Genomic DNA, 975,175 nt, shown 5'->3' with positions numbered 1-975,175 from the left:
TCTAGTGAGGTGTCAAGGCCACTTTAGTATGGTAAATCTAAATAAAACAAAATATTTAATAAAGGAATTCAAAGGGGCTCCTTGGCAGAACCACATTGAAATTTGCAGAATGGCCTCTTTGAAGACAGCCTGGTTAACCCAGGCACATCTTTTCCAGGCACCACTATTATACAAGGCTGATGTAATGCACCTTAATATCTCACAAAACAGTAGCAAACTGATATGCATCAAAACATGTTGTCCCACTGCCAGCCATATAGTTAAGGCCATTCCATACAAGTGTCACATTTTAGGTGCAGGAAATGTAATGGTTGAATCGCTCATTTTAATGCAAAAGGAGTCACTGTTTCAAAGATCATTCGGTCCACCCTGTAACACAAATAGTAATCTAACCACTTCATCAGAAGTCAGTGGGGTCTCTCCACCCACTCCAAATCATGGGCCGGTGGTACTTGCAATGCTTGCGACCCAACACTAAAGGGTTCAGACATAATGCAACATAGCTCAACCTATTACCAAATACTGCAAATGCAATTCAAGCTCAGTCCCCCTGTAATCATATCTTCATCGATTAGAAAATACAATTGTGGATACAGCCGCATTCATAGGTGGAATTGTAAATACACACACGAGGAAAAAAGGCAAGCATTAGTACATACTGTTATAACATGAAATGTATTTTGTTCCCTTCAACTTTCATCCTTTAAAAATATGTTTTTGACCTTTGTCTGCGGTTTGAATGGATGTGTAATATAGAATGATACGCAAAAGATTGCCTGAACTTGTATATACAGACTGTGAAGCATCCTGATGGCAATTATTCAATAAATGAATCAACTCTCCGGTTAGGTTTCATTTTTCCAAAGTGGGTTTGATTTATAGAACACAGGACTATATGAGAGGCCAGCTTATGGACAATGTTCTCAGTTATTTGCAGCACTGATTGAAGTACTATAGAGGTTTCTCACTGCCAGCGGGTATGGTAATGATTCATTATCTTGAAAATTAACGTTTTCCATCACAGCTGTTGATTGGATTGTGGTCTTATCCATGGGGCCCTGGTTGCTCAATAGTAAAGATGATTGCTGGGAGAAGGGGCAGCTAACCGTGGGGTGCAAGGAGAAAGCGTTGCTGGGGAGATGGTTTGTCGTGTAATGTGTGTAGTGTACGGATGAGACGAAGGCAGTGAGTTTTAAATGTGAGGTGAATGGTGGCCCGCCATGAGAAGGGATATGTCTTGGTCATTTCAGTGACTAAAATTGAAAAATCAAGGCCTGCATGGCTTATTGCCCTTAGCTGGTGTGGCCCTTTGTTAGGATGCCAGGAGAGGAAAGTCTTGTGAGGGGCATAGAAAGCAGGGGGGGGGGCAACCAATCAATCACTTCAGAACCACTAATACCAACAGAGATCCGCACAGAGGGAGGTACAAGTGACAGCATGGAAGGGGGATGGGATGAGGAAGGTGGGGATGATTTTTAAATATTTTCACAAATCTGCTTCCAATGACCTCCCTAACGATTAAACTGGTTGCAGTTTGTTTTGCTAACCAATGAAGGGTGTTTTTGCTTTTCAAGACCAAATACGGGGGTATTGTGCTCACACACAATACTCTTACCAAAATAGGCTGGATATGCACCAAATCTATCTTTCCACACTCAAAAAGCACAGCACTCACCAGCAGAAATGTTTCCTTCAATCTTAAAAAACAGAGCGAGAGAAAGTAATCCCACACAGGATTCAATGAATAGCTGCCGCGCCAGTTGCAGTAATTTGCGCACACAACATCAACAGCCTTGCTGGAAGACTGATGCCCTGAAGTTGGGACCACTTTCTTCCAGACACCCGAGTGGTCCTGATGATAACCAATCAGGAAAGCGAACCAGAGAACATAATACCACCCGTTGCTCGAAAAATGTATCAATTCCCTTTAGAAAACATCAGCACCCCTCTCCTACTTCCATGCACTTCAGTGATTTTGATATAACAAATAAATTAATGTAATTTGACTCGACTTTACCTCCATGTGGCTTATATTTACTGAGAATTAAGTGGATTACATATGTTTATTTGCACTCGGTCAATTAACGAGTTCGCTCAGGGATCGGTTTTATTACAGCCCTTCTTCGCATGCTGGGCATTTAGTAAATTTAGCATCACCTTGATATTGCAGGCTGAGACCTGTAACACCTAACTGGGGCTTCCAGTTTTTACTGATTCTTACAGATAAATACAGACAGAAAAACTAGACATTTTCTTGACTGTATTTATTTTTAAATACAAAAAAAAACAGAAAATAGGTCTTCTTCGGGTGATTCTCACTACTGTCAATCACAAGTGTTAGATCAGCAGGTGTGCAAACTGGCAGGTAAGGGACTTTAAAAAAGAAACAAATCTTTCCTAATGAAGCTTACACAAATGCAGGTATACAGCTGATTACACTATTCCACAATGCAAATGTTTTTAGGTGCCTGAACTCTACTGTATGTAGCTAAAACCTGCATTCAAATGTGACACGTTTATCAGTTAAATACATGTGGAAATATACCCATTACAACTTCATTTATACACTAAATACAAAATAAAAATGGATAAATACAGAACAAAAAATAAAAATGGAATAATACAGATGAAAACGTCAAAAAATAAATGCCATAAAAGCTGCATAACATACAAATAAACACAGAACATTTGGAAATTATTCAAGAGTTGATTACTGCATTTGTGGACGATCCCAGATGGGATATTAAATTAAACAATGCTCTGTATTTACATGGTCACATCAAGATAACATTGAGTGAATCGGTTTTCTCAGTTACAGGAGGCCCTGTGTCTTTAGATGACCATGTATAGATAAACCCTCGAGTAGAGATAAGACTCTGATTTGGGGAAATTCGTTTTTATGTGCAATAAACACAGAAAGGTTGATTTAAGATACAGGCCTACATCACAAAGGCAGAAGACTGTTACTGAGTGTGAACATTCTCCAAGTAGCAATCTGTGGCCAAATTTAGAATGAAGTGGGGTCAGGTTATTCCAGGTTCTGGCCAGCACCAGAGGGGTGGGGGACATAACCCAATGTGACTCTGGCTCACAAACAGACCTGCGCGGAGTACCGTACTTTGTGTTCACTCGAGTAATTTGGGGTAAGTAACTGACCTGCCTAACTAATCTTGTGCTCTGTTTGGTCTCATTATGATTCCTCTCTCCAGCCAGATCTACAAACGAGGCTTAAGATGCTCTGCGCCGGGGTCATCGAGCAGGAAGGAGCTGCATCAGTCTGGTAAAGACATGTTTTATAAAAAGAAATACTGAGGCTGAAGTCAAAGGATTGCATTAGAACCAGCCAAATATGACTTGAGACGTAAAGGGATCTGACATGTGCAAAAACGGGGATGGTGGTGATGGAAAGGGTCATTTTATAATACTTATCCTCTGGTCTCAACTCTAGGACATTTTACTTTGTTATCTTAAATGAGTATTAAAGAAGATTGTGTTATGTTTTTAAGTAGAACGCTGATAGCACAGCTAATCTACACTACAAAGCCAATCAAATCTTCACTTGAACAAACAGGTCTTTAAATACCCATATGTTTCCTTGATCTACCAACTAGATCTCTAGAAAAAATTATAAAAAGCCCGAATGAGGAACACATTACACGTGTATCTGTTAATAGCTGTAACAATGCCTGGTACAGTTATAAAAAAAGTTATTTATTAATATTGAATAAGCTGAAAAAACGGTATACAAAGAAGCTGTCCCCCCCCCAACCCAACACCAACCACATTTAAAAGTAACGGAACAGGTTAATGTGTTAAGAACAAGTTCTCTCACACGCTGTAGGCATACAGACACAAAGACAAGGCATTTACATTTAAATATGTACCATATTTACATACATGATCAGGTTTGTACCTTTGGTGGCCAAGGTACTGGTAGTGATCTAAAAACCAAATATGGTTACAATTTGATGGGTGTCCATACAGCTTGAATAGGCAAAATTTAATGGGAATGTATTTGAATTATTTGCAGAAATATTGTCTTAATTTACAGCATACAAGTGACTTTAATAAAAGATCTGTAGGGTAGAACGATAGAGAATTTCTTGAGGACAGCGACTGTTGAAGCCTCGACTTAGTTCTTATATCTGCCAGGAAAACATTATGCTGGCTAGAGATAGAACGAGAAATGAATTCCTCTCTGCAAGACAGACTGGCACAACAATGATGTATTTACAGTTCTGCTTAACATTAGGAGCTGGTCGGATAACCCAAAGAAAGGGAAGAAAGATTGTTAATAGCTCTATAAGGCAGATTGCTGTCTTTCTACGATGCAGCGGTGACCTCTTGCAAATTCTGCTGACATTCCTGAAATGTCTTCTTAAAGGAATCAGCCATCTCTTGAGTTTTAAACCTAACGGCAAATTGTTCAGCTCTTCCTTCACCATCTAAAAATTAAACAGGAAAAGACAGCTATTAATGCAAGATATTGAAATAGAACAAATCGCTTGTAGTTTTATTATTTCGTACGGGTGCCACCTCGCACCTGTTCACAGCCTGGAATATCCCGAGAGGCAAAGGAGATCGGAATTCGAATCCTATGGCTCAGGTGAAATGCATATCAGTGTACATTTCCCCTCACAGACATTGCAAGGTAATGGGAATGGTGGAAAAGCCAGCCCTAACTAGTTATTAATCTTTATGTTACTTGGAAATAAACTATATAGCATAACAAGGGACCACACTGAATGGGCTAGGAGCATTAAGTAGTTGACAGAATCAGCATCTTTGAGAAATTGCAAGTTATAAGGATTACAGACCTTAAATTTCAATCTTTTAATGGCTGCCAGAGCCAAATCCAGAGAGTTACATTAAAAGGTATCAACAATGGACCACGCTGAAGGACAGGCCGAAAAGGATACATACCAAGACGATGAAAACACAAGGAGCCCACAAGGAGTATAACTTGCCCCAGTAAGGTCATCCACTGCCATACTACCTACACTGCGCAAGACACTAACTGTAAAGATGAGAAAATTAATGAAAAAAAAAACACATTGGACATGTCTTAATGTTTCTGTTATTTGGACACTGAAGAGACGGTTGGGTCTGCCGGCTATTCTTGCCCAGAAAGGTATGAACACTTTTGAAGGCTGCTCTTTAGCAACCGCTCCAACACTAACTAGATCAGGATCAATAGTGATTCAACAACAGTAGCATTCAATAGGAACAAGTTACTGACCTTGGGTAACGCCGTATCTGGTAGAGAAAATATCTAGCCACATATTCCTTACCTTTGAATTTCCACTGGCGTCAGACTGGATCCAATGTAAATTCTCTTAGTAACAATTACTTAAAAGATGCTCCTTCATTATCAAATTATAAAACCCTTCATAGTTATGCACATTTTTACCAGCTAACCAACCTCTTAGTGATTGCATGGAGTAGGCTACAAAATCTACCCAGGTCGGACTCTGGGTTTTTGAACCTCCCTGAAACAGGTTCTATACTCTTCAGTAGTGAATTCAGAGGTCTCAATCAGGGTACCATTCATGAGATCACAGGATTCAGCACCTTTCTCACTGTGTGTCAGAAGTCTATTTCTGCACTTTCCTAAGCACATTCCCCACAGGATAGCACTCCACAGCTTCCTGTGAACCTGTCGTCTGCTAAGGCAGGCCCTCTCAAAAGCAATAAATCACCCTCACAGAATTTTGGGACAATCCCTTTCGGGGTTTTAGGGTAAAAATAATCACTTTTCTCCCAATGTATTATTGTGCTGCCACCAGAGATGGGTCCTAGGCCCACCTCTTTTCTCTCTTTCTCTATAGCTTATAGTTGAGCTTCTATAGCTGCCCTCCTGGCTAGTCTTTCCAGAACAAGCTCTTCACTTGGAAGTGTTTCTCTGTCAGGGGTGTCAGGGGGGTTTTCATCACTCCCATTTTCTGTATTCTGATATTCTGCAAGATAAGCGTCTTCCTCTGGATAGGCTTTGTCATACTCTGCCAAAAGCTTCTGGCCAGTTATTTGGCAATATCTGATCCAGGCCTGGGGTCATAAATTTTACGCAAGCCTCTAAGCTGTCTCACTGGCAGAGACAGGTAATGTGTGAGGTTGAGTTCCTCCACCTATATCAGCTCTTCTAGAGTACTGTTTCTAGTACTTGGTATTTTTACTAAGTTGGAAACCTTTTTGGAGAGGAATGTACTACAAAAACCTATACATACGTATGTGGAGATGTCCGCAGAAGACAGGAAAGGTGGAGGTTTCGAGCTGTAGGTCCGTGAACATCATTTTGTAAGATGTAAATAGTCCTTCTGTAGTACTGTCTTATGTATTACAAAATACAGTTTGTGAATTGAACACAATATCCATACTAACAGCCTCTCCATGTCCAAGCAAATATGAAATAGTCCACACTGCATCATAGATACAGCAATAAGCCAGATTGTTGAATATGCCTTCCTAATCATGGATAGTGGCGAGTTCTGCTTATTGATCCTCCTAGATCTGGCAGCAGTCTTGCTCACAACCAACCACGAAGCCCTACTGAACAACTTTCTTCCAAAAACAGGCTTCAACACCAATATGTTGAAAGGGGTCACTTCTTATATGTCACATAAAGATCAAACAATCCAAAGAAACTCCCCGAGATTACGATGGATTCCAGTAACATGAAATTACACCTGCATGCCAAACACACTGTACTCTACAAGAAAATCACAACAAACAGCAATTTTTCAGAGACATAATTGCACTCATCCAAGACTGGGGCATTATATTTTTTAGTGGTGCGGTGACTAATTCTGAAAATCTATGAACTTCTACGTGAACTACAGACAGCTCAGAAACGAATGGACAATCATGATTCTGTGGTTCCAAGCTTCTGTTGTCTGAAATTGGTGCTCTAAATCAAAGGTTTTTGGAGTTAATGCATGTGCTATATGCAGCACAATTTTAGAATAATCTAAAGCATAGACCTGTTCGGAGTCTGCATAGTGCTAAAATGGGATCATGATACAGCCTACCGGAGGTTAAGTTGACATCTAAAATTGAGTCAAACTAAAACAGAGCTATCCTCATCGCCAACACCTATACAAAAAGTTCATGCAGTCAGGAAAAGTATAGCAGAAAAGGCAAACCCTGGATCTTCTGCACCGGGGCAATGGTTTGCTCGTCAGCATCCCACACCCCTCTAGTCCACCCCAAAGCCTTTTGCATTCAGTAGTTAGACTGAAAGGACTAAGGCAGAAATATCACAACACCCTGTATGAACTGCACAACCCTCCCCCGCCCCCTATCACAATCCCAGCACACACCACAGTAAGCCAAGAGCAACATCTAACAAAGCAACTTATGTGGCAGAAGCAAATCCACATTTTAAATGGTCAGTGTAACATACAGTTCTGATTTTCCAGAGTAGAAACTCAGATGCCATAAAACAATTCCAGAGAACAAGCCTTCCCATGCTACGCTCTCAGGGTTAACAGCATCCCTCCACAAATCCACTTTGGCACTTCACTCCACCATTTCAGAAAGAAGCTATAAACCCTGAACACCATGTCCAAGACAGGTAGATCGATCTGAACACTCATCATCAAAAAGTAAATATCCCTTTCCTTCATTCTTCTTCTCAACATCATATGCTGTTTTCTTAAAACTCACTATGCTGCTCTCGAGGTCTGAGTTACACAAGCACCAATGCTAAGCCCCAGTTGCAGAACAAAAACACAGGAAACACTAACTTTCAGCTGCCTAGGTATGCTATTGTGCAAGAACCCAATCAGTTGCACTGTATTGCACTTAACTGTGCTGCTATGTTAACAGCACTTCCGATGGCCGCAACACATATGTATTTCTTAAATATATCTGCTAGCCAGGGCACTAGCTTATCAAGCTGTGACCTATTACCTACCTTGGGTGTCCTATGAACAAGTTACCTTAGTCCGACTAGCCTCAAATCTTATGTGAAAATTCCCAAATGTATGAACAGATGAAAATGCATCAAAACTAACTGTTGGCAGACTTTGGAAAAACAAGTCATTGAAGCATGTGTCTTGAGTACCCAGCAATAATACCCATAACAAAACAGAGAAATATTGGATCTGGAGAAGTTTATTTTTAAAATGTTTTTAAATCTCTTATTTATTAATGTTAACATGTTATAAATACTATTGCAGTACCACATTTCCTTCAGTGATTAGTGTTCCATTTACAACTGTATGAGAGTTTCGTCCGTTATCTGGGTTGCTTCTCGTACAAGTAGTCCATTGACCAGAAGAGGAACGACGTCTAGTTATGTGCAGCATTTCCCCAATCTTTGCATTTCTCCTACCAAGAAACTGTTTACAATATTCCTATGAATTATTTCCAACTGACACTATATTTTTTAACCTTTTTTGGGCATCCCCTACCTTCTTACATTCCCTTTCTTGCCTTCATGCACCAGTCCATATCTCTTTTCCATTCTTCTGTTTCTGGGAGGGGCTTTCTCCCCATAACTTGGTAATGTTTAGTTTTGCAGCAAACAAAAACAGATAATAGAATATTTTGCTGTATTTACCTGTGGCATCTTCATTCTGTATTCCCAAAAGGTACAGTTTCGTATTGCAGTCTATGTGAACATCCAACATCAGGGTCAAACATCCCCTTGTTTCCTCCCAGTAACATGTTAGACAAGGACATAGCCATAAGAAGTGGCTACAGCAGCCTGCTTGACTTGGCCACAATCCTCGCAAGGCATTACTATGTTTTGATCCCACCTATTTTGGCCACGTGAATCCTACCATCTTCAATCCTATGGAGTATTTTGAAACCGTATTAGTCAGAGTCCAGCCTTAACTGATACCTCTCTCTGGATTTTGGGGTGCTTCTTTCCATTCACTATCACTCCATTCATTCAAGTCAGTTGTCAACTTGCCTGAATAAATTTTTAATTTTAGTATGTCAGGGTTATTACGTTTTTTGTGAGGTGTTTGGTGAGGAGCCTGTCTTCTAGTGGGGAACAATTCTCTACTCCGTGTCTTTACAATACCATATATGGACCACAAAAGTGTGTACGAGTCTGAAATATTTATGTTTCAGTGCCAGCTCAACTGTATTTTATTTTAAATCTAAGGATATCAGTCCATTTTATTCCCACACATCTTCCAGCTTCCCAATTCCAATGACAACTCACTTTTGGAATCCTGAAATATTACAGACCTCTCTCAATAGGTTGCTGTTCCAAAGTGGGGGTTAGAAGTTTCTTCCATCCCATCCATTTTGTTGCTTTTCCTCAGTCTCTAGCAACTGATCGTGTACAAGGCGGTAACCCTCCTGGCCTTACTCTCCTATATAAGGTAGAGGAGTAGCGCTGGGGACCTATGGCGTGGCTATCTATCCTGATTGAGAACTCATCTAGTGGTGGAAGCCCAGTCATTCACCACCAATAACTAGGCAGCCCACAAATACTAATGAATATCTGGGACGGCAATGCTTCCGTCATACATAATCCACCCTAAGGTTAGTTTTCAGAGTTCTGTTCTTAGAGGTTCCTTAGCTCACAGTAGCTTCGCTTATGCCTCTAATTTATTAAATACGTAATTTAGGATTGGTGCAATAATAATAATGTGTACTAATATCTTGGTTTATAATAAATATGTGTCTATACAAGGAGTACTGGTTCCTGGTTTTCATTTAAGTTGTGTCATAGCCAAATCGCAAGTTGTATGGTAGGATACCCTCTTTTCTTGTACCTATAAACATTTTATGGAGATAGGTGGAATTTCTTTTAGCCATTTGCTTATAAAATCTATATTTGTAGCCCAGGCTTTTCCCGTCTGACGTTCTTGAAGGGATGTTGCAATTTCCTCTATAGGTATTTCGGCTTCAGGGTTTTCAATTTTCCAGTTCATTGTCTGGGCATATTTATGTCTGTCGAGAATACCTGCTGCTTCATGGTGGGGTGGTGATGCATAAAGGGATTGTTAGAATTCAGCAAAGGTCTTATGTTACCTTGAGTGGTGTACCATCCCAATGAACAAGTTACTTTCCTTTGGAAACGCCTTTTCTGGTAAAGACACAATCTAACTGTAGATTCCTTACCTTAGAATATTGCCCAGGCGTCAGACTGGATCTGGAAAATCTTGAGCAGTACCTATGCGCACCGGTAGGTAGCACCGAAGGCTTTGCGTCAAATTCGTCCGCGCTGGAGTCGACGTGCACAGTACCTATATAGGCACCACCCCAGTGAGCTGAAATCAGTTTCTGTTGTGGCACACTCCAAGCCCATAGACGAGGAGCCATGTCAGAATGGCTGTGATCAGAAAAGGCATCATTGAAGGTTAAGTATCTTGTTCTTTTGGAAGAGACTTCAAACCGCAGATTCCTTAGCTTAGAAGAGATACAATAGCAATAACCCTTCTCAGAGGAGGGGCTGCTTACTGACAATCCAGAAAGTCCTACCAGACCGAGCGGGAAAAATGCCTCTGTTGACGGATCTGACTGTCTAGACAATAGTGCTTTGTTTAATGTATTTAGCGTTGGCACGCAGCTGTCTAGGACAGGTACCCCGCAGGCTAATACAGTAGTCACAGCCTTGGCTCTGGTGGAGTGAGTCCTTGAGTCTTCAGGGGGCTGCTTCTTCGCCAATGCATAGCAAACTGTAATGCAGAGTACAATCCAATCAATTGACACTTGGTTCTCTTCTGCACAGCCTTTTCCTTCTTTGCTCCAGTGAATCCAATTAAAAGCTGACCGTCCAGTCGGTGTTCCTTGGTAGGATCATGCTAAAAACTAAGGACCCACTTTGGATCCAAACAGTGGAGCCTCTCCTCCTCTTCAGACAGGTGAGGCGGAGCAAAGAACATTAGAAGGGTGATCGTCTGACCGGTATAAGGTTCACCACCTTAAGTGCAAAGGAGGAACGGGTTCGGGGAACTGGTTTGTCCTGGTAGGAGGTAGTAGATGGTGATTGAACAGAGGGCATGAAGCTCACTCACCCTCTGGGTGAGATGTAATGGCCACCAAAAAGACAGTTTTAAAAGTCAAAAGCTTGAGAGAACTATTATGTATGGGTTCAAAGGGAGAACATATCGGGCCCAAACCAGATTTATATCCCACTGGGCATTTCAAAGGGAAAAGACAGAAACGTGCTGGAAACCTTTCAAGAAACTGGTCACCATAGGTGACTTAGATAGGACGGGCTGATCCAGCAACTGCAGAAACGTCTAAATAGCCCAAAAGCAACCTTTAAAAGTTGCCAGAGAAAATCCTTGCTGGGCTAACGATAACACAAACCGTAACACCTCAGACAGTTTGGCATGAAGTGGGTCAACATGGTTGTCTGAACACCAAGCCACAAACCTGTCCCAATGGCAGGGATATGCTGATTTCGTCAAGGGACACATGGCTGCCAGAATAACACCAACAACCTTGGAAAGAAAGTCAAAAACGCTTAACTGTTACTGCTCATTCTACAAGTATGAAGATGGAGCGTGCACAAGATGGGATGCGGGACCTATCCCTGCTGCTGCAAGGTGATCCATCCGAAGGGCCAGCCGGATCGAAGGACAAATGCTCATGTCCAGGAGTTCGAGATACCACACTTCTGTGCCCAATCCAGAAACACTAGGATGATTTGGGCCCTCTTTTTGAGGACTCAGGGTGGGACTGATGTCAACGGACAGGTGTACAGCAGTCCCGAAGTCCACAGTGGAACGAGTCTCTGAGTGCGAGCCGCTTTGTCAACTCCAACGTGCAAAAGTGCTGACATTGCGTGTTCTTGATGGTGGCAAATGTATCAAGCCATAGTTCTCCCCTTTCGCGGAATAGAGAGAAAGCACCACCCCAGGTGTAGACGCCATTCGTGGTCCGCAAGGCATCAACGGCTAAGTTTATTTGCCCTGGTTGTCCGAAATCCCGCCAGGTGTTGTATGACCATGAAGATGTTCTGACATCCCAGCCACTTCCAAAGGTGCAGGGCCTCCCATCACAGAGTTCACGACTCGACCACCCCCTGCCTGTTGCAGTACCACATGGCAGTGGTGTTGTCCATGAACACCTGAACCAACTCCCCTTGAAAGATGGAGTTAAGGCTTTAAATGCCAAGCGGATGGCCCACAACTCCAACAAATTGTCATGGAGCCGGGTCTCCACCAGAAAACCAGAGTCCTCTGATCTCCACTTCTCCCAGGTGGATGTCCCAACCAAGATGTGAGGTAGCGGTTTCCATGGTCAGTTCCAGGAGGGGAAGTGAGATGGGTGTGTCACTGAACAGATTGCAGTTTAATATCCATTGCAGTTCTTGGTGTTGTGCCCACTGGAACTTTAGATCCCACTGCAGAGCTCACATTTGCCACCATTTGTGCTTCAACAGCTGGATGGAAGAGGCCATCACACCCAGCAGTCTCAAAGTATCAGCAAGATCCAGGACTAAGGCTGACATCAGGATCATAGCCGGAAAGTCCTAGACTCTCTGAACTGCAGAGTAGGCACAAAACTTCACAGCGCCCAGAACAGTTCAGATGAAAGGGAACATTTAAAAGGAGCTAGGTTTGACTTCATCATGTTCATAGTGAATCCCAATGAATGAATAAGGTTTGCCTTAGTCTGGAGATGGGTGATGACTGCCTTGGGCTAGGCTGCCTTTAGCAGACAGTTGTCGAGGTAGGGGAAAACTGGGCCTGACCTCAGAAGATGAGCCTCAACCACCACTATCACTTTCGTGCACTATGAGGCCAAAAGGGAGCAATCCAAATTGGAAATGCTTTGAGCCCGCCGTGACCCGTAGGTAATGTCTGTGGGACAGGGATATGAAATTAAGTGTTGTGCAGGACCAGTGCTACAATCTAGCCTCCAGGGGGTCTAGGGCAGATATGGCATTTTGAATCTATCTTTACGCAGGAATCGGTTGTGAGGGATAAAGGCCTCCATTCTTTTTTAGCACCAGAAAGCGGAAGTAGCAAGCATGACCTACTTATGGTTTCGGCACCAGCTTGATGGTTTCTTCGGCCAAAAGAGCCTGCATTTCCTGGCATACCAAGGACAGATGGTCCTCAGACAGCCATTGGACGGCCGATGAGCGGAGTTGCGATAAATAGAAGGGTGTAACTCCGTAACCGATCTGCAACACCCACTTGTCTGTGGTGACATTCTGTCAATCTGAAGTGTCAGATCCTGGCCCTTACCAGATGTCAGTTCTCCAATGCAATGAGCTTTAACTCTTTCTCCCGAATCACCTTAGAGTGCATCGACAAACAGTCGGAGATAGACTGAGTTGTGGCCCGACCCCAACCACCAAAGACAGACCAAATAGGGATCAGTCACAGGCATCAGTCTATGACATTCCTCGCAATGCTTAAAAACCCATAGGTTTTAGAGGGGACATGTTCCTAGCACACTGGAAACAATAAAAAAAAAACACCTTGACAAAAGTCATGAAAAAGTTGGTCAAAAAGTGACTGAGGTAGCTCTCCGGATCCACAACTGTTGGCACAGAAAGAAAGGAACAGATGTCAGATTGCTGGAGTGGCATTAATATAGGCTTCGCAAACATCACTTCGTGCCACCTACCGGTATGCAGAGGTACTGCTCAAGATTCTGTGGATCCAGCCTCACAGCTGATGAATATTCTACGGTAAGGAATCTGCGGTTAGAAGTCTACTCCAGAATTCTGTTTTACAACAAATTGTCTGAACATACTTTCTAAATTGTTTTTTCCATTACTGCCTTTCTGTGGTTAGTTCCAGGGCAAGTCTGTACCTGCACCATATGATTTGATTTTCAGTGGCAAAACTTGACACTAATATTTCAGCACTTGTGTTGCTCAAAGGCCCACTTGCCTTTGCTTTTACATGCATGTGTAACGAATATGTCAATGATAATCTGTTTTTATCATCTTTTCCTTTTTGGGTCCTCACATGACCTCTCAACATGATGCGGATCTGGATGAAAAAGACAAAATCAAGGCATTACCTGGAGGAAGGATGACAGAGGGGCTGCTGTCAGATCAGTGTTCGATTGCCTAGCAAGGCGTGGTCTTTAAGGGTGGGGTTTATATAGTTTTGGGACAAAAATGGCCCTTGAGAATTGCATATCTCACAGGATCTTGTAGTCTCTCCTTTCAGTGTCTACACATGGCTCCTATACTATATGTAGTCATTAATGCTTTTTAAGTGGTCACTTTTAGGAGGAAACAAGTGGTGACCAGCCAAATTCCCCAGTTTCTCCCCGGTTACTTCTACTGACAAGTGACATGCTTCCAAGGAATTGTGTCCCTTGAATGTACTCTCCGAATATGTAGGATTTCCATACTATTATTTAAGATTCAACTGAGTTTTTCTTTTCTGTAAAGCAGTATTCAGTAACCTCGAACAATTCTTATTTTTTCCAAGAGGGTCAGGTTCATTCCTCTTCCCATTATCAGCATCCCATATAGAATTTGGATCAATAGTGGTCCTATCCTATCAAGAGTCATGGTCTGAAACATAAGCAGGAGACATATAGCTCATATATTAATGTATTTATTTTTTACTTTTTTATTTTATTTTAGAGGTTTTATATAGCGCTGGCTGGACCCGGGGGCATCAGAGCGCTTTACATATTGTGAGCCAGAAGGTAAAAAACACCGGGACCCAAAAACATTGAAGTATTATATATACACAACATATACATCAACATATGGGGGACTTCAGGAGTATAAATATGGGAAGACAAAAAACACCATACTGTGGAGTAAGTGGTAATAATAATTACATAGGCACAAAAAATTAAGAAGAGCGCTGGGAAGATAGGGGAGTAAGGAAAGGGAGGATAGTGGTCAGTTAGGTTGATAAGGAAAGGGAGGGTAGGTCAATACATTGGATGGGGTTGGAGAGGGATGATGAGGGCTGAGGGTTGACGACGGAAGGGGGGTGTGAGGGAATGCGAGGGTGGTAGACAGGGGGAGGGGGGAGGTGATGAGAGGAAGGGCGGGTAAGGCAGGTCGCAGGGGGGCGGACGCATCTACGGTCGGACAGAGGTGGCCAGTATAGGGGAGCAGATAGGGATTACGGTCCCCAGCATTTATTGAGGAGATGTAGTTTGAGTTCTTTTTTGAAGATGAAATAGGAAGGATTGCATCAAAGTTTAGTAGGCAGGGCATTCCAAATGCAGGGAGCATTGCCGGAAAAGGATCGAGACTGAGTGGATTTCTTTTTCATAAGGGGGGGATAAGAAGGAAGGAGTTAGTGCTTCTCAAGGATCGGGAGCAGCCAGCTTTACTAAGTTTGTTAGTGAGGTAGGATGGTGTGTTCTGATGGAGAGTTTTGTGTGTAATGCAGGCCGTTTTGTAAGTGGACCTACCTTCAATGGGGAGCCATTTAAGGGTTTTGAGGGCAGGGGAAATGTGGTCGAATCGTTTGCAGTCTGTGATAAGCCTCGCAGCAAGGTAGAGAACAGATTTTAGAGGTGCTAGATGGATCTTGGGAATTCCAGTAAGAATGGCATTGCCGTAGTCAATTCGTGAGAGTACAAGGGATTGGACTGCTAGTTTGAAATCATCGATAGGGATGAAGGGCTTGATTTTCTTCAGGTGGCGGAGAGTGAAGAGGGCCCCTTTGGTAGAATTGTTGATGTGGACCTTGAGGGTGAGGAGGTTGTCAAGGGAGAACCCTAGTGATTTGACTGAGTCGGACAGGGATAAGGAGCAGTTGAAGGCATTAAGGTCTTTGATCCAGTTGTGAATGGGGAGCTGATTGTTTTTTTGGGAAAAATAATTATTTCAGTTTTTTGGGGGTTGGGTTTGAGGTGATTCATGTGGAACCAGGCTTGAATCTTGATGAGAGCGTTGTTGAGGTGAAGGATGTCAGCATGAGTTTTAATCTTATAGTGGAGTTGGGTGTCATCGGCATACAGATGGTAGTTGATCCTGGCTTGTTTGAGAATGAGTGTTAGGGGTTCCATGAAGAGGTTAAAGAGAGAGGGAGAGAGGATAGAACCTTGCGGAACTCCTAAGGAGATGGGGGTAGGCTTAGATAGGCAGTTCTGGACTTTGATTTGTTGAGTGCGGTGTTGAAGGTAAGAGACAAACCATTTGTGTGTCATACCATTTAGGCCAAATCTATCTCTAAGAATATTAAGTAGAGCAGAGTGATTAACAGTATCAAACGCTGCGGAGAGATCTAGGAGGATCAGAAGGCTAGATTTGTTATTGTCGAGTGAGTGGTGGATGTCGTCTACAATGTTGAGCATGGCGGTTTCCGTACTGCATCCTCTCCTAAAGCCAGATTGGAAGGGGTCAAGTAAGTTAAAGTGTTCAATGTGTCTGTCTAGTTGGAGAAGGACGCATTTTTCAATGGCTTTAGAGAGGAGGGGAAGGGTGGAGATGGGACGGAGATTGTTGAGATCATTTGGGTCCGCCAGTGGATTTTTGATAATGGGAGAAATTTGTCCTAGTTGCAGGGAAGAGGGGACACAACCGGTGGCAAGGGAGGTGTTGATAATAGCAGTCCAGGGAGGGGTGAAGATATGTTTGAGGTTTTGGACAAGATTGGAGGGGAGTGGGTCTTTGGTGTGGGAGGAAGGCTTAAGTTCAGTAATGATTTTGAAGACTTCTCTTTCTGTGACAGGCTGGAAATTAAGCCATTCGGCATTATTTTTAAGGAGCGTGTTAGGTAGCTTAGGGTCAAGGAGAGTGTGGGGCAGGGAAGGGAGAGCGAGATCAGAGTTACGATGGGTCGTAGCGGGAGTAAGGGGAGTTATGATGGAGGGGGGTAATAAAGGATGTCAGGAGTGGTAGTAGGGATCACAGTGGGGAGGAAGGAATGCTCAATCTTTTTAATTTTGTCAGAGAAAAAGAGAGCTATTTCCTCACATCTAGTCGTCGAGGCTGGTGGAGCATGGGGAACAGAAGCAGTTTGATTGCATACGATGTTGAAAAGTTCTCTAGGCCTGTTCTTAGCTCGGTCTAGTTGAGTCCTGAAGAAGGAAGCTTTTTGTCTCAAGAAGTGTTTTTTGTATGACGACCTAGCAAGTCTGAGGCGGGCAAGGTTGGAAGGGGAGGGGTGCTGTCGCCAAGATCTCTCCGTCTGTCTGAGTGTGCGTCTTTCCTTATTTAGCTCTGTGTTAAACCAAGATTTTGAGGGGATATTTCTTTGGTTTTTGAGTTTGAGCGGGGCTAGTATGTCAAGGGTGTCACTGACAGCTTTGTTATAGTGTTCAGTTAGCTCGTTCGCATTGAGGGAGGGGGGATGGCGAGAAGTTGGGCATGGACGCTAGATTCAAGAACGCCGGGAGGAATGTGGCTAAGATTTCTGGTCAGTTTCATAGGTTTAATAGTTTTGGTGGGCGGGGGAAAGGTATGGGTAGTTATGGAGCACAGGATGAGGTGATGGTCGGACCAGTCTATGGGAATGATGTTAGATAGGAGGGCTAGATCCTTGCTGGTAATGATAGCGTCAAGGATGGCTCCTTTAGCATGGGTTGGTGCTTGACAGATTTGATTGAGTTCATTTATTTCGAGAAGGTTAGAGAGGAGGGAGATTGAGGGATCTTTGGTTTCATTCCAGTGGAGGTTAAGATCTCCCAGGAAGATGTTTTTAGAAGTGGAGATTGAGGATTGGGTAAGCAGGTTAGATAGCTCGTCAATGAATGGGTGGGAATTTCCGGGGGGATTATATATATTGTGAAGGCGGATGGGGTTGGAGCCCTGTATTTTGAGTTCAGCTACAAGGTATTCAAAGGAGGAGACTTCGGCGTTATTGATAAGGGAGTGCTGTAGTTCGTCTTTTAAGATGATAGCTACCCTCCCCGCCTATCCTGATGGGTCTATCTTTCCTAAGGATGGAGTTACCCGGGGGTACGAGGAGATCAAGAATGCTTGCAGAGTGGGTATTAAGCCAGGTTTCAGTAAGAAACGCGATGTCAATGGATTCACTAAGGATTGTTTCAGAGATTTCTGTGGCATGTTGGGTCGCGGAGCGACAGTTAACTAGCATGCAGGCGAGGGGTTTAGTTGTCGGTTTGGGAGAGGGGAGGGTGTTGATGGTGGTAAGATGAGGAGGGGGTCTGGGTGAGACCGGTGAGCACGACTCGTCCCCAGTATAATGGGGATGTTCGCAAAGGGGGGAGGCGTATACACGGTGTATGCGCAGGGAGGATAGGAGTTAAGAAGGTCAGAGACCTCCCCAGGGGAGAGGGTGCAAGAGGAGCGGAGTGGTCTCCGCGCTCGGCACAGCAGGGGGGTTGTTTTCAACGGTTTGGCGGTGGGAGGGTTTAAAAGATCCGTGCTAGTAGCGTTTCTTAGGGCAGTGAGGTCGTTGGATTTGAGGTTGTAGAAATCGTTCCTGAGTTGAGAGAGATCTCTCGTAAGAGTGGCAAGGTAATGTTCAATGTTGCGAAGGGAGTGTGAGAGAGTAGTGTGGGGGGAAGTAGGGTGTGGGGGGGAGGAGGACAAAGGGGGTTCAGAGTTTGCAGTAGATGGTGGTCTTTTCTGGGGGGGCAGTGAGCAGGTACACGCATGAGGCCTATTTTGAGGAGGAGATGAGCGGAGACCGGCAGGAGAGCAGGGAGGGCTGTAATTGTAGGGGAGGAGGAGTGGCATGGCGGGGTAGGGTGGAGAAGTGAACTCGGGGGATAAGGAGTTAAGAGATAAAGGGGTGGAGCAGTTCCGGTGTGGTGTAGGGGTGATGGGGGGGAAAATGGGAGCGGAGATGTTCTGAGGAGGAGTGGATGAGTCGGGAGAAGGGGGGTGCGGATAAGTGTGATTGTGAAGGTGTAAGGATGAGTTGGGAGAGGAGGATTGGGGAGGGGGAGGAGGATGTAGGGAGGGGGGATCTGGGTGGGGAGAGGTATGATTCGGGGTGTGTGTGTAAGTTGGGAGGGGGTAGCAGCGGAAGGTGAGGGAAATCGAGGTGGGGAGTAGTGCGGTTAGGTAGTTGTGAGGATGAGTTGGGAGAGGATGGGTGATGAGGGGTTGTGGGAGGTATGGAGGGGTAGACTGTGTGGAGAGGATGTGAGTCTGGGGGGGTTGGGGGAAAGAGGGCTTGGTGGGGGGACTGAGCGAAATGGGAGGGGGAACTGGTGGGCGGATCGCTTGCGAAGGGGATTGTGAGTGGGGGAGTGTGGTGCAGATCAATGGGAGCGGGGAAGTGGGGAAAGAGGGGGCTGGAGACAACCTATGCAGTGTGTCAGAGGACGTAGAAAGATCAGGCAAGGGGGAGGTGGGTTGGGGGTGTGGGGCCTGTGGGGAGAGAGGAAGTTGAGTGTCTGGGAGGATATTTACAGTGTTGGAAATATGGAAGGCCAAGGACCGGAAATGGAGTTCGAAGGTATTGAGATGTGGAACGGCCGCTTGAATGAGGATGTTCCCCGTTTTAAAAATGGAGATGTTGATTTCCCCGTAAAAGGTTGGTGAGGGAGTGGTGGAATAGAAAATGTAATTAGTTTTAATAGGGGCGGTAAGACTGTAATAGTTGTCAACTATAAGTGTTTCAGTATTACTAATAAGGAGATTGTGTTTGAGTTTTTTCCTTGCATTTTTGGAAAGTTCCGGAGGGTAAGGGATGAACCAAGAGTTTGGACTGTGTTTAGATAGAGAAAGGTCCTGGGCGGGGGAGGGGATAATGAGAGGAGGCATATTGGCAAAGGTGGGGGGAAAAAATCGGAGGGAGAAGTGAGTCGTGCCGGTAGGGCAGAGGGTCGAAGCTGGGGGGGCGTGATGTGGAAAGGGAGGGGTCGTAGGACGCAGTGGAAAGAATGGGAAGGGGAGGGATAGGCCGTGAAGAAGAAATGGAATGTGGTCACAGGATAATGAGTGAGAGAGGGGCCAGAGTCAGGAGAAAATAAGTCTAGTAAGTGGGTACGACGGAAGAGGTAGTCAGACGGCGATCAAAGTTAGTGGGATAGGCATAAGGGATTATTTGTTTGTTAAAATCTTCATACAGTTTTATATGGCCTGCCTTGGACAGTCCAAGTGAGAGGATAGGGGATAAAAAGGTATAAAGATAAAGAGGGGGGGTGGGTAAATAGGTGAGGAGCTATTAAAATAGCAATATGAGGCCACGGACAATAGTACAGTGTAAAACACCAGTCATAAAACATAGACAATCAAAGCTGTCACAATAAGATCACTATAAAGTTGTCAATAGGTGGTCATGGGCAGTTAAAACAAAATAGAAGTGGCAGTGATAAAATATATAAAAACATATGTCATAGTGTAAAACACCATTCATAAAACAAACAATCAAAGCTGTCAAAATAAGATCACTATAAAGTTGTCAATAGGAGGTCATGGGCAGTTAACACAAAAAAGAAGTGGCAGTGATAAAAATATATAACAAGCATTTACAATGCAACGGTCTCGCCTTTGCAAAAGTTAGAGCTATTGGCATTGTAAATGACAATATTTTTATTTATGTTGGTTTTGAAAACAGATAACTAAATGGCATTGTCATTTACAATGCCAATAGCTTAATCTCTCGCAAATGCGAGACCTATTGCATTTGCACCCACACACACACACACACACAGAGCAACACACAGACCCACATGCACACACAGAGCCACACACACACAGACAGAGCCACACACACAGACAGAACCACACGCACACAGACAGAACCCCACACACACACAGACAGAACCCCATACACAGACAGAACCCCACACACAGACAGAACCACACACACGCAGACAGAACCACACACACGCAGAAAGAACCACACACACACACAGACAGAACCACACACACACACACACAGACAGAACCACACACACACACACAGCCACACACACACACACACAGAGCCAGGCTGTGTCACATCAGATTAGGGGCCAGCGTCCTCGAGTGAATCAACTCTGAGAGACAGCTGGGGACCCCAGCCTACACTCCACTGGGCTCCCCAAAAGGACAGTGCCCACCTTGTGATAACAGAGCACAGCACCCCAAACCAGGCCCGACTCGACCCTATCAGAACCCACATCACCAAACTGGGCTTAATTTGTATATAAAAAAAAAATACAGTTGCCCAAAATGTTTGTTAGGAGGCTGCAACTAATTCCCTCCCAGTTCGCAATGCCCGCTTCCTTCTAAAGGTAATTTCCCACTTCTCCCCACTGGCACCACTCACTTCTGTATAGAGAATGTCAAAGCCAGATTGCAGCCAGCAGGCAAAACCAGCAGGCCAGCTTCCCACACAGTGTGAGTGTGTGTGTGTGTGTGTGTGTGTGTGTGTGGGGGGGGGGCGGGTGGCGCAGGGGGCTGCTAGGGAGAGTTAGACAAATGTTTCCATGGCACTTCCCATATTTTAAAAGTTGTGCAACTCCTTCACAAAGTTTCCCATAGAAAAGTAATTACAATAGGCACACCTGACAATAACTCTGTATGCTCTGCAAAGAGGCCAAGGATTGAAATTGCACTATTGAGAATCTTTATGGCACGGTGACTTTCGCTAAAAGAGACTCGCACTGCCTTCCTTCATCCTAAACTACAGAGCTCTCAGGCATGCTATCATTACCACTCAGCCACCTCTGGAACTCACTCCGAAACCTAAAGGCTGCTTAGTTTGCAGTATGTGCTATACAAGATTCATATGTTAAACGAAAAACAAAACTGCAGAAACACATCATCTGGGAAAAGAAATCACTCTCAGGAAATAGGAGTCCACATACCATGCATCTTGCAGTAAAGCGTGAAAGCATCACCGACTTGAATGAACATAAGGGTTGTTTCACATATTGTTGAGAAAGAAATCATTTTCTTTCCTTTGAAACACAAGGGCTTTAAAGAAAGGCCCACTCTCAAAGTTTGTTTTTAATTTAAAAACTGTTGGTGCTAACCACCACCATCCCCCATAAAGCTGTCTCACACACTTTCATACTCACATATTCTCTCTCTCTCTCTTTGTCACTCACTCCTCTGTCTCTTTATCCCTGATTGCAATGACAGGCAGCCCAATACGTTTGAATTAATAAGGCAGCACAAGTTTCTCACTATTTACAAAATACTAGTGTGCAGTCAAAAAGCATTGTTTAGCATCAAAAGAGTCGTCCTCCCCTACAATAGGAGCCAATGAGCAGGGTGAGGTGGGTACTGATAGGGTGAGGTGAGCTCTGCTGTTACGATCTCTGGTGGTGTGAGATAGCTGTAGTGAGTACAAACTAACCACAGGCAATAAGGCGCACCACATCACCTTCTGCAGAACTGACCACTCTCGCCACACAAAGCCACAAAACCACTTTACTAGAGCGCACCGCATAATTACAAAGCTCCCTTTTCCACCCCAAACCCCACTGCACAAAAACCTACTGCATGCAACTCACCAGAGATCACAAGTGTTAATCACCATATGAAAGCTCACTTCACTCAGCAAGAGATCACAACAGCAGAGCCCACATACGAAAGCCTGTCTCAGACCGCCAGAGATCACAATAGCACAGCCGATCTCTGCAGAGCCCCTACCTCACCCCACTACTGATCACCAATACGGAGCCCGCCTCACCAGAGGCCCCATCCCAATGTCAGATCCCACCTCAGATCACATGAGCCTACCAGGCTAGAGGCGACCTCATCACCACAGCGCCCACTTCACCAGAGCCCCATCAGTACATAGCCAATCTTGGGTCCCAAAAAATCATAGAACAGACCCTGTATTGTGCTCTTTGTTTTCCTTGAAGAAAAATCGCAAAAACATATTTTGTATAGAGGTGGTATTTTCTTCCTCACCCCTACAGTAGCAACCACAGTTGAAAAAACTGCAGCAATTTCAAAATCGATTACCTTTAACAACATCGTGAGAACACTTCATTAAGTGGTGTCTGTTCTTCGGCGGCCATCTTCTATTGGGAAGCTACCGTGTTCATTGCATCCCGAGCCTAAAGAAACTGCTATTTCTCATAGGGCAGACTTTTACTCTATGAAAGACTGAGTAATAATGTTATTGTTCAGTCTTTCTAAGCAGCAAACTTTCTATACAGTTGCATTTAAATATATGCCTGCTTCAACAAAACTGACAGAAAGACCTGCAATTTTACTGAATACAGAGTAACCCATTTTTTTATGGCCGCCACGCCGCGTATTGGGCCTCTGTCAGAGTGGTCCTCTGTTTATGCCCATGGTCAATGCCCCGTAGGAGTTACCGGGCGATGACGCTCTATTCGCTACTCCCTTCTCTATCCCCGGACCTGGCTCCGGTGACGCTGGACAACAAAGATGGCGGCAGGAAACAGCAACTATTGGGAAGGTGAGGTGGCAGCATCGGGAAAGGGGTCAGACGTTAGACAGACGAGGGTTATTGAAGGGCGTGTGCAATGCAAGTCCACGAAGAAACTGGAAATTAACATGCAGGGGTGAGGTCGGAAAACGTGAGAAAATGACGGAAGATATCAGGGACCCAGTGCAACTACTAACTGAACGAAATAACACCAGTGGCTCTAAATACAAACAAGTCAGGTCCCGGGCCGGCAGCCAATCATAGCGCGGCCCGGGAATGACGTCACGGAGGTGTCCCGGGCCGGCAGCCAATCAGAGCGCGGCCCGGGGAATGACGTCACGGGAGTGTCCCGGGACACACGGCAACAAGGGGCGGGACTTAAAAAAAGACAGAGAAACGCCCCCGAATCGCATTCCGACGGGGAAAGAGTGATTGACAGCCACACTCTTCCAATGGCTAGCCTCCATTTATGGAGCTAGCCAATGGAAGACAGAGGCGGAACAAAGCCCCATACTGTAGCATCATAAGATTTCGCCTGGGCGGAGCACTGCTTCGCAGTGCTACGGCCCAGGCGAAACCTAAAAACAAATAGGGGCAAGGAAGGAGAGCCAGCTAGATGTTCTTGACATCTCCTTCAAGACCTGCACTGTACCCAAAAAATGGAAGCAAGCAATTGTTCTCCCGCTCCAAATAAAAGCTAACCTTAGCTGGCACAGGTTGGATAACCTGAGACCCATTTCCCTTCTTCCCTATATGGCCAAGGTGGCAGAAAAGGTGGTCAACTCTCAAATTATGACCTTTGTGGATGAATCCAATCTTCTCCACCCTACGCAGTTTGGATTCCGCCCTCGCCATTCCACAGAGTCTGCGCTGCTTTTGGCCACCGAGACTATCAGGCAAGGAGCTGATGAGGGTCAAATTATGGCACTCATCTTGCTTGACCTTAGTGCCGCCTTTGACACTGTAGCACATTCCATCTTGCTACAGTGTCTCAATAAGGGAGGAATCAAAGGGAGAGCACTTAGATGGCTACAATCTTTTTTGATGGAAAGAGGCTTCCGGGTCAGACAGGGTGAATGCTACTCCAAGCAATTCCATCTCGATCAAGGAGTTCCCTAGGCTCTGCTCTTAGCCCCACCCTGTTTAACCTGTATGCATCTCCCGTAGCCACTATTGTGGAGAAATACGATATCCAACTCGTATCCTATGCTGACGACACGCAGCTGGCTATCTCCCTATCACGGGCGCCCGGCACAGCAGTCGCCAACTTCAGTGCCTGCATGCAGGAGCTAGCCTCCTGGATGTCCAACAACTGCCTGAAGTTGAACGGCTCCAAGACTGAGGTGCTCGTGGTAGGGAGCGGCCCGTCTGTGTGGTCCTCAGCATGGTGGCCAAACTGCTTGGGCCCTACACCTGTACCAGATCAACAGGCCAAAAATCTGGGGGTTCTATTTGACTCCGAGCTATCGTTTACGCCACAGATCAACCGGGTTGTGGGAACGTGTTTCGGAGTACTCAAGACCCTACGTAGGGTCCTTGATATGCTCCCGGTTGGAGATAGACAGACCCTCGTGCATGCCAGGGTAACTTCGAGACTGGATTATGCTAATCTCCTGTACCTGGGTAGTACGGTCAGCAGTATGAACCGTCTCCAGGTGCTGCAGAATGCGGCGGCCAGGTTGGTGCTCAGGCTCCCGAGACGTACCTCTTCCAAAGCAGCCTTAAAATCTCTCCACTGGCTACCGGTCTGTGAAAGGATCAAATATAAAGCCCTCTGCGTTTGCCATCGGTCTCATTACACCCTACAGACCAGAGCGGTTGCTTAGATCCTCCGACACTGGCCTGGTCACTGTCCCCAAAATCCGCAGAGCCCGCATGGATGGAAGATCGTTCCGTTTTCTCGCAGCCAAGAATTGGAACTTGCTGCCGACTGAACTACGCCTGGAACCCTCTGAGTCCAAATTTTGCAGAGCCCTCAAAACTCACTTGTTCCGCCTAGCACTGCCCTAGTTCCTTTTCCCTCACTCTTCCTCCCTTACTAAGCAATTCAGCGCAGGGACACGCCGGTGAGCGTAACTAAGCACTTTACAAAATTCCAAAATAAATAAATAAAACTGGTCAGATAAGAGAAAAAAAACAGTGAGGGACGAAGTTCAGGATAAGACCACATGGTGGCGCACCCGGTTTAAGGAAGGAATGAATCAAGAGTGGTGCAGTGAAAGTTCGGAGGAGATAGTCATCGGATAGGGGTGTTGTTGACGTGCAAGTCTTCAGACCCTAATTCAACGCCATTTTGCAGGGCCTTCTGATGGTGTTGTTGACGCTAGAGTCTTCAGACCCTAATTCAACGCCATTTTGCAGGGCTTTCTGGTGGTGGGCAAGTTTAGACCAAAAGCATCCCTTAGGTCGGTAACAGTAACAGTGCTGCAAGACGTCATCACTTACTGTCAGTGCAGAAATGGTCTTCCGGTTCTGGATCGGCCAGTGATTCACAGCCCCTGCATAGTTAGCACATGGGCCTAGACTTTAAGAGGAAGAGAGACAAGCTGCGCCTCCATCCTGGGGGTCGAGGGGAGCAGGGAACACGGCACTGCAGCTCCACGCCGCTGAGCGGAGAAGCCGTTTCCTCGCTAACTAGCTGGCCATCCTCACGAGCCTGCAACGGGGCCAGAGAGCTCAGCCGAGGCATCTCTACACATATTTCAGGCCCTCATCCTCAGCGGGGACGATGCGACTAACGGGGCGCTCCCGCCACAACAGCTGGCAGAGTTAATCTATGCACCAAGTGACCGTAGCAGGCACGATGGACGGAAACCTCAGGGGCGGCACCAGGACCTGAGCACCTCAGCCGCGATGCCAGGGGGCAGCCGGGTGAAATCAGCCCAATGCACCACGAGGCCCAGAGGCACGGCCCTGCGTTGCGGGCCCCAGTGCTCACACAGATGTGCTCAAGGATCCCTTGACGCCAGACCCCATCAGCCCTCCAGGGCCGCGACCCCAGAGTCGAAAGCAGCCGAATCACCAGAGCAGCGCCTCGGATCACCCACAGACACGGCGCTCGAGCGGGAGCAGATCAATGATACCTCATTTGCACCTCGCCCAGGTCCGCTGTATGCAGCGACGGACTCGCTCCTCGTTCTTCGTTCCGATCGTCCGGTCCGCCGCAGTCCCTGGCCACCTATGCAGCGACGGTCTCGCTCCTCACTCCGGTCGTCAGTCGTCCAGTGCAACGATCCGGTCAGCAGCAGTCCAGGGCAGTGTCGCAACGGCAGGAGCTTCAGGTAAGCCAGATGCCACCTTTAACTTTATCCTCGCAGGGATTCAGATGTTGGGATTATGTTCCAGGCAGGTTCTTGGTCAGTTACCGGTGGGCGGGCAGGCTGGATGGGGTGGTATACAATGGGATATTCACCCGATAGTGATCCCTTGCCACGGAGCTTCGTTACAGAGCTCCAACACCAGCGGCCATCTTGGCCATCTGCCCATTTTAGATGCATGTGCTGCTGTACAGCAGCCGTATGGATCGAGTCAGGTATTTTGATTAGAAGAGGTTCTAATTTCTTGGCTACTCCTCTAGAGTCTTGGTTGCGATGGTCAAGAGATTAACCGAACCGAAGAATCAATTGCCTACACCAATGAATTTTCAGCAATTTGGTAATATTCTATTGTTTTATGAACCTTTATTTTACTGCCTAAATCAACACTGCAGGGAAGCCTACCGTGACAAGTGTCAAGATGGTCACTCTCAATAGGAGTACTGTGTTGAGAGCCAGCTTCCTGGTCTTCTCCTTTGCCCGTAGCCCTCTGGAGTCATCACAGTTTAACAGCTTTGGGAATGTCTGGTGCCTACATCAACCAAATGAATGAAGGCCTGAGGTGGTTGACAAACCAGTTCTGAGGCCAACCACACTACTCATTGAGGCCAACTGACATGCATCAGAACCTATACGGTGCGTTGGAAAACTTCTCAGACTTCAGCTGGCCTCTGAGTAAGAGAAGGAGAGTCAGCGTAAGGACGCTAGAGGATTGCTGGGTCAGCACTGGCTGGCAGAACAGTCAAGAGGTTGGGGTATAACAGGGGCCATGACATGTCACTGGCTCACAGAGAGCTTTGGACAGGCCACTGAACCAACAGGGTGATAGCTACCCAGCAGTCGGACGCCTGCTCTAAGGGAGAATGTTACACGGCTTGCCGCTGGGCAGTGGGCCTGCTCCTCGCAGACATCCTCCCTGAAGCAGTAAGTCTGAGATCCTCTGTTGCACCTGAGGTCTACTGAGATGTTAGAATGAGAGGCTCCTCTGTGCTGAGGAATTCGAAAACTCTTGACCTGAACCCCAGAGTTCATACAACTTGCCAGACTTGGCAACAGTCAGAAGATGGGATAGAAGGACTGCTTTGAGCCACAAAAATCATAGCTGAAAAGAAGCAGAGAGGTGGTTTCCTCCCTGCTTGTTGATAATGCGGCCCTATCATGGAGCTAGAAATTGCTGTTAAAAAACTACAACTGCCCTACATAGCAGAAGAAACAATGAGCATTAAGTCAACTTTGAAGGAGTTGAAAAGGAAATTGAAGGAACTACAGAGCACAGTCTTAACTGGAGCAAAGAGCAATGGGTGATGAAACCAAGGTGTAGGTCCTGAAGGATGATGTAAAGGAACTGTATACAGGGTTTGACTGAGGCAAAATCCTTTCCGGCTAATGCTGTGGGTGCCATGGTCTCCTTAAAGGAAAAGATTGGGGTTCTTAGATAGCCTGAGAAGAGACTCAAAGATTAGGGTCTTGAAGGTTTCAGCTGAGGCTCCTACAGAGACCCTTGGGAATGAGCACCAGAGAGTATTTGGTGAACTGTTGGGTTAGCAGCAAATAGAAAACAGGGATATTGTCGGGAAACATTTTGGCCCACCCATTGCCATAGTGAACTGATCCAAAAGTGGTTCTGGTGCCAACTTGATGGCTGTTAAATCAATGTAGCTAATGCATGTGAATTTGAGAGTGGCAGTATGACAAAGTGGTGCAATGGGTGGCTGAGTGTGAGTGGAGGGAGAAGCTAATAGGTGACCTATTTCTGTGAAAACCTCCTTTGGTTTCTCTGCTCCCCTGTTCCCTACATTCTACGTCAGGACACTTGAGTTGATAGTCAAGTTTTTTTCATCTTGTACTTGCCCATCTCTAATAGATGATTAAGTTTGTGACTTAAGATAAATTCAAATAGGATCAGGAGGTAAGATCCGAGGCAGCTATATTGGTACTTTGGATTCATGGAATTTCCAGTAAAGAGATTTAAACCTAAATCAACACTGCAATTATGAACCTGAATTGTATTTGTCTTATAAAAGGATTTTGTTTTAGAAGTAAATTGGTGAATAATTCAATCAAAATATTGAAATATAGCATAAGGATTTATGAAATAAAACATGTCAGAATACCAGTACGGTAAAAGAAAGTTTATATATCAATATTTAGAAACTTTTGTAAAAAACTTTAGTGCCTCTTATAATAGAACCATGCTGTCTTCAAGCTTTGCTAAAAAACAGCATTCTCAAGTTTTAAAACAGATTATTGATTCTGAATGCTCAGCACTTCAGAAGCTGCTACACTTGCACAAATGAGATCGGTCCCGAAAGTGATGAAAAAGAAGAACAGTGGTACAACAACAGAACTATTGAAAATAAAGTTGTGATGGCGAGTTCTACTCACCAGAATAATCCACAGCTGTCCAAACCAAGGCGTTATTCGATGAAGCCAAGGGCTGGATATCCATTGACGTGGAGAGAACATGGTTTGCACACACTTTGAAAATCTGATCTCTTCTCATCAAAACACGGTAGAATTTCTTTTCTGGATGAAAGAGGATCTTGATTTCTCCTTCACCACGCTCCTTCCACTGAGTGACATCTCTGTCCCATCTGTACAGCTTTGCTCGCTCTTTAAATAAAACCTCTTCATCTTCTTCTCCAGATTTAACTTCCACCTACAAAATCATAGGACAATAAACAATGGCATTACATGCAGACATTACAGTACCTTGTTGCCCCCTTAAAAACTAGATGGAATCATACAATAAGTCTGCGATGAGACAGACATCACAAAGGCAGTGCAATAACTAGGATAAATAAAGTCATCCCAAAAGTATATTTTTCGGTATGAACTTACAATGAAGAACTCAATAACAATAGGTAGGCTTACAATAGGTTAAGACATGAGTTATGCTACGTACTTGTACTTTTTCACTACATGGCAAATCTGTGATTTATCAAAATCACTCACCAGTGATCTTTACTACACAAACAAAAACCTGGAAACATGCTACCACCTCCTATGTAGCAATATGATAGGCAGGGAACTGGCTCGCACCTCAGTATAATGTTGGGGCACACAGGGAACACTATGTATATTAAAGGAGAGATATACACACACTGTCACAGAGTGCTTCAGGGAAGTGGCTCATTCTCTTCATTCATGCATTCAACATTTGTAGATGCACCGTTGCATCATATTACTGTTAGATCGTGCTCCTAGCTGCAAAGGGTAAGGTATGCAGGACTTTTATGAGATCAAGAAAATGGTCAAATACAATTTGGGCTAAAACAGAACAATCAACACCTAATGAGGCTAATAACCTTTATGGTTTCAAACTGGAAACAAAATTCCATTCCATGTCATTATGAGAGTCTATGTATGAGGAGTTATGACCTGCCAGTATCATCAAAAACCACATGTGCTTTAGCGGTCTGGCAGACAGAACCTAACACCAAAGTAAATGTTACATTAATCGCAGCTAGGAAAAGAGGATTCTCAAAGACACATGATTAAGAAATATCCAAAATCTTTTAACTCTTGGTGCCCTCTGGAACTCTAGGTTGCACGCCAAGAATAATGGGAGCAAGTGGAATGGGAAGCCTGCGGAAAGGGTGAACTGTCTAGCCCACATTATACACTGAGGCTGTCTAGTTTGCTACATTTTCTCTGTTACAGATGCCTTTCACCCTTTGTGGTCAAGCAGCTAAGCCAAGCCCAGAACTGGAGATCGGGGAATGCAAGCATTTGGGAAACAACGCAACTGAGCCCACAGTGCAATTTCAGAATTAAAGGCTTAGCTGTTTTCTGTGTCTTTGAAGTGTGCAGGCTTTCTTCATCCCAGGAAAACAAAACACCGGAGGATTAGCAAGCTTCCCACCAAGTATCTCCTTAGTGATTTTATGCACGTCCTGAAAAGTGCAGTGAATTAAGCTCTTGTATTGTGGATAAGGAATTAAACTGAACTCTGTCTCATACAAACACATACAACAACAAACTCAAATCCCAGTCGTCTTTACGTTAAACACCTCCAGCTCACTCCGTAGCCACAAAAGTCAAAGGCGGCAGCCCTGGTTTGAAAAGGGCCAATTAGAAATCTGGAGGCAATTCAGAGGATGCCTGTGTATGGTATGGGGTCCTGGAGGTGGACAGGGAAATTCCTTGCAGACATTAGGTAAACACAAAAAAATCATCTGCCACTCACACATCTTACTGGCACACTGTAGACAAAGAGAAAATAGAATTTCTCACATTGGCATTCAGCACATATGGCACATATAACCTGTTGTCCCAGTAGAGTAACCGACATAGTATGCAAACATCTGGGCACTATTACATGAAGAGTTATTAGTATACTGAGAAACTATACAGGCTCAGGCTGAAGGCCATGAGAGCAGCACCTCCTCTGTAAAAAGAGCAACTCGCGCAAAAAAAAAGAAGGAAAAAAAACGTAGTCATGGTGGAATGATTGATGTTTTCTCATCGGATAAGTAGAGCAGGAACAATAAGAAATATCAAGCATGAACACAGTTCTAATTGTGCAAAAAATTGTCCATATGTTTGAAAGCAGAACTCACTGGTGGTAAAATACGTTACACAAATATTTACTTTGCTTGACTAGTCAAGAAAGCAGTGTCCAGCCATTAGAACGTGCATGCTTGGTTTTATGCTGAAAAAGCCAGCATAAACAAGTGTTACCTTTATAGATTAGAGATTTCATGGGTACCTTGCCTTCTTCCGAATAATTTTCAGATACTAAGATTTTAAACTACTAATTAGCAAGCAGTATAGAGGAGTGGACTGCAGTCATAGTGCTGACTGTGTATGCCATGAAACACCATAACTGTGTTGCAACAAAAGAGCAATTCCAGTTTCTGAAATATTTCAAGACACTTCACATCCTTGTCAGAGTCACAAACCACAGGGAAGGGGCAGCAGTTTTCATTTAAAATTACAATCTGAAGCTTTAATAATGTTTCCTTTTTCAGCCACACCCAACAGTGTTAACACAGAAAATAGAAAAATGTCTCTTTATGCACAATGGTGAGGAGATAGTAGATTTGATGTTATATTCATGCATAAGACAGATCAAAGATTGCAAAAGGAATCATTTAACATGTTAAACTGTTTGTTAAAGATTTTGTTCAACCAAAGATGTAGGGATAGAAATACTGAACAGTAGATGTCTTATGCTCTTAGTTACCATCTTTTCCCGGTATTGATAATCTTGGCATGGTTGACTAGATTTGAGATCTGAATATTTTGTAAGTTTCTTCTTGTGGATGGTTCAACATGTTCTTGCGTTTGCCACTTCTAGCCCCATAACATTTTAGGACAGCATACATGCCCACCACATCGAATGACCAAATATCCCTTTGCAGACTCCAGATACATGAAACAGCATTAGACCCTGTAGTCCTATCTGTTATGGAAAGATGTCGTCCATCCAATAGCGCTCAGGTTAAATACAGAAAACAAATGCTCACAAGACAAATTTTCTCATCTGCCCTTCACAATCTCTGCCAACATAGCACATATTACAATCAATAATGAACTTGAGTGTCTGTGCTATGTTTTGGCATTTTTAGATTTCTAACATGCACAGTAGTACAGTAGCCACTTTCTTGGGACAGAATGCTTTAAAATCGATAGACAATCCAGTTATGGAACATGAGCATTTCACGGCTGTGTCCAAATAACGGAAAATAACAGGGCTGGCTGGAAATACAGCACAGCCTGGCTAGTTTGTAGTAGAGAACCCACAGTGGGAAACATAGGTCTTTTGCAAAACACTTGGTCTTTTACGCATCAAACTCTTAATATGCAAACATGACAACGACAACACTTGCATAGCATTATCTTGGACAAACACTTTCTTAGGCACTGGGGCGCCTACAAACTGCAGCCGTCAAGGAAGAGCTATGACGAAAAAAGGCGCAGAATCAGAATGGATGTGAGGACAAGGTTTCCTGTTGAAGATGCTTACATAGAGAGTTCCATCTAAGAATATCCAAGGCGGCCAGGTGTGTGTCTCATTAAGCCTTTGCTGGGTGGTTTTAATTATTTTTTCAGAAGTGGGCTAACAAAGTCAGTCATGTAAGGGAATGTCAAAAAGTGAACACATATGAATACCAGACACAATCATTTGAAAATGTTACAATCTTCTACTATAAACCAGTGAAGATTTCACAGATACAGTCAGCTGTCTGAAATCCAACTAAATCTCACTCCTGCATTCTGTGCAAGATGAGAGTGCTGAAACATGACAAAGCCAGACACTTCAAAAAACTGAAAAAGACTTGAAAGGCGAGGGGGAGAGAGATAGAAGATGGTGGTTGCAGCAGAACTATTAGCGAATTTAACAGCATGAGAGTAATGATGAAAGGATACCAAAAAATAGGTTAGGCAAGGTGATGGTATATGGAAAGCAGGAGGATACTTTTCATGAGACTGCTGTGAAGTTTGTGGTTTAGGAAGAACTGGAGCCAATCAGAGCACTGAAACACCATGCCTTCTGCAAAACAGACGTCACGGAGAAATAGTATTGAGCAATAAATGGCAGACTACGGGTCTGAAATGCCACTGCATTAATCTGATTAATCAGGGAAGGCAGTAAAGATTATATCTATTGCAGAGACCACACATTCCAAGTTGAGTTCACCTGGCAATCCAAGTTATAGGGTGAATTTTCGAATAGTGTTCCAAGCACTTATAATTTTCAGAATTGATTCAGACAGTGCACTATGGGTTGACTTTTACAGATCCTTAATGACACCTAATAAAATAAAGCTACATCTTGGGCAATCCGGTCACAAAACAAGGTTTGCATTTAAGAGAATGCCTGTAGAAAAGATGAATTTTAAGATGTGCATGGAAACCAAGCAGTACATTTTGTGACAAAGCGAAGACACTAATTAGGGTGGGGAAAAAGCCCTCTACTTTATATCAATACAACATCAGTTTTGTCAGCTGAAAATGTCCGTAGCAAGCCATCAGCAACATATCCTATTTGAAATGCAGTTATTCACTGCTCTGACAGTAAAGCAGTGAAAACTAGTTTTGTTTTCAAATGCTCTAGCAGACTGCAATCCTCTGCGGCAACGGGTTTACAGAGATCTGATCGAGGCGGTGAAAAGGCAGAGGACTGTCCCCCATCCTGCAGGTCTTCAAAGGATGCTGGAAAGTAGGTGACACACTGCCTTTGCCCAAGAGTCTTTCTTTGAGTCAGTGCAGACCTGCGACTGACAGGGGATGTCTCTCCATGTTGTCAGTGTTATGTCCAGTTATAGATGACTCACCTGGAGTAACTGCTATTACACTGCAGATCGCCTTTGCTTACTTATTCCCATGCAGGAGACCACCTTTAATTTAGTGTAGGTCGTAATAGAGTTGCCTGCCTTGATATATCTATCTTGTTCCCTGCCATGATTGTTGTACTGTGTACAGAACTGGAGGGTTCACTTGGTGAGCGATGTCAATGTGTCCATGTTATGTTATGTTATTGACATTTATAACGCACACAGATACTCGAAGAGTGTCCATGCTGTTCCTATCCTCAAAAGTACAGACAAATATGCACAGGCACAAATCCAGACGGCTATCCTCTTTCTGCTTAATGCTCTAGATATTTTAGGATTGCACAAAAGCATATCAGACAGAAGATCCCATACTCAAACTATACACCAAAATGCACACCTTTCCAACAGCTCTGACAGTTTAAAAACACCAATATCACCTTCAGACTATCACTAATTACTGGCAAAGGGCAAGTTAGAGACCTAAAACATTGTTAAACAGTCTGTTAACACCTTCCATGCTGGTGACGGAACCACTCCGTCACCAGCCTCGGACGCGCTGTGCTGGTGACTCAGTGGTTCCGTCACGGCCCAGCCATCGCGCCACTGATTGCGGCCGCGTTCTATTGAGCGGGCGGGGCCGTGACAAAACCACTCCGTCACAAGCACAGAGCGCCCGAGGCTCGTGACAGAACGGTTCCGTCACGAGCATGGGAGCGCCACGCAGCCCCCCCTACCCCCTAGCGCTGCGGTGGAATTACCGCCGCAGCCAAGGGGTTAAAGCCTCTCGTCTTACTTCTGCAACACCAAAATCATGCATCCGATGCTCTATGAAAGCAGCATTGCAAAACTGCCATCCACCAGGACCAACTAAGATCCCTTGTCCGGGATAAAATGCAAAACTGCACAGCTTTATGAAAGGATCAGAATGGAACATCAAAAACAATCAAAGGATTGTCTCCAGTGTGAGGAAACATTGAGATGGCATTGAGGGCTGCCCTAGAAATCAGACAGCACAAAAAAGGTATATGAACGGCACATTCTGTTCTATAGAAATACCAATATCATGATACCAATTTGCCATGTTAAATATCTAGAGTTCTAATTAAATCTTTCTCACTGAAAGGCTCAATCTTCTTTTTCTGCAATTTGCCCGATAAAAACAAGCAGTAGGTTTACAGTCAATGCCACCACTGATCACGTGCCCTTTCATATCTTTTCTGAAAACAAACCTTTGTTGTGAACTGTATAAAATGCTATTCTCTATGGCTGTGGTAGCCAGGGATATTTAGGTCTTTTTAATGCCGATATATTAGTTATGCTAGGAAAATAGGTGTTCTTTATTCTGCTTTCCTTAAACATGTCATGCTAGTATGAAAAGACACCCACAAATAACTAACACAACACAAAAGCTCTACATAATGGAATATAAATTCAATCTAGTAACAAAGAGGTCTTAATACTGTATGGTGGACTGCCAGACTCATCATTGTATAGCTTGATCCATTCACAAACTAAACTGATTGACAGTCTCAACGCCACAAATCATACCTACCTGCCTGCAATCCTATCCCTAAACCATATCTCCTCCAATGAGATGGCTATTGCTAAGTCAATAAATGTCTCGTCTCACTGACCTAAGGTGGCCAAATAAAGGAACCAGTCTAGTACGCCTACCTTGTGGTACCAAAACATTGGTACAAAGTAATTCGGAAAAAGTTGCAAAAAACTACCACCATCTTACAAAACGTAAAGATCCTACACAGAAACCATATAGTCAATCTTTGTTGAGATGTCTGACATACCCTTGGTATCCACTTTCAAAAACCTGCCTAAATACTACTAACTGTGTCATGTTGAGGGAAGGGGACGGGGTGGTCTCATAACTTCCCACACTCCGCATTCACTAGCTGATGTCAGTTTGGTAGAATAATCAATATTTACCAGGCAATTTGGTTTTGAATAAATATCTTAAGGGACACCTACTCACTTTGTATTTGCCTGGTTATTGTTTTGAGTGTGTGTATATATATATATATATATATATATATATATATATATATATATATATATATATATATATATATATAATTCTTTTGTTTTATACTCCATTTAAGATTGTTCTTCGTTGCTTTATATTGTAAGTTTTGTCTTAAAGTGCAGCTCTCCAATTCAGGTAGAATAAAAGGTAACAAGGCAAATACAATATGCTGTATTCGTTAAATGGAGGTAACTACTAAGTAACAGAAATGTAATATACCATGGAGAAAATTAAATGTCTATGCCACCTAGCACCAGCATTCCATTATAGCTATTTGCAGTGTAAGTGATACATTTTGATGCCATATTTTCAAAGGCCCTGCTCAGAAAATTAATTGGCGTGACTGGATTGCTTAAAAATGACCACCATCATCTGTCCAAATGGTCTGTAAAACATATTGTGGAGTGTTCTTGGCTTCGTGAGACATGTAAAAGGGAGATCATACCACTGTTAAGGGTATATATTTTCCTTGAATGCACTCTAGAGAAAAGACCATATACTTAGTGATGAATTTAGTTACAACGGGGTATTCAGTTTCAAACACAATGTCTAATAGGGATGGGCAGGTGAACAAGTAGGGTCACCAACTAAATTAATAAGCCAGGTAATCTCATCTGTGGTTCCTTCGTATCATTTAAACTCCAAAACTCTTGAGCCAAATGCTATCCAAGTCACCTTGGTGCCTCAATGTCCTAATTTGCCTAACAGATTTAAACAGAAAGAAATTATTTGTAGTATAAAGCTTTAAGTGAAGGTTATGGTTCTGAAAGGTTGCACTACTGATAACCATGGGCTTTAGTCTTGCCCCCCGTATTGTCAAAGTTCACTGAGTGCTGTTTGAGCAAAAAACTGCTAATGCTTTAGCTATTAATTTATCAAAGTACAGGATGATGCAGTTAGTTTTTCCATTGAGGAAATTTATTCAGCTATTAGCTCTCTGCAGACTAGGAAAGCTCCAGGGCTAGACAGACTCCCAGGAGATTTGTTTAAAGCAGAGCCCACCATATGGGGACCACTGATACAGTTTTTAATGCTATTGTACGAGGGGGGGTATCCCCATGACCTGGAAAGGCACTGAAATAATCCCCATTTTTAGGTCTCGTGACCTATCAATGCGCATGCACATTGAGAGAAGCGAGACTATAGGGCTTTAAACAAAGCTTACCTAACTGTGGCGATTTGCTGCTGTGCCCGTGGCTTTTAGGTCAATGCGCAAGCGCATTGACCTAAAATGCACGTGCACATCACCAAATCGCCGTCTGTTCCCTCAGCCGCATTCCTCCCACACCTTTTGAAGTGAAGCTTAGCTTCACTTCAAAGGCCCCGGCTGCTTCACACCCTCATGCCGCTCTCCCCGCTCCGCCCCTCCCCTGCCCGCCGTGTGCATTTCTCCTCCCCCCCCTTCCCACAGCAATGCTCTCCGTCTTGTTTCCTTTCTTGTTTCTCTGGGAACTTTGCACTCCGATGACGCTGAATGGAGTGTGTTTACATGCTCAAGGCAGGCTGGGCTCACCGGTGGTCCTACACACAGCAGCAGCTGGCTTTTGTGTGTGCCTCTAGCAGTCTCTTTTCTTTGCCTATTGCTAACCTTACTTTCTTATCCAGAAAGCCAATCTTTTTGGTTGCAAACTGTTCTGTGCCACAAATAAGGTTACCAGCCGTTCATTTGTGCCGATCACCATCTCTCTTACTCCTGATATTTTCTACTACAGATAGTTATCGGGCATGGAGATTAGCCTATTTTTTTTACATATTGGCACACGAAAACTACAACTCCCAGAAGACACTCGTTTGTTAAATCAAAGCTCAGTTCTACAAACCTGGTGTTCAGTGCACATACATGCAAAACCTGGCAACTTTGTAGTATGCCACCAAAATCTCAGAGCCACGGCAATTCAAGCTCCGTGCATGCATGCAGACTGAGGAGGGTGCAGGGCCTGTACTTTGCTCCCACCTGCAGCCCGATCTTCTCACGTGCTGCTTAAACTCTGTCTTTTTCTGCAGTACAAGCAATGTGCCCACCACAGGCTGCGTCCAGTAGCAGAGGTCGTTACCAGTTAGCAAAGGACTTCCTGATCAGTGATTGTCAGCAAAGCCCAAAGCTATAATGCAGGGCCCTGGATGCTTTTTGAAATGGGATTTCTCCGTCGTCAAGATGCGCATTGTCTGCTTCAGCCACCTTACACCTGCTGCCAGGGTGGTGTACTGGAGCTCGAAGCCATCTCCTCTGCGTTCGGCCCCGTTCTGATTACCTCTGAGTCCTCCACATCACCTGTTCTTTCACTTTCGCTTTCTCGTTATATGCCCATATACATCTCCCATCACACTCACTCACCCTCACCCTCGCTCACCCTCACCCTCACCTTCACTCACCCTCACCCACCCTCACTCACCCTCAACCCCTCACTCACCCTCAACCTCACTCACCCTCATTCACCCTCTCCCTCACTCACCCTCATTCACCCTCACTCACCCTCAACCCCTCACTCACCCTCAACCCCTCACTCACCCTCACTCACCCTCACCCTCACCCTCACTCACCCTCACTCACCCTCACTCACCCTCCCTCACCCTCAACCCCTCACCCTCACTCAACCTCACCCTCACTCACCCTCAAACCCTCACTCACCCTCACCCTCCCTCACTCACCCTCAACCCCTCACTCACCCTCAACCCCTCACCCTCACTCACCCTCAACCCCTCACCCTCAACCTCACCCTCACCCTCACTCACCCTCACTCACCCTCAACCCCTCACTCACCCTCCCTCACCCTCACTCAACCCCTCACTCACCCTCACCCTCACTCACCCTCAACCCCTCACTCACCCTCAACCCCTCACTCACCCTCAACCCCTCACCCTCACTCACTCACCCTCACTCACCCTCAACCCCTCACCCTCACTCACCCTCACTCATCCTCACTCACCCTCACCCTCACCCACCCTCACCCACCCTCACCCAACCCCTCGCCCTCACTCACCCTCACCCTCCCTCACTCACCCTCAACCCCTCACCCTCACTCACCCTCACCCTCACTCACCCTCACTCACCCTCAACCCCTCACTCACCCTCAACCCCTCACCCTCACTCTCACCCTCAACCCCTCACTCACCCTCAACCCCTCACCCTCAACCCCTCACCCTCACTCACCCTCAACCCCTCACCCTCACTCACCCTCAACCCCTCACTCTCACTCACCCTCAACCCCTCACCCTCACCCTCAACCCCTCACTCACCCTCAACCCCTCACCCTCACTCACCCTCAACCCTCACTCACCCTCACAACACATATTGTGTTACAATAGGTGTCACATTTGCGAAAGATAAAACTATTGGCATTGTAAATAACAAAGCTATTAATTTCGCTATTTTCAAAACAAGCACATAAATAAAAAATGTGTCCTTTACAATACCAATAGCTCAAACTTTCCTAATGCGAGACCTATTGCATTGCTGTGCTTCTCTCCCCTGCTGCACTCTCCTGCTCTCTAGAGATCTGGCCTAACGACCAGAGCTGCCATCTAAGTCACGTAAATACAAAACATGTTGCATTCCAAATGCTATAGGTGTCACATTCGCGAAAGTTATAACTATTGGCATTGTAAATGACAAAGCCATCAATTTAGCAATTTTAAAAACCAACAAATAAATAAAATATGTCATTTACAAGACCAATAACTCCAACTTTTCTAATGCGAGACCTATTGCATTTCCAATGCTTGTTAAAAAGGGAGACACGGGGGATCCGGTGAATTACAGGCAAATCAGCCTCAGATGTTTCCCAGAAGGTTTGCAGCAAAATTATCTTGACACGTCTCCAAAGCTGGATAGAGAACGATATACTCTCCCATCTGCAGGCAGGATTTAGGGCGTCTACGAGTACCCTAGATCAGGTATTTAGATTTCTCCCGCTCATTTGGAAAGAAATGCTGATCAGGAGGGGCCATTTGTATGTCGTTTTTGTCGACCTTAAAATGGCATTCGACTCTATAGATCGCACTAAACTCTGGGCTGCCCTCAGGGACTTAGGACTCCCCAGTGGTTTACTTAAACTATTGGTTTGCCTACTTTAAGACAACTATGCCAAAGTTAGGTGGAACTCTGATGGCAGTCTTACCAATAACATTTCAGACTCTGAGGGGGTACTCCAGGGTTGTGTCCTCGCCCCCACCCTGTTCACTTTGTATATGAATGGGCTCATAAGCGATCTTTATGATTGCAGAGGCGACCCGCCTAAATTAGCAGATAATCCCGTACCCTCCTTGCTATTTGCAGATGACACGCTGCTCATATTGAAAACGCCAATGGACATCCAGAACGTCCTCACCAAGTTTGCAAGAGCATGTAAAAATAGGGGCCTAGAAATAAACTGCTCTAAAACGAAATTCATGGCTTTTAATCTCTATAAATCTACCAAGGGTAAAGTGAGGCTGGGCACAGAATTTTTAGAGCAGGTCAAGACTCCCAAATCAAGAAGAGTGTACTGACACTATAACATGTGGACTGTGCAATAGCGAAGAGGGTAAAATGTTCCGCTTTCCGTCCCATTTCTCCGACCCTAGAATTACATCGAGCAAAAGGGCTAGGTGCGACCGGGCGGAACTGGCGGGTCTGGAGTGCCTAAAACAACAAGAGGTCAGTGAGAATAAATTCTTAAGGGCGATCCTCAATCTTCCAATGAACACGCCCTTATTACCTCTATGCCTTGACCTTGGTCTCAAATCTATTAGCCATTTCGCTATTCTTAAGGTGCTTCTGTTTTGAGTAGGACTATGGACCAGTAGCACCCAGATTCCGGTTAAGGACGCCTTAATTATTAATTCTACAAAAACAATCAGGGAGTTTGGTTTGGTTTAATAAGGTTAAGGATTGTTTTTTCAGACTGGGCTTGGGATTCATGTGAGAGGACGCAAAGTCTATCACAAAGAAAATGGTACCCCAGCTAAAATAAGGTATTGGGAGTAAATTAATTCTTCTTGTACTGATGTCAGGGAACTCAGCACTTTAACCGCCAGCTTTTCGAATGTCGAGGGCTGTTTTAAGTTGGATCTGTAAATGGATGATGTTGAACAACCGCAGGCACATGCACTTTACATACAAGTTAGGTATGGGGTCCTCCAACTGAACATAATGAAAAGTAACAGGGCTAATGTCTCTGTAAGCTCTTAGTGGCCATCTTGTCATTCTACCCCAGAGACTCTAGAACATTTTATCTTTTTCTATCCTGCCTAACCAAATCTTAGGAAAACCGGGATTATTCCCGCCTGTCAACTGCTTTCTTTTTCTCGCCTCTTGGATACCTTACGTATATTTAGGTCTGACACTACAAGGTGGCTTGTATTCACAATTTCAAGATATTTGCTCCATGCCTGGTGGCTGAGATCTAAAGTGGTAAAATATTATCTTGTAATAGATTTTTGAATATGTAAGTAAGCCGGTTCTAGACTAGTTACTGGGACAGTGGGGTAATGACAGAGCTGAGCTACTTCAACTCTGATTTTAGGTAAAATAGAAATCTTTTAATCATCACATGTAACTACAAATGTTATAAACTTTTTACAATTGATGTATAGGCACTTGAAGTTGATGCTATTTTAAGATTTGTGTTTTTAACGACATTATAAATTATTGTCTGCCTTGTGATTTTATGTATGTATATGATAATGTTAATGATCGAATAAACATACATATACATGTATACATATATATATATATATATATAGCTATCTCAAGGTTTTTACGCAACAAGTTTCCGCAAAACAACGATGTAACACAAACAATTAGAATTACCAACAACTAAACCCCCCATTTAATCCCCTATGCTGTAAACCTGGACAATTATAAAACCATAGACTTACCACTGCCTCAGTCATTCTGGGTGAGAAAATTGCAATCCCAACCTTGCTATTAGATGTTTGTCAAGGGCTTTCTTTCAGTTGAAAAAGACATTGAAGCATTATGTTAATACAAAGGCATTTTTGCTGGTTAGTCACACTTTCTTTATCTTCAAGCTGAGCTTCAGAGGGATGGGGAGTGCTAGAACAAATGGACATCACACAGAAGTGAAGTGTCAGTGGTTCTAGATCACACGCCCATCACATAGGCAAGGATTCCCCGGTCTGATGACCTCATAGGAGCTGATACAAACATGCCTCCATGGCAACCAGTAAGTGAAAGAAACACTAAAGGCTGCCTTTTATAGCTTGAGAGACAGCAGCACATCCTAAAAAAATCACAATGGTAATTGTACTGGGGTCTGGGGTGTGAGCATGGCTCATCCAGACCTGAACAAAAATCTTAACCCCTTCGACGCTCATGACGAGCTGGGCTCGTCATGAGGTAGCCTCCTCGCACGCTCATGACGAGCCCAGCTCGTCATGAATAAAGGCATTTACAAATTCTCAGCGTGCGGGCGGAAATCATGCCGCACGCATGCGGTTAAAGATACCTGGGCAAGTCTTACTTTGAATATCAGATGATAATGCTCTTTATCATCAACTTAAATTGACAATTCACCCCAACTTAAAGTAACAACAAAATTCACGGATAATATGCTGTGGTATCTGAAGTGTGAAGGGACGTAGTTCATATGGACATTGAGTGTGGCTGCTAGTAACCTGCTGTCAGTATGGTATTGCTTGAATTTCCAAAGGTTCTTTTGATGATATGAGGGTAGGTCAAGCAGGGATGGTTACAGATGAGCTGGTTAAGAGGGAACAGTTTGTAGGATCCTTATAGGTCATATGCAATTAACTCCTCTTTACAGCTACTCAACAGGAAAAGTTCTGATATTCATGCAACATTACTTCATTGGGAACAAGGACCATTACGGGAAACAATTTCTTAAGGAAAGTAACAAACCACTTGCTAGAGTACCATTATGCCTTCAGGATTCCAGACAACTTTGAATCTATCCTCATTCTCTGCCAATGGGGAGGAAGACGACCTGGGTGTGCAAACCAGAGGGTCCAAGGAGTCTCCACTTCAGGTAAGTGCGCTGGAAGATAAAGTTGAACCAAGAGCAGTTGAGGAACAATAATGGGAATAATTTGCTTACTGAGGCCCTTAAAAAATATAGATGGATGGGGAATCTGCAGAGATCCTAGGATCTCATGGTCCTTAATGATTAATAGGAAATGCCAGAATGAAGCCCACTGACTAATACTTGAATCCACTAATTACTTGTAACTACGGAGGGTGAAATCTTCACAGAGAGTCCCTTTCAAAATGTAACTACGGAGGGTGAAATCTTCACAGAGAGTCCCTTTCAAAATGTAACTACGGAGGGTGAAATCTTCACAGAGAGTCCCTTTCAAAATGTATGTAGTGAGCTTAATTCTGGAAATTTCTGAAGAGACCCTTGATCAGAGTCTCTATCGCTCCGATATACCTCATGAAGCCCTAAATGAATTGAGCCGCATAGTATTTCTCTTTCATCCCAGGTGACTTTTGGAGTCCGCATTGATGAGAATTTTCACTTCCGATGCTTCTTAGTCAAGCATTTGTTCCAGAAAAACTGCATAAGCATCACTTGGATGAAACAGAGATGTGACAAAGGAGAATCATAGAGCTAATGGCAAATGTATATATTTTTAATCTTATGGTCTTTCTTATAGTGCCTAAGTACACAATGATGTTTCCGGGGACACAGGTGGGACACAGTTTGAACCAGCAAGATCAGAAGTCGTCCTATTACCTCCGAAAACCACACTGGTACAGTTGTGGGGAAGGCGGCTCGACTTAGCCTTTGAGGATGCCTCAGACAAGCACATTTTGTTAGAATTGGGCAGAGCTGCCAACCCGATATCAGGACCAGAAGCTTTGGGCTATGACAGCCACCTCAGAATGGAGACCAGCTTACTCCACATCACAGGGGTACCTCAAGTGAGCTTGTATATGAAGCACGTGAATTACTTAAGAGTTTAGTTTGCAAGTCTCCAACTCTAGGGCAACCCAGTGAAACCATAAGCGCACCCGTCTTAAGCCTGTACTCATTGTAAGTTGCAAAATTCTGATGTTTTGCAAAGTGATGAATTCATATAGAGAGGAGTATTCACAATGCCCTTTAGGAGAGTGATGAACATATTTAACAAAAGGGGCTCGGCACCCAGTCAATGAAAGCACCGCATCAGCCAACCAACTTCAAAGGAGAGACCATCACCCAAACAGCAAAGACATAAGAAGATGGCTAATGTAAATTGAAATCCACTTGTGAAGCAAGCACAGTTCAATCTGATCTAGAGGAAAGAGCGGTTTAAGAGGGCAGGTGCTTAAGGGGCAGAAGATGTTTTGAAAAGCCAGCATCCAAAATATGAAATAAAAATGGATTGATCATGCTGAAAACTTTAATGGTAGACAATGGCAGAGTATATTGGCGAAACAGTGGCACAAAAAGGGGAAGAGGTGAATGACTTGAATTTATATGCAACTACAAGTCTGGAGGGGAGTGCATACTGAAATATCCCACTTTTGACATAGGCTGCATGCCACATGGTGCCACAGACACACAGTAAATATTTCTAGGATGAAGTCCACAGGGTGAGAGAAACCGTGCATGAGGTATTTTCTTGTAGTCATGGATTGTCAGATGTTGGTGAGCTTTACTTGGAGTAGGTAAGGTAAAATACCACCGTGTTCTATGACATAAACCTAAGCACTTCAAACTGGATAGCAAAAAGATTTGTATTAGACACTTTACTATCTATGTAACTAAGGCAAGCTGTCAAGGCTTATTAACACTTAATAACTTCAATATCTGTAGGAGATGGACTGCTACTTGTAATGTTATAAGGATCTGTAAAGCCCAACTAATCACCTGAGGGGTATCCAGGCGCTGGAGCAGGCGTGAAGGTCGTTTGCAAGGTCTCAGTTGAAGAGTCAGGTCTTCAGCTTCCTGCGGAATTCTAGAAGCGAGGAGGAGGCTCTTAGATGTAGCAGGAGGTCCTTCCATGTTTTGGGTGTAAGGTATGAGAAGGCTAGCCCTTCTGTTCTGTGAATGCGGGTGTGTGTGTGGGGGAGAGCAAGAGAGAGGCAGAGCGTAGGTGCCTGGTGAAAGTGGTGGCGGGAGTTGAGGTATGCTGGTCCAATGTTTTGCAGTGCCTGTATGCTTGTGTGAGGAGTGTGAATATGCAGGCAATATAGATTTCGGAAGTGAGCCGTGATGTGGATACACAGGAGGAGGTCCAGGACGAGTCTGGGGGCGGTGTTCTGGGTGGTCTGAAGATAGTGGAGGCAGTGATTGAAGATTCCGGCATGAGAGTGCGTTGACTTAGTCAAGTCTGCTGGTGATTAGGGCTTAGGTGGCGGTACGTCTGGTGCTCTTAGGAATCCATCTGAAGATTTTTTACAATTTTTAAGGATGTGTAGTGTGTTGAAGCAGGAGGGGCTGAATGCATTCACGTGAGCTTTGCTTGGTGCCAGACTACACTTCTCCTAATCAGGCAGATTGGGGCATCCTCACAGTTCCAAAGCAGTCTTTGTTCTTTGAAATATACCCGACAACGATGGGGGGCTTGTGCAGCCTTATTGAAATCCATTCATTTCTTCTCTGTAGGTACAGGGCAACTACTAGTGCAGGTATCTAGAGCTTCCATTTCTTTCAAGTGAAACAGCACAAAGGGGTAGCAGACTTCCCATACGTAGTCCAAATATGAAGAAGAAAGGACAACCATAAAATGGTTTACTCCTGGTATGTATTTTTATCAGTTGTTAGAAAGTATCTTCGGTGCCTGGTTGACAGGAGTCAGTGTGTTCTCTCTGGTACTGGATACTTGCACTAAAATAAAGTGACTGAGTGGTCACATCTCCCACCTACCAGGTACACCATTTTTGGAGGGGGGAAGAAGAGTTTAATAGCGAATAAGCATTCTCCCATTGGTGAACAGATAAAAGGACTGCATTTTGATTATATTCATACTACTACCACATGCAGTTTACCTCATAGCCTTGGCTGAATGAGCAGCAGCCACCTTCACAAAAAGGGTTACACTTTGGGTAGCCCCAGCATCAGAGCCCAGCACAGCTGTTAGCAAAAATACACAGCAAAAGATAGAACCTTCAATGGGCTTACAAGATTGTGGAGCTCACCACGGGGAAAACACACAGTGTTGTCCCGAAACATACATCACAGCAGACCCACCCAATAAAACAATCCAGCTGAAGTACATGATAACAGACTATATAGCTTACGTCAATTTTCAGGTTTTGCAAGCGGTGCTCTTAACAGTTTTAAAATCAATTTTTTTAAGAACGATTTAGAAAAGCTAGAAATATGCAGTTTTCCCATGCACAACAGCTGTGACTCAAATGAGTTACCGATGTAGGAAGTGAGAAATTGGAAATGTGTATTTCAAATGTTTAGAATACTTTAACACAGTTCGCTTTTGGCTAAAATGGACTAATGGAGAAAAGTATGAGAAGGTCATGTCTGGAAAGCTTTAAACCCCAAGCCGCCTGCGTCTTCAGTGCATAATCTTGGTCATTAGGCTTGAAATAAAACCGTATACAAAATGACTATTAGGTCAAGTGTGCAAGTTGAACTAAGCTTGGTGTTACCTCAACTAAGGACACGATTGGCTCAAAATGTACATCCTCGTTTTGTGCAGCATCCTCTCCATCATCGTCTTCATTATCACCATCTTTACTGGCTGCTTGTGAAGAAAAAAGAACTGCTCCAGAGTTCTGCCATGAGAAGTTCTTATCTGTAAATGTGAAGAAACACTTATTTAAAAAGCAGATAGTAACCTGGCTATAGAGCACAAACCATGCTTTTATTTCTCTACCTTAAGTCTTCTTGTCTAGATTCAAGTATATGAAACTTGTGCGATATGCTAATAGAATATGGACCTTGACTGAATTCAATATCTTATGAGAGCAAGGATATAGTGATGATCCTTCCTGACCACTCATCACTTCCATCTGATGAAGTCCCAGACTTTGGAAGCATTCTCATATATCACAGTACGCAAACAACATGTAAGCCACCCCAGTCATCTTCACGCGCACACTGGGAAGTAGAACTAGACATGACATTGTCAGACCAGCAATGGGAATACTGTTGCAAGCAACTTGGTGGTATTACAGCTAACAGCAGGCTAAGTATGATCTATTATAAGTTCTTACACCACCTATATTATACCCCAGTTAAATTACACAAATTCAATTTAAGGGACACAGATAGGTGCGAACGGTGCAAAAACAGAAGGTGCTAGGTTTCTGCACCTAGCATGGGAATGCCCTGAAATTAATGAATACTGGCACCAGGTATTTGTAGCACTGTCAAAAATAATAGAATTTGAAATCCAGACATCCCCGATCATCGCCATTTTAGGATACACCAAAGAAATAAAAACAGTACATAAGAAATATTTGGCGCTACGGCTTTTGATAGCTAAGAGAAAGATTGCCTGTAAATCGGGGGGAGGAAGGACAACCAAATTTAAAGAATGGTTACAAGACCTAATATTATGGCAAGATCGAATGCAGAATTACTCCCACCTACTTCAAAACCAAGGCATATATGGCAACCCCTGAAGACTCCTGCAGGTGTTGGGATGAGTAGGGACACCACAGAGATAAAATGCAAAATTAAGTGCGCGGCTCCTATGTGACTATATGTGACTATATGTTTAGGTGCATCAGATGTTTTAGACTCACCAGTCAATAAGAACCCCCGGACAGGGTAAATGCAATAAAGACACTCCATTACAGAGTGTTGTCATTTGCCTGAATTGTAATTAATATTTACTGGAAAATTAGGGCACATATTACCCTTAATGCTGGTCGATATTTGAAACTGTACCGGAAAGATGTACACATGTTTTGACTGTATTGCAAAAACTGTGTATGGTATGTTTTTGAAAAGTTGAATAAATATTTACAACACAAAAAAAAGACTTTCCACATTTTCAGGTTGCCCATTAAAACTGTGTCAAAGCTTGGAATGACAGCAGGGTTTGATAAGAACAGGTAGATTATCTGTAACAATCTAATCAAACAAATGCATCTAATTTTAAATAAGTAAATAAATAAATATAAATATATATATATATATATATATATATATATATATATATATATATATAAAAATATATATAGATAGATATATAATTTTGTAAGCATTTCAGAAAAATGCTACATATACACATTTTCTATATATTCGCAGGAAGGCTGAAACAAATGCAACTTGATTGTCCTAAATGGTAAAACAAAACAAGTTAATGCATTAGCACAACCAAATGGATTTCATCTTTTGCAGAGGTGAAGATAAAAAATAAAAAAAAGATAATGACAATAATTGTGAATTCACAAGGTCGCTGGCATTTGGCATCCAGCATACAACTGTACATTTTTAAATAACTAGAGTTTACCAATAAACAAAACCAAAACATTTACAAAACTTTCACAGGATTATGTCATAAACTGTGAAAGTTGCATCTTCCTAAGTCTAACCGGTGAGGTCTTTGTGAATTCCAGAAAAGTTTTAAACTAGGGCCCTGTGGAAGCATAACTCGACAGATATGGCATCATGCTTTTGCTTGTGAATTGGAACCATTGTCTCCAACCATGTACAAAGAATTGATAGAAGGCATCTTGCAAATAGGTTAATGCACAATGAAGTCAATTTCTGCAACCAAAGACCACATGTAGTTAAGGGAATGTTTGCGTACTTGTTTGAATACAACCTAGAGGGCACATTTCACTGGACTTACTGGACTAAAACATTGGTCAAAGTGTGTAAGCAGCAATCCCTAAACTAGTGGCACTCTCCTGTCTCGCTCCCCAATCCAAAGTTCAGCTGACATTAGGCATTCATGATCCCAAGGGTGGAAAGAGCAAGTAAATCAATAACCTGCTCTCAGTCAGGTTTACACACATACTGAGGTGGATAAATATGCAAGTAGAAATCCTCAATTATTCCCCACTCGCAACTACAGCTTCAGCCAGTACCCTGCGGAGCCTGCTTCGTAAAAGTGTGAGTTTGTCTTCAAGATGTACTTTTTTTTCCCTTTCCTATCCACAGTTTTCACCTCAGTCTATATTTCTTAGGACATCCACGTCTTTGTCAGTCCACAACATTTACTCAGTATGGTTGAAAAAATAAACCACAAGTATTAGTCTTCTCCTTTATGGCTTTCCAATCAAAAGATAGTTAAGTCACTCTCAAGAATGCTGCTTAAGGGGGGTGTGGCCAAGCATCGAAGCAAGATGCCCGCGTAAGACCTCAGCTCCGTCGAGACAGTCTCTCCGGCGCATATCTTGTTAGTGATCCTGCTTCTCGGACTCTCCAAAAGGTAGCCAAAGGTGAGCGGTGCCCAGCCATGCACTCCTGAGCTCTGTGGCACGTCTAGAACTGGAGATACAGGTCCCGTCTTTTTGGGCCTGGCTGAACGTCTGACGCCTGGGGCTGACGTACCTCTGCCAGCCGTAAAAGTGTGGAGCGAAGACGGCTGCTCGGACTGGATGTCGCCGGTCAGCGGGAAACGCAAGAGCTTGCTACCTCCGCAGAGCTTAGGTGCAGATGCCCTTGAGTGCGCGATGGCAGGGGGAAATGAATCAAAGAAGGGCCCGGCCCGGGGTCCCAGAGGCACTAAGCAGGTTCAATCAAATAAGCTTGATCATTACACCCTTCCTGGAGGCTCACCTGCGGACATGCATCATACACCTAAGGCAACTGTAGACCTTGAGGGTGCCAACCCAGACTTAACCCTTCAGGATGTATGGCGGCCATCAATGTAGTCAAATCTTCCCTAGAGCATAAAATGGATACTATCCCCATCGACGTGAATCTAATCCGGACTGATCTCACAAAAATGAACGAGAAAGTCAAAACTCTGGATATTAAGACAGCCAGTCTAACAGACGATGTATACCTACTCCAAAGAGAGGTGCAAGATCTTAAATCCTTCCGCGAGATGGCTGAGCGCAAGCTGGATGATTGCGAAGGCCGTATGCGACGCAACAAATCCGCATCCTGAGTGTGCCGGAAAAAGCGGAGGGGCCAGCACCAGATCTGTTTGTGGAAGACCTTATCCTCAACTACTTAAACCTAATGGGCTGGGGAAATTCTTCACTATTGAGCGGGCACCTAGAATCCAGGGCGGGCGGCCCAAACCAGGGGCACCCCTGCGCCCGTTAATAGCACGTGTCTTCAACTTCCGGGACAGAGATGTAATTCTGCAGCATGCTCGGGCCGTAGCACCCCTGCGCTAAGAAAATGCTGATATTACATTTTTTCCGGACTTCACGCAACTGGTACAAAGACGACGTCGAACCTTCACGGCCATCAAGAAGAAGCTCTGGGAGAGGGGACTTAAATACGCAATGATGTTTCTGGCTCATCTCCGTGTGGAGGCGGAGGGACAAGCATAGTTCTTTGACAATCCTGAGGTGTCTCCAGACTGGCTCGATAGCCGAGTGGACAACAGGTCCGGAGAGAGAGATGGTGACAGTGATTTAGACTTACAGGCTCGGATATGAGATTCATTGGGTGCCATTATCCTTCATACAGACTTACCCAGGTAACAGGGGGTCCTAGTGGACCCATAGGTTGAACTCAATCTCACTATTATTGGCCTGGGGTACTTAAAAGACACTCCAGTTAGAGACACAAGATTCAGAAATGTTGTTGGGGGGACAGGAAGATGGAGCAGTGGCAACCCTCCTTTTTTCTACTTTTAGTTATTTCACTGGGCCGACAGGCACTCTGCAAGTTCGGACTGGGCAGTTCTACGCCTAGAGTGCAAGGTAGCAGGGTGGTGGGTGTTGGGAAATGGGTTGGGCAGGGAAGCAGGGAAAGGGGTTGTTGGGAAGGGGTTTTATGTTTTTTTTTTAGTTGCTACATCTGCAAGCACTGTAATTAGCATGACTGAGGCTATTGATATCTCCATTAGATTCAATGCATACGCAGTGGGATAAGAGTGCCAGAATTCTGAGCTGGAACGTTAACAGACTTGGTGACAAGGTTAAACGCAGTATAGTCCTTCAATATCTCAGGAAACAAGGCCCGGGCATCGTTCTGCTTCAGGAGACACATTTGATAAGAAGCTCATGTAAAGCTATGTGCAGGTTGGGATATAAGCTGGTGGCACATGCTGGGTTCACAACAAGTTCAGGAGGAGTGGGTATAATGCTGAAAAACACTTTCCCCCTTAACGTGGATTCTACTTGGAAGGATGACAGGGGCTGTTATGTAGGTATCACTGGGTCCTGGGAGGGACGAACTATCACACTAGTGTAGGTCTATGTCCCACCTGGCCTCCAAACTACTACATTCCAGGACCTGCGAACCACGCTCCTTTCACTACCTGAAGGAATGTTGTTACTGGGAGGTGATTTTGATTCTGTGGGATCGGGTAAACTAGATCGCCACCCACGCGAGAGTTGGGGCCTTCTCATAGATGGCTGCCAGACTTTCTTGAGGCCATGGGATTGGTGGATGGCTGGCACACCTACAACCCTGAGAGTATACAACACACTTTCCACTCTGGAGCCCACGGCAGCCTATCCAGATTGGATTATATTTTGATTCCTAGCCCACAAATCTCACATATTCATGAAATCAGGCACCTAGCTAGGGGCATTACAGACGACTCTTCGATATGGGTACATATACTCCTTGATCAGGTTACGGTGGGTAGGGTGGTCCCGATTAACCCTTGGCATCTTTGCAACCCCTAAATTCGTAGGGAACTCACTAAGACGGTGGACACTTATTTCAATGAAAACTCGGGTACGGTAGATTCCTCCCAGATACTCTGGGAAGCTTTCAAAACAGTGATTAGGAGGGAAGCTCTGTCCCTAACATCTGGACAGAAGAAGGAACAACAAAAGGAAGTGTCTAATATAGAGGACGATATCTACCAATTAGAGAGAGAGATGGAAACAACGACCACACCGGACTCGCTCCACCTGTTGCCTCTTAAACAGGAAGAATACAGGGAACTAGTGACAGAGAAAGCTAAAATGCTGGGTAGAGAGAAACTTGGTAGGATTTCTGTCCTAGGGAATAAAGCTGGAAAATTGATAGCTTGGCTTGATAGACACGAGTGGGTGAACAGATTGGTTCCAGTTCTGCATGACATTCATAATGTTTGCATAACTGACCCCCAAGAAATTTTGACCTGGTGTACACCGCAGTGGCACCCTACACTGAGGAAGAAACTGCTGAGTTGTTGGAGGACATCACACTCCCCACTCTTTCCCCAGCGGACCAGCACTATTAGATTGCCCTCTGAAGGCAGATGAGATAGCGCAGGCGATCAGATCACTAAACTCGGGGAAAGCCCTTGGCCCGAATGCCATCCCAATTGAATTATATAAACTCAACCCTGATAAATTGTCTCCTTATCTTAAGGACATGTTCGAGGAAAGCAGAAAAGTAGGTGAGCTGCCAATGGACCAACGTATAGCCAAAATAGTAACCATACATAAGGAAGGCAAACCCAAAACGGATTGCACTACATACAGGCCGATCTCCCTCCTTAATGCTGAGCCTAAGATCCTTTCCAAAGTCCTAGCTACCCGTCTAATTAAAATAATTTCAGAACTGGTACACCCAGACCAATCCGGTTTAATACCACACCGGAACACGGCGTTAAATCTGCGCCGAGTCCACGGGGTCCTAGGTAGGGCGGGCATGATCCTAGAACTGGCTGCCTTGTCTCCCTGGATGCCACCATGGCGTTTGATACTATTGAATAGCCCTATCTTATAGCGGTCCTCCGAATGCTGGGGTTCGGCCAGGAATTTATTCGATGGGCTCGACTCCTATATTCGAAGCCAATGGCACAAGTCGTGGTAAATAATAAAAAGTTGGACACTTATCTTGAGCCGGGGCACCTGCCAAGGTTGCCCTCTCGCCCCCTCCTATTTGCTTTAGCATGGGAACCCTTGGCAGCATGGATCAGCAGTGATCCAGTTATTCGAGGTATGCTGTGGTCACCTGAATGGGAAGACCACATTTCGCTCTATGCGGATGACATTTTACTCTATTTAACAGATCCCAAAATGTCCTTAATCGGAGTCTTGGACATACTGGCAGTGTTTGGTCGATATTCTGGGTTTAGGATTAATTGGACTAAATCCCACTTATATGTCCTTCAGGGAGGTCTACCCGCCTTGCTCCACAATTCTCCAATTCAGGTTAGTACCACAGGATTCAAATACTTGGGAATATTTCTGTCCTTAGACCCTACACGTCGATTTGATAATCTCCTTCATCCGATGCTTCGCTTAAAGCGAGACGTAGCCAGCTGGAAGTCTCTTCCCCTCTCTTTTCTGGGCAAAGCAGTTCTTTTTAAAATTATATCCCTTCCCAGTTTTCTCTATGCCCTGAAAATTCGTTCAATCCTGTCCCCCTGAAATATTTTAAAGAAATTGAACACCTCCAGAGAGACCTGTTGTGGAACGGATCGCCACGAATAGCCTTGGGTAAACTTACATTAAAATCGTATGATGGTGGCATCAGTCTACCAGACAAAGAAATATTATTGGGCTGCACACCTAGCAACTATCAATCACGGTACATAGTGTGACCTTGACAACCCAGGCTACCGGATGGATAAGTGGCTTCTCCCAGGAGGAAATTATAATGGATCTCTTTATTCGAAACCTAACCGGTCCAGACTAACAGGCCCCACTGGACACTCAGTCAGTGTATGGCACGCTGCAAACAGATCCCTCGGATGGGAACGTAAACTTACGCTAGCTAGCCCCCTGTGGGACTCTGCACAACTGGGTAATCTGTGGACATCGAAGGGGTTTGATAAGTGGGACTTGATTGGCATCTCACAAATTAAAGATATATGGGAGAAGGGAGGGGTGAAACCCTTTACCACCCTCCAGAGCCAACTTGAGATAGCTGACACTGAGTTCTTTCACTACAGACAGGTTAGCCATGCACTACATTCCCTCATCCCAAGGGGCACGTCCCTTCCCGAATCATCCCTGTTAGAGGACAGAATACTAGATGGCCATATCCCGGATAAGACCATCTCATTAATTTATAATAAATTAATACACAACATGGAAGATCCTCTTGCAGTATTGTGACAGTAATGGGGGTCGGATGGCATAGAAATGGATAATGAGAAGTGGCAAGAGGCGACCTCTTCTCCTCGGGTGGTGGCCATTCCAGCTCGATTACAGCTAGTTCAGCTTAAAATCCAGCATAGGATATATATGACCGCCCCCCCGGCTAGTACAGATGGGGAGAGCGGAAACAGGGGACTGTCGCAGAAGATGCACATTATATGGGAATGCACACTCATTCAAATGTATTGGAGGGAGATACACGCAGTGATGAGGGCTGTCCTTACTGTTACCCTTCACCCTGAAGCACGTAGATGCTTACTAAACATATGGGAGCCGACCGACCTTAACATCCATCAAACACAATGGGCCACTTTGGGTTTCATGCTTGCCAAAAGAAATATTGCTCAGGCCTGGGTAGCAGCAATTCCCCCCCATCCTGGAGGCATGGGAGACTAGTATGAACGAGTGTATGTTTAGAGAAAAGACCGTGTATACTGCCCGAGGCTGTCCTAAAAAGTGGCCCCGCATATGGTCACCGTGGAACTCATACCGTGGAGACATTTGCGTTCCCCCACAGAGTACTGGACATGATGATTTGATTCCTCCTTGAAAGGCCCTTACTGTGTGTAATGTGTAGTAGTATTGCCTCAAATTGCCATGCATATATTAATACTAAGCTAATTGATAAATGCTTATATGTCGATGTTTGTTAATAAAAAAGGTATATATAAAAAAAAAAGAATGCTGCTTAAGTTCATTAATGGGCGCTTAAGTTTGCGACATTTTCAGATCTGTAGGATTTCCATTCTACCTTGAGCTCAAAACGCGTTGTTTCGAACATTCTTTCACCACGGTCTGCAACAATGGTTCTTTGTAAATACCAAATAACATTTTCCTCAAATCTGACACACCTGGTTGGTTAAGGAATCTCTAAGCACAAAAGGGAAATCATGGAGGGCAATACGGACTACAACCGCATTTCTAAAACTGTGGATCGTGAACTGTTTTTTGGTGGGTTGGGAAAGTCAGAGTAATAGATAAAGATGACTTTAAATTATGTGTTGATCGTGTACCATTTGCCACTGCTTCAAAACGAAAGTCAAATATCAGGCTACGTCTTCTGATAAATTGTTCTTTAATCTTTTAACATGGGATTAGTGTTTACTTTTCTTTCTCTAACACCAAAGTGGTAAGGTTTTTTTTAAGTGAATTATGTGATAATATTGCTAGAGTACAGGAGTGTGAAACGAAAGGCTATAGGATTATTATTTTTCAACACACAACACAATGTAAATACCTGTAAATTAACTGTATGCATTCATTATTTAGGAAAGAAATTGTAATAGGATCAAAACAAGACACCTGGTGATGCACAAATGATAAATATTCAAATAATCCAGATTTCCACAAATTATTGTTTGTGTGCTATATAGTTTTGTCAGTAAAACTGTATGTATGTGCAAAGTTAGGGGCCATTTCAATGGAAAATGGGTTGTCCATAAGTGACAATATACTACCACACAATGCTTTAGTTACCTTCAAAATCCACCACTTGTGCATTAAAGGTAGTTGGGGCATGAAAGTTTGTCGTTCTAAAAAGTGGGTTGTGGTTCTAAAAAGCCTGGGAACGACTCCACTACAAATTGAGGAGGATCAGTGTCTTGTTCACCCCCACCACCGTACTCCTCTTCAGGATCTAACTCTTAAGACTTGTAACAGTATTTTAAGATTGTGATGGCGAATACTACAGAGGTACTTGTAGAAAATACTGGAGTCAGAAGGGTGTACTGCCCAAGCAACACCTAGAGTGATTGTCAGAGGTTAGATTTAACGCAAACCTTTTTCCCACCACCTTTTGCTTGTGCTTCCCAATATGGAATTAGCCATTAAAACAACCACAGAATAATTTGTAACTTTTAAATGTATGCACAGTAGTCCATGAAGCAGTGCTGCATCGTTTAACTAAGAGGGTTGTTTCTGATGACGGCCAAGACAATGAATATTGCTGAATATGCTCTAATCTATAATTTCCGAAACATGCTCTCGAATTTCATAAAAGCATGCTTGGCAATATAAAACCAATTTAAAAGTGAATTCATTTGTAAAATGCCCAATGCAATATTTTCTTTATAGTACAGTATAAATAACAGCAATGGTTCTAGGTCTTTCATTTCTTTTCAAATTGAGCCATACTGTTCTTGAACAAACCCCATCAAAGCAACCGAATCTTAAATGAAGTTTGAGGCAAAGAGAAACACACCAAGAGAGCCCATAGAGTCACTCAAAACAAAAAAACCTCATGCATGAATTGATATTAGTGCTAAGGAAAACTGTATTTGGATGCTATGCATGGTGGGTTAGAAAATAAAAACACACTGATCTCTCTGGAGAAGTGGTAACAAAAAACAATATTGGGTAAGAAGGTTTCAAAGATGTGTCGAGAAGTACAAAGGAAGGTTTAATTTACCACCGTATTTAAATCCCCTGCTGGAAGCATAAGAGCTTGAAAACACTGTAAATACTCGGTCACCTTTTCAGTAAGTGACAAAAAATAAAAAGCTCTCATTCTGTGTTCTCATGTGGTGGAGTTATGCATTTTACGGAGCTAAATCAAATGACAGAATGGTCAAGAACAGTCACTTCTTTTTTAATGAACTTAGCATGACAGGTAGAGGCAACAAGTACTCGGGGTATAAAACAGCTAACTTTCAATAATGGCCTAAACTAGGTGCTTGAATGAAATTAATTGGCCCTCAAATTACACCTTTTATAAAAACAGACTCAAATATTGAAACTGTTTGGCTGAGAGGGCAGGATACTTCCCTTCTTATGGAACCAGAAGTCCTAAAAAACGGGGAATCTTTTTTTGGTTGAGGAAAATCCTTTAATACAATTTGGTCAACAAAATCTGCATGTACTCCACAAAGGGACTTTTGGAATTTATGCGATACTGCTGTCTGAATCTACTGTACACTGTGTGCATAGCATGGAACAAGAAGGGTGGTATATGAGTGTCCGTCAGTCCGAGAGTAGAATGTTCAAGAAAGTCCTGACTGATGTCCATTATGGTGATGTAAGAAAATGCCTTGTAGTTCTTCCTGGAGACAAATACATTAACTTCAAGAAACCCACAAAGCTGGTAAATCTCTTGCAGCACAATCAGACTCATACGCTACCTGCTTATAAATTCTATATCGCTACTAGGTGGAGAGCACAGTCCAAGTTGGTACCGGAAGAGACCAAAGCTCCTTGCATAGCAATAAAGACCTGACTTTTGGGTGTTCTCTTAATTCAAGTACTTAGGTGTTGAACTTGAGAAATTGTACAGTGGAAGATCCCCAGTCATGAACTCAAAAACATTCACTTAGCACTACACCTCCTCTTCCTTCAACTGATGTAGAAATTCCCAATGAATTAGCTCTCTCAATCATATCTTCACGAGTTTTGCGGTCAACATCACTTGAGTGTATGGCTTGGAACTCAGAGTTGAACCCAGGAAATGTGGAAAAGTAAATTTTGCCATGTTCTGTGTCCCTACGTATTCCCCATCTTATGTTATATGTGCACGATTAATATGCATATGTATTCCCCATGATCGATTAAAGACGCAATTACAGTTGTGTCCATCTCTAGTATGCCAGTTCCTAGTTTTCGTGAATGCAACGAGCATCAGGCCTATGTAAAGCTACGTTGCCACGTTTCACAGTGTGCACGTTATTTCATTGTAAAGTCCCCGTTTTTAGGCCTCAAAAGGGCCCGGACTCAGATTCAGCTCCTGTCTCCTGAACCCTCGCTGAGGAGCGATACAGCCCCCACCTGTATCCCTGACCCTTCACTTACTTCCTGCCTCACAGTGCCCGGCTCGTCCTGGCTCTGCCTGCCAGTCTGCCAAGAGTATGTTATGATTCTAGTTATCAGTCCAGCCCTCCTTCTCTGCATTCCTAAGCTACTGAATCGCATCAATAGTTTCCGTCACAGCCTAGCCTTTACGTCTCCATGTAAGAGAAATACTGTATTTATGGTCATTTAATATTCCTCAACACACGCTACATGTAGAATAATTCATGCACCAGTCTTAGAATCTGTTAGCCTTTACCCTGATAACTTTTGGATTCTATCAACATGTTCTCTAAACATCAGATACTAGATAGTGTTTAGGTACATGTCGCTCTGACTCTCCAGACTTTCGTCTCTGCTTCTAGCTCAGAAGTCATAGCCCCCGGCTTCTCCCTAGTTACACGTCATTGCCAGCTTGCGCGCACCACTAGGTTAGAGGTCCCGGCTCCTCAGGTAGCCCCCTCCATGTTTCCGCCCCATTTATGACATATTCTGTTACGTCTACATCACATGTCTATGTATACGCCTCCTGTTACACCCACTTTCATCCTTATCTTTCGCGACTGTTGCTAACTCCACCCACTGTCACACCTACTGTATGTACTGTAATGCAATTGTTTTAGTATATATACTTGTGTATTGTTATTAAAAGACAGCGCGCTCATTCCAGATCCTGCCCGACAGCTGTCGGGGCCCCCTGTTGGCTAGCCATCCCAGATCTTGTCCGTGCAGGTTGTCCTGTTCCTGTCCTTATGCTGTATTAAACCTGCAAACTCCTACTACCTAGAATCTTGACTCTTATTTATTGAGCTATCTGTTATTGTTATGTCCAGTCAAAAATAGAGGTATTAATTATTTATTTACCACATAATGGCGCCCGAACAGGGACTTGCCCTTTCCCCACGCGCCGGAGAAGCCACGCAAGCCCCCTGATCCTCTGCAGCCGTGACGGAACCATACCGTGCACGTGCAGATATTTCTGCTTCAAGTATCCCTCAGGCCCACGGAGGAGACGGAGGTTGCGGTCCAGCATCCAGACGAGGCGGTGGAGGAACGCGGCGAGTCCCGACCAGAGCCCAAGCCGAGAGTCCAAGGTCCGAGGTATCCGGAGGCCCACCTGTAACAGAAGTCCGAAGTTCGTCCGTCCGGCGTCATAGCAGTCCAGTCCAGTCCGAGGCCTTCCGTTCTTGCTGCCCGGTGAGTACCGTTGCTGGGGTAGTATCTAGACAGGGTCAATTGTATTGTCTCTGGTCCGTGGGTTTGGGGTACACAGATCCAACACGAAGTGTCCACTTAGGTGGATGCGGGTCCTGACGTGTCTCTTTATGAGACCGGTAAGTTTCGTACTGTTTTAGCAGTACATCTAGTTTCTGTTCTAGTCTGTTATGTTCTCGAGAAATTCATGTAATCTGTTTTCAGTATTCCAGGTGGAATTTTGTCCGAACTGTTATTTTAAAATGTCATTCATGTATTTCAATGTCGTGGTATGAAAGTGGTGTAATTATTGTGTTTATTGTGTATTGTATTGTGTCTAGGCTCCAGCCCAGTCATGCCTTTGTTTTCCAAATTACGTCAGTTAAAAACTAGAAAAGGTCTGTTAGAAGAAGCAGTTCCTGTCCCGCCTAGGGACAGTCCAGGTCATTTTATGTATCAAAAGCATGGCATAAGTGCCATATTATATCTAGATTTATGGGTGGAGTACACCAAACAGTTAGAAGAAAAATACAGATGGCCCGTATCGGGTACATGGGATGCCGAGTGCATCATGCGAGTAGAAGAAGTATTATGGAAAAAGAAAGCCAGACAGTCACAGAAAGATGCCATCGAGTTATGGCGCAAAGAATCTCATAAAAGAACCGAAAAGGAAATCAGAAAGTCAGAATTAAGTAGAGAATCCTTAGAAAGAGCCCAAGAAAGGGAATTAATCGAAATAGGTGAACGAGTTAAAACCGAACAGTCAGACAGACAGAGGAATGCCCTTATTAAGGGTATGTACCCTCTTCTTGCCGAGGGCTTGCCAAAAGCAACCCCGGAAGCATCCAGTAATTTTCCGCCACCCTTAGTTCCGACCAAGCTACGTCACAAACCGACCGCAGCTGATATTTTTCTCTCGTCCTATTTGGACGACACAGTCCCAGAATATGCAAATCCTGTTCCACCAGCTCCTGTAAATAATGTAAATCCTGCTCCTCCAGTCACCGGGGCACCTCTTGCAGTACCTGCTACGGTACCCCCGGTCCAGCCCGTAGTACAAATTCCCGCCACATCAGTCACTCTGCCAGCACGAAGAGTATCAGTCGATGATTCCAGTATAGGGGCCGCAGGAGGAGGTCCTCCTGGTACCCCGCCGCCAAGTAGACGTCTAGGAACAATCGAGTTACATGAACGTGCGTTACAGCGTACGCCCAAATATAAGTCCGTTGCAGAAATCAGGCGAGCTCTTACTGAATGCGGTTATGATCCAGTTCCAGGCGAGGATAAGTATGGTTCTATATTTGTAACGTACCTAATAGTGAGCTGATTAAATATGCCAAAAACGACCTAGGAAAATAGTCTGATATGTCACTGATTCTAATCATACATAAACAGAGATCATAACTATAGTGATTATGGAAAAATATATTTTTGTTTTATTTTGATCATTTTCTTATGTTCTGATACATATTTCATATTAATCTATTCATATTCATTTAAAATGACAAACATATGTGAATATAACAATAATGCAAAAAAAACAACTAATCAATAGTGAAACATGAATGGAAAAAGCTAATAACAGACAAAAAAAGAAAACCAAATATTCAAATGACATTGATGGTACGCAGGGCTATTGGAGTAAGCAAAGCGGTGGATGGAATCTCTACGCGCGTTTCGGCATTTGCCTTCTTCAGGAGTCCGTCATTTGCAATAGGACATATAAAAAAACTGTGTCATACACTATGCATATTTATAAGATTAGTTAAGCAGTCTACTTCCTAGGGCCTAGGTTTCATTTATATACAAAAAATCACATAGCACATATATTACAATACTACTATATACATATATACATATGGAGCAGTTGTATTTACATAGGCATATTGTTATTTGCATATGCACATCGGGAGTATTTCTCGCTACAGAGACTAAATACTTTGTATGGTTCTATATTCCATACGTATAAGATAGGTGTCCGAGTATTTGGTCACCCTACCGAATATGAAAGAAGATCTAGACAGAATGTATCGTTTCATTCGTACAGGACAAGATCCAGAAAGTATTGGTGAAGTCATGTCTCTCAGGAAATCTGAGATCCAGTTCATGTTATTAAAGTTTCTGATCAATTGTTTAATACGGGAACAAGATTCCCCGACTAAAGATCCGACCGAAATGAAAATTCTGACAAAGTGGAGTGATAATATAGCCGAGGGTAAGCACAAGACACTCAATAGTATAGAGAGTATGTACAAGAAAATACGTAAAGAAATAATAAGGTTACACGAACAACGCAAAGAAGCTCTAGGAAGCGAGAAAGAAAATGACTCTTCTACTGAAGAGGTAGACGACGAGAATACCGCCAGAATAGCGTATGTAGGTAAATCTAGAATTCTAGACCGACATTTACGCCTAGAACACAAGAAAACTGTTCATCTTCCAGCACCAGAACAAGGTTCTCTAGAACAAGTATTTCAAGCTACCGATCAAATTCTGAAATCACGAATCGGTTATAGTGAGTTAAGTACTATGCATGAACAAGAACTAGCCCGATCAGCAGTCCGATGGATTACTGATTCTACCACTTTTCCAGACGAAATAGTGGCACAAATGTTTCTGAAACTGCCCCCAGCCGAGCAACGACTGGTGGGTATGTATATGATCCAGCACCTCATTACACTGTATGAGGGCCAGCATTCCGATCCAGGTCCGTTACATGATGTCCTGAACGAGTTACTCCAGTATAGATGGAAAGGTTTAGGTACTGATTTAATTAGTGTCATTCTAGAACAGCGCCACAAATATAGAACGTTTCTGAACCCGCATTTTGTTCATGTCTCACCCCCAGAAAGTAAACCGTTTTACATAGATAGACAGAATCCGTTACGAGAAGTACACCCAGTTAGGACAGCAGGTGGTGAAATGCAACGAGTATTTGTTTACACCCCAGTTACCAAGATGGAACTCTTAGAAATGAAGAAATTAATTCCCTGTCACGACAAAGATCCAGCAGGGTTCCACCGAGAATTAAAGGACATGCTCCGTATGGGAGAATACACGTATCCAGATATTATTAAAATGCTAAAAGTCCTGTTGCCTGCGGGCATATACGAAAAACTCAAGGAAAAAGATTGGGAGGTGGGAGAGAAAAAGATAGATTGGACAGCTCTAGAAGCTGAAGAAAATACACGTGTACCAGGTACCGGTCTAGGAGGTAAATGTAAAGAATTACCTGAACTATTAATACAAGTTTTGCCAAGATTATTAGCCACTAAAAAGGAAGACTGGGATGCAATCTCAGCCTGTAAACAGAAACAAGACGAAGATACTAGTGATTTTTATTCTAGATTCGAGAAATGCTTTAGCATTAACAGTGGTCTCAAGACAAGTAGTGAGTCATACCCTCATCTTTTTGTTACTAAACTAGTCGAGAATTCGAGTCCACAAGTTAAGAATCGAGTTTTGAAAGTCGAAAGTACCTGGCAAGCTAATACTCCGTCCCAAATGTTACAGATGCTCCAGTATCACCAGAATAGAATCAGAGAAAAGCAAGATCATGAAAGGAAACGTATGAAAGACACGAAAATGAAAGTACTAGTTGCACAATCTGTTCCTCAAGACAGTCAGAAGAGGGGTCCGAATCAAGCCAGTCATCCTGCAGCTCCCGTTAAAGGGACATGCAATTATTGTAAACAGCCAGGTCATTTTATAAACGAGTGTGCAGTTCTGAAACACAATATAGCTACCGGTAAGACTAAAGAAAGACCACGTCCGCCTAGACAAGAACAAGTTTCACAGACTTCTCAGCCACAGAATGCACAACAGACAGTTCCAGCACCGCAGCCTATAGCTGCAACACAGCATGTTACACAGCAGATGTACCAGTACGCACAGTCCGAGTATCCAGAGTACCAGCAGTACTCATGAAACAGCCTAGAGAGGGAGGTAGGCTTGCCTCTCATCGAGATACCTGTAGATCAAGAGGGTCCCTATGTACACAGTCAAGTATTAGGGAAAGACAGAAAGTTTCTGATTGATACAGGGGCAAGTAGGACTACCATTAGTCACGACGAGGTTCCAGGGGCTCCGCTCTCAGGCTCAAGAAATGTTTCCCTTGGATTTTCAGGAAAGCCTATTGTAAACGAGATATCAAAGCCAGTTACTCTAGAAGTAGGTCCATTGTCCCGAACTACTGATCTACTGCTTACGAAGTCATGTCCAGAAAATTTGTTAGGCATTAAGACACTGAAAGAATTAGGTGCGGTTATTTGCTGTTCCCCAGAAGGGATACGTTTGTTTTTACGTGACTTCAAGGGTCACTATGTTTTACGAGATTTTGATCCGAGATGGTCTAATGTTCCGCAGCATCTATGGGCGCAAGGTCCAACTGATGTTGGCTTCATGCAAATCACACCCCATCGTGTGACTCTCAAGCAAGGTATAGTCTTGCCACGAATCAGACAGTACAGATTGCCACCTGAGGCTGTAGCAGCCTTATCCAAAATAATTGACGAGCTCATGGCTCAAGGAGTAGTTGTAGAAACTGACTCCAATGTATGTAATTCTCCGATCATTCCAGTCATGAAACGTACTGATCCAAATGCACCCCCAGTATATCGATTAGTGATTGACCTTCGAGAACTCAATAAATGTATCATTCCCCAGTACCCAGTAGTCCCAGATATTTCTTCTTTATTGACAGCCATTGATTCTGAAGCCACATTTTTTACAGTCATAGACCTCAAGAACGCATTTTTCAGTGTCCCCATTCATCTAGACAGCCAGTACCTTTTCGGTTTTTGTTTAAATGGAAGGAGCTATAAATTCACACGAGCTCCTCAAGGTTTCACAGAAAGTCCTAGTATTTACAGTCAAGCACTTAAGAGACAACTAGACAACATTCACATGCCCACTGACACTGCCCTGCTCCAGTATGTCGATGATCTACTGATCACAGCCCGTTCTGAACGTGCTTGCGAGCGAGCGTCACTTACAGTTCTGTATTTCCTAGCCGAGATGGGGCACAAGGTGTCCCCTTCGAAGCTTCAATTCTGTGTCCAGCAAGTGATCTACTTAGGCCACTTGCTGTCCAAGTGGGGTAGGCAGTTGACACCTGACCGTATCCAGTTAATAGCGAGTCTTCCACAGCCTAAGACACAGAAGGAGGTACGTGCTTTTATCGGCCTTACTTCTTATTGCAGACAATGGATTCCTCAGTATGCATTTCTAGCCAAGCCACTGATACAGTTAACGACACAGGAGGCAGCCGTATCGACTGTCCTCCCTTGGACATCTGAACATACACTTAGTTTTAATGAGCTAAAGAAAGCTTTATGCCAAGCACCTGTTCTAGCTACACCGAACTACAGTAAGTCTTTTACACTTTTTGTCACAGAACGTGATGGTACAGCATTATCTGTTCTTACACAAGATCAAGCAGGACAATACAAGCCCTGTGCTTATTTTTCGAGCACATTAGATCCTGTAGCCCAGGCTCTGCCTGCGTGCCTCAAGTCAGTTGCAGCCACGGCACAAGCTATCAGACAAAGTGACTCCATAGTATTAGGACACTCCTTGACAGTACAAGTTCCACACTCCGTGGAAGTTCTTTTAAATCGAACACAGACTCAGCACTTGACAATAGCACGTTTAACAGGTTATGAATTGACACTGTTCCAGCCTCACATAGAAATCAGACGCTGCAATGTTCTGAATCCTGCTACACTGTTACCGTCAGTTACTTCCAGTCCTGCCACACATGACTGTGTGGAAGTAGTTAACACCATGACCAAGCCAAGACAAGACCTGACAGATATTCCATTACCAGATCCTGACCTGACACTTTATGTGGATGGTTCATGTATGAGAACAAGTACAGGAGATCTAGTAGCCGCGTATGCAGTGACCACTGACACTGAAGTTATTGAAACACACCGTATTGACACCCTGTCTGCCCAAGCAGCAGAGCTAGTTGCTCTGACTCAAGCCTGCATACACACCAAGAACCTGAAAGTTAATATTTACACAGATTCACGTTACGCATTCGGAGTCGTACACGACTTTGGAGTGCTCTGGCAGGAGAGAGGTTTTATGACTTCGCATGGAACCAAGATTCAGCATGGTCTCCTCATCCAAGCTCTGTTAGATGCAATACATTTACCGACAGCTATCGCTATCATGAAATGCAAAGCACATACTAAAGTTACAGACATTATTTCTCAAGGTAATGATCTAGCAGATCGAACAGCCAAGCTTACAGCACAGACACCAGACATACCAGTTAACAAGACATCGACATCCACTCGAGATCCGACTACTTGTATGACAGTTAAGGACCCCACTCAAGATGTCATAGATATCCAGTTACATGCCACTCCCGATGAAATCAAGAAATGGTCCGAACAAGGAGGGGTCCAGACAGACCAAGGATGGTTGACGAAGGGAAAAGCCACATGGTTTCTCCCCGACTCAATGGTTCAAGTCATTATCAATACCGCACATAGTCCAGCACATTTAGGGGAAAAAGCCATGTTAGACAGTATCCAGAACATTTGGTTTAACAAGCATTTACGAGCTGCAGCCAAGCAGAAAGTCCGTACCTGTATGATATGTTGTCAGTTTAATCCAGGTAAAAGTGTCCCGGTGGAACAAGGTGGATTCCAGCCCCCTGACCACCCTTTTGAAGTCCTCCAGATGGATTATATTCAGATGGAGCGATGTCGAGGTTTCAAGTATGTCCTTGTAGTTGTATGTGCCTTGTCCAGGTGGACAGAAGCATATCCAGTTCCAGATTATACAGCCGCGACCACTGCCAAGCAGTTGGTTCGTGAATTCTTCCCCCGTTATGGACTCCCTAGGGTCGTGTATTCTGATAACGGCCAGCCATTCTCATCCGAACTTATGAAGCACGTTTCCCTTTTGTTAGGGTACCAGTGGAAGTTTCATTGTGTACGCCATCCTGAAGCAGCCGGTCTCGTAGAGAGACATAATCAAACCTTGAAAATACGTATTGCTAAAATCTGTCAAGAGAAAGGTGTGGACTGGCTAGTAGCTCTACCAGTCGCCTTATTTTATATGCGCATGGTCGCACATTCCAGATCAGGTCTGTCCGCGTACGAGGTCGTATTCGGCCGCCCCCCAAATATGTGGGGTACACCCAGACCCCGAAGTATTACAGATGTTTCCAGTAATATGCTGACAGATTACCTAGCTTCCTTGATGTCTGCCCTCCACTCTTGTCGTTCACAGGTTGCCGCCGCATTTCCAGACAATACCGAGGTGAAACCGCATGAAATCGTTCCAGGAAGCTTGGTCCTCGTCCGCAATTTTGATCGTTCAAGTCCGCTGGAGCCTCGCTGGAAGGAACCGAAGCAAGTCCTTCTGACCACCCGTACGGCCGTGAAGTTGGAGGGCCGTAAGGGGTGGGTCCATCTGTCTCACGTCAAGAAATTTCATGGACTAAAACCTAAAACTTTTGCCAAGGATTGCATTTTACCTAAAGACTGCCAAAATACTATTCTCAAGGACTGTCCCGCAAAAGACATTGATACCAAGCCTCCCCTGTTAGAGGAATCTCCGCAGCAGGAGTATAAAAAGAAGTTACGGTCTAGTAAAATAAGTCAGCCAGTTTAATTGTCTAAGTCCTCCCCTAGGTGAAACGGTTAGACAGGTTTCTGACATGTATGAAATAGACCCCCATAGCGAGAGAGTTAGTCAAAACTCAATCCGATGTATCGTTTTTCTAAGTTTTATATTGTTTTTAAGCTTAATGATTCCCTGCACGAGTTATGCATTTCATTTATGTTTTCCAATTTCTCATGTAAATAAGTCTTCTAATGCTACAGTAGAGCACACGTTTAGTGATCTGCCTCCTCATGAACTATCTTATCTTGCTATGCGCAACAATTCATTTATCCGTATGTTGCATTATTCACACCAGACCAGCAATGCCACTAATTGTTGGGTGTGTGGTCGACTCCCCCCTTTCCAGACACCGAAGGGAGTTCTGCCACTCTTTCCTTATCCATTTTCACATAATGGTTCATGTGGAGCCTGGTCCATGTTAACGTCATCCTCAACTGATATGTCCCTTCTGAACAGTACATGTTTTCCAGACAAGCAAGGTCTTCCCCACAGAACAGGGTTAGATCTAGAAAATGAAGTTTATAATTTGGGTAATTATTCTTCGAATTTCATGGTCCTGAATGTTCAGTCTGATCCTACTCCAGACTTACCTGCTATTTCAGTACTACCAGTCAAAGGCGAATTATGTGTCCGAAATAACGGTTCCGTACATGTAGGACATAGTGATTGTACTACTATTGTCGAGTATAGTGACAGTGGGAAATCTATTTTCAAAGCTTCACGTCATTCTTATTTTGTTTGTGGTCAGACCGCATATGTTCGCCTGCCCCTCGATTGGGAGGGAACCTGTTACATTGCCTTCCTACTGCCACCAGTTTTTCTAGCCCCATCTGATTATCACAGAAACACACATCTAGTACACATTAGACATAGAAGGGAGATCGAGTCCCCGATTGTCGACCAAACTGAAACTGCTCTAGAACAGTATACAGATTTCAATAGAGGATTCTTTTTCTTTATAGGACCTATCCAGAATAGTAAGTTAATCCGTAGGTTAACCAGAACTCTTGAAGCAGTAGTGAATGAGACTGCCTCTGCCCTAGGTAACTTAACCGAAGAGCAATCTGCTATGAGATTTGTCGTGCTCCAAAATCGTCTCGTTCTTGACGTCATACTGGCCGATAGAGGAGGAGCATGTAGAGTCATCGGATCTAGTTGCTGCATTTTCATTCCAAATAACGCGCCGTCTGTTTATTCAGCTATAACCAGACTTCATAAAATTGCCCATCAGTTACACCAGGATCCAGGCACCTGGACATGGTCCGGTTGGTTTTGGAGTATTATTTCTGCCTGGGGATGGAAAGTATTGTCCTTTCTAGGTATTACAGTAGCGATCATATTCAGTTGCTGCCTCTGTATACAATGTGGCCCTGCGATTTGCGGCATTTGTGCTACCTCTTGTATTCCTAGTCCCAAGTCCCGTCCTAAATCCCGTTCCAAGACAATTCGAGACGAGCAAATGATACTGTATGAAATGATAGATGGTATCATGAATATTGATGTTTCCTGATGGAAACGTAGTGACAAGGAGGGAATGTGGAAAAGTAAATTTTGCCATGTTCTGTGTCCCTACGTATTCCCCATCTTATGTTATATGTGCACGATTAATATGCATATGTATTCCCCATGATCGATTAAAGACGCAATTACAGTTGTGTCCATCTCTAGTATGCCAGTTCCTAGTTTTCGTGAATGCAACGAGCATCAGGCCTATGTAAAGCTACGTTGCCACGTTTCACAGTGTGCACGTTATTTCATTGTAAAGTCCCCGTTTTTAGGCCTCAAAAGGGCCCGGACTCAGATTCAGCTCCTGTCTCCTGAACCCTCGCTGAGGAGCGATACAGCCCCCACCTGTATCCCTGACCCTTCACTTACTTCCTGCCTCACAGTGCCCGGCTCGTCCTGGCTCTGCCTGCCAGTCTGCCAAGAGTATGTTATGATTCTAGTTATCAGTCCAGCCCTCCTTCTCTGCATTCCTAAGCTACTGAATCGCATCAATAGTTTCCGTCACAGCCTAGCCTTTACGTCTCCATGTAAGAGAAATACTGTATTTATGGTCATTTAATATTCCTCAACACACGCTACATGTAGAATAATTCATGCACCAGTCTTAGAATCTGTTAGCCTTTACCCTGATAACTTTTGGATTCTATCAACATGTTCTCTAAACATCAGATACTAGATAGTGTTTAGGTACATGTCGCTCTGACTCTCCAGACTTTCGTCTCTGCTTCTAGCTCAGAAGTCATAGCCCCCGGCTTCTCCCTAGTTACACGTCATTGCCAGCTTGCGCGCACCACTAGGTTAGAGGTCCCGGCTCCTCAGGTAGCCCCCTCCATGTTTCCGCCCCATTTATGACATATTCTGTTACGTCTACATCACATATCTATGTATACGCCTCCTGTTACACCCACTTTCATCCTTATCTTTCGCGACTGTTGCTAACTCCACCCACTGTCACACCTACTGTATGTACTGTAATGCAATTGTTTTAGTATATATACTTGTGTATTGTTATTAAAAGACAGCGCGCTCATTCCAGATCCTGCCCGACAGCTGTCGGGGCCCCCTGTTGGCTAGCCATCCCAGATCTTGTCCGTGCAGGTTGTCCTGTTCCTGTCCTTATGCTGTATTAAACCTGCAAACTCCTACTACCTCGAATCTTGACTCTTATTTATTGAGCTATCTGTTATTGTTATGTCCAGTCAAAAATAGAGGTATTAATTATTTATTTACCACAGAACTACTAATTAATGCCCTGAAGAAACAAATAGGTCAACAAATAGTAAGGTATTTTTAACATCTCTGAAGAAGAAATTTGATCGCTAGAAACACATACCACTTTCATTCTTTAGCTACAGTAATCCTTTTAGACTCGTACAATATGTTTATGGATCCAAAATGATATCTTCTTGCGTATTATGAAGCTGCTCTTTGGTTCAGTCATACCAAACACGATGCCTGAAGTGATTCGCCTAGTGTTTAAGTGAAGGAGGGCAGCCCAGAAGCATACAGGATGGTGGGCAAAACTTACTCATTACACCCCACTGTGGCACACTACATGATATGGGGAGGTGGTGGTGTTGGAGGGATTTGCGCACCGGGACGCCATCGGCATCACACTACTAGGGGATGTTTGCGCAGGTACACACATGCACTCTTTTCAAACCAATGCTTTGACCAAAACGCAGTTCCACAGGCTCCTGCAGCTGTGCCATGCCATGCCATGCGGGCACACATCCTTCCAGATACCACTTCCCAGAATTCAGCCCCATGGAAGCAAAAATTATGATGGGGCCCTGGGCAAGGGTGGGGTAGCCCAGATTTATTGTAGCCTGATACTCAATGCCCCTGGGACGTAAGATGACCTCTGATCCCGGTGGGAGGAATAGATAGGGCTGTTGGAGGATGACGATTGGCGCGATGCACTACTGGCTTCCAGGGTTCTCACAATCTCACCCCCGGACGTGCGCCTCCCGATTCACGGATCCAACGAATAGTGATTTTTGGCGCCCGTACCATAAGGCTATTATGCCAGGACAGGCGCACTGAATTTTATGACCTAAATTGTGACTTGCATTGAACATACTGAACAGTCGATTCACTGGTTCAGTCTTACACCATTATATATTATATTTTGTGCACGTGTTTTTTATATTTTCTTCACGTTGTACACCCAATTAATGCAGTAGCTTAACAATTGACCCGGGCCCCGAAGAAGGCCATGACACTAGTTTAGGTCTCCTTGGCCGAAACATATTGGTCTGACATTAACACAGATGCCTCTAATGACGGCACCTGCGTTAACAGCTATTTCCTGTTTTTATTCCTGACACCGGGTAGCAGAATAAAGTTGCAGCATAGCTAACCCTGTAGCCAGTTTTAACCACTAACATTATAGCACTGCACCTTTTCCAACACACCAGGCTCACATAGGGCTTTAGTATACCTGCCTTATTCCAACAAAAAACCACCCCTGAGCTCCTACCTTGCAGCAAGGGGGTTGTAGCTCGTGTGGAAACCAGGTTTCTCATGCGAGGAGGCCCCCATATGATGAAGCATGACACCTCTGGTGTGTGAGGGAACCGTTCTTTAAAGGGAATTCCCCTGTGTATGTAAGAGTACATCCAGTCACCAGTCTGACCTTCCGTTTTGGACCGTGGCCTTTTTTGCGATATGGCCTATCTCACCCTTGCAAGGATGGCCCACGCGGATCTCATAGCTACTCCTGCATGCTACAATGCACCCATGAGCCAGCAGACTTTTGTCACATGGTATGGACTTTCCCAGTTATAGTACGCTACTGAGAGGTGGTGGTGGCAGAGCTTTCAGAGGTATTGGGACTGACTTTGGAACTTTCCCTATTATTGATCCACCTAGGGGTGGATGTAGGCGTGGGAAATGCCGTGCTGATATGACTTTACTGGGTACCGCCTTTTTAGTAGCTAAAATAGACATCAGTGTGCACTGGATGGCCCCTAGGTCCCAAAACTGGCATTGTGGGGCAGGGGTAGACTGCTGTGCACATCAGGGAAAAGCAGTGCATGACGCCTTTGTGTGTCCCGTCAAACATGAAAAGATTTGGAGTAAATGGCTTGAGGCATCGGGTGAGTACGCTGGGCTGCTGTGAACTGTATTATTACTACGGTTATAATTTTATTCAGTGTGCAAGTCTGGATGATGAAACCATTTTGCTATATGTATTTGTCATGGGGTGGGGCACTTCGCGACTTGACAGTGCTTTGTTGTGATACTTCAAAAACAATAAAAATATGTTAATAAAAAAAAAGAGCCTTAGAGTCTCTGCCTTTAACCGAGTGTTACTAAAATATGTTCAACCAGGGTGTTTTAAATGGGGTGCTCCAGGTTGTACTTCAGCATGGCCACTCAGTTTCGGATGTTCTGAACATCCAGTTTATTTTTGGCTGGTTTGAGGGACTGATCTAAAATGCTCTGCCTCACTCCAACCAAAGATGTGTATAAACACATTTGATTCATTTCATTATTCTAATGATGAAATGATGGTCACTTCAGAGTACCTCAAGGATTTTCTACAACAGAATTGGCAAGGTAGATTATGTTAAAATATGATGGGAGACAGCAACTGTGGAGAAATTCAGAAAACAGGGGAACTTCTATCTTGGTTTATGAACACAGAAATTGTTATGCTTTGTTAACATCAATACACAGACAACCTAACGTAAACAGCAAAGAGTAGACACTAGCCACTATGAACTATTTGTGTCTTCCTTTAGGATTTATGTGCAAATAAGAATCCCCAGGTTTCACCTCCCTGAGCTAGCTGCCTATTCAAGAAAGCTACCCCTTAAAGATAGCATCAAAGTCTGCATCCACCGATGTCAATATGTTGAACTGCAATTTTAATGTAAACTAAGATTATTGCAACCATATAGAAAATTATATGAGACTATTTAAGGCAAATCCTCTGTGACTAACGTGGATACATGTTTTTGTACTGAAGACTGAAGTTTCCTTCATGTTAAGTTAGCTATACATTTGTTATAGTTTTTTTTAAATCCTGCAACAAGAATTACTTACTTGACAATGAGGGAAAAGGCTTGACTTGCATGCAAATCTCTGCATGTAAAAATCCTGAAACTTGGCCCAGAAACAGATAATCATAAGAAGTTCCAACTTGCACAGAAGTACAAGTTACTTACCTTCAGTAACGATGTGTCTGATAGAGATGATTCTAGCCGCAGATTACTTAACGTAGAATTATCCCCAGATGTGAGACTGGATCCGGAAAATGTTTCTTTTGCCACTGCAGCTCTGCGCACTGGGAGACGGCACCACGTGACTCCACCCTGACGTTGTCCGCGTACGTGACGTCAGCGAGGTCACCTAAGTCCCACCCTAGCGAGCTGACATCAGTTTTCTTCTGAGAACTTATCCGCGCCACTATACGGAGCCATCAGAAACAAAACTGTGAGAGCAGGGGAACAGTCTGCGAAAAAGCAGTGGAAAAACGTCATGACAGACAACACACAGTCTGCAACCACTATCGATAACAGTGAAGGAGCCACAAGCCCAGACAGAGGAGTAATAACAAGGCACCTCACTACAACATCATCAAGGAGTGTTGTACCCCTGGCAAACGGATAAAAGGGGCTGAGGCACAGCCAAGAGACCCCAACCCAGAGTCCTGTAGAAGACTCCAAAGCCTAAAGCAATGAAAAAAGCGAGATAAGATTATGAGTAGGCTCCACACTGAAATAACCAGGGTGTAGGGATGCAGAAGTACACATGAACCCACTGTCCAAGTACTAGGAAGTAGACACGGAAACAGAACGAAGCACCCTGTCAGCGAGGAAGTGAAAGAGGGCACTTGCAGAAGACAAGCCACCCAGAGGAAGGCGAGTGCAGAAGACCAAGCTGAAGGTCCTCGCAGAACGGGGAGGAAGGGCGGGTAATGAAGGACTCTGTGGCTAGAGTAGTCTCTACCAGATACGTCCTTACCGAATTAAGTAACCTGTACATCTGATAGAGACTACTAGCCGCAGATTCCTTAACGTAGAATAGATACCCTAGCCATACCCAGAGGGGAGGAGGGTCTGCGAGAGAACCTCACCAGCTTGGAAGAACACAGGGCCCCAACAGGGGATGCGTCATAGGGACAGGGAGGATGGCCCAGCCCCCATCAAGCTGAGATAAGCAAGAACAAGGAGAAGGGAAGGTCAGGATACCACAAGCCTACCAGGGGCAAGGGCATCCGCCAGAAACCCCGGACGGACCGACGGCAAAAATAGAGTACAAAGGAAGAAGGAACCACCTGCAAAGTCCATGAAGCAGAGGTGGAAAAGGAGGCAGAGCCCGCCGCAGGAGAACACACACACAGCGAAGGGGATAGCGGAACTGGCACCAACCCTGAGGCAGACAAGGCAGGAACGGCCCAACAGCCGAGAAGCGCAGACGTGAGAAGGAAGACCCAGTCATGCAAAGCCCCAGCAGAGCACAGGATAGGAGCACACAAGTACTCACTGAGGCCCATGGAGGTGGACCAGAACGAGTATACATGCACAGCAGGCAACAGGTACATACTAAGAAGTAGTGTGCCCAGAACAAGCCGAGCGCAAAACAAGACAGAGGGAAGAGAACTTCAGAACAAGCCGCAGAAGGGGCTGTCCCGGTGGCACAATCTGACCCACGAAAAGAAGTGGGACCGGCCAGAAGATAGGAAGAGAAATATAGAGTACAAGCCTAACACCATCAACCAGAACACAGGATAACACCAGGAATATCCCAGTATCCCCTGGTACACAAGGCAGAGGACCAGTCTGAAGCACCAGATAACCAGGTGGAAACACCACGACACCATGCCGTAGGTGGCACAACAAACCAGTCCAGCGCTCCAGAGACTGAAGAGGGCCTCGAAGCAGACATCCCGCAGGGCAAGGACAAAATGCACTACAGGGAAGCGCTGTATATGAAGGATAGAAACACCATCGGATACTGAGCAGGACAAGACCTGAAGCAGCGCAAGCTGCATGGAGGCGGAAGAAAAAAGGGGACCGCTCCAAGCGGTATACAGTGAAGCCAGGAGAAGCGAGGAACTGAAGGCTATCCACACCCTCCCAGCTTAGTACAGAGCCATACAATAGCCAACAAGTACCGCACCTAGGGTATGACACGTCCCAACAAAACATGGGAACTCCTCTTAGGGGAAAACCCCCCGCAGCAGAGGACAAGAACATAGAGGACCTGTGGGTAGAACCACAGACGGCTTACCAATCAGCCAAAAAATACACGCATGGTCCAACCTGAGGACCTATATGGCTCCACTAACCGTCAAAGAACACAACCACCACAAACAATGAAAGGGCTGTACCAGCAGCCAACAAGACAGAGGAGCCAACTTAAGGACACTGAAGGGACTCCCAGCCACACGGAACACACAGACGGGCCAACCGAAACACTAGGCCCAAAAGAAGGTGGATAAACGCCTCCCATAAGTCACCTGAAGACCGACAAGCCAAAGCTTATGGAGGGGGAGGGGGACGGAGCCCCGCAAGGAGTCGTTAAATGGCAAAGTCCACATGGGTGTTAAATAGAAGAATCCCATCAAAAGGAAGATCAACAAGACACCCCCGAACATTCTCTGGAAAGATACCATCTCGCAACCAAGCATGGCGGCGGAGAGCCACAGAACTCGCCAATCAGAATCAGAAACATCCAACGCCGAATGGAGAATAAATGGATCTAACTCCAGCCCATCTAGCACATGGTGCCGCAGATCAGCGCAGACACCTCCATGGGAGGGGCGAGACAGGAGGGATTTTGCGGAATCCCACAGGGCGGAGGTAGCCTTGGCCAACACACAAAGAGTGTTGAGCAAGCACAAAGCAGCACTAGGTGAGGCGAAGACGTTACGCCCCAATGAGTCCAACCATTGGCCCTCACGTGACAGAGGGAGCAACACCGAAGGCAAGGAAGGGAAAGCAGACTGCAAGACAGGGCCCTTGGCCGAAGGATGGGAAGAAAGGCAGACTGGATCGTTCAGAGCAGGACGATGGCGATGGAGGAGCGGTTGAAGCACGGGATCTCACGTAGCAGGACGCCCCCAGAAGAGAGTTGAGAGAAGCAGCTCCCCTCCACCAGAGCCCTGGTGGAGAACCTCCAACAAATGGTCCGTAGGTATTGGAGTGACCGGGGCGCCCATGCGCAAAATACCAGCGGCCGTAGAAATGGCCCGGACAAAAGCCACACCCGCCTCCAGAGGGGGTCGCTGGGGAGAGAGCAACTCTTCTGCTGCCGAAGGCTGCAAAGTTTGCCGTCTGTCCCAGAGTCCAGCTGGAGGAGGGAACGGCAAGCCCCTGTAGGATGGAAGACCCATGGGTGAGTGAGGGGCCTGAGGGGTCTCCGGAAAAGGCGGAGAAGCCTGTGGGGCATACAGCGAGGTGCGGGAGATAGGGTCCGGGGACTGCGGACGCGGAGACAGCGTAGAGCCCGCCCTGGAAGACGCCGGGGGAAAAGCAACAACGCAGCGTCCAGTCTCCGGTGAAGCGGAGACAAGGAGATGACAAACATCCGGAGAGGAAGCGACCTCCGGAGAAGAGTCAACGACTAGACGCCGGGACAGCGACGTGGAGTCCCCCAGGGATACCGGTGTTTCCTCGATCGATGCCTGAGCGGCCCCCAGAGGCGCTGTGTCGACCTCTGCCACCACGTGCTGCACAGGAAAGGGGCGGGGCCGGAGCTGAATCGGCTAATGAACCGGCGCTGGCTCGACCTCCGAGGAGGCAGCCACCTGCGTAGAGGGCCGAGAGGGATTCGGGGAGGCGTCCCGAGTCCCGGCTTCTGCCCGCGGCGCCGCTAGGGCCGGGGAGGGAAGCCACCGGCGCCGGAAAGGCGTTGGCTCGGTCTCCGGTAAGACAGCCACCTGCCCAGAGGACCGAGAGGTACTCGAGGACGAACCGTGAGTCCCGGCGACCTCCTGCGACACCACAAGGAACCCCGCGGTGCTTTGCAGCGAGGCAGGGGCACCGTGGGTTGACGACCTTGAAGACCTGAAGCCAAACTCATCGGCGCCGCCGGCAAGTCGGCGGAAGGGCCTACGCACGGCGAGGGGTCCGCAGAAGTCTCAGGAAGAGGAGGGGGCCAAAGAAACATGCAGACCCGTAGCGTAGGCTTCCATTTGGGCCCTAGTCGCCCCAACGCCAGGAAACGGTGGATAGGGTGGCGACTGGCGAGGGCTCATGTCCCTGGAGTAATCCGTGCCCTCCGCAGAGCGAGGACAAGGCATCGGTGACAGACTGAGGGACGTACCGGTGGGTATCAAACACCTAGTCTTAATAAACCTGTACTGTTGCCAGTACAGGCTTTATTATGACAAGCACCCAGAGGGCATCTTAGAGGTGCCCCCTGAAAAACCTTCTACTATCTAGTGTGCTGACTGACATTGACCAGCCTGCCACCACAGATGAGTTTCTGACCCCCTGCAGGTGAGAGCCCACACTCTCTGAGGCCAGAAACAATGCCTTCTCCAGAGGAAGTTGTTCACACCTCTTCTAGTAGGATGGCTAGTGATTTAGCATATCAACTCCAGGGGCTTCAAAGCCACTATCGCCTTGGATATGCAACCCCGGCTTCCCCCAGACCTGTGAGATGCCACCCCGTCCTGAGGCCCATTTGGCATCAGGACAGATGTGAAATAAGCTATGCAAGTAGGCATGGTGCACCACCAGGCTTGTGACACCCCTGAGGTGCGTAACCGGATGTGCTCCATGAAAGAAGGATTCCACCACCTTGTTTTTGGTGGAATTACGAACTCACTCTGGGACACCCGAAACCTCCGCTCAGCCAACCTCGCCCTCGCCACAGTTCCTCGTATCCGGAAAACCACCGCCGGTGGCAGATCCTTCTCCTACCTCGCCGCCAAGACCTGGAACGCTCTCCCCACCAGCCTACAACAGACTCAGGACCCGCTGGCCTTCAGAAAACTCCTCAAGACCTGGCTCTTCAATCAGTAGCCCCCCCCCCCCTCCCCCCAGCGCCTTGAGACCCTCACGGGTATGTAGCGCACTTTATAAATGCAGTTATTGATTGATTGATTGTTATGCCCACTCCCCACAGGAAGTGGTCATATAAAAGGTGTAGTGACCCCAGGGGTAAGTAGCCCATTCCTACTACCCTTCACTCTCTTTAACGTCTCTAAATTTAGTGTTTAGGTGGCCTCCTGGCACCAAGGAACTCAGCTTTGTCTGCCTAAAGAAGATGAAGGACAAAGAAGAGCTGAGGAAGTGAGAACTGTGGACCAGCATCTACCTTCGAGCAAAAGCCTGCCTGGCTGCTGCTCTCCTGACAATCACCGACCCTGACTCGTCCAGAAGCGGAACACCCTCCCCAAACCCTTGGAGGGCTTCCCAGCACTTCCTCGACCCCACAGCATCTTCCCTGGTGTGGAAGGAGCCACTCCCTTGCACCAGCAGGCGTCAAATGCAGCTGCTCAGTACACAGGTCTATTGACCGTGGGCCCACCGAGGGAGCAGCACCCCAGCAAAAGGTATTCATACTCTAGGAGGTCGGATCAGTCTCCCAGCCAAGTTTGGAGACGTCAGGAACCCCAGGAGCTGCCCTGCACCAATACCCAAAGTACCAGGGCCAGTTGCAAGCACCAAGGCTTGTTTGTGTTCAGTTGGAACACCACTACCACCAATACGTACCTGCACATTCAAGGACTCTAAGCGCCCGATGTAGGTGGCCCAAATACCAATCGGTAACAGTGAAATTCTGTAAATTTCACCGTTACCAACCGGTATTTAGGCATTCGTGATGTAGGGAAGGATTCGGTATTAAAGAATCGGTAAATACCGATTCCTCAATACCGATTTCTAATTAGACTTGCATTTAAGGAATCGGTAATTCCTTAAAGGCAATGTAGAAAGCACACGAAAGAGTGCTTTTGGGCCTCCGGGAATCAGTAATTACCACCAACTTCATTTTGGTGGTAGTTACCGAATTCCTTAAAAAAAGCACTTTCTTGCTTTTTTTTATGTGCCATGTGGCACACAGCCATGCCCTTAGAGCATGCATGTGTGCCACATGTGCACACATGCACATTTCAGGGGTGCAACAGGGTGTCCTTTGGACACCCTGGCACCCTTGAAATACCTCCCGGTATTACCAATTCGGCTTCACATTCATTCCTATGGGCCTCCAAGCCCATAGGAATGAATGGGTAGGTATTCGTTATTACCGAATTTCAACTACAGATTCGGTAATAACGAATATTAATAATTCAGTATTTTTTACCGAATTCTTACCTACATCTGAAATACCGAATCGGTTAAATTCGGTATTTAGAATTCGGTATTTCACTATTACCTACATCAGGCCCTAAAAGAGGGCAGCTCCACACCAAGAGTGGCCCTGCTGTGTTTCTTTTCCCTACTCTTTAAGAAAACTGAGAACTGTGAGATCCTCTAACTCACCTACTCGCCGGACAAAACTCCTTTGCACCCGAGCTCACCAGCCTGGGCTCATGTAAACCAATGGTGTCACTGTGGTCCAGAGACCCTCAAGAGCTGCAACATTTGATAACGTCTAAAGTACTTACCCAATTCCGATGATATTGGTGTTTAGAATTATATAAAAAAAATATTTTGTTTTTCTAAATTGCACTTGAGTTTCTTCTTAAGTGCATCTCTCCTTTATTGACTGTATGTACAACACATGCTGATAAGCCTAAACTGCTCACACACAGTACCACAAAAGAGAGTAGTTGGGACTATTAATTTAAGCCCCGTAAGCTAATAAGGGTAATCTGGAAATCTACATAGTGTAACTCATTTTGGCGCACTACATAAAAAGCCAGCTTCTTACATGCAGTAATTTCTTACAACATGGAGGCTTCGAGGGGGCGAGCCCTGTTGTCGCATATTCGTTAAGTGTGTATGGGTACCTACTTTCTGGCCTCTGGAGCTCCGTATGGAGCGTGCTCGCTTTTTTTTGTTGAGTGATATAACCTACTTGCCATTTGATCCTAGACACAATATTTAATTTCTACAGACGTTATTTTCTATTGATTTTATTAGATCCATACTTTCATATAAAAGTCATTTTTGTTCTATATAAACACTGAAATCAAATAATTCTTATCCCACTACAATATAACCATTTGTTAACCTTCTTATGCCACAATATAAACCATCTTTATTCCAGTCGGGAGTACATTTTTCTTACACTATACGTCATTTCAGCCAAGATTCTCTACACCTTATTTCCAGAAATTCTAATCTATGTCACATACAGCACTTAAAATCCTGCTGAGTTGATGTTTGCGCAATATAAAAACGTATCAATAAGGGGGCGTGGCTACGGCAGCCAACATGGCGGACGCGGCTTAACTGAGCTCCGTCCCGCCGCTTCAGTTATCCGCCCAAATATCCTTCCTCCCCCACACCTGAGAGCAGTCCAACATTGCGTGGTGCAGTGGAGGGGAAACGACGAGCTCGGAGCGAGTTTGAGTCCAATTGCTGGCTCGGAGAGTGCCGTATCGTCTCCGCGAAGACAGCGGCCTGCCGCAGAGAGAAACGCCGGGACCTCGAGCTCGGAGGTGCCCGGTGGGGAGCGAGAGAGGCGGCGACTTCACAGATGCGTACAAAAAAGAAGTGGTCCGAGTTGCAAATCAATTAGTTTACAGGTTATTCTGTATTACTCCATACAGACAAACACGACATATTCATTTCACTGAATATAACTGAACAATTCAAAAGATGGAATATACAACGTTCAATTTCAAATTGCATTTATTTCTGCAATCGATTATTTCTGTGGTTTGTTCAACATATTGGGTCTCATATATTCAACAGCGTTCAAAGTAATTGTAAAGTCATTACATTTAAAGTGCTCTCAGTGAAGAGGGGAAGGGAAGTGCAAGAAGTTGTGAGGGACTGGGTAAAGGTGGTGTAACATTAAGAACATCGCGTTAAAATCAGAAACGCCTTTACAATCAAGGTATTATAAACGTTCCCAAATTGCATCACACATAGGCTAAGTACATTCTTTTCTTTAAATCCTATGGTGTGTTTCGGTTGGCGTAGTCTACGTTTCGACCCCCATGTGCTATTAAGGGTTATTCATGCCTCATGTTGGGGTCTTCGTCAGGACAGCGGATAGAGAGCATCAATTAACGGTCAACGTCTGTACCGTCGTGTCTTGGGCCTGGGCGTGCTCCTTGAAATTTTGGACAATATTCCTCATGGAAGAATTGAAAACAGCATGTCACATGTAGTTTCCGTGGCCATTCTTTGGGTTCAGTGCACAACACGCACCGTTCTGTTCTGCGTTAATCAGCAGCCGTCAGTACACGTCGCTGCCTCGATGCATCTGCTCCTGCGGCGCCGCTGGGTGGCTTGAGGTCGCGGCAGTGGATTGGGCGACAGCAGCGCTGCCGAGACTGAGGATCGACCGCCGGATTGATTAGAGGCGGAGGCGGCGATCTGGGGGGAAAGCTGTGGCTCAGAAGCGCCCTGGACACGGTGGCTGCCTCCTCCCAGACATTGGAGACTGCTGGCAACCGGGACCGGAGAGCAGGTACAGATACCCCGGCGGTCGCGTTGGACCTGGGCCGGCAAGTGGGCCTCTCTTTGCGGTGGGGCGCGGCGGGAGAGCCCGGGGCCGAGCCTCCTAGACGGACTGCGTGCGTGCAGCTAGAGCGCCGCTGGGGCCCTATTAGCGCTTAATACTCTGTGTGCCATTTTGTGCCCGGGAGATGGGCTCCATGACGTCGCCTCTTCGGCCTTAGGGGTTCAACGCTGGGCCTAGTCATACAGGAGCTGAGGCCCCCTGGCAGACAGCGTAACCACGTGAATACTTGTGGTCCACCTGGGAAGTTACTTGAGACAAGCATTGGGAGTCGGGGATGCGGTCGAGGCCTGGATTGCGGGCGGCCTGCTATTTTGCGCCCAGCTGTCGGGCGCGGTGCAGCTGGCAGACTCCGGAGGACAATATCTGAAAGGGAGGGGGCCTCAGGCGGTGAGAGACCACAACTGCGAAAGACACAGGGAGAATCCCGCCGACAACCAACCATGATCAGAGGCGGGAGCAGTGGCGGTGCCTCGAAACAGGGGACTATAGACAAATTTACTGGCCCGAGTGGGAATTCCGGGGCCTTGGGAGGCCAGCTGGCCCAGGGTCCGGACAACGCGGCGCTCCTGGCGGCGATCACCCAATCCAGGGACACATTGGACGCCAAGATAGGGGCCGCCGGGGCAGATGTCACTCTACTGCGGCAGGACCTGCGGAATGCGGTGGCCCGAATCACGGACGCAGAAGCCCGGATCACTGGAGTGGAGGAAGATATGGTAACCCTGAAGAAAAAAGTGGCCAATATGGAGGGCATTCAGAGGGGCCTGGCACTTCGAGCCGAAGGACGGGCTCGGCGCAAAAACCTGTGGTTTGTTGGCTTTCCGGAAGACTGCGAAAAGGGCAACATGGAGGCGTTTCTTACGGAATGGTTGGAGGGCTGGCTCCCATCGGAGTCGCTCTCCCGCTGCTTTATCATCGAACGGGCCCATAGAGCGCTGACTCAGAAACCGACGGTTGGCGAACGTCCACGGCCGGTAATAGCCAGACTTCTTAACTATCATGATCGAGACACGATTCTGAAACAACCAGCTGTTTCGCGCTACCGGTCGGAGCGCCGTGCGTGGGGGGTAGGTCTTTCCACCTCTGCTGTTCGACGCCAAGGTATTAACCTCCTCGAACAGCCCCACGGGAACAGACTGCGGGGCCCTCCAGGGTTATATTGTAGGGTTCCCCCATAGAGTAGGACCTGTTGGCTTGCTCCCAGATTGACCCAGTGAGGTTGTATCTTTTTAATTTTTCCTTATTATTTTTCACTGTGTAGTACATTTGTTTTGAGGTCCTGAAGAATTGCCATACAGGCATGAAACATGTCGACCTTCTAGAGGGTTGAGTCAGTCCGCTGTCAATCAAACAGTTTCTTTCTCCCCTCTCACCCTTTTAATAAGGGAGTCAGCCACCCGAATAAAATCCGTTGTGGACTGTCTCACCTTCTTTTAAACCTCACTTTCCCTTCACGACTACACCACCACCAGACCCCTCACACGCATACAAACTATTGGCTGGAACAAAAGATCTCCAACAAAGCGCGCCTACGGCGCCCGTCAGACATTGCAGCGCCAGTCTGACGAGGAGCAGGGGACCAATGATGAAGCATGACACCTAGATTTCTGGGTGTGTGAGGTCCCTTAGTTCCAACAAGGGAACTCCCAGTTCCCTGACTATAGTTTAGTTCTGTCTCCATTCTCCCATACCTCCTTTTGATCCCCGGGGAACTCAGTATCCTTCTTTGGTTACACGATTCTGAAACAAGCCCGATTGAAGGAGCCCCTGCTGTACGACAACCAGCGGATCATGATCATCCCGGATTATACAAAACTGGTGCAGCAGCAACGGCAGTCCTTTGTAGCAGCCAAAGCCCGTCTGAGAAATCTTAAAATTCAATATGCTCTACTCTACCCGGCTCACCTGCGGGTGGTCTTTCAGTCACGTACTCACTTCTTTAACTCTCCCGAAGAAGTGTTTGCCTGGACAGACTAAACAGTGCGAGTTAGACCACATACCCCGCCAGCCAGAGACTCAGACTCATCATCCTCGACTATGCCGCCGCGGACTCCCAGACGTTCACGAAGCAGAAGCAACTGGAGGTCTCGCTCTTCGAAACGCTCTCAAACTAAAGGAGGGAATGCAGGAGAGGCTGCAGCATCGGACACTCCGAAGTTTGACCCGTGAGTGGTGAAGGGCTCCGGATCAACCCCTCAATGCTGCGTCCTACGCCACAGTTTTGGCAATGACAGACAATGATGGCCTGGCTGGAGATGAGGTATGCCTCCAGGGGCACCACTACGGTGTGACAAACTATAGACTCAGACATGGGTTGCTGGTAGGGTGGGGAGGGATGGACTAGAAGGCGGACACGTGCCTCAAGTTAGGGGAGGCTTGATCTCTTAGGGGATCGATTGGGGGGTGGTTTTTTTTTGGGGGGGACTGTTGGTGGGGCTCCATTGGGATAGATGATCTCGAGTCTCCCGTTGGGGGCTGGAGATGCTCTATTCCGCGACAGGTACTTCGATGTTGCTGAGGTATAGGGTGGGGGGAGGCCGGGGGATCGAGGACAAGTTGGGGAAATGTTTGTTGAGTGGGAAGAAATGGGGGCGGGGGGGGGAAAGGGACGGAAGACTGGAGGTTGGGGGGGTGAGTTGATGTGCACATGGTTGTCTCGATTGATACTGTTGGTGCGTCCTGGCCCAGAATGCCCGTTGCTGCATGTGCTGCTGCGTTTACGCCTCGATGGCGGTTGAAAACTTTGAGCGGAGGCCCACTGGGGCTTTAATGAAAGTGATGAGCTGGAATGTGAGGGGCATGCTCGATAAGATCAAGAGGGGTGCAGTGTTAAGGCTGGGGAAGAGAGAGAAGGTGGATGTACTTCTAGAAACACACTTGCTAGGTAACAAAGCGCTGGGCCTACAGAGATATGGCTATGATCAGGTCTATCATGCGGGATTTGTATGGGGCTCCCGGGGAGTAGCGATCTTGATGCACCGTAGATTGTCCTACACACATGTGAGGCAGTAGATTGACCCGCAGGGTAGATATGTGTTTATACAAGGAACGATAGGCACTGAGACGCTGATTATTGGAAGTGTTTATGCCCCGCCCCCGTTCCAGTGGCCACTGATAGAGAAACTGTTTGCTGTGTGGGCTGAAATTCCGGAGGGTCTGGCGGTAATCGGAGGGGACTGGAATGTCGTTATGCACTGCCGACTGGATAGGTGCCGGCCAGGGGGGGACCCCATTGCAGATACTCCCACTAAACTGAGCGATATGGTGCGGGGCATGGGCTGGGTAGACACATGGCGACACCGCCACACACACGAACGAGAATACTCCTATGTTTCGGCGGTTCATCACTCGTTTTCGAGACTGGACTACGTCTTTGTCCCTATTGCTGCGGCGGGGAGGGTTGCCTCGGCGTCCATCCTGTCGTGGGGTCTCTCGGACCCCACTCTCCGGTCGTGATAGACGTTATCCTAGACAGGAAGAGACAGCCATTTCGGTGGCGCCTCTCGGCCTGGAACTTGCAGCGAGAGGCCTATCAGCAGCAAATGGGGGCAGCCATTGCTCACTACTGGGAGGAGAACTTGGGCACAGTAGCGGACGCGAGAACAGCTTGGGAGGCCCTGAAAACCACATTGCGTGGAGTTGACATAGCCTGGTGTGCGGCAGCGCGCCGGAAGCGGAAAGAGGAGATAGTGAAAGCAGCTGCGACCGTAGAACAAATGGAGACTCAATGCGGGGCTTCGAGTCGTCGGGAGGAAGTGGGAAAGCTGCTTTTGGCACAGCAATCATACGCATCCCTGCTACTAGATGAAGCTCGGCAAATCTGGCTGCTACCAGAAGTAGAATATACCAATGGGGCGACAAATCCTGTACAATGCTACACCGGCCCTGTCAGAACACGCTTCAAGCGTACGAACTGCCAGGCCTTAAAGACGACACCGGGGCCTCAATCTCTGATCCGAAAGAGCTAGCGGATAGCTTTGCTCGCTATCTCGCAGACCAATACACTCCGCAGGACTCCCTCCCGGCTCTGGACATATACAAATTTGTAGCTGATCTTCCGCCCCGTGCACTCCCAGACGACGTGCGGGAACAGCTTGAGACCCCATTATCGGCGGAGGAAGTAGGTACAGCCCTGGGAGAGCTTAACACCGGCAAAGCCCCCGGGCCGAATGGGTTCCCGAGTGAGTTTTTCAAACGATACCATCTCCAGCTGGGGCCACACTATAGGGCTGCCTTGGAAGCGGTGAGGGAAGATGGCCTCCTGCCAGCAGACTGGAGAAATGCCGAGATTGTAGTGTTCTGCAAACCTGGGCGGCCCCCGGACCGCCACGAGTCCTATCGTCCGATTTCCCTTTTAAATGTTGAGGCCAAAATCTTGGCCAAGGCCCTTGCAAATCGACTGCTTCCGTATATCACGGACCTGGTCCATCCTGACCAGGCCGGCTTCATGCCCCAAAGAGCGACAAGGCACAACATTAGACGCGCACACGTGGCAGTAGAGGCGATAGTTAAAACAGGAGATCAAGCGGCGCTGCTACTGGCAGATATCGATAAGGCCTTTGACTCCCTTAGCTGGACCTATCTGTTCGCGCTTCTTCCGCGGTTAAACCTAGGGCCGCATTTTCTGTCGTATATTCGGCTGCTGTACACCGACCTGACAGCCACAGTGAGAGTGGCGGGGGAGACGTCAAGGACCTTCCCAATAGGGCGGGGCACCAGACAGGGGTGCCCCCTCTCGCCTACCTGTTCGCTCTGGATATAGAGCTGTTAGCTGCGTGGGTCCGGATAGATGCGCAGCTGCGGGGCTTCGAATGGAAAACGGGACCACCAGATAGGATCGCACTATGGGGCCGATTATGATGGCGGACGGACCGGAGTCCGTCCGCCACCATAGAGTAGGAGGGACCGTCCGCAGGGGCTGCGGCGGTCCCTCCGTGCAAATTAGGATGTGACCGCCACCCTGGCGGTCACATCCTGTATTTTTATCATTGCGGCGGGTGCTGCTTGAAGCAGCACCCTCCGCAATGATAAAAATGTAAGTTGTGCATTTGCATGCACAAAGCGGCAGGCACCGCGCGGTGCCTGCGGCTTTGTGCAGGCAAATGTAGGGGGGTACCATAGGTACCCCCCTTGTGCACCCCCCACCCTCCCTTCACCCCTGGGGGCCCGCAACGGGCCCCCAAACAAAAATCCGTATGCCGTTGCACGGCGGAAATGCCGCTGTGTAAAGGAATGTTCCTCAAGACATCCTAATATGGCTGGCGGTGTCTGATAGACACCGCCATCCAGTGCTTATCCGCCTCGGACGGGAGGCGACCGCGGCGGAATAGCTGCGGACTGAAAAACAATCCCCCAGCCATCCTAATCTGGCGGGGGGTCTTTTTCAGTCCACGGCGGTTTTCCCGCATCCTCCGGGCCAGCAGTGGCTTCCGCCGGCCCGGAGGATGCGGGAAAACCGCCATCATAATCGGGCCCTATATGCGGACGATGTTCTGTTCTTTCTTACGGATGTGAACCGCTCCGGGCCACGAGTCCTTGAGATTATGAGAATCTTTGGGGAAGTATCGGGGGTGTACCTGAATTTACGGAAGTCCACACTCTGGATGCTGGGTGATCGCACCGGGATTGGTGCATGGGCATCGGTGCTGCAGCAGGCATCTGGGGGTCTCAAATACCTAGGGGTGTTTTTGACAGTCTCACCGGCTATTGCTTGGGAACGTAATATCGTTCCGGTGTCGGATAAGGTACGACAGGAGATGAAATGCTGGTCCCGAATGCCCCTCAATATCTACGGCAGGTCAGCTATATTTAAAATGGTTGCCCTCCCTCGCATGCTTTACCAGCTGCAGAACCACCAGTACCCGATTCAATCGCTATGGTTTATACAGGTTAACTCCGCTTTAAGTCAATTTTTGTGGGCCGGGGGAGTGTCGAGAGTGGCCTTGCGTACATGTTTTTTGTCTACTTATTGTGGGGGATTAGCGACATCGGATATGTTGTCCTATTATCAGGCGGCACACCTCGTGGTTTTAAATGATTGGTGGTATGGGGACAGGGGGGACCCGGCCTACGCCCTTGAGCGGTATCTGATGGACCCAATTACACTGCACACCATCTTGTACTCAGCACAGTTGAAAAAGGGGCTGCCAAGCGCCACGCAGGTGGTTTTTCAACGTTGGCGACAAGCATCGTATGGGATGGTGGGGGAAGCTGACGAGGGAAACCCCACTTTGGCACAATGGGCAGCTGCCGGCACTGGCGTCGTTGCAGGGCTTCGGAGGCTGGGACTCGATAGGAATTTCTACACTGGGACACGTCATGAAGGGCACCACGCTGAAGTCTTTTCAGGAACTTAGCGATGAATTCAGTATGCCCCGCACACAGTTCTTTAGATATCTGCAGTTCAGGCATGCCCTTACGCCCAAGCTGGAAGGATTAGATACCTTGCCAGATTTCAGCCCGATAGAAGCAAAAGTGTTCATGGGAGACCTGGGGGAAAAGAAAATATCCCGTATATACCAGACACTAGTTACACATTGCTCTTCTGATCTGCAGTCCCTGTGGGATCGATGGGTGAATGATGTGGGGGACCTGGAGGAGGAAGACTGGCGTGAAGCCCTTGAATCCCCCAGGGGGGCGGCCATCGCTGTGCGCCTACGCCTGATACAGTTCAAGTACTTACACCGCACCTACTATACCAGAGAGAGATTGTGGAAGGCTGTCATGATTGAGTCCCCAGCATGCTTGAGGTGCAGTGGTGAGACGGGTGACCTCATGCATATGGTGTGGGGCTGTAGTGGCCTGGTGAGGTTTTGGGCTGGAGTATGGAATTGTCTGTCGGAGGTGTTGGGATGGGACCACCCCCGTACTCCAAAGTTGGGGTTGCTGCACGTCCTGGAAGGGGTGGGAGGTAATATCTACAAAAGACACTTGCTCCTGCTGGGCCTCACGGTGGCGAAAAGGGACATTGCTCAGGCCTGAAAGGACCCCAGGGTTCCCACGGTGGTTGGATGGAAAAAAGGTCTTGACTTTTGTATGGGTATGGAACGACCAGTGTTCGAGGCTGTCCCTGGAAACACTACTAAATATGGAAAAGGTGGGTGGACTACAGAGGCTTATGGCTTGCGCCCCCAGCGCCGGCGGGGATCGTGGAGGAGCAGTTGTGATGGGCACATAGAGGCCATGATGTATACACTGTTTTGTATATAACTATTCCATATGGTATCGGAGAGACGTTGTGCACCGGGGGGGGGGAAGGGGGAGGGGGACACTGGGGTAGTTGGGGGACAAGGGGGGAAATGGAGGGTAGTTTATTTTCTTGACAAATACATCGCTGATTTTGATGTAATGTACTTGCTACAGCCTCTACGGGGTTCGGAGTGCTGTGTCTTACATGCAATTCCTTAATAAAAAAAAAAGTTTTGAAAAAAAAACAAAAAAAAAAACTTATCAATAAAATAGAATTCTCTTGTTTGTTACCATAAACCTTAAAATCTTTTAAGCAACAATAAGGAAAGATTGTATAATGTATTAGCTTGGCAGTGAATAAATTGGCCCAATCATATAAAATAGAATATGAACTGGCATCAAAAACAACTAAGTAAATTTGTTATTAGTCCTGTGTACATATTAATTAAAATATTATTTTTTGTGGTTTTTTTGTGCAGAAATAAACATTTTAATTGTACCTGTATTCCCAAAAGCAAAATTCCCAGAATTAGTCGAAGCCAAATCTGCAAATGACTGACCAGTTGATGAACTAAATCCATACTGGTCAAAGTTTTCCAGACCTAAAAATAACAATAAAAAATATTACGTGAAAACATATCACAAAAACGTTGTGAATAGAAAACATAATTTCACATTCTCATATTCAACCCTAGATCAACTAAATTGAAAATAAAAAAGTTTTTCATTTGTAGTAATATGCAGATATTTCCAGGGTTCAATATATATAAAACTAGTGTAGTTATCATTTTATTCTTGGGAGATAGTAATGTACTTCCTTAACTATCTTCTCCACGAGCATACGATATGAGTAGGCTGCTGTAAAGTGAGCCCTGTCGATGGGTGAAGTCACTTTGAACGAAATCCTTGGCTTAAGTTTAGATGCAGAGGTCAGCTGTAAATCTGCAGGAACAAGCATTAGCAAAGACCACAGGGTTGATGTTTGTATGGTATGAAAAGGATTGGTGTCACTACAACGCGTTTTTTTACAACGCATTCCGTTACATCGGAATTTTTACAACGCAGGATCCATTACATCGGATGCCATTACAACGCATGGCATTAAATAGCAGATGCTATTACAACGCATGGCATTACATCGTAAGTATAGGTAAGTATACCTTTTAAAAAAAAATGTAATTAAGTTAATTTAATTAATTTAATTTAATTAATTAAAATACATTTTAAAATAGTAATTAATTTAATTTAATAAATTTAAATCTATTTATTTAATTTAATTTTAATAAAAATTGTAATTAATTTTAATTAATTAATATAATGAAATAATTTAATTTAAATATTTTTAAAACTGTAATTAAATTAAATTAATTAAAATAATTAATTTAATTAAATTAATTTAATTAAAAAATGTAATTAATATAATATAATTAATTTAATTTAATAAATATATTTTAATTAATTTATAAATGGTAAATATAATTTAATTAGCCCTAAGCACAAACCCAACCCTGAACCCTAAAACACCCCTGTACCCCAAAACCCAAACCCAACCCTAAAACCTAAAAACACCCCTGTACCCCAAAACCCAAACCCTGCCCTGAAACCTAAAAACACCCCTGTACCCCAAAACCCAAACCCTACCCTGAAACCAAAAAACACCCCTGTACCCCAAAACCCAAACCTGAAACCAAAAAACACCCCTGTACCCCAAAACCCAAACCTGAAACCTAAAAACACCCCTGTACCCCAAAACCCAAACCCTACCCTGAAACCTAAAAACACCCCTGTACCCCAAAACCCAAACCCTACCCTGAAACCTAAAAACACCCCTGTACCCCAAAACCCAAACCCTACCCTGAAACCTAAAAACACCCCTGTACCCCAAAACCCAAACCCTACCCTGAACCCTAAAACACCCCTGTACCCCAAAACCCAAACCCAGCCCTGAAACCTAAAAACACCCCTGTACCCCAAAACCCAAACCCTGCCCTGAAACCTAAAAACACCCCTGTACCCCAAAACCCAAACCCTACCCTGAAACCTAAAAACACCCCTGTACCCCAAAACCCAAACCCTGCCCTGAAACCTAAAAACACCCCTGTACCCCAAAACCCAAACCCTGCCCTGAAACCTAAAAACACCCCTGTACCCCAAAACCCAAACCCTACCCTGAAACCTAAAAACACCCCTGTACCCCAAAACCCCAAAACACCCCTGTACCCCAAACCCCAAACCCTACCCTGAAACCTAAAAACACCCCTGTACCCCAAAACCCAAACCCTACCCTGAAACCTAAAAACACCCCTGTACCCCAAAACCCAAACCCTACCCTGAAACCTAAAAACACCCCTGTACACCTGTACTTATTTTAAAAATTACTTTAATTAATATAATAAATAATAAATTAATATTAAAAAACATAAATAAATATATTTAATTATAATTAATATTAATAAAATTAAAAAAAATTAAATACTTACCTATACTTACGCTGTAATGCCATGCGTTGTAATAGCATCTGCTATGTAATGCCATGCGTTGTAATGGCATCCGATGTAATGGATCCTGCGTTGTAAAAGTTCCGTTGTAAAAGACTCCCGTTGTAAAAGTTGCGATGTAACGGTGTATCACCTATGAAACATATTTGTTCTACCAATGCTATTTGGGGGCGGTCACAGACATAAACATATGAAATATGGATGCAATCGAAAATCAAGCAATCTTTTTTCTGCAGCATCCATTAATCAGATGCTTTTGTCAGAGCCATCTACCACGTGTTACAGATTGAGTTCAGATGTAATATTGTAATGCGTTCCAACAGAGTAGGATGCAAACACAGAAAAAAAAACAGCCAATAGACTGTGAGAATAAAAGACCTTTTCAGGATATGACTGTCAAGGTCTCAAGGCAATGGTTGACGGTTCTGGAGTAAAAGAAGGCAATGCCGGGAAGACTTCAAAATAAGTTTAGGACAATGGTGCCCCACAAATTGCACAAGAATGTCAAACCTAAAAATAGAAGTGACACTGGGAGACAATGAAGCAAATATTAATCATTTGACTGGATTAAGTGCATTGTGCAATGGGTTATGTGCAACAAAAGTGAAAATGAAGAAGCAATGCTGTTGAAACCCATTATCACTAAGTAACTAAGAAAACTGAAAGACATACTTGTTTGACTTGGGTAATAATGAGGAAAAATTAACCTTTTTAACATTCTTTTACTTTTGTTAGTTATGTACAGTGTATACTTTGAAAAACTATTGGGGTAAGGTTTAGAACTAAAATTGGGTTAGGGTATAGAGGTACGCAAATAATTTGGGTTAAGATTACAGTTTGGGTGTGGAGATGTTTTATTTTCAGGGCTGGGTCATGTTCATGGTTCGATATATGGTTAAGGCTTCAATTAAATTTAGGCTGAGCACTGTAGTTAGGTTTGTAGTTTGAGTAATTGTTATGCATGCGTGGGGAAGGTTTTACATGAGAATTACAACTGTGATTAGGGATTGCAAACTGCAAAGGAATATGCTCTGTTTCTTGAGGCCTACCTCATATTCTCAAGGTGTAGTGTGCACATAATATAATGTTAATACAAATCTTTGAAAAAATATCAACTTTGGAGAACAGACACATGAGGCAATGACCTTTTATTTCCAGAGTTGAAAGCTTCCAATTACAAGAAGCAATAAATAAGAACGGTAACTTTGGAATGAACTTACCCTAGTCCGTTGGCTGGATGCGGAAGAAAACTGGGAAAAGAGGTTGATGACTAGGAGGGGGGAATCCGGTCGACTGCTGGATTTTTCTAATGGAGAGTGCGACGATCTCAAAAGATGTCCCATACATAGTCCAACAGACAATGATAATATGGCAACTTTTCATCAAGACAGTACTGAAACAGGCCCCATTCCACTGAGAACTCCCGGTTTGGATACAGATGCGGATTAGATAAATGATAGACAATTTCTCATTCAAAGAATGGCAAGAGGGCTGGTATACCCTATTCGGGGATTTAGAACCCTGGATGCAGCCTACTGCCAAACAATGATAGAAATACATTTTTTGGTACGTTGGAAATATTGGCAGCAGTTTATTTAAAGTTTGATTTACAGCACCTGCCCCATATCGATATTTTATTAGGGGCCATAAATCATCCTCGAAAGGCGTACCATAAATCATTGTTACATTTTTATGACCCAGCCGAGGCCATAAATCATTTGCGACAGACCTTCATAAATCAGTTTGAAATTTTTATGATGCACCAAATTGGAAAGTTTATAAATCACTTCTGCCTCATTGCCTTGTCACCACCTGCCAATCATAAATCAATCCAACATTTTGTGATCAACTAGTTTTTGCGTTGGCATTTCTCCTTGCGTGTGTGTCTATGGGGGACGGTACGCCTACCTTTGATGGTTAGTTGTGTCCTGCCCTCCGCCTAACCTGGGCTGAGAGTGGCGTGTTTCACATAGCCCCTCCATTGACTGTCTTACCCTGCCATAGGGCATCCTAAGGTAGTCCCGCCACCCTGCTGTGTCGAGTATGGCCTCCTCCATCATCCTTGTGTTCCTTTCCGCACCTCTTCAGCTCAGCCCTGCCTGTGACATTTCCAGGGCGCACGCCTTTTTAGGCGTGGGTGGGTCTCATCGCCGCACGGCTGCCCTGCTGAAAGTGGGGGGTCCTGGCCACAGCATCCCTTTTTAAACCATTCAAGCCCCCTCAGGGGTAGATTCAAATGTACACCAGGTCTCCCATTAGCTGTTGGTGTTTTGTGCCATTTCTCCACAGTTTGGCACTTCTTGCACCCCTTGCCTCTCCTCTTGGCCTAAGGTGCCATTTCCTGGGACGATTGCATTTTTTGCAAGCATGCTACGGCGGCTGTGCTATTTTCCCCGAGTCTTGGTAGGGTTTCTGCTCTGGCTCTCTAGCCCCCTGTGGGTAAGGGCCTTGTCTCTTCCACAGTGTGTCATTCTGTGTGAGAATGGGCTTTATGTATCTGTCGATCTTGCATTGCTGTGTTGTACCCTGGGCCCTTTTGTTGATTATTGTGCCGGCCCTCGGTTGCCCCCACCTGATGAAATCCCGGTTCCATTCATCCACGCTTTCAAACCTTCAAGGCATTGGCGGCGGGAGAGGAAACAGCCCGACCCGAGCCATTTGAAAAGTTTCAGAGCCCCCAACACTTCCCCTCGACCCACTGCAAGTTTCCAGGAACTGGTGCTGAAGAGTCCACGTGGCAGTTAAGGGTTGCTCTTCAGATAAGTATTAAAGCACATGTTCTCTGCTTAAAGATCTAGCCCACAGGACTATCCCTTCATTCTCTTTAACATATCTTTGCTGCTCTTACATCACAAGGCCTCCGCGCAACCCTACAGCAGGGCCCTACCACTACAACAGAAAGGGACATGCCTTGGGGCGATACCTTGCATGCAATGTTAAAGGCAGTGAGGTCTTCAGCACTGATTCGGTGATTCATTACAGCACTGTCAGAGGCCGGGAAACAAGGCACGCCTCCTTGCCTTGGTCTATCAACAGTCAAAGGAGGGCCACAAAGGCAGATGGGATGAAACCAGGTATTCCCAATGTTATGTGGGGTCCATGTGAAGACCTGTGCTTTCCTCCACATGGACAGAGTGAAATCACACCTTCCCTGGTGTTGAGCGCAGGCCCAATGCACTTGGTCAGGGTCCTCATGGCCCAAAGGAGTAGCTCCGCTCACTGCTGGTGGTCACCCGCCTCCTCAATCACCTTTCGCAGGCACTCCGCCAGATCCTCTCCCAGTTCCGCCCGTGGCCTAGACCAGGTTACAACACCAGCAGTTCTATGGTGTCATTGTGCTATCTCTTTGGTAGAGGAACACCTCGGAAGCCTGGGAGGAAGTCCACCATCAATTTAAAATGCTTGAAGGTAGAATTCTGAAGCTTTTAGTTTGGCAGGATCAGCACAGAGCTAAAGTGCATGCGCCATCATTGCCGTCCGGCCATGTCCCCACAAAACTAAGACTAACCTGATCTTCCGATGCCCAGACCCTTGCTGTCATTTCAAGTCAAAATGCCATTAAACAGGTCTGATATTTTCAGGCTGCAATGAGCTATCAGATGCACAAAGCACTTTGCCCAGGCCAGACATAGCACACTATATTGTATTACTGAACTCTGAACCCTTTCATTAGCAACTACATTTTGAAAGGTATTAAGAGAATATTTGTTCTTCTTTACCATGAAGGTCTGAGGGAGATATGTCCAATCTATGTGAAGAAGGGCTGGACCTGCACTAGATTTTTAAGTTACTCTGACTCTGTAAACAATGCCCATTCACATTCATTGTATTGAATATAAGTTATGGGCATAGCCTGAAAATCAGCCATGGATAGAGCCATCCTAGACCTATGTTTGGGACCACCGTCTCAAGATATGCAGAAGCTGCAGGTGGCTTTAATCTTCAACGGTAAAGTGATCTTATTAAACGGTTGTAGTAGTAGTAGGGATGTGCATCTTTTCCAGGTCTGCACAAGTGGACCACTACTGAGGAAAAGCATTTTGTAAATATTCTCCACACACACCTAAAGTTGAGCAGTTGTACTCCTTGATTTATGGCTTTCAACATTTCTCGCCGTTCTATAATTTGCTGCAGGGTTACTATGAAAACCTGGTTCCGGTGTCCCACTGCAGTCAGAGATTACTTTGTTCCAAATGTAACAACTGGAGTCCTGTGCTTAAAGAGGTTTGCCAGGCTAGTCTACCTAAAACTGGATACACAAGTACTCCTTTTTAAAACTTTTCTCGGTCAGGGCAATAAGGCAGAGCAGTCCAAGACTTTCTCATGGGGATAAGGTAGTATGATAGAAGTTGTAATTTAAAGTCAAATGTTTGTGTTGCCACATTTAAAAACACATTAATTTTGGGTACAGCAGATTAATAGGTTACAATACACCTGAAACACTTTGGACTAAAAAAGCATTACCCTAACCCCACCCCGAGAACAAGGTACCCGCTCAAATCGGGCAGGTAAAACTGCCCTTTTTGACGTGCAAGTATGTTGTCCAGTGGTCAGGCACTGTTAAATGGAGTCTAATTAGTCTCTGGCTAGTTATAGTAGGCCAATAGCCATTTCTGGTGTTAGCACACCAGAATGCTCACTGACTATGGCACGGAGGGGCTGTAAGAAGAGATTCACAAGTTAAAAGAAATCCTGATGGCAGGAGTGCCAACAGACTCATTGTTATCGGTGCTGGCCATCAACAACAGCATGGAAAACTGGAGACAAGATACCTTTTGTGATGTGAATGAGGGTTGCAAATGCATACAACTCAGGAACACAATTTCCTACAAGGGTATTATCAACTGTTGTGGACTCAAGGTGACCCACTCTCTGTTATTATTAGAATCCCCACATCAAGGAGTGAAGTTTAGGGAATGATCGAACCCTTTGAAAACAACGGAAAGCCTCTGGCAGCACTGATGTGGTCAGGGATGAAGAAACCTAACTCTAATGTCTGCAACAAGCAACAACTCTTCCCCTAGGCCCTGATGGCTAAATGCAGGAGCAAATGGAGGATGCTAAGACTATTTCCTCAACAGCAGCTATGGCGATATGGAGGAGCATAGTATAACAAAGGCTTCCACTGGCCCTCACATTCTGCTAGTCTCTAAGATTGGTTGGCAAATGGTCTTTCCCCATGAAAGATGCAGTACAGCACCATCTTCAACAAGAAGGGAGGGTATGCTTCTCGAAGGTCTGTCAGAGGTGCATTCTGACCTGGATCTTGGTCAAGGCACATTCTTAGCGCAGAAGAAAGGTAGCAATCAGAAAGACTTAACTCGTGGACCACAACCCTTTGACTACACTGGTCTTCAGATTTGCTCTTGGATGAGAGATTGTGGAACCAAGCACTAGTCTCAAGACCAAATACTTAAGTCTTTACCAAATAAATCATCTGCAACCCTTTGGGGGTGGCTCCTCCAATCCCACAGGGCCCTGGCCAGTGCATGATTGAGACATGCAAGGGTTGTGTTCATATGGAGACTCTTCGGTTGGCTCAGGTACAATGTGATCTGCACCAGCTTGTTAACCCTCTTTTCTACATGTGTTTGCTTAAAAGCCTTAACTAATCTTGACTTACTTGAAAAAAGAAATACTTTTACTCCGGTTGACTAAACAAATCCTTCCAAAGCCAGTAGGCTATACAGAAATCTAGTGCCTATATGACAGCCTCAGTGGGGGGCATACCGGTTACCTTACTGAAGAACTCCACAGGAATCAATATGCAAATTAAGAAATAGTTATATTAACAAGCACTGTACACAAGTTAGTGCATTGCTTTGGTCTTGAATGCTTAATGACCTCAAAGGCAGAGAATATGTCTCCAGGCTCATTCAATGCACTGAAACAAAGCAGCGGAGCAACTGGGCCCACAAATGGAACTGACTTCTGTTGTCACCAATAGAAGTGGAAAACGAATTGGTCCTAGTGCAACTGCAAACAATATTCATATTAAGGGACAGAGTAAGGAAGATTAACGCAGTGCTTTGATAGTAGACTGGACATTAGTACTGGTACGAGAGGAAAAAAAGCACAACAGAGTAGGTTGAGTTCACAGTGGATTCATAAAAAACTTAACAGGCAGAGTCAATGTTTCATAAATAATTTCAGAAGACAATAGCTAAGGAAGAACATTCACACCATAGCATGTCACAAGTATGTCTTCAGTCTTGCAACATTTGAGATTTCACACACATACATATATCAAGCCTACAGCATACCTCTAAACGTGGAATCTGGATTCTGGAATTTGGTCGACAAAGCCTCAGGCGCATTATTTGCACGGAGAAATGTTTGTAAATTTTCAGTGTTGGAATCTTCTTCCTCCTTAAATGAGATGGTTGGTTTTGGAGCTTCTAATTTAAATGGGTATGTTGTATCAGTTGAACTTGAAACCTCTTCCTGGCGACTCTCCTGAAACATTTTACATTAAACATACATCAAAATTTCTGAGTAAAAATAATAACTAACAATAACTCTCATTCTGTAAACACAGCACAGAGCATGAACTATCCCATGTCATAATTAAGGAATCCATCATTATACGTCTTCACACAGAAAGTTCATTTCTAGAACTTCTTGGAAGTAAGATTTCTTACAGTTACTCACTGTACACTTAACATCATGAATGACTATACGGTCTCTCTGCTATGAATACAGTATTAAGATAACCCATTTCCATAGTGAAATAATTTTACTGTGTTTTTGTTATGGCAAGTAACTAACTGTATACTTTTCCACTAGTGTGCTTCTGAAGAATTGAAGAAAAGCCACTGGATTCAAACCTTACCTTTTTGATTGCATTTATATAGTATTGTAAGTTGTCCTAAAACCCTATAATTTGTGATGTGGGATACCAGGTTGGTAGCTTTTCATTTTTGCTTTCGATCAAGTTGTAGAATACAATATGTAGGAAGCTGAATCTGTATATACTATACCAAAGTGAGGTTTAGTGTGTACAGAGTCCAGTGGAACCCCAAAGGTAGGCAGAGGTAAGGTTAGATAACCCCTCACTCTCTGTTTGTGGTAGTGTGGTCGAGCAGTAAGGCAGTATCAGAGGACAGTGTTAGGCATTTGTTGAACACACTCAGTTACCAAATGAATTCACACAATCAAAGACTGAACTTCATACCCATTGTTTTATGTATAAAAATATTCTTTTAGTTATTTTATTTTCTAGAACCAAGCAAGCCTGGCACAGGTAAGTGATTAGTACATTGCAGTAAATATACAGTTGTTATACAGTTTGAATTTATAATAGTATATGCACTTTCTTTTGACTTACAGTATGGGTTCAGAGACAGGCAATACTTTTTAAATGCAGTACATAGATTTGAATGGGCTTTTCAGTAAGATTACAGGTAAGTTACCTTTGAGATTACTTTTCTTACACAGAGTAGTATACCTGGATACTACTCTGAAACATTTCCCATAAACAGGTACATCAAATCGTTTTGGTTAAACAGTACAACTTTAAAGAATTTCTTAAGGTTTTCAAACTCCACACAGAAACTTTTCACAGAAAAAACAGTCAATGTTATCCTATGGAGAAAAATAGTGTTATTGGCTTTGAGGTAAGTATTTGATAGTGGGAGTTATGGTTCTGGGGGTAGACTCAGGGGTCCTCCGGGATCAAGGATGCACTCTAGATACACCCTCAGCGGCACTAGGGCGGCTGGGTGCAGAGTGCTAAGGCCCTATGTTATCCAATGGGGGATAGGGGGCCGCCGGTTGGTGGCTGCTGACGAGCAGGCCACTGGGTTGTGGGAGCAAAGCTCCTGGACTTAAGCTCAAGGCAAATGGGGGTTTAGGCCAGCACAAAAGTTGCACCCTCAGCCGCACTGGGGCGGCTGGGTGCAGAGTGCTGTTTTGGGGTCGAAAGCCCTGTAGCTTTCAATCTGGAATCTCCGGTTTTCAAAAGCACTGCAGGCTTGGGGACAAAGGTCTTCTGGGTGCGACCACCACTTTGAAAGGTAAGTTGGGGTTGGCAAGGCACCGTCTGTTTGGCCACCCAAGGTTTAGGGGCGTCGGGTGCAGGGGTGACTTTTGGCGTCAGATCTTCTTACCAGCTCCTGGTCGCGGTTGGGGGAACCTTCTGGATTTAGGCTGCAGACGTTGGCTGGAGGCAGGTCAGGGTTCACCAGATCTCGGGTCAGGCTCGTGGTGGTTGCCAACACGAACTCGGGCCGTGGGCAGCGGATGCAGAGTGGTGCGGTTTCGTGGTTTCCGGCTGGGTCCAGAGATTGCAGATGAACAAATCCAGTGTTCACGGAGACAAAGTCTTTGGGGTTGAAGGCAGGCAGGTCCTCCGGGGTTTTTGAGGTTGCTGGCTGCAGGACACACCGGAATTTCGCAGGAGCAGGTTTGAGGTGGAGACAGGGCAGTAGGGGTAGGGCCAAGTCAGTGGGTGTCTTCCTCTTGTTAGTTTCTGCACGGCTATTCGGTCCTCCTTCTTCTTGTAGTTTCTTCTTGTCTGAGGAAGCAAGGCTCAGGGGTCCCCTAAATACTAGATTTAGGGGCATTACAGGTAGGTAAAAGGTAGGGACAAATGGGGGGGGAGGGGGGGAGAGGGGCAGAGCCTGTCCCTGGTTGGCTGAGTCCCCCCTATCGGCAAGATGGCGGGGCTGAGAGTTGTGCTTCACCTCGCTGGCAGAGGTGGACACCTCTCTTCCTCACTTGTTTTTCCCCCTGGTTCTCCCCCCAAAGTTGGGGTCAGAACCAGTGGGGACCTGTTGCTGAAAGCAGCAAGTCGCATGGGGAAGCTTACAAAGGTAGCAAGCCTTTGAAGCTTACCTTTCGTGAACCCTGCCCATCCTGGACGAAGGAGGCTTGGCACCTCGTCCCAGGATGTGCATTGTTTCAGGCCCCAGAGAGCAGTAGGCTCTTGAGCGAGGGGTCCAGAAACATGTCTGGTGGTGGCAGCTGAAAGCAGCCACTCAGCCTGGACCCTAGTGGTTAGTTAGTTTTCAGGGGGCATCTCTAAGATGCCCTCTGTGTGCATGTTTCATTACATTCCACACTGGCATCAGTGTGGGTTTAATGTGCTGAGAGCTGAGAAGTTTGATACCAAATTTCTCAGTTTTCAGTGTAGCCATTATGGTGCCGTGGAGTTCTTAATGACAAGCTCCCAGCACCATATACTCTTACTGGCAGAACTGGTATAGGGCACCCAGCTGGAGGGGTGACTGATCTATGCCAGGGGAGTGGGTTGTAGGCACGGGACACAGGGATGTGTGCCATGTCGACTTCACTTTGTTCTGCACCATAACAAGCAGCCTGCAAAGGCAGTGTGTGAGTGTGAAGGAACAGGACCTCTAAGGGTGGCACAATAAGTGCTGCAGCCCTTAGAAGTCTTTCCTGGTCACAGTGCCCTGGGTAACTGTGGTACCATTTACTAGGGGCTGACCTCTGGCTAGAGATGCCAATTGGGTTAGTTTTGGGGAAAGGACACAGGCCCTGGGAACCTGATTGGCAGTGACCTAGGGCACATCAAGTCAAAGTGCATTAGCAGTGTTGCAAACATTGTGTTGGGGAATGGGTACTGCTACTGCAACAGAAACCCACTTTCCTACACAATAATCCTCAGAACCTGTGCACAACCAATGTACAACAGATACCTTTCCACTTTGCAACCTTGTGACTTTCACTTTTAAACCAGTTTGTCTGAGGTGTTTGATGTGAAATCCTGTCATGAAAAATCACATCTTTACAGATTGTTTGAGGTAACAGGACTATTAGAAAGCATTTTACTCAGCAACAAAAAATTCAATGGGTGACACACACACTCCAAACAAATATAACAAGCCAATGTTTGTCTTCTCAAGCTGGTGGCGGCTGGTGGAGAAACTGAAAAGTTAAGGCAGTGGAGCCTTGCAAAACAAATATTTTCTCTTAGCTGTCAAGCTCAACACAGAATTCACCCATCAGATCTTGCAACCTGTGCAGATGCACAAGTTACTACTTGCGTAACGATATATCTGTAAGAGACATTAGTTAGTGATAGATTCCTTACCTTAGAATATCCCCAGGCGTCAGACTGGATCCGGAAATTATTTGCATAGCAGTACCCATGCGCGTCGGTATGCATCGTCCGCGGCTCCGCGTCCGTCGTTGTGGGCGCCGTGATGACGTCTGAGTACTTAGACGCCGCCTCCGCGTGCTGACGTCAGTTCTTCTTTTTTCCGCGCCAGCTAGCGCCGATCTGGTAAAAGTTGTACCCTAGTCACTTTTTGACTAACCTTTTGAGATCCTTTTTGATCTATTTTCGAAGTCTATTCGACTCCGACGGTGCCGGTAGGGATGCCCGGGTTCAAGCCCTGCGCCGACTGCAACCGAATGATGTCGGTCACTGACCCCCATCACCGGTGTCTTCACTGTCTGGGCCCAGACCACGACGACAAGTCTTGCTCCGACTGCCGGGCCCTGACGTCTAAGGCTAGACGGGAGCGATCCCGTAAGCAACTCGAGCTTCGGCAGTCCGCCCCGTGCCGCTTGAGGTCCCGGTCCGAAAGGAGGTCGAGGGACCGGTCGCGGGTTCCATTTTCCATTTTCATTTTCCAATTCCATTTTCCATTACTATACTACAAACAGCTTTCACTAAATAGCAAAACACTTCCTGATGAGGAGCATTCTTAATGCCCAGAGTGCAGCCATATCCCTGAGAGGGCAATATTCAAATGGCTGAATTATCTCGTCTTTGAGACAATCTGCTAAGTTCAGTAGGGTGGGGCTAAAGTGAAAAGTACTGTAGCCATCTCTGATGGTCACCCCCCTCCATCCTCTATCTTCTGATTTGACGAGTAAGAGCGGCAACAACCATGGTGGTCCCACCCATTCTGGTGCATTGAAGATTGACGTTATTTTTTAGGGCTTCGATTTTCAGATCACCAGTGAAATAAATGGAATTGCACAACAGCACACATTACAAGGTATTTCATTGTAATCCATTTTGCAGGTACATATACCCGAAGTACTCAAAACTTACTAGTTCATCTTAAAACAGTGCTTTGCCAACATTTCTGTCATTATTGTAGAAAGAAACATAGTCTTTCACCTGAGCAGGGTGGGGGTGCTGAAACAATTCATTCAAGTGCCTTTGGCTGTTGCGGTATATGCAACAGCCTCAATTTGTGTTTTTTGTATGAGTACATTTGGGAACTGTACTGAAAGTATGTTTATTTTGGCATTCTTATGGAAACTCACTAAGGCTTATGAAAGAGCATTTTCTCAAGAAGCATCCCAATTCCACTTGTTAACCCTGCTTCTTATTTTATGTCATGTACTGGTTACTCAAAGAAAAAAGTAGTTTACCTTTGATAAAGATCTTTCTGGTGGATACTCTATCTACCTACTGATTCCTCACCTTTTGACTATCGCCAGGAGTCAGACTAGTGCTGGACACTTTGCAACAGCTCTCCTGTGCCAGTTGGCAATGCTTGTTCCATCTCGGCTAAGGATGCAGCACAAGTGAGACATCATTGCAGCCACATAGCACCACTTCAGGGTCCTTATGTCAGATCCTCATCCAGTTTATCCAAACCCGAAAGGGCATAAACAAGGATACCAATAATGCCCAGTGCCTCAGAATTAAATTAGGACGTTATTACTTTTCAAAGATGTATGACCATCTTTCGGACTGGGCAGGAATGGTGTGAAATCTGCAGGCAGAGTATTCACCAGTAATATTGATACTGAAAGTAACTTTCTTCTGATTTATATTTTTATCTGCAGATTCCACAACTTTTGAGTAGATAACTATAGCAGTACACTGTCCCAGGTGGTGGGCGTGAAGAAGCAGTCAGACTAGAAAATATTGCTTTGTGCTAGAAGTGAATGACCTTCTCACTTCCAACTCTAAGCAATGGTGCTTTGAAAAATGGTGAAGGGATGCCCATTCCACTGTGTGATAAATCTCGGTTATGGGAACTCCTCCAGGGAGTATAGAGGTTGAAGCCTTCACTCTGGTGGAATGAGCACAGATTACCTCTTGTGGTTCCTTTGTAGAGCTGTTCCTTCTGGGCCCACATTGGTTTCCCCTTAGTTTAGCGCATTAGATATTTTAGGCTGCCTTTGCTTTGCACAGCCACACAGAACACATTTGTTTTTGTGACATTATTTTAGGAATACGCTGTACATGTTGTTTATTATTCAGTGATTCTTCTCAGGAGTCAGTCTGCACATTTTGTACAAGGCTGCTAGGAAGGCATAACATAGGGTACTGTTTTCTTTTGCCCAGTCAGCAACAGCTTCAAACGTTTTAGACATAACACGGTAGCACAGCTGCAGCTTTCCAACACAGTAGTTTTATCATATAAATTGTGTCTTGTACCCTGGGGACAGAGAGGAGTATTCCTGCAGAGAGACCTGTCCTGGAATGAATGCACGCAGAGCCTGTCATGCAGCCTTGCGTAATCTGAGCTTTCACTCATGATCCAGACCACCTAACAACTACACCAGGTATGGGGTCTGTTGACAATCCAAGAGATCACTTATACATCCCTGTGCTTACACAGTAAAAGTAGGCATAGACAGATAGATATTTTGCCATGATGGGGATGTTTATTTTATACAGCTTGCTAGCAATGCTAATTACTTTGTTTAGTTTCATCTGCCTAGTGATCGCAGCCTATCTGCTCTACAGTAGACGATGATAGTTTCAATAAATGTATTGTAAACTTTCTATGTGTCTTTCTTTTGTTTACTAAAGGCATGCACGAGTGACCTAAAGGTGATAATCTCTTACCACGTTTCCCTTGGGGACTAGAGGGTCATTTTCTAGTTTCCCCGGAATCACCTGCTACTATGGGAAGGTAAGAAGCTCGGGTAAGGCACTGTAAGCTAGCCAGGATTAGGGCTGACAGATATTGTTGTTGTAGAGCGACTCAGTCCCTACATTCTGCTGTCCTGTCATCCCAAGCCACATTCTGTGTTCCCAGCAGAATCCCTGCGACACCTTGAAGGGCATAACATATTTTAAGCAGACGACGATCCATCATTTGGGAAGGGGTCACTATCTTGGGCAGGAAAGCCACTTTAGTCTTCCGGACCAGTTTGTCCAAGTAAAAGCAGGTGATGGGTGGACACACTGTAAGAAAGTGGCTCTATATATACTGGACCAAAGGAAGGTACAGTGTGTATAGAGTCACCAATCCCCAGAGGTATAACAGAGGTCAAAGTCAGATCTGACCTTACTCTCTATAGTGGTAGCTTGGTCGAGCAGTAAGGCAGTATCAGAGGACAGTGTAAAGCATGTGTTGTACACACTCAAGAACTGAACTCTAGGCCAATTGTTTTTATATTAAAAGATATAGTTTTATTTTAGAACCAACAGGTATCAAAATATACTTTTCTCAATATGAGTAACTTTAGGTAATTATTTTGCAGAAAGGCAATAGACTTTGTAAGTACAATAGCTACAGTGGTTGCAATTGGCAACACCATTCTAAACACAATTTAACATTGAGCTCAATGGGTTTTTCTACATAAATGCAGTGGATTACTTTATAGATTACTTTTGGAATTCCAAGACTGGATCCTAGATTCAGTCCCAGGACCTAAGCTGAAAACAGATAAGTAAAAGCGTTTTGGTTACAGTTGTACTTTTTAAAGGATATAAATGTATTTTCAAAGTTGACACTTGGAAACTTTTCAAAGAAAAACTAGCAATGTTATCCTATGGAAGGAAATTCAAGTCACAGGTAGAGTAGGTTCTCGTTACTTTTGTAATCCAGCACTGGACTCCTAGATCCAGCACTGGGACCTCTACCTAAGACAGGTAAGTATTTACGTTTCAGCAGTTGGTACGATTTTTAAGGAATATTTGTAATTTGCAAAAATCGGCACTTAGAAGAAATCTCAGAGAAAAACAGTCAATGGTTTCCTATGGAAGAAAATGCAGGTAACTGGTAAGTACAGTTAAGATTACTTTTGCGGTTCAGCACTGAACTAGAAAGTACAGCACTGGCTTCTCTCCTGATCCCAGGTGAGTATTTCGGAAATCGTTATTCGGCTGATTTTAGAGGAATATTTGAAAGTTGTAAAAATCGACACTTAGAAGAAATTTCAGTGAAAACCAGACAATGTTAGCCTATGGAAGGAAAGTGAGTAATCGGCTTTCAGGTGAGTTCTCGACTGGTGAGGTTAAGGTTCTGGGCATAGACTCAAGGGTCTCCCAGGGTCGGAAAGGTACAGTTGTTACACCCTCATTGGCACAGGGGCAGCGGGGTGCAGAGAGAGCAGGCCCACTAGCCTCGGCGCACTATTAGACAGCGCTGTACCTTTGCGCAGCTCTTGTGAATTTTAAATCTCCCCGTTTTGTCTTCTTGGTTACTTTTACTTTGTATCACTTATACCTTGGTATTAAATTGCCGGCCACGCTTAACCTGCACCTCTGACCCGCTCACCTGCATTATAATTGGAAGAACACCGCACTTTGCGGGTCCCTCGCCCCGTCTCGTTGGCGGCCATCTTGAGGGAGGGTTGAAGCTTCCAGCGGTCTAGTTCTCACTAGGAGGCTGGACCAGCATAAATACAAGGCAAATCCCAGGTGAGCGCCCCTACTAGCCTCGGCGCACTATTAGACAGCGCTGTACCTTTGCGCAGCTCTTGTGAATTTTAAATCTCCCCGTTTTGTCTTCTTGGTTACTTTTACTTTGTATCACTTATCCCTTGGTATTAAATTGCCGGCCACGCTTAACCTGCACCTCTGACCCGCTCACCTGCATTATAATTAACTGGAAGAACACCGCACTTTGCGGGTCCCTCGCCCCGTCTCGTTGGCGGCCATCTTGAGGGAGGGTTGAAGCTTCCAGTGGTCTAGTTCTCACTAGGAGGCTGGACCAGCATAAATACAAGGCAGATCCCAGGTGAGCGCCCCTACTAGCCTCGGCGCACTATTAGACAGCGCTGTACCTTTGCACAGCTCTTGTGAATTTTAAATCTCCCCGTTTTGTCTTCTTGGTTACTTTTACTTTGTATCACTTATCCCTTGGTATTAAATTGCCGGCCACGCTTAACCTGCACCTCTGACCCGCTCACCTGCATTATAATTGGAAGAACACCGCACTTTGCGGGTCCCTCTCCCCGTCTTGTTGGCGGCCATCTTGAGGGAGGGTTGAAGCTTCCAGCGGTCTAGTTCTCACTAGGAGGCCGGACCAGCATAAATACAAGGCAAATCCCAGGTGAGCGCCCCTACTAGCCTCGGCGCACTATTAGACAGCGCTGTACCTTTGCGCAGCTCTTGTGAATTTTAAATCTCCCCGTTTTGTCTTCTTGGTTACTTTGACTTTGTATCACTTATCCCTTGGTATTAAATTGCCGGCCACGCTTAACCTGCACCTCTGACCCGCTCACCTGCATTATAATTGGAAGAACACCGCACTTTGCGGGTCCCTCGTCCCATCTCGTTGGCGGCCATCTTGAGGGAGGGTTGAAGCTTCCAGCGGTCTAGTTCTCACTAGGAGGCTGGACCAGCATAAATACAAGCCATGCTGACGCGCAGCGGTATCGCGTAGCGGGATCGCCGGATATCTGCCGGAGTTACGCCCGAGTTCAGCCCGTCTGCGCCCGTCCGCGCTGAGGACGCGCTACAGGATGGGCTGGACTCGGCTTACACTCCTCCTCCATTTTTTGAGGTACTTAGGCAATATTCTATTTCTGAGCTGTTGGCTCTTAAACCGTCAGCACATTCATGCCATTATTGCTTCACTCCAGAGGGGATATTACATTCCCGTTTTTGTCTCACTTGCAGAGCTCCTCTTCGCTTCCCCGCTCCCGTTCCTATAAGACCTTATTTGCGCCTCGGAAAAAGTCTTACCATCCCTCCCAGAACGGGTATCCTAATAAATGCGCGCTCGCTCATTAAAAATAATGTTGCCTTCCACGAGTTTGTTGAAGAGAGACAGACAGACTGGGTCTTTGTGACGGAAACCTGGGCCTCGGACTCCTCCGGTCATGACTTACTTCTGGCCATTCCTGATGGCTATTCTCTCCACAGGCAGGAAAGATTGCTCCGTAGAGGTGGAGGACTTTCCATCCTCTATAAATCCTCCCTCTCTTGCACCATCAAACCCCTATCGATGCCCCAAGGCCGTTTTGAAGCATTATACTTCTGCATTCTGTGTGCCCCATCCGTCTCATTCACCGGGATACTTATATACAGACCCCCTGGTCCTAGAGCTAGCTTTTGTGTAGATTTACTTAGAATCCTTGAACCCTATTTTGGAAAATCTCGTCTCTCTATTTTGGGCGATTTCAATTTCCACCTTGATGAAGTTGGTTCAAAGGACACCTCTACACTAACTGAGTCACTTGAAGCTTGTGACCTCGTTCAGATGGTGAACAGCCCAACATACAAGGCTGGCCATATTCTGGACGGGGTATTTTCCAGTGACTCAAGTTTATCTACTGGCCCCCTTTGCCGCTGGTCTGGTCAGACCATCTTGCAGTGCCGCTAGAACTTGCTCTCCCTGCCTCGGCCACGGCTAACCAGGTCGCCACCACATATGCTCTCAGGAGAAATTATAGAAACATCACAGACGAAGCTCTTGCCCCTTACGTTCGGGCCATAGAGCCCTCCACCTCAAGAGAGGCGGGTGAGGCAGCTCAAGAACTCGCGGACTCCATCATTACTGCAGTTGAGAAGCTTGCCCCCGCCTCTCTCCGCTATGTGGCGAGACAGAAGCCCACTGCTCCCTGGTTCTCTGAACATCTGAGACTTCTGAGGCAGAGCTGTAGGAGTAAGGAGAGAAGCTGGAGGAAATCCTGGGATATGAAGGACCGGGAGGAACACAAGTCCGCTTTGCGGGAATACAAACAGAGAGTGATCTTGGAAAAGCAGGAGTATTTCTCCAATCTTACAAGTTCTCTAACCTCATCTAGAGAACTCTTCAAAATTGCTGATTCGCTGTGCTCTCTCCAACTTCCAGATCCAGTGGTGAGCTCACCAGATCTCTGCAATAACATCTGGGATTTCTTTTATAATAAAATCGCAGATATCCACACTTTTTTAGAAGCTCAACGCCACTCCCTGGACGATGATGTTCCTCTCACTATAGCCAACCTTGATACTTTGGTTGAAGGCCCTTCCGAATCCTTCACCCAATTTCCAGCACTCTCACTGGAAGGACTTAATCTCCTGCTAGACAGGACCAAATCCTCTTCCCCAATGGATCCTGTACCGCTATAAAAATTAAAGGATTGCAGAAACAGCATCCTTCCGCCTCTGCTTGAAATCATGAACGGGGCTATGGTCCAGGGTGTATTTCCGCCGGTGTGGAAGAAGGCTATAGTGAAGCCTCTCCTTAAACAAGTATTTACAATGCAATGGTCTCGGCATCATTAAAGGTAGAGCTATTGGCATTGCTCATGACATTTCTTTTTTTTTCTTTAAATCATAAATAAATGGCATTGTCATTTACATTGTCAATACACACCACTCTGCACTCAACTGCACTCACCTGCACTGCACTGCACTCACCTGCACTGCACTCACCTGCACTGCACTCACCTGCACTGCACTGCACTCACCTGCACTGCACTCACCTACACTCACCTGCACTGCACTCACCTGCACTGCACTGCACTCACCTACACTCACCTGCACTGCACTCACCTGCCCTGCACTGCACTAACCTGCACTGCACTGCACTCACCTGCACTGCACTCACCTGCACTGCACTCAACTGCACTCACCTGCACTGCACTCACCTGCACTGCACTCACCTGCACTGCACTGCACTCACCTGCACTGCACTCACCTGCCCTGCACTCACCTGCCCTGCACTGCACTCACCTGCACTGCACTCACCTGCACTGCACTGCACTCAACTGCACTCACCTGCACTGCACTCACCTGTACTGCACTCACCTGCACTGCACTCACCTGCACTGCGCTCACCTGCACTGCACTGCACTCACCTGCACTGCACTGCACTCACCTGCACTGCACTGCACTCACCTGCACTGCACTCACCTGCACTGCACTCACCTGCACTGCACTGCACTCACCTGCACTGCACTCACCTGCACTGCACTGCACTCACCTGCACTGCACTACACTCACCTGCACTGCACTCACCTGCACTGCACTCACCTGCACTGCACTGCACTCACCTGCAAGGCACTCACCTGCACTGCACTCACCTGCACTGCACTCACCTGCACGCCACTGCACTGCACTCACCTGCACTGCACTCACCTGCATGCCACTGCACTCACCTGCACTGCACTCACCTGCACTCACCTGCACTCCACTCACCTGCACTGCACTCACCTGCACTGCACTGCACTCACCTGCACTGCACTCATCTGCACTGCACACACTGCACTCACCTGCACTGCACTCACCTGCACTGCACTCACCTGCACTGCACTGCACTCACCTGCACTGCACTCACCTGCACTGCACTGCACTCACCTGCACTGCACTCACCTACACTGCACTGCACTCACCTGCACTGCACTCACCTGCACTGCACTCACCTGCACTGCACTGCACTCACCTGCACTGCACTCACCTGCACTGCACTCACCTGCACTGCACTCACCTGCACTGCACTCACCTGCACTGCACTCCACTCCACTCCACTCCACTGCACTCCACTCCACTCCACTGCACTCCACTCCACTGCACTGCACTCCACTCCACTGCACTCCACTCCACTCCACTGCACTGCACTGCACTCACCTGCACTGCACTCACCTGCACTGCACTGCACTCACCTGCACTGCACTCACCTGCACTGCACTCACCTGCACTGCACTCACCTGCACTCCACTGCACTCCACTGCACTGCACTGCACTCACCTGCACTGCACTCACCTGCACTGCACTGCACTCACCTGCACTGCACTCACCTGCACTGCACTCACCTGCACTGCACTGCACTCACCTGCACTGCACTCACCTGCACTGCACTCACCTGCACTGCACTGCACTCACCTGCACTGCACTGCACTCCACTCCAGTGCAGTGTGCACTGCACTCACCTGCACTCCACTGCACTCCACTCACCTGCACTGCACTCACCTGCACTGCACTCACCTGCACTGCACTCACCTGCACTGCACTGCACTCACCTGCACTGCACTCACCTGCACTGCACTCACCTGCACTGCACTGCACTCACCTGCATTGCACTGCACTGCACTCACCTGCACTGCACTCACCTGCATTGCACTGCACTGCACTCACCTGCACTGCACTCACCTGCACTGCACTGCACTCACCTGCACTGCACTCACCTGCACTGCACTCACCTGCACTGCACTGCACTCACCTGCATTGCACTGCACTGCACTCACCTGCACTGCACTCACCTGCACTGCACTGCACTCACCTGCACTGCACTCACCTGCACTGCACTGCACTCACCTGCACTGCACTCACCTGCACTGCACTCACCTGCACTGCACTGCAGTGCACTCACCTGCACTGCACATACCTGCACTGCACTGCACATACCTGCACTGCACTGCACATACCTGCACTGCACTGCACATACCTGCACTGCACTCTGCACTCACTACTCTGCACTCTGCACTCACTACTCTGCACTCTGCACTCACTACTCTGCACTCACTACTCACTACGCTGCACTCACTACTCTGCACTCACTACTCACTACTCTGCACTCACTACTCTGCACTCACTACTCTGCACTCACTACTCTGCACTCACTACTCTGCACTCACTACTCTGCACTCACTACTCTGCACTCACTACTCTGCACTCACTACTCTGCACTCACTACTCTGCACTCACTACTCTGCACTCACTACTCACTACTCTGCACTCACTACTCACTACTCACTACTCACTACTCACTACTCTGCACTCACTACTCACTACTCACTACTCTGCACTCACTACTCTGCACTCACTACTCTGCACGCTCACTCTGCGCACTCACTACTCTGCACTCACTACTCTGCACTCACTACTCTGCACTCACTACTCTGCACTCACTACTCTGCACTCACTACTCTGCACTCACTACTCTGCACTCACTACTCACTACTCTGCACTCACTACTCTGCACTCACTACTCTGCGCACTCACTACTCTGCGCACTCACTACTCTGCGCACTCACTACTCTGCGCACTCACTCATCTGCACTCACTCATCTGCACTCACTCATCTGCACACTCACTCATCTGCACACTCACTCATCTGCACACTCACTCATCTGCACACTCACTCATCTGCACACTCACTCATCTGCACACACTACTCTGCACTCTCTCTGCACACTCTCTCTGCACACTCTCTCTGCACACTCTCTCTGCACACTCTCTCTGCACACTCTCTCTGCACACTCTCTCTGCACACTCTCTCTGCACACTCTCTCTGCACACTCTCTCTGCACACTCACTACTCTGCACTCACTACTCTGCACTCACTACTCTGCACTCACTACTCTGCACTCACTACTCTGCACTCACTACTCTGCACTCACTACTCTGCACTCACTACTCTGCACTCACTACTCTGCACTCTGCACACTCACTCTGCACTGTGCACACCGCTGATATCACGGAATCTTCCACCACACTTTCTAAAACTCTATAGTCCGAAGCATAATAGGCACAGAACCAAAAGAAGGGTAGACATTGCTTAAAATAATCTTATTGTATTTATGAGAAGCAAAAGCGAGACTGTGAAATGTGCTGAATATCAGTTTGTTACGAATCAACAGAGTGGAGTTAGAGAACCAAGAAATAGTAATTTAGAATCCGGGTTAGAAGGAGTAGTAATCACAAGCTGAGGATCAACGGGCGCGAAACAGCGTGGTGGGCGCGCAGGAGACGCAGATCAACGGGCGCGAAACAGCGTGGTGGGCGCGCAGGAGACGCAGCGTGAGCGTGCACATCAGCTGAAGATCGCCGGAGAAGACACCGAGCCTGCCTGCTGCCGTGACTGACCCCCTGCAGAGGGAAAGAGCCCGGTGAGTGGGGGTAGAAGGGGGGGGGGCGGCAGAGAGGGAGTGGGCAGAGAGGGAGGCTGTGTGTGTGTGTGTGTGTGTGCGCGTGTGTGTGTGCGTGCGTGTGTCTGTCTGTGTCTGTCTGGTGTGTGCCTGCCTGCCTTTGTGTGTGCGCGTCCACAGACCCTGGTCGGCTCGTGCACCGCTCTGTACTCCCTTGCGAGCTTACATGGCGACAATAGTTCTCGTTGCCGAGACCTAAAAAGCATTGTAAGATGTTGAAATAGAGTGCGGCGTGCCGTGTGAGAACAATGTAGTAAGGAAAACAAGGGGACTCTAATAAGTGAACCTGGGGTTGACTAATGTTTTAGAAAAACAATGGTTCTTATGTGGCCATAAAAGGTCCTTGGTAGGAAGCAGTGTCAGAATTTGTGACTGCCCTAGAGTCGAGATAGGTAATAAATATCTCAGGGACGATAAGTAATATGAACAGCCTGTGCGCCTGTAAACACTGGTGCTCACACGAGCTGCTCCTAGAACTAGTGAAACGACAAGTCCTCGAAGAGCGCACTCGGACTGGACACTGCTTTGGTGGGGAAGAGATGCAGAACATAAATCAGTTTGAAGGCCGCCCGAAACACACCAGTGCTGGTGCAAAACCGCGGTATGTTAGGAATCTGAATAAACTGCGACATACGTGCAAACCTGCACTCCAGACCACTGAATGGAAAGGCACATAGTTGTGTAGATCTCACAAAGGAACCAACTGGATAAACACGAAAAAGATGTAGAAGGTGCAGCCACCATTGTTGCTGATTAGGAGCGGCAGATGTTGAAATAGAGCTAGGCGGGCTGCGTGGCTGCCCTTGTTGAAGATTACGTGTAGCGTGCTGTACTACTGTAAAAAAATGCTAATGAATACCAAAAAAAAAAACATAAAAGCGGGCTCCTGTCAAAATATTAAGCATGGCGCCAGTGTTGTTAATATGAAAGCTGGCGCAGTGCGAAAACCTAAAGCACGACGCCCGGGGCGGGCCAGAGATGAGGAGCAGGGAGTGGAAAAGCAGGTGTCCTTGTAGGAAAGCATGTCGTATGTGCAATAGGAGAATAGGGAACACTTTCTGGGGTGACTGGTGAAGTAGCAACCCTGAATGGGGGTAGGAGGGAAAGAAGCAACACCGACCGTGGGGGGTTGGGGGTTAGGAAGAAGCAATACACACTGGGTGGGAAGGGAAGAAGCAACGCATGCAGGGGGTGGGAGGGGAAAGCAGAGGAAAGAAGACAATAAATAACAAGCAACCAGTAAACGTGTCCGTCCTAGATAAACAAACGCATTTTAAAACAAGAGGTGCTAATGCTACCTGCTGTGCGTCTGAGATGCCACGGAGTGCTAGCGGAAGAAACGATCGCTATTGTAAACAAGCTGAGGATCAACGGGCGCGCACGACGCAGCGTGGGCGTGCACATCAGCTGAAGATCGCCGGAGAAGACACAAGTCTGCCTTCTGCCGTGACTGACCCGATGCGGAGGGAAAGAGCCCGGTGAGTGGGGGGGGGGGGCGGCAGAGAGAGAGAGAGAGTGTGAGAGTGTGTGTGTGTGTGTGTGTGTGCATGCATGCATGCGTGCGTGCGTGTGTCTGTCTGTCTGTGTGTGTGTCTGGCGCATGCCTGCCTGCCTGCCTGCCTTTGTGCGCGTTCACAGACCCTGGTCGGCTCGTCCACCTCTCTGTAGTCCCTTGCTAGCTTACTAGGCGACAATAGTTCTCGTTGCCGAGACCTAAAAACCGTCCCTGGACCCGGGCCTCCTTAAAAATTTTAGGCCGATTTCTTTACTCCCAGCCCCGGCAAAGATGTTAGAAGCGCACCTCAATACACATCTTTCCACCTTCCTTGAGTCTAGTGAGTATCTTGATAGCTCGCAGCACGGATTCAGAAAACATCACAGCACCGAATCCGCTCTCACTGTTGTGGTGGATAACATTCGCCGCAAAGTTGACCTTGGCCAAACCACAGTGCTGGTCCTATTGGACCTCACGGCTGCGTTCGATACCCTGTCTCCCGCCATTTTAACATCTCGGCTTAGGGAGGCAGGGGTCACTGGACCGGCCCTGAGTCTTCTTAACTCCTTTCTCCATGACAGAGAACAGAGAGTCATGCTTGGAGATTTCCTCTCCCCTGCCAAGTCATTGCAATGTGGGGTGCCACAGGGGTCGGCCCTGAGCCCGACCCTATTTAACATCTACGTGGCCCCCCTTGCTAGACTAGTAAGATCGCAGGGGATGGAGGTGGTGTCTTACGCCGACGACACCCAGATCATGGTGTCGCTGGCCCACTCTGTTAGTACATCCGCATTCAGCTTTAGGTCATGCATGCAGCGTGTGGCGGAGTGGATGATCCTTAACTCCCTAAAGCTGAATGGCGACAAGACAGAGGTCTTGGTCTTCGGTAAAGACCAACACGTGTGGTCGAGCGAGTGGTGGCCTTCATCTCTTGGCACCTGCCCCACTCCCTCCCAATCGGCCAGAAATCTCGGCGTCATCTTTGACACTTCACTCTCCATGACGCTCCAAGTGAATAGGACAGTGGCCACTTGCTGGGGTGTCATCAAGATCTTAAAAAGAATTCTCCACTATCTCTCCTTCCAGGCGCGCAAACAGTCTGCGATTGCCCTTGTTGGCTCCAGGCTTGATTATTGTAACTCTCTCTATGTGGAGTCCAACAAGGGCCTTATCCATCGACTGCAAACTGTACAGAACGCCGCAGCGCGCTTCGTCCTGGCCCTTCCCATAGCATCATCTGCCACCACTGCTAGGAGAAATCTTCACTGGCTCCCCGTCCAGTTTAGAATCTCCTTTAAGCTCCTATGTCTTACATATAGAGCACTTGTGGCTGGCCCTGCGGACGCACTTGGTACCCTGCTTACCCGCTATGTACCCACGAGATGCCTACGATCGGCCGGGCTACACCAATTGGTAGTGCCCCGCGCTAGGCTGACCAGATGGGGAGCGAGAGCTTTTTCTGTTGCCGCTCCCCAGCTTTGGAACTCCCTTCCGGTGGAGATCAAAACCCTTCCCTCCATTGACCTGTTTAAAAAGGCCCTTAAAACTTGGTACTTCATCAGAGCCTACCAATGAGATACTGCTGTCTGACCTGGTTTTTTTTCCTTTATTTGATGTAGGCGCCTTGACGCCCATTGGGCTAAGTTAGCGCGGTATAAGACACAATTCATTCATTCATTCAATGCAATCCAATGGAGGGTAGAGGGTCTTTGGTTGGTGGCTGCAAGCAGGCAGGCCACCCGGCTGTGGGAGCTGAGCTCCTGGTCACTTACTCAGGGCAAGTGGGGAAGTAGAGTAGGGTAGGGTAGTAGTTGCACTTCCAGCGGAACTCGGGCAGCTGGGTGCAGGGTGCTTTTGAGACGTTGGGTGCTCAATGTTATCCAGAGGAAAAGTTACAAAGTGAACAAAGGCTGCAGCCTCGGGCACGGAGATTCTTCAGGTGCGACCACCACTTTGAGAGGTAAGTTGGGCTCTTGGAGAAGAGGTAGGTACCCCAAAGGAAGGCACAAGGGACCGCGGGGCGCCGGGGTGTCTTTTGGCATCTCAAAATCTTACCCTCAGCTGGTCGCGGTTGGAGGGGTCCCTGGTTATGAGGCTGCAGGTGTCGTCTGGGTCGTCGATGAGGGTCTTTGGGCACTGAACTTTGGGTCCCAGTCGCGGGGGAGAGGTCCTTTTGGTCTTGAATCACTCTGACACAGGCCGGGCTCGGCGGGTGCAGAGTGGGCTGGATTTGCGGTTCCTGGCAGGCACCAGGGGTATTGCTGTTTGAGCAGAGCCTCTGCTCAGGGGAGTCCCAGCCTGTTATAGGGTCAAGGCAGGCAGGTCCTCTGGGTTGTCCAAGGTTGCTGTCCGCAGGAGTTGCCGGGATTTAGCAGGAGCAGGTTCCAGGATCGACAGGCCGGTAGGGCTGGGACTAAGTCAGTTGGCGTCTTGCTCTTGTTAACAGCTGCACAGCGGATCTTCTTCTTGATCTCTTTCTGGTTTTCTGATTGGGATCTGAGGAAGGAAGGTTCAGGGTGCCCCTAAATACTGAATTTAGGGGCGTTACAGGTAGGGCAAGGGCAGGGACCAATAGGTCTCTGTCCTGGGGTGGGTACAGCCCCTAGCCTGCTCCTCTCCTGTGGGAGGGGGGCAGGAGCCTAGCTGTGATTGGGCAGGGCTCCCCATCTTCAAGATGGCCGGAGCCCGGGGTTATGCTTCACCTCGCCTCTCCCACCTGAGGTGGGGGGGGGGGGGGGTTGGCCCTGGCTGGCACCCCCCCTTCCTGACGTAGGGTTTCCCACCAGTCTTTCCGCCAGAGTGGGGGTCAGAACTGGTGGGGCCAGTTGTTGAGTACAGCAAGTGGCCTGGAGTAGCTCACAAGGCGGCAGGTCTTTGAAGCTTCCCCCGCCCATCCTGGCGGAGGAGACCTAGCACCACGCCCAGGATGTGCATTGTTGCAGGCCCAAGAGAGCGGAGGGCTCTCCACCCAGGGGTCCAGCAACATGTCTGCTGTGTGGCAGCCTAGGCAGCCTCTCAGTCCAGACGTGGATTGTAGATTAGGTTTTCAGGGGGCATCTCCAAGATGCCCTCTGGTGCATTTTACATTAAATCCCACACTGGCATCAGTGCGGGTTTAATGTGCTGAGAAGTTTGATACCAAGCTTGTCAGTCTTCAGTGTAGCCATTATGGTGCTGTGGAGTTCGTAATGACGACCTCCCAGTACCATATACTCTTAATGGCATCACTGCCATTTACAGTGACCAGGAATGGCCCTGTGTACTGTAGGGGCACAGGGCTCATGCACCTGTGCCCACACCGCTGGCCTAGGGCACCCAGCTAGAGGGGTGACTGAGGTATGCCAGGGCAGTGGCTTCTGTGGTCATGGAATGTGTGCCATGTCGACTCTCTGTTTATTTCTGCACTTAGACACTCAGCCTGCAAAGGCAGTGTGTGGGTGTCAGGGTACAGGGCTCCTAAGGGTGGCACAATAAGTGCTGTAGCCCTTAGGGGTCTTCTCTGGTCACCATGCCCTGAGTACTTAGGGTACCATTTACTAGGGACCCCCATTGCGGACCTGCTGTTGCATATTGTCAGATTTTTCATCGAGGGCATTTTCCAGCTGATTACCTTAACATTTGCCTTGGACCCATTCATTGATTATTGCTCAAACATTACGTTTGCACTGAACTTTTCAGCTACACCCCACTGCGGGCACAACTGTGATTGTTAATTCTTTAGGCAACTATTCTCTGTCCTGAGGATGAACCGATATTTTGTATGGTTTGAAACGTCGTCGACCTTAAATGCACTAAATGCATAGCTGACACGAATTGTTCTTGCATATGTGTATATTGTGGATTATCTGTTTTATGATTTATGATATTCAGATGACCCGATATTGCCTACCACTTTTCCTTTTTGTTTGTGTCTCCCCAGTGTGTTAGTCGGACATCGGCTGGTGTCCCACTTCTATCACACTCTGTGTATTATTGCTTCGTGATTACTTTCATCAAGATAATAAATTGTCCGGCTGGACATTACCTATGGCAACAGGTCAGAGGACCGGAGGTGTCCCCACTCAGTCTCTAGGCATGGAGGTGGATGTTCTAAAAGTTGGGGAGCCGAACCAGACAGAGAGAAGTCCACAATGAGACATAGGTAGAGCAAACTATACAGGGAGGGTGGAAGAAAGCCTGCATACAAAAAACATCCTCCTTCACCAATCCAGGGCAATCAGAACGACTTGGGTCTTGTCTTGGCACAATTTCCTTGACACCCACAGCGTTAAGACTATTGGGGCGTGCAAAGCCTAATGAAGCAGAAGAACAAGCTACTTACCTAACAAACTCTAACTGCAGATTCCTCACCTTAAAATACTCCACAGGCACCAGACTGGATCCGGAAAACCTTTCTCTAGCAATGCCCAGGTTTGCCCCAGGTGGTGCCATGCGGCTCTGCGCTGTCCTCGTAAGACCAAGAAATGACAGAGTGGAGCCGGGTAAAAGCATCAGCCTGGCACGCTGGCATCAGTTTATTGCTTATATCTTTCTGCGCTCTCAGATGCTGAGCATGAACAATTATTGGTTCTAGTGGCAAGATTCCTAACTTGGGACCGTTTTAGAGGTTAAAAGGAGCCCATTTCACATAATGGGGAGGTGAGAGGGCATTGAGGAATCTACGATTAGATACAATATCTACAAGAAAGAGTATTATCAAAGATAAGTAACTTATTGTTTTGATGGACACTTCAAACTGGAGATTAATAACCTTACAATAGATACCGAGAAAGTAGCTCCAGAGATTGGAGAGTTTGTGGAGTGGACTCAGACCAGAAAGTCTTGCAAGACTGAGTGGGCGAAATGTTGTTCCGGCCAAACTCGACTGTCAAGGAGGCAGTAGAGTTTTGTGAACGTATGCACTTTGCAGCCTGGCAGATGTAAAAGACAAGGTACTCCATGTACCAATACATTAGTAGCAGCCTTAGCCATGGTGGAATAGGCTAACAGACCTTCCCCCGGTGGCTGCTTGTTGGCTAGTGAATAGCAGATCCTAATGTTGAGGATTATTCACCTCTACAGGGACCTGTTTTGCATAGCCTTCCCTTTCATTACCCCAGAGAACCCCACAAAAAGTTACGCAAAGTTCCTTGGTAATGCATAATACAGATCTTTTGGGAACCAGCTGATGAAGCCTCTCCTCATCTTTAAGGGGCAGAGAATGTAGGAAGAATAATATACTGCTGAACGTGAAAAACAAGTTACTTATCTTCGGTAATTATGAATCTGTAAGAGCCATAGATTCCTTTCCTTACCGGAGAACTTTTTCTTAGCAGTACTCCTGCACATCAGTAGGTGGCGTCGATCCACTCCGAGTCAGTCATTGTGGTCACCTGGAGGACGTTGCGGTGCCTACTTAGACGCCGCCCCGGACGTCCGTTCTGTCACTACTTTCCTTGCCAGAAGCGCAGAGCCATGAAAAACACGGACCTCTGGTGCGCCACAACTAGGACCCTGTAAGGGAGTCCCTATCCTTATAAATCAGTTCACAGAGCAGGGAGGATGGGTGGAGCGATAACAAATCTATAACTAACAAATGTCTCTTACAAATACATAGTTACCGAAGGTAAGTAACTTTTTCATCTGAAAGAGACAGTTATAGATTCTTTACCTTAGAATTGATACCTCAGCAATACCAACCCCGGAGGAGGGTCTGCGAACCAAGTTCACACCAGAAAGTCCTGGAAGACAGAACAGGCAAAATAGCCATCACTCCGGACTTGGCTGTCCGGACAGTAATGTCTGGTGAACGTGGGCATAGAAGGCCACGTTGCCGACTAGCAGATGTCAAGTAGTGGGACTACACGTGCTAATGCAGTAATTGTTGCCATAACCCTAGTGGAAAGAGCACGCAGCCCCACTGGAGGTTCCTTTTTGGCTAAAGCGTAACAGTTTCAATACAAAGGACAACCCATCAGGAGATGGTACACTTTTGGACAGCCCGACCTTTCTTGGGACCCACATAGCCAACGAAGGGTTGATCATCCACCCGGAAATCTTTTGTGCAGCCAAGGTAGGACGACAGTGCACGTTTTGGGTCCAGGCGGTGGAGTCTCTCTTCCTCCTTGAAAGGGTGTGCGGAGGTGGGAAAAAGTTGGGCAAAGTGATAGTTTGTCCTATGTGAAATGGTGTAACAACTTTAGGAAGGAACAGAGGTCTTGTCCTAAGCAACACTTTGTCTGGATGCACAGAAAAGAAAGGGGTCTTCGAGGCTAGAGCTTGAGCTCACTCACCCTGCGACCAGAGGTGATGGCAACAAGTAAAGCAGTTTTCAAGGTGAGAAGCCCGAGAGGACAGTTGTGAAGAGGCTCGAAAGGAGCACACATATGATTCAAATCCCTTGGGGCATTATGAAAGGAGATGGAGGAAATAGATGAATAATGCCCTTAAAAATCCATTTACAATGGGGGTCTTGAACAAAGAGGGCTGATCTGGTAGCCGAAGAAAAGCAGAAATAGCTCCAAGATTGTCTTTTAGAGTGACCAGAGCAGAACCCTGCTTGGCTAAAGAAAGGATAAACAAGAGAACCTCAGAAAGAGGGGCAGAGAGGGGATCCACAGCCTTTGCTGTGCAAAATGCCACAAACTTATTGCATCAATAGGCGTATACAGTTTTAGTGGAGGGATGCCTGGCTGCCAAGATGACGTTACAGACTTCGGGTGGAAGGTCAAAAGCTGTCAACTGTCGCCGCTCAATCTCATGCAAGGAGGTGGAGGCTGGACAGGTTTGGGTGGAGGACCGTCCCCTGTTGCTGCAACAGAAGATCCTCCTGAAGGGGCAATCTGATCAGAGGATCAATGGCAATGCTCAGGGTACCAGACTCTTCGTGCCCAGTCCGGAGCCACAAAAATGACTTGGGCCCCGTCCGTCGTGCTTGATTTACTTCAGCACTCGGGGCAGAAGTGGTACAGGCGGAAAGGCATACAGGAGGCTGCAGTTCCACTTGAGACGAAAAGTGTCACCGAGAGAGTGCTGCTTTGGAAACTCCAACGTGCAAAACTGCTAAAATTGCACGATCTCTTCGGTGGTAAACCACCTCCAAGTGAAAACACCATTCGTGATCTACAAGACACCGACGGCTGAGTTTGTTCGCCCTGGCGTTCAGAGAACCTGCCTGGTGTTGAACTACCAGGACCATGCCCTGATGTTCTAGCCATGTCCAAAGGTTAAGAGCCTCTTGACATAAAGTCCACAACTCCACCCCGCCCTGTTTGGTACAGTACGACATGGCGGGAATGTTGTCTGTGAACACCTGCACTACTTACCCCTTGAGGGAGGGAAGGAATGCCTTCAGTGCCAGGCGGATCACCCGGAGCTCCAACAGGTTGATATGGAATCCGGACTCGCCGGAGACCAGACTCCTCTGATCTCTGCCTCTCCCAGATGGCCGTCCCATCCCAAGAGCGATACATCAGTCACCACAGTTAGTTATGGTTGAGGAAGGCAGAGGGATCTGCTTCTAACCCAATCCTGGTCCGTTAGCCACCACGGCAATTGCTGTGCAGTTCCCTCCGAGATATAGAAGTATTCGGAAAAATTCCCCTGATGCGGAGCCCACCGGAACTTCAGGTCCCACTGCAGAGCCTGCATATGCCACCTGGTATGATCCACCAGCAGGACGCAGTAGGCCATGAGGCCCAGCAGCTTCAGGGTCATTCTCACTGAAATCTGTGATAGAGGCTGAAACATCGGTATCATAGCCCAAATATCCCGGACACGCTACTAAGGAGGTTAGGCCCGAAACTGCACTGTGTCCAGAACAGCTCTGATGAAAGGGAGCCTCTGAGAGGGTGTTAGGTGTGATTACGGCACGTTTATAGTGAACCCCAGCGAGTGCAGGAGGTCCACCGTAGTCTGCAAGGGGGAGACGACAGCTTGGGATAGCCCGCCTTCAACAGCGAGTCATCGAGACCGGTGAAGACTGGAACCCCTGATCTGCACGGATGAGCTGCGACCACCGTCCTCACTTTCGTGAACACCTGAGGGCCACTGGTAAGGCCGAAGGGGAGCACGGTACCTGAAAATGCTTGTGTCCTACCATGAATCGTAGGTAGCGTTTGTGGGCTGGCAGGACAGGAATATGAAAATAGGCGTACTGCAAGTCCAATGCCATCATTCAGTCTCCAGGGTCGAGGGCAGCCAGGACTTGAGACAACGTGAGCATTTTGAACTTCTCCTTCCGGAGGAAGCGGTTGAGGGCCGTTAGGTCTAGAATAGGATGCAGGCCTTTGTCCTTCTTGGGCACCAGACCATAGCAGGAATAGCAGCCACGACCTACTTCTGGCGCTGGGACCATTTCGATAGCTCCCTTGGCCAAGAGAACTGAGACTTCCTGGCAGAAAAGCACCAAATGATCCTCGAAAATGCGATCGAAAGGCGGTGGCATGGAGGGAGGGGCAGTCTCAAAGGTGAGGGAGTATCCTCTTCAGACTATTTGCAAAACCCATCTGTCCGACTTGATGGATTGCCAGTGGGGGAGGTGAAGGCAAATCCTGCCATGACTGGGAGTTAATGACCCTGAAGGGTCCCGACTAGGAGGGCTTGGGGTTTGGAGGCTGCTGCGGGGGGAGGGTGGACTGGCCCACCCGCTGGCTTCCAGACCCGAGAATTTGCTGGGTCCCGGACGTGGTGGGGTGCCCATTCTGAAGCCATGAAATGGGCAAAAAGAAGACTGAGGTGGACGGGAAGATGCAGCCCCATCGATGGGCTCTAGGTCCATCTTGCGTGTGAGGATTTGAACGGCATTGGCCGGAGGAGTCATCACTGAAATCGGTGCCAGGGAATATCGGGTAAGATAGACCAACATCGATCCAGATCCAGGCCGGAATCCACAGGGGCCCAACAGTGCCATGGCCAGAGCCGCCAGCATCAAAGGACCCGGAACCCTGACCAGGCTCGGAGGATCCCAAGAAGCGCCTGTGGAGTCGGGAGGTACAAAGATATGTTGGAGGCCTTCGTAAAATGTACAAAGTTGGGCAGGAAATGTGGGTGGCGCAGAGGTGTCCCTGAAGGAGACACCGGAGATAGAGCCTTCGAGCGACGAGGCTGCAGGTCCCGCGTCAGCTGACCAATGGGGAGAAGGCGAAGAGCGGCAGTGTTTCTTCGTCTTCGTGTGCTTTGACTTACCCGAGGGCTTTGAAGACTTTGAATAGGACAAAGTGTGAGGGCTTTGCAAGCGGCCTCAAGACCTTCCTCTCAAACTAGACCGGGACCTACGCGGAGCCGACAGCCGGGTCTCAAAGCGCTTTCAGGACCGCTCCCGCAAAGACTTTGGATTCATAGACCGGGAGTCAAAGCACGACTTCGGGTTGCGCTCCAGACACCAAAGGTTATATTGACAACAACAAGGGACCCCAATTCAGTCAGCAGGGGACCTCGGGGAACATACTTTTTAGAACAACAGTGGTCCCATGCATTCAAGAATATATAAAGCAATAAATATAGACAGAATCAAATCTATATTTCGAGCGACATGTCCAGCCGGACAGAGGTCTTTTAAGTTTACTCAATAAACAATTGATCCATACAGAGAGAATACCTTCCACAATTCACCAGTGTGGTACACTAGCCTGTGCCCAACACTAACGGATCAAATACAGAAGGTAGATTTAGGAACATAGAAGGGCTTTTTAAGGCAAACAAACGTTTTCTGTTTAAAATCCAATTGTACAGAAGTGTCAATAAAGCACCATTACATTACATAGAAATCAAGTTTTGTATAGGGTGCTAGACAGGTCGACGGCGTTTCAGTCCCCCTATTTAATCATGGGGACCATCATCAGGACATTCAATTAATGCCTTAACGTTATTTAGCATCTAATTGCCAGGACATTGCACTGGTACTAGATCGGCAGGGAGGAGTAGCCTGTATTCGGTACAGCAGCCCGCCTTAAAAAGCCCTTCCATGTTCCTAAATCTACCTTCTGTATTTGATCCGTTAGTGTTGGGCACAGGCTTGTGTACCACACTGGTGAATTGTGGAAGGTATTCTCTCTGTATAGATCAATTGTTTATTGAGTAAACTTAAAAGACCTCTGCCAGACACCAAAGGCACACTAGGTGCGGGTCTGTCACAGACATCAGCCTGTGACAGGTATCGGAAAAAGAAAGAACTGATGTCAGCGTGCAGGGGGGGAGGTCTAAGTAGGCACCGTGACTTCATCCTGGTGACCGTGATGCCGACGACAGACGCATAGTGGACCGACGGTCAGGGATACTGCGGAGGAGAAAAAATAATCTCTGGATCCAGTCTGACGCTTGGGGGTATGTCACGGGGTCAAGACATGCCCCGTAACGGACTCTCGATCTCGATTTCAGGACTGGTCCGGGCCCTTTAAGGATGGCTTGGACTTTCCGGACAGGAACTCCGCCCCTATGACGGAGGAGCCCGCAAGCCAATCAGAGTCGGGCACAGGCGGACCCGGAAGACGTGAGGTGGTGGATGGTGCGGCGTAAGTTGGAGCCGGGAAACCGAAGAGAAACCACCCACCTTGGAGTACTGGACGCGGAGGACGCTGGAGGAGTGAGACTCGCCCCTGGAGCGACGGCCCAAGCTGAGGACGGGGAAACCGGTATCCGCCAGCTGGACCAGGAGAACGAACCGGAGGCGGCAACACAGGAGAAGCCAGGAGACCAACGTCCCCATGAATCGCCCAGCCACGCGCAGGAAGACGCGTGGCTATACCAGGTACGGGAACGCTTGCGTACCTTGTTAACCTTTAGTTGAGCAGGGACCGGGTAACCGAGGGAGGAGGGAGGGACTCGACCGGGCACTGAGGACTTTGAGCACAGCACCCTTCACTTTCCGGGTTTACTCGCTCTTGGATATCGGTTGACGGAAGTTTTGCCTTCCTCACGTGTGTTACCCTCATTCCCTTTCCCCAAGTCTTGAGAGATAACGTGCTGTGATCTAACGGCCACGTTTCTTTTCCCTTTGTTTTGGGTTCGAGCGAGACGGGCCGAAGAGGAGGACTACACCAGCCCAAGAACGGAAGCTACCCCCCTTCCCCGCAAGAACCTTGCCTTATGGACACAAGTTAACTTTAGGTCGTTCATTGACTTTGTAGAACCACCCAATAAAACAGTGAAAACGCACTTCAGTGTTTGCTCCTTCCCTCCTTGTGAACCCTTAAGGTTACAAGGCAATTCTAAGGCAAGGAATATTTAACTGTTTCTTTCAAATATGTTAGTTTACGTCAATACAACTGTAGGAATTCACTGCAAAAAAAAATAGTTTAAAATAACATTATATATGGGTGCGATATAAAAAAAAAAATTTTTTTTTTTATTAAAACCTTAGAAATTCACTCACAAACCAAAGGTTAAACTGACTGTACGAAGGTGGCTCTCTATATAGTGTACCAAAATGAAGTGCACTGTGTAGAGTCCAGGTATCCCTTACTAGTGTACAGGGGCTTGCTTTAACAATCCCAAGGTGCTCTATTTTTGGTAGTGTGGTCGAGCAGGCTTAGGCTTATCAATGGGGAGTGTTAGGCACTTGTTGCACACACAAAGTCAATAAATGAGACACACACTCAATAAGGGAATTCGACACCAATTTGTAAAAATAACAGAGATTTTTATATATTTTTAGACACCAAGATCTTTGGGATCAGTTAAGTACTCTCCGTGTTAGCAATTTTCAGAAACTTAGACAATACAGATGTCAGATTTGCGGCATGAGCCTCAAATGTCATAATGTTACCGTATGGGAGAAACATACAATGCATAGGATCACTTGTAAATGACTTACAGGAATGTTTTTCTGAACTCAAGGTAAGTAGGGGGCAAGGCCCAAGAAAGCAGCAACAGGTCAAGTTTACCTGCCCTGAGATGTCTGGGTGCTCAGCTGCTTTCAGTGGTGGTAGCCTTGAATGCTACATGCTGAAGTCAGTAAGGAAAAGTACCTGTTAGAAAGGGCTTCAACGGGAAACTGGGGGAACAGTACCTGCAAAGAAAGGCTGCAACTGGGGACCACTCCAGTAGAAATCAAAGCGGGGCTCGGTTCTTGAGGGTCTCAGGACCACAGAGACCCCATCGCTTTCAATGGACTCTGATTTGAATAAGGGGTAGTGGGGAGTATGGGAACACAACTTCAAACAACAGTAATTAGGACAACAATAAATGGATTGATTTGAAATATTTGTATTCACTTATTTAAGCACATAAAGATGATCATACCAGGTTACAACAATCATGTCACAAATAGCCATTATGATCATACAAAGGTACAACAAATCAAATCACAAATAACCAATGCGTTTCGCTTCTTCAATAGACAACACTAGAATAGATTTTGACACACCCAGGAAGAAAAGTATCAGTGATGATATAAATCTTTTAAGGGATGTATGCAAGGTGGGTCCATAACTGATTCACAAATATTAATTTTAAATCTCATACATGCATCTATGTGTACCAGAATCAAGTCATGAGACTGTGGTTCAATATGGCTGTAAGAGCAAAAGGCCCTTGTAAACCTCACAGGGTGTAAATACAAGCACATTACATCCTCTTTATCCGATATCAAAGCAGTGACATGATTGTTGTAACCTTGTATGATCATTATGTTTACGTGCTTAAATAAGTGATTAAAATATTTCAAATCAATCCATGTGTTTCTGTCCTAATCACTGCTGTTTGAAGTTTTGTTCTTATCATCCCCAGTATCCCTTATTTAAATTCATGTAACATTGGTCAGCCGGATAAACTGTCTTTTGTGGGTAAGTCTATTGCAGGGCCAACTTCTCAGTTTATCCATCCTCTTGTTCAGATTCAATGGACTCAGGATGGGGGGGCTCAGGTGCACAGGTGTTTTGTCTGGCAGGTCGGCAAGTTTGAGGTTCTCACAATTCTCTGTGCACATGCAGACAAGGCTGAAAAAAAACACAGGAAGACTATTACTTCTGGCATGGAGCTGGCATCTGTAGAAGTCCCTTGTCGTGCAGGTAGGTTTTGGCAGCGGTGGTGTTCGGACTGAACACAAACAAGCCTTGGTGGTTGCACCAGACTCTGGTACCCTGACGATTGGTGCAGGGAGCCTCTGGGGTGGATCAGTGTCTCAAAGACTGGATGGATCGATGGGACTGACCTCTGGGACACTCTGTGACCTCCTCCTATGCGGCTGCTGCATCAGTGAACCTGGTGGTCAGCAGATTGTGATCTGAATGGGGAAATTAAGTGAATCAAAGGATGTCGAGCGCCAATGTCGAGCCTTGGACACGGTTCCCTAGATTTGAGATTGACCGCCCTAACTGTTAGGCTACATTCTCTCTCCAAATTTCATAAATATAACTACCTACCTGCGACCGGCATTAGTGAGGTGGGGGGATACGTTCACACACATATACGCATAGGCACCAAATGCAAACAAAACACATTCATGTAATTAGGGTCTCCTCTCGATGTCAGATATCTCTGGAGAGACAAAGCAGAGCCCGATATTGATAGCAGAGCCCACGAGGGTGGGAAATTCACACACCACGGGCTTTGCAGTTGTGGCTCGTCCTTGAGGCCCCATTTGAAGGGTTCTGGAACCGTCATCCTGAGGGGTAAGCATCCAGATTGTACCATGACAAATGACAAAATGGTGGGAGGTTCTGCTAAACAGAGCAAGCTGGACCGCTAAACCGGAACAGGGGCCTCGAAAGCTGACTAAGGAGGTGCACAAGGAGGCATTCCGGGCAATGTTGCACTCATGGCGGCCATTACACAGTCCAGGGATGCCTTGGAGGCGAAGATTGGCGAGGTGGGCTCCGATGTCATGCTCCTAAGGCAGGATCTGCGGAATGGGGTGGAGCGCATTACAGAGATTGAGACCAGGATCTCCGGGGTGGAGGATTCGGTCATCACCACCTTGCAGAAAAAATTGCGTTTTTGGAGATGGTCACCAGGGGTCTGGCCTCGCGGGTGTAAGATGAGGAGGGCAGGGCCAGGAGAAATAACCAACGCTTTGTGGGATTTCCTGATGGATGTGAAGGGGGAGACGTGGAACAGTTCTCGACTAAGTGGCTCGCGAGCTGGATTCCCCCAGAGTCTTTGTCCTGTAGTTTTATAAATGAAAGGGCACACAGGGCCCTGATGTAGAAGCCGGCCCCAGGAGCCAGACCCAGGCTGGTCATTGCAAAGATTTTAAACTACCATGACAGGGACGCCGTCTTAAAGCAAGCTAGAATTAAAGAACCCTTGCTGTTTGAAAACACCTTCATCCTCATATTTCCTGACTATACGAGACTAGTCCATTCCTGGCGGCCAAGGCCCGCCTTCGGGAGCTGAAACTTTACTATGCATTACTGTATCCAGCCAGGCTGAGGGTGGTATACCAGTCGCGCAAGCTATGCTTTGAATCGCCAGAAGATGTTTTCCACTGGACGGATGAAACAGTGATGATTGGCCCGCACGCCGCCCAGGAGGTAATCGGATTCCTCGTCCAGGATGTCGTTCGCAAGCCACCCAAGCCCAAGATCAAAGGGACAAGGAGGTCGAGGTTTAAAAGACAATCTAAATCCTGCAGTGATCCCAACAGATCCACCTCGGTGCTCCGGTGCCTCATAGCCGTGTCAGGACTCTCCAGGATGGGGGACTGTTGCTGATCCTTGTTTAGACTGACTAAGCAAGAAGGGGGGCTAGTACCATTGTCAGACTCAATAGTTGAGGGGAACGCCCGTTGACTATGGGCAAGTTATTGGGGAACCATTGCAGGGGCGGTAGCGCTTCCCGTTGGGATCCACAAGCCACTTCCGCCACAACAGATACTTCAGCAGTTTTGAGGTATGAGGGGGTAGGGGTAGGTTGGGGTATTCATGTTATGTGTTTGCAGTGTGTCACTGTTACACACAGCCACTACTCGCACACTGGATGATAGTTGTCCCACATATCGAAGTCCTGAGTCTCTTAGATGGCAGTCCCTATAGATAGGGCATGACTCCAGACGAGGGACCTCCGTGTAGTGACTTGGCACATCAGAGGAGCACTGGATAAAATTAAAGGAGGAGCTATACTCCAACAGGCCAAAAGGTACAGAGCAGATGTCCGGATGCTTCAGGAGACGCACCTAAAGGGTACCAAAGCATTATGTCGCATTAGATATGGTTATATTCAAGTGTACCATTCTGGCATTACCAGGGGGTCACGTGGGCTCGCGATTTTTAATTAATCATAGAGTTCCATACCAGCACATCAAGACATTGACAGACATCCAGGGGAGATACATATTTATCAGGGGCACCATTTACGAAGAACAGGTGGTACTGGGATGTTTCCATGCCCCCTCCCCCGCTGCTGTCATGGGCACTGGTTGAGCTCCTTGCGACCATTTGGGCAGATATATCGGAAGGGTACCGATAGTAGGGGGAGACTAGAACGACGTGGTGGACTTGGCCATAGACAGATGGAGAGCTGGGGGGTATTCCAATGTGCATCAAAGAACCCAGCTGAACTCCCTGGTGATGGGATTGGGATGGGTGGACCCATGGCGGCGGTTCCATGGCACGCAGCAGGGCCACATGTACTTTTCGACAACACATGAGTATTACTCCCACCTTAATTATCTATTCGTACCGAGGGGTGCCGTTGGAAGGGTGAGGGCAATTGAGATTCTCCCAAGAGGCTTATACGATCACTTCCCAGTCGCCTTGACAGTGCAATTGGGCCCTGATTAACAGCCCTTTCGGTGGCGTCTCTACACATGGCATTTGCAGGGTGAGAAATATCGGGAGCACATGGGGCAGGCAATCGAGCAATACCTGGATATAAATGTGGGAACAGTAGCAGAGGCTGAAACCCTGTGGGAGGCCATGAAGCCCACTCTACAGGGGGTAGACATATCCTTCTGTGTGGCAGCACGTCGAACCCTGCAGGAGTCGCTTCTGCGATCGGAGGCCCATACCATGGAACTAGAGCGAGCAGTGGGGGGGAAAGGGGGAGGGGGGTAAGTAAGGTGCGCCGACATTTGGTGCTGGCCCGACAGTCCCATGCCGAAACTTTGATAGAGGAGTCCCATCTTGCGTGGCTAGCATCCCGCAGCAGAATTTACCAACGGGGCGACAAGTCCAGTAAACTACAACATAGACTATGTCACGGGGCCTTACATCCACAGGTTCTCCCTGGTATACCGGGTTTGGATGGGAGGACTCTTAGTGACCCCTCCCTCATAGCAGAGAGCTTCGCCAGCTACTTTGCAGAGCTGTACACCCCTAAGGAACAGCTATGGGAAGGCCTGATACACTGTTTTATAGCAGACTTGCCGCCGTGCTCTACCAGATGAGGCATGTGAGGACCTTGACAGTCCGCTCACCGAGGAGTTCGGCACAGTCCTGGGGGATTTGAACTCTGGAAAGGCGCCAGGTCCGAATGGCTTCCCATGCAAATTTTTTAAGAGGTACTTTTCTAAATTGGGGACTCATTTTCTCCGTGTAGTAGACGAAGCGAGAGTCCGAGGACGTCTGCTACTAGACTGGAGACACACGGAAGTAGTTGTATTCCATAATCCAGGATGGCCCCAGAACCAGCACGATTCATACCGTCCCATTTCACCGTTGAATGTTGAGGCCAAGATCTTGGCCATGTATTGGCCACCCGACTCCAACCCTATATAACCAATTTGGTCCATCCAGATCAGGTGGGATTTATTCCCCAGAGGGCTACGAGTCATAACATCCAATAAGCCCACACAGCCATAGCCACCATCCAGGGAAGGGGAGTGCAGGCCGCCCTCATGCTAGGAGACATGGCAGGGCGTTCGACTCCCTTAGTTGGGCTTCATCGTTCGCTCTCTTAGACCATCGTAATATGGGCCCGCGCTTCCTTTCATATTTAAGGTTGTTATATACGGATCTCACGGCGTCTGTGCGGGCTGCGGGATCCACCTCCTTCACATTTTCCATAGGTTGGGGCACCCGCCAGGGGCGTCCCCTATCGCCATATCTCTTTGCTCTCGCAATGGATCCCTTGGCGGCATGGGTGCGAATAGATGTGCAGGTGGCGGGCTTTGAGTGGCTCCTGGGCTCTGGGATCGCATCCCACTATATGCAGATGATGTATTTTTCTTCTTAACAGACATAAACAAACGGGACCAATGCTGCTTCGTATTATGCAAATCTTTGGGGAATACTCAGGCCTCTTCATGAATCTGCATTAATCCACTCTCTGGGTGTTGGGGGGCACTGATGGCCTGGGGCATCGGCAGTACAAGTGATGACGGAGGGCATGAAATATCTGGGTTTCTTTATGTCGGATCAACCGAGTGTGGCATGGGAGAGGAATATCGTCCCGCCATGGGCACGGGTCCGTGAGGAGATGAAAACCTGGTCACATATGCCCCTCTCTATTTATGGTAGATCGGCTATTTTTAAAATGGTGTCATTATCGCGCCTGGTCTACCAATTGCAGAACCATCCATACCAGATACTCCCTACGTGGTTTTGCCAGGTTAACGCGGCATTGGGCCAGTTTCTGTGGGCAGGGGGTGTCCAGAGTGGCGCTGCGGACATACTTTCAGTCGACGTATTGCGGGGGGTTGGCCACGTCGGATGCCCAATCATAATATATGGCATCGCACCTCTTGCTGCTGAATGAATGGTGGTATGGGGATAGGACAGACCCCGCCTATGAAGTGGAGCAAAGGTGTACGAATAAGTTCACCCTGCATACCATATTGTATTCGGCGCCGCTGCGCAACTCCCTGCCGCTGGCCACTCGGGTGGTCTTCCAGGTTTAGAAACCGTCCGTACGCAAGATGGGGTGGTGGAACAAGCTGACTGGGAAAACTCCCTTGTGGCACAATGGCCGCTTGCCGCAGCTAGCTGCGTTATCCGGATTTCGAGGGTGGGATAACATAGTAATCTCAACGCTAGGAGACGTGATGCGAAGCTCCATTCTGAAATCCTTACAAGATCTTCAACTGGAGTACCAGATACCTAAAACGCAATTCTATAAATAGCACCAATTCCGGCATGCCATCCGTCCTAGTATTTCAGGGTTAGAGGTTCTCCCCTAATTCAGTTCGATAGAATCCAAGGTATTTATGGGTGATCTGTAAGACCATAAAATATCGAAAATGTATCAGTCACTAGTGACCAATAGTTCTACGATATTAGATAGGCTTAGAGAAGCATGGGCGGGTGATCTTGGCCCAATAGATGGAGAAGATTGGATGGATGCACTGGCCTCCCCTCGGGGAGCAGCGATAGCAAAGCGACTGCGTCTCATCTAATTCAAATACCTTCACTGGGTTTACAATACAAGGCTCAGGTTGTGGAGGGCGGGCCTGGTGTCATCCCCGTTATGCCTGCGGTGTGGTCGGGAGGAGGGGTCCTTGATACATACGATCTGGCATTGCACAGCACTCGCAAGATTTTGGCGAGGGGTTCTGGCCTGTCTTGCAGAAGTATTAGGGTGGGTGTTCCCCTCCTCACCAAGATTGGCTATTTTACATATTATGGAGGGTATAGGAAGTAACATATACAAGAGGCACCTGTCACTGTTGGGGCTGACACTGGCTAAAAGGGACATAGCAAGGCTGTGAAAGGCATCAGCCCCACCTTCTCTCTGGGCATGAACAAATGGGCTAGACTTCTGGATCGGGTTGGAGATTCCAATATTCAAGGCCAAGGTTACCCACAAAAACACCCCAAGATCTGGAAAAGATGGGCAGAGTAGAGAGGCATCGACATAGAACCGGTGCCCCCTGTGGATGCATCTATATATATAAATATGTTGTTATGTGGGCCTCTTGGGTAGACACTACCCAAGAGGACACTATTTGTTGGGGTGGGCGATGTGGTGGCTTACGAGACGCAGTAATGAAATAGTGCAATGGGGTTAGGGGCGGAAGGCGTCAATGCGTTTATGTTCCGACCATGTTTGAAGCCTATCTAAAACGATCCTTCCTGCTACCTTCATAAGGGAGTCTAATAAAGATATCGGTTGGTAGCATGCTTGGAGGACCCGTGTTATTATTGGTGTCCATGAAGAAGGACTAGATTTAAACAGATCGATAGGCAACCCATCTGGTCAGGGTGCTTCACCACTCTTGCTAGCCTTTATTGCCCCGGTACATCATTGAGGGTTATCTGGAGATCAATGGGGAAGGAGGCAAGGGATCCAACCTCCTACTGTTCTGCGCTTTCTATTTCATTTTCTATACTCCCTTACACTTTATACACACTTGAAAAGAAATCCACCCATACTTTCTCATCAATTGCCACTTCTATCATCGGTGTGTTATTCTTAGTCAAAAAAAGTGTGCATTTACCGCCTGCCAGAAAGAAGAGCTGTCTTTACTTATAGAGGCTTCTTGTAGAGTGACCCAAGCCTTTTCCTTACGTTACTTCTGCCTCGATCTTCTAGCTTGATTATATAGTTTCCTACATTCTCTAATATCCCCTACATCTCTTTCTGTTTTCTGTAGGGACTCTAAGGTTTTTATATGATTTAGTACAGTTTGAGTCAAATCACCCCTTTGTGGTGTTGCGTTTTTCCCTGATTTCTGCTCTAAGCAGGTTTTGGACAATTAAGGTTATTTCAGAGAATGCTAGGAGTATATTTTCATGGGTGGTGGATTCCTCCAACACATTAAAATCGAATCATAGGCATTGGTTACTATTTGTTAATTAAACTCAGATGGGTCGTGACTGGGCCAACGCAACGAATGTCTGTTGAGCCTGCCTATTTGTGCATTTTGGGTCCAAACCACTTGATTGTTATATTGCCTTTCTAAAGGAGTTGGAATTATAATGTCTATACCTAAGAGCAGATGCTCACTCATGAAGGTTTTATGGATTTTATAGCTCTTAATGTGACTTGCATATCGATTTGGGGCAATTATAAAATCTATAGTGGATTCTAATCCCCTTCCTATAAATGTGTGCCCAATCCACTGTCGGAGTACATAGACAATTCGCAAAACCAAGGTCACACATAAATAAGAGCTCATTAAAGATCTCCCCCCTGTCTGAGTGGACGAAATGCATTAGAGGATCATCCTCCTGCGATGTTAGTCCACATTTTCCAAGCCCCGCTAATGGGCATAGCCCAACATTAAAATCGCCTCCCCATATACTAATCATTTCAGTATTGGTGGTTACCTTTAGTTTATTGAGATATTCACTAAGCATCTTCATTGTGGCCCCCCAACCGTTCTTTTTCGACATTATTATAAAAATGTATTATAGACACATACACATTTATAAGCATCTCTCAGAGTTAGGCTAAACACTATCTTTATGACAACAGATAAAGCGTGTCCCAGGTGCCAAGACTTTATACACATGACAGACATGCATGACCGTGGTCAGGTTCTGGCGGGAGGCCAATACAGACCTGGAGAGTGCAACTGAAAGGCCACACAAGTTAACTATAGAAGCCGCATTTACTGGTCTTTTATCTCCGGCCTCCGCTCTGAAGGGTAAAGGCTAGGTTCATGTATCTCGGTTTGCTTATGACCTGACAAGCCATAGTGATGCACTGTAAATCTCTTGATGGACCCTTCACTGTCAATGCAGGGAGGTCTGCAGATGGACGAAAGCCTAGGGTACAGCCCTCCAAACTGAAGAATGCAGAGGACTCCGCAAACATCCCAAAGTGGACCTTTGGTCGAAATGACAGACTTCTTTGAAGAACAGCCCACATAATCACTCTGTAACCCTAGAGGACCAAATCTGACCCATAGTAACTATCCTATATAGCTACGAACTAAAGAACAAAAACCACCAATCCTATAGATTTGCATTTGAACTCATCCTGTTGTAATTTATAGGCTGTGACTTCAGACTATCTTCCACACATATGTTAGAAAAAGTATATTCAACAGACAAAATGACTAATCAAAAGTATTGTGATTATATATATAGGACTGTGGTGTAATAAATTAAGACCTGCTTTAACCACAAAACCCATGGGTGTCCGTTTACCGTTGAGTCAGGCTGGAGCACAGGAGAGTGACTGGGAGAGAACGATATATTTGTGGCGCTGACGACGGCCACACATCGGCTAGAAATGCATCCGCCATTATTTTCCATTAAAGAGCCTCCAACAGTTCCCCTGGGTCTCTGCTCGTCTTTTTTGGGAGGAGCTTTGTGGCAAGTAAACTGTGCATCGGCCAGAGATGCATTTCAGAGACTCCTGCCTCGTTTGGGCTAGAACGACACTGGCATCCATTGTGGCAGTCCCCTGCCACAATCAACTTTTCTTCAAGAGCGTCTTGAACAGTTCAAAGCCCGCCTTGGAACCCGGGGAATCAAGCTGGTGGTGACGAGGTTATTCAGACCTCGCTTTGGGCTGCCTGCACTGTCAGCGTAGTCCCTGCCGCAAGTATACCCTGGAAACCGAGGCTTAGGTGGTATTGGGGAGCCGAGGAGGACACTTGACGGATTACAAACCTACAGAATTCAAACCGTCACATTTTGTTTTTTTTTCTTTTGGGCACACTTTGCTGTAACATTGCCGAGCACAGTGGATCCTTTTCCATCGATCCTTCCCCCCCGAATAACACCCCCAGGGACACACCACACAGGACTCTGGGACATGTAGTTCCTTTTAACATTCAAGGACTCTGCACAGGTGTGCCTCATTGCCGAGGGGGCGGTGCAAACTCGCTACCACGAGTTCAGATAAGGCGGCGCTCAACAGCAGAGTGCATCTCATCCTTGGAGGTTTGTGGCGCTGACGACGGCCACACATCGGCTAGAAATGCATCCGCCATTATTTTCCATTAAAGAGCCTCCAACAGTTCCCCTGGGTCTCTGCTCGTCTTTTTTGGGAGGAGCTTTGTGGTATGTACATATATATATATATATATATAAAACCTACTGGCGATAGCCAGTAGGTATATATAGTTAGGATTGTTTTCCATAGGGAAATCGCAACATTCTATTGGGAATAACTTTGGCGCCGGTTGAGGAATCTTCCTGAAATTTTCCTTAACTTTGCCTCGCGGCGCTCCGGTCCTTCCCTGAAAGTTTGGGGGGGATTCGTCAAGCGGGGGCCGAGATAAAAGGGGGGTCCCAAAACGTGTTTTCCCCATGTTAATTTCCATAGGGCGGTTGGACTCACTTTTAGCCCGAACGGCTGAATGGTTTTCCACCAAACTTGGCAAAATTGTAGTGACTGGTAGCCCGATGTGCCTTTGCTATGTCTCAAGATATGTGCTCCAGTGGGGGGCGTGGCTTAGCAAGCCACGATGGCGGCTGTGTTCTGCTGAGGCTCCGCGATCGGGCTGGCATCCTGCCCTGTCCCAGTGATCGCCGGGAGCCCCAACTTCTGAAAATCGGCGCGCAGAGTGCCCCCACATCCAGCGGCATCCTCCTGAAGTAATGCGGACTGCGCTGTCACGCGGAATCCCCAAAGACGCCTCCCGCCGGAGCCGCGCGCCAAGCTTTAAAATGGCGGTCGCGGCTCGGCTCCGATGAGGCCAGCGCCACTGCGAGCCTGATCCCCCTGATAAGGGGACCTGAAAGACACGCCCGACCGGCCGTTGAGGAGACCCGGGTCGGGAGACGTGGCCGACCTGGTACGGCGTGGACCCGACCTAGCTTCATACCGGAGCTCCCCGAGCGCACCCAAGATGGCGACTGCCGCTCCGAGACCCTGCATTGCCTGCGCCTGGTCCTGAAAGGGGGTCTGACCCGGCCTCCACGTCGACCCCGTCTGTCTCCACGACTCGACTGTGCCGGTACCACGGCGTCGGACCCGGCGAACCACCGCGACGTCTACAGGGCGGTGAGTGCCCGCCCCTGACCCCCAACCGGAGGCATTGATTCCGGCGCCCCTGCGGCCCCCTGCCTCTGCCGAGACCCGTCGGGGGGTGCCTGCCCTTTCATCCCCCGGGCGGTGGGACCGAAGCATCCCTAGGCCTGGAGGCAACCCTCGAACCACGATGCCTGACCTCAAGATGGCGTCCGTGGGGACCTCAGCACCGGGCTAGGGGTGTGATGCCAAGCCCCCACTGTAGGAGCGGCGGCTCCCCCAGCTCAGCAGCGACCGCCCGCCGCGCCGAGGACATCCCTCCAATACGCTGGGACCCCTGGAACCTTGCCGCTTCACCCCAGGCCTGACACCGGCTCTGTACACCGGACGGAGGGGCGAGGCTCCGCCGCCCCCCCTGCACTACATTGCCGTGATTGACGAGGGGGGGGGGGGGGGGGGGGCCTAACTCGGAAGAGGCCTGCTGGAAGGATACGCCCCTCGATCCTTCTGGGCCCACGGACGGACAAACGGTAACCCCTTACCACCCCCTCCTCCATCACCAGTCGCTGCGGACCGACAGCCCACTCCGAATCTGGGCCCTCCTGGTCCTCATTTCCCTCCTGGGCATCTGGTCCACTGGCTATGCGGAGCTGCTAGACCTCATTTAGACACCAGTTGTCTTCTCTGTTGACACTTATCTGCTGCTCGACGCCCCACTGTGGAGGAATCACTACACGAGTGGATCCCCTAACCACCCCCGCACCAACGCCGGCCACAGAGCCAACCCCTACTGGGTTATCGTCTGCCCCAGCAAACTGATATCCAACGGCCCGCTATTCCCCTAATTCGCGGAGCTACAAAACCCATACCAACGGCCCCATGGGGAAACCAAGAGGCCAGCAGGCGACCTCCGTCCCCGAAACAGCCCCTGAAAACATGCCGCAAACGCGGGCCTGGACGCAAGTCAACCCCCCACACACGGACCCCACACTGTCGGCGAAGCTGGACCAGGTGCTGGCAGCTATTGAACTGTCCCGACTTTCGATGGAGGAGCGACTGGGTGTTCTGACGACAGACATCAGTCTGATTCGCGATGACCACCGTAAACTGGCGGATAGAGTGAAGGAGGGGGAGCAGACCGTGGCCGCGCTACAACCCAAGGTGAAAACTCAGGCTGCGGACATGCAGGACGTCTTACGCCGCGTGGCGGCCCTTGAGGAGCGGGCGGTTGATTTGGAGGGGCGCTCGAGAAGATGCAACATCCGCGTCCTGGGACTGCCGGAAGGTATTGATAACTCGGACCCCCTGACCTACATGGAGTCATGGACCAGCTCTTTCACCCCTGAATCGGAACGCTCGGCCTTCTTCTCTATCGAGAGGGCCCACAGGGTCCCCGCCCGGACACCAAAGCCGGGTCTCCCTCCTCGTCCCATGTTGGCCAAGTTCCTGCACTTCCGAGACCGCGATGCGGTGCTTCGGGCGGCCCGGGCTGCGGGCCCCCTGCAAGTAGAGGACCAACAAGTCATGGTGTTCCCAGACTATGCCCGTGAAGTCCAACAGCAGAGGTCCACGTTTCTGGATGTCAAAAGACGCCTTCACGCGAACGATATCCAATACTCCCTACTGTTCCCGGCTCGCCTCAAGGTCCTACACAAAGGAAAGGCCATATTCTTCACCAACGCGGATGAGGCACAGGATTGGGCTGAGTTCAATTGCCCGCTGATCCCAAAAGCCAGACCCCAACGGGAACACACCAGCAACTCGCACCGATCCCGGAGACGAGGCACGAAACGTACCCAGACCGGCTCGTCCAAAAGCCCAGCTTCCTCCCCCGCTTGCTCACCTGACCTCACGCAAATCATGCGGGAGAGACGAGACGCGTTGGACGCGTTGGACGCCTTGAAAGCGGTGACAGATTTACACCTCTCCCCCCTAGCACCGGACCTTGAACGCCAACCGCATCTGTTTACTCCAGAGAAAGACCGAGACAGCGATGGCACGATGTTGGGGTTTGGCCCGATTTCTTCCCCTCTCATTGTCACACACACGGAGGACGCTACCCTGGCTGGACAACCTGGCGCCCCCTCTTGAAGGGCGGATTGACTACTATTGTATCCTCTTTTCTTGATCGCTCTATGTGCTACTTGTGGACCAATACTGTATAATTGATTAACTATGTGCGCTCGCGTGCGATACACACATCTCCTACAAAAGCCCGATCCGCGCACAAGCCCAGCGGTAACACATGCTGCCACCCCCGCAGAATCCTGTTATATTTCTCCCCTAGTGGGACATTGGTTTGGATATGCCACCCCCCGGTGATATATCCCTTGTATTGGGACTGTTTCCCACCCTTAGTTCTACCTGTTTTTGCTCCCGAAAGTTCCCCCACCAAATCTCTGGAAGCATGGCGCGCAGGAGCACGCACGAGACACACGACCACACCCACGGGGTTTGCTCCAGGGGGGCTCCGCTTGCAAGCACAATCTCTTAGTAATGACGGCCCGCGTTCGGACGTTAATGTCCTCACACTTAATGTACGGGGCCTCCACACGCCCAGTAAACGTTACTCTGTCTACTCCTACATAAAGCGAATGTCAGCTAATGTTGCTCTTTTACAAGAGACGCATATCAATGCTACTGAACTAGGCAGGCTACAGGCCAAATGGCGAGGGACCTTCTGTGCCACAACATACTCAGCATATGCGAGCGGCGCCTTAATATGGGTTAGGCCGGGAACCCCTTTCCGAACACTTAGACGAGTGGTGGACAGGGAAGGCAGATATGCACTACTGGAGGGGCTCTTGGACGGACAGGGGATCCTCCTGGGAAGCATTTACGCCCCTAACACTGAACAAGATAAATTTTGGGATCACCTCACAGGAGTATTGGCCCAGTTCACTACAGTCCCGTGGGTCCTGGGGGGGCGATTACAACTGCACGCTGGACCCTTCTTTGGACCGTTCCCACCCCCCTCCTGCGCGTTCCCCAATCCCCAGGCAAGCGGAGCTATTCAGAGCATGGACCACACACTGGGCGCTTACCGACGCTTGGCGGCACTTATATCCCCACGCCCGCATTTACTCATTCCACTCGATACCCCACAACCTCCGGGTCCGCCTGGACAGATTCTTATGCTCTGCACCGATCCTCTCCAAATTACTCTCCTCAGACTACCTGGGTCGGATCATCGCGGACCATGATGCCCACATACTGCGCCTGACCTGGCGGCCCCCACACCCGCCCGTCCCCACTTGGCGACTCCCTACAGACTGTTTGACAGATCCGGTGTGCAGGGACTCACACAAAAATAGCATACAGGAATACTTCTCACACAATACGAACACGGCAACATCGGCATTAGTAGAATGGGATGCGTTGAAGGTTGTGGCCCGAGGGGAATGCATCAAACAGATCGCAGGGGCTCGCCGCACATTGGAACAGACACTTTCAACCACAGAACAGCGTCTAGCTGCATTCACTAAACAAACCGATGACTCGGAGGAGCACGCCGTGCTCACAGCTGAGGCGAAATCAGCATATCAGGCAGCCTGTGCTGATCTCAGGAAATATAACTTCAGGGCCTACGCCGCCAGAGTCCACAAAGACAGGGACAAAACTGAGGCGTTGCTAGCCTGGATTGCGAGGCAAGATACCGAGATCAAACCGATTACGGACATCATCAACTTAGAGGGTGTGCTTGTGCGTTCTCAAGCAGAGATCCTTCTGGCGTTCCAACGCTATTATGCACAGGTGTACGGGGCCCCGACACAGCTCTCCCCGTCGTCTGTGGACCACTTCCTCGATCCACTGTCGCTGCCCACGATATCGGACGCGGACAAGCGTATGCTCGACGCTAAAATAGCACCCTCAGATATCACCCGTGCCTTGCGGGCCCTGTCCCGCAATAAGGCCCCAGGCCTAGATGGCTTCCCGCTAGAATACTACTTGACATTCTCCCCCCTGGTGGTCCCCCGCCTAACCCAGGTGTTTGCAACAGCCCTTGACCTAGGAGTACTTCCCTGTTCCCTGCGAGAGTCAGTGATCGTTACCTTCCCAAAACCTCACAGGGACCCACGCCACATGGGTTCGTATCGCCCCTATCAGCGGACTGTAAGGTCCTCGGGAAGATATTAGCCGACAGATACGCACAAGTCTTATGTCCACTGATCCACCCTGACCAATGCGGCTTCGTTCCTGGGAGAAACACCTCGTAGAACATCCGCCGGGTCTTCCATGTCCAGGATCAGGTGCGGGATAGATTCCCTCGCGCCGCCTGCCTCATTTTAGACCTAGAGAAGGCATTCGACACCCTCACCTGGCGTACCTTTTTTCGGTCCTACACCGTCTCAACGTTGGCCCGATACTCACAGCATACACGCGCCTCCCTCTATACCGATCTGAAGACACGTGTCAGGATTGGGAAACACATTTCCCCTGCATTTGAAGTTCGACGGGGCACCAGACAGGGGTGCCCCTGTCACCTCTTCTTTTCGCCCTAGCGGTCGAACCGCTAGCGATTAGACTGCGTCAGGAGGGAATACATTGGGGAATCCCGCTTGCGGACGTCACACACTGCGTCTCGATGTACGCAGATGACCTCCTCATCTATGTCCAGGACATCGAAATGGATCTTACCCCCATAGGAGTGGCGCTCGCTGAATTCGCAGATGCATCGGGGCTCCGAGTAAATTGGGACAAATCTACGATCTACCCCTTCCACCCGGAATTGCCACTCCGGGACGTTGCCCTGGGGACCCATAGCCTCGCATGGTCCGCGGAGGCCCCCCCGTTACCTCGGTGTCCGTCTGTATCACTCCCCAGCCGACATCTTCGATGGTAATCATCGTAGAACACTAGCTAGCCTCCGACCGACTGTTGCCTTCTGGACCAAGCTCCCGCTCGCCCCGATAGGGCAGATAGCCCTGGCTAAAATGATAATGCTACCCCGGCTCCTCTATCATTTTACCAACCTACCAGTTGTGCCACCTGGGTCCTTCTTCCGGGACCTCAACTCATTCTTGGGCACCCTTGTTTGGGGCTCGGGTCGACACAGAGTGGCCTTGAAAACCCTCCAACTCCCCACGACACAAGGTGGGCTGGGAGCTCCCTCCTTTGTGTCCTATTTCCTGGCGGCACAGCTCCAATGGCTGTCGTACTGGACGGCAGACCGATATACCCAGGAGACTGGCACCCCGACCGGTAGAATTACGACCCCGGAGCTGCTCCGTCTCCTCCTCCCGGGCACCCAGCCTCGCCGTACGTATCCCCTCCAAGTCACGATGGCGCGTCGATGCATGATACGGATCCACCGGATTTCCCCCGGGGGGATTCCGTACTCCCTGGCACTACCGCTGGTCGGCTGCCCCAGACGGGAACTCTATTTCTCGGCTCCTATGCTAGCGGAATGGACGCACTGCGACGTCACGGACATGGAGTCACTCTTTGAGGAGGGTCAATTGAAGTCGTTCGACCGCCTGGTCGCTGAGTTCGAACTCCCCCCAGGTCAATTCCTCAGATACCGACAGCTGCTCGAGGGGTTCCGCCCTTACCATAATCTTCAGGCCGGCGAACCAGACACGCATCCAGTTATTCACGCTATCTTGCGCATGGGTGCGGGACGCCACTTAGTCACCTGGCTCTACAAATCGATCAGAGAACTCTCGTATGCCCCCCTGATGGCCCTACGCGCCACATGGGAGGAGGACATCGGACGCGCATTACACGACTCGGAATGGACCAAGGCGCTCGAGGCCCCGAAACGAGTCTCCAGAAACGCCCGCTTCAAAAACATCCAATATTACATACTACACAGGGCTTACCTCACACCGGCGCGACTGCAACGACTTTACCCCTCATCACAATTCCTGTGCCCCAGATGTCATTCCCCCGATGCAGACTTCCGCCACATGTTTTGGGACTGCCCTGGCCTCCAACCCCTGTGGCGGACGGTACACGACACGCTGACAGATCTCACAGGCCTCACGACTCTAACCTCTTGGGAATCCAGCGCACTAGGTATTTTTCACATATCTAAACGGGCCCCTACGCACAAACGCTTTGTGTCCTTGGCGCTGCTACTGGCGAAAAGATGTATAGCTATGCACTGGCGATCTCCGGAGGGTCCCCCCATAGCGGCATGGACGGGGGCAGTCTGTAAATGGGCGGCGGCCGAAGAAGACGCCATCCGGGAAGAGGAGGCCAACTATTTTTGATAGTGTTCTATTGTTCATTGACAGCATGTATGAGTGAATCCATAGGTAAGTGATTAGATATGTGTATACATCTATGAATCGCTGAGTGGACTTGTATTGCTGTGACAATGGATTTAAATATGATACTCTGTATTTTACAAAGAGTGATGACAAATTGTAATAGTGTATGAAAAGGTGTATGTGATTGTCACGTGGATGATGTCATCAGTGATGTCATTTGAGATATCAGTGATGTCACTCACCATGTCATGAATGATCTAATATGTGACATCATCAGCAGTGGATTGCGGGTGCGCGAAATATAGTTAGTACAACTAACTATACAGGAGCAATTGCAATGGTTTTGTATGAGTAAAATGTCCAGCTAACTATAACACCACTAAAACTTATAGTTTTTTGAGTGAATTTCAAAGGTTTTTTAAAAGCTAATTCCTAACTATATAACTCCTGAAACCTATGGTTTTTTCAGTGAATTTCAAAGGTTTTTTAAATGTTAATTCCTAACTATATAAGGCCTGAAACCTATGTTTTTTTCAGTGAATTTGCAAGGTTTTTTAAATGCTAATTCCTAACTATATAAGGCCTGAAACCTATGTTTTTTTTCAGTGAATTTCATATATATATATATATATATATATATATACATACACACACACACACATATATATCACCATCCAGACTGAGGCCCAGTACGGATATTGATTTTTTATTTTTTTTCACTGTCTGAATATGAAAAACGTATTGCTATCATTGATGACTAACTCCCACTGCACAATCAGTAAGCCAATGCCTGACTGATAGACACATGTCACTCATTGATATATGAAGCATTACACTGCATATATGATGATTATGTAACATAAGGCATGTGAAATACCACTGTATGATGCAATAATGTAAATAAGTAACAAATAAAATTAAAAATAATGTATCTTGGAGTTTTGAGAGTAAATGGTTTTGCTGTTTAAATGTATTTTGTGTTTGATTGTGCAATTGTGTCAAAACAGTTTTAAGCACCAATATGTATTTTGGAACATGTTTCTCGCAGTGCATTCCTTTTGTACAGGATTACAAGGCTCTTTCGTGGGGACATAGAAGTTGAAGACCTCACTACAAAGCATCCAGCATTCTCTGGGGATACAGGTAATTGTGCACTATGTCTAGAATTTTGGAACAGTCTTTGGTACTGCCTGATTTTTGGGGTTGCAAATATATTGCAACTGAGCCATACTAATGGCAATAAAGCACAATATAAATCTGCGTTAACATAATTGCAGAAGCTGAATTCAAAGAAATGAAAAGCAAATAAGTATCTTGGATAGTGCAGACACATACAACATGAAGCCACTGGAATACTTTTTACTTACTTCAAAGGCACGAGCTGTAACAATGAGCTCTTGACTGCATGTATCTTTATGAGTTACACCAAAGGAAGATAAATGAAGAGATTTCAGACTTTCAGATACCAGTTCTTTCGTAACATCTGCCTGTCCGTCTGCTCCTGGAATATCACCAATGATAAAGACAACTCTTTATGCAATTCAGGTAAAAGGCTGCAGATTACTTGTGTCTGCACGCAGTAACTATATTCTTAAAACAATTGTGTAATCAAAACACCTAGATGTACAAAACATATTTTAATTTATTAATTTTATACAATTTCTTACAGCCTGTATAGAATAGATAACAAAATTGCTTGAGTGGTAACTTCTGTACCAGTCCTAACTGCCCATGCTTTTTTAATAATAAAACTGTTACCAAAACACATGGGCTCACAGAGACAGTCACGTGGAAGTTTTTGGCCAGGTTAAGAAATATCATCTCTACATGATCACATACTTAAGTTGCCTCCTCTCCCCTTAAACATGATGACACTTGACACACATTCATTTCCGTGCACACACAGGATAACATTCTTCGAACTCAGTTTGCTTACAATACCACTTCAAAGGGCACTATCAGAACACACTGAACACTCTGTGCAAGGACTAAGTTCAGCACACAAGATGTTATTTGTTTTTGGACGCTCTAGAACAGAGCTATCATAACAAGATAAACAATAGCGGCCTGACTGGGCGTTCAGCATGATATTTTGCTGGCACTGAGAGGTCAGTCCATGCCGGAATTCCAGCTCAGTTGATTCCGGTCACCTCATGCGAGGGATTCTGTCTAACTCTACACCAAGACGGGCAGCTTACTAATAAATACCCACAGGTAATGGGAAGTTAGACCACTGACAGGGATTTGGCAGATCCACTCACCTTAGACATGACAGAGTAGAATGCGCTAGGTAGGAGTGCACTATATTACAGTACTTGTATTCAAGCATATAGTTTTCTGTAAACAGCAAATGCTAATCCATTAAAACGTTCTGGTCATGGTAATTATTACTATAATCATCACTGTCGTCTTCGAATTTATGTTGGTGTTGAGGAAATGATTCAGGGTCAGAATGAGAATAGAGGTGAAGTCAGTGCATGGTCAGTGGTGGTCGCTCTGGCTTAGTCTCTGAGTCAGAAAGGCAATCAGCTCTCCTCCCAGCTTCAGTGCCGCCATTTACGCTTAGTGCCACAATGGTGTAAAAAGCACTGGTGTCTAACGGGGGTGACGACGGGGCAAAAGGCACAGTTGGCCTCAGAGGCAGAATCACCAGCAGTAGAGGTCACCTCAGAAACAGGACCAAAAGACGTGCCAAATTGATGCAATTGGGCCAGAACATTTGGTTTATAGCAACTTTAAATTCTCGCAGCTGTTCTGGCATCACTGCAGTGCTTGGAAAATGTGGTCGGAAAGGAATGAAGGTTGAAATCAGTTTCAGGGTCAGAGATAGACTATGTGGCCTTGCAGTATCTGTGGCGTCTCACTACTTCAAGTGATGAGTGGTGGGACGTGAGAGAGCAGTTTTTGAAATTTGTGGGGTTTTTCTCCTCTCTTTGGACTTACCAGAAGATCTCGATTTTGAGGACAACTAGTAGCAAAATCGGCCCTGGGAACAGAGGTGCATTCGTCCCCTTGACTGCAAATGGGCCTTCTTCGACCTCAGTCGGTCTTCTGCGATGTACAGCTTGGCTTCACGGTCACAGATGGCTTCGAGGTTCATCTTGGCGCAACTATCACACGTTGCTGAATAGTGCTTGGAGCCCAGACACCAGAAATAGAACTCATATAAGTCTGTCATTGACATCTGTTTGTGGCAGTTTAATAGACTTGAGGGAACAATCTGGACCCACACTGGAAGGTGCAGAAATAAAAGAACTGATATCCCTGCGTGCCGGGGTGACGGCACCACGGGACTCCACCCTGACGTCCTCCGCGTCCGTGACGTCAGCGAGGATACACGAGTCCCACCCCGGCGCGCCTACGTCAGTTTTCTTCGGAGAACTTTTCCATGTCACAATGCGGAGCCATCACTAACAAAAAAAACTGTGAGAACACTGGAACAGTGTGCGAAAAAAGCCCCGCTAAACAGAAGGGAAAGAAACAATGGTGAGGAACAGAACCATCCAGAATAGAGCCAGGTACTGAGGCACTAAGATCTGGAATGAAAGAACAGGGCACCGCTACTAGAAAGCAATCCTGCAAACAAATCCAACATCCTCCACGGGGCAGAAGCATGTGAAAAAACACAGCAGACCAAGAAGTCTGCAGCCACCACCTGGAAAGAAAGGGACACCAAGGTCAGAACGGTGAGGAATGACCATTCAACCTCAGACAACACCAGCAGGGAGAAAATCTCCCGAACGTCAAACTCAAGACCAGCCAAGGCACCTCAACCCCAAGGACTGCCAAAGCCAGAAGTGCAAGCAACAAAGGAAAGAAGAAGCACAAGCGAACCCCACACTGGAGATCAGGGTGCAATAGTGCCTATAAAATCAAGAATGGAACAACAACAGGGCGAGCATCCCCCAAAGGAGAGAGTAAGAAAGCCACTCGCAAAAGTCAACGACCCGGAGGCAGGCGAGTGCAGAAGACCCAGAAGGCCCTCGCAGAACAGGGAGGAAAGGCGGGTCGTGAAGGAATCTGCGGCTAGAATCATCTCTACCAGATACATCGTTACCGAAGGTAAGTAACTCGTGCATCTGATAGAGACTACTAGCCGCAGATTCCTCAACGTAGAATAGATACCCTAGCCATACCCAAGGAGAAGGAGGGTCTGCGAGAGTACCTCCCCAGCTCAGGCGAACACAAGACCCCGACAGGGAACAACCGCTGGGACAGGGAAATAACCCAGTCCTTCGCAACAGCCACAGGGACAGGGGAAAGTGCCCAGTCCCACCACCCCACCCCTAAGCGGACTAGAACCGCAATGTAGCGGAGAACACCGCTACATAGGGGATGTGTCACCACGGCAAGCAGCAGCCCCGAGGTCAGCAGCCAATGTACCAGGGACCTCCTCCGGAAGCCCCAGGTACAGGCAATGCAAAAGGAGGCCAGCAGCTAATGTACCAGGGGCCTCCACTGAAAGCCCCAGGTACACGCAAAGCAGGGGAGTACCAAGGAAGAAGAGCAACCCAGAGCCTCCAAGGAGAAGAGCAGAAATGAGGGCAAGAGCTCTCCACCGGGAACACTGCCAGTGAAGAGTGTGGCAGAACTCATCACAGCTGGACGTCAACAGGCCAGACAGAACAGCATCTCAGTAATAAGGCAGGTGGAAGAGAAAAACATAGTCCCATAAAGCTCCCAAAAAACCAGAAGCAGGGGCCCCAGGCCTCACTCCAAGGCCCTTGGCCACGGACAAGAAGAACCGGTGGGCGCCGCTAGGTGCCAACCAGCAACCACCCAGAAAACAAGAGGAGAAACAAGTAGGACGAACCAAGTCGTCAACACAGGAAAATAACCCTTCTGGACATCAGACAGAGGACCAGGCCAAACAGCAGACAAAAGGCAAAAACACTGCAGCCCAACGCCGCAGCTGCCCAAGAAAACGCACCAGCGGCATACAGCAACACCAGGAACGGCAAGGAATCCGCAAATGGAAGTCCACACCTTCCCAGTGTAAGACAGGGCTATCCAATTGATACAAATACCCCACGTAGGGTAGGACACGGCCCAAGAAGTATGGGAACTACTCTTAGGGAAGAAATCCCGCATCAGACAACAAATTAGAAACCTTGCGACAAAAACCACAGAAGACTTAGTAAGCAGCCAAAAACAACACTTTGCCAAAAGGGGCTGAACCAGCAGCCAACTGAAGAGATATGCCAACTCAGGACCCGGAGGGCACAGTATCCCTCACAGAAAATGTAACGTTCACCCCAACACCAGATTCCAGCAGCAGCGGGATAACAACTCCCACGAAGACCCGGAGGATCAACAAAACAACCTACTGAGGAGGAGGAGGACGGAGCCCCGCAAGCACACGCTGAATGGAGGAGTCCGCATGAGTGTTAAAAAGAAGGACCGCGTCAAAAGGTAGATAAACCAGACGTTCTCTGATATTTTCAGGAAAGACCGCATCATGCAGCCAGGCATGGCGGTAGAGCCACAGAAGTGGCAATAATACGGCCTAGAGCATCTGCAACATCCAAGGCTGCACGAAGAATAAATGCGGCCAACTCCCTACCATCCAACACATGGCTCCTTAGGTCAGCATGGGCACCCTCAAGAGAGACATGAGAACGAAGGGACGCCACAGAGTCCCACAGGCTGGAAGTAGCCCTGGTCAATACACACAAAGTGTTAAGCGCCCGCAAGGCAGCGCTAGAAGAGGCAAAGACATTACACCCCCATGAATCCAACCACCGGGCCTCCCGAGACGGAGGAAACAACACTACAGGCAAACATGGAAAAGCATTCCGCAGAAGAGAGCCTGGAGTAGTAGGGTGGAAAGAAAGACAAACAGGGTCCTGCTGAGCAGGGCGGTGACGATGCAGAAGTGCCTGAGGCACCGGATCACTCGTGGCAGGGCGCCCTCATAAGAGAACTGTGGAGTGACGCTTCAAAGGGAAGGAACAACTCCCATCCACCAGAGCCCTGGTGGAGAACTTCCAAAAGGTTGTCCGTAGGAAATTGAGTGAAAGGCTCACCCATCCGCAGAATATCAGCGGCTGTGGACATGGCCTGAACAAAGGCAACACTAGCCTCCGTAAGGTACTGCGGAGGATAAAGTAATTACTCCGTGGGCGACGGCCGCAGGCTGAGTCGCCCGTCCCAATGTCCAGGGGGAAGCGGCCAGTGGGGAATCCACAGATAAATGAGGAACCTGAGGAGCCGCTGAAGGGGGAGAGGCAGGGGAGAAAGCAGACCGCGAGCCACGGAAAGAAGGGTTCGAGGATTTAGGCCGTGGGGACGGCGAGGAGCCCTCCCTATAAGATGCCGGTGAAAAGGCAGCAATACGGCGCCCTGTCTCTGGGGAAGAACACACCAGCAGATGGTCGACCTCTGGAGAAGAAGGGACCTCAGGGGACGAATCCAGAAGCAGACGCCAGCGAGGCTCCGTGGAGTCCGTCACCGGCGCCTGATCGGCGTCAATTGGCGCTGGAGTGGGCGCCAGCCCGACTCCTGCCACCACGTGCTCACCATGAAGGTGGGCCGGGATCGACGCCAGAACGGCGAGAGAACGGCGAGGAAGTGGCGCCGAAAGGCACCGGCTCGGCCTCAGACGGGGCAGCAGCCCGCACCGAGGAGGACTCGGGAAAGCACCCCAGGTCCCAGGCTCCGCCGGAGAGGAAGGCCCCTGGCACCGAATCAGCGCCGGCTCGATCTCTGGTGAGGCAGCTGCCTGCTCAGAGGATCGAGGGGGAATCGGGGAAAAGCCCGGAGTCACAGCGGTTTCCTGCAATGCCACAGGGAGCCCCGTAGGGCTTTGCGGCGAGGCAGGGTCGTCAGGCGCCGAAGAGGGGAGCCCCTTAGGACAGCACCTCGAGGACACCACCCTCCTACGACCTGGAGCTGGGAGTTCTGGTGCCGGAGCCGCCGGCGACTCCACGGAAGACCCCGGGCGAGGTAAGGGATCCGCGGATGTCTCAGGAGGTGGGGGAAGGGCCAAAGAAGCCTGCAGGGCAGCCGCGTAGGCTGTCATTTGGGCCCTAATTGCCTCTAGGCCGGGAAAAGGCGGGTAGGTAGGTGACAGGCGGGGCGCATGTCCTGGGGGAGCAGGCGCCCACCGCGAATGGAGGACAAGGCCTTGGAGATAAGCTGAAGGACCTACCAGCCGGCGAGCCACGCCCTTGGGGCCGAGGCGAAAGACTATGTCCGGCAGTTCCTTGCTTCCGAGGTAGGGAACGGACGCTGAGATGACATCGACCTGGACAAGCACGCCAACAGCAACTTCATCCAGCGTTCCCGCCGTGACTTAGGCTTAAGGTGCTGGCAGGCGTCGCATCTCTCCGAGTCGTGGTGCTCACCCAGGCACCACATGCAAATTGGGTGAGGGCCCGTTGCTGACATGGGACGCGCACAGGAGATACACGTCTTAAAGCCGGAAGGCATTCGCACACTGCTCCACTTAACGCCAAAGCGTGTAAAAGAATAGAAGACCTGAAAACAGGCCAGGACACAATCCGGATGAGCGCTGCATGCAGAAGAGAAAAAAATGATGTAGGTGCGCCAGGGTGTGATTTATGTATCCTCGCTGACGTCACGGAGGACATCAGGGCGAAGTCACGTGGTGCCGTCGCCCCAGCGTGTTGGGATGCTGTGGCAAAAAGTTTTCCGGGTCCAGTCTCACGTCTGGGGATAATTCTACATTAAGGAATCTGTGGCTAGTAGTTTCTAACAGATAGACCAGACACGGAGTTACACAATGCCACTTACTGGTGTGCGGGACAGTTGATATGAAAACCTTTCAGATCTAGTCTGGCCCTGGAGAAATTCAAAAGGTGAGGCTCTGCGTTGGAAACTCTTTCAAGTATTTGCATATCTTCACAAAGTAGGCACAAAATATTCTGTTCCTCATTCCAAGAGATAAGGCAATTTCTGTCTGATGCCGTAAAGCAGGATGGTATTGACCCTTACCAACTGCACAAGGCAACTGAAGCCACACCACACTTGGCCTTGCTTGTTTGCAAAACATTCTAAAAATGTAGTTCTGAATTAAAATGGATGGCTTGTGTTGCTACCCATTCAGGATGTCTTTATTCAAGGGTGACTACTCTTTCAGGATCAGCCCCAATACGGACCTGTAACTCAGCCAGATGACCATTTTCACCAGACAGTAAATGTTGTCAGGCTCCTTCCTTGCCACAGGGAAACATCTATCTATATATATACGAGTTAGCTTGACATGTTGCAACTCCTGCTAGAGGTCACTCCCATGCTACCAGTGAGGGATTTAAAACCTGGCACTAGAGAGGTCGATGACTACGCCAGGAAAGAAGATGGCACCACTTGTTTTTTTGAGAGAAGTTTCTTCAAGATCCAAGCAAGAAAAGGAGTATTCAAGCATCCACGAAGGAAGTTGTAGGGTTGGCTAGCAGTCACATTGGGTTACAGTAAGCAGTTTTGAGCTGAGAGTCACAAAAAAGACTTCTAATGCACTAAAATAAAATTGTGAAGGGCCTGGTCTAGGCACACTAAAACATTGCTTGGTATCTTGATATTATGTAACACAGTAATGTCTATTTGAAAATCTGTTGGATGCACTCACATGACAAGTCTACATTTCAAAAGTGTTGGACCTTTCACGTGCCACAAGTGCATTCCTTTCATCAGTCACTGTGGACAATATCAAGGAGTATCTCCGGATACATTCCACAGTCCAGACGCAGTTGCCATTCGTGGTCCCCGGCTGAGTTCGTCCACCAAGGCATTTAAAGGTCCCGCCTGGTGGTTTATAACCAGGACATGACCTGGCGACTCAGCCATTTACAGACGCACAGGGCATCCTGGCATATGATCCAGAACCCCACCGTCTTGTTGCAGTATCGTACGGTGATGGTGTTATCTGTGAGCACCTAGATTAGCCTCCCTTTGATGGATAGCAGAAATGGCCCACAACTCCAACGGATTGATGTGGAGGCAGGTCTTTGGCGGAGACCAGAGTGCTCTGATTGCCACTTCTCCCAGATGACCTCCCAACCCAACAGCAAAGTGTCAGTGTCCACTGTCAGCTCTGGGTGGAGTAGAGAATGGGATCTACTGCTGGTCTATTTGCTGTTAAGCAACCACCATTACAGGTCCTTTATAGTCTCCTCCAAAACCTGGATGGAAACTATTAAGGTCTTTAGGTGCTGAGCCCATTGAGACTTAAGATTCCACTGCAGTGAGTGAGCCATCTGACACAGTCCACTAGCAAGATGCCAAGAGGGCAAGAAGTCTCAGAGCCACTCTCACTAACTCCGGTCCAAGCCTAAAACATTGGGTTCGCAACTTAATGTTCTTGACTTGTTGATCTGTAGGGAAGACTCAAATTTGCTCCGTAACGAGAACTGCTCAGATGAACAAAAGCCTCTGACTTCGGCACATTGATCGAGAACCCCAAAGATGTCAAGAGGTTCGCAGTCATCTGAAGATGGTCTATAACTGACTGTGGCGAACCTGCCTTCTTCAGCTGGTTATCAAGGTAGGGCAAGACTGGCATCCCCAACCTTCAAAGATGTGCTGCAACCGCAGCCATCACCTTCGTGAACACCTGAGGGGCACTGTTAAAGCCGAAGGGGAGCTCAGAAATATGGAAAATCTCTTTCCTTACCTGTGGGACTGTAGGATGAGAATACAAAAATAGGCATCCTGCAGGTCCACCATAACCATCCAGTCTTCGGAAGCCCGTGGAAAAGAACTTGGGCAAATGCGTGCATCCTGAAATGGTCCTTTTTCAGGAAGAAATTGAGAGGCCAAAGGTTTAAAATCGGACAGAGGCCTCTGTCCTTAGGTGGCATAAACAAAACAAAAACAAAACACACAAAATGGACAAATGGTCCTCTGACTGCTGGAAGGTGCAACAGGTCTAAAAGGAACGTTAGGGTAAGCGTAGCAGGGCTATTTTGAGCATACACCAGTTGGATGTAATGCTCTGCCACCTGTGGAGGTAATACTTTATCCTGCCTCAAAAAGTATGCTCATGCGCCTACGAGCGCAAGATAAAATGGTTTTTCTTGCATAGCATTGGGAAGGAACAGAGCACTGCCCAGGAGCGGCTGTATATTGGTCAGCCAGATCCCCGTCCCTGGACCCGAAAGAACTGAGGGGCTCTGTTGCTGTGGAGAAGGAACTTGCATTGCAAATCATCGGCCTCTGCGGCCCTTAGGAAACTACATAGGCTCCGCCTACACAAAATGATTCTTTTTAAAATTTTGTTGACCTCCTTCCGAGCCTTAAATAACATCGGTCCCAAGTATCTTATAAAAAGATTCTCCCACTACTGTCCCACTAGAGTTCTGAGATCAGCAGGCTGTAATTTAGCCAATATCCCCGCCTTTCATCTTAAGACTAAAGGGGGGAAAACCCTCAGTGTCCTGGCTTCTAAGGCATGAAATGGGATGCCAAAGGAGCTAAGGCTACTTGACCGGGAAGCCTCTTTCCGTAACCAACTTAAAACTTGGCTTTTTAATTTGTCAGACGCCTATGTACTAGCGGCCATATAGGTCTCACTTCTATTGTCTCCCCCGTATCTTAGCGCCAGGATGCTCCTTTCGGAGCGACAGTTTGCGCTCTATAAGTTCCAAGATAACATTAACTTTGCCCCAAGCCCCTTTCTATGCCTAAAGAGGGGCTAAGCTGTTGCCCATACTGCTGCATGTCCGCAGAAGAGTAGAGAGTGCGCGCTGTAGCCCCGATTTCCTTGAAGTGCTTCAAGGCAGTCTGCCTTATCTCAGAAAAGACGGGTGCCACTAAATAGCGTGTCCATCAGTGATGCCTGAATGTCACTCAAGAAGCCGTTCATCTCTTCAATGAGTGGCACAGAAAGCCCACGCTGGTACTGACTGCCATGCCCAAGCAGTCAGTGGTGTGCAGCCCAGAGCAGATGATGTACTTTTCTGCGTCCTGACCATCTTGGATAATCCGTGCAAGGTTGGGAGAAAATGTGGCATTACAGTCAGAACTGCTGCCTTTAGAACTCGGGAACCCGGTGTCAACACAACATCCTGTGATTCTGGGCAAATCATTTAATTCCCCCTGCCTTAAAATAAATAAATTAACTTGTGTAACGTAAATGGTGCTATGTAAGTGCTCCAATGCCCTTGGGCAGAGCTTGAAGTGTATAAAAATGTAAACAAAGTAATAATATAGAGTTCTTCAGGGTCTGTCGGCAAGATCTCACTGACCATATCCCAAAACGCATGGGAGCATCATCCAAGGAGGCTTCTGGCCTTTACGGAGCACAGAGCGAGACTAGCTGAGGAGTATAACCTCTTCCCAAATGCCTCCATATGTTTTATCTCTCATAAGGAGGCATTGTAGGGAATGAGTTAGAGAAGAGCCTACTCTTAGGCACTTGGACCGCCAAGCTTTCAGGTTGGTGGACAAGAGCCAGATTTGGCCCAGGTACCATCAGTGTGTCTGTCAGGGCTTCATTAAAAGGGAGACGTGGTTCTGTGGCAACCTGCCCTTGCAGTAGGAATTTTGTCAGGACATTAGTCTTTACTTTTACGGACGGAAGTTGCAGGTAAAAAACTTCAGCAGGCTGTCTGATCACCACAGCAAAAGAAGGCGGTTCCTCTGTGGAGAGGCTAGGGGGAGAATTCAACCCAGGATCAGGAGCAGAGTTAACCCATTAGTGTCCTGAAGGTCCATGAAAAGATTGTCATCCTCATAAATGGGGAATGTTAAATTCCTTTCATCTTCATCACTATATAGAGTGTGTTCAGAATCTGAAGCAAAAGGAAAAAGGTGCATTCAATGCAAAGTCAGAGTTCTATCAGAATCAGGTAGGACTGGCTGAGTCAAAGGTTGTGGAGTGCAAGACTTTCAGCTGTGTCATGCTGGGTTCACTTGATGTGCCCCTCCAGGTCACATGACAGGTCCATGACCTCACATATTCAGGTACAGGCCTATGCCTCTCTGCACACACGCAGATTATTGTGACAATATGGATAAATTTAGAAGTCAGTATACCAGATTAGCATACAGCTGGGCAGTCAGGGCAGACAAACCTGCCCATATAACACGCAGAGGACATTTCCGTCCCAACACTTGAACAATGGCATCATGGAGCCAAGGACTGTATATGCCTGCTTATGTTCATCATTAGCTCCACCAAAACAGAGCAATATTACAAGAAAAAACAATAGCAAGGAGCCTTATGGGTTCAACCCAATAAAGAGCTTCCAGCACTTTTACCACACCACTAGCATCTCCCTACTCTTTAACTGGGCATTTGGAAGGTTCCTTCTAAAATCATGCTTTAAGAAAAACATTTAAGACTGCAGCATGGCCATTGATGAGGGCTGAGAGCAGTATCACAGCATATCAGAGACGATTCCGAGAGATACACAGTAATGGTAAGATTCAGAACTGGTACATGGTTCAAATTAAGTCATACTTCATTAAACAAGAGATAGAGTTCAGTGTCAGAAATTAACAGGCAGAGAATCAATACGTGGGTAAAGCACAACCAGAAAAAATGACACAGAATTATTTTATCTACGCATTAAGCATTTAACTATACCCTAACTATGCTTTAACTTACCTTCACTATTAGCTAGTCATTTCTTGGAGCTGTATATGCTATTCTCTACATGTTGTTTCCTACAAGTACTGTACAAGACCCGGTTTATCCAAAATTACTGAATTCGAAACTTGATTAATAAGGAGAGCTTCCATTCAGTTCTCAAAATTGTGGTAGCAAGTTTCAAGGTAGCTTTGGCATTACTAAGTCTTTCTTGACACCCCAGTTTCAGAGCCCCCAGAAGTCCTAAGACATGAATGTGAAAGTCCTGCAGGGATATTGGCAAGGAATGACCCTTCGATGACCCCGCCCCCAACCACCCAGAATGCCACCCCCACCCCTCGGGTGGCAACTCCGACAATAACTCATTGTTCAGACAGTACTTTTCTTATAAAAAGGAAAAGTACTTTACCCCTCCACACACTCACCTAAATACTGCACAATTAAAAATACCAACATATAGGCAGTTGGAAATATGTTTGGTGACACAATCAGAACTGTTTACACCCCCAGCAAGCCCTTAACCAGTAATCACAATCTCCCCCACATATACATGAAACAATATAAGGGGGCATCATTATCAATAAGGCCTGCCTACTGGCTTTTTCAGTGTCTCATCACATTAGTAAAAGCAGAAATGTGTCATAATCAACCATTGTAACGTCACTGAAATCTAGGGGGGATACTACCAACATTCAGTGTTATTCACTGTAAAATTAACAACCTGAATTGTCAATCATCACCATTGTTAATAAAAAGTAATTTAGTAATGTGTACCAGAATCCAATTTCTACATTTACACTGCTGCCATTGCACCTTGAGGTCCCACCAAGAGGCTCCCCACACTCCACAGCCTATGTGCAAAAGCTCTATCTCCAGGAATGCTTAAACCATGGAAAGCCTCGCACGGGGTCAGGGATTTAATCCCCTGGGAGACTTAGGGCGGCATGGTCGACACCATCAAGGGGGGGGGGGGGGGGGGGTGGGAGGTGCCTCCTGGGGGGAGTGCATGCTCCTAGAAGCCCCACAAACAGTTGCACTTTTCTGTTTGTTGGTGGTGCCCCTGCCTTTCTTGGGGCATTACAAAAAGAGCTTTGTCGCAAAGAGCTTTGTCGCAAATAATGAGCCGCAAAGGGCTGTGTGAGGATTGTGGTATTTTACATGGTATGGTGATGCCACCTTACAGTGTAATACACTCGCGAAACAATCAGGGGTCCAGTCAGGCTTGTTTGTAAAACCTTTAGCTAAACCCTGGGTAGCTGTGGCTTTGAGTAGCAAGGTTTAAACAAAGGAACTAGTGTAAAGCATTTAGAAACATTAAACAACAAAATAAGTAAGTCAAACAACACGGAAGAAATCTAACACTAATGTTTAAAAATAGATTCTATTTTAATGAATTTTTTGACACCAAGTTGAGCATAATCCACCTGAGGGGTCCAAATATCTAGGATTTCAAGTAAAACAAAGTTCAATTTTTTTGTCCAAGGAAGTGATTTGAAGAATGTGACTGCTAACTTGCCAAAGTGGGCTTCTTCAGCTTCGATGGATGTGTTGCTGGTACTTAGGGGGAAATGGGGGTGGGGCAGGACTGACCCTTTGAGTCACTCCTGTGGTCTGGGGCTCGGGGTGACATTTCCACGAGCCACAGTTACAATCCTCTCTTTGCTAGCTCAAGGTGCAGCAGGTGCAGTCCAGCAGATGGTGCAGCCTCTCTTGCCAGGCCCAGTGGTCAGCCCTTCGTTCATTTCTCCATTTCCGTTGTGATCTAAGGTTAAGACTACTAGGGGTGCCATATTCATGCCTAGAAAAAGCCCTGGGAGGATGATGTGGTCACTAGCTAATTAGCTACCACGATCCCTCCTGCTCTGAGACGACGTCAGTCTATGAATGGCATCTAGCAACCCAGAGTGCACTATTCTTCCCTTGCTCAAGATGTCTGCATCCTTCCTTGGATGTTAGGATCTTGGAGCCAACCCTAAAAGTGTGGCTACCTGTGGGCTACATGCCCATAAGAAAATCAGTTTGGGCACTGGTCTCCCCTCTGTGTATCCACTGCCAGCCTGTATACCTGAACAAAGGGGTAGCCCTTCAGGCGTGATCTTCCTTTGCTCACCAAAGGCAGCTTCACCTTTGAAGCCCGTCTTTTGAGCCAACACACTGAGTGGCTTCCTGCAAGGGGGAGGTGACACCTCTCTGTAGCAGGTTACTATTGGTTACAGAGGCATAGATATCAAACTGAATGTGGGTCAATGTGAGGGTATGGCACTATGGACAAAAACAAAACTGAGTGTGTTCCATCAGCAGCTCATTCTATGAAAATTCTGTTGAAGTACAACCATAAGCCATGGAAGCGAGTCGAAGAATCTGACATGCAAATATGTTGTTTGCTCGAAACCCAAGAGTAATACGCGATCAAGACAATACCGACGATTTGAAAGATCCACTCGCGAACTGAAGGGAGCTAGAAAAGATCTCAAAACCGGAGCACAAGAGATTACATTAGAACCCGTTGGCAGAAAAACACAATCTAACAATGGAGTCGATGCCCATGCAAAGTATCCCCAACAGGAGGAGTCACACAACCTTGTGACTCGAACCTCTTCGAAAAAAAACAACTTGTAATCACCCGAGCCCAACACTAGATGGAGGATTTAAGAACAAAATGCTTATCTACACTACACGTCTCGAACAGAGGCATTCCCTTAAATGATGGTGCAGCCAGCTGAGTCGTCTGAGCGCATGTTTAACTAACAGCTTTGGTGCACGTGTTTTTCATTGTGCTACGAGGCCTTGTGCTGCGTTAACATTATAGTTACGGGCATCCAAAGTCCCACTCTGGCCACACATGCCTTTTTTGTTAGGGCAGCGCAGCCAGCCCACTCTGTGCTACCCAGCTCGCGCCTTCTCACCGCCTGCGATTTGGTTCCCACTGGTGGAAAGAACAAGCAATCTCTGCTCTCCCTCCCACGATCAGTGTAAACTCAGGGGACAATGTGCTGGTTGCCTCCTGCTTCTCTCCTGACATGGGCAGCAGACACCCAGTGATGCTTCGGGGTCTTGGACCTCCCCAGGAGCTACCTATTGATGGAGCACGGAGCTGCTCATCTGTCTTACATATTATTACTGGACGATTTGCATCCCCCCCCCCAGACATTTGTCATAGCGCCAGGTCCTAGGGAATAGAGGCCCAGGGCATGTAGTCCCTGCAGTGTAGGTCCCCTCCCCATTAAAAATAAATAAATAAATCACTGAAAAAGGCTGTTCCCCACCCCCTAGGACCTGGCCCACACGGGGGTATTTATAACATGCATTAGGGCTCCCATCACCAGACCAGTCCTCCTCTGAGGCTCCTGATGCTTTCTCCTGTTTGGAGGGGGGACTGGAGGGCATCTTCTACAGTCCCTCCACAGCCAATAAGCAGAAAAGCCTCCAGGCTGCACGCCCCAGTTCTCACAGCCTCCTTGCTACGTGCAGGGCATCTGTCTCTCACTGGTGTTAGAGGTATGTCTATAGAAGTCCCTGGGAAACCCTCCAGGGTTTCACCGCAGGTCCATTCTCCCTACTGTCCCTCAGGCAGCATAAGGGGGCCAGGGTCACTGGCCCCAGAGAGACCCATCCCAGTCCTGGGTGCCAGCTGAAGTTTCAGAGTCCCAAAGTCCATCCTCGCAGAGGTTCAGGGTCTTCTTCTAACTGAGCATTATTCTGACATCACAGTTCCAGGTCCAGTGTCTTCTCAAATGTTGTTTCCTTGTGCAGAGGTGTTGAGATGACATGGAAGTTGTGTAAGGTAGGCACCTCTTCCCTCTTCGAGGGTGCAATATCATCACTCCCTCCCTTCCCCAACCCTTGTGCCCAGCATTCTGGGAAATTTAGACATGGAGACTTCAAGTGGCCAATGAAAAGTCCTTCCTTGGGCACCTCAGCCCACCAACTGATATAGCTGCACAATTCCTCATTTCTGTGGGCTTGGGCTTGTCTAGGCCAGGTGCAATGTGAAGAGTTAATTGCCAAGAACTGCTAATGCCCCTATTGTGTAGGAGGCATTTGATCCTCCTGGTGGCCAACAGAGTAGCTTGGCTCAGAAGGGGCGACAAAGGCCTGGAATCGGATTATGGCTGAGAAAGGGAAATATGACAATTCTCAAAGTGCCCTAAAGAGTAGTTATTACAAAAGTGGCCCTGGATCTGCACTCGGCGGGCATGCTTTCAGGACCAGTATCTTTAGGCTCTCTAGGCTTAAATATGGTGAAACTATGCAGTGGCACAGATTTCACCCGTAAGTCATAAAGGAGCGAGCACACAGCCTCTCAGTAAGCACTACAGACCTACACTGTGAATTTCCACTCACATTATTAGGCCTACAACAGGTCAGCACCAATCCCTGAAGGGTTCTTTCTGGGAGAGGCTACCTGTGTGCAGATATCGGGGCTGAGCTAGACAGTCCCACATGCTCAGCCTACAAGCATGTGCACACTCGTGTGGTCACATATTCACATGTAACCAGCCTAGAGTCTAATCTTAAAATGCAGACACTGGCGGTTAGCACACTCAGTCCATCTTCACAGATTTCACTGAGTGAGACCCAAGTAGTGAGACTCAGTCACAGTAAAACTAAAATAAACAGGTACTCAAAAAGCAACAAAAAAAACCAGGAGATTAAATGGGCAGAACACATTTTCTATAATCTGTTTTCATGACATCTGTAACCTCTTCGATGCTCATGATGGCTCCCGGCCGTCATGAGTCACGGTGGGCATGTGCTGATGACGGCCGGGAGCCATCATGACCACGCCCGCGATTGGAATGTTCAGCACTGCGGCGGAATTCGCGCCGCAGTGATGAGGTTAAACATCTTTAGCATTTTCCTGCTTCTTTATCATATTAAACGGACACAATGGCCTTGGCTTGTCAGCACAATGAATAACCAAAATATTTGATTACATCAATAAATACCAAACATAGCCAAATGCTTCCATTTTGCCCACTCAAAAAAAATACTTTCAATAGGTGAATGATAGGAACAGAGAAATGAGTCAGTGCAAACAAGCAAATTATACAGCCCAGAGGTTAAAGCTGATATTGTACCAATTTGGTCTTGAAAATCCGTCCACATGAACCTAGCATACCTCCAATATTCTTTAACATCAGGTATGCAACAGCACTTTTCACCAACAGGATAGCACTAAACGTTGTTGATCTATTTACATCTTTTTCAAATAGGGAATGCTAGGCTGATTCCTTAAACCCTCAAATGGACCATACAGATGAAGTCAAAACCCTTAACAGCACCATAGGCATCTCTCTGCATAGTGATGCTTGTCTAGAAAACACATCAGCCGAACATGACTGACAACTGACCATTCAGCTAAACTCAGTATACCCATGCATCCTATACGATACTCCAAAGAACTGTACTTAGCTTAAATTGAAGTTTCTTTCACATTAATCAAAACAAACATTAATAAACATTTAATAACTTCCAAACCAAGTGCAAATAGGCACCAAACAACATACACAGATGATCAAGGAAATTCCCAGAAATACATCAAAGGGATTCCATAGTGTGCTTCTGTGCCATACTAATGGTAGAAGTGGTAGTACGAACATTTTGAAATAATAAAATATATTAACTCATTAGAACTTCCTTTTGCCACGTTAGGAGGGTTGCTGTTCATTTGGACTTTGCCGTTTGTTTGGCCTGTCTGGCCACTCGGCCACCTCTCGCGGCCCCCACTTTGCGAGAGCCGCTCGCGGGTCAATGAACTCTGTTGGACCGTGGACCACCTTGGAACCACCTGCTCGACTGACGGACAGAGGCGGGACTGCGAGGACCAGCCTGCCCAGCGGCGCTGATCGGCCGCAGCTGGTCCTCTTCCCGCTCCCTCCTGCATTAAAGATCTTCCAGCGAGTGCACCAAGTGGGAACTTCCTTTTGCCATGTTAGGAGGGTTGCTGTTCATTTGGACTTCGCCGTTTGTTTGGCCTGTCCGGCCACTCTGCCACCTCTCGCGGCCCCCGCTTTGCGGGAGCCGCTCGCGGGTCACTGAACTCTGTTGCTGTGACCTAGCTGGGACCCAGAGGACCGTGGACCACCTTGGAACCATCTGCTCGACTGACGGACAGAGGCGGGACTGCGAGGACCAGCCTGCCCAGCGGCACTGATCGGCCGCAGCTGGTCCTCTTCCCGCCCCTTCCTGTACCTTCCGCTTAATAGGAGAATCTACAACGCGCGCGCGGGACCAAGCACGTGACCAAGCACGGGGCTAAGCCCGGGCAAAAGGTGGGCCCTCTTAGGCCCTCAGAGGCCTGAGGAGACTGGACTGGGCCACAGACTTTGGTTTTGCAGAGAAGGACCGTATGCATCGATTGTGAGTTTATATCTTAATACTTGGTGTGGGTAAAGAGCACTGGCTTTTTAAAAAAATGTTTAGGGCCGTACCGCTACAACAACGCTTAGACCGTGTGTAACATTAAGGTAATCTGATGTCTAAAGGCAAAAGTGATAAAATTGCTTCTGGGCTGGGTACCATGGATAATTACCTGATCAAGAAGATTAATCAGATTAATAACGATAGAAGGGCTTCCCTAGGCCAGGGGAGCCCTAGAATGATACAGGAAGAGGCGTCCCTCTTAGTGGCGGATACACTCATGCCCAATAATCCTCCTATTGGTCTAAGGAAAGTTGTGACGGCTATTGCCCAGGTGCATGCTGAGAGGCATGAAGATCGGCCAGATATCTCTATTGAGGGAATAGAGCATGCCCCGTCACCCCTAAGATCGGTTAGAAAATATAAAAAAGCACATCTGAGACGAAGGGGGAAGTATTACCAAAAAAGAGCAGACACAGCTAATCTCAAAAGGGGCCTTTCTCTGGATCGAACGACTGGAAAATGATCCTCCCTGGGACAAATAGGGACTGCGCCATCGCCAAACACCACAACAGAACATACTGGGTTAGTAATTACTGGAGATACAGAGGATAAAGGAGAAGTGTTGGAAAATCTTAGCACTGATGTCTCTCTGCTGAGTACGCCTATCAGTACCCGTGTGTCTTTGCTGAGTTTGTATAATAGCAATGATGATGAAGGGCTATCAAATACCCTAGATTCTCTATTGCATCTCCTTCCAATACAAATTATATGTCACCACCCAAGGTCAAAATTAAAAAAGGGGGGGGGGGGGTGGGGGGTTGTCCTTTAAAGAATCGGCATGCCAAGTTACAAAAGAGGAGCTCAACTCCAACATTGTTGGATGTGGTCGATTCTTTGACTCCTCCCACGGTCCCCTTAATGACAACCCACTGCTCTATCAGTGAGGGCGGCCTGTTGGAAAAAATTTAACTTTTGGTAAAATCATTAATGCAGCCTCTTTTAGAAAAAACTAGTATGATTAATACGCACCTAGATTTGATTGATAAAAAGGTACAAAAAAAATACACTTTTATTATCGGATCTGGCGAAGGGGTTGGTTAACATAAACCCCAGAGTAATACCTGTAAAAACGATGTCAGCAACAAAACAAGCCCCACTATGTCCCACTCCCTCTATAATACCTAATCAGGTTGGAAAAAAGCCAACTTGTCCTTCTCTGAAAAAAGTACAGACACCCCCTTTGCTAAAGAAGAAGCCTGCTTCTAAAATTCAACTCCCAAGTAAAGTAGGCGATCAAAGGGGGGATAACTTGATTTTAGAAGAAAGGGCAGAACCCCAGGAAAATAAGGCTATTAAGGATAATGGGACAGGGAATTTGCATAATACAAACTGGCAAACACATAGAATAGTAGATTTACCGCCAGAAGCTGCTCCTTATGCGATTGTCATGGCGGGTGTCCCTGAGTTTTCTTTAGGCATTAGGGAAGATCACCGAGCCTTAAAAAACAAAGTCACCTACTGGCTACGTAACAATAGACCTTTGCCTGCCCACATAAATGGGGAAATTTTAAATGTTAGGCGTTCAATTTGGGTGGGCTCACGACCTAAGGACAAGAAAGGGGATGTAATCATCGTAAACTTTAAAGATCATAGAGCTGTTAGGCATATTGGGGATTGGTATGATCCAAGTAGTAGTGATTCCATTTCTACTCACTACCTTAGCTACTTCTATCCATACTTTCCAGTCCAACACTCTAAAAATTGGGATGCAGAAAGGCAGTCTGCAAACAGGTTTGGCTTTAACCATCATGGATATAGTCAGACTCCTTTTTCCCAACCACAGAGATCATCCAATTTCCATCCTAGGCAGTTTTATCCACCAACCCCAGGTCCCAATTTTGGAAATAATTACTTCTGGGACAATAGAGGTATAGTTTTACCTGCTTATAATATACCAACCCACAAACGGTTTGACGCTTTCTCAGGCCTTGAACATGTTGACTGACACAAGAAGGATACTCGCCATATTAAAACATTAGGACTAGGGGAGTACACTGAGGAACTCTAGGGGAGTACACTGAGGAACTCAAGGGGAATGCAAAAGATCAGAAGCTATGGGAGGGTAATGAGGATATCATTCAAGCAGAAAGTGTCCCAATAGTGACTCATGGTGATATTGAAGGGGATTGTTGCAAGACCTTGAGTAACCTTGATATAAAAGAGGGGGGTAACTGTGGAGGAGTTAGTTCCCCGTTACATGTAAAGATTCTGGGTAATGCCTCCTTGGGTGATTTTGTAGTAAAGGAGAATAGGAAATCCTGTTCACTTCTATTTTGGAATGTGGCAGGATTAAGGCAGAAAATCAAAAATCCATCCTGGGAAACTGTCGTAAATGGTTGCGATATCTTGGCCCTCCAAGAAACCTGGTCTATTGATCCAGTGTATATAAACGGCTATAGAAGCTTCTTCACTCCGGCCGTGGGGGGTCAATATGGGAGAGCAAAGGGAGGCCTAATTACGTTCCTCTCAAACGCTCAAGTACGAGCAGGTTTGTTTTACGCCAAAATCTAGATATTATCAAGTAATAACCTTAAGCACCAAGAAGAGAATTAATGTTGTTGTAATAAACTTTTATAAAAATATCCTGAAAAATGAAATTCCTAGCACTTTAAAAATGCTGAGGGAGGATATACAACATGAAATAGATAAAAATGACAGGGAATTAATAATTTTATGGGGGGGGGGGGGATTTTAATTGTCCACTCTGTACAAAGGGCAAACAGGGTATCTGTGACCTAATGTTAGAGCAGGAGATTAATCGAACACATTTTGACCACTTCTTGACCGGGGATTTACTAAATGAAATATTGTTTATGTACGACCTGGGATATGCAAATGAAACAGCCCAAAAACCTACTCCATTTGGGCCCACATTTATTGGTAGAGGAGCATCAACCACTATTGACTTCATAATTTCCTCAAATAGTTACAGCCATAAGATTAATAGCATAAAGATTATGGAGTTACCATTAAATGACCATCTGCCCCAAATAATGGAGGTTGAAACCCCATTTTTTGAACAGCATGAAGATGTGTTCTCCCTATGTACAGTCTCCGATATGGTCCTTGGGAGACAGAATGGGTATACTCTAAAATGGGGTAAGGTCGTCCCAGAAATGTTCCTAGGCAAACTGTTGAATGTCTGCTCGGATAGCTTCGCGATTTGCCTGGGAGAGAAGTCTAATAGTGAGCAGATAATAGAGCACTTTAATATAATCGCCTTCACAATTAAAAATAGTTTGCGGGTGGAGGTAAAGAATTGGGCAAAGGGTAATAAAAGTTGGTTTGATAACGCATGTACAAGGGCATTGACTGATTTGAAACAAGCTATTCATAGGACACCCCGAGACCCGTTAGAAATAAGAGGTTTTAGGAAAATATATAATGAGGCTTTAAAAAATAGAAAAAATGCCATAAAAATGGAGGCCCTAGAAGCCTTATGCAAAGCATCACAGTCCAAGGATGCATCCGCATTTTGGAGGGCCGTAAATACCCCTTTCCTCTATGACAATCCCAAGGCGCGTTTGGAGATAGCAATTACTGAGGACTGGGTGGAGCATTTTTCAAACCTTTATAGGTCCCAAGATGAAAGCCATATTATAGATCCTATTACAATGGGTAATAGAGGAGTAGGGGCTGAAAAACAGGTGATAACTCTGGAGGAAGTTACGATGGTTTTGAAAGCAACGAAGGGCGGCAAGGCCGCAGGTCCTGATGGGATCCCAGCAGACCTGTATAAAGCAAATACTGAGATCTGGGGCCCCATGCTGGTACAACTTTTTAATGCAGCACTAGCAAGGGGTTTAAATCCGTCTTGGTTTACCTCGGTCATTGTGCCTATATATAAGAAGGGAGATAGACAAAATTGCGCATGTTACAGACCAATCTCCCTTCTAGACTCATCTATAAAAATCCTTGGGAGAATCATCTTGGCAAGACTTCAAAGCTGGGCTCAGGAGAATGAGATCATGAGTGACCTACAGTATGGATTTCAGAAGGGCATTGGAACTGTTGAACAAGGTTTAAACTTAATGATCGTTCAACAAAAGTATACTAAGGTAAAAGGTGAACGTCTGTACCTTACGTTTGTCGACCTTACGTCGGCGTTCGATTGTGTGCCACATGTTAAATTATGGGCAATTTTGAAAGGGCTGGGCGTGGAAGATTCCATCATATGCTTTCTGAGAGAACTATACTCAGGAGCCACAGCATCAGTCCGTTATGGTAGGGGGGTGAATGTACCAGAAAATTCGGTGTGGTACGCGGAGTACGCCAGGGTGCGTCCTGGCCCCATTCTTATTTCTGGTTTACATAAATGGACTTGAGCATCATCTGCTGCAGGAGTGCAGGGATATGCCCAGGGTTGGTAAGAGATCTATCCCTGCACTCTTGTATGCGGATGATGCAGTCCTAATGGCACGTACTCCCTTGGCCCTACAAAATTTGATCATTTCATTAGAGAAGTTCATGTCGAGTCTAGATTTAAAAATCAACTGTAGTAAAACCTTCTCCATGAACTGTGGCACAAGACCCGGAAAGCAGATGAAAAGAATGTTCATAAATAATGTTCCTTTGGAAAACACCTCTACTTTCCCGTACCTTGGTATTTTGTTCCATAAATCTGGGGTTTGGATAAGTGCTGTAAAGGCCAGAACTCTTTTGTTCTCAAAAACAATAATGGCCTTAAAGAATTTTATAAAGAAGTTGGGCAAAAAAACAATAAGAGAAATCTTAACTATATATAATGCCACGTGTACATCGGTAGCATTGTATGGCTCGGGTCTTTGGGGGTATTCGAACGTAGAATCAATTCTAATAGCCGAAAATAAGTTTATGAGGGATGTCCTAATAGTACCACAAAGTGTGGTGACCTACATCTGCCATACTGAACTTGGACTACCTCATATTTCAGACATAATTAGAACACAACCCATCCTCTTGTGGCATAGGGTATGGACAACAAATGAGTGTGTCATGAACCGGGCTATTTTACAGGATGTATTAAAACTGGAAAATGTGGGTAGATTTGATTGGCTAGATTACGTAAAACGTTTTCTTATTGAAATTGGTTGCCAACAATATTATGATGACCCACTTTCAATGTGTAATATATCAAGAAAATTGTTGAAAAAACTGTGTATGGAATACCTCGAGGTAAAGAGAAGGCGAGATGAAATGAATAAAAAGACAGTTACCTCCCATCTCTTGTTATTAACTGGCGATAAAGTACAGCCATATTTAACCCTGCCGATGTCGAATTATGATCGATTTCTCTTGACCCGTTTTAGATTAAATATTGTTTTTAGACTCTTGTCCTTCCCAGAAATGAACTCATGGTTGCAAAATTTGCCTAGTTGCCCGTGTGATGATTCCTCGTCCCAATCCGACATCCATATTTTATTCTTTTGTAAATTTTATATTTTACCACGCAGGAAATTCATTATCCCATTCCTCAAAGAAATGAATTTAAATAGATGTCGCCCAGCTTTTTTAGAATTTCAGAGAATGGACACTGTTCTAACTGTTGCTGTAGTTTTAAGCTTTTTTAAACATGCTTTTAAATTACGGAAAACAATTGGTGTTGATGAAATATAATAGATTTGTCACTTTTTAAATTTCCCTGTTTAAATTGTAAATTCATGCTGCTGCTTTCATGGTTATTGTCTTTTAACCGAATAAAGTATTTTTTTGAACTTTGAACTCATATGATTGTTAAAAAAATCCTACATTCTGCCAGATTTTCCCTTTTCTATGCATGAAGAAATCTAACAGAGAATAATAAATTATTTACAGGATCAATAAAATTTTGTTTTGCGCACCCCTCAGTACTCAGTCACACATTTTCAAGAGATGTTGAAACAACAAGGTATTTACCTTTCACTTGATCATTTGAGGAAACACTGGCAGAGTACTCTGGATAAAGCTGGCCATTTAGCTTCTTCACTGCAGTTTCGAAGTCTTCATCTTTAGGAAAAAAGTAAAACTCATTGAAATCAGTAATTCATATAAACAAATGACTTCATCTTCAGATCCATTCCTAATTCCCTACTGAAGGAATACAAACAGCCAGCAACATCCTATGGATTGCATAGCTGTAGGGCTGCTCTGTGTCATTATAAGGCAATGCCAATTTTGTTTTACCTAAATTATGCATACTGGGTACAGGACTGGAAATGGCAGCTTTCCAAAGCTAATAACCATTGCTGCTGCATGACACCCTTGTTGGAGTTCCCCTGAAAGGTGTAGCTGCATCTCAGTGGCATAAAAATGATGGGATATCTTAAAATTCTGATGGATTCATTTACCAGCAGAGTCCTCATCTGGTGAAACCTGAAACCTTCATAGCTCTCCTGCGCTGGTAGGCAGCTCCTGAGTTCACCTTGATGCCTGAAAAATCATCCTTGTGACATTCGTGGAGCCAAAAAGAAGCTACTCTGGCACATCAACTTCAGTTCCCTTTTTCTCATACCCTTAAACGCAGATCTGGAGCTTAGTCTCATCGTTCTGAGAGAGTTTGTTCACAATCAATCAATCAATCAATCAGAGTACTTGTAGAGTGTGCTACTTACCAGTCAGGGTCCCAAGGCGCTGAGGGGGAGGGGGGGGGGGGGGGTGCTCCTGCTCGAAGAGCCAGGTCTTGAGGAGCCTTCTGAAGGCGAGAAGGTCTTGGGTCTACCGTTTGTGGGTAGGGAGGGTGTTCCAGGTCTAGCCGGCGAGGTAGGAGAAGGATCTGCCGCCGGAGGTCGTTCGTTGAATGTGGGGGACAGATGCGAGGGCGAGGCTGGAGGTGTGGAAGAGGAGTCTGCTGTTCAGGTAGGCTGGTCTGGCGTTGTGGAATGCTTTGTGTGCGTGGGTGAGGAGCTTGAAGGTGATCCTCTTGTCGATGGGGAGCCAGCGTAGGTCTCTCAGGTGGGGGGTGGATGTGGCTGCGGCAGGGGATGTTGACAATCAGTCGGGCGGAGGCGTTTTGGATGTGTTGTAGTCGTCGTAGGTGCTTGGCTGGGATTCCTGCGTAGAGTGCGTTGCCGTAGTCCAGTCTGCTGCTGACGAGGGCCTGTGTCACCGTTCTTCTTGTTTCGGTGGGGATCCACTTGTAGATCCTGCGGAGCATGCGGAGTGTGTTGTAGCAGGAGGAGGAGACCGCGTTGACCTGCTTCGAGAGGGAGAGGTCGAGGATGAATCCTAGATTGCGTGCATGGTCGGTGGGTGTTGGTGCTGCTCCCAGTGTGGTCGGCCACCAGGAGTTGTCCCAGGCTGAGGGGGTGGGTCCGAGGATGAGGACCTCCGTCTTGTCCGAGTTAAGCTTCAGACGGTTGCTTATTGCACCTTTGGGTTCCCTTGTTTCATCTATATAGTATGTAGCACAATCTCCTGATTGCAAGGGTTAGCACCCCTACCCTCTTCTACAAGTGGGTTCCTTCCTGTCCTTCTACATCTCCTTCCTTATTTCTTCCTGATTTTTGTCCCATAGCATGTCTGACCATACTCCCCTATACAATGAGGATTATATCAAGAAATTAACTGAAGGCCCTTCCTTACTTACTAATACTCCTGAGATTGTAACTACACCAAACATCTCGCTAGGGGATCAACTTGATAAAATTAAGAAGAAGGCGGTGAGACTACAATTAATGATTCTCCTGCTTACTGAATATCTAAGGTCTAACATCATTCCATTAGGGTTACAGGTCCGTAACATACCTGGTGTGTTTACGGATAAGGAGTAGTTTCTGTCCTGTAACTCCAGTTCTGTAGTAGGGGTATCTCTGTTATAGTCATAATCTAGTGAATAGTCCCGCCCATGTGCGTGGACCCCGCCAATCAAAAATAATCTCTTAAATTGTCAGAAAATTGCGGAACTGCAAAGACACTTAAGAGAAAATTTAAAGACAAATAATGCAGCCTATATCCACAGGCTACACTGTCCAGTACTTCAACTAGAAAGTTCCACCAAAAATCCACAAACAGCAAAGCCTGTCCAGATTTCCCTTGCTTTTACTGCAAAACCCCTCAGAAATGATAGAGAGGAGGCATGGACAGACAAGCCCCATAGGCTGCCATTATGTGGCTTGAATAGGATACTGTGCCTTTTAGAGAACCTTCCAGAACTTTCTCTCAGTATCCCAGAATGCATAGCAGGTCCAACTTACTTTCAGTTTTTTTTGAAGGCGTAATACGCCAGACCTGTCGCATTTCCTTAAATGAACATTTCTCTCTCGCTCTCTCCACCGGGGAGGCGGGAGGGCGCTTATGACTATAACAGAGATACCCCTACTACAGAACTGGAGTTACAGGACAGAAACTACTCCTTCTGTAGTAGGGGATCTCTGTGTATAGTCATAATCTAGTGAATAGAATGGCAAGCCCATCCCCACACCAAAGCGGCGGTGGAGAAAAGAAATTAACACCACTATTGTGCGAACAGATTTTGCAGCGAAGCTTGTCCAACCTGAGCGTCTGCCCTGGCAGCAGAGTCCAGGCAGTAATGCTTAGCAAAGGTATGAACCGACTTCCAAGTGGCCGCCTTGCAGATTTCTGCAATCGGAACATTACGGAGCAAGGCTGTCGTGGCAGCCTTGCCCCTGGTGGAATGAGCCTTAGGCTTACCTCCTAAGGTCTTATTAGCTTTTTAGTAACATAGCTGTATGCAGGACACAATCCACCTAGAGATAGACTGCTTAGAGGTCGCAAGACCCGTCCTGACTGATCCATAATTGATAAACAATTGGTCAGACCTACGAATATCTTTGGTCTTATCCAGATAAAATTTCAATACCCTCCTAACATCCAGGGAATGTAAAGACCTTTCCGCTGGAGACGAAGGATTCTGAAAAAACGTAGGCAAAGTTATAGTCTGGTTAACATGAAAATCAGAAATAACCTTGGGAAGAAATTTAGGGTGAGTACGCATAACAACCTTAGCAGCATGAAATACAGTATAAGGTTCTTGGCAACACAACGCCTGAATTTCACTCACCCTGCGGGCCGATGTAATGGCCACGAGGAACGCCGCCTTCCAGGACAGGTGCTGCAACGAAGCCTTATGAATAGGTTCAAAAGGCTCCTTCATCAACCTGGACAGCACCACATTCAATTCCCATGAAGGCGAAGGAAGCCTGACAGGAGGGAACACTTTCTTCAAGCCTTCCAAAAAATCATTGATCACAGGGATCTGGAAGAAGGAAGTCTGTGAAGGGCATTTCCTGTAGGCAGTCAAAGCAGCAAGATGAACCTTAATAGAGTGGACATTAAGGCCAGACTGCGCCAACTGTAGAAGATAAGGAATGATGACATCTTCCTTGCATGTCGTATGGTCATAGTTCTTGGACTTGCACCAGATACAAAACCTCTTCCACTTGTACGCATAAGAAGTCCTAGTGGAAGGTCTCTTAGACTCCTTCAGTATGTCCATACAATCTGCAGGAAGATTTAGATGGCCATATTGTACTATCTCAGGAGCCATGCTGCCAAACTCAAAGACGAGAGGTTGGGGTGCAACATCAGCCCCCCGAACTTCGTGAGGTCTGGCCTGCACGGCAGCCGCATGTGAGGAAGGAGAGACCGGTGAAGCAGGTCCGTGAACCACCACTGCTGGGCCATTCCGGGGCAATCAGTATCATCCGCGCCCTGGACTGGGACAGCTTGATGAGAACCGTTGGAATTAGGGGAATGGGTGGAAAAGCGTACAGAAAGCTGTTCGACCAGTTGATCCATAACACGTTCCCCAGCGTCCCCGGCTGGTAGTACCTGGAGGCGAAGTCTCGGCATTTGCTGTTTTCTGCGGTGGCGAACAGATCTACGTCTGGAGTTCCCCACCTTGCGAAGACTTCTCCTAGCACTTCGTCGTTTATGACCCATTTGTGGTTTTCCTGAATCAGTCTGCTCACCTGGCAGATGTGTAGCCGTTATCGTCAGTCCTCGAGCCAGAAGCCAGTGCCAGATCGCCTGCGCCTCCTGCGACAGAGTGCGTGATCTCGAGCCCCCCTGCTTGTTGAGGTAATACATCGTGGTCGTATTGTCCGTCTGTACAAGCAGAGAGTCGGTCTGGAAGGACGGATGAAAGGCCTTCAGTGCCAAGTGAACAGCTCTGAGTTCCAGGAAATTGATGTGGTACGTGGACTCCGTCGGGGACCACGTCCCTTGAATCTGTAGGTCTCCGGAATGCGCTCCCCAGCCCTGGAGAGAAGCATCCGTCACGATAGTCTGAGTGGGAATGTCCTTGTGGAAGGGAACCCCTCTGAGGAGATTCTCCGCTGAACACCACCACTTCAGAGACTAAATAGCATGCTGAGACAGTCATTTCCTGTCGTCCCAAGATCCTCTCTTCTGATCCCACTGATCCTCCAAGCACTCCTGCAGCGGTCTCATGTGCAGCCGCGCATGTGGCGTCAGGAAGATACAAGAGGCCATCGATCCCAGTAGAGAAGACACCGTCCTCACTGTCGTAGATGGAACGGACATGAGAGCCTGAGCCTTCCGAAGGAGTGATAATCGTCGCTCCTCCGAAGGAGACACGCTTGCTGACAGCGTATTGATGGAGGCTCCCAAGTACTGAATGCACTGGACCGGAGTCGGGATAGACTTGGACATGTTGATGTGCAACCCCAGCTTGTTCAATAGAACGCACGTCTTCTGGAAGTGAGCTTGCGCTTCCGTGAAGGAGGAGGCCTTGATCAACCAGTCGTCCAGGTACGGGTAGACAAACACCTTGCTCTTCCTCAGGTGTGCGGCTACCACTGCCATGCACTTCGAGAACGTCCTCGGCGCAGACTTCAGTCCGAATGGCAGTACTGTGTATTGATAGTGATTGGCGCCGACTTGGAACCGCAGGAACTTCCTGTGTTTGTGTGCAATGGGCACATGGAAGTACGCATCCTGGAGGTCTATGGCACACAGCCAGTCTCCCCGCTGTAGCTGAGGATAAATCTGATGCAACGACAGCATGCAAAATTTTTCTCTGCGAATCCATTTGTTTGCCTGTCGCAAATCCCGAATGGGCCTGAACTCGTTCCTGTCCTTTTTTCGAACCAGGAAGAACCTGGAGTACAGACCTCTTCCCCTTTGAGATAGAGGTATGTCTTCTATCGCCCTTTTCCTTAACAGGATATCGGCCTCCGCCTGGAGTTCTCGCAGTTGATACTGTGAGCCTACCGGAGGAATCGATGGAGGCGGGCTGGTGAACCGAAGACTGTATCCATTGCAAACAATATTCAGCACCCACTTGTCCCGAGTAATTTTTCTCCACTCTGCCAGAAAAGATTGAATGCTTCCCCCCACCGGAGCGGGTAACAATCGCAGGGGAAGTAAGTGCTCAGGGCCTAGACCCGGCCTGGCCTTTGGTCGCTGGTGTCAACTGATGGCCGCCTCTGCCCCTCTGGCGCTTTTGGAACGGTCTTCTGAACTGCTGCTGCTGTTGTTGCTGCTGTTGCCCAGAAGACTGGCCACGTCCTCTGCCCTGGCCACCGAACCGCCCTTGGAACGGACGGTACGCTTTCTTCGCCTCCTTGGGTTTCTCCAAACCCACCGCTGTGAGAGTTTCGGCCTCCGCCTTCATGCGGGCCATTTCATCGTCAGCGTGCTTTCCAAATAGGGTCTCACCAGAGAATGGAAGGTTGGCGACCCTTTGTTGAGCGTCCGGTTTCAGAGACGTGAGACGCAGCCATGCATGTCTCCGTTGGTTGATGCCATGGCAGAAACCATGTGCCGCCAGCAGTGAAGAGTCAGCTGCAGCGCTGATGACTTGATTTGCCACCAACATCCCTTCATTCAGCACCTCCTGAAAGTCTTCCCGCTTGTCCCGCGGTAGAAGTTCCACAAATTGTTGAAGGGATTCCCAAAGGGCTCTGTCATACCGACCCAACAAGGCGGGGGCACTAGCAGCCTTCATCGAGGTCGCTGAAGTCCCACAAACTTTCCTCCCAGATGAATCTAACCACCTAGATTCCTTATCTGGTGGAACCGTGGAGGAAGGTGTGGTGGCGTGCTGTTTGCGCGCCGCCGTCACAATCACTGAATCTGGAGGGGGTTCCATCCTCAGAAAGGCCAGGTCCGAGTCCGGAGCGCGATACTTCTTCTGTAGTCTAGAGGGTGCCACCCTAGTCACCGCTGGGGTGAGAAAAAGATCCGTGGCCGGTTCCTCCAGACCCGGCACCAGCGGCAACAGCGGTCGAGACAAATGCTTCTGGTGTAGCGTCTCGAAGATGACTGAAGTCTTAGGAGTGGGCACTGTCAAGGTAATGCCCAATTTCGCTGCACCACGTAACAGCACGTCCTGGAAGGACACCAGATCGTCAATCGGCGAAACCCTCGTATCTGGGGAATCCGACAAGGTCGGGGAGTAATCCCTGGTCCCTGACGACCTGGTCCGTGAACGAGACCTATGCCTCCTGTGGCACCGTCTGGATCTTGTTTAGGACCTATGGCGCGAACGTTCCCTCCTTCCGGAACGGGAGCGCGACCTCCCCGCACGTGGGCGCTCCACCGGCTTCCGTGGAGGCGTCTTCCGTGGCCTATCCCGGGGTTTCGGAGTCGGAGTCCCCTTAGGAGGTGTCGGAAGCAGAGGCAATGACACCGACCTCGGTGGCCTGACCGGAGGCCCCTCTGGCAAAGGCGCGGGACCATGAGGGGGAACCGGCGGCGGAGGTTGGCCTGTAGGCGGAAGTGGAGGAAGTGGAGGTAGAGGTGGAGTAACAGGTGGAGCCTCCTTCGGCAGAGGTGGAGGAGTCGTAGGTCGTGGTGGTGTATATACCACCGAGTACACCGAGCCCGGTGACTTCTTCGGGGGAGGGACCTGTGACCCAGACCCTCCAGACCGTGAGCGACGCCTCAGACGTCCTTCACCAGATCCAGCGTGACTTTTCGCGCCAGAATCCCTCCTGCGCCGCTTAGGGGAGGTTGAGCCCATCGAGGACGCTGACCTTTTCCTGCTCGACGTCGAGCGTCGTTTTTCAGGTGTGGAACGTCGATCCCTCGACTCTGGCGTCGAACGCCGTCTCCTCGACGTCGAGTGCTTCTTCCTCGACGCCGATCGTCGTCCCCTCGACGACGAACGGTCAGACCTCGACGTCGACTCTTCTTCCTCGTCGACCGTTTCCTCCTCGACGTCGAGGATCCCCTCGACGGCGATCTGGTCGACGCCGATGCTTCCTTAGTCGACGGCGATGCTTCGACTCCGATGTCGACGGAGATCTCGACGGCGGCCTACCCAGGCCTCTCGACATCGATCTTCCACGCTGTCTCGACCCGGAGCCCCGGGGAGAAGGGGAACACACTGTCGTCATCCCTCTCGACGACGTCGAAGTCGATGCAATCGACGCCGACGGAGACCGGGACCTTTTGCTGGTCTTCCTGCCTCTGGGGAGCCCCCCAGAGGCCTCAGCAGGGGCAGAGGGAGCCTTCCCAGCCTGCCCAGACCCACCTGCAGCCTGCAGTCGCCTCTCCTCTAGGCCTTGGAGCCTAATCTTCAGCCTTTCTCTCTGGGTCCTTGTAGAGAAGGTCTGGCAGATGTCACAATCCTCAGGGACATGCTCTTCAGGGAGGCAAAGAATGCAGACGTCGTGTGGATCAGACTTGGCCTTCTTCCTTACACATGCTGGGCACTTGTCGAACAAAGCAGGCATTTTAGATCCCTAAAAGCCTGAACAAACACACAGAAGTGAAAAGGAAGCACCAAGATCAAATGAGAACACTTTTAATTCAAAAAGTGAACAAAAACTCCAATAAACCCTTGAACAAGGGAGAGCTCAATGCACAGGGTCCTGTAAGCAGGAGCCGTAAGCAGGAGCCGGAAAAAAGAACTGAAAGTAAGTTGGACCTGCTATGCATTCTGGGATACTGAGAGAAAGTTCTGGAAGGTTCTCTTAAAGGCACAGTATCCTATTTAAGCCACATAATGGCAGCCTATGGGGCTTGTCTGTCCATGCCTCCTCTCTATCATTTCTGAGGGGTTTTGCAGTAAAAGCAAGGGAAATCTGGACAGGCTTTGCTGTTTGTGGATTTTTGGTGGAATTTTCTAGTTGAAGTACTGGACAGTGTAGCCTGTGGATATAGGCTGCATTATTTGTCTTTATATTTTCTCTTAAGTGTCTTTGCAGTTCCGCAATTTTCTGACAACTTAAGAGATTATTTTTGATTGCCGGGGTCCACGCACATGGGCGGGACTATTCACTAGATTATGACTATACACAGAGATCCCCGACTACAGAACCCTAAGTACACGACTGGATTCAGCTACATCAGTACTACTTGCTCGAGACATTGGATGGCTCTTGGTATTGATATAGCGTCTGAGGAACTTAAAAAACTAGAAGTTGAGATCCAAGACATAGAGAAGCAGATTTCGGATAATTCAACTGTACCTGAGTGCAAAAAACTCCTAGAAGAAATTGAAAAAAGTGTAGGAGATCTTTACAGAATTGAGCAAAATAAAAAAAACAATAAAGTAAAGAAAGATATAAAAAACTTCTCCCAGGAAAGGGCCTATCCCTATCTGGCAAAAGATTATTATACAAACAGAAGGTATAGTGGCCCCCAAAATCATAATTCAAAACCTTGGGGTCGGTACAATAAAAGACAAACATTGGTCGGCTTTTCCGATACTTCGGCTGAGTCATCTGATAGCTCAGACCGAAGTGAAACCCCCGGACCTTCCAACAGGGCTCCTTTTTTAGCCAGAGGCCAGCCAGACCCCCCAAAGAGGGGGAGAGCCAAGCAACCACAGCGGTGGCCTTATCCGCCAGGCGAACGCAATACCAGACGACAACACTACCAATGGTAGATCTAAACATCCCGCGGAGTGCTCTGTCTATTGAAAGGCCTGATAGTGTACCTTGCAATGGTATGCCCCCTCCATTGATTGCTCTATCTACTGAAACGCTTGATACTGTACCATACAACAATACACTCCCTATTTTTAATCTTACACAACATCTACTTTCTAATAGTGAGTTGTCTTTGTTAAGTAAAGGACTATCTTTTGTTCCGACCATCCGTCCGAATTACCTGGAAGTTCAAACTGAACGCCTTAGGTTTTTCGTAAATTGAGATTGCATGCCTTCTTCTTGCTAAATCCTCAACCTTTGCCAATCTCTAGTACTCCTTTTAAACCACCATCGACCTTCTCACCAACGGGCAATATGGTTCCAGCGGAACTTCTCACATTTGAGAAACTTGTCCTGAAAGACATAACCAATCTTGAAAAACGCCATTCTTTTATTCCATATAACATCTCTTTGGAAGAAAAGAAGGCACTAATGAGTTTGAAATCCAATCCAAATTTCATTATTAAACCTGCTGATAAGGGCGGTGGTATTGTTATGCATGAGTTGGATACTTATAAGAACGAAATTAAGCGCCAACTTGATAACCCTGAACACTATGTCAAACTTTCAAAAAATCCAACTAAAGACATACAGAAATTGATACCTGTGGTTTTCTCAGTAAAAAGGAGCATCTGTTTCTCAATGCCAAATCACCAAGGATCACCAAGTTATACACACTGCCGAAGGTCCATAAAAACGCCGAGCACCCACCGGGACGACCTATAGTGTCGGGTTGTGGTTCGGTGTTGGAGCCCTTAGGTTTATTTGTTAATCATTTCATTAAAGACTGTGTACCAACAACAGAATGTTACATACGTGACAGTATGCATATGATTAATATAATAGAGGAGCATTCCTTTAACCCCACATCCAGTGTACTTTGTACTCTGGATGTGGAATCATTGTATACTAATATCCCTCAAAATGACTCTATTCTTGTCATTCAGGATGTCCTTAACAAACGCCCTAGGCCCCACCAAATGCCTACTCTTTTTATCTTACAGTTACTCGAGATATGTTTGACTAAAAATTACTTTCTGTTCGATGGGCAATATTTTGGCCAGATCAAAGGAACATCTATGGGGGCAATTATTGCCCCAAACTTGGCCATTTTGTACATGGACAGTCTGGAGTGTGGACGTATTATGACGTCTATGAATCCCTTCCATAGTGGTATTACACTATGGAAGCGATACATCAACGATATTTTTATGATCTGGTCCGACTCCGAGGAGTTACTTCCATCATTCCTGCATTGGTTGAACAGCAATTGTAGTGGGTTAACTTACACGCTATCCACTAGAAATTCTAACATTCCATTCTTGGATCTTAATATACAGGAGAAAGATGGTCATCTTATTACGAGTCTATACAGGAAGACCACCGAACGGAATACCCTTTTAAGCAGCTACCAAAGTCACCATCCCGTGCCCTCAGAGATTCATTACCATATTCTCAGTTCCTTAGATTACGTAGAAATTGTTATCTGAAGGAGGACTATTTTAAGGAGTCAAAAATTCTGAGCGCCAAACTAATGGCAAGAGGTTATCCACGTAAGCTAATCTGTTCCTCCCTCAAACGGGCATGGTATTGCCCTAGGGACGTATTACTTGAGCCAAAAACTAAGAGGACACAGAACCGGCTGGTCTGTGTTACAACCTTTTCTCCTGCATCCAACTCTATCACTAAGAGTATCAATAAACATTGGTCGGTGGTTAATGCAGGGCGCCTCCAACTTGAAAAACCACGGTTTGCTTTTAAGAAGTCCAAAAACATTAAGGACCATTTGGTTCGTGCGGCATTGCCTGCCCCACAGCAGAGTGGCACTCTGGACAATATATGGGGTCTTCCCCCTTTGACCGGGCATGTTAAGTGTGGGAATTGTTCAATGTGTGATACTACTGTTGAGGGCAAGGATTTTGTTTTCAATGATGTTAAACATGTACGGAAACAGTTTTCCAATTGCAACAGTGTAAATGCTATATATGCCATCATCTGTCCCTGTTCAAAGATTTACATAGGGCAGACAACCCAAAAGGTGAGGTTGAGAATGTGTCAACATAGAAGCAGGATACGTTGTAAAACTCCAAATGCTCCCTTGGTTGACCATTTCACTGAATTTATGCACACCGAATTGGATTTTAAGTGGACAATCATCTCCCTGATCAGGTTGCCCCCCCGTGGTGCGGACCTACAACGTCTCCTCAACAAGGAAGAACTTCTCTGGATTCTGAAGACCAAAAGCCTTCACAGTGGACTTAACAGGATGGAGGATTGGACCTCATTGATTTGATTTCGAAAAATTAATCTATGTTGTTATGACGTTCTATAATAAGATGTACCCTCTTGTATTATGATGTTCTACAATGATGATGTTTCCACTTGTATTAGGGGTCTGCTTGATAATTATGCCATATTGCCATTAGTAATTGTTTTGGCTATTCCTTGTCACATTTCTACCTATCACTTGCACCACTCTGTCATGGCAGATTATTTCGTTTTTTCACCATGCTAACATGGCCGCCGAATTTTTAACTGTAACTACATTGGCCTAAACGGTTATAATGGATCCGTGATGTCCCCACCTTTGCTTGCCTTTTAACAATTGTTATAACTCACTCAGCTACCTCCTTTTCTTTTCGCGCTAACCAGCACTGGCCGTTCGACTCTTCACTTCCTTACTAGCACTCTCTAACCGCTTCAACATGCCGCCATTCTCCACCGTAACTAGATTGGTTTTACCAATACCACGTGACGCGGAATAACCTTATTTCCGGTGTCACCATGATTATCGTGGATCGTGAGGGTTTCCCACGACTGACAAGGACCCCCATTGTGGACCTGGTTTTACCTGATTGGGTAAGCTCCTTTTGGTTGGCGTTTTTTCATTATACTCCTTCAGTGCCCACTATAATTACCCTTTCTAAATTGCTCGTCCGTTCCTTTTTGTTGAACAGCCCGATATTGTGATACCGCAACAGCGGATCCCGGGTAAGACAATAATTCTCAAACTTGCATGGCTTTCCTTTTTAATTACCCCTGCCTAGCCTTATTCCCGTGTTATGGCTCTTCATAGGTTGGCAAAGCGCCCATTATCACGACTACCAAGCCTAACACGGCGTCCCCTCGGTAAGCTGTGTTTATTGAAAACAATTGCACGTCCCCCGTGTTGATTATACTTCTTCTATTGGGCTAATTTTACGCGGATATTGCAATCGTTCTACACCTGGAAGCAATATGTTTTTTGGTTATCGCTACGCCTTGGCTGCCTTTTATGTCAATTTTTAAACAATTGTTTTGCATGTTCAATCACCAAAAAATGGCGTATATCACTTGAGGGCTACAACTATCACTTCAGTACACTATGTCTATTTTTAATGTTATGTGCACACCTTTGACTGACTATTGCATGCCATTATTTCCAACATGGCTTTAACTGGTTATGAGCAGTGGAAGGTCGACATGTTTATAATTGTTTCTAATCTGTTTCTTTTTCTCTTCCCCTTACCCCTTGTTTATATTGGCAAAATATCCCCACAGAGTGGGCATTATGTATAAATGTGTACATTAGGCAATTCATTGTTGTCCTGAGGATGAACCTTTCATTTTAATTGGGTTCGAAACGTCGACCTTAAATACACTAAATGCATATTAATCAAGTGATTTATGAGTTGCATATGTGTATAGTTTGTATTGTCGGTTTATGATTTATGATACTCAGACTAGTCAAAATTTGCCTGTAAATTCCCCTGTCCCCTTTCCCTTGAGTGTGTTAGTTTGGCACTGTCTGGTGTCCCACTTGTATCACACTGATTTTTATAAATTATTCTTCCTCGAAAATTAAAATTGTCCGGCTGGACATTTGATATAGAACTATTTAGTCTATATTCATTTGTGGTTACTATCATTCTTTGCTTAGGGACCATTGTCTCTGTTGATACCAAAAAGATTTCTCATCAAAGACTTGTGCAGTGCTAGCGGATTTGAGAAACTTGGTGTTCTCATGCCTAAACAGCTTTCTTTCCCAAGGCGGTGACCACTCTACCTCTGGAGCGATATATTATCCTTCCCACTGTTTACTTACCACCCATCCCACTGAAGGAGAGGCTACACCAACCAGACTCCCAGAAGAGCAATGAGATACTATATGAATCGCACTAAAGAGATACTGTCTTATGACTAGCTCTATACACAAGCTGCATGGAAAAGTCAGTCCAAAAGAAGACTTTGCCAGAATGATAATTTTGTGTCTCACAATATGCTACACGTTTGCAAAAAAGGAAGCCATTAGAGGAAATACGAGCCCATTCCACTAGGACAAAATGTTCCACTTTGGCATTAGTCAGGGGTGTGCCTGCTTCTGAGATCTTTCAGGCCATGACATGGCTTCTCTTCACACCTTCACCAAGCACTACTGTCTTCATTCATTGGTGATCAGGGATAGTCATTTCGCATGCTTGGTGCTATAGAATTTACTCATTTATGTTTTTAAACCCACCGCCTTTGAATCTATTCAAAAGGTGAGGAATCTGCATATAGAAGTATTCATCAAAAGAAAAACGTATTAACTCACATTAACAATCTTTCTCGTGAATACTCAATCTGTCGGCGTATTTCTCACTAATAACACCCCTCTCCCTGCTTTGAAAGAAGGTATAGACCTGGTAAAGAGGTTCCAATTAGATTGATGCATTGATCTGTGTTGATGTTGTTCCTAACCTTGGACTGTCAAGGGCAACGGAAAATGGAAAGTTAATTGATTTTGAATCACCAGGGTGGGAACTTTATGGCTCCAGTAATGTCATCACAACACTGTTTCCAGTGCAGATAAGAAGTCAAGTGTTCCTTTACGGTACAAGAGAGCTATTAAAGTTTCCAGAGCCAGTGTGGCGCCTGAGGTTATTAAACAGAAGAGAAATCTATCGGCAGGTAGCAACGGTATCCACCAGATGGAAAATGTTACCCTGTAAGCCTCTGTTCATGGCATGTAGTGCTGTATATTCACATGATCTGCATATCTCTGTCATCTAGTGTTGGTCTCGGATGTGTACAACTTGCTTTTCTTCTAAGAAGTCTTTCGAGTCACAAGTTATAGTGACTCCTCCTATGACTGGTGATGCGTATGGGCATCGGCTCCATTGTTAGATTGTTTTCCTTCCCAGTGGGTGAGGAAGGAGATGGAACACAGAAGTGACAGAAAATGGCCATGCAAGTGAACGTTGAAAAGAAAAGTAAATAAAAGCATCTGGAACAACCGAAGACTTCTGGAGAAGTGGATGGGTACACGTGGATTTACAGCACTACGCGCCACAATCAGATGCTTACAGGGTACATAACATTTTCCATTTGTGGCATGTGTTGCTGTAGATACACATGCTCTGCATAGACTGTAAAGCAGTTCTCCTCTAAGCGGTGGTTAGACAGAGGATGTTGCAGAAGACTGAAAAAGAAAAGATAGTACAGCCTGGCCCACTTAAGCTTGTTGAGATGTTAGTACATCTACACAGTAGTGTTTTGTGAACATATAGTGGACCTGGTAGCTGCTTTACTAATGTCAGCTTTTGGGATGTTACCCAAAACGGCCATGGCGGCACTTTATTGCATGTGGAAAATAGCCTATGGGTAACAGGAGGCTTTCTTTCAATCTTGGCGTAACAGGTCTGAATGCACTTGAATAGCCAGCAAATCATCCCTGCTATTGAAATGGCACTGCCTTTGTATGGTTTAGTGTGGGCGAAAAAAAACTTGCGTTTTACAAAATGGTTTTCTCTTGTCAATGTAGTACATGAGGGCCCTTTTGACATCTAATGTGTGAAGGGCTCTCTCTGCAACTGAGTCCGGGTGTGTCAATAACAATGAGAGTTCAATTATCTGGTTACGGTTGAAAGGAGAAACCACCTTGAGCACAAACTTTGGATTAGTTCTAATTACTACTTTGGAAGAGTAGATCTTACAAATAAAAAAGGATCTTCCAGCATGAGAACTTGGATCTCACTCAAACGCCTGAGGGAAGGGATTGTGACTAGAAACACTACGTTCCAAGAGAGGAACTGGAGATGACAGGTACGAAGGGGCTCAAAAGGGGGTCCCATGAGCAAGGACTGGACTGAAGTTCCGAGACAGGGCTGGGGACAACCTGGGGGGAATAGCCCTCTTACCGCTCTCCATAAAGGCCTTAATAACGGAGAATATGAATAATCAAGTGTTCCCTGTTCTGCAGGTATACTGCCACTGCAGGCAAATGCAAACAAATGAAAGTGTAAGCCACTTCAGAGCGTTGCAAGCATAACAGGTAGCAGACAATATCTTACATTTCTTGCTTGAGTGGATCAATGTGTTTGGTTAGCCAGTAGTGCACAAACCTTTTCCACTTGCTGCATAGCAGGCTCGAGTAGTGAGACGGTGAGCCTCTTTGAGGATGGACATACCCTAGGCGGACAGAATGAGGTAGCCAAACTCTAGAATCTCAAGAGCCAAATCACTAGGTTGAGCTGCTTGGGATTGGGTCAACTGTGCCCTGAGATGATCCAGCCAGTTGGGAAGCATTTCATGAGGGACTACAGAAAACTCTAGAAAGATTGCGAACAAAAGTTGTCTTCCCAACATGGGAATCTCCAGGATGAAGGGTTGTGCACCATGGTTGTCTGGCCCATGAGGGAGCCACCAGCATGAAGATGGTGGACGTCTGCTGTAGCCTCCGGACCATGTATGGCAGAGGTAGGTGAGGCAGAAAATTGTAGGCAAATATCTCTGACCAGTTAATTCATAATGCATTGCCCTTGGATTGTGGGTGGGGAAATCTAGAGGTGAAGCTTTGGCATTTGGTGTTTTCAGCGGTTGCAAACAAATCTACTTTGGGAAACCCCCAATGAAGAAGGTATGCTGAGCAGGTCTGCAAAGTCGTTGTCCGCTCCCGGAAGGTATTTCGTTAGCAGATGTACCTTATGGTGGATCACCCAATGCCAAATATTCAGCGGTACCAATGAGAGCTGGGGAGAATGCGCGCCCTCTTGTTACTAAAGGTATTACATGGCAGTCATGTTGTCTGTTTTGACCACAACTGTTTTGTGATGGATGTGGCAGAATGAAGCTTTGAGAGCCAGCTGGACTACCAGTAGTTCCATATAACTGATGTGGAAGGTCTGTTGGACGGGTGTCCACATGCCCTGAACGGGCATATCTTTGAAATGCACCCCCTACTCCATGAGAGGCTTCCATAGTGATGGTCATTTGGGGAATCGAATCTAGAAAGGGACTATCCGGCAATAGGTTGTTGCTGTTCCACCATTACAGAGAGCGACGACTGCTGGCCCAAATCAACTATGTCTTCCCAGAGACCATCTGTTTGGGACTATTGTGCCATCATGAACTCTGAAAGTGGACGCATGTGCAAGCGAGCATGGGGGGAACTATGCCAATGCATGAGGCCATCATGCCTCGGACATACATTACTGTCCTGGCTGCAAGCTGGTGATCTGGCTAGAAAAGAGGCAGCAGAAGCTGGAAAACTTGAACACGTGCAGGGCTGGGATAAGCCTTTCCAGTGACTGAATTTAGAATTGCCCCATGTAAGGGCTGTACCTGAAGGTGTTGGAGGTGGGATTTGTCCATGTTGATGGCGAGACCATGATCATGGCGAAGATCTAGGATGATCTGGGGGTGGGCCAAGCACTGCTGTGTGCTTGCACTCTTGATCTGCCAGTCATGGAAGTATGAGGAAATGCAGATGCCGCTTCTTTTGAGATGGGCGTCTATCACTGCAAGGCATTTGGTAAAGACTATGGGAGCTGTAGTTACCCCAAAGGCCATAACCTTGAATTGAAAGTGCTGTCCAATTACCATGAACCTGAGGTATCAGTTATGAGCCAGGTGGTTCAGGATGGGGAAATGGACGTTATTCAGGTCAAAATCAGTGATGAAGTTGCCGTGCTGCAGCAGAGGAATGATATTCTGAAGCATGGCCATGTAAAATTGCTCCGACAGGATGACCTTGTTGAGCAGCCTGGGGTCTAGTATGAGCTTGAAGGACCAGTCTTTGTTAGGGATGAGAAAGTACAGGGAGTACACCCCTTTTACGCAGTGCTGTGATGGCATAGGCTCTATGGCACCACTGAGTAAAAGCACGTACACTTCCTCTTGAAGAAGGCGCTAGTGTACTGTGGAGATGGAGTGTTTGAGGTGAGAGAGAGGGGGAAGGGTTTTGGGGGGCGACGGGTGAAGGGAGCGGGGATGTTTGGGCTTGAGTACCATGCAGTAGCACTGTTCTACAATGGGCAGTACCCATTGGACTAAGGTGATGTTTTGCCACTGTAGGAAGAACTGCTGCAAGTGTTCCGAACAGGTGTACTGTGGTCGTGGCGTGGGGGTGGTGGTGTTTGAGGCTAATTAATAGGGTTGTTAAAGATGTCCCACGTGGATTTTAAGAAACCCCGAGCATGGGTATGTATTGTGCTGAGCACAAATTTGGATCGTGGTAGCACTAAAGGCACACCAGGTGTGGATCCATTTCCAACATGGCACAGTGACAGGCGCCACATGGCTTGAATCCGGAAACCTTCTAGAACATTCTACACACCTGAAAATTGGTGACAAAAGCCTGTCAAAAAGTGAGAGAGAGCATCCCTCTTCACGGATCTGTGCTAAGTGGGAAGGAACGAAAGAAAAGAACTGACATCAGCACGCCATGGTGGCGCCTATCTAGGTGACGCGGACATTACTGCAGTGGAGAGGAACCTGACGTCGCCAGGTGGAGCCAACCGACGCCACCTACCAGCGCAAGGGTAATGTTCGAAGAAAAATCTACCAGATCCAGTCTGACGCCTGGGAAATTCAATGGTATAGAATCTGCGGCTAGAACAGGTCTCTTCACATAAGGCATTACCAAATGTAAGTAACTTGTCCATCAGGTAGCAATGCACTCCTAATATAGTTCAGCACTGCGGCACAATTTTCAGCAGAAGCAAGTTGCTGTAAAAAAGCTAGAGCAAGCAAATGTTGTCTGTTTGCAGCCTTTAAAATGGAGAGTTGAAATATTTTATGTAAAGATTCATAAATTGTGCAAAAAAAAATATAATGCACTGTACTTTGCGAGGATAAGTTATTACAGGGACATTTGGGAAGATGCCGTAACCAAGACCTCTGTTTGGGAAAGGCACATAAAAAGTGAATAGTGCTCATTCTAAACCGAATTTAATAAAACCTGTGTTGAGGGTTACGGATTAAAGCAAGATATTGCTCCATCCCTGTGGCCCAGGGAGAAACACAGGTTAAATAACAGAATCTTCCTCCACAGGAATATACTATTGTGGGTGATTCATCCACACTATATATTAAGTTGTCCCGCAGAATATGGAGCATCACAACATTTTATAAATTCACATTTTATTAATATCAAAAATAGATAGCGTAATCACAAAAATATACATTTAAAACCGGTCCCGGAGGAATACAGAGGACACCGCAGCTTATCTCCAGTTTCTACCAGAACTACGCACTGAGGAACCTTCGAACCCCGGCCTGGGGTACTTGTCCCCTAACCCTGTAGACGCCACAGGGTCGCGCATTTGGCTTGGAGGACTACGTATTCCCCCCCACCCCCCTCCCCATTATGCTTTATCTTCCTAGATCGAGGCTGTGACCTGTCCCCCTCCGCCCTTATCTTGTGATCTTGGCTCACCTGCCTCGCAGGGCAGTTCACGTTTTTTCACCGACCCCGATATGTTTACTACTCCTTTATGTGCCTCCTTTTTGATATACGGATAGGGGGTCGGCATTTTCCAGCCTATTATCGCCAGTGGGCCACTAGGACCGTGTGTCCACCTTGCGACTGCTATGCATCTTGATTCCAGTGGAGCCATCATTGACTATTTAGCACCCATGGACCACAGGAAAACTCTGGCGCATTTTCCTCACTCGCATATATGGAGAAAACGGTGTCTGGAGTTTTTCAGTTACTAATCGTCTCAATTTTGCATCTTTATTATTTTTCTTCTATAGGAATATTTCTGGGTCACTTTGGGACTGATCAATTAAATCTCCAACCTGATGAGAAGCAGAAATGGTCCATGGCCAAGAGTGGCTCAATATAATAGACAGTGAATCCAAAATAACTTAAGCCCTTTCATGGGGTGAGAGAGGAAAACACAGAAAGGAGACTGGGGTTTTTATTAGTGCAAAAACTGGCAATGTACTAAACAGGTGTGTGGAAAAATTATTTATGAAGATCTCCTTACCCCTTTACCCTCATTCCCGAGACCTATATATATTTTATTACTCAAACAAGGAGGGCATCCATTGACTATATGAACCAGAAGGGAGGCCCTTGCTGGGCTTCTCTGGACAGTTTCTGCAGTCTAAGTTCGGCAAAGCTCAAAATTGTCTCATTTAAGAATCCAATATGGGACAACTGCTATGCCTGCAAAAGAACTACAGTTTATAAATTTGACTGGTAATTAAAGCCCTCATTATGAGTGGCCACGCATATCCGATGCGGCAGGTAACATAAGTTGTCAGCTTGATCCCAATCAGAAGATCAGTGCGACACTGCAGATCAGTTTACTTTCACCAAGTAATTTCTCAAGGTGAAAGTGTGGGGCAATATGAGAAATTATTGTGGTAATAAAAACCCAGAATTACTGATTCTCCAAGTAGTTGCTCAGCATTCCAGGCGTAATCACCATTAACTCTGTCCCCAATAGTTACTGTACCACCTGTATGACAAACTCTAGGTGTAGAGGAATAAATGGAAAGGGCACGACTTTTCTTGCTGTGCAGACTGATAGAGACTGGAAAAGCCTATACTTCCATGTGACATTAGTATCACATGAAACTACAAACAATGAGGACGTAGTAAAAACAATGGCACTAAAGTACAGAGAAACAAAAGCGATGAAAGAATAAACACAACATAAAGAGGAAAGAAATAGCGGATGGAAGAGATATGGATACTATTGCTTAGGAGTCAACTCTACCTAGCAGGAGGTGCTGCATCCTTTCTGACATTTTTTCCAATTAAAGTGAGAACACAGTCTACAATGCTAAAAATATTATGGTGACAATCTGACAGAAGATTAAAAAGGATATGTATAATCTTAACATGTTCCTCACTGGTGAAGTAGAATTTGCCAAAAGGAGTTTGTTCCTTTCAAGACATCTATTAAAATTAAATGATTTACAACTGATAATTTTAACTTACCATCGTGATCGTCGTCACTTTCATAATGCGGTCTGCTCTTGTAGCAGAAGAAAGTGGGAGGCAGCTGAAGACTTTCAGCTAAAGCTCTTTGCTCAGGCGTAGGTGATAATTCATACACAAAGACCACATCATCAGAAAACAATTGTGCATCTTCTCCTTTCCTGTTTTTGTCTGTAATGCACCAAAAACAAAACAATACCAAGAATGCGGGTATAATTATGATGGAATGAAGTGTAAACAGCATATAAAGGAAGAACTGCGTTACTTACCTGTAACAGCAGTTATCCAGTATTGGTGTCTTTCATAGATTCACATGCCTGAATCATTCCCCGTCGTCGAGACGGGAGCCTCCGGTACATAAAAAAGTAATGTCCTATAGACATACATAGAGAAAATAGGCCTAAGGGTCTCACCTTAGTAGCCTTTCTTTGTCCTTATGCAAAAAGGACCAAACTCTCACAGTCAGCCAATCAGCTCCGACCTCCCTCTAGAACCTTCCTGGGAGGAGCCTCAGTCCCTCAGATTTTCGTACGCACTCAGTTAGTTAGGCGTAACATTGTGAGAAAGGGATGAGACTTCCCAGGGGAGGCGGGAGGGTTGCATGTGAATCTATGAAAGACACCAATACTGGATAACTGCTGTTACAGGTAAGTAACGCAGTTCTTATCCAGTATTAGGGGTGTCTTTCATAGATTCACATGCCTGAATCAGAGTAGCTAGCAATTAGACATGCACATTCGTGATGGAAAGGTGCCCTGTAGGCATGTTAGACAATGTATACATTGTACTATAGCATGTAAAAAGACAGCATAAGCAGAGCATCACAATAGCAGAGAATGTGCATACCTGGATGGCGGGATGAGGGAAGGCTCACCTCACTGAAAGAGATGGCGTAGCACCGCCTGGCCCACTGCTGCATCCTTCTGAAGTTCGAGATCCAGGCAGTAGTGTCTGGAGAAGGTGTGCGGTGACTTCCAGGTCGCCGCTCTGCATATGTCCAGGATCGGCACTCCAGCGAAAAGTGCTGCTGATGTGGACATCGCCCTGGTGGAATGTGCAGTGACACGATCAGTCAAAGGCCGTCCGGCCTTGGTATGACAGAACGCAATCGCCGAGGAAATCCATCTCGAGATGCTTTGCTTCGTGAGAGGCAGGCCCATTCTTGGATTGCTGTATGCCACGAATAGTTGTGAAGATTTTCTGAAGTCTTTGGTTTTATCCAGATAGAACTTTAGACATCTCTTGAGGTCTAAAGAATGGAGTGCCCTTTCGGCTGCGGTGGAAGGGTTTGCAAAGAAAGACCTAAGGACTATTGGCTCATTGAGATGAAAGTCCGAAGGCACTTTCGGTATGAACTTTGGGTTTGGTCTTAACAGCACTCTGTCCTGTCTGAATTGCAGGTATGGATCCTGAATGGACAGGGCTTGAAGTTCGCTCACTCTCCTGGCCGATGTCAGAGCGAGCAAGAGCGCAGTTTTCCATGAGACGTGTTTGATGGATGCCCGATGAATGGGTTCAAAGGGATGCCTCATAAGTTGGTTGAGAACTAGGTTCAGATGCCACATTGGGGGGACTTTCCGAGGCCTCGGAAAGGATCTATAAAGTCCCTTCAGGAATTGTTTGACAAGTCGATTGGACCACAGGGAAGGTCCCGTGAAAGTTCTGGTGAACCTTGATATCGCTGCTAGGTGGACTTTTATGGACGCATGTGCCAGTCCTGATCGTGCCAAGTGCAGCAGGTATGGCAATAGCTGTTCAGGAGTGACTAACAGCGGTTGCAGGCCTTGGGCCGAACACCAAATGCAGAATCTTTTCCATTTGAGAGAGTAGGTTTTGTTGGTACTGTCTGCTCTCGCTTTTGCCAGTATATCTTTGCAGTCCTGCGGGATATTTAGGCCACCGAACTCTCTGTGCTCAGGAGCCAGGCTGATAAGCTGAGCGATGGCAGGTTCGGGTGTTGCACCTGCCCCTTGGACATCGTCAGGAGGTTCGGGTGCTGTCGCAGACGAATCGGTGTCTTGATAGAGAGCCGAAGTAGATCCGAGAACCAGTGTTGTCTCGGCCAGTACGGGGCAATCAGGATCAGGGTACAGGGCTCCGCCTTCATCTTCCTGAGGAGCCTCGGGATCATGGGAAACGGAGGAAAAGCGTAAGCAAACACGCTGAACCAAACGATGGAAAAGGCATTCCCCAGCGATCCTTGTTGGGGATGCCAGCTTGCGTAGCTTGGGCATTTGGCGTTCCCCTTGGTGGCAAACAGGTCGATTCTTGGGACTCCCCATTGAGAGAAGATGTGAGTCAGCGCGCTGTCGCTCAGTTCCCACTCGTGGGAGAGTGATCGTTGCCTGCTTAGGGCGTCGGCGATGGTATTTTCCTTGCCCGGCACATAGGCGGCCTTGAGTGCGATTCCCTGCAGCACTAGCCAGTTCCAGATCTTCTGCGATTCGCGTGATAGAGAGAGCGAACGCGTTCCTCCCTGTTTGTTGAGATAGTGCATCGTCGTGGTGTTGTCCGTTTTGACGAGCACTGGGGAGTGCCGGATGCGTGGTAGAAAGGCCTGTAGCGCTAGGTACACGGCTCTTAGCTCCAAAAGATTTATATGAAGCTGTTTTTCCTGAGTTTCCCATTTGCCGCTGATCCGAAGGTCCTGAAGGACAGCTCCCCATCCCTCCAGGGAAGCGTCCGTGGTGATCACCAGAGGTGTTGCCGGAAGGAGAAATGACAGTCCGACGGTCAGATTGTTGCGACTTCTCCACCAGGTTAGACTCTTGGTCATTTTGGGTGTTATCCAGACAGTGTCCTCGAAAGAGCCAGTACTTTGAGTCCATTGGCTCGCGAGCGCCTCCTGCAACGGGCGCATTCTGAGTCTGCAGTGAGGGACGAGGAGTATACAGGAGGACATCATGCCCAGGAGGGATGTATAGGTCCTGACCTTCAGGTTTGTCCTGTTCGCCACAGCCGTGGCCAGGGACAATATCTTGTCTGTCCTTTCTTTCGAGGGAAAGGCTCTCGCAGACTCTGTGTCCAAGGTTGCTCCGAGGAACGTAATTTTTGTCGTAGGGACGACACAGGATTTCTTGAGATTGAGGGTTAATCCCAGCCTCTGAAAAAGATTTGTGCAGGCGTTGGAGGATGTGGCTGCGTCTTCCTCCGAGGGTGCTTTCACCAGCCAGTCGTCTAGGTAGGGGAAGACCTGGTGACCCATTTGACGCAGGAAAGCTGCCACTGGTGCAAGGCACTTCGTGAAAATCCGCGGCGCGGATTTGAGGCCGAATGGTAGTACCTTGAATTGATAATGTTGCCCTGCTACCTCGAACCTCAGGAATTTTCTGTGACACTTGAGGATGGGAATGTGGTAGTAGGCATCCTGGAGATCCAAGGAGGTCATGAAATCCCCTTTTTCTAGAATGCCTAGTATTTCTTGAATCGTCACCATCCTGAACGATTGGCTTCGTAGGAAGACGTTGAGCGCTCGGAGGTCCAGAATGGGCCGCCACTTGTCCTCTTTCTGGTGTACGAGAAAGAAGTGGGAGTAAAAGCCCTTCCCCTTCAGGGGCGCCGGAACGCGCTCGATAGCTCCTTTCTTCAGCATTACAGAAATTTCCTGGAGAAGCAGGCGTAAGTTTTTGTGCGCCCGCCTGCGAGGAGGAGTCCTGGGAGGGATGGTGGTGAATTCGAGGGAATGGCCAAAACGTATAATTTGGAGAACCCACTTGTCCGTGGTTATGAGTTGCCAATTGTTGAGGAAATGGGTCAATTTTCCTCCAATTTGTAAGGATGGATAGGGTGGCTGGACTGGCTGGAGTAGCTCGTCACTGGCGGCCGCCAGTGCCCCTCTTTGTAGCCTTGCCTCTGAAGTTAGATCGTCCATAGGATGATGGACGGCCTTGAGGTTGCTTGTGTTGGTATTGACCTTTGTTAGAATAGGAGTACGAGGACCTATTCTGATAGGAACCTCGATACGAGGACTGTCCTCTAGATCTGTTGCCTCGAAAGGACTGGTTTCGGGACTGTAAGGTACCCAGAGCCCTTGCCGTATCCGTGTCCTTCTTCATGGTTTGCAATGCCTCATCGATTTTGGACCCAAAGAGGTGCTGGCCATCGAAGGGCATGTCCAAGACCTTGGACTGCACCTCCTGGCGGAAGGACGTCGCTTTAAGCCATCCTTGACGGCGTAGGACCGCAGCTCCAGCAAGTTGACGAAAGCCAGTCATGGCTGCATCGATAGCACAGTCAATTATTTCGGCAGCCGAAGATTGACCCTCCAGTAGTAGGGCCTGGACTTCCCCACGGACCGAGTCCGGCAGGTCTGACAAATATGGGGCTATGTCTTCCCAGAGTTGGCGATTATAACGCCCCAATAAGGCAATGGAGTTGGCTACCTTGACGGTCATGGCCGAAGTCGTGGTGAACCTTTTGCCGATCGTGTCCAGTTTTCTTCCTTCTTTGTCCGGAGGAGCGGACAGCGGGGAGGAAGGGTTGCGTGAGTGTTTCTGGGCCGCTTGTGTGACCACTGAATCCGGTTTAGGGTGCCCATTTAGGCAAACCGCTGCAGACAGTGGGGCTTTGTATTTTTTGTCTAAGCGCGGAACAACCGCAGACACAGAAGCGGGCGTCAGCATTATCTTCTTGCCTTGTTCCCATAGAAATTCTATTATTGGAATAGATTTCGTCGTCTTTTGAGTCTGCTCCTTAAAATAGTGTAGGAAGCATTCAGTCTCTGTTGATTCGACAGTCATATGGAATCTCTTCGCCGCTCTTTCCACAATTTTATGGAAGCCGCCTATGTCTACCGGCGGCGAGTCCGCATGGCGCGGTTGGGGCGATGCTGGTGAGGACGCCACATATTCATCCTCCTCATCCTGGGAAGAGTGGGCCTCCTGGACCTCTCCTTCCTCCAATTCATCCTCCTCCTCATCCTCGTCAGACGACACTACCTCCTGAGGTTGAATCTTTTCATGGTGGGCCTGAGGGGGAGGTCGAGACGGTTTTGGGGCTGCCGCTGGGTTAGGAACGATAGGTGGCTGATCCCTACTGTCAGCGTCCGGGAAACGTTGTTTGTAATCCTGTACAAGGAATTTCAGGTCGTTCACCAGAGAAGCCGGGAGGCAGACCATGGGGGTAACCTCCGTGGTGACTTTAGTGTGGACGGAGTGTTCCTGGTAGGAGTATTCCTCTACCTCCTCGTCAGTGCTTTGGCACTTGACATGTAGGTCCGAGATGGAAGTAGCGGGGCCCAGGTGGTCATCCTCCTCGGATTCTTCACTCTGGAAGATTTCGTTAGGTGGGTGCTGCTCCACTTTGCTTGGAGACGTGGTCTCCGGCGTAATATGCGGCTTAGTAGACTTGCCCAACGCAGGACTGGAGTTGGAAGCCGTCGAAGGCGTCGTCGACGGTGGTAGCGTGAGGGATGCCACCTCCACGAGCTTGGTTTTCTTCCATGTGTCCGGAAGTGTCTTCGTCGACGACGAGTCCTCCGTCGACGGCAGCTTTAACTTCGTCGACGACGACGACGAGTCCTCCGTCGACGTCTTTAACATCGTCGACGACGAGGAGTCCTTCGTCGACGGTAGGGTCCTCGTCGACGGAATCTCCGTAGACGGCAATTTGGTCGTCGACGACCGGGGCGTCGTCGGTGCGCTCGTCGACGGCGAGCCCGTCGTCGATGTCGGTCTCGTCGACGTCTTCGTCGTCGACGTCTTCGTCGTCGATGCCCTCGTCGACGCTGTCGTCGTCGGGGCTGTCGGTGGTGGGTTCGTCGTCGACGGCGTCGTCGTTATCTTCGTCGACGGCGTAGTTTTCGTCGACGGAGTAGTTTTCGACGTCGACAGGGTCTTTGTCGTCGACGATTTCAGCAGTAAAATGGAGGAAATAGGCCTACCTGTCGACGACGATGATGGAGATGTTATCGTCGACGGTGAAAGAGACAACGCTGACGTCGTCGAGACCGTGGTAGTCACTGAGGTAGTCCTCTGAGGTCTGCTAGAGGCCTGAGCAGGCTTTTTAAAAGTCTGAGTATCCTGAACAGACACAGAAGATGTCGTAGATCTTGCCTCTGAAGACTTCTTGGCTGTCTTCCTAGGAGGGGTGTCTGAGGGGCCAGGGGAAGTTACCCTTGGCCTCTTTTGAGAGACTGCTGAGGTTTTAGAGACACTACCTTCGGAAGATTCCAGAGTGTCTCTGTCCTTGAGTCTGTCGAGCCAGATGAGAAGGCGGCCTTCCCTGTCTCTCACGGTCTTCCTGGGGAAAGACCTACATATTTTGCAGTCTGCAGGGACGTGGTCCGGATAAAGGCAATATAAGCATAAGGTATGCTTATCATCCACATGGAGCCTTTTCTTCCCACATGAAGAGCAGGCCCTGAAAAGGGCTTTCTTCTGGGATTCAGACATCGAAGAAAGCAGTGGAAGCAAACACTTACTGCTTCAAAGTGTTACTGAAGTAGTCCTTGAAGATTGTAGAATGAAGATTCACTTTTCAAAGGAAGTAGATGAGTTTATAAGGAATCCTGAGAAGAGCTCAGGCTGGAGACTCCCTAGCACAACGTGCGGTAGAAAATCTGAGGGACTGAGGCTCCACCCAGGAAGGTTCTAGAGGGAGGTCGGAGCTGATTGGCTGACTGTGAGAGTTTGGTCCTTTTTGCATAAGGACAAAGAAAGGCTACTAAGGTGAGACCCTTAGGCCTATTTTCTCTATGTATGTCTATAGGACATTACTTTTTTATGTACCGGAGGCTCCCGTCTCGACGACGGGGAATGATTCAGGCATGTGAATCTATGAAAGACACCCCTAATACTGGATAATAGGTCAGAAACCTAAATAATAAACGCACTGAAAGCCACCCATCTTCACAGGAACAATATTTATAAAAAATTACATTTTTCATTGGCCGATAGTCACAAACTATAATGCCTTACAATTCGCCCATGGGTAGCCTCCATTTAAAAAAATGCCTCCCCACCATTGTTATAATATATTATTATAAGTAATATGATATTGTTAAATCTAAACTTAATCTAAAATAACATCTTTGAACTCTACCACATCCCTTATCCAAGTAATGACCAGGAACAATAGGAAAGGGCAAAGAGGAGAGAAAATGGGTAACCTAAGATAAAGACTTCACTTTAAGGCAATTTTTGGTAACAGCTAGAACAACTTGTAACATGTCAAGTTCTTTAGCCTCCCTTCACAAACTTTCCGTGATCACTCTACAGAAGTTGGGAGCACCATGTGCTATTGTTGCTTCAACAACACTAAGTCTGATAATTGGGAACTTGTCTTGAGAACAATTAGTACATTTTTCGAATCACTTTACACTCTTTCAAACTGCAAAACGTGGCTATAGGTCCCCAAACCTCAAATACACTACACAAATAAATCTTGCTACATAGAACAACATTGTTCTCAGACTAAGGGCTTGATTTCGAGTTTGGCGGAGGGTGCTCCATCACGAACGTGACCAATATCCCGTAGCCATATTATAAGAGCATTATGATATAAAGCACTTATAATAGGGCGGACGGAATATCACTCACGTTTCTGATGGAGTACCCGTTCACCAAAATCTAAACTAGGCCTAAATCTCTTAATACTTCATCTAAAAATCGTACTAGCTTATTTTGATAACAGACTATTATTGAGTAAGTAAGGGACTAATTATAAAGAGACCTGGTGAAGCAAACGTTGGCAACATGGCTTATGCCATAGCCTCCAGCAACATCCTCAGCGTGACCTTTTCTGCAGCAGGTTGCATAAAGAAATATTTCAGTCTATTCCATGAGCATAAAGACTTCAACGTATTCTTGAACAGAAGCTTACCCAATCACAATTTCAAATTACACTCTGAAATCGAAGGAGCTCATGGCTGTAGCCAATGAATAGGATAGGTCATTATATAAAAAAACAGCATCACTTATTTATTGAAGTATTTTTGTGCGACCTGGTCAAACAAGTTTTTCATGGAGGAGCGATGGTCAATTATGGTGTATAACCTTACACTTTACCTTCATATGATAGTCGGAATTACAGTTAAAATCCAGGCATGCCAATTTCAATATGAAAGATATGGTTGCATTCTTTCTTTCGGATTCTCTGAAAAGCCACATAGTGCAGAATTTCAGCCACACAAGTATTCACACCTTAAATTGCAAGAGGGCCAAAGGATGCACAACTTGGTGGAAGGTGATGTTTAGCAACCTCCCTCCCCCCACACAGTTGGTACTGATTACAAGCAGTTTAGGTTATTTTTGGCACCTGGACTTGCAGGGTTGTTCAAACAAGATACACTGATGAAAAATAAGAATCTGGCAAACAGTACAAGGCCTGGTCTAACATCCAAATAAATGTTTGTTTTTTAAGCCGCATTTTCACACTGCATGGTGTGGGAGGCTGCTTGTATGTGAAGCATTAACATTCGGTTTGGCTTTAGTCAGATTAATTTTCTAGTTTTCTCAGAAAGACTTTAGCACGTTCATGTGGTCCAACGATACTAACTTATGGTATAGCTGGATTTCATCCTCATTGATGGTCATCCTCATGTGGTTGAGTATCGCCGCCCGGCCTCAGGGATGTGGGCAGTATGGCTGTGTATACCACCCAGAAGCTCGACTAAGGGGGACGAGGCTTCCGCTGTAACGGAACTTATCCTACTTGATGTAATGAATATTTGGAGCTGCAATAAAAACGGTTTAACAAAAATGTTTTAAAAAAAATTGATGGTCATCCTCAATCTCCTGATATCAGTGTTACAAAGGAGATTTTTTTTATTAAATGTGGGAGACACATATAATCCTTGAGATACTTGGTGAGACCACTGTGCTTTATCTGAATGAATGGGACTTTATGCTTAGGAAGATCAGAATTGATTTGCCTATCTCTGAGGTCCAGGATCATGTGATGAACAATATCAAAGACCACTGAAAGGTCCAGCAGAACCATTAGACAGGTGTCACCTCTATCAAGGCTCTGCAGGGCACCATACAGAGCCTGCAAGGTTGCAGTTTCCCCACATCAACAAGTACTGGGATTAGTAATTGTAGAGAAGGCTATTACTTTGCTATGTGATTGCGAATTTAGATATTAAATCCTTTAAAGCTAATGTTCCCAAGAACTAAAGTTTGATGATGGGTTCTAAATATGAAGGATCTCTGCCACCGCTGGATGAAAATATTGTTGTATTCGGAGATAGCTTTAGTTGAACCTGCTGAATTGTAGGTTGGTTGGAGCTCAGTCTTTTATTGGTATGGGCAATGTGCAATCATCTGTACATAGAGCAATAATGGCTGATAAAATGTTGAGGGTTCATTCTTTTATTTATTTGTGTTTTATAGAGCGCGGAATTGAACCGTTAGCGCTTTACAGTGTTAAAAGGTTGTATATAAATAAGACTTAGGTAGGGGGGGTGGAACATTTAGGATAAAAACAAGTACAAACATTTTACAAGAATGAAGGTCCACGAATATAAGGGTGGATTGCCATGAGGTGCCGGATGGAAAGCATCCGGTCAGTCCAAGGTGTAGCAGTAATCGAATAAAAACAAGGTTGCCGAAGGTGAGTGCAATGCAAGAATTAGGAGAGGAATTTGCCCATTAGGAAAGTTTTGGCTTCCTTTTTAAAACGTGCCAGAGACGGAATTCTTCTAATGGCGGGCGGGAATGAGTTCCAGATTCTTGGTGCGGCCCCAGCGCACGATTATAGGTTTTTTTCCTTTCTAAAGCGCGGAGGCTGAAGCAAGAGGTCTCTGGAGGACCGGGAGTTTCTGGCTCCTCCAGACACCACGAGTTTCTGGGCGAGAAATGCAGGGAATTTCGTGTATAGAGCCTTGTGGGTGATACATGCCAGTTTAAGTTGGATTCTGGCTTCAAGAGGAATCCAGTTCAGAGCTTTCAGATGGGGTTGAATTTTTTAGAACCTTTTAGGAGTCTGGCGGTGGCGTTGAGGCAGGTTTTTAGGGGGGCCAGGGAGATCTTGGGTAGGCTAGAAAGGGTAGAGCATCCATATTAGAGTCTGGAGATAACTAGTGCCTGGACTGCCATTTTTAGGTAGGGTGGGTCAATGAAAGGTTTTAGTTTTCTTAGAAAGCTCAGGTGAAACCTGGCAGTTTTGGCCATCGAGTTGATGTGGTCACGCATTTTCAAGCTGCTATCCAGGATTATTCCAAGGAATTTGACAGAGTCCCCAATGGTCGGTGGGCAGTTTAGGGCTGTGATTGACTTAGTCCATTTCCGAATGTCAGGGTTGGGTTTGGGTGGGGAGGTTAGAAGGAATTCTGTATTGTGTGCATTTAGTTTGAGCTGGTTGGAGGTGAGCCATTGGACAGTCTACTTCACAGCCTAATTCAGGGAAAAGTTCTCCTCCGGAGAAGAGATTTTGATACAGATCTGGGTGTCATCGGCATACATGTGGGCGATGCCTAGTACTTCTGCTAGCGGTTCGAGGTAAAGAGTGAAGAGGGTAGGGGAAAGGGTAGATCCTGAGGGACTGCGACCGTAATCTGAGAGGGAGCAGCTAGGTTACAATTGATTAAGAATCTCTGGGAGCGGTTCTGGAGGAAGGATCTAAACCATTCGAGCAAAGAGCCATCCAGTCCCATCCTGAGTTCGAGACGTTCGAGAAGTTTCTCGTGGCTGATCTATCAAAAGCTGAGAATAGATCTAAAAGGATTAGGAGACAGGTTTTGCCTTGGTCAAGCACTTGGAGAGCATCATCCACAATATGAAGAATGGTGGTTTCAGTGCTGTGCCCAGGCCTGAACCCAGATTGGAAATCGTCTAGTAGGCAGAAGTTGGTGATGTGTTGGCTCAGTTGAAGTTGTACACATTTCTCCAGAACTTTCGCAAGGTGTGGGATATTGGATATAGGTCTAAAGTTGCCTGGAGACTGGTGACTTGACCAGCTTTTAGAGAGTCAGGTATCGATCCCCAGTAGATGGGAGGCGTTGGTTATTGCAGTTCAAATAGGAATAATAGATTGGGAGGCAGCGGCCAAACAGTTGGAGGGGAGTGGGTCATTAAAGTGGTTGTTGGGTTTAAGGAGGATAGAATTTCAGAGGCAGAATGGTTGTCATATACTTTAAAGTTGGAACAGTGCGCTTGGTTTTTTGGTGATGTCTGGGGAGGCAGCACAGAAAGATGAGGCAGGTCCGGAGGTGGTTGGGAGTAGGTAGCGGATCTAAGTTTGTTTCCTAGGCAGTCATTTTGTCAGTTCCTCGCATGTTATTAGAGATTTTGGGGCTTCTTTGGAGGTTTTAGCCAGTTTATTAGATTGGTGTTTGACCATTTCAAAGAGCTTGCGGGGTTTGTTCTTGCTATTGTCCAGTTCTGGTCTGAAGAATTATATTTTTGAATTGAGGATGTTCCTATTATAGGCCTTTCTGGTCTGACGTTGAAGTTTTAAGTGGGAGGCTGAGGGGTGCTGTCTCCAGTTTCTGTCTGCCGGAGGGTTCTCCTTTCATTGTTGAGGGATCCGTTGAACCAGGGGTCTCCGTCTTTGATCTGGGTTCTTTTTAGCTTTAGAGGGGCAAGATCATCAAGTATGTTGGACATCAAGTCTTCAAAGAAATATCGTCATTTGTCTGCATATTATATGCTGTTTAATGTGTGCCTCTCTTTGCTAGTCATTCCAAATTTTGTTTAGGTCTTGTGGCAGTAGACCTACAGAGGCGGGAACGGTTTACTTCCAATTTCAATGCTGATACTTAAAGTGATTAAGGAGTAAGTGCGGCTGTAATTATTTCCCTTGCTGCCATTTATTTTGTTCTAAAATATGTTGGACATAGTTAAGGTATAGTGTTCTGTGAGGTTGTTGACTATTGAGATATTTGGGGGGGGGGGGTCAATCTCGCAGCATGCAGCCAGTTTCACGAAATCTAGGCTCTTTGTGTCTTTAATCCAACGTTTTGGATTGACAGATTGTGGTAGACTGGTCTTATGGGTGCCAGGTAATAGCGTGGTGATCAGACCAGTCGCATGGTTCTATAGAGATAAGCTTGACAGCTGATTCCTTAGCAATGATCCAATCTAGAGTGGCGCCTTTCGTGTGTGTTGGGAGTGTGCAGATTTGGGTAAGGGCTTGGACGGCCAGGAAGTCTTTGATGTCGTTGACCTGAGGGTCTTTGAGGTCATTCCAGTGCAGATCGAAGTCACAGAGAAAAATGACATTAGAATTGGGGGAAACCTTGGCTGTACTAATTTCCATGAGGTGCACGTGTTTTTTGAAAAGGTCAGCGAATTTGTTGAGGTCTTTGTGGGGCCAGACCGTCCTGTGTCAGACCATCCTGTGTCAGATCCTGAGAGGAGGGGTTAGGCACGTTTGGCATACTGGTCGACGGATCATTGGGGCGGGCGTTCGCTGCCCAGCTGGTGTCTAGCATATTAGTCACTATGGGTATGGGGGAGGAGCGCAGGTTGGAGAAAGGGGGCGGCGGCATGGCCTCCTTGCGAGGTGGCAGAGGTTGTGTGGGAGTGGAGGGTAATTCCCTAGCAGATATATGGGTGACACTGCCTATAGAGCTGTTTAGAGTGTGGAATGGCATGGGTTGAGTTGGTCTAGTCTGCACAATAGGAAAGGGTGAAGGGGGGGGGGGGCAAGGGGGAGTGTTTGGATCTTTGGTGGGGCTTAACGGGGGCTTTTACCCATGCCCTTTTGGCTGTGTTCATCGGAGCGAAGGAGGGTGTTGGGTGACGAAAGCATGTGCTGGGGGAGCGTGGAGGGATAAAGGTTATGCACGGTTTTCTTGAGGGTGGTGAAAAGGTGCGCAAATTTGTTGAGGTCTTCGTGTGGCACTTGGATCAGGACGATCTTGTTTTGTATAAGGTGATGGTACGGTCAGCTCGCAAATTTAAGGAGGGCGCAATCGTGAGTTTGGTGCCGTACGGAATGTTCCTGGATTTGTGTATGTTAAGGAGGTTCAAAATGGTTGCGGGCCATAAGGATTTTTTTCTGGAGTAGAAGATGAGGTAATCAATGACTGTGTCCTTGTCAGCGCTATAGCGCAGGTCAGAGATCAGGGTGTCTTTTCAGAATGGAGTGTTTGAAGGTTTTAGCAGCGGTCTTGGAGAGGTTAGGAGGATAAACGACGGTGTAGAAGTTGCCCTCTGTTTTTATTCTGGGAAGGCCCTGCCATATTGGAGAGAGAGGGGGATTGTTAGGGTGAGGGGAGAACTTAGGGAGGCTGCTGGAGTGGCTCTAGCAGTGAGGATAACTGCTCCGGGGCACAAACCAGGAGGTCCGCAGATATGCAGGGCACTAGCAGAGAAGATTACTACTCCAGGGCACAAACAAGAAGGCCGCAGAGTAGCAGGGCGTCAGGAGTAGAGGGAACGAGCATTAGATCCTGAGACCATGTGGTCAGTCAATACCGGTTTATGCCGGTGGAGCCTCAGAAGGGGCGAGGACTGAGGCAGCCCTTTACAGGGTTCCGAGTGTTGCAGGGGAGATCCGACCGATTTCAATGGGGGTCCTCCATGTCGTCGGCCCGTTCATCACCCATTTATATAAAGAGTAACTACCATAGAAGATATCAATGTGCTGCACAGAGAACAACTATAGACATGAATATCTATTTACAGAAAACCATGTAGGAACAGTCAAAAACCAGTAAGGCAGATAAGGATAAGTCTGAGGCTGAATAGATTGTCGACAATAAGAGAAGTCAATGATTAAGGGATGTGGCATGGGCAGTTATAAGCAGGGGTTAATAAAAGAAAAGTAGTTATTAACAGAAGGGGGTGGACTGAAGGAGGACAAAAAGACAGGGTTAAAGTAGTGGATATCCATTCACTTTGATAAAAGAAGGAGAGGAGTAGAAGGAGGTGGGTGGAGTGAGAAGAAAGGTAAAGAATGAGGCTTGGTGATTTGCTTCAAGAGGAGTAAATATATATGAACCAAGGAAACAAATGTGCCAAGGCTTAGCTTCCTAACTTGTTAGTAATTGAATGCTAATACTGCCTTTTCCCTTAAAGAAAAATGTGCCAATGTTGGTGACAATTACTGGGAAGCAGAATAGGAGTGAGACAACAGGTAGTGTTTCGACTGTAAAATTACTTGCCTTTAAATTTAGAAAGACATTTTTTAGATTTCCTTTTGAATTGGGTTTCTTATTTCACTAAAAGATAATGACAAATGATTTTCATAAGAACTGACAGAAAATGTGAACACATCCCTCATCACTGATTGACACCACTCTAAAAGGAGCATGGTACTTGAATGGTATCCAAGAGAAAACCTTGACAGTACACCTACAGTGCCAGTCTTCGGGTTTCACAGCTAACACTTGCATTCCTTAGCCGCAAATTGCAGAGACAAAGCTAAACCACACACTTGATCTCCAGTTCAAATATGTTAGAAACTGGGAGTGGTGTTTACCCAGTAATTATAGGGTTCATATCTTTACAAAAGATCTTCAGACAGATTTTTCCAAAAACATACTAAAATTCCTATTGATCCAGCCGTTATTTTACAAGCGCAGAAAATCATGGAAATCTAGAACAGATAAAATGCTGCAAAAATGCACATTTGTTTCCACAAATGCAGGGTACCTGTGCAATGTGTGTTTATTTTCTTGCTCCTCACATCACAGCAGTATTCTGGTGACTGCCAGAATACAAATTGAAACGTACTTTTCCTTTTTTTTCTCATTCTCATAGTTACATGCTCACTGTGCTTTAAAATGACTTTTTTGTTAAGGCGAACACTGAAAATTGATTATTAGCACTATTATAAATGCAATGTAGGTGGGGAATTGTGAAGGTACAGTTAAATCATGGTCTGTAGCAGCTCATACGGTCTAATTTAGAACATCTACTGTAGAGAGTCTGAGGCCTGGCAAGACGTTTCCACATGATTGGTATGCGGCTACACTGCAAAGAAAGCGTGGCCTTTACAATGAACAATACATTTCGCTTACCTTTTTTGAGCATCTGCAATGTTTCTTTTTCTGAGGAAGCTTCCAGTGTTGAGGACTTCAAAGGATTTATATGTGTATTCGTGTGACTGATGGTTGAAAACTTGCTGGATTCAACTCCTTTAGAGAAGTCCAACCTTTTTGCGGTTATATTGTGAGTAACTGAAGAATTTTTCTCACCTCCACTCGGCAAAGGATTAAAACTGAAGCCAAATAGAGACCCTGCAGGTGTGGTACTTCCAAAAGCAAATGACTTTGTTTTCTCAGAACTAAAAATGTTTTTTACAGAATCCGAACCAAATACAAGCTTAGGTGGAGAAATAAAGTTTTTTATTTGCTTTTCAGAACTGTCAAGGGCTTCAGATTTCACTGGAGATACTGCAGTTGTGCTATCTTCTTGATTCACATCAGTTCGCTCTCTGGTTGTTTCTTCCAGCACCGCCACTGCCTGTTTGCCACACAGAGTTGCTTTTAGGGGACTGTCATTTAAAGGCAATGGGGAGAGCAAGGTCCCATCCTCTTGGGCTTGTTTTGCCGCACTAAAAGCCTGATAAAACGAGTCTGCTACATCCTGAAGTTTAAAACGGACCGCAAATAGTTCAGTCTTTCCCTCACCTTCTGCAAAGTCATGCGCAGTCCATATCCAAGCTCTGTCCATCCCAGTCATGGGTTTTAAATTCATGTCTGATGTAATCCTATGATTGGCGCAGAGTTTAAGCACTTGGTCCCTTCTCATGAGTACACGAACAGCTTTGGTATCAGAATTTTGCAATATTTTCATATCTCCAATGCCTCGTTCTTTCCACTGATTGGCTTCTTTATCAAATCTGTAGAGTTTTGCTCTATTTCTAAACAGCACTTGCTCGTTTTCCTCTCCACTCGAGACCTCAACTAAATCAGGTAATGGTACAACTGGCTCAAAGTATGGCCCATCTCGATCCTCTTCCTGAGTAGTATCGGACTCCTCATCTGTGCCCACAGACACCCTACTGTGATTCAGTTTGTTTGGAGACTTAGATGGGCTCAGGACGGGTTGAAAGCTAAAATTAAAACCTGCCGCTGCATCACCAAAAGAAAAGAGGCTTTTCTTAACACTATCAGAAGCAGGCGAAAGAGAAACCTCATTACCCAAGCTAATGTGCGATGTTTTTCCCCCAAAATTGTCATTTCTAGATTTAGAACACTCAGACACTGGCTTAACCTCTATTGAAGGACTAACAATCACTGTGGTAGATTTTTTGGTGTCTTTTTCATGATGCTTTCCTCGTTGTTCTGTAATAAAGTCACATATAGCAGGTTTTCCTTGTTTGTTAACTTGTTTAGAGCTGTCCTGTTTAGAAGGGCTGCCAGGGGTCTGCACAGGCTGATCTAACAGCAGCTTCTGACTCTCTTCAAACTTAAATTTGAAATCTTGAGCCTGGTCTGAATTTTTAAATTTGGCTGCCAGCTGCTCCAGCTTGACATCGCCATCAGAGAAATCACTGGCCAACCACATCCAGGCTCGGTCAGAGCCAGATAGTGGTTTTAGCTTTATGGAGGTTGTAATCCAATGATTTGCACACACCTTCAGCACCTGATCACGCCGCATGAGCAGTCTAAGAGCACCTGTCCTTTCATTTCTGAGGATCTTCAAGCTCCCCACCCCACGTTCTTTCCACTGGCTTGTGTCTGCATCAAACCTGAACAGTTTCACCCTTTCTGAATAAAGTTCTTTCTCACCCTCTTCTCCAGTTACAAGCTCAACCTTTTCAGGCAACTGCACCACAGGTTCAAAATGGATATCGTCACGGTCCTCAGTTTGATATAGCTCATCACTTTTCTCTTGCTCAGAAGTGGTGTTGATCTCACTACCTACCGGAGTGTTCATCTGTGAAATACCTTTGAAATTTAAGACGTTTTTCTGAATTTGGCTATCTGATGAAGTTGCAAGATCAGTAAAGGTGGTGATTTTCTGCCCAAAGTCAATGTCCTTAGGTTTGATACTTCCAGCAAGGGACGTAAGAGTTGCACTTTCTGAGGGTTTCTGATTTACTTCAATTCCAGGAACCTTTTGGACAGTTGCAGTAAGTTCCTTCGACTGATCGTTATGTTGGTCATTTTTGGGAGGATCATGGATTCCGAACTTAAATCCACCAGATGGCACTGAAAAAGCAAAGCCTTTTTTTACAGGGTCAGATTTACTATTAAATGAAGGCGTCTGCAATATAGAAGATGGTATTTTCTCCTGTTCAGAGAGTCCAAACTGAAAATTGCTTCCTGGAAAAGCACTATTTGATAAAGTTTCTGACTGCACAGCTTTAGTTTCAAAGATTACATTCTTTAAACCAAAGGTCAAGGCTGATGACGGGTTAGGGGCTTGGCACGCAGCACAATTTGTTACAGAAGGTTTATTTCTGACCAAACAAACATTGCAATCCCACTGCCCTTCAGTTTTAGAAAACTGTGACCCAAAGCCAGTTAATTTTAAGGTACTAGACTCTGTGCTAGAACCAAACGTAAAGCTGGGAGCAGATGGAAATGTCACGGTAGTGGAAGAGGGCGTAGCCTTGGGATCAATGGCGAGACATGAAACACATCTCAATGAAGATGCTTCATTTCTCACTAGGCACACATTACAGTCCCACTGACCTTCCTTTTTAGAGAACTGTGACCCAAAGCTACTGGGCTTTATAGTACCCGACTCTGTGCTAGAACCAAATTTGAAGCTAGAAGCAGGTGGAAATGTCACTGCATTGTTGGGTGTGGCCTGAGGATTAGGGGTGAGACAAGAAGCACAACTCACTGAAGAGGCTTCATTTCTCACCAGGCACACATTGCAGTCCCACTGACCATCTCTTTTGGAGAATTGTGACCCAAAGCTACTTGGCTTTATAGTACTTGACTCTGTGCTAGAACCAAACTTGTAGCTAGAATCAGGTGGAAAGGTCACTGCGTTACTGAGCGTGGCCTGTGAATTAGGAGTTTGACAAAAGCTACTTGGCTTTGTAGTGCTCGACTCTGTGCTAGAACCAAACTTGAAGCTAGGTGCAGGTGGTTTTGTCACTGTAGTAGTGGGTGTGGCCTGTGGATTAGGGGTGAAACATGCAACACAGCTCACTGAAAAGGCTTCATTTCTCACCAGGCACACACTGCAATCCCACTGACCTTCCCTTTTGGAGAACTGTGATCCAAAAGAACTTGGCTTTAGACTACTTAACCCTGTGCTAGAACCAAACTTAAAGCTGGGTGCAGGTGGTATTGTCACTGTAGTAGTGGGTGTGGCCTGTGGATTAGGGGTGAGACAAGAAACACAGCTCACTGAAGAAGCTTCATTCCTCACCAAACACATATTGCAGTCCCACTGACCGTCCTTTATGGAAAAACGAGCTCCAAAGCCTACTTTGCCAGAACTACAAGTGTCCCCCGATTCAGATTTTTTTGAAGGTGCCATCTGAGAAGATCTCGGTGCAGTGCTTGTTGTAAATGGAGTCTGGCATGCAGCACACATTTTAGTTGCTTCTTTATTGACCACTAAACACACAGAACAATGCCACTCGCCTTTCTTTTTACCTAAATGTTCACTAACTGCAAAGCTACTTTCTGAAGAGGCACACTTCGATTCTGTTCCAGCTGTCACACCAGTAAGTTCAGAGAACTTGCTCTTTAATCCAAATAAGGCAGACGAAGGTGGAATGGAGGAAGGGCCACTTTTAGCACATGGGTTGGGTGTTTGGCAGGCAGCACAGTTTCCCAAGGAAGCATCATTTTTGACCAAACATGTTTTGCACTTCCACTGCCCTTCTTTTTTAGAAGACTCAGACCCAAAGCCACTAGGTTTTAGAGCACCTGTTTCTGAGCTAGTACCAAACTTGAAACTGAAAACAGGCGGAGGTGCTACTGTAGTGGCAGATGCCACCTGCGGATTGCAGGTGAGACAAGAAGCACAGCTGGCTGAAGAGGCTTCATTCCTCACCATGCACACACTGCAATCCCACTGTCCTTGCTTTCTGGAAAAGCGAGCTCCAAAGTCACTTTTCAGAGAACTTGAATTGTCACCCAATCCAACAGTATTTACAGACACTTGCAGATCAGATCCGGGTACAACAGTTGTAACGGTTGTCCCACAGGATCCACATATTTTAGCCCCTGCTTCATTGGATGCAGAGCAGGCCCGGCAAACCCATGGGCCTTTCTTTTTTCTTGAACGGTTACTGGTCCCAATTACAGGAGCAGAAGGTTCTTTACTAAAGCTGAATGATTGTGGTAGCTGCATATTAGCTAAAGTAGCAGAACTAGAAGCAGTCAATGTAGTCACAGCCTCACCACCCGCATGTCGGTGAGAACTCTGGCAGGCAACACATATGGAGGTGGTGGCAGCATTCCTCAATAAACAAACATCACAGTCCCACTCTCCCTGTTTCTTGGTAAACTGCCCGCCAAATGCGGTTCCACTAGAAGGGTCTACAGCTATCATACCAAAGCTGAATGTTGGAAGTGCAGCCACACCAGATGCAACAGCAGGGCCTGTTTTAGTATCTTTAACGGGCGCCATTATTACTTTATTGGTCTTGCTTGGAGGAGGTGCCTGACAACTGACACAAACTGGGGCTTTGGCAGGGTTTCTCACCATACAGCCATTGCAGATCCACTCATATAATTTCCCACTAGACTGTTTTTCAAAAGTGGCACCAGCAGATGAGGACTTGTCATTACCCTTGACCTTGTTTACTGGTTGATGGGAAGCTTCAGCACTTTGCTGTGGTGGTGAACGCACAGTACTGGATTCCTTCAAATGCTTTTGGACCTCTTCAAATTTCTGCTTGAACAGTTGAGCTTCTCCTGGGGTTTTGAATCGGATGGCGAACTGCTCAGGCTTTGGCATTTCGTCTGCATAATCCAATGCATGCCAGACATAGGATTTATTAGAGCCCGCATTCAGTTTCAGTGTCATATTTGGACTGATATAGTGATTGGCACAAATTTTCAATACTTGCTCACGCCTCATTAAAAGTCGTACTTTGTCTGATTTTTTATGTCTTAAAAATTTCACAATCCCAACACCCCTTTCCTTCCATTCCTTCAAATCTGTATCAAAGCGGAAAAGCTTTGCTCTGTTGGAGAACAGTTCTTCTTCCTCCTCCTCACCAGTCTTAACGTCAACCTTATCGGGAAGAGGAATAACAGGTTCAAAATGTGGACCGTCGTCGTCAGAAGCTTCCAAAACACCACCATCAGATTCCTGGCTTACATTAGATGCATCTACAGTTTGAGTTTCAAACACCAGCTTTTTGGTGTCCTTCAGATTAAATGTGGGGTACCCCTTATCAAAAACGGCAGATGTCTTATCTAGGTTTTGGGATCCGTTTTCATTAAGAGAAGGGCCTGAAAAATGTTTCTGCCCAAAATTAAACAGATTTTTTTGCATGGATTCCTGACTGTCAACAGAAGCTTTTTGGACTGTGTGGCTACCTAGAGACAGTGTATCTGAAGTCAAAAGACTGAAAAGACTTTCACTGCCAGAAAAGGCTGTGTTGGGTGGCACGAACTGTGGTGTTGAAAAGGCGAAGTCTCCTTCGTTCGACTGAAAATTAGATGTGAACTTGAAGGCTGACGGTGTATCTTGTGATGTATTTATAAAGGGTGGTATTTTCAATGAATCAGTCTGTGGGGTAAGGTGCACCTTTCCCAACTCTTCAATCTTTGAATCTAACCCTGTAGATAATAATGTAGGCTTTGTAAAATATCCTGGTTCGGGCAGTGGTGGATTGGCTGTGGTCTTTGGAGCACTGTAGCTATAATAATCTTCACTACGAGGAGACAAAAGTCCAGGGCCTGGTGAACCGTAGTGTACAGACGCACCAAAGGCTTCACGAGGAAATTTAGAGGATGCACTCTGGACAGGCGGAGTAGGAATCGGTTGTTGATATGCATACATGTGGGGTTGAGATGCAAGCTGATTGCCTCCATAGAGAGGGGCCTAAAAAAAAGAAAAAAAGAAAAATAAAGTCAGTTCGAGCTTGGACTAGCCTTACACACAGTTTGTTAGCATGCCTATGGTTTACTTTCTTTAGCTTTTCATAATCAGTTATTTTTACAAGATATTTATTTTCACAAGTGAATATTGCTGTCAGTATAGATGTGCAAAATAACCCCTAATCGCCTTGTTAAAGCAAGTTTGGAAAAGCAAATCCAGCTCAGTAAAAGGAATGGCACTTTTTAAATGCAAAAATTGATTGCATTTAATAAAGATGTTACTCTCGTTCCACTGGAAGGAAATTAAACAAAGGTGTCCCCAGGTGGAAGCAGGTGAAGGAATGGGTGGTTGAGGAGGAAAAGGTGTCTGAAAACGATTCTGTTATAATTTATTTAACTGTTTACCTTTACTTTAAGATATGGTTTTTGTGATATGATTACCAAGTGTCCTACATGGAGAAAAGTGTCATTCCTTTCCACAGAATCCTTAAATGTGCAACTTCAGTAAGTTTCATAAGCAATCTTCTTACTAAAATGAAATGAAATATATGCTTACCTAGTGAGTGCAGGTATAAACAAGCAGTGGCAAAGCCAAGAGGTCTGGCTTGTTTTAGGGGTATCATTTTGTTGCAATGATGTGTATGCACAGAAAGAAAATGCAATTTAGCTATTAAGTGGCACAAGTGTTCCTCCTAATGCAAATCCTCACATTTTAGACTGTAGTAAGTTGAATTCTGGGATGTATAGTTTTGATTTTTAGATCGAAGCCTATCAGACAGTGCAGCCGTCTGCATTGCTAACAACTTCTTGTGGGCATTCTGAAAAATTCCCTGCGAATGCATTTCGCCCATTGCTTAGCATTGACTACATGGTTTTTAACTCACGGGCGCTTGCTTTCTTTTGCTGGCTTTCTTTTGCTTTAGGCTGTCCACTTTTTTTTTTTTTTGCAGAGTTTTATATAGCGCGAACTAGAACCGAACCGAATCAGTTATCAGAGCGCTTTACATAGCACCAATTACGTTACATGAGGACACACTTTCATTTTAGGCACGGGGAGATTAAGTGATTTGCCCAGAATCACAGGGGGTTTTTGGCATCGTTACCGAGACTCGAACCCAGATCCACAGGTCCGAGGTCGAGCGCCTTAGGCGTTAGGCCAACCCCTCTCCCCACTTGAGTTTGATCCTCCCGGGGCACATCCCTGTTCACTGTACCCATCAAAGTACTCGCTTTCTGTAAACAAGCCTTTAAATCTTGTTCTCATCTTCTTATAGTTGCTGCTCATTCAAAGACAGGTCAAATGTTAGGCGCTATTGTCCGATGGAGATTGTTGTTTACTTTTCTTTCTCTGACTGCAAAGTAAGAGAATTGATGTGACAATCCTGCTGGGTACCCATGTGTGAAGAGGGGCTGTAGGGTGTGTTTTTTTTCTAGCTCACAACAAACATGAACTGTGTTGATATTTCACAATTAGTATTATTCTGACATGTCACTTTATTATATGCCCCTCCACTCTAACTACTATCCCCACTCCACTCCAATATATCCCACTTTTCAAAAATCTATCCTAATCTAATCCACTCCCCTCTAACTACTTAACCCACTCCAATACCATCTACCCCATCCAATCTACTCAATTTCACTACACTCCAATCAACACCACTCCACCCCAATCAACCCCACTCAACTCCAATCTACCGAGATCCAACCCAGTCCACCCCAATCTACACCACTCCATCTACCACAATCTACCCCACTCCACTCAATACCAATCCACTCCACTCCACTCTACACCACTCCACTCTACCCAACCCCACCCACTAAAATCTACCCCATTACAATCTACCCCATGACAATCTACCCCATGACCATCTACCCCATGACCATCTACCCCATGACCATCTACCCCATGACCATCTACCCCATGACCATCTACCCCATGACCATCTACCCCATGACCATCTACCCCATGACCATCTACCCCATGACCATCTACCCCATGACCATCTACCCCATGACCATCTACCCCATGACCATCTACCCCATGACCATCTACCCCATGACCATCTACCCCATGACCATCTACCCCATGACCATCTACCCCATGACCATCTACCCCATGACCATCTACCCCATGACCATCTACCCCATGACCATCTACCCCATGACCATCTACCCCATGACCATCTACCCCATGACCATCTACCCCATGACCATCTACCCCATGACCATCTACCCCATGACCATCTACCCCATGACCATCTACCCCATGACCATCTACCCCATGACCATCTACCCCATGACCATCTACCCCATGACCATCTACCCCATGACCATCTACCCCATGACCATCTACCCCATGACCATCTACTCCATGACCATCTACTCCATGACCATCTACCCCATGACCATCTACCCCATGACCATCTACCCCATGACCATCTACCCCATGACCATCTACCCCCTCCACTTTACCCCACCAATCTATTCCAATCTACCCCACTTCAATCTAGCCAAATCTACCCCACTCCAGCCCAATCTACCCCACTCCACTCCAGCCCACTTCAGTCCTCTCAACCTCAATTTAACACACCCTAATCTACCACACCCCAATCTACCAGACTCTACCCCAATCAAACCCACTCCAATCTACCTCCTCCACTCCAATCTATTTCAATCTACCCTAATCTACACCACTCCCATCTACAACAATCTACTGATTTACTCCACTCTAACCCAATGTATCCCACTCCACTCCAATTTACCCCAAACCATTCCAATCAACCCTACTCCAATCTATTGCAATCTACTCCACTCCATCCACCCAATCTACTCCACCTACCCCAATCTTCCCTACTCCACCCTAAACTACCCCAATCTGCACCACTCCAGTCTAAACCAATTCATTCTATCCCACTCCCTCAATCCACTCTATCCCACTCCAATCTACCCCACTCCACCCTAATCTATCCCACTCAACTCCACTATACTCTGCTACCATCTACACAGTCTACTTGATTTTCCCTCAATCTTCCCCACTGCAATCTACCCCACTCTCCCCAATTCACTCTACCCCAATCTACCCCCAACACAACAAATTTTCAGCCATGCTGAACAGCAGTCACAGTGGTGTGCAACATGGCTAACACATATTGCTAAAGCCAACAGTTGTCACATAGGCGAGACCTACTGGCTTTGCCAATGCTTGCTGACATTATAAGTATGTGCTGACAACTCCAGAATGAAAAGTGTTCTTGGCTATAATGCTAAAGGAATCATACTTGACGGGGTCACTTGCCAAACATGATGAAAGCTCCACGTTTAGGAGGAATACGCAGAGCATGACAAGTGTGTGACTTCCAGTCTGTCTCCAATGTCGTGGCTGACCAACAGAGAAACGCTCTGAATTCCTGATCTAGGGTGCAAACATTATGGAATGCTCAGCCCTGCCAAGTACCACACATCAGTGGTTTAATTATCAGAGTTTAGTGATGGTATCGGCATCACAGCTCTAAAATGGATTAGTCCTGCATTACACCTTTTCCGATCTTGTGTAAATTGTGCAAATGTGATGCAAAAATATAGTCAAACCGCAGCCAGTGCAATTAAAAGGCTGCCCTGCATTGCTCGCACTCCCAGGTAATTTATTCACTGCCGGTCGGGCTTGGACTTATTACAATGGTGACGGATTCAGGAGGAGTAGTTACTGATCATATAATGCAAAAAAAGAGGACCCCCTCTAAAGGAAAATAATTTAAGGTCAGGGAAAAGAGGGGAAGAACCAAACCTACAATAAAGGGCTCCCTCAAGACCTATATTTCTTTTGTCACAACAAGACTAAATTCAGCAAGGGCTCAACAACAATGTAATCATATCAACAAGACTAACAAAATTGATTTTATCCGCGTTGTTTATTTAACTTCTTTTTATATTGGAGATATATTTATGAAATGTAATTCATTTCTTTCTTTAAAAAAAAAAATATATATATATATATATATATACCTCCAAATCGGCGCTTGTAACTGCCTCTCCCGGGCAAAAAGACAAAAAGTCATGTGATCAGGACCTGATTGGGGGTCGAAACGAGTCATGGCGGACTGGCTGGTCGTAAAATAAAGCACACTTGTTTGGCACTTAAGTTTGGGTCCACTTTTCGTCTTTTTGCCCGGGAGAGGCAGCTATAAGCGGAGATTTGGAGGCATTCAAAATACCAAGGGACTTCAGCGGTATAAGTGGAACCCCTCCCCGTGTTGGGCACAGCAGCAGGAAGTCATTGGTAACCCGGAACTTATATATATATATATATATATATATATATATATATATATATATATATATATATATATATATATATATATATAGTCATATATTCATTCATATTCTTTCTCTCTCTCACTCTCGAAAAATCATCTGGGGAAAAAGGAAGACTAAAGGTTACCAGACCTCCACAACCAAGTATGATGCATATGTTCAACAGAATCTGAACATAAGGTCAACGCGCGTTTCGGTGGCATGAAAGGAGTGGTCTGGCCACCTTCCTAAGGACCTTTCCAGATACCCAAAAAGAATCACAAAACACCCAGGGGACAGACTACAGGAATGACTATGCTGTCAACTGGACTGCTGGCAATATGTGCAGCAGCGTCTTTTAAAAAGGATGTATAATCTGTAAACTTTCGTGTAGTGTCCCGTAGGTGGAAAAGTCGTGTTTAGACAGAGTGCGCTCACAGTGCCCACACAGAAGAGTTTCTTCTTCGTTTGACTCTTTGTTTAACTCAAGAGGGGCATTACAGGCAGCAACTGCATCTGATTCACACTTCTGCCATAACTAAAAAAAAAAAAGGGGGGTCAGTCATCTAGGAATCACCTATGGAGGGTCTGGCAAGAGGGTGCTCAGCGAACATAGCACCACAATGGAGCACTGCCAACAGGGTCACTGGCTTTGTATTTCAAGTTGTATTGTAGTATTTAATGTAGTTGTGTGATTAAAAAGTACTTTATTGTCCTAAAACCCAAGCACTGGGACTGGGGCTGGGCTTTGAAGTCTTTATGTCTGTTGGTTGATTGTTGGGTTCTGAGCTCATGCACACCCAGACTGTCTCCCTGAGAAATGTGTCACTACTTGCCCTTGTAAACCTAAAAGAGGAAAGGGCAGCACTTGGCCCATTCTACAGAGAAAGGGTAAGACATACCCAAAGACACCACTGGCAAATGATCTTAACCACCTCAGCTGGGACCCAGTAGACTCCCGACTAGACAAACTAGTTCTCTCTGCATTGAAAATCTACATAATCAATCTAATCTAAGAAGGTAGGACAATGCTTTTCATTCTTACTACAACAGAATTTCCTACAAGACCATCCCACATGGTCTTTCTAAAAATTAAAGATCAACCTTAAAGGAGGTATAAAATGATTTTAAATCCTTAAATTAAAAAAAATAAAAATGTCACTGAGTATATCTTTATGCGAAAGTAATTCACATTGGTCATTATTATATATTGTTATTTTTAGTTACTTACCTTCGGTAACGATATAGCTGTAAGAGACATTAGTTAGTGATCGATTCCTTACCTTAGAATTACCTCCAGAGGTCAGGCTGGATCCGGAAAGTTTTATCCCTGCGCCTCAGAAGGCGGTGTCATGCGGCTCCGCATCCGTCGTAGGTGTCGTGATCGCCGGGATGACATCGCGGCAGCTACTTAGACGCCGCACTCGCGCACTGACGTCAGTTCTGTACACGACTTTCCCTGCCAGGAACCCAGAGCCATGCAACATACTGACCACTGGTGCATTGAAACTAGGGCCCTGAAAGGGATGACCTTAACCCTAGAAATCAGATCGCAGAACGGGGAGGATGGGTGGGACGGTAAGGAATCTATCACTAACTAATGTCTCTTACAGATATATCTTTACCGAAGGCAAGTAACTTGTGCATCTGAAAGAGACACGTTAGTGATAGATTCATTACCTTAGAATAGATATCCCAGCAATACCAACCCCGGTGGTCGGTCTGCGAAGCAAGATCACACCAGAAAGTCACGGAGAACAGAGTGGCTAAAGAAGCAGTCTCTCCGGACTTGGCTGTCAAGGCAATAATGCTTAGCAAAACTGTGCAACGAGGCCCACGTGGCTGCCTGACACATGTCTTGCAGGGGAACACCACGTTCCTGTGAAGTAGTAGCAGCTGTCGCCCTGCTAGAATGGGTGTGCAACCCAACCTTTTTAGCCAGAGAATAATAGGTTTTTATACACTAGACGACCCAGCGGGAGATAGTCCGCTTGTGCATAGCCCGGCCTTTCTTGGCACTTACGTAGCCAACAAAGAGCTGGGTATCCACCCGGAACTGTTGTGTGCGATTGAGGTAAAATGAGAGCGCACGTTTTAGGTCCAGATGGTGGAGCCTCTCTTCCTCTATGGAAGGCTGAGGAGGCGGAAAGAAAAAGGGCGAGGTGATGGTTTGTCCGATGTGGAATGCAGTAACAACCTTTGGCAAGAAGGCAGGACGAGTACGGAGCACAACCTTGCCGGATGAACACACAGAAAAGGAGGTTTACAGGAAAGAGCTTGGAGCTCACTCACCCGCCTAGCGGAGGTGATGGCAACCAGGAAAGCAGTCTTTAAGGTGAGTAATCGAAGAGGACAGTTGTGAAGCGGCATCAAATAAGTAAGAACCACGTTTAAGTCCTACTGCGGCATTACAAACGGAATAGGAGGGAAAAGATGAGTAATGCCTTTGAGAAATCTATTTACAACAGGGGACTTAAAAAGTGATGGCTGATCCGGAAGCCTGAGAAAGGTTGACATTGCAGAAAGGTAGCCCTTAATAGTGCCCAGAGCCGAGCCCTGTGGGCTAAAGAAAGAAGGAACAAAAGGACGTCTGAAAGAGGGGCAGAAAGGTGATTCACCGCCCTCGCTGAGTACCATGCCACAAATTTGTTCCACCTACAGGCGTATACGATTTAGTGGATGGACGCCTGCCTGCCAGAATGACATCACAGACTTCAGGAGGCAAGTCAAATGGAATCAATTGTCGCCGCTATATCTCCACGCAAGGAGGTGGAGGCTGGACAGATTTTGGGTGGAGGACCGTCTCCTGCTGTCTCGACAGAATATCCTCCCGAAGAGGCAGTCGGATTGGGGAAAACCACGCTCATACTGAGTAGCTCGGGATAGCAAACCCCTGGGAGTCCAGTCTGGAGCCACAAGAATGACTTGGGCCCGGTCGCGCTTGATCTTCTTCAGGACTCTGGGTAGAAGGGGTATAGGTGGAAAGGCGTACAATAGACCGCAACTCCACTCGCGACAAAAAGCGTCGCCGAGCGAGTGCCGCTATGGAAATTCCAACGTGCAGAACTGCTGACATTGCGCGCTCTCTTCGGTGACGAACAGATCTAACCATGGCTCTCCCCACTGTTGAAAGAGACCTTGCACCACCTCCGAGTGAAGACGCTATTCGTGATCCATTATGCACCTGCGGCTGAGATCGTCCGCCCTGGCGTTCAAAGAACCCGCCAAGTGTTGAACCACCAAGGAAGTGCCTTGACATTCCAGCCATGACCAGAGACACAGAGCCTCCTGACATAGGGTCCACGAACCCACCCCGCCTTGCTTGTTGCAGTACCGCATGGCAGTGGTGTTGTCTGTGAACACCTGAACTATCCTCCCTTTGAGTCAGGGAAGGAATGCCTTCAGTGCAAGTAGGATCGCCCGGAGCTCCAGAAGGTTGATATGGAGCCTGGACTCCGCCGCAGACCAGAGGCCTCTGTTCTCCGCCTCTACCATGTGGTCTCCCCATCCCAGGAGGGACACATCCGTCACCACTATGTGCTCCAGTTGGAAAAGGGAGAGGGATCTGTTGCAGACCCAATTCTGGTTTGTGAGCCACCAATGCAACTGTCATGTAGTGCCCTATGAGATCTGAACGTAGTCGGGCAGGTTCCCCTGATGCTGCGCCCACTGGAACTTCAGGTCCCACTACAGAGCCCGCATATGCTATCTGCCATGATTGGTCAGCAGGATGCAGGAGGCCATGAGGCCCAGCAGCCTCAAAGTCATCCTGACCGAAACCCAGGACAAGGGCCGAAAGATCGGAATCAAGCCCGAATGTCTCAGACTCACTGCTCGGGAGGATAGACCCAAAACTGCGCCGGGTCCAGAACCGCTCTGATGAAGAGGAGCGTCTGAGAGGTGATCAAGTGTGACTTCGGCACGTTGATGGAGACCGCCAACAAATGCAGGAGGTTGGCCGTAGTCTGGAGGTGGGAGTCGACTGCCTGGGGCGAGCCCGCCTTCAACAACCAGTCATCGAGATAGGGGAAGACTGAAACCCCTGATGTGCACAGATGAGCTGCGACCACAGGCATCACTTTTGTGAACACCCGAGGGGCACTGGTCAGGCCAAAAGGGGGCACAGTGAACTGAAAGTGCTTGTGGCCTACCGTGAACCACAGATAACGCCAGAGGGCCGGCAGGACGGGCATATGGAAGTAAGCGTCCTGCAAGTCCAACGCTACAATCCAGTCTTGCAGGTCTAGAGCAGACAAGACCTGAGCAAGTGTGAGCATCTTGAACTTCTCCTTCCGGAGGATGAGATTGACGTTCTGAAGGTCTACGATAGGACGCAGGCCCTTGTCCTTCTTTGGAACCAGGAAGTAGTGGGAATAACAACCACGACCTACTTCTGCTGTGGGAACGCGCTCGATGGTCCTCTTGGCCAAGAGGGCCGCAACTTCCTCCTGGAGAAGAGCCAAGTGATCCCCCGACATGCTGTGGTACTGAGGTGGCATGGCTGGAGGGGTAGTCTCGAAGGGGAGGGAGTAGCCCCTTCGGACTATCTGCAAAACCCACCTGCCGAAGTGATGGTGCGCCAGTGGGGAAGGTGATGGTGAAGCCTGCCACCCACTGGCGTATGATGGGCCTGAAACACCGGACTAGGAAGGTTTGGAGGCAGTGGTGGCAGGGGAGGTGGTGGACTAACCCGCCCGCTGGTCCCGTGACCCATCTCAACGGGTCCCATGTCCGCGGCTGCACTGAGACTGTTATTGCGCAGGCCTGTGGCTTTGAAACTAACATGTTTGGGCGCCCCTTCCTTGGCCACGAATGAGCGAAAAGCAGATGCTAAAGGAGTGCGCGTGGCCGAAAGGCCAAAGGACTTGCCGTAGCCTGAGAATCCTTAAAGCGCTTCAATGCACGATCTGCCTTGTCGCCAAAAAGGCGAGTGCCAACAAAAGGCATGTCCATCAGAGTGTTCTGGACACCCCCTGAAAAACCAGTGGTCCTCAGCCAGGTGTGACAGTGTAGCGCCACCGTGAAAATCGCTCTGCCCATCGAGTCGGTGGGTCAATGCCATAACGAATCGTGAACTTGCCTGCATCTCTCCCCACAGCAATAGCTTGGGAGAGCACCGTCCAGGCCTCCTCCAGACACTGAGGCAGCACCTGCGCCACCGTATCGCACACAGAGTGGGAATAACGGCTCAAGATGCATGTGGTGTTCACAGACCATAGCCCTGAACTGGCGGAAGAGAAAATCTTCTTCCCAAACTGCTCCAGTTTCTTGGATTCCCTGTCCAGAGGTGCAGAAGGGAATGTGCTCAGGGACGCAGAGGTTTGGACAACCAAGCTCTCAGGAGTAGGGTGTTGGGTGAGGAAAATGGGGTCGCCCGGGGCCGGGCGAAGACATTGGGCCACGTTCCTATCAACAGGAGCCCCTGTGGTGGGCCTGGACCAGGTGCCCAAAAGGACATCTGAAAGTGCATCATTAAAGGGCAGCAGCGGCTTCGCAGAGAAAGCCGGAACCACCTCTGACAGGCCACTGTAGGGAGCTCGAGGTGGGGAGCCTCTGTTGCCCTATGCAACACCACTAAATAAGTACCACCCTCCTGCGTAGCCACGGTAGAAGGTGCCAGTGCACCAGGTTCTGGCGAGAAATCCAGATCTTCTGCGTCTCCCAAATACTCTGCCCAGTCCGGGTCTAAATCGCATTGGGCTGCAAGAGTCTTCAGACCCCTCCCAGTCCTCCCCGTCCTCCATAACCTGCTGGGCAGGTGGGAAAGAGGCAGGAGGCAGGAGAAAGGGATAAACATTTCCCATCGGCGTCGATCGACACCGTCTCCATGTTGAGGTGGAAGCCGGGGACGACATCGTCCGGGGAGCAGGTCAACGCCCGCGGCGGTGCCGTAGAAGTCAATGTAGGTCGTACGTGGTCATCCGACATCGGCCTGAGTCGCAAACGAAGAAGGGCGAGGACCCCCAGTCGGACCTGCGGGGCCCGAAGGGCCAAAGAGGCGGCCATGGTTGACAGAAATTCCTGGAGCTGGCCGGAGTCGCCGATGGACCCGGGAAGGGCGGGTATGCCGATGGTGACTGCGTAGGCTCCGCCGGAGGCGCCGGGGAGGCACCTACGGCACCCTGAGCCGTGTCGCGAGACTGGCTAGGGTAAGAGGGACGTAACTTCTTTGACTTCTTGTGCTTTATCTTACCTGACCCAGAGTTAGAAGACTTCGTCAAACGATGGTGGCGGCTCCGCGACCGGATCCCTCAACCTCCCACGGGACCGGGAAATTGAACGGCACGGAGCTAACTTCCAGGCCTCAAGCAATTTTCGGGACTGCTCCCGCAAAGTTTGAGGAGCCATTGCCTGGCAGTCGGGGCACGGCGTGGGGTCGTGGTGGTGCCCCAGGTAGTAGAGACACTTGCTGTGCGGGTCCGTCACCGATATTATGCTGGGACAAACCTCGCAAGACTTGAAACCGGGCATCCCTATACACCAGGCATCAAAGACTCAAAAGATAGAGACAAAAGTCCCCAAAAACTCAGCCAAAAATTGGCTGGGGGTACCGCTCTCTCCGGATCTGCATTTGCTGGCACGGAAAAAGAAAGAACTGACGTCAGCGCGCGAGGGTGGCATCTAAGTAGCTGCCGCAACGTCATCCTGGCGATCACAACACCTACGACGGACACAGAGCCGTACAACGCCACCTTCAGACATGCATAGGTACTGCTGACTAAATCTTTCCGGATCCAGTCTTATGCATGGGGGTAATTCTATGGTAAGGAATCTATCACTAACGTGTCTCTTTCAGATAATGTTAAATTAACCTATACAGTATTCTAAAAGATTCATTTGAATAAAACCTTTTTTGCATTGTACAGCACATTCTCTATAAGGGTTTGCATTTGTATGCTTCAGCCAACATTAATTGAAACTGTTGCGTGAAATGGCAGAGTGCTTTAAGTGGGAAATTCCTTTGTAAATCTAAGCGAGATCATGTTTAATCCTACCTTTTTAATAGGGTTAATGCATGCGTTAAAGAAATTTACGTGCAACCTGCATCACAGATTCAAATCAAAACATGCTGATGCAGAATTTCATGCATATGAGGTAGAGTTAACAGAAATACTATTGAATTCAGCAGCAGTAACACATTTTATTTACAGTGCATTAAAGCTGGAAGACTCCAGCAAGCCCTATGAACAAAAAGTATTATTTTTAATATTACAACAGAAGCTCGGTTAGGAGTGTAGCAGTCACTAACCATGATAGCAAATATGGGAGTGACTGAGCAACAAACACTGAAGCAAAAACTGACAAGTGGTTTCCCTGTAAGCTACTAATTAGGTTTTGATGGGTACGAGGTAACTTTTAGGCGCTAGATGCTGATTGCAGCGCTCCATAACGAAAGGCAGAATGAGGATGGCAAAAGGAAGACAAGGGTGCTTGGTGGAGGGAGAAAAGAGCAAGTGATAGAAAAAGTGGTTATCTGCTTATAAACCGGTTTCGACAAACTAAAATGGTCTCCATTCGCATTCTTCCCAAAATGAATTTCAGAAATCTTTGAGCAGAGCGAGAAACAGATTACAGCCACGCCAGATTGAACCAGGCATGAAGTAAAAGCAAAACACTTCTCAAGACGAAGTTCAGAGAACACTTTGATCACTCCATTCCCTACTACCACTGTACATGATGCTATGCACCAAAGACAATCCCTCACAGAAGAAATCTGTACCACCACACACATAGAATCAGGCAAAGAACCAACCTCCTCCAGAGGTTCAAATTTAGTGAAAACAAAGAGAAAGAGGAAATCTAGAGCTGCAGACATGAACTTAAGTGTATTCACCCGAGAGGAAATGGTCTCCCTTCCAAACACACAGAAAGACTAAATTGCTGATCTATAACAAGCATTGGCAAAGCAAATACGTCTCGCCCATGTGAGATCTGTTAGCTTTGCCAATGTTTCTTAGTCATGTTGCAACATGTGTCAAAATAAAGACAAGCATAAGCATTGGCATTGCCAATAGGTCTCGCTTGTGGGACCTTATAAGTATTTAGTTTTGCAGCACAATATCCTATTCATGTCACATCAACTTTGATTTTGATAAAAGTTTAATTTCCCGTGGATCGCGTTTCAGTTGCCATTGTGGCCTCCCGCAGTGTGAGATGCATTTTGCAAGTTAAAAAGCAATGAAAGTTATGTGTGCACTTTGAATAACTACAGTGAGAGTTGATAGCAAACAGAAAGTGAATATGTCTGCAGAAAAGCAGTGGACAGGCCTTCCGAATCACCTACCAATATATCATCTGCGTCCCTGATTCGAGGCTTCGGCCTACCCTGTTAGCAACAGTACCCCAAGTCGAAGTAATCAACCTTTATTCAAGAACGTAAAAAAATACACATGCCCAGTTAATCAAACTTTTTTCCTTGAAGAAAATTATTTTCCTAATGTTCCCGAATCAGACGGATTTCCCTACTTTACAGGACTGTACATTATGAAAACATATACTTAGAGGAATAAAATAAACAAGCACAGGCCAAACCAACAGGCCTCACATTTCAGACCTGTCTTTAGAAGATGGTCTACACCATAATGGTAAAACAAAAACACAATAATAAAGTGCATGTGATGATAGAGCCACGTGCCAGCGTTATGATGCAGGCGCATTTGCTTTAATTTTGTATTTACGGATCCTAAATAGCGGACACAAGTAAGATCAATAAATAAAAAATTAAGATTTTTAGCGCAAACACAAATTTAAACAAACATGGGACAACGAGTCCAGTCGGCAGCAGCCAAACTGGCTTTGGGATGGACTAGGAGATCCTCGGCCACTGCTGCATTGGCCGAGTTGCATTGGCTGCCCTTGAGGCAACGCATTGCCTTCAAGGCCCTTTGCCTGGTCTTCAAGGCACTACATGGAATAGGACCCGGACCTCTTCAACGTCTGTTCTCTTGGTATACCCCCACCAGAACACTCAGGTCTACAACTGCCTGCCTCTCGAGAGTGCCCAGATGTAAGAAGGCCAGGATGGGAGGAAGATCGTTCAGAGTAGCTGCAGCCAAACTATGGAACAGTCTACCTGTCGACATTCGCCATATCCCTCATCTCCTCCCATTCAGGAAACGTATCAAAACATGGCTCTTTCCCTTGTCCCTGTAAAACCGGCCAGTCCCAGTCCACCCCCGTCAATAAACCACAAGAGTAGCTACCAGCGCCAGGATACCTGCCAGGTGACAGTCGCGCTTTATAAATGTTTTAAATAAATAAAATAAATAAAATAAAGTGGTCCTTTGTTACTCTGCTAGCAAAGGACTAAATTCGGGGGTGGGGGAAGAGATGGGGCAAGGAGTGGTAAAGCATAGCAGAAGGGAAAATGTAACATAGGGGCGGGAAGAAACACATCTGATAGAATGTGAAGAGCGCACGGAGCGAAGGAGAGAAGAACACAGAGCGCAGGAGCCAGAGAGGAGGACACGAGACATCGAGAACACACGGAAGTGACAGCAACATAGGAAGTAGGGGAGAAGTACACAAGGGCGAGAGCCCCACAGAGCGGGGGTGGGGGAGAAGTACACGAGAGAAACAAGTAGGATAAGGGGTGGCAATATGGAAGGGCACTTGAGCAGAGAAGGTGAAAGCTGGTAAACATATAGACTCATGAAATGCTTAACCAACAAGACGGAGGGAAGGCAGAGAAGGGGAGGAGAAATGCGACACGGCGGGCAGGGGAGGGGGCCGAGCGGGGAGAGCGGCGATGAGGGTGTGAAGCAGCAGGGGCCTTTGAAGTGAAGCTAAGCTTCACTTCAAAGGTGTGGGAGGAGTGCTGCTACGGCCTGAAAGTTTATGGCCCAAAAGAAGTGAAGCTTTCCGTACGTTTTCTTCTCTCATCCACGATTTTGCTTCCTGGTGCAAACCTGAGGAAAAGGGAGCTTTTGGCCACACCAAAGCTTTGGAGACCTCTGTCCTAGGTTTGAACACATTAATGCTGTGTGTGCAGTGTGCTGCCATCACGTCTCGTACCAGGGAAAGCTAGAGAAAGAAGCAGACTTAAAAGAATATCCAGGTTTTCAAACGTTATCTAAAGCGATGACTGCTAGGGTGAGCATGAATGTCCAACGGAAGGGCGTTCTAGTGGGTGGCTGGGAGGAAGGAGAAAGAGCATCTGCCTGGACGAGAGCAATTAAACTGAGGGACCTTAGATTGGTATTATAAAACACAAATTTCCATGCTGTGCAGAAATAAAGACCCGGCTGCAAACGTAAGAAGGAACGCTGTGTCTAAGGATCCAGAGATGCATACAAAGCTCTTTTTTTAAAAAAAGGAGCATTTTGAATGAGGTGAATGTGGTGTAGAAAGTTCTTGAGAAGAGCAACATAATAGAAAGCTACCATAATAGGCGTGTTCTACATGCATACAAAAACATGCAAAACAAGAGCGGCCGGGAAACTGAAAGTACATGCATGAATAATTTGGGGAGGAGAAGCCGAGAAGCCGCAGAGCGCACGCTGGGCGAAGCCCTTTGATGTGCTGTGCGGCGGCCGTTAAAAAAATGCAATTAGGAGGGAGGGAGGCTGATGCGCGTGCTTGTTTGATCACGTGAACTTAAACAAAACTGCAGCGCAAGAAGCCCTTGGTTTCACGAGGATTTTCAGGACATGAATTCTCGCTCCGCTCGATGCGCTTGCGTGCATCGATAGGTCGCGACACCTAAAAAAAAGCTGTATGCCACAGCCAGTGTTGACTGCGTCATAGCGCGTTTTTGTTTTACTTTCATCCATGCTGCACTGAAGCCAGCGCTGCTGAACGATATGGCTAAAAACCATTGACAAAGCCAACATATCTCGCACAGGCGAATGATATTGGCTTTGCCAGGGCTTGTCTTTAGTGATGTGACTAGAAAGCACTAATAAACCTTATTAGCCTCTCCGGACACATTTCTAACGGTCTTCTGTCCCAGCTTACCTGACCTATTGGCAGGTAATTAAATATATTAAAAAACACACAACTTGAAAGATCCCCAGGTAAAGCCCATAGCAACAACAGAACTGGAATCTATGATGATGACAGGCCTGCTGATAAAGCATGACATCTGGACGGTGAGGGATTGTCATAGTTTTTTATTATTTTTTATAAATACACAATGGAAACATAGAACTGTAGACAGTCCCTAACTTTCTAATAATACACCTTCCTCTAGACATGCTTTCTCAGAGCTAGAGGATTTCAGCAGTCTGCCCATTCTCCAGATGTGCCTTCTCAGTGCTAGAAGGCTCTGGCAGTATGCCCTTTCTCTAGACGTGCCTCCTCTGGGTTTCTGCAATCCCTGCCTGGTATTGTCAGCTCACTAACATAAGATGTCAGCAGTGAGCGATTTATCAGGATGTGTCTTGTCAATGCTTAAAAGACACTCTCATAGTATTCAACCGCCAGGAGTGTCTGCCTACCGTTTTAGGTTGAATACGCTTTCTCCATATTGTCTTCTGAGCCAGATAGTCTAGTTTTCTTAGCTTTGCTTTTTTCTCATTTTACTTTGAACCTGTGTGATTTTGGATCTCTAAATGTTTATGCAAACTTTCAGATTCAGGCAATGAGACAGCGGCTCTCTACATTGGTTGGTACTAGCGTCTTGAGGATGCCCTTGTCCCCTCCCCCAGATATATATTGTTCTCTACTCCCATTTTGTGGACCTCTGCACAAAGAGCTGTTCAAAGTCACAGGTTTACAGTACTACATGAAACAGAGGGCACCTGAGCTGACCGGGGAGAGGCAAGGTCTACCCAGGCCCCAGCACAGCTTCCAGGTGTCGAGGGGGGCTTTTAGCAGTTCCAAGCAGAACAGGGAACACACATACAGGGCTACTGATGCATGTGTTCCATATTCACAGAAAGGTCCAGTGTCATACTTCTGCAACAGCTGGGGCTTAGTTATTGTTTGCAACTTAAGAACTCACACTCCGCAATCTCTTCCTGACTTCTTTAGGAGATTTTAGTGTTTTTTTTAAACAATAGACCACGCTGCTGTGTTTCTTAGGTCTCGCCTGCTGACATCACATGGGTTTTCCACAGGGAGGGATATTGTTTACTTTAAATGGCTTGGAGCCCACCCGTTACTTACCATTCGTTGTCATCATTGTCACTTTTCTTTGCTGCCTCGTAATTAGCCCGCGAGGGCTGGGCATCACTTCCTTTTCTGTTTTTTGTCTTCTGTGAAGCATTGGCCAAGCAGATTCATTCATCCTAAATGGTGTCCGCCCACTGCTTGCCTGGTGATTGAGGTACTATTTCTTCTTCCCCTCCACCCCTCCCGCCCCTTGTTTGCAGTGCGTCTTTCATTTCCCACCCACCCCTATTCCGTGTTGCCTCCCACTCCGCCCTCCACCCCCAACGTCTGAGAGTCTCCTGATACAGTTCCTTGATTTCCAACTCTGGAATATCTTTGGTTTAAACCTCCAACAGTCTGTTCATGTCTTCTCAGAACAAGGTGATTGTTACTATCATTTTCTATCATGATTGACTACTGCACACATCTGCTACTCCCATCTGCAAAAGGCTCTTAATATTTGTAGCTCCATCTCCTTTATTCACAAACGGTAAAATATATATTGCACCCTCGCCCACTAGAACCTCCCAGTCTAAAACGCATTTATTTTAAAAAAAATCTGTTCTCCCAGAAACGTTGTACACAGTAACAACCTCCTGCATCAGAGGAAAGCCACCAGATGTTTATGTAGATTGTAGGTCAAGGTCAGTAGTAACATGTTAGATTATAATTGAATTTAAATAGCTCATGACTTGAAAGCTATATAGGACAATTCAGTGGCAACTGTGGTAACTTTTTATACCACACAATGCTAGTCCATCCAACGGCAAAGAACAAGTTACTTACCTTCGGTAACGATATATCTGTAAGAAACAGTAGTTAGTATTAGATTCCTTACCTTAGAATATCCCCAGGCGTCAGTCTGGATCCGGAAACTTTTGCGTAGCAGTACCCCTGCGCGTCGGTAGGCGTCGTCTGCAGGCGTCCCCTGCGGCTCCGCGTCGTCGGCGTCGTGCGCCGTGATGACGTCGCTGGAGTATATAGACGCCGCCTCCGCGCGCTGACGTCAGTTCTTTGCACACAGCTTTTCCGCGCCAGAACACGCAGAGCCATGTGAGAACTAACACTGGTGCCAAATGAAACTAGGGCCCTGAAAGGGACGTCCGTAACCCTAGGTATCAGTTCGCAGAACGGGGAGGATGGGTGGGGCGGTAAGGAATCTAATACTAACTACTGTTTCTTACAGATATATCGTTACCGAAGGTAAGTAACTTGTTCATCTGAAAGAAACAGGTTAGTATTAGATTCCTTACCTTAGAATAGATACCCCAGCAATACCAACCCCGGTGGTGGGTCTGCGAACCAATACAATCCTACACCAGAAAATCCTGGAGGACCGAACGGCCAAACAAGCCGTCCCTCCGGACTGGACTGTCCAGGCAGTAATGCCTCGCAAAGGTGTGCAGCGAGGCCCACGTAGCCGCCTGGCAAATGTCCTGCAAAGGGACTCCCCGGCCCAGGGCAGTAGTAGCCGCCGTGGCCCGAGTGGAATGGGCCCTCAGCCCAACAGGAGGCTCCTTCTGAGCCAAAGAGTAGCATGCTTTGATGCACAGGACGACCCACCGAGAGATGGTTCGTTTCTGTACCGCCCTTCCCTTCTTCTCACCCACGTAGCCAACAAACAGTTGGTCATCCACCCGGAACTGGCGTGTGCGATCCATATAAAATGAAAGCGCACGTTTTGGGTCCAGACGATGGAGCCGCTCTTCATCTTTTGAAGGATGCGGAGGCGGGAAGAAGGAGGGTAAGGTGATGGACTGCCCGATGTGAAAAGCAGAAACTACTTTGGGCAGGAAAGAAGGTCTAGTTCTAAGAACCACCTTGTCAGGATGAACGGACAAGAAAGGAGGTTTAACAGAAAGAGCCTGGAGCTCACTCACTCTCCTGGCAGAGGTGATGGCAACCAGGAAGGCCGTCTTTAAAGTGAGAAGACGGAGAGGACAGGAATGAAGCGGCTCAAAGGGAGCACACATCAAGAATGTCAGAACCAGGTTCAAGTCCCACTGAGGCATCACGAACGGAACAGGTGGATACATGTGCGTGATGCCTTTCAAGAATCTCAGTACAATAGGGGACTTGAATAAGGATGGCTGATCAGGAAGCCTTAAGAAGGCGGAAAGGGCAGAAAGGTAGCCCTTGATAGTGCCCAGAGCAGAGCCCTGCTGGGCAAGAGAAAGAAGGAAGAGGAGAACCTCGGAAAGAGGGGCAGAAAGGGGATCCACAGCCTTTGCTGTGCACCATGCCACAAATCTGTTCCACCGGCAGGCGTATACCGACTTTGTGGAGGGACGCCTGGCTGCCAGAATCACATCACAGACTTCAGGAGGCAAGTCGAATGGCCTCAACTGTCGCCGCTCAATCTCCACGCATGGAGGTGGAGGCTGGACAGGTTCGGGTGGAGGACCGTCCCCTGCTGCTGCGACAGAAGGTCCTCCTGAAGGGGCAGGCGGATCGAGGGACCGACTGACATGCTGAGTAGCTCGGGATACCAGTATCTTCGAGCCCAGTCCGGAGCCACAAGGATAACTTGGGCCTGGTCGCGCCTGATCTTCTTCAGCACTCTGGGCAGAAGTGGTATAGGCGGAAAGGCGTACAACAGACCGCAACTCCACTCGCGCCGAAAGGCGTCGCCGAGCGAGTGCCGTCTTGGAAACTTCAACGCGCAGAACTGATGACATTGCGCGTTCTCTTCTGTGGCGAATAGATCTAACCAAGGCTCTCCCCATTGCTGAAAGAGGCCGTTCGCCACGTCCGAGTTCAGACGCCATTTGTGATCCACCGAGCACCGACGGCTGAGTTCGTCCGCCCTGGCGTTCAGAGAACCTGCCAGGTGTTGAACCGTCAGAGTCACGCCCTGACGTTCCAGCCATTGCCAGAGGCGCAGAGCCTCCTGGCAAAGGGTCCACGACCCCACACCGCCCTGTTTGTTGCAGTACCACATGGCGGTGGTGTTGTCCGTGAACACCTGCACTACACTGCCGTTGACAAAGGGGAGGAATGCCTTCAGTGCTAGACGAATCGCCCGCAGCTCCAACATGTTGATATGGAGCCGGGACTCCGCCGGAGACCAGATGCCTCTGATCTCCGCCTCTCCCAAGTGGCCTCCCCAGCCCTGGAGGGACGCGTCCGTCACAACTACGTGCTCCGGTTGGGGAAGGGAGAGGGATCTGCCCCTGACCCAAGCGCGGTCCGTAAGCCACCACTGCAACTGTCTCGCAGTGCCCTCCGAGATCAGGACATGGTCGGACAGGTTGCCCTGATGCTGGGCCCACTGAAACTTCAGGTCCCACTGCAGAGCCCGCATCCGCCATCTGGCGTGATGCACCAGAAGGATGCAGGAGGCCATCAGCCCCAGAAGCCGCAGCGTCAACCTGACCGAAACCCGGGACAACGGCTGAAAGATGGGAATCAGAGCCTGAATATCCCAGACCCGCCGTTCCGGAGGATAAACCCGAAACTGCGCCGAGTCGAGAACCGCTCCGATGAAAAGGAGCTTTTGAGAGGGACACAGGTGTGATTTCGGCACATTGATGGAAAACCCCAGCTCGTGCAGGAGGTCTGCCGTCATCTGAAGGTGGTGGACGACTGTTTGGGGCGAGCCCGCCTTCAACAACCAGTCGTCGAGGTAGGGGAAGACTGAAACCCCTAACCGGCGCAGATGAGCTGCGACCACCGCCATCACTTTCGTGAACACCCGTGGGGCGCTGGTAAGGCCGAATGGGAGCACGATAAACTGAAAGTGCTCTTGGCCTACCGTGAACCGCAGGTAACGCCGGTGGGCCGGCAGGACGGGGATGTGAAAATACGCATCCTGCAAGTCCAACGCTACCATCCAGTCTTGTGGGTCTAGAGCAGCCAAGACCTGAGCCAAAGTCAACATCTTGAACTTCTCCTTTCGGAGGAAGCCGTTGACGTTCCGTAGGTCCAAGATAAGACGTAGGCCCCCTTTGTCCTTCTTGGGTACCAGAAAGTAGTGGGAGTAGCAACCACACCCTACTTCTGGCCCAGGAACGCGCTCGATGGCCCCCTTGGCCAAGAGGGCCGTAACTTCCTCCTGCAGAAGTGTCAAGTGGTCCCCCGACACACGGTGGTTCTGCGGTGGCATGGCTGGAGGAGCGGTCTCGAAGGGGAGGGAGTAGCCCCTTCGGACGAGCTGCAGCACCCACCTGTCCGACGTGATCGTGCGCCAGCGGGAGTGGTGATGGCGAACCCTGCCACCCACTGGCGTCACATGGGCCCGAAAGCTCGGACTAGGAAGATTTGGAGGCTGCTGCGGGGGGAGGTGTGGACTGGCCTCGCCGCTGTCCCCTACCGCCACCCCGGCGGAATCCACGGCCGCCACCGCGCTGAGGAGCGTTCTGCGGTGCGTGGCTGGCAGCACGCGTGGGACCGCCCCTTCCGTGGCCACGAAAGGAGCGAAACGAACCCGTCTGCTGGCGCTGGGTCGAAAGACCCAAAAGGACTTGGCCGTGACCCTGGAGTCCTTGAAGCGCTCAAGCGCGTTGTCCGCTTTGTCACCGAACAGGCGACTGCCATCGAAAGGCATGTCCATGAGGGCATTCTGGACATCCGGCGAGAAGTTGGCGGATCTCAGCCAAGCATGGCGACGAATCGCCACCGTCGTGGACATAGCCCGTCCCAGCGAGTCGGTCGTGTCAAGACCACACCGTATGGAATACCTCGCTGCGTCCCGGCCTTCAATCAAGGCCTGGTTGAGCTTGTCCCGCACCTCCTGCGGGCATTGCGGCAGACACTCCGCGACCGTATCCCACAGAGAGTGGGTGTAGCGGCCTAAGAGGCATGCGGTATTGCAAGACCGCAGTCCTGCACTCAAAGACGAAAAGACCTTCTTGCCAAATTGGTCATATCGCTTAGATTCCCGATCGGGCGGGGCCGTCGGGAATGCGGACTGGGAAGTGGAGGCTTGGATCACCAGACTCTCCAGGGAGGGATGGGTGGAGAGGAAGGCAGGGTCGTCCGAACACGGACGGTGACGCCTGGCAACGTTTCGGTCAACAGGTGAACCGGAAGCGGGCTTGGACCAGGTGCCCAAAAGGACATCCGTCAGGGCGTCATTAAACGGCAGCAGAGGCTCCTGTAGGCATGACTGCGGTTTGAATACCTCGGTGAGGATGTTAGGCTTCACCTTAGCAACGGGGAGCTCAAGGCTCAAGGCCTTGGCAGCCCTCATCAGTACCACTGAATAGGCAGCCCCAGCCTCCGACGCCACAGTGGGAGGCGAGACAAACCCAGGGTTAGGCGACTCGTCCAGACCACTGGCATCACCTAAGTCACCTACCCAGTCCACGTCGTACTGGCATGCTCGTGACAAAGGGTCCTCAGACCCCTCCCAACCCTCACCATAATCGTCCTCATCGCCATAGTTCGAGTCGACGATATAGACCGGCTCCTCGGAGCCAAGGGGCCCCAACGGCGCCGGACTCGGCGTCGGACGATGCCGGTCCGACTCCACGTCAGGAGTCAGAGAGGGAATGGGGGTGGCGCCGCGCGGCGTCGGCGCCGGAGCCCCGACGCCGGCCGGAACCGACGGCGGAGTCACGGCGCCGCGCGGAGGCGGCACCACGGGTTGCCCCGATGGAATCGGCGCCGGAGAGGCCGGTTGACCAGCCGGCGACGACCCTGAAGGGCCCAGCGGCGCCGGGTCCGGAGCCGCCGGCGGCGTCGGGGCCGGAGCCGCCGGCGGCGTCGGGGCAGGTGCACCCGAACCGCTCGGGCCCCCAGACGGGACCGACGGGCCCGCAGGCGCCGTAGGCCCCGCCGGAGGAGACATCGCCCTCATAGCCATGAGGAACTCCTCAATCTCCTCGCGCGACGCGCCTTCCCCAGGGACCGACGGGTATGGGGCAGACTGCGTCGGCGACCCACGCGGGGCCGCGGGGGTGGGGCCACCCGAACCCCCGGCCGCATCACGCGGGCGTCGGGGGGAGTCGGGGGTACGATGACGACGCCCCGACTTCTTGTGTCGCTTACCTGAGGAACCGGAGGAATGGTGGCGACAACCGGAGCGCTCATGGCGGCTCCGCGATCGTTCTCTCGACCGCTCCCTCGACCTCCGACCGGACCGGGACCGCTCTCGACGCGGGGCCGACACCCGGAGCTCGAGCAGCTTGCGGGACCGCTCCCGCCTAGCCTTACTCGTCAAGGCCCGGCAGTCGACGCAGGACTCCACGTCGTGGTCCGGGCCCAGACACCGGAGGCAGAGTCGATGGTGGTCGGTGACCGACATCAGGCGGTCGCACCCGTCGCAACTTTTAAAACCGGGCATCCTACCGGCACCTGAAGAAGAGTTAGATATAACAAAAACTTGGTCAAAGACCGGAGTACTGCTCTTCGGATCTGCGCTAACTGGCGCGGAAAAAAGAAGAACTGACGTCAGCGCGCGGAGGCGGCGTCTATATACTCCAGCGACGTCATCACGACGCCGACGACGCGGAGCCGCAGGGGACGCCTGCAGACGACGCCTACCGACGCGCAGGGGTACTGCTACGCAAAAGTTTCCGGATCCAGACTGACGCCTGGGGATATTCTAAGGTAAGGAATCTAATACTAACCTGTTTCTTTCAGATCAATGGGACTTCACACCACACAAATTCACTTTACACAACACCACTGCACACAATTCCACGCCATACAAATTCACTTCACGCCACACAATTTCATTCCATGTCACTCCAAGCCACACAATTCTACTCCATGTCACACAAAGCCGCTCCAAGCCACACAATGCCACTGCAAGCCACACAATGCCACTGCAAGCCACGCAATGCCACTGCAAGCCACGCCATGCCACTGCAAGCCACGCCATGCCACTGCAAGCCACGCCATGCCACTGCAAGCCACGCAATGCCACTGCAAGCCACGCAATGCAATGCCACTCCATGCCACACATTTATAATTATATTTATATAGCGTACACTACCCCTGACAATGCCACTACACTAAATGCCACTCTACACAATGCCAAATTTTTTCACTCCACACCACACAATTCCAATCCACACAATGTCACTCCACTCCATTCAACACCAATTGATGCTACACAAGAACACTCTACTCCACACAATGCTACTCCACTCTGCTCCATGTCACTACACGCAGAGGCACTCCACACAGTGCCACTTCATGCTACACACTGCCACTCCAATCAATACCACTTGCTCCACTCAACTGTAATTTTGTTTATATGTGCTTACTAAACCGGACTAGGTGTTGAAGTGTTTTGTGGCATGCCACTTTATGTCAATCTACTCCACCATACACATTGCCACTACACTCCACCAAATACAACTCCATACCATGCCGCCCCACACTAAGCAGTGTCACTCTACACCACTCAGCACAATGTCACTCCATACAATGCCACTCCACTCCACCAAAGCCAATAGATCTCACATTGGCGAGACCTACTGGCTTTGTCAACGATTGGTATTTAAACTTTTATCCCTACAATATGTCTACTTTAAGGCAATGCAATAAGAAAATATAATTACTCTTTCTACCACAGAAAAATGTTGTGTGTTGGTTATGGATACACGCCGACAAGCAATTTATTGTGGGCCATTAATATGCCAGTGCCCAATTTACCATAACCAAACACTTTATGAAGGGCACAAGTCCTAAGAAAAATAGTGAGGAGACTAATTAGCATATGTAACTCGCAATGACATAACAGGCAGTTACATCACAGGTAGTAATGCTATGCTCTTGATTTGGAACATGCCTATTTTACTAAAACTATCTATCCTGAAGAAACATGAAAAACAATTTTTGCTGCGTTTGACTTTATTATACATCACATACGTTTTCTACATATGAATGTGCATTTGAGATTAACAATGGCTCAAAGGAACACTATTCTTAAAATGAGATTCGACATGGAACCTGGTGTTGCATCTTGAAGTGCACGCAGACACCAAACAAAGGATGGTGGGTGTTTTTTGTTCAACAGAAAGCTTGCTGTTAATGTAGGTTTGCTTTCGGCTGGTGTTCTTCATATCCGGCTTCAAAGCACAAAAGCATGGCAAATGTGCAGGTCATTAGGCAACATAAGGCTTAATGGAGTGAAGTTCTCTTTTCTTCCTCAGAGAAATGACACAAAGATAACACCCTACTCCCACTGAGTCTTTCTCACAAATGAAGTGGATACTGCCAACAAGTAATGCGTGTTTTCAACACCTTGAGGCCAGGTTACACACACATGCAGTGTTTATACAAGTAAGCAGCTGCAGTGCTTGGGCGCAAGGTGACATCTCTCACCTCCTTCAGCCTCAAGGCACGGAGTCCCTTCTCTTAAAAGAAGGGTGTGGGGGGTGCATAGAGAGTTGTAGAGTGGAGTAGTGTTGTAGAGTGTCAGAGTGCAGTAGTGTCATAGAGTGGAGTAGAATTTAATGGAGTAGAGCGTCAGAGTGGAGTATCATAAAGTGTGGCGTCGTAGAGAGGCGTATCACCGAGTGGCCTAGGGGGAAGTGGTGTAAAGTACAGTGGTGCAGAGTAGATTGGCATAGAGTGCACTGGTTTTGAGTAAAGTGGTGTGGAGTGCGGTGATGTAGGGTAGATTAACGTAAAGTGGTGCAGAGTAGAGTAAAGTGGCACAGTGCAGAATGCAGTGGCATAGAGTGCAATGGGGTAGAGTGGTGTGGCTCAGGATGGAGTGCAGTGGCGAAGAGTAGAGTTCAGTGGCAGAGTGGAATGATGCAGAGTAAAGTGGTGTAGAGTGTATTGATGTAGAGTGCATTGGCATAGAGTCGAGTGGTGCAGAGTAGAGAGCAGTGGCTCAGAGTGCAGTGAAGTAGAGCAGTATAGAGTTCAGTGGCGGAGACTGCAGTCATGTAGAGTATTGTGGAGTGGGGGTGGCGCAGAGTGCATTGGCTCAGAGTGCAGTGGGGTAGAGTGTTGCAGAATAAAGTGCTATAGAGAACAGTGGCGTATAGTACAGTGGAGCAAAGTAGAATAGAGTGGCGTAAAGTGCAGTGACGTAAAGGGCAATGGTGTAGAGGGGCCTAGTGTGCAGTGGATTAGAGTTTCAGATTAGAGTTGTGTGGCTTAAAATACAGTGGTGCAGAGTAGCGTGGCGTAGAGTTGCGTGGCGTTGAGTGGAGTAGGATAGAAACTAAGCATGTTTATTTTTGGTAACCCACGAGGGTCATATTTAGACTTCCAATCCAGGGATGCAACTCACTGGGAGACCCACATGTACGACTGCGTGGCTATGCCTACTGTCTTTGAGAAAGGACGAAAGGTCAGAAACGTGACAGGCACTGTACTGCCTTCAAGTGTTATTTACCAGAATTGTTCTTCTGCCTAATAAATTTGAACTTGTTGCGAGTGCACTTCACTGGAGATATATATATATATATATTTTTTTTTATATAGAGAGTTGTATACAGCGTTGACAAGACCCAAGGGTATCAGAGCTCTTTACAACACTGACACAGGCAATATTGTCAGACAACAATAAGTGAAAGTATAATCTCTTTATATGTGCACAAACATATGAAGTGTTTATACATGCATGTTAAAAAAAACGTACATTTTCGTGGTAAAGGCATATGTGTGATAAAAAAGTTTGTGGTAAAGGCATGCATGTTCAAAATGTGTTGTTAAGGCATGGTTGATTCCGTCATACATCCATTTACAAGGATAGAAAGCAATAGGCCAACCAGACAGATACACTGTCAACCAAGATCTAATGATAAAAAAGTAACTCAGAAGACTACTATTATTTGTATTAGTCAGGTTTGGTCCACCCTGGAAATCCACCTCAAATACATATACTCTTTTGGTTTCAGCAGGTTTACTGTATGAGAAGGTTATGTGGAATAATAGATTTGCTGAGAGAAGAGCAGCCAAAGAATAACATTTCTGGCTTCTAGCTCTCTTATGTGTGACATTAACAGGGGAAAAGAGGTGAACCCTATTAAGTGAACCCTTTTGGTATACGCTTGTAGCTCAACAATGAGCACCACCACATACTCAGTCCAGCCTCCAAATCTCCAGGGTGATATCACACCTGGTCAGTATCCAGTTGAGATGGTACAGTTTGTCATTGCTTTAATATAATTTTGAACCTAGGCCATAACTGCTTTTTCTCGTGGTTTCAAAGGAAATGGTAATTAGAGCATGGTGAAATAATTAGCTGGAATGCATTTGTCCAAAGAGTATTGCTGCTTTTTTACTTGAGATCAAGAAAACTTGACCTGAGTATTTAGATTGTTGGTTTCTATGATATATAGTACATGATTGGGCTTGCTGCATCCATGGCAGAAAGCATGTCAATTGGGCAGTCAAGGGGGTAAACCTTCCAAGCATCGTATGCAGAATTACCACATGTATACAATAACAACTAAAAATAACAAAACTGTTGGAATACGTATAAAAATGTAGCCCATACGGATGGGCACAATCCATTCATATGCCAAACTGCATACAATCAAAGCCCAAGTTGAAACTGGAATGAAATTGTAATATTCAGTATCTGAAATGCTTCTTAAATATGTCAAGCACTACGGAAATAAGAACAGAAGAATATCAGCTTCACCCAAGGGATTGTTTATGTCTCATTCACTTCTTCTTTGTCCTGATGGCTGGAAGTCCCATGTCCTTTAGTTGCTTTCTGCCTTTACTTATATAGTGATTCCAACAGGCAATCCAGAGGTTCTGGGTGACAAATCTATGTCTAACCCAGAGTTCCCTCCACGAAAGGTAGGCTTCCCTCACAGATCTGACTTCAACATCTTTCATTTCTGGGACCTACGGAGCACAATTCAGGCTCATATAAAAGGGAAACACGAAGAAAATGAAGGGAGACTCAAACAAAAATAGGTGCATACATTTCTCAGTCTAGCAGGAGTCATTAGCATGTGCTAGAAGCTAATCAATTCAATATGGAGTTATTTTTTACTTTACCTTTGCTGGTGTGTCACTGGTTGCTGTTCTAAGCAGGTATTTGGAGTTGTAAGCTGGTGCCTGATTGTAATACCCAGCTGCTGCCTGGGTAGAAACTGAAAACATAGGAAAAGGGTTAATAATACACTGCAGACATAAGTAATTGAAAATGATTATTATTGTATTTCAAGTTCCCACAAAAACAAACCGTGTAACTACAACTTTGTAGAAACCAGGCTTGGTTTCATTAGAATAAGTAGTATTGTATCACAAATAAACAATCTACAGCTTAGTGCAGCTTAAAAAGTGTGACAAGTGAATAAGCCATTTAATTTATGTAATTTATTTTCTTAAACACTAACATACATTTACCTGTTAGGGGGGTACCATGAAAGCTTGGGGTCCCTTGATAACTATCTGGCATAAGCTCTGTTCCAAAACCCTCAGAAGGCCATCGGCTAGAGTGTACATTGCCACTGTAACTGAGTTTCAATTCACGAACCTCATTCTATTGGATAAAATAAATAAAACATTAAACAGTAGGTGTAATAATCAAAGGCAATATGCAAGTACAGTACTGGAAATATTGTGATATTTAAACTAAAACAAATTATGAATGATAGATTTAGTCCTTACAATGAATCCTAACAGGTTACTGTTTTTTATAGCTCCAGGACTTTGGGACGAATTTATATTTTGAAGGCCGGCCCGACGTTTCACCATGGGGACGGAGTAAATAACTCCGTCTCCATGGCGGTGGGACCGCACGGCAAATTTATAAATAACCGCCAAGCAGGCGGTCATTTATAAACATTGACAGGAACCACCGGCACAGTGCTTACTGTCAATGTATATCGCTGTTTAGTACAAGGCTGTGACAGCATGACGCAGCACTGCCCAAACAGTTTTATTTTCAAAAAGAAAATCTTCAAACAGGATTTTCTTGTTGAAAATAAAGAAAGTAATGCTCCCCTCACCATGAGTCATTGCCTAAGGCAAGGAGACCATTATTTACATTTTACTGTCCCTCTGAGCCAGGGTTTTCCCGACAGTGACGGACAGTAAACAATAGCTATATGTTGGCCCATCCAGACTGGGTGGGTGGAAATAAAGCCATTTCTAAGACAGCTCTTACTCCGTCTGAGAGGTTTGGCGAAGGTGGTAACAGAGTAGCCACCGATATAGTCAAAGCTAAGGTTCACCCACAAATGTGTTGGTGGAGGTAAATGCATCTGGTGGAGGTAAAATGATTCTTAGGAAAATTATTCAACAATCATCATTCTATATTCCGGTTTGCGATTTATTTGCTTTACTTACAAGATTACATCATGTTTACTTCTAATAAATTAAAGATTTTCCTGTAGTTGAACCGTCAGGGAGGCCTACTGAGATTTAAGATCATGAGGATCTGATAGAAGACAAAGCCCTATAGCCTGGATCAGACGAACTAATGAGATGTTAACACCATATGCAGGAGTGCTGTTTCCCACTAGGGCATGTGGGCCTAGGGTGTTATATAAAGGATGTGCTGTGTCTTCAGCTTGTATCCAGCTCTGAGGAATGTGATGGAACAGCTAAATGTTGCCCAGATAATTACTTTTGTGGGAAAGCTCTGTGTTAGACACTCTCCAATGCACTCTAAATCTGGCATTTGTCATCATTCATTAAGATGTTGTTTACTTTGGGAAACCCAGAGTGACACTACATTGTGTCACTGTAACATTTCCCAGTAAACCTGAATGCACCTTTTTCATTTTTCTGTTCCTGAAGAGCTTAAACAAAGTTCTCCAATCTTAAAATCAGAGGGGTTACACACGGAGATCCCCTTTTCATGTATCTTGAGTTACTCCGGTCTTCAAGTGTCTTTTGTTGTTCGCAATTTTTTGGTAGCATCCTTCAATAAGTAAAGGGCATTTATGGATCAATGTGTTACCTTGGTATCTTAGGTGTTGAATCGGACAGGCAGCTTACGATCCCTACTTGAAGTACAACGGGGATAAGCGAGGGTTATAGACTGCCTTAAGGAGTACCAACTTGCTTGGTGAGCTCTTTTGAATTTACAGCTCAGTTTGGTTCTCTGTGTAAATGAACAATCAATGGTTGGACATACAAAATTATATTAAAATGTATGAAGTTTGTCAATTCTCTCATTTACTTGAATTAACTGTAGAGCGTGTGGATAATTTGATAGACCTCATGACTGTGAGGTTTTTCTTAGGGCTTGTAGTTTTTCATCCACTGTTATCAACTTAATTGCCTCGTATGTTTGAACAATGTTGAGGTAATGATAATTTTTTAAATTGCATAACTTTTTCAGTAGTACTACTTTTTGTTAGTGTTTATTGGGATGTGAAGGACACATTACTTATTTTCAGTAATGCTTTCTTGTGGCTACTCTGGAATACTGCAGGTTCCTCACCTTTAGAATATTTCCCAGGCAAAAGACTACATCCGGAAATTAATTTTAAAAGCAGTGCTCCCAGGCGCCACTGAGTGACGCAATGCATCTCTGTGTTGGGTTTCTTCCGTCCCATATGTAATGGAGCAAGTCACATATAAATGCGATCCCTGCTCGTCAATGACAGTTACTTTCTTTCCGTACCTTTCAAATACATTTTTCAGTGTGCCAGAGAATGATGTACCGAAGATTGCAGGGTTCAAACGAATTAGTGAATGTAGGAAACCTATCCCTCCATTGTCGCAACCTCCGCATGCTGACGTCCGTTTCTTTCTGAATCTCTGTTGGTGCAGTCGTACTTGGAAGCCTTAGAACTCAGATTGGCCAGTATGCAATCTTATTAATATGAAGTGAAAGAGTCCATTCCACAGACTGGGGAGGAGGGTGGGTCAGTGAAGAATCTAAAGTTAGAGTATCCACAAGAAAGAGGGTTACTGAAGGTAAGTAACGTTTTCTCCTTGTGAATGTTTCTAACCAAAGAGTCCTTACCATCTGAAAAGTTACCAAATCTGTACCTCTGCAGGTCTTGGGTCTGTGGAATGACCCGGAGAAGGAAATCCTGCAGGACAGACTGGGCAAAATGCACCTCCAGCAAGACCAGACTATCCAGGCAGTAGTGTTTTGTGAATAGGTGGACTGACACTCACTTAACAGCCTGGCAGATGTCCAAAACTGGCAACCCCCGTTGCAGAGTAGTGGTCGCAGCTTTCACTATGGTGGAATGAGTGTGTAAGTCTTCCGGAAGATGTTAATTTGCCAGCACATAACATATCTTGATGCAAAAGACTATCCACCTGGAGAAGGTCTTCTTATGCACGTCCTACCCCACAAAGAGTTGATTGGTCATCCAATATTCACTGGTGCAGTCAATATAGAATCTCAGGGCCCTCTTGGGGTTGAGTCAATGGAGTTGTTCAATCTCCATCGAGGTGTGAGAAGGGGAGAAGAAAGATGGTAAGGTGATGGACTGCCCTATATCGAAGGGCGTGGTAACGTTCAGGATAGCTTTTGTCTGAAGAAATAGTTTGTCCATAAAATAGTTGGTATACGGCTGCTGGACCAAGAGGGCCTACAATTCATTCATGCGACGAGCTGTGGTAATCAGGAGAAAGATTAAAAGCCATCAGCTATCGGCTCTCAGTCTCCAGGCATGGTGTGTAAGTTGTATAGGTATGGGTGCAGGACCCTGCACTGCAATGGGAGATCATTCTGAAAAGGCAGCTGGATTGAAAAACAGATGCTCATGGCCAGAAGTTTCGAGAACTACAATCCTCAAACAGTCTGAAGCCACTAGGATGACTTTTCAGATCTTTTCCATAACTCTGGGCATGAGAGGCAGCACAGGGAAGGGGTTCAGGAGGTTTTAAGCTCTAGTTTAAGTTAAAGGCGTCTCTGAGCAAGAACTGCCTTGGGAACTCCAATGCGTAGAAGCTTTGACACAGCAATTTCTCTACGTTGGCAAAAAATTGGAACGAGGGATATACCCATTGCTGGAACGTGCCCTGTGTCACATCAGAGTGTAGCAACCATTTGTGGTCTTGTAGGCAATGTCGGCTGAGTTTGTCCTCCCTGCTGTTTAGAGATCCTGCTAGGTTTTGTATGATTAAGAAGCTGCCCTGATGATTCACCCACTTCCAAAGGCACAAAAGCCTCCCGGCACATGATCTACAACCAACCGTATGCCTCACATTTTGTTGCAGTATCAAATATCGGTTGTGTTCTGTGAGAAACTGCACCCATTCCTCCTTGAAAGCAAGAAACACACACTTTCAGTACTATGAAAATAGGCTGCAAGTCCAACAAATTGACATGGAGACAGGCTTTCACAAGAGACAGAGAATAGTTGTGGTATAGTTGGTAGTGCCTAGGGACTCTACATAGTAGTGTGTACTCTTTTCGTGCACATTGTGTGAAGGATTTGCTCCACCTTTGGCATATATTTCTTGAAAAATACCCTTAAGAACACCATGTGGTTGATTTCACCTTCAACGTGAACCTCAGGTGTATTCTGGCAGTAAACTTGCCATAATGACATGTGATGTACAGCTCTTCCAATCTAAACACCGGAATTTCACCTAACCTCCGGGCAGAGGGAACAGCTATCAGGAAGGGAGTCTTGCATGCAAGAATTTGAAGTTCACTGTTAGTATAGGTTGAAAGAGTTTGGTCGTTCGAGGTCAGAACCAAATGTGCTGTCATGTTGTTACCATCCCCTGCACTGGAATATAAATATGAAGTCCCTTTATCGTAATTGACAATAGATCATGGTAACACTGTCTTCGCGTCAAGCATATCCTCTTAAGAGGATATTGCTACTAAGTGTACATTTATGGAAACATGTTGGATCCGGCCTAGTTGCCTAACAAATATTATGGCAACAGCTAATATGGTTCACGCCATGTCTGCTGTATGTCATTTTGCGAACACCATGTTTAAATCCTCTTCCTATTCTAAATGTGATTAATTTAAAATAAGTGAGTCATCAATAACCTCATCAAGAACACAGAAAGAGAAAGCCCAAAAAAAAAGAAATCGGAGGTCAGGTACTTCGACAATACAGCAATTAAGCCTTAGAAAGCAGAAAGCCTCCCAGCTTCTCTGAGAGAGAAGTTTCAATCCTAATGAACGGTGACCCCAAAAGGATCGCAAATCTGCTATCGCCAACAATTATCATAAGTAACAAGCATGCCCCTAATCTGGAACAATAAAAATACCACACAGAAACTCCTGTGCAGTCAATTACAGCCACTTGTGCCAGCATTCCTCCTACTTTGAATCCAACATCATACCAAAACCATTATGGCTGGCCATTCATCACTGAATAAACACACACAGAGGTAGACCTTTCCAGCAACTTTAATGTTTTGAATAATAGCATTTCTTTGTCTGAGGTATAGGGCCTGCAGCAAGAAAAAATAAGTTACCTGTACACTGTGGTTCTCCAGAATAAACATCTTTTAGAGATTTACATGCTTGAACCTTTCCTATCATTAAGGCGGTAGTCCCACATATAATTATGGCTAGTAGTACAAAGAAAACAATGTACAGTAAAGATTAAATAAATTACATTAAAAACAAATTCACACCGTTTTCATAAGAATCAAACATCAACCTATCAGTAAGCAACGCCTGAAGAACTCTTCATCTCAAGGTTCGCCACAACTCAGATTTCTGATGAGTGTAAAGGCAATATGGAGGGTGTATTCTATACGGTGCACCCATATAGGGGAGGACGGAGGGTTGCATGTGAATCTATGAAAGATATCAATCCTGGAGGCGAACCACTTTGTACAGATAAGTAATTAGTTTTGTCTCTAGTATTGAATCAGCCATAGATTCACATGCTTGAATCCAAATAGTAAGCAGTAATAAATTATAATGTGGAGGTGGGAAGTGTAAATCACAGGTAAGAACCATGAACGGATACTGGCATATAGCCTTTCGAAAGTTCAGTATTTCTGATGTTTTATGTGGATAGGAAAATGGAAGTAAGTGTCCAGGTGATCTAGAGCGGTCATGAAATCCCCTGGATTTACCAACTGGAGTATCTCCAGGAGCGTCCCCATCCTGAAAGATTGTTTCTCTAGGAAGTTTTTGACTTGTCTCAAATCCAATCTTTTCCTACAATTGCCAGCTTTTTTCTTGATAATGGAAAAACTTGAATGGAAACTTGTGTGCCAATGAGCGTAAGGGACCTTCTCTATAGTTTCCTTGTGAAATTAACTTTTTTAACAAAGAAATAGAGGTTACCTCCTGAGGGTTGGAGTTCAAAGAGGTTTTTGAACATATTCTAGGGTTTGAACATGTTGAATTATCTCCAATGCCAAACAATATGAAGAAATAGAATTCCAGCTGTTTAAATAACTGGAAAGGCGTTTACTCCCAATGTGAGAAGTTTCTAGCAGGAAGTGGCGGGGAGGACCAGGGCCTGAGAGTTGTCATTGGTGCCTCATCGATTCTTGCCTCTTTCCAGGAGCTTCAGGTCTTTAACAGGGGGCTTGCCTGGAGTAAGCTCCAGCAAGCGGCAGCCTTCACTGCTGTTGAGAGTAAGGTTAGCAGTAATCCTGGTGTGACTGAGGATAGGAGTGGTATCAATAAGATTGAACATTTCCTCTGTATTAGAACTGTCCCCTTCCTCGAGTACCACGAAAGGGTTGGTAACAACACGGATGTAGCACTCCCAAAGATATTGCAGTCTTTGTGTCTGTCTTAATAAACTGCAAGGCCTCTAGCTGGAATTAAGTGGAGCCATCCTTGTTGCTTTAAGACTGTTGCACCAGCAATCTGACTAAAGCCAGAAGAGGCAATGTCTATAGCCATGTCTATAATTTCGGTTGATGTTCTTTCACCTTCCTGCAACATGGTCTTTGTCTTTTTATCTACAGGCAAAATATCTAGTTAGGTTCCAAAGTCTGATCACATTTGCTTGGCATACCGTCCTAGAATAGCCAAAGTGCTGGATGCCCAGAGGGTTGTAGCTGCCATCACAGAGAATCATGTATAACCAATTAGACATGCTGGAAAATCCTCTGGTGCTATATATTTTTTATATAGGCAAAGTTATGTTATGTTATGTTAATATATATTTTTAAAGCGCTCGTACGCCCGTGGGCTTCATGGCGCTATCGAAGAGGGTAGTATAAACACAACATAATACTCTAATGGTAGGCCTGTTTGAAAAGCCAGGTCTTTAAAGTCTGTCTGAATATCAGGAGATCCTGGCTCTGTCTGATCGACAGAGGGAGGCCGCTAGGTGGTGAAAGCAGCTGCCACCCTGTCGTTTCCTTTTAAACCGAGGTATAATTACTAGTGCCTTGTGAGCGGAACGGAGGTTCCGTGAAGGGACATATTTTGACACTAGCTCCCTGATAAAATTGGGGCCTTTGTTCTGTAGAGCTTTGAAAGTGATGCATCCGGTTTTAAAGGCCACTCTTTGAGCTACCGGAAGCCAGTGTAGCTTTTCCAAGTCAGGTCGAATAGATTGCCATGTTGGGTGCTTCCAGATAGTCTGGCCGCCTGGTTCTCGACCAGTTGTAGTCTTCTCAAAAGACCTGCTGGGAGTCCTAAGAAGAGGCTGTTTGAAAAGTCTAAGCGGGAGAGAACAAGTGCGATAGTCACCTGAATCAGTGCAGAATGTGACAACAAGTGTGCTATTTTTTAAATCTTTCTAAGCTGGAAGAAGCTGGCAGATACAACAGCTCCCACCTGTGCTTTGAGATAAAGATCTGCACTGAGCGTGACCCCCAGGCTCTTGACAGACATAGATTTAGCAGGAGGGGCCCCAGGTCAAGTGGCCAAAAGCGTGGACCCCAGCTTAGTTCGCTTTTCCCGGGCAAGATCAGTTCCGTCTTACCCGGGTTCAGCTTAAGATGGTTGACATTCATCCATCTCTGTATGTGTGTCATAGTCTTTTGGAACTCGGCCACAGAGTCTGGAGTATTTAAGGGAAAGACAAGCTGAAGGTCGTCTGCATAATTAAAAATGGTGACTTTATAATTCTTTAGGGAGTGTAATAATGGGCGGAGGTATAGATTAAACAATAATGAGGTAAGTGAGGATCCCTGAATACTGCTACCATTGCAGGGGTTTTCATAAGTTTCAGGCCTTGCACCTATGTATAGTCTACTATGGGAATAGCCTTTACTGATTTTCTAGCTGAGTCAAGTCCTACAGGAAATATTCCATCTGTTTCATAGGCATTGGGAGATCATACCTATTGCAGGATCTTACCAGAAGAGTGTGGAAACCCCCAATGTCATCTGGCAGGGAACTAGGTGGTGGCAGATTAGCAGGGGCTCAAAGCGGTGCAATATCACCCCATCCTTTCCCTGTGCCAGGAGGCCGATAATGGCTAATTTCACCTTTGTCAGGTTTTGGCATCATCACGTCCATCCATAATGGGTGCCAAAGTTCTTGGAGGCAGAGACTGTTTCTGTTGCACAACTTGGCTTCTCACTTGATGTTGTAAACAAGGAGTGTGAGGAGACTTAGTATGCGGAGAAGCAGGAGTGAGCTGTGGCGGTGAGCTACCCGATTCTAGAAACCTTTTGAGATAATCCCCCAGCATTTGACGAAAGTCAGTTGCTAAAGCTGTTGACATTTGCATCATACCTTCTGGGTAATGACTTTGTTCGTCATAGCATCATTAGTACTTCGCTTCTAAAGCCTCCTTAGTTCTCATCTTTGTCTGAGGTGCATGTTGGTAAAAGAAGTCACCTTCCAGGTACTTACTGTCATCATCCTCTTTGCACTTCAAGTGAAGATGCGTGAAGTTCTATCCAAGGCCGAAAAGGCCCTCAGCCTCCAATTCCTCCACTTCTAGCAGATGTACCAATGACAAAGAGAGACCTTGCTTGCAGACGTCTGGTGTGAACAAATGGAAACTGGAATACCTTCTTCTGTGATGTGAGTAATTTCAGCTTGAGCTGTCAACAGGCCCTTCGATGGAGAGGTTGTTGATGTAGTCGATGATGTGCCCTTTTGTTTGAGGAAGGTGGCTGATTCTGAAAGAGTTTCCACTGATGATTTTGCTGTTTATGTAGGATATGGACTCATCTACGTTATTGTCATCATTACTGAAGATCAACAATGAGGAAGTTATAATAATTGTCATATTTGTTGACTTGGTCACTGTCATTGTCACTGTTGGTCTTGCCAACATTTTGTTTCATCGATGAAGAGTCAGACGACGCCTTCTTCATGAAGAATAGGGCTACCTCACAGATGGGGTTAGGGGCTCAGATCAAGTTTTGGTTAATCTCTTATCACAAGGTGAGGCAGTGGAAGAATCATTTTCATAAAATTTCACAATCTCAGAGGTGGGAGACTTTTGCGAGTGTTTTTTCCTTGATCTTAAGCATTTTCTTTCAGGGTTGTTGAGTGAGTCTGTTGTCCTCATGCCTTTCTCATTTGAGTTTTCTTGAGAAAAATGGTCTTCCATAGCCTTGAATTTCTGAAGCTATAGGTGAAATCTGGCTTCTCTATCTTTCAATGTTTTAGCTGACCAATTGCAACAATGTTTGTAGTTTTTCAGCTTATGGTGAAAGCGAAGACAATATAGTCCTTGTGAGGAACCGCAGTGGTTAACCTGAGCTTTCCACAAGAATTACAAGGCCTAAAAAAACATTTTTACATCCCAATTACATATTATTTTCCTGACAGCAAGCTTGAGGTAACATCTTGGCTGCTTAAACCGGACGAAAGATGACATTCAATCAGAGGTCAAAAGTTGAAGGATATCAACAGGAACACTGAAGAAATAAGCAAAGCTCAGAGAGACTCCCTCACGAGTGACGTGCAGTATGTAACACATGATTTGTAAAAAGTTAGATCCATATCTGCCAAGAATGACATTAAACAAGGAAAGCAGCTGACAAGCCCTTGAAGTTTGAAACTATAGTACACCTAGCAGTGAAAGATAAAACAGACCCTCCCTGTCAAAACTCCTTTCAGAGCGCAACAGGACATGCACAAGCCACTGTCGTGGTTGAGGCCTTTTACTGCTGATGTCCTGGGGCCCTACCTACTATGAATCCAGAGCAAACTTGCCAAGTACTCCTTCTGCACTTGACTCTCAATGCTAGCTGTGGACGAGCAGTCAAAGGCTTCCTCGTTGGAGGGGAAAGGGGGCTGTAGATACAGGTTAGTGAAAAAGACATCACTCAAAGCGCACTCAGTAATGTCTGTAAATCAATGTCCAGTCAAACACTTGTTTTTATATTAAAAAGTAGGATCCTATTTCTAGCTCTGCGCATTCTAGCTCTGCGCATTCAAAGAAGCATTACAACATTCACAAGGAATAGCACTCTCTTGATGTCGGGCTTTAGTGTTTATTTGGTAAGTCCCTGTCCCACTCTTTCTTGCAATGTGTTCAGGGTTAATCCCCATTCACTGGCGGGCGCATTCAGGGAATGCTCACTAGTAGGCCCTACTCAAGAGTCCAGTCTAACTCTTTAGGAAATAGGCAAAAGTGTCTTTGGTGCTGCAGGACCTTTAGAAAGGAGTTCCCTGGGGCCCGACATGCCAGAATCAAGTCTTACCCAATCCATCAACACACAAGGGTTCAGAGTTTCAGCAGGTGCCCTAACCACACGCATTTGCAGAATTACAATCCTAGTCTGTCAAGTCGATCTGAATAGGGGACGCACTGCAGTACCCGGCAGGCGCAGGTTCTTTCCTGAGTGGCACAGCCTGACTCAACAGCGATCGGAGGTGCTCCAGTATTCATTTGATGTGGTAAATGTACCTTTTCCTCACACAGGAGGGGGTTGATCTTAATGCTCCCAACCAGGTCTCAGCATCTGAGCAAGGTCTTCTCAACATCCTTCAGAGTCCATGGAGCAGTTCAGGGTGCAGGTCACAATGCTCAGTTTTGACCCACAGGTCGCAGCTTCAATTTTTCCCACGCAATGGCCGACTTTTGGCAATATTCTGTACCAGCACCCCCTACTGGCATACAGAGTTGCAGCATCAATTCTTGGAAAGGCACAGACCTCTCCGGTGCAGCCAGCTATACCACAGCGGCCCTTTCAGAATTTAGGGGGCTGCCACTAAGGTGCACACAAACCATGGCGCTTTGTTTGCTCAGTCACTTCTACAGTGACCCCTATGGCATACAGGGTCACCACAACAAGGAGGTACAGGCTTTGTGCTCCCTGAACAGCAATTAATGCACAGCTCAGTCCACAGCGGCCCTCTCCTGACATACAGGGGTCGCCGATTTAATCCTGCACATCGTCAATGATCTGTTAGGTGCACAGCCGTCTTTTGACACCTCGCCCTGGAAGTCCTCTCGCCAGGGCTCCCTCACTGGACCTCGCCCTCTCTAACGCTCCTCTGTTCCACAAGGGGCATCCTGATCTAGGCAGGCAGGCGCTGGTGCTACAGGCCAGGTTGTCTTGGTTTAGTTGGGTGATATCCCCTCACCCAGCAAGGAGACTAGCACGCCATGGTCCCCAATTTGGGTCTTCCAATTGAAAGCCTGTCTGTCACAGCAGAAGAAACTCCGAAGCGGACTGTCCCACAACACATGCCATGGAAGGGACAGAGTGCACACCTGGTTCTCAGCCACAGTGATATGTGCATCAAAAGGTTAGAAATGTTCGCTAAAGCCCTTCTCTTTCTGATTTCTTTATCATCCCCATTTCCTTCCTGAGATGTGTCCAGGCCCTTTCCTTGTGAGCTATCACTGAATCAAAGAGCAGTCTTTTGAAGTGTACAGGGGCAGTCTCTCTCTATCTGCCTCGGTGTGTCCTACCTAGTGCACTTGAATGCAGCAATACACAAATCTGTTGAGGTGCGTGTGGGGGCAGGATGTCGACTCCTCATGTCTTCGCCAGGCAAGCCTGGGCTGCTCAAAATGGAACCCAGGGTCATCCATGTAATGTACCATTAGAGGCACACTTGAACTCTGTGCACGGCTATAGCACATACACTATCCAGGACAGTTACCTCCATGCATTGTACTATCACAGACACATATATACAGCCCACACATTCATCCTGTGCACACTGCTCAGTACTGTAGCCTTTCACTACTGTGCCATGGTGCTCAACTCGCAAGCACACACAGTCATCTTGTGTGCACTGCACAGCACAGCACTTCACTCTTCCTGTATTGTACTTCTCGCAAGCACACATACATACATCACATGCTTCTACTGCGCACACACTGCACAGCACTACTTCGCTTATGTCATGTATCCCTTGCAGGTTTACATCCACCCAGTGCGATTGCTCTCCACGCATGTAGTCCTCAGCACTGCCCTATTCATGTACTGTCCCCTTTCCATGCACACATGCATCCAGTGCAGAATCACCATTCATGCGTTGCGCAGCACTTTACATCTAATTAATGTAGGCCTAGGGTTAGCGAAGCAAACAGCAGCAGAACTTTAAAAGGGGGGCAAGCCTGTAGGACTCACTCCAGTGCCATTGGATGAAATGGACCTGTTCTCTCCTATTGATCACTACACGATATGCTGCAACCACCACGTTCATACTGGTTAGCTTTTGGTGAAAGCAGAAGCGTTCTACCACTCTGAGGGTAGCGCTTTGGAGGCCATTCCAACTAGACCACAATCTGTGAGGAAGGCCTATGTCATGGTATACACACATAATCCGTGTTTGCCGATGACACCACAAATAGGAAAATAGGACTTTTCTATCCCACAAACTCACCCCACCCACCCCCTCGGTAACCTTTAGGCACCCGCTTAAAAAAAGGAAAAAGAAACAATTTAAAAAGAGGATTAAGAAATAAAATAAGAATATGAAGCCATCAATAATATGGCTAGCGGAGTGAACTCAATCTTCTGCTATAAAAACATTCCTAATTTTTGACGCATGGAAAACAAACAAACAACATTCTGCAATGAGCTTAAAAGGGTTCTTGATCAGTTTCACCAAAATTGCATCACCTGGAATCTCTCCCTGCAAACATTTCAAACAAGACATTGATTACTAACTCATTATCTACTAAATATGTAGAACAAACCAAAAAGGGACCTGGAGCAGGAACAATCAATAAGTACTTGCAAACAGAACAGACTGATCAGTTCAATAAGCACATTCAGGGACAAAATAGAGAAAGAGCGGATGCTGAAATGCAACACTTGGCCATATTCAACACTTCCATTAAAACACATACAACAGTTTTGATGACATATCATATTGCACCAGAATCCTTCTCAATTCTGCCCAGCTGTGGCTTCTTGACATATTAAGCTTGAAATTCCTCCCTTTGCCACTATAGAGAAGAAATAATGAGTGAAACTTGAAGCAGCTCTCTCAACCAGAATACAAATCTCGGTAGCGAACTTCTGAATCATGGCAATATTATAGGGCGCCTAGCGGTTTTGCTAGCACTTGAAGGTATGGAATTTAAAGACACCATGGCAATAACTTTTAAACCATTAAAGTTTGGAGAATAAAGCAAACCCACCAACGTAACGTTTGCAAGGAACAAAACTTTAAATCACACGTGGGATTACAAACAACATCCCCTTAATTTGGGAAGGAGTATCCTGTTCCGGGAACCGGTCAGATATACTCATTTATCTGAATGTAATCTGGCCCCACAATTGCTGCAGTTGCGAACCAATAATAATAAGGTCTCCCTTTTAAATTGCGCTCTAGAATGTGATGGCAATTTTGAAAGAAAATGAATAATAAAATATAAAAGGAGAAAAACCCGAAAGAAAAGTGTAAACCCAGATAAAGAATGGAGCTAGGAATTAGTGTAATCAAATCACTACTCCTAGCAAAAGAGCATTTCAAGACCACTCACTGATAATCTGTTCATGAAACATCAGGGGTATTTAAAACAATCACCTTGGGGGCGTGGCCAAGATGGCGGCGGAGTAGGACGTGCTTTTTAGTCCCTCCGGCGCCACACGTTTTATAGCCTTGTATATCGCCCTGAAAGGCGCCCATCCACGCGAGGAACAATGGTGCCCTGTCCCCTAGAGCTATCCAGCGGGGCGGTGTGGCTCTATTTCGCAAATTGGAGCTGGGGAGCGCCTGCACGGCGCCGTGCGGCCTAGGCGAGCGGCGAGACAGGAGAACCGCATGACCGGAGGAGTGTGGCGGCCGGTAAACCCGGGATCGGATCGGCCTGGCCTGCAGCGGAGCAGAGCTTGAAGCGGAGGTTGCTGGGGCGCGGGAGCCCGCTTTTGAGCGTCCCTGGTCCGGAACAGGGAGAGCGGCGGCAGTGCATAGCGTGGCGGAGGAGCCCCGCTGAGACGCCGCGGCGGAGGGGGCAGCGGAGCCCGAGACGTCGGAGTGGTGGGCGCGGGCTCCGGAGCTGACGGGCACCTGCTGGAGGCGCGGACTTCTTTTCTGCGCCAGCACGACCCCCGGAGGAGAGGAGTGGGAGAGGGGCTCCTAGGGTCGTCTGATCCACGGTCCGCAGATCGGCGGTCGGCACCAGAGACCCATAGACGGCCAGCACTAACGGGCGGAGCGGCCCTCCTGGCCTGGAGAGGATCTGCGAGGCCGCGATTGCAGACCCGGGATTCCCAGTGAGCCCTCAGTCGGGTGAGCATGGAGGAGGCCTGGGGTTGATGGTGGGGACCCTCACCCTCCCCTAGCATTGCCCACGGCGGCGCTTGAAGGAGAGATGGTGGGAGCTAAATAGCTTTGCGCTTCCCGCCTGGAGCAGGGCCCTTTCCCGATTGATAACCAGAGGGGTTCGCCCTGGAATTTGCACCCTGAGGCCTAGTGAGGCGACTGCGGTGTGCACTTTGGGTCGGCCCTAGCGGCCTGGAGTGACAAACTAGTAGACAGTGGAGCTGCGCCAAGAGGGTGCCTCTTCCCCCCCTTATGAACTTTGTGAGTCGGGGGCCGCGGGAGTACCTGGCTGGCCTCTTACGCCGCGCGGACATTGATGGACTGCTGTCTGTGACCTGCCGCCTGGGCCCTTGGAGCGGGACAACCTGGCCTTCGCCAGCTCCTGAGTGAGTGGGCCTTCAATGGCGGTGAGTTTGCACCGGGAGTATAGACTTTGGTTCGCGCTCCCTGACTAGCCACCTGGCCTGTGGGCTCCCTCAAGGGACAAAATGGCGGCGACCAGGCTCAAGAAGGACAAGCCAATGAAGGACAGCACCCAGAGAGCAATGCTACAGCCTGCCTCGCCGACTACGGACAAATCACCACGGCGAGACGACAACGATGCGCCAGCAACTAAGGCCTTCATGCTGGAGTTGTTTGCCGCTATTAAGGAGGACATTACGGAACTGCGCTCCCAGCTGGCGTCTGATTTGAGAGAGATGCGGCGGGATTTGGATGGTGTGGGGGAGCAAGTTGCGACACTGGAGGAGCACGATCTAGAGACGGCAGAGGACATACATCGGCTTCAGCAGGACGTGATCCGCCTCACGGAGCAGAACTTGGACCTACAAACCCACACCGAGGATTTGGAGAACAGATCTCGGCGAAATAACATTCGGATTAGGGCAGTTCCATGGAACGACAAGGGTGCGGATCTGCGAGGGTACGTGGAAGCTCTCTTTCGGCACATCTTGAACGAAGAAGACCGGCAAGAGATTCAAATAGACCGAGTGCACCGTGTGGGTCTGCCGCTGGGACCCAAGGCCCCTCGTCCCGACATATTAGTGTGTGTGCATGATTTTCAGCTCAAAGAAAGGATTCTGAGGAACGCACGCGACCTTACTCCCCTTCAGTTTCGGGATCACCGCCCTTTGCTGTATCAGGACCTTGCGGCCTATACCCTGGTCAAGCGTAAGGACTTTAATCCTGTCACTAACTATCTGAGGGAGGAGGGTGTTCCCTATTCGTGGGGGCACCCGTTCCGGCTTATCTTCAAATGGAAGGCCAAGCTAATCCAGGTCAGATCGTTGGAAGCGGCATTTGACATTCTAGGTCTAGATCGCCCCGCCGCCTCACCTGAAGCTGGCGGCTCTCCCAACAGACAAAGACGGCGCTCCACGGAGTGGCAGAAGGTCGGCAAGTCGGCACCGGCGGCAAAACCTGCCTTGTCGGTGAGCCTGCAGGAACGAGGAGCCGCGGTGGCGTCTGTGGCATTGATGACGGACGCGTCAGGGGGCACATGAGACCTGGATCTCTCGCTGGGCCCTACCGGGCCTGTAGCTGGCGCTGGAGGAGACTGTTTACAGGACGCAGATGAGTAGTATTTTTCCGTCCTTGCCTGGGGAGGTGTCCTGTATCAGGATATGGGTACAGGGGTGGTTGGCGTCATGTCCCTCTGCTTTTGGGGCCTGTTTAACGGACTATCATTCACTCCTTTTCCTTGTATTATTGAGTCTTGTGTTCCTGGGGTTTTCTTTGTTTGGGGGAGGGGGAGGGACTAGGGGAGGGAGAGTTCGGGGTGGGTTTGGGAGCTCCGCATCAGCTAAGGGGGTACATGGGAGGGGTCTGGAGAGCTCCATATTCACGCTCAGGGGTACTGGAGGCAGTACCTGGAAGCTTGTGTTGATTTTGCTATGCATTGTTGGCTTAAGCGCAGTAAGGGGTATTAGCTCTATTCCCCTGTCTGGTGTAAGATAACTAGGGATCTGAAAGTGGTGAGCCTTAATGTTCGAGGGCTGAATAGTCCAGTGAAGCGTGCTGCGATTCTGTCCCTCTTGGAGCATGCAGATAGTGATGTGTGCCTCTTACAAGAAAGACATCTCCTCTCTAAAGATGTGCGGCGCATGCAGGATAAGCGTTATCCCTTACAGCTTTGGTCCTCTGGCCCGAACAAGAAGCATGGAGTTGCGTTGCTGTTTAGTGCCTGTATGCATTGTAAGGTGCTCTCCCAGGTAGTAGACATTAGAGGGAGGTTCCTGGCTGTGCGGGTTCAATGGGGCGAGTCGATCTTCACAATAGGGTCTATTTATGCTCCTAATGCCCAGCAAGAATCCTTTCTACGTACAGCCCTTGCGCAGGTCCTGGCGTCCCCAGATGCATTGATTTTGGTGGATGGAAATTTCCATCTTGTGATGGAGGGGGGGATAGATAGATCGGAGCAGCGATCAAACCAAACTGGCGCCTGGTCGCAGTAAGGGAAACAGTGGCTTTCAGAGGGAGGGTTGCATGATGTGTGGCGCGTCCAACATCCCCACGCGCGCGACTTCACTTATTATTCAGCTGCTCACAAGACATACGCGCACCTTGATCATTTCTTGGCCACATCTGCCTTTCTGCCTCACTTATCTGCTGCGGACATCACGCCACGCTCCCTTTCCGATCATGCACTCATAGCTGTAAGGGTTTCGTTCAGTGGCGCCCGACCGTCTTCGACCGGTTGGCGACTCCGAGACTCCATGTTGCACTCTGATTCAGTGGTGACAAAGATCCGTGACACTATCACTCTTTACCTGGCGGAAAATATGGTAGAGGACCCCCCTAGCTTGCTTCGATATAGGAAGCCCTGAAGTTAGAGGTCAGGGGAGATTATATAGCGCTTGCGGCTACTTATGCTAGGTTGCGCGGGGAGAAACGTACGGAACTGGAGGGGGATGTTCGCGGTCTGGAGGCAATCCACAAGAGAATGGGGGCCCCATGGGTGTGGAGAGAACTGGAGACAAAAAGACGTATGCTCAAACATCTGGATCTTGATAAAGCGGCTCATGCCGGATTGCGCTTGCGAAACAAATTTTACTTATGTGGTGATAAAGGGGGTAGGATGCTTGCACACAGGTTGCGCACGCGTGCGCAGTTACACACTATCCAAGAGATCAAAGATCACCGGGCGAAGGCCCAAACCACTGACGCTGCCATTGTTAGCACCTTTCGCCACTTTTATCAATCACTATATACGAGGGAGGACACAGCACCTGAGAGCATAACGGAGTATATTGCATCGTCTGGTATCACACCCCTGTATCGGGATTCGGCCGAAGCGCTGGACTCGGAGATACGAATAGAAGAGGTTATATCGGCCTTTGCACGGCTGAAGTTGGCTAAATCACCTGGGCCAGACGGGTTCTCTGCTATATTTTAGAAGACGTACTGTAAGGAGTTGGCTCCTTTTCTGACTTGTTTCTTCAATTCCTTCCTCGACACCGGGGGGTGGCCACTCCCTCCATGACTGAAGCTGCCATAACGGTCATTCTCAAACCAGGGAAAGACCCTAAGGACTGCGGCTCTTACAGGCCGATCTCGCTCCTCAACATTGAAGCGAAATTATTTGCGGGAATGCTGGCGGCGATGCTTAGCCCTTTAATGGATGGAGTGATCGATCCTGATCAAGCAGGGTTTATACCAACTAGGCAGGGGGGTGATAATACTAAGAGACTGCTCCATCTACTGGACCTGGTACACCGCTCTAGGACGCAGGCCTTCCTGCTTTCTATCGACGCGGAGAAAGCATTCGACCTTGTAGACTGGGTCTATATGTTCGAGGTACGGAGGGCCTTCGGTATAGGCGATAACTTCTTGCGGTGGATTCAGTGCCTCTATACAGCTCCCACAGCGGTGGTGTGGGTGAATGGGTGTAGGTCTGCCCCCTTTCCCATAACTAGGGGGACGCGACAGGGGTGTCCCCTCTCCCCGCTACTTTTTGGCGCTCTACATGGAGCCTTTCGCCCAGCGCGTTCGATCTCACGCCGCTATCTCTGGTATCCGCTTCGAGACCGATGTCCATAAAGTCAGTCTTTATGCGGACGACGTCATTTTGGCTCTGACTAACCCCAACTCTTCCCTGCGGTGTTTGTCAGCGGAACTCCTTGCCTTCCACAAGGCGGCGGGGTTTAAAGTTAATTTTTCTAAATACCAAATTCTCAACATCTCGATCCCGGACATTGACATGTTAGACCTGCAGAAGGACTTTGCCTTTCAATGGGTACAATCAGACATCACGTACTTGGGTATACGACTAGCCCCGACCCTAGCCAAAACCCTTTCCTTAAATTATACTCTGTTAGCTGAGCAGGTTACTAAGACCCTCTCCGAATGGTCCCGCCTTAAATTGACTTGGTTTGGAAGGTTGGCTGAAATCAAAATGACAGTGCTTCCCCGCATACTCTATCTTTTTCAGATGTTGCCCCTGAGTCCACCGCGGGGCATGTTGAGGAGGCTTCAGGGTCTACTGAACAAGTTCCTATGGAACAACAAGAGGCCACGTTTTGCGTTTACAGTGACTACTTCCCCGAAAGCAGCTGGTGGACTGGGTTTCCCTCTGCTCTCTGCATACTTCCAGGCGTCCTGTCTTGGGTACATAGTAGGGTGGAATAGACCTATGTCCAGTAAACACTGGAACTTTACGGACCAGACGGTAGCCGGATGTAATATCGGGAGAGATCTATGGCTGCGGCGCAAGCGTAGGGCATGGGGATTGTATTCCTCCCCGGTGACATCTCCGACGCTAAAAGCTTGGGACCAGTTGGCACTGCGTAAGGGTTGGACCTCCTTCCCCTCCCCAATGACACCTATAATAGATAACCCTGACTTTCCGCCGGGCTGCGCATCTCAGGTCTTCCATCGCTGGCGAGAGGAAGGCTGCAAGCGGGTAGGCTCCCTCTTCGACCCGGACGGGCTGAACCCGTTTCCCACACTGCGCTCTGACTACTTTCCGCTACACAAAGAGGACGCGTTCTACCACGCACAAGTGGCACATTGGGTGACCAACCCGGCCAAGGTAGCCCTCATGTCGCGGCCGCTAACGGCCTTTGAACGCTGGCTGGTTTGCAAAAAAGATGACGGAGCCTTATTTCTGAGCTCTACGCGATGATTCTGCGCTGCTCACGGAAGCAACGTACAAAGGAGCAAGTCCGTTGGGATACGGAGTTAGGGCGTCCCCTGCCGACCAAAGAATGGGAGAATGTGTTCTATAGGGCACACGACCTCTAACACTGCAGGGACTGAATCGGCCTACAAAACAGCGACCTACTGGTACTATACCCCTGCGCGCATCAAGATGTGGGACAAGGCGAAGTCAGGCCTCTGCTGGAGGGGATGTGGAATGTCCGGGAATCTGATTCACTTGCTATGGCGCTGCCCGAAGTTAGAACGCTATTGGGCCACAGTCCTTGACGAGCTGGATGCTGCTTTTAAGATTACACTTCCCCGGATGCCTGAACACACTTTACTAGGGCTACCCCAACCTAAATTTTTTCCCTTGCGCTCACTTAGGGGCCGACAAATTGCACTGGCTTTGCTGGCTGCGCGGCAGGTCCTTCTGGCACAGTGGGGCTCACCGGCGATACCTGACGCCCGGGATTGGATCCAGCGATTGTGGCACACCCTTGCTATGGAGCGACTTTTCTTGGGTATGGACGGGAAGGGCTCGGAGTATGCTAAACTCTGGGATCCATTTTTGCAGCTCTTGTCCAAAGACCTTCGAGAGGTGACATGTAAATCTTACAACTTATCCCTCTGGAACCTGTAGGCGCCACGCCGCTCACTTGAAGACCCGTTGAATGCAGACAGACAGAGTGGGTGGCTCCCTAGGGGCAATTGGTGTTTGGAGAAGCTGATGCGGGGCGGGTGGGGTTTCGGACGGGTGTAGGGCTAGGGGGGGGGGGATCTTGTTTTTCCTGTTCCTTTTGACTCTTTCCTTATAAAAGCGGAAGCTGTGCCTCAGGTGGGGTGGCGGAGATTTTTCAATTGCGACCTCCGGGGTGTAGACCCAGACGCTGTGTTCTTTTATTGTACGAACCCGCCCTGCCGGCAAGTTGATGTAGGCAGCTGGGCTGTGTTCTAAGGTGTCCTATCCGCATATTAAAAATGATTGATTCTAAAACAATCACCTTAACTTCAGAAGCACTGAACCACATATCATATATAATGATATAATCTGCTTCCAAGAAACCTAGGCCACAAGCAATAGCTCATTAGTGGGCTTTAGCGAACATTTCAAACCTGCTCTCAAACAACGTTGAAAAGGGCATGCAATGGAAGGTTTATCACTACGATTAATGACATACCAAGCAATCTGGTGAGACTGAAGGCTGACCTGGATTCGTAGCCTGATAATCAATTTAGACTTCAGCCAAAATTACGGTTATATCTTTAAAAGTATAATTATTTTAAATATATAGTGAAACTCAAAACTCAAACAAAAAAGTGACATATTCAATTCTCTTCTAAATATGCTTGGTGCCCTTAGAGTAGAGTGCCTATAAAGTATGTAGATTTTAGCTCGAGGGCTCAATGCCAATTTGTTCCCAAAACAAATGAACAATGAGAGAACAGAAGATGAGAACCTTCCGCAAATTGTACGCCCAGGGCAAAGGCGAGATAAAAAGTGCACGTCATTAAAGGCTTTTCACAGCTTGAGTTTCTAAAAATTAAATGAACATTTACCACATGATCAACCTCCTAACACAGAGAAATGCAGCATTAAGTAATAACCAGCCAATGGCAGAACTCTGAATTTGTAGGGTATTTTAAAACCGTTCCTCTGCTGGGCAGTGATTACTTCCACCAGCACAGATGTTAAATGCAAATTGGTGAGAAATAAATCCGTGGTAATGCTGGGAAGCTCTGCCGATAACAAACCTATTGAAAGAGTGAAATGGGACATAAAGCGGTCCCCCAGAATGTCTTTGTAATAGGAATGATAGAGGAGAGCAAACACCATGTGGAGGGGGGTGCTAGTTCACCTTCACCATTTATTTAATGATTACAATGCTCCTTTTTAAAAATCACACTGCAATCAAAATGAAACTTGCACAGAAGAAAAAGGAGATATTGTTCTACAGTGATGAGAACTTTGAAAAAGCAATTAAATCAACTTGCACAGATAAGTAGTAATGCAAGAACTGAGCAATAAATAAGTAAAGAAATAAGAATAACAGTTGCCTCTGTTGACAGCTATTATTTCACTGAATACACAAACGTGGGAACTGGTGCGACTAACCCCAGAGATAATAGTGTTATTAATAATTAAGAACTTACAAAGAAAAAATATAGTAATATTAGAAAAAGGCCACTGGCGGAGACGTGTCTAGCTGCCGACCAAGATGGCGCACACTGAACAGGCTCTCTTAGCTGTTAGTGATTAATCCCTTGTCATCCATCAGAATCCGACCTGGTCTTGACTCCACCCAACTGGATTCTTTATGGGTACGACCAGGCGGGCTGGAGAAGCCAACTGGTGCACGTGAGGCGGCAGAACTGAGGGCTAGGAGAAGTAGAACCAATCTGCGAGTGTTCTTCGAAATGGTGGCGCCTGTTGTTGGATCCCCGGCCTGATCACGGACCTGGGGACCGCCTATTGGGGGACCGATGACTGCAGCCCCCCCAGGCATTTTGAAGTGACCGATCAGGAATTGCGTGACTTGTGGCGAGCGCACCTGCTCCTGTGCCAGTGCGGAGCGAGTGGCACGAGACAGATGGGGAGTCTATGGGAGGTGGACGTACCTAGAGGCCAGGGGCTGGGCCCCGGTGACAAACTCAAGATGGACTCATGTGGCGAGGTTGGGGGGCTGGTTGTACGAAGGCCTCGAGTTTGGGTGTCAGCCCCCACCTTTCAGTCGCAAAAAGAAAAGGTGGAGAGCCGAGCCCGGCCCTGCTGTCCCATGGAGCGGTTTGGATCGGTCTGTGGAGACGAGGGTCTGAGGTGAGGCGGACTCTACCAGCAGTGGGGATTTCACTTCTGTGAGGCCGCAAGGAGGCTCTGAGGTGGGTACAGCAACCGGGGGGTCTCGTCATGTTGAGTGCCACTCCGGCTAGGACAACGCGGCAACCACAGATCCTTCTACCCTGTGAGCGGCGCCCCCCCTGTGAGCAGAGACCAGTGCGGAAACAATATGGCTGGGGGTGGGCTGCCTTGGAGGCCTTTGGATGCAGCCTTTCGGGGCTAGCCTCCTTGTCTTCCCCTCAGTGGTGGGGGGAGTCTGCGTTCTAGCAGCGCAGGAAGAGCAGAGCTCCTGTGAGATGCTGGGACTGGTGCTGGGAAGCATTTGTGCAGAGCAAGGCAGGCCCATGAGGTCCGGGGGTGCAGCGATCCACAAGATGTGACCATCTACTCCTAGCACCATGCATCACCTAGAAAAGGCATAGAGATCGCCGCTTGGAGCATACCCATAGCCAACAACCATGAAAGGGAGGACAGCTTTAAATCGGTGGAGCCACTGGTTGTCAGAAGCCAGAGAGGGCCCAGCTGCCAGGTGAAGACATCAGATCGCACCCCGTCCGTAACTGCGCCTCACAAGAGGACCTAGGCGACATGGTGAAGAACAAAGGCCCCTAGCCTGGGCAATCCAATCACATCGACAAGTACACTGTTAAGATGGTGGCGGCGGGGGACGTGGGGGCGCAACGGGCTGGGCCGCGGCACACCAGAGCCACCCCTGAGAGAAAGCATGACAGCCTTAAAGGACCTTCAGGCACAATCGAGCCCAAACTTGATGCAGTGACCATGGATGTCAATCGGCTGCGGACGGACTTCCCTAACAGCAGATAAGGTTGCCACTGCCGAAACGCAGATCGGGAGTCTTCAGTCTAAAACAAAAAGGCTGGAGGAACAGGTCGCCAAACTCATGAAACAACACACTAACCTCACAGCTTGCTTGGAGGACCAGGACAGCAGGGCCAGATGCAATAACAGCCGCGTGGTGTGGGTCTCTGAAGGGGCGGAGGGGTAGTCCATGGAACTTTTTAGTGAAGACCTCATCCTAAACACCGCCCCAAGAGACTCTCCAACTATTTCTCGATAGGAAGGGCGCTTCTGGCGCTAGGGCCACCGTACCAGGGGGACCCCCACGCACAATCATAGCTTGGGTGTTCAACTACAGAGATCAAGATTAGCTGTTTCTTCCTGGATTTCACCCTTCAGATGCAACGCCTGAGGCGGTACTTCGACTCAGTCAAGAAGGCCCTCATAGAAAAGAACGTCAAGTACATGATGTTATACCCCACCAAGCTCTGAGTCATAGCAGAGGGCAAGATACTACACTTCACGGCCCCAGAGGAGTCCTGGGACTGGCTGTTGGCTGGACATTTGCGGGGCGTAGGAGGGGCCAGGGGAGTAAGACCCCTCCTAGGGTTAATCATCCTGCATCACAGAGCCCTACGACCTCGAACCGCCCGACCCGCAGGAGGACTGCTCCAGAAAAATGGTGAACAATCACTGCAGAGACACCTAATCAGTATCACGGTTTAAATTTGGTTTTTGAGGTGGGTGGGGGACCAGACTTGGGAGGGTCCTCTGGTGGTGGGCCTATGGGAACGGGCAGTGGATTTGCGCCTCCAACCAACAATGCGGGAGGGGCATTAGGGGACCCTGGAGAGTAATAACCCAGATTCACCCTACTTTTATGGGAACGTGATACATACTGCACCACTCTAAGAACAGTTCACGTTGGCGGCTGTAGCTCCCTTCCATAGTTGCATGCACAAGTTTGGGCGACAGGCTCTCTGCAGGTTGGTGAAGTGGGAGGTTTGTAACTCACTACGCAGAAAGTTAATGGGGTGGTTTTATTTAGTTGAGTTCTTGAAACCTTCTGCTCATGGATGCAATAAGCTGACATCACATGACTACATCAATGACAGGTTCACAACATAAACACTTACATGTGTGGACTTGGAATGTAAATGGGCTCAGCAACAAAATTAAACGCACTCTGGTGCTGCAATATGTCGGACGCCATTCCCCACATGTTGTGCTGTTGCAAGAAACGCACCTCCGGGAAACCACTACAAGGCCTTAGATCGTTTTGAGTATAAGCTGATGGTCCATGAAGGCTACTCAACAGACTCGAGGTGGGTTGGAATACTGGTAAAGGAGGGCACTACCCTTTAAGCTAACTCATACATGGTGGCACACCCAGGGCTGCTACGTGGCCCTCATGGGAAACTATACCCCAAATCTCTGCTCCCTCTATGTGCCGCTGAGGCTCCATCACACAGTCTTCCCACACATTAGTGCCCTTCTTCTGGAATTGCCCACTGGGGTTCTTCTGCTGGGAGGAGACATCAATGTGGCAATGGACCAAGAGCTAGATAGACTGAGCACCGGACGGGGTGTTCAGATGGGGAGGTTCTCCCAGCCTTCATGTCAGCAATGGGTTTGATAGACCTATGGAGAACTCACTACCCCAGCTGAAACCGTACACCTACTACTCATCCCCAAATGTCTCCTTCTCAAACCTCGACTATTTCTGTATACACCATGCACGGGTGGGGGACTTCGGGGAGGCCATGCACTATGCACGTGGGATCTCAGATCACTCCCCAGTGAGTGGCACACTCAGGGGCCGACTTACGATACTTTCACCTTCCCTAGACTATACCTCTGGTACTGGCAGGATAGGGCGATCAAGGAGAAGCTACATTAGTCAGTGGACTTTTTCCAGGAAAACCAGGGGACGGTGGTGTCGCCTTGTACTCTTTGGGGGGCCTTTAGAGTGGTCATCCGAGGACAGGTCCAAGCATTGGTTAGAGGGAAAAAGAAAGACATTGCAGTGGAATGTAGGGCCACTGAACAAGAAATCCTCACCCTAGAGACCAGAGAGGCAGAGCAGGGTTGGGCGGATCTGCGCCACAGGCTCCTGCGACTTTCTTTGAGCAATACCTCTTCACTTTATTCCTTCACCTGGGGCCACCTTCTATACTCCTGCTCCCAGAGCACTCTTGCAAAGGTTGAGCAGGGTACTCACTTAAGTTATCAGCCAAGTCAAGTCAAGCAAGCTTTATTCGACTGTTGTCATAAAAGCATATAAAAGAAATACAATTCATCACAGGATAAGACAATAAATAGAGTTAAAATTAAATTCACATAATTCATTCATTCAAATATTTACATATACAGTATACTTCAGGGGAACTAAAGTGCATACACTGAGTCCAAACATAGGTTAAAAGATCTATAGGAGGGTAGAGTATACTTACAGCAATTTACTTCTCATTACCCAAGCCCATCCTAAATATTTTGCCACAGCAATTGCCACAAATTGATCAGTGCAAGTACAGATTAGTCTTACAGCCGTCAAACCGCTCCTAGTACCCAAGGTTTTACACATAGGAGTTAGCCACACCCTGCGAGGTGTAGCATATCCAGGGCAAACAAAGAGTAGGTGGTCAACAGTTTCCTTAGGGTACAAACAACCTGGGCACTCCACTTTGCCTCCACTAGACCATCGATTGGTAAATGCTCTAACCGGTATACTACCAATTCTGAGTTGGAAATAGAGCTTGCGGTCTAGGGGCCGTGTAATGAAATCCCAAAAATCTTCGAAGCTGGGCCTCCTTAAGCACCAAAAAGGTACCAGCCAATGAAAGTGGAGCAGTTTTCCTAAAAGTTTTCGAGGCAACTGCCTCCCAATACATAATTTTTAGAGCTTTTTTGGAGGGGAACCTTGCGTTTGTGGGATGTTCCCATATTTCATTCAACCCTAGGTTCAATAATGTCTCTCCAATCTTACACAGCCACTTTATCTTCTGGAAAGTGTCAGATTTGATGATATCCATAAGCCCATTTGCAAATACTCTCAATGCAAGTGTTATCCATAAACGTCTCCAGTATAAAACTGGGCGTAGGTAAACAAGTAGAGCAATTGGGCTTAGACTCAAATAATACGGGACACATTGGTGTGCTCTGGGGTAACTTAGTAAGATTTCTTAAAAACACATTTTCTGAAGATGTCAATTTCTTCCGATTCTCGAACCTCCAAATTTCGACACCATATAAAACAGAGCTAACAACTTTTCCATTATACACTGTTAATGCCGGGGCTATTGGCTTAGTGGGCGACCTAGAATGCTCTTGTCTCAAAGTTCCAGCAAGCTGTCGGTGTTTAAGGGTCGCCAGCTCAGTCTGTTGTTTCCAGGAAAGGTCGTGCTGAATACAAACTCCCAGATAGTTAAAAGCTTGGACCTTCTCAAGTGGCAATTTGTTCATAGTTACAGTACCCATGAAGGATTTTGATTCATTAAAAGACAAATTTAGATTTTAAAACATTCACCTCTAAACCTCGAGCGGTGCCAAAGTTTTCAAAGATTCCTAAAGTCTTTTGCAACCCACTCGGGGTTTTTGCAATGATCAAACAGTCATCAGCAAACATTAAAATGGGGATTTTCTCTCCTGCAAGAATAGGGGTGTCAATATTTGATTCTATCAGCATGCTTGCCACACCATTGATGTACAGGGAAAAGAGTTGGAGCAAGGACACAGCCTTGTCTAACCCCTCGTTCCACAGGAAACTGGGGGGTAACATTTTCTGGGCGCCCCCATCTAATCTGAGCAAAATTCTGCTCATGTAATCTGATGATTAGAGTAAGGAGGGGACTCGGCATTCCCATATCTTTGAGAACGCACCACAAAATAGGACAGGGGACAAGATCAAATGCTGCCCTAAGATACCGCTTTGGCCTGCCATAAGTGTGGCAGGGTATGCTCAGACGTGAGTCCCTTGCTCCCTTTGCCACTGGATTCAAGCAAGCCGGGCTGAAGACGGCTGTAATGCCAGAAACCGGTCCTCGGAAGCTTGTTTCCGGTCCAGGGAAGGCATGGCTTGGCAGTTTGGGCTGGACTGTTCCCATGAGGCACAGTGTCAGACTGATTTGCATATAGCCATGTCTGAACTGGGGTGGCAGAGTGGGCTAAAGAACGGTGATGGATCAAACCCAGATCTTTTGACTGGGTGTGAGTGTTTGATTGGTTCAGATGCTCCGTCCATCACCACCCCCTTTTGTACCGCTAAGATCTATAAAGGCAGCATAAAGGCTACCCCCGCCTATTTGTACAGTTTTCCAATACAACATAGCAAAGTGTAACACTTGGTCGACTGTGCTGATAGACGATCTGAATCCTGCCTGCAGGTGGGATAGGATGTTCTGATCCTGTTTCCACTGTAAGATCTTATTTAAAATGAACCTACCGAAAACCTTTTGCATAGTGTCAATCAGGCTGATTGGGCGATAATTACCAGGTAGCGATTGATCTCCCTTCTCGAATACGGGTATGATTTCAGACCCGTTCCAAGATTTAGGGATAGGTGCTCCTCTTGCTATGGCATTTGGTAGGAGCAATATGTACCTGGCCCAAGATTCTTTATCATACAAAAAAGTGTCGGCAGGGACACCGTCTATACCTGGTGCTCTTCCAGGAACAACCAGGTCTAGGGCAATAAGAACCTCACCAAGATTAAACACATCGTCCGAGGGGAATGTGTGCGGAATCTCCATGATTGTGCGTGGTTCCGGACCCTTGGCATATTGAGGTTTAAAGTAGGCCACCCATTCGTCTTGAGACACCCAATTTTGGGGTTTATCCGGAGTCCCATCACTACCCCACTTGAGGACATTCCAGAATGTTCTTGGGTCTTTTTGGGTACCTGCTTCTTTTAGATCCTGCCACCTTTGCTCGTCCCATGCACGCTTGGATTTATAGACTACATTCTTGTATGCCGCCCTGGCAAGCTGGACATGACTACGTGTTTCACTTTTTATAGCTCTACCAAGGTCCAGTCGAGCCTGCCGACACTCCCGAGTATACCAACGGGGAGGGTGGCAAGCACGATTGTCACTCGGCTTACATGGTCTTACAAAAAGGCTTCTTAGGTCAATAAAAAAGGATTCATATATCTTTGTGCTCTTCTCTAGAGCTAAAATCGCTGCCCCTTTGTTAGCAAGATCTCCCAGATTACTTGTAGCTTCTAACAGCTTGTTTGTGATAAAAATCAATGTGCTCTTGGGACTCTACTACTTTGGCCCACCGAAGATGGCGCATGTCATTTGACACATCTACGTCACTAGACAAAACTTGACCAGCGCCCCTTGTGTCGGTGGATTCCTCCCAATAGGTCAGACACATGCAAAGTGGGTTATGATCACTCTCAACCCTTTCGACTACCAACATATCTACTAGATGTTTCCATAATCCCAAACTAATCCGGATGTAGTCGATTCTACTTTCTCGGGGGCCACTCCTAAAGGTGTTGGCCCCAAGTTTATCATGCATAGTCCTGCCATTAGTTGCTCTCAACCCTTTATTCAGACAAAATGAATTTAACTGGATTGAGAGTTCGGTCCACCTTTTACATGGAGCCAATTCAAGCTTCGGGACACCCCATTCTCTGTCTTCATCATCCATGACGTTCCAGTCGCCACCTAACAGGGGCTCAAAGGTTGTGTTAAAATCTCCGCCTAGGATAATGTGAGAATACTGCGAATAACATTCAATACATTCGTCCAGGTGTGCTAAAACTTCCGAATTCCTACCCCCATGCTTCATTTGTACAAATTATAAATGTGGACTGGCTTTCCATTTTTATTACTAAGCACAAGAATCTGAAGATCCTTGTGGTTAGAATCAAGGGGTTTGATAGTGAGATCAAGGTTCTGGCTAATCCAAATCGATAGGCCACCAGAAGGGCGTCCTCTACCACTCTTCACTGCGTGTACACTATAGTTCAGGTAACCTGGAAAATGTAAAGCTTCTAATAACCAGGTTTCTTGGAAGAGACATATTTTGTGTAGGTTAATAAATAAGGCCCAGTCTGGGGATTCTAATTTAGATTTAAGGCCAGCCACATTCCAAGATAGGATTGAACAAGATTTGTCCAATCCTACTGGGGAACTGTCGTTTAGCTTCATAATAGGATTCAAATCTACCACAGAATTTGGGGGGTCCACAGAAGTATTCATAGATATTGGTTCGATACTGGAACCTACAATCTCTACTTTGTACTGGGATAGTTTTATTCTAGCCAGTCCATCCGGTCCTCCCGTCTGAACTGAATCATTCAATAGTCAATCGTTAAGATCCAAGCCTGAACTTCCCTCTACATTCCATCCCAGGCGATCTTTACGATGCATTGGCCATCGCTGGGGGGAAGAAGATCTCATTTGTACTCTGGAGTGGTCAGGAGAACAACTCCTAAATTCCAAGTGAATTAAATTTTCAGCCAACTCAGTGTTCTTAAATCTTAACTCAATGCAGTCTACTGGGTCCCCTAAGAATGACAACCGTTTGGAGCTAACAATGTCATCTCTGATTATAGATCTACAGCCCCGGACATACCTTATCCAATGTACAGCTTTATTTGTTAATGATTCATTGGTTTCCGCGGTCTTTCCGGGGCTCAATTTGGAGACATTAACTAAGTAGACCAATGGTGGCTTTCGAGTATTGGGATTTGGGCTTGGGCGAGAAATACCTGTACTCAACATATCCTTACCATTCTTCGTGGAACTGTCAGCCCTCTCTTTTCTAGCAGAACTACCAGTCGGCAAAATACCAGTACCCCTCCTTGCTTGATAATTCTCACCCCCGGTTAGCGGAGGTTGCCTGGGGGTAATGGCAGAACTACCCGTTGACAAAGTATCAGTAACTCCCTTTGCTTGATGATTCTCACCCCCGGTTAACACAATTTGTTTAGGGGCATTCGCAGACTCATAATGTGTTTTTAATACACCCCTCCCAGTTCTAGTCATCTTGCTATATAATATGCCAGTTGCTGCACGGGTAATTTGCTTGTCCCTACCTTTTGCAGCTTCTATTGCCCGGGACCCACTTACCCCTCCAGCTTTTATTGTGGCTACACAAGTGGGGCAAGAAGCAATGGCCTGACTAACCCTGCCCTCCTTTACTACGTCAGTAAAATGGTCTAACTTAATTTGCATAGCCTCAATCAGAATACACAGCTGTTTAACTACTGAAGTTAGTGGATTAGTTTCTGGCTCTATTTGGGCAGAGATGCTAGAAGTAGCTTGCAACTGGGAATCACTTTCACATAAGCAGGTATCTCCCTGGGGCGCCTGTGAAGGAGGATTACTGTCAAAAATATCAGTTTGCACCAAAACTGAAAACCTATTTTTACATAGCAAAGCTGATGACTTAGGCTGAAGGGGGGACGAGGGAGAGGTGTTCTGGGCTTGCTCGTTACCCAAAATTTCACATGTACTTTCCCCTTCACATTCTACAGTATTTACAGTACCAACCGTTTTGATTTTGTTCAAGAACATTTCAGGAATTACCGTTACATTCCTCTTTCCCCCTAACCCATCAATAGTGTGCGAATTGTTTCCACCCCCACAGTTCTTCCCACAAATTGGGGATTTCGCAGTCAATATTTCCTCACATGCTTCGATTAACTCGTCAATCCGATTCATGACACAGTTTCCCCCTGCATGTGATATAGGTTTCTATGGGGGGGGGGGGGGGGGTTGCTTTATTTTTCTTCGTTTCTTTCCAGCCCTAGGAATGCCACTCGACCCTTCGGTCAGGTCTTCCACGCTTTTCCTCTTCCCCATTGTCGATGTATTCGAAAACAAGATTAAACAAAAGGGAAAACACAGTACCTTATAATTGTGAATCCAGGGGGGTGGCCCGACCCGGCCTCCTTCGGCCCCTGACGGCCACAGACGGCCCGGGCGCGTTCGCGCTGTTATGTAGGTCCGGTGGGCGTGTGGGCAGGCCTCAGGCACAGCTGGGAACAGGCACGGACTCCTGGGAGTTGGAGTCCTGTGCTAGCGTGCTCCTCTTGCCCCCACAGCCAATGATGTAGAAATGCGGCAGTCGGCAATTCCAGGTCAGTGCTCACGATGTCAAAGTTCCCCTGCACTTAGCATCAGGCTCCGGTAATTAGAACTGCGAAGCGGGACCCGCGCCAGCGCGTTCCGCGAGGGGCTATGTAGGTCCGGTGGGCGTGTGGGCAGGCCTCAGGCACAGCTGTGAACAGGCACGGACTCCTGGGAGTTGGAGTCCTGTGCTAGCGTGCTCCTCTTGCCCCCACAGCCAATGATGTTATCAGCATTAAATGGATCCTGGTCGAGCTTGTATGTCTGTGATATATTTCTTCAACATTCTGTGTTGCAGGAGGGCCCCTTTCTAAGCCTGCAATGGGCTCGCTCCTTGGAAAATGTCGTTCTCCTTCTCATCCAGATGTTTGGCCTTCTTTTCTAGCATCATTTTTTCTCTCTTCTGCTTGTCTTTTCTTGCTTCCTTCTGCTGTCTGCACATCTCAGCATCATTTCTAAGCCAGCCAAGAACTGAGGATTCACAGAACTCTTAACAGAGTGGAGCAGAGCCCTACGAGAACTCCCATGCACTAGTTTGTGTGGTAAGAATCAAAGAAAAGCAGGTGCCACAGTGAGGTGTCACTGCATAGCAGGGAGGCACAGGAAGAAATATGATGAAGTGACTTTAGAGAAAAGGCTCTTTGCAAGGCTGTTTGAAGACACAACATATAGGTTTATTTTTACTAGCTGAATACTAGCTGTACAAGGGTAATATTCAAATAGCACTATAATCTATCAAAGATACACTAGAGGAAAATCTAAAAATCTGACAAAATGCAAAATGTATGCAAACAACTTACATTTAGTACTTCCACTTGGTGACAAAGCATTTGAATTAAGGCTCGCTGATCTTCTACCCAGGCAGGTGGTGTCTTTGGAGACAACTACAAACACAAAAATAGAGGGATAATTGTATTGGCTATTTTTGAAAAGCAGTGAAGCACTGACTACGTAATAAAATGACATAACAATACCCTTTTTTATGCTAATGTAACATTTGCAAAAAAGGTTACATGGAGCAGACTTTGGAGATGAGTAAAAAACATTTACATGTGTAGTCTTGCAACATTCAACAGTGAAGAAGAAAAACAAATTTGTGCACATCGGCAAAACCAGTAATTAGCACAAACCCCTACATAAAACATAAATGGAAATTATATGTGCTACAAGAACAGTGCTGCTTAGAGAATGCTACAGACTCACACCCAAAACATTGAAGAATTCTTTAGAAGGAGAATCTGTGTTGGCTACCCAGTCATCTTGATCATTTAAACAAAGGGATTCACTTCCATACATCTTCCCTACTAGTGCTCATCACAAAGAGAACTTACGTTTGTGCAGTTAACTATGAATTTTCAATGTACAATGACACAGATGTACTATATGTAGTACTGCATTTTTGTGTCCTCTGTGGACACATTTCTTTTTCCACGTCAATGAAAGATATACCCGACAAACGTTGGTGTTCTTTAGTACATCTGGTTGTTGTACCTTACGGTCTGTGTTATCTAATCCTTGTGAGGCAAACAATGGAGGGGAAACTCGCTTGTTCAAACTTCACTAAAATCACTAAAATGTCTGCAGTCACCCTAGTGGAATCCATTTTGAATTGAGATCTACTTGATATTATTTGGGCTAAGGAATGATTTAGAAGTTTACAGCCTCTGATAATGCATACCAGAGACACTATTCCTACTACTGAGCACATTACATTATATATTTCAACATTTTTGAGTGGTAAAGGAAGAAAAGGTACAACAAAATAGTGCAGACATTTGACAGGGACAACATTACAAAAGGAAATGCCCATCAAATCATGAAGGGTCCTTGCTAAGTGCATCAAATGAGGTACAAGTCATGTATCTCTGCGGAAGGCTGCAGTAAAATCAATTTTCACAGAAGCAGCAGACACTTAGCTGCAACCGGACACTTATCTTCCTTGGGTAACAGAGTAGATGCAAGATCTTTTCTCTGGCTCATGTGATGGCTACAAAGCAGCGTTAGGGTCAAATACACATTTAGTTACTTACTCGTAGCTTCAGTTCTCCATGCTTGAATAACTCCCCATTGTCAGGCTGAGAAAGTGTTAAAATGAAAATGACCTTAGACTCACCAATAGGCTTTGATAACTATCACATCCACCTCATTGGAAACAACACAAACTAGAGCCAATTAAGTGAATCTGCTGAGCTCTCTATTACCCTTAGAAACCAACCAAGCGTAAAGTTCAAAGAACAACTCTGAATGATATTGTAGCTATATAGCTGTAAAATAATAGGCCTTTATTTACACAGAGGAATGCAGGGTACTCAGAAAGTGGCAAAGGGGTGGAACCATCAATAGAGTAAGATCGCTGGTCTATGTTTCTTTCCATCAGTTGGGGAGATTAACAGAGGCCCTTATGTAAACTCCAGGTGGTACAGCATTCAAGAGGAGATGAGCCTAATTCCCACAGAACATAGGAAGACTGCTAAGCATGGCAACCCCATTCTCCTCTGTGCTGCCTCTCCCAATAAAGCCCGGGCGAGAAGGATTATAGACCACAGCATGGTGTCAAATGAGGCTAAACTAACAGGGACATTGAGAAAGGTATCAGTGTAGCCTAGTGGGGGTGTAGTATATTTTGTAGAGAAACATAGTGTATAATGCGGAGTCTGCTGATAGAGGCAATCTTCCCTGTTGGTACTCTGCAGTATCGCCATTGCTTATCTGTAAGGGTGGTCTCTATATCCACCTCCCATTAGGTCAGCGTTTGTTCCCCACTAGGTGGAGTCTCACTTTGCACCGTTGTATATAAGAGGGAAACCAAGTGTCGTGGGCTTTCAGCCTGAAGTATAATATGGAGAGTATCTAGTATAGGAGGTTCATAAGGAAATTCCTGGGTGGCAGCTTTCACATTGTGTTGGAGTCGAATATATAACTATATGTCCAATGGAGATGGCAATTATCCATCAACAAACTCAGCTCGGGACATAAAGGAGCCCTCTTAATAAAGGTTCCCCCAATGTGCAACTCCGCGTCTCTGGAGTAGTTGTCTGCAGGCATTTTCATGTGTGACAGGTAGCAGTGGATGATAATGGAGCAGAATCAGCGGGGAGTTTTCAGGCCAGCCTGTGCCAAGCTTTGGAAGCGCATACAACTGTGGAGTCTGCTAAATGTGGCTGAATCAGATATGAACCCCAAGTATGAGGCTGGTGGAACAGGGGACATATATACCTGCTCTACTAGCAAATGTGAAAGAAATAGAGTGGGTCTGTACCAATGAATGGCATAGAGTGCTTGAGCTCACAGATTGTACAGTTCCATATCTGGCGCTTTAAATCCAACCTTAGAGAATGGCAGCATGAGGATGTCCCATTTAATACTGGGTTGTTTGCCTGCCCATGCTAGTTGTATCATCTGAGTTTGAGGCGCTTGAAAAAAGGAATGCACCAGTGGAATAGCTATGTTCAGAAATAAATATAAAAATTTGGGCAGTATGAACATTTTGATGAGCACAATACGGCCCGCTAGGGACAGGGGCAGCGCAATCCAGAGTGTAATACTATCCATGATTTTGGATAATGCTGTGCCATAATTCGCTCCGACGATTTCCTCTTTGACTCTTGATATTACCACCCCCGTATCTGGGGTGAAAAGTTGCGTAGCTGGTGTGAGTGGAAAGAGGAGAGACGTTTCCCCACTTAATCTGCACTCCAGATATTCCTCCAACCCAGAAAAATTAATTGAGGACTCAATTAAGGCCAACTTGTCGATCCCTCAAATACATGGTGATAATGTCCATGTATAGTGAAACTAAAAGATGCCTGAATGAGTAGTGGAGAGAATAATCTCGATGGCATTGGCTAAGATGGGCCACCAGTGGCTCTATAGCTAGGGCAAAAAGTAGAAGGCAATAGTGGGTGATAGTGGGCACTCCTGCCGTTTGCCTCTAGTAATGCGCGAAGGAGAGGAGAGTGAGCCATTGATTCTAACTCTTGCTACCAGCTTTGAGTATAGTAGGACAAGCCAGATCAGAAATGAACGAGAGAGCTCCATTAGGCGAAGGACAGTCTTTAAGAAATCCCGCTTGGAGAATAAAAGGCTTTGGTGGCATCTAGGAAGGCTGCCACCGCTGCCAGGTTAGGACCTAGGTCTGGCATCAAAGCAAATATTGTCCATAGATTTATGGGACGTGGATCGCCCAGGTATGAAACCTGACTGGACAGATTTTACTAAAGAAGGAAGAAGTAGGGTCAGCCAGTTAGCACATTTTGTTTGCTACGGTTTTAAGATCACAATTAATCAAAGACAACTGTCTATAAGATTCACATTTATGAGGTGGCTCACCTGACTTAAGCAGAGCAATGATTATAACTTCACACATAGATGGGGGCGTAGGCCACTCGTCTTTGCTTCCTGATAGACAGATTATAGTATTAGTATTAATAGACCAAGATATGCCTTATAAAAGTGTGCCGGTAGCACATTAGGCCCTGGGGCTTGCCGGTTTGCAACTGCTTGATCGCCTCTCGAATATTGTCGTCTGTAATATCGTCCACAAGGGAATTTCACAGAGCGTCACTCAACCAACCCAAAGCAACGTCATCCAGGCAGGCATCTGCCTCTGTGGGCTTTGATCTACGAGACGTATAGAGGGAGTTATATAATAGGGACTATGCATGGAGGATCTCTGGTGCATTGCAGCTCTGCAATTTGTTGGGGCTATAGCAATTAACTAGTATAAATCAATCAAAACATTTGTAAAGAGCATTACTTACCCGTGAGGGTCTCAATGGGCTTCGGGGGGGGGGGGGCTGCTATGGCTCGAATAGCCTGGTCTTGAGGAGTCTTCTGAAGGTTAGCAGGTCCTGGGTCTGCAGTAGGGGGATGGGGAGGGTGTTCCAGGTCTTGGCGGCAAGGTGGGAGAACGATCTGCCGCCGGAGGTCGTTCTATGGATGCGGGGGACTGTGGCGAGGTTGGCGGAGCGGTGCTGGCGGTTGGGGGTGTAGAAACTGAGTCTTCTGTTGAGATATGCTGGTCCGGTGTTGTGGAGTGCCTTGTGTGCGTGGGTGAGAAGCTTGAAGGTGATCCTCTTGTTGACAGGGAGCCAGTGCAAGTCTCTTAGGTGGGGTGTGATGTGGCTGCCGCGAGGGATGTCGAGGATAAGGCGTGCAGAGGCGTTCTGGGTGCGTTGAAGTTGTTTCAGGAGTTTGGCCAAGGCGCCTGCGTAGAGGGTGTTTCCGTAGTCCAACCTGCTGCTGATGAGGGCATGGGTGACCATTTTTCTTGTTTCGGTGGGGATCCACCTGTGGATCTTGCGGAGCATGCGGAGGGTGTTGAAGCAGGAGGACGAGACAGCCTTGACCTGCTTTATCATGGAGGGGGTAGAGTCGAGGATGAACACTAGGCTCCGTGCATGGTCGGTGGGTGTTGGAGCTGTTCCCAGTGCGGTAGACCACCAGGAGTCGTCAAAGGCCGAGGGGGTCGATCCGAGGATGAGGACTTCCGTTGTGTCAGAGTTTAGCTTCAGTCCGCTGTTCTTCATCCACTCGGCGACGGCTTTCATTCCTTCGTGGAGGTTGGTGCAGATGGTAGTGGTAGTACAGTGGCAGATGAATTAAGTCTACCCCACATAATCGAGTACTGGCCTTGAGTATCGTTCAGAGTGCCCTGTGGAATATAGGATACTCCTCTTAGTTTTGGGTGTAACGGTACCACCTGCCTAAACAGAGTATGTGGAAAATTGTCTCAAGTGAGTTTCTTTTAGTAGGGCTGTGTGAATATCATGTCTGTCCAAATATGCTAAGATAAGTCTGCGCTTTCACGGGTTATCAAGGCCGCTGACATTCCACAGGAGGAATTTACATGTTGCACGTGAAGAAGTTATCAGTGTGCCAGTTCTACTCATCCTGTTAAGGCAGGTTATGATGAACTGAATTAGTGCATCGATTTAAGGGACAGGAAAGTGCAGGATGTGAGCAGTGCGGCATCAGCATTATGCATCAATGAGCACAACATAACATGTGAAACAACCCCATTACCCCCATCAACCCACACTGGCGGCCCAATCCCACCAGGAATACATATCCCTCCTCTTCAAACTTACAGAACTGCATATATAGCTGAAAATATATCAGCGTTTTGATGGGAATGGCACCAATACACAGTGGAAGGGAAAGGAAGAGAAAAAGAGCGAGCGTGGACGAGCCTTCAAGAGCACGGTAAATGTGCTCAGTGCGGTTATAGAAGAAACAAAAGAAAGGTATATATATTAAAAAAAAACAATATCAACTGTCTTTTAGGGGTAACCGGTCTACGCCGTCCGCAGGGCCAGGCAGGGTCCTCCTCATATGTACGAGGATGTCCAAGTGGGGGCCAATTTCTTCTCATCTGGCTCAGTCTGCGTAGGATCGAAAAGAACAAAAGCAAGAGCGGTGTCTTAAACGTACAGCAATGGAGCTGACATAACTAGGTCTGTAATCGATTGTGGTTCTCTGTCAAATAAATTGAGAACATTGCAAAGCCTGTCTGCCTCAGCCTATGTCGGAAGTGGGTGAGGAGGGCCTGGATGGGTGGCAAGGGGCTTTTTCCGGGAGGCTTGGGTTGAGTGTCAGCGCAAACGGTAAGTTACCAGCTGAGGACTAATGAAGAAGTGGTCTTTGCCCTTGAATGAAACAAGAAGGTGGGCTGGATAGAGCATCCCGTAGGGGATGGCGGCTTGTCGCAGTTTTTGATAGACCGGTATGAATTTTCTCCTTGCCTCTTGGACAATGATGGAGAAAGCCGGATAAATGGCCACCTCGATGCCTTAAAATTGGAAATTGCGCTTTTCTCTTGCTAAACGCAAAACAGTGTCCAGATCTCTATAACGGAGTCTAGCAATAATCGGTGTTGCAGAGGCTCTAGGGTGTGGACAGGCCACTAGAGCATGATGGGAATGCTCGTTTATGAGTAGGTTAGAGAAAGAGTCTGCGCCAAATAGGTTAGCAAGGAATCGCTCAATCGATTCCTCCATTTTGCCCGTGTTAGTGGAGTCTGGCACCCCAAAAATACACAGATTGTTGTGGCGCGACCTTGCTTCTAGGTCCTCATTTTTTGCGGCTATGGGCTTCAGGACTTTTACCATGCGGACTAGCTAATCTCCACAAGCTGTATCCGAGTCTTCTATTGTGGAGAGGCATTGTTCTGCTTCCTGGAGGCATGCATCGCGTTTCTCTAGCTTGTGCGTAATGGAGTCCATTCTACAGCACATGGTGTCCATTTTAGTTTCAATGGATGTTAAGTTTTGTTGCACTGCCATCAGTAATGTTTTCATGTCAACTGCATCTGCGGGTATCTCTGTTGGAGGGTCATCGGTGACAAATTGGTCGGGTCCGCATTAGGTACACGTGTGGAGCGGCGAGGGCCGAACTACAGCTTGATCTGACAGCCATTGGGTTTGCCCATATTGTCAGGAATTGTCAAAGTACTTGGTTCTGGTCTCAGAGTATGGCAATGGAAGGCGGCAGTGGGTGCTTCTGAAGGTCAAGCTGTAACAGGGCGTATCCAGGATGTCAAGGAGTAAAGCAGCGTAGGTCTGTAATTGCCCTCAAGCTTGGCTGGTGTATCAGTCTGCTCCCACAACGGCTTTTGGTTCCGGTGTCAAGTAACAGTGGCATCGTTCAATCTGGTCATCTCTGCTTAAGCTCCAACATGCATTAGTGCTGTAGTAATTTCAAAAAGGGGGTGGTGATGGACAGAGTATCTGAGTTAATTAGAACACTCCTACCCAGTCAACAGATCAGGGCTTGATCCATCACCGTTTTTTAGCTCACTGCACCATCCCAGTTCAGAACCTGGCTATATGCAAATTAGTCTGTCCCTGGCCCAGTGCATCATGGGAACAGGGCAGACCAAACTACCAAGCCAATTCTTCACTGGAAAGGAAACAAGCTTCCGGGGACCGGTTTCTGGCATTACAGCCGTCTTCGGCCCGGCTTGCTTGAATCCTGATGGTGCAATGAGCAAGGGACTCATGTCTGAGCATACCCTTCCACAATCTTGGCGGCCAAAATAATTTAAACAAGCATTTACAATGCAATGGTTTTGCCTTTGATAAAGTTAGAGCTATTGGCATTGTAAATGTCAAAATTTTCACCTATGTTTTTTTTTGTAAAACATAAACAAATGGCTTTGTCGTTTACTAGTAAATAGCTTTATGGTTACGAAATGTGAGACCTATTGCATTTGCACTTATACACACATAGGTATATGTACACAGAGCTATACACACACACAGAGCTCCTCCTCTACACACATTGACAGGCTTTGTATACACAGCTACATACACACACAGCTACAGACATGCACAGTTATACAGACAGACACAGTTACACAAACACACACACAGTATTATACAGCACCGTGCCCTGCCATGAGTCACCTGTGCGCCAGACGCCTGTCGCCATTTTCTCCAGGGGCCTGTTGCCGTGAGCTACGCGCGCCATCGCATCTCCAGCACGCTATACCTATGTGAAGGCAATGCACATTTTGCTCCGAATGCATTTATTTTATTTATAAGCACTCTATTGGGGCCCCCTGCAGCACATCGTCAGGGGAATGCGACAAGAAGGCGTGGCTGCAGAGGACATGCAAGGGATTTGCATAGCCCGAGGGGTACTTAAATGCATATGTTTAGCCTTCCCTCCATGACCTTTCTTTGAACACACTAATCGAAATGTCAGTGCAGGGTTTAGGTAAACAGAGTGTGACGTAGATCTGAAAACAACCCGCGGCGGATCTCTCGGCAGCCTGTGCCGTACTTCCATGTTTACCCAAAGTGTCATTCTTCAGTCAGTAAAGGAATACATTTCTGAATGGCCCCTTAGTAACGGGAGTCTGTAGGCAGAGGCGGGCCAAGATCACACAACGCGCCCAGTGTCTGCGCAGGGACTTAAACACAAGAGTCGGTGCAAACTAACACAGTGCCTTCAGTGCCTTGGCCTCTAAGCACGGGGTGCATGTCAATTCATCACATTTGAGCCACATTTTGGGTCATCGCCTTTTGAAAGTAATTTTGTGGCACATTTTAGAACAAACATGGATACTATGAGGCAAAAAACTTAAATGAGGCGGAGATTAAAAAGATGTGCTGAGAAAACAATGCAGAAGGGAGTGTTCTGGAGCATCCAGGGCTGCTCCTAAAATCGTTTTAGGTCAATTTACATCAATTTTTGAACCACATAGAGCTTTATTCGTTATTTTGTTTTGTTGCAAATGGGGACGTCCGATTTGTATAAGATTACACGGTGAAATCGCAAATCAGGGGAGCGGGCATGACTAGGATTCCAGTACTGTGCATATACTGGACGTCCTGTGAACTGACTAAAAATGCAGGAGCCCCAGATTGTAATTCTAGCTTTCCAAATCGACTACACTGTGTGATCCTAGGCAAATCATTATCTCATTTTGTTTCAGTTGAAACTGGTGAAACGGATATTTTACTTATCTGCCTGGAATGTGTAAAAATACCCCTCGCGTGGAAACAGAGAAGCTGCAGATGTGGGGTAAAGGTCAGGGAACGTACGTTTTCCATTAACCAACATCGGAGTGTGCGTGGTGGACACTGTTAAATAAGAGACGAGGTAAAAGACGGCACTTTGACGCACGTTGTCGGCAGTGTCCCAAATGAATCGTCAGTGTTCCCATGTACGCCCCTCCCCCTCCCCATCACACCTCCCCCCCCCCCCCCCCCCCCCCAGGCACACACAAGCATCTGCAGTCTAACGGGAGATATATAGATTTTAAGCAGTTACATCCATGCAGGGCTTTAAGTGGGATGAAAAAATCAGGGGGAGGGGGGTCTCTCAAAGGGACGTGGCCGATGTCATGAAGGGCGTGGCTTATAAATATGTAAGCTAACAATCTTTGCTTAACATTAAGAACTGCTAGTGCTTTCTTCTTTTTCTCATCTTTCTTGCTCTTCTCTTTATTTCCTTTTCTCTTTTCCTCTTTTCTTTCATGAACATTTTCTAAAATGCATTTTTACTTAGTATAATTATATTTAAAAGGATGCTTCTGTTTTTTGTTTCTTATACATCTATCAGGCTCTTACGCTTTCTGTTTATTTCGATCTTTGTAATGATGTTTTACTTAGTTTTTTCTTATCAATAAAGCATTTTAAACGTAAAAAAAAGAACTGCCAGTGCTCAGACCCGGCCCACTTAAAGCCCTGCATCTAGGTCAGAAGTGTTATCAAGGTGAATGGGGGGATCTGAATGAGTTGAGGCAGACCTGAGCAACAGATCCCAGCACACACACTATGCATAGACTAGGGAGACCCCAGGGAGCCGAGGCAGACCCGTGGCACCCGGATCCCAGCGCACACACTGGTGGAGAGCCCATTGCGTCTGGGCAGAACGGGACACCTCGACCCCTGACGCCCACCCCCTCATACAGACTACACACACACTAGGCGCACACAGAATGGGCAGATCCCCTGGCGTCCGGGCAGAGCCGGGACACCTCGAACCCTAGCAGCCTGACACGCGGGATGTGCACTACTCACATAGGTGTCCAGGAGGCGGGCCAGGTGGGCGCGCATGTTCCGTGCGTGCTGGATGGCTCGCTGGCACAGCTCCCGGCGGCTGGCGGTAGGCGTCTGTCCAGCGGAGGCCGAGGCCATGCTGCCCTTCGCCCCGGCGGCCCCGGGCACTCTGGAGGGGGAGAGAGCCGGCCGGCGCATTCCTGCGCTCTTTATAGCGGGGGCGCGCACTGCCTGCCCGCCGCAGCCCTCCCCCCGCACTGTGGATTCCCGCATCTGACGAGAGAGCTGACCTGGGCGGCTCTGGCTGCGGCGCCGGCCGGGGCCTGACAGACGGGTCCCCAGTGTGTCTGTGAGGCCCCCAGGAGCACACGCCCTGTGCGTGTGAGCGCCGGGCTCGTACGGTGTGACCCTGACAGGCAGGCACAGTGCGTGTGTATGTGACACAGCCAGGCTCAAGGAGTGCATGTGTCTGACAGACGGGTCCCGAGTGTGTCTGTGACTCCCCCAGGAGCACACGCTGTGTGAGCGCCGGGATCAGGCAGGCATAGTAGTGCGCGTGTAAGTGACAGCCGGGCTCACCCAATGTGTGCGTGACAGACAGGACCAGCGTGTGCCTGACGGGCACAGAGCGCACGCCATTGGCATGCGTGAATACATAACACAGCCATGCTCAATGTGTCTGACAGACGGACAGATTGTGGTCTGCCTATGTCCTGTGAGTGATAGAGCGCACCCCCACCGCTGCATGACGTGGCCAAAAGGGAAAAATTGTCGGGAACGCCCCCGAATCTGGTCCGGCCTTGACGGACAGATCCGGCTCCCAATGGCTAGCCTCCATTTATGGAGCTAGCCAATGGGGGGAGGGCGCGAGGAGGGGGCGGATACCCGACTCCACAGAGGAAAACATTAGATTTTGCTGGCGCATGCGTACTTCGTACGCATTGCCGAGGCAAAACCCAAAAAGGGGGTGGTGATGGACAGAGTATCTGAGTTATTCAGAACACTCCTACCCAGTCAACAGACATGGGCTTGATCCGTCACCGTTTTTTTAGCTGACTGCACCATCCCAGTTCAGAACCTGGCTATATGCAAATTAGTCTGTCCCTGGCCCAGTGCATCATGGGAACAGGGCAGACCAAACTACCAAGCCAATTCTTCACTGGAAAGGAAACAAGCTTCCGGGGACCGGTTTCTGGCATTACAGCCGTCTTCGGCCCGGCTTGCTTGAATCCTGATGGTGCAGTGAGCAAGGGACTCACATCTGAGCATACCCTTCCACACTTGTGGTGGCCAAAATAATTTCAAAAAGGGGGTGGATCAAGCCCTGATCTTTTGACTGGGTAGGAGTGTTGTGCCTAATTCAGATACTCTGTCCATCACCACCCCCCTTTTTGAATTGTTTTGGCCACCACAAGTGTGGAAGGGTATGCTCAGATATGAGTCCCTTGCTCACTGCACCATCAGGATTCAAGCAAGCCGGGCCGAAGACGGCTGTAATGCCAGAAACCGGTCCCCGGAAGCTTGTTTCCTTTCCAGTAAAGAATTGGCTTGGTAGTTTGGTCTGCCCTGTTCCCATGATGCACTGGGCCAGGGACAGACGAATTTGCATGTAGCCAGGTTCTGAACTGGGATGGTGCAGTGAGCTAAAAAACGGTGATGGATCAAGCCCTGATCTTTTGACTGGGTAGGAGTTTTCTGCTTAATTCAGATACTCTGTCCATCACCACCCCCCTTTTTGAATCGTTTTGGCCACCACAAGTGTGGAAGGGTATGCTCAGATGTGAGTCACTTGCTCACTGCACCATCAGGATTCAAGCAAGCCGGGCCGAAGACGGCTGTAATGCCAGAAACCGGTCCCCGGAAGCTTGTTTCCTTTCCAGTAAAGAATTGGCTTGGTAGTTTGGTCTGCCCTGTTCCCATGATGCACTGGGCCAGGGACAGACGAATTTGCATGTAGCCAGGTTCTGAACTGGGATGGTGCAGTGAGCTAAAAAACGGTGATGGATCAAGCCCTGATCTTTTGACTGGGTAGGAGTTTTCTGCTTAATTCAGATACTCTGTCCATCACCACCCCCCTTTTTGAATCGTTTTGGCCACCACAAGTGTGGAAGGGTATGCTCAGATGTGAGTCACTTGCTCACTGCACCATCAGGATTCAAGCAAGCCGGGCCGAAGACGGCTGTAATGCCAGAAACCGGTCCCCGGAAGCTTGTTTCCTTTCCAGTAAAGAATTGGCTTGGTAGTTTGGTCTGCCCTGTTCCCATGATACACTGGGCCAGGGACAGACGAATTTGCATGTAGCCAGGTTCTGAACTGGGATGGTGCAGTGAGCTAAAAAACGGTGATGGATCAAGCCCTGATCTTTTGACTGGGTAGGAGTGTTCTGCCTAATTCAGATACTCTGTCCATCACCACCCCCCTTTTTGAATCGTTTTGGCCACCACAAGTGTAGAAGGGTATGCTCAGATGTGAGTCCCTTGCTCACTGCACCATCAGTATTCAAGCAAGCCGGGCCGAAGACGGCTGTAATGCCAGAAACCGGTCCCCGGAAGCTTGTTTCCTTTCCAGTAAAGAATTGGCTTGGTAGTTTGGTCTGCTCTGTTCCCATGATGCACTGGGCCAGGGACAGACGAATTTGCATGTAGCCAGGTTCTGAACTGGGATGGTGCAGGGAGCTAAAAAACGGTGATGGATCAAGCCCTGATCTTTTGACTGGGTAGGAGTGTTGTGATTAATTCAGATACTCTGTCCATCACCACCCCCCTTTTTGAATCGCTTTGGCCACCACAAGTGTGGAAGGGTATGCTCAGATGTGAGTCCCTTGCTCACTGCACCATCAGGATTCAAGCAAGCCGGGCCGAAGACGGCTGTAATGCCAGAAACCGGTCCCCGGAAGCTTGTTTCCTTTCCAGTAAAGAATTGGCTTGGTAGTTTGGTCTGCCCTGTTCCCATGATGCACTGGGCCAGGGACAGACGAATTTGCATGTAGCCAGGTTCTGAACTGGGATGGTGCAGTGAGCTAAAAAACGGTGATGGATCAAGCCCTGATCTTTTGACTGGGTAGGAGTGTTCTGCTTAATCAGATACTCTGTCCATCACCACCCCCCTTTTTGAATCGTCTTAGTGCTGTAGTAGTCACAATGGAAAGTAAGCTTGGGGTGTCTTGGTGTCCCAGTCCCGCCTCACCCCCGCCAATCTGCACCGGGCGGATCATGAGCAGACTTAGGTCACCGACGGCCTGCATCAAGTCGGCCAGCTGCCGCAATTCCTTGGATCCCCTAATATACCAGTTTGCCCGTAGTGATGGTGGCGAGGGAGTCACTTTGTGGGCCCAGTCCACAAGTTAGAGGGTAGTAGGATATGCTACGTTGTGGGCTGGGAGCCTACCGAAGAAAGGTGACAACAGACAGCCTGTATGCAACATGTTAAGTGGCCACAGCAAGTCTCCCTAGCCTGGCACTCTTGTGTGTGTAGCAACTGCCAATGCATTTGTATTGTGTGGCAATGGGGTGATTTTACCCGCAGCACCGTAGTCAGAAAGCGGTCTCTAACATGCAGCAGCAGAATTGATTCAGATGTTACCGTAGCGGGCAGGGGAGAGCAGGCCCGAACCTCGAGCTCATCAACTATTCTCTCGGTGTCAGCAGCCTTCCGGGTCCAGAGCAGTTAGGGCAGCACGCCCGGTCTAGCAGTCACACCCAGTTGCCCTTGCAAGTGTCACCCTCCGGGTGCCACAGGCAACCTCGGAGGTCCACCCCCATACCCTTAGCACGGTCTATACCTGTCCTCAGAGATTTTGGTGCCGGCCCATACTGTCCTATAGTGCCCATCCTCCTTTGCGCACTCCTTTCAACAGTGATTTCCCCTACCTTGGTCACTCCCGCATTCGTGTAGGTAATAGTGTTGGATTTATATTTTAGACAGGAGCCAAGCTGAACCAGCGTTATGTCGGTTTGGCCTACAGCAGATGAGGCGGCCTCGTCCGCAAAGCACTAAAGGCCCTGGGGGGCACACCGCTTTCTCCACTGCACTGTAGTAGGTCACACATACCTCTAACAGATTCTGTTGGTCAGTATGTCAGGGCAGCGCCTCCTCACCGCTAGTCCTCGTGAGATATTGTGGTGGCTGTCAGATGTATGCAGGCACCAGTGTTCAGAAAGACTACATATATATTGCAAAAATAACAAAAGGAGGGAGTAAAGAAGTCTAAAGATAGAATCTACCTCCTGTTCAACTTTTTATAAACAATATGATTCTACCCTGTATCTAGTAACCAGTAAAATAATAATTTTTTTTCTCGTGATTCTGAAAAGTGTGTGTTTTGCTGATCCGTGAAATGTCAGGGAAAAGCACTACGTGTTTTTAAAATACCCCTCACACACTACGAATCCCATAGTGTCATGCTTCATCATAGGGGTCTTCCCGTCCCTCTACATCAAAGGATGGGAATGTCTTTTCTTTTCAATCCTGTTAACTTCCACGTACACGCTATCAGGCCTCCCAATCTATAGATCCCCAGGTCCCTATGGAGATTTGTTAGATAACTTGCTCGAAGCATTGGCCAGCCTACTATTAAAGAAATCCAATATCACTGTTTTAGGAGACCTACATTTGCACATGGAGGACAAGAAATTGGGTTTTTGTTACAGTAGTCCCCACCCACTTTCTGCCTGGCATTTGGTGCAACTGTGACTGGAGTGCCCTGCGTTCCTGCTGCCAATTTTTCTTTCCCCAAAACACGTCGCTTTGTCCCATAGTGACCAGGCTATACCACCTCGGTAAGTACCTAGTAAGTGGTACCTCTGGTATCTAGGGCATAGGTACTAAAGAGGGTCCACCAGAGAGACACTCTAAGGAACCCAGCACCAAACTCATACAGATTGCCACTACAGGCTGTGCGACGAAGTGCTCTAAAAAGTGCAAACACGGCATAGGGAACATGGCACACAAGTGTGTGCTAACACTGCACGTAATATTTGTGGCAAACGCAGGTTAGCGGTCTAGTTGACCGGAGTTAATTCAACCTGCATCTTCAAATGAAGCAAGGCCAGCAGGAGAGCCGCTGGTGCACGCGCCAAAGACAAGCTCATCTGGGCCCGACCTGGCCCAGGGGCCAGGAACCCTGCACAAATTTCCAGAATGACTTACTCTAGGGACGAACTATGTAGTTTAACATAACCAGAGGAGTGGAATGTGAGAAGGGCTGGAACTTTATGAGTGACATCACTGGAAAAGGTTTGTCAACACTGTAAACTAGGGTGGAAAGCACCTCATAAGACAGTGACAAACAAAACTAATGGGCTAAAGGAGCCGCAGGCATGGAAATTAGGAATGATTAATTGCCGATCTCTGCCTAAACATTCAACTGAAATCCGACTACCGTTAGAGGACAGCAAATTAGATGCCCTGTTTATAACAGAAAGCTGGCTTAAAGATGGCTCCTCCCCAGATATAGTAATGGCTTTTGCCACCAAATTATAAAATACTCAGGTTGGACAGAATTGGGTAGACAGCGGGGTCGACTGGGCATTCTTATTAAGAAGGAGTACAAATGTACCACCAAAGCCCTTGCCATCAAAGGATGGGAAAGTCTTTTCTTTTCAATCCTGTTAACTTCCACGTACACGCTATCAGGCCTCCCAATCTATAGACCCCCAGGTCCCTATGGAGATTTGTTAGATAACTTGCCAAAAGCATTGGCCAGCCTACTATTAAAGAAATCCAATATCACTGTTTTAGGAGACCTACATTTGCACATGGAGGACAAGAACCTCTTTAGTGTCAAAAGACTGCTATCAGACTTAGAAAGCCTGACACTTGCCCAGATGGTAACGATGGCCAATCATGTTAAGGGCCATATCCTCGTTCTGGTAATCTCTAATGATCCCAATATTAAAGTTGCAGCTCCAGTACCAGTACCCTGGTCTGATCATCATATCATTCCCTTTAATGTAGGAAAGATAGGAAGAGAGTATAGGGGAAACACCCCAAAGCCAAGACAATGAAAAGATGCTGGGCTAAGCTTAACTCCAAAGCATGGGGTGACATCTTAACAGACACTTCGGTCTCTAATACTGAGAATCCAGGAATGGCAGAGGCAAGTAGTAACTTGTGCACCTGAAAGAGACACGTTAGTGATAGATTCCTTACCTTAGAATAGATACCCCAGCAATACCAATCCCGGTGGAGGGTCAGCGAACAGCCGAAGAAGCAGTCTCTCCAGAATAGGCTGTCACGGCAGTAATGCTTGGTAAAGATATGCCGCGAGAACCACGTAGCTGCCTGACAGATATCCTGCAAAGGGACTCCCCGTCCCAGAGCAGTAGTGGCTGCTGTCGCCCAAGTAGAATGGGCACACAGCTCTACAGGAGGCTCCTTCTTAGCCAAGGAGTAACAAGCTTTAATAAACAGAACAACCCCCGAGAGATGGTTTGTTTGTGCACAGCCTGACCTTCCTTGGCGCCCACGTAGCCAACAAAGAGTTGATCATCCACCCGTAACTGTTGTAAGCGCTTCAGATAGAACGAGAGCACACGTTTTGGGTCCAGACAGTGGAGCCTCTCTTCCACCTTCGAAGGATGCAGAGGCGGAAAGAAGGTGGGCAAAGTGATGGTCTGCCCAATGTGGAAGGGCGTGACAACCTTGGGCAGAAAAGAAAGACGGGTCCTTAACACCACCTTATCCGGATGAACAGAAAGGAAAGGAGGTTTAGACGTAAGAGCCTGGAGCACTCTCACTCTTCTGGTAGAGGTGATAGCAACCAGGAAAGCAGTCTTTAAGGCGAGAAGACGTAAAGGACAGTTGTGAAGCGGCTCGAAAGGAGCACACATCAGATAAGTCAACACAAGATTGAAGTCCAACTGAGGCATTATAAGGGGGACCGGAGGGAACATGTGTGTGATGCCCTCCAAGAAACGACTAACAACAGGGGACTTGAAAAGAGAAGGCTGATTTGAAAGCCTTAAAAAGGCAGAAATGGCCGAGAGATAGCCCTTGATAGTGCCCAGAGCAGAGCCCTGCTGGGCCAGAGAAAGGAGGAACAGAAGAACGTCTGAAAGAGGGGCAGAAAGGGGATCCACAGCCTTCGCCGTGCACCTTTCCACAAATTTGTTCCACCTGCAGGCGTATACCGTTTTAGTGGAGGGATGTCTGGCTGCCAAAATGACATCACATACTTCGGGAGGGAGATCAGAAGCAGTCAACTGTCGCCCCTCAATCTCCACGCATGGAGGTGGAGGCTGGACTGGTTCGGATGGAGAACCTTCCCCTGCTGCAGCGACAGAAGATCCTCCTGAAGAGGCAGTCGGATCGGGGGATCGATCGCCATGCTGAGTAGCTCGGGATACCAGTATCTTCGTGCCCAATCTGGAGACACAAGAATGACATGGGCCCGGTCGCGCTGAATCTTCTTCAGCACTCTGGGCAGAGGTGGTAAAAGCGGAAAGGCGTACAACAGACAGCAGCTCCACTCGCCTAGCGAGTGCCGCCTTGAAAATTCCAACGCGCAGAACTGATGACATTGCGCGTTCTCTTTGGTGGTGTATATAAATCAAACCAAGGCTCTCCCCACTGCTGAAAGAGACCTTGCGCCACGTCAGAGTTCAGACGCCATTCGTGATCCATCAAGCACCGGCGCCTGAGTTAGTCCGCCTTGGCGTTCAGAGAACCTGCCAGGTGTTGAACCACCAAGGTAATGCCTTGATGTTCCAGCCATGTCCAGAGTCGCAGAGCCTGCTGACATAGGGTCCAGGACGCCACCCCACCCTGTTTGTTGCAATACCACGTGGCGGTGGTGTTGTCCGTGAACACTTGCACCACAGTTCCCCAGACAGGGAAGGAATGCCTTGAGTGCAAGTCGGATCGCCGAAGCTCCAAAAAGGTTGATATGGAGCCGGGACTCCGCTGGAGACTAGAGGCCTCAGATCTCTGCCTCTCCCAAGTGGCCTCCCCATCCTAGGAGGGACACATCAGTCATCACTGTGTGCTCGGTTGGAGAAGGGAGAGGGATCTGCCATCGACCCAATCGCGATTCGTGAGCCACCACTGCAATTGTCGTGCAGTGCCCTCCGGGATCTGGACATGATCTGACAGGTTGCCCTGATGCTGCGCCCACTGGAACTTCAGGTCCCAATGCAGAGCCCGCATATGCCAGCTGGCATGTTGCACTAGCAGGATGCAGGAGGCCATCAGGCCCAGGAGCCGGAGGGTCATCCTGACTGAAACCCGGGATAGAGGCTGAAAGATTAGAATCATAGCCTGAATATCCCGGACTCGCTGCTCGGGAGGATAAACCCGAAACCACGTCGAATCCAGAACCGCTCCAATGAAGGGAAGCTTCTGAGAGGGACTCAGGTGCGGCACATTGATGGAGAACCCCAGCAAATGCAGGAGGTCGGCCGTAGTCTGAAGGTGGACGACAACTGCCTGGGGTGAGCCCGCCTTCAACAACCAGTCGTATAGGTAGGGGAAGACTGACACCCCGACCTGCGCAGGGGAGCTGCGACCGCCGTCATCACTATTGTGAACATCCGAGGGGAGCTGGTAAGGCCAAAGGGGAGCTCGGCAAACTAAAAATGCTCCTGGCCTACCGTGAACCGCAGGTAACGCCAGTGGGCCAGCAGGACGGGAATGTGGAAATATGCGTCCTGCAAGTCCAACGCTACCATCCAGTCTCCAGGGTCGAGGGCAGCCAAGACCTGAGCCAGAGTCAACATCTTGAACTTCTCCATCCGGAGGAAGCGATTGACGTTCCTGAGATCTAAGATGGGGCGCATGCCCCCTTTGTCCTTTTTGGGGACCAGAAAATAGTGGGAATAACAACCTTGCCCTACATCTGGCCCAGGAATGTGCTCGATGGCCCCCTTGCCCAAGAGGGCCAGAACTTCCTGTTGGAGAAGCGCGAAGTGATCCCCCGACATGCAGTGGAACTGAGGTGGCATGGCGGGGGGGGGGGGGTAGACTCGAAGGGGAGGGAGTAACCCCTCCGGACGAGTTGTAGCACCCACCTGTTGGAAGTGAAAGAATGCCAGTTGGGGAGGTGATGACAAATCCTGCCGCCCACAGGCGTGGGGTGCACCCGAAAGCTCGGACTAGGAAGGCTTTGAGGCGGCTGCTGCGGGAGCGGAGGACTGGCCCGCACGCTGGCCCCCTGTGCCGCCATGGCAGCCACCACGCCCACGGCCGCTCTGGGGTTGAGTTTGCGCAGGCTTCTGGCTGAATGAACGTGGAGGGGCGCCCCTTCCGTTGCCACGAAATGTAGATGTGGGCGGACGTGCAGTGGAGAGACCCATGGACTTGGCTGTAGCCCGAGAGTCTTTGAAACGCTCCAGCGCACTGTCTGCCTTATCGCCAAAGGGGCGAGTACCGTCAAAAGGCATTTCCATGAGGGAACTCTGAACATCTCCCGAAAACCCAGTAGACTGGAGCCAGGCATGGCGATGCAGGGCCACTGTCTGGGAGATTGCTCTCCCTAAAGAGTCAGCGGTGTCCAGCCCACACCGAATGGCGAACTTAGCGGCATCCTTACCTTCGGCAACAGCCTGGGATAGCACAGTTTGGCGCTCTTCAGGCCCCTGAGGCAATACCTGTGCAACCGTATCCCACACCGCGTGGGAATAGCGGCCCAAGAGGCACGCAGTGTTCACCGACCGCAGCCCCAAGCTGGCCGAAGAGAACAAACACTTACCAAACTGCTCCAGCTTCTTAGAGTCCATATCCGGCAGAGCCGTGGGAAAGGCACTCTGGGACGTCGAAGCCTGGATGACCAGACTCTCGGGTGTAGGGTGAGTGGTCAGAAAAGGAGGGTCTCCCGGCGCCGGGCGATGACGCCTGGCAACGTTCTTATTGCAGGGGCTCCTGTGGCTGGCTGTGACCAAGAGCCTAACAAGACATCAGCGAGGGCGTCATTAAACGGCAGCAGGGGCTCCAACGAAGTGGACGCCGCCAGGAGCACCTCAGTGAGGAGATTCGTTTTGAGGGCCACCGTAGGGAGATCAAGGTGGAGGACCTCAGCCTTCTAATGAAGCACCATTGTGTAAGAGGCACCCTCCTCCATGGTAAGGGGGTGGAGGGGTCAAACCCCCGGGTCAGAGGAGACGTCGTGGTCGCCGGCATCCTCGAAGTCATCTGCCCAGTCCTGATCAGAGTCACACTGACGAGCAAGAGGGTCCTCGGACCTCTCCCAGTCATCCTCCGCCTCCGCCGCATATCGCACAGACCGCGGCGGCAGGGCAGGAACTGGGGAAGGAGCAAACGGCTTCGGGAAGGGCGCCGGTCGAGGCCGAACCAGCGCCGTGTCCCAATCTGGATCCCAGGTAGGAACAAAATTGTCCTGGAACCTGAGCAAGGGCGGGAAAAATGGCACCCACTGCGGCGCGGGAGGGGGAGCCGAGGGTGGAACTGGGGCCGGAGCTGGCAGCATTGGACCTTGTGGCGCAGTGGCCGGAGCCAACGGCGCAGGATCCTGCGGCGCAGAAGCTGGATTGCCAGGCAGGATCCTGACACGGGACCGCGGGGCCCGAGGCCTAAACAGGCGGTCCATGGTAGCAAGAACTCTTGCACCTGTGCGGGAGTTGCCGACGGACTCGGATAAGGTAGGTAAGGCCGTGGGACTCCCGGGTTTCCTAAGGAGCCGCAGGGGCAGAACCCCTGTCCCCCTCGTCCACATCCGGGGACCGACGGGGGGGACGTCGGAGAGCGACAACGCTTCTACTTATTTTTGCGTCGTCTCTTACCCGAATCTGAGGGTGAAGACTTGGAACCTGAGGAGGGATGACTGTGGCCCGGCGAGAGTTCTCTGGAGCAGGCCCAGGAACGGCGCTAGGACGAGTGCTGAACCTCCAGCAGCTTCCGGTGCCGTTCCCGCAAGGTCTTCGGGCCATGGCCAGACAGGACCAGCAGTCGTGGTTGGTCTCCTGGCAGTAGAGGCAGACGTCGTGGGGTCCACCACCAACATATTGCGACGGAGACCCCACAAGACTTAAACCCAGGCATCCCTACGTGCACCAGAGTGAACCAAAACTTAAAGGAGACAAAAAGTCTCAACAAGCATTTGCAATGCAATAGGTCTCGCATTTACACGACTTTGAGCTATTGGCATTGTAAATGACAAGGCCTTTTATTTACGTTTTAAAAACAAAAACATAAATAAAAGTAATTGTCATTTACAATGCCAATAGCTCAAACTCACGTAAATGCGAGACCTATTGCATTTAAAATGTGTGTTTAAGTATGTAAGTCTGGTCGTTAGTACGATATTAATAAACAGGATATGGTGCAGCTCAAGAAACCTAAAGGGGGCAGGCACAGGAGGAGCAGGCACTGCAGGCAGTAACTGGCTCCCAGGTAAGCGGGGGTACACTACTTTTCCTGCAGTGCTAGGAAGTTCAGACAAGTGACATTAGAGACAGGTCACAGAGGGACCCAAGATGTCTACTAATGCCAAGACAAACGGACAGGGTGCCCTCGCCAGCAAGAGGCAGTATTATCCTATGAAGTAAAGAAAATGACAGAAATAAAAGTAAAACGTGAGGCGGAAGTCTAAGGTTAAGATATAGATCCATGGGTGATTCTATGATGCGCTCAAAACCCCTCAAAAAGATACTCGTTGGCGAACATCAGCCTTTGATTAGTTACTCTTCTATGGGTGATAGGAGGTATATATTTCACCTGTCGTAAAACACAACAGACAACAACTTGTGATGCAACCCACACACCGATATGTGCTTCCAAAGTATTGTGAGTGGGTGAAACTGTGCTTGGTGCTGGTGGCGAACGTCATCACACCTACAACGCATTAACACGTTGTTATAGATGTACGTTGAAAACAAGAAATGCTTGTTACTTTTAAAAATAGCGGAATGTCTTGCACAGTGCTTAGTCCACCTTGCCGGGTTTCAGAGAACTGCACAATGCATATTTAAAAACACAGTCAAGCACCTCTGGACTGTGGCAGCATGTAAACATACATGTTAGCACTGATTTCATATATACAACATTTGACATCATTAGGAACAGCAGGCAAACGAGAGCAGGGTGGACGAGAGGCAGCAAAACAGCCAGGCTAGTGATCAGCAACACAAAAAGACACACAGAGCAAAAACAGACACAAATAGCAGACCAGACACACAGCAAAAACCACACAGCAAAATCAAGCACATACAGCAGAAACTGACACATAAAATATAAACAAGCCCACACAGAATAATAAAAACACATGCAGCAGTGTGGTATATAAATAAATAATACCGGATCTATTTTTGAATGAATGAATGAATAACAGATAGCTCAATAAAATAAGAGTCAAGATTCGAGGTAGTAGGAGTTTCTGCAGGTTTATTACAGCATAAGGACAGGATCAGGACAACCTGCATAGAACAGAGGTGACAGGGCCCAGCAGGACAACTGGGGCCCAGCAGCTGCCGGGGCTTGGTCTGGGATGAGCGCGCTAACTTTTAATAACAATACACGGGCATATATACATAGCGCGAACACATAGCATTACATTGCAGTAGGCGTAGCAGTGGGTGGAGCAGAAGGCGTGACGCGTAGCAGTCGCGAAAGATAACAGTAAAAGTATGTGTAACTGGGCGTGTACATAGACATGTGGTGCAAACGTAACAGAATATGTCATGAATGGGCGGAAACATAGGAGGGGGCTACCTAAGGAGCCGGGACCTCTAACCTAATGGTGCGCGTAAACTGGCAATGACGTATTACTAGGAGAAGCTGGGGGCTATGAACTCTGTGCTAGGAGCAGAGACTAGAGTCTGGAGGGTCGGAGCGACATGTACCTAAACCCTATCTGGTATCTGATGTTTAGGGAACATGTTGATATAAACTAGAAGTCATGAGGGGAAAGGCTAACTTGATTCTAAGACTGGACCATGCATTATTCTACATGTAGTGTGTGATGAAGAATATTAAATGACCATTAAATACAGTATTTCTCTAACGTGGAGCCGCATAGGCTAGACAATGACGGAAACTATTGATGCAGTTCAGTAGCTTAGGAATGCAGAGAAGGAGGACTGAACTGATAACTGGAACTATAACATACTCTTGGCAGACTCAGAGGCAGAGCCAGGCTGCACCGGGCACTGCGAGGCAGGAAGTAAGTGAAGGGTCGAGGATACAGGTGGGGGCTGTATCGCTCCTCAGCGAGGCTTTCAGGAGACAGGAGCTGAATCTGATATCTGGGCCCTTTTGAGGCCTGAAAACGGGGACTTTATTATGGAATAACGTGCACACTGAGAAACGTGGCAACATAACTTTACCTAGGCCTGATATTCGTAGTATTCACGAGGACTGGAAACTGACATATCAGAGGTGGACACAACTGTAATTGCGTCATTAATCGGACATGGGGAATAACATATGCATATTGGTCATGCACACATAACATATGATGGATGAGGCGTAGGGACACAGAACATGGCAAAATTTACTTTTCCACATTCCCTCCTTGTCACTACGTTTCCATCAGGAAACATCAATTTTCATGATACCATCTATCATTTCATACAGTACCATTTGCTCGTCTCGAATTGTCTTGGAACGGGATTTAGAACGGGGCTTGGGACTAGGAATACAAGAGGTAGCACACATGCTGCAAATCGCAGGGCCACATTGTATACAGAGGCAGCAGCTAAATATGATCGCTACTGCAATACTTAGAAAGGACAGGATTTTCCATCCCCATGCGGAAATTATATTCCAGAACCAACCGGACCATGTCCAGGTGCCTGGATCTTGGTGTAACAGATGGGCAATTTTATGAAGTCTGGTTATAGCTGAATAAACAGACGGCGCGTTATTAGGAATGAAAATGCAGCAACTAGATCCGAGAACTCTACAGGCCCCGCCCCTATCGGCCAGTATGACGTCAAGGACGAGACGATTCTGTAAAACGACAATTCTCATAAAGGATTGCTCTTCGGTTAGGTTACCTAGAGCGGAGGCAGTCTCATCTACTACAGCTTCAAGGGTTCTTGTTAACCTACGGATTAGCTTACTATTCTGGACAGGTCCTACAAAGAAGAAGAAACCTTTATTGAAATCTGTATACTGTTCTAGAGTAGTTTCAGTATAATCGACAATTGGGGACTCCCTTCTATGTCTAATGTGTACTAGATGTGTATTTCTGTGATAATCAGATGGGGCTAGGAAAACAGGTGGCAGTAGGAAAGCAATGTAACAGGTTCCTTCCCAATCGAGGGGCAGACGAACATATGCAGTTTGACCACAAATAAAATAAGAATGACGTGAAGCTTTGAAAACAGATTTCCCACTGTCACTATACTTGATAACAGTAGTACAATCACTATGTCCTACGTGTACGGAACCATAATTACGGACACATAATTCACCTTTGACTGGTAATACTGAAATAGCAGGTAAGTCTGGAGTAGTATCAGACTGAACATTCAGGACCATGAAATTCGACGAATAATTACCTAAATTATATACTTCATTTTCTAGATCTAAACCTATTCTATGGGGGAAACCTTGCTTGTCTGAGAAACATGTACTGTTAAGAAAAGACATATCTGTTGAGGATGACGTTAACGTGGACCATGCTCCACACGAACCATTGTGTGAGAATGGATAAGGAAAGAGTGGCAGAACTCCCTTCGGTGTCTGGAAAGGGGGGAGTCGACCACACACCCAACAATTAGTGGCATTGCTGGTCTGGTGTGAATAATGTAACATACGGATAAATGTGTTGTTGCGCATAGCAAGGCGGTAAGAATATTCGTGAGGAGGCAGATCACTAAACGTGTGCTCTACTGTAGCATTAGCAGACATATTAGCATGAGGAACTGGAAAATACAGATAGAACGCATAGCTGGTGCAGGAAATCAAAATGCTGATGAATAATACGAAACTCAGAAAAACGATACATCGGTTTGCGTTTAGACTGACTCTCTCACTATGGGGGTCTATTTTATACATGTCAGAAACAGTCTAACCGTTTCACCTAGGGGAGGACTTATACAATCAAACTGACTGACTTATTTTACTAGACCTGAGCTTTAACTTATACTCCTGCTGCGGAGTTTTCTCTAACAGGGAAGGGGTTGTAACAATGTCTTTTGCGGGACAGTCCTTTAAAACAATGTCTTGACAGTTTTTAAAATCCTGGGAATCCTGGGAAATGTTCTTGGAGACGGGTTTCAATCCATTGAAAAGTTTTACATGAGAAAGATGGACCCACCCCTTCCTGCCTTCCAACTTGACGGCAGTACGGGTGGTCAAGAGGACCTGACGTGGCTCCTTCCAACGTGGTTCCAGCGGACTTGATCTGTCGAAATTCCGGACCATCACAAGGGAACCTGGAACGATTTCATGCGGTGCCACCTCGGTATTGTCTGGAAATGCGGCGGCAACCTGTGAACGACATGAGTTGAGGGCAGACATCAAGGAAGCTAGGTAATCTGTCAGCATATTACATGAAACATCGGTAATACTTCGGGGTCTAGGAGTACCCCACATGTTAGGGGGGCGGCCGAATACGACCTCATACGGGGACAGACCCGATCTGGAATGTGCGATCATGCGCATATAAAACAAAGCGACTGGCAGAGCTACTAACCAGTCCACACCTTTTTCTTTACAGACTTTTGCAATGCGGATTTTCAGAGTCTGATTATGTCTCTCTACGAGACCGGCTGCTTCAGGATGGCGTACACAATGAAACTTCCACTGGTACCCTAACAACAGGGAAACGTGCTTCATGAGTTCAGATGAGAATGGCTGACCGTTATCAGAATATACGACTCTAGGGAGTCCGTATCTAGGGAAAAATTCACGAACCAACTGCTTGGCAGTGGTCGCGGCTGTGTAATCTGGGACTGGATATGCTTCTGTCCACCTGGACAAAGCGCATACAACTACAAGGACATACTTGAAACCTCGACATCGCTCCATTTGAATATAATCCATCTGGAGGACCTCAAAAGGGTGGTCAGGGGGCTGGAAACCACCTTGTTCCACCGGGACACTTTTACCTGGATTGAACTGACAACATATCATACAGGTACGGACTTTCTGCTTGGCTGCAGCTCGTAAATGCTTGTTGAACCAAATGTTCTGGATACTGTCTAACATAGCTTTTTCTCCTAAATGTGCGGGACTATGTGCGGTATTGATAATGACTTGAACCATAGAGTCGGGGAGAAACCATGTGGCTCTACCCTTCGTTAACCATCCTTGATCTGTCTGGACCCCTCCTTGTTCAGACCATTTCTTGATTTCTTCAGGAGTGGCATGTAACTGGATATCTATGACATCTTGTGTAGGGTCCTTAACTGTCATACATGTAGTCGGATCTGGAGTATGTGTCTGATTAACTGGAATGTCTAGAGTCTGTGCTGTAAGCTTGGCTGTGCGGTCTGCTAGATCATTACCTTGAGAAATAATGTCAGTAACTTTCGTATGTGCTTTGCACTTCATGATAGCAATAGATGTCGGTAAATGTATGGCATCTAACAGGGCTTGAATAAGGAGACCATGCTGAATCTTGGTTCCATGAGAAGTCATGAAACCTCTCTCCTGCCAGAGCACTCCGAAGTCGTGTACAACTCCGAATGCGTAACGTGAATCTGTGTAAACATTAACTTTCAGGTTCTTGGCATGTATACAGGCTTGTGTCAGAGCAACTAGCTCTGCTGCCTGAGCAGACAGGGTGTCAATACGGTGTGTTTCAATAACTTCAGTGTCAGTAGTCACTGCATACGCGGCGACTAGTTCTCCTGTACTAGTTCTCATACATGAACCATCCACATAAAGTGTCAGGTCGGGATCTGGTAACGGAATGTCTGTCAGGTCTTGTCTTGGCTTAGTCGTAATGTTAACTACTTCCACACAGTCATGTGGATCAGGGTTCAAACTGACTGATGGTAACAGTGTAGCAGGATTCAGAACGTTGCAGCGTCTAATTCCTATGTGTGGCTGGAACAGTGTCAATTCATAACCTGTTAAACGTGCAATTGTCAAGTGCTGAGTTTGTGTTCGGTTTAAAAGAACTTCCACGGAATGTGGAACTTGTACTGTCAGGGAATGTCCTAAAACTATGGAATCACTTTGTCTGATAGCTAGTGCTGTGGCTGCAACTGACTTGAGGCACGCAGGCAACGCCTGGGCGACTGGATCTAATGTGCTGGAAAAATAAGCACAGGGCTTGGATTGTCCTGCTTGATCTTGTGTGAGAACAGATAATGCTGTACCTTCGCGTTCAGTAACGAAAAGTGTAAAAGGCTTACTGTAGTTCGGTGTAGCTAGAACTGGAGCTTGACATAGGGCTTTCTTTAACTCATTGAAACTAAGTGTATGTTCAGATGTCCAAGGGAGGACAGTCGATACGGCTGCCTCCTGTGTCGTTAACTGTATCAGTGGCTTGGCTAGAAATGCATACTGGGGGATCCATTGTCTACAATAAGAAGTAAGGCCGATAAAGGCACGTACCTCCTTCTGGGTTCTGGGCTGGGGAAGACTCGCTATTAACTGGATACGGTCTGGTGTCAACTGCCTACCCCTCTTGGACAGCAAGTGTCCTAAGTATACCACTTGCTGGACACAGAATTGAAGCTTCGAAGGTGACACCTTGTGCCCCATCTCGGCAAGAAAATACAGGACTGTAAGTGATGCTCGCTCGCAAGCACGTTCAGAACGGGCTGTGATCAGGAGATCATCGACATACTGGAGCAGGGCAGTGTCAGTTGGCATGTGAATATTATCAAGTTGTCTCTTAAGTGCTTGACTGTAAATACTAGGACTTTCTGTGAAACCTTGAGGAGCGCGTGTGAACATATAGCTCCTTCCATTTAAACAAAATCCGAAAAGAAACTGGCTGTCTGGATGAATGGGAACACTGAAAAATGCATTCTTGAGGTCTATGACAGTGAAGAACATGGCTTCGGAATCAATAGCAGTTAACAGGGAAGAGATATCTGGGACAACTGGGTACTGAGGAATAATACATTTATTAAGCTCTCGTAAATCAATCACTAATCGATATACTGGGGGTGCATTCGGATCAGTACGTTTCATGACTGGAATGATCGGGGAATTACATATGTTGGAGTCAGTTTCTACAACTACTCCTTGAGCCATGAGCTCGTCAATAATTTTGGATAAGGCTGCTACAGCCTCAGGTGGCAATCTGTACTGTCTGATTCGGGGTAACACTACACCTGGTTTGAGAGTCACACGATGGGGTGTGATTTGCATGTAACCTACATCAGTTGGACCTTGCGCCCATAAGTGCTGTGGAACATTAGACAATCTTGAATCAAAATCTCGTAATACATAGTGACCCTTAAAGTCACGTAGGAACAGACGTATTCCCTCTGGGGAACAGCAAATAACTGCACCTAACTCTTTCAGTGTCTTAATGCCTAACAGATTTTCTGGACATGACTTAGTAAGTAATAGATCAGTAGTACGGGACAATGGACCTACTTCTAGAGTAACTGGCTTCGAGATCTCATTTATAATGGGTTTTCCTGAAAATCCAAGGGAAACATTTCTTGAGCCTGAGAGCGGAGCCCCTGGAACTTCGGCGTGACTGATTGTGGTCCTACTTGCCCCTGTATCGATCAAAAACTTTCTGTCTTTCCCTAATACTTGACTGTGAACATAGGGACCTTCTTGATCTACAGGTATCTCGATGAGAGGCAAGCCTACCTCCCTCTCTAGGCTGTTTCATGAATATGGCTGGTACTCTGGATACTCTGTCTGAGCATACTGGTACATCTGCGATGTGACATGCTGTGTTGCAGCAATAGGCTGCGGTACTGTAACTGTCTGTTGTGCATTCTGTGACTGAGGAGTCTGTGAAACTTGTTCTTGTCTAGGCGGACGTGGTCTTTCTTTAGTCTTACCAGTAGCTATATTATGTTTCAGAACTGCACACTCGTTTATAAAATGACCTGGTTGTTTACAATAATTGCAGTTCCCTTTAACGGGAGCTGCAGGATGACTGGCTTGATTCGGACCCCTCTTCTGACTGTCTTGAGGAACAGATTGTGCAACTAGCACTTTCATTTTCGTGTCTTTCATACGTTTTCTTTCGTGCTCTTGCTCTTCTCTGATTCTATTCTGGTGATACTGGAGCATCTGGAGCATCTGGGACGGAGTATTTGCTTGCCAGGTGCTTTCGACTTTCAAAACTCGATTTTTAATTTGTGGGCTTGAATTCTCGACTAATTTGGTAACAAAAAGGTGAGGGTATGACTCACTACTTGTCTTGAGACCACTGTTGATACTGAAACATTTCTCAAATCTAGAATAAAAATCACTAATATCTTCATCTTGTTTCTGTTTACAGGCTGAGATTGCATCCCAGTCTTCTTTTCTCGTTGTCAATAATCTGGGTAAAACTTGAATCAATAATTCTGGTAATTCTTTACATTTATCTCCAAGACCGGTACCTGGTACTCGTGCCTTGTCTTCTGCTTCTAGGACTGCCCAATCGATCTTTTTCTCTCCCACCTCCCATTCTTTTTCCTTTAACTTTTCATACACCCCTGCGGGTAACAGGACCTTTAACATTTTAATGATATCTGGGTAAGTGTATTCTCCCATACGGAGCATGTCTTTTAATTCTCTATGGAACCCTGCTGGATCTTTGTCATGACAGGGAATTAATTTCTTCATTTCAAGAAGTTCCATCTTTGAAATCGGAGTGTATACAAACACTCGTTGCATTTCGCCACCCGTCCCTCTGACTAGGTGGACTTCTCGTAACGGATTCTGTCTGTCTATGTAAAATGATTTACTTTCTGGGGGTGAGACATGAACAAAATGCGGGTTCAAAAACGTTCTATATTTGTGGCGCTGTTCTAGAATGACACTAATTAAATCGGTACCCAGACCTCTCCATCTATACTGGAGTAACTCGTTCAGGATATCGTGTAACGGACCTGGGTCAGAGTGTTGACCCTCATACAGAGTAATGAGGTGCTGAATCATATACATACCCACCAGTCGTTGCTCGGCTGGGGGCAGTTTCAGAAACATTTGTGCCACTATTTCGTCTGGAAAAGTGGTAGAATCAGTAATCCATCGGACTGCTGATCGGGCTAGTTCTTGTTCATGCATGGTACTTAATTCACTATAACCGATTCGTGATTTCAGAATATGATCGGTAGCTTGAAATACTTGTTCTAGAGAACCTTGTTCTGGAGCTGGCTGATGGAAAATAGACTTGTGTTCTAGGCGTAAATGGCGATCTGGAAATCTAGATTTTCCTACATACGCTATTCTGGCGGGATTCTCGTCTTCCTCTTCAGGATCAGAGATACTTTCTTTCTCGCTTACTTGTGCTGCTTTACGCTGTTCGTGTATCTTTATTATTTCTTTACGGATTTTCTTGTACATACTCTCCATGGCACCGACGGTCTTGTGCTTACCCTCGGCTATATTATCACTCCACCTTGTCAGGATTCTCATCTCGGCGGAATCTTTAGACGGGTAATCTTGTTCTCTTATTAGACAATTGATCAGGAACTTTAATATCATGAGCTGGATCTCGACTTTCCTTTGAGACATAATCTCGCCAATACTTTCTGGATCATCCCCTGTACGGATGAAACGATATATTCTGTCTAGATCTTCTTTCATATTCGGCAAGGTGACTAGATGGGACTGGACGACGGACGACGAACTTCGGACTTCAGTTACAGGTGGGCCTCCGGATACCTCGGACCTTGGACTCTCGGCTTGGGCTCTGGTCGGGACTCGCCGCGTTCCTCCACCGTCTCGTTCGGATACTGGACCGCCTCCTCCGTCTCCTCCGTGGGCCTGAGGGATACTTGGAGCAGAAATATCTGCCAGTGCACGGTATGGTTCCGTCACGACTGCAGAGGGTCAGGGGGTCGGCGTGGCTTCACCGACGCGTGGGGAAAGGGCAAGTCCCTGTTCGGGCGCCATTATGTGGTATATAAATAAATATTACCGGATCTATTTTTGAATGAATGAATGAATAACAGATAGCTCAATAAAATAAGAGTCAAGATTCGAGGTAGTAGGAGTTTCTGCAGGTTTATTACAGCATAAGGACAGGATCAGGACAACCTGCATAGAACAGAGGTGACAGGGCCCAGCAGGACAACTGGGGCCCAGCAGCTGCCGGGGCTTGGTCTGGGATGAGCGCGCTAACTTTTAATAACAATACACGGGCATATATACATAGCGCGAACACATAGCATTACATTGCAGTAGGCGTAGCAGTGGGTGGAGCAGAAGGCGTGACGCGTAGCAGTCGCGAAAGATAACAGTAAAAGTATGTGTAACTGGGCGTGTACATAGACATGTGGTGCAAACGTAACAGAATATGTCATGAATGGGCGGAAACATAGGAGGGGGCTACCTAAGGAGCCGGGACCTCTAACCTAATGGTGCGCGTAAACTGGCAATGACGTATTACTAGGAGAAGCTGGGGGCTATGAACTCTGTGCTAGGAGCAGAGACTAGAGTCTGGAGGGTCGGAGCGACATGTACCTAAACCCTATCTGGTATCTGATGTTTAGGGAACATGTTGATATAAACTAGAAGTCATGAGGGGAAAGGCTAACTTGATTCTAAGACTGGACCATGCATTATTCTACATGTAGTGTGTGATGAAGAATATTAAATGACCATTAAATACAGTATTTCTCTAACGTGGAGCCGCATAGGCTAGACAATGACGGAAACTATTGATGCAGTTCAGTAGCTTAGGAATGCAGAGAAGGAGGACTGAACTGATAACTGGAACTATAACATACTCTTGGCAGACTCAGAGGCAGAGCCAGGCTGCACCGGGCACTGCGAGGCAGGAAGTAAGTGAAGGGTCGAGGATACAGGTGGGGGCTGTATCGCTCCTCAGCGAGGCTTTCAGGAGACAGGAGCTGAATCTGATATCTGGGCCCTTTTGAGGCCTGAAAACGGGGACTTTATTATGGAATAACGTGCACACTGAGAAACGTGGCAACATAACTTTACCTAGGCCTGATATTCGGAGTATTCACGAGGACTGGAAACTGACATATCAGAGGTGGACACAACTGTAATTGCGTCATTAATCGGACATGGGGAATAACATATGCATATTGGTCATGCACACATAACATATGATGGATGAGGCGTAGGGACACAGAACATGGCAAAATTTACTTTTCCACAGCAGAACCAAACGCATGAAGAAGAAACAACCAAACTTATCTGAAAGGACCAGCAATGTAAACATTCTCGTGGAATGCTCACACAAAGAACCAGCCTGCTTATCAGCGCCGCGCGCCTCGTGAACAGCGCCGCGCGCCCCTCTGCAGACTCCCCCTGCATTCCAAAGGAACTGCTCACGAGGCGCGCGACGCGATCCGATTGTTTCTGCCATGCAGAAAGCAGCAGAAGTTCACGCGCGCAACGTTATCCTATGGGAAAACGCTGCGCGCGACTAGGTCTTGTCTCCACTTTCCACTCGTCGTTTCTGAGCCGATAGCTATAGTTCTCTCTGCGAGAGCGCGCTTTTCGCAGCGAGCCCTAAAAAGGTAGTCAAAAAGTGACTAAGGTACGTGCTCTAACCGGATCTGCGCTTACTGGGAGGAAAAAGAAAGAACGGAGGTCAGCGCATATGGGTGGCGCCTAAGTAGTCTCTGTGACATCATCTCGGCGCATACGACGCCAGCGACGGACAGGTAGACGCACGATGCCACCTACTGACGTGCAGAGGTACTGCTAACAAAACTTTCCAGATCCAGTCTGACGCCTGGGGATATTCTAAGGTAAGGAATGTATCACTAACGTGTCTCTTTCAGATCATCATAAATTATGTAGAGGGCTCTCAGACATAGGGGTGCAAGGCACTATGCTCAAGTGGTTGACGTCAACCCGGAGGATAGAACATTTCAAGTACTGGAGAACCCTACTCTTTCCAAAACTATGTCATTAAGGTGTGGGGTACCACAGCGTTCCTCATTTAGCCCTACGCTATTTAATGTCTACATGGAACCACTTGCTAAGATTGTCCTGGAGTTTGACATTTCTATAACGTCCTATGCTGACAACACTCAGCTGGTGATCTCCCTGGACCCAAAAAACAGAGAGGAAGCAGAGAGATTATCTTCTTGTATGGAAAAAGTCAAGGAATGGATGACAAAAACCTGTCTAAAATTAAACAGGGACCAGATAGAGTTACTGATCCTCTGGAGTAAGGAAATACCTAGGACCACCATAGGCTGGCCCACTTGCCTAGGCAGTCCACCTATTCCCAAAGAAATAATTAAGAATCTAGGCTTCTGGCTAGTAAGAGATCTTTCCAAGGTGACACAGGCTAAGAAAGTTGCAGCTACATATTTTGGACTACTTAGAAGTCTCAGAAAAATCCTAGACAGGATCTCTACACAGCTTAGGAAGACAGTAGTCTATTAGTTGGACACCTCACGGTTAGATTATGGGAACTCACTATTCCTGGGGGCACCTAAATATGTGACCCACAGAATGCAGGTGGTCCAGAACGCAGCTGCAAGGCTGCTGTTCAATGTTCAGGGGCAGGAGTCAGTAAAAAAGCACCTCAAAGGGCGACATTGGCTCCCAGTAGAGGCCAGAATAAAATTCAAGATTTTGGTCATAACTCACAGAGCTCGATATAATAGGGGTCACAGAAAAATCAGGAGTCTAGTATCCCTGTACATTCAAAACAGGCACTTCCGCTCAAGTATGGAGGAACTTCTAAAATCAACAAAGACCAGGAGGGAGAGATGGGGAGAAAGATCCTTCTCCCACCTTGCCCCTAAACGTTGGAACTCTTTACCACTGGAACATCGAATGATGCATAAAGAACTACTGTTCCGCAAAGCAATTAAAACATGACTGTTCAAGCAATACCTTTAAGGTTTGTCCAATTCCAACCAGCTACACGTCTCTTAGCGCTGGGAAGCCTTAGGGTAGCCATGCGCTCTATAAATCCATAATAACATTAATAATTATGTCACCCCTTCTGCATGCCTTCAGCCCTAAGGCAGGGTGCTTTATAGTACATGTGAGGACATAGATGCTGAGCAGATATGCCCCTGTGCTGCCCGCTTTAATTAATAACAGTACAAGCGAGCAGAGAAGCCATTTTAAAATATGTACTGGGCTCTGATCAAAACGAGTTTCCCATCTACATAATTGCTTCACTGAAACCGATGGTGTTTGGTATCAAAACACCTTGTATTAATAAACCCACACTGATTCCAGTGATGGATTTATAAAGACATGCACACTGAGGGTAACATAGAGGTACCCCATGAACCCTACTAGCCTTCCAGTGTGCCGGTCGACTGGTCCAGTCCAGCCTGCCACTACAGACGAGTTTTTGACCCCCCCCCCAGGAGGTTAAAGCCCTGCTCTCAAAGGACAGAAACAATGCCTGCTCTGGAGAGAGGTGTTATCACTTCCTCCCTCAGGAAGGCTGGTAAATCAGTTTATCAAGGCAGTAGGCTTCAAAGGCCTCTGCCATCTTTGATATGCAACCTAAGGCTTCCTCAGAGAAAGGAAATGTCATCCCTGCCCTGGGACCATCCGGCACCAGGATAGGCGGGAAGATTAGCTCTGCAGGAGGAATGGTGCCCTGCCAGGTGGGACACACCTCTAGGGTGACCAGCCAGAAGTAAACCCAAATTTGGAAATTCCGCCATATTGGGTGTGGTGAAATTAGGAATTCTGGAACAAGAGGATGCCCACTTCTCAAGGGCTGTGGTCATCAAGGGGGTGTAGAGACCCCAGGGGTAAGTAGCCCATTGGTTACCACCCCTCATTCCTCTTTAACACCCCTAAATTGAGTATTTAGGAGATCCCTGATCTGATACCAGGACTTCAGATTTCGACGAACACAAAAGTAGGAGTGGGCGAAGTAGACTACCGACACAAGAACTGAGGAGCATGACTGACTTGGCGCCAACCCTGCCAGCCTGCTTGCTGCATTCGACCCTCGTGGAACAGCCAAGTCCTCCTGCCGCTGTGCAGACTCCAAGAAACCAGGAGCCTTGCCAGTGCTTCGTCAATTACCTAAGAAACTCCCTTGGAGTAGAGGAGCTACTCCCCTGCAGCCGCAGGCCCCAAAGAAGCAACACCAAGTACAATGACATGCCGCCTATGGGGATTACCGACGTACCAGCCACCCAGGAAGGGTAGCAATGCTCCTACAGGGCAGATCTGTCCTCCCTCAAAGTATGGGGATGCCAAGACCGACTGGAGCTGCACAACACCAATACCTGGGGTACTGTACCCCTTGCACCAACCAAGGTTTGTTGTGACCAGACTCCAACACTGAGAAAAACCGACCTGCACGTCAAGGTACTTCAGGGACAGTGATACCTACAATAAGAGTGTCCCAGCTGTCCTGTTTGCCCCTTTTCTGCCGAACAAAGACAAAGAAGTGAGTCTTCGACTACTGGCTTAATTTGCCTCAAAACGCCTCTGCACCCACGCCCCACAGTCCGAGTTCAGAGGAGTTGACTGTGACAATGTGCTCTCCCGAGCCACAAGAGCAGAACCCATCCCTGGGTCTGGCCAGACTGGACTTCTAGTCTCTGCCTGCAGCCTCTTTCTGCAGGCCCCCTACAACTGCGAGTGTCTACAGCACAAGACCGAAGCCAAAAGACGCCACTGCACCCGAGCCCCAGATCCAGAGGAGAAGTGGACCAAGGGTGTCCCTACGTGCCCGAGCACCTCAAGGGTCGAGCCGCCATGTGGGTTCCCACAGACTTGCCCTTCAGTCCTAGCTTCCAGCCTCTTTCTGACCGGACCATTCCCCATTGAAGTGAATGGGACGTCAGAAGCCATAAAACACCTCTGCACCCAGACGCTTCAGAGCCTCCCGAGGTGACTTGTTAGTGTGGCCTTGGACCTTGACCCATACTCACTTAAGGTCCTGGAGAACAGCCCGCAAGTCGCAGTTAGGTGCCAGAATGCAGTACATGTTTTCGCCCCACAGCATATCATTACCACACCCAAATACTGCACTATGTGAACTTTTGAAAACTGTAAAAAGTCATGATTCGAAATGTACTTACCTGATTCAGGTGATCTTGGTATCTAAATTCATATAAAAGTATGTGTTATTTTTATGAATTGGTGATGGATTTCTTTATTGAGTGTGTCTCACCTACTGCTTTTGTGTGAGTGTAATAAATGAGCACTACTCCCTGATATGCCTAACTGCCCGCCCACACTACCACAAACAAGCATTTGCAATGCAATAGGTCTCGCATTAGGAAAGTTTGAGCTATTGGTATTGTAAATGGCAAAGTTTTTATTTATGTTTCTTTTTTTTTTTAAATAGCTAAATTAATAGCTTCGTCATTTACAATGCCAATAGTTCTAACTTTCGCAAATGTGATACCTATAGCATTTGTAATGCAATATGTTTTGTATTTACAAACCGCGAGAGGACAAAAAAAAGCTCCGGACCACCGCCTCCTCCCAGGCCTTCAAAAGGGACCTCAAAGTTCTCCTCCTCCAGAGACACCTCCAAAAGTAATTCACGTCCTCTTGCTATTTGTGAGGAAGACTTCCCACTACTGATAATTTCTACTTTCCATGACCATGGAAGTGCCTTCCCAGTGTATGCCTGTGATTGGAGGGTCTGCCTTTTTGCAGTATTTTCCATGTACTGGTGTTCGGTGCCCTTTTGTAACATGCACACACCACTCTGCCCTTGCAACACACGGCTGCTACCTCTCACATGTCTTTGCCTTTGATACTTGCACAAGTGCCACCTTGCCCATGTAACGCTTGTTCCTGAGCCTGAGTGTCTAGCACTTATTGCAGGACTATACCTCTATTTATACTCTGTTTTCTCTTATAACTGCACACTTGTCACTTTCATTTCCTCTTGTGCACTTTTGACTACCTCATGTATTTTGGTTGCTCACAATTTGTACTCAAGTATTTTGTTTGCTCACGATTGTCACTATTACCTTTACTACCCATGTATTCTGGTTGCTCACAATTTTTACTCAAGTATTTTGTTTGCTCACGATTGTCACTATTACCTTTACTACCTCATGTATTTTTGGTTGCTCATAGTTTTTACTACCTCATGTATTTTGTTTGCTCACAATTGTCACTATTACCTTATGTAAGTAACGTATGTTTTTGCAACCTGTTCTTTTGTAATGTTTCTCATTATGTTTCATTTCTGTTCCTAATGTGAAGCGCTCTGACGCCTTCGGGTAAAGTCCGCGCTATATAAAAATGCTTAAATACATAAGTAAATAAATACCGCCTTCGGGTAAAGTCCGCGCTATATAAAAATGCATAAATACATAAATAAATAAATACCGCCTTCGGGTAAAGTTCGCGCTATATAAAAATGCATAAATAAATAAATAAATAAATACCGCAAATCAAACATCCTCGTCACTCTGCCGGCCTGCAACCAGGAAGTCAGGCAGGCCGGCGCGACAACCGGAAACAGGAAGTAGGAGGGCGGGAGCCTACCCCGCCTCCCACGGAAGAGCCGCGATTGTTTGGAGCACCGGAGCAGGCAGGAGCCTACCCTGCGCCCCGGTGCCGAAGGAGGGAGGAAGAGTCCTGCTGCCGGGCCCTGCAGCTGAGGAGAGCAGCTGAGGAGAGCCGCCGCACGAAGGAAGCCGGTGAGTGGGTTGCTGAGCTGCGGGGGGGGGGGGGGGGGGGGGGGGGGGGGGAAGAATGTGTGCGCGCGCGTGCGGGGGGGGCGGGCTGTGTATGTGTGTGCGTGCGTGTCTTGGAGTGCGTGTGTGTGCATGTGGGGGAGGGGGTGTGTGTGTGAGCGAGTGTCTGTCTGCACGCGCATGTGTACGGCGCGGGATGCGACGTGCGCGTTTGCGCACACGAATCCAGGAGAAAAAGCTTGTCCTCCTTCCCCCCAGACTGATCGCTATTGGTCTCCAGCTGGACAAATGCATCCTTGCGGATGCATTGCCAGCGAGACCCAAAAAGCAGGAACCTGCAGGTGTGAGATAAAGAGGCAGGAAGTATCTGGTAGTTGATTAAAAAGGCCTGAGGTGGATTCAAGACTACGCAGCCTTGGTATTCTGTGCACTGACATTTAAAAACACTGGACGTGGGCTTCTGAACAGTGCTTCAGGCACCAGCACTCAGTCATTTACAAATTAAGCACTGGTGAAATTATATATTCACTGTTTATTCCTCACATTGATCGCAGAATGTTGGTGGCAACTTCACTATGACAGCAAGTAAGAGTACCAACATTAAACTGCTCTAACTACTAAACATCCCAACATGCCCAATGTCAACATCACAGAGCCAGGCGGCAATTTCAAATGGTCCCAGACATTCTAGGCAGCTGGCTAGTGCTGGGCATGGAAAGCCAGGCGCATGATGAAGGCCTGTGAGTCATATGGTTGCCCCCAGCATGGGTCACTTGAAAGTGATCTGGTTTAGATAACCTCTGCCTCACTCGTAGCTCTCACTACCCTTGTAAGGAGCAGTCGCGCGTGACCGCTTGTACCACCGGGGAGAGAGCTGTACAGTCCCTGGGCCATTGATCTCGTAAAGTAACTTCGACTGCCTGCTCGCCAAGCGATAAAGGTTGTTTATAGAGCGAAGCGCAGCGGTGATTTCTATCTGCTTGTCTGAGCCGGGAGTAGCGCTTGTACACAACATGTCGGCTAATGGAACACGAGGGACCCGGAGGCAGCGCGCCCGAGCACTGCACGGTCCAGGCCTTCGCGCCTGATTAATGCCCTGGCTCAACTCTGCGCCAGGAAACCGCCTGTTCCACCCTCCGCACCTGGCTCGCCGGCCGGATTTATCGTCGCTATCAAACTGTGGCCGCAGCAGGGGCGGGAGTCCAGCGCCATTGCCTGGAACGGAGAGGGCGTCGTGGCGCTCGAGCGAGCGCACGCCTTCCAGACTTGAGGCCTAGTGGTCACCATTTGCAGTGGAGATGAAAGGGTGTAATGGGCCGCCAAGCGAGCAAACTTGGTTCCACAGCCGTAGTTGGGTACTAAAAGACAGTTATAATTGGGGTGCGGCGGACCTCTCACTCACCTGCGGTGCCACTGCACCTGCTGCACTATTGATAGGCACGTCCTTGAGCTGTTCGCACTGCAGCCTATGGGCTTGGATTGCCGCTTCCCCCTTCGCTGGGCTGCTATTTCTGTGTACACCCCTGGCGATTGGCGAACCTCCAGTATTATGGATTAAGTATAGAAGAAGCAAGCCATTAATGTTTCTTTTGCGGCGCATTTCTGTACACCATCACCAGTTGTCAGTTTTACTGGTCGCTAATGCAAACGAGCAATTCTCTGGTACTTGAAATTCGGCTGTTATTACAAATATACCAGGAATTTAGAACAATTCACAAGCCCTCCGATGCACCATACAGCTATAAAAACGTGATGCATACTTTCACATATGCTGCAAGCAGCGAAGAACGTGTGAATGATAAAAATGTTGTGTACGCTTTGTAAGAATTTAAACAGGCCCTGGGTAAGGCTCTGCATATAACCATTGCATTAGGCTTCCCTTCAGGCACATTACCCATTCTTCTTGTGGCAAGAGCACTCTATAGGGAACACATTCCAGCATGCACTTTCCAAGTCCAGTAGACGAGCAAAAGAGGCACTCACTCATCAACATAGTACAAAAGCAGGGCAACCCATTCCCCACACAGTCCTACTAGGGCCATATCAGATAGATGGAAGTGCTGAATTAAAAAATGCTTTCCTGCCCCTCCGGAATTGCCACATTTACGAACCGTGCCCAATTCATGCTTGAAGGTCACAAAGGACATTTTTTATAAAATATCCCCGATCCAGAGCCAGACCAGCAGCTCATCCTCCTTTACAACTGCATGTTTTATATCGTTGTACTTAATCCAGTCGTAAAAGGATGAAAAGAAGGCAATCCAGGATCTTAGACACATGCCCACCTCTGCAAGTGAAGCACTGAGGGGCCCAGCATTAGGCCGATATGCTCTGTATAAAGCTTGCACAGTGTAATCTACCATTACATAGTGATGCTTTTAACCATTTTTCCTCCGTACTGTGGTACGGTCTACTAACGGGTATCTCGCTGCTATAGTGTAATGCAACTTGCTACAGAAAATGCCATCAATTATGCATGCACACACGTTTTTTCTCTCACCATAATAAGACACTATGCATAGATTAAAACATTTCGGTAAATTCTAGAAATAGAAATGCATTTCTGCCGTCTAAGGGTAGTCTTGTATAAAATGGCCTTGGGCAAGTGCCTGGCTGCAGTGATTAAACTGGGTTACAGGGAAAAGCCCACAGACACAGACACCCACACCTCTACTATTAACAAGTATGGCGTATGCCTACATGGGAGGAATGTTACCTTAGTTAGCTATTCGAATCAATTTCCACACTAGACAGAACGTACAAACCCCGTGGTCCAAGGCTAATGAATTCAGCAACAAAGTCACATTACACGAATAAAAGGGCCATAAAAAAATCCATTATTTCCCAAGAGGTTGTTACAGTGGCGGTCAGAACTGGTTTGCTACCGGTACAGACCATTCCCTTCCAAGAATTTAAAATGCCTCGGGATTTTAATACAACAAAACACACACAATACTAGTCTCTGCGCTCCGCCACAATCCCGTCTGAGAGAACGCAGCGCCAATGGACATGGTGACATGGCGGAGTTGTTTGGCTAAAACAGAACAACAAGAAGCCGTGAGCGTGCACACTCCCGAACTTCCGGTTTTGGGATGTGCACGCTCACGGCTGTCGTGGGGCGGGACTTCCGTCTTTACGAGAAGCCCGCGCCCACGGAGTGGATGGCCAGAGGACCGGTGGCAGCTGAGGCCGCTGATGCGGTAAGTGGGGCATAGTGGGGGGCGCGGTGTGTGTGTGTGTGTGTGTGTGCGTGACTGTGTGTGTGTGTGTGTGCGTGTGTGTGTGCGTGCGTCTGCGCGTCTGTCTGTGTGTGTGTCTATGTGTATGCCTGTGCCTGCAAGGCATTATGGGCTGCGCCGCATATTAAATGAGCGGCTCTCCCGCTGCTCCGGGGAGAGCCACGCTGGCGCTTCGCCGCTTCCTGGGCCATAGATGGGGGGTCTCTGTGTGTAGGTGCGGCGGCGACGAAGGTGTGTGTGCCTGTGTATGGATGTGTATGTGCGCATGCGTGAGTGGCGGTGTGGCTGTGTATGTGCGCATGCGTGAATGTTGGTGCCCGTGCAAGCAGCTGAATCCAGCCGGGGAGAAGCGCGTGACAGTTTTTTGTCCGTCATTCCCCCGTGTCAGCTCGCTATAAGTCTCCAGCCCTGGACGCATCCTTCGGATGCGAATTCCAGGGCGAGACCTAAAAAGAGCATTTGGGGTGTCATTTGTGCCTCTGTAATTCCTTTGAGGTTTACATGGACTCCTTACACAGTGCACTTTATTTTGGTCCACTCTATTAAGAGCCAGCTTCCTACAGTGGCCACAAGATTTGCTTGTGTGTTCAGGATATTATCGGTAATAATAAAGAAAACACTACGGACCCGATTCACAGAACTAACATAAGACAACATCCTAAACTTACTACCATTTTGGTATTCACAGAAGGCACTCATTTTGGTATTCACAGAAGGCACTTACTCATTTCGGTATTCACAGAAGTTAGGGGTCCTAACTTTAAGATTCCTAAATGCCTTCTGTGAACACCAAAAGACTTAAAGTTAGGATTTTTCTCAGTTTAGGAGTAGTAAAGTTAGGCCTCCTAACTTTAGGAGAGACATCTGTGGCTCCCACCACAGGGCCAATGAGTTAAGATTTAGTCCCATTTTCAGATTCATCTAAGATGTGTCCTTGGTCTGAGAAACAGAGCAGGGGCATGAAGAAGTCTTGGTGTTACATTTATCTTTAATTATTTGAATCTATTATCAGGATGTCTTTGTTTTTGAATGGTTATTACTCAAGCTAACTGAGCTAATATTCTTCTCTTATATATACATAGGCTCTTATTTTCTATGGTCTTTCTCAGTCTTTAACATGTGTTTTTCTTGTCTCTTTTCTTGTTCCCCTTATATAACAAATGTGCATCTAACATCTAACAGCAAATTAGTTGTATATGGAGAATATAATAAAATGGCCCCTCCTATTCTGAGGGCCCAAGATGTTAAAATTCTAACAATGCAATCATAGCTCCAAAAGCAAAACATACCAAAATGTCAAAAATATACTACAACATTAGGTGACACATGAAACAAAAACTACGATGTGCATGTTAAAAAGTCCCTCTTGTAGAGGATACACTGATGAAACCTCAGACAATATTTAAATAATGACCATAAATTTAGGATACAGAAGCAAGACTTGAGACCGCCCTCTGCAAAAACAATTCTGAAACATCTGCTATTGTATTGCAACTCATATTTCAGGTTTGTGAATAAATCAAACCGTCAGCATATGGGTAAGACATTACTGGGAGTTTATTTTGACAGGAAAGCTGCTAGATGGATGTCTTAGAAACATGGCACACCAGATCCAACCTTGGCCACACCAGAAAAAAAAAAAATCACAAAGGATGCACGTAGCAGACTAACACGATTTAAAAATAAAAAAAGAAGCACAGCACTATATATGTGGCACACAATCTGTTGTCAAACTTCACTCATTTTTCCGTAGAGAAAACTTATTTTTTTCATACCATCCAGATCAATTTAGGCTGATTGAGTGAAATTAATAGTTATTGCTAAGCAGAAACTCAATAATGATCCAAGTTGGGAGCATGATATATACTTGTTGGAGTTCGACTGAATTAATTAACTGTGTGCTAAAAAAAGAGGGTTGGCATTCACTTTATTCTTTCGCTGGTGATTTAACTGAATAGGCCTTATACACAGAAGACATAATAAAAGTATGCACACACCTTATAGCTTTTATTTGGTGATATTGAGAACTTTGTTGGAGTCTGTGTTGAGAGTTTGATTTCTTCATCTATTTGGGAAGCTTCATCCTTCAAGACAGAGTTATCTTCTCCGCAATACTCGCCAAGCTCCTTCAGCACTGAATCTAGCATCTTTTTGACTGTTTCTAGGGATACAGGCAACTGAAAAAGACAATATGATTTCAATAGGATGCACGTCAAATCTGGAAAACTCCCCTAATTAAATGGCAGTAATAACGCATTATGTACATTAACATAACACATTAACATAAGCTACTGTATAAAAATTTATTTTAGAGTATGCCTTTTCTCAATTTTCAGCTACTATATATGCATTTGCATGATGTGTGAACAGTTACTAATCACTTTAATTTATGTTCTGTTGCACATGTACAATACCAGAGCTCGTGTCTGGGAACAGAAAAATTAACAAATTACTTGCCTTCAGTAACGCTTTTTCTGATAGGGACTCCATCTAACCCCAGATTACTCCCTTTAGAATATCCCCAAAGGGTCAGACTGGAGCCGGAAAATCTTGAGCCATACCTCTGCACACCAGTGGCTGGCGTTGGCGGTGTCAACGTCACCTGCATTGGAAGTGACATGAGCGGTGCCTATATAGGAGCCATTCAGGAGGGTTGACATCTGTTTCTTTCATGACTATTTCCACGCCTAAAATGTTGAGCTACGTCAGAATTATTTCTTACCTGTGTGCAGAGTCTAACGGGATCTTCTAGGTGAAGAGCCCAGTTCACGGAATGGGGAGTTATGGAAGGGCAGTTGCGGAATCTGCAGTTAGATAGTGTCTATAAGGAAAAGCATTACCAAATGTAAGTTAACTGTTCCTCTGATAGAGAATTCTAACTGCAGATTCCTCCCCTTAGAATAGATGCAAAAGCAATGCCTCCCTGAAGGTGGGTCTGCGAACTGGCTTAACCCAAAAATGTTCTCGAGGACTGAATGGGCAAAATGTCATTCTGAGAGGTCTGACTGTCCAGACAGTATTATTTCGTGAACATGTGCAGTGATGCCCATGTGATAGCTTGACAGATGTCCATGACAGGCAGTCTGCATGCTAAAACATTAGTAGCGGCCATGGCTCTGGTGGAATGAGCCTGCAAACCTTCAGGAGGCTGCTTATTAGGTAGTGCGTAGTAGATTTTGATGCAGAGTAAAATCCATTGAGAGATGGTCAGTTTCTGCACACCCTTGACTTGGTCTGCTCCAACGAACTCAATGAAGAGCGGATGGTCCACCCAGTGTTCTATGGTGCAACCAATGTAAGAGGAGAGGATTCTTTTTTGGGTCCAAATGATGGAGCCTCCGCTCTTCCTTGGAAGGATGAGGTGGAGCAAAAAGTGTTGGCAGTACGAGGCTTTAGCCGGCTTGGAAAGGGGTCTCCACCTTCGGGGTAGGCACACATGCGAAGAACCAGTTTATCTGGGTAGAAGCTGGTCTACTAGGGATTAATAGAAAAAGTGTAAAGCTGGCTCACACGCCTGGCCATAGTAATTGCCACTAAGAAGACTGTCTTAAGGGTCAAAAGTTTCAGAGGGCAGGTTGCATGGGTCTGAATGGAGAACACGTAAGATAAGTTAAGACCAAATTAAGGGCCCAAAGGTGGATAACAAAAGGGGTATGTCGGAACAGCTGCTGTAAGCCCTTAAGAAAGTGTGTCACAACCAGAGACTTAACCAGAGAGGCTGACCCAGCAACCACAGAAAGTTAACCTTTTAACATTGCCCAAGGCAAGGCACTGAAGGGCTAAAGACTACAAAAAACAAGCATTGGCATAGCCAATAGGTCTCGCTTTTGGGGCCTTATAAGTGTTTAGCCAGAGCTATTGAATTTGGCAATGTCTTTAAGCTGTGTTGTAGAGAAGTGTGGCTGCTGTACAGCATGCTGAAATGTTTTAATAAAAAAGTGTCAGAAGTATTTTTGTTACCTTATATATGACCAAGAAGGCATTATGTACAACTGAACGACCATATTAAAAAAAAGTATTTATAGTAAAAAAACTTTTTTTCTTTTTCTTTTGATCTTGCAATGCTGGCAACTTGTGATGCTGTAGTGGCCCTGAGTGATGCTGTGGTGGCCCTGAGTGATGCTGTGGTGGCGCTGAGTGATGCTGTGGTGGCGCTGAGTGATGCTGTGGTGGCGCTGAGTGATGCTGTGGTGGCGCTGAGTGATGCTGTGGTGGCGCTGAGTGATGCTGTGGTGGCGCTGAGTGATGCCGTGGTGGCGCTGAGTGATGCTGTGGCGGCGCTGAGTGATGCTGTGGCGGCGCTGAGTGATGCTGTGGTGGCGCTGAGTGATGCTGTGGTGGCGCTGAGTGATGCTGTGGTGGCGCTGAGTGATGCTGTGGTGGCGCTGAGTGATGCTGTGGTGGCGCTGAGTGATATTGTTGTGGAACTGAGTGATATTGTTGTGGAACTGAGTGATATTGTTGTGGAACTGAGTGATGCTGTGGTGGCACTGAGAGATGCATGTAAGTAGTGCTGAGTGAAGCTGTGGTGGCGTTGAGTGATATTGTGGTGACCCCGAGTGATATTGTGGTGGCCCGGAGTGATGCTGTGGTGGCCCTGAGTGATGCTGTGGTGGCCCTGAGTGATGCTGTGGTGGCCCTGAGTGAGGCAAAGGATTCATTCGAAATCTCTTCACTTTTTTTCACGACAATGGTCAACACTGCATTTTATTTCACAGTAAGTTTACTGGGGACAGTGAGGCTACCCAGCTAAGAATTTCTTGTCGAATTGTGCATCTCAAAGCCAGCAGCCATGGTAAAAAATGAAAAAGATTTAAAGACGATGTAAATATGGGTGTGACGGTTCTTTCTAATGTGAAGGTCGGACATGATCATGCCCACCGTGGTATTAACAATGATCCAATCAAATAGTGTTTGCAGACAATGTTATTTGCCCGTCAGGAGCTCAAATGCAGAAAAACAAAAACTGAAAATTCGCAAAAAGTGCTAGGTTTGAAAATGCACAGGACCAGTAACAATGATTTAATATTGTTTTGCTGAATGTTTTCGGGTTCACCAAGCTCAGTATATGGAACACTAATGTCATTGCTAAAATATTTATCCCAAAGCTTTGCCAATGCTTATGTTTTTTGCTGCTCAGCATCATCAAAAAGCACAGACTATCCCAATTGTTCTCGATGGCTTGACCGATCGGCTTTGCCAATGCTCGTTACTTTTGAAACCATTATTTTAAGGCCTCGATTAAGCTTGCAGTTTTTACAGCAATCCACAACTTTGGCCACATTTAATGCAGAAGACAAAGAACAGATGCAGTTTAATGCTGGGAGGAAGCGTCCCAGGGAGGGACAGCACTGGACTGGTCATGAAAGCCAACCATGGATTGCTCATTTACACCTCAGACAAATGAACGGAAGTGTAGGACGGAGCAGTATTACGAAAGCTCCGGGAGACTTCCGCCGCTGCCACTAGAAGCGCCCTAAATAGTATTGTTTACCTACAGTGTTGAAATTACTGTTTATCTTCTTTCCCAATTGTACTTGCATAAATATGATGCCAATGGCACATACAAATAGATGTATTGAGTCTCTTCATTCCTTTGTTGATAATGTTTTTGCATATCTTTTCTAATTGTCTAATGAATTATACCTGTTGGGATATTGTTTGTTTTTTCTAATTTCCTACCCCAGTCCCAACGCGGTTGAAGGGTTTATACTCCTGTAGTTTTTCACTAAATAGTACTGTGGCTTGAACAAGGACTCACACATGAGCTGTATTCAGTTGACAGGAAGACGGCATCACGACTTGGAGGGTTTCACAAGTAAGCACACGGCGCTGTGCTTGGAGGAGCGCTAAAAGGAAATAAAAACAAGCATTGGAAGGAAAGCGGGAGAGTGGACAAGAATAGAACAAGCACGCAAGTGATGCGTGCATACGCGCGCGCACGCGTGTGTGTGCCCATGACGAGAGAGGAAAGCCAGATGGCGCCTCTGCTCGTAACTGCACGCTTATCCGCACGCTCTAGGCCACACAAAAAGCTGACAGAGAGGAGAAAGTGGATCGACTGGTCATTGGGGAGCACCAAACCACAACCCTGTCCCAATAGCAGGCATAGACAGTTTTTGTTGAGGAACACCAGGCTATCAGAATGACGCCGCAGATCGCAGAAGGAAGACTGAAAACACTCATCTGTCACTGCTCAGTGTCGAAACATGAAGGTGGACTGTGCGCAGGATTGGGTGCAAGACCCTGTCCTGCTATGACAGGATATCCTCTCGAAAGGGCAGCATGATAGGAGGACAAATGTTCATTGCCAGGGGTTCTGGAAACCTTGCCCTATGTGAGTACATACTTGTCTTAAGCAGAAGTCTGGACGGGATCAAAGATCCATAGGAGGAACCCCAGTGAAAGGTAACCACCGTTGTGGTACATGCCATGCATTTGGAACAGCCGTAGTGACTGACACATTGGAACATAATGACTATAGGATATGTCTAAAGGATATGACAAATTGCAAAAATCACAAATTATATATTTAACCCTAAGCCAACTTGGTCTGGGCTATGTGGAGGAAATGGGGAGGCACTTTAGAACCTATTTTGGAGAAGAAAAGTCTACAATACGGATGAAGAAAGTGCCATTAAACCATTAGTCCAACACTGTATGGAGGTAGAACACATTGAGTGGGATATGAGGTGGATAATCTTGGAGAAGGTGGAACCTCGTCAAGGACGATCCGAGGCAGAAACACAGAGGGAGAGAGAAACTTTCTGGATTTTCTCTCTATAACTAATGAATTGGGATTAAATGAGGAATCATATGGACAGTGAGTCACTGACATCTCTCTTGAAGTGGAAGATTGGAGTTGTGGTTCAACTCCAAGTAGACGGGCCCCATTTATAGATGCAGGTACATATGGATGTCTAGAGGATCACAAGTCTGTTTTTCAGTTAGGTTCTCCTTCTGATCAGTCTCGCTTTAGATATTTCACATTTAGGAATAGGTTAACTGAGGAAGGCGAGACAATAGCTCTTACTTATGGTCAGGACTAGTCTCCATTAGTTGTACATTGCCCTAGACCTTATCTGAATCCCATGTATTTTGGGAAGTAAGCTCTAAGATATAGACATAGTGCATTTACACTTGTTTTCCTAGGTGATGGAGAAAATCTACTGTTCTTAGGTCCTGATGAAGGTGGATCAGAGAACTTAAAATCCACAGAAAAATGTATTGACCAATATTATTTGGAGATTCCAAATCAAGACGCAATAACGGAAAACTAAATGAGAAGTGGTCTTCATGTTGGGCCATTGAAAAAACGTATTTTTCAGAGTCCTGGGAGAAGTGTGTGTTTTGAGTGTGTAGGAGTGTGGTTCAGAATGAGTGATGGTGATCCAAGAGGGGAGGTGATTTTTTTAATAATTTGTGTTGTATTGTTAGTAGTATTAAAGATTTTATTGTTGGTCTTTTTTAAGATAATTATGAAGAAAAGAAGGATGAATACAATATGTTATTGTAAGTCAAAGGACAAATGTAAAAAAAAAGTATCATGAAAATATTATATATGAATGAAATTAAACATTTGAGGGAATGCTTCCTGGTCAGCGACTATGTTGGAATAACTCTAGTTTTTATTGTAGATAGGGTGAGGGGGGATTGTTAATTTCATGTTTGATGGTTTGTTTCCCCATGGTTCCTTAGCCTAAAAGTATGCACTAGTGGGTGACTTTTTTGGTTGGGAGTACCACACCCTCCGTGTCCAGTCTGGAGCCACTAGGACGATTTTGATCTTCTTCAGAACTCAGGGCAGGAGGGGTATTGGCAAAAAGGCGTACAGTAGTCCTGAGTTTTTATTGTAAACTGAATGCACTGCATGTAACAGAAACTTTGGAAACTCTGATGTGCAGAAGTGCTGACATTGTACGTTCTTGGAGGTAGCAAATAGATCGAGACAAGTGTCTCCTCATTGTAAGAAGATTCCTTGCGCCACCTCAGATGCAGACATCAGTTGTGATCAGCAGAACATTGACGGCTAAGTTTATCCACCCAGGCATTCTGTGATCGTGCTAGGTGTTGTACGCCCAGGATAATGTTCTGGTGCTCCAGCCATGTACAGAGGTGTGGAGCTTCCTGGCACAGGGTCTACGATACCACTCTGCCCTGCTTGTTGCAGAACAACATGACGGCAGTGTTGTCAGTAAACACCTGGAATAGTCTTCCCTTAATGGATGATAGGGAGGCTTTCAATGCCCTCAGCTACGAAGGTTGAAAAGAAGCTGTGCCACTGCCAGAGACCAGGGTCCCCATGTGACCACCCCAGGCCAGAAATAATGCATCGGTCTCCATCATCCGCTCCGGGTGGGGGAAGGGAAAGGGGTCTGCAGCTAACCCAATAGTTATTCAGCAACCACCACTGCAGATTGTTTGCAGTCTCCTCTGAAATATGGACTAGGTCAGATAGATTTGCCTGGTGCAGTGCCCACTGGTGCTTCAGATCCCATTACAGAGCCCACAGATGTCATCTGGTGTGCTTCATCAGCAATATGCAAAAGGCCATCAGAATCAGCAGCTTCAGAGTCACTCATCATTAAAATCCAGGACTGAGGCAGAATCACTGGGATAATAGCCTGAGTGCCCTATACCTCTGCTCCAAAGAGTAGACACAGAACTGCACTGTGTCCACAATGGCTCAGATGAAAGGGAGAGTCCACAAAAGGGTTAGGCATGACTTTGGCATAATAGTGAACCCCAACGAATGGAGGAAGTTCGCCGAAGTCTGGAGGTGGGCGTCAACTGTCTGTGGTGAGCTTGCCTTCAGAATCCAATCATCAAGGTATGAGAAGAGTGAAACCCTGGCCTCCGAAGATGTGCTGCAACCATTGCCATCACTTTCGTGAACACCTCAGGAGAACTGGTGAGGCCAAAGGGGAGCACAGCAACATGAAAATGAGCATGGCCCACCGTGAACTGCAGGTACGCCTGTGGGCCAACAGGACGGGAATGTCGAAATACACGTCCAGAACATCCAACGCCATCATCAAGTCCCCCGGATCCAGACCAGACAAGACCTGGGCCAGGGTTATCATTTTGAATTTCTCCTTTTACAGGAAAACATAAAGAGAGCGAACTTCTAGAACAGGGTAAAACCTCCGTCCTTTTTCTGCACAAGAAAGTAGCGGGATCCTGCACCTCCTGGCATACTAAGGAGAGGTGGTCCTCCATTAGCCATTCTGATGACAGCAGAAAAGGTGGCAGGGTTTCCAGAAACAGCAGGGCGTAACCCGGTTGAACAATTTGAGATACAGACATATCTGTTATTATTTGTCATTAGGGCATGTAGTTCCTGATTTTGCTGCATAGTCATGGTGTGTTGAGGGCTAGCTAAAAGGGCATGGAGGCTGCAGTAGCTGGAGGGGTAGAGGAATTTTTACACAACACTGGCTTGGAGTCTCACTTCCTCTGTGAGAACTGCGTCCACTGATACGAAAAGGACTAGTGGCCGTGAGGGTATCGCTGGCATTACAGACACTCGTGGGAGTCCCTCCCATAGCCATGGAACGGTTGGCCAGTGAAGTTTCCATGTCCTGGCAGTGACCTGACTTGGTTTGAAGTGCTTGAGCACTGAATCGGCCTGGTCGCCAAACAGGCAGGAATCATCAAACGGCATGTCCATCAGTGCCGCCTGAATGCCTCCTGAAAAGCCAGTTGATCTCAACCAGGCATGGCAGCCAAGTGCCACTTTGGATGCAACGGCACTGCTCAGTGAGTTGGTGTTCGAATACACACCTAACTGTGAACTTTGCTACATCCCTGTCGTCAAGTATGGCCTAGTTCAATGTGGTCCAGGCCTCCTCCAGGACCATGGGCAGCATTTGTGCGACCGAGTACCACAAGGTTATAGTATAAGCCCAAGTGGCAGTTGGTGCTCACCGACAGCAATGCTAGGTTGGTAGAAGCGAAGATTCTCTTCCCGAAGATGTTTAGCCTCTTGTATTCCCTGCCCGGTGGAGAGGTAGGAAATGCAGTAGGGGTTACTTTGGCAGCCAAAGCCAGCACCTCTCGGGTGTGGTGCTGGGTGGGGAAAGCTGGGAACTGAAGGCACGCCATAGGGAGTCAGTGGCCCAAATATGGAGTTCATGGCAGAATAGAACTTCATAAGTTGGGCAGGGGTTGCAGTGGCTCTAGTGAATTCAGGGAGGCGTAGAGCAGACCTGGCCTCTGGCTACACAGGAGAAGGCGGGAGAATAGTCTAGAAACTGGAGGTGGGGGGCAAGGGGGACAAAGAATGCTTCAATAACTTATTTTCGTGCCACTTGGACTTAGCGAACATTGATGACAATGACTTCGATTTTGAAGACGACCGATCGAGAGCCCAACTTTGCAACTGGGCCAGAGATCTCCCTAAGGATGTGGACCGGGAATGACATGGAGCCTTCCTGTGACGCACCGCTAGGAGCTTCATCACTCGCTCTCGGATCACTTTGGGACCCTCGACTGATGGTCGGCTCAGGCCCTGGAGTCGTAATCTAACCCCAGACACCAAAGACAGTCCAAGTAGGTATCAGACACAGACATCTGTCTGTAACATTTCCTACGGGGTTCGACATCTGTAGGTTAGGGGACAAATCCCTAGTACACTAGCACAAATAGCTCAAACACGGCTGACAAAAAGGTCGAAAAGGCTGGTCAAAAAGTGATCGAGGTAGCTCTTCAAACTACGCTGTTGGTGCGGAAAGAACTGAACTGATGTCACCTATATAGGGATCGCACTCATCACTTCTGATGGGGATGAAGTTGACATGGAACCGCCAATGTCTCATCGGCGTGCAGAGGTATTGCTCAAGATTTTACGGATCTAGTTTGATTTCTGGGAAATATCCTAAAGCGAGACATCTGCAGTTAAAAGTCTCTATTAGAATAAGGAATTATACAATGGCACACCACTGTCCATGTTAATCTTTCTCCTCCCTCTCCAGGCCCCTTCCCTGTACACAATAATGAAATATTTCTAAACAGCAAGGTAGGGGGCTGTCCTTCCCCACGCGGAATATGCAAGTAAAGACCTGTTGTGCCGGTACGCAACCTGGGGGTCCTGATTGATGACAACCTTCAGATTGAGTCACAGGCGAATAAGACCGCCAATGTGTGCTTCTCCTTAATGCGTACGTTAAGAAAAATACTTCCACTTCTGCCAAAAGAGTCACGCGCATTGGTGGTAAGAAGCACAGTGTTAAGCAGACTGGACTACTGCAACTCTCTGTATCTGGGGGCCCCACAATACATCATTCAGGGATTGCAGAGGGTCCAGTCTGCAGCAGCAAAACTAGCACTTAATAGACAGCAACGCGCATCTACCACCATGGCGCTGAGGGATCTACAATGGCTGCCTTTTAAGGAAAGGGTCCACTTCACGTCCCTTTGTCTGGTATTCAGAGCGGTGCATGAGCTGGGTCCAGTCCCACTACAGGAAAAATGTACATGGTACCAGACTAAGAGACAGCTTCGCTCTTCGAGTGCCGATTTACTGAAGGTCTCCAGGGTTAAACGTTCCAAGTCGGGAGGGAGGTCATTCAATGTGGCCGGCGCCCGCCTGTGGACTGAATTACTTCTGAACCTCAGACAAACTGATTCTCTGCTAGAATTTGTCAGGAGTTTAAAAACCTGTCTCTTTCCTAAGGTTTAACCTCCGATCTCCCTTCTTCCCGCTCTGACTTATTCCACTCTGGCCAACTCTTCCCAGTCTGAAGCGCCAGGATACCCGTAGGGTGACAGCATGCGCTATATAAGCATTAAAATCAATCAATCCATATACAGGCTATAACCCACTGAGGTGCTAAAGTGCAAAGGTGGTCTATGAGCTATACAAATATAAATACATTTCAACAATTAGTCTAACATAGTCCTTCATGGTTCATCTGGAATCAAACAGTGCTAAAACATCCCAAAATCACCTGTGGGCACAAAAGACTGGTGAATCAAAGGACTGATGACTGAAAGAAAACAAGTTACTTACCTGTAACTTTGGTTCCCCAGTATTGGTAACTTTCATAGATTCCCATGCTTTGTATCATTCCCCGTCGTCAGCCTGGGAGCCTCGGTAAACAATAAATACCATAGCAGTATGTACAAAAGAGAAAGTAAGGCCTAGGCCTCATCTCATTTTGTAGCCTATCTAACTCTTTGTGTAAAAGAGACCAAAAGTTTGCAACAACCAATCAGATCAGCCGCACTCCATAGAACCCTCAGGAGAGAGCCTCAGAGCCTCAGATTTTTGCAGCCGTTGTGTAACAGTTACCGCTTTTGCTGAAGGCTGAGCTTTCCCCGGGGAGGAGGGTGGGCGCATGGGAATCTATGAAAGTTACCAATACTGGGGAACCAAAGTTACAGGTAAGTAATTTGTTTTCTTGCCCCAGTATTGGAACTTCCATAGATTCCCATACTTTGCATCAGAGTAGCTAGCAGTAAAAAATAACCATGCACATTTTGCCATCAGCGTATTACATTTCCACATAGAAATCATTACGTAAGCATATATACCTTGTAACAATAGACGCAGAAAGCTTATGCGATACAAAATGTGCAATTATAGGAAGGAGGGATAGAAAGGAAAGCTCACCCCTCATTGGAACAGATTCCTCAGTACAGCTTGTCCTACTGCCGCATCGCTCTGCATGAAAGAGGCCAAGCAGTAATGTTTTGTGAAGGTATGGGCGCTGCTCCATGTTGCTGCTCTACATATGTCCTTTATAGGGACTCCAGAGAAGAGCGCCGCCGAATATGAGACAGATCTGTCTCTCCAATGGCTTTCCTGCCATCCTGTGACAGTAACCAATAGCACGTGTAATCCATCGTGAAATCCCCAGCTTTGCGAGAGGAAGTCCTTTCCGTGGAACACTAAACGCCACAAAAAGCTGAGAAGATTTTCTAAAATCCTTTGTCCTCAAGATAAAATTTGAGACTTCTTTGGACATCCAAAGAATGAAGAGAACGTTCCGCTGGTGTCGTAGGTCGAGGAAAAAATGATTTCAGAACTACTGGTTTATTCAAATGGAATTCCGACGGAACCTTTGGGATAAATGTTGGATAGAATCCTTCCTGAACTGTAGAAAAGGTTCTTGGGTGGAGAGAGCTTGCAATTCTCCTACTCTTCTAGCAGAGGTTAGAGCCAGAAGGAGGGCTAACTTCCATGACAAGAATTTTAAATCCGCCCTGTGAATTGGTTCGAACGGAGGCCTCATCAGGTGAGCCAGAACCAGATTTAGATTCCAGGACGGAGGTGGCGGCCGTACTGGTGGGAAGACTCTGAAAAGACCTTTCAAGAATTGTTTGATAACTCCCGCGGACCAAAGAGACGGACCTGCAGTCGACCTTCTGAACCTTGAAATAGCCGCCAGATGCACTTTGATGGAAGAATGAGACAGGCTGATTTTGCCAACGATAGTTTGTAGGGCAGTATCTGATGAGGAGCTGAAGAAAACGGATGGATGTGCTTCTTATGACACCATAGGCAGAAACGCTTCCATTTAGCCTGGTAAGTTTTATTAGTACTTGGTGTGCGAGCTTGAGCCAAAATTTCTCTACACTCCTGAGGAATATCTAGAGTGTGGAATTCTCTGTGCTCAGGAGCCAGGCTTTCAAATGAAGAGATCCTGGATCTGGATGTATCACCTGTCCCGGTGACATCGTCAACAGAGATGGAATGAGAGGAAGGTGACATGGATAATCCTGGGACAGTAGTAGGAGTTCCGCCGCCACGCCGGTGCTATTAAGATCATTCTGCAAGGTTCCATTTTCATCTTCCTGAGAAGCCGTGGAATCAGGGGAATTGGAGGAAAGGCGTAACAGAATACGCCTAACCAGGACATCGAAAGAGCATTCCCCAGCGATCCTCGATGGTGATGCCTGCTTGCATAGAATTGGCATTTCATGTTTTCTGGAGTGGCGAACAAGTCTATTGTTGGAGTACCCCAACGTTGAAACACCTTCTCCAACGTGCGTTGATCCAACTCCCACTCATGACAGGCAGATTTTTGACGACTCAGGGTGTCTGCTGTAGTGTTGAGTGCCTGGTAAGTGCTCCGCTGTGAGCACTACCCTGTGTAGAATCGCCCATTCCCATATTTCCTGGGCCTCTTTTGAGAGGAGAAGGGACCTTGTACCTCCCTGTTTGTTTACGTAATTCATGGCCGTGGTGGTGTCCGTCCTGACCAGCACAGTTGTATTTTGAATTCTCGGTTTGAACGCCTGCAAGGCTAGGCGAATTGCTCTGAGTTCCAATAGATTTATATGGAGACAACGGTGTTCCGCATTCCAGATATTGCTGACCTGAAGATCTTGTAGGACTGCGCCCCAGCCTTCCATTGAGGCATCCGTGGTTAGAATCAGCGGGGATGGAAGTATCCTGAACGAAAGGCCTCTGGAGATATTTTCCTGGACAGCCCACCAAGCTGCCGCCTTATTCATAAGAGGAGTGACTTTGATTTTGTCTTCGAAAGAGCCTTCCGCCTGGCGCCATTGCATGTCCAGTTGCTCTTGCAAGGGGCGCATTCTTAATCTGCAATGCGGAACTAATGGTATGCAAGATGATATCAATCCTAGAAAGGATTTGTAGAGACGAACCGACATGGACCTTTTCCCCTGTAGACGGATTGCAGAGGAGATTAGCTTCTTCTGCCTCTCTTCCGAAGGGTAAGCTTTGCAAACTCTTGTATCCAGAATAGATTCCAGGAATTTGACTCTTGTTGATGGAACAATGACAGATTTGTCTTTGTTGAGACATAGACCCAGAGTTTTGAAAAGATGGATGCAAATCGCGACAGCCTTTGACGCTGCGTGAGAAGATGGAGCCTTGACCAACCAGTCGTCTAGGTAAGGGAAGACTTCTAGCGATTGTTTCCTTAAAAAAGCCAATACCGGGGCCAATACCTTTGTGAAAATCCGTGGAGCGGATCTGAGCCCGAAGGGCAGGACTTTGAATTGAAAGTGGCTCTTGGCTACTGTGAAGCACAAACATTTTCTGTGAGCTGGGTGGATCGGAACATGAAAATATGCGTCCTGGAGATCCAAAGTCTCCATGTAATCCCCAGGATTTAGAAGACGTAAGATGTCTTGAAGAGAGACCATTCGAAAGGAGAGTTTGATGAGATAGGTGTTGAGCTCCCTCAGGTCTAAGATTGGGCGCCACTTGTCTTCAGTCTTCTGAATGAGGAAAAATCTGGAATAGAATCCTTTTCCTTTTTGAGTGGGTGGCACAGGTTCTATCGCCCCCTTGGCGAGTAGATGAGAAACTTTGAGACGCAGAAGATGCAGATGTTTAGATCCCGTGGCACGAGGGGCTCATGAAGGTGGTAAATTTTGGAACTCTAATGTATGGCCGAATTGAATAATTTGGAGGACCCACTGATCTGTTATGATCTTCCAGCAGTCGAGAAAATGTGTAATCCTTCCCCCTAATTTTGAAGTAGGAGGTGAAGGAACAGCAGGCAGAGGCTGGAAGCTGCTATTGGCGTTTAGAAGTGCCTCTTCCTTGACGCCCTTGTCTACCTCTGGAAGAATGGCGAGAGAAAGACGCCGATTGTTGCTGTTGCCGCTGGGAATACTGAGGCTTATACGATTGGGAGGATTGTGAGTAGGAGGAATACCTCTGATAGCCTCCTCTGTAAGAAGAGAATCCCTTGCCTCTTGCTCCCCTGAAAGGCACTTTTCGGTACTGGAGCGTGCCTAAGGATTTTGCAGTCTCTGTGTCTTTTTTTATATTTTGCAAAGCCTCATCCACATGCTGACCGAACAACATGTCTCCGTCAAAAGGCAGATCTAGAATCTTATTCTGCACCTCTGGACGAAACCAAGTACACCGCAGCCAGCCTTGAAGCCTTAGGACTGCCGAGCCAGCCAAGGCACGCAAAGCTGTTGTCGCAATGTCCATTACGCAATCTATAATTTCCGCTGAAGATCTTTCTCCTTCTTCAAGAATCTTTCTCGCTTCCATCTTAGCACTCTCCGGAAGTTGATCAATGAAAGGAGAGAGATCGCACCACATTTGGCGATCATATCGTCCCAAAATTGCGAGTGCATTAGAAACTCTTACCAGGAGGCTAGACATTGATGAAAATCTCTTGCCGACATTATCCAAGCGCCTGCCTTCCTTATCTGGGGGCGCTGTAAGGGGTGCTGCGGGATTCCCTGACTTCCTTTGTGCCGCTTGTGAAATAACCGAATGCGGTTTAGGTTGACCTATGAGATATGCCGGACTGTCATCCGGGGCTTTATATTTCTTCTCAAGCCGAGGTAGAACCGGAGTCACTGTAGCCGGATTTTGCATGACTTTTTTGCCCTCACTCCAAACGTGCTCAACAATCGGAATGGAACGAATAGACTTCTTGTAGGGCTCTCTTAAGTTGTATAGGAAGCATTCTGACTGCACGACAGGAACTGGAAGGCCAAATCTTTTGGATGCCCTTTCCATAAGATTATGGAAGCCCCCTATGTCCGCCGGAGGCAAATCTATCGGGTCCGGAGATGGAGATGCCGGATCTGGAATGACATAGTCGTCCCACTCAGTGTCAGGTTATTGAACCTGCTCTTGGTCCTCATCCGAAGAGTCATCGTTATCAGGTACTGTAATCACAGTTTGCCTTTCCGACTCAGGCCGTTCACCTTGACCCTGAGATGTTGAGGTCATAGGAGTAGGCAAAGATTGTTGAGGAGGTGGAGGTGGAGCGGTTTCTGAGGTTTGCGAGGGGAACCTCTTTTTATAATCTAGCAACATCAATTGTAAATCATTAATCAAGGAAGATGGCATGGCCACCATCTCCTGTCCAGATGCATGTAAATGCGTGTCTTGAGGAGTAAATTGAGTTTCTGGGTGCTGATCCATGAAGTAATCGTACGAATCTGAGTCCTGGTACTTCACCTGAAGTTGTGAAGGACTATATGCGTCCCCATAAGGGCTTTCGTCGTCATCTGAACATTCTTCCTCCAGTAGAAGATGTGGAGGCAATGGTGTCACCCTACGGGGTGATGTAATCTCCGGTGTTATCAGCCTTTTCTTTATAGAGATCCTCACTTTTTGGATCGTCGACGGTGCCGTCGACGAAGGGATTGTCGTCTACGGATCAATCGTCTACGGTGGAGCATTCGTCGACGGTGGGCTAATCGTCGACGGTGTCGTCGACGAGGCAGATGTCAATACCATCGTCATCGACATAGTCATTGTCGACGTCGTCCTCGTCGTCACTGCCATCGTCTACTATATCACTGTCAACGACGAAGCCACAGTGGAAACTGTCGACGGCGAAGTCATTTTCGACGATGTCGTCGGCGAAATTCTCGTCGACGGGCTCGTCGACGGAGTCACCAAAGATGGAGATTTTGCTTTCGTCGTCGACGTACCTGAGGAAACCGTCGTTGACGGACGGATCTTCTTCTCTCCCTTTGGTTCCTGAGGAGTAGAAGTAGGTTTCTTGAAAACCTTTTCACTTCCTGCTGGAGAAGAAGCCACAGAAAGGGCTTGATTTGCCTTTTTTGGAGGTGGCACCTCAGGAACAAGTCCCTCTTTCCACTTTGACATGCTAGGAGATTTTTCGGGACTAAGCCTTTTAGACCTTTCCGAGGTCTTTTGAGAGGCTATAGCAGGAGGTTCAGCCGATGTAGAGGGGGAAGACCTACCCCTTTTTGCAGACCTCCTTGAAGATGAAGCTGAGGAGGAGTCCTCACTGTCACTCGACAGGACCTCTTTTCTGAACTTCATCTTTTGTAGCCAAGTTAGAAGCCTTCCTTCCCGGTCTCTCAAAGTTTTAGTTGAGAAGGTCCTGCAGATCTTGCACTCTGTGGCTTTGTGATCGGGATATAAGCAATAAATACAATCTTTATGCTTACCTTCCACATAAAGCCTTTTCTTCTAGCATGTAGCACATGCCTTGAATAGAGTTTTCTTCTCAGACAGCCTGAAGAGAAAAAAAGAGTTGGTAGAAATCCTCTGAAGAAAAAAAAAACTGAGCAGAGCTCAGGGAGACTCCCTTAGCACAACGTGCGGTAGAAAATCCGAGGCTCTCTCCTGCGGGTTCTATGGGGTGAGGCTGATCTGATTGGTTGTTGCAAACTTTTGTCTCTTTTACACAAAGAGGTAGATAGGCTACCAAATGAGATGATGGTCCCAAACATCAATTTAGATTTAAAAACAATAATAAATATAGACCAAAATTGAAATCTATAATCAAGGTCCAGCCGGACAGATTTAATAATCAGTATAATCAAATGTGGCAAAATATCAAACAATTTCCAAGTGGGACACAAGCCTGTGTCCAACTACCACATACATACTAACATAGAAAAGCACGAACAATTGCAAGGCAAGACAAAGTCTGTGAATTGATCAAAATTAAAACAGACAATTATTAGTTAAGTACACTTTCTGTGATTTCACAATAAAAAGGTGTTTCAATCATCAAGTGTAAAGTGTCGACGACGTTTCGATCCTTTATAAATGCAGGACCATCATCAGGACATATCAATACATGCCTTTACTATATTTAAGAGTTGCCATACATAATAAGTGACACCAGGACATACATAAAAAGAAACACAATACAAAGTAATTTTTCTAGTGTTGTTTTTAAATACAATTCTAAAAAGACACTGAAGTATATATATCTCAGAATTTACAACTATGCAGGAACCCATATAGTAGGGCTTGTTCAGCGTATTAAGACTATCTAGCATGTAGAATAAGGGTTAAGGGTTAAGGAAGGAACTGCACCACTGTGTCAAAATTGGGGTTTTACTGCTATGGTAAAGCACAAAATAATTTAAATTTAAACCCACGCCTTCGAACGTTAACAATAACATATTAGAAAGATCATCAAGTGCGACATACCTCCAATAATGTTAGATTCTTCTATTGGTATTTAGAAACGGTAAGCTGCCAGTTTAAATCTAAAAAACATGAAATCAAAAGTATAGGGTCATGGAGATATTTTATCGAGACCAGTACCCAGCTGGAGTAGGGGAGGGGCAGAGATTGCTTACCAGTAGTTAGTTCCACAAATTGATACATGAATATCATCAATTAGGGTTACATGTACTCCCGAGGTGCACTCCTATGGAATAAAGCAAGGACGTGCTCAGATTGTACATAGTGACAAGTAAGGATTCTAAGACAACTTACATCACAAGTAGCCATCTTACCGATGAAAAAGTGTAAGCACGCCCAAATGGAGGGTCGTAGGAACGAATGTAGGCACCGCCCAAGCAGTGGCTCGAATAATAATCGATCAGTTCCTACAAAACAGACCGAAGAGATACTTAATTTCTGCGAAATACCGTCTAAATATTCAAAAGCATGCTCCCCATTATGTTTACTAAAGTCAAATCAAAAGGACGTCTTACCGGAACGATAATGTGAAAAGCCCGTAATAGGGGGTCTGGCGCATCCAATACCAAATTACGGTATGTAGTCGAGATAATACTCGGTCTGTTTGGGGCGAAAAGGATGTTGTCTTTAGAGCCGCCAAAGGTCACATGATCAATGTTAGGTGAGGCACAATTGTGAAAGGATTCGATGACCAAAATGGGTGCCATCTTGAAGGGGATAGTAACTGGCATAATAACAATAAGTACTAGCATCTCGTGAATGCCAATTCGTGCATTAAAACACAACGAATAATAATTTGTTCCTTAAAAATCTATTTGACGATGTAATACTGTTCAAAAGAAGGGGGGAATCAGAATTTAAACAAAAAAAATAATAATTATGCCGAGATATACAGCCACATAAGGGCTAACACAAACTACGGTATATTGTTACCGGCACTAGTCACACAACTTATATCACTCAGATTGAGAGTGTGAGTGCCCACATTTAACAGTGGAAGGTAAAGAGCGTGTTAGGGACAGATACGGCGGCCATTTTGGAATGGTAAAAGCATCACGAGGAACTAACCTGAGTTGCCTATTAGCAGTACAATTCATCATATAGATTTCAATTTTGGTCTATATATATTATTGTTTTTAAATCTAAATTGATGTTTGGGACCACTGTCTCATGAAATATTGTATACCACCAAGGTCCCAAACCTATTGCTACTTTGGGTTCCCCTTGTTCTATATAGCACCAAATGAGATGAGGCCTAGGCCTTACTTTCTCTTTTGTACATACTGCTATGGTATTTATTGTTTACCGAGGCTCCCAGGCTGACGACGGGGAATGATACAAAGCAGGGGGGGAGAGAGAGAGAGAGAGAGAGAGAGAGAGGGGGAGGAAGAGAGAGAGAGAGAGAGAGAGAGAGAGAGAGAGAGGGAGGAAGAGAGAGAGAGGAAGAGAGAGAGAGGAAGAGAGAGAGGAAGAGAGAGAGAGAGAGAGAGGGGGGGAGAGAGAGAGGGGGAGAGAGAGGAAGTGGGGGAGGGGGAGGGGGAGGGGGAGGGAGAGGGGGAGGGGGAGGGGGAGGGGGAGGGGAAGGGGGAGGGGGAGGGGGAGGGGTGAGGGAGTCTGCCTCCCACCTTTTCTAGGGAATGAGGAGGAAGAGGGGTGAAGGTACTCACGCTGGAAGTTGTTGGGTTGGTTGTCCACGTGATCTGAACCCTCTGGTACATGAAGCTCTCCCTCTCTGCAGGTAGAACTGAGGAGGGTTGGATGATTGGAAGCATCTTTCGAATCCTCTGAACCTAGAGTAGGGCCTTTGGTTGAACAGTCCGGTCAAAAGGCCCCTTCTTCCGGCCCGTCCAAAAAGGTTTGGGTTTAAGACGCGCGCCTCATGTTGGATTGTGCTTTGTTGAGTGCCGTGAAGTTTGACTCGTATTTACCATGGGTTTTGATCATGTCTTCACCGAAGAGTAAACCTTTTTGGGTTTTGGGAAGGTTCTTTGTCTGCCATATCGCTTAATTTTAGATTTATCTTAGTAAGAACTACTCTTCTTCTTTCAGCGCTCAGGCCAGCATTAGCATTCCCTAAAAGGATCATTGCTCTCTGGCTCCACCCTCTTACAAGCTCTGTGTCGAGGGCTGTCCCATTAATATGGCTTTCTTTCAGCCATGTCTATAATCCTGGCCGGAGGAATATAGAGTAAACGGTCTTGACAGACTTTAAGAGATCTCTCCCTCCCCTTGCTGGGGTCTCTCCCGAGTTTGGGGAAGGACTTAATTAGTTCAGGATCAATGTTGGGAGTCTGACAGCCTTTCTCTGAATAGAAGGTCTTGAGCATTCAGCTCTTAGGATGTTACGGGCTCTTTCTCTACTTGGTGTCTCAGCCATTTTTTGATAAATTTGGCCACATGATCTTGCGGCCTCCATTCTGAGCTTCTCGGGTTTTCAATATTGTACGGTGAGAAAATGTCTTCACGCAGGGGGTTAGTTATATTATCCTTTGAGGAGGACAGTAGTTCGTCTTCTGTAGGCTGACTATTAAATTCCTGATCATTTTCATCTAAATCGAGGACGTGTTCATCAAAGATGTTAGTTGCATCCTCGTCGTCCCCCATTTAATTATCTATCATATTGTAGTGAGCACTTTGATAGTTTTTTCCCCTTTGGTCACCCATATGAGTTGTGCTGCTGTGACCACCAGGATAGTTTGTGCCACTTAGGACACCTGAGGTATTTGAGGTGCTCAGACCTCCCATTTTGTTTGAAGAGCTAGGACTTCTTATTGTGCTCAGGGGGTTTGGATATTCAATATTTTTAGTTTTCTTGAACCGTTTCCCCCTATTTTCAGAATTATCATCATTAACTTGTAGGTTTGGGCTTTCTGTTATGTCATCCTCTCCGGTAGGAAGGGATATTTTGGATGACATAACTTGGCTTCGTGTCTCCAGCATGCAGGATCTCATTTCTCTGTAAATTATTTTCTCGAAAGCCTCATTAATCATGTTGGGGATGGGTGCTATCACATCATCAGAGTCGATGTCAGACATTTCTTGTTGGTTTAGATAGTAAAAATGGCTCCGCCTGGAAGTTATCTTAAGTAATGTATTAATTAGAATTATTCCTGTGATATTTCTAAGTAATAATGCCAATTAAAGCTTATTTGTACGTAATAAAGCCAGTTTAAATAGTTTTTTCAAGAGGTACTCGCATGTGGCAGCAGCTGATCGATGAAGCGGTATAACTGTCAGAGCATTCCTGACGTAGTTGCTTGTGCGATCAGCTGCTGCTTGTTGTCAAGGAGACCTGAGGCTTTCACTCGTTACATAATGTAGAAGTATCACTGCAGAGATTTCCCTGCCAGATACACACAAACTATTACCACAAAGTACAAAAATACAATAGGTAGCTCAGGGAAAAGAAAAAGATTAACAAACGGACTGCTGCAACAGGCAGCATACAAAAAGGAGGGAACTCAGGGATGCCTGAATCACACAAGGGGACAAGTACACCAGACAAAGTGCCCAGCACTTGTAAAAATGAGGTTGAGACCAAGACATCTATATAGCAGATTTTCATGTACATAGTCAGAAATCAGTATCACCAGAGAAGAGCTCAAATAAAATCACAAGACATCAATAAGGGTGTGGTGGAGCTAGGCAACAGAGTGCATGCACTGGAGAGAAGCACAGATTAACAAACTGAGGACAAAGAGGAACTGAATAGAATCCTACAAGAGAAACCTGAATGTTTAGAGAATTGGTCCTTCAGGAATATCTGGATCAGAGGCAAGCCCAAAGGAGTGGACTTTTGAGATTGGTTCCTAAAGGGTGTGCTTGTAAACTACCAAAACCCAACGGTGATAATCCAAGTCAACTGCTAACGAACAGAGGAGTCTTTATAAGAAGAGGCACGAGGTAGGTTTATCCACTCTAGCCACTAATTTCTGCTTTTGTAATACAGCTCCCTTTGCTGAAAATCAGGGACAGTCCAGAAATTCAAGGGTTGAAACAGGGATGTAATCATTTTAAAGATACAGCCTCAAAGAGAAAATTATCCTCTTCCCCAGGAACCTTCAGATTTCCGTGTTGGAGCTGCAAAGCTTCCAGGTGGTTCCCAGGTTAAGAATCAAATTGTCCAAGTCAGAGGGGTTAAACACTGCAGCATGCAAGCAAACACTTGGAGACCATAACCTCTCGGTTTCATTTTGATGGGTGGATAATGAGACCCATAATTTGGAAATAATTTTAGCAAGAACAGCTTAAAAAAAACTGAAATAAAAAGGTGAGTATCGTGACCTGCGCAGTAAACTCAGATCTCATATCTATATTTCCAAAGTGAGGTGCTCATCTATGGTGAGAATGACAATAATATCTTGACCTTGAAAGCCAAAGTATCTGGATATAACATGTGGTCGCTAAAAACATATTGGTGTTGTTCAGAGTGGGAAAACGGCATATGAAATGGTAGAAAAAGAAAACAATTAAAAACTTTTGGGGGCAGTACTTAATTGTCTGACAATGTCGTTATATGTCCCAGGAGATTGAGAGTGCTGCGTCTGATAGAGATCGATGAATCGATGGAGACACTATAAATGCTAACTTTAAGGAGCAAGAGAGTATACAGAATATAAATTACTGCTGGCAGGTGACGTCAAGTGAACCATACCAGCGAATTTGGTGGGAGAAAGGGGAAGAACATGCTGTCCAAATACATTTCATAGCATATGATGCTATCCATGTTAAAAAAAATCTATAAAAAAACAATGCACCTTTTAAAAGTGGAGGTTAAATTTTTTTAAAACAGTTCAATGGCCCATTGACTTAGAAACATTCTAAAGTTATGAGGAGGATGTCTTGCTGAACACAACAATATTTATTGTTATATATAAAGACTTAAACCAAAAAAACGTTCATGTTGATGAGCACATGAGGGATGAAGAATCATGGATCTATGCACTGGGCTTTCTGTTTTTAGGAGTACACTGTTTTTTAAAAAGCTGTGCTGGACAAGAATAATAAAGATTACTTGAAAGTTATGAAAATTATGAAGATGTCACATGGTGAGGACCTAGGACTACAAGTACATTTTGTTGTATAACCCCCACATAGGATTTACAATGCTTGAATATGTACTTTAGCAGAAAGGAACAAATAGGCAAAGTGAAAACTTCAAGAAAGACAACTTCCTGAAAGAGGAAGATTTCAACTGCTAAGAGTAACATTTGGCAACTCGTTCATTTAATTTTCTATTCAGACACAGAGTTTACGTTTTCAGTTTACACAAACACAGCAAGTATCAACAACAACACTTAACTCAGAATCCTGGTTTAGGTGTTAATGCCTAAAACTGAGTTATTCGTATCAGGTAGGCATTTCAAAATGGATTTACACATTTTAAGTCTCCTCAGGCCATTTAATTTCTCATTGTCCACTGAGACAGGCACTACCTCTTTCCCTTAAAAGCAGAGAAATCAGACCAGTCTGCTGGCAAGTTTCATTTCAGGACACTTTTTTCCTCTGCAGTGCTCCCTGTTACTAGTTGCTGCCCTATTTACTACTTGATTCTTAAACAGGCTTGCATTTCATTAGAATTTATTGTGGCCTCATAATTTTATGCCTTACTGTCTCACAGTTACTGTTACATCTCTGACAACATCTTAGGAGATGGTTAAGAAAAAGTGAAGGTAAGACATGGAGGAGAGTGTATTATACTGTATGCTGCAAGGTTATGGATTTAAACAAGCAACTAGGGAACAAGGAGAATAAATTAATGGCAGTGACAGCTTCATTGAGAAGTTCTCAAATCAGACAGAAGGATTTCAGGAGTGCAGGTCTACTGAAAAAATCCAGATCAAAATAAAGTTAAGATAGTCTCAACATCACCTTCTCTGCAACACTGGAGTCTGCAAAACTTTCATCTATGATCTTAGACAAATACATCTTGCTTTTCTGCAAACAGTTTGTACACTCCTCTTGCTCCTCTTCTGAGATTGCATCATTTTTAATGTCTTCGGCTTTTCTCTGAAAGATCTGTAAAGGAAGCAACTTTTTTTTTAGAAGGAAGCAAAACTGCCCGACTACATCATTTGTCTTTATTATCTTTGTGCAAATATCCTGGAATTTGATGCAGTGACCCATATAAGTGATTCTGTGACCCACATACATTATCTAATAGTATTGTGCATATATTGTAGTATTAAAAGTATAAATGAGAGGCACTCCGATGGCTCTGGGGCTCACAAAAGCTGTTTAAATATAGTAAAACTGCAAAAATATTAGGTGATTGACACCCACTAAGATTTACAGAATAACTATATAAGCGTCCTCTGTGCCCCATTACTGCCTATCATAACCTAAATCCCTCCTAAGGCGTTATCACCTGGCACCATAGGAATTAAGATACATGTTCCGATATCTACTCTTCAGAACTAACTTTGGTGACCAAGAATCAGTTATCATACAACTGCTGGTAACTTATTACCCGCATGTGTTTCATAGGAAGGTACATTTAATTGTTTGAAAGTGATTAATCAAGGAACTCTACATGAAAACAAATATTGACAACACCCAAAGACCTGAGGTATAGGACTGAAACAGAACACACAGCACTTCTCATAAAACAATGCAGCCAGGTTCAGAAATAAGTGAAAAGACGGTTGCAGTGTGAATGAACGGTACATTCATTAAACCGAGAAGCCTTCTTTCTGTCAAAAATACACATTGATAGGCCCATCTACTGTGATTTTTATTTGTCTTTGTGTAATCACAACAGTATGCAGAGAAAATATTTTACCCCATTCATTCCATCATGGGCTAAGCATGTAAACCTCAACCATCTTTTCAAAAAACAGAACTGTACTTATAGGCTTTTTCTCCACAGCACTGGTTCTGAAGAACATATGTGACAGCAATTGTATGCTTTATTCCATCAGTACCTCACAATGTAGAGTTCACAAGTTTGAGTGATGGGATGGAACATACTCTCCTACAGGCATTAGAATGCAAGACTTCCTACCATTTTTTTTAAAAGACACATTCAGCCTTAATCCGTAAATATAAAAACAGTGTAACATTAAGTTAAATGAATTACAATAACTTCCACTATGTATAAATCAGCTGAAAGGGCATTCAGATTTATGGTGTTCTATACACATGCTATCTGTAAAGAATTCCTGACTAGCACTGCTAAGTTCAACACTGCTAAGACCGAATGCAAGCATGGTTTCTGTATGGAGCATGTACTCTCAAGATCAGCTACATTTATCCTTGTAAAGTTATTTTAAGTGTTAGCGTAAGAATAGATTTGTGTGATCTTTAAATCTGATGTGGATCTGGTGTTGTATTTTAAATTAGCCCAATATAGAGTATCAACATCTAAAGTGTGTGGATACTGTTATAGAGGATTTCACAGCAGTGGATGTATCACATTTACATGCTTCTAGGAATCGACACAGTTGTTAATAGGCGAGTTTCAGACAGCAGGTGGGTTGAGAGCCTTAAACAAGATGGACTTAGATGGTTATGCCACTGAGAAAGAAAACATTGCTGAGAGGGCCCGCCAATGATTAGCTGCTATTAGTATTGGTATCATTATTTCAGAGACTGTGACTGAAACTCACGTTCGCAATGGTTTTGAACAGAAAGAAAATAAAATTTGAATCAACCTCAATGGCGTGTCCAAAATTAGAAATAGAAGCTCAACAATTCTACGTGCTTGGGATCGCTAGCGATAGTTGATAAAAACTACACTATGATGAAAAGATTCACTGCAGAACTATCAATCAACATAGTACAAAAATAGTAACAACATTTTATCCATGCTTACACGTGCAAGATTCCAGTAGGACACCACATTCTTTATTTCATCAAAGGTCCTTATTGCATCATCAAATCTGCCGTCAACCACATCCAATGATGCAAATGCTATGCGTGCCTCCTCTTCATATTTGGAAACTTCATGAATCTATTATAAAAAACACAAACATTTTAGATGAATAAAGTAGTCAGACTGATGATCAGTACTGCAACATTTGTACACTCCGTCGCATAATTTTCAAAGCTGTAATAGACATACACTTAATATTGTGTTCTTAAAAATGGCTTGCTTTGTCATAAAACTACATTTATTTAAATACAATAGAAACGTTTTCAGAGTTTAGTTATGAAAGCAAAGCATAAAAAACATCTTGGCAGCATCCAACTTAGTTTAGGGGCTCCACATTACTTCAGTCCACACAATATGTAGAAATACAAGGGTCACCACTACATTTAATTTTAGGTAATACCTGGATATCTTGGCTGTGAAAGTGCTTGAACAATGGGTCAATGGGTTCTGGAATATTCTTCTTCTGTTTGATGTGATCTAATAGCGGCAAAATCTTCTTCCAGTAATGGACACAGCGCACCATGTAGTCCTTCTGGTCATAATACGAATTCAAATTGCTGCCCTACAAACAAATAATATAGATAAAGGGGTGGTAATGTCATTCTAATTTTCTGAGAATTTTGTCTGTAGCACAATGCAGAGGTCCACGTCTGTAAATCCGCCATCGACTCATATCGACCCACATTCTTCTACTGTATGCAACAGTAACACCATTAAAACAGATTGGCCGTTATCAAAATGACAGAATAGCACTATTATCAGTAACAGTACTGTTAAAATATCAGAACACCTTCAGCAATGTACCTTCCTGCCTGACAAAGAATGAGTGATAAATCAAATATTTTGTAATAAACAGGTAAGCACTGAAAGAAACAAGCATTTGCAATGCAATAGGTCTCGCATTACTAAAGTTTGAGCTATTTGCATTGCTAAATAATGCAACACCAATAGCTCAAACTTTAATAATGCGAGACCTATTGCATTGCAAATGCTTGTTTGGATATTACGGTGCGGCTTCTTTGACCTGGAGGAAATACACCAAACTTGGAAACCTCATTGAGCCAACCAGGTATGTCGGTTATGTACACATCACAGTATGTGTAGCCCATGATGTCTGTGTCTGCCCTGCTTGGAAGCAGAAAGAAGATTGCTGCTGTTACAAAATTTTGCAACGTCGATATCAGAACGTGCTTTAGCTCAGTTTTCCTCTGATTTGAAGGCAAGGACAACATGCTCATTAGCAAGGTTGTGAAATGCATTCATTCCGTCACAAAATCCCGTGGAATTGCAAGAAAATAGACCACTGAATGGGATTTCCATCAAAGCTTAGCTCAGCAAAGTTTAATAGTTTACTAGAAAACGCAGGAATTGAGCCAATGACTAGCAGGCTAGATATGGCAACTATTAAGCGTGATATTCTACTGTACCTTTTAATTATGAATGCAGAGGGTGTTATTTATTGAATGACCCTTCCTCGCTTTTAGGAACTGAGCCAAAGCCCAGGCGCTCTCTGCCTTGCTTAAGTTTATTGTAAAAGTGGCTACTGTGGCAATGTCCAGCAGCTCTATTTTTGGCATTTATCAGCTGAGATTCAAGTGTATTATCTCTGCCAGACATGTTGTGGGTAACTACAAATGTATTGATTTGGCAACTAATAGTCCTGACCAAAGTGATTCATCTTTTTTATAGCATATTCTAATGTAGGTTTTAATAAGAATTTAGGGGTGGTATTTATCTAATGATTCTTCCTCGTTTTCAAATGTACTGCAATAGTAGGAACTAAGCCAAAGCCTAGCAGCTCTTTTCCTAGTTCAGTGTAGTATAATAGTAGGAATTGGTGCAATGTCCAGCTGCTCTGTTATTGGCAAATGTCTGCTGATATTTTGTAATGATTTTGACCTCTAGTGGACAATTTTATGCTGCAACTATGAACGTGTATGCATTGTTATTTACATCGGCCTGCATACAGATACATTCTTTTTAATCTTCTTTCATATTGGATGATTTTAATTGCATTTATTTTTGGGGGGCGTTTTATATAGCGCGAACTCAACCAGAAGGTACATGAAGCTTTACGTGAGCACCAGTTGCGTTCCATACTGTCAATACATATATTGTTGTTGTTAATAGCACTGTGTAAATACCACTGTGTGACTTAACCACCTTGCGCTGTGCAGTTCTATGCGGTTCGTGCTCTGAATGTGTTATCGCGGCTTACAGTGTTATCCATATTACGGATCAGCTGATGTCTGTGCGAGTGGTCTACAGTGTCGGGAAACACAAGGCAGGGCAGTGTAGGATCGATTGCACGGCTCTTGAATGACACTAGGCTAAACTGGCCTATGAACTATCTTTCTTTTTAAATCGATCAAATTGCTTTCGTGCAAAGTTCACACTTTTTTTTATCTCCGAGTGAACGGAGATAAGTAAAAGTGGAAGTAGTGTAGGACACTGCACTGGCAGTAGGTGCATTGGTCTCCCCTGGACTCTTAATCTCTGAAGATCAAAGGCTAATCAGTTTTCCCAGGCTACAGGCAATCAGTCACACTTTGATCAAGCTGAAGTATCTCTCATAACTGGTGCAAAGATTATAGCGCCTTTATCACTTATGGGAAAAGGTGCTTTTGAAAGAAACAATATGTACTTTGAATTGTTTTTCAAACGTCACGTGCGAGCACTGTTTTCGGAAAAAGTCAGTTTGAAATTGGCACGCAACCTATCATTAGGCACGCTGCCTGAAGAATCACGTTAAACCCTGCTTCAAAGCTGCTCCGTTGCAGTAAACGGGGCTCTCCTCAGCTCCAGCAAGCGTCCCTTCGTGGCTGGTCACGCCGGAAGTGTTCGCGGTGACGTGGCTGAGCAGAGGGAGAGGTGCTACGTAGTTCAGATCAGCGCTTCTAATGCATACTTAACATTCTGTCCTTCGCATGGCCTCCTCACTGAAGAGAACCTTGTGAAAATGTGATTGTTTGTAACCAGCCAGGATCATTAAAGGTTGTTTTATAGTCCGCTTTGGGAAAAGTAAACCTGGACAAGAGTCGGGCGCTCCACGTTCCTCTTCTGCTGACCTGGGTTGGCTTCCGACGCAATTTGCATGTTTAAAACAAAACATGACCATACATGTAGATCAGCTCGGCTTCAGGTAGGAGAAGATCGGTTTCTACTCCTTCATGATCTGTGTCTTTGGAATTAGTCTCTCCGGGGCACATTACTTTGCACCGTGGAGCCGCGAGGTGCTGCAGTGCATTCTGGGATATCTTGTTCAGGGATGGCTGACAGGAGTCGGTTGCATGCACTTTTAGAAGCTGGCCGTGGTTCAACAGATGCAGGGGCGGTTCACAGGATAAGGAACTTACTTTTTTTTCATGCGTTTGCTTCAACTCGGAAAGATTCTGCTCTCGGCCCTTTCCTTGGGATTGATTCTACTTAGAGTCCGACAGTGTTTTGAGAGTACACGCACCTGCATTTACAGTGTGTGGGATTTGCCATGCTCACTGGCATATAATGCCATTGAGAAGACCTATCCCCAAAAGTCCATGGTGTTTTAGGAGGAAATCTGAGTAAAAGCATTTACGGAATGTGTTGACAATTAGGTTCCGAGTGTAAGCTCGCTCTCAACAGTCCTACCCCTACATCACAGGTGTCACTAGCATTTATCACTTTAAGTAGCTTTTACTTTTGAGAATTGTGGAAACCTTTCTAAAAAAAGTGTGAAGAATTGCTCCTATATAACCTGCACGTATCTCCATTTAAAGCAAATAGTTGGGTGGTGATGACCCCATGTCTTGACTTCCAGTGATCACGGAGACTTACAGAAGCATGAGATTTAAGACTCTGCTTTCTGATAATACAATCGTTGAGGAGAGTAAACAGACCTTTGACTGTGTAAATCAACGAGGCAGACAGCGGAGGCAGGGCTGCCTCGGAATGAAATGGCAAAAACCCGTTCTGAACCAGCAATGAACGCAGGAAAGCTTTGAAAAAAGCACCCACAGTAAAAAAAAAAAAAAACCACATAAAAAAAAACAGTGGTGCGCGCGCACCACAGAGGAGCGGGGGCAAAGGCACGCCCATTCCCACCGGTGGCCAGCACGCGCGCTGCTGTGCGTGCTGGCCACAGGTGGGAATGGGCGGAGTAAAGGCGGGACATGCACCCGCCTTTGCCCAATCGCGTGGCATTTTGTTTTTAACGCAAAAGCCAATTACAGACGGGGAAGGCAAACCCACACGCAAGAGTGTGTGGGTAGCTTTCTGAAGCCCTTTCAAAAGGTCTCGCGCTGCGCAAGCTATGCTGCGCACTGCAACGCTAGGCGCGAGACCTAAACACGGAAGCATATTGCTCACTTTGTGAATGTAGAACAAATAATTAAGCAGGTCATTAAAAAAGCAGTTTTCATTGGAATCTCAAGTTTAAGAAGTCCATGTCAAATTCAGAGCAATAATATGCAACTATTGTAAAAGAAAGAGAAGATAAGCTGGCAAGGTAAATGTAGTACAAATAATGTCAAACAAAAGCCGTCCCAACTCCTGTTTATACAATTAAACTAAATAATGCAGATTAAAAGAACTATTTTTGGCAGGATTTGCAAACAGGTGATGAGCTAAGCACCTGCTTTCAAGTATTAATCTGGTTGTCCGTGACAGTTTTTTTCAATTATGGGTTTGTCAGGACCACCCACCACCACTCTGCAGAGGGGAGAAGGTAATTGCAAAACTCAGAAAAGTGCATTCTGACTCTAGTCAGTCACAGGAACATTTACACGAAAGTCCTTTGTCATTTTTAGCATTCCAAAAAATACCTAAACATTTTGAGCATGGGATTGTAACAAGGCAGCCTTTTCTCTGGGTGTCAAAGAGCATGCCTGTAGCTTCACAGAGCCTTTAATGCATAGTTATAGGTACTTTATTCTATGTACGATGCATGGAATACTGACCTGTTCTTTGACAGATTTTAATATCAATAGGCTATTTGTGAAATTACAGTATGAGTGTTTTAGATTACTGAAGTTGAATTCTGACATTACATACTATCTGCAAGAGTTTATGTTTATGGATTTGCAGAGTGCATTGCTGCCCGAAGGCTTCCCAACGCTCGGAGAAAGATGGCTGTCCGGGTGCAAGAATGTTAAGGGAAGACCCACTTTTTAAGTCTTTTCCTGAATGCCAATCAGTCAGTCAACAGACGCAATTCCGTAGGGAAGGTGTTCCACAGGCTAGATGCGAGAAGGATCTTCCTCCCCACCTGGATCTCTTTATCCTATTCTGTTCCATGAGTAGATCTGCAGAGGATCTTAGGGGTCTGCCCGGGATATAGTGTGTGACAAGCGTTTTGATTAAGGCCGGACCAGAGTTCATTTGTATTCACGTGTGTATACCTGAAGGCTTAGTGAGGAAGACTGTTTTCAGCGTCTGTGCACTAGGGACAGTTTGGCTTGCTGGTAGGTGTGACCGAGTCTAACTTGTATGTAGTCATAACATTGTGATGATACAGCCTTATAATCAATTTGGTTTTCAAAGGAAATGCAGCATTCTATTTGAATAAATGTTAAGAGCTGCAGATTTACAGTGTACCCTTTAAGTCTATTTGCATTAAAGTATATCATTTGATTGCAAATACAACAGAATTTAGAAATTATATTTTGCATATATTTGCGTGGGTCTAGATTTCTGATTTAAGGTCTATTTCACCTGAATTCTGTTTATTGAGTCTACCAGTAATTACAACAGCCCTTGATGTGACCTGGTTGCGTACAGCTAATGATGTGTCCCAGCTGGGAGATCAAAGGCTTGCTTAGACAACAGGCCACATTCCAGGATGAATTATCTTCTGCGGCTGGAGGATAGGGTGGGATTATGAATTCCACAGGCAGATAGTTCCACCTTCTTTGAATTAGGTCAGCAGATTCCCTCAGCTCGGAAAAATAAAAAAGCGGGTGACTCGTGTCTCCAGTGCACCTGAGGCCAATCTGAAGTTAAACTGGGAAGGACAGAATCTGGGGGTAAAGAGCAGTACAGCAGAGCTCATCAGAACATATGCTAGAGCCAATTTGTAAATGTCCCAGTATGTGACACAGAGGAAGAACAGTCAGTTAACTGACCAATAATAATAAAAGATTTAAGTGGGTGAATGATTTGGCAGTATTAGATTAGAACTCATCCATCACAATTCTTCACCTCCCTTTTTAGGTCTCGCCTAGGCAGCGTGCATACACTGCCTTAGGAGATGACTTTTTGGAATTGGTCTGCCCTTTTCAAGCACTCGTGGCGGCATCCACCTTGCGGGAGCGAGCAGCGGCGCGCAGGGGCCATCTGTTTGCAATTAGCGTGGCCACGCGCACTTGTTCCTTCTGCTCCTTCTCTCTTGCATGTAACTGCTCCATCTTGCGCCTCTTTTCACTCTTGTTTTGAGGCCTTAGAGCCTCTTTTTACTCTTGCCTCTCATCTACTCCTTTTCTACGTTTTTCTATCCCCTCTGAGCGTCTTTTCACTTTTTTCACTCTTGCCTTTCATTTGCTTTTTCGCCCTTCTGCATCTCTGCCTTCACCAGTTGTTATGCCGGTTTCTGTGCCTTCTTAGCTATCTGCTCCTCTTTCCTCCATTTAGGCCTTCTGTCGTGCTTCCCACATCTCACTGCACATTTCCCCGCCTCCTTCTTTCTTATGCTCAGAGTTGTACTCAATATTTTGAACTCTATTTACGTGTCGCTCGTATTTTTTCCTCAGTAGCCCAATTTGGGGTAGACCATTTTCTCTTTCCATCATACTTTTAAACAGCCCTGAACTGCAACTGCCTCCCATTCCCTTTCAATTTGTCCCAACAAAAAAAGCTGATACTTTATTAGGATTAAATGCAACCTAGCTTAAAATACTGTAAAAGTTTAGCAAACGAGAGAAACGCTGCCTTTTTATGCGCCACAAAGCACATGCGAATAGAAAAACAGTGCCTCTTTCGCTAAACTTCTACAGTATTTTATTCTACATCATGTTTGTGGTTTATTCAAAAGTATGTACTTAATTATTCAAACTTTGACATTTATCGCTGCATTTATGCGAATTAAAAGGCGGTGTCTTTTCCAATTGTTTTTAGGGGCATCTGAAAAGTTGTGTCTTTGCCTTCAAATTTATGTTTTGAAATTGAAATTCTGCGTTTATAGGTATACTGTTCAAATAATGTGCTTGTCTATGTATCCAACGATTGCAATTAAAAAACATAGATAAGAACTTAAACACACGCTGCCTTTTAGATGCCCTAAACGCACATTCCCCACCAAAACATGACTATTTACTCTATAGAAACTAAAATATTCGTAAAACACACCACGACGTGGTTTTGTAGCTACATCAAACTTATTTGCAGCTGGTTAGCTAGGGTCATATCTCGACGGGAAGCTTCCCATCCTGTAATTTCGGCCAATTCACCGAAGGGATACATTACCAAACAAGAGCCATATGCAGCTCACGAGAGCGATAGCAATCTTTATAGCTATGCGTGTGGTTTCACAACACAAACTATTTTGCCCTCATCCAGCCCCCCATTCCCCTTGTCACAATAAGATCTCATTCAGCCTTTCCGAACAGCTTGCTTGCTGGCAGCGTCTCTCTTCCCCTATCAGAAACTATTTACGCAAACAATGCACAGTTCCATGTAGATATATGAACCAATCTCAACAGAATGCAACATTATCAATATAAATCCATAGAAATAAAGTCAAAACCATGCGTCTTTAAAATGCCACACAAGCATACAACAAATAAAAAAACAACAGGGTGTTGTTTGATTGCGCATAAAAGCACATAAAGACAAACTTACAATAATAAACCGATAAAGATACTGTTTCCTTAAGATCACTTCACACAAGTGCAGCATCCGATCTACGCTGCTGACCTAGTTAACATTTTATTTTCTCTCCTTGTCCTTACTTTAAAACACACCTGCACACCTCACACCATAATATCTTTTCTGGCATCAGCTGTTATAATATTAGTAACTGTATAGCTCATACCGAATACAACTTTTACCTAATTACCACGGTTACAGCTGGGATATTTCTAAGGATAAAAATCACTTTACAGTCCTAGAGTCACCCTAACATGTGGTAATTTTGGGGAATTTACACAGATTAACGCCCATTTACTGTCCAGACTTCAGGCGACTGTTACAAGATCTCCTCCCGGGGAAAAGGCAGCCAGCGTGTAACACTATTTTGGTAAGGCTTCATTTTGATTACTTTGTTTTGAAAAGCATATGCTTTAGCTTCCCTAAAAAGACCCACCCACTCCTTCCATTGACCCTCGACTGACCAGTGACCAACCGTCCACTAGACATGTGCTGAGTCAGTGTACCACCCCTCCTTTCCCTCATGGTTACCTATCTGCCCCTCATCACCAGTAACTCTCTGTTGAATGAGCCACTGGATATTAAAAGATCACACAGGAAAAGAGATATGCATGTTGTATAGACTTGTTTCTGGTGCCCCTTGTTTTCTGACCTCACACAAGCCTTCCAAGTGTTGGTTATCATAATGCCACCCAGGAAGAAGCGCACGGGAGAGGCAAGCATATATTCCTGAATCAGACTGCATGACCCAGTGTGTAGTAATTATATAACTATTCAATCCGTGGCATCACAGCTCCCAGGATATTGTGTTGCATCGTTAAACACTTATAAGGTCACAAAGGCGAGACCTATTGCCTATGCCAATGCCAATGCTTGTTAACTGTCTGAGCAGGAGAACGGGAGCTGGGATAAAGAGGAGTGCCGGCTGTGCTGTTTGGCCCCAGTCAGAAGTCCTGGGAAATGCCTGCACATGACTTGATCTCTGGACTATCACTGGACTTCTTCCAAGTTTTGTGATGTTGGTCTTTTGGTGAGTGGACCAGTTATGCCCTGGGGTGCATATTGGGCGGACCACTGAAAGTGTGAGTACCATGGGCTCCTACCTTGTGGAACTACCATCCTAAAAGGGGCTGTTTTGATCTGGGTGGCTGGCGAAAGAGTGACAGCACAAAGCATGGTCTGCTATCAAAGTCCCATGATGTGCTGCTGTGGGGTTTGTCACCCCAGGTGAAGAGAGCATCATAGCTGGGCAGGCCCACAGCCCCACCAAAGGAGATGCCATTTTGAGGCGAAAGCAGCAGTGGCCCAGAGGCTTAAATTGTCCTTCAGCTACATGGGTCTGAGGGAAAGGAGAGACTTCGTCTGTATCTAATCCACTTTGTGACCCAGTAGGCCTCTCACTGCCCTCTTTGGTGGCTAGTGGAGACTTCCTGAGCAACATGCTGAGTGAACTGGAATAACGATTTTTGAGATATCCAAACTGAAAGTTGCATTTTGTAAGAACTTTTTTTTTCACTTCCCGGAGTGGCTGGGGCTCTAGACACCAGTCGGAGGAGGAAAACATCAAGTGTTATCACTTGCTTCAAACATATAGCCTTCTAAAGTTTGGCAGTGGTCCAATAGCTTTACTGTGCTGAGCATGTTCAACAATTTCCCCCTTGAGAGCCTTCTGAAGCAGGATGCACTGATATTTTTTGGAACGGTGTACAGCAGTATTCCTGATGACACTTCTGTGAGGAGACACCCTGGTGAAGCAGAGTGCACCAGCCCCGGGCCACCCAAACTTATGCTGCTAGCAGCCGTATTTAGTAGGGAATGGGCTTGGACAACTTGCTGCACATACTTGGCAGTCCACCCCCACCCAAGAGCACAAGCAAACAAAGTTTCTTTCCTCCAGCTTTGTCTACATGGGCAGTGACTTGGAGACAAGACTAATTGCTGCATGCACCCAAAGACTCTGAGTGAGCGCGGATAGGGAGCACATGTGAATGGCTGTGGACATATGGAGAATATCTATTGAGTGTTGTGCTGGCTACGAAGGGCACCACATCAACAATTTTTTTTTTAACTGTTTTTATTTTCAAGGGAAATTAAAAAATCATTGGTACATAGCATAGTACTATCACATAAATGGGTCCAATGACCAGAAAAAGGACATTTGCATAATCATCTCCCATAAATTAGGCTGAAGATACCTCGGTGCACTGCCTATGCAAGGCCCCCAGCTCTGTACAAAGACAATACATTCCATAATACATTGTAGTGGTAAGACCATATCAACACCATTGTGCTAAATTGTCGGTAGGGAGGACCCAGCTACGTCTGCGTAGAGGGCCATCATCATTTGTCTTTCACGTCTCAATTCAATTGTGGGGGGAGACGCAGATGTCCCCCCTGTATTTATTCCACTTTCCCCATTTATGATCCCATTTCCTGGGGCATCCCCGTCCCTTAAATACAATTTTTTCCGCTACCATTGCGTAATTCATGTCTTGTGCCCAATCATTTACCAGGGGGCTCGCGGCCACCCCCAATTTCTGTGCTATGTTGCGCTTTGCAATAGCCCAACCCATTGCAGCCCAAGCCGTCTCCACCTGGGAGAGGTCAGTTGCCTTCCCTATGTTGAGAAGGCAGGGTTTGGGAGAGGGCCTCAGGGGTTTGTCACATGTCTTAGCCATTTGACGTGCCACCCTCTCCCAATAGTCATGTATGTGGGGGCATTCCCACAGTATGTGTATGAAGGTGCCAATTTGGTTGCATTGTCGGAGACAGAGCGGATTGGGTCATCGATCTAATCCAAACAATAGTTGAGCATCAAAGTACACTCTGTGAAGGATTTTAAGCTGGATAAGGCGGAGGCACATGGGGATCGCTACTTCTTTGGGAGAGGCTAGAGCATTTCTCAAGTCTTCATCATCTATGTCCCCCCGGTCAGCCTCCCAGCTCCTGCGTAATTTCTGCATCGGGTCTACCCGGTTATTTACCAGTTTTTTTATGGGTGAGGGAGACAGCCTTGTGGTTCATTGGATCTAATAACAGCCGGTCCTCTAAATGGGAAGAGTCAAGGAGAGGGTTCCCTTTGGTATGGCAGTGAGATAGCATGACTGATTTGATATCGAAAGGTCTCAGTGGGCGCATGTTGGTACTTGTTCTGGAGGTCAGCAAACGTGGCCAGTTTCCCTTTCAGCCACATGTCCCCCACTGTAGAAATTCCAATAGTGTCCCATTTACCAAAACCGGGGCATTGGCCAAATATGTCAGGTTCCCAGAGTGGAATTGCTTTGGTTAGACGATTGTGCCACCCCAGTGTTCTCGTGACTCTGTGTCACACTTCAACCGTACGGGCTGTAGGACCTGTCAAGTTTAATTTCCAGGTGTTGGACTACAACGCCCTGTTATAGCCACCCTGTCCCATGAGCCAACGATCAGTGCGGAAATTGGAGTCGTCATGTGGACCAAACACCAAACTATTAACAGCAGTCAGCTGGGATGCCTGGTAATAGAGTCGTATGTCTGGAAACCCTATACCCGAGTCATACCATCCCATGGTGAGTTTATTCATTGCAATGCGTGGGGGGCGATTCTCCCAAATTAACCCTTGTACCACACTGTCAATTTGGGAAAAATAGGAGTCCAGGACTGGGTAAGGGGCATTTTGGAGCACGTATAGGAAGCGTGGGAGCTCAAGCATCTTAAATAGGGACGCACGTCCCAGGAGAGTGAGAGGGAGAGACCGCCAGTGTCGGGCATCTGACTTGAGACGTTGGAGGGGTTCCAGGAGATTCCGTTCATAGTAAATATTGACATCCGTAGTGACAAATACGCCCAGATAACGAAAGCCCTGGGTTGAAACTGATATCTCGTAGCCCCGCGGGTTGGATGGGGGCTCGCCCAACAATACATACATCTGGGATTTGGACCAGTTTATCTGAAATCCAGAGTGAGGACCGAATATGTGGAAGATATGGAGGACCCTCCGCAACGAACGTGCTGGGGAAGTCAGATACAGCAGAATATCATCTGCATATAACGAAATGCGATCCTCATGGTCATTCATCCATTTAAATCCCTGTATGCAAGGGTCCCCTCTGATCCAAACGGCCAGTGGCTCCAATACCAGGGCAAAAAGCAGCAGGCAGCCCTGTCTCGTGCCCCGTTGGAGGGGAAAGGTGGCGGATTGGTGGTTATTTACGCCGACGTGTGCAGTGGGTTGGGTGTATAGTAGCCTAATCCATAACATCAACAATGTTAAGGTAAGTGTGCATGCAGCAATAGAGCAGGAGCCACACTGGAAGAGCGTCGCTCGCAGACTCTGAGCATTTCTGGTTGATGGGACACCCATAAAGCAAGAGGGGAATGCAGTTAGAAATTGAAGGAACCCCGTTTTATTAATAGAGGTCTACCTGAGATATGGTTTTTCAGTCTAGTAAGATACCAAATGGTATTAAATTGGGTCTTGCTAAAATAAAAAAGCCTTGATCCCTCTCCCAAGGAACGCATGGTCATTGTAAAGGCAAAAGCATATGCTTCGGCATTGGGCTGCCAGAGTTCATTTGCATGCCGAAGATACCCTTGTGCGGCCAGAGCCAAGGATATGTCTGCTTTATCTTTGTTATCATTTAACCTAACAAATGACATATCTGAATAGGGCAAGTAGACAAGTCAAAGGCAGAAGCTGTGCAGCTAAGATTCTCACTGCAGACAGTTTGAAATATTTTGCGAAAATATCTTTAAATATTGTCTTGTTTCACTGTGCGCCATAAACGTGTATGTGCAATGCAAAATGTTAAACTGGAAAGTCCTTCTCTGGGCAGATCCAATATGACATATACTGGAATCAAGCAATAGATCAAAGGGGCTGATCCATTTCCCACTCAGGGTATTTGTGAATGTAGTAATGACAGGAGCACTGGTAGACTGCTAAATCCTTTCGTAAGACCTAAAAAACTGGGGAGGAAGAAATAGACCTGGGGTTGACTGTTAGGTGATGCAGTTCTAGATTAAATAACCAAGGTATGCCTGCTCAAAAAAATGACTCGCTGTATAAACCTGATAAAACTCAGCTTAAAGTCTATGTCACTAAGCATTAGCGGACATATTTTTTTCATATGTTCTTCAAAAGATAGTCTTTTCCGTTAGAGGAGCATGCCCCCTTGTTGTGAAAAGGTTGTTTGAAGTGACATGGACGATGCATTAAAAGTAACAAGCACTGGCGTTGCCAATAGGTCTCGCATTAGGAAAGTTTGAGCTATTGGTATTGTAAATGACAATTTTTTTTTTTTGTGTTGGTTTTGAAAATAGCGAAATTAATAGCTTTGTCATTTACACTGCCAATAGTTATAACTTTTGCAAATTTGATACCTATAGCATTTGTATTGCAATATGTGTTGTATGTACGCGACTTACATGTATTGATATTACAAATAACAATGTTTTTTAATTTTTTTAAATAAAAGTTATTGTAATTTATAATGGCAATAGCTTAAATGTTGTAAATAACTTTTGTGAAGATTATGTTTAGGGTATTTTATTGTGACAAAAATCCAAGAACAGAAGTGAAATATTAACATCTTTTTGTGACATTTGTAATAAAGCTTGAAAAATTGAAAGAACATATTTGAACCAGTTGTTGTTTATTGGTTGCACAGATTGATGCTGTGGTGGCGCCGAGTGATGATGTGGTGGCGCCGAGTGATGATGTGGTTGTGCCGAGTGATGTTGTGGTTGTGCCGAGTGATGTTGTGGTGGCGAACGAGTGATGCTGTGGCGTTCAGTGATGCTGTGGTAGCCCATAGTGATGTTGTGGTGCCCCTGAGTGATGCTGTGGTGGTGCTGAGTGATGCTGTATGCTATGCTATGTTTTGTTTTGCTATCCTATGTTTTGTTTTGCTATGCTATGTTTTATTATGCTATGATATGTTTTGTTTAGTTTTACTATGCTATGTTTTGTTGTGTTTTGTTAAGCTATGCTATGTTTTGTAGCGTTTTGCTATGTTTTGTTATGCTATGTGTTGTTGTGTTTTGTTATGCTATGTTTTGTTATGTTATGCTATGTTTTGTTATGCTATGCTGTTTAGTTTTGCTATCCTATGCTTTGTTTTGTTTTGCTATCCTGTGCTTTGTTTTGTTATGCTATGCTATGTTTAGTTTTGCTATCCTATGCTTTGTTTTGTTATGCTATGCTATGTTTTGTTGTGTTTTGTTATGCTATGCTTTGTTGTGTTTTGCTGTGCTATTCTTTGTTATGCTATGCTATGCTTTGTTATGCTATGTTTTGTTGTGTTTTATTATGCTATGCTTTGTTTTGCTATGCTATGTGTTGTTGTGCTATGTTTTGTTGTGCTATGTTTTGTTATGCTATGCTATGCTTTGTTATGCTATGTTTTGTTATGCTATGCTATGCTGTTTTGTTATGCTATGCTAAGCTTTGTTTTGTTATGCTGTTTTGTTGTGTTTTGTTATGCTATGCTATGTTTTGTTATGCTATGTTTTGTGATGCTATGATGTTTTTTGTTACGCTATGCTTTGTTATGCTATGTTTTGTTATGCTATGCTATGCTATGTTTTGTTGTGCTATGCTATGTTTTGTTGTGTTTTGTTATGCTATGTTGTTTGAGTTTTGTTATGCTATGTTGTTTGTGTTTTGTTATGCTATACTGTGTTTTGTTATGCTATGCTATGTTTTGTTATGCTATGCTATGTTTTGCTATTGGTTGTGTGGTTGTGTGTGTGGTTGTGTGGGTGTGTGTGAGTGTGTGTGTGTGTGTGGGGTTGTGTGGGGTTGTGTGGGGTTGTGTGTGTGGGGGGTTGTGTGTGTGTGTGGGTTTGTGTGTGTGTGTGTGGTTGTGTGTGTGGGTTTGTGTGCCTGTACCAAGTGCCTTATGGCATGGTGCAGCACCATGCAAGAACAAACGGAATTCAGTCTGCTAATTATATAAATCCTTTTTTGTGAAGCTGATTTTCTTTGATTTCTAACCAAACGTGCAAGAGAAACAAAGACATTAGGAATGAAAGAATTGGCAAGGACTTAAAAATCTTGAAATCGCTGGTTTGAAGCGCCTGCCGTACCTCTGCGGTGATCAGGGACGTACAGAAAAATAATCGTGCACTGAGTGTGCTGTGTAGCTCACAGCATTGCGGCTGTGAGTCCTTACGGAGTCTGATAACAAACAGTAAATTGAGGAGGGGGCGCTGTGCGCCCTGATGGCAGATAAGTGTGAAGGGTAGAAAGAAACGCGAGAGCGCACGAGCAGGCTTCTGCTGCAAACACGCTGAATTGTTTGGGTCTGGTGTATATAAGGGGCTGCGGACCCAGATTGGTGGGGGGCGGTAACCCCGCAGAACGCTCGGCCTGTTTGTTGGGGGTCTCTCTCTGTGTTATGAGCCCAATGGAGGAGAGAAGCAGATACAGAGAGAGAGAGAGAGAAAGTCAGACAGGAAAGAAGGAGTCAGACAAAGAAACACACCAGAGCGCGGAGAGTCAGAGAAAGAGAGAGGAAGGCAGGAAAGAGAGCGAGATAGTCGGTGACGGGCAGAGGTGGGGTGGGGGGGAGCAAGCGAGAGTGGTGGCGATCAGGGAGTGAGACAGTGCAAACACGTGGGTGTTTTGGTGAGCAATAAACACGCCCGAGAAGGGAATAGAAAAAGATGCGTGGAGGGAAGCCGGATGGGGGCGGGAGAGCCTGGTGGGGGGCGGGAATGGGAGCGAGGGGAGGAGAAGTGTGGCAGGACTTCTCTTCTCATTAAGTGTTTTCAGTTAAGGTCATCCAGCTGGGCTGCAAGCAGACACTTACCCATAGACAGTGGAAAAGATGGTGAGAAGATGTAACAAACCCTTCAATGTACGTTGTGGTATGGTAAGACAAAGCTTGGAAAGGTCGGTAAAAGGAGTTTGGCAAGGATATCTTCTTGGGTTATAAACAGAGAAATAAATAAAGCAGGCAAGAATAACAAGAATAACAAGAGCGTAAAGGGAAACTGAAAGTACGGCCGGCCACCGGCCAGCCATGAATAATTAGGGGAGGAGAAGGCGCACAGCACACGCTGGGAGAAGCCCTTTGATGTGCTGTGCGGCCGTGAAAAAATGCAATTAGGAGGGAGGGAGGGAGGCTGATGCGCGTGCTTGTTTGGTCACGTGATTCACGTGAACTCAAAGAAAACCGCACCAAAAAGCCCTTGGTTTCACGAGGATTTTGAGCACTTGAATTCTCTCCATTTCCCGTTCCTTCGGAATGGAAAAGGCGAGACCTAAAAACGTAACATCCTAGATACGTAAAAAGTTACCAATCAGGATCATTACTTTGCATAGTAATTGAACTCGGAGCAGGTGTAAATATACTTGCAAGAATACATACAGGTGGGATTGAGAGATTGTAATATATATATATATATATATATATATATTACAATCACACACACTTTATTTCTTATAAGGAAAGAAAAGGAAATACATTGACATATACTCACTGACCGTTTTATGAAGATTTCGTGCCCAGTGTATGATGACAGCAGGTTGGAGCCCATGCTTTTCCAGTGCTCTCAGAGTAATTAGTTCATGTTGAAGCAGTAGCCTCAGTTTTGCTGAAGCACCTGGCCTAAAAAGAGACAAAGAGAGCAGACACTCAATTTGCAGTCAGTACTGCTCGCCTTATTTGAAACTTTAAATTTAAAAACAATTATAAAAGAGTAAATAAACAGATTTAATGAGATTTTCCAGTGCTGATTATGGTATCAGTCCTTACATTGCACAACAATACCAACAGAATTAAAATATAGAATTTAATGCGAGGGCAATTTACCACAATGAAATAAGTGAAATACATTAACCAGAATAAGGTTTGACATCTTCATTAAACAAAAGTTCAAACTAAAAACACATTATTGTATGCCACCACCATGTCTTCCCCATGAAAAGTTCTGCAAATGGTTCCAATCCTTACTTACAAAACTACAAAATGAAAGCAAAGAAGTGGTAACACGCAAGACAGTACCAGCACAGGGAAAATATTACAGCCTTAGTATATCTGTCTTATCTCTTATGATGAGTCTTTCCATGGTTTCATCAGTGTAAACTGGCCATGGTATAGGAACAATGGTTCCTTCTGAACCATTGATACAAATTCATTAGTTGGTGGATAAATGAATCCATCACACACAATCATACAAAACTGACAATATATAAATACATGGTAAAAGACCAAAAAAAAACAAAATTACGTATATTTATATTAATTATCTAGTGCCATTTGCCACTAGGTAGTTCTAGTTAGGACAGCGGTTCCATAGAAAACACGTTTTTTGTGTTGCTAATTAATGTGGCACCTGTTTAAGAATCTTCACAAAACTTTCCAAAAAGTGCTACTTTTTTTCTTATTAGTTTGTGCATGGAAAGTTTGAGGGTGATCTATCAACTAGGCGCCAAGAAAAAATGTGGGTCCCAAAACGCAAAATACCAATGCACTTTCCAAACACTTCTTTGGACAAGACAGAATTACACCAAATTTGGCAGGAAGCTAGATCTCGGTCAGCAGATTGTGCTTTTTGTTATTTGGTGCAAATCCATTCAGTAGTTTTTGAGAAATTAAGGTTAAAAATAATTGTATATCTGGACGAATGGAACCGCGAGAGTCTCTCAAGAGTGCCTGTTTGAGAAATGGAGAATTCGGATTCGCCCAGGAAGCTTTATTTCCATGAGGCCATCTTGCTCCTGCAGGAGTCAGAATCCCTCTGGAGCCAGCACTCCGATTGACTGCAGCAACATGAGAAATATGTTGCTGGCAGCCATTACAGGACTTGGGGACAAAGAGCCTCATGTACAAAGGTAATATTTTGCGATTACTAAATAGCCAATTGTTACAATACGCTATTTGGTAATCGAAACACCAAAGTACAAATGTGTCTTTGACACACTTTGCGATTCCCAATGGGTCTAAAATAGACCTACCTCATGAATATTAATGTAGTAGGTCTCGGTTTGCGACTCACTGGGAATCGCTAATATCACAGGGATGGTGGCCTGCTGGGGTCAACAGACCACCATATCTGCTATTTCTATTAAATATGGGGAGAGGAGTGGGCCTAACAGCTCGAGCGGTCCACCTCGAATCTGGGGAACTGGGTTCGAGTCTTGGGAATGAAGCTGAACTTCCTGTGATTCTGGGCAAATCACTTAACCTCCCCATGCCTAATACAACAAGCATTTGCAATGCAATAGGTCTCGCATTAGGAAAGTGTGAGCTATTGGTATTGTAAATGACACTTTTTTTTTTTTTAATATGTGTTGGCTTTGAAAATATATAAATTAATAGCATGGCTATTCACGAAGCCAATACCTTACACTTTCCTAATGCGAGCCCTATTGGCTATGGCAATGCTCATTAGTAGCAAGCAAGGACAGTGCTGTTGTGGTGCTGAGTGATGATGTGGTTGGGCTGAGTGATGTGGTGGTGTATTAGAGTGATAAGGTGGTGTCCCCGAGTGATGTGGTGGTGTATTAGAGTGATGTGGTGGTGTCCCAGAGTGATGTGGTGGTGTCCCAGAGTGATGTGGTGGTGTCCCAGAGTGATGTGGTGGTGTCCCAGAGTGATGTGGTGGTGTCCCAGAGTGATGTGGTGGTGTCCCAGAGTGATGTGGTGGTGTCCCAGAGTGATGTGGTGGTGTCCCAGAGTGATGTGGTGGTGTCCCAGAGTGATGTGGTGGTGTCCCAGAGTGATGTGGTGGTGTCCCAGAGTGATGTGGTGGTGTCCCAGAGTGATGTGCTGGTGTCCCAGAGTGATGTGCTGGTGTCCCAGAGTGATGTGCTGGTGTCCCAGAGTGATGTGGTGGTGTCCCAGAGTGATGTGGTGGTGTCCCAGAGTGATGTGCTGGTGTCCCCGAGTGATGTGTCGGTGTCCCCGAGTGATGTGCCGGTGTCCCAGAGTGATGTGCCGGTGTCCCAGAGTGATGTGCCGGTGTCCCAGAGTGATGTGCTGGTGTCCCAGAGTGATGTGCTGGTGTCCCAGAGTGATGTGCTGGTGTCCCAGAGTGATGTGCTGGTGTCCCAGAGTGATGTGCTGGTGTCCCAGAGTGATGTGCTGGTGTCCCAGAGTGATGTGCTGGTGTCCCTGAGTGGCGCCCCTGAGTGATGTGGTGGTGTCCCCGAGTGATGTGCTGGTGTCCCAGAGTGATGTGCTGGTGTCCCTGAGTGGCGCCCCTGAGTGATGTTGTGGTGTCCCCGAGTGATGTTGTGGTGTCCCCGAGTGATGTTGTGGTGTCCCCGAGTGATGTGGTGGTATCCCGAGTAATGTGCTGGTGTCCCCGAGTGATGTGCTGGTGTCCCCGAGTGATGTGCTGGTGTCCCCGAGTGATGTGCTGGTGTCCCCGAGTGATGTACTGGTGTCCCCGAGTGATGTGGTGGTGTCCCAGAGTGATGTGCTGGTGTCCCAGAGTGATGTGCTGGTGTCCCAGAGTGATGTGCTGGTGTCCCAGAGTGATGTGCTGGTGTCCCAGAGTGATGTGCTGGTGTCCCAGAGTGATGTGCTGGTGTCCCAGAGTGATGTGCTGGTGTCCCAGAGTGATGTGCTGGTGTCCCAGAGTGATGTGCTGGTGTCCCAGAGTGATGTGCTGGTGTCCCAGAGTGATGTGCTGGTGTCCCTGAGTGGCGCCCCTGAGTGATGTTGTGGTGTCCCCGAGTGATGTGGTGGTATCCCCGAGTAATGTGCTGGTGTCCTCGAGTGATGTGCTGGTGTCCCCGAGTGATGTGCTGGTGTCCCCGAGTGATGTGCTGGTGTCCCCGAGTGATGTGCTGGTGTCCCCGAGTGATGTGCTGGTGTCCCCGAGTGATGTGCTGGTGTCCCCGAGTGATGTGCTGGTGTCCCCGAGTGATGTGCTGGTGTCCCCGAGTGATGTGCTGGTGTCCCCGAGTGATGTGCTGGTGTCCCCGAGTGATGTGCTGGTGTCCCCGAGTGATGTGCTGGTATCCCCGAGTGGCGCCCTTGAGTGATGTGGTGGCGCCCTTGAGTGATGTGGTGGTGTCCCCGAGTGATGTGGTGGTGTCCCCGAGTGATGTGGTGGTGTCCCCGAGTGATGTGGTGGTGTCTCCGAGTGATGTGCTGGTGTCCCCGAGTGATGTGGTGGTATCCCTGAGTAATGTGCTGGTGTCCCCGAGTGATGTGCTGGTGTCCCCGAGTGATGTGCTGGTGTCCCCGAGTGATGTGCTGGTGTCCCCGAGTGATGTGCTGGTGTCCCCGAGTGATGTGCTGGTGTCCCCGAGTGATGTGCTGGTGTCCCCGAGTGATGTGCTGGTGTCCCCGAGTGATGTGCTGGTGTCCCCGAGTGATGTGCTGGTGTCCCCGAGTGATGTGCTGGTGTCCCCGAGTGATGTGCTGGTGTCCCCGAGTGATGTGCTGGTATCCCCGAGTGGCGCCCTTGAGTGATGTGGTGGCGCCCTTGAGTGATGTGGTGGTGTCCCCGAGTGATGTGGTGGTGTCCCCGAGTGATGTGGTGGTGTCCCCGAGTGATGTGGTGGTGTCCCCGAGTGATGTGGTGGTGTCTCCGAGTGATGTGCTGGTGTCCCCGAGTGATGTGCTGGTGTCCCCGAGTGATGTGCTGGTGTCCCCGAGTGATGTGCTGGTGTCCCCGAGTGATGTGCTGGTGTCCCCGAGTGATGTGCTGGTGTCCCCGAGTGATGTGCTGGTGTCCCCGAGTGATGTGCTGGAGTCCCCGAGTGATGTGCTGGTGTCCCCGAGTGATGTGCTGGTGTCCCCGAGTGATGTGCTGGTGTCCCCGAGTGATGTGCTGGTGTCCCCGAGTGATGTGCTGGTATCCCCGAGTGGCGCCCTTGAGTGATGTGGTGGCGCCCTTGAGTGATGTGGTGGTGTCCCAGAGTGATGTGGTGGTGTCCCAGAGTGATGTGGTGGTGTCCCCGAGTGATGTGCTGGTGTCCCCGAGTGATGTGCTGGTGTCCCCGAGTGATGTGCTGGTGTCCCAGAGTGATGTGCTGGTGTCCCAGAGTGATGTGCTGGTGTCCCAGAGTGATGTGCTGGTGTCCCAGAGTGATGTGCTGGTGTCCCAGAGTGATGTGCTGGTGTCCCAGAGTGATGTGCTGGTGTCCCTGAGTGGCGCCCCTGAGTGATGTTGTGGTGTCCCCGAGTGATGTGGTGGTATCCCCGAGTAATGTGCTGGTGTCCTCGAGTGATGTGCTGGTGTCCCCGAGTGATGTGCTGGTGTCCCCGAGTGATGTGCTGGTGTCCCCGAGTGATGTGCTGGTGTCCCCGAGTGATGTGCTGGTGTCCCCGAGTGATGTGCTGGTGTCCCCGAGTGATGTGCTGGTGTCCCCGAGTGATGTGCTGGTGTCCCCGAGTGATGTGCTGGTGTCCCCGAGTGATGTGCTGGTGTCCCCGAGTGATGTGCTGGTGTCCCCGAGTGATGTGCTGGTGTCCCCGAGTGATGTGCTGGTATCCCCGAGTGGCGCCCTTGAGTGATGTGGTGGCGCCCTTGAGTGATGTGGTGGTGTCCCCGAGTGATGTGGTGGTGTCCCCGAGTGATGTGGTGGTGTCTCCGAGTGATGTGCTGGTGTCCCCGAGTGATGTGGTGGTATCCCTGAGTAATGTGCTGGTGTCCCCGAGTGATGTGCTGGTGTCCCCGAGTGATGTGCTGGTGTCCCCGAGTGATGTGCTGGTGTCCCCGAGTGATGTGCTGGTGTCCCCGAGTGATGTGCTGGTGTCCCCGAGTGATGTGCTGGTGTCCCCGAGTGATGTGCTGGTGTCCCCGAGTGATGTGCTGGTGTCCCCGAGTGATGTGCTGGTGTCCCCGAGTGATGTGCTGGTGTCCCCGAGTGATGTGCTGGTGTCCCCGAGTGATGTGCTGGTATCCCCGAGTGGCGCCCTTGAGTGATGTGGTGGCGCCCTTGAGTGATGTGGTGGTGTCCCCGAGTGATGTGGTGGTGTCCCCGAGTGATGTGGTGGTGTCCCCGAGTGATGTGGTGGTGTCTCCGAGTGATGTGCTGGTGTCCCCGAGTGATGTGCTGGTGTCCCCGAGTGATGTGCTGGTGTCCCCGAGTGATGTGCTGGTGTCCCCGAGTGATGTGCTGGTGTCCCCGAGTGATGTGCTGGTGTCCCCGAGTGATGTGCTGGTGTCCCCGAGTGATGTGCTGGAGTCCCCGAGTGATGTGCTGGTGTCCCCGAGTGATGTGCTGGTGTCCCCGAGTGATGTGCTGGTGTCCCCGAGTGATGTGCTGGTGTCCCCGAGTGATGTGCTGGTATCCCCGAGTGGCGCCCTTGAGTGATGTGGTGGCGCCCTTGAGTGATGTGGTGGTGTCCCAGAGTGATGTGGTGGTGTCCCAGAGTGATGTGGTGGTGTCCCCGAGTGATGTGCTGGTGTCCCCGAGTGATGTGCTGGTGTCCCCGAGTGATGTGCTGGTGTCCCCGAGTCCCGAGTGATGTGCTGGTGTCCCCGAGTGATGTGCTGGTGTCCCCGAGTGATGTGCTGGTGTCCCCGAGTGATGTGCTGGTGTCCCCGAGTGATGTGCTGGTGTCCCCGAGTGATGTGCTGGTGTCCCCGAGTGGTGTGCTGGTGTCCCCGAGTGGTGTGCTGGTATCCCCGAGTGGCGCCCTTGAGTGATGTGGTGGCGCCCTTGAGTGATGTGGTGGCGCCCTTGAGTGATGTGGTGGCGCCCTTGAGTGATGTGGTGGTGTCCCAGAGTGATGTGGTGGTGTCCCAGAGTGATGTGGTGGTGTCCCCGAGTGATGTGCTGGTGTCCCCGAGTGATGTGCTGGTGTCCCCGAGTCCCGAGTGATGTGCTGGTGTCCCCGAGTCCCGAGTGATGTGCTGGTGTCCCCGAGTGATGTGCTGGTGTCCCCGAGTGATGTGCTGGTGTCCCCGAGTGATGTGCTGGTGTCCCCGAGTGATGTGCTGGTGTCCCCGAGTGATGTGCTGGTGTCCCCGAGTGGTGTGCTGGTGTCCCCGAGTGGTGTGCTGGTATCCCCGAGTGGCGCCCTTGAGTGATGTGGTGGCGCCCTTGAGTGATGTGGTGGTGTCCCCGAGTGATGTGGTGGTGTCCCCGAGTGATGTGGTGGTGTCCCCGAGTGATGTGCTGGTGTCCCCGAGTGATGTGCTGGTGTCCCCGAGTGATGTGCTGGTGTCCCCGAGTGATGTGCTGGTGTCCCCGAGTGATGTGCTGGTGTCCCCGAGTGATGTGCTGGTGTCCCCGAGTGATGTGCTGGTGTCCCCGAGTGATGTGCTGGTGTCCCCGAGTGATGTGCTGGTGTCCCCGAGTGATGTGCTGGTGTCCCCGAGTGATGTGCTGGTGTCCCCGAGTGATGTGCTGGTGTCCCCGAGTGATGTGCTGGTGTCCCCGAGTGATGTGGTGGCGCCCTTGAGTGATGTGGTGGTGTCCCAGAGTGATGTGGTGGTGTCCCAGAGTGATGTGGTGGTGTCCCAGAGTGATGTGGTGGTGTCCCAGAGTGATGTGGTGGTGTCCCAGAGTGATGTGGTGGTGTCCCAGAGTGATGTGGTGGTGTCCCAGAGTGATGTGGTGGTGTCTCAGAGTGATGTGGTGGTGTCTCAGAGTGATGTGGTGGTGTCCCCGAGTGATGTGCTGGTGTCCCCGAGTGATGTGCTGGTGTCCCCGAGTGATGTGCTGGTGTCCCCGAGTGATGTGCTGGTATCCCCGAGTGATGTGATGGTGTCCCCGAGTGATGTGGTGGTGTCCCCAAGTGATGTGCTGGTGTCCCCAAGTGATGTGCTGGTGCCCGAGTGATGTGCTGGTGTCCCTGAGTGGCGCCCCTGAGTGATGTGCTGGTGTCCCTGAGTGGCGCCCCTGAGTGATGTGGTGGTGTCCCCGAGTGATGTGGTGGTATCCCTGAGTGATGTGGTGGTGTCCCTGAGTGATGTGGTGGTGTCCCTGAGTGATGTGGTGGTGTCCCCGAGTGATGTGGTGGTATCCCCGAGGGATGTGGTGGTGTCCCCGAGTGATGTGGTGGTGTCCCCGAGTGATGTGCTGGTGTCCCCGAGTGATGTGCTGGTGTCCCCGAGTGATGTGCTGGTGTCCCCGAGTGATGTGCTGGTGTCCCCGAGTGATGTGCTGGTGTCCCCGAGTGATGTGGTGGTGTCCCCGAGTGATGTGGTGGTGTCCCCGAGTGATGTGCTGGTGTCCCCGAGTGATGTGCTGGTGTCCCCGAGTGATGTGCTGGTGTCCCCGAGTGATGTGCTGGTGTCCCCGAGTGATGTGCTGGTGTCCCCGAGTGATGTGCTGGTGTCCCCGAGTGATGTGCTGGTGTCCCCGAGTGATGTGCTGGTGTCCCCGAGTGATGTGCTGGTGTCCCCGAGTGATGTGCTGGTGTCCCTGAGTGATGTGGTGGTGTCCCTGAGTGGTGTCCCTGAGTGATGTGGTGGTGTCCCGGAGTGATGTGGTGGTGTCCCCGAGTGATGTGGTGGTGTCCCCGAGTGATGTGGTGGTGTCCCTGAGTGATGTGGTGGTGTCCCTGAGTGATGTGGTGGTGTCCCTGAGTGATGTGGTGGTGTCCCGGAGTCATGTGGTGGTGCCCGTGAGTGGTGCCCCGGAGTGGTGTGGTGGTGCCCCTGAGTGATGAGGTGGTGTCCCTGAGTGATGTGGTGGTGCCCCTGAGTGATGTGGTGCAGCAGCAAAGAGACAAACTAAGAACACGCAGGGTTGAGTGCTACAAAGCGCGTTCAGTTTCAAAGCACAGAATGATGGAGCTAGGAAAAAGCAAGGGGAAACAGGAAAACACAGGGAGAGTGTATAATGATAGAGGCAGCGAGGGCTGGGGCTTGGACAGCAATCAAGTACTGGGTCGAGAAGGCACTGAATGGGAGAACACAGAAAACACCCAGGGCCAAGGAAGGAAGATGCAAGCAAACAAGCAAAACAAGCTCTTGGCATTGCTGTGGCGGGGGGAGGGGGGGAGCAGGAGCGCATTCCTCTGAAATCTGATGTGGAGGCGGGGGAGCGGCAGCCATTGAAGTCTGATTGGAGGGGGGGAGCGGCAGCCTTTGAAGTCTGATGCGAGGCACAGACAAATGGTGGAGTGTGACGTGGCTGGTTTGTGCAGGCGCATAGATCACATGAACTGTGTCTAATCCGCCGTTTTGGTAGACCTAAAAATGAATGTGTCCTCATATAATGCAACTGGTACTATGTAAAGCGCTTTGATACACGATTCAGGTCAAGTTTGCACTGTATAAAACTCGGGGGTGGGGGGGAAATAATAATGCAATCTTTTTTTTTGTTTTTCTTTTTAAATGCAGCCCATTTTCCTTAAAGGAAAACAGGATCTGTATTAAAAAAAAAAAGAAGCTTTTTCAGTACATTTTTTAAGAATCAGCAGTGGCCCCTAGGGGACCCCTTCCCATACTTAAAGTAGGCGGTAAAACAGGAATGTTTTGTGACCGCATTTGGCCACAAAGCATTCACACATCACCATGAGGAAGGTAAGCTCTAAACAAGCTCTTACCTAATAGCAAATCGCTAACACAATTTGCGATTCTGTAATAAGTTACAGAATCGCAAATTGGGCTTTGTACATGTAAAAAAAGCCTTTAAGTGTTGGCAAATGGCCCAATTCTGCGATGTGGCCCGTTTGAGATCTCAAAAAGCCTTTGTACATGTGGCCCGTAGTCCCCAGTCCTGAACATGTGTAAAGAAAACATATATATTTATATATAAGAGTGCAGGCTAGGGATACCCTGACTCCCTAGGCCCCCTGGAGGAACCCTGAGAAACCATGCTGGGGCCAAAAATGAAAATAAATCGGAAGCAATTGCTGCGATTACGCGGGACTCCAGCAGATTATTAAAAAAGAAAAAAAAGGCAGCCGGGCAGCTTTGTTTTAATAATGGGAGAGGGGCGCACAACCCCCCCATCCCTATCTTTCACAGGCCCCGGGAGCCTATCCCTGGGTCAAACCTTTATATAGGAGTTGGAGAGAGAGAGTGGTCTCCCCTTCCCAAGCTGAACGAGGCCCCAGGGAGCCTACCGCTGGGGCAGAAATTTTGTAGGCTGTGAATGGGGGAGGAGGCCACGAGGCCCCAGGAGAGAACACCTCAGGGGCTGAAAGTGCTTAAAATGGGAGGGGGGGGCCATGAGGAACCCTTTCCCAGAGTCATTAAAGGCCTCTGGAAGCCCACCCGGGGTCAATTACTTTAAGGGCGGGAGGCTGTGTAGGGGGAAGCAAGATGGCGCCTGACTGACAGCCGCAGTGACCACCCCTTGCTGTCAGGCTACTGTTTTTGTGGTTAATATTTGCTAAACAGCCTACATGCATCGCGTGTAAGGGACGACTATACCCCACATGACTTACCGATGTAGAAAAGGCGAGGCTGGCCTCCTTGCTGCGACAAGGAACTTTTGGCGGCGGTACCTTTAAAGGCTCGGCTTGTGCTGGCAGAGCTTCACTGGATTGCGGCTGAGAGCGGAGGAGGAGAAGGGGCGTACCCGTCTGGAGAGGCCGGGCGGTTTGCAGCAGCAAAGCGCTCCAAACTACGCAAGTCTGCAAGGATGCCCCCGAAGTCAACCCGAGGAGCCCGGGGGAAAGCTCCAGACGCACAGGTTTGTGCGGCATCCGGGACAATGCGGGGATTGCGGTTTCCAAGGGAGGCAGAGCAGTAGGCCCTGTCAGTGTAAAAGGCTCAGTCTCCCAGGTCTGTCAGGACGATTTATCTAAAGGTGAGAGCTTTGAGGCATTTAAAAAGAAAGATAGGAGTGCCAGTGTACAGGAGCTAAGGGTGCAAAAACTGGGTTTAAAGACTTGGGCAGGGGAAATAGCATAGCAAACTTTTTTCCTGCTACCCCGCCAGCCCTGAGAAATGATACCCCGGTACAGAGAGAAAATGGGCAAAATGAGGCACGGGAGGCAAACAACGATGAGCAAGCCCTGCCGCAACTCAACCAGACTGATTCTATGGTTGATGCACACCCTGCAGCCACTTTAGTGAGCGTCCCCCAAGCTGATATCTCGGCCGAGCTCAGTCTAACAGGTGGAAGCTATAGCCGGCCAGAATATCAGGATTTGGGCCATGCTCCGGTAATTGAGGAAATACAGCAAGGGATAACTTCTGGACCAATTGTTGTGTTGGAAGTCCCCTCAGCTACCAAGGACCAGTTGAATACTAGTAATTTAATAGATGAGATCATTGTAAGTAATGATCCAGAAGATACAGATACATTAGATCTCGACCTCGATCTGGGGGACAAGTTTTTTTCAGTGACTGATGGCTCTGAGCTTAGTTCATCCGAGACAGAGGAGAGCAGCAACATTCAGCTCTACCACCAGCCCCGGCACGCCACAAAAAGATACAGTGGTTAGGGAAAAAAAAAGCTTATGAAGAAGCAGAGAGATGGTCAAGTTCTGGAGAAAAGTGCGGAGGGCTACTGCAGAGAAATGCAGAGGAAGTTGGGACCAGACTATGAAATGGGATTATTCCGCCACCAGGAGTATTTATCCGGACCAAACAGGTCAGGAGGGCGACAGAGATGACGAGTCTTCACCCTCTTTAAAATTGATTTTTGATTCTATTAAACAGCTGCACGAGGAGACTCGTATGGACGGAAAAAAAAATAGGCTGGCCACGAAGAAGCTTCAAGGGGCTGTAAGGAAAATGGCAAAAGCCTGTACAGATATAAATGCAAGGCTGACCCATGTTGAAGAATGCACAAGTACATTGGAGAACAACGTAGAGAAAGCCCAGGTACAAGCTGAATCATACGATAAGCAGCTCATAGATCTCCAACGGAAAATGGAGGATTTTGAGAACAGGCAGAGACATAACAATCTCCGTATTCTTGGTATTGAAGAAGGCGTGGAAGGCGATGACATCCGGGCGTATATTCTGAGGCTGATGAAAGGAGCCTTTCCAGAACTTCACCACTGGAATTGGGAGATTGAGATTCAACGTGTTCATTGATTTCCCATGATCATTAAGACATGGCCACAGACAGACAAGGTTGGAACTGTTATGCCAAGAGCAATCTTAATTTATTTTGGAAACATTTTGCTCCGTGAAGAGATCTACGCTAAAGCACGCCCAAATGCTAAACGGGCTTTTGAGAACCAGTCTTTCATTACTAGGCCAGATTACTGTCATGTCACTGTGGAAATACGTTGGCGATTAAGAGAGCTGATTCAGCCATATCAAGCTATGGGAGCACAAGCTTATCTGATGAACCCTGTAAAACTAAAGATTATCTACAAGAACACATTTAGAGTCTTCACCTCAGAGGTTCAAGCTGAAGCTTATATGGACTCTTTGAAACTCTAAACTGAAGGCCAAATAAGCATCCATTGTTTGAATCATGGAGTCGGTTTGGCTGGGCTTAGCTGGGCTATTTGAATCAATTGGGAGGCACTGTTGAAAATAAGGTTGTAAAATTTAAAGAATGGGAAAAGGCTAAACGATAGCTAATGGGAGAAGTCCTGATGGGCTTGAGAAGGGGGAACCTATTGAATCCGATAGGAGTAGCCAAAGGCATGATAGTGAGGAAATGCTTGGCACTCAGGAAAAAGTCAGGAGCGCAGCAAGGGGGGGTCGACTTTCAGGCTCCATCACAGAGACCTCAGGTCTGCTTGCTTCACAGCATAGGTGGGGGAGGGGCTGGGGAATGGAGAATGGGAGGGAAGAGGGGCTAAGAGGGGGGTTTGGGAGGGGTAAATAAGGGAAAATATTCACCATCTAGTAAAGAAAGTAATTGCGGAGTTCAGACAATCAAAAAAAAGGGAACAGGAGCGATATGCCAATTGCAAGGTTATAGGCAGTATGTTAAATTATATGCATTATGCGAATAGTAACCCTTAACGTATGTGGGTTAAATGATGCCGCCAAAAGAAGGATGATAGGAGAATATCTCAAGACCCTGCGGGCTGATATAATTTGTTTACAGGAGACGCATGTTGAGGGGGCGCGAAAGTGTCTCTTAGATCAATTGGGTTTCCAACTAATAGCATGCACCTCACAAGGAACTAGGACTCGGGGGTGGCAATACTAGTGAAAAGAAGTGGGGTAACCGTTAAAAAATGTTTATCTGATAAGTATGGTCGATGGGTAATTGTAGTGTGCCAAATGCTAGGATTTACTTTCACGCTTTGCTCAGTCTATGGTCCCACGGTGGACGATGCTGAGATGTTTAATTGTGTTAATATGCAGCTTGCTAATTGGCCGCTCCCGATCATCATGTGTGGCGATCTTAATATCAATGATTTAAACTGGCTGTGGAAAGAGGATCCGGTTAAATTTGTAGGCCGCAAAAAGAAATGTCACAGAGCTTTAGTTCAAATGATGGAGGATAATGGGCTTACGGACGTATGGGAGCATTTAAATCCTTTGGGGACGGGCAGCCTGTATTACTCAGCACCTCACAGGGCCGTGGATCGCTTGGAGTATTTTTTAACTACAGTCTCCATTCTCTCCTTGTGTAAAATTCAAAAATTACCACGACTGGTATCCGATCATAGCCCCTTGGCCTTAGAGATTCAAATTCCTGCAGGGGCTAATAAGCTGGACATTTGAGAGAGCATTACTACAGGATGTAAAATATGTTGAGAACATGAATAACTGGCTTAAAGAATTTCTTGAGGTTAACTGGGGGAGTGCCGAGCTCTGGGTAGTTTGGGACGCCCTTAAGGCAGACATTAGGGGGGAAACTATGAGCTACTCTTGGAGACGGAATAAGACGGAAAAATTGGAGAGGGAGGCAACACAGAGATTAATTGCGGATCTAGAGGAGGAGCTGGTAAGAGCAATCAATTCCAGTCTTAATGTTGAGGAGATTTTACAGAAGCTGGAACTAGCAAAGGCTGCAGCAGGGGATGTCATGGCTGCTAAAGCAGCTGGTACATTTTTGGCATGGAAACTAACCCATCACAAATTTAGCGAGCAAGTGGGGCATATATGGTCAGTAAGGACCAGACAGTTCGCTACCAGGGGGAACATCACGGAGATTAAAACACCAGATGGGACGGTGGTTACCACCCCTAAGGATATTTGTAAGGCATTTCATGGGTTTTACCATGATTTATATAGTGAGGATACGGCTAGGGATCCGAAAGATATAAGGGATTACTTAGAGCTAGTTCCATCCGAGGCTTTTTCTATAGAAGATTCTACAGCCTTGGAAGATAATTTTTCAGAGGAAGAGACCCATTGCAGATTTGCCGTTAGGCAAGGCGGTGGTCCCCGATTTCATCCCGCTAGAATTTTACAAAACTTTTTTTTCTTCACTGAGCAAAGTTTTATGTTGTATAATGCGCCAGGTTCAGAACGGATTAACACCTCCGCAGTCATGGGGAGAAGCTACCATGATTATATTTTTAAAGAAAGGCAAATCCCCTAGCGAACCTGGATTATACAGGCCAATCAGTTTAATGAATAGTGACGCCAAGATCTATTCAAATATTTCAGCTAATCGTCTTAGCACAGTTATAGGTAAAGTGATAAATGATCCGACAACATGGCTTTATCACCGGTAGGGGAACAGACAAGCCCATCAGGAGAGTCTGCACCCTGTTTGATGGCACTTGTGTCACACAAGACCCTATGGCGCCTATTCTGCTCGATGCGGAGAAGGCGTTTGATAGGGTCTCGTGGGGCTTCCTCTGGTTGGCACTAGAGAAAGTAAACATTGGTAAGGGGTGTATAAGAGCCATACAGGCTCTGTACAAGACTCCTAAGATCCGTCTCCGTGTTATGGGAGGACATAGTCACCTAATAGATATCAAGCGAGGAACCAGGCAGGGGTGCCCTTGTTCACCCCTCCTTTTTGCTTTTTATATTGATCCGTTTATCAGGAGGATAGAGTTAAACAGAGGCATTCTCCCTATACGGTTTAACGGATTTAGAACAAAGATTTTGGGGTATGCAGACAACCTGGCAGTTACGGCTGCTAAACCTGCTGCAGCACTGGGCGAAATTGAATATAAGGCAGACCGTTTTGGGGCAGTCTCTGGCTACAGACTCAACTGGAGGAAGACTCAAATTGTTGTTCATGAGAAGACCAGCTTGGCAGACTCACGAGTGACTGAGTCAGCCATTTTATTAGGGGTTGCTATTTCATCCGGTTTAACTAAGGTCGTTGAAATGAATCTTCCACCTATGATCCAGAAATCAAGGCAGGATCTCGATAGGTTGGGATCTTGATAGGTTGAATAACTTACATTTTTCAACTGTGGGAAGATGTACCATCATTAAAATGTTAGTCCTCCCAAAAGTTTTATATCTGTTTAGAACGATACCCCTGAAGTTTGATAACTGCTGGTTTAAGGAATTGGGCCGCAGTATTACAATACATGCGCGGGCTGCTGGGAGGTATTGTCACCGATAGGTGGAGGGATGATGAAGCTGTACCCGATGTATACGATTTACTTATAAAAGGCGACGCACGTAATTGGTTACTGAGGTTTAATGAGGCCAGCTATTACAAAAAAGTAAAATTTAAGACTTTAGGAGCGGCAGTATTGGTTTGGTCTTCGGTTAGGAAAAAGCTGGGAATGGGTAGAATGAATCGCTATACTCCCCTATATAGGAATCCATCTTTGCCTAAGGCTTTTCATGACAGCATAATGAGGAGATGGGACGGGTTGGGCGTTAAAACAGTTGGAGATATTATAGATTCCGATGGTATAGTTACATTTGAAAGAACCTAAACCCGATTTAATTTAAAGCGTAGGGAATTTTTTAAGTTTTTACAAATACATTCGACCCTTGACAAAAAGCGGGACAGCATTTGACAGAGATGCAGTAATAGAAAGGGTGCAAAATCCGGAAGGTTGCGTCATCACTCAGATATATAGTGAGATAAATCAACACCAAAATTATGATCTTGAAAAAAACTCTGAGAAATGGCGGGGGAAACTTGGTATTGAAGGGAGTGAGTTTGAAGCTTCGCTTAAGCTAGGATGCATGGTATTGAAAGTAGCGAATCTGCAAGCCCAACACTTCAAAACGATATTTGATCTTTATTATACCCCAGCCAGAATAGCTCAGTGGGGAGGGACAATGGGGATCTGCTGCTGCCCGCGATGCTGCAGCACGGAGGCCGATACGGTACATATGTTTGCTGCCTGCCCTAAATGAGATCCTTTGAAAAGGGCAATTGAGCACTTTATGGGACAATCCTTGATGATTAAAATAAAATTAAGCAATGAACTAGTGGTTCTTGGTATGTGCAGGGAGTGAGCTCCAGTAGCGCATCATGAATTTTTATTTATCGCCATGGCGGTTGTTAGGGTCTGCGTGGCAGCGGTTTGGAAAGATCCCAACCCTTCCACCTTCCAACACGGCTCTTAACCATCTATAGCCTGGAAAAAGGCCTTTACGAGAAGAAAGGGTGGAAGGCTATGAAATTGGGGAAACGTATTTGGGCCCCGCTTACAGATTGGAAGGCTACATTGGAGCAACCCGGCCATCATTTTTGGTTATGGCTATGTGCCGTATAAAAACTGCATCTGTTATGATGTTATTCTGCTCTCTTATTTATTTTTAATCGGGTGGGCGGGTCTGCTTAATGTTAAGAATTAATTGGATTATGTATTTTTGGGCTGCCCTATGGAAGATACTGTCTTTAGATGGTTTGACTGTGCTTGTTTTTCATCTTATTTTCCATTACTTTCTTTCTGATGTTTTTCCTTTGGTGTAAATTAATCCTGTATATTATTGTATAGATCTTCTCGTTAGGTCTCGTGACCTATCAATGCGCATGCACATTGAGAGAAGCGAGACTATAGAGCTTTAAACAAAGTTTACCTAACTGTGGCGATTTGGTGCTGTGCCCGTGGCTTTTAGGTCAATGCGCAAGCGCATTGACCTAAAATGCGCGTGCACATCACCAAATCGCCGTCTGTTCCCTCAGCCGCACTCCTCCCACACCTTTGAAGTGAAGCTTAGCTTCACTTCAAAGGCCCCGGCTGCTTCACACCCTCATGCCGCTCTCCCCGCTCCGCCCCCTGCCCGCCGTGTGCATTTCTCCTCCCCCCCCTCCCCACAGCAATGCCCTCCGTCTTGTTTCCTTTCTTGTTTTTCTTTCAGGTGAGATATCTTTTCCATCATTTGCGATAATACAGTTCTCATATGCATTTTTTAATTATTAGCAGCATATACACAGGCGCCCCTTCGGCGCTTTTGCTCTCAACCCTACTATCCTGTCAGCCGCATCTCTATAAGTTACTCGAAGCATGGCCTGACATGTGCACAGCTTATTCCGGCACCACCATCCTGCCAGACGCTTCCGCTTTGTTCGCCCACCGCATGGCCCTATTTGTGCACATTTTACTTTCGTGCATACCCTTACCCTCAGCCTCTCCTTCCCCACTTCTGCCTTTTCGGGTCTCGCGCTCACCGCAGACCCCTTCACATGGCTCACACCCACCTTTTTTTCAGGTTACCATGCCATTCCCCACCTATCCCCCAGTCATTTCCGGGTAGGACGCGTGCACCCAGTGGACTCTCGGCCTTGGCCCGCTTATTCTGCCAGCCGCTTCTGCTTTGGTCGCCCACTGCATGGCCCCATTTGTGCACATTCACTTTCGTGCACACCCTTACCCGCAGCCTCTCCTTCCCGACTTCTGCCTTTTCGGGTCTCACACTCACCGCAGACCCCTTCACATGGCTCACACCCACATTTTTTTCAGGTTACCATGCCAGGTTACCTCACTCACCCTCAACCCCTCACTCTCACTCACCCTCAACCCCTCACCCTCACTCACCCTCAACCCCTCACCCTCAACCTCACCCTCAACCCCTCACCCTCAACCCCTCACCCTCAACCCCTCACCCTCACTCACCCTCAACCCCTCACCCTCACTCACCCTCACCCTCACTCACCCTCACTCACCCTCAACCCCTCACTCACCCTCAACCCCTCACCCTCAACCCCTCACTCACCCTCAACCCCTCACCCTCAACCCCTCACTCACCCTCACTCTCACTCACCCTCACTCTCACTCACCCTCACTCTCACTCACCCTCACTCTCACTCACCCTCACTCTCACTCACCCTCAACCCCTCACCCACCCTCACCCTCAACCCCACACCCTCACCCTCACCCTCACCCTCAACCCCTCACCCTCCCTCAACCCCTCACTCACCCTCAACCCCTCACCCTCACTCAACCCCTCACCCTCACTCACCCTCACCCTCACCCACCCTCACCCACCCTCACCCTCAACCCCTCACCCTCACTTCCTCACCCTCAACCCCTCACCCTCAACCCCTCACCCTCCCTCACTCACCCTCACTCACCCTCAACCCCTCACCCTCAACCCCTCACCCTCAACCCCTCACCCTCAACCCCTCACCCTCACTCACCCTCAACCCCTCACCCTCACTCACCCTCAACCCCTCACTCTCACTCACCCTCACTCATCCTCAACCCCTCACCCTCAACCCCTCACTCACCCTCAACCCCTCACCCTCACTCACCCTCAACCCCTCACCCTCACTCACCCTCACCCTCCCTCACCCTCACTCACCCTCACCCTCAACCCCTCACCCTCACTCACCCTCAACCCCTCACCCTCACTCACCCTCAACCCCTCACCCTCACTCACCCTCAACCCCTCACCCTCAACCCCTCACCCTCAACCCTCACTCACCCTCAACCCCTCACCCTCACTCACCCTCAACCCCTCACCCTCACTCACCCTCAACCCCTCACCCTCACGCACCCTCACTCACCCTCACCCTCACCCTCACTCACCCTCAACCCCTCACTCACCCTCAACCCCTCACCCTCAACCCCTCACCCTCACCCTCTCAACCTCACTCACCCTCACCCTCACTCACCCTCAACCCCTCACTCACCCTCAACCCCTCACCCTCACTCACCCTCACCCTCTCAACCTCACTCACCCTCACCCTCACTCACCCTCACCCTCAACCCCTCACTCACCCTCAACCCCTCACCCTCACTCACCCTCACCCTCACTCACCCTCAACCCCTCACCCTCACTCACCCTCACCCTCACTCACCCTCAACCCCTCACCCTCCCTCACCCTCACTCACTCACCCTCAACCCCTCACCCACCCTCACCCACCCTCACCCACCCTCACTTCACCCCTCACCCTCACTCACCCTCAACCTCACTCACCCTCAACCTCACTCACCCTCACTCACCCTCAACCCCTCACCCTCACTCACCCTCACTCACCCTCAACCCCTCACCCTCAACCCCTCACCCTCACTCACCCTCAACCCCTCACTCACCCTCAACCCCTCACCCTCAACCCCTCACCCTCAACCCCTCACCCTCACTCACCCTCAACCCCTCACCCTCAACCCCTCACCCTCACTCACCCTCAACCCCTCACCCTCACCCTCCCTCACCCACCCTCACCCACCCTCACCCACCCTCACTCACCCTCAACCCCTCACCCTCACTCTCAACCCCTCACCCTCACTCACCCTCACCCTCAACCCCTCACCCTCACTCACCCTCACCCTCAACACCTCACTCACCCTCACTCTCACTCACCCTCAACCCCTCACCCTCACTCACCCTCAACCCCTCACCCTCACTCACCCTCACTCACCCTCAACCCCTCACTCAACCTCAACCCCTCACCCTCACTCACCCTCAACCCCTCACCCTCCCTCACCCTCACTCACCCTCAACCCCTCACCCTCCCTCACCCTCACCCTCCCTCACCCTCCCTCACCCTCAACCCCTCACCCTCACCCACCCTCACCCTCACTCGCCCTCAACCCCTCACCCTCACTCACCCTCACCCTCCCTCACCCTCACTCACCCTCAACCTCACTCACCCTCACTCACCCTCAACCCCTCACCCTCTCACCCTCAACCTCAACCCCTCACCCTCACCCCCTCACCCTCAACCCTCACTCACCCTCAACCCTCACTCACCCTCAACCCTCACTCACCCTCAACCCCTCACCCTCAACCCTCACCCACCCTCAACCCCTCACCCTCACTCACCCTCACTCACCCTCAACCCCTCACCCTCACGCACCCTCAAGCACCCTCCCTCACCCTCACCCACCCTCAACCCCTCACTCACCCTCAACCCCTCACCCTCACTCACCCTCAACCCCTCACCCTCAACCCCTCACTCTCACTCACCCTCACTCACCCTCAACCCCTCACCCTCACTCACCCTCACCCACCCTCACCCTCACTCACCCTCAACCCCTCACCCTCACCCACCCTCAACCCCTCACTCACCCTCACTCACCCTCACTCACCCTCACTCACCCTCAACCCCTCACCCTCCCTCACCCTCACCCTCCCTCACCCTCACCCTCACTCGCCCTCAACCCCTCACCCTCTCACCCTCACTCACCCTCACTCACCCTCAACCCCTCACTCACCCTCACTCTCACTCACCCTCACTCTCACTCACCCTCACTCAACCTCAACCCCTCACTCACCCTCACTCTCACTCACCCTCACTCAACCTCAACCCCTCACCCTCAACCTCACTCACCCTCAGCCCCTCACCCTCACTCACCCTCACCCTCACTCACCCTCAACCCCTCACTCAACCTCAACCCCTCACTCACCCTCAACCCCTCACCCTCACTCACCCTCAACCCCTCACCCTCAACCCCTCACTCACCCTCACCCTCACTCACCCTCAATCCCTCACCCTCACTCACCCTCAACCCCTCACTCACCCTCACCCTCACCCACCCTCACATACCCTCACCCTCACTCACCCTCACCCTCACTCACCCTCAACCCCTCACCCTCACCCACCCTCAACCCCTCACCCTCAATCACCCTCAACCCCTCACCCTCAACCCCTCACTCACCCTCAACCCCTCACCCTCAACCCCTCACTCACCCTCACTCTCACTCACCCTCACTCTCACTCTCACTCACCCCTCACCCTCACTCACCCTCACTCACCCTCAACCCCTCACCCTCACTCACCCTCAACCCCTCACCCTCACCCACCCTCACCCTCACTCACCCTCAACCCCTCCCCCTCAACCCCTCACTCACCCTCACCCTCACTCACCCTCAACCCCTCACCCTCACTCACCCTCAACCCCTCACCACACATATTGTGTTACAATAGGTGTCACATTTGCGAAAGATAAAACTATTGGCATTGTAAATAACAAAGCTATTAATTTCGCTATTTTCAAAACAAGCACATAAATAAAAAATGTGTCCTTTACAATACCAATAGCTCAAACTTTCCTAATGCGAGACCTATTGCATTGCTGTGCTTCTCTCCTCTGCTGCACTCTCCTGCTCTCTAGAGATGTGGCCTAACGACCAGAGCTGCCATCTAAGTGACATAAATCCAAAACATGTTGCATTCCAAATGCTATAGGTGTCACATTCGCGAAGGTTATAACTATTGGCATTGTAAATGACAAAGCCATCAATTTAGCAATTTTAAAAACCAACAAATAAATAAAATATGTCATTTACAAGACCAATAACTCCAACTTTTCTAATGCGAGACCTATTGCATTTCCAATGCTTGTTTTTTTGTAATGATTGATGAAGTACTGATGGTGAAAAATAAAACAATTTTTTTTTAAAAAGGGCGGGAGGCTGAATGGACAACTCCCCAAGCCATTAATGGCCAAAGAAAATCCATCCTCCGGGGTGCACTCACTAGCTTTGTCCCAGGCAGCCCACCCACAGGACATATCTGTTTTTGCTGTCTGCACCAGCGCAGGCAGGCAAACCTATGTTTTCTCCCGCTTGGAGAGATTATTTTTGAATCTCCTACCAAACGGGAACAAACACCAAGTCCACTCCCCGCGGGTAGGAGAATTACAAATGCACCCGCTTGCTAGGATCGGACTTTTGATCTGTTTGCCTGCCCGCAAATGCATCGAAATACTGCTTCCGCCTGGAGGGAGCAGCATTAGTACCCAGCCGGGCGGGAGCAATGCCGTCGACCGCTGCATGTGGGGAGCTGGCTTGGCCGGCGCTCCCCACTAATAAGCCCCAAAACGTATATGGTGGGTGTCCTGGGTGAGCACCAGAGCACCCTCCATTAAGAAATGCGGGCCCTGTGGGATGGGGTCCTGGAGACTGATAGCGGCATGTGGAGGGGGACAACAGTGGCTCGGGGAAGGGGGACGACAGCGGCTCCCATTCATTTTCAGAAATGGCCCTTGGGGACAAGGCCCCTAGGGCCTAAAATTGCTCGGAGGGGGCGGCATGGGCCCTCCCTCCCCTTTATTTAAATGAGTGGCCCTGGGGGATAGGGTCCCCAGGGCATAAAAAGTCTCAAAGAGGAGGGCTGGGCATCTCCGTCCCCTTTAATGAAAATAAATGGCACTGGGGTATCAGGTATCCAGTGTACAACAAGGCTCGAGGCAGGGAGGCCATGTGCACTGGGTTACTCTTCATTGCAAACATTTATAACATGTTTAATACCTCTACACACCTATGATGCATTAGGGTCACATGCATTTTGTAAACACACCCATGAGCTGGACAAAAGGCTGAACAAAATTAGGTAGAAAAATAATATGGTAGCTACCCTTCACTATGTAAACTGTAAAACACTCAAAGAATGATGTCATCGGTGATGTCATAAATGAGGTCATAGAATATGCCACAAATTAGTCATTTGAGATGTCATGAGTGATGTCACGGTCCATGTCATGAGTGATGTAATATGTGAGGTCATAAGCAGTGCATTGCGGGGCGCGTGTTATAGTTAGCTCAGCTAACTACAACAGCTGAATTTCACTGGTTTTGTAGGAGGGAAACCTGAGCCTAACTATAACGCCCCTGTAACCTTTGTTCTTTTAGTGAATTCCTAAGGTTTTTTAATTCTATTTCCTAACTATAACGTTCCTGTAATCTTTGGTTTTTTCCCAGTGAATTTCAATGGTTTTTTAACTAACATTCACATTTACAGAGTGGTTGAGAAAGAGGGCTGGGCCTCCGACCAGCTCTCAGGAATCCCGCTGTGCAGGAGGGTTTCTGGGCCCCCAAGGTCTCTCAGGAGTAAAGTGGACTTCATCTTCCAACCAGTAGTGCACTTTGAGCCACATATGCAGAGTGGCGGAGAAAGGGGGTGTGGCCTCCGAAGACCTCTTAGCAATTCCACTGTGTGGGTCTTATTGGAGATAACAGAAGGGGTAGTTAGCCCCCAAGGAGATCCTTGGGGGCCAACTACCCCTTCTGTTAACACAAGTAAGTAAGAGAGTGTGTGTGTGTATAATATATATAGCCGGCATTGCTTTTACACACAGGGAGCTGTTGACATGCAGCTCCCTGCGTGTAAAAAGCAACAGGTGATCTGCTTTGAGCAAGAAAGAGCAAAAAGCTCATGCTCGCTCAAAGCGGAGCACTGTTTGCTATGGCATGGCAGGAGCAGTCATGCCACAGCAATGTCCCAGGGGTACGCACCCCGGTACATTGCTGAAGCTGGCCCTGGGGGGTGGCGGTCCCCAGGGCCATGTACGGCTTTAGGAGTGGTTAGGGGGAATGAGCGGCCCTCCGCTTCCTTGAATAGGACCTGCCCCCTCCCATTTCTTTAAAATACAGTATGGCCCCCTTGGGAGGTGGCGGTCTGAGGGGAGGGCTCCGTCAGGCCCTCCCTTCCATATGAATATTAAAAAGCTATGGGGCGGTGGTGGTCCCCGAGCCGCAGGGGTCCTCGAGCCCCCCATTACATTAGCCCTGGGGAGGTGCCAGTCCCCGGGGCTGCGGGGAGGTCATAGGGTCTTCCCTGCACTTCATTAATACTTAGACCGCAAGAGGTGGCGGTCCCCGGTGCTGCCGGCGGCTGTGCGGGCCCCCTGCATCTCGTTCATTATGTTTGACCTGGGGAGGTGGTACTCCTCTGGGGGGGGGGGTGCATAGGCACCCCCCACATTACTATATAAACTACTCCCAGGACCTGGCCCACCTGGGGACCTCTATTTAACAAAGTGTGGGAGACCGTGCTTCATTTTTGGGTGTTTTTTTCGTCGGGAGTCTCGAATCCAGCACGACTCCCTCCGGATAGTTTTTTTTTTTTAAACGCATTAAGGCCCGGTTGGGGGGGGGGGGCGGTCCCTAGAGGGGGGGTCAGGGTGTTTCTACCCCGCCCCCACTTCTTTTTCAACTATTTTCTCGTGACTCGGATGAACAGAGTCACAAGATGGCAGCCAACACGTCCTGTTTTTGAAGTGTTGCCAGTCACTCTGATCTTAGGCACGAAATCGGGATGGGTCACGGATCTACCGCAGCCTCAGCTGTAGATCTGAAAATCTTTAAAGATCTCAGCAACTACTGAACGGATTTACACCATTTAACAAGAAGAGTGCTTTATCTACGAAGAGCTATTTTTCTGCCAAATTTGGTGTAATTACGCTCAGCAGTTCAGGCTGTAGCGGTGTCCAAAATTTAATTCTGAAATTAATATGGAGAAAAAGCGTTTTGAGAACCACCTTTCTCTCGGCCCCAGTTTGACGGATCACCCCGTAATTTTGGAGATAGCAGCTAAAGTGAGCATCAAACTAGTTTTTGAAAATTTCATGAAGATTCGTCAAAAGACGCCAAGGTTATTGCGAAATAAAAAAACGCTCTTCCTATAGAAACTACATCCCAGCTAAACCTACTGGGGGAGAGAGAGGACAGACAGACAGACACTTACTTTGAGGATCTGACAGTCCTCGTGCTGAAATTTGATTGCTGAAATCTGATTGGCTGCCTACACTGCAACCAGGAAGTGTTGGTAGCCGTGTTAGGACCCGGTTTCAGCCAAATCCCGCAAAAAAAAATAATAAATCAAATAACGGGGCAGAGCAAGAATACCCTGACCCCCTAACTGTAGCCCTGGGGTCCTCCTATGAACTGTGACCCCCGACATTGCCAAAAAAAAAAACTTTTCCACGAGGAATGCAACAGAGTTGCGACTCTGCACCATTTGTGGTTTCATGCACTTGTTTACATTATAGCATCCAGGTGGACCAGGTCCGATGCAGGCTTTTTCACACCACAACATCCCTAAAAATGTTTTTGAAAAGGGAGGCCACGCGGGCTCCCTCTTGGGCCGTTGTCGGCCCTGGCGACCACCACCACCATCTCCCAAGGGTGGCCCATGCAAACAGAACGAGGGGCCCACGCTATCCCCCCCCCCCCTCCTGGGTCCATACATTGTCTTGGGGACTGCCCCCTCCACCCAGGGCTGGCTCTTTTGATGTCCTGGGCACTTCCCACCCACCCAGGGCTGGCTCTTTTAATGTCCTGGGAAGCCCACCCCCAGGACATAGCTGTTTGCTATAGCTTGGCAGACACTCCAGTTCCAGCAGGCGGGAGCGGTGAAAGTGCTCCTGCCTGCTGGAAACTGAGGTTTCATCTCTGCGGGCAGCGAAAGATGAAACGATTGCTCCTGCACGGAGAAAGCTGCCTTTCCAGCAGCTCACTTTGGATAGCAACATTGCAGGCTCCCGACGGTCAGCAACAAGCAGAAGTAAAAATAATCATCAGCACTGAGCAGAAAGAGGCAAAATGAAGGTGAGAAACTAGCAAAAAGAGGTCAAATAAAGGTGAGAAACTAGCAGAAAGAGGCAAATTAAAGGTGAGAAACAAGTAGAAAAAGGAAAAAACTGGCAGAATTGGGCAAAATAATCATCAGTAACTACCAAAAAGAGGAAAAATAAAGGTCAGAAACCAGTAGAAAAAGGCTGAATAAAGGTCAGAACGGAACAAAAAGAGGCAGAATAGATGTCAGAAACCAGCAGCAAGAGGGAAAATAGAGGTAAAAAACGAGCATCAAGAGGCAGAATAAAGGTCAAGCTAGCAGTAAGAGACAAATTAGAGGGCAGGAGCGAGGAGAGGAGAGGCATAAAAATTTGCAGAATACATGCAGAGGAGGCACAAAACCAAAGGCAACAGAGGATAGCGGGCTGCAGGCAAGCTGGACAGGAGGACCGTCACAGGGGGAGCTAGCACAAGGACCTGCTCCCATATTCACCCCTACTTTTGTATTATGCACCTAATGAGAAACCGACTCATACACTCACGCACCCACTCACAGACCCAATCAAGCACTCATTCACCCATTCGCAGACCCGATGAGAGACTCAAACACACGCAGACCCACCCAGACTCGCACACATACTCCTGCATCCACTCTCAGACCCACTCAGAGATCCTTGCAAGCTCTCAGTCTCACTCAGACACTCACTCATTCACAGACCCACTCAGACACTCATGTTCCACTTCACCGACTCACTCAGACTCATGCATCCTCTCAGACACTCAGGCATCCCAGTCACTCACTCAGAGTCCTCTCTCCACTCCCAGACCTTCAGACACACATGCACCCACTCACAGACCACTCGGGCATCCAGTCACAGACCCACTCAGACTCAAGCACTCACTCTCAGAGACACAGGTACTCACTCTCAGAGACACATGTGCTCACTCACAGACCCATTCACAGACCTACTGAGACACTCATGCACTCACTCGCAACTCACTGTCAAAGGCTAGTGGTTACAGTTAGGAAACAACATTTTAAAAACCTTAGTAATTCACTGAAAAATACAAAGGTTACAGGAACGTTATAGTTAGTAAACTACATTTAAAAAACATTAGAAATTCACTGAAAAAAACCCAAAGGTGACAGGGACGATATAGTTAGGCTTACATTTCACTTATACAAAACCATTGAAATTCAGTAGTTCTAGTTAGCCAACTATAACTTATGTCCCCACAATGTACTGTTTATGACATCACATATTACATCACTCATGACATGGTCAGTGACATCACTGATGACATCATTGTGAGTTTGAGTGTTTTCTAAACGTTTATGAGTATTAAGCATATATACCAAAGCACTACCCAATTTAAAATAGTATACTTTCTGTACTACTAATTAGTGATACTACTTTTTTATCATATACTATGTGAGTGGATGTGTGACTCTGTGTCAATGTGTGAGTGCTTGTCTGAGCGCCCGTATGGGTGTGTGAGTGGCTTTATGGGTGTATAAGGTGGTGTGCGAGTAGCTGTGTGGGTGAGTGGCTGTGAGTGAATCTTAATCTTACCAAGCACATGAATTTAAATGCATTTTACTATTGTAAAAGTATTTCAAGGCTTCTGTTTTCCCCCCCAAACTTTTTATTTTACAGGTACCAATTTTTCAATATATAACATCTAATCTTTCAAGCTGCCAGACTCCTTCATTCAAACTTACCTAATCTCATTTGGGTTGGAGGGGAGGGGTTCTATCCAGGCCTGAAATTAATGAGAATGGGATCACATTGCTTTTTATATCTTGAAATATATTAAAAACACTAAAAACAAGTTTTAGTGTCACAGAGGCATTGAAAAAAGTCCCTCATCTTGCGATACTCTCGGTTTGGGCATTCCATGAAGTTAATTTTGATTTCAGCTTTATTTTCTCTGCCATGTTCAGTTAGTTGAGCCAGTTGGCTAATGTTAAAGAGATGAGGTACATACCACATGGGTTTTGTTTTGGTGAGATCTGTAGCCTCTTTCCTAACTTAGATCCAAGACAAAACTGTTTGTGACTCCAGTCTACTCAGTCTGGAGTTACAAGCCCTTTGTCAACAATGTTCTAAGCTACTTATGGGTCCAAAAGAATACGTGGCACTTTTTTGTCATCTTATAAAGCACATTTCTCCTACACGGACTACAGCAGTGATGATTGTTCCGCATGATCAGGCATTTGTTTTGTGGCTTACCCTTCTGAGTTTTACAAGGATAGGGGAGATTCAATGTTAGTAGGTGATTGGCTGAGATCTCCAAGAAAGAAGTTGACAGTTTTAGAAGCTGCCCTGCTCTTATAAAATCCTGGCTAGGGACACAATGATAACATCTGATTTCAGGTGAAAGTGCAAGACCTTCAGGATGTCTTTGGTGGAGTCTTCCAGTTTTCTAACCAATTCTATTTCCAGGCCGGAAAAGACTGAACTTTTGGAGCTTAGGAAGAATATATTCCATGATTTACGATTATCTGCATGAACAAGTACCTCAGGCTATGCTTGAAGGCTGCTTGGGATGATGTGGATGGAATAAAGTTTACCATTGAAATATGTTGAAGAGGAATTTAATGTTGAAAGAGAAAATTATACAAGTCTGAATTTAATACACAGTCAAACACGTCTGCTGAACTATTAAGCAGGTTGAATCACTAGGGCTGCGCAGAACTAAGGGACATAGCTACCAGCAGATGACCTACCAATCCAGTTTTAGTAGGTACCTGAAGAAAATATTACAGAAATCTTGGTTATCTACTAGTGTTAATTGTGGCATTCTTCGCCAGCACAGATATTATTGCAGGGTTCAAAATGAAAATACAAAGTCCTCTGCTTGACAAAATGAATGCTCTTTGTCAGCTTCCACATTTGTATGCACTTTGCTAAAGTACTCTGATCTGCACCTCTCCCAGATAACCTCCCCAACCCAGCAGCAACGCGTCTATCACACCCACAGCTCAGAGTGGGTTAGGGCGAGGAGTCTACCATCAGTCTAACTGCGGATAAGCAGCCACCACTACAGGTCTTTTGCAGTCTGTTCCGAAAACCTGAGTGGAACCTGACAGATTTCCTAGGTGCTGATCCCACTGAGACTTCAGATCCCATGCCAGAGCCCATATGTGCCATCTTGTATAGTCCACAAGTAGGAAGCCAAGAGGCCAAGAAGTCTCAGAGACACTCTGAGTAAGGCCCAGGACTGAACCTGAAAGATCAGGATCATTGTCTGACTGTCCTGGACAGCTTTATCGGGAGAGAAGGCTCTAAATTTAACTGTATCTAGATTGGCTCCAACGAACAGAAGCCTCTGTGGATTAGTTAAGAGTGACTTTGGCACACTGATCGAGAACCCCACATATTTTAAGAGATTTGCTGTTATTTGGAGGTGGTCTATGACTGCCATTTGAGGTTTGCTGTTTTCTGAAGGGTGGTCTATGACTGATTGCCACCTCCAACAGACAGTCGTCGAGGATGGGGAAGATTGGTATTGTATCCCCACCCACCGAAGATGTGCTGCAACCATCTCCATCACTTTCATGAACACTCGAGGGGCACTAGTAAGGTGGAAAGGGAGCATAAAGAACTGAATATGCTAGTGACCCACCTTAAGTCATAGGTGATGCCTGTAGGACTGTAATGTGAAAATAGGCATCCTTCAGATCTAGTGTAACCATCCAAACATCTAGATTTAGGGGAGATAGAACATGGGCCAATGTGAGCATCTTGAATGAGTCCTTTTTAAGAGATTGTTATGGTCTAAAATAGGACGAAGGCCTCTATCATTCTACGGCACCAGGAAATAACAGGAGTAATATTCAGTTACAATTTCTAAAGCCAAGACCCTATTGATGGCTCCTTTTCCCAAAAGCGCCTCAACCTCCTGCCGCAAAATCTCCGACAGCCGCTCTGATGTTGGTGGAATATGGGTGGGTCTGAAAGTTTTGGTAGGGAATAACATTGTGGGATTAGTTGAAGCACCAACATGTGAGGCTGTGCAACCTGTGAAGCCAATATCTTCAACAGGATGGCCATGTACCACTGAGGGCAAGCTAAAGCAGCATGGTGGAGGTAGCAGGAGGGGCGGACGAATGAGTAAAGCATTGCCCCTCAAGGCCTGGATATTGTCGGCTGGTTCCTCTCTGACCTAAAAAAAACTAGGGGAGTTTGTTGCTGTGATCAGCGATATAGAGCTTGGGTTTCTGGTCATGGATCACCTTGGAATTCATCCAGCCACAGTCCTCACAAGACTTGTGTCTGTCAAAAAAACAATTAGGCACCAGAGAAATACTTGGTGAGTATCTGTCAAAAACATTGGTATATGACAGTCTATACAAGATTTAAACCATGTAGACTTCAGAGGGGCCATAATCCCTAGCACAGAGAAAGTAACCATTTGACAAAAACTTGTCAACAAGACAAGAACTAAATTGAGAGCGAACTGCAGATCCAGGTCTGAAGGTGCAGAAAGAAAGGAACCGACGTCAGCGCACAGTGGTGGCGTGTTTAGTGGTGGCTCTGGCATCCCTTCCCAGTCACAAGTCGATGTGAAGCAGCACAGGCCACCAACTGGCGCACAGAATAGATGCAGATAAAATCTTCATATCCATTCTGGCTGCATGGGAGGAATCCCAAGATGAGAAATCTGCAGTTAGAAGTATCCCTCAGAAGTTGCAAATATTAACTGAACAATAGGGGAGGAAGGAGTGAAGGGAAGATCTTTGGGCAGCACACATGACATCCTTTTATGTTGGATACTGGTATACCTGCCGGTTCCAGTTTTGTATTCAGTTACAGGCCAGGTATAAATTGACAAATATATTCGGAATATATGATCATCATAGACAGGTCTATCAGGATTACAACTGCTGCTGGCTTTCAAATAGAGAAGAAAGTAGGTAATCCCAGATGTCTTTTAAAATAGATTAGTTCTTCAGGTAGGTCCTTGTATAACGGTCACTTGTAGAGTAATCTATTTAGATTCTCCGAAGTGCTGGACATGGTGGATCACGTACATGTCCTTTCAGACATAATGTTTCTTGACAAAAAGGATGATGGGTACATAGTAGCAAGTTTCAGAGGTCTGGAAATTATTTCATAACAATGGTAGGCTTTCATGTAGGTAAAATCCAACATATGCTCTGCAACAGTGTTCTGAAATATTTCTTGGTCAATGCAACAGCATTCGGTTTGACTACTAAGCCTGATGCCTTGACCAAGTTAGCAATATTTTCTTATTTTCAAATAGAGTTTGCAAATGTTCAGCAAGCTACTACTTTATTTCAGGCGATGACTCCAAAGTTCACTATTAAATATTTCCAACATGGGTAATCTAATTCAATGAGTGCACGCTCAATCGAAATCTTTCCATTTTAATCTTCCTTTATTGCAGTCTAGCTGGCTTAAGTGGAAAGTCTCATGAGTATCAGGTATAAAAAGGAGCAGAAACCTTGTCCTCCTTGACACCTTGAACGCCCTTGTCCAGATTCAGGTCAGGAAATGTTGCAAAAATTTGGAAAGCCACCCCAGCATACATCAGAAATACACCTGAACTCCTCATATTCAAACTTTAATCAAAAAATGAAAAGAATCCTAAAAGGAAAATATCTACATGCTTGATGCCTCTGCTTTTTTCTTTCTTTTTCAAAAGCAGATCAGCTAACACTACTTTTAAAAATGTAATGTCCTTATTAGAAAGTAAATGGTGCAAATCTTAACAGGTGTCATACTTAGGATTGAATACGCTACTTACCAGTATGCATCTGTTCTTGGCATGTAGGGCTGCTGACATTCATATCTATAGCATAGATCGCCGCCTAGTGTTTGGTCCGGATGATTGCACATTGTTGTCCTGGAAGAGTCTTCGAAGTATCACGAGATAGGTGGCTCCTCCCCTGGACTACAGTGCGCCTGGGCATCGACTCGATCCCCAGATTGTTTTTAGCCATTGTGGCGAAGATGGAGTGTAACAGTGTGAGCGATGACCATGCTAAGAGTAAGTGTAAATTCTGCAGCCGCTACAGGCGCCGGGGAGGAGGGCGGGCGATATGAATGTCAGCAGCCCTACATGCCAAGAACAGATGCAAACTGGTAAGTAGCATATTCAGTTCGAGGCATGTGGGCTGCTGAATTCATATCTATAGCGTAGAATACATAGCAGTCCCTCCATTATTGGCGGCCGCCTGTGCCAGCTGCAGACGTTTGAAAAAGTGTCTTTAGAACAGCCTGCCCTACAGCTGCTTGCTGCTTGGAGTGCACATCTACACAGTAGTGTTTAGTAAATGTGTGTGGGGTAGACCATGTGGCTGCTCTACAAATGTCTTCCAAAGGGATATTACCAAGGAAAGCCATGGAGGCCCCCAACTTGCGGGTGGAGTGGGCTCTGGGGGGGACCGATAAAGTGCGCTTAGCTTTTTGATAACAAATCTGAATACACTTAACGATCCACCTGGCTATACCTGCTTTGGAAATGGGGTTGCCCTTGTGCTGGGCAGAAAAGGCAACAAAGAGTTGTTTCGTCTTCCTAAAATCTTTGGTCCTATCAATGTAGTACATCAAAGCTCGTTTGACGTCAAGTGTGGAGCATTCTTTCGGCCACCGTCTCTGGGTTTTGAAAGAACACAGGTAGTTCAATAGTTTGATTGACGTGGAACTGTGAAACTACTTTAGGAAGGAATTTAGGGTTAGTGCGCAGCACCACCCTGTTTGAGTGAATCTGTATGAATGGCTCCTGTACAGTGAGCGCCTGGAGTTCACTTACACGTCGCAGCGAAGTGATGGCTATTAGGAAAGCCACTTTCCATGTTAAGAACTGAACCTCGCAAGAATACAGAGGCTCAAAAGGGGGGCCCATTAGCCTGGTGAGGACCACATTAAGGTTCCATACAGGAGCTGGTGGGGTCCTGGGAGGAATGACTCGTTTCAACCCTTCCAGAAAAGCCTTAACGGCAGGCACTCTGAAAACCGAGAGATGCTGCCTGTTTTGGAGATAAGCCGCTATGGCGGATAAGTGTATCCGAATGGAAGCATATGCTAGATTGCATTTGTAAAGATGTAACAAATAACAAATGATGTCGTGAGTAGATGCATCTAGCGGGTTGATGTTGTGTTCTGCACAGTAAATGACAAACCGCTTCCATTTTGCTGCATAGCAAGCTCTGGTGGTGGGCTTCCTTGCCTCCCGTATGATATCCATGCAGTCTGGAGGCAAGTTAAGGTAGCCAAATTCTAAGACTTCAGGAGCCAGATCGCCAGGTTGAGCTGTTGCAGATCTGGATGCTGAATGTCGCCATGGCTCTACGTCAAAAGCCTGGGTGTGAGGTGGAGCCTTTGATGCGGTACCACGGAGAGTTCTAGAAACGTGGTGTACCATGGTTGGCGTGCCCACGTTGGAGCAACCAGGATGAGTGTCATCGAGTGTTGCTTTAGCTTTCGTGCCACCAGCGGTATGAGAGGTGCTGGGGGAAAAGCGTACGCAAATCTGCCTGACCAGTTCATCCATAACGCATTGCCCTGCGGCTGTGGGTGCGGGAACCTGGCGGCAAAGCTTTGGCATTTTGCGTTTTCCCTTGTGGCGAACAGGTCTATCTCTGGATGACCACACTGCTGGAAGTACGGGCGGAGTACTGATGGATGTATCTCCCACTCGTGCATTTGGTGGCTGTACCTGCTGAGCAGATCTGCCATCTGATTGTCCTTGCCCGGGAGGTGTTCCGCCATGAGGAAGATGTTCCTCTGAATGGCCCACTTCCACATGCTCTGAGCCAGATGAGACAACTGTGGAGAGTGCGCACCTCCCTGCTTTTGAATGTAGTACATGGCCGTCATGTTGTCCGTCCGGATCAACACGACCTTGTTGCACAGATGTACCTTGAATGCCTTCAGTGCCATGAAGATTGCCATCAGTTCCAGGTAGTTGATGTGCAGCTTCTTTTGCTGCGTTGTCCATAGTCCCTGCACCGTGTAGTGGAGTACATGAGCTCCCCATCCCTGGAGAGATGCGTCCGTCGTCAGGATAATCTGTGGCACAGGCTCCTGGAACGGTCGGCCCTTGCAAAGGTTGTGTGGATTCCACCAATGCAGAGAGCTGTATGCCCGACCGGTCACCAACACTAGGTCGTCCAATTGTCCTTGAGCCTGAGTCCACTGATGAGCCAAGCATTCTTGGAGCGGACGCATATGTAGCCTCGCGTGCGGGACTATGAAGATGCAGGAGGCCATCATGCCTATCAACTGCATGAACAGTCTTGCTGGAAGCGAGTGTTGTGGTCTGAACTTCTGGATCAGTGACTGAATGCTGTCGATCCTCACAGAATTTGGCTGAGCTGTGGCTGCCAGAGTATCTATCGTCGCGCCCAGATACTGCCGCACATGGGCTGGCTGAAGGTGCGACTTCGGATAATTCAGTGAGAATCCCAGATTGGGAAGAAGGTGAATGGTGTGGGACATGTTGGCGGCGCACTGCTGGGCCGACTTTGCTTGGACAAGCCAGTCGTCCAGATAAGGGGAGACGTGAACGTTCTGCCTCCTGAGGTGCGCAGCCACTGTCGCCATGCATTTTGTGAACACCCTGGGCGCTGTGGTCCCCCCGAAAGGGAGGACCTTGAATTGATAATGCTGATTCTGAATGGTGAATCTGAGGTATTTTCTGTGTGATGGATGTAGTGGAATGTGAAAATATGCATTACCTCCTCGTCCTGTCTCCCCGTCCCATTCCTTACAAGTGAGCAGCTAGTCTGCTCCACAGAAACCTAGTACCTAGCAGAGCTTTTTGCCCCTCCCCCAGTATGGCGTCACCATCATGTGACAATAAAGGGGGAGGAGCGGCAGAGAAACTTCCCGTTCTTTTTTTTCTGCATTCGCAGTCTACTGATGTCCTAGCAGGAGCTGTTTGGGGGTAAGTTTCTCTCTTTTTTTGTTGTTATTGTGGCGGCCTGCTTTAGCGGCCGCCTTTTTTACTTTTTGTTGCTTGTGGGACTGCCGGAGGTTTGTTCCCTGCTCTTTGTGGCTCCTCCTTCTTGTAGTTTTATGGGGGGGGGGGGGGGCCCTGTCACTTGCTCAGTCCGCTCTAGCGGCCGGCTGTGCCTCCTTTTTTGGCTGCTGCTTGCTTTTGGGCACTGGAGTGATCTGTTCAGTGATCTCGTGGTGCTTGGTACCCATGTTCATGGGTTCTATTCTGGAAAGTGCACGGGCAGTTGCTATACAGCACATTGCTTCACATGGAGAGAGCAGTTGTGGAGCTCTCATGTAGTGTGTATAGGTTCTATCTGTGACCCACCTTTTTTGGCCTCATTTGTTGCTATTACATCAGGTGGAGGCGTTGCGCTTGAAATCTGTGTGGGTTTCCCTGCGCTGGTTTGGTTCCTGTTTGCAACGTCTTGTGTTTTTGTGCCTCCTCGGCCTGCTCTAGCGGCCGTTCCTCTCAATGCCGGACTGCTCTAGCGGCCGTTCCTCTCGATGCCGTTCCCGATGCGCCCTGCTTAGCGGGCGGGGTTTTTCGGCTGTGCTTCCTGCTGGGTGCTCAGCTCCCTGGGGATGTTTTTGGGCAGCCAGACGCTTTTTCAGCATCCCCCCCCTGTTTCCCGTGTGGGGACAGGGCCTTGGGACCTTTCCGGGCGGGTCCCTTTTTCTTGGGTCCCGTCCTCTGTGCTGCTTTGTGTCCTCCTCTCTTGCGTTCCTGCCGTGGTGCTGGATGCCTCTTCACCTGCGGACTCTCATGGTTCTCTCAGTGCACAGTCGTCTCTCGCGATGTACTGTCCTGCGCCTTGTTTGCCTGCTGCTCTGCTGGCAGTGTGACGGTGCTCTCTGCATGCACCTCATGGCATCCTTGTTCCTGCTTCTACGTGTGGGGGTTGCTGCTGCCTTCCGGGCTCGGCTGGCTGTTGGTGGGGTGTGGCGTTCCTCTGCTGCTTCCCGCTTTTTTGTCGGGGCGTGGGCCTGTTCTGCTGACATGGTCTGGGCCCCGGGTTTTCTTTTGCGGGATGGTATGGATGCCTCCTCTCTCTTGGCCCTCCTGGTGTTGCAGGTGCACTGGTTGTTGTCCCTCTGTGTGCCACTGCGCTGCTTATGCTGCTTCGGTTACTGCATGGCGTCCTGCCTGGTTGCGTTCCTGGTAGGCTGGGTCTTCTCAGTGTTCCTGCTTGGGTTGCCCTTTGTGGGTTCCCGTGGCCGTGCTTGTGGTCCCGCGTGCTTGTGGCTCCTGCATGCCCTCCTTCTTGGGGACGTGGGTTTGCCTGCCGCCGTGCCTTTGGGCCTCCTGCTCGGGGTGCTTCGCGGCCCTTTTTTATGGCTGGGGTCGTGGCCGGGGGTCCCTGAGGGTGCCTGGTCCCGTGCCCCTGCCGGTGTTGCTGCCCCCACTTCCTCCTCTTCCTGTTGGCTTTTCTGCCTATGCCTGTTGGTGGTCGCCTCCGTTCCTTCCTGTCCCGGTGGTTGTCTGTTCCGGATGCCTGGGCGGTTCGGTCTGTGTCGGAGGGTTGCCAGTTGGTGTTTTCCTCTCCTCCCTCTCTGGGTTTCGTTCTGGCTCTCCTGCCCAGTCTTCCTCTGCGTCAGAAGGCGTTGCTGGCGGGTGCACGGCTTCTGTTGGAGGAGGTGGCTGTTGTGGGGGCTGCTGTTCGGTCCTTTTTCTGGTCTCCTGTTTTGGATCTGTGGCGGGTCTTTCACTTCGTTCTCCGTCGTCCATTCCGGATGGTGTTTCTGCTATGCTTTCTGCCTCTGGTGCTTCCGGGTGGCTTCCTGGCAGCCCTGGATCTGATGGTTGCGTTTCTGCAACCGAGGTGCTTTGGCTCGTTGGTGCGTCTTGTACCTTTGGTGATGCCCGCCCTCGCGGTCCAGGGTACAAGTCCTCCCACTGCTGTGTGTGTGTCCCCAGGTGGTATGTTTTGGGGTTTTCACCGAGCTCTTGGCCCCTCTGGTGGGTTTTCTTCATTCCAGGGGGCTGCATGTGTTTCCCTTTCTGGTTGGCTGGCTTCATCGGCCCCCGGAAGTCCTCCCTGGTGCCCTCCCTGTCCCTGTGGTTCTTGGGGGCTCTCTTCCTCTTGGACCTGGGGCTTGGTGTTCCTCTCCCGGGGGCGCCGGTTGACTTTCTTTCCCGGGTGTCTGCCCGTCTCTGGTTGCGGTGTCGGGGTGTTCGCGTCCGCTTTGCTTCTCCTTCCTTGGGCCAGGCTGCGTCTGTACCCCCTGTTGCGTCATGTCCTGTCACGCTGGTGTCCCGCCTCCTTGGACTTCAAGACTCTGATCCCTGTCGCTCCGGGGATTCGGGCGGATCTCCAGTGGTGGTTGTCCCCACTGTATTTTTCACGGGGGTTTGTCCTCCTTCCTCCTCTGGCTGTGGTCGTGTTGTCCACGGATGTCTGTGCTTTGGGGTGGGGTGCCGTTCTGGGTGCCTCCTAGGCTCGGGTCGGTGGTCCCGTTTCGAGTCCCTCGAGTCCTCGGCTTGGAAGGAGTTGGGGGCAGTTTGGTTTGCTCTTCTTTGGTTCGCTCCTCTCCTTTGGGGTCGGCGGTCTCGGTGCAGACCGTAGTTCTGGTGGTTCATGCTTCTGTGTATCGCCTTGGGGGCTTGTGTCGTGCTCTATTTCTCCTGTCCCGGAGGTTCGGCTTCTGGGCCGAGTCGTGTCTCTTGTCTCTGACGGCGGTCTATCTTCTGGGGTGGATGATTGGGCCTGCGGCTTTTTTGAGGTGGGTGTTCCCCTCCTCTGTGTCCCTGGGTCTGTCCCCGGTTCTGTTGGATCTTTTTGTCCTCCGGTTCCGCCTTCCTTGGCTGGATCTTTTATGCCTCGGAGGATTCCGCCTTTCTTCCTCTGTCCCAGCGGTCCCTCTCGGTTGGCGTGGGCCACCGTTTTTTTCTCGATTCCGTGGGCGGAGGGTCTGCTGTTTGCCTTCCCTCCATTTGCCTTCATTCCGATGGTCCTCTGGGAGTTTCGGATGGTTCGGGTGGAGGTTCTCCTGGTGGTTCCGGTGTGGTCTCGGCAGTCTTGGTTTCCCCTTCTGCTAGCCCTTTATGTTTGCCCTCGTTGGAAGTTTCCCCTGTCTCCCTCCGCCCTGCGGGCTCCTCTTCTCGGGTTTGCCACCCTGCGCCGCCTCCGGCAGGGGGTTTGACGCTTGAGGGGTTGTGTTTGCTGGGTCTGGGTTGCTCAGTGGAGGTTGCCCAATGTCTCCGGCTTTCTAGGCGTCCTTCCGCCTTGAAGTCGTGTGACCCTCGCTTGAGATGTTCCTCCTCCTGGTGTCTTGGGAGGGGTCTCTCTTCTGCCTCCTGTGAGGCCGTGAGGATGTTGGACTTCTTGCGGGATGGTTTTGTCTTGGGGCTTGCGGTTTCTTCCCTGCGGGCGCATTGGGCTGCCATTCTTGCTTTTCGGGGTTCCTCTGTTTCCTCTGTCTCCCCGTTGGTGGCTCGCCTTCTGGGGAGTTTCTGGCTTCAGCGTCCTGTCTCTCGTTCTCCTGTGCCTCCTTGGGTTCTTCCCTTGATTCTGCGGGCTTTGACGGGTCCTCCTTTCGTGCCTTTGGACTCAGTGGCCCTGAAGTTCCTTTCTGCTAAGGTTATTTTCCTGCTGGCCTTTACTTTTGGGCGGAGTTTTGGTGTGATTGGGGCGCTGATGGCTTCTCCCCCCCTTCTTGCGCTTTTGCGCTGACAAGGTCGTTCTACGTCTGAGTCCGTTCTTTCACCGTCAGGAGGATGTTGTTCTCCCGGTGTTTTTTCCGGCTCCTGCCTCCCCTGAGGAGGTGCTCCTCCATTCGTTGGATGTGCTGAGGGCTCTCCGCATCTACTTGGAGCGTACGGCTGTTTCCGTAAAGTTGATTCCTTGTTCGTCACCTATGGCCTCTCGGGTCTGGGGCTTCGGCCTTCTTTGTCCACCATGTCTCGTTTGGTCCGGGCGCGTGGTTTCTGCTTACGATTCTGCCCACTGTCCTCTGCCTTCTTCTGTTCAGGGTCGGTCGGCTCGGAGCGTGTCGTCCTCCTGGGCCATGTTCAAGGGGGCCTCTTTGAGGGACATTTGCAATGCTGCCACGTGGGCTTCTCCCTATTCTTTTGTTACACATTGTCGTCTTCAGTTGGGGATGGCGGCCTCTGCTGCCTTTGGGGCTAGTGTCCTTTCTACATTACATGGTTTGTGTACTGTACTGTTTTCTGTGGATTAAAATGGACCTGTTTTTTTTCTCTACACTGTTTGGTCTGTTTTTTTCTTACAATCACCGTGTGCTTGGGTATGGGCTCACTTGTAAGGAATGGGACGGGGAGACAGAACGAGGAGGTAATGCTCGGTGACTCACCGGTAATATCCATTACTCCGAGTCCTGGTCTCCCCGTCCCATTCCTGAGCCCTTCCCTCCCTCCCTCTTTTTGGTTTTGGGGCGATTGTTTCGTTTCTGGGTTTTTGTCTTTGGTATTCTCAGGAAGTTTCTCTGCCGCTCCTCCCCCTTTATTGTCACATGATGGTGACGCCATACTGGGGGAGGGGCAAAAAGCTCTGCTAGGTACTAGGTTTCTGTGGAGCAGACTAGCTGCTCACTTGTAAGGAATGGGACGGGGAGACCAGGACTCGGAGTAATGGATATTACCGGTGAGTAACCGGGCATCCTTGAGATCCAAGGTTGCGAGGAAGTCTCCCTGATTGAGCAACGGAAGAACCTGCTGCAGCGTCAGCATGTGAAAATGTTCTGAGAGAATATACTGGTTTAGGGGTCTGAGGTCCAGTATGGGTCTGAGGGACCCGTCCTTCTTCGGGATTAAGAAGTACAAGGAGTACACTCCTGTGCCTTCTTCCTCCACCGGCACAAGCTCGATCGCCCCTTTTTGCAGCATGACGAGTACCTCCTGCTGCAATAAGTGCAAATGCTCTGTGGACATAGGACAGTGTTTTGGTGGCAAGTTGGGTGGAGTGGAAGTTAACTCCAGACAATAACCGTACTGGATACGTTTTCTGACCCACCTGTCTGTGGTGATGGATTTCCAGACCGGCAGGAACTGCTGCAGTCTCCCCCCGACAGGTGTTGTATGGTCGGGGGCAGTGACAGGGCGTCACTGTTTGTTGGTGTCGGAGGAGCGGGAGTTGTTGTTTCCACGACCTCGGCCCTTGGTGCTGTTGCCCCGATAGCCGCCTCTACTCTGCTTGGTGTAAGAGGACTGCGCCCCACCTTTAGTGTATTGCGTTTGCTGGGACATCTGGCCTCTGAAAAAACCTCTATTGCCTGAGCGACGAAAAGTAGTGCCCCGAAACTGTTGGGACTGGAGAGCCCCCATGGACTTTGCAGTCTCGGTATCCTTTTTTATTTTTTCCAGGGTGGTATCATTCTCAGGACCAAATAGTCTATCAGGGTTTACAGGCTGATTGAGGATGGTGGTTTGTATCTCCGGCTTGAACCCGGAGATTCTGAGCCAGGCCTGACGACGCAACATGACACTTGTGTTAATGGCCCTTGCCGCGGGTGTCCGCCACGTCCAGTGCACATTTAATAGAAGCGTTGGAGATGAGCTTCCCTTCCTGAATGAGAATCTCTGCTGCCTCTTTATACTGATCTGGTAGATGTTGTAACAGGGTCTCTAGTGTATCATAGTGTGCCCTGTCATATCTGGCCAAGAGTGCCTGAGTGTTTGAAATGCGCCAGATATTGGCCGCTTGAGCCGCCACCCTCTTCCCTGATGCTTCTAGCACTTTAGACTCCTTGTCAGGGGGAGGAGCATCACCAGTGGTCTGTGAATTTGCCCTCTTCCGGGCATTAGAAACAACCAGAGAGTCCAATGGCAACTGGCCCTTGATGTAGGTAGGGTCGCCAGGTGCCTGTCTATACTTTTTTTCAATCCTAGGGTTGATAACCCTGGCACGTGTGGGTTCTTTAAAAATGTCCGCAGCATGTTTCAGAACCCCTTTCAGCATTGGGAGAGTCTTGACAGTCTTTTCTGCTGTGGAAAAGGTATCAAAGAGGAAGTACACTTCAATAGGGTCAGCATGCAGCTGGACATCGTGGTTTTTAGCCGCCCTCTCAATTAGAGCATTAAATGCTGCAGAATCGTCTGTAGGAGAGGTTTTGACATTGTACACCTGAGTGTCCGGGGCAGTGTGCTGATCCCCCTGGGTCCCCTGCATCTACCCAAGAGTCCTGGTGATCCTCAGGATCAGTGTTGGCAGGGAAGTTATACTCCTCCTCATCACCTTCCCCAGCCTCCCCATCCGAATAAGTGGGGGAGGGTGTAGCAACTGTTCGAGTCCGTGGGGCAAGTGGCTCAACCAGAACCGGGGAATCCGTAGAAGGCTTATTGCGCTTCAAAGGAATCGTGTAGGCCTCCATAGGCTGTGCCGCCGTGATCTTCCTCTTGTAGAGGGTAAGTTTACCGGTGTCGGCGTCGATAAAGTGTTCCGACTGCTCCTCCATCAGGGGTTGTCGATGCTTCGAGCTCACAAGTGGCTGAGAAGGCTTCTACCCCGCAGACACCTGCACGGGCGAGTCGTCGACCGGCTTCGGTGCGAACGCCTTCGGTGCCACCTTCGGCGGTAACGTGAACAGGAGTGGCGCCGAGGACTTCGGCGTTTTGGCAACTTGCTGGGGTGGAAGCTTCCTTCTGATCGACCGCAGAAGCCTTGTTCCTGATGCGTAGCAAAGAGTCCGACACCTGCTTTGTGAAGGATGCGGACGGTTTCGTCGACCCGACAGACGGCCTCGATCCACCAGCGTGTGCAGACTCGAGCATCGATGCCTTGGCTTTCTCCGGCCGATGCGCGGGATCAGCCCCCTTAGGTGCGCCGTGTCCTCCGACTGTGTCGACGGCTTCGAGTCGGCGGGCTTGACAGCTGGTTTTGGCGCCCCAGTCTTCGGCTCGACGCCCTTGAGCGATTTGGGATCGACGCCCTTGACCGACTTCTGCTCGACGCCCTTGGTCGACTTCACCGGGTCGACAGCCTTCTTCGGCTGCGCCGACTTGTCGGAAGACGAGGAGGCGGGCAGAGGGACAGACGTCTTCTCTTTCGACGGCGTCTCCATCACTTTCGTTTTCATCGACACCGAAGCTTTCACTTTCAGTTTCGGTTTGACCAACGGCGGCTCCGTAGAAGTGTCCGTAGGCGTGGCCGTGGATCTGGGTGTAAGGTCTTGGGTAAGGCCATGCGGCGATCCCTCGACCTGAGCCTTAGTGATTGTCCGAATGGGGCATAACTCTTCCCCTGAGCTATCTTCCGTGGCCCCATAGGCCTCATTGTCGTCTCCTACCTCGTCGACGACTCCCTCAGTATCGAGCACTTCGACGTCTGCGTCGTAGTTGTAGTCGATCTCCTCCGCTGGAGTGGAAATCGGCTCTTGATCTTCTGGCTCGTCTGCTTCTTCCCTCTCAAAGATGTCCGCCGGGGCTGACTGCTGGGCCTCCATGCGCGCCACACGCCGAAGTCGAATCGTCTTCTTGGATCGAAAACGGGAACAAGCCATACAGTTGGCTTCATCGTGATCCGGCGAGAGGCACTTGTTGCACACCGGGTGGACGTCGATGTGGGGATACTTCGATCCGCACACTGGACATTTCTTGAACGGGCTCCGTTCCATGATGAAGTTTGGTTGCGTTGACTGGGCCTCGAGCACCGAAGAGTCACGTGACTCCTCTGGATGTCCGACTCGGGAACTGAGCCGGAACAGAGCTGGGCACCGAACGCAAGACAATACCGACGGTATAGGAAAAGGCCTTCGGGCCTTATGAAAAGTCTATATCTCCGCCTTACACAGAACCACCTCTCCTTCAGAAAACAACTAAAAACTTGGATATTCGATAAGTAAAGTACCCCCCCCCCCTCCCTCAAGCGCCTTGAGACCCTCTGGGTGAGTAGTGCGCTATACAAATTTTAAACTTGAAACTTTTATATCGATTCCGAACTGGAGATGTCGAATATACATCCGAACCCAATGGCGGAAAAAAACAATCTGGGGATGGAGTCGATGCCCATGCGTACTGTAGTCCAGGGGAGGAGCCACCTATCTCGTAATACTTCGAAGACTCTTCCAGGACAACAATGTGCAATCATCCGGACCCAACACTAGGCGGCGATCTATGCTATAGATATGAATTCAGCAGCCTACATGCCTCGAACAGCTCAGTTTCAGTTAACAGACTATAACCGATAGAACACCACAGATGGAGATGTTTTTTGCTGCACTTTTTACTACTTTGGCACCCGCAGATGTCATATCAGTGTCAGCCCTACTTCTAAACACTTTTCTATGATGGATTTCTCCTGCCATGACCCACTGTAAGGCCAAAGGCCATAAAAAGATTCTTAATATGCCCTTGTGAAGCTCCACAAGAAGTCTGGGCCCCCCAGGACCTACTTCCTCTCCCATTTTAGGAGCACAGCTCACCTCATATAGCTTCAACTTGCCGTTCACTAAGGGTTCCTGCATAGTGGCCGCATATTTGGAAGTCAACTGTGGGGAGGGTCTCAGTCCAGGACAAGGGTACCACCAATATGTAATTCTCATTCAGTGAGAAAGTTGCCAATCTTCGATTTCTAAAAGCCCAGGTTGGGATTCTGGCAATAAAGATCACTGTGCATATGGATGCCTCGAGAATCTTTGTCCAGTCATAAATCTCTGCACCCAACATATCTACTCTTAGTGTTACACTGTCATGGTCTGAAAAGCAAGCCTATATCAGCTGCAATCGCTCATAAAGCAGGATCAGGGACCATATCACAAACATCTTTAGTGCTTATGCACAGGCCCAGAAAGATCAGTGTGCCAGTTTTACTGAAACTGTGCTGCCTAAAACACAACATAGACTGAGAAAATCCACAAGTTGGTGTGCAAGCTGTAGAGTACAGGTCAGAAAAATGAAGAGGCAATCACTGCTCTGTGCTTTCTAGTTTGCACTATAGACAGCACCATTTCAGCAACTAAAGGGAGCAGGGAACTTTACCGGACGCCCCGCCAACCCTGAATGCGTTGGAGAACGTGCTTAAATCAGATTCACCTCGCAGGTTCATTACCCGGCTATATAATCACATGCAAACGTCAGTCCCTTTGACACAGCGACAGGTGCTCCAAGCATGGAACGAAGAACTTCAACCTCCACTTACCGAGGACCAGTGGGCTTATTGCTGTTGCCAACTCATAACACTGTCCTCTAACTATAAACTTTGTCTCATCCATTTTAAGTTCTTGCATAGACTGTATAGGCCACCCTCCAGTTTGCATCGCATGGGTCTGAAGGATGACGAAAGCTGCTGGAGATGTAGAATTGCTCCCGCTACTTTTTTACATATAGCGTGGAGCTGCCCACGGCTGGAAGCATACTGGTCCAGCGTGTTTATTGTGATACACCAAATTATTGGTACGATTGGGGATCCTGACCCTCTACAGGGGTTGTTGGGTTATGTCACGGACACGGCCATCAAGGTTCGTAAATTGCACGCACTTTTACTCCTATTTGCTTAGCGCCGGGTAGCCATGCACTGAGGATGTAAGGGGGTTCCCTCTAAAAATGATTGGATTAGAGACGTCACCTTTGGCCACTCACAACTGACCACCTTTTGGGAATTGATGCCTTCAGCATCCAGGCCCAGAGACATTTAGGAACCTTTTGTTGTGTGGGCCCGAGAGCATCAGGAGACTGCTGGAGATATGACACCATTACCTGGGTCTTCATGAGCAAGCACAGATGGCCTGGGGGAGGTCGGGGACTGGGGGATGGCCGCTTTCTGGGAAGAACTAGGCAATTTGTCGCTGTGTCTAATTAATTGTGTACCCTGGGTGGTGCTGTAATGGACTCTTTCTTAAACTGTTTTTTGGAACGTGGCAGCGGTTTTTCTTTTGTTTTTTTTAATGATCGGATGTATTTTCTCTCTTTCATGTACCATACAGTGGAGTGAGCACGCATGCACTGACGAACAAGTTACTTACCTTCGGTAACGATATATCTGTAAGAAACAGTAGTTAGTATTAGATTCCTTACCTTAGAATATCCCCAGGCGTCAGTCTGGATCCGGAAACTTTTGCGTAGCAGTACCCCTGCGCGTCGGTAGGCGTCGTCTGCAGGCGTCCCCTGCGGCTCCGCGTCCGTCGTCGGCGTCGTGCGCCGTGATGACGTCGCTGGAGTATATAGACGCCGCCTCGGCGCGCTGACGTCAGTTCTTTGTACATAGCTTTTCCGCGCCAGAACACGCAGAGCCATGTGAGAACCAACACTGGTGCCATTTGAAACTAGGGCCCTGAAAGGGATGTCCTTAACCCTAGGTATCAGTTCGCAGAACGGGGAGGATGGGCGGGGCGGTAAGGAATCTAATACTAACTACTGTTTCTTACAGATATATCGTTACCGAAGGTAAGTAACTTGTTCATCTGAAAGAAACAGGTTAGTATTAGATTCCTTACCTTAGAATAGATACCCCAGCAATACCAACCCCGGTGGTGGGTCTGCGAACCAATACAATCCTACACCAGAAAGTCCTGGAGGACCGAACGGCCAAAGAAGCCATCCCTCCGGACTTGACTGTCCAGGCAGTAGTGCCTCGCAAAGGTGTGCAGCGAGGCCCACGTAGCCGCCTGGCAAATGTCCTGCAAAGGGACTCCCCGGCCCAGGGCAGTAGTAGCCGCCGTGGCCCGAGTGGAATGGGCCCTCAGCCCAACAGGAGGCTCTTTCCGAGCCAAAGAGTAGCACGCTTTGATGCACAGAACGACCCACCGAGAGATGGTCCGTTTATGTACCGCCCGTCCTTTCTTCGCACCCACGTAGCCAACAAACAGTTGGTCATCCACCCGGAACTGGCGTGTGCGATCCATATAAAATGAAAGCGCACGTTTTGGGTCCAGACGATGGAGCCGCTCTTCATCCTTTGAAGGATGCGGAGGCGGGAAGAAGGAGGGTAAGGTGATGGACTGCCCGATGTGAAAAGCAGAGACTACTTTGGGCAGGAAAGAAGGTCTAGTTCTCAGAACCACCTTGTCTGGATGAATTGACATGAAAGGAGGTTTGACAGAAAGAGCCTGGAGCTCACTCACCCTCCTGGCAGAGGTGATGGCAACCAGGAAGGCCGTCTTTAAAGTCAGGAGACGGAGAGGACAGGAATGAAGTGGCTCAAAGGGAGCGCACATCAAGAAAGTCAGAAGCAGGTTCAAGTCCCACTGAGGCATCACGAACGGAACAGGTGGATACATATGCGTGATGCCCTTCAAGAATCTTGTTACAATAGGGGACCTGAACTAAGAAGGTTGATCAGGCAGCCTTAGAAAGGCCGAAAGGGCAGAAAGGTAGCCCTTGATAGTGCCCAGAGCAGAGCCCTGCTGGGCAAGAGAGAGAAGAAAGAGGAGAACCTCGGAAAGAGGGGCAGAGAGAGGGTCCACAGCCTTTGCTGTGCACCATGCCACAAATCTGTTCCACCGGCAGGCGTATACCGACTTTGTGGAGGGACGCCTGGCTGCCAGAATCACATCACAAACCTCAGGAGGCAAGTCAAATGGCCTCAACTGTCGCCGCTCAATCTCCACGCATGGAGGTGGAGACTGGACAGGTTCGGGTGGAGGACCGTCCCCTGCTGCTGCGACAGAAGGTCCTCCTGAAGGGGCAGGCGGATCGAGGGACCGACAGACATGCTGAGTAGCTCGGGATACCAGTACCTTCGAGCCCAGTCCGGAGCCACAAGGATAACTTGGGCCCGGTCGCGCCTGATCTTCTTCAGCACTCTGGGCAGAAGTGGTATAGGCGGAAAGGCGTACAATAGACCGCAACTCCACTCGCGCCGAAAGGCGTCGCCGAGCGAGTGCCGTCTTGGAAACTCCAACGCGCAGAACTGCTGACATTGCGCGTTCTCTTCTGTGGCGAATAGATCTAACCAAGGCTCTCCCCATTGCAGAAAGAGGCCTTTCGCCACGTCCGAGTTCAGACGCCATTCGTGATCCACCGAGCACCGACGGCTGAGTTCGTCCGCCCTGGCGTTCAGAGAACCTGCCAGGTGTTGAACCGTCAGAGTCACGCTCTGACGTTCCAGCCATTGCCAGAGACGCAGAGCCTCCTGGCAAAGGGTCCACGACCCCACTCCGCCCTGCTTGTTGCAGTACCACATGGCGGTGGTGTTGTCCGTGAACACCTGCACTACACTCCCGTTGACAAAGGGGAGGAATGCCTTCAGTGCTAGGCGAATCGCCCGCAGCTCCAACATGTTGATATGGAGCCGGGACTCCGCCGGAGACCAGATGCCTCTGATCTCCGCCTCTCCCAAGTGGCCTCCCCAGCCCTGGAGGGACGCGTCCGTCACAACTACGTGTTCCGGTTGGGGAAGGGAGAGGGATCTGCCTCTGACCCAATCGCGGTCCGTAAGCCACCACTGCAACTGTCTCGCAGTGCCCTCCGAGATCAGGATATGGTCGGATAGGTTGCCTTGATGCTGGGCCCACTGAAACTTCAGGTCCCACTGCAGAGCCCGCATCCGCCACCGGGCGTGATGCACCATAAGGATGCAGGAAGCCATCAGCCCCAGCGTCAACCTGACCGAAACCCGGGATAACGGCTGAAAGATTGGAATCAGAGCCGGAATATCCCGGACCCGCCGTTCCGGAGGATAAACCCGAAACTGCGCCGAGTCGAGAACCGCTCCGATGAAAAGGAGCTTTTGAGAGGGACACAGGTGTGATTTCGGCACATTGATGGAAAACCCCAGCTCGTGCAGGAGGTCTGCAGTCATCTGAAGGTGGTGGACGACTGTCTGGGGCGAGCCAGCCTTCAACAACCAGTCGTCGAGGTAGGGGAAGACTGAAACCCCTAACCGGCGCAGATGAGCTGCGACCACCGCCATCACTTTCGTGAACACCCGTGGGGCGCTGGTAAGGCCGAATGGGAGCACGATAAACTGAAAGTGCTCGTGACCTACCGTGAACCGCAGGTAACGTCGGTGGGCCGGCAGGATGGGGATGTGAAAATACGCGTCCTGCAAGTCCAACGCCACCATCCAGTCTTGTGGGTCCAGAGCAGCCAAGACCTGAGCCAAAGTCAACATCTTGAACTTCTCCTTTCGGAGGAAGCCGTTGACGTTCCGTAGATCCAAGATAGGACGCAGGCCCCCCTTGTCCTTCTTGGGTACCAGAAAGTAGTGGGAATAGCAACCACACCCTACTTCTGGCCCAGGAACGTGCTCGATGGCCCCCTTGGCCAAGAGGGCCGTAACTTCCTCCTGCAGAAGTGTCAAGTGGTCCCCCGACACACGGTGGTTCTGCGGTGGCATGGCTGGAGGAGTGCTCTCGAAGGGGAGGGAGTAGCCCCTTCGGACGAGCTGCAGCACCCACCCGTCCGATGTGATGGTGCGCCAGCGGGAGTGGTGATGGCGAATCCTGCCACCCACTGGCGTCACATGGGCCTGAAAGCTCGGACTAGGAGGATTTGGAGGCTGATGCTGCGGGGGGAGGTGTGGTCTGACCTCGCCGTTGTCCCCGACCGCCTCCACGGCGGAAGCCACGGCCGCCACCGCGTTGAGAAGTGTTCTGCGGTGCGTGGCTGGCAGCACGTGTGGGACCGCCCCTTCCGTGGCCACGAAAGGAGCGAAACGAACCCGTTTGCTGGCGCTGGGTCGAGAGACCCAAGGACTTGGCCGTGACCCTGGAGTCCTTGAAGCGCTCCAGCGCGTGGTCCGCTTTGTCGCCAAACAGGCGACTGCCATCGAACGGCATGTCCATCAAAGTATTTTGGACATCCGGCGAAAAGTTGGCGGATCTCAGCCAGGCGTGGCGACGAATCGCCACCGTTGTGGACATCGCTCTGCCTAGCGAGTCGGTCGTATCGAGACCACACCTGATGGAATATCGTGCTGCGTCTCGGCCTTCAATCATAGCCTGACCGAGCTATGCCCGTACCTCCTGCGGGCATTGTGGCAGACACTCCGCGACCGTATCCCACAGAGAGTGGGTGTAGCGGCCCAAGAGGCATGCGGTGTTGCAAGACCGCAGTCCCAGACTCAGGGACGAGAAGACCTTCTTTCCATATTGGTCGTACCTCTTGGATTCCCGATCGGGCGGGCCGACGGGAATGCGGTCTGAGAGGTCGAGGCCTGGATCACCAGACTCTCAGGGGTGGGATGGGTGGACAGGAACTTGGGGTCGTCCGGACACGGACGGTGGCGTCTGGCCACGTTCCTATCAACAGGCGAACCTGAAGCGGGCCTGGACCACGTGCCCAAAAGAACGTCTGTCAAGGCTTCGTTGAACGGCAGCAGAGGTTCCTGTGGGCATGACTGCGGTTTGAAGACCTCAGTGAGGATGTTAGGCCTCACGACCGCGACGGGGAGCTCAAGGTGTAAGGCCTTGGCAGCCCTCATCAACACCACTGAATAAGCAGCCCCAGACTCCGAGGCCACAGAAGGAGGCGAGACAAAACCAGGGTTAGGAGAATCGTCCAGACCACTGGCATCACCCAAGTCACCTGTCCAGTCCACGTCGTACTGACACTCGCGTGACAGAGGATCCTCAGACCCCTCCCAACCCTCTCAATAATCCACATCCTCACCATATTCGGAGTCAATGATGTAGACCGGCTCCTCGGGGTCAATGGGCCCCATCGGCGCCGGACTCGGCGTCGGACGACGCCGGTCCGACTCCGCGTCCGGAGTAGGAGAGGGAATGGGGGTGGCGCCGCCCGGAGCCGGCGCCGGAGCCCCGACGCCGGCCGGAGCCGGCGTCGGAGTCCCGACGCCGCGCGGAGGCGGCACCATGGGTTGCCCCGATGGAATCGGCGCCGGAGAGGCCGGTGGACCAGGCGGCGTCGACCCTGAAGGGCCCAGCGGCGCCGGGGCCGGAGCCGCCGGCGGCGTCGGGGCCGGAGCACCCGAACCGCTCGGGCCCCCGGACGGGACCACCGGGCCCGCAGGCGCCGTAGGCCCCGTCGGAGGAGACAGCGCCCTCATGGCCATGAGGAACTCCTCTATCTCCTCTCGCGACGCGCCTTGCCCAGGGACCGTCGGGTATGGAGCAGGCAGCGTCGGCGACCCACGCGGAGCCGCGGGGGTGGGGCCACCCGAACCCCCGGCCGCATCGCGCGAGCGTCGGGGGGAGTCGGGGGTACGATGACGACGCCCCGACTTCTTGTGCCTCTTACCTGAGGAACCAGAGGAATGGTGACGACTTCCGGAGCGCTCGTGGTGGCTCCGCGACCGCTCCCTCGACCTCCGGCCGGACCGGGACCGCTCCTGACGCGGGGCCGACACCCGGAGCTCGAGTAGCTTGCGGGACCGCTCCCGTCTAGCCTTACTCGTCAAGGCCCGGCAGTCGACGCAGGACTCCACGTCGCCCAGGCACCGGAGGCAGAGTCGGTGGTGGTCCGTGACCGACATCGTGCGGTCACACCCGTCACAAGTCTTAAACCCGGGCATCCTATCGGCACCTTAGAGTTAGAAAGTTAATCAAAAAACGTAGGTCAAAAGACCGGAGTACTGCTCTTCGGATCTGCGCTAACTGGCGCAGAAAAAAGAAGAACTAACGTCAGCGCACGGAGGCGACGTCTATATACTCCAGCGACGTCATCACGGCGCACGACGCCGACGACGGACGCGGAGCCGCAGGGGACGCCTGCAGACGACGCCTACCGACGCGCAGGGGTACTGCTACGCAAAAGTTTCTGGATCCAGACTGACGCCTGGGGATATTCTAAGGTAAGGAATCTAATACTAACCTGTTTCTTTCAGATATTTGTAATTGACACGATGGGCGAATGTCGAGATAATTATGTATTGGTTTGCAACTAGCTTGTTGTTTGTATCGTTTGTAGCATTGTATTAAAATGCCAATAAATAAAACATTTTTTAAAAAGGGTGCAGGGACCCCTTTTGGGCTTGGGCACCATTACGTTTCTTTGCTAAGACAGCTGCTTTTTGTAGAAAGAAGGCTTTTTATGTAGTGAACCAAAATGAGGTGCACTATATAGAAAGTCCAGACGAGCCTTATTGGCTTACACAGCTTAAATTAATAATCCTAAATGCGCTCTTTTGTGGTAGTGTGGGCGAGCAGTTTAGGCTTATCCGAGAGTAGTGTTAAACATTTGTTGAACACACAGAGTCAATAAATGAGACACAAACTAAAGACTAATTTAGAAACATGACCGGTATTTTTATATATTTTTAACACCAAGATCTTCACAATTTGGTAGGCACTTTTTGAGTTATCAATGTTTACAGTTGCACTAAAATTTCACCAAAATGCGTTTTTATGTAGTAATGCTTTCCTATGAAGAAAGTAACATATACTACATACAGGTATTTGCAATAGGGTTTCAGGGGTCCCCTTTAGGACTTAAAGGGCTATGAGGTTACGGTCACAAGATCTATCAACAGTTTGGGTTTACCTGCCCTGGAGTGTCGAGGTGCAGAGGTGCTGAACGGGTTGGTAGCCTAGGGTGCTACACCTCAGGCAAAGGGGGGAGGGACAGGAGGCTCCTACTAGGAGGCTGCAGAGGGGAGACTTGGGAACAAGCCCAGGAGCTCCCAACGGGGGCCTCAGTTCATGAAGGTCTTGAGAGAGGGGGGCTGGGGCAGAGTCGGTGTTGTGGGCTTGGGTTGGGGAGCTTGTGTGCAGAAGCTTTTGGTCAGCAGTTCCTGTAAGTTGAAGGTGCTCTATGTTCTTGATCAGTACTGCAGAGGGGGGACAAAACAGGACAACTGAGCCATTCTTGGAGCTGGCCTCTGCGATGCGGACATCCCTTGACGGCTAGTCAGTCTTTGCAGTGTTGGAGTCTAACTTGGACTTCAAACAAGCATCGGTAGCTTCAAGGGGTCCGAAACTTCAGGTATTGGTGCAGGGCGACTCGCGGGAGTCATGCCATCTCCAAACTTGGTAGGAAGACAGATCTGACCTCTGAGAGCACGGTGATTTCCTCCTGGGTCGGCTGCTGGGTTGGTGGTTTTGGCGGTCAGCAGAACGTTGAACCAGAATTTGCTGCAGGCGCCTGAAGGGTGCATGGAAGTGGCTCCTCCACTTCAAGGAGATGCGGACGGCTTGGCAAAGTGCTGGTGGCCCTCCGAGGTATTTGGAGGATGCACAGCTGCAGGACGAGCTGGGTTGGGGTGATTCTAGGGACAGGAGCAAGCATGCGTAGATTAGCGCCAAAGTCCACTGGTAGTCCACAGTTCTCACTTTGCCTGCTCTTTGTTCTTCTTTTATCGGGTTCATCTCTTTTCCTGGTGTCAGGGGGCCACCTAAATACTGAGTTTAGGGGTATTAAGGGAAATGAAGGGTAGTAGCCAATGGGTTACTTACCCTTGGGATCGCTACATCCCCTATATGACCACCTCCTGTGGGGAGTGTACATAAACCTGTTCTAACTCTACCAAAAACAAGAAGGTGGAATCCTTCTTTCGTGGAACACATCAGGCAGCCCATCTATGGGAAATAACTGGCCTGGTTGTGCAACACACCTCCTTCCATAGCTAATATCCCACTAGCTCTGGTGCCAAATGGGCCTCAGGTGGTGTCATCTCCCAGGCTTGGCGGAAGCCGGGGTAGTATTCAAAGGTGGCAGGGGTGTTGAAGTACCTGGCCTTCATATGGTAAATCACTAACCATCCTGCTGGAGGAGGTATGAACACTTTCCTCTGGAGCAGGCATTGTCTCTTTCCTCAGAGAGCGTGCCCCCCCCTCCCTCCCTCCCTCAGGGGGTCAGAAACATGTCTGTGGGGGCAGGCTGGCCGATACCAGTCAGCTCGCACACTAATAGCTGGTAAGTTTTTCAGGGGGTACCTTTATGGTGTCCTGGGTGTATATCTGAATGCATCCACTACTGGCATCAGTATGGATTTATGAAGACAAGGTGTTTAATACCAAACACCAGATGTTTCAGTGAAGGCATCACGTAGCTGGGGAACTCGTAATGACATGTGCCCAGTACATATACTTAAGATGGCTTCTCTGTTCACTAGTACTATCTAGTAATTGAACTAGAAAGCACAGTGGCATATCTGCTCATGCACATATGTCCCCACATGCAGTATACTGCACCCTGCTGCAGGGCTATAAGGCCTGCTGTAGGAATGACTTGAATATATTGCATGTAGTGTCTGTGGGCACAGCACACACAGTTTGTGTCATATCATGTTTTCACATTTCTTTGCACCATTTCATGCAGCCTGCAATGGCAGTCTGCATACATTTGGTGGTGGGTACCTTAGGGTGGCATAATACATGCTGCAGCCCTAAGGAAACTTCTCTAGTACCGTGCACTAGGTACAATTTAATAGGGACTTAGAGGTGCTAAACATCTTGCCAATTGGGCAACAATTGAAGAGTTGTCCTGATTTAGGGAAAGCACTGGCGACCTGGTTAGCAGGAATCCAGTGATATTCAGTCAAAATTGCATCAAATACCAGGCAAAAAGTGGGGGGTGACCATGTTAGAAGGGGCACTTTCCTACACTTTTTCATACAGCAGCAGTTTCAGGTCAACCAAATCCCTACACTTTTTCATACAGCAGCAGTTTCAGGTCAACCAAATCCCTAAAGCTAACAGTGTGTATATACATTCCTTTAGGGGTTTTCTATCATGACCATGCAGAGAAGCAAAAGACACAGATCCAACATTAATAATACATATACAACAGTCCTTTCATGACTCAAGACAAAGAACATTGTGGTATAACATGTGACGCTGACCTGCAATAAAAACACCAAGTTCATGTTAAAAGTAGAAAACGTTAGTCCCTCCAAATTGTCATATTTATCTCAATAACACAGCAGCAAGAGGATGTGTTAAATGCTCAACATTAAATTTTTTATAGTTTGCGACTAAATGTTAATGAAGTGAAAACATTTATCTAGCAACCCACATACTTGATAAGGGATGGAGTTGGCCTTCTCGTAAGAGGAGTTGTACAACTCATCAAGATAGAAAATAATAATGCAGTAAAGGGCTTTTGAATGTATATTCAGGCTCCCTCTAAAGGGAATTCAACACTTTGCAAAGAAACAATTGATTAATAGGCAAATTATTTTTTTTAAAAACAGGAAAGCAAAAGTACTTACTGTGCTTTTTTGTGAATCAAATTGTAAACAGCATCCCACCAAGACTTTTGTCGTTCTGTGCTAAGTGATGTGCAGACAGGCAGTGGTAAGCATTTTGGCTGGTTTGGGTGGTAGTTAATATTAAAGTGGTTTTGCAACTGTAAGTTACTAGTGAATATTACTCCAAGTAGAAATATCTAAATTTGGAAAGCAGATAAAAGCAAGTTAAAAACAATACAAATTAATACTCTGAAAAATTTACTTTTAAATGTGTACAAACCTCAAGATCTAAAATACAAATGGATTCCGGAGCATTGGTGTTCAGTCTAGGGGTTTCCTGAGGCAAGCGTGGGAAGAGCTGCTTCAACCACTTCCGTATTTCAGGTGGAGAAGACATGTGATACTGCAGACCAAGCCAAGCTAGGTGGTGGAGATTCCCTTTATGCAAACGAATGGAGCCTAAGAATCAACAATATACACACTTATCAGAATGCAACACACGAAGTGCTTCAAGACACAAAGGCAAAAGTGTTATGCAGAACAAACTCCATGATAAAAGTAGTAGTTTTGACCTGAAACCAAAAGATTCCAAATATAAGAGTGAGTCGGAATAGGACTCACCTTCTTTGTTAAAGGTCACTGTTCTTTTTAGCTCAGCTATAAGACAGCAAAAGCTCTTGCCACCTCAGTGAATCTTATTGAAAATAAATATATTAGTGGACTAAAGGAACATGCAGTGCCACAAAGGAATTCCACAAATTTATATACATAAAAGGGTACTTTTTCAGCATGCCGTTCAATAAATCGAAGACATTCTACAACAGTCAACTCCACTTCATCACCATGTTTTGTAAGCTTTCACAGAGGATTCCACGTTTAAAAAAAAATATCAAACCAGTTTAATCTGGCTTCTTAATGTGGTGCTCTTCAAGCTAAAAATCAATATTTCGGTTCCCCTTTAGGAACTCTTGCTCTGATGGATACTCTATCCACCTGAAGAGTCCTCACTTCTTGAATCCTTCGAGCCCCAAGAGAGGATCGGAGAAACATGCAATAGTACCTGCTCGCTAGCACGTGGCGGCCTCCACACCTACCCTGCCCTATCCCAGACATGTTGATATGAAGTCGCTTAACCATCTCCACATTCTGACATCAGATTTCTTCTTTTCCCAGACCTTGGGCACAAAACCCTGGGACCCAAGATTGCTAAGCAAACTGGCAGTGAGTTATTCTAACGTATTATGATTTATTATTTGCTGAAATCCCACTATAAGGAATGGGGCAGTAGGCAATGCCAAATACACGGGTAAATAGAGTATCCACCAGAAAGAGCAGGCCTACAGGTAAGCAACTTATTCTTGTCACTGACCGTACACTCTGCAGATTACTCACCTTTTGAATCAGCACCAAAGCAATTCTCCCTAAGGAGAGGATTCCAAGGAATGGACTTACACCAGGAAATCCTGAAAAATCAAGTGGGGAAAAAGGTCCTTTCTATAGAGAATCAATACAGTAGTGCCATCACATGTAGGGCTTATATGGGAATGCACCAAAATACAGGAATTTTGGAAGGATATTGAAAAATATCTTAGAAATACAATAGATACCCAAATCTCACTTAATGAATCTATTTCGGTCCTTGGTTGCTCCCCTACCTCCAATCCCCACGATGAGTCCTTTTTTTATAGCATCCCTCGTAGCGAAATCACTTATTCTGCAACTTTGGAAAACAGACAAAGTACCGACTTTTAACGCATGGAAAGCTAAAATATCTAAGGTTCAGGGAAGGGAAAAAAAATATGCACTGAGGTCAGGGGCACTCAGAAAATATGATAAATATTGGAGTGTGTTGCTAGTCATTGTGGGTTCTTTACTCTTTTTACTTTCTTAGGATCGGATCTCGGTTACACTAGGCTGGCTCGTTTGCATAGGGCTTATTGTAAAGTCTTTTTCCATTAATATATAATATATTGCACAATGCACATTGCACTTTATAAGAAATATTTTCTGTCAGAATTTGAATTCATATTACGGTATATTTGTATCCTGCCTTGTATGTATTTTGTACTTTTTAAATCTTATGCGAAATTGATATGTACTGTTTTTTACGCCTATGAACTCTCAATAAAAAAATAATTTAAAAAAACAAACATGTAGGGCTTGACAGATGTCCAAGATGGAAACACCCCGAGCTACGGCCATGATCGTTAATGTTGCCGTTATGGGATGAGCCCAAAGGTCATCTGGAAGAATGTTTTGGCCAAGCCATAACAAAGTTTAATGCACAGGGCAAACCACAGGTATAAGGTTCACCATCTAGATCACCTTTCCCTTCATCACATTGGTGAAAATAAGAAACAAATGATTACTAAATAAAAGGTAGTTCTTAGCCCTATAAATATGGAAGCTAAGAGCAAGTGGTGGGTTCATCTGGTGTAATCTCTCCTCCTCCTTGGAAGGAAGTTGGGAGCAGAAGCTCGTGGTAATTGAACAGGTTACACCATGTAAAAGGGTGATACCACTTGCATAAAAAAAGGATACACATGTTCAAAGAACCAGTGTGTTAGGGAAGAATACAGAGGACGAACCAACTAAGTGTGAAGCTCACTAACATGCTGCACAGAATTGACTGCAATGAGGAATACACATTTCACAGTAAGATGTCAGGGTACAACTATAGTGCAACTCAAAGGTCAGTACAAGATTGAAGTCACACTGCAGCACAATAAAGGAACCAGGAGAAATAAAGGATACAGTCCTCTAAGGAAGTACCTCACAATAGGATAATAAATGATGGCTGATAAGTAATCTTTAAAGGTGCCCAAACCAAAATCTGGCTAGGCCAAAGAAGAGACAAACATACAATTGTAGGAAGCTGGCTCTGTATATACTATAGCAAAATGAGGTATAGTGTGCACAGAGTGCAGTGGAACCCAAAAGGTAGGCAGAGGTAAAAGTATATAGCACCTTACTCTCTATTTGTGGTAGTGTGGACAAGCAGTGAGGCTTTATCAGAGGGTAGTATTAAGCATTTGTTGTACACACTCAGGCAGCAAATGATGTCACACACCCAAAGGCTGAACTCAGGCCAATTTGTTTGTATCAAAAAGATGATTAAGTTATTTAATTTCTAGAATCAAGCCAAGCCTGGTGCAGGAAAGTTAACTAAATGCTTTGCAAAATATTATGCAATGTTTTACAATAGAATGCAGGTTCAAATGCAGTTGATTGAATTACAGGTAAGTCAATGTTTCGAAATTACTTTTCAGTTACTTTACAGACTACTTTGTACGTCACTTTTTAGATTCCTTTTTAAGTTACCTTTTCAACTCAGTGTGATATGCCTAGATATCACATTGGGACAGTTCCTTGAAAAAAGGTTAGTAAATCAGTTTTTGTACATTTGCAGTTTTTCAGTGTTTTTTACAAACCAACTCCACATAGAACAATTTAAGAGAAGCAGCCAATGCAATCCTATGGAAGGAAATAAAGTTATTGGTTTACAGGTAAATACAAGTTTGTGGGAGCTGGAATTCTGGAGTTAGAATCAGGGTTCCCCCAGGGTCGAAGATGCACATCCTCAGCGGCACTAGGGCAGCCGGGTGCAGAGTGCTGAGACCCAATGTTATCTAATGGGGGATAGGGGGCCTCCGGTTGGTGGCTGCTCACGAGCTGGCCACAAGGATGTGGGAGCAAAGCTCCTGGTTTTAGGCTCAGAGCAAAGGGGGATCCAAGTTCGCACCCAAAGTACAACCGCAGCGGCGGCTGGGTGAAGGGTGCTGGTTTGTCGTTGGGTGCCCTGTTGATTCTAAGGTTGCAACAAAGACTGCAGGCTCGGGGACGAAGATCTTCTGAAGGTGACCATCGGTTGGAGAGGTAAGCTGGGATGCTTGGGGATGCTGGGACACCGTTGGTTGGGCCACCCAAAGCCATGGGGTGTCGGGTGCAGGGGTGTCTTTAGGAGTCGGGATTTTCTTACCAACTTCGGTCGCGGTCGGGGGATCCTCCAGAAAGAGACTGCAGGCGTCGTTTGGAGATTCGAGACAGGTCAGAGATCACCAGGTCTCAGGTCAGGATCGCCAGGGAGATCTCCTCATGGTGTTGGGCCACTCGAACGGTGTTGGGCCACTCGAACTCGGGCCGTGGGCGTCGGGTGCAGACTCGCGGTTTTGGCCAGAGGGTGAGCAAAAGCACTGCTCACGGGAGACAAAGTCTTTGACTTGGAAGGCAGGGCAGGTCCTCTGGGTTCTTGAGGTTGCTGGCTGCAGGACGTACCGGGATTTCGCAAGAGCTGGTACGACGTGGGGACAGACCGGTAGGGCCAGGGCCAAATCGGTGTGTGTCCTTCTCTTCTTAGCTTCAGCATGGCTCTTCAGTCCTTCTTCTATTCTTCTTGGTAATTTCTTGTCTGAGGAGGAAAGATTCAGGGTTGCCCCTAAATACTAGATTTAGGGGTGTTACAGGTAAGTAAAGGAACAATGGGTCCCTTCCTTGAGGTGGGTACACCCCCTATAATACCAACCTCCAGTGGGAGGGGGGCATAAGCCTCTCTCTGGTTGATTGGGTCCCCCATCTGTAAGATGGTGAGGACTGAGAGTTGTGCTTCACCTCTCCTCCCCCACCTGAAGGGCAGGGTTGGCAAAGGTGGGCACGCCTCCCTTCCTCACTTAGTTTTCCCACTGATTCTACAGCCCAAGTGGGGGTCACAAAATAGATGCTGCTGTTACAGACACGAGTCTGCCCTCCTGATGTTGGACGAAACTCTGGCACACAAGGTGCTCCATGCATGTCCCAGTTCAAACTGGTTGCTGGGGCGCTCAGCCCCAGCTCTGGTCTTGAAACTGGACACAGGGGAAGGGGTGTAACCACCCCCTCCCTGGGTCCACCCATAGGAGGGACCGTAGAGTTAGTCCAACCCCTAAACTTACTATAAGTATAGAACCCCAGTCTCTAGGACTTTAGATTACCCTGGACAAAACCCCGCAACATATATCTTGGACCTTCGACATTCCATTTCGACTGGAAGACGGAAGAAATCTCCCTTGTGGTCAAGGAGTGACCACCCTGTTCAAACAGGCACCAACTGCCAGTCTGCATTTTCAAGGACCCCCCGGATCCCGAAGAATCTGCGACACAGGACACGGACTTCCAGACATCTCTGACGCTGACCTGTGCTCCCAGCAAAGCTAAGACCTGTAGCAGACACGAGAGACGTGGGACCGGAACTCCTGGACAACTAGCATCTTTGCAACTGCACATACTTCCCGAGGTATCCTGAAGTTGTGCATTGGGGTATTTGAAGCCCCTGCCCGAGCACCTTTTGCACCGAAGCCCAGAGGCCTACACTCCACGAGTGTCCCGTGGGCCTGCTTTGTGCATTTCAGCTCGAGGCCCCTTCGCCGTTCCTGGTCCGTTGGCTAGCGAGCCCCACGAAGTGCCATCTTTGATTTAGTGAGCTTTCCTGGTTGCTCCAGACATGCTCCCATTCCTCTCCGAAGCCAATCTTGTCATCTTGCGTGGGTTCCTATTGCCAAGGTTTGTTGGGTCCAATCCGGATTCCGACAGCGCAGTCAACTAGATCCTTCGTTTGACAGCTCGAATTCAGCGATGCCTCCTGGTCCTCGTGGCTGAAGAGTCAAGCTTCACCTCTTTCACCTGAAATCGGCTGGCATCTTCTCCTCGCCATCCTGGTCACTGGCTAGTGACCCAGACTCTGTCCCCTCAGCTTTCAGGTTCTTCACATCTCCGATCCACCCGGACACTTTTCCTCTGGTCGCCTGCAGCATTTCTTCGCAGCTCTCCGTTGGAATCGACGACGAAACCAGACACCAAAAGACACCCATGCACCTGGCTTCCCTGGGTGAGGTAACACGAGTACTTGGTTGCTCCCGTGGGTCTTGACTCTCAAAGTGTCCTAGTCTAAAAGGATTCCATCGTAGTTCACCTAGAAGTGCCCTTAATCTTTAAAATTGTAACTTTTTCGTTCTCCCTAGAAAGTCAATGGTGATCCGCGGCTGTTTTTAGACACTGCATGCGTCCCCCGTGGGCCTCCTGCATCCTAACCTTGGGTGGTTATAGGTAGCCCCAGCGGTTCTACAGGCCCTAGGCCTGCTTTCTAACTCTCACGTGGTTCTTATACCACTATTTTAGTATATGGTTTGTGAAGCCCCTAGGGCTTAACGTATACTGTGCATCTTATCGTATGCTAATTAAGTTCCTTGTATTGTACTTTTACCTCTGATCTCATAAGAAGTCCAGAGGGTTTGTGTTTAGAATAAATACATATATATTTGATATATCCTTTGTGTGGTGTGCTTTCATTTGATCATTCAAGAGATTATAATTGGTAAAAACAACTAGCTTAACTCGCCTCTAAGTCTTAGCCTGAAGGCTGCTCTCCACAGCTACCACTAGGATAGCTTTCTAGAAGGTTGACTTTACAACCTACCATCAATAAGGGTCGTTTGGACTGGTGCAAGGTGCCCACTAGAATAGTGGACATCATGTACCAGGCCAACTTCTCACAGTTGGTACCTCGTCCCAGGTTGTGCATTGTTCCAGACCCCCGAGAGCAGCAGGCTCTCGGCCTAGGAGTCCAGAAACTTGTCTGGTGGTGGAAGCTTGCGAGCAGCCACTCAGCCAGGACACTAAAATTAGGTTGTTTTTCAGGGGGCATCTCTAAGAAAACTTCTCAGTTTTCAGTAACGCCATTATGGTGCTGTGGAATTCAAAATGACAAACTCCTAGCACCATATACTTTTAATGGTATTACTGCACTAACAATGTCTAAGAACTGGCTTAGACACAGTATGGGTACAGGGCTCATGCACCTGTACACTCACCACTGGCATAGTACACCCATCTATAGGGGTAGCTGACCTATGCCAGGGCAGTGGGTTGTAGGCATAGCACACCAGGATGTGTGCCGTGCAGCCTCTTAACTTTGTTCTGCACCAAAACACGCAGCATGCAATGGCAGTGTGTAAAGGTACAGGGCCTCTAAGGGTGGCACAATAAGTGCTGCAGCCCTTAGAGACCTTCCCTGGCCACAGTGCCCTTGGTACCTGTGATACCATTTACAAGGGACTGACATGTGGCCAAAGAGTGCCAATTGGGTTTTGTCTCAATGCAGTTTTAGGGAAAGAACACAGGCCCTGGGCACCTGATTGGCAGGAACCCAGGGCACAATCAGTCAAAGAACATCAGCAGTTTGGCAAAAAGTGGGGGCAACCATGCAAAAAGAAGGCACTCTCTTACAACAATTTAACACATTTGTCTGTATACAAAGATTCACCATGCTTCTCCCCACAGTATGAGGCAAATTGAGCCTAACAACCTTAGTTTAAGGATATGGTGATAAGTAAGCAAGAGGCCACAATGATGTCTAGCTGTAAGGTGAAACCCTCTATGTAGATTGAGCACTAGCTCCATGTATAAATGTGCAGATTATGGAGTTTCAGATAAAACACCTTGCCTTGCTGCTGGACAGAAGGTCCTCCTGAAGGAGGAGCCAAAGTTGAGGACAAATGCTCACGTTTAGACAGGAGTACCAGATCCTTTGAGCCTAAAATGAAAGCCACTACAATTGCCTGTGCTCGGCCAAGCCTATCATCCACAGAACACACTAAGAAAGGGAATTCCTTCAAGGTGAGCATTATCACCCAGAGTTCGAGCAGGCAGAAATGGGATTACTGCTTTGAACAAGACATGGGGCATCTGATTTCAAGCACATTTGGAAGACTGCTCCAAGCAAGAGAGGATTCATCTGTCACTACAGCCGACAGAGGACTGTAATCTCCAGCACATTAGGTGTTCCGCCACTAACCACCATTGCAGGTCCTGAGCCACCTCCTGGGAAACCTGGATGCTATCCTTGAGGATTCGCCAGTGCTGGGCTCATTGAAAACAAAGGTACCACTGCAGGGTGCCACCAAGCAAGAAGGGGCAGACTGTCAGGGTCAAAGGTTCTACCACCCTAAATAGCAGAATCACAGCATGAACATTAGTCTGTAAGGTAGAACCATTAATTGGTAGTTAGTGGAGCCCACAACAAAACAAAGTACTTGGGTGCAACTTCAGGTTTGGTATAATGTGTCCTGCAAATCAGTCACCTATCTCCAAAGTCAGCTGAGCGTGTGCCAGACACAAAATTTTGAACTACTACTTTCGGAGGAAAGAGTTCAGCATGTGGATATTCAGAAAGGGATGGGGATGCCATCTTTTTTGGAACAAGAAAATACAGACTATTACAACTTTCAGAAAAATCTCCACAGCCCCTTGCTCAAGAGTGCAAAGATCTCCTGCTGTAAAATGCAAGCATGGTTGTTCAAGGTGGATGGGAGAGATTGGGGGAGGAGAATCCTGGAAGGGAAGTGCACAGTGCCATTGAATAACTAGAGGGCCAAACGGTCTATAGTAATGAACAGCCAGTACTTGCCTAGTTGGGAGCGTCTGGAAAGAGAAGGACGAAGCTTGCTGCTGAGGTGGCCCTAGAACCAAAATGCTCTTTTATACTTCTGAAAGATGTTGTATGGTTGATGCAAAGGTTGAGAGAGCTGGTGCCTCTGAAAGAGAACAGAGCAGGAGTATTCTCTGAATTTGTAGTACCGTATATGAAACTGGTGTGTTAAGGAGGCCAGATTCAAAGATCTAGGCATGGCAGGTCCATTATTACAACGTTCCAGAGTTGGCCTTTTCCCCAAAAAGAGAAACTCCATGTAAGAGCATGTTCATCTGGGTAGCCCGAACATCACCTGAAGAAATGGGCAGAATGCATCCAAGAATGGCGAAGCAGGAGCCCTAAGTCAAACCACAGAGTGCAATGATACTTCACCACAGTGGGGAATTTGTTTCAATACCTCTTACAAAGAACACAATCTTCAGTGAAATAATCTCGGAGTTGGTCAGGAATGAGTGTAACAGGCCCGAAAGTAAGTTGCCTCCGTAGACTACAGGCTTCCAGAGCACAAAACCACCTTCCCCCTCTTAGACTTCCCCCCCAATCCAGGAGAGAGGAAGGAATGTGAATTCTCGTTGGTAGAAGAGGCCTGGCCCACTAGGTTCTCTGGAAAGGGATGAGCAATCAAAAATGTTGGTCCTTAAGGAGTAGGATGATAGTGGAATGTAATCTGATGATTAACAGCTAACGCAGAAGCTGGCTTGTCCCACAAACAAAATAGGGCCCAGCAAGGCATTACTGAACAGAAACAAAGGTTGAGTTGCAGACAAGGATGGCTGGAGAATCTTACTGAGGAGATGAGCTTATTCTACTCAACAGGCAAAGACAATTCAAGGCTTTCCTGCCTTGTAAAGGACTGTTGTAAGTGAAGCAATTTCTTCTGTCAGAGGCCCCGCAGGTCAGTCTGAATCCACCTTCACAATAGTGTCCAGGCCATTGGCATTTTCGAGGGCCAGATAGTCGCCTCTATAAGTACTCCAGGGAAGAAGGAGGTGGCCCGCCTCACTACAGTGGTCATCCTCATGATAGAGAATATCTGACCACTGAATAGGATCAGAGTAAGTGTTACAGCAAACAAATGATGGACGGAATGCTGACAATACAAACATTCTCCCCCAGTCAAAAGATCTGGGTTAAATCCATCGTTCTTTTGCCCAACACGCCACCCCAGTTTGGACCCAGCCATATGCAAATCAGTCTTGATCCTGTGCCTCATGGGAACAGTCCAGACCGAACTGCCAGGCCAGGTCCTCCCTGAACCGGAAACAAGCATCCTGGGACCGGTTTCAAGGTATGTCACCCTTCTTCAGCCAGGCTAGTTTGAATCCAGTGGCACAGTGAGCAAGGGGCCCACGTCTGGGCATACCCATCCCACTTAGGGCGAAAAGTGTTACAGCAAACAAATGATGGACGGAATGCTGACAATGCAAACATTCTCCCCCAGTCAAAAGATCTGGGTTAAATCCATCGTTCTTTTGCCCACTACGCCACCCCTAAAAATGATAGATTTAGGCCCAGATCTCTGTACTGGGGTGAATATATGACATTGTTTTGCATTCTGTTCATCAACTGTTGTTTTTGCATTTTTCACCCAGAGTGGGACAGGTATGCCCAGACGTGGGTCCCGTGCTCTCCATGCCACTGGAATCAAGCTATCCTGGCTGAAGAGGGGTGAAACCCCGAAACCGGTCCTAGGATGCTTGTTTCCAGTCCAGGGAGGATCTGGATTGGCAGTTCGGGCTGGACTGTTCCCATGAGGCACAGGGTCAAGATTGATTTGCATATGGCTAGGTTTAAACTGGAATGGGATGGTGATCAAAAAAACAATGGATTTAGGCACAGATTTCTGTACTGGGGTGAATGTATGAAATTGTTCTGCATTCTGTCTATCAACTGCTGTTTTTGCATAGGATCAGAGTAAGAGCAAATATTTCACAGGTTTGCCACAGTACTCCCCACAGGTTATAGGCCTGTAAGACACTTCTTTCAACAACCAATGCGCCATGCGTTTGGACCTGAAAAGAATGATCTTCAGAAAATTCATAATATCTTGTAATGGATCCGAAGTTGGAACTGGCTATACTGGTGCAGCAACGACGAAGGTTTCTAGTCAATAAAATGATATGGTTTGTACTAAATCCAAGTCAAGGAGCACCAAAGCATGGCAGACCAGCAATTGGGATGGAACAACTAGTGGTTGTTGGAACAGGGGCCCCAAAAGCTTCTTGGCATCAACAGGTTAACTAGAGTGAGCCTGAGGGGAGTTCTGCATAAAGAATGTCAGCATCGTCGGGGGGCTGAGATAGGTCAGAAACACATTTCTCAACTTCCAGTTACAGTGATGGTACCAAGCATGAATCCGAGGGAATTTCCATTAAACACAGCTCCATGGCAGATGCTGGTGTCCAAAAGAGGAACAGCTTATGATGACTTACCCCCTAGAACAGGATTAACACTGTGAGCTTGTATGGTCCCCTGTACTCTGCTTTGTGATCACTTGGACTCCGAGGGACGGCACCACTAGGCTAGACCTCTATCCAATGCCTGGGCTCTAAAAGTATTTTGCTGCTCACGCCTTGATCAAACAAACAAAAGGTGATGGGAGGCGTGCTTGCAATTAGTCTAATCACTAGCATTCGTTCGGGGTAGCATTTCAACCCATCGTTCTTTAACTCAGCATGCCACCTCAATTTGCGCCCAGTCATATGCAAATCAGCTGTGACCCTGCTTGAATAGGAACGCAAACAACCCAACACCAATTTCGACCTGATTAGAGCTGGTCAGCTGGGTGTAGTTTGGTTCCAATATCACAGTGAGCACAAACCCCACATCTGAGCATACCCTTGCCACTTGGGGGGGGGGGGGGGGGGGGTATACCACACAAACAAAAGGTGATGGTAGGAATGCTTGCAATATGTCTAACAACTGGCAATCGCTCAAAGTAGCAGTTCAGACTGAACTGTTGCTATTGGAGAAGGATCAAGACTAATTTTCATATGGCTTGGTCCAAACTGAGGTGGCATGGTTTACCATGCGCTACTACACTTTATTTACATTTATGAAATGTTATGATGCTAATTTACTTATGACCTGCACCTACAGGGCACACAATATCAGGCTGACTGTATTTGATGGATCAGTATGCATTTATAAAATACAATTCTTACCATTGTCGTATCTTGCCAGCTCTGCAGTTTTGGGTTTGGTGCTATCAATATCACAGATGTCGTCAGATCCCAGGAAGGATTGTTCCATTGCCATTTTGTTCTCAAAGAAAACGTCAACCAAAACACTTCGTCCACTTTTGTTTGCAAAGGTTTCAACAACACCTTTCAAGAAGCCTTCCTTGTTAAGGCTTAGATTACACAGCATGTGTCCTATGGAACAAAACAATTGTTAGAGTTTCAGGCCTTAACTATTGCAACTTGTCCAATCCTAGTCAAATGAATACCAATTTAAAGAAAAAACAATCCTGACAATGTATTAATATGTCCTATATTAAGGCAAGCTGAGAAGAAAGGGCAAAATTCTTTCATATTGCATCAAAAGTATTTCACAGTCTTCAAACTAGCCTGCCTCCTATTCACCTGCGTCCAAGGCCACCTTCACCTCACAACTCCTTACAACACATATGAGTTTCAATAATTTACCCTTGTGGAACAATTTCAATGGAATGCCCACTCCTCTGACGTAAGAGTTATCACTTACATCAACACCCTCACAGCTACTTGCAAGCACCATGGCAGAAGAAACATGACTTGAAGATGGGAACATAAAGAATGGCAGATGGGCACACATCTAATTTTATTTCAATGGACAGCAAAGTTAGAACAATAAAGTGCAGAAACAGATGCAGTACATTCATTGGAGAGGACATGTTTGGAGATTTTTTTTATTTATTTTTTCTTATAAGGAACTGGGTTACAGGTGGTGCATATATATCAGAGTAGGGATAAAAGTAAAGATTGAAGGTTTGTAATATAGACATACAGGACATACAGAAAGCATAATAAAATGTAGAAGAAAGTGTAAAACCAGAATTGTGAAATGAAATAAATTGTGGTTGGAGTGTTAAGCCATTATTACGGAAGATGTACACTTGATGATAGGTTGCAAGTGAGTATCAGGAAGTAGCAGAACACATAGCTTGTGTTACGAATAAGGTGAAAGGATGCGAAAAACATTGAACGGACAGGGAACCACATTTTTAAGCTATGAAGTGAAGGTGTTTTTCCCCCCAGGTGTGCAACTGTTTTGGCAATTTTATAGGGGGCATTGCTTATGTGGATGTGAAATCTCTCATATATACTCAGTGAACTGAATGAACGTGAATTATTTAGACCGAATGTTTGTTAAGGGGAGTCTTTCGTTCAGTAAAACAGATAGCAATTTGGTCCATTTTTGGGGCGATCACATCAGTTTTTAAAGGCGTTTGTCAGAGCTTATTTCAGGGCGTTATTGGGATTAGTAGGGAGGAGGCGAAATTCAGTCTTTAAGGCATTTCAATTGTATCCAATTCATCCATTTTTTTTCATGATCCAGGCATGAATTTACTGTAAAAACAGATTCAGTTGGGTCAAGCTTGAGATATAACTGGGTATCACTGCATATTGGTGAAGAGAAATGCCAAGTCCTTTAACTCATTCTCTAGGTGTTTGATTAATATCAATAAGGACGGGTTCTACATAATTGCTGCTTGCTAAGCGCAAAAAGGAACAATTTACTTACCTTTGGTAACATCTTCATCTGGATACTCTATCTAACTGCAGATTCCTCCCTTTTAGAATATTACCCAGGTGTCAGCCCAGAATTCGGATGTTTCCACTGCAATGTTCCTGCACGCTACTCTGAGTCGCAGTGCAGCGCCAAACTCACTTTCTTAACCCCAGACAAGCAGAGTCACATAGAAACAACACCCTGACCGCCTATGTCTGTTTCCTGCTTGACTCTTTCTGCTGAGCACAGACAACTAGAGTTACAAATGTGCAGATCTCGAATTTGGGTTCTTTTTAGATGGTAAAATGAGGTCACTCCACAGAACAGGGAGGTGGAAGGGCATTGAAGATCCTGGGATTACACAAAGCACCCACCAGAAAGAGCGATACTGGAGGTCGGTAATTTGTTCTTCAGATGGACATTTCTAGCTGTAGATTCTTCACATTTAGGATAAGTACCAAAGCAGTACCCCATGTCCCCAAAGTAGAGGGCCTGTGGAGTGGACTCGCATCAAAATGGGCTGCTGAAAAACCAGTCCTCATGTCAGACCTGGCTGTCAAGGCAGTAGTGCTTCAAGAATGTGCACACCGACACCCAAGTCTCGGCCTTAAAGAGGTCAAGAACACTCACTTCATGTGCCAAAGCAGTAGTAGCAGCCTTGACCCAGGTGTAATGAGCCTTCAGTCTTGATGGGGTTTACGTGTGTGTTGGTTATTGAGCGAGTAGAAAATCTTAATGCAGAGGACTGTGACCGAGTCCTTTCCCGCACCGCCTTGCCTTTCTTTGCTCTGAAACATTCCACAAAGAGCTCAGCGTCCAACCAATGGTCTATGGTGTGATCTATATAAAAACTCAAAGTTCTCTCACCCTCCATGTGATGAAGTATCACTTTCAAGGGGATGAAACAAAGAACAAGGGGGAAAGTGAATCACCAACATGAAATGAAGTCACGATTTTCAGCAAAAAGGCTGCTTTGGTCCACAACACCAGCTTGTCTGAGAAAAGGGCATTGTACAGTGGCTGCACCACTAGAGCCTGAAGCAGTGCAATGAGAAATACTGTTTTGATGGTGAGAAGAAGTAGTGAGAAGCTATGTTTGGATTCAAAGAGGGTACACACAAGGAAAGTTAGTACCAAATTAAGACTGACATCACAACAGGTTTGGGAGGGAATATGGGTATCAAACCTTTAATAAAACGCATCACAACAGGTGATTTGAACAAAGACGGTTTGTCTGGTAAACAGAACTAGGCCGAAAGGGCAGGCAATTAACCTTCAAAAGCACCCACTGCCATATCTTGTTTGGTAAAAGACAAAACAATAATGCATCCAACCGTTTGGCTTGTAAGGGGTCAGAGTTGTGGACTCTAAACCAGGTCAAAAATTTGTCCCAGCACCCAGTCTAGCTGGACCTTATAGAAGGATGTGAGGATGACGTCCACAGTCTCAGGTTGCATAATCAAACACAGTCAACTGCTGCAGCTCAGTCTCCATGCATGGAGGTAAACATTGTGCAGGCTCAGGTACCGAACCTTGTTCTACTGGTGTGAAAGAAGATCCTCCTGCAGCATTATTGACGGGAGAACAAATGCTTATGTCCCGAAGTTCCAGGTACCACACTCTCATGGCCCAATCCGGGGCCATTAGGATGACTTGGGCCCGGATGTTCCTGATCATCTTCAGAACTGTGGGCAGGAGAGGAGTGGTAGAAAGACGTACAGGAGTCCTGTGTTCTACTCCAGCCTAAACAAATCTCCTAGAGAGTGTTCTTGAGAACTCCACTGCACACAATTCTTGACAATTTCATCAGGATCATAGCCTGAATGTTCTGGTTGCGTTACGGGGAGGAAAGGCACTGAACTGAAATCCGTCCAGGAGAGCTCCTGAAGGAAGAGGAGGAGCCAGATGAGACTTTGGCTCATTGATAAAGCACCACAAACATGTCAAAAGGTTTGCTATCATCTGGAGGTAGTCTACGCCTAAGTTTGGCAAGCCCACCTTCAACAGCCAGTCATCGGGATAGTGGGAAAGCAGAATCCTTAACCGCTGAAGATATGCGGCAACCACCGGCATCACTTTCGTGAACAGTAGAATAGTGCTGGTATGGCTGAAAATGAGCAAACCCAACTGAAAAAGCGACTAGCAGACCTTGGTTTGGGACTGTAGGGAGGGCACATGAAAGTATGCATCCTACAGGTCAAAGGCAGCCTTCCAGTCACCTGCATCCAGAACTTGGGTCAGTGAACAATTCGAATGTGTCCTTCCATAGGAAGGCATTCAGAGGGTGAAGATACAAAACAGGATGAAGACTTCCATCCTTCTTCGGCACAAGGAAACAGCAGGAATAACAGCTTGCCTTTACTTCAAAGGCCAGCACACTTGTGGAGCCTGCACCTATTGCATCAAGATGGATAGGTACTCCTTTGAAAGTCACTCTAATTTTGGAGGGCATTGAGGGTCGGAAAATAATGGTAGGGCTTAGCCCTGCTGGACAATCTGGAGGATCCATGTGAGAGATGTGATGGCCTGCCAACTTGGAAGAAAATGGCTAACGGTTCAGTACACTGGGTGGCTGTGAACCGCCAAAGGCAAGCTAAAGTGTCTTGGAGACTAATACGCAGGGAAGATGAGTGGAACGGTGTCCATGCTGACCAGCAGGATATCTTCTTCATCACTAGCCCTGGCTCGAAAGGACTGGGCTGACTGCTGTGTTGGGGAAGATGCTATACGACAGCCCTCTAGAGCAGTGCAGAAACTGCTGGGGATATTTTTAGTCAGGGGTGGAAAGACACAAGGAACGCACTCTGATTCTGCTTTCTTTAAGTGTTAAAGAACATAATCAGCTGCTTTGCCAAAGAGGTTGGACCCATCAAAAGGCATCTCCATTTGACACAGCTGTGCATCCCCTGAAAAGCCAGCAGATAGCATCCACCCGTGGCAGCACAGCACCACACAAGTGCTTCCCTCACGCCCCTAGCAGTCAGCAGTATTTAAGCCAGCCCTAATGACATTTTGCTGCATCCTGATTGACCTGAACGTTTTGAGCCAGAGGGCTGAAACTTCTCCGGGACTGCTGGCAAGATCTTGCTAGCCATGTCCAAAGGGGTGTGCGTATAGTAACCTAATATGCAGTCCGCACTGACAGACCTCAACAGCAAGCCGGAGGAGGAGGGGAACATCCACTTCACGAAAATTGAATCCTTTTTGACTCTGTCTTGAGGGGTCACCGGGAATCTATTAGGACTGGCTGCGCTGGTGAAAGCTTGGATCAAACAACTCTCAGCAGTGGGGTGCTCCGTAAGAAAAGTCCAGGTTGCCGGACACCAGTGTGGCCACCTGTTTGTTCACAGGTAGTCAAAGGCAAGGCTTAACCGAAGTCACTGCTTCATTAAATAGAGGTAGGGCTTCAGATCGGGCATTTGTCTCAACTTCAAATAAAGGCAGCTGTATCTCCAGGACTTCTGCTGCAGGTCGATTCACTACAGCAAATGATGAGCTCTTCTCCACTAGGGCCCAAGTAACAAAATCAACCCTGTGTCACTGGATGTACGCAGCCCACTGGCAACTTTTATGTCCATGCAGATATCATCATCATTGAGTGGGGGTAAATCATCACCATTGGGTTTATAAGAATTAGAGGCAAAAAGGTGATGAGGCCCTCGTGGAAGAGGAAGTGCTTTGGCTGAATACACGCATGCAGGGATCAGGTGCAGGTGCGCTGGAGTAGAGTCAAGATGTGACATCAGTTGGGGCTGAAGCAGATTGGGGCTCGAGGTCAGACACTGTAGTCGGTAGAGGCTTGAGCTCTGGGGCAGGTACCATGAGGATCGAGTTTGGTGGGGAGGGGGGACAGCGCAGGCCTTTGAGCAGCAATGGAAATCTGCATCAGAGTGAGTGCAGAACCCATAGCAGTTTCTAGGGGCACAAATGGCGCAGAGGGGAAACCACTAGTGGTAACCGGAGAAGAGGCCCATATGGATCCTTGGAGCCCCCACTAGAGGGAACTGGACGACTGCCAAAAGTATCCAGCATGATCTCCTTAAAGGCCTCGACCAGCTGTGGTGCTGCCGGTGGCCCAGGAAATTCAGAGTGCAACATGAACAGTTGAGGAATCAGCACTGCAATCAATTGATAACCTTGATGCAGTCCCAACTTTTCTTTGCATAGACAGAGGCGGGATGGGGTAGAGTCTTGCGTCGATTAAGGCTTAGCAGACAACTTCGACCGCGAAGAGGCACTGTCGTAGGATTGAATTCAAAAGTAGGAAAGAGTCAGAACTCTCAACCTGAAGTGGAACTTATGTAGCTTCTTTCAGTAACACAGTTACGCTTCACAATCCTGGTAACCCTGTGGGTGCCTGAGAGCACAGTCGTCACACGACTTGAAGTCATGCCACAAACTCAAACAGAGGCACACCTTGTGCGGGTCAGTCACTGACATCTGTTTCCGATAGTCATAGTCAAAATACAGGTTGAACCCTGTAGTCTTCAGTGGGGACATTGTTCCCTTGTACAGTGGAAAAGGTTTCAGATGGAATTTGTCAACCAGTGAAAAAAGTAAGCAGAGTGTTGGATCCAGGTATGTAAGCGTGGAAAAAAAACAATTGATGTCCATGCACAGGGAAGGCTCTTATATGCAACTCCACTCAATCACTTCCAGAGTAGCACTCTATGCCACTACTTAGTGACTGTAGGAAGCTGCCTCTGTATATACTACACCAAAGTGAGGTAAAGTGTGCACAGAGTCTAGTGGAACCCAAAAGGTAGGCAGAGGTAAAGTAGATAGTACCTCACTCTCTATTTGTGGTAGTGTGGTCGATCAGTAAGGCCTTATCAGAGGACAGTGTTAAGCATTTGTTGTACACAGTCAGCAAATGAATTCATACACTCAAAGACTGAACTTCAGACCAATTGTTTTTGTATAAAAATATTCTTTTTAGTTATTTTATTTTCTAGAACCAAGCAAGCCTGGCAAGGGTAAGCAATAAATACTTCACAGTAGTAATGTAGCTGTAACACAGTTTGAATTACAATTGTATCTGCACTTTGTTTGATTACAGTATTGTTACTGAAAATGCAATGCTTTGGAAATAAAGTACATATACTTTGTATTGTTTTTTTTAGTAAAATGACCAGTAAATTACTTTAAGAATTACTTTTTGTGGGAGTTGGTATTCTGGGGTTAGACTCAGGGATCCCCCAGGGTCACAGATGCACTCTTGTTACACCCTCAGCGGCACTAGGGCGGCCGGGTACAGAGTGCTGAGGCACAATGTTATACAATGGGGGGAAAGGGGGCCTACGGTTGGTGGCTGCTGACAAGCAGGCCATTGGGTTGTGGGAGCAAAGCTCCTGGACTTAAGCTCAGGGCAAATGGGGGTTCAAGCCAGCACAAAAGGTGCACCCTCAGCAGCACTGCAGCGGCAGGTGCAGGGAGCTGTTTTGGCGTTGGGCGCCCTGTAGCTTTCAATGGGGAGTCTCCGGTTTGCAGACACACTGCAGGCTCAGGGACGAAGGTCTTCTGGGTGCGACCACCACTTGGAGAGGTAAGATAGAATGCTGTGGGTTGGTTAGGCACTGTTGGTTGAGCCACCCAAGGCCATGGGGTGTCGGGTGCAAGAGTGCCTTTTAGAGTCGGATCTTCTTACCAGCTCCTGGTCACGGCTGGGGGACCTTCCGGTTTGAGGCTGCAGGCTTCGGCTTGAGGCAGGTCAGGGATCGCCGGATCTCTGGTCAGGATAGCCGGGGAGACCTCCTCTTGGTGTTGAGCCACTCGAACTCGGGCTGCCGGCATCAGGTGCAGACCTGCGAATCCTTGCGGAGCTAGAGACTGATGAACAAATCCGGTGTTCATGGGAGACAGAGTCGTTGGGATGGAAGGCAGGCAGGTCCTCCTGGTTTCTTGAGGATGTGTGCTGCAGGACACACCGGGAATTCACTGGAGCAGATTCAAGGTGGAGACAGGCCGGTAGGGCTGGGGCCAAGTAAGTGGGCGTCCTCCTCTTGTTAGCTACGGCATGGCTGTTCGGTCCTTCTTTTTTTCTTCTGTTTTTTTGTCTGCCTTCTTGGTTCAGGGCTGCCCCGTAAATACTGTATTTAGGGGGCATTTTAGGGATCTAGAGGTCAGCAGCCAATGGGCTACTGACCTTAGGGTGACTACACCCTTGGTGTGCTTACCCCACGTGGAGGAGTGAGAACAATCCCTAATCCTAATTGGGGAGTGCCTGCCATCTGCAAGATGGTAGGCACTGAAGAGTGGGTGTCACCTTGCCTCCCCCACCTGAGGGGTGGGGTTGGCAGAGGTGGGCACACCGATGGGGTTGGCTAGTTGTTCCCGCCAGTCTTCCCACTGAAAAGGAGAGGAAACAGGAAGGGGGCCTGCTCCTGATAGCAGGAGTTGCTGGTGGTCACATTACAAAGGCTGCAAGGCCTTTGAAGCTCCCCTGCCACAGATGGCTCTCCCTGGCCTGGGAGAGGTGTGAACACCTCACCCAGAAAAGGCTTGGTTTGTGGGCTCAGGGAGCGAAGGCTCCCACCCTAGGTCTCGTGGTGGCAGGCTGGTGTGTACCAGTCAGGAAACCCACCAGAGCCTGGTCGTTTTTCAGGAGGCATCTCTAAGATGCCCTCTGAGTGCATTTTTCATTAAAACCCACACTGGCATCAGTGTGGGTTTAATGTGCTGAGAAGATTGAGATCAAACTCCTCAGTTTTCAGTGCAGCCATTATGGTACAGTGGAGTTCGTAATGATAAACTCCCAGCACCATATACTCTTAATGAAAGCACTGCACTTACAATGTCTTTAGACACTTTAGGGGTACAGGGCTCATGCACCTGTACCCCCACCACTGGTATAGTGCACCCAGCTAGAGGGTTGACTGATCTATGCCAGAGAAGTGGGTTGTAGGCATGGCACACAGGGATGTGTGCCAGGTCGACTCTTCACTTTGTTCTGCACCAAAACACGCAGCCTGCAAGTGCAGTGTTTGGGTGTAATGGTACAGCGCCTCTAAGAGTGGCACAATAAGTGCTGCAGTCCTTAGAGGCCTTCCCTGGCCACAGTGCCCTAGGCACCTATGGTACCTTTTACAAGGGACTGCCATGTGGCCAGAGAGGTGCCAATTGGGGGTGCAAGGTACAGTTTTGGGGAAAGAACACAGGCCCTAGGAACCTGATTGTCAGGGACCCAGGGCACATAAACTCAAAGTGAATCAGTAGTCTGGCAAAAAGTGTGTGTGTGTGGGGGGGGGGGGGGGGTGCCTGGGGAGTATTCTAAAGAAAGAGGACTCTGTGGTTAGAAGTATCCATCAGAAGCGATGGAAGTGGCGTTTGCCCCCATGGCTGTTAATTTTCAGAGACCACCATTAGTGATTCAAAGAGCAGTGCACCACAATCTGAGGACTCTGCCGACTCACGTATGTCTACATTTCTAGACCCTGAGTGCTTGCCTCATAGTCAGTTAGTATGCCAAGAAGAAGGAACCGGTCACACCAATCTGACCACCCTTAGTGACTATTTGCCATAGTGGGCTATAATCAGGTGGGTGCAGATACTGGAGTCCTCAAAGTGATGTTATTAGCCACCTACCGACTTTGCACAGCGTCTAGCAATGGGACACAAACCGAAAGCGTCTGCCAGAGATAATTGTTTTAACAAGGTGCAATGGTGAAGTAATACCGTTTTCTTTTCCAAACTGTGCATAAGATTATTATTTCTTTCTACTGGAATTATCTAACCAATATAAAACATGGCATTATTTGCTGAAAACAAAAAACTATTTTTTTCTTTTTTATTGCAAGTATGGAGTTTTGACAAATACCAAAAGCAAAGGGATATGGTCCAAGAAGGATATTCTAATTTAACTTGTTGAGTAGGTTCGGAAAGGTATGTACTGAACCGTTTGAATACAGTCTTATCAATGTCAATCATGTTTTAAAGAGTGTTCAATAGTATTTTATATTCCACACCACAGAATGCTGGCATTAGATCTAGTAGGATAATAATCTTCATGTTAACCTTCAAAAGGATTCGGTCATTAGCACTGAAGGGGCATTTTCAGTGCACAGCCAGGACTAAAACCAGGCTGGTGACTAGAGTGGCAGGGAGGTGACCAATGAATTCATTCTCAAGCGGCCGCCTGGGAATAAAAACGCATCTTGGCTTACTCAAAAGTGCAGAAGAAAACTCTACTTGGAGTGCTGCGAATGATGTAAAGTGTTCAGCAGGAATTATGGAGTAAGGTATGATGGTTTTATGTCCAAGAACACCACAGCCTCCTAGTTTGCCTGAGCAGACCTGACAGAGTATGGGTTAACTGGTCGATGAAATTAAATCTGTAAGTGGTTGAAAGTCGCGGTGATATATATATGTTTTGCTTACCTTATATATACACTTACATTGCCGAAAAGGAGGGGAAACAGGAAGGGGGTCTGCTCCTTATTTTGCCTTGTAAAGGCATGCATGGTAAAGGTCTGTGCGGTAAAGGCACAAGTTCGTAATGCATGCTAATGTCATACAGCCTATGAGACCGAGATAAATCTTGAACAGCTGCTTACAAAATATTTCTGAGCCTCTTTCAAAACCTTTTCCGTCCTCCTGAAACAAAGACACTTTGTAAATTGTCAACACTTTTATTGCAAGGCAACACCTTCAGAAACCTGGAATTGTTATCTTAAATTGCGTGTACAGCAGTTCCTAAAACTTTGGTTAGCCGCGGTCTCGTGAAAGGCATCAAACTACATTGTGAAAATCAACACTTAGTTTTACCTGACTGGCTTAGACGATCACACGCTAGCATTTCCAACAAATCTTGCTCATTTTCCGAACCTTTTATAGATTTCATTTTTGGTTTTGGGACCTAATATAGAGATCAAAAGTTAGAATTCAACCAGGTTAATGTACACAACTGCTATTTTCTGCTGAAACAGAACAACAATGTTGACCTAAGAAAACAAGGTTGACAAACAGGGCTACAGTTCTTAATATGATAATAAACAATACCATATAAAATCAAACAATAAGTAGAGCAACCACATAACTGTCACAAACTTCATATTGGATACAGGACAAAAGAAAATCTTACCTGAAAAGCAATAAGATAGCATAAAGCAGCCGGTTCAGTCACTGCTCTCCACTGTGCCTCACTGTTCTGTGCCATTTTCAACAGTAATGTTCCAGCGTGCATGTAGAACTGACCTCTCATTTCCATGAACATAATTGACAGATCATCAGTGCCAGTCGCATACTGCTTCAAAGCTTGCAGTGTCTGATCAAAACTGAAAAAACAGTCAGGAGAGTCAGACCATTTGGTGTTCTGATAAGTGTTCCAGGTGACAGCTCATAACCTAAATGCAATGTATTTACCCCTCTGTTGAAGTTAAGAGCTGGTAACAGCCTATCCGCATGGTCATGGGCCTGAGCAATGGGGAAGATTTCATAATGAGGGGAAAGGACATGTACCATCCATTAATGCCCAGTAGCACGTGGGCAATAAGATTATCAACAGCATCCACAAGATCACCCATCCTGTGAACCTAAGAAGCAGACACTCCTTAGCCATTGTCCCAGCCCACTTCAAGACCCTGCTCTGTTCATCTAAAGAACCAAGGAAGGCTTTGAGTATAGGCAATCAAGGGGCGTTAAAATAGATATTCTAAACCTTCTGACTAGATGAACCAACCACAGCATTCCAGAGGCAGTGTGAACATGTTAGTACTGCTTAAAACCCCCAAACACCAGATACCGTAATAAATAGGTTTGTGTATCAAGCATATTGATATTAGTGTATACGTGGCAATAGACCAAATTCTTGAGGGAGACTCCTAACTTTTTTAACCAAAAAGGCTTTATTTTAGGTGTCTCCAAAAATGATTGCTTTTGTTTCAATATAAGCCCATGGTGAAAATACTTTTCCACAATTTCTTTTCCAAACTCTCCCACTTAGCAGTTTGAAAATGTTCCATTTTGGTATCATTCTTCTCTACCAATGCAACTGCTGCGGACGCTGCTAAACAACATAGAAATAACTCAAGGTTCCCAGTCTGTAAAATGAGGATGACTTTGCCTAATCTGTCAGATTATGGTCATATTTAGGGGAGTTAATGGATAGGACTAGGGCTCTATGTTCCTATGAGCACACTGGAGACTTACATCTGCCACAACTATGTATTTTGTTGAAGTTGAAGGAGGGGCAAATGTTGTGATCACTCTCAAACAGAACATTATTTGTTGTCGACAAGGTTGTGCTGTAAGTAGCATGCACACCTCTAGACACGTCTAATGACTAAACTACCTCTATAACACTTGCTGCAATGTAAGGGCACATCTGTGTTAAAGAAAGTCACAGCAGTGGTAAGAGTCATTGGACAATTAAGGTAATTAAAAGGGACACCAATTGGAAAAGTGGCCACATACCTCTGGAACACTTGTCTGCATTCTTGCACATCTTTACTTGAAAGAGACAGCAACATGAGATTGCAGTGAGCCAGAAGCAACTCCTTATTGAGCATTCTCCACATGCTTTTATCAGGCCCAGTCCCTCGAAAGGATTTCAGGTATTCCTGAAACAAATACAGTCTTTAAGTGAGCATTTAAAAAAAAAAAACAGAATAAAAACATATGTCACATTTCTATTTCCAGGTATACATGCAATTGCAAGATCTGTTGCAACAGATGGGGGGGGGGGGAGAATTCCCACTTTTATTACCATTTTAAAAGTCGAAGCTAATAAGTACAGCTAGCTTGGGTGACACTGGCACCAATTGGAATGGCAGAAAATACTCTGGAATCAAACGTTTATGCAATATATGTTACAAAGTTGACAGTGAACTGATAAAAGTAGAAACCATGAATACCGCAACCTTATAGAAGTGATTCCTTCCCCCGTTTGAAACACTTGTTTCACCACTATGAATAAACAAACTATCAGCTACTGTTAGACTAAGGTTAAGTAATAATTCCAAATCCCCTCTTGCCCTAAACAAGCATCGTCCTTTTGCTCACACACAAACGACTTTGGAACTTAAAAAGATCACCAACCATGAGAAAGAAGCTAACCAGAAGTTAATTTTTTGCAATTAAACGTTACACAAAAAACATACTTTATCAAAACTCTCGAGGTATAGCATATTAGGCACAGGAATATCAGAACCCTTTCGACCACTTGAAACACAACTTTATGGCTTCAGATGGGTTAAACTCTGCTGCTCTTTTGGCTTAATGCATGAGCTCTGCTGCAGTTTATATTTTCATACATGTGTATTTTACTCTTTATTGTTAAACGTTCAGTGTTTGTCAGCAAAAACATAAAGGCAATACAAAATAAAAACAGATAAATATGAAGAGAATCATAGGGGTAGTGCTTCATTCTGTTGTGCCAACCAGGCTTCCTTAGAGACTTTCCAAAGCTCCATGTTCTCTATGTCCACTCCCATTCAATTCTGTCAGACATCTCTGTCCAGCTCACCCGAGTTCTCTGGCCTCCTGTCCCCTCTCATTACCCAAGATGTATCCACCCTTCTATACACCTACTCTTTTTTTTTTTATACTCGTTGATGCAGCCCATACCTTTATGCAGTCAGCCATGGATATGGTGCCTACTTTGACACTTTATCATTGAAAGTGTTCCTTTTCTGGTCAGGAGGCAGCATTTCACACTCCAGATTCTGATATTTGGAGGAACGGATGCCTCAATTTCATTTTCTAGCACTATTCTGAATGATGAACGAATACAATGAGAAATACTCTGGAAAAGTGCCTCTGTGATTAGGCACATTGGCTCCTATGATGAATGTGCCCGTAAGGAAGCATTTTAATAACTACTTGTAGAAGCTCTAAATAAATAAAGCTTGTTAGGCGTTAAAAAAAACTAGTGCATTGCTGGTCAGAATTAAATAACTGATAATTTGGAATTCAAGCTCTTCAAAATAAAAAGCAACAGAGCTAGAGGAAGTGTCTTTGAAGCGGAAATGCTGATGTCTCTGAAGTGAAACACCACTAAGGAAATCCAAGAGGAAAGCTTGGATGAATTTTTTGTTTTCTTTAACTCCCTATTTTTTGTTGGCATTAGTGGCCCAATTACAATGAGAAAACAAGCTTTGGAAATGCAATAGGTCTCGCATTAGAAAAGTTGGAGCGATTGGTTTTGTAAATGACAATTTCTTTTTTAATGTGTTGGTCTTGAAAATAGCCAAATTAATAGCTTTGTCATTTACAACGCCAATACTTTAAACTTTTTCAACTGTGACACCTATAGCATTTGTAATGCAACATGTTTTGTATGTACATGACTTAGATGTATTCATCTAATAAATACAAATGGCTTTTAATTTTTTTAAATAATTAATATTGAAATAAAAGTTCTTGTAATTTATAATAGCAATAGCTTAAACTATTGTAAATAACTTTTGTGCCTAAAATATGTGCCAGTCACACAGGTGCCCTTACATATCTATGACCACTCTATGCAAAGGGCTAGGTGTCCTATGAAAAATACAGTGTTAGGTCGTGTGTTAGACACACAACTGGACATCTGCGCCGAGGATTTGCACGCAGATATTAGAAAAAAATGATATAACCTCTGCTTCTCTCAAACCCAATGCGCACAATGTTGTAGGGGGTGGACGTTTTAAAACAGCCTTGGAGCAAAGACGAGCACACCGACATCACTGAGGTTTCTGTGTGTCCTCGGTATTAGGTGAAGTGTGAAAGCCTCTATTCTTCCGTTCAGGAAGGAGGAGGCAACAGCTGTAGCCAAATAGAGGGAGCAAGCATTAGCAAATGTAACAAACATTTGCAATGCAATACGTCTTGTATTTGTTTGACTTAACTATTGAAAATCGCGTAACATGCTGTAAAATAAAGCGGGCGCCCAGCTCTTTAAATAGAGTCCATGGTGAAAAGTGATGTGGGGAAACTGGGGAGATTAAGTAAAATGTAAGCAGTGCCATGCGCTGCGGCGATAAGAAGACGGAAAGGGCTGCGTGGGAGGGGGAGTAGGAGAGTGGTGCAGGCGGGGGGCGGAGCCTTTGAAGAGGCAAATGGTCGCTGAGCAGGCATTGAAGAAAAAAATAATCCGCACAACAAACATGCTGTTGTTACACTCCATGGTCCATGCGTGGAGCTGCACAGCGTTTGCAGGCATGGTGCAACAGGCGGGGGCGAGGGAGGGGAGACGAGGGTGCTCTGCAGGGGTGATGGGACCTGGTGTAGAGAAGGCGAGCAGACGACTGTGGGGGGCGGAGGGAAGAGAGGGCAGTGGAGACTGGGGTGGCGACAGGGAGATGCATGCACGTGCATTGGGTGATAAGTTGCTTTCACGCAAGTGTTTATTGTCTAACGTTTTTATGTACATTAACACACAGTCAATAAACGGCAAGTGACTGCAGCTGGCTGGGCACATATGATGAGGCTTCTATGCGGGTAAAAAAGGCCTTTATGGCCTGGAAAGGACACGCACGGATTCCAAAGGCCGCCTGAGAAACTCTTTTCGGCCAGAAATGGTGAAAGCGTCTGTATCTCCCGTCAAAGTGAAATAAACACGAGTGCTAAAAGTCTCAGCTTTTTCCCTCTAAACAACATGTCCTCCTGAATAATATGATTTCTGTGCTGTTTCTTAGGCAGGCTAAAAGAAACATATTTCAATAAAAGCTGCCACATAATCTGAGCCCCGGCACCTATCCCGCCACAAATTAAGCTTCATAAAAGCAGATGCAACCCACACTGTAAAAGCGGCACTAGCTCAGCCAACAAAAAACAAGTCTACTCCAGCTTCACCAAAGGGGAATTGTCTACATGACAAAGTTGAGAAACATTTACATTATTCCCTGTATTTTGCCCCTGTGCACTTACCTATCCTTGCACGTTCTTCTTGTTTACAAATACAAGCACATTTGTTTGCTGTAATGCTTTCTCTTGGGGTGCAGTTGAACGTGGAAAACATACAAATAAAATACCTTTTATCCGAATCATAAAACGCGACTTTTTCTTCATTTATCACCCTTCTCCCCCAGTCAGATGCAATAGCTCAAGCTCGGGCAAATGCAAAACCTGTTGCATTTGCGAGACTTAAAGCTATTGTTTTTTTAAAACATAAAAGCAGGGGGCGTGACCATATCTAAAGCGATCCGCCCGTGTTGTAAATATAAAAAAACGGGTGACATGCTAACACAAAGCGGTGCGCCTGTGCACAATAATTCAAAAATAATGCTTAAAGTGGGCTCGAATAAGTGATTGATTGTGGAAATGAAAATGGAAAACCTGGGGAGAAGTGATAATGATTGATAGTGAACTTGAAAACCTTTGTGAGATGTGGTGATGACTGATTGTGAACTGGAAAGCTTGGCGAGTTGGGATGATGAGTGATAATGAGGACACGGGAGGGTGGTGGAGGCAAAGAGGGAGCGTCATTAAGGATTAAGGTGCGATCTGTAGAGAGAGAAGGAGAGGAGAGAACAGGATAGCAGGGGGTACAGGGGGGCGGATACAATGGCACCAGTGAGGAAGAGGAGGCGGGCAGGGGAAGAGGGTAATCAGAGAGGCATGCAGGTAATTAAAGAGGCAGGTCGTAATAAGAGGCTAGAAAAGGAAATAGGCTGACTAAGCATCAGCGGGTAGAAAGTAACTACTGAGTTGGAAGGAAAAGGCAAAGTGGCAAAAGGACGCGAGAGGCAGGAAAGATTTACAAAAAAAAAGGAAACTGGGCACAGTGCTAGCTAGGCAGCGTGGAGCAGGAGCAAATTAATGAAAATAAAACCCATGATAGCGGGCATCGCGGTAGGCAGCGTGATGCCCGAGCACAATCATTAAAAAAAAAAAAAAAAAGACATGAAACCAGGCGCCATGCTAGGGAGCGGGGCGCCCTAGCACATTCATTGAAAGAATACCATAAAACCGGGCACCGTGCTAGGGGAGAAGCTTTTGACGCATTATTTAAGATCCATAACTGGATTTAGTGAGGTGATGGTGAAAAGGAAAACAGTGGTGAAACCTGGGGATTTACAGCCTTTAAAGGCAGCAATGCACTTAATATGCACAGCTGTGTCTAAAACTCGCGCTGCGCTGCGGGAGCCAAAGGGCTCTGCTGAGCGTGAAAAGTATTGAGGACATAGTATTATTTAAGATGGTTTTGAGCTCAAAGGATGCGGCAAGAGTTAAACAAGCAGCTGGATACTGAGACTGAAAAAAATAACAAGGAAGAGGGAAAGAAAGGATGGAGGCTGACGGGCCAAAAGAAGGAAAGGAAAGAACGAAGGAAGAAAGGGAGCAGGGTGAACAGGGCACGCTGAAGGGCGAGGGAGGCGAGGGAGGGAGGAGAAATGCGAGAAACGTGTGAAGCAGGGGCGGGGGTAGCGGATACCTTTGAAGTGAAGCTAAGCTTCACTTCAAAGGCTTGTTGGCACAGCGCACGCTGGGGGATGACTGTGGGAGGGGGGCTGGTGTCTGTGCACGCGCTTTTTATGGGAATGCGCATGCGTATTGAGCAAGCTTTCACGGGCACTGCAAGAAATCGCCTGGGAATCGCCTGATCTCTGTAAGCTCTGGTTAAGTCCCTATATATCGAGCTCCCGCTCAATGCGCATGCGCATTGAGATAGGTCGCTCGACCTAAAAATATATGTATTGGACGTATGTGATGGGTTGGACTAGAAGCCAATTAAGATCCTTCCTGTTACAGGGCTTACAGGGCTTAACCTGGTTGCCCATGAATTACACAAATCGGTTTGACGGTGGCTTTAAAAGAGTTCAGGCTTCAATACAAATGTAGGCAAGATACAACCAAAACACTAGGTGGCTGGTTGAAAGGCAGTAAGGTGCAAGATTATGGAGGTCTTTACAATGTGTTGATGAAGGAGCACTTGTTAAGTAATTGTACATCAGAAAAACTGCATCAGTACCTAGTGAATCTAGGGTTAGTCTCTCCACAAGAACTGGGGAAGAAAGCGGACCATTGGGTCAAAACAAGGATGCCCAGAAAGATCCACGGAGTGGGTGACCAAAAGAAATGGGTTGATTCTCCCCCCCAGGATAAAGATGTAGGACACGAAGGGGAAAAACCTAAAGAGTCTTCTAAAGGCCCCCAAACCCTGCTCTGGAGGGTGGGCCCAGAGACACTTCCCAATCAAAGGGTGGGTACCAGGGTAAAAACTGGGATCCGAAAAAAGATTTGGTGTTTCAATTGTAAAGCCAATGGACACCGAACTGGGGATTCTTTCAGTCCCAAAAAGGTTTCCACTAGTGCACCTTCAGTCTCTACTGGGGTGGATCCTTGGTGTGCCCAGACCAGGTCAGGGGGCACACCGAAGCTACTTTGGTCTCTGAGGGTGAGGTGGATATAGCCACATGGGGCGTCTGGCCCAGTAACCTGGAGAAGTACACACAAAATCCATATATGAATGGGAATGAAGTAGAAGCACAGAGAGATACAGGTGCAAGTGTTGCCATAGTGACTAAAAAACTGATATCCCCAGAACAGTACTTGGCTGGACAAACGAATGCAGTCGTCAATGCTGATAACCATAACAAGGTCCACCTCATTGCAATGGTAACCTTAGAATGGGGAGGGGTTACTGGCTAAAAGCAGGTGGTTCTGTCCTTTACAATACCAGTACAATGTCTGCTAGGAAATGATCTGGCGACCTCAGCATGGGATGAGGTAGAGCTAAGACCCCATGCAGGCGTGTTGGGAATACATGAATGGGTGTGAATGAAAACTAGAGCACAGTACAAAATGCAGGGTGAAAAAGAGGAGTGGGAGCCTGGAATAATGGCCCAACCCACCAAGAGTAAAGGCAAGAAGGCTGGGAAACTAACTTCTGTGGAGAAAAAAGCTCAGGTCCCTTCTCCTCAGGGAGAAGACTGGTCAGCCCTTGAGGGAACTGAGCCCCAGGAACTTGGGCCTTACCACGCAGAGCTCCTAGACCTAGGGGACCCTCTAGGGAAGACCCGTGCCAGGGACTGAGGACCGGTCCCACTCGAGAGCCTGAGACAGCAAGCTGCTGACCAGGAAAAGGGAGATGGTAGTGGCTCCCACCAAACCTATTGGGAGGAGGGACTCCTGTATACAGAGCCCAGAGACCCCAAATCTGGTGCCATTAGGAGAGTGGTAGTGCCTCAGCAGTACAGAGAGTTTTTGGTCTCATTAGCACACAACAATCGCCTAGCTGGGCATCTTGGCCAGACAAAGGTTTGTAGTAGGTTACTCACCAAACTTCTACTGGCCAAGCATGTCCCAGAAAGTAAAGGAGTTCTGCAGCCCCGTGTATTTCCTTTCAAGCCAGTGGCAAGGCAGGTAGCAAACCGAAGGGCCCCTTAATCCCACTACCAGAAAGTATGGGTATTGGAGCCTGTGGCACCTAGGCCCTCCAGGACAAGTACAGTAGACCCTACCCTATTCTAGAAAGAAAAGGGGAGTTCACCTATCTGGTGGACCGTGGCACTTCCAGGAGCCCCACAAGGGTTATCCATGTGAACCGTTTTAAACTCCATCATGACAGGGCTGATGTGACAGTGCTGATAGTCACTGATGAGGATCAGGAAGAAGAGGGTAAACCTCTCCCTTACTTCTTCTCCAACAACCCTCAAAATGGGTCTGTTGATGGAGTGATCTTTTCAAGAGACCCTCACTGCCCACAACAGACTGACTGCAGGCAAGTCCTAAGGCAGTATGCGGGGATCTTTTCTTTGAAACGACCCCCTGGTCAGACAACCTGGTGTACACATGATGTGGACACTGGTGACAGCCTACCTGTCAAAAATAAAATATACAGGCAGCCTTATCAAGTCAAAGAAAGCATCAGAGTTGAAGTCCGCAAGATGCTGGAACCAGGGGTGATTGAACCCTCAGAGTCCCTCGGCCAGCCCAGTGATCTTAGTCCCCAAATCTCACTCCAAGGAAGGAAAACCAGACTGGAGGACACTCATCCTCTAAAAACACACAATATCTAAATCTACATCTTTTATTTGGAGACCAGACACGGATGATGTGGCGACAGATGCTTTTCTCCAACATTGGTGCACGGAGAGCATATATGCATTCTCACCCTTCACCATGACCACAAGGATGGAGGTACAAGTTCAGAGACAAGGGGCAGACTTGATTCTCATCAACCCAATATGGAGATCGCAAGTATGGTTTACAGTACTCATGGAACTTTCCTGGAATTTACTAGTCTCTCTCTTCCACGGTTCGAAACTACTTCGGAAACTGCAAGGTTCCTTCCATCGACTTGTAAAGGACGGCTCTATCCAACTTATGGCCTACAGGCTTCAGGGCACGTTGTACAGTTCTGGGTATTTCAGTATAGGCTGAGAACCCATCAGATGAGCTTGGGCCTATAGTAATGTCAAGAGGTACAAGTCAGTTGGGAAAAGATGGTGTATGGAATGGGGTCTGAATCTCATGGAGTGGGTCCTGTCCATATACTGAATTTCTTGTGAGGAGTAGCCTTAGAGGGAGAGTCTTGCATGTGAGTGAACACCTTCTGATCAGCCATATCGGCAGGGCACGTTTGGGGCATTGTGTTAAAGTGGGGTGGGGGTCCTCCCATTTGTAGATCAATTGTTGAGAGAAGTCTGCTTCTCGATACCGCTCAAGCCAAGATATTCTACACTATGGGATATAAATAAGAGTCTTTTCATAGCAGAGACATAAGTATCTGAATAGAAAAAAGCCATCTGTTGAACTGGCTATGCTACTTTGTTTGGTGCTGTGCACAGTTGTATCAAATTCTCATGCCCTAAACATTTCAGTTAAGATGTTTACTCCACACTGGGATACACTGACTATCACTAGATGTACTTAGTCTAACGCCAGAGAGATAGCATGCCAAGAGGAGTTTCAGCATCCACGGCTGTGACAACTTTTGATTTCCACGAGGAAGCACTTTTTGGCAGCAGCATCATACACAATAGCAAGCTGGGTAATGCAGGAAACAGGCATCAACAAAGGTTTTGGGCAAATTCAGCAAGAGGAGCAATGGCTTCTAAAACCACCACTCTGGGTACTCCCAATATTATGAATCCAGTGGACTGGTCGTTCGACTCCCCCTTCAAGTAATAGTGAATGTGGCTTCACTGATGGCAAGCAAGCAAGCTTCAAATTCGTATAGTCCTCGCCTCCAGTGCGGACAACGAATGTAAAATGTTGTAGCTATTGCAAAAGAAAGTTTCAGTTTTCCCAAGGACACGGAGGCAAGGATTATCCCACCAGACAGAAACATTACCATAGTGAATGATCGCTCTATTTATGAATACCCTGAGTGCTATTCCCTAAAAACTGAGCAAGGGGTTCATAGATTCTGCTTCTAAGGCAATACTGTTAATCTGATTTGGAGGATGTTATTTGTATGAGAGTTTGAAGAGATTTTTTAAAATCACTAACAGGATGTGTTCTGTGATTCAGGCACAAAGGAGACGCAGGAATAAGAACGAATCTGCATAGAGAGACTAATGCCGCCTGAAGAAAAAAAGAGAGACTACTTGGAGGAATATATGCCGAGATAGGTTCTTTGTCATGAGCATTACATTTTCTGAGATTCATGGGGAATGTCGTGGACTTGTTACTACCGATGGCTTTTGGGGGGGGGGGTGGGGGGGGAATGAACAAAGATGGCCTAACCTACATCTCAGTGTTGTTTATAGAAAATGTTATATTCCAGGTGTTTGAGCTTTTGAGATCACACACTTGAAAACATGAACTTTATTCCATGACCTACCTAACCCAAAAACGAATTGTTGAATCACCTTTAATAAAAGGTACAAGACGTGTTTGTGGGTCTGACTGTAGAAATATGAACTGGGTCTGTTGAGACAATTTTCCAAAGTTTGCAATGACTTAACATTTCTCTTGTCAATAATGTCCCCGTGCCTCCTGGCTGGCAGTAGTACCTTTACTGCTTCTTCAAATCATTTTAGTCACCTCCTAAAGAAAGGATTCATGTAGTTCCTTTTACCGTTTGACTTGTCTGTGAAATTCAGAGCTTGCCTCACCTGATGTGTTCCATGATTACCGCTCTGAAAATATATTTTTGTATCATTAAAGACCACACCAGGTCAGTGTCCCCAGTGGCATGTAGCCGATCTGGTTACCCACCGAAGCTCAAATTCTAATAAATCATACAACTTAAGTTTCATCGCCAAAAAGAGCATTTGACAAATGAGTGTAAACCTGTATGCACCACTTGGCAAACAGAAATACTCTAAAGGAGATTTTAAAAAATAAAATTGCCAAAAGCAGGAAAGGATAAGATTGACAAAAGCGAGGAATGCCACATATTCTTCTGTATGGAGGGAGGTAGAATAGTGAAGGGAGCACAACAAGTAAGTGCCCAGTGATTCAGCTTGGCTCAATTATTCAACATTTAGAAATCTAGAAAAAGAGACTATTTCCCTGTTTCGGTTAACTTGCGTCTCTCAAATAGTGTCAGCGATCCTATTCAGCAACTGAGGGATATAACATGGTAAAGCTCTAAATCCTAAACTGGAGAACCCCATTTACTACAAACATCTTTTGGCAGTACAAATTATAATATACCAATATCAATCTGCAAATAGAAATGATGTTGAATGGCTATAGCTTCCAATCCTGCAATTATAGTCTGATAAATTGAGATCTTGGGGGGAAAACTGGAGATAATCAGCTAGAACAAACATTTTACTAGAAACAAGCAATCTTAGATGGCCAATACATTGAGCAATAGGAACTGCAAAGTATTTTCTAGATCTTACACTGTAAGTAATTCTGTTAATCCAGGAATCTACAATATCATAAATTTGTCTGACTTCACTTATTTATTCAATGATTTCATTTTTCAGCCATGAAATGAGTTTATCTACTAGAATTGTTCATATAATATACTACACTATACATCATGTTCCAGGAGGTGGTCCCCCCATTTGACTGACCATTGAGGATAAAGCTGATAGTTAAAGGGGGTGGTATTGAAGGGAAAACAGCTCAGCAGATGACCCTAACTACAGAGATCTACAACATCATTCCTTACCTTCAGTACATGCACAACACAAGTGCACCACTCCAAACTGGTGCGCAGGGCCCCTTTCTTCTCAGCATTGAGGCAATGATTGACCGCTTCTTCCATCCTTTTATTTGTCCGATACAGCTCCACTAGTCGAATGTTAACATAGACATCATCTGGCCGCGTGTACAGCTCTGACTGTATTAAGTCAAACAACTGATTCCAACCTACATCTCCTTTAAAATTCAGAAGCTTCTCCTATAAAAAACATGTGTAAATGTAGAAGGCATTAGAGAAAATGTTTGACAATGAAGGTCTTGCAATTGTTCAAATTCATGGTTTCTAAAACTAATAGGAATTCATAGTTATCAATGACACATTTGGGTTTCACTCTAGTATACACATATTGCATGGTATTAAAGCGAGACACTAGGCAGCACCTTTACTGAAATGAAATACAACTGACTAAGTTTAGGAAAGGAAGCATGAAAGGATACACCTGTATTTACAGAAGGGTTATTTAGAAGAAAATAATCACACAGAGAAACAAATCAAACTGTAATGAGGAAACAAGGAGGGAAACCATTAGTTACAAGGAGAATAAAAAGTTAATCAAGAGTACCAAGTCAGAAGAAATTGCGAGTTTGGGTCCACACCATGCTTTACAAGATCATATTGTTCTCTTTTGGTACACAAAGTGAAGTAATACATTGGTCAAATTTACACAAATAGCAAGAATTTAATACATAAAAAAGCACAAAGAGCTACTCATAAATGCCTTTGGCAAATCCTTTTTACTTTACTTAAAAACAAGAGTATGGTAAACTAATCTGAAGTTCAATAAATACTAAATGATCTTTTCCCAAAGCCAGAGGAGAAAAACTGTACTTACTTTAAGTTTATAAACAGCAGGGCTTCCTGGAAACAGTTTAGATGCTCTTTCAACCCAATACTCTGCTCTTCCATCATCAACGTTCTTGTCGCAGAGTAATTCTGCAATCTTCAGGACAAGGTCCTTCTGGGTTGGGTTCAACTCAACGGAAGACTGCACATTTCCAAAACAGTGAAACACAGTTATTACAAAAGCTGCATAAGTGACACACACGATACTTAGAAAAGTGCCAAGGCAAGCATTATGACATGTGATGAACACTGGAGCATAACAGTTCTAAACTACACTTCATTAGTAGCAGACGAGTCCTCTGAGCTAATTCAGAGGTGTCTCTGTGCATCATATACAGTAAAAAAAATTAAAAAAAACACACAACTGTCCGCATCAACTCTAAAAATGAACACCGGGTGCAATACAATACACTGCAAAGTCTCGGTACACATGACCTCCTGGTAACAAATTTAGATCCTCATTATGCCACCCTTACATTTACTCCGATAATGCACAATGTAAAAATGCCCCTCCACAACCCAAGGCCCCACAACCATCCTGACCTTTTTCCTCTCTCCTTATCTCAGAAGTGTTAGTGTATAACTGATACAGAAAGCAGCTTCACATATCATAAAGTAACGACTTGTTCTACTTATTTATACGAGAAGCGCCTACTAGTGTAAAGTGAGAAGAGTGTTAAGATTTTAGCACCTCTGGGACAGGTAAAAGAGGAATTAAATATTTATTTTGAAGAAACATAAAATCATTCTTAAGTCAAACATTTTACATCAACTTTCTGTAATTAGCAAAGCTGGGTGTGCGACTGGCTCAAGGCTGTAACACCCGCCTGTAAGGAGGACTATCCTAATTTGCAATTTTTATTTTGTCATAAGGGGTGTTACTCTTGTAACTCTGGTCCCAAAAATACTTCAAAGTGAAAATATCTGGAAATTCACAGGTATCAACAGGGGTTTACGCTGGCTGTCTGCAACAGCTGTAAGATCCTTACTGTACTTTGCACAACCACTCACATTCGACACTATAAGCACAGAGTAGCATCTCATCAAATCCCACTGCTTGTGAAGGATGAGAGAAGGCCCCACAAGATTTCAGAGATTTTGTGGAAACGATGTAAAGCTACTATGTGCGTATAAAGTATGTAAGCATCAGAAGTAGACCATAGGAAAGCACCAAGAGAAACATCATCAGATTGTTTGTCTTCTTCCTATAGAAGAGAGCGGCTAACAGTCTCTTGTTTTCATTTCCTAATTTCTCCCATCCAATTTCCCTTTGGATCATTTGCTCTTCTTCCATGTCACATAGTTTCCGGGATCAACCTTGTGGTTAGTAGGAATTTTTGAAGGGTGGGGGCATTTCATACTACTTTCACAAATAAAGAGCATCTCTTAAATGGCACAAAAGTGCCAATACATACGGTCATCGTGCCCTGAAGCAATCATTGGCCAGTGCAAAGTACTACTTATATTTAATACAACTAAACTAACCAAAGTAAGACAATTTCCATCACAAAGAGGAACAGGTAACCACTTCAGCGCTGCCTTCCTGGTTGTTGAGCCGAGTTAAAGCTCGCCGAGGACTTTAATGATTTTAATGCTTTTAATGTATTTTTGAACACATTTCTTCTCAGTCACTGGATGATTTAAATCGCCCGTCCGTGCTCGGAACGGGCTCAGTTACTTTCCCCCTGGTTCTGTGAAGCTACTTCAGGGATGCCCTTTTGGCTATGAACCCAAAAGGCACAAAAGCGAGATGTCTCTGCATAACACTTAGGTCTAGTCCTAAGGAGCAGGCAGCTATCCGTCCTAACTGCCATCTAAATCTCCCCCATATTATGTATCATTCCATCAGCCAACACCAACGCAAGATAGGAGTGAAAATAAAAAGAGCAGAATCAAACCCCCTACAGGGTCTACTGCTAAGTGGTAGATCCCTGCTTAGGCACAGAGTGTGCACTGCTTATTGAAGAACATAACATAAAATTTGATTTTTTAACGGAGTCATGGTCAGATAAAGCCTCAGGACCTGACCTGCTTAAAGCCACACCCCCGGGTTTCCAGTGTTTCACTCAAGATAGACAGCTTAGAAAGAAGGGGGGATTGGCGGTTTATCATGACTCCCTGCAGCCCTCCTTCCAAACAGCATCCATCCCAGTCTGTGAAGCACTCTCGTTTAGTCTTCCTACTTCTCATCACAACCATTTTAAAGGGATTCTTGTCTATCGACCTCCTGGCCCTAGAGGTGTTTTTTTAGAGTCTGTCGGAACTCTACTAGAGGATGGGCTTTGTTCGGATTCATTTACAGTTTTGGGGGATTTTAACTTCCATCTGGAAGCTCTCACCGAGCCCGACACAATTAGCCTGGGACAAGTGATGGACGGGGGAAACTTAGGCAACTTGTGGAGGCCCTACCCATATAGCAGGGCACATCTTAGATGGGCTGTTGGTGAAACCAACAACCCTAATTTAACCTGCACTGAGACGCTACTACTTGCCTGAACTGATGACCGCGTCGTCATTCAGTTTGAACTGACACACTCCAACCTCAATCAACACGTCAGAGCCCAAAAAAGAGATAGAAATCAGAGCATGGAAGGATATCAAAAGTGCAAAATTAGGAGATCTACTTAAGAAAACGCCTTGCCCTTTTCCCTCAATAGTAGAGGATGCCACCTCTGCCTACACTGAATGGATAGAAATTGCATGCAATAAATTAGCTCCGGAAAAATTATGGACCCCCAAGCGCTCCCAGCCATCAGCCCCTTGGTTCTCTGAAGAATTGAGAAAGCAAAAACACGCCTGTAAATGCTTAGAGTGCACCTGGAGAAGAGGCTATAACACCGCTGATAAAGAGTCCTATAAGCTGAACCTCATCCTTTATAAGAAACTATTACTTAATACTAAAAGGCTGTTTTTTACTGAACAAATCAGTCAGGCAAAATCTTCCTCTAAAGAACTCTTTAAAACAATTACAAAACTAACTTCCCCCGTTACTTCCATAAACCAAAGCAGTCCTGAATTATGTGAAAACTTAGCCACCTTCTTTGAGCAGAAGGTGGAAGAAATATATTCCTAATTTACGCCCACCCTGATAGAGGAAACGGGGGTTTACGGTGGGCTTACGGCCAGTGAAACCAAGTTTACATCGACTTTAGACCGTTTCTCACCACTAGAGGAGCAATACTCTATTAAACTCCTGACTTCCATTCGATAAGTATCTCCACATGACCCCTGCCCGGTGTCCGTGATCAAATTAGTCCCAGAGCTCATTTGTGAGGCACTTACCCCATTGTTCACTGCCATATTCAAATCTGGTCAGTTTCCCAAAAGATGGAAGATAGCATCCATCCTTCCGTTGCTTAAACAAAATCTTGATCCCAAGGACCCTAATAATTATAGACCTATCTCTCGTCACCCCCTACCGGCTAAAATGATCGAAAAAGCCACAAATGCTCAACTTCGCATGTTACTCCAAACAAATAAGACACTAGATCCAACACAATATGGATGTAGGACAGAGCATAGCACAGCGCTGGCCTTAATAAAATCTACAGAGGAAATAAGGAAGGCCCTGGAACAAGGAGGGAACGCGGTATTGATTATGTTTGATCTCTTGGCAGCCGTTGACACAGTCCATCATAAGGTTCTGATGGACCGGTTGTCAGAAGGCAGGGTACAAGGCAACGCCTGGAACCTCCTGAAATCTTTCCTCATAGAAAGAGTTCAAATGGTGGACCTAGATAAAGTCCGCTCTAAACCTTTTTCCCTTCAATGTGGAGTACCGCAGGGCTCAACTCTCAGTCCCATACTTTTTAATGTTCATGTGACACCTTTAGTGGCCCTGATAAGATCTTTTGGGTTCCAATTGACATCGTACGCAGATGACATGCAAATAGTCTTGTCACTCCAGGATGGGCAAGAGGCTGAAACAGGAAAGAGATTCCATGATTGTAGGAAAGTGGTCAGGTCATGGATGTCATCAAATTGCTTGAAACTCACTTCGAGCAAAACGGAGGTCATTGTATTTGGCTTTTACATGAACCTCTGGACATCATACTGGGGGCTGGAGGATTTAGGAACCCTCCCCGAGCCGACTAAGAAAGCAAAGAACCTGGGGGTTATAATGGATAACAGACTCACCTTCGGGGACCAAGTAAATGGGGTTGTCGCAGCGAGCTTTTTACGCCTTAGAATTATAAGGAAGATAAAGTCCTTCATACCAGCAGACATTCTCAGGACAGTGGTCACGGCCCTCATTATGTCGCGGTGCATTACTGCAACAGTCTATCTAAATAAAACACCTAAACAGACTCCAACTTTTTTTTTGTGTAAAAACAATTTTTATTGGCAGTCAAGTTCATAAAGTACATTACAAGGAAAAGCAATCATGGCATTAGTTGACAGGTCAGGATAACTTTACAGTTCCAACAAGACGCCTTTTATATAGAACAATCCCCCAACCGAGCTGTCCCACCCTTAATCCCACCCCCGCAGTCAGTGTGCTATACTCCTCTCCCACAATCATTTAAGTGTTAGCCTATTCACTTCCTTGAGGAGCCGTAGTAAAAGGTAAGTAACGCTTATCAACAGGGAACCCGGACTCTCAGATCTGTTATCATTATTTGTAGGTAGTGTGTGTGCCTCGTGGAGTGTGAGGTATCCCTTAACGCAGTGTCCCTATCCTGATGTTCCCCCCTCGTCCTCGCTCAAGTCATCCTCTGGCTGCTGAAGCGCCCCAACTAGGGCCTCCCACGCCCTAGCCACCTCTAATGCCCTGTCATTATCCAGGCTCCTGGCCTGTCGCAGCCGCAAGGCACTCTCCGCCCTCGCCCAGCGCTCCAGAGTGGTCCTCCAACGCAAGTAGCTGGGTCCGTGGCTAGATTTCCAGTGCCTGGTGATCTCTCGTTTGGCTAATATCAAACCCAAGTCATAAAATTTACTGATAACTCGAGTGCGGGGGGTGTGGGGGAACCACAATAATAGGCAGGCGCCCATTTCAGGATCAATCTGCCGGTCCGTGACAGCATTCAGGCAGGACATCACCGCCTCCCAGTAACCCGCCAGCGTACTGCAGGTCCAAAACATGTGAGCGAAGTCCGCGTCCGCTGTTTTACATCTAGGACAGAGCGAGGATGCACCCTCGAAGTATTGCGAGATTTTAATTGGTGTTAGGTATGCACGGTGTAGGGTGAAAAACTGGACCAATTGGAACCTGGCGTTCCTAGTGCCCTTCCATGCCCGTCGCAATAGCTGCGGCCACGTCGACTCGGGAATTGGTCGCCCAATGTCCCCTTCCCACTTGGTTCGCAGCTCATCTAGGGGCCGCAGGGTAGCAGTTGACAACCTCCGGTAAAGGCATGTGACAGCCTTGTAAGTGCCAGCAGCCATGACCACGTTTTGACAGCACTCCGAGGTCGGTGGTTCAGCGAGCCCACTCTTCCAATAACGGCGAATACCGGCCACCAACGAGGCGTGCAGCAGATAGCCTCCCCTCGGTAGATCATAAGAGTCCCGCAGCTCTTGAAACGTGAGCAGCGATCCATCCTTGTAGAGATCGCCGAGCATCTGCATGCCAAGCTCCTCCCAGATCGCCAGTGCTGACCAGTCGCCACCGTGTGGAAAGGCCGTGCACATCCCTAGCGAGATTTCAGGGGCATAAGGGCGAGCGGTACCAGAACGCCTGTGGCACCGAAGCCAGCAACTGCGAATCGTGCGTTCCTCCAGCGTGAGCTGGGCGAGGTCCAATTTCTGGCCCAAGATTATAAAGGAGATGACGTGCCTCGGGAACAGTCTGCCCGCTACTCCCTCTGGGCCTCGGAATTCCAAAGCCACCGCCTGGGTGAGCCACTGCAGCTGTGCCGCCAAGTAGTACCACTCGAAATCGGGGGCCGCAAGTCCCCCGTCCGCCCTGGGGCGCATCATCGTGGCCAACGCCACTCGTCGTCTACCCGACCCCCAAATGAACCCAGATGTGAGGGAGCGGAGTCTGTTAAAAACGGACGCAGGGATCCAGATCGGCAGGGTGCGGAACAGATATAACAACCGGGGAAGTGCCACCATTTTCAACAATGCCACTCGTCCCGCGACTGAAAGCGGTAGCGTCCGCGAGAAGCCCATGCAGCCCTGCAAACTCCGGATAGCCCTGTTGATGTTACCGTCTAAGAGGGCCAACGGCGAGTTGTAGATGTGCGTGCCCAGGTAGGGGAGGCAATGGTATTCCCATCGCAATTCGCCCTCCGGTTGGGAGTCATCAGCCCCTGGTGTCAGCGGGAAGAGGCAAGACTTCCCCCAGTTGACTCTTAGTCCCGAAAGATGGCCAAAGTCCGACAGCAGTCGCTCGGCCCCCCGCAGGGAATCGCTCGTGTCCGCCAAAAACAGCAAACAGTCATCCGCATAGAGAGAGATGTAGTGGGTGTCGGCTCGTAGAGGAAGACCCGCATACGCTCGACCCATACGGCGTGCGCAGCCAGTGGCTCAATAGCAAGCGCAAATAGCAGGGGGGACAGAGAACACCCCTGTCGCGTCCCCCGACCTACCGCATAAGGGGCTGAGATGGTGGCCCCTGTTTTGACACGGGCCGTGGCCGCGGCATAGAGCAAGGCGGTCCACTTCACGAAGCGCTCGCCCAGTCTGAAAGCCTCTAGGACACGGAGCAAGTATGGCCATTCGACACTATCAAATGCTTTCTCGATGTCAATCGAGAGGACAGCAGCACCCGGGCGAGTAGCGGCTTCGCCCCCCATGATCCGGATCAACCGGCGCACACAGGTGGCGGTGGTGTGCTGGGGGATAAAGCCCGCCTGGTCACTGTGTACCAAGGTGCGCATGTGGGTCAGCAGCCGCGTCGCAAGGACCTTGCTCAGGATCTTGTAATCCGTTGTGAGCATCGAGAGTGGGCGGTACGCCGAACGGCAGCTCGCGTCTCCCTCCCGCTTTAGCAATGGTATCACCAAAGCTTCGCGAGTAGACGCCGGTAAGTACCCGGTGTCCCAGGCCTCTCGGTAAACCGCCTGCAATCGCGGAACCAACACATCCGCATAGGCTGTATAAAATTCAATCGGCAGCCCATCCGTGCCAGGGGTCTTGCGGCGGGCCATGTGCCTGATGGCCACTCTGATCTCTCCCTCGGAGATGTCCCCGCCCAGATGGTCCGCGTGTTCCGGGTCAAGCCGGGGCAGCTGCGCCGCCAGCAGGAACCCTTCCAGCTCCACCGGGGGATCCGGCATCCTGCTTCTGTAAAGGTGCGTATAATACAGGAGGAACTGGTCGTTGATGTCCGATTGCGTGTAAACCATACGCCCCTCTGGAGTGGCTAGCTCCACTATCTGGGAGCCCCGGGTCCCAGGGTTGGCCAACCACGCCAACAGTGAACCCACCTTGGGAGGAGCTTGGCGGGCATCCGAGATGGCCGCGTGAGCACGGCGCTCTCCGGACCCCCGCCACTCCCGGCATGATATCCTGAACATATCCTGACTTTTCACGAGGATTTGTGTAGAGGACGCTGGGCTGATCGTCCTGGAACTTTCGGAATTTGATTCTGACCCGGGGTGCCGGAGTTACGGTGATTCGAACTTTTGGGATCCGCCCTTGAGGTACGCCCGGGACTGGGTGAGGCTCTGTGGCCGTCTTGGAGTTGAACAACAGCGGCAGGGGGATTGGACTTGTGGGTCCCCCTCTTAAGTTTCGGTTTCGATTCTGCCTCAGACTGAGACATCTGGCAGGGGAGTCTGGCCTGGGCTGGGTCCGGGGCACGAGACGGCTGTCGGGCCTTTGGCTGGCTTATTCTCCTATCTGATTGGCTCTATCCTGGTGGTACCCTTTTGGCGGCTCTTTGATCCCGAGGCCTTCCTTTCCTGTGCCCATTCCATCGAGCCTGGTGAATCTCTTTGTGCCGCAGTTTCCAACATGGCGGGCAGAGGGGACCGAGAGACACGGAAGACCAAGACACCCCTGCGCGGGGGCCCGGTCCAGTCTAACGTTATGGACCGTTACACCCACTCGAAGGGGTCCCCCGGAGCCGCCCTGCCCGGTCCAAGTGCTGCTGACCACATCGTGGACGCGTCAACGGAGCCGTCCTTGCAGGACATCATGGGTGCCATTTCTGGCATGAGGGAGACGATAGGCCAACAATACGAGGCCTTGGCCCACAAAATCGACACCGTGGCCATTGATGTGAACTTGATTCGAGCCAACCTATCGAAAACCAATGAGAAGGTGAAATCATTGGATCTCAAGTCATCCAGCCTCACGACGGACGTCTCGGAGATACAGACGGAGATTGGTAATCTCCGTAGGGTGAACGATTTCATGACCCGGCGCCTGGAGGACTTTGAGAACAGGGCACGTCGCTGTAATGTGCGCGTGGTTGGCGTTCCGGAGAATCCAGAACCTCACTCTGTTGATCTCCTGGTTGAGGACCTGATCCAAAACTATCTCTCTCCGTCTGGACTGAGTACATTTTTCGCAGTAGAGCGTGCCCATCGAGTTCCGGGGGGCCGGGGTAAGCCAGGTGCCCCGCCGAGGCCTATTGTTGCGAAACTCTTCCATTATAGGGATCGGGACGCTATCCTGCAAGCATCACGTGTGAAGGGCCCGGTGGCCTTTGAGAACGCCACAGTGAACTTTTATCCGGACTTTTCTCAACAGGTCCAGAAACAGCGTATGGGCTTCCGTGGTGTCAAGAAGCGTCTTCGCGACATGGAGTTACGCTACGCTATGCTGTTTCCGACCAGGCTGCGAGTGGAGTACAATGACCGAACCTTTTTCTTTGATCGGCCAGATTCTGTGAACGACTGGCTGGACTCTCTGCCTGGCCGACCTCCTGCGACTGAGTCCGACGCCCACCCGGGTGGTGCTGAGGGTGGTGTGGAGAGCTGAACAATTTGTCTATGCCTGGGCCCTCGTATAGAGTAAACTCTTCCGGGATTCTATGCCTAAGTGCCTCTACTGTTTGTGTGTTTTCCTCGTCATCTGTCTTGATCGGGGTGGCGGGTGGGCCAGAGCCTTTCCTCCTCCGGGGTCTTTTTGTAGAATGGGGGTTCTTGGGCGACAGGCACACTGCATGTTGGGGTGGCTTTTTAGCATTTTGCAGGGGTGCAGGGTGGGGGGTGTTTTCTTGATTGTTGGGGGGTGGGTGGTTGGGAAGTTCGATGTTTGTGTGTTATGTTCTCAAGGCGACTTTATCTTGCTACTGATGGTTTTTCTGTCATGCTCATGGAGGAGGGGTTTCGGCGTTGCTGTGTGGGATGGGGGGTAGCGGGTTGAGGTTTGTTTCGTGGAATGTTAATGGTCTGGGGGATCGTATTAAGCGGAGTGTGGTGTTGAAATGTTTACGACGTTTATCTCCAGATATTGTTTTTCTGCAGGAGACTCATTTGGTGGGCAATACTTGTCGTGCGATGAATAGGTGGGGCTATCGCCTTGCCGCACATTCGGGGTTTACCACGGGTTCCAGGGGGGTGGGTATCCTTGTTCGGGCTTCCCTCCCCCTAGCTATTGATGATGTGATCCTTGATGATCGGGGACGATATGCTGTCCTCGTGGGTCGTTATGAGGGTCGTACCCTCTCCTTATTTGCTGTTTATGTCCCCCCCGGCCTGCAGACTTCTACCTTTTCCGATTTGGGCCGTGTTTTGTTGGACCTCCCTAATAGTACTCTCTTCATTGCAGGTGACTTTAATTCTGTGTTCTCCGGTCTACACGATCGCCACCCCCCTAGGGACACTCCTTCGGCCCAACAGTGGCTGGGTGGGTTTCTGGACACGTTTGGTTTGGTGGATTGCTGGAGGCTTATGCATCCTACTCAGCTTCAATACACTTTCCACTCTGGGGCCCATGGGAGTTTGTCTAGACTGGATTATTTCCTGATGCCTGCGGCCCAGTCGCCGGCGGTGCGTGAGATTAGACACCTCCCCCGGGGCATTTCCGATCATTCTCCGCTCTGGCTTTGTTTTGAGATGGGGGTGGAGGCGGCGGGCCGGGTTGCTCCTATCAACCCATGGTACCTTACCTCCCCCGAGACCCGCAACCTTTTGACTAAGTCTTTGGACGCCTATTTTTTGGACAACGAGGGATCCGTTTCCTCTGCGATATCCCTGTGGGAGGCCTTTAAGACAGTGATTCGTGGACAGGCCCTTTCCCTTATTGTTGAATCCAAGAGGGTGAGGGATCGGGAGGTGGTGGACCTCGAGAGGGAGATTGCTGAAAGGGAGGCTGCCTTAGAGTCGGAAGTCACATCTGATAAACTCCATGCCCTGGGTCTGAAACAATTTGCTTATAAGTCTTTGATCACGGATGCGGCCAAACAGATGTTCCGGGAGCAACAGGGCCGTCTGTATGATGTGGGGGACAAGGCGGGCAAATTATTGGCGTGGTTGGATAAGAAGGAGAGGGCGAATCGTGTTGTGCCCGTGATTCAATCATCGAATGGTGTGAGAGTGACGGACCCGACGAGATAGCTACTGCCATTCGCTCACTCCGTTCGGGCAAAGCCTTGGGCCCGAACGGGTTGCCAATTGAACTGTACAAGCTACGTCCTGATAAGGTGGCGCCCTATCTTCGCGACATGTTTTTGGAGTCCCGGGAACGGGGTGTTCTCCCGTATGATCAGCGTCTGGCTACGATAGTCGTAATTCCCAAGGACGGTAAACCGCGGGACCTTTGTTCGTCTTATAGGCCCATTTCCTTGTTAAACGTTGAGCCCAAGGTCCTGGCTAAGCTCCTGGCGACCCGCCTTTTGACGGTCATTAGTGACTTGGTTCATCCGGATCAATCCGGATTTATCCCACATCGCAACACGGCTCTTAACCTACGTCGTCTCCACGGTGCTGTTGCGAGGGCGGGGCTTCTGACGGAACCGGCCATTTTGGCCTCGTTGGATGCCTCGATGGCTTTTGACACAGTGGAGTGGCCCTATCTTTGGGCTGCTCTTGAAAAATTTGGTTTTGGTCCTGAGTTTATCGGTTGGGTGAAGTTGTTATACGCTGAACCCTTAGCGCAGGTAGTGGTGAACGGTAGAGTTTCTGTCCCCTTCTGCCTTGGTAGGGGGACCCGTCAGGGTTGCCCCTTGTCTCCGTTGCTTTTTGCGCTCGCCCTGGAACCGTTAGCTGCGTGGCTTCGATGGGAGCCTTCACTCAAGGGGATCCGTTGGTCACCGGACTTTGAGGACCGCGTCTCACTTTACGCGGATGACATTCTTTTGTATCTTACTTCCCCGCGTAAATCTCTAAATGTTTTATTTGATGTTCTTACCTCGTTTGGAGCTAACTCGGGCCTAGTTATTAATTGGGCTAAGTCCTGCGTGTATGTTCTTTCGGGTGTTTTGCCCCCATTGCCGGACAGATTTCCTATCCAGGTGGTCCAGTCTGGCTTCCAGTATTTGGGGGTCTTTATTACGCTGGACTCCTCACTCCGATTCGAGCGCAATCTCCTCCCCCCGCTTCTTAGACTGCGACTAGATGTGGCCCGTTGGCGTAAGCTGCCCCTGTCTCCTCTGGGCAGGGCAGCCCTTTTTAAAATGATGTCCTTGCCGCGGTTCCTCTACGCACTTCAGAATTCTTATGACGACGTTCCCGCTACCTATTTCCGAGAGATCGAGAGTCTTCAAAGACAACTGATCTGGGACGGGCGTCCACGTATTGCCCTTGCGAAACTCACCATCCCTTGGTATGACGGGGGCATGGCGCTCCCCGACATCAAGAGATATTACTGGGCTGCCCAGCTGTCTGCCATCAACCACGCGATGTATTCACCGGGTCGGGATCCGGCCTTTGAGATGGATAGACTCCAGCTGCCGGGAGGGGACTTTAATAGAGCGCTTTATTCTAGATCGGCCGGGCGCCATCTTGTGGGCCCGTCCAGGATCGCAGTCACTGTGTGGCGCGCCGCGCATGTGAGTTTGGGCTGGGAGAATCGACTGACACTGGCGACGCCGCTTTATGCCTCTGAACGTTTGGGGTGTCTCTGGTCTACTAAGGGATTCGACCGCTGGGATATGATTGGGATATGTAAGGTGGGTGATGTCTGTGCGAAAGGTAGCGTGAAGTCATTCCAGACCCTTAAGGCAGAATACGACTTGAGCGATAGAGAGTTTTTTCGGTATCTGCAGGTCCGGCATGCCCTGGCCTAAGTTCTAACTCCTGGTGTGACCCTGCCCGAGTCTTCCCCCCTTGAAGATCGTATACTAGATGGACACCTGCCTGATAGTACTATCTCCCTTATTTATAAAAAATTGATTCATAGTCGCGCCGACCTGTTGGTCCGCCTTAGGGAGCTGTGGGTCGGTGACGGACCCACAGCTCGACCTCGCGCTCCGTGTCTGGCGCTCAGCAGGCCCCCAGCGCCGAAGGTTGCGCCCGGCCCCCTCACCTCTAGATGCCTCCGCTGTGGCCCCGCCGAAGCGCCGCCGCAAGGCAGCTCAGGCCCCGCCGCCGCGGTGAGCCCGCAAGTCCGGAGCTCCGACCCTCTCGGCAGCCGGTGGCCGGCCGGTCACCACCGCGGGCCGGCCTCCTGATCACTCGAGGCCGGGGATGCGGCCGATCTTCTAGGCCGCAAAATGGCCGGCGCCGCCCACCAGGTCACCGGCGCGGTGCGGGTCCTACACGGTCTCGGACCCGAACTCTCCACTAACGATCAGGCCCCCAGGTGTGCGGGAGGAGATGCGGGCGAATTCAGGGCTTCAGGGCCGCCAGGGTAGATAGTGTCAGGATTAATAGGGGAGGCCGCCTCAGAGCTCAGCGCTCACCAGTCTTTCTTCATCGGCTGCCAAGCCACGCCCCTAAACAGACTCCAACTTGTGCAACATGCGGCAGCCAGATTGCTGACTGGGACACCCAAGTTTGTCTCGGTTAAGAAAGAACTAAAACAGCCTCATTGGCTTCCAGTCAAACAACGGACTCAATTTAAAGCCCTTTGCACTGTATTTAAGGCCCTCCAGGGAGCCGGCCCGAACATCTGAAACAGCGTTTTCAATAGTATGTTCCCAGAAGAGCCCTTCGCTCCAAGGGGGCAAACCGAGTGATCGTACCCCCAGTCAAAAAAGCTAACTGGGGTAGTAGGAGTTTTATTACAGGTGCCACAAGGGCCTGGAAAGAACTTCCATTCCACCTTGGAAACTCATTCGAGCTCCTCTCATTTAGGAAAGATCTGAAAACATGGCTCTTCACCATATAGCCTCCTTTCACCTAAGCAATTTGATTGGCAGTGACCAGCACCAGGACACCCTAGGGTAACCGTTGCACTTAAGAAATTGAGTTAACATAACATAACAGTGACTGCATTGAGTTGAAAAGTGAAGCAAACATGATAAACGGGGCCCGTGGATGCCCACGCAAACATTATAAAATATGGAAGAGGTGGGCTGATTATAGGGGATTGTGGTTGGATGCCCCAGCTGAGCCTACTGATCTCCCTGGGGGTTGACCGAAGGGACCTACATGTAGGTGTTTGGAACAGGTGGGAGGGGGAGGCCGGGGTTGGGTGGGATCTTGGGGTGAATGCAGTTCCGTGGATCGGTCTATGTGCTTGCTTGTTATTCTTGCCTCATGACCCTAAGTTATTCTGTGAGCTGAACCCAGTGGAATGTTGCGCAAGTTGGGGGAGGGGTTACTGTTTTTGAATGGCTCAATAGATTCAGCTCCCTGGTGCCCTTGAATGTATCTCTACCGGCTACGCGCCTATCTGTGCTCGTTATGGGGCTGCGGCAGTGGTCTCTGGGTTACAGAGCCGTGCACCTATGGAGTGCTATCTTACAGGAGTCCTATGTGATGGAAGTTTGTCTTAATAAGAGCATATAGGATGGGCAGCGCTGGATAGCTGCGGTATTGACCAAGGGTGACAAATAGCTATATAATTGACACCGAAGGGGATATGCTGAGCTTAAAGATGCACAATGCAATATACTGTCGGGGTTACTGAGCCGAAGGCGGTGGGGGTGGGGGGAGGGGGAGGGTCTTGGTTGGATATGGGTTTCATTTAATCTCTGTGCCATGAAAACAACGGCTTCGTGCACCAAGGACACAGTACTCTTTGAATGAACAATGTGCACCTGCATCACAGAATGTCCCAACGGCTGTTACTGGTAGCTGTATCCCGGTTGTGTTATACTTACGGGTGGGGGCGTGCGTCGCCTAGATATGAAATGTATGGTGCAATGCTTAATAATGTACTGTGTCTTTCTCATTCAATAAAATATGTTGGTTTTTTTAAAAACATGATAAACGTGCAGAGTTCCAAATTCTACACAAAGCACGGATTCTTTTAAACTTATAAAATGAAAGCCCGACACACTAATTACCACCTGGAATGCCTGAGAGTTAAGGTAAGCATTTGTGGTGGTGAAACGTTACAATTGTTAGGAGAACGCAGGCCCACTACTCCACGGTGAGCGGATATGAGAAAGAGTCCTTATTTTTAGATTACATTTCTTTTCACATTAAACTAGTTGAAATAGAGTTCCAAACAGTTTGTACACACAAACACCTATTTCACTCATATTTTACAGTTCATCACATTTTTACTTATGCTAATAAAAAGAGAACTTGATTCCATTCTTGAGCAGCATTCCTAATTGCTTTCATTTCTTTTATTTAAGTAAAAGCAACCTCCTTTTAGATTGTAGGAAGCTGTCTCTTTATAGGATATACCAAAATAAGATATTTTGTGCAAAGTGCAGTGTTTCCCTCACAAGTAGACAGGGGCCTGCTCTAGCAATCCCAAGGTGCCCTTCTAGGGGGTAGTGTGGTGAAGCAGCCTTAGGGTTAACTTAGTTAGAGGAGGGCAAGACATCTGAAAATAAACACACTGGTCAATAAATGAGACACACATCTCAATAAGGGGATCCACACCATTTTATAACAAATAACACGTATCTTTATATCTGTTTGGGCACCAGAAGCGATTAGTTCAGGTAAATACGTTTTTTAATACAAATTATTTTCGGTTCAAAAAATAGACAGTGCAATTTTTGGAAGCTGCAATGTTATCCTACGGGAGAAAAAGTTAATGCGGCATTCAGGGACAGTACATCAACTTATGGGAACAATCTCCAGGAGTTAAGGTGAGGGTGGGCAAAGTCCAAGGCAGCACCGGCAGAACACCACGAGCGGCACAAGTGTGGCCAGGTGCAGGGATGCAAAACAGCATTGGTGCCCAATGTTACTCTATGGGGATTGCTCTTTGCGTAGAGAGGATGCAGGCTCGGACTGGGAAGTCAGGATGGCTGAACCAACAGGGGGTCAGGCCTCACAATGCTCGGGTCCTCTTCGCAAGTGCTCAGGGGCGACAGGTGCTGTGGTGTCTTTAGGCATTGGGTTTTCCTTACTGGGAGCAGTCACGGTAGAGGAGGCCTGTGTGAAGAGGCTGCAGGTGATGTCAGAGAGCTCATGAGGGCAAAACCATTGTGAACTCGGTCTCTGGAGGACTGGGGGACCATGAAGACACTGTTGACCCACTTCAACTTGGGTGTTGAGTGACTGGTGTTTTCAGGTGTCAGGTTTCTGCAGTCACGAAGTCCTCACAGGAGTCTTTGGATGCTTGCAGGGAAGCAGGTCTGCTACTTCTTGGGAGGTCTTGGTTCCTAAGTGAAGTGCTGGCAGGTCTCCCTGCCTTTGGGGACTTAGCAGCTGCAGGACAAGTCGCCTTTTGGTGCAACTGTTGAAGTCAGCTGGCAGGGTTGGCGCCAGCCAGTTCAGTTGCTGGGTCTTCAGTTCTTGTAGGTTTTAACTCTTCACGTCCTTAGTCTTTCAGGTTGGCAGAATCTGATTTCCTGGTGCCAGGGGCTCCCCTAAACACTCAACTTAGGGGTGTTAGGGGAGTGTAGGGTGATAGCCAATGGACTACTGACCCTTGTGGTCACTACGCACCCTATACAACCACTACCCATGGGAAGCAGGCATAGCCCTGCCCCAGAGTTCCTAAGCGTGCCAACACAAAGATGGCCACTTCTGAAAAGTCGTACCCACATCAGGTTAGACCACCTTAGGGGTGGTACTAGCCTGAGAATGGTCACGCTACCTGACTAGCTAATTTTCCTGACTGTTCAGGAACCAAAGGGATCTGACAAAGGGGGTCAGCCTCCTCTCCTGTGAGGGGAGCCAGATTGGCATTTCAAAGGTGGGAGCTTCTTTGAAGCTTGCCGGCCTAGGTCTACTAATCAGTAGGTCCTCCTGAGGGACAGGGTGTGAACACCCTCTTCCCGCGTAGGCTTTGTTTCGGATCTCCTGAGAGCAAAGGCCCTCAGCTTGGGAGGTCAGAAATCTGTCTCAGGTGGCAGGCTGGCGGAGACCAGTCAGCCAACACACCAGAGGCTGGTAGGTTTAAAGGGGACACACCTAAGGTGTCCTGTGTGTGTATGTATTCATAAATCCACCACTGGAATCAGGGTGGGTTTGTGAATACGAAATGTTTGATACCAAACATCCCTATTTTCAGTGAAGACTACATGTAGCTGGCGCACTCGTTTTCACCAGTGTCGAGCAAATGTTCTAAAATGGCTTCCCTGTTCACTTACGCTGGCAGTAATGGAACTGACCAGTGCTGGGGCATATATGCTCATGCAGGTATGCACTCATATATACTATTAAGCACCCTGACTAAGGGCTATAAGGCATGCTGTAGGGGTTAATTACAAATACTACATGCCGTGTTATGGGACATGGCACACAGGGATGTGTGTAACCACTAAACCCAGACTAAGTCCGGGATGAGGGAACCAGAGGCACGGGGTGCTAGGAGCCAGCAGCCTCCAACAAAAACTGTTAATCACAATAGAGCCGCTCCCAGGGAAGTGTTGCTAGTGCTAGTGCTATTCAATTCGTGAGTGCAGGCATCTCACAAAAAGTGAAGGACTGGTCTCACACACCACCTGGTGTCATGCTTCATCATTGACCAGTCCTCGCTTTCTAAAAACTTGGTTTGATAGAGGGCGGTCATACACCTGACGACAGGGATGCACTTCTGAGCTAAGTGGGGGGCCGGTATAGTGGGGATATTATTGTACCCCCACTGATGTCAATGAGGTTGACATGTTTCTGCCCATTACACAGTAGGGTCAGTGGCATTCATCAGGACCTAAACAAATAAGTAAACTGCGGGTTCCACTCTTACCAAACAGTGGCAAGAGGATTTCCACTGGGTGGGGTGATAAAGATCACACTCCACTGTGATCTGGCCTGTATCTAAAGCCTGAAAGAAAAACAGATTGGTTAGGATTTGTGACAAGGCACTAGAAACACTAAACATTTATATAAATCAGCCATACACACCCTGGGAGCGGCTCTATTGTGATTAACACAGGGATGTGCCAGGTTGCGTTTTCACTTTTCTCTAGCACCAAAACAAGCAGCTTGTGATGGCACCCTTCATGAGTTTGGTGAGGGGTCCCTTACAGTGGCACAATTCGTGCTGCAGCTTTTGGGGAACCCTCTCTAGTTCCTCAGGCCCTAGTTATCATTTACTAGGGACTTATAGAGGGTGCTAAAGGTATACCAATTGAGGGAACAATTGTACAGTTCTGGGAAAGAGATCTGGCACTGGAAGCCTGGTTAGCAAGAACCCAGCACACTTCCAGTCGAAATCATATTATGTACCAGGCAAAACGTGGGGATGACCATTTCAAAAAGGGCACTTTCCTACGTAGATGAGCAGCTAACACATTTCCCCACTTGTTGGCACGCAGGGCACAGGCTTCGTCAATGCTAAGAGTTATAGGGAAGCACTGTATAAAAAAATAAGGTAGAAGAACTTTTTCCTCGTAGGACTTCATTTGGCTCAATTTGTGCATAGGTCACTGCTGGTATTCCTTTTGTTTTTAAAAGAGGGAGAGGTGAGAGGATGGAGGGAGGGTATGCATTGCGGAGGGAGGGTATGCATTACAGAGAGTACAAATGAGGCGGTGCAGCAGGAAAAAACACATGAGGAGAGAGGGGCCCTAACAGCATTTGAACTGGGGTTGCCACAAAGTGCACAATGAAACATCAGGGTTGGGGATGTTGAGTGAGAGTGGATTGGCCGCAAACAAGCAGACCAGCAACTAATGAGTTGACAGATGCAGATTGCAAACTAATATCAAAAAGAAAAAACACAGCAGAAGAGTCACTGTTGCATGAGATACAAAGTGATGTTGCTTTTATTTGTGTTGTAATGTGTAGATTACTTGAATAAAAGTGTACTGGTGCTTACAATTTCTGGCTAGATAGCCACTGGCCCATCTGGCAAAAGTTAGCCTGAAGTCTGTTCTTTATGCTCATTAAAGGTGCAAGTGCGGCCCCGAAGAGCTCTGGTACAGCAAAGAGAGCACAGAGAACAACAAAGAGAGGGCAGCCGAGAGGTAGAAGAGATAGGGCTAGAGAGCTAAAAGAGAGGGGGTAGAGAGTGTATAAAGAAATAGGAGAGGGAGGGGACAGAGGAGGGGATGACAGAGGAGGGGAAAGGACAGACAGCAAGAGAGGCAGAGGGTAGGAGAGAAAAAGAGGAGCAGTGAGCAGGAGAGAAAAAGATGGGCAGGCATAAGAGGCAATGGGGCAGAGAGAGAACAGTGGAGAGCGGGGACAGCAAGAGAGAAAAAGGAGCAGAGAGATCAGGAGAGTGGGGAGAGGGACGTACAGAAAAAGAGAGGGAACACTGAGTGAGAGAGTAGAACAAGGAAAATTATATGAAGTTTTCTCACATCCACCTGGTAAACCAGTTTCAGAGTAGGGGAGAAACTGAAAAAATGCATCTGCAGATTGGGATGCCCAAGGTGTAAATTACTAACCCAGCAACACAAAAAACACAATTTTGCGCAGCACAGACACATGTGGGGATCCAGTACTTGTCAGGCCTTTTGCAAGCATTCTCAAATGCATAATCCTTCAAAATGGCCTCAGACATGAGGAAGTCAAAAGACCCAATTTAAGTGGTCTGACCAGATTTTCTTCCACTGGGGGAAGATGATAGACAGTCAGTGGGTAGCTCCATTTAGAGGGCGGTAACAACTCTCCTAAGAATTGGGGTACAATCTTGTCGTCCCTCTGATTGCCAAACGCATCTCTGGCATTAACAAAATGTGTAACATAAGTAACATGTCCAGTGGGTTTCGAGGACTGTTAAACTCACAGAGGAAAAAATACAGTGCTGTCAAAAAAAGGTGCACAGCTTCACAAAGCCATACTGAAGGCTTTTGTTCCTACATGCTGGTCATATCCCTTTTGTGTCCCTGATGGATGGTTTGGCGAGTCATCTTTAGCTGCTCCTAGCCTGCTTTCCTTCAGTCTCCCCAAACATGAAATCTCAAGCAACTTACCATCATACCATTCCACCCCTTCGTGACCACCAATACCACACCCTCCCAACTAACGTTAAAGCCGATTAATATGTAGGTAACATAAGTTACAAGAACAGGTAATCTGACGATCGTATTTTTAGAACATTGAATAAACAAAGAAATAAAAGGTTTCAATTTTTCAAACTTTATAAAAACCAGCTTTCCAACTCATGGGTTGAATTAGAACTTATCAAAGACATGCTAATGGGAATATAGAAAACACCTGCTCCTTCACTGTTGTTTTTGAAGGAGACATATCTCTTGCTTTCAGATTTAGGACCATACAGTTAAGACTGCTACAATTTAAGATGGCTGGCAATTTAGAGCCCACCCAGAGATACTTTGGCATAGTGTACCCATTCTGTGTACTTTAATGAAACCTTTAATATACATATGTAGATGCTTGTTTTGGAGCAGTTCACCAACAAGCCACTAGGTATACAACAAGTACACAAGTGGCAGGCTCCAGCAATTCTTTAAAGCTATTGCCTGCTTTGAGACCAATGCTTACTGTTGGTTGGCTTTCATGTCAATCACATATGCTTGGCTCTTATTCAATGAATTTCCGTCCTCTTCTTGGGTTTGTCTCTACCTTGGAGTATAATTTCGTTACCATCCTTTTGATTGGATGACTTGTATTCTCCAACTGCAGACATTCAGAGAACTACTTATTTATTTTCCTTTGAGAACTACACAGACGTGCATATGTTTTCTTGCTCTCTCCCTTATATATGCTAATCCCCCGCTAAAACCACCACTCCTATACAATATCCTTGTTGCTGCACATCACCCCATCACATATATTGCTCTCTACACCTTTCCTTGTCTCATTTCTTTTTTTTTTTTTTAAACCTAGCTCCTCAGCCACTGCAATCCAAGCCGCTCTACCATTCCTGCCCCCACCTTCTGCCATTTTTTTCTCCATTTAACCTTTCTTCTTCTGGAATGATCCTTTGTAAGAAAAATATGCCTTGGACACACTTTTTGTACTCTTTAGTTTCAGGCCCAAAAATAGGCATCCAACATACATTGGAACGGTAAATTAAAAACAAAATCGCTGTTGTGTCATGACATAAACATAGTAATGCATACTCATGTATCTGTGATCACACCACAGTGTGAATATGTGTGAGCGCATACACATTATTGTCCTTTTTCTGCCAATACTTGGAACATAAACAAAAAACATTATTTCCTTTTCTCAATAATCAACAAGATTAACAGGCACACCCATTGGCTATTCCAATGACCACTGTATACTATCAAAAGTTATTACAGGGGTCAAAAAAATATTAAAACTCTTACTTTGTAACATCCAACTGCCTTGTCTACAAGGCCTTCAACTTCATACAGATGCCCCAGAAATTTGAGTGCTTTGGGATCCCTTTCTTGTACATCCAAGTACGAAGAGATGTATCTGAAATAAATCAACATGAATATCTAAATTAAAAATGCACACTATATAAAAAGGAATTCTATATAATATTTTCACATGTGGACTCCACTTCTCGCCCTCTCTGCACCAGCAAAGAAAGGACTGTCCGGAAAGTCAAGCATTAAAAACAAAATGCAAATGCAAATGCTTGCTGATAGGGAATCCTCATTAACCCCATGGGAAAAATTGGGTACTTAATATAATAAGGATAAATAATTCCAGAACAGGGATAAATGGTCATTTTTCTGTAGGAACGTACTTGAATCACGGTTACATGATATTGGATGGGCCCCAAAGACACCTCAATCATGTCCGCAACCAGCTTTATCTACTGTGATAGAAAACCCGGACCTTTAGTACTCATTATGTGGTAAATGGGAGAATGCTAAAGGAATGGGACTTCAAGTTACAGTAAATGAACTTGCCTGAAAAATGTCATATTAGCAGTAACTTTCAGGCATTCAACCTCATGAGTCAAAGATGTATCTTGTGTGCTAAAGCGCAGAACTTCTTGTTCTCATACTATATCTCGGCAACATTGAGATGCTCATCAATGCTTGCAGTCCTCAGAGACCATCTGCTACAAGACCAAATGTATGGAAGCTTATAAAGAGGAGACTTTGGAATCCTGCTGCACCTCTTTCTTGGAGGACAAGCAATAGTTGTCAACTCATGCCAAAAGTCTCTAGGCGACATTAGATGTAGTGTTTTGAAGTCATGATCTAATTAGTCTGAGCAGGAAACCAGGCACACGATGCTAGCATGAAACATAGGAGGCATTGGATGCTGCAGATCAAGACATGTAATTGAGCATCACTTACTTTCCTGCTGGCATCCAGTGGAGACTAAACTGTGTTACATGCCACTGACTTGATGAAGCAAACCCACATGAATTCAAGAAACACCTCAAACACATTTGTTTTCTAACCACAAGAAAACAAAGGCCCCCAAACTATACTTAACAGGTGCAGCATTTACTGGAGGTTGACATGGAGCCTGACTATAGAATTCATAGAATGTGCATCATGAAGATGAGAACCTGACCCAAAAGATCCAGAGTATGCCTCTAGGTAACCTTGCCTAGTGGTGGTCAAGGCCTCTAATGCTCGCTAATCTCTCATAAACTCATCTAGGTTGGCTTAGGACCATAACTCACCGTTATGAGCATGTTAAACTTAGGGCGTTTTACTTTTTAACTTTCAGGCGGTTTTCAGAGAAACAATGTTGTTTCAGCTTAATACGCCAATTCTGATTTTCAGATATTTTCTGATTAGAAGTAGCACTTTTTCAAATCAAACCATTTCAATGGAGATTAATGAATACAGTTTTACTACAGATCCATCTTCATCTAGCCCTTAAGCGATTTACCGTTTAACAATATTGCATTAAACAGGAAGCTTACTGCACTCCAAGCACCTCTCACTTGGTTATACATTGAAATTGGCCGTACTCCGTAAACAAACAGAATAAGTGTACTTCAATGAGCGTTTGACCAACCTCATATCTCAATAGCTAGATTTCTTATGTTTAAGAAACGCAAAAAGAGCGCTTAAGGCCTCTAGTTTGATTTTCACCTGTACTCGGAGTGTATTATTTAACTGCACTCTTGAATGAATCCGGAAAAATACAAGCTGTATTTTACAACAAAACATTGTATCCATACCTGTAGTGAACATACATCTTAAATATAGTATGCTGTGTGACTAACAAGATGGGAGTGTAGCAAGTATCTCACAAAATGGATTGCTCATCATAGGTAACCTGTAATTTCCTCTGTTGAGGTCAAGTTACCTGAACATACAAAGAGAGAAATACAAGAGGTAACCAGATGACAGCAAGAGCTTATGAGATGCAGAGGAAGGAAGAATACCTGCTGCTCATCTTGGCATGTATCTCTCAAAGACCAGATTACTGCACTTATGTTTTTCAAAGATTTTTCCTAAATAGAAAGGCTCAATGGAGGCAGACAGCATTAACCTCAAGCTATATCAGAGGTCAGTAAGCGAGAACTCCACTGTCGGTATTTAACCATGGCAGATGAGGGTCATGCTTGGAAATTAAGTACTGTGATGCACACTGGTAGCCATGGGGCAAAACAAATTGTCTAGACATGGTTTAAGAAGAGGGCATGTACTGGAGCAGGCAATTGGGGAGATAGAAGATACCACAGTCACATGCACTTTATATACAGAAATAATTATTCTACAAAACTTTGATGAATAAACACAAATGGCAATACATTTAAGACATCTTAAAAAAATGCATGCAACAGTATAGACAGGCATTCGGTTCTGAGTGGATATAGCTACCCACTACTGGGGACTAGATGCTGAATCTGTAATCATACTTGGTTGAAGAAGCTACACCATTCTGCTAATTGACACACACTCCATTCTCAAAAGCCTTGGTACCATCTAAAAGATCAGAACTCAGATAGGTCTATCACATTTACCTTTTTGCTAGTTCGTATTCTTTTGCCTCGTAGTACAGTTTAGCAAAAAAGAACCCTTTCATTGATTTCTGAAAGAAAAACAAAAGATATTTGAGCAACTTAGCTGTGTTTAAGACTCTGGAAAAAACAGTGTTTTAAAATGTTGTTTCACTGCAGGTAATAAAGTTACTTTGAAAAATGATGGTTCATCAGACCAGTAGTAATACTGTCACACCACTGTTCCAACATTTGCTACAATTTAATTTTTAAATGTTTCCACTTTTATAAACAACAACCTAGTAAATGAGCAAAACATTATTCAACCATATTTCAGCTACTGTGTGAGCAAGAATTCTGAAAAAAGAGAAACAGGAATAAAAACAAGCATTGCTAAAGGTCACAGGCATAGCCTTTGCAAGTTGGTCTGATAGTTAAGTGAACATGTGATGAGAAAAAGTGTCATCACCCCCACTGTAAAAGAGTCAATGGCTAAGTGGCCCATGCGGTATGACGTAGCAGGCAGAAGATAAACGTGAATGCTAGTTCTACAGACTAATGGATTAAAAGGTCTCACCCCCAGACCACTTAAACGTATCTTTTCTGACTTTTTTTCTTACACGAAGCAAAATACTAAAGCTGCTTCCAGGTCGGATCTAAAACTCAATCTACCACTGACAGTAAAGACAGTATTATTATGGAGACTGTACAGCATTAATCTGTTGTTCATCAGGTAGCCTCAACTAGAATACATTGAATGAGCACCAATATCCTTTGAACCTATACTCCTGCTACTTGTTCGTTATCCAGAGTACTGTCTTTTATTAAGTCGCTAAGCTTGGGATAGTTATTACTGAACCATGTTCAAGCCACAGTGCACCTAGTGAAGGAAATGAGCAGGTACAGAAGAAACATTTGAGTTTCCCATGGAGGTATTTCTGCCCTTGCTGAAGCTGTGCTGAACTGCACGGATCAGACCGGACAGTCTCTGTGAGAGTAAATTGGCCAATGCATTACTCAGTGTTTCGTCATCAATGTTCAGAACAGCAAGAGGACTGTTGGATGACACTTCAAGAAGATCCCTTCCAGGTTTATGCAATGAACACATAAAGACTTATTTCATCAAGGTGGAACAGCACACCTTTCTCTACATTCGCATCATATAATGTGGTCAATCTTGGCACTAGTTGTTCCAGGTAACTGTTGTAGCACTCTAAGGGAACCACTTGAGCCTCTGCATTTTGTCCACTCTAAATTCCTCTCACCTCTTGTCTGTAAGAGGCCCTTCTATTTGCTCCCTGTGGTCACTTAGTTCTCTTAAAAGTGCTGTCCAGCTTCCTCTGAGTTTCCTGCTGCATTATTGTGCACGCTCCTATTGTATTAGTAAAACGTTGTGTGCATCTCTGGTTATGCACTGTAGAGTCAGGTATTACCCCAATGGCCAGGGCAAAAGTTCCTTCCTGAAAACTAGACGGCTGTTCATGAATTTGAATATCGGCCCTTCTACCTAGCCCCATTTCTCGTGCGTTGTATTAGAGCTTGAGACTGCCAGTATACGTTTGCCTTCCTGGGAAATTTAATATGGGAGTCAATATGATTTGCTGGGTTAAACTGTTTTATACCTTTCCGAATGCTAGAGTCACAACATGGAAACCGATTTCTGAAACATTGCCGGTTAAGAAGGGCACTTGACATTGGTGCCCACTGGTCCCATGTTTCTCACTCTAGCAATGGAGCCAAGGGTGACCAGGGTAAAAGAGAAGGGAGTAGATTGGGGCGTTCTTCTGGAAGACAGCAATCACACGGCATTTTTGAACGCAGAGGAACAATTAGATAAAGTTGTCAACTTTTCACTATTTGGGGATACAAATCTTCCACTGGGAACAAAACTTATCAGATGGTCATTTGACACATGCCATGGAAGTCCTAAGATCACAGATAGCCTTCTGAAAGATGCTTTCTTTTTCACCCTCATCCATAAGCAACGCCCTCGCAAAGATGATCGTGCTAACTCGCTTTCTATAAAAGTTCTCTAATCTTCCCCTACAATGGCCCAGAATTTTTTTTATTTTGGATAGCATGCTGGGTGAGATGCTGGATTACACACAGTTGACAAGTCTCCCTGGAAAACTGAAGCTCTCAAAGAATGGGCAAGGGATGGAGGGGGTGGAGAAGAGAGGAGTGGGAGGTCTAGAATCCCCAGATTTTAAAAACTTTTATCTAGCTGCTCAAATACAGTGGGTTCCACTGGCACTACTAGAAACAGGCTTCCCATCTACTTAATCCAAGAAGGCAAAATTACAGAAAATCCTAATTTCTTGTGCTTCTCACCCTCAAAATTCACTCCAGCTGGTATGTTACAAATCAGAGTTTAACAGTAACCAAGAGTGCTACCCCTGATGCCCCAGTGATAACCCAGACATCAGTGAAGTGGATAAATTGGGGGCTCTGCGTAATAGGAGAAGGTGGGGATTTTGACTTTAGGTGACATTCAGGCAGGTTTTCTGGCAACGTTTGAGGCACTGTTGAAACAACAAAGCCTACTTAGAGACCGGTTCCTAACACATAGAAAGGTGGTCCTCACACTGAGGGACATGAGAGAAGAAGGGCTGCTGAACACTAGACATATACCTTAATTTAAACAATGTACACCATGGTTGATGGCAGAAGATTGATATTGTGGCACTGTAAAGCAATCCAGTCCCATACTGGTGAAGACCTGAACAAGCTGAGAAACAAATGAGATACAGTAGCTGGAGAGTATTTCTGATACAAAATGGGGGAAGAGAATTAACTTAACAACACAAAGTAGCCCGCAATGCTAGGTTCAAATACATACAACATTCTATACGGAACCTTCCTGACTTCAAGCAGACTTACTAGAATATTTCCTAGCGCCAGACTGTCCCTATGTCATATGCCATGAGAGTAGATCAAACAATAGCCATGGGAGTGCTCATATCTGGGCAATTTCTGATGAGGGGTGAAATATGTTGGCAGCCACCATGGGAAGAGCAGCACTATTAACTATGTACTTGTTTCTACATCATCTACATCCCGGCACGGGAAGCAGGCCAATGAGTCGGACTCCATTTGGGGTGGAGAGGTAGGGGCACAGAAGTAAGAGGTGTGGGGTCTGGGCAGGACTGTCTAGAGGGCATGTCCTATTAGTGCTCTGAAAACTAGGCAAAGTACAACCGCTTCAGAACTTGACTCTCAGTGGTAGCAATGAGGAGCAGAGCAGTCACGGAATTCGGAGGGAGATTAATGCAGGGGTACAACAGGCTCAATACTCAGCCACCCAACAGTAAAATATTGTGACTGTCTAGCCCATTGCTTATTTTATTTAAAACAAGAAAACACTTTACTATACAATAGAAATAAATACTACACATTAACACAAAGCAATATCAAACGTCTGTGTTACAGGCTTAAGGTTAAAACTTCCAGGTAAAGTGGCTCCCCATTTCATCCTCCCCTCTTTAATCTACTTTGCTCTGGAGTAGGTAGTAGTGAAAGTGGAGCGCTTTTCCCCTGGTTACCAGGTTTTGACAGTAGTAGCATTCAAAGGGGTGTGATATTCCTATTGTCCGATGCCCTGGACAACTTGTCTGGAGTCAAGGACATTCATGTTTATTTTGTCTTTTGAACAAGTAGGCCCAAACCCCTGCGACACAAGCTAATTGGCTGCCAGTTAACTGTACTGCTTCATGAACATGCAAAAAAGAGCATTGTCTACAGTTGAGGTAGGTTTCATGCGGTTAGAACTAGAATGTATGGTTCATTCATACTGAGCCTTAATTAACAGGGTGAGCACTGTAAGGAACTCCTGTGGGCTCAGCCTGCATTACCGACAGTAGTTCCAGTATAAATATGTGTACACACGTAAAGTTTAACAATTCAAGGCTACCTATAATGCTCCCAGAATTTTCTCTGATTACATGTAAATACTTGCAAAAGCCTGAAAGCAAGACTGATGATCTTTTGTTTTCAAAATAAAATGTACACATAAAATAGCAACTAGAAGAAAAACTTTGCTAAACTGTGGAATTTTAGGTACCATTTCTATAAGGCATACACTAGTAAGAAGTGTTTGATACAGGCTAGTATTTCCCAAAAATATTACTAATGGAAAATTAGTCTAAAACCAGGTTCGGCAAGATTATGGGAAACATGAAAATAAACCAGCATTGGCAATGACAATCAGTCGGGCAGTGGGTGCCAGACATTTGGTTGTCAAGGAGTGTTTTGATAACGTTATTGTAAAACTATATTCTTGTGGGAGCTGCCGGGCCCTCATCAATGTGACAAAAATACTGGCAAAAAGCAAAGAATTTCTTTGTCTCAATAACCCTACATTGCCATAGTAGTACCTGGAACTAAAGGGAAACTACTTTGTGTGCCGATGAGCTCCATGTGAAAGAGCAGAAAGCCGTCACTCACAGTGAAGTTATAGAGAAAATAAATAAATAAAAATATAATTAAATATATATATATATATATATATATATATATATATACACACATATATATATATATACATACACACAGACCCACCCCCCCCCCCACTCCTCTGTAATGAAACAGGCAGCGACACACTGAAAAGTATATTCACAAGTTTACTGGAAACAGAAGGCTCTGAAGCGATTCAGTGGATGGACCACCGTGTTCACATACTTCTGCGCCATTGAGAAAAGTGTTTATATGCTGTTGCCATGGCCACCATGTCGATGACATGGACATAAAGGAAACACAAATCAAATGCTCTAAAAGCATGTTAATGGCACATTGCAAGTAAGTGTATCAATAATTATACAAAACTAATAAATGGTAGAGGATATAAAAATCAAAATGATTAGGTTGTAAACAACATACATGATACAAAACCTATGGGAATAGAGTACAATAATAAGTATATACGCCATATTGTGAGCAGCCAGGCAGATTTTAACATGGAACACAGGGGATGCAAATTTATAACAATGATTGCACTGTCCTATGCCCTCTCTCTACTGGTGTATCAGTCTGCTAAATTAGCTACTGAATTGAAGCAATATAAATATCTTAGTACAAGGACAAGGGCACATATACATACACATCTTCTAGATTAGGTTTACTATCCACTTATCTCAGTCCCCTATACGTTATTGAATATTGGGCTTACTCACACCTGCAGCCCTTAGTACCCCTCCATGTCTGAAATTGAATGCTTCAAAAACTGAAATACTCCCGTGTGGCGATTGGAAACATTTCAGTCAGCTTGCCACATGACCTGATGAATTGGGATCACTGCCTAAAGTATCGAAGAAAGTAAGAAACCTCGGAATGACCGTGGACTCCAAGCTGTCGATGAATGCCTAAGTGGATAAACTAGCAAGATCAAGCTTTCCTACTATAAAAACGATGCAACAAATTTTCCCTCATTTGGGATTTCCACACAAGGTCCAAGCTACCATCTCCCTAGTTCTGTCCAAACTCGATTACGCCTATAGCCTCTACCACGGATCACCTTTAACGACCATGAAAAGACTACAACGGATTCAGAACTCGGCTGCCAGACTACTCTTGCATATCAAACCGCGAGACCACATCTCCCCTGCCTTGAAAACCCTGCATTGGTTACCGATTGCCAGAAGATCCACGTTCAAGATGCTTTGTATCACCCACAAAGCAATACATGGAATGGGACAGCTCTTCATCAGGAATAAAATCTCCAAAGACATTCAACTAAGTAACCTCCGCTCTAAAGGAGCATCTCGCCTCAAAATCCCACCATACAAGAAAAAAACCATGGGTGGCACATCCTTCTCTGTTCAAGCAGCCAAACTATGAAACTCTTTACCCCCCCAACATAAGGTCCACCGACAACCATCTTATCTTCAGAAAACTACTCAAGATTTGGCTCTTCCCCACATAAGCACCATACGCAAACAGACATTTACAGCATATCCCTCTGTATACAAGCATTTTTTTTCACTATAGATATGTACCCATCTTTGTGTATTACTTTGTATAAACATGTAAAATAATTATTTTGTTGAGAGAAAAAATAATAAATAAATAAAAATCATCTTTGGTCTACATGTACATACTTCCATTGTGCATCTATGTACCTTCCATGTACTTAGATCTGTGGGTCTGTTACTTTTCTCCAGAAAAAGCATATCCAATGCACTACCCTATTTCTCATCCTGTGCCTCTATCAATATCTTTAATCTACATATACTTACCTCCTTTATGTATCTATATAGTTTCAATGTACTTCTGGATCTACATATTTATCACTTTCTTCTAATTCAGCATTTCAAATGCACTACCCTATTTCTCAGCCTATACTTCGCTCAATATATTTTTATGCCCAACCTTCTGACTCAAACTTCTTCCACTACTCCTTCCAATGCACTACCCTATCTCTCATCCTATACATCTATCAATATATCCTCTACATCCACTCTCTCTTTTATCCCAAACCCCATACCGCTACTATGATTGCTAAAATAACCCTTTCTAGACTCTCTCCTACTCTGCCCCTCCTTGATCTGACACTTCTTTTACTATACCGATCCCCTAAAACAAACCTTTCTAAACTCTTTCCTCGGAGTCCTCCCCCCCCACAAAACTCCTTTTTACTCTTCCAAAAGCCTCCTCCTATTGCGAAGACCTTAAAAAGTATATATATAATAATAAAATAAAAACTTCACTCTTTTATCCCTCCACTATCCTTTTCAATCGAAATTAACAGACTAACATGTTCACTTCTCAAATTCCATATTAAAATATGCTAATATACTACCCAAATAACTGAATAATTTATCTACTACTCAAATTACTTCATTTTTTTTTATTAGACTAATTTTCAATAGTAATCCTTTATGGGTTCCAGAGTGGCGTGCTACTCGCCAGAAAAAGCAATTAAACACCCATCAGGGGTAACAAGTGCTATATGAATGCAAATCTTTATTCCCCTTTTATCCCTCCGCTATCCTTCTCACTCTAAGTAACTGACTAATATCCACCACTGAAATTACTTCATATTTCACCATATTAATTCACCACTAATCCTTTGTAGGCTTCCTGAATAGCGTGCGTCAACAAGCGCTATATAAATACAAACCTTTGTCCTCCTCTATCTTTCTGCTATCATTCCAAATAACGGACTAACCTATCCACCACTTAAAATGTACTTGCATGTTTCACTATACTAATTCAACACTAATCCTCTATGGGACGAAAAAGCGCTTCGACGCCTCGTCAAGGGTAGTAAGCGCTATATAAATGCAATTACAATACAATACAATATTGGGACATAATGTCAGATCTAAAATCCAATGCCTATTACCCATGACAAAATGTGAAAATGAATTAAATTAAAACTACTCTGCACCTTAAAGGCTATTAGAGAGCGGATGTAGATTATAACTAAAGATGTGATAGTAACTCTTCATCTGAGTTTAGTCCATACAGGATTTTGCTGTTCAACACGAGTATATAACTTTATTCCAATTCCCTCAATTGCAGCTTCCTATTGCCACCCCGTGGATTTTTGGTAATGGCGTCTATCACATAATACACCAGATCTTTAGCTGTTCCTTGGTGGTATTCATGGATGTGCCTAGCCACTGGGTAGCTCTTGTCATCATTGGGTATGGCCCCAAGATGTTGCACGATCCTAACGTGGAACATATGCATAGTACTGCCTACATACTGTAGACCGGTAGACTCTAGCACATAAACTGCAAGTTGTGTCTTGAAATTGAACATCCCCAAATGGTCATGAGTGTCTTTCTTAAGGGTGACTGAACGGTCTTTATGTTACGACCATGTTTGCAGGCTTTGCACCTGGAGCATTTCTGGAAACCCCTGCTTGTTCTCAACCACTCAGAACCGCTCCTAGTCTGGGGGAGGCTCTGCACTAATTCATTCCGCATGGATTTTGCCCTTCTAAACGATATAAGTGGGATTCGGAGTATGTCATGCCCGATGACCGGATCGCTTTGAATAAGTCTCCAGTTTCTGTACAAGATAATACGTAATCTGGCATGATAGGTTGAGTACCCCGTAATCAGGTGAATCTGGCTATCAGTGGGTTGTTTCTTTCTCTTGTGCATACCAAATGACAGATCTTCTCTCTTACGTGTTTTTACCTTCCCTTTGGCTGTATCAGGAACCACCTGACTATACCCTCGCATTTTGCGTCATTTAGACAGATCACTCTGAACCTCCCTCAGTGTGTCCTCACTACTGCAGTCACACTTCATGCACACATTTTCTGCATAATGAAGCTCTTTTTGAGTTTTGTTGCATGGAAGCTACTGACATGTAGTATAGAATTGCCAGAGGTAGGTTTTCGGTATGCCTGGTGTGCAATCTGTATCCTTCTACAAACAACACTAGATCAAGAAAGTGTACCTCATTTTTACTAAAGACATGTGTGAATGTTAGGTTAAGATAATTTCTTTTTAGTTTCTGTGAAAAACATTTTTGCAGACTCAGGCGACACCTTCCATAGAATGAAAAAGAGTCAATAAATCTAGTCCAAAGACAATGGCTGAAGAGCCCCAACCAGGGTGAAACAGGCCCTAGATTGCTTGTGTTCCAGTTCAGGGAGGACCTGGCCTGGTAGTTCGGGCTGGACTGTTCCCATGAGGAGCAGGGTCAAGACTGATTTGCATATGGCGGGGTCCAAACTTAGGTTGAATGGTTGGGTGAAAAAAATGATGGATTGGGGTTTGGTACCAAGCAATTGCCAGTGGCTGAGATTAATTAAAGCATTCCATTCATCACCTTGTTTTTGCATAATACAAGTCCTGGCATAATGAGAGCTCTGATTCAGTAAGAAGACATAATTTGAAGACATAATTTGTCACCTCACTACATGGCACCAAGGGACAAGTGTTTCTTTTTTTTCGCAGGACAAGTAGATTTATGAATTATCCCTTCCCAGGGACATGGATATTTTATAAAATCTCACACCAATGCAGTCAGTCTCTCACCTTGGTTCTGGAGCCTCAGTTTCCCGCTCTTCAGTCTGTGTTCCTCCCTCACTGAAGAGGAGGTGCAACAGTCGGGGTTGGGGCTGGCAGCTGCTGCGCTCCTAGCAGGCAGGCACAGGTCACACATCAGTGTTCTGAATGCAGCAGTGGCATTCAGCTGTCTTCAGATGGCAGCTCTTTACATGGGTCGGGGGAGGAAATAGCACTGGCAGCAAGTGGGCACTTCAGTGGTCAGTTGCTCAGGCTCCCTAGAAAGAGGCATCAATGTTGTCCTCTTTCAAGCACAGGTCTGAGGTAGGAAACTGGATTAATCAAGATGATTTTGGGCACCGCCAGCTGGATCCAATCGGACACCCTTGCGGAATGCACTGCAGGCAGCCATTCAGTTGCTTTGGTACACTTGCAAGTACCTCAAAGTAGCAGCTTTCTCTTCCTGCAGCATAACCCACACAAGCATACAACTAATAAGAGCCAGGGGCTAGCCTCAATCTTAGTCAATTGTGCACACTTGTGCGTGCCACAGCCTCACAGGTTTCTTCTTCCTCCGTTCAGACTGCTTCGTCAACAGCACAGGCTGCTCGGGCACACATAGGCAAGTGCCACAGCTGCAATGGCAGGGCTGATGGGAGGACAGATTAGGACACACTTTGGAAGTGCTGGAAATCCTCCATTTCAGCCTCAGCAACTGGCTCAGTCGGGAGTACACTAGTCACACTCTTTACATGTCTCCGGCAGATGGCACCAGGGTCAACTGCTCTTGTCCACACCAGCAGTCAGCTGCCCCTGCAAGAATAGCTTGCTCATTGCCCCTTTTTCCAGACAAGGAACACAGCTCTTCCTCCAGATCAGACTTCAGGTGATATCCCCCAACCCTGGAAAGATGGCTGGTGGCAGATACCAGCTCTGGATATGCAGTAGACCTCTGAGTACTATGTGGAGGACCACCCTCCTTGATCAAAAAGAACTTGGACCTGGTACTATAAGTGGGTCAGTACCTCCCTCTTTTATGCAGGAATGGCACATAGGGGATGTCTAATCGGAGTCTACCCCTACAGAACCGGTTTGGGTTTGTTCTCTTTTATGTGTCCATCTCACACGGTATTCCAGACTCAGCATTTGTCTAGGGTGATGCTCTTCATAGCTGGAACACCCAGGATAGAGGCATAAAGAGATGAGAGCAGTCTGCACCGGACTACCAATAGCCACACCGGATAGTGATCAAAGGAAGACAAATAAAATGCTAACTCCTTCTAAATGGCACTTTCACTCTGATCGCAGGAAACTACAGCCCTGCCCTTAACTCCAACCATGCACCAAATGGCAGTCTTTAGGGAGGCTAATAAGCAGCCCTCTGTCTCAAAAAGACAATATACGAATTTCTAGGGGGAAGCCAGTTCCCCCTTTCTCAACTTCAGTCTTGAGGTCCCCTCTGCCCTCCTGACTCAGGAATGTCAGTAATACACTTCCACTGGTTGGGTAAGTAACCTCCCCCTCCATCTTGTGCACTTAAACAGCCCAGGGGCTTCCAAAACAAAACCCGCAGGCCTGTGCCACTCTGGTTCACTTTGTCAACCATTGAGCACAATACTAGGATCCGGGTACATCAGTAGCTGTAGACATATACACAAGTAGGTCCATAGGCATGAATGAATGAAATAAACATTTATAAAGTGCATAGCTACCCTGAGGCAAACCAGCGCGGTTTGCGGACGCGGACTGAGAGAACACCACTACTGAACAGTGATTTGGAAGAGCCAGGTTTTAAGTAATTTCCTAAAATACAGATGATTGGTTTCCTGTCGTATGTGGGGGAGGGCATTCCACAAACTAGCTGCAATATAGGAGAAGGAGTGGCTGTCGCGTCTTACTCTCTTTATTTCTGGCACTGTTGCGAGAAACATGTTTGCTGAGCGGAGGCTTCTGTTTGGGTGGTAAGAAATGATCATAGGTTGGTTGATCACCGGTCCCTTACCCCCGAGAGACTTATGGATAATACAGAGTGCTTTGAGTTTAATTCTTTCTGATATTGGTTTGACAGATTGCTGATAAGGGAAATGCAGGAGCAAACAAGCTGCACAATTCTGAATAATCTGTAGTCTGGTTATCATGAACACAAGGGATACTAGAGGTCTACTGTTGTCTAAAGAAGGGCCAATAAGATCTTCTTTATGGCCGTATTAACCAATAGGTACAATGTTTTGCCCAAACCTGCTGTACTTGATAGTCACGGGACACGGTGCTCCGTGCTTCTCCTGATCCAAACTTGGTTCCTTACATTTAGCAGTCCATATAATCTACAATATTAAGATAGCGCTGGAATTTTTGCCCGGGCCCATAATCAATCAATCAATCACAGACATTTATATAGCGCACTACTTACCCGGAGGGTCTCAAGGCGCTAGGGGAGGGGGGGGAGAGCTGCTACTGCTCGAACAGCCAGGTCTTGAGCTTCTTCCTGAAGGAGAGGTGGTCTTGGGTCAGGCGCAGGTCGGTCGGAAGGGAGTTCCAGGTCTTGGCGGCCAGGTGGGAGAAGGACCTTCCTCCCGCTGTCGTTCTCCGGATGCGGGGGACGGTGGCGAGGGCGTGGCTGGCTGATCGGAGCTGTCGTTTGGGAACGTGGAAGTTGATGCGGTTGTTGAGGTAGCTGGGGCCTTGATCGTGTAGGGCTTTGTGTGCGTGGGTAAGGAGGCGGAAGGTGATTCTTTTGTTGACGGGGAGCCAGTGCAGGTCTCTCAGATGTCCGGAGATGTGGCTGTGTCGTGGGATGTCGAGGATGAGTCTGGCTGAGGCGTTCTGGATCCGCTGGAGTCTCTTCTGGAGCTTGGCGGTGGTTCCGGCGTAGAGGGCGTTGCCGTAGTCCAGTCGGCTGGTGACGAGTGCCTGGGTGACCGTCTTCCTTGTCTCGGTGGGGATCCACCGGAAGATCTTCCGTAGCATGCGCAGGATGTTGAAGCATGACGAGGAGACGGCGTTGACTTGTCTGGTCATGGTGAGGGAGGAGTCCAGGATGAAGCCCAGGTTGCGTGCGTGGTCTGTCGGTTTGGGTGCGCTGCCCAGGGCGGGGGGCCACCAGGAGTCATCCCAGGCGGACGGCGAGGAACCCAGGATGAGGACTTCCGTCTTGTCTGAGTTCAGTTTCAGGCGGCTGGTCGTCATCCACTCGGCTACGTCTTTCATCCCTTCGTGAAGGTTGGCTCTGGCGGCGGCGGGGTCGTTGGTCAGGGAGAGGATCAGCTGGGTGTCGTCGGCGTAGGAGATGATGTTGAGGTTGTGTTGGCGTGCGATGGCTGCGAGGGGGCTCATGTAGACGTTGAAGAGGGTGGGGCTCAGCGATGATCCTTGAGGGACGCCGCAGATGACTTCGGTGGCCTCTGACTTGTACGGTGGTAGGCGGACTCTTTGTGTTCTTCCGTCGAGGAAGGAGATGATCCATTCCAGTGCTCTCTCCTGAATTCCGGCGTTGCTGAGGCGCTGCACTAGGGTGCGGTGGCAGACAGTGTCGAAAGCCGCGGAGAGGTCTAGGAGGATGAGGGCCGCTGTTTCTCCGTTGTCCATCAGGGTTCTGATGTCATCAGTGGCAGCGATGAGGGCGGTCTCGGTGCTGTGGTTTGCTCGGAAGCCAGACTGTGAAGGGTCCAGGGATCCATTCGTCTCGAGGAGGGTGGCCAGCTGCTTGTTGACGGTCTTCTCGATGACTTTGGCTGGGAACGGGAGGAGCGAGATGGGGCGGTAATTCTTGAGTTCGGTGGGGTCCGCCGTAGGTTTCTTTAGTAGGGCGCTGAGTTCGGCGTGCTTCCAGCTCTCCGGGAAGGTGGCGGTGTCGAAGGAGGTGTTGATGATGTCCCGCAGGTGGGGTGCGATGACTGCGTCGGCCTTGTTGAAGATGTGGTGAGGGCAGGGGTCGGTCGGAGATCCGGAGTGGATGGAGTTCATCATTTGGATGGTGTCTTCGGTGCTGATCGGAGTCCAGGTGCGGAGGGTGGTGGTGGGGGGCGGTGGTTTGGTCGTGGCGTGCGTCGGTTGAGTGCTGAAGCTGTTGTGTATGTCCGCGATCTTGTTGTGGAAGTAGGAGGCGAGGGAGTTGCAGAGGTCTTGTGATGGGGTGATGTCGTTGTTTCCGGCGTTGGGGTTGGAGAGCTCTTTCACGATGTTGAAGAGTTCCTTGCTGTTGTGTGCGTTGTTGTCCAGTCGATCCTTGAATGCAGTTTTCTTAGTGGCGCGGATGAGTTGGTGGTGCATTCGGGTGGCAAGCTTGAGGGCGGTCATGTTGTCCGGTGTTGGTTCCCTTCTCCAGGCTTTCTCGAGGGCTCGGCAGTTCTTTTTGGAGCTCTTGAGTTCGTCGGTGAACCAAGGGGCCTTCTTGCTGCCGGGTCTGCTAGGCGGGGTCCTCAGTGGGGCGAGTTCGTCCGCGCAGTTGATGATCCACTTCGTGAGGTTGTCGGCGGCCTGGCTGGGGTTCGCTGAGCTGGCGGGGGGTGCTGGCTCAGGGAAGCGGCGAGCTGGTCGGCTGTGATCTTGTTCCAGCTTCTTCGAGCAACCGGTTGCTGGTGGTGGTGGATCGTCGTTCTTCTGAAGGTGAAGTGGACGCAGCTGTGGTCCGTCCAGTGGAGTCCAGTGGCGTGGCTGAAGGCGATGTGTTTGCTGGAGGAGAAGATGGCGTCGAGTGTGTGTCCGGCGAGGTGGGTGGGGGTGGATACCAGCTGCTTGAGTCCGAGGTTGGCGAGGTTGTCGAGCAGGGTGATGGTGTTGCGGTCGTTGTTGTTCTCCAGGTGGAAGTTGATATCCCCCAAGAGGATGTAGTCGGCGGAGGGGAGGGCATGCGGGCTGATGAAGTCGGCGATGTCCTCGCTGAATTGTGTGCGTGGTCCCGGGGGTCGGTAGATCAGGGTGCCTCTGAGGGTGGTCCTCGGGTCGGTGTGGATTTGGAAGTGTAGGTGTTCGGCGGTTTTCAGGGTGTCGTCGGTGTTGGTCGTGATGTGGATGGTGTCCCTGTGGATGATGGCGATGCCTCCTCCAGTCTGGTTGACGCGATCTCTCCGGGTGATCTTGTAGCCCTCTGGGATTGCGATGGCGATGTCGGGCGCTGAGGAGTCGTTCATCCAGGTTTCCGTGAGGAAGGCGACGTCAGGAGCTGTGGTGTCGAGGAGGTTCCAGAGTTCGATGGCGTGCCTGTGTACGGAGCGGGTGTTGATCAGGATGCACTTGAGGTGGCTGTTGCTGGTGATTGGCTTACGACTCTTTTAGGGATGCGTGTGAACCCTGTGATTGGTGAATAGTTTGTGTCCAATTAGAGGAATTTTAGACAGTTTCCTCATTGGTCCACTCTGATACTAGGCATTCCTCCTTCAGCCAGTCACCAGCTATGGTTGACAGTTTCCACTGTGGTCAGCCACGGCGCTTCATAAGCGCAGTCCCCACCTGCACCGGTACCTTCCCCTCGGCTCAGTGTAAGCCCGAGGTACCGACGAACAGGTGGGTGGAATGGCGCTCGGCTAAGAAACCTTCTAGCCCTCTACAGCATTATATTGGAGTGATGACCCGTCCTTTTGGAAGTACTGCTCTGACCTTCTTGACTAGGCTGGTATTTCTTGCCCAGTGTTTGTAGGTTGGACAGTATATTTTCTTGCTCCACCTCTTGCTTTACTATCAGCTGTTGCATTTGGTGCTTTTATTTCTTTTTAGCGAACGCTAGATAAGTGTCATCTGTCAGATCCTACTGGTCTATGAACCTTATCCTTTGTCCACTGTTTTATGTTTATAGTAGGCAGTTTGAGGGAGATTCATAATAAATATGGATTAATAAATCATCGATCTGTTACTTGAAAAAGAACAATTTGAAAGTAGATATCTCGCTACTTTTTCTATCTCCTCAGAGCGGGGCCTCTATTGACCTGAGCGAGTGCCAGGCGAGGTGAGGCCTTCCCCCATAAACTTTTTGGGTGAGTTTCAACAACCAAATATCTGTTCTAAATGAGATTAAAGGCCAATATATGTAATGTTTATTGTATACATTGCTGTTTCTCACACTTTTTGCATATATGTCTTGTGTCTGTTGTTTTTATTTCTTTATACAGGTGAGAATACACTGACCTACCACGTGGTATACGGTAGGCATCCACACGTTTTGTGGTTCTCTTGACAAGTGATTGGTAACTTGTCCAGTATATGTTGCAGTAGTACTTTACATCATAGGTCCTGAAGAAAGCCTTTATAGGCTTAAACATGTCGACCAGATCCATCTAATTGATAGTAATATTTGTTTAATACTATCCATATACTGTTGCTTTTAATATTACCTCTGTGATGACCCCCTTAATAAAGTATGTTGCCTTGGCACCACACTAGGTAATTTTAACTCACTTTTTGATTTGTTTTCACACTTTCTTTCACTGCAACTCCTCCCATCCAGCCATGTCATATATACGTCTTCTCTGTTACTGGAGGATCTGTTTCTAGGGCTCCTCACAATATCAACAGGTGAGAGACCTAGCAGATACCAGTTCTAGTACAAAATATCCCAGATGACGATTTTCTGCCAAGTGGTGGGCTGATGGGAGTATTTCTGCCTTGTTCTCACACTCTACTTCTTCTTCTTTCTTCTCCAATACATAGATAATCTCGCCCAGTTTATTCTAGATCTCTATCTCCTCTCACTCTTTTCCTTTCTGTTTAATTATTAAGCGCTGGGATGCTCTCGAGTAGCCATGCGCTATAGAAGAACCTTTTCAATTCAATTCAATTCCAGACACCTGCTCATACGTGCACCATTTTCAGAACTGGCATACAATATTGAGCCCACAGTAGACCTCTAGTATCCCTTGTGTTTTTGTTAATAGTTAGATTGGGGGATAGGATACCTCGTAGGTCTTTAATTTTGCTTCCCCTACAGACCCTCTTACACAGTTGTTTTTTTGTTAGTCTGGTTATCATGGCCTTAGGAGCTCCTAGATAAAGTGCATTTCCATAGTTAATTTGTGAGAGAATGAGAGCCTGGACCATTATCCTTCTTGCCAGGAACGGGAGGAGGGGAAGAACTTTTCAAAGCATCCTCATGATGCCATAGCATGTCGCAGACAGTTTGGCTGTTTGGTATCCAAAAGTCAAGGAGCGGTCCAGCCACATGCCCAGACTTTTGATCTGATTTTTTTGTGGTGGGGCAGGGCCAAAAGAATTTGGCCACAGTAGCCCTATGCTAGAAGTTGGGGAGGTGCCTAGGAGCATGAGCTTCGTCTTGACTCCGATCAGTTTTAAACATGAGAGCTCCATCCATTTGGCGAGCGCCTCTTATCAAGGGCCTAGGCTTGCAGATGTATTTTCTGGGTGGTTTAAGGCCATGACAAGTTGTGTGTCATAGGCGTATGTGACAATTTTTATAGCAAATGGTTGGACTATCACAGCTAGCGGCCTCATGTATATATTGAAAAGCGTGGGGCTCAGGGAAGATCTCTGAGGCACACCGTAGCTGAGGGCCATACGCTTCGACACCACTTCTCCTTCGAATACCTGAAAGGATCTGTCTTCTAGGAAAGATTGTAGCCATGTGAATACAACTCCGGAGACTCACAATCTCCTTAGTCTGCAAATTAGGATTTCATGATTAACAGTGTCAAATGTGGCGCTGAGATCCAGGAGGATGATGGCCGCTACGCCACCCTGATCCAGGATACTCCTGGACTCTTCAGCCACCCCTAGATGTGCTGTGTCTGTTCCATGAAGGGGCCGGAACCCCGTCTGTGAAGGGTGAAGCAAGTTATTTAATTCTAGAAACTCAGATAATAGTGAGTTTACATGTCTTCCCAATATTTTGCTAATTACTAGGAGTAGGGGAATCGGCCGATAGATCCCCAAGGTCCCTAGGTCCAGATTGTTTTTGTTTTTTTAACAATGCCTTTACCATGGCACATTACCATGGTAAGGGAACCTCTCCCAAATAGATGGAAGTGTTGATGAGTTCTTGAATCACTGGGAGAATTGTACCCGGCGATGATTTTAGAACATGCGTGGGCTGGATCCCTGGGTGATCCTGATTTAACCCAGACCAGAATGGCTTCTAGAGAATTAGGATCCAGAAGAGGGATATGATCCAGTTTTGATTGTGTACCCGGGGGATGCATATCCGAAGAATACAGGTCAACGTGAGCTGCTGAGCACTGGAATGTAAGATATATGTCATGAATCTTCTTGTAGAATAATTCTGCCAGATTATTGCAACGAGTGAGAGCGCTATCTGTGATAGCTTGTGGCGCGGGGGGTTTAGTGAGAGTTTTAGCAATACGGAGAATTAACTGCAGTAAGTTCAATGCAAGAAGGATTTTTCCCCCATAGTACATGGCTTATGCCTTTTTAATTTTGCTTTGGTAGATTTTAATACTCCCCAATATTTTTGTTTGGTGGGTGCTGCATAGTCCTTTCTCCATTCCCTTTCTAACTTTTTACATGCTTGTTTAAGTTTGCGAAGGTTCGGAGAGTACCTTGGCGAGATCATAGATCTGTGTTTTTCTGAGGCATGATTGTTTAGGGAGGGCATGGTCTAGTGAGAGTGCAATCCATTTGTTAAACATCCACTCTTGTTACACATATGATTGCCAAAAACTATGGTATGCTGTCACCAATGTACATAAACCAATGACAGGGAATTTAGTTTTCAGGCACAATGAAGGGCCACAGAATGGATCAAGGAAAGGGCTCTTGGTGAGTGGTGCCAGCAATGCGGCCTAGAAGCAGCACTAAGCGTACACTTGCCCCGTCTGAGAGATCCTGCTGCATCCTGCCACCCGCGAGCCCCCAATACTGCTTGTAACAGGGTCGGGCTGCTGGAGTCACCCGAGGGGGGGGGGGCCGGGGGGGTTCAGGGGGGGGGAGAGACATGAAAGGATCCTCAGACTGACTGGGCGGCGTTTTGTATGGCTGATGTTGCCCTGAACCGGCCCCCTGTTCCTGGTGATCTGAGGAGGAACAGAGCTCTGCAGCGTGCCGGAACACTGGAGGAGTGCTGCAGCTGTGGACCAGAGGTGAGGTGTGGGTACCACCGCCAGCCCCCCTCCCAAGAGCAGAGAAGAGCCTTGGTAGGGACTGGACCGAATGGGCATCGGTTGGGGCTGGGTGCGAGATCCCAGCCACAGGGGTGCCAGAGGCCCTGGGCTGCGCTGCCGGAGCCATTGGTCTACGACAGGAGGTAGGGCTGGGGGAGCGGTAAGCAGTACACCGTGGGATAATTCTCCCCCCTGCCCCTCCAATGTGAAGTCAAGCATGAGGAGGCCTCATGTCTGGCTGCCTGCGAGGGGTGAGTGGCGCAGGAGGTCTGCTGCCAGCTGATCGTGCTGCCCCTCAGTGGATATTTACAACAAGGGGTGGTGAGGGACAGAGTCTCTGAATTAAGCAGAATACTCTCACCCAGTCAAGAGATCAGGGCTAGATCCAACACCGTTTTTTAGCTCACTGCACCATCCCAGTTTCAGAACCTGGCTGTATGCAAATTAGTCTGTTCCTGTCCCAGTGCATGATGGGAACAGGGCAAACCAAACTACAAAAGCCAATTCTTACACTGGGAAGGAAACAAGCTTCCGGGGACCGGTTTCTGGCATTACAGCCGTCTTCGGCCCGGCTTGCTTGAATCCTGATGGTGCAATGAGCAAGGGACTCATGTCCGAGTATACCCTTCCACGCTTAGGGTGGACAAAAATATTTACAACAAGGGGTGGTGAGGGACAGAGTCTCTGAATTAAGCAGAATACTCTCACCCAGTCAAGAGATCAGAGCTAGATCCAACACCGTTTTTTAGCTCACTGCACCATCCCAGTTTCAGAACCTGGCTGTATGCAAATTAGTCTGTTCCTGTCCCAGTGCATGATGGGAACAGGGCAAACCAAACTACAAAAGCCAATTCTTACACTGGGAAGGAAACAAGCTTCCGGGGACCGGTTTCTGACATTACAGCCGTCTTCGGCCCGGCTTGCTTGAATCCTGATGGTGCAATGAGCAAGGGACTCATGTCTGAGTATACCCTTCCACGCTTAGGGTGGACAAAAATATTTACAACAAGGGGTGGTGAGGGACAGAGTCTCTGAATTAAGCAGAATACTCTCACCCAGTCAAGAAATCAGGGCTAGATCCAACACCGTTTTTTAGCTCACTGCACCATCCCAGTTTCAGAACCTGGCTGTATGCAAATTAGTCTGTTCCTGTCCCAGTGCATGATGGGAACAGGGCAAACCAAACTACAAAAGCCAATTCTTACACTGGGAAGGAAACAAGCTTCCGGGGACCGGTTTCTGGCATTACAGCCGTCTTCGGCCCGGCTTGCTTGAATCCGGATGGTGCAATGAGCAAGGGACTCATGTCTGAGTATCCCCTTCCACGCTTAGGGTGGACAAAAATATTTACAACAAGGGGTGGTGAGGGACAGAGTCTCTGAATTAAGCAGAATACTCTCACCCAGTCAAGAGATCAGGGCTAGATCCAACACCGTTTTTTAGCTCACTGCACCATCCCAGTTTCAGAACCTGGCTGTATGCAAATTAGTCTGTGCCTGTCCCAGTGCATGATGGGAACAGGGCAAACCAAACTACAAAAGCCAATTCTTACACTGGGAAGGAAACAAGCTTCCGGGGACCGGTTTCTGGCATTACAGCCGTCTTCGGCCCGGCTTGCTTGAATCCTGATGGTGCAATGAGCAAGGGACTCATGTCTGAGTATACCCTTCCACGCTTAGGGTGGACAAAAATATTTACAACAAGGGGTGGTGAGGGACAGAGTCTCTGAATTAAGTGGATGGCAGCAGAGGGAACTAAGACACTGCTTATCTGAGCAGAGTGCAGTGCGGTGGAGGCCTGGAGTGAGGACGTGAGGAGGGTCCCCCCCTTGACTGATTGCAGGGCACGGGGCCCACCCTTCGTGTATACAGTGGGAGTCACAGACCCGCAGATAGTGTGAAGGAGGGAGCCCCCCTCCGAATTCTCCTAGAAACTGGTGGCACAGAGACAGACTGAAGTGGCACCAACCAGAAGACACTGGAGCATGTAATCGGCATATGCAGACCACTAGAGCGGTTATATTTCCACTAGGGCCCATTATTGGTGACCATGGTGAGGGACATGAGACACTGAAGGCCCAGAGTCATACCGAGGCTGCACTGATAAGATGAGGAGATGGCAGCTTGTGGCGCTTGGTGTGTTTGTGTGTGACCCCGCCCAGAGAATCTTCTGGCAATACCCACGGGGTGATAGCCTAGAGCTGTGGCATGGTGAGGTTCCGTGATGATTTTACTCGTGTTTGTAAACATTGTCGTAAATACATAATTTCGGTATCAGTGAACCGCAAATGATCCATTTAGTATATCCTGGTGTTTTCGCTATGCTACGAGCAAGAGCACTCCTGTTACCAACACATTTGTGATTTACCCATGACATCCATCTTAGAACACGGAAGCCATTTTGTATTCCTTGCCCTCACATAGTCAATGGACACGCAATGACCTCTTTTCATTAAAGGACACGTAGGCTTTAACCGGCGATTCACCTTGCTAGTGACACGTGCACCTTAGGCCAGCAACGCTGTAGCAGCATGACTCGGCAAGAACTGCCTCCCCAGCCTGAGGCCAGTCCTGCTATACTGGTTCTTGTGTTCGTTGGCCTGATCATGATTAGGCGGCCGAAGCTGGTAACCGTGCCCATTTACGACCCACAAACATTTCTTATCCTGTCTTTCTATCTTCTGCACCTGGCTCTGCTCCTTTCCTTCTGGGCCTTTATTAGGGGGAGGTAACGAAATTTACGATGAGGCGGTCCGGGTCTTGAATGAAGAATTGACATGGGATTATGATGGACTAGTGGGAACCCCTCATTCGTAATGTTTTGACATCAGATACTGTTGACGATTCCTGTGCAACGCCAAATATTTATTGTTTAAGACACGAATGTTTAGAACTGTGGTAACATGTAAAGAATTTGCCCCGAGCAGAATATTTAGTATATAAGGAACAACCCTCTTTGTACAAATTGAACAGGCTCCTAGATACTGCCCATGTGTAGTTTCTGTGACTTCTGTGTCCCTGCAGTAATAAACCTTTGGTCTTTGACGCCACCATCGAGAAGCCCGTGTTTCTGTTTGTTTTGTGCACCGAGACAGGTGGAACTCCGGGGTCTTCGGGTGTTATCCCTGACACCTCTGGACGGAACCAAAAAGTCCAGAACTCCAATTGGCGCCCAACGTAGGGCGACGTCATTCGGTACCGGTCCAAAAGCCTGAAGAGTTCGAGGAGCTTCGTGTGAAGATTTCAGAGGGAGGCGCCCCACTTCATCGATCCCGGCATATCGCAAAAGTGGCCCCGACGTTCTCTTCCACGAGGGTTCCCGTTCAGACGGCTGCAGTGGTCCGTTGCCTTGACCGTCGCCCTGTCTTGGACCCGAGGTGCAGTCCTTAGTACGGCGAGACGTGACGGGTTTCTCCTTGGTGACGTCTTCAGTACCTCAGTTAAGTATTTTGTGAGGGTTGCTCCTGTTTGGATAATCCTTTTAGTTCTCAGTTCAGTTCAGTTCTGTAAGATTATCACTGGTTATTCTGGTTACGATAATCATTCTGTTCAGTTCAGGTATCGATACATTTGTCAGTTCTGGTAGGCCTAAGTTCTTGGTTCGAGTGCGCATCTTTTCTGTTTGTGTCTTGTTTGTTTTGTGTTCCGGATTATAAAATGGTAAGTCGGAAAAATTGTATGTTGTCTTGTTTTAGTTGCAACAGTGATTCCCAGTTGGAGGACTCGTGTTTGGTTCCTCCGATTGGAACTCCCCTTTATGATCTATATTGCAAATTTGGTGTGGGCCCTATCTCTTATAATGAGGTATGGATCCGCTTCACAGAGAAAGATGGTGTCCTTAGTTGGCCACTACATGGTAGTTTTGAACCAGAAGTTCTCGATAATCTAGAAAGAAGGTTGTTTAAGAAGAAAGCCCGGCCGGCAATGTTTGATTCTTTCCGTTATTGGCGAAAAGAATCTAAACAGAGAGAAATTAAAAAGTTGAAGAAAGAACAGAAAGAGCAAGAGTTGACTTTAGAACAGTCTGCTAGGCAGCTGCAACTCAACGAGTCTGAGAAAGCGATGGAGGTGGCCGATAGAGAGCGTAATTTAGCGATAGACAAGTGCTATCCTGCTTTGCCATCGAGTACGGCTAAGATAGTAGAGGACCCTGAAAAGGATCCCCTGTTGTCTTACTTGTTACGATCACCCCCACCGTATGCACAGGGTGCTACGGCTCCACCTATACCGAATGTTCAATTACCGGTTGCTGGACAACCTGGTGTCCCTGTTCCCGCTCCCCTGAATCAAGTTCCTGTACCTCCTGTGGTCAATATTAATGTTCCTTCGACAACCCCTCTTCTAGGGTTGCCGGCTTCTTTACCTATGCCTGTGTCGCTCACACCTGCTACTTCACAAGCTATTTTTCCTGCTACTCCTACTGTTCCTAATCTATCTGTTCCAACTGCTACTCTATTTACTGCCTCTGCTAATATTATGACTCCGCTTTCTGTTCGTCGAAGAATCACTGATTCGGTCTCTAATATTCTATCTCCCTTCTATAAAACTCTGATTAAGACTCCTACCTCTGACTCTGTGCAGAGGCGTAGTCAGCTTCCCAGTACTGAAGAAAGAGGAATACTAGATTCCACTGCTCTTAGATGGGTTTCGAAAGTTGGAAGATATAATGTACAAGATGTATTAGATACATTTATGCAATGGAACGAACCGACACAACGATATGTGTTCGATGAAATGTGTTTCCTTCTACGTGAGGAATTGGAAGAGGATGACCCTGAATCAAATCTAGGAGAATTAATTAATGTTCAGAAAGAGTTTGCTACAGGTATGATAGTTGGTCAAAATATAAAAGAAACGATGGAACTGATTTTAAGTTATAGGAATGACCCATCCCTTCGTTCACCAAGAGAGTTAGGGAAACGTAGTACGAAACAAAATCGTCAATATCCAATGAGAGAGGTTCCACCAATTTGGCGTGAAGCTGTGCAAGCTAATGTAAACCTTGGTATTGCAGCCGCTCCGGCCCAATTCCAGAGAGTATGGATACATATTCCATGGAAGCGAGCTGAAGTGTTAGCAGTAAAACAGGCCTTGCCAGATCCGCGTAAAAATCCTGCAGGGTACTACAAAGAGTTGGCTCAAACGGTTGACGCTTGTGTATTGAATCTTGCTGACATAGATCTGCTATTTGGTAATGTAGTACCGCAACCAATTTGGGCTAAAATTCGTAAAGAGAATCATCCAGTTGCCCTAGGTGGTGACTGGGCAGCTATAATTGCAGCGGATGGTCAACAAATAGGTGGTTCCAAACCTGAACCTTTAATTGCTAATTTGCCTGGTAGAATAATCGATTTAATGAAAACCTTGATGCCAGCATTGCGCGTTAACTGGGACAAATTGTCCGCGTGCAAACAAAAGAAAGACGAAAGCGTCTCCGACTTTTTCACAAGATTCTAAGAGACTTTTGTGGATCATAGTGGTCAGGATATGAGCACAGAAGGAGGCCAGAGATTATTTGTTGATAAATTCGTGCACAATCTGTTGCCAGAACTTAGTAGTAAATTAAAGAATTCTGAAAGTGCGTGGGCTGTCTCTACGACTGCGCAAATACTTGCGACTGCCCAGTACTATGAAAATAGGGATAAAGAAGAGAAGGAAAAATCAGATAAAAAGACGAAAGATTTAAAAACTAAAGTACTTTTACAGCAAGCTTATCCGCCTCGCACGAATCAGACTAATATGCAGCAAGGGTCATATCAAAGAACGGAATATAATTTTCAAAGACCACAATACCAATGGAATCAATGTGCTTATTGCAAAGTGGAAGGTCATTACAAAAATGAGTGTCCAGTTCGGGCACAAAATAATGCTGCGGCAGCTCAGAGAGGTCGTGGTAGTTCTATGCAAAACTCTAGAGGTCGAGGACGAGGTGCTATGCCTCCACAGACAAGTGATCGCCCCTCTAATTATTTCGACCAGCGAAATGGACAATCTGCCCAACAGAATAGGTCTCCACAATATCATGTGGAAGACTATTATGAAGCTAGTGAGGAAGGTCAGCAAAGCGAGTACTAGGACAGCCATGGACAAAGAGAGGGAGTAGTATCAGTACCAGTAGATCAGAGTGGGCCTTATGTCGCAGTAGCAACATCAGGTATAGTCGAACCGTTTCTGTTGGATACTGGTGCAGCAAAAAGTTCTATCATACATGCGAAACTCCCTGGCGCACCTTTGTCTGGCTCAACAAACGTTTCAGTAGGTTTTTCGGGCGCCCCTGTTCACAACCCTGTTTCTGGTCCTTTGTCTATTTCTGTTGGACCCCGTCAATTGAAAGCACCCCTGATTTTGACGACAGGTTGTAACGAAAATCTGCTTGGTTTAGACTTGTTAAAACGCCTGTACGCGACATTGTACTGTTCTCCAGCAGGAGTACAACTTACGTTGGGTAAAAGAATAATCTCTCCGATGTACTTGTCGATGGATGCGCTCCCACCAGAGCTGCGTTCACTCCCTGATACTCTTTGGGCGACTGGTCCTAATGATGTAGGTCTATTGGAAATTCCACCCTATGTAGTAACTTTGAAAGCAAATGTCAAACTTCCACGAATTCCACAATATAGAATCTCTAGTGAAGGTGAGCGTGCGCTCCTACTGATAGTACAAGACCTGATCAAGAAAGATGTTGTAGAAGAGACTAGAGGAAATGTCTGTAATAGTCCTGTACTGCCTATTTTGAAACGAACTGACCCAACAAAGCCTCCAGTATATAGGTTCGTAATTGATCTTAGAGAGGTTAATAAAATTGTGATCCCACAGTTTCCTGTGGTTCCAGACATTACTGCATTGTTAACGTTGATTCCTGCTACAGCAGCATGGTTTTCAGTTGTCGACTTGAAAAATGCCTTTTTCAGCATTCCGATAGCGGAGGAAAGCAGAGATATCTTCGGTTTCTCTCTAGGAGGACGAAGCTTTAGGTTTAAACGCGCTCCACAAGGCTATTGTGAAAGCCCATCCATTTACAGTCAAGCATTAAAAATCCAGTTAGATTCCTTCGTACTTCCTCGTGGTTCTGCTTTAGTACAGTATGTCGATGATCTTCTAGTGGCTGCCGATGACAAGGAAACTTGCAAAACAGCTACGATTTCTTTATTGCATCACTTGTCAGATTTGAATCACAAGGTGTCACCTTCAAAAATGCAATACTGCTGCCAAGAAGTGACCTACCTAGGTCATCTCTTGTCAAAGGAGGGAAGGAAGTTGACCCCAGAGAGAATAAAAGCAATTACACAGATGAATGTTCCTAGCACGCAGAGAGAAGTACGTGCCTTTTTAGGTATTACCTCATATTGTAGGCAATGGATCCCGAATTTTTCTCTTCTAGCAAAACCATTGGTAGCCTTGACTGGGAAAGGTGTTCCGAGTCCGGTGCCATGGCCTGCTGAATGTCAGCAGAGTTTTTCTGAGTTACGAAATGCACTGTGTTCAGCACCTGTATTGGGTACACCCGACTACAGTAAGCCATTCACGCTCTATGTCCACGAGAGAGAAGGTTGTGCATTGAGTGTTTTGACGCAGAAATTTGGTGATAAACAACGCCCTTGTGCGTATTTTTCATCAACATTAGATCCAGTAGCTAGAGCATTGCCTAGTTGCTTGAGAGCTACAGCCGCAGCTGCAGCTTCCATTCGACAATCTGCTGGTTTAGTAATGAACAACATGCTAGTAGTTATGGTTCCTCATGCTGTGGATACACTCATGAACCGAACCAAGACGCAACACCTTACCAGTGCTAGATTATCAGGTTATGAACTGACACTATTAGCTAGTCATATTCAGATCAAAAGATGCAATGTATTGAATCCAGCAACATTGTTGCCGACTAGCCAAGAGTCGAGTGATTCCGAACCACACGACTGTTGTTTCAAAACTGAGGAAGAAACAAAAGGACGAATTGATCTAAAAAACACTCCGTTGTCAGATCCAGATGGCACGTTGTATGTTGATGGGTCTTGCTTCAAATTGGAGAATGGTGATGTGACTGCTGCTTATGCAGTAACGACCTTGAGTACGATTGTGGAGACTGCAAGAGTGAGTCAGAATTCTGCCCAGGCTGCAGAATTGATCGCGCTAACAAGAGCGTGCGTTTTAGCTAAGGGAAAGAGAGTGAATGTGTTCACAGATAGTCAGTACGCGTTCGGCGTGGCCCATAGTTTTGGCCGTTTGTGGAAAGAGAGAGGTTTCATTACGTCCCATGGGACTAAGATTCAACATGGTCAGCTAGTTAATGACTTGTTGGAATCTCTAACCTTACCGACTGAAGTTGCGATTGTGAAATGCAGTGCTCATAAAGCAATCACGGATGATGTTGGTCGTGGGAATGCTTTTGCTGATAAGACTGCAAAACAGACAGCTAGAAATATGATGAGTAGAATGTATGTTGCAACGTCTGCAAGATGGATTTCTGAGTCTGGAATGTGTGAGGACACAGTGGAAAGCGTGAAGGAAATTCAGAAAGAGGCGACTGAGGAGGAAAAGCTTGCATGGAGAGAGAGCACGGGTAAATTGGACTCGAGTGGGTGTTGGATTGACTTGTCGGAACAACAGCGTTGGATGTTGCCTGATGCGTATGTGCTTGCAGTAGTGACGATGGCACATGGAACAGCGCACATCAGTTCAAAAGGGATTTGTAAGATGTTGGCTCCGGTATGGAAGAATGATGGGATTAGTAAGTGTGCAGAGAGAGTGGTGAGAAATTGTATGGTATGCTTGATGCATAATCCTGGCAAGGGAATCCCCACACCTGCAGGTCACTTCGCTCCTCCTTCCTGCCCCTTTGAAGTGATCCAGCTAGACTTCATTCACATGGATCGTTGCAATAATCTGAAATACGTCCTAGTGGTAGTTTGTGCTTTCTCCAGATGGATCGAAGCATACCCACTGAAGGACAATACTGCCTTATCCACTGCCAAAATTCTTCTTAAAGAATACTTCCCCAGATACGGAATGCCACGGATTGTATGGTCAGATAACGGAAGTGAGTTCGTAGGGAAAGTTATGCAGAGTGTGTGTGCCGGCCTAGGGATTAGACAGAAGTTTCATAGTGCGAATCATCCCCAGTCCGCGGGTTTAGTCGAGGGTTACAATGGCACCCTTAAACTGAAACTTGCTAAGATACAAGCATCCACGGGTTTGTCCTGGCCAGACGCATTGCCTTTGGCTTTGCTATCAACAAGAGCAACCGTACATTCTAGAGTAGGGCTTAGTCCTTATGAAATAGTTTTTGGCCGTCCTGCAAATGTTTGGGGGGTACCTAGACCGAAAGAATTTAAGCAGCTGGAATACCCAATGTTAATTGATTACCTTTTCGACTTGACTGCTAAATTGAGTCTTATTCACCAACAGGTTTTCGATGCATTGCCAAAGCCACCGGAGAGTCCAGGCCATCAGCTGAAACCGGGTGATCAGGTGGTCATCAAAAATTTTGCAAGAACAAAAAATCTTCAGCCCAGATTCATTGGCCCTTTCCAAGTCCTGCTAGCAACGAGAACTGCTATTCGTGTGGCCGGAAGGAAAAACTGGATCCATACGACACATGCGCCTCTGCCACTTCCTTACGACAACTGGGTAAAGAAAGGAATCGGTACCTCTGAAACGGAACAAATCCCCAGGTTCATACCTTTCAGCGATGCAGAACTGATCACGGATTCACCAAATTCTGACTCTCCTCCTGAAACTGCTCTTTTGAACCCTGAACATTTGTCATCCACACCCAATGAACATTTGCCATCTGCACCAAAAGAACATTTGCCATCTGCGAACGTGAACATTGCAACGTCAGCTGAAAATACATTGTTTCCAGATCAGACAGCTCCTGCAAAACTGAGATACAACTTACGTTCTCGCAATATGGACAAATAAAGCAGGAAACTGCCTATTTTCAGATTTGAATTTGCTATACATTGCCTCCAGCCAGGAAGTTTGCTAATACTTTCTTTTTGTTTTAAAATTGCCTTGCCGTCTGGGTAGCCGTAGGGTCGTGGCTGTGTGCCTAGTTGAATCTGCGGGGGTCAGACACAAGGTCGATCTTTCTGTTAGTTCTGGGAACTCCCAGGGCTGATAGAGGCATTTTCATCTACGTACACATCATCAGTGGTCGCGAACGGTCGTAGAAGATGGAGCTTCCTGAGCTACAACGAGAAAATGTAATTTATGTTCGCAGAAATAGACTGTACAGAATACTTCACAGCAAATGCTTTCTAATGCAATGTGCAGTTACATTTTTAATTGTTTTGATAACGTTGGTGGGTGGAATCGTCTTTGGTGTACATTTGATTTTTATGCCAGTAACTACAGTACCTTCCCTTGATCCTACTACTTCTACGGTTTCTTCTATGCATTCTTTTCACTCATTTCCTGAACACGAACAAGCTCGACGCTCAGAATTTATTAACAATACATTTGTACAGCTCTTGCATCAACACCAACTGGTAGTTAATACTACAGACTGCTGGGTGTGTGGCTTGATACCTCACACTATGGATAAAGGCATTCCCTATCTAGTCTTGCCTTTTAGCTACAATGGATCATTTCAGGCCTTTCAGACCATTTTTTCATATGCCCTTGAGACCTATCCTCCGCGTCCACCACGGTCCACTAAATACAACTCAGCCAACAAAGCTTTAGTCCAGGGAATTATTGACATGATTAAAGACGTCAATAATACTCCATCTTATCCTAGAGATGAATTACGGGTGTATTTGAGTTGGAACTCTACAGAGTATCGCCTTAGTTTGGGAGAAAGCAAGCGTAAAAGCTCCACTTCAGTTTGGGTCGTGCCTCACCGAGGTCAGGTCTGTTTGCAAGGAAATGGGAGAAATCTGAGAGCTCAGCTAGGGAGGAGTGAGTGCGTTGAGACTTACGTATTTCCGTCTAACTCCTCCCCTGCCTTTCTGACTGCTAGGGGTACCTACTTCATCTGTCAGGACAGAGCATATACATGGCTGCCTGCTGACTTTTCAGGTTCATGTTATATTGCTCGATTGTTACCCCCGACATACACTGCTTCTTCAGATTATCACAAAACCAGAGTAGCAAGAGGTGTCTTCAGCAAGGAAGATACCGCTGGTCAAGAAGCTGGAGACTTTTTCAAAGGTTTCCTTCCGTTTTGGGGGCCTATGGCCAATAGTAGAAATCTACGTCAACTAACACGGGTAGTTGAATCTACTATTACAGAAACTGCTGGTGCCCTTAGTAACTTAACAGCTGAGCTTCAGGCGGATCGTCTCATGATGTTGCAGAACCGTATGGTTCTAGACGTAATACTTGCAGATCGAGGTGGGGTATGCAGAATGATCCAATCGAGCTGCTGTGTCTTTATTCCAAATAATGCTCCAACAGTCTATGAAGCAATCTCTAAGCTACACAAGATTTCCGACTCTATACACGTAGATAAGGGAAACTGGTCCTTCATGGAGTGGTTTTGGACTCTGGTATCAGCGTGGGGATGGAAGGTTCTGATGGTCATTGGTGTCATCATAGTATTTCTGTTCTCGTGCTGTCTTATTATCCAATGTGGTCCCGCTCTGTGTAGTCTCTGTGCTGCAACCTGTTTCAGAAAACCACCTGCATTAGGAGAAAAGGCACGAGACAGGATGATGATACAACAACATGTCACTGACCTAATGAGCATAGAATTAGACTCTGACTCTGATATAGACTGAGTAATTGCCTATGTAAGGGCAAAAGGAGGGTCTGAGGTTCCGTGATGATTTTACTCGTGTTTGTAAACATTGTCGTAAATACATAATTTCGGTATCAGTGAACCGCAAATGATCCATTTAGTATATCCTGGTGTTTTCGCTATGCTACGAGCAAGAGCACTCCTGTTACCAACACATTTGTGATTTACCCATGACATCCATCTTAGAACACGGAAGCCATTTTGTATTCCTTGCCCTCACATAGTCAATGGACACGCAATGACCTCTTTTCATTAAAGGACACGTAGGCTTTAACCGGCGATTCACCTTGCTAGTGACACGTGCACCTTAGGCCAGCAACGCTGTAGCAGCATGACTCGGCAAGAACTGCCTCCCCAGCCTGAGGCCAGTCCTGCTATACTGGTTCTTGTGTTCGTTGGCCTGATCATGATTAGGCGGCCGAAGCTGGTAACCGTGCCCATTTACGACCCACAAACATTTCTTATCCTGTCTTTCTATCTTCTGCACCTGGCTCTGCTCCTTTCCTTCTGGGCCTTTATTAGGGGGAGGTAACGAAATTTACGATGAGGCGGTCCGGGTCTTGAATGAAGAATTGACATGGGATTATGATGGACTAGTGGGAACCCCTCATTCGTAATGTTTTGACATCAGATACTGTTGACGATTCCTGTGCAACGCCAAATATTTATTGTTTAAGACACGAATGTTTAGAACTGTGGTAACATGTAAAGAATTTGCCCCGAGCAGAATATTTAGTATATAAGGAACAACCCTCTTTGTACAAATTGAACAGGCTCCTAGATACTGCCCATGTGTAGTTTCTGTGACTTCTGTGTCCCTGCAGTAATAAACCTTTGGTCTTTGACGCCACCATCGAGAAGCCCGTGTTTCTGTTTGTTTTGTGCACCGAGACAGGTGGAACTCCGGGGTCTTCGGGTGTTATCCCTGACACCTCTGGACGGAACCAAAAAGTCCAGAACTCCAATGGGCCCAAGGAACTATAGACCTGACAGGGAACAATATCAACAGGTTGCCCCAGGGAACGATATCAACAGGTTGCCCCCTAAAGTGAACTGTGCTGTGCCACACAAAACTGTGGCACCTATGTGGAGAACAAGGCGCACTGTGTGATGCGGGGGTCCCCGCCCTTGTATATCCACTGCCTATGTGCTGGGGCAGACTTTCTTCCTCCTCCCTCTACCCCACCAGACAACAAGTCTACGTCACTGGTTGACTGAATTCTTCGCACTTACCCATTTGAACCCTGCCAGAGGTGATAAAAGTCAGCTACAGTACTGGATAGTTTTTGTGAGACGGCTGGGGAGGGGTACACGAGTCCTTTATTTAGGTAGCTGATTCTGGATTGGGGTGACAGGTCAGCCCCTTGCATCCTCTCACTTGACCACTGGTGATCTGATCTGAACTGAACTAAGTCCCTGAAACCAGAAAGCTGACTGTTCGGGGCACACACACCGCTCATTCTGTAGATGCAGTGCAGTCCGGAAGCTAAACTCAGAACCGGGGCGGCAGAGTCGAGTCAGTGAGGTGGGCCTCACCTACGTTATATTCGGCGAGCCCACTCACCGATGCAAGATGGGTAAAGACAGACAAGAGGCACCCTGCAAATGAAAAGGGATCAATTTACCACACCAGTTAAAAGCGGAGGACCACCTGCCATGGAGGGTGTGAGCCCCCAGAATGCTGCAGAACCATCGGGTGCAGATCTTGGCAGCCTTTGCAGTTTCAGGCCTTGCAGAACAAACTAAAATTTAAGCCATGACTCTCGACATGAACCTTCTTCTCTCCGACCTTCGCAAAGTGGCCAAAAGATCCAAGGCAACAGAGAACCAGGTCGCTGAAATTCGAGAGGAGTTTTCACAATTGAAGACGGTGGTTAGAGTGCTTGAAGCCCGCTCAAGAAAAATGGAGGAAAGGCTGGAAGATGCAGAGGGGCACTCCCGAAGGTATAATCTCAGATTCATGGGACCCCTGAAGGCACTAAAGGAAGTAAACCAGAGTTATTCCTAGAGGAATGATTTGAGACGGTGCTCACAGACGCAAACTTGTCGAAACTCCTTGCAGTGGAGAGAGAGAGAACATAAATCCTTGGCACCGCCACCACAGCTAGGAGCTCCTTCCAGAGCTCCGATTGCCAAATTCCTCCACTACAGCAACCGGGACGAAGCACTCCAGAAGGTCAGAAAAAAAGGGAGACCCAAAGTTCAGAAACCATGTCATTCGCATTTTCTCGGACTACACCAGGCCTGTTCAGTGACAGTAATAGTGCTGAAACAAAAGCAAAGTGCAATGGGATTAAAGGACATGCAGCTATACCCGGCCAAGTTGAAGGTGATCTTAGACAGATGCTCGCACTTCTTTGAAACACCCGAAGAAATGTGAGATTGGTTGGAGATCCGGGGTAGTGATCGCATCCCTGCGACACCATTGAGACAGGGAACGGTGGAAGATTCACCCACGAAAGAGAAGCAGACATAGACAACGGTAACAACCTGGTGCAACAGTGGTGGTGCGACCAGATGGAGCACTGGACTTGGTGGCACAGCGACAAGAACGTGAAGAGGCCAGAGCGTTGGTAGAGACAGTCACATCAGCAACATCCTCTAGTGCAGAGCCCGATCCGATGGATGATCCTGACCGCACGGTAGGAGATGCTGCAGTGATCGGAAAAGCGCAAGGGGTGGGGGCAATATCTGCATTTTGCTGAAGGGTGCCTCTTTAGCAGTCTGAAAGAAACAGAGAGTTGATTTGTGTGAGAGTGGTAACTGGACGAGGTACTGAGTAATGAAAAGGACACCTGCTGCCCCACTGTCCAGCTGAATGTTCGACCTGGATTGCTGTGGCTCCTGGAGCTGTTCGACCCCTACTGAATCCTGCAGTCGGAAATGGAATGGGGCATGGGGGGGGGGGGGGGCATTCTTCATGGGGCTTGGAGACACACTAGTTGGCCTGACTTCCCCCCCCCCCCCCATTTTTAGGTCTCGCTTGAGCCAACGCATGCGCTGGAGAGACATTTAGTGAGTGGGGTTTAGAAATCTGACCACAAGCTTTTGCTTGTGGCCTAAAGATTATGGTTACGTGCGCAGGCACGAGCACAGCCCTATCTGCCTTTCCTATCGCTTCCTCATTAAGCGCCATGCGCCATCTGGCTTTCCTAGTCATGGCTCATTATACTTTCAGCGCGCCACTCGATCACTTTCACGGCCGTGCAGCTCTCTCACTGTCTGTGTTAGAGGATTTACCCAAGGCTTGCAGTGCTGTATTCTACGACACACCCAAGTACTTGACCAGCTCTTCTGCTTATTGTGACAATGTTTTCGTTGCCTTGTGCAGTGCTATTGTTCTCTGTGCCCTTGTTTCCTAGTTTGAACAATTCAAGTAATATGCTCGCACTGCAAGGTGTTGCTTTGTTACCACTTTTTCATTCGATTTGCCCTTTGCCGCCATGTTTTTATATGCCCTCTATGCCTGCTTTCTTGTCTGTGGAAGCCCCACTCATCCGCCATGGCTGTCCCTGTGCTTTTTTTCTCCTCTGTTTGCCTGTACTTCCTCTGCTCACCATAGAGGTTATTTCACTGTGTTTCTTTGTGTTTGTTTTGACTCAGTATATCCAGAAGCTTGAATTACATTGGTCACTCCTATATTGTAATGATATGTATATCTGTGTCATCTATGCCCATATAGAGTCCGGCACCCCCGCCCAGCCGCCTCCGGCCCCGCCCAGCCCCCTCTCCCCGCTGTCAGCATGGATGGCGAGGGCCTCACATCCCCGGCAAGTGAAGCCCCGCGCCTCCCGGTGCCTCCAGCAGCCATGCCCACCAGTGCTGCTGCCAGCAGAAGCGCCTTCCACCGCCCGGTCGCAGCAGCCCCTTCCAGCAGCATCCCCTTCAGGCCGTGCCCCTAGCTCCCTTCCAGCAGCCCCCTGGGATCCGTCAGCTCCTGAGCAGCAATCCAAGGAACCGTCTCCGTGCAGCAAGAGATAGCACTGGGGCGTGCACGCTCCCCTTCGCCCTCTGTTTCTCGCTCTACATATTTCTCTCTCTATTCCCCCTCGCTGCCCTCCCTTCCTCTATCTCTCGTTCATCCACCCACGTTCTATTTCTCGCTTCTTATTTTGGTTGTTTTTCTTTTGTTATTCGTTTAATTTTCTATATTCCTATCTCTTTCTTCACTCGGCTTCTTTTTAATTTTCTCAATTTAGATTTGACAAAAAAATCTGTTTCTATTTCATCAGCTCTGTCTATTTCTAACTCTCTCCCTTTCTATATTCTTCTAAACCAAAGAACAGACTCACCGTCTTTCTCATTCCATTATTCATCTCCAATCACCGTCTTTACTTTCTTATTCTTCAGTCTGTCTCTTTTTCTTTTTTTTCTAAACTGGTAACAGTTATAAGGGAGCGCACTGCGTGTGTAAGTAAACGTAAATGCAATTGACGTATAACTGGTGCTCAAAGTGGAAAAAGTAGGTTACCACTACTTAATACAGCGTCATTGACTAAACATTAACAATTATCCACCAAGCACTCTTGTTTAGTTCAAATAACACAGAGTAAATGTTCATGTATCTTTAATTTCATCTGTTCATCAGATTCGTGATCAATTTTCTTCTTCCAATGTATCACAGTATAACAGCCAACACGTGTTTCGTCTAGTCAGTCTATGACATACAGACTTCTTCAGGGCTGTAATTAATACAGTAACCAAAATTACATAACATAAGTCATATGTAATATTCACAATTATAAACACCTAGTAAGTGTATCCAGAAAAGTACAACAAGAAAGTACTAATCACCAAGAGAAAAGCGAGAAATACCCAAAAGTGAAACACTAATACGTTTAATGCCCAAAGAAAAGAGCCCTCATTCAAACTAGATTGAAGTATAAGTAAAAAAGTAACATACCCAACTTCAATCCAGATTTTGCCAAAAAGTAATAGTTTCTATCCTGAAAAACCAAATGGGACCCAGTCACCAACTGTACCTACAGATGGGTCATCATAATCTAATCAAAAACGCCCTAGCAAACTCACCCATAATTTAGGGGCAAAACCATGTAGTAGGTAAACTTCAACGTTCAGTATTTCTCCTCAGTCCAATCCACAATTATCTATTCAAATATAAGGCAACTGTCATTTCACGTGAACCATATCTTATCCAAGATTAATCTATCACTCTTAATATATGCAATATATTATTAACGGAAGAACTAAACCACTTAACATGTACCATCAACAAATACATGCTCTCATAAAGCAAATCCACAATTCGTGATAATGTATAAATGCACATAGTGCAAAAAGTATTCCACTGTGCTCAAATTCTGAACCCTACGTAGTTCTTGATAATCAGTGCTTAGTATTATAGTTACCATATAAGTACCTTTTAACAGTAAGTCGTGGTCCAAATAATGTTATCCATGTAAATATCAGCTCCAATTCGTAAGTCAGCAATACTCCAAGTCCGAGTATATATTAGGTAAGTATTAGCAACTCTGTAGTCTCTTAATGGTAGGCTGCAATCAAATAAGCCAGTATTATAATAAACACTAATTTAAACCGCAATTATATTATATAACGACTATTATAGCACCCGGCTCACCTTATCTTGACTCCCTTCGTGTTCAAAGCGGTCGCGTTCTACACGCGCGCCATCTTTGAATGGCAATTTATAGCCTAGAACCACGGGCGCCATCTTTGAGTGGTAATTCTAACTCTCGAGTATCGCTCTGTTAATATTTGACAGTGTGCGTGAACTACGTAGCCTCGCAGCTAATTCTTCAATCACGTCTTGAATTACTATTATCTCCGCTCCCTTTACATTCAAAGCGGTCGCGTGTATCACGCACGTCATTTGTAAATGGCATTGTATAGCCAGAAACTACGGGCGCCATCTTTTAATACATTAAGGAGTCTATGTAGCCTTCATATCCTCGTAACTCTATCTACATATCGTGTCTAGTAACCACTCATGCCCATGAAGTAGTGAAATATGAAAATATTTAAAGCTAATGTTGTGTAACATACAATAACAATACACAGGCTGTTTGGTACGTGAAATAAATTACTAGTAATCGAAATTATACCGTAATTTTTCAATCTTCCAGCGTTCTCGTAATTGTCTGGAATATGATTGCAAACCAACCAAAATTATTCTGAACCATATCAATAAGTGGTTTAGTCAACCTACACATGTAATCATTACCTATTAAATGCTGTATAGTCTTTACATGATAGTAAATCAACTCAATCAATACTACTTTTCCTCATATCACATAAGGGAAAAAGTAACCCGGCCTTCATCTGACGATACAACCCAGCAAACTGGGGCCAAATGGTCTTTCAGTTCTGCATGAGTATAAGCAGAAAATCTAATCACACATTCAGGATTTCGAGGGAGAAGGGAAGGAGGACAGGGCACCAGATATAGTTACAACAGATAATTCAGTATCATTCTCGTCATAAGTCTTATGTTTGGCATAATGTTATAAAAACAGTGAATATAGTACATTGTTATACAGTACATCGCTTCATAACACCAGAGCAATACCAAATTATATACAGTAACATCAGGCTATTCTTGCCCTAAGTAATATTCATATTCATGGTCTATGTTCAGACCACGCTCAACTGCCTTAAGTTTCAATAGCCACATCACTTCTCTGCGCCTTAGCTGTAATTGTCTATTCCCACCTCTTGCATCATGTTTAATATGATCAATTCCATGATATTTAAACGTGTGTTTATCTTTTTCTTCAAAGTTTCTGACAATGTGGGAGGCAATGGGATAACGAGTATCCCCTGTTTTCAAAGCTCTGAAGTGCTCAACCATTCTCTCCTTAAGTTTCCTAATGGTACTACCAACATAAATCTGTCTACAAGAACAAACTATAACGTAAACAACAAAAGTAGTATCACAATTAATGAACATATTAATTAGGTGTTCACCTGTATTGTTGTAGTTAAAAGTCTTGATCTTATTCACTGCCCATCTACAGGAGCTGCACCTTCCACACTTATGGAAACCTGTGGATCGCCCAGTAAGCCAATCCGGAACAATTGTCTTCAACGGGTAACTGGGACTGATGAAATTAGAGAGGGTACGACCCCTTCTAAAAGTCAGTCCTGGTTTATCTCCAATAAAAGGTCTTAAATCTTCATCCATCTGTAGTAGATGCCAGTGTTTATTCAGGATTTTGAACAGTTGTGCACTATCAGAACCATAATTAGTTACTAGGCGAATCTGATTTTCTTTCAGTACAACAGATTTATCTTTAAGAGTACTAGGCCTTTTAAGTTTCTTTGCTCTTGTTATTGCATTTTCAACCACTTTGCTCTGATATCCACGTTTAAGAAATCTCTGAGTAAGATCATTAAGATTATGCTCGAAGTCAGTATCTATAGAACAGTTCCGTCTCGCCCTTACCATCTCACCATAAGGGATCGCTTTGATCTGACTATTTGGGTGACAGCTTCGAGCATGCAACACAGCATTGCAACTAGTAGGTTTGCGGAACATGCGACTACAAATTTTATTATCAGTGATGAATAATTCTATGTCCAAAAAATTGATGTTATTTTTATCATAGTGGGTGGTAAATGACAGGTTTAGAGTGTTATCGTTTAAATAGTCAAAAAAGCCTTTAAGTTCATCTACTGAGCCTGTCCACACAAGAAGGCAGTCGTCGATGTATCGCCCCCAATAGTGGATATATTGAATCCATCTTCTCCCCGATGGGCCCCAGATTCTCTCCGCCTCAAAGAACCCCATAAAGAGGTTCGCGAAGGACGGAGCAAATCTGGAACCCATCGCGGTACCAAGGCGTTGTCTATACCAGGTTCCATCAAAAAGAAACACATTGTTCTGAAGCACCATTCTTGTCATCTCCAGAATCATCTGATTGTGATCAAAGTATTCTGCACTCCTATTGCTTAGAAAGAAATCAATAGCATGTATACCCAATTCGTGATCGATGTTGGTATACAGAGATACCACATCGAGTGTAACCAATATCATTCTCTCATCCCATACCATACTCTTTTTCTTGCTCCCTTTCTTGACCTTTATGTTTTTGTACTACCTCTCAGTATGCATCTCTTTGTATTTCTTTCATTTTTCTTGTTGTATATTCTCCCACCTTGTTATTCCACATTTCAGATTGGTGCAGAGCAGCACTTATAAGTAAGGTATCCTAAAACTGTAAAGTAGCAAATACCATCATGTTCCCAGCACCTTGCTACCAATTGTACCAAGTTGCATGTGGATGCTAGTTCATGTGTTGTGCCTCCAACATGGCTGACTCGGACTTTCATTCTTCTAGCCCCATATTTGTCTGTTGGCACGTTTTTATTTGAACTACTAACATCCTATATTTAGCAGTGAACACTACGGAAGTACAATTTATTACTGTTCAATGAAAGTGGTTAATCAGGGTATTCACACTATTATCATCACACTTGCTTAGCAATATCCGAAAAGTGTGGTACCTGTCAGGTGGGATATTTTGGTAGGCGAGTAGTATGTTTTGGGGTTTGGCTCGATAGCAGAGCGGACTGCAAAACATATTCTTGGCATGATTAATATTAATTATGGTAACACTGGGTTTTGCAGACCGGTGTGCCTAGGTCTTGCACACAGGTATCCCTATTGGTATTGATTATTTGATATATGCACAGAGAGGACTTTGACTTCAAACTGTGTAAACTGTGCACCAAAGTACACTCGCAGGTCCTTTGTTCATAATAACCCACACACAGGATGTATTTTGCACGCTGTATCATTAGGCCCTTGTTTACATAACAATACAGACAAGGTACATTTAACTCACCAGTATATCACAATCACCTTTGTACGAAATATACACCAATCCAGGTGCAATGTGCTCACTAGTGCATCGCAGTACCCTTATTTTATACCCCAATTTGGGTGAATTGTGTTTACTGGTACATCACAATGCCTTTTGTTTATATTACGACACAACCAGGCTACATTGTGCACACTAGTACAACACAATGTACTTTTTTTTTTTACACCAGCCACTGTCAGTGGCACAAGGTCTGTGTCTCTCACACTCTCTCACACTCCCCAAATCTCACACACTCCCCAAATCTCACTCTCTCTCCAAATCTCACTCTTTATATCTCTCTATAAATATCTCTCTTTAAACCTCTCTCTATCTCTCTTTAAACCTCTCTCTCTCTCTATCTCCCTTTAAACCTCTCTCTCTCTCTATCTCTCTTTAAACCTCTCTCTCTCTCTATCTCTCTTTAAACCTCTCTCTCTAAACCTCTCTATCTCTCAACCTCTCTATCTCTCTCTAAACCTCTCTCCCTCTAAACCTCTCTCTCTCCCTCTAAACCTCTCTCTCCCTCTAAACCTCTCTCTCTCCCTCTAAACCTCTCTCCCTCTAAACCTCTCTCTCTCCCTCTATCCCCCTCTCCCTCTCCCCCCCTCTCTCTAAACCGCTCTCTAAACCGCTCTCTAAAAATCTCTCTCCATCTCTCTCTCTCTCCATCTCTCTCTCTCTCCATCTCTCTCTCTCTCTCTCCATATCTCTCTCTCTCCATATCTCTCTCTCTCTCTCCATATCTCTCTCTCTCTCTCTCCATATCTCTCTCTCTCTCTCCATCTCTCTCTCTCCATCTCTCTCTCTCTCCATCTCTCTCTCTCTCCATCTCTCTCTCAATCTCTCTCTCTCTCAATCTCTCTCTCTCTCCATCTCTCTCTCTCTCCATCTGTCTCTCTCTCCATCTGTCTCTCTCTCCATCTGTCTCTCTCTCCATCTGTCTCTCTCTCCATCTCTCTCTCTCTCCATCTGTCTCTCTCTCCATCTGTCTCTCTCTCCATCTGTCTCTCTCTCCATCTGTCTCTCTCTCCATCTCTCTCTCTCTCCATCTCTCTCCATCTCTCTCTCTCTCCATCTCTCTCTCTCTCCATCTCTCTCTCTCCATCTCTCTCTCTCTCCATCTCTCTCTCTCTCCATCTCTCTCTCTCTCCATCTCTCTCTCTCTCCATCTCTCTCTCCATCTGTCTCTCTCTCCATCTGTCTCTCTCTCCATCTGTCTCTCTCTCCATCTGTCTCTCTCTCCATCTCTCTCTCTCTCCATCTGTCTCTCTCTCCATCTGTCTCTCTCTCCATCTCTCTCTCTCTCCATCTCTCTCTCTCTCCATCTCTCTCTCTCTCCATCTGTCTCTCTCTCCATCTGTCTCTCTCTCCATCTCTCTCTCTCTCCATCTCTCTCCATCTCTCTCTCTCTCCATCTCTCTCTCTCTCCATCTCTCTCTCTCTCCATCTCTCTCTCTCTCCATCTCTCTCTCTCTCCATCTCTCTCTCTCTCCATCTCTCTCTCTCTCCATCTCTCTCTCTCCATCTCTCTCTCTCTCCATCTCTCTCTCTCTCCATCTCTCTCTCTCCATCTCTCTCTCTCCATCTCTCTCTCTCCATCTCTCTCTCTCCATCTCTCTCCATCTCTCTCTCTCTCCATCTCTCTCTCTCTCCATCTCTCTCTCTCTCCATCTCTCTCTCTCTCCATCTCTCTCTCTCTCCATCTCTCTCTCTCTCCATCTCTCTCTCTCTCCATCTCTCTCTCTCTCCATCTCTCTCTCTCTCCATCTCTCTCTCTCTCCATCTCTCTCTCTCTCCATCTGTCTCTCTCTCCATCTCTCTCTCTCTCCATCTGTCTCTCTCTCCATCTCTCTCTCTCTCCATCTCTCTCTCTCTCCATCTCTCTCTCTCTCCATCTCTCTCTCTCTCCATCTCTCTCCATCTCTCTCTCTCTCCATCTCTCTCTCTCTCCATCTCTCTCTCTCTCCATCTCTCTCTCTCTCCATCTCTCTCTCTCCATCTCTCTCTCTCTCCATCTCTCTCTCTCTCCATCTCTCTCTCTCCATCTCTCTCTCTCTCCATCTCTCTCTCTCTCCATCTCTCTCTCTCTCCATCTCTCTCTCTCTCCATCTCTCTCTCTCTCCATCTCTCTCTCTCTCCATCTCTCTCTCTCTCCATCTCTCTCTCTCCATCTCTCTCTCTCCATCTCTCTCTCTCTCCATCTCTCTCTCTCTCCATCTCTCTCTCTCTCCATCTCTCTCTCTCTCCATCTCTCTCTCTCTCCATCTCTCTCTCTCCATCTCTCTCTCTCCATCTCTCTCTCTCCATCTCTCTCTCTCCATCTCTCTCTCTCCATCTCTCTCTCTCCATCTCTCTCTCTCCATCTCTCTCTCTCCATCTCTCTCTCCATCTCTCTCTCCATCTCTCTCTCCATCTCTCTCTCCATCTCTCTCTCCATCTCTCTCTCTCCATCTCTCTCTCTCCATCTCTCTCTCTCCATCTCTCTCTCTCCATCTCTCTCTCCATCTCTCTCTCCATCTCTCTCTCCATCTCTCTCTCCATCTCTCTCTCCATCTCTCTCGCTCTCCAAATCTCTCTCCACCTCTCGCTCTCCAAATCTCTCTCACTCTCTAAATCTCTCACTCACTAAATCTCACTAAATCTCACTAAATCTCTCTCACTCTGGTCGGTTGACATGCTAGCTGTCTATTTGGAAGTAGGACGTAGCTGATACTCAACAGTTACTATGTAAACAAGCATTGGCATAGCCAATAGGTCTCGCTTTTGGGACCTTACAAGTGTTTGGCCATGCAACAGTTGATGTTGTTGCACCAAGGATATTGTGCTGCATAACTAAATACTTGTAAGGTCCCAAAAGCGAGACCTATTGGCTATGGCAATGCTTGTTGTTATTCTTTCCTTGATTCCTATTATTTTTCTTCTGTTTTTGTGCAGAGTGGGAGAGACTGCAGGACTTGCACAGGAGTCTAAAACTGGACAATTCTTACTTTTTAGCGTTAGTACATACTCAACGCCTTACACCACCTCCAAGCACAACCTGATATTACACGGAAGTTGTTAGATTGGGTGGGCGGGTTAGTTCAAATGACTGGGAAGACACTAGTTGTGTTATGGGGTGTTTACCCAGGATGGGCAATGAGGAACTGTTCAGAATTTACCATTATAGTTCATGCAGCAGTGAATGCATATCACATATTGTGGAGGCCGAGGGGGGAAATTGGTGGGGAGATGGGCCAGGGGGGATATGGCATGCTTGGAAACACTCCTGCATTGGCTGACTTAGTATGTATGCTCATATGGAATGTAAGGGGTTTGAATTCTTTTGTCAAACGTTACAGGACCCACACATATCTCAGAAGAACAGGGGTACGAATTGCATTCCTCCAGGAAACCCACTTAGCGGAAGCCCAGAAACTGCATAAAAAATGGTGGGGCACTTATATTACTCTTATGCTCAAGGGGTGTCTATACGGGTGGCTCTGGGTGTCCTGTTGCAGATGAGGGGCCAGGTGGTGGATGTGGCAGTGAGGTCTATACTACTACATGGTATATTAGACGGGCGGGAGCTATGTATGCTTAATGTCTATGCCCAAGACACAGAGGATGAAGAGTTCTTTGGAGGTCTACCAACTGAACTGCTACCATATTTTAGAATGCATATTATTTGGGCAGGGAGGTTTAATTGTGTGTTAGATGGTCAGCTGGACCATCACGCACCCCGGTTGGGCACAAAACTGTGAATGGTGGCAGGGTTGCAGGAAGCTATGACTACACTCCAGTTTGTTGATGTGTGGATGGAGTTCCACCCTGCGGTAAAGGAATATTCTTGTTATTCACCCATTTACAATGCATACAGTTGGTTGGACCGGTTCCTTCTTACCAATGAGGGCATCCATAATGTAGCACCAGTCAGTTATCAGGTGGGGTCCTTTCCGACTACGCTCCCTTGTTATTGGAGTGCGGTGTGAGGGGCCGCAGGACCACAAACCTTTTGTGGAGGTTCGCTGGGAGACCCAGAATATACTATAGATATGGCAGAGGCCCTCCAAGGCTTCATAGCTATGAAATTAACACTGCCCAAATGCGTAGTACAGAGTGGTGTGCTCTGAAGGTAGCTGTCAGAGGAGTAAGCACAGGAAAAACGTTTGGAATTAGAAGAAAGTTCACAAGGAGGGTGATAGATCGAGTCGCATGTTGACTTGGCTGCTCAAAAGAAAACACCCCCCCCCCCACTTATTCATGCTCTCCATAGACCGGAAGGCTTGGTAGCTATGGGACAAGTGGCGATCACCCAATTATTGCGAGATCACCTCGCTGGGGTGTATGCTGCTCGAGTACATGCGGAGGCCCCCAGATTAGAAGAGTTTCTGGCACAAATAGACATGCCCCAGTTAACAGCAGCTCAGGCAGAGTGACTTGGAGAGGTCATAACACTGGAGGAGCTGGGCGAGGCTCTCAGCGATATAGCCAAAGGGAAATCACTGGGACCAGATGGTCTATTGGTTGAATATTATCAAGCACACTCAGCCACCCTGCTCCCGGCGCCACTGGAGACCTTCCTCGAGGCACATGAAACTGGTGAACTTCCTCCACATACACAAGAAGCCATTATACTTACGCTCCCTAAATTGGGTAGAGACTCTATTGATCTGGGAGTGTTCAGACCGCTATCAAGGTTGAATGTGGATGTTAAAATGCTTGCCAAGGCTCTAACCTTACAGCTGAATCAGGTTATTACACACTTAGTTAGAGATGATAAATGCAGCTTCCTACCTGGACATGGGAACGCATATGAATCGAAGACGACTATCATATGTGATACATGACACCATGGCCGCAGCTCTTCATGCAGCCCTGATTGACTTAGACATAGAGAAGGTGTTCGATACATTATCGTGGATGTATCTTTGGGAGGTTCTCTAACGGATAGGGCTCGGTGATGGATTCCTGACGTGGGTGCGATTATTATACAAGGTGCCAATGGCAAGAGTGCGCATAAGTACAGAGGTGTCTGACACCTTTTGTATGGAGTTTGGTACGCCGCAGGGGTGCCCCTTATCGCCGCTTTTATTCGCCCTGGCTATGGAGCCGCTGGCGATATATCTCAGGAAGGATGAAAGATTGGGGCATACAGGTAGAAGACAAGACGCATGTTGTGTCCATGTATGTGGACGACACGTTGATCTTAGTCAAGAACCCGGAGGACTCCGTATCCCTCTTCCTGCAACTGATGTCGCATTTCAGCAAGGTTTCATGCCTCCACATAAATCTACACAAGACAGTGCTGTATTCCTTGACCGCACTGGCTGATCAGGATGTTTTGGGTCTCCCAGAGGTGGGCCCTCTGTGGGAGCTCTGGAATTTTTTATAACTGGGTCTACAGATAGCTCTTGACTGATGCCTCCAGTACGAGTTGAATACAGAAAGAGTAATTGAGAGCCTAGAGGGCTCAGTGCATTTCTGGACCACGCTCCCCATGTTGGTAATGGATAGAGAAGCTTCAAGTAAAATGGTCCTATTACCGCATTGTCTTTATGTGACGCAGAACTCGTTCTGTGTGCTGCCACCCACACTGTTCCAACAGATTAATTGCTGGTGAACCTGGTCTGGGCAGGTAAGGGGAATAGAGGCCAACGAGAGAGCCTGAAATTCCACCTTGACCGGGGTGGTCTTGGACTCTCGGATCTCCAACTGTATTACTTAGCGTGTTTGTTGCAATATGCAGCGATGTGGTGCGAAGATGGACCTAATTGGGAGAAGGAATTGCTTTCAGGATCCACCGGAGAGTGCAACCTCCCAAAGTTGCTGATGAGCAATGATAGGTTATCGGGGAGACTCTTTATTATTTGGCAGGTGACCCAGGCATAGGAAAAGGTAGTCACAAAGGTTTTAAAGCACGGGCGCCTTATGCTCAGCTCTTCTCGATCTGGTGGTTGCGACCCATCATACCCGTCTGTGATTCTATGGATGTCACTGGACGGCTAGAAGAGGGCTCGCAAACCACAGGAGATCTCTTTTTAAACAGTGTTTTTATGTCAGTGGAGGAGGTTGAAACTCATTATGGAATCGAGCGGTGGCAATTTTTGCAATATTCAAGCATATCTTGCATTGCCCGTGAAATCTGTACTTCCTCTCCTGAGGAACCAGAGCAATCCCATGTACTGCAGGTGATTAGTCCCCGGCTCCTTCAATGACATCATTTCGCGACTGAATACAGCCTTAAAATGCGATTGGCAGACAAATACAACACTGAAGCAGGTCACTTGGGATGGAGAGTTGGAGTCACCGCTTACAGATAGGGAATGGCATAGATCTCAGGCACTGGTGTGGAAGTAGCTAGTAACGCCCGTTTTAAGTTGGTACACTTTTACTTTCTCTATAGGGCCTATTTTACTACAAAGTGCTTATACAGGGTTTATCCGACACAGCCGGCGGGCTTGCTAGGTGCAGTGATACCCAAGCAGATTTCGGGCACGTTGCGTGGGACTGCGTGAGGTTGCAGATGTTTTGGGGTTGGATACGACAGTAAGAGTGCAGAGTGACAAAGGTGGACCACACAGTAGGACACTGTTTATTAGGGGCATTGCCTCTCCCCAAAAAGGAGAAAAATTAAGAACAAGTTTGCCTAGTTGGGTCTAGTGCAGGCACTGCTGTGCATAGCCATACACTGGTCTAGCTCTGCCGAAATGGAGAGCTGACTATTTGGAGTGGGCAGCTGTGGAGGAGTATCAGCTCCAGAAGGTACGCACTGACAAACATGCTGTAAGAGATCTAGAGTGTTGGGGTGACATGCTGGAAATATTAGGCAGGAATGGCATGGACCAGAGTGGTGGCCACGCCAAAGGGAGTAAACGCAGCCTCTGTGATACCAGACTCGGAGGCTGGTCTGATTACGCAGCAGCCGTAGCCGTATTTTCTATACATATGCTCACCTACCCCTTCCACAACTAGCGGGACCGCTTTTGAAACATAACTGACATAGGTTTATGCATATGTCCCTCACAGCCACGTGTGACTAGATGGATGCTTGGTTTTTGAGTGCCCCTACCCCCCCCTCCCCCAACTCTCTGCCCTCGCCTGGAAAATCCTACTTCCCTACCCATGTGATTGCTTGGCAATGCTATGCTGCACTGTTGATTTTTGTATTGACTTGAAAATTGAATAAACACATTTTCAACAAATAAAAAAGGACTGTCAACAGCAGGCCTATGCAGTTATAATCCCACTAGATCAGCAGGAGGTTGGGGGTAGAATCATAAAGCCAGGATACCAGATACTCACAATTTAAAATCCTGGGGCGAGATTCAACAAGAACCTCCACAACATTTAGTTATGGAATACTTACACATATTGGGTGCGGGTGGCCATCAAACTCTGTGGATTACTGCTGCTATTCGCATACACATGGCACAGCCTCTTGCCATACTGCGCAGTCACTGGGACACAGACCTTGGACACATCTGTACGGACAGTGACTGGCAGGCGCTCATTTTAAATTGATCAAACTTTATATTCTGCATTGAGCTTACTTACTCAAAAGTAAAATCTAATGCTGTTTTCATCACACAGACGCTACTTGCCCCTATTGTCTAACACTGGATGTGGGCATAGTTCACAAGCTCTGGTGTTGTCACTCCTTAATCACATACTGGCCTACTGTCAGAACACACTTTGCATATTGCACAGGAACCGCCCTACCCAATACCTGGGACGTCTGCATCCAGGGACTTTACCGGCGCAGCAAAAAGCACAAAGCAGTAATGCGATTCGCTGACCTGGCCCACCTTCTGGCAAAACACTGGATTACACCGAAATGGAAAGTGACAACCCGTCCCATGGCTTACACTTGGGTACTTTCTATGTTGGGATGGGCTCAGGCCGAGAGTACATTGCTGCACAGGGAAGAAGTGAAGAGACTCCGCAAATACCACACCTCAGAGACGTGGGACGCCCTCCTGGAGAAGTTTCGCAAGAGGATCCCTGCCACTCCACCCACCCCTTAAACATATGTGCAGACCATTTAGTTTCTCCTCTATTCACTCCCACTACACCTTGCTGGCTCTGCTACATTATCGACACGAACGAGGGCATCCATTGTTTCATAATTTTTCTTGTATTACCTTCATTAGGATTTTTACCCAGTTCAGTTGTTTTTCAGAACTGCGTTTTCCTATTGACACCCTTTGTTGCTCTATTGACCTTTTATTCAATGTGAATCACCTCGAGAGACACGTTCCTTGCCACCTCAATTATAGACACCATTGATTTCTCCTCCTGTTACCCATGCATAGGTGGCCCACATACATGGGCTACATTGCTTCACAATGTTGTACTGGTTTTGTTTTCAATTATCTTGAGCATGTTTTGTACAAAGGCTGTGCTAAACTATACTAGTCACGTTGTATTGGTCATACACTTAAAAAAGAAAGTAAAAAACGTATTTAAAACAAGCATTTGCAATGCAATAGGTCTCGCATTAGAAAGATTTGATCTATTGGTATTGTAATTGACACTTTTATTTATGTTTTGTTTTTGAAAATAGCTAAATTAATAATTTCGTCATTTACAATACCAATAGTTATAACTTTTGCAAATGTGACACCTATAGCATTTGTAATGCAATATGTGTTGTATTTACGTGACTTACATGTATTAGTATTACAATACCCAATTGCAAACGGCAGGTTCTCCTTTGGTACCACATTTCCGTGAACAGTGTAAGGCTATGTCAGCATTTTTTTCCTATGCTAAGGCTATAAATAGCACAGTTAGCTGGCGATCACTTTACACTCTTTCAACTAGAAAAGTGATCTTAGCATACATTTATAGAAACCTGAAACTGAAATTGCATGGCCGGCGAATGGCTTTGTCCCAGCACGAGTTTAACAATAACTCCTGGCTACAAACCAGTAATTCCGGATGCATAGTGGGAAGGGTGGTGTTATTTGCATAAGAGAAACAAAGTACCTCCAACTCAGCATGTCATCCAGCTGCAGACACACACTAGCTAAAATAATACTTGATGGTTTTAATGCAGCGCTCGCTTTGAAGTTGTGGACTTAGAGTTTGGTGGAGAGACGGTCAGCTCACATTGAAAATGTGTACCTAAAAAAAACGGCAAGGTAGTTCATTCAGTCCCAATATCTTCCAATACTCTGCAGAGGCCCGTTGTACACGATCCCACACACAATACGTATTCTGATATTTAAATGCTTGGTAGAATGGATTATATCACATGCAATGTCCCCACTAAATGCAGCACGTTAGAATCAAGGGCTGAGTCGTCATTTTAGAAAGCTTGCGTAAATAAACGTCTTAAATGAAAAACAAACAATCTGAATTTTAAAGAGTGAATCCCTTTAAAAAATAAAGACAGCGATAAAAGGATCCACTTTGCACGCTTCTGACCGGATGTGCATTAAAGCTCGAACCAAAATGAGATAGAAGGTAACGCAGAGTTGAAAGAAAACAGAGTCAAGAACGATTGCATATTCCATTTAGAGAATAAACTAAGTGTTCAGTACAATATCACTCACTGCTCTTTTATGTCGAATAGCATCCGAATGTTTTCCATGGCAGACAGGAAGCCAGGCAACCTGTGTTGGGACGGGGGCGGGGCCGCAAACAGGAAGCAGACTGGAGCCTACCCCTGCCTGTGAGCTAGCGGGGCTCCCGTGCTCGTGGAGAGCCCCGCCTGCTGCCGAGGGAGAGAGGAACACGCCGAAAGAGCCCGGTGAGTGGGGGGGGGGGGGGGGGGATGTGTGTGCGTGTGTGTGTGCGGGTGTGCGCGCGTCTGCGCGCGTCTGCACGCGTGTCTGTGCACGCGTGTGCACGCGTGTCTGTGTGTGTGCACGCGTGTGCACGCGTGTGTGTGCACGCGTGTGCACGCGTGTGTGTGCACGCGTGTGCACGCGTGTGTGTGCACGCGTGTGCACGCGTGTGTGTGTGCACGCGTGTGCACGCGTGTGTGTGTGCACGCGTGTGCACGCGTGTCTGTGTGCACGCGTGTCTGTGTGCACGCGTGTCTGTGTGTGTGCACGCGTGTCTGTGTGTGTGCACGCGTGTCTGTGTGTGTGCACGCGTGTCTGTGTGTGTGCACGCGTGTCTGTGTGTGTGCACGCGTGTCTGTGTGTGTGCACGCGTGTCTGTGTGTGTGCACGCGTGTCTGTGTGTGTGCACGCGTGTCTGTGTGTGTGCACGCGTGTCTGTGTGTGTGCGCGCGTGTGTGCACGCGTGTCTGTGTGTGTGCACGCGTGTCTGTGTGTGTGCGCGCGTGTGTGTGCGCGCGTGTGTGCGCGCGCGTGTGTGCGCACGCGTGTGTGTGCACGCGTGTGTGTGCACGCGTGTGTGTGCACGCGTGTGTGTGCACGCGTGTGTGTGCACGCGTGTGTGTGCACGCGTGTGTGTGCACGTGTCTGTGTGCACGCGTGTCTGTGTGCACGCGTGTCTGTGTGTGTGCACGCGTGTCTGTGTGTGTGCACGCGTGTCTGTGTGTGTGCACGCGTGTCTGTGTGTGTGCACGCGTGTCTGTGTGTGTGCACGCGTGTGTGTGTGCACGCGTGTCTGTGTGTGTGCACGCGTGTCTGTGTGTGTGCACGCGTGTCTGTGTGTGCACGCGTGTCTGTGTGTGTGCACGCGTGTCTGTGTGTGTGCACGCGTGTCTGTGTGTGCACGCGTGTCTGTGTGTGCACGCGTGTCTGTGTGCACGCGTGTCTGTGTGCACGCGTGTCTGTGTGCACGCGTGTCTGTGTGCACGCGTGTCTGTGTGCACGCGTGTCTGTGTGCACGCGTGTCTGTGTGCACGCGTGTCTGTGTGCACGCGTGTCTGTGTGCACGCGTGTCTGTGTGCACGCGTGTCTGTGTGCACGCGTGTCTGTGTGCACGTGTCTGTGTGCACGTGTCTGTGTGCACGCGTGTGTGTGCACGCGTGTGTGTGCACGCGTGTGTGTGCACGCGTGTGTGTGCACGCGTGTGTGTGCACGCGTGTGTGTGCACGCGTGTGTGTGCACGCGTGTGTGTGCACGCGTGTGTGTGCACGCGTGTCTGTGTGTGTGCACGCGTGTCTGTGTGTGTGCACGCGTGTCTGTGTGTGTGCACGCGTGTCTGTGTGTGTGCACGCGTGTCTGTGTGTGTGCACGCGTGTCTGTGTGTGTGCACGCGTGTCTGTGTGTGTGTGCACGCGTGTCTGTGTGTGTGTGCACGCGTGTCTGTGTGTGTGTGCACGCGTGTCTGTGTGTGTGTGCACGCGTGTCTGTGTGTGTGTGCACGCGTGTCTGTGTGTGCACGCGTGTCTGTGTGTGTGCACGCGTGTCTGTGTGTGTGCACGCGTGTCTGTGTGTGTGCACGCGTGTCTGTGTGTGTGCACGCGTGTCTGTGTGTGTGTGCACGCGTGTCTGTGTGTGTGTGCACGCGTGTCTGTGTGTGTGCACGCGTGTCTGTGTGTGTGCACGCGTGTCTGTGTGTGTGCACGCGTGTCTGTGTGTGTGCACGCGTGTCTGTGTGTGTGCACGCGTGTCTGTGTGTGTGCACGCGTGTCTGTGTGTGTGCACGCGTGTCTGTGTGTGTGCACGCGTGTCTGTGTGTGTGCACGCGTGTCTGTGTGTGTGCACGCGTGTCTGTGTGTGTGCACGCGTGTCTGTGTGTGTGCACGCGTGTCTGTGTGTGTGTGCACGCGTGTCTGTGTGTGTGTGCACGCGTGTCTGTGTGTGTGTGCACGCGTGTCTGTGTGTGCACGCGTGTCTGTGTGTGCACGCGTGTCTGTGTGTGCACGCGTGTCTGTGTGTGCACGCGTGTCTGTGTGTGCACGCGTGTCTGTGTGTGCACGCGTGTCTGTGTGTGCACGCGTGTCTGTGTGTGCACGCGTGTCTGTGTGTGCACGCGTGTCTGTGTGTGCACGTGTGTGTTTGCACGCGTGTGTGTGCACGCGTGTGTGTGCACGCGTGTGTGTGCACGCGTGTGTGTGCACGCGTGTGTGCACGTGTGTGTGTGCACGCGTGTGTGTGCACGCGTGTCTGTGTGTGTGTGTGCACGCGTGTCTGTGTGTGTGCACGCGTGTCTGTGTGTGTGCACGCGTGTCTGTGTGTGCACGCGTGTCTGTGTGTGCACGCGTGTCTGTGTGTGCACGCGTGTCTGTGTGTGTGCACGCGTGTCTGTGTGTGTGCACGCGTGTCTGTGTGCACGCGTGTGTGCACGCGTGTCTGTGTGTGTGCACGCGTGTCTGTGTGTGTGCACGCGTGTCTGTGTGTGTGCACGCGTGTCTGTGTGTGTGCACGCGTGTCTGTGTGTGTGCACGCGTGTCTGTGTGTGTGCACGCGTGTCTGTGTGTGTGTGTGTGCACGCGTGTCTGTGTGTGTGTGCACGCGTGTCTGTGTGTGTGTGCACGCGTGTCTGTGTGTGTGTGCACGCGTGTCTGTGTGTGTGTGCACGCGTGTCTGTGTGTGTGCACGCGTGTCTGTGTGTGTGTGTGTGCACGCGTGTCTGTGTGTGTGTGCACGCGTGTCTGTGTGTGTGTGCACGCGTGTCTGTGTGTGTGTGCACGCGTGTCTGTGTGTGTGTGCACGCGTGTCTGTGTGTGTGTGTGCACGCGTGTCTGTGTGTGTGCACGCGTGTCTGTGTGTGTGTGCACGCGTGTCTGTGTGTGTGCGCACGCGTGTCTGTGTGTGTGCGCACGCGTGTCTGTGTGTGTGCGCACGCGTGTCTGTGTGTGTGCGCACGCGTGTCTGTGTGTGTGCGCACGCGTGTCTGTGTGTGTGCGCACGCGTGTCTGTGTGTGTGCGCACGCGTGTCTGTGTGTGTGCGCACGCGTGTCTGTGTGTGTGCGCACGCGTGTCTGTGTGTGTGCGCACGCGTGTCTGTGTGTGTGCGCACGCGTGTCTGTGTGTGTGCGCACGCGTGTCTGTGTGTGTGCACGCGTGTCTGTGTGTGCACGCGTGTCTGTGTGTGCACGCGTGTCTGTGTGTGCACGCGTGTCTGTGTGTGCACGCGTGTCTGTGTGTGTGTGCACGCGTGTCTGTGTGTGTGTGCACGCGTGTCTGTGTGTGTGTGCACGCGTGTCTGTGCACGCGTGTCTGTGTGTGTGTGCACGCGTGTCTGTGTGTGTGTGCACGCGTGTCTGTGTGTGTGTGCACGCGTGTCTGTGTGTGTGTGCACGCGTGTCTGTGTGTGTGTGCACGCGTGTCTGTGTGTGTGTGCACGCGTGTCTGTGTGTGTGTGCACGCGTGTCTGTGTGTGTGTGCACGCGTGTCTGTGTGTGTGTGCACGCGTGTCTGTGTGTGCACGCGTGTCTGTGTGTGCACGCGTGTCTGTGTGTGCACGCGTGTCTGTGTGTGCACGCGTGTCTGTGTGTGTGTGTGCACGCGTGTGTGTGTGCACGTGTCTGTGTGTGCACGCGTGTCTGTGTGTGTGCACGCGTGTCTGTGTGTGTGCACGCGTGTCTGTGTGTGTGCACGCGTGTCTGTGTGTGTGCACGCGTGTCTGTGTGTGTGCACGCGTGTCTGTGTGTGTGCACGCGTGTCTGTGTGTGTGCACGCGTGTCTGTGTGTGTGCACGCGTGTCTGTGTGTGTGCACGCGTGTCTGTGTGTGTGCACGCGTGTCTGTGTGTGTGCACGCGTGTCTGTGTGTGCACGCGTGTCTGTGTGTGTGTGCACGCGTGTCTGTGTGTGTGCACGCGTGTCTGTGTGTGTGCACGCGTGTCTGTGTGTGTGCACGCGTGTCTGTGTGTGTGCACGCGTGTCTGTGTGTGTGCACGCGTGTCTGTGTGTGTGCACGCGTGTCTGTGTGTGTGCACGCGTGTCTGTGTGTGTGCACGCGTGTCTGTGTGTGTGTGCACGCGTGTCTGTGTGTGTGCACGCGTGTCTGTGTGTGTGCACGCGTGTCTGTGTGTGCACGCGTGTCTGTGTGTGCACGCGTGTCTGTGTGTGTGCACGCGTGTCTGTGTGTGTGCACGCGTGTCTGTGTGTGTGCACGCGTGTCTGTGTGTGTGCACGCGTGTCTGTGTGTGTGCACGCGTGTCTGTGTGTGTGCACGCGTGTCTGTGTGTGTGCACGCGTGTCTGTGTGTGTGCACGCGTGTCTGTGTGTGTGCACGCGTGTCTGTGTGTGTGCACGCGTGTCTGTGTGTGTGCACGCGTGTCTGTGTGTGTGCACGCGTGTCTGTGTGTGTGCACGCGTGTCTGTGTGTGTGCACGCGTGTCTGTGTGTGTGCACGCGTGTCTGTGTGTGTGCACGCGTGTCTGTGTGTGCACGCGTGTCTGTGTGTGCACGCGTGTCTGTGTGTGCACGCGTGTCTGTGTGTGCACGCGTGTGTGTGTGTGCACGCGTGTCTGTGTGTGTGCACGCGTGTCTGTGTGTGTGTGCACGCGTGTCTGTGTGTGTGCACGCGTGTCTGTGTGTGTGTGCACGCGTGTCTGTGTGTGTGCACGCGTGTCTGTGTGTGTGCACGCGTGTCTGTGTGTGTGCACGCGTGTCTGTGTGTGTGTGCACGCGTGTCTGTGTGTGTGTGCACGCGTGTCTGTGTGTGTGTGCACGCGTGTCTGTGTGTGTGCACGCGTGTCTGTGTGTGTGCACGCGTGTCTGTGTGTGTGCACGCGTGTCTGTGTGTGTGCACGCGTGTCTGTGTGTGCACGCGTGTCTGTGTGTGCACGCGTGTCTGTGTGTGTGTGTGTGCACGCGTGTGTGTGTGCACGTGTGTGTGTGCACGTGTGTGTGTGCACGCGTGTGTGTGCACGTGTGTGTGTGCACGCGTGTGTGTGTGCACGCGTGTGTGTGCACGCGTGTGTGTGCACGCGTGTGTGTGCACGCGTGTGTGTGCACGCGTGTGTGTGTGTGCACGCGTGTGTGTGCACGCGTGTGTGTGTGTGCACGCGTGTCTGTGTGCACGCGTGTCTGTGTGTGTGCACGCGTGTCTGTGTGTGTGCACGCGTGTCTGTGTGTGTGTGCACGCGTGTCTGTGTGTGTGTGCACGCGTGTGTCTGTGTGCACGCGTGTGTCTGTGTGCACGCGTGTGTCTGTGTGCACGCGTGTGTCTGTGTGCACGCGTGTGTCTGTGTGCACGCGTGTCTGTGTGCACGCGTGTCTGTGTGCACGCGTGTCTGTGTGCACGCGTGTCTGTGTGCACGCGTGTCTGTGTGCACGCGTGTGTGCGCACGCGTGTGTGTGCGCACGCGTGTCTGTGTGTGCGCACGCGTGTCTGTGTGTGCGCACGCGTGTCTGTGTGTGCGCACGCGTGTCTGTGTGTGCGCACGCGTGTCTGTGTGTGCGCACGCGTGTCTGTGTGTGCGCACGCGTGTCTGTGTGTGCGCACGCGTGTCTGTGTGTGCGCACGCGTGTCTGTGTATGTGTGTGTGTGTGTGTGTGTGTGTGTGTGTGTGTGTGTGTGTGTGTATGTGGGTTTGTGTTACTATCCTTGTGGGGACTTGGGCATGATAACACACTCACGCTGTGGGGACTTCATTGCACTGTGGGGACCTGAACCCAGGTCCCCACAAGGTAATGTCTTCTAAATGATTAAAAATGACTTCAGGAACATCTGTGTCAATTTTTACAACTTTTGAAAAAATTGCCTTGTGGGGACCTGTGTTTCATAAAGTGTGTTTATATTTTTGCTCGCTCTGTCCCCGTAGGCAGGAGGTGGTACTGCAGTCCTAAACACACTTTGCATTTAAACACACATTGCTCACCAGAAACAAATACTAGCAGCAGAAAGGATGCACATTTCAAAGGGAAAGCTCCATAGTCCTTTATACATCCACATATTCTAAATGTAAATTAACCTTTTCTCTACAAAAAAACTTATTTACATGATGCTGCTATTGAATTTAGTCGTTTTGTGTCTGAAAAGTGTGGTTTTATGAGCACTTTTTAAATCTATTTGAGTTGGAACACTTCACTATTGCCATGTGATCTTTATCTTCAATTAAAGAATGATGGGGCACTGCACTGTGATATAAAGTAAATGATTCTGATCATATTTTGCAAAAAACTTAGAGGACTATTCAGGCCCAGTGTTCAGAGCCCTTGCCTTTTTTCGCTATGACAAAGTCAATTCACTCCAAGACTGTGACCATCCTTTGGCGGACTAGCTAGCCAGAGTCGACTTCAGGGCTAATGGTGCCTGGTGCAACAGTCTTTTTTTGGTGCGCCCCCATGACCTCCTTCTGCATGGATGACCTCACTACAACCCTTCAAATGTGCCCCTCATCTCTTCATAGCCCCTCTCTCACATGCATTTGTTTTATTGCACCACTGATACTAGTGTAGGTTGTCAGAGCATTATACATCACACACATTATACAGAGACAATGAATCATACAACTCTAAATTAATATGTAGGTAATGCTACAAAAGACACTAAGGATTACGAGGTGTAGGAATCGCATGTCATCCATTGAGTATTTTTTCTGGAGACGCACAAACTCAGGATTTAAAACATACCACAGTGATTGGGATACGACTTTCTAATCCAAATTTACTACTATCCAAACAAACAGTTTTTAGCGATTATAGGATAATGAAAGTCTGGGGGAATACATAACATTCTAACCTATACCATACAGTTGCATGCAGCTCTGATGAAAGTTAATTGGTCACTGTGCTATTTAAGATAGGAATTTATGAACTGCAAGTAAGAAAAAGATCTCTGCAACAAGAGCAGTTATCCACTGAGCAACTCACATAAAATACAGTCCTTTTGTCTGCATGGTGCACTTTCTTTGCAGTAGGCATATTAACTAGGCCTGGGCATAATTTTTATCACGCTAATCAGAGTAATTTTTTTTATTCCTTTTTGGTAGGTACTCTTTGACGTAGAAATACCGATAATAATGCAATTACACCTGCTCCTGTAACTAAGAGTAATTTGGGGAAAAACAATCCTACCAGGAGAACACCCCTAGTGAATGCAAGTGGCTGATTGAGCTTGCTATTCGTGTTCTGCTGCATTTAGTGTTATTTCTCAATGCAAAATGCATCCTTGCGTCCAAAATGGAATTTAGCACTAGAAGCTGGAAGTAAGTTGGAGGGAAAATTCATCGGCAACAGCACATTTAGCGCTACTGCTTAGCACTAAATGCCTGTTCACGCCCGTTACGGCTGTTTGGGGGGCATTTGGCAATAAGAAAATAGTGCCAAATACGGGGGAGGTAAATGTTTTGAAAAACCCACCCCAGGAGCACATTTCGTAAGCATGATTGGCTCCTTTCCTTTGCTATTCGTGTTCTGTTGCATTTAGCACTATTTCTTAACATAAAAAGATTTCTTATACTCATTTTTGGACACAAGGGTGTATTTTTGCATTATGAAATAGAACTTAACATAGAATTACTCTTTTTTGCGTAATTATGCATAATCTCACTGAATTTTTAGATAATTCCGCTACACTAATTACGCGATTTATGCCCACCTCCAATATTAACCCTCTGCTCTACTTTCAGATGAATCAAAACTACCACTAGAAAAAACTCTGAACTCTCTCCAGCAGGAAGATTAATCACCAGAGTTTTCTTGACATTTTTATTGTTGCCTGACAACTGATATACACACAAAGCACTCTGCAGCAGGTGCTTTTAAGCTCATACCTTATTTCTAAACACAGCCCATCCCTGAGCTCAGCGCCAGGTGTGGCTTCACCAGCTGCACCGCTCTAAAGCCGTCCTGTAGATAGCATCCCACCCTCAGGCTTTTCATCCCAGCGTGGGGCTTCTTTCATTTTCAAGTGGTATTATCCATTCTCCGCAATAGTCTAGGTTTCACTAGACTGTATGTACATGGCTAACTGTGCTGTGTCTCTTTCACATCCTCTGACTTACATCACTTCAGACCATTCTTTTTTCTGCATTTCAAGCATCTCTTGAAATTTCAGGAGCACTCAAGGCACACCGCTCTGCATTTTCTAGCCCGGTGTCTAACTGCATCCATTAGTGTTGAAGGCATCAACAATGGAAAATCACCTAAGAGTACTGTTCCTATTGCCTGCTTTGACTGAAAAACACAGTAATCACTGGGTATTTAAGGGTGTTGTTACTGGTGGCCTTTTGTGGAGCACACACTCCTGACATCTCTTCAGAGAACACCTCTTCTACATAGGGCGACCAACCGTCCGTAAATTTCACGGACAGTCCGTAATTTCGGCCGTCTGTCCGTTGTCCGTGAAGGATTCTTTAACGGACGCCATTTGTCCGTCATTTTAACAGGGCACCGGTTGCCTCACCCTAAAGCCGGCACAGCTTGCACCCACCTCCCTTCTTCACTCCGATGCTGCACCAAAGCTCCTCAGATACTCAGCAGCATTGGAGAGGCACAGCGGGATGGCCACCCTCACACCTCAAGCCTTTGATGACCTGTTAAGAGGTGCTTGAAGGTGACTGAGAGGGAGGGGCTGCAGGTTCAGGAGCAGCGACATCTATTCACATGCAAACAGCCCTGAATGCATCATGTCTCTGCTATTTAGAGTCGGGCTCACACATTCCATTTCTACCCAGGGCCCCAAACATCCTAGACTTAGCCAGATTACACCCCTGATTACACCGGGGCAGCAGGTGCTTCTCTCCACCGAGCTTAATTACTGTCACTAAATTGTAAGCAAGCCTCGGTTCTTCAAACATGCAGTCTATAATGTAAGAAAATAAAGAAATGGCACAATCGCACCTACATTGATTAACAAAGTATGGAGGACAATCAGTTCAATCAGTTCTCTTAGAGTATCTCCTGTAAGTACTGTACATCACAGTGGGGGATGGCATTTTGGACAGAGAGCCTGTCTTCTCGTTGTCTTGTGCAGGAGGGGGCGGGGTGCCCAAGATGATTCTAGAATACTGCATGCCCACCCCTGTGCCCACTTTGGTGGATCCTGTTCCCTCTCCTGTGATGGCTCCTGTCCCCCCCATGTGGTGGCTCCTGTCCCCCCCATGTGGTGGCTCCAGTCCACCCCCCGCCTGTGATGGCTCCTGTCTCCCGATGTTGTGGCTCCAGTCCACCCCCGCCTGTGATGGCTCTTGTCCCCCCCCTGTGGTGGATCCTGTTACCCCTCCTGTGATGGCACCTGTTTCCCCTCCCCCCGCCTGTCATGGCCTCTGTCCCCCCTGTGATGGCTCCTGTCCCCCCCCCTGTGATGGCTCTTGTCCCCCCCCCCTGTGGTGGAACCTGTCTCCGCCCTGGGTGGCTTCTGTCCCAGTCTTGGAACGGCCCCTGCAGCGAGGGTGAAGTTCTTGATGGGCCTCTTCTCAAAAGGGCTCAGCTCAAAATTAATATGGAAAGGTGGGCGAGTAAGTAAGTGAAGGGATGGGTGAATTGCTGGATGAATTAGTGAAAGGGTGAATGGATGAATGAAAGATTGAATAAATGGATAATGAGAGAGGATGGATGGATTGATGAGTGAGGGGAAGGATGGAGAGAAAATGTAAATAGCTGGATGTATGGGTGGAAGGGTAGCTGGATGATGGATGAGGGGAAGGATGATGGATGAGGAGAAAGATGGATGGACGGGAAGGATTGATGGATGAGGGGAAGGATAAATGGATGGGATGGATGGATGGGTGAGGGGAAGGATGGATGATGGATGAAAGGAAGGATGGATGAGGGGAAGGATGGATGGATGAGGGGAAGGATGGATGGATGAGGGGATGGATGAATGAGGGGAAGGAAGGATGGATGGATGAGGGGAAGGATGGATGGATGAGGGGAAGGATGGATGGATGAAGGGAAGGATGGATGGATGAGGGGAAGGATGGATGAGGGGATGGATGGAGGGGAAGGATGGATGGAGGGGAAGGATACATGGATGGGATGGATGGATGGGTGAGGGGAAGGATGGATGATGAGGGGAAGGATGGATGGATGAGGGGAAGGATGGATGGATGAGGGGAAGGATGGATGGATGGATGAGGGGAAGGATGGATGGAAGAGGGGAAGGATGGATGGATGAGGGGAAGGAAGGATGGATGGATGAGGGGATGGATGAGGGGATGGATGGATGGATGGATGAGGGGATGGATGGAGGGGATGGATGGAGGGAAAGGATGGATGGATGGATGGATGGGTGGGTGAAAGGATGGATGGATTGATGATGAGGGGAAGGATGGATGAGGTGAAGGATGGATGGATGGATGATGAGGGGGGTGGGTGAAAGGATGGATGATGAGGGGAAGGGTGGATGGATGGATGATGAGGGGAAGGGTGGATGGATGGATGATGAGGGGGTGGGTGGATGGATGGATGATGAGGGGGTGGGTGAAAGGATGGATGGATGGATTGATGATGAGGGGATGGATGATGAGGGGGTGGGTGAAAGGATGGATGGATGATGAGGGGAAGGATGGATGGATGGATGGATGGATGATGAGTGGGTGGGTAGAAGGATTGATGGATGGATGATGAGGGAAAAGGATGGATGGATGGATGATGAGGGAAAAGGATGGACGGATGATGAGGGGATGGATGGATGGATGATGAGGGGAAGGATGGATGGATGATGGGTGGGTGAAAGGATGGATGATGAGTGGGTGGGTGAAAGGATGGATGGATGGATGAGTGAGTGGGTGGATGGTGGGTGGGTGAAAGGATGGATCAGTGGATTGGATGGTGGGTGGGTGAAAGGATGGATGAGTGGGTGGGTGGATGGTGGGTGGGTGGATGGTTGGGGGGATGATGGGTGGGTGGGTGGATGAGTGAAATGATGGATGGATTGATGGATTGATAAGTGCAAGGGTGAATGAATGAACGTATGAGTGAAAGGGTGGATGTAAGGATGGATGTGAGCACATTACTCATCACTGCATAAAAAAAGTTATAAATAAACCACGCGAGGGATACTGTAATTACTGATGAGTAATGTGCTCACTGTTCTCAGTTTTGCACTTAGAACTGAGGGATGAGGTAATGTGCAAAATGCATGTTTCCCCCATTCTTTCCTGATGAAAATTCTGCCAGTAAAAATTCTTGGGATGAGATATGTGTGCCCTGTTTCCGTTTAAATCAGATTAGATTTTACATTGGTATGAAGGAAGTGTGTTTGCAAGAAAAGGACAGAACTTGTTATTTATCATTTGCACATACAATGAATGGATTCTTTTAACTTCCATTTTTATCTTGAATGGAGTAATACTTTCCTAAAAATGCCCTTTTTAACTTTCACCTTGAAACAGTTCGTGTGGGGCACAGAAAACAATTGTCTATGTACACACCAGTAATAAATGGTGTTTCGTTTTTATTAAGCGCATAGCTACCCTCCACAACTTGTACTAGTGCGGAGTTTAAATTGCAGTGGTATTAGGGGTTTTGATGCATCCCCGAGTCCTACGAGGGAGAAATCAGGAGCAGTAATGTACGATTTGTTGGATATTTGCCTTGCATAATGTTTTCGACTTTACTGAATATGCCGCGCTTACTTGAAACATGTGATTTTTAAAGCAGAGTCCGTGAAATGAATGGTTTGAAAAACATGCCTGTGAACTTTATGCGCAAGGATTTAAGCAAAACAACTTTGCAAGTCTGCTCAAAGAGAAATCACTTTACCCGATTTGAATAGCCTTTCCTCTGCCCCTTGGAATGGTAATACGGGCTGCCTGAAGAAAGAAAAAAACTGTAAGGTTTCAGGATGGCCAGGCGCAGGTATGCAAATGCACCTTCGCGCATAACAAAGGGGACATTAGCGGTCAAGAGGCGAGCGCGCTGGAGTCACCTGAAACAGGAAACTCTCCCAGCCTGGGGGATGGGCCCTGCTGAAAAGACGGCACCTTTGCAGGGAAAGGCAACATGAGCTGTGACTGTGACTGACTGGGACACTGAGAGCAGAACGAGGTTTAGGCATCCAGAGACTGAACCCAGCCTACCTCTGATAGCGATTTTACAAACATTAATAAAACAGTTTGTGTAATTTAGAGATGCAGGCATTAATCCATACAGAGGTTTATTTCTCATTAAAATTTATTGGGAGAGTATGTGACATGTCGCCTCAACATTCTGTTATTCTGGGCAATTCACATACTCTCCAAGTGCCTACAAAACAAGCATTGTCATAGCCAATAGATCTTGTCTTTGGCACCTAATGAGTGTTTAGTGATGCAGCACGTTATCCTGGGTGTTCCAACATCTACTGTGATTTCATGTGCCAATGAGGATGTAAGGAGGCTATGTACAACAAGAATGTGTGTATACTGAATTCTAGATGCTAGGAACGATGGGTGAACAATTAACACCAATCTGACTTTTATTAAATAAAGCTGCCTAGAATGTTGTGAGGCCAGTGTTGTTCACTGTAGATCGAGATTACATAGAAAGCAGGTTTTCTTTTTAGAAGTCTGTCCCATAGTTAACTGTCACCTCAGGGCCACTTCTACACATTTTACTGGAAAGAATGCATATTGGTGTAGCTACCTCTTTTGACCATACATGGAGTCAAGGGGGAGGATCAGTATGCATATGGTCAGTTTAGTCAGTCCAGCTTCCATTTTGTTTGAGGATTACATCGCTTTTCTGTAGACAGGAGTACATAGTGCTAGGACCTGGGCAAATGAGTAGTGGCAATTAAACCCCAGCACTGTGGTGTTACAAATCTCTGCACAAAATGTGATTTTTGATAAAACTTCAAAAGTCAATAGGTGGGGTGCGAGAATGCCATCTTAAAAACTTTGGGGATTTATTAAGTCATCAGAACCGATCTATGTTGCCCTTCATGATAGAAGTTCAACAACAACAACTATTGCATCACATCCAATTCCGAAACCGTGCACACAATTAAAGTTACCTATAATAAGCAGTAAAAGCAGCCAATCACAAAGGCATTTGTGGTGTAAACACAATTTACTTTTCTTCTACTTGTCTTATTAAGTAATTTAGTGAACACGTCTTTACTTTGGTACTGCGGCACTAAAAATTATGTTGCTCATCGTGCGCGGTTTAAAGGTCTAACACGCAAAACCTGTGGCTCAGGGGAATAGAGTATTGAGAGTGGAGCATAAATAACAAGGGGAGTATGATGAATATAGAGCTCAAGGTAAAAGGAGAGAGAGTGTCAGCCAGAGAGGAAAGAAACTGTGAAATAGAGGAAGTGAAATACAACAGAATGAGCGAGAGTAAAATGAAAGGAGGAGGAGAAATGAAACATCAAAAAAGAAAAGGACACCAAACACGAGTGAAGAAAGAAATATAGGGATCAAAATAGAAAATGTGAGACAGGAAGAGGAGAGAAAGGAGAAATAGAGGTAGTGGAATATGAAGGGAAGAGGGTGGAGTAATATCCAACAAGAGAAAGGAGGAGGAGAAAGATGCAAAGACAAAGAAGGAGAATGAAATGGGAGGTCTCGAGAGAGGATAGGAGCGAGCGAGGAAGAAAATGAGACCAAGATTTAAAGTTAAAGAGACTGACAGAAGGAGCGGACAAGAAAGAGAGCAAGAGAATGAGAGGAAAGGGAGTGTGCCTTACAATTGGAACAGTTGTAGAAGTCTGACTATAGGGCTAACTAGTAATGAGTGACAAGGTCAGCCTGGCTTTTACCCAGCAGCAAATTGTGTTGTGTGACTTGCAGTTTCACTTTTAACATATGCAGTTCGCTAAAATGTTAAATGTCTGACTGAAAGTGCCATATACAGCTTTTCGGCTATCAGCACACCAAACGCGTTCCTGAATTAAAGGGCGCACTCCTTTAATTCTAAACGCATCTTTAGCGCCTGGATACCCTCGAGGTTGATTAGCCACTGTACAAGTTCCAATTGATTAATTGTAAATAGATTCTCTTTAATCTCTCCTCCTGAAGCTATGGTTATGACTTGATGGGTAGAGTAAACAATAACTGTTCACTAAGTATAAATGGTCAGCTGGTCCGTTCTGGAGTCCTTATTGTCTGCTTTTTATTTATATAGCACTTAGGAATCCCTGATGAGGGGATACATATGGAAACTAAATGCTGTAGCCCATAGATGTGAATTATATCTCCATATTTCCACAACATATGACTTAGGCAGCGTAAACCTCACAGCATGGCTTAGAACTGCATTAAAAATGCTAATGCTCACAAACTAGAAAGATAGCTCCGTGGGCGAATGTGTCAGTGGCGTAGAGCTGAATGCCACCTTCAGCCACGTTTAAAACCAGGTGAGGCATTCAGCAGATCAAGTACTAATGGACCAGCATGGTTGCCGAGGCTATCCAAGCTTACAGACTGGACCAATTCCTTCCCCGCGCTTTCCTACGCTCTCACGGGACCAACCAGATCCCCACAATACAGAAGCCTTAAAAACAAGCATTTGTAATCCTGCTCCAATTTTGTTTTCTGTAACTCAAGCGAATACAAGCCACTTTCTCCAAAAGCAATAGTTGCTATCCTTCGTCTTCTTCACAAATCCATATAAGTATCGCAAGGCCATATCGTACCAAGGGGTATAATATAATTTTATACTTTTGAGAAGTGGTCTAACCTCCAAGTTGAACAGCACAAAAAGTGATACATGGGATGCTTGAGTGAATCTCATTCACTCGTAATTACAATGGTCACATTCCAATGCACCCTTTTTTAACTTACCTCTTCATTTACAGTCAGGGAATAATCATATAAGTAGTTTTTCACATTGAGAAAACGTCCCAACATACATCCCTATATGGCAGTAGGCAGTGCTTTAAATGGGAAAAATAAGTGCAGGTACTCATTAAAATGAGCTAGAGGTGTAGTGAGGGGGCGGGGCTAAAGGTAAGACCTGATGATACTTCATGGCTTCTATTATTAGTTGCAGGACACATCAAAACACATGAGAAATGTGTTTATATAAACAAAGCAAGTTAACTCATTACACAAAAATGAAAGAGAAATGCTATAATATGTTAACATTTCCTTTTTTTGCAATAGATGCACCTTCTCAATGCCATACTGTTAATTGCTGTTGTTTGGCACAAAACCATATATTTTTCAGCACATGAGTAGAAAGAAACTGAAAATACCCCCACGTCACACCAAAGCTCTTATGGCACCAAGCAAATGAAGCAAATCATCATGACCCTCCTCAGAAGATATCTCTTGTCTCTTCCACAGACCTATCCATTCATCCTTTCATCCTACCATTTACCTGCTGATGTCCACCATTTAACATTTACATTCTGTCGTCCTTTCTGTCTTTCATCCATCATTCAGTTTTTCACCATTCTGTCTGTCCACCCTTCATATAAACACCTATCCATCCATCTAACTCAAAACCTATCCATTCTTCCTTTCACTCATCCATCTTTTTATTCACTCTTTCGCTCATTTATTAATCCTTTCGCTCATCTATCCATCAACCCCTTCACTCCTTTATTCCATCCAACCTTTCATTCCATCCACCCTTTCACTTAACCCCTCCTTTCACTCATCCATCATCCACCCTTTCATCCATCCATCCTCACTCCCTTTCATTCATTATTCAAATGAGCCCTGCTGAATAGCTCAGCTGGGGCTCAGATCGGGGCTGCAGAAGCGGCGCCTTGGCTGCCAGATGCACAGTCCACTCCGGCTCACCAGCACAGCCAATGAGCCTTACTTTTTTCTTGAGTACTGGTACTCTCAACGGCAGTAGAGAAGGGCTGGTACTCAGAGTGATAAATCTGAGAAGTGCCGATACTCAGTATCGGTGAGTACCGGCCCATTTAAAGCACTGGCAGTAGGAATAATTTGCTTTCCGCTTGTAGGGGCTCCGACCTTTCGTTACTCCAAAATGTAGTCTAGCAAGGCAGCATCAAAAAGGGTGCTCCATGAATGCCTTGCTGACATCAGGCTTTTCATCGATGGATTGATGAATGAGAGGCAGTTGGAGTATCAGGGAGGGTGACATATGGCACGCCGTTCGCCCCTGTTGAGTGACGGTGCAGGTTAGAGTGAGCCCCACAGGCCTGAAGATGGCCCATTGCTCTAGACTGCTGGTGATTTGCTGAAAAGGCCCCTGTCCTACTTCAATCCATCACATTTTACCTGCGACTGCTGAGGTGGTCACAACAGGGCTGCTGACAACCGTTCTTATCTCGGGATCATTGAGGCGGTATCCCCCTTACCTGGGAATCGTGGTTCTCATTATGTAACCCAGCAAACACCGACAGCATCTAATGGGACCCTGCCTCCATCAGCCCATGCATTTAGCAGCCACTGGAGGGCAGAGGTGAAGAAAAGCCCAGAGCGCAAGTGTTTATTTACACTTGTCAGAGTCCCAGGCTCACAAAGCACATCTGCGAAAAAGCTCAAAGTGTGGGTGGGTAATGTTGTCAGACTTTAAATGCTTAAAGGTTATGCTGTAAAACACTATCATAATTGAGGGGAGTGAGTCTTTTACATGCTCGGGCCCCGGTATCACTACACATGCTGAAGTACCACTTGGAGACACTTATGTCAGAAAAAAGCCCAGGCATATTTCTATTGTAAGGTCACACGACACACTCACCATAGAATCTGAACACTTTGGGCCCGATTCACTAAAGTAATCTGAGACAAAATCCTAAGGTTACGACTTTTTGTATTCACAAAAGGCATTTAGTAGTAGTACTACAACTAAACGCCTTTTGTGAATACCAAAAGTCAAAATGTTAGGATTTTTCTCAGTTTTGTAGTAGTAAAGTTAGGAATCCTAACTTTACTACTCCTAAATGCCTTCTGTCAATACCGAAAGTCATAAAGTTAGGATTTTGCCTCAGATTAATTTTGTGAATCGGGCCCTATGTCTTCCTGGGAGACCTCAACTTCCACCTGGACTCCACTGACCTACTGGAAAGATTGGACAACTTTGGACTCAAGCAACTGGTTACATACCCCAAACACAAAGCAGGATAAACGCTAGTCCCCATCTTCACGTCCATCAACAGAATATGATACAGCCACACCACAGAAGTCACCTGGTCAGACCACTCCATCGTACACTTCACCCTCGATGGACCCCCCCCCATACCACCCCCAACTGCCCCAGTGCCCCACTGCACAGCTGGACCAGTGTCACTCAGAACCAGTGGATCGACGCTCTCAGCATCACACAGCCTAACACTGCTGTTGTGATTTTTGTCATGGGCAGAGCTTTACATACAGACCAGTTAATTTTGTAAAAAAGTTATCAGGACATTAATGTTGGTTAGGAAACCTTAATCGTTACAAGTGCAACCACAATACCATCTGCATAAAACAGAAGTGTCATTATGCTCCATATGTCTCTGCTTTGTGTGATTGCCATCTCAAATAAAAACAGAGTTAGTAAAACAAGAGTGGGGACAGAGGACAGACCATTCTAGTGCCCCTCAAGATGAGGAACGGTTGTGAGCTAAAGCTCCAAATGTTTATCTGAGTCAGTCACTTTATATAGCTTCTGCACGTTTTCAATGAAATCCCTGCACAGACTCAATTTACCTATTACCATGAATAGATACCTGCACTGTACATAGTCAAAGGCCTTTTCTGCAACCAGCAATATTGCTAGTTTGTCATTTGCTTCATTCTTTACGTGCCACTGTAGATGTATAATGGTTCTAAGGTGATTGCCAGCTCATATGCCTAGAAAAAACACCACTGCATCCTTGTACACCTGTATAATAGTGGTACCAACTCTGCTTTATTCAATTTATAATATTGAACTGGAAAGCAATCATCATACTTATCGTTCCCCTTACTCATACTGTCCAGGGCATTGCTAGTTCATCTTCCTTGATGTCCCCACACAGGAAAGGCCTCCATCTCTCTGTCTGTCATGGTCTCGGAAGTGGCTTGGCAATTACTATCATGATGCATAAACTCTGACGGGACAATCCTTAGACTATCATTAGACTCTATCTCAGTGGGGGCCGTAGCATTACTATAATCACGTATTACCTCTTCATAGACATGAACTTGATTAGCACACTATATATGTGTGATCTTAAACTTGTCTATCATCACATACTATCTGTGTGAAGGTTTGAACATGACTTTTATCATGTACTGAGACAATCTGGTCATTACAGTAATTACACTATCTGTGTGGGGACTTGCACAGCTATCAGCACACTCTATCTCAGCACGTCTTGAATAAGAACACTATAACATACTATCTCCCTGGGGACCTGGCCATTACTCTCATCACACACTATTTCTGCATGTCTTGGATGTGAATATCATAACTACTACCTCTGTGGGGAGTTGAATATCATGGACACCACATACTAACAGATGTATGGTTCACAATCTTGCAATAGAGTTTTTATTAAAGAAACCTCATTTTAAGGAGGCCGGCAATATGCCACATGCACAAGTGTTTGCCGTGATGTGTGTCCTAATGCATGTGTGAATGAGCTTCATGACACAAGAATGTGTCATGACACAAGCCTCTGCTTTAAATGTACTAATCTAACATGGCGGCCAACCATGTTAGATTAGTAAATTCAAATGTAAATAAAGTGAAAGTAAAAGAGTGCAATATACAGAAGGAAGCAAATGGAGCAGATGCATTTTGCAGATGCCAACCCATTGTAAACCAATAAATATAGACAGGAAGGAAATACCTGCACTTCCATGGAATGTTAAATCTAAAATAAAAAACAGCTCCACAAGTATGCAGAAGAAGGATAAAAAACATTCACTCACAACACTGTGAGATCAAAATGCCCCAGGGTGGAACAAACACAGGGACAGGGAGAAAAGCCATTGAATCAAGACATCTGATATAAACAATAATGGCTGTCCAATCACGAGCAAGTGGCTGTCCCAAGTCCACTCTAAGTACATGTAATGTTTTGGACACAACAGGTCTTGCCAACTTGATGGTCAGGGGTGTGCTTGGCTTCATGTGGGTGGGATGGCGGGTACTGAATTGATGCATAGTGGGATCCATTGCTTGTACTGCAAAGCATGATTGGTCTGCTTGTGTTAAGCTGGAGTTGTCTATCTCCGATGTCTCAGCATGGTTGTAATCCATGGCTGTTCCTACCTTCCTAAAATCTGTGCACCTGATGCCTGAGGGAGGTTGCTAGCCCCCTTCTCACGTCAGTTGCTGGGTGAAATTCACCCATTCCCAGTTGTGTGGCCAGGGATCTCATTTCCGAAAGTGCATTCAGATGTATGGTGGATACAATTTTGATAAATCAGATAGATAGACTGATCGACAGATTTACAAATAGATAGAGGGATGGGCAGACAGATGTACAGATGTACATACAAATAAAGGGATATATAGATGGACAGACGCACTACTAAGGATAGATTGAAGGAGAAACAAATATAGACAAAGACCGATCTATGTAGCTAAAGATGTCTCTGTTACAGGTAGAGGGATCAAGAGAGAGTGAGATAGAGGTTAATGGACAGACAAATAGCTTTAGATAGAACTGCATTTAGATTCAGTTCAGTGTGTATTTCCTTCCTTTCTTCCTTCTGTCCTCCTTCCTGTCTTCTAGTATGTTTCATAAACCCACCCCTCTCCTTGTCTTACTCTTTCCCTGTCTTTTACTGTCTCTCCCACTTCCTCCCTCCATTTCGATTTCACATCTCTCCCTGTCTTTCTTTTTTCTCTCTTCCTACTTTTCCATCTCTGTTTCTGTCTTTCGCCCACTGTTTTTGTCTCTACCTATCTCTCCCTCCTTATGACACTATCTGGCTTTATTTCTCTCTCACCAATTCTAACCCTGTTTCTCCTTGACTGTCACATATGTCTCATATTTGTCTGTCTTTCCTTATTTCTTCTCTCTCCCTTCTTGTCTTTCTCTGTTTCTGTCTTTCTTTCTTGTTCCCTGTCTATCGCTGTATCTCTATCTTTCGATGCCTCTCACTAGCTTTAATTTATCTGCCTCTCCTGTCATTCCTGTGCCCTCCCCTGTCTCCCCATATCTCTGACTTTCTCTCTCCCTGTCTATTTCTCTCACTGGTTATGTTTGACTTTCCTTATCTCTAAATCTCTCTCTCCTGTTTACCCCTATTTCCTTGTTTGTCTCCAAGACTTTTACCACGTCGTTCTCTCCCTAAATCTTGATTCAACTTGTATCTCTCCCCATCTCTCTCTGTTTTCTCTGACTTTGTCCATTTCTCCCTATGCTCCTCTTACTATTTTCCCCATTCCCTCCCCATTTTCCTCCCCTGGGCCGTTCTCACTGTCATGGGTGAAATGTACATTAGAGGCTGAATGCTTTATTTTCCTATGCTTAGCTATTTATGCTAAATGAAAGGAAGAGGATGCCGACTCCATAAATGGGGATCCAGGTTCGATTCTCGGCTCTCAGTGTCAGCTCAACACCCTGTGATTCTGGGCGTCACTTATTCTCCCTGTGGCTAGGAACATTAATGTGTCCTTGTGTAACGTACCAGGTGCTGTGTAAAGCGCTCCAATGCCTTCGGGTCGAGTTTCTGCTACATAAACCTGCAAAGGTTTCAGTCCTGGAAGGTTAGACCTGCAATGTTTACTTTGAAGGATGAATAACTAGACTTGAATTATTTGCCAGCATGTAGTGCACCAAAGTCCTCCCTCTCGTTTGCTTCACTAACAAAAAATAAAATGTATCAAAAACTATTATCTTTAGTTTTTGTGTTGTCACCCTGGAATTTCTAGTGCATAATCATGTGGTTATTGGATGACTGCAAAGAAATGCCAGCTTCATGTATCAGCCTTTGTCAAATACCTATTAATGGTACAAATTGTCACACGCAAAACAAACTATGGGGCTTCCGCGGTTGCCTTGTTAAATTCAGTGTCCGTATTATGTTTTGAAGAGTGGCTCTCGTTGTTGCAACCAACCTGAGTTTGGAGGTTGGGGGAGGGGAGGTGTTCCTTTCATTCCTAACTTGAGGCTCACCTCTGTGATCAGCCGAAACACAAAGGCTGTGATCTGCATACATTAACACTTTGACGGCTGCCCAGGAAGTGCTCTGCCCAGAAGGAACTGCTAACGCCCTGCTCTTGCACCTGTCACCTGAGAAAGGGGAGATATTTTCTTTACAGCTGTTTTGTAGGGCCCAAATTATGATGAGCATGTTCTCTTGCTGTTAAAAAAAATATATAACGTGGTTTTGCATGGTGTAGCATGAGGCAATTTTGCAGTTTTCTTTTTCATGAGTTTATGCACATTTGAAACCTATTTAAGGCACTTTGGCACCTCATTTAAGGCCTGAATAAGATAATCAAAGAGAATGGTGAGCACAGCCCTATTCAAACAATTCGAGGATTCCCCCCACTTAGGCTGTTCTCAAACAGAGTGGACGCAGACATGCAAGGTAAAAAGCAAAGCGCTATGTGGAAGCCAAATTGTAAACGATTCCTAGCCGTGGAGGGCAATGCACATCCCAGATCAGTTCAAAAAAGGTAACAGCTTATGTAGCAGGTGTAGAGTGATGGAGCGAGATAGAAAACAAAATTTTGTTTGAACTCGCAAAGTCACATTTCCATAACATGAATAAAATTATTAATGATTTGTGATATGTCGTGCTAATACAACCTAGATTAAACTTTACACGTGGGGGTACTAACATGTGTGCTCATAAACGTGCATATTTGTTGCATCTTTTTGTTAGTGCAAAATAATAAAATAATTTATTGTTTTCGTTTTTGTCATTACTAACTGCTGCATATTTAAAATAAGCATGTGCTTGTTTTGCTTTTTCTTGTCTGTATGATGTCATTTCTACTATTCTAGGTGCATATGGGTCTCATAGAAAAACGGAGACTGGTAAATATAAACGCTGCTTTATTTGTTTGCAATGGCTAGGTAACATTTTGATTAATCGGGTGGGCTAATTATTTAGTAAACCATGGGGTGGATACAGAATATACTTTATTTCTTACATTAATACCTTTCTTGTGTTTGTTTTATACTAGAAATCATAAGTTGCCTGCTTTTGAGGCCTAACTATTTGAGCCGCACAAAAAGAGCTAATTCATATTTCTGCAGAAAGTCACGAGACGCCCATTCTGAATTAAAACGTTTATTGAAGATGCATTCACAAAGCAAAAACTGATGAGCTGACATCATTCTGTCGGACATGGCCAAGGTCGAAAGTGAACATTTTGTCAGTCCTTAACTTGGCATCCGCGGAAGTGTAATACAAGTCTATGGAAGCTGCGAGGATGACTTAAAACAAAGTTGCAATCGCAGGAAGCCTCTGGCTTCACGTGGAAGAGACAATGGTCTTTGTAAGACATGATTTTGTGGAACTTTTTAAGAATCGGGTGACATGTCACTTGTCACTCTCAGCCAATGGGACGTCGAGTATTTCTGAAAATTTTCCTTTGCTAGTTTAGTTAGCGTAGAAAGGTATAAAAAGTCATGCCCTTAGGGTTGGGCTGGCTGCTGCTTTCTGACTTTCCGATGAGGGTGATGTGCTGCTGGACTTTGCGTGGAGCACGTAAGAATCCTCAAAGATCTTTACTTTAATTTCTGTCTATTTAGCTCAGTTAGGAAAATATGTTTTAGAAATGCTAAACTTTATATAATTCTTTGAAGTTAATTCAATTGCTTAAATTGTATTTTTCTTATTTCTTACTATCATGCTTGCTTTATTGCAAATAAATTTCATTTATAAGACTTACAACATATATACCATAATTTAGAAAATAAAATCTTACTTTTGACAAACAAGCTGGTCTTGGTTATTTAGAAGTATAGGTTACCTTTAGCTAGATCACGTCGCCTATGGTGGTCGTTTAAATGGTTGGGTTTAATTCTAATGACAATATTCCTTCTGCAAATGTATAAATATGTATATAGTGTGTAGATAATGTGTATATAGATTTATTCTGACCACCTGATTCAGTAGGCCCAAAATATATCAGGTTCATAAATGGGTCCATATTTAGTATAGAATTTTGTTTATAGGTTATGAAGTTGGGTAGCGTAGTTTATGATATATTTTCTATAGCCCGCTGGATCAATTATCTGGTAGCAGAGGATGGTTGCTAAGCGGTAACCAAGGTAACATGTTGGTTGCTAAGGATTGCGTCATGGTATGCAAATAGGATTAATGTTTTAACACTTGTTAAGTTCGTTTTTCGTGCCTATCTGTAAGCTATACCGGTATAGATTGTGTGGCGAGAAATTAGTCACGCAAGCCATCTGTTCGTTTGTAGTGATATCGCCGAGTATCACAAGAGGTATCGCCGTGTACCATAGTGTTGTCGCCGAGCAGCACAGTGTTAGGGCTAGGTCTGATTCTTGTATAGTGAGGATTTTCTAAGAAATCAAAGCAGCATGAGAATAGGGACAAAGCGCCTTCCATAAAACTCACTGTGATGAGAGTATTAGTTATATCCGAGCTTGAGTGAAGGGTAAAATTAGCGTCGGTGCATGATTATCTATAAACAGGTTAGAGTCCTGTACGGGTACATGTTTCATATCTATAAACAGGTGAGAGCCCTGTACGGATAACGTCGTTATTTTGCTAACGGTGCATGATTTCTATAAACAGGTGAGAGTCCTGTACGGATTTCGTGTGTGTTTGAATTTAGGGAGTTTTCCGTGTAAAAGTGCGAGTTTGAATTGTATTTTATGTTCAAGTGGAACTCTTAGAACTTTCACTTCGCGGTGGGTTCAGAGCAAAGCGAGTTCATAATTATACGTGTTAGAAGGGTGGGGTAAGGTTACTCTACTGACAATTGAATATTATCCTTAGTGTGAATAGCGCCGTCTATTCCGAAGTGTGGATACTTGAATGTATGTAAACTATCCTAATTAGTGAAAACGGAAAGAAAAGGACTTGGAAGTCAGAATCAAATAATTCTGAACCAAAGAAAAAGTACGTGAGAAAAGCAGACTACTGGCCTGGTGGAAGGTTGAGAGTGAGATTAATCAAAAAGCCAATAGAACAAGTTGAAGAAATAAGTAGTCAAAAGAGTCCTGGAACAGAAGTTGGAGTTGGAAGGAAAATAGAAGTGATATCAAGAAAAGGGAAGAGAATAATTAGACCAAACCAGAAATACAAGTCTCCTGAGTGGACTTACTTAGTAATTCCACCCGTTATTGACATATATGATAGTAGTGAAGAAGAAAACGAAATCCAAGAAATTAGTGACAATGATTGAAGTACAAATTTATTAAATTGGCATAAGGCTGAAGAAATCCTGTTAGTTGACACAAGGTCGAAGAAAACTGTCTAATAGAAGAAAACTTATGTATGACATAAGGTCGAAGAAATCTTGTTTAGGGTTATAAAAAGAAAAATATATTTTAAAAGGGGGGTGTATATAAATTTTAAAATTTTATTTTTATTTTTATTCTTGAGGCTAAAACTAACCTAAAAATGCCTTACATTAAGGAGAGCACTTCAAAATGCTCTGTTTTTAAAAGATGCTGTAAGATGACTCTGGTGTGTCTGCTCATTTTAGTTCTGCTCTGGTTGGTACTAGCTGTGATTATACCTTTAGAAATGAATAGAGAATTACATAAAGTTAACATAACAAGCAAAGCTCTGGTTAGCCAAACTAAACATAGTGCATCTGCAAAAGTTATTGATCATCAGCCTAACATTCATCAAGATAAATCAATAGGTGATTTTTCAAGTAATACTTTCACAAAGCTTTTGAGTGAATATGTAAAGGTAATGGATGCAAAGGATTGTTATGTATGCGTTAAGTTGCCCGCTTCTGTTTCTGAGGGAGTAACATATAATATGCTTCCTCTCACTTATGCTGTTACATGTAGTGTATTAACTAGTTTATTTTATCAAACTGGTCGTTTAGAATATTACTATTCAAATTATGATGAGATTTTTGCTAATGTTAAAATTGATAATGCTTTAAATAAGCATAAGAAAGCTAAACAATTAAGAGAATATTTCCTTGTTACTAACGAACTCACTTATGAGTATGCTTACAAGAATAATCTAACATGTAAATTAAGTGCTGAAGGGAAGAAATTTCTGAATATGGTTGAGGAGAGAAGAGCAATTTATAAGAGAAATGAATTAGTCAAGCAGACTAAGTCATCATTCTGGAAAAAAGAGGATGAGAAACTAAATGGCAAAATGCTTGAAAATATTGCAATTCACATAGACAAACCTGTTAGTGGAAAGCTTTGCATTAGAAGAGATAACACACTTTTTGATAATTATTTTGTAGGTGCAAGCAACTGTGAAGATACTTATCAGATTATGGGAGGTTGGGGATTTAAAGGTGGAAAAGATCCTATCTTTCCTGGAATTTATTTTGTTTGTGGTGACAAAGCCTACTACAACCTTCCAGACCATTGGTATGGAACTTGTTATGTGGGAATCGTTTTTCCTAAAGTGTTTCATGTTGACAGAGATTCAGAAGGATTATTTAAAATTCATAATTATGTAAATAGAGCTAAAAGAGAAACTTTTACTGAAGTTCTGGGAGATATTTTCCAAGCTGTAATACCTTTTGTTGGTATAACCCTAAATGCAGGGAGGATCAGAAAATTGTCCACTATAGTTGATAGATTATCAACTGACACTGCTGATGGATTTCAATTAGTAAATGTTGAAGTTATTGCAATTAGATCCATGGTAATTCAAGACCGTCTTGCTTTAGACATACTCCTAGCAAAAGAGGGAGGAGTCTGTGGCATTTTACATGTCCAACATTGTTGTACATATATACCGGATGAAAGTAAAAATATTGAAATGTATATTAAGAATATTACACAAATGCATTCTGAAATAATTCCTTTAGAAGAAGAAGATTTTACTGGGAAACTTTCAAATAGGTTTCAAGCAATTAAAAACTGGTTTCATAATATCGGAAGTTCAATTCTTGGCAAGATTCTGGCACCTTTGATTATAATTATATTTATTTTTATTTTGACTAAAGTAGGTTGTTTGTTGCATAAAAGAAAGAAGCATTTAAGAGAAAAGAAGAGAATTTATAAACTCAGAAAAGAAGAGGAAAGGGAGATTGAGTTGCAGGAGTTACATAGAGAGCGTCATGTTAATTGTAAAGATTATGCTGAAACAGACTTTTAGGTTTACTAATACAATGAATTTGAATCGATTTCTTATAAATTAAATTTACCAAAATTTTGAGTGCTGGTGTGGTGATTTGTTAATCACCAGATGAGGGAGTTGATGGAGCGAGATAGAAAACAAAATTTTGTTTGAACTCGCAAAGTCACATTTCCATAACATGAATAAAATTATTAATGATTTGTGATATGTCGTGCTAATACAACCTAGATTAAACTTTACACGTGGGGGTACTAACATGTGTGCTCATAAACGTGCATATTTGTTGCATCTTTTTGTTAGTGCAAAATAATAAAATAATTTATTGTTTTCGTTTTTGTCATTACTAACTGCTGCATATTTAAAATAAGCATGTGCTTGTTTTGCTTTTTCTTGTCTGTATGATGTCATTTCTACTATTCTAGGTGCATATGGGTCTCATAGAAAAACGGAGACTGGTAAATATAAACGCTGCTTTATTTGTTTGCAATGGCTAGGTAACATTTTGATTAATCGGGTGGGCTAATTATTTAGTAAACCATGGGGTGGATACAGAATATACTTTATTTCTTACATTAATACCTTTCTTGTGTTTGTTTTATACTAGAAATCATAAGTTGCCTGCTTTTGAGGCCTAACTATTTGAGCCGCACAAAAAGAGCTAATTCATATTTCTGCAGAAAGTCACGAGACGCCCATTCTGAATTAAAACGTTTATTGAAGATGCATTCACAAAGCAAAAACTGATGAGCTGACATCATTCTGTCGGACATGGCCAAGGTCGAAAGTGAACATTTTGTCAGTCCTTAACTTGGCATCCGCGGAAGTGTAATACAAGTCTATGGAAGCTGCGAGGATGACTTAAAACAAAGTTGCAATCGCAGGAAGCCTCTGGCTTCACGTGGAAGAGACAATGGTCTTTGTAAGACATGATTTTGTGGAACTTTTTAAGAATCGGGTGACATGTCACTTGTCACTCTCAGCCAATGGGACGTCGAGTATTTCTGAAAATTTTCCTTTGCTAGTTTAGTTAGCGTAGAAAGGTATAAAAAGTCATGCCCTTAGGGTTGGGCTGGCTGCTGCTTTCTGACTTTCCGATGAGGGTGATGTGCTGCTGGACTTTGCGTGGAGCACGTAAGAATCCTCAAAGATCTTTACTTTAATTTCTGTCTATTTAGCTCAGTTAGGAAAATATGTTTTAGAAATGCTAAACTTTATATAATTCTTTGAAGTTAATTCAATTGCTTAAATTGTATTTTTCTTATTTCTTACTATCATGCTTGCTTTATTGCAAATAAATTTCATTTATAAGACTTACAACATATATACCATAATTTAGAAAATAAAATCTTACTTTTGACAAACAAGCTGGTCTTGGTTATTTAGAAGTATAGGTTACCTTTAGCTAGATCACGTCGCCTATGGTGGTCGTTTAAATGGTTGGGTTTAATTCTAATGACAATATTCCTTCTGCAAATGTATAAATATGTATATAGTGTGTAGATAATGTGTATATAGATTTATTCTGACCACCTGATTCAGTAGGCCCAAAATATATCAGGTTCATAAATGGGTCCATATTTAGTATAGAATTTTGTTTATAGGTTATGAAGTTGGGTAGCGTAGTTTATGATATATTTTCTATAGCCCGCTGGATCAAGAGTAACACAGGCACTCTTGTGTTAACCTGTGAAGCACTACCTGCAAAATCAGATTTCAAACTTCTATTACTTCCTTCACTGAAATTGTATTTAAAACGTCACAGAGCAAAATTGTAGGCGTTGACTGCTAAATTTCCTTTGTGGATTTGAGCAAGTTGAGTTTGTAATTTATTTATTTATTTAATTGCATTTATATAGCGTTTACTACCCCTGACGAGGCGTCAAAGTGCTTTTGTGACCTTCTGTAAAGTCACTGGCTTCTAAATCATGTTTGTTTTTTCTTGAGACATTGCAATACTTTGCAAAAAGTTGTATTTGTTAAATTAGAGGAGGGCCATCATATATGTAGGGCGCTCTGCATTCCAAGCCATTCATTTAGTGCTACAAAGAGAAAAGCACATGCATTTCATTCCATGTTGCTCACTGATTTCCACTACCTATTGAAATAGTATTTGTATTTTGTCTTCCTGGACATGTTATTACTGAGGCCTCTTATGTCTCCTATTATTTTTGTTTTTTGTTGTTTAAATGCAGTGCACTGATTCAGCAATCGAGAGACAAGCGATCCACTGGTGTAATGCCCATTTCTATAGGTTGCGCCCGGAATACCTGGGTGATCTCTTCAGGCATATGCTATAGCGAGGGGCACAAGAATTATCCAGCAGGGGAGGATCAAAATATGCAGCAGGTTTGAGCAGATTATGCAGCAAGAAAAGGGAAATTATGCACTAAAAGATGGCAGATTTAAAAAATATATATATATATTTCGGCCGAAGGCCATAAAAGCACAAATAAAATATGTACATATAAGATAAAATACATAAATAGTTAGGTACCTTGGTTAAAAAAAATTATTAAACAATAAGTTATAAAATGAAAGATAACAATCATTACAATTGATCACAATTTAACACGATTAATCAAAGTAGACCTTCTACCCACATACCATATAAAAAGCGGGAGACCGAGAACACAATAGGAGGTGAAGTATCATATCTTAAAATTCTACAAGCTTGAGCACATTGTTTTAAGCCCAAATTTCAGCACAACGGAGCCAGCCAGGATCTCCGTATTACACTATAGGCAGGGCAGAAGAACAAGACATGGACCATATCTTCTTTACTGTTGTTACAAGCTGGGCAGATTCCCTCTTCTCGTCCCGCCCATTTGATTTTTTAATAGTATTACTTGATTCTTTTCTCATTTTTAAACTTGGTAACACTGTCAGTGCATTGGCTGTGCCTCTTTGGAACCAGTTTACCACCCTAATATAGTAATTGCAACAGAAAGGTGACTAGTTAACCTTTGCAAAGATCCTTCCATTCCGTGGCAATAGATGTTGCTTCTTTTTTAGTAACTTTTGAACCGTTCAAACAAGAAACAATTTTTTTGTTAAAATCTGCAGATTATGCGGTAGAGAGTAGATTCTGTGACCAATGCAGCAGATCTATACTCATGTTAAAATCGCTGCTGCCACACAATTGCATAATTCCAGTGACCCCGACTATAGCTGACCATACAATGATTGTTCCTCTGCTGGTACACAGTGGATTCATTAGAGTTTATATTGTTTCTGGTTAGAAAATAGCCATTCTGATGGGTAGCTCTTTTAATGGTCCTGTGTGAAGGCAAGAGTATTTACTATAGTTAATCCATGATTGACCCCCACCACAGCTCCCTCGCATCTTAGCTTCTTTCACATCTGGACACCTCCAATGCCAATATTCAGTGTTCTTTAAACTGTTTGATAGTCTAATCCAAATGGTAGATGTGGTAGGCCTGAGAAAAATGTAAATTACCCTTGCGTAGTTTGAGTAATTTGGGGAATTTCGTGTTGCACTTATGTAAAATCCCTGAAAGTATGCCATTAAGTCACATCACCTAATTATGTGGCATTTGCTACAAACATTTATGTTGAACACTCAGGAGGAATGCGGACAAACAGAACGTGAGCAGGTATTGCTCATGCCAATTGTCTTGTTTGAGCTATAATATGCTGCAGAATGTGTGCCTGTGTCAAAAAATGACTTATTGGTTATTTTGTGCTAAAATATAGCACTAAAAGCCAGATTCACATTGTGCATTTCGTATAATTTTCATAAAATTTTGTGTAAGTGCGTAAAAGCAAATCACATGAATTTCTCACACTCCTACTGTCCACATGCATGAACAGCAACAATCTTTTCTAACACTTTTCCCACCTACCCAGGCATATACACAGCTATACTGCTGCTGTGACAAATTTTGCAAAGCTGCTGTCATATACACACAAGAGAGGGAGTTGGCCTAATGGCTAGGGCGCTCGACCTCGGACCTAGATGAACTTGGTTTGAGTCTCGGTAACGACGCCAAACGTCCCGTGATTCTGGGCAAATCACTTAATCTCCCCGTGCCTAACAAAAATGAATGTGTGTCCTCATGTAACGTAAATGGTGCTATGTAAAGCGCTCTGATACCCGATTCAGTTCGGGTCTAGTTCGTGCTATATAAAACTCTGCAAAAAAAAATAAAAAAAAACAAACAAACCAGAAACACCTCCCAAATGGGCCAGATTGCACCGACTCACTTTTCCCCCATCCATAGACTTAACACTAAGGTTTAAGCACATTATCTCACACTAATTTTTGCTTTATCTTCACACATTCTTCAATCCTTAGCACTGCCACAGAGTTTCACAATACCCATTTATAAATGCATTTCGGCCCTTCACCAGCTACATATGCCATACTATAGATGCATTTTTTTCATATAAATTGCCAGTACAGGAGGAAATGATTTGATTACTGAATTCAATGTTTTGTGACAGAAGTCTAGGCTCTGGTCTTAACTTACTCGCTACATCAAATTGTGTGTGCGCGGGAAAGACATTTCAATCCAATATTCCTAATTTTCTTCAGGTTGTGTTATGTATGTAATCTCATGTATTTATTGTTTTCTAGAGTATAATTATGTGCCATATACAATAATGGTATGTGTATTTGTAGAATGTACTCTCATCCATGATGGAATTCTAGTGATGACCAGGTGTCTGTGCATCGAAACCAGTCGAGACAGATCTTCAGGTTCTTTTGGAAGATAGAAGACTCTGTCTGATGTGAAATGGAAGATCATTTGATGCTTTAGGTGTTATGTAAGACAATGCTGTGGTTTTGTGCATGCATAGAATGTGTGTGCATCGTACTGCAGAGTGTAGGTGACTAGGTGGTGGGTGAAAGGAGAGGTGGGTGGCCTGGTAAGTGGAGCCTAATTTCTGTAGTGGCTTGAACATGTGTGTGGGAAGTTTGAAATGCACACATTTGTGCATTGGGAGTCAGTAGAGCTCCCTGGGATGTGATGTGATGTTATGTGAGTTATACGTGGTGGGTTGAGGATGAGTCTGGCTGCCACATTTTGGATGGTTTGTTGTCTTCTTGTGAGATGCTTGGTGATACAACCGGAATGAATGCTTGATGGTACGACCAGAGAGAATGTTTCAGTAGTCTAGTTTGCTGGTGGTGAGGGTGACATTCTTTTCTGGTGTTACTTAGGAGCCATAGAATATTCCTCAACATCTTTAGGGTGTGGAAGCAGGATGACTGTGCTTACTTGTGCTGTCAATGCCAGTTTGGTGTCAGTGATGATTCCGAGGTTCTGGTGCTAGGTGTGGTTGTGGGTATGAGTGCAGCCATCCAACAGGTGGAGTCCCATGGTATGGTGAAGATCACTACATTTGTCTTGTTGGTGTTGAGTTTGAGAAAGTCAGCTTTCATCCAGTTAGCGATTTCGTCATGCAAGTGATGAACTTGTTTCTTGTGTTGGGGTTCATGTCTGAGAGGGAGAGTATGAATTGTGTGACGTTGGTGTAGGAAAGCATGCTGAGGTATGTGCTGATGATTGTGGTTAGAGGGGTCATGTACCTCGAGGCACCCTAGAGAAGACTTTGTAAGCTTCTGAGTAGTGGGGTGCCAAGCTTATAGCTTTTGATCCATATAAAATCATAATTTTGAACATTGGTACTGCCAACTCCAAAAGTGTAATAGCTACTTGTCCCATACCTATCAAAGTAGGGCTATAAATAATGATTTTTTTTATTTAATTAGAAAGTATGAATTGCAGGGAATATAATTAATTGACCTGCCAATAGGTCTGACTTTTAATTTGTTTATTCAGATCTGCTTCTTCCTAGTTACACCGGCCATTAGTAATCCTTAGTAAGTATTGGAATTTTCACTATCTCTCTATAATCATCAGCTCATGCTGAGATGCCCATCATGACTCAATAATCAACAGTGCCTGTTTGGGTTTGCATATATGATAATTAATTCTTAGTATATTGTCAGATTTGCACCACTACCTAGAAATCTTCACTACATGCCCAGCTTTGAATCATTACTCACTAAACCATGTCTATGTGCATGCTTAGATATACACCACTATTTATTAATTCTAAATGTGTGTTCACGTTTGCCCCACCATAACTATCACTATCATTATATATGGACAATTTAATGTCACTGACTTTGGGGCTATAAACACATATGTGTTTATGTTGTGTTTAGCCTCCATGGACACTGCATTTGAAATAAAACTGGTTATTCATTGATCTTATTTCACAGCAAAGAATAACCATACTATGCTACTCAATTCTTTTGTTAAATACAAAATCACAAAAATCCATACTGTGTTATGTACCAAATTGAGACTGCAAATTTGTGCCAGTCTTAGGCTACAGATCTGTGCCCAGTGATCACCATGGGGACCCCATCCTTGGGGGGCAATATTTAAGTGTCCACAATAGCCTACCCCAGAACAATGTGGTTCCCTGCTCGCAGTCTCCCAGACTGGGAACTCCACTCGTCAGAGCTGGAGCAATCTAGACACACTTGATTCCTCACAATAGAGCCTCAAGGTGCACTTCTATATATTGTAAATGCGCTTCACTCTGAGCCACATTATCAGAGAAGCCGTCAACCTTTTTCTTAAAAAAATGAAATGCGATATTTTAGGTATTATTTTAAATACGAAGTGCCCTCGTTTTGTATTATAATTCCTTATTATAATCTGAAAGTCCTCTTGAAATAACTAACAATTTCATAAATGTCTATGAAGATTTTCGGCATTAAATATAGCACATGGAATAAACATGAATGCAAATCAACATGAAACAAAACAATGTCATGACTCATAAAGAGTAATTTTTCACACTGAATTTGATGAACGAAAGTATTTAAGACAGATTTTGATGCACCCTGTAGACAAAATCTTTCCTGCAGTCCCGCAGCTTGGATGTTACTATCACCTGCTTCAAGATGAAATATAAGGCAGGACTTAGGACTAAGTAGTTGTTTACAAATAAATACACCTTTGTGCAAAACAAAGGAACCAAAGGAACCATAAGCACCTCAACAGGCTGTGTGTTGGAACCTCCTGAAGTCAGTTGATTTCCATACTAGGGAATAGCCCTGCTGTGAAGACAGCACACCTTTGAGAAAGAAGGAACATCGGGGGCTCCTGAACTCCTGAGACTCAGGTGCCCAACTGGGCTGACTCGGATTACAGCTTGGCGCTATCTTGCGTTAAAACAATAAAGCCAAGTGTGTGATTTTAAAGTGTATAGTAAAAATAAATGCATCAGTGTGTTTATAGTAAAGGTTCTAATTCACAAAAAACCTCCTGTCTGTGTCTGCAGCTGTCTCAGGAACTTGTACTATGTAATAGTGACAACCAACTCCCAGATCCCTTTGCAAGATAAACGCTGAGCATTATTTTGGAGCACTTTCTTAAATCCTCAGATTGAAGGCAATGCACACTACAAATAGAGAGATTCGGGGAATTGAAAAATGACAATCCTGGAGACTAAGGCATATATGGGCAAAAGGGGAAAAATTTAATTTTAAATTACCCAATTTTGCACTTATCAAGTTAAAGAGCGCACTGAGGGTGATTGGTAACCCCAGAAGTGCAGAACCACTCTATCATTTGAGCAAATTTTGAATTTGTGTACTTTTATACAAGCTCTTTGTATCACATGCCCATCAACCTTGAGTTGAAAAGGGATCGGCACACAGACACTTCAAGAAAATACCTCTTAAGTGAGCCTCATTCTTTCTACGGGTTTAGCCAGCAGTTCAAACGTATTCCCTCATTAAGGACTTATTTTATATTCCTCCATTCTAAAAACGTACAACACTGACTCTGTGTTAGCTCTAATTTCTATTTATTTTGCTACTCCGAATGATTAAAAACATTCATCATCCAGCTGCCTGAGTAGTGCTCTGTAGTGTGTAACTGCACCATCTATCAGAGCATTGTAACCAGAAACATGGCTCTGCTGTCTGTCTGTAGACCACGTCTGGTTATTTTATCTGGTGTTAAGCCCTGCTGTATTAAGCCATGGCTTTAAGATATATCCTACAGGAGAGGACATTATTGCAATTTCAGAATGCAAGAACTGTATCTCAAAGGATACTTACTTACTCGGTACAGGCCATGAACCAGGAATCTCGAGCAATCTCTGTTGTGGGCTTTTTTTCGGACTCCCGGTGTAACCCATCTCTTTGCAGTAAGCCTCAAGGCATCGATGGTAGGTGTTTCTTGGCCTTTCTTTTTAGGTCGAGCCTTCGCAGCGCATGCGCTGCAAAGGAAAACGACCTTTTCCTAGCGCTTAGGCTTTTCAGCCAAGCACGTGCACGCGTTGCCATTGCCTTCAATGGCAACGCGTGCACGTCAGGAGATCCACTCGCGGGAGCGCGCGGCCCATGTGGTCGCAATTATCGCTCCTGCGAGTGAATCTCTCCTCCCTGCTACAGCACAAGCACTTTTTTTCTTGTTTCACTAGGAGCTTGAGTGAAACAACAATGTGAACTAAAATAAAGTTCTGTGTAATGTTTTCTGCTGACGTCGGGCAAGTTCTTTAAATAACAGGATAAACGGGCGTGAGTCATTGGTGAAAACTCAAAATATTGTGATGAGCCTGGTGTTACAGTAAGCTGACAGTCATCTCGCTCCAAGCCCGACAGATAGGAGTTGAACTGTTTACCGAAAACACGCATGTTCCGACACAATTTTTCGAAGTCTTGAAAACAAATCCTGCCGATGCAAACTGGCCGTGGCCACGGTTTGAACTAAATTCACACGACCACGGAGGGCAGTAACTTTTACAAAAAATAGCCCTGACGTTCGTTTTTAAAGTGGAATATGCACGCATAGAGGCGCTATTTCTTGATACATTTATGAGTGACGTTTAGTGTTGAAGATTCTGTCATTCGAGTCCCGGCAACCAACTTTTAGCCAAAAACGTTGTGTGATTTGTGGCAAATCACCCTCCCCCGTACCCGAAAACGAAACCATTATCACGTGCAATTGTGACTGGAGTATGTAGGATACAAAATTCGAACGGCGGAGTGTTTTTTCTAGTACTGTCTACATTACAGCCCCCCCCACACACACACACACACATACTCTCACCTGTAACCATCACCTGTACTGCAATCTGTCATCTGGACCCCTCCCTTCACAGGCAGCACTTTCACAACTTTTACAACGCTTTGTGTAACTCGCCACCTTGATCTCTGCATCCAGGTCTGCACTATATCGTGGACCTCTAGTATATTCTTTTTCAGCACCTGCCTCTCTGTTTACAGTTTCTATTTCTTGCAACCACTTTACCTCTTGTATTTGCACCCGGAGAACACTCACACTATGTGTTGAGCTAACTTGTTCGTGTTTAAAAACAAAATGCACATATCTCTGTTCTGACAGCCATGTGGGCATTACTATTTGTACGTTTTGTCTCTTGAATCTCGGGAACTGTACTGTGCATATTTATCGTCTATATGTGTTGGTGTTTTCCCCATTTTATATTGTAATAATTTTGCGACTTCCGACTCGACTCTCGGCATGGTCCCGCTCGCCCTGCAGCTCTGATAACGCGATGGCGGGAGTGGGGGCAGTTGTATGGTGGCAGAACCGGACATCAGCTACAATACATTTGCGCTCAGTAGATGCAGTTCAAACAGTGGGTTGTCGAGTCTTGGTCCCCTCCGGTGAATGCAGTCTCCACACTCCTGGGCAGCACAGATCAGGACATCAATGACGCCCTGTAAAAGCGCCTTGAGATCTTTCTGTCTCACATATAATATGCCCTAGGATTGGTCCTTAATATCGCCCGTGACACCAGGATTCCCCAGCACGTGTGCATGCGCAGCCGAGATTTGGTGTGAACTAGGGCACAGGTGTTGAAGCTCACTTCTCTCCTTCTCTGCGCTGTATGCAGTATACACTTTTGATTCATTGGGATCTCTTGTCCCTCAGGACATGTGGGAACCATTCTGCGTACCTAGGACACAGGGTTCACTCTCCAAACAAATGAGATAGACCAGAGAAATAAGTAAATATGGAACCATGATCCCTCAGTGTGCACTGACTCCCACCTCTCCAAGCACTCCTTTTACTACTCCTCAGTGGCCCACTTACCTCACTTAGGGCCAGATGTAGGAAATCCCATATTACCGATTCTTAAATACCGAATCATACCGAGTCGGTATTTAAGAACTGGCAATCGGGATGTAGGTAATTTTACCGATTTAATTACCGAATCGGTATGAATCGGTAATTACCGAATCGGTATTTACCGATTCGGTAATTTACATTCATTCCTATGGGCCTGGAGGCCCATAGGAATGAATGTCAATTACCGAATCGGTAAATACCGATTCGGTAATTGGGGGAAACATTGAAGGGTGGCAGGGTGGCACTTTGACACCCTGTTGCACCCCTCAATTGTGCATGGGTGCACATGTTGCAGACATACATGCCCTTAGGGCATGTATGTCTGCAACATGGCACTGTTTAAAAAGCAAAAAAAATGCTTTTCAAAGGGTTTTCATTATTTACCACCAACTTCTAGTTGGTGGTAAATAACGAATTCTTAAACCGCTACCTACATGCCAAAATACAGATTTGGTAATTTTACCGAATCGGTAAAATTACCGATTCGGTAAAATTACCGAATCTGTATTTTAACATGCCCCTACATCCCAAACTCCAAATACCGGTCGGTAACGGACGAAATTGGCCGTTACCGACCGGTATTTGCCTTCCTACATCTGGCCCTCAGTACGGTGGTTTAAAATGAGCCCAAGACAGGGGATCTAATGTGTTTCTGCTTCCTCCCGAGAAAAGCTTCTATGTCATAGAGGTAACAAGTGTTGCTTTGCCAAGAGACAGTCTGTGCAGAGAGAGGAAGCACTGGTAAAATTATAAATACATAAAAGTAACCAGTTTGTATGCTGTAACATAAAAAGGAAAATCAATTAAAGTGTTGACAGCTACATACCCTGAAGTCTTTTCGCGCTATCACATTACAAATAGCAATTCCATTGCTAGAAATTTACAGTAATTCTTGGTGTCAGAGCAGAGTAAGTATATTCACCTGGCCGTTGCCTCTACAGAGAAAACACACTAGTTAACAAGCATTGGCATAGCCAATACGTCTCGCCTTTGGGACCTTATAAGTGTCTAGCCATGCAACAGTTGATGTTGTTGCACCAAGGATATTGCGCTGCATAACTAAATACTTATAAGGTCCCAAAGGCGAGACCTATTGGCTATGTCCTTTTCTGCACATAAACAATCCTAAAATGCCATTTTGTCACTTTTATGTGTGCTGCTTCATGTAACACACATAAAAGTCACACAATGACAATTTTTTACAGATTGTTCATGTACAGGAAGGGGGACCCTCCTGTACATAACAATCCATGGCTGTTTGCTTTTTCCATGTGTGCTGCACAAGGCAGCACACATGGAAAATGCAAAAACGAGGGAACAAAATGCATTTCTCCTCATTTTGCCAAGTGAAGACCAGGTTTTCCCTAGTATTAATTTTGGCGCTGCCTGCTAAGTACGCTGCCCTTGTACATAGGGGGCAGCGTCAAAATCAATGGGTGTTGCGGTGAGACGCTCCCCAACATCCACTGCCCAATCCTTTCACACTAAAAATAGCATGAAAGGGGGCCTTATTTACCAGGCCGCGTTAAGCCACGGTAAGTGGCTTAATGCTGCCTGGTAAATAAGGCTAAGCCCCTAACACCACCACAACGTCAGAAAAAGTGATATTGTGGTGGCGATAGGGGCTTGTACATATGCCCCTCTGTCTGTTATCATTCTGAAAATCCACTAATAGTCAGTAATACTGTCCAAGCGTGAGAGGTATTTTATGACTGGTATTTGTTGCAGTACACTTGCAATGGTGATCCTACTGGGTTCTCAATGATCTAGCTCCGTTTGGGATAACATGGTATGAGCCGATAATTACTGGGGACTTTTGGATCTAAGTTGGGTTTTATTATCAAGGATGGGAGTGTTTATCGCAAAATAAAAGCCTATAAACTACCTAACCTACAGAAACAGTTGGCGCAGTATCTAGAATCAAACCAGCTTCTACACGACTCCCAGTCCGGCTTCAGAACCGGCTACAGCACTGAAACGGCGCTGGTAGAAGTCTCTGAGATCATCAGGGAATCAGTGGATAGGGGCGAGGAGGCCATGTTGGTCCTCCTCGACCTATCCGCTGCATTCGATACTGTATCCCATAATATACTTGCCACCCGTTTACAACAGTTAGGGGTAGGAGGGACAGTGCTGGCCTGGACTAAATCTTTTCTGTCCAGTCGATCTCAGAGAGTTACGTTGCACCCTTTTGAATCCGAGGATAAGCCCCTCCTGTGCGGAGTGCCCCAGGGTTCTGCCTTGAGCCCTTTATTGTTTAATGCCTATGTGGCCCCTCTTGCCAAGGTAGTTGAGTCTTGGGGTGTCAGGGTGGTCTCTTATGCTGACGATACTCAGCTTGTTTTCTCCTTTAGAGACCGCTCTGACTCCCTCTTTTCCAACTTTAGAAACTACCTTGGCAATATTTGCACTTGGATGGCAGCCAATCACCTTGCCCTCAACACCGACAAAACGGAGGTTCTCTTTTTCAGCAAGAAATCCCCCCCCCTGCAAGTCTTTGGTGGCCTACCGTTTTGAATCCTCCCCCCTCTCCTGTACAAGCGGCTCGCAACCTTGGCTTCACCTTTGACAACGCTTTGTCTGGAAGTGTCCAAGTCAATAAAGTGGTAGGTGCTTGTTTTTCCAAATTGCGGATGATCAGGAAAATTTTCCCCTACCTCCCTCAATCATCTCGCAAAACAGTTATCCAGGCACTCATTACCACCCATCTAGACTATGCGAATAGTCTATATGCAGGTGCCCCCCTATACTTAATTGACCGCCTGCAAATTGTCCAGAACGCGGCAGCTCGGCTCATTGGTAATATCCCTGCTCGTACCTCGGTCAGAGCCTACCGGGATGAGCTTCACTGGCTTCCTATAGCCCGACGCATTGATTTTAAAATACTGACCCTGACATTCCGAGCAATCCATGGAATCGGCCCGCTCTATCTGAGAAAACGTCTTAAGATCTCTTCTTCAGTTAGACATCTGAGATCTAACAGTTTGCGTCTACTGACGGTGCCAAGATTCAGGCTCTCTTGTAGTGGCGGCAGATCTTTCACCGTCACTGCTGCCAGGCTTTGGAATAGCCTTCCTCTTGATCTCAGGTTCTCTGATTCCGAGCCAGCCTTTCGACGCAAACTCAAGACCTGGTTGTTCACTAATCATTAGGTCTGCAACATTTTCAGGTTCAGTATTTCCTTTCCCTTAATGGGATGTACTCTTGGTTACTCTCTATGGGGACTCTCATGTAATCTTAGCGCCGGGACACTTCCGCCGGAGGTAGCCGTGCGCTTTACAAGCTTCTAAATAAATAAATAATTTGCAGAGTTAATGAAATAGGGTCATGAGGAAGTTCTGTAGGTCTTTTTTTAAACAGGTGATCATGTTCTGTTTGTGGCTAGATTTCAAATCAAAAGGTGGTAAGGGGGTGTAACACTTGTTATTTCTTATTATGATAGGCAATGTAAAATCCTGTGCTTTAGAAGTGTGTGGTCAATGCTAACATTACTTGCCTTTGAAGTGAAATACAAAGACAGGATGAACTTCCAACGACTATCTAAAGAACACTATTCTCTTTGGCAACTGTGGTAATACTATAGTCACACACTATCTCTGTGGGGACCTGGGCATGTCTATAATCACACACTATCTCTGTGGGGACCTGGGCATGAGTATAATCACACACTATCTCTGTGGGGACCTAAACATCTCTAATCACACACTATCTCTGTGGGAACCTGGGCATGTCTATAATCACACACTATCTCTGTGGGGACCTGGGCATGTCTATAATCACACACTATCTCTATGGGGACTTGTGATCTTTATAATCACACACTATCTTTGCGGGGACCTGGGCATGTCTATAATCACACACTATCTCTGTGGGGACCTGGGCATGTCTATAATCACACACTATCTCTGTGGGGACCTGGGCATGTCTATAATCACACACTATCTCTATGGGGACTTGTGATCTTTATAATCACACACTATCTTTGCGGGGACCTGGGCATGTCTATAATCACACACTATCTCTATGGGGACCTGGGCATCCCTATAATCACACACTATCTCTGTGGGGACCTGGGCATGTCTATAATCACACACTATCTCTGTGGGGACCTGGGCATCCCTATAATCACACACTATCTCTGTGGGGACCTGGGCATGTCTATAATCACAGACTATCTCTTTGGGGACCTGGGCATGTCTATAATCAAACACTATCTCTGTGGGGACCTGGACATGTCTATAATCACACACTATATCTGTGGGGACCTGGGCATGTCTATAATCACACACTATCTCTGTGGGGATGTGGGCATGTCTATCATCACACACATTCTATTTGGTGACCGTGGTAATACTATAGTCACACACCATCTCTGTGGGGACTTGAACATTCATTTAATTACACACAAGCTCTGTTTTGGCTTGAGCATCACCAGCTTTGCATTCTCTGTATGGGGCTTTTTGAATACTGAAAAGTAGTAAAGTTAGACTTTTGGTCTAAGTTTACATTGTTGAAACTGAAATGTACAAAAGTTAGAATTTTTGTCTAAGTTTACCATTGTGAATTGGGCCCTATTTTAATGAGGACTTAAACACAATCACCTTCATGCACTATCTCTGTGGGGACTTAAACATCGCTATAATAACACACTATCTTTGTGGGGACTTGAACAACACTGTAATACAACACTATCTTTGTGGGGACTTGAAAATCACTATAATAACACACCATCTCTGTGGGGACTTGAGCATCTCTATGATAACACACTATCTCTGTGGGGACTTGAGCATTTCTATAATTACAGACAACCTCTGTGTGGACTTGAACATCATTAGATTCACACCCTTTATAATAGGATTTAAGCTTTGAATGTACACACTATTTCAGTATCTCTGTGGGAACTTAAACATCTATTTTGCTAAAAATGTCAGCAGCTCCTCAAGCTCTGGATTCCACTTGACCATATTCCTTTGTTCCATATGTTAATTTCTTTATGGTTAGTTCCCTTATCTCCTAAGATTTTAAGCACTAATAAATAGGTTAAATGCAGCTTTAAGTGTCTTTCGTTAAGCATGATATGGTATTTTCTGGCACATTAAGATAATCTGCCTTTAATGTATACACCTATTATATATGCAGCAATTCATGTATGAATATATTATAATGTTGTTTGTGTATATTGTTGCTAAAATAAACATTTAGCCATGTGCCTTCGACTGTATTCAATCACAAATAGTGTTATGGACTAGGTCCCCACAAGGATGGTAGCACGTGTTCAAGTCCCCACAAGGATGGTGCTGTGCGCACGATTAAATAACAATATATTTGCAAATTTGAAGCAGGATCCTGTATCATGAATTTTTTCTTAACATTTTTCTGTTAGTTGTGTGTTTTAAAAACATTGGGAAAGGTAAGTCCCCACAAGGCAGGTATTCACACATAGTCCCCACAAGGATGGTAACACGTGTGTGTGTGTGTGTGTGTGTGTGTGTGTGTGTGTGTGTGTGTGTGTGTGTGTGCACGCGCGGGTGTAATAATAATGGGAAAGCCTTTTACAAGACCTGGCTGCTTAAAGTCAAATTAAGATCACTACACTTGCTGTAAATAACTAAAAAAGCATCTTGCAAACTTCCCCCCTTGGGTGACTCTAAAGTGTAAGCATTTCATTTCTAATTGAGCGTGTTAACCGAAAGCGCGCCCACACAGCAAGCAGCCAGCAGCAAAAGCGCGGTCACAAGGACAAATCTGAGACACAAACAGCGCGTGGCCGACTCGTGTCTCACATTCCCAATGTCGGCAACATAAGTTGTCGAGCTTGGACGCATGCTTCGCATGCTTTTCCAGCTCGACCTAATAAAAAAAAAATTTCAAAAAGAGTGAGAGATACTCACAATTTGATCGCTCAGGGCAGGGGACACAATTGTTCGCCGCGCAGGAGACATTCTTGTCCCAACACAAGGCTCATCAAAACAGGCGTGAGATCAATAATCGTAATTACAGTCAACCCGAGTGGAGAGTATGTGGCAGGCTTTTTCTTTTTTTAACATAAAGGGAACAAGCATTGGCATAGCCAATAGGTCTCGCTTGTGGGACCTTATAAGTATTTAGTTTTGCAGCACAATATCCGAGTTGCATAATCGGATATTGTGCTGCAAAACTAAATACTTATAAGGTCCCACAAGCGAGACCTATTGGCAATGCCAATGCTTGTTAGATACATGAAGCCAAAATTACAAGTGAGCATGTTACAAAAGCAAACGTTACGTTACATGAGACAATAGTGACAGTTGTGCAAGTATCAAGAGCAACAAAATACACCGAGGTAGCAAACGATATGTTCTTAGAGGAAACACGCTTCTCGGCATTGCTGGTTGGGGGGTGGGCGGGGGAGCAGCAGGCAGATGCGAGTGGAGCGCGAGGGGGTGGGAGGACTAGGCAGCGGGAGAGAGGGAGAAAGGAGCGCGAGGGAGGAGTTTTTAGATACATGAAGCCAAAATTACAAGTGAGCATGTTACAAAAGCAAACGTTACGTTACATGAGACAATAGTGACAGTTGTGCAAGTATCAAGAGCAACAAAATACAAGAGGTAGCAAACGATATGTTCTTAGAGGAAACAAGCTTCTCGGCATTGCTGGTTGGGGAAGTGGGGGGGTGGGCGGGGGAGCAGCAGGCAGATGCGAGTGGAGCGCGCGCTGGAGAGGGAGGGGGTGGGAGGACTAGGCAGCGGGAGAGAGGGAGAAAGGAGCGCGAGGGAGGCGTTTTTAGATACATGAAGCCAAAATTACAAGTGAGCATGTTACAAAAGCAAACGTTACGTTACATGAGACAATAGTGACAGTTGTGCAAGTATCAAGAGCAACAAAATACAAGAGGTAGCAAACGATATGCAATAGCATATCTGAGGGAACACGGCCTGGGGGAAGCTGGCTGGGGAGGGGGAGGAGAAATGAAAGGAAGGCTGTGTTTGCGGGGAGAGAGGGGAGGTGCTGGTGTGGGAGGGGGGGAGGTGCTGGTGTGGGAGGAGTGCTGCTACGGCAAGGCTGTGTTTGCGGGGAGAGAGAGGGGAGGTGCTGGTGTGGGAGGGGGGAGTTGCTGGTGTGGGAGGAGTGCTGCTAGGGGAGGAGAAGCCCTGGCCGTGAATGCTCGTGCATGTTCACGTGAACTGCAAGAAAACGCCGGGCTGAAACCCCTTAGTTTGAAGAGGATTTTGCAGACATGAATTCGATCCTATCCATTCCTGCGGATTGGGACAGGCTCGACCTAAAAACGGGACAAACTTGACAAGAAGATTTCGATTTGCTGGGAAAAGTGCAACTCTCTCCAAGGGAGGCATCTGCGATTACCAGACAGTTGTTAGAAAAGCGGGAATGGGTTTGCAAAGACTGCCATATATACCATAAGGGAAGATACTCCCTCATGTCATAAACCCAGAGTGAGTCAGCTGTCTGGAGGAAGATGTGGCCGAAGAGTGAAACCAGTTTGAGTAGGTCTTTTCACACCAGACCTGTCTGAATACAATGTATACTTAAGCAAAAGAAACATAATGCCAAGGGGTCTGAGGCACCATGCAAGGGTCTACTACATGAAAGCCAGCATGCATTTACACTGAGCAGAAAAAATATATATCTTGTGCTGCAGGTAGCAGGTCCTCAGAGAGGACACCGTTAACACCACATTTTGTTCTCAAAGCAAGTCTCAAATAAGCACAAACAGCACATTCATGGAGAGGACAATTAAAGCTGTTAAAAAAATGGACAAATTAACATAGGGTGTGTTGAAGATTACCACTAAATAAGTAGGACATTATCCAGATTTACCTCATTCCATTCATTACTTTTTGAGGTATACCAAAGCTCACTGCACTTTATGAAACCAAGAAGAGAAAAATAAAAGTTTAACTCTCCTCAAAACAAACTGTTTAATTTTTACCAAGTTACTTAGCTAATCCTGCACTCAAAATAATGTGAACAAAAGAACATTCCCAAAAACCAATAACACTCTTAATTATGTGGTGCTTAACAAAGGTATGAGAAGGAAAACCAAGTAGCAGCTCTCCATATTTCTTTCATTTAGACCCCCAATTCTCTACCTAAGAAGCAGAAATAAGCCTTGCTGAGCGCCATCGAATTTCTTCCAGAATAAAATGTTAGATAATAAATAAATCATATAAAAGCAGCAAATCCATCTGCTGACAGAAATGTTTGATTCATTGTACCCCTGTCTATTTAGACCAAAGACCAAATGTCACAAATCTGATTTACTAAAAACAATAGACCTTCCTAAGTAAACAGTAACCGATTTCATTGCCACCAAATCACCACCTCCATACAGTTTTCAATACGAAATGATCCCAGGAAGACATTACAGACTTCACTACAGTACTTGAATCAGAAATAATTTTCAAAAGTATAAATAGAGCAACACTACTATCACCTCGGCTGCTTCCTGCTGAGCCCTTTAAAGCAGTCAGAGGATTAAGGGAATTGGAGAAAAAACATAACAGAAATGATGAGGCCAAGGTATAATTTGGGAGCCAAACACTCCATACCCCCAAGTGTGACATACTCGTGCTAGGTTTCCCTACTTACTATGCTAGTCTCACTTATTAAACAAGATAGTAAACAGGAGTTTTAGGGGGAGGCTTAACCTTATAGCACCCATACGGTGGGCAGAATTTAACTTTGTACTTCCCATTCTTCCTCATATCTGAGGTGAAACCACCTCAAAAGTAATGTACGGGCGATGACAAGGGACATAGGGATGTGTTTCAATAATGCAGTTTGGAACATTTCTAACAACAATGCAAGACCAAGAGCTCCCTGCCAAATGAGCTATGGTCAGAACTCAGCATGATGGTCTAGACTTTTACATTGTTCATGGCTCAGAGACTTCACTCTGGATACACTCAGCCAGTCTAGAGTAAGAACATGGACTGTGGCAGCAGTACCAAAGTGCCTCACAAGTACCTGCCATTGATTAACAGCAGCTAGATTGCTTATCCCACGTCTACTCTGCCCCCCCCCCCAAATCAATGGAATAGCTGTTTTCTGAGGTACCAGCTGCAAATCTGAGAGCGCAGAATACTGCCAACTAACATGCAATAAAGCACCCAACTCCCCTGTCCAGTTAATGTGCCTCCTATGTGTGCAGAAACTAAGACACTGGACGTTGTGCATTTGCTTCGGTCAGCAGCTATCTGCTTTGTCCCCAAAACTACTGGAAACAGCAGAAGTAATGTCCTCTAGTATGACACATGACATGTTTCCATGTCCCAGCACTAGCAGAAGCGCATGTAAAAAAGGTGTTAAACTGGAGTGCACATGTTCAGTCCAAAAAAAACGTTCCCATCCCTAACTGAGCTAATGCCTGGCAGCATGACCCTAGAACTCACATACGGAGCATACAGGTGAAGATTTTAAGAGTGAGAGGAGAACTATCCACTGCTATGGGACTGTAATAACTGCTATCTACCACTGCGTAACTACCTGAAGCTTCATTCGTCATCTGACAAAAGGTGCAGATAACTCTGCTATAGGCAGTGGGCAGCATCCAAGTGTGGCTGTGGAATGGAGGAACCCTCATAGAAGGAAAGCAAGGGAAATTAAATATAAAAAGTGAGGTCCTTAGTTAAGAGGAGCTTAGAGGGACCATCAGTGGAAGTATCTACTGTTAGCGCACATCTTTCATGGTTTCTTTGAAAGATTTTCTGTATGGAGATCGATTAACATAGCTACATGGTCCATTGATGCTAGTTACTGTTAGGGGCGACTGAGCTCTGTAACCTGAGAGTCCACTGAAGCTTTATGCTGGTTTGGAAAATGATACAAGTTTCAAGTTTATTTTATTTAGCAGTTACTTAAAACCATTGCTACAAATATCTCATTGCAAGTTCAAAAATTAAAATCAATTAAAAAACATTATAGTATTTACAGTCCATTAAAAAGCAAGCGATTATTCTAACAGCCTCAGTCTCTTTCCTTGTCAGCTGCAATGCTGATCTGATTTAGCATTTTCTTATCCACTTTTCCTAAATAATTTCACAAACCTGCAGTTAAGCTCCGTGTCCCCAGGTGCAAAGCACGCTAACACGGCCTGTCTCCGTGTACGGATGCCTCTCTGATTTAAAAGTGGTTTTAAAAGCGGTCTCCATTCCCCTGTTAGATCTTTGCATGTACAGAGGAGATGCAGCATATCTTCTTGCGCAGTCCCACATAGACGGCAGTTAGAATCAGATTGGTTTTTCAGCCAATGTGGAAAGTGCTTTGAGCATGGCAACAAGCCTAGTCTGTATTTTAAAATTTAGATTTTTATATATTTGGCTAAGCCAAAAGCTAAATACTTTTGTGCAGCCTGAGAGGAATAGGTGCCCAGGATCATCCAACCATGCGACCTCTTTGTTAGGGCAGCCTTATCTTCAATCCAAGATTCCTGTTTTACTATTTTCTTTGTTGCTTCTTTGAGAAGACAGTGACTTGTCGGAGTTGCCCAAAGTTCGGTAAGGCCCAGGATTGACACAGTAGTAGCTAAATATTTTGCTGCTGGAGATGATTGTTTCTGTTGTAGCTCAGTCCACAAGTGCCAGTTCAAGGTACCTGGTTTAGATTCCTTTACTCTGTACCAGAAAATAACTATTGCGCCTTTACTTGCAATGGTCTGTTTTTGCACGCCAAACTCAAGCCTGATTTGTGCTGGAGAGACTCGTGTAGGTAGACCAAAGACCAGTCTGTATACTTTTGCAACCACAGCGTTCAAGAGCTTCGAATCCCTTCCCCTCTGTGCCTCGGTCCGATGGTTATTGTGGGTAGAAGTTGTGCTCATATAACTTCAACCAGAGGGGCGAGTGAGGGGCCCGTTAATCTGGAATTTAGGTTTCTCATTGAGGTGGCTAAGGCTATACCTTTCCTTTTAATTACATCTCTTTGAGTTACAAAGTGCCCGCCTTTATTAATGATCACCCCCAAGTATTTATACTCTGATACTGAATCTATTTGAATCTTATCCCAAAACCAGACAGGTATTTTCTTAAGGTTCTTTTTAATTGTCATAGTTTCAGTTTTCTCCAGGTTGATGGTTAAATCATTAGCCTCCAAGTATTGGAACGTGATGTCAAGAAGACGCTGCAGACCCACCTTTGTTTGACTAATTAATACTAGTTCATCAGCATAGACAAATGATACATGTACGGTCATACCGATCAATGCTCGTAGATTTCTGGTGTTGATGCAAGGGGTGGTTTGGGCAACAGATGTTCACTGCTTTCTTTACTTAAGTGATGCATACACTGTCTGAGGTCATTGACGCATAGTACTGTCTAGGGCCATTGATGCTCAGTATTCTCTTGTCATGGCACATATAATTTCTGGGATGAAAACTGCTGTGTAGAGCTATTGAAAAATATGATCATCTATAGCAGTTATCCATATACACTGCAATGGGTCACTTGAGCTTATACTTACAGGGGGCACTAAAGCATATACGGTTAGAAGTCAATGAAGCTATACTCTCCTAGACCAGCATTTGCCAAACTGGGTGGTTGTGAAAGACCAAGTAATAAATAAATAAACAAGCCATTAAATTAAGTATTTATCTTGTCACATTTGCTGTGCTTCAAAGACAGTGGTCAAACGTCAAGCTATGTCTTCTGACAAATTGCTGCTTATTTTGTTTAACATGGGAATTAGGGTTTACAAACTCCTCTCACTTTGCATTCAGAGAAAGTAAAGTGAATTATGTGACAATCTTGCTGGGATACAGTGAGTGAGAAAGGAAAGGCTGTAGAATGTCATTTTTTTGTAATACACATCAAAATGTAAATATTTGTAAATGAACAATGCACATTAAGTAGCTTGGAAAGCAAAAACGCACTTTTTTATAATTCTTAGGTGAGAAGAAACAATGATTTTAATAGGATCAAACTAATCAAGACATCTTACTTGGTGATGCACAAATTATAAATATTCAATGAAACGCGATTTCCACGCATTTCTACTTGTGCAATATAGTTTTGTCAATAAAACTATGTCTGTTCAAATTTAGTGAACATTTTAATAGAAAATGTGCTACCTGTAAAAGGCAGTTTGCTACCACATGATGCTTTAGTAAATAAAAAAACAAAACAATAAATCGCCCACCTCATGTCCATCAAACCTAGGTAGCGAAGGATTGTCAAAAAATTTGGGAAGCACCGTCTTGGACAACTGCAGTGGCGGCTGGTCCATAGGGGCAGCTGGGCAGCGCCCCACTAAGCAATCACAAAGATAAACTGCTCACTGAATCCGGCAAGAATGCAAGCAGACTATCGTCTGTTTACATTTCCGACCTGTGCTGGCAGCAGCTTCACAAGTGAAAGTGCGCATGAGTCAACAGACGCACAGCGCACGCAGGTGAGAGCAGCAGGAGTCCAGAATTGGACTCCGACTGCGCATTTGCGAGAAGGGCGCTTTCGTTTTTCAGCTCCCCACTCCACTGACATTACATTAGGTATGCCTTCCCCAACCGCCTAGGTCACCCCGTTAGACGTCACTTTGAAATCTGGTCATTGTAGTTTAAGTTTTGTAGCAAGACCTCCCTCCTGCACCACAGAGCAGCTGAACGCCCGGCACTGCCTTACATCAAACCCTCGAATGTGACAGCGGCACGTCAGCTCTGAGTCTGAAGGGCAGATAGTAAGGGATGCCGAGGTGAGGGCGTGTGGCAGGAGCAAGAGAGAGAGAAAGAACGAGAAGCAGAGAGAGTGAGAGCAAAGAGAGAGAGCGTGTGTACGAGCAAAGCGAGAGGTAAAGGGAGAGAGCGAATGCAGGCTTCAGAAAATGAAGGGAGCTGAACACAGGAGCGCGAGAAGGTTGAGAAAGAGACATCATATTAGATCGCACTAAGGGTGTGGAGGAGAGACATGTCTCTGGACATGTTACATTCCTACCTTAGTCACGTTCGAAAACAATGGAAGTAAAATATTTGCAGTTTTTTGGCATTTACTTGACAAGTTAGAATGTGCTCTTCCACTTTATTCAGTTCCTCCACATATAAATGTTTCCATTTTAACGCCACAGGAATGTAAATAAACAATTCGGCTGATTTAGTAATACTTTTTCAGCAGGGTTAGTTGTCCTTTAGTCACAACGCTCGTGAAAACAGAGTTGATGATACAGCATTCCGGTCACATATACTAGCAAGAAATTTAAACAATTGCAAGGTCTACCCCAGTAGGGTGACCAGATCGTACGACCCAAAAACCGGGACATTTCACAAAAATAGAGGAAGGACACCAAATTTACATCAAAAAAGTGCCTAAGAATGACAGCCCTCATCCCAGTAGAAACACAGAAGAGGCAACAAGAAAATAAATGATTTGTAATTTTTAAACCCAGCATCATGCATGTTCATTACATTGCTTACACATAACAGCTGCTTACTTGACCTGCTTTGGAACACCTACAAAAGTGCCTCTCACTGTTTTCAGTTTACCCTCTCAAAAAACAGGGATATGAACCACTTTTACAGAAATCTGCCGGGACAACTGTTGAAAACCTGGGACAGTCCGGGCAAATCCGGGACGCCTGGTCACCCTATACCCCAGGCATCCCTAATGGTCCAGACCAGTTCTGCAGCAGGGACGTGGGGTACTGTTATTATGTTTACTGTGGTGGAGTATGCATTGTGGAATGGGGAAGTCCGTCATCTTTCATATTTTCCATCTGTTTTCCCCCAACATCTCCTGCTTTCAACCCGTTCGTTGCCTTAAACATTTTGTACTTGCTCCTACTTTTTACGTCCTCAGAGTGGTTGGTATAATGATCGATCATGCAAGAGTTTAGCTTGTTTTGCTCATTAAATCGTGCCAGGCGAAGTAACGCCGCTTTTTCACATCAGATTGAAGCCATTATGGCTGGCGTCTGAGTTGGCTGAGACAGATGTATTATCTGAATTAACCCGTAACCTTCTCAGAGATTTTGCGGCTTCATTGTCTGTTCAGACTCTGATTATATTCGCCATCTCTGTGTTTCTTCTATTTTACCTGCAATAACATGTGATCGTCAGTAGAAGGTATAAATGCAAAGAGCTGCTGACATGAGAGATAATAATTGAACATAAACTGTACAATAGCCGACAGTAATACCAATGCTCCATCGAGCTGTGTAGTTTATAGTTGACAGCATAACTTATATTGCAGATTTTAAAAACGTGGTGAGAAATCATTCATGATGTGCTTTGTTGCGCTATAAGATCAGCTATATTGTATGCATTCTGACGTGTCGCATTGATGTCCTCTTATGTATGGCTATATTAATTGTGTCACTTCACATAGACAAATGCGCAGATTCAGAAACCAGAGCAAACTTGGCTAGAAAAATTCCAATGCATTTTACATTCATTGTTTCAGTATTATAGGGTATGTGTTTTATTTCCATGCCTAACAATGGCGGAATTGTCGAACTATTTTTTCCTTTTCAAATCTCCCCAAAATGTTGCTTCTTTCTAAAAGCAACATGGCATGTAGACGGCGTGTTAGTCTGCATGGATATAGCTGTTACACTTCGTGGAATAGTGCATTTTGGTTTAAACTGATTTTTACTGGACGCAGGTTGTCTTTGACGGTAATGTCTTTTGTTGAGGGGTGGGCACAGGGAGCCAGTGTCCTGGGCACTTTGCCTATTAAACGTGTTTCTGTACTGACTTCAGCTTCGCCATGTCACTTCTTAACCCAGCCGGGACACACATTACAAAAGGAACGCGCTGCACAAGGGGCCTGGGAGGGTTGTCCTTGAGGTGTGGGTGGTCTGTCTTACTGGCAGCTCATTCAGCGCCTCGAGGCGCACAGGTAGGATGGAAGCACATCCAATTTAGGCGAAGAAACTCACACAATTTAATATTGTGAGGAAATAAGGGTATGTCCTGTGCACTTAGTCAGCCTCCCTCGTTTTATTGTGCAGTGCTTGGTGATTAGCGGTGCAATTTGAACAGTGTATATGTAGCAACATTCAAAATGTTCTTGTGCTGAGAAACAGTATATGGGGTTGCAGTATTAGATTGTTGCAGTAATCTAGTTTACAAGCAGTGTGTTAATCAGAACATTAGCACTGTGGACGGGTAATGCTCTTGGGGTTATTTCTTCTGTTAAGTAGCTGTAATCAACTCATGGTAGCTGTGAATGCTCTGAAGAACTGTGGTCACAAACTAGAATTAAATAGGGTCCTTAAGTTCCAGGCAGAGGAGGAAGAACGAAGAACATCATTGGGATCACCATCATGTACAAGGTAAAAAAAAACAGGTCCAGGACAGAACCATGGGGATCACTAACAGGTAGGAGGGCTGCCGGTAGCAAGTGGAGGAGCAGCAGAAGGCCAAGAAAGATCAATTGGTGAGATAGGAGATATACTCTTTGGCTTTACCATCAAACAAGATGAGATCTACAAGTAAGGTTGGGTGGCCAGCCTATCAGTGTCTAAGATGTGCTGAGATGAGGAACTTGTAGCCAAGCCTGTGAGGGCAGTTTAGGCCCAGCACTAATTGCTTTATTAACCTTCCGTCTTCCTCAAATTTGCTTAAAAATGCACCGTTTGTCCACTCTTTTTTCAAAACCTAGGGTGAGAACCCTAGGTTGTACGAGCTTGCTCGCTCGCCGCAGTGCAGTACGACAATGTTACGCCTCACCACTTTCAAATGTCACCAGCCGCCACTGGACCACTGTTGCTTGTATAACTAGCATCAGGGTGATTTCTGTATGTTAAGAAGTAATATCTTTTTATCAGTCAAGGCACTATTTAGCGAAAAATTAACCAATGTGTATTTTAAATCTTTTCACTAACATCTATTCCTCAGATATTTTAAGTCAAAGATCATTTAATGTCACTTTTTGGGAGGCCATCAAGTCACCCATTCCTAAGAACTTTGAGCACCTTACACATGTTACTTGATCAACAAACAGGACATATCTGGGGCCTGACAAGTGATGGCACAAATACATTGATCTCAGATAATTCCACGCAATGTTCGAGTACTTATAAGAGTCACGTCTATTTAATATAAATGCATATACTTTACTATTCTCAGTATAAATACATATTTTCAGATCCCCTGGCGAAAAGATTCGCGCCGTTGGTCTAGTTCAGCAACTCAAAATGAAGTGCCGCTCAAAGTGTCAAACTAGCCACATGAACATCACGCACACCAGTACGCTGCAATCATAAAAGTGACTAAGCAATCACGTTCCAAAACGTCAGAGTTCCGCGTTCCAGCCGGCAACGAGCAGAGCCGGCCCTAGATTTGTGCGCGCGTAGCATCTTCACTTCTCACCTCTCGCGGGGACGGCGCAGAACTCTGCACGGAAGCAATATAGCGCTCCACCTCGGCTTTGCTGCGCCGCATGCCGGCCAGGGTGTCCAGATCAAGGGTAGATGTAGTGACTCTGTCGTATATTAATATTCCCTTCCCTTCTCTCTGCTTTGAACACTCCAAAACAAGCGCGCTCCTTGACGTCACATGTCAGCGTCAACAAATGAGGAAGAAGGGGATTTCCTTGCAGTAGAGCTAGAGAAAGGACGCTGACTTTCACAGGTGCAGACTACTGTTTGGTGTACCAAAGGGGTTAAGGCGGCGGCCATCTTGCTCTATCAAAATGTAAATCTACTGACATACTTACATATCAAATAACAGTTGTGTGTTCATAAAGCGATAAACCACCACTTCATTAATACCAAGAAGACATCCGAAAACAATCTTATCGTTCTATACTTTGACAGTAAGATAATTTAATGAGCGACTAAGGAGTCTTTATCACTTTGAGTGGGCAAAAGTTATATAATACAACTTCCTGGGCTGTGTCTTTGCTTCAGTCATTCTCTGACAGCGTGGAGTGCATTACACTATTCAAAATGTGGATACAATATTTATAGGAGACAAATATAACTTTGTTTAACAGGCTACAAAAGAAACACTGCACATATAAGTGAAGTACATTTATTTGTTTTTCTTTTTTTCTTCTCCCCAGTTACAGTTACTTATTGTTCATACTGTATTCTTTATCCGTGGTTTGCTTACTTACTGTCAGCCTTCTAAGTAATGTAAGGCCCTTCGGCTTTGCACAATATGTATGTGAAGCGCTCTGATACCTACGGATCTAGCTAGCGCTATACAAAACTTTAAAAATAAAAATAAATAAAAAAATATGCAAATGCTCAATCAAAGTATGAAGGTAGAACACTGAAGGACTGGTGTTGGGGAAAATACAGGGACTGCATAGTAGAGAGGACCATAAATAAGGAATATATTGTGACAACAAAGGAAAGAAGGGGCATAAAAGGGATTTACGGAGCATGCATAGAAAGTATGCCGAAAGCTAGTTGAAAAAAATAGGGGTCAAAGCTACACAGGGACAGAAAGAAGGAAAGCAAGGTTGATGCAGATACATTTTTATTTTATTTTTTGCAGATGTATATAGCGCGAACTCGACCCGAAGGTATTGGAGCGCTTTACATAAGCACCAGTTACGTTAATTATAATTACAAGGAATGTGGCTGGTAAGTATGTAGTATTTAGTGCTTCAGTTACCAGTACTTGTTTTCCTCTGCTTGTCAATACCGGTGTCACTTAGTTCTAGATCTCTGTGCTCGTGTGCCTCAGCTGCGCTGAAGGTTCCACTTGGGGACAGTTGGGAATCTGTTACTTGACTGGATGACAAACAGACGTGTTCTCACCTTGGGTTGTCAGCTTGACAATAAACTGACTTTAAAAACTAACAGATGTTGTGTTCTTCACTACATCTATTTTTGGCGACGGGTGCTGAACAACCCACACGGACCCACGATTAACCTGAAGCAACAAATTCGACGAAAAGCGGCGCTTTTGACAAGAAGAAGACATCACAGCTGTACAACCTACCGTAAGAAAATCTCACCTCGAACTGCAACTATCCCGGTTTCACGCAGAGAAGCTGGTCCATCGTCTCTCACTCACAGTTGGTGCCGCTTCCTCTTCCAAGTCTGCAAACGTGCAAAAGGTGAGCCGCGCATGCTGTGTACGAGTGCCTGTCTTCGACTTAGTGAGTGGAGAACAGTCCTGCTTAATTGTGCTGTGTCGCACTTTCTGCCATCGGCGCTGGAACGCAAGACAGCGATGTGCGTTCCAGCAACTGCAAAATATTAACGTGGTTCACGCGTTGTCGTCACGTTTGTAGTGACGCATGTGTTGCAGCTTGAAACGCATCGGCTGTGCGTCTTAATTGTGTCATCACGCTTGCGCTTCAATAGCATAGACGCTTTCTACCAAAAGAAACATACGTCACAAAGGCACCGTGACTGTGGGAGTTCTTTGAAGGAATGTGAAGCGTCATAAAGACATTGAGGAACAGAAAGGAAAGTGATGTCACAGAGACTTTGAAAATACAAAGGGGAATCGTATTCACAAAGACACAGTGCATAAGCAACCTACTAAAGATGATCAGTGGCAGTAAAAGCATAAAAAAAAAAAAAAGAAAACTTTATGAACATAGTGTTAGTAACGACATTATCTCACACATTTATTATTTCTCTTCCTACTAGATTGTCATCTTTCACGACTTTATTCATCTTCCTTGTAACCCTAGACATGTCTTTACAAGGGGTTCTGCCACCCGCTCCATTCTTAGAAACGCCCGGAGATCCACCTATTAAATGGCGCAAATGGTTTGATGGTTTTGAAACATATATTGGCGCTATTGGGGCAATGAGGTATCGGGCAGAAAGAAAAAAATACATTTTATTACATTCCATTGGTTTTGAAGGAAGGGAAATATACAAACACCTTCCAGATCCTATACTAGCTGAAGGTGAAGTTCTAGATGAATATCAACAAACATTAAAGAAATTGGAGACAAGGTTTGATGTTCAACCCAGCTTAGTTGTTCTACGGCACAATTTTTTCAAACGTTCACAGAACACTGGGGAAGATGTGGACAATTTCATAACGGCGTTAAGGAGTCTTGCTTCAGACTGTCTGTTTGAAAATTTCACAGATCAATTAGTAAGAGACCAGTTCATAGCAAAATGCACGGATCGAGCGATTAAACAAAAATTACTATCCTTAGGAAATCCCACGCTAGAAGAAACGATCAGAATAGCAAAAAGTATAGAGACGTCACAAGTGTCGGTGAAGGAATTAGAAGAAAAGAAGAATGAGGCTGTCACAGCTGTAAAATTAAAAGAAACAAAAACTTTATCTAACAGAGTCGGTGAAGGACAACAGTCCTATGATAGGCAAAATTCATTCTTTAATAGATCTAATATCTGTTTTCGTTGTGGATATAAGCCACATGGGCAGAATGGGAAATGTCCTGCAAAGTTTGTTACGTGCAAAATTTGTAATAAGGTGGGGCACTTTGCTAAAGTCTGTCAGACAGGGAAAAACAAAGTATTCCAAAAGTCTAATCCTGTAAAATGTGTTGTTGATACTGACACTTTCCAAACAGATGAGGAGTGCGTAACTAAGGAATTGTGTAATATGGTTGTTGTCGTAAGAGATGATGGAGTCATCATTGGTGATCCTGATTTGTGTGTCGACCCATATGTGAACATACAGGTCGGAGATCGCGTATTAAATTTATTAGTAGATTCTGGTGCACGAATTTCAATGATCACCCTTGATCTCTTTCGTACAACGTGGCCTAATAAGGTTCTAATTCCTCCCGATCGGAGGGCAATTTCATATGAAGAACGTGAAATTGCTGTTACAGGATATTTTGAAGAAATTTTAGAGTTCAAAGGAAGGAAAATTTTTGGGAAAGTTTATGTGGCTGAAAAGGGGCTGAATATTTTAGGCTGGTTTCACCAGGGTTTGTTTGGGATGCAACTCAGGCCTGGTACAAAGAACCAAGTAGTTGCTGTGAGAGACAGTCCAGAATTAGAAGAGCTAATTAATGAATTTCCCCATGTTTTTTCTGGAGAGTTAGGAAGGATAAGTAATTTCCAGCATAAGATAATTCTGAAAGAGGGCGCTTGTCCTGTGAAACATAAACTCAGAAGCGTACCTTTCAGCATCAGGCAGGATTTGGGAAAAGAATTAGAAACTTTGCGTGATAAGGGCATCATTGAGCCAGTGGAGTCTTCCCTTTGGTTGTCTCCATTGGTTGTTGCGAAGAAACAGAATGGGGAGCTAAGAGTCTGTGTGGACTTGCGTTGCCTTAATAAAGAGATTTGGATTGACTCATTTCCCCTTCCCAACATTAATGAAATGTTATCCAGTTTAAAAGATGCTAAGTTCTTTTCTAAATTAGATTTGGCATCCGCATACCACCAGATCGAACTTACGCCTGAGTCCAGACCTCTCACAGCATTTGTGTCACCCTTTGGAACATTCCAGTATGTACGCATGCCATTCGGACTCGCCTCTGCGGCATCTGTGTTTCAAAGGGTCATGACAGACATGTTAAAGGGCATTGACAGATTGCTGATTTTCCAAGATGATGTGCTCATACATGCCCCTGATAGGAACACTCATGATGCCATTTTGAAGGAGGTTTTGTCTCGGTTCCAAGAGATTGGAGTAGTACTACGCCGAGACAAATGTGTTTTTGCCACCAGTGAAATAGATTACTTGGGGCATATGTTAAATCAAAAAGGAATCCTTCCTAAAGCTAGTTTGGTGGATTCTATCACTAAAGCCAAAGCTCCCACTGATAAAGTTGGTTTGAAATCCTTCCTAGGGTTATGTGAATTTTACTCAAAATTCATACAGGACTTTGCAACAAAACTCAGGCCATTGACACGTATGCTGACGAGAGGTGTTAATTTCGAGTGGAACAATGAGTGTGAAGAGATTTTTTTGTGGGTGAAACAGCAGCTCAGTTCCCCTACTGTTCTGAAACATTTTGATCCTTCCTTAATGTGTACCCTTACTGTTGATGCCAGTAATGTGGGGTTGGGGGCTGTCCTTTCACAGAACAAGAACGGTGAATTCAATACACTAGGTTTTGCATCGAGAGTGTTGTCTAGTACAGAAATGAAGTATTCTGTCATCGAAAAAGAATTACTGGCTTGCTGATGGGCTGTTACAAAATTCAAGAATTTTCTGTGGGGGAAGAGATTTTGTATCAAAACAGATCATAAACCTCTCGTGTTTATCCTCAGTGGCAAGAATGTGAGAGGGTTCACGCCTAGGATTGCACGTCTGTCGTCTAAGTTACTTCAATTTGATTTTCTGGTGGAATATATTCCTGGAAACAAGAATGGGTGTGCGGATTTCCTTTCCCGCTCTTCTGATATTGTTGACAAAAATGATGAACCAAAACATGTTTTCTAAAAGGAAGACATATGTAGTATTTAGTGCTTCAGTTACCAGTGCTTGTTTTCCTCTGCTTGTCAATACCGGTGTCACTTAGTTCTAGATCTCTGTGCTCGTGTGCCTCAGCTGCGCTGAAGGTTCCACTTGGGGACAGTTGGGAATCTGTTACTTGACTGGATGACAAACAGACGTGTTCTCCCCTTGGGTTGTCAGCTTGACAATAAACTGACTTTAAAAACTAACAGATGTTGTGTTCTTCACTACAAAGTAAAAGTGTGAAGGGGATAGAGAAGGACTTTAGTGAATATGTGTGGTATTAGGTAAGTTTTACTAAAACAAAATATAAGACTTACAAAATACATGAACTATAACAAAAAACATCAACTTACTCACAAAATATATTTCATATAACATACATTTGAAAGAAAATCCCTGAAAGGCTAATAGCCGAATAGGAATTTAGGTTGACAAAGTATGTTTGGCATAGCTTTACCATAATGTAAAGTTAAGAAACGTCCCTGTTAAGATGCTACCTCCACCTCATGTTCCTATTCCACCATATTAGATCTTAAAACATTTTAAGAGTGACAGTAAAGTGATTAGCACCATACAATGAAATATATCACACCAAACAGTTACTGTGCAATCTCCAATCAAATACTGTTAAAGGTAAGAGACACAGGGTAACTGCAATAGTTGCAAAAGTAGCACACATGAAATAGAAAATATGGTAAACATTGGGATTAATGGCTGACAGTGCAATCACTCAATCAATACTTGTAAAGCACAGCTTATCACCCAGGAGGGTATTCAGGTGCTGGGTTTAATCGAAAAACCAGGTCTTGAGTCTCTTCCTGAAGTCCGTCAGTGCGGGTAACATTCACAGGGGGAAGGCATTCCAGGACCTTGCGCCAGGTGGGGCAAGGAGCATTCTCCGCTGAGGGTACGGAGGATACGCAGTCTGTGCGAGAGAGCCGGAGCAAAATTTTCTGGGTGGTTGATGGAAGTTCAGGCGGTGGTTCGTGTATGCTGGTCCTTGGTCATGGAATGCTTTGTAGGCGTGTGACAGTATCTTGAATTGGCCTCTTTTCTGGGCGGAGAACCAGTGAAGATTCCTCAGGTGTAGGGTGATGCGGGTTAGTTTGGGCAGGTTGAGGATCAGTCTGGCCAGTGAGTTCTGTATCATCCTGTATATTGCTTCCTCGTACTCCTCATCGATTCGCTTTTTCGGACGGTTGCCACATAGAATTAATGATATCGCTCTAAAAAGGATATATTTACAAGGCACTGATGTCAAGAGGTCTAACCTTTGTGAATGGCCAAGCAAGTGACACAAATAATAAATTGGGCAGTAAATAAACACATTTGCATTGATGAGGAGGAGCAGTTCTATTGAAAATAAAGGATTTTGACAGTTGTTACCAACATTAAAAGGTTGTACCTACCATTTAGCTATAAAATAAATGAGAATTCTGACGGTACTCCTTGGGTATTGTTACTTGGTTGGTTCTTTTGTGGGTCCTGATGAAGGTGGCATCCATCTTCTCCTTGTGCCACCGAAACGCGTTGACCACTAATATTGACTACTGACATCTAGATCCTGCTTATTGCAGTTGTCTTTGTTGGTCAAAGGAGATCAATGTCATACTTATATTTCCAACTTTCCAAAGTTTTTGTGAGCTTATGAAAGTAGTATGGCTGCTGTTTGAATCAGTGTGAATATATGAGAGAGTATTTTTGGGTGTGTATTCCTCTACGTAGGGTGTACATTATGTCATGTTATGATATGTAGTTAGACATGGAATTTTTTGTTTTGATTGTATATGTTTTGTGAATTAATAATCAATGTTGATATCTTAAACGAAAAAGGTTATAAAAAATGAATAAATAATGATGAAAAAGGAATAAACAAAGCCATAGAAGAATAGTGATGTATTGATGGTATTTTTAATTGAACTGGCTCACTTTTGAATTCTATGTGAATCGCATGAAAAAAAAATATAGGTCGTGAGGGAAATTGTTTAGTGTAATTTGCCTTGCTCCCCTCTTTTTCCCTGACCTTGAAAGAATTGTTCGAGGGGGTGCCGCCCGTCTTGCATATCATCCTGTATATCCAACTTCTTTTGATGCATTTAGAGTATCAGTCCGTATTCTCTGAGCCCACAGGGCTACACCTCATACTTGTTCTTGGAGGTCATTCGATGCATTAAGGCTGGTGCAAGTAACAGCACTGTTGTCTTGTTAGAGCTCACTGCTGCTCTGAAACTGTCTAACATCAAAGGATAATCCAAAGGCTCTTCAAAGTGGGTGTTGAGTCCCTGGTTTTAGGCTCCGCCTGTTGTGTTCCGTATACAGATCATTGGAATGTGGAACCCTCCAAGGATCATCTTTCTCTCTCTAGCCCTTCAATACATATGTTACCCCTCAGGTGGTCCAGATTTATAGTTCATGGGCTTAGTTTCTACACTTATGCCGATTAAAGCTCATCTCATTATTGAGCACGGTGGAACTGAGGCAGGCTTTACTACAAATTTCCAAATGTATGTTATCTGTGCCAGCCACGAACACAGAAAACACATTAAAGCTGAATTATACAAAACAGAGGTCCTCATTTTAGGAGGTATTCTAATTGTGGACCTCTTCCTGATGCCGTACAGTCGTTTTCCCATACTCCGCCCTCACTCCTATCAATAAGGTTCATCATTTTGAAGTTTTGTTTGATAACTCCATCATTTGTTTCCTGAATAAACAAAGTAGTATTGGCAGTTTCCTCCAACTAAAACTTTAAAGAATGATTTCAGCATGGCATAGCCTACACACAACTGTACGTGTCCTACCTACCTATGGATTATATTTGTGCACTATTCCCCTGCTGACACCCTCTAATGTACTCCTTTTTAGGTTGCAGCCTACCATTTGCTAAAGACATTTTGGGGACATTCAGAAAGTTGACCTAAGAATGCATTCTGCCCGTTGCTTACCATTGGCTTTGTGGTTTGCAACTAACATTTTATGGCTTTTTATTTGCTGACTTTATTTGCATTAGGCTGTCCAGCTCGAGTATGTCCCTCCCGTTGCCCAAACCTTGTTTTCTGTATTCTTCCAATATAGGAAAGTGCCCATTTTAGGTCGAGCCTAGAGCAGAGCCTAGAGCAGCGCATGCGCTGTGCTCTGGCGAGTCTTTAGTAAGGGCTTCAGAAAATGTTAACACTGTGGCCTAGAGCTTGCGTGCATGTGCGCGGGCGCACACTTACAGCAGGGGCGCCATATGGATCCTCTCTTGTCATGGGTCATCAGCTTTCAAGATACAAGAGATTTCTTTCACAGAACTGTTACTACAACTGTCCACAAGGTGGTGGTGTTCCCACATTGTATATGGAAGCTACTTAACATAGACAACATAGAAGTTAATACGCATAGTGTTGCTTCCTGAGGACAGAGGCAGCTGGCGTTTTGTTCCTGCGGTGCCCCCTGTCATTGTCTCGCACCATATTCTCAGTAAGTATTACTATATATTTATGGGTTTTTTTCAACTCAAGATGCCTCCACTCCATGTGTACGATTTGGATTCTTTTGTGAACAAAGAAAATGATGTTCGTCTGATCATTCTAAGTTTGTTCCTGTTACTGGTTTTTTTGTGTATACTTAACTGATTTTCTAACTGGTCTGCTGCATCACAAGCTATCCCAACTGTGGGGGTTTAGGGAGGGGGGTGAAGAAGGCTGCTTTCTACAGAGTTATACTGGCATTTGGTGTTCCCACTGCCCTTGTTTCTTGTAGTCTTTCCCCAAAGCCTGATGGTAAGTGTAATGTTCATTCCTCGTGCTGATTGGAAGCACAATATTAGCCTCCATGTCCTCAATAAAACCAGAACTTCCTTTTACTATTTAGGAAAGTCGGCAGGTTTCACGGTTATTGTAGGAGTGGATGGATTGTGTAGGTCTAAGGTCCCAATTTCAAATCTTTTCAAATAAGTGATTCGGGATTATAAAGCTTTTGGTTCAAAGCCATTAATGTGAAGAAGATGAAGAAACAGTTGAAGACGTTGGCCCACCACTGGACAGTTGTCGTGAACTTCTGGACACAAAAGTACTGACATTATAAGCAGTGCACGATTCCAACAGGCACACACACCACCAGCCATCAGTGCACCCTTCCACCAGGCACACACCACCAGCCGTCAGTGCACGCTTCCACCAGGCACACACACCACCAGCCGTCAGTGCACGCTTCCACTAGGCACACACACCACCAGCCGTCAGTGCACGCTTCTACCAAGCACACACCACCAGCCGTCAGTGCACACTTCCACCAGGCACACACACCACCAGCCGTACGTGTACGCTTCCACCAGGCACACACACCACCAGATGTCAGTGCACGCTTCCACCAAGCATACACACCACCAGCCGTCAGTGCACACTTTCACCAAGCACACACACCATCAGTTGTCAGTGCGCGCTTTCACCGGGCACACACACCACCAGCCGTCAGTGCACGCTTCCACTGGGCTCACACCACAAGCCGTCAGTACACGCTTTCACCAGGCACACACACCACCAGCCATCAGTGCACGCTTTCACCAGGCACACACACCACCAGCCGTCAGTGCACGCTTCCACCAGGCACACACACCACCAGCCGTCAGTGCACGCTTCCACCAGGCACACACACCACCAGCCATCACACGCTTCCACCAGGCACACACACCACCAGCCGTCAGAGCACGCTTCCAATAGGCACACACACCACCACCCATCAGTTCACGCTTCCACCAGGCACACACACCACCAGCCGTCAGTGCAGCTTCCACCAGGCATACACACCACCAGCCATCAGTGCACGCTTCCACCAGGCACACACACACACCACCAGTCGTCAGTGCACGCTTCCACCAGGCATACACACCACCAGCCATCAGTGCACGCTTCCTCTAGGCATACACACCACCAGCCGCCAGTGCACGCTTCCACCAGGCACACACACTACCACCCGTCAGTGCCTGATTCCACCAGGCACACACACCACCAGCCATCAGTGCACGCTTCCACCAGGCACTCACACCACCAGCAGTCAGTGCACACTTCCACCAGGCACACACACCACCAGCCGTCAGTGCAGCTTCCACCAGGCATACACACCACCAGCCATCAGTGCACGCTTCCACCAGGCACACACACACACCACCAGTCGTCAGTGCACGCTTCCACCAGGCATACACACCACCAGCCATCAGTGCACGCTTCCTCTAGGCATACACACCACCAGCCGCCAGTGCACGCTTCCACCAGGCACACACACTACCACCCGTCAGTGCCTGATTCCACCAGGCACACACACCACCAGCCATCAGTGCACGCTTCCACCAGGCACTCACACCACCAGCAGTCAGTGCACACTTCCACCAGGCACACACACCACCAGCCGTAAGTGCACGCTTCCACCAGGCACACACACCACCAGCTGTCAGTGCACGCTTCCACCAGGCACACACACCACCAGCCGTCAGTGCAGCAGGCAGGCTCTTCGCAGAGTTTCTTGGTAAATATGTGTTCGATGCCTGGGAAGGAGTGGGTCGGGTTTCCTTAAACCATGCTGAGTATTCAGGTGCAGTGCATGAACTCCTGTGACATTATTAGCAATGCACGATTCCAACAGGCACACACACCACCAGCCATCAGTGCACGCTTCCACCAGGCACACACCACCAGCCATCAGTGCACGCTTCCACCAGGCACACAGAACACCAGCCGTCAGTGCACGCTTCCACCAGGAACACACACCAACAGCCATCAGTGCACGCTTCCACCAGGCACACACACTACCACCCGTCAGTGCATGATTCCACCAGGCACACACACCACCAGCCGTCAGTGCACGCTTCCACCAGGCATACACACCACCAGCCGTCAGTGCACACTTCCACCAGGCACACACACCACCAGCCGTAAGTGCACGCTTCTACCAGGCACACACACCACCAGCCGTCAGGGCACGCTTCCACCAGCCGTCAGTGCAGCAGGCAGGCTCTTCTCAGAGTTTCTTGGTAAATATGTGTTCGATGCCTGGGAGGGAGTGGGCCGAGTTTCCTTAAACCATGCTGAGTATGCAGGTGCAGTGCATGAACTCCTGTGTGACTGAGTCATGCTGCCTGGGGCTCACTCACTCCACACTTGTAAATTGCGCCTGCAACAGGCATTTTCTCATTTGCAAAGTTCGGCGCATGCGTACAGCTAGGCAGCCCCCAGACCCCTGGGAATGACTGTTGCCTACAACCAGAATGGAAACAACATTCAGATTTATGAAAACAAGTTCATTTGATGAAAAGAACTGTTAACAAAAACCATGTCCAGCTATTGTAGATATGGCAACTTAAACAAAACAGAAACAAAAAACCAAACAAGCATTGGCATAGCCAATAGGCCTTGCTTTTTGGACCGTATAAGTATTTAGTTATGCAGCAGAATATCCTTGGTGCAACAACACCAACTGTTGCATGGCTAAACACTAATAAGGTCCCAAATGCGGGACCTATTGGCTATGCCAATGCTTGTTTTGCATGGTTATCCCCACTTTTTGCCTGAAACAATACACTTTGACTTGGTGTGCCCTGGGTCCCTGCCAATCAGGTTCCCAGGGCCTGTGTTTTTTCCCAAAGCTGTACCTTTGTACCCACAAGTGGCCCCTCCGTGGCCACGGGTAAAGCCCCTTTTAAAAGGTACCATGGGTACCAAGGGCATTGTGACCAGGGAAGACCTCTAAGGGCTGCAGCACCTATTGTGCCACCCTTAGAGGCTCTACACCTTAACACACACACTGCCATTGCAGGCTGCGTGTTGTAGTGCAGAGAAAAGTGAAAAGTCGACATGGCACACATCCCTGTGTGCCAATCCTGCAACCCACTGCCTAGGGCCTAGATAAGTCACCCCTCTAGAAGGGTGAAATAGCCCTCAGGTGAGGGTACATTGGCATGAGCCCTGTACTCCTATAGTGTCTAAGTCCATTCTTAGACATTGTAAATGTAGTAAAGCCATACAGAGTATATGGTCTGGGAGTTGGTCATTACAAACTCCACAGCTCCATGATGGCTTTACTAAAACCTGGGAAGTTTGGTAGCAAATGTCTCAGCACATTAAACCCACCTTGATGCCAGTGTGGGATTTACTGTAAAATGCACTCAGATGGCATCTTTGAGATGCCCCCTGAAAAACGACCAGCCCTGGTGTAGTTCCTGAATTTCTCAATGTATCTATCAAGGGTCACCCCTACAATGGTCATGGAAGGATGCCCATCAGTCACCTTGAACATTCAGACAGTCTATAATTGGTGACTGTCATTGACTACTTTTTAACATCAGGAGGCCGGGTAACACCAGAATAAAGTTATAAGTAACCCTTCCATCCTGTTTTAACATCACTTTTCATAGTATTACTTTCTTAGTTTTTCAACACCTTTTTGAGCACTGCAACATCAGTCCCCCCTTGTTTTGATATTAAAATCCTCAGAACATGAGTGGCAAGACCATAGTTGGACCTTACTGACCGGCGGAGGAGCTCCTTTTCAACACCTGGACCCCCGACCGTGACAGTTGAGTGGCCGTCTCTGGCATGGTCTTGATGGAACCCCAAATGATGAAGGGCGGTTCCGTGTGGTGACTGATGGGCATCCTTCCATGACCATTGTAGGGGTGACCCTTGATAGATACATTGAGTTTGAGGTTGTTCTAGGTTTCTTTTCTGGGGTATACTGAGTATACTGAGCGTAGTTTGTGTTTCAGACCCTCCAATATATATGTTGTTGTAAGTCTATAGGGAACATATTGGAGCTTGGTCTTTAAAATTCCCCTGGGTCCTTTTCACTTGTTTGTTGTTTATGTTCCTGAATTTCTGCCCGCCATTTGCCACCACCAGACAGGTTTCTGAACCTCGGGGTAGAGGGCCTCCGCTTTCTGGGTCCAGAAACAAAGCCCATTCTGGGCAGAGGCGTCATGCCTCCTCCCCCAGGATGGGGTGGGTCCACGAAGGGTAAGTTTCAAAGGCCTACCCGCCTTTGTAAGCTGTCCCTGCCTTTTGCTGCCCAAGCAAATGGCTCCCACTGGCTCTGCCCTCCACTTTGGGCAGGAGAATCAGCAGGAAAACCAAGTTAGGAGGAGAGGTGTGCCCACCTTTGCCAACCCCACCCCCCGGGTGGGGAAGGTGAGGTGAAGCACACATCTCACTCCCCTCCCTTTGTAGGGTGGCATAATAGGGGGGTGTACCCACCCTGAGGAAGTTACCCATTGGTCTCGACCTGCACACCCCTTTAACTCCCCTAAATGTAGTATTTAGGGGCGACCCTGAACTTTGCCTCCTCAGATTCAAGGAAGAAAGAAGGATGAAGAGTCATGCAGACCCATGAAGAAGAGGACACCAGCTGCTTTGGCCCCAGCCCTACCATCTGTCCAAACTCCGACCTGCCTACAGCAGAAACCCAGGCGTACCCAGAAGCCCCCGGAGCACCTGCCCTGCAACCATCTTGAAGACTGTCTCCCGTGAGCATGGGATTTGCTCAACAAAGACTCACCCACAGAATCCGGATCCAAGCGGCTACACGATTTAGCACAACTTTGCACCCTACGCCCACGGCCCGAGCCCAACACCACGAGGAGGTCTCCCCAGCGATCTTGAACTGGAATCTCCAACCTCCCTCAAGCTTCAAGACAACGCCTGCAACTTCAACGTGAAGGCTCCCCCTGACCACAACCGGAGCTGGTAAGAAGAACCCGATGCCAAAAGACACCCCTGCACCCGGAGCCCCACAGCCTTGGGTGGCCCAACTAACGGTGTCCAGGCATCCACCAAGAACCCAACTTACCTCTTCAGCTGCTGGTCGCCTTCAGAAAGCCTCTCTGCCCGAGCCTGCAGCATCTTTGCCAAACGGGAGATCTCCATTGAAATCCACAGAGTCCCAGATGTCGCCATGGCACTCTGCACCTGGCCGCCCCTTTGCAGCTGGTGTAGCAGCTCCTGTGCTGATTGTTGGCCCCTGCAGTGCTGATTCTAACCCCAGGAGCTTTGCTCCCCCAGCCAAGTGGCCTGCTCATAAGCAGTCCCTGACCTAGGGCCCCCTTAGCACCCATGGCTAACATTGGGCCCCTGCACTTTACAACCGGCCGCCCTATTGCTGCTGGTTGTGCAAATTGAGTGCCTACCTGAATCTTGGTTCTAATCCCCAAAAACGATTCTTGCAGGTTGTTTACTTATCTGCAAATTTATAACTTTCTTTCCCCATAAGAACCAACGTTGTTATGTTTTGTTCCTAAAAAAGTTCTGTCGAGTTGAACTTTTGTATAAGAGAAAAGTAACTATATTGCAAACCTGAAAAAGTCTTACATACCTTGTATTGTAGGATCCAGGATGCGGTATCTAAGCATACCACCGAGTAGTCTATGTAACCCAAAATTAAAGCAAAAGTAATTCTATGTCATTTAAACTGTTTTTAAATCGTATACAAACCTGTAATGATTACAAATCCATTCCCAATTGCTTTACCTTTCATTTCTGACTTAATAAAGCTTGACCCTATTCTCTTATGGCATAGGCTCTGGACTAGAGAAGAAATAAAGTTAAACAGACACAGATAGTCTGAAATTGGAAGGGGCCCTAAAGACCCATTGGGTAAGATATGTGTGAGACTTTTTTCAAGATCTAGGTCATATAGAATATTTTACCAATCCAGGATCTGCTCAAATGATAATGAGAAAGGAATTAAAAAAACGGGGCCTTTTGTTATTGGACACTATTAGAATGTCATCAGAGGTTATAAAACCAACTGTCCAGCAAAATCAGCTGACTTTAACAGCTTTTAATATTCAACCCTACTTAACTTTTGTACCAGTAGTTTATGACAGGTTATTATTGACCAGATTTAGGCTGGGGGTCTTCCATAGACTTGTTACCTTCCCGAATATGACTGATTGGGCTCAAGAACTTCAAATGTGTCCTTGCGATAACTATTCAGTACAGTCTACTATACATGTTGTTCTTTTTTGTAGGTTTTATGCTGACTTGAGGAAAGTTTGTATATTATCAGTTTTAAAATCGTTAGGGCTTCTTCAATGTCGACCTGCCCTCATTGCATTACAACTCTTGGATAATGAGCACAGGGTTTTTAGGATTGTAACTTTTTTAAAACAAGTATTGAGTCACAGGAAACGTATGCTTTTTTAACTTCCTGTTTTTGGAAAATGGAATCTGTGATAATTTCCATTATGTCTAAAACTCTATAATGAATTGTGGATAACATTTTTTAACTAGTTGGTATTTTATGTAATGATTTATTTATTTTAATTGTGCTTTATGATTTGTTTGATATAGCAATCGAATAAAGCTTTCTCTCTGGCTTTACCTTGTAAATTTTTACAATTCCAAGCACATTTTACTTATCTGTACCTAGTCCTGCTTGGTTCTAGAAATAAAGCATACGTATACCTTTTTTATACTTATCCAATTAGTCTGGATTCTGTCTCCGAGTGTGTGAAATGAGTCCTTGATTGAGAAAATACAATAAATGCTTAACTCACCCTCCTGATTGGCCTAACTGCTTGCCCGCACTACCACAAAGAGAGCTGTTAGTACTTATCTGATTTAGCCTCTGCTATACCTCTGGGGACTCCCTGGACTCTGTGCACACTATACCTTACTTTGGTGTAGTATATAGAGAGCCCTCTTCCTACATCCTCAAACTCGCTTTCTGTAGGCATGCCTTTAAATGTTGTTCTTATCTGGTCATATTTGCTGTACATTCAAAGACAGAGGTCAAATGTCAGGCTGTGTCTTCCAGGGAGCTTGGTGTTTATTTTTATTTCTCTGAATTTAAAGTGAGAGGGTTTATGTGGGGGTCTGCTTCAGGAAGGATGTTTAATGTTTTTTTCTAGCACACAACAACATCTAAATGTCAGTAAATGAACTGTGCTGACGATCAAATCAATATTTTAGGTGATGACATTTCCACGCATTCTCGTTTGTGCGATGTATACTTTTATCAGTAAAACTGTATGTGAGAGCAAATGTAATGGTCATTTCAAATGAAGATGTGTTGTCTGTAATGGAAGTATGCTACCATACTATGCATACTCCACGTTACCCCACTCCACTCTACTCTGCACCACTCCCCTCTACACCACTGCACTCTACTCTGCACCACTCCACACTAAGCCATGCCACTCCCCTCAACACTGTCACTGCACTCTTATCTGCACCACTTCACTCTACACCTCTCTACTCTACACCACTCCACTTTACTCTATGCCAATGAGCTCTACCCCAGACTACTCTATTATGCACAACCGACTCTTTGCCACTGTACTCTACTCAATTCAACTCTGCACCAAACCACTCTATGCCACCCTACTCTACAATACTGCGTTCTATGCCACTGCACTCTACTCTGTAACACGTCACTGTAGACTACTACACTCTATGTTAATCCACTCTAATCTACTCTGCACCACTGTACTCTATTCTGAAACAATCTACTCTATGCCACTGCACTCAGCGCCACTCCACTCTACTCTGCACCATTTTACGCCACTGCACACTATGCCAATGCACTCTACACCACTTTACTCAAAACCAAAGCAATCTAGGCTATTCTGCTCTGCACCACTGCACTCTATGCCACTCTACTCCACGTCATTGTACTCTGTCACTGAACTCGGTGCCACACGAACCTACTCTGCGTCAGTACCCTCTAAGCCATTTCATTCTACTCTGCACCACTGTACTTTATGCCACTGCTCTCTACTCCACTTTACTCTGCGTCACTACTCTCTACACCACTCTAATCTGAGCTACTGCACTCTATGCCACTCTATTCTGCGCCACTGCACTACACGCCAATGCACTCCAACCCACACTACTATATACCACTGCACTCTATGACAGTATACTCTGCAACATTGCAGCCTCTGCCACTGTACTTAATGCCATCTGCTGCATCCCTGCACTCTACGCCAATCCACTCTAATCTACTCTGCACCACTGCACTCTTCGACACTCTACTCTATACCACTACACTCTACACCAGGGGTACTCATAGTACGGCCCGCGGGCCGCTGGCGGCCCGGCAAGCCTTCTCTGGCGGCCCGCGGACCTTTCAGACATCTACCCGAGTTTTTTTTTTTTAAAGGCTGTCTGCAACCAGAGCTCGACTCAGAGACTCTGCTGCCTGTGGGAGCCGGGCGATTTCCGCCGTAGTCAGAGTGGGACTGCAGGGGCGCTGAGAGGTGAAAATAGCCTCATTAACATGCTAACCACTAGCATGTTAATGAGGCTATTTTCACCTCTCAGCGCCCCTGCAGCCCCACTCTGACTACGGCGAAATCGCTTGGCCCCAATAGGCAGCAGAGTCTCTGAGTCGAGCTCTGGTTGCAGACAGCCTTTAAAAAAAAAAAAGGAGGGAGGGCGATCGAGGGAGGGAATAGTGCTACATGCCGTGGAGATCTTTGGATTTCCGTTCAGCAGAGACCAAGACCAATGCTCTTAACGAGATTCTCTTGCCATCATCAGCCACATCAGAGCATTAGCTGCCCTTCAATGAGGCTTTGATAGCACCTGTCGTGACAGCTTGGGAAAAGCCATCATCTATGCCAGCGGTGGATAGACTTGTGGCATAGAGGTACAGTTCGGTACCAGGCAGCAACTCACTTTTTCTCTCCACACACCCATCTCCAGAGAGCCTGGTTATTTAAGCTTCTTTCTCCAGTACACAATTGAGCGGTGCCTTATTTACTGTACATTTAGATAGGGAGTCTAAAAGACTGGAAGCATGGAGCAAGAAAGCCTTCTCAGCAGGGAGTATAGCCCTGAAATCGTTAAAGGCCAACTGCCTTCTCGCCTGTTGTACCCATGCTTTATGGGGTATAACCCAATTGATGTTGCCCCACATCTCGCAAACATGAAGGAGCATTTCAGGAGGTCAATGCAGATTGTCAGAATGCTTCCAGCCATATCATTAAATCTGGACTGGACACAGCTCTACTCCGTTGCCCATACTATGAGGACATCCATTTGTATCTATCTGCATATTTGTCTTCGGATGTCCAAATTCACTGAAGACGTTGAAACCAATCTGATGGACCTTACCTTTGTTAAAGTAGGAGGGAGGGAGGGAAAGGAAGGCAGACAGAGGTAGGGAGACAGAGGGAGGAAAAGGGAGGGAGAGGGAGACAGAGGGAGGGAGAGCGAGAGGGAGGGAAAGAGAGGGAGAGGGAAAGTGAGGGAGGGAAAGGGAGGGAGAGCGAGGGAGAGGGAGAGGGAGGGGGAGAGAGGGGGAGGGAGGGGGAGGGAGGGGGAGGGAGGGAGAGTGAGGGAGAGCGAGGGAGGGAAAGAGAGCGAGGGAGGGATGGAAAGCGAGGGAGGGAGGGAAAGGGAGGCAGACGGAGGGAGACAGAGGGAGGAGGGAGACAGATAGGGAGTGAGACAGAGGGAGAGAGGGAGACAGAGGGAGGGAGGGAGACAGAGGGAGGGAGGGAGACAGAGAGAGGGAGGGAGACAGAGAGAGGGAGAGAGGGAGGGAGACAGAGAGAGGGAGACAGAGAGATGGAGGGAGGGAGGGAGAGAGTCAGAGTGAGTGAGACAGAGGGAGGGATGGAGAGATGGAGAGAGAGAGAGTCAGAGGGAGACAGAGTCAAAGGGAGACAGAGAGACAGAGAGAGAGAGAGGGAGAGGGAAAGGGAGAGGGGAGGGAGAGGGAGGGAGAGAGGGAGGGAGAGAGGGTGAGAGAGAGAGGGAGAGAGTGAGTGAGACAGAGGAAGAGAGGGAGTGAGAGAGTCAGAGTGAGTGAGACAGAGGGAGAGATGGAGAGATGGAGAGAGATGGAGAGAGAGAGTCAGAGGGAGACAGAGAGTCAGAGGGAGACAGAGAGACAGAGAGAGGGAGAGGGAAGGGGAGAGAGGGAGAGAGGGAGGGAGAGAGGGAGGGAGAGAGGGAGAGGGGGAGGGAGAGGGAGGGAGAGAGGGAGGGAGAGAGGGTGAGAGAGAGAGAGGGAGAGAGAGGGAGGGAGACGGAGAGAGTGAGTGAGACAGAGGAAGAGAGGGAGTGAGAGAGTCAGAGTGAGTGAGACAGAGGGAGAGATGGAGAGATGGAGAGAGATGGAGAGAGAGAGAGTCAGAGGGAGACAGAGAGTCAGAGGGAGTCAGAGGGAGACAGAGAGACAGAGAGAGGGAGAGGGAGAGGGAAGGGGAGAGAGGGAGGGAGAGAGGGAGGGAGAGAGGGAGGGAGAGGGAGAGAGAGGGAGAGAGAGGGAGAGAGAAAGGGAGGGAGAGGGAGGGAACAGAGAGAGTAAGTGAGACAGAGGAAGAGAGGGAGTGAGAGAGTGTCAGAGGGAGACAGAGAGTCAGAGGGAGACAGAGAGACAGAGAGAGGGAGAGGGAGAGGGAAGGGGAGAGAGGGAGGGAGAGAGGGAGGGAGAGAGGGAGAGGGAGAGAGGGAGAGAGAAAGGGAGGGAGAGGGAGGGAGACAGAGAGAGTAAGTGAGACAGAGGAAGAGAGGGAGTGAGAGAGTGTCAGAGGGAGACAGAGAGTCAGAGGGAGACAGAGAGAGAGAGAGGGAGAGGGAAGGGGAGAGAGGGAGGGAGAGAGGGAGGGAGAGAGGGAGAGGGATAGAGAAAGGGAGGGAGACGGAGAGAGTGAGTGAGACAGAGGAAGAGAGGGAGTGAGAGAGTCAGAGTGAGTGAGACAGAGGGAGAGATGGAGAGATGGAGAGAGATGGAGAGAGAGAGAGTCAGAGGGAGACAGAGAGTCAGAGGGAGACAGAGAGGGAGAGGGAGAGGGAGAGGGAGAGGGAGAGAGGGAGGGAGAGAGGGAGAGGGAGAGAGAGGGAGAGAGAGGGGGAGAGGGGGAGAGAGGGAGAGAGAGGGGGAGAGATATGTGTCTATTCCGGGTCTGGTGGCTCAGTGGACGAAGGCGTCCGCTGCAGGGACCTATGATCAACCTCATGGTCACAGTTTTTTTTGTTGCTCTAGCCCCGCCCCTTCCCCACTGACCCCGCCCCCACCGGTGCGGCCCTCGGACACAAACCACACTGTAAATTTGGCCCCCGAGAGAAAATTTGTGAGTACCCATGCTCTACACCATTTCACTCTACTGTATGCCACTGAGGTATATGCAACTCTGCACCACTCCATTCTGCGCCATTGCACTCTAAGCTACTTTACTCAAAATCAATACACTCTATGCCACTGCACTCTATTCCAATCTACTCCCCTTCATTGCACTTTCCGCCACTCTACACTACTGTACTCTACACCACAGCACTGTGTCACTTTACTCTGCACCACTCTACACACTGCACTCTACACCAATGCACTCTACTCTACACCACTGTACGCACTCGCATACTCTATTCTGCAGCACTGCACTCATTGCAAATGAACTCCATGCAACCCTACTCTGCACCACTAACTTACCCAGCGCACACACACCTCTGGTGCACTGGGAGGAACTTGTTGCAGATCTTTGTACAGTCCTGGGGAGCAGACTGAGGCCCACTCGAAGAAGAAATCTCCTCACTCAAACTATTTCAGCGTACAAAGCAGCTCACAGGTGGATCATATGGCAACAACAAAAAATGAAGAGGAACGGCTAAAGACCTTTATCAACTTAGAAGAGAAGGGGAAACAACCTTTACAACGAAACTTTTACAACGCACTACCATTACAACGAAACTTTTACAACGCAACATCCATTACAACGCATGCCATTACAACGCATGACACTACAACGCACACCCCTACAACACATGTCTTTACAACGCAGTCATTACAACGCATAACATTACCATCCAACAATTACCCTACTGTTGCACCCCCTGGAGTTAGAATAGTAATTTTTACCCCTACACTATCCAACACTTACCCTACTGTTGCACCCCCTGGAGTTAGAATAGTAATTTTTACCCCTACACTATCCAACACTTACCCTACTGTTGCACCCCCTGAAGTTAGAATAGTAAATGTTACCCCTACACTATCCAATACTTACCTAAACATGCAATGTAATGTTATGCGTTGTAATGGTATGCGTTGTAAAGGTATTATGCGTTGTAATGGAATGCATTGTAAATGTAGTTTTTTAATTTTCGTTGTAATGGTATGCGTTGTAATGGAATGCATTGTAATGGATGTTGCGTTGTAAAAAATGCGTTGTAAAGGTATGCGTTGTAAAAGTGTGCGTTGTAGTGACATATATCCGAAGAGAAGAATCCTGCCCACTTTTGGAAGCACATAAACAGTCTAAATAACTTCACCCAGACTAAGGAGAACAGCCACCCCTTTTTTCCCCACACTGGCACTTGTCTGTATAACAAATGCACCCCGTACGTCTTAAAGGACATATGCAAAGACAATTTGGCCCTTGCGGTTAGTCACATTGCGCTACAAGCACTCTGCTCTTTCTTTTCTTTTGCTTCAAGTCTTTGTTCTTTTACCTAATCATATTTTATCATAAAATAATCTGGATGTAAAGTCACGAAGTGTTAACTAACATGCACGCTGCTTGATCACAATGCTATTCCTTTTAAGAATTTTAAAGTATCACCTCACAAGTACTTAAGAGAAACTACGATTAGAGGCAGGCTTTTGTCTTTGTATGCATGCACTGTAAGAATGTCAGATGTATCGGTCTGTACAAGTATTTACACAAATAACAATTAAAACATTTTATTTAATTAATTTATAGTGCTACTCGTCCCAGTGTAGGGTGTTAGAGTGCTTTACAACACTAGCAAACTTATCCATCAATAATAAATCATACAAATGTGTAAATCAATGTACAGAAAATGTTACTTAAAACAAACAAAGGGTCACATGGTGTAGGAGTTAGGTAAGAATCCATGGTTGGGAGAGACAAAGTCAGGATTTAAAATTTAAGATTGTTGGGGTTCACTGTACTAATAATATTTTATTACTACCCAAAGAAACCCTTTTTAGGAACCCTATCATAACAATATATTGAGACAAACAAGGTGCTAAACCCATTTCTTGTAGTTTGAATGCATTCCCTTGATGCGGTTCATAGCTCACTGTGCTATACTAGAAGAATTGCAACTTATGAAGTACAAGTAACAAAAGGATCTCTGTGCCAAAAAGAATAACCCACTTACCGATCTACATAGAAAAAATGCATGTTAAAAGATATGCTTTTCAGAAGAATCGTTAACCCTGTATGCTACTTTATGAGTCAAAACTGTGACTAGACAAAACACAGATCTCTTCAGCAAGTGTTTTAACCACCAGAATTATCTAACCATTATTATTATTATTATTGTTATTATTATTATTATCTGACATTATCAGGCATAAAAAACTCTCTGCAGTAAGTGCCTCAACTCCATAAGATTTTCAGGTAACAGTGCCTGGCCTTCAGCAGATCCAACCCTGTTATTTGTAGAAAGAGAAAAATGAGAATTCTGGAACAAAGTGCGCCAAAAGACTCGCTGGCTGCCTTTGAAATGTCACCTGCCAGCTTCCTCTTTGTCCCCATGGGGAAGACAAGTTGTATGGGGGCCCAGCGGCGCCTAAAAGCCCCAGAGGTGTGCCAGCACTAATAGCAGTCTGATGGCCGTGCCACATCTCTGCAGTCACCCCAGAGACCCGCAGAACAGACCGGGCTGAAAACCTCCACTCATCTCTTCTGTTTTTCACTACTCCCTGTTTTCACTTTCTCTTGCTTGTACTTCCTTGCTTCTTTCTTCACTTCACCATCCCTGCTCACCCACTCACCTCTAAGCACTGCGGATTACTTTCAGCTTGTCAATATTTTGACAGCTATGTACTTCCTTTGCGCACTTTCAAACAGAATCACAATTGCAAGAGGCAAACATGTAAACTTTCTGTGCACACTGCGGAAAGGCCAAGGATTGAATGCCCATGTGATCTAGATATATGTATGGTCACCTGGCAAGCACTTTGAGAAACTAGCACTACTTTCAGATTCCGCTCCAGAGGTCACAAACGTGGCCCTTTATAAACAATCACACAGGCGCCTAGAGGCTACTCAGTTCAAAGTAGGCACTATTCAGGAATAATAAGCTGCATAAAAAAATACAAAACAACATCCTGGAAAAAGCAAACACTCTTAGGGAAAGCAAGATTAAGTGAAAGACCTGAAATGTAAATAGGAACGACGTCCCTCACAAACAGTTTTTTTTACAGTTATTGATCAGTGTTTTTTCCTGTAAAGTTAGCGACATTGATACAGGGCCAGATAGGGGCCCCTTTCAAGGTCTGTTTTTAATACTGCCAGGTTTTAGTACCCACTTAAAGCCATACCTCGTTCTGAACACGCTTGTACAACAGCCAAAAATCTATGTCTTCCTCTCTAAGGACCTGAAGGAAATGTAAGTTTGCATCAATGTTTCATGCAGTCTGAAACCAGGAAATGAGCCGCCCTGTGTGTGTGTTTACTAATGGTTTCCGAGGGCGAGTGTAGCTGCTGCAATTGGTACCTGCCTGTAACAGACATTGGCTCATACAAGAAGGATTTGTGCCAGTGAAAGGGTCTTGAAATGATCAAGTAGGAGTCGGTTGTCACTGTGTTATGAGACTACATAAGTAATTTCTGGTGAACTCGAAATTGATTTCAGTATTTTGATAAATACGTGTAATTTTTAATGGGATTACAGTGCTCAATGATGTTGATTGTAGAAGCCAAAACATTTTTGTGGCGTGCTTCAGGACTGCAGATACCGTTTACAGTGTAAACTAAAAACAAACCGATGTCGTGCTATCTGATGACATGACTGCTCTGCTAAGCCTCAGTTTTGGTTGTCTTGTTTTGCCCTGTGGGAATCCCAGCAACGGAGAGGCAGGGCCAGATTAAGACCTTTAGAGGCCCTAAGCACTTTAAAGAATTTGGTGCCCCCATATAAATCTAATTCAAAATATAAACAATATTAAACCGTAAAATTAAATATTTTTTTCGCAATGAAACAAAATTTACAGTACGATGAAAAATAAATGTTTATTTTTGAATACTTTTACTTTATTTATAGATTCAGCTGCACTATTTGCAATTTTGCACCATATGGTCCATGGTAAATCCGTCAATAGAAATTTTCTGTGGTGCCCCATCTCTTGATGCCCTAAGGATTGGGCTCTCTATTGTTGATCTGTCTTTGCTTCCCTTCCCACACTCCTGTGTTACTTCCCTCAGCTCAACACTGTTCTGCTTTCGTACTCCCTCCTTGTTGCTTACCCCTACATCCGGTTGCTTGCCTACTCTCTGTCATTCTGCCCTCCATGTTGCCCCCATGCTTGCTTCACCCCAACTGAATCACTTTTTGTTTAACGATCCAACTAGGATTGGTAAACAAAAAATAACAAGCATTGGCATAGCCAATAGGTCTCGCCTTTGGGACCTTTGTAAGTTTTTGGCCACAGTGATTGGCTTTTGCAATGTTTTTAAGATATGTTGAAGAGCTCTACAGCACAACTCTACAGCGCTACTCTACAGTACCCCTTTACAGCATCATTCTAAAGCACCACTCTGCAGCACCACTCTGCAGCACCACTCTGTAGCACCACTCTGTAGCACCACTCTACAGCACCACTCTACAGTACCCCTTTACAACACCAATCTAAACCACCACTCTACAGCATCACTCTGCAGCACCACTCTGCAGCACCACTCTGCAGCATAACAAGACTGTGTGGACTTGCTTGAAGCACAGAGTTATATAACAGAGTAGCTTCTACATTTCCTTCAAGACAACAGGGGTTGAAAGTTAATTAAACGTATTTATAAAATAAGTGTGACCGCGCACCTACTAACATTTTTTGGGAACACATCATCAAAGAGCCACTTCATTGTTTTAACTACTGCTCATTCAGAGACTGCGCTTCAAAAAAATAACAGGCTACATGGACGGAGAGGGAAAAACGGTGGAAGCATCTGCAGATTTATTTAATTAACAGAGTGCCCGCTTCCCTCAGAGTTGTGCAACGGTGAAGGGGGAGGGGGGAGTGTCCAAGCATATTTACCATATAAAATGGCCACAAATCATCAAATATGTTTTATCCAAAATGTTAATTTATTAAATATAAATAAAAAATAACTGATATGGACGCAAAACTTCCATGTGTGTAATTTTTAGTTTGACCTGCTTCTGACCTGTGCCTCAGGGAGGTTCACAGATCCTTGCTCTTCCTCCTCCCCCTCGTTCATGTCAGGGCTGTGAGCCTGAAGGTGTTAAAGGCAGGTGTTGAGCAGCTACAGGAGCCCTGACTACAACCGGGAGAGAGGCAGTGCTGTGTGTGCTGGAGGCGGGGACGGAGTAAGGGAGGGTGAGGGATGGCCCAATATGGAAAGGAAAAAATCAAAACACACCATGAAGCTGACAGCACGTCTGCTAGAAAACCAAGCCTTATTAGCACTGTGCTGTCCAAAGTATGAAGCACTGTTTTGGAGTTTACCACGCTTCTTGTTTTAGACATATAATAAACAAAAAGGGGTGCAAGTGCCGCTACTCAATTGTCCTGGAATTATTTTTTCAAAACATCCGAATAAAACGCTATGTTTTGTGTTTTTTTATTTTCAAATATTTTATTTACTTCAATGTTTTATTCAATAATCTTCTATTTAGTATTGCAATTTTTCAAATTTGCAATTGTTAAGACCTTATGTACACAACAAAAGAACCACAACATTCCTATTTACAATAACAATAATACATTTCAAAATTCTTCATTCAAACTGTCAATCATCCCTCTCTCATACCATTACGAACAGAAAATACACTTTAAATGAGTGCTGGAATAAAATTCTTCACAACAAAGCCCTCTCGTTGGATTTGCCAGTGTCCTGCTTACTTGTGGCAAGCTGTGCTGTTGGGAACCCAGACCCAGTAGTGGTTTTTTCTCTCAAGTTTTAGACAGCACAGCGCTATCAATGCTTGCTTATTTTAGTGCGATTTTGCTAAAATAAACAAGCACTTTTAGCACCCACGTGTCCAAAACATGAAGCGGTGTCAGGGAACAAAACATGAAGCGCGGTGTTGGAGTATACCGCACTTCATGTTTTAGACAGCACAGCGCTATCAATGATTGCTTATTTTAGTGCGGTTTGCTAAAATAAACATGCATTGTTGGCAGCCTGTTGTCCAAAACATGAAGCGCAGAAGCGGGGAATGAAGGAGTGAGACTACTGCTGCAGGGGCGGTGTGCACTCTGATGGAGGTGTGGCGCTTCGAAAAAATGCTACAAAATAAATAAGCATTGTTAACATGAAGCGAGGTGTTCAAGAAGCGGGTGCGTGCTGATTTATAAAGTGAAGTGAGGGAATTAAAAACTCACGGCACAGCACTGGGACTGGCGGTGGGGTCTAAAAGCAGGGCAGGACGAAGTCTGTGAAAAGACCAAAATAAAAAGCTTCTCGAACAAGCCCGGGAGTTGTGTGCGTGTGCTAAAAGGAAGCTTAATGAGCCATGACAAGAGAGAGGAGAAAAGCCAGATGTCGTCTCTGCACGTAACCGCAAGCTTTAAGCCACAAGCAAAAGCGTGTGATCGGATTTCTAAAGCCCACTTACTAAATGTCTCGCCAGATCCGCGAATGCGCTGGCTCAGGCGAGACCTAAATCATCCAGCTGGCTGGGTAGGCTTTTTATTCTTCTTTAATAGCCATGTTGCACAGCATTAAGGTTGCTTTGCAGCAAGTTCGCGCTATATAAAACTTTATAAATAAATAAATTGTTCAAACCATTGGCAAAGGCAAAAGGTTCCAAGGTTCCAAAGTGGTGGCTTGTTGCCTTTGCCAATGCTTGTTTTGCAGGGTAGCTGGAGAGGAGTCACAACAAATTTAATTTTGCTTGCTTTTACTTATGTTATGGTTATTGGGGAGGATGGCTCACGTAACTTCCTACCATTACTCTGACAGAGAATCTACATCTGGGTTTTGATTGCAGGACTGACATTTTTTTTAGGCCGGTCTTCACCTATGGCCTCCCCACTTCAGCCCATATTGGAACTGTGAAATCTATGTGCAGCACTCACTGTCAACCTTAGCATTACCACCCTCCCCCTTCCGCAAAGGTTTTTCACCATGAGTGTTTTCTACCACGGACAACTCAGTTGAGGAGCCCTACCACATTTGCACCCAGGCTCTCAAACTTGCAGCTTTAACGGCATGCTTAAATTAGAGCAATACTCTATATTGGCGTCTTGGCCCACACAGTTCAAAAGCTCCAAAGGGGTTCATAACTATGCCACTGCACTCTACTCTACTCCACTCTTCTGCATGGTATGCCACTCTAGTCTACTATGCACCACTGCCTCTGACATTGCATTCTACGCAATGTCACTCTACACCTTGCTACTCTGCACCACTCTACTCTATGCCAATGCACTCAACCCCACTCTACTATGCACCACTACACTCTATGCCACTGCACTTTATGCCACTGTACTCCACTTTGCGCCACTCCACTCAATGCCACTGCCATCAATGCTGCACCACTCTTCTCAACACCACTCTACTCAGTTCCACTCTGCTCTACGGCACTGCGCCTTACGGCAATACTCTATGCCACTGCACTTTACCCTGCACCACTCCACTTCACTCTACTCTGAAACAATCTACTCTACGTCACTCTACTCTACACCACTGCAATCTACACTGTGCCACTGCACTCTCTGCTATGCCACTTTACTCTAAACCACTGCACTCTATGCCAATTCACTCTCCACCCCTCTACTTAAAACCAATGCACCCTACACCACTGTACCTGAAACTCTTTTTTTTCTTCATTATCACGTATGAAAGCACTTCCAGATATGTTAGTACAGACTACCAATTGTACAAAAATGACACTTTGAATAAGTACTTATCAATGCAGTGCTATAATGTGCCTATTAGTGCTTCCACGTTATAGAAATATGTTTTTGAATTTTGAAAAGACTTTATGATATTTTATGTCAAGTTAGTTGTATGATTTAAAATGGCAAATATTTTCAGGGCTCGGCTCATGCATGGGCCCAAAGAAGCGATCCAGACCCTTGGCTCGGCTCTGGTGCGAGTCCAAACCTATCTAGGTTGCTTTTCAAAGACTAAGCTGAAATGTCAGATGTTGTTTTCGAGTGTGCCACAAGCTAGTTACGTGCTCCAGGCTTTATCTGGAAGGTAGTTAATGATTATCAGACCACATTTCATTTAATTATTTTAGGTCGTGTGTTGCATTGAGTAGTCTGAATAATTAGTTAAGTACTCTTCCATGGCACACTATATGTTGAAAAGAGCACCTTTAGGCTCCATCTAGGCACTACATATAGTAAAACCTGGGTAATAACTATTAAACACAAAGCCAAATTACAGAGTGCAAAAATAATCAAGTGACATGCATCATGTCACTCATGCAAATAATTAATTTAGGTTTGTTTAAATTGCATCACCGACTTGTGCAGTTAGTGAAGGCATGATCTGAATGACATTCTTTTCATCGTTTAAATTGCAGGCTTGACCATTCTGGGCATAAATTACATTTCCAGTGTTCATTAAATAGCACAAAAGCCCTACCTTAGGTGTGTGTGGCCTTTCCCCAGTGACACGTGAAATAACGTTAGATGCTGTAACACCCTGGATAATGTGCTGCATAGCTATACTTACAAGGTCCCAATGGCGAGACCTATTGGCTATGCCAATGCTAGTTTTAAATGAATTATTCACAACAAACTAAGCCAGAACAGATTTACTGCGACTTTCTCCTGGTTGACAGGCTTTGTGGACATTCTTTTTTAAGTACAGATTGACTACACCCCCTTTTTTGTTGCCACCCCCTGATCCCCAATTTCTGGGTTCCCGGAGTAAAGTTTTTCCAATTCTTGCACCGATTTAGCTGTGCCCTTTACCGCTCCGTGAGGCTTATCTTTTCATTACAAGACAGGCGTTTCCTCCTTCGCCAGACTCCCCTCCGCAGGGCTATAGCACTGAAAGTTAGTTACTCTGACAAATGTAAGGCTGTTCGGTTTTGTGCCTATCCTGATTCTCAGATACTGGCCATGTTGAGCACGTTGTCATGGAAACGCACGCGGCGTCCGTGTCAGAAATACGTGGAGCGTGCTGACGGTTAACCTGGTCGCACATCGCGTGCAGAGATCTTGGAAGGCCTCCTTATGGAATTCGGGGTCATGAGGCGACCACAGACCGAAGCGGCCTTCCCCCCTTTAGATCTAACTTTGGAGCGCCTACAACGTCGGTACTTGCGCGGTAGCGGAGATTATGAGGTCTGTACGCGTGTGTTTTCGCAGGGTAAATTTTGGGCCATATTTGCAGTAAGCATAGCGTCTTCCCAAATAGTAAACGCGAGGCGTGGCTGTGTCTCGGCGGCGGCCATTCTTAAGTCAGGCTAGAGCCAGAATTTGCCCAGAGCTGTGACATTCTGCCTGACAGTAAAATGGCCGTAACTCAACATGTTTCTGTCGATCGTGACGATTGTGCCACGGCTGTCGTCTACACTGCCTTTCACATCTTGTGTTGTTAGATGGGATTCTTTTTTATTGTATTGTTTAGTAGTGGTGCGGGTGTGGATGAATACTTTCTATGTGTATGTTTGGGGTACTTTTATTAATGTTTGTGCCTTATGAAGAAGCTGGCCCCATATGTTTCTTTAGCATCGAGGCAGGTCCAATAGAGTGCGATAAAAAGAGAGCACCATTTAAACATTCACCAGATCATTGTTCAGCTGAGCGTGCTTAGGCATCATTGGGTTTCGCCTGCGACAGCTATCTGCAAAAGCTTTTGTTAACAAAAAAAAAGCTTAAGAACTGGTTTCGAGCCCGCCCGTTACTTACCATTGATTTGCTTCCACGTCACTCTTGCTTTATTGCGTCTTATTAGTCACTGCCTCCTGTTTCCTGCTGGGTCTTCCGGTGTTTGTCTCAGTCGTGGAGCATGGACCAAGTATAGTTTTCTGTCTGCGGCCAGTGACCTTCCACTGGCAGCACGCTCCTCCAATACTTCTTAAAAATTATTTTACATGCATGTGTCTCCAGTCCCCCCACCTTACCTCCACTCCCACTCTCCATTGTGTTGCTTATTCCTGCCCCCATCTCCACCGTTTTCCTTGCCACCCCTGCACTATCCTCACCCTCTGTTGTACTGATCTCTTCCTTGTTCCACACTCATACATTGTTGACCACATCCTCCTCTTCATGTCTGTTGTGTTGCTGACCACCCGCAGGTTTCCCCTGTCCCCTTCAACCCTCACGTCTCCTTCAAAAACCTTATATAAAACCAAATACCTATCGCAAGTGTTATTTGTCTTTGATGTTTTTTTAGACATATTGCACAGCAGCGCAGGCTGCTGTGCGACATAGCTTAAAGGGGGAAAAAAGCGATGACGGGGTCAATGCTGGCTGCGTTATAGCACTTTTTAAAAACTTTGAGCCATATTTTATAGCAGCCCACGTTGCTGTACAACATGTCTAAAAACAGATTTACATAGTCAATAGATTTCGCATAGGCAAAACTTGTTGGCTTTGTCAATGCTTGATGTGTTGTAACAAATACACAGAATCAATAGTCTGTCATGATCCGACTCAGAGCACTGCACAATCATTACTGGGTTCCTCACAGATACCGTTTGAAAATAAAAAGAATGGACGCATATAAGTTTAAAACGGTACTGCATCTTTGTTCTTTTTCTTGTCCTTATTTTTAACTTCTTATCCCTCACCCTCTGTTTGTGTCACCATTTTTAGGTTTGGTTTGACATCACAGCTGTTGCAATACTTAATATGCTCAACCTAAAATATAGCTTTCTGGAGTACTGCAAAGAGGGGCTTTTTCTCTGCTCGCATGTTGGTAGCCAGGAATAAGTGTTCTGATTGGGCAGAAGTTGTGTGCATTCACAGAAGAAAATTCTTCCCCCTTCATGCAGCTGTGAATTTTTTTGATTATTTATCCAGCTGCCGGAGCCAGCAGTAGTATGGTTCCCTAAGCTTGAAGTTTGAGGGGCACACACATGACATTGAAATGTTGTTAAGGCATCTTGTATAACTAAATCATTTATGTTTGCTTGTTTTTCTCTGACAGCAGCACAGATGGGAGGAGGGCAGTTATGAGGAATGTATTCCAGTCTCAGCACCTGGCCCTTCCGTCATTAAAATTAGACTTAAAAGTGAAGTTTTGTATTTAAGAGTAGGCTTGGGAGGAGTTCTGTTTTGGCGGAGTCCTGCTAAATGGAACTCCGCGAAGTGAACCAAAAACTCAGCCACGCTATGCGGAGTTCCGCAAACGACGGAGTGCATTTGGTCATACCATTCACATTGATTTTCAGTGCTTTGTTGATTATCCCGCGCTGTAAAATTATTGCGAATGGCACCATGAGCAGGGCAAGAGAGCGCGGCTTCTTTTCTGCTGCTCGAGTGGAATTTCTACTCGAGTGGCAGTTTTTTGAACTTGAACGGAAGGTTTCTCAACGTGGGTGGTCACGACCACCCCGACCACCCGCATTGACAAATCTGAATGCCCTCGTTGAGGAATCTTGCCGGGAGGTGGCTTTTCCTCGTTCGTGCTCGCCGCCTTGACGTTAGTCAGCATGCAAAAAATCCGCTATGCGGAGCACAGTTTTCCAAACTCCCCGTGCTCGCTGGAGTGCATACTCCACGAACGGAGCAGAGTTCACCACCCAGGCCTATTTAAGAGCTGTACGGGATGCCCAGGGCACCACTAATCTACATTGATTTTTAGGTCTGGCTTGATGGTGCAAATGTTTCTTTCCATATGTAATTAGCTCAGAAGACCTTTCAGCATCCTGCTGAGAGGGGAGTTTTAAGCTCCACCCAAATGCTGGTTTCCCCTCAGTATAGGATTTGATTGGGCAGAATTATTGTGTTTCCACTAAAAAGGCTGCTTATATTGCACTTTTTTTATCTTGTAACAAAGCATACACCCAAATAAAGCAGACTGTGTTTGTTATGGTGGCAAGACGGTGATTATGGCTAACGGCCTGATATGTTTATTATGAAATGTTATAATGAAGGTACTAGATCTGTTGTATTAATTGTGAAAAACGTATGTCAAAGTCAACTGGCATTTAGGTGTGAATTCTTATTTCTCTATATTAAAGCCCCAAAATAGGTATTTTGTTACATGGAATTTCACAGAACACTTTAGTAGGCAAGTGTTTAGGTGTTGGTTACCCCATCTGACAAACCATGTGAATAGAAGATTTCCACTGTGACAATTCTCGTTAAGCTCGGTTAGGAAAGATAGTATTTTTCTTTGCCATCTGTGATTTTGTATACATTTGAACAATTATACAATCTTATGACTGTTTGCCTGATGATTTCCCTGTGTGGAAACTACTAGATGGTGAGGCCTCCCTGACAAGTATAACAGAATCTCTTGAAACAGGAGAAGACGGATTGGAGAATCCCAAGAAAGTTGCATCAGAACTGGATACCATACTTGTGATGTCCATGTTGGGGGTCAATAGGACGGTGTCCCCCTATTGTTGACTCACTTGAGCCTATATCCTCATTTTCCTTGACAATGGGAGGAATACATAATCAGATGTGTTGCTCCAGTCTTGTAGAATTGCATCTGTTGCTATTGCTCTGTTATTCGGTTTCCCACTGAAGAACCTTTGGACTTGTGGTCCAAATAAGAGGCAAAAAGGTACTCTGAGAAGGTGCCCTATCTGTTTTTCATCTCCTTGAATATTTGTGCATTCAGTTTCCATAGACTGCAAGTAATCCTGTAGATACCTAGAGTGGCAGTATGTTGCTTCATTTGATATGCTAGGAAAATATTCAGCTATCGCCAATATTTTGCTTTCTAGGCAGAAGTGCCAGAAATATATGGCTACATCCGATAGAGCTTTTGAATTTTGTTCCTTCCACACGGTTGATATATCACTGTTCTGTTACGCTAACTGTCTTAAGCAGGAAGCAGCATTGAGCTTGGTCCTTGGTGTTCAGCCACGAAAGAACCAACAAGGGGTTCCAGGTAGTTGTAATCCTTGTTGTGACCATTTTCTGCTGGTGGATAATGCTCCACATCTGGCAGCCCAGCCGCATCTGGCGTCGAATTCTATAATCAAGTCCAGGTTGGATCCAAAGATTGCTCTTCCATCCCATGTGGGATAGCCACCATTCCGTTTTCTCCATGGCCTCTAGAGACAGATGAACTGTAGTCCAAGTATGTTAGCCCTTTCCGGAGGTGGTGGACTTTCAACTATTTTAGTGCACTGGGCCGGGGAAGATGACTTCTATGCATGACAATAGTAGACCCGCAAGGTGGGCAATCTTGCGAATAGATGTCCGTGGTTTTGATAAGGTTCTGCATAGTTCATGTCTGATTTTTGACTATTTTCTTCCATGGTAGACTAGGGGTGGTCTCCTTAGAGTCTATTACCAATCTGAGGAACATTATCGTGTGTGACAGGGCCAACAGAGATTTTAAAACGTTTATGGTAAATCCCGGCCCTCTAACAGGTGGATCATCGTTTGAAGATTACGTACTAGATTTTTCTGGCATTGGTCCATAATCAGGATGTGGTCCAAGTAGACAATGATGTTAATTCCCTTGGATCTCAGATGTTCCAGCATCCATACAAGCTCCAACTGTGGTTTTGACCTTCTCCAGATGACCACTTAGTGATCTTTTAGACCTGTGTTTCAATGGACAGGAGCGAGGATTGAATTTGTTAATTAATCCATTTTTGAAAGAGGGATAAGTCCATTCCTCTAAGGCTACCTCTAGCACCCTCCTCTTTATTGCTATTATTACTGATTAAAAAGTCAGAGGATGGTTACACTACCATAACGGCTGCTTCTCTCTTTTTCCTTTTAGAAATGGGTAAATTATCAGGTGATGCGTGTGGAATTGGCATAATTGAAGGAGAGTTGTTAAACACACAAGAGTTTCCACCTACACATCTAGAGGCCACTTCCCCATTGGCCTCCCTGTTGGCCTCTAAGCCTGTGGACATTACAGCTAAGGCTTCCAGTGTGAAAGCTTCCTCCTGGTGAACTTATAGTCTGATTTGTTGCCTCAACTTGTGCTTTGGTGCTGGTAATTTCTTTGTTTATAGCCCCAATTGCTACAGAGAAGAACTTAGCAAAGGTATTTCCTTGAATACCTGATCTTTGCAACAACTGCGATCATGAGATTTCGCTTGCCTACACTTCTGATTACTTTTCGATTCCTGGGGCCAAGAGGGGTCGCTCAGCCCAGCCTCTTCAGGGCTCTGACAGGTACAGACAGGCGCACCCTTGACCCAGTCGTCCCCCGTGCAGAGTCTGGGCATGGCCCACATAGCAGAAGCCTGGCACCCTTTTGTAGTGTCATAGATTGGACTCCGCTGCCTCCTCCCAGTAAAATGGCAGGTGCAAAGAAGGCAAAGAAGTCCTTGCTGGCCCACAAGAAATCAGCAGGGCGTTCCGCACAGCGGGAGCAAACGTGCTTTTGTAACACCACAGTTTGGGCCCCACCTTAGCCTCCTCCTCCCAGTAAAGTACCAGGTGAAAAGTGGGCAACAAAATACTTACTGGATCACAAACAGTCATAGAAAAATAAGGAATCTGCCCACATAAACCCAGATGGCCTGGGCAAAAGTAAAGACCTAAAGGTACAAAATGGCCAGAAATGGGGCCAAATACCAGAAAACCCAGACCATTAAGGCACAAATAGGTGTACAGTTTCCTATTGGATTGTGACTTATTTACAGGAAACATAATTAAAGATACTTCCAAGATGCCAACCATCAGTAATTCAAGCAACGCTTGTGTATATTTAAGAAAACCAAAATGTATAGTGTAATCAATGATTCACAATTCAACAAAAACAATCAGCAGGGTGTCCTTGCAGATCAATGTTTGTAGACTAGACTTTTTCATCGATTCCAACTACTGGTGGTATAGGTTGGTCATGGCAACACTGAATATACCTCCTTAGTTATATTCTTAAATGACATTTTTTAGAAGGGCAAATGTATTAGTCAAGAAATTAGCAATATATAAGGAATAATCCTAGATTTAAAATACCACTCATTTAATATCACGTCTTTCAGTTGTCAAAAGAAAATACAGAAACATAATTCAGCTTTTTTAAGTCTTCAAATTTAGTCTGCGAGAAGAGGAACCTCCACCAATGCATTGTGAGTGTTTTGATGTGAGCAAATATTGACATGTATATGAACCATTGTTTCAAAGCCGTGCAAGTCGCTAGCCACAAGATTAACTTGATTTTATATATTAACCACTGCCAAGGACACTACGGAGAACGGATGCTGCTTAAATCAGCTTTTTTGTGATTTAGAGCTGCACGAGGTGGGAAGGAGGAGGGATTCCAGACTAGCAGTCGAAGTTTGGTGGTGGACAGCCTATAACAGTGCTGATTTAACTTTCATAATCATTTCACAGCTCAGTTCATGCACTTCTAAAGCTGCACTCCGAACTTCCATCTGGCCATCCAAATTTCTCTTGCCTTGTGCTCCAATAAAACGCACCTTCCTACCCACTGAAGAGTCTGCAGCAGTGAGTCCCAAAGGCACTAGTTAACAGTGCCCAGGGTCAGCCCTGGGCCCGGGCCACAGATCGGGCTCTTTTTTTTTGTTGAAAAATTTGTTTATTAGCAGAATGTGTAGAGGAACATTACAGCGTTATTATCATACGACATATCTGGAAGCAATGTAGTTCCTCCGGGTTCAATAACAGTAGGTGTATCATAAATTTTGACTTTTGTTGAAGTTTCAAGTAGTTGAACAAACCCCTTAAGAAGTGAAAGAACTCCCTCCCACCACCCACAGTAAGACATCCCACCCTAGACACTCTCTTGTACATGCGTAAACAGCAGTTAGCACCTGGTCGCACCCAACGAACAGATCTGATCAAATATGCATTTTTACACAACCAGACAATGGAATTAGCAATAGTTTCACGGGATATCCCGTATTACAGTCTAGTGCAACAAGTCTGTGCATGTCACATGGAAGCCCACCGACTGTAGGACACATTGCAGTTCACGGCAGTGTAACATCAGACTCATCATCATCCCCTGCCTCGAACCTCCCCAGAATGGTAAACCAGTCCAATGAGATCGGTGTCTTCCTGAGACCCCTCCGCTCTTCACGCTGTAGCGCCTCACCCTCTGCCCTGCCCCAGCGCATCACTTCCGTTTTCCATAGTTCGGGGTCAGGTGGCTTGGGAGACTTCCATCTCATCGTGATGGAACGTTTCGCAAGTAACAAGGCTATATCAGCAAAACGTGTTGCTACGCTCCTCTTACGCGCTGCTGGGCCCAACCCTAGTAGCGTGTATTCCAGGGTAAGTGTTCGTACCAAGGCACCTGCGTCCATGAGCGAGTCATTAATAGTAGTCCAGTAATAGCCTAGTTTGGGGCAGCTCCATAACATATGTGTCAGTGATGCATCATCTATAGCGCATCTAGGGCAGGTGTCGGCTGCATTGGGGAACATAGCGTGTATACGGTGTGGTGTTAGATATGCTCTGTGTAGAACCATTAGCTGGATGAACTTGAATTTGGGGTTCCTAGCCACCTTTTTAGGGAATTGAAGCATCCGTTCCCATTCCTTGTCCCGTAGCGGCCTCCCTATATCACCCTCCCACTTGGTCTTGAGAGGCGACAGTGAGACCGCTCGACCTGTTCTAATGCTAGTAGTAAGCCATTTGGTTAGATGACTTCCCGTTCCCATGAGATACTGTATCGTCATTAGGGGGTTCGTGGGTGGTTCTACTCCCTCATGCGCCCATTTTTCCAGCATATATCGTCGGAGGCCAGCATGCAGAAGGAACGATCCCCCGGGGACGCCATGTCCAGCCCTGAAGTCAGCAAAAGACAGCATCTGTCCGTCTGCAAAAAGGTCCCCCACGTGACTAACACCTGCGTCCTGCCATGGCGCAAGTTTGCGAGTAGTGAGTGGTTCCGACCCCAGGGGTATACCCAGTAGTGGAATTGTGGGGGCGTACGACGACATTGGGGCTGTGTACCTTATGGCCTTTCGCCAGTAATGAATCGCAAGTCGGAGGAGCGGTGAGGCGTCTCTCGGCAGTTCCGAGCGGGGTAAGAGCAGGACATGAATTTTCCCTTTGGAGCGATCGTCTTCAATCATGTCAATCTCATGCAGGTTTCTGCCAGCAAGCCAATAGGCTAGCCACTGTAGCTGACATGCAAAGTTGTAGGCCCGGAAGTCTGGTACTCCCATACCCCCTGCGCTAGTGGTGAGCTGCAACTTAGCAAGGCCTATGCGCCTTCGCCCTTGTCCCGATATGAGTTCCGTGAGGAGCGTGTCTAGTGTCTTGAACGTCGCGGCAGGGATCAGGAACGGCAGGTTCGTGAAATTGTAAATTAGACGGGGAAGCATTACCATCTTGGAAATGGCAATTCTGCCGGCTACAGAGAGAGGGAGCGACAGCCAGAATTGTATCTGAGATTTAAGTGTCCCAATAGCCCTTCCGAGGTTGCCGTCAATCATCATTTCGGCATCCCTGAAAATTTGTATCCCGAGGTATCGGAAGGTAGTATCTGCCATTTGAAACGCGTGTGGCGCGAAGGGCAGTGGCGTAGTCGAGTCAGCGGCAGCAAAGGCAAACCCGTAAGACTTAGGTTCGCTGATGGTGAGGCCAGATAACGATCTAAAGTCCTCAAATATGGAAGGGATAGGGTCCAGGTCGCCCCGCAGATCATGTAGGTACAGGATAATATCGTCAGCATAGGCGGACACTATATGAGTTGTCTCACCTCTCCGAATGCCACAGTGGGGGGCCATAGTCCGGAGCTTACAGAGCAGTGGTTCAAGTGCCAGGATGAAGAGGAGTGGGGAGAGTGGGCAGCCCTGCCTGGTACCTCTCGCTATGGCTATGGGACCTGAGATGTATCTGGATGTGCGTACCCGAGCCGTGGGGAGTGTGTAGAGCAGTTTGACCCACGCGGCATACTCGTGAGGTATCCCGAACCTCGTGAACGCAGCAAACATGAAATCCCATCTGAGGGAATCGAAGGCCTGCTTTAGGTCTAATGAGATGCATCCCTCAGAGCCCATGCCTGCCGGGTCCCGTAACATCAGTTGGGCTAGCCGTCTAAGATTCATGGCCGTGCTCCTACCCGGTACAAATCCGCACTGATCAGGGTGGATCAGCTGCGGGATGTATTGTGCCAGCCTCGTCGCTAGTACTTTACTCAGAATTTTGTAGTCGGTATTAAGGAGAGATAAGGGTCTGTAGCTATCAAGGCGCAGTCCATCCTTACCTGGTTTTAAGAGGGAGGTTATCAAAGTTTGTAGGGAGGACTGCGGTAAGGACCCCGTCCGCAGCGCTTCTAGGTAAATGGCATGGTGGCGCGGGGCTAATAGGTCCTTGAATGCGGCATAGAATTCGTCCGGCAGACCGTCCGTCCCAGGGGTTTTGTTTCTCGGAAGTGCACGTATTGCCTGTTTAATCTCCGCAACAGTGATGCTACGCTTTAGATCGTCTCTTTGCCTGTCAGTGAGTTGGGGTAGTTCTAAATCCCTCATGAATCCCTCAAATGTGGTCTGTGAAAGACAGCTGTGTGGGCTGTAAAGCGTAGTGTAGTATTCCTCGAAAGCAGCGTTGATTCCTACTTGGGTCGAAACTAGTATGCCTGCTTGGTCCAGTATTTCTAAGACGGGATGGTGCACTGGGGAGTCACGTATGATACGGGCCAGCAGAGTGCCTGACCTGTCCGCTTGTGTGTGCTGTCTAGTTGTGTATTCCTTGTAGTCTAACAATCTCAAGTCTTCTAACAATTCAGTGTGTTTCACATGTGCGTCCTGCAGTGGCGTGAAATGTGTGTTCGTGCCTGCCGCTTCACACTCCAGTGTTGCCAGTCTACCCTCTACGTCTTTCAGATCTTCAATTACAGCCCTCCTCATGCCCACTCTAGTGGCCATCGCTTCCCCTCTGGTAAAAACCTTAAATGCGTCCCATTCCATTTGTCGGGAGCTGGCAGTATCAGTGTTTATGACAAAATAACTCTCAATGGCATCCGCCACAGTCGACCTGAAGACTGCATCCTCCAGCAGTTCCGTGGGTAATCTCCAAGTCGGGATTGGGGTCGTCTGTCGGCTCCATTGCCAAGTCATCTCGACAGGATTGTGGTCAGAGAGGGTCTTCCCCATGTGCTGGGTCTGAATGACCGATCCCAGTAAGGAACGGGAGCAAAAAATGCGGTCTATCCTGGTGTGAAGTTGGTGCGGTGGGGAGAAAAAGGTATATTCCCTGTCCTGTAAATGTGTACTGCGCCACGCATCCGCCAGGCTCCATCCCTCCGCCCATTGTACCAGTGCATCCGCCTGTCTTCTGCTTTCCGTGGCGTGTAGTGGGGGGTGCGATCTGTCCAGCGCAACATCCAACACAGCATTGAAGTCCCCTCCAACCACCCATTGATGATCCGCCCAATCAGTAAGGACCCTGTTGATATTTACCAAAAAATCTAACTGGCCCGAGTTCGGTGAATACACACATCCAATCACAATATTAGCCCCATCCAGCAAGCCCCGCACAAATACATATCTGCCCTCCTTGTCAATTCTCTGTTCTAGTGGCTTGAAGGGGACAGAATTACGGAGCCAAATAGCGGCCCCCCTAGAGAATGCAGAGTAGGACGTAGCGAAGAGTTGACCCTTCCACTTCTTATGCAGTTTCAGACTTTCAGCACAGTTCAGGTGTGTCTCTTGGAGGCAGGCTATCACAATTCCCCGGCGGTTGAGCTGGGCGAGTATCCTGTGACGTTTGTGGATTGAGCCCATGCCCCGCACATTCCAGGTGCACAAGTTATAAACATTAAGTGGCCCCATGTCTGATCATGTAGCGTGGCAATTCTGAGCACGTGGGTGCACGCGCCTGGTACATCTTATAGCAGAATAGGAGTGTCAGGCAAACAGGTAATCCCCGAACACTAAGGTCCCCAGGCCAACGGGCTCGAGGTCCAAACCTTGATGCCCAACAGGGGCAGAGGTCAAACAGTTCCATATGCCTGCGGTGGGGGGCGCAGTCCACTAGTGCCTTACTTGTACTGGCCTGCGGTGGCATGGCGGCCCTTAGTAAACCAAGCCCTCGTGCAACCCACCAATGTGCAAGAAATGATACAGTCAATACATTACCACCCGGAGTGCGGTCACGGTGTAGATGTTAAAATTCTTCTGCCGTCTGAGCCGTGATCTTGGGGAAGAGCTGTATGCTGTCCGCTGATCCTGACATTTCCGTGTGCGTGTCAGAGTTGCTAATCAAGCCCCTGGCTGTGCCCGCGTCATGGGCGGCGAGTGCCTCCTCTGTCAGCTGTGCCACCGGCGTGTGGTCTGTTAGGCGGTCCGTAGCAGCTTGATCCGTTGGTGCTATCCTCTGTGACGGGGCGCATCCGGCGTCTGAAGTGGAGCCTCTCCGATCTGTGCGACCCTGACGGCCATCTCCCCCAGCGGCCGTTAAAGGGTCCTGTGACGCCGGCGAAGTTAGCGTCACCTCCATCCACTCCGCCGCCTCCTCCGGCGAGTCAAAGAAATATGATTTGTTACTGTACAGTATCTTGAGGCGGGCAGGGAACAGAAGGGCATATTTCAAGTCCCTCTCACGTAACTTGCGTTTTACCCCTAGGAAAGTTGACCTGGCACGCTGCACCGTGGGCGTGAAGTCAGGATACACGGAGATATTCTTGTCTTCATAGCGAATCGGCGCTTTCTCTCGGGCCACGCGTAGTACAGTGTCGCGGTCCTTGTAGTGAAGGAGGCGTGCAATCAAAGGATGTGGGGGTGCACCTGGCTGCGGCGGTTTGGACGGCATTCTATGTGCCCTCTCTACGCTGTGTAGGGCCGTTAAATCTTCCGGGCCCACCAGTTGTCTAAGCCAGTCCTCAACAAATTGGGTAGGGTTCCTTCCCTCGCTGCGTTCCGGAATGCCTAAGATGCGGACGTTATTGCGGCGGGCTCGTCCTTCCGCATCGTCCACTTTGTCCCACAGCTGCTTGAGTTGTTTCTCCATGCCTTCCAGTTTCGTCGAATGTGCCGTCTGCTGAGGTATGAGATCATTCAGCGCAATTTTCTGTTCGGAGACCCTCTCCGCAAGTTTATTATGGTCTGCTCGGAGCAACGAGAGTCCCGTCGCCATGCTATCAATACGCGTCTCCAGCGCCTCCCGGGTGGCTCGTATTTCGTTGAGGATAAGGTCAAGCTTGGCGTCTTGCGTTCCTTTCCCAGTCGGCGGGATAACGTCCACATTTGAGGATGACAGAGGGTCTTCCGAGCCGGTGGACTGCATGTCCGTAGAGGCACCGGGGTCTTGGGTCCTGCCCCTGTGTCGTCCCATTGATCTGGTATGCAGAGCGGCGTTGGCAGTCGCGGTTCTGTCTACAGATGGCACAGCCCTTAGTGCACCGCTTCGTGTGCCTAGGATCTCCACGTGGTCACCGGAGTCACAGCTGGGGAGGTAATGGGAGTGGCGAGCCCCTGGCGCCGGGTATGGTCAATGGCGACTTAGCGGTGGTGGTACTTGTGAGCAGTGTGGCGGCGCCCCGTGGAGGACCCACTATGCAGGTGCCGCGCCGGCCCCGGCGAGATGGTGGGTATGGTCAAGAGGTTGCAGGTTGAGGGGACCGACAGCCGTGTGGCGCCTCTGACCTGCCCCCGTGAAAACGATCTTGCTGCAGCGACCCGCTACGTGGGCCTCCGTGCAGCCGTATCCCTCGGTGCTGCTCCGGGGTATCAGTGGTAGTGTGGCTGCGGGGGTCGAGTCGGCGCCTCGTCTCGTACCCAGGGCCGTGTCTCACCTGCTATCATCAAGAGCTGGCGGCGCTAGTGTTCGCGCCTCTCCTGGGTTCTCGGACGTCCAGGGTGGAGGCAAGATGGCGCCCGTGTCCCTGCCCCGGCGCCAATGTCTGTCGGGCGGCAGCCGGGCGTCCCAGGCAACTGCAGCAGTCTTCGGGGCACCAGAGTCCTCCCCTCAGCACATCTGACGCACCTTACCGACGAGCGCGGGCACCTCCGCAACAGCTCAGCGGGCGCAGCGCAGTCCGGCGTTCCCCCGGCCGCAATCAGGATAGCCAGGTCAGCAGGGGCTCCAGGGGTCCACCAACGATCAGGGAGGCGGTCCGGCGTCGGTAGGATCAAGCGCCAGCCTCCGGCTGCAGGCGCATACAGCCCCGTGCCCTAGTGCACCTCCCGCGCCCCCTTAGCAGTTCGCCGGCAGAGCAGCAGTAAGCAGGTCTCCGGGCTAATTGAGGCCGCGGCTTCCCCCAGCGCACCAGGCCTCAGCAGTCTCCGCAGCTCGTGAGGGTGGCAGCCGGTGTCTGAAGAAGGCAGCTCGCCGCCACTGCCCGCCGCTCGTCTGGTGTAGATCCGGGCAGAAGATTGAGGTGGGTTGCGTTGAAGGTAGGCAGGATTAGTAGCTAGTTTTGGCGGGCTACGGACGGAGCTTCTTCACTACACGTCCGCCATGATCGGCTCTTGGCCACGCCCCCACAGATCGGGCTCTTTTAACCCAATTGTTGACCACTGTTGATAATACGTTCAGGAAAAACCAGGTACATTTTCCCTCCGACAAAGGATCGCAGAAGGAGGAAGCAGTAGCGGGAACTTTCAACCAGACACACCAAGTTGAGAACACCACAAGATGCTCACTGTTTGATTTCCCCTTTTGCTCTAATGTTCTCCCAAAACACGGATAATCCAAATAAATTCACATTTCTCAAGGCCTCCAGCGTTCATATATCCTAGCACAAGGTCCACCTGATCTCAATACTCCAGTTTCAAATCAAGAATATCTGAATCAATCACCGCTCATGAGATTGCGTGCAGATGTTCAACATTGGAGGGCCTTGGCTTTGTCTCTCCTTTGCAGAGCTGTCCTCTTAAAAATGATGTCCCTGCCCCATCTATTGTATGTTCTTCACAACAAACCTTATCCTGTCCTGTTATCCTACTTGCAGGCAGTTGATAGCGAAACTATACCTTCTCTGGGGTCGGGGGCCTCCTCAAATAGCCTTCAGAAATTTACAAGGGAATGGTATGATGGTGGGATCACTCTCCCCGAAATAAGAAAGTATTATTGGGCGGCATAACTTAATGCTATTAATCATTGGCTCCATCTCCCAGAAGATGAGCCGGCATACAGAATGCATAGGGACAAGATGCGACCTGGGGGTTATCTTAGAGCCATTTATGGAGGACCACAGACTGCACCCTTCCCCACTGCTAGCGCGACTACACTAGCCCTTTGGCACACAGCTTTACACGCCATGGGTTGGAAAGACAAGATTATACAGGCCACTCCCTTATGGGATGCGTCGAAATTGGGCACCCTGGCTACACAGTGAGGCTTTGATACATGGGACTTAACTGGCCTGTCCTGGGTGGGTGACCTTTGATAGCAGGGGGGGATATACTTCCATTTATAGAGCTGCAGTGAGATTACCAATTGGCACCCACTGAGGCCTACCACTATTTGCTAATCTCGCATGCTCTACAAAGGGTGGTCCCAAGGAGGGAGGGCCTCCCTGAATCCTCCCCACTTGAGGACAGACTGCTGGATGAGTCTATGTGGAAAAAGGCGATCTCACTTATTTATAGTAAATTGCTGAATGACCCCCCTGATTCTTTGACCCATTTGCGAGAGAGTTGTGCTCGAGATCTGGAGGTTGTGGAAGACAACAACTGGGCTATGGCTCTATCATCCCCATGGAAGGTGGCCATATGGTCACGATTTCATTAAGTGCAACAAAAAATCGTCCACCAAAGTTATTACTCTTGAACACTGGTTAAAACGGGTAAGGCAGACAACGCAATGTATCCTAAAAAATGTGGATAGGAGGACACGTTTTTCCACACAATTTGAAGTTGCCCAGTGCTCCAGCAACACTGGGAGGGGGTGCTTGCTTGTCTTAATAGTGTTTGTGGAAGAGGCTTGGGATTGTCAGCAAAATGATGCCTGCTATATGTATGGGCTGAAACTGACTTAACCAGTATGGCCAGACTTTGGCTTACATTGGATTTGATGGTAGCTAAGCGGAACATAGCTCGTATGTGGAGGTCCGAACTAAGCCCGACCTTTAGAAACTCGAAGAAGGACATGGATTGGTGCATGCAGGCCTGAAAGGGTGGTTTATGAAGGACGGGGTTGTCGAAGTAAATGGACTAAAGTGGAATGCATATCGGTGAGAACTATGTACGCCTATTGCGGTTACAGATCATCTTGCTGTATATCAATGTTCCTCTGGACTTCGCTGCTAATCTGTGTATTGTTGTTCGAACTACTGAGAGTCAAAGTATTCCCAAACTGTTTCAAATTCATCAGCATAGGTCTGTATTTCTACATTACGATTTGGACTGTTTAATGTCACTGCAATTCTCTTTGTTCTATTTTTCAATACACAGAAATAATAATAATAAAAAGATCTGAATCATAATAATAGTAATTCAGAAGATAGGAATCATGAGAACACCTTACAGCAGTTGGCTTCAATTACGCAGAATCAGAATTGTCCCAGTAGTGCAGGCAATCCTGTGCTTCATACAAAATTTGATAAGGTGAAAAGGCAATGCTCAATGCAGCTTATTGCTTCATGCTCAAATGATAAAATGTGAGCATCCCGCCCAGAAACAAAATGCAAACAAACCATATAACTATGAGCAGTAGTACCCATATACTATCAAGGAACAAACCCTCGTACTCTACTGTGCACAGCAGAAATACATTCAACTCCGCGTATATATTTAATTACTCCGATAGTTCCCAGCTTAAATTCTGCATCAATGACAAAGACTTCAAGCCAATCAGTAATTGTGGCACCAGTTTAAGACTGTGGGCAAAACAGTCAGTCCAACAGAAACAAATCATATATAAGAAAAAGAGTATATGGGGTAAAGAAGGCACAGACAGCAGGAGGGAGGGCGGGGATATTAAATAAGGCACGACAACGGGAAGGAGGGCGGGGGTTAAAGAAGGCACAGTAAACGGGGGTGGGTGCAAAGAAGGCACGGACAACGGGAGGGAGGTCGGGGTTGTAAAGAAGCCATCAAAACACGTTGAGCCTGCAGTAAAAGAAACTGAATAAAGAAAATAGTGCTTAAAGACTTAATAACAGGTACTGTGTAACAACCGAAGTAAAAGGGCCAATCGCCGTCTGAAGTGACAAATGAAGAGGAGGCGATACTAAGGAGGAACAAACAAGCCTATTTACGAATCTCAAGCCAGGGGAGACATCGTGTACCACGCATCCAGTTCAACGTGGTACTATTACATCGTGGTTTTCACTACACAAGTCGTTACTCCGACTTGCACTGGAGGGCACTGTTGACTAAGGAATATTGTAAATGACTGTTTCCAACACCTTCCCTACTGTATGTAGACTGGAGTTGGAATAGTAATTCACACTATTCCTAATTCCAGCGCCCCTCCAGCGCAAGTCGATGTAAGGACTTGCGTTGTGAAAACCGCGATATAACAGACCGTGTTGAAATGGCCCTCGTTGTATCGTCATACATCCAAAAGCCAGTATTTAGGACGGACCATGGCAAATACGGGTGGAAAGTGGGCTTGCCTTCTATTCCCTGCTCCACTACAACATGTCTTGCATAACAGCGCATGCGCGCTGGCTCTAGGCTCGACCTAACAAGGGATATAATTTTACATAGAATTTCAACCACCAAGTAAGAGCAATTCAAAGGACACCACACTGGTTACATGGGCTACCCCGGAAATAGCTGCAAGAGTACTAAAAGAAAAGCAACACTTTGACTAATGGAGAATAAACATATCTTCTTTTGGTCACCAGCAATATCCCTATTTAGCGAAAAAGCACTAGCTGTTATGCCGTCAAGAGTTAAACCTCAGGTTTACTCAATCCTTAGAGGAGCAATTGGTAAAACAGCTACTAAACCTGACCATGAGCAAAGTGAAAAAATAGCAATAAAATGTCCAGCAAAATCCCTAGGAACTCATGATGACTAGGGTGGCTCTCATCTGCCCTGCCTAACCATTCAAAACCATGAACATTATCACCCAACAAGTTCAATCATAAGCCTATAGGAAACAAAAATTTGTTCATGGAATATCGCAGGGCCCAAATCGAAAAAAATAGCAAGTAATCCACCTTCAGTGTCGAAAAATAATGAACTAGTAGCACTATAGCAAACCTGGGCAATGACCCCTGTACCGATCTCAGGCTATTCGCATTATTGTTTCCCAGCAACTAAACTACAAAAATAAGGAAGACCAAACGGTGGTCTAGAAGTGTATGGATCTCTATCTCTCTGTGTCAAAGTTGAACCTCAGCCAGAAATAGATCATGGGATTCAAGTTCTACTATTTAAGAACGGGAAGAAGCCAAGTTATACAGCCTATCAATGTATACATTCACCCGGATTCAACTGCTAAAAGAGACCTACCAAGAAAACTACTGACGCTCATACAAGAATGTATGAACCTGGGGTGGCTTTTCGGTCTACCGCAGGGGTGCAGGGAGGGGGTTTGTGTTTTGTGGGTTCACTGGGGGTGGTGGGGGGGTTCTTTCTTTCTTGTTTGTATCGAGGCTGCGCTTTGTTCTATATTTGCTGCTATGTGCTTGTTTCATGGTGGGGGGGCAGACTGTTTACTTCTGGGATGGGGGTAGGGGGCTGAGGGTGTTGAGCTAGAACGTTAACGGTCTTGGTGACAGGATAAAGCGGGGGATAGTACTGCAGTATTTGAAGCGCTCCTCCCCAGATGTGGTTTTGCTCCAGGAGACGCACTTGGTGGGTAATACGTGTCGGGCATTGAATAGGCGAGGTTACCGTTTGGTGGCCCATTCCGGCTTTACCACTGGATCGAGGGGGGCAGGTATCCTGGTTAGGAACTCCCTCCCCCTGGAGATAGATGGCACGGTGCTGGATGACAAAGGCCGCTACGCGGCTATTACGGGGAGGTGGGAGGGGAAGTTGATCTCCATATTGTCTGCCTATGTTCCGCCTGGTCTGCAGTCTACTACATTCACCGATTTGGGTAGGGTGATTCTGGGGCTGCCTGATGGTTTGCTGGTATTGGGTGGCGATTTTAATTCTGTGGTTAATGGAGAGAGTGACCGTAGCCCCCCAATGCTTCTTCCCGCATCGCAGTTATGGCTGGGGAAATTATTGGATGCTTTTGGGCTGGCGGATTGTTGGAGACAGCTGCACCCTGGACAGCTCCAGTACACCTTCCACTCGGGAGCTCATGGGAGTCTCTCGAGACTCGATTATATCCTCGTGCCGGTGGTGCAGTTGGTCTTGGTACGTGAAATCAAGCATTTGGCTAGGGGGATTTCCGACCACTCCCCGCTTTGGCTTCAAATCGATGTACAGCTGGGGGCTGGGGGGTCGGATTGCCCCGATCAATCCATGGCATTTTCAGAATCCCAAAATTAGATCGGAGGTGGTCAAGTGTATGGACTTCTAATTTGCTGAAAATGAGGGATCGGTGTCCTCCCCGGTCTCCCTGTGGGAGGCCTATAAAACTGTGATCCGTGGTCAGACTCTGTCTTTGATCGCTGGCGAGAGGAGGCGCAAAAATGAGGAGGTGGTGAGCTTGGAAACTGAAATTGCTGGGTTGGAGGAACAGTTGGAGTCTGGGGTTACACCCGAGCGATTGCACTTTTTAGCTCTTAAGCAATCTGAATATAGGGCTTTGGTGACTGACGCGGCTGAGGCGATGACCCGTGTGCAACGGGGGCGTTTGTACGATGTGGGTGATAAAGCGGGAAAGCTGATTGCTTGGCTGGACAAACGAGACAGACTGAATCGAGTGGTGCCTGTGGTTGAGAAAGTTGACGGTACGCGAGTGGTGGACCCGATTGAGATAGTCGAGGTGTTTGCCCGGCACTTCCGGGTTGTATACGCGCCGGTCTCGAATATTCCAGAAGAGGACTCGCACTTGTTGCTTCGTGATCTCGTGCTGCCTCGTCTCTCGGATCGGACATGGTGCTTATGGAGGCGGACTTTTCCACTGATGAGGTTGCACTTGCTATACGCTCACTTCGCTCGGGGAAGGCCTCGGGTCCGAACGGTATACCAGTTGAATTATACAAGCTTTGCCCGGACAAAATGGCGCCGTATCTTAGTCGGATGTTTGCGGCATCGCGAGACCTTGGGTCCCTTCCTAGGGACCAGAAGCTGGCGTCCATTGTGGTTATCCATAAAGATGGCAAGCCCCGCGAGTGCTGCTCATCGTATCGACCGATATCACTTTTGAATGCGGAACCCAAGATATTGGCGAAGCTTTTGGCGAATCGATTGGTCACGGTGATTAGCGATTTGATACACCCGGACCAGTCTGGTTTTATTCCTCGTCAGAATACTGCGCTCAATCTCCGCCGTCTTCACGGTGTCCTTGCGAGGGCGGGGTCTCTCAATGAACCGGCCATCTTGGTTTCCCTTGATGCCTCGATGGCCTTTGACACGGTCGAGTGGCCGTATTTGTGGGCTGCTCCTTGCTAAATTTGGTTTCGGCCCGAAGTTCATTGCGTGGGTCAAGCTTCTGTATGAGCAGCCGTTGGCTCAGGCTGTGGTTAACGGCAGAGCCTCGGAGCCCTTTGTTCTCGGACGAGGCACGCGGCAGGGGTGTCCTCTGTCGCCGCTTCTATTTGCGCTCGCGCTTGAGCCCCTTGCCGCGTGGCTCCGCTGGGAGCCCTCACTCAAGGGTATTCGATGGTCCCCTGACTTCGAAGATCGCATATCACTTTATGCCGACGACATTTTATTGTACCTGACCTCCCCCCGTAAGTCATTAGGAGTCCTCTTCGACGTTTTGAATTCCTTTGGACGAAACTCCGGTTTAGTTATCAATTGTATTTTCCCACTGACTGGAGACTCGCCCTCTCTGCCCCGCACTTGCCCGATACCGGTTTCTAGAGGTGGCTTTAAGTATTTGGGGATCTATATTTCACTGGACCCCATGGTGCGCTATGAGCGGAATTTGTTACCTCCGCTTGTCCCGCTTCGGTCGGACGTTGCGGAATGGTGTAGTTTACCCTTGTCCCCTTTGGGAAGAGCTGCCTTGTTTAAGATGATGTCTCTTCCCCGTTTTCTGTATGCCGTCCAAAACACGCTTGATCTGGTGCCAGCCAGTTACTTTCGTGAAATTGAGGGCCTCCAGAGGAGACTAGTGTGGGCTGGACGGCCCCGCATTGCGTTGGCCAAGTTGACGTTGCCCTGGTACGATGGTGGTATAGCATTGCCTGATATTAAAAGATACTACTGGGCATCTCAGCTGAGCGCTGTGAACCATGCCATGTACGGTCCAGCTCCGAATCCTGCATTTGAGATGGATCGGTGGCTGTTGCCCGGGGGTGATTATTATAGGGCGCTCTATTCTCGAGGTGCCAGGAGGAACCTGACGGGTCCCACTGGAGTGGCAGTGCGAGTGTGGGGTAGTGCGACCACGGCTACGGGGTGGGCGGATAAACTAACCAGAGCGACCCCATTGTTTGCCGCTGAGAGACTGGGGGAGCTATGGACGTCGAAGGGTTTTGATAGATGGGACCTCATTGGCATTAGTAAAGTGGGCGATCTCTGGGCTAAAAATAGAGTTAAGACCTTTGCTGAATTGAAGCAGGTATATAATTTGAATGACACGGAGTATTTTCGCTATTTCCAGGTTCGACATGCCATTGAATCGGTTTTTCCAGACGGATCTACTATCCCGGAGTGTTCTCCTCTGGAGGACAGGGTGCTGGACGGGTATGTTCCGGACAGCACTATCTCCCTTATCTCTAAAAAACTCATCAATGATCGTTCGGACCTGCTTGTTCAGCTTCGGAGTGCTTGGACTAACGATGGGCTGGAGCTGGATGATGAAGATTGGCAGGCTGCGATATCCTCTCCTAAAGAGGTCGCGATCCCGGCGCATCTGCGACTCGTACAGCTGAAGATTCTGCACCGAGTCTGTGTTTCTTGGTCTGTGTCCCCCCCCTTCTCCTGGTACTTCTCCTGTTTCTTAACACTGTTCTTTGTTCGCCTCGCCCCGCGCCATATGGAACTGATACTATATTGCAGGGTACAGCCTCGACTCTTTTTTCGATTACGTTTTTTGTTTATTTGTATAAAATGTGAAACCTTTTTAACATCCTTTCTTCCGTAGCATTTTGAGTAATGTCATGCAATATCGCTGCCGGACCTTCGGTTGTCGGCTGATGAGCTGTGTTCTAATGCGCTACTGTTATTTTCTGTGACTGGCCGGCCCTGGCGGTTGTAGGCCTGTAATTGTAATCCTTTCTTGCTAATAAAGGTTTAAAAAAAAAAAATGTATGAACCGAACTCCAACACCGGCGATCCTCTTAACTGGTGACTTTAATATGAACTTTTTTCCTACACCTGAAGAGTACGATCTTCTTCCAGCCCAAAATGCGCAATGGGATATTCCCTCACAACCTCCATTGAACAAGAAACACTGGAACGAAAAAGGTGAGCATCTAGTAATCAAACTGGAATACACAGGGATGAGGGCGTTGAATGGCAGAATGCTTGATGACATACCACCGCCCATTACGCACTGAGGAACAAACTCACAATCCATCATCGATTATACCCTTACTTGACTTAATATACTTCCCTTGCAAAAACAATTCTAAAAGATACAACTATTGAGAGGGATCGTTTTCCCCAAACAATGGAATTTTTTCAAGCTGTATCAAAACATTCCTTTGATATAAAAACATAGGCACCCTGTATACAGTGAATTGTAAACTAAAACATGTACAGATCTAACAATAAAGCAGACCACAAGAGCAGAATAATTAATATGCGATTGTAAGACAAACTACAATAATCCGTTACCATTGTGGGAGGTATTCTGTTCAAAATCAATCACGCTATAAAATAAAGACAAAATAGGCACTAATAACAAGCAGCTCGAACATCAAATCCAAGGCAGGAAGAAAGTCACACCGGCCTGTAGATAAGCAAAACAGAAATTAAACCAAGTATTATACGCCTAAATGAAACTCCCATCCTCCACACGCCACTACCAAAAAACAGTATAAGAAGCAGCTGTGGAAGGACATGAGACTCCACATAGACTCTTTTGGGCTAAGCTGCCTCACAATAGTAAACAAAATAATTCAACAAAACTTTTGGAAACAATAAATGCAACATGTGCTATACTGATTTGTAAAGGTGTCTGTGATTCGCGTATCATGTGGGGAGCACGATACTAAGTGCAAAGTATCTCTGATCTGCAAGTGAGGGCTGAGGGCAGTGGCAACAGCTGAACCAAAATCCCCATCATTAAGACTAAATCTACATTTCCTGAGATCAGCAGTAGGCAACCAGTGTCAATGCTTACCAGAGTAGGTAAATGAGAAATATCCTTCCATTCAGTGGATGTATTTGTAGTAAAGTTTTGAAATAGGTAATGCAGTAAGTGTTGCTCAAGTTATATTGTAGGATATGACCTGGCATACATTTGATGTCAATTCAGTGTCTGTTTATCAGACATCTTCAACCTGACACTTTTCAGAGTGAGCATATTTTCTTGATGTTTCACTGAAATCCAGGAGTTCCTTGGTAATGCATGGTATACTGATATTAATTCTCTTATGTTCTTGTTTTCTTGTGGTAAGTGGTGTTGTTGAACCCCTTTATGTCTCAATATGTGGCTGGCATGTGTGCATTTTGTGGAATACTTGTGTAGTGTTCAGTTTGTGTACAGTTGCGTGTTGGTATGAATCGAAGTTCTGATGGAAGCGTAATGATAGTCGTCCAGGCCCATGTCTATGCTGTTTTTGGGCACGTGAAGTGTTCTGTAAAGTGCTGATCTAAACCGGCTATGATGTAATCAGTGAGGCCCTTGCAGTCGCAGTTTGAAAGAACACATAAGCATCCATTTAATTTATAATCCGGCATTGACTAAGGAAGAGAGTTTGTTAATTGCCCCTTCACATGTGCCAAGGGCAGAGTATAGGATTTTGCAGCATTGGTATCCCTTCACAAACTCAGCTATGGTTTTAGTGTTCTCTGCATACTATCTGTATAACCAAACCAGCTGCTCCACTGCAGCAGATGATGTGGTAGTACTGTAAACATCAAGTGTCCACAGTCTTGACATATAACAGGAGCATTACATGCAGATCTCCGGAGTAGGTACAGTGACCCATGGAGCTCTTTTTCTGTAATCTGAACCTGTGCCTTGCATATTAAATACAACACTTTTTTAGATCATCAATTTATTTAGAAGATGTTTTTTTATATTCATTAATACAATTAAACACTTGATTTTACATAATGGGTAAAAATGAGAAATGATAGAGTATGGTTAAAATAGACTGGAACAGATATTTCAATACTTAAAATATCAGTTATAACATTCCAGCTGTTTTTTCAAGCTTTGAGAAAACATTTGTCTTGCTTCTGAACGGACAAGTAACTGTTTAAATTAGCAAGATTAACTTGGATACACGTTTTATTTTTTTGGTTGACTTTAAGACTTCCAGTGACAGCTACGCTCTTTGCTATCCGAAAAGTCTTCAATATGCATTTTTTTTATTAAAATACTTATGTTTGGAGACTAATGATATCAATGATCACTCTCAGTATGTTGAAGACGTGCATATTGTCAAATATTCATGAACAGTATAGTAAATATTTACATAGAAAACCTTGAATATAGTTTTGAAAAATATAATACTGTTATTGTTAGTTCAACTTTTGAAATTACCATAGCAATGTGCTCTTATTTTGTGCAGCTAAAGGTTTGAACTTCACAGGGGGCAACATCATTATTTAAAAAAATTGTGATATTGTTTCAAATTCAATTTGCTTGAGTTTTTATTTGTACCATATGGTGAATGTCATGTTCCAGTAATTAATGACGTCACATGTTATAGATTTCCGAAGCCCCAAAAGGAAACTGTAACTCTTTTGGAGAAAAGTAAAGCTGTCTAGTGTCTCTCGGCCCACCCAGTGAGGGGTGTGTTAAGAATAAGGCAAACCCGTGAGGTACTCTCTCACCAACAGGTGAAATGCAGAGCCCTGTTCTAAACTGAAGAAAACTAGTATTGGTATTTTACTCCCCAAAATACCTATTAGAACATTGTAATGATGGTAGCTGAAGACATTTGGAGAGTCTTGGTGTCAATAATGGCTGGTACGAACGTGCTCCAAAATTCAAATTTTTATCTTTCTGTTTCTTCCTCTTTATTTTAGAATATTTTTGCCCCCATGGGTAGAATGTTCTATTGCATTATAGTCATCGTGCTTGTGCTATACTGATTGTAAAATAAAGCATGTCTCCTTTGTTATAGGCCCTTGACTTCTGCTTAAGTTTGTTACTCAAGTGTGGGCCTTTAGCAACTATTGCAGCAGGCTTTAATGCTTCTTTATAAGCTATTTTCCTACAAATAATATAAGTAAGAAATATTGACAATATTATTAGTAACTTGGCCTCAAACAATCATAAAAAAGTTACTAGACCTGCAGGTTTAGTGACTAAGGGCCATATGTATCATCAACCTGATTTGCGATTCTCAAATAGCGATTTTTAAGAAATCGCTATTTGAGAATCGCAAATAGGTATGTATGTACAAAATCGCATTTTATTTGCGATTTCTTAAAATTCCTTAATTGCGATTAGCAAATTGCGAATCGCAATTAAGGACACTTTCCCATTCATTTCTATGGTCCAGGAGGCCCATAGGAATGCATCGGAAGTTATTCTCAATTTGCGATTCGCAATTTGCTAATCGCAAATTGAGAATAATTTCAAGGGTGGAAGGGTGTCCAAAGGACACCCTGTTGCACCTCTGAAATATGCATGGGTGCACATGTGGCGCACATACATGCCCTAAGGGTATGTATGTGCGTCACATGGCACTTTGAAAAATGCAAAAATGTGCATTTTTCAAGGAATTCGCAACTTACCACCAACTAGAAGTAAGGACATTTTGCAAATTTTGTTTGCTTCATACATTGCATTTAAGGAATCGCAAAATTTGCGATTCCTTAAATGCAATTGCAAAATAAGGAATCGCAAATTTTGCGATTCCTTGTTTTGCACCAGATTTTGCTTTATACATTCCATTTAGCAAATTCGCATTTGCAAAGGCCGAAATTTCGTCCCTTTGCGAATGCGAATTTGCTTGATACATATGGCCCTTAGAAATTGTACTTGACCTAACTGTAATGCTCTTGACCAATTAACTGGTTTCAAATTATGTGATCCTAGGCAAACATTTTAATTCACTGAGCCACCATTTCCTTCCTTATCACAAAATATAGCACTGTCAAATATGTTTGTTCCGCATGTCTGCTGTACAAAAAACTATTTTGTTTGATTTAATAGACTGAACTTTTGCTCAATATACAATGCAAATCTAGCCGCATATAGGATACACTTGAGCCCTTACTTGCCTCTTAGTTCATTAACAGCATTGTCACCAAGGCGGGGGCAAGAATGTTTCTCAAATTATGTTTAAAAACTGAAACTTTTAATAAATATGTAACTAAAGCCTAAAGTGGTAGCAGACTGACAATTGACAATTTTATTAATAAACTGCATGATTACTTAAAATCTTTACAGTATAAGATAAAAAGAAAGAAAGGAAGAAAAGAAGAAAAAAACGTAATGAACGTCCCGACTCCCCCCCTCACATGTCCCATCCACTCATAAAAGTGAATCTCACTTTAAGTTAAAATACTAACTTGTTAGTCCTGTTTAGCTGTCCAAAACAGAGTTCTTTTAAAAAGAGTGAAGTATAGGTTGCACCAATGTTTCCCAACTGATAAGGGGAGGCCCGTAGAAGTTCGGTAGAGTCAATTCATGCACCAAGGGCAGTAGACGATGGATGGATTCCTCGTGGATCTTTAAACCAGCCCGGGTTGGATGACTGGGGCCGAGGGCTTCCAGTTACTTTGCAGACAATGCCGTTAAGTGGGAGTCAAGTGCCATTTTTACCTGGTGTATAAATTTCCCAACTCTGGCTATCAAACAGGTCGTGGAGACTGAGAGGCACCAGTCCGAAGCCTCTCTACAAGTTCTATAGTCCGTGTTCCGTAAAATCGGAAGCAGCAAGCGATGGCGGTCATTGGCCAGCTTTCTGCAACAGCACAACAAGTGTAGCCAGGATTCTCTACGGTAGTTGCATAGACGACAGGCTATGGTGCCATCCGTACGGGCCCATTGGGGGTTGAAGTCCATGATCCTGAGGGCCAAAAGGCGAAAGTACAAAATGTTCTTTCTCGCGTAAGTAGATACTGGGTCTTGCAGGTAAGGTTGAGGTTTACCTAGAATATATGATTTGTCCAGGGCCTGAGTTAGTGGATTTTGCCGAAGTGATGCAAGGTCAAGTCCAAAGGAAATGATCCGGACTTGGCGCTTAACAGCTTGGGCCCAGGCTGAGAATGGAATTTCGTGCAGGGGCAAACTCCTTCTTTCGATTTTCAATGCTGCAATAGCTTGTCCTACCTTTGAGTGCCAGGGAGAGCCCACCTCTTCAAAGATTGATTTTAGGGAGTGCTTTAGGGAATATTCTGGCGCTTTCAATACTCTAATATAGAGTTTTAAAAGGTCCCCCAGTAATGCCAGCTCAGTTCGCTTAAGGCCTATTTCTAGCCTTAATCTGTTGTTCCTTGCGTATCTAGGGACCTGTAGCACCATCTTATAGGCTTTCGCCTGGGCCGCGTTGACCACTTTGTCAAATGCACCTGGGTAGGCTATGTGCCCATATGCAATGGCAGGGATCAGTTTTGCCCTGAGCACTGTCGACATTGGTTCTGCTGAGGGACTGTCCAAGCGATGTCTTAGGCGTCTTAGCGACAGAATGGTTTTGTCAATTTTAGGTTTGAGCTCCTTCAGATGTTTAACTGCAGAGGCACTCTCAGAGACCCAGGTGCCCAGATAGTTATAGGATGGGGCAGTGACGATACGGTGCTCCCCCAAAGTCCATGAAGCTTCTTTTTTGTGGGGGTATTTGCCAAAAATGACGATTTTGGTCTTGCCCACGTTGATGCGTAAGTCATTTGACTTATTGTATAAGGCCAAACTGCTAAAGGCTCTTTGGAGCCCCACCCTAGTGTGGTCCATGATCACTGTGTCGTCTGCATACTGGAGTGTTCCCAAGACGAGCTTCCCCAGTTTTGGAGGTGCTAAGTTGGCATCTTTCAGAGCTGACCTCATGTCCGCAGTATACAAGTTGAAAAGCATGGGGGCCAAGACGCACCCTTGCTTGAGGCCCGAGTTGGTCTCGATTCTTGCAGTTGTTATTGTAGGGCTTAGCTTCACCTTAACCCAGGTGCCCTCATAGAGCGCTTTTATAGCTTTTAGCAGAGCCTGTGGTAGCCCCCAGGAATCAAGTTTTGCCCAGAGCCAGCCCCTGTTTACTCGGTCAAAGGCTGTAGCGCAGTCTATGAAACAGCAGAACAGGGGCGGCTTGTTCCCCGTATTGGCCTTCTTCGCGAGGTAGGAAAGGGCTAAGATGTTGTCGAGAGTGGAGCTATGAGCCCTAAAGCCGGTCTGTGTGGGCGGAAGAATGTCGTTCTTGTCCACCCAGTCCTCCAAGTCCCTGAGAAGAAGGCGGGCATATAACTTTGCTTCTATGTCGAGGAGGGCTATGAGCCTGTAATTGGCCGGGTTCGTGTGGTCCCCCTTTTTATGGATAGGGAATAGAATGGAACCTTTCCAAGAGGATGGCAAAATTGCAGTGGCAAAAGAATGGTTAAATAAAGGGGTGAGTCTAGATGCAAAAAAGGCTGAGGCAGGTTTCAGAACCTGGGCCGGAATCCCATTTGGGCCTGGAGCGCCATCAGTTCTAATGGCCTTGATGCACTTCAGTACCTCCATCTCTGTGAACGATCCGGTGCAGGTCGAGTTTACGCCTTCTGTCGTGGCACTTTCGGGTTCGATAATTTCCGCCGCCACCTTGGACCACGCCAGGCTTCCTGCAGTGGGCTGATTTGTCTCGCAGGTGTACAGCCCCTTGGCATACTGTTCCCACACTTTCCCTGCAACACTGTTTCCCTTTTGCGCTCCTCTGGGGGTCAGACTGTTAATGAAACGCCAAAGCTTGCTGTTGTCATTTCCTTTAATTAAGGAGAACACGGTCAACCAATTCTGTTCAGTCTGCAGTTTTTTGTGGGCCCAGACTTTCTTTTTATAGTCAGTTCGCAGAGCAGCAATGGAGTATCTCTCTGACAAATGAGTGCCTTTCTTTTGTGCCCTGATTGCCTTATTAAGAGCACGCTTACTCTGTGACAGGCACCACGATTTTGCACGGCGAGGCTCAGAGTGAAATTGGCGACTTCTTGAATGGTGGTTATTGCCCAGACATTCCAATAAGTCGGAGGTCAGAGTTTCCCAGAGGTAGATGATGTTCTTAGTTTGAACTGGGTTAGGTTCTTCCTCCCTTCTAGCTACATAATCTAGAAGGCTATGACTGAGATTGGTTGACCATTTTATTCTTTTAAGCACTTTGTGATGTTCCTCCACCGTGGTGGTTCCAATAACTACTTGTAATTCTGCTTGTACCCGCGCCAGATTGAATGAGGCGCGGAGGGGCCTATGATCGCTTTCCTCTCTGTCGTCCACTGTAAAGTTGCAAAGATTGTGGGCAAGCCCTTCGTTGATAAAGATGTAGTCTATAGTAGAGACATTTCTAAAGGTCGGGATGGTGGTCCATTCAGGTTGGGTCTTTTTTTGTATTCTGTGGGTGGAGTGCAGCTTAAAATTTGCGAGAAATTCAGTCAGTAGGGCTGACTTCTTGCTTGATGGTGCCTCCGAGATTAAACCCAAGCCTCTGTGATTGAAATCACCCGCGATTATTACGTCTTGCTCCTTCCAATTTATTAAAAGATCTTCCAAAATTGAAATAAGTGATTCCATGGCCTGGGAGGATTGATACTTAATTGGGTTGAAATAACAATTAATTAGTGGAAGGGGGCGAGTTTTTTGACCCGATGACAACCCACTGATTAGGATGGCTTGAAAATCAGGAGACCCCAAGTTTAGTTCAGTTGTGTTAATTTTGCACGCATGACTTACGTAGATGGAGAGACCCCCTGACGGGCGACCAAAGATTGTCCTTTTGGTCGCTGGTTTAAAATGTTCGTAAAAGCCACCAATGCCGGTCGTAGCCCTTGCCCAGGTTTCCTGAATACACAGTATATCCCCCTGTGCGAGGTATTCAGGTGTAGTTATGTCCCTAAAGATGTTGCTCAGCCCTGCAATATTCCATGAGATAATGGATAACTCGCGGACTAGGCCCCTGAGAGGATTTGAACGGGCGTTATTTACATGGCTGTTTATTAGGTTAGGTACACTGTCTCCATGTGGGCTCCAGGTGATCTATGTCTGGTAATGCCGCTGCACGCTTCGTTGCCCGTCGTTTTGCTGGATTTTGATTTTTAGCGGGGTTTTTGCCCGCCCTGATTTCGCCCCTACATCTGGGCGGGTGTGCCTTATGCCTTTAAGCACGGATGACGGTTCGTGTGTGTCCTGTTGCGGTAACAGGACGTGTGGATATTTCAGTGTCCTTGGCGCAACGACTTCAATGCCCCATTCAGCGAACAGTGTTGCTTCCTTAAGGACAGCCTGTTGGACTTGCTGGCTCGCAAGTCCGATTATGGTGGAGTCGTCGTGGGTGTCTGTCTCCAGTCTCTTGAATATCACCCACTCAATATTTTCTGAGGTGATTTGGGCCAGCGAGGCAATATGGCCAAAGAGGCGGACAATATTAGACCTGTTCAAGATGTCAAATGAGCCTTTTGCTGTGTACCTTGGGGTTAACTGTAGCTCATAGGTGGATTGTTTGTTTTTTTGAGTGATGGAGCACAATCTCGCCCCTTCTCCCTTGAGCATTAGCCTCTGGTTACTGAAATTTAAAGGGTTTTTGTGAGTGGATTCTGGCTGCTGCCCATTGGGCCCCATGCTTGATTGGCCTTCCACACTCGGAATTCCTTACCACTCCCCCTGGTCTGATGTCAAATTTAGGTAGTTTTTGAGTGTGACTCCTGGTTGCTGATTCCCTTGCCCCTCAGTTGTTAGACCTACCACTCTAGACTGTACTGGCTGTGCGCCCTGTTGTAGTTTGGGATTTGTTACAGCCTCATGTTGCAAAACCTAGCCGGAAGGGCTGGGGGCACTTGATGGTGCGGCAACGGCCACCTGTGAAGGCCGTTGTTGGAGATCCTCATTGGTTTGAACCTCCATATGAGGGATTTGGTGACTTTGGGCCTCACCGCGAAGAAGAGGTGCGTCACATGACTTGCCCATTTTAGACACCTGCTTGGGTATGAAAATGGGGAAGAGTGGTTTGGGGATACGTTTAGTTTCAGTGTCGCCCAGGGTTGATACCACCGAGGGTGTGTTTCTGCTTCTAGCTTTGGACTTCTTAAGTTGTTTTTTAAGTCTTTTTTTGGCTCTCCTTGATAACGGAGCTTTGGCACTTGCTAATGCTCCTTCGACCCTCTCCACCTGAGAGGTAGTAACAGACAGGTCGTCACTTACGGTCTCGAGATCCGAGACCTCGGGGTCACCATTCCCCTTATTAGCCAAAGTAAAGTTAATGCGGGGCCCTACTAGGGGAACCTTTGTGGCACTATTGCCCGTTGTGCTGAGGGATGCTGTTTCGGCATGCTCTGTCGTCTGTGGTGGTAGCTTTTGTGCGGCTTGTTCTTGCGTGGTTAACTCGCCTTGACCCTTGGCTAATGCAAGCATCTCTTTTAAGACTTCAGGTAGACTTGCCCATTTATCAATTAAGGCGTCACAGGAATTGGTGCTGACGGCATGAGCTTGTTGGGCGTTAAGTTGGACTTCCAGCTTTGCCAGCTTATCATCTTGGCACACCAAATGCTGGGTTATCGACTGCAAAAGATCGATTTGGAGTTCCATCTTTGCGGACTGCCATAGCAGTGCTCTAGCCATTGTGTCCTGGACTTCTCTTATTGCTGACAAGTTATGGTCTTTAAAAGTGGGTTCATCAATTGGGTCGGTTAAGTCTTGATGATGCGTTAAGCTCAGCGGACTCCAACCCTCCGTTTGTACTGATCTCGGGGCCTTAGCTATTCCTAAATTAATAGGTGTAGTATCAAGTGTACGTTCAATAGCCTGTTCCAATTTTAATAAGAACGAAGTTGTTGGAACCTCCGTACCCTGGGGGATTGGCCTCTGTGTTTCCCTAGATGTCACTGTTGCATTCAGACCCTTGCCTGTGCTCTTTGGGGAGGAGGGTGCGACAACCTCGCTTGTCCTCCCAGTATCTAAGTCCACGTTCGCCCCCAGAGTTGGCCTATCATGAATGTCGGCAGTGATCCTAATCGGGCTCTTTGTCCTGGCCTCAGGCTGAAAACAAGCTTCAAGGCTCCCAGGTGACTCGAAGTTAGCAGACTCGCAGGAGTAAGAGTCCCCTAGGGCCAGGTGGATCTTTGGGATCCCCGGTATGCCACTGTTCGTGGGATCTTGTGACGTTTCTTCCAAAGGTGAGGGGCAGTTTGAGGTCTGAAAGAATTGAGTGATAAGGCCTTGGGGGAGGGAATTGCCAGTGCCAGTGACCAGGTCCTGGGATTTTTGGGTACTTATGCTTCTGGTTACCCTTCTTTGTGCTAGACTCAAGAGAAGGGTTCACTTCCACCACCTCCTCCATGCAGGATTTAGTCTTCCTCAGCGTCATCTTTTTTTGCGCCGTTTGCTGGGGCTAGGCTTGTTTGTGCCTATTCGTGCTGGGGGGGAGGGGATACCAGTACTAGTGCTGTTGTGGGCCCCTGTGTTGAGCTGCGTTTTTAGGTCTCGCCTGTCGATGCGCATGCGCATCGAGCTTGCGAGACTATTGGGGCTTAAACAGTCTTTAACCAACTTGCAAGGAATCGTGGCGATTCCTTGCAGTGCCCGTGAAATTGAAGCTTAATGCGCATGCGCTTAAAAGCGCGTGCACATGCCCCCAGCCGCCTGCCTGCCCCTGCTGCTTTCACACCCTCTCGCCGTCTGTTCCCCCTGCTGCGTCATCAAAGGCTTTCACGGCGGCCGGCCATGCTTTCAGTTTCACTGCCGGCCGGCCGTGTAAAGTGCACTTCAAAGGCCGCTCTCCCTGCTCCGCCCCCTGTAAGTGCTCTTGTTTTACTCGTTTACTTGTTTTTCGAACATTTCTCCCACCCGTCTTCCTTCTCTGTAATCCATCCCGCCCCCTCCAGCTACACGTTCTTTGTTTCCCAGCCTCTTGTTTAACTTATCCCATCCCCTTACTGTTTCTTCTACCCTGTCCCTGTTTTTCCTGCCACCTCCTATACGTGCCCCATCCCCCTTCCCCACTACAGAGCGCCCAAAGCAAAGAACCATTTGCCACCCCCTCCCTGCTGCTGCTCTTCCCAGCGCGTGCACTACACCCCCTTCTCACAACGCTCTCAGCTCCTTGGCGCAGGTCACGGCTGAGCACACAAGCAACAGACCCTCTGTATTGTCCGTTTGATGCTGGCCTCTGGCTTTCCGTCTCACTTGTTATGTTTCATTGCCTGCTTACTCCTGTTTATTTAATCTTTTAAACTATCTACACTTCTAAACTCCTGCTACATTAACGTTTTAAATTACAAATTAAAGCGTGCGCTCTGCCTCAGGCATCTGAGCCGTCCCTACGCTCCCCACCCACCCCCATCCTTCACACCCCCTGCTTCACAGCCATCTGTTCCTCTCTCCCCGCACACAGCCTCTCCGACTTCCCCTCTCTGCTGCCAGCCTTAGGGCCGCCTCTGGGTTCCCATCCTCGGCTCTGCTGGCATCTCGTCTCCTCTCGCTCCCACCGCTCCTTTCCCCCACTCCTTGTTACTTCTGAATTCCCCGATATTACTGCAGCATAAAGGAGGTGTCTGTCACACACAACCATGAAGGGGCTCACTAATTTTTCACTTGTTTAACTTATCCCATCCCCTTACTGTTTCTTCTACCCTGTCCCTGTTTTTCCTGCCACCTCCTATACGTGCCCCATCCCCCTTCCCCACTACAGAGCGCCCAAAGCAAAGAACCATTTGCCACCACCTCCCTGCTGCTGCTCTTCCCAGCGCGTGCACTACACCCCCTTCTCCCAACGCTCTCAGCTCCTTGGCGCAGGTCACGGCTGAGCACACAAGCAACAGACCCTCTGTATTGTCCGTTTGATGCTGGCCTCTGGCTTTCCGTCTCACTTGTTATGTTTCATTGCCAGCTTACTCCTGTTTATTTAATCTTTTAAACCATCTACACTTCTAAACTCCTGCTACATTAACGTTTTAAATTACAAATTAAAGCTTCCCCGTGCGTTTTAACCTCTATAGAATCAGAAAGATTTGCCTGCCTGTTTCTTTTATGTTTTCACCTACCTCTCTGTTTATTAAATATCCTCCTTCCCCACATGGTTTCGCAGGTTTGCTGTTAATATAGTTTTACATCATAAATATTTGCTTTCCCGTCCTGGTTCATTTGTGTCCTCCGGCATAAAACCTTTGTCTGCATGTTTCTCTTTAATTTCCACTGCAGCCAGGTAATTTCTCATGTTTCCTGTTGATTTAAACTTTTACATTATAAACATTGTATTTCCGGTTACATGTCCTCCTCCTCACAATACCAAAGCAGTGCCTGCATCTTTTCTTAACTTTGAAGCCTTTGCTGCATCTTTTGTTATTGTTTTTACTACTCTCTGGGCTCTTCAACCACCAATCTGCGCCTCTTCTGTTTATCACGTCATTTGTGCCCTACATATTCATTAAAGATTGACATACCTGCTATGTCGTACGCCCGTTTACTCCTAAACATAACACATTATAAATCACAGCCCTTGCCGCCCGGTTTCCACTCCATCCATCCCTCCCCCCACTCCATCATCCCCCCACTCCATCCATCCATCCCCCCACTCCATCCATCCATCCCACTCCATCCATCCATCCATCCATCCATCCATCCCACTCCATCCATCCATCCATCCCACTCCATCCCACTCCATCCATCCATCCATCCATCCATCCATCCATCCCACTCCATCCATCAATCCCCCACTCCATCCATCCCCCACTCCATCCATACATCCCCCCACTCCATCCATCCATCCATTCCCCACTCCATCCATCCATCCCACTTCATCCATCCATCCATCCCACTCCATCCATCCATCCATCCCACTCCATCCATCCATCCATCCATCCCACTCCATCCATCCATCCCCCACTCCATCCATCCATCCCCCACTCCATCCATCCATCCATCCATCCATCCATCCCATCCATCCATCCCCCCACTCCATCCATCCATCCCACTCCATCCATCCATCCCACTCCATCCATCCATCCCCCCACTCCATCCATCCATCCCCCCACTCCATCCATCCATCCCCCACTCCATCCATCCATCCCCCACTCCATCCATCCATCCATCCCCCCACGCAACACCACTCACACACGCAACACCACTCACACACGCAAAGCCACTCACACACGCAACGCCACTCACACACGCAACGCCACTCACACACGCAACGCCACTCACACACGCAACGCCACTCACACACGCAACGCATCCACGCAACCCCACTCATCCACGCAACCCCACTCATCCACGCAACCCCACTCATCCACGCAACGCCACTCATCCACGCAACGCCACTCATCCACGCAACGCCACTCATCCACGCAACGCCACTCATCCACGCTGTGCCACTCATCCACGCAACGCCACTCATCCATTTGCAAAACGAAAAAGGTCAAACTCTTCTATTGCGAGACCTATTGCATTTTCAATGCTTGTTTGTTTTGAGGGCACGGAGGGGTGGGGGGGAGGGAGGGGTTAGCAAGCGGTGCGCACGAGGGGGGCTGCAGGCTGGAGACCTAGTCTACCAGCCCCTCAGACCACACCCTCTGGCTCTTACTTAGCGGCGACCTCTAACGGCTGCCGCGCTTGCCTCCACCTCTTACCTCTTGTCTCCCACGTCGTCAGATGCACTTTGCACTTCACGCCAGGTGCTCAGGGTGCTCCGGATGCTATTCGATAGAGACGGGAGCGGGGGTGTCCGCGTCTCGCTGCAAAGGGTGGCGTTCAAGTGATTTCGGCTCTGCTCAATGCTCGATGCTCCCTCCAGAATTCAAGTTTTTAAGGGGCTCCCACACCGAGCTAAACGGTGAGACGTGAAACGTGAGCAAACCGAAAAAGGGCTGCACTTGCAATGTGGAAATCCTAGTGGTGCTCCTGTCGCACACCAAGGGAAAGGCATTAAATCGGGCTCAGCTGCTGCAGACTGTCTGTTGTGTTTTGAGGGAGTGCCCGCAGAGTTTGCTCCTGCAATGACTACAGGGGTGGAGGGGAGGTGCTCCCGCCGCACACCGAGGGAGATAGATGCTCCGGGGGATAGGAGCTCACCTCCGCACACTGCTCCCACCGCTGCTCTCCTCTGCTCGTCTCTGCTCGCTGCTCTCCGCGGCTGCGGCTGCTCTCCTCCAGTCACGGGACCCACCGCCACTCTCCTCGGTACACAGCTCCTGCAGCTGCTCCTCCGGTCGCAGGACCTGCTGCAACTCTCCTCGGCTCGCAGCTCCCACGAACTCCTCCGGACGCGGGACCCGCCGCTCGTAGCTCCAGCAGCTGCTTTTCCTCAGCTCCTCTACTCTGTTACTGCTACAGCCCGTCACTTCCGCTCTGGTAGCAGACTGTCATTTGCAATCAGCACATTTTCCATTAAAATAGCCACATAATTTGCAAGTGACATGGTTTTACCGATAAAACTATATAGTGTACACACAATGTTTTGAAATCGAGTTTCTGCACATATTTGTCATTTGCACATCACCAAGTAAAGTGTTCTGATTTTTTTGCCTTTATTTAAATCTTTGATAGCATCACACTTCTGAATTACAAAAAACATTTGCTTTCGTAATTCCTGATATACGTTGAAATATTTGTACTATTTTTTTACAAGCTATTTAAATGTGGTGTGCTAGAAAACCTGACAACCTACAGCTTTCACAGTTATTGTCAGACAACTCACTTTACAATATCCTCTAACTGCAGTAAGCGAAAGAAAGGTAAGCACCATTTTCCAGGGCAAGATAAGCAGCAATTAGTAAAAAGACAAACTTACATTTGGCCTCTGTCCTTGAACAGACAACAAATGTGTCAAGTTAAAAAACACGATTTTAAGGCATCTTTAATGCTCATTCACTTTCTTGAATGAACAGAACCCCTGTCCAGGTCAGGGTCACTCGCCAGAACGGACCAGTAGCTCCTATAAATAGCTCGACCTGATCAAATCTGACTCGCTATAGGGAGTGGGTGGGTAGATATTTTGAGGCCTGGTAAGAGCCAACAAATATAAATAAAAGAGCAATACACTGTGATCATTTTATATCACATCTCCCTAACCAATTAGTCTAATCTCTTACCTATGTTATAACTGCCTGAATTTCAGCATATTTTGTATTGGAATAGCTATCCTGAGTCTGGTATACCTTTTATTCCAGAAGGACTGAAGTCCGAGATTCAGATCTCGGCACCTGCTCAGAATTCGGTCCATTAGCCATACCCCATCCCCCTCATGGGTACATTTTGTACCTCTTTATTACGAAGATGGATCTGCTCATGCTTGACTTTTTTTTTAGATGTACCCTTGTTGACATGATCTACAGGAAATGACAGAAAATAAGTGACACTTGAGCATACATAATTTTAAAGCTGAGAGATCTCTGTTCTGCATGGTCCACCTTTGTATTACCAGGTCTCTATTCTAGGCCCTAAACTACTGTCATGCCCTGCAGTACAAAAACAATAGTCATGTTAAAACGCAACAAGGAACTTTGTGCAAGCCGCTGCACTCCAAAATATAAACAGGTATTCAATGGTGTTAAATGAAGGTAGAATTGTTTATAGGTGCTCAGAGTGATCACCTCCTGTTTCGTGAGGTGCTAGTCAGTTACAGCGAAGAGAGCATTACAGCGAGTAAGGACAGCCCCTGCGCACTCTTAACCCCTTCGATGCTTGTGACGGAACCATTCCGTCATCAGTCACGGTTGAGCTGTGCTGATGACGGAATGGTTCCGTCACGACCACACCCTGTTCTGGAATGTCCAGCATAGGGGGGAAATCGGCGCCGCACGGAAGCGGTTAATGTGCCGAAGCACGTGCACAAATATCTACAAGTACTTCAATTGCAATGAGAAAGATTGTGATCTTTCTGATCTTTAATGGTTAGATCATTGCGTGTTCAAAGATGTCACAGTTCGTCATATTACGTCATATGATTGTGATCTTTGGTACATTGATGACAAAAATTCAATGGTCAGACAAATTCATACTCCGTAGTATAATTATCCCAGATGCATTTCGTGCAGTTGCACTTCTTCAGGGGGAATCTGTGTGGCAAAAGTAAAAAGGAAAATAATGTAGATTGCTGATAACAAGGAGGTAAGAATACACAAAACCATAAAGACAAAGTGCGATGATGTAGGCACCCGAATGGTTAAACGTAACCAGGTATGTACAAAAGAAAAAGAGAAAAATGGCCAAAGTAAGGTGTATAAATGTCCCATAAAGCGTATAACCGGTGAAATCAAACATGAGGTAATAAGGATGGTAATACAAAAAATACAGGGCTCCACGGTACTGTGACGAGAGTTAGCGAAAGGTTAAAAAGACAGAACACAAAAGATTACGTGTAGTTAACACGGCGCAGAATGTGAGGGTGACCCCAAAGGACCAGGACAAAAAATCGAAACGAAATATAAAATGTGAGTTGCACGTAGTGTGTATGAAAACGTGCACACCATTTAGCCCAGAAGGAAACTTAAAGTAAAAATACGATAAACCGTGCCAAAAGAGGTCAAACGTGCCTGGTGGGTGGTGGGAACACTTACCTGCCACGGAGGACAAAGACACGTCAACTAGGTAGAACCCGGTCCGTGTGAACAGCAGACCCGGAAGACGCCGAGCATGCGCACATGCTCCTTGAGAAAAGGAAGCCGAGTGTGAACATAGAAAGAGACCCGCATCGAAGGGATAGTGAACAGAGGGAACAACCCCGTGGTAGTGTTCAAATTGCATTTGAATAAAGTTAACAGCAAAAAATAATAAACATGAAATAGCATGTGGCAATTGTACAGAATTACAGAATATAACAGAATGAAAGGAGTGAAAAGATTGTGAAGCCATGAAAAATAGTTCAAAAAGAAAAGCAAGAAGATGGTGAGAGAACATGAGAGAATGCAATTGTGAAAGTACAAGCAAAATAGGGTGAATGAGGAGGAAAGGAAAGCAAAGAAAATAATTAGGTATAGATGAAATTTGATAGAAAAAGGAGAATAGATGAAAACAGAAAATAATGGAACAAGCCAGCTGACATGAAAACAGACAGTAGAGAGATCATGCTAGGATAATTGGTCAATCTCCAGATGTATCATAGGTGACAACTAAATTCCAGTCTTTTGTTAAGTCCTTTGGGGTGAAGAGCATGAAGACGGTGTATCCAGTATAATTCACGTTGTAACAACTTCTAAAATCAAGAAGCGGATTTGGCTGGGGTTGTGAGCGTTTTGAACAAAATGGGCTGCAACACAGGACTTCAAATTTTTTGTTCGAATGTTGCTACGGTGTTCCGTAAGTCTTGTTTTGATTTTTCGTTCAGTTTTTCCCACATATGGGAGGCCAAACAGGCATTTTAACATATATACAACATTAGTTGTATCGCAGGTCGCATTGACTTGGAGACATATGGAAGTTCCTTGTGTGGGATGAGATTCTGTGTTTCCTGGTATTATACTGCTACAGTGTCCACAATTGTGGCACGGTATGGTACCTCTGAAAATTGTCACGCTTGTAAATGTGGGTTGTTTCAGTAGAGCTTGAATATTTTTCGAACGTTGGCATGCAAAAATAGGTGGTTTGTCAAAGATTTTGATGAAATCAATTTCTGATTGGAGTAGTGACCATTGTTTGCGAATTGACTCTTTGATTTTCACAGAGTGTGTGGAATATTTAGATACAAAAACTGGACGTGTATCTTGTTCGTGAGGTTTATCTTTAGGTTTAAGGAGATCCTCCCTGATTTTTTGCGTCTGCTCTGTCTTCTGCTTTTTGTGTGAGATGTCTCGGGTAACCTCGTTGATGAAATTTGTGGATAATTTTAGTACTGTCTTCTGAGTACAGATAAACTGTAGATGCAATTCTTTTAGCTCGAAGTAGTTGTGAGTAAGGTAAGTGACGTTTACGGCTGGGTTGATGGAAACTTCTATAATGAAGATAATTGTCTCGGTCAGTAGCCTTAGTGTAGATCGATGTCACAAACTGATTGTTTGTAAATTTGATTTGTATATCCAGGAAAGATATTTCTGATGTGTTGAATGTGTGAGTAAATTGAATGCGATCGTCCACAGAATTTAGATTGTTGATGGCGGCAATTAGTTGTACTTCATTTCCTTTCCATACAAGGAAAATGTCATCGATATAACGATAGTATGCACAAAGGAATGGTTGCCAATGTAGGTTATGGAGGATGTGTTGTTTCTCAAAGAGATACATGAATAAATTAGTGTATGCCGGAGCGGCACAATTGCCCATGGCAACTCCTGATAGCTGAATATAGTAGTTGTTGTTAGGAGTTTTGAAATAGCTGTGGTGTAGCGTGAATTGCATTAATTCCAAGATGAAAATCTGTAGATCCAAAGGTTTGTCAGTTTGTACTAATGCAGATTCCAAAGCTTCCAAACCAAGATTGTGGGGAATTGAGGTATATAATGAATTCACGTCGATGGTACACAAGATTATAGGCTGATCTGAGGAGATGATGATATTGTGAAGTTTGAAGAAAGTCAGTGGTATCTTGTATGTATGTAGACATGCCTTTCACACTGGCTTGTAGATGTTTGTCAATGTATGCTCTAGTGGATTTGTGAATAGAATTGCAGGTGCTGACAATGGGTCTGAAAGGTGGTTTTCTCGGATGTTTGTGGATTTTTGGTACAAGGTAGATGTACGGTACTTGAGGATATTCCTTAATTAAGAATCTTTTGTCTCTTTCAGTGATGGTTTTGGAGGAAACTGCTTTGTTCACAATGGTAACAAGAGTGTCTTTGAAGGTAGTTGTGGGATCAGTATTCATAGTCATGTAGAGGTCTTGGTTATTCAGATGTGCCTCCAAATTGTCAACATAGTAAGTAGAGCCTAGGACCACAAGGGCACCTCCTTTATCGGCTTTGCAAATCGTAAGATTACTGTTTGATGCAAGTTGTCTAAGAGCTTGGCGTTCATTAGTGGGGAGGTTTGATTGATTCTTTCTTGTGGTTTGAAAGATGGCGTGTAGATCCTGTTAAACAACTGTTTCAAAGATATCAAGAACTTTGTGACTTGTAGGAGGAATGAAGGTACTGGTAGGGCGTAAGCCCATGAGTGTACTTTCCTCTTGAGTGTTCTGTGGTACACAAATGTTACTGAAAAAGTGTCTCAACCGTAGAGTTCTCATGAATTTGTAGAACGCTATTGTGGTGTCCAGTTCGTTTTTTTATGGTGGCTAGGACCGCCTGGATCTACGGTTGGTGTGGGGCCAACCTCTAAAAAGACCCAGATTCAATGTTAGTGTCGAATGTATTCCTGGGTTCATTAGGAACCTTGGAAGTAGATAGTTGCTCAGATATCTTGGTGATGAGGGTTGTTGTCTCAGTCTACCTCTAGGGAATTCTTTACGAGATGAGTCCTCTGACGATGATGTGTCGTCGTTTGTTGATCTATTGGTCTGAGTACGGTTTTGTCGTCTTGCGGCATAAATTTCGGCCCAATTATACACTTCGCCTAGTTTATAATCAACTGTATCGCGTTTGAATTTTCTTAATTTCCTTTCATTTATTTCTTTGACATATTTATCCAGTTGACTATTAATTTCTTCAAGAGCTGTAGTGAGTTCTTCTGGTGTGAGTTTGTCACTTAACTCGTGTTTTAGTTGTTTTACTTCACTTTCAAGTTCTTCCAAAAGTTTAGATAGTTCCTCTACTATTAAAAGTATCAGATCGAGAGAACATTTATTGAGTATTCCATACCACTTTTCGGTGAAACGAGGATTATTTTTACACAAAGATGATTTGAGAGGGATTCGCAAACCTCTGGGAATCCGTTGGACACGATGGTATCTAATTAGTGTAGAAGCGTGGAGTCTTTGGTTGATCTCTCTTTTGGCTGTGAACAGCAGTTGGCAGATGTTTGCTTGAACAGAACCAGTGCTAGATAAAATGTATTCTGGCTCCTGAATCAGCGAATATATTCGGTCAGTGTCATCAGTGGTGAACTCAAAAGTATCCGCTTTGTTGCTGGTTAAACTTGCAATATCAGCATAAGACATGGTAAGTGGGTGCAAAGCAGCGTGAGCCGGAGGAGAACAATAAACTTAGTAAGAGCCGCTGCACTCCAAAATATAAACAGGTATTCAATGGGGTTAAATGAAGGTAGAATTGTTTATAGGTGCTCAGAGTGATCACCTCCTGGTTCGTGAGGTGCTAGTCTGTTACAGCGAAGTGAGCCTTACAGCGAGTAAGGACAGCCCCTGAGCACTCTTAATGCGCCGAAGCGCGTGCACAAATATATACAAGTGCTTCATTTGTAATGAGAAAGATTGTGATCTTTCTGATCTTTAATGGTTAGATTATTGCGTGTTCAAAGATGTCACAGTTCGTCATATTACGTCATATGATTGTGATCTTTGGTACATTGATGACAAAAATTCAATGGTCAGACAAATTCATACTCCGTAGTATAATTATCCCCGATGAATTTCGTGCAGTTGCACGAAATTCAAGGGGAATCTGTGTGGCAAAAGTAAAATGGAAACTAATGTAGATTGCTGATAACAAGGAGGTAAGAATACACAAAACCATAAAAACAAAGTGCGATGATGTAGGCACCCGAATGGTTAAACGTAACCTGGTATGTACAAAAGAAAAAGAGAAAAATGGCCAAAGTAAGGTGTATAAATGTCCCATAAAGCGTATAACCGGTGAAATCAAACATGAGGTAATAAGGATGGTAATACCAAAAATACAGGGCTCCACGGTACGAAATGCAACAAGGCCCATACCACATGTAACATCACATTTATGTTTATTAAAAAACAAAAAAGTTAACACGTCGTGATGATAGATAATCATCTGAGTAGGTGTCTGCGTATTAGAAAACTTATTGCTAATATGTTTTTCTTTTTCTCCTAGGATAATTGTCTTTCAGATGCACTGCTGATCAAAGCAAAGCGAGGAAGATCAAAGTCACAAATTGGTAAGGTCAAACAGAGTTAGTTTAAATATTGGGTTAAATGAGTGGTTACTGATTAGGAAACCAGTGATTGCCTCTTCATTAATCTTAGGATTTTTCAGTGGCCGGTTGCTGGATTCTTGCATATCAGTAGTTGGATATTGGAATGTATATGTTGAATGTGGAAACAAGGTGACATTGTGCTACTGAAATTACAGATCCTTGCAAAGAGTGCCATGTCAATGAAGTGCCAAGACTGAAAGTCCCTTACAGCAAACTCCCACAAAATGTTTTGATCAAGACGTTGACTACCACTGTAATGTTGCTGAAACAACATCCTCCACAATAAAATTGTGTTTTTCTACCTTTATTCTGATTCGCACTACCATGTCACTTACCCTATCCTTAAGTCTTTGATTATTATTGTAGCTCTTAACCCTTTGCCTTAATTCTAAATATGTTTTTCTCACACCCTATCAGTATTCTTAACAATTCCCTAAGCCTAGCACACGTGTTAAACCCCTAACCCTGACATCAGTCTTAAACATACTAAAATTCAGCCTTATCATTACCCTAAAATGAATCCTAACCCAATCCTTTGTGTCATTAGAACGACATCTAGAACAAAAATTGCCCATAGATTGCAATGGATAAAAATAAAAGTAGTTGTATTGTCTTCCCAAAACTATTCTATTGTCTTCCCAAAACTATTCTTTGTGTACTTTGTGAATTATTTTCAAAAATCGAATCCTAAAATTACTAACTAATAGAAATGGACATAAATAACAAGGCTAAAATGCAATTGTAGCTGTTAAGTGGGCGTTTGAAAACCCAAATACCAACGAATAAATCCAGCAGAAACCATGTCCATGTGCTGAAGTTGAATTTCTACCCGGAGTCTTCTAAATTTCCCAGGTTTTATAAAGGTATAGATTTCTACCTTCCACGCCTGGTGATTCCACAATGCTAGAATGTCTATAAGTATTTTGTGATATTTTTGCTTTTCATATTTTAAACCAGTTAATATTGGAAAACTCTCATTGACGGGCCATCATTGTTTACATTGAATTAGACTATGGCAAATATGGTCCCTATGTTAAAGTTGAACCCCACTGAGAAGGGACCGATGTACCATCATCAAACTCAAATCTGGAATTTATTTCCCCAGCACGATCAAATGAACTTGCTAACAAACCCAAAAGATCAGAGAAAGCCTTCTTGCGAAGGAGAGCAATATGTTCATGCAGTGCTAAAGTGCCACTGTTTTATCATAACGTACAGTATTTGTTGCTAGATATTTCTCAAAATGTGACCTCATAATTTAAGTTAAGTGCATTGTCTTGTATCTTTTGAGTGGGCGTGGATGTCTCAAAGAATCTACAGCTGATGTTTGAGTTGGTCAGGACTCTGGTTTGGAAAGCATTGTCTTTACTGTGATTTACAGGAAACATTTGTTTTTATTTTATGTCCTTATGATCATGTTTGTTTCCAGATCTTTCAGTTCTTTCTCTTTACCGTAAATGAGTCTCTGAAAGCCTTGCCCTGTCTTTTCTGTTCTTACAAAATCTTTATTTCATAAGAAACTGCATCACCAGTCTCCCTTAATATAATTGTTTGCTCAATACCTACCTTCGAAAATTAAATATAAAACGTATTCCTGCCGATGAGAAAATGGCCCCAGTAGACCTGTTATCACCAGCGAGCATACTCCATCATGTCTGCAATCGTGTTTATGGACGGGTTTTCAAAATGTTTTAACTGACTAGTGTGTTCTAAAGAATGCTAACTCCCCAAGAATATTAATGTTAACCCCTTCACAATCATCATTGCTTTTGAGTATTCTCCGAGAGTGGTTATATCTGTCAGAAAATACTTTATTAAAGGTAAATCATGTTGTATTTAAGCTGAAAAACTATTATACCCTATGCAGGGGCCCTATGCTGCTTCTCCTCCTTTTCATTTTTCCAAGAAGAGAGGGCACTCCTTTCCTTTATCTGTTGTAAAGCCGGAGGGTAGCAGACCTTCTCTAAAAGGCGGCAAAAAAGCTCTCTTAAGAACAGAATGACTTGTACTTTCATTGTTTCTTCATGCTGGTGTAGAACAAGAATATTAGCGATGCCTTCGATTCATTTGTTAGGATTATTCTGCTTGGAGGGGAAATGGTGTATAACTCTCTTCAACAATGTAAGGCATCTCCGTAGTATGAACGGTAGTGACAAAGATTTCTGGGAATTATAGATAGAGAAAACCTTTTGAGGGAGATAGCCACACCTACTGTCCCGGTGTTAGGCTAGAATGAAGTGTGAACGTTAACTTTTTAAGAGCTGCTCTAAAGTCGAGACATTCTAGAGGTGAATAAATATGTAGGAGATTGTTTCTGTACATTATAAGCTACAAGCTGACACTGAAAAATCTGTAGGTTTTAACAGGGTCTTTCTTTGTTCTAATTGTGTGTCAACAACTAAAGTGCCTGTTTTTTTTTATAATGTATTGGGTTATTTAATTGATGGGGGAAGTGACTAATGTTTACATTGACAATTTGCAAATTTTGCACATGGTGTTATGCCCTCAATAAGCGATGATGTTGCTGATGTTTTATTTCCATTTTAATGTTGTCTGTTTTATGGTTGCGACCAATGCTGAATAAAGATTATTATCTAGCTATAAATCCGCATTACCTAAAAGGAGATAATAAGACTTTGGTGGCAAACTTATGGAGTCTCTCTGGGTCCTGATGAAGCCTTTTTGAAGGTGAAACGCGTTGGCTGTGCTTTCACGAACGGACACAATAAAGAAAGATTTGACTTCAACCTTGAAGGCTCAAGATTTGCTTTTGCCCTAAAACTCTCCTTAAGACTGTTGCCTCTTTGCTTACGTTTATATCATCGTTATGTATGTTCTATAAGCAGCAGGCCATTGAGGTGGGCAGCAGCGTGCTTAGATTCTGTTAGAAACTATTGTGACTTTCCAGGCAGTGCGACTTTAAATACCTTGGCTGCTTTGTAATTTGTGTTTGATTTCCGGGAATTGGTTGGTAAAAGTGAGATGATCATTTGTCCCTAGATCTTTGATCTGTTGAGTTATAGCTTGTTGTTTCAGTTTGTTTGTCAGGAATCTAGAATTCAAACACTGTTTATTAATTTTGCAAGCGCATGTTCTTTCTGAGTAAAAATAAGTCTTACAAAATGCTCCTCCTTGAGTAGTCTCTTCACACTATAGGGCATCAGGATGCCTTTTGTAGATCTTGAGGCTCAGCAGGAGAGGCCTGAGGGCAATGGATGTGGCCTAACGGCTAGAGCGGTCCACCTTGAAGCTGGGGAACTGGGTTTAAGTCACGACAGGGGTGCTCAACATCCTGTTATTCTGCGCAAATCACTTAATCTCTCTGTGCCGAACAAAATGAATGTGTCCGACTCTAATGCAACTGGTGCTCTTGTAAAGCACTCTGATACCTTCCGGTCGAGTACCTACTATATAAAACTCCCCCCCCCCCCCCCCCCCCCCCAAAAAAAAACTCATTAGGAGCATGCGCTTTGCTACATTTGCTGCCCTCTCCTTCAACCTTCTGTTACACCATATTCTGCGATTGTCAAAGGCCCCTCATAGTAGCATCTGCAGCCATGACAGCTCTGATCCTGCCCTTTATATTCTGCCTTTTTATAGTTCTCTTCTCCCTGTCTTTCTTCCCCTGATCTTATAAAATGGTGCTCTCTACTGAGACCTTCATCTGATTTACTTATGCACATGTCTCAGTCTACACCTGTAGCACCACTTCTGCCTTTCAGTAAGTTTCTATATGTCTGTCAACTCTCCACACCAATGATGCCAAAAGCAGACAGAAGATGACCCCAGCCACATGTGACCCTGCAGTAACTAAACTAGACAGTGGACTGAATAGTACTGAGAGGCTCTGAGTTCTTCAAAGTAGGAAGTCAGGTGAATATCAGTAGATTTTACATGTCTGCGTTTCTCACTTGCAGGACTCTGCACTAGCTAAATCACTAAATCTACCTCTAAGGTGGTACAGCTCCTACTTGTGCACACTCCAACCAACAATGGGGAGCTAAAACCCCTTCTAAACATCAGGAAAAGACTCAGAGGTGCCCAACACAGCCTGTACCAGGCCAAATCAGCCACCTCATTTTGGGCAAACAATTTCTGAGGTCCAAACCACAACACAGATTGACTCTGGGAGAAATGGAAAACTTTGAGGTTTTCTCAGTTCTAAGCTGAGGAATCATTGACAATTCTCGCCCAACAAGATGCACAGATTCTTAACAAAAGCGCCAGAGGGTGTGTTATGCCTAGTGGTCCACCACTATTAATTTTCAAGGATAACTACCTTGTTTGTGCAAGAGTTTCGTTTAAAAACTGCTTTGCTGCATCCATTCATTAATGGCTATGATACTGCCTAGACTTCTGATGAACCCAGGCGTCAAATTCAAACACAGAATCTGACTTACACAGCCAAAGGATGCACTTACATATTTAAAAGGATGGATGTGCAGGGTACTCCAAGGAATTCACCATGAAATGGTGTATGAAGTGAAGGTCTCATTTCAAATTCATTAAAGTGCATTATCTTTGTGCATGCTCATCCTCCAGGTGAACCTTTAGTTGTAACAGGGCAGGTAATTTTTTACACTATGTTCCATCATTACTGAGGATTCTGTGTGCAACCTGAGGATATTGTAACACACAAAAAACTGTCCATATATGATTTAGTATGCTATTTGCTTGTTTGCAATTGTAGTGTTTTGTTGCATTCAGAATGTCTAACTCTCACTAAAATAGAGACCATCAATGTTATGATATCTTAATTTCAACACTTCATTAGGAATAGTAAACGCTATATAAATTCAATGTCAGTTATTCTTTTAGTTATTTGTGTGTTATTTTCCTATAATGAAAAATAAATTGAATCCCTCTAATACCTACATTTTAGCTGGACTTCGCAAATTGACGGACATCTCTTCTCTGTCGCTCCAGTCTTCAGAATCCATTCCTGTTCACCCTGATAGGAAATGTTACAGCAAAGCTCTTCGAGAATTGTTTGAGCTAGTGACAAATGTTGATAGGTAAGCAATGTGCTTTCTAAATGTTTGTCTAGAGATAATCAGTGTGAAGGTGTTTAGAGTGAAGGAGGCAGTGAAAATGGCTGCCAATGTCTGAATGTTCTGACTTTAATTGTGGTGCTACAACAGAATAAATACCCTGAAAAATAGAGTTGAAATTGTTGAATTTGTTTGATTGATGATTTCCCAGAAGATCCCCCTAAATCAGTCCCCTCTTCCATGCACTGGTTCAGCGAAAGAGTAGCCTCCAGATATAGCTAAATTGTAACAGTCTGCAAAGACAGAGATAGATCCTCAGCAAAAGAGGAGAGAGACAGAAGGAGGATAAGTGTGAGCAAGAGGTAGAAAAAACAGGGAACATTAGAAGAGTAACAGAGAAACATGACGAAGGACGGACAAGACCAAGAGAGAGGAATAGAGACAAGTGACAGGAATTAAGAGATAATTTGAAAAAAGGCAACCCAATAATCCCTTGGGAGCTTGGGTATCAAGTATAATAAAGGTAAATGACCAACAAGGGAATAATTTATAATGAAAAATATTTGGGAAGGATTTGAATAAATTATCTGCCTGAAAAGTGACAGTTGAAACGAAATCAGTAATTGAAACATGCATTCAATTGCTGTAGAAATTATTCCTATGGAACAGGCGTACACAATATTTGAATTGAAAGCAAATCTTTGTATTTAATATATATTATCAAGCAAATCTTGGTACAAATTGCAAAATCGCATCATTGCAAAGAAACATTAACCTTATTTAAACCAGATCAAATTCTATGTCAGCATGGCAAAATCAGAGGTTAATGTATGTAGAGTTCACTCTAATTGAAGTCAATGTCTTTACACCATGAAGAATTGAACAATTAATAAGTGAAGATCCAGTAAATTCATATGAGAAGAGTTGGACTTGGCGTCAACGTTTCGGTCTCTATTGACTTAGTCCGTGAGACCATCCTTAGGACCACCACAATTACCTGGAAATATCAGGATGACTCTGCATTAAATAATATAGTAATGATAGCCTTCAGATTAAATGACATGGTCCATGCTATCTATACCTCCAGTTAATCATATGTGAATTTAGAGAACCCCCATAGGATATTAGGAAAACAATTTCTGAACCAAGGCTCCGATGATTAAATCGATTGGACGCAGGTAGTTTCTTGAACATAGTAACAATCCTACTGTTTGTTTTCCCAGTATCCTATGGTGGTTCTCTAAGTTCACATTTGATTAACTCACGGATTTTGGTGTATACCATCATAGTCTGTCACTTATTAGGATTCAAGACTTTGATTGCCTCCTTCATCTCCTCTTCAGCTACTGGCTTCTGTAGGCCCTGTCTCTGGAACCCCAAGAGGGTAACCATTTGTAAAATGACAAAGTTCGCTGCACAGATCGCCATTTTGGGACTGATTTAATACACCCTTTAACAACATTCCTTGAATGTTTTCAGCTTCCCCTGTTTGCATTTAACTAATGTCGCTCAGTTTTATCTAAGTTCTGTGATAAAAGTTCTGCTGTATTCACAACCTCCTTGCCAGTAAACTGCCTTTCCTGTTCCCCCTTTCATAACATTTCTGCTTTAATCTAACCATGTTCAGGTGTGGAGTTTTATAAAATATCTATTTGTGCTAGGGATAAAATTGTTCTGAAATCTCCTTGTCCTGTTCCTTTTGGAGCCATGCAGTGAGATGAGAAATTATGACTGTGTTTGCATGATGTCTAGGCTCAGATAATAGCCACTCTGTTTATATCAGGGCTCCTATTCCATCTCGGTTTAGAATTTAGCAAGGTTCTATTTTGCCGCCTTTCTGCAAATCTACAGGCATATTCTGGCAAATATACATGTATATATTTGCCCATGAGAAAAATATGCTGACCAATTACAAATTAAGTTGTTATTTATTTCTCACCCTGTCTCCACCTAATTTCAGCAGGCTTCAAGTGTAGACTCCTTAGTGTCAGTTTACCTCTGGTGAGGCTGCCATGTTAGTACAATCTCTTATCCTTGCAGTCACCGTCTCTCCTTACTTTGCCTACCAAATGCGGCCTCTCTTCTCAGGTTTCCCATGACCTTCCACTCATGCGTCTCATAACTGGATGTTTAGGTCCTTCAATCCAGTCCCATCGCTCCTGCTCCTGTAATCCTATGCTCGGTAGCTGTTTAAGGGTACGGCTGACACCATGTTATGTCCAGAGCAAAAGCTGCAGATCAGAGTCTCATTGGGAAATTACAAACACCTGGTAGATGTACCCACAGCTTTCCAAGTATTTCTGAAACTTAAGGGATCGTGAAAAGGAGCACCATGGTTCAGCTTCCTACAAAGCTCAGAGGTCTTGTTTTTGGTCTTTTTTTTGCAGCACACTTCAAGCTCCAAGGTAGAGCAAAGCACTTAACAGAGGATGATTTTACTGTAGCTGGAACTTCTCACCAACACTATAGCTACCTTGCTACTTTCCTGGGACTGCAAAGAAACATGCACAAGAATAGAAGAAAGAAAACTCAGTAGCACATTGGGTCATTCATTGATGATGCAAGTGATCCAACTCCGACAAGGGGTGGAGCCTATTAGGTCTTTCTTTGCAAAATTAAAAAGGAGATGCAGTGGCCTAAACTGGATCTTGCTTAAAGTGTTGCCAGTCTAGATAGACAACAATATTCTGTTAGTGGAAACCACATTAGAAAGCCTGCAGCCAATGGCGGTAGATCGAGCCAATGATCAGTCTGACATGTTGGCAAGAATTAAAATGTATCTCACTTTTCCTCGTTGAGGTGCTACATTCTTTTAAAGGGGATGCGATGGATGGGATGTTGATGGGGATGGGATATCCAAGGAGCAGATGCTCTAGACCCAACTTAAGCCTGGCTCTTGTTACACATCCCGTTGAGGGACTCTTGGATATTTAATACCATCAAGGGAGTGCAGGTGCAAGTTGTGCTATTGTGGTGTCTTGTATATGTAAAAATGACATCTTAAGAGTTTTTTTATTACCCTTCATATTGTTTCACAGATGGCTATGTGGGCAAGTTGATAGAAATAGGCAAGATTTTTTTTGCTTAAATCTTTTTATTAGGGTTTTACGTATTCAAACAAAATCCCTTGCAGGATATACAATAAATCACAGGTCTGTCAGCATATATGTAAACAGTGGTCCCCATTAGCAATCATGGTTCGACAACAGCAAATTAACTCCAGTCTTTGGAATGTAGCAGGTGTGAGGAAGAAAGGGAACAAGAACGTGTCCCCTGAGTTTGCCTTCAAACTGTCTCGTCGTAGTACATTGGTTCTGTGTATGCCTGACCCCTCGCATGGTGTGTTAACTGGGTTGGATAAAACTATTGCCTCCTCCGTTAGTGTATTACCCTTTTTGAGGTGTGCAAGTGATTACGTTTGTGTAACTGAGTCGGACTCCGAACTGCCGACTGGAACTAAGCTAGTAACAATGGAAGGGGGTACCTCCCACAAAAAACAAAAAAAAGGAAAACCAGAGAAAAGAATGAGGGGTGGCGGAGGGGAGGGAGAAGCGCGGTGGTCGAGGGCAAGCGGCCCACACGTTCAGCATGAGGACTGGTCATCAGGCAGCGAGGGCTGGCATGCACGCCCCAAAGAGGGGGAGAGGAGGGGGGGAACTGTACTCACAACATCGGCAATCAATCATTTGAGCAGAATCGATAACTCACTGCGCGCCAGCTTCTTCACTCCTTCAGCGGCTGGGGGCCGCGGGTCTGGGCTTCGCGCGGGGCCACAGGGCGGGGGTTGTGTCAGCTCTGGGGCGCCCTCTACGGCTGTTTCTAGCTCAAATTGTATGAGAAGATGCGCCCATTCCATTGAGATTGGGTGTTTGCGTGTACCTTTTACCTCTTCCTCCCTCAGGGTCTCTTCTTCTGCTGCCCCCCACTTATTTACCGCTCCTATCCAGGCCGCCTCCGGTGGTCCCGTGGGGGACCTCCAATGCATGGCTATGTTTCATTTGGCTAGGAGGATGACTAGGGATGCAAACCGCCACTGTAGTTTCTCAGACTTCTTTTTCTTGTATATCCCCAGGGCGCATACCTCCCACGTGACGGCGGCGTGCTGGAGGTGAACCAAAGTCTGTAGTGTGTGGTGCACTTTGGTACAGTATGGTTGCAGGGACAGACAGTCCCAGAACATATGTTTGAAGTTTGGCGTCTGACACTGGGGGCATTTGAATTCCGTGTCTGGGTAGTATTTCTGCAGTTTCTTGGGTGTAAGATAAGCGCGGTGTAGGACATTATACTGTATATTCTTAAAGCGGGAGTTACGGGGAGACTTGTGTCCACTCCTTGTCATAGAAGACTCGGCCTACGCCATCCTCCCAAGATTGGCGCAGTCTGTCCAAGGGAACTTTAGTCAACTCTCGTATGGCCCTATAGTGCCATGTCACTAGGTGCCTGCCCGTCCCCATCCGCAGTATCGTGTGTAGTACTGGGTGCGTTGGGGGTTCACCACTTCTCAGGTCCCAATATGCTCGGCCACTGTCCAACAGTTGCCTATGCGTTAGGAATTGTCCCCGCGGGAGGCCGTACCACTCAACTAGATGGTCATACGTTTTCAGTTGCCCCTCGTGGAACAAGGCCTCCATCTCCGTCACTCCGCTGTCAGTCCACGCCTGCAGGTCTCCGTCGGTATAGTATCCCTCCTTCCGAGGAAAGCCCACCAAGGGGAGCATAGGGGAATATAACGGTTGCCCCTTCGACAGTTGGTGGATCCGCAGCATGCACTTGCGGGCCACAGTGACCTATATCAGGTGCGTGCAAACCGGTTTGGAGCCTGGCATTAGTAGTCGCCTAATGGCGGGCAGGGGCAGCCCCCGTATCAGTGATAGTCTCGCCCATGTGCCTCTCAGCTGTCCAGTGCGACAGCCACTGGAGTTGCGCGGCTAGAAAATATGATTCGAATGATGGGGCGGCCAGGCCTCCTTCCGTTGTGGGCAGCTGCAAAGTGCGCAGGGCTATTCTATGTCCCCATCACCCCAGATCAGTGTCGTGAGAAGTGTGTCCAACTCACGATAAAAGGACCGGGGTGGGATCACCGGCAGATTTGTGAAGTGATACAGTAGCCTGGGTACCATTATCATTTTGGCTACGGCTTCCAAGAACCAACCGCAGAGCGGAGGCCTGCCAACACCCTGTTAGACCTGTCAGCCCTTTTGGGTGGTCCCTCCTAATTATTTATTTATTTTTATCCCCTTTTTGCCTCTTAACCCCCCCTATTTTTGTCCACTATATTTTGGTGTTGCCCTTAGGTCTCTGGCCGCCCCATGATTATTAATTAACCATGAGGCGCAGGTGCTCCTTCAAAATGTAGGGAGTGTGAGAGTCCTTTACAAAATGGAGGCCAACCAACTGTCAAGTTTTCACCTCAGAGCTTGGTGCCATAGGGGGACATGAGGGGTTCCAGAACTTTCTGGACCTCTCTGGACACTCTGGGCACAAGCTATATAAGGTGGAATGCTGGGCGGCCATTTTGTATTAGACTGTGGTGGAGATTGACAAAGCTGGAGTGAAGGCTGTGGGGCGAGGAGGTTGGCACGCTGTGAGGGGTCTGATTGCCCCTAGGGGCTGCTATCCCCACTTCTGATGCTGTCCCTCACCTACTGACCTAGCCAAGCAAAGAAGTCGAGAACTGAAACCACTGACGTGGAAGGAGTGTGTAACTACCTCAAGTGGGGCAGTTAAGACATGGACTGAGGGGGAACTGTCAGGTGAGAGCGCTGGAGGCTATATTCTGTATCCAGTCAAAACCCCGGCAGAGTAGGCCTCCGCCCTAGCTGTCACCTCTTTTCCCGGCACTATCAAACTCTCAAGACACTGCCGGACTCTATTAACGGTGACAAAGGAACTTACCCCCATCATTGCTGCGGACCCCGGGTATTCCTGAACTCCCTGTGCTGTTTTGGCCTCGTCGCTGTTGGGCTGAACAAGTTCCGGAGGTCAGTAGGGACGCGGGGCTCGAGGATCGGAGCCGCCGCGGCCGTCTGACAGATCCCCGAAAACTTCGAGAGGAAACAGGAGTTGGTGTCGGGCCCCAGCTGTGGGCCGGTTCCTGAGGGGAGGGCAACATTGTCCGGAGAGGGGGGTGCCCTGCCGCAGGAGATAGAGCACGGAGTAGAGGAAGCACTGACTAGAGGCGGCCCCGGAAGAAGGAAGGCGGGAGCAGGTGAGGCCAGGAGGGGAGGAGTTCGTCCCAAGCGGGGCGTGTGAAGGGAGGAACGAGCAGGAGCTGAGGTGCTCGATCGGCGGAGAGACGAGTCTGTGGGGTGAAGCTGCCTTCCGTGTACCAGGCCAAGTTTAGTTTGTAAACTCCCTCTAGTAAAAGTCTTGGCCCCTCTGTTCCCTGTCCTTAACGGGACCGCCGCCATAAAGAGTGAAACGCTCGATTGTCGGGGAGGCTTGTCAGTGGTGTCGTAGCTGCCTTTCCCGCACCGGGCCTGTATTAACCCAAAATTCCCCTGAATTAACGCTTGGCCCACAGTTCCCTATCATCGGCTGGATCACCTCATAAGAAGTAAGCAGGGCTGGGGGTGGGGAGGTGAAAGACACTGAAACCTCTCAAGGGATTCTACTTCCTTGCCTATTGAGCCAGTAAATTGAGGAGGAATTGAGGACTGAGCTGAACGGAGTGTGCGAACCAACTGAATGCACGATTGATCAACATATGTGAAGTGTAACACGACTAGGGAGATGTTAAAACTGTAATGCTTCTCTAGTGTTATTGTGTAGATAGGAGAAAGGTGAATCAAACGGGGAAACTGCATTTAAGGTGAACTGTGATTATGTTCAATTAAAACCATTTGAGTATTTTCATGATGAAAGTCAATGGTTAAGATGTATTGATTTTGGGCTTAGGGGACATGCTAATGGATTGTAACAATTCTCCTCATCAGTCGATATCACAGTAACCTAGTCAATATTTAAAAGGAATGCTATTTAAAGCTATTGTACTATTTGTATACCAAAGTCAAGAGAGAATCTCTTGTACTACAAAAATTGTGTCATGATGTACATTTACAGAGACAAGTAGTCTACTTGAAAAATGAAGAGATGATGTAAATGCAACTTGAACCAAACTTTAAGGAAATATAAAGCATCTTATATTTTTCTTTCTAACAAAGGTGTGGTGTCATTCTTTTTTTAGTGGAAGTACGCTGTGATACTGTTGGAAGTGTGACGCAAGTGCAACAAGTCTTCTTGGAATTAGGCCTTACCGCTTGAGCCAGGCTACCCCATGTGGACTGGTAACCCCAGGTCCAACACACCCTACGATGGTTTCCCTCGTATAGATCCTCAGGCGAACTGTATAAGCGCACTCCCAGGTATCTGGGGGCCGCCTCACTCCATTTCAGGATCTGTGTACCTAACTGCATGTCATGGGGTGCCAGATCAGGGCCGAGTGAGTAGATTGCCGACTTCTCCCAATTGACGTTCAGGCCTGACATGGCTCCGAAGTCCTGCAACGTGCGCCAGCTTGAAGTGAGATCTCCCGTTGCATCCCGGACATATTCGAGCAAGTCGTCCGCATATAGGGAGATGCAGTGGAGCCCGTCCGCTATCAGAATGCCCCGCTCCTCCCCCTCCCTCCGCAATCGGATGGCCAGGGGTTCTACCGCTAGTGCAAACTGGAGGGGGAGAGGGGACACCCCTGCCTGGTTCCCCTCTCCACCGGAAACGGGGCCGAGACAAGTTTCCCGATCCGCACCCTGGAGGTGAGGCCTCTGTAAAGGAGCTGGGTGTATGCTGTCAGTTTGGGGCCTATCTGTATTGCCTGCAGGACTGCGAAGAGGTGAGGCCAGGTCAGGGTATCGAACGCCTTCTCTAAGTCAAAGATCAGGCAGGCCGCTCGCGGGAAACGTTCTGTGACGGTGTCTTGTATGTGAAACAGCCTGCGCAGATTGTGAGAGGTGTTGCCCCTGGGCACAAAGCCGCACTGGTCTGGATGCACCAAGGCCGGGATGATTTGACTATAGCGGTCGGCCAGTATCTTCCCCAGAATTTTGCAATCCGTATTTAACAGTGTGATCGGCCTATAAGAGGCCAGAAGTGTGGGGACTCTGTGCGGTTTTGGGAATGTGACGACTAGCGACTCAAAGAACGATTCTGGCAATATGCCCCGGGCCAGGGCTTCTTCAAATGTAAGCGCCAAATAGGGCGTCAGTTTGGTCATAAAAGTCCTGTGGTACTCCAGGGGGAACCCGTCCATACCTGGTGCTTTTTTCCTTGCTAGCGAGCCTATGGCATGTTTGATGCCAGAGGGCGTAATTTTACAGTTGAGGTCTTTCCTATCCGCCTGAGATATTGCGGGCATGTGTGACGGGCTTAGAAATTGAGTGAGGTCACTGAGCGCCGCCGGTGCCGGGGCACGATACACCCCAGCGTAATGATCACGGAATATGTGCAGGATGTCGAGTTGGGAATGTTTAAGCTGTCCGTGTGCGTCCACGAGTTCTGCTATGGGTTGGGACATCGTGTCTTGTTTGATCAGCCAGGCCAGAAGTGCGCCCGTTCTGTTGCCCTCCTTGTGCGCCCTAACAGCATAGGCGCGAAAGTTATACTTGCGCAGGTCTCTTACAGCCTCTGCATGCGCGAGCCTCGCTGCCGAGAGTTGTGCAAGCGTGGCTGTTCCCTGGTCCGTGCCTCGAGAGAGTTCCGCCAGCGCTTTCTCTGCTCTACCCAGTGCCTTAGAAATAGCCAGGATATGCTGTATTGATTCTGAGTCGATCATGATGTAAGACTTGCAAGTGTACTATTGTTAGAGCCCAATAACAGTTCCCTCCTTAGGATCAACCACAAGAGAATGGCCATTTAACGATAGCTGTTCAGAGAAATATGTAGATCTCTAATGTAGAGTCAGTTTGGAAATGATTTATCCAGTACATGCCAAACTCGCAGAATTTTCAATAGGAAGCATGTTTTAGAGTCTCACTGTTTCCTTACCATGATAAATTTTTGGGCAACCATATCTACGTCAATCCCTAAACCCTATCCATCATACGTTGCACATTGGCATTTTCAAATTGCCACATCTTTAAAAAGAAGAGTATTCCCAAATAATTGGGGGGAACTTATTTTGCCACTTCAAGACAATTTTGTCTGTTTGTTATTTAAAGTATTATGTGTTAATAGGCATTATTTTCAGGGTCAATTTTGTTTAATCTTATCCAGACTGATGGCAAGTTCCTGGGAGGCTGTGTGTTCTTGCCACTGGGGCTACATGATAAGAAGCTATTGAGAAAAATGGCAAATTTCTGTGTGAGGCCTTGTGTCAGAACAGTGTGCTATGATGAGATTGTTTTGAATCTTTACTGAGAAGTGGGCAGTATTTTTGGAAGTTGATGGCTTGAAGGGGGTCACCTAACTGGACGGTGGGTGGTGAGTGGTGTGTTAATTAGTAAAATGGATCTACTTTCGAGTCCTTAAAATTTGGATGACTTGTACTATTCCTACCCCTCCATCCATTCATCATCCCTAGAACTATATAGCCTTGGGAGTAGTAAACCAGATCATTAAAAAAATAATTACAAAATCTTTCTGTTAAGTTACACATTATTTGTCTAAGTTGCTTTGTAAGTCTGGTATTACGAGCATTACATTTTTCAGCATTGGAAAGGATGCGAGTCATCATGATTCCATTCATCGAACATCAGGAAATGAAGTGCTTCATACCGACCATGATGATGATGATGATGATGATGACGAAGAAGATGATGACCTTATCTCAGTCAAAGCTCAGGATTCCAGTACACATATCTATACAGAAACTGGTAAGGGAAAAGTCAGTAAAATACTAACATGTTTACACTGCATACATTTGATTTTTTTTGTCTATTTATATTTGTACAAATGCTGATTGCACGGCTTTGCAATAGAAGATTATTATTTTGACTGTTAATTTTGAATCATTAAAGGGCTTGTTCAGATGGCTGAGCATACCGTTTGCCCTGCAAGGGCGCTGATTGGTATAGTAGAAGTGGCCATTAGGCCTTTCTGTGCTACCCACTTTCTAAAGAGGGCAGGTCATCTTTAGCAGGTTGGTGTGGCTCAATGCAGATGAAGGAATCAATGTGCGTGTGTGCCTTGCCCAAATTATTGAAGACACTTTGTAGATTCTTCCTCACTAACCTCAATGAGTGACCATGGAGACAGCACCCCATCCCATAGGTCATGTGTAACTTGCCCTCTTTCATTGTACACTGGGGGTGTCCCTTTAGGCATGAAGGTGTGGTAGGTGCCTCACTGTGTAGAATGTGTGCTTAGGCCCTGTAGCAAAGTCTACTCTTCTCTTTACATGTCACGATGCACTGAGGCGCCTCTCTGGCTCACGGCCTGGTCATTGTCCCCAGCAAAATACCAGTAGACATCAGCAAGTGAACTACCTTCACTTCAAGCCTGGTAACACAAGATGGTAATGAAGTGTATGAATTACCTACGAATGGTCAGCAAGGACTAGGAATAGAGACAAAAATAAGATTTGTTAAAGTAATATAAGACTCTTAAAACGTCTTGGAGTGTGAAGTAACAGTTTAGGAAAAGACAGCTCTATTGCTATTTGATATAGACTTAAATAAACATATCCTAGAAGGCAATCTCAATAGTCTTCTGGGGTTTTCTTACAAGCCTGCCCATTAAAATGTGAAACTGGAATTTCATGTGAAGACAGAGCCGTCTTTGACTGCACACACTCTTGTGGGGGTCTTCTGGGAATAATTTAAAGTCCAGGGGCACCAGTTGAAAGGAGTGGTGGAGCACCACAAGGTGTTCTATTACTGTTCTCTCTTGTATCAATAGCTTACCTCTTTCAGTAAGCATCTATGCATAGAGCAGCATATTTTATGTTAAAGGCAGAGACCGAGGACAAACTGGGGACAGATGCCTCTTTCATTATCTTTCTCTAGATGATTTTACTTTTTTATGTCTTACTGCTTTCATATTAGCGATATATGAGAACTAACCATTTGAAAACATTTCTTTATGTCCCGTTTTAAAGATGTCACCTTACCATCCTACTTGGTGGCAAACGCTGCAACATGTACAGACCATTCTTTTGAGTCAAGTCCTGCACACATGAAGAAAAAACTAAGCAGCCAAAGAAAAAGCTTGTTAAAAGATGAAAGATTGTTACCAGCTCATGTGAATCAGATTTATGATGAGTTACTAGTAATATATCACAAACTTCAGGTAAGAAATATAGTACATTATAGGACGATTGGTCTAATTTGAAATAATTTTTCAGAGTAATGAGATGTAGAATTACGTTTGGATATATGTGTACATATGTGCAGTCTTTTGTCACTGAATAATTGCATAAAAATAAACAGCCTGCATGACCACACAGAGGGTTGAGTAACAGCTGTGTTTTTTCTGTCTTGATCTGGGCAGGAAAATGACCCATATAGTGCCTGTGCAATAACTTAATGGGCGCAGAGTGTCGACTGCAGAGATCTCTGTATACCCTGCAGGCTGTAAGTTCCATTCCCAGGAGGCTTTTTCCAGCCTTTAATTATGGCAGGGTCAACATAATGAAATATCAGTGAGTTGGTGGCACATTGATAGTGCTGTGTAGTGACTTTCTTGCTCTGAGTTCCTGTTTTTCTGGTGTGTTAAACCAGCTTGTGGCAGCAGTTTACTTCCTCTTCAAACCCCAGGAACCTGGTGTTGAAGAGCCAAAATTGTACAGGTTTTATTAGAACTGTGGCTCCCCAGGCCACTCTTTTTCAAGAATAGCCACCCACTGTGTCAGGTATTGCTAATGCTGCTGCCACAGGCTGGCGTGACAGAAATACTACATTAGGTGGCGACAATGCACATGGTGCCTTATTTTAGGCATTGCATAATAATTTCTGCACAGTTATTCTGCCTCTACTGTGCTCTCTTGCAAGGACCTGTCTGTTGCCTTCTGGAATAAGTGGATCCTCATAAAAAAGCATGCCATCTAGCAATCACTAGAGCAGTGGGATGAGGGAATGGATGGTACAAGGAACTTGGGAGACAAAAGGCATGCCATCCTGAAGGTTGTCATATGTATACAGGTTCTTCAGCTTGCTTGGCCCCCTTAGCTTGAAAGTTAAGGTGAGCTAAATCTTGCAGAGAGGCTGTTGAGAAAAAATACCTTAAAATGTTTCTAGTCTAAGGCCAGTGCCTGGAAGTACATAAGGAAGTGTAGATTCGATATAAAGAAAAGTATTAGTTGAAAGTAGACTAAATCAACTCCGTACTGTCGGATACAAATATGATGTACCAGAAAAACCCTCTACTTCCGTAGAACAAATGGCAGTATGTAACATGGCATGCATAGCACTGAGCAGCGTTCTGTCTCAAAAAGCAAAATGCTTTAATTAAAAAGTGTTCCATTGCTCCTGATCCATCTTAAGAACTAAAAGCCCTAGTGACCGCACAATCCGTCAGTGCCTCACAGGCCTTTGAATCCACTCTGGCCACCCTGGAGCAACAATTACTAGTGGGGGCGGATGAAAGTGTTACACAAGACCTACACTGTATGCTGGAGGAGTATAATTCGATGGCGGACACCGAGTTACGGCATCTCTACAAATATGCGACAGCTCACATATATGCGGAGGCGACGTTGCAACTCTACACGACGCTGAGGGGGTACCACTGATGGAGCCCTTCGACATAGCCAACAGATTTAAGTAATACTATGCATCCCTGTATAGCTTGGAGGGCGGTTGCGATGATAAAGCTATCTTAGATTACCTCACGCATATTAAATTACCTTGGCTATTGAATGGGCATTGGGAATATCTTAAGCGCACGCTGGAAGTGGACGAAATAACCTCAGCTTTGGCTGGAATGAAACCGAAGAATGCTCCTGGGGTAGATGGCCTTACTGTAGCATTCTACAAAGAGTTTAGGGACCTGCTGATTCCACACCTTCAGACCCTGTTCCAGAAATCATTAAAACGGGCATACTCCCTCCTACTATGCGGGAAGCACTGATCGTTGCTATCCTAAATCCTGAGAACCCCCCGACTGCTTGCAGTTCCTATAGACCACTATTGCTCCTCAATGTCGACACTAACATTTATGCTAAGGTTCTAGCAAACAGATTATCTCCTCTAGCGCCCCTGCTGATATCTCCAGAACAAGCTGGCTTTGTTCCTGGGAGAAACCTCACTTACAACCTTAAAACCGTATTTGGAGCTATACAGCATACTCGACCGGACATCCAAGCTGTGGCGGTTTTCCTTGACATGGAGAAAGCGTTTGACTCGGTGGAGTGGAAATTTATTAAGCATGTATTGACCAGAATGGGGCTAGGGAGCGACTTTTTACAAATGCTAGTAGTGCTTATAACTCGCCTACAGCTAGAATAAAAATCAGGGATCTGGTCACGGACTCTATTTATATCACCTGAGGTACGAGACACGAGTGCCCGCTCTCCTCATTGTTATATGCCTTGGTGGCCGAACCCCTTGCTAGTGCGATGAGGGAATATCATAGCTATAGGGGCATATGATTACCGACATACAATCTGATTATATCCACCTATGCAGACGACACTTTGTTATACGTCAGATACCCCGATCAGAATCTCTCGACGGTGTTACGTGAGGTAATTCTGTTTTGGACCAGGTCAGGTCTCAAGGTGAATTAGAATAAATCACTTATCTTCCCACTCATGGCTAAGACAGTCCAATTCGCACCAGACTACCCCTTAGGTTGGATGACAGACCCAGTCCCGTACTTGGGCATCAGAGGTGGTTTTTAAAGAAAATTACAGGACAGCGATTTTCAAACTGGAAGACGAAGTGGACAGGTGGATACAGTTACCCCTGTCCCTTGTGGGTAGAATCTCTATTATGAATATGGTGGTGCTACCACGGTTTTTATTCCTATTCACTAACATCCCTCTTGTCCTGCCGCTTTCCTTCTTTTGGGTGCTGACATCTCTGATGGTTCGTTTAGCCTGGGCTGGGAAGACCACTAGAGTCAGGTGGGACATACTCACACTCCCATACAGCATGGGCGGACTGGGAGCGCCGGAGCTAGAGTTATATTATTGGGCTGCATAGGGTGCTCATGCTCATCACTGGATACATGGTCCTACAGACACCCCGTATTTTCAGATAGAACAGGTGGTTGCGGCCTGACTCCATTGCCGGCGCTTCTATTCAAGCCTCAGGATCGTAGAACAGGGATTCTAGACTCGATTAACGCAACAACCCATGCCTGGTATAACCTTCTGAAGTTACAAGCTGGCGCCGTACTCTATTCCCCAATGACACCGCTAGACTGGTGTTACTGGTTGCCCCCGTGTAGGGAAACGGGCGTGGTTCGGGCAATGAAAGTGATAAACATTCACACGATAGTGGAGTTATTTGACGAAGGCAAAGCAAAATTGCGGGAAGACGCGATCCCGGAGGGTAGTATGGAGACTCCACTAACCCGATTTCAATTCCACAGGGTGAGACATGCACTTAGAGATATATTGGGTCCAGAGCTGAAGGAACCGCCGGAGGTGGCGTCGCTCACATATGTGATCAAGGCAGCTTCGCCGGTAAGCATAGTCTCAAGAATATATAACATAGCGCAGGGCTATAGAGCTAACCACTACACAAAGGCTCGGCTTGCTTGGCAGACCGATCTGAACCGGGTACTGGATGACTTCACCTGGAAGTATTGTTGTAAAAACACGATGAGAGTATCCTTAAATGGGTGACATCAGCTGATACACTTTAAGTTTTAAAATAGGGTATATTATATGCCAGAGAGACTACAAAGGTATGGGTTGCTGGACACCGGAGTGTGTGAACGCTACGGAGCGGACCTCGCAGATTTCTACCACCTGGCCTGGTTATGCCCTCTGATAGCATCTTTCTGGGTATTGATTTTGAAGACCCTAGGCGAAATCACGGACACTCCCATTGACCCGGACCCTACACTTGCTCTGTTAGGCTATTCCAAACATGTACCTAAGGAACTTAGGCGTCTGATAGATATGGGGCTTCATATGGAAAGACGTAGAGTTGAGATTTGCTGGTCACGTGGCCCGACCCCCACCCTCTTGGGTTGAACTCATGATATGACTTACGGCAGTACGCAAACTGAGCACTACAGTGAGTTGTTACCTCCCCGCAGTCGTCCTAAAAACTTCTGGGGTCTTTACCAAGCTTACTTGACGAGTAAGTCAACCAGCACGAATCGAACCGACTCTCCTGGAGCATAATAAGGGCATAGACGCTGCAGGGTGTATGACTTAAAGCTACCTGGAGGGTGGGACCTGGCTTAAAGACCCTCTACTTAGACCGCAGTTTCACTATTAAGTATTAAGTGGGTACACCATTGCATTGAAATGTAACGATTATTGCTTGGATCTAGTGAGTGATTATGTTGATACGGGGCACCTGGGTTTGCTGGACCTGTCTTACAATGCTTATTTATGTGTGCTATGTCTGCAAATATAAGAACGCTATGTCTCTGCTTTGGTTTTTTGTTCTCAATAAAAATGTTATTTAAAAAAAAAGCCCTAGTGAGTATCCTAATCCAAACTTAAAGGAAATTGCAAATGGAATTGCAGAAAACCACAAAGACAAGTAACTCAACTTCTTGAAAGAAACAAGTATAAATTGTTCATCGGAGATTGTTCTGACAATTCTATGCCTCGAAGAAACAAAGAGTACTGGATGTATTTTCTTGCCACCCAATCTAGGATCCCCATTTCCTATGTTAGTAAATACCCAACAGTTTCAGATGACTACACAAAGTTGTAACTTCAACTCATCACCGCCCCAGGGTGTGCCGTAATGCTCTTGAAAGGCACATAATCAATTAAAGAGTCGAGAGCATGTAGACATTTGAGACCAGCCACAAGCCTATTCCATGCGGTGTCTGTAGGAAAGTAGGATCTGCTTTCATGTTTACCCCTGCCTTTTGCTGGTGTTATTGTGTTTTCTGACTCGTCTGGCTGGGATCCTGCTAATCAGAATCCCAGTCACTGTGCTTCCTCTCTAAATTTGACAGTGGTAAGTACCTTGGTACCTTCCCAATTGGCTACTGGTGTAGTCATTTAAGTCCCTAGTATACTGTACTAAGGTACCCAGGGCATAGGTACACTAGGGGTCTCCCATGAGCTGCAGCATGTATTATGCCACCCATGAGAGTCCACTTAAACTGTGACTACAGGCCTGCCATTGCAGCCTGTGCAAGCTGGTGCTAGCACCACTTTCGACAGATCTACATTTCCTTATATCTAAGGTCACTGCACTTAAAACCTATAAGTCACCCCTTTGGCAGGCCTTTCAATCCTGAAGGCAGTGTGCTAGGTTAGAAGTGTGAGGGTGCCCTGCAAGAGCAGTACAACCTATACAAACCCCGAAGTGCGGTCAGCCATTTTGATACGTATAGTGGCCATGCGTCATTATGCGATGGCTAACTATATATTGGCTGTGCTGAACCTGGATATGTTTGTTATCAAACATGTTGGAACCATTTCCCAAAACCGTTACCGGTGTTGGAGGTATGATTCCTTACACCAGGGCCCTCAGTGCTCCTGGTAATAGCCTTCCAGGGTCTGCCAGCAAGCAAGTGCTGCTGCTGACCCCAGGCACGATTCTGCCCTCCTGCTGCTGAGCTGAGCTCGAGCAAGAGTAGGTAAGACAATAGATTTCCTGTCACAGGGAGGAGAGACCACCTCCCAGACAGGACTTAGTGTATTGGGCTGGGTTGGAAGCGCTTGCCAGCACCACCAGACTGCTTTGAAGGGCACATTTGGAGCCCTCCTTGCATACTCCAGTCTGAGCCAGTTCAGGGAGCCGTTGGCTGCCGTTCTGGTGCGAAACTGGACAAAGGGCATGGGAGCATTCTCCCCTCTGTCCAGCCCCTCCTCTGGGAGGGACAATTGAATCGTCCCAACCCTTTCCCTAGGATACTTATGGGCTTACCTGTGGGCGGCTCTTCAGATTCGTTGTGGGACAAAATTCGAAGTTGAAATCACTTCAACTTCAACCGTCTGGGCACCTTGGTCTTTGCTGGACTTCACCTGGAACCAAGACTGCACCAAGGAAGACTCCTACTGCTCCTGTTCTCGCTGTGCTGCAAGTCTTCTTCGTTGTCTGTGCCTGTGCTTCATCTAGGTTCCTCTCCAGACATCTGGGCATCAAAGACACTCAAAGGAATCTCCCTTGGAGTGAAGGAGTCACTTCCCTGCATCTGTAGGCACCACAACAAAGTTGACCGGTCTGCTGCTCCTGAAGTCCCACAGACACCAAACGGCTCAGCAACCCAGATGGTGGCTCTGCAACTCCCTCGAGGCCTGACCTGTCCTCTCAACAAGTTTGAGGCCAGAACCCCTCGTTTGAACGGTGGGAACAGAACCCCTGTGCACTGCGTCGACTTGTCGTTGGCATGGCTTTTTGGCTCTGTCCTCCAGAGATCTACGGGCTACAAGAAGCTCCAGCCTCCAGCATCTCTTTCTGCCAAGATCTTCGTCTTCACCCCATCCTCTGCACCGTGGGCCTGCATCTTTGTTCAGCTGCTCGAGGACCTCTTGTGAATCCTGTGCCTTCGGCCTGTGGGTCCTTTTGACAGGGGAGCTCCTCCAGTGAGCTCACCTGCTTGCTTTGGCCTGCATTTGGTGAGTCCCTTGGACATTGCTGGTCCCAACGTTGCACCTTTTTCGTTCACCACATCTGTTGCTTCTGCCAAGGCTTGTTGGTGCTCCCACCGGACACTATCCCCTTGGTTATTGACTCCCGATGTGGGACAGCTCGGAAACAGCTCGGGTCTTTCACAGCGTCGCCTGGTCCTCACAGCTGCAGCGACAAGGCCACTATCATCGCTCCCTCATCTTCCGTCATCGGTGGTCATTGCTCTCCTGTGCCTCCTGGTTACCTTTGAGTGGCATAGATTCTGTCCCCTTTGCTTGCAGGTTCTTCTCTTCCAGAATCCATCCTTGGATTCCATGGAATCTTCCACCTTCTTCGCCAGCTGCACAGTCCTCAATTGTGGTCTATGGCGGTTTCCGACGTCACTTCGCACCTATGCAACCGGTTTCCCTGGTGTAGGTATCCTGGTTCAGGGCTCGACAAATCTAAAAAATCTTACTAGACCTGCAGGTCGAGTGAGTAGACTTTTCTACTCGACCTAACAGCAATGCACTCGACCCACAAACTGATCGCATATGAATTTTTTTCAAAACATTTGCAGCGCCAACAACCCAAGAAAACGTTGGCCAACCAAATTAACAGCAAATTTGATTAATTTATCACCCAGTTACCTCACTATGTGTGTATCAAAGTGCCGTGGTGAACGTTTCTGCAAACATACATGGCAAATACCCCATAACCCTACGCTGCAACACACACAGCCAAATCAAACTCTCCACATGCTGACGCTTCATCCGGGAAAAGCTAACCTTTTTTAAACAGTTTACATGGGCGCAGCATACACTGTAAACAAATTGTACAGACTAATGCAACAATCCTTAATAATTAGGCATGCCCTCTGAACGATGCAGAAATAATGTGCATCAGAGAAAAAGCCATACATATGCTGAGGCGGGTCAAAAACAGTGCAAAATGAAAATGGATAAAAATACGTCAATGTGAGAGGACTGTGCTTGGCAGGCAGTGTAACCACTGTACCTGTATGTCAGTAGTCAGTGAGCCACCTCTGAGAGTGCTTTCCATATCTTGACACGGTTCACCGGCAAAGGGGCATGTTTTCAGAATGCAAGCAATGGGTTTCGGATGTACTAGGATCTTAATACTTTGGAGATTTCTCCTTGTCTAGATTGTATGGGTATTGTACAAGGCCTTGAACTGTACTTTTGCGTTTGGTAGTCAATGCAGAGCTCGCCAAGTGCCAGAAATGTGATCAGATTTTGGAAGATTATTAACTATTCTAACTTTTAAAAAATCTGCTCTTCTTGCAGGCTAGTTATAATATATGTGGGGAAGCCCAAGTAAGGCTGCTAGAAGAATCCAGGCCATTTAATCCGCACATTCCCTGGTTGGCCATACAGCTTGGACTTTCTTTAGACTGCAAGCCTGTATTTGCTCCCACCCTTTAATTATATTATGTAAAGTTAAGCTGCGTTAAAAGGCAATAACTCAATGAGTGGTGGCTGGAAAGTACAGAGATGTGTGTATTTTAATTTATTTACCCTATGGTCGAAAATATTGAAACCAGGCATTTGAAAATATCATATTTGTCGTCTGAGAGAGAGGAAATGGGGTTACCAATAAAATCCCTAAAAGCCTCAGAATTACCATACAAAAATGTTTATTAGCAAATTTGTGATGTGGACAAAAAGAAAAAAATCATAGATTCAAAATTATTTCATTCATTATGTATTTATCAAACATAGAATACATTTCACAAATACATTTTTTTTACCCCAACCAAAACCTAATTTCAGCACACGATCCCATAGCAAAATATAATCTACCCAGTATTATTGTGGAAATAAAGACAAAATGAAACCGACCCCACTGCACCGAGACTGCCCCGACACTGCCCCGCCTGTGCCCAATGCCAAATGAATATTCCTACGGGTCCCAGGGCCAGGATGTGGTGAGCGCTGCTACAGAGAGCCCTCCCCACGGGGAGGGAGCACCGAGGGGCAGCCGCCGGGCCCAGCTCACGGAGGTTGTAAACCTTACTGCAGCCGTGTGTGCAGCGGTAGGGGGTGGGGGCAGAGCCGGGGCCAGAGCCGCATTCTGGTCATGTACTTGGCCAGCATGGGATGGGTGTGTGTGTTTGTGAGAGGAGAGGTTCCTTAGACATTACTGTCAGCCAGTGTGACTGCTCCAGAAAGGTACGGGGGGCAGGCTGTAAACATTACTGCAGGCCGGGCGGCCATGTCTGAAGCGCTAAAGGGAGGGGTAGGGGGGTTGCAGGCATATTCTGTTCATGTACTTGGAGAGCATGGGATGTGCGTGTGTGAGGAGAGGTTCCTTAGACATGACTTTCTGCCAGGGTGACTGTGTGCTCCAGAAAGGCCGGGGGTGGCTGTAAACATCAGTGTTTTATTATTTATTTATTTATACGTTTTTATATAGCGCGGACTTTACCCGAAGGCGTCAGAGCACTTCACAATAGGAACAGAACTGATTTTTTTGTGGAAAATATATTTTTATTGCAGATATACTGTTACACATTTATGCCTGTTAACAACTATATAATCAACGTTTGTAATCCGCAAAACATCGATATTCAAATTACACAGCCATTTAGCCCACAAACCGGAGGTCGGGCGGCAATTCTCAAAGTCATAGTGCACGTACGTATGTTTCAGCAATATAACCCTGTCTGGTTAACAAAAGGATTCCTGCAACTGCTTTTCTTTTATCCCCCCAGAATCCCAACAAGCAAACCTGAACTACCTCCGGAGCTATCACTAAAAATACTACACTGCTGTTCCCTCCTCCCTCCCAGTACCCTCCCCCTGTACAGAAATGGTGGCGTGGGCGCTTATCAATTCGCTTGACATATCGCTACTGAGTCAACTCTGGGTCAGCAAAACTACAGCATATTAGTAACAACCAAGTGGACGTGGAACCTACTCCTCCTCTTCTGTCAACTGTTGGTCCTTCAAGGATTGAACCAAGGCCTCCCAGGACCGACCTACCTCCAGCGCTTTGTCGTGACTTGAGCGGGTGGCTTGCCTGAGCCTCACCACACTTTCGCAACTAGCCCATTTACAGAACTCTCTCTTCCACCGCTCAAACGACGGGCCCTCCCTCGCCCTCCAATGCCAGGTAATTTCGCGTTTCGCCAGCAAAAGCCCTAAGTCAATAAATTTGCTGGTTACCTTGGTCTTGGCCGTGTGTGGGAACCAGTGCAGCAAGCAGGCAGCCTTGTCATACTCTATTTGTCTGTCCGTGATCACGTTCAAAAGCTCCCCTACTTCCTCCCAGTAGCCCTCCATGCGCGGGCTACGCCATAGCATGTGCTCTAGTTCCGCACCCTCCTCCTGACATCTCGGGCACGCCGCATCCTGGACCTGGAAGTACTTCCGGACCTTCCCCGGTGTCAGATAGGCTCTATGCAACACAAAGTACTGGATCAGTTGGAAATGAGCGTTTCGCGTGCCCTTCCATGCCCGGTTAAGGATTTGGTCCCAAGTGGTATCCGGTATCTGCCGACCTATACTTTCTTCCCATTTCGCTTTAAGAGCAGCCAGGGGACGCATACCTTCCCGGAGCAGTCGGGATTGGAGGCAGGTCACCGCCTTAACCGTACCCGCCGCCATCACTATGTATTGGCAAGCAAGGTTTTCCACCGGTTCCATTTTCCCGGTTTTCCAGTGCTTTTGAATTGCTGATGTGATCGCAGCATGAAGCAAAAAGTCCCCCTCTGGGAGCCCAAACGTTTCCTGTAGCACTGAGAAAGGCACTAACTCCTGGTTCACATACAGGTCTCCCACCTCCTGTACCCCCAGCTGTTCCCAATCCGCCAGCGGTGTCCAATCCCCACCATGTGGCAGTGCTGTCAGCATACCCAGCGGTATCTCCGGTGCGTACGGGTGAGGGGTCCCCGCCCTTCGCTGCATCCTGTTCCAGCAAAGTCTGAGGGTCCGTTCGTCCCCCGTCAAGTCCCTCAGGTCCAGTTTTTGTTGCAGAACTATGTAGGCTTGCACATGACGAGGGATTCCCTGTCCCCAACTACCCTCCGGGCCCCGGTATTCCCTCGCTATATTTTGCGTCAAGACCTGCAGTTGGGCCGCCAAATAATAGAGTTCAAAGTCCGGCACCACCAGGCCACCTTCCGATCTGGGCCTCATCAGTGTTGCCAGCGCTATTCGCTGTCTACCGCTGCCCCAAATGAAACCCCCCACCAGCGACCTTAGTTCCCTGAAGATTCTTGTTGGGATCCAGATCGGCAATGTACGGAAATAGTACAGGAGCCTGGGGAGTGCCACCATTTTAAGCAGTGCAACTCTGCCCATGACTGACAGAGGAAGCGTTGCCCAGAACTCCATACATTTTTTCAGAGCTCTAACACACCGGCCTATGTTACCCTCCAGCCAATCTTGGTCCACATGATAGATCCGGACCCCTAAATAGGTGATGCACGCTGGTTCCCACTTAATGGTACCCAGCTCAGCAGGCGGGGGAAGACTCCGCCGCACTGGAAAGAGGCAAGTCTTGGACCAGTTCACCCGAAGACCGGAGACCATCCCTAAACTGGACAACATAGAGGTCGCCCCCCCCCTAGGTCCTCACCGATCTCCCGGAGAAACAAGAGCAGATCATCAGCGTATAATGAGATGTAGTGTGGGCCGCCCCAATGCACCAGTCCATTATATAATCGCCCTAGCCTCGCCTGTGCCGCCAAGGGCTCGATCGCCAATGCAAATAACAGGGGCGACAACGAGCATCCCTGTCTCGTGCCTCTCTGAATCGAATATTGACCCGAGATCCCCTCGCCCAGTTTTACCCTCGCTGCGGCCGAAGAGTACAACACCTTCGTCCATTTGACAAAACCGTTACCCAGTCCGAATCTATCCAAGACTTTACAAAGGAAGGGCCATTCCAGGCTGTCAAACGCCTTCTCTATGTCCACAGAGAGCAGCGCCGCGGAGCTCTCATCTGTCTGATTATCCGCCATGACTCTAATAAGTCGGCGAATGTTCGAAGCTGTGCACCTCGTGGGGATAAAGCCCGCCTGGTCTACGTGAACCAGCGACGTCATGTGTGGTAATAACCGGGACGCCAGTATGCGGCTCAGGATTTTGTAATCCACCGACAGCATGGATAAGGGCCGATAGGAGGCCACGTCTGCCTCCGGCCGTCCCGGCTTCAGGAGTGGGATTATCAGGGCCTCACGTATCGATCCCGGCAGGTGACCCTCCGCCATCGCTTTAGGAACAGAACTGATACATGAGGAGAACATTACACGTGAACAGATTACAAAAGCAGACGTTAAGTTACATGAGGTAAAAGTGACATTTGTGAGCAAACAAAATGCATGAGGTAGCAAAAAGTGCACAGGAGGAAAAAGTGACAAGTGTGCAGGTTACAAGAGAATACAAAGTACAATTAGAGGTATAATACTGCATATATGATAGACACTCGGGCACAAGAACAAACGTTACGTAGGCAATGGTGGCACTTGTGCAAGTATCAAAGGCAAACAAAATGTGAGAGGTAGCAAACTGTATGACGGGCGGCCAATGGCCATGTCTGCAGCGCTGCGAGGTGTGGGCAGAACCGGTCCAGCCGCTTCCTATTCATGTACATAGAGAGTAAGGGTGGGTGGGGGGCTGGCTTAGGTGCGTTCCTGGCAGTCACCGGGAGCTCCAGAAAGGCATGGGTGGCTGTAAAACATTCCTGCAGGCCGGGCGGCCATGATGGCTGAACTGCTGGGTGTGGTGGAGGAGCGAGGGACCCTGCCGCCGTTTTGTGAGTGAGTCCACGGGGGAGGCACTGGGGCACTCTCGGGCTGTGTCCTTGTGCAGCTCGGTACTTCAGGGAGGTCACGTCAGCTTTAATCTCATTATTCAAGGCCGAGAATCCCCTTGGACGGCGCTGGGATGGGTGTGCGCTCGGTTGGGGCATGGTTGCTTGTCATGTACTTGGTGGCCTGGCCGGGACGCGGGGCTTCTGGATGCAGAGGGTGGCGGCGAGGACTGCAGCGGACCCCAGGGCCATGCCTCCAGTTTAGAAGGTGTAATAATGCCCAACTGATCCCACACTACTCCGCTTCGGAATAGATGGATTTCAAGATGGGAGTTTCTGGGCCCTGACAAGATGTCTACAGAAAGTTATAACTACACTGAGAAGTCATGATTTAAGAAAGCCTGCAAAATTAAACATACTCTCCTCCAAATAGCCCTGCACTCCGTCCTGATGCCACCAAAGACAGCGCGTGGTGTCATGCTGCGTCACTGCGTCACTTTAAGCAGTACAGCACGGGGGCAGGCCAGGGCCGTCATTGGTAGCGCTTTCGCGCGCTACAATAATGACGACCCTGGGACCCACAGAAACAATAGGCAGCGCACCACACCACCACCACTAAGTTAGGTAGTGCGTGCATGCTGCCCCCTAGAGCCTTACAAGCATCACAGTGTCTACCTATCAAAGGTTTCAACAAAGCTCAGATGGCCGTCGTTGCCGCCATTGTAATGCTGCCCCCTAGAGCCTTCACCTGCTACTGCAGTGCCAGATAGCACTCGCCAGGCCGGTCAAGTAGGCCTTGAAACTGACTCGCCCTTCAGGAAATTCACTCGCATTTGCGAGTGGGCGAGTACATTTTGCGACCCCTGTGGTTCCTGGGATATCCGCAGTTGGGCTGACTCTCCAACGTTTGGTCTTCCACGGGGGTTCCTAAGGGTCCACTAGGAAGAGTCCTGCTTGAAAACTTCAACAGTGACGTTCCCATTGACCTGCATTGAGTATGCGACTGTGTTCCACACTGCACACAGCCTCTCTGGGGTTCCTGGGTACTTACCTCTGGTTGTTCCACTTGTGTCCCCAACTCTTCTGAGTCTTCTGGTCCAAGTCCCGACTTCGGTCGCAGTTCCCATTCCACTTCTTTTGTATATGGTTTGGTCTCCCCCTGGAGCCCACTGTATATTTGTGCTTACTTACCTGTTTACATTTGAAGTCTTGTGTGTATTGTATTGATCTCACCGGGTAGGGGATATACAAATGTGTTAGCTAGTGTGTATAAGAAATGTACCTATTTTTTTATAACTACACTGTGTGGTTCTTTTTCGTTTTAACCTACACTATATGATTAGTTCTGGTAAAACAGGCTGCTTAACACTCCTTCTGGACTAAGCCTGAAGGCTGCTCTTCACAGCTACTACTTAGAGAGCTTTCTATGGTTGTCTAAGACCACTAAAATCACCATAAGGATTGTCTGGATTAGTGCAAGGTGCTTTACTTAAATAAGTGTGCGCCATGTACTAAGCCAGCCTCCTACACTGTCCATACCCATAATGTTAACCTCTCAAATGTCAGTTCCCAGCTAGTCTATGCTTAGTTGTAAATCTCATAAGACACAGTGCTCTTAGGCAGTGCCCTAAACGAAATTATCTTATATAAGATGCCAGCAAATTCTTCATTACCAATGTCCCAAAAAACCTCAAGTTATGAGACTTTGGAAGATATGAGGAACAAAATCTGACTACATTTTGTAACACTGTCACAATATTCTATCCGCGCTTCCAATATAAGATTGATCAGGAGGGTGCACATCCCTGAATAAAATTATATAAGATACACTCATGTTTGTAGGGTATAAATTGAAAGTACAGCAAAACACTCTTCTTTGAATATGTGTACATTTTATATTTTGAAGTTTTTTAATTCTAGTTCTAATTATTTGTTTTTGAAACAGCAAGAAAGCATAGCGCTACATGAATTTTCACTGCGACTCAAAAAGAGAGAACAATGTTTAGCTGAAAAAGAAGCCTTGCTCTTCAGACATCAGACAGCCGTAACCAAGATAAGAGGAGTGGAAGAAGAAGTTCATGCAAAAATTAGAATAATAAAGGAGGTACTCATTCTCTTTGATCCATCACTCATTTGAAATACTTTGATGTGATTTTTTTATGTTCCGCATTATGGGTATATCTAAAATTGTATTTTATGCATCCTTTTTGAGAGGGAGCCTTGTATAACTGAAGATACATTTTTAGTTGATGCATGTTTTATATTATGAAGGGTTTTGCAGTATTTATGCCTACTACTTTTTATTTCAGTCAGCTGATTCCAATGGTAGGAGAATGGCAAGGGGAAAAGTGTGCTGAAATAAAGACTGTGTGGGGATCAGTGAAATTGGGAGCGGTTTCATAAGCATAGAAAGTGTGGTATAAATATGGGTTTCAGGGGGGGCGTGGCCAAGATGGCGGCCGAGTAGGACGTGCTTTACAGTCCCTCCGGCGCCACCAGATCTACAGCCTTGTTCCTTCGCCCCGACCAGTGCCCATCTGTGCTGGCCGCAACGCGGCCCGAGTCCCTGCAGTCATCCGACGCTATTGATGCCCCTATTTGCTGGGTCCGTGCAGGAGCGGAGCAGTGCCGTGATGCCCTGGCAGTTACCGGGCCTGGTGGGCCTCGTGGCAGAAGCGGAGCGGCGCTTTGGTGGTTCATAGCTGCTGGCCCTGTTCGGGCGGTGTGGTGAGCCGTGCGGTGGCTGTGGCGCTGGAGGGAGTGGCCACGCCCTGCTGGGCCCGGAGTGGTGAGTGCGGAGAAGAGGCGCTGCGTTCGAGCTGAGTGGAGTGACGGCGCCCGGAGCGGCTCGGACGCCAATGGATGTGGCGCTGTGGTGAGAGCAGAGAAGAGGCGCTGCAGCCGAGCTGGGCGGAGTGGCGGCACCTGGAGCGGCTCGGGCGCCCATTGCAGAGGCGCGGGCGGGGCTCATCTGAAGTGGCTGTGAGCTCCCGCGCCGTCGATCATGGAGTTGCTGCTGGCAACCGCCCCGGCCCTATTTGCCTGAGGTGAGGAGAGCGGGGACGGCTGTACAGGGGCCCTGATACTCGGTCCGCGGACCGGCGGACGGCGGGAGGGGCCTTTGGCACGGGGCCTACTGGGGGTGGAATCCCGGGGCCCCAGCTTGTGTGGTGAACGAGGGCGGAAGTGCGCTTCGTCCTGGGCGACCCCTACGACTGGGTGACTGGGTGACTAGCCTGTTATAAGAGGCCTACTGCCTAGAAGGCGCGGAGTGTGCCTGGAGCGCGCCCCCCCCCCCCCCTTAACGCCTGAACTGCGCCATTGATCACCCAGCTGGGTGAGGACTTGCTCAGGGGGGCTGGCCTGCTGTCGGCCCGCACTTCGGCTGGAGCGTCCTGGATGAAGATGGACCTGGGGGCGACTTACTTATGGTCTGGGCCTAACTGCAGTTCGAGTGCCTCGTGATTGCCCTGCCCCCACGGCCCCGGTGCTGCGAAGGAGCTCGGATGCGGCTGGGGGGGCGGACATCCCTCCTGGGCTTGGTGGTGAGCCGGGACCTGCCCCCGCTTGGACTCTGTGGTGGTGTGCCGCTGCCCCGGACAGTACCTAAGGACACATACACCCCGGGTGAGGTGCGGAGTGCGGGGGCGGCCCCGGGGAGGCTCTCGGCTCGGTCCGCGGGACGGCGGACGGTGTGGGTCTAGAGCGAGGGAGCGGAGTACTGAGGCCCCGGTGTCGGGCCCTGGAGCGGCCAGTACCTAGTATGTTCAAGAGCCCCAAGTCTGAGGGCCCTGTAAACAGGGGGGGGCGGACTCCTGGGGGCTGAAGGCGGGCTCCACCGGCGGTGGCGAGTTGCTGTTCCTTTCCCCCTGGGCGCCTGGGCACACACCTCTACAGGCAGCTAAGGGAGGCCTGGCCTGGATGCTGAGAGTTGGTTATTCGCCGCTCGGCCCGCGTATCGGCGGGGAGGCCTTGCAGAGTGGTAGCGGAGGGGGCGGCCGCTCAGCTGTGGGGGTTAGTGGACGCCCTGAAGGACCCAACAGCTTGCCTCGCGGTGCGGCAGTGAGGGCAGGAGAACGCCGGTGGCTGCGCTTCCTACATAGCCCTAACTACTGGGGCACACATACCCTCAAGAGACATGATGGCGGCGGCCAGGAATAGGAAAGACAAGACCCCGAAGGATGTGCCCCAGAAAGTGACTGGGCAGTCTGCCTCGCCGGCGGCTGATAAGTCCCCGTGGCCTGATGATAGTGATGCACCGGCAACCAAGGCCTTCATGATAGAGTTGTTCTCTGCCATTAAGGAGGATATCTCAGAACTGCGCTCTCAGCTCACGTCGGCCCTGAGGGAGATGAGGCGTGATGTTGACGCTGTGGGGGAGCGGGTAGCGACGCTGGAGGAAAATGATCTGGGAACGGCGGAGGACATACATCAACTCCAGCAAGATGTGATTCGCCTGACAGAGCAGAACTTGGACCTTCAGGCGCATGCCGAGGACTTAGAGAACAGATCACGATGAAATAATATCCGGATCCGGACTGTTCCGTGGAAAGGCGTGGGGGCGGATCTCCGCGAGTATGTGGGAGCCCTTTTTCATCAGATTCTGGATGAGGACGACCTGCAAGATACTCAACTGGACCGGATCCACCGTGTAGGACTGCCACGAGGGCCCAAGGCCCCTCCCCCTGACATATTGGTGTACGTGCATGACTTTCAGCTTAAAGAAAGGATTCTGCGGAAAGCACGTGATCTCAATCCCCTCTAGTTCCGCGACCACCGCCCTGCGCTTTTCCAGGACCTAGCGGCCTCCACGCTTGTCAAACGCAGGGAATTCAAGCCCATCACTAACCACTTGAGGGAGCAGGGCATTCCCTATTAATGGGGACACCTGTTCAGGCTTATTTTTAAGTTTAAGGGCAAGCTGATTCAGGTCCACTCCATGGAGTCGGCCTTCGACATTTTGGGACTGGAACGGGCCGCTCCCTCGTCCGGAGAAGATAGGTCACCCAGCAGACAGCGCAGACGCTCCGTGGAGTGGCAAAGGGTTGGTAAGCCTACTTCCGCAACAAAGCCTGACTTATCAACGAACCTGCTGGAAAGAGGGGCTACGGTTGCTTCTGTAGCCCTGGTAACTGATACGTCTGGGGGCTCTTAGAGCTCGAGGGCATGGCTTGGCACTAACTGGGCCAGTAGCTGGCGCCAGAGGAGACTGTCTACTTGATGCAGGTTGGTGACACTCTTATGTCCTTGGATGGAGACGAGTCCTTTATCAGGAATTGCGAGAGTGGGAGGTTGGTGGCCTGTTTAACGGACTATTGTTTGCTCTTTTCTACTGTGATTGTTGAGTCTTGTGTTTTTTGGCTTTACATGTGCGGGGGGGAAGGGGGATTTGGGTTTGTTTTGAGGGCTCCGCCTCAGCTTTCGGGGGAACTAGGCGAGGATCCGTTGGGGCAATGAGGTACCATGGGAGCTTTAGAATAGGAATGTGCATAGGCGATCTGTCCCTCTTCTTGACATGCTGAGTAAGGAACTGAAGGTAGTGAGCCTCAATGTCAGAGACCTCAATAGCCCAATGAAACGCGCCGCTATTTTATCCCTACTGGAAAGTGAGGAGGGTAGTGTGTGCCTGCTACAGGAGACGCATCTCCTCTCTAAAGATGTACGGCGCATGGCAGACAAGCGCTTCCCACTCCAGCTGTGGTCTTCGGGACTAATAAAAAGAACAGGGTGGCCAATCATTTTAGTGCGCGCGCACATTGCAAAATTATCTCCCACGTGGTGGACATTAAAGGCAGGTTTCTGGCTGTGCGTGTACACTGTTTACTATTGGGTCCATTTATGCTCCAAATATTTACCAGGAGTCCTTCTTGCAGGCAGCGCTTTCACAGGTGCTGGCATCACTGGACGCCCTGATTCTGGTGGGTGGTGATCTCAACATTGTAATTGAGGCAGGGGTTGACCGATCGGAGCAGCGGTCCCACCAGACAGGGGCGATGTCACAGGGGGGGAAACAGTGGCTTTTGGAGGGTAGGTTACACGATGTATGGCGTGTGCAGCATCCCCAGGAGCGCGACTACACATACTACTCAGCAGCCCATAAGACTTATGCGCGCTTAGATCACTTCCTGGCCACGTCCTCTCTCATGCCTCATTTGTCAGCAACAGACATTGTGCCGCGTTCTTTATCGGATCATGCGCTTATTTCTGTAGTCCTTACTTCCAGCGGTGCTAGACCGCCACCGGCGGGTTGGCGCCTGCGTGACTCCCTACTCCACTCCGACTTGGTGGTTGCGAAGATTCGAGAGACCATCGTTCATTACCTTGCCGAAAACGAGGTGGGGGATGCGCCTCTCGCATCGGTCTGGGAGGCCCTTAAATTGGTGGTACGGGGGAGTTTATAGCGATTGCACCGACATACTCCCGTCTACGCAAGGAGAAACGAGCTGAGTTAGAGGGGGAGGTTAGTGGCCTGGAGGCGATCCACAAGAGGACTGGGGCACCGAGGGTTTGGAGGGAGTTATAGGCGAAGTGACGCATGTTGAAACATCTGAGAGACAGCAAAAATTCAGTGTAAACAAATAATCACATCAATAGTAAAATTGTTTCCTGTGGAATTTATCTACTCATGTATGTTGGAGTCTACAGCCCTCTATATTCTATTAGACCCCCACACATTCCTTGGATACAACCAAATACTGTAAACAAATGCGTCGATGCTTTACGACCACCTTCTTCAAAACAAAATATACTTTACTATTATTGATGTGATTATTTGTTTACACTGAATTTTTGCTGTCTCTCAACAGTTTTTATAATGATGTATTGTTTTTAATATCATTCTTCATGTACTTGAAGTGTTTTTATTTGAAAAATTTGATATAGAAATTGCACTTAAAAAAAAAAAAACTTTTTATGTATTTCTTTGTCATTCTCATCATATATGTGTTGATTGACTAGTAGGGTCTGGGGGTCCTGGATTGTGGGTGGATGAGTATGAAAGTATGAGATAAGGAAATAGGGATTTTTGTACAACTAACAATTCACCCAAGAGAGTTGTCTTATTTATTTACTTGTAAAAAGGACAACCTGAGACTCATTTTGGAGCTGTATGTGATGATTTTGAGTCAGCCCAGGAGGCAGCGTACACCTGCGCAAGTTCGATGGGAAACGGAGCTGGGGCGGCCGCTGACGAAAAAGGAGTGGGAGCGCGTTTTCTATCGTGCTCAGCACACAGCCTCTAATACCGCGGGCACTGAATCAGCCTACAAAGTAGCGGCCTATTGGTACTACACTCCGGCGCACTTTAGAGCATGGGATGCCAACAAGTCGGGCCACTGCTGGCGGGGGTGTGGTCTTTCGGGGACACTGGCGCATTTGTTATGGCATTGCCCGAAGCTGGGGAGGTATTTCCACAATCTTGGATGAGTTGGGTGCTGCGTTTCAGATTACATTCCCTCGGATGCCGGAGGATACCTTGCTGGGGCTTCCCCATCCTAAGTTTTTTCCCCTGCGCTCGCTAAAGGGTAGGCAGTTTGCGTTGGCTTTGTTAGCTGCGAGGCAGGTGCTCCTGGCGCACTGGGGTTCCCCGACTGTACCTGACCCTCGAGATTGGTTTCAAAGACTCTGGCACATTCTAGCAATGGAACGACTTTCACTGGGACTAGATGGGAGGGGTTCGGAATACGCTAAACTCTGGGGCCCGTTCTTACAGCTTCTCTCTAGGGACCTCCGAGAAGTAACTTGCCCGAAGTATTTACAGATACTGCAACTTATTCCTTCAGAGTCAGGAGGGGTTAAGCCTGTGGACTGAATGTTGCCTGGTAGAGCAGGTGGATCCTGGAAGTGAGCAGCGCAGATAGAAGGTGATGCGGGCGGGGTGGGAATGGGAGGGGGGCTGTTTTTTTGGGGAGGAGGGTGGGGGTGGGGGGGGTTTCTGATTTTCTTTCTTGTTCGTTATTTGATATAAGACGGAAGTCATAGCACAGGCGGGGCTGCTTCTCAAGTCCTTTTGATTACGCGGGGTCGTCCTCTGGGATGTAGGCCCAGACGCTGTGTCATTGCACTGAGTGTACGCCCTGCCAGCAAGTTGATGTAGGCAGCTGGGCTGTGTACCACACTACATTCCCGTATAACAAAAATGATTGACTCTAAATGTGGGTTTCAGGTGGAAGACCATCCGGAGAACGTGGGCCTTTAGTTTTGTGTACCTTATGAGGTATCTTTTTCCTTCCTTATGTGCCAGAGATATGGCATAACCAGCAATTGACCCGGGTGAGGTGAATTTGTTTACTCCTACTTTAGGTGTATGTAATGATGGAGGACAGAGTGCATTTTTGAGCAGTTTCACATTCGTTAATAGAAGCAACACACTGCCACCACCATCGCAGCTGCCGACACTCCCACCTGTTCCTCTTCCTGGTTCTCCTCTTCCTCATTTTCTTCTTCCTCGTTTTCTTTTTCTTCCTTTTCGTCGTCTTCTTCCTTTTTGTCTTCTTCATCCAAAGGATCCTAAAGTATATTTTGTAGCAGTTCTGTTTTTTAACAATGATATTTTATCAGCTTTTGTTTTGAAAACAGTAATCATGTGGCGTAATCCATACTAAGGAGTATTGCACAGTTTAGGCTAGTGAAGAAACATTACAACAAACATGGACGTGACACAAACTATACAGAGACCAATAATGGGAAAATCTTGCACCTGTCTGGAACTTTGTGAAGAGGAACTAAACTGCAGGCATTGTATTTGTCAAACACAGAAAACATTACAGTAACACAACTCCTCTTCATATTGAGTCACGGAGGTGACAAAGAGACACTGGGTAATATTGTCTAAAAATATAATAATGTTGGTAATAATATATAGGACCACTCTCAAGTGAGCAGAGTGGACTTCATTCACTTGAGGCTTACAGTGAATGAATTAATTCCCTTCTGAGGATGTGTAGGTTCCTCCTTTTAGAAGCTATGACGCAGCTGTGGCACACATCAGTGAAAAACAGCAGCCTTTGGTCCCTGTGCATCACTCCCCTGTTTCATGGCCCACTACAAGACTTTGTGATGTTTTGATACGTCTTGAAAAATGAGTAGCGCTATACCGTGAGCTGTCTCCCCGTCATTCCGCCAACCTGATGTAGCCTGATCAGTTGCCTCAAAGTAATGACCTTGGGGTCTCTAGCTGTTCTTATTTTATTCCTCAATGGAGATTTAGTAGAATCCCTCTAACCCAGTTCATAAACCTGGGCCCATCAGCCCAGTGGTGTCACTTTTTGTTGTTTTCAATGTTGTTGCTTAGTACTTGTATGTCTTCCTTACACTGTTTTTAGGTCTCAGCTAGACAGCGCATGCGCTGTCTCGAAGAGACATATTGTCTTCTATCTGTGGGCTTACAGGCCACCCGTCTCCTGCCTTTGGTAAACTTCAGTATTTTTGATGCCATTCAAGATGGCATGCAGGCGTCATGCTATCTTCTTGTGTTTGGCCCTCCCATAGTGCATTGACCAAGTACATGTCTCCTTATACTGCTCCCAGTTTGCGGAGCTAGATTTTGTTTTGTTTTCAAGCTCTCTGTAGGAGTACTTGTGTTTTCAGACCGTCTCCCTTGAACACATACACAGATACCATTAAAATGCATGCGTCTGTACATAAACAAATGCATTTCTTAAGAAGTTGTTAATACACAAGCAGCACTTGTTTATTTTTTTGCATGATCTGATGGTATTGGAGCGCTTGTTCCGGCCTCCATCTTGCTGTAGTGCTAACACCAACTAATGGTATTGGAGTGCTTTAAGTGCTCACCTGGTACATTATACTATGACACGTTCATTGTCGTAGGCATGGGGAACCAGAATCACAAATTGTTCAGCTGACCCCAAGATTCGAATCTGGTTCCCCAGTTCCCCTGTCTTCAGCCCTAGCTGTTATACCACATCCTTGCTTCACTTCGAACCTCAACTGTTCCTCACTATCACTTCCATGTTTGTCCAGCAAGACCCTGTCAACACCGAACAAGCATTGGCAAAGACAATAGATTTCGGCAATGCCCAAGCTATGGGCTTTGTCAGTGTTAATGTCTTTTAGCCACGTTGCCTAGCAACACTTTTTCAGCTTGACTAAAAGACATTGGAAAAAGCCATATAATGTGGCCAGCGCAGGCCTCGTCATAGCGCTTTTTTGTGGTAGGTGGGACAGGACAATAAACTCAACATGGGTGATATAGAGATTCCGCCACGGCTCAACATCCTGTGATTCTGGGCTTTCAGACATGCTGAACAACAGATGTGCTGCTAGACAACATGGTTAAAAGACATTCATATTGGTAAGGCCAATAGTTTGGGCAGTGTCTTCAATTCTAGAATGTGCAGCCTCAGTCTTTAGGGAGTTCCTTCTTTATCAGTGTACCATGCGTTTTGGAAGGATTGCTGTTTCCTACAAGAAACCTTGTGTGTCTGATCAACTGGTCAGAAAGGAAGATTTTTAATTAGGGATGTTAGTGCCACACCATGATGAAATTTGTGGTTCTGGCTTATGGTCTGCTCCTTTTCATACTGGTTCAGGGTACAGAGATTTCCATGCAAGAGTGATGTGGCTGAGAAAGCTAAAGTCAAGGATAAGTTGAACTGCAAAGTTTTGCCTTTCTGCCACTTTTATGGAGAGTCCCAAAAAGACCCTATTACAGTTGACATAATGGCTGCGGGAGAAAGGTTTGATCTTTGGAAACTTTGGCTTCATCACATCTTGTCAAGTCATTTGCAAATTCTGGTTGCGCGGGAGGGAGGTAATTTGGGATGAAAAACAGGGGCTACTGACACCCATAGCCAGATAAGAGATCTTTGAATGAAGGTCATTGATGAAAAGAGGAACAGATGAGGCTCAGGGCTCCTCTGAACTTCATATGGTCTTCTTCATGATGGAGGAAAGGGTGACCTGAATGCCAAAGTGTAGAACCTCTGGTGTGCTAGGATCTTCTGCTATATTAATTACCTAGGTTTTTTTTAAAGGAGAGCAGATTCTAGGATGTAACCTTAAGGGATTAACTTGCTGCAAGGGTAGGATATTTTCTTTAACTACTCTAGTGACAGGTCATGGAGTGGATTGCGGGGCTAATTCAGTGCTTTGGAAATGTACTCCTTCTTTCATTGGTAGCTGGTGCATATATTGCCATGTAATTGCTCTGTGTTTGGTATGCTTCAAGGCTACTGTAATAGTGCTCCTTTTTTTCTGATAATCAATTTTATTGATTTTTTACATTAAAAGAGATACCAGCGAATCAGCACAGTACATTATAGATGAAAATTCCGTTGGATGAGCGATCACATAACTCATAACCCCACTAGGTTTAGCTTGATATAAACATTTAGAAGACACTCCTGAATTAATCCACAGTACCTAGCCACTTTGTGTCAAAGCATGCTTCACTTTGAGGAAGCGGATTAAAGGACTACCAGCCTTGGTGTTCAGCTTGCTGACATTTAGTAGCACCGGCCGCCGGCTTTTCAGCAGAGCTGCGGACACCGTCACACTTTCTTTCACAAATTAAGGACTGCGGTCTACAAATGTTTTACTTGTTATGATCATCTGGGGAATTCATGGACTCCAGAGACGATGGTTCACAACACAATATGCGAAGAACACCAACGTTGGCAAACTATTGTTACATGTAAGTAGCATTTCTTTTGATTACATTGAAGATTTCTGAGCAGTATATCCATCACTCATCTTTATCAGTACTCATATTATCAATCTAAATGTTTTGCAGCCTTAGTACACTCCTTTACTACAATTTTTATTTCTTCTCCTTCTTCACAGCAACATGAGGCAGAAGTTAAACAGCTGTCAGAAACTCTCAAAGAAAAAGTAAAAGAGAACAAAAGGTTGAAGTCTTCATTCGACACTTTAAAAGATATGAATGACAGCATGAAAAAGCAGGTATGATTTTAAGTTTATTCAACTTCAGAAGCTGATTAGCTGGAATAAACAACAAGCATTTACAATGCAACGGTCTCGGCATTGCAAAAGTTAGAGCTATTAGCATTGTAAATGAAGGCGAGTTTAAGGTCTTGACATTGTAAATGACAAGGTCTTTTATTTATGTTTTAAAAACCAAAACATAAATAAAAGTCATTGTCATTTACAATGCCAATAGCTCAAAGTCGCCTAATGTGTATGGCAAACTACAGTAGCCTCCTGACGAGTGCCCTTTCACTTAATTTTTTACAAATGAGAGCCCTGGCACTTTTTTTTTTACAAATTAAGCACGGGTGGTGTCCGTGTGTGCATGGCAGTGGTGGTGTCCGTGTGTGCATGGCAGTGGTGGTGTCCGTGTGTGCATGGCAGTGGTGGTGTCCGTGTGTGCATGGCAGTGGTGGTGTCCGTGTGTGCATGGCAGTGGTGGTGTCCGTGCGTGCACGGCAGTGGTGGTGTCCGTGTGTGCACGCCAGTGGTGGTGTCCGTGTGTGCACGGCAGTGGTGGTGTCCGTGTGTGCACGGCAGTGGTGTTGTCCGTGTGTGCACGGCAGTGGTGGTGTCCGTGTGTGTACGGCAGTGGTGGTGTCCGTGTGTGTACGGCAGTGGTGGTGTCCGTGTGTGTACGGCAGTGGTGGTGTCCGTGTGTGCACGGCAGTGGTGGTGTCCGTGTGTGCACGGCAGTGGTGGTGTCCGTGTGTGCATGGCAGTGGTGGTGTCCGTGTGTGCATGGCAGTGGTGGTGTCCGTGTGTGCATGGCAGTGGTGGTGTCCGTGTGTGCATGGCAGTGGTGGTGTCCGTGTGTGCATGGCGGTGGTGGTGTCCTTGTGTGCATGGCGGTGGTGGTGTCCGTGTGTGCATGGCAGTGGTGGTGTCCGTGTGTGCATGGAAGTGGTGGTGTCCGTGTGTGCATGGCAGTGGTGGTGTCCGTGTGTGCATGGCAGTGGTGGTGTCCGTGTGTGCATGGCAGTGGTGGTGTCTGTGTGTGCATGGCAGTGGTGGTGTCTGTGTGTGCATGGCAGTGGTGGTGTCCGTGTGTGCATGGCAGTGGTGGTGTCCGTGTGTGCATGGCAGTGGTGGTGTCCGTGTGTGCATGGCAGTGGTGGTGTCCGTGTGTGCATGGCAGTGGTGGTGTCCGTGTGTGCATGGCAGTGGTGGTGTCCGTGTGTGCATGGCAGTGGTGGTGTCCGTGTGTGCATGGCAGTGGTGGTGTCCGTGTGTGCATGGCAGTGGTGGTGTCTGTGTGTGCATGGCAGTGGTGGTGTCTGTGTGTGCATGGCAGTGGTGGTGTCCGTGTGTGCATGGCAGTGGTGGTGTCCGTGTGTGCATGGCAGTGGTGGTGTCCGTGTGTGCATGGCAGTGGTGGTGTCTGTGTGTGCATGGCAGTGGTGGTGTCCGTGTGTGCATGGCAGTGGTGGTGTCCGTGTGTGCATGGCAGTGGTGGTGTCTGTGTGTGCATGGCAGTGGTGGTGTCCGTATGGCAGTGGTGGTGTCCGTATGGCAGTGGTGGTGTCCGTGTGTGCATGGCAGTGGTGGTGTCCGTGTGTGCATGGCAGTGGTGGTGTCTGTGTGTGCATGGTAGTGGTGGTGTCCGTGTGTGCATGGCAGTGGTGGTGTCCGTGTGTGCATGGCAGTGGTGGTGTCCGTGTGTGCATGGCAGTGGTGGTGTCCGTGTGTGCATGGCAGTGGTGGTGTCTGTGTGCATGGGAGTGGTGGTGTCCCTGTGTGCGTGTCCGTGTGTGTAATGAAGGAAGTGATGAGGCGTACACACTTAGGCAACTGAAAAACAAAGCAGTGCCTCTTTGACTGGATTGTCATCCGTTCTTTACTGTAAAAAAACCAAAAACGTTTGCAATGCAATAGGTCTCGCATTTACGCGAGTTAAAGCTATTGGCATTGTAATTGAGAATGCCTTTTATTTAAATTTAAAAAACCAACAAAAAGTCAGTCATTTACGATGACAATAGCTAAAACTCAAGTACATGCGAGAACTATTGCATTGCAAATGCTTTGTTTTTCATGTCGCTGGGTCACACATCAGTCTGCCCCAAGTCACACGCTTTTGTGAGATCTCCAAATGTACAATGCTAGAATAGTAGCCACGGGGCTACCTCTCCTCACTAGGCGCGGTCCTTGAACTGCGCCATAATTACTGTTAATTGTACAACCTTTAACTCACTACGAATGCTAAAACGGAGTCTCCACTTGAAGATATATCCGTATATATTACATCGCAGCCATGTCTATTAGTCTCTTTAAATGCACATATTCTCCAAGTACAGTAGTTTGGACACTACTCACGGCCCCATCGACCTTTGTGCTCACATATACGTCCTCGCTGTTTACTGTGTCCTCCTTTCTATACAGCTCACCTCGCAGTTGCTTTGGGGCGCTGGGTGCTGTGGTATTGCACTTTACACCTTGTTGGTTCTAGGAAGGATATGGTATTTGCATATATGTGTTAGTGGAACGACCTAGGAAGGCCCCGAGGTTGCTCTATAATCTGCAGCGGGGGCTTCAGACCATCGCTGCCTATGTGGGGCTTCTGCAGACGGCGCCCACAGGCCCGCCCGGCCGTGCAAATAAAACTGCTTTCCCGTGGGTGACACATGGCCCTGCTTTTCTCGAAAGACAGACCCGGAGAATGTACTTGTGTCAGATGGAAATTGGGATCTGTCTACATGAAGCTGCAAGAAACGTCCTCGAGGTCGGAGAAGTTCTGTACAGATGAGATGTTCAGTGCACAGCTTCAGCCGAGGGTACAAACCTGGCAGAACATTTGCGAATTACAATGCGAAACTACAAGACTATGTGGATGGAGAAACATGCTCTAATGTAACGTGCTGCAGAGCTCTACGAGTGTCCATCAGAGGAATCCCGTTCAGAGAAATAACAAGTAATACCAGTCGCACAGGTCACCCTCCCCCAGAACGCATAACTCTGCATGCCACGAGCCAGGGGGTGATCCGGCCCCACCGACCAAAGTTATCTTACGTTTTCAGTGTTCGAGCCTCGGCCTAGACTTGTATAACTTAATCAGAAGCGGTCGCCATTGTACGAATGAACAATAAAGTGATTACGGACTAGTACAAGCAGCAGGAGCAAAAGGGGGAGGGGGAGCAACAGAAAATGCCCCCGGAATCCCGCCGCGGCCGCACCGGAAATCAGGCAAGGTCGCCTGTGACGGGGGCGGGGCCGCGTCCGGACCGGAAGAGGAGGCAGGCGGAGTCAATGCGTCTCGCGCCCCGGGGCTCCTGTGAGCGGTGGAGAGCCCCGGGGCCGCGCCAGCAGGAGGTTGCGCGCCGCGTGCTGAGAGCAGAGTCCCCCCAGATTGGCCAGGTACGTTCAAAAGGGCTGGGGGGGCTCGGTGCACTCGTGTGTGTGTGTGTGTGTATGTATGTTTGCGACGGTGACGGCGGCGGGGAGGGGGGGACTTGGTGCACTTGTGTGTGTGTGTGTATGTGTGAGGGGGGGTGTCTCTGTATGTATGTGCGTGCATGCATGGGCGCTTGTGTGTGTGTCTGTGTGTATGCGCATGCGTGTGTGGTGTTTCGAGCTTCCCAGGAGACAGCGCCTGGCCACAGCACGCGTTCGCGTGCGCGTGGCAGTTTCAAATCGCCATGCGCGTGGCCAGGATTGTCTCCTGGGAAGCAGACACGGCAGCAATAGGTTCTCAGCGGAGACGCGCTTCCGCGCGGCTAGCCGAGATCTAAAAAGGGAGAAGGGTTCATGATATTAGGTCAGGACACTGCCTCGCTTAATAGCTTTTGCTCTTGTGAAATGTTATCAGGGTCATGGAATTGACTCATTACAATAATAGTTTAGAACTGCATTAACTTGGAGTAGAACAGAATATGTATTGTGCATTTGCATGTGAGAGACGGTTGTACACATCCTTGACACTGATGGTAATCTGTGCTTTTATTTATGCAAGTCAAAGAAACTTTATTCGGCCATCTTGGGCCATAAAAGCTGGTCAAACACACAATTAGAAGAAGAAGAAATACCAAAACTAATCAATACAATTTGTTAAAAAGGACATAGAATAGTAATTCATATGGCTGTATCAGACAATAGAATGGTGTGTAGCTCAGAGAACACCTAGGCTAAAAATGTAAACCACCTTGTAAAGTGCAATAGTGCAGTGCATACGTATAAAACCATTAATATAATACAGATGAAACTGCTAAAACAACTCAATGCTAAAAGCCAATAACACACTTAAGCTTCAGGCAGTTTATTCCTATGTCCTAAAGCACCTGATGGAAAACTGGCAACTCCAAAACAGATCAGTGGGGAGGACAGCATTTGCAAATATATCAGGGCTGGTTTCACTTGTGCACATTTACAATGCCTTAGCAATGGGAGAATATTTTTTTTCTCGTAGATTACAATAAACAATCACAGAAGAAAATAAAACGTAAGAGGTCTTGTTCCGAGAAATAATCACAAGAGCAGGGCATTAAAGCACCTGTCTTTGTAAAGCCCTTAGGGATGGGTAAATCCCAAAGGATAAAGTTAAACCTAAACATGGTTAAAAGAGAACGATGATATTGGCTCTTGATATTTGTCCAGTAAGGTTGTCCTAGGGTCCCTGGGCTCACTATTGCATATTGCCTTACTGTAGATGTGGTGAGATCCCTATTTTCCCTTTCTATCATTCTTCTTGCTAAGAATAATGGTTTTATATCTCTCAGCTCATTAGGGCGCATCGGCCTATGATTCGTGAACAGCTCTGGACAGCCAAAGATCTTCAACTGCTCTGAGACGTAACCAAGCCACATGATCTCAAGGGCCCATTCAAGCTTCATGCAGTCCTCTAGGATAAGGTGGTTCAGCGTAAGAATAGGGTTTGACCAAATTTCCATCCAGCGCATTACTGGGGCTTTAGCAATAGTATCAGAAATATAACCCTGCCCAAGTTCCTCATGTTCCATAAAAGATGGGCGGCAAGGATGTACTGCTAGGAGTCTGCGGGATGTTTGTTCTCAACAGCCTGCAGATCACTAAGATCTTTATAACCCATACATCACTGCCATAAGGCGTCATGGGTATACATTTCTTATTGTAAACCTTCAGTAGGGCGGGTAACGGTTTGGACCCCAGTATCTTAGCACAATCTATTGTGGCTCCAGCTTCTCTTGCCTAGGTGTTTTTTTGAGTGCCCTCTGTGCCACCCAAGACTCCCTCTCATCAAACAGGGCGCCTAAGTAAGGAAATGTAGAATGTTTAGTCAGATCACCTCCCTTACACAAAAGCCTGCACTTAGAGAGCTTTGTTCTTCTTACCCTCATTATGTGTGACTTTGAAAAATTAATAGAAAGGTCAAGTGAGACCATAAAATCTATAAAAGTATTTACAAGACTTTGCAACCCCACAGTTGTTCTGGCAAGTAACACTGCATCTTCTGTATACAGCAAAGCTGGGGCCAGTTTAGAGCCTGCTTTGGGGTTGTCTTTACAGACAACTGACAGTTATTAGATAATACACTGGCCGGACTTAAGTCATCCCCTGCCTGATCCTGTATGGCTTCTTTCCTATGTTTGAGTGCTAATTTATAGACTTTCCTACAAGTCTTAACCTTCCCCACATCCCTAGGTTTTTGTATCATTGCAGACATGAGGGATTTATGTGATTTAGAACATACAGCATCAAACAATCAATCCTCCTGAATAACTCCAGCTCTTCTACTGTCCTCCGAGTTGTCTGATATCCTCTTAACTAGTTTGCTATAAGCATCTAAAACCACAATTTCCTGAGTATAATTATCAAGACGGCGTTCAATGTCTTCCGCTCCTTCTGCGTACATATTATCTAAAAAAAAAATCCGGTGTTATCTTCTCCCATTTTATTTCTACGTGCCTGGTCTGTTGTTTTTAATTCCCCATTTGCTATGCTCTTTCCTTCCACACCATGAAGGATCTTAGCCCTTCTTAATTCCATGATTAGAGGGTTCTGATCACTAAAACGAGTCCAACACCAGTATAGATTGAGTACATCGGTGAGCAAAGGAGCAGAGACCAAAATGAAATCAATGAGAGAAAAACGACCACTGCCAGTAAATGTTGGTACAAAATCTGCTTTCCCCGTTTTTTCAAGGCAGTACAAGTTATTAGCTGCAAGAAGACCCTCTACCCAAAGACCTTGGGGCGAATGCTCAAATGAGCTGAAGGTGATGAGCCGTCCCAGGGTCCCTCAACTACAGTACAATTGTGTTGACAGAGGTGTACATTAAAGTCCCCCAAAATAATGACCTCATAGTATGGATGATCTACCGCCCATAATGCTCTTAAAAGCCCTCTAGGGCGACAATATGTTCAATATCACTAGTTCTAGTGAAAGAAATATAGAAATTAATCACGAACAAGGTAGGATGCTTACTGAATGTTAATTCCACTGCTAGCAAATGGGGAGAGTGGCAAGTCACCACCTAATGGAGCAGGCAATTCTAAGGGATATCGGCGTTAGCAGGCCGCCCTCAGCACGACCTGCTATATAGGGAGAAGCTGTTTAAAAAATTAACTAAAACCATCCAAAACAAGAGTCAGATGTATCCCACATTTTCTGCAATGCGACCACATGGCAGGACCTTGTTATTTCTAACCACCCCTTGTGGTAAATAAAATATTACCCTGGCATAATTTCTAGGCATTAACAATTATCATGCATCAAGTGAGAGGCAGAGTCCGTGGTATCTGAGTTAAAATGGGCTTTATTCCAATAACTCGAGTCATGGGAGAATATGTTCCATCACCACTGAGGTTCAGGAAGGGTCTTCTAATCATTTAATAACAAAACATCATATATATACTTTTTACTCCTTGTACATAGGGAGCTCGAGGCAGAGCAAGACAGAAAATGAGATAAGAGCATGTGGGCGTGTATGAGGGTGTGTACTTTGATGAGTCATAGGTAGGTGATAGGTAGGTGTCATAGGTGGGTGGGTACTTAGAGGAGGAGTTTGCATGACCAGCTGGAACTCTGCCCTAATTGTGAAACTTGAGCATGTCGTGCAATTGACGTGTAACTGGGAGGAGAGCTGCCTTACAGTCTAGTAGAGGAATCTCTTGTGTCAGGGCGACCAGTACGTCTGGTACAACTGATATCTAGAGTCAGGGGATGTATTATCTGAAGCAAAGGTTGCTCATCACTAAAAGACAGAGAGGGCATATTTATTCGTTCATTGCATGAGCTTTCTATGGATGCAAGCACTGTAATTCACTTAAACAGAGACAGAAAGGCTGGGCCCTATCTAAGCAGATGGGTTCTGTGTACTTTATTCACCGGACTTAAATGTGATTCTGTACAGCAGACAGATAATTGTTATTCATAATACTGTCTTGGCAGGCCTCTTGCCGGGCCTCTTACAGCTGAGCCAGAAGTATGCGAGGTCAGGGAGACGTCACTGCAGCCTTCAGTGTGTCAGGAGTCATGAAAAACCCTTATTCCAGAATGTGGCTCGGGGTGAACCACAAAAAGGGTTCAATACGATATTTATTTAAAAGTGCACAATGCAATGCAAATACATGGGCCTTCATGCTAACTGAATGTTTGGGAAACTTGATGACTGGCATTCTAATGCAGGACATGAATGCAGAGGCCTAGTGATTCAGGCCACTACAAAGAAATATGCATGTAACATAGGGTATACGTAGGGGACAGCTTGGTCAGGCAAAATTTCATTTTCCTCATTCCCTCCTTGTCCCCTACTTAACCCTTTACGATACATCTATATTCATGAGACCGTATAGTTGATCATACAGAATCATTTGTTCATCTTTAACTCTTTGTTTACGTGGATGGGGAACACAGGCAGTGGCACACAGGCCGCAAATGGCCGGGCCACACTGCAGACAGAGACAGCAACCAAATATCATAAGTAGGATCATTCCTAGGAAGGTCAACACTTTCCATCCCCAAGCCGAAATTATACCCCAGAGCCAACTGGACCAAGTCCATGTGCCTGGGTCTTGATGTATGACATGAGCAATCTTGTAGAGCCTTGTTATCGCTGCATACACAGATGGTGCGTTATTTGGGATGAAAATGCAACAACTAGATCGGATGACTCTACAAGCTCCGCCCCTATCCGCCAAGATGACGTCTAGAACGAGGCGATTTTGAAGAACGACAAGTCTAATGGCAGACTGCTCCTGGGTCATGTTCGCCAGGGCAGATGCAGTTATATTTACAACTGTTTCAAGAGTCCTTGTTAACTTGCGTATCAGTTTACTGTTTTGGACGGGACCTATGAAGAAAAAGAAACCTTTGTTGAAATCTGTATATTGCTCCCAAGCTGTTTCAGTCTGATCAATCCCTGCAGAATCTGTATCTCTCTTTTGTCTAATATGTTCTAGTTGTGAATCTCTATGATAATGGGATGGCGCCAAGAATACGGGTGGCAATAAAAATGCTATATAACAAGTCCCACCCCAGTCTAAGGGCAGATGTACATAGGCTGTCTGACCGCAAATAAAATAGGTATGGCGTGATGTTTTGAAAGAAGAAAGTCCTTTATCATTAAATTCTACTACAACTTTACACTCGCTGTGTCCCATATGTACTGAGCCTTTCTTACTAACACATAAATCACCTTTTGCTGGTAGAACTGAAATAAACGGTGGACCTGTATTTTGCTTGGGCTGAACATTTAACATTATAAAATTAACGGATGCATTTCCCTGCTCATACTCTTCATTTTCTAGATCGGTTCCCTTCCTTTGGGGGAATCCGTCTTTGTCTGGAAAGCATGCTTCATTCATTACTTTATTCAGGTTTCCATATATCCAGCCACCTGGATAAGCTATGTACTTTCTATCTATTGAGGTCATTAAAGCAAACCATGCTCCACATGACCCATTGTGTGAGAAAGGTAGAGGATAGAATGGCAAAACTCCCTCTGTTTTCTGATAAGGGGGCAGTTGGCCACATACCCAGCAGTCAGTTGCATTGCTGGTCTGGTGAGAATGGTGTAACATACGAATAAATGTATTGTTACGTAGTGCAAGTCGATATGATAATTCATGAGGTGGCATGTCACTGAATGTATGCTCTACAGTGCTGTTACTGGAAGAATGTATATGTGAGGAAATGGGAAAGAAAACATGTAGCAATAAACTGATACCAATTATAACAATACACAGAATAAAAAGAATGATCAAGGTAACTATGCATCTACTTCGTAATATCTTGCAGTATTTTGCTTTCATGTCATTCCTCTTACTATTCTCGTTTTTACTATTCATGTCTGTGATCTTATACATGTCAGAAATCTAGTCTAACCGATTCACCACCGGGTGGGCTTAAACAATTAAACTACGTCTGACTTACTAGATCTTAACTTAGACCTATACTCCTTCTGTGGAGTCTTTTCTAGCAAAGGCGGCGCAGACGGCGCAAGTGAAATGCAAAGTCTGTATTGTCTTTAGTGTCAATGTTTTTTATAAAAGTTCCAAAGTTCCACAAAAGTTCCAGTGATGGGCGTGGATCCACCCCTTGTGTCCCTCCACCTTGATCGCGGTCCTTGTTGTTAGGAGCACCAACTTCGGCGTCTTCCAGCGAGGCTCGAGGGGGCTTGAACGATCAAAGTTCTCCACACGTGGACATACTCTCCTGGTGCTATGGCATGTTCCTTGACCTGGGTGCTGTTAGGGAAGGCGGCAGCAACCTGTGAACAACAAGAGAGTAGTGCAGACATCAAGGAAGCCAGGTAATCTGTCAGCATGTTACTGTCAACATCAGTTAGTTTCCTAGGCATAGGCGTACCCCACATATTTGGCGGTCTACCGAAAACTACTTCATAAGGAGATAGGCCTGTTCTGGAATGAGCTACCATACGCATGTAAAAGAGGGCAACCGGCAAGGCTACCATCCAATCCACGCCTTTTTCTCATCTGTAGTGGCATGTGTCTGTATGTCGAGTACATCCTGTGTGGGATCCCTGACAGTTATGCTTTTTGTCAGTAACGGTACCTCTGTCCTTGTCGTGTCTGTTAGTGTCTGGGCTGTCAGTTTAGCTGTTCGGTCTGCAAGGTCATTACCCTGGGTAATGGTGGCTGTGACTTTGGTGTGAGCTTTGCATTTTAGGATAGAAATGGCTGTAGGTAAATGTATTGCTTCTAACAGGGCTTGAATAAGCGGACCATACTGAAATTTTGGTGCCATGGGAGGTCAAATAACCTCTCTCCCTCCAAAGTACTCCGAAATCATGAACTACGCCAAAGGCATATTGTGAATCAGTATAAATGTTTACTTTCAAGTGCTTAGCTCTTATGCAGGCTTGTGTCAGAGCGATGAGCTCTGCTGCTTGTGCTGACAGTGTGTCTATTTTCTGTGTCTCTATGACTTCTGTGGTCACGGCATACGCTGCTACTAACTCTCCTGCACTCGTTCTCATGCATGATCCATCTACATAGAGCGTTAGGTCTGGGTCTGGAAGTGCAATATCTGTCAGGTCTTGTCTTGGTTTCGTCACTATATTCATAACTTCCACACAGTCATGTGGTGGTGCATTTACTGTACTTGAGGGCAAAAGTGTTGCAGGATTCAGAATATTACAACGTCTGATCTCTATGTGTGGTTGAAATAATGTCAGTTCATATCCTGTCAGTCTCGCTACAGTCAAGTGTTGTGTCTGCGTCCTGTTTAAGAGAACCTCCACTGCATGTGGTACCTGTACTGTCAGAGGGTGACCCAACACTATTGAGTCACTTTGTCTTATGGCTAGGGCTGTTGCTGCAACTGATTTCAGGCACGCAGGCAGAGCCTGGGCCACTGGATCCAGTGTACTGGAAAAAAGCATAAAAGGTTTTCTGTAACTAGGAGTCGCTGAAACTGGCGCTTGACATAAAGCTCTTTTTAATTCCTCAAATGCTAAGGTGTGTTCTTGTGTTAGCTGTTAGCTGTATACCCCCCTTGGAAAGCAAGGGTCCTTGCGCACCACTTGCTTTTCACAGGATTGCAACTGTCAGTGATGCATTTTCGCAGTCTGGTTCAGATCTGGTTCAGATTTAAATAAAAAAATGAGGATGTCGTCTACATACTGGATCAGGGCTGTATTGGCAGGCATATAAATACTGTCCAGCCGTCTTTTTAATGCTTGACTGTAAATGCTAGGGCTCTCTGTCATCAATCTAGCAAAAATAAATTATATAAAAATAAATAAATAAATAAAAATTAATTCCAATTCAAAAGCACAATTTCAATTTTGGGGAAACCTCTTACCAAAAGCTCTGCAGTTTATATAAACAAAATCCTACTCTAATTCCTGGGAATAGTATGACCACACCACCTACAATATGTTCTCTAAATGTATTTGAATAAAATCCAAATAATTCTAGCATAGACAGGAAATATAAGGCTGGAGCCTCGCCACTCCTCACTCCTTTGAGAAGCAGCCCCTCCCTCTAGAAAGATGTTCGCGCTCGGAGTTTTGAATCGACTCCAAGCCGGGCTTCACTGTGATCTAAAATTGAATGACTGCCAGATGCTGAACTCATTGCAGGAGCAGAACTCCTGCCAATTATTCTGTTTACACTACTGAGGGATAAACTACTCATTTGCAAGCATGCCTTATCTGCATGCGAAGGAAGCTTTCAGTGTTGGCTGTAAGGAAGAGCAACTTGACCCCCCTTTACATAAACATTCCTCTGCGGCTCATCACGGAGGCTCTGAGAGCTGAGAACAGCTGCCAAGTTACTGAAGACAGAGCTCGGTCTCGTCCGCGGAAAAGAATTGGAGTATGGCCAATAACAACAAGACAGGCACTGTTCGTTGCTTCAAGAGGGAAAAGCCCTCCCTTTACAAAATATCTGTCCCTGGAAGCCAGGCCATTTCAAGGTCGAAAAACACATTCTTTGTAATTCAAAACGTATCTGTACCCAGGCCAGAACCATTATTCTCTAACTAACTGAAGCAAATTTAAAACGTGATAAAAAGTAAATTAATAAAGACATGTATTTCGTTGTAACTAAGTGACATGCTAGCATTTTAAAATAATTCTGTTACAATGTACTGCTACTTAAAAGCCCCACTTTCTAAAAAACACTTTTGTTTAACTAATTCAGCTAGAAGGCAAGACATTTGAAACATGGGCATTTGTTTAGCATGCAAATTAACACACAAAAAGGGACAATTTGCTTCTGCACACAAGGCTATGCATTTTGCATTTGAGAAAAAAAAACGAATTATCATGGACTGTTGGGTTTAATATTTCTCTGCACATATCAACTGAAGTGTCTCCACTAAATGTTTATCTGAAACCATCTGTGTAAGCATTGCAACCTAACTGACCTGACATAAAAAATCCTATTTTCAAAGGCTGGTGGACACATATCAGGCAGCATGTTAAATGAACACTGCTTTTACCGTGCACGATATTACCTTTCTATCAGCAGCCTGTCAAAGTACATAGGTGAGCCTTGAAACTAAATGTAAATTAAACTAATGTAGGGGACACATAGCAATGCATTAAGATGGTAGTGTATTATAGCTATCAAAAGGGCCACGTTCATTAATTTTCAAATAGCCATTTTTCCTAATTAAGTGTGCAAGCTCTTCTATTCTACCTATTAAAAGGGCCAGATTCATAATTTTTTCAAAAACCATGTTTTCTAATTGAGTGGATTAACTGTCACTACGCTATTCTAAAGGGCAGCTTGCATTGGGAAAAATATTCTGTAGAAACATTCCTATTTAAAATTTAAAAAAAACACACGGTTGCATTACACTAATTAAAAGCACATTCGAAATAGAATGTTAAATGAACACTTCTTTACTCTCCATGCTAGAAGTTACCATTCAATCTGCAAGCTGACAAAGCACATAGGCAGACCCAGCAACCAATGAAATAGTTAAATCAAACCATCAATCAACTAAATACTCACTGACTTCTAGTGTCAGCTCACATAACCATGCATGTGAGCTATACAGCCATGAAATCGTGCCAAAACGCACTTCCAAACTACTTCGCCGCAAAACTAGACACTCCCAAGTTTCAGCCGATCCCGCAGACTCAGTTAAGAACTATTTAGCACACCACGAAATCTCGGCCTAAAAGCACGCACAAATCAAAACAGCTCCATTTTCCAAAAATACACATTAGCCAAACACACCCTTCCGCCCAAGCCATAAATCCCCAAAATTCAGCACACCTGGCCATCCACCTCCTCTACCGCTGATCCAACCCCCGGGCCCCTAGCGCACCTGGAACACCCCCAAAATAATTTCTCAATTTTCAGAAATACGCCCATTGGATAACATGGCAAATCGCACCTCCGCACAAAACATGCTTTTTCCACCACTTCCACAGCTCGGATCCTTTTCAAATTTGGCATCACAGTAGTCCAAGCGATTCCCTAAATCCTGACCAAAAAGCAACCAAATCCCTCCACTGGAACGGGTACGAATTTCCGCTCAAAAACACGCCCCCGCAAACACCAAAAAACGCCAAAATCCCTCAACACCTTGTTAAACAGCAAGTTAAAACAAATACTGCCTTCTCAATACAAGATATTAACTCTTTGGCAGCTGAAGCACAATCATTCCCCAATGACTGCAGTACATGGGAAAGTCATGAACTCATTTCTCCACGTTATCACATAACACGTACGCACATCTTCAAAACCTTTTCTCCAAGCACTTGAAAGAGATCCAGCTCTCTCCTGCCTAACGTAATGGCTAGGGACCTGATGATAACATGCTCTGCACAAACCATAACCACATGGCGCTATTCACAAGCCATATTTACAAGAAACTCAACAAGTCACAAAAATGACACGCTATTCACAAGGCATATTTACAAGGCGCTATTTACAAGGAACTCCACAGTAAACTTACAGCTCTAACTCTAACTCTAGCTAGTTCTTCTGTGAGGACGGGAAAAATACCAGTAACGACGGCATTCCTTTCTCTATCAGTCTGTACTGCTTTGACCCGTTCCCCCTCCTCCCGTAATTCTTTTTCTTTGGCTTTTTCCTCTGCTAGTTTATTTCTCTCTACTTTGTTCAGTTCTTTCTCTGTTCTCCTATGTGACTCTTTGCGCCATAACTCTATGGCATCTTTCTGAGAGGGTCTTGACTTTTTATACATATAAGGACCAGGTGTATCTCTTGGCGGGATGTTAACTGACTCTTCTAGTATACCTTTCCTGGTCCCTATCTGACGTAATTTCAAAAACAGTGGCATGTTGAAACTAACACAATGGAAACACAATACACAAGAATAGACTGAAACATTCAACAATCATTCATACAAGAAACATTATAACACTAAAACAGACACAGTCCAACCTGATACATGGAATAAAACATGTACTTGAAAACAATAAACTTTGTGCACTGGAATACAGTACAACCATACCGGTCTCATAAAATGAGACACGTCTTTACCGTGCCCACGTTTTACCATGGGCCCGTCTTGACCGTGCTCATGTAAATGAGGCACGTCTTTACCGTTTTCACGAATAACGTGAACCCGTCTTGACCGTTTCCACCTTTTACAGTGGACCCGTCTTGACCGTTTCCACCTTTTACAGTGGACCCGTCTTGAAACTTGATGCATTCCCCATAGTGGTACTCACCGGGAAGCAGAATCTTGAAACTTGAAGGCCTCGGATTTCTACGCATGCGCCTCGGGACAGGTGGACCTCTGGAGACCTCGGACCTTGCTCTCTCACGGGTTGGGCTCTGGTTGGGATGATCCGCGATCCTCACCGCCTCGTGTGGACGCCTGGTCGCGGTCCGTCTCCTCCGTGGGCCTGAGGGAGTGGCAGGAAGTCCTGCTGGTGCGCTTTGAAGTCTGTCACGGCTGTAGAAGGGGGCAAGAGCTGTACCTACGTCACCGGCGCGTGGGGAAAGGGATAGTCCATGTATTCGGGCGCCAAATTAATGTGGTAAATAAAATATTACCCTGGCATAATTTCTAGGCATTAACAATTATCATGCATCAAGTGAGAGGCAGAGTCCGTGGTATCTGAGTTAAAATGGGCTTTATTCCAATAACTCGAGTCATGGGAGAATATGTTCCATCACCACTGAGGTTCAGGAAGGGTCTTCTAATCATTTAATAACAAAACATCATATATATACTTTTTACTCCTTGTACATAGGGAGCTCGAGGCAGAGCAAGACAGAAAATGAGATAAGAGCATGTGGGCGTTTATGAGGGTGTGTACTTTGATGAGTCATAGGTAGGTGATAGGTAGGTGTCATAGGTGGGTGGGTACTTAGAGGAGGAGTTTGCATGACCAGCTGGAACTCTGCCCTAATTGTGAAACTTGAGCATGACGTGCAATTGACGTGTAACTGGGAGGAGAGCTACCTTACAGTCTAGTAGAGGAATCTCTTGTGTCAGGGCGACCAGTACGTCTGGTACAACTGATATCTAGAGTCAGGGGATGTATTATCTGAAGCAAAGGTTGCTCATCACTAAAAGACAGAGAGGGCATATTTATTCGTTCATTGCATGAGCTTTCTATGGATGCAAGCACTGTAATTCACTTAAACAGAGACAGAAAGGCTGGGCCCTATCTAAGCAGATGGGTTCTGTGTACTTTATTCACCGGACTGAAATGTGATTCTGTACAGCAGACAGATAATTGTTATTCATAATACTGTCTTGGCAGGCCTCTTGCCGGGCCTCTTACAGCTGAGCCAGAAGTATGCGAGGTCAGGGAGACGTCACTGCAGCCTTCAGTGTGTCAGGAGTCATGAAAAACCCTTATTCCAGAATGTGGCTCGGGGTGAACCACAAAAAGGGTTCAATACGATATTTATTTAAAAGTGCACAATGCAATGCAAATACATGGGCCTTCATGCTAACTGAATGTTTGGGAAACTTGATGACTGGCATTCTAATGCAGGACATGAATGCAGAGGCCTAGTGATTCAGGCCACTACAAAGAAATATGCATGTAACCTAGGGTATACGTAGGGGACAGCTTGGTCAGGCAAAATTTCATTTTCCTCACCCTCCTCATCTCTCTTGGCCCTCAGGCCCGCAATGTTCCAGGTCATTATTTTAATGAAGGGAGGACTGAGGGAGGTGGAGTCTGTCTGCAGCAATGGCCTAGGTAATTCAACTGTCAGTGCAGGAAATCCTACGGTTTGCCCACCCCCAGGAGATCTTGGCTGTCAATTTATAGTGTCTAGGTCCTCCAGTGGGGCATAACTGTTGGTCAGAGGAATAACTGGACTTAAAAACGGGTGCTGTGATATCCTTGATGAGGGGAGAGCCCTATTATTATGGTGACTCACAGGGCTAGACTTATCCTTAGGGTAGAAAAAGTAAATCTGGACATTTCCAATAGAAGATTTGGAGTGTTTCCTATAGTGGCTATTAACTATGGCTCTTGTGTGGATGGGGTGCCTAAAATTAACGACAATACAGTCGCCTTCCATGTCCTTTTTTACATTAGAGCCAACACAGCTTACTATTCTGATGATATAAGGAGATATATAATATCTATTTACTATTGTATTGTTGCACCACTGGGTAACCTTATGCAACAAGTCTGTCGTAGACTCTATTTTACCCTGCTTAATGGGAGGGACACCTGCAAAGATAGCCACCAGAGGGTCAGATTCAGTTGGCAAATTTAAATGAACCCTTTCTCCCTTAGTCACTGTGGCTGACCCCAATGAGTAAATCCCTTCACCAATGGCTCCTCTTAGTGGAGGCACAGTATGAGTATCTGTCCTCTGGTCCGGGGGATGCCTCAAAGCCGCTGAGTCCTTACTACCCCCCGTTGTTTGTGCAATTTCCAATGAGCCCTGACCCCTGCTGGAATAGGGTGCCCCCTGTGCAGGTCGTTTATCTCCATGACCAAGCTATGAGGTATCACTGCACCCTATGGGCTCACGGCCCTCTCGAATGGGTACCGCAGATGCGTGAATGAGCCCCACACCTCCCACCAACATTACAGTCTCAAAGTTCTTAGGGAGGATACTGATATACTGCTTAATCTGCTAGCCGTAATATGATAGGGACTAAGAGTGATTGTAATGCAGATTTAAATTTGGGAATTAGTTTATGCACAGCCAAGTCGAACTGGTCAGTCGTCAACAGACCGGCAATCTTCTTGGGTAGCTGATCAGGTTTTTTTTACTCCACCTCGCTTCTTTTTTACTGGTCGTGCTGAGAGAAGTAGGGCATTATGCAGGGTATTATCAGTTCTGTCCACTAATTTTGTATTAGGGTTTGTGGGCAATGGTATGCCCACTGTGTCCACTGGTAACAAAGGAACAGTAGCAGATGGAGGCTCATTCGGATGATTTGTAAATTCCATCGACATTCTCCTCTCAGTAAGAGCAATTTCTTTTGATAGAACATTTGCAGTCCTAGTTAAACAAGCATTGGCATAGCCAATAGGTCTCGCCTTTGGGACCTTATAAGTGTTTAGCCATGCAGCACTTGTTGTTGCACCAAGTATATTGTGCTGGATAACTAAACACTTATAAGGTCCCAAAGGCAAGACCTATTGGCTATGCCACTGCTTGTTTTAGGATTAGAGTCTTGGGTGAAGACGGCCGACTCCTTGAATCTCGCGGAACTTTTACACACAGTGTGCAAGCTCATTTCCTCTCAAACGAAAGCACTACATTTGTACGATATTATTTTGGAATCTGGCACTCCATCTGTAAAAAAAAGAAATTACTCCACCACCTCCCCATTTGCTTCATACCTAGCTCGCGGGAACAAAAAAAGCACATAAATAAAAGAATTTGCTTTCAGTAAAACTGCCACCAAAATATCTGTCTCCGCTCAACTGCCTGTAATCGTCCCTGCTGGAGGAGGCGTGGAGGTCAGCTTCAAAGTCAAAAGGAAAGGATGATGTGTGAAATCACTCAAATAGTTGACACGAGAAAGATTTTAGCACAATAAAGCATAAGAAAGTCCATCCGCTCGTTTACGAGTCGGGTACAATTTGCACCACGCGTAAACAACTCCATTGCGGCTTCCACACACATGCAGGGCAGGGAGGGTTTTTTTCACCTCTCACCAAACTTGCCACACTTCAACAATCTCTGACAACGACAATTCTTTGCCACTTTGGCTGGAGCCACACTTTGAAGAATCGGAACTTTGAAAAGTACTAACAAAAGTACAACAATTGTATTTACACACACAAAACAGAATCTATTCACAAAGATTAAAATTAAAAAAATAGTACTAATAAAAAGGACAACCATTGTATGTGGAAATACCGCGAAACAAACAACAAATCTGTACTTGCTTTAATGCATTCATTTGCAGTCTACTAAAATGCATTTCGATATCTGAAACTGGCCATTTCTCCCCGCATGCTCTCACTTTTTCAACCCTTCCTACTTCTCTTTGCCAAACTCTCTATCCTTTCACCCCATTCCGCTCTCCCTCACTCTGTGCACGATTTTCTGACCTGTATTAGTTCTATTTACAGTGCAGCAGAGGGTAGAGGAGACTTTGCACAGCAGTGGTGGAAAGTTGTCCACATGTAAGATCGAGGAATGAGGCGCGGCTTGCAAACTGAAGGCTTGAGATGGATCGGTCCTTGGCTGGAAAGAGTATAGTGAGCAAGTGAGATCTGAGACTTCTCCTGGGATGAAAGTATGGAGGAGCAAGTCTAGGATGTGCTGGCAAGTCGTTCCACAGTCTTTTTTATTTTTTTTATTAAGTATTGGTTAACATACACCAGTTTAGTTATAGATGAACAAGGATACATATGTGGTACATAGCACAAACCGCCTCGTCTGGCGGAGTTCTACAAGAAATACAATATCACATAGGTACATCATTTCGCCTTTCTTCATTCGCTAATATCTGTTGCCGACTCATCAGGTGGTGGGTCACAGATGTTGCCTCTAAAATCGTTCCATTTTCCCATTCCACAGTCTTGAGACCTTACAAGTAGAAGGCTCCCAAATCTTTATAGTATATATACTGGTCAGGGCGTCTCTGAATGTACGGGTGATGGTAGAAATATTAAGTTTGGTGGTCTGCTTATTGGGTTCCTTTGAGAGGACGGCTTTGTAAACCACACATCTGGTTTTGAAGTGAACGTGTGTCAAGCGAAAAAACTGGTGCAGATGACAAAGTTGTGAAGTTGATGGAATTTCCTTCGCTAGGCGGATCTGACAGGTGGCTGTGTGCAGCGCCATCGGCATTGGATTGAGTGTGGGATTTGGCTCGTTAGGATCACATTTCTGGGTGGAGAGACACCAGATGGAGTTCCTTCTTTCATGCACACACTGATTTATAGTATTTAGCACTATACAGTGTCAAAATGCTCTTTCATTAGTAACCTTAAATACTACTGTCTCGGGGGCGTGGCTAGCAGCCAAGCATGGCGGCAGCATAACGTAGGAGCTCCTGAGGGCACTGAGGCCTACCATCGATCCGACACACAAATCCGGTCAATAACCCACCTGAAGCGGCTGCGACGGGGACTGGGTCCGAAGCGGTAGATCCTGATCCGCTTTTGGAGACGAACGGCGGCTGCATTCCGCTCCGGCATCGTCCGACGCGGTTTGGCCTGCACTGGGGAAGGAGACACCGGACTAAAGTAAGCCTCCAGCCCCGGCGGAAGTGAGACCAAGCCGGCATACTGGTGGAGACGACCCCCGGTGCCCAGCCGGCGCCTCCGACCCACCCGCACCAGACTCCAGACATCCTCCGGGTGGTCGGAACCGGACCTTGGGACTCAGCGGACACTGAGCCTGCCGGTGAGTGCCCCGTTAGAGAGGAGGGGGTGTAGCCTCTCGGAGGCGGGCGAGTGGAAGCGCCTCAGCGGACTGCACCGGACACCTTGGGGCGACGCAGAGCGGCTGCGGAATACAGTATTCGGAACCGGACAGTGCGATCGCTGCCCCCCCCCCCCCCCCCCTGAGATTGTCGGACACCGAGGACTGGGGTCCAACCTGCGGAGGGACGCGACGAGTGCCCCAGGGGGACTATTCAGCGCATACTCAGGGGGGCAAGCTGGAACGGCCGAGCAGCACTGCTCAGAGCTGCGGAGACCGGGGTAAGCCGGAGAGCCAGACGGCGACCTGGAGAGCCACGACACTTCTCCGCAAAAAGGACATCACGGTCCAGAGCAAGGGGGTCTGCAATTCCTCCCGACCAGTGCAACGGACCTAAACCGCAAAGCTAAAGGCACAACATTATATGAACACTGGACAATACAACGGTGCTCTTGCCACGTGTATGATAAGGCCTCTGTAGCGCCCGGGACTCAGAATTGGCACTACTGGCACCCTGCTGAATCCCTGAACAGTCACGCAACAAGCGTCCAGTAAGTACCCCGTAGCGGCACACTAAAGCCGGGGGGTCCCGCCGGCGGGCATCTTGGGGTTAAGACCGGACATTGCACGCTCCGGAGACGGGGGGAGTGTGGTGGCGCAACAGTGCACACGCATCCGGCGGCAACCCGAACGATATTGTCATCAAGCTGCAACGGGGCGACGAAGGGGCTACTCGCAGTGAGACTAGGGCGGAGGGGCTCCTCCATCCGCGCGACCACACTTTCTTCCGTGGCACCCAACTCCGGAAGCAGCCTCCTCCGTCGTCCAGGCACGAAAGGTTCAGGACCGTGTCTTAAGGACCTCCCGACATGACGGGGAAAACGAACAGGAGTGGCTCAACGCAGGCCAAGCTAGACAAGTTTGCCTACAGCCAACATGCCAGATCCCAACCCGGCGGACGGACCTCCACCGGGACAGCCCAGGAGGTGGAAGAAACCGCAAAGGTAACGCTGGAGGACATCATGAGGACGCTGTCGGATGTCAAAACCACGGTTGGATCTATCTTGACTGAAGTCACACTGCTGCGAGCGGACTTCCAAAAAATGTCAGAAAGAGTGTCCCAGGTCGAGGTGGTGACGAAGTCCCTGGTGGAGGATACATCGGAGCTCCAAACGGCCATGGAACGGATAGAGAAGGTCACCAGGCTGCTGCAGGACAAGCTGGACGACCAAGAAGGACGCTCGCGACGGAATAATGTGCGAATCCTTGGCCTTCCAGAGACGGAGGGTAAGGGAGCCATGGACCTCTACGTTGAGGATCTCATCAAGACCAAACTACAGCCAAAGGGGCTCTCCCACTTCTTCTCTGTGGAGAGGGCACACAGGGTCCCGGGCGGACCGCCCAAAACTGGTGCAGCTCCGAGGCCTGTGCTGGCGAGACTCTTCAATTTCAGGGACAGGGACGCCATCCTGCAGGCTGCGAGAGTCTCCCCCCCTGCCAAGATACAAAACGCTACCTTGGCCTTCTTCCCGGACTACACGGCGGAGGTGGCCAGACGTCGCAAATCGTTCACGGAGGTTAAGAAAACGCTGAGGGACAGGGACCTTCCATACTCCATGTTATTCCCGGCTAAACTGAGGGTGGTCGCCGAGGGTAAGACTTGGTTTTTTGATAATCCGGAAGTGGCCCGGGACTGGCTCGACGGTTGGCGACGGACTGGTCGACAACGTCGCACAAGCAGGGAACAGACCGAACACCGAAGCGGCAACCAGCGGAATGTACAGATGACTCCCTCACCGCGCCAAGACGGCACGGACGACACTGATTTTGAGGCGTCGCAGAACCTCTTCGACTCGGGGCAGCAGGCCCCGGTTTAATGACTCTCTGTAGCGGAACAAGAAGAGCGGAAATGTTATGGACCTAGATACCGAAACAGCTGAGTAGGGTGGGCACAGCTGGTGCCTGTAAGGAACTCATCGACCCCACGAGAAAGTAAGGTGGTTGGGGAGGGACTAAAGCACTCTGCGAAGTTGGGGTCCCGGGCGGGGGTTTGTCCGGGGAGCAGGGGAGCAGGGAGGGGGGAAAGAGTTACAGTTATGTTCTTCTTAAGAGGGAAGGATGGGTTTTTAACGGTTACAAGATTGTTTGTTAGGAACACATATGTACGGCCAAATACTACACCATGCCACTCAGGGGGCGTGTCGGTCCGCTTGACACAGTTGGGCTCGAGAACGGAGGGGAGAAATTGCTTTGTGCTATTCCTGCTGAGACTGTACCCGTATAGGTATACACGATGTTTCCACCGTTGTGGGATTCATTCCACGCATACAGGGGCCCCCGAGGCGTCTGTGGGCTCTTCGCTGTGCGGTGGTGCAGCTGCTGGTCCACTGGTGCCTCCTGAGTGCTCCATCTCATACCTCATAGTCCCCAATGGCTAACGACGTGGCACCACTAATGGGAACGGAATCCACTGATACACAGTGCCCAACTCTGTCCTTGTTGTCCTGGAATGTACGGGGTTTGGGAGACAAGGTTAAACGGGGGTTAGTATTGGCTGCTATTAAGCGACTGCGGCCTACCGTGGCTTTGCTGCAGGAAACTCACCTGGTAGGGGGGGCTGTAAAAGCGCTGGATAGACGGGGTTACAAAATGTGGGCTCATTCTGACTTCACGTCCGGTTCCAGGGGGTCAGGCATTCTAATAAAAAAGAACTCACAATTCATGCCTCTATCGTCCCAAACAGATGACCAAGGCTGCTTCGCGGCTGTGCATGGGCAATGGGAGGGGTCACTTTTCAATCTTGTGTCAGTATATATTCCTCCGGCATTACACTCAGTACACCTCCCGAGACTAGGGGACTTCCTTCTGACTCTCCCGGAGTGTGAGGTTGTCCTGGGGGGAGACTTCAACGCAGTTATGGACACGCAACTGGATAAGCACCCAGCACCGGCCCTGGCAGGGGGGGACACGTACCTGCGGCGGTTTGCAACGGCCATGGGAATGACTGACATCTGGAGACACTTACACCCGGGCGCTAATCAATACACCTTTCTCTCCGCAGTACATGGAAGCCTATCCCGCATCGACTACTTCCTGTCGATGGGTAGTGGCCTTCACCACGTAGATAACCTAGTGATACACCCTCGGGGTATCTCAGACCACTCGCCCCTCACACTGAACCTCACCATGCACACGAGAGCGCGCAAACGCATCTACCCCATTCATGCATCCTACTTTAAAGTTCCACAGGTCCGCAAGGCCCTTAAACGTGCCACAAAACATTACTTTCTTGAAAATGTTCACTCTGTACGCTCCTCAGCGACAATATGGGAGGCCTATAAGACGGTCCTGAGAGGGCAAGCAGTTAGCACTATCACCGGGTACAAGAGGCAACAATCCCAGGCACTGACCGCTTTAGAGGTGGCACTGAGGGAACGGACCACGGCTCATGAGCTACACCCCTCCCCCTCCACCCTGCACGCACTCACTCTCCAACAGCAGTTATATAACGATCATCTACGCGTGGTCGTTAAAGGATACATAACAGATACTCAAAATAGAATTTATGATGTGGGGGACAAAGCAGGGAAAATGCTAGCATGGCTGGATAAGCGGGAGACCAACCACAAGGGGATACAACGGCTCACGGACATGCATGGGGTGCCACATTCAGATCCTAGGCGCATCACGGAGATACTAGCGGCCCACTTCCAACAAGTGTACGCCCCGGAACGGATGGTCACATCTGAGACCGCAAGAGCTCTCTTGGCTCCGATTGAGGTCCAAACACTGTCACCAGAGGCATCAAGTGAATTGGAGGCAGATATCACTGTGGAGGAAATCCAGCTGGCCATTCGGGCACTGAACCCAGGCAAGGCGATGGGACCGAATGGTATACCCGTAGAATGGTACCAGGCGATGCCGGAGACCCTCAGTGTGCATTTGTTGGGGATGTTCAGAGACAGTCTCGAACAGGGCTCCCTTCCGCTGGACCAACGAGTGGCGACTATTGTGACAATTCCCAAGCCGGGTAAGCCGCCGGAGGAATGTTCCTCCTATCGACCCATTTCCCTACTAAACGCGGAAGTGAAAATCCTGGCTAAGCTCCTGGCTCAAAGGATTCTGCCCCATCTGTCATCGATCATACATCCGGATCAGTCCGGGTTTATGCCGCACAGAAACACGGCGTTGAACCTGCGACGGCTACATGGAGTACTGGCCAAGACGGACGCCATTACCTCGCCAGCGGTGATTCTAACGCTTGACGCCAAAATGGCGTTCGACCTGGTGGAGTGGGAATACTTGTTTGAGACGCTGACGCATATGGGCTTTGGCCCTCGTTTTCTTGCATGGGTCAGGCTGCTGTACACGGACCCAATGGCGCACGTGGTAGCTAACGGCCATATTTCGCATGCATTCCCGTTGGGCAGGGGCACGCGGCAGGGGCGCCCTCTGTCGCCCTTGCTGTTTGCCATCTCTCTGGAACCCCTTGCAACCCTCATACGAGCTTCACCCCTAGTTAAAGGCATAACATGGCCAGGGGGTTGGGAAGATCGGCTGTCTTTATACGCCGATGACATGCTAGTATACCTAACCGACCCCGATGAAGGCATACCAGCGTTGTTGCGCATCTGCGACACACACGGTAGTGTCTCAGGCTATACTCTGAACTGGGCCAAGTCGGAAGTGTACGTTCTGCAAGGTCCAGCCCCGAATCTCGACAATGCGTGCCCACTGAAGCGGGCGGGCACGTCCTTTAAATACCTAGGAATCCATGTCACTAGGGACCCGGCAGAATTCATGGATAAGAACCTGAATCCACACCTGGTCCGGCTTAAACGAGATGTAGAATTTTGGTCGGGCCTACCGTTGACGCTCCTGGGCAGGGCGGCGCTCTATAAGATGTTGGCACTACCGCGGTTTTTATATGTCCTTGAGAACTCACCATATCCTGTGCCGCCTAAGTTCTTCCAGAAAGTGGCGGCTCTGGTCTCCAACCTTCTATGGGGTAACCTCCCGGCACGAGTGGCACAGTCAAAGCTACACAGAGACTGGTATAGTGGGGGTCTCGCACTACCGAATCTGAAATTGTACTATTGGGCGGCACACCTCAAGCCGATTAATCAGTGGATCCACGCACCGCATACTGACCCAGCATTTCATTCGGATAGGACACAACTGGGCGTAAATAGTTTGTTGGGTCCATTGTACGATAGCCGCAAGATGCGGAAGCTACTAGGTCCCACGAAACTAACTGTTCAAATATGGCACACGGCAACGGCGGCCCTGGGTTGGAAGGGGAAGATAACCAAGATGACCCCGCTGTGGGACTCCCGAGCACTGGGCAATCTCAGAAACACCAAGGGGTTCGCACAATGGGACACGATTGGCGTCTCCACGGTAGGGGATCTGTGGGAGAGGGAGGAAGTACTTCCCTTTGCCCGACTAAAGGAGCTGTATGATTTCAGTGACAGGGAACTTTACAGATACGTCCAAATCCGCCATGCACTGCTCACAATACTACCACCCGGCACACCTCTACCGGAGTCTTCGCCTCTGGAAGACCGCCTCCTCACTGACTACATGCTAGAGAAAGCGACGTCCCTCACATATCGTAAATTGCTTAATAATACCCCAGATCCGACACTCCACCTGAAGGAGAAATGGGAGGGGGACATTCACGATATGGATGAACACGACTGGAACGCGGCACTTGAATCGCCTAGGGTGGTGGGCATCTCTGCACGCATGAGACTAATACAATTCAAGATCCTCCACAGGGTTTACTACACGAGGATAGTGCTGCACCGCATACAGCGTGCGCCCCATCCTTACTGTTTGCGCGGATGCGGAGAGGAGGGCACATTCTTCCACACCATATGGGACTGTCCCAAAATCCAGGAGTACTGGAGACAAATACACCGCACACTCTCACAAACACTGGATCAATCCCTACTGCCTGACCCGCGGAGGTGCTTACTGAATATATGGGAGCCTACTGACCTGTCCAGATATGAACAACTCTGGTTCACAGCAGGGGTCATGGTAGCGAAACGCGACATAGCACAGCGATGGGGGGCAGCAGACATGCCGACTAGATCCCAGTGGTGCCGGACCATGGACAAAGTAATGTTAACCGAGAGGGCAATATATTCCAGCCGAGCCTGCCCGGGGAAATGGAACAAGATTTGGCTAAAATGGAATGTATTTAGGGGAGATATTTGTGAGCCCTTGCCCGAGGACGACCAGGGCGACTCCGATGGCGGAAGTGATGAGGATTGAGGGTGGAGGGAGTGGGGGGTTGGAGGCATGGGTGGGTTTCCGGCGGGGTATGCCATGTTGGGTCAAGCAGTGAGGGATAATGTATTGATTGTTGGACAGACTTGGGCACAAGGGAATGTGGTTCGACTTACTGTCCTCTGAAACGACGCTCATAGCTTGCACTGTATTGTTTTGTAGCAGACCGTACTGTCATTCCTAACAGGTTAATGTTACTAGTTTGTTGTTTTAAACAGAAAAAGTGAAAAAGATCATCAAAACCGCATTTTCCGAATGTTTTATTTGCTAGTACTGCGCTTTTCATACACAGCATGTTTTGATAAATACTATTATGAGCTTTGCTTAACTACGCACTCTACTGCTGTATGTTATGAGTAACGATCTTACGATGGCGGCCGGCCCGCAGGGTTGTAGGCATCCCGCTGTGTATTGTGCAAAGTGCAATAAAGGTTTTGGGAAAAATTTAAAAAAAAAAAAAAAAAAAAAAATACTACTGTCTCCTACATACAGTGAGCTGAAATAACTTTACACACCTCACTCTGCACTCAAGAGCCTACTTATGTATATATTTGTAATCAAACATTCACTACTCTGTTTTACGTTCATCAGCAAAGCATAGCCAACAACGGTTTATTCATAGTCAACCATGAATAGCCATGGTTTAATTCTTCTTTTGAGCACACATTAGACAAGGTTCATGCCTCAGGCTACTTTTACTGATTATTTCAATGTAGCATCTCACCGAAAACAGTAAGAAATTAAGAGCTATATTATCACAACTTTGCTTCTCGACTAGGGCACACTGGCACCGCAAGGATGACAGGGGCCCAAACGCAAGCAAAATGGTGTGTGCGGCGAGAGGGAAACAAAAGAGGGCGCGCACGCGAGCAGCCCATCTGTTTTCAATTATCGCGCCCGTGTCTGGGCACAATAATTCAAAACAGATGGTGCCTGTTCGGGTAACCACAAGCAATAGGCCACATGCACAAGCGTATGGTGAACTTTTTGAAGCCCCCTTACTATAAGTCTCGCCAGCGCAGCGCATGCGCGCTACGCTAGGCTCTACCTAAAAAGAATCCAAAGTGGTCGCTGTGGCTCCCCCGGATTCGTCCATATTAAGCTTTCTCTTACCCATTCTCACAGGCAACCAAGTGTTTGCGACTGCTGCGGCACGAGACTCTAAAATGGTCTCAGCAATGTGACAGTTCTCCAGTATTAGGGTGTCTTTCATAGATTCACATGCTTGAATAATTCCCCGTCATGGAAGTGGGAGTGCCACGGTACATAGAATAGTAGTAAGAAACATATATACATAAATGTGACCAAGATCTCAGCCGAGATCGAAACGTGTCATAATCTGTTTGCCTGAATAAACCCGTGGAACTTTTACTTGCAGACCTGGTGTGGCTCGTCTTTTTGCCCAGAAATCGGTGAAATCTATATATATATATATACATATAAAGATATACAATATAAATATCCAATAGTGTGTATATTTAAAGATAAAAACTTTGAAGTACCATAGAACAGTATTGACTCATAGAAAGCATTGAGGGAGTGTACACTTTTCTAACATATCCATGTCGTTACAATGGCCCATATTCCAGCCAATCAGGCTGCAGCACTCTCTAGAACCTTCTCCACAGAAGCTCAAACCCTCAGATTTTCGTAACACAAGAGTGACCAAATGCAAAAGCGCTTCCATTTCAATGTATAAATTTTGATGGTAGAGGGAGCCTGGGCATGAGTGAGGACCTCCCTACAGTCCAAAGGGACGTTGAATGCTACTAGCAGAAGACCAGTGAGGGGGGAACCCAGCTATGGACAACCAGGTGAGTAAACTCTTGGAAGGCGAGGTGGCTGTAGACGTTCAGCTGAGGGATGGGACTGCCTGCTGCTGGATGTAAATTAAAACCTCGGTGTGAGCCCTGGTTCTTAGGCTGCTGACAGTCGTGCCTGGGGCAGTTGAAATGGAAGAGGAACAAGCATTGGCATATCCAATAGGTCTCGCCTTTGGGATCTTATAAGTATTTAATTATGCAACACAAGATCCTTGGTGCAACATCAACTGTTGCATGGCTAAACACTTATAATGTCCCAAAGGCGAGACCTCTTGGCTATGCCAATGCTTGTTGAATGGTCACCCCCACTTTTTTCCTGGTATCTGGTTCGAATGGAAGTGCACTAGGTTCCTGCTAACCAGGTCCCCAGTATCAGATCTCTTTCCCAAAACTGTGCGAGTGTACCCCAATTGTCATTACCTTGGCAGTGGGGGCTGGTACGGAACGGAGGTAGTTGAGCAGGGGAATGGGGGGGAGGAGGCGAAAAAAAAATAAGGAAACATTTAAATTCACTTACCTCAGCACGCCTTCTCCCCCACGTCTTTCCTCCGTCGTCTTCCTGGCTTCTGTCTGAACAGGAAGCAGGAAGCACCCAGGTTTCCCTAAGTCAATCACAAATCTGCAATGCAGCGTTGTGATTGGTTTGAGCGCCGTGGTTCAGCGCTCAGAAGGGCACAAGGAGCCTGTGCATGTTCCCCACAAGGCTGTGCATTTTAGCTCTGTGGGCAGGGCCGGACTGGCCGTAGCGGGCACCGGGCAATCCCCCGGTGCGCCGCACGGGGTGGGGGCCGGTTTGGGGCCACTGGGGTCCGTTTTTTAGGTCTCGGCTAGCCGCACGGAAGCGCGTCTCCGCCGTGAACCTATTGCTGCCGTGTCTGCTTCCCAGGAGACAATCCTGGCCACGCACATGGCGATTTGAAACTGCCACGCGCACGCGAACGCGATCTGTGGCCAGGCGCTGTCTCCTGGGAAGCTCGAAACACCACACACGCATGCGCATACAGACAGACACACACACAAGCGCCAATGCACGCACGCACATACATACAGAGACACACACCCCCCCACACATACCCACACACAAGTGCACCAAGGCCCCCCTCCCCTCCTCCGCCGCCGTCACCGTCGCACACATACATACGCACACGAGCATACACACACACACACGAGTGCACCAAGCCCCCCCAGCCCTTTTGAACTTACCTGGCCAATATCGGGGGACTCTGCTCTCAGCACGCGGCGCGCAACCTCCTGCTGGCGCGTCCCCGGGGCTCTCCAACGCTCACAGGAGCCCCTGGGCGCGAGACGCATTGACTCCGCCTGCCTCCTCTTCCGGTCCGGACGCGGCCCCGCCCCCGTCACAGGCGACCTTGCCTGACTTCCGGTGCGGCCGCGGCGAGATTCCGGGGGCATTTTCTGTTGCTCCCCTCCCCCCTTTTGCTCCTGCTGCTTGTTATAAATTGGAATAATGATTGACTTTTGCCACGTAGCCGGTGGGTGAACCCTTGCAAAGGCAGTGAACAGATTCACAAGCACTGGAGCCCATAAAGCCTGACGGTCCATAAAAACATCAGCTGGTACCCCATCGGGCCAGGAGTTTCACCGCTGCTACATTCACCCAAGGCCCTCTGCACCTCCGCTAAATCAGACACCAAAGGGATGGCAACAACACCTTGATCATTTGTGTCAACAGCTTCAGACGCCCCAGTGCCACTCGAGTATATCATCGATAAATGTTCTATCCACCTGGATTCCTGTATGTGTACATCTGTGGAGAGGCCAGTAGATTTCCCTGACATGGGGGCATTTAGCACCTTCCAAAAACCAGAGCTGTCCTTAACCATGATGATAGCTGTCTGAAGAGCCTCCCAGGTCCTCTCCTTCAGCTCCTTTACCCTGACTGCTCAAGCCTCTCTATATAGTGTGCGCGATCTTCTAACAAGTTACCTGTCTTTCGGGTCTGTGCGCAAGTCCAGATGTAAGTGAGCCAGGGCATTAGTGCAGGATGAATCGAACCATCCACGGGAATGCAACTTTATGGGACATAATTCACGTGACCGGGCTTGCTTTATGTTAGTCCCTAACTGATTGTTGATTGATAATGTGACCAACGAGGGTAGAGGAGATGCAGGCGTGGGAATAAGAGGCCATGTGTTAACTCGGTTTTTATTCGTCGTCTGAATGTTGCTGGAAGGGCAGGAGGAGGCATGCCGCTGGGTAACAGGATGTATGGGTCAGAGGTGGAGTGGTGATGTGGATTAATGGTTGGTGGTTGATTGGGCCAAACGAAATAACATCCATGTCTACTCCTGTTGTCTCAATGGCCCAAGAACAACAAAGTCAGTGTGCACTGCCTTTGCATTGCTTTAGAGCAGTGCCCCTCTTCAGTTCCCTCTCATCCAATGGGGATGATGAGAAGCAGATCCTGTTGTGGTCGACCTTCTTAAGAGTTTAGTTGCTGAAACGGAGTTGCCAAGGGGGAGTTTCAGTTTTCTGCCGCTAGGACAGTATGTGATCAATTACTTGCATGAAGAATGAGTACATTTTAAAGTTAGATTTCGTTTTATTTTTTTCTTTAATTAAAAGCACACAAGTTTGACTGACTAAAAGTACACTAGTTGCTTTCCGTTTATTAGGGCTGAACTACCAGACAGCACAAGCTGTAATTGGGAACTTACAGTGAGCTTACAGACCATCCATTGCTTATCTTTGGCTGGTGCTATTGTCAACCTCATTTGATTGCCTCTTATTCAGCAACTTGCCATCCTTTTCTTGTGTTTGTCTCTCCCCTGGAGCATAGCTTGTTTAAGACCTTTTTGATTGGCTGACTTGTGTCCTTCCACTTTAGGGGTCAACTTTTTTTCTAGCTCTTTCCCTCGTGGTGTGCACCCCTCAAATATGTGCCCCTGTGCTGCGTTGCTTTCTCCCCCTCCCAGCTTGTCTTGAAAAGCACAGCTATAGGGATATTTGTACTGGGGCATGATTAAAGAACAGATTTTACAGGTTGTTTTCGTTTTATTGCCTGTATTTCTTGAAATACATGAAAACGCACACTGTGGCACACACCGACTTTTATGGTGCTGAGTGAATGGATAATGTAATGCACTTAGCTGGTGTCTAAGGTGGAAAGTGAACTTTGTATAACACGTTTTCTGGAGGCCCATAAATCTGCTGCTCGTTGTACTACAGACGATCAAATGGCTGAAATCATGTGGAAAGTAAAGTGGCGTGGGCAAGCTTAAATCTGACAATTTCATTTATAAAGATTAAAAAACATTGAGCTCAGTGTACAGTTTTGATACCATAAGAGATTTTTTCTTTTTCTCTAGTATTTTTAAATGTTTTTTCTTTTACTTTTTATTTAAAACGTTGCTCTACAGACAAACATTGTCAAAATCTGCAGCTCGACACTCCTGTTATAAAGAGGACATATTGGTTTGGCCAATGTTTAAAAAAAAAAAAAATCTTTTTTGTTGTACTAGGGTTTTGCTTTCTTTTGATGGCACAAGGTATTTTCCTCTTCTTTTTTCTTCTGGTTTGTTTACATATTCTAGCACATTTCTTTTTGTTTCCCTATACACTGCTCTGGAATAATGGCTATTGTGGTAATCTGAATAAGAGGGCGCTCAGTGGAAGGAAGCAGGAAAAGCTGTCCAGCAGCACATTGTGGTGGCAAGGAGGCAAGCAGTGAAAATGTTTACATTCTTGGTCATTTAATGTCTGTATTATCACAGAGAGGGTCGTTCCTATATGTGACTGGTTCTTGATCTCACACCTATCTCTTACATACCCTTCATGTAAAGCACTCTGATACCCTCTCCGGTCATGTTCACGCTATGTAAGACTTCATAAATAAATAAAATAAAATAAATAACGCACCATCTTGGTATTGAAAAGTGAGGCTGCAAAGTCAGTACACTGGCAAGTTCGTGCTTACTAAAAAATGGCATCTGTTTGAAAAACATGGAAGTGTCAGTCAACAGAGAAAGGTGCCAGGGGATGCATGTAAGGCAGACATATCCCGAGTGTGGGTCCCATAAGTGCCAAACGAGGGAAGAGGCCTGGGGGCTCTCATACCTGATTACCTCATTGTCTGAACACTGGGATCAGGCTAAACCCCTAGTTAACTGCTTAATAAGCACCATGGTGGGTGGACAGGGAATGTTCTATTAGCACTGCTCACATCACTGGTAAACTCTCCCTTGTGGTGCTGTCCAGTCTTGGAGGCCACATCTCCTGAAGCATTTAGGCCGACTGGAGAATGGGGCTTCCAAATGGATGATGGTTTTAACCTTGGGACATCGGAAACTAGTTTCCCATACTAAGGGTAGCGAAGGCATGCGTGGATCAATCTTCCAGCAAATCTGCATAGCACCAGACTAGCAGTAAAACTTTCAGGTGCAATTTCTCACTCTCTCAAGTTCTGCTTTGCATTATGATACTTATGTTTAAGTATAATACTTCAATTGTCTTCTTTTCATCATTTCTTTAGCTTGGTAACCCAAACAAGTCCATTGTGGTCTTGGTATTAGTGTGCAGGTGGAAGTACAGCTTAGTGGTTTCTGGCTATACATATGTTACATACCTACATAGTGTAAATCCTGATACATGTTTCGCTCTGTTTTGAGCTCTTCAGAGAAGTGACTCAGAGCTGGTTGGAAAGCAGTTGAAACATCGCAGCATCGCGGACACTGGTCAGTAAGACAGTCATTTCCCTCGGTTCGTTGACACTCGCTCCTAGTAAACCATCTTGGTAAAACCAAGCAGACAGACATATTGTGTGGGAGATCTCCATCAGGCACCAGTACTCACCTACAGGTGTAGTTCACGGCTTATGTATACCTTTCTCTGTCCCTAGACTTGCAGTGTGGACCTTTTTATTAAAATTACCTGATGAGTGTTCAGAACTGGCAGAGATGCAAGTTCAGTTCATAAAGCCTTGGAGGCTGTCCAGGGAATCCTTGCCCTGAGGAAGTGAAGCAGAAGTATATGTAGGGACTATGCCAAGATTAGACGGGGCCATACATGGGTCAGTTAATTATACCCTGGGGTTTCGTTTAGTCTTTAGTGTGTGATCGCACCACGGCTGCTTTTGTTTTGCTATCATGGTTAACCTCATCTGGCACTTCTTAAGGGATCATAGCCTCTGCTATGGCAAGGCAATACTTGGCAGTTGCCTAGGATACCACCCTTTCCGGAATGGAAACCAAAATTAGCCCTGACAAAAATGTTGAAACTATCCCACTGCTGCATTACGCCACAATTAAACAGGAGCCTTGGGGCACGATTGGGTCATGGCAGCCCATTCTGCTCTGAAAGCAGCCTGCCCCTAGGAGGGCTAAATGAGCCTCAGCGAGCAGCGGAGAACATGCCCCGCAGCGCCTCATTGGTGAGAGACGGCCAGGGGGCGCGCAGGGAGGCCGGGGCTGCTGCGGTGGGAGGACGGGGTGCCCTCGCAGCTCCTTTTTGGATACCAGCTGCTACTGTTTGACATCAGTTTTTTGGGATACCAGCTGCTACTGTTTGACATCAATTTTTAAAGTGCAACTGCAAACTTTATAAAAGGAACGCATACAACGTGACAGACCATTGACATTGTAAATTGTAGTTTTAGGTACAAAACTGGGGGCCTGCCTTCATAATCTTTCCTTATCACATCTTCTTATGTAACCGCCTGAAACTGTGTTAATTGGACAATTACTAGTTTGAATCTTGAAACGTCTGGCTCAGTTGCTCACTGAAATAATCTAGTTTATGTTAGGTAACAAAGTGTGCTGTTGAAGTGCCTTTTATCAATCGGGGCACAACCGTTTGCTAGCATTCTCTTGGTTTCCAGATTTCACATTAGCGCCTCTCCACCACCTCATTACAAATTGTTTGCCCTGCTGTAGAATGAATTAAATTAAATACCTTCCTACAAGTAAAGATCATTTGACTTTATAATATCCAATTTTCTAGTGTTTTGACATGCCTATGGAGAGATGTTTAGCTTCAAAGTATTGTTCAGACTTTGTCATACACGTTCTTGAGCAACTCAATTTTGGCTGTCTGTTTTTTAGAATGTAAAATGTTCAATTTGCGCCCTATTTCGCCCAGACATCTAACCAAAGATAAAAGCAGTGCATTGAGTGACATGCTGTTGTAGTCAACTGTTTTGCTTTTGCTTCTTGTACATGTATAGATTGGAGGATGTAAATAAACAGTTTTACTGCAGAAAAAAAGAGAAAGTGGAACGGGTATGTATTGAAGGATGTAAATAAAAAGATTTACTGCAGAAAAAAAAGAAAGTGGAACGGGGGCAACTACAGGGCGAACCAGAAAGAAGCAGCGCCTGCTAGAGCGGGAGGGGAGGCAGGGTGGGGGGTTCTGTTTGTGCGGAACGATTAATAAATCCAACCTCCTACAACATGGCGGCCGGTCCCACTGTGTCGAAAAGGCAGCTCTTCCCGACCCAGCATGGCCCCCTTCTAAGCCACGTATTCATAGTACTCCAGGCGCCTCCTTACGTAACATGGCGGCCGTCCCGTCCTGTGTTCTTACAGGAAGTTCAGTGTTTAAAAGGAACTGGTTGTAAATTAGTGCTATGAACAATCGTTCTCTCGTGTGTGATAGATAAAAGCTCGACCGTGAAATGATTGAGGTGGTCGCGCTGTGGGAATATTAGACTGTCACGGAGTTCTGACACTGACAAAACTGCCCATTGTTATAGTGCTCAATGCCCTCTTGGCGCTTGACTAATGCATGTCATTCGCGCACGCTGGTATGTGCCTTGCAGTGATCTCAGAAGGATGCTTGCACCCATTTAAATAGTTGTTTGTGTTCCATTGACCGCCCACTTCATTTCCACCGCCCCATTAGCCACCCTTTCCATCTCCTCCGCTCTCTCCTTCCCTGCTTTACCACCCCCGATTGTTTGCCCGTACCACCTCCTCCTGCTGCCCTGCTCCACTGTCATAATACCTCCTAAAAACTGCTCCTCTCCTCTCCGCTCTCCTCTTCTGCTTCTCCCTCTCCTCTTCCTCCTCCCTTACCCCTCCCCTTCCTCCTCCATTTTCTTCTGCCTCTTCTATTCTACCCAACTGCTACCATGCCTTCTCCACTCCTGACCCATGTCTGCTCTTCACTGTCCTCTCCCCTGGTAAACTGCCCCTAAGATCCCTCCCCATCTGCCCCGATGTTGCTATGTCCTTAGATCCCTCTTCTCCTGACTTGATCTCATGTTCTCCCCCCTGTCCTGCTCCACTGTGTGGGTGGCTCTGTGTGTGTGGGGGTTACTCTATATGAATGACTGTGTGGGTGGCTCTGTGTGGGTTGCTCTGTATGTGTGTGTGGGTGGCTTTGTGTGTGTGGCTCTGTGTGTGGGTGTAAATGCAATAAGTCTCGCATTGCGAGCGATTAAGCTATTGGCATTGTAAATGACAATGCCATTTATTTATGTTTTGAAAAATAAAACATTAATAAAAATAATGTCATGAGCAATGCTAATAGCTCTAACATTAACAATGCTGAGACCATTGCATTGTAAATGCTTGTGTTACAGGGCCGTTTTGCAGCATAGCTGCAAAATCGGCCCTGCAACAAAATCGGCCGAAAACCGGCCCTGGCAAAGAGCTAGGCAGCACCCGCAAGCCCCGAGGGGGGGGGCTGGACAAGCACTTTGACGGGCCCAGTTTTGGTTCCCAGTCCGGCTCTGTCTGTGGGGAACATGCAAAGTGCAAATGACTGTTTGGCCGGGCCAAGACGGCCGGCCAAACCGTCATGCGCACTTTAGAGTGCAGCAAACACTCTTACTCAACGACATCCCTGGAGCCCAGCTCCATCCTGCCCTGCCCTAACCTGACTGATACTAAAAATAAAATAAGAACTGGTACCTAGGTCAAGGAGGATGAAGCCCGAATCGTGCCACCGTAACAACCCTCACCAAACACATACAGACTGCCACTGCAGGTTGTATGCCTTGGTGCAAAAAAAAGTGAAAACCCAACATGGTACATATCCCTGCGTCACGCTGAACAAAGAGATGGAAGCTGTTCCTCTAAGAGTGGAAGACAACCACCAGCAAGTTAGTGGTGGTGGAGGGGGTGTAGGGGTAGCAATAGGAGGAAGAGGGATGGGGGATCCCGCTTTTGCGGAACTAGGGTCCTCACACACCCAGAAAGCTAGGTGTCATGCTTCATCATTTGGACCTGCTCCTCGTTGGGCAGGCGCTGCAATGCCCAACGGGCACCCGCGAAGGGGCTTTTTGTTGGAGATCTTTTGTTCCTTAGCCGTATGATGAAGTGGGGGTGTGTGGCCCGTGAAAGTGTAGATATAGTGGGGTGCAGTGAGTGTGTATTAAAAAAGGTTGGATATTCCAAAGATTTTTTTACAGCGCAAACTCTACCTGAAGATATCAGGTATCCGAGCGCTTTACAGGAGCACCAGTTCCGTTACAGATGGACACATTAATTTTTGTTAGGCGCGGTGAGATTGTGATTTGTCCAGAATCACAGGATGTTGAGCGTCCCTGCCGAGACTTGAACCCGGTTCCCCAGCTTCGAGGTCGACTGCCCTAGCCGTAAGGCTACATCCTCTCACCTACTCTTCACAATGTGGGATTTGTTGTTGCTCTAAGTAATGTTCCACTTGCAGAACCGCATCTTTTGAAAGGCCTTAATACTTTGCATTCTAGGATGTTTGTGATTGCGAATTTACCTTCCATTCCTAACCCTATATTCCTAGAAAGACACCAGCGTCTTTACGCAAAAGACACTGATGGGAGCAAGAAATGAGAAATGAAAATTACAATAAAGGAAGTGGACTTCAGTGAGGAAGAGTAGTGAGGCAATCTGTAGCATAAATAAGCAGTGGTAAGAAATGGATACATTGATTCTACACCTACATCTTCACAATCAGGTAACCTCATTTAATCTTTTAGTAAAGAAGCCCTCAAATATACCTAATCTCAGCTTCCATTCATTATAGTTCATCGTGCATTCTGCATCTACAGATGAAAGAGAGGTTAAATTCTACCCACACTCAACCTCTTGAAAACATGGCTTTGAGTTCTTAGAATTCAGACACCTAGACATACAAGATGTCTAGCAGCCTAGAATGCACCAGGAGCACTATTATAGGTTGAAACATGTTATTGTATGTTATAAATAGGTATTAATTGCAGCTGCTACCCAAAAGGGTGTCCTTGCGCTGAAACAGAAAAGAACAGTATCAAGCTGGAAGACCTAATAGCAGGAGCTTATTCAAAGAGCAAGAATTTTAAAGGTTCCTAAAATGAAGGTGGTCAGCTAAACAGCAGAGAGGGAGGCCGTTCCAATATTTAGCTTCCAAATGCTTAAATGTGGAATCACCTGAGTGGATACAGAAGCTGAGCAAAGGGATTTACTCTGAATATATTTCTTCATTTTTTTAGGGATATCCTGGGCATGGTTTAGCTATGGTCAAGTGAGTAAGGAATAATAGTTTAAATATTATTCTCTTTTCGCCCAGAAGCTAGTGTAGTTGGTGCTCATGGGGAGTGGCATACACCTGTCTTTGTAATGATAAGATCATGCTGACAGCAATATTTTGAATCAGTTATAATTTGGCAATACACTTTTTAGGAGACCCAGGATACAGACTGTTACAATATTCAAACCTGGAAGTGATAATTAGTTGAAGTACTTCTTTCCAACATTCTGGGCGTGATGTAGATCTTGGCAGTATTACTGTTGTCCCACAGCGGCGGTGTTTCCAATTACTCTGTCGAGCTGATGGTGGTCCACCCACCGTAATTAAATGTTTTAGCAATAGACAGTGTCCAGCCGTTGCGGTGGTCTTCTCTGCTGGCTAACAGTACTCCGCCGCCGTTAGGCGGGCGGACTTGCGCCAAGCCGAATTAGATGTTCCATTTATGCTGGCAGTGTCCTGGCGGCGGAGTCCTGACTGAGTGAGGCCATGGTGGTGTGGCGACAGGTCAGTACTACTTATTATCATCTCAATACACATATATGTTGTGAACCTGTCAATATGTAACAACATACACACACTATTGAATTTACACCCACTACAAAAGGCTACCTCAGACCCCGATAACAATGGGTGGTTGAGTGTGGTGGTCCAGTAGCCGCAGCACAGGATGGACCTGGACAAGGGCGTTGAAGACTGAATCGGTGGTGGGACCCCGAAAAAAGTGAGTCTTTATCTCTTTTTCTTTCATTCTGCCAATTCGTGGTTGATGGTTTCCCCGCCACAGTTGTCTCGACGGGAAGGCACATCATAATCTGGACGATGGGAATCTTGGTGGGAATCACTTTGGCAGCAACTTCTGTCTCTGACACCGTTGATGCGGGAGAAACATTTTGGCAGAGGCGGCAGGACTGCGGTGGTATTCCCTCCATGACCAGCCAACATCTAAATTGAGTGGGTGGACCATCAAGGCGACAGGAGGACCAGTCCCACCAAGATCTAAATTGGGCTCTCTATCAGTAATAAAGTGGAAATCATCTTAATCATTTTTAAGAAAAGGGCAGCATGCAGAGTATGCTTTGTTCAACTGGGTATTTAAAGTAAGGGCATAATCTGGAAGAAAGCTGAAATATATTACAGTGATACTTGCTGTTGGTGGAGTTCCTAGGTCCTAGGTTGGCAGTCACCAACTGTCAGACCAAGTCAATTTAGATTGTTTCAACCAAGAACTTCAGTTTCATCCATGTAAAATGTTAGGGCGATTGCTTATCCTTGTGGCCACTTTAGATAATCTACACTTAAAATGTTCTTGCATTGTTACATCTGGGCTCCATTGGTGTACATCATAAAAGTGCAACCAAAAGATTGTCAAGTGATCAAGGGTGTGATGTAGATATTAAAGAACGTTGGGCTGACAGAGATACACCATGCCTCACTGATTTGAGAAAGAGGAGGAAATTATTTTTCTACTTGCATCCTAGTCTGTAAGGCGTCAAACAGTCAAAGTCCAATCTCTGACACCTACCTCGTACAATCTAATTTTTTACCTTTCATTGAAAATGGTATCAAAGGCAGTGGAAAAATTCAGTGAAATCAGTGCTGTGCAACCTTCCTTATCAAACACCCAATGTAGCTCATCAACCACTGCCACCAGCACCTTTTCCATACTATATAGTGCTCTGATTCCAGATTGTGCAGAATCAAGGATCTAATGTGCCTCTGAGAACGATATAAAAACCAAGTTAATATATTTTATATATTTCTCTAAGATCTTAATAGGAGCAAAGCAAAGTTACTGGACAATATTTCTGCGAATGCTAGGATCATATGACGTGTTTTTTTTTATAATAGGGGAAACTAACACTTTTCCAGCTGGAAAGAACAACTGCCTCAGTGAGGGAGGCATTCTACAGTCCAGAAAGAGCTGGTACTAAATGATCATGGTGCTTGGCAAAGTTTGAGGCAAACAGCCTGATTTTATAGTACAGTCAAACTAATTCGGTCAGTGTAAGTTGAGCAAAATTTGTCAAAAGCTGCGTAGTTAAATAAGTAGTGGACTTTTAATGAACAAAAAAGTAAAAGTTAGACAGTTATTTCCTGGTGAAAATTGATGATATATGTTTGAACCTTAACCTGGAGTGTAATTATTTTTCAGGAAAAGAATTTGCTAGGCCATTATTCATGTTCTGTACATTGATATTTCATAAACATTACAAATAAGATGAATGTACAAGTGTAAAATCTTTTTTTATAACAAAAACGTTTATTTTTATTTCAAATACATAGAATCCAACAAGCCAACCATCTCATATGGTCAGTGCAGTTAAGATCAAGAGTCTTACAAATCAAAGCTACAATTACAGTCACTTTAGACCATAGTGCGCCCACCATTGTCCCCATATTCCCTTATGCTTGTGAGGGCAGCTTCTGGCCACATACACTGGCTCTTCAAGCTTTGTGCACCAGTCCATTTCTTTACACCACCCTTGTATCAACGGCGGATCCTGTGCAGTCCAGTCACATACAATGTCTCGTTCGGCCATGAGGGTACCCAGTGGGGCACTCCAGCACCTGGGATATGGTGTGAAACACAACCCTCCAGTTTTGGTAGATCGCCGAAATGCCCCACACCATATGGAAGAAATCCGTTCCTTCCACCCCGCATCGTGTGCAGTCTGGGGATGCATGAGGTGGGCCCTCCACAGCCTGATCAGTGTCATATATGCGGTGTGGAGTTACTTTAATTGGATCAGATTGAGCCTAGAGGAAATCACTAGCTAGGTTAGTGCCATGAGGGTACAATTTTAAAAATGTCTTTAGAAGAGTTGTCCGGTGATTGAATTGTGTTGTAAGGTAGTTTGATTTGGCTGTCTGACAATTTTTTTATGCTGAGATAAGGCATCTAAATACTATGTCTAATTTTCTGCGTTATAATCATGTCTCCAAATGTGCTGTTTTTCTTCATTCTTTCATTGTATCAGTTCTGATGAGAGCCAAGGTTCCGAAGGTCTAGAACAATGCTATGAGAAAGTGGAATATTAGTCGTGGTCGATGGTAGTCCACCACAAGTAATAATGCCACTATACCTTTTGGTCCAGTAAATGTTTCAGTAATTTAGACCTGAGCACTGCCCCTGGTAACAATGGCACAGAGAAGACCGGATTAACTTAAAAAAAGTAAAGCATTTAGAAGTACCAAAACAGCAAAAAAATCTAAAACAAAACACAATATAAATCCCACACCAACTTATAAAATAGATAATATTTTAATAAAAAATGACACCAAAATGAAAAAATACAATAAAAGGAACCTCGAGATATGGATTTTATTGATCAGATTCAATTTTACCATTAAAATTGCACAAAGCTCACTCACTGCGATGAAGCACGAGTTGGATACAAGGACTTGGCAGGTCCTGTCAAAGGGTTTCCTTCGGACTTAAGCATTTACTTAGAAGGTAAGGTCCTCCGTGGGGGCAAGGTTTCAGGCTGGATCCGCAGGATTTGACAAATGACATTCTCAGTGAAGCCATCCACGAAGGCGGGAAAAGCTCCAAGTGGGAAATGTCTGGAATTCGCACTCAGGAAGTCGTCTACGTCAATCGGATGCTACGGTCGAAACCAGTAAAGATTTCTACCTTCGGACTTAGAGCCTGAATTAGATGTTGGCGGGACTAGTCCCACTGTTGCTTTTTCGATGGTCTTCCAGTCTGCCACCTTGGCGGTCATCCACTCAATTTAGATGTTGGTTGATCACTAGGGGGAGGACCGCCACAGTCCTACCGTTACCGCCAGAATCTTTCTCCACGTCTACGGTGTCAGAGGCAGAACCTGCTGTTGGAGGGAGTCCCGTCAAGATTATCGCCATCGAGATTACGATGTACCTTTCTGTCGAGGCAACTGTGGCGAGGAAACCTCCAAGCTCGGGTTGGCAGAATGGAAAAAAAGAGGTCATCCATCAATTCTGTCTTGAACACCATTTTCCAGATCCATTTTGTGCTGCTGCTAATTAACCACGATTGTCCGCTACCCCGTTGTCTCCAGGATCTGAGGTAGGCTTCTCTGGTGGGTCTGGGTGTACATTCAATAGTGTGTGTATGTTGTTGCTTGCAATGCTTTATGTAAAAATATGTGCAGTGCACATTACCCACATATACATATTGACAGATTCACAACCTATATGTATATTGCTCTGATAATAAGTTGTACTTCCCTGTCTCCACACCACCATGGACTCACTCCGTCAAAACACCGCCAGTGCAACGATAACATCTAAATCTGCTCGGCTGTACACCCACTGGCATGACGATGACGGAGTACTGTTAGCCAGCAAAGAAGTCCGCTGCACCGGCAGTTCACTGTCTATTGATTCAACATCTAAATATGGCAGGAGGGTCGCCGTCAGCTTGACGGATTACTTGGGACAGCCACGGGATGGCGGTAGTACCAATAAGGTCTAAATCATGCGCTTAGTCTCTTTTCTGGAAGTTGAATGCTTACAGCCAGAGATGGTTCGGCATCATCGAGTGCCACTCGCTGTCTGGACCTCCGAATCAGATTTGCTGCTGCAGAAAAGATAGAGCCTTCTGGACCCAGCAAAGATTTCTACTTATGGTCTCTTTTCTGAAAGTTGAATTCTTTCAGCCAGAGAGGGGTTGACATAATCTAATGGCACTCAGCATCTTGCTCCCTGAATCACATTTGCAGCTGCAGAGATGGAGGGAAAAGCTCTGAACGGGAAAAGTCCAGAATTAGTGTTCAGGAAGTTGTTGACGTTGATCGGATGCTACTCATGGTCAGACCCGGTGAAGATTTTTACCTTCGTACATAGCCACTTTTTTGGTAGCTGAATTCTTTCAGCCAGAGGGGTTTCAAAGTCATCAAATGCCACTCGGTGTCTGGTGCCTTGAATCAAATGTGCTGCAGCGGAGAAGAACATAGCGGACCTGTGGTAAAGTCGGACCCACTGGAAATACACCCTTGACGGCTCAGCTTGGCAGGTTGGTCCCGGTCTTCTGTCTCAGGTTTTAGGGTTAAGCAAGAGGAGCATACTCTGATACATATCTAAGCACCCCAGGAACTTAGTGACACCACTTAGAGGTCAAGACTCACTCTAATAGAAGCCACCAGCAGAACTTACGGGGGGTCCAATTGGAACTGGTCAGCGGGGCTCTGTAGGAAAGTAGGATTCTTGCTGCTTTAGGGTCCCTGTAGCCTAACAGAAGGTCAGTCAACTGACCCTTGGAGTCCACTTCTCAGTTCTGGGACAAGTGGGAGCAGTGCCTGTCCTTATGGTTCTCTTCACAGATCACAACTGTAGGTGCAGTCCTTCTTCTGTCTTCCAGTGGTGCAGCAGTGTTCTGAGGAGGGTACGGAGGGTGTCGCATTTATGCCCAGTGCTAGCCTGTGGATGAGGGCAACTCATGGACATAGGTTAACAAGTGGGGTCAAAGTTCCCAAAGGTACCCTGTTGGACCTGTCATCCATAGGGTGGTCTTACCCCAAACCTTTAACTGCTTATCTCCTGTTTTTGTTGCTTCTTTGTGTTGGCCTTAGAACTCTGAGCACTTACCACTGCTGAGGTGCATGTGCTGCTCCCCTAAACATGGTAACATTGGTGTATACACAACTGGCATATTTCGTTTACTTATAAATCCCTTGTAAAGTGGTATACCATATTTCCTGGGCCTGTAAATTAAATGGTTCTAGTTGGCCTACAACACTGATTGTGCCATCCACACAAGTAGCCTTCCAAACCTATCTCACACCTTCCATTGCAGGGCCTGTGTGTGCAGTTTACTGCCACTTTGACTTGGACATTTGAAGCCCTTTTCCAAGCCCCAAACTCATTTTTTATTACACATAGGTAGGCCCTAGGTAGACCATAGGACAAGGGGCATTGTGTAAGTAAAAGGTAGGACAAGTATTGCATGTCCTGGTAGTGAATAATACCCAATTTCGTTTTTCACTACGGTGAGGTCTACTCCTCTAATAGGTTAACATAGGAAATTCCTTCATACACCTTTAAGCTGATTAGAAAGGTATGGTTGTATCATGTTTTATATCCTCGGAAGTGTAATGATAAATCTTCTAGTAAAGTTGGATTTACGATTACTCTTTTAGAAATGCTACTTTGAGAAAGTGGACATTTCTCCGCTCTTACTGCTCTGTGTGCCTGGAGACTGTCTCCAATACACGTCTGGGGTGGATGATGGCTACACTTTATGCCTTCCCTCTAAACAGCCAAAAACACAGGAAGGTTAGGTAGGCGTGTCTGAGTGCTCCTCTGCATTCTGATGACTTTTCCTGGACAGAAAGGGAGCAAGGGGCTGACACTCAGATCTGAATAGGTAGCGGCCTGACCCCACACAAAGGGCTGACTACCCCCCATAGATAGTCTGGAGCCAGGGCAGAGGAAGCAAATGTACTTTAAAGATCCTTCTGTGAAGTCACCCCCACTTCAAAGGCACATTTTGGTATAAGTACTGGGTCTCTGACCCCACCAAGTCAGACACTTCTGGACCTACAACTGGACTCTGTCAGAAGAACTGCTGGACTGCTTAATTCGAAGGCCTGCTTTTCTCTTGTGCTGTCTGCGGCTCTCTGACTCTGGGAGGGAGAGCTGGACTCTGCTTTTGCACCTAAGTGATCTCCAAGGACTTTCTGGCTTGCTTCCTGTTGCTTGAGAATCAGGGATATCAAAGGCTCTACCCTGCGTCTGGTACACTGGAAGTGGACCAAGATACTTGCACTAGAGAAAGTAACACATCTCCAGTCTGCTTGGAGCAGTACCGGGGCATCAACACTTTTGCGAGAGTAGAATTGGCCCTAAACCAACACTTTAGAGCCCAGCGCATAGGAACCCTGCATCGCCGCCACAGCAGTGTTGAGAGATAGACTTATCCCCTCAATTGCATGGAGAAACCCAACAAATCGCATTTCGGAACCAACGCATCTTGGTGCTTCGCCTTCGGAACTGACGCATTGCCATCACTGCCTGGAGAAAATCGAAGCACCATCGACCCATCGCTCGGCACATCACTCGACAGCGCCCGCAGTGCACTTTTGCGACCAGGATAACGTACTGTGTTCACCAGGTCCTGCGTTGGTCCTGTAGTCAGCCTGCTCTCCATCGCGGTCGGCCCGAACTATTGACTTTGCCCTGGACCAGTGCAACCAGACAACCCCCATTAGCTCTTATTGCTTCTAAGCCATAGAACTGTTTTTATTCTTAAATTCATAACTCAATTTCTACTTATTGGATTCTTGATGTTTTGGTCTTGATTATTTATAAAATTATTGTCTATTGTTCTAAAGAAGTATGGAGAGAGAGATAATTTACACATTGCCTCTTTAGATATGCCTGACTGCTCTGTGCCAAGCTATCAGAGGGTGAGCACACACAGGTTATCTTTTAGTGTATATCTTGCTTTCCCTGACTAGAGTAATGGTCCCCACTTGGACAAGGTGCATGCCTCTGCCAACTAGAGACCTAATTTCTAACATGCCCCCACCCACTTTTGCAGCACTCCCTGTGTGCTTTTTTGTAAACTATCCCACAGTGCCTCTCTCTACCTAAAACCAAGATGTCAGAACCTTCCTTTCCCAGTGCAGAGTTCCTGTGGTTACCCTAGAGGTGTGGCCAGGGAAATTAGCACAAACTCACCTGTGGTCACTCAAAACTAGTTATGGGGGCAGCTTCTCTCCCACTGGGATTGTTGTCTGGATTGGTTAGCAGGGCAATGGAGGGGGCAGACCCAGATGTGAACACCATCTGCCTGTGGCAGGGTAGGCATCCTTTGAAGTTAATTAAGTTACTAGGTGCAGCCACATGGCTATCATGTCTGGGGAATGTCAACAGATCTCCCTTTGTCTCGACTCTAGGAAGCCACTTTATACCGAATTAAGGGCCCATTCAGCTCCTGGGTGACAGTAAACACTGACAGAAAGGCACATTTAGCACAGGCAGGAAAATGGCAACTTTCTAAAAGTGTCATTTTCAAAATCGCGATATAAATTCCGACTTGACCATTAAGCTGGATTTTAAATTGCTATTAAAATGAATACCTGAATCATTTTTCTTGCTACCCCTAAACTGTAGTTTGGTCATTGTAAGTTGTTATAATGTAACCAATTATTTTCCTGTTGAACTTGCAGTTTTAAAACTGCATACCAAGTCTGCTGGGTCAAGCCTGGAGACATGCTTTACATTGTCACTTTAATGGTTGCACAATATGTGCTGCGGTCCATGTGATATTTATCTTACAAGCCCTGGGTACACTTATGTACTATACACTAGAGACTTATAGCTAAGTTTAAAATACTGCTAATGAGTGTAGTCCAAGTTGACATGGTTTAGGCGGCAAAGCTCATACACTGGTGCCTGGTTAGCAGTGCCCCAGTGTGCAGAGTCAACAAACCATCAGCGTCAGCCCAAAGAAATGGGGGCTGTTTCTTGCCAAAAAGAGGCATATTCTTATAGATGTGTTGAAAACATCTGCATAAGACCTAAAGAGTCCACAGCTTTAGAGGCCAGTCCTCTATCTTATCTTTAAAGAGGCAGCTATCACCCTTATTAAAACTAGGGGGAAAAGTGTAGGAAGGTGGATATCTGACTATGGTTACCCCCAACTTTTTGCCTGGTGTTTAGCTGGTTTTCGACCTAGTTGGCCTGGGGCCCTGCTATTCAGGACCCCAGACTAATTGCTCTCTCTGTAAAATGGACTCCATGTACCTTAGGTACATACCTAATTGGATGCTGGGTCACCTTATCAGCCCCTGTACAGTGTACCTTAGGTACCCAGGGCATAGGTGTACCCAGGGCCTACCAAGGGCTGCAGCATGTATTATGCCACCCCTGGCTGGCCATCCAAACTGACACAACTGGCTGCTTTTCTTGTCTCTGTGTGTAGTGATATGGATGTGAATGTCTGAGTATGAATTGGATTGTTTAAAAGGGATGTTTGGATGTATGAGTGGATCTATTTGTTGCCCTGTTTGAAGTGTCATTGCGTGTCCTAGGTTTTTAAAATATTTTTTCTGATGATGTATATTCTAAAAATGTTTTGTATTGCTCAAATGTAATTACTTTATTTATTATACAAAAAAAGACATGCTGATTGTCAAAATGAAAATTTAAAATCTCTTTTGAATAAATGTATTCTTTTTGTGGTGTGTTGGGTATACTGTTGATATTAATTTTACTTTGATTCTTGCTATTTAGGGAACACCCCTTTCATGTTTTTTCCTCCTACAACTGGCTGCTAAGACAGCTGGGGCAAGGTGGTGTAATCACCCTTTGCTGTAGATATAGTATACCTATATCTAAACCCAAAATGGACACATATATTCCTATAAGTCACTCCTATGCCAGGCCTTATCAATCCTGAAGGCAGAGTGCTTGGAATTATGTGAGATGGTGCTCTAGCATGAGCTAAGCCTGTCTTCAGCTTTCGGAACCAAGTCCTTTAGCTGTTTCCATGATAACGCTATACCATATGCTCTTAAGTGCATTATAATCCTCGCGGTTATTGCTAACTTTGGTATAGCATTATCAAAACATGTCGAGTAAGGTGTCATACGAATTGGAATACTACCCCCTCGCCAGTTCTGGCGACGGGGGTAGCATTCCACCCTTTAGAGGGACACGACATGTATGTAACTGTGAACCCCAGTTAAAGTTAAACGAAGCCTCAGCATCGCAAAATGGATGCTGCCACCACAGACACAAGTCTGACCTCCTGCTGCTGGGAGTCCTTCCAGCGAGGGAGGCCTGGACAAAGGGTTTCCTGCCTTGGGAGGTGCTAGCACCACTCAACAATAAATGGTGTACAGAGTTCCCCCGGGAGAGCTCAAGAAATTTGGCTCAACCTATAATTCTCTCTCGTGATATCTAGACAAGGAGTGAAGAAAGGGTCTCAAGTGTGCAGTGTAGACCCATATTCCAGAATGAAAAGGTACCTCACACAGGCTATCGACAGGACCACAGCTGTAGCCCCAGTCGATAGTTGTCCAGCCTCATCATCGGTACCCTGCTCCTTCGGCAGGCTGGCGGTGCAATGCCCGTCGGGCAGCGGTGAAAGCTGCACTTTTGGTGGAGATCTTTAATTCTGGGCCAGCGGGTGTGTGCGTGTGAGGGGCCTAAGGGAGTGTAATCGTGAGCGTGGTAGTGAAGTTAAAAGAAGTCAGGGGAGTCCTGTTGGTGAATGTTTTATTGGTCAGGCTCCCTGCTTCAATAAAAAGAAAAGGGGTACTAAGGGGTGGCAAGTAATGGAACCAACCCTTATTCAACCCTTTATGTGCAAGAAGTGGTCAACATGTTTCACGCCCTAAGGGCGATTCATCAGGACCTGGGTGCTCATAAATTACTTGGTTCCTTTAAAAATTTGTCAGGACACCAGTATACGACCTGAGGTAGTGTCGTATCATAATGGTTCCACTGAGGGGACCTTCTGGAACTGAAAAAGAAAAGAGAAACAAAAGTATAAACACAGATAATGACTCCTTTACTGTAAGTTACTGGTGACTTATTTTCTGTGTTTGTGTGCATGCTATCCCAAACATGCGTGCCCAGTGAATGGCTTTGCCTAGATATTAGAAGCATCAAGTATTTACCGTGCGGGAGAGAGAGAGAAACAGAATCCACTTGATTCTGATCAGTGCGTGGAAGGTGCTCGCACTAAACAGTGGTTTGCGTGCTGCTTTTACATTGAACCATGTCGTCAAATGAACACTGCCGCCTGTATCTAGTGACCAGGCGCGTGTGCAATCAAACCCCTCGAGGAGATGCGGTGGTGGGTGACACTGGTCAGCCAACCGTGAGAGGTTCGACTCTTTATACTTAAATGAGAGAGCCACACGGTGAAAACCGAAGACGAACGTAGTTTGACACTCTGTGGGGAATAATTGTTCTGTGCACCAATCGGCGCACTTACCCCTAATGTTTCCTTCTTGAAACCTCACGGGCCGTCCAAGTGGGGCCAGCAGCGAGATGAGGGAGCCCTACGAAGGAAGAAGACAACGGGGCAGGTGCCCAGTGGGGAAGGATATGAACACCGATCAAGGTTGCTACGGATATACTGAGAGGTCGGCAAACCGTCAAAACAACCAGCCGGTAACGAACCCGCCCCACACCTTACCTCTAGCGTCGCTGCAGGCAAGCTGCTCTGCACCTACCCCTCCCACAGGAAACCAAGGTCTGGACAGCCGGCATGGTTGAACAGAACGTTTCCGGGTTTAAAAGAGGGAGGTAGCGCGCGCACAGACAGGGTGTGTCCGTCACGTTGCTTAGCGACGGAAAGCCTAGCTGACAAGGAAGACGGTGAAGAACTGCACACCTCGGGCGCGTTAGTGTGAGCGCCATCTTGGAACGGAGTTAGATGTGTTAAAGTCAAACGGATGCACAGTTATGGAAATAACCGTGGACAATGTGTCCAGAATCATGACTATCTGGCGAGAGTCGTCCAGGGCACCCCGTCATTTAAACCCAACGTATCACACTGCAAGCGATGTATCCATCTTTGTTCATGCATGAAGAGTGCTTGTTGATTAAGGTGTGGTAGGGATTCAATCACAGTCCATCGAATGCTCTCAGGGGGGTGTTCCTTATCCTTGCAATGGTCATACAGTTTGGTGTGAGATTTGTGACAACGAATGTTACTGTTATGTTCCATTATCCTTTGCTTGACAGGGCGCATGGTCATCCCTATATATAGACAGTTGCAAGGGCAAATTAGGACATATATGCACCTAGAGCTGTTGCAGTTCGTATGCTTGCTGTAAGTCCATGTGAAATTGTTGTTCAGGGTAATGGACTTGCCCTGGATGGTCTGTGGACATACTACGCATGTGCCACACCGATAGTGTCCAGTTACAGGCGGGAGATCCCACAAAGTCTTGGTAGTTTGAACAGTAGTCTTCTTGGGGCGTGTATGTACAAGAGTATCTTTGAGGTTTGCCGTCCTCTTAAAGGCGAAACGTGGACGTGGCATCTCCAGTCCTGCAGAGTTCAGGATACCCCAATGGGCATTGACAGTTTTTTTGATAAATATTGAGTTCCTGGTGAATGAGGTCACACAAGTGATCTTATCGTCTGGTACCTTAGGGTGCACCTCGAGAAGGGCCTCTCTATTGTTATTGAGAGCTCTTTTAGTGGAATCTTTCAGGAGGCGGGTGGGGTAACCCCGGTCCAGGAGTTTGGTTTGGAGGGAGCGTGCCTGTCGTTTATAGTCATCAGTAGAACTACAGTTTCTCCGAAGGCGGAGAAACTGACCAAGTGGTAGGTTATCCCTCAGGGACTTAGTATGGTGGCTGCTATATGGTAGCAGGCTGTTCCTGTCCGTCTCTTTCTTGTAGAGGGTGGTGCTTATTGTCGTGGGTTCCAGCACAATGGTGAGGTCAAGATAAGGGATATTTTCACTTGACACGGTGCCCGTAAATTTGAGGAACGGGTCCTGTTGGTTAATCCAAACACAAAACCTCTCACAGGTCATCCGGTCACCTTTCCAGAATACCAGAATGTCGTCGATGTAACGACGCCAGCAGGTGATGTTCTCACGGAATGGGTTTCGATCCGGGGGGTAGATGCACCTTTCCTCGAACGATGCCATGTATATGCAGGCTAGGCTCGGCGCAAAACAACAAATCAGCATACACGACTAAACTTACTGAGATCAATCAGGAGATGTCTGATCACCATGATTTTCTGCTCAAACAGAAAACAACCAAACTGGAAAAGGATATAGCGAAGTTCTCAAAGGAAAAGGTATACCCATACCTCAAGGATGGTTTTAAAGGGAAAAAGAATAACTACTCCTCGGATGATAACTCAAGCACTGACACCAGGCGTGGCTCTTCGAGTAGTGACTCCAGTGGAGGCTACCCAGTGAGAAATGCAAGAGCGACCCGCCCTTGGCAACAAGGATATCATCAAGGACCAATGTTCCATGGCCCACCCAATATACCTCCACCATGGCAATACCCTTTTTACCCCCAGGGCCCCCCGCAATTCTACCCCCTCAATCCGCCTCCTTTTCAGGGCAGAGGTTGGGGCAGAGGAAGAGGGCGAAAGCGAGGCGGGAACAAAGGTATTCAGTGGCAAGACCAGGTGCCAGAACCGACGGGGGTGGAAACCAGGAGCACGACGTCCAGGGGGAAAAGAGCCTGATTGTTAATCTCTCCAAGAGAACCCTCACCACTGCAGAGAAGACAGTCCTGGAGAAGGGACTGGGGTTTGTCCCTACTCCGACCCCCGACAGCTTCCATGAAATGATAGAACTGAAGCAATTCTTCAGGAAGATACGCCTCCGAGCGTTTTTTGACAACAAACCGGACATCCCCTGTGAAGACACTGGCCTCAGGAAACCTTCCACTTTTACTCCAACCGATGGGATGGTCCCCCCTGAGGTCTTGACATTCGAAAGAGCTGTGCTGAGAACCCTGAAGAACAAACCATCCACCAAACCGTTCAACAATCTCTCTAATGATGAGAGACGGGCAGCTTCCTCACTTGGCAATGACATCTCCATTGTGATAAAGCAGGCCGATAAGGGGGGAGCTACTGTCATTCTCGATTATGATGACTACGACCAAGAGTGCAGACGTCAATTGTCTAATTCTAACCACTATAGACCATTGACAGAAGATCCCACTAACCGTCTCATGACCACCGTGATGTCCCTGGTCATTGAAGCAGAGACCAATGGATGGGTTAGCAAAAAAGAGGCAGAATTCCTGGTGACCACAGACCCTGTAACACCGTATTTTTACATCCTACCAAAGATACACAAGGGCATCACCCCTGTCCCAGGACGACCCATTGTGTCTGGTATTGGTTCTATCTTAGAACCCCTCTCCCAGTTCTGCGATGCTTTCCTGCAACCCTTGGTTAAACGCATTCCATCCTACCTTCAGGACACTAGAGATGTGCTTCGCCTCATTAACGATATGGATGGGAGAGAGGACATCGATCTTCTCCTGACACTTGACGTGGAAGCACTTTACACGAACATCCCCCAACAAGCAACACTGGAGTCCGTGGAAACACTCCTCCGACAAGAGGAGTGGGTCTCACCAACACCGATTTCCCTCATTATGGAGTTGGCTCATTTGGCACTAACTGAAAATTTTTTCAAGTATGAGTCGTCCCTGTACCATCAGATACGCGGTACATCTATGGGCTCGACCTTTGCGCCGAGCCTAGCCTGCATATACATGGCATCGTTCGAGGAAAGGTGCATCTACCCCCCGGATCGAAACCCATTCCGTGAGAACATCACCTGCTGGCGTCGTTACATCGACGACATTCTGGTATTCTGGAAAGGTGACCGGATGACCTGTGAGAGGTTTTGTGTTTGGATTAACCAACAGGACCCGTTCCTCAAATTTACGGGCACCGTGTCAAGTGAAAATATCCCTTATCTTGACCTCACCATTGTGCTGGAACCCACGACAATAAGCACCACCCTCTACAAGAAAGAGACGGACAGGAACAGCCTGCTACCATATAGCAGCCACCATACTAAGTCCCTGAGGGATAACCTACCACTTGGTCAGTTTCTCCGCCTTCGGAGAAACTGTAGTTCTACTGATGACTATAAACGACAGGCACGCTCCCTCCAAACCAAACTCCTGGACCGGGGTTACCCCACCCGCCTCCTGAAAGATTCCACTAAAAGAGCTCTCAATAACAATAGAGAGGCCCTTCTCGAGGTGCACCCTAAGGTACCAGACGATAAGATCACTTGTGTGACCTCATTCACCAGGAACTCAATATTTATCAAAAAAACTGTCAATGCCCATTGGGGTATCCTGAACTCTGCAGGACTGGAGATGCCACGTCCACGTTTCGCCTTTAAGAGGACGGCAAACCTCAAAGATACTCTTGTACATACACGCCCCAAGAAGACTACTGTTCAAACTACCAAGACTTTGTGGGATCTCCCGCCTGTAACTGGACACTATCGGTGTGGCACATGCGTAGTATGTCCACAGACCATCCAGGGCAAGTCCATTACCCTGAACAACAATTTCACATGGACTTACAGCAAGCATACGAACTGCAACAGCTCTAGGTGCATATATGTCCTAATTTGCCCTTGCAACTGTCTATATATAGGGATGACCATGCGCCCTGTCAAGCAAAGGATAATGGAACATAACAGTAACATTCGTTGTCACAAATCTCACACCAAACTGTATGACCATTGCAAGGATAAGGAACACCCCCCTGAGAGCATTCGATGGACTGTGATTGAATCCCTACCACACCTTAATCAACAAGCACTCTTCATGCATGAACAAAGATGGATACATCGCTTGCAGTGTGATACGTTGGGTTTAAATGACGGGGTGCCCTGGACGACTCTCGCCAGATAGTCATGATTCTGGACACATTGTCCACGGTTATTTCCATAACTGTGCATCCGTTTGACTTTAACACATCTAACTCCGTTCCAAGATGGCGCTCACACTAACGCGCCCGAGGTGTGCAGTTCTTCACCGTCTTCCTTGTCAGCTAGGCTTTCCGTCGCTAAGCAACGTGACGGACACACCCTGTCTGTGCGCGCGCTACCTCCCTCTTTTAAACCCGGAAACGTTCTGTTCAACCATGCCGGCTGTCCAGACCTTGGTTTCCTGTGGGAGGGGTAGGTGCAGAGCAGCTTGCCTGCAGCGACGCTAGAGGTAAGGTGTGGGGCGGGTTCGTTACCGGCTGGTTGTTTTGACGGTTTGCCGACCTCTCAGTATATCCGTAGCAACCTTGATCGGTGTTCATATCCTTCCCCACTGGGCACCTGCCCCGTTGTCTTCTTCCTTCGTAGGGCTCCCTCATCTCGCTGCTGGCCCCACTTGGACGGCCCGTGAGGTTTCAAGAAGGAAACATTAGGGGTAAGTGCGCCGATTGGTGCACAGAACAATTATTCCCCACAGAGTGTCAAACTACGTTCGTCTTCGGTTTTCACTGTGTGGCTCTCTCATTTAAGTATAAAGAGTCGAACCTCTCACGGTTGGCTGACCAGTGTCACCCACCACCGCATCTCCTCGAGGGGTTTGATTGCACACGCGCCTGGTCACTAGATACAGGCGGCAGTGTTCATTTGACGACATGGTTCAATGTAAAAGCAGCACGCAAACCACTGTTTAGTGCGAGCACCTTCCACGCACTGATCAGAATCAAGTGGATTCTGTTTCTCTCTCTCTCCCGCACGGTAAATACTTGATGCTTCTAATATCTAGGCAAAGCCATTCACTGGGCACGCATGTTTGGGATAGCATGCACACAAACACAGAAAATAAGTCACCAGTAACTTACAGTAAAGGAGTCATTATCTGTGTTTATACTTTTGTTTCTCTTTTCTTTTTCAGTTCCAGAAGGTCCCCTCAGTGGAACCATTATGATACGACACTACCTCAGGTCGTATACTGGTGTCCTGACAAATTTTTAAAGGAACCAAGTAATTTATGAGCACCCAGGTCCTGATGAATCGCCCTTAGGGCGTGAAACATGTTGACCACTTCTTGCACATAAAGGGTTGAATAAGGGTTGGTTCCATTACTTGCCACCCCTTAGTACCCCTTTTCTTTTTATTGAAGCAGGGAGCCTGACCAATAAAACATTCACCAACAGGACTCCCCTGACTTCTTTTAACTTCACTACCACGCTCACGATTACACTCCCTTAGGCCCCTCACACGCACACACCCGCTGGCCCAGAATTAAAGATCTCCACCAAAAGTGCAGCTTTCACCGCTGCCCGACGGGCATTGCACCGCCAGCCTGCCGAAGGAGCAGGGTACCGATGATGAGGCTGGACAACTATCGACTGGGGCTACAGCTGTGGTCCTGTCGATAGCCTGTGTGAGGTACCTTTTCATTCTGGAATATGGGTCTACACTGCACACTTGAGACCCTTTCTTCACTCCTTGTCTAGATATCACGAGAGAGAATTATAGGTTGAGCCAAATTTCTTGAGCTCTCCCGGGGGAACTCTGTACACCATTTATTGTTGATTGTTGTTAGGACAAGTACATTGGACCCCCTTAAAAATTGTCCTACCTCCTTTCCCCCTTTTTGATATCAAGGTGCTAGCACCACCCCAGACAGGATTTTGTGTATTGAGGTAGGGAGGCCTGAAAGGAATGAGACATGCCTGGGGCACACAAGGTGTCCCTGTGCATACCCCGGTTCAAACCAGTTGCTGGGGCACTCCAGCCCCAGCTCTGGCGCGAAACCGGACAAAGGATAGGGGGTGTAACCACCCCCCTTCCTGGTCCCACCCATGGGAGGGACCTAGTCACTAGTACAGCCCCCTTTAGCAGGATAAAGGTAGGAGCTGGTCCCATTCCAAGCTAGATTATCCTGAACAACTTTACAAGAAGAAACTCTGGACTTCGACGTTCTGCTCCACAGAAGACTGAAGAATCTCCCTTGTGGACAAGGAGTGTCCACCCTGCAACTGCAGGCACCATCAAGCGTCCGAGCGGTTCACTTTGTCGTCCTTCCTGCCGGAACCAGACCTCAGAGCCCGACGAGACCCGGATTCTCAGACCTCTCCGACCTCTACTCACATCTGCAGCCACAGCTGAGACCCGTGGGTGCGACGAGACACGTGGGACCGGCCATCTTGAAGAAACTGCACTTCGCTTCCAGCACGACTTCAGAGGCATCCTCGAGAAAGTGCTTTGGGGGTTGAGAAGCCCCAGCCCCGAGCAGCTCCTGCAGCGAAGACCAGCCCCCCAGCATTCACGAGATCTGCGTGGGGCCCTTTTGCTTGATTGCTGCTCGATGCGTTGTCCGGTCACTTGCCAGCTGGCTAGTGACCTCCTAGACGACGAAATCTACCCCGCTGGTCTGGTTGCTCCAGACTGGCCCTTGCTTCCCTGCAAAGGAGAAGCACCCCGGACCTTTCTGGTCCGCACCAGACGCCTTTTCCACTCACCGCGTGGGTTGCCTTTGCCAAGGCCTGTTGACGCCGAATCCGGAACAGACACCGCCGACAGCGAGAACCTGCGTGGGACAGCTCGTGCCTCCATCCTGGTCGTCGAAGACACCTCCTGGTCCACGTGGCTGCAGAGTCAAGCGTCCACTCTTCACCTGATCGCGACGACGACATCTGGTTCCTTCCTGGTTCCACACCGGTCACTGGCTAGTGACTTTGAACATTGTCCCCTCTGCTTTCAGGTCTTCAGCCTCCTCGATCCACCCGTGGATCGCTCCGGACATCTTCCTCCTGGTCGCCTGCAGCATCTTTCTTCAAGGCTCCATAGACTTCGACGCGGAAACCCGACACACTTTGACACCTATGCACCCGCAGCCCGTGGGTGAGGTAACAAGAGCATTTCGGTGCTCAAGGGTAGATTGACTCTCCTAGTGTCCAGGTATCCTGTCGTTTTAGTCGTAACTAGTAGGAACTGTCTTTTACTTACCTTTTCGTAATTTGTTCTGCCCATTGACTTTGTTCCGCATCTCGCGTGTGAGCTCACACTCTGCACACGCGTCCCGTGGGCCTCCTGCTACTTACCTAAGGTTAGGGTAGTGTAGTCCCAGCGATCCTACAGCCTCTGGGCAGCTCCATTTCCTCTATCGATTTCCTTAACCCATTTACTTAGTATATGGTTTGTCGTGCCCCTAGGGCACCATTGTAATTTGTGCGACCATTGTATTTTTCTGAAGAGTATTGTTATGTGCTTAGCCCTCTGATCTCATAAAGAGTTCAGAGGTGTTTGTTATTAATAAATATATTGTTTATTTTCATAACAACCTGTGTGGTGTCCTTTCATCTGGTATTCAAGGGGTTATATGTGGTAAAACAGCTGGCTTCACATGCCAAAAGAGTTTAGCCTAAGACTGCTTTGTCCATGCTACCATTAGGATAGCTGGTCTATAAGGTTGACTTGCAACCAATCACCATAAGGGTTGTTTGGACTGATACAAGGTGATCACTAGAACTAGTGAGCATCATATATCAGGCCAACTTCTCACAAAAAGCATATTGAGCGGGTTGAAAGGTGTCTTGCGTAACCTTAAACCAGGCTCATCCTTGAACCTTCACCTTCAATACTGTTCTTTTTAAATTACTTAAAAGGTCGCAGTGAATTGTAATTAAAAATGGTCCATCTAGGAAAGGGGATTGCTATTGACCGTTTCTACATTACTGAGTGAGGAGAAGATAAGATTGAGTGTAGCTCTTAACAAGGGTACAACGATTTACAAACTGACTTGGACATATGGTTTGACAGGCCTCAGAGTAACTTTTAATGCTTGAATGAGTTGGGTTGTTACCCAAATCATGAAGTGTCCTAAAATGATAAATTCGTAGTTCCTAATAATAGTGTGATAAACATTCTTGGAGAATAGTGCTACAATTAGAGTTAGGAGTAGGAGGTCAATAAATAAAAATGCCCTAAAATATACACGAAGCAAACAGCTCACATAGAAAACCGAGCAATTCAGCTGCAAAGTAGGTACGAGGGCCAAAGGTAGCACCAGAAAGGTTTCTTTAAATATTACAACAAATCCACCTTCCTTCCTGGGGCTTCTGTCTACATCCAGTCTGTCAGAAATAGCCTGGACTAAGACTGGGTTGGAGGCTTAGTGCAACCAATTCTCAGTAAGAAAAATGTGTGCATCTAGTGCAAAGATAGACCCTTTTATATCGCTTTCTCATCTAGTATTAATTTTCTAACTACAACCTAAAAAGCTCTATTGGCCGCATTGTCCCAGTTTATGAGTGACAACCAGACAAAGCTTCACAAAATTGTTTTTTCAGATTTAAACTTACGCGAGGACACGTAGAATTTATTGCAAAAAGGCCTAAAGAGTTCCATATTAACACTTTTCCGACCTACCTTTTTGCCAAATTACGCCTCCTCCGCAGGGAGAGCGCTCTTTATACCCTTGAGGCAGAATGAGAAATGTTGCACCACATTGAGAAAACTAAAAGCAGAAAAATAGAATAAAGGTATGTGGCCTTTGGAGCTAGTAATAATTACTAAGTACTGATGAAATCAGGTATATCCAGGTAGATTACTATTTGTGTTGAATCCTTCCTTTGACATTTGCAAGGACTATTAACCAACGCTAAAAGAATGGCAGCAGTTACCACCCTGTATAAAGGAGTGTCTCTGCAGGGCGCTTGCAATGCACTGTTTCCAACGCTTCATAAATTGATAAAGCACAACAGCTTAACTGTCTAGTCCACAAGATAAGTGAGAGTCAGTAAGCCACTTTTACATAGCCTGTGTGCTTTCGGTCTCACAATAAACTGATGGCCTGCCTGCTAATATTTGGAAGATAAAGCCAGATGTATCTTTTTAGGAGTTTTACTGCTACTGCGTTGCAATGATCAAGAAGAAACAGACTTGTTCAAGTTTAGGAAAGTTCAGGGTAAATAGTTTTAGAACATTGGAATGTCAAGAGCTCCATTGGGACAGGATGTGACTCTGGGCCAATAATAGCTTGTTAACCTTCTGGTCCAACATTCCAACGTTTGTCTTTCTGTTTTTCTCTTTTTTGTTTAAGAGCAATCTACCCTCAGTGGTTAGAATGTTCTAATAGCATTATAGCCCTTCTGTTCAATGGGCTATACTGGTTGGTAAAGCCATTTTTCCTCGTTACAGGCCGAGCCTGCCGCTATAACTTTTTGTAGGGCCATAAAAACTTTTTAACATAGCACTTAATTTGGCACGTGTACCTTTTTTAACTGCTGTGAATAACCAATGTAATTATTACACAATTTATGGAACACAATTTACCTCCCATAGAATACTGGAGTACAGAGTTACCCTTGGCTGGATTCGAATTCACGATTAAAGATCACTGTATTTTGTTAGCTTTGATTGTCCAACTCACTGCGCCATCCTGCTGGCTAAATAATGGATGCAGTGTTGACAACACTCATAAGTTAACTCAGCTTATTGATGGTTGCACAGTGCCCTAATATTACCAGATATCACACTCAGATACTTAAGACTCTTTGTGAATCAGGTATCAGGTGATACAGCACTGCCCTATCCTATTATCCTACAGGAGCTCTTTGGCAACATATTTTACAGTCATAATGGTGGTCATTCAATAATTCACTGGATAACTGTTATCCCCTTTCTTATAATTGGTCCACCGCATGTTTGGTCCCTGGGAATCTGGTGTAAAACTGCTCTATAAATATGTTTGAAGCAGGGACACAGGTGAAACGTGATCATAAACTAGAGACTATATGTTTTTATTTGTTGGAGGAAAAGGGAACATTTAAGTGATGTTTGTACTCATTAAGAGTTTTATGGTTACAATTAGCTAATGAACTTCACCGGGTTTTTGTGTTTGGGTATTGCACAGACTCCCTGTCCCACTCCCCCATATTTACACCAATTGTTCTCCATTATAAATGTTTCTGTATTTGTAAAGTGAAGGTGTTGATGACAGTTATAACCAATTTTTTTTATATATGTATTAAACAAAAGTGTATTTTTGTCTGAGAATGTTCCAACCAATGTTAAAATTTTTTACATAAGTGTTGTAGTTTAAAAGGTGTTTGAAGTGAAAATCAAATAGACTTCTTTTTCAGCTGATTTTGAACTCCATTACAAATGCAGGAAAGTGCAGACTGGGCTCTGCCATTAATTTATTTTGCCACAATTCTTTCTAAAAAGGAAGTGTCTTTGAGCCTGTTTTTGGTTTCATAAGTGGTCCATTCACCTTTTACATTATCTTTAATACTCAGCCGCTTGTTTTCTTGTAGCTAAACGATGTCAGCGAACAGAACAAGAAGCTAGAAATTCAAGCCAAAAAACTCCAGGCTCGATTGGAAAATTTACAAGTACGCTTTTAGATTTGTTTGAATCTACATTGTATATCACATCTTTTCAAAGGCACTTTCATATCGCTTGTAATATCTCTCTTTTCAGAGGAAGCATACCTTTTTGAGCATCCAAAAATGTAAAGACAATGCTTCACAGGCTGCACAAGTGGTTAAACCTATTAAAATGGAAAAAACATTGATACCCTCTAAAATGTCCAAGGTGAGGCCTAATCAGTTATTCGCATTGTTTCCTTCTTTCATAGCAGATCACTTAAATTCTGTGTCCTGACATGGTTCTCTTCCATAACTGAGCTCTGCTTGCTGACTAGCGTTGTGAAAATAGTGCTTTCTGCCAGTATTAATTAAATTTTGCTATGATACAATGCCTCGCCTTTGGTATAATCCATCAGTGGTTGAGTTTGGAATATATTCATGCACATGTTGCTTTTCACCTTGAACTCATTTTATACGAAAATATATTATGCATTTATAAAACATCCACTTGTACTTCAAGGAGTATTGATTGGTGGAGGCTCAGGAGGTCATTATGTGGACTATCCTGTAAGTCCACAATCTCCAGTTGTACGCTCCTTGCATGCCAGCAGTGTTGAAATGTTCATCCAGTGCCTGGCAAAGGCTGAATTTTAATGTTTGTGCAGGCTTAGTCTAATTTGCATATTTGTTCTCTATATTCACAATACCAAAATCAGCTGAATTGCTCTCATGGGATGACATTATTTAGTATTCCATAATTTGTATGTTTCGCCTACACAGCGCATGTGCTGTGCTGCAAAATTATTGTTTACTACTCAGTTGTCTTAGATCTCACCCACAGTATACCATTGGTTATTTTTGATGTCACTCTTACTTGCAATCTTCTGATTCTATAACTCCCGTAGGGTTCCCTTCTTTTCTTGTGTTCGCTCCTCACTGGAACATTGACTAAGTACATGTGTTCTTCCTCGTCTTTTTGCAACGCACAATTAAAAAAGTATTTTGAGATTATTCCTGCTTATGCAATGTGAATTGTTTCAAAAGAAGCACTTTTATTTTAAAGAATGCTTTAAAAAATGGGTTTTATTTTACAATGGGTTTTCTTGCTTTCAAAAGATGGGCTTTTATTTTACATTAGATTTTCTTTACAGTTAATCTGTTCATGACTGCATTTATTTGCACATCTCGGATGTTTTACGCTTCTGCCTCTATCGACGCAGTAGTTACACCCACAACTGTACTGCTCTGTGCGGCTCCCCTCTATGCCACTTAATGCCACTCTTTGCCTCTAGGCTCTACTCTATGCCACTCCATGCCTTGTCACTCCACTACACACAATGCCACTCTGCGTCACTCTATACCACTCCACGCTACTCTACACCACTCTAATCTACGCTACTCCCCTCTATGCCACTTCACTCTGTACCACTCTACTCTACGCAACTCCATACCACTCTACTTTATGCCACTCCATTCCAATCTACTCCATTCCAGTCTACACTACTCTATGCCACTCTACACCACTCCACTCTACGTCACTCAACTCTCACTCCACTCTGCATTACTCCAAGTCACTCCACTTGGCGTCTCTCCACTCTACGTCACTCTACTTTAGGTCACTCTACTCTACCAGTCAGTCAAAAAGTCTTTATTTGCTTAAAAACGACAAAAGGATATTAACAAATTAATTATGAACAACTTCATTAAAATCCTAGTATAAAATTATCACAATGTAACATCCCTATGTATAGGACACCACATTGTAATAATCTACAATACTCTTGTGCAGGGACATTTTAAGGATTTTGGGGGCTCTGGGGCAAATGTATTTTGGGGACCCCTGTTCAGAGCAACTTTGATTTTATGATCCGGTTTCACCTATTTCATGCACTCTTTTGTCAAATTCTAAATGTGTGTACATCTAATATTCAGGGATAGTGATGTGTGTTTTCAGTATCCTAACACAGCAGCAGCTCACTAATATTGCTGCAAATAATCTCTGTCACACCCTCCCATTCCTCCTGTATTGATTTAAAAGAAACTTTTTAGGATTAACATCTCTTTATTATTTTAACACATTACAACACATTACGAGCCACTTACATCCATAGGCCAAAGGCGATGGAACTTCTAGCATACAGTGAATGTCATTTAATAACGATAAAAGAACTAAAGGAGTGAAAGGTCAGACACAAGACGGGAGGAGGGGAGGAGGGAAGGCAGTCGCTGGAATGGAGTCTACATTATGGTTTCTCTTTGACTCTGGTGCGTCATGTATCCACCTCTGGTGTCTGTGTCGTTAAGCATAGTATTTTTAAATATTGAGCATAGGGCAATTCTCGGAATTCATCCGACAAATATTGTTTGCAGGGGTGCCACATTTTAACGAAGCGAGGCAATTGCTGTGTGGATATATCTGTCAGCTTTTCCTTGCCCAGTATGTCCCCGACCTTATGTAACCAATCCAGGTGTGTTGACACCGTGTCTCTTCCCCACTTTGCAAGCAGGAGTTGTTTTGCTGCACCCAGAAGCAAGGTGATCACTCTACCTCTGTGTGAGCGTAGCAGGTGTAAGGGGATTGGGAAGGCCTAAGAGTATGTATCTTGGGAATTTTGGAATGTCAGTTTAGAATATACTGTTGACCGAGTCCAAGACCTTGGACTAGAAGGGTTCCAACTTGGGACAGTGCCAGAGTTTGTACATGAGGGTGCCCTGATGTTCACAATGGAGCCAACATCTCCCATCACCGGACTGGTTCCACGCCGCCACTCTGTCAGGTATGTGATACCAGTGCTATGCGATCTTGAGGAGCATCTCTTTACTAGTGATGTTCAGTGCTGAGGAGCGCTCTGTGTGGAGTATTTTATTCCATTCCTTATCCCTAAAAGTACGCTCGCATTCTCTCTCCCAGCAGGCGCGGGCTTGCTAGAATAAGGGGCGGATTGGTTTTACTGAGAAGGCTTAAATGTCTGAGAGTAGCTTGGCATCCGAGGTTCTAGTGAGGATCCACTTCTCGAATGCCGTCAGAGGTCTACTGGCATGCAGGGGACCCAGGGCTGAGAAACCCAGTGTGCCAACATTAGATATTGCCACTGTGTCGATTGTGGTAGATTGTAGTGGGTTTGTAAAGTGCAGAAATCCATAAGGCCATCAGCGTCAAACATGTCGCCTGTACACTTACAGTTGGCTTCCTGACAGGTCTTAAATGCCGCACCTGTGAGTGCTGGTGGAAAGTCTAGGTTACCAATCACTGGAGTTTATGGGGATATTGGAGTGGAGAGCCCATGTTGTTGCTGTACCTTATCCCAGACCCCCACTGTGGCCCGCGTGACTGGGGAGACATACACACCCAAGGGTCTGTATGCTTTCGGCAACCAGGGTATCTTCCAAATATGGGTGGCTGAGATGGCCTAGTCAATGAAGCACCAATGCTTTTCAGTGAGTGGACAGGACCATTCCAGCATGTAGTGGAGCTGCACCACCAGATAATAACACCGCAGGTTCGGAACGACCAAGCCACCAGCAGTCAAGGGGAGATCGGCGCAGGCCTTGGATATATGTGCTCGCTTGCCTTCCCAAATACAGTCCCACAGGAGGGATTGTATCCTATCCAAGACTCTTGGAGGGGGATGGAGGGGCAGTGTTTGCATGATGTAAAGCAGCTTAGGCAGGAGTGTCATCTTAATTGCTGCAAGGCGGCCCATCCATGAAAGCTTATGCGTCTTCCATTTGACAAGATCGTGCCTCGTAAGTGCTAGGAGGGCCCCATAATTATAAGCCGCAGTGGCTGTAGTTGTGGAGTGCACGCATAGACCGAGGTACTGTATGCTGTTGTCTGCCCATTGGTATGGGTATTTGCCCTGCAGCCAAGAGCGTTCTATGTCAGGGACGGTTAGGCCTAGGAGCAGGTACTTCAGAGGGTTGATCTTAAAACAGGAGGCCGCTCAGAACTCCTCCATCTCAACGGAAACCGCATCTAGTGAGGTGCGAGGGTCTGTGAGCATTAGAAGCACGTCATCAGCATATAACATTATCTTATGCTCCCTGTCTCCCATTCCGACCCCAGAGATGAGTCGATTAAGCCATATTCTTTCGGCAAATTGCTCCATGTAGAGCACAAAAAGTAGTGGCGACGAGGGAAGCCCTAACAGGTCCCTCTCTTAATGGGGAAGGCAGATGGTTTAATACCGTTGACTTGTACATTCGCTTGGGGAGCAGAGTAGCAGGAGTGGATCTAGCCACAAAGCCTAGGCCCAAATCCAAATCTCTCCAACACTCGGTGTAGGTAAGGCCAGTGCACGCGGTTGAATGCTTTCTCAGCATCTATGGTCAACGACTAGGGCTGGGGCCTGTGTACGTTGAATTTTGTCCAGTATATGGCACAATCTTTTAGTGTTGTCGCTACAGCCTCTTTCCTAGACAAAACTGGACTGGTCAGAATCCACCAATCCCTGCACATAGGGGGCCAGCCTGTGCGCCAGGATGCTGGTGAAGATTTTTGCATCAACGTTCAATAGTGAAATTGGGCGATAAGAAGCACAGTCCCTAGGATCTTTTCCTGGTTTCAGGATCACTCTGATAGTGGCTTAGAGCATTGATTCCGGCAGCGGCTCACCTCCTTCAATGACTTGTACACCCATGCCAAGATGGGAGCTATCTATACCTCAAAGAGTTTATACAACTCTGCCCCGTACCCATCGGCCAGGGGCCATGTTAGACTTTAGTTTCTGAATTGCTAGAAGGACCTCCTGTGTACTTATGTCCTATTCCAGCGCTTCAAAGGTCAACCAAGTCGCCACTGGTGGAAGCACCGGGGCAAGGTAAGCTGCAATGTCCATGTCGTTGAGCTGCTCGGCCTGATAAAGCTTCTAATAAAAATATCGGAAGGCATTAGCCACCTGTAAGTCCGAAGAACAAAGGGAGCCGTCCGTAGTCCGCACCTTGGGGACCCGCCGATCCGATGCCTGCACTCGAAGACAGTGGTATAACATGAACCCTGCCTTGTTTCTTCCTGTATAATATGTCAGATGAATTCTAAGAAGGTCATACTCAACACGTCCTGTATCTAGTGCCTGCAGTTGTTTTCTTGTCGTGTTCAACTGCAGACTGATTCTCACTGATCCTGACCTGTGATCAACAGACAAATCCGGGGGTCTAAAGGCCAATACTATGGCAGGCTAACCATAACTCCTTATCAGTGAGTTGATACCCAAGTTACAAAGAAGCCCAAGAGCCAGAATTAACAAAAGGAAGAGAACGAAAGAGTGATATGTGGTAAGATCTGAGCCTGTGTAAATGGATTGCCATCAACGTATCATCGTGAGGAGTCTTATCATTTGGTCATCCAACTGGCGGGATGGTGTGTCTCTTGATCATAAAGAAGTACTACCATTCCAACAATAATGGGCTGGATCGCACCCACAGTCACTTCAGACAGAAAATGTGAAACTAGATAGTTGATCACAAGGAAATCAAGTGCAGTGCAAAACATAAAAATGTGGTGAATTAAAATAGGATGATGAGGCCGAAAATCGGAAACACTTTATTAGAATACAGACTCATCCCCTAATTAAAAGCAGAACAGTGCAAGGGGCAGTTTAAACAAATAACTGCAGAAAAAAGGACAACATGTTTCAGCCGATCGGGCAACTAATCCCTAGGCTTTCTTCAGAGCCTCTGCTCTCAAACTTTGCTACTGGATAAACAAAGTGTTACTCACACCCAGTGAGAATATGAAGGGTGAACACAAAGAATTAATGAAAATTCATGCAACAAGGCATGAGAGAATAAAGGTTGGCATGAATACAACCTGCTATGTACTAATCCTCCGCATCAAGGAATGCAGATGACATCTACAAAAGATTCAATGAAATAGAGTTAACAAATTAACCTAGAACGTTCTCGTCCTTGTTAAGTTCCTATGTTTAAATGCTTATTAAGAAATCAAAACTTAGCTCATTCATATGCTCACCCAGCTTGACCGGGGACTTGACCTCACCTCACCTGGACCATGCTCAGGAAATCGAGGCCCCGCTCTGTGAAGGAAAAGCACAAAGGAGACTGTAGAATAGAGAAATCGAGAACTGCACATCGTCAGTCCCTTTCCTTACTCAATACTCTGTACCCCTATTCAAGTCCCGTCCTACTCAGGTAGGTGTCAATTCATGACAGCTGACTGGCCTATCCCCACGAACTCCTTACACCACAACACAAACCTCACAATTAAAAAGTGGAACTATAGCCTGTAATTCCCTTCGAAATGCAGACCACCCTAATGATTATAAACAAAGGTAATCTGTATTAACCTGCATGTATCAAGATGTATCTTTAACAAACAGTAGCATTCAAATTGTGCCAGTCAGTTATGCTCACTTCCTTCAGCATTCTAAATTAGTCAATAGTGTGCTGTCTATGATCTTATGGAGCTCACAAAGCAAATTCAAGCTTAAAGTCTAACCAAAAACCAGCGCTGTTGGCTGTTGCAAAGGACTCCCTCGCAGCCGGCTTACAATTGGTGTTACCAGAGCCCCAAACTCCTACCTGTCCGTCGTTGCCTCGGGTAAAACGGGAGTCTAGGGGGAGGCCACGAGCGGCTCGGGTCTAACGTTTAAATAGGACGCTGTCGGCACTGTGTAACTGTCACGCCCACACCCGTGCTGTCCTATGTGAGCAACGGACCCACTGTAAACAGGATATTCTTTGTAGTGGTGACTAAAGCTGGAGAAAATGAAATAAAGTGACATAAGATTGCTTACTTGGTCTCCAGAGTAGAGAACGCCAAGCCGATAGAAACACAAAATCCCACCACTCGCGTAGAGGCGCAGAACTACAAACTGACGTCATGGAACTGACGTTTGTAGTTCCTTCAACAAAACTTTATCGAAATAGCAAAATCCTTCTCTTTTCTAAATGCGTCAGCTAGACAGATTGTCAGGAGGTTTGATGGAGGGAGTAGGTCAAATCATTATCTACTCTCTAAGGACAGAAGCGCCACATCAATCGAGAGCAATGTCCATCCTAATTCACGGCGAGTAATCACATGCCGCGTAGAACTACAAAACAACGTCATAACCCTGACATTTGTAGTTCATGCCATTAAAGCTAGTCGTGCTGTCAAATACGTACTTTCATGCAAAAATAACAACTGAAACGATTGGATAGTGCAAGTCTTTACCTTCACTCTGAGGTTTCAAGCGCCAAGTCTGCAGACAGCACAATTATTCTTAGTCGCCGCCGAGCTCATTCATGGCGGTGTAGAACTTGAAAGAGATGTCATAAACCTGACGTTTATAGTTTGTTGAAAAGTCAAATCAATACTTTCATACCACAATGCCAGTTATACAGGGTGTAAAAAACGTTGCGGTCATGGGTACATTTGTGTAAATACTAAGGGCTGTCTACAAGAGGTCCTTGTGAATGCAGATGAATTACTTTTACTGATGGACAAACTCCTGTAATCGGCAAACAGTATATAAAACTTCAGACCAACCTTCATGCAAATCATACACCAGAATAAAGTGCATTGTTACGAGAGGCAAACAACTATGGGGGATCACCATCTAGGATTAAACTGCATCACAAATGACAACTTCCCATTTGTCATAGTTCTTTGTGTATCATATATGCCTTAAGCCTAAATGAAGGTGGATAGAAAACAAAGTTGTTCAATTGTCATGAATCTCAATGTATGGTGTATAATGTATATATAGTCTATCATACCGATAGTGTCAATCCAGTGAAAGTACTGTCTACATTTATCGGTGAATGCCTATAAATAGTAGACAAGTGGACTCGGACCAGGTGGACTCGGACCGAGATTACAGATTGGACCAAGGTATATCATCATTGAGCCTGTGTGTCGCTACGAAGCTTGAATATCCATTTCTGCTCTTTGGTGAACAGATATCTAGAAATGTTACTGATCTGTGACGGTATGAATGGTTTTTCTAATACCGTCCACTGAAAGCCTTCTTCTCCATGATTTTTTTCTACAAAATGGTTCGCCAGACTTGTCAGTGTCTTTTTGCATCGAAACGAACACTTATGTTCAAGCATGCGTGTACGCACTTTGCGTGTAGTCATTCCAACATATCTAATCGAGCAAGGGCAAGTCAGAAGATAAATCAGATTGTCACTATTACAGTTTGTAAAGTGAATTTGTTCCCATGGTCGATCAGTGCCTATGTCTAATGTTGTAGAATGTTTGGTCTGTGGACTAACGGAACAGCTCCCACAGGGATGGTGTCCCACCACTGTTGGTACGTTCCAAAGGGTGCCTATCATTCTTTTCGGCCTATACTTCGGGCGTGTATGTACCAGCCGATAGCGTATGCTACTCGCCCTCTTAAAAGCAAATAGAGGTAGAGCAATATTGTCACTACTGTGATTTAAGATATGCCAGTTACGGCGAACTATCTTCTGGATGTTATTAACTCTAGTACTAAAAGTACTCACGAAAGTCAACCGATCCATCAGAGGTTTAGGTACCTGCGGCTCAAGTAAGGCTTCACGGTTGTTATTCTTGGCCCATTTCAGCGACCGCTTGATCAATGTATGCGGATAGTGTCTTGCCAAAAGTTGTTGGGACAAACCCTTAGCATGGTTCTGGAAAGTCCTTTCTGTGGAGCAATTTCTCCGCAAACTGAGAAATTGCCCATAGGGCAAGTTGTCACGGAGAGCCTTTGGGTGTAGGCTCTCGTACTGTAGTAAAGAGTTTCTAGCCATGGGCTTACGATAAAGTTCACTCTGCAGACCTTCAGGAGCGGCATAGATGGATAAATCAAGGAACGACAACCTTTCTTTATTAATCTCTACTCTGAATTTTAGATATTGATTCCTTGCGTTAAGCCATTGATGGAACTCAAGAATCGATTCATGATTTCCCCTCCACACTACCAACACGTCATCAATGTAACGTTTCCACCATCGAATTGACGTGAAAAACGGATTGGTAGGTGTGAGCACATGTTGTTGTTCAAATACGAGCATGTAAAGGTTCGCCAAACTCGGCGCAAAAACGCTGCCCATGCTCGTCCCCGATATTTGAAGATAGATGGTCTCTTCAAAACTAAAGAAATTATCTTTCATGGCTATTTTGGCAAGGGACATAATGAACTGAACAGGTGTTATAGTGTCCAAATCAGCCTCCCCAGGATGGATGTAATGACTTCCAAAGTCTCATCCTGGGGGATAGAAGTGTACTGGGACTCTACATCGAAAGAGACAAAAAAGTCTCTTTCGGAATCATATTCAATCTCTGGTATTACGCACAACATATCCTTCATATCCTGAAGATACGTGGGCATTTTCTGCACTATGGGCCTCAAAAAATTATCTACAAAGGTGGATAACGGTTTGAGAACCAAACCTTGGCCTGAGATTATCGGTCTCCCCGGGATGGGGGGGGGGGGGGGGGTGGAGGGTCTCTGGGGTTTATGTACTTTGGGCAGGATGTAAAAATATGGCATCACCGGATGTTTCGTATGCAAGAATTGTGCCTCACGTGCCGTAATCCAACCCTCGCTGCTACCAAAGTACTAATGTGTCTAATCAATTTGTCAGTTGGATCTTGTGTTAAGGGCTTGTACGCACTCCTGTCACTCAATTGACGGAGACACTCTGCCCTGTAATCAGTAGTATCTAAAATCACGATCGAACCGCCTTTATCGGCAGGTTTGATCGTAATAGACTGATCTTGGGATAAAGTCTGCAAGGTTTGATGTTCCTGCCTGGGTACGTTTTTGTAGGTGCTCTGTTGTGTCTCCCACAGTTTAGCAATATCATCTTTGGATGCCTTTTCAAAAACCAGAACCTGTGGAGGTACTGAGTGTGTGGGTGGATAGAATGTAGACTGTGGCTTCAGGCCAGTGTTGTCATTCAATTCAACTGCAGACTCAACCTGTTTATCCTTAACCGCATGCGTGCGGCGGCTTTTTTCGCGCTGTGCGGCGTTTTTCGAAAAGCCGCGTTACATGACGAGCTGAGCTCGTCATGAGCATGCGAGCGGCGCAACTCATGACATGACGAGCGTGGAAGGGGTTAAAAAAGTAATGGAGTCTCAGTTTGCGGAAAAATTTGCCCAATTCGCATTGAAACATAAATAGGTCCCCATTATATGTCGTCACAAAGCCCAATCCTCTGTTAAGAACAGTTTCTTCCATAGTACTTAGCACTTTGGTAGATAGATTCACTATGAGGGTGGATTCGCTAAGGTCCCTGCTTGCTGAGGATTCCACCTGGTTTGACTGCGGGTTCCCGCATGCGGACCCGTTGATTCCTCCCAATGGACTTGCGATTGTTGATTTCTTCTCTTTCCTCGCGACCTTCGTGGGCCAAACCCTAAAAAAGGCTGGTTGTTGTATTCATTTTGAAACCCTAAGAAGGGTCCCGTAGGTGGCTGGAAAGGATGAGATGGATGAGATGGGTGAGGTGGATAACCCCACGGTGTAGGCGGCCACCATTGTTGAAACTGAGGCGTGGGATGTCCTCTGTAATTGCTGAATCTATTAAACCTCCCTCGTCCTCTGACTTGTTGTGCTGTGATGTACCTGGGCTATCGGCATCACTGCTACCCTCTGAACTGGAGCCTGAGTAATCGGACCCATATCTCTTCCCGCTGCTCTTGAATTCGGGTGTGGAATAAGTATCACTGGTGTAAGGATACACACTTTCTTGTTTGAATTTGGCCATATCTTTTTTTAATTTATCTATTTTTATTTGTAAAATAGAATCCTTAAATTCTTTAGTACTTTTATTTGACTCATCCTGTTGTTTCCTAAAAAGGTTTGCAGTGATTGTTGTTTTGATTTGAGATTCCAATACTTGAATTTCAATTAAAATGGAATCTGCTATTCTTTTAGTGGTGCTGATGATCAGAATAAGCCAGTCGCGAGTGCACGCCAGGCTATCAGTGACCAATCTTTGAGAAAGGCCTTGTCATTCAAAAATAAACGGGGGCATTAGTTACTAATAAGCCTGGCGGGGCACAACTCGCCCTCGGGTATTCTGCCATAGCTACCCCATGTACAAATGTGCATGAGTGGGATTTTTTCAGAGTGAGAACTTTAGCCCATTCATCCTCAGATCCTGCTGATATGATAGGGAGTCCCTCCAAGATACTTGGCATACTATCTAGTATTGATTGATAAACAGCGTCATCATATGCTAGTCCACTGATTTCAGCCATTATGTTTGTGTGCTGAGTGTGTGATGTGAGTGACAAAATTCGGAGAGTGACCAAGGTGAAACTATCAAAAATTGAACCAACAAACTAGTAAATACTAACTCAAAAAAATGTAGTTAGAATGAACTACCTAACCAGTGTAGTCCGTTTCTCAGATATGACCTGCAGCCAACAGATGCTCAAGAACCACAAAAACACCACCCAGAGAGAAAGGGTCATAGGGACATTTTAAAGACCTGCCCAGGTTCACAGCCCCAAATACTATAATATGATCAACAGACAAAACCGGGGGTCTAAAGGCCAATACTATGGCGGGCTAACCATAACTCCTTATCAGTGAGTTGATACCCATGTTACAAAGAAGCCCAAGAGCCAGAATTAACAAAAGGAAGAGAACGAAAGAGTGATATGTGGTAAGATCTGAGCCCGTGTAAATGGATTGCTCTTGACCTGTCATTAGCCGATTCCATGTCTTTGATCTGTGCTCCCAGGCGTCTCTCTTCTCCCTCTGTTCTCTATTCTCCCTCTGTTCACTATTCAAACCTGCCGCTATACCTAGAAAGTGCCCTCGCAATACCTCCTTCAGAGTTTCCCAAAGGATATGTATTGGCGGCTCGGGGAGAGCATTAGTTTCCAAGAAAGATTGGAGTACCATTTGTGTATCAGCTCTTATTTTGTCATTAGTCAAAAGTTTAGTGTTTAGTCGCCAATGGAGGGGGGCGGGCGTCTGACCCCCATATTTAAACTGCAGAGTTAAAGGAGAGTGATCCAAGAGTGCGTCTGCCCTAATTTCCACCAATAGTGTGTCCTGAGTGATCCATGATGTAGTGAGAAAGTAATCTATGAGCGCCGAAGTATGATGTGATGCAGAAAAGAAGGTGCAATCTATTGCCCAGGGATGCATGTGTCTCCAGATATCTGTGAAGCCTGCCTCACCCAACCACTGTCGGGTATCCTTTGTCAGTCCCCATTCTGTCCTGTTCTCGAGGAAGATCTATCCAGGTGGGAGTCAATTGCTATGTTGAAGTCCCCCCCCACAGCTATTTCCCTATCAGAGAGTTAAGCCGCAGGCCCACTGTCTCCCTAAAAAAACTTCCTGCTGCTCATTTGGGGGATAAGTGTTAGCAACCGTGAGCCAGGCCCCCTGAATAGTGACCTGCAATGCCATCATCCTACCTGGGATCTCCATGAGCACTTGCTCCACCCTTCCTGCAAAATGGGTCACAAGCAAGATAGCCACCCCGCCCCCTTCTTGGTGGACTCTGAGGAGAAATATTGCCTGTCAAACCAGCGTGAACATATTCTCCGCCAGTCTTCCTGGAGGAGGTTGGTCTCCTGTAACAGGCAAATATCGCATTTCGAGTCTCTAAGCAGAGCCAGGACAGCTAGCCGCTTGGCCCGGGCTTAAAGGCCTCGAACATTGAGGCTAATCAAGGACACCACCATGAGGAAATCTTCGAGGAAGCTTGTATTCCTTCTGCAGCTACCCGCATATGCCAAACCACGCCCCTACAAAGATTAAGGCTAAGGAAAAACCTCCTTTGACAGAGAAGATGGGGTAAGGAAAGCGAGATATAGAGAAGAAGAAACAATATCGACACAATGATCTTCCCCCACCGGGAGTCACTTGAAGAGTCATAATGAGATGGGTCCATGTCAAAGGTGAACGTATTCACCAACGAACATCGGCAGGTTGGAGCTCCGCTGGACACAACGCTCCTTGCCCGGCGAGGGAGGTCTACATACCAGACAAACAGGAGCCTAAGCCGGTGAACCCCTGGAGAGAAACACATCACCTTTCTTACTGCTGAAGATGGTGGAGAACCATAAGTGTTCCTCTCTGCTGTCTGCTTCCATAGGTTTGCCCACGATCTTCTTCACATGTCTAGTTGAACGATGGGAACCCAGCTTTCCCCTCTCCAAAGCTCGCACTTGGCAATCCCGATGGTCCCGCATCGCCCAGCTTCGGGATGTCCAGCAGGTTGCAGGTTGCTGGCCTCGTCCAGAGTACGGATCACTCTGACTTTGTCTCGCCAGACGAATTGGAGGCGGAAAGGGTGACCCCATTTGTACATGAAGCTGCATAAAGACTGTGATGGGTTTGAGGGATCTGTGTGTCTGGAGTGTAATTGGGGAAAGATCCCGAAACAACCAAATTCGAAGGCCCTTGAATTCAATATCTTTCAAATCTCGTGCCGCCATCATTATGGCCTTCTTCTGTCGGTAATAGTGGAGGCAAGTGAGTATGTCTTGTGGCTGGCCCGGTCAAGAAGCCGGTCTTCCCGCTTGATGAGTGCAGTCAAGGATGAAATCCTGGCCCTGCAGCGATGGAGCGACATGCTTGAAAAGGCGGACCACAAAGTCCTCTAGGTTACCCGTGACTGCTTGTTGAGGAACTCCCTTAATACGAATATTGGGGCGCCGAGATCTGTTCTCCAAGTCTTCCAGCTGGATCTTTTTGTAGAGATCTTGGTGAACATATCCTTTACCGACATGTCCTTCATAGTGGTCCAATGGGTCGACATGGCCGCTCACCGGTCAAAAGTATAATCTCTCATGGCCGTCGGTCGCTACAGCACTGGTCCCTTCCGCTGCTGCCTTACAGCGCAGCCATGCGGCACCTCCTCTTTAGAAATTGTGCTCTCACCTCAAGATTGATGGGAGATCCCTAAGGCCACACCCAGAGCCAGGGACAGCAAACAACACTCTCAGGGATGGGACGGTTCTCTTCTCCCCAGGCCACAGAATGCTGCTGTCACAACCCCTCGTCCCCTACGAGGCACTCCACCTGCAGCAGCCGTAGCTCAGCACCCCAGCAATCACTTCCGTTGCTACCGCCGCTAATGCAGGGGCCTCCACTGGCTCATCAACAGGCCCAGAGTACAACAGGGTGGTGATCCAGGCTTCAGAAATTGAGGGGGGGGGGGGTGCCCCTCCAGTCATCCTATGATAGACTTGGCATTTGCTTGCATTCTCCACAACTCCCGCTGGACAACCCAGTCAGTGGTAGGGCGCACGTGTAGCTTCACAGGGACTGGCCGGCCCGCACCCTACGGACAGCAGAAGGCTCACAGTAGAGTGCCCTTGTCCCCTGCAGGCCTCTCCCTTAGTGATGGGAGACTCTAGGAGTCCCGGTTTTGGTCTCCGGTCGCCACAGCATTCACGGTGGATCTGTCCCGACCACCAGGTGCAGTGGCAGGTACTGCGGCGCCGCATGTGGGTGACTGGCAGGCTTACCACCAGGTCTCCTGGCACCCTGGGGGTCCACGACTACAACCAATCACCAGAGGCGGCCACATTTATGGTGGGGGGGGACACCTTGGACCTTCAGGCAGACGTGCCTTTGACGCCTCCCAGACTTCTTGGCCTGCACACACGGCGGAGCTACGATGGCTGCGATCAACTCCACCGCCATGTTGGACACTCCCCAAAAGAAACTTTTTATATGGATCTTGCATGAAACAAACACATTTTGTCTGCAAAACGTCCTTAATAGACTCACACATTAAAAATAAATGATGCAATTTACACAATCTGTTTCAAAATTATTCAAGGTCATCAGGGCTAGACTCGATGCAGAACAAAGCTGGCTCTATCAGGGGGCCCCCTGAAAGGCTGGGGCCCTGGCCAGAGCCCACTTTGCTGATGCCTTAAAACGTCTCTGTGCCAAGGTCCTGAGAAGCGCCAGCAGTTTTGGTTTACGTGCCATTGTGTGTCCGGATGCAGAGGTGTTGGCTGCAAGGGTAGCCTCGAACACTACAGCTGAAGTCTATGGGAAAACGGTGCAAGTGGGGACTGGGGGATCAGCCTAGTGGAACCCAAAGGGGGGCTCGCCTCTAGAAGGTCTCTGGAGAAAGGGGGATCAGACCAGGGCTGTGGGACTCGGGTGTCCGGCGGATCACTTGCGTTGTGGGCTCTCAATTTTTGGGTCGACCTGGAGAAGGGAACAGAATAGGGCAACTGGGTCACTCTTGATGATGGTCTCTCTGGTGCCAACGTCCCACGTCGGTAGGCCTATCACGGCAGTGTTGGTGTCCTGGCTGGACACTAAACAAGCCTTGGCTGCTGCAAGGGCTCTGGTACTAGGCTGCAGGGAAGGGATAGCGCCATTTCTAGGGAGATGCTGGCTGGTTGGCAAAGTGTTGCTAGCCCTCTGAGGCTTTTGAAGTATTGCACAGGTTCAGGAAGAGTCTAGTCTTTTCAGTTGTCGGGACAAGAGCAGGCAGGTAGGGGTTGGCCCCAAGTCCACAGCTAGTCCAGTTGGACAATAGGGAATTTAGAAACCTTTCTGTCCCAAACGTTTGATAAAGCAATATAATCTATCATACTACCATCACCCCCTCCCCATGAATGTGGCCTGCCTGGAAAATTCCAAATGTACTAGATCCACCTAAAGATAAGGTTATTAGTCATTATTATTCTATTTAGTGTGTTACCACATTGATTATGAACATGAGAATGATCCTCAGTCTCCTTGCTCCCTGTAATGCACACAACATCGTTAGAAAAGGGACACAATTGATAATTAAACTCTCCACCTCACACTATAACATTTTCCCCTTTTAGTCCATCTATAACTGGTAAGTGCTTGATCGAGAGACTCCACAATTAAGACATTTCTACTATCAAAATTATTGCAACAGAAGTTGCAACAGAAGTTAATCAGTACTCTGTGGGTCTCGACACAGAGGTAAGACAAGTGATAAAACCGATAATCTAAAAGTAGGCTGTGTGTAAGAATATTCTAATGATCTTACACATCATAGTCACATTGATTAGAGTTACCAAGCCACCAATATGATGGCCAGATGTTGAAGGGGTGGCTGGTGTAGTCACAGAAAAAAAACAATTAACATGGAGGTTACAACAGGCAATCTAATAATCAGAAATCATATTAACCCTATTGACATCATCCACTTTGTTAGAAAAGAAGGTTCAGATCAGGAGCAATTGAGGTGGTACATGTCCCATTGCTCACTACCTCATCTGACTCTAGCAATTGAGCAGGAGTCATCAAATTTGCACTTTTGGTATTATTAGAGAGTCTTGATCCTTCGGCCTTGGAGTTGCTTTCAACACCATCCAATTGAGTGAGTCAACCATGGTCGTACCATGGTACCATGCAGAGAATAGGGACAACTGGTCCAAGGGATGGAACCTATATCGGACTGATATATTCCGATCGTTCTCAATTTCAGCCCATTACTTTGTTTGTCTGAAGTCCCAGCTCCTGTTTTGACTGAATTCTTACAGGCCAGTTAATCAACATCTGACAAGATGGAAAATCGATTTTGCGTGAGAATAATTAATGGCATAGGGCCTAAAAGAAACTCAGGGCAGCATGGTTGATCGATTTTTGTAGAACTGGCCTATCGAAAAAGCCCAGAGGAACAAACTTTATATCTGAAAGATACTATTAGTTATGGATTCCTCACCTTAGAATTACTCCCCGGCGTCAGACTGGATCCAGAGAATTTTTCTTCAGCAGTACCCCCGCGCGTCGGTAGGTGGCGTCGGTTGACTCCGCGTTCGTCGTGGTCGCCAGATTGACGTTGCGGTATCTACTTGACGCCGCCCATGCGCGCTGATGTCAGTTCTTTCTTTTTCCGTGCCAGCCAGCGCAGATTTGGAGAGAGCGTACCCTGTGTCACTTTTTTACTCTCTTTTTGCGACTTTTTGTCGACATCTTTTCGAGTCATCACGACTTTTAGTGCACAGGGATGTCATCTCGGCAGACCTGCCTCAAGCCTTGTGGCTCCTGCCACAAGCTGATGTTGGTGACAGACCCCCATCTTGTTTGCGTCTGGTGCCTGGAGCGCGATCACAACCCGAAGTCTTGCTCCGACTGCCGGGCCATGGCCCCGAAGTCTTTGTGGTAGTGGTTCTAAAAGCTTCTGGAGGCCCAGCAGTCGGCTCCGCGCTGCTCGAGATCCCAGTCGAGAGGGAGGTCGTAGGACTGGTCGCAGAGCCATCACCACCACTCGTCATCAAAGTCTTCGTCTTCGGGTAAGTCGAAGCACAAAAAGAAGGCGAAGAAGCACAGTCGCTCTTCGCGTTCTCCCCATTCGTCGGCCGACATGATGTGGATGGTAGTCGCCGGCACCGCCAGTGGAGCTTGCTGGGTTGACTCTGAGCCTCCCTCCCTTTCCAGGAGCCGGAGCTACCCCAGCCCAAATTCGTAGTCTTTACGAAGCCCTCTACTTCATTTTTGGGCAGCCCGACTCTGCTGGGGCACCTTCGGGCCCCGGGGACTTGGCTGGGGGCTCTAGGCTTTCGATGCCGGCAGCTTCGGCTCCGGCGTCACAGGACCCCAAGGGATCCAGGCCTGGATCCGGACCGGCGCTGGTCGACCTAGTGACACCTCCGGCACCGATTCCATTGGTGACACCTCCGACGCCGGTTGTGTCCCGAACCGACGTCCATCCCAGCCTCACCCTTGATGTGGACACGGAGCCAGACCAACGTCGGGACCGTCGCCAACCGGTACTGGTGTTCCCTATCGCCCTGAGTGGCTACCAGAGGAGAATGAGGAGGACTGGGAGGGGGTCTGTGGACCCTCTGGCAGACCAGGTGGAAAAACCGGACTGGAGAGAGGAGTTGGGTGACGCCAGTGGTCTGGACACTTCTCCAGACCTTGGCATACTTACACCCCTACCGTGGCTACGGAGGAGGGTGCATCATATGCAGTGGTGTTGCGTAGGGCAGCTGAGGCCTTAATCCTTCAGCTTCCTACGTGGTGGTTAGGACTGACGTACCGACCAAGGTGCTTCAACCGGCAGCGGCCTCTTCGGAGCCCTTTCTGCCGTTCAATGAGGCCCTCACAGGCATCCTTTTGGGTACTTGGTCCAAGCCCAACACAGGGATTCCTGTGGATAGGTTGATTGCCCAACGCCACGGCCCGGCCCCAGGTGACCCCATTTTCCTCTCCCAACACCCCACCCCACCCCTGAGAGCTTGGTGTTCCAAGCCTCGACTTCCAAGGGTGCATAACCTACCACACCACCTGATAGGGAATCCAAGAAGCTGGACCATCTTGGGAAGAAAATGTATTCTTCCTCCAGCTTAGGACTGTGGTCGGTGAACACCGCATGTCTCTTGAGCCGTACTCCTATTCTGTGAGGGACACGGTCACGCAGGTGCTGCCACAGTACCTGGAGGATGCCCGGGCCGTGCTCTCCCGTGCAGTGGCCGAAGGGAGAGATGCAGCGAAGTTTGCCATATGGTGTGGGCTGGACACCGCTGACTCGCTAGGCAGGACGATTTCCACATCAGTAGCCCTAAGACGCTACGCCTAGCTGAGGTCCACTGGCTTTTTGGGTGATGTCCAAGCAACACTTTTGGACATGCCCTTTGATGGCCTTCCCTTGTTTGGCGACAAAGCAGACAGCGTGCTCAATCGCTTTAAGGACTCCAGGGCTACGGCAAGGTCCTTGGGCCTCGCTTCCACCTCTCGCCCGAGCAGTCAGCTTTTTGCCCCTTTCGTGACTACGGAAGGGGTGCCCCACCACGTTCCGTCCAGAGCCACAAGCCTGTGCAAGCTGTCCAGCCTCTGCATGGCGGGGGATGTGGGACCCACCGTCATGGGTCTGGGGGCCAGCTGGTGGGCCAGTCCACCAGCGTCCCCTCTGCAGCAGCCTCCAAGCCATCCTAGTCCGACCTTTCAGGACCATCATTTAACAGTGGGCGGCAGGATTCGCCATCAGCTCCCCCACTGGCTTACCAGCACGTCGGACAGGTGGGTTTTGCAGACAGTCCGAAGGGGCTACTCCCTCCCCTTCGAGACTACCCCTCCATCCATGCCACCTCAATTCCATCGCATGTCGGTGGATCACTTGGCCCTTCTCCAACAGGAAGCTACGGCTCTCTTGGCCAAGGGAGCCATCAAGCGAGTTCCTGCCCCAGAAGTAGGTTGTTGTTGTTATTTCCCCTACTTTCTGGTGCCCAAGAAGGACAAAAGCTTGCGTCCTATCTTGGATCTCAGGAACGTCAACCGCTTCCTCCGGAAGGAGAAGTTCAAAATGTTGACACTGGCTCAGGTCCTGTCTGCCCTCGACCCTGGAGACTGGATGGTAGCATTGGACTTGCTGGACGCTTATTTTCACATACCCGTCCTGCCGGCTCACAGGCGTTACCTACGGTTCACTGTAGGCCACGAGCACTTTCAGTTTACCGTGCTCCCCTTTGGCCTTGCCCCAGGCTGTCGTCTCCCACCTCCAGACTAGGGCCGACCTCCTGCATTCTCTGGGGTTCACCATCAACGTGCTGAAGTCCCACCCGATTCCCTCTCGGAATCTCCTTATCATCGGAGCAGTTCTGGAGATTCCGCAGTTTCGGGCTTATCGGTCAGAATGACCCTGAGACTATTGGGCCTCATGGCCTCCTGCATCCTGCTGGTGGACTATGCCCTGTGGCATATACAGGCTCTGCAGTGGAACCTGAAGTTCCAGTGGGCACAGCATCAGGGGAATCTTTCCTATTGCATCCAGGTATTAGAGGCACTGCACCTCAATTGCAGTGGTGACTGACGAACCAGGTTTGGGTCAACAGCTGGTCCCTCTCCCTTCCCCAGCCAGAGTTCACAGTGGTGACAGATGCATCACTTCTGGGGTGGGGAGGCCACATGGAATAGGCGGAGATCAGAGGCCTTCTTGAGCTTTGGGCGATCCGTCTTCCACTGAAGGCATTCCTTCCTTCTGTCAAAGGGAGAGTAGTGCAGGTGTTCACAGACAACACCACTGCCATGTGGTACTGCAACAAACAGGGCGGGTGGGGTCTTCGACCCTATGTCAGGAGGCACTTTGTCTCTGGAAGTGGCTAGAACATCAGGGCATGTCCCTGGTTGTTCAACACCTGGCAGGGTCTCTGAATGCCAGGGCGGACGAACTCAACTTGTGGTGCATGATGGATCACGAATGGTGCTTCACTCTGAGGTGGTGCAAGGTCTCTTTCGGCAATGGGAAGAGCCTTGGTTAGATCTATTCGCCACCGAAGAGAACGCGCAATGTCAGCAGTTCTGCACGTTGGAATTTCCAAGGTAGCACTCGCTAGGTGACGCTTTTCGTCACGAGTGGAGTTGCGGTCTTCTATGCGCCTTTCCGCCTATACCACTTCTACCCAGAGTGCTGAATAAGATCAAGCGCGACCACCCCCAAGTAATTCTTGTGACCCCGGGCTGAGCACGAAGAGTCTGGTATCCCGAGCTCTTGCACATGGCCATCGATTCGCTGATCAGACTGCCCCTTAGGGAGGATCTTCTGTCGCAGCAGATGGGGACGGTCCTCCACCCGAACCTGTCCAGCCTCCACCTCCTTGCGTGGAGATTGAGCGGCGACAGTTGACAGCTTTTGACCTTCCTCCTGGAGTCTGTAACGTTATCTTGGCAGCCAGGCGTCTCTCCACCAAAACAGTACACGTATGGTGCACAGCAAAGGCTGTGGATCCCCTTCCTGCCCCCCTTTTAGAGGTTCTCCTCTCCATTCCTTCTTTTGCCGAGCAGGGCTCTGCTCTGGGCACTCTAAAAGGGTATATTTCAGCCGTTTCTACTTTTCTTCAGCTTCCTGACCAGCCTTCTCTTTTCAAGTCCCCTAATGTAAATTGTTTCCTTAAGGGCATTACTCACTTGTTTCCTTTAATTCCTTTCGTAATACCCCAGTGCGACTTGAACCTGGTTCTGACCTATCTTATGTGTGCTCCTTTTGAGCTGCTACATAACTGTCCTCTCCGACTTCTGACACTTAAAACTGCCTTTTTGGTTGCCATCACCTCTGCTCGCAGAGTGAGTGAGCTTCAGGCTCTTTCTTCCAAACCTCCTTTCTTGGCTATACATCCGGACAAAGTCGTTCTTCGCACTAGGCCTTCTTTCCTTTCCAAAGTGGTTACCTCTTTCCACATAGGACAGACCATCACTTTGCCCACCTTCTTCCCGTCCCCTCATCCCTCTAAGGAAGATGAGAGGCTCTACCGACTGGATCAAAAACGTGCGCTTTCATTTCATCTGGATCGCACAAAGCAATTCCGAGTGGATGACCAGCTCTTTGTTGGCTATGTGGGTACCAAGAAAGGTTGGGCCATGCAAAAACGGACCATCTCTCGATTGGTCGTTCTTTGCATCAAAATCTGCTATTCCTTAGCGAAAATGGAACCTCCAGTGGGGTTGCGCGCCCATTCCACCAGGGCGACCGCAGCCACTACTGCTTTGGGATGTGCAGAACCCCTTCATGACATCTGCCAGGCACCTATGTGGGCTTCATTGCACAAGTTTACTAAACACTACTGCCTGGACAGCTAAGTCCGGAGAGACAACTTCTTCGGCCGTTTAGTACTCCAGGACTTTCTGGTGTGAACTTAGTTCGCATACCCACCTCCGGTGTTGGTATTGCTGGGGTATCTATTCTAAGGTGAGAAATCCATAACTAATAGTCTCTTTCAGATGAACAAGTCACTTACCTTCGATAACGATATATCTGTAAGAGACATATATTAGTTATGGATTCCTAACCGCCCCACCCATCAACCCCGTTCTGCGAACTGACTTCTAGGTCAAGTGACTCCCTTTCAGGGTCATAGTTTTGTGCACCAGTGGTCAGTGTCTTACATGGCTCTGCGCTTCTGGTGTGGATTGTCGTGTAAAGTACTGACATCAGCGCAGAGGGGCGGCGTCTAAGTAGATACTGCAACATCATTCCGGCGACCACGACGCCAACGATGAACACGGAGTCAACCGATGCCACCTACCGATGCGCAGGGGTACTGCTGAAGAAAAATTCTCCGGATCCAGTCTGACGCCTGGGGGTAATTCTAAGGTGAGGAATCCATAACTAATATATGTCTCTTACCGATATATCGTTACCGATGGTAAGTAACTTGTTAGTTGCGCTTGGAATGTTCAAGGTTGGACAGTCTATGTAGTATGTGGGCTACTAGTTGGATGCCACGGAAGCTGAAGACCACACTGTGCCCTTCCTCCCTTTTGGGGCTGTTACCTATCCAAAACACTCTCCGGACACCGATAATGGCTTTGTTGAGGGCATTACAACTAGGACGTGTGAGAGAGGTGCTAAGCCAATGTGTCACTTTGTTCTTCAGTTTGTGCTCAGATTTATTTGGGCATAAAGAGGTAACATTTTTTAGGACAACCCCAAAAGGAGTAAATGTCAGAGGGAACTGCAAGGTTACGTGGGTCCGAGATGATTGCACTTTATATGGTTTGTGGTCTTTCAAAGGTGCATGACCCAGAACCGCGGGGGAGAAGACCACATGCTATCACACCCAGTGGATGTGGTTGAGTTTTGTTAAGGCTGCTTAAGTTTTCTCCGTGCACCCCCTCCCCCGATTGCAGAGCTGCCCTTGCACTTTCAACTACATTGCGTTGGCCCTGGGCTCGCAGGCCTAGCAAGGAATTTAGAAAGACATTGAGTGGCAAGTTCTTTCAATGCTAAATCTATGGCCTTTTTTGCCGCAAATACAGGAAAGCCTCCAACTGATTGTTCTTAATACTACATGACCCCCCCCCCCGATGCGGGCACCCCACCTCCCATTCCTCCCCCTACATCCCCTCCCTTTCACCTTCCCCTTTTATCTTATTCATTTATCTTATTCTATTCCTTTTATTATATACCTTTTAACAGTAATGTTTGTAAGGAGCATACGCCACACAAGTTGTTATTCAAGTGCTTTCATGCCCATTGCATCTGCGTGGCAGATATTATTATTGCTGTACTGTTACTGTCATGAGGCAGCTACTCTAAACTGTTCATAAAGAAATACAAGACACAAAATAAAATACTACATGAATTGTTTACACCTTTTTCTGTAGTTGGAACTTGGTGCCAGGTAGACCTTCCACATTAAAATGCCTATTATCATCTAATGTGCTATCTGTTAGATTATCCGCCAATGACCCCCTACTCCTAGAGTAATGGTTTCTGGGGCACAGCAACTAGTATAATTAAAACAAACTTCCCCCAGCAACCTATCTGTTGAATTAAACAACTCAACAATCCCTAAATAAAGTACATATGCGGCCAAGAAAGCACAATGTAATCCACTCTAGCATGTTAATGCTTTTATTGTTTATCCTCATAAAATTTTCCATACATTACATTGAAAATTCAATAGACATCTTATATTTCTTTCCAAAATTGTGCAAACAATAAAAAGCACATTACAATATCATTTCAGTTGGATCACTCCTATGAGAAGTGTGCTAGTTCAGTATATCAAAACACATAGCCAATACATATTTCCTCAGCATTTCAACCTACCATTGATTTACTGCTTTGCTCATACCCAAACATCATATTGACACTCATAAATTACATAACAACAATAAAAGTAGGAATAGTGACGGGTCAAAACATCAATCAGGCTGTGTATTAATCTGTACACCATATCATGCAGACATGAGTCTTCACCATAAATTAGATTCTAATGAATGCAAAAGTCACACAATCTATTAGATGTATACAAAACTATGACAGTGATGAGATTGTAGCAATATATAAGAAATGTATTTGTTATGTTAAGAAGAGATCCTTGATAGGACAGGACAATTGTAATTCATTGGAGAAATTGGTGAACACTCCTGTCTTTCCTCCACACTTTCGATCTCTGAGTTTATGGCACTCATTGCGGTGGTCAAATAATTAGTGATGGTGCCTGACATTAAACACTCATTGACCAATACCGAGATCACACTTGACTTTCTCTTATCCATTGTCCTCGTTATGGTGTCCTATTTGCTCACAGCTCAGTAGGCAGATGCAAGATTGAAGACCAGAATCAAGAAGGGGGGCCCAGCCTCGTACAGTTCCTCTCTTGGCCAGGTTTTCACCTGGGCCATGCTCTGGCGCATCCCGCAGGACGAGAAAGTCACACATACTTTGTACTCTACTCCACTTCATGCCACTCTGCTCCACTCCACACCACACTCAGTGCCACTCTTCACCTAACTCTTTGCCACTACTCTGTGGCACTCTACTCTACGCCACTGTACTCTACGCCACTGTACTCTACTCCCTACCAATCTACTCCATGCCACTCTATGCAACTCCTCCCCCCTGTACGCCACTCTAAGCCACTCTCCTCCATGCTGTTCTACTCTAGGCCAGGCCACTCTACTCCACTCCACCCCACCCTACTCTGCGCCACTCTACTCTCATCTATTCTACAACACTCAACCCAAGGTCACTCCATTCCACTCTACGCCACTCTACTCTACTCTATGCCACTATACTGTAGTAGTGGCTCGTGGAGTGAGTGCTGCGGGGCAATGAGGCGGGGCGGGGGAGGGGCTGGGTGGGGGGTAGTAAACTACGGCATACGGCCAAACAGTTAAGTAAATAAATAAATAAAACAAATTACATTGCGCGCGCTGCATTGCAAATGGTGATGCAGCGCACACAATATAATTAGTTTTATTTATTTATTTAGTTACTTAACTGTTCGGCCATATGCCGTAGTTTACTACCCCCCCCCCACCCTGCCCCTCCCCCGCCCCACTGCCCGCAGCACTCCCTCCACAAGCCGCTACTGCTATACTGTACGACACTCCATTCCACTCAATGGCCCGCCTCGCCACCCTTCCCCCCCTCTACTCCACACCACTCTACTTTATGCCACTCAACACCACTCTTCCCTATGCCACTCTACGCCACTATAATCTATGCTGTTCCACTCCACTCTTCGGACTCTACTAGGTGCCACTTCACTCCACTCTATGTAACTCTATTCTATGCCACTCTACTCTGCTCTACGCCACTCTACTCCACTCTACACCACTCTACTCTATGCCACTATGCTTCTCTACCCTACTCTGCTTCACTCTGTGGTAATCCACTGCATGACAAAGGATTTAAACACACTGTGTTTAAGTACCAGGGTGCACTGTTCAAAAATGCCAAAAAAGGTGCTGTGAGTTAAGGTCACAAAGTGTTACTACTAATGCATCAAAATAAGTTCAATTTAAACTGATGTTTCTAAAAACTGGTATCTCAATCAATATGATATAATCAACAAATTACATCATTTGTATATTGATCTATCAATGCGTGATTAATTATAAAATATCACCACCATTATCATATTATACTTGAGTAAATGCAAATATCAACATAAATAAGAAAAATGGATGAAAAGAAGAACACAGAAAAAGCAATGATTCATTCTGTATGTACAATTGTTATATGTGCGCAATTTTCAATTTTCCAATGTTCAATCCTTCAGTAGTGCGTCCAACACTTCCCAATGCATTTCGGTGCGTACACCTTCATCAGGGGAACACTGTAAAAATTATAACCATTATTGTTGCCACTTCTTCAAATATACAAGATCAAATAAACAATGACCTGAACAATCAACTAAACAATCAGTCAATAAGGCGTTATTCGCTTATTTTAGTATGTACATCCTTTTACATTAATTGGCTTCACCAGCTCAAATGTATTCCGATTATAGACATATCCAAAATCTCCAGGTGGTATTGGTGACAATTGTGCGCATAACCAGAGTGTTGTCAAACTCATACGTGCAACAATTGGTTAAATAAATATTTAAATGATTAAACGTGTCTTTTAGCACATTTAGGGCCCGATGTAGGTCGGTCGGTAACGGCCGAAAATTGGTATTTTCGGCCGTTACCGATCGGTAAATAGGTGATTGGCATGTAGGGGGCTTTATTTTACCGAATCGGTAAAATTACCGATTCGGTAATTTTGCCGATTCGATAAAATAAAAAATCGGTAAATTTACCGAATCTGAGCCACCCATATGTAGGTGGGACTCTTCAGAGTCCCAGGAGCCTTACCAAATCGGTATTTTACCATCAAATAAATTTGATGGTAAAATACCGATTCCGGTGTGCATGCACATGTGTGCATGCACACCTATGCCATGTGACAGGCAGACCTGCCCTTAGGGCATGTATGCCTGCCACATGGCACCCGAGCCTGTTTTGGGGGTGCCAGAGGGTGTCAAAGTGACACCCCCTGCACCCTTGTGGAAATCGGTATTTACCGATTCGGTAAATACCGAATCGGTAATGCCCATTCATTCCTATGGGCTTCATAGCCCATAGGAATGAATGGGCATTACCGATTCGGTATTTACCGAATCGGTAAATACCTAAATCATCCGATTCGGTATTCCAGCACATCTGGAATACCTACATGTCGACCCCATAGATTTACCGATTTTTAATTACCGAATCGGTAAAATTCGGTAATTTAAAATCGGTAAATCTATTTCACCTACATCTGGCCCTTAATCATTTAAATATTTAAAGGATTGACCATTGGAATATTGAAAATTTCGCACATATCAAAATTGTATAAACAGAATGAATCATTGCTTTTTCTGTGTTCTTCTTTTCATCCATTCTTTTCATTTATGTTGATATTTGCATTTACTCAAGTATAATATGATAATGGTGGTGATATTTTATAATTAATCGCGCATTGATAGATCAATATACAAATGATGTAATTTGTTGATCATATCATATTGATTGAGATACCAGTGTTTAAAAACATCATTTTAAATTGAACCTATTTTGATGCATTAGTAGTAACACTTTGTGACCTTAACTCACAGCACCTTTTTGGGCATTTTGAACAGTGCACCCTGGTACTTAAACACAGTGTGTTTAAATCCTTTATCATATTTTTACCTGGCAGGGACTAGTCAGGGATCTCCGGGGTTAGCACCAATTTCCTAAAATACAGACAAACTTTATTTAAAAGAGGACACAATTAGATACGTTTTTTTCAAAAACTAGAAGGTGTGCAGGTTATCATTCCATTGTCTATTAATCCACTGCATGCCACTCTACTCCATCCCACACTACGCCACTTTACTCCACTCCACCCTGCTCTACGCTACGCCACACCACAGCACTAACGTTTAGCTATGCTTTTGTACAACTTGGCTAAAAGACATTTGCAAAGTCTATAGCTGTCACATAGGCGAGACATATTGGCTTTGTCAATGCTTGTTATTGTTGTTGCAATGCAAATCAGTAGTAAGAACCTAAATCTGAAATCTGTGGATCCCATACATTTCCACACCTCAAGCCTGGCCCATTAACAATTTCTTTGACCCCATCCTCTTACTGCAGTTACCAGTGCTTATTGCGGAGTTTGTTCAATGCATAAAGCCCCTCCGATACTGATATATAAAACACTATTAAAAAAATTCACAACATGAGCATAAATCATGTGTGCTAAAAATGTTTTTAAACCAGATCCAATGTTATTGAATTATATTTTACGTAGCACTTCCAAAACATCTTCTTGGTATAAGGACAAACACATATTAAACTCTTATACACCCAAGTATCATGATTACATGTCACACAACATGTAAAATAAACAATGGCAAGTACATTTCAAGTCAATTAACAACTAATCAGCATAATAAATACAAGATTTAGAATATGCTACAATTGTCTCTCCTTATGTTCTCAATAAGTCACATTACTACTTAAAACAATGACAAAATTATAAATTGTGCATACGTCTAGGGTAGTATCTTTTCAATACTTGCTGTGTAATTTATGGCTGATATTGTATTGCTTAATAAAGTTTTTCAAGTGTTAAGTACGGCTGTTCGAATCCACACATGTTCGTACAGTTGTGAGATGCCCGTGATCCTCACAGTACAGGTGTAGCAGCGTTCTTAGAAATATCGTATTGGAACGGATGTCATCAGCGACTATTTAGAGGATCCTCCTCATTTTATGTGGTATCTGTCCAGACAGTAAATAGAGATAAGTCCTGATGATGACCTCCTGAACTTTGAGGTACCGCCCTCATTGGGATCGAAACATGCTGGCGATATTTAAAGAGAGGAGCGTGAAGGAGCCCTTTCTGCTTTTGAAAAACTTTAAAGAAATCATTAAGGAAGAACTGAAAAGGAATGGAAAGATATTTTCTTGAGGTGGAAACTGGATTGTGAATTCACCCCCTGCTCATCTAAGGGACACCACACCATTGAGTGTTTAGGTACACAAGGAGAATAAGATGTTACCCTACACTTTGTGATTTAAGATTCTGGACATGTGTTAACATCACAAATTCCTAGATATATGCACAGTTTATATGTTTGTCATTGTTTTAAGTATGCCCATGGCTCATTAGGAATATATATGTAAGGCGAGAAAATTGTAGCATACTTTAAACCTCGCATTTTTTATGTTGATTAGTTTTTTATTTCTTTGAAATGTACAGGTCATAGTTTATTGCACATAATGTGTGGCATGTAATCATGAAACCTGTGTGTATAATAGTTTAATTTATTTTTGTCATTATTCTAAGAATATGTTTTGGAAGTGCTACACAAAATCTAATGAAATAACATTGGATCCTGTTTGAAAATGTTTTAGCACACTCGATTTATGCTCATGACGTCAAAACTTTAAATAGTGTTTTATCTATGGCTAACGAGGGAGTCTGTGCTTTCATGTTATTTCTAGATTCCTCTCCAATGAGGCCTTACAGGGTCAACCCTGTGGTTAGTTGGAGTACGGATTTATGGCAGAGTTCAATCAAATTGTGGCATTACATTCCCCCCCTTCCTTAGCCTTATACTTTTAAGTCACCATTATTTTCACCATGTTAAAAACCGCTTTAGGAGAAGTTAGTTCTGTGATTGCCTGAGTCACGTAATGTAAGATAAGAGCCCATGCCTCTTTAAATCCTCTTCTATGATCTGCTAATGAAGCTAGCATTCTTTCCATCTCTAATAAATTCTATATTCTATATAACTTGACCTCTGTAGTTGAACATTTCTCCTGTCCCTACAGTGCCACCGTTTATTGATTGACTGCTTAGTAAGTTTGTTATAGTTTTCGCTCTACATGAATGAAGGTGGTAGGACAAATCCTAAGGTTTTCTAAAAATTCTTTCTTTCAGATTTGCTGGTAGGATTATATCCAATTCTAATCATATCAGTTTTACTACTACCTCTTGTAAGCCAATGATTTTTGGGTAGGATTCTAGTTTTAATACATTTTTGTAACTTAAAATAAACTTGAATTTGTTTATTGCTATCTCCGGGTGTCCCCATGAGCCCACATACTTCCAACAGCTGTTTGATCTATCTTCATGTACAGTATGTAGTCTGCCCGGTGTGTAAAGTCATCTCTATAGGATGTTTTATTTGAATTATTTACCTTGTGTGTACTTTGTAAAATTATGCGTAACACAGATCTGGGACTAATCTTCTTCACAAACAATGTTGGTGCATGTTCAGCACGGGGTACATGAATGCTGAATGCTCATATTTTTATTCGTATATCTCCAAAATGGTTGGACTAAAGTTGCTAAATCAAGAAAAAGCACTGAATGACATACATTTGTTTGACCTTTTTCAGCGATTTTGGATGTATTCATGGAGATAGTTGCCAGATATGGTAAAACCCCTGTTCTTTGAAAAGTCTGAGAGTTTTGGAAATCTACCCCTTATAACATTTGATCCTTTTGACTAATATTTGCTGATTTTTTTTTTTATATCTCAAGGGTTGACATGTGAACATGTTTCCCTCCCAAGCTTGGTTCAAATCGTTCAAAGGAGTGCAGAACTATGGGTGCAAAAATGTAATTTCTTAAAGAGTGAGGGGTCAGTCTTAAGTTGCAACTGCACAGCTGTAATATGTTTCATGTTACATGTCAAATGATGTTGTGTTGGCGAAGCAATACCTAAAAACACTGAAATTCATCATCAGTGGCATCACTGTATACAATGATAATGTGTGATTCAGAATGTTTGCAAGAGAGCACCAGGAATTGTTGAAGACTATATTCTCTACCTACAAAAACTGAACGTGACCAAACGCTATATGCAGGTAATGTATCTGATAAGGGGTGGAATTGCAAAATTGCAAGGCCCCACTGCTCACTGCACACAGCCTTTTGCTACACTCTGTGTCCACACATGTGCTCCCAGACAGTGCACACATGGTTTGGGAAGTACACATTTTGATATAGCTCTACATATCTTTTGGACATGTGCTGCAGCCCCACTATTTTTTTTTCTTCTCACAAACACCCAAAGTCACAAGTCCGCAGATGTCACTGTGTACAGCCAAATGGATCAGTAGAGACTGGGCTCAGGCAGTGGCCTTCATCCCACTTTACGTCCTAGATGTGGGTTACTGCGTATATCCTAATTGATGTAGGGGATTTCATCAGTCGCGTCGTTTGTGGTCATGAGCAGTGCATGGCAAGGGTGCGAGTTATGGCTTGAACAGCTTACCACAGCTGGGGAATTTAATTTCTTTTCAGATTTTGGATTGTAACCATAACATCACTTTACATATAGTAAGGACATTCTGACATCATAATAAAAAAACTTACATTTTTTATGATAAAATGTGCCCACTACTTCCCTTCAACAATTTCTTTTTCAGTACTTCACCCCTTCATTATGCCCCATATAAGCATAAAACATTGTGCGCGTTACATCCGGACATGAGCAAGTGTACGACATCCGGACATGAGCAGGAGGGGTTGGGCAGGCCCTACTCACATTGCTGTGTCCATGGATTTGAGTGCATGCCAGGCCTGTGCCCATGCCCTGCACTTAGCCCTCTGTGGACATAACCCGCTGTGCACGGCCTTTAGCTCTGCAAAGGGAGTTTGTTTGCAGTGCCAATTCTGAATCTTAGCCCTGTGTGCAGGGGAAAGCATTACAATACTTAAAAAAGATACAATTAGTAAAATGCATACAGGGAAACATCAGCTAGCACCAGAACATGAGAAGCAATGTTCTTGTATCTTCTCTTAATCTTTATGACTGTTCTTGAATTCAGTTGTTTAGACAGCACAATGACAAAACTTCCCAATACTTTTTTAAAAGATGCCATTAAAAAAAGAATACTACGGAATTCTAAAATTCTATATTTTAACTCCATCTGTAACAAAATCTCTATTTAGAACTTCATATGACCCCTAGTTTCTTAGCTTTATTGCAAGAAAATTCTGAACGAGTTTTAAACAAATGATTTTTTATTAACAGGAATTATCGTAGGGTTTTGCTCCTTTGAGACCACCTTTAACTTTTGCCCTATTTCGTTTTAGGAATCTTCATAATACTCCCTGAGATCGAATAACTGTGGTTGAATCAAACAATCAAGGTGTTGTGCAGTTTTGTTAAATCTCACAAAAATGATTGAAGATTGCAAAAAATGCATTTCCTACGGGATGCTGATATAACCATAACTAAAGTCGCTGTTGCTTACTCTGTAATATATATGTTCTAAAATGACTAAACATACGAGGGGAACCAGCCCTCGTAACTCAGTAGCCCTCCCACAGATGGTGTGTTATAACTTATTGCTTACCAACACTATGAAGACCTATTCATTCGGCATAGTTTATGTGGCGGAGAGAGAGATCTGTATATATAGAGAGAGACCCAGCTCCTTAATAATTATATTTTCCTCACAAGAATTGTGAGTTCTGGAGTTAGAAGTTCAAAAAACAATTGAACTCTTTTGTCTTATAAATTGCAAAATCTTCAGATGTTCTCAATTATTTTCAGTGCTAACTGTTAAAGATATTGGTTTGCACCAATAGAAAGCTCTGTCCAAAAACAATTCAGCCTGTCTAAATAAAGTCACATATTTTTAATTACTTTATTGCAAAAATTAAACACTACGTTTATAAGTGAAAAGATGACATAGTGGTGATATTATTTATTTTTTTGTCTGCTATAATAATCCCTCTCATTGTGTTAACTTTATCTACACTAGTTTCTTAGTCTGGCTTTTTCCCCTCCCATCTGTTACTTTCTCCCAGAGTAGCCCCTGCCCTCTTCATATATTATTCCTTTTCTTTTGCTTTCTCTACTGTTTTACTAATTTTCTTATTCTGTTGTGGCTTTTGTCTCCCTGGACGGACTGTAGGTACCACCAAATGTTCATGTCTACGAACTTGTAGCTGGTCTTACAGAATGGATTTCAGATCACCAACTTAGGAAGTTGTGCCCTGAAGAAGAAACAAAAGCAGACACATTATTAGATCTGCAGTCATCCTTCAAAAGTGATCTACGGGAAAAGTGTGCTGTTGTATGTGAAATTATCAAAATCTGTTTTTTTATTTCAAATGTTTAGTGCAATGATTCACTGAAAAGTCACTGTAGCAGAATGCATTTGCAATTCAAATAACAACACTATCTGTCTGCTAGCCGTGTTGCCTAAGATGCCACCATTTTCTCATGTTTTTTTTCACATAGTAGATTCTCATCGGTTAAATTCAGAATTTCTGTCTCCTTTGACCTGGTGGTCTTATGGCTTGGATTTGGGTTAAGGGAGAAGGGAACAAAACATAGAGGCACCAGCAAGTAGCATAATATGTCAGTTATAGATATTCCTCACAATTCCACGAGCAACCCCTCTTGACCTCACATCCTCACCCACCTTTACACAACACCACGAGAAGACCCTTTATTACATTCGTAACAAATAGGTGGGGTAGGGTCTAAGGGGAATCAATATTGATAGACCAAACAGACAGTCTACACCCCCATTTTTCATGTAGAACCAAACAAAAAGACTGTCAATGGTCTGTGCTGTAAATAGAGGCAGATTAGAAGGACTATGTGTCTGATACGATGTGTGTGTCTCCATAACAAGGAAATGAAACCCATCAGCCCACCCATAAGGCGGAACATCATCATCTGGGATTCTCGTGGACGATGGTCTAGATAGGGAGACACACCTGTTGGTATCGTGTGTTATTCTCCGATTCTCCAGGACCACCAGCGATGGATCCAACCAAATATACCAAAGAATGGGTGAAGTGGTGTGGGATATTCATTGCAGTGAGAAAAATGTGTGATCAAAAAAACAAGAGTATAACTTAAAATTGGCTACCACGATAACAGGAAATAACTTTATTAGGGCAAAATCATGGTGTCAATGTTAAAAACAGGTGTATGACAGTTTGACATAATAACTGCCAGAAGAAGATGGTATTGCGGTCAACATGTTTCTGCCATTTTAAGGGGACACTCCCCTACAGGCTTTCATCAGGACCTTAAAATACACTACTGCAATAAAGTGTGCAAAGCAAAACAAAGTATTTACACAAACAAAATGATACCGGAAATCTTACTGTACGCGGAATGTCTCCTGCGTTTTTTTGTCCGGTTCAGTGACTCTCTTGGATTCTTTCCTGAAAATTTTCAAACACATAGACAAGCAAATAACAGACACATAAGACACATATTTCTTGCCCCATGTTGTATGTTGCTTAAAAGTCAACCTTCAAAGAGATAGTATTCATATTAGTAAGAGAATCTTTAGTTCACTCACCCAATGATTCTTGGGAGAAAACCTCACCTCTCCTGGCCACTGCTCAGGAAAATGGAGGCCCCGCTCTAAAATAGTGAAAAAATAATTATTGGTAATGTTGGTTCCCTCTCAAGGTGATACCAAGGCCATTATTCCACTATGTTTACAATCTCTAGTTGAACCCTGGTATTCAGTTCTGAAAGATGGAGACAACGGTATCCACTAAGGCCAGCATGCAGCGGCGACAGTTTCTTGTGATGTAAAATCTGACTGACAAAATCGCAGTGCCCAGGCGTACCCGAGCAATATTTTCTTTGCCGAGATGTACCTCTCCGTCGGTACCTCTGGCCTCGTCCTAAGCCAAGGCGACGATTCGCCAACACGCTGTTTAAAAGCCTGCTGCTTCGTCCCGTCGGTACCTCCCCCCTTGGCTTAGGACGAGGCCAGAGGTACCGACGGAGAGGTAAGTGGTAGCGGGATAACGGGCGCTCCCTTTGCATATAGCGAATTTCATCGCTGTAGCATCTCGGCAAAGAAAATATTGCTCGGGTACGCCTGGACACTGCGATTTTGTCAGTCAGATTTTATATAAAAACTTTGCTGAATCAATGGTATTTAAGAAAACCCAGAACTATATAGATTTTAATCTCACTCACGGCGCTAGGAGATTAATTATCCTGCTCTGGTTGGGCATTCTACCCACCCAAACTTTAACATCAAAATGGCATCAAAACGAGTCACCAATATGTAACCTATGTAACAGCGGGGAGCAGGACTTAGAGCATCTACTGTTCATATGCCCCAATCTAAAAGTAGTAGCGGCGAGAGCAAAACATCTGTCTCCTATATATCTTAGATGCCGTATCACCAACGTCAAGGAACTGTTGATCGCTTGCAAAACTCCCCCTAGTGAACTAGTTTGTTATAAACTTTATACATTTTTTAAACCTTTTTTATCTTTGTATTAACATGTGAACTTTTAAAAAACTGTAAGAATTGCATTTTATATATATTATTTGTGGTCCTCAGTGGAGTACCAAACCAAATAAAAAAACATTTTTTTGACTTTGAGTGTCCCCTTGAAATGGCAGAAACATGTTGACCGCAATACCATCTTCTTCTGGCAGTTATTATGTCAAACTGTCATACACCTGTTTTTAACATTGACACCATGATTTTGCCCTAATAACGTTATTTTCTGTTATCGTGGTAGCCAATTTTAAGTTATACTCTTGTTTTTTTGATCACACATTTTTCTCACTGCAATCAATATCCCACACCACTCCACCCATTCTTTGGTATATTTGGTTGGATCCATCACTGGTGGTCCTGGAGAATCGGAGAATAACACACGATACCAACAGGTGTGTCTCCCTATCTAGACCATCGTCCACGAGAATCCCAGATGATGATGTTCCGCCTTATGGGTGGGCTGATGGGTTTCATTTCCTTGTTATGGTGACACACACATCGTATCAGACACATAGTCCTTCTATTCTGCCTCTATTTACAGCACAGACCATTGACAGTCTTTTTGTTTGGTTCCTTTATTACATTCACCATTTCCATTCGATTCTGAGTTTGCTGCACCTCCGACACCCTACAAAATGGCCTAATTTTTCTCCTCCTATATTACAGCAAACTGTTTAGCTGGATATTCCACATTCAGCTTTACAAGGTGACTTAAAGATGCCAGCACACCCAGAGAGTGCAGGCCCTTCTTTAGTGTTAACGGACCACTAGCCAACATTTCTAGGCTCAGATTGGGAAACAGTAAAAAGACACTGATCACCAATTTACATCTCTTTCTATCTAGTGGTTCCTGTAGAATCTTCGCCCTTATTTCCATTGATCTTCGAGTAACTTTCAGTTCTCCAAAGATGTAGTTAGTATCTCATTTCATCTTCCTTGTAGAAGTCTACAAACGTGATATTTCAGGAAAAATTCAGATGGCTCCTCACGGTAATACAAGAGCTGGAGAATGGACTTTTTTTTCTTTTGTTGTTTCTCGAGGGTGGATGCCCCAAACCCTCACCTGGGTACTTCGCCTTATGCTGTCAAGTGTATTCATCCTAACATCGGGTTTCTCCATGTTTATTTAGTCATATAAGCCATTAATTGCTCCATCCTTTGAGGGAAGATTGAGTGTGCACTCTGTTCCTTCTAGAGACCTGAGCTTACATTGTATGTGTCATACCACATGCTCATACCACCTACTGTCTCAGTTAGACTTTCTAATTATGGTTCTATAGCTTGACAGCAGTTATGATAGATTCCATTTTTATATTAAAGTTCTCGTTAATGGACTTAACAATTCTACTTCTTCCTGAGCCTCGTCAGATGCCATTCCTTTATGCAGTTTACTCTTTAATGAACACCAGCATTCGAAAACCCTTTTCCTGATCTGTTATCTTTTTCAAGAGTTCCACCAAGTAGACCAAGGTGACTGCTGCTTTCCACTGTTACACTTCAATCCTTCCCCTTCCTCATGCAGCAGAATGGGAGGTGGAACAGTACTCCTTTTTTTGTAGATGAAGTTGATGAGGGCTGAAGGAAACTGAAAGGTGCTTATTGAACATATATAATACTAGTAATTGTAGACAATGTTGCCAGGACTGCAGTAAAATATTGCTCTTTTAACATGTAATTGAGTTACATGAATAGGCTCCATATTTTCTTTACCTATTATTATATCTATTGCATTGGCTTTTTGAAAGAAAGAAGACAATGGGAGCAACAACATTAAAACAAAGTTTTTTTTTTTCCAGCTTTTACCTGTAGTTGCTGAGCAACTGCAGTGGATGCCCCTTGTTAATGCCAAATGGCATTTGCCTTTGATAAAATTCACATATTGGGCCATGCGACAGCTCGAAAGTGGGTCTCAGGTAAACAAACATTTAATTTAACACAGCTTTCTATTTAAGATCAATTACGTTATACAGTACATAATGTGGCCCAATGATTTATGAAGTTGATTTTCCAATTGAAAACATACTTTGATGAAGAATTGATACTGAAGGAGTTGATAACTGATTTAGTGCCCATTGTTTGCACCATGATCTCTATTTTGCACTTTCAAATGAGGATTTTTAAATTGCCTGGTACCATTTTCCTTTGAACTGTATCATTGGCTCTCTTTTTTAAATTGTAGTTTATATGTACATGCAATGTGGGCCTTCCTATCTTACTTTTACAATAAGCCCTTCTGGATTTACATTTACATTCAGTTTTTATCTTTGATATGAGATTCTTTCCAGGGTGCTGATTGCATAGCTTAGTTTTCCCGGGACCGTGGTGGGTTTATAAGCTGCACATTTCCAGATCTCCAAATTCCGTAAGCTTTTAGGGTACCTATATTCAAATTACATGTGCAAAAAATCCTATTGATTAAAGTAATGTCCTAATCTTGATTCAGAAAATAAAGAGTGGTGGAATATTACTGTTCTAAATGAGATTTGTGAATAAGGAAAGTCTGCAAGTGGGGTAGAATTTCCAGATTTGCAAATTGTTTAGTCTAAAGGTGAGTTTTCCAAAGATGTGTTTCATGCACATGTCATCCACTTTGCTTGTACTTCCCCACGATGAAACCACTGGCAAAATTACTCCTGTCAAGGCCATGAGTAAGGCATTTTCAGGAAGCGATTTGGGATGGAGTGCATGCATATTTCATGGGTGCATAGAGTGAGGTCTTTCTCCACAGGGAAACAATTTCCTCAAGGAGAAACAAAAGTTAAGTTAAATGTGGATAATCACAATAGGGACAACTTTCCATAAACTAAATTGGACAGCTGGTAACTATTCCCTGTGTGCAAGTTCTCTTGGAATGCTTTGACTGTCATAGTTTACCTAGAGAACTCTTGGAATTCTCTGAGAATTTGACAGTAGTTGGACGTTTTCGCTGAACGTAGTTATACCTTTCAAGAGAAAATGACTGCCTTGTTTCTGTAACTTTACGAATGCCACTTATGTCTTCTATCTGCGAATGCTGCCTGAATAACACAATGCCCTCCTTTCAGTATTGATGCACACGCTACAAAAACTCTCGGGTAAAAAATTGCTCTTTCAACTGGTAGAATTCTCGGTTATGTGGACAGCTTTAAACAACAATTAGTAACTTGTTCTCGTACGCAGTAAAATGGTTAGCATACAGCAGGAAACATAAGTACATCTTGACAGAAAATTGGCACCTGTTTAGAAGCTAATTTATATAGTGTTGGAAATATGCATCTAAAGTAACTATCCTAATTTTCAGGATTATGCAAATGGTCGCCACTTTTCAGCATTACTTTTCAAGTCTTTCCAGACCTTGTAGGAAGCTGGCTCAGTATAATATGATATTGCCACTAGGTGGTTCTACCGTTCACAGAGTCCAGGGTTTCCCCATAAGTGTACAGGGCTCAATGTAAAACCTGAAGTGCTCTAATAGTGGTAGTGTAGGCGAGCAGCCTTAGGCTTAACACAGAGTAGTGTAAGACATTTATTGCACAACAGTGATCATTAATGGACACACATCGCAGGAAGGAGATCCAGAGTAATTTTAGAAAAATATACTTTGTTTGTATTTTATTTTAAGACCAAGATCTTTGCAATAAGGTAAGGACGTTTTTAATTAAAAATAGATGTAATTTTTAAAAAGTCCACACAGTCCAATGTTATCCTATGGGGAAAACAATATTGCGGTTAAACTAGTAAGTAATGCACTTACAATCCCAGTCTTTGGAGCCAAAAGTCAGCAAGGGCCAGGGGTCAGGTGATTACAAAAACTGCACTACCACTGACTGGTACAAGGGCGGTCGGATGAAGAGGTCAAAATCGGAGTGCGGCTCAATACTTATCAATGGAGACTGGGGGTGCCCGGAGCCACACTGCTTACAGGTAGGTAAATCGGTTGCAGGGGCCAGGCTTTGGGGGATATCACCAGCACAGGAGGGGCCGCAAAGCAGCACCAAATATACATCACCAGCAGCACAGGGGCGGCCGGGTGCAGGGTGCAATTTTGACGTCACACCCAGAGCTTCCCAGTGGGGATTCTTCATTTGGCAAAGACGCTGCAGACATGGCACCAGAGGTTGCAGGAGTAAGACCAATGACAGCAGAGGTAACTAGAGATAGAGGGGGTCACCGGGCACCGTCGATTCAGCTCACCAAGGCCAAGTTGCTTCGGGTGCAGGGGTGCCTTTCAACATTGGAGTCTTTTTACGGGAGCATGTCACAGTCAGGAGGAGCCTCAGGATTCACACTGCTGGTGCCGTCGTGGAGGTCAGTAGAGGTCAGCATATGCTGGACACTAGGTCAGGATTGCTGGGGAGACGTCACTGCACAGGTGAGCCACTCAGACTCGGGTTGTGGGTGTTGGGTGCAAAGTGGGCAGGAGATGTGGATCCGCCGGTATCCGAGGTCCTTAGAGCTTGCTTCTTCTTGGACAGGTCCGCTGGCCACTGAAGATCGGAGTCTTTTTCGAAGGCATCAGACCTCCCAGGGTTTTCAGAGGTCTCAGGAATACAAGATTTGGTTGCAGGTTCTCAGAAGCTGAAGACAGGCCGGTAGGGCTGGGGCCAAGGCAGTTGTCGTCTTCAGTCTTCTCTGCAGGGTTTCTTTCTTGTTTGGTCATCGCAGATCTGGTTTCTAGGTCGGGTAGAGCCACCTAAATGCTAGATTTAGGGGCCTTTTAGGGGATTAGGAGGTATGGCCAATAGGCATCTTACCTGGGGGGGACTTCACCCTTTATTCTGCCACCCTCCTGTTGGAGGGGTAAAGACCTCGCCCTGATTGGAGGGGTCTCCCTATCTTTAAGATGGCGGGGAATGAAAGGTGTGCTTCACCTCGCATCCCCCACCTTAGGGGTGGGGTTGGCAGAAGTATAAGATTTCCGGCCCAAAGTGAGGGTGTAAACCAGGGGCTGCCATCTGCTGCTAGCAGCAGAGGCTCGGGGTCGCCTTACAAAGGCGGCAGGCCTTTGAAGCTTCCCTCTTCGAGAACTGGCCCATCCTAGGGGAAGAGGTGTGACACCTCTGCCCGGGATGTGTTTTGTCTCTGGTCCCAGAGAGCAGGGGCTCTCTACCCAGGGGTCCAGAAACAGGTCTGGTGGTGGCAGGCTGCCTACAGCCGGTTAGAGACCACACCAGGGTTGGTAGGTTTTCAGGGGGCAACTCTGAGGTGCCCTATGGGTACATGGTACAATAAGTCCCACACTGGCATCAGTGTGGATTTATTGAAAGGAGTAGTTTGGTACCATCTTGTAGGTAACAAAGACCCCCTGATATAGTAGAAATAAAATTCCTACAACAGGGCAGTGCAAAACGAAAAATAAATTCCTAGGCAATAATTGTATATAACATTTCTTGTTTTGTGTGTCTAGTTAAAGTAACTTAGTGTAACAACAAAGTAATTAAAAAAAAAAAAAAAAGTTTATTCTTTACATTTCAATGTTCAGTATTATTAAACATCAAATAAAAACACCGTTTTACATGTGAACATACAGTTTCTTTGGTACCAAACACTCCTGTGTTCAGCGTAGCCATCATGGTGCTGTGGAACTCGAGTTGTCAAGTTTCTAACCCTCTGTGGCTTCCCTGCCTCTTACAATATTAAGGAATGGACCTCACTATCGTAGGGGCATATCTGCTCCTTCAGATATGCCCTCACCTGTGGTATAGTGCACCCTGCCTTAGGGCGGTGAAGCTTGCTAGAGGGGTGACTTGCCTATGCCTTCAGGCAGTGCTGGTTGGCATGGCACCCAGGCAGGGTGCCATGTTGACTTTGTTTTCTCCCTCACAGGGTTATACCCTCTGCAAGGGCACTAGCATGGTCGCAGTGAGGAGGGTCCCAGTGGACCCTCTTGAGCTCCCAGGACCCTAGGTACTGAGTACCATTTACTAGGGACTTACAGGGGCAGAAGTACCAATTCGGGATTTGTATTTAGGAAAGGAGCACTGGCACAGAGGTCCTGGTTGGCAGAGACCCTGTGTACTACATTTGAAACCACATCAAAATCAGGCAAAATAATGGGGGCTAACCTTGCACGTTCTCACAGACCTCATGTTGCTTCACTGTAAATATTCATGTAGCATACTATGGTCAACATCTTGCCAATGGTAGTTCAGATAATCAACTAATGAGCCCTTCGATATAGGATTCAAAACTTCTTACACAACTCAGAAGACTGTCTTGATGCCCACCTTTTGATCTGGCTTTAAGTATTGATTATCCTGGTTAGACCATCTGTGCTTTACTGATGCCTGTAAAGAAGATGAGAAATAGGGTCTTTTCTGATGTATTTTCATTAGACCACTGTATCATCGCTTTGTGATGAATTTTTAACCCCATATAAAATCTTCAATCAGCAAGCCGATGTCATGCTGCAGCATATTTGGTCGTAATTGATTGAAAACATACATTTTCCAGATTCAAACCTGTAAGATGCAGGTGATCAGCTTAGGAATAGTCTCAGTCTAGCAGATAGCATTCGTTTGCAAAATGAAGGCTCTATTTGGATTTATGTAATCACAACGGATGGTAACTGTTCCTAGAACAAAAGCGAACTCTGCAACCTATTCTGGTTGAGATATGGTGTTTCCAAGAAAAAAGTTGAAATCGGTGGGACCAATAAAAAGAGATAAGTGGGGGAATTCCTCCTTTTAGGATTGGTGCCCTCACACACCCTTATGGGTGTCGTGCTTCATTTGCTTCTCGTGGGGGGGGGCGCTGCAGTCCCCCATGGGCCCCGCGAGAGAGCTCTTTATCGGAGATCTTTTGTCAGGAGGTTCCGCAGTTGTGAGTGCGGGTGTGTGGGCCTCGTGAAGGTGTATGTGTGTGAAGATAAAATGATCTGGCCAGATCCCCAATACGACTTTGTTAAGGGGTCCGGGAGATAAGTTAAAACAAGGGGGGATGGAGCTAATCCTAGATAGCAATTATATAGGGGTATAAGTATGCTCCCGCTGTCTCAGTCCGTGAAAGTGGTGCAAATGTGAGGTGGGGTCAACATGTTTCGCGCAAAATAACTGGTCCCTAATGGATCCTCTGTGCGCTTCGTCACGACCGTGGAAATCGTGAAATCTAAAAATCGTGGGAGTCAAAGAAAAACACCTTATACTCCCAGCATCCCTATAGTTAGGTCAGCATGCGCCTTAGCGCTCAAAGATACGTATTGTCAGTATCTTCGTGATCCCAACCTAGTGGAGACAGAAGGAAAACAAGAGAAAAAGTAATAACATAGTGCAGAGTGTGAAGAGAACAGCCCCCAACGCCGGGAAAACAGAAAAGGCAGCAGAGCCTTCCCTCTTTGGATTTCATCAACCTCCTTTCATCGCTGGGCACTTTGACACGGGAAACGCTGTTTCAGACCGCTGTGTGCCGCCCCTGCTCGCCGGACCCGCTACGCGGGTCCCGCTTCGCGGAGACACAGCGGCTGTCACTCTACAAGGGGCTTGTCTTCACCGGCAGGGCTGCGAGGGTAGAGCGGAGGACTCCATAGACCAGGAGTCCCCGCGCGCCCGTTAACAGCTGGGCTCCTCTCCCTGCCGGCCCCGCCCCCAACGCCGGGAAAACAGAAAAGGCAGCAGAGCCTTCCCTCTTTGGATTTCATCAACCTCCTTTCATCGCTGGGCACTTTGACACGGGAAACGCTGTTTCAGACCGCTGTGTGCCGCCCCTGCTCGCCGGACCCGCTACGCGGGTCCCGCTTCGCGGAGACACAGCGGCTGTCACTCTACAAGGGGCTTGTCTTCACCGGCAGGGCTGCGAGGGTAGAGCGGAGGACTCCATAGACCAGGAGTCCCCGCGCGCCCGTTAACAGCTGGGCTCCTCTCCCTGCCGGCCCCGCCCCCAACGCCGGGAAAACAGAAAAGGCAGCAGAGCCTTCCCTCTTTGGATTTCATCAACCTCCTTTCATCGCTGGGCACTTTGACACGGGAAACGCTGTTTCAGACCGCTGTGTGCCGCCCCTGCTCGCCGGACCCGCTACGCGGGTCCCGCTTCGCGGAGACACAGCGGCTGTCACTCTACAAGGGGCTTGTCTTCACCGGCAGGGCTGCGAGGGTAGAGCGGAGGACTCCATAGACCAGGAGTCCCCGCGCGCCCGTTAACAGCTGGGCTCCTCTCCCTGCCGGCCCCGCCCCCAACGCCGGGAAAACAGAAAAGGCAGCAGAGCCTTCCCTCTTTGGATTTCATCAACCTCCTTTCATCGCTGGGCACTTTGACACGGGAAACGCTGTTTCAGACCGCTGTGTGCCGCCCCTGCTCGCCGGACCCGCTACGCGGGTCCCGCTTCGCGGAGACACAGCGGCTGTCACTCTACAAGGGGCTTGTCTTCACCGGCAGGGCTGCGAGGGTAGAGCGGAGGACTCCATAGACCAGGAGTCCCCGCGCGCCCGTTAACAGCTGGGCTCCTCTCCCTGCCGGCCCCGCCCCCTCGGGGTAATCAGCCATCCTATAAAGCTAAGGCAACAACCCCGCTGCGCGGGAGCGCGCGGGAGGGCGCCGGGAGAAGCCCGGGACAAGGGCGGGGCCGTCTGTGGCCGTCCGTGGTCGGACAAGGTTGGGTTGGGCCAGGGGTCCTGGTTTGTTTTATATCCTGTATATCCCTTCCCCACCCAGCTTTACCTAGAGGTCCATTCCTTAGTATTAACTTCATCCCTTTTTTTTGAAATATGCCTTTAAGATCGGGGAAACAGCGCCTTGTGCACATACAAACTTCTAAGGGTGTTGTTTCAGGTCCCCTAGATGCATTTATTTCTAGAGCGACGGGAATTTTAGAAAAGGAAATTGAACAGGTAGAACACAGACTGTCCCTGGACTTAGTTACAGGGAAACGCTCCTCTATAGGCGCCCTGGCCCATGTAAAAAGCCCCATAACGAACGCAGCGTTTAACTGTATTACAACTTTAGAAACAGAAGCAATTGTACATGCAGACGGGGATGGGGTCAGAACACATACGGCTAATGTAACTGTGGACTCGACCACTGATTCTATCCTATCTAGCCTTGAAGATGATAGTAATGACCCCGAGGACGACGTGAGTAGCACGGGCGGTTCTCCTCCACCAAAGGCCCCTATTTCAATCATTGCACCAGCCCCGCAAACAGTCACTATTAAACAGACCTCTCGGAAAAGAAAACACGCCTCAAGCCCACAGAGTGTCAAGGAACAAAAACATCTTAAAATAGATCCTGCGAACAGCGTTAGTCATTCCCCCTCACAGATCACCCCCGAACTACCTGTAGTATACTGCCCCTCACTGGTTCACCCCGGGTCATCTAATTCATGTCCTACATGCCTTAGCAGTGACGAGGTCCTACTAGCTAAACTGGAAACTATGTTTCAATCTTTATTGCTCCCGGTCCTAGATTTAACAAGGATATTGTCCGCTAAAATTGATGTCCTGGAAGCGGCAGCTAACATTAATATGGACCTTCTGAATAAACTTACATCTTCTAGTTCTAGGATGGGGGGTCCCAATATCGGAGGGAGGGCAAACCAAAAAGGTGGGACAGACACTATACCAACCGTAGGGTTACCAAATAATCATATCAACAAGAAGTCAAACCCGGGGGCAAAGCCTGCAGCTTCGACATCGCTTGCTACAAGTAGAGCTAGCGGTCCAGCAATGTCGAAAGCCAACCACCTTCTGGTACCCAACAACGCGCCGGTAAAACAACATATAGTGAATGGTCAGTTACAACAAACCAATAACATCACAGCGCCAACCCCTTTATTAGGTAAAAAGAAGAAAACCCCCGACCCTAACAGACATTATAGGCCAGTTAACAAGAAAACACCACACCCTCCGAGAGCTAATTTGCCCCCAGAAGCGGCTCAATACACCATCGTCCTAACCGGGGTAACACCGTTAAGAGAGGGCACAAAAGAGTCACATGAGGAACTACGGAACAAGGTCACCTTTTGGCTAAATAAACATCGCCCACTCCCACCATCCTCTCCCACCGAAATCCTCTACGTAAGGAGAGTTGATTGGGTAGGAAAGGGGGATAAAGATCTAGAAGGGGATTGTATTCTGATCTCCTTTAGAGACCCATGGGTGGTGGAAAAAATCCAGAGGAAAGTTAGATTTGCCCGTGTAGGTGACATTCAGACCCTAAATTTAGATTATTTCTACCCTCAGTCACGTCATAATTATCCAATGGACTCCAATCATTGGAACCTTCGTGGGGGGAGGCCACGAGAGTACCTAATCCCTCACCGCCCGTATTACCCCCCACTCTCTAACCATTTCGAGGCACTTTCAGACTTGGAATGGGTTGACTGACTACATACACCGCCATTGTCACCAACCGTAGCTAGAGGGAACGGGGAAGTAATGCCCATTACACCTAGCCCCACCCTGGATATCTTAAGAGAGCGGGAGTCTTCGCCTCATAATAGATTTAGATCACAGGGGGAACAAATGGGGGAGAAGATCCCCGCTCCTATCGTAGCAGAAACCAGGCTAGAAAGGGATATTCCATCGAGTCCCCCTCCCACCCCGACAGTTAGTGATGTCCCAGAGGTCCGGGACATGTTAACTTCTCGGATGGTGTCCTGGAATGTAGCTGGAGTCAAGACACGTCTGGTATCTGAGGACTGGCTGGAGTTCATAGGCAACTATCAGGTCGTCCTCCTGCAAGAAACATGGGCTACTGCCCCGTTTTTTAGGGCTGGCTTCCTAAACTTTTTTAAACCTGCTATCAAAGGTCCTAAAGGACGGGCGTCAGGGGGGTTATCAATATGGGTTAAACAGGCCTGGTCATATTCCGTCTCTGAAATTTCAGTGGACAATCCAGACATACTGGCCATACGGTTGAGTAAAGCAGGGGGGCAGGATATGCTGATTATCAATATATATTCTAGAGGTCTTCCAGGTGGCCGTGGCCCCAAGCTGATAGGGGCTTTAGATACTTTACTTTCGGGTTGGAACAAAGGGTCTTTTATAATGTTAGCAGGAGACATTAATTGTACCTTTGAGCCACTGTATCAGCCTGAGGATAATTGGGGGTCCGCAGAAGATGTGTCCTGGAAAATTCCGGATCTCTCAAATAAAAATCCAGCCAAAGCAACGGAGGCCGCCTTGAATTGGTCCGCTTTTTGCCTCTCTTGGGGTTTAAGGGCGGTAAATGGTCGCACCAAATCAGACCAAGGAGCCAATTTCACCTTTGATAATGGCGTTAGAAAGAGTCGTATCGACTATATTTTCCTCAATCTGGAACATTGGTGTCTAATCCTTGATTTGGAAATTGTTACGCGTCCTGAAAGTGACCACAACCCACTGTCCCTAACAATTAAAATGCAGGACTTATTAAGCCCAGCGGAACTTGTTCCAAGGGGCCAGGGGGTCGTAACCATATCTAATGACCGGAGGAGACTGAAATGGACATCTATAACCAATGATGTATTATTACAGGCTAAATTAGAAAAGGTGGTGTTGAACGCACTTAACAACCTGAGGTCCCTTGATGGTGACATGGGTAACACTCACTTAGATATGACTATGGACATACATGATAAATGCTTCGTAGAGCTCAACACTCTCCTCTCTAAACCTTGTAAGCCAAACGCTGTGATCCAACCTGCTCCTAGAGCCAAGTGGTATAATAGAGAGTGTAGAGAGGCCCACGGCCATTTAATTAAGTCAGTCAAATCTAGAGATTTGAGTGCAGTAAAGGCGGCCAGGCAAAGGTATAAAAGAGTCCAATGGGAAGCGAAGAGAGAATGGGAGGATGATTTCTGGGCGGACCTCTTGGCCGCCAGTAAATCAAACAACCAGACCAAATTCTGGGACATCATTAGATGTGGAAAGGATGGTGACTTTCGCATACCATCTAATCATGTACCCCCCGAAGTTTGGATAAATCACTACTCCACCCAATTTTGCCAAGATGTGGCTGATCCAACGGACTCATTTAACCCGCAACAAACCATTTTCTCTAGCAATCTGATTATGACCTTTTCCGAAAGGGAAACTGAGATTGCATTAGGGTTAACGAAGCGGGGGAAGGCCCCAGGACTGGATGCAATTCCAGTAGATCTTTTTAAAGCAAATACAGGCCTCTGGGTACCCTACTTAACCCGCATTGCAAATGCTATAGCCAGAGGTGCACGCATCCCACAGACTTGGAAGGGGGCGGAGATTCTCCCAATACATAAAAAGGGTGATAAATCTAACCCAGGGAACTACCGCCCGATCAGCTTAATTGATTGTTTCCAGAAGGTATTTGCTCGCATTCTCCTGGCAAGGGTACATGGGTGGATGGAATCGGAGGGAATACTGTCTCCACTACAGGCGGGATTCAGATATGGCATAAGTACTATTGACCAGGTTTTACGGCTTTGCATGATTTTCTGGAAAGTCGTCTTACTTGGCGGGGGTACCATCTATGCCGCTTTCATAGATTTGAAATCGGCTTTTGACCTAGTGCCGAGGGGGAAACTATGGCAGGTATTGAGGGACCTTGGTATGCCGGGGGACTTGGTCGAAATGATCATCAGATTACACCAAGACAATTTTGCGAGGGTGAGATGGGGGGCCAAGGGGCAAACCACAGACGCATTTCCGGTATCACGAGGAGTGCGCCAGGGGTGCGTTCTTGCCCCTACCCTCTTCCTACTCTATATAGACCAGGTTGTCACATTTTTTAAGTTGATCAACACCGATGCACCATCCCTGGCGGGAACGAAATTCCCAATGTTGATTTTCGCCGATGATACCCTCCTCTTGTCTAAGACCAGGGGAGGGTTACAGCAGGCCTTAAATCATTTTGAGGAATTTTGTAATAAAAATGGTCTCCAAATCAATGTGGGGAAAACCAAGTTCATGGTTTTTTCTAGGAAAAAACCTATACGTAGTAGTGTTCAACTGAACGGGGCCAACCTGGAACAAGTCGACAAAATGACGTACTTGGGGGTCACCTTGGATTCTCGCCTGTCTTGGGACCCACAAATAGAGACCCAACAATTAAAACTCGCCCAAATGACTGGCTGCCTTTTGCGCGAGCAAAAGAAAACCATCACAAAAAGGGTAGCCCCTGCCCTCCAAATTTATGATGTCAAAATCAACACAGCTACACTTTACGGGGCAGAGCTCTGGGGCCATAAGGACCTCACTAGTCTATATAGAATACAGTGTAGGTTCCTACGTAATCTGGTGGGGCTGCCCCAATCATCCCCACTGATCCCACTCTGTCACGACATGGGCTGTCCACCAATAACCGACACGGCCAGATTTAGAGTAGTGTCACTGTGGAGGCGCCTATGGACATCCGAGGATTTGGAGTTTTTCGCAAAGGAGCTAGCCGAGGTGAAAGCTATGGGGGGCTCGGAACGCATTCCTTGGCTTCGCTCAGTGAAAATTAGCCTGTGTGAAATGGGGCTTAGTCATTTATGGGTTTCCCCAGGTATTAACAACTTTCCATCAAAAAAGGAATTTAAGTGTTTATTTTGGGCCTCAACCCGTATGTCCCTGGTCCAAGCTTCCAGTTTGGTGAACTTGACGGGTCGTTTTCTAAGCTTTAAACAGGACTCTGCCCGTGAAACATACTGGGACCTTATCACCAGACCAATGGACAAAAAGCTTTATCATCAATTTCGGGTGGGGTCCCTACCCCTGAATTCCTTTACCACATCCTGGGATAAATCCTTTTCTAACCTATGTACATTTTGTCCAGGTTGTAGGGAAACTGAGGGTCATTTTTTGTTTGCTTGTCCCCAATATCGTGTACCCCGTTCAAAATGGTTAAAACCCATTTTTAAACATCTGTCCTGTAGGAAAGCCTCGGAAGCTATATGGGCCCTAAAAACAAACACTTCCAACTTGATTGTGATATGTCTTGCCAAGTTTTTAGGGTGGGCTTGGGCAATAAGAGCTAGAAGGATTGCAACTGTCCCCCGTCTATAATATATCATGTGTAAATTGTGTTCCCAATGTATTAGTTGTTTTTATCTTGCTGATGAAATCTTAATAATGTCTGGTTTTTCGAAAACATAGTTTAATAATGTCTTAACCGAGGGATATTTTGCCCTATTTTAACATACTCTATTTAATATATAGATACACCCCGTTCTTAATGATTTTGTAAAACTGTGGAGATTTTCATGAATTGTATTTGTTATCGTGTTTAATTTGTCTTTTATGATTTTATTATCGAAATAAAGACATTTAAATCTGAAATCTGATCTGAAGAGAACAGTCAGTATAATTATACCAATGTGACTCCTCTTATCACAAGTACGCTCCTCTACAACTTAAGAATCAATGGCAAGTGTGAGGTAACAAGCTGATTCATTGGTAAAAATGCGGGAAACGGCTTTTACAACGAAGCCGTTTCCCCGAAATCTTTAACCACGCATGCAGTACAACGCATGCGTGGTTACAACTAATGCCTTTACCACGCATGCCTTTACTACGATGTTTGTAGTAAAAGCATATGTGGTAAAAGTTAAAAAAAAGGGGGGGGGCTTGGGGGGGTCTCCCCCCCAAATAAAACAACTCACCTTAAGTCACGTCGGCATCAGAGTCGATTAAGAGAAATCGGTAAAAAAATGCCGTTTTCCCTTCACGACGTATGACGTCACCACGCAAATAGTCGGTGAAAGGTTTATGCGTGCTAAACGAATTCCGTTGTAACGCATGCGTGGTAAAGGCATGCGTTGCAACGGAATTCGTTGTATCATCATATATTCTAAAAATGCACTTCTGCATGTGGTGATAAAAACGCAACGGACAGGAATGTCTATTTGGATTTACTCATAGAAATATTTGGAACATTGAATAGGTGGTCTTCATGAACATATGTGTATTGCTACAGCGCTAATTAAAAGATACATAAATTGTTAAGTGACCTCAAAGGGGTTTATCAGTGGAGGCGCGTTTTTATTTGTATGTGAATGCCAATGGAAGGCACATTTTTTTCGTCTACAACCAGTAGGCAATTTACTATGCGTAAAGGGCACAATTCCACTTCTGTATGACTTCTGTATAATGCATGAAACTCCCCCGTTGCTGGATATTAAATATATTTAACCCCCGCCCCCCAATAATCTCCCTCACCAGTGAAGGACAGGGACTCTTATGTCTTAAACCTTGGATAGATTTAATTGTGGGGCTGTTTTAGTTATTTTTTTTTCATTTGAAAATGTAACTTAAAATGCTTATTATATTGTCTCTCAGTAATTTCCCTGGCACACGAAAGGCATTTTATTTTTTTTGTTAACACAGCCTAGAGCTCGATTCTTCAACAGGAAGCCTTACTTTTCAGCTGGAATGCGTGGTATCTGATAAAACCGAGCTCCTTCTTTTAGACTGCTAAATGGTTATAAGTAGCAACCCACCCAATTACCACCAGTATGCCAACTACAGTTAGATGCTAATTTTTTCTGCAAAGCATCAGTTTTAGTTCTTTATGGTTTAAAAGCAGATTGTTTTGCAAATGGAACTCATGTAGGGCATTTCAAGTGCTTGTTAGCCTTGTGACAGAAGAAAAAGCACTGTCACCTGCATATTTTAACAAGTATTGTCAAAGGCAATAAGTCTTGCCTACATGAGAGGTATTGGCTTTGTCAGTGTCTTCTTGGCTGAAAGTTAGGGGGAAAAAGCGTTATGACACAGCAAGCCTTTTTTCCTGGTGCGACAGGAAGAGGCAAGCAACAATCCAGTGGGGAGGGGGGGGGGGGGTTGCAACGAAAAATGTGGGATGGGGGGCAAGATGATGGGGCAAGTAACAACGTGGGAAAAGGTGGGGGAGGGGCAAGCAACAAGAACAGGCGATGGCGTTAGAGACAGGGCAAGCAATGATGGGGCTATCAACAATGCAGGTGGAGGGTGGGAGGGACAGGGCAAACAGTGTGAGAGAGGCAGAAGGTGTGGCAGAGATGCGGCAAGCAACAATGCTGTAAGGATTGGACAAGCAACACCTGAGGAGGGACAGGGAAAGCAACAACTCAAGAGGGACGGCACACGCAATAGATTGAATGGCTCTCAGAAACGTTGGGGAGATTCTCAGCTTGTCTACTTTGTCCAAAAGAAATTCATGCAAATACCATCAAACGTGGCTTGTTAATCAATGCAACATGGAAAAATAGACAGGTTTCTTACTAAGAACATGTTGGGGAACTAGCGTGGCACAATTACCTTTGTTATCCAAGCCTGCTTGCAAGGTGGAAAATTGTCTAATAATTTGGAACAAGGTCTTATTCTGCATCCCAAGATTGCAGTTTAATTTACCGAATAGGAACACAAAACGTAGCTTTTACATTTAAATGGGCGATTGTATGATACTTTTTGGAGATAGCTGGTGTAGGAAGCTGGCTCTCAATAATCTGTACCAAAATTAGGTGCACTAATTATAGAGTCCAGGTATTCCTTACAAGTGTACAGGGGTTTACTTGAACAATCTCAAGGTGCTCTATATGTGGCAGTGCGGTTGAGCAGCCTTAGGCTTGACAGCGGGGAGTGTTAGGCATTTGTTGCACACACAGAGTCAATAAATTAGACACACGCTCAATAAGGATATTTGACAACAATTTAGAAAATTCACATATATTTTTATATTTATTTACACACCAAAATCTATGAGATTTGGTAAGTACTTTCAGAGTTAGTAATTTTCATCACTTGGAAAATAGCTGCCAGATTTCAGGCATAATCCTCAAAAGCAGTAACGTTATCCTATGGGCGAAACATACGCTGCAAAGGGGTACTTGCACTCAAGTTACAGGGTTGTTCTTCGAGACTTAAGGTAAGTAGGGGTCAAGTGGCCAGATGTAGGTCGCCGTTTACCGGTCGGTAACGGCCGATTTCGGCCGTTACCGACCGGTATTTTAGATATGGCATGTAGGGGGCATCTTATTTACAGAATCGGTATATTTACCGATTCGGTAAATATACAGAATCGGTAAAATACCGAATCGGTAAATTTACCGATTCTGTAAATCAAGATGTAGGTGGCACTTCAAAGAGTGCCACAGGCCCTTTAGGAGTCGGTATTTACCACCCAATCCTATTGGGTGGTAAAATACCGATTTCCAGTGTACATGCACATCTGTGCATGTACACCTATGCCATGTGACACACAGACATGCCCTTAGGGCATGTATGTGTGCCACATGGCACACAAGCCTGCACTTGGGGTGCTACAGGGTGTCAAAGTGACACCCCGTTCCCCCTGCCAGGATTCGGTATTTACCGATTCGGTAAATACCGAATCGGTATTTCCCATTGATTCCTATGGGCTTCAAAGCCCAAAGGGATCAATGGAAATACCGATTCGGTATTTACCGAATCGGTAAATACCGAATCTTACAGATTCGGTAATTGTAAATTAAAAATTACCTACATCTGCCTCCTTCCAATTTACTGATTCATAAATACCTAATCGGTAAAATTCGGTATTTATGAGTCAGTAAATTAGATTTACCTACATCTGGCCCAAGGTCCTTAGAACCACCAGCAGTTTTGTTTGTGTCCGGGTGAAGAGGTGCTGGCCACAAGGGTAGCCTCGAACAGTAACATTGAAGTCTATTGAGAAAACTTGTAACAAAAAAATGCTGCAATTAGGTACTTGAGGACAAGTCTGTCAGAACCCAAATAGGCGTCTCAGTTCTTGAGGTTCTCTGGAGCAAAGGTGCACCATAGGTAGGCTTGTACGCGGGCTGTGGGGCTCGAGTACAAAGGTGTTTTGTCCGGCGGGTCGCTTGCGTTGGAGGCTCTCGCTTTCGCATTCGACCTGAAGATGAGGACAAAACAGGACAGCATAGCCTCTCTGTTGCTGACGCCTCATGTTGGTAGGTTGGTGCTGGTGTCCTGGCTGGACACTGAACAAGCCTTGGCTACTGCAAGGGGTCCAGTACCCCAGGTATTAGTGCAGGACGGCTCCTGGAGGTCCTAGCCTTTCCAGACTTGGTGGGGTAACAAATCAGACCTCCTGGAGCATGGTGTCTTCCTCCTGGGTAGCTGCTATGTCGGTGACCCCGGTGGTCAGCAGATCAGTGAACCGGACGTTGTAGTCTGTACCTGCAGGATGCATGGAAATGGCTCCTCAACTTAAAGGTAGAGGCTGACTGGTTGGCAAAGTGCTGACTGCTCCCTAGGGCTTTTGGAGGATGCACAGCTGGAGGATGAGTTGGGGATGTGCAGTTGTCGAGACTAGAGCAGGCAGGGTTTGGCACCGAGTCCACAGCTAGTCTTCAGTTCTTGCATTCTTCGGCTCTTCTTTGCCCCTTTTCTTTGGTCAGGTGAATTTGAGTATTTGTAGTCAGGGGACCTCCTAAATACTGAATTATCCAGTATTAGGGGTGTCTTTCATAGATTCACATGCCTGAATCATTCCCCGTCGTCGAGACGGGAGCCTCCGGTACATAGAAAAGTAATGTCCTATAGACATACATAGAGAAAAATAGGCCTAAGGGCCTCACCTTAGTAGCCTATCCTTGTCCTTATGTAAAAAGGACCAAACTCTTAGAGCCAGCCAATCAGCTATCACCTCCCTCTAGAACCTTCCTGACAGGAGCCTCAGTCTCTCAGATTTTCTACCGCACGTTGTGCTAGGGAGTCTCCAACCTGAGTTCTCCTCAGGATCTCTTCAAAACCAACTTCTTCACTTTTAAAAGTGAGTTATTTCTCCAAACATCTTGAACAGGATTACTTCAAACCTCTTATCATTGGAGTAAGTGATTTATTTCTTCAAAATTTCTGGCATGTCTGAATCCCAGAAGAAAGCCCTTTTCAGGGCCTGCTCTTCATGTGGGAAGAAAAGGCTACATGTGGAAGACAAGCATGTCCTATGCTTATATTGCCTTTATCCTGACCACATACCTAAAGACTGTAAGATATGTAGGTCTTTCCCTAACAAGACCTTGAGGGACAGAGAAGGTCGCCTGCTCATCTGGCTGGACAGGCTTAAAAACAGGGAAGATGTGGTTCCCTCAGAGGGAAGCTTTTCAATGACCTCCGAAGTCTTCCAGAAGAGGCCAAGGGTGGGGTCCCCTGGCCCCTCAGACACTCCTCCTATGAAGGTACAAAAGAAATCTTCAGAGGCAAGATCGACAAAATCTTCAGTGTCTGAAAAGGACTCTCAGGCTTTTAAGAAGCCTATGCAGTCGTCCAGTAAGCTTGCGACATCCTCGACGCAAAAAAGAATTGTGGCACCAGTTTCCGTCTCCACAGCGACGACGACTGTGTCGACGACGACAGCGTCGTCGGTTTTCTCATCGACGACGACCACTCCTTCATCGTCGTCAGCTGGTAAACCTATTCCATCTACAATTCTGTTGAAGCCGTCGTCGACGTCCAAGACATCGTCGACGACGAAGATTGCCCCGTCGACGCCGACATCGTCGATGAAGAATCCACCGTCGACGGGAGGGTTGACGACGAAGGCGTCGACGACGAAGGCGCCGACGACGAAGGAATCGTCGACGACGGAATCGTCGACGAGCGCAGCGTCGACGAGCACATCGTCGACGAAGAAAGTATCGTCTACGGAAGCACCGTCGTCGCAGGTTAGGCCATCGACGAGGGTACCGTCGACGGGGGATTCGTCGTCGGAATTAGTCATTCCTGAGCCATGGAAGAAATCCAGGCTGATAGAAACGTCGTCTTTGACCCTACCACCGTCGACGACACCAGGGACGACGGCAGGGGCTCCTGCAAAAGGTCCTGTGTCTGTCAAACTGACCAGAAAACAGATTACACCAGAAACAACGTCACCAAGTAAGGTACAAAGTCATTTACCCACGGAGATTCTCCAGAGTGAAGAATCTGAAGAAGAACTCCTGGAGCACGCTACTTCCATTTCAGACCTTAACGTGAAATGTCAGAGCACAGACGAAGAACAGGATGAGGTGATCTACCAGGAACACTCTTTCCGAGCTCATGTCCGTACAGAGGTCACGCCGATGGTATGCCTTCCTGTTTCCATTGTAAATGACCTTAAATACCTTATCCAGGACTACAAACAGCGTTTCCCGGAAACACCGGCAAATGAGACGGGGGGCCCGACGCCTGCGACAAATACACCAGCGGCAGCCCCAAGACAGTCACGGCCAGCTACTCAGGTCCGCCATGAGAAAGCGCCACCTCAGGTGATAGAATCATCAGATGAGGAGGCTGAGGAAATGGAAGAGGGGGAAGTCCAGGATTATCAGTCAGATCACGAAGTGGACGAAGAGTATGTGGCATCTTCCCCAGCTTCACCCCAACCGCGCCAGGCAGATTCACCGCCAGTGGACATTGGCGGTTTCCATAAAATAGTGGAAAGAGCAGCGAAGCGATTTCATATGGAGATGGAATCAACTGAGACCGAGTGCTTCTTATATGACTTTAAGGAGCAAACAAAGAAGGTAACAAAGTCTATCCCAATCATAGACTTTCTCTGGGACCAGGGAAAGAAACTGATGATGACACCGGCCTCTGTACCTGCGGTGGTTCCACGCCTGGATAAAAAATATAAGGCTCCAACCACAGCGGCAGCTTGCCTTAATGGGCACCCGAAACCAGATTCGGTTGTAACCCAGGCGGCCCAAAAGAATTCTCGCAATCCTTCCTCTCCTCTGTCAGCCCCACCGGACAAGGAAGGTAGGAAGTTGGACACAATCGGTAAAAGGTTTACTACGACATCGGCCATGACCATCAAGGTGGCCAACTCCATAGCCCTGTTGGGGCGTTATAACCGCCGGCTTTGGGAAGATATAGTCCCATATATAGCGGAACTGCCAGATACGGTTCAGGAGGAGGTCAAGGCACTGCTTACGGAGGGTCAAACCTCGGCAGCTGAGATCATTGATTGTGCCATAGATGCAGCCATGACGGGCTTTCGACAACTAGCTGGGGCAGCAGTCCTGCGCCGTCAGGGATGGCTTAAGGCAACATCATTCAGACAAGAGGTGCAGACGAAGGTGCTGGACATGCCCTTCGACGGCAAACACCTTTTCGGAGAAAAAATTGACGAAGCGCTCTAAACAATCAAAAAAGACACTGATAGTGCTGGAGCACTTGGTACTTTGCAGGCAAGGAACCAGTCCTTTCGAGGTAACAAATACAGGGGCCATTCCTCCTACAGGGGATCCTATCAAAATAGGTCCTCGTATTCCTATCAAAATAAGTCCCAGTACCAACAGAAGCAGCAACAAGGTCGTCAGACTTCTTACGGGAGATCAAACTTCAAGGGCAAAACCCAGAGGAGGGGCACTGGCGGACGCCAGTGACCAATTACTCCAGCCAGTCCAGCAACTATATCCCTCATTAAAGATTGGAGGAAAATTGTCCCATTTCCTAAACAATTGGCATCGCATCACCACAGATCGGTGGGTACTCCAGTTAATAAGATTCGGCCATTCCCTGGAATTTACCACCATCCCACCTGCAACACCTCCATGCAGGCTTCCGCACAAACATCTACGACTGCTGCTCCCGGAAATATCTGCGATGCTGAAGAAAGGAGCGATCGAGAGAGTTCCATCGTCTCAAAGAGGAAGGGGATTCTATTCCCGCTTCTTTCTTATACGCAAGAAGGAGAAAAAGTGGAGGCCCATACTAGACCTCAGGGCTCTCAACTCTTTCCTGAAGAGTCAGTCGTTCAGGATGGTGACGATCCAAGAAATACTAGGCATACTGGAAAAAGGAGATTTTATGACATCTTTGGATCTCCAGGATGCCTACTACCACATCCCGATACTCAAGGGGCATAGAAAATTCCTAAGGTTCGAGGTGGCGGGACACCACTACCAATTCAAAGTCCTACCGTTTGGCCTCAAATCCGCTCCGCGGATTTTCACCAAGTGCCTTTCACCTGTGGCAGCTTTTCTGCGCCAAATGGGTCACCAGGTCTTCCCCTACCTCGACGACTGGCTGGTAAAAGCACCTTCAGCTGCAGGCGCGACCGAATCCTCCAACGCCTGCACCAATCTCTTTCAGCAGCTAGGATTGACTCTCAATCACGAGAAATCCTGCATGACCCCAACAAGGAACATCACCTTCCTTGGGGCGATCTTGAACACAGAATGCGCAAGAGCATTTCCTTCAGAGGAAAGGAAAAACAAGATAATATCCCTGGCCACGGCTGTGGCATCAAGGAAGTCACTAAGAGTTCGAACTTACAAATCACTCCTAGGAATGATGTCTTCTTGTATACTTCTCATCCCGCACTGCAGACTCAGGATGCGCCCATTGCAAGAAGCCCTCACAAACCAATGGACACAGAGTACAGGTTCTTTCGAAGACATAGTGAAGATAACACCACAAATGTCCAAGAGCCTGGAATGGTGGAAAACTCACAAGAATCTGTCTATAGGACTGCCATTCCTCCTTCCAGCAGCACCTCTGGTGATCACCACGGATGCATCCCTGGAAGGCTGGGGAGCTGTTCTCCAGGACCTCCAAATAAGCGGCAAATGGTCAAATTAGGAGAAGCAACTCCATATAAATCTTCTCGAACTGAGGGCTGTGTATCTGGCACTGCAAGCCTTTTTACCACGCATCCAGAACTCCCAGGTGCTCGTCAGGACGGACAACACCACGACGATGCACTATCTCAACAAGCAGGGAGGAACGCGTTCGCTCACTCTTTCACGTGAATCGCAAAAGGTCGAACTGGCTTGTACTCCATGGGATCACGCTCAAGGCGGACTATGTCCCGGGCAAGGACAACACCATTGCGGACGCCCTCAGCAGACAGAAATCCCTCTCCCACGAATGGGAGCTCGACGAGAATACGCTGGATCACATATTCTCAGAATGGGGAGTCCCAGGAATCGACCTGTTTGCCACCAAGGAGAACGCCAAATGCCCAAACTACGCAAGCTGGCGTCCCCAACCAAGGTCACTCGGAAATGCGCTTTCCATCGGTTGGTTCAGCGTATTTGCGTACGCTTTTCCACCATTTCCGATGATTCCCAGGGTTCTCAGGAAGATGAAGGCGGAGCCTTGTACCCTGATCCTAATTGCCCCGTTCTGGCCGAGGCAGCACTGGTTCTCGGATCTTCATCGCCTCTCCATCAGGACACCGATTCGTCTGAAGCAGCACCCGAACCTGCTGACAATGTGCAATGGGCAGGTGCAACACCCGAACCTGCAATCGCTCAAGTTATCGGCATGGCTCCTGAGCACAGAGAGTTCTGTCATCTAAACATCCCGCAGGAATGCAGGGAGGTGCTGGCAAAAGCGAGAGCAGACAGTACCAACAGGACGTACTCGCTAAAATGGAAACGATTCTGCATATGGTGTTCAGAGAAAGGCCTGAGACCACTCCATATCACACCCGAACAGATATTGCCATATCTACTGCACTTGGCACAGTCAGGATTGGCGCACACATCTATAAAAGTGCATTTGGCAGCCATTTCACGATTCACCAGGACTTACAAGGGACCTTCTCTTTGGTCCAATAGGCTTATCAGAGAGTTCCTAAAGGGACTATATAGATCCTTCCCAAGACCTAGAAGGATTCCACCGACATGGCACCTCAATTTAGTCCTCGCCCAACTCATGAAGCACCCTTTTGAGCCCATTCATCGAGCATCCATCAAGTACATCTCATGGAAGACGGCTCTGCTGCTCGCTCTAACATCTGCCAGGAGAGTCAGCGAGCTACAGGCTCTATCCATTCAGGAACCCTTCATGCAGTTCAAGCAGGATAGGGTGGTGCTGAGGACAAATCCCAAGTTCATACCGAAAGTACCTTCAGACTTTCACCTTAATGAACCGGTGGTTCTACGTTCCTTCTTTGCAAACCCTACCACCGCTGCAGAAAGAACGCTGCACTCCTTGGACCTCAAAAGGTGTATAAAATTTTACATAGACAAAACAAAGAGTTTCCGTAAGTCATCACAACTATTTGTGGCTTACAGTAGGCCAAGGATGGGTATGCCTCTAACGAAACAGAGCATCTCCAGGTGGATATCCTCAGCGATAACATTCTGCCATGACAGGGCCGGACGGCCTTTGGGTGCTCATGTTCAAGCGCATTCCACCAGAGCAATGTCCACGTCAGCAGCGCTGTTCGCTGGAGTGCCGATTTTGGACATATGTAGAGCGGCGACGTGGAAGTCACCGCACACCTTCTCCAGACACTACTGCCTGGATGCTGAGCTAATGCAGGATGCAGCAGTGGGCCAGGCGGTGCTTCGACATCTATTCCAGTGAGGTGAGCCTTCCAACATCCCGCCATCCTGGTATGCACATTTCTTACTGTTTTGATATATTGATGTATGCTAATGTTTCAAAGTTGCAGGATAATGGATATATTATCTAAAATGTATATATAGCATGATTACATCGGAAATGTGCATCATATATTGCTGACTACTCTGATTCAGGCATGTGAATCTATGAAAGACACCCCTAATACTGGATAAGAAACGCGTTACTTACCTGTAACAGCAGTTATCCAGTATTGGTGTCTTTCATAGATTCACATGCAACCCTCCCGCCTCCCCTGGAAGGACTCACGTTCTCTCTAACTATATTATGCCTACCTAGCTTGGTGCGTACGAAAATCTGAGAGACTGAGGCTACTGTCAGGAAGGTTCTAGAGGGAGGTGATAGCTGATTGGCTGGCTCTAAGAGTTTGGTCCTTTTTACATAAGGACAAGGATAGGCTACTAAGGTGAGGCCCTTAGGCCTATTTTTCTCTATGTATGTCTATAGGACATTACTTTTCTTACGGAGGCTCCCGTCTCGACGACGGGGAATGATTCAGGCATGTGAATCTATGAAAGACACCAATACTGGATAACTGCTGTTACAGGTAAGTAACACGTTTCTTTAGGGGTGTTAGGGCAATGAAGGGTAGTAGCCAATGGGCTACTTACCCTTGGGGTCACTTCACCCCCTATATGACCACTTTTTGTGGGGAGTGATTATAACCCAGTCCCAGAGTTCCTAATTCCACCAAAAATAAGATGGTGAGTCCTTCTTTCGTGGAGCACATCTGGAAGCCCACCTTAGGGGTCTGATTAGCCTGGTGGTGCAACACGCCTACTTGCATAGCTAATTGCCTGCCTATCCTGGTGCCAAATGGGACTCCAGGCAGGGGGTGGCATCTACCAGTTCTTGGAGAAGCCAGGGTCACATATCAAAGGCGGCAGGGACTTTGGAGCCCCTGGCCTTGAAATGCTAAATCACTAGCCATCCTGCTGGAGGAGGTGTTTTTGGCCTCGTAGAGCATGATCTCTGAGCTTCTGGGGGTCAGAAATATGTATGTTGTGGCAGGCTGGACAAAACCAGTCAACCACCACACTAGATAGTTGTAAGTTTTTCAGGGGGCACCTATACAGATTTATTATGACAAGGCGTTGATTCCAAACACCAGTATTGTCAGTGAATCCATCATGTAGTGGGTAACAATGCGCTACGGTTACGTAATTGAGATTTGTGCAGGCCAGAAACTGATGTAAAACATTTCCCACATGTTGGCCGTTCATTTTCCAATTATTTTTAGGCTCCTTAGGACAATGTGAGTTCACAAATGTGGCTGTCTTATTGTTGAGTTTGCTGCAGTTGTTAAGCACCAATATAAAACTGGTGGTGGTGGGGAAGTGAAAATATTGCTGCCTCTCTTATCGGGGTGATGTAAATGAATCTTTGACTCCTTTTTCTCTTATAGATGGTAGGTTGTCTTTGACTACATCAATTGTTGGTTTTTACATTAAAATTGTGTTAATGGCCTCAGAGATAGAATATATTTGTTTTACTGGATGGTGTTTGGGTTGCACACTTCAGAGAATTCAAGAAAGTCACTTTCTCTAACATCTTTTTTCATCATGTACACTTTTTTCAAGACATCAGAGGAGCTCCTATATGTTCCACTGTCTGAGCACAGAAACCAAATGAACATAAACTCTGCTTAGCAGCTATCTACACACCCTAATATAGAGCAGCATCTCCCCAGTGCAAGTATGCCCATGTTTGACACCAGAGAGAAGTCACGGATCACCCTAAAGAGACATCTTTCACCCTTGGGGATGATTTTGAGCATGCTAGAGAGAGGTCACCATTACTAGCAGAAGTGGTATTTTGTTAAATTGCCTAGAGTTTATGTATTTTAAGATTTTTTTCTTCCTGTTTGCAACAGCAATCTCCGATGATGTCCACTCTAAGGAGAATAGGGGAGGATCTCTTGAAAGGAACTGTAATCCGAGCAACTCAGGTTTATTCACCAGAGCCCTCTGCTGAGAGCAAGACAAAATCTGCTGCTTTCTTTAAGAGTGCCAACCTACCCTTGAGACTTGTATCTACCTTAATAGTCCTCAAAACAATTAATCAAGGTGAGTTTTTAATTAGTGCTGTAAACATTGTGTCTCCTGAAAATACATATGTAGACTATTACAAGATTAATAGTGAACAGGACACCATGATTTATTTTTTAATTATGTGTGCTAGATTCACTAAATCAAAGCAACATGAAGTTCTCACTTTATATGAATAGTGACACATACCTCAGTGTGTATACAGTTTATGTGGCCTCATTGGTTTTAAAAATGCCATTTCAGAATTTAGGGTGGCAGTGAGGCACACTGACATTCACATGTAGAGGCAGAGCAAAACAGCAAAAGCCATTCATGCAGACATAGACCACTATATCAAGGCATCAATGTACACAGACAAACAGACATATGGTCACACATATGGACACACAAAAATCCTTCAGCACTTAGGCACACAAAGATTAACATAAAGACATAACTTTAACTATAAGAAGCACTCCTAGAGAGACAGGTATCAACATAGACAACAAAAATGCAGAATACCGGACTTCTCACATACAGGTGGGTGGATAAGGCATGGCTGCAAGTAGATGGGTAATGGATTCATGAGTGTGTGGATCTGTGGATACTTAGATGGACGACGATGTACTTTTGGAATGGCAGATACGTTTGTTGGTTAGTGGAGGCACTGTTTTTGGATGCAAAAGTCAATTCTAAGGCATCTGTGTTTAGCAGGTCATGGGTGTCTGAACAGAACGTGAACGTCTATGCACTGGATGTTCATGAGAATAGGAGCACCTACCGCAAGGGAAAGATGAGTGCCTTGGGCCACCCACACAAAGCATCAGTCGTCTCCGGAGGCTGTTTAGCTCTGTCCCCACATCACATCACAACACAGCACAACACAGCGGTCTGCGGCTCTACTGCCTACAACACAGCCGTTTGTCTACCTCACTCTCTCTCCCCCTTCTTTAACACTCCTCTCTTACACTCTCTCCCACTCGCTCTCACTTTTTTCAAAATGTCTTGTACCCTGCAATAGTTAGGTGCCACCAACAAGGTCTGGGCTTGGGAACGATACTCACCTATGCTGAAAGGAGTTCTACTTCGGGTGAAGTTCTTCAGCCCAGGAGACTCTGTTGGGAGAGCAGCACAAAAGTAATGTTGATCATGTGCCAAGGGACTTGTGACCTGAGTCACCAGTGCCTTAAAAATACTAGGTCTCGCAGAATGTTGAAAAGAAGAGGTGGACGGTACATGGCTACCAATTTTCGACCCTACCCATGCATTCACTTATCCATCTATCTGTGCTCTTACCATTGCATCCAACAGCCATCCATAAATCACTGAGACGTTCATCCTTATGTGCACTGACTCATCCAGTCATTCATGCTTCCATGCATTCACTCACTGATCTTTTCACTCATGTACTCAGTTATTTATCCATTCAGTTATTTATCCATTCATCCAACCAGTTAGTCAGAATACCTTCGCCAATCTAAATAACCACACACAGGAACTTGCAAATCAATGAAGGAGAATTTTCTTTTTTCTTTTTAAAAAAAAAAAAATCATTTCTTATTGATGCAAGGGAGAGCAACATATTTCATTAGTAAATAACAGCTATTATGGTTTTACAATTTTGACATATAGGAGTTCAAATCCTAGATGTTAATAAACCAATTGAGATCCATGAAGATACATTTCCACCATCAATTAGAGATATATACAAAAGAAAATTACAGAAAGCCACACAAGTGGAGAAGTGTGGCTCAATGGTTAGAGCGGCAGACTCTGATGCAGAGGTCTGGCCCGGGACCAGGGTTTGATTCCCGCCTCGGCGGGTCTTGGGCTCAATTTCCCCAGACCTGATAATTCTCGCCTCGGTGCCTAGTCTAATCATGGGTCCCACTCTGTGACTCTGGGCAATAGCTTGCTTAATCTCCACAACGGCCCCAGCAGCGCTGTGGATGCCTGGCTTCACCTTGGGGGTGCCCAGGAGTGGACATTTCACAGGAAAGCCAGGATGGGTTCCGCAGCGGTATGAATACAGCGCTACGAGGCCTCCGGGTAGAAGTGCGCTATATAAAATACAAACATTTACATTACATTTACACTGAATACAACATCATTCTTTGATCATTAAATGCCAAACGGCCTCAAACTTCAACAATGACTGTATCCCTCTAGTTTTTGCCAAGGCCTTTTCTCTCTCGAAGATCTCCACCATAATAGCCCACCACTCAGCTGGTGGAGAAATTCAGGCTGTTGAGATAGCAAGCCTAACAGTAACTAAGATAATAGCATCAAAGCTCTTCGTGCAAGATTAGGATTGGCCTTGTACCCCAACATAATATCTTGCGTAGTAAATGCTATATCTAAACCAAGGCGAACTTTACAGATGTGTTTAATTCCCTTCCAAAACACCAGCAACAATAGACATGTAGCAAACATATGTATAATAGCTGCATACAATGCATTTTGGGCAGTTCATCTTTTTTTTGTTTAAATTTGTTTATTGGGTTTTAGTTTACATTATACAATCAACATGAAAGTAGTTAGTACATTCGTATATGTCCACAGGGATACAGCATCAATACACACCAAGTGATTTTCATCATACAGTAGGCATGGGCCGAGTGGCTGATGCAAATCGTTCAGTTCGGTAGAAGACATCGAAAGATCCCGGGAGGGTCCGTGGCCTACCCACAGGGCAGGCATAGGTCTGCCGCGGTGTATGACCCATTATGTATGTTGGTGTGACGATCCTGTGGCGCGTCAATCTATCATGCAGTTGTCCTATAGAGCGCCAGCGAGGTCAGCATGATGCATAACTGTATGTGTCGTCAGGGCCTACGGATCAGTGGGTCTGTCCAGTAAACTAGCGGTGGGGGTATATCTTCTCCCGCCCAAAAACAACTTCTAACTGTTGTAACTGTTGGGGCAAACTTGGGGGGTGGGGGGACTTGAGTGGGAGCGGGGGGGGGTGGTCTATTTGCATTGGAGTAGGGTGGGGGTTTTATTGGTCCTAGAGTGTAGGGCAGCAGAACATGTGAGAATACCGCTCTGCAGGGCGGTTAGTATGGGTGATGGGGGAGCAGGCTCTGTGACAACTGAGAAGCGTTGTGGCCGTGTCAGTGAGGTATAGGGGTCAGTGTGGCCACCTGATTCCGGGGTTGTGAGGCCGCCTGTGACTCTGGTGGAAGCGTTACCTGCGTGAATTCGTGCATCAACTGGGCCCAGTCTAGGGAGATAGGGTGTTTGCGGTGCCCTTTTACTTCCTCCTCTCGAAGTATTTCCTCCTCCGCCTTTCCCCATATTTTTGACGGCGCCTATCCAGGCTGCCTCCGGTGGTCCCGCGGGGGTCCTCCAGTGCATAGCTATTCCCCTCTTTGCCAGGAGGATGGCTAGAGATAGGAACCGGTATTGCACTTTCTCGGTTTTCCGCCTGCGGAAGATGCCGAGTGCGCATGCCTCCCATGTAGACATAGTGGTGATGGCAGTCACCTCCTCAAGGGTCCGATGGACTGTATTCCAGTACCCTTGGAGTGTGGGGCAGTCCCAGAACATGTGTTTAAAATCTGCTTCTGGGGTTTGGCAGCGGGGGCAGGCAAAGTGTGTGTCCGGAAAGAAGCGATGCAGCCGATGTGGCGTGAGATAGGCTCTGTGGAGGACATTAAATTGTATGTTACGGAATCGGGCATTCCTAGAGACCTTTTTGGGGTATTCCAGGGCCACGCTCCATTCTTTGTCATGGACCACTCTGCCGATGTCCGTCTCCCACTTCTGTCTCAAAGGTTGGAGGGACGGAAGGATCAGTGTACGCACTGCCTTGTACAACCAGGTGACCAGATGGCGTCCCACCCCCATGTGGAGGATTGTGTGTATTACTGGGTGTGGTGCGGGTTCCCCCGTGTTGGGATTCCAGTATTTACGACTACTCTCTATTAGTTGTCTGTGGAGTAGGAATTGTCCGGGGGGAGATCATATTGCTGCATCATCTGGTCGTAAGTTTTTAGTTGTCCGTCTTCAAACAGTGTTTCCATCTCTGTGACGGACAATTCAGTCCAGGTCTGCAGCGCCCCAGGTGGGTAGTATGCGTCTCCGCACGGGAAGCCCACCAGTGGCAGCAAGGGCGAGTATGGCGGACGTGCCCTGGACATGCGGTGAATGCGCATCATACAGGTACGAGCTATGAATAACTGCAGGGGTCGGGTCCGTATAGGTTTGGTACCTGGGAGCAGCATTCAGTGGATTGCCGGTTGTGGCATAGGTCCATTGGCAGTGATGGTTTCTCCCATATGCAGCCCCGCCGTTCAATAGGACAGCCATTGGAGTTGAGCCGCCAGGAAGTACGTCTCAAAGGCCGGCGCTCCCAGCCCACCCTCTGTCAAGGACAGGTACAGTGTAGACAATGCAACGCGACGTCGCCCTCCACCCCACACGAGCTCCGTGAGGAGACTGTCGAGTTCCTTAAAGAATGAGCGTGGTGGAACAACCGGGAGGTTCACAAAACTATACAACAATCTGGGGACCATGATCATCTTGGCCAGGGCCACTCGGCCTATGGGCGCCAACGGGAGCGTTTTCCAGAAGCTCACCGCTGATCGGAGCCCAGCCAAGGTTTTTTGGTGGTTCCCCTCATATAAGTCTTCCGGGGTGTGGTACAAACGCACTCCCAGATAACGGGGGCGTCTGCTGCCCAGGCTAGTAGGTGGGGGCCTATGCGGACCTCAAATGGGGCCAAGTGGTGGGTTAGCGGGAATAGCGAGGATTTCCCCCAGTTGACCCTGAGGCCCGAGATGGCCGCAAAGTCCTCCAGTGCTCGCCAGATACTGGTCAGGTCGCTGGTAGCGTCCCGGACATATATTAAGAGGTCGTCCGCGTATAAGGACACGCAGTGCGTCGTGTCCGCCAGGGGGATTCCCCCCCCCCCCCCTCCTGTCGGAGACTGATCGCTAGGGGCTCGACCGCTAAGGCGAACAGGAGGGGGGACAACTGACATCCCTGCCATGTCCCTCTCTCCACCACAAACTCAGATGAGATGTAGCTTCCCATCCGGACTCTGGACGTGAGGCGTGTATAAAGGAGCCATGTATATGCCGATAGGCCCGGGCCAATATTATATCTTCCAAGAACCTCAAATAAGTACGGCCACAGGAGCGTATCGAACGCCTTCTCGAGGTCCAGTATGAGGCTTGTGGCATTGGGGAAACGATCCCGTGTCATATCCTGGACATGGAAGAGTCTGCGGAGATTGTGGGACGTGTTGCGGTTTGGGACGAACCCACACTGGTCGGGGTGTATTAGCGGGGCCAGGATTTGGGTGAACCTGTCCGCTAGCATTTTACCAAGGATTTTGCAGTCGGAATTAAGTAGTGTGATTGGCCTGTAGGATGATGGGAGTGTAGAGTACCTATGTGGTTTGAGAAATGTTACTATTACTGATTCCCTGAGGGATTGCGGCAGTTCCCCCGCCTGAAGCGCGGCATTGAACATGGTGACCAGCCGCGGGATCAGGGGAATCGAGAAGGTGCTTTAGTACTCGAGGGGAAATCCATCCAACCCCGGGGCTTTGTTCCTAGCCAGCGCTCCTATCGCTTTCTTCACCTCAGTCGGGCCTATCTTTTTCTCTAGATCCTTCCTATCTTCCGGTGAGACTTTGGGGAGGGTCAGGGTGTGAAAGAATCTGTCCGTTGCTTGAGGGTCCCACTGTCGCGGGGCGTTATAGATGTCGGAGTAATAGGTGTGGAAGACTCAGAGGATGGCGATCTGGGAGGTTTGGAGCCGTCCAGTCTGATCCTTGATTTCCGTGACCGGTTTCAGATCGGGGTCTTGTCGTGCTAGCCAGGCTAGAAGTGTACCCCCCCTGTTGCCCTCTCGGTGAGCCCTGGCTGCGTGAGCCCTGAAGTTATATTTGCGAAGATCTTGTAGCGTCTCCGCGTACCTTGTCTTGGCCTCGGCCACACGCTCCGGGGTGGCCTCACCGCGATCATCCGCTCTCAGTAGAGATGCTAAAGTGCGTTCTGAATCCTGCAGTGTTCGCTCTAGGAGCCTACGCATACCCACCACTTGTTGTATACAATGACCCCTTGCCACCACTTTATGTGCGTCCCATTCTACGAGTCTAGAGGATGGCGTCCCCGTGTTAAGTGTAAAATGCTCTTGTAGGTGATCCCCGTGGTCATGTTCTGTAAGGCACTACCGAGGGAGTTTCCATGTAAATACTGGGGGGTGTGGCGGTTTCCATCTAAGTGTCAGTGAGTGGGCATCCTGGTCCGAGAGCACTCGTCCCAGATAGTCCGTGTGGTGTACTTTCGCATGGAGCGTCGCTGAACACAGAAATCTGTCCAAACGCACGCGGAGGTCATGAGGAAAGGAATGAAATGAGTACATCTTTGTGGTGGGGTGCATCGCTCTCCATGTATCAATCAGTGCCCAGTGTTTCACCCATACGTTGAAGTACTCCGTCTGTTTGTGGAGTGGCGAGTGCGTTGGTGGGGGGCGGGAGCGGTCTAGGGTCGTGTCTAGGACGCAGTTGTAATCTCCGGCTAGTATCCACGGGGCATGGGTGTGATTCGCTAATGTTGTCATGAGGCGATTCCAGAACAGATTATGGTCTACGTTAGGGGCATAAATACTGCCTATAAGGATTGATTGTCCATCTAATAGGCCTTCCAGCAACACAAAACGCCCGTCTTTGTCTACCACCCTGGCCTGTTCTTTAAATGGGACACCTGGCCGGACCCATATCAAGGTCAAATGCGTAGTACCTGGTGGCACAGACGAGACCCCTCCATTTTCTCTGCAGTCGCCCAGCCTCTGTCACTGTCAAGTGGGTCTGCAATGCTATATGTGCGTGTCGTCTTTTTAGATAAGCATAAACTGCGTAGCGCTTGCTCGCCGTGTGCATTCCCCACACGTTTAGTGTGATGAATGTGATGTCCGTATTTGAGAATCTCGGTGTGTCTGTCATCTAGTCGCTTGGGTCTGTGTGCCTGCGCTCTCGGATTCTGTATTAGGGCTGCCCCCGCCCACAGGGTCCCTCTCCAAATGTCCAATCGTTGACCTATTGTTCGTTCCCGCAGGGGTTTGAGGAATAGGTGGGAATAGGGAGAACTTAAAAGCAACATCTGGGAAACCGTCCCAACTGAAGGGGCCTATTGCTTGGCACAATAAGTCCAAACCGTACATATCGTACTGTCTTTAGTCCGTTTTACGTGGGGGGTTGGTTGGTGCCGCTGCCAAGGGCTCAGGGTCTGGCTGCTGACTGCATGGTGGATCTGGAAGTGGAGTCGCAATTGCCATTACCTGTGGCGAGGATCCCCGGTGCCCCTCGGCGCCCATCCCACCGGGGCGTCTTGGCCTTACCGCAGTCACTGCACCGCACCGTTCAAAGGAGCGTGTCGGCCGACTGCGGGGTTACCAGTGGTGGGGTGACAGAGCCCTCCCTTGAGGTACGAGAGTCACTGCGTTCTTTGTCGTCAGACGTGAAGAGGTGCGGGCCTCGGTCCTCCTCCGAGCCAGCCGCTGCGCGTCGGGTCTCTGCCGCCGCGTGAATTGCCTTTCGCCTGTCTGCTATAATTTGCTCCAGGTTCGGGGAGCTTCTGGTGTCGGGAACCGACGGGCGGCTCAACTGTGTAAGGGACATCTTTTTGGAGCGCGGTTTCCGTTTGTTGAAGAGGGAACGCGGCGCCGTGGCTCCACTTTCCGGTAAGTCATGGTGATGATGTTCCAGCCAGCGTCGGGCCTCTGCTGGATACGTAAAGAAGTGCGTGGAGTCCCCATGTATGACTTTAAGGCGAGCTGGGAAGAGTAGCGCATACTGTATTTTGTGCTGCCGCAAGGTTTGCTTTACTGCCTGGAATGTGGCTCTTTGGCGTTGCACTGCTTGGGAGTAATCTGGAAACAGCATCACTTGTTTGTCTTCCACCCTGAGTGTCTTTGCTTGTCTGGCCGCACGTAAGATCGCATCCCGGTCTTGGTAATGCAGTAGTTTCAGTAGAAAGGGCCTGGGTGGGGAGCCTGCAGGTGGTCGTCGGGCTGGGACCCTATGCGCCCTCTCCACTGAGAAGAAGGGCGTAAGGTCTTGGGTCTGGGTGAAGGTTTTTATCCAGTCTGTTATGTATTGTGGAGAAGCGTGGCTCAGTGGTTAGAGGCGGCAGACCCGGAAGCTGAGATCAGCCGTGGACCAGGGTTCGATTCCCCGCCTCGGCGGGTCTCGGGCTCAAAAATTCCACGGACTTGACAATTCTCGCTCCGGTGCCTACTCGACTCACGGGGTCACACTCTGCGACTCTGGGCAATAGCTTGCTTAATCTCCACTACGGCCCCTCGCGGCGGGATGCCTGGCTTTCACCTTGTGAATACCCTGCCGGGGTATCTCACAGGGGAATACCAGGATGGGTTCCCTAAGCAAGCGCCTTGAGACCCCTGGGTGATTCGTGCGCTATATAAATCGAAATACATTTACATTTACATTTACATTGTATGGGGTCTGCCCCCTCCACCCCTTCCGGCAAATTAAGGACACGGATGTTGCTCCGGCGGGAGCGTCCTTCCAAATCTTCTGCCTTGTGTTCCAGTAGTTTAACCTTATGCTGGAGTTCTTTGATGGCCTCTTGGTGTTGTTGGACCTGCGGTCGCAGTTCTTGCAGTGTTTTTTCGCCTTGGCCTACCCTCTCCGTCAGCTTTCTATGGTCATCGCGCAGGAGGTTGATATCGGAGGACAGTTCGCCGAATTTGTTCTCCATGGACAGCCGGGAGTGCTCAATGGCTTGGGCAGTTCATCTTATTACTAAAACCTCTTTCACCTTGTACTCCCCAGCTACCTATTTTTTCCAGGGTGTAATACCACATACCAATAGTCCGAAACTGCTTGAGCTTTAAAATAATTGAGCATACAGCCTCCTTTAGTGTTATGAGTGCATCAGTTACCGCTGCTGGGACAGATTCTGCTATGCTATACGGATTGCATGCTTCTGAGGTGTCTCCTTGAGACAGGTTAGTATATCATATGTTGCTAACCTCCTGTGATCTCACAAGGAAGTCTCTAATTAGAAGATACTTATAGTAATATTGACGTGGGAATCCAAACACATCTTGTAAACTTTCAAAAGTTTTAAAACCATTACGGTCATATAAATGCTAGAGTCTTTCAATCCCCATTTGAGCCCACCCCTTTGGACACTACCTGCAAAAATCCCAGGTAATAATAGATTATCCCAAAGGGTGAACTTGTCATGATATACTAGAAGATAGTACCCGGGACAAATTTCCTGCCAAATATTGTCTGAATCCCTAAGTGTGAAACTGACTCGTTTGAAGTAATTCAGGTTGTGTATCCGGTGGAGAAATCTACTACTAACATGACCTAGTAGCAGCTGGTGGATAAAGTCTTGACCCTCGCTAGAAAGAAAGCTATGTAGACAACCCATAAAGGCTGCCCAATAATATTTTTTAAAGTCGGAAAGTTGGAGGCCCCCCTGACTATACGATTATTTCATAAATTTGATAGTGTGGCGTGCCCGTTTATACCTCCAAATAAAACTGCTTATTACCCGGTTAGTAACTCTTAAGGGGATTGACCGGAATAAATAAAGAAATTTAGGGAGTATCGTCATCTTGATGATGTTACATTTGCCCATTATGGTTACAGGTAGTTTATGTCAGTTTCTTAGCTTCTTACTAACGTCTTGTAGCAGAGTATCATAATTCAACCGTAGTAATGTTTAACCTGGGGCGTAGTATGAATTCCCAGATAGGTCTCCTCGGAGCATACCCCAGCAATAGGCCTACCTGGTTCAAAATTCAAAAGCACCTGAGTTTTCCTGGGGTTTAGCGTATGCCCAGAGAAAGAACCAAAAGCTTCTGCTTCGCTCAAAATTATTTCTAATGAATGCAGCAGGGTCCGTTGCAAAAATGGCAGTATCATCTGTGTAAGCAGTTGCTTTCAAGTCAACCGTAAGGGTGGAATGTCTTGATTGGTAAGTAATATCCGTATAAATGGTTCAATATAAAGTGCAAATAAAAGTGGGGAAAGAGGGCAGCCCTGACGAGTACCTCAATGTATGCTAAAGAATATAGATTGAATACCTGCATAACATAGCTTAGCCTGCGGTGTGCGATATAAGGCGTGTATCCATATAAGAAAACAACCCATAATTCCAAATGAAGCAAGAGTATCCAATAAACAGCTCCACACCACGCGATCGAAAGCCTTTTCCGCATCTACAAGTATCATAACTAGGTTACTGCCTGTTTGTTTAGCATAATCAAAGGCCATTATAGTAGCATTAGTATGTGCCGTAGCACCTCAGCCTGTTATAAAGCTAAACGATTAGCCAATACCTTAGCGTATATTTTCGCATCAGCATTAATAAGAGAAGCGGTTTACCTTCTTTTGCAAAAAATGCAAATATTTATAGTATCCCAGGTTAATGGTGCTATCCCAGTATCGCCGATATCCCATATAACCCTAGCTAATAGTGGCCCAATAATGCTTCTAAATACTTTATACAATTCACTAGGAATTGAGTCATCCCCCAACGCCTTGCCTGAAGGTAGCGAAGACAAGGCAGCAAAAATGTCTGGCTAATAGCTTTTTCTTGTAAATGCGGGAGCATTGTTTTCTCTAAATACTTATCAAACCTCTCTGAATTTACTTAATCAAATTGTGCATAAAGAGTTTAATAAATACTTTAAATTGTTCAAGTATCATCTTAGGTTCAGTATATAATGTACTATCCGCGCCCTTAACAGCCTTTATTACATTTTTAGCTTTATGCTCAGCCCACTGATATGCAAGTATCTTCCCCACTTGCTCTCCAAATTGGTATTGAGCAGCACGGTTCCTATTATAGCGAGCAGCAACCCTCTCCTGTAATATCCCCCCAGTGATACTCTTACTTCGATAAGATCAGCATACAGCTGTATTTGTCTTGGGTCATTTTGTCAAATCGCTACAGCATGGCATATTTCTAAATTAACAAGCTTTAAACGGGTGGCTTTAAAAGTAGTATCTCTAACCTTATTCTCTAGTAGTATATATTGTTGTGTGATACGTCCAATATATGCTTTCATTGAATCCCAAACGATAACAGAGGTGGCCGTGTTACTATCAAACTGAATAATGGTTTCTCCATATGTGAGATATATTCTCTGTTTGTCAATAAGTAGCATGGGAGAGAAAATGAACGCCTAGATTTATTTGCCAATTGTGTTTGAAATCAAAACATAATAGGATTATGGTCCGACGTTATTTTTGGACATACCTCAATCGTACCCAGCTGGAGCATGGTATCACTAGCACAGGCCATATCTATCCTAGAATATTGCTTGTGAGGACATGAATAATATATATATCCCAAGAGGTTAGGAATGGAGAGTTCTCCATACGTCTTTTATACTATGCAGATGTGCTAATCCTAGAACAGATGCCTGTACTTTCGGCCTCCTAATAGAAGTTCGTCGACTAGTAGAGTCAATAGAGTAGTTCATCACACAGTTAAAGTCCCACCTGATTATTAAGACTCCCTGCCATTCTAATAGTGTTAACATTCGAGAATTAAAAACCTCCGGATCGTCTGCATTGGGCCCATAAACAGCAACTATGACGTACTTAATACCATGAATTTCCAACGGAGCAATTACCCATCTCCCCGTGATCAGCTAGTATCTTATATGATTTACATGCAAGCGTTTTACTAGCTAAAATAGCTGTTCCTCTAAGCGAAACATTTTGTGAGGTACATACTATTGTCTGAAATCTTAACTGATTCAAACAAGCATTGGCATAGCCAATAGGTCTCGCTTGTGGGACCTTATAAGCACATCTTCCACCTCATTATTTTGCAGCCTAGGCACATGTTCTAATGCCGCCCAGCGAGTGGCGCTGTTTCCTCACATGAGGTAAAGAAGGAAGAGAAATGCACGGCCGTGAAAGCGGCTCTCGGGGGCGCATTCCTTTGAAGTGTCGGGTCTGATGCAATTATGCGAGGCAGGCTGGTTAGGAAGCAAATGGCAAGGGAGGGAGGCTGAGGCTTTGATGTGGGGAGTCACAAGTGAAGTGAATAATTAGGGGAGGAGAACTGGCAGGCTGATAGGCAGAAGGCTCAGGCAAGCTCGTGCACGAAGGAGCTTGCTGTCACGTGATTCACGTGAACTTAAAGAAAACCGCAGCGCAAGAAGCCCTTGGTTTCACGAGGATTTTCAGGACATGAATTCTCGCTCCGCTCGATGCGCTTGCGCGCATCGATAGGTCGCGAGACCTAAAAAACCCTGTCCTTATTTACCCTGGGTGTAGTTTGTGTAGTAGCGCTACATGTAGCTACGCAAAGTGCACTTTGCACTACGCACGCTACACGTAGCTACGCGTAGTGTGGTAGGGAAAATGCTGTCCGCACTGATTGCACAGTGCCGTATGCTTATCCGCACTGTGCTATCATTGCAAACGGCATCTTGCACAGTGCAATCGGTCGTTTTCTGCCGCTCGAGTAGATTTGTACTCGAGCGGCAGCTTTCTCAACGCAGACTGGTAGTTTCTCATCGCGAGCGGTTGCGCGCATATACGACCACTCGCAATGAGAAACCTGACCTCCCCGCATTGAGAATCTCGCCGGGAGGTTTATTTTCCATGCTCGCGATAGGCAACTTGATGTTGCTGATCGCGAACGAGGGGAAAAGTCTCCCCCGGGATGTAGATTTTGCTCGCTCGCGGTCGCCATCTTGTCGTTGAGGACTGCAAGAAAGCGAAAAAAATGCCCACTACGCTTTTTTGCACTGTGCTACTTGCAAATCGCGTAGTGCGTAGTAGCGAGAACTAGGCACGCTCCGCGAGCGTAACGTAGTACTACGCCCAGGGTCAGTCCTTATATGCCAAGTGAGTTTCTGTTAAAAATACAAGGTGAGGTTTATATTATCAAGTTCTTCTCGGACCAGTTGACGCTTTTATCCAGCATTTAATCCAGGAACATTCCAATATAAACATTTAAGTAGAGCCGTAATATTTCATTGTTTGACCATATATCCCTGGCTTTCCCCAAAGACAAAACTGTCCGCTAAATGTTCCTTAACGATGTTATGTCCGATTATTATAAGAACTCCTACAGACTGTTTTTTGTTTAGAGCTTTTTGCTTTTCCACTTTCCTATCCCCCTTGCTTTTCCTAACCGTAAACCCACCCCCACCCCTCCCACAACCCACCCAGTGTCTGTGGAAAACAATCACCTCCCTCATTGCTGTTGCTGGTCAGACAGCTTTTCGAGAGCCACCACCTCCAGAGAGCCGCCCCCAGAAATATATGTAAAAGGAAAGTACTTAAAAAGGAAAAAAGAATAAAAAATAGAAAAAGAAACACCCCCCGCAAAGACATGGAGAAGTAACTATAGAGAAGTTTAAGTCAGACATTGCCAAACCTCAGGAGAATTTTCATGTATGAAACAAGCCATGGATATTGGTATTTGCAATGCTTGTGTTTTTTCGTCTCTGTTGTACTTGGAAATTAGGACGGAACGAGCATCGTGAGTGCAGATGCAGTTTATATGAAATAAATAGGCCACTTTCAACAGTGATATCTGTGTAGCTCTACAGTCCACGCATGCTGCTCTGACACCTAGTGCTCATCTCATGATATTTAAATTTTTCATCCAGTCGTCCGGATAATTTTTTGTATCTATTGGAAGAAACGTTACTGAATGCAAGTTACTTTTAAATTGGAAATTATTCTATCACACTTCTCCCTTTTAACTTTCTCACTTTAGCTGATTACCTCGCACAAGCCTTTGATTCGCTTTGCATGGATTTGAAGACCGAGGAAGGAAAGAGCCTGTTTTTGGAGTATGCATCTGTAGGAATCATTACAAATCATCTTCGGCCTTCTAACAAAGGGTTGCTGTCTAGTGCTCTTGATGTTTTACTGCAGATGACTTCAGAATCAAGTGAGTGTGTCATACAAAACAGCTACTTTCAAAAGGTTACTTATATTGATCTTAAAAAGCCTAAAAAACACTTGTTATTTAACCTTTTCTGTGCGACCGCGATTCCCCCTCCGGTGCTGGGCCCTAATAGAAACGGGCGTGGTCATGACGGAACGGTTCCGTCATGAGCACAGCTCAACCGTAGCTCATGACGGAACCGTTCCGTCATGAGCATGGAAGGGGTTAAGAGAACAATTGGAATGGCATGCAATCAGTGCAAATGTTAGGATTTGGTAGACTTTGCACGTTCCTAAGCTATATTCCAAACTGAGCTAGTTCAGCCGCTGTGAGTAGCCCTGTTCTTGTACTCTACTACACACAGATGTTACAAATTGAAGCTTTTTATCCATCTAGTGTGTCAAGGTGTTTGTTAGAGTTATTGTGGCAAACTTTCTCTCTGGTTTTGTGAAACACTACCTTTATTAAATATACATGACCTTGAGATTGACTGCCGAAGGGGTAGGAGTGTGCTTCTTGGTAAAGAGATTTTTAAGTATTTCTTTTAAAATCCACAAAATCGTTGGTTGATATGGAGCTTGCCTCTTAGAGGTGGATTACTAGTGCCCGGTAATCCCAATAGGGCTGGTTGTTAACTGCAGTTGAGAATAACAAAAAGACAAACAGTACAGTACAACAAAAGAAGTAAAGGTGATGCCAGTGAACATATTGCATATCCCAATAAAGCAAAAACTTGATGATAATAATATTAGCATTATACAGGGATGATAATAGGTAAAATAAAACTAATGAAAGGACACAATATAAGAAGTAATAACGACAGTGGTAAGATAGTGATAATGATGACATTAATGACTGGAAAGTGCTCTAGTGCTACATGAGGCTACATCGGAGATCCAGGTCATATAGTTCTAAGTAACAGTACACCAATACACACAGTGTGGTAAAGCAAGGTATCATTCGAGTTGCAAGGAGTAAGAAACATCCTAGGGATAACAGGACATGCAATTTCATGGGGGGTCGTAACATGTATACGAGGAGTGGAGGGAGCTCCACAGTTTCCTGTGCGATTTGCGCCATGGGAAAGTATGTTGAGACTCGTTATCCGCACCTCTCAAAGAGAACAACCAATCCTGTCATGTTTTAAAGGCAACTTCACTAGCACATTTCCATTTGTTTAGAATGACTTTACATGCCAGAGTAAGCATGCCGATCCTGGATGTTTACAAGATGAGAATCTACAGCACCCAATAGAATGTAGCAGAAATCTCTTGGAGGTCGACAGTGAAGAGCATGTGTGCCAAATCACCCACATTAGATTTACAGTTCCAGCAAGCAGGGCTATCGTTGAGTTTAAGCTTCAATTTTTTTTCGGGGGTCCAGTATGCTCTGTTTATTAACATTATTTTGGCTTGTGAGAGTATAGGCGAGATTTTGTTTGAGAAAGGGGTCAGGTGAATCTTCCCCCAATCAAATGGGATCAGAGAGGAATTTGTCTCATTTTCCCATGCCGTTTCACACTTTCTATGCGATTTTTTTAGTGAGTTAGGAGAGAGGAGTTTATATATTTTGGAGACAGTGTGTCCAGCTTTTACGAGTTGAGCAAGCTTCCCAGCAATGGAAGGGTCGTGAGGCGTAATAGATCGTGAGGAGATGAGCGATTTGAGTTTTAGAAATGTATAAAAATCCAGCAGTTTAAGCCTGTGTTTTCACTGTAAATCAGAGAAGGGTAAAGGCAAAGGGCCTGTAAATAGATCTTTGACTAGGTTTATCCCGTTTTTAAACCAGTGGTCGAAATAGAGAGACCTGCCATCAACTTTTAGACTCGGGTTATACCATAAGTAGGCTGAGTTGGATTTGTTAATTTTGGTCTTGGCTTTGGTTACCCGTTCTAAACTCAGCAAGGTCCTTTTGGTATTGAGCAGAATGTATCTGGAATGAGGGAAAGCAGAAACATCAGCCATTAGGAGGGTGGGGAGATGCAGTGTGGCTCAATGGTTAGAGCGGCAGACCCTGATGCAGAGGTCTAGCCCGGGACCAGGGTTCAATTCCCCGCCTCGGTGGGTCTTGGGCTCAAAATTCCACGGACCTGATAATTCTCGCCTCAGTGCCTATTCCAATCATGGAGTCCCACTCTGCAACTTTGGGCAATAGCTTGCTTAATCTCCACAAGGGCCCCCACAACGCTAAGGATGCCTGGCCTCCACCTTGGGGGTGCCCAGGAGTGGACACCTCACAGGGAAAGCCAGGATGGGTTCCACAGCGGTATTCGTACAAGCGCCTTGAGACCCTTGCGGGTGAGTAGTGCGCTATACAAGTATCAATTTACATTTACATGTTATTGCAGATCGCTCTTTCTATATTCAACCATACAGGGATATAGTCCGCTTGTGGGAGAAGCCAATTAGACCCCTGTTTACATAAGTATGTAGTCTGGTAGTTTCTAAAGTTCGTGAGGCCTATACCACCTTTTTCCTTGGGTAGCTGAAGTTTATTTAATGAGATTCTAGGGTTCGAGGCATGTGGGCTGCTGAATTCACATCTTGTGCATAGATCGCCGCCTAGTGTTGGGTCCGTATGATTGCACATTGTTGTCCTGGAAGAGTCTTCGAAGTATCACGAGATAGGTGGCTCCTCCCCTGGACTACAGTGCGCATGGGCATCCTCTCCATCCTCAGATTGGTTTTTTCCGCCATTGGGTTCGGATGTACTTTTCTTTACTCAAGTTCGGAAACTTTTCTACAAGGCCAAAAGGCCTTCGGGGTCGTCGGTATTGTTATTTCGATCGGTGCCGAGTTCTTGTTCCAGGTATTTTCGAAGCAAGACGTCGAAGAGAGCCGCGCGGCCTTTTCGACACCAGAGGCCCGATTGTCGATGGCACGGAGCCCGTTCAAACGATGCCCCCTTTGTAACTCTAAATACCCGCACATCGATGTACACCCGGTGTGCAACAAGTGCTTATCACCAGAGCACAACGAGGACAACTGTCTCGCTTGTGCTCGGTTCCGGTCAAAGAAGACGCTTAGGCTCCGACGTGCCGCAAGACAGACAATGACGAAGCCAGCGCCCGACCCGGTGAATATCTTCGACGAAGACGACGATGAGGTCGTCGAGACTGAGGATCCAGAGCAGCCGTCGGATCCAGGTTCGGAGCACGACTCCAACTACTACAAAGACGATGATGAACACGTCGATGAAGGTGAAAACGTCGACGAGGTAAGGGACGACGTGTCCCCCATCGGAGCCGTCGATGACGACTCGAGTGATGAACCAGGCCCAGCAGTGGGTACTGGGCCCAAACAAGACACTCAAAAACTTTCAAAGGCTCAGGTCGAGGCATCGCCAAAAGGCCTTAGCCAAGATCATGTCAAACATTTTATAGCCCCGCGTCTCGGCCCGGCTAAGAATATCTCACACGAGCCATCGGTCGTCCTACAAATAGCGAAACCGAAAGCTATCGAGCCAAAATCGAAACCGAAACTGCTAAAGACAGCCTTCGGATCGAAGAGTGCGAACACATCGGATTCGACATCGACGAAAAGTGTCGACGACCCTGCGGGGTCCACCACAAAGGGTGTCGAGCCGAAGATTGGTGCGCTAAAGTCCATCGCTAAAGCCAAGAACGTCGAACCGACGAGGTCGGCATCGACGGACAGCGACACAAACAAAGGACTCGAGTCTAGGACGGTCCTCGAACCGAGGCACCGAATCAAAAAACAACAGGTCGTCAAAGCCCTCGAGCCAAAATCCAAAGGAGCCTCGAAGGAGCAAGTCGAATCAAAGAAAAGGAGCGCGCCTCCAACGCAACAAGTACCGAAGTCGACGCAAGGCCTAAAGCACGACAACAAGGCGAAGTCCGTTGGTCCGATCTCAACGCCGGCCTCTAAGCGACCGATAAAATTTGGACTGCCCCCGACAGCGCAGCCTAAAACGGTCGATCCGAAAACAGGGATCGAATCAACCAGAACCGTGTCACTTGGAAAAAGGGCTCATCCTCTAGAAGAGGACGTTCTGTACCAGGAGCCCTCCTGTGATGATCAGTCAAAGCTCCATATCGACGCCGACACCGGCAGACTTTCTGTTTATCAAAGAAAGATCAGGTCTGAAAATCCTCTGGAATCATATAAAATTCCCCTAAAAAAGAAAAAAGATTCTTCCACATCGCCTGTCCATTTCGAAACGGTGAGGTACCATGGCCAGGACACTTCTGCATACTCACCCACACGCTCTAATGAGGATATGGGGTATGACTATGAACAATATACTTACCCTGCGGACAATGATCAAGATGACCAGACTCAAGCCTGGACAGACCCTGTCGACCAGGGGGAGTCATAAACTATCCCTGATACTCCTTCTTATCCTGTAAAAACTTCGCCAACAGAGGATACAACAGCGTTTAACGCATTAATAGAGAGGGCAGCCCATAATCATGATGTGGACATGCATGCTGACCCAATTGAGGAGGATTTCTTGTTTGACACTTTCTCCACTTCTGAAAGATCAGTTAAAACATTACCAATGTTAAAGGGTGTCCTCAAACACGCTGGAGACATTTTTAAGGAAACCACAAGAGCAAGGGTTGTTAACCCCAGAATTGAAAGAAAATACAGACCGGCGCCTGTGGACCCTACATACATTAAGGGACAGCTGCGTTGGACTCTTTGGTGGTCTCCAATGCTCGTAAACGTGCCAACTCCCAAACTACTGGTGATGCTCCTCCTCCAGACAAAGAGTCTAAAGTATTAGAAGCTTCTGGGAAGAGGGTGGCTGCTCAAGCAGCTAACATCTGGAGAATTTCAAACACACAAGCCCTATTAGCCAGATACGATAGGGCACATTATGACACATTAGAGCAACTGCTACAACATTTGCCTGATGCCTACAAGGAAGGTGCAGAAACACTCATACAAGAGGGGAAACTAATATCCAACGCTTCCATTAAATGTGCGTTGGATGTGGCAGACACTGCAGCCAGGGCCATCAACACAAGTGTTATGCTCAGAAGGCATGCTTGGTTGCGTATCTCAGGGTTCAAACCAGAGATTCAAACCACATTGCTAAATCAGCCTGTAAACCCTGATTTTTTATTTGGTCCTGATGTTGACACAATCTTGGAGAAGATTAAAAAAGACACAGAGACAGCCAAATCTATGGGGGCCTTGCAGTCACAGCAATTCAAAGGTGGTTCCTTTCCTCGCTCCAATAACAGAGGAGCTACAAGAGGCCAGGCATCTCAGCAGACTCAATACAATAAAGGGAACACGCAAACCCCCTATAATAAGACTAACAGAGGTGGATACCGGGGCAACAGCAGTAAAGGCAGAGGACGAGGGAATAACAATTCCAGATCCTCCGCCAATACTAAACAGTGACGCCTTGTCGCTGCCCCCAGACCATGTAACACCAGTCGGGGGCAGATTGCAACAGTTCCTGCCAGTCTGGGAAAGCATTACCACAGATAGGTGGGTGAGACAGCTTATTCAGTACGGTTATTGTCTAGAGCTAACATCCACTCCACCCAATATACCCCCAAAACACCGTCCTATGTCCGCAGAGCACATAGTCTTATTGCAGCAAGAAGTTATCAGTATGCTGCAAAAAGGGGCCATAGAACTCGTCCCTATACAAGAACAGGGTACAGGGGTGTACTCTCTTTACTTTTTAATCCCCAAAAAGGACGGGTCTCTCAGGCCAATACTAGACCTCAGGCCCCTAAACCAATACATCTTGTCAGAACATTTTCACATGCTCACTTTACAGCAAGTTCTACCACTACTCAGTCAGGGAGACTTCCTCGCAACACTAGACCTAAAGGATGCGTATTTCCACATACCAATACATCCAGCACACAGAAAGTATCTCAGGTTTACCATCCAAAATCAGCACTACCAGTTCAAGGTACTGCCTTTCGGGGTGACAACAGCCCCCAGGGTGTTTACCAAGTGCCTAGCGACAGTAGCTGCGCACCTACCGAGGAACCATATTCACGTCTACACCTATCTGGACGACTGGCTTATCCAAGCAAAGTCAGCCCAGCAATGTGCCAGCCACATGTCCCGCACTATTCACCTCCTACACAGCCTCGGATTCTCATTAAACTACCCAAAGTCTCATCTTCAACGCGCCCACGTACAACAGTACCTGGGAGCAACTATAGACACTCTGGCAGCAAAGGCGCAGCCAAACTCAGCAAGAATCATCAGCATTCAATTACTGATTCAGAAATTCAGACCCCAACACTCGTTCACAGCAAGGGTGTTTATGCAGTTAATTGGCATGATGGCCTCCTGCATCTTCATAGTCCCTCACGCGAGACTACACATGCGTCCGCTTCAGGAGTGCTTAGCACGGCAGTGGAACCAGTCTCAAGGACAATTGAAAGACCTAGTGTTGGTGACCGGTCGCGCATACAACTCTCTGCATTGGTGGAACCCACAAAACCTTAGCAGGGGACGACCGTTCTAAGAGCCTGTGCCGGAAATAGTGCTGACGATGGATGCATCTCTCCTGGGATGGGGAGCGCATCTCCTCCATTACACAGTGCCGGGCCTATGGACGACACAGCAAAAGAGGATGCACATCAACCTGCTGGAACTGATGGCAATCTTTATGGCAATGAAGGCGTTCAAAGTACATTTGTGCAACAAAGTCGTGTTGATCCGGACGGACAACATGACTGCCATGTACTACATACAGAAGCAGGGAGGGACACACTCTCCACAGTTGTCACATCTAGTGCAAAGCATGTGGAAGTGGGCCATTCAGAGGAACATATTCCTCATGGCGGAACACCTCCCAGGCAGGGACAACCAGATGGCGGACCTGCTCAGCAGACACAGCCACCAAATGCACGAGTGGGAGATACATCCCTCAGTGCTACAACCGTACTTCCAGCGGTGGGGTCACCCAGAAATAGACCTGTTCGCCACAAGGGAAAACGCAAAATGCCAAAGCTTCGCCGCCAGGTTTCCACATCCGCAGTCTCAGGGCAATGCGATATGGATGAACTGCTCAGGCAAGTTTGCGTACGCTTTTCCCCCAGCCCTGCTCATACCGCTAGTGGCACGCAAACTGCGACAACACTCACTGACACTGATCCTAGTTGCTCCAACATGGGCGCGGCAACCATGGTACACCACGTTCCTAGAACTTTCCGTGGTTCCTCATCAAAGGCTGCGATTAACACCCAGTCTTTTAACGCAGAGCCATGGTGACATTCAGCACCCATATCCGCAACAGTTGAACCTTGCGATCTGGCTCCTGAGGTCATAGAGTTTGGTTTCCTAAACTTGCCTCCCGACTTTATGAATATTATCAAAGAGGCAAGGAGACCTACAACCAGAGCGTGCTATGCGGCGAAGTGGAAACGATTTGTCATCTATTGTACCAATAATGACATAAATCCGCTAGATGCATCTACTCAATATGTTACCTCTTACATTTACACAGATGCAATATGGCTTACAGTTCCATCCGTATACATTTAGCTGCGGTGGCAGCTTATCTTCAGAACAGGCAGCACCTTTCGCTCTTCAGAGTACCTGCTATTAAAGCTTTCCTAGAGGGACTCAAACGCATCATTCCTCCAAGACACCCGCCTTCACCTGTCTGGAACCTCAGTGTGGTTCTAACCAGACTAATGGGACCACCATTTGAACCTCTACACTCCTGTGAGATACAATTCCTAACGTGGAAAGTGGCTTTTCTAGTGGCGATCACGTCACTCAGAAGAGTTAGTGAGCTGCAAGCCCTAACTATTCTGGAGCCATTCATACAGATTCACGCAAATAGGGTAGTGCTGCGAACTAACCCTAAATTTATGCCAAAGGTGGTGTCCCAGTTTCACATCAATCAAGCTATAGAACTGCCAGTATTCTTCCCTAATCCTGATTCCGTGGCAGAAAGAGCTCTACATACCCTAGACGTTAAAAGAGCTCTCCTGTACAATATAGACAGGACAAAACTTTTCAGAAAAACTAAGCAACTGTTTGTTGCCTTTTCACCACAGCACAAAGGCAACCCCATTTCCAAATCAGGTATAGCCAGATGGATTGTTAAGTGCATACAAATCTGTTATCAAAAAGCTAAACGCACATTAACAGTTCCCCCAAGAGCGCATTCAACGCGCAAGTTAGGGGCATCCATGGCTTTCCTAGGAAACATTCCTCTAGAAGACATATGTAAGGCAGCCACATGGACTACCATACATACATTTACCAAACACTACTGCGTAGATGTACACTCCAAACAGCAGGCAGCTGTAGGGCAGGCTGTACTCAAAACTCTTTGTCAAACTGCTGCAGCTGGCAGGGGCAACCGCCGCTAGGAGGAGACTGCTATACATTCTATGCACAAGATGTGAATTCAGCAGCCCACATGCCTCGAACGGAATATGCTACTTACCAGTATGCATCTGTTCTTGGCATGTAGGGCTGCTGATATTCACATCGCCCTCCCTCCTCCCCGGTGCCCGTCGCAGCTGTTGCATTCAGAATTACTCTCTGGCATGGACATCACTTACTGTATCATACTCCATCCCTGCCACAATGGCGAAAAAAACAATCTGAGGATGGAGAGGATGCCCATGCGCACTGTAGTCCAGGGGAGGAGCCACCTATCTCGTGATACTTCGAAGACTCTTCCAGGACAACAATGTGCAATCATCCGGACCCAACACTAGGCGGCGATCTATGCACAAGATGTGAATATCAGCAGCCCTACATGCCAAGAACAGATGCATACTGGTAAGTAGCATATTCCTTTCTTACCCTGCCACAGAAATATATTGAAAAGGTTATAAACCCTTTTCAGAAAGTCATTCGATAATAACATTGTAGCATACAAACAAGGTAATTAACCAGTGGTGTTATCATCATTTTCAAAGTTTCCGCCCTGCCCCACCATGACAAAAATTTCGGGGACCATCCGTCCAACAAGGTGGATTTTTTTTATAAAGGGAATTTTCATTAGTTTTTAAGGTGCTGATTAGGTCTTTCTCAAATTCCAGTCCTAGATACTTGAAGCATTTCGATTGCCAAAGTAAGCCTGAGTCACCCATAATGTCTTTGTTACCAATGTTGTTTAAGAGTTTCACTTCCGTTTTATCCTTATTTATTTTATAACCAGACACACTGGAAAAGTCCGCTATTGAGGACATTAGGCCCGGTATAGCAGCCTCAGCGTTTTCAGATATCACCAGGACATCGTCATCGTAGGCCGTAATTTTAACCGTGCACTCCCCAAAGCATATCCCTTTGATACTATCATTATGCCTAAGGTGGTAGAAGAAGGGCTCAATAGCGAGCAGGAATAGAGACGGGGAAAGGGGACAGCCTTGTCTCGTGCCTTGCTCTAAGCTGAATGAGGATGAGAGGTAGCCACTCGCTCTAACTCTAGCTGTGAGGTTGGAATGGAGTGCCATCACCCTACGAATGAAAGTCTCTCCTAATTTGAATTTATGTTGCGCCGCTTCCAAGTAAGACCAGTCCACCTTATTAAAGGCCTTTTCGGCGTCTAGGGTTATTTCAACTGTTGGGGAGTCGATAGATTTAGCCTTCTCTAGTATATGTGCTAGGATGGGCGTATTATCGCTGGAGAGTCTATTTTTAAAAAATCCTACTTGGGAAGGGTGGATATGTTTAGGCAAGAATTTCAGGATACGTTTCGCAAGGATCATTGCGTAGATTTTACAATCTAAGTTAATTAGCGATATTGGCCTGTAATATTTTGGAGAAGACGGGTCCTTCCCCTCCTTGGGAATCACAGCTATAATAGCTTCAGCTGGGGTGCCGCGTACTTGGCCGGTATTGTCAAATTCATGGTATAGGTAGAGTAGAGGTTGAGTGAGAAGTTTGGTGAAGCATTTGTAAAATTTTGCATTAAACCCGTATTGGCCGGGGGCTTTCCCTGATTTAAGTGGTTTAATTGCACATTCAATTTCCAGGGCAGTGATCGGACTATTAAGTTCTGTTTGGTCTTTAGCCGATAGCGAGGGGAGTGAACAATTATTTAGATAGTGTTCTATTTTAGAGTTGTTGAGATCTTTGTTCTTGCTGTATAAGCTATTGTAGAGTTCCTTAAAGACATCTGCGATCTCAACGGGTTTAGAATGAGATACCCCAGACTGGTCGGTTAAGCTCTCAATCGTTGATTGCTGTAACTTACATTTTAGATAAGAAGCAAGGCTCTTACCTGCTTTATTAGATTCACATAGTCTGAAATTCTTTTGTGTTTTCAACCATATCCCTGCTCTATCACCGACTATCCTATTGTATTCATATTTTGTATTCACTAATTCATTCAAGACAAGGGGGTCTCTGGTTAATACGTGTCTTTTTTCTAGTTTAGTTATCTCTTGTTCCAAGCGTGCAAGGTTACTGTTTGCGTCTCTGTTCATAGCCGCTCTTATTTTTATGATTGCACCTGATGGTGTAATCTCTGTTAGCTCCATCTCCCCGGAGTTATGGATGACCCTCGTATCAGTAACTTCGGTTGGTGTAAAAAAAATGGCTGATATTGAAACACTCCTAACTACGCCTTTATAATCTGATCATTTTAAGTTAAAGATTTGCCTTTTCAATCGATAAGGCCTATCAGAAAATAGAAACTTCAGGTTTGACTAGAGGGCGCCTTTAGCCGCTAGACCATGCCTGGACTATAGTTTTTCCTCTGAATGTTTAACTTTGAGCTTCCGTAAGCCTAACATTACAGAATTGCACACTGGATATATAATATGCTTGCACAAAAGCTGTATGGGTTATAGAAAAATGTGCCTGATTGATGAATATATTGACCTATGCAAATACCTTCTATGGATGAAATTTGTTGGTGCAATGTAGAACAGAATTTGCATGGCATGTTCACTTTAGGCATTACTTGTCAAAGAGGAGCCTCTACTAAAGGATAACAGACCAGAACCAGAACTTGGAGCTTAATCACCAGGTCTGGCCTTTTGTCAGACGTCACTCTAACTCTTGGACCACCATGAAAAGGCTGTCGGAAAGGGACACTGTAATCCCGACTGCGACAACAACACTATTCAAGGGTTATGATTCGGACCACCGCCTTGACAGGATCGGTGGCGGCGATCTAACACCCCTCCCGCCCCCAATAATGCGGCGGTCGGACCACAGGGCTGTATTTCGGTGGGATGTGGCAGTCCCACCGACATCGTAATGAGGTCCTAAGCGTGGTTCTTCGTAGTTATGAGGATCATTTAGAATTATTGGCGTTACATAATTTGCATCGCAGGAGCCCAAGAGTAATTTTCTCTAACAGAAAAATGTCTTTTGTTGTGCACAAAATACTTTTGTCATCAACCAAAATTTTCTTTTTTACTTTTTACTCTATCCATCTTTCTGCCCCAGAGTGCCAGTCTTTTCTTGTGCCTCAAAAATGACCTTTACTAATCTACTATTGCTACTTGTCCATCACATGGTTTCCCGATGTTTGTGTTTTATGCCTACGAGCATTTTATTAGACCCAAAAAGTTTTTTTTTTAACAAAATGGCCCATTTCACTGTATTATTGTTTATTTCTCAACAAAATGTCCTTTATTTGACCTTTAAACAGTCATTGTGCCTTTTTCTTACAACATTTGCTCCTGAAGTTTGCAAGCTTCCTTTACTTGTCCTACCCTAATCACAAAAAATGACTGCTTAAACAAGGACACAGGCATGCACATGCTTTTTTGCCTCCCAGGTCTGTCGAAGTTTAGTATCCTTTACTGGTTTCATGTTAATGCTAGCCTTGTACATTTTGGAAGTTCGTCGGGCCCCATCCGGATTCTCTATCACTAGTGAAAGTGGGGAGTAGGATTCCAGCTCTAGTGGGAATGTGGGAATTGTGGCTTGAAGATCTGACCGGACTCGGGTCATAATGAAGCGTATCATGAAACTGCAATCTGTCAACCTGGCGTCCTCGTCTAATGAGAAAACATGTCCCTCCGGGAAAAGGTCCCCTATTTTACTAATGTCAAGAGTAGAAAGCGTACGCTGTACTAAGCCCTCGCCTGTGAGCAGGAGCCATCGAGCGTTGGGTAGTGGAAGAGAGGAGGAATATAGGTGTGCAGCGCCGGTGATCTTCCTCAATTTTCCCCAGGCCTAGGAGGTGGTAGAAACGGTCTGTATGTCGCATCTATCGCGACGAAAACCTCCAGGGAGTACTGCGGACAGTTTATCCGGAAGCACCAGGTCTGCTTCTGGTCTTAGAAACGGAATGCGTGCATCTGGGTGATACCAGGCGTGTGCATATCGACATTGTGCCACTAAATAATATAGTTGGAAGTCGGGGACACTGTACCCCGTCTGTCGTACGGTAGTGTTAGGATGGACCAGCAAGTGCGTGGTTGTCTCCCTCCCCACACCAATCGGACCAGGAGGGACCGCAGTGTGCGGAAAAAAACTTCCGTAACTCCAATTGGTATATTATTAAAAAGATATAAAAATTTGGGAAAGGACCATCATTTTCAGAATTGCAACTCGACCGGCTATCGACAATGGTAATCTCAGCCATTTGTCGATCTGTTCCTCCAGTTTGTGAATGGCCTGTCCGTAATTCAAACGAATGATGGGAGTGGTATCACGAAAAATGTGTATCCCCAAATATTTTACCGAGTCTTGGCACCACTCCAGGGGGTACTCACACTCCCATGGGGTCGTGCCCGAGGTTAGTGCAAAAATAGTGGACTTGTGCCAGTTTATACCAGCCCTGAGAAACTTCCAATTATTTCAAGGAACAGTGGTCCCTAACAAGCGCAAAATAATAAAAAATCATATAGAACAAAATTGAAACCCATATAGTCTGTCCAGCCGGACAGGGTTTAATGACAAGAATGTAGGTATAGTCAGTAAATTCAGTACAATATCAAAAGTGGGACACAGCCTGTGTCCTACTGCTGTACAGAGACATTTGTGACATACATAGACAAGTGAGGCAAGCATAGGCAGTCTGCATATATTCCAGGTTTTGCAGACAAATATTTACAGAGAATACACTGTTGTGATTTAGCAAATAATAAAATCAAATCATCCAGTGTAAAATGTCGACGGCGTTTCGATCCCCTTAAAGTATAGCGGGATCATCATCAGGACATTAACCATTCATGCCTTTAAATTACTGAAACCACAGTCAAGCCCGAACATATATGTGAACCATACAAATAAAACACAATACAATAGTAACAATATTGTAGTCGGGAGGGAAAAGAACGGGGTGGGTAATAGGGAGGAAAGGTACAAAAAACCATGAGGATTACATTCATATGAAAATTAAAAAACATATATGACAAGTCTGACAAGTTCAATAATCCTTATATACGAGCATTACCATTAGAACACACTTATTAACGTCGATTTACGTGAACCGTAACCGGCAAGTGAGCGTTAGGTAAGGGATACGAAGAGTGAGGATTCCAAGGTGAGATTAAAATTAACCAACACTGCGGGTAAAGATTCTGACGCGAGGGTAGAGCTAAAAAGTGGTGGACCCGTGCAATTAAACTAGAGCATAATTGAAAAGAGTAGGCAGAATGGGCCCGCCGAGTTATTATGGCCGGAGCACGAATTTGTGCAGTGAGAAGCCGGGTACAAGAAGTGATGGTGGGCCCGTGCATTTAACCAGGAGCATAATTTGAATGAGTGGGCAAAAAGTGCTCGCCGAGTGAGTGAGGCCGGTACACGATTGGAGGCCAGGCTTACCACAATGGTATGCGGCTCTCAAATATATGAAGGAGTCCGCTTTACGCAATTGGAAACAGAGACCTAAAGGATCCAGAAATTACAACGTGAGAGAGCCGCGCTGGTTCTGTGGAAAATAACAACCGCGCCACAAACAGGAGGGATAGGCTTACCGCAATTGCAGGTCTGCTGGGAACGGGGACTCAATGGTAGCCCCTGTGGAGCAGAACGGGAGAGTTATTTAGAATCGAGCTGCTTGAAGTAAAAGACGGCTACGAAACTGATGGGTAGGGAGGGGTTCTTACCGGGGAATTGCCGCGATGGGATTCCTTTACTGGTTTCATTGGCAATACTTTAAGGGGATCGAAACGCCGTCGACATTTTACACTGGATGATTTGATTTTATTATTTGCTAAATCACAACAGTGTATTCTCTGTAAATATTTGTCTGCAAAACCTGGAATATATGCAGACTGCCTATGCTTGCCTCACTTGTCTATGTATGTCACAAATGTCTCTGTACAGCAGTAGGACACAGGCTGTGTCCCACTTTGGATATTGTACTGAATTTACTGACTATACCTACATTCTTGTCATTAAACCCTGTCCGGCTGGACAGACTATATGGATTTCAATTTCAATTTTGTTCTATATGATTTTTTTATTATTTTGCGCTTGTTAGGGACCACTGTTCCTTGAAATAATATATGCACCCAAGGTCCCTCACTTATTGCTCCTTTGGGTACCCCTTGTGTCATATAACACACTGAGAAAGTTCCAAAGCGTATGATTTCCCTTATGAGGGGTGCAAGGTTAAACTGCGGTTCTCTGACATATTATTTTTCTACTTTTAACTGATGACAAGCCGCCCATCCAGCTGAGCGAGTCGGCCTCTACCTTCAATCCTGAGTTAATTCTATATTATTTTTCTGTCTCATGCTGAAAGGGGGTGATCTTTATGTTGATTTCCTGCTCATTCAAAGATTTTACAGAAGATTCCCCTTTGCAAAAAGCTCATTGATCTCAACATCTGGACCACATTGGACTTCACAAGGGTCCAAAGTTAAATTACCTAGCTCATAAAGTTAGTAATTAATGGGAAGTAGGCCTAGTTCTTGCCAATAAGTCTTTTTGCTTTGAAAAGACATAACTGAAGCTTAGGAAAAGTAGGACAAATGTAAATCCTTTTTGGCCTGGTTGAATTTGAATCAGAACAGCATTTGTAAGGAAGTATCTCATGAAGATTATTCTTATTGCTTGGTTCTCCTTGGTGTGTTATATTGCAAAGTTCAGAGCAGGCCCATGTAAAACTAGGAAGTTCTTGCCTTTTCTATTCATACTCCTGAAGGCAGATTCAAATCAAAGAGGAAAAACAATTAACTTTGAAATCCTGTTCTACCAAGACATCTTCAGAATACAGGATTTCTTCAGACAACGTGGGTTAGGAGCCTTACATCTTGCCCGGGGTATAAAGCAACTGATGCTAAATTTAGGGCAAATACACACAAGCCTCAAGACACTGTGTGGGGCCAGTGAATGAAACGGTTGGACAACCTTTGTCAGCTTCCCATTATCGAGAAAATATTTTCAGCTCTATCACCGTTGATGTCTGTATCAGCACTGTGAAAGCTCCTGCCATGTCATCTTTATTGCTATCACCTGACTAGTAGTCATTCGCCCCCTGGCCTGCTCTACATAGATTATCTTTGGGGTCATTTTTGGAAGCTGCAATGCCATGCCTTCAAATATCAAGCAGGTCATCTCATTGATCTTAATTGAAGAAAAATATTTGACCATTCTGTGCCACTGATTCAGAAGTACAGGAGGAAAAAACAACAGCCCCTTCCTTTATGACCTCAGGAGGATGAACATTTCAAGTATATCCCCTTAACTCAAATAAGATAGAAGGCGGCAGGCAGGATGATGATGAGGAGGAGTACAAGCGTGATAGAAAGCAGGAAAAAGATTTTAGGAATGATCCTCCAAATAATAATGAAGAACCTATGACATTAGTGTATGACTACACCTCTAGCCTAAAGCCTGATGACTGGACTCAGGCTGCATAAAACCACTCTGCTATTTAACTAGGAACATTCACTACCCGTTGCATCAAAGACAGACAAAAGCACATTTCTTAGGGCGTCTTCATCCTCTGTGAAGCTTTCTCGCTGTTTCTTTTTTTCAGCAAGAAGATTTACCATCATTTGGAGGGCCAAGTGGTTGATTGAGACCACTATAAAGCTTCTCCACTGCTCAGTTTTCGCAGCAATTGACCTTGACTCTGCCACATCCATATTCACATCAAAAGCCCATCAAGCTTCAGGTCATCACAGCGTCCTAGGGGAGGGGGAGTCCCAGATCAGTGGCTCATGATGGATCCAAGGGCAACATGATGTCCATGCCCATCTGAGCAGGATACATTTCCCACAAAGCCATAATGTGGGACAAAATCACTTTGAGCATGCGGGAAATGGATGTATTGGCGTCTGACTACATGCTGGAATTCACTAAAAAACATTGTTATTCACCCCAAGGCCCTGAGGAATCAAGGGAATTACTTCAAAAGCCATACACAGAGGCTCATATGCTCCACTACAGTTTGCAATTGGATTTGTACTGGCATTGGAACACAATCTTGGTATTAAATGTAGGTAGTCTGTGTTGCAGGGAAACCAGAAGTCCCTCCGTCACCTTCATAGACTTGCCTTGTCCACAACTTCATTCAATTGATTTGTTCTGAATAGTGATGTTGGCAGAAGTGATTCCTGATCTAGGATGTGGAGGCTGGACGTCATCAAGCACATAGAGGACACCACTTCCCTATCCACCAGCTACATTGTAGCTTCATCTGGTTCAGAGTGGCAGAGGGCACAGGAAGTTCAGAGTCCTGCCCTTTTGGGTTGCAGTTAGCTCCAATGATGTTGGGTGCAGGGAATTTTGATTGGGGCTCATGTCTTCCCCTACCTGGAAGACAGAACACAGTGTGCAGTCCTTGCTGAAAACATCTGTGGCAGTTAGGGCATCAACCAATGAGCCAGCCAGGCCATGCATGAGCCCTCTGTACCTCATGCCATACTGCATCATCAGAGTACTGTTTTGCATACTTAGGATACCAGCCCTGCAGGAAGAGCTTCACAACGGTGGACACAGGTGGCACAGGATTGGCTGGATAAGGTTCAGTTGATGGACATAATATAAGAGCTCCGGGCTGGATGATCCATCATTGGTATCTGAGAGTGCCATGGCTTTCTGCCCTCTGCCTCTGAAGGTCATAGTTGTTCCAGATGGTTCCCTGGAAGTTTTAGAAACTTACCTGACATCATTTTCAGCCAGGGGATTGTGCTCTGAGGAGAAAACAATGTTCAGACCAACAATGTACTGGTATTGCTGGAGCTCATATGTGCCACAGAACATTAGGGAGATAAGTCACAGGAATTACAGTGCTGAGAATGACACAGAGTACCCAGGCAATCTTCTGCATTCTGAATCAAGGCAATGCTTGCTAACCTTGTCCAGAGAGGGACAAGACATCTTGATGTGGAGTGCCAATTTGAACATTTCCCGAAGGCATGACAACGTCTGTGAATAAGAAAGGATGGGGCAGATGTTCTCTGCAGGTAGGAGTATGGTTTGCAAGAGAGGGAACAGGTGATGGATGAACTAATAAGCCAGTGAAGGATCCCAAAAGTAGACCTGATTGCTACTGGGCAAAACAGCAAACACTCTGCCTTTGCATGCAGATTTCATGAGAAACTGCATCAGTGAACAGTGGAGCCTTGGAGGTATCACTGTGGAAGGAGTCAAGTAACGGACCATCCTCATCGGGTTCCGGGGGCATGATAAATCATCCAGCATCCACAAGAAGGCGGCCATGTCGGCTGTCACTCTAATTACAAAGTTGAGTGGACTGCCCACATATCTGGCCAGGTTGCACACTACCTCCTAGCATGAAATCTAAAAAGAGCTTTGGACAGTCACCTTTGTTGAGTAAGAATGTGCTAACCAACAACAACAAAAATGGCCACATACTGCAGTTTTTAACCTCATGCAACCGTTAGCTTTTTAAGCTTCTGTTGAAACTGTTCTTGTGCATGCTCCCCATCTGCTGTATAAATCTATTGTCGTGTAGAACCTTTGCTAAAACTGTTAGTTTAAAAACTGCTTTTCTGCAATATGAAAATAAATGATAAATCACAGGTGTCGCCTTTGCTAATCCAGTGTGAGGAAAATGGAGTCAGACCTGTTTTAAGGCTGGGATTAGGTTTTTCATCGTTTTATATTTTTATATTTTAGCCTTATAACCGCGGTGCACTTTACCAGCAATTAATGGCCTGCCTCAGCATTTTTGGAACAATCTGAAGGCAAGGACTAGGCCTGGACAGAGTTCCGCTATGTAGAACTTTGCAAAGTGACTAAAAAACTCCACTGCGCTTCGGGGAGTTCTGCAAGTGCGATACGTTGCACTGTTCGCTTCGATTTTTAACGCTGTGCCTTTCTCCCATGCTGTAAAATTAGCGCAAATGGCACAGTGCAAGAGGGCGCCTTCCTTCTGAGTAGATGTTCTACTCGAGCGGCATCGTCCTCAACCCCAGCAGAAGGTTTCTCAACGTGAGACCGGTAGCGACCACCCGTGTTGACAAATATTGCCAGGAGATGGTCTGGAGTAAGATTTTCCTCACTCGTGCTCGCCAACTTACCGCTGGCGAGCAGCGGCACAGGAAAAACTCTGCTCTGCGCCGCTACATTGAGTTTTTTGGAACTCCGTGCTCTACTTGGTGCGTGAAAATCTCTGCATCGGAGTGGAATTTCACACCCATCCTTAGCAAGGACCAGAATGAAGGAAGCAGGGCTTTAATGGCTGGTATAGCATGTGGTAGAATGGTATAAGACTATTAGAACATTGTCCTTAAACAAAGCCTCCCTTAAGATTGAGACACAAGAGATTAAAAAGTGTCTGTCTGAAGCTTTAATACCAACATAACTGTCGCAAAAGAACAGCAGGAGCTGTGAAAGAAAAGAGAGTGAGGTTCTGGTTCTGTTCTGGTGGATGCTACAGCAGTCTGTGGTACATGCAAGATAAAAAGATGTATTACAATGAGCTCTGCCACATAGACGACTTAACCAGGTATTGCTGTTGTTTAATTCTCCGTGTCATTATGGTTCTTCTTGGGTGCCTCCACCGAGGATACAACATATATTTTGCTGATGAGAACAATAGTGGCACACTCAAGTGCTAATGCCCAGAAAGCATCACGCAAATGTCCCTGAGGTGAATGGCAATGAAAAGTAAAAATATAGCCCTTAGTCTTTTCCCTCATTTCTTTGCTCTATGTTTTGTACTCTTGTTTCTAATAAAATGGCAATAAAATATTTTGAACAAAAAAAAATATAACCCTTCTTTAAAAGATAGTGACGTGTTACCTACTCTTCGCATCAGAGGATATATGAGCAGGGCCGGACTGGGAACTGCAACCAGCCCTGGCGATTGCTGTCTGACTGGCCCGCCTCGAAGGGTGGGGGGTGCTAGCGAAACGCACCGCTCCCGCTTTTGTTACACGGGCCGATACTGCACCAGTGCTGCAAAACTGTCTCGCTTTAACAAAAGCACCCCCCACGGTCACAAAACCGGCTCCCACCCCTCCAGCCCACCGGGGAAATGCCCGGAGCCCGCTATGGCTATTCCGGCCCTGTATATGAGGCAGTGCTGATGAAAGATGCCACCTGCAAGGTGGCTTAAGCAGCGATCCTAATTGCTGAAGGAAGATGTAGTCAGCCTCTGAGGGACTCAGAAGATAGAGCTGCATGAGGATGTCTGCATCCAGTGCATTGCAAAACACTAGAGCAGGGGTATCGGGCCAAAAGATCTGCACTTTATCCAATATATTGTGGTCCAGTAGATTTATTGTGGGTGCTATTAACCTGAAGTCATATACCCCTAGACTCCCAACATAATTCAAAACAACACAATGGTTCAGCACCCCACACAGTGTGCCTTTCACAATAACATTAAATACAGTAGTCCAAAAAATACTTCAGTAGGACTTAAAGTTCTTTTCTTGCTTTTATTGACAATCTTCCAGTAAAAAGAGAAACGTAGCCAACGCGTTTCGTCCGTAGGACTTCTTCAGGGCTTACTGTGAAGGATAACAGTCAAATCCTTCTGTGCATCATGATCACGGGGTCATCAAAGACGTATATATTCATTGTCCACAACCCATCAGTTTTCGATCACGAGCAGCGTGTGCCATCTCCCTCGATCCCAGTGGTCCCATGAGGTAGAGCTGTGTTAGGCTTGCCGCTGCTGACTTAGGTACAAAGCATAGTGGAAAGATGGCAATTGCCGCTGATGGAGTCAAAAGGAGGAGCAGGAAACATGTCATCCACTAGAGTAATGCTGATATGTATCTGCATGTTCGCAACTGCCCATTATAAAGTGGTGATTTGGCGAATGGGATCAGCCATGAGGCTTATCATTGCCCAGGAGGTGGCACCAGAGGAAGAGATGAACAGCAGGAGTCATGGAAGTAAGAAGATATTCCAATGCAGGATTCCACCTCAGAGTGTGAGGCAAGTTGGGGGACCTCTGGCTGCACACCAGGGGCTGCTGGGTAGAGCGCGGCTTAGGGGGTTGAGCTGACAGCGGAGTTTCAGGTGACCAACGTGTGTGCCTAGAGGGGCATATCTTCGAATGAAAAAGAACATAAAACGACTTTCCTGTACAGTTGCAAGGTGAGAGAGCCTCACCTTTTCCCTTGCCCGATTCATTGCTTTCCAATGTTGGGCTTAATGTTTGTTAAAGAATGAATAAGTGACACATTTAGTGAGGAGGCTTAACGAACAAGGGTTGCCTGAGATTCTTTTGCAGCTTCCATTTTAAGTGCACAATGGCAGTTCTATTGGGTATCCCATGGGTATGCAGCTTTCGCGAACATTTAGTATGTACAGCGACTTTATACATTGGATATTTTTGTTTGTACTACACTTGAACCAAGTCTGGCCTCATTTTCAAAGGACAAAAGAAGGAATACTTTCCTTTGCTTGCATCAAGAATGTGCATATTGATGGTGAATATATTGCACCACTGTGAATGGGCATGGTTGTACTGTCGCACTAGGATGAGTAGACATGGCTGTTTCATTTGTTTCATTGCAGTGTGACTAGTTTCAATGTATTCTTGTTCTTGTGGCTAGACTGATTTCTGTGAGTACGGTCCCTCTTGCATACCATCATTAGATTACTGGTCGGATTCTCCTGTGGTTCTGTATTCCTACAAATGAATGTGATTTCATGTTGGAATGTGGCACTGTATGGTTGTGAGAGGTGGGGGGTTGTGCCTCCTCTGTGTGTGACTTCTTTGCGTATGAGTTTGCAAAATATTTTATCTAAGAATATTGTGCTGTGCTGTGGGTGTTCTTGCGCATTTTGGTGTTAGGACATTTAGGACCTGTTTGTTGGTGGGGTTGTACAGCTTGAATGACAGGTGTTGTATTTATGTCATGTACTTTATGGATAGTTTGCATCTCTTAGGGTTTTTGAAATGGTTTGAGTGGTGTATGATACAGACATTGTTCTTATATTATGTCGCAATAGTAGGTCAATGTATAACTTGTCCGTTTCCTTAAGTGATAAATGCTAGTTGTGCCTTGTGTTTCTTCTGCGAGAACATGTTGTGTGCATTATGTTTGTTTGTCTTTGGTTTCCAATATGTTTTATCCTGCTGTTCATATTCAGTACGCTGCATTTCATGCCTGGTCGGTGTTGTTTGGAATGTTAATTGGCTGTATATATTTTACCTTGCAAGATATGAGTGTTATAATGAATATGTATAATGTTTTAAAAGTGTTAAAGCTACAAAGGAGTAACTGCAGAATTGTTGATTTGTACTCGGTCATAGTAAATATGGTACAGTTACGTGCTCCTTTTTTAGGTCCAGCCTATGCAGCGCATGCGCTGCTCTGCGAGGCCTGCTGCATTCTGATAGGGAGTTGTAGCTCCGCCCAATTTCCGCCCATATTTTTAATTGGCTTGTGTCATTGTACGCTGTAATCTGTGGCTGTTCATTGGTCAATAGGCTTAGTAGTCCCTCCTTAGTACCACCTTGTCTCATTTTGTAACCTCCCTGGCGACACCCCGGGTTACGTATGTTGTTATTTAGTAAGCTTTGTCCTGGCTGCTGTTGCCGCAGGACCCGCTCTCTCCTAACGCTTTAAAAAAAATTATATAGCACGGGCGTTGAGTGCATTTGCAACAGAATAACTCTCGCATTTGCGAGAGTTTAAGCTATTGGCATTGTAATGACAATGCCTTTCATTTATCTGTTTTAAAAAGATCCCATTAATAAAAGACATTGCCATTTACAATGCTAATAATAGCTCAAACTCTCGTAAATGTGAGACCAGTTGCATTACAAATGCTTGTTTCTATTTCTTGTTGGAGTTAGCGTCTCTTCATAAAAGGCGGGGGTGGCGGGTGCATGTGTGTGTGTGTGTGTGTGAGGTGAACAGAATGTTGGAAGATGGCATGTTCTGGTGGCCACTATGGCAGTTCGAAGTGACTGTAAGTTTCACTTCTGTGACGATACCAAGATGGATTACAATGAGCTCTATCACGTGACCAGTACCTTATAAAGAAATGGTTTTGTTAACTGAACTTTTCCATGAGTGAAGGTACTGTTTATTGCCTGTCTCCCTCCCTTGCCTGCATTAAATTACATATCTTGATGGGGAGTCTGAGGCTGCAGATTAGAGCATGAAATCTTGATAGCAGCAGGGCCTGTACTAGTATTGAACTTTAATCGAGTTTTCAGCATTCAAATAAAATTTAAAGCAGGGGCCTATTGTGCTGCTCAAAAAGAAGGTATATTTGATTTTGCCAGTATACATCCATTCTACTTTTGTGTTTGATAATATTCTCTTTTTCGCTTTTTTATATGTGGCGCGCATTTCCAGGTTAATGTAAACTATAGGAGTTCTTTATTCGCATGGTTCAGAGTGATAGTTTTCTTTGACATAAGTACTTTAACATGAAGTGGTCAAGTTCTCGCGTTGTGATGATGACTGTTGGTAAAGTATTTTTCAAGGTGCATATTGTAAAACGATTGGTTCAATTAGAAAAGAGTTCATTTGATACTTTTTTTTATCCTACAGGGTATCTGAAGCCTTTCCTGGAAGCCTGCAGCAATGAATCTTTTTTTCGTACCTGCGCTCTGTTACTCCGACACCCTAAACTTGATGGCCACATATTGGAAAAACTCAGCATTCTACTTCAGAAACTCTCCAGAATCAAGTAAATACCCAACGTGACTTCTTTCTTTTTAAAGGCCTAAACAATTCCTGTAGCATTTGCTCCTTATTTCACCTCTTCTTTCCAACTATTTTTCTTTCAGTCCAATTAATCATCTTCATGCGTCGTTAGATAAGGTGAAGTCACAGCTTAGGTGCAGCATTTCTATAAAAATGTGGTTGTTTTTTGACAATGACATTCTTACGGTTTTTATCCTCTTACTAGCTATCTTTTTCACGATTTTACAATACTTCAGTGAATTGTTGTAGTTGTTGATATGATTTTTTTTCCGTTTACATATACTTCCCGTGCCCCTCCGAATCTAAATGTGTTGGTTTTGTTGCCTGTTGAAGCCCAGTTTTTTACTTTAAAAACAAGCATTGGCAAAGCCAATAGGTTATGCCTATGCAAGATTTATTGTCTTTGTCAGTGTTTTTATTTTTATTTTTTGAGCAGCGTTCTACTGTAGCACATATAAATGTGTTGGTTTTTTACCCTGTTGAAGCGGACTCATTTTCTTTAAAAACAAGCATTGGCGAAGCCAATAATTCTTGCGTATGCAAGAGCTATTGGGCTTTGTCAATAGCTGTTTGTGGCAGATGTGATGCGGGTGGGACAGAGGAAGCATCAACACCTAGGAAGGGGTGGTGGTGGTGGGTGTCACGAGGCAAGCAGCAACAGTGAGAGGGGAGAATGGGGAAGGAACAGGAATGGTGTTAGCAACAATGGGCAAGCAACAATATAGGGATGAGGTGACGGAATGGGCAAGTAAAAACAACAGGCAAGAAACAACGTGGGAGGGAAGAGGGAAGCAACTACAAAAGAGCAAGCAATGGCAGGCAAGCAGTGGGGAAAGACGAAAAGAAAGTACCTACATTCGAGCTCAAACAGCGGAAGGACACTAATCACAAGAAAATAAGTCAGTACTTGGTCCCTGCTCCATGGACGGGAGAAACAAACGAAGAGTAACTGAAAATGACTTGCACTGACCAATGAGGAGCCAGCAAATAAGAGTGAAAATGAAGCCAATGAATGGTGAGCAATGGGCGGGCTCCACATCTCTTTTTACTTAACAAAATGCCTTGCAAGCGATATGCCGTGCAAGCGATATGCATTGCAAGCGATATCGGTTGCGCTATCTCAGGCGAGACCTAATAGCATACACGCAATCACATTGCAACATAACACTCAATGCATCAGGGGAAATACCTCTGTCAGTATATGTGCTTTGAGGAAAGCATATTGGGACCTGGAACATATAATCAGCAACAGACTCACAGTACTGAGGATTCAAGTTCACTGAAAATAAGGGGATGGTCCAGAGGGGAGGAGTCAGATACTTGTATTTTGGTATGTTCTCCATTTTCCCTGTCCATTTGGCAGTTTCTTTAAGTCTTTGTGATTTTAACAAGTACGATTCTCTTCATGTTGCGATGAGAACTTCAGCAGAGTATAGCTAACATAAAGATAATATAAAGTATACACAAGTCAAAAAGAGATGGTGTAGTTGGGTATATCAGTGCATTGCCATAGATAGAAACTGATCATTTGTAACATGTTCAAAAGATGAGAAAAGGGCCTCACCTCATTTGCATATTTATGAAGGTTAAAATGTGGCCACGCATCACTTGATCAGAATCGCCAGTCAAAAAAATCTTCGTGGTAACAAATTATATATCATCATCAATTCAGGAAGACATAGAACTCTGTCCTCCAAAACAGTTAACATCTTTTGAGTAATTAAGGTATCCAATGTGAGGAAACTGGCATGTCCCAATAACGTAGCATCTGTGCCACCTTGTAGGAAATCATTCGGGTCCCCTGCTTTGTGAAAATAGCCAGAACATAGCCTCAGCTTCAGCAGTTCTCTGAGTTCTTTGCATGTTTTTGTACAGTCCAGCTAGTGTATTGTATATGTAAAGTGCATGATGTTTAGCCTAGAACTGTGGCATATCTTCCTATTAAAACCCACATTGTTAAATCAGACCTCAAATCACGTGTCCTCACCAAGGTCCATTGACCACTGCCTGATAATTGTGAATTTGTTTTTTCCCATGGACTGTATGTAGAGTGTATTGAAGTCACAACTCCAGATAAATCATCAGCCTGTGTATTAGAATGGCAATCTAAGATGCCTTGTAGTGTGGTGCTGTATGCAAATTTAGACCAAAGTTTCCTAATGCTATTTCTAATTCTATTATATTAGAGTGATGTAGGTGCAGAGCTCCTACCCTCTGAATAACCTTGGCCTTAGTGGGAAATTTACCAAAATATCTTTTCAACCGTAGGCCTTAAAACACCTTGAACAATATTGTATTTGTTTCTTGGGAAAAAAGTAATTCTCAATGTATGTCTAATACTCCTTTCTGGCAAATAGGTAGGAAGCCTTCAGCCTATTTGCTATCTGTGGCTGTACCCATTGCATGAACTCCAAGTCGATGTAAGGAGCCATAGTCATTTGCTTAGATTTTGGTGAAACCACAACACTTATAATAATACTTTGCATCGTTCATCTAAAGCCCAGCAGAATAATTGTTAACCAATCACTCCAACTCCAATTTGAGAGAGAGTAAGAGTTTGTCAGGGTGTCATAACTCAGACAGGGTGATATGAACCATCATATTAACCTTACAAGGCAAGTCCTTAGTTCATAAAAAAATTATTGGGATAGCTAAAAAGATTTTAAATTCTCAGAAAGATTATATTTTGACTACACATCCTATTTTAAAAATGCAGGAAATGCGTTTTTCTGGATGGACAGCTGTCTTTCTGTGATAAGCAACATTGTAGTAGAATGTTGCCAAAGCTGTTGACCTTGGTAACTCCTGAAAAATTGTTACATTGTTGAAAGATTTGGAAATAGCTCAAAACTGCACTACTGCAGTAGTCTTTTTACAGCAGTGCAAAGGATGAGAAGCCAAGTCCTCATTTAGACTGGGCTGATAGTGGTAACAAGCATTGCCAATGTCAGTACATCTGCCTTTAATATGCCAACACATGTAAACTCAGCATTCACAAATGCAGTTCATATTTGTTGAATGCACAAATGCTGTTTTCCATTTACAGCATGCCTTATTGGTTTTGCAAATGCTGTGAAATGGCAGCAAACAATAGCTTTCCATGTAGAATGCATATAGGAGATAGTTAATGTGACAAACTGTGATGACCTAGTGTGCTTTCCATGTGTAAAATAGGCCCTCATACATTTGAATGGAAGCACTTCTTGGAGCGCGCAGTGATACACCAAATAGCCAATCATATGTGATGAGAGGCTAATGCTGTGGGGTGTGGAGCCAAATCCCTCTGAATGTATAAACAAAATCACAACAGAATAACAGTTATGGTCTAAATTTTGCCTGCACACCGTTCGTCCCAGACGTTTTAAATGTGCTCTGAATGTATACTTTAAAGAAGTGGTAACAGTAATATCTAGCAGGTAGCTGTGCTGTCAAGCCAGACCAAAAAGTGGTCACAATTTATTGTTAATCTTATTTTACTCTAATGATTGTGCTCACTTGCTCAGATTCAGTTCTCTGTTTTTCCACCACCACGTTAACCTCTTGGTAAAACCAAATGCATAAAAAGAAGGTGCGCAAAATTTGTTTGCAACCCTTGCCTTCGTTTTTGTGCAAAGTGTGGAACTGGGTGTTAAAAATCATGGTGAGTCCAATGTTACATGCATTTTAGGGTTAAACTTTAAATGAGGCCCTATAAGGACTCTTCCTCAACACCATCCACAGTCTCAAAAGAACAGCCTTTAGAATTGGGTACCTACCCCATATTGTCTTGTATGAAACCTACCCTTTATATCTATCAGAGAATCTACACCCTAAACAGGCCCTTAAACAGCTAGTAGGCTATACAGTTAGGCTAAAGACCCACCTAAGGAGAAGGTTTATGATGCAGGCAACAATTCTATGTAATCCAGTTACCACGAAGTTGCTTGTGAAAGAAACGATCTTGCTCTTATGAATTACTTAAGCATTTCTTGTTTGAGTAATCAAGAACTCTATTTTGTTCCATACCACCTCAGACCACCCTGTGAATTGGCTCATAAATACAAAGTATTCTCCAACATTGGATCTTTTTTATATTCACATGCTTGAATCATTCCCCGTCATCAGGTTGGGAATCCCAGGTACACTAGCATAGCAGTATATAGTATAAAATATAAAGCCAACTATTTTCAGCTAAAAAAAGGCCATAGGCCTGAAACACCAAAGAATCTTTAGTAGTACATCCACCTCATTAGAAAGAACCCAAATATCAGCCGATTAGGTGGTAGCTTAAGTTCTCCTACTCGCCTTAGGGGCCACCATAGCTCAGATTTCTACTGCACTTCGTGTGTAAGGGAGTCCTCTGTCAGAGTTGTGCTCTAACCTTTCAGTGAGCCTTAAATTGTTTCTATTTTTGTCTGCCCTGGATTTGAACCAGCCCTATCCACAACACTACTGTTCTGTGAGTTGTTTTTAGCGAAGATTGTTAACAGTTTCTGGGTCAGGGAGATCATTTGGCCAGGCAATCAACTGCATCATGGCTGACAAAGAGAAGACATCTGTTTTTAACCTGGTTCATCTTGTGGCAACAAGAACATTTACACTGATGACCCACACTCTTATTGTATTTATTGCCTTTATCCTAAATATATCAGCAGAAAGCAAGATTTGTAAGTCTTTCTCAGCTAAAACGCTTAAGGAGAGATTAAGGAGGTTGGCATTAATTCTTATGAATAAAGAGAATTTTTCTCCTTCTAAAAGAGATGCCTCCTTTAGGGGAATATTCCATGAGAACTGGCCCTCCAAGCATTTTTATGAAGGCAGCACACACAAGGAGACTTGTACAGTTTCCTGAGCAGAAATTCACCTGTTGTAAAGAAGAGGTTTTGAAAGGGCTAATTTTCAAGGGAAATCTCATTGACGACCAGACCGTCGATGACTCCACCTCCGTCACTTACGACGAAGATACCATTGGTGACGAGCATTCCATTAACGACGAAGACAGCGCTGATGTCGAGCATTCTGTCGACAACAAAGAAGCTGTCGGCAGCACCGTTAAGAACCACACAGTCAATGAAAAACATGGGAGGAATCGTTTTTTTCACCATTAACTGTGACTGATTTACCACCCGTTCAAATATTGCAGTCAGATCAAAAAGAAGAGAATAGTGGTTATACCTCACTGATGAGAGGAAGCATGGATGGCGAGGAGTCCTGCAACTAATGTTTACCAACAGGAGTACAAGTCTGAGAGTACTTAATTTGATATTAGGCAGAAACCACCTGTAGAGAACCAGATGTGGCCCAAGTGGCAATGTCCTTTTTATCAACATTGCAACAGATAATAGATTCTTTCAATAAGTTATTAGAACTGTTGCAGTATTGCTGATTTGGGCGTCTACATTTCGTGACTTACGAGGATCGCAAAATTTCAGGGCAGGATTCAGTTAGTATTGAGATCAGGGACGTCCATATTATCCTCAAACACAGTTTGGATACTATCAAGGATACTCCTTCAATCGGAAGCAAATACAGTCTAATGGGAGGTCTTTAGGAAGGAAGACCAGTTTTTCACAAGTATGAAACAATGACAATTAGAAAAATGCTTGGCTCCCAGCTCCTCGCCCCTTTTCTGTCTGGTCCTCAGAAGTTTGGAGGGGGGGGGGGGCAATTTCTCTTTTTGCTCAGACAAATTGGTGAGAGAAATTGTCTAGTCAGGCCATACGTTGAAATGCATCCAGAGACCCCCCCAGTTTGTCTATCCAAGAAAGGAATATCATCATCTTTGGAAGGAGCTGCAAATGGAAATTCTCATGCTTCTCTTCAAACGAGCCATAAAAGTTGTTCCCAAATCACAAAGGAGCCAAGGTTTTTATTCCAGGTTCTTCTGAATAAAAAGAAGACCAATACTGGAACTGAGAAAGCTGAACAAGTTTCTAAAGAAAGTCATTTTGGATAATTTCTTTGCAAGAAGTCCTCCTGATGATGCAGGTAGGGGATTTTCAGACCGCCCTGGAACTTTGAGATGTATACTTCCATATACACATTTATTGAAAACACAAAAAGTACATTTGTTTCACTGTAGCTGGTCAGCACTACCAGTTTAAGGCACTCCCTTATGAACTCAAATCAGCGCTGCAAATTCACCAAATGTCATGCTCCACTTGCCGCTTTTCTCAGGCAAGAAGGTCACTAGGTGTTCCCATACCTGGACGATTGGTTAGTCAAAACGCCATCAAGGAAAAGAACAAAAGCTTTGCAAATGCTTGCATCAATCTCTTCTGGAGATTAGGTCTCACTTTGAACAGGCAGAATTAATTGTTGGAACCCCAGACAAAGATCTAATTTCTGGGAGTGATACTCGACACTCAGGTGGGAAAAGCTTTTCCATCTGCCGAAAGGGTGAGAACGTTGCAGATAATGGCAAATACTATTGCTGGAAAACAATCAATTACAGTGAGGTAATACAAGTCCCTGTCAGGCATCATGTATAGGCCTCATTCTGTTTTGCGGGCTCCGTATGGGGCCTGTTCAGAAAGAACTGGATTTGCAATGGAAACAGATAGAAGATTCATGGGAAGATATGGTCTGTGTCACAAGGTTCTTGAAGCAAACTTTATTGTGGTAGAGGACTCCAGCAAACCTAAATGAAGGTCTTTCTTCTCTACCAGTAACAGAAAGGTTAATACTCACCATGGATGCATCCATGGACAGATGAGGAGCCCACCTGCAAGAACTTTCAACCACAGGCCTCTGATCAGATGCAGAGAAGAGGCTCAACATTAATGTGTTGGAACTTCGCGCCATGCAACTAGGCTTCCAAGCGTTCCTCCCCAGATTGGCTGGCCAACTAGTCAGAACAGACAACACAACATCCATGTTTAACATAGTCACGTAGGAGGACCACGGTCCAAGATGTTTTCAGAAGAAACTCAACTGCTGTGGAACTGGACCTTTTCTCATAAGGATGAACATTGCTGTGGAATATCTGCCCGGCTGCCAGAATGATCAGGCGGATGCACTCAGCCGGCAAATGTCAGATTGCCACATGTAGGAACTAAAACAGAAACAGGTGGATTACATTTTCAATTAGTGGGGTCAACCCACAATCGATTTGTTTGCCACTCCGAACAACAACAAATGCCTGTGCTTCACAAGCAGGTTCTGGAATCCTGAGACGATGGACAAAGCTCTTTTGATCAGATGTCCAAGATGTTTGCTTACGCCTTTTCTCCCGAGTCCCAGGTTGTTGAAAAAAGCTAAAATAGACCGTTATGCTCTAATCCTCATTGCTCCAAGTTGGCCACTCCAGTCTTTCTACAGCGAGCTACTGCACCTGTCAGCATGTCCAGCCATTCTTTGAAGGTGCATCCCAAGATGCTTTACCAACATCATGGAGAAATTTACCACCACGATCCCAAGTAACTGAACTTGAAAACACAGTGCCTGACCACCTAGAATTTGGCCATTTGTATTTATCTCAGGAATGTAAACAGATTCTAGCGCAGGCTCACGCCCCAGTGACCAATTAGACTTACAACACCAAATGGAAATGTTTCTGTGTCTGGTGCAGGAATAATGGTCATCATCCACTTCAAATAAATCCTACTCACGCCCTGCCATATTTGTAAAGTTTGACCAAGAGTGGTCTCAAATATTCTTCAGTCTGGGTCCATCTTGATGCAGTCTCGAGATTTAGAAGAACTGATGCATCGACGTCTATTCTTTTTTCTCAGAGGATCATTAAACAGTTTATGAAAGGGTTTTTCAGGGCATTTGCACATTGTCGGCATCATCTGGTTAAATGGAAACTTGATATAGTTCCCAGCCAGCGGATGTTACCTCCTTTTGAGCCTATACATAGAGCAGACTTAAAATTTGTCTTATAAAAAACAGCCCTACTTCTGGCTCTGAAATCCGATAGGAGAGTGGAAAAATTCAAGCATTCCTATTAGAGATCCTTTAGACCAGTTCAAGAAGGACATGGTAATACTTGGAACTAATCCTAAATTCATTCCAAAGTTTCCTACTGGCTTTCATCTAAATAAACCTGTCATTCTTATATCCTTCGCTCCAAATCCATCGTCAACAGCAGAAAGATCATTACATTATCTAGACTTGCGTTGATATCTCAAGTTCTATATAGACAAGACAAAAGGCATACGCACATCAGACCATCTATTCTATAAATAACAACACGGTCAAGCCTTGTCCAAACAGGAGATAGTTTGTTGGCTCTGAGCCGGTATTGCTTTCTGTCTTGCCAGCACCGAGCATCCTTTCCAGGGAAGACTGAGGGCACATTCCACCAGGGGCATGGCTTCCACCACAGCACTGTATGCTGGGGTGCCTTTGAAGGACATCTGCCATGCAGCCACCTGGAGGAGCAAGCATACATTCACGTAGCACTACTGCCTAGACGTGGATGCAGAAGCTGACGCAGCAGTGGGACAGGAAATCCTGAAAAAACGGTTTCAGTAAAAGTGAGCCTGCTTCCAACTTTGTTGTATTCTATAAGATGCACTGCTTGCTATTATGATTCAAACATGTTAATATATAAAAGATTCAATTTTGGAGAAGAAATTAGTTACCTTCAACTCCAGTTCTCCAACATTGGTATCTTTAATATATTCACATGCCACCCTCCCTCCTCCTCGGTCAGAAGTTCATCATATTTATTTTCACACTTGTGCTTTGAAATCTAAGTTGTGGTGGCCTCTAGCTTCCACCTCATTGCCTGAAGTTTGGGTTCTTTCTAATGAGGTTGATGTGCTACTAAAGATTCTTTGCTGTTTCAGGCCTATTACCTTTTTTGAACTGTATGTAGTATGCTATATATTTTACACTATAACTATATACCTTTATGTTAGTGTATCGGGGATTCCCAGCCTGACGACCAAGGACGATTCAAACATGTGAATATATAAAAGATATCAGTGTTGCAGAACTTGAGTTACAGGTAAGTCACTCATTTCTTCTCCACCATTGGATTTTGTATAGATTCAAATGTTACTCAAACATTCGGGCGGATTAAGCTGGAAATGCTCCAGGAAGAATTATCATGTACCATGTTATGTCTTTAAATGAAAACCCTGGAAAGGGGCTCTTTTCTAAAGTCAGTTTAGCTCTCTTTCACCAGTACCTCACTGCCACACAGTAACACCTTCCTCTAGAAGATTCTGACAGCACGTGCTAGAGCATAGGGTTCCTCCTAAGGCTATGCTCTTGTTTCTCGCTACTAAAACTGAAGTGCTTTCCTGGCTGCAAGCAATGGCTCGTTGGTGAAAGTGCTGAGTGCTACCATACCCGGCTAAACATTTCCAACTGTTCTTTCAGCATGGTATGAAAATAAAAAAGCTTCTTTTGAAGGCTTTTGCCAAATGTGGTCTAAAGAATATTTTATAGAAATGTTGCATAGTATATTGTCTTTATTTTTTGGATCCAGGACAGGATATGAACAACTGTGACATCTCCACATATTTCTTGTTCAGAACAAGAAAGAAGTGAATAACAAGAATGATCTATTTTTCATCTGAACGTGCTCCAAATAGGTTCAAGAAGAAAAATAAAGTGGTTGCTAGACAAGTTACTCTCCTCAAAATCTCAGCGTCCAAGCTGCAACAGTACGTGCACACTGTGATGCTACGACAAGAGAAAACCAGGATCATCCTGCTGTTGCTCAGATACTCCCCGAAGTACTCCACTGAATCTAGAGGTCTTTCAACTGCACCACCCAACGTCCACCTTGTTCCTGCACAAAACTCAAAACTGATATTGGTGTTATAGTCCAAGTGGTTGAGCTCTTCAGATAGAGATCCTTGTGTTGTGCTTATGCCTATATTTCTCAGTCTTAACATCAAACAAGCTGATTTAGGCTTTGGAGGGCAGCCCAGCATCTGCCACAGCAGTGGAGGTAATGACCTCTGTGGCCCAGGCGGACTACTGCTCATGGTATTTAAAGATATCTAAGTCTGCACAGCATAGATCACTGTGCCTTCAGAGGAGACTCTGCCACTGTGGCTCCTATGAAAGCATTCAAAGTTTCCCTGAGCAGCCATCATGTTTCTCACAGTTGTTCAGAAAACTATATTGTTTTACAAAAACAAACTTCAGAAGTGAGAATTTGTTTGTAGAAGATTTTATTTTTTATTTTTTTGCAGGCAGTCTAGAAGAGAAAAATAATGTACATTAGACCATCTGCTCCAAATAGTTTCCGTCCTTACATCCGCCGAAACTGGCAAACGAGCCAATCCAGTTTTTGCCATATCCGGATCATATTGTGGTGGTGAGCCAAACACCAATAGGGCTGCAAAGAGTCATAAACAAACTGACTGACTACTTCGATCTTTTAGGCCTGGAACTAAATAAAATAAAACGAAAACCAAGGTGGTGAGATCAGCAGGCCACGGGGCAGGAAAATATAAATGGTATGCAAAGAACACACAAATTGAGGAAACTAGCTCATATAAATATCTGGGCATTAAATTGGGCAGAAATATGCCCTTTATGGATCAAAAAAGGGATATAAAAGCAAAAGCCCAATCATTAACTTTCGCCTGCAAACAGCTTTATAAGAAACTGGAATGTCCTTCCCATGGGCACCTTTTGAAAATAATGGCAGCACAATTGCTCCCAAATCTGTCCTATGGCCTGAAAATATGCCATGGCCAAGAAATTACTATTTTAACTGAACTGCAGACGAAAGTATATAAAGCAGTTTTTAACCTCTTTAAAGGATCATCTCCAGCACAGATACGCTTGGAATTCGGTCTTCAGAACCAAGAATATCAAAGAAAGGCAATGTTTGCAAAACTGTGCTGGAAATTTAGAGCATCAGGACCGGGATCGTTGAACAACTTATGTTGGATGGAAATAAAGACGCAATTTGACCAAAAAAAAACAAATACTTAGGGTGATTATCTGTGTACAGCCCTGGAGGTATTGGAGATCGAGGAAGCCTGGAACAGCAACCTGGAAAGAACAACATTTAACAGCGTGTGTAACACCATGGCTAAGAAATTATTCTTCGTGGAAGATAAAAAAAGACTAACCAAACGTCGGCACGCCTTGGTGGTAATACATTTCTATATAAAGCCAAAACCGCAACCCTACTTAACGGCCCACTTTCGTCTATCATTAAAAAGGAGTTTCATGGCATACAGACTAGGTGATTATAATTCTAAGGATTGGGTCCCCACCTGGCAAACAGCAAGCGAAAAAATGCCGTCTATGTTGGTGTCATACAGAAACCATATGCCACTTAATGTGCGTTTGTGAGACCGTAAAAGTTGAGAGAAGGAAGTTGCTAAAAGCATCCTTAAATGACTTAAACATCCGCACTTGCAGACAGGCGGTAACAAGCTGGATGGGGGGCTCATAAAACATTTTAATATGCCGTGGGGTAAAATTCATGACACTAGTGGACAACCTCCTATCGAAAGTGGAAAAAGAACAGATGCTTGGGGTTGGAACAGGTCTGGAAATGTTATAGAAACTGTAAATATTTTAAAGTTTTATTGAAAATAAGTTACATTTAAAATTCTGACTGTTACAAATTGTACTGTGTGCTTTATGGTTGTGATAAACCAAATAAAGTTATTTTTGACTGACTGACTGATTAATTTTCTACTCTACAGTGCCCAAGCACCAGAATAAGCAGTGTTAGGACCTTAGGCACACTAGAAAGTTGGGTGCTGGATTTGAAGAGAGTACACTCAAACTATAAAATGTCCAGCTTACTTGTCATGTAGCGCAAGAGTTACCAGAGTTCCAAAGAGATAAAGGGAGTTTGTTTTTATATTTTTGTTTCCTTGAACCTTGGGAGATAATAACTCAAATTTGTATGGCTAGCCACTCTGACAATAGGCCACATCTTTAGGTGACAACCTTTTCAGAAAATGAATGACAGTCAGACTTGCTTTGAATATAGCTAGTTTGGCCACTCACTTCATTGGCTCCCGGTTCTCTAAAACATTCAGGTTAATGCTGTGTGTCTGGCTGATTGAGCTTTCCATAGGGCAGGCCTCAAGGAGTTCTGTTGGAAGTTCACAAATATGTTACATCTCATAGCCGCCATTCTGGTTTGTTCTTTCTGTTGTCTTCCCACTTTCAAGATGCTATTGTTTCGGTGATCAGGCTTCCCTGTTCTTACCCTCCAGCTGTGGGACAAGCTTCCTTTAACCGTCCAGCAACAGGTTATCATGGTTTTGTAAAGCTTTGAGATCATATCAGTTCAGTCAGACACCCCCACTGTCTTGCAACTCTGCAGTCCTAGCACCAAGAAGCCGCCTAGCATATGTTGCTGTGCTTATAAATACCATCACCACTCACTCAGTCTTTATTTCTGTTGTCTGTTGGATTAATTGCTTTTTTTTGCAGTGTTATCAGTGATCCCATGAGTAAAAAAGTTAGAGAATAGAAAAGCAATTTCTTTCAACCTATGAATCCATCAACTTTTGTTCTTTGTTCCTTTCCAGGAGCAATAAGAAGTTGTTTGAGGTCCACACAATTCACTTAACGCTTCAAGAAATGCAGAGGACAGCAAGCCAGGACCAGGCGTTTCTCATCATAAACCTCAATTCCATACTTTTCAACTTGGGCTGCACAAAGACCACCAGTCTCACTACCAGCCAATAGAAACTTACACTACCATGGAAATCATTTGTTTCATTTTGCTACTGTATTTTTATCTTTTTATTAAACTATTTTAGTATTTTTATATCATTGTCACTCAAATTGAGGTTAGTTGTATTGATACAGCGATACCATACATTGTTGAGTGTATTGTAATAAATGTGTAAATAAACAGTTTTTGCATAAGTTTGTTGTCCTACATCTTCATGTTGATCTAAAACTTTCCAGAAAAGAATCCCAAATCAACAAGCATCATTTTGATGTGAATTCGAATGGTTTTCTTGACTTTTTCAAGCCACCTTTAGTTCTTGAAAAAGCAGAACATGCTAACTTAAGAATATTTGGTTCCCTGGAAAAGACCTACCTTGGAGCCTCCGCATTTCGGAACAACATTAAATTTATTAACCATTTTCAGATACTGCAAGCCCCCATGATGCCAAATTAAATTGAATTGTACGTTACGTTAAACTTTCAGAAATGGGAGCACCGAAAATAGAAGCTTACATTGCTCGCATCCTTCAGCAGTGGCGGCACCTCTATGCTTTCTCTCCGTGGGAGAAGGCAGAAACAAATGGTAGTTATTACCATAATCACTACCCTTTGTTTCTGCCTTCTCGCACATCCAGTAAGCAGAAGTTCCTGGTTGGGGGTGGGCGGTCCTGCTCGAGGGAAGGGGGGGATTGGCTTGCCCACTGTTGTTCATACTGGCTGTTTGGGCTGCATGAGGCCGCCAAACAGTCAGTATGAACAACAGTGGGCAAGCCACTCCCCCCTGCCCTCGAGCAACACCGCCCACTCTCCCTGTTCTCTATGTATGCTGCAGCATACATAGAGAAAATGACCCATGTGGGACAGCGGCCTCACCAATCACAAGGCTGCCATTGCAGCGTTGTGATTGGTGGAGGGGAGGGAGGCTGCCTTCCTGATGAAGAGTGCTGCAGCCAGGAATTCAACGCAGGAGGGCGGGAGTCAGGAGTCTCGAGAATTAACAAGAAGCGGAACTGTAAGTTTTACTTTATTTCTTTATTTCCATTAAACCTCTCCCGCCTCCCCCCATCCCCTCCGCGGCGCGACAACCCCACCCGTAATGCCGGCCGCGACTGAAGTTGAACTCCGGGGAGTGTCGGACTTCAGTGCAGAAGACTACCGACGCTGGGGTGCGAGTCATACGACAACAGGTAAGTGACAGGCAGTGCAATAATTATTAAAACATTTTCACTGTGGGTCTGCTGTTTGGGGAGGGCAGTTTGTCTGTCGCATGGAGGGGGATGCGCGGTGTGCTGTTACCTGGGAGGGAGGGACAGTTTGCCTGTTACATGGCGGGGCCTGGACAGTATCTGGGAAGGAGGGTCTGTGCGCCTGATGGGGAGGGAGGTTGTTTGTCGGTTACAAGGAGGGCCTGGACATTGTGTCTGTAATGGGAGGTGAGGTGTGGGGGATGCGGGAAGTTCTGCAGTGTTCCACCTCACCACTTTTACCATCTACCAGCCACCACTGTCCTTCAGTAAGAAACTATCAAATGAAAGCTTGAATAAACAATATTTCTGTAACTCTGCATCTAACAAGGCTGTTCTTCCCATTGTAGGAAGGAAATGGTAAAGGTGACTTGCGGATGTTTACTGTACGGTGGCACAATAATAAATTAGGACACATGGTCATCTGAAGCGCTTCTTATTCCCTTGTTTTGTTTGTGTTGAGTGGACAATGGGGACCGCAACAGCTCCAAAAAAGGGGCTATTTATTAGATACAGATATGCAAAGAGAAGGAAAGGTAGAGCTGAGACAGCGATCTAGCCTGCTTCTTTGAGTCAAAACACTAGCCGAGCCTGCAAGACATTCGGCATGTAAATGGTACAGGAAACACTCACTAAAACATGGCCCTTTCATATTATGAACAAATTATTTGCTGAATGAGATTAAACGCCACTATTAAAACACAGGTTAGGTTTTTTTATATGATAAGCATCCTGAACTGAGTTGCTTCAAGGTAGTCTCAGATTTCATGCTAAATTTAAATGAGACTCAGTAAGAAAAGTCTTTTGCACAGCATCATACAATGTGATACATTGGGCAAGCTGTAATTTGATCTCAGTTTTCCTGATCACACATTTTGTATTGAACCACAGAATGTTTATCTGAATTTTTTTGAGTTAGTGGCATCAGTCAATGCTTTGTGCTGGGCACTGCCTAAGGCGGAAAAACATTTGTAAAACTTTTTTTAGAAGCTTTATTTTCTGGTAGATCACTTTCATCTGCACTGTTGTACAAGTTTGGTCAGTTGGTATGAAGGAGTGACTTGTAAAATGATCCCAGATCTGGAAGGATTGAAAAGTACGGGCAGAACTGTATAGGGTGCCCAGCACTGCATATGTCGATGTTTATTTGTAAAGCAGCATATTCTGTAATGTCAGAGCATTGTGGAAATCCCTGGTGCTCGATGGGTTCAAGTGCATTTGCTGAGTGGTATGGTTGTCCTAACCCTTTAAGAATGGTTGAAGTGAAGTAAGAGAATAGCATTTAGGTTCCAACATTAGAATAGAATAGAAGAATAGAAGTGGCATTTATAAAGTGCATGGCTACCCATGGGTATCCCAGCCCTGGAAGTAGGAAGAGGCAGATGAAGCTTATCTGGGGAAGAGCCAGGTTTTCAGCAGCTTCCGAAAAGTCAAATGATTGGTTTCTTTCCGTAACTGGAGAGGAAGAGAATTCCAAAGCTTGGCGGCATTATAAGAGAAAAGCCGACCTCCGCTTCTAGTTCTTCTGATCCTTGGTACAAGAGCCAAGTGTAATTCGTCCGATCTTAGGGGCCTGTTGGCTTGATAGGGTTTGACTAATGGGGAGATAATCTTTGGTCCGTTCCCTCCAAGCAGTTTGTGAGCAATACAAAGTGCTTTAAAACGGATTCTCTCCCGAATGGGGAGCAAGTGTAAGGCTTTTAAGGCAGGTTTAGCAGACTGTCGGTAGGGAGTTCCCACAAGGGTTCTTGCCGCACAGTTCTGTATCATTTGAAGCCTAGAAAGTACCGCCTGTGCGGCGCCCAAGTAAAGTGCTTTGCTAAAGTCCAACCGTGACAGAATGAGTGCTTCGACAGCCATTTTCCTAGCCTGGAAAGTAAGTAGGGGCGGCATTTTACGAAGCATTCTGAGCAAGTTGAAACAGAAGGCAACCTCCTTTCTGACTTGGACTTTGAGGGTAAGGTTTGAGTCCAACTAGAACCCCAAACTCTTTATTTTTGCTTTAGGGGCAGGCGCTGATCCCATTACCATCGGCCACATCTCCATTGGTTTAAATAGGGAAGTGTTACCAAGGAGCATAAGCTCCGTCTTGTCTCCATTCAACCTCAAATGGGAATGATGCATCCATTTGGCCACTTCTTCGAGACAAGTACGGAGACGAGATGTTGATGAATCGGACTGGTTGAGTGAAACCACTAGCTGAGTGTCATCATTTATGTTACAATATTTACTTCACAAGACTGTATGATCTCTGCCAGTGGGGCCATGTATGCATTAAAAAGCATTGGACTTCGAGAGGAGCCCTGAGGGACTCCACATCTGAGAGGCCAGGACTTGGACTTGGTTTCACCCTCAAATACTTGGAAGGAGCGCCCTTTCAGGAATTCCCTCAGCCAGGATAGCGCTGTTCCAGTCACCCCCAGACTTCTAAGTCGGTTGATCAAGATACGGTGATTCACCGTATCGAATGCCGCACTTAGGTCTAGTAGGATCACAGCAGATGATCCTCCAGAGTCAAGAATTGTTCTTGATTCTTCCAGGACAGCTAGAAGTGCCATCTCTGTGCCGTGGCCGGGACAAAATCCTGTTTGGGTGGGTGAAGGAGATGGTTAGATTCTAAGTAAGCAGAGAGAGTGATGTTTACATATTTCTCCAGGATTTTACTAATTCCAGGCAGAAGGGAGATTGGACGATAGTTGTCCAGACAGTCGGGATCTAGAGTGGGTTTCTTCAGAAGAGCTCTGACCATCGCTTTTTTCCAGAGAGGGGGAACTACTCCGGACACTATAGAAGCGTTAACCACATCTAGAATGACCGGGCCCACGGTCTCTGCTACCTGCTTAAGAATACTAAGTGGGGCAGGGTCATTGGGTGATCCGCTTTTTACTCGACCAGATGTCACTAACAGACAGCTGTAATCCATTGTAGGAAAGGCTGCTAAGCTTGTTCCCTTGCCTTCTATGTGAGGCTTATCCTGATGGATAGTATTATGGTCTTCAGTGGGGGAGAAACATTCGTAGATGTTTTGAATTTTATTGTGAAAGAATTCTGCCATTTCGTTGCAACGCTGGTCAGATGTGGTGGAGGAGTCAGGGAGGGAAGGAACATTCAATAGTTTCTTATCAATTCCAAAGGTTTCTCGAGAGGAGTTAGCCGAGGAAGCTATAGTCTTGTCATAGTAGAGAGCTTGAGAGTTTCTGATTTCCATTTTATAGGTTTTGATGGCATCTTTATATTCCTGCTTTTTGTGTAGGGAGAAATTCCTTCTCCAGCCTCTCTCTGCTTTCTTGCACAGTTGTTTTAATTCTCGGAGCTTTGGAGTGTACCAAGCAGCTTTGTTGGAACCTTTGTGCAGCTTAAGAGTTGTGATGTGCACCCTGAGAGCAAGGTGGAGATCCCAACTCCCAAACCTAAATGTGTAACCGTGCATTCACTGAGCAGTATGATGTCTTCAAAATAGGCAGTGCAATCATACTTTAGCAGAGCAGTAGGGTGGTTTGTCGAGATGTGTGCTTATCTGTATGATTAATTGATATAGATCAATTTACAGAGAAAAAACTGCTGTCAACTCAGGTGGTTTTCAGGGGCCTTGGTAGGGCAGTGTGGTGATTCCAGCACTGGATGGAGTAAGGCCCTTTATGAGAGCAGTGTGTAGTCCCCAGAATTCGGTGAGCTCATATGCACCAGTAATACAATATAAAGGTGTCATCCTGGGTGTTTTGTGGTGCTATGTCAAACCAGTGTTTGGCAGGATTGGTTCAGGTGCACTCACTGCCATAACAGTGCATGGTTCATCCTAGCCTTTATCGCCTAGACATCTGTTTTTCGAGTACTTAAATGATCAGTGCTTGGGTTTGTTTGTGGGATCAATCCAGGATGGGGTGAGGTGAGATTCACTGACAGAGCACTGGGCTATTTGTTAACACATACAAATATGATAGTAATTCTATGCTGGGTTACTTAGTTGGTGACACACAATGCATTTTAAAACATTTAGTGGGATTAAGGCATCTGCTAAAGAGAACACTGTGTACTCGCCATGTTAGTTCCATCCAGTAGTCGAAGTGAAATACCCATAGGGATTAGTGCACCTGCTGGCGAGATCTGTGTGCAGTCCAGTCACATCTTTGACTTGTCTGAGAACAGCAAAGAGACAACGTGCCTGCTGCAAAGCACTTGAAAATATTTAACACTGCAAAATATGTCACTCTCCCTTTTTTCCCTGAACTCTCAACTCTTACACCATCAGAATTAGTTTATAAACCTTATTCGTTTTTTCACCAAACTCTTTATCAAAAAGCATCTTTAAAATGTACCTTTTGCTCCTCCCTTTTTTCAAAGTTTTCTTGGGGCAGAACCCCCTTGGACCCTCCTTTTATTAGTGTTGCACACTTTCATCACTCCCTTTCTAAGACAACCTCATCCCTAGTATTTACGCCTCACTACTATGAAAAGTCACCAGCCGCCACTGGTGCAGAGAGTTGCAAGCAGGCGCGGTGCGTCCATTGGGGCGTAGGGGCGAAGCCCCACTAAGCCCCATGGACCCACCACGTCGTCACTAGAAGCCAAACACAATTATTTTAAAAAATCGCGCTATCTGCCGGCCGGGAAACAGGGAGACACCCGACCTTCCCGGAGTGCGCAAGGGGGAGGGGGGGGGGGGAGGGGGAGGGGGGGGGGGGGGGGAGGATCGGGCTGCTGCAGCTGCGCAAGTGTATTTTTGGGCACAAACATGCCCGCGCATGCGCAGATCGTTTTCTTGTGAATTCCCCCTTAGAGGGAGGACCAGGGGGCGGGCCGCAGCCCCCGCAGTTACACAGGGCGACTGGGCGAGGAGTCATGGTGCCCCCCCAGCCAATCCTGGCGCAGGATTGGCTGGTCACTACACAGCCCGGTTACATAACCCCTGACGGATAGCACGGCCGACTTTGGTGCTGGGAAACCAGGTTCGAGCCTCTTATCGAACCATAAAAATGTATACATGACTTACTTTGGTGTTAAATTAATAGATATTTTAAAAAACAAATAAAAATGATGTTCCGACTAAGGTGTGAAATTGGTGTCGAATAAATACATGTTTTTAAAAACAATTAATATTAATCATGTATCATTGGTGCTGGAGTACAAGGTTCGAGACTGGTATTAAACACTGACAAGCTGTGTGCAAGTTATATGGTCATAAAAATACATGAATGATGGATGCAGGATGGGTGGATGCATGAATGGATGCAGGATGAATGATGGGTGGATGAATGGATGGGTGGATGCATGAATGAATGATGGATGCAGGATGGGTGGATGGGTAGATGAATGAATGATGGATGCAGGATGGATGCAGGGTGGATGGATGGGTGCATGGATAAATGATGGATGCAGGATGGGTGGATGGATGGATGGATGGATGGATGGATGAATGATGGGTGGATGAATGGATGGGTGGATGCATGAATGAATGATGGATGCAGGATGGGTGGATGAATGAATGATGGATGCAGGATGGATGCAGGGTGGATGGATGGGTGCATGAATGAATGATGGATGGATGGGTGGATGCAGGAATGGATGCAGGATGGATGATGGATGGGTGGATGGATGGATGCATGAATGAATGATGGAGGCTGGATGGATGGGTGGATGAATGATGGATGCTGGATGGGTGGATGGATGGATGGGTGCATGAATGAATGATGAATGCAGGGTGGATGGATGGGTGCATGAATGAATGATGGATGCAGGATGGATGGGTGGATGGGTGGACACATGAATGGATGCAGGATGAATGATGGGTGGATGAATGGATGGGTGGATGCATGAATGAATGATGGATGCAGGATGGGTGGATGAATGATGGATGCAGGATGGATGCAGGGTGGATGGATGGGTGCATGAATGAATGATGGATGCAGGATGGATGGATGGGTGGATGGATGCATGAATGAATGCAGGAATGGATGCAGGGATGGGTGGATGGATGGATGGATGGATGGATGCATGAATGAATGATGGATGGATGCTGGATGGGTGGATGGATGGGTGGATGAATGAATGATGGATGGATGGGTGGGTGGATGGGTGCATGAATGATGGATGCAGGATGGGTGGACACATGAATGGATGCAGGAATGGATGCAGGATGGATGATGGATGGGTGGGTGGATGGATGGGTGGATGGATGGATGCATGAATGAATGAATGAATGATGGATGGATGCAGGATGGATGGATGGGTGGATGCATGAATGATGGATGCAGGATGGATGGGTGGATGGGTGAATGAATGATGGATGCAGGATGGATGGATGGGTGAATGCATGAATTAATGATGGATGGGTGGATGCATGAATGAATGATGGATGCTGGATGGATAGGTGGATGCATGAATGAATGATGGATGCAGGATGGATGCAGAATTGGTGGATGGATGGGATGGGTGGATGCATGAATGATGTATGGATGGATGCAAGGTGGTTCGGGCTCGCTCGCTGCGGTGCAATATGCAAATTAGTTTACGCCCCACCACTTTCAAATGTCACCAGCCGCCCCTGGTTGCAAGGTAGAGAAAGTGATGAAGTAGAGATGAACAAAACTGGAAGTGAGGTATATAAAGACAGGGTATGTATAGAGAAGTAGAAGGGTGTGGGGTGTAAGGTAGAAAGATTAGTAGTAGAGAACTCATGAAGTAGATACAGCTGAAGTGGAAAAAGACTAAAGTGTTTGATACAGAAGTATAAGATGAAAGAGAGAGTAGTGCAGCAGAGGGAGACGTAGATCCAGATTGGCAACTTGTGTGACATATAATGCGAGAAAGAGTGTGTTGAAATAGAAGGAGGTGCAGAGAAATTGGGGAGGAGTTATGGATGGAGAGTTAACTACTACAACCCACTTAATTAGATTGATTCAGGTGTTTGACAAAGGGATGCCAGCGTCTTCTTCCCCTTTCCCCCCCCTAAAAGAGAAAAGTTAAGCAACAATCTCAGACAATATCAACATTGTAAGGGTTCAATTGTCTCATTCCGCTTTGTCACCCTTCTTTACTTCAGTTGTTCCCTTTAGCACGAGTTCCAGTGGCCAGTTCAGTGCTTCCAGTAATCAAATGAGGGGAGGGTCTCCCTTCCAGGACTTTTCAATGTTAATCCCCGGACCCTCACAGCCCCCAGTTCTCTCCTTACTTGAGGTAAATAGAATTCGACTCCACCGCCTCTGTCAGCTGAGGGTGGCCAGAGGTTTTAATCAGCCCCTATCTGCTCCCAACAGCGCCTCCCTCGCAGGTCAAGCCGATCGACCACAAGGCTGACACCGAGAGGATGTCGCGTGGGAAGAATGGAAGCGGTGGTAGTGGCTCTCTCACCGCCCTTCGATAAGCCGTCTCCGTCGTCTTCTGGGTGAGCGGCTCCAGTGAGCAGGCACGGGAGATTAGTGGCTCTTCTCCGGTCCTGCTCGTACGCGGCAGGTCTCCTGTTGCCACTCCGCCCCCTTCCAGGGATTAGCTGTCGCTACACAGGGCCTGCGCAGAACCGCGCCTGCACAATTCCCCCGGCCACTCACTCCGCCTTTTCCTCAGAGCGGCCAACGACTTCCGAGTGTCTCTGCCACTAATTCCTTCCCCTCCTTCACATCCAGTGAATACCGCCGTCCCAGAGTACGGAACCAGTCTCAGGGCTGAGGGACAGGCAGTACACTCCACGGGGGTCCCGCTACCTTCCACCAGGTCTCTCACGTGGGAAAACGATCACACGTTAGCGCTATTAAGCACAGGTGAGGGGGAGAACAGTTGGGAAAAGCGTGGAGTAAATATGGATGAAAAAGAAAGGAGGGGGGAATCAAATCCGCACTCTCTGTCCTCTCTCTTATCGTGGCAGGGCTTCCAAAAGTTCTAAGTAGGTGTTCACTCACTGGACAACGGGGCAGAACTACCTCTCAGTTCAGTCTCCTAAAGTCACTCCAATTCACCTCAGGCTAGGGGTCAATCTTTCCTGACTCGGGAGGACCTTCTGTCCAGGGACAACAGGAACGCAATTTAGCAGGGTCAGGTCTGCAGAAAAAGGGGGGTGTGATAGCAGTAAGGAGGCAACCCTTAGGAAGTAGTCAATACTCTGAATGTCCTACCCCACCTAGCGCCACAGCCTGTACTCCAGCTGACTCTCTCTGTATGACAAAATGGCTGCCCTACAGTTGGCCTTTTATACCCCTAGCTCCAAGTGTCCAGAACAGGCCAGAAGGTTCTAGATTCCCCATATGAGTCTATGGGCCAGTACCTGAGGTAATCAGTTGTGTCAGTTACCAGCCACCATTTTGTGTAACTAAATTTTCATGAGAAAAGTGGGGACTTCTAGGCCTCAATAAAAGTATGAGGACAAGGTAGCACCCACCCCCTAGGACAACCCCAAAAATTTCAGTGGACATAAAAATGAAAGGATTGGAAGTCAGAAAGGGGACAAAAATAAAAAAATAAGTAGGAGGGACCACCTAAAGGGCCGACAGGTCTAACACGCGTCCCCCCCAGCTGAAAGTGGGGAGAGCTACCCAACCCCTTGGGAGTTCTCATCACTAAGGCGGAAATACCTGGAGAGACCGTCTGCATTGGCGTGGTCCACTCCTGGCCGATGTTCCACCCGGAAGTCCATTCCCTGTAGGGAGATGGACCATCTCAACAGCTTGGGATTCTCCCCCTTCATTTGCATCAGCCAACGAAGGGGTCGATGGTCGGTCTGAACCAGAAAGTGCGAGCCAAACAGGTATGGCCGCAACTTCTTCAGAGCCCATACCACTGCAAAGGCTTCCCGCTCAATTGCACTCCACTTCTGTTCCCGGGGAAGCAGTCTCCTGGACAGGAAGACAACCGGTTGATCCAGACCCTCTTCATTGAGTTGCGATAACACTGCCCCAATGCCATGCTCTGATGCGTCTGTCTGGACAATGAATTCTTGGAAAAATCCGGGCCCTTAGGACTGGTGCTGCACACATTGCTTGTTTCAACTTTTCAAAGGCTTGCTGACAAGCCTCCGTCCAGACTACCCGTCGAGGTTGCTTCTTGGATGTGAGCTTAGTTAGGGGGGCCACAATAGTGCCATACCCCTTTACAAAGCCATGGTAGTATCCTGTGATGCCCAGGAAGGCTCGGACCTCAGTTTGGGTCTTGGGGGGCTCCCAGGCCATGATAGCCTCAATCTTCGCCTGGAGGGGCTGCACTGTTCCCCTGTCCACCAAGTGGCCTAGGTACACAACCGACCCCTGCCCGATCTGACATTTACTGGCCTTGATTGTCAAGCCAGCCTGTTTCAGGGCCTGGAGAACAGCTTGTAGATGACACAAATGGTCCTCCCAGCTGCTGCTGAAGACGGCAATGTCATCCAGATAAGCAGCGGAGAAGGCCTCCATCCCAGAGAGGACCTGGTTCACCAACCGCTGAAAGGTGGCAGGGGCGTTCTTGAGCCCAAAGGGCATTACACAGAACTGGAAGTGGCCCTGAGGCGTGGAGAAGGCTGACCTTTCCTTGGCTCCATCTGTGAGGGAGATCTGCCAGTACCCTGAAGTGAGGTCAAAGGTACTCAAGTATTGGGCAGCTCCCAGCCGGTCAATAAGTTCATCTGCCCTAGGGATCGGATGTGCATCAGTTTTGGTCACTGAATTCAGTCCCCGGTAATCCACACAGAACCTTAGTTCTGGTGTGGTGCCCGGTGGGGCAGCTTTTGGTACCAGAACCACCAGACTGGACCAGGGGCTACTAGAAGGTTCAATTACTCCTAGCTCGAGCATCTTAGTGACTTCACTGTGGATGCTGGCCTTCACCTTGTCTGACAGCCGGTAGGTCTTAGACTTCACAGGTGGGCTGTCTCCTGTGTCCACGTCATGGGTACACAGGTGGGTCCTTCCCGGGACAAGGGAGAATAGCGAGGAATATTGTTCCAGGACCTGGCGGCAGTCCCTCTGCTGTTCAGGAGTCAGGGAAGGTGAGAAAATCACTCCCTCCACCGACCCATCCTTTTCCTGAGACGAAAAGAGATCAGGGAGAGGCTCGCTTTCTGCTTCCTCTGCTCCATCAGTCACCATCATTAAGATGACCTCGGGCCTCTCATGGTGGGGTTTGAGACGATTGGCATGAAGCACCCGTAGGGGCTGCCTAGGGGTCTTAAGATCCACTAAGTAAGTGGCCTTACCCTTTTTCTCATCACCTCAAAGGGGCCTGTCCAGCGGTCCTGAAGGGTACTTAGCTCTCCAGGTTCCATCACCCACACTTTCTGGCCAGGCTCCAATTCCACCGGGTGAGCATTGTGGTCATACCACTCCTTCATTACTGCTTGGCTGGCTTCCAAGTTGTCCGAAGCTTGCTTCCACAACTTAGCCATTTGGCTCCGGAAGGCCAGCATGTAGCTCACCACATCCTGGGGAAGCTTCCTGGGAGTCTTTTCCCATCCGTCTTTCACCAGGCTGAGAGGTCCACGCACAGGGTGCCCATACAGAAGTTCAAAGGGGCTGAATCCCACTCCCTTCTGTGGCACTTCCCTGTAGGAAAACAACAAACAGAGTAGGAGGACGTCCCATTTCCTCTGCAGGCTCTCAGGCAGACTTCTGATCATGCCTTTCAAGGTTTTGTTGAACCTTTCCACTAGACCATTGGTCTGTGGGTGGTAAGGAGTGGTGAACCGGTAGGTAACCCCACACTCCTTCCACATAGCCCGCATGTAAGCTGACATGAAGTCGGTCCCCCTGTCGGACACAACTTCCTTGGGGAAACCCACTCGGGTAAAGATCCCCATCAGGGCCCTAGCCACTGTAGGTGCAGTAATGGTCCTCAGAGGAATTGCCTCTGGGTACCGTGTGGCGTGATCCACCAGAACCAGGATGAACCTGTGACCAGCTGTAGTTGGTGGATCCAATGGCCCCACAATGTCGATGCCCACCCTTTCAAAGGGGGTGCTAACGACAGGAAGTGGCTCCAGGGGAGCTTTCAGCTTCACCCCTGTTTTCCCACTGGTTTGGCAAGACACACATGTCCGACAGTACGTGTCGGATGCCACCCTCCTCTGAGGCCAATAAAAGTGAGGGACAAGCCGGGCAAAGGTCTTGTCCAGACCCAAGTGTCCTGCCAAGGGCATTTCATGAGCCAGTTCTAAAAGAAAGGCTCGGTAACGTTGAGGGACAACCAAGGCCCGTGATGAACCGTGCACGGGTGCCTTAGGTTCACTGTAGAGGAGTCCATCCTCCCAGTAAATATGGTAATTCCCAGTAACGTTCCCTGCTGCCTGGGCTTCGGCCTGTCGCCTCAGTCCCTCCAGGGTAGGGCATTCCTTCTGGCCCTTACAAAACTCCTCCCTGGTTGGCCCTCCTTCCACATGCCACTCAGCAGGGATAGGTAGGTTCTCCAGGGAGACAACATCCCCCTCCGCGGACTCCTGGTCCACCACCACAGGTGGTCTATCTGTCTCACGGGGCGTGGATGCCGAGGTAGGCTTCTCCTGTCCTCGGTTCTTTCCCTTTTTGGCAGCTGGCTGTGCCTTTGTTCCAGGCTCCAGCCCAAGCAAACTCCCCCTCCGGGTAGTCGCGGACCTTGTGCTAGCACAGGCCCAGTCAGGTGTACCCAGCATCTCAGAATGAGTCCGGTATTCCACCTCCTTCCAAGCATTGTTCTCCATATCATTCCCCAACAGACAATCAACTGGCACGGCAGGGCTTACGGCAACTCGAAGTGAACCTGCAACCCCTTCCCACTCAAATGGAACCTCTGCCACCGGGTAGTGGCCCAATCTGCCGTCAGCCATCGCGGCGGGGTGGAGTACATGTGGAATCACCTGCTCTGGAGACACCAGTTGACTCCTTACCATAGTCATACTGGCTCCTGTGTCTCTCAGAGCCTCCCCTCTTTGGCCATTGATGGTGACCCACTGCCCATACTTTGTAGTATTTGAGGGCACCTGGATCTTAGGAACCATCTCCCGATCTCCCAGGGACACTAAGGTGACACCCGCCCACTCCCCCTCCTTATCTAAGGGCAACTCCTCCCGAGCACTACACTAGCTACTCCCGGGGCTTTTCCTCCAGTGGGAGGGGGTGGTCTCTTTGGGCACTTGACATCTCCCTTATAGTGTCCAACGCCACCACACTCAAAGCAGTGGACAGCCCTTGGCTGCTGACTTTGGCCAGGATGAGGGTTTCTGGGCGGGTTAGCCTTAGGGGTGAATCCTGTTCCCTTTTCCTGGAAGTTGTTTTGGGGGCCTTTTGAGAACTCCCTCTTTTTATCTCCCCCCTCTTTCTTCTGGGGGGTGCCCTGTCCTGTCCTTTGGGAATCCCCTCCAGTCCCCTTTGAGGACACCCGGGTACTAGCCCAGATGTCCGCCTCCTCAGCAAGCTTCCGGGGGCTGGTCAGCTTGCTGTCCACCAGGTGTTGTCGCAGCTCGGGAAAACATTTCTCGAGTAGGTGCTCCTTGAGGATGAGGTCATACAACCCCTCGTAGTCCCCCACTTCGCTGCCTTGTACCCAACCCTCTAGGGCCTTCTTTGCATAGTCCAGGAAATCCACCTAATTCTGTTTGCTTAGTTTATGGCTGCTCCTAAATTTCTGTCGGTATTTTTCTGGAGTCAGCCCAAACTTTTTTATCTGCGTCACTTTCATGGTGGGGTAGTGGGTCTGCTCTTCTTGCTCTAGGGCCAAAAGGGTATCCCTTCCTGCAGGAGGCATTTATTTATACAAGCCACCTCCCCAGTGTCTTTCTAATATCCCATGGGCTCTTAAGGAGACCTCATAGGCAGCCAGCCACTTTGCGATGTCATCCCCTGCGCTGTAGCTGGTGACGACGTCCTTGGGTAAATAGGGTCTGGGTTCCCTGGTTAGGTCTTTGGATTCGCTGCCACCAACAGGAGCACTGGGAGTCCCTATTTGCAGGGCCTTGAGGTCTAACTCTCTGAGACTCAACTCATGAGCCATCCTCTTCTCCTCCCTCTTCTTTTCCAACCTAGATAGCTCCCACTTCAGCTGTCTTTTCTCTCTCCTGTCAGCTAATTCGGCTTCAGTCAAGCTTCTTCCAGAGACACTGCTGCCCCCCTTAAAAGTGTCCTAGGACCCGTTAGTAGGTTCCCCACTTCAGGTTGGTACAGTCCATCCACTCCGATGACAGTGTCCCGATCCCCTTCTTCCTCCTCCTCCTCCCTCCCATTTGGGTGAGCTGCCACCCACGCTCTCAAGCTGGTTTGGAGTTCTCCCTTTTTAGCACCACGCTTGAAAAACACTCCCATACTTTGGCAAAATTCCCTGAGTTGGGCCACAGTATAGGTCTCCAATTCTTCAAGATTAAATTCCATTTTGCCAATTAGAGTCAGGGACAGCCACTTGGAAGAAGTTAAGAAAGGGGTAATTAAAAGCTACCTCCACCCACCACCAGGAGAGAATTTGGAAAAGCAAAAATTATTAATTAGGGCGTCCGCTAGGAGAAAACTCCAGGTGTAGGTCTGTGGAGTACACTAGGCTACTGCTAAGTGGACGCAAGCACAAGCTCTATCCCACCGCTGCCACCAATTATGTTGGACCTGGGGTTACCAGTCCACATAGGGTAGCCTGGCACAGAGTGGAAAGGTCTAATCCAAAGGCAAAAGTGTTAAGCTTGCGTCACACCCCCTCAGTAACTCAGCGTCCGTCCATTCAAAAATAACACTACACCAGTTTAGAAAAATACGTTTCACTTTTATAAAAGTTTTTGTATACTTCCGCTTATTTCCTCGGACTGTTTTGTCACTACTCACTTTAAGTATTTCTCCCCCAAACAATTCAGCAATACATTGTTTCTTAACTCAATGGGTTCGACATGGCATTAAATATTCTATAATAAAGGCATTTCCTTGGTTAAGCTGACCTGGCACATTAGGAAGCAGAGACTGTCACCTACAAAGGAACAAGGGAATATTCACATGGGTCCAGATGGAGAGTTAACTACTGCAACCCACTTAATTAGATTGATTCAGGTGTTTGACAAAGGGATGCCAGTGTCGTCTTCCCCTTTTCCCCCCCTAAAAGAGAAAAGTTAAGCAACAATCTCAGACAATATCAACATTGTAAGGGTTCAATTGTCTCATTCCGCTTTGTCACCCTTCTTTACTTCAATTGTTCCCTTTAGCACGAGTTCCAGTGGCCAGTTCAGTGCGTCCAGTAATCAAATGAGGGGAGGGTCTCCCTTCCAGGACTTTTCAATGTTAATCCCCGGACCCTCACAGCCCCCAGTTCTCTCCTTACTTGAGGTAAATAGAATTCGACTCCACCGCCTCTGTCAGCTGAGGGTGGCCAGAGGTTTTAATCAGCCCCTATCTGCTCCCAACAGCGCCTCCCTCCCAGGTCAAGCCGATCGACCACAAGGCTGACACCGAGGGGAGGTCGCGTGGGAAGAATGGAAGCGGTGGTAGTGACTCTCTCACCACCCTTCGATAAGCCGTCTCCGTCGTCTTCTGGGTGAGCGGCTCCAGTGAGCAGGCGCGGGAGATTAATGGCTCTTCTCCGGTCCTGCTCGTACGTGGCAGGTCTCCTGTTGCCACTCCTCCCCCTTCCAGGGATTAGCTGTCGCTACACAGGGCCTGCGCAGAACCGCGCCTGCACAATTCCCCCGGCCACTCACTCCGCCTTTTCCTCAGAGCGGCCAACGGCTTCCGAGTGTCTCTGCCACTAATTCCTTCCCCTCCTTCACATCCAGTGAATACCGCCGTCCCAGAGTACGGAACCAGTCTCAGGGCTGAGGGACAGGCAGTACACTCCACGGGGGTCCCGCTACCTTCCACCAGGTCTCTCACGTGGGAAAACGATCACACGTTAGCGCTATTAAGCACAGGTGAGGGGGAGAACAGTTGGGAAAAGCGTGGAGTAAATATGGATGAAAAAGAAAGGAGGGGGGAATCAAATCCGCACTCTCTGTCCTCTCTCTTATCGTGGCAGGGCTTCCAAAAGTTCTAAGTAGGTGTTCACTCACTGGACAACGGGGCAGAACTACCTCTCAGTTCAGTCTCCTAAAGTCACTCCAATTCCCCTCAGGCTAGGGGTCAATCTTTCCTGACTCGGGAGGACCTTCTGTCCAGGGACAACAGGAACGCAATTTAGCAGGGTCAGGTCTGCAGAAAAAGGGGGGTGTGATAGCAGTAAGGAGGCAACCCTTAGGAAGTAGTCAATCCTCTGAATGTCCTACCCCACCTAGCGCCACAGCCTGTACTCCAGCTGACTCTCTCTGTATGACAAAATGGCTGCCCTACAGTTGGCCTTTTACACCCCTAGCTCCAAGTGTCCAGAACAGGCCAGAAGGTTCTAGATTCCCCATATGAGTCTATGGGCCAGTACCTGAGGTAATCAGTTGTGCCAGTTACCAGCCACCATTTTGTGTAACTAAATTTTCATGAGAAAAGGGGGGACTTCTAGGCCTCAATAAAAGTATGAGGACAAGGTAGCACCCACCCCCTAGGACAACACCAAAAATTTCAGTGGACATAAAAATGAAAGGATTGGAAGTCAGAAAGGGGACAAAAATAAATAAATAAGTAGGAGGGACCACCTAAAGGGCCGACAGGTCTAGCACGCGTCCCCCCCAGCTGAAAGTGGGGAGAGCTACCCAACCCCTTGGGAGTTCTCATCACTAAGGCGGAAATACCTGGAGAGACCGTCTGCATTGGCGTGGTCCACTCCTGGCCGATGTTCCACCCGGAAGTCCATTCCCTGTAGGGAGATGGACCATCTCAACAGCTTGGGATTCTCCCCCTTCATTTGCATCAGCCAACGAAGGGGTCGATGGTCGGTCTGAACCAGAAAGTGCGAGCCAAACAGTTATGGCCGCAACTTCTTCAGAGCCCATATCACTGCAAAGGCTTCCCGCTCAATTGCACTCCACTTCTGTTCCCGGGGAAGCAGTCTCCTGGACAGGAAGACAACCGGTTGATCCAGACCCTCTTCATTCAGTTGCGATAACACTGCCCCAATGCCATGCTCTGATGCGTCTGTCTGGACAATGAATTCTTGGAAAAATCCGGGCCCTTAGGACTGGTGCTGCACACATTGCTTGTTTCAACTTTTCAAAGGCTTGCTGACAAGCCTCCGTCCAGACTACCCGTCGAGGTTGCTTCTTGGATGTGAGCTCAGTTAGGGGGGCCACAATAGTGCCATACCCCTTTACAAAGCCACGGTAGTATCCTGTGATGCCCAGGAAGGCTCGGACCTCAGTTTGGGTCTTGGGGGGCTCCCAGGCCATGATAGCCTCAATCTTCGCCTGGAGGGGCTGCACCGTTCCCCTGTCCACCAAGTGGCCTGGGTACACAACCGACCCCTGCCCGATCTGACATTTACTGGCCTTGATTGTCAAGCCAGCCTGTTTCAGGGCCTGGAGAACAGCTTGTAGATGACACAAATGGTCCTCCCAGCTGCTGCTGAAGACGGCAATGTCATCCAGATAAGCAGCGGAGAAGGCCTCCATCCCAGAGAGGACCTGGTTCACCAACCGCTGAAAGGTGGCAGGGGCGTTCTTGAGCCCAAAGGGCATTACACAGAACTGGAAGTGGCCCTGAGGCGTGGAGAAGGCTGACCTTTCATTGGCTCCATCTGTGAGGGAGATCTGCCAGTACCCTGAAGTGAGGTCAAAGGTACTCAAGTATTGGGCAGCTCCCAGCCGGTCAATAAGTTCATCTGCCCTAGGGATCGGATGTGCATCAGTTTTGGTCACTGAATTCAGTCCCCGGTAATCCACACAGAACCTTAGTTCTGGTGTGGTGCCCGGTGGGGCAGCTTTTGGTACCAGAACCACCAGACTGGACCAGGGGCTACTAGAAGGTTCAATTACTCCTAGCTCGAGCATCTTAGTGACTTCACTGTGGATGCTGGCCTTCACCTTGTCTGACAGCCGGTAGGTCTTAGACTTCACAGGTGGGCTGTCTCCTGTGTCCACGTCATGGGTACACAGGTGGGTCCTTCCCGGGACAAGGGAGAATAGCGAGGAATATTGTTCCAGGACCTGGCGGCAGTCCCTCTGCTGTTCAGGAGTCAGGGATGGTGAGAAAATCACTCCCTCCACCGACCCATCCTTTTCCTGAGACGAAAAGAGATCAGGGAGAGGCTCGCTTTCTGCTTCCTCTGCTCCATCAGTCACCATCATTAAGATGACCTCGGGCCTCTCATGGTGGGGTTTGAGACGATTGGCATGAAGCACCCGTAGGGGCTGCCTAGGGGTCTTAAGATCCACTAAGTAAGTGGCCTTACCCTTTTTCTCATCACCTCAAAGGGGCCTGTCCAGCGGTCCTGGAGGGCACTTAGCTCTCCAGGTTCCATCACCCACACTTTCTGGCCAGGCTCCAATTCCACCGGGTGAGCATTGTGGTCATACCACTCCTTCATTACTGCTTGGCTGGCTTCCAAGTTGTCCGAAGCTTGCTTCCACAACTTAGCCATTTGGCTCCGGAAGGCCAGCATGTAGCTCACCACATCCTGGGGAAGCTTCCTGGGAGTCTTTTCCCATCCGTCTTTCACCAGGCTGAGAGGTCCACGCACAGGGTGCCCATACAGAAGTTCAAAGGGGCTGAATCCCACTCCCTTCTGTGGCACTTCCCTGTAGGAAAACAACAAACAGAGTAGGAGGACGTCCCATTTCCTCTGCAGGCTCTCAGGCAGACTTCTGATCATGCCTTTCAAGGTTTTGTTGATCCTTTCCACTAGACCATTGGTCTGTGGGTGGTAAGGAGTGGTGAACCGGTAGGTAACCCCATACTCCTTCCACATAGCCCGCATGTAAGCTGACATGAAGTCGGTCCCCCTGTCGGACACAACTTCCTTGGGGAAACCCACTCGGGTAAAGATCCCCATCAGGGCCCTAGCCACTGTAGGTGCAGTGATGGTCCTCAGAGGAATTGCCTCTGGGTACCGTGTGGCGTGATCCACCAGAACCAGGATGAACCTGTGACCAGCTGTAGTTGGTGGATCCAATGGCCCCACAATGTCGATGCCCACCCTTTCAAAGGGGGTGCTAACGACAGGAAGTGGCTCCAGGGGAGCTTTCAGCTTCACCCCTGTTTTCCCACTGGTTTGGCAAGACACACATGTCCGACAGTACGTGTCGGATGCCACCCTCCTCTGAGGCCAATAAAAGTGAGGGACAAGCCGGGCAAAGGTCTTGTCCAGACCCAAGTGTCCTGCCAAGGGCATTTCATGAGCCAGTTCTAAAAGAAAGGCTCGGTAATGTTGAGGGACAACCAAGGCCCGTGATGAACCGTGCACGGGTGCCTTAGGTTCACTGTAGAGGAGTCCATCCTCCCAGTAAATATGGTAATTCCCAGTAACGTTCCCTGCTGCCTGGGCTTCGGCCTGTCGCCTCAGTCCCTCCAGGGTAGGGCATTCCTTCTGGCCCTTACAAAACTCCTCCCTGGTTGGCCCTCCTTCCACATGCCACTCAGCAGGGATAGGTAGGTTCTCCAGGGAGACAACATCCCCCTCCGCGGACTCCTGGTCCACCACCACAGGTGGTCTATCTGTCTCACGGGGCGTGGATGCCGAGGTAGGCTTCTCCTGTCCTCGGTTCTTTCCCTTTTTGGCAGCTGGCTGTGCCTTTGTTCCAGGCTCCAGCCCAAGCAAACTCCCCCTCCGGGTAGTCGCGGACCTTGTGCTAGCACAGGCCCAGTCAGGTGTACCCAGCATCTCAGAATGAGTCCGGTATTCCACCTCCTTCCAAGCATTGTGCTCCATATCATTCCCCAACAGACAATCAACTGGCACGGCAGGGCTTACGGCAACTCGAAGTGAACCTGCAACCCCTTCCCACTCAAATGGAACCTCAGCCACCGGGTAGTGGCCCAATCTGCCGTCAGCCATCGCGGCGGGGTGGAGTACATGTGGAATCACCTGCTCTGGAGACACCAGTTGACTCCTTACCATAGTCATACTGGCTCCTGTGTCTCTCAGAGCCTCCCCTCTTTGGCCATTGATGGTGACCCACTGCCCATACTTTGTAGTATTTGAGGGCACCTGGATCTTAGGAACCATCTCCCGATCTCCCAGGGACACTAAGGTGACACCCGCCCACTCCCCCTCCTTATCTAAGGGCAACTCCTCCCCGAGCACTACACTAGCTACTCCCGGGGCTTTTCTTCCAGTGGGAGGGGGTGGTCTCTTTGGGCACTTGACATCTCCCTTATAGTGTCCAACGCCACCACACTCAAAGCAGTGGACAGCCCTTGGCTGCTGACTTTGGCCAGGATGAGGGTTTCTGGGCGGGTTAGCCTTAGGGGTGAATCCTGTTCCCTTTTCCTGGAAGTTGTTTTGGGGGCCTTTTGAGAACTCCCTCTTTTTATCTCCCCCCTCTTTCTTCTGGGGGGTGCCCTGTCCTGTCCTTTGGGAATCCCCTCCAGTCCCCTTTGAGGACACCCGGGTACTAGCCCAGATGTCTGCCTCCTCAGCAAGCTTCCGGGGGCTGGTCAGCTTGCTGTCCTCCAGGTGTTGTCGCAGCTCGGGAAAACATTTCTCGAGTAGGTGCTCCTTGAGGATGAGGTCATACAACCCCTCGTAGTCCCCCACTTCGCTGCCTTGTACCCAACCCTCTAGGGCCTTCTTTGCATAGTCCAGGAAATCCACCCAATTCTGTGTGCTTAGTTTATGGCTGCTCCTAAATTTCTGTCGGTATTTTTCTGGAGTCAGCCCAAACTTTTTTATCTGCGTCACTTTCATGGTGGGGTAGAGGGTCTGCTCTTCTTGCTCTAGGGCCAAAAGGGTATCCCTTCCTGCAGGAGGCATTTATTTATACAAGCCACCTCCCCAGTGTCTTTCTAATATCCCATGGGCTCTTAAGGAGACCTCATAGGCAGCCAGCCACTTTGCGATGTCATCCCCTGCGCGGTAGCTGGTGACGACGTCCTTGGGTAAATAGGGTCTGGGTTCCCTGGTTAGGTCTTTGGATTCGCTGCCACCAACAGGAGCACTAGGAGTCCCTATTTGCAGGGCCTTGAGGTCTAACTCTCTGAGACTCAACTCATGAGCCATCCTCTTCTCCTCCCTCTTCTTTTCCAACCTAGATAGCTCCCACTTCAGCTGTCTTTTCTCTCTCCTGTCAGCTAATTCGGCTTCAGTCAAGCTTCTTCCAGAGACACTGCTGCCCCCCTTAAAAGTGTCCTAGGACCCGTTAGTAGGTTCCCCACTTCAGGTTGGTACAGTCCATCCACTCCGATGACAGTGTCCCGATCCCCTTCTTCCTCCTCCTCCCTCCCATTTGGGTGAGCTGCCACCCACGCTCTCAAGCTGGTTTGGAGTTCTCTCTTTTTAGCACCACGCTTGAAAAACACTCCCATACTTTGGCAAAATTCCCTGAGTTGGGCCACAGTATAGGTCTCCAATTCTTCAAGATCAAATTCCATTTTGCCAATTAGAGTCAGGGACAGCCACTTGGAAGAAGTTAAGAAAGGGGTAATTAAAAGCTACCTCCACCCACCACCAGGAGAGAATTTGGAAAAGCAAAAATTATTAATTAGGGCGTCCGCTAGGAGAAAACTCCAGGTGTAGGTCTGTGGAGTACACTAGGCTACTGCTAAGTGGACGCAAGCACAAGCTCTATCCCACCGCTGCCACCAATTATGTTGGACCTGGGGTTACCAGTCCACATACGGTAGCCTGGCACAGAGTGGAAAGGTCTAATCCAAAGGCAAAAGTGTTAAGCTTGCGTCACACCCCCTCAGTAACTCAGCGTCCGTCCATTCAAAAATAACACTACACCAGTTTAGAAAAATACGTTTCACTTTTATAAAAGTTTTTGTATACTTCCGCTTATTTCCTCGGACTGTTTTGTCACTTCTCACTTTAAGTATTTCTCCCCCAAACAATTCAGCAATACATTGTTTCTTAACTCAATGGGTTCGACATGGCATTAAATATTCTATAATAAAGGCATTTCCTTGGTTAAGCTGACCTGGCACATTAGGAAGCAGAGACTGTCACCTACAAAGGAACAAGGGAATATTCACATGGGTCCAGATGGAGAGTTAACTACTACAACCCACTTAATTAGATTGATTCAGGTGTTTGACAAAGGGATGCCAGCGTCGTCTTCCCCTTTTCCCCCCCTAAAAGAGAAAAGTTAAGCAACAATCTCAGACAATATCAACATTGTAAGGGTTCAATTGTCTCATTCCGCTTTGTCACCCTTCTTTACTTCAATTGTTCCCTTTAGCACGAGTTCCAGTGGCCAGTTCAGTGCTTCCAGTAATCAAATGAGGGGAGGGTCTCCCTTCCAGGACTTTTCAATGTTAATCCCCGGACCCTCACAGCCCCCAGTTCTCTCCTTACTTGAGGTAAATAGAATTCGACTCCACCGCCTCTGTCAGCTGAGGGTGGCCAGAGGTTTTAATCAGCCCCTATCTGCTCCCAACAGCGCCTCCCTCCCAGGTCAAGCCGATCGACCACAAGGCTGACACCGAGGGGAGGTCGCGTGGGAAGAATGGAAGCGGTGGTAGTGACTCTCTCACCACCCTTCTATAAGCCGTCTCCGTCGTCTTCTGGGTGAGCGGCTCCAGTGAGCAGGCGCGGGAGATTAATGGCTCTTCTCCGGTCCTGCTCGTACGCGGCAGGTCTCCTGTTGCCACTCCGCCCCCTTCCAGGGATTAGCTGTCGCTACACAGGGCCTGCGCAGAACCGCGCCTGCACAATTCCCCCGGCCACTCACTCTGCCTTTTCCTCAGAGCGGCCAACGGCTTCCGAGTGTCTCTGCCACTAATTCCTTCCCCTCCTTCACATCCAGTGAATACCGCCGTCCCAGAGTACGGAACCAGTCTCAGGGCTGAGGGACAGGCAGTACATTCCACGGGGGTCCCGCTACCTTCCACCAGGTCTCTCACGTGGGAAAACGATCACACGTTAGCGCTATTAAGCACAGGTGAGGGGGAGAACAGTTGGGAAAAGCGTGGAGTAAATATGGATGAAAGAGAAAGGAGGGGGGAATCAAATCCGCACTCTCTGTCCTCTCTCTTATCGTGGCAGGGCTTCCAAAAGTTCTAAGTAGGTATTCACTCACTGGACAACGGGGCACAACTACCTCTCAGTTCAGTCTCCTAAAGTCACTCCAATTCACCTCAGGCTAGGGGTCAATCTTTCCTGGCTTGGGAGGACCTTCTGTCCAGGGACAACAGGAACGCAATTTAGCAGGGTCAGGTCTGCAGAAAAAGGGGGGTGGTGATAGCAGTAAGGAGGCAACCCTTAGGAAGTAGTCAACCCTCTGAATGTCCTACCCCACCTAGCGCCACAGCCTGTACTCCAGCTGACTCTCTCTGTATGACAAAATGGCCGCCCTACAGTTGGCCTTTTATACCCCTAGCCCCAAGTGTCCAGAACAGGACAGAAGGTTCTAGATTCCCCATATGAGTCTATGGGCCAGTCCCTGAGGTAATCAGTTGTGGCAGTTACCAGCCACCATTTTGTGTAACTAAATTTTCATGAGAAAAGGGGGGACTTCTAGGCCTCAATAAAAGTATGAGGACAAGGTAGCACCCACCCCCTAGGACAACACCAAAAATTTCAGTGGACATAAAAATGAAAGGATTGGAAGTCAGAAAGGGGACAAAAATAAATAAATAAGTAGGAGGAACCACCTAAAGGGCCGACAGGTCTAACACTGATGCATAAAAAGTGTCAAGGAACGAGGGGTGGCTAGAAAGGAGTGAGGTAGTATGAGGGGTAAAATTCAGGGAACAGGGAGAGAAAGAAAAGAGGAAGGGGAAAAGAGACAGCAACGAGTGGTGAGGTAAATTAAGAGGTTAGGTAGAGAGAGAAGTGCAGTAGCAGTGTTAGATGGAATGTAGAGAAATAAGGTAGAGGTGGGTTAGAGACAGCTGTAGTATAGAGCGACGGACAGAGAGAGTTAGAGGAAGGCACAGGGCTTTAAGTGGGCCGGGTCCTGCCGGTGCTCAGCACTGGCAGTTCTAAAATGCATGTGCTGAAATAGGTCTCTATCAGGCTCTCCATTTCTGCCTTTACCCTCAGGGTGAAAACAAATCTTAACTCTGCAGCAGTGCCGCCCTTCACAGCCTTTGATGTAACTTCAGAGAGTCTCTTTATAGTTCTTTCAGTCTCATAATTTCAGAACTGAAGCATTTTCAGTATTGTACACAACGAAGCCATAGGTGTTGCTGATTTCTCTTATGCAACTTACATCCATTGACAAAGCCAAAAGATCTGGCTTGTAGGTGTAATGTTACTTGCCGTATTATATATCTGGATACAATGAAGCTGCAAACTACCACTTGGGGGCACACTATGCTAAGCACAGATTTTAAGCTTACTGTGTTTTTAAGCCACGCCCTTAAATTACATCGGCCACGCCCATTTGCGAGACCCCCAGTTTTTTTCATCCCACTTAAAGGCCTGGCTAGGCAACAAAGTAGTAGTAGAGAGTATGTCCTGATCAATTTATATGGGGCCCTTGGAAGGTGAGGACCTTGGGTAATTGCCCACTTTGTGCATACATTAAAATGGCTATACCAGCTTATTAGGAAGCCTGGCTCCTGCTTAGATGGAAAGTAACAGTTCAAAATATTGGAAGCATGACGTGGCCCTTACTAAGGCTCTGGTGACCAAAGAGGTGTTTACTGAAAACAGTAAGCGAGACACTATTGCACCGCTCAGTTTGTCCGAAGAATAACTCCCCATCACACCTTGTCCTTCCTCTTCCAATGCCCAATGCACCTCTTTCTTGGCCTGTCCATACCTTGTCTGCATTAAACTCTACCTGTGCAGTTTTTTCCTCACCTGTGCATATCGTGCAATGACAGCAGGGATAATACACCTTAGTCTTGTACATGCTGCTATGCTGTACACAAACTTCTATGCCAGTGTTCCTTGGTCCTGACCTGCCCATAATCTGTGCACACATAGCTCTTCCATTGAATCTCGGTCTCACCTGTGCATGATATGCATGCACAGCTCTGGCAGTGCTCTCCAGCCCTGACCTGCAGGGGCTCTGTGCCCAGGTGGCTATGCATCTCAAACATGATCTGAGCATACCCCTGTGCACACACAACTCTGTAAGTGCTCCTCCAACCCTATACATGTACATTATGCACACACAGCTCTACTAACTCACTGCAACTCTGCAGATAGCCTAAGCTTGCAAAGCTCCATCAAAGCATCTCAACCATGACTTGAATTATGCAGATATGTTCTAGGACACCTCGATTCTGACCTTGCTTCATACCTTGTGGGCACTCATCGATGCCAATGTGCCTTTTTCCTAGCTTGTACAGCCCATATGTAAAAACAGCACTACCGGTGCACCTCACTATTAAACTGCTGGTACACTGTACTACCCTGGACCTGGTATGTTTCTATGCACAAGAGAAGGATAGCACAGGCCCCCCCACTCTGCCATACCCACAGGTGCTCAACACGTTTCTGCGCAAGCTGCTGCTCAGCAGTCAGTAGTGTATCAAGGATGCCATGGCCCCTCGTGCAAGCCAGGAAAATGGCCCCTTTGACCACTGTTGTTATAGTGTATTACAGCAATTGTCAGGGTTCAATGGGCCCCAGTGCTACTGCGCCTGCTGCACCAATGGTAGTTACGACATTGAACAGAGTATCCGATTCTGTTGGAGATGGGCGTTCACCACAGTAAAGCTCCTTTAGCATGAGTGACAGCCGCCCCCTTTTGGGGCCATGACACAATTGATGGTTAGTGGAAGCCAGTGGTTGGTACAAGCCTATTTACCAGTACCCCAGGTTGGGGGATGGTGTCTTTTGCCACTTCCTGGTAAACCTCTGTTGTCTGCCGCTCTTTCTGTATGTATGAGGGTCGAGTTTTGTGTGTGTGCCCGGGTACAAAAGGGATTGAGATACTATACCTTGAATTATTCCATGTTTATGTGAAGCTCCCAAATGACAGGTAGCCATTTTTAACTGTTGCAAACTTTCCAGATAGCTCTCTTCCTTTGTGCCCCTGCATGTTAATGCACAGCCTCCACCCCGCCTGCACAAGCCAGTGTGGCTCATATAATAAATTGTGCTTCACTTGGATCAACAAAATCTAGAAACGTTCTAATCTGACTATGATAGCCAAATATTTTTTAATATGATCAAAACAAATCAGTACACAAGGTGTCACTCTTCTCTATGACTCTTCTCTGTGCCACTTGCCTCTACTCCACTCTACTTTATGACTCTACTCCACTCTGCACCACTCAGTGACACTATACTCTGCGCCACTCTACATCACTCCACTCTGACACTTTATTCCTCTCTACGCCTCTACTCTACTCCACTCCATGACAATGCAGTCCTTGACACTCTTCTCCAACCTACGATAATCTACTTCACTCTTTGACAATCTACTTCACTCTTCGCCAATCTACTTCACTCTTTGCCAATCTACTTCACTCTTCGCCACTCTACTCTGCGGTATTCTACTCCACTCCACGCCACTCTCCTCATTTTCACTTAATTTTGGCCATGCTCAGCAGCAGCCACACTGGTGTACAACATGGCTAAAATACATTGGCAAAGACAATAGCTCTTGCATACGTGCAACCTATTGCCTTTGCCAATGCTTGTTTTTCAGGGTTACACGACTAGGAGGGGAGGAAATCATCAGGAACATCTCCTTTTTCAAACATGCTCACAAGTGGAGGGAGACCGGAAGGCGTGAAGAGGACTCTGTGACCATGGAGGATGATGCGTGGCACGAGAGCTGTGTGAAAGACGGAGCAGTTGCACCAGGTACCAATTGAGAGACAAACCTACGCTCTCCATTCGACTCGGAGACTGCGTGGTATGATGAGAGTGACCTTATGTCCCCACCCACTAAGGTAGCCAATGGAGAGATCACACTGATGTTGAAAGTTACTGGGTTTGTTATGGTTCATGAGGAATATAAAGCGAGGACGGCTATACCACTAGCATGGGTAGTGTCGGTGGCAGGGCCAACCTTTTCCATGGGCGAGCTGGGCCCAGGCCCAGGGCTCCAATTTTTTGAGGGGTGCATGGAGCTGTGTGCATTAAGGTTGTGCCCTTCTCATCTTGCTCCAGCCTTGTCCGTGTCCCTGCCTGTTCGTTTCTGTCTGATTTGCCAGTTTAAAGTGTTTTTAGTCCTTCATTATCATATGGCTTTGGTGTATTTAACACCCTTTTAGTGCCCTTCCTTGTCTTCTCTTTACCCTCTGACCCCTGCTGATCCACATAAACAAAACCATCTCCTGCGTGAGGCAGCTAGGCTATCAGTGATTTAGGTGAGCTGGAGGAGGTCCGTGGATGTTTGTGTTCAGAGGCCAGTACCTGCTTAGCCAGGTATTGACCAGTGAGCACAAAAGGGACCCCCTGCTGCCTCATTTAATTCACTACTATCAGCAAGCGTGCCATGTTTCTCTCCGCCCATGCCCAGGGCGCACTCTTGGCAAAGGCCGGCTCTGTCTGGTGGAAACCCCCATCTTCTGTTGTGATAGTTTGGTGCGGGTTGAATAAAATCAAGGGCGGGGTGGCCGGTTAAGAGTCCACACCACAAGGCCACTACTGTATGCCTACCTGGCAATATCTCGAGGTCACTTGGGAGGGCCCCAAGGGCGGACCCTACAGGGCCCGACCTGTTGTGTCCCATAAGCCTAAAGGGACCACCCATTAAGCCCAAGGTCAATAAATATATGTGAGAGAACATAGACTAGGGGGCCCATCTTCACAGTGGCTGGGCATAATTTTGCACTACTTCTCTGCATTGGGCCTCCCTGCCGAATGTGGTATCAGTCAATCATTTGGGGTTGGTAAAGCACAACTACTCACCTGTGAGGGTGTCAAGGCGCTGGGTGAAAAGGGTGGCGGTGGCTCCAGACTGTGCTGAGGTCATCCGAATATCCAGGGCTTACGGTCCTTCCTGAACTGGGGCAATGTTGGAGATTGCCGGATGTGGAGGGGGAGGGTGTTCCAGGCTTTAGCTGCGAGGTAGGAGAAGGACTTTTCTCCAGTTTTGGTCTCGTGGAACGGTGGCCAGAGAGAGATCGGCTGATCGGAGCGACTTTTGGGTGCGTGGAAGGAGAGGCTGTTGATCAGGTATGTTGGTCCGATGTTGTGAAGAGCCTTGTATGCTTGGGTGAGGAGTTTGAAGGTTATTTTATTTCGACTGGGAGCCAACGGAGATCGCACAGGTGTTGGGCAATGTGACTGGGACAGGGGATGTCGAGGACCAGTCTGGCTATGGCGTTCTGGACAGTCAGGAGTTTGCAAAAGAGTTTCTTGTTGATTCCGGGATAGAGGGCATTGCTGTAGTTCAGTCTGCTGCTGATGTGAGCATGCGTGACCCTTTATCTGGATTCGGTTGGGATCCATCAGAAGCCATCTGAAGGTCTTTCGAAGCATGCGGAGGGTGTTGAAGCAGGTCGAGGAGATGGCGTCAATCTGTCGGTTCATTGTGAGTAATGAGTCTTAAATGAAGCCGAGTTTTTGTGCGTGATCCGTCGGGGTTGGGGGATTTCCGAGGGCGGGGGGCCACCAGGAGTCCTCGCATCTGGAGGGGGTGGAGCCAAGAATGAGTACTTGTGTTTACTCAGAGTTTAGTTTCAGGCAGCATTCTTCATCCAAATGGCGATGACTTTCATCCATTTTTGGAAGTTGTGTTTGGTGATGTTGGGTTTGTTGGTGAGGGAGAGGTTGAGCTGGGTGTCGTTGGCGTAGGAGACTATGTTGAGCCCATGGTTCCTGATGATGGTTGTGAGGGGGGCCATGTAGACATTATTATTTTACTTATTTTATTTATATGTTTTATATAGCGCTAGCTAGACTTGAAGTTGTCAGAGCGCTCCTGAGCGAATCCAGTAAATCAGGAATGCAGGGTTAAAGAGAGTGGGGCTGAGGGAGGTGCCCTGGGGCACACCACAGTTGGTCTTTTGGTTCTGATAGGTAGGGAGGGAGTCTGACCCGCTGAGTTCTGCCAGTGAGGAAGGAGCATATCCAGTCAAGGGCCTTGCCGCGGATGCCGGCGTCGTGGAATCTGGTGGCTAGGGTGCGGAGGGAGACTGTGTCGAAAGCAGCCGAGAGGTCCAGGAGGATGAGGGCTGCCGTTTCACCCTTGTCAAGGAGGGAACAGATGTCGTTGGTGGTGGCGGTAGGGCGGTCTCGGTGCTGTGGTTGCTGCAGAATCCGTATTGGAAGATGTCCTGGACGTTGTTAGGTTCAATGAAGTTTGCTAGCTGGGTAAGGCAGCCTTTTCGATTACCTTGGCTGCGAATGGAAGCAGGGAGATAGGCCTGAAGTTTTTGAGGTCCGTCGGGTCTGTAGAGGGTTTTTTCAGGAGGGGCTTGACTTCGGCGTGTTTCCAGTCATCGGGGAAGGTGGCGGTCTCGAATTAGCAGTTGATCATCCGACGCAGTTCGGGTGCAATGACCGAGGCGGCTCTGTGTAAGATGTGAAGTGGGCAGGGGTCTGAGGGTGCTCCAGAGTGGATGATTTTCATGGTCTTCAAGGGTCTTCTGTCGTGAGTGGGGTCCATTTGAGCAGGGTTTGTTGGGTGGCGTCGCATGGAGGGGGAGCTAGAGCGGTGCTGAGGTTTTGGTTGTCAAAGTTGTCATACATCATCTTAATCTTGTGGTGGAAGAAGGTGGTGAGTCTATTGCCGATGTCTTGGGAGGGTAGGATGTCTGTTGTGTCGCAGCAAGGTTTGGCAAATTCCTTGGTGGAGAAGAGTTCTTTGGAGTTGTGAGCATTGGTGAGGATTCTGTCTTGGAGGGATTTCTTCCTTGTGGATTTGATGAGATGGTGGTGTGCGGTGGTGGCTGCTTTGTAGGCGGTGCATGTTTCTGGGGTTTTGTTCCTCCATGTCTTTTCGAGTCGTCTGTAGGAGCATCTGGATGCTTGGAGCGCAGGGGTGACCCAGCTCGCATTCTTAATGTGTCTTCCTGTGGCTTTCTTGAGCGGGGTGTGTTGGCGCAGTTCTCCATCCACTGGTAGAGGTTGTGTGCTGTGGTGTTTACGTCTGGCATAGTTGGTGGTGGAGTGCTGATGAGGGCGAATATGAGCTGGTCTTTAGTGACTTTGTTCCAGCTTCTGCAGGGAAGCGGTGGGCGTGCTTGTGTACGGTGTTTTTTTTAAGGAGAAGTGGATGCAGTGGTGATCTATCCAGAGGAGTTCAGTGGTGTGGCTGTAGGAGATTCTGTGTCCTTCGGCGAAGACGGGGTCAAGTGTGTGTCCTGCTGTTGCATTGGGGAGTTGAATAGTTGCTTCAGTCCTATGTTGGCGAGGTTATCTAGGAGGGAGGCGGTGTTTGAGTCGTGGTGGTTGTCCAGGTGGAAGTTTAGGTCTCCGAGTAGGATGTAGTCTGTGAGGGCGTGGGTGTGACGAAATCGGTGATGGCATCTGTAAACGGAGCATGGGGGCTGGGCGGCCAGTAGATGGGAGTTCCACGGAGAGCCTTTTATGGGTTGGTCTGGACCAGGAAGTGGAGGTGCTCCATGAGGGTCGTTGTGTCATGCGGGACGGTGGTCGCCAAGCGGAGGGTGGTTTGTGAACGATGGCGATGCCTCCTCCTGGGTGGATGGCGCGGTCCTTGCACAGGAACTTGTATCCGTCTGAAATGGCGGTGGTGATGTCGGGTGCAGAGTTGGCGTTGGTCTAGGTTTCTATGAGGAAGATGACATCGGACGAGTAGGTATTGAGGAGGTCCCAGACCTCTATGGCGTGTTTGTGCAGGGAATGCACGTTGAGGAAGATGCAGTTGAGTGGTTTGTTAGCAGTGAAGTCCGGTAGGCTGGAGGGTGCTGCTGGGGTACTGAGGTGGGTATAGGTGCGGCGGCAGTGTAGACAGGCTAGAGGACCTTGGGTTTTTTGTTCAGCATTGAGTGCTGGCTGTTGTTGTTGCGTCCGGAGTTGAGATAGTGGAAGGTGCTGGAGTCGTAGCGTAGGTGGGTCGGAGGACCAGGGTCTCTTGCACTGGTCGCGGTTGGGGCAAAGACGGGTGCAGGTGGGCGAAGACAGGCTTGCCTTTGGTATGCCCACTATGTGCGGCTGCACAGCGGCCACCATTAAGTAGGGATCGGGGAGTGCGGGTCAGCTGGGAGGTGGGAATGACACACGGGGGAAGGGGCAGCCAGGACTGCAAAGGCAAGGGAGAAAAACGCTTCAAAGAAAAGAGGAGAAACCCTGTAAAAAAAGAAAAAGACAGAGAGAAGAGAAGAAAGAGGGCACAGAGGAAAAGAGGCAAGAGGGCATGGAAAAAAAGAAGCAAGAGAGGTAGAGGCAGAACAGTAAAAGAGCAAAGTGCTCTTCTACTGGACCACTAGGGATAAGGCACAGGCAGGAGCCTGCGGTTGGTGGAGGGCCTCGAACACCCTGCAAGAGTGAGCTCAGGGGGGCAACCCTCAGTGGTGGAACTGTGCGAGAGGCGAGCAGTCACACTGACCAGGTCACCTGGGCAGTGAGTGCTTTTTATTAACCTCGAGCAAGAGAGAAAAACACAAAAACATGAGAAAGAAGGAGTAAGAGAAAGAAGGAAAAACGAGCACAAAAGAAGAAAGCAGTGGTGATTTGGATTTAAGAGGCGTGATGTGAATTCAACACTACGCAGCCTTGGTGTGCTTAATAGCTCTCTCTGCAGGGGCAGAGCTTGGGTACCTGTTAACAGATTCTGCACAGCCCCTGAGTCTCCCATGCCATGTTTCACAGAAATTCATAGGCCTCAACTGATAATGGCCACCCTGCAAGGTGTGGGTAGCATATGGCGCAGCAGGGACTGCAGGGGGCTAAATTACGCTACTTACTGATTCAGAAAGCGTCAGTGAATAAAATATCAGGGGTCTCCTCAGTCACATAGTTTCTGTTCGCATATGAAATGAGAAGACCTCGAGCCCCGATGTACCTAGACAGCTATAAAACGCTACATGATTCGGCTTTTAACGCTGCAAAGACCGTCAAATTACCGGTTAGTCATTACGCACCATCACGACGATATCAGCAAGGGAAAGCGAGTATATTTCCTTGATGAACAGTAGAGGTCAGTAGGAGCCCATAAATAAGGAACGCAGCTTGTTCCCAGTGGAGCGAATGTTCACTCCATAGAGCGGTTTTCATCTTCATAAACTGAAATGGAAAATACATCGCAAATGCTTAAAACTGCAGCTTATTGGATGTCAGCTTTTATTTGACGATATTATGCCAGTACTTTAGATATATGTATATATTGCTAGTTTTATCTATCTTCGTGTTTCCCTTTTACGATATAACAATGTCAACCCCGTACACAGTGTCTACAGTAGTACATCATTAGAGACTTTGTTTTATATAGGATTTGTGCTAAGCACAAAGCGCTCATGCCCACGCATGTTTAGTACCCACATAGATTATTCACATATTTAATCAGATTGTGGCTTTACACAGGTTGTACGTTTCCATATGCAACTACCTTCCAACTTTGAAAAAAAATTCAGGGCCATATTATCAAGAACGGCGTTAAAATGATCGCCGCTTTAGCGGCAGGAAACTGCGATAATGGGCTTGATAATATGCCCTTGTGAATTCCCATAGACGCCCAGATTCACACCAGAACATGGGCTTCTATGGGAATTCACAAGGGCATATTATCAAGCCCATTATCGCCGCTTTGGCGGCAGTTTCCTGCCGCTAAAGCGGCGATAGGCGATAATTTTAACGCCGTTCTTGATAATAGTGTGTGAGGAGGGTGCATGGGGGTGGTAGGGTCTGGTGAGGGGGTGGGGCCTTGAGCCCCTTTACTTTTTACTTTACTTTAAAAATTATTTATAACGCGCACTATCACCATCGGTTTCTTGGCGCTCATTGACGTGAAGCGGTAATCCAGGGTTTAGTCATAGGCAGCTTGAAAGAGCAAGGTTTTTAAAGATCTGCGAAAGCAGTCGTACTTTGGGCAAAGCCGTAGGGAAGGAGGTAGGGAGTTCCAGGTGGAGGGGGCCAAAACAGAAAAACTCAGGCCTCCATGTTTTTTCCTTTTGAAGCGGGGGACTTCGAGCAGGTTTAGTGATGCTGAACGAAGAACTCTAGAGGGAATGTGGCGGGACAAGGCTGAAGAGATAAACAAGGGGGCTGAGTCCAAGAGTGCCTTGAAGGTAGTGCATGCAAGTTTGAAAATGCAGCGTTTAGAAACTGGAAGCCAGTGGAGAGTGCGGAGGAGGGGGGTAACGTGTTGATGTTTGGGCTGGCGGAAAATCAGGCGGGCAGCCTGATTTTGCACCAGCTGGAGTCGGTGGAGGTGACATGCAGGAATGCCTGCATAGAGAATGTTGGCATAGTCGAGCCTGGAGGTGATGAACGCGATGACCACTTGGGTTAGGGCCTCTTTGGTAAGAAACCTGCTGATCTTGCGGATCCGCCTCAGGTGGAAAAAACAGGCAGAGGTGACCGCGTTGATGTGCGGTCTCATTGAGAGGTCATTGGAAATAGTCACTCCCAGACTTTTGACTGTGCTCGCAGGGGTGGGTGCTGTCCCCAACGATGTAGGCCAGAAGGTGGCATTCCATGGGTGGTTAGGACCTCCTACCAGGACGAGCTCAGTTTTGGTAGGATTCAGCTTTAAATGGCTGTGATACATCCACTCAGCGATGGTCAGCATGGTGGACTGAAAGTCAATATGGGAGGAAGGGTGTGAATCGATGGGGAAGATTAGTTGAAGATCGTCCGCGTAATTATAAATTGTGACCGGGGAATTTCGGAGGGAAGCTAAAAGTGGTTGGAGGTACAAATTAAAGAGTAGAGGGGATAGTGCAGAACCCTGAGGGACACCACAGGTAAGGAAAGTGTAAGAGGCAGAAAAGGAGGAGAGGTGAACAGATTGTGAGCGCTGGTGAAGGAAAGATCTGAGCCAGTCAAGGGCCAATCCCTGAATGCCGGCGTTGTGGACACGGTCGATCAAGATGGTGTGATCGACCGTGTCGAAAGCCGCCGAGAGATCTAATAGGACAAGGGCTTGAGAGATGTTTTTGTCAGCACCTTTCCTGAGGGTGTCCATGACTGCTACTATGACCGCCTCGGTGGAGTGGAGGGGTCTAAAACCCGCTTGTTGAGGATCTAGAAAGGAGGATTTTTCTATAAAAGAGCTCAAACAGCGGGTGACGTAGGTCTCTAAGATCTTTCCAAGGTATGGGAGGAGGGAGATGGGCCTGTAGTTACTAAGTGTGCTAGGGTCTGCATTAAGTTTCTTTAAGATAGGCAAGACAGCAGCACGCTTGAGGGACGATGGGACCTCCCCATTAGCAAGAGAGTTGTTGAGCAATGCTAGGGGGGGGCCAGGACATGCAAGGAAGGCTTCTTTTAGGACCTGCGGGGTACAGCAATCATTAGGAGAGCCTGAACTAACTTTGTGAAGGAGGGAGACAAACTCTTGATGAGATATAGGTGGAAACTCAGTCAAGATGTTAGGATTGGTGGGGGGGAGGGGAGGAGGGGTAGAAGAGGTCGGGGACGGTATATTATTTTTTATTGTAGTTATTTTTTCTATGAAATAAGAATTGAGCGAATCGCAGAGGGTTTGGGTAGGTAGAGGTTGGGGGGTGACTCTGTCTGGACGGGAGAGCTCATTAACGATTGCGAAAATCTCTTTCGATTTGTTGTTGGAATTCAAGATTTTTTGTGAGAAATATGCCGTCTTGGCTGCCAGGATTGATTGTTTGTAGGTTTTTAAGGTGTCTGTATAAGCAAGCTTGAGCTGAGGATCGTAGTGGCGACGCCAGCGGCGCTCCATTTGCCGTAGGGCAAGTTTGTCCGTTTTAAGTTGGTCAGTAAACCAGCATTGGGCATCATGGGGGCGCTTTGTTTTTATTCTTTTGAGAGGGGCAACTTTGTCGCTGGCCTGACGTAGCCAATCGTTGAGTGTGTCAGCCTGGTTCTCTAGTGGGGACTGCGACACGGGTGCAGTAGACACTAGGGAATCGTGGAAAGCAGGCAAATTGGCCCTTTTCCAATTGCGGGCCATAAGATTCTTAGTACTGGGGGGAGGACATAAAGTATGCAGATGTAAGTAGAAAGAGATAAAATGGTGGTCCGACCAAGAGCAAGGGACAACTGAGGGAGGGGAAATGTCGAGATTTGAGGTCCACACTTGGTCGAGGATGTGGCCCTTCTGATGGGTAGGGGTATGAATGTGTTGGGAGAGATTCATGGTTTTTAAAAGTTCAGTAAAGTCCAACGACGATTGGCTTTCGTGGACATCGGATGGCCAATAGTTAAAATCGCCGATGACCCTGATATTGGCATGATTAATTGCTAGTTGAGCAATGGCGTCGCTGAAGAGTTGGGGAAAAAGAGGCATAGAGTCAGGGGGTCTATAAACAAGAATACAAACAAAAGACCATTTAGGGGAGGTGAATTTGAGTGCCAGATATTCAGTTTTAGGGATAGGGGTCATCGAGATCTCAGAAAAGGTATGTTCAGAGCGGATGATGGCCGCCACCCCGCCGCCAGTTTTCCTAGTGGGGCGGTTGGCGTGCATAATGTAGTATCCAGTAGGGATAGCAGCAAGAATGTCGGGGGCTGAATCTTCGGTGATCCAGGTTTCTGCTAGGAGGAGGATATCAATGGAGCTCTGATGTAATAATTGAAAGATCTCAATCTGATGGCGAACAAGGGAACGGGTATTAAGGTAGTAAATTGATAATGAAGCAGAGATCTGAGGAACAAGGGGGGAGGAATGATGAGAAAGGACCTGTGCCGAGAAGTCAGATTGTACAAGGATGCCATATGTCAGGGCCGCTTTTACGGCATGGGTCGGAATGGGTCCTGATGAATTAAGTCTCAAGAGGTCAGCGGAGGTGTAAGAAAGGAATTGGGCATTACGACGGGACCCTGGGCCCGGTCGGCCGCGGACGGGCGCAGACGGGCTTGACTTGTGCGCGACTTCGGCGCGAAGTCGGCGCTCCCGCTGCGCTCGTCTGCTGCGCTTCCTCCAGGCCGCCATTAAATACTAGAGGGGAGGGAGCACTAGACCGCTGACCTGCTGGTAATCTGTGCAGCCCCTTATACTCACTAGACATTAGGGGGTCTTATCACGGACAGGGACATGGCATCTTAATTGATTTTTTTTTGTTTCGTTTTTTCAATATATAACTTACAGAGAATCAACATATCATTGTATCATTGTAGACGTCAATTTGCAGACTCGGTATTATTGTAAAATACAATTAGCATGAACTGAGCACCCTCATTGTGCATTCTCCCAATATGTGTCAATGTTAATCAAGTATACCATTCCGATAGGGGAACCATTTGTTATAGCCTCCTCAAACACGAATGAATGAATGAATGAAATGAATGAATGAATGAAAGGAGACTTATACCGCGCTACTTAGCCCAAGGGCATCAAGGCGCAGGTCATAAAGAGTGTAATTCCACAGTGCACCATTACAGGTATGCCTCACTAAAAAAACAGGCCTTCAAAGCATTACGGAAAAACGCAAGTGAGGGTGTTATCTTGTCAGGAGGAAGCAAGTTCCATAGTCTGGGAGCTAGGATAGAAAAGGCTCTACCGCCCCATGTTGCTTTTGTGAATCTGGGAACCAGGAGAAGATTTTTATTAGATGAACGGAGAACTCTAGTGGGGGAGTAAGAGTGGAGGAGGGACCTGAGATCCTCTGGACCAGTGCCATAGACAGCTCCATGCACAAGACAAAGTATCTTAAAGGAAATCCTGGACTGGATGGGCAACCAGTGCAGGTTTTTTCTCACCAAAGATGCTGAGGCCAATCTGGAAAGACAAAGGACCATCTTAGCTGCCGCATTCTGGACTATCTGCAAGCGATGGATAAGACTCTTGTTAATACCCACATACAATGCGTTGCAGTAGTCCAGTCTTAAAGAGACAAGTGCCACGGCAGCTTGCTTCCGAGCATTGGGGGAAAGATAGTGAGCGATCTTTCGAAGGATCCGAATAATGCCGCAGCAGGTGGAAACAGTCCTGCTAACCTGGCAGTTGAATGAAAGCGAGGTATCTATTAGAACCCCATGATTTCTGGCAAAGTGACAGGGAAGGGGGCAGTCCTCAAGGGAGTCTGGCCACCAATCCTTAGACCAGATGTCCTGATTACCCCCGAAAATCAAGACCTCCATCTTCTCCCCATTTAACTTCAGGAAGCTCTGGATCATCCATTTTGATACCGCCTCCATACAATTCCTGAAGTTCAGGGCAGAGTCCTTCACAGACTGGGTAAGGGAAACCATGATTTGGGTGTCGTCGGCATACCACAACACCTCAAGCCCAAAAGATCTCACAACCCTGGCAAGTGGGGCCACATAGATGTTGGAAAGTGTGGGGCTTAAAGCAGAGCCCTGGGGGACCCCACATTGCACAGGTTTAGGTAGTGAGAGGAACTCGCCCAGCTTCACTCTTTGTTCTCTTTGGCTGACAAAGGAGGCCAGGAGGCTTAAGGCTGGACCTCCAACTCCTGTCTCCCTAAGGCGAGTGGCCAAGATGGAGGGAGACAGGGTATCGAAGGCCGCCGTGAGGTGAAGCAGGACCAAAAGAGTGGTGTAGCCCTTGTCAACCTTCAAGTGGATGTTATTAATGACCATGGTGAGGGCAGATTCAGTGCTATGTGATTTTCTAAAGCTGTGTTGCGACGCATCTAGAAGAGAGGAGTCATCCAAAAAAGAAATAAGGTGGCGATTAAGATGTGACTCAAGGATTTTTGCCGGGGCAGGTAAAAGGGAAATAGGCCAAAAATTCTTCAATACCCCAGGGTCCAAAGTGGCCTTTTTCAAAAGGGGTTCGACGACCGCCATATTCCAAGAGAGAGGGAAAATTCCCTCCGTAATTGCAGAGTTCATAACTTCCAAAAGAGGAGGGATAACCACTTCCCTACAAGCCTTCAGGACCCTAAGCGGACAGGGATCTAGAGGGGAGCCGGATTTAGTAGTATCAAGAAGCTGACTAATCCATTCCAAAGTGAGGAGAGGAAAATTCAGAGACTGGGAGCGGGTTCATCAGCCTGGCAGCCCACCATGGTAAAAACAGGTGAAAAGGGGGATCCCAGCTCAAGGTTGAGGGATTCAAGAGTATCATAGATATCCACAATTTTAGAATGGAAAAAGGACGATATTCCATCACTTAACTCCTGGGTTTCCACTACAGGGTCAACGGCCTGAGGAGTAGAAAGGGAATCTATAATCTTGAAAAGGTCTCTGGGAGAGTTAAGGGAAGCAGTCAGATTAGCAAAAGGAATCCTCTTTCTCTCGATGATCGCTAAGAACCAGGGTGCAGAGGGGCTCTTTCTAGCAGAATAGTGTAGCTTGGCAGGGGCTAAAATGTCCAGAGCCCCAGAGATGGTATTTGAAAGTTCAAGGGCAGCAGAATTGTCGTCCAGCATTTTAGTGGACCCTAGTTTCCTCATAAAAGGGGAGAGTGTTTCGTTGTTAATCACCTTAAAGTTCCTTCTGAGTTCCCATTTCTTTGGATCCAGAGGGAAAGGAGCAGTATGATGGTATTTGAGCTCCAAGGGGACGGCCATGTGGTCAGACCATACAAGAGGAATAGGAGTACCTGCCTTCAATCTAGCGTCATTGGAGAAAACTCCATCGAGCGTGTGGCCTGCTCGATGGGTGGGGTTGGTCACAAGCTGTGTGAGGCCGCATGAGTCCAAGGTATCCACCAGAGACAGGGTATCACTGGAACTCATATTTTCAAAGTGAAAGTTGAAGTCCCCTAGAAGAGTGTTATTAGGCCTATCAATAAAGGGTTCTAATACCTTAATCACATCTTGGCAAAAAGCGGATCTAGGACCTGGCGGCCTATAAAACAAGATGCCAGAGAATGAGACGGAGGGAGTGGAGTTAATGGAGAAATACAAAGCCTGAAATAAATCTGAGGTAGTAGAAAGGCAATCGGTACGACAGATGGAGGAGGTTTTATGTAATATTCCTAACCCTCCTCCTCTTCGACCAATTCTATCCATCCTTGTCAAGGCGTAGCCACTAGGGATAGCATCTACAAGATCGGGACCTGAGGATTCCGAAGCCCAGGTTTCAGTGATGAACACCCAGGAGGGTTTCCTTAGCGAGACAAAGTACCCGAAGGCAGTATTATTTTTAATTAATGATCTTGCATTGATAAGGAAGCCTTCTTCAGTAACCCGGGAAGGGGGGGGGGCATGGACAAGCTAGTAAGCGGCTGTGTCTTCAAGATATTCGCTGTTCTAGGGCGAGTATATTTGCATCTACAGCTGAAGGAGCCCAGAAATGCCTCTGGGCAGAAGGTGTGGTGACAGGGCTTCCTACAGGGTTTTAGCATCAAAAGCGCTTGCGCAGGGGGGCGGAGCCAGGTCGGCGACCAAGATGGTCGACCTGGCTCCCGGCTCCGTCGACCTTCTCCCCCTACTGTGGGTTCCGGTCGTCGAGGCGGCGCTGCCGACACTTTCTTGGATGACGGAAGGGGACCCGACCCGCTGAGAGTGACTTCGGAGGCTCTCCGAGCTCCGACGACGGAGATATGCCCCCCCGGCCGGGGTGGCCTGCGCGAGTCCCGCAGCCTGGTCCTCGCGTGCTGTTGTTGCTGGAACGAGTGTAATTGCAGCGGCCGGAGGGACCCAGAGCATGCCGGTCACCCGCCGAGGCGTCCTAACCCGCTCTGGACGCGACCCCGACTTTCCCTGCTTCGAGTTGTTTCTCAAAGCTGAATGGAGGGCCCCCCTCCACCCCCCCTTTGATTGCTGCCCTGCGGAATAAGAACATGCGAAGCCGCTCTTTCTCCCCCCTGATGTTGCTCGAGTGACTCGCTTGCAGCTATCTGTCCCTTACACTCCTGGGGATCGGAGCAAGTTGATATACGCTGCTTTGGCATTGCCTGTGGGCATTGGGGGGCATGGATGAGATCAGCAGTGGGGGAGTGGAGGTGGCTGCCTCATCGTGTGCGACCGGGGAGACGCTCGGACGACACCTAAGATGGCGGCTTGATGTGAGCCCCGGCGGCACTTCTGAAATGGACCCCGCTTGGAATCATCATCCCGGGGAGCAGCACCCATCCGTAGGGATTGCGACGCACACCTCAACCAGAGCGCGCGGATCGGATGGCCCCCCCCCTGTGTATTGGTAACGGACAGTATGGATTGGGTTTATATGGTGATCAGACCCTGGCACGCGTGGAAGTATGAGAGAGCCTGCTCCCGGCGCTTTTTCATGTGACTTTGGTTTGGTGACTCTCTCTGCGCATTTCTGGTAAGGCCCGAATGGATGTCTCTACACGACCCTGCCTGTTTTGGACAAGTGGAATATGTGCGTGAGATTCTTTGGTCGTTTCGAAGTGACTCGTCGCAATGGTGCCTTGACCCATGGATTCAAGGGGAGGTCGGAAATTCCATCGGAAGTGATGCTGTGGAGTCCCAACTGTTGCACCCCCCCTTTTTCCGATGGCTGATGTCGTCATGTAACGTAGCCAAATGACCTGCTGACATTTTCTGAACCGGACCTAATTTTGCTGCTCGGGGACTGGTTGTGAATAGCCTTGGAGTGTGTTGAGTCCTCGTGTGGTACACTGTTTATTGCTCCCCTGGCCAAAGTGTCTTTAGTATTGTTGTCGCTCTGATTGATTGTCTTTACATCCGTATTGACTGTGCCGCGCCTTAGATTATGGCTGGGTGGGTCTGGATCCCAAGATGGTGGTCGTTCTCTTTGCTTTTTGACGGGGGGGGGCCTTCGAAGAGGGTGGGTGACTGGGTGGATTGATGTGGTAATCGCTGTCCTATCTTGGTCGGTGTCCTGGAAATTTTGCATTAGCGCCGCTATAATTGCAAGCTGAGCACTGGGGGGGGGGACCTAGACTGGAGACCCCTCATTATATTCTTTTCCTTTCCACCTTCTCTCTCTTCTATATTTCGGGTTCTTCACGGGGCGACAGGCACACTGCTAAGGGGGAGGCCGTAGCCGTAGGCAGGGGTGCGGGGTGGGGGGATTGGGGAAGGGTATTCTTGTTTTTCACCTTTTTCTGTTTCTAGGGCCTCTTTTTTTCTCTTTTGTCTCTCTCGGCTGTCCTTTACTTTCTTCTTCTTTTTCTGGGACTCGAGTAATAGGTTGTTCTATGTATGTTTTATAGGCTCGACTTACGAGGGTGGATGTCTTTCTGAAGCTTTACGTTATAGCGGGCTCATACTGTAGTGGTGGGTGAATTGTTTGCTTATTGTTTATCCTGATTATTGCGCGTTAGCGCCAACGTCCTGCCTACGCCTATCCTGCTTGTAAATATCCTGTTTCTGTTAACCATCTGCTCTACTACTGCTCGATTGTGTGACACCAGATCCTTTTCTTTTTATAATTATAAAAGAAACCTCTTTAATCCTGGTATTATCCTGTTACAAGCACTGTCCTGTGTTGCATTGGGGTGTTTTGGGTGCGTATTGTTGCGTTCCTATGGCATGATTGATTGCTTTATACGTTTCTTACGTAATGGCCGGCCGACAGGGTTGTAGGCCCACGACTGTAACTGCTTTCAGTGCCAATAAAGGTTTTCAAGAAGAAAAAAAAAAGCGCTTGCGCAGAATAGAGGGCACTTAGTTGAGGGTGAGTAGGGGAGGAACCATAAACCCTGGCCCCTGGCACGAACTCAGCGCGGACTGGCGCAGACGGGCTGGACTTTGGAGCGACTTCTGAGCGCGGAGGAAGACATGAAGCCTAAATAGGGTGGCGCCTAAGTAGAGAGCAGCGCGTGACCCTCTGTGAGCCAATCAGGGCAGAGGCTCAAAATGTATGCCGCGCCCTCCACAGCAAACGGGAAAACCTGTGGTGGACCGGGGCGTTGGCAGGAAGATGCAAAGAGGAGCGAGGCTCTGACAGGTAGGAGAACAGACAATGTGCAAAAGAGCAATATAGATTTAAAAACACAGTTTAAAACGAGGCATAGCAATCATGCACTTCGCTAAAATAACAACCAACAGGCTCAGGGCAAAACACCGCTAGTAATCAGGATGCTAATAGGTCTGCATAAGTCTTTCAAAAACCAGGTGAGAGCCTGACTGAGCCCAGAGCTTTCCTACTTTGTAGTGTGCTATTGGTCTCCCGGAATTCTTCCAGTATCATTGGATGAGACAGAAACTCCCTTTGTGCTACTCCTAGCCGTACAATTGCAGTGTTATCGAGGTGTGTGTGTATACCAGCAGGGGAATTTTAGCATCAGGCTTCATATAACTTGTTTTAATATTAAGCAATTCATTAATAAAGCCTTTTGCCCCATATAGGGTGCATCCTAATAGTGTAGTGATAGCAGTGATATTGTCAGTGGCCCATTGTTTTCTAACCATTCTTGCCAGAATTTTCCCAGGTCTCACGCCGTCTCCATATTCTCTAGCTCTAGTGTATTTTCCTATTTTGTTGTATTCTATCACTTTGTGTTGTATTTGTTCCCTTGTTTGTTTATTTATTGTTCTGTCGCAGTCATGCATCAAGATATCGGCTTCAAGTTGTTTGATTTCCTTGTCTAATCTGAGCAATTGTTGTCTCATCTTTTTCAAGACCCATGCTGCTTGGCAATACAGTGACCCCTTATCACTACCTTGAATGCCTCCCACAGTGTGGTCTGTGTCTCCACTGTTCCATGATTAGTCTCAAAGTAGTATGCAATTTCTGTGCATTTTTACTCTCTGAATGCGCTATCTAGCAATGACCCTGGGGTTAGGTGCCACACTATGCACGGCTTCCATGTCCAGTGAACTTTAATTTGCAGAATCACAGGGTAGTGATCTGACAGTGTACACGCCAGGGGGGTCACCCAGGTCGTCCAAGTGCTGACCTCTTTAGTGGTTAGCCAATAGTCCAGTCTGGGCTACATATTATTGGGTACATTGTTGTACGTCCCTTCTCTAAGGGTCGTGTGTCTCATTCTCCAAACAGCTACTGAGTAATTGTCCGTAATGATGCCGTGTAGAGCCCCTAGGGCCCTGATATGACTTCTCGTCCCTATGCATGATCTATGTAGTTGTTGTTCGAACAGGATATTAAAGTCTCCCCACCCCAAATAATGGCCTTGGGTCTAATGTCTGTACCTCTGCCCTCGTTTCATTAAAAAGTGAGAATTGTCTGTGTGGGGAGTAAAGGTATTGACCGTGGTGGCATGTTGCCCATTCAGTAGTCTATGCATTATAATATAGCAGCAATGTGCATCTACATTTGAGGAGTGCAGTAAGAATCTCACCCCATTTCTATTGAAAATTGCAACACCGCTAGCACATACTGAGTAGGATGCCGCATACCCCACGTCATGCCCTACCCATCACATAAAAAGGGCGGTGCCTTGTTGTCCTGCTATGTCCGTCTCTTGCAGAAAGTCCACGTCTGTTCCCTGCCTTTGTATGTATGCCATAACCTGTCTTTTCTTACAAGGATTGTTGAGGCCTCGTACATTCCAAGTGAGGAACGTCAGTGTCTGCTCGCTATTACTTCTTGTGGTGATGTGGCTAGATTATTGTGGAGTTGTATGTATGTGATGTACGATGCTCTCATTTCTGTGTCATTAGGCATGTAATCTAGCTTTGGCGCACACTCTCTATGGTGCACTGAGTGATTAATATTTGTGTCCATTTCTCCATCCCTCCCATCTTCCATACCACTCTCCGAACTTGGTGGTGAATATTGATCCCCTCCCACCTTCGTATTATAATCATAACAGATAATAAACCAAACCATTTTACAAATATTGGTAATACTTCTAGCTCTATGAAGAAAACCAGAGTGTACCATCAGGGGGACTCAGGCCATTAGCCATGGTGTCTTTGTTCACAGTCCCAGCCAAGGGGTCCGTGCTTTAGAGGAAATGTATATAGATGTGTTTCACCTTCATGATCGCCACATGCAAGTCCCAGTCATCCCAAACCTCCGCGTCTCATTAGCCAGCGGTGACCTCTGTAGAGGTGTTATGTAGTTAGATAACTGCAGTATCAGCTGACAGGATTCTGTTGGTGGTTGTCACAGTCGCAACTGAGTTCGCCGGGTGCACCCTCCAATACGTTCATTCCATGTCTTCATCAGAGTTTTGAGGTGGGGCTTAGTGTTTTTCCCTTTTTGTTACAGCTGTATTTGTTTTATGTAGTCTGTTGCCTGCTGCAGTCTGTTAAATATGACTGGTTTATGCCTGTGTGTGATATTTAATCGAGTGGTGTAGAGCATCGCATATGAGATGTTTAGTTGTGTTTGTTTTTTTCACCATTGTATAGGCTATGTAGGCTTCCTGTACCACTATAGTCAAGTCAGGATATAGTGAAATCCTAGATCCATAGTGTTGCAGGTCCCCCTTCTCAATGGCAAGCTGGAGAACATGGTCACGAGTTCTGGAATGTAGCAGTCTGGCAAAGATGGGCAGAGGCAGTGTCCCTGGTGGCGGGCGTGCCGCCAACAACCTGTGTCCTCTTTCTTCTACAAACAGTGTTGAGAAGTTCTCAGCGCCCAATAGTGTAGCTAGCAGATCTTCCAAATGCGTTTCCATTTTGCCGGTGTTTTTCATTTCTGGGATTCCAAGAATTCTTATGTTTTTTCTTCAGGACCTGGCCTCAAAGTCTTCATACCTTTTCCATATGGAGAAGTTTTTCTTTGTCACAATGTTGTCAGTCTTTAGTGTTAGAAAGTCACTGCTCCACCTTATTCATTCAGACGAGAGTCGTGTTTATGTAGTCTGAGTTTCACACTATCGATTCGCCTGTTGACAGCAGTGTCTTTACATCTGCATCTATAATAGCTTTTTTTATGTAAGTATCAGGGACCCCCTGTTAAGGATCGACTCCTGGGTCAGAGAAACAAAAGTTTTTTGAAAAAGTATACGCCCAGGCAGACTTTAGCTACAAGAAACTGGCCAATTCGCAACACATATTGTGAACAACATAAGATAAATAAACAAAGAATAAAACAACAAATAGTGCAATAGACTAATATGATATCAAAAAATTATTTTTTAATCTTGATTTTTTTAAAAAAGGGTTAGTAAATATCACTTTGTGTATTGGATGTATACAATTGAAAATTTGATACATTAATTATGAGTGACAATTCCATGATACATTATTAAAACCAGAAGAAAAAAAGTGATTAAAAATTATTCTTTTTTTTTAAAATATTTCTCCAAATATTGATAGACTTGGGCTGTGTCAACGCGTTTCGACAAATCTTTTGTCTTCATCAGGACTTTAGAATGTGCAGCCACTTTTTTCTAAACAGAATGAAACAGAATTTTAGATAAATGTATGGCCACAGCGTTACAGGTTAAGTTCAGCAAGTTTTGTTTCGACTAACCAACGGTGACCAACAAACAACAACAACAGTCTATTGCCTATTTTTATATTCAGTTAAAGTATCATTCGTTGACTCTTAAGACTAAGACGTCAATTAGGATTCATTTTCTTAGCCAGACTTGTATTTACATGTAAATGATGATACAGAATCGCAGAAACCACAGAAAGCAAGCATTTTAATAGTGGTAACATTCCTATATATATTTTCAGCAAAATCAGACAAGTGCATATTTTCTTAAGAGAAGGGGAGAAAAAGGTACATTTCCATCTGCGAGAGTAACGTAACACTAGGAAGCTTATTATTGAACGAGATTTAGAATTCATTGTGGTTACTTGTCATACACATCCCTTGTCTATCGTTTATATAATAAAATATCTATTAAAAGACATTAGTCATCTATTCATCGTCTATTTGTTGTGTATGTGTTCATTTCTTCACTCTATTTTTCAATCTAAAGAGTGGGGACAGCATACCCGCTATGACTATTTACCATTTTAGCATAATACCACCTTACTATTTAAAGAACGGGTTAGGGAAAGAAATTAGCTTTGCCCCGACAAACAACGTGTAATAAAGAACTGAAAGATCAATATATTTCTTTTTACAAAACAGATATCACATACCGTCCACGCCTAATAAAAGGAAGGTGCCTCACTCCCAACATCGCTCTCGCGCAGTTATCAAATGGTTATGGTGGAAGGTTGTCACCAACTTTTTCTCGTGGGTAAGATACTAATAGAGACAATAGGAGAATACTAAAAATGCATTTAATTTAAATAGTAAGGTGGTATTATGCTAAAATGGTAAATAGTCATAGCGGGTATGCTGTCCCCACTCTTTAGATTGAAAAATAGAGTGAAGAAATGAACACATACACAACAAATAGACGATGAATAGATGACTAATGTCTTTTAATAGATATTTTATTATATAAACGATAGACAAGGGATGTGTATGACAAGTAACCACAATGAATTCTAAATCTCGTTCAATAATAAGCTTCCTAGTGTTACGTTACTCTCGCAGATGGAAATGTACCTTTTTCTCCCCTTCTCTTAAGAAAATATGCACTTGTCTGATTTTGCTGAAAATATATATAGGAATGTTACCACTATTAAAATGCTTGCTTTCTGTGGTTTCTGCGATTCTGTATCATCATTTACATGTAAATACAAGTCTGGCTAAGAAAATGAATCCTAATTGACGTCTTAGTCTTAAGAGTCAACGAATGATACTTTAACTGAATATAAAAATAGGCAATAGACTGTTGTTGTTGTTTGTTGGTCACCGTTGGTTAGTCGAAACAAAACTTGCTGAACTTAACCTGTAACGCTGTGGCCATACATTTATCTAAAATTCTGTTTCATTCTGTTTAGAAAAAAGTGGCTGCACATTCTAAAGTCCTGATGAAGACAAAAGATTTGTCGAAACGCGTTGACACAGCCCAAGTCTATCAATATTTGGAGAAATATTTTTTAAAAAAAGAATAATTTTTAATCACTTTTTTTCTTCTGGTTTTAATAATGTATCATGGAATTGTCACTCATAATTAATGTATCAAGTTTTCAATTGTATACATCCAATACACAAAGTGATATTTACTAACCCTTTTTAAAAAAAATCAAGATTAAAAAATAATTTTTTGATATCATATTAGTCTATTGCACTATTTGTTGTTTTATTCTTTGTTTATTTATCTTATGTTGTTCACAATATGTGTTGCGAATTGGCCAGTTTCTTGTAGCTAAAGTCTGCCTGGGCGTATACTTTTTCAAAAAACTTCTATAATAGCTTTGCCAGGTACTCCCGCTGCTCTCTGTTCATGGTCCAGACCCGGTGCTCTGCTAACAGGTTTTGAAGTGAATGGTATCCATGACTGCTTGGAGTTGTTTCTATTCATCATAGTTGCCTCTGCCAGTTACTCCTCTCCTTTCTCCTCTCCTTTCTCGAAATCTCCCCTGCTGTATGTATTCTCTCCCATGGCATTGCTTGTAATTTCATTGCCAGTCGCTGTGGTCTGAGTTCCCACAGCACAAGCCTTCCTCCGCCTGCAATCCAAAGGCCAAAAAGAGCTGTGGAGCCTCTAAACACCCACCACCACGTGGTCACAAGCAGTCTCCTAACAGTAGTTGGTCTACCTGAGGTCCAAGATCTGATCCCCGGCAAGCAGCATCTGCTCCAATGGCCCAGGGTGTCCACAGTGTTTGTCAGCTCTCTCTTACGTGTGTTTGGGAAAAGTTTTATTGGCTTTCCAGCCGGTCTGCTGTGTGGCCCAAGTTTTCTCAGGATGCCCTCTCACAGTGTCTCAGTCAGTCTTCCTCAAACTACCATCTGCTTATCATGTGGCTCTGCATCTGTCTCGCCGGGTAGCCTGCATTCACATTCACTTCACATGTGAAGCTTACATTGTTCATCCAGGCATTTACAGCCCAATAGGCCCCTAGTCCAGCGCCTGGCCAACTCGCTACCTCTGAGGTTCGCTACACCTCTAATGTTGCAGCTGCCATCTTGTTCATGACTTCCCACTGCAATATGGCCCGAGTTTAAGAAGGAAACACCAGCGTTCCACACATGTTTTTTGGTCCCAGTGTTAGAATCGTGGACTGATGGCAGCATATTTGTTTCTCAGAGCCGCTTTCCCTCGTCTGCTGGAGCTCAGTGTTTATGAGGCCATGGTGGTTGCTGGCAAGGCCACGCACCACTAATGTACTGGATGGGGTGCAAAACCCCTGACTGCAGTGCCTCAACATATAAGCTGGAAACCCCCTTTAGTCAGGGTTTTAAAAGCTCAATTTGTCTCTTACCATGTGATATTGGCTCCTCATCAGGAGACTCTGTGAAGAAAACTGATATAGTGTGGTGGTAGCACCCTGTGAGTTGGCACTTCTGATCTAGAGGCAGGCCAGCTCACTTAAGTTTCAGTTCATGTTTATTGGTTACATTTAAGTGCAAGTGACAAGAAATGTAATAAAAAGAAATGGTTCATCTGCTAGGCACTGTCTCTCAAAACAAACTCATAGACATTTGCACCAAGTAGATTGCAAACAAAATTTTTTAGAAAATCATTGAAGGACACAAATCAGAAAATGGGTATTCGTTTTATTATAGTCTTTAAATATGTGCTAAACTATCATCACTTATTAAGTGAAATGAGTATAAAACCACAACCACCAGACACAGCGTCCATCAGGACATCCAAATTAAATGGATGAATATGCATGGCGGAGACTGATCAGAGAGGGTCTTAAAAGGGGAATGAAAAAATAGCTGCCAATATTTAATTTTGCTTGTGTGTGACATTTCTATCTTGACAGTACTTAATGTGTGATATTACAAAGCTGTACGCGTTACAAATTGAGTGACACTTTACAGTGAGTTGGATTGAGATAAATATTAGAAATGTTCAGTTATTTGGGCTATAAACGTTTTAGAAACTGCTTTGAAACAGCTGCACTACCTGAAGTGCTTATGCTAGGTTGCTTGCTAGGGTATCTCTTTCTAAATATGATATGGGGTATATAGCAGTTGTGGTACCTCAATGTTCTAACCTCTCTGTCCTGTGTTGGTGGAATATTTCAGATCAGGACAGCGACTATCAGTCATATCCTGCCAAAAATAAACATGCACATCCGCAGACATTTGTAGATGCGGCACATCCTCCATAGACTTTCACTACTTCCGGGTCTATGTGTCGTGAGTAACATGAGCTCTATGCGCTTCCAAAGGTCATCTAGGGAAGTGAAGATGCCTTGCTTTTCCTCTCGCAGTGGGCAGGCCCAGGACCTGATTTACAGCTGAGCGCAAAAGAAAAACTCCAGGAGGAAGTGCCAAAACCGGAGGAAAATCTACCCGTACATGCAAACCATACTATCCCTAGTGTGAAAGACACCTTGCCCTAAATCATCCACCAGGAGCCGGGAGGTTCACCATCACCACCCACCTTGAAACCAGACAAAGGGCTTGATGGTGACGGATATCCCGTCTGTCGAAATATAAATCCCATTCTATCCTATTGGATTTAAATTTTGTCGGACTGGATATCCTTCACCGTTGTGACGGAGTAACCCGTCCGCTGAGATCTAAATCAGGCCCTTAGTCTGCTAGAGCCCAAGGAATCTCAGGTAGTTCTCAGATGTGAGCAAGGTGACATCACAGTCATATATAAAACTCTGTAAAAATACATTTGTGCCTGTAGAGCCATAGTCATCCTTTCTTTGTGGCTACAGACCAAGGAACTCCTGACACCCTCTTCCCCTCCTTAGCCCTATCCAGCCTTCACTTTACCATACACTCTTCCTTTGCCGTCTCACTTCTCTTAACTTTCACGTTTCACCTTCATCCCTTCACCCTCCCACTCACCATGTCTTTCGCTTTATCCATCTCCCCAGTCACTCTATCGTTCCTCTCACCACCAGCTTCCCCTTCTATTCTTTCCTCTTTCTCAGACTTTTCTCTTTCCTTCCTCTCTCCCTTTTTCCATCTCTGTATCCCTATCTGTGTTTTCCTCCCTCCTCTAGGTTTTTATTTTCTTTCCGGTCTCTTGTTTTTCCCTCTCAACTCTCATCCTTTTCTCCCTCATCTCCATTTCTGTCATCCATTTGCAGCCTTTCTCTATCCTTTTATAGTTCCCTCTTTTTCCCTCATCAATATCACTTAGATTTTTTCTCTCCTTCGCCCATTGCTCTCTTCAAACTTTAGTAATCTTGTTCTTTGTGCCTTTATTTCTTTCAGTGCATTGTTTGTTCCTCTCTCAAAGAAACTCAGCCTTCTCTTTTGGCTCACGGTTCCCTTCAGTTTCTGTTCCAGCCTCTTACCTTTTCACTATTCTGTCATTGGTTTGTCTCTCCCCCATCTTCACTTTCCTATCTTGTTTCCCTCATTGTCTTTTCCTCCCCCTCATTCTCTCCTTGTACTTTTTCTCTTCCCTCTCTCACTACTCTCCCTCTCCCACTTCTGCATTCCTCTCTCTTATCTTGCTTCTTCCATCTTGGGCCTTGTTGACATTACATGGCAAAAGTAAAGTCATTTTGGGATATCGAACTTTAGGTTGCGGGTGGTGAGGTAATTTTCGGTAGTCCACGAAGTCCAATCAATAAATAAAGATGCCTTTAAATTCTGTATTTATCTTGTCAGATTTGCTGCTCTTCAAAGACAGAGGTCAAATGTCAGGCTATGTTTTCTGACAAATTGCTGCTTTTTTAACATGTGGATTGGTGTTTACAAACCCCTCTCCCTTTGCAGTCAGAGAAAGAAAAGAATGGTGAATTGTATGACAATCTTGCGGGGGTACTGGTGTGTAAAAGAAAAGGCTGTAGGCAAGCACGTCAATTCACCAAAATGCCTGGGGTAGCGAAAGTGACATAACACGCCCTTTGACATTCACTTTTACTCACACGCACATGCTTCATACACACACATTCAGAGGTACACGTACTCTCTCACATAAACACCATTTTACCCGCAAGCAGGCACACAACATATATTTAAAAGCATTGTAGTACATACTGCAGCTACCAGAGAGGGTCAGATTTCTGCTAATTGAACTCCATTTTTCCAACACTAATAGTGCAAAATAATATATATATATATATTTTTTTTAAATCCACTATTAGTGTCAAAATGTAATTGACAGAATACAAAGAGTGTGCAGTCCCACATATGGACAAGCTGCCACTGTGTTTTAGAAACTGATTTTGCCACCTCTGAGGCCAAGGGTCTCAATTGCAGTGCCAGGAGTAGCAAGGGGTAAGCCAGGGGTCGCAAGCGTGACCCATGGCGACCCCTAAATGGGGTCCATGGCTGTAGGATGTCATATTTTGTAACCCACAACAAACTGTAAATTACTGTAAAAGGACTCTACACATTTAGCAGTCAGGAAAGCAAAAATGAAGCACATGTTTTGTAATTTTGAAGTGTGATTGAAGCAAAGATTTTAATAGGATCAAAACAAATAAATGCACATCACTTGGTGGTGAATAAATGATATTCTTCGAAACCCGATTTTCACATATTATTACTTGTGTAGAACCTAGTTTTGTCAAAGTCAAAATATGCTTTATTCAAGATTTCACTCATAAAAGCAGAAACAATTTAAAAATACATTTATATTGCCAATCAATTAAAATAAAAGAGATAAAAAGCATATTATTTACAATTCATGACTCAATTTACAATCCAATATTTAAAAATATCATACATCAATAATTGACCATTTAAAAGTTTAAAAAAACTAATTCTTACTAGTTACTTAAAAAATATCGTGGATGGGTTAACGGACAATTTACCTAGACAGAGAATAGTCAAGTGGCTAGCAGTCTCTGTCTGATCGACCATGCCCATCCAAGGTATTTGGCAGTTGCTATTAATATCCACATCTCACTACTGGTGCATAGAATACGCAAAGCAGCTAAACTACTGGTAGTCCCTAAATTCTTGCACATCGGTTTTAACCATACATGTCTTGGATTCAGATAGGCAGCACAAGAAAACAAGAAATGACCCTTAGTTTCATTAGCGGAACCACAAACAGGACAGCTAACATTTGCGCCACCTTCCCATTTAGCAATCAAAGATCTAAGAGTCAAAGAACCTGCTCTCAATTGAAATAGAGTTTTCGGTCACCTGGCCTTGTTATACAGTCCCAGTAAGGTTCCAAGGAAGGGTACAACTTAGCCTCTAAAAATCCTTCAGTCATAGATCCTAAGCTGGTGCTAGTCCATCCCTAGTTTTATCAGTAAAACTGTATGTTTGTGCAAATTTAGAGGCCATTTCAATGGAAAGACTACTCCTCGGAGAAGAAAGCTTGTTATTTAAATAAACTTAAAGTCTATCATAGAGCTATTTGCAGGGCTCGGGCAGACTATTATGCCTCTGAAATTAAAGCAAGCTCCAATCCTGCTAAAGTAATCTTTAGGATTCTTAAGGAGCTCAATACCAAAAAAAAGTCCTGAAAACTTACCTACTTCTGCTGCCTATTGTGAGGAACTGGCTCTTTTCTTTGTTGAGAAAATCCGTTGCATTTATCAAGGGTTCATCCCTGTGAAGGAGTTGAATCCCCCCTCCTTGGTGAAACCTAGCCCTGCCTCTTTTCTGACGGTGATTCCAGAAATATTCTGGGAGGAGTTTATTTCTCTAACTAGCAAAATTAAATCCGGATCACCTGCGGATCCTCTTAAGCCGGCGCAGTTTAGAGACTCTGCATCATGATGCCTGGCTCCTCTGCACAGCCTTATCAATGCCTCATTTTCATCGGCTACCGTTCCAGCTAAATGGAAGCAGGTATGGGTCTCTCCCATATTAAAAGTCCTACTTTGGACCCTCTGAAGCCGGAAAATTTTAGACCGATTTCCCTGCTTCCATGGGCAGCGAAGATTGCGGAATCCCATGTGAATTCAATTCTTTCCACCTTATAGTATACCAATAACATCTTGGATAATACTCAACATGGGTTCCGCGCCGGTCATAGCACTGAGACAGCGTTGCTTGCTATGACTGAGCATCTTCGCCTAACTCTTGATCAGGGTCAAACGGCGGCACTGGTCCTGTTGGACCCGAGTGCCGCTTTTGACACTGTTTCACATCAGATCCTGCTCCATCGGCTCGAAGAAGCAGGGGTCACGGATCTGGCACTTGCATGGTTTAGATCTTTCCTGTCAGGAAGATCTTTTCGTGTTTCTATCCCTCCTTTTCTTTCCAGGGCACATTCCATTGAGCAGGGTGTTCCTCAGGGCTCTGCCTTGAGCCCCACCCTGTTCAACCTTTATGTGCAGCCGATCGCTGCGGTCGCCAAGATATGGGACCTTAACATCATCTCATACGCGGACGACACGCAGCTGGTGGTTGCCCTAGCGTAGGGTGCAACCGGGGATCATGTCAGATTCAGAGCCGGGCTGTCTGCAGTGGCTGACTGGTTGACAGCTAATTGCTTACAGCTTAATGCGGCCAAGACTGAGGTTCTACTGGTTGGTAGGAACACCTATTTATGGGGAGACCATTGGTGGCCAGCTACTTTGGGGAAGGCTCCGGAACCGAAGATAGAAGTGAAAAATCTCGGAGTCTGGCTAGATTCGACTCTTAGCTTTTCCACCCATACAAAGAAAGTTGCCGCCACTTGTTTTGGCATCCTGCGTAGTCTGAAACCTGTCTTAAACTTTTTTGACTCTGAGACCAGACAGATGATAATCCAGGCCACAGTGATGTCTAGGCTTGACTACGCCTGCTCATTACTACTGGGCGTAAATCAGGCAGAAATCGTCCGAATGCAACGCATTCAAAATGCAGCGGCTAGAGTTCTAGTAGGCTTGCCTAAATTCAGCCCGATTTCTGCGACCATCCGAAGGCTCCACTGGCTACCTGTAGCCCAACGAATACAGTTTAAGACTCTCTGTATTTTGTTTAAAATCTTAAGACTGACAACTCCCAGGATGCTCTGCCCGCTTCTGAACTTGTATGCTCCTTTGCGCACATTACGTTCTGCTGGCCAAAATTTGGTCGAAGTGCCTCGGGTCAAACGTAGTAGAGCAGGAGGACGTCCTTTCCGCTTCTTGGCAGCTAAAGCTTGGAACGCTCTTCCCTCCTACATCAGAGAAATTCAAAGTCTGTCTGTCTTTAGGAAAGCTATAAAAACTCATCTATTTCGGTAAAAAAAATTCTGGAGATGCCTATTCACTACTTCGCTCATGGTTCTTTTTTCTGTTCTGGAGTTTAGCGCCGGGACGCCCCTTCGCTGGGGCAGCTGCGCGCTTTATAAAATTTTATAACATAACATAACATAACAAAATGTGCTCTCTGTAATTGGCAGTTTGTGTACCATACAATGCTTTAATTACATTAAAAAAATCGCCTGCTTAGTGTCCATTAAAGCTAGGTGAGCCATGAAAGTTTGTCCTTCTAAAAATTGGATCATGGTCCTGAAAAGTTTGAGAACCACTGTATTAGACAGATCCTCAGAATTAGTATTCTTCAAACTAGTTCTTGAACCCTTTTTAACAAAATCCCTAAGCTGACAATGAATGCTGTTTAAGCATATAAATACATTTATCTAACCCTGTCTTTTTCTTTGCATGCAGGATGTTGGTCACAGTTACTGATGCTGCTCAAGTCATGGATGTTAGACCTGGCACCATTGGCGTGGGTCTCCCTTCCGTTTTCGCTCGTCTCCTCTTTTTTTGCTGGTATTAGATGCTCTGGGCGCTGTGCCACTGCCATTCAGTGCCACAGCGCAAATGCTCCCTGTGTAAATATGACTGTGAATTGGTATATCCCTGATTGCCTTATTTGGTTTACCTGTTAGTCCCTAGTAGTGTGGCCTGTGTGTGCCCAGGGCTGGTAACCCAAATGTTGCTGGTGGGCCTGCAGCGCTGGTTTGCGCCACCCACAGAAGCAGCTTGTAAAGTGTTCCTCAGACCTGCCACTGCAGAGTCCAGAACTGCCATCTTGGCTGTGAAGTGGCCACACTTCCCAGCCCCTGAACCTTCCCTTAGCATCATGTCAGTCACCCCTATGGTAGGTGCATTGTGTGTGTAAGGTAGGGCATGGCTTGATATTTGTAGCATTTCCTGGTAGGGAATCACCCTCCATTTTGTTTTTCACTGCTGCAAGGCTACCTGTTCTCCATTGGCTAGAATGGGCAGACTGGCTATTACATCTTATAGTCCTATCTGACTCAGGGAACATGGTAGAAATTCGAGTATAGTATGCCTGAACTCAGAATGATAAAATACATCTTTTAGTAAAGTTGGTTTTAACACTGTGTTTGAAAATACCACTTTTAGAAAGTAGGTATTTTCTTGCCTAAGCCTTCTAGTGTTCTCTGCCGTTATGTGTGTTGGCTGTCTGGGTTTAGAGGGACAAGGCAGGCTCAGTCAGACCTGGGCTGAATAGAGAGATCTGCATTGAGTACTGGGGAGGGGTAGCTCCTTGACCTGAATAGGGCTGTGCCTGGTAAGGTGAATGCTGGCTTCACCTCCTACTGTGCGGCTGATGGCAGACCCCCTCTTTCTGAAAGGAAGGATGCAGCCTGGTAAACAAAGTGCTCCAGGCCTGAGCAGAACTGGTTCTGGCTGGGTTCAGTGACTAGAGACTTTTGAGAACAAAGACTTTTGGGGTGTAAATATCTGTGCCCAAACCCCTGATTTTTGTATTGCTCCTGGATGTCAAGAGAAACCTCTGTCCATGTTACTGAATGAATCTGCAGGAGAGGACTGTCCTTGTGCTTGTGTGCTGTTTCTTGGATTGGTCTGCAGTAGTTCCCCTTGGACTTGGAAGTAGAAGGAAAAGGACTTTTGAGAGGCTTTTTTTTTGCTAAGCAATCCCCCAAGGGCTAGAAGAGAGCTAGCCTCCTGCTGGAGTCACAGGCACATCTGACTCCCCCACCAGCCTTCTGATTCCTCCCGGTGAGGATTTCTATCTGCAGGTGAGGCGCCTATGAGTTCCAGGGCCTCTAGTTCTACTACAGAGAAGAGAGTGCTGAAATCGTCGCTAATGCCCGCTTGCATGCTGCCGCAACTGAAGAGCGTAAGAAAAATCATCGCGCTGCTGCCGCTGAGCGCTCGCAAACCAAAGATCATCACATCGCACGCTTGCGGACCACAAATCGCTCGCTAACCCCAGAGATCATCACATCGCACGTTTGCGGGCTTTTCTAAGACTCGCTAACCCCGGATCATCGCATCGAGATCATCGCATCACGACATCGCAGAGCGGCCGCCGTGCGTCCACCATTTTCCTCGCATCGCACCCGGATCGTCGCTCCCTCGCGGGGCGCCATTTTCTCTTTTTGCAACAAGGTCGCACACACAACTGGACCAACGCATCATCCTCCCTTGTGGCAAGGATTCAACGCATCGCTGGTCTAGTGTGGAGAAATCTGTTGCTTTGTCCCGCATGCACTCGCAGACCGGCGCATCATCCTCCCTTGCGGCAAGGATTCAACTCATCGCCGGCCTCGCGTGGGGAAAATCATCGCCACAGCCCGTTTGCGACGTTTTGCTTGTTTTGCTACGAAATCCAGGTACTTTGTAAGTAAAAGGGTCGCAGAGACCCCCTTCTTTGAACTGAACCACTATTTGAACACTTTGAACTATTTTTCCAACTTTTCAAGTGTACCTCCCTTTGTCAGTCTTGTGGCTTTTTACCGTTATTGGTCTTGTGTTAAGTCTATATATAAAGATACTTATTTTTTTATAACTACTTGTGTGATGTCCCTTTGTAGTGTCCTTCACTGGGTTCATGTGTATGATCTTAAATACTTTACACACTGCCTCTGAGATAAGCCTAGCTGCTCGTGCTACGTTACCACAGGGTTGAGCAGGGGTTATCAAAGGGTGTAGCCCGCTTACTCTGACTTAGGAAGAAGGGTCCCTACTTGGACTGTGGCCAGCCACTGCCAACTAGAGACCCCCATTTCTAACAATGGCTGTTTCAGAAAACACAGCACTTTGCTGTGACACAAACTGCCCCACTGAGTCTTTCTTACTTTAGCCGGTATGGGGGTGGCAATTAGCAGACAGGTGAGAACAGGCAATCCTGACATCCAGGAAATAGCTCCACTGGACTCCACACACGAACCAGCAGAGTGAGGCACCGCTTACCCTCATACTGCTTTAAATAGTTTCTGACTAGCTGAGGCTCCTGTCCTGATTTCTAGATACTGGGGTATTCGTAGCAATCTTCTGCCTGCTTGATCCCAGCTTCTCACTGACACTCAGTGCAGGTACGTAGGGGCCTATTTATGTAAAAGTAATGCAGCATTGCAAGTCACCTTGCTGCACTGTGTTACATGGGAAGGGCAGCAATAAGCCCTATTTATTACAATATGGCACATTCCTGTCCTTTCCCCAGGGCTTGCGCACAAGGGGCTGCCTAGCACCAACGCAGGCCCTCTTGCATCATGGTACAAGGATGCCTGCGTTTCATGCAGGATTGATTTTGTGCGGGAAGGGGCATCTTCCTGCATAAAACCAATCCTCTGAGGCATATTCCTCTATCTATGTGTGCTGCAGATTACAGCACATATAGAAAGAGTAAGTAACGAGGAAATTAAGTTGTTTCTCCTTATTATGCCTTACCTGGGAAGGCATAGCATTATGGCACATTCCGAGGTCTACCAGTAATGGAAATCTGGGAATGCATCAAAATCCATGGGAGTTGTGTGGGAACACCCACATAATGCACATGGAATGCCTTCCCAGGACAGAGTCTCAAACGGTGCGATTTGCACTGCGTTACTCCCGATTTATCAAGCCATGCAGAGCCACCAGGCAAAGTGACACTGTGTGGCTTCATAAATCACATTTAAGGGTTTGCGTCATTCATGCACCACATTGCATGATGGAAGTGCGACGCAAACCCTTGATAAATATGGTCCTAAATATACAATACCGTTCTTAGAACCTCAAACTATAGTAATACAAATGCAGAGAGAAGGTCTAATTGCCTTAATGCATTTTAGTGTAGTAATGCGGGGCCAAGCAAACTAAAATACATATGTTTAGCCCCTGACGTGTGCACTGGCGTAACGAAAATTGAGGGGGCCCCTCTGCAAGGTACATGGAGGGACCCCGCTCTGGATGAAATCTGGAGCTCTCAGGCCCCACTACTGTGCTGAGGGGGCCCCCTGAAGCTCAGGCCCCCCCCCACACAGCGGGGAGGCGGGGCCTGTGTTACGCCACTGGACATGTGGTACTTGGCAGGGCGCTGACTAGGCAATTTGCAGCCCGGACCGCCCTGTACCTCAAAGGCAACTCTCCAGTCTCAGCCGGGAAGAGAGGAATACGGGAGAGTCTCAACTCTGCTATGCAAATTTAGAATGGGTGAGTGCAGTAAATGTGTTTGTGGGACCAAAATATTCCAAACACTCCACAAAGAAGAGAGCTGTAGTATGGAAGCAAGAATCACCAATCAATAATTTTATTGAGTTTGACCAATATATGGGTAAGTCAACGCCCTCTTCATTTATAACTATAATTGTAAATTAGAGAGCTGTAAAATCCAAAAATGTTGCACTGTGATTGGCTCCTAGCCATTCGATACCTACTCAAGAGGTTCAAAGCTAGTACCTAAGAAGCTTTATTATAGTATCGATCCACATATCACTACACTGTCTTCCCATAAATGCTGCCTGTAAGATCACAGAGTTCTAATAAAGAACTGAAGAAGCGTTCTCCTAGCTCACAGAATGTGCCTGCACTCAGAGTGGTACTGAGAAAACCACTTTAGAATACTTCATTTTCCTGTGCAGAACATATGAATATGGTTGTCATCGCTGCTGCAACAAGTTCCTAAAATAAATGAATCCTGAAAATGTTCCTTTTCATGCGTGTGCATCAATCAATCAATCAATGTAGATTGATACTTGTATAGCGCACTACTCACCCGCAAGGGTCTCAAGGCGCTTGTATGAATACCGCTGTGGAACCCATCCTGGCTTTCCCTGTGAGGTGTCCACTCCTGGGCACCCCCAAGGTGGAGGCCAGGCATCCTTAGCATTGTGGGGGCCGTTGTGGTGATTAAGCAAGCTATTGCCCAGAGTTGCAGAGTGGGACTCCATGATTGGAATAGGCACAGAGGCGAGAGAATTATCAGGTCCATGGAATTTTTGAGCCCAAGACCCGCCGAGGCAGGGAATTGAACCCTGGTCCCGGGCGAGACCTCTGCATCAGTGTTTGCCGCTCTAACCATTGAGCCACACTTCTCCACCAATCAATCAATCAGGAGTTTATATAGCGCGCTACTCAGCAGTGAGGGTCTCAAGGCGCTGAATTGTATAACATACTGACAGTGTTCACAGTCTGTGAAAAATGAGTAGTCCATGACAGTAGTGACTGTTTTAAAATATTTGTCTCCTGGTTCTGTCTGATTTAGAATGTTACCTTTTTTTAATATGTTTTAATTAATTACCTTTGAATGTAGTTGGCTATATTAGATAGAAAAAAGTCAATTTTATAGACAACGAATATATATTATTTAACATAATTTATTATTTTCTTATATTTATGTAAAAAATGAAGTGATAGAGGTATAAAAGAAAACAAAAGGTGTCAAAACAACAACTCATTGAGAGGGACTCGCTACCCATAGGAAAAAAAATCTATTCATTTTAAATATGAGATGTGTCTGAAAGTAGCTTCCTGCATCGTTAAAGAACGTAGTCCCATGCATTTAAATGGAAGATTTAAAAATCCCTCTCTACTGAAAGGTTTCTGTTTTAAAATGAAAGCCATTTTAAGTGACAGAGAAAGCAGATTATTTTAGGAAATAGATGTGGAAATGGCTTGCTGTTTGTAGGTAAATATCTCGCTCTTGTTGACTAATTTTAAACCTTTAAAAATATATTATACCATAAATGACTAAAACCCACACTTTCTTTCACATTTGTTTTTTGAAATAGCTGGTTTCATATCTACATTAACACCCGCAGCGCTCATTTACTAGTTCAGCCTGTTCTAGAAAAAGCTTTAAATTAAATAGCTCCTATTCAAGCAACGTGGCTTTTAGGAGAGCTCTGCTCTCTGAATATAGAATGTAAGATATTAGAGGTACAGTCGTTCTTTTGCTCTCTGTGGAGAATCTGCAGTAGAACACTGGGGAACAACAGACAGAGTGCTGTTGGAAGCGCATGTTTTACTCAGCATGTCAGACTTTAACTCACGTGGACGAAGACGAAATGTGCTAATTTAAAAAAATATCACTACCCTTTATTCCCAAGAGAAAATCATGTGTGAAAGTTGTTTTCTTGTAAAGATGGTTCATAAAATCCCAGGTGAGGATTAGAATTTTTTGCAGAGTGAGATCAGCTTGGCACTCACGACAGTTCCCAAAATTATGTCACCAGTTGCAAATGTCCAGTATTGTGGCTTTCACGGTTTCTCTATGCTCCTTTTTGTGACTATCAAAACCAGGTATTTCACTACAATGTATTCGAATCTGACAAAATGCCACAGCTTTACCACATAAAACAGCTGTGCTCTTAACCCTTCACCTAAATAGTACCATGAAAAACACACCATCTAAAAATATTTCTTTGTATCTCATCCTGAGTTTTAAGAATCTGATTTATTATAACTTTGTTGTGCAGAGGGAGGGCTTTCCGATGTTGTTATTGACTTGGGTGGAGGAAGGGACTCAGCTTCACCTTGGGCCCTCTGCCTCCATCTTGGCCAATAACTGCCTGGGAGCTCCCGCCGTATAGTATAATATTGCTTAATTAGAACATTGGAATGTTGGGAGCTCCATTGAAAACAATGGAGTGCTCTGGGCTTATAATGGCTGGTATAAGCCTGGAGCTCCAACATTCCAATGTTTCTTTGTTCACAGCTCTGGCTGTGAACAAAGGCTTCAAGGACCCTGGGGGATTCCAATCCCCTCGCGCTCCCATAAGGCTTTGTTCTTTTTTGTTAGAACATTCTGCCCTCTAGTGGCAGAATGTTCTAATAGCCTTATAGCCCTTCGTAGCGGGCTGTATCGGCTATTAAAGTCCTTCTCTCTTGTTAAAGGCCCTCGCCTTCGGCTCGGGGCCTTTAACGCTGGAGAGGGCCTTTAATAGCCGGTATAGCCCTCTACGGCGGGCTATAAGCCTATATTAGAACACTGGAAATGCTATTGTAAACAATGAAGTGTTCCAAGGCCTATAATCGCGGGTATGGATTCTCCTGGAACATTCAATGTTTGACTTTCTGTATTTCCCTTGTTAATTTAGATCTTTCTTATTTTAACAGATGGGAGGTTCTATAGTATTATAGTCCGGGCCACTGGAATTATGCAGCAGTACATGTTATGTTAGGAATTTTTGAAGTGGGCGATTACCCACGGGTGCCTTTGGGCTAGCTGAAAGGCACGTTAAAGGCAATTTCAATGGTTAAATAGCCAGGTTTTTATCTGCTTCCTAAACACTGTAAGAGAAGGGATTACTCTAATATGTGGAGGGAGGCTGTTCCAAAGCTTGGTTGTGTTGTAGATAACACTTCTGCCACCCCATTGCTTTTTTTTAAATTTGGGGACAACTAGGAGGTTAGCTTTAGCAGATCGAAGTTCTCTGTTAGGCATGTATTGTATGAATGCTGCTCTCAGAAAAACAGGCCCCGAATTATGCATTCCTTTGTGAGCAAGGCAAAGGGCTTTACATTATGCACGACTACGCATGTGAAGCCAATGTAGCTTGCAAAATCCCTGGGAGATAGAGTGAAACTTGGAAAGTTTTAGGATCATTGTAGTAGCGGCAGTTTGGACTGACCGAAGCCTTCTCCAATTTTTTCCAAGATGTTTAGATAGAGACTATTGCAGTAGTCCAATATGGGTAGGACTAGAGCGGTGATCAGGGTTTTCGTATGGCTATCCGGAATAAATGGCAAGATCTTCCTGATCAGTTTTAAGATGTAATAAGCTGAGGAAGTTATAGCCGATTTGTGGGCACTCATACTGAGGATGTCATCAATAATAACTCCTAAATTCTTAGTTTTGGTGACAGGAATGGGAGGACGAGGCAAAATCTCAGGCCACCAATTAAGGGACCAAGCTGGAGAAGGGTTCCCAAAGACAATGATCCAGGTTTTACCAAAATTCAGGCAGTGTCCACTCATCCAGCCACTGACTGCCTTAATGCAGTTTCGACATTTTGAAAGGCCAGATGTATCGTTGGCTGCTGCAATTATCAACTAGGCATTATTGTAATAGGATGTTACCTTCAAGTTGATGCGTTTAATAGGAGGGGCCAGCTCCCCTTCATAAATATTAAAGAGCGTTGGGCTCAGAGATGAACCTTGAGGGACTCCACAAGGTAAGGAGAATAGGGTAGAATTAAATTTCCCTAACGTTACTGTCTGTGATCTATCACTGAGAAAGTATGTAAATAAATCAAGCCCAATACCCTTTACTCCTATTTACTCTAGTCATTGGATGAGAGTTGTATGATCTACTGTATCGAAGGCAGCAGATAAGTCTAAAAGAATCATGACTGATGAGCCTCCATTATGAATTGCCTTTCTCACCTCTCCCGTTGTTTTGACCAGGGCGGTGTATGTACTCCCTGGTCGAAAGCTGAGAGGTATCTAGAAGCTGGTTATCTTGAATATATTTAGATAGCTCAGTATTCATTATCTTTTCACAAATGTTAGCGGGGAGAGGCAGTTATGTGATCGGGTGGTAATTTGCGGTGTCAGTACTGATTAGATTGGATATTTATAAGAGAGGAAGGATAGAAGCCTGTTTCCAGATGGAAGGGAAATTGCCAGTAGAGAACATAATATTAAAGATGTTTGATAGGTTCCTCGCAATAATGTCTGGAGCCAATTTCAAGATCCTGACCGGACAGGGGTCATAAAGGGAACCAGATTTACTTTGGAAAAAGGAAAGAGCTCACTTAATCTGATGTTGTAACAGAAAAATCGGAAAACGAATAGTCACCCTGTTCTCTCTGCTTGAACAATTCTGGGAGTTGGGGGTTGTCACTATCAAAATCTTTAAAGATCCCATTAACTTTCTCTTTAAATGCATTTGCCAGGGCATTACAAAAAGACTGGCTGTCGGAGGAGGAGTTCTTGTTGGAGATGGTAGTAAGTTTCTTAACAACTTGAAATATTTCTTTAGAGTAGTTAGAGGCATTAGCTATTAATCAGGTAAAATAATAACTTTTTTCCTTGGTGATACGTTCTTTATTTGTGGCTAATGTGCTCTTGTATGCCAGTCTCTACTGCTCATCGTAACTTCTCCTCCAAAACCTTTCTTGCCTTCTGCAGGCTTGTTTTTCATGCCTTAAAGCTTCAGTAAACCAGGGAGCATGATTGTTTACCATGCATCCACCCATGGATTCTGACACATTCCCAGATTTACCAACATTGGTAGACCTGGGAATGTGTCAGACTTGTACGCCTCCCCACTATAGGTGCAACTAGGAGAAATATCTTAATTTCTCCTCATTGTTTCCTCTTTCTACATGTGCTGCATTGACCGGCACATGTAGATAGAGGAAAATGCCTTTGAGGATTGTTATTGTGCAGTAAGGAGTCCCTTTCTGCACAAAAACATCCTGCCTACAACACAGGCACCCTTTCACCATGGTGCAAGGGTGCCTGCGTTGGCACTGGGCAGCACATTGCATGCCAGCTCAGGCAGAGAGCAGGAATGCGCTGTATAATGTTAAATGCAGTGCATTCCTGCCTTTGTCTTTCACACAGTGCATTCCAGCAAGGTGGCTTGCTTCGTTGAGCAGCGTAAAAGTTAGAAAAATCCGTCCTAAAGTGTCTTAAATCCTGGTTGTGGAGCGTTGCCAGATCCTGCATCAAGGATGAGTCACGCAGTGGTGGTTCTGAGGGGCTGTGGGTGGAGATGCGAGGCCCTGCGTAGACGATGCGCCACAAAGCAGCAGTTCCAAGGAAGCCTCTAACAGGGCTTTGATGTGAGGTCCTGTGCCGTAGTTGAGGATATTGTCGACCAAGGATTGTGATGCGAAGTCCTGAATTAGGTCGAGCAGCGGCGGTTCTGAGAAGCTGTGGGCTGCGATGCGAGGTCCTGCGTCAGGGTGTGTCATGCATCCGTTGTTTCACTGTGGAGCTGCAAGGAGATGTGTAGCGCTGTGTCGGTTCTGCCCAAGAAACCGCAGCGGGGCTGGCAGATTACCTTCAGGCCCACTTCCAAGGGTCTAGGTCTGAGCTGGCACCACTTGGGGGCAAGATGTTGTATATTAACCTTTCTTCTGTTTCTATGCTGTACCACGATCCTTACCTGTGTTCTCCATTCCAGAATGTAGTTGGCTCTGTTCCCTCCTAGTGTTCTAGGTGGCGACAGTTTGTGCCTGGCCAGCTTGTGTCGTGGTTGCTTCCTGTTACTTTCCTGCAATAAACCAGCTGTACTTCCTTCGTGGTCTCCAGCTTCTTTACTACAATTTTTGGCGACGTCTTGAACGCTGGCCAGCAAGCTTTGTAGACCTCCAGCTGATACTTGATGTGTTGAAGACATCGTTCCAGTTAGCAGTACACAGCGGAACATCCTCGACAAGAAACGAACCTGCAGCGTGTGGGCTCCGCCTATTTCCACGTAGTGCCCCTCAAATCCGACTGATGGTGCTCCTGTGGCGTACTTGTGAGTACTTCTTGAAGCTCGAGTGCAGCGTTAGCCCCAACAACGGCAGTGGCTCCGACGTCATCGTCTCCCTGTTGTTGGCGCTTGTTGCCTAGGAGACCCTTCATCGGCAAGCTCCGTCAACGCTCAAGCTTGCGTTTCAAGCCTCGATAGGCGGATTTCAAGCCTCGTTTTCGCTGTTGCCTAGCGGCGGCCATCTTAGCTCCTTTTGTTTGTCTGCCAAACCTCGATTTCGATCGAGTTGCGGTGGCGGCCATCTTAGCTTGTTTGAACGCGATTTTTCATCGCTGAAACCCTTCCTTCCTCATTCCTGTCACAGCTGTCACAGCGCTAAAGCATCATTTTGCGGACTTTTGTCAATCTCTATGCAACAGAGGTATGCTTATACTATAATCACATCTCTAACCTAGTTGTGCTAATTTCATTCATTTTACCTTATTTTGACTTTATTATACCTTTTAAATGGCACAACAGTTTGTGGTTACCTTACCTCCTCAGTTTTTACCCGAGCCTGGGGTTCCTGAGATACCATGGGAAGACTGGTATATAATGTTTGACAATTATCTTGAAGCGCTAGACGGACAGGAATTTTCGCCCAAAAGGAAAAAGGCTATCCTTTTGAGTACTCTGGGCAAGGAAGGGCAAAGAATTTTTAGATTCTTACCGATCACACTAGGAGCTAATCCACAAGATATTGATGAGTTTAAGGAAGCAGTTGATCGTCTCGAGATCAGATTTGCCAAGGAGGAGAACCTGATTATGAACCGCTATAAATTTTACACACAACGCCAAAAAGACTCAGAGACAATAGATGACTTTGTGGCTAGACTTAGAGAGTTATCTATAAAGTGCAAGTTCGGTGCTATGAACGACGAACTTATTAGAGACCAACTAGTAGTCCAGTGCTCAAGCAGAAAGATTCAAGAGAGGTTATGGGCTGCTAAGAACCCGACCTTGAAAGATGCAATTGACTTGGCTAAAGTTATTGAGGAGTCCAGCAAATGCATGAAGGTCCTAGACTCACATAAGTCTTCTCCTCATCAAGAGGTCTCTGTTGTTTCTGACAAAAGTACTGTGGCGGAGTGTGAACATTGCTGTGGAGACAATGTTGCTGTAGTGAAAAACAGACCCAAACCTCCTGCGAAGAAACAACCAACAAGTAGATTCTGCAATAGGTGTGGCAGTAGTAGCCACTCTTCTGAAGCTAGGTTTTGCTTTGCCACAACCAAGGAATGTTTGAAGTGCGGCAAGGTTGGACATTTCTCCAAAATGTGCAAGGCAAAAGCTAGGCAGAGAGTTGCTATCGTTGATGACTACGTCGATGACTCTGTAACTGAACCTGATAGACTCCTGGTCATTGACGATGTCGATGTTATCTGTGATGATCCAAGACAAAACAGACCCAAAGCCATTTTTAAAATGGATTCCCATGAGGTGCTGTTGATGGTTGACACTGGTTCTCGCCATACCATCATACCAAAGTCTACCTTTGACGCTTTTTGGGAGGGGGTGAATTTACATGACAGTGACATTTCCCCTAAGAGTTTCAATGGTCAGAAGATTGAAATCCTTGGGTTCTTCGAGTCTGAGATTGTCTTTGAGAAAAGGTCTATATTTGGGAAGGTTTATGTTTCGATTGATGGTCCCCCCATTCTGGGTTGGGTACATCAATATGACCTATATATAGTTATCAACCCAAGGGCAAAGAATCAAATTATGGTTGTAGATGATGACTCTATCGAATTTATCCTCTCTGAATTTGGGTCTGTGTTCAGGGAGGAGTTGGGTGAGCTTCGGGGGTATGCCCATCTTATTAAACTAAAGAAGGGTAGTTTGCCTGTGCAGCATCGTGTAAGGAGGATTCCCATCTCTATCCGTAATGAGGTGAGACTCCTGATTGAGGAGATGCTTCAATCCGGTGTGATAGAACCTACAGAAGCATCAGTCTCCAGCTTCTTTACTACACAAGACTCATAGCAGGTCAAGTCCAGGTGCTGGGTGCAAGATGGTTGGAGCCTTTTCTGTCCCAGGGGCTCTGATCAGTAGCAATCCGTCTATTAGCAGAGCTGCACAGCAGTCCTTCTGAGACTTCCACATGTCTAGAAGTGTGCTGAGTCTTTGATATGTGCAAGTGTAATAGGTGACAGCTCCCCCCCAATCAAGTTAGAGATGGATCTTCCTGTAAAACTCAGATTACCCCTTGTGTCACTGGGAGCGATACACAAAGATCAACTGCCAGCATCACCTAGTCACAGGACACAGGCTGCGGGCACCAAATGGGTAGGACAAAAAAGGCCAACTTTCTAAAAGTGGCATTTTCAGAATTGTGATTTAGAATCTGACTTTACCATTAATGAGGATTTTCAATTAAATTCTTTAGACCCCAAACCCAAATTCCCTACCTTCTCTCAATTTAAAGTTATCTCTCATTAAATGTAATAAGGCAACCCAATGTTATCCTATGAGAGAGGCATGCCTTGCCATAGGGAAATATGAATTCAAGAGTTTTTCACTATCAGGACATGAAAAAAGCTAAACGTAATTTTTTTAAAAAAACACTGCATCCTGTCCTTTGTGCTGTGTAGGGCCTACCCTAGGGGTGACATATCTGTATTAAGGAGGAAGGTTTAGGCGTGGCACAATGTTTATCTGGCCATGTCGAAATAGCAGTTTAAAACTGCATATGCAGGAGGGCTACTTAAGTGGGCGGCACAATAAGTGGTGCTAGAGCACTAGTAGCATTAATTTCACATGCCATGGGTACATGTGATACCATTTTATTAGGGACTTATTAGTAAATTCAATGTGACAATTGGGTGTAAGCCAATGTTACCATGTTTTAGGAATTAAGCACACACACTTTAGCACTGGTTAACAGTGGTAAAGGACACAGAGTCCTAGGTCCAACAAAAACGAGTTCAGCAACAATCAGGCATTCCACTGCCCTGTAACACGTTGGTGAATTTCTGGTAAGGTTTGATCCGTTTGAGCTACAAACAAAATGTTTTATGATAAAATCTGTAAATTATGCAGTAGATGATGGATTATGTGGACAATGAGGCAAATCCACGATTATTCAAAAACGCCACAGAATTGCATACACTTATTATAGCCCTTTTGCCTTGGGCTATACACGTTATGGGCCCTCACCTGCAACTCAGGCCTATACCTCAGGTCGAAGGTCTTTAAAAACCAGTATAGCCTCAGCATTGGTCTATAATGCTATATTTGAACTTTGGAATATTGGGAGATCTATTAAAGAGAATGGAGTGGCTGGTGCAAACGCCCTTTTGCCTCAGGATATATAAAGATTCCCCACCTTGATACCTTTTAGTAATATGCAAAAAGCACTTATGAGAATCTGTGCTGTGTATATACGTTACAGAAGAGTAATGTTCTCATGATCTAATATTTTGGATGAAATGCAAAGCATTACATGTTGCACGGCCAAACAAATCACAACACCCAAAGAACACTATCCTTACTGTGAATCGTGGTGAGCAGCACCATGTTAGGGGATATACTCATCTTCAGGAGGGACTTGGACCTTCATTGGGCTAAAAGGAAATATTAGTGGATCAAATTACGGAAAGGTTTATCTTGGGTCTCTTTCACAAATCACTTTCTTGATCTGGCTATGCCGGCAGCTAAGCGCTTCATCGCGAAATACTGGAAGTTAGTGAGCCTCCTCCTCTGGTGGCCTGGGGACAAACACTTCTGGTGTGGGCCCAAGCTGAGAGCATTGCGTTACACAAAGAGGATACTTTAGGGCTGCGTAAGTCCCCTAAGGTGCCAACGGGGACACTATAGAGCATGACTTTCAAAACGAGATGCACCCACATTCAGACTCCCTGGCACTTCAGCGCGAGTGGTCAAGGCAGATGTGGAGATCTTCGTAACGGGCACGCAAGGCCATGGTTGATACCCCCATGCCCATCCCACATCACAATTAAGATTTGCTGGGTTAGTTATTTGGAAACTTGTGTATTGCTGATGCATTCAATGGATTGGGGGGTGGAGAGGGCTGGGGGACCTACATTGGGCCATTTTGTCTTTTTCTTGATGTCCCCCTTGGTTGATAATATTGTAAAGCATTTGCACCTCTGCCAACGCCACATGCCGTGGAACCTGCAGTAGGCCGACCATGAACTCTCAGTAGCGATCCCATTGCACTGAGGCGTCTACACCCTCTGTCCTTTACGTATGACTAAATGCCTGTTTCATTGTTACATGTAAAACTATTGTGCACTACACCTTTTGTGGCTTACTACTGCTCCTGAGTGTTTTACGTACGGTATTGATGTATGCTTTGGCAATGTAACTTGTCCTGACATGTCAGCTCCTTACCCCTGTTTAAGCTTTAATTATAAAACAGATTCAAACAAAAAAAAATAGTGGACCAAATTACAGAAAAGTCCTTGAGGCTTCCCTGTGCTAAAAAAGTTGCTAATAGTAGGAATATTCACCTTTCAGAGTGCCAATAAACAAAGAACACAGCCACAGCTAGACGGAATGGCTAAGGAACAAAATAGGCACATATCGTTGAGTGGTCTTGTCAGAACCCCAATCTAAATCTAATTGAAAATTTGCGGCACGATTTGAAGATTGCTGTGCATCAACACTCCTTCAGGAACTTGGCAGAGCTTGAAAAGTTTGGCAAAAGAAAATGGTGGAATACTTCCAAGTCTTGGCGTGCAAGGCTGGTGAAGACTCATCCCAACAGAAGGACAGCTGTAATGCCTGCCAAGTATGTTCCCACCTAGTATTAACCCAGGGGGGGTGGAGACCTATCCAATTATGATATTTCAGTTCTTTAGAAAAAACTATATTTTATTAGTATACTTTTATACTACAGTATACTTTAATACTACTACTTTAGAATACTTTTATATTTATATTGTTTACCATACAAGCACCGAGAAGCAGTGGAAAGATGAGCAACAGGAGATTTATCTTGATTTTCGTACTTTTGTTCCCTATTCAGTTACACAGCAGACTCTAGGATCAGCATGTTAGTGGCTACCATCACTGGCCCTAGAAAAGGAGCACTAATTGTGTCAACATTTCAGATTTGTATGTTTGCTATATAATTCTTTCATTTTAAAATCGGGAGTATGTTATGTAGCTAAAATCCTCATTTAAATTCTTGGAATTCAAAGGCGTTCACACAGCAAAAAGTGAAAAGGGTTTGTAAATTTTCAAAAGACACTGAACTACACACGTGCATATTCACAATCACACACACACACACACACACACACACAAATTAGTAGGGCCTGGCATCATAACTACATTGCTAAAATCAATAGATGTTATCCACGTCCCTTGCAGAAACTTCACATTGGATCTCTCTCCAGTAACTACAGAAGCATCAGGCCCAACTTTTAAATATATATGATAAATATTTAAGGATGCCCTGATAATGCTGCCTAAAAATGCTCCAGACTTACAAGAGGAAAAGAGAAAAAGTCCAATGATGTAAATAGATAAAGTTGTGGTTGCTAGCAGTAGTACCTTTGGTTGATAATTGAGGTAATGGATATTTCCGGGTTTTCAGGGCGAGGGAGAATATACTTTGAGAAATTTGACATGCGTAGATTTACTTAGGTTCTGGCCTGAAGATGGCTGAATTAGCATCTCTGTGCTAGAGGTGCTAGCCATGGAAGGTCTGATTTCTTGCATGGAGATGTTAGTTTGGTCTTTTAAAGGCCAGGAATTACCAGGACCTAAGTGTTACCAGGACCTAAGTGTTTACCCAAATCCTTATACTTTATTGTAAACAATTAATTAGGTTTTAAAGAAAAATCAATGAAAAGCAGAAAATGTCCAAAAGTGTAGTTACGTAAGAATCATAGCAACTATCACAAAATAAAATGTCACTTCCAGAAATTATACAAACACAGTAAGGATCACCACTCGTGAATTCTCAATAATATAACCGAGCACTAAGGTATATAGTTCTGTGAATTGTGTAAAATAAAATAAAGCAGTGTAATCCGAATAATAAACACCAGCAACATATACAAACTTCACAATGTCTTCCAAGTCTAAATTCTTAAAGTATATTCGCTCTTGTCCTGAAATCCAAGACATGTCTAATATCCAATTATCAACCAAATGTGCTACTGCTAACTAATACACCTATATATTTTTACAACACTGTATTTTTTCTTTTCTATTTTCTTGCTTCTGTGATCAAAAGCTATAGACAAGAGGCAGGAGGACTAGAATGTTTAACACTATTGATAAGTTATTTTAGGCCTATTTTTCAAAATACATATTTTAACAACCAGTAGGGCTATAAGACATATTCTGCCTTGAAATCCATCTACAAAAGACAACCAATGAATCTCATTATTAGCATGCATGCTAATTTTTCCATCTCAGAGATCAGTTTAAGCACTACTTTTTCAATGATTGTATTTAATTGACTGATTTTGGACGACTGCTGAGTGATATGTGAATAAATGCAATTAAAAGAATGCATCCTTGATTAAACAACAGATTGCATCAGTATCTTCCCATGTGAAAATTGCAGATCAGTTCGAGTTTTACAGATTGAATTAAGTTGGAAGACGATTGGTATTTAATGCCATTGCCTTAATTTCCAATCAAATCAAACTTTATTAATTTTTGTCAGCTAAAACCATAAATGTCATGCAAAAATCAATAAAACTCCACATATGTACAGAATAACCAAACAATGTGGCCAGTGTGACCTAATTACAGTTTAAAAATAAATCACACTATCCAAGTTAATCACAACTTGAGCTAAGTCAGATGGTGGCCCTTCAAAAGCTGAGCGTATACAGTACGGTATAGTTTGAAAGAAGTTGTAAAAAGATAAAAACGGGTCTCACCCTCCTAAAACAAGCCTTTTTAAGAATAAATGATAGAAGACTTTCTAGGAACCTCATAAAAACTACATAAAAACTACAAAACATTAAAAAGTGCATCATGTCCTGAGGAGATCGACCATCTCAGCCACAGGGCATGAGGCACTGACCTCTGTGAGCGCTACAGGGTTGGGCCAGAAGGTAGTGGAAGAGGTCAAGCCTAAATCTGGTCAATAGGAAGTGATCATGGTTGCTTTTGATCCCTAAAAGATATGGTTTATTAGTTGGCACAGTTTTTAATCCAATGTACCTACGCACACTGGGCTTGCTCAGTTCTGTTGCTTCTCTATCACAACAACGCCTTGTATGAAAACACTCCTTTATGCAAGTAAAATCCTTGTTACATACACCATCTGGGTTGTCAAATAGATTTGCTCTTCCCAGGCTGTGGAGGCCGTCTCTTACATACTTTAGCCAAAGGATGCACTCAACATCCTCAAGGGAAAGACAATCCTTTAGAATATCCTTACCAAGGGTGTTTTCTTTCTTGGCCCAAATCTTTAATCACAGTGCTAATGGATGAAATGCCATTTCGTCTGAGAGAAAAGCCATCCGCAGCTCTTGGTGCACGACGTAGGATGGGACATTCTGCAGTAATGATAGTACCCATCTCAGGAAAGTGTTATGTAAAACTTGTAGAGCATCCAGCCCAGTATGGTTCCCATATCTCACTCCCAAAACTAGCCTTTGAGATACATTTGGCTCTGTAAATCTTCAAGAAGACCCCTATTGGTTTCCCTCCCACGCTAGAAGCAAAGTTAAAAACAGCTGCGGTCGCTCTGACCAGATCCCCCTTCTTCCGGGTAATCAGGGGGGACCAACTCAGAGCGTCATCAAACACTACTCCCAGGTAAGAAAAGACATTTGTTGTCGGAATTGCCAAGGTTCCTATCTTAAAAATAAACTGCTTTGCTATACATGGTCCCACCTGCATGACAACTGATTTGCTGTGATTAACCAGCAGATTCAGGGCCTCCATGAAGTGGACGAAGGAGTTCAACAGAAGTTGTAGCCCCCTTGGCTGTCCTCGCCATGGGGACAGCATCATCTGCATATAGGAGAACCGGCAGGCAGCCCTTGCCCACCTGTGTGCAGTCAGCTCTTGCCTCTAGGAGGGCCTTCCCCAAAGAGTTCATATATAAATTAAAAAGGAAGGGGGCCAGGATACACCCTTCTCCTAATATCAAACTTGAAGGTTACCTTAAGATCTTTTGAGTAGCGGATAACCGCTTTGGAGTCTCTGTGGAGGTCCCTTAGAAACAAAACAATGTCCCTGTCAATGCCAATAGAGGAAATCATCTGCCTGAGCTTTGATATATTAACATGATCGAAAGCTGAAGACAGATCCATAAAGGCTAATCAAATCAAAATACACTTGTCTAATTGTCTATAAATTATAACACTCATATTTATATATAGCAATATATACATATATTGTAACATATATGTATATATGTGTTGGGGGTCATCAACATAAAAATGGTTCACTATGGAAGGATTACTGTTGAAAAGTCTCCTTTCGTATTTTTATATTTTATTAAGGCATTGAGCTGGCTAAAATATTCCTTGAGTAAATGCAGGTCATAACAAAGACTACACTAGCCCTTGATACCATGCATTCACCTGGTGTAGTAGAAGATATGATCCTTGCCTTCAAGAACACATAGGGGTCCATAAGGATGGCGGGCGGATTGCTCCCGCCAGGCTGGCGGTAGCCACCGCCAGCCTGGCAGGGGCAATCTGCCTGCCATCCTTTCCTGTATTCCCCCGCCATATTAGAATGGCGGGGGGGATCACGGCGGAGCAAAACACCGCCCGCCACTTTTCCGCCCCGGTCGCATTGCGGCCGGGGCGATTAATATGGTGGCGATGTCTGAGACACCGCCAGCCATATTACATTGGCAATAGTGCAATGCCTTTCCGTGGCGGCAATGCCGCTACGGAAAGGCATGCGGTGTTCACTCTGGGGGCCCCCTGTGGGCCCCCAGAGAGAAGTCCCAAGGGGGTTGGCACACGGGGGGGGTACCTGCCACTTTCTTTATGTAAATGATGCAAAGCATTTTTTTTTTTTGAGAACCTTTATTATCACTTCACATAAATACAAGCATGGGCCTACAACCATCTCGGCCGGCCGCTAGGCAATCCGGAAGATCAGCAAAGCCATATAAAAGATACAGCAGCCCATAATTCGGGGTCAGATAAGCATCCAGGATATAACTCGTATTCAAGCGTACAGCATGATAATCAGGATTCAAGAGGGTTCATTTTACAGTGAAGAAAAAATCAAAAAAGAAAAATATCAGAATAATTGCCATACGGTCATACATGGTCCTACAATAGCAACATGAAACAGAAATCTGCAAAGAGTGCGAAACACGTAAAGACATGGGGGCAAGGCAAATGAGTCAGGATAAATGTAAATAGCACATACAGGCCTTGTCGAACAGCACCCCAGCCCTTAAAACAAAACAGACTGTAGGAAACATGAAAAACGACGACACCGAAAAAAAGAAAAGACAAGGGGCCATAGAGACAAAGAAAGAAGAAATAAACAATCCCCTTCCCCCTACCCCCCACCCTACACCCCTGCAGAAGGCTACGGCCTACCCCCCCCAGCAGCGTGCCTATCGCCCTAAATGAGAACCCGAAATATAGAAAAATAGAAAAAGGAAAAAGGAGGAAAAAACATGGAGAAGGGCCCTCGATCAAACCACCCGGCCCCCCCCTCACCCATCGCGCACAAATACCATCATAAAAGCACGGTCAGTATAGCCACAGCAAGCAATAATTATCAATTCAATCAATGACATCCCCGTTGAATGTCCCTCTAGTCACCGTCAGCCAACAATGCGTTCAACTATGTCCCAGACGGTCTCACCCCTGGCCTTTCCTATCAATAGTACCCACATGCGGCCAGTCAGCAATCGGCATACAGAGCAGTGTGGCGGGTCCAACCGATCCGGGCGGACCGGGCAGCGCCATTACGCCATGGGACTGCAGCCCCCAAAACCCAGCCGAATACGGTTGGCGGAAATCCATCTGTGTCAGTATCGATACCGGAAACATCCCCCAGTCCGAATACAGTCTCACCAGCCAGGAAGAGAGGGTCACACAATCTGGTAATCGTTGAAACGCCGCCGGGGCAGCCCAAACTATGGATCGATGTTGTTCCGTCAGCCGCCGTACAGATAAGGGCCCCGACGAGTCACTCACATATACAACAGGGCAATCCAAAGCGGTATCAAGGACCGGGACCATCGGCGTCTCCACGGACGTAGGCGTAGCTGGAACATTCATCACTGACGCAGGAGCGGGCACATCGGCGCTTCCTTGAGATCGAACCATGCCCATGTGGAGCGGCGGGACAACCATGGCGGCCATCCTTCTTCCCAGGTCCCGAGCGTCCCGGATCCGGGTCATATGCAGAGTTGTTAACGCAGCCAATATATCTCTGGACGTGGGCTCTTTCTCGTGGCGCCAGATCCCAGGACTCTCCCGCACAACGGCTTCTCTGCCCGGATGAGGTGTACGTAAGAGGGTGCTATCCGCCATCTTAGCTGATCCGGCCTCGTCCTTCTCCACCTCACCTCGGGATCGGGCCCCACACCAGGGAGGGACAGGATTCACAGCAGGAATCTCAAAAGACAAGGCAGGGTTCTCAGCGGAGAGTCACCAAAAGGCTAAAAACTCCGCCGCTCCCCGGGGGCCGCACGCTGACTCCGGGAAAAGTCGTTAGTGGGCCCGGACACAACACCGGAATGGGGGCCAAGTATCATGCACTCCCCTCAACTCAGCTGTATCGCACTCCCCACATGGTTCTCCGCTCGGTGGGCTGGGTTGGCACTGTCACCATCGGCCATCAGGTCTTCAGTTCCCTCCGGCCGACTCCTCCCCATCACCAGAGGCCGCTGTTGTTGCAGTCGCGGCCGGCCGCTCTTCGCACTCAAGACCCCGGTCCCAGCGCCGTGGAGGCCGCAAAGCATTCGGGGACATTTCAACGGGTCTGCAGCAAGCAGGAGCCTCGGGAGCGAACGGTAAGTGAAAGTTATCCTTCGCCTACATGAATACGCCGTTACGGCCCAGGATAATTGCCAGGATGTATGCGCGGGGTGAGAAGGCTCACGGAGCCGAGCGTTTACGCAGCCATCTCGGTCGCCATCTTGGCTCCTCCTCTGATGCAAAGCATTTTTAGTATTGTGGCGGACGGAGCAGAGAGCTCCGCCCGCCACAATACTATAAATACAGGATGTGCCCGCCACTGTGGCGGGCACATCCTAATGGTGCGTGCGGGACCCTTCCCGCCATCCTAATGAGCCCCATAGTGTTTGGGATTGTCAATCCCACCCAGGGGGGTGCAAATTCAAGTTTGGAGACATGTGAGGGACAGCATACCTCCATCCCTGCAGTCACAGGATGTCTTAATGTGTTAATGCAGACCCTGTCCTTCAAACAGACAAAGGGCAGCAGCATTCGGGAGCATACACCAGAACCCTGGACCACTGTCAGCTCCTCCCTATGCCGACACCCTACATTGACAAAGTGGAGGCTGTCCCTCAGAGGTTGCATTCTGCTTTGAATATGGATATTACCCCCTTTTGGTAGTTGTTAGCTGATTGACGGTGTGGTCGCAAACAATAGCTAAAATTCCATTGTATATGCAAAGTGGGATGAGATACCCCTTCACATCCCCTCTACCTTCTGAATCGCAATGGGTCGCAAAATCAATTTTGTACATTGTGATTCTGGGGTCTGTAGTTGTATAGCATGTGATATTGTGTATTGCAAGCTGTGGATGCCCAAATCCTATTTTTTCCTCAGGCCCACAGAGAACAAAAAGAACAGAAGTAATCAAAATTACATTTAATTGAGGTTAGGCTTTCTAACATCCTTGCAGAGATTTATCTTGACTTGGACAGTTATTAGGGACAATACCTTGATAGAGTAGATTGGGTTATCCTATTTTGCGCATTGCAGATTCACCTTTGATCAACATGACTCCATTATCAAGATAATATACCAATAACTCCTATAAGTTTCAGTTTAGAAAGGCGCCCACGTTAAAGGTGGTGGAATAGTCTACAACGATCGTATGTTTGCCACTAAGACCCATTTGTTGGTTGCAATGCCAGAGCAAACACACCAACATTATCAAACTTCTATTCTCTTTGTGGAAGTTCTCTGGATGCAAAATACTGTGGACTGAACATATGCAAGCCTCAATGGCATGCTCGCCGGTGTTCAGCCACTGCCTGGTTATCACTATCATGGTGACACAACAAAGCTTATCATTAGTGGCTCATCAACCAGATTCACAACCTTTAATCAAAACCTTTTTTATTTGTTATACACTTTAACAAATAAATGTTTCTGTATTAGCACATGTGCTTTTTAGACAAATCACTCACATACATAAATAAGTAGTTGAGCGGTGAGAAGCAAGACTGCTTAACTCAAACTTTAGGGTAGTTCATGAGAAGTTTGGAATATAAAATATTTCATTTTTTTAAAATATTAACACAATTTCGATTGACTTTTTCATTCGGGGGGCAATTTGCCAGAGGCAGCATCGGACACATGTACGTGTAGATTAGTAATCCCCTTTTCTCTTCCAATCTGCCGCAATATTTTCTTGTTGTGCATATCCCATGTAATACGCAGGGTGGTCAATAATTTGCCCTCTTTTTCAGCTCAAGTAGCGCAGTTTCCTGGTCAGAAATATTTGCAACTCATATCTAGTTCCCTCTCGCAGTTCTCAATGTGGTGCATTCAGGGTCAACCCATTTACTCTTATCAATCAGTCATCTATTTAACTTAGATCAACTAGCCATTACCAAGAAATGGCAATCCTTTTCCCAACAGGATGGAAAAATCAATGCATTTGTTTTTCTGCTGATATATTCTGGACCTTGGCATCAAGTACAACAAACATACTTAAATCTTGCACTCAACCATGTTGCCAGTCAACGAGTACAACACGATTATTACTACCATCCATGATGACTGGAGAACCGGGAATAACCATGGAGGTAGAAAACAGAATCTACTGTCTTGCATATGGGACAGTGGTCTGATACTCAGTTGTAAATTTTGCTCTGTTGTCTTGGGGGTCAGGTACGACTGGTGAATGAAATCAAAGATCACAGACTTGATTTTCAAGCGTAGTCTGCTTCTGATGACCTTATCTGTTTGTTAAATGCACCACTGTTAGGAGTTCTGACACTATAGTTCGCCAATTTCTGGGCAAAATAATGCAGGGCCAGATGCACATAGCACTGGTCATAAAATACTGAACGCTATTTGTGACCAGTATTTTCACGACAAGGTTGTTCATTTGTGAACTGACCTATGTTCTAATAGGTCGGTTTGCAAATTACCAGTACCTAGTGGGTTGCATTTCGACCAACCTCTTGAATAGTAATGAGATAGGTCGCAAATTGAGACCCATTATTAATTGCAGCCATCACAGGAATGGTGGCTTGCTGAGGTCAGGAGAGCACCATGTCTTTGAGTACTTTTAACAAGAGCAATTTTTTTGTTTAAATGCAACCTGTTTCCATTAAGAGAAACAGGATGTATTTTAAAAAAAGAAAAAGTTTAAGTAACATTTTATAAGAGTAGGCAGCAGTCATTTTCAAAGAGGAAGCGGTCCCTTGGGGACACCTTCTTGTTTGTGAGATCCTTACCACTACCTTTCAGTAGTTGATAAAAGTTTAATGTTTTGTGACCAGAATTTGGTTTCAAAATATTAATACGTGCCAAACAGATTTGGTATTTGAAAGGGATGCCCTAAACACACCCTTTCCAACTACTGAATAGGTATTTGGTCGCAAACCTTACTCGCGATTCAGTAACTTTTTACCGAATCACAATTTAGTTTTGTACATTTGATAGTGCAAAAACGCTTCATACATCTGGCCCTTAGTGTTCCACCACCCACAGAGCATGGAATGTAATACGAAGTGAGACATGCCCTATTCTATGATCTGTCCATATATGTGGTTTGTTTTGAGCAATCAGAATGGACAAACTGTTCTTCAGCCATTTTGCACTGCCACTCAAACTGAAACAAGCAATAAAGTGAATTCTAATCCTATTGGCTGGTGTAGGAAATGTACAATCTGCATTTTTTGAATGGAGAAATCATTTTGCTCATGCACTAATCATTGAAGCATAACTTAATGTACTTCTTTTTTTTCCACAGCAACTTCAGGTGTCTTTGCAGAACAACGGATAAATTACACCAGGCACACAGTACTTGCAAATTGCATTGTTACTGGCCCTAACAACAGCAAGGAAAAAATGTTATCCAATCCTCAAAGACCTCACTACGCCTCCTGCCGCCTCCAACAACATCACCCCCTCACCAGGCCTTTGTAACAAGTTCTCTGAATACTTTTGTATCAAAATCCCTTCCATATATATGAATGTTGATCCTCAACAAGACCCCATCACCATTGCAACTCAACTTCCCATCAGTTGAGTAAAAATAGCCCTTGCAGCCCCTGTGGTGTAGTGGGCCCGAGCTCCAGGGGGGGCCGTCTGGCCCTGTGTATGGACAGTGAGCCCCTGGCATGAAAGCTCCTGAATGGGTCCAAAGTGTGAGGTTCCGCTCAATGTACTTTGCAGATGGGCCCCTCAAGCTTCGTTACACCACTGTTTCCCATCACAGCTGAAGAACGAACCCTGACCTCATGGTCTGGTTTCACAACCATCAAAATCACTGCGACCATGAAGACCATACACTCGGGAGCCACATCTGACCCTTGAACCCACCACGCTTTCACCAAAGGACTTCTACTGATAAGTGAAGCACTAACAACCTTCCTCAATGTCTCCATTGACTCAGCCGCATTCCCGGACACCTGGAAACATGCCTTCATCATGCACCTTCTCAAGATGTCATCTGCTGATCCAGCCACACTTTTCAACTGCAGAACCATCTCCCTCCTACCATACCCGACAAAGGGTTTAGAGAAACGAATCAAATGATGCCTCATCGACCACCTCAGCAACCACCAGCTCCTCAATGCCATGCATTCCAGTTGGCAGTTCGGGCTGGACTGTTCCCATGAGGTGCAGGGTCAAGACTGATTTGCATATGGATGGGTCCAAACTGGGGTCGCGTGGTGAGCAAAAGAACGTTGAATTAAACCCAGGTCTTTGTGATTGGGGGTGAATGTTTGCATTGTTCAACATTCTGTCCATCATTTTTACCTTTTGCTTTTGTCCAACCAAAGTACAGACACAGCACTCATCACCACCACAGATGACATCCACTTGATCCCTGACAGAGGAGACATTTGTATTTGTATTTGGTATTTGTTAGGCGCATGCATCACCCGTAGGTTTCGCAGCGCCAGCAGATACTCAGATAACCTTGGTAGGTCTCTCATCAGAACTGGAAAAGCCAGGTTTTAAGAGATTTGTGAAACGTCTTGTGATCGTGTTCCTTACGAAGATATAGGGGTAGGGCATTCCAGGTTTCAGTGCCTGTTTTGGAGAAGGCTCTGCCTCCATTCCTTACAGTACGCACTTTAGGTACTGCTAGGAGTAGTTTGCTGGTCGAGCGTAGAAGTCTGGCTGGTAGGTATTTTATTAGATTTTTGGCTAGATATTTAGGCCCCTTGCCATTTAAGGTTGTGTGGACCAAGCAGCATATTTTGAAATTGATCCTCTTTTTTTATGGGGAGCCAATGAATGGTCTTCAGGCTGGGAGCGGAAGGGGTGCGTTGAGGGAGGCATAGAACCAGTCTGGCCGCAATGTTTTGTAGGACTTGAAGTTTTGACAGCTGCTCCTCTTTGATGGAAGCCGGATGTATGACGTTTCAATGCATGCTTTTACAACGCATGCCATTACGATGCAGGTTTTACAACGCAAGTAGTTACAACGACTTGCGTTGGGGGGCACTGGATAGTGAATAGTTTAATTTACTATTCCAACTCCAGTCCCCGTGGATAGTAGGGAAGGTGTTGGATAGTAATTAAACTATTCCCTATCCTAGAGCGCCCCCCAGCGCAATGCGTTGTAAACGTTGCGTCGTAATGGTAGTGCATTGTAAAACTTGCGTTGTAAAGGATGTTCCCCATGGAAGCCAGTAGCGCATTTCCGAAATCTAAGCGGCTAATGATGAGTCCCTGTACTAGGGGCATACGGGATGATAGGGGAATCCACTTCACTTAAAGATTTTTCTAAGGGTTCTCATTAGGCTGTAGCTGGTGCGTACCACAGTGTTTATGTGGTCAGCCATGGAGAGTTTGTCATTTATTATTATACCCAGATTTTGCGCTATGGATTTGGGTGGAGGGCAGGGTCCCAAGGACGGTGCCCACCAGTCATCTGTCCATATTTTCTGAGCATTGCCAAAAAGCAGGATTTCGGTTTTGCTTGCGTTGAGTAATAAGTGATTACTCGCCACCCAGTCATTAATGGATGACATTCACAGTTTAAATCTGGATTTGGTGTCCTTAGGGTCTGCTCCGAGTGTGATCAACAGCTGCGTGTCATCAGCGTATGACACTGTGTTGAACCTGTGTGCTCGGATTATTATAGCCAGTGGTGACACATATAGATTGAAGAGCGCGGGGCTCAATATGGATCCTTCAGGGACTCCCTTGTTAATTTTCTGCTTTTTGGAGGAGAAGACGCCTATTTGAACCTTGGAGGACCTGTCTGTCAGGTAGCTGTTGATCCAGCTTAATGCTTTGTCTTGCATCGAGAGAGAGCCTGATGTGGTCGACAATCTTGAGCAGGGCAGTTTCGGTGCTGTGAAACCCCCGGAAGCCCGACTGAGATGGGTCCAACAGATTGTTGTTTTCCAGATATTTATATAGCTGGTCATTGATCAGTGATTCCATGACCTTGCCAAATAAGGGTAGGAGGGAGAGTGGTCGATAGTTGGCACGTTTTTTAGGAGGGTCGGCAGTTGGTTTTTTCAGGATTGGTCGAATTGTAGCCTCCTTCCAGTGTGAGGGAACGATAGAATGTGAAAATGAGAGGTTAACATTTTTCCGTTAGGTATGGGATGAGAACTGGTGCAATTTTAGATAAGATCTGAGAGGATGCCGGGTCATCTGGAGATCCGGATTTTTATTTTATTTAGGGTGAGGGCCACTTCTTCCTCTGTGATGGTGCAAAATTGTTTGAGCGATGGGGGTGTGTGAGGGAGGAGCTTTGTTGTCCTCCTGATTGGGTGGGGTGTCTATTGGGAATTGTCTGTAGATATCATCTATTTTATCTACAAAAAAAGATGAGAGGGAGTCGACTCATTCTTGGGACGCAGTGAGTAGTTGTTGGCACAAGGAAGGGTTGGTAAATTCTTTAACTATTTTGTAGAGTTCTTTATGTGATTTCGAGGCCTGATTTATTCTGTTCCCTAGATATGTTTTCTTGGCCGTAGCTATATGGTCTATGTAGAGCTGATGTACATTTTTATAGTGCTGTTTGTCTGTTTCATGTTTTGTGTGTTGCCATTTACATTCAGCTTTTCTGACGGTGAGTTTGTCAATTTTTAGGTTTGGAGTGAACCAGGGGGAGAGTTTAGCCGGGCACCTAGGAGCCCTTTTTGGAGCGATTATGGCCAAGGTCTTACTGATGGCGAGTTCAGACAGGAAAGGGAGAGTGAAGTGAGTTGAGAAAGATTCTGTGTTTATCTTGTTCCAAGATCTACTTAGCTTCAATTCTCGCTTGGGGTGAGGATTGGTAATATGCATCTCATGTACTAAAAATCATATTATATGATGGTCGGACCATAGGACTGGGAATAGCTGGTCGATCACGACTTTGGGGGAATTAGTGAATAGAAGGTCCATGGAATGGCTGGCGATGTGGGTGGGGCCCTTCACCAGTTGCTCTAGGCCCAGTGTAGCAAGACTGGTGATAAGGTCTATTGTGTGGGGATCCGACGAGAGTTCAGCATGGTAATTAAAATCCCCTAGTAGGAGGAAATTATCGGTGGCCAGAATGAGTGGCCCGATTATTTCTGTTAGATTATTGATAAAGTGAGCTTTGTTACCAGGCGGTAGAGGAGGGCGCCTTTCCAGGATTCCTTGTTAGCGTGCTCTGTGTTAAAGATACATATTTCACCCCAGTCTGCCTGATGGGATTCTACAATGTGAGTTTTAATGTTTGCTTTGAAGGCGATCGCCATTCCGCCGCCTCTTTTGTCTTTCCTATCTCTTGTCTTATCAGCTTGTAGCCAGGTGGAAGTGCTATTGCTACATCTGGTAGTGAAGAATCCTGTAACCCTGTTTCTGCAATGAAGAATAAATCGGGTTTTTCTGAGTCCAATAAGGACTAGATTTCTAGTGCGTGTTTTGGCAAAGAGTGCACGTTGCAGTATAGACTGGTCAGGTGATTGGGCATGGTTAAGTAATTTATTAGTGGGCTTTTGTTGCTACTGTGGGATGTTTCGTTTTTTTTGCTTGGTGAGCGGTTCTCGTGCGCAGCGTGACTTGTTGATATTGGCTGGGTGGAGGTGCTGTCAGGTTTCCCAAGGGGAGCTTTGTTAAGAAGGTGGAGTTCATGGCTGGTGTATTTTAAAATAGCCATCCTGTACTAAAGAGAGACTAGCTAATGAAAGAAAATAGAAAATAAAAAGGGCAGAGTGTCTGGAGTCTGGTGTCCGTCAGGTGCGGACGGGCGCAGACGGGCTTGCCTTGGCACACCTTCGGCGCGCCACTGCGCGTCTGCTCAGCACACTTCCTTTTATGCTAGGAAGTGGGCTGGAGCGCTGACCTGCTACAGTGGGAGTGACTAACGTGGGGAGGAAATGAGGATGGTGCCTGACCCCTCCGCTCAACTGGCTCAAGCCGCGGCGGACCAGGGGAGCACAAGACGCAAGTAGGTAAAAGCGAGCAGTTAAAAACAATTCGTTTTTTAAAAAAGGATTCTGCAGCATCAATTCTGATTCTGACCTTCCTTAGTTGTCTCTCGTTAGGTTTCTGGGGATCCGGTGCGAGTCCGCTCGGCACACTTCCTTTTATGCTAGGAAGTGGGTGGGACCGCAACAGCGTGACTGGAGCCCTGACCTGCTTCAGGGGGAGTGACTAACGTGGGGAGAAAATGAGGATGGTGCCTGACCCCTCCACTCAAATGGCACAAGCTGCTGCGGACTAGGGGAGCACAAAACGCAAGTAAGTAAAAGCGAGCAGTTAAAACCAATTCGTTTTTTAAAAAAGGATTCTGTAGCATCAATTCTGAATCTGACCTGCCTTAGTTGTCTCTCGTTAGGTTTCTGGGGATCCGCTGCGCGTCCGCTCAGCGCACTTCCTTGTACGCTAGGAAGTGCGCGGGACCGTGACAGCATGACTGGAGTGCTGACCTGCTTCAGGGGGAGTGACTAACTTGGGAAGTAAATGAGGATGGTGCCTGACCCCTCATGGCAGCCCTCGTTGTTTGTCCTGGGCCTTTTTGTAGCATTTGACAAGGTCTCACACCCCATCAGGTGCCTGCACAAGATTGGCAGCTCATGACCCACTCTTTGCTGGATCTGCTTCTTCTTAACAGATAGAACACAAGTGGTCAGCCTGCACCCCACTTTTCAGAAGCCTGCAAACTCATCCGCAGAGTGCCACAAGGTTCACCGTTCAGCCCCACCCTCTCCAACACAAACATGATCCTTCTGGTCATCATCTTCTGCATACACATCAGCATCCACTACAACGACACGCAACTCATACTCTCCATTTCAGACAAGACCACCAACACAAGAAAGAAGGTCTCCACCTGTATGACCGAAGTCGCTAACTGGATGAAAGTCAACTGTCTCAAGCTCAACACCAAGACAGAAGTAGTGATCTTTAGCAAGAACACCTCACCATGTGACACCAAACAGGTGGCTGGCCGAACTTGGACTGACAACCACACCCTCACCTACCACACACTCCAGGAACCTCAGAATAATCATTGTCAGCAACCTGGACATGAGCACACAAGTCAATGGCCTCACTGCATCTTGCTTCCATACCCCGAAGAAGCTGAGAAAGGTTGCACTACGGAAATAGCGTCAATGGAGGGATCACCAAACAATCCACTGGAAAACAACAAATCATTTAGAACTTGGCAGCCAGACTCATCCTCAATCTCCCACACAGAACTCAGATCACATCATCCATTTCCTCCCAGTACACAAACACGCTCATTTTAAACTCCTCACACACATTCAAGGCGCTACACAACTTAGGCCCCACCTATAGAAACAGACACATTTCGTTGCACCAATCACCCATACACATCCAGTCTGCAAGACTCCTACCCACAGACATACCACACATACACAGACGCAGATCAAGACTGCAGGCATGCCCTTACATCGCTCCTAAGGTGAGGATTGGCCTCCCACTCCACATCAGAGCCTCCTCGTCTCTTCTTGAACCCCACAAGACCTGGCTTTCAATTAAACAAACCCTCCATAGGCAGGGCTAGGCATACTGACGTGCTCAGCGCCAGGATAAGCTCACGGGTGAATACAAATAACATAACATAACACCTATCCTTTAGATGGTGGTACTGTGCCATTACTATGCTTCAGAAAAGTATTTAGATGAATTGTGGTTACATACCAAAAATATTTGCTGTTTTAGTCAACTATGTACCATGTAGTAGAAACCCACTGAAGAGAAAAAAAGTTTAAAATAACGACTTCTCAAACTACCTTTCACTGTGTGTTCAACATTGTGTTAAAAATAGAATGCATGAAAAAGGGACTGGCGAAATGTTGTAGTGTATCGTATACCAAGGTGCAAATGCCACATATGCTCGCGTTATGAACAATGTCAATTAACGTATTAAAGTTCAAATTCTCAATGGGCTAAAAGGCAGGCATTTAAAAGACGGAGGGGGTAGTATTGCACCACATCTGAAAGGAGGGCGTGGCCTCTAAACCTCAAGTAAGAAGATCACGGCTTATGTAGGATAATAAAATGAAGGCCTGCTATTTACGTGGAAATCCTTTTGCAGCCCCGCGTCCTTTCATCCTGACTTGTCTGTGGTGTATCCTTCGGTCGATAGCAGTTTAAAAACAATGAGCTGTTATTCTGCGCGCACGGCTTTTATTTCCAAATCCCTTAATTACGGAATAGCGTATTTTGATCTGTTTGAGTGGATCTGAATGCGGCGCAGGCGGGAGACGTAAACCAAAGTGGATATGACGGGGCCTTTCAGCTTGGAGCAACTGGAGCGTTCAGAAGTTTAATGGAAGCCATGCAGGCCGCCTCCTCGGCCCCTTAATCTTACAACAATTTGCGGACTTCTGGAGGGTTCTTCTGTGGGTCTGGAGCAGGGCACACCTCCTAAAATACAGAAGTGGCGGCACTAGCCAAGTTCGACAGTTTGAATGTGACGCCACGGAGCGTGACATCGTATGTGGAATCACAGGAAGTGGCAACACAGCCCATGACCTCACAGGAAGTGACATCGCAAGAAGTGACATCAGATCTTAAGACTTCACACATATGTTTAGCAGGTCTATCATGAGTACATTCGAGCACCTTACAATATTTAACAAATTAGAATTTGTGTGGGGGTTGTGCTAAAAAAGTGACGCAACCCGATGCTAAATCTGGGTTTCAACATATACATTTATTTTTTAAAACCCTGCCTCAAAGAAATTGGCAGCAAGGAGCAGTACATCTGTTCTGCTTAATTGGTAGCAAATCTGCATTTTAAAATATCCTATGGGGTTAAGGCACCTGCTGCAGAGATCTTTGTGTGTCAACCAAATCTCAGGGAATAATAATACTGGTAAAATAACTCTGAAGGTTAGAATATTTGTATTTGCAGGAGAGATCTGGTTTTTGTCTAGTCCCAGGTTTGAATCAAAGTATCATAGAGGTTTAACATGCCTGCTGCAAAGCACATTATGTTTTTATGTAACTGGATATGTGGGCTACTGCTTTTAACACACACCGAGAATCTTTTGTTACTTGCAGTTCATGCATTGTAATCCAATGTAGCACAGTGAGCTATGAAGGATATGTGGCTCCTACACCTTGCAACCCTCACTGTCTTATGTAACATCCTACACATTGATTTGCACACATAGGATTTATTGTCAATGTATAATGTGTTCATGTGATTTAAAGCGCTCTGACACTCTGCATTGGGATGGGAAGCGCTATAGCGCCATAATAGAAATAAAACAAAATAGTGCTATATAAATTGTTATTTGTGTAAATACTGGGACAGACCCACACATGTGACAATATTACAGTGCAATCAAATCAACGAAAGAGTGTACCTCTCAATGAGAGGAGGAGTGGACAGATGAAGATTAGATTCTTTTAGAAGGCCCTCACTCACCAACCTGGTTGGTGACATGCTTTATCATCGGGCCCCACCAGGAAGGTCTAAAACCAACCCGGTGTGCTTCGACGCCAGATTTACTGCGGAGCTGGTTAGTATTTCTGTGTATGGTGAGTGAAGTGAGTTAAAAGTGACCAGGTTGTAACCTAAAAACCTTTTATTCGTAGGCTAGCCTGGCACGGTTAAAAATAGAGCGGGCAGTTGGAAAGCTGGATCGATATGTCAGCTATGCCCTCCTAGGTGGGGCCCAACCTCACGGCAGGGTAGATCACGTCCACCCTGTGAAAAGAGTGGGTAGACGTCGTCTACTCACTGTACCCTTGACTTGTGCCCTGGGTCTGGAGGAACACAAGACCTCACTTTCTGTAGTGTAGACTGCAGTGCAGTCAAAGGAGGCGTGCCTTGAAAAAGACGCGGAAACCACTAGCAGTTTAAAACTGCTTTGTTATTGGGGAAGGCCAACGGCCACGGGCAACCTCTGATTCACCCCTATGGAGTCTTGGCTCTAAATAATCAGCCGTTTTTGTGGCAACATACCTTCCAGAGCAATAGAGGAGCAACCTTCGAGGACCCTGTAACCTTCAGACAGCGGAGATTGTACCGGGGAGACCTGTGCCTGACTGCCCTGAGGGTGCGGGACTGCGAGTCCCAGCAGGCTGAGCGCTCTAACCACCCGGCGACTCTTCCCGCCCCCCTCCTCCTCCCGCAGCTGATAACGGCTCGCGGCCCCCGCTCCACGGGAGCCGCTCGCAGCCGTTTTTGTGGCAACATACCTTCCAGAGCAATAGAGGAGCAACCTGTGAGGACCCTGTAACCTTCAGACAGCGGAGATTGTACCGGGGAGACCTGTGCCTGACTGCCCTGAGGTTGCGGGACTGCGAGTCCCAGCAGGCTGAGCGCTCTAACCACCTGGCGCACCTGCGACTCTTCCCGCCCCCCTCTTCCCCCTATATACAAGAAAACTCACTACCGCGCAAGCGGGACGCGCGCGGGACGGAGCACGGGGCGAAGCCCGGGCAAAGGGCAGGCCGTTTGAGGCCGTTCGAGAACGGTCGAGACCGGGTCCGGGCCATCCCCCTTGTTCCCGTCATCCTGCTTGAGTACTACTCTTATAACACTAAGAACGATCCATGGCGACAAGGGAAACAAGGAGTAAGAGTGCACTGACCGCTGGAGCAGCAAAAGGTAATTTGGACAATTATTTTGTTAAAGCTGGGTCTCTCTTAATAGATGAGATTACGATTCTGGAAAGGCGTATATCTCAAGAAATAGATTGGGTCCGAAGATCTTCTATAGGGCCCTTAGCATTAGCAAAGACCCCAGAGAACAGACTGAACTGTACTACTCCAGAGATCGGGGAAAATGTGGCTGGTGGGACGTTAGCTTCGATCAATTCGATTAATTCTACCTTGTATAACAATGGAAGTGACGTGAGTATGCCCGATGATTTTAGCCTGTTACCCCTACCTCACATCCAAGCGCACCAGTCCCCCCCTCCCCCCATAGATACTATGGCCAATATTGATTCTACTACTGCTAGCGCAAGCTGTACTACGCAGGGGGAAAGGGAAGGCGCAATACCGAAAAGGAAAAGAAGGACGTATAACAACGGAGGGCGTAAAGTTAAAATTCCCAAGAACGCTGGAACAGTGGAGGGTAGTATACAAGGACCACCTAAAAAGGGACCTGTTCTTCCGGCTAAAATCATACCCTCACCTACTGTTTCATTGCTGACGCAGACACCAACTCCCGCAACTTCACCCCCGCTTATAACTCCAGAGGCTCACAATTTGACCTTAACGAAGATTGAAGAATTATTGAGGACACTTCTAAACTCCCTAGATTCACGATTATTAAAGATAGAAGCCAGGCTATCAATGATAGAAAAAACAACGGCACATCTTGCTGATACATTTAAGTCAAATAATAATGCAGTAAGAGGAGGGGATGAGGCGAGGAGCAGGAAGGCCGCACCTAAGTTACCATCAAAGGATGCTCGGCCAGCTCCTAAGCTACCACAAACACAAACACTTACTTCTATAGCACACTCAGCTAATATTATGGTTATCGACGACACCTCACAAACATTACCCTCACCAGTAATTACTGCCACTTCCCAGACGACTGAAGCTAACTTAAAACTGAGCCGTCCACATAAAGAGGCCGCTATTACAAAAGACGCACATATTGTCAGTAAAACTCCCAGGTCTGTGAACTTGCCACCTGAGTCAAGTCCGTACACAGTCATTTTGGCTGGTGTACCTTAGTTGAACCCTGAGTGCAAGGAATCCATCCTTGCTCTCAGGAACAAGGTAATTACTTGGCTTCCTTTGAACAGACCGCTACCTCATGGAATTACTAGCGGGGTCCTTATGGTTAGGAGAGTCCCATGGTTAGGCTCCACAGAGAAAAAAATAAACGGAGACTGCGTTATAATACATTTCAAAGACCCTAGGACTGTCTCCCACATTTGTGGATGGCCACACTTTGAACAGGGGACATATATCCAATCATTACCTCTTTCTTTCTTTTATCCATCACGATATAATCTACATGAGGAAGAGGGCTGGCACACCATTCCTAGGAGGGAGAGAGGTAGGGACGCTAGAGCTAGGGGCGCCTTCCACCACTTTAGACCACTTCAGCCAGACTTCTTTCCCACACTTAATAGATATAGCAGCCTGGAAATGGTGGACTGACGCAACTGGCCTGGGAGCTGGGAGCGGGGTGACCATCTGACAACATACAACATAGGAAGTGCCAGCCCACAAGTTCTAAGCCCTGTTAGCCCTCTGAAGAACAAACACGGCAGCAAGCCCCACAATGATAGCATAGAGATCCATCCAAACAAATCGGGCCCCCCATTTATTCTAGAGGGCCTGGGAACTGAGCTATGGGAACGACCATCTAGCGTTCCACTACAACCTAGCAGAACGGATATAGTGACACCTACTGCTCTAGTTTTGAAACCCAGGTCAACCTCCCTCAAGCTTCTGTCCTGGAACGTGGCTGGCCTGGGGAACAAACTGAACTGCCCCGATTGGAGTGCGTTCATTGAGGGCAAAGACCTATGCCTGTTTCAGGAGACCTGGGCTAGAGAACCCACACTCAGACGAGGCTTTGAGGCTTTCTCAATCCCAGCGAAGTGGGGAGGGAAGGGGCGCCCCTTGGGTGGCTGTCGACCTGGGATGCAAGGCTTCAACTCTTCCATCAGCATCTGTCGATATTCTGGGGGTCTTGCTGGAGTGGCCAAACTCGAACAGATTGATCGTGGTAAACGTCTACTCAAGACCAGTAAACATCACACAAGAGTCAGACACCATTGATCAACTCTCGGCTTTCCTTGGCGACATCCCGCAGGGCACACCGTTCTTGGTGGGTGGCGACCTAAATTGTCATTTTGAGCCTCTTAAAGGTTTACTGGATGGTCTAACTCAGGAGGAGGATGCGGCGTGGCTGGTGCCCCCCTCGGCAGCTCCCTCTCCAAGAGCCTGGACACCATTGGCTCTGCAGATTACCACCTTAACCCTGAAGTGGGGTATCCGGGCTTGTAATGGACGTATAAGCTCAGATGTCCCACCCAAATGTACTTACCACAGAGAGGGTAGAGAGTCGAGATTGGGCTATATTTTGGTCCAATTCTCCATGTGGTCACATATAACTGACTTCCGGGTAACAACTAGGGAAGATAGTGACCACAATCCGTTAGAACTGGAAAATGCGATCCCCGATTTGGAAGGCAGAGGGGTGGTGCGAGAGGACGCTGCCCCAGAATTGTCGCTCTTAAATAATAGAAGGCGAGTGAGGTGGGAGAAACTAGCCTCCAACCCTGAGAAGGTCCGCGAAATCTACATCCAGCTCATACCGGCTCTTGAAAAAGTCTGCATGATAATGGACCTACCTACCTCCCAGGGCACACACAAGGAGCTCTGGATTACCCATGAGAATTTAGTTGAGTCTGTAGCTGAAGTTCTTTTCACCACAGGAAAGAGGCGGCACTACGACCGCCCCAGCTGGTACAATCAGGCTTGCCGGGAGGCTAAATCAGATCTCCTGGCTCTAATTAAAAACGGAGCAGAAAGGCCTGCTATCCAGGAAAGTAGAAGGGCTTATAAGCACCAGACTACCAATGCTAAAAGTGAATGGGAACATGAAAAATGGGAAAATCTTGCCATAACCCTAGCGACTAGAGACTCTCGCAAATGTTGGCGCTTGGTTAACACAGGGTCTGAAGAGCTAGTTTCTGCAATAGAACCCAATATCTCAGCTAAGACCTGGCAGGCCCATTTTCAGTCCCTCTATAAGCTACCTGATGATGCTATTAACGACACTTCTCTCAATACTAACGCATCAGTGGAGGGGGACCCCTTCACAGAGATGGAAGTTCGAGAAGCTATTACAGGGCTCACACCAGGGAAGGCGCCCGGTTTGGACGGCTTGCCGGGCGACCTATTCAAACATGAGCCTGATGTTTGGGCTCCCTACCTGGTTCTGATATTCAACGCGATTCTTGGGGGTATGGAGGTTCCCAGTACTTGGCTGGGCGCAGAGATTGTCCCCATATTTAGGAAGGGGTCACCTCTGCTCCCAGCCAATTACAGGCCTATTAGCCTGATAGACGTATCCCAAAAGTTATTCGGTAGGCTTATATTAGATCGCCTTCAAAACTGGATAGACGATTTTACCGTTCTCAGCCCTTACCAGGCGGTATTTAGAAGAGGGGTCTCTACTATGGACCAGATATCCCGCCTGAATCTCCTCTACTGGAAGACTGCGGTTATCGAGGGCGGTAGCTTGTACTCGGTATTCGTGGACTTGCGAGCCGCCTTCGATCTTGTACCTAGAAATAGATTATGGTCTGTACTGAAGGAGTTGGGCATCCCTGCTGAGATCCTGACTATTCTGTCAAGATTACACCATGGAAACTTTGCACACGTCAGGTGTGGTAGAAATGGGGCTCTCTCGGATAGGTTCCCCGTCGACAGAGGGGTGAGACAGGGTTGTGTGCTTGCACCGACCCTGTTCTGCCTCTTTGTCAACGGGGTAATCGCGCACCTGACCGGGATTGACAACATTGACGCCCCGAAGTTAAACGGCAGCAGGGTGCCTGCTATTATGTTTGCAGATGACACCCTGCTGCCGTCTAAATCCCCAATGGGAATCCAAAGAGTCCTGAATGGGTTCGCAGCCTTTTGCGCAGAGCGGGGACTTGAGATTAACTCGCTAAAAACTAAATTCATGATTCTCAATCCCCCTCCCTCAACACGCCCTAACCCCTCCATAGGTCAATCAAGACTAGAGAGGGTTTTTACATTTGAATATTTGGGCTTAACCATTATTCAGGACATGACTTGGGACACACACCGGACCAGGGCCAACATGAAACTGGCCCAATTAACGGGGGGTATTTCTAGGATGGCAAACAAATCGACCTACAAACCTTTTGGTGCCGCCCTAGAAATTTACAAAATGCAGGCTAGAGGCGTGGTTTTATATGGAGGGGAATTATGGGGGCATACTCCGGCCCAAAACCTCCAGACCACGGAAAATAATTTTATTAGGCAGTTGGCGGCGTTACCTGCAAGTACCCCGCTTCTTCCACTGAGACTTGATCTGGGTCTAAGACCTATATCGGAGGAACTGGGTATAAGGCCAGTTATTTTCTGGCGACGCATTTGAAGCAAGCCTGAACTTATAGATTACAGGAACGAGCTCCAAGAGATTCTCTGCTCACCTAAATCAAGAAAAATCCTATGGCTAAGGTATATCAAGCAAACATGCGAGACATTAGGCAGACTCGATCTATGGCTGGACCCAGCTAACACTAGGACCCCACGCAAACTTTTAATGAAGGACTTTCATGAGCTGAACTTAACACTAACAATGGGGAAAATAAGAGAGGGGTCCCTGACAGACTTGTTTATTAAACTAAAAGACTCATATTCACTAGAATGTGTGCTAGATGACATCTCACCTGTCTTTACCAGGAAACTTTGTATGCAATGGCGCTATAGCACACTCCCCATAAGGTCCTTTACTATTCACTGGGCCCAGCCCACATCTAGCGAGCAGTGTCCGTCTTGCCCACAACATCGGGAAGACGATCTGCATATTTTATTTTTTTGCAAGGCGTACCAAAAACCTAGGAAGTACTGGCTTGTCCCTCTTCTTAAAAATCTGGGGTTTAAATGACATCTTCCTGCCTCTAGGATTCTAAAAACTGACCTTTCACCTCCCATTGTGTTCGCGGTCGCTAAATTCTTGACTGCAATGTGGCACATCCGTACCCGCTCCTTGAAACAAGAGCAAGTGTTGGGATACATGAATTGTTCTAATGAATTGTAATTGTAACGCACACTACATGAAACTATTACTCTTTTAATGTTTTTAATGATTTTGGGTGTATATTATCTGCTTGTTTTAACTGTACACCTGTTTTGCACATCTTTTATGATCTAAAATTGATCGAAATAAAGATCGAAACTGAATATATATTTTTTTGCCAAACTCAATTGTACTAATTTTATTGATGTTAGAAGGATGAAAGGCTAAACCGACACTCTGGGATTCAAACTTGTTACAATGCCTTCAGCACACACATTTACTCAAAAATCTTAGTGTATGTTAATGCATGTGCAGCTGGCAGTAGAGATCAAAAATATAGTACAGTTATTACTTCTTTGTGTTTCCGAGTTCTGCTTGCACTAACTCTGAGAAATGAATGAGTTAATGGATGCGCTGTTATTACAAAAAAAAGTGCACACATCCTATCTGTGCCGCCGCAGTGCAGAATATTGGTTCATGATACGCCTCCCGGTGTGGATACCGTAGTCACTGCACTACCAGATGTGGCATATTAGGTGAATGACACACACTGGGAATCATTCTGAAGGCAGATCTGCCAACCTTAAGATACTTTTCACAGCATGATCGTATAGAAATATGTGCATGGCCTTTCCAAGTGGGCGGGCACACATGGTGAGAGTGGCTGGGACACCCTGCTGTGCTTAAACAAGCCCCAACCTTCCCCTCCGTTATCTCGAACTGAGGCGAACAGTCATCTATTTGGGCATTTAATCATAGAGAAGCATATTTTGCTCCACAATAAAGGCAAACAAATGACTAAAGTTACAATCTCAAATCAGTAAATTCAATTATTATATATTTTTTTTAAACGTAGTTTATTGTTTTTTTTTACATACAACATACATAGTCATATCATCTGTCAATCAACCCATGTAGCCATGCCCACCAATATTCCTCCCCTCATCTCCTTTCGTGCTATACAATACAATTGCTACAATGAGGTACGAAACCAATGCCAATAAACCAGTCTCAACATTTGCCTATCCCCACCTCCCCCCCCCCCAACTGGTGTGAATCCACCCCTCCTCCCCCCCCCCATGTCACCGGTGTGTAATATGCTGCAAATCTATCCTGACTTGTGTGGACAGGAGTCATTTCTCTTACTAATTCTCGGTATACCTGTGACAGGTCGGGACCCCCTACTGCTATTGTGATCTCTTCTCAGTCATCTCCTGCTTGATAGTTCTGTAACGCTTGTACTAATGTTTCTCATGCCGTCGCCGCCTCCAACGCTTTATCATTCTTCAGTCGTCGCGCCTGTTGGTATCTAAGTGTGCTTTTGCTGGCCGCCCATTTCACAAACTCAACCCTCCATTTCTTGCTAGTAGGCCCCACTGTCGCCTTCCAATGTCTCGTTAGTTCCCGTTTCGCCAGTAGGAGCCCCATGTCCACAAATTTGCTCGTTATCTTGTTTTTCGACGTGTGTGGAAACCAATGCAAGACACTAGTGGCTATATCAAAGGACAAGCTTCGTTCTGTGATTGTGTTTAGTATAACTCCCACCTCCTCCCAATAGGCTCCCAACGCCGGACAAGACCAGAGCATGTGCACCAAATCTGCTCCTGTCTGTGCACAGCGAGGGCACGCCGCTTCCTGTATTTGAAAATATTTCTTGATTTTCCCTGGCGTCAGGTAAGCTTTATGAAGTATGCAAACATGTACCAGCTGAAATCTCCCGTTCCTTGTGCCTTTCCAGGCTCTACGCATAATGTGTGTCCAGGTCACTGCAGGGATAGGCTTCCCTATGTCAGCCTCCCATTTCACTCTTAGCCCCTCTAGGGGTTCTAAACCTTCATTAAGCATTCTAGAGTAGAGACACGTAACTGCCCTGAAAGTACCGGCTACCATCATGGCATACTGGCACGCCATGGTGGTCTTGGGCTCCGCCAGCCCCTCCCGCCAGTGTACCTGAAGTGCTCTAGTCAATGCTGCGTGCAAAAGGAATCCCCCTATCCGCAGATCAAATCTCTCCTGTAATATGTGGTATGGCAACAGCGCTCCATCCTCATACAGATCTCCTAGGACCTGGATCCCTGCTTCTTCCCAGTCCTGCAATGACTCCCAGTTACCGCCATGCGGTAGAGCCGTCGCCATCCCCAGTGGGATCTCGGGCGCATACGGGTGCAGGACTCCCGCCCTGCACTGGGTATGATTACAGCACTGCCTTATCGTCTTTTCTTCCGTGTAAAGGTCCCTAAGGTCTAGTTTTTGTTGCAGCACTATGAAAGAGAGTACATAGCGCGGTATTCCTTGCATCGCTGCTGTTCTGGACTTCTGAATTCTTTCGCGACTGCTTGTGTTAATACCTGGAGTTGGGCCGCTATATGATAGAGCTCGAAGTTCGGGACTGCCAATCCCCCTTCAGCTTTGGGCCTAATGAGCGTTGCCTGCGCAACTCGTCGTCTACCTGTTCCCCATAGGAAACTCACTATGAGCGATTCCAACAATTTAAACACTGAGCACGGGATCCATATCGGGAGAGTTCTAAAAAAGTTTAATACTCGAGGAAGCACTATCATTTTCAATAGAGCTATACGACCCGTTACAGATAGCGGAAGTGTGGCCCAAAAGGCCATACTACCCTTCAATGCTCTCACGCCACGTCCCGCATTTCCTTCTAACATATCAGCGGCTGCGTGATAAATATGTACTCCTAGGTATTTCAAACAAGTGGGTTCCCATCTCACCTCCCCATCGGAAGCTGGGTGGGGCTCCCCGCGCTTCACCGGGAACAAGCATGTTTTCGACCAGTTCACTCTCAATCCAGATACATCACCAAAGTCCGACAGTAACGCCTCAACTCTCGCCAATGCTCCACCTGCGTTATCAAAAAACAATAGCAGGTCGTCAGCATAAAGCGAGATGTACTGCCGATCTCCTCTGCACCACAAACCATCGTAGTGGGCTCCCAGCCGGACCTTCACCGCTAGAGGCTCCACTGCTAGAGCGAACAATAGGGGGAGAGCGAACACCCCTGTCTGGTACCGCGAGCCACCGGATATTGCGAGGATATCAGCGTTCCAACACGCACCCTAGCCACAGTTGAGGTATATAACACCTTCGTCCACTGCACATAATCAGCTCCCAGGCCAAAGCGCTCCATTGTTTTATATAAATATAACCATTCTAAGCTATCAAAGGCTTTTTCGATATCTATCGACAAAACCATTGGGTGTTGCGCTTCCGGCTGGTCTGTATCCATCAACCTCACCAGTCTCTCCTAATGTTCGTGGATGTGTATCAGTAAATTCAATCATAAATCAACAATTACCTGGTTACAACACAGTCATAAATCAGCCAGTCAAGTCAAATAAGCAATACAAGTTCAGTTATCTACAGGCAGAAGTGAATTACATCAAACTTTAGTTCTCCTTAAGGGAAATACACTATGCTAATATGTTAATGACAGAGAAATAATAAGCGTCAGGTGTCAGCGTCCATAGAATCTCAAATAGAACCAAATTAAAGTTCCAATCAAGTAAAGGAGAAGTGGACTTCCTCTATAAAGTAAGGGGCAGATATACCAAAGTTTCACGAAACACAATGCAACGCAGCAAGATACCTTGCTGCGCTGAGCTGCATGAAAGGAAAAGGGCAGGAATGTGCAGTATTTACCATGATACAGACCATTCCTGGCCTTTCCTTGCACTGGCACACAATGCGCTTCCTTGCGGCAACATAGACAGCCTTGCACCATGGTGCAAGGGTGCCTGCATTGCAGACATTATTGTTTTTGTGCAGCAAGGGACTCCTTCCTGCACGAATAAAAGAAAGATAGTTCTCCTCATTGCGCCTCCCCATGTAAGGCGTAGCATATTGATGCATTCCCAGGTTTATCAGTGTTGGTCAATCTGGGAATGAGCCAAAATCCATGGGTATAGGCGTGAGAACATCAACTCGCCACCCATGAAACATCTCCCTGAGGGGGAGCAACGATTTGCGCTGCCTTGCAATACTCCAAATTTATCAAGCCACTCAGGGGCACGCAAGAAGACCTTGCGTGGCTTAACCCCTTCGACGCTCATGACGAGCTCAGCTCGTCATGAGTTACGCCTCTCGTACGCTCATGACGAGCTCAGCTCGTCATGAACCGCGGGTTTTTTTTTTTTTTAAAAACCTTTATTGAGAAACACGTATCAATACAAGCGCTGGCCTACAACCACAGGGGCCGGCCGCAAAATCAGGAGAGTCAAAGAGGAGCAACATCAATGTGTACGGTAAAATGAATACAGGATAGACGTGGAATAAAATCGCTACACAGTAAGCGCCAGGATAAGAAAGGTTACATTTTATGATTTATAGAGGAGGCAGCAGCCATATCTACCAGGGCGTCATGCGACATATACAGAAAAAGAGGGGGGGACGGGAGGGATACAGCCCCCCACGCAGTCAGATAACCACAGTAGGGCGAGGCCCAAAGACATCCTATGCCCCTCAAAGGGTTCAAATATAAAAGACAAATCATAGCAAACGATTGAATAGGACGCCACATAGATAGCCCTCCCGCCCCGAAACAGGAGAAAGTGCAGACACTTACGAAACGAAGGAGAAAAAACAAAGGGACATAGCCCACCCCCTAGAAAGAAAGCAAAAAAGGGACCATAGAATAAAACAAACTAAAATAACAAATACCCCCCCCACCCTACATCACTGTAATGGCTATGGCCTACCCCACTAAACAGCGTGCCTGTCGCCCAGAGTCACCCGAAATATAGAAGAAAGAGAAAGGGAATAATAACGGAGAGAGAAAAAGGAGAAAGGGAGAGAAAGAGAGGAGAGAAAGAGAGAAAAGAAAAAGGAACCCACAAAAGATTGGAGGAGGGCAAAATCGAAATTCTCCCGGAATTCTCCGCCACAAGTGTGAATCCTACCCCCCACAGAACAAATAACCGCAAAATAACATAAGCACAGGATGAAATGGGGAGAATTATCACATGTCACAGTAGTACGTAATGTGGAAGCGCCCCAGACCGAGTCCCCACCAGCCACTCAATCACAAGTTGTAAAAAAGGAAATCCCTAGCCCTGGCCAGTTCGTGGGCGGCTCCCTAAGCATGGCGCCAAAAGAACACCCGCCCCAGTCCGAACAAAGGAACAAAATGGCCACATTTGGTGAAGAAGACGTGCACCAACACAAAATGGACATCGCCAATCACAAACAGTTCCATTGTCCCAGAGAAGGTGAATTCCCAGTTTCGCCCGATAAAATGCAGTACAGTGTAGGGACATCCCCGCCAGCGAAACAAAGGCAACAAGGGAAACAGGTAGCTGTAGTAGCGGCGTCAGAAACGAAAGTAGCGACATCAAGGGCGACGGCGCAGGCCCCGGCAGAGAGGGAGACATTGTAGCGCTGCTCAGGAAGGCGGACTGCAGGACGCAGGCACCTGCATAGCTGGAGGACCGATCTTCCCCGCACTCATGTGGTAGCACCGTAGCCAAGTCAAAGAACAGCGGAGGCAGGGCAGCACATCCATTAGAGCAGGGCAGTGGCGCATTGCCCAGAGCTGGTGCGACAGCATCAACTTTCCCACACAGCACGTGGGAGCACGTCTCCCATTCTGATCTTAAATCGGCAAGAGCGGCCAGGACTGAGCCATATGTTAACACCGGCTGTCGATCTAACCAGCCCGCAACATGAAACGAGACACACGGCCCAACACTTCGCTCAGTTGCACTCAAGGCGACACAGTCCGGAGTTGAGGAGACACTCACCCCACCAGCCAAAAAGCCAGCCGCCATAGCACCTCGCAGGGGATGCACAGGATTGCGGTGGTGTAACCGGCACAGAGAGGCAGGAGGCAAAGCCGTCGAACTTGTCCGGTCACGTTAGAGATGATCTGCCCACAGCGAGCGTCGTCCCATTCGTGGCTCGAGGCGGGGGAAAACACGGGGGCTAACCACTATCGTCAGGCAAGCACCAAAATGGGGTCCGCCCCGCACAGCCCGCCTGCATTGTTCCACAATGAGAAAGGAACAGAATAATCTCTCACTCAGCCGATGCGCGCAGGCCGAATCAGGGTCCGTCGTCTCCCTTCACAGCAGACAGCACATCGCAAGATGCCAGCTCCGTCCCAGCTCGAGCCGTCGCCGCCGCCCCAGCAGCCTCCAGCAGCATACGAGAACGCCGGTCCCGGTTCCAGGGCAATAAAGGCTAACAAACAACTCAGCGATATCTCCGGTTTCCTCCCCCGCGGGTTTTTTAAAAAGTCAGCGCACAGCGGGAAAACCCGCAGCGTGTATGGTGTTAATACATCTCACATAGGTTTTGCATCGCCCTTGCAATGACGCAAAACCATGATGCATTTGCCCCCAAGTCTATGAGCAGCAATATAAGGAGCATTGAATCTCACGAAAGAGAGAGAAAATGTCTGCCTCCAAGTGTGGACCCGCTCCTTGAAACAAGAGCAAGTGTTGGGATACATGAATTGTTCTAATGAATTGTAATTGTAACGCACACTACATGAAACTATTACTCTTTTAATGTTTTTAATGATTTTGGGTGTATATTATCTGCTTGTTTTAACTGTATACCTGTTTTGCACATCTTTTATGATCTAAAATTGATCGAAATAAAGATCGAAACTGAATATATATTTTTTTGCCAAACTCAATTCTACTAATTTTATTGATGTTAGAAGGATGAAAGGCTAAACCGACACTCTGGGATTCAAACTTGTTACAATGCCTTCAGCACAAACATTTACTCAAAAATCTTAGTGTATGTTAATGCATGTGCAGCTGGCAGTAGAGATCAAAAATATAGTACAGTTATTACTTCTTTGTGTTTCCGAGCTCTGCTTGCACTAACTCTGAGAAATGAATGAGTTAATGGATGCGCTGTTATTACAAAAAAAAGTGCACACATCCTATCTGTGCCGCTGCAGTGCAGAATATTGGTTCATGATACGCCTCCCGGTGTGGATACCGTAGTCACTGCACTACCAGATGTGGCATATTAGGTGAATGACACACACTGGGAATCATTCTGAAGGCAGATCTGCCAACCTTAAGATACTTTTCACAGCATGATCGTATAGAAATATGTGCATGGCCTTTCCAAGTGGGCGGGCACACATGGTGAGAGTGGCTGGGACACCCTGCTGTGCTTAAACAAGCCCCAACCTTCCCCTCCGTTATCTCGAACTGAGGCGAACAGTCATCTATTTGGGCATTTAATCATAGAGAAGCATATTTTGCTCCACAATAAAGGCAAACAAATGACTAAAGTTACAATCTCAAATCAGTAAATTCAATTATTATATATTTTTTTTAAACGTAGTTTATTGTTTTTTTTTACATACAACATACATAGTCATATCATCTGTCAATCAACCCATGTAGCCATGCCCACCAATATTCCTCCCCTCATCTCCTTTCGTGCTATACAATACAATTGCTACAATGAGGTACGAAACCAATGCCAATAAACCAGTCTCAACATTTGCCTATCCCCACCTCCACCCCCAACTGGTGTGAATCCACCCCTCCTCCCCCCCCCCCATGTCACCGGTGTGTAATATGCTGCAAATCTATCCTGACTTGTGTGGACAGGAGTCATTTCTCTTAATAATTCTCGGTATACCTGTGACAGGTCGGGACCCCCTACTGCTATTGTGATCTCTTCTCAGTCATCTCCTGCTTGATAGTTCTGTAACGCTTGTACTAATGTTTCTCATGCCGTCGCCGCCTCCAACGCTTTATCATTCTTCAGTCGTCGCGCCTGTTGGTATCTAAGTGTGCTTTTGCTGGCCGCCCATTTCACAAACTCAACCCTCCATTTCTTGCTAGTAGGCCCCACTGTCGCCTTCCAATGTCTCGTTAGTTCCCGTTTCGCCAGTAGGAGCCCCATGTCCACAAATTTGCTCGTTATCTTGTTTTTCGACGTGTGTGGAAACCAATGCAAGACACTAGTGGCTATATCAAAGGTCAAGCTTCGTTCTGTGATTGTGTTTAGTATAACTCCCCCCTCCTCCCAATAGGCTCCCAACGCCGGACAAGACCAGAGCATGTGCACCAAATCTGCTCCTGTCTGTGCACAGCGAGGGCACGCCGCTTCCTGTATTTGAAATTATTTCTGGATTTTCCCTGGCGTCAGGTAAGCTTTATCAAGTATGCAAAAATGTACCAGCTGAAATCTCCCGTTCCTTGTGCCTTTCCAGGCTCTACGCATAATGTGTGTCCAGGTCACTGCAGGGATAGGCTTCCCTATGTCAGCCTCCCATTTCACTCTTAGCCCCTCTAGGGGTTCTAAACCTTCATTAAGCATTCTAGAGTAGAGACACGTAACTGCCCTGAAAGTACCGGCTGCCATCATGGCATACTGGCACGCCATGGTGGTCTTGGGCTCCGCCAGCCCATCCCGCCAGTGTACCTGAAGTGCTCTAGTCAATGCTGCGTGCAAAAGGAATCCCCCTATCCGCAGATCAAATCTCTCCTGTAATATGTGGTATGGCAACAGCGCTCCATCCTCATACAGATCTCCTAGGACCTGGATCCCTGCTTCTTCCCAGTCCTGCAATGACTCCCAGTTACCGCCATGCGGTAGAGCCGTCGCCATCCCCAGTGGGATCTCGGGCGCATACGGGTGCAGGACTCCCGCCCTGCACTGGGTATGATTACAGCACTGCCTTATCGTCTTTTCTTCCGTGTAAAGGTCCCTAAGGTCTAGTTTTTGTTGCAGCACTATGAAAGAGAGTACATAGCGCGGTATTCCTTGCATCGCTGCTGTTCTGGACTTCTGAATTCTTTCGCGACTGCTTGTGTTAATACCTGGAGTTGGGCCGCTAAATGATAGAGCTCGAAGTTCGGGACTGCCAATCCCCCTTCAGCTTTGGGCCTAATGAGCGTTGCCTGCGCAACTCGTCGTCTACCTGTTCCCCATAGGAAACTCACTATGAGCGATTCCAACAATTTAAACACTGAGCACGGGATCCATATCGGGAGAGTTCTAAAAAAGTTTAATACTCGAGGAAGCGCTATCATTTTCAATAGAGCTATACGACCCGTTACAGATAGCGGAAGTGTGGCCCAAAAGGCCATACTACCCTTCAATGCTCTCACGCCACGTCCCGCATTTCCTTCTAACATATCGGCGGCTGCGTGATAAATATGTACTCCTAGGTATTTCAAACAAGTGGGTTCCCATCTCACCTCCCCATCGGAAGCTGGGTGGGGCTCCCCCCGCTTCACCGGGAACAAGCATGTTTTCGACCAGTTCACTCTCAATCCAGATACATCACCAAAGTCCGACAGTAACGCCTCAACTCTCGCCAATGCTCCACCTGCGTTATCAAAAAACAATAGCAGGTTGTCAGCATAAAGCGAGATGTACTGCCGATCTCCTCTGCACCACAAACCATCGTAGTGGGCTCCCAGCCGGACCTTCACCGCTAGAGGCTCCACTGCTAGAGCGAACAATAGGGGGAGAGCGAACACCCCTGTCTGGTACCGCGAGCCACCGGATATTGCGAGGATATCAGCGTTCCAACACGCACCCTAGCCACAGTTGAGGTATATAACTCCTTCGTCCACTGCACATAATCAGCTCCCAGGCCAAAGCGCTCCATTGTTTTATATTAATATAACCATTCTAAGCTATCAAAGGCTTTTTCGATATCTATCGACAAAACCATTGGGTGTTGCGCTTCCGGCTGGTCTGTATCCATCAACCTCACCAGTCTCCTAATGTTCGTGGATGTGTATCAGTAAATTCAATCATAAATCAACAATTACCTGGTTACAACACAGTCATAAATCAGCCAGTCAAGTCAAATAAGCAATACAAGTTCAGTTATCTACAGGCAGAAGTGAATTACATCAAACTTTAGTTCTCCTTAAGGGAAATACACTATGCTAATATGTTAATGACAGAGAAATAATAAGCGTCAGGTGTCAGCGTCCATAGAATCTCAAATAGAACCAAATTAAAGTTCCAATCAAGTAAAGGAGAAGTGGACTTCCTCTATAAAGTAAGGGGCAGATATACCAAAGTTTCACGAAACACAATGCAACGCAGCAAGATACCTTGCTGCGCTGAGCTGCATGAAAGGAAAAGGGCAGGAATGTGCAGTATTTACCATGATACAGACCATTCCTGGCCTTTCCTTGCACTGGCACACAATGCGCTTCCTTGCGGCAACATAGACAGCCTTGCACCATGGTGCAAGGGTGCCTGCATTGCAGACATTATTGTTTTTGTGCAGCAAGGGACTCCTTCCTGCACGAATAAAAGAAAGATATTTCTCCTCATTGCGCCTCCCCTGGTAAGGCGTAGCATATTGATGCATTCCCAGGTCAGTGTTGGTCAATCTGGGAATGAGCCAAAATCCATGGGTATAGGCGTGAGAACATCAACTCGCCACCCATGAAACATCTCCCTGAGGGGGAGCAACGATTTGCGCTGCCTTGCAATACTCCAAATTTATCAAGCCACTCAGGGGCACGCAAGAAGACCTTGCGTGGCTTAACCCCTTCGACGCTCATGACGAGCTCAGCTCGTCATGAGTTACGCCTCTCGTACGCTCATGACGAGCTCAGCTCGTCATGAACCGCGGGTTTTTTAAAAAGTCAGCGCACAGCGGGAAAACCCGCAGCGCGCATGGTGTTAATACATCTCACATAGGTTTTGCATCGCCCTTGCAATGACGCAAAACCATGATGCATTTGCCCCCAAGTCTATGAGCAGCAATATAAGGAGCATTGAATCTCACGAAAGAGAGAGAAAATGTCTGCCTCCAAGTGTGGACAGGGGCAAGTATCCTGACTAGTTAACTCAGTTGAAGCAGTTAAAACATGAAATTAAGTCAAATAGATACATCCTACAGGTTTCCACAGAATAAGAAGCAATCAAAATCAATGATTCTTGCATCACTGTGGCCTTCAAGATAGTTCACAAGCGAGTAGCCACCTTCACTGTCTCCCATTCCGTGCATGTTCTGACAATCAGTGTCCAAACTAGTTAATTGCTTGTATATGACCTTCAAGCTGTAAGCTCATAAAGAATATCATTTTAAGAAGAACACTGTGACTCTGATGCATGAAACAGAGAGAGTGTTATGCACAACAAACAAAAGTACGTTTACTTTAACAAGCAGTCGGGCACCTATGCCCACTCATGTCAATGTTAATTAAAACCTGTGGTTCATTCAGTTTGCTAAATCTAAACATAAAATGATGTGTAAAATAATGTGTGCACACAAATAAGCAATGGTTATGTGGGTTACAGATTAACGTACGATCATATCGAACTAAATTATGGTGACACTGTGTCACCAATTCCCCCTCTAATGGCTTTGGGAGCCAGTACATAAGATTTACACCATTTTCCTTCATGACAGTCTTAGATATCAATATCTGACCACTTTTGTTTACGTCTAGATTCCTCCAACTCATTCAGATAATCACAGCCAAAACACTATATACCTTCCAATTCTATTTCTTCTCTCTTTCTTTTCAATCCTTTAGTGGATTTCTCTCCACCTTTCTGTTCTGCATTAATTTCCCTTTTTCATCAGTTTAAATCCCTTTATCATCAGGAACAAACAAATCACACAAACTCCAATAATCAATCTATTCCTTCATAAAGCACATAAAAGTCTACCACCAGGTTCACTAAGCCATTTGTCTACAACAGAACATCCCTTACCAATTGCTTCCTACGTGTCTGTTTCTTCCAACTTCTTCAAGTATTTAGATACACATGTAATATTCTTTACATACTTGTTGGTCTCCTTGCTCTTATCCGGCACATACGTGAGGCATTGTTGGACACATAAAACATTGTACACACAACCCTCTGTTGCGAACAAAAGATCTAAAGCTCATCTATTTTGAGGAACAATGGCGCTCATTGCTACCGATTCTGACTATATGGCACCTAATGCACATGTGGTATCAGCTGCCAGCCTGTGAACCAAGGTGGACAGCTTTCTAATTTTCAAATCATTCAAAGTCTCACATAAACTGAAGGAAAAAAGCACCAAAAATATCATCCATTACTTGTTGTGCATAGCAAACACATCACCCATGAGTGGCATCACTCTTGTTTTCCAACTTACTTACATGATATACTTTTGGAAATATTACTTATGTGTAACAACTACCCATTCAATTTGAAGAGAGCTGGAAATAAGCATTGGTTCCGCATATATAATACACTCCAGGGATCACAGGGTCTCTTCCATCTAGAATATATTAATTTTGAACCTCTACTCCTTGTACACACCATGATGCATCCTACCTCTAGTTTATTCTTAACTTATCATTTCAATCATATAAAATATAACTTCCCCTCCTTTTCCATATCCAGACTCAATCTAGGGTGCATTAATTCCTGCATCTCTTAATTCCTGTTCTCCCTTTTCCTAACTAGTAGTCTTGCTATTTGCTGAATCAGTTGCAATTTGTTCCCTTCTTGCCTCTAATTCTTCCAGAAAATCCTTTCTGTCCCTGTTCATCTTAAATTTAAGTTAGATTCCCTTTATTATAACAGTGGTATATCACCACTGAAAATGTATCCTATTTCCTTTACAGCTCCAACTGCAGAATAGGGATTCAGCCGCCCTCTACAAATGAGCATCCCATGTATGGGTTTGTCAACAGTCAAAAAATGCTAACCTAAACTACTATGTTTATAAAACAAGATTCAAACCAAAACAGGGGATTAAGGCTGCTCTGCCCGCACTGGTGACGAAATCCCTACGGTATACGTGTGTGTAGGTGCAGGAGGGTTGGGACACAGTCCCCTAGATCCCAATATTAGAAAGCCAAGAAACCTGGTTTTCAAATCAAATCGCACAAAGTGACCCCGCACACTTCAACAGTAAATATTACAGTATCAGTAGTGTTGTACACATAGTTCCATTAGCTTTCCAATCGTTCTCCCAAGAATTCCAAAGTCAGATTTCTTCAGTAAACAAATTCTTTATTCACAAATAATGCTTAAAACCAATAGCCAACGCGTTTCGTCCGTGACCGGACTTCTTCAGGGCTATATTAAAAAATACAAAACATAAAATATTTTACATATGAATAGTAATAATCTATTCAAAAGTAGTCCATACAAATGTTTACTCATATTGGTAAAAACAATGAGAAAACCAGACAATGTATGATAAGCATTGGTCAAAATCAGACATAAGTGTTGTACACCTTTTACAGGGAGAACACATTGAGAGAACAAATATAACGGTCATAGTACAAAGTATTTACAGCTAACAAAAAGACATCACACTCCTTTGTTCCTTTTAGTTGGAAATTTGTACAAAAATAGATCAGATGCATTTTTCTAGTGCTTTAAGAATAACGTGTCAAATTTAATTAGGAGGTAAGAGCACAATCATTGGGATATAATTCCACAGTATATATTCATTAAATACCTTGTTTAGAATTCTCTATATAACAAAACTTCACAATGGTCTTCACACTCGAGGTTCGGATAATCTGTGAAAGGATAGTGTATTTTTAACATTTCATATAATCGTTACATGAAAGATAATATGGTAGCTATATCAATGATTCCTAGTTAGCTCATCTTTTATTCATGATCGTGTGATAAGCAATCAAGTCCTCTAGAGTTACATATTTCATATGATATACTATGCATCATATTGTCTAGTAGTAAAAGATGACAGCAAAAAAGTTTTCTATATGTTAGACATCATAATATGTTTTATCTATGCAGATGATCTGCTATGCATCGTCAAATTGTAGATAATGACAAAAAGAGTTTTTTGTTTTTTTTATACTCTACATCTATTCGTTTTATCATCTCTACAAATCCAGTCAATGCAATTAAGTCTATAGAGAAAAGAAGTCAATTGATCACTTACTTCAAAAGACAATAAGTAATTATAGTTCCAGGGTATAAGAAATTCCCATTTTATGAAGATATAAAAACAGTAAGGGCCTAAGAAAAAAAAGTAAAGAAAATTTTTGAGGATGTGACGAGCCATCAGTCACAGCATATATAATGCGCATTTAATTCTGTTAAGAGACAAATTATTTCAGGTTATTCTCAACTAATTAATGGTGAATATTATTAGAAAAATGTTTCTGTGAACAAACTGTGTAGGAATGGCCTCTATCAAAAGCACACTGCATGTATAGTTTTCTACATTCAACATACCCAGTTTATTATTTATGTATACATGTCCGCGGCCATCTTGGCTTAGTCAAAATAAAAATGAAAATATATGGAGATAGCATTCTAACTCCAAATAGAAAAGATTTTGAATTGCAGTTGGGCAACCTTACACAGACATATGCTATACTGAAGAGTCGTAATATACGACAGGCTCGAAGTAAACTATGAGCCTTAAGACAAACTGTTAACGGTCCTAATGAGTTTGTGGATCGTATAGAAAGAGGAAAACAGAAAGATAGAAAAGACATCAACAGCGTTTGTTACTGCTATAAGCGGTTTTGCACCAAAGTCCATTTTGTGAACATAGTATTCATTAAAAAAAGGCAACATAATGACGAGAAGTCTTGGTATTCATATCGATGTGAGACAGATCAGATGGCCCCATCTTAAAATGCGATGTCTTACCATCAGATGGTTATTTTGAAAAGAACAGTAGTGAAAACTTATGAATCAAGTGCCAAAAAACCTAGGTAATACAATTAAATTTACATGAAGAGTGACATAAGACCGTGATTAACTGAGACCAAACCTGATTTATATATCAAACAAGTTTTTTTGAATTTATTTGTCTTTTTATCTTTTTGTTTTGTGTGGATAATGTTAAATAGTTAAAAATGCAATTCAAAGATTAAATACATCAAGAGCATAGATACATAAAGAACATATAATTTCACAATACAAAGTTATACACAAGAACAGAAAAGGAACCCAAATGACTATTGATTGTAATTGGTGGGCTGGTGAAGTTAGCAAAGCGGTGGATGTAAACTCAAAACGCGTTTCGACTATTGCCTTCTTCAGGAGTCCGTCATTTGCAACAGGACAAAAATAATAAATACTCAATAATAGCTGGCCGCTCTATTTCTATTGTTTCTTGAGTGAGATAAACAATACTCGTGATAGTCGATTTATTTGTGGTCACTCTGTGAGGATATGACGAACAATCCAGACATCAAGCTTAAAGGGCAGAAATATTTTGCTGACCTGGTTAAAAAAGGGGGGTTGACCTCTGTGGCAGCTGTAAAGCCGATCGGGTTGTTAAAATGTCATCCTTGCTGAAATTCTTTCTGAAGGATATTCGGTCATAGGATTTACAGCAAAAGAATTTTTGTTTGATTTAAAATTTTCTATCTTCCAATGTATGACGAGTATCTTGTTTTTAGTACTGTCTATTCTCTGGGTGCTGCCTGTGTCCCGAATGGGCCAACCCGTTCTAAAAATGTTTTTAACAAAGTCCGTGATGGGGGGTCGGATGATTCGGGAACGCTGATTTTGAACACGGTGATGTCCATCAGATGGTTACACTAAGCGCTCTGTAATGTAAATTGACACATAATAGTAGCCTACGGTATAACCAAAATGTAAGAAGAACCTGCCAAGTGAAATGCGATCCTATACCAAGAAAACACCCCATTGCTCTCCCGAGGATTGCTCACCGTAAACAAAGTGTCAGCGTATCGTGAAGCATGCGGTAGTCTGGTTCAATAGGATGCACTGAGAAGAGTGTATATATACCCTCTCAAGCAGTCATTAACAATCACTTAATAAATTTAATTGGTGATTAATCTAGATTAACGTCGAGTAATGATGATGTATATGTTGGCTCGATGATGGCCGCCATCTTAGAGTGGTCAGAAGAAGAGAGAAAAGTATTGTATTCATTAGATTTCTCAGGCCTGGGACAAAGATAAAGTTATCATTATCACATAGCAAATTTAAATAATAATAGAATATGTCTGCTCTCTTTTGCAGATGTATCGCTCAATAGTAACCATATATAGTTTGTTTAAGAGCGGACCTTCATCTTTAAAAATTTCCATGAGATGTCATGAAATGACAGTCAAACCTCGACTAATATATATGTCAATATAAGCACATTGGTAGAAACCTTTATAAGATAGATCAAAGATATATTTGCCATCGAGTAGTGACAACATATGAGCTCACTCGATAATGACTGCCATCTTGGAATGGTCAAGAAGAAGAGAGAAAACGATTATATTTGTTGGATTTCATAAGACTTAAGAAAAAGACAAAAGAATCCTTGTCAAAGGCAAATATGAATAATAGCTGAATATGTCAGCTCTCTATTGCAGATTGTTCGCTCAAAAGTACGTATATATAATTCCTTCAAGACGGACCCTCATCTTTAGAAAAACTCATGAGATGACGTGGGATGACAGTCAAAACTCGACAAGTATAACCAATGTACTTAGTGCAATGATGAGCACCATTTCAGATTGATCAAGGATAAGCAGCGATCCAATGTGTGCCCCAACATAAGATCAACAGGAGGGTACCATCGCATAATGGATCAAATATCGAGAATGATCCAATGGATTTTTTTATATATACAAAAGCACTAATAGAGGTACAGACTCTGAGAAATAACTTCTTTTTCTTTTTTTCTTTTTTTTTTTTCTTTTTTCTTTTTATCTCTCTCTTCAATCTCAAGTCTGGGGGGTAAAGGTGCAGATTACGAGGATACAGATTTCTATAGAAAATGATGACATTCATTATTCATATTTGGACCCTGATTCACAGATCTCAATCTCAAATCTGGGGGGTAAGGGTGCAGAATATGAGGGTAGAGATTTCTACAAAAAATGATGAAATTCATAATTTATATTTAGACCCTGATTCACAGATCTCAATCTGCAGATCCAACGTGCCTCCAATTATCTGAGGCACGTTGTCCTATTCCCACCCCGTTTGTTTACCGGGACTCTGTCAATTGTATGGAATGTGATCTCTTTTTCCAAATGATGGCATTCCAAGATATGTTGCGCCACCGGGCTACGGGTGTCATTGTGTCTTATATCTCTAAGATGTTCCTGAATTCGTATTTTCAGGCATCTAATACTACGGTCCACATAAATAATATTGCAATGACAGATGATCACGTATACAGCAAACGTCGTGTTGCAGTTTATGAATGTGGTGATCATATGTCTCTTGTGACTGTTGTAACTAAAATTGTCCATCTTGTTGATCCCATATTCACACACTGAGCAATTGCCACATACAAGGAAACCAGCTGGTTTCTCCGGTAGCCACGTGGAACTTTGACATTTAGGTGGGTTTACATAGCTAGGGCAAAGAATATTTTTGATCGTAGTGCCCTTTTTGTAGACAACTCAATGTTTGTCAGAGATGACACCAGCCGGCAGTATATCAGATTTCAAAAGGTGCCAATGTTTCCTTAAGATATTATAGATGTGGCCACTATACATTCCATATTCTGTTATGAATGCACATTGATTTAAAGATGTGTTTGTGTTCTTTTTAGGTTGTTTAACTATTGTTTCACATCGTTTCTTTTTTCTAATCTTGCTCTCAGCTTTCATAATGTCATTTTTTGCATAGCCTCTTGACAGAAAATCAGTCTTCATTCTTTCAATGGTGTTCTCAAAATTAGCCTCTTCACTACAGTTGCGATGTGCACGTATCATCTCACCATATGGGATGGCTGCTATGGTGTTTCTAGGATGACAACTAGCCGCATTCAATATGCTATTGCACGAGGAAGTTTTTTATGCATGTCACTTTGGATTATACCATCCCTTACATAAAGTTTTAAATCAAGGAATACAATATCCATCTTGGAGTGATTGATGCTCAATTTAATATTACGATCATTGCCATTTAGATAATGAAAGTAATCAGTTAATCCATCTGTACTTCCCTTCCAAATAAGTAAGATGTCATCAATGTAACGGACGTAAAAGATTATATCGTCCATCCATTGTGTAGCACCACAGCCCCAGCATGCTCCATCTCATACAAACCCATAAAAAGATTTGCATAAGATGGAGCAAACCTGGAACCCATGGCCGTGTCCTGTTTCTGCAAATACCAGTTATCTTCATGTAGGAAGACATTCTGCGTCAATATTAGCTCTGACATGGTCAGCAGCATCTGAGTGTGTTCAAGATGGCAGGCATTGCGTTTGTAAAGAAAATGTTTTAGGGACCTGATTCCGTTTCTCAATTCAATGCAAGTGTATAAACTTTCCACGTCCATGGTTACGAACGTGAAAAGTTCGTCTTCCCATATTCCATCTTCTAGTTTGCAAAGAAGTTCCCTGCTATCCTGCAAGTAGGACGGTAGATTACGTACAATGGGTTGAAGAAAGGAATCAACATATTCAGCTAGATGTTCTGTTGGAACCCCGTTGCCCAATATGATAGGCATTCCCGGAGGAAAAGCACCGCCCTTATGCACCTTAGGAAGTGCATAGATGCAAGGAAAGCGTGAATCTTCTGCCATTAGATACCTGTATTCAGGATCTGATATTAGTCCCGACTCCTTCCATTCAACTAATCACGCATTGATAGCACATTCGATGTCTTTAATTGGATTTGCACGTAACATGGCATAGCAAGTTGTGTCATTAAGCTGTCTACGTATTTCATTAGAATAGTCCTGAAAATCCATACTGATGATGTTCCCGCCCTTGTCGGCCTCACGGACTACCAAGGACGGGTCATCACGGATGGTCTGAAGAAAAAGTTTGTCAGACTTGCTAATGTTGTAAGAATGTCTACATCTATGATTCGTCAAGTGTGTATCCTCTAGTTTATATAGGTACTGTGTAACTCTAGTCGAAAATTCATCGATAGCGGTTTTGGGACTAGGCGGTATAAATTTTGAACGATTTATTAGTCCGCTATCAATCGTTGTATAATCGCAAACATCAAGATTGCATGCATGTGTGATCAAGTCCCCCACTTGTTCATGATCGTCCAGTGTAGCAATTGTGTGTGCGATATCAAGTTCAGCAATTGTAAATTCAGAAACACACTTTGCATTATGAACAGGAATTCGGACATCAATTTGTTCTGCAAAATATTTTTTTAATTTTAGCTTATGTGTAAAGCGAAATAGATCCACATGTACATTATCCATTGTTTGTTTATCCGTTACACAGAAATTCAAACCTTTACGCAAAATAGAGATTTCTTGATCAGTAAAGTCCTTTGATGACAAGTTAATGACATTAACATTATTCTCACTAGTATGGTCTACTCCACTGCCCATGTCACGGTTCTCAATCTGAGTGCAAGGACCTACTTGTTGTTTCCCATTTTTGCCTTAGTGATGGACCTTGTGTTTCTGGCCACCCCGCCTGGTTCTTCGCTTAGTCCTCTTTTTTTGTTCCCCAAGCGGTACCTCTGTACCTCCTTTAAAAAATCAGACGCTGTGTTGGGATTAAGGGTAGATGTACTAGTGCCTTCACCTGGGTCAGTCTCTATTGAGGAGACAGAAGAGACAGATTTACTACTCGATGAGATACTTAATTCTCGTATTGTAGTGTAGTTCCTATTATCCCAATAGGCTCTGCGCATTGGAATAATACCTTCAATAGTATAGGCCTAGACCAGACGTTAACTAGGTCTTCTATTGTCGATATTAGACTTAAAGTTTTGGGTTTGCCAGCTAGCTCAGAGTTCACTAGAAACTTTCTCGAATAGGCAAGGAGGAGTTGAACCTCCCTGGATAGACAAGAAGGGATTTAGTTTCTGACAACCATAGAACATGACAACTTTGCTCTCCCCTAATCAAGAGTGTATCTCTAGAGTCGTGTAAAAACAAAAGACAACTTATTTTACTCAGTCAGTACGTGCATTCTTAGTCTCACCACATTGTAGAGAAAAGGAAGAGACAGGCGTGTTCAATAAAAGATGTTATTTATTGATCAGTCTCTTTTCTCATACAAGAGAAATGGATCGATATTATCGCAATACTTATGGTTAAGTAAAGTGCATACAATAAAAGCAGAAGTATAAAATAATACTGTAAAAACATTTATATGGTTTCTAAGCCATAAGGTGGTTTAAAATGGATAAAATAGATACATACACATATACATTTGACTAATCGTACTCAACTGGTGTTTCTAACTACGCCTACACCGGTGTACCTGACCTAAGCCTAATACGTGGGCGGGAATAGAAAGTAGCAGTTTAAGTTAAGTTTGTTTTGCCAAGTGACTGACTCAAGAATTCTCTGCAAGGGGTTATTCAGTTCTGTACCTGGAATCTAGGATGAATGAGGGATGGTATCTCTCGTCTCTGGTCTCGATATTCCAGGCTGCCTGCGAGGGCTACCCGGAAGCGCCGGAGCTGGATTTCTCGGCAGGAGAAAGCAGCGTCTCGTTCTCAGCGCGTCAGGAAGGCGGGGCTGCGCCAGCGGGGTCTGCTCTGCTCTGGGCTTCGGCAAGTCTGGCTGCTCCGATCTCGTCACCACCGCGTGTGTTTGCTTAAGGCAATACCGGTAATATTTATACCTGTAAGGTGCCGAGATTGACGTAAGGATGGACATAGATACGTCAATAAGGATGTCATACGACTTGGTCGTTAGCACATTCTTTTGCTGAAGTTCTCGATGAAATCAAAACAATGGCCGCAGGGTTTTTCCCAGGTTGTCATAGGTTTGATTTGTTTTGAGAACTCCGTATGCCTTATCAGGGGCTGGAGGAATATCGCTTGTCTAATTAGATGGCAAGCGTTATGACCTAATCAGATAACACGTTCCTGTGCCGTAGTGTGGCTTAATCAGATAACGGTTTCTGCATCATGGGATGGCTGCTAGTTAACTTGTTAACCAGAACAGGGTCAGGAATAGGGGGATCGATACAGAACCTATAAGAATACATCACACCCACTCCACGCTAACTATGGCCATGTTTACGAATCTAGGCATAGTAAAACATACTGTAGAGTATCGTGTATACCTTACCACCCCAAAATACATGTAATGCATTTCGAATAATGTAATATACGGAAAAAAAATATTCACATGTACTATATGCACTCAAGCTGTAGAATAATGCTAAAGTAATCACGCATATGTATACATTATTGCTAATTGGTATATGAGAATTTACACATGAAATGGCTCTTAATACAGAAGAAAAAAGGTTCGAGACCATTTCATCACAGAATAAAAATAATTATGAACATACCAGCGGGCAGCTAATGTCTATAAAGTTTCTAAAAATAGAAATTTTAGTTCTCTAAGAATAGTTCTTACTTTAAGCAGAAGATAAGTGTCCCGAAAATTCGTAAAAATATTTTGGGGCTGCTGAAAAAATCGCTGTCCGTGAACTGGAGGGAAAATTGTCCATGTTATTTTGCTATTAAGTTGAAGGCCAAATTCAGGGTGTTGGGAACGCCGTGTGCTAGCTTGCTTAAAAGTCTCTATTTCTGCTCTGGTGAGAACATCATATCATTTAGACTGTCGAAAAAGCTGTCAACAGCTTCCTGGGAGAGTTCCACTAACTCGGAAAAAGGTGTAACCATGCATTCGTGCGCATGATTGTCTCCATTGACGTTTTGATTAGTATTGCTGACAGAAGGTCGTACCTGATCGATGCTGCTTTCATCTTGAACTCCACTACCCCTTAATCGTAGTGGTGAAGTTTCCACGAATGCCGTCATCAGGATTGGCAGCCGTTGAGGGCAGCACAAAGCATGAGCCTTTATCGGACCCAACAATGTTTCTGCATCCATAGGCGCATCCGATTGTAGCGTCAGACAGGTGTCCAACACGCATTCTTCTCCGCACAGCAAGCACCTTAATACAGGTAAAACACATCGATGCCACATTGGTCGAAATGAAAGAAACCAAGTCATGTTCATGTCTCTAAGCCGGGATAGTCCCAGGATTTTTTAAATCCGGTCCCGGTATCCAATGGCTCGGATTGTTTCTTCCCTTGTCGCAGGTGTTTTGTCTGTGACATGGTTTGCCATAAAGAAATATCAGGACCAAGAATAGGATTCCTGCAATTAGTCCTAAAATGAGGGGAAGTCCGCCAAAAATCGAATGGACGAAGTCTGGAAAAATACCCAGTATGGCTTTGAATGGTGTTAATGCCATCGAAAATACTGTCTTAAATACTTTTGAGACTCCACTGGTATCAGAAATATTTAAGATTTCATTCAGGATTTCTGCGAAATGTATGGGGGAATTAGTTGATAACAATGAGTGAATCTCTGCAGTCGTCCTTGCGACTAGGAGATCATACGTTTCTTTTGATGACGTGAGTCTGGTCGGCGTCTGAAGAAGCACTGTTTTCATTCTGCTTAAAGTATCTATTCGAATAGAAGTAATTTTCAAGTTAGGCCATGCCCTTGCCTCCCTGTCTGGAAAGGAGCTGGGGAACAATGAGTGTCCACAGCACATGACCTTCGCAGTCGTAGTTACGAGATAAGGAGTCCCGGGCATAAGACTACAACATCTGCGATCCACAATTAGAATGTAACTCCCGTTATGGAGTCTTTTAAGGAATGGTTCTATCTCTGTTGCAGGTGCGCCTAGCTGGTGACATGAAAGGTTATTTAAGTTCCCTTCACAGGCTCCATGCAAACTAATTCCATTACACAGAAGTGTACCGCTTAGTGACATCGCACAATTATTGCCACTAAGAAACACTTTCTGTCCTTTATTACTGACACATGCATGTGAATAGGGCAAGTTCCATGTTGTCTTAATGGACCCTTTTCCCAATTTTTCGTACATGCCAGCCTGTATTTATTTTTGGCAGTATTGAAACCTGAAGGTTGATATTGGAATATTAATTATCCCATGTATTATCCATTCACTGACAGTTCGTTCTGACATTGTCACTGGTAATCTCTCGAGTTTCTCAATGCTCAGGATTGTATAATCAGCACCCTTTTGTGCCATACTGATTTGTTTATCAGTAAGGTTAAAGATATTGAATAGTGACGTTGTGTTGATTAAACGCCAAGGCACATAGCCTGAACGCAGATTTTGTAACGTCCAGCCAAGCTGTACAATAGAACGCAATTGAGACTGACCGTGTTGTAACAACAGTAAGTCTTGCGATATTATGTCGATTGCTGAAGACACAATGCTGTCCAAAGAAAAAATTCTGGAGGACAGAGTCATTAACCCATTGTCCACTACAGAAAGTGATTTTTCCAAATTAATACGGTCAATTTCCCGTATACTTTCTGCTGTCTCAATTTGAGTTACCTTCCAGGCCTCATTGTAAGCTGCATATACAGAGGCTGCTATGAAGCGTTTTTGACGCTGTTTGCGCGGTCCCATAATGAAATCACGCAAGTCAGCACCATCAGTAAGTAAAGTTAGGTGTTGCTTAATTTCTGTCAGTGTGGAAGTTTGTAGCCATTGAAGGCATAATTTGCCCACACTGTAGGTGGTTATTATCCCTGGGTGTTGTCTTTGGGAATATCTAGGGTCTGGCCTGGTCAATTTGAACCCCTGTTTTTTGTTCAGGAATCTGTCTTGACAGTTATTAGTATCTGTGGGCCAGATCAACCACTGTTTCCAATCAGGATGTGTTCTGTTTTGGTTTAATATATAGTTTACGTCTATCTCTTCATCTGTAGAGCTATTGCTGTCCATTGTTGGCTTTGGAATAGACGGTTTATTTAAGTCTTTGATTTTGGCTAAGCCAAGACAGGTGGTTTGTTAAACAGTGTCATTTAAAAATATAATTTGTTCTGGGATCATGCAGGCTCTAAACAATGATTCTATACCTTGTACTTGCCATTCTTTTGTACCCCAAACACTTTTAACTTTAACATTTTTGTCCCAATAATCAAAAACAAAAGTATTCATTTGTTCAAAAAATGAGTCTGAATATATCAATTTCGTGTTTGTTAGCATGGTCTTTGTCCCTGTCTTATTTGACAATTTGAAATAAAATGTTTCAGCATTACTTGTGTTGAACCCTGAAAAGTATGAATATTTGTCGTAAAAGGTTCTTGAGCTTCCTTTTGGAGGGGTTGCACAATGTTCCCATTGATTATAATTTAAAACATTTCTAGGTTGTGCAGATTTATGTAGAAAATGGTTACCATAGTGGTTGTAACAGTACATACTATCATAATTAGTCGAACCCTGCAAATAATCATGTTTGGTAAATTTAGCAGACATCACTAAGTCAGACATCATATTATTTATACTTTCAAAGTCCCAATCATCAGCAAATGAGCTTGTTTTTACAAAGTCACTCAACGAGATCTTAATTTGGTGTGGATATTTCAGGATCTCAACCGGACCATAAATTTCGTAGTCAGTATTGTCCCATGCTACCCCACCCGGTATAGGATTGGCTGTGAAGTTGACTGAAGAAAGTTCTCTTTTCTCGACGTGTGAAGATGTGTGTGGCTTGAGGATCAAGTTGATTTTCTGACTTGCTGTGTCCATTTTAGCATATTTTCCCTCAATGAAGCGTCCCAAAGTTAGTACCATGATGAGCCAAAGTATGAGGATAAATGCACCAAAGCCCACCCAAAATTCAATCCATGGAGAAATCAGATATGTTTCTTTCAGCTGTTTCAAAAGTTCTTTAGCTTTATCTTTAAAGGTTTTTGTTGATGGCTGTGTTTTTGATTCACTTAGGTCTTCAGAGGAATCATCGAAGTTTATGAAGTAGCCGGATGCAGTTCTGTCAATTGTTCCAATTGCTTCAGGATTACTGTTTCTTGCATATTCGTTTGTTACTTCATTGTAGGTTGGTGTGTCTCTACTAAATCTTTTTATTTGGGTTTTCAGAGGTTTAAGTTCCAATGCATTGTTGCATAGTCCTTGTTGTGCTTCTGTAGGCGTTTCGAATGTGATTAGCCTCTTAGTTTGGACCTCTGTATTGGTAGCAAATCTTGGTGTTCTACTACTTATCGGGAGTCCACTTGGCCTACTGTTTGTTATCGGCCACATGATTGTGGTTTTACCAGGTCGATGGATACAACTCGGTTCTCCTTTTTACCAGCAAGCGGCGGTAGTACAACTGATCTTGTCCCGTTGATAGACAAGACAGGAACTGCTTTTCTGTAAGAAGGCCCAAATTCCTTCTTTACCGCGATCTTTTCTCTGACTAGATCCCCGACTTTTGGAATCCAGACAGGTCTTGCTGGGACAGGTGGTGGTTCTTCAGTGGTTGTTGGCTGCTGTTTCAACTTTATGTTGCTCAGGTCTTTTCTTGTTTTGTTTAAGTCCTGCAAAATAGCCAAAAGATCTTGGATATCAAAGCTTTTTTCCTTTACCACTGAAGTCTGACTGTCAAGATCTAAGACTAACATCCTAGTTCCAAACAATAATTCGTACGGACTGAATCCCTTCAGAGAATTTCTTGGCAGGTTATTTAGACTACGTTGGACACTTATTAGATGTTTGACCCACCCAGCTCCCGAACCTAATATCCTTTCTGTTATAGATAGCTTTATGCCTTGGTTTTTTCTTTACACCATCCCGTATCCCTCAGGAAGGAAGTGAGAAGAATCCCGCATCGCTATGCTCATTTGGCCGTGCTTCCCCACAAGCTTGAGGGCTAAAGTGAAAACATTGGTCAAATGTAGCATGCTCCTAGCGTATATGCCATTTAGACTCGCAAATCTTTGTATAACAGTCCAGACGTCAGCCGAGTGCTGGGGATCTACATTATAAGTGGAAACTAGCCTGTATATGTTAATCTGACGCTTTGCTTTTTACTGCTGATCCTTTCTGGAGTGAAACGCCACGGTAGTATACCGTTTCTCTCGCCACTGCGATCTCTGTTGCAGTCCGGGCATTTTTTTACAAAAATGTGATGCTGCAGGCTCATGCCTGGCCACCAGTACACTGATTGTAGTTCTTCCAGAGAATCTTTTAGTTTGAGGTGTCTGAGACCCTCGCCCATATGTGCGTCTGCAATTAACAAAGTTCTCCTGTCCATGTTTGGAATTACTCTATCCCTCACTCCAGGGATTCGAGCAAAAGGGACGGAGTTTGCATCGATTATGTATGTATAATTGAGTGGATAGTTGATCGGTAGCGCTGAGCAGTCGCCTTTTGATGACGTTTTTACCGCCAGCACTGTTTCACCGTCAATGTATTTCATTGTACGCTTTTTTCTAGCTACGGAAGCCGATTTAGTTGCTACCGCTGTGGCTGTCTTAGCCAATGAATTCCCTGCAACGTGAACGCCATCACGCTGATGACTCAGTGAGTGTGTCACGTGAGTCTTTGGTAGTTCTTTCTGTAAAAGAACTATTTGTTCCCAAAGCAGTTTTTGCTTTATTGTTGCACCTGTGTCATCTTTGTAACCGTTTTGAATCCATTTCTGCAAATCGCTGTTATATGATTTGACGCAGTAATACGAATCGGACACTATAAGTGTCGGGAATTCGCGATCTGCATTATCTAGCGCCATTTTCAATGCTATTATTTCAGTCTGTTGTTCTGAATTGGTTTCTACTGAGTGTGTTTTTGTTAATAGAGGTCTTAGTTTATCTCCGCGCCACACTTCTTTTGTAATCTCACATGTGGGGTTGTATGCTTGTTCTCCCCAAACGGAGGGTTGAGCATGTCCGTCTGTATAGATTACACAAGCGTACTGTCGTAAGGGCAGAATGTCGATTGGCAGAGGGAATGTTCTTTCATATTCTAGATTTTTCAATTCTTTTAATTCTGGATCAAAGTAGTATTTTACTTTGTCCGTTGTAATTGAATTCACCCATTGTATCCATTCCGGATTCAATGCTGTTGTTGGTAAATTACACGGTGTTGTTAATGCCTCAAAGGCTGATTCTGCTGTTCTGACTGTGATGTGTCTACCGTCAGCTTTATCTTTTTCTCTAGCTATTGCAGTTTGAACTGCATGAACAATGTTTTCTTTAATGCTGAATTTCTTTTCAGCTTCTGTGTACAAGTGTGATTTGAATGCAATTGGTACCTTTTCTCCCTCGTTAGAGGTCAGGTATGTGAATCCGCATCTTCCTGGGATGACTCGAATCACAAGATTGCGTGTGTTATCACGTGTTTCTAATTTTGTTTTAATTAACATGTCTGTTTGTAAGGATCTCAAAATTTCTGTGTGTGTTTGAGTCCAATTGGTTCTTTTAAAATCTGGTTTTATTAGATCATAAAGGGGTTTGACCCTTTCTGCGTAATTTGCAATGTATGTTCTTCCGAAATTTAGGAAGCCTAGAATTGACTGTAGGTTTTTTAGTGTTCTAGGTGCTTGGAGTACGGCACATTTCTCTAGGAAATTGTCAGCCAGGCTTTTGCCTTCACTTGATGATTCATATCCTAAGAACAGGACTGTTAGATGGGCAATTCTAGATTTTTTAAAGTTGAATTTGTAACCCTCTGCTGCGAACCCAAGTATTATGGTGTTCACTCTCTTCAAGTGAGTATCCAAGTCATCATCTGTTAGGTATATGTCGTCGACATACGATAATGCTTCGTCATCATATGTTTGTAGTAACTCTGTTACTCTTGCTGAGAATAATCCTGGGCTGTTCTTGAACCCTTGGGGTAACCGACAGAATTGTTTTTGAGCGCCATTTATTGAGAACGCGGACACATATCTGCTCTCTGGTGCTATATTTTGACAAAAGAATCCATTAGAGATGTCTAATGTTGTTTTGTATTTTTGGCGCACTATGTTATTCATTAGCGCTGCACTATGCGAGTTTTGCACTGCAAAAGTTTTGCAACATGAGTTAAGGTGTCTGTAATCCAAAACTAGACGATATGAATTGTCTGGTTTGGAGACAGGAAACAAAGGGTTGTTCATTTGTGAGGTGCAAGTTTCAATCACCCCCTGGTATTCTAATTGATCTAGGATTTCTTTTACCTGTTTTTTAGCTTCTTGCTTAATTGGGTACTGTCTTTGTGCAGTAGGTTGTGATTTTAACTGGATTTTGTGAGGAGGAGAGTCCTCATCCCATCCTACGTGATTTTTATATAAAGCAGGAGCTTGAGCTACTGCCCACTTTCTAGCAAGTGTGTATTTTTTATGAATTGGGATATGATTTGAGAAGGCAGGCATAATTATTTCTTCGCCATGAGGGCAGTCCCTGACAAACTCTGGTGGCCAATCTTTTTCAGCTAGAAGGATGTCATAGCCCTTGGAGAGATTATCCCAAAATAGTCCCCTTATTTTTCTAGTCTTATCCCCTTCTATACGTAAAGTTATTTCATATATTTTGTGAGGTTTGCTAACTCTGGTGTCTGCAGTTTCCACTTGAAGGTATTCATTCGTGTCCACTGTCTCCAGATGATTCATAAGGACTTTGCGAGCTATGCTCACTTCTGCTGCGCTGTCTAGCATTGTCTGAGCCCATTCTCCGTTTTTCAGTTGTGTCCTCAGTATTCTCGGCATTGTTAACTACTTTAATACTGGCTACCTTCTTTTTTGGAAATTGTAATTTCTTATTTGGATGAGCAGGTTCCTTGTCTTTGGACTTGACGTGCCCTTCCCTGGGTTCCGATCGTCCTCTTCTTTCCGATTTCTGCGAGGAAGTCTGAAAAGATTGAGAGGGACGTGTATCAAAATCTTGATATCTATCCGGTTTCTTTATATTATCCCTATTTCTAAGGTTGTATTTTTTCACAGAGGGCTCACTTTGGGGAGACTTGGGTCCTTGGTCCGGAGATCTTTCTCTCCGCCGAGGAGACCTTCCTCTGGACTGGAATCTCTTTTCTTTTGGATTGGATTGTTTGTTTCCATCCCAGTTCTTCTTTTGACTGTTTAGATGATTTTTAATAAATATTTTTTCAGGACTTTCAATCAGTTGGGGTTTTACTGGTATTCCACCTAAACTATCTCTACCTAGTTCCTCATAGGATTTTTCTATAATTCTGGCAATTTCAGCTGGTTGGTCTGCTATATCTGTTTCTTTTAACCTTTGGCGGATCGCCACGTTTGCTGCTTCTCCCTTTATATTGGCTAGTAATATAGCCGAGACCTGCTTGAAGTCTTTCAGTAATTTCATACCAAGAGTTAAAGCGGGTTCTGGACCGTATTCGTCTTGAATTTGTTTTAGCACATCTGGTATTACCGAGATGGATGGAACACCATGCGTTTTTGTGTAGATGGAAGCAAAGACTGTACCCCAAGTGTCACAGTCCTCCACGTGTGGTGCGATTCCCATTGGAAGACAGATAGTCAGAATCCTGTGTTTATCCACAGGGGTGGTGTCTGGAAACACCGCCTCTATTTGGGTGATTTTTTGTGCTAACCAGAATGGTATTTGTTCCCTTTTAGCTGGTACTTTACCTAGGCAGGACTGTATGTTCTGTGGTGTAATTTTATTTGTGTTCCCCTGATGAGGGGTCAGCTGTGGAATTTTAATTGCTGGTTGGATTGTTGAAGTCCGCATTCCATATTGGACTAATTGTCTATGTACTTTTATTAATTGTTTTAGTTGTATTAGAAGATCTGCTGCAGACATTCTTTCGATGTCTGGATGTGGTGTGTATCCGGCTAGGACCGGCCACGTTGCTCCTGGTCTACCTAATGGACCGAGCCTGGTGATGTGATTGTTGTGTTTTAGGGCGCCATTAAACAAGAGCAGGTGCTCTTGAAATTTAAGTGGTACTTCCACCTCCTCGAAAGGAGTGTATTCTTCAGGAGGTTCCTCTGTTTTGTAATGGTGGAAGTGCTTTGTTACAGCGTTTGCTGCTGGAAAGTTTATCCATGAATAGAATACCTCTGTCTGCCGATATTCGTGTGCCTCTATTACGAATATGACTGTGCCACCTCTAGGTGTCAGTCCATTTTCTATAAGTTTTAAAGTTATAGATTTTCTTATGTTGACCGGGATGAGTATTAAATCCGGGTCTGCTTCTTGCATAGTATTATCAGCTGCTACGAGTTCAGCTGCTACTCTAGCTATCTCTCTTTCTTCTTCAGTGTCTGACATTCTATTGTCAGGAAGGTTATTTTGTTTGTTTGCAGATCAGGTTTCTTATGGAAACAAAGATTAGATGCACAATATTTTGGAACAGTGTATCCTTCAACGTTGACTAAACCAAGAACCATACATAGGAGTTTCCTCCTGCGAGGTTTGGCGGATATGACCTTTCACCCACTCCAGACGTCTTTGGAGTATTATGGGAAAAAAGGGGTCTGAGTGAAAAAGCACGACTGAGTTACTCTAATGTCTTGCGTTAGTTTTATCGCCTTTCCAAACGTTTGGGCGCCATGTAGTGTAGTTCCTATTATCCCAATAGGCTCTGCGCATTGGAATAATACCTTCAATAGTATAGGCCTAGACCAGACGTTAACTAGGTCTTCTATTGTCGATATTAGACTTAAAGTTTTGGGTTTGCCAGCTAGCTCAGAGTTCACTAGAAACTTTCTCGAATAGGCAAGGAGGAGTTGAACCTCCCTGGATAGACAAGAAGGGATTTAGTTTCTGACAACCATAGAACATGACAACTTTGCTCTCCCCTAATCAAGAGTGTATCTCTAGAGTCATGTGAAAACAAAAGACAACTTATTTTACTCAGTCAGTACGTGCATTCTTAGTCTCACCAGATTGTAGAGAAAAGGAAGAGACGGGCGTGTTCAATAAAAGATGTTATTTATTGATCAGTCTCTTTTCTCATACAAGAGAAATGGATCGATATTATCGCAATACTTATGGTTAAGTAAAGTGCATACAATAAAAGCAGAAGTATAAAATAATACTGTAAAAACATTTATATGGTTTCTAAGCCATAAGGTGGTTTAAAATGGATAAAATAGATACATACACATATACATTTGACTAATCGTACTCAACTGGTGTTTCTAACTACGCCTACCCCGGTGTACCTGACCTAAGCCTAATACGTGGGCGGGAATAGAAAGTAGCAGTTTAAGTTAAGTTTGTTTTGCCAAGTGACTGACTCAAGAATTCTCTGCAAGGGGTTATTCAGTTCTGTACCTGGAATCTAGGATGAATGAGGGATGGTATCTCTCGTCTCTGGTCTCGATATTCCAGGCTGCCTGCGAGGGCTACCCGGAAGCGCCGGAGCTGGATTTCTCGGCAGGAGAAAGCAGCGTCTCGTTCTCAGCGCGTCAGGAAGGCGGGGCTGCGCCAGCGGGGTCTGCTCTGCTCTGGGCTTCGGCAAGTCTGGCTGCTCCGATCTCGTCACCACCGCGTGTGTTTGCTTAAGGCAATACCGGTAATATTTATACCTGTAAGGTGCCGAGATTGACGTAAGGATGGACATAGATACGTCAATAAGGATGTCATACGACTTGGTCGTTAGCACATTCTTTTGCTGAAGTTCTCGATGAAATCAAAACAAAGGCCGCAGGGTTTTTCCCAGGTTGTCATAGGTTTGATTTGTTTTGAGAACTCCGTATGCCTTATCAGGGGCTGGAGGAATATCGCTTGTCTAATTAGATGGCAAGCGTTATGACCTAATCAGATAACACGTTCCTGTGCCGTAGTGTGGCTTAATCAGATAACGGTTTCTGCATCATGGGATGGCTGCTAGTTAACTTGTTAACCAGAACAGGGTCAGGAATAGGGGGATCGATACAGAACCTATAAGAATACATCACAGTATCTCAGTGGTTGGGGCTGTAATACTTTTAGTTACTGCATCATCAAATTTGCGTGCAAACGTAAATATGCGTTCCCTTTCATAGTCACTACGGTCTCTCTCTATTTTTTGTTGTTTCTTGCCTTTAAGATTCAAATGGTAGGCAGCCAATTCCTTTTTCAGGATGTCATAATTTTTTGGGGTCACATCCGGTAAGCTGATCTCACTAATTTCCTTTTCTAGAGCCAGTATTTCCTCTCTTATTTTTTTGCCTCTCCTTTCTGCATTACGGATCAGGATGCCATCATTTTAAATGATGCCGTATGCAGTCCCTCCTCCCATTCCCCTAAGAGATCTGATTCCAGATCCTCATAGTTGGGGAAGATAAGGATACGCAAACCTCTTGGGATGCGTTTGTTCTCCAAATATTTTTTGAGTGTGGCACCGTCCCACCATTTGGCAAGCTCTTGTTTACGTAATTTCTCAAGCCGGATGAATTTACTCTTGAGACTATCTTTCTTGATGGCTGGTGGACGTGCAACACTTTTATCTGTGTTGAACAAATCACACAACAGTTCCTCTCTATTGTCTTCAAACATTGTTATTCTCGTGAAAAAGGATTAACTTCGTAAGTAATCTAATCTATAGGGTTACTTTTCTGTGCGGGCCTGCCACATAAATACAAGATTCAAACCAAAACAGGGGATTAAGGCTGCTCTGCCCGCACTGGTGACGAAATCCCTACGGTATACGTGTGTGTAGGTGCAGGAGGTATGGGACACAATCCCCTAGATCCCAATAATAGAAAGCCAAGAAACCTGGTTTTCAAATCAAATCGCACAAAGTGACCCCGCACACTTCAACAGTAAATAATACAGTATCAGTAGTGTTGTACACATAGTTCCATTAGCTTTCCAATCGTTCTCCCAAGAATTCCAAAGTCAGATTTCTTCAGTAAACAAATTCTTTATTCACAAATGATGCTTAAAACAATAGCCAACGCGTTTCGTCCGTGACCGGACTTCTTCAGGGCTATATTAAATAATACAAAACATAAAATATTTTACATATGAATAGTAATAATCTATTCAAAAATAGTCCATACAAATTTTTACTCATATTGGTAAAAACAATGAGAAAACCAGACAATTTATGATAAGCATTGGTCAAAATCAGACATAAGTGTTGTACACCTTTTCCAGGGAGAACACATTGAGAGAACAAATATAACGGTCATAGTACAAAGTATTTACAGCTAACAAAAAGACATCACACTCCTTTGTTCCTTTTAGTTGGAAATTTGTACAAAAATAGATCAGATGCATTTTTCTAGTGCTTTAAGAATATCTTGTCAAATTTAATTAGGAGGTAAGAGCACAATCATTGGGATATAATTCCACAGTATATATTCATTAAATACCTTGTTTAGAATTCTCTATATAACTAAACTTCACAATGGTCTTCACACTTGAGGTTCGGATAATCTGTGAAAGGATAGTGTATTTTTAACATTTCATATAATCGTTACATGAGAGATAATATGGTAGCTTTATCAATGATTCCTAGTTAGCTCATCTTTTATTCATGATCGTGTGATAAGCAACCAAGTCCTCTAGAGTTATATATTTCATATGATATACTATGCATCACATTGTCTAGTAGTCAAAGATGACAGCAAAAAAGTTTTCTATATGTTAGACATCATAATATGTTTTATCTATGCAGATGATCTGCTATGCATCACTTCGTCAAATTGTAGATAATGACAAAAAGAGTTTTTTTTTAATAATCTACATCTATTCATTTTATCATCTATACAGATCCAGTCAATGCAATTAAGTCTATAGAGAAAAGAAGTCAATTTGATCACTTACTTCAAAAGACAATAAGTAATTATAGTTCCAGGGTATAAGAAATTCCCATTTTATGAAGATATAAAAACAGTAAGGGCCTAAGAAAAAAAGGTAAAGAAAATTTTTGAGGATGCGACGAGCCATCAGTCACAGCATATATAATGCGCATTTAATTCTGTTAAGAGACAAATGATTTCAGGTTATTCTCAACTAGTTAATGGTGAATATTATTAGAAAAATGTTCCTGTGAACAAACTGTGTAGGAATGGCCTCTATCAAAAGCACACTGCATGTATAGTTTTCTACATTCAACATACCCAGTTTATTATTTATGTATACATGTCCGCGGCCATCTTGGCTTAGTCAAAATAAAAATGAAAATATATGTAGATAGCATTCTAACTCCAAATAGAAAAGATTTTGAATTGCAGTTGGGCAACCTTACACAGACATATGCTATACTGAAGAGTCGTAATATACGACAGGCTCGAAGTAAACTATGAGCCTTAAGACAAACTGTTAACGGTCCTAGTGAGTTTGTGGATCGTACACAAAGAGGAAAACAGAAAGATAGAAAAGACATCAAAAACGTTTGTTACTGCTATAAGCGGTTTTGCACCAAAGTCCGTTTTGTGAACATAGTATTCCTAAAAAAAGGCAACATAATGACGAGCAGTCTTGGTATTCATATCGATGTGAGACAGATCAGATGGCCGTCATCTTAAAATACGATGTCTTACCATCAGATGGTTACACTAAGCGCTCTGTAATGTAAATTGACACATAATAGTTGCCTACAGTATAAACCAAATTTAAGAAGAACCCGCCAAGTGAAATGCGATCCTATACCAAGAAAACACCCCATTGCTCTCCCGAGGATTGCTCACCGTAAACAAAGTGTCGGCGTATCGTGAAGCATGCGGTCGTCTGGTTCAATAGGTTGCACTGAGAAGAGTGTATATATACCCTCTCAAGCAGTCGTTAACAATCAATTAATACATTTAATTGGTGATTAATCTAGATTAACGTCGAGTAATGATGACGTATATGTTCGCTCGATGATGGCCGCCATCTTAGAGTGGTCAGAAGAAGAGAGAAAAGTATTGTATTCATTAGATTTCTCAGGCCTGGGAAAAAGATAAAGTTATCATTATCACATAGCAAATTTGAATATTAATAGAATATGTCTGCTCTCTTTTGCAGATGTATCGCTCAATAGTACGCATATATAGTTTGTTTAAGAACGGACCTTCATCTTTAAAAATTTCCATGAGATGTCATGAAATGACAGTCAAACCTCGAATAATATATATGTCAATATAAGCACATTGGTAGAAACCTTTATAAGATAGAACAAAGATATATTTTGCGATCGAGTAGTGACAACATGTGAGCTCACTCGATAATGACCGCCATCTTGGAATGGTCTAGAAGAAGAGAGAAGACGATTATATTTGTTGGATTTCATAAGACTTAAGAAAACGACAAAAGAATCCTTGTCAAAGGCAAATATAAATAATAGCTGAATATATCAGCTCTCTATTGCAGATTTTTCGCTCAAAAGTACGTATATATAATTCGTTCAAGACGGACCCTCATCTTTAGAAAAACTCATGAGATGACGTGGGATGACAGTCAAAAATCGACAAGTATAACCAATGTACTTAGTGGAATGATGAGCACCATTTCAGATTGCTCAAGGAGCAGCAGCGATCCAATGTGTGCCCCAACATAAGATCAACAGGAGGGCACTATCGCATATTGGATCAAATATCGAGAATGACCCAATGGATTTTTTTATATATACAAAAGCACTAATAGAGGTACAGACTCTGAAAAAGAACTTATTTTTCTTTTTTTTTTTTTTTTATCTCTCTCTTCAATCTCAAGTCTGGGGGGTAAAGGTGCAGATTACGAGGATACAGATTTCTACAGAAAATGATGAGATTCATTATTCATATTTGGACCATGATTCACAGATCTCAATCTCAAATCTGGGCGGTAAGGGTGCAGAATATGAGGGTACAGATTTCTACAGAAATTGATGAAATTCATTATTTATATTTAGACCCTGATTCACAGATCTCAATCTGCAGATCCAACATGCCTCCAATTGTCTGAGGCACGTTGTCCTATTCCCACCGCGTTTGTTTACCGGGACTCTGTCAATTGCATGGAATGTGATCTCTTTTTCCAAAGGATGGCATTCCAAGATATGTTGCGCCACCGGGCTACAGGTGTCATTGTGTCTTATATCTCTAAGTTGTTCCTGAATTCGTATTTTCAGGCATCTAATACTATTGCCCACATAAATCATATTGCAATGACAGATGATCACATATACAGCAAACGTGGTGTTGCAGTTTATGAATGTGGTGATCATATGTCTCTTGGGACTGTTGTAACTAAAATTGTCCATCTTGTTGATCCCATATTCACAAACTGAGCAATTGCCACATACAAAGAAACCAGCCGGTTTCTCCGGTAGCCACGTGGAACTATGACGTTTAGGTGGGTTTACATAGCTAGGGCAAAGAATATTTTTGATCGTAGTGCCCTTTTTGTAGACAACTCTAGGTTTGTCAGAGATGAAACCAGCCGGCAGTATATCAGATTTTAAAAGGTGCCAATGTTTCCTTAAGATATTATAGATGTGGCTACTATACTTTCCTTATTCTGTTATGAATGCACATTGATTTAAAGATGTGTTTGTGTTCTTTTTAGGTTGTTTAACTATTGTTTCACATCGTTTCTTTTTTCTAATCTTGCTCTTAGCTTTCATAATGTCATTTTTTGCATAGCCTCTTGACAGAAAATCAGTCTTCATTCTTTCAATGGTGTACTCAAAATTAGCCTCTTCACTACAGTTGCGACGTGCACGTATCATCTCTCCATATGGGATGGCTGCTATGGTGTATCTAGGATGACAACTAGCCGCATGCAATATGCTATTGCAAGAGGTCGGTTTTTTATGCATGTCACTTTGGATTATACCATCCCTTCCATAAAGTTTTAAATCAAGGAATACGATTTCCTTCTTGGAGTGATTGATGGTCAATTTAATATTACGATCATTGCCATTCAGATAATGAAAGTAATCAGTTAATTCATCTATGCTTCCCTTCCAAATGAGGAAGATGTCATCAATGTAACGGACGTAAAAGATTATATCGTCCATCCATTGTGTAGCGCCACGGCCCCAGGCATGCTCCATCTCATACAACCCCATAAAAAGGTTTGCATAAGATGGAGCAAACCTGGAACCCATGGCCGTGCCCTGTTTCTGCAAATACCAGTTATCTTCATGTAGGAAGACATTCTGCGTCAATATTAGCTCTGACATGGTCAGCAGCATCTGAGTGTGTTCAAGATGGCAGGCATTGCGTTTGTAAAGAAAATGTTTTAGGAACCTGATTCCGTTTCTCAATTCAATGCAAGTGTATAAACTTTCCACGTCCATTGTTACGATCGTGAAAAGTTCCTCTTCCCATATTACATCTTCTAGTTTGCAAAGAAGTTCCCTGCTATCCTGTAAGTAGGACGGTAGATTCCATACAATGGGTTGAAGAAAGGAATCAACATATTCAGCTAGATGTTCAGTTCGACCCCCGTTGCCCGATATGATAGGCCTTCCCGGAGGAAAAGCACCGCCCTTATGCACCTTAGGAAGTGCATAGGTGCAAGGAAAGCGTGAGTCTTCTGCCATTAGATACCTGTATTCAGTATCTGATATTAGTCCCGACTCCTTCCATTCAACTAATCTCGCATTGATGGCACATTCGATGTCTTTAATTGGATTTGCACGTAACATGGCATAGCAAGTTGTGTCATTAAGCTGTCTACGTATTTCATTAGAATAGTCCTGAAAATCCATAATGACGATGTTCCCGCCCTTGTCGGCCTCACGGACTACCAGGGATTGGTCATCACGGATGGTCTGAAGAAAAAGTTTGTCAGACTTGCTAATGTTGTAAGAATGTCTACATCTATGATTCGTCAAGTGTGTATCCTCTAGTTTGTATAGGTCCTGTGTTACTCTAGTCGAAAATTCATCGATAGCGGTTTTGGGACTAGGCGTATACATTTTGAACGATTTTTTAGTCCGCTATCAATCGTTGTATCTTCGGAAACATCAAGATTACGTGCATGTGTGATCAAATCCCCCACTTGTTCATGATCGTCAAGTGTAGCAATTGTGTGTGAGATATCAAGTTCAGCAATTGTAAATTCAGAAACACACTTTGCATTACGAACAGGAATACGGACATCAATTTGTTCTGCAAAATATTTTTTTAATTTTAGCTCACGTGTAAAGCGAAATAGATCCACATGTACATTATCCATTGTTTGTTTATCCGTTACACAGAAATTCAAACCGTTACGCAAAATAGAGATTTCTTGATTAGTAAAGTCCTTTGATGACAAGTTAATGACATTAACATTATTCTCACTAGTATGGTCTACTCCACTGCCCATGTCATGGTTCACAATCTGAGTGCAAGGACCTACTTGTTGTTTCCCATTTTTGCCTTGGTGATGGACCTTGTGTTTCTGGCCACCCCGCCTGGTTCTTCGCTTAGTCCTCTTTTTTTGTTCCCCAAGCGGTACCTCTGTACCTCCTTTAAAAAACTCAGAGGCTGGGTTGGGATTCAGGGTAGATGTACTAGTGCCTTCACCTGGGTTAGTCTCTATTGAGGAGACAGAAGAGACAGATGTACTACTCGATGAGATACTTAATGCTCGTATCTCAGTGGTTGGGGCTGTAATACTTTTAGTTACCGCATCATCAAATTTGCGTGCAAACGTAAATATGCATCCCCTTTCATAGTCACTACGGTCTCTCTCTATTTTTTGTTGTTTATTGCCTTTAAGATACAATTGGTAGGCAGCCAATTCCTTTTTCAGGATGTCATAATTTTTTTGGGTCACATCCGGTAAGCTCATCTCACTAATTTCCTTTTCTAGAGCCAGTATTTCCTCTCTTATTTTTTTGCCTCTCCTTTCTGCATTATGGATCAGGTTGTCCATCATTTTAAATGATGCCGTATGCAGTCCCTCCTCCCATTCCCCTAAGAGATCTGATTCCAGATCCTCATAGTTGGGGAAGATAAGGATACGCAAACCTCTCGGGATGCGTTTGTTCTCCAAATATTTTTTGAGTGTGGCACCTTCCCACCATTTGGCACGCTCTTGTTTACGTAATTTCTCAAGCCGGATGAATTTACTCTTGAGACTATCTTTATTGATGGTGGGTTTACACGTAAGCTAAAATTAAAAAAATATTTTGCAGAACAAATTGATGTCCGTATTCCTGTTCATAATGCAAAGTGTGTTTCTGAATTTACAATTGCTGAACTTGATATCTCACACA

General features: G+C 46.3%; 2 protein-coding genes across 2 annotated transcripts; one reads left to right on the top strand and one right to left on the bottom strand.

The window, feature by feature from the left end:
• Positions 1 to 3,665: 3,665 nt before the first annotated feature.
• On the bottom strand, positions 3,666 to 562,865 carry LOC144773228 (E3 SUMO-protein ligase RanBP2-like). The gene is made up of 28 exons (XM_078658126.1): positions 562,681 to 562,865; positions 461,807 to 461,874; positions 459,225 to 459,336; positions 438,612 to 438,764; positions 437,747 to 437,977; positions 427,162 to 427,307; positions 425,831 to 426,023; positions 425,515 to 425,605; positions 415,203 to 415,412; positions 403,858 to 404,036; positions 403,599 to 403,774; positions 350,699 to 350,822; positions 334,793 to 334,954; positions 334,333 to 334,470; positions 332,391 to 332,537; positions 309,649 to 309,828; positions 267,088 to 267,171; positions 235,276 to 235,411; positions 234,925 to 235,019; positions 201,664 to 207,616; positions 186,756 to 186,926; positions 166,617 to 166,706; positions 143,134 to 143,267; positions 96,571 to 96,763; positions 88,310 to 88,411; positions 46,359 to 46,504; positions 28,868 to 29,141; positions 3,666 to 4,445 (listed from the first exon to the last, which is right to left on the bottom strand). The coding sequence occupies exons 1-28, from the start codon at positions 562,750 to 562,752 to the stop codon at positions 4,324 to 4,326; spliced, it is 9,882 nt and encodes a 3,293-aa protein (XP_078514252.1). The 5' UTR covers positions 562,753 to 562,865; the 3' UTR covers positions 3,666 to 4,323.
• A 28,844-nt stretch (positions 562,866 to 591,709) lies between these two features.
• On the top strand, positions 591,710 to 843,662 carry CCDC138 (coiled-coil domain containing 138). Its single transcript, XM_078658125.1, has 15 exons — positions 591,710 to 591,891; positions 633,762 to 633,825; positions 638,747 to 638,879; positions 648,501 to 648,664; positions 649,888 to 650,078; positions 664,209 to 664,367; positions 674,069 to 674,188; positions 733,239 to 733,316; positions 733,405 to 733,518; positions 765,374 to 765,535; positions 769,531 to 769,647; positions 793,820 to 794,012; positions 807,713 to 807,889; positions 830,712 to 830,850; positions 843,320 to 843,662. Exons 1-15 carry the CDS (start codon positions 591,781 to 591,783, stop codon positions 843,477 to 843,479), a joined length of 2,082 nt encoding a protein of 693 aa, XP_078514251.1. The 5' UTR covers positions 591,710 to 591,780; the 3' UTR covers positions 843,480 to 843,662.
• The last annotated feature ends 131,513 nt before the right edge of the window (positions 843,663 to 975,175 follow it).

The sequence above is a fragment of the Lissotriton helveticus genome, chromosome 8, assembly GCF_964261635.1.
Source record: "Lissotriton helveticus chromosome 8, aLisHel1.1, whole genome shotgun sequence".
In the NCBI taxonomy this organism is placed as follows: Eukaryota; Metazoa; Chordata; class Amphibia; order Caudata; family Salamandridae; genus Lissotriton; species Lissotriton helveticus.
This window is presented reverse-complemented; position numbering and strand designations above follow the sequence as displayed.

Bases quoted from the DNA above. Each gene is read 5' to 3' on its own strand.
- CCDC138 (XM_078658125.1), top strand. From the start codon at position 591,781: ATGGAATTCGGGGTCATGAGGCGACCACAGACCGAAGCGGCCTTCCCC. The intron at 794,013-807,712 runs GTGAGTTTTTAA...TTCTCACTTTAG, and splicing joins CCTCAAAACAATTAATCAAG to CTGATTACCTCGCACAAGCC. The intron at 807,890-830,711 runs GTGAGTGTGTCA...TTTATCCTACAG, and splicing joins GCAGATGACTTCAGAATCAA to GGTATCTGAAGCCTTTCCTG.
- LOC144773228 (XM_078658126.1), bottom strand. From the start codon at position 562,752: ATGCGGCGCAGCAAAGCCGAGGTGGAGCGCTATATTGCTTCCGTGCAG. The intron at 404,037-415,202 runs GTAAGAATTGTA...GTTGATTCTTAG, and splicing joins GCTGGCAAGATACGACAATG to GCTCCATTCGTTTGCATAAA. The intron at 143,268-166,616 runs GTAAATACCTTG...GTGATATTCCAG, and splicing joins CTCAAATGATCAAGTGAAAG to GAGCAGACGGACAGGCAGAT.